This window comes from Phacochoerus africanus, chromosome 6, assembly GCF_016906955.1.
Source record: "Phacochoerus africanus isolate WHEZ1 chromosome 6, ROS_Pafr_v1, whole genome shotgun sequence".
Taxonomy (NCBI): Eukaryota; Metazoa; Chordata; class Mammalia; order Artiodactyla; family Suidae; genus Phacochoerus; species Phacochoerus africanus.
In genome coordinates this window covers 51983276-53136708 of record NC_062549.1, presented here as the reverse complement: position 1 = coordinate 53136708, position 1153433 = coordinate 51983276, and the positions used below count along the sequence as shown (strand labels likewise).

General features: G+C 35.7%; 1 protein-coding gene, 1 non-coding gene and 1 pseudogene across 4 annotated transcripts; 2 read left to right on the top strand and 1 right to left on the bottom strand.

Moving 5' to 3' along the window:
* Positions 1-291507: 291507 nt before the first annotated feature.
* Positions 291508-1042655, top strand: RALYL (RALY RNA binding protein like). Of its 3 annotated transcripts, XM_047782952.1 has the most exons (9): positions 291508-292738; positions 627241-627519; positions 898337-898412; positions 926459-926491; positions 951586-951633; positions 962301-962464; positions 982847-982960; positions 998269-998441; positions 1041680-1042655. In XM_047782952.1, the coding sequence occupies exons 2-9, from the start codon at positions 627264-627266 to the stop codon at positions 1041695-1041697; spliced, it is 882 nt and encodes a 293-aa protein (XP_047638908.1). In that variant the 5' UTR covers positions 291508-292738; positions 627241-627263; the 3' UTR covers positions 1041698-1042655. The 3 variants fall into 3 exon arrangements, with proteins under 3 accessions (XP_047638908.1, XP_047638909.1, XP_047638910.1); XM_047782953.1 differs by lacking the exon at positions 926459-926491; XM_047782954.1 differs by lacking the exon at positions 998269-998441.
* Positions 439162-439264, bottom strand: LOC125130218 (U6 spliceosomal RNA). The gene has a single exon (XR_007135710.1). It is a non-coding gene; the product is annotated as a U6 spliceosomal RNA (small nuclear RNA).
* On the top strand, positions 877276-879289 carry LOC125130022 (tigger transposable element-derived protein 1-like; annotated as a pseudogene).
* Positions 1042656-1153433: the final 110778 nt, after the last annotated feature.

Here is a 1153433-nt window from a genome sequence, read left to right as displayed (position 1 = left end):
ATTCTTTTAAAGACAGCTGCTTTGAGAATATATAAGCACCTTTGGATGATAGAACTGCTGTCTTAAATACTTCCCTTCCATCTGTGTATAATAGAGATGTATTGATTGCTCCTTGCCATCTATATTTTTGATGACCTCTTTGCAACCAACAGGATGGCACAGTGTCACTTTCAACAGTATTCCTACCAACATCATTAAATCAACTTGCAAAACGGGCTTGGCTCCTGGGAGAGAGGATAACTTCATTGTAAAAGACAAGGGCAACTCAGAGACATGACTCCAATATGCTGAAATATCTGTTACAAAGACAGAGCTACAAATATCCTAAAGAAATATATGCTTTTCTGTCATATATAATATCACCAACATGCTTGGATATCATAATTACTTATTTCAAATTTTCATCATCTTCCTAGATTCTGAGAAGTTTCTCTTAAAATTAAAAAGCAAACTAGGTCTTAAGTATGGTTGGGAAATAAAATTAAGAAAAATCAAAGGAAAAGGAAGAATAATAAGAATCAATCAAAGTGGAAGAAAGTTCCTGAGCCACAGCCACTGTAGAAGCAATGCCAAATAGTTATGTTGTAAACCACACAGGAAGTCAACTGACAAGGGCTTAATCTCTAAAATATAAAAACAACTTATACAACTCAACAGCAAAAAACCCAACAACCCAATGGAAAAGTGGGCAAAAGACCTGAATAGACATTTCTCCAAAGAAGATATACAGATGGCCAAAAAGCATGTGAAAAAATGCTCAATATCACTGATTTCTAGAGAAATGCAAATCAAAACTACCGCAAGATACCACCTCACACCAGTCAGAAGAGACATCATTAGTAAGGCCACAAATAACAAATGCTGGAGAGGGTGTGGAGAAAAGGGAACCCTCCTGCATTGTTGGTGGGATTGTAAATTGGTACAACCACTATGGAAAATAGTATGGAGCGGTACCTTTGAAAACTGTGCATAGAACTACCATATGACCCAGAAATCCCACTCTTGGCTGTATATCTGCACAAAACTTTCCTTGAAAAAGACACATGCACCCGCATGTTCATTGTGGCACTATTCACAATAGCCAAGACGTAGAAACAACCTAAATGTCCTTCGACATATGAATGGATTAAGAAGATGTGGTATGTATACACAATGGAATGCTACTCATCCATAAAAAAGAATGACACATGGCCAGCTGTGGCAACATGGATGGAACTAGAGACTTTCATACTGAGTGAAGTAAGCCAGAAAGAGAAAGACAAATACCATATTATCATATGGTATATGATCTCATTAACTTATATCTGGAATCAAATATATGGCACAAGTGAAACTTTCCACAGAAAAGAAAATCATGGACATGGAGAACAGATTTCTGGTTGCCAAGAGGGAGGGTAGAGGGACTGGGAGGGACTGGGAGGGACTGGGAATTTGGGATTAATAGACGTAGACTATTGCCTTTGGAATGGATCCTGCTATATAGCACTGGAAACTATGTCTGGTCACTTGTGATGGATCATGATAATGTGAGAAAAAAGTATGTATGCATGTATGTGTGACTGGTCTCCTTGTGTGCAGTAGAAAATTGACAGAACACTGTAAATCAGCTATAATTGAAAAAATAAAAATTATTATTTAAAAAGGTGAAAGAAAGTGATATGTTTAAGTATTTTTTTTATTTTTATTTTTTGTCTTTTGTCCTTTTAGGTCTGCACCCGTGGCATATGGAGGTTCCCAGGCTATGGGTCTAATCAGAGCTGTTGCTGTCGGCCTACACCATAGCCACAGCAACACCAGATCCCAGCCACGTCTCAAACTATACCGCAGTTCACGGTAATGCTGGATCCTTAACCCACTAAGCGAGGCCAGGGATTGAACCCACAACCTCATGGTTCCTAGTCAGATTCGTTTCCGCTGCACCACAACGGGAACTCCAAAAGTGAGATGTTTAAATTAGAAAATGGAACTAGTTCTTATGAGCTCAGAATAGGGACAGCACCCTCCACTTAGAGTTCTAAGATTCCAAATTAGACCACTAACTAACTGTATTCCTTAACCCTCAAGTTTCTCATCTAGGAAATGGAAATTTGTCTATATAATACATTATGCTTCAGGCAGAAAAAAATAAAATAAATGTGAAATAAAGGTACTATTGAATTTTGTAAATAGGGTTTACTGTGTGACAAATGCTGAGAATTTGTCTGGCATATCAACAATGAAACTTTCTATAAATCTCTATTTATTAGTAATGAAAAGCTCAATTGATATCTTTCTACTCAAAGAATATTATATGACAAACTCCTCTCTTCCTAAAAACAAGTGAAGAGCAGCAATAGCTGCAGAATTTCTAAATAGGAGATCCTTGGTAGAGGGAACCTGGTGAGAATATATTTGGAAGGCAGGGACTAGATGACTTGTCTTGATCCCAAATCTTCATAACATGTACATGAAGCCTAATTAAATCACATGTTTATTTGAGTAGATATGCTTAACCAAAGTTCCTGTAGATGTTTGTGGAAGCAGATACTGATGGAGATGTTCATTGTGTGTCAGTTAAACTCTGTCAATTCCCTCGTATCTTACATCCATCCACTACCCCCACCCATCATACACACCAAATACTCTTTGGTGAGACCACTGATCTGGAGCACAGTCAACACATGGGACATAGAAACTAAGACCACAAGGCACAAGATTTCAGGATATTATTTTTGTTTTTAAGGACAGTATACCTTTCAAAAACCAAAGCTCTTATTTCTCTAGTCTCCACTCTTCAACAATATCAATTTATTTTGACCTTAGCAAAGATGGAAAAATCAGATTAACAATAACACTGCTTTAGATCCTACACCAATTCATCATGAAATGTTCCTTCTGTCAGCCAAATACAATTAGAATTATTATTCACAGTCAGTTTTTTCTAAAGACTTCAATTATTCCATAGATTATCTCCTAAAAAAAAAAAACTCATCATTTTACAGGCAGAGTTCCTGAAGGAATTCAGTCAATAGAATAAATCATTAGTGGTGATTATGATAACCCACAATTTAGAATACAGAGTTGAAGAACAACTTTCTGAAAGTTCTCATAAAATAGAATGTGATACAATACAACTGTAAGATATTTAAATTTGTCATTTTGTCAGTTAACTATAGAACATGTGTGTATGGGAGGTAGAATATGGTGCACACCATTCATAGTAACAGTTTAGTTATGTCTGGCTTAAATTTGAAGTAAATTATGTAATCTTTGGTGGTGGGAAGTATATCTTTACATTTAGGCTTCACTATGATAATGATAAATAGGTTATTAGGCCATGAGTCTATGCTAATCAATACTGGGAAACAATCATGTAAATTACATTTCTATTGGGACAAAAATAGTCCCTCTCTGTGCCCAGGAGAGGAATTTAAACACTGTTCTCTAAAAGGCATCTAGTATGACAAAATAACACAGTCATTGATATCCCATCCCTATCTGGGCATGAGTCCAGGGAGTGGTAACTTTTGGGGACTATTGAGATTTGGGAATGTATGGTATACTACTTGTTCCCTCAGGGATTCAAACAGTATTTAAAATTAATATTTTCTTTTGCTAACACCTAACTTCAACTTTGGAAAACCTATAATCTTTATTTACTAAATGACTAACTAGATACATCTATGAGAAGACATGCAAAAATTGGTCAACTTTGACTTCCATTATTCTCTTATGTTGGGTTTAAGTCAGAGATGAGATTCCTGGGAGGGCAACAAAGCTTTTTTTCTGTATGATTTTTGTAAAATAATTCAGTGAATTTTATTACATTTATAGTTGTACAACCAACATCACAATAAAACTTAAGCTACAGGAAGCTTCACATGCCTACTCCTCTTCCCAGGATGGAGAATTGTCCTCAAAGAACATGAGGATCTCATAGCCACTGTCCTAGCCTTGGCTCTAGTCAGCCCTGGTGGTGGTTTCCAGGTTGCAGACCAGTGGCCTCCCACTGCCAGAGACAACCAGAGACAACCTGCTCTCTATAAGCTTCATCAAACTTCAAGACGCTTGAATCCCAGGAGAAGTTGGCTGAAGACCTCACTCTGCTCCCTGCTTTTTGGTAGAGGGGCGGATATGATCCTAGTTTCATAACCATCTCACCCTACACACAATCTCTCCCAAAAGTCTGAGAACTGAACAGCAAAATAGATCTGGCAGAAAAGGAGTTGCTAAATCACCAAGTTTCGGAGCCCTAGAGAGCCTATAGGCCTGGAATTCTCTGAAGCTTCCTCCTAGCAAAATATTCACCTTCCCTTGGCAAAGAACTGTGAAGAAAGATACAGATGTAGCATCACCAGTAAGGAGCTGTGAAGCTGGAAGAAACATTTCAAAACTATCAACAGTAATAATAATAACAGTAATAATAATAATTCTATAAATGATGGTGGATGAAAGAATATATTCTCCTTCCAATCCTTTAATTAGCAATAGTAGACAGTTATCAATCAACATGCTGATCCAAGAGGATAGAAACAAGGCAAAATAGGAAGAATATTATCAACATGGGCCAGACAGATACTATAGTTATTATTATATGCTACTGTTCTAAATGTTACTCTTCTCAGCTTTCTACAATTTATATTTTTGTGATTTTTTTCATTCTAAGTTAATATTCATTTGCATACCTAACTTTTAATTCATATTTTGCATTTGTTTTTTTTTGTTCCTGAATATGTTCCAAGCTCACAAACCCTGGGTCAGCCTCAGTGTTATTCATGTTCTTTAGACATGAATGACTGATATAATGTCTAAATCATAGAATTTATGATTTTTTTTTACATTTCTCAAATGCCTTTTGTTATAATACAAAAGCTTTGCCCCATAGTCTCCTGATGCTTTCTTTCACTAACTGCTTTGATTGTATTCTTTTGAAGTACCCACTTACACACTGACTCTCTCGTGTGTGTTTCTTACATGGCATGTTGCTTCCGTTCTGGTCTTCTGCACCTTTTCTCCCATACTCTTGCTTCCTGGTTCATTAGAACGCCCATTCCACTATCTTTCTTTCCCCTCCTGAAATCTGCCACACTTTCACTTTTGTCCACTTCTCTCCTTCAACTTTTACCCTAAGTTGCATATTTGTCAGAATCTTTGTTTTCTAAAATGAGAATTAGGATATTGTGTTCCTGTAATAACTTTACCAAAACCACTTAGTTTCCTTCAGAGACATAATAAATTACAGTCTCAGAAGGTCTGGGGCCCAGAACCTGCCTTTTAACAGGCCACTCAGGTGATTCTTCTGCATACTTCAGTTCTAGCCCCATGGTCCCATGGAATTAAGCTTTACCTCCTTATCACCAAGCTATTTTTTTCTGGCCACAGGAGACCTGGTAGAATAGGGTATCCCCTCTCCCTATTCTTCACTCCAGGCTCTTCAAAGAGAAGAAAGAAGCATCCCCATATATGTAAATGACACTACCCTTCAAATTCTAAACTCCACAGGCTGAAGAAACTACATCAGTTCTGGTTTCATATACCTAAAAAGGTTTATCATACCCAAAATTCTAAAAACTGATCTCAATCACTGCCAAAAATGCAAATAAGAGTGACTTTATGTAATATTTCCCCTTTTTAAAAAAATTCAGGCCATGCTGCATATTGAAAAGAGATTGACTCTACGAGACAAGAGAGAGGGCAGGACAAAACCTTTAGAAAAATGACATAGCTCTTGAGGACACCACAAAAACTGATTAGAACTTACAAGGCCCAAGATGGCAGAAGATTCAGTTTCCAGCAGACCTTGAGCCTCATTATTTATTCCTTGTAAAATATTAGCACGATAAATGACACACCCATGGGTGTCATGACAGTTCCTAGGCCAAAAAGTGGGTGACGACCAAATTTCTGGAAATCCTTGCCCCTTCCCCAAAATAGTTGGAATAACCCTCCCACTCATTAGCCTATAAAATTACCCAGCTCATAAAAACTATCCACCCCCACAAACTGAGGCCTCCCCTTCTGAAATGGCCCACACTCTGTCTATGGAATGTGTATTATGCTCAGTAAACCTGCTTCACTTTACTATGGCTCACTCTTGAATCCTTTCCTGCATGAAGCCAAGGACTCTCACTTAGCACCCTGTCCCAGGAACTTGCCAGAGACCTGGGACATGATTATCTTCTCATTCCCTATTTTCCAACCACCTCTTTACAATGGATGTTAATACATCTACTTCTTACCTTTTGCTTTGCAGCTCACTGAATTTCTCTTGCACCAAGACAAAAGAAACCTGAGCCTCATTAAGTTCTGAGACAAGTGGTATGGTTTCAGCTGGAAGATTGTAAGTTCTAGTTCCATCTGAGGTGTGACTAGGTTTGAGTCCCATTTGAGGTGCAATTTCATCCACGTTTCCAAACTATATTTTAATCTATTTCCTCATAAATAATCTACCATGCACCCAGTCCTGTAACTGCAACTCAGCTGTATGTAGTTCTTGCCATTTCCAAAACATATGCTGTGGTCACCAGCTTTGTCCAGCTTTGTCTTATGTTTTCCTTTGTGTTACTATTTTTCTGCTGCTGCTGTCTTACATTTTCATAACACTTAAAATTTTCTAATTCTTCCACATTTTATTTGATCCTTACAAGAGTCTCATTAAGATAGGATAAAATCAGGGATCAGAGACATTAAATAAATTTCTCAGAATTCCAGTGTTGGCAAGACACAGGGTCACCTTCAAACATAAGTTCATTGTGTTTAAATTCCAATCCAATGAATTGGAAGATAGTGACTAGTTTTCCGAGAAATATTCCCATAGCCTTCCATGGGGATGAATCTCCTTTGACTTTATCAATGTATAAGGGATGTGAAGGAAATTAACTCTGTTACATTTAAGGGCTATTGAGGTAACTTAAATGTACAATCTTAAAACAAAGAATAATGACTTACAGTGTTGGAAATAAAGATAATGAGTACCCTCATAGCATGTAATTAAGTTAGAAATAGAGTGACAGGAAGGTTTCACAAAAGAGCTGCAGGATCTTTGGTAATAGTTTCTTGACCTAGGTGCATATTACACTTATGTTTTCAACTTGTAAAATTTCTTAGAGCTGAACAATTAGAATTTACTTTTTCATATGTATACTCTACATCACTTTTAAAAAGACAGTGCATATCACAGTTTGTTGTATTTTTTAGATTCCACATACCAGTGGTATCACACAGTATTCATTTTTCTCTGACTTATTTCACTTAGCATAATGTCCTCTAAATTTATCCATGTTGCTTCAAATGGCAAAATTTCATTCTTTTTATGGCTGAGTAGTATTCCATTTCGACATATCATCTCAATCCAATCATTTGCTGATGGACGCTTAGGTTGCTTTCATACCTTGGCCCTGGTAAATAACACTGCTATGAACACTAGGGGGCATGTATCTTTTCAAATAAGTCTTTTATTTTTTCTTTTTTTCCAAATAATACCCAGGAATGGAATTGCTGGGTCATATACTAATTCTATTTTTAATTTTTTGAGAAATCTCTGCACTGTATGCCACAGTGGCTTTTACATTCCCAGCAACAGTGTATGAGGATAAACTTTTCTCCATATCCTGGCCAACATTTGTTATTTGTGTTCTTTTTTATCATAGCTATTCTGACAGGTGTGAGATGATATCCTATCACAGTTTTGATTTACATTTCCCTGATGATTAGCAATGTTAAGTAGCTTTTCATGTGATTGTTTGCCATATGCATTTCCTATTTGGAAAAATGTCTATTCAGTTCTTCTGCCTATTTTTTTAATTTTATTTTAAGTTTTTTGTTTTTTAGGGCAGCACTCTTGGCATATGGAAGTTCCTAGGCCAGGGGTCAAATTGTAGCTACAGCAGCCAGCCTATGCCACAGCCACAGAAATGCAGGATTCAAGCTGTATCTGTGACCTACACCACAGCTCTCGGCAATGTTGGATCCTTAACCCACTGAGCAAGGCCAGGGATTGAACCCGCATCCTCGTGGATCCTAGTCAGGTTTGTTAACCACTGAGCCATGAAGGGAACTCCCTCTTCTGCCTATCCTTTTTAATTGGGTTTTTTTTTCATGTTGAGTCATTGAGCTGTTTATATATGTTGGCTATATGATCCTTATTGAGCATTTCAATTGCAAATATTTTCTCCCATTCAGTAGGTTGTCTTTTCCATTTTGTTGATAGTTTCCTTTGCTGTGCAAAAGCTTTTACATATAATTAGGTCTGGTTTGTTTATTTTTGCTTTTAATTTTTTTACTTTAATAGAGGGATCCAAAAATATATTGCTGTGATTTATGTCAAAGAGTATTCTGCCTGTATTTTCCTGTTGGAGTTATACAGTATCCAGTCTAACTTTTAGTTCTTCAATATATTTTGAGTTTATTTTTGTATATGATTCTAGGAAATGTTCTAATTTCATTCTTTTACATGTAGCTGCCCCGTTTCCCCAACATCACTTATTGAAGAGACTATCTTTGCTCCATTGTATATTCATGTCTCCTTTGTCATAGATTAATTGGTCTTAGGTGTATGGGTTTATTTCTGGGTTCTCTATCCTGTTCTGTTGATCTATGTGTCTGCTTTTATGTCGGTACCACACTGTTCGATTATCTAGCTTTGTAATATAGTCTGAAGGCAGGTGGCACAATTCCTCAATCTCTGTTCTTCTTTCTCAAAATTGTTTTGGCTATTTGAGGCCTTTTGTGACTCCATACAAATTAAAGAAGACTCACAGATAGAGAACAAACTAGTGGTTAGTTGTGGTGAGGAAGGAGCAACATGGGGTAGGGAAGTGGGAGGTACAAACTACTGGGTGTAAGACAAGCTACAAGGATGTATTTTACAACACAGGGAAGATAACCAGTATTTTGTAATAACTGCAAATGAAGTAACTTGTAAACACTATAAAAATATTTTTATAAAAGTAAAAAATAGCTTGGAGTTCCCCGTCATGGCTCAGTGGTTACGAATCTGACTAGGAACCATGAGGTTGCAGGTTGGATCCCTGCCTTGCTCAGTGGGTTAAGCATCCAGCATTGCCGTGAGCTGTGGTGTAGGTTGCAGATGCGGCTCGGATCCCTCGTTGCTGTGGCCCTGGTGTAGGCCGGCAGCTACAGCTCCGATTCGACCCCTAGCCTGGGAACCTCCATATGCCGTGGGAGCAGCCCAAGAAATGGCAAAAAAAAAAAAACCCTCAAAAAAGTAACTTTGATCTTTATTATAAAGGGAATTAAAACCAAATAGTAAATTATTTTACTTCATGAATTCACAGAAATGAAAAGCTAAAATCTACCCACAAAAATAAATAAATAAAAATAAAAAGACATAGTGCATTTTAAGCTTATAACAGAGATAATGTTGTCGTTATCTTTGTTAAAATCCCTGTTGTATAGGAATGGATATTTTACTTCACAGATAAGGAAGTATAACACCTTAATATTTTGAGGTGTTAAGTAAATTTACCTAGCTAGTGACTGATAGCACTAATATACAATCTAGGTAGTATCCTTAGTCACTTCTATTTTACTATAAACTGTCAGTGTGAGCATTGTCCATGGACTTGCCTCAGATGAGTGTTCTCTAGATATATAGTTAGTTCCTTCACTAACTCTTAAGCCCCTGAAGCAGAATCTTTTAGTCATTTTTCCACCCTGTACCATGAGCTTACATGTTTCGTATACAACACTGTTTTCAGAAAACACTTGGGAGCCCATGCAGGCATGCACACACATACATAAACAACACACATACTTTTAAAAACAATATAGGGGAGTTCTTGCTTTGGCACAGTGGGTATGGCATTTTCTTTGCAGCGGATCTGGTTGCTGCTAAGGTGGGGGTGTGATCCTCAGCCCAGTTCACTGGGTTAAGGATCCAGCATTGTCATAGCTGTAGCTTAGGTAGCAACTGCAGCTTGGATTCAGTCATTGGCCCAGGAATTTCCATATGCTGCAGGTACAGCTGAAAAACAAAAAAAATAATAAAAGTAAATAAATGAAAACAATATAAATATGCAAGTGAGACAGTATAGATGTCTTGAATTGAGAGCATGCATGATACCATATCATTAATGCATTTTTGTATTATCAAGCAGATAGGTACTTTCCTTAATTAATATTTGCAAATAAACTTCTTAGCAGCTGACTGAAAATCCCTGAAAAATATTTAACTCAATCATATATTTTCCTGAATTCAAATGTCTGTCCATGAGATGTTTTAATAGAATGCTATTTTCACTATGCAGCTGGAAAGAAGTACATTATTCCATGAACTTCCAGCTTTTGAAAGAAGGCAAAAAAAAAGTGAATAAATTATTCTCCTGTGTATTAGATTCCTTTAAGAAGCAGAGAAATTTACAGCCTTTGGAAATCTTTGCAAAAATCTGTGTTTTTATTTCATAAAATAAATAGGTTAAAAATATTTTATGTTCTTGTTTCAAACAGTACAAGATTCATATGGATTCCTTTCTGCTTTTTCCATGTAGTAGTTTAATTGAGTCTAGTTGTTGGGAAATGTTCTTCTTTTTAAATTTGAAATATCTTACTCTAGGGGAGTTCCCATCGTGGCACAGCAGAAACAAACCCAACTAGGAACCATGAGGCTCTGGGTTTGATCCCTGGCCTTGCTCAGTGGGTTAAGGACCCAGCATTGCCAGGAACTGTGGTGTAGGTGGCAGACACAGCTCAGATCTTGTGTTGCTGTGGTTCTGGCATAGGCCAGCAGCTACAGCTCCAATTGGACCCCTAGCTGGGAGCCTCCCTATGCTGTGGATGAGGCCCTAAAATGCAAAATAAAAACAAAACAAAAAAACTTACTCTAAAGGGATAATAGGGAAATAAGATTTTTTCCCTTCTCATTTATTACTGTGAGAACAATAAAGTCATATCACATTCAGTCTAACTAAAGACGCTAAGAATTTGTTATCAAGGGCTATGAAGTCTCAGTATTATTGTCAAGATATCGAATACCTTAATACCTTCGGGGAAGCCTAGATGTTTCTATGTAGCAAACTGGAAAATTGTATAGCTCTTACAAGAATTAAGCTACCTATTCTCCAAATCTTTATCTTTGCACCAAGAAATAAGATTTAGGATGCTTAAACACACACACACACACACACACACACACACACACACACACGCACGCACTAATCCAATGTTCTTCTAGACTGTATTTCTGACTTCATATAAAATACATTTTCTAAAAAAGTATTATGTGTTTCTTCAGAGTTCTTCGTAGACTGTTAGGAGAAAGTATGATAGGGTATGTCATAGGACACACAGGAAAGATGGGAGATCAGTTTCAGAGGAAATAGATAAATTTTTTAATGTCAGATCCTATAACACTAGTTCACTGAAAAGCATCCAAGAAACCTAAACAATGGTTATATCCACTATTTATGTTTAAGTCACTTCCTTTCATTTTCTTGGCTGTGTGCATTCCACATCCCAAGACTAACATTTATCTTTTTTCAAGGACCTTAGGAAATTTTGTGTCAAAAGGGAATAAGACATGTGAATAACAAAAAGGTAAAAGGGTACCCAATAGATTGTGAAATGATGAGTGGAAATTAAAAATGAAAAAAATAAATTTCAGGTGACATTTAAAGTGGTCAAAGGAACATAAGATTCCCCCACCTCTTTTGTAGTGCTCACATGTATTAGGAGCCCTTATGAATTTCCCAACAGCCTAGAGTGAAGTTTGAATATTTTAATTTAAATAGAAAAAAGTGGGGGAGTTCCAGTTATGGCTCAGTGGGTTAAGAACCCTACTAGTATCCATGAGGATGCAGGTTTGACCCCAAGACTTGCTCAGTGGATTAAGGATCTGGCATTGCTGCAAGGTGCAGCATAAGTGGCAGATGTGGCTCAGATCCCACATTGCTGTGACTGTGGCGTGGGTTGGCAGCTGAAGCTCCAATTCAACCCCTAGACAGGGAACTTCCATATGCCTCAGGTGCAGTGAAAGAAAGAAAAGGAAGGAAGGAAGGAAGGAAGGAAGGAAGGAAGGAAGGAAGGAAGGAAGGAAGGAAGGAAGGAAAAGAAAGAAAGAAAAGAAAGAGAGAGAGAGAAAGAGAAAGAAAAGGAAAAAGAAAGAAAGAAAAAAGTAGCCCTAAACACATAGAGAACTTGGGAACCCTTGATGTTATGGGAATGAAGCTTGGGATTTGGAAGTTGGCAAATCAGTATTTTATTAATTTTATTTTTATTAGAGTATAGTTTATTTACAGTGTCGTGGCAATTTCTGCTGTACAACATAGTGACCCAGTCATAGATATATACATATATTATTTTCCTCATATTATCTTCCATCATGTTCTATCCCAAGAGATTGGATATAGTTCTCTGTTGCTGTACAGTAAGACCTCATTGCTTATCCATTCTAACTATAATAGTTTGCCTCTACTAACCCTAAACTCCCTGTCCATCCCACTCCCCCCACAGCCAGGCAACCACATGTCTGTTCTCTATGGGTGTGAATCTGTTTCTGTTTTATACATAGGATCATTTGTGCCATAGTTTAGATTCCACATATAAGTGACATCATATAGTAATTGTCTTTTTCTATCTGCTTACTTCACTTAGTATGAGAATCTCTAGTTGCCTGGCAGATCAGTATCATATTCCCAGCTCTGATAGTTACTGCCCATGAGATGTGTGACAAGCCACTTGAATCTGACTTAAAGTGATCTCATAGCAAGAACTATTACCATCATTTAGGATTCAGGATTAATATTCCTACCATTCAGTAAAAATAATAATATTTAGAATATATGAAATAAAGTGTCCCAGATACTGTTTTAAAGCTTTTAAATGCACTACATTCACAAGAACCTAGGTACATAGATAGTACTTTTTTATCCATTGTATAAATGGGAAAAATAATTTACAGAGTGGCCAGAAACAAGATCACCTAGATAGGAATGGGATGAACTTGTATTAAAACTCATTAGCCAGGTTTAAGAACTCATGTGCTTAAGTGTTTTGCTCTACTGTCACTAATATATTAGCAATAGATAATTTTTAAATAGTAGATGCTAAATAAATAATGGCTAGTTTTATTACATGCCAGACATTATCTTTTATTACATGCCAGACTCATAAAAGTGACTGGCACATAATCAGCCCCCTCATATTTAATGTACAAAAAATTATTAATGCATTTCAATTATATTTTCATTTTAATAGCCTCAGAAGAATTTTAATAAAAATATTAGTGGCTTATAATTAAAATATAAAGTCTGTATAATAAAACAAGCATTTTGTAATATTTTAGGGATTTGGGCTACTTTATACCTTAAAGCGAATTTGAATGTTTTTGTTGCTATATCATGATGAACTTTAATGCACTTTCGCCTATCTTAATACATCGTGCAAAGGTCAATATTGACCATCTTTCATGCAAACAATAATAAATTTGCCCTGAGGGTTTCAAAATGAAATAATTCTATTTATGTGTGCAAAATACTCTTTTATGGTATATATACATCATAGATGTACAAAAATGGCCATAAAACATTAGTGGTTTTGGTAAATTTTACTTCTTTCTCTAGTACCCCAAGGGATTATTTTGCTGAAAGTGCAATTTGTTTGAAGAAAATATTTAACTTTTGTAGTTTCCTTTTGTTACTGAAATAGCAGTGTTAGTTTGGAATTAGAGATAAACACTAGGTTTATCCTATACAGACCACAACAGTAAAAACCAAGGAATGTTATTTCTTCTGTCTCATTTCGATTTTAATTGTGTATATGTTTTTATAAGTGCCTGCACCAGTAAAAGCTAAGTGTGTAAATTCATCAATTATCAACTCTTTAGCAAAAATACAGAAAATGTTAGTTTTACTACTTTTCCCCTTAATTTAAAAAAATGTGAGTAAATTTTAAAACTCCATAGTGACAGTAAATGACTAGATATCCCGTAATGTTTAGAAAGGTATTTTTTCTCATAGATGAGGTGATACATATTTCTGAAACATGCTGGTCTGAACCACTCCAGTGGATTATATTATCCTCTAGGGGAACCCCCCAGTCCCAGCTCCCTTTGAAGACTATTAGCCTCTGCTGACTGATACATCTTAATCAATTGCCCATCTGTGGGCACTACCCAAAAAACAAGTCCAGCTCCACAGACTTATCTTTATCTCATGAAAATCACTGGGAGTGTTTATGAACAACAATTTATTACCTTCCTGGGGGTTCATATAATTAACATTGTCTAACTGATTTGCTGTTGAGTGAGATTTACAAGAATGATATTGCTATAAAATGACATAGTCACAGATCTCATTAGTGTCCTTATGGGGAACCGTTTGTCTTTCTATAGTATCCTCCTATGGCCTCTTATCTGTAGCTCATCTGATTTTTAGTTCCTGAAAATAGGCCTAATCCCTACAGATCCTAATCATACTAATTATAGTTATTACCACTTGTTGCATCCCTTTTAGGTGGCAGCCCATGTTGTAAAAGAATTGCAATGATAGTTCACTCTGCTTTCGGCAAAGCTACCTGTAGATATGTGGACTCTACAGTGGATGAAACTGATTTTAAAGACATTTAAATGAATTGCTCAGGGTCAAATAAATAGTAAGTGACTGCAGAGATTTAAACTCAGGACTATCTGTAGAACCATAAGCTCTGACTTTTTCTTTTGCTTATTGTACTAGGCCTAAATGTCTAAGATGTACCTGGAAAGAATCAAGTAGATAGCAACACTTTCCTACTTCCCAAATCTAGCAATATGTTCTAACTAGATGAGATAGTCATTTAATAAAATACTTCAGAAATAACATTTCTTTTCCTTTACCCTGCATCTTCTAGTAATTGTTTCCTCCTTGCCAACCAAATATTTAGATGTGCTTTAGGGTTTGGGGAACCCTATTTGAAAATTCATAATAGAAAACACCACAAAACCCCATCTAATTTTGTAATCATATATATAATTTTGAAATCTTGTCATATACTATCTCTAAGTAGGAGTCATTTATTCAAAAGTAATATCCTAAATTCTTATCACTGGCATGGTATTGTCCTGAGACCTTTGGGATATAGTAAGAAAATATACAAATTATAGCTGGAATTAATATTCCTAGTATACATGAAGCATATGGAAGTTCCAAGCTAGGGGTTGAGTTGAAGCTGCTGGCCTATACCACAGCCACTGCAACATGGAATCAAAATTCTTCTGTGGCCTATACCACGACTCACAGCAATGCCAGTTTCTCAACCCACTGAGGGAAGCCAGCGATCGAACCTGCATCCTCAAGGATACTAGTCAGATTTTTTGCCACTGTGCCACAAAGGGGACTTCCCACCATCTTGTCTTAAAGAAAAATTTGGCTGTCTCCCTATGATAATGCCTCCTCTGTAATTTTCTTGAACGAAGGCTTGTTTTGTTTTGCTTTTAATTTTTCTCAAATTATTTCTTAAGGCCAGGGGTTCAGCTACACCAAGAAAAATTGATCTTATTCCCAGTGCTTCTCCAAGACCATTGTCCCCACCTCTTCACTCTACCCTTGCTTTCCTGTCATCCGACAAACTCCTAGTGTTCTCTTTCAAGCATTCAATCCCCTGCCATGCTCATCACCTACCTGAAATATTAGTGTTGAGCATTGATCTTCCAATCTCTACTTCTTGTTTCTCATCTCTTTAACTTAAGTAACTCCATGTCTATAAGCATTTATCCTAACTGCCCTTGAGTTCTGGAATATTTTCTTCAATTATCACAGTGATGATTTTCTCTTCTTCTTTAATTCAGATACTAAACTTCTTGATGGATTCTCTAAATCTTTAATTTAATTTTATTTTTTTTTTATTTTTTTTTTTTGTCTTTTGTCTTTTTGTTGTTGTTGTTGTTGTTGCTATTTCTTGGGCCACTCCCGCGGCATATGGAGGTTCCCAGGCTAGGGGTCGAATCGGAGCTGCAGCCACCGGCCTACGCCAGAGCCACAGCAATGCGGGATCCGAGCCGCGTCTGCAACCTACACCACAGCTCACGGCAACACCGGATCGTTAACCCACTGAGCAAGGGCAGGGACCGAACCCGCAACCTCATGGTTCCTAGTCGGATTCGTTAACCACTGCGCCACGACGGGAACTCCGAAATCTTTAATTTTATATATTATCCTAATCCTTTTCCTTTAATTCATGGAAGAGTTATGGAAGATTTTAACTATTTTTTGTTCACTACTATTCATGATTTTTTCATTTCATTCCATGTTTTTAATTTCCGAAAGCTTTGTTAATTGACTTTCCTGTGACTTTCATAGATGCAACATCTTTTCCTATTTCTCCAAAGATATTCATGATATTACTTTGTGTTTTTATTTTAAACTTTACATGAACTGTGTCTTGTTTATCTTACTTTTATCTTGTGCTTTTCTAGGGCTTTTCTCAGCTCTTTGTAACACTCAGTTATCTACTTATATGTATGAGTGTGTTAATTGAAAGCCAATGGGAAATTGTCAATGTGTAGGATGAATGGAACTTCTTCACTTTAGTCTCCACTGTAGAGCATATAGTTGGTCAGTGTTTGGGAAATTCCTGATGTTCTTTTTGAAAAACCAATGGATAAAATAAATATTTATTTATAAATATAAATGATGCCATATGACAAATTCCTTGGCAATGCATACAACTTCATTTGCCCAAATATTCAAAGTGGGAGAAGGCACTGGAGAAAGTGGGCATTATTAATAAATTGTTAAACTGTCAGCCTGCATTTTTGCTATTGTGTTTTATTTTCTTCCCCTCATATTTTTGGGTAGGGCCCTTCTGAGTAAAATTTTTTTCAGAATACTTATTACTATTATTCATAACTTTTATCCAGGCAGCACCTCAAACATATAAACACAAGACAAGGCCATGTTGATAAAAAATACAAAGCTACCTTCTCAAACCTTTTCTTTAAGAACCAAGAAAAATAACTGCATCATTAATTTATTTTTCATGTGTGTGTGTGTCTTTTTTTAGGGCCATACCCATGGTATATGGAAGTTCCCAGGCTAGGGGTCAAATCGAAGCTACAGGAGCCGGCCTACACCACAGCCACAGCAGCACAGGATCTGAGTGGCATCTGCAACCTATGCCGCAGTTCACAGCAACGTCAGATCCTTAACCCACTGAGCAAGGCCAGGGATGGAACCCTCGTTCTCATGAATACTAGTTGGATTTGTTACTGCTGAGCCACAAGAGGAACTTCTGCATCGTTAATTTCTGACTCAGTTATTTTAACTTTATTTTTTTTCTTTGAAAGATAAAAGTTAGTACATAGTACACAGGCCTCTTTTTTGCCACTCAGCAAAAATTTTTTTTTTTTTTTGCCTTTTCTTGGGCTGCTCCTGTGGCATATGGAGGTTCCCAGGCCAGGGGTCTAATTGGAGCTGTAGCCACAGGCCTACACCAGAGCCACAGCAACGTGGGATCCAGGCCGCGTCTGTGACCCACACTACAGCTCGCAGCAACACCAGATCCTTAACTCACTGAGCAAGGCCAGGGATTGAACCCGCAACCTCATGGTTCCTAGTCGGATTCATTAATCACTGCACCATGATGGGAACTCCTCAGCAAACTTTTTTGTGAGAGGCCAGACAGCAAATATTTTCAGCTTTAGGTGTGGCTGGATTGGAGTTTTTGTTGACCTCTGCACCATCAAATTGTATTTCTTGCAATCCAAAGACTAAAATTTTATAAAGTAACCTTTGGCTTCTGCTCACACAGTACCTTCATGACAGGTATGTATGAAAATGTGAGAATTAGGGGCTAATACCAATTCTTAATTTTTACAGGATCCTAAGAGATTCCTTGACAGTCTGATGAAAGACACAGATCTTCTCCTTGCAAAAAAAAAAAAAAAAAAAAAAAAGGAAAAGCTCCTACAAATAAGCATAGCATTTCTAGAAGAAAACAGACATGCCAAACACCTATGTAGGCATTTGTCATCACCTCCAAAGAGCCAACTTTAAACCCAAGTCTTGTTCTTGAGACCCAGCTTCACAGCCTTTTACCTCTCCCAGTACACCTGTTCTTCAATTTAGAGACCTCAAATGTGTCTGTCTTGGGCTATCAACAGACATTGACTCCCTTTTATTTATTTACTTTTTTCGTCTTTTGTCTTTTTAAGGCCACACCTGCATCATATGGGGGTTCCCAGGTGACGGGTCCAATCAGAGCTGATGTTCTTACCTGTAGGTCTTTCTTTGCGGCTGTTTAGATTTCTGAGAGATAATCTTGGGAAACCACACAGCTAGATGCCAATGTTCTTAGAGCTAAGTGACAGAAAAGGGCTAGAGATTGCTGGACTTCAGTATCTACATATTCAGTTACTCCTTTATTTTCACGAAGGTTTCCAACTCTCAATTATATCAGATTTTTCTTAGTTCAGAGACCCTTTTCTTTAACTTTACCACAGAATAAATGCTCAGGGTTTTTGTTTTGTTTTGTTTTGCTAATAACAGCTTTAGTGAGATAAAATTCAAATACTTTTATATTACGCACCCATAGCATACACGCCAATATTTTTCACCATGTTAACAGAATTGTGCATTCAATACCACCACCTAAATTTAGAATATTTTTGTTTCCCTCCAAGGAAACCCCATACTCTTTAGCATTTAATTCCCATTGCCCCACTCCCTCCCTCAGCCCTTAGAAATACTAATACTAGTAGATTTGTCTATTCAGCACATTTTATATCAATGGAATCATACAATATGTGGTATTTTGTGACTGATTTCTTTCACCTAGAATAATGCTTTTAAGGTTCATCCCTGCTGTAGCATAGAAGTACTTTATTCTATTTTATTGTCATGTAATATTCTAATGTCTATAGATATAACATTCTGTATATTCATTCATGCGGAATGGGTAAAAGGCAGTTCCCTGGCACTGAGAAGTTAAAGAGACTGTATGATATCTAATCATTCCTTAGTTAGACTTCCAGACAGTAGTCCCAATTCCAAAAATACGTAGTACTACCATTTCCTGAAACTTCCTAACAATTGTTTCTAAAGACTCTGTGGAATGAACTGGGTCACTTTTTAGCTTTCACTTTGTCCTTTAAGATACAGATTCTTTACTCCTTGAAATTCTAAGATCACTTTTTTATCTGAACTTTAGCTTCCATAATATTATTGTTGTTTCCTTCTATCTCTGTTATTTTGACCTTATTGATTTATGTCTTTTAAAAATCCTTTTGGCATCCTTTTAGTGGTTTGGGGGGTAAAATGATTTAAGTGCCCTTTTTCTACATACAATATTTACTCAGAAATCTAGGCCAGGTACATTTTACTACACGGTGTTCTAATCTATATATGTAGTCCCTATTTTAAAAAATGGGTATGCACATACACCTACAAAATAATATAAACCATTCTTTGTATGAATCTCTACAAGTTACTGCTTGTATCTCTCTGATATCACCAAATAACTTTCTCAGTGCCAAAAGTATCCTATGCTATATAAATGATTTTATCACTCATACAAAAATTAAAATGACCCTCAGTAGAAGTGGCTATCTATTCACCTGCCATCATCTGAAACTGTGCACTCTTCAAGATATTGCATATTTGTTAATTATCAAATATACATTCTGTCATTAAGTTGAAAATAGTGAATGGAAAACATCACAATTCTCAGTATCTCGAATTTGGTAACTAATTTCATGAGGTTAATATGAGAGAAAGATATAGTATGTTTTTCCCTTTCTGCATGTTTTTAATTATACTTGATTTACAATGTTGTACAAATTTCTGCTGTACAGAAAAGTGACCCAGACATAGATACATATACATTCCCTATCTTCCATCATGTTCTATCCCAAGAGACTGGATACAATTTCCTGTGCTCACTGCATATCCATTCTAAATGTAATAGTTTGCATCTACTAACCCCAAATTCCCAGTCCATCCCACTGCCTCCTCCCTCCTTATCTCTTTAGTAAGATGCCTGGAGATCAGAACACCACAGATCCACTTTATTTATAGTAATATCCTTTTGTAAATACATAACTTAAGCTCTAAGTTTCAATTTCATCCTCCATAGAATTAGTATTGATTTATAAATAACCTCATTGCATAGCTTCCATAAAAGGTAAATGATATTGACTTTCACTCTGGTTATGAAGGAAGGCTAATCACTAGGCAAATATTACCTAGCATAGTGCTGGACACATAAAAATAAGTATACACACTAAAGTAACTCTTCCATTGTGTACTACCATGGAGAAAGGCATTGGTAATGGTGCTGGAACATGTCAGGACTTTGCTTATAGTTGATTTTTGGCTATGTCTTGGTCCTCTATGCCTTCATTTCTGGTCTTTAAAATTGAGGTGATATTATTATCTACTCTACAAGAATTTTTAGAATTTTAAATAAATATAGTTATGTAAAGTTCTTACAACAATCCCTAACACAATAAATATTCAATACTAATATTAGGAATAATTGAACATATGATAATTGTCATAATTATTCTTTAAAGAAACCTTAAGATAAAAGGCATCCATATTTAAACACCATAGAAATTGTTGTTTTATGGGCCTTAAGAGTAGCTCTAGTTTAAAGTATCAAATTATATCATTTACCAGTTGTATGATGAGGACCAAGTTGTATGACTAGGACCAGTCTCTGAACTAAAATACACCATTGGGTCATTAACCTATTCATTCAGCAATCATTTGATAATGATATTGATTGAAGATAGACGCACTGGATGAACTAGAAAAGTAATGGCAAACAAGCAAACTATTACTTGGGTCATGTATTGTTCAGAAGATTAAATAGTTAAGGAGTTCCTATTGTGGCTCAGTGGTAACAAACCCGACTAGTATCCATGAGGATGTAGGTTCAATCCCTGGCCTCACTCAGTAAATTGATGGCATTGCCATGAGCTGTGGAGTAGGTCGTAGACACAGCTCAGATCCTGCTTTGCTCTGGCCATGGCATAGGCCTGCAGCTGCAGTGCCAATTCAACCCCTAACCTGGGAACTTCCATATGCCACACCTGTTGCCCTAAAATTAAAAAAAAAAAAATGAATAGTTTAATTTATGAAAAAAAGAAATTTATCAAGCATCATTTCCCATTTCTCTTTTTTCAATATTTTTATCACAGCAGGGCCTCATAGCTTATACTTTGTCATATTACAAAAAATAATATTGACTCAAAAAGATACAAAAGAGGAGTTCCCGTCGTGGCGCAGTGGTTAACGAATCCGACTAGGAACCATGAGGTTGTGGGTTCGGTCCCTGCCCTTGCTCAGTGGGTTAACGATCCGGCGTTGCCGTGAGCTGTGGTGTAGGTTGCAGACGCGGCTCGGATCCCGCGTTGCTGTGGCTCTGGCATAGGCCGGTGGCTACAGCTCCAATTCAACCCCTAGCCTGGGAACCTCCATATGCCGCGGGAGTGGCCCAAGAAATAGCAACAACAACAAAAAAGACAAAAGACAAAAAAAAAGATACAAAAGAAATAATCTAGTTAATCTCCTTGTTTTTTTTAAAGCTAACATAAATAAATGAGAAATAATTTCAGTAACAAGATTTTTTAAAAGCTGCAGCTAGATAGTAACACTGACAGCAAGAACAATAAAGATTCAGATTTTAAGTTGCTAAACATTTTCAAAAGTGTATCAATATTATCATTTTTCTAGAGAATGTTTACTAAGGTGGCATACTACCTGTCTCAATAGAACTGGTGTTGGTAAATTATTTCTGTAAAGGGCCAGATAGTAAATGCAGATATTAAATATTTTAAGATTTGTAGAGCACATAAAGTCTTATTCCTTTTTTTTTTTCCAACTCTTTAAACATGTTAAAACCCATTCTTAGCTCACAGGTCACATAAGAGTCAGCCATATGCTAGATTTGGCCTGAAGTCGATATTTATTGACTTTTATAATAAAATATTCTTGAACCCTGGTCAGTTTACAGTTAAAACAACTTATAAGGAGCTTTCCACTACAGAGTATTTTTTGGTTTTTTTGTTTTTGTTTTTGTTTTTGTTTTGGTCTTTTAAGGGCTGCACCTGCAGCATATGGTGGTTTCCAGGCTAGGGGTCGAATCAGAGCTGTAGCTGCCGGCCTACACCACAGTCACAGCAACATGGGATCTGAGCGGCATCTGTGACCTACACCACAGCTCAAGGCAATGCCGGATGCTTAACCCACCGAGCGAGGCCAGTGATCAAACCCACGTCCTCATGGATACTAGTCGGGTTCATTAACCACTGAGCCATGATGGGAACTCCCAACTTATAAGGAGCTTTCCAAATACCCAAGCCAACTCCTCATTTTTCAACAAGGATAGGAGAACTATTCTGGAGCCAGAATAGATAGTGAACCTGTGAATGCTTTTATGTGGAAACTAGACCAACCTCCGGTTACATAAGTTGCTTCCTTCATGTCAAAGTAATTCACAAACCATGTTCCTCCTCACTCTTCTCCTTCATTTTCTCAGACTGTTTTCCCACTACAAGGTATCCACCATCTGCATTAACCTCTTTAAAATCTATTTTTTCTTTCCATATCCTGTCCAATCCCTTACTTCAACTTGCAATCCTTTTAGTTCAAAATTGATGATTTTTTTTCTTACCTTTTATGTTATGGAAATCATCAACATAGAGCAATAACTTTTACTTTCTGCATCTTATCTTCCCACCAACCAAAACAGGCTGAGTGCACAAGTGTGGGTGTATATTCACCAACTGATGTGCAGCTCTACAGAAATCTGTGCACCAGCCCAGCCAGTGCGAGCTACAGACCACAATTTTTAAAGTGGTTACCAGATAGGGATTCTCAAACATTCCTGTAGATGCATCTATTGTCTAAAAAATCTTTTACTCGGAAATTTCTTCCTGAGCTTATTCAAAACCCTTCATGTACTTGAGATATATCTAATTCCAGTATCCCTACAACACCGTTGCCTTTCAATCACCTCTCTCTGGAGCAGCAATCATCCTATTCTAACTGATATCTCCCAACACTGATTTTCATCCCAGCTCAATTTTTCCTCCACACTGAAGTCAGAATACTTTGATAGATGTTAGCTCATGTCATTCCTCTGCTTAAAACCTTTTGGTGGATTGGGTCTGAAATCCATGTCATGATTTTTACACATTTCCTGTGCTGAGCCCTTACATGTTAGTCAACATTATATGGAATTGCTATTGATGATCAGTTATAGAAGTGACCTTTCAGTCCCAGTGAACTCTGCTCTTTTTCATCTCAAGAACATTCCTTAAATCATTGTTTCCTCTGCTACATTTCTTTTCAATTATTTGCCCCTTTAGCTTTTATTCATCATTCTAGTCTCCAATTAAATATTAGTTGCCATGAAAGTTTTCCCAAATGGCTTCAATTCTAAGACATGTTCAAACATTTCTGAAATTTAGACTCAACTTCCAAAGAACATATACACTCAAACTAGCAGTTTTTCTATTTTCCAAAACATTGGCTGTTATCAAGTCAAGGGTAATCAGACCCTCTGATTTTAAAGGCATCTTACAACTGAGGAAATACTGTGTGTCCTTAGAGAACTCTGCAGTTCATTACATTTATTGTCATTTTATTTTATCCCTGCTTACCCAGGCAGTCCCATGAGTGCCAGACCTGTGCCCATCGCAGTCATCACTGTCTCCAGAGCTTAGCACATGGCTGAGCCTAACAGGTGGAGACTTAGTCAATAACATTGCTTATAGAATGTCCCTTTTGCTTCTCATTTTTCCACAGGCAAACATATATGATGCTGAAGGTAACACAACTTTATGGGGGTTCCAAGGATCTTGATGATTTAAGGAAATTTGTTTCAAACCCATAATTTCAAAACACAAGAATGTCTACCCCTTTCCAATATCTTTAATAATCTCTGCTTCTACATTGGCACAAATGCTTAGATTATTTGCCTTTTTCAAATGTGCCCACAACAACTTGCTGTGAAACTCAATCAAACATTCCCAATAGAAATTAATTCCCAGAAAATATGTTGTGATTTTTATTATCTTAATTCGATTACAAGTTTATGGCATTTGAGGTGGAGACATTTCACATTATTCACTTCACCAGATTCTGCCAAACATCACTGGGCCTTCTGCTTGGGCATCCACCCTGTTGCCATTACAAAGGCTATGATACCAGTAACTACCACAGAAACCCTAGGCCTATCTTGATTTTGGGTCTGCAGAGAACTAAGCTCACCTCTCCTAGGAGAACTGAAACTCTTAAGAGAATAAAGCAAAGAGCATGGATTTTGTAGTGAAACAGAGCTGAGTTTCACACCTAGGTCTACCATTTACTCAGTATATAACTTTGGGCAGGTTGTCTAATATCTTCAAACATCAGTTTTTTTCAAATGTTGAATGATACGGTAAGACATTACTTAAGTGTGTTGTAAAGATTAATGAGGCAGCATATGGAGCCTGCTGAGTGTGGTGGTCATCACTGTATAGAATCACTTAGTAATTGTATAGCTATGAGTAGGGAATTATTTAAAGAACTATCTAAAAAACACACAAAAAATAATTTCCGAATAGTAGATATGGGCGGGAAAATTTTCCAGTCAGTAGAGAAGTTTACCCATACCTCATACACAACTCCCATCTCTATTCCCTATTTACCTTTGAATAGTGGCATTTACCTTCAACAACAGTGGAGGATTATATCAATGTGTCATGATATTCAACTATCTTTCAAAAATAAAAGTTTAAAGTAATGCAAGTCATTAGCTATTATGTTTAAATAATAGCTATCGGTTTTGCATTATGTTTCAATAATAGCATTAGCTATTAATCCTCTTATGTTTAAAAAATTATAGGTTTCCTTAACAAATTAGCAAATGCAAGAAAATGAAATCAGCCTTACATTATAATTTTATTTCACAGCATGAGAGTTGTGCTGCAAATAGTCTTGTATAGGCATCTGGCCTCTAGTTTAAGAACTCTGCTGATAAGCTCTCTATGAAGAGAATCAAGCTTTCAAAGCCCAAAGGATAAGTTTGTTCTGATATGGATTAAGATATAATTTTCAAAATGATGGATAATAAAACTTACCTTAATCATAGAGGTTTTTCTTAATCATTTCAAGTGTTCTTAATATTTCAAGACCCCATAGAATTTAAAAGAGTGAGATTTGGTATTGAATTTAAAGTGAGTTCAATTACTGAAATTCACTTAGTGGAAATGTAGAGTCAGTCAGTCTTAGTCCTTCTTATGTGCCAACACACTTGCTAGGTGGCTTTAAATTAGTTTTAAACAGGGAAATCCCTTATGGCACAGTGAGTTAAAGATCTGGCATTTTCACTGCTGTAGCTTGAGTCACTGCTGTGGCATGGGTTTGATCACTGGCCCAGGAAGTTCCACCTGCTTCAGGTGTGACCAAAAGAAAAAAAATTAGTTTGAAACCAAACAGTCATATACCTATTATTACAGTCCAGTGGGGTAAAACTTTGGAAGTCAGAGTTAAAAACACAGGAAGAGATAAAAACCATATTCAAAAAAGGTGAAAATAAACATAAATTATTACCTAAAAACTTTAAAATTCCTTATTTCAAAAGATGCCATAAAAACATGGAAAATAAACATAAGACTTGGAGTAATACATAACAAAAAGAGATGCAGAAAATAAGTACTTAAAGGGTTATCCAATAATTATATTTTATATATTGATTTGTATCTATATTTACCAATACATACCAAGAAAGTGTGGAAAGTTACTCACCAAACTGTTAGCATGGTTATCTCTTGGATAGAACTAAGTTAATGGGTAAGAAAGATATGAGTAACTTCCTCACTTCCCAATTTAATACTTATCAGTGACGTCTGAATTATTTACTCAAGCTTATATTACTTTATAATTTAAAAGACATATATTAATTAACTGCAGCAAGAAAATACAAGTGACTCCATAGTATTTACACCACCATCTAATTTATGGCATATTCCTTCAAAGTAAAGTGTGAATCATGTGAGTCATTAAATAATAAAACAGTAGCTAATCTTCCTTGAGAATTCCTTATTAATAAAAAAGAATATGTATGACTAGGTGCATTTATCCCAGGGATGCAATTTTTTTTTCAGTACCCACAAAGCAATCATTGTGATACATCACATTAACAAGCTGAAAAATAAAAATATTATGCATTCTGCATCTCAATAGATGCAGAAAAAGCTTTTGACAAAATTCAACATCCATTTGTGATTAAAAAAAAAAAAAACTGTCCAAAAAGTGGGAATAGAGGAAACATACCTCAACACAACAAAGGTCATATATGACAAACCCACAGCTCACATCATACTCAATGATAAAAGCTTTTCTTCTAAGATCAGGAATAAGACAAGGATGCCCAGTCTTGCCACTTTTATTGAATATAATATTGAAGTCCTAACCACAGCAGTAAGACAAGAAAAATAAATTAAATGAATACAAATTGGAAAGGAAGAAGTAAAACCACCAGTTTGCAGAAGACATGGTACTATTCACAGAAAATCCTATTGATGCCACCATAAAAATACTGGAGCTCATCAAAGAATTTGGTAAAGTCGCAGGATGCAAAGTTAATATACAGAATACTGTTGTGTTGCTAAACACTAACAACAAACTATCAGAAAGAGAGCTTAAGGAAACAATTCTATTTACCATTTTATCAAAAAAAAAAACTTCAGAATAAATCTAAATAAGGAGGTAAAAAGACCTGTATTCAGAAACCTGCCAGACATTGATGAAAGTAATTGAAATAAAATGGACAGGACTCCCTGTGTGGCTCTCAGTGTAATTACTTGGCATTGCTTCTACAGTGGCTGTGGAAAGACCCCTGGCTTGGGAACTTCCATATGCCACAGGTGAGGCCACTGGTTAAGACAACTTACAGAATAGGAGAAAGTAGTTTCAAGTGATGCAACTGGCAAGGACTTAATCTCTAGAATATACAAGCAACTTATACAACTCAACAGCAAAAAATCCAGCAACCCAATTGAAAAATGGGCAAAAGACCTGAATATACATTTTTCCAAGGAAGATGTACAGATGGCCAGCAAGCACATGAAAAAATGCTCAACATCCCTGATTGTTAGAGAAATGCAAATCAAAACTACCACAAGATACCACCTCACATCAGTCAGAATAGCCATCATTAATAAGTTCACAAATAACAAGTGCTGGAAGGGGTGTGGAGAAAAGGGAACCCTCCTGCACTGTTGGTGGGAATATAAGCTGGTACAGCTGCTATGGAGAATAGTATGGAGGTACCTTAAAAAACTATACATAGAACAACCATATGACCCAACAATCCCACTCTTGGGCATATATCCAGATGAAATTTTCCTTAAAAAAGACACATACACCTGCATGTTCTTTGCAGCACTATTCACAATAGCCAAGACATGGAAACATCCCAAATGTCCATCAACAGATGATTGCATTAGGAAGATATGGTATATATACACAATGGAATACTACTCAGCCATAAAAAAGAATGAAATAATGCCTATTTGCAGCAACATGGATGGAACTAGAGACTCTCATCCTGAGTGAAGTAAGTCAGAAAGAGAAAGACAAATACCATATGATATCACTTATATCTGGAATCTAATATACGGCACAAATGAAACTTTCCTCAGAAAAGAAAATCATGGACTTGCAGAATAGACTTGCAGTGGCCATTGGGGAGGGGGAGGGAGTGGGGTGGATTGGGAAGGGAGTCTGGGGTTAATAGATGCAAAGTATTGCCCTTGGAATGGATTTACAATGAGGTCCTACTGTGTAGCACTGAGAACTATGTCTAGTCACTTGTGATGGAGCATGATAATGTGAGAAAATAGAATGTGTACATCTATGTGTAACTGGGTCACCATGCTATACAGTAGAAAAATAAATGTATTGGGAAAATAACAATTAAAAAAAGAAGACACTTGAAAAAGGAAAAAAAAAAGCTGGAGCCAATATAATAGAGCAAAGGCAAAGAAACAAAGTTATCTCTTAAAGAGAACTGGGGATGGGAGGGGTTGAAAGTTTCAGCAATATCTGATGAGAATAAAGAGCCAAAAAAAAAGAAAGAAAGAAAAGAAATACTATTTAGATATTTTTTATAAAGATTTGTATCTTGAATTTTCACCTTAAGTTATATTATGACCATCTTCTGTTTTAATAAAACCTATATAAATATCAAAAAAAGAAAATGAAATGGACAGATAGAAAGATATATCATGTTTCTGGACTGGAGGAATTAATATTGTTTAAATGAGAATACTACCCAATACAATCTACAGGTTCAATGCAATTGCTATCAAAATACCAATGGCATTGTTCAAAGAACTAGAACAATTAATTTTAAAATTTACAAGGCTGGGAGCTTTAGGGTTAACAGATGCAAACCATTGCATTTGGAGTGGATAATCAATGAGATCCTACTGTATAGCACAAGGATCTATATCTAGCCACTTGTGATGGAACATGAGGGGGGATAATGTGAGAAAAAGTATATGTATATATACGTGTGTGTGTGTGTGTGTGTGTGTACATACACACATGTATATACATATATATATGTGTATGACTGGGTCACTTTGCTGTACAGTAGAAATTTACAGAACACTATAAATCAACTATAACAGAAAAATTTAAATCTTAAAAAAAATTAAATAAATAAATAAAATGAAATTTACAAGGAAACACAAAAGATTCTGAATAGGCAGATCAATCTTGAGAAAGGAAAACAGAGTTAGAGGACTCACTCTCCCAGGTTTCAGATTATACTACAAAGCAACAGTAATCAAGACATTATGCTACCAGAACAAAAATAGACACATAGATCAAAAGAACAGAGTGCCAAGAGGTAGACCCAGGCACTTATAATCAATTAATATACGCAAAGGAGGCAAGAATGTACAATGGAGAAAAGACATTCTCTACAAAAAGTGTTGCTGGGAAAATTGGACAGCACATGTCAAAGAATGAAATTAGAACATTATATAACACCATATACATAAATATACACAAATTTGATTAAAGACCTAAATGTAAGACCAGAAACTATAAAACTAACAGAGAAAACTTCGGTAGAATACTGTTTGACCTTAGTAGAAACAATATTTTGGAAGATGTTTCTAAACCAAAGGAAATAAAAGCAAAACTAAACAAAGAGACCTAATTAAAATTAAAAGGTTTTGCACTGCAAAGGAAACCACCAACAAAAAGAAAAGATAGTCTCTGAGTGGGAGAAAATATTTGCAAAATATATACTCAAAAAGAGTCAATATCCTAAATATATAAACAACTCATACAACTCAACATCAAAAAATAAATAAATAAATAAATAAAACCCCACAAACAATCTGATTAAAAAATAGCAAAGGACCTGAAAGACATTTAAGTAAACAGGACATGCAAAATGGCAAACAAGCATATGAAAAGATGCTCTCAACATCACTAATCATCAGGGAAGTGCAACTCAAAACCATAATGAGATATCACCTTACACCTGTCAGAATGGGTATCATCAAAAAGAACACAAATAACAAACATTTGTAAGGGTATGGGCAAAGAGGAACCCTTGTATACTATTGGTAGAAATGTAAATTGTTGCAGACACTAAGGAAAACAGTGTGGAGGTTTCTCGAAAAAGCAAAAACAGAGCTATTATATGACAAGGCAATTCCACTCCTGAGTATAGATAAGGAAAAAAAAAAAAAAACTACTAATTCCAAAAGATACATGGACCCCACTGTTCATGACAGAATTATTTATAATTGCCAAGGCATGGAAGCAACCTAAGTTTCCATTAACAGATGAATGAATAAAGAAGATTTATATATATGAAAAAAATAGGAGTTCCCATCGCGACTAAGTGGTTAAGGAATCCAACTAGGAACCATGAGGTTTTGTGTTCAATCCCTGGCCCCGCTCAGCAAGTTAAGGATCCGGTGTTGCTGTGAGCTGTGGTGTAGGTCACAGGCATGGCTCGGGTCCCCCATTGCTATGGCTCTGGCGAGGGCCAGTGGCTACAGCTCCGATTAGACCCCTAGCCTGGTAACTTCCATATGCCATGGGAGCGGCCCTAGAAAAGGCAAAAAGACCAAAAAAAAAAAAAAGAAAAGAAAAGAAAAAAATACTATTCAGCCATAAAAAAAGAATACAATTCTGCCATTTGTAAAAACAAGAATGGAATTGCAGGGTATTATGCTAAATGAAATATCAGATGGAGAAAGATAAATACTATATGATATCACTTATATATGGAATCTAAAAGCTATAGCAAACTACTGAGTATAACAAAAAAGAAAGAGACTCACAGGTATACACACCAAACTAATGGTAACCAGTGGGGAGAGGGAAAGGAGAAGGGCAAGCTAGGGTTAAGGGATTAAGAGGTACAAACTACTATGTATAAATAAAGCTCTAAGTATATATTGTACAACACAGGGAGTATAGACAATATTTTATAGTAATGATAAATAGAGTACAAACTTTCAAAATTGTGAATCATTATGTTGTCACCTGTAATTTATGTTATTGTACATCAATTATATTAAAATTTTTTCAAATAAAAATTTAAAATTAAAAAAAGAGTAAACCGATAGGTCGTGTCAATACTTTTGAATTTGCCACCAAATGGAAAGGCAAATGCACCAAATGCAAATCAAAAATAAAAAGTGAGACTAGAGCAAACTAAAAAGTTTCTGAACAGCAAACCATAAACAAAATGAAGAGGTTATTTATTGAATGGTAGAAAAGTTTGCAACTCACACATCTGATAAGTGTTAATATCCAAAATATGCAAATTAAAAATAAATATCCAGTTTAAAAATGGTCATTTTTTGAAAGAAGACATACATAAAAAATTGCTCTACATAACTAATCATCATGCAAATGAGATCTCATCTCTCATCTGATAGGATGTCTATTACCAAAAAGATAAGAAATAATAAGTTTTGGCAAGGATATGGGCAAGAGGAAATCTTTCTATTCCATTGGTGGGAATGTATAATGGCTCAGCCACTATGGAAAACAAACGGAGGTTCCTCAACAAGTTAAATATAGTTCTGAATATACAGCCATAAAAAACTGAAATCACTATCTTGAAGTGATCTATCACTCCCTGGATGTCTTCCATTGTCATTCAAAGTAGCCAAGGTATAGAAATAAACCATGTGTAGGTTGACAGATGAATAGATAAAGAATGTGATATATGCATATATAAACAAACATACGGTGGAATGTTACTCAGCCAAAAAGATGAAATTATTCCATTTGTGGCAATATAGAAGAATTGGAAGTCATTATGCTAAGTGAACTATTCCAGACAAATAAATACTGCATAGTATTGCTTATATGTGGAATAGACAACCCCTTGCCAGGAGCTGGTGGGAGTAAAGGGGGAAAGGAAGATAAAAAAGTACAAACTTTCAGCTATAAAATAAATAAGGTTTAATGATTTAATGTATAACATAGTGTCTATAGTTGGTAACACTATAAATGAAATTTGCTAAGAGAATAGAATTAAGTTTTCTCATCAAAAAATAAAAGGTAAATATGTTAGTTGATGGATTTATTAATCAATTCAATGGTGGAAAAACTTTCATGACAGAGATGTACGTATCTGTCAAATCATCACATTGTATGCTTTAAATCTCTTAAATTTTATTTGTCAATTATACCTCAGTATAGCTGTAATAAAACAGTGTGTGGCACATCATCAGCACTCACTAAATTGTTTTTTTTTTCCTAATGTTAAAAATCACAATTGGCACAAAATTTGAATGTAAAAAAGTGTATTATTTTTCTATGGATTTACAAGTCTCAATTCCTGCTGATTCTATCAACAGTTTTCTGATCTAATCCATTTCTTCTGAATGATTGCTCAAGTTACAATTATCTCAGTCACCTTTCTCATTTCCTCACCCTTTTTCCTTATATAACATCCTAAGCAGGGAGAGATGGAAGAGGATTGAGATATTCCCTGGTAGTGGTGAGGAGCCATCAACTTCTGGGCACTGTTATGCTGTAAACCACACACAAGATCTTTGGAGAGTATTCTCTAGGACTACACTTGCTATCACCATGGATTTCAGTCATGAGGTATACAGAAGTCACTTTATGTAAGTTGAGATGTCCTCCTAAGGGCCTTCTGGTCCACTCCTAATCACTTTTTTTTTTTTTTCTATTTCAGGATCTTGAGAATGTGGGACATCTCTCTGCATATTCAGCTTAAAGTCCATTCAAGCCCCTCTTTCTCTGCACACTCCTTTTGGAGTACAATTGGGTGTTCCCCATAATAAATTTAAGAAAATTTAAGAGTCAGAAAAATAATATCCATTGTTTAATTTTAAACTTTTGTTATATACAAAGTGATTTGACATGAAACATAAATAGAACTCAAGACATTTATATTATTTTAGCCCTAGATACAGAGGAAAAATTTCTTTAGATGAAAATAGAAACTAGATAAATGTAATGCATTTCATGCCACTTCTAAACTGAGACTCTACGTGAGATGCACATCTACAAGAATCCTCAGCAAAAATGTACATATCTTTGAAAATCAGGCTTGCTAAGGGAAGAAATGATGAAGCCATAATCACATCAGTGACCTCACTTTGTATTGAAGTTTACAGGTTCATCTAACTTCATTAAGATTTTTTTCCCCTTATTATAGCTGAAACAGAAAGATGGCAGGTGAATGTAGAAATTAATCCATTAGAGTGAACATGTTTTCATTTCAAAGTATGTTAATTTTGTTTCTACTTTGTCAACTTTAATTTGTCACTGAACCTAAAATGGGATAATTGTGCCCACGTTTAAGTTCTCATATGTAGTCAAGGTTTTTCCTAATTTTATAAAATTACATTTAGATCCATTGACACTGCTTACCATATTACAAGGTAACATGTGTTAGGACTTGGTTCCCAACATGTCAAATTAAATCAAAATATAAGTTAATTCAATGAAAACTCCATGTTGATATTTGCTCATTGTGCTGTACATAGATTGTTTGTGGAATCTCTGCAATTTAACCTAAAATTATACATAATACCTTTACATTTAAGCATCGTTTGTGTTTAATACCTTGGATGTTCACTGTGCCAAACCACTGGTATGAAGATGCTTTATTTATATTTCTGACAAGGGTCAAGGCATCAGTGCGAAGATGGAGAAGTAAAGACACCTTCTAAAGACAGAACTAATTAGATGGATTCTATCCTCTGATAATTCATTATGAATTGTCAAGACGGAATTGAAACATATTTGAAAACTGAGCATAAATTTAAATACTCAATATATCTATATCCTTTGTGCCTCTAACTGTAAATTAATTAAAAGACACTTGTTCTTGAGAAGTATATTTTTTATCATCACGTCTTAGTGATGAAAAATGAAAGTATCTCCTAGATAGAAAATATGTATGACAAGGAGGAAAATAAGAGATGAAGGCAGAAGTGCCGTGATATGAACACAGTAAATGTTTATTTAGAGAAGGAATGAATAAACAATGCATGAGAATGAGGGCAAATAAATTTTAAGAGTTCTGAATCTTACACTAATAGTTTTTCCATCTGATTGTCATCTATTGTATTAAACCATTTACTTAGTATTATTCAGCACTTTCTTCTCATTAAAGGATATATATTACCCCTCCCTCAAAAGTCAAAATACTACAAAATTTAGGGAAAAAAAGATCATCTAGTTAATAGATAACAAATAAGTCTCCTAGAACATATTTCCAAAATATTTTATACCAGATAAACATTTTAGGGTACAATGTTTAAAATAAATTTGTAACATAGCCATTATATTTACACTCTTGACAATAACTCAATACTAAATGTCTACAACATTTTATAGATTTTTATTTTCTTCCTAAACAACTCATCAAAATAGAACAATTAGATTTTTCTTATTACATGTGTTAAAATAAATGAATAAATTTCATTGACACTGATGTTACTGCCAAAAAGAAATCAAAACTCTGTGCCCAAAGTAGTATCAAATTGAAAGATAAGAAAATTCATATGAATGTTATGTGTGAAAATTATTGGTTACTGGGGTGAATTTCCTAAGCTTATTTATTTTATGATACTCCTTAAAATCTTATATGTATATTTTTTTCTTTTCTTTTCTTTTCTTTTTAGGGCCACACCTGCTACGTATGGAAGTTCCTGGGCTAGAGGTCAAACTGGAGCTGCAGGTGCTGGCCATGCCCTAGCTTGCAATAATGCCAGATCCCTAAACACTGAGCAAGGCCAGGGACCTAACTCTAATCCTCACAGACCCTATGTTGGGTTCTTAACCCACTGAGCCATAATAGGATCTCAAAATCCTATATTTTTATTTATTTATTTTTCTTGCCTAAATCACATCACCTCTATTTTTGCTATGTTTGTACTAAAGTATATTGACTTCAGAAGAAGAACATGGGATTAATCTTTTTCTTTTTTTTTTTTTTTTAATGTCCACACCTGTGGCATATTGAAGTGACCAGGCCAGGGATTCAATCTAAGCCTCAGCTGCAACAGCACCAGATCCTTTAACCCACTGCACCAGGGTAGGGATTGATCCCATGCCTTTGCAGTAACCTGAGCCAATGTAGTCAGATTCTTTATCCACTGCGCCTCAGTGGGAGCTCCAGAATTTGTATTTGTCTACTTTTCATTTTATTTAAATCTATAAGAAATATCCTACTTTTGATATCATGAGAGTTTCCTTACTTTTCCATAAATTTCCAGTGACTATGACTCCAAAATGAAATTAATACTCAGATCTAAAAGTAGGTTACAAAAGCGAGAGCAGAGTAAAGAGCCATATTTACAACACAGAAACAGTTTCTGAAAATGTGGCTATTTTTCAGTCATTAATAGATAATTTGTTCTTACCATATTAGTTACAAATAGTTTACTTTCTCATCTTAAAGATGTATATTAATTATAAAATACAGTACATTGTTGTTATAGCAAGTCAACTTCTATTACTAATCTGGTATGTTTTTTCAGTCATATTGTATTTTTACATAAAAATTTTAAACATAATTAATATGGAACTATTTATTGCTCATAAAAGGAAGACTACACCAAAAACATAAAGGTCAAACACTATAAATTTTATAAATTCAAAAAAGTTGTGATTTTGATTAGTTATATAGGATCAATCATAATTCTTTATGATTGCTAAACAATGCATATATATCATAGCAAAGTATGTATTAATTGAATAAATGTGATTTAGATTTCAATTAGCTGCAAAATAATTATTATAATTAGTTATATTTCTGCAAATACATATTTTCATCTTTACTGATCTCTCATTAACTTGCATGGTTTTTTAGTTTTCTTGGGTTATCTGGATATAAAATGATATAATTTGGAATAATTATTATGCCTTCTTTATTCTCAATTAAGTTTTACAAGTTCCCATTGTGGCCCAGATGGTTAAGGACTCAATATTGTCTCTGTGAGGGGTTCAATCCCTGGCCTCACTCAGTGGGTTAAGGATATGGCATAGCTACAAGCTGCAGCATAGGTTGTGGATGCAGCTTCGATCTGGTGTTGCCATGGCTATGGCATAGGCCTCAGCTGCAGCTCTGATTTGACCCTAGTCTGGGAACTTCCATATGCATCAGATGCAACCTTAAAAAAAAAAATTAATCCAGTTTTACATATACATTTCTAAATCTTCAGGCCAAAATTAAATACCATGTTGTTTAGATTTTAAGATATGTTTTTCACATTTTTAACACCTTCAAAATGCAGGTATACTTTATACTTGTTATATGCATTTAATGTGGTTATGATTACAAAAAAGACTATTAATTGAAGGAATTAATTAAATTTTGGATTATCTTAGAGTGTGAGCAACATGATAATTATAATTGTTATAGTAACAATTTTCCTTCTTTCTAAATTTAATAATTCTATTAGTCCAACTCTAACTTCAATAATACTAATGGTTAGCATTTACTGAGTTTTCTATGTGTAAAATACTGTTCTAAGAGAATTTATTTTTAATTTAATTAAACATCAAATAACCGTGAGAGGAGGTGCTCTTTTCATGCATATATTTATTTATTTTATTAAAGTTTTATTGAAGTATAGTTGATTTACAATGTTGTCTTTCATTTTTGCTGTACAGCCAAGTGATGTATACCTTTCTTTTTAAATATTTTATTCAATTTTATTGGAGTAGAGTTGACTTACAGTGTTGTATTGGTTTCTGCTGTACAGCAAAGTGAATCAGTCATTCATTTAAATACATCCATTCTTTTCTCCCATATAGGTTATTACAAACTATTAAGTAGATTTTCCTGTGCTATACAGTAGGTTCTCCTTAATCATCTATCTTATATGGTACAGTATATATGTTATTCCCACCATCCCCATTCTTTCCTCCCCGCAAAGGTTTCATCTATGGTAACCAAAAGGTTGGTGTTGAAATCTATGACTTTTTTTCATTTTATGCACAAGTTCTTTTTTGCCATTTCATTAGCTTTGTGTTTAAAAAAACAATCAAAAATGTGCCATAGACATTTCTAAATAGACATTTCTCCAAAGAAGACAGATGGCTAAAAAATGCATGAAAAGATATTCAACGTCACTAGTTATTAGAGAAATGCAGGTCAAAAGTACAATGAGGTATCACCTCACACAAGTAAGAATGGCCATCATCAAAAAGTCTGCTAACAAATGCTAGAGAGGGTATGGAGAGAAGGGAGCTCTCCTACACTGTTGGTGGGAATGTAAATTGGTGCAACCACTATGGAGGACAGTATAGAAGTTCTTTAAAAAACTAAATATAGAATCTCCATATGATCCAGCAATTCCACTTCTTTGGCATATATCCAAAGAAAACCATAATTCGGAAAGATACATGCACCCCAATGCATTATTTACATTATTGCCAAGACTTTGATGTGTGTATTTCTGATGAATAAACTGCAACATGGTAACTTGCTAAGGTTTACAGCTGGTATTTGGTAAAACTTGGGGGTAGAGTGGTTGACAGTATGTCTTCAGAGATTAAGTTTAATTTCTGCATTTCCCAACCTTCTTATTACGGCGGTTAGCTGAGACTTTACTTCAAATTATCTTTATGGTAAGGTCATAATGCTTAATGCCTAATTATTTAATGACTGTTTCTTTCTAAAACAGTAATGGGCTTTAGCATTTATCAATCAATTTCAATAAGTATTTAATAATCACATAAATGTTCTTATTTGTCCCACAAATACATTTTTTCCTTGGTTCTCTTTTGTAAAATGGATAATACATTTATTATGAGTCAAAAAACTCATCTTTAGACAAAAATGTATACATATACTTAATATAGACTAAGTTTTACCAGAGCGTTTTATCAATGGCAAGAGTTTTATTTTTGTCAATATTTATTATATATGGTATTTTTTACCTTCACAAATTTTATTTTTACTTTCTATGAGATTAATATTCATTAGTTTTCATCCATTCTGTAAGTGAATTATTTAGTTGCAGTATATGATTTTGCTAATATAGTATTATTTCCAGCAAGGAAAATATATTTACAATTATTCCTTTTAGTATTATCAAAATTTACCCCAGACCAATCAGTCCCAGCCAGTGTGAACTGGCATAAGAATCCTTTTTTTTCTTTACTTTGAAATATATAAAATATGTTTATAAAATATAAAGATCAACTGAGGAAATTCTACTTTTTAAAAATATTATACATCTTTTGGAAGATGATATTTCTATTCATTTGCTAAGATTGTATTCCTTTATAGTCATGAAAGGCTCACAGATGTTTATCTGTTAATATGTTTTCTAGCTACCTGAAGCTGGTGTATAAAATCTATTTTATACTACATGTCTGTATTTTTTATTCATGAGATTCACTAACTTTTATTTCTGATTATAATAGCATCTTTAGATGTGAGTTGGGGGATATTATTATGTAAGCAATCATATCTCTTACAAATAATGATTTTGTTTCATCTGGTGCATTTCATGTAGTTATTATTTTTTGTCTAACTGCAGTGGCTAAAACATAGTGCAATGCTGAATGATGTGGTGTAGGTAAATACCATTATCTCCATGATTTAAAGGAAAAAATACATCACTTTGAAGCCTGCTTTTTTTGTCTTTTTTTTTTAGGCCACACCCATGGCATATGTAAGTTCTCAGGCTAGGGGTCAAATTAAAGCTGCAGTCACTGGCCACAGCCACAGCAATGCTGGAACAGGGCTGCATGTGTGACTTATGCCACAGCTTGTAGCGACACCTGGACCCTTAAACTGGGCAAGACCAGGGATCAAACCCACATCCTCATGAATACTAGTTGGGTTCTTAACTGCTGAGCCACAATGGGAACTCCTGAAGGCTGCTTTTTGTTTAATATCTTCCTTTATGTTGGGTAAATGATTTTCTCTTCCTAAATTTCCTTATTACAAATAGACACTATTTTTATATTTCTGTGCATGTATTAATGTGTTTGCTTAAATTATACTTTACTCTCTTCATGTGTACATTGTTTTAAAATTATCTTCTAATATTAAAAAAATACAAATTTCTAGGATAAGTGAATCTTGGTTATTACATATTATGATTTTGTTTGGTTTTGCTAATATATCAACTATGTTTATCAATGAAATTGGTTTATAATTTCATTTTTCATCTTTATATATGATTTTAGTAGCTAAAATCTAGTCAAATGCAGTATCAAATAAAGAGGAAGGGGTTCCTTCTTTTCTATTCCCTGAAAGAGACTGAAAAGTAGGAAATATCAGTGACACAATTTTTTAAATTGCCCATCTACAAAGCTATCTGAACTTATTCTCCTAAGGAAATATTTTGAATTTCATATTAATTTAATTAATGCTATGTAACTTTTCATTATTTCTATTTACTTTTTCTAGGGAAGTATCCATGACATCTAAAATTCCTAATTTAGTGGCGTAAAATTATTCATAGTCACATATATATACTTAGCTGTATAGTTCTTCCCACTTTTCATCTCATACAGTTTATTTGTGACCTTATTTTATTGCTTATTATCTAACTTGATTAATATGAGCTAATGGTGTGTCTTCCTTCAGTTGTTTCAAACAACTAACTTTTGGTTTAATGTATCAACTCTATAGTATATCTGTTTCTAACCTCATTAATGTTTATGTTCATTATTTCATTCATTTTTTTCTCCCTTATTCTCTGTTTTGTTCTTTTTCTTAATTTTTAAATGAAATACTTATCACATTAAGACTTTATTTTAAAAATGAATATTTATTATATATTTTCCCTCTAAATATCAATTTAGGAGCATCACCATCACCTATATTTGATATGCAATATTTTAATAATTGTCTACTTTAATAACTTCTAATATTGATTATATTTTTAACTAATGAGTTATTTAGAAGTGCTCTTTTTTGTTATTTGCAAGGATATATGCATTTTCTTGTAGTTTATTGCTGATTTTCAAAGTAAATTACTTTATGTTCAGGAAATCTGAAATTCTTTAAGTTATCTTAATGATTTTGAATGCGGTCTGTTTTAATGAAAAGTTCCATGTGTAATTAAACAAATGAAAATTCTATTAATTTTTGGCTGCAATATTTTCATATGATTATTATAAAGGAAGAAAATTTATTCATAAAGACAAATTAATTTGTTTCCAAAAAAAACAAATTAATTTCTTTCCTATTAAATTCAGTATTTTTGAGGTATTTGTAACTTGCAAAGAAAACCAATCCTAATAAATGCCATCAGGAAGTTATGATAATGGAACAAAATATGTAATTTCCTCTGTGGCACACGACTTAATAACCCAACAGTTTTGCATAACATATAGCATGAACCTTCCATGACACATTCTCTATTGAGTTCCATCCTCTATATTTTTAATATTTTTATACTTCATTTTGGTCAAAAATAACAACTCTACATAAGGTAAATGATATCTGATATCTTTAGGATAAATTAGATGTGTCTCAAAAGATATTACCATTGACAAATATTCTAGCTAATATTATCTTTAGCTAGTATCGATTGTTATATTTTTAGTAATCATAATATTCTACCTGAAACACAGAACTAGTGTCCAAGAACTAGTGTCTCTCTAGCATTTGTAGGAATAATGTCAAATATACTTTACAAATACATTTGCATTCTAAGAACATTTATTACCCAAACTGATTTACATATTTTAAATATATATTAAGGCCAAATCATGTTAATTTCACTTTGAGTAGATGCTACTATTAAAGAACAAAGATGAAACTATAAATAAGATAACAGGACTCTCATAGACTGATTCTTGTCATTTCAGTTACTGATGAGTACAGTAGTTCATTATGATATCTGAATTATTGGATACTCAATAAACATCAGTTATTCTCATCATATTGCTTTTCAGATAGACTGTTGATCAATGTTACAGAAAACCGTATTCAGAAAAATTTTGAATAATTCTCTGTAATTGCATATGAACTTGTCAAATTTCATAAAAATTTACTTAAAACTCCCATTTCTACATGGACTTGTTCTTGACATAATCGCCAATGTTAGAAGTTAACCCAGCATTAAAAGAACAACTTGAATTTGTTTGAACATTAAGAATAACTCATTTTGACAAGTAATGTTTTATTCTTATACATTTTATTGTGTATTATGTATGAAAGATACTTGGTAAAGCAAGGTAGTAAAGGAGAGATGAATCTGGACTTCAATAAGCTGCTTTTGAATTGATCATATAAGGACAATTATAAATAATGAAGGCATATCATCTTGGGCAAAGATATTATTCTTGTAACCAGCATACATATCAAAAGAAGCCAGAAGATTCACAAAGAATATACTATTAAAAAATTATATAGATAATGTATATTACATATATATTTTAAAAGATTTTTCCCCACTTAAAGGAAGCTAGTCTGTATCATATATTATATTGAAAAGCTGTATATATTCTTGCTTTTTTTTTTACGTGTATTTAACAGAGATGCATACACACAACTTTCCCTACACACTTGAACTTGTATTAGCCTTAGGCTAATTTAATATGGTAGATTTTATTACTTTTCAAAGTATGTTCTTCCTATTCCTGAGCTCTAAAAGTCAGTTTTGAGAAGTTCCATTGGTGGCTCAGCAGAAAAAAATCTGACTAGCATTCATGAGTACGCAGGTTCAATCCTTGGCCTTGCTCAGTGGGTTAAGGATCTGGCATTGCCATGGGCTATGGTGTAGGTCACAGACACATTCCTGTGGTTACAGCTCTGATTCAACCCCTTATGCCTGGGAACCTCCTTATGCCACAGGTGCAGCCCTAGAAAAATTTTTTTTAAAAAAGTCAGTTTTGACTTTGTGGCTTTCCTTGGGCAGTAACATATGAGTGGCAGTTATGTACGTGTTCCTAAGAAGACTCTTGAGAGTCACTGCAGTGCCAAACTGCTCCTTCTCTTCTCAGAGTTTAACAAAGGCCCAGATAGACACTATTCCATCTGCCTGAGCAACACAGTGCAAACGCATGGAGCTGATACATAGCTGGACTTCTTGGATATGGAGCACAAAGGCGACTGCAACGCATTACTTAATATGAATATTTATTGCAGTTATCTTTTTCCTTTCCAATATTGTAAATTGAGTGTGCAGGTGAAATGACAGGCTATTGTAGCTCAGAAATCTGTAAAGCAGGAAATTTCAACATCCAAAACCAATGCAGAGAACATCATAAGACTGACTTTAAGCCTGGTTCTATGATGGATGAGACTTTTAAGTTATCACTTTTGGGAAAGAAGTGAGGTGTTGCACATGCTCAAAGAAAGTAAATAAATACATATGATAGCAGGAATAAATTGTGGAATAATATATTATTGTTTAAATTATTTGCCATGCTTTCCTAGTGGAGGATAGACCATGAATTAGCTTCAGTCACTGAAATGAGGAAAAGTGGTACATGTCATTTCTAAATAGAAGCTTTAAGATCCATCCAGTGCTATCAGGCTTTCCTTTCCTTCTGCTACCATAAAAGCACTGTGCCGTTTAGATACTGGTCCATCAGCTGGAGACCTGGGATGAAGGCATGGGCAGCAGTAACAGGGGTAGCATGTAATCAGTATATAACATGAGTGAAAAATAAAAACTTGCTGTTGTAAGACATTAAGATTATGGGGTCTTTTGTTAATTGCAGGATATTTTAAACTAAACTTAGAATTATAAATGCATGAAGTAATAAAAACTCAGTATTCCTCTGGGGAATTATCCCTCTCAAGTGGATAATGAGAACTCAGCCTCAGGAATAACACAGATAAGAATATTAGGATGCATATATCACTGTCTTTTTTTTTCCTTTTTGTCTTTTTAGGCTCCACCTGAGATACATGGAGGTTCCCATATTAGGGGTTGAACTGGAGCTATAGCCACTGGCCTACAGCACAGCCACAACACAGGATCCGAACACGTCTGCAACCTACACCGAAGCTCACGGCAACACTGGATTCTCAACCTACTGAGTGAGGCCAGGGATTTAACCTGCATTCTCATGGATGCCAGTCAGATTTGTTTCCACTGAGCCACTACAGGAACTCCTATTATGTGTCTTTCTATTTGACTTTAATCACTCTTATCTCTGATGGTCATGGATATACGGACAATTTTTGTATGCGATTCAGATGACTATTTTCCTCCAAATGTCTTTCCAATCTTTTAAAGTATTCGTTTCATCTTTTTAAAATATCATTTGAACTTTTCCCATGTATTCCCAAGTTAATATCATTTATTTATACTGAGCAAAATTTGACTCAATAACTGATCTATGTTTCATGAGACATAAGCCATTTTTTTTTTAGTGGAAACTTAGAAAGATACATCTTTGAATAATACTGTGTTGTTTTGCTAACCTAAAAATATAATCCTTAGAGAGATAACAATAGTGATAGTTCTTAAAGAAATATTTTAGGACTTCTTAATCAGCTAACACCTATTGGGCTTCTAATAATCAATAATGCATACTTGTTAACATCTTTATCCCACTACCTGATGACAGAATTTGTGATAAAATTATTTTTATGTAAAAGTAAGTACTTTACTATAATTCTTTAAATGTACAAGCAATGTGAAAAATTTGGGGAAATGTATTCTCTAAGTATTTTTTTAATTTCTTTTATCACAAAACATATATTGTGAAAATCTAATATGTGTAAGACACACTTAAATACTGGGAATTAGAAAAAGCATAAGACGCACTTTGCTCTTAAGGAATCCTTAGCATCTTCTGGGTAAAAAAAATCATTTTTAAGCCTAACACATAGAACAGATTTAATGCTAAGGAATTGGTATGGAGAGAAAGTTCTACAGGTTTCAAAGGAGCGAGTGATCTTCAAGTACACGAACAGTAGGCAAAGATTTTATGGAGGGAATGAGATCAAACTCTCTATGAAGTTTTGGCTGGGTACAAGCAAGTGGGGAAAAGAGATAAAAGGTATTTTGAAAATAAAGCCTTGAAGACAAAATGATCACATCACATTTCTAGGGAAACTCAAGACCTCTTTAGCTAGAAGAGATCATTTTTTTTGGCCACACCCATAGCATTTGAAATTTCCTGGGCCAGGGATCAAACCCTTGCCATAGCAGTGACCTGAGCTGCTGCAGGGACAATGCCAGATCCTTAAACTGCTGAGCCACAAGAGAACTCCTAAGCAGATCATTTGTGTAGGGCAAGAATGAAAGAAAAGGAGCCAGTGAATGTTCATATACAGAGATGGCATCTGAAACAATATTAAATTAAAGGGTTGAGGAGGCTTTATTTGGAAGTTATTACAAATATGTTGAAGAATCAACATATTTATTGATAGAGAGAGAGCTGGACGTTTACTATAATGAAGACTAAAAAGAAAACTCCATTAAAGAGCCTAAGAGGAAATTGTGAAAAGGATTAAGAGGAATGAGGAGCAAATATTGTCAATATAAGGAAACACACACTTTGCAAGCTTGAGTCATCAACATTGTCAACACTTCCTAATATCTTATAGAAGGCAGGAGTGAAGACAAAAAAAAAACAACTGCGTTACGATGTACCTAGAAAACCAGTAACAGCTGTAAATATGAGTAAGGTGTAGTCAGGATGATGAGTGGATCAAATAAACTGAGAGCATGATGCTCATTAGATTTTAGGGATTGCAAAAAGGTTGCCTGTCAGTTATTCCCTATGGTGGCTGCCAACTGGTTACCATCAGAAAATAATTTCTTGAAAGTGGAGCGTAGCTACCTTAATACATTTTGTCACTGCAGAGTACACATCTAAATTTGTTTTTTATGTTGCATCTATTTATTAAATATATGAATTTTAACGTGTAAAAATCAAATAAGATTGTTAAAAGTCAATATAACATCATCTTGTCTCATTCCTACACATATTCATCTCATTAACTGCTTCTCCAGGTGATTATCTCATATTTTTAAATAAGATATTTATGTCACAAGTTTTTCTTTGATCCACTTAGAAAATGAAGTTAGTTTTTTATTTTTGGTTATAATGTATTCAACAAAACCCACTGTATCTTTTACCATAAGCATAATTGTATCCCCAAATTTAGATGCTTTTATTGGTTAGAATGGGTACATTTAAATAATATTAATTCTATTTTTATTTCTTACTCCACAGAATATATACAATATTATCGATACTGAACATTAAAATATCAAAACATGGATTTCATTAACCTTCTAATTGCCTTTCTTCTTTCTCCTTTTGCTATCCAATTCTGTCATGTGTACTTTTACTCTCATATTGTCAAGACTGATCCCACTGAAGTGTTCATGTGGCTCAGCAGGTTAAGGATTCAGTGTGGTCACTGCAGCAGCTTGGGTCGCTAATCTGCCGGAGGTTCAATCCCTGGTCCAGGAACTTCCACATGCCATCGTTAGGCCAAAATAGCAAAAAAAAAAAAAAAAAAAAAAAATGACCCATTAAATCAATAAAATTACGCCCTCTGCCCTTTGCTTTACATTTAATTTAAAATGCAAAATGAATGTATTTTCATATTGTCATGAATATTAAAATATTGTTGATTAGAATGCTGAGAATTCTACTATTAAAATTCAATTATTAGAAGATTTTATTTGAATTTCTTACAATTACTAATTGCCTTTAAGAAAGGCAGGAATTCCTGTTGTGGCTCAGCAGTAACGAACCCTGACCAGTATCCATGAGGATGCGGGTTCAATCCCTGGCCCCACTGGGTTAGTTAAGGATCTGGCATTGCCGTGAACTGTGGTGAAGGTCACAGATGCAGCTTGGATCCCACATTGCTGTGGCTGTGGCGTAGGCCAGCAGCTGTAGCTCTGATTCACCCCTAGCCTGGGAAATTCTATTTGCCAAGGGTCTGGCCCTAGAAAGAAAAAAAAGAAAAGAAAAACAATATTTTTTTTTATGTACTCTATATTTCTATATTTTCAAATTCTACCATTATGCCATCTAACTCTATGGAGATCATTTTCCCAGAGCAATCTTTATTTAGGCCCCGATCTTAACATTTAAACCTGTGCACCAGTTTCTGGATTTTTCCTTCATTGCTTTAGTGGTTTAAATCCACTTTTTGATTTTTGTTTATTCCTTCATTTTGCTTAAGTACCTCTTAAAACAACATGCTAAATGGGATGCATGATAAATAAGTCTTATTTCTCAAGTGTTTAAAAGAGTTTCAGTCAATCCTCACACTTGATTGAGAATTTCTGTAAACATCAAAGTTAGTAGAAAAGTTAAGAACTTGAGAGGCATTCTTCACTGTCCTCTCAAGTCCACTGCTGCTACTGAAATTTTGAAGGCAGTTGTCTAATTTCCTTTCTTTGGGTGTCTGTTTTGTTACTGATTTGTTTTGCTTTTTCACACTGGAATTTCTCTTTAGCCTTGGTCTCCCCAAAATAGTGAATAGTTGTTTTAATCTAATTTGGTCTTTTTTTTTTTTCTTTTACTCTTGCACCCTCAGCATACGGAAGTCCTCAGGCCACAGATCCAATCTAAGCTAGAGCTGCAACGGACGCCATAGCTCTGAGCTACTCCACAGCTGCAGCAATGCTTGGTCCTTAACCCCACTGCACTAAGCCAGGGATGGAACCAGCACCTCCACAGAAACAAACCAGCTCTTCAGTCTGGGAAATTCCCTGCATTATTTCTTTGATAATTTCTTCTAATGTTTCCTCTATTCTCTCTTTCTCAAATTATCTATATTTGTAAATTTAATTAATATATCCTGACTTTGTCTTACATATTTCTGAGATATTCCCTTTTACTTATCATCTGACTGCTCCATTGAATTTTAATTCTACACTCACATGAAGCATATAAATCATTATTTCTTGTGTTCTGTCATTTTTTTGTTATGGCATCTCATTATTAATTTTATTTTTTTCCTGTGGACATACAATATCTTCCTGTATCTCTCTAATGAGACAAATGTAAATTTTAGATATTTTTAAATTTTCTTTTCATCCAGAAATTAACACTGCTACACCAAAGTCACCTTGTACTCTTGAGTATATTGGGTTCTTACATATTAAAAATTTTGTTCTAAAACCTGATCATCTTCAGTCCAAAGAATGAAACAATAAAGAGCAGAGTGTAGCTTCTAAGTAGTGTACATGGTTTATCAGTTATTACTCTCAAAAGGATGGGGACCTCATGTTTTGAGACTCTAAAAAAATGCTCAAAGGATCCCAAGTCCATTCTATTTACCTTAGTTCTTTATCAGAGAGTTTATTCAGTCTCTTTAAGACTGGTGTTAAGTATCTGGAATGGAAAGACATGATTGGTCAACTGTTTCACCTATTGATTTGTAATTAATCCACATCTCCCTTCTTTTTACCCCAATTCTTTATTTGGCTTGTCAAACACCAACCCTCTTCCCCAATCCAAGGTCTATAAAGCATTTCTGCCACCCCCTTGGCTACAGCCTCCAACTTTATCCCAGCCTGTAACTTTGACTTTCCTAGTAATTATTCCTCAGTTCTCCTTTAGTATATCTTAAGAATGTTGAATTCTTTTCTTTAGTCATCACCCCCTTTTCTTCAACATTGTGAATTTAGAACTTTTTTATTCCATTAATATCATCTTAATGGAATCTTATAAAGAAAGAAAGTTAAATATGTGTGCTCTTTCTCTCTGATCAAGAAATGCACTTTTTCCATTAAAAAAAATTTTAAAGGTAGCCATAAAACCAATAATGATTTAATTGACCTTATTGAAAAATATATGACTCAACTTTGCAGACCAAAACCGATCTAGAATGCCTGGAATATTACATGTCCTTAATAAGTATGTTTTATTTGCTGGGAAAGTTAATACTTTGAACCTTCTTCTGGAATAAGGATATCAAATTTAATAAGGAAGGAGTTTCTTTTCACTTTTCACATATTTTAGGCATTATATCTTCTATGATGTATCAAAAGCAGTATTTCTACATGTGACTATATTCAGTATGTAGCCCCTTTCCTTTGTTTTTGTTTGTTTGTTTGTTTGTTTTTAATGTTTGCATCCAAGGCCAGGGATTGAATCTGAGCCAGATCCTTTAACATGCTGTACCAGGTGGGGATCAAAATCATGCCTCTGCAGTGACCCAAGCTGCTTCAGTGAGATTCTTAACCCACTGTGGCACAGCAGGCACTCTGCCTCTTTCCTTCCCTTGATGATCACCAGGATTGATTTGAATTATGTAACTGGTCTTTCTCTATGCAACTCTAGGTGCTTGCTCAGAGCTTTCTTGTCTTTCTTCCTTTACCAGATTTTCCTCTTTGTTAAATGGGGATTTGAACATGCATTATAATACAGTGTAAGGTTTAATGACATTCCATGATCTCCTCCATTCCAGTTCCATATTTGCCACTCCAAGATGTACACCTGACGGTTCTAAAATGCTAAAGGACAAGTAGTTCTACACACCCCACTCTTATATGACTTCTTTGGTGAACAGTTTCTGTTCTCTGAATTTCCTTCCCTTGATATCCCATATTCCTACTTAAATTTTCTCCCTACTAGTTAAAAACCTCTATGTTCAAAACTCAGCTCAAGCATCATGGTACCATTCCCCTCTCCCAACCCACCCCGACAGCAATTCTCATAAAACAACTCCAGTAGCTTTCCCTGCTCCTTCTCTATCTTCCACAGCTCCTGTGCATGACTATTCGAGTTTCCTACTACATGGTGATAAATATCTACGTGTATTCCAGCCTCCCCTTTTAGACTCTAAGGCAATGGGACTCACAGGCGATACATATTAAAATCAACTGATGGAGATTCTGTCGTGGCGCAGTGGTTGCCGAATCCGACTGGGAACAATGAGGTTGTGGGTTCAATCCCTGGCCTTGCTTAGTGGGTTGGGGATCTGGTGTTGCTGTGAGCTGTGGTGTGGGTCGCAGTCGCAGCTCGGATCCCGCGTTGCTGTGGCTCTGGCATACGCTGATGGCTGCAGCTCCGATTGGACCCCTGGCCTGGGAACTTCCATATGCTGCGGGAGCGGCCCTAGAAAAGGCAAAATGACAAAAAAAATCAACTGGAGAGCTTTTAAAAATTAAGCCAATCATCATCTCCTGGGATGGGTCCCATAAGATTCCAAAGCTCCCCAAGTGATTTAATGTACACAGAGGGGAGAACTATGACTATTAGATATCAAGCATAGGAACATATTTTATTTGTCTGTGACACTTTAGTCTCCAATACAGTGCCCAACACAGAGTAATTACAATATTAAAAGAATACAGTATCAGCACATCAAATTTCATTAATCAAAATTAAATAACTTCAAAGTATACTTTAAACTTCTAATATTTCAAAGCATTGAAAATAAACAGTTATATTTTATCAAACAGTTCAGGTTCATATTTGGAAAATACTTCTAAAGATAATTTAATAATGATCTACACAAATTAATCCATGAAGAAAACATTGCATGAAAATAAGTATACCTATCTTCATATGTGGATATTGCTCTATGGATAATACAAAACCAGAAAAACATATACACTCATTCACACACACTGATACAAAACCAAAAAAACATATACACTCATTCACACACACTAATAGAGTTATTTATCTATTTTACATTCTGATATTTGGGGTTCTCTCTAGTCAGGGGACTGAATCATTTTCAGAAATTAAAACTATTCTGAAACGTGATTTAAAAGAGGGAGTTCCCGTCGTGGCGCAGTGGTTAATGAATCCGACTAGGAACCATGAGGTTGCGGGTTCGATCCCTAGCCTTCCTCAGTGGGTTAAGGATCTGGCGTTGCCCTGAGCTGTGGTGTAGGTTGCAGACGTGGCTCGGATCCTGCGTTGCTGTGGCTCTGGCGCAGGCCAGTGGCCACAGCTCCGATTCGACCCCTAGCCTGGGAACCTCCATATGCCGTGGCAGCGGCCCAAGAAATAGCAAAAAAAAAAGACAAAAATAAATAAATAAATAAAAAATAAATAAAAAAAAAAGAGGCTGATAGAAGCTAAGTAGATATCAGAGCCTGCTGTCATGATGGGATTAGTTCTCCTTTTCCATTACATTGTTAAAATGAAAATAGAAGGGTGGAAGAGAGACAGAAGGAAATAAATACAAAGCAAAGAAGACCTCATCCGGAATTTAAAACTAGAGATTAGCACTGCAGGTAGACAATGATTTTTTGCTAAAGAAACCATTAGCAGAAAGCTTTGGGTTCTATTGCCTGACACTGGTATTGAAAGGAAAAATACACATGGATAAACTGATGGATTGATAGATTTATTTCATTCGGAAAGCAGATCCAGAAATAGATTCTAATTCAAAGAAAAAAGAAAGTTTTGCTTTTGTTGTTGCTGTCAGCAGACATCTCAAAACTGTCTAGATAATAGAGATTGTTATAAAATGTTTTAGGTTATAAAGAAAGTATTCATCAGCACCATTTTCTGAGAGAATTTAGCAGATAGAATCCCTTGTAAAAGTTAATTTATAACAGATTAAGTCACAGATTCCATTTTAGAAAAAAATTAAAATCGAATATTTGGTAAATGCAGCATGAATTATTTGAGAACTCAATACAAATAACTTGATAACTATCTCAGCAGTTTGTGACGTAACCTAAGTGTCAGGTGTCTGCTCCTTTTTAAAAGGCAGCTATGTTCGGTCTTGCCCATGTCTTAACAATAATGCCTTATTATGTGGCAGTTGATCCAGAGAAAAAAAATATTCTTCCCCATTTAAAGAAAATCCTGATAGGGTATCCTTTTATATCTGGTAAGAGAGAATGACTTTGACCCCAGTAATCAATAAGATATTTTTATAACTATAACAAAATTTTCAAGGAAAAAAAACATTTGAAAGTGTTTGGTAACATCAGGTATGCACCTTCCATTTTTCAGCAGTGGAGGGATATTTGGGCATAAGATACATCAAAGAAAATTTTCACTGCAGAGACTCAAACAGACAAGAAATACTTTACTCAAGATGACTGTGATGCTGGAGAGAAACTGAACTCAACTATACTGAAACAAATGCAGGAGGACTTTTAGGCACTGGGGTGAGCTACTAGAAAAGTACCAGAGGACATTAATGGGACATTGCTCAATGGGATTGGGCCACCTGCATTTACTAATTGCCACTTACCAGAATTAACCTCTTACCCTCTGTCCTCACACAGAGCCTGGGAGATAGGGGGCACCATCTTCTTCAGTGATGATATTTCAGTGGGATGACTCCTAGTCCTTGAGAAAGACAACTCCTAGGATATAAAACTGGTAGAAAACTGGAAGAAATTTTATGTCGCAAAGGGGCAGAGAAGTAATTATAACTGAAATTTTTCTAAAGTAAATATTCTAAGGAAAAGGAGATCAGGGGCCTATAGCAAGGAGGAAATCTGTCTAAAGTTTAGTCAAGCTGAGGCAAGTTTTACACAGTCTCATTTAGACAAAGAGCAAAAAGATTAGCTTTTAGGGTGCTATGGGGTCTGTCATTATTATTTGCTAAGGATGAACATTTCCACAGTACATCCACTAAATGTGGGAAATTGCCTGGGTTCAAATCACACCTTTGCCATATTTACTGGCTTGAGCAGTAGTTTGGTCTTGAGCAGTAGTTTGACTGTGTTTGAATGAAAGAAAAAAACTATTAAAGCAAAATAATAGCATCATTTCTTTCCAAGCAAGATGCCTTGACAAAGAAGTATCTTGACAAAACACCTAGATTATGGCTAAATTCCAGCATGAACAGTCCTTGAAAAGAATCAAGCAAAAGCAAAAATCTTTTGCATAATAAAGTAAGATGTATCTGATATTTTTTCAAAGGATAGAGGATGGGAGGAAAGTCTTGAAAAGTACGAAAAGAAGGAGAGTTACCTTATGGCTCAAGAATTAAGAATCTGGTATTGTGACTGCACACTGCAGTGGCTAGGGTCACTGCTGGGGCACAGGTTTGATCCCTAGGTGGGAACTTCCACATGCTGAGGACATGGCCAAAAAAAAGAAAGAGAAGGAAACTCAGAGGGCAGAGACATTATTGGGGGCAAGAAGAAGGACTGAAGAATAGTTATGCTTGTCAATCAACTTCAAATTGTTTGTAGTCCTGGGAAAAGCCCCTTCTAACCTCCCCCTGGTGACATCAGTAAAAATCTGTTGCACGCAACTAACCTGGGAGGATGCTAAGTAGGGAAAAACAGTGAGATGGAAGTGAAAAGATAGTCATATTATGTGAGAGATAATTCTGCAGAAGCAGGAATTTGGAAGCACAGGTGGTCTATCACCAGCAGAATCCCACCCCCACCCTCTTCAGAAATATTGGAATATTAGAATTAAAATATGGGGAGTCAACCATTCACTGAAAAGCAACGCTGAGAAGACTCTAGACTGTTGACACTTGGGTCATATGGAGACAATAACAGGAATGTAATGAGCAGGATTAATGTACAGATTTAAATAGATAATGCAAGTGTCTAGTGTCTGGTAATAATAACCTACTGTTATTATTAGCTATCATAAGTATGTAATTAGGAAAAATAGCAGGATCCATTAATTAGGTAGTTATTAAAGATGGTAAATCATTCTTTAAGTAAAATCAGAAAAAAAAAGGACTTTGGGGTACATTTCTACAAAACTTGCAATAAGATTTGAATTCCAATGGTATACATTAGGAAATATGTTAAAAGTTATGTAGGCTCAAATGCAGAATGCAACTCCTACCATGGCAAGTATGTGTCAAGGTAGATGCTGCGATACTGTTTTTGAGCAGTTACTATATATGTAAGTATATGTTTCAGTCAGTCATCAAAATGAAGGATTTAAATGTATTATGCCATAATTCTTGCAGAGGTAAACAGAGCTCGGATCCACTCTCTAGACTTTGCTTTTGAACATTTGTGACTGTAGATTTTGAAGATTTTTTAGCAGCATCACCAAGTAAGTATGGGGTACAGTTTATTGATTCCTTCGTAGCAAGCATTATGGTTATATACAATATACATATAATTTTACATTCTTTTATTAATTCAATAATTTTTGAGAATTAATTATATTTATTAGGTAGGAATAATACCTATCCTTAAGAATTTATAATCTAATGGGAAAGATTAGCAAATACTATTAAAAATAGCATATACTATCTTTTTGGTAAATGTGTATTTGTTTAGCTCTTTGTTTTAGTGGAAAGTATAAACTACCTCTAGATTTTCTCTCTGATTTGTTTATTGTTATTTATTGCTAAAGTCTCCTTAAGAAACTCAATCTAAGATCCTTCCTGAATGTTAAGAAAAACTTCTTTGCAAATAGACATTCTAATGCTAAATGAAGTAAGTCAGAAAGAGAAAGACAAATATCATATGACAGCACTTGTATGTGGAATCTAAAATATGGCACAAGTGAACCTATCTATAAAACACAAATAGACTTATAGCCACAGAGAACAGAGTTGTAGTTGCCAAGGGGGAGAGGGGAGGGAGTGGGAGGGACGGGAAGTTTGGGGTTAGTAGACACAAGCCATTACACTTAGAATGGATAAATAATGAGGTCCTACTGAAACAGCACAGGGAACTATATTCAGTCTCCTGGGATAGAACTTGATGGAAGATAATAGTAATATACATTCTTTTACTTAGTGACTTAGTCATACATATGTGTGTGCGTGTGTGTGTCACTTTGCTGTAGAAATTGTCATAGCATTGTAAATCGACTGTAATAAAAAATAGAATAAGATAAAAGAAAAAAGAAAAAAACACTTGTCTAGAGAAAGAGTTCTTCAAAACAATTTGGACACTTTGTAGGCTACACAAGTAAGTACAATACAAAAACATCATTTCATCACACAGAATTTACTGTTCAGATAATTTAATAGCCAACCATTTTAGGGAGTTCCCATTGTGCTGTTCCTGTGCTTAGCAGGTTAAGAACCCTACTAGTAACCACAAGGATGCAGGTTCAATCCCTGACCTTGCTCATCAGTTAAGGATCCAGCATTGCCACAAGCTACAGCATAGGTCACAGATGAGGTTAGAATGCCACATTGCTGTAACTGTAGACATAGACTGGCAGCTGCAGCTCTGATTCAACCCCTAGCCTGGAAACTTCCATATGCCACAGGTGAGGCCCTAAAAAGAAATATAAATAAATAAAATGCAACCATTTCAGCAAAGATGAGGTGCTATTTCCACAAAGATTTCTGTTCTTCAAGAAATAAGTCTACACTTGCTGACTTGGTCTGATAGATTGCTCCATACAATCTTTATATATTATTAAGTTCTGTACGGCTGAACTCTAGTAATTCTACTTTAATGATATTCATCTAACAAAGTGAACACACAGGGGCCTATATTTCAATTAAATGTTCACTGAAGACAAGGCCTATACTTACCACAGTATGTGCTTTATATTTGTACTTATCTCAAGGTTCTGTATATAGGAGGCCTTAAATATTAATTTCTATGATTGAAAATACATACAAATGATAAGTTAGAAAGTTAATTGTTTGCATGATAATCACAGGGATGTTTTCTCCACAAGGAAACAAAAATAATGTTATTTTTTTTTTAACCTTGGGTAAATATCTACATTTGTTAAAGATGTCATTAAATAATTTTCACTCTTCTTCAAGGCCTCCAGCTATTCATCACCCTTTGAGGAAATAGTGTGCTTTAAGCTTAACAGCAATAGAGTTAAAAAAGAATGTGCTAAAAAAAAAAGTGAATATAGGAACCCATGAAAGTCATAAGGTGTAGAAGCAAAGATAAAATAGCTATCTCTTTCTGGAAAGAAAAAGGAAAATAATTCAAGGGAAAACAAGTAGGGAAGAGGAACATCAAGTTTAATATTCAAAATGAAATGCATCATGCATATAAATGTGTGGATCAGAAAATAGGATGGCAAGACTCCTGAATGCTTGATCTTCAGAAGCAGCAGAAAGAAAACTAAATGTAAAAAGGAAAGAAATAAGACAGTTTGCCCTAGATCATGTACTCATTTAAATCATTCACTGGCTATTTTTTCGAGGTTCAGGTTTTCTGAGGACACAGTCTATTAAGAGTTTCATAAGGTTTCACTCAAATTATTGCATAGGGTTTCCAATGCTTTTGAGAAAAGTTGAAAGATGGTGGGATCATTTTTTTTAAATTATATATACAGGCACATGTGGTGTTGTAGATGTGTGTATGTTTAATCTTAAATTGGCCTGAAGATACTCATTGTGAAAGTATCTATACTGCTTAATTTTTAAAACAACTCTATAAGACAGGTACTTACCTAACTATTTTGAAAATTAGAAGTCTCAGGAAGAGAGTCATCAGGTAAATTGGCCAAAGTTAAAAAACCATCAATTGAGGGGGCTGCTATTTGAATGCAGATGATCTGATTTCAGAAACTCCCTCTTTTAATTACAAGTCAAAACAGACTCAAAAAAAAAAAGGCTAACAATTGCCTCTGTAATTTATTTTCATCATGTGCTAGGCTTTAAAATTCTATTGGATATTATAATTTAAATATTCCAAATATTAAAATTTTAAGAATTTTTCACTCTTGCAAGATTCCTTAAAAATTTGCATTTTAATGCTCCGTTTTTTCTTAAAGGAAGCATTATCATTTTAATAGTATTTTAGTCTATGTCAAAATATAATTTGTTGCGAGACATGTTTTTATAATATGTTCTTAGCCTCTTTGCTATAAACTCCATCTTGTCCTTCCTTACTTTGTCCCGTCTTCCTGCTTGAGAAACAGTCACAGTGATGGTAAATGACTTAAGCTTAAGAACAAAGACCTAAAGGCATGGGTTATTCGCTGGCTCAGCTGAATGAGGACATAATACATTGGTCTAGGCATGCAGGACCTGTGCATATTGGCACGCCATTTGCACAAGCATGATGTGTCCTCTAAAGAATAAGAGAAAGAGGAACCTCATGGCCAAGTGGTTTATGAGTGGTCGTTAGCAGAATATGCATTAGCAAAAGAACCAAGGTGCAAACCTAGGCACACAGGGCTGCTGCAGATAGGAATGCTGTTTGCAGAAGCACAGTGAGGATTCTCTGAAATGTTATGCATAGATAGCTAACTCAAATGCTAATGATTCTTAAATGCCTAAAGTTTAGAGTAAAAGTTTAACCATCTACCAGCTAAGTGACTTTTAAAATAATAAAAGATCTTATAAAATAATAAAAAAAAACCTATATCCTGCACCCACAACCCCCTTTTTACTTGACGTAATCCTCAAGAGCACAATAAAAGCAGTGTGGTTTCTTGAGGCAGGGTGCTTGGTCCCTAAGACCTTGAGTCCCCCGGTTCCCACCTTTACTTAAGATAAATGTCTCTGTGTCTTGTTTTATGTTAACTTTCTTTCCTTAAGTTCCACAGCACCCGTTCTTCAGCCCCATCCTGCTGAGCTGGTCTCTGCAATAATTAACACTGTAAATAATATACCAATACTCTATGCATTCTATAAAATCATAGAAAAGGAATATTAGGAAAGTTTAAAATATCTGCAAAGTCCAAGTCACAGAGACATCAAAGTACCTAAATAGACTTATGATCTCTTGAAATACAAAACTGAATTTATTACTCTCTAGACAATGAACTAATGCAATGTATGAAACAAGTTATTTATCTCTTTGTTGGGAGCCATTTACAAAGTAAAATCTGGGAGTTAATCCTAATGATATTAAAATTTTAACTGTAGAAATATAAGTTAGTTATGAAAAAATATTGTCTATACACATGTAATTTGACAGCAATTCTTGAATATTGTTTAAAACAAATATTTCTACTTAGAAAATTTGTTTTCTATGATGTTTATCATTCACTGTAAAGAGTGCATACATTCATTTATAACAAGTAATTTGTAGTTGAACTGGCTTTAAGATGTGCTTTTCTAGAGAAAATTACTCATATTTTGAAGACCCTTTAAAATTGAAACTATGATTGAAAATATGTTTAGACATTGGTGTGAGAAATAGACTATTCTGAGAAATAGCACATGAGCATGTGATTAGTCAAATGTAGTCCATTACATGTGGTATCAAATGCAGCATTAAAAATAGTTTTAAAAGGTAGACTCCATTTCCCAAGATTGTTCAAGAATTATTTAAATAGTAAATAATATTAAAAATAAATATAGATATGTTTTATATGCAAATATGAGGAAGAAGGGATCACGAAATGTGGCAACTGGGAGAAGAGTACACCCCTTCAGAAGGGCTGTTTCAATGATGTACTGGAAGTGAAGAATATATTGCAATGCATTAAGCAATAAATGAAAGTTGAGAAAATTGATATCAAAAAAATAGACTCTCATCTGAAAGTTTTTTGTAAAGGTAAAGAGGAAAATAGAATAAAAACTAGAGGAAGAGCATCAATTTTGAATTTTCTTTGTCATTTATGTGTAAAAGACTGTTATAAAATGATTAGAAGATATTCCTATCAAAGAATAGTAATACAAAAGAGAGAAATTGGCTCAGTGTGGAAATATGACCATAGAGGACAATCACAGCATGTGGACTTCTGTGGGCTCTGAACCCAGTGGAAAAATCATAATTATTTTTAAAACAACCATTTAAGGAATTCCTGTTGTGACTCAGTGGGTTAGGAAACCAACGTAATTTCCCTGAGGTTGTGGGTTTGATCCTTGGCCTCACTTAGTGTAGGAGAAAATGTCCCAATAAAAATATAGACAGGAGAGACCCCGGCCATGATGACTAAGCAAAGTCTAGCCAACTGTCCCAACCACCCCTCCTCCACACATCTGCTTCTGTAAATTTGTTTCCGCATCTACTACCTTGCCTGACGTCACTCCGGTCCAACTAGCCAAGCATGGACCCGGAAGATGTAGCCCATAAAAGCATTGTGAAACCCTTCTTCATGGCTCAGACTCTGGAGATTGATCTCCTCTGAGCCCGCCGGCATAATAAACCTGAGTTCTCCAACCCTCCAAGTGCTCACTTAGTTTCTTGCCGGGTGAAAGAGCTGATCCACTACAGCCACAGAGCTGCTGGAGCTGGTATGCTACAGCCACAGGGCTGTCGCCAGAGCTGATACGCTGCAGCGCAGGGCTGCTGGATAGCTGCCGTAACATTAGTAGGTTCAGGATCCACTGTTGCCACAAGCTGCTGCATAGGTTGCAGATGCAGCTCAGATCTGGTGTTGCTGTGGCTGTGGTGTAGGCCTGAAGCTGTACTCTGATTTGACTCTTAACCTGGGAACTTCCATATGCCAGAGGTATAGCCATGAAAAGAAGGGAAAAAAAATTAAACTCTGGAAAGTATCCTGCAAATATAACAAACAGAGAAACATGAGTTCAAAAATATCTATTAAATCATGATTAAAAACAGGGAGTGTCTGTGGCATTTGAGGCATGACCTGCTCCCTCTCCCTTCTCCAGATAAATGCAATAGAAGATCTATGCCATGTGGTGTGGCCAAGACCATGGGCTTCCCTCACTACTAACTCCTAGTCTAAGGCTTAGATTTCCCCCTGGGTATGGCAGGACACTAGATTTCTTATGCCTACCAAGCCTGTGTAACAGAAGGCCTATTCCAGGAAAGCATATCCAAGAGGTCCACTGTATCCCCCACCTCTATCCAGCTCCCACCTATAGGGTGGAAATTCTACTTTAAAAGGGGTAAAAATATTAGACCCGGATTGCCTTTGTCCCCTAACAATTATACCAGGTAAAGATGAAGTCAAAGAGAGCATAGCTAAAGGCTAAAATCCACATGGAGGAAGACAATGTTAGGGTGACTTTATGCATGCCCAAGACTGTACCCTCCCTGTAAAGAGTCATATCAGAAGCTGCTCATAGTGTAGAAATATACCTAAGTCATTAAAAAACAAGAACTGGGGAAGACGTATTATCTTAAATACCCAGTTTTCATTAAAAAAAAAAAAATAAGACATGCTAAGAAACAGATGTGTGATTCACACTTAGGGAAACAAAGCAAGCAATAGAAATTGAGGGGGCCCTTATGTCAGACTTAGCAAAGACTTTGAAGCATCTATTATATAATATATTTAAAGAATCACATGAAATGACTCATAAAGTAAAGGAAGTTATAATGACAAAGCCATATCAAATTGATATCGATAAATATATAAAAATATTTTAAAAGAACCAAAAGGAAGTTCTGGGGAAGAAAAATACAATAAATGAAATGAAAAACTCAACAGAAAAGTTAAACAGTAGATATAAACTGGCAGAAGAACTCACCAATAAACCCTAAAACCAATAGAGATTATGTGATCCAAAGAACAGAGATAAAATGAAAAATGAGCCTGAGAGAAATGTGATCACATTAAATGCTCCAACATATTTATGAGATTGCAAAGTAAGGAGGAGAGAGGAAAGGGATCAGAAAAAAATATTCAAATTAATAACAAAACTCTCAAAATTTGAGGGAAAACATTCATCAACATATTAAAGAAATAGCAAATTCAAAACAGGATAAGAGCAAAAGAGATTAACAGAAATATAGTAAAAATGTGAAAAAGACAAACACATTTGAAAGGAGTAAGAGGATAAACAGCCTGTCATATATAAGAAACCACCATAAGATTAACAATTGACTTTGTCATCAGAAACAATGTTTAGAAGAGAGTAGGGTGACATACTAAAGTGAAAGCACAAATTTTAAACTATCAACCAAAAATTTTATGAAGCACAAAACTATCATTCAAAAGAAGGTGAGATTTTAGTTTCCAGTCCACAACGTAGCTTGGAAATTACCAATTCTTCCTAACAAAAAAGAAAACCTGAACAAAACTGAAAAGTCAACAGCTCTTCCTGGATCCATAAGAGAGACAAAGTAACAGGGCAAACAGACCAAATCAGATTTTAAAAGACATATTCTAGTAGTAGTTAAAATACTGAAGTTGGTGAAACTTAAAATTTTGATCAAAGTCATTTTTTCATACTGTCATTCTGATACATTTGTATTATTTATATCTATCTGTGAAAAAATATAGCAGAGTTATAGTTACCCTAATGTACTTGCTAAAATTTAAAGTCTATTTTGTCCAAGTTTAAACTTTACATCAAAAGTCAGAAATGATTGTGACTATTTGCCAGATTATTTGTGGATTGCAACTATAATCCACTTTAAATTGGAGTGGATTCTGTCAAAAATCTGTATATTCATGAAAGTGCATTATACATGTTTACATCATTTGATAGCAATAAAATATTTTTCAAAGTTTGCTGTATCTCAGAATCAAAATTTGTATGTGTATATTATATAGTATAATAAATTAACAATAAATCCTGCCAACAATCAACTTTTCATTTAGTTTGAAGCTAAACCAAAAGGTAAAACCTATGTTAGCCATTGGTTCAAAGAGTTCCCTCAGCAGTTTTTTTCAATAGAGATTCTTTTTTAAAAAATTATATATTTGAGGTCTATAACATAGTTATCTTTTTTATGGTATAAACACCTAAAATCTATTCTTAGCAAATTTCTAGTATGTGATACAGTATTATTAGCTATAATCATATGCTATAAATTATATCTTCTTCAATTGAGATTCTTACCCAGAATCACTACTGGATTATGAATCCTCTTCGTCTATCTGAACTTTCCTGAAATGAAAATATACATTTAAAGAGCATGATAGGAGATGGGAAAAAATTAAGCTACATGAACAGATCTAGACAAACTAATTAATTCCCAAGTTATAGAGACTTGTTTTTAACTGTAAATAACTTTTATAAATCCTTGCTTTGTTTCTTCATAGCTGCATACTTTCAGGACCTAGCCCACATCATTTTGTCACATTTTTATTACACTGTTTTCTGTAGAAAGATTTACCAAAGCATCTTTTTTGGAACTGCCCATTACTCATATTATTTATTAGATTTTATTGGATAAGGAAGTGCTTGTACAAGTATGAAAGAAGAATTCTGTTTCTAAAAATAAAATTAAAACTCAAAACATATTGGCTTTCTTTCCTGTTCAGCATGTCTCCTGAGAACCAGAAATGGTGGTTTAGCTCCTCTAAATATAGTCTACCATCACCGCAAGCCAAAACGAATTTTATGTTATTCTTCAAGGTGAAAGTCAGTCATTGCATTGTCTGTCTTTGTATTAGGTGAAGAAGATAAGAAAGAACATGATTAATAGTAGAAGTGAAATTTCAAATAGGTTTTGTGTCAAATAAAGAAAGAATGATGCCTTTTAAACCCTCTCTTACTAAAGTTACCCACTCCTTGCAACCTAGTTTACATCTACTACTACATATGAATTCAAATTTTAAGTATATATTTTGTTCATATAAGCAGCACGAATACCTCCAAAAATTCCAAGTAAAACACAGTAATAGTTCATTCATTTTCACAATGACTTACCTGACTCTCCACACACTACAATAGCAACAGCAAACGTGGTACTTCTGGAAGCTGTGCTAAGAGAGCCCTAAGGACCAGGAAGGGTAGTACAGCTATTATGCCTAAGCAGCAGGAGTCCTTAGGTCTGATGACTCTATTGGATACCACTTTTCCTGCCCTATGATGTTGCTGGTGAAGCTCAGTTTTGCTACAGAGAGAGTAGGCAGCACCATTCTAGTTCCTTACCAATTCAGATCCCTGCATCCTTGCATCATCCTTGGGTTTCCGGGGGCGGGGGGGGAAATGTTCTCCCCTTTGACCACTAAACTTAGTCTGAAATTCCATCTGTGACTTCTCAAGTTAAAAGTATTTTGTGAAGCATTTTAGGTCCTACAGCACAACCTGTCAAGGTGAAATCTGGCACAGAAAGCTGTCGGGTCTGGTTAGAATAACTGCCACCAAGTGATGGAGCATCTTTGTCCTTGAGTGCTCCTCAGGAATCCAACAATTAGAAAAGCAGTTTTGTTTTGTTTTTTTTTTTTTCTTTTAAAGATTCAGAATACAATAGGATCAATGATACACCCTTTTTTTCAGTAATTGGATGTCTAGCCTTATACCAAACCTCTAAGTGAAAATACCTTCACTAATTTTCCCTGTTTTTCCTGTCATTTTTCGTGAGTTTACCTCCATATCTCTGTGTGAGGCTGAGGTAACATAAGAGATTCCACAATTATTTTTGTCACTGGAGAATAAGAAAAATAAAGCATGAAGAATTTCTTCATGGGGCATCAGGCAATGTTTATATTTTCTCCTCAGCAAGATATTGTGGTTCTTACATTTTGTTTGAAGGAAACAGTGAAAATTTAATGAAAATGATATTTTCATTTATATTCAATGATTTTGCACAGTGAACAAAATTGGAGAAATTTCTATATACCTATTCATTCTATATACCTTAGTGAGGTATAACCTTAGTGAGGTATACCATTTAATCGACCCATCTAAAGATTACAACTCAGTTCTTTTTTTTTTTTGGTATATTCAAAATTGTGCCATCATCAACACAATCTAATTTTAGAACATTTTTGTCTCCCCAAAGAGAAACTTCATACCACTTGTCAGTCTTTCACCACTCTGCGCTCTTCACTGCCAATCCTTGGCAAAGAAAATCTTTCTATCCCTTGTAAATTTGCCTCTTCCAGATGTTTTGTATCAGCAGAATCATACAATATGTGATCTTCTGTCACTGGCTTTTTCCAATTAGTATAAATTTATCAATACTCATCCATGTTGAACCATGCATTCATACTTCATTCCTTTTCATTGCTGAATAATATTCCATTGCATAGACATACAACGTTCAATTGAGCCTACATTAATAGATGGACAATTGGGTTTTTTCCATTTGGGGGCAGTAATGAATAAGGCTGCTAGGAACATTCATGTACCAGCTTTTGTGTGGACTTATGTTCTCATTTCCTTTGAATTTGCAGGAATTTATAGATCAAATGGTGACTATCTTTTTAAGAAATTGCCAAGTTGTTTCCAAATTAGCTTGACCACTTTACATTACCACATATAACCCTCTTGACAACAATTAACTGGTTTGGTTTTGGTTTTTATGTTCTGTTTTTGTTTTTAATTATATTTATAGAAGTATAGTTGATGTAAATATAAGTTATAAGTGTTTAATATAGTGCTTCACAATTTTTAAAGGTTAGGTACCCCATTTATAGTTATAAAATATTGGCTATATTCCCCATGTAGTATAATATGTCCTTGGGACTTATTTTACACACAGTAATTTGTACCTCTTAATTCCTTACTCCTATTGCCCCCCTTTCTTTCTCCCCACTGGTAACTGCTAGTTTGTTCTCTTTTCCTGTGAATCTGCTTTTTTGTTATATTCATTAGTTTACAGTATTTTTTAGATTTCATATATAAGTGATACCATATAGTATTTGTCTTGTCTGACTTAAATCACTTAGTATATTAAACTTCACGTTCATCCAGGTCATTGAAAAGGGCATTATCTCATTCTTTTTATGGCTGTATAGTATTTCATTGGTGTGTGTATATTCATATATGTATATGTATACACATCTTCTTTATACATTCTATTGTTTTTGTTTTTATTAGAGCCATCTTAGTGGGTAATAAGTGATATCTCATTTGTAGTTTTTAGTTACATCCCCTGAGCTAATAATATTGAGCACATGTGTATATTTATTGGCAGTGTGTAAATCCTCTATGGAGTTATGTCTATACAAATACTTCACCTAATTTCTAATTGGATTTTTTGTATTTTATCATGGACTTGTAATAGTTCTTCATATTATCTTGATAAAAATCTCTTATAAGACATATCATTTGCAAATAATTGGGCTATTTTTAGATTGTTTTTATATTTTCTTGATGTGTCCTTAAAGAACAAAACTTTTAAACTTTATGAAGACAAATGTACCCATTTTTGCCTTAGTTGTTTGTGTTTCAGCATCTGTTGCTGTATCTAAGAAGGCTTTGCCTAATCCAAAATCACAAAAATTGACTTATGTTTTCTTCTAAGTTTTATAGTATTAAGCTCTTACATTTAGGTGAATCATTTTTTAAAAAACATTGTTGATGTATAAATTTCTATTATTTTACAGGTGTAGTAGACAGCAATTTGTCATTTAAATACCTTATAAAATGATCACCATTATAAGTCTAGTAAACATCTGTCCCCATGCAATTATTGTAATATTATTGACCTTATTCCTTATGCTTTTTAGTACCTCCCCATGGCTTATTTTACAGCCAAAAGTTTGTACCACTTAATCGACTTCACCAATTTTACCTGGCCCCACCCCTCTCCCCTCAGGCAACTACCCATTTATTCTGTGTATCTATGAGTCTGTTTTCATCTTGATTTTTTTGTTTGTTTGTTTGTTTGTTTGTTTAAGATTCTGTCAGGTCTGGTAGCAGAGGATGGTTTAGAAGTTCAGGTCCCTCTATATTCTCTATTCTCGCACACACATAACAAAGATTTGGAGGTACAGGTGGGCTGGCAGGGGCTTTTTCTGCCTGGGAAATGTTGCATTGGTGCTGGGATGGAGCCTGTGGTCTAGCTGCACAGGGATGGAGGCAGGCAGTCACTCCAGGCAGGAGTGTTCAGTTCAGGATGGGAGCGACTCCAGACACAACCTTGCCTTAGTTTGAAAGTTACAGCTCTTTGATAGGGAAGTCTTAATTGCCTGTTCCAGGTCAGCCTCCCCAGGTGAGCACTACCACTGCCAGTTTCCTCTTAATTACAATCAGGAGTTAAGTTTGTAGTGGTGTACAGCAATTTTTATTTTCACCCTCAGAGAGAGAGCCGGCCTTCCCACCATAGGGACTGGCCCTGGCTGCAATTGGGTCTTTCCTTATATCCTTGTTTTGCAGATCTGTTTGGGAACCAAATTTCTCCTACATCAGACCCACTAATTTCCTTTCTCAGCCCCCCTACACCTAGTATAAGGGCCGAGTGTTGTTTGATCTCTGTATGGGGCATATTTGGTCTTCTGGTTGGTTTTGGGCAGGATACCTTATTTGCATGGGGAACAGGTTATATAGAGGTGGAGTGAAGAATGAGTGATCAGGCTGTTCAATGTGGGAGAAGGGGCATTACAATGCCATATGGCTAGAGGCTTTTGAGTTTAATTTCCTTGAAGAGGAATGGAAGCCTATAAAAATTCCATATAGAAGTGAAAATATACAGTATTTGCCTTTGTGTGACTTATTCCACTAAATACAATGCCTTCCATTTCCATCCAAATTGTTGCAAATGACAGGATTTCATTCTTTTTATGGCATAGTAATATTCCATTTATATATATATATGTATATATATATCACATATTCTTTATCTATTCATCTATAAATGGACATTTAGGTTGCTTGCATATCTTCGCTATTGTAAATAATGCTGAAGTGAACATTGGGGTGCATGTGTCTTTTTGAATTAGCATTTTTTTATTTTCTTCAGATAAAGACCTAGAAATCAAATTGCTGGGTTGCATGGTTGTTCCATTTTTAATTTTTTAAAAAAAACTCCATACTGTTTTATATACACTAGGATTTTCTTTTATCCACATCCTAGCAAACACTTATTTGCTGTTTTTGTTTTTTATTTTGTTTTTGATGATAGAAATTCTAACAGGTATGAAGAGATATCTCATTGTGGTTTTGATTTGCATTTCTCTGATCATTAGGGATTTTTAGCATCTTTTCATGTGCATGTTCACCATCTATATATCTTCGGAAAAAATATTTATTCAGATCCTCTGCACAGTTTTAATCAACCTGTCTTTTTTATATTGAGTTGTATGATTTCTTTGTATATGTTGGATATTAATCCCTTATTGGATATACTGTTACAATTTTTTTTCCCATTTAGTAGGCAGGATTTACATTCTGTGGATAGTTTCCTTCACTGTACAAAAGCTTTTTAGTTTGATGTAGTCCATTTATTTTTGCTTTTGTTTCTCTTGCCTGAAGAGACTTTTTTTTTTTTAATGTTCCTAAGACCAATGTCAAAGAGCATACTGCTTATATTTTCTGTTTTAGAGATTCAAGTTTTACATTTAAGCCTTAAACCCCTTTTGAGCTTACTTTTGTGTCTGGTGTGAGAACGTGATCCAACTTCATTCTTTTGCATGTAATTGATCAGTTTTCCCAACATCATTTACTGAAATGCTGTCTTTCACAAAATGTGTATTCTCACCTCTTTTGTTGTAGATTAATTGACAATGTAAGTGTAGTTTATTTCTATTAAAGTAATTTTAATATAGTTACAGTTATTGCTATTTTGTTCATTGTTTTTGTAAATTTTTTTGTTCCCTTTTTTTTTGTGCTCTCTTGTGATTTTGTGACTATCTTTACTGTCATGTTTGGATCCCTTTGTGCGTTTATTTTTGGTTTCCATGAGGTTTATACATAACAACTTAAATTTATAAATGACCATTTTAAGCTGATGCTCCCTTATGTTCAAAGTTTCTGCTGAAAATCAGCTGATTATCTTATGGGAGTTCTCGTGCATATAACTAGTTGATTTCTCCTGCTGATTTCAAGATCATCTCTTTATCTTTAATTTTTGTCATGTTATTTATGTGTTGTTGTGGACCTTTTGAATTTTTCTTGTTTGGTACTATCTGTATTTCCTGGACCTGGGTGTCAGTTCACTTTCCCATGATAGGAGGTAGGGAAGTTTTCAGCTATTATTTCTTCAAATAAGTTCTTCACCCCTTTCTCTCTTTTTCCCCCTTCTGGGACACTTATAATGCAAATGTTAGTATGTTTGATGTTGTCCTAGATTTCTTTCAAATTTTTTTTAATTCTTTTTGTTTGTTTGTTTCTATTCAGCTTGGGTTTCTTCCACTACCCTGATCTGTTCCTCTATATCATCTAATATATGTTGATTCATTCTAGTGATTCTTATCCTTGTTAATTCATATCCTTTATTTCATTACTGTATTATTCATGTCTGTTTGGTTCTTTTTATATTTTCTAACACTGTGCTGAAATTCTCGTTGTCTTCATCCATTCTTCTCCTGTGTTCAGTGAATGTATTTATGATCATTATCTTATTTTATCTGGTAGATTGCTTAGCCTTATTTTGCTTAGTTCTCTATCTGAGGTTTTGTCTTATTTCTTTTTTTTTGGAACGTATTCCTCTGTCTCCTCATTATGCCAATTCTCTATTTATTTTTATGTATTAGGAGGGTTGGTTATATGCCCCAATCTTAGAAATGTTGTTTTATATAGGAAATGTTCTTTGGGGCCCCAAAAGCATGATGCCTTCTTGGTCACTAGAGCCATTTGATCTTAGGTTATCCATTAGGTGGGTTTCATGTGTCTTTCTATTATAACCAGGCCATCTACTGTGTGCTCACTAGTAGGCAGGGTTTGTCCCTGGTTCAGCTGGCTATAAAGCTCTGCCTTGTGCAGTGGCCAAAGTTCTGCTGTTGGGTGGGTTAGATGCCTCGCATGACCAGCTGGTAAGCCTGGTGGCACATGGCAGCAACAAGCCTATTAACAGGCAGGGACAACTCCTTACATGGCTCCTTGTCCCCACTAATTTTGGGGGCAAGCCCCTGGAGCTATCAATCTAGAAGGGGAATTCCAAAGTAATGCTTTCTAGTGTAGGTATTAACTTAGTAGAACAAGCTATCCAAAATGGCTAGAAGCAATATCTCCATCCTCAGGGGGATTCACAGTTGCCTCCTGGCTCTTCAGGAGGCTCTCCAAGATAGTACCTGGGTCTGACCCAGTCTCCTTTCAAACAAGAGCTCAATGTTGCGACTCAGAACATGTGAGATTTTTGTGGGCACTCTATAGGAATGGAGTCCCTTTTTTTCCTATAGCCCTTCAGCTCTTCTTAATGTAAGCCCCCTCTGGTTTTAAAATTCAGATGTTCTGAGGGCTCATCTGGTGCAGGATCACCAGGCTGGGGAGCCTAACATTTGCTAAGACCACTGACTCCTCAGGAAAGATCTTTAAGATTGCGATGTCTTTCATGTTTGTGGGTCCTAACTACATAGCTTCTATAAGTCTCTTACCCATCTCCTTGTGACTACTTCTTTATATCCTTAGTTATAGAAATTCTTTTCTGCTGTTCCTCAAGTCATTCTCATCTCTCTTTGTATGTAGAGTCATCTTGGTGTGCCTATGGGAAGATGTGAGCTCAGGATCTTGCCACCTCTCCTCTTGGGGGAGACCTCCTATTTACTTCCATATAATTTTTTGTTCACAATATGAGGAAGGATCTAACTTATTTTGCATGTGTATATCCAATTGTTCCAACATCATTTGTTGAAGTATTTACTCATTGAATTACCTTGGCATCCCTTTTAAAAATCAGTTATGTAAAAGCATAAGAATTTGTTTCTAAATCTGCAATTGTGCTTCATTTTTCTATAGGTCTATTACTCCGAAAGAATCACATTGCCTTGAATAATGTAGCTTTATAATGTGCTTTGAAATGGTTTGGTATTAGAGTAATATTAGCCTTATAGAATAAGCTAGGAAGTGCCCCTTCCTCTTCTATTTTTGAGGTATATATAAATAGCTGGCATGAATTCTAATTTTTTTTTTGTATTTTTAGGGCCACACCACAGCATATGGAGGTTCCCAGGCTAGGGGTCTAATTGGAGCTATTGCAGCCAGCGTATGCCAGAGCCACAGCAATGCCAGATCTGAGCTGCATCTATGACCTACACCACAGCTCATGGCAATGCCAGATCCTTAACCCACTGAGTGAGGCCAGGGATCGAACCCGCAACTTCATGGTTCCTAGTCAGATTAATTTCTGCTGTGCCAAGATGGGAACTCCTGAATTCTGATTTAAGTGTTTGGTATAATTTACTAGTTTTCCAATTCTAATTCAATCTCTTTTATAGGTTTATTTAGATATTCTATTTTTTTCTTGGGTAAGTTTTAATAGTTTGTAACTTTCTAGGAATTTAATTCTTTCACTTGAGTTATCTAGTTAGTTGGTATCCAGTAGTTCATTGTATTATATTATGAACCTTTTTATTTCTTTATGGTCACCAGTAATGTCTCATCTTTCATTCCTGATATTCACGGTTCATAAATATTGTCAATTTCTTAATCTTTTCAAAGAACAATCTTTAAAAATGTTTCTGTCATTTCCCTATTTTGTATATTGCTAATTTTTACTCTGATTTTTATTATTTCCTTCCTTCTGCTTTCTTTGAGTTTATTTTGCTTTCACTTCCAGGGTCTGAGAGTAGAAGATTAGATTATTGATGGAAGATCTTTCTTCTTTTTGATAGATTCTTTAGCTATAAATTTACTTCTAAGCACTTTTTCCTTTTTTTTCCATGTGCTTTAGTATGTTGTATTTTCATTTCATTCATATTTCATCTCAAAATATTTCTAACTTCTCTTATCAGTTCTTCTTTGAGCAACACCCTTCCTTTTGGTAGAGGAGTTAATTACCTCTGGTACTGACTTATCCTTAGAGAGAAGGAGAGAGTGGATGGGAGAAAGGCAGGAAGAAGGTGCTCTAAGAATCCCTTGGGATTTTTTTAGTGAGAAATTTGAACCAACTACAGACTAAATTCCGATGTGGTTCTAAATCCTGGGTGTATTTTGCTTTACTCTCCCTTATCTTTCCTAAATTGCATTGAAATATACTTAATATGCTATCCATACTGTCTCTCTTTTTTCCTTTCTTCTCTTTTGATCCTCGATTACTTCTGTTACCATAAGTATATCTTATTTTAACATGTATATATCAGAAAGAAATTAAGTTCATAAAAGTGTACATAATTTAAAAATTAAATTAGTAAAAGTACGTTTGTAAGGACATCTATCAACATGTGTATATATGAGAATATGTATACACACATATTTATATATAAATTTTTATAAAATACATTTATTTAACTTAATAAGCCCCAAATAAAATATAAAATTAGTAAATATTTATTTAAGCTTCCAGAATTTTATTGAATTATTTTTTATAAAATATTAACAACACATTGTTGTGTCATTAAGAATGCAGCACATGCAGGTACAGTAAACAAACATACACACACATACAACCAAAAACCAAAATACAGAGATATAAATTCTGAGCTGATAGTAATATCATCATCCCTGATAGATATTTGCTGTTTTTCTCTCCTTAAAGTGAAATATCACAAAACACTATGTATTTCTAATTCGGGTCCATATTTTAAGTAATAATAGGAATATTTTCAATGCCTTCTATATACTAGGAACTATGCATGTATTATCTTATTCAACCCTCATAGATATTTCATGAGGTAGGTACTCTCAATATTACCATTTAAGTAGAAGAAGACTGGAACCTATACTTGGTGAAGACAAGAAGTACTTGTCATGTAGAAAATCTCTCTGGCTCAGCCAGAAGCTACAGGCAATGAGAAGCTAATGGTTCAGAACATACCTATGTGATATATCTCCTCGTAGATTCTGTTGAAATCATTAAATCTATGGAAATGTGTGCTTGACTGTCCACTACATGCTTTACTAATTCTCCTACTCTTTTTCTCACCCTGCTGTCTCAGAGAGCATTGTCGTCAAGCTACAGCAATTCCAGGTAAAATGACTAGTTATTTTTTAAAATTCTTTAAAATAGAAGGAGAATCTTGGTTTTCCTGAAATAAAAGTATGAGAGAGAAGATTCACTTATCAAACTAATCACAAATTGGTTTTGTAGTCTTTGTCACACAGAGGTCGTAGATAAGACAATGTTGGATATATAGTTTGTAGCTGCATTGGGCTGGCATTATTTGTGTCATTTTATTGGTTCTCATTCTGTTTGGGTAATACAGTAATGTTCACAGAACCAAAAATAGCAAAATAGTTTTTCTTCCTTTACCTGTGATTTTTTCTTTCATTTAAATAGTAAAATTGTATGAGGAGCACAGTAGAGAGGTGTTTCTAGTTCAATATAGTGTCACAGCCATCAAATGATAATAAACAACTTTGTATTTTTATATTGAAAATTATTTTATTTTTGGTTCAAAAGCATTAATTTGTTTATGAGGTTTTGAATGATTCACAGACTAAACACAATATCGTGGTTATTCTGTTTTGTGACCTATTTGCTAATTGTAAAGAATTAACATTTTAAATTTTACTGATCATTTTAATTCTTTGTGACTCTCTAATGAGCAACTTGTTCAATAAATTGTAAATGACATGAACGTTGTGTGTTTAAAAAAGAATGCCAAGAATGAGATAATTGTGTATATAATGGAAAGTATAATGGGAATTTTGTCTAAATAAAAATAATATAAATCTCATTACTTGTTGCATTGAAGAATACAAAAAGGTGCTTTATGATGAAAAATACAATTTAATAGTGAAGCTAAGTAGCAGGGTTTCTTCATATGTAGCCAAATAGACAAATTAAGAAAAAGCTGATTGGGACCTCAGGAATTAATCAATAATTTATTAGAATGAGACAGGAGGATGGCACACAGTAGCACTAAAAAGGATTATTGCATGATTCTTTGTAACTGAAAGGGTAGCTCTTACCTTAAATAATGTTTACAAAATGGGGGAGCAGGATAAAGAAGTGAAAAGAGGAAATAAACAGATACTGCCTAGAGGATTATTAAAAATGGATAAGGCACTAAAGCAGCTAGAGCATCTATTCAGACCATGAACTTGCATTTGGAATTTTACTTGATTAGAATACAATATTGTCAATCAGTCATTCCCATAAAGACAAAAAAGAAAATGCATCAAATATTAAAAAGGGAGATGGTCTCCAAGTCAGTAGTGTCAGCCTATGATACTAGACTTCTCGTCCAGTGACGCAAATGGCATATAAATCAGTCTAAGGAATTTCATCTTAAAATGAAACTTCTGTTAAAATTGCCAGATTTCAGATGAGATTTTATTAAGATTTTTAAGCAATGTAATACTTTTTGGTAATATTACAGTGCAACAGATTATTTCCAAGGAGACAATTCTAACTAAGGAAACAGTGATCTGGAAATTTAAGTTTGACAAAGGTGACTGTCTTTGGAAACTTCAGAGAAGTACTAATGGCAAACACCTATAATTATTTAAGAAGTTTCTCTTTCCTTTTGTCCCTCTCTCTCAAACTAATTTATATTTTGCACTGAGAAGACCTAAAATATTAATTTAATATTTATACCAATATAAAATATACTATTTCATAATTTTATCAGGTGTTTTTAATTAAGTAAGGATTCTTGGGGTGGAAATGCCTTTCTAATTAAGTTTCTCAATTTTATTATCATTTTTTATTTTTTTTATTTTTTTTTTATTTTTTTTATCTGTAAGTAAAGATAAAAATGTGGCATATGAAAGCTGTGTCTGTGGCATATGGAAGCTCCAGGCTAAGGGCCGAATCAGAGCTGCAGCCGCTGGCCTATGCCATGCCACAGTGCCAGATCCAAGCTGCATCTGTGACCTACACCACAACTCATGGCAATGCCGGATCCTTTAACCCACTGAGCAAGGCCAGGGATCAAACTTTTGTCATCATGGATACTAGTTGGGCTCACTAACACTGAACCACAATGGGAACTCCTCAATTTTATTTTTAAGTGAACTTTATTCCTAACACTTTTCTCATCTGAATAAATATAAAAGGCATTGTGTTTTAATTGGAAAAGAAATTTAGCTCATACAAAGTTGGCCGATGTACCGTGTTACCATTTTTTTTTCTTCCTTAAGAAAATTGGTTACATGGTTAAGTTTAATGATCAAGAAATAACAATTATTATAAGACTTTTGCATAAAGTTTTACATAAAATGGTCAATTCAGTAGAAAAGTGAGATCACCTCCCCCAATAAGTACAGTTTGTGTCTACCTCAGGAAAAACAATGATAAATATGACACCTCATACTGTTAATGGTTGTACATATTGTTATAAATAAATTTGCAAGAACTGAAATAATCAACCAAACTAAAAAGACAGCTTGACAAATTTAAGCACCTGTACTGAGGAAAAAAATCATTTAAGCAAATCTTTTTCATAAGGTGGTTCAGTTTTAATGACAGCATGTGAGCTTTGGTTGAATGCCCAGATGCTGTAATTTTTTGCCTTGCTAGTTTAGTGAGTGCTGAAATCCTAAAGTAGCAATGGAAGCAAGTGACAGCACACAAATTAGTAAGGAGTCTGGAACAGCTGACTCTTTTTACCTTTTGCTATACTTGACTTCATAGATTTTGGATTCTGAATAGTATATTTTTATTACATATTCTCCTGTGAAAATGAATGTCACACTAAAAGTTAAAGAAATTAATAAAAGGAAGATATGATTTTGCCCTGCAAAATATGTCAGGGTTTTAGAGGCATAGCTATATCTAAGTAGGCAAAGTGAAGTTGAAAGTTAAGAAAATTAATCTACCTAAATTTAAGGAGAAAATTTCCTCTTCCATGAAAGGAAAAAGAATGAATATCTATATTGTCCAAATTCCTTTTCCACCTCACTACACTTAGTAAATACGGTATTTTAGCCTTATTATATTTAATATATACATCTCATTAAAATTTAAATTAAATAGTGCTCTGCTTTTTTAGTTACACCTTCTAATTAGACTTACCAGTTATCATTCTGCAGTAAAAAAGTTTGTGGAGTAGAAAAGTTTGCTTTTGAGGCTTATTTTGACCTTAGCAGCTATCAAGCTAAGCAAAAGCCTGAATAATGGGCTTTAAGAAAATAAAGCTTCTGGTCTCTCTTATACACAATAGGAACATGGTATAGCGTGGAGCAAAGCTCTGATAAAATCAAAATAGTTTCTACACTGCCATTTACTGAAGGTCTGCTATTATGCAGGAACTGTGCTGCGTTTAAATAAATTTGGTGTCAAAACTTTACACTTTTGCCTCAATGTCCCTGTTGAATTGTGAGTCTAGTGTCAACACAAGAGCAATAAGATGGGTTTCTTTCTTATAGCCAGCTAGTACATCAACACTTACAAAGAGTCTAATCTCAGACTTCCCGTGTGGCTCACAGCAGGGTCTGATCTATTACCTAATCACGTGGCAGATGGCAGAAACTAATATAATTTTTGAATTTGTTTTTCTTCCCCACTACACTGTACACAGGAAATGCCCTATTGTATTCATCGCTGTATCTCTAATGCCTAGCATGGAACATGGTGAAAGCTTAATAAGTATTCTTCAATTAATGCATACGTTTTAGTTTGTTTTGTTTCTATGACAAGAAAAATGAAGGAAGGGAGAGAGGAAGGAAGGAAAAAAGGGAGGAGGGAAGGAAAGAAGGAATGAGGGGAAGAAGGGAGGGAAGGAAAGAAGGAAGGAAGATTCATTCCCAAAAAATCTAGAATCATGATTTGTTTTTGCCAGTAAATTTTATTCTAATGGACAAGTGTAATAACACAATGCTTATGACTATAAAAATATTTCTCCTTGGGAAGTAAGTTAGCTTTCCTTTCATAGAGGAGTTCAGAGGTATAGCAATATGATTAGTAGGTAGCGAATGGAAATATGTACATTACAGTAGGAGAGTCATTGGGGCCATCAGTGAGTTTAAGCCTCTTAAATAAGAATCTGACTTAACTGTGTCTAACTGGTCTACCTGGGTCTAGCTGGAGGTGCTTTGATCAATCAAAGAATTACTGAGGTTCACCAATCAAGGGTTACCTGGGAGTAATGACTGTGCATTTGTGCAATAGCAGGAGTGTCTCCACTGCTTCAAGCTCCCTGAGTCAATAATCATCCCTATGAACAACCCTTATATGCTGATGAAACAGTAATTTTGGCTTTTTGTCTTTGGTACAGTCCTCTACTAGAGGGGAAGGATGTGAAATCAATTTTGTAGATTAAATGTCATTTAGAGTTAATTTGTTTGCATATGTGTCCTCAAAGGATTTCAGAGAAGGAGGTTGTTTAAAAAATGGAAATAACAAGTTAACAAAAAGGAATAGCCTAGTTTCCATTCTGCAGCCAAGAACTTATATATCTGTTCCTGACCATCTACTAGAAATGAAATAAGTAGCTCATTAATGGAGTAATATTGTAATTTGGATAAATTATAGATTTATCTATAATAAATTTTAACCACATTGAAGCTTAGTATTTAAAGTAATGTACATTAAATGTGTAAAAGACTCTGCACTATTCAGAAATTAACCAACATGTCATAAATTATCCAAAGTAGGATATACCTGCCTAAGTCCTAAATGTATAGACATTACAGCAGCAAATACTATGATTTCAGGGGGAAAAAAACTTAGTAATTATTATTAATTTGGATGATCCTTCAAATTTTCAATAGCCAAAATTGTCAAAATTGTCCTATAAACATTAGGTAAAATTATATCAAAGTTATACCTTTTATTATTTTAGTGTCATTAAAATAATATTTCTGTTTTTCAACAATGTTTTTTTTTAGTTTTTCTGTTTTTCTGAGTTTTTCTGTTTTTCTGAGTTTCAACAATGCTCTTAATTATTTTTGGTTTGAAACACTTCATTATTAAGAAAAAAGATTTGAATAGACTTGATTTTTATGGCGTATTAATATACATGCTTCTTTTGAAATGTAATTATACATTTTAAAATGCAAAGAACAACAACCAGGCAGAGGCTTATGAAGGCAAGTTTTTACTTAAACCTAAAGAAAAATTAACTGGAGTTTGTTCTCAGCCAAATTCAACAAAAACAAAGATTAGTGTAGTGGAAAGTGATTCAAATACTCAAAGCTTAAGATTGAATCTACTGCTCTGTTGTCCCACTCTAGGGAACATGTGTTCACATAGGAGAAGTCATGCTGGGAGCTTATGAAAATCAGAGAGTATCAGGTAAACTGGAGCAAGAAAAATACTTGCTTAAAATGCAAGAAATCGAGGATCAGTTTTGAGAATGTGCATATCTCATATCCAAACACATTTGCTATAAATCTAGTAACATATATAGACACCCACTACCAATATTTTCAACTGATCCAATTCATTGGATCAAATAGCCACAGAACTACAAACCATTAACAAATAAAACAAAATCTGATCACAATATTTACTCAGTGTCATGTTTTGTCACTTAATTCCTGCTTTCTACAAAAGACAACCAATCAATAAAAATTTCAGAGCCATGCCTGAGTCTTATTGTTTAAACCTGGTAACATCCTCTTCCTGCTGGTGGGCCAAAGTTTGTCCCATCCCTAAATTTGTTCCATAATAATAAACTTCTTAACAATATGCCTTGTTCTGAAAAGCATTGATCTTCTTTCAATGAGTAACATGAAAATCCCAGCACTAAATTTTTTTTTCATTTAACACTTTAATGATGAACTTATCTGTTTTATTTTACTTACTCATGGAAGCTGCATCAAAGTTACTTTGGAAATTTTAGAATTAGTTAAAACACTCCTTTCCTACTGTAGTAATGTAAGCCTTCCATTCTGTTTCCTCTTATGAAGCAGCTCCTAGCTCCAGGGCTCATGCAGAGGGATGTTTGAGGCTAGTGGTAAAGAGAATGTAGGGAGAAGCCCCACTTCCCCCGCACTCCTGGCCCAGGGTACATGCCCCTTATTCACTTCCAGCCCTAGTAAACTAACTCCCAATAGCACATCTCCCCATAGAGCCCATAGCTACACACATTTTTCTCTTGGTTATTTTTCATATTCCAGGTCTTTCGAAAATATTAAAGACAGTATGTGGTTTTTTCTCTAAAATATTATTAAATCTGATTTCAAATTTTTGTATACTTGTCATTTAATAATCATGCATTGTTTATCTTTTTTGAAAATGTAAAATATAAAAAGAGAAATGAGAGGAGAAGGTAAGAGGCTTTTATACTATTCCTCCTGGTTTGTTGCTTTTTCAAAATTTCAAAAGGCTGTTAGCTGGTGGCCATGAGAACAGAAAGGAGACTGTGGGAACTGCAGTGTCAGAAAAGAGAAGGAGCCCTAGTCAGAAGCAGTAAGCTATATCAGCAGAAAAGTTTAAAGCAATAAAATGTGACCTAGGACAAGGCATGGGAATCGGAATGCAGAATGCCTTATCTACATGGGGTAAATATATATTTTTGATAACAAATTTGATATAAAATAGGTAATATAGAAAGTACCATAAAGAAACATGGGACAATCAAGATTCAGTATTTAAGTATTGTCCAAATGGAGCCTACAACCTACTTACTATGATGCTAGGTAGGCAGCTGATTCAGCCATGTGTGTAAAAGGGCTACATTTGTCCAGACTTGGTCAGAAGCAAGCAGAGATAAGAAGGAATTTCAGCAGGAGGTGGAACATCCAAAGAAATTTGAAAACAAAATTAAAAATTAAATGTATAGATCTTGACTGTAAAAATTGCCAGCAGCCATATGACAAAGAAGTCAAGCAGAGACAAGAATAGGTCAGAACCAGAGACCACAATTAAGAAAATGTATTGTTGTATCTCTTTCCAACTTATGTTGATCAAGTTCTACTGCCACAGAAAGGTGAGCTGATGTTGCATGTATTATGATTTTTCTAGACTTAACATAGTGCTGGGAACTTGGCAAGTATTCAGCCCATGTTGCTTATATTGAGATTCCAGATTAAGAAAGTAAAGACTATATGATGCAGAAGTAAGAATACATACAGAGACTAGGAATGCATACAATAACAAGGTCAGGTTCTTCAAAACATAGTAGGGATAATTTAAACTTCACTATAAATCCTTAAGAGATATGGCATTTCCCATCATCTTTCTTCAATTGTTTTCCAATTCTTCCTAGCACTCATCCAAACTTCTTAGTTTTTAGTTAAAACTAAACACAATTGGCCAGAATATGTTAAAAGAAAAATTTCCATAAATCTTTCATGTTTCTACACATCCTTGTTCCAGGCTATAATTTCAGACATGTTTAGGTAGCAAATAGCCTTGAAAAATAGACACAGACTCTTCCTCCAAGAGAAGAAACAGATTTATTTCTCATCCAGATAATAAAAGTAACATCTTCCCCTGGGGCAAGGTTTGGATAGGTTTTCTAGAAGTCCCTTGTAAGGCTGGGATTTCCTAAACACAGTATTCCTCAGCAGTGATGTAGGCCCACTGTGTGCATGGCATCCATATGGGCCCACAACTGTGAGTCCCTAGTGGGTGCTTAGGAGCAAGGGAAACTGATGCACATGGCTCATGCTTCCTGCTCTGCTGTGAGTAATAAAGCCCTTGGTCTTTTCCCCAGAGTCTCATGTGTTCTGCCAACGCCTGTGAAGCTGTGGTGACCCAAAGGATAAGCTTGCAAGGGTCAATCAAGTCTCAAGATATTTTTCAACTTTTAGTGGGATCAAGACTACATTCCCCAGCTTTGGCTTCAGTTAAGTCCTAGCCACAGGACTAACTTCTAACTAATGGGGTTTAATCAAAAGTGTTTTATGGAGTTCCCGTCGTGGCTCAGTGGTTAACGAACCTGACTAGGGACCATGACGTTGCGGGTTCAATCCCTGGCCGTGCTCAGTGGGTTAAGGATCTGGCATTGCCGTGAGCTGTGGTGTAGGTCACAGACACGGCTCAGATCCTGTATTGCTGTGGCTCTGGCGTAGGCCTGCGGCTACAGCTTCGATTCAACCCCTAGCCTGGGAACCTCCATATGCTGCGGGAGTGACCCTAGAAAAGGCAAAAAGACAAAAAAAAAGAGAAAGTGTTTTATGACTTCCTGGGCATGTCTTTATAATTAGAGATGATGAGGTTCTTATAATCTTTCTCCTGGATGAAATACAGATGGAAGTGTTGAAGCTTTAGCATCCATCTTGGAATATAACTTGACTTTAGGAAAAAAGTCCATGTGGTACCAAGCAATAAGGTAGGCTCCATAGTCTTTGACACTATATAGGATTTTATAAAATCCATTTTATTCTTTTTTATTAAGCACAATGATCTGCCTGTCATCTTGTTAAACAGATACCACTAATTAACTCAATAAAGCCTCATAAAAAACTATAATATGAATATTACTATAATCTCCATATATTATCAACTGATGGTTTCAAAATTATGAAATTTGACCACCTAGTAAATTACACACAACCAGAAAGTGGCACACAACTAAGCAAGGGACACTCAATTGGAAAATAGCAAAGCTGGAGTTGGACTCAGTCTTTCTGATGCTGCCAAACACTGTGTCAGCCATTAAGCACCACATGGGCAAAGGACTTGCCTGATCACCTCTGTACCATATACCTAACAACATGCCTGATACAAACTAGGAAATCAATGCTAGTAATCAACAAATATTTATTAAATGAAATAGGGCGCTAAAGTCACTTAATCACACTGACCCTCAGTTCCTTCATACTTTAAACAAAAATTATAGAAATCTTGTCAAAATGTTATTAAAATTAGATATAATACTTGAATAAGTTTCATAAGTTACCCAATTAATGATTGTTGCAATTATTACATATGTGTTAGGAGGAGTGGAAGTTGATTCACTCGGCTCTGATCTCTAATAACCAAGTTTGCCTCCAGGGATTTATTATGGTAAATACATTAAATAAACACATAAGAGGTGACATATAAATGTTAAAGCCACATATTGCTACATTAAAGAAATCTTTATAATTGACACAGGAAGTAAACACAGAGTGATTAGATTTTACTGTCCTTGTTTGTTTTATTCTACATAATGAGTGAAGATCCTTTAAATGCCACTCAGGTCAGAAATTGTCTACTCTGTGACAAATGACAAATTAGTCAGCCCTCACACAGTGGTGGAGCCGAAAGATGAATACATTCCCAAACAACTGCAGCACACATAATTAAAATGCACACGTTGGTTGACAGCCTGCACTTTCCTAACCTCTAGCATTTTCATGGGTCTGTTTGTTAAGTGCAAATAGAAATACCAAACAATTGCTAAATAAATACAACTGAAGAACACTCTAAACCCAAATTTACAAATACTGAGCAATTGCAGCTGGTGACACTGGGCACTCCATAGAAAGTTAATCAAACCCAAAATAGAGGGTCATTCCAAGATGAATGGGCACAAGACAACGTGAAATACAGAAAAGGACAAGGATGAGACAGAACTGGCATGATTAAGGAAGAACAGGAATGGAATGGAATGGAAGAATGGAAGCAGGAGAGAGACATTCCTTTTGTCCTTTCTAGATAAGGGCTCAACAGGGTGCCTAGTGGGAAAGGATTGGGTTAATACCAAATAAAAATCCCTTAGAATTATGTATATAACTAAGACTTCATGTTTACCATATTATAGCTTGTCCAGTAATGTGACCTCATTACCTATCCAAAAATATATGTATTTTGTCCTTATAGAGATTTATGTAATGGCCATTTCAAGAGGTTTATTGGAGTTCCCGTCGTGGCTCAGTGGTTAACGAATCTGACTAGGGACCATGAGGCTGCAGGGTCAATCCCTGGCCTTGCTCAGTGGGTTAAGGATCCGGAGTTGCCGTGAGCTGTGGTCCGACGTTGCCGTGAGCTGAGGTTGCAGACGCGGCTCGGATCCCGCGTTGCTGTGGCTCTGGCATAGGCCGATTTGACCTCTAGCCTGGGAACCTCCACATGCGGCAGGAGTAGCCCAAGAAATGGCAAAAAGATTTAATTAATTAATTAATAACAAGAGGTTTACTAACAATAAGTCCTGATGCTGATTGGCACAAATGTCAATTGTCATTAAACCTCTATTAAATAAATTCAAGAGATACAATGTACAACATGGTAACTATATTACTGTATCATATACTAGAAATTTGCTGAGAGTAAATCTCAGGGACTTGATTATAATAATCATTTCACTATGTATGGGTATATCACAAGATCATGTTGTATACACACATGCATACACACACACATACATATAACTTGTTTTTAAAAATAAATAAAAGAAGTTCCCACTGTGGCTCAACGATAACAAAAACCACTAGTGTCCATGAGAACGCGTGTTCAATGCCTCATTCAGTGGATTAAGGATCTGGCATTGCCGTGAGCTCTGGTGTAAGTCACAGACACAGCTCAGATCCTGTGTTGCTGTGACTGTGGCATGGGCTGGCAGCTGTAGCTCTGATTCCACCCCTAGCCTGGGAACTTCCATATGCCACACATGCAGCCCTAAAAAGTGAAAAAGCAAAACTAACTAAATAAATAAAAATTTAAAGAAAAAGATTCTACTAAATATATGGGAATAGTATATTTAAAAAGCACCCCTTATAGATGATGACTGAAAAGGCCCTTCTGAATTGAGAGTGCCTTTCCAAGTAGATATAGGAAAGATTTTAGTAGTTTCCAATAGGAAGAAATAGCAAAAGATATAACTAAATCATACATGCAAATAATATTTTGGATTATTATTTGATATTGCTTTGAAAAATTATTCTCTGATTAAGAAAAGTATTAATCTACAGTCTATAGTCCTATGAAATTAATACTTTAAAAATAAGGGAGAGATTTAGTCATTCACTAGTATAACATTGTAGATTCAATTCTCCCTTACATAGGAGGTATCATATATTATTGCTGCCCTTATTTCTTGCTACAGATTTTATATCTATTTTGGGATATGATCCTATTTCAGTCTGATTTAAACTCATTACTACATGCACTTGGTGGAAGAGAAATTATCTGTCATCTTATATTTGACAGGATATTCTCCTGGGCTGTATATTTTAGGTTCAAATATAGGCTCTGCCTCCTTCTGTCGTTTTGAGTCTTGTCTAGATGGAGCGAGTAGGTGAATACTGTACTTGTTTAATGCTATACCTATAAATATTGATAATCTAACATAGTCATTGAGATGCTTCCTTTATTTCAACATGTTAAGTGATCAATGTTCCCACTATTTGTTACACATGGCTAAATAATGAAGTCATTTCAGACTAAAAATGGGAAGCAAAATTAATCTTTCTGAAACCAATTGTGCAAGTGTTCAACAGAATTATTGGCTATAAAGTCAAATGTTATCTCCTATTTTTTGTTCTTAGTACTAGTTGTACTAGTTCTATTTTAATTTTTCAACATTGTTAAAATTTTGTATATTTTCCAGTGGCATATCATCAATCTTCTAAAACATTATTTCCTAGTTATTTTTAAATATGAAAATAAGTTATTATAAAATTTTCAGTTTTTATTAACGAAACTTTTGACATATGTCATTCTATCACTGAGGTGTCTTTTATGTCAATAATTATTGAGTTCTGCTATCTTTAAGGTAGAAAAGGATTATTTCTGATATTTTCTATGACAATGTCATGAAAACAAAAGAAACTAACCCTAGTAATGATTAGTCTACCTTAAAATGTGATTAGTTTACCTTAAAATGTGATTCAGATCATAATTATAAATTAATTTTTCAAGTCTATTATTTATATAATAGGAAAATATTCTAACTCAATATCTCTTGATATACATCTATAGTGAAAATATCAAAATTTTAAAATGACAGCATCAAATCCAGATAATTAGTTTCCAAGGGAAAATATTTGCAAGACTATTTTAAGGCTATTGCAAGAATTGAACAGCATCTAAACCAGAGCCAAATATTGCCATTATATGTGGGTGTATTCAAAAATATGTACATATCTGTAAAGCTATATTTGCAATGCTGATATTGTTTCCTGGTGGATAATAAGGAAGAAACTCTCTGCAAAGTAGTCAGACAGCATTGTAGTGAGATAGGAAGATGACATTGGCTCAAATGTTCTGGGAAAAAAAATTGTGAATAAATATTTAAATATTCAACTGGTAAGGAGGAATATAATGAAACACTATTGGTCCTTCCCTAGCAGGTTTGATTGAGTGGGAAGTTAATGACCTAGAGATTTGCCTTTCACTAGAGGAACCAAACAAGTATTGTCCCAAGCTTGCACAATTTTGAGAGTGACAAGTGACACCTAACAATCACACCAGGACAAGCAATTGCAAACATTTACTATCCCAGTCAAGCCAGCTGAGCAGACTGCTGTAAATAGATGGATGATGTGGAGAAATACTACTACTACACAGCAACTAACAAGACTAGTATTGTGTGAAGCCAACTCAAGTGCATACTGAGATTAATGGACTACAGCCTGAAAAAAAAATTTTAAGGAAGATTTAATCCCATCCTATAATTTAAAGGTTTTCTCCATTATAATTTAGAATACATCTACTGACTTCAGTTACACAAAATTAAGTTCTGGATATTTCCCTTGCATTTCCATTAATCCCCTTCTTCCTCTCCACATTAAATGCCAAATGAGAAGCTAAAGGAAGAAGATATGGCTGAAAGAGATACCCACAGTTTTCACAACTCTCATGATAATCAGAAAAAAAAGAAGCAGCAATTTGGAATGGATAAGCAATGAGATAATATGGTATAGCACTGGGAACTATATCTAGTCACTTGTTATGTAACATGATGGAGGATAATGTGAGAAAAAGAATATATATATTTATATATATATATTATAATAATCACAACTACCTTCTGTCCCTAATCAAGCAGTAAGTATAGGACTACTATCTAATATTTTCTGTAACCCATTTTCCTGGGTCACTGGGTCACTTTGCTATACATTAGAAAATTGACAAAATACTGTAAACCAACTGTAATAGAAAAATAAAAATCATTATAAAAAAAAAGGAGAAGCAACAAATTCATAGCTGGGATTGCAAAGAAAACTCTGCTTTCTGAGGAATCCCGAGAGGGCTATAAATGGCTAGTGAATCACTTTTGATCAAATGGCATAAGAAGAAATATTTTTATAAAGTAATACACTTAATTATTATATAGTATTAATATTGTTAATATTAGCTAACAGAAAGTATTTGGTAGATACTACTAAACATATCACATATAAAATTTATTTAAATCTCATAACAGCCTTATTAGGTATAGGTGTGAATATTATCCCCATTTTGCAAAGGAAGAAACTGAAGCACAGTGAGGCTATATAATTTGCTCAAGATCATGCTACTTATTAGTAGGTATTTGATTTAGGATTTGAACCCAAGTATTTTGGATATTGAATGATTACAGTTAAATGTAAAACAACAGAATTATGGTTGTAAAAACAGACGTCAAAAGATAGAATAAGCCTCCTTCAGATGTAAAGAAATTCCAGTAAATAAGAACATGTAGGAAAGTCTTTCAATTGATGCTTAGATCAACAATATTTTTACAAGGTCTGTTCATGCCCTCTAAGATTTTCAAGTGAGAAGCAACATCTCCCAATATTAAGGTAAATATATACATGCATATACTCACACACACACACACACATATATATGAAAATGTGTTACAGAAAATATTAGATATTCCTATACTTACAGCTTGGATAGGGACTAAAAGTTAGTTGTGATTATTATGGGGGGCTTTGTGTGTGTGTGTGTGTGTGTGTGTGTGTGTGTGTGTGTGTGTGTGTATGTGTGTGTGTGTGTGTGTGTGTGTGTGTGTGAGTATAGAAAACTATACTGAAACCTTCAGTTTTAGATGGATATTAACATATTTAAACTTAATATCTGCTATTTGATATTGACCTAAACAAATAATTCAATATTTCTGGGTTCTAATTTCCTCATTTTCAAAATGGGTAAAATATCTCCACCAATGGGAAAATTTTATATATAAGAATTGCTACATTATTGGGGGTTTTTTTTACTATTACTTTTTTTACTGTGAAGCATAATATATATATATATATATAGTAAGGCACAAAATATGAATGTCTAACTCAATAATTGAGCACGAGGCAAACATCCATGTAACCACCACTCAACTCAAGAAACAGCCCATTGCCACCAATTCAGAAGCCTCCCTGCCATCTCATGATTTTCTCACTTCTCCAATAGAACTGCCATTCCAACTTCACACAGTAGAGCTTATTATAGTCTGCATTTCAACTTGATGGGCATGGAATTGTACAATATGTCTTTCTGGATTGGCTTCCCAATGCACTTCGCTTTCTGTATACCATCCCATTGAATACACCAAATTTATTTATCCACTCTATTCTTCAGAGGCATGGATTTTTTTCCTAGGACTATTACAAATAAGGCTATGTTGTCTAGTCTTCTTCATGTTTCTCTATGTTTGCATTAATTTAATTTAGAATTATGCATCATAATGTATCTACATTGTTCAAATGTAGGTGACAATGCCATATTCTAGAGAATATTTAGGTCTTAGGGTTCTATAAATCCTAGAACCTTTTAATTCAGTGACGGGTCGAGATAGTAAAAAGCAGAGCCTCAGTCCTTGTGAGAAATGTTCTCCTTCTGATTTACTCTCAGGTGGCTGGTTCTTTATGCTGCCAATAGAAGGGTTGTTTACAAAGGGTTCCTCCTCCTTTGCTGAGCATAGGTCCAAATTCTTCCCACTGGCAACTCAGATGTAAGTCAAAGTCAGAACTCAGATCTTGAGTATGCCAGTCATATCTTTTGGAATGAGCAAATTACTACAAAGAAAAAATCTACTCCACTCTGGATTGTTCCTTTCCCTGTGTTTACGACTCACTTCCTTAGTGACTTAGAAGTTTTGAGTGTTTTTTTTTTTTGGTCATCAATCAGATTTACTTTTTAAACATAATTTTATTTAATTTCAGCAGGAAATTTTGTCTGAACCAGCCGATCCACCACTATGAGAACTGGGACTTTTCAAGTAATCAATAGTCACTAGAGACAGAGATATAGAATGCCAGAAGAAATATGAAAGAAAAATGTAAATCCATAAAAAATGTATTTTATTGTAAAGTGGTACTTGTAGTCATTGACAAAGAAATCAAACAAAAATTACAAAAACATAAAAACAAAATCACTAAAGAAGATTCATTTGAATGCAAAAAATGGAGCAAAACATGTTATCAATATGCCAGAGTATCAGGTAACTGGAAATATATATATATATATATAGTTAAAATTCAAATATAAACATATTTGAATTATATGCAAGATAGAAATAATTCATCACACTCCAAAGTAAATCAGTTAAAAGAAATCTGCATCTATACACATATAAGCATTGTCAGTTATAGCCAGCAAATCACAATAAATAGAACTACATGTTTAAATTACAATGCAAATGAAACTTGAAATTAATGAAAGTTACTTTAAAATCCAATATCTTTCTTCAACCAATGTAATAAGGGGACTTAGAGATTATTATACTAAGTGAAGTAAGTCAGAAAGAGAAAGACAAATACAATATGATACCACTTACATGCAGAATCTAAAATATGACACAAATGAACTTATGTATGAAACAGAAATAGACACACAGACATAAAAAACAAACGTATGGTTACCTAAGGGGAAAGTGGATGAGGGAGGGTTTAATTAAGAGTTTAAGATTAGAAAATACAGGGGAGTTCCCGTTGTGGCGCAGTGGTTAACGAATCCGACTAGGAACCATGAGGTTGCGGGTTCGGTCCCTGCCCTTGCTCAGTGGGTTAATGATCCGGCGTTGCCGTGAGCTGTGGTGTAGGTTGCAGACGCGGCTCGGATCCCGCGTTGCTGTGGCTCTGGCGTAGGCTGGTGGCTACAGCTCCGATTCAACCCCTAGCCTGGGAACCTCCATATGCCGCGGGAGCGGCCCAAGAAATAGCAACAACAACAACAACAAAAAAGACAAAAGACAAAAAAAAATTAGAAAATACAAACTACTCTAATAAAATAGATAAACAACAAGATCCTACTCTTGGGACAGTGGTGAGGGGGAGATCCAAGATAATGTATTAAAAGGAAAAAAGAAAGAAGGTTAAAATACATAATTTAGAAGTGAGAATGGCAATGTATTCTCTGATGTGGAAAAGCTTTAAAATGAGATAAAGAACTGAAATATGGGAGTTCCCATCACGGCTCAGTGGTTAACGAATCTGACTAGGAACCATGAGGTTGCGGGTTTGATCCCTGGCCTTGCTCAGTGGGTTAATGATCCGGCGTTGCTGTGAGCTGTGGTGTAGGTTGCAGATGCGGCTCGGATCCTGCGTTGCTATGGCTCTGGCTTAGGCCAGTGGCTCCAGCTCCGATTCGACCCCTAGCCTGGGAACCTCCATATGCTGCGGGAGCAGCCCAAAAAATGGCAAACACACACACACAAAACTGAAATATCTGTTCTAATATAGTTGACATTCTTTATTAGGCAAATATTTTCTATGAGTAGTAATTACTAAACTTTATCAAAAGAATGCAAGACCAATAACCATTTTAAAAGGTTAAATTTTTTCTGAGGAAAACAGTGGGATAGATGATTTAAGTGATTTTTTTTTCAAATTCTTCAAAAAAGTTAATTCTCATGCTACACAAGCTGGTTCTCAGTTTTAAGAGATAAGATGTTAATAAATTCAGAAGACACAAAAACTAACCAAATATAAAAATAATATTATTTACCAAGGTTATTTTCAAAACAAATGCAAAAATAAATTAATATGTGAGTAAATTAATTTTGACATTGTATTTCAGAAGTTGTAACATGGGTTGTCATCTTGTAACATTGCATTTTGAACTCGTGTAGGAATACAATTCTGGTTTAACAGCAATGAATTTAATAGGGAGTTCCCACTGTGGTGCAATGAAAGTGAAACAGAGTAGCATCCACGAGGATGCCAGTTCAACCCCTGGACACTCTCATTGTGTTGGAGATCCAGGGTTGCCTTGAGCTATTGTGTAGGTCATGGATGCAGCTCAGATCCCATATTGCTGTGGCTGTGGTGTAGGCCATCAACTATAGCTCCAATTCAACCCCTAGCCTGGGGTGTGGCCCTAAAAAAATTAATAAATAATACCAATATATTAAGGAAGAAAAAAAATCATCTGGATCAATGACAAAATGGAATTTTTATCTAAAAAAAAGATACTCCTAGATAAACTCACTATGATGGATACTATCAAAAATCTTTAAAAAATATAAGAATAACAAATGTTGACAAGGATGTAGAAAAATTAGAATATTTCTGCATTGTTGGTCAGAATTTAAAATGAACACTGTAAATAAGCTATAATGGAAAAAATAAAAATCATTATTAAATAAATAAATAAATAAATAAATAAAATGAGACAGCCACTCTAAAAAACAGTATGGCAAGTCCTCAAAAAATTAAAAGTAGAATTACCATATGATCCAACAATTTACTTCTTGGTATACACACAAAATAATTGAAAGCAGGAACTCAAACACATATTTGTATACCTATGTTTATAGCAACACTATTCACAATAGCCAAAATGTGGAAGTAACCCAAATGTCCATTAGCTAATGAATGGATAAGCAAAATGTAGTGTGTGTGTATATATATATATATATATATATATATATATAAAATCTCCAAAGGAATATTACTCAGCCTTTAAAAAGAAGGAAGTTCTGACCTAGTCTACAACTTGGATGAAGCTTAAGGAATTATTCTAAATGAAATAAGCCACTTACAAAAAGAAGACTACTCTATGTGGTAATTAGAATAGTCAAAATCATAGAGACAGAAAGTAGAATAGTGGTTGCTGTGAGCTGAGGCAGAGAAGGGTTGGTAACAGGAGGTTATGTTTATGGGTATAGAGTTTCTGTTCATAAGATGAAAAAAAATTATGGAGATGGATGATGGTGATGTGGTGCAACATGTAAATATAATTAATACCACTGAATTATATACTTAAAATGGTTAAGATGGTAAACTTTATAAGTTGTATATTTTATGACAAAAAATTTTTAAGGGAGTTCCTGTTGTGGCTCAGAAATAACAAACCCAGCTAGTATCCATGAGGACATGGGGTCAATCCCGGCCTCTCTCAATGGGTTAAGGATCCAGTGTTACTGTGAACTGTGGTATAGTTTACAGACATGGCTTGGATTCTGCATTGCTGTGGCTGTGGCTTCGGCCAGCAGCTGTAGCTCTGATTCAACCCCTAGCCTGGGAACATCCATATGCCTCAGGTGCAGCCCTATAAAGACAAAAACAATTTTTTTTTAAGAATATATAACAAGAGGAGGAGTTCCTGCTATGGCACAATGGGATCAGTGGTGTCTTGGAAGCATTGGGATACAGGTTCAATCCCTAGACTGGCACAATAGGTTAACGGATCTGGTGTTGCCACAGCTGTGGTATGGGTTGCAACTGTGTTTGAGATCTGATCCCTGGCAAGGAACTCCATATGCCACAGGGCAGCCAAAAGAAAAGAAAAAAAGAATATGCAACAAGGATCAGGAGAACATAATTTTGTATTTAAAAACTAAATGTTTATGCAAAACATATTATGCATACATATAATGCATTTCCAATCAAAAATAATTTTTAGTTTTAATATGATCTCAATCAAAAATGTTAAATATTTGTGGAAATCTAGCAAAGTTATTCTCAATTCTTTTGGAAAACTCTCTAAAATTGTACCCTAAATGAAAAGGATGTGTAGATATCTTTGTTAATTTTCGCTGCATAGAAAATCACCATAAATTTAGTGGCTTAATACAGTCCAAATATATCATCTCACAGCTTCATGCATCGGAACTCAGCAAGGTCTAACTAAATCCTCTCAGGATCTTGCAAGACTGCAACCAAAGGGTCAGCCAGGCTGCATTTTCATCTGGAGGCTTGACTGGGGAAGAATCTGCTTCCAATCTCATTTGCTTCTTCAGGGTTAGCAAAAGAATTCCTGTCCCTGCAGTCAGATAAATCAAAGTCTTATATAACATAAAGTACTAAAACCCTTTGCCAAATAAAATGACCTAATCAAGAAAGTGGCATCCCACTCCCTCTGTCATTTTCTGTAGAAGCAAGTCACAGCTTCTACCCACACTCAAAAGGAGGGTACAAGAACACAACTTATTGTAAATCACATTAGGGTGTGTCCACCATGGTGTAGACACTAATAGATTTTGCTAAGTAACACTATTGAAAACAATTTAAGCAACAGCATAACAGTGAAACAAAATAAAAAGTTCAGCAATAAACACTTTGTATGTATGTGTGTGTGCTTAAAATAATTTAATATATGCTAAAGGTAGTATTTAATATAGAATGCTGCTAAAATATTTATGTTTGTATAGATAATGAAACACTGACTTATATGAGAGAGAGACGGGAAAATATGAAATGCCCTTACAATTGTTTTTGTTTCACTATGCAGAGCCTAACTGTACTTGGGCAAGTATTTATTAGGTCATCTCCATCTGTCTTACAAATGGAGACTTTTCTCAGATTCAGGCAATAGGTTATCTCTCTATCATAGTTCTCAGCTTTGTTCTAAGTGGGTGAATACTTGCATATGTGTATGAGTGTATTTACATAGGTATTTTAGTGTAAGTTTCTACTAATTGCATTATTGTACCAAGACAATAGATTTCTGACTTCCAGAACTTTTACCTTTCATTATCCCATGATAATGATGCATATAAAAAATCAAAAGCTTGTAAAAGCCAAAATTATTATGGACATTGTCAACACCAGAATGATAGTCAGATCAAATCAGTTTATAGGCCCAAACACGTTTTTCTGATTCTGTTCAAAAAAAAAAAAAAATCCTAGTAGACGACTTACTCACTAACAAAAGAAATCAAAAAGTTGTGAAATGAGGAGGTAAATTAGCATTAATTAATTAGTTAAAACTGTGTAAAGAATATTATAAATTCCTGGGTTATGAAAATTTGTTTTTAATAATATTATTATTCAGTTGTTGCCTTTTCCTCATCAAAAAGATCCATGGAAATATTTGTCATGTAATGTTTTTAAAGGATATTTTTTCCTTTTTATTAAGTTTTATTGAAATATAGTTGATTTCCAAGGCTGTGATGATATTTGCTGTACAATAAAGTGATTCAGTCATTTTTGAATTGTAGTTAAAGTATATTCCAAGTTGAACAAAAATTTTAAGTTCTGAATATCAAAAATAAAAGGCTTTTGAATGATTATTATGTCCAAAAGTAGAAGCAAGGGTATTTATTTGGAACAGATATTGTTTTAATTTAATTTTAAAAATACACATATGATGCATCTTGGTCACAAAAAAGAAAATGCCACCATTACTTTCTAAATTTTTTTTTTTACAAAATCCAAAACCCATTTCTAATAAAAACCCTTCAGAAGGTGGGCATAGAGGGAACCTACCTTAACATAATAACAGCCATATATGACCAACCAACAGCTAAAATCACTCTCAATGGTAAAAAGCTGAAAGAATTCCCACAAAGAACAAGAATAAGACAAGGATGTCTGCTCTTGCCACTACTATTCAATATAGTTTTGGAAGTCCTAGCCATGGCAATCAGAGAAGAAAAAGAGATAAAATGAATCCAAATGGGAAATGAAGAAGCAAAACTATCACTATTTGTATATGACATGATACCATACTTAGAAAATTCTGAAGATTCTACCAGAAAACTGTTAGAGCTCATCAATGAATTTGGTAAACTTGCAGGATACAAAATTAATACACAAAATTGACTGCATTTATGTATACTAACAACAAAAGTTCAGAAAGAGAAATTGGTGAAACAATCTCTTTACCATCTCATCAAAAAGAATAAAATACCTAGGAATAAACCTACCTAAAGGGATAAAAGCCTTGTAACCTGAAAACTATAAGTGCTGATGAAAGAAATCAAAGATGACACAAACACATGGAAAGATACACATGTTCTTGGACTGAAAAAAATCAATACTGTCAAAATGACTATACTACCAAAGATAATCTACAGATTCAAAGCAATCCCTATCAAATTGCCAAGGACATTTTTCACAGAACTTGAACAAAATATTTTAAAGTTTGTTTGGAATCACAGAAGACCCAGAATAGCCAAAGCCATCCTGAGAAAGAAAAATGGAGCTGGAGGAATCAGTTTCCCTGACCTAAGACTACACTACAAAGCTATAGTCATCAAAACGGTATGGTGCTGGTACAAAGACAGAAATACAGATCAGTGGAACAGGATAGAAAGCCCAGTGTTAGACCCACACACCTACAGTCAACTAATCTATGACAAAGGAGACAAAAATATACAATAGAGAAAAGACAGTCCCTTCAATAAGTGGTGCTGGAAAAATTGGACAGCTACTCATAAAAGAATGAAATTAGAACACTCTCTAACACCATACACAATAATAAACTCAAAATAGATTAAAGACCTAGATATAAGACTGAATATTATAAAACTCTTAGAGGAAAATATAGGCCAAATGCTCTCTGACATAAAACACAGCAACATCTTCTCAGATCCACCTCCTAGAGTAATGACAATAAAAAGAAAAATAAACAAATGAGACCTAATTAAATTTAAAAGTTTTTTCACAGTTTTTCAAAGGAAACCCTAAACAAAATGAAAAGACAACCCATAGCATGGGAGAAAATATTTGTAAATGAAGCAACTGACAAGGGATTAGTCTCTAAAATATATAAAATCCTCCTGCAGCTCAATACCAAAAAAACAAACAATCCCATCAAAGAAAATGGACAGAAGATCTAAATAGACAATTATCCAAAGAAGATATACAGATGGCCAAAAACATACATGAAAAGATGTTCAGCATCACTAATTATTAAAAAAAATGGAAATCGAAACTACTATGAAGTACCACCTTACACCAGCCAGAATGTCCATCATTTAAAAGTCTATAAACCAATAAATGCTAGAGAGGGTGTGAAGAAAGTGAACCCTCCCGCACTGTTGGTGCGAATGCAAATTGGTAAAACCACTATGGAAAACAGTAAGGAGATTCCTCAAAACACTAAAAATAGAATTACCATATGATCCAGTGATCCCACTCCTGGGCATCTACCCAGAGAAAACCATGATACATATATGCCAATGTTCATTGCAGCACTATATACAATAGCCAAAGCATGGAAGCAACCTAAATGTTCATCAACAGAGGAGTTACTAAAGATGCAGTACATATACAATGGAATATTATCCAGCCATGAAAAGGAATGAAATAATGGCATTTGCAGAAACATGGATGGACTTAGAAATTAACATGCTAAGTGAAGTTAGTGGGACAGTGAGACAAAAGCATCCTATGCTGTCACATACATGTGGAATCTAAAAAAAAGATACAATGAATTTCTTTGCAGATCAGAAACCAACTCACAGACTTTGTCAAATTTATTGTTACCAAAAGAGACAGGTTGTGGGGGATGGGATGTAAATGTTGTAAAATTGGGTTGTGATGATGGTTGTACAACTATCAATAAAATTCACTGTTTTAAAAACTAAAATAAAATGAAAATGTTAAAGATTATAAAAACTATTTGTGAAAGAATTAACTATAAAACATGTTTTTTCTTGAAGGTTCAAATATTTATTGCATTTTTGAATGACACAAATGATCCTATCTACAAAACAGAAACAGATCATGGCTAAGGAGAGCAGACTTGTGATTCCCATGGAGGAGGGGGGAAGTAGCATGGAAGGGCATTTGGGGTTTTGGGATTCAAATTGTTATATTTGGAATGGATGGAAAATCGGGCCCTACTGTACAGCACAGGGAACTTTGTGCGATTGGGTCCCTTTGCTGTGCAATAGAAATTGAAGAAACATTTTACATCAACTATAACTTTAAAAAAATGAAAATTTAAATTAAAGGGGGAAAAAATCATGGGATATACTCCTAGCAACCTCATTAAGATGAGGTGGTAATATCGGCTTTTTAAGAGTTAATATTTTAAACTTAAAAAAAAAAAAAAAAAAAAAAAGCAAGGCCTCCAAAAGCCCAGCTTTCTGGTAACATGTCTTCAGACAGTGAACTCAAAGGGATGATATTTTTTCCTTCAAAACTCCAGATTCCCATGACAGGCAAGAACAGGACGACTTAAAAGCCAAACTTAAAAGTCATTTTAAGAACACCTGGCAGGTGAAAAAGAAAGCACCAGGTTGTGCCTAGCCAAAATGATCATCGCATACCTATATGAAGCACTCATGCATGGGGACACAGCTAGCCCTAATCTATCTGTTGTTGAAAAATATATATAAATAAATGGGGAGATGAAATAAGTGGTCAAAATCTTTCTTTTGAAGGAGATGTATCTGTTCTGTGGCAGCTGTTCTAAAATGATTCAACCAGTTTCCTTCCCTTTTTTTTCATTTTAATTTCGGTTTGTTTCATGCATTGTTTCCTTGTGAAACATGGCATATTTTTCTGAAGATTTCTATGTTGTTATAAATGTGATGTCAGTGTCATTAAAATATCTGTAGATAAAAAGGTAAAGTAAAGCATTCTTTAAACTGAAATTAAACTAGTTTTCAAGACATATTTCTAGAGAAAAAAATGAAAATTTTGTAAGACATACATCACTTGTTTTAATTATGTGTAATGTATTGGTTAAATATCAAAGAATAAACTTTGATAAAATGATTTATGGCTTCACCAATAAAAATGCACAAGTGATTACTGGTAAATCACCAGGAAAGCTTATCAAGCTTTGCAATTAATAAAGCCTTTAAAGTCCTCATCTTATTTTTTTTTTACTTTTGAATAATTGATGTACTTATAATCACCATTGCACTAATAAAACGCCAAGCAGATCTGATGATAGATGCACTGATCAAGGTTTAAAATTGGGCATTAACTTGATCCAGAAATTTGAATTTATTGCCTATCTACAATAGAAAAATTTTGAAGAACTAATTAGACCTATAGGAGTTTGTACCTTTTTTGCAATGGGGTCTTTAAAGGAATAGAAGTCATTTTTTAATTAATTCGACATATATTTATTGTGTGACTACCATGTGTATGCTAAGAGTAGGGAATATTAATGACTAAGAAACATCTCTAACTCTTGGTGAGATAATAGTTTAATGGAGGAGGATAAGAACAAGAACATGAAACAATGCTCAACATCTCTGATTATAAGAGAAATGCAAATCAAAACTACCACAAGATGCCACCTCACACCAGTTAGAATGGCCATAATTAATAAGTCCCCTAATAACAAGTGCTGGAGGGGTTGTGGAGAAAAGGGAACCCTCCTACACTGCTGGTGGGAATGTAAATTGGTTCAGCCACTATGGAGAACAGTTTGGAGATACCTTAGAAATCTATACATAGAACTTCCATATAACCCTGCAATCCCACTCTTGGGCGTATATCCGGACAAAAGTTTCCTTGAAAAAGAAAATGCACCCACATGTTCATTGCAGCTCTATTCACAATAGCCAAGACATGGGAACAACCCAAATGTCCATCAACAGATGACTGGATTAGGAAGATGTGGTATATATACACAAGGGAATACTACTAAGCCCTAAAAAAAATGACATAATTCAATTTACAGCAACATGGATAGAACTAGAGGCTCTCATTCAGAGTGAAATAAGTCAGAAAGACAATGGCAAATACCATATGATATCACTTACAACTGGAAACTAATATACAGCACAAATGTACCTTTCCATAGAAAAGAAAATCATGGACTTGGAGAATAGACTTGTGGCTGCCTGGGGGGAGAGGAAGGGAGTGGGAGGGATCGGGAGCTTGGGGTTATCAGATGCAACTTGGAATGGATTTGCAATGAGATCCTGCTGAGTAGCATTGAGAACTATGTCTAGATACTTACATTGCAACAGAACAAAGGATGGGAAAAAAATGTATACATTGAAGTGTAACTTGGTCCCCATGCTGTACAGTGGAAAAAAAATAAATTAAAAAAAAAGAAAAGAAATTTCAGTTTAATGTTATAGCATATATTAGATTCAAAATTCCCCCTCTTTACTGTGTCTATAATAAAAGGTGAAAGAGTTGTAGCAATCAGTAAAATCCATATGAGAATAAAGGATGATGATCCATTCCTACAGAATCAAAATTCACTGAAGACTACTAAGTGCTGAGCGGTCTCCAGAACAACAAGGTAAGGGATAATGTGAGTTTTCCAGGTGTTGATCTTACTGTTCCCTAACTGTTGTGTCCCATTGTGTCCAGAGAACAGTGACCACAACACAGAAGCAGCATGGAAGCCGAGTTACCTGGAGGCTGTGCTGACTTAGTACACAGAACCTCATTAAATTTTTCTCTATTTTTAGACATTTATACAGTGTCCGTTTTTCTAATTCAATAAAAAGTCTTATATACACACATTTGTCCACTTATGCAATATTTGTCCACTTATGCAATATTTTTGGCCACACCTATGGCACATGGAAGTTCCTGGACCAGGGATCCAACCCAAGCCACCGTAATGACAAAACAGGATCTTTAACCCAGTGTGTCACAAGAGAACTCCCCATTATTCAATTTTCATAAAGTAAAAAGTTAGATGTGGAATTTTTAGGTCAGAGAGAGTGGGAGTCTTAAATCAGAAAGAAAATACTTGGAAAATTTGGTGTACATGGCCAGATTACTTGAAAAATTGTAATGTTTTAACTCTTTTCATCATGATATGGGAAAAACTCTGTATTTCAGTTAAAACTCTGTAATTGCAGTGTCAAGCAACAAGCTGTCAGGGACTATTCAAATTTAAAATTTAATTAATTGAACAAATAAGATTAAAATTCATTTCCTCGGAGTTTCCATGGTGGCACAGTAGAAACAAATCCAACTAGGAAACATGGGGTTGTGGGTTAGATCCCTGGACTCACTCAGTGGGTTAAGGATCTGGCATTGCTGTGGCTGTGGTGTAGGCTGGCAGCTCTAATGCTGATTAGACCCCTAGCCTGGGAACCTCCATATGCCATGGGTGCAGCCCTCAAAAGCAAAAAAGAAAAAAAATTTCATTTCATTCTTCAGTGTAGTCATTTATCAGATGCTCAGTAACCACATATGGCTAACATCATATTGGATATTGAAGATATAAAAAATTTCTATCATCACAAAAAATTTTATTGGACAGAAAAAGAATTCAGTCAATATTTTTATCTGTTTTGTATCTGCTATATTAAAATAACATTTTATTTTATTGTATTTTTATACGAAGTTTGAATACATCTGTGCTTTTTTATTAATTTTGTTTTACATTTTAAGAAATATTTACATATCAGAGATGTGAACCTACGTCTGTCAGATGCTGGTGGGTTTCATTTATTTTCCAGAGAAAAATTATTTTTCTCTTCGTGTGGCATAAAGTTAAGGATGGATATGTTTAAGTATGAAAAGATAACAAAAGATTTCCTTTTATTTCTGAGATTTGCATCTTACTAAACCTCATTTTTAAGACAAAATTAAAATTTTAAAAATTTATATCATATATTAATATGAAAATATTATATAAAATATGCTATATTTTTATTTCCAGATGTATCAAATTTTGCTTAGAGTTGATAGCTCTGGAAATACTTTATGTGATATATGAGATATAGATCTAACTTTTTATTTTCAAGTGGCAAATCTCCTATCTATGTAACATCTATTAACTAATTTCTTCTTCACTCTTTTCGAATATATCTATGTCCTTTTTTAGACATTTATATTCAGTTCCACTGGTGAGAATATTTTTGCACCTTGCTAATTTTTGTTAAATAATGTGGTTTTTAAATGTTTCAAAATTTAACATCTTTGTCTTAAACTTCCTAGGTATTTTTATGTTTCTTTTGTAGGGTATGCCTGGAATAATTTTTTCAAGTTCAAAAAAAAAAGTTGAATTATTTTTCAAAATTTAACTTATGAATTATACATATTTAGAATATTATATTTTATATTGCATGTCTCCATATTTATCCATTCTTCCTTCGTATAAATCTTGTACATGTTTTTTAAATGTATTCCCTGCTATACCATTATCATTACTTCTATTGACAATTAATAATTCTTATTATTTATAATCAATAATTAGATCATTTCAATCTTATTTTCTAAATGATTATTAGTGATGCATCTTTAAAATATTGATATTAGTATATTCACAATGTAACTCATCACAACACTGAACCATTTTATTTGTTTTAATAGTTTTACATTGATGCTCCTCTTTAATGCACATGACCATGACATCTGAAAACAATGATGCTAGCTATAAAAAAATTCCCATGGACTAAAGTCATCTTCAGTGAGGAGTGTGTATTTTATGCATTGGCTCCTCCGCTATGGAAGTAGTCCAAATGGACCACCTTTTCAGTGATATCCGCTTGCCTCCAGACCTAACCTTTCTAGACTAAGCAGCACAATCATATGTTGGAATAAGACCTTGCCACTTTTAAGAAACTGACTTAAAGAAAAATGGCAAGAAATATAAGCCTTTGCTTTACCCTTGAGCACCATTTGAACCATTAAATGTATTTATCCGGGGTGAGGGAAGAAACAAAACATACAATAAATCACATTTACTTTATGGTCTGCCCACAGATCATTTGCTGATCTCTCCAAAACAGGGAAAGTCAGTAGAATATACAAAACTCTCTTTAATTTCCTTCCTAGAAAACTGTAATGCTTTCCCAGAAAGGAAGTCATGCATCAGCCACTACTGTCTTCATTAATTTATCTAGAGCATTTTGTATCTGACAAAATTTTGTTGAGGTTGTGTTTTGCTAATTTCCCATTTTGTAATTTCACTGCAGATAAATTGGGGGTATCTTTATTTTGTTATCTCTTTCCTGTTTTCTTTCTATACTTATGTATTTTTGCTCAAAGAGAAAAGATGTTCTTATCATTCTCAGCTTCACCTCTTTTACTATACACTTTTAGTATTTATCTATACCTAAAAGCTGCTTCCTCCCCCAGGTAAGACTGTGAAACTGTACGTTAACTTCCAGCTAAACTCAAACACCAATTTAGTTTTTGCACAGGTTTTTAAAGTTCCAGGAGTTCCTGTCATGGCTCAGCAGTTAACGAACCTGACCAGGATCCATGAGGATGAGGGTTTGATCCCAGTCTCGCTCAATGGGTTAAGGATCTGGCATTGCTGTGACTGTCGTGTAAGCTGGAAGCTATAGCTCCCATTTGACCCCTCGCCTGGGAACCTCCGTATGCTACCAGTGTGGCCCTGAAAAGCAAAAAAAAAAAGTAAAATTCCAAACTATTGTGAAAGTGATTTGAGAAATAAATATAAAGTTATTATGGTTTTGGAATGGTATAAAAATTTTACCAAAATGATGACTTTTGTATTTCTGATAAGATGGCCTCTTGAAGCCTGGTAGGAAGTCTTAGATTTCTCCAGCTTTATTAATATTATTTTCTATAATCTCCTTCTGGCACAATATAGCTTGGTACTCTCTCCACTTCCTGAAGAGTTCCATCCCAGCTGAAAAGCCTCCTGGGATAGGCAGGACAGAAGAATAATCATTCCCACTTTTAAAACCCTCAGCATCTACAAAACAGAAACTGACTCACAGACATAGACAACAGACTTAATGGTTGCAAAGGGGAGGGGAGAGGGGGTGGGATGGACAGGGAGTTTGGGGCTGGTAGATGCAAACTATTATGTTTAGAATGAATAAGCAGTCATGTCCTACAGTACAGCACAGGGAACTATATCCAATCTCTTGGAATAGAACATGATAGAAGATAGTATGAGAAAAAGATTGTATATATGTGTATGACTTGGTTCACTATGCTGTACAGCAGAAATTAACACAACACTGTAAATCAACCATACTTTAATAAAAATAAATAAATAATTTAAAAAGTATTTAAAAAGTATAAAATTTGACTTTTTTAAGATCTCCACTACCACCACCCCCACCACTACCACAGATTTTCATATAGAAGTGTTTTTCTTATTCCACCTAACTCCTAAAAGATCTAACAGTCCCCAGTTATAAACACACCAAGGAATACATGTATACTTAGAAGATCTTCTTATACTAACATTTTCTAAATAAGGAGTGTAGAATTTCAGCTCATGTTAGCATCTTCATGAGAGACTAGACTGATAATTACAATATCACTGATATTGAAGCTGTGACCCCCCCCCAAAAAAAGATGATGCAGAATAAAGTGGAAAATTGAGAACTAAAATTAAACTTACATTGTATTTTAAAAATATCATTATTGTTATTCCAAAATGTACAGGTGTGGTTGGATTTCCATCAGTTCAAAAACACTGAAGATGTCATCTTTTTCATTTCTTCATGGAATTAAAATTAACCAGAATCATGACCAGTACAAGCATTTCAGCTATTTTTGCAGTCCATACCAATCACTGTAGCTAAATTTGTCTTTCTATGATCAATATCAATTGCGAAATTACAAAGTTCACCTGAAGGCTCAAGCTGCAGTGAAATGGTCATGTGCCTTAGATAAATATCAATGGGATGACATTATCGATAACAATTTGATCTTGTTTTTCCATTATAATTTCCTTTTTATTGGTTAACAGGCTAAAATGTAGCTAGTTTTTTAAATTAGAAAATAATGTTTAAAGTTTTAAAATTATTCAAAAAATATTAAAGATGATGTCTTCCCTTCCTTTCAATTTCCCTGAAAAAAGAGAATAAATGAATTAGCATCTGTATCCACTACAATTATAATGCTGCTTGCAGTTATGCCTTAGGCCCAGAAGAGAATGCAGGGGTAAAAAAAAAAGCAATTTATTTGGAAGTGTGATGAAAGTGTTTTGATGTTTGGTGTTTCCTTTCCATTCTACATTTCTATTACTATTACTACTTAGTATTTAAATGTACCCAATATTGTGATTTTCTTATGAGAAAATCATCATTTTCCCTTATAGTTTGTAATTTTTTACCTAAGATGAACAATATACGATGCTCTTAACCACTGTGAATCTATCTAAGAACATTTACTGTTCTTAATATAGCACAATTTTATGCAATATAAATAAAGTTTTTTAAACCTTCCTAAATATCTATAGAATTTAAGGAACTGTAATTGAAGCATTGCTATATTTCTAACACCAGAAATCTGTGTTCTTTTAGTCTTCTCTGGATGTCTTTTCTCTGATCAGTATAACTCAAGATTCTCTTTGAGGTAGGAAAAAAGGGAGATTTGATAGGTGTCAAAATTAAAGGGAAAAATGAGAGCAAAGAGCTCCATTAGCAGCAGCTCCCCATGCAAAATCCTACATTTGGGAAAACTGTTTATATCTGTCCAATGAACAATACTGTTCTATAGTCATCACAGGTCAATCTAAAAGTAACACCAACAAACACACAAAAACAAAACATAATTATTCTGTACATTGTAGAAATAAAAAATTCAAATATAGATTTAGAGTCTATAATAAAAAGATAATATTGAAATTGAAACTTTGAAGTTATAAGAAAGATTATATATTTTTTCAGTTTTATAAAGTCACAAAGCTAGTTAGTCGATGTGCTAGAGTAAAAGTATGGGACTTGAGATAGACCTGTGTGGTTTCTACTACAAGAAATTCCTAAATATGTATGTAGACCCCTTTAGAGAAACAACCTCTGCCCGCCAAAAAATACATTTTTCCTCAAAGAGTACTCCATATTTGAGAATAGAAACCCTTTTTAAATCCTGATAATTATGGAATATGAATTCTGTGTTCATGAAGATAATAAAGTCATAGATTTTTCTTTCCTTCTAAAAATGTAAAAGAATAACAAGGCCACTCTACAGAGTCAAAGAAAAGCATGCTTTAGTTTGGTCCATATCCACTCTGGATACAGAATCTGTCACTAGAATGTGATGCCAACTTCACTTCTTTGCATCTGAGCCTGCCATGTTTCCTAAAGATGTGTTTCAGATTATGCCGATATTACTTTGGTACTTTTGTTTTGGTGAATACTGTCAAATATTTTTTGTTAATTAATACAATGAAAGGTCTTATTGCTTTACATTGTATTGGGAATAACATTGCTTTTGCTTACTACTGGATACTAAATTTTCATAAAAACTTATGCTGTTGTATTTGATGCAGTCATTGACTAAAAAAGAATTGTCTAAGATAGGACCAGAGACGAGGAATAGTGCTATGTAGTGATCAGATCTATTAGCGTTCCTTTCAACAGCAGTGTTGTCTTAGACTTTGATGGCTATCAGTCAATGTTATATATCTATTTGTCATTCATTAGTTCACTATATTCATTGAGTATCTAATGTAGTTGATCTATGCTTTGAGTAGAAAAAATACAAAAATCACTATTAACAAGTCTTTCATTATATACTTTAAGGCACATTTGTCCAGAATGTACTTTGCTTAAATGTAGATAAATATTCTGGTTTCTAAGAGGAAATATATAGATTAGATATAGATATATTTACATATATAAATATATAGATACTTATAGAGAAAGAGATATGTGTGTATATATATATATATATATCCAGTGCATTTTTAAATTTATTTTATTTTATTTTATTTGCTTTTTGGGACTGCACCTGTGGCATATGGAAGCTCACAGGCTAGGGGTCGAATTGGAGCCACAGCTGCCAGCCTACACCACAGCCACGGCATTGCTGGACATGAGCCACATCTGTGTCCTACACCACAATTCATGGCAATGCTGGATCCTTAACCCACTAAGCAAAGCTGTGGACTGAACCCACATCCTCATGGATACTAGTCAGGTTCGTTACCACTAAGCCACAATAGAAACTCTGAAATATACTTTTTAATATGTAGTAATTCTCCATTTTATCTTTACCGTTATTTATCCACCCTCCTGGTCTGCTCTTTCTTTGTAACTTAAAAAAAATATATCATGTATTTGAATAGCTAAGTCTCTCCTAGGTATTGAACTAAGTTACAATAGGTGTTAAGAGCCTTATTGGGTAACTAGTTAGAGATATATATAAGTTGAAGTAGGTACATCAACTTTTCCAAGTTTCTCTCCCATTTTCATGGCAATGTTTCCAACCCATGAAATATTTTGTAGTTCCTGCTGTGGCTCAGCCGGTTAAGAACCTGAAATAGTATCCATCAGGATGTGGGTTCAATCCCTGGCTTCTCTCAGTGGGTGAAGCTGCATCATAGGTTGCAGATATAGCTTGGATCCAGCATTCCTGTGGCTGTGGTGTTGGCCTGCAGCTGCAGCTTCAATTCAACTGCTAGCCCCCAGAACTTCCATATGCTGCAGGTATAGCTGTAAAAGGAAAAAAATAATTGTTTTAAAAGCATTCCCTATGTAATAATGTGTTTGCACATTGGTGGTATAACAATAATAATAATAGTAAAAAAATAATTAAAGAACAATGTCTAATCTAATGTTCACTGACTTCACACTTTCATCTGAAGGAAATTTAATGCAAATTTCAAGTTAAGCACTCCTTACTCTCTTTCCTAGAATGTGGCTATACATCATGAGTTTTTAAGGATTGTGGATGTATGCTGTGCTGATATGTAGCCAATAGATAGAGAAACTGATTATTTGTAAGTCAACTATCAGAATAAAATAAACTTGAGCTGGGATTTTGTTCACCTTGAATTATCTAAAGAGTGAAAGAACTTATGCCCATATTTTTAGCAGTAAATGTAGAAATCTAGAGATGTTTAAAAATTATAACATCTGCACACCAATGTTCTTTATGGTTATACTGTTAATGAGCTATTTGTTCATAACACTAAAAATCAGTCTATCAAAAATTGTCATATAAATGAAATATGTTTGGTGTTGAGTAAGTTTAATATCCATACAAAATTAGTAACATAAGAAATCAAGAATGATTTTGCAAAACTTGGAAGTGAATACTGTAATATGTTTAAAATCAAGGAAGATAAAAATTCTACAAATTTTCAAAGTGAATACTTCTAGAAGAAAAAAGATTTCAAGAAACATAAAAATGTAAGTATATAATACAGGTAGGGGTCTCTTATCTAGAAAATATTAAATATTACCATATATATAAAGGCAATTATTTTTATGACTTTTTCTCTAACTTTGATAATTATTAATATTTGTTTCATATTCCCATTTTTTCTTAAAGTATTTTATTTTTCACTTTTCTATTTTTTTAATTGTGGTGAAATGTACCTAACATAAAAATTTATCACCTTGACAGTTCTTAAGTTTTCAGTTCAATACTGTTAAGTATCGTCAGTTGTGCAACCTCCAGAATACTTCTCATCTTAAAAAACTAAAACTCTATTTAAAAAAAAAAAAAACAGAAAATAACAAATGTTGGCCAGGAGGTAAAGAAATTGGAACACTTGCCCACTGTTGGTGGGAATGTAACATGATGAAGCCACTATGGAAAAAAGAATGGAAGTTCCTTAATAAATTAAAAATATAATTACCATATGACCCAGCAATCTGACCTTGAGATACATACCCAAAATAACTGAAAGCAAGGTCTCAAAGAAATATTTGTGCACTCATATTTAAAGCAATATTATTTGCAATAGATAAAAGATACAAGCAACCTAAATGTCCAATGAAGAATGAATGAGTAAACACAACATAGTACATACATACAATGGAATATTATTCAGCCTTTAAAAGAAAGGAAATTCTGACACATGCTACAACATAGGTGAACCTTAAAAACATTATACTAAGTGAAATAAGTCAGTTGCATAAAGACAAATATTATATGATTCCACTTAAATGAGGTACCTAGAGAAGTGAAATTAATAGGAAGAGAAAGTAGAAAGGTAGTTGCGAAGGGCCTGGACAAGAGGGTGATGGGAGTTATTGTTTAATGGAAAGAGTGACAGGAGAAATGGTTATGAGTGATATGTACTCTCTGCTATAAACATCTTAAAGATGTTGCAACTTTAAACTATGAATGACTGAAGCAGGAGCATACAGTGGAAAATCAATTATTTTTCAAAGATTAGATTCTTTTCATGGATCTTAAAATATTTCAGTATTTTTTTATCTTAGTATTCTGCTAGGGATCTAAAAAGAACAACTCTGGTCTCAAATAGATGCATCCAAAATCAGCTGTGCCACTTGTAAGTCCTCATATGAGTCCTTAGGAATAAGTTGAATACAAACACAAAGATTATAACCTGAAAAATTGAAGACATTGCTAAAAGAAATTATAGGGGACTTAAGTATAAAGAAAACTCATGTTCATGGATCACAAAACTTGATATTGTTAAGATATCTATATTTCCCAAATTGATTTATAAAGTGTATGCAATCTCTATCAAAATCTCAGCAAGTTTTTTTGTAGAAATTGACAAGATGATAAAATTCATAGGGGAGTGCAAAAAAAAAAATAATATCAAAACTATTGAATAGGAGTTCCCATCGTGGCTCAGTGGTTAACCAACCCGACTAGTATCCATGAAGATGAAGGTTTGATCCCTGGCCTTGCTCAGTGGGTTAAGGATCCAACGTTGCCATGAGCTGTGGTGTAAGTTGCAGATGTGGCTCATATCTGGTGCTGCTGTTGCTGTGGTGTAGGCTGGCAGCTATAGCTCTGATTTAATCCCTAGCCTGGGAATCTCCATATGCCGCAAGTGTGGCCCTAAAAAAAGACAAAAGACAAAAACAAACAAACAAACAAACAAAAACTATTGAATAAATACAAAGTCGAAAGACTCAGAGTTTGAAAATTTGAAAATTTATAATAAAGCTACAGTAATCAAGAATGTGCAGTATTGAGATATGGAGAGGGAAAGAGAGAAATAAATGAAGTAGAATTAGCTGCTCAGAAATAAACTCATATTAATGGTCAGTTGAATTTTGACAGATCTTAAAGACAATTTTTTTTTTTAACAAATGGTACTAGTACAACTGGCTAGTTACACACACAATAGCAAGATTGGACCCTATCCTCCTGCCATACACAAAAATAAACTCAAAATGAATAATAGACCTAGTATAAAAGCTAAAACTATAAAAGTCTTTGAAGAAAATATAGCAGTTAATTTTCAAGTTCTTGATCTGGGCAAAGCTTTCTCACATAACATCAAAAGCAAAAGGGACAAAACAAAAAGTAGATAAATTGGACTACATCAAAATTTAAAACTTTCGTGATTCAAAGGATATCATTTAAAAAGTAAAAAGACAACCAGGAACAGTGGGAGAATATATTTGCAATCCATAACTCTAATAAAAGTATTATATTTATAATATAAATAATTCTTCCAACTCAATAATAAAAATATAGATAACCCAAATTAAAAATGGATAAGGATTTGAGTAAATATTTCTCCAAAGAAGATATACAAGTGGTTAATAAGCACAAGAAGATACTCAATAGCATTAATTATTAGGTACTTGCAAATGAAAACCACTATGAGATACCACTTCACATCTATTTGGATTGATGTAATCAAAAAGATAAATAACAAATGTTAGCAAGGATATGGAGAAATTAGAAAATTTGTAACCTTCTCATAGGAAGATAAAATGATCCAGCCACTTTGGAAACAGCATCTGATAGTTCCTCAAATGGCCAAACATACAAATACTATATGATCAAGCATTTGCATTCCTAGGTATATACCCAAGAAAATAAAAACAAATTTGTATATCAATGTACATAGCAGCATTATTCATAGTAGTCAAAAAATGGTAACAGGAGATCCCGTCGTGGTGCAGTGGTTAACGAATCTGACTAGGAACCATGAGGTTGCGGGTTTGATCCCTGCCCTTGCTCAGTGGGTTAACAATGCGGCGTTGACGTGAGCTGTGGTGTAGGTCGCAGACGCGGCTCGGATCCTGCATTGCTGTGGCTCTGGTGTAGGCCAGTGGCTACGGCTCCGATTGGACTCCTAGCCTAGGAACCTCCATATGTCGCGGGAGCGGCCCAAGAAATGGCAAAAAGACAAAAAAAAATGGTAACAGACCAAATGCCCATAAATTGATGAACAGATTATAAAATGTGGCATAGGTATACAACAGAGTGTTGATGAGCCTTAGTGACAATTCAGAACAGTAGAGTATGGAAAAAGGGTAAAACATAAATTTACTTTAGAGAAATCCAGAAAATACTATCTTGGCCAAGTAACTAAGGTGAACATTATCTTGATAACATTATTCTTGTTACATTATGAAAACAACACTTCTTTTCTGTGGGCATTCTTACTAAAGACCTATAACATTATCCTAACCATGAGGAAAACTTTAACAACTCAAATTGAGGAACACTGTACAAAATGTCTGAAACAGAAAATTATATTAGCTAAGATGTGAAGAATCTGAATGGAATATAGATTTTAAATAATAAAACATTAATATTAGTTCATTCATGCTAGATCATTAACATGGACCATATTAATAAAAGATAATATTGGAAATTGCATGTGCTAAACTTAATCTCAATTAGATTTAGTAAGATTCAGGCAGTGTTTTTCACAAAATATGTAAAGAATCTACCTAAAAGTTAAGTGATATAGAGACAATAATATTTAAGACATTTCTAAGAACAAAATTTGCCCCTATTATATTTCAAGACAAAAGACAAGAGTTATCTCAAACCATGTGTAAGAGATAATTACAGCAATGAAACTGGAAAAGGAAACAGTTGCAAATCCACACTTTTTGAAAACTTTGTGTACAAAAGCAGAAGCATTATGCACCAGTGGGAAAAAAAAATGAACTATTCAGTAAATGGGGATTATTTAATTAGAGGCCCATATGGAAAGAGATTAAAATACACCCTTATATCATATCATGTAAAACATAAACTCCAGATTCAATATTAAAGCAAAAAAGGGAAAAGAATGGAAGTAAGATATGTGAGACCAGTATGTGGTGTCACCTTTTTTCTCAAGACACTTGCAATCACTAATGGCAAAATAGGCACTTGAAAATCTGAGCATCACTTGCAGCGATCTCACAGAACTAGAGAAACAAAAGCTGGGGTTCAGGACCCATAAAGGTAAATGTGGTCTGGTAATGAGCCCTGGCTTTAAGCTGCTCCAAAGAACTAAAGACAAACAGGTAATAGGTCCCCCATCAGAGAAAAACAAAACCTGTCACTGAAGCACTGCCGTTGTTTTAGCTATGGCTGAGAAACTGATAGACATGTCTACAAGACCAAAAGGGGAGTTCAGGCTCCCAAAGAGGAGGGCCTTGTAAATACTCTTGTTTTTCAGTTGAAACTAATAAAGGACTTAATAGAGAATTAAGGGTGAAATGAAAAAAGAGAGCAATAAATAAGAAAAACCAATCATAGAAACTCATAGGGGATTCAGACATTGGAATGTCAGATATACCTTTTACAATAACAGTAAAACATATTTTGATAATATTGAGAAGATACAGAATTTCAGCAAAGGAAAAGGGAGTATATAAAAAAAGAACACAAGGGAGTTGCTGCTGCTGCTCAGTGGAAACAAATCTGAGTAGTATCCATGAGGATTCAGGTTCGATCCCTGACCTCGCTCAGTGTGTTAAGGATCTGACATTGCCATGAGCTGTGCTGTAGGTTGCAGACATGACTTGAATTTGGCATTGCTGTAGCTGTGATGTAGGCCAGTAGCTGCAGCTCTGATTCAACCCCTAGCCTGGGAACCTGCATATGCTGTGGGAGCCCTAAAAAGACAAAAGAAAAAAAGAAAAAAAAGAAAGAGAGACCACAAATAGAATTTTCAGATCTGAAAATATGAAAACTGAAATAAAGAATTCAAGGAGTTCCCATTGTGGCTCAGTGGTTAATGAATCTGAAGAGCATCCATGAGGACACAGGTTCAATCCCTGGCCTTGATCAGTGGATTAAGGATCCAGCATTGCCATGAGCTATGGTGTATATTGCAGATGCAGCTCAGATCCCACGTTGCTTTGGCTGTGGCATAAGCTGACAACTACAGCTTCGATTTGAGCCTCCATAGCCTGGGCACCTCCATATGTCATGAGTGTGGCCCTAAAAAAAAAGGAATTCAGTAATTCAATAGATGAGGTCAATAGTAGATTTAGTCAAGTGCCTTCCCTCCAAAGAGGAAACAGATTAATGAGGAGGAAGATAGTCCATTAGATCCAATCTCAAGAACAAAGAAGTGCTAGGGGAGAAGGATGGGAAATAAACCAAGCACTTAAAAAAGACATATATACATATATATTGCACATATGTACAGATATGTTACAAATATAAACACATATTATATATATATATACATATATAGTACATATATATATACGCATATATATTACACACATTCAACATAACCTATAAACACAGTCTCAGAAGGAAGGGGTAAAAAAAAAAAAAGAGTACATAATTAATATTTGAAGGAAAAAAAGTTGATAATTTTTCAACATGATCAAATACATTAAGGACAGAGTCAAAAATAAATGAAATTATGAAAAATAAGTAAATAAGTAACCAAAGACAAAACACAAAAATTTTGAAAGCAGACAGGAAGAAAAAAAAATGATTGGGCCCATTAGCTAAAATAAGAACAACAGAACTCACAGCTGATTCTTCTATAAAAATGATGGAAACAGAGGATAACGCAGCTAAATTTTTTAAAACCTGAAAAAAGGCACTAACATAGAATGCAATTCACAGAAAAAATGTGCTTCAAATATTAAGGTATATTCCCATTATATACTTTTTGGATATATAAAAATTAGGCAAATAATTTTTACTAGGTCCATATTAGTGAAAATATTTAAGGAATACTTAAAGAAGAGGAAAAATGATTTCATGGAAGCCTGGAAAGACAGAAAGGAATAAAGATTAAAAAGATTGAATGTATAAATATAGCTAAATGAATATTAACTGCACACAACATCACTATCTTATGTGCATAGAAAAATTATGAATAATTAAAGCAAATGAACCATAACAGAAAAATCAGGAGGTGAAAAATGGAGTCACAGCTTTAAAGTCTTTGCATGATAAGGAGAATATTAAAAACATTAAGTTAAATCAGACTTTGACAAATCAATAATACATACATTAATTTTTCATGTAACAATAATATTTTAAAAATATGGTAGATAGGATAAATATTAAGAATGCTTAATTAAACCAAAGAATGCAAAAAAGGAGAAAAAACAAAATATAAAGCACATAGGAAAAATACAGTGCTATTAACTATTCAAACACAAATTGAGGAGGAAATATACTAAATACACCAATTAAAAAATAAAAGTTGTCAGACTGGATTTGGCAAACAAAGACATAAAAAAGGAGTTCCTGTCATGGTGCAGCGGAAACAAATCCGACTAGGAACCATGAGGTTGTGGGTTCAATCCCTGGCCTCGCTCAGTGGGTTAAGGATCCATTGTTACCATAAGCTGTAGTGTAGGTCACAGACAGACATGGATCAGATCTGGAGTTGTGTCTCTAGCATAGGCCAGCAGCTATAGCTCCAATTTGACCCCTGGCATGGGACCTCCATATGCCATGGGTGTGGCCCTAAAAGGACAAAAAGACAAAAAAAAAAAAGACATTAAAAAACCTTGATAGAAGAGGATAAAAAAAAAAAAAGAATTTCAAACAAACAAAAGAAAATCAAATAAATGATAAATTTAAATAGAAATGTATCAGGAGTTCCTGCTATGGCGCAATAGAACAGCGGCCTTTTGGGAGCACTGGGTCACAGGTTCAATCCCTGCCCTGCACAGTGGGTTAATGATCCAGCAATGCCACAGCCGTGGCTTAAGTCATGACTGAGGCTCAGATCTGATCCCTGGCCTTGCAACTCTTTATGCTGCAAGGCAGACAAAAATGGGGGGCGGGGAAAGAGAGAAATATATAAGAAATTATGTTCAGTATAAACAAAGTAAATACTCCAATTTTTTGAAAATCATGCTTGATTAAAAATAAGAATCAACTATATATGTTGATATAAACATTAGACGAAGTGGCAATAAGACCATAAACATTACGAGTCAGAAAGGACATTTTAAAACAATAAAGAGTCAACCAACTCAGAAGTTATTCAATTCAAAATATACTCTATAATACGGTCTCAAAATATATAAAGGACAAATGATTAGATACATAAAGCATGAGGTTTCTAAGTTAAAGACAAAGGACAGTTTATTACTCATCACAAGAGTGATACAGTAATACTTGTACCAGTTCCCTGAGCACCAGTACCTAAAGAACAGTGTAATTCATTGAGTGATGCCTGTATAGCAGTGAGATGAACTGTGAGAGTGAAGCCCAAGCTAAGGAAATCTCCAGCCTTACAAGAAGGCTATTAGCAAATGTAGGCTAGACAGTGTTCCAGAAGGAGAAATTATCTTTATTATTATCCTGATCTGGAAACAAATCTTCCTTCTGCCCCAAATGGAGGCAGTATCTCTATCTTCCAAAATCATTTCCTATACATTCTTAAAAAGATACTCTGAAATAAAACAGATCCTAGATACACAGAAATACTATAGGCTATTGTCTGGAACATCATTAAGAGTGAAGAAGCAAGCCTAACAATGAAAGAAGATATTGAAAATGCATTTTTTTAAAGACTTGTATGAAAACATAAATAACAAATGCAAATCAGTAAGAAAAAGACAAACCAATTTTCAGAAAGAAGCCAAAGACATAATCAAGGACTTTTTTTTCATGATATAAAATAGCCAGCAAACTTGCAAAAATTTGGTCCATCTTATTTGTCATCCAGGGACTGCAAACTAAACCAAAAGAGTGTACCACAAAATATCTACATAAAAGCTAAGATTTAAATGATGAAAAATGCCAAGTTTTGGTAAGAATGAATTTCATCCTTGAAGAACTTCCATATCCTGGCTAATGAGCACAATCATTTCAGAAAACTACTCAGAAGTCTCTCCTAAAACTGAACAGATGTTATGCCATGGTCTACCATATCTACGCATTGTCTAGATATGTGTACCAAAAGGCATGCTAAGTCATGTTCATAACCTTGTTATTGATGATATTCAAAAACTAAAAATAATCCAGAATACATTAAAGTAAAAATGATATATCCATTTGGGGAATAAAACACTGAAAAATGAATGAACTGCTGCTAAAAAAAATTTAAAAAAACAGTCTTACATAAATAATGTTGATAAAAATTTTCCAGGTACAGTCACACAAAGATGTTTATTGAATAACTTATTCACAAATAGACAAAAATAATTTAGAATTCTGGTATGCTAATAGTGTTCTATTTCTTGATCTGGATGGTAGTTAAAAATGTAGGTTTACTTTGTGAAAATCCATCAAGATTCATACTAATATACCATGTAAGTTATTCTTCAACATAAACTTTACTTAATTTTAAGTATAGAATAGGATTTCCCTATGTGGTACAGCAGGTTAAGGAGTCAGCATTATCTCTGTGGCAGCTCAGGCTGCTGCTGGGCCTTGGGTTAAGAATTCAGTGTTGCTACAGCTGCAGTGTAGTTCACTACAGCAGCTCAGATTCAGTACCTAACTCAGGAACTTCTACATGTCACAGGTGAGGCTAGAACAAAAAATAAGTATAGGGTAATATCATTATGATATTAGTTTGTGGAAGAATGTCACAAAGAAGAGACAAGACTCTGATAAAGAAAACATTGATAGGCATTCCCTGATGGCTCAGTGGGTTGGGATTTGGCATTGTCACTGCTGTGATGCAGGGCCTAGACCATGGGCCGGGAACTTCCTTATGCATTGGGTGCAGCCAAAAATAAATAAATGATTTTTTGAAAAAAATGATAAATTTTATTCTATAGACAAGCCTAAAAGGTAACTCTTAGAATGCAAAAGATGACTACAGCAGTTATAAATGATAATTGCCAACCATCAAGATTTTATAAACTCTAAGTCTGACATTCATATTTAAAAAGAGAAAAGAAATTGTTCAGAGGTTATGAACAACAGAAAGCTCAAATGGACAGTGAACATACAGGATGTTCACTATCCCTAACAAACAGAGAGATTACACAACCATAATAATAATAAAATATAATTTTATTCCTGGATATGAAAAATAGAAAATTTAATAATACATTAATAAAATAGTAATAAAGTCCTTTTAGTTCAAAAGCTGAAGCTTAAACAATTTAAGGGTTCTGGCTATTTAAAAGAATGCAAATCTAAGTTGCTCTGAAAATTTCACAAAATCCTATGATATGTGAATTCAGGGCTTGAGGTGCGGGCATTTCAGGTGAAGAACACTGAACTGTCACTAGCTTCACAGCAAATCTGCTTTCGTAGCCATTCCATGATATTAGAAACTCAAAAGGATTATAAACTACGAATAGAAAAATAAATTGGTACAACCATGTAGGATTTTCAGGAGTAATAGTTACCCCATTTTTCCCATCCAAGTAGGTATTGAGCTAAATAAACTACATAGGTTAATCAGGCAGAGATAAAAGTCACACCTGTAACAGAATAAAGTATAGCTTAGAAGTCATGTCTTGGATATACAACAGCTTTGACTTTCCTAATACTGAACTCCAAAGTGAGACAAACTCTCCAGGTCAGCCATAGACAGGACACACAAATTAGAGGGCTTCTCCTTTCAGCCTTTACTTAGTCTTTCAATATTGCCAAGAGCAAACAAGAGAGAACGCAGTCAGAGAAAGTCCTAAGAGAATTTAGAGGAAGGGGGCTTGGCTGTGTATGACTTGTTATTTAATCCCAAAGTTACCAAATAATTCTTTCTGTTTCCCTGGGCAGGAGGCAATGTAGAAAGTAGAAAGAACTCAACTGTTAAGATATTCATTGTCTCCTTATATGGGAGGAAACAAGCTTGGCATTTTTTTCTGAACCCTCAATAGGAAAAAAATGTGCAGTATTTAATCAAGTTGAAGATTAGAGGCCCTGTAACATATTTATTCTACTTTTTTTTAACATCTATATCCTAGAGCAGTGAATCTACATAAGACATAAACGAGGAAAGCCCTAAGAAAAATAAGTATATGAATAAAACAAGTTATGTACATACAAATAATAGAAAAAGTCCACAAGAATTAAATGAATGAATTAGGTTTACAGGTATTGAAAACATATTTGAAAAGTGTTAAGAAAAACCAAATTGAAAGTAAACCATTACATGATTTTTTAAACAAAACTGTTTGTTATGAATAAATACATACATAATAAAGATATTAAAATATGTACTAGCAGAGTATATATCTAACTTAAGATACCTACAGAGAAGATTAGAGAAAGGGATATGAGATATCATCTAAAGTTGTAATGCTTTAGTCTTTAATGGCTAATAGAATCTCTTAAAAAGATTATAGCAAAATGTAAACATTTTAAAAATCCAGATGGTAGGCATATGTACTTTTCAGTACATTAGAAAAATGTCATGAATAAATTATTTAAAAACTACTTGTAGAAAAAGTATCAGAACTATAGAAAAGGTTAGTAGGTCAGTATCGTTCACCTCCAATTCCTCTGCTCCTTACGTGTGCCCCATCTTCTAGCTATATCAAAGCATCAGAGTTTCCAGAACTTTTTGTTTTTTTTGCAAAAGCTCTTGTCTAGAATTGCCTATATACTTATTCATAGTATTCAGCTCATTTTCAGCTTGCTGTAATTATAAATAATGCTACAATTAACATCTCTTATGTGTCCATTATGTACTCACAAGAGAATTTGTCAAGGCATTTATTCTCACTCTAATCACATATTAGGATTACTCGGGGAGATGTGTGTGTGTGTGTGTGTGTGTGTGTGTGTTTAGGGCCACACCCATGGTCTGTGGAATTTCCCAGGCTAAGTGTCAAATCAGAGCTGTAATTGCTGGCCTACCCCACAGCCACAGCAATGTGGGATCTGAGCCACATCTGCAACTACACCACAGCTCACAGCAATGCCAATCTTTAACCCACTGAGCAAGGCCAGTGATCAAAAAGTTATCCTCATGGATACTAGTTTGGTTTGTTACACCTGAGTCAAGAAGGGAACTCTGAGTTAGGGAGATTTTCAAAATAACATTTCCCAGGCTCTTTCCACACAAAGTGATTCTTATTTGATTAATCTTAAGTGTGTTTGTACATTCATGTACACTTTTCTCAGAGTTTCAGAGTATATATACACACACCTTCTCTTGTGGATGTATATACATTTATATATTCTCATACATATAAACATATATTCTTTGTAAATATAATTTAATCTTTTTGAACTCAGGATACTAGCAAAATAATTGGACCATGATGCTTAATAAAGATAGACAGTATAATGACAATGAGAAAATATTCTAGAGGAAGGATCAGGATGGCAGAGGAGTATGACATCACACTCACCTTCTCCCACAAACACATCAAAAAAACACATCTACAGATAGAAATAATTCACACAGGAGTTCCTGTCGTGGCGCAGTGGTTAACGAATCCGACTAGGAACCATGAGGTTGTGGGTTCAATCCCTGGGTTGAACTATCCGGCATTGCCGTGAGCTGTGGTGTAGGTTGCAGACGTGGCTCGGATCCTGCGTTGCTGTGGCTCTGGCGTAGGCTGGCGGCTACAGCTTGGATTAGACCCCTAGCCTGGGAACCTCCATATGCCACGGGAGCGGCCCAATAAAAGACAAAAAAAAAAAAGAAAAAAGAAATGATTCACACAAAACATTACTGAATGCTGGCAGAAGAACTTAAACCTCCAAAAAGGGCAAGAAACCCTCCACATAACTGGGTATAACAAAAGAAAAAAAGAGAGAGAGAAAAGGAATCAGGACAGGACTAGCATTCCTGAGAGGGAGCAGTTAAAGAGAAAAGGAACCAACACCCTGGGAAGCCACCTAACTGACAGGGAGATCAGCAGAAATGGAGGGACCTCAAATTTGCTGAGAAAATTGCAGCAGCTAGACTGAGAAGAACAAAGCAAAGTGAGCACCAATAGATCATCTTCACCACCGCCCCCAGCACCACAGACTGAGACACTTGGGTGGAGGCTGGGGGCTGTTACTCAGGCTCTGGTCAGTTCCAGGAGAGGAATAGGGTTGGCTGTATGGAGACAGCCCAAAGGGCTAAAGAATAGCATGCCATGCACTGGGAAACAGAACTTCAGAGCCGAGGGAACCTGGGAGAAGTTCTAGACCCAAAAAAGAAGCAAGGTGCCATTGTTGGGAGGGTGAGAGGAGGAGGGGTAGTCTGCCATAGGAATCTCTTTTCCTGTGAATGTGCAGACTCTCAGAGGGCAGGGAACCTCTGGCACAGGCTACGGGTGGCAAGAGGACTCTTGCTCAAGCTACAGGAGGCCAGTTGAATTTTGTGTGGGCTGCAGGTGGCCAGGTACCTCTTATGTGGGCTAAGGCCAATGGGGGGCCATGCTCAATGTGGTTCCTCTTGCGTGATCTACAGGCAGAGGGGATAAACCACAGGAGTCATTTCAGAAACCAGAGGGAAGCAGGGCCCACTTCCACTAGGGGTCTGTGAACAGGCTCCACCTGCAGACCCAGTCACATCAGAGGTCAGCAAAAAAGTGGGCACTACAACTGATCATAACCTGTTGTTGGTCTCACTCTCCTGGGAACAAATGTGTCCGGGTGCTGCCATGCCAAGTGCTTCAGGCAGCGCCCACACATGCCAGATCATTGTCACTTCCCAGAACTCTGCAACTAGGAGCAGCCTGTGCAGCACCTCCTTCATGAGCTAAGTGGGATGCAGTGGTTCCTGCATGGTCTACAAATGGTGGGGGAAAACCACTGAAGTTATCTCTGACTCCAGAGGTGGGCATGGCCTACCACAATTAGGGTCCTGGGAACAGGCACCACTTGTGGCCCCAATCACCTTGGAGGGAAACACAGAGGAGGAGATTTTGACCAAACTCCTCTGGGAACTCATATACCCTGCCATTGCCACTGTCAAATTCTCCAGGCACACTTAAATCTGCCTGAGTCTCATTAGTACTTCCCAGGGCACTGAAACTAGAAGTAGCCTGTGCCACCATTCCTGCAGATCCTTGCTACTGCCAAGTCCCCAGCAACCAGGCACTGACTACCAGCCCTACTCATTGCCTCCTGCCTCCTGAAAACACATCAGCACCCTAGCAAAGGGATAACAGCAAATATCCAAACTTCCATGCGAAAAATAAACAATAACTCCCCACAAAAGAGAAAGGGGCACTGTTGCATAGAAATAGCCATCCAAGACTACAGTAGTTGGTTTCCCTAAACTCACAGAAAAAGAAAAAATATAAGCAAAACGAAGAAGCTCGGGTACCATTCCCAGTTAAAAGAAGCTAAGAAACCATTGCCAGTCAAAAGGTGAAATCTCCTGAAGCAGCAAGCAATGAAACAGACCTCTGCAGTCTAATAGATACTTAGGGCAACAAGGAGATAGTGAAAATACTGAAGGAATTAGGGGTGAATATGAAGGAATTAAGAGTGGATATAGAAGTTCCCGTCGTGGTGCAGTGGTTAATGAATCCGACTAGGAACCATGAGGTTGCGGGTTCAGTCCCGCCCTTGCTCAGTGGGTTAACGATCTGGCATTGCCGTGAGCTGTGGTGTAGGTTGCAGACGCGGCTAGGATCCCACATTGCTGTGGCTCTGGTGTAGGCTGGTGGCTACAGCTCCGATTGGAACCCTAGCCTGGGAAGCTCCATATGCCATGGGAGTGGCCCAAGAAATAGCAAAAAGACAAAAGACAAAAAAAAAGGAGTGGATATAAACAGTAATGCAGATTACTTTAGAAAGGAACTAGAAATAATGAGGAAGAGCCAAGAAAAATTAGAAAATTCATTTGCAGAGAGGCAAACTGAGTTAAAGTCACTAAAGAGCAGAGTGAATAATGCAGAAGAATGAATTAGTGACTTGGAAGATAGAATAATGGAAATCAACCAATCAGGACATGAGACAGAAAACCAAATGTAAAACCATGAAAGCCATATAAGAGATCTATTGGCTGGAGGAGACAAGATGGCGGAAGAGTAGGGGGATGCGCTTGCCCTCTCCCACAAACACAACAAAAAAAGCACATCTACAGGATAAATGACTCACACAGAACAGCAACCAATCGCTGGCAGAAGAACCTAAACTCCAATAATGGCAAGAAGTTCATGACATTACTAGGTAAAACAAGAGAAAAGAGGAGAGTGAGAAAAGGTGAATCCGAGCTGGACGGGTGCTCCCGAAAGGGAACTGAGGAGGAGAAAGGGATCCCGCACCCTGGAAAGTCACCTACTCGGGGGAAAGATCAAACGAACCAGAGGAATCTCCAGATGCAGAGAAGAGTGTAGCAGTAACTTGGAGTACTGAAAAGCCGATCAAGAACTGAATGGACCATCAGAACTACGGGCACAGTCACCAAAAATTGAGACACCTGGGTGGGGGCTGGGCACCAAGTCCTCGGCTCCAGAGGTTAGTCCCCAGGAAAGGGCTGGGGGGGGCGGGGTGGAGCGGAAACTGCTTGGGAGGTCTAGAAACCAGTCTGTCAAGTTTGACGAGGCAGAGACTGCCTGGGAGACTAGAAAACAAAGCCGTCCCAGAGGAAGGGAGCAATACTCTAGGGGCAGGGAAGTGGAAAGCCACATCAGAGGGAACCTGGGAGAAGTGCCTGGTCTGCGCCCAAGTTGGGGAGGGGAGAGAAGAAGGGGTGGGTCCCCATAGAATACTCCCCATGCCACAGGAAGCTTACAGGCCTGCTAGCTAGCAGAAAGCTGTGCTTCCCAGTGCATCCCCTCCCCCAACCCCTGCCACCCACTATGCACTCGCCAGACATGGGGATGCCTGCCACCCGGGAGGGCTGGCCTCAAGAATTGCCTGAAGCCTACCACTAGCAGGGGCTGTCCCTGCACAGGTCTGCTTGCCCTTTGGAGGGGCTACACCCCCAGAGCAGCACCAAATACCACCAGCCCCCGAGAAAAGGCCTGCAGCCCAGAAAAGCTGGAACAAGCCTAGCCAGGCCGTGAAAAGATCTGCCTAATTCTCAGACAGTCTTTCTGAGTGAGGCTGCCCTGGGAAGGAGCCTCTTGGGTTTTCAGTGGCCCAGCTAGCACCAAAGCCCTCGGGGGGTGCCGAGCTCTAGCGGATCAGCTGCATAGGACTGCCAGCTCCAGGCAGGACCCCCTACAGCCCAGAAAAGCTGCAACAAGCCTGGCCAGGCTGTGAAAAGATCTCAGACGGTCTTTCTGAGTTGGGCTGCCCTGGGGAGAAGCCTCTTGGGTTTTCAGTGTCCCAGCTAGTTGCCCAAGCCCTCAGGGGGTGCCCCACTCCTGCAGAATAGCTACTCAGCACCACCAGCCCCCTGGAGGAGCCCCTGCAGCCCAGAAAAGCTACAACAAGCTTGGCCAGACTGTGAAAAGATCTGCCTACATTCTCAGGCCATCCTTCAGAGTTGGGCTGCCCTAGGGAAGAGCCTCTTAGGTTCTCAGTGACCCAGATAGCTGATCCAGCCCCCAGGGGGTGCTGCACTCCTGAGGAACAGATGCCCAACACTGCCAACCCCATGCAAGAACCCCACAGCCTAAAGACACCAGAGCAAGCACTGCATGACCAAGTGAAATCTGCTACCATCGTGGTGTGGACCTCCCAGTCCTGTCTGCCCTCAGGAAGTCCTCCTTATTTCAAAGAAACCATGTTAGCTCCATCAACACTCAAGAAAAGCCAACCTGCCTCAAAAAAAACTGACCAACAACGCCAGCCCTCAGGAAATATTCCACGGCAGTGACAAGGCAAACACTGCCTGATAACGGAGAGTACAACTCCCTCAGGAGAAAGAAAACAACAAGCAAGATGAAGAAGCTGAGAAACCACCCCCAGTCAAACCAACAGGAGAACTCACCTAAAACAGTCAACAATGAAACAGATCTCTGCAGTCTGACAGACCTGGAGTTCAAAAGAGAAATAGTGAAAATCCTGAAGGAATTAAGAGAAGATATGAACAGTAATGCAGATACCCTCAGAAAGGAACTAGAAAATATAAGGAGGAGCCAAGAAAAACTAGAACATTCATTTGCAGAGATGCAAACTGAACTAAGGGCAGTAAAAACCAGAATGAATAATGCAGAAGAACGAATCAGTGATATGGAAGATAGAATAATGGAAATCACCCAATCTGGTCAGCAGACAGAAAACCAAATCAAAAAACTGGAAAGCAATATAAGAGACCTATGGGATAATATAAAGCGGGCCAATCCACGCATAATATGAATTCCAGAAGGAGTAGAAAAAGATAAGGGAATGGAAAATATATTTGAAGAAATTATCACTGGAAACTTCCCAAATCTAAAGGATACTGAGCTCAAGATACAGGAAGCACAGAGGGCCCCAAACAAATTGAACCCAAATAGACCCACAGCAAAACACATCATAATAAAAATGGCAAAAGTTAGTGATAAAGAGAGGATCCTAAAGGCAGCAAGAGAAAAACAGAATGTTACCTACAAGAACACCCCCATAAGATTATCAGCTGATTTCTCTACAGAAACACTACAGGCCAGGAGGGAATGGCAAGAGATATTTAAAGTGCTAAAAGGAAAAAATATGCAACCTAGAATACTCTATCCAGCAAGAATATCATTTAAAAATAGAAGGGGAAATAAAAAGTTTTTCCAACAAACAAAAACTTAAAGAATACAGCAACACAAAACCCAGGTTAAAAGAAATACTGAAAGGGATTCTCTAAACCAAAAAGAAAGGAAGGAAAGGAACGAAAAAAGAAAAGCAAAAAAAAAAAAAGAAGAAGAAGAAGAGGAAGAACTAGGACTGAGGAAACCGCAATCAGAGAGCAGTCACTCAAATAAGCCAGCATACAGATTTAATCATGAACATGCTTCAAACAAAATAAAATTAAAAAGAAAAAAATAAAAAAGAGTCATCAAAACCATAACATGTGGGCAATGGATGTTAGGAAGTAAATAACCCTTTTTGTTTGTTTGTATGTTTCTCTTCTTAATTTAACATAGTAATGATTTTTGAACTTACAGGACCATTAGGCTAAAACACACAATTATGGGAAGGGGTTAGCATACTTAAAAAATAGGGCAACCACAAGCCAAAACCAAATATTGCATCTGCAAAAAATGAAAAAAAAAACACTCAAGCAGATAATAACAGGAGACCATCCAACCAAAAAAAAAAAAAAAGAAAGGAAGAATGGAGAACCATAGAATCAACTGGAATACGAGGTTCAAAATGTCAATAAATAATCATCTATCAATTATCACCTTAAATGTCAATGGACTGAATGCCCCAATCAAAAGACACAGAGTGGCTGAGTGGATAAAAAGGCAAAAACCTTCAATATGCTGCCTACAAGAAAACTCACCTTTAGGACAAAAGATACATATAGATTGAAAGTGAAAGGGTGGGGAAAAATATTTCATGCCAATAGACATGACAGAAAAGCAGGAGTCGTAACACTCATATCAGACAAAATAGACTTTAAAACAAAAGACATAAAGAAAGACAAAGGAGGACACTACTTAATGATTAAGGGATCCATCCAAGGAGAGGATGTTACTATCATCAACATATATGCCCCAAATATAGGAGCACCCAGATACATACAACAAATATTAACAGACATAAAGGGAGATATTGATGAGAATACAATCATAGTAGGAGACCTTAATACCCCCCTCACATCAATGGACAGATCCTCTAGACAGAAAACCAATAAAGCAACAGAGATCCTAAAGGAAACAATAGAAAAGTTAGACTTCATTGATATCTTCAGGACACTACATCCAAAAAAAGCAGAGTACACATTCTTCTCAAATGCTCATGGAACATTCTAAGAATCGACCACATATTGGGACACAAAGCTAATCTCAATAAATTTAGGAGCACAGAAATTATCTCAAGTATCTTCTCTGACCACAATGCCATGAAATTAGAAATCAACCATGGGAAAAGGAAAGAGAAAAAACCTATTACATGGAGACTAAAAAACCAATGGGTCAATGAGGAAATCAAGAAGGAAATTAAAAACTATCTTAAAACAAATGATAATGAAGACACAACCTCTCAAAATCTATGGGATGCTGCAAAAGCAGTTCTCAGAGGGAAATTTATAGCAATACAGGCCTTTCTCAAAAAAGAAGAAAGATCCCAAATTGACAACTTAACCCTCCACCTAAATGAATTAGAAAAAGAAGAACAAAAAAGTCCTGAAGTCAGCAGAAGGAAGGAAATTATAAAGACCAAAGAAGAAATCAATAAAATAGAGAATCAAAAAACCATAGAAAAAATTAATAAAGCCAAGAGCTGGTTCTTTAAAAAGGTAAACAAAATTGACAAACCCCTGGCCAGACTCACTAAAAAGAGGAGAGAAAGACCCAAATAACCAAAATTATAAATGAAAAAGGAGAAATCACAATGGATACAGCAGAAATACAAAAAACCATAAGAGAATACTATGAACAACTATATGGCAACAAGTTTGACAATCAGGAAGAAATGGACAATTTTCTAGAATCTTACACCCTGCCAAAACTGAATCAAAAAGAAACAGACCAACTGAAAAAACTGATCACTAGAAATGAAATTAAAGAGGTCATAAAATCACTCCCTACAAATAAAAGTCCAGGACCAGATGGCTTCACAGGTGAATTCTATCAAACATATAAAGAGGAATTGGTGCCCATCCTCCTTAAACTCTTTCAAAAGGTTGAAGAAGAAGGAATACTCCCGAACACATTCTATGATGCCACCATCACCCTCATTCCAAAACCAGACAGAGATACCACCAAAAAAGAAAACTATCGCCCAATATCATTGATGAATATAGATGCAAAAATTCTCAACAAAATCTTAGCCAACCGCATCCAACAACATATCAAAAAAATTATACACCATGACCAGGTTGGGTTCATCCCAGGCTCACAAGGATGGTTCAACATACGCAAATCAATCAGCATCATACACCACATTAACAAAAAAAAAGTCAAAAATCATATGATCATCTCAATAGACGCAGAAAAAGCATTTGACAAAGTCCAACATCCATTCATGATCAAGACCCTCGCCAAAGTGGGTAGAGAGGGAACATTCCTGAATATAATCAAAGCCATTTATGATAAACCCACAGCAAATATAATCCTCAATGGGGAAAAACAGAAAGCCTTCTCACTCCAATCTGGAACAAGACAGGGATGCCCACTCTCACCACTGCTCTTCAACATAGTTTTGGAAGTCCTAGCCACAGCAATTAGACAAACAAAAGAATTAAAAGGCATCCGTATAGGAAGAGAAGAGATCAAACTGTCACTGTATGCACATGACATGATACTATACATAGAAAACCCTAAGGACTCAAACTAAAAACTACTTGAACTGATTAATAAATTCAGCAAAGTAGCAGGATATAAGATGAACATTCAGAAATCAGTCGCATTTCTGTATACCAGCAATGAAATATTAGAAAAGGAATACAAAAATATAATACCTTTTAAAATCGCACCTCACAAAATCAAATACCTCGGAATACACCTGACCAAAGAGGTAAAAGACCTATATGCCGAGAACTATAAAACTTTCATCAAAGAAATGAAAGAAGATGTAAAGAACTGGAAAGATATTCCATGTTCCTGGATTGGGAAAATCAATATTGTAAAAATGGCCATACTACCCAAAGCAATCTATAGATTCAATGCAATCCCTATCAAATTACCCAGGACATTTTTCACAGAACTAGAACAAACAATCCAAACATTTATATGAAACCACAAAAGACCCAGAATCGCCAAAGCAATCCTGAGAAACAAAAACCAAGCAGGAGGCATCACTCTCCCAGACTTCAAGGAATACTACAAAGCCACAGTCGTCAAAACAGTGTGGGACTGGTATCAAAACAGACAGACAGACCAATGGAACAGAATAGAGAACCCGGAAATAAACCCTGACACCTATGGTCAATTCATCTTTGACAAGGGAGGCAAGAACATACAATGGGAAAAAGAAAGTCTATTCAGCAAGCATTGCTGGGAAACCTGGACAGCTGCATGCAAAGCAATGAAACTGGAACACACCCTCACACCATGCACAAAAATAAACTCCAAATGGCTGAAAGACTTAAATATACGACAGGACACCATCAAACTCCTAGAAGAGAACATAGGCAAAACACTCTCTGACATCCACCTCATGAATATTTTCTCAGGTCAGTCTCCCAAAGCAATAGAAATCAGAGCAAAAATAAACCCATGGGACCTCATCAAACTGAAAAGCTTTTGCACAGCAAAGGAAACCAAAAAGAAAACAAAAAGACAACTTACAGAATGGGAGAAAATAGTTTCAAATGATGCAACCGACAAGGGCTTAATCTCTAGAATATTTAACAACTTATACAACACAACAGCAAAAAAACCAATCAATCAATGGAAAAATGGGCAAAAGACCTGAATAGACATTTCTCCAAGGAAGATATACAGATGGCCAGCAAACACATGAAAAAATGCTCAACATCGCTGGTTATAAGAGAAACGCAAATCAAAACTACCATGAGATACCACCTCACCCCAGTCAGAATGGCCATCATTAATAATTCCACAAATAACAAGTGCTGGAGGGGGTGTGGAGAAAAGGGAACCCTCCTGCACTGTTGGTGGGAATGTAAACTGGTACAGCCACTATGGAGAACAGTTTGGAGATACCTTAGACATCTATACATAGAACTTCCATATGACCCCGCAATCCCACTCTTGGGCATCTATCTGGACAAAACTCTACTTAAAAGAGACACATGCACCCGCATGTTCATTGCAGCACTATTCACAATAGCCAAGACATGGAAACAACAAAATGTCCATTGACAGAGGATTGGATTCGGAAGATTTGATATATATACACAATGGAATACTACTCAGCCCTAAAAAAGAATGACATAATGCCATTTGCAGCAACATGGATGGAATTAGAGAATCTCATACTGAGTGAAATGAGCCAGAAAGACAAAGACAAATACCATATGATATCACTTACAACTGGAATCTAATATCCAGCACAAATGAACCTCTCCTCAGAAAAGAAAATCATGGACTTGGAGAAAAGACTTGTGGCTGCCTGATGGGAAGGGGAGGGAGTGGGAGGGATCGGGAGCTTGGGCTTATCAGACACAACTTAGAATAGATTTACAAGGAGATCCTGCTAGGTAGCATTGAGAACTTTGTCTAGATCCTCATGTTGCAACAGAAGAAAGGGTGGGGGAAAAAATGTAATTGTAATGTATACATGTAAGGATAACTTGATCCCCTTGCTGTACAGTGGGAAAATTAAATAAATAAATAAATAAATAAGGGTTCTATTGGGTAATATAAACCAGGCCAATCTATGCATAACAGGGATTACAGAAGGAAAATAAAAAGAAAGGGGGATTGAAAATACATTTGAAGCAATTATGTCTGAAAAATTTCAAAATCTAAAGGAATCAGATATCAAGATACAGGAAGAACAGAGGTCCCCAAACAAGTTAAAACAAGTAGGCCCACACCAAGACATATTATAATAAAAGTGGTAAAGGTTAAAGAGAGGATTTTAAAGGTTAAAGAGAGAAATAAGAAGCATTTATTATAAGGGAACCCCCATAAGGATATCAGCTTATATCTCTAGAGAAACACTACAGGCCAGAAGAGAGGGGAAAGATATATTCAAATTCTAAAAGAGAAAAATTTACAGTCTAGAATACTTTACCCAGCAAGAATATCATTTAAAATAGAAGGAGAAATAGACTTTCCCCAACAAACAAAAACTAAGAGTACATCAATACTAAACCCATTCTAAAAGAAATACTGAAAGGACTTCTCTAAATAAAAAAGAAGTAAGAAGAAATAGGATGGAGGAAATCCCAATTGGGAAGCAATCACTTATATAAGCCAATATACAGATTTAAAAGCTAAAAGAAAAAAAAAACTACTGTAAAAGAGATGATAAACATAAGGAACAGCAAAAGGACAAACATGAAGATGTTAAAAAAGGACATCAAAATCATAGAATGTGGGAAAGGAAAGTAAGAAAATATAGACTATTTTTTTTTTTTTAGAATGTGTTTGAGCCTGTATTACTATCAGGCTAAAGCAAACAGATATAGGAAGGGGTTAACATATATGAAAAACAGGGCAAACATATATCGAAAGCAAAGCTTACATTCACAAAAACTAAGAAGAAAAGTACACAGAATAAAATAAAAGGTAATCAATCAACCAAAAAAAGAAATGAACAAAGGAGAAACAGAATTACCTGGAAAACAAGGTTTAAAATGTCAATAAATACATATTTATCAATATTACCTTAAATGTCAATGGACTGAATGCTCCAATCAAAATTCATAGAGTGGCAGATTAGATTAAAAAGCAAAAGCCTACAATATGCTGTCTCCAAGAGTATCACCTTAGGGCAAAGGACACATAAAAATTGAAAGTGAGAGGATGGAAAAGATATTTCATGCCAATGGAAAACACAGGGTAGCAGGAGTCACAATACTTGTATCAGACAAAGTAGACTTTAAAATGAAGGCCATAAAGAGAGACAAAGAAGGGATCCATTCAAGAAGAGGATATTACAGTTGTCAATATATATGCCCCTAATATAGGAGCACCAAGATACATACAACAAATACTAACAAACATAAAAGAAGAAATTGATGGGAGTACACTAATAGTAGGAGATTTCAGCACTCCACTCACATCAATGGACAGATTCTCTAGACAGAAAATCAATAGGGCAACAGAGATCCTAACGACACAATAAAAAAATTAGACTTAATTAACATTTTCAGCACATTACATCCAAAAAAATAAGAATATCCATTCTTTTCAAGTGCACATGGAACATTTTCAAGAATTGATCACATACTGGGCACAAACCTAACCTTAGCAAATTTAAGAGTATAGAAATTATTTCAAGTATCTTCTCTGACAACAATGGCATGAAACTAGAAATAAACCACAGAGAAAGAAATGAGAAAAAACTTTTCCATGGAGACTAAACAACATGTTACTAAAAAAAAAAAAAAATTGGTGGAGTTCCCATCGTGGCGCAGTGGTTAACGAATCCGACTAGGAACCATGAGGTTGCGGGTTCAGTCCCTGCCCTTGCTCAGTGGGTTAACAATCCGGCGTTGCCGTGAGCTGTGGTATAGGTTGCAGACGCGGCTCGGATCCCACGTTGCTGTGGTTCTGGCTTAGGCCAGTGGCTACAGCTCCAATTCGACCCCTAGCCTGGGAACCTCCATATGCCGCGGGAGCAGCCCAAAGAAATAGCAAAAAGACAATAAATAAATAAATAAATAAATAGTTGGTCAATGAGAAAATCAAGGGAACTAAAAAATACCTCGAGACAAATGATGATGAAGACACAACTATTTAAAATCTATGGGATGCCATAAAAGCAGTGCTTAAAGGGAAATTCATAGTGATACAGGCCTTCCTCAAAAAGGAAGAAAAATCTCAAATTGACAACTAGACCCACCACCTAAATGAATTAGAATAAAAAAGAACAAACAGGAGTTCCCGTAGTGGCGCAGTGGTTAACGAATCCGACTAGGAACCATGAGGTTGCAGGTTCGATCCCTGCCCTTGCTCAGTGGGTTAACCATCTGGCATTGCCGTGAGCTGTGGTGTAGGTTGCAGACGCGGCTCGGATCCTGTGTTGCTGTGGCTCTGGCACAGACTGGTGGTTAGACCCCTAGCCTGGGAACCTCCATATGCCATGGGAGCGGCCAAAGAAATGCCAAAAAGACAAAAAAAAATGGCTTAAAGACTTAAACATAAGACAAGATATCATCAAACTGCTAGAAGAGGACATAGGCAAAACATTCTCTGACATCAACCATACACATGTTTTGTTAGCTCAGTCTCCTAAGGCAACAGAAATAAAAGCAAAAATAAACCAACGGGACCTAATCAAACTGACGAGATTTTGCACAGCAAAGAAAACCATTAAAAAAAAAAAAGACACCTATAAAATGGGAGAAAAGAGTTTCAAATCATGCAACTGACAAGAGTTTAATCTCTAAAATATACAAACAACTTATACAACTCAACAGCAAAAAAAAGCAACAATCCAATTGAAAAATGGCCAAAAGACCTGAATGTACATCTGCAAAAAAGAGATACAGATGGCCAACAGGCAGATGCAAAAATACTCAATGTCACTGATTATTACAGAAATGCAAATCAAAACTACTCTAAGGTACCATCTCACACCTGTCAGAATGGCCATCATTAACAAGTCAATAAATAACAAATTCCAGAAAGGGTGTGGAGAAAAGGGAACCCTCTGACACTGTTGATGGAAATGTAAACTGGTACAACCACTATGGAAAGTGTGTAGGTACCTCAAAAAATTAAATATAGAACTATCATATGACCCGGGAATCCCACTCTTGGGCATATATCCCAACAAAACTTTCATTCAAAAAGATACCTGCACCCATATGTTTGTTGCAGCGCTATTCACAATAGCCAAGACATGGAAACAAGCTAAATGTCCATTGACAGATGAATGGATTAAGAAGATGTGATATATATACATAATGGAATACTACTCAGCCATAAAAAAGAGCAAAATAATGCCATTTGCAGCAACATGGATAGAACTAGAGACTCTCATACTAAGTGAAGTAAGTCAGAGAGAGAAAGACAAATACCTTATGATATCACTTATATGTGGAATCCAGTATACATCACAAATGAACACTTCCACAGAAAAGAAATTCATGGTCTTAGAGAACGGACTTGTAGTTGCCAGTGGGGAAGGTGAGGGAATGGGACAGACTGGGAAGCTGGTGTTAATAGATGCCAACTATTGCATTTGGAGTGGATAGGCAATGAGATCCTGCTGTATAGCACAGGGAACTACATCCAGTCACTTGATGGAGGATAATGTGAGGAAAAGGGAAAAAAAAAAAAATATATATATATATGACTGGGTCACTTTGCTATACAGTAGAAATTGCCAGAACACTGTATACCAACTATAAATGAAAGAATAAAATCATAAAAAAGAGAAAATATTTTAAATTAGTAAATAAATTTCTGGGAAATATGCACCTGATCCAATGCTCTATTTCTAATCCCAGGGCCAAACCTTATACCTGGTACAAAATTAAAACTAGTAAATATTTGGGAGTTTCCATTGTGGCACAATGGAAACAAATCTGCCTAGTATCCATGAGTATGAGGGTTCAATTCCTGGCCTCACTCAGTGGGTTAAGGATCTGTCATTGCTGTGAGCTCTGGTGTAGGTCACAGTTGAGTCTCAGGTCCCACAGTGCTGTGGTGTGGCTGTGGCGGCATCTAGAGCTCTGATTCAACACTGAAAATTCTGCATTCCATGGATGCAGCCCTAAAAAGGAAAAAGAAAAAAGGAAAAAGAAACTAGTAAATATTTGCTATTCAATTGAATGTATGGCCAACATAATGAAATATTGATTTTAGATAGTAAAAATTTATCAGACATTAAGAAATAAAATCATGGATATTTCCTAATATTTATCAAAAGAAAACCACCATCAATTCTGTGGTAGTTCAAACTCAAAAGGACTGATTTCTCAAGTATATGGTTATGGAAGATATTTGGTATGTTTTATATTAATGTACATAGATTATTTTTAGGAGTTGATATTTATTGAGCATATATAAACCTTCAGTCCACTACTACTGAATTCATTAGATCATTATAAAATTCATTAGTTTTAGTATTAATTTATAATTATAGATAAGGAAATAGAATCTCAGGAATGAGAAATCATTATCTAAGCACACTTAGCTAGAAGGCAAACTCAACTCCATTTCCTTACAGCACTCATACAGTATCTATTAAAAGTTCAAAGATTTTTAATATAATACAAAAATATAAAGTAACTGTTGCAATTAATTTGAATAGTTGCTGAATTTGAATTTTAATTAAGTTCTTCTACTATCTTGTACTGTTTGTAAATCAAAAAATGTGAAATATTTAAATTCACTTGTCAATAAATAGACATTCTTTTGCAAGTCACAGAAATAAAACAATGAAAAGAATATCCTCAATTTTAACTTTGTTTTTTATATTTAGATTTTTATCTTAAGCCTTGGCAATTTTTCCACTTTCCTGATGGCAAGTTCTAGCAGATGGCAAATGAGATGAGCAAGAAACAAGGAATATTCATAGAAAATTTGAATCAATTCACCATGCTTTAATGAAAACTAAATTTTTTTTCTTGAGCATATTCTCTAGATCATGTTTTTATTTGAATACATTTAATATAGTCATACTTCCTATTAGTGAAATAATTCTATTTTTATTTGTCAGAAGAAAATACATTCATTTTGACAGTGGTCCCCAATGATTACTTGGATTATCTGTTATCCAAACAAATTTGAGAAGTAACACTTTCCTTGATTTTTTCCCAACTTTGCATCAGACATGAGATTGTCTTTATTCTGACTATTTTCAACCTAATTATATATTTTTATTTATTTTAGGATCAAAAAATCTAATCTCTTTATTTGTCTTTCTGGCATCATTTCATTTTTTAATGAAAATGTATTTTCTCCTAGAATTTTAGTTATGGTTAGTTATAATTAAGTTTAGCTATGGTTTTACATCCTACTTATATTTAACATTCCTTGTTAGGTACATTTTTCTTTTCATTTTCATTCATATTAGTGCTGTTTTCAAAAACTACCATAATGAACTTCTCTTACCTGTCAATATTTTCATTATGTTTACCTTTTTATGAAAGGATAATGTCTTTTGTCCAAACTCCTCTAATTACAATTACCAATCAAGTAGCAACATCATTGAAACTTTCTTTTCTAGTTTAATTTCTTCTACCCACACTGAATCTGTGTTGAAAGATCAAAAACATTTAAAACAATTAAAGCATACATAATAATTAAAATTTAAATTATACTCAATTCAGTGAGCACCAAGTCATGTGTTTAGGAGCAATATTTTTCCCACCAAATAAAAATGAAGACTTCTGAAGTTCAAAATAGTGGAAAAATCACATAAGCCTTTCAGATATTAACCCTTCATTTTAAAAAAAATCAAATACTTAATAAAGACAAAGTTCAGAATACAGAATTTCTCTTGGAATTTTCTCCAAACTGTCTATTCTCCTTTCATTTTAAAGCGATCTATGGGAATTTTAAACATCTAAAATTCTTCATTTTTCATTACAAATATAATTTGACATATAATTGCTACCATTTAGATTTTAAAGATGTATAAAGAGGTTATGTAAATCTTAAATTAAAAAGTAGCATCCAAAATAGTAATATTTTTGACTCATGATATTAAATCGACATTGAATAAAAGAAGGAATTTTCTAAAGTGAGATTTGACCTAATCTATAAAATTGGGAGTATGTATTTAATGTCTCTTAATAACCCTAGCCAGTAAGTTAAGAAGTGATCATATTTTATGCAGACTCAACTCTGATCAGGCTTTGCTGTGGCTGTGGCATAGGCTATAGCTCCAGTTCGACCCTAGCCTGAAAACATCCATATGCCGCAGGTGCAAACCTAAAAAAAAAAAAAAAAAACATATTTTAAATGGATATTGAAGTAAATTCAATCCTGATTAAGTAAACAAGTATTATGGTGACAATGAGGTATGAAAGTAGATAATTTTCTACAATTTGCCTTTTAGCTTTCACTAGAACTTTTATCCTGAAATACCAGCTTGATACATTTCCAATGAAACAACTGGTTTCCTTTGGTTAGGAGAAGCTATTCCATCTTACTGAGTTCCTGTTTAAACTACAATCCTATGATTCTTTACTCATTATTGTAGGAATAGCAGCTACTGGAAATTTGCTGTTTAGGACCATGATAAGATGTCACATTTATTCTTTTCTTTTTTTTTTTTTCTTTTTTCAGCCACACCCAGAACAGATGGATATTTCCAGGCCAGGGACAAAATCTGAGCTTCACCTCAGCTGTGACAATGCTGGAGCCTCAACCCACTGTGCCAGACCAGGCATCAAAACTGCACCACCTCAGAAACAATGCTGGATCCTTAACCCGTTGCATATCATTCATTTTTTAAGCACATTTTTATATGTAAAATTAAAAGCAGGGAAAACAATCTAGGCTGAGCTCCAAGGAAGTTGCATTTCTTGGTGCTTAGTTTGGGATCAAAAAAAAAAAAAATTAAAAAAATAAGATATATAAATGGGACAGTCATCAATATAATAATGAGGAAAAGAATGTGGATGTTGTGCCAAAAATAATCTGTTTAGTAATCAAAAATGGTATTGATAGTTTGTTTCTTAAAGAAAAGTTAATGATGCCATAGAATAAGGGTGCTTTTAGCTCTTTTCTATAATACTGCCCATAAATTTTCTATTCTCATCTGGCAATAAAAATATATATATATTTTTTGAAATATAAGCCATAAATCAAAAGGAACATAAGTTCCCCCAATTTACCATATTTTCCAAATATTAAGACAAATAAATCTGCCCCAGTTATCTCTTGCTGTCTAAGAAAACATCAAAATTTAGCAGTATTCACTTGATTAATTCTACCTTCTGCTTCACATTTTGTCCACATTAGTCACTTATGGGGCTACATTCAGCTGGGAGATTGACTGAGGTGCCAAGGTTTTCCTGAACATAGTCTCAACCTCAATTTCTCTCTCCCCACTTCTCCTCCCTCTTCTCATCTCATCCACTCAGCCATTATGCTGCCAGAACTTGGCCTCTGCTCACTGGCACTGAAGAGAAATGTGGAGACAGAGTTTTGGGCAAAGGAGAAAAAATAGCTTTACTGCTTTGCCAGGTAAAGCAGGGTCACAGCAGGCTAATGCCTTAAAGACATGCCCCCCCCCAACCCCCAGGAGAGATTGGACAGTGGTTTTATAGTTTGGGGAATGAAAAACAGGGCCACAGATAAGGATCAGGGTAGAGGCAAGCTTTCATTATTTTCATAGCTGGTATTCAGCTGTCCTGGAGGTCTTCTTTCTGAAATAAAGAATGCTTCATTAACATCTTCCATTTGTTGGGGTTTTGGTTCTGTAGAAGAACTCAAAGATATTGTTATCTCTATTCCTTGAGGCAGGACCAGAACCCTGGCTCCAAAGCTGCACTATTGTTTCTTGATTGCTCCTCTCAAGTCTCTGCATCCCCTCCCTTCTCTGATCAGCAGCTGTTTGAACCAGGCTTTGGAACTCAGGGAAGGTCACGGAGGCTGAAGTTTATTCCCTAAAAACAAGGAATAGGGAACACAGAAAGGCTTGTGTGCCGAGGAGCCCACAGGCCCTTCTGGGTTTCAATAATCATCATTAGCTAGCCTAGTTTAAGCTTCTTTACATGGTAGCTGGATGAAAATGAAAGGGTGAAAATGAGGTTAAAATAGAAGATGCAAGTTTTCTTAGATAATAGGCTCAGAAATTACACAATGTAATTTCCACTGCATTCCATTGGTTGAAACAAGTCACACAGCCTGCATGAATTTAAAAAGAAGGGACATCTATTCCTTTAGAAAAGAAGCAGTGTCAAATTCACATAGCAAACAGACAAGCAGGATGAGAAGGACTGATGTGCACATCTTTGGAAACAATCTACTATTGTCTACCCTCTGGCCACAGCAATTTACAGGTCTTCCACATGCAAAATACATCCCTCTCTCCTCAGAAGCCTCAAACCCTAAAAGTATTGTCTCAAAATCCAGAATGTCATTATCTAAATTATGTCCATATGTGCCTGAGGTTTCCAGGATGCAGCTGCTAGGGTCTAGTTGCTCTTAATCTGGAGACAGGAGAAATAAAATGACAGATTACCTGCCTTCTACAGACACTGATAAAGCACAGATAAAATAATCACAATGGACACTTGCATTTTGAAAGAAGAACAGAGAGCAGTTGTTTGTCACTGGCTCATGGCAATTCTGAATCCAACTGGACACAAATTACCATCTCCCTCTATTTGAGACACAAGGAATCGTTGGAGTGGAGTGGAGTTCTGATAGAGCTGGAGTAGGCAAATATAGTTGTAGAAGTCCCAATAAAGGATCATAGATAGAGAGGGAAACCTAGGGGACACTGGAAGATCACTGTAAATTAATATTTGCTCAAGAAAGCCATCAGAAGGAAGCAGGCTTGCATGACTAGGGGAGGTGTGAGAATTGCCTCAGGTCATTGGGTGCGGGATGGGATGAGGCCTGCATTCAGATTCAGACCAAGGGCAGGAGTTTGAGGACCTCCCTTCTGATTTGACTATACACCTTATAGGATACTAAGGAGGAGCTACTGCTCAAAGAAAGAGGAAGAGGTGGTCTTTTCTGACTCCCACTTCCCTTGGATGATAAAACTGTAGCCCACTAGATTTGGGGGAGGGGGGTGTCAGAACCTCCTTCCCTACCTGCTTGCATTTTTCACAAGTGTCCTATATTAATAAATGTATTTCCTGCCTATCACTTTGTCTCTCATTGAATTCCTTCTGTGTGGAGGCATGAAGAACCTGAACCTCAGTGAGTCCAGACACTGGGTGAGGAATTATAATTTAAAACTGTGGGTTCAAGTCCCAATCCGGGTTTTGGTTGGGTTCAGGCCATTAGTGCTGTCAGTTTCAATTCTGGTTCCCAATCTATTGTTTTTCAAAGATCTTTCTTTTGCCTCAGAGTTATCTCAGTTTTTCTAAAATAAATAGCCAGTATTTATAGATGAGTGGCTCTCAGTCTGCTTCTTATCCTTAGAAGCTGGAAGCTCTTGGCATTGTGAAATATATGTGTCCATGTTAGTCAAATCAGGTGGTGTTTTTACTAGTATAAGACTCTTAAAATATGTAGGTATTTTTCCATAAATTTACTTAGGATCCAATTCATGTCCCCAAAGCAATATCTATCATTTTTTTATCAAGGTAGAGTTATTTCTATTTTGCATATGTAAGAATACTGTGGCAAAATGTTATTGAGATTCTGAGAATACTTATGTCTAGGTGAGAGGGTCTACTGGGGACCATCTCAAATTTTTCAGAGGTCTTAACAAAGGGCTTTTAGACACAAATGAATGTAATCTTTTCTGTGAGACCATATTCTACTTGCAAAGTCTTAGTTCAGCTGGAGAAACTATACTGGGACAGATGAAAGAGACCATCTATTTGAAGGAAGAATATAGAAGTAACATTACAAAGAGACATGTGGCCATGGGAGATCTGGTTTGACGTATACGTGAAAATAACTCATTACAACATCATTTTCCATCTAAGTTACTTCTAAATGCTGTACTCTAATCTTTTTTTAGTTTTCTTTCATTTATTAATAAAAGTACAGCAACAAAGCAAATGCCTTTAACTAAGTGTTAAATATTTTATGCTAATTTCATAAATAATTTCATTACACAAAAACACATTTTCACCTAACCTATGTAATACTGGGACAACTGAACCTTCTTAATTTCTGTTTTTGCTTTTAATTGCATAAACTATTTTATGTATATTTAATTTTTTATTTTATATCTTTATATTTGTTGAAAACAGAATGCATAAAATAATATTTAAAATTATTTCATATCACTTCACATCCATTTAGGGTGGCTGTTATCAAAATGACAAAGAAAATTACAAATATTAGCAAGGATGTGGAAAAATTGGATCCCTTGGGTATTCATTTCTGGTGGAAATGTAAAGTGGCTCAGCATCCAAGAAAAATAGTATAGCTGTTCCTCCAAAAACCACACGTAGAATTACCATATGATACAGCAATGTGTATATACCCAAAAGAACTGAAACCAGGGATTCAAACATATATTTGTATACCCATTTTCACAGAAGCATTATTCACAATAGCTAAAAACTGTAAGTAACCCAGTGTCCATCATTGAATAAGTGGATAAACAGAATGTGATATGTACATACAACAGAATATTATTAGACTTTAAAAAGATAGGAAATTCTTACATATGCTACAATACAGATTAATCTTGAGGACATTATTCTAAGTAAAATGAGACAGGCAAATATAGGCAAATATAAAATAAGACAGTAAAATAAAACGGCAAATACTGTAAGTTTCTAGTTAGATGAAGTACCCAGCATAGTCAAATTCGTAGAACCAGAAAGGGGAATGGTAGTTGTCAGAGACCAAGGGGAGGGAGAGTTAGGGGGCTAGTGTTTAATGCATGCTGAGTTTCCATTTGCAAAGAAGAAAGGTTTTGTAGATGGATGGGTAATATGTGCAAAATGATGTGAAGGCTCTCAATGCTTGTGAACCATACAATTAAAATTATTAAGCTAGTAAATTTTATGTTATGCATATTTTACAAATAAATAAAATAATACTTCATCATATGAAAAATGCTGAGATAGCTAAGACAAAGGAAACATCTTAGTCAGCTGTCAGCTGGTACCTGTACTCTGATTGGTTGCTTAAACTTTTTTTTTTAATTTAACTTTTACTTTCCATTGAAGTGGAGTTGATTTACTATGTTGGGTTAGTTTCATGCGTACATCAAAGTGACTCAGTTATACATATACATGTATCCATTCTTTTTCAGATTCTTTGCTCATGTAAGTTATTACAGAATATTGAGTAGAATTTCCTGTGATATATAGTATGTCCTTGTTGATAATCTATTTTATATATAGTAGTATGTATATGTTAATCCCAAACTCCTAAAAAATCCCCCCCTCATATTTCCACTTTGGTAACCATAAGTTTATTTTTGAAGTCCGTGAGTCTGTTTTGTAAATAAGTTTATATGCATCATATTTTAGTTTCCACTTATAAGTGATGTCATATGATAATTGTCTTTCCATGACTTACTTCACTTAGTTTGATAATCTCTAGGTCCATAAATGTGGTTAATGAAATGGCATTATTTCATTCTTTTTAGTGGCTGAGTAATATTCTATTGTGTATATGTACCACATATTCTTTATCCATTTCTTTGTTAATGGACATTTAGGTTGCTTCCATGTTTTGGCTACTGAAAAAAAAGCTGCAATGAATATTGAGATGTATGTATATTTTTTATTTTCTCCAGATTGATGGCCAGGAGTGGGATTGCTGGATCATATTGTAGTTCTAGATTTAGTTTTTTAAGCAATCTCCATACTGTTCTCCACAGTGGTTGTATCAGTTTACATTCCCAAGAGTTTAGGAGGATTCCCTTTTCTCCACTACCTCTCTGCATTTATTTTATATAGAATTTTTGATGATGACCATTCTGACCTGAGGTGACACCTCATTACAGCTTTAATTTGCATTTCTCTAATAATTAGCAACATTGCATGTGCCTTTTGGCTATCTGTATGTCTTCTTTGGAGAAACATCTATTTAGATTTTCTGCCCATGTTTTGATTGAGTTTTTGTAATTTTGATATTGAGTTGCATGGTCTGTTCATAAATTTTGGAGCTCAATCCCTTGTTGGTCACTTCACTTGCAAAGATTTTCTCCCATTCTGTGGTGTTTTGTTTTGTTTTGTTTATTGTTTCCTTTGCTGTCCAAAAACTTTTAAGTTGAATTATGTCCCATTTTATTTTCAATACATTAGGAGATGGATCTGAAAATATATTGCTGTGATTTATGTCAAAGAATATACTGCCTATGTTTTCCTCTATGAGTTTTATAGTACCTAGCCTTATGTTTAGGGCTTTAATCCATTTTGAATTTATTTTTGTGTATGAATTAGAGTGTTCTGATTTCATTCTTTACATGTAGCTGGCCAGTTTTCCCAGCACCACTTATTGAAGATACTGTCTTTTCTCTGTTGTATATTCTTGCCTACTTTGTTTTAGATTATTTGGCCATTTGTAGGTGAGTTAATCTCTGGGCTGTCTATCCTGTTCCATTGATCTAGGTTTCTGTTTTTGTACCAGTACCACACTGTTTTGATGACTGTAGTTTTGCAGTATAGTCTGAAATCAGGGACCTTGATTCCTCCTGCTCTGTTTTTCTTTCTCAAGATTGCTTTGGTTATTCAGGGTTTTTTATGTTTCCATACACATTTCAATTTTTTTTTGTTGTTGTTCTGGATGTCATTGGTAATTTGAGAGGAATTGCACTGAATCTGTATATTGCCTTGGGTACTATAGTCATTTTGAAGATTTGTTTCTTCCAATCCAAAGACATGGTATATCTTTCCATCTGTGTCATCTTCAATTTCCTTTATCAGTGACTTACAGTTTTCAGAGTACAGGTCTTTTGTCTCCTAAGTAGGTTTATTCTTAGGTATTTTATTCTTTTTGATGTGATGTTTATATAAATCACATAAGTAATTGAATTGTTTCCTTGATTTATCTTTATGATCTTTCATTGTAAGTCTATAAAAATACAATAGATTTTGGTGTATTAATTTCATATGCTTCAACTTTACCAAATTCGTTGAATACTAACAGTTTTCTGGTAGCATCTTTAGGATTTTCTATGTACAGTATCAAGTCATCTGCAAATAGTGACAGTTATACTTCATTGTTTCCAAATGGAATTACTTTTCTTTTTCTTCTCTGATTGTGTAGCCAGGACTTCCAAATCTATATTGAATAACAGTTGTAAGAGTGGACGTCCTTGTCTTGTTCCAGATCTTAGTGGAAATTCTTTTAGCTTTTCACTGTTGGGTATGATGTTAGGTATGGGTTTGTCATATATGGCCTTTATTATGTTGAGGTAGGTTCCCTCTATGCCTACTTTCTAGAGGGTTTTTTCATAAATCGGTGTTGAATCTTGTCAAAAGCTTTTTCGGCATCTATAAAAATGACCATATGGTTTTTATTCTTCAGATTGTTGATGTAGTGTATAACATTGATTGATTTGCATATATCAAAATATCCTTGCATCCCTGGGATAAATCCCACTTGATCTATCTTATGATCATTTTAATGTATTGTTGGATTTGGTTGGCCAATATTTTTTTGAGGATTTTTACATCTATGTTCATCAAAGATGTTGGCCTGTAGTTTTCTTTTGTTATGGTGTCTTTGGTTTTGTTTGCTATCAAGGAGATGGTGACCTCATAGAAAGAGTTGGGGAACGTTCCTTCTTCTGCAATATTTTGGAACAATTTCAGAAGGCTAGATGTTAACTCTTTTCTAAATGTTTGATAGAATTCACCTGTGAAGCCATCTGGTCCCATACTTTTGTTTGTTGGTAGTTTTTAAGTCAGCTTAAATTTTGGTAATTGTCATTTGTCTCTTCATATTTTCTATTTCTTCCTGGTTCAGTCTTAGAAGATTGTACCTTTGTAAGAATTTGTCCATTTCTTTTAGGTTGTCCATTTTATTGGCATATAGTTGCTTGTAGTAGTCTCTTATGGTTCTTTGCATTTCTGTGTCAGCTATAAATCCTTTTGCAGTTCTAATTTTATTGACTTGAGTCCTCTCCCTTTTTTTTTTGATGATTCTGACTAAAGATTCATCAATCATGTTTTTCTCTTCAAAGAATAAACTTTTAGTTTCATTGATCTTTTCTACTGTTTGTCTCTATTTTTTTTTTTTTTAGGGCCACAACCAAAGCATATGGAAGTTCCCGGGCTAGGAATCTAAACAGAGCTACAGCTGCTAGCCTACAGCATAGCCACAGCAATGCAAGATCCAAGCCATGTCTGCAATTTACACTGCAGCTCACGGCAACACCAGATCCTTAACCCAATGAGAGAGGCCAATGGATGAACCCACAACCTTATGGATGCTTGCCAGGTCTTTTACCACTAAGCCACAATGCAAAGTCCCCCTGTTTCTTCTATTTCATCTAATTATGCTGTGAGGTTTATGATTTCTTTCTTCTACTAACTTTGGGTTTTGTTTGTTATTCTTTCTCTAGTTGATTTAGGTGTAAGTTTAGGTTGTTTATTTGATACTTTTCTTGTTTCCTGAGATAAGATTGTATTGTCATAACCTTCCCCATTAGAACAGCTTTTGCTGCATCCAAAAGGTATAGGATGATCCTTGTGATTTTGTTTTCATTTGTATATAGATTATTTTTTTATTTCTTCAGTGATCCATTGGTTGTGTTTAGCCTCCTCTTGTTTGTGTTTTTTCACAGTTTTTTCTTATAGTTGATTTCTAATCTCATAGCACCATGGTTGGAAAAGACGATATGATTTCAGTAGGTTGCTTATACTTAAGTGACAAACAGTACATAATCTCATTGGTCTCTAGTCTATGAATATTTTGTTGTAATTTCTACAAATTTTATTTTATTTATTTATTTATTTTTGTCTTTTTGCTATTTCTTGGGCCACTCCTGCGGCATATGGAGGTTCCCAGGCTAGGGGTTGAATCGGAGCTGTAGCCACAGGCCTACGCCAGAGCCACAGCAATGCAGGGTCCGAGCCACGTCTGCAACCTACACCACAGCTCACGGCAACGCCAGATTGTTAACCCACTGAGCAAGGGCAGGGACCGAACCCGCAACCTCGTGGTTCCTAGTCGGATTCGTTAACCACTGCGCCACGATGGGAACTCCCAATTTCTACAAATTTTAAATACCCAAATTACCATTACAAGTGCACACTAGTTTTCCAGTTAACATTTTTACTAAACAAAAACATTACAACTAGCCTTAAATTTTAGGGCTATATCCTGACGTCACTGGAAAAAGTGAGACCACCTTCCCAGTAGAGAGCAAATGTGTCCTTTGGGGAAGCATGTCTTTTAACCCAAGTGTGTGTGGGTTATATAGTTGATGAAAGATTATTATCAAAATTCTAAATATCACTGGCTTATCTTACAAGTTTAGAGGCATTTTTATAAAGGCTTTACTTTGTAAACTTCATGTTTTATTTACTTTAGTCATCTGTTCATTAAGAATCATTTTTGAGGCCTTACATTTTGGCATGAATGGTATTTTTTACTAGAGATCCTGAAACTTCAGACTTCCAGGTATTCAGAAAACAGGAATAAACCAAAATTAAGTAGAAAACCATATTTAAGTAGAGAAGAATTCGGCCCTAAAGTCAAATTCAACAATCTCTCAAATGCTTTGGACTCATAATTCCTATCAGTAAGAAGAGATTAAAATTCCTTCTGTACTACCTTATATGATTTAGAGCTTAATGTGACATAAAGACTTCAATATATAATGAGAACTCTTTGTCTGCTTTGTTCATTGAGGTTAATCATAAAACTAATTTAAAAGAATAGGAAGTTTATAGTATAGGAAGTAAAAAGTATCTTGCAAAAAAAATTGAATAAAAACATTCAGTTACCTGATTCCAGAAAAATGACAATAAATATTATAAAAACTTAATGTAATTAAATAATGTAAAAAGTAACTTTGAGACTGCAAAAAATAAAAAAACATGAAAATATTCCATGTTCTATATAAGTTGTAAAATTTTATTATCTGCTGTGTTTAAAAATGTGTAATAAGATCAAGTGTTTTATAACTTTAAATGACAAAGTTTGAAAAACACTAGAGTATCTGGTGACTATTATTAAATGACATTTCCTGATGAAACTAAAGAATGCTTATATATGTAACAGTGACATTTTGTACATCTATGTGACAGTGACATTTCACCATATAATTAACAACAATAGTAATTATTCTTGTGATTTTTTTCAAGCATTAAAGGTAATTATAATACTCATATTTGGGGGATTTTGTTACCTAACAATGACTATTGGGGATAATAATTTATTACTCTAGAATGTTTCCATTTTTTAGACAAAAAATAGTGAATTCTCTACCTACTCTACCTGAAGTTCTTTTGCCCTAGAAGTTACACGTAATGAACTCTTACATTGTGCCATTACGATTGTTATGATTGTTATCTTGATCTCATTTAATTTTGAAAAGAGTTACCTTTTCTAAGCAATGTCATTTTACAAACAATTTCAAACTTTGATGGGTAATCACACTGAAGGTTCAGAAAATGGTTCTGTCTCGGGAAAGCCCAGATTAAATCAATTTACAAATTAAAGGGGAGGGAGCAATCAAATAGTAATCTAGAGAACATTCTAAAATTTATTACATCTTAGGTATCTTAAGAGGAAAAAAAGCAAATTAAAAATGAGCTCTGCCTTCCAAGAGTAGTCTATTCTTTTCCACTTTGGTTTCTGCTGCTTGTGGCAGTTTTTTGTACACTAACTACTCTCCATTGCTCTAACTCCAGCTTTAGATGTCCCACTAGAGCATATTTCAGATGTAGAACCCACTTTGCCCTGTACTTGAGACTATGGCCATCTTTATTTGAAAATAATTTAAATGATCAAAATGAGGTTGGACAGCTGCCAACTTTTCCATGGTTGCTTAATGGGCATTGATTTGATAGCATTTCTAACTAGGGAAACATTAGGGAGAAAGATTCACAAAAGATGCAATTACTTTTTTATAAAAAATAAATCCTATATGTAATTGAGACAGAAAAAGTTTTTATGGCTTGAAAGATCTACTAAATAGAAAACTAATTAGAACCCAAACTTAATATAAGATAATTATATGTTCTTAAGTTAGCTAAATAGCCCCAATATTCTTTAACTTAAGATTTTTTTGTTGACTTGCCAAAAATGTCTACTATAATTTTCTAAAGTAAAGAAAATTGATAATAAATTATTCAACAGTCAGAATGCTATGACAATCCAATTTTAAATTGAAATTAGAAACGGAAATTCTAGTTTATCTTATACACTTTATAAATTATTAAATAATATCAACTAAAATGTTAATCATATCCTGTGTTGTATGATGTTTCACAGATTATAGTTGTGTTCCCTTCAATACATTCTTTATAAAATTACATATGTGCAATTGTCATTGGTAAGGAACTTCTTAGAATTGTAAATCTTATATATTAGTTTTTCCAGTTGCTTTTGTTTACTTCTCAGTGTCATATGTCAAATTCAAACCTCCTGGCTTTTGACAAAGAATAACAAAATGTACAGAAATATAAATGTAAAACATTAGAAAGATATCAAATATATTTAATTAAAAGATTGTTCTTTTCCCATTCTTAAGGTAATTACAGAACAATCTTAAAGATTATAAAATTCTGAACCTAAATTTTAAATAGCTGTGAAAGTTATAGATATTTAGCACCATAATAATTCACTCTTTTTTTTTTTCGGCCTAGGTCATGTGGAAGTTGCCAGGCGATAGGTCAAAACTGTGCCAGTGCAGTAAATATACCAGATCCTAACCCAATTCACAAGAGAACTCCTTATACCTCACTCTTTATGAACTTTGAGGAGGATTCAAGGATAAGAGACATACAAAAAATTGGAATTTGACCATCTTTACCAAAAAGTAGATACAGATCTATTGACGTCATGTAAATATCTGAATGTATTATACCACACTGCTAATTTCCCTTTTTATTATTTCAATGGCTTATAATAAAACTCTTACATGAGGAGTTCCCGTCATGGCTCAGTGGTTAACAAATCAGACTAGGAACTACAAGGTTGCAGGTTCGATTGTTGGCCTGGCTCAGTGGGTTAAGGTTCTGGCATTCCCATGAGCTGTGGCTTAGGTCACAGACTCATCTCGGATCCCACATTGCTGTGGCTCTGGCATAGGTTGGCAGCTACAGCTCTGATTAGACCCCTAGCCTGGGAATCTCCAAAAGCCATGGGTGCGGCCCTAGGAAAGACCAAAAGACAAAAAAAAATTCTTATATAAAAAAGTGATGGTCAGTGGTCACTGCTCATTAATAAGTAAAATGTCTAAGAAAGAGTCTCTACTCAGCCCCATACTTTCCCAATACCAATTTGACTGCTCATTCTCCACCAAAGTTTTTTTTTTGGTGTTCATGTGTGTGTGTGTGTGTGTGTGTGTGTGTGTGTATGCATTCACACACGCAGTGCAGTAGTAGTGGGACTTAGTTATTATTATATTGTTTTTTTAATTACATAAATTTAATTGAAGAATTCATATTATCTGATTTGCCACAAGTTGTAACGAAAAAAAAATTGACTGGTTTATTTTAAGTTTAGAATGCTTTCTACAGAAAACATTGCTTTGTTTATAATCATATATTATATAAACTGTTTGATGGAAAGCACCAAAATTTTTTATTTCCAGTACCCATCATAGTGAAAAGTAAATATCAGATATTCAAAAATAATTTAATGAAATAAATGAACTGTCATGCTTGACCAAAATAATTTCCTTTATTTTTAAATGAGATTACCTGATAGAGATGAGGAATAAAAAGGTTTAGCATATACATGTCTGTGTGTGTGTGTGTGTGTGTGTGTGTGTGTATAGCATCTGATAATTTCTCATGATATATTTGTAAAAAATATATGGAGGAATATGGACATGGTAATTATGTCCATGATTATGTCCATGGTAATTATGTTGATTCATAAGTGGTTAAATAATCTAATAGCAGAAGAGTGATAAACACCAGTAATAACACAACTCAGAGAAGGAGGAAAGTCTTGGAATGGATTGCCTCAATACTCTGTTCTAAATCCTGTCCTGTTCAATTTTTTTGTTTGTTTGTTTGTTTTTTAGGGCCACACTCAAGGAATATGGAAGTTACCAGGCTATGGGGTTGAGTTAGAGCTACAGCTGTCAGCTTACACCACAGCCATAGCAACATGGGATCCAAGCAGTGTCTGTGACCTACACCAGAGCCCATGGCAATACTGGATCCCTGACCTACTGAATGAGCCAGGGATTGAACCCACATCCTCATGGATACTAGTCAGATTCTTTTCTGCTGCACCACAACAGAAACGCCCTGTTCAATATTTTTAAGAAAAGAAAAGAAAGGTTGCTTTGGTTTCTATCTCTACATGTAAAGAATCTGGAAGACACCACTCCATCTTTAATAGCAAGTAAAAAGCTGACTCGAATGAAAAATCAAAAACTCTTCTTAAATTCTTAATAGAGGGGAAGACAAAGACAAACTACTGACCCCAAGACCAAAAAGATATTCAAGTAAATACAGAAAGTCATGGCTTACCATGAACTGAAACTGCAACACGCACCAGTGAAGGGATAAGAAAACCAGAACTGTAATCAACAAAATGCTGGAGGCTCAGGACAGACAAGTTTGAGAGATAATATTTCTGAGGGGCTCATTCATGGGAAGCCCCAAATATCAAAAGATTTATCTCCAGGAGTTCATATAGTTTCCCAAGAAAAATATCCTTATGCTTTCTGAAAATGTAAAGGAAAATGTACCATTTTGAAATATACTAGGGCACTCTGTTCTTCTAAACAAGTCCTGCTCTCTGGAAAATCAAGAAAGAAAGACTTTATTTTTCTTATTTTTAATTTGATCAAACAGCAAACAATGAGTCAGACACAGAAAGACAAAAATATATACCTAGATATTATCTTTTTCAAACTACAGAAAATCAAAGATAAAAAATCCTGAAAGAAGCCTGAAGAAAAATGCAACTTAAATATGAAGAACAGGTGTTCCCATCATGGCACAGTGGAAAGAAATCCAACTAGGAACCATAGGTTGCCAGTTCAATCCTTGGCCTCACTCAGCAGGTCAAGGATCTGACGTTGCTGTGAGCTGTGAGGTAGGTCACAGACGTGGCTTGGATCTGACATTGCTGTGGCTTGACATAGACCAGCAGCTACAGCTCTGATTAGACTCCTAGCCTGGGAACCTCCATATGCTGCAAGTGTGACCCTAAAAAGACAAAAAGACAAAAAAAATATGAAGAACAAGGATAAAAATTACTTCTGACTTCTCAGAAATCATGCAAATAAGAAAAAAGCAGAGAGAAATTTTTTAAATATTGAGAGGAAAAAAAATAACCATGAGGAATCCCCACTGAATGCAGTGGGCTAAGAATATGACTGCAATGGCTCAGGTTGACTATGGAGCTGCAAGTTCTATCCCTGGTCCAGTGCAGTGGTTTAAATGATCCTGCATTACCACTGCTGTGGCATTGGTCTCAGCTGCAGCTTGGATTCAAGCCAAGCATCTATATGCCACATTCATGTGCTGTGGCTGCAGCCATAAAAAAAGAAAAAATAAATTTAAAAAAAAAAACAGAAAAGAAGACAAAACATGAGCCTAGAATTCTGTACCCTATGAAATTATCCTTCAAAAGTGAAGAAGAGATAAAGATTAGATCTTCTCAAGCAAAATTGAAGGAATTGTTTGCCAGTAGACCTGCTTTGCAAAATTTTAAATTTCTTTAGAGAGAAGGAAAATTAGGTAAGAAACTCAGGTGCACAGGAAGTAAGGGAAAATCAAGAAAGACAAATATCATATGATATTACTTACGTGTGGAATCTAGTAAAAATGACAAGGGAACTTGTTTATAGAACAGAAACAAACTCACAGATTTAAAAACAAGTCTTATGGTTACCACAGGTGAAAGTATTAGGGGAGGGAAGAATTGGAAGACTTGGAATAACATATATAAGCTACTGTATAAAATGCATGATTAATGAGAACCTACTGTATTGCACAGGAAAATCTACTCAATAGGTTGTAATAACCTATATGGTGAAAAAAGAATGGATATATTTATATGTATGACTGATTCACTTTGCTGTACATTTAAAATTAATGCAACATTGCAAGTCAGCTACTCCAATAAACTAATTTTTTAAATCATCTAATTTTCTACCTTAGAAAACTAGAAAAAGAGAAAATTAAATTCAAAGTAAGTAGAGAAAAAAAATAAGTATTAGAGAAGACATCAATTAAACTGAAAATAGGAAATCAATAGAGAATCTAGCATTGCTTGTGGCTGTGGTATAGGTTGGCAGCTGTAGCTCCGATTAGTCCCCTAGCCTGGGAATCTCCATGTGCTGTGGGTGCAGCCCTAAAAGGCAAAAAAAAAAAAAAAAAAAAAAATTTAAAACAGCTAGTTCTTTGCAAAGATCACTAAAATCAAGAAACCTCAAACCAGAGTTCCCGTCGTGGCGCAGTGGTTAATGACTAGGAACCATGAGGTTGCGGGTTCGGTCCCTGCCCTTGCTCAGTGGGTTAACGATCCGGCGTTGCCGTGAGCTGTGGTGTAGGTTGCAGACGCGGCTCGGATCCCGCATTGCTGTGGCTCTGGAGTAGGCCGGTGGCTACAGCTCCGATTCGACCCCTAGCCTGGGAACCTCCATATGCCACGGGAGCGGCCCAAGAAATAACAAATAGACCAAAAAAAAAAAAAAAGAGAAACCTCAAACCTCCCTGACACACCCCATTGTAAAAGCAAGTTGGAGATTTGGTTTCAACATATGAATGGGGAGGGTGCACAGACATTTAATCCATAACAGTCTACCCTTGTTCCCCAAACTTCATGTCCTCCTCATAAGCAAATGTAATCTCAACTCCAATTTTTTTAAATTTTATTGAAGTATAGTTGATTTACAATGTATTAATTTCTACTGTACAGCAAAGTGACCCATATACAAATATATATTCTTTCCCATGTTTTTTTCCATTATACTTTGTCATTGGCTATTGAATAGAGTTCCCAGTGCTATACAATAGGATTTAGTTGTTTATCCATTTAACATATAACTGTTTGCATCTGCTAATCCCAGACTCCCAATTCTTCCCTCCTCAAACCACTACCCTTAGCAACCACAGGTCTGTTTTCTATATCTGTGAGTCTGTTCTGGTTTCATAGAAAATGTTTATTTGTGTTGTATTTTAGATTCCATGTGTAAGTTATATGGTATTTGTCTTCCTCTTTCTGAATTACTTCACTATGATAATCTTTGGTCCATTCATGTTGCTAGAAATGGCATTATTTCATTCTTCTTAGTAGCTTAGTAGTATTCCATTAAATATACCCACCACATCTTTTGTTTTTCATGTCCACTCCCACAGCATATATAAATTCCCTGGGTCAGGGATTGAATCTGAGCCACAGCTGTGACCTACACCACAGGTGTGGTAAGGCTGGATCCTTTAACCCACTGCACCAGACCAGGGTTCAAATCTGTACCTACACAGTAGCCAGAACCATTGCAGTCAGATTCTTAACCTGCTGTACCATGGCAGGAACCCCAAACCACATCTTTTTTATCCATTCATCTGTCAGTGGACATTTAGGTTTTTTCCATATCTTAGCTATTGTAAACAGTGCTGCTTTGAACATAGGAGTGCACACATCTTTTAGATTATAATTTTTTCTGGATATATGCCCAAGAGTAGGATTGCTGGACCATATGGTAGTTCTATACTTTTATTAATCTTCAGATCCAGATATGACTTTCCCTACAATGGTCTTATCTCTTGCCTTTTACAAATCAAGATTTAAAAACACCTTGAGGAGTTCCTGTCATGGCACAGCATAAATGAATCCAACTAGGAACCTGCTTCAATCCCTGGTCTCGCTCAGTGGGTTAAGGATACGGCATTGCTGTGATCTGTGGTATAGGTTGAAGACGTGGCTCAGATCCTTCATTGCTGTGGTGTAGGCTGGCAGCTGTAGCTCTGATTCAACCCCCAGCCTGGGAACCTCCATATGCCATGGGTGTGGCCCTAAAAGGCCAACAATAAATAAATAAATAAAAACACCTTGAGAGAGAGGATTTTTGTTTGTTTGCTCTTCTTATGGTCACACCTGTGGCATATGTAAGTTCCTAGGCTAGGAATCAAATAGGAGCCGTAGCTGCCAGCCTATACCACAGCCACAGCAATACTGGATCCAAGGCACCTTTGCAACCTATGTGACAGCTTACAGCAATGCTAGATCCTCAACCCACTGCGCAAGGCCCAAGTTCAAACCCACATCCTTACCGAGACAATGTCGTGTCTTTAACATGCTGAGCCACAGCAGGAACTCCCAAAGGGAGTTTTGAGTCAAATATAAGGGTGTAAATATAAATGTACTGCATATAAATGAAATAAGCACAGAAGTTTCTAATAGCCGAAAAAATACATGACTTAGTACAATCTATGTGGATCCCCTTCTAATCCAACTTTATTCTGCTTATGTAGAATATTGACTCCTAATGGACCAGCCCTGCAAGCACATTAGGAACTATTTATAAATTCCAAAGAATCTGCTTTCGTTTGTCTAGTATTTCAGGGAGTACATCATCTGATATCCAGGAAGGTATCTTCCTATTTTGTATTTAATATTCTTTTTGTGATATTAACTCATTTCATTTAGAACTGTACCTAGTTCTTCCCTTTTTGCCCCAATCTCCAGTTTTATTTCTTCAATGAGTAGTAGAAAGGAAAGCTAATAGTTTTGTAAATTACATTTTACAACCTCTACTCTACACTAGTCAATTTTACTTCACAATAGTGATATAACTAACCACATAGCTGAGAAAAAAAAAATGAGTTCAAAATAAAAATTGCACACATCCTTTTTGAGTGAGTGGGAATTGTGAGAAAAAATATGTTACCTAGGCTCAAGGAGCTAATAGAAAATGTAGGAAGACAGATAGGAAGTCATGTAATTCCAATATGGTGGGACAACCACTATGATAGAAATAAGCACAGAATACTAGAGCAAAACGTAGAATATACTGTCTTAGCTCCACCTGCTCTGGGAAGGTAATTCCTGAGTTTCATCCTGAAGATTGAGTAGGACTGAATCAAGAAAATGAATGAAATTATCCTCCAATCTTTCCCCAAAGAAAAGGGATTAGTCGGAAGAATAACCTTTGGAACTTCATCATATATATAAAATATGTATGTATATCTTATATAGTTCAATGGAGAAAAAATCATGGAGACATGAAGTGGAGATGGTGAAGCTGGATAGGTTGGTGGGGGTCAAAATGAAAAGTTCTGTGTGTCATCATAACAAATTAAATTTTCTACAGATGAATTGAAAGGCAGAAAAATAGTCAAATTTTTAATTGTTACATTACTATGCAATAAAAATTCTAAGAGGCCTGAGACTAAAGCCAGGCAAACAAATCAACAGATTACGAGTCCAGGCAAGAGTTGGAAAATGTTTGAGTAATGAGAACCAGCAACATTAGAAGGAAGAGAGCTATTTAGGAGATGCTTAGTAAGTTAGATTTATACTGAAAGATTTATTACATAAGGATTTTGAGAAAAAACAGGACTCGAGTGACCCACAGATTTTAGAATTAGGTAACTGGGTGGGTAGTGGTGCCAGTAAATGAATTAGAAAACATATGGTGTTTTTCAGTTTTCAGATGTTTAGAGTTAGAGGTAATTATGGGATATTCAATTATTGATATTGCTTAAAATTTAAATTTATGGCTTTGGGACCCTCAAGAGAGATTAGAGCTAAAAAAAAATTAATTTGTGGGTCATAAATATAAAGAAGGAAGTTAGAACTGTTACACAAGTTTGTGTGTCTGATGCATGGAGAGGACAAACGAACTGAAACATCAGAGTTTAGAGTAAGAGAAAGGTTTATAGCAGGGCCATGGAAGGAGACAGGTGGCTTGTACTCCGTAAATATCCTGAACTCCCCTAACCAAAATTGTAAAACATTTTTAAAAGCCAGTTTTTTTTGGGGGGGAGGGGGGCGTTCCTGCAAGGTTTTCTGATTGGCTGATGGAGAGATAACAAGGCAGTGTTAACATTATCAATCCTTAGGTTCCAGGAGGCCTGGGGGCTGTGTGCCCATGGTTATCAAGTAGTTAATTTCTTCCATTTGTTGGGGGGAAGGGAGTGAGGATTTTCATATTTGTAAAACAATTCAGAAAATGTGCATCAGATATTGTTATCTAGGTACTTCAGAGGAGCTAAAGTTGAGGATGTGGGGGAAAGGCCTGCCCCAGAATGCCACATAGAGTCCTCCTTGGTTACAGAACATTAAAAAGTTATTCTGGGACAGTTGAAGAATATGAAGAGAAACTAGCAATAGCAGAAATTCTGGTGTATCAATTTTTTATTGTTTGTAAAACCAACCCAAAGCTTACTAGAGTAAAACAAAAATGATAAGATACTCCCTAGTTAGGAATTCCCGTCATGGTGCAATGGTGAACGAATCCGACTAGGAACCATGAGGTTGTGGGTTCGGTCCCTGCCCTTGCTCAGTGGGTTGACGATCCTGCGTTGCCGTAAGCTGTGGTGCAGGTTGCAGACGCGGCTCGGATCACGCGTTGCTGTGGCTCTGGTGTAGGCTGGTGGCTACGGCTCCAATTAGACCTCTAGCCTGGGAACCTCCATATGCCATGGGAGCGGCCCAAGAAATAGCAAAAAGACAAAAAAAAAAAAAAAAGATACTCCCTAGTTAAATTTTTCTTCTGGCAGTCTTGCCTGGGCTCATTCACGAGGCTACATTTAACGTACAGATCACCTGACCTGGGTCTCAGGTGAGACATCTAGGTGGGTAAGGCTGGGGCTTTATTTTTATGCAATAGTCTTATCACAGTCTGCTTTTCAACATTTCAAGAGAATAAAGGCTGACCTTGCATAGTCTCTTGAGGCTTAGGCTCCAGATCTCAACAATGTCACATCTACCACATTCTCTTGGTGCAAGCAAGACCCAAGACTAGTTCAGATGGAAGTGGGAGAAATATACCCCACCATCTTTGGGAAGGAGCTGCAAAGTATTGTGGCCAATTTGTCACATCTGGGAAATGCCAATATGTAAGAATAAGAAAGAAGAGGCTGAAAAAAAATGAGACTATTAGATTGAGCATAGAAGAATCATTAGAGAGTTATGTCATGGAAGTTAAAAGAAGAGAGAACATTATAATGGAAAGATTGGTTAAAGGGTCAAATTTCCTAGAGAGTTAAAGTAGCACTTGACCTAATGAGTCAGTGAATCTATTAGATTTAGTCATTTGAGGTCATTGGTGAACAGAATGAGAACTCTTTTAGTGGCAGAGTAGAGATAAAAGCCGGTTTGAAGTTTATTGAATAGTAGGTAGGAAGAACATTCTATAACCTTTCAGTCAGCCCCAAAGAAAAGTATAATAACACTATATAAGTTATATATAGTTCAGATTTACAACTTTTTGACAATGCACATACTTTGGGGAATGCTAATCTGTTTTCATTTTACAGAGTTTATTATTGGTTTTACTTTAAAACTGTAATATCTAATTTTCAAGACTTGTGAAACATCTAGAAGTTTAGGCCTAGCAATGGGTTATTTAGAAAGGTGTTTAGAAATAGTTGAGATGAAACAGCTCTAAATCAGGGGTGTGGAATGGGTAGATGAGGTGAAATGGAGGCAAAGATCAATTGAAACTGAGATGACATGTCTGTACCTATGGTGGCGCAGAGGCAGCTGACATTGAAGATAAAGACACTCGGGATGGTCTTTGAAAAAAAAAAACTGTTTTTTGCATGAGGCAGATCAAAATAGGACACTGAAAGAATGTAGATGGGTTAAGTCGCTTGCTTAGAAAAATAAAGAAATGTATATCACCTAGATCAGAGCCTAGTTCACAGTAAACACTGTAAATAACTATGAGTTATTATTACTATTACTATCATGATAAATATAGAGAGCCAACATAAGTCTATCCAACTCAAAAGAACTTTTTTCAAATGTTCTAAGTTTTTATTTCTTATTGTATAACTTTCCCCCAACCCCACCAGTTTCCCATGAAGAATAAAATTCAACTCTAAACAGAACAAGTTTGCTAGAATCCCTAAATATAAAAAGCTTTATCAGCCTCATTAAAACCATCTTACACAAAAACGTCTCAGATTAATAGAGGTTGGTAAAGGCCCAGCCCTCCCCAGGGAGCCCTTTCTCTAATCACAACTGTTATAACCACAATGACCTCAGAGAGGCACAGCTTCTAGCACTCTTACTTGGGTGAATCCAGGCAGGCTAGAATATTAAACACCTTCTATAAAGTCTAGGGAATAGATGTTAACTTACATCAAAGGGTAGCCAGCATAATCAGTGATTCACGAGGCTGGTTGCATCAGGGTCTTGGGGACAGTTTAATTCTAACATTTAGTGAGGACACCCAAGCTCATTTCCAGTAAGAATTCAGGAGAGCAAATCTGTATGCAGTCAGCTCGCCTGTGGTCTGAAGGTCAACTCAGAAAAACACTGCTTTACCTCCATGTTGTGTAAACTTGCTAATTACAGGAGCCACCTGGGTTGATTACTAAAAATAAAAAATACAATTCTGGCCCTTATTCTTAAAGTGTAGTATGTAGTATATAGTAGTTGGACTTGAGAATTCACATTTATGAGTAGGACCTCCAGGTGATTCTTTTGATAAAATTGGGAAGACTCTGCGTTAACTAACTTGACTTGATAGATGGTCACACTCCTTGGCCAGTAAGCACTGCTGGTCTCCTCAAGCTTTGCAGCTCCAGATGATGTCACAGGACCCACAGCACTGGTATCACCTGGAAGAGTTTTAGAAAGTCAGAATCTTGGACCCAACCCCAAACTAGTGGATCAGAATCCACATTTTACTGAAATCACCAGGTGATTAATAAATATGTTTGATTCTAGGAGTTTCCACTATGACTCAGTAAGTTAAGAACCCAACATAGTCTCCGTGAAGATGCGAGTTCGATCCCTGGACTTGCTCAGTGGATTAAAGTATTGGCATTGCCATGGGGTGCGTCACAGTTTGTAGATGCAGCTTGGAATCAGTGTTGCTGTGGCTGCAGCATAGGCTCAGCTGCAGTTCCATTTTGACCCCCTATCTTGGGAACTTCCATATGATGTAGTTGGGGGCCATAAAAAGGAAAAAAAAAATTCATGTTTGAGGCTAGGGAGCCTCTTGCCTTGCTAAAGAAACCCTGCTTTCTCACCCCTAGCCAACTTTCATTTGGAAAAGTCCATCTTTCTTTTTCCACTGGGAAGCATGCCCTGATTCCTGTTAGCCTTTTTGTATAGGGATGGACCAAACCAGCCTCTTATATCATTCACTACTTCATCTTAGAGAGATATTTTCTACCCCAACCTCCAAGACACAAAAGCTAAGAATCACATTTGACCCACTATCTTGGAGGATATATTTCCTGGATCCCTCATACCTCTGAATAGAGAGTAAATTAGGACCAATGAGCAGCTGTGCAGATATATTACAACTCAATATTATAAACTACAGAACAAAGAATCGGAGCTGTCTATGGATAGTTCATCTGAGCAGGACCCTCCCAGAGGCCTTCTAGAGGCCTACCAGAGTGGACCCCCACTCATGTCTTCTGCCTGCCTTTTTGTCTATATAAAAACTTTAGTTCAAGTATCAATTTAATCAAAGAAGTGAGAAAATACAGAGAAAAAGGAAAACAGTCAAGCAATACAAAATAATAATAGTTTAGCCACTCAACAAAGTCAGGGATTTTTAGTTCTTCTTCAAGGACTATAGATAATATTCTGAGCCATGTCCTTACAGATGTTTCACAGGTGCCAAAGGCCCAATCACATGAAAGAAGTTAACTTTATGCTGCCCACAAACATGTAGACCTCAGACCTGGTTGGAACCAGAAGGTCGATGACACTGACTCCCAATAACTTTGCCACCATCCAGTTAGGAAAATGTCCACGAGCTGATCACACCACACTACACCCTCCAATTCTGTTTCCAAGTTTCTGTTCAGAATTGGTGTACAGAGGCAGCCGATATTTAGGCAACAATAGCAAAAGGCAGATATCAAAGAGTAACTGAGTTTTCTTCATAGGAAGTTTTATGCTAGAAGACTATCTTGACAGAATGCTGAGGAAAAGATTCCAGAATATAATGTATAATTTCTTACTTTTAATACCCCTGCCAGTCATGATTTTCTATGCTTAAAAAGTATTAATGTGTTATATTTTTTATATCCTAGAAAGCAATATTATCCTTAATATCGCCATTTTCCAAAGTGTGTTCTATATTTATGCATAGGTAATGTTATGTTTGAAAAGGTGCAATAATTAAATGTTGGAGAATCAGTCATTGAACTAAGTGTTCAGTATTGTACTTCTCAGAGCCTTTAATATGTTACTGTTTCTTATGACCTTCCAAGATGAGGACAAAGAGTACAGTGTTTAACATTATTTGACTGTATGTTACTTTTTTTTTTGTCTTTTCTAGGGCCGCTCCTGAAGCATATGGAGGTTACCAGGCTAGAGGTTGAATCGGAACTGTAGCCACCAGCCTACGTCAGAGCCGCAGCAACGCGGGATCCAAGCCATGTCTGTGACCCACACCACAGCTCACGGCAATGCTGGATCCTTAACCCACTGAGCAAAGCCAAGGATCGAAACCGCAACCTCATGGTTCCTAGTCGGATTCATTAACCACTGAGCCATAACGGGAATGCCTACTTTTTTTTTTTTTTTTTACAGAACTTCTCATTCTCATAGCAGTATATTCTATGGAACACAATTTGGAAAATAAAAATATATAAAGGCCTCAAACACATGATAACAAGGAAGAATTATATTCAGTATTTTACCTCCTAGCATAATATGTATATGCTCTACCATCTTACATGGGAAGATGATACTGCAAATAAAGATGTGTCATCCTGATCATAGAGTTGGTAACATTTTAACTTCCACATCTTTCAAAATGGAAGCTACTCCAGTTTGATTAATAGTATTAGTATTTCTTCACATAAGCTTCATTGCATGTGACATGCCTGAAACATTGTAAAACACTAAAATACTGGATCTCCCTCTTTTATTTTACAAAATGGAATTATTTATAATATACAAACATGTTTTTAGTTGTTGCTGCAGTGCCAGATATTATTATTTAATGTCATATTAATGTGTTAAGTCTGTATTTTTATTCATGGATATTAAAACAACTATCAGAAATCCAGAAAAAAAATTTAGGGTGTCTTCCTGGAAATAGATAATTTGACTGATTACTTAGATTTGAAAAATCTGAGCCTTCTCAAAGTCTGCTCTTAGTGTAATACTTCAACATAAACTTGTTGCTTGGTCAAGCTTAGATTATCTCACTAACCTTCATATTTGATAATAGCAAATAAACTATATAATGTGTGTGTGTGTGTGTATATATATATATATATATATATACACAGGCAAACACACATACACATATACCCACACATACTGTAACCTGATGGGAATTGCCAGTCCACTCATGTGGGCCATCCTAACAATAAATATTGATGTTTGCACAACTGCATCAGCAGCTGCCATTGGCATCAATCACTTTGATGGCTAAAGTAGTCACATTGGTTTATTGTGTTCTGGTCATTTCATGTTTATAGCTCAGCCTTTGCAAAGTCAAATGGATTTCACACAGGAGTATTTCTTCAATCAGCCTTCATGACTAGTTCTATGCTCCATACTGATGCAATAAAAATATTGTCTTTTTTTCCTTTGCACCTCAATAATAAAATAACACATGCTATATAAACATTCTGATATTGCAATGATTTATCAACTGGAAAAATATGAGATTCCAATATTACTTTGAAAGAGAAGGGAACTGCCAATGTAAACAGTCAGAGAGAATTCGCCTTGTGCTGAATTGGATGAATCTGAGCTTCTTGGGTGTGTTTCAATCCACATTTTATCACATAAATATACACTTAAAATGGCAGTAATAGAAAATTGAAAGGCATAATTTTGAACAGCCAACATAAAATACTTTTAAAAATTTAGTTCTAAGTTGAAAAATCTATTGGAAAAAATTTTGGAGATTCCTTTAAAAATGAATTAGCTAGGAGTTCCCATTGTAGCTCAGCAGTAACAAACCCAACTAGTGTCCATGAGGACATGGGTTAGATCTTTGGAGGGCATATATCCAGACAAAACTTCCCTTAAAAAAGACACTTGGACCTGCATGTTCATTGAAGCACTCTTCACAAAAGCCAAGACATGGGAACAACCCAAATGTCCATCAACAGATGATTGGATTAGGAAGATGTGGTGTATATATACACAATGGAATATTACTTAGACATAAAAAAGAACAAAATAATGCCATTTGCAGCAACCTGGATGGAACTAGAGACTCTCATCCTGAGTGAAGTAAGTCAGAAAGAGAAAGACACATATCATATGCTATCACTTATATCTAGAATCTAATATACAGTACAAATGAAACTTTCCATGGAAAAGAAAATCATGGACTTGCAGAATGGACTTGTGGTTGCCAAGGGGAAGGGGGAGGGAGTGGGATGGATGGGGTGCTTGGGGTTAATAGATGCAGACTATTGCATTTGGAATGGATTGGCAATGAGATCCTGCTGTGTAGCACTGGGAACTATGTCTAGTCACTTATGATGGAGCATAATAATGTGATAAAAAAGAATATACAAATGTATGTGCAACTGGGTCACCATCCTGTACAGCAGAAAATTGACAGAACACTGTAAACCAGCTATAATAGAAAAAAAAATTAAAATCTTCATATTAAAAAAAAAGAAAAAGAAAATCCGGCATTGCTGTGAGCTGTGGTATAGGTCACAGACACTGTGCAGTTCTGGTGTTGCTGTGCCTGTGGTATAGGCCAGCAGCTGCAGCTCAGTTTCGACCCCTAACCTGGGAACTTCCATGTGCTACAAGTGCAGCCCTAAAAAGACCAAACAAACAAAAAAATTTTAAATAATTTCAATAGTAAAACAGTAATTTAAAAACTGTTTTGATAACATTAAATTCCTTGATAACACAAGCACTCAGTTTCCTGGGAAACAGAATTATAGTTCAAGGAATTCCCATCGTGGCACAGTGGTTAACAAATCCAACTAGGAACCATGAGGTTGCAGGTTCTATCCCTGTCCTTGCTCAGTGGGTGAATGATCCGGTGTTGCCGTGAGCTGTGGTGTAGGTTGCAGACATGGCTCAGATCCCGAGTTGCTGTGGCTCTGGCGCAGGCCAGCAGCTACAGCTCTGATTCCACCCCTAGCCTGGAAACCTCCATATGCCATGGGAGTGACCCCAGAAATGGCAAAAAAAAGACAAAAAAAAAGAATTATAGTTCAAGAAATAAGAAGCACATGAAAGTTACAGTTACATCTAAGAGTAGATGCTATTCATGAAACTAGGTTTGCTGCATTGCATCATGATGTCTGCATCATCTATGCATGTTAAAACAAATTTACTTTATAGTATTCATATCTGTGACACGGATCCAATGCTTGTAATTACCCAGAGATAAAATTAAGTTCACACAACATCAGCGGCTTGAAAATGTATTACACTGTCTGTCTTCTATATCTTTTTCTCTTCTTTTATCTAGGGCCTGAAATATGTTACTGCGCATATTAAGTTGGGATTATTACTGCATGCTTTCTCCTATTTCTTCAGGTCCAATTTTCAGTTTCTAGGTAGGGAAACTGAATAACAATGAAAGATAATGCTGTGGATTAAGTGTTTGTGTTCCACCAAAATTCATTTGCTGAAGCCCTAACACACCCCACACCCCCACCCCCACCCCCACCCCCACCCCCATACAATGGTATTTGGACATGGGACTTTGGGGAGATAAATAGATGAAATCGCAAGGAACAAGGCTGTAATGGTGGAAATACTGTTCTTATAAGAAAAGACACTCTCACTTTTATTTCTATGTTTTCTCTCTAAGTCTACAAAAATTCTAAGTTTGTCAACTTACCAGAGATCTCTTCTGCAAGAAAACATTGATTTTGACTATTTTATTAATTTTATTAATCTTGGTTTTTTTTCAATATTTTAATTATTTCATCTTAGTCATTGACTTTGAAATTCATCCTTTTCAACACTGGTTTTTTTTTTTTTTTTTGGCTTATACATTTGACCCTCGAACAAGATGGGTTTGAATCTTGTGGGTCCATTTACGCATGGGTTTTTTTGTTTGTTTGTTTTGTTTTTTTGTCTTTTTGCCATTTCTGGGGCCGCTCCCATGGCATATGGAGGTTCCCAGGCTAGGGGTGGAATCAGAGCTGTAGCTGCTGGCCTGCGCCAGAGCCACAGCAACTCGGGATCTGAGCCACGTCTGCAACCTACACCACAGCTCACGGCAACACCAGATCCTTAACCCACTGATCAAGGCCAGGGACCAAACCCACAACCTCATGGTTCCTAGTCGGATTCGTTAACCACTGAGACACGATGGGAACTCCGTTTTTTTTTTTTTTTTTTTTTTTTTAATAAATATGTATTACCATACTACATGATCCCAGATTGGTTGAACCTATAGATATAGAGGGTGGACTGCAAAGTTATAGGTGGATTTTTCTACTGTGTGGGGATAAGCTCCCTCAACTCCTGCATTGTTCAAGAGTCAACTCTATTGTCCACACAGCTTCTGTTTTTTGCTTCTATTTCACAGAGGTCATGTCCTTCTACCCCCTAAAATCACTAATCTTTAAAAACCTTATTCCTAAGATTTAACCTATATTATGAGGTTTGGCCTTCCTCTAAATCTTCAGGATAATCTTCTAATTTCATTCTATAACCTCTGATGTTAGATCATATCAGTTTGGCTTTTTTCTTTCTCGAATTAGAAGAGATCTGTCCAGATCACTAATTAACACTAATATGACTTTTTTTATCACCTTAAATCCACCTAGATGTGAGCAAAACATTCTTGTGAAGTCTGCACACAGAGGTTAAGTTGTTTTAAAGGACCTCTAGTCATTTTGTGGTGCTGTTGGGCAGAGCCCTCAGTAGAGCTCTGCTGAATGCAAGTAGACTGTCTATCTGCTCCATATAGTGAAGTAATGGACAACACAAAAGACACTAATTATGCACTGTGACCAGCACCTTCCTTCTGCCCTCCATGACACACCCAGTCATCTAAAATCCACACATGAAGAGATTTGCTATTTGAATAGGAGGCAGTGACTCTGAGTAGGTCTTTCCACTCAGGTTCTATTTTTTACTTCAGTTATCCACATAAGCCATAATTTATGAGATGTTAATGTAACTTGGGTCAGAAAATTACTTTGGGTCCTTCTTCATGCAATGCTAACACAAGAGATGTTTGACTATTTAGATCTGACTTGCCTGAAGAATCTTTGAAACCGTGCTAATAGAGCATAGCATAGAGATTTCTTAACTCTACTTATTTTCAAGAGAGAGTATATGGATTTGCTGCATTACAAATGGCAAAACATAGATGCATCATCAACTTCAGAAATCATTTCAGCACTGGAAGTTTTGTAGTTAGTGGAAAAGCATTTAAGATTTTGCCAATCGGTTGACTCTTAAAAAACTTCATGGGCAATGCCATTAAATGTTTTTAGCCTCTTTCTATTCTCCTAAGTATAGTTGATATTTGGTTCAGGCTAAAAAAGAAACTACTAAGGAGATATTATTTAACAGAAGTCCTCCTTAAACAATTTCTCACCCAGTAAAAAATATGTTTACACACAATTAATGAAGTAAATAATGGATCATCATTTTAAGCCTAAAATTTACAAACATAATTAAGCCTTAAAATAATAGGGAAAGAGTTAAGAAAGTCACTGTTCCTTTTCAAGCTGTAATTGAATCAAGCACACTTCATGATCACAAAATTATATGGGGTGCTGCATTCACAAACACTTAGCCCCTTGTACTCCAAAGAATGCTCAAACGAAGAGAGGAGGCAGAAGGAGGTTGAACTAATTAGAGGACATACTAACTACTGTGTGGATGTTTCAGCACAACCATCTCACTAATCAAAAGCAACATCCAAGCAAATGCCTACAATTTTATGTTGTCTTAAAAATCTCTGGATTTTTGAAGACATCTAGCATCCTTGCAGATTGCCCATCACTTTATGAATTTGTAACAAAGCATTTCTAATACACTTACTTCAACGTCTTCACGTTAAAAAGTGGGCATTTAAAGATCTGGGACTTTGTAGCACACAAATTTTTACCTTCTGGCCTTGACACTATATAATCCTAGATGACCCTCATCACTGACACAGCAACATTTAGTGTTTGTCTTCTTAGGGGAGCATCTGGTATTGACCCCAATCTCTAGTTTTATTGCCTGGTAATTGGTATATGCCCATATTTCTCTATAGATAGGCATGAAGCAATTAACTTCAAGTGCTTCAATGTAAAACTTTTATTTTTATTAGGCTGGGAACTTAGAGCACTTTTAATTGACCTGCCATCTTACATTAGAATTTCTACAAACACAGGGAGTTCCCATTGTGGCTCAGTGATAATGAACCTGATTAGTATCCATGAGGACACATGTTGGATCCCTGGCCTCGCTCAGTGGGTTCAGGATCTGGCATTGCCCTGAGTTATGGTGTAGGTCACAGATATGGCTTGGATCCCATGTCACTGTGCTGTGGTGTAGGCCAGCAGCTATAGCTCTGATTTGACCCTTAGCCAGGGAACTTCCATAAACCACAGGTGTGCCCCCCCCCAAAAAAAATTCCACAAGCCAATATGTGTCTTCCCGAGCTCTGAGTTATAGCTCAGTGTTTTCTAGAGGAACTTTGATCAAATTCCCTTGCACAGGCCTAAAAAGATTGGTCTCTCACCATATAATTAACTTCCTCTCCATCTTCACTCAAACCCTAGCCTGGGAACCTCCATATGCCATTGGTGTGGCCCTAAAAACTAAAAAGACAAATAAAATAAAATAAAATAAAATAAAATAAAATAAAATAAAATAAAATGTGAACCTGCATAGAAGAGGAGAAAAAAAGAAAAAAAAAAAAAACAACTACAGTCAAGCCAGGAAGCCTAAGTCAAAAGGTGAGCTTATTTATTTATGAGAGGAATGGTAATGCACACAATATTTAAACCTGAAGCATAATAGAACAGTATTCATAGGATCGCTATAAGGAATATATGTTAGAATAATAGAAGTTGCAAAAAATTTTGTAAGGAATTTGCTTCTTCTAAAAATGCTGCCTCCTCAATGTTTTCATATAAATAATATGGAATGGAGACAGAAATGCCTACTGCACTGCCTCAAAGTCAAGTCTTCCTGTATGTTATCTGCATTCAATTTTTGTAAAATAAGATCATTAAAAGTAGCTAGAATATGTACCCCTTTAGAAGCAGTTGCCCTGTGGTAGGCAGAGACTAATATGTTGATTTACCTTTTCTTATTAAACAAAAAACCAAAAGAGTCCATATATTTTAGTCTTTTGAAAGATTAATCTTTCAAGCAGAGAGCTGAAATTAGTGTGGATCATAATGGGCATTTTCTTATTCATTCATAAATAGTTATTGAGCTCCAACTATGCACTGAGCATCATTCTAGACACTGAGAATACAGAGTGAAGAAAGCAAGCAAGTATCCCTGATCTATGGACCTTGTATTCTAAGGCAAGAGGCAGAAAATGCAATATTTAAATTATAATCTACACATGTAGAAGTGAGTGCATATGCACACTTATTAGAAGGAAATAAGTAATACAGTTAAAAACTGAACAGTTAAAAAGCAGAGGAGGATCAGGAGGTAAAAGGGTTTAGGAGGGCTGGGAGTGAGATTAGAATTTAAAGAGGATGGTCAAGTCACTCCTCACTGAGAAGGAGAACTCTGAGAAAAGACCTAAAAAAATGTTTTAAATATCATTTTGGATAATACCTAAATGGGCTATTGGAGTGGGAGGCTAAAAACTTTCCATGATCCTGAAATGTTGCTGAATTACTTAAGTAGGTCAAGCTCAGAAAAGTAAATAAACCCTGATTTTGACAAGGACCTGAAACACTAAATCCCATTTCTGCTGCATATATATATAATTTCATTTTTTGGAAACTTCAGCTGTGCTGTCAACTTTGGAAAAAGTATCTCAGTTGTAGTATGTTAGGTTGGCATTGTACAGAAATTAACAACCATAATGGTCCAGAAGGGTTAAACATAATTTTTCCCATTTGCACAGGGGTAACACACTGTATTAAATATGTAAGGTCTTAACTACATGAGTTTGATTAAAGAAACTAATAAAGCATTCTCTAAATGAAATAAATAAATGAATGAATGAAAATAAATAAATAAATGAATGTTAATAATAGCCCTAGAGAAGGAGCATAGTTTTGCCCACTCTCAGTTCCAAGCTCTTGACAAAAATTGTCATATGCAGTTCTTCCAAGTCTGGGTTTTATCATCTGTCTATCTCACTCATCATTCAATCTAGAAATATTATTTTTAAACCATAGAGGATTATCAAAAAAGTTAATTGAAATATAAACTGCACATATTTTTACAGTTAACTTAGGGTCGTATGAATATTTATCCAACAATGTAGGAGCAATAGCTGTTGCTAGGCCATGAATATTAGATTCAACTGGGGAAATGCATATGCTTTCTGCGTCTATTTCTTCTGCTGATTGCCTTTATTAATTCTTATCCCGTGGTAAGATTGGCCTTGTAAGTGTTTATCAAATCCCTTATTCTCATTCACCAATCAAGAGCTAGAAGAAATTTTCCTATGAGTGAACTTAACTGATTGCTATATGAGGTGTTCCCCACACTAGAGTTTACAACCAGCTAAAGTCCTGCTTCCTTACTCACCCATAAATGGATAAGTTCTGCTTCAGCCATTTCTATGAGTTAGAAATCCTGAATTCTGTCTCTTTAGTAGGACCAAAAGAGCACGACCATTTTGCTTTAAAGTCAGAATTTTGACAGCTGCATCTAACACATAACCAGCTGTGTAAACTTGGGCAAATCTTTTTTTAACTTGTCCAAACCCAAGGTTCTTCCTAAATAAAAATGAGAAGGTTTACAATGATAATTAAATAAGATAAAGCATATAAAGTTTTGGACAGTGATTAAGACATTATCAAAGATCTGTAAGAATAGTCCTTAAATTTTTTTTGCTAAATTCTCTTCCAGACATACTCAGATAAAAACCCATGTGTGAGAAAATGATCTAGACAGCCCTGGTATTCAAACTACTTCCCTGGGATTGTAGCACATCTCAATTGCAACAATCTCCCTTAGAGGGATGTGGAGTTCCTAGACAGCCCTGGCATTCAGTCCATAACCATTCCCAGGAGACAAAGGCACTGGATAACCCTGGTCAAAATGACTATGCAGAACCAAACCAAGAAATGTCATTTCAAGCTTAGCTGTGAACTGAAATGAAAGCAATTAGGTACAATAAGGAATTCATTCCTACCTCAAAGAGGCATCCTGCCATCACTGTCAAGGAAGAAAATGTTTTTAGAGGACGAAACTGACCCCAAGTATATGAATAATTATTACATAGATAATTGGGAGCTTTAAAAAAAAAAATCAGAACAAGAGTTAACATCAGAAGAGGTCACCAATGGAGAAATGGCATCCCACACATCAAAAAGCTTTAGCAAGCTGTCTGCCTCATTATCTGGCTTATCAAAACCATACTGTGGATAGAAGAAAGGATTACATGGCCCCATCTCTTGTTTCTCACCTTGTGCTTCTGTGATGCCCCAATCGTACTTTTAAAGCCACCAACCAGGAGAAACCTTGGAGGACATTAACATTGCTCCCCTATAACCATAATAATAGCATCCAAGAGGTGGCTGAAGGTTTTTAGAAAAAAGAAATGTGTCCAATTTACATTTCAGTTTCTGAAATTATAAATCCACATTATTCATTGCTAATAAAAAAAAATTCACCAAAAGTAAATTTGCTAGGCAACTTGTTCTTTGAGAATAAAAATTTTTTCTAGCTGTTGACACATTACAATACTTATAATAAAATATGGTGTTACACAGTTTGACTTATAAAGCGCAGGGCACTTTTTTTCTATTTTAAAAGTATCACTAGATTTTCTTTTATTAGAAAATGTCCCTTATGAGTATTAATGAAACAGAGCTACATCTAAGTTATTAAATGTAATTGTCTGCTTTGTGGACCATTTGACCCATTGTTTCTTTTTCTCATTTCTTAGGATATCTTCCATTTTGGAAGTTTCACTACTCATCCAAAACTACCACAAGAGGTGCACAGAGAAATAGAAAAGAGATAAACTATCCATCAGTTAATTGAGTCCTTTTTAATAGTGAAGGAACAGTTTGATGGAGCTTGAATGTAGTCATTTAAGTGAGGTTTGAAAATCATCAATGATCTACATAACACCTTCTATATTCAAATGTATTATAACAAATGATAAAGGTTTGATCGTATTGACTTATAATTAAGTTTCCACTTTATACGAGGACTTGATTACCAACAGATTATTCTTATCATGAATTTTTAAAACTCAGTCTCCAAATTTTTGCATATTACCTTTATCTTTTAGGCACCAAACCGTTCTCCCCATGTGATTCATTTAAATTTACTAATAAGCCAAAGAAGTAAATTCTCTCAGGACTAATACATGTCTCTTGCTTTCAGTGAAAACAGGCAAGAGCATATCCTTGTTTTGTTCCTCCTTCTTTTGGAATAACTCAAGACTTTGCCCTAAGGAATATTTTTCTTTTCTTCAAATTATACACTTCACTTAAAATACACACACACGTATTTAGTAGTAGTTCCCATTGTGGCTCAGTGAGTTAAAAACACAAAGTCGTCTCTGTGAAGAGGCAGGTTCAATCCCTGGTCTCCCTCAATGGGTTAAGGATTCCATTTTGCTACAAGCTGAAGTGTAGGTTGCAGACAGGGCTCTGATTTGGCTTGGCTGTAACCCAGGCCAGCAGCTGTAGCTTGGGTTCAACCCCTAGCCTGGGAAATTCCATGTCTCAGGTACGGTGCTAAAAAGAAAAAAATAATAAAAATAAAAAATAAATCTAATTAAAAAAATAAATTTGGAGTTCCTGTCGTGGCGCAGTGGTTGACGAGTCCGACTAGGAACCATGAGGTTGCCGGTTCGGTCCCTGCCCTTGCTCAGTGGGTTAACGATCCAGCGTTGCCATGAGTTGTGGTGTAGGTTGCAGACGCGGCTCGGATCCCGCGTTGCTGTGGCTCTGGCCTAGGCTAGTGGCTGCAGCTCCGATTCGACCCCTAGCCTGGGAACCTCCATATGCCGGGGGAGCGGCCCAAGAAATAATGAAAAGACAGAAAAAAAAAAAAAAAAAGAAAAGAAAAACAGTCTATGAAATCTCGAGCACAGTTATTTAGATTGTGGTGGATGGGTCCGTATGTGTGAGAAAAAAAATAAATAATAAATAAATAAATAAAATTTAAAAAATAAAATTAAAAAATATACTAGCATTGAACTTAAATCCCACTTCTAGTGCCTGTAGACTTCTAAGAATCTTCTCCTCAAAAGATTCAGACGTTTGTAGTTAACTGCAGTGGCTTCCTGAGTTATTCCCAGAAACGCTACATATTCAGTTACTGAAATTTTTCTTAAGGCAATTTCTTCAGCTACTTCTCTTGCATTGCTCTTCTCTGATTTCTACTCTAGTTTTTATTTTACTTTCTTTCAGGCATAAGAAGTCAGTGAACTATTTTAAGCATCTCTCTGGAACTGTGCAAAAAGTTCATTGACCTCCCAGTTCTTTTCTGAGGTGATGCTCCCCACCATTTCCTGTCAGGATCTTTGATAATGTACCAAGAATTCAATAGAAACATTCTAGATGAGAAAACAAAGAGTGAATGGAACAAAAGGCAGTTTATTTCACAACAGTCACTGAAAACTCATTCACCCTCCCCCTGCCAAAGATTGCAGATATGATGAAAGATCAGATCCATTGGGAAATATCACTGAAAAAAAAGCATTAAGGAATGCTTCCAAGACTTTTGTCTAAAAGTGCTAAAAAAAATTGAATTTGTCCTTAGAATGAAAAATGGTCTCTATTCCTTTTTTTGTTACTACTTAAAAGGGAATAAATTTTAATAAATAATAAATTTTGTAATAAATTTTAATAGTTTAAATAATGTCTTAAATAATATCATGGCTGGAGAAATTTAAAATATCTCCCTTCATTGAGGTCAGAGTAAGTGGTATAATACCTTTTCCTCATCCCCTGTGTCCCATACCAACAGTACACACACACACACACACACACACACACACACACACACACCTTTAATGCAAACTATCTTGAGTAAGCTCCTTGATAGTAAAGACTTTTTATTCATAGTTGTAGCCATTAAATCCAAGCATATGTGTACATACATTTTTTGAATAAATTAATTAATCACTGATTTAAAATAAGATAAATCAGATGAGACAATGCAGATGACTAAGGCTAAAACCAATACTAGGAAAGGAGGAAAATCACAAAATCTTTCTTAAAAAGTCATCATGCATGTCCAAAGCTTGATCTAGAAATAGTGTCTCATTGTTTTTTTTTTCTTTTATTCTAGAAAACATTAATCTTAAGTATTATGTAAAATTACAGTCTTCTGTTTTCAAAGGTCCCCCATTTCATTGAACTTCTGAATCATAGACATTTTATAATTCAAAATACAACAAAAAGAAGTTAGTTACTGAAGGCTTATTCTAGAAAGTGGCAGCATTCCTTTCACTAAGTAGCACCTGGGCTTTGTCATTTATCATAAATAGTTGACGAACATCATTCATGTGAGGGAAAACTGGCAACCTAGAATAAAATAACACACTATCAAAATTTGATTGAGGCTTAATTTTTTAAAAAAATTCATAAAATATTTGCTGCATTGGAAGTGGTAGAATAATCCTTTTGAACAATGATATCTAAAAAAATGTATAATGGAATTTTCAGAATAAAATGATTTCTCTTATGAACCTCTCATTGGTGCAGCAGTTCACAATCTTTTAGTGTATTAATAAGAAAGATAATTCTTTCTTTTGACTTTGCCATGATTGTTCTCCCTTACAAAACATAAAGAATGTTAAAATTAACTATGCTGTCAAAACTTTTGTGACTATATATCTTGGGCTCATTTATGAATATACTTCCTTTTGAAATTTTGGACATTGAATTCCAAAGTATCTCAGATGATGAGTTTTTTATATCCTTTTTTTATTGTTTTAAATATTATTGGAATATAGTTGATTTACAATGTTGTGTTAGTTTCAGGTGTTCAGCAAATTCAATCAGTTAAACATATACACATATCCATTCTTTTTCAGATTATTTTCCTATATAGATTATTACAGAATATTGAGATTTCCCTATGCTATATAGTAAGTCCTCATTAGTTATCTATTATATATATAATAATGTGTATATATTAATTCCAAACTCCTAATTTATACCATCTCTCCAGTTTTCCCCTTTCGTAACTGTGATTTAAAAAATCAGTGAGTCAGTTTCTGTTTTGTAAATAAGTTCATTTATATGTTGTGGTTTTTATAATGAAAAGATGTTGAATTTTGCCAATTGCTTTTTCTAAGTCTCTTGAGATGATCATATGGTTTTCATCCTTCATTTTGTTCATGTAGGTATGTCACATGTATTGTTTTGCATATTCTGACCATTCTTGCATCCCAAGGATAAATTCCTTTTGATTATGGCGTATGATCCTTTCAAAGTACTGTTGCATTCAATTTATTATGATTTTGTTGAGAATTTTTGCATCTATGTTCATCATGGATATTGGCCTATAATTTTATTTTCTTGTAGTGTCCTTGTCGGCCTCTGGTATCAGGGTAATGCTGGCTTCATAAAATGGGTTTGCGAGCATTCTTTCCCCTTATATTTTTGGAGGTCTGAGAAGGATTAGTATTCTCTGAATGTTTGGTAGAATTCACCAAACATTTTGTTTGTTAGGAGGTTTTTTATTATTGATTGAATTTTCTATTCATTTGGCCTTTTTGGATTTTATATTTCTCCATTATCCAATCTGGCTAGGTTGTATGTTTGTAGGAATTTATCCATTTCTTCCAGGTTATGTAATTTGTTGGCATTTAATTTTTCATAGTAGTTTCTTCTGATCCTTAGTGTTTCTGTATTATCATTTGCAATATCCTCTTTCATTTCTGAATTTGAGTCTTCTCTCTCTCTCTCTTTCTTTTTTAGTCTAGCTGAAATTTTTCAATTTTGTTTCTTTCCAAAAAACTAGCTCTTAGTTTTATCAATCTTTTCTATTGTCATTCCAGAGTCAATTTCATTTATTTCTACTCTTGTACTATTCTTCTTTAACTTTGAGAGTTGTTTATTGTTCTTTTTCTAGTTCCTTAAGGTGTAAATATGATTGTTTATTTGAGATATTTCTATGTACTTCATATATACATTTATAACTATAAACTTCCCTTTCAGAACTGCTTTACTGCATCCCTTAAATTTTGGTATGTTGTATTTCCATTTTCATTTGTTTTGAGATGATTCTGTTTGTTTCTTTTGTTTTGTTTTGTTTTTTGGCCATGCCTGTGGTATGCAGAAGTTCATGGGCCAGGTATTGAACCCATGCCACAGCAGTGACAATGCCAGATCCTTAACCCACTGAGCCACCAGGGAACTCCTATTTCCCTTTAGATTGCCTCTTTGACCTATTGGTCTTTCAGGATCATGTTGTTTAATCTCCATAAATTTGTGAATTTTTCATTTTTCCTCTTGTAATTGATTTTGACCTTCATACCATTATAGTCCATAAAGATACTTGGTGTGAATTCAAAATTCTGCAATTTATTAAGACTTATTTTGTGGCCTAACACATAATTTATCCCAGAGAATGTTTTTATGCATGCTTAGGTAGAGTTGTGTTCTGCTGCTATTGGATAGAATGTTCTATATAGGTCTGTTAGGTCTAGCTGTCCTAACATGTAGTTTAAGATCAATGTTTCCTTGTAGATTTTCTGTCTGGATGATAAATACCCATTGTGGAGAGTGAGGTATTTAAGTCTTGAACTATTATTGCATCGCTGTTTATTATATCATTTTTTAATGACCCTGTGAATTCTAAGTATTTTTTTCTTGCAATTACATAAATTTCTCTTCTTTTATTTTTATTTATTTTTTAAATTCATGTTTTAATTAAAGTATAGGTGATTTACAATATTGTGCCATCTTCTGCTGTATAGCAAAGTGACCCATTCATATATATATATATATGAATAATGTGTGTATATTTATATATATGTACATATAAATATACACATTATTTTTCTCATACTATCATTCATTGTGCTCTATCCCAAGAAATTGGCTATATTTCCCTGTGTGGTACATTAGAACCTCATTGCCTATCTATTCTAAATGTAATACTTTGCATCTATTAACCCCAAACTCCCAGTCCATCCCACTGCCTCAGCCCTTCCCCTTGGCAACCACAAATCTGTTCTCTATGTCTATGAATCTGTTTCTTTTCTGTGGGAAAGTTCATTTGTGCCATATTTTAGATTCCACATATAAGTGATATCACATGGTATTTGTCTTTCTCTTTCCGACTCATTTCACTTAGTATGAGAATCTCTTCTTTAACGTGAATGCGCTCCTATGGTTTACTTTTACCTCTCATCCCCATCCTTGGTCATTGCTTTGCCTTTTACTGTTACTTAAAGCTCTTTGGGCCTTTGTTTCAGGTATAACTTGTAGCATTCATTTCACATTTGCCAGGAGTTCCCGTTGTGGCTCAGTGGAAAAGAATCAGACTAGGAACCATGAGGTTGCAGGTTTCCTCCCTGGCCTTGCTCAGTGGATTGGGGATCCAGTGTGGCCATGTGTTGTGGTGTAAGTTGCAGATGCAGCTAGGATCCCACATTGCTGTGGCTGTGGTGTAGACCGGCAGCTGTAGCTCTGATGAGACCCCTAACCTGGGAACCTCAATATGCTGCAGGTGTGGCCCTAAAAAAAAAAGACCATTTCACACTTGCCAGAATACTCTATCTTTTAATTATCCAAACAACATAGTTTTGAGTTCCTCACTTTTTGTCCCCAGAAAAGCCCTTTTATTTACGGCAAATAGTAGTTAATAGTTCTCCTTCAAATTCTAAACTCTTTAGTTGGTAAATCAAAACTGAAGCAAGAGCAGTATTCACTTGACTTCTGTTATTCTTGACTTCAAAGTTAACATGGACTGGCCCTAAGCTAAAACAGGCTTGATAGGGCCTTACCAGTCAGACTTACACAGACTATGAAGCTGCACCTGTGCGTGGACTCTTTTGATGATCTGTACATGAATTGCATTATAAAAACCAAGATAAATTTGGGTAGTAAAGCTAATGATATTATAAAATTTGTGGATAAATTTTTAGTATGCTTTTTGTTTCCACATGATAACAAGTATTAAACTAAAACCTTGTAAGAAGTATAAACTTATAATCATTAGATTTGTTTGTCCAAATTTGAGCAAGTAATATTTTTGTTTAAAATATTGCCTCTAGGCCAAGGTTTCACTTTCATCCTTCCAGATCAACTCCATGCATCATTAAGCTATTTTTTCTTACATTTTGAAAAGCAAAGAGTTGATTGACATGAAGACTTCTCTTGATAATAATTTTGTTCCCATTTCATGAGATTATGGTTTTGATAAAAGCTGATATTATTATTATTTTATTAATTTGATGCTTAAAATATACTATAATAAACTATATTTTACCTGTATCTATTTCATATTTTCCATTATTAAGAATGAAATATAAACCTAAATCACATACTTGCATATATGTGTATTTCTCTCCTGGCTATTAAGCATAATAAATGAATTATGCAAAATATTTAAAAATGACTTCCTATTTGTCTTTATTCAGAGGGTAAAATTTAAATTGTTTTATAGATAAATATAATCAGTTTATATTGTGTAGAATTGAGTAATTTAATAACACACAATAAATGCTAGTAAGTATAAGGGGCACGCTAGGGGCTCTGCTCACAAGTTGGATATAAAATTGGACTCTAAGGAGTTTCCATTGTGGTTCAGCGGGTTAAGGACCTGACATAGTCTCCATGAAGATCAGGACTTGATCCCTGGCCTAGCACAGTGGGTTGAGGATCTGGCAATGCAACAAGGTGTGGCTAGGTAGCAGAGGTGGCTCAAATCCAGTGTTGCTGTGGCTGTGGCATAGGCCTACAGCTGCAGCTCCAATTCAAACCCTAGGCTGAGAACCTCCATATGCCACAGATGCAGCCATAAAAAGGAAAAAATAAAATAAAATAAATAAATTTGGAATCTAAGATTTTAGGCATGTAGATGCCTAACACATCACTCATAACATAAGCAAAGTCACATTAAAATGTAGAAAGGATCCAGGGTCCATTTGAAATGAAGTTTTTCTTTCAGAGGGATGTGTTAGCAATGGACATACATGCGAAATAAGCACTGGAAAGCCGTGTTTTGGCAGGGTCCACTGAAGCCCCATCCAAAGGACATGGCTTGCCTGCCAGTGACTCAATCACACCAGGTTCTCTGGCAAATCTAGTGCTCTCATAGTCAGATGCCAATGAATATCTGGATCATAAGACTTTCCTGTCCTGCTTCAGCAAACTTCTACATATAATTTGGCTTCCAATATAGACCTGCTTAGAGGATTATTGAGCTGGCCATGTTTCTGTAAATATGCATGTCCACACGATAGCTCTATTTCCTTTTGGAAATTGGCAATTGGCAATCTGGTTTTACCTAGCATTTTTTTTTTGTGATGTGTAATTTGAATTTATACTCTGATACGTGGTAAAAGCTAAAACTACCCATCACATTATTGAAAGAAGAAATAAGAGGTAGATCTACATGCCTAGTGATCATAGATAAATATTGTGAAACTGTAGACATGAGAGCCAAGTGGATTCTCCATAGTGTAAGATGACATGTAAGGCTTCTTAGCAATCTGACCACTTTCTTTCCCTGGAAGCACATTTCCTCATGCAGTGTTTTTCCTTTACACTTTAACAGATTGTATCACTGTCTCTGGAGCAGCAAAATATTTTTTTTATTTTCACATACATAAAGAGAGAACAATACCCACTCTAAAAACAGGTAAATATAATAGACTAAAAATAAACATTTAAGTATGTTCCTTTTCCAAATCCCCCATTTAATGATATTTTTAAAATACATAGAAGTTCCCACTGTAGCTCAGCAGGCTAAGAACAAAACTAGTATCCATGAGGATTCAGGTTTGATCTCTGGCTTCATTCAGTGGGTTAAGGATCTGGCATTGCTGGGAGCTGTGGCATAGGTCATAGAGGCAGCTCAGATCTGGTGTTGCTGTGGCTGTGGCATAAGCTGTCAGCCGCTGTTCCATTTCGACTCCTAGACTGGAACTTCCATATGCTGCAGGTGTGGCTATAAAAAGAAAAACAAAGTTTAAAAAATAAAAGACATAAACCCACGAGGTGAAAAATAACAGTACAGACACAGTAGAACAAAAGTTTAGAATCTGAAGGCAGAAGAGTAAGTGGGAAATAATTTAGAAAAATAAAAAATAAAGTAGAACTTGTGTCTAAAGCTAATGATATAGGGAAAACAGAGAATAAATTGATTCCGCAGAACTTGTAATAAGCCTAAAAGTAGTGGCAACAGCCTCCTGGAGGTGGGAATGAAAGTTTAAATAACATTAGGAGGGGTGTTGAAAGTCTGTTTAAGAAGCAGCTTGGTCACCTTCCACATCCTCTCACCCACATAATGCAGGTGGTTGATGGAACTTACCCACCCTGGCAGAATATTGAAGTTCAACCCTCTGCAGAGACCAAATCAATCTAAAAAAGCCAACCAAAATCTATCAAGCCTTTGGGTCTCTGTTTGTAGGAGCTATCAGCTATGCTAAAGGAACAAATTAAATGATAATATAAGGAACCATTAACCAAATGCAGTATGTAGAATATTCCATATTCTAAGTAGACCGACTTCTGCAAAAGCTCAATGGAAAAATGTAAGAAATGATAAATAATGGAGCATTGATTTAGAATGAAAAACCAACAGCTATGTACATATGCACATAAAAAACTGAATGAAATGTGTGGATTTTGGTTCTTGATTCAGACAAATTATTGAAAGAAATCTTTAAGATAATGAGGAAAATTTGAATTATGGTCTAGGCGAGGATTCTGAAGCTGTATTTGCTTGATATGAAGATTAACAAAATTGGAAGAAAATAGATAATATATTTAAGAGCAGATTAATAATTTAAATACATTTATTACAGTTTAAGATAATGGTCTCAAACCAAAACAATATGAATAAAAATAAATATTAAGGCAGGCAATTAAGTTCTTAAAAAATAGATAAATCACACTGAAAAACAAGTTATATAATTGTGTTCGATTTGATTAGAAAACAACTATAATAAGTAGAAATTTATAATCATTAGATTAGTTTTTCCTAATTTGAACAAGTAATATTTTGTTTAAAATATTGCCTCTAGCCAAGGTTTCGCTTTCATCCTTCTAGATCAACTCCATAAATCATTAAAAACATGCCGGTAAGTATGAAACTACCTCTGGATCAGTTGCCCAGAAAGCTAATGCAATATTATCCTTCATTAATGAATATATCTTCCCCAAATGAAACGTTTGAAACATGTTTCATTATACTCTAGTCAGACCACATTAGCAATACCTCCCTCACTGTAAAGGCTTGGTTCTTAGACTGATTTTCTCACTAAAAATCCATGATCACTTTTTTAAAGTAAGTTTGATCTTTAGTGTAGATTTGAATATATATATATATATATTACTATAAAGTTCTATGACTTTTGGTAATAACACCTAGTTATGCAATTACTACTAAAGCTAATGTATAGAATCATGTTATTACTACAAAAATATCTAAATTTTTTCTTCTTTTTTTTTAGGGCTGTACTTGAAATTCCCAGGCTAGGGGTCTAATCCTAATTGGCTGCCAGCCCACACCACAGCCACAGCAACACTGGATCCAAGCCTCATCTGAGGCCTATACACAAGGCACGCAGCTTGTGGCAAAGCCAGATCCTTAACCCTGTCAAGCTGATCGAACCCTCATCCTCATGGATACTAGTTGCATTCTTAACCTGCAGAGCCACAATGGGAACTGCCAAAAAATTACTTTCAAAATCCTTTTAGCCATTTCCCTGCCTACCCATTTCTTTCCCCTACCCCTAGGGCCCAGGGTGTGGCCTTAGAAACCAATGATCTGTATTCTATCCCAATAGTTTTATATTTCTAAGAACACTATTTAAATACTATATAAAAGAACTTGCCAGTTGAGTCAGCTTCTTTCAGTCAGCATAATGAATTCTTATTCAATGTTTTCTTTTTTTGCCTTGTATCAGTATTTAATTCTTTTTTTTTTTTTTTTTTCAGGAAACAGTGTTGCACTGTGCAGATGAACCACAGATTTTCAGCCTTCCATAATTGAATGGCAGTTGAGTGGTTTTCAATTTGGGGCTCTTGTGAGTAAAGTCACCATAAATATGTATGTACAGGTATGAACATAAGTCTTTATTTCTCCAAGATAAATACTCAAAAGTACAATTACTGAAACATATAGTGTATGCATATTTAACTTTATAAGAAATTGGCAAACTGTTATGCAAAGAAAAGTGTGAGAGATTCCCACTCACAATATGTGGAATGTCCTTCCATATCCTCGTCAGCTCCTGTTATTGGTAGTTTCTTTAATTTTAGCCATTAGAGAAGAGGTATAGTGCATCTCCTTGTGATTGATATGTGTTTCCCTAATGACTAATGATGTCAAGTTGCTTATTTGCCATCTGTTTATTTTCCTTTGTGAGATGTCTGTCCAAATCTTTGCCCAATTGTTGAATTTGTTTGCTTTCTTATTATTTAGTTTTGAGAGGTCTTTATATACTCTGGACACAACTTCCTTATCAGAATTGTCTTGCAAACATTATCTCCTAGTCTGATGGAGTTGCCTTTTTTTTTTTTTTCTTTTTAGGGCCATACACGTGGCACATGAAATTTCCTCGGATAGACCTCGAATCATTGCTGCCAGCCTACACCACAACCAATGCCAGATCCGAGCCACATCTGTGACCTAAGCCACAGCTTGTGGCGATGAAGGATCTTTAAACCATGTAGCAAGGCCAGGGATCAAACCCAAATCCTCATGGATGCTAGTTAGTTTCTTAGCCAGCTGAATCCCAGTGGGCTTTTCATTTTTTTCCTGAGCCCCAAGAGTCTTTTCATTTTCTTAACAGTCTTTTCCAGAACTAATGTTATTAATTTTTTTTTGTCTTTTTGCCTTTTCCTAGGGCCGCTCCCGCAGCATATGGAGGTTCCCAGGCTAGGGGTCTAATCAGAGCTGTAGCTGCCGGCCTACGCCAGAGCCACAGCAATGCAGGTCCGAGCCATGTCTGCAGCATACACCACAGCTTACAGCAACGCCGGATCCTTAACCCACCAATTGAGGCCAGGAATTGAACCTGCAACTTCGTGGTTCCTAGTTGGATTCATTAACCACTGAGCCACGATGGGAACTCCCATTATTAATTATTTATGCAGTCCACCTTTCCCCCCTTTTTTTTTTTTTAACAAATTGTGCTTTGGGTGTTGTGTCTAAGTAATCTTTCCTTACTTTCCAAATTTATTTTTTTTTTCCCCTAGAACGTTTGCATTTTTAGCATTTATACTTAGGTCTATGATTATTTTTTGTAGATTATTATACATGGTACAAGGTATGGGTAGAGGTTTATTACCTTATATATGTATGTCTAATAAGTCTAACACTGCTTGTTGAAGACACTATTCTTTCTTCATTGAATTGCCTTTGGAGTTTTGTAGAAAATCAGTTAACTACAAATGGGTTTATTTCCAGATTCTCTTTCTGTTTCATTGATCAGTGTGTCAGTCCTTTCACAAATATCTCACAGTCTTGTTTTTTGTTTGTTTGTTTGATTTTTGCTTTTTAGAGCCGCATCTGCGGCTTGTGGAGGTTCCCAGGCTAGGGGTCAAATCGGAGCTACAGCTGCCAGCCTACATCACAGCCACAGCAACGCAGGATCTGAGCTGCATCTGCAACCTACACCACAGCTCAAGGTAACGCCGGATCCTTGACCCACTGAGCGAGGCCAGGGATCCAAACTGTAACCTCATGGTTCCTAGTCGGATTCGTTTCTGCAGCACCACGACGGGAACTCCACCTCACAGTCTTGTTTACTCTAATTTTATAACTCTGGAAAATGAATGTATGTGCCAGACAAATTTATTATTCTTTTTAAAATTGTTTTGGTTGTTCTAGTTTCCCTTTTCCTATTCTTTCTTTCTTTCTCTTTTTTCTTTCTTTCTCTTTCTTTCTTTCTTTTTTCTTCAGTTGATGCCTTTGAAACAAATGTTCTATCTTAGATAGTAAACCGTAAAATTATAGGAATATAGATAAAATCCCACATCAGTCGTAAGGCCTTTGTCCTTGACCTTGGTGCTGTAATATTTTGTGACTTTTTTCCTCACTTGATACATTCCTATCAACCATCTTTGTCACTCATGCTTCCAGAAGTTAATAAAAGGCACATTGTGTTGGAATCCCAGAGATACTAGAAAGCTGAAAACCAAGTTAAAGGACTCAAAATACTTTCTCCTGGCTATACCTCTTATTACCTGAAACTTATTATGAACAGGGTAAAAGATATTCAGATATTACAGTCCAAGGAGATAAGTACCCAGGGCACAGCTCACTGTGCAAAAGGGCAGACAATGGACCTACAGAGCAAATGGAGAAGGGCTGCACAGTAAACTACTGCATCCAAGATTCTGAGTGCAGCTCAAGTGTATCACCACAGCTCACAAATTTTAACTTCAAAACTGTGAAACATGGTAATTATACATCATTTTAGAGACTGCAGAGAAAACCAATGATGCAGTTTAATAGAGACCATTTTCCTTTTTCTCAACAGAAAAGCAGTTTTTTAAACATATGTATCTTTAAAATATAATTCATAGAAATGATAAATATAATAAATTTGATGATAATTAAAATTTAAACAGAAACTTTGCGATTAAAATTTTTACTCATTCTATCTTACTTTTCACAGTTGCTTTTTTGCATTGTTTTGAATTTTCAAGGTTGGCTTTGCTCTCTGAATATCCCAGACTGCTTAATTGCTCAATTGGAGTCTACTTACTTCTCCAAATGTTGACACCTAATTCTGGGCCAGTTATTTACACTGATTCAGCACCCTACATTACATGAACACATCTACCTTTCTCTGTTTTGTACCTCAGAATAGCCAGAGAAGAAAGAGTAAACAAAGCCATTTTGCTTCTAATTTAGTGTTAGCATGGGCTTTCCTAATCAAGGCTCTCTTTTACCAAATTTATAATATTCTGTAAAGGCCCAGGATCCCAAGCCCATTGTATAAATACAAGTTCTAGAGTTTGGGCATATGTTGTACCCTCTCTGTATCTCGTTATCCACAAAATCCCATCAAATTGTAGTCTTGATTCTCCTCAGAACAGAGGTTTAGAGGGATAAGGTGCTGGTAGGAAGCACTACTTCCACTTTAAGTTGAGACCCTGCTATAAACCATTGCATCTTCAAAACCCTTGGCAGAGAGGGCACTTGCATATGTAGGAGGGTTTTAGGTTCATGGAAAGGAAGGTAGTAAAGAAAGAAGAACAGACACAATTTTAAATAACACATTTTTATTGTTTAAAAAATTAGGGTTAGGCATTCCTGTCATGGCTCAGTGGTAACGAACCCAATTGGTATCCATGAGGACGCAGGATCGATCCCTGGCCACGGTCAGTGGATTAATGATCTGGCATTGCTGTGAGTTGTGGTGTAGATCGCAGATTCGGCTTGGATCCACTGTTGCTATGGCTGTGGTATAAGCTGACAGCTACAGCTCTGACTTGACTCCTAGTCTGGGAATTTCCATATGCCACAAATGTGGCCCTAAAAGATAAATAAATAAATAAATAAATAAATAAATAAATAAATAAAAATGAAGGTTAGACTAAGGAAGAAAGTCACAATACCTGAAAAAAAATTAAATATGGGCTAACAAAATAGACTATTATGTCTATTTGGGAAAACGTATTATTTAAAATTTACCAAGTGACTTTTGGTACTTATGACAACCAAACCATGTTAAATGATATAAGCTCCTGTAAGAAAAGACTTGAATATTAATGCTATAAATCCTTCTGTGTTAATAGTAAAGTATATCAGTAACTATCAGTCCTTATATATTGAGGAATAATGAGTTTGTAATCTTCAAACTATTCTTAACCAAAAATTGTGTAAAAATTTCATCCAAATTTATATTTTATTTAAGCTAATATTAAATAATCAACTTTAACCTGACCAAATTTTATATTTATAATGTAAAACAAAATAATTGACCCATTATGTTGATTATACAACAAGTGTTTTGTAATTAGAGGTGCCATGTTTATAAAGGTTTTATCTATTGGTCCATATATTATAGAAATATTGATGATACAATCTAAAGGCAACCATTTAAAAATGTAAGAACAAAATTAAGACTTACTACATTTGTCATGTGCTCTGGACTATACTTAGCATTTTTTACTTCATTTACTTCATTGCCTAAGATTTTGTATTTATGTCAGTAGCAAAAATTTTATATTAAGCATACATTAAGGAGCTTATGGAAAAATAAACTAAAAAGAGAAGAAACAAAGAAAAATGCTTCTTACTTTTCAGCATATGAATTAGTTGAAAATATCAAGATGATAAAACATATAGGACATAAGAGAAATGCTTGATTTAGAACAGATCATACTTTTAGCATATATATTTTATAGAAATTGTGTTAAAAGCTCATGTTTCTATCTTTTTAATTAGAAATTTAAAATATACATAATTCAGGATTATTTAGCCTAAATCCATAAAAATGTCTGATTTTTAATAATAACCTGCTGTCTTATTAAGTCTTTTAATACTTGAAATTACTTCTTACACTGATAGATAAAAATTATATTGCAATTGATCTTTGGTATGTTATAATAAATTTTATTGCTTCCTCTGTCCATTCATGCATGACATCATTTTATTCATTACTTAGCTGATTCTGTTAAGACTTTTCCTTTGTCTTTTCCAATAATTCATTTAAAAATTTCCCCTAGCATATGTGTAAATAAATGTGCTGAAAGCTCAGCCAGTAGGAAACACTCACTCTTATTTCAGTGTGACTGAAGCTCTAATTATTTTTCTCCAGGAACTCTTGAACAATCATATTAAATCTTATACCCTCATGCTGTGTTATGCCATACAATTTTTTAAGCATGAAATACTCAGTACATATCTCCCTAAAAATTGCAGAATATTGTCCTATGATAATTATAGGATTTTACATGTTTGTAAATGTCAAGAAACTTTTTACCTTCTTTAAAAAATGCTAACAGCAAGAACCTAATACAAAATAATAAATAGAATAAAAACAAAGACAAAAGAGAAGAGAACAAAGAAAAATTCAGACCTGAAAAAATAATCAGATAACCTGAAAAATGAATTTAAAAATCATAGAAATGAAATAAAAGGCAAAATAGGGTTTAATTTTGAATGAGTATTTAATTGAATGTATTTGTAAATAAGATGGATTATATCAGCCATTTACAATGAATCCTAAGTAACTTAAACCTAAATAAGTCTGAGGAACACCATATATTCTTTGCCTTAGCTATTTACCTTAGTATTTCATTTCCAAACTTAAAATTTCAGATGTCAAACAATTACATACTTTCAATTTGTTTAATCCAGTGTTTTACTTCAAAGAATTAACTTTCTGTAGAGTACCACACAGGAGACACTAGTTTATATCTCTGTTGCATTTGCTTTGTCTCAATACCTAGTTGTTACCTTAATAGTTTTCCCTTGCTGCCTATAAAAAATTATCACAATTCAGTGGCTAAGAACAACACAACCCCCATTTATTATCTCCTAGAGTTGTAGCTCAAAGTTCTGAAATAATGTGACCGAGCCAACTCTCTGCTCTAAGTTACAAATTCAAGGTATAGGCAGGCCTATATTCCTTTCTGGAAGAAACAAATCCTTTCCCACACTCATTTAGGTTATGCGCAGAATTCAGTTCCAGCAATTCAGGCCCCTGTTTCCTTACTGGCTGTCAGCTAAGGGATTTATTGAAGCTATCTACATTCCTTGGCTCAAAGTGACCTTCTCCATCTTCAAAGCCAATAATGGCAAGTTGAGTCTTTCTCACCCTACAAATATCTGCCCCCTCTCTCCTCTCTTTTAAGCTTCATCTCTCTTCTGTTTCGGCAAGACAAATTTCTCCGATTTCAAGGGCTCATGCAAGTAGATCAGGCCCAAGAGATGATCTAGCATAGATTCCTGATTTCAAGTATCTAACTTTAATCACATCTGTAAAGTCTCTTCCACATATAAGGTAACATATTCACAGGTTTCAGGGACTATCATGTAGACATTGGTTTTTTTTGTTTGTCTGTTTGTTTTTGCTGTGCCCATGGCATGTGAAAGTTCCAGGGCCAAGAATCAAATCCACGACAGAGCAGTAACCCAAGCAAGCCGCTTCAGTGACAACACCAGATCCTTAACACACTATGTTACCAGGGAACTCCTCACATAGATGTTTTATTTTATTTATTTTCATTTTTTAAAGTTTCATTGAAGTATAGTTGATTTAAAATACTATGATAATTTTCTGCTGTACAACAAAGTAATCTAGTCATCAATATACACACATCCATTCTCTTTCAGATTCTTTTCCCACATGGATTATCACAGAATATTGGGTAGAATTCTCTGTGCTATACAGCAGGTCCCTGCTGGCCAATTTAATTACACATCTGTGGGAGGAGGGAAGGCCTTAGTCTTGATCTTATTACCTACCTTTCCTCCAGGCTTTTGTATCTCTAATCCCCTCAAGAATGTGACCACCAAAACAAACCCCTCCTTAAAAGACAGGCTCACTTCCACCCTTGTTTTTGTTCATGACTTTGCCTCAGCCCAAAATATCTTTCTCATTATAACCTGGTTGTTTCGGCCCCTCCTTCTCTCTGTGGCTCAACTCAAATTCTACCTAATCATGAATTTGTCACTGTTTTTAGATATGCAAATTCTATATATGAAATAATTTATAGACCTCAATGAGTTTTTGGTCTTTTCTTAGAATATATAACCTTCTAGAGAACCATCATAATTTAAGCCTTGAAGGCAAACCGCCCAAGTTCAAATCCTGCTTATGTCACTATCCTAGGGTATAAATTCTAAGTTTCTATTTATAAAATATGGCTAAGACAATAGCACCTATCTCTTACCTTTTGTTTGTTGGTGGCAGGATTATTGAAGTAACACACTTTAAATATCTGGCAAATGGAAAATCCTCAGTGGCAATTACTATTTTATTCTATTTTGTATATCTGCAACAGATCCTCAAAGACTACAGAAATTCTTGAGGCATCAGGTAAGATGTGTTTCAACTCAAAATAACTGAAACACCTCACCCAGATTGGCTTAATTAATAAGAAAATATATTTTGTACATTGCAGAAAATCTAGAAACATGTATGTGTAAACAGGAAGTTGTTTAAAGATCAACTGATGCTGTGATTCAATGAGAACCTCAGATATTTATTTATTTATTTATTTATTTATTTATTTATTTATTTATGTCTTTTTAGGGAAGTTCCCAGGCCAGGGGACCCATCGGAGCTGTAGCCACCAGCCTACTCCAGAGCCACAGCAATGCCAGATCAGAGGCACGTCTGCGACATACACCACAGCTCAAGGCAATGCCCGATCCCTAACCCGCTGAGCAAGGCCAGGGATCGAACCCACAACCTCATGGTTCCTAGTCAGATTAATTTCTGCTGAGCCACAACAGGAACTCCGAGCACCTCAGATTTTTAATCCCACCACTCCATCCTTCACTGTATGGCATCATGCTTACAGCTATATATAGCAAAAAGCTCTCTGCTGTTGCAAGGGTCATATTCACACACCTTAACTCAGCAACACCCAAAAGGAGAAGAAACATCTTTGTTTCCCTTATTTTCCATTTTAGATTGTGGAAATTTCTGCCAAAGGCCCACAACACACTTATCATATATTATTGGTCTGAAGTGGTTCACATAGTCATTACTAAACATTTAGGTTTACAAGTGGTGTTAGCTTTCCCTAAAGCTAGGTGGGTTTGCTGTGGAAAAGGAGAATTGGAATGAAAGGATAGAGCGGGGGATAGCTTTATAAGTCACATTTCTACCAAAAAGGAAGAAGAGGGAATGAGTGCAGGATAGACAATTTGATATGCTATCTTCTATAGCAGATGTAGGTTTATGTAACCTTGAAGTCATAGCACCTGTCCTTATATCCTAGACAAGTGTCCATGAAGTGTTATTAATATTGATGTTGCTGATGTTGAAAGGTTTTCAATAATATACCAAGTTTTGATTAGCTTCAGAAGGTGCAATTATTCCTTTTGTAGAATGTTTTATACTACCCTATTTTTATAATTTAATGTTGTCAAAAATACTTACAAATAAACAGAATCTTTAGAGAACTTTTTTTGTGTGTGTGGTCATGCCCATAGTATGAGGAAGTTCCCAGGCCAGGGATCAAACCTGCACCACAGCAGTGACAATGCTGGATCCTTAACCCACTGAGCCGCAAGGGGACCCTTGGAGAGCTTCTTAGTCCCTTAAATGTGTGTCAAAAATGGAACAGGTGTTCCCGTTGTGGCTCAGTGGTGATGAACCCAACTAGTATCCATGAGAGCGCGGGTTCCATGCCTGGCCTTGCTCAGTGGGTTAAGGATCCATTTTTGCCATGAGCTGCAGTGTAGATGGCAGATGTGCTGTGGCCTTGCTGTAGGCTGGCAGTTATAGCTCTGATTTGATGCCTAGCCTGAGAACTTCTGTATGCCACGGATGTGGCCCTAAAAATAAAAAAGAAATTTAAAAAAATAGAATAATAAAAAATACACAGTACTAAAGACACTGGTGTCTCATTGACATCCATAGCCCCGTTTCATCTCAAGTCACTTTAGTTCTTTTGTGTCACTTCCTCTTTCCCCACTAACATACAACACATATGCTCTACAGACCACCACAACATATTAATTGACTGACGATGTTATACTTACTTCAAAGCTGAGTGGAGAAAAAATATCCAAAGGGAGACATTTCTATCATCCATACCATTACTCCAGCAATGGCTAGCATCACCTCTCTTCATTGCTCTTTGTGAGATGCTATTTGGGGACCAGCTCCATTTATATCCCAGTGGTGGTACTATTTCAAATAGAAAGTCAGAGTGGAACTTTATGCCTTCCTTTGATCCTTGCCCATCTATGGTATTTCTAGTAGAAATACCTTGGGAAAATGTTATGTGACAGGTATTGTGTCATTTGCTGTGAGAAAAATAAAAGTGGTAAGTTATATATTCCTGGTCCTTAAGTAAATTATACTGTTACTGTGGAAGCACCATGCATAAATATGTAAGTAATTTAGAAAACTTATAGTTTTTCATTTTGTATTAAATAGGTGATACTAAAGACACACATTACAAGGGTTGTAAAAAGGTAGAAATTATTTTGATCTGTACAAATTGGAAGAATTGAGAATCAAAACACTTTCTTTTAATATTTTTATTCCTTAAATTATCTCATGTGAACTAACATAAAGTCCACAATATAGATTGTAATAAAATTTTAGAATTTTTGTTGTATATTTGGTTACATGAAAGAATCATATATTATGTGGCTAATTTCAGAAAACCCCCATCGGATTGGACCGTCCAACCTGAGACTAAATCAATAAAATATTAAAGTGATTTTAAGAAATGAATCCCCAAGTGTTCAATTTAAATGTTTAACAATGGCCCATGCAAATTGGACTTGGGAATAAATGAAGATAATACAAAAATAGAAAATCAAAGTTAAATAGAGACTTTGCTTTGAAATTTCAAAATACTCTAAAATCATCAATTATCTTTATTTGGCAAAGGGAAAACAATAACAGTAAAATGCATATTGGCACCAACTGTGATGTGAAATTTAAAGCTCTAAAACTCCATTAAAATCAGCCTGGTAATGATGTACCATATGCACTGATCTACAGTTGCCTGCGGATCCCTAACCTGTGGCTCTTTTTTTCTGTCACATTACCTTGTTAAATAAGGATGAGTTGAAAATGTTTGTTTAAGTATTCATAAGACTGTCGATAATATAAAGGGTGACAATTTTAGCAATGTACGTTTTTCTTCTTGCCTTATGATGTACTCTATATATCTGTCTTAATTGCCGTGTTTGTTTCCAATTTTTAAATATAATGTAACAAAAGCTATATATAGAGAGAGTAAAACAAATTAGTCATTCTGACTACAGATTTATAGGTGCATTCTGGTAAGGGAATTGGTTTAATATGATGATTACAAAGGCCTATTAATCAAAGCGCTGATCAGAAGTGATAACAAAAATGATCCATATTTCATCACCATCTTCCAAGCCACCCAGTTCTTTACACTTCTTTATTATTCACCTTTATAAATAATTCAGTGCCTATTCTCTTCTCCACACACTTACATCTCTTTCATTAACACCTGTGAAAGCTGAGATTTTATACGGAAGGTGGAAAAACTTGGCAGCTATAGCCGAACATTTTCATTTTTTAGCTCAGAGAAATTATTAATAAATAAGCTCTGGGCCTATGAGATAAGTACAATAACACTTTTATTTATATGTTCTTGACAAATTGATTATTCACATTATTTTCCTTTTCCAGGTTTAGTGGTTTGTCCTTACTAAATAGGTATGCTGCCACTAGGATTTTCACAGGAGGAGAAAACTATCTTTGAAGATACCACATATAGCTACATAGTTTTAAGGCTTGAAATTTAACACATGAAATTTTTAAGTCTGCATGTTTGAAATTCCATCTCCAAGTTAACAGACCAGTCATCCATATTGTTAAATGCATTACACATTTTTAGGTGTCTGGCATTACTTACTTTCAAAATTAATTCATTAAAATTCTTTTATATCAAGTGATGTAATCACAAGAACCTTAAATTTTATAACGTGAAGGTATTAAAAGTCAAATATTCTATTCTCACATGACATTTCCCTTTCTCTCTTTCTCTCCTTCCTTTCTTCTTTTCTTTTAGATTAATAATTCTAGAAAACTCTCAGGGTTTTTTAAAGAAGAAAAGAGATTTAAATCAATACTATCTTCTTCCCACTTTCTATCTACCTGCTTGCCTCCCATTCCCCATTGTCTCTGAATAATCATTTCTGAAAGAATCAAGGTAGAAGAGAATGAATGTTCATTTGTAATCACTTGAGGTAAAAGAAAAGCTTGTTTTTGTTATATTATTTGCACACACACATCAATACACTTTTTCTGTAAAGGGCCAGCTGGTAAATATTTCCCACTTTGTGAGCCACACAGTAATTGCCCCATTACTTCTGTCATTTTAGCACAAACACACTGTTATGCTACATATAGATGAATGGATGTGGATGTAGCCCAATAAAATTTATTAATGGATACTGAAATTTGAATAGTATACAATTTTCACCTATCAAAATATTCTTCATTTTTGGAATCAATATCTTTAAAATAAGGTCTAAAAATATAAAAACCAGTTTTAGCCTTCTGTACCAAAATGGGTGGCAGGTCATATTTGGCTTGCATGGTATACTCCTTGGTATATAATAATACATAGAAAGGTTTCTAGTTAAAACATGATTAGGTAAAGAACAATTAATTCATATAAAATAATATTTCCCAAATCACAAAATTTTTTATTGATCCACAAAATACATAGATATTTGCAAGGTCTAGTATCTTATTTCTATGTATTTTATATTATTTTTCTTTCCTTATACATATATATGCCTATATATGTGTGTGTTTTTGTGGTATTCCTTCCTGATGTTACTATTAAAATATAATTAGGAGTTCCCATCGTGGCGCAGTGGTTAACGAATCCGACTGGGAACCATGAGGTTGAGGGTTTGGTCCCTGCCCTTGCTCAGTGGGTTGGCGATCCGGCGTTGCCGTGAGCTGTGGTGTAGGTTGCAGACGCGGCACGGATCCCTCGTTGCTGTGGCTCTGGCGTAGGCCGGTGGCTACAGCTCCGATTCGGCCCCTAGCCTGGGAACCTCCATATGCCGCGGGAGCGGCCCAAGAAATAGCAACAACAACAACAACAACAAAAAAGACAAAAAAGACAAAATATATATATATATAATTAATATCAATATTTTTCAATTCATAACCTTAATCAGTGTATCCAATCTGCCTAAACGCCTATAATCAATTCATATCCTCTGTAAATAATTTGGAAAAATAATTGGGGCAAAGTTGAAACAATCCCTGATAACTTACTAATCTTTTGTTCCTGACCTTTCTATTTGAAAGCACAAAATCTTTAAAAGTGTGTTTTTAGAGGTTCTGGCATTGCTATATGCCCAAATCAGTCTATTGTCTATTTTACCTATAGAATTTAGAAAGATCAGAGAAAGTATTGATCTTCTGCTTGGACTCAACTAAAAGATCACTGCTAAACATTTGACTCATTAAAAATGTTTTCTCAGGAGTTCCCATTGTGGCTTAGCAGTTAAGATCCTGACTAGTATCCATGAGGGTTCAGGTTCAATCCCTGACCTCAGTGGATTAAAGGATCCGGTATCCATGAGCTACAGCATAGGTCATAGACATGGCTCGGAGCTGGTGCTGCTGTGACTGTGGTGTAGACTGGCAAGTGTAGCTCCAATTCCACCCCTAGCCCAGGAACTTCCATATGTCACAGGTGTGGCCCTAAATAAATAAATAAATGAATAAATAGGAAAATGCTTTCTCAATTATATATTTAAAAGCAAAATTGCAGCCTAAAGGAAAGTTCCATTAAAAGAGTTGCATTTACACTTGCAAATAAGATAATTTACTTACTTTGGGGGTTATTATACTCTTGAATCATCATGTCTTGTTTCTGGCTTTGAATTTTTTCACTTTTTAAAATGTATGTATTAAGTCTCAAAGGAGCAGTAAGCTTTAAGATTTTGTCTTTGTTTTGAATTTTATTATCTCTTTGCTATCAGAAATCCTATAACCCTATATGAGTTAGAGCAATTCCCCCCCACACACACCAGAAATGTGACATATATGAAAATACTATTCAAAGTAATCCACCTGGGAGTAGAGAAGCATTTTCAGCTATGTCATGCGACCCTTATATTCTAGAAAAGGAATAAATGTGCTTCATTTAATGTGTGCCCCGATTTCCATATATTTTTAGGTCAGCAACAGTTTTGACAATGGCAGACATCTATGATTAAACTCAGGATAGTAGGTATATATATTCAAACAATGAGGAATAAGGTCCATCTCAGACTTTGACAAATTCTATTCTTTTTATAGGTCAGTTTGTTTATAATATCAAGCCAGAGAAGGACCAATTTGGAACTGTTTACAATAAATGTACAGAATTTTTGCTTAACACATATTTAGCCTAAGGCATGTGCTATATTGGCATCTCTTACCAGACATATAGTAAGGTAACTATTAATTGAATCTCACAACTGATGGTCTTTTTATTCTTAAGCATATAACTGATTTACTGTAGGAAAAATTGGAGTATTTATTTTATTACATGGATCAATCTAAGTAAACTCATTTTCTACCTAAATTTCTAGGTTGTTCAATAGTGTTTCCACTATTAACTTGTGTTATTTCATATTCTGTCAGAATTCTCTTTTCTTACTTTGAGAGATATTTATTATTTTTTGCAACACAAATAGTAAAAAAAAAAAAGTACTACTGTCTATGATTTTTATATATGTATATATATTAAATAAGGCATATTTATGCAGAAATGCACAAAAACAAGGTTTTCTATTGATTGGTTGGCAAAAATGTGACTAGAGGCTTGAAGAAGTCTATCCTTGTATTCCTCTAAGGAGCAGTGATTAATTCTCTACTAATTTGGTGTTTGCAGTGATTTTATAAAACACTACTGACACAAATAAGAATCAACAGTACATGTAGAGTCAGGGCCAGTATTAATTCTTTGATGCATAAAAATCATATGCTATGGAGTTCCCATTATGGTGCGGTGGGTTAAGAATCTGGCTGCAGCAGCTCAGTTCCCTGCAGAGATGCAGGTTTAATCCCTGGCACAGCACAGTGGATTAATGGATCTGGTGTAGGTCACAGCTGTGGCTCAGATTCAGTTCCTGGCCTGGGAACTTCCATATGCCATGGGTGCACCCACGAAATGAAAAAAAGAAAATCATATGCTAGCAGATGATGCTGGAATATATTAGAAATGTGAAATAACCAATAAAAGTTATTCTATGTGAAATTGAATGCAGTTAATTTTGCAGAGAGAAGATAGAATGGAAACTACGTACAGCCAAATTGAAGAAGAAAGAAGAATGTCTCTGGCTATGATTTTCCAGTTCCCCTTCCAACATTATTTCCATGTGATTCCTGACCAAGACAGTCTTTAACCTTCCCCTCAGTCTCACTAGACTTTAAACAGGTTTTTTTCTTGACTATAGGCTTTGGACCTCCCTTTTCTTGGAGGATTTACTTTAGAAAACTTGCAAATGTAAATTTTTTCTCTGCCCCTTTGAGAGAGAAATTTTCTCCCTGTTTCTTGCCAGTTTTATAACTCAAGAATGTTTTTCTCTAGGACCTGGGAGTCATCCTTTTCAAACATAATCACCAAGAAAGTACCCTTATTTCTCAGTCTCCACGAGACTTTGATCAAGATCAATGCTAATTAACAAACATAGATGGTCTAATCACACCAACCTCCCCGCTAATGCCCTCCAGCACTGCTCCACTAGCTCACCCCAGTGCTTAAAATCTCTGCTGCCTTTTACTTCAGCATATTTAAGTTCAACCTCTCTCTCTCTCTCATTTAAACAGTCTTGAATAAAGTCTTTCTTGCTTATTTAACTTATCTGGTGCAATTTTCCTTTATGTTCTCTTGCATATGCTTTTCTTGAAATAAGCATGAGTGTTTCTGACAGCAGACTACATACACTCACAAACATACAAACACAAACCAGAAGGAGTAATGCAGTAATACATCAGTCCAGGATAGAGTATAAGGGCTGATAAAACTGTCACCCAGGGGAGCAGCCCAAGGGTTCTTGATTCATACCTAAACTGTCTCCATGAAGCACAAATGCACCTCTCTTATGAAAGGAGGCAAGGAAGTCCCCCATCTCTATCAAAAACCTGCCACCAGGCAAACTTGCAGAAAACCAGAAATTAACTACATCTTCTCATTCTGTTTATATAACAGTGACAAAAGGGCTGAATCGCAAAGAAGGTTCTAAGCTAGATGAACTTCAAAATTAGGACAAAGATCTCTGTACAACTCATTAACATCTCATTGTAATAATAAGATTTCTGTCTGCCTGCTTCTTAGAGGTTCTACCCATTTCTGATCCAGACACCAAAGGACCATACAAAGGCAGAGATGTATAAGCTGCACTCTGGGAAACTGCCACCAATTTCCAGTAACCAGGATGACAAAAGACCCCAGCCCCTTTTCTATAAAACTCTTGTCCCTGCTTGTAATTGGGCAGAAACTGCTTTTAGAGCATGAGTCCTTCCTTCTCTGTTTGTTGGCCAATGAAGAAAGTTTCTACCTGCTGCTACAAAAAGTAATTCCATCTTTTTTTTTTAGAGCCTCACTTCCAGCTTATGGGAGTACCCAGGCTAGGGGTCAAATCTGAGCTGTAGCCACCCCCCAACCCACAGCCACAGCAATGCAAGATCCGAGCTCCATCTTCTACCTATACCACAGCTCACTCATGGCAACTCTGGATCCCTGACCCACTGAGCGAGGCCAGGAATTGAATCTCCATCTTCATGGATATCAGTTGGATTCATTTCCACTGCACCACAATGGGAACTCCCAATTCCATCTTTTTTTAAGGAGAATAATAAGCAAGTAGATAAAGATCTGGACTAAAGTGTTGTAACAAAGCTATTCCTTGTTTCTTTATTCCCCTCCCCCTCACAGAAAAAACATCCATGATTTCAAAGAGAAGTGGATTTTGTGGGAAAAACAAGGAGAACAGTCCATTCAATTAGAAGCTCAGTTCAATCTTATCTGCTACAAGTGCTGTCTCCTCCTTACAAATAATGGAATACAATTCCACTTTGAAATACCTGCTGATTGGTTGTATTTTGCTTCTTAATTCATTAGGAGGTATATTCTCTATTTATTGCCACAATAACACTGAGTAACAGAAAACTGAAATACGTCAGTGACATAAAACAATAAACATGTGTTTAACTTCTGAGTTTATAGAATTCAGGTAATTTGGACTGGGCTCAGCTGATCTTGACCACTCTAACTCATGCTTCTGTGGATAGTAGTGAGTCAACTAGGCAGCTCGAAAGACCTTGCCTGGTCTCATTCATACAACTAGGAGTTTATAAAGGAAGTTCTCAGCTAAAAACTTGGACAGTTTAACTCTCTTCCATCTATCTTTCATCCCCCACAAATATATCTCAGGCATGTTCTCCAGCAAAGGAACAAAAGGGAAGTGGAAATACACAAAGACATTTCCAAGTCTCTTTTTACATAATCTCTGCTAGCACCACATCTGATAACATCCCACTGAGCTCAACTAATCCAAGATAGCAACAAAACTAATCCGGATTCACATAGTAGTGGTAAGGAGAAGGTGAGGAATGTGGTGAAATACCCTGAAAGTCACAGGGAAAGAGCACAAACTCAGTGAGGGGCAGAAAATCGGAGACTTTCATATGCTTGATCTAGTAGATATATACTCTCTTATGCCTATTTCTGCAACTCTTTTTTGGTTTATAATGTTCTACTTTATACTTAGTGATTGGAGGAAAAACAACTAATTATTTTGCAAATGTATTTACACATATGGTTTTAGTGCAAATTTTTGTGATCCAAATCATCTGTTATGTGAAATGGCAAAATGCTATATTTCAAGTGTATTATAATCTTGAGTTTTAGAATAATGAGTTATTTCTTTCTTGTGTGAAATTTTTTTATGTGCATAGGAGACTTGTCTGCAAGAGGGAAGTTAAACGCTAATAAAGTTTTTCTTTTGAAGCACTTTAATTAAACTTTGGGTAGTTTTACATTTCACTTTATCCTTGTGGTATTGCACATTTGGGGGAAAAAATAATGAAAAGGGCACATGGTATCCATGTTTTATTAAACGGTGTAGGCAAGTTCAGTTGAAATAGGTGTTCAACTTTTTGCAGCACTAGAAAGTGAGTACAATGTAACAAATCCTTGAAGCAGAGCTTCCACTTTTGATAAACCCACCATTTCATCTCATTTTAGGCAGGATTATCTGTCTTTTCTGTATTCACAAACAAAGATGCTGTAGTCCGATTGTTTGCATAGTAGCTAAAATCATGCAGATGTGTGATTCATTGTAGTCCTTGATTTTCTTTATCAGCTTGTATTCTTGCAGGGCCAGCTAGAGTGTAATGCTTCCTAATTGTAATCTTCCCAGTCAGCCACAAGCAGCTGGTGGGGAAAAAAAAAAAATTCATTTGTAGTCTTTAAATTTCCCACTCTTTTACTTGAATTTAGTTCAAAGCACGGTGGCAGACATGCTAATAGGAATACTTGCACAAAGTATGCAGTTTCCCCAAAACTCCTGATATATGACTAGAAAAGTAAAAATGTAGAGACTGCAGTTCAGAATAGTCAATAATTCATATTTTAATTTTTTTCTCTAAGAGAAGAACTTGCAAAGCATTAGTTTACAAGCCATCAAGGGGTGGCTTAAGTAGACAAAATTCAGAATTTTCAAAATACTTTAGCCATTAGCATGTAGTCCACTAACTCAGTAACCATATCTACTAAGAAATACAAAGGAAAACAAAATCTCCCTCTCTGTATTATTTGACCCTGGATTTGGGTTTGAGAAGAGAAAATCCTGTTTTCTGATCTGTTCTTCATTATTACTTACTGTATGATTTTGGTATGAATCACTTCCCATCTCTGAGTCTGGGTTCATCTTTAATATGAGTTTAATATGATCTACTTCTCAAAACATTGTAGAATTATAGGCAAAGCATATACAGGTCCCAGCTCAGTGGCAGGTAGGCTATCAGCATAATCATCACTATCATTAGACTCTTCAGAAGTCAAGAATAGCTGTACAACACTAACAACAAATTGAGTTTTTTAATTTATGAAGCCCAGATTAACTGTGCAATGGCCAGTTACAGAGATTCTCCTCACATGTGTGTGTAATGGGCTGGGTATTTGGGAGGCGGGATATTTTTAATTCATTTGATAAATTAGTAATATAGATAATTTAGATAAAAAAGCAGCCATTCCTAATTTTAAAATGGTCAAAAAGTGGTAGCTTCGATCAAAATGAGTAGAGAAGGCCTTAGAATCTGCCCCCTGGAAAAGCATTGTGTTTAAAGCTGAGTTCTCTATGGAAGAAGTCTATTGCAACCCGGATTTTTGGCTAAGAAAGCTAATTTTGGTTACTTTCAAAATAACATTTCAAGATATATGAAGTTTTGATACACTCAAGTTGATTGAAAATGGCATGTCCTGCTGAAAGTGGAAAACATTAAATCATATTCTCTAGTCATAAATTTACTCTTCATAAGGAAAACTACTAAATTATATGGAAGAGTGACAGAACAATCCTGGCACCAGTTTTCATTACTGAGCTGTGAGCACTGTGAAAAAAAAAAAATCGATTTTTGTGTGTGTGTGTGTGCATATCTGTAGGGTAATTATAAAATCTTGTGGAATTTGGAATTTTGTGAAATTACTGTTATATTCCAGTGGTAAATATAATTTAATCTCCTTTATTCAAGAGATACTATGATAAGTACTTCCACACATATCATCTTCTTTGATGGGCTAGTGAAGATACCCTTTTTGTTGACAAAAAAAGATGTTTTTATAGATACCTTTGTTGAGCAGCAAGAATTTTTGAATCAGCATGATAGAACAGCTCACTTGATGTTGTTGTGTTTGATATTATCAGATAAAGATACCACAGGCAAGTATTTTTATGTTAAATTATAAATTTCCAAATTTTATTCTTTATTTATGAATGTGTACACAATAACAAGAGTTAACATTACAGAAATTTAATACTAATGTTTCCTGTTAAAATAAAAAATACCATACTCATATGCATGAAATAATAGTTTCTGCTGGAAGTCTTTGCAAATCAGGGCTACTAAGTATAAAGAGACAATTATTAAGCAACAGGTTAGGCACAAACAGCTAGACAGGAAAACGCTGATTATCACAGGAAAATAACATGTAAAATTTTTAATCTCAAAGAGCAGAAAGACAAAATAGTTAACATTAATAAAACATATTACACATAATATAAAAGTAGTTTGTACTGAATATTCCATCTCAGTCTTCAATACTAAATTATAGCTTTTTTTTTTTTACTGCCAATACATTATGTTTTACATTATTCTTATTTTAACACTCCCACTCTGATCCCATCAGTTCCCCTGATGTCTCTGAAATCTAGAACTTTATCACATATCCTCTGTATGCTCAGGATCCAAGAGTTTACTGGACAACTCTCTTTGGGTTTTTTTCAACGAACAACTCCAGCTAACTATGTCCCAGAAACTTAACCTTTTTTTGTATTTTCTATTTTAATGAGTGACTTGATCAGGCACACATGATGAGACTTGGAATTTAACTAGAAATTATTTTGATATGCTCAATAACTACTTCCTAAATACTCGTCTTTTCCTCTCTATACCTATTGTAAACAGTTCCTTAGTTCAGATCACCATTATTCTTGTATGGCTTTATGCAATATACAGTACTGAAATTCATCATGATATGTAATTGCTTAACCATTTGTGTGGGTGGAGGATGTCTTTAAAGTCTGAAGGTAATTTGAAGACCTTGCCACAAGATGGTGTTTTCTTCTTTCTAGTTTATTAATTAGACATTTTACACCTTGACTAAGCCATGTTAAGATAGCTATAATATATGAATTACATTTTCATCATTGAAGGATTCATGAAGTAGTAAATATATACACATATAAACTATGAGAGAATGTATCAACTGAAGTAAAATGAGAAATATGAAATCCATGTCTAAATCAGGGTTTTCAAAGTTTTGTAAGCAATCTTGTGTGGTTGGCAACATCGAGCATGTGTAGTCCACATACACTACTAAGCCTCAAAAAAATTCTCTGTTCTAATAAAGGGAATTCTATCAGTCAGGTCATAATTTCACCTGCAGGGAGAAAGCAGCAGTAAAAGATGATAAATCAGATTAGTTTTCTAGTTTCCAAACTTTTGACTTTCTTGCATTCCATGATCCCATAAGTTCCCGGGTCTTTTGTATTTAATATTCTTTTCTTTTCTATTCCAAACTTTTTAAATTCCGGGCCTACAGTTTCTATAAGGTGCCTCTAGAGCCCAAAGTTCTAGTGTCAACTATCCTTTCTAGAGTCACACACTCACTAATATAAACCCATTTATTTTTCAAGACTCAATAGTGTCTCTTTACAACCTCAGATGCCCTTGTTTCTATACAAATTATAGCAAGAATCTTTAGTCTTCTTTGATAACATCCTCTTTCTCATTTTGTCTCTATTCACTCATCCATCCAAAATGATGTCGCTTATTTAATATTCTGTTCTAATTGTTTCTTGAAGCTATTCTTTGTCTTTATCCTAATGATGGTAGGGCCTCACTTCCTTGGCTTCTAGCTCCAGAAGGCATTATATTTTGAATACGTAAACACTATATTCATCTCACAGAAATGTACACACACATACATATGCACAAGATTTTGGGTTTTTAAATTTTTTTATTTATTTTTGTTTTCATCCTTTTAGGGGCACACCTATGGCATATGAAGGTTCCCAGGCTAGGGGTCTAATTGGAGCTACAGCTGCCGGCGTACACCACAGCCATAGCAACTCCAATCTGAGCCACGTCTGCGACCTATACCACAGCTCATGGCAACACCAGATCCTTGACCCACTGAGTGAGGTCAGTGATAGAACCCACAGCCTCATGGTTCCTAGTTGGATTCCTTTCCACTGCGCCACTACAGGAACTCCTTGTTTTTCTTAAGTAATAACCCAATATATACCTAACATATAACATTTATGCCATATTATAATAATTATATATAATAGTTCAGTTTATATCTTAATACATCTATATTAATAAAGATGTTTTTATGTAAAAGAGCTCATAATCACCTATCCAATTAATGCATTAGATCTATATCACTTCTTATTAACTTCTTGTCGCTATTATACAGATGTGTTATAATTAAATGTGTTTTTTTCCCTATAATGGATATTTAGATTTTCACTATTACCAATAAGGTTACAGAAAATAGCCTTATAAATATGTTTATACAAGTTTTTTTTTTTCCTCTATGAACTGGTATATCATATTATCAACCATTTAGATTTGTACTTTTAAATTTTTTTTTGCTACTTCAAATTATACTCCAAAAATGATGTATTAATTTGCCCTATAACCAACATATGGAATTGCCCATTTTTACTCACATTTAACAACAAAGATATTATTTCTTTATATACTTCCTGAATTTAACATAAACTGTTATTTTTATGAATTTGCATTTATATATATGGTTAGTGAGGTTCAACAACTTTTAATATATTTATGGGCCACTTCTACTTCTACCTTGAATTTTCTTTCCAAATCCTTTGTCCATTTTTTAATTAATTGTTTAAATTTCTCTGTTCCACTTACTTGTGGGAAATCTGTTTATTTATTTACTTATTTGGCCTTGCCCACTGCAAATCCTTAATTGATAGGCCACCAGGGAACACCTGTGGAAGATTTAATATAATATGTGTAATATACATTGTTATTGTTGTTAGGATGTCAACTCTCCCAAAATATTTTAAATGATTTTAACTTTATCAAATAGTTTCTATTTCCTGATTAAATATATGCTTTTTGCTTCTCCATGTTTCTGAATTTTCTATTTTAAATGTTATATTTTTATTCAGGAAAAGTAAACAAAAATACTGCTTAAAAGGTACCAGTGAAGGAGTTCCCGTCGTGGCGCAGTGGTTAACGAATCCGACTAGGAACCATGAGGTTGCGGGTTCCGTCCCTGCCCTTGCTCAGTGGGTTAACGATCTGGCATTGCCGTGAGCTGTGGTGTAGGTTGCAGACGCGGCTCGGATCCCGCGTTGCTGTGGCTCTGGTGTAGGCCGGTGGCTACAGCTCCGATTCAACCCCTAGCCTGGGAACCTCCATATGCCGCGGGAGCGGCCCAAGAAATAGCAACAACAACAAAAAAGACAAAAAAAAAAAAGGTACCAGTGAAGAGTTTGGGGGTGATAAAATTAAGAGTGCTGTCAGTCTTGAGGGCAAGCTGTAAATCTCTTTTGTCTCTTCTTCCCTCTTCCCGCATTTGATCTCTGGCACTTTCACACTATGTAGAAAGTAGGTGCCTCACAAGACAGGTCAGTGGGAAAAAGAAGAAAAGAATGAGTCTTTATTGTATCTGTTCAGATTGGTGCCTGTGTCAAATATTTAAAATGTCACTTCTTGCCTATGCCAAGAGTAAACTTAATTTAAGGTCTATTGTTTTACTCTTAGAAATCAAATTCTAGGAGTTTCTGCTATGGCACAATGGGATTGGTGGTATCTCTTCAGTACTGTAGGTTCAATCCCCTTCTTGGAATAGTGGGTCTAGGATCCCTCGTTGCCTCAGCGCAGATCACAACTGCAGCTTGGATCTAATCCCTAGCCCAGGAACTTTGTATGCCATGGGGTAGCCAAAAAAGAAAAAGAAAAAAAAAAATCAAATTCTATCCTTACTATAACCTGATGGTAACTGAAATTTTCTACAGCTTCCAAAACTCACCAAATAAGGGCATGCATCTCATTTCATGATGTTCACAACGATGTGAGAAAAGGCAGGTGGTAACTGACATATACATTAAAGAAGAAGAGAACTGAAACAAAACTGAGATGTTTCTCAACTTGTCCATTATCATTCCCTTAATCAAGGGTTGGAACCAGGAAAAGTGTTAGCTTTTCTGACACTACCCATCTATCAGCATGGGTTCTATGTCAAATTAAATTATATTATGTGGTTTTCCCCAAACAATCTTAGCTCTTTACCAATCTCAGATTTTATAATACAGTTTATGCTATTTGGAATTCTCCCATGCTAGGATTAAAATATAGGACATTTAGGAAATAAAAATATAGGACATAAATTTAATTTCAGAGAAATGATTTTTTAAAATAATAGGTATGTCTCATATATTACATAGGTCATACTTATGGTGAAATAATATTTATTGTTTCTCTGAAAATGCTCCTTTAACTGAGAGGCTTGTGTTTTACCTGGCAATCCAATCTCCACTCTTGTTTTGTTCTCAGTAAGTTAGCCATTCTTTAACAAAAAGGACTCTTCCTCTTTGAAATGAATCCTAATCTCCCAAACTAAACTAATCGCTTTCTTATGAATCTTTAAATTCTACCTTATATTATATTTTTGTGATTTCTCCTACATTTCTACTAGGTTACAAAGACCTTGACAGAGAGGGATTATTCATCCTGCAACATCCCCGAACAACTAACACCCTGCAAATGGTAAATATTCAAAAAACTTCACTAAATTGAGTTAGCATATAGTAATCTTTATCCATCATTTTCAATTTAATTTATATGTATTATCTATGGGAATACATACTACTAAAAAAAACTATGCTAGTACCTTTTAGAAGAGAAATTGTCTGAAATAAGTCAAATCAAAAAGATGTTTGTATATGTTGGATACTGGCATGTTTAGAGTAACTGCATTGCAAGCAGTTAAGTACCCAAAGTCATACCCTACCTGGCTTGATTTTTAAACACTTCAGTAAAAGCTGACTTTTCTTTAGCTTTCAGATTCTTCAAATACTTGATCATAATCAGGATAGGAGAGCTGAGTCTCATTTTTTTTAACAATGTTAACAGTAATTCATTAATTTTCTCTTACATTCAAATTAATTTAATTTCCAGAGGCTATCAATGATATTGAAACAAGTAATTGCCTCCTCTGTTTAACGTTTGTGTATTCTGGCCAGGTCCTATGTTGGAGACAAGGGAAGTTACATGGTCCATGCTCTTAAGATATTCATGTTTGAAATTATATATGTGTGTGTGTATGAATAATTTTAATACAAATAAATAAAAAAGATAAATTTTAAAAGACAGAAAAAAGGGATTATCCAAGTATGGATTACTTTAAAACATTTTAGTAATCTTTGAACTTTTAATGTAGACTCAATGTTTCAATTTATACTGTACATCTACCTTAAAATACATTAATTTAACTTAAAGAAATGAGGGATGCACAAATTCAGCTAAAAATATGTCCATCCCATTCTATGTGTGAGTGAATATTTATATGTATATGTGTGTATATGTGTGTGTGTGTATATATATATATATATATATAATAAAATTATGTTTGGTAATATTGTCATGAAAACTTCCTAACAAACTGTTGAGTGAAAAAAATTAAACAGTATGGCAAGAACTATCCACTTTTTGTTGTTTTGTGTAAAACATATGATTTGCACATGCATGGAAAAAATTAGGAAAGGCAAATGTCACTACTTCAAGTAAAATTATTTTAATATCATATTTTATACATAACTCATTTTTATCTATTTTTCCTAGTATATACCTATGTACTTTAATTTCATATCTACCTACCCATCTTCCATTTGTATAAAAGTTAAAGGTTTTAAATAAAAAACTGCTTCAAGTCAAAGTCACACTTGATATTAATAATTATTTCGGATACATAGCTGCAGGAAGCAATCACAAGTAATGTCACTGAAATTCAAGTTCCTTCTATGAATAACCTACTTAATGTCAATGTCTAGTTACCTCTAGATACACAGGACAGATTAGAGGATTGGTCACGAAATTCTGACCTAGAGGAAACATAGATAGTAGTAAATACATCTTGGAACAATGGTATGTTTAGGTTAAAAAGAGAGAGAGGGAGAGCAGGAAGGGAGTGGGATGGGCTGGGAGTTTGGGGTTAGCAGATAAAAACTATAATATTTAGAATGGATAAGCAGTGAGGTCCTGTTGTACAGCATAAGGAATTATATCCATTCTCTCGTGATAGAGGGAACGTATATATATGTATGACTGGATCACTTTGCCGTATATCGGAAACTGGTACAACACTTTAAATCAACTGTAGTTTAATAAAAAAATAACAAAATTAAAAAGCAAAAAAAGAGCTTTTTCCTTCTAATTACTAGCTTTATATCAAAATGTAAGCATGTCAACTCATTACAGTAGAAGTGCCTCTTTTGAGCTCAGCAATCATTTTAGAGTTCAGTTTACCTAATAGGATGTAAGTTCTTTTACTCTTCCTTCTGCGACACACCCTCTATTCTTCTAGAAGCTGCCCCACACAATAATAAAAATCTGTAGCCTAGCTGTTCTATGCTTAGAGTCTATTTATTTGGATCAGACTTAACTTGTTATACTTTTCCTCCTGCTGGAGGATTTTTTGTTACTGTTTTACAGGGTGACTGTTCTCTAGGGGTTAGAAACTTAAATTTATTTAACTTCAATAAAATAAACATTTGCTTGTGAAATCCTGGCATGAGTTTGCCCTAGGATTTATGAGTAAGTAAAGTATATAATTTTAAAAAGAGCTAAACCTATTTATATACTTGTGTTCGCATTATAAAAACATACTGAACACATCAATAAAATTTGAAAGAGTAGACACATAAGAGTTTCTAGACACAAAAAAATTGTCTTTGTTTTTTATTGTGTTTTCACAGAATAGATACAGAATAGGCATAGAAAAAGAGTTTTCCAGTGCTCTTATAAAAAATGTGTCAATGATGTTGTATACAGAACACCTCTATGGATGAGTTGATAGTTCAGTGAGAATGTGGATTCAGTCTGTAACATTGACAGAGACTGCCAACAAGGGTACCACTTGCCAACTGGCACCCATTATGGTAGCTTTTCCCCTATGATAATTGCTTATCAACTGGGAAATTCATTTATTCATTGGCAACATAAATTTAACTTCAGTTTATGAGGCAAGCTCTAATACCTCCAGAATTTTTGTCAATAAAATTATTTCAGATTTTTGATTAGACTAATGTTTGAAAACATGGCATTGTTGGCTGATTGTGTTCCTCTTCACTGCACTAATTGTTTATAAAAATTACACTCCATAAGCTTTTTGAGGAAACAAGTACTTTAATGAGCATGCCATTTTAAAAACTGAGGATAATTTAAGTGATGTAGGAGCCCAGGCACTAGAAATTTTCCTAAAATTATTTTCACCATCTCATCCAGCAATCATTATTTCAGTACACTTATCATAAGTAAAATTCAGAGAGGTTATGATTTTATTTATGTCTACTCAAGTGTGATTTAATGACCTCCTAGGGGAGGAGCAGGAAATTTGCTTGTCTCTCCACCCCTTCTGGTCAATATGCAATATACTGTGAGGAGTTCTGCATGAGAGTTCTGCATGAGAGGGGAGGGATGGAGGAGGAAAACTGGCTCAGATCCAGGATCCTGCACTGATTGAAGCAGAATTCTGCTACCACTGTAGGAAGAGTGGGAATGTGACGGCCACTGCCTATCTAAGGCACTGGTGGAAAGTGTCTACCAGTTAGATAGCCAGGGAACCAAGACACTCTTTGCCCCTAGCACCAACTTTGAAAATGAATAAAAGGAAAAAGACTTTACTTGTGGTGAATTGGTAAAAGTAGCGGAAGAGAGAGGTCTTCTATAGCAAAGGCAGGTAGATCTTATTGGGGTGTAACAGAAATACTATGAAATACTCTTCAGTACTCCAGGCCTCATGTTCTGTACAACATATTAGCAGCATATAGCTAAAAAACTTGAAGCCTGTAGGACACTGAAGGTAACTAGGGTAACAATAAGCACATACTTAGCTCAACTTCAAACTGATTGACTCACCACTTACCCCTTCCTAAAAAATAAAAAAAGAAGAGGTTTGCATATTTCTAGGTGTACATATTTTTAGGTGCATTTACTTCTCACAATACCCAGCATTCCATCAAAAATTATCATTCACAAAAACAAAGCATAGAAGTATAATCCATGACAAAGAAGTATCAACAATAAAGCAAAATCAACAAACAAACAAAAAAAACTAGACCCACAGACAAACCAAAATATTGAAAGTATTAGAGACTTTAACATAACTACGACTAATATATTACATCATTGAAAGTACAAGATGAAATGCATGCATGGACAGATGGGGAATTTGAGCAGAGATAGAAACCTTAATAAAGAGTCAAGTGGAGGGGACTGGATCAAGATGGCAAAGTAGGAAGACATGGAACTCCTCTCCCTCCACAAACACATTAAAAATACATCTACATGTGGAACAAGTCTCATGAAAACTAACTTGAAATGGCAGAAGAACTTGTACACAACCAAAACTGGAAGAAAGATTTCCACATAAACAAGTAGTTCAAAAAAAAGGCAAAGGGTTGAAACCTCCATCCCAGGATATTTATGAAAGAAGGAGGAGGTATACACAGGTGAACTCTTGACTTGGGGAGTGAGCAGGTTCAGCTACAGACTGGGCATCCTACTCTTGGGGCCCACACAAACTCCCTTGGCTGCTGAGAGAACTCCTGGGGTAGATAGTAGGCCTGGAGAAGACTAGATTCTACTGCAAAGGATCCATGGGTGCTGGCTTACCAACACTCATGGTAGAGAGAACTGCTGCCCCATGGTGTGCCTCAATTCTGCTATTTCCACACCACAGCTTGGTACAGGATCTGGACCAACCAGGCCCTTGGAAAAGACTTGGTCTGGCTACCCAGAAACAGACCAGGGGTGGGAGTATGATCCAGCTTAGGTAGTGGTAGCCATTGCCAGCCCTTACTCAAGCAATGCCAAGAATGGGCACATCTCAGTCCCTGCTCTGGGCCCTTGGCACCCAGGCAAGAGAATGCGCCAGTGCCACCCACTCCACACCACAGCTTGTTTCTGGATCTGATCTAGAGAGGCTAATCTGAGTGATAAGACTCAACCTAGGGATGCAGAGATGGCCTGGGGCACTGGGGTAGGGCAGCGGTGGCCATTGTCAGTGTTTACTCTAAGGACATAGCTGGAAACCCTGTGGACTACACACCATGGTCTCTCTCCCAGCTAAGTGAGTGCTACAGCTTCACCTAATCCTTGCCACAGCTTGGTACAGGATCTGAGGCAGACAGATTATAGTAGACTACCACAGAGGCAGCCCAGAACTCTGGTCACAGCAAGGTCACCTCAATTCCTGCAGCCACACCACATTTGCTCTCAGTTCCAGCCTAGCGGACACTCTACCCCTGCCTACTCCACATTATAGCCTTGCACTAGATTTGGGACAAACACAACAGGGGAAGGGATATGATCTTGGGCTATATCTGAATGGAGCTATAGAGATGGACATAGGTGGCACATCAGTCTTCTGTAAGCACACTGGCCTTCTTTGCTTCAGTAAACCTCTCCTTAAGGCAGAGCATTCACTAAAGAGAAATGGAGCCTGATAGAGTCTGACCCTGAGGGCTTCTACTCTAACTACTGCAGGGCTGACCAGGGCCCTGACAGGACAGCAAGAGCCACAGAGCAGAGAAGTCCTGCCTCACACACTGCACAGGCTTTAGATCCTCCAACACCAACCACACTTCCAATCAAGGTGATAGTGACAAGCACACCCTGAGGAAAAATGTAGCTGGTGGTCCATATCAAAACCAGCTCTTGCACCAAAAACAATGGGGACACAGTTTACACAGAGACACTCTCTCATTAAAAACACCCCTTCAAGACCACAGCAGATAACAGTTTCTCCTGAATTCACAGAGAAAGAGAAAGTTAAGAAAAATGAAAAGGTAGAGGAACTACTCTCAATTAAAAGAGCAAGAGAAATCCCTGAAAGAATAAATAGTGAAAAAGAGCTAGCCAGTCTCTCAGATGCTAAGTTCAAAAAGAAATTCCCAAGTCTAGAAAAAGAAACCTATATCTAGATATAGGAAGTATAAAGAGTTCCTAACAAGATGAACCTAAACAGATGCACACCAAAACATATCACAATTTAAATGGCAAGAGCTAAAGATAATGAGAGAATTCTAAAGGCAAGAGAAAAACAAAGAGTCAATTACAAGGGAACCTCCATAAGGCTATCAATGGTTTCTCCACAGAAACATTGCCAGAAAGGAGTAGCATGATATATTGAAAGTCCTTGAAAGGGAAAAACCTGCAATCAGTATAACCTACCCAACAAGATTATCATTTAGGAAAATTATGAATGAAAGGATTGATTATGAATTTCTCAGTCAAGTAAAAACTAAAGAACACAGCAATACTAAACCTTTTAAAATAAAAGAAACACTGAAGAATCTTCTTTAAATATAAAAGAAGCTAGAATCAAGTAAAGGGAAAATCAGAATAGGAAAGGCAAATATACAGTAAGAACTGAAATTCACTTACAAGGCAGTATATAGATTAAAAATCAAACAAAACATTATAAAAGCAATTATAGTTACAATAAACAATGAAAGGATAAGCATGAAGATGTAAAATAGGACATTAACATCAAAAATGTGGGGAAGGGGAGTATAAAAATGCACATTATTTAAAGTGTGTTTGAACTCGAATGACTATCAGTTTAAAGCAAGTAGGTATATTTATGGATCAATATACATGATCCATGGTAGCCACAAATCAAAAACATATAACAAATTAACAAAAATCAAAAAGAAAGGAACTTGGGCATACTACAAAAGAAAGTCATTAAACCACAAAAGGAAAAACAAAAAGAAAAAATGAACAAAGCACTGCAATAGCAACTGGAAAACAAGGAATAAATGGCAATAAGTACTTACTTATCTATAATTACTTCAAATATCCATGGACTGGAGTTCCTATCGTGGTACAGCAGAAACAAATCTGGCTAGGAACCGTGAGTTTGCCGGTTTGATTCCCAGCCTCACTCAGTGGATTAAGGATCCAGCATTGCCATGAGCTGTGATGTGGGTTGAAGATGTGGCTCGAATCTGGCGTTGCTGTGGCATAGGCCATTGGCTGTAGCACTGTAGCTCCCATTAGACCCCTATAGCCTGGGAATCTCTGTATGCCGTGGGTATGGCCCTAAAAAGCAAAAAAAAAAAAAATTCCACAGACTAAATGCTCTGATCAAAAGACACAGAATGGCTGATTGGATATTAAAAACAAAACCAAGAACTTGCAATCTGCTGCCTATAAGAAACTCACTTCAGTGTGAACTCACTCATAGACTGAAAGTGAAAGGATGGAGAAATATATTTTATGCAAATGGAAATGACAAGAAAGTGAAGGCAGCAATACTCATATCAGACAAAATAGACTTTAAAATAAAGCCCATAAAAAAGACAAATAAGTGCATTATATAATGATCAAAGAATTAATACAAGAAGAGGATACTACACTTGCTAACCTGTATACATCCAAAATAGAAGCACCTAAATATATAAAGCAAATACCAACAGACATAAAGGGATAAATAAACAATAATATGATAATAGTAGGAGATTGTATTCCCATGCCCTTGGATTGGAAGTATCAAATTACCCAGGCATTTTTAACAGAACTATAAAAAATCATCCAAAAATTTATATGGAACCACAAAAGACACAGAATTTCCCAAGTAATTATGAGGGAAAAGAACAAATCTGGAGGTATCCTGCTCCCTGAACTCAGACTATACTACAAAGCTACAGTAATCAAAACAGAATGGAATTGGCACCAAAATGACACACAGATCAACAGAATGGAAGAGAGATTCCAGAAATAAACTCCCACACCTGTGGCCAACTAATCTACTACAAAGGAGGCAAGAATATACAATGGAGAAAAGACAGTCTTTTCAACAAGTGGTATTGGGAAAGTTGGCAGCTATGCATAAAACAATGAAATCAGAACATCCCTCACATAACATACAAAAATAAACTCAAAATGATTTAAAAATCTAAATATAAGATGTGATCCCACAAACCTCCTAGAAGAGAACAGAGTCAAAACATTCTTTGACATAAATTGTAGCAATATTTTCATACAAGGCAAAAGAAATAAAAGCAAAAATAAAAATAGGATGTAATCAAAAGCTTTTGCATAGTAAATTAAACCATCAACAAAATGAAAAAAAATCATCAGAATGGGAGAAAATATTTGAAAACAGTGGGACAAAAAAGGGGTTAATATCCAAAATATACAAATAGCCTATAAAACTCAATGTCAAAAAAACAAACAACCCTATCAAAAACTAGATAGAAGACATAAACCTTTTTTCCAAAGAAGACATATAGACGGTCATGGGCAAATGAAAAGAGGTTAATGTCACTAATTATTAAAGAAATGCAAATCAAAACCTCAAGGAAAAATTAGCCTACACCTGTCAGAATGGCTATCATCAAAAAGTCTACAAATAATAAATTCTGGAGAGGATGTGAAGAAAAGGGAAACCTCCTATACTATTGATGAGAAGGTAAATTGGTGCAGCCACTATGGAAAAAAGTATGGAGTTTCCTTTAGAAACTTAAAATAGAACTACCATATGGTCCAGCAATTCCACTCCTAGGTATATATCTTAAAAAAAAAAATGAAAATACTAATTCAAAAAGATAAACACAACCCAATGTTCACAGCAGCCTTATTTACAATTGCCAATGTGTGAAAGCAATGTAACATGGTATTTAAATCAACTGTACTTCAATAAAAATAAATAAATAGGAGTTCCCATCGTGGCACAGTGGTTAACGAATCCGACTAGGAACCAGGAGGTTGCGGGTTTGGTCCCTGCCCTTGCTCAGTGGGTTAAGGGTCCGGCGTTGCCATGAGCTGTGGTATAGGTCGCAGACACGGCTCGGATCCCGCGTTGCTGTGGCTCTGGTGTAGGCCGGTGGCTCCGATTTGACCCCTAGCCTGGGAACCTCCATATGCTGCGGGAGTCAGCCCAAGAAATAGCAAAAAGACAAAAAAATAAATAAATATTAAAAAATAAAATAATTAAAATAAAAGCATTTACCATTAAAAAGAGTATAAAGGAAACTTTACAAAGGAAAAACATTATATCAGAAATGAAAAATCCCTTTAATGGAATTACCATGACACTTGATGGCTCAGAGGAAAGAATTAGAGAACTAAAAGTTAGTTTAGTGGAAATTAACCAAGCTGGTAAATAAAGTAAAACAAAAATACAATATAATGGAGTATTAAAGAGCAATATAAACAAGCATACAAGTAATGAGTATCTTGGAGAATATATAACACCACAACACATCAATTTATACAAATTGACACTGAGAAATCTAAATTTTTTAAAGGAGAATAGTCATTTTTGAATTATCTATAATATTCACAAAGGCCCACATTCTGGGCCATGGAAAAAACCTCAATAAATTAAAAGGTCAAAATCATTCAAAATATGTTCTCTGAGCATAAGGGAATTAAGCTATACTTTTTAAAAACATGATAACTTTCCAAAAAATACCTAGAAAAATCTGCAGTATTTAGACATTAAACAATATACTTCTTAAATATCCATGATCAAAGAAGAAATTACACAATAAATAAAATTAATTTGATGGATCAAGAAAAAACAGAGAATATTCAAGTCACCAATATTAGGAATAATTGAAGGGATATCACTATAGACCCTACAGACATCAAATAGTTAATAGGGATAATTAATGAACAACTTAATGACAATCAATTTAACACTTAGGAAAATAAACATTTCTTAGAAGACAAACTATCTAAGCTTATTCAAGAAAACATAATTAACATGCATAATCCTTTTTTTTTTTTCCTTTGGTCTTTTTAGGGCTGCATGTGCAACATATGGAGGTTCTCAGGCTAGCGTCCAATCAGAGCTGTAGCTGCCGGCCTATGGCACAGCCACAGCACCATCAGACCTGAGCTGCAACTGTGCTACACCACAGCTCATGGAAACGCCAGATCCCCAACCCACTGAGTGAGGCCAGGGATTGAACCTGCAACCTCATGGTTCCTAGTTGGATTTGTTTCTACTGCACCATGACAGGAACTCCATACATTTATTAAAATACATTGAAATTATAGTCAAAAATTATTACAAAAAATTTCAGACTCAAAAGTCCTCACTGAGAAATTCTACTGAATATTTGTTAGAAATAATACCAATTTTACATAACTTATTCTAAGACTAGAATAATAAAGCCTTGTATCCAACTTATTTCATGAGACCAGCCATCCATTGGTTCCAAAAACACAGACCTTTCCAAAACAAAACAAAAACAGAAAACAAAACTATAGACTATTTTTTCTCATGAACATATATATAAAAATACTTCAACAAATTACAAAAACACTATATTATAAAATAAACATATGGTATAAAACAAATTATAAATAAAATCAAAAACATATAAAAAGGACAGTACATCTTGACCAAAAATAATTTTATTTATTTATTCCACAAACACAAAGTTGATTCAAATTTGAAAATAATTCAATGCATATCAACATAAAAACACTGCAAACTGAAAATGTTATAAATATCTCAAAAGATGCAGAAAAAGCCTTGGTAAAATTTACTGTCAAGTTATATGGAGAGTTCTAAGAAAACTAACAATAGATCAGAACTTTCAAAATCTGATAAAATGTACATAAGAAAAATGTACAACTAACATTACATTTAATAATGAAACACTGAATCGTTTCTTATTGAATGTGGAATAAAACAAATATGTACAGTCTTCCCACTTCTATCTAACATTAATGATGGAGGTCATAATCATTGATGGAACCATTAATTTTCTTGCAATGCAGCAAGAAAAAAAATTAGAACAAAATAAATGAAACTTACTCATTTCATAGATGACATAGTCATCTGCATAGAAAATTCTAAGAATTATACCAAAAACAGTACTAGAGTTAATAAGCAAGTTTATCATTATGACAGGACAATAGATCAATATACAAAAATAAAATATATTTTCACATGATCATAGGAGTACCTAGAAATTTATTTATTTATTTATTTATTTATTTATTTTGTCTCAGGGCCACACCTGTAACACATGGAGTTTCCCAGGCTAGGGGTCCAATCAGAGCTGTAGCTGCTGGCCTATGCCATAGCCACAGCAACACCAGATCTGAGCCACATCTGTGACCTACACCACAATTCATGGCAACACTGGATCTTTATCGCACTGAACAAGGTCAGGGATCAAACCTGTGTCCTCATAGATACTAGTCAGATTTGTTTCCCCTGAGCCATGATGGGAACTTCAGGAGTACGGGAAAACACTATCATTTAGAATTGCATACAATACGAAATAATTAGATAACTTTGACAAAATATGTGCAATACCAGGAAACTAGAGACATTAAATAAGAGAGACAGAAGAACAACCATAGGAATCAGTGCCAGAGTAGGAAAACCTGAATTGATGAATAGCTGGATGCCCAGTATGTATAAGTCTAATAGTTTAAAAACTTCAGGGAAACTCAGTCATACAGAGGCTCACAGTATTGTTAAGATTTAACTCCATGACCTTTACCACAGAAGTGCAAGAGCAAAATTTTCTCATGCTTTCATCAGGAGGAGGGGGAAAAGAATCATTTTGAAATACAATAGAGCACTTTGTTCTTCTTAAGAAGACCTGCCCTCGGGTAACCATCTACACAGAGCCTAACCTACAGAGTATTATCGGAGCTGAACTGGACTGGAAGAAGGGAAATACCCAAGTCCAGCCCTCTCTAGCCATCCTGTTCCTCCTATGGGTGAAGGAAAAACTAAGAAACACTGGTAAAGTTCACAGTTCAGAGGCACAGGTTCAGAAGAAGACTGAGACCTAATCATAGATCTATAGAGCAGTGCCCTTCCTTCCACACCTCACTACCTCAGTACCAAAGGCCTATTTAGCTGTTATTTTTATCTAGCACATCATGTTCAACTATCAAGAAAAAAATCATCAGGCATACCAAAGGCAAAAAAAAAAAAAAGAAGAGAAAGAACAAGCATCAGAACCAAATACAGCACAGAGGTTGGAATTATCAGGCTAGAAGTTTAAAACAACATTGACCTATAAACAAGAGCAAAGGGATCTAATGGATAAAGTAGACAGAGTGCAAGCCAGATGGGTCATGTAAACAAAGAGATAGAAATCTTAAGAAAAAAACAAAAAGAAATATTAATATCAAGAAGAGTCTGACATCCACTGTGGCACAGTGGATTAAGGATCTGGCATTGCTACAGCTGTGGTGAGGTCACAGATGTGGTTGAGATTTGATCCCTGGTCCAGGAATTTCCAGACGCCATAAGCGTGGCTGAGAAAGAAAAAAAATAAATAAATAAAAGAGTCTCACAGGAGAAAAAAGAAAGAAAGAAAGAAAGAAAAGGCCTTTGAATGGCTTATTAATAGACTGAACATGTCAGAGAAAGAGTCTTTGATCTAGAAAATACACTAATAGAATCTTCAAAAAAGTAAAAAGCAATGAGAACAAAGACCAAAAAAAAAGAACAGAATATTAAAGATCTGTGGGCAAACTATTCAAAAGTATAACATATGTGCATAATGGGAATATTGAAAGGAGAAGAGTCTGGAACAGAAGAAATATCTGAAGCAACAATGATTGAAAATTCTTACAAATTAATGGCAGACATCACATTACAGATGCAAGAAGTTGGAGAACACCAAGCAAGATAAATGTCAAGAAAACTACACCTAGGCATATCATTTTCAAGCTACAGAAAACCAAAGAAAAATCCTGAAAGGAAACAGGGCAAGGTGATGGTGGAAATTCTTACAGAGGAGCAAAGATAAGAATTACAACCAGTTTCTTAGAAGCCATGGAAGCAAGAAGGGAGTGGAATGAAATTTGAAGTGTGGAATTCTATACTTAGAAAAGTTATCATTCAAAAATAAAGGAGAAATAAGGACTTTTCAGACAAATAAAAATTGAGGGAATTTATTTACAGTAGATTTGTTTTGCATGAAATGTTAAAAGAAATTACATAGAGAAAAGGAAACATATATGTCAGAAACTCAAATCTACATAAAGAAACATCAGAAAAGGAATAAGTAATGGTAAAATAACCTTCTATTTTTCCTATTGTTAATCAACCTAAAAATAAGAATTTGTTCAAAATTATAATAAAAACATGATATTCAATATATATGCTTACGTACATATCTTACGCCCATACATATGCCTGTGTATCCTTATAGACAAGTGAACTGAATGACATCAATGACACAAGTGATGGAGGAGAAAAACTAATTTTGTTATTATAAGTACACACCTATGAAGGATTACAGTGTTACTTACTGGTGAGTTACCTAGTGTTAGCTGTAAATATAATGCAAACTATAGTATGACAACATGAAAGAGTTAAAAAAAATACAGTATAACCAATATGCAAAGAAAGGAGTCAAAATGGAATCACTTGAATCTAGAGAAATGTGGGGGTTAAGGGCACTGAATCCCCCACAAGTCAAAAATCTATAATTTTACAGTCAGCACTCCATGTCTGAGCTTTGGCATTCATAAATTCAACCATTATTTGACTGGATATTTTGGACATTTATGGATTGTTTCTGGATTGTTTCATTCAAAAATAGCAAAACACAACCAATAAATTCACTTTTTTTTTTTTTTTTTGCTTTTTAGGGCTGCACCTGCATCATATAGAGGTCCCCAGGCTAGAGTCAAATCAAAGCTATAGCTGCCGGCCTATACCACAGCCACAGCAACGCAGGATCTGAGCCACGTCTGTGACCTATGCCACAGCTCACAGCAACACCAGATCCTTAACCCACTCTAAATGAGGCCAGGGATCGAACCCACAAACTCATGGTTCCTAGTTAGATTTGTTTCCTCCATGCCATGACAGGAACTCCAAGAAATACATTCTTTTCAAGCTCACATAGAACCTTTACCATGATTGACCACATTCTGGGCCATAATGCATACCACAAAAAATTTAAAAGAATAGAAATCATACAGTGGTTGATATTTAACTAAAAGTAAATAACAGAAAGACAACAGTAACATCCCCTAGGTCCACGGATATTAAACAGCACAACATTCAGAGAAAACAATCTCAAGGAAAATTAAAAACTGATTTGAACTAAATGGAAATGAAAACACAACTTATCAAAATTGGTAGCATACAGCAAAAGGAGTTAATTTAAGGCATTAATGTGTATATTAGAGAAGAAGAAAGATCTAAAAATTAAATCCAAACTAAGTAGAAGAGAAGAATTAATAAGAATTTGAGCACAAATCTATGAAATGGAAATAGGAAATCAATAAAGAAAAATCAATGAAATCATATGATCATTCTTTGAAAAGATCAAAAAATCCATAAGTCTCAAGCCAGAATAACTAAAAAAACAAAAAAATGAGAAAGGACATAAATTATTAATACCAGGAACTAAAGAGGGGACATCTTATAGACATTAAAATAATAATAAAGGAATAAAGAAATACTGTGTACAATTCTATACCTAAAAATTTGATGACCTGGATAAAACAAATAAAATGAATACATTTCTTGAAGGACACAACTGCCTAAACTCATACAAGAAGAAACAGGAAATCTAAATAGGCCTATATCATAGTCTCCATTGTGGCTCAGTGGGTTAAGAAACTGACTAGTATCCATGAGGATGCAGGTTCAATCCCTGGCCTCGCTCAGTGTATTAAAGGATCCAGCATTACAGCAAGCTGCAGCGTAGGTTGCCAATGTGCCTTGAATCTGGTGTTACTGTGGCTGTGGATCAGACTGGCAGCTATGGTTCTGATTCAACCCTTAGTCTGGGAACCTCCATATCCATGGGTATAGTCCTAAAAAAATTTTTTAAAGGCCTATATATATTGAAGAAATTAATTAATTAATAACCTTCAGAAATGGAAGGCACCAGGCCCAGGCAGGATCACTAGTGAATTCTATCACACTTTTAAGGAAGAAATTATAAAATTGTCTACAATATCTGTCAGAATATAGAAGCCAAAGGCATACTTCCTGACTCATTTTATGAGGCTAGCATTATTCTAAGCCTGAAACCAGACAAAAACACTATGAGAAAGTAGCAGACCAATAGCTCTCATGAACATAGATCAAAAATCCTTAACAAAACTTTAGTAAGCTGAATCTAACAATATATGAGAAGAACTCCATACCACCATCAAGTGAGCTTTATCCCAGTAATGCAAGGTTTGATTTGCATGTGAAAATCAAATAATATAATCTATTACATCAACAGATTAAAACAGAAGATCACATGATCCTATCAATAGATGCAGAAAAGCATTTTACAAAACCCAACATTCAAACATGATAAAAACTTTTAGTAAACTAGGAATAGAAGGGAACTTTCTCACTTTGACAAAGACTATGAAAAACCTACAGTTAAACATCACACTTAATGGTGAGAAACTCAAAGCTTTCCTTCTAAGGTCATGAACAAGGATAGGACATTCCTTCTCATGACTGTTTCTCACCACCATACTGGTAGTTCTATCTAATGCAATAAGGCCAAAAATAAATATATAAAAGATGAGAGGCCTACACAGTAGTATGGTAACAAACCAGATCTTTGGGAAGAAAAGGAAGGAAAAAAAATCCCCGATTATAATGTTTCCTAATTTCCATGGTTTAAATATTCCCACCATGAGGAAAATTTCAAGCTAACTACATATCACTGAACATGGAATTAGACGTAGAGTTGGATGTACTGAATATGGGAAAAAATGTACAAAATTGGATTTTGTGGTCTTGCATATACCAGCTCCAGCAAGCTGCTCAGCCAACATCCAGCAACATATTTTATCTAAAAATTTCCTGTCTCTTTCCATTTGCTTGAGTGCAAAGATGCGCACAACTTGCATTTGACCTTTTTAAATATCATGAACATGAGGTAATAGGCTATGTTCTGTAAAGGTCCCAAAGTGCATGATTCACTTGGGTACATAGCATGTGTCTCCTCTAATCCAACCAGGTCAATGGTGATATGTTGAATCTAAATCATACGCCCCAAGCAGCCATCAGATCCTGATTTTCCAAATGTTTTCTCATGACATTTCATGGAGCATTATTTTCATTTTTGTTCCCACTCACCTTATTTCAGATACAATTTCTGTAGTTACTAGTTTTATTTTTTAATGGTTCTCCTACTACCTACTCATTTAAAATCTCCCAATACTGTTCCTGCTTTCCCCCCAGATCAGATTCTAATTGGTACTTGATTCTTACACTGTACATGAGCTTATACTGTCATGCAAACACCTTGTAACTTTTATTGAGATATAATTGATATATAATCAAACTCCTTATATTTTAATCTCTATTGTTATCAACTTTTAGACCACAATTTATGCCTTTAATTATCCACACTTTTTTTAATCTACTATTTCTTCTCTGAGCATACCATGCTCTCTGTGCCAGTAATGGGGTATTGTTAAACTATGATTGGAACATGACCATGTTGTTATGAAGACAATAGGAATTAGAGATATAAATATAAGCATTAAAAAATGAACATTAATATAAACATCATATATGATAGAATTTGTAGTTACTGAGAGTATATATATATATATATCCTCTATATGACTATATGACAGACTCTTCGAACAGTAAAATACTATAGAGAATTTAATTGTACTTGCTAAAATAATTAATATAGCAAAAACATATCAAAAAGACAGTATTTTTTACCAATACTGTGAGAATTCTTGCATTTAAAAAATAAAAATACTTACGAAATAACTTTAACAGATATTTTTCAATATACAAAGTGTAAAAAAAAAATCGAAACAACTTTTCTCAATAATCTCAATGAAGCTTTTTTTATTACTAGTTTAAAAAAAAAAAAAACCCAGGATCTAACATTTTAAAGGCAGTATAATAAAACTGTTTAAATTATATACTATTCAAATAAACAAGATATACCCTAAAATGTTAGGAGTGGTTTTTCACAAGGTTAGAGCATTGAGAATTTTTTTTTTTCAAAATTTCCACTTTTCTTATAGTAAGCATATATTACTCTTAAAATGAGAAAAAAAATTAACTATAGCCAAGAAATTACATTTTAAAATGAATATAATGCAGTCGATTTAGTTATTTCTTTAAAAATCAATTAAAGGGGTTCCCGCTGTGGTGCAAATGGATCCACAGTGTCTCTTCTCTGCAGTGCCAGAATGCAGGTTTGATCCCCGGCCCCATAAAATGGGTTAAGGATATGGCATTGTCACAGCTTCAGAGTAGATTAAAACTGTGGCTCAGATCTGACCCCTGGTCAGGTAACTCCATATGCCATGGGGTGGCCAAAAAAGAAAAAAAAAATCAATTAAAGAAGCAGAAAAAATCATCTGTACACTATCTCTCACAGGAAGAAAAAAGATTTCTTCATCCATTTTTGTCATTAAAAACTCTATGAAGAAATATCAGAGAATAGCAAAAGTTTTGATTAAAATATCTTGAAATTATGAGGAACTATAAAAAGATTTTACAATTAGCAAATTTTGAAAGGCAAAAGGAAAGGTGATTCACTGAAGTGTTCAGACTAAGTAAATCTATATAGTCCTAGACCTCGTCCTTCAAAAGAATCATACCTGGAGACCTAAGACAGAAAACAGGTAAAAGGAGAGCTTGCATTGTTGAAATAAAAATGAGGCAGCCATCAGCAGCAGCTCCTTCTGTGAGACCCTTGGGGCACAGTCTAAAAATCACTTTTCTAAAGTATAGAAGAGACTGATAAAATTAGAACTGCAAATATTAATAACAAGCAGGTCCTAATATATATGTAAGTATTATTTATTTCCATGGGTATTGAAATATCCCAAATCCTTGAGATGAGTCTGCAAACAATGAGAGAAAAGAAAGGAAAAAAAAAATCAAAAGAAGGTATCCAGCGCCCAGAAGCTTACCCTGGCTAAAGGGCATAAATTTATGCTGGCAGCAGTTAATGAAAAGACTAACAATGCTGTGTTGCAAGAAAGCAAAAAAGGAACACATTTTCATAATCACTACCTTACAGGAAAAAGCCTCCAATTTTGAATACACAATTGTATAATACAACTGTGGTGTGCACAAGGCACAAGGGGAGCAGAATAAGGTGGATAAGTCTTTAAACATCCACTTATTCACTGGAAACAGCATTGTGTACATAATATACAATATAAAAATATGTACAGGCAATTGTACCACAAGATCAAAATGAAGCATGACATTTATGTAGAATGCTGGATTGAAGAGGAACAAAACCAGTTCCAATATAAGCCAAATAGAATGTGCTACCATAGAGTTGTAATTAGTATGTTGAATGAGTAAGATTGACAGGAGGGTTTAGAAAACTTACTTTTTTCTCCCTTTGCCCATTCCAATGCTTCCTGCAATTTAGGTTCTTTCCCGGCCTCCAGATGAGATCTGGTGCAAGTTTATTATCTCAGATAATAAAAAGACTTTCAGATTCCAAGATTAGTATATTCAATCCTATATACTAAAAATAAATAAACTCCAATTTTTATTTAAAGGGAAATCCTGTATAGGTTTAATATCCCATATCAACACTTTATTTTAGAAAAGGAAAGGAGGGAAGGACTGAGGAGGGGAGGTAGGAAGGTCTCCCAACTTCATTGACAAGGTAAGGCTCCCTGTCCCTTGGACCTGGTTCAGGCTGGCACGCTGAAAGTTGGAGAGGGGTCCTTTCTCTTTCCTGGTAGCCAGTTCCACACCTCAGATTGCCTCTGATTTCCCCAAGGCCGAAGAGGAGGAGGGAAGGGATGGATAGAGGTAAGGGAAAGAAAAAGTCACATTTTGACCAGTGTCAATTTAAACTGATCTCCATGCCTTATGACCTGATCATCTATTTAAAGAAGACTCTCTTTTCTCTTAGCATCTGTCCTTTCTGGGTCATGTTGACCGCAACTGCCATGGAAAGGCCCCTCTTTGGCTCACTGCTTAAAATCTTGTATCAGGTTCTGCATCTGTTACCTCATCTGACTGGGACCCATTCTACATCTGACCTTGGACCCACCCTCAGGGCAAGCCAATCAATCCCCATGGAAGCAGTTCTCTGATGCTCTGACTCCACCTCATCTCCTCTGCATCTAAAGTTCAGGGGACACAAGTTAAATCACACCTGAGGCTAACACTCAGGTTAACTGTCCTTCTTGCGGCTCCTCTCCCCAGGGCTTGGAGTGATGAGAAACACTCCATGTGCAGAGCAGGAGGGAGGTGGGTCCTGTCACAGCACAGCCACAACCTCTTTAAAGAAATCCCTCCCTATTCCTCAGGCTACTTCAGTGTCAGTCCTTTAATACCACAAGTGGGTGAGTGTCTTCAAAACCTGTCTCCACTCATCTCCTTTGCAGTCCCAGCATGTTATCTGGAAAGAGGGAGTATTTGGGACCTGAGGATTTGCATTTGTTCTTTCAGCTTGAACCAAAACTTAGACAAAAATAGTGCCATTTTAATATCATATAATATTAACTAATGGAGCAAAGATGATTTTATTCCTGTGCACATGAAATACAACTGCTGTGGTTGTGCCAGAAAACCATATCTGAAATGAAAACATGATTATAATGATAGAGAAACTGGTAAGTTGGACTAGTCTCTTCACAATGTCCAGGAATAGCTATATTTTTATGTATGATTCTGGAAAATTATAAATCATCTCTTATCAATACATTTAATTTTGGAATTCCTGTTGTGATTCAGCAGGTTAAGAATCTGACATAGTATCTATGTGGATTCAGGTTCGATCCCTGGCCTCGCTCAGTGGATTAAGGATCTGGGATTGCAGCAAGCTGCAGAGTAGTTCACAGATACAGCTCAGATCTTGGTGTAGCTGTGGAGTAGGTAATTTAAGAAGCTACAAAAAGAATACTAAAACAAATACATATGAGTAGAAGTTGAAAAAACAATAAATATAAGAGCAGAACTTAAAAAAAAAAATAAGAGTTCCTGTTGTGGCTCAGTGGTAACTAACACTACTAGTATCTGTGAAGATGCTGGTTCAATCCCTGGCCTCGCTCAGTGGGTTAGGGATCCGGCATTGCCATGGGCTGTGGTATAGGTCACAGAAGTGGCTCGGATCCCTTGCAGCTGCAGCTGTGTTGTAGGCAGGAAGCTGCTGCTCAGATTCGACCCCTAGCCTAGAAACTTCCATGTATGTGCTGCAGCTGTCAGCCCTAAAAAGAAAAAAAAAAATACACTTAATTTTAACAAACAATATAAAGCAATAAAGATTGAGGGGCAAAAATTAATTAAGCAATTGTCTCCCTGAAGTCAAATTTTAATATTCTCCAACACACCTCTCACACACACACACATACACTCACACACACATCTTGCACTGATTAAACTGATGGCTATTTCCTGGGATTCAGAAATGGTTAGGAATATATAAGAGTCTCAGCACCTCTTAAGGTTTGCATAATGACTCTGATACTTAGGATACCACAGTAAAACAAATCCAAGCACAGTATATGTATAGAAACAAAAGTAAAGTGTATAATTGAAACAATTATCTTGAGCATTCATGCCTAATTTGCTGAAATAATCCCTGAAATATCCAGGTAATAACAATTACAGGCTGTGAGTATAATGATTCTGGAGAGAGGAGTCTCTCAAACCAGTACTCCACTGTCTGGCAATGAAATGTACGTACTTGCTTTTTGTTTTCGTTTTTGTTTTTTTTAGAGAAACAAGGCTTTTTTTATTTTCTGTCCAACATATGGTTACAGAAAGTAAGTCTCTTCCTCCAGGAAGAATCGCTAATGAGCACATGATAAAGCAGCTGAAATCTGGTGGCAGGACCTGAAGATGGAGGGCAGTCTAGTTCTGATTTACCACTTGATAATGGGAAAAAGCATTTAAAATTTTCCGAACATTTTCCTTCCAGGTCTTAATTCCGCTATTGTTTATTCCTCCCTCTTTATGTCCTTTGCTTTGTATTCTAGTGAGTTTATAGAAGTATGTAGGGCTGTCAAACACATTTTTTTTTTTTTTTTTGTCTTTTTAGGGCCACTCCCCTGGCATGGGATGTTCCCAGGCTAGGGGTTGAATCCGAGCTGTAGCTGCCGGCTACAGTTGCCTCTTTGGTAACACCTTACCACCAGGGTGCATTTGCAACAACTAAGAAACTAACACAGTCATATTGCTCTTAAGTTCAGTGTAGATTACACTAGCTTTTCCAAGACTCTTTTTCTGTCGCAGTATCACATCCAGGGTACCACATCACATTTAGCAGTCACATCGCTCGACTCTCCTCTGGTCTATGACAGCTCTTAGTTTTTCATGATGACCTTGAGAGTATTTTTGAATAGCAGGAAGGTATTTTATACAACGTCTCTCAATTTGGGTTTGTCTGATATTTTTCTCATGGTAAACCTAGAGTTGAGAGGTTTTTAGGAAGAATACCATAGAAGTGAAGTGTTCTCACAGCAAAACAAAAGCATAGGTTTTCAACGTGACTTAACCCTGACAATGGTCACCTTGCTTACCTGGCCAAGGTAATATTGGCCATGTTTCTCCACTATATATATAGTCTTTTTAGGGCCACACCTGTGACCTGTGGAGGTTCCCAGGCTGGGGTCAAATCAGAGCTTCAGCTGCTGGCCAACATCAGATCCAAGCCACATATGTGATCTACACCACAGCTCATTGCAATTCCAGATTCTTAATGCACTGAGTGAGGCCAGGGATCGAACCTGAATCCTCATGGATACTTGTAAAATTTGCTTCCACTGAGCCACGATGGGGACTCTGTCCACTGTAAATTTAATTTCCTCTTTTCATTCTTTTTTCTTTAAAAGTTGTCCTTCAGTGCAGCCAACACTCAGGGGTGAGGGGAGTCAAAACTCATTTTAACATTTAAAGGAAACATAGAATTTATAAATACACAGTACTTAATATTTGATAGCAATTTGGCAATATACCAAAAATCTAAAGCCTGAGTATACTCGTAAATAACTTATACCAATATATATAATAAGACTTTATTTTTCATTGCACTGAGTGCTATTTGTTGGTATAGTTCTTTGTAGGAAAAAAACAACAGAAAATAAAGCAAATACAAAGAAAATTTAAATTGCTCAAGATCTAAATGCATAAAATTGTAATTGCCTGGTCATCCAACTATATATACTTATAAATCTTTCTATTCAAAATGAATTTCAGAAATGTACCAATTTATATTTTTCTCCTGTCATATGGTGAATATACTTTTTTAAAGGTGTAAATATCTGTTTATTGTCCAAACCTTAGGTCAACTTGTCATAAATAATTGTAGATATTTTCTCAACTTTACTCTTGTATTAACCATGCTGCATATATTTTGCATAGAATTTCCTCTTGCCAAGATAACTGTCCTCATTACTCATGACCCATCAACTGGATTGTGTGAAAGAACAAGAGCAATATAGTCAAAGAAACATGGATGTAAGATTGGTAGCTGAAAAGGAAACTATTATTAGAATACTTTAAAGACACAGGTTAATTTTCAGTGCATAATTAGAATTTCCTTTAATTTAATAGAGTAGAATAACATTCACTTATGCAAGCAACAAATATTTATTGGTTAACTGAGTACTAACTACAGGACAGTCACCTTTCTAGGTACGGGAGTTTTAGGAAAAACTTCCTGTCCTCTCAAGATCATATTGGATCATATTGTTTAACAGGAATGCCCAGGATTATTTAATCATCAAGCAAACATGCTTTTGTTTGATTACTGACTAGAGCTCAGATGCTGTGAAATTATTTGGTACTTGTAGATTTTTGTCTAGTGGAGTTGCAAATGACTTTTTTCTTTCTGATAGAACTGTAACTCCAGGAGTTCCCATTGAGGCTCAATGGTAACAAACCCAACTAGTATCCATAAGGATGCAGGTTCAATCCCTAGCCCCACTCAGTGGGTTGTGGATCTGGCGTTACTGTGAGCTGTGGCTTAGGTCACAGACGTGGCTTGGATCTGGCATTTCTGTGGCTCTGGATGGCAGCTGTAGCTCTGATTTGATTCCTAACCTGGGAACTTCCATATGCCACAGGTGCGGCTTCAAAAAAAAAAAAAATCCAAATTTACTATTGTATTTATCTGTAATACATTAACCAGTTTTGTTTCTAAGCTATCAATATTATTCTTTTTTTAGTACCTCACATATTCAATTTCTCTAATATGTTCTACCCCTTTTATTATTCTGCTAGTCCTCTCAATGAGTTTTTTTTTTCTTTTGGCCACACATATGGGCATATGGAGGTCCCCACCCCAGGAATTGAATCCAAGCTACAGGTGCACCCTATACTTAACCCACTGCACTGGGCTGCACTGAACTAGCACCCCTGCAATGACCCAAGCTGCTACAGCCAGGTTCTTAACCCACTGTGCCACAGTGGGAATTCCAAAATTGTAATTTTAAATAGAGTGATTAAGATCCTCCTTGCCTGCCTGCTTGCATCACTCACAAGTGTCTTATCTTAATAAATCTATTTCTTGCCTATCAAAAATAATAAAATAGAGTGATTAAGCAAAGCTTCCCTGTGAAAGTGATATTTGAAAGAAATGAGAGCACAAGTCAGTGGAATTTCTAAGGGAAGAACATTTCCAGGAAGGAAGTAGCATGTTCAAAAGTCCTGCAATGAGAGCATTCCTGGTATGAGGAAGATGAGCTAGAAGACCAAAAATACATGGGGGGAGAAGAGAAGGATGTTGTGGACTTTAGATTTTACTATGATTAATATGGGAAACTACTGGAGATTTCTGAGCATTGGCTGACATAATTTGATTTCTTTTTCAGAAACTAATTTTAGTCACTCTCTTAAAAATACATTCTGGGGTTAAATGACAGAAGGAAAAAAATCAGTTGAGAGGTCATTGCCATAATGCATGTAAGAGATGACAGGGGCCTGGACCAGTGGGACAGCAATGGAGGAGATAAAAAGTATTCTTGAGTATATTTTTTCATATCTAAATAAATAATATGCCATTCACAAAAAGGATTAAACAGTCTGACTACAGAGAAAAAATAGCAAAGCCAAGATCTCGGGAGCCAGCATTACGTCACTGTACCAGCAAGTAGAAGAAAAACTGAACAACCAAGAAAGCCATTTCTTCCCCCTTCGCAAAATTTTCTTTACTATGAGAAATGAGTTTTATAACATCCAAGTTGAGATACATTTTTTAAGTTTCATTTTCTGACTATACTACATGCTTATTATAGAGCAATGGCAAAGTTCAAAACCAACCATATATAGGAAAAATTTTAAAACAATTATCATCTGAAAGAGTCCCTCATTCAAAGGTAATTCAAGCAACAAAAGCCTCCACACACTGTGATTTAGGCTAATAGCCTAACATTAGCACTGGGACAGTGTGTTTAGTTTTTCAGTTTTAATTTTAAGTCATTGAATCCCTTTGTGCAAATAATAGGTTACTCAGAAGATAAATATATAAAACTGCTAAAGGTAAACCCTCTTTACCTGAAGCTTGGATATGGTAACGGGAACCCAAACTGTTTGGACTCCTTGCCTCTGCACCATTCTTTGAGGAGTCACCAGGGACATCCAGAGCACAGGAGAAATAAGCCCTGAAGTTAGGCTTGCCTAACTTAGTGTTGCTTCATTAAACCCAGGTAAGTTCATACTATCTTTCACAAGCTATCTGTTCTATTATATTTCTTTCACAATAGATAATTAAGAAAATAAAATCATAAGCAAGAAAAATAAAGTCATATACCTACCCAAACTAAAATAGAAGTTTCTGTGAGCATTCTGAACAAATTCATTTGTTCTTAGAGTTTTAGGAGAAGCTGTCCAGTAAAAGCAAAATTTGAGCCAAGAGGTGGGATGCCAGTCCAGTGAGTTAGTCCAAAACATGCTGCAGATTATATTTCTGGTTCTTAATGATCTCATTTGCTAAATTAAGTTGCAGGATTAGAACAAATTACTTGCAACATATTTGAACATCTTCAAAGAGGAGTCGAGCTTTTGGATCATATTTTTAAAATAAAAATAAAATGTTAAAAAAGGAAACAGGAGTTCCCCTCGTGGGGCAGTGGTTAACGAATCCGACTAGGAACCAGGAGGTTGCGGGTTCCGTCCCTGCCCTTGCTCAGTGGGTTAACGATCCGGCGTTGCCGTGAGCTGTGGTGTAGGTTGCAGAAGCGGCTCGGATCCCGCGTTGCTGTGGCTCTGGCGTAGGCCGGTGGCTACAGCTCCGATTTGACCCCTAGCCTGGAAACCTCCATATGCCGCGTGAGCGGCCCAAGAAATAGCAAAAAGACAAAAAAGATAAAAATAAAAGCCATTTTTCTGTTGTAATCGTATTTCCCCATGTTATTAAATATTTTCCAACAACATTATTTGAATGGCACCTATCATTTGCCATTTATGTTATCTCTAATTTCCCTTAATATTCAGAGATTTCTTAAGTGTTTACCCTTTTAGTCAATTATTTGATAATTTCCATGATTTCTTAGGAAAAAATCCTGGAAAATAAATTTGCAGGTCAAAGCACATGAATATTTTTAAGAGTATTAATATATTTTACCAATATTCCCTCTGAGTTGATTTTGAGTCTATATCTGACTGAAATATTTCCTTCCACCTCCTTCTTTTCTCAGATCTTATTTATCCAAATCATTAGTTGGATCCTGACATGGTATAGTTAATTTTATTGTATATAGCAGGGTTTATTTAGGCAGTTCTCCACCTAAACTACCAGTAATAAATGCTCACTTTTTATTTTATTGATTCTTAATATAAAAGTGTCTGAATCAGTTAGATCTGGCCGCTTACATGCCATCTTTTTAGTAATTCTCACTGCCTTCATATATTTTTCTCTTTTTTTTCCTATGATAGCTTTAAACTACTATTTCAGACTGCACAGGAGGCCTTATGATACAGAAATTTAGCATTTTTGCTTTCAACAACTGGACAGTAACCATGAAATTCTAGGTCACATAAGTATTTAAAATTTTGCCAAGGATAAATTTGAGTGGTAGCAATGTGAGTTTGAGTTGGGAGTGAGTCATTTAATTAATGTATCTGCATCTCGCTGCACATTTTATTAACTGGCAGATTCATCTCCGTTATCTCTAGGGAAAGCACTAATTCTTGTTTACTATGAGAAATCAGCCCTAAAAAAAAATCACCTTATAAAGTTGGGGCAGAAACATTAGACAAAACAAGGAGTTTTAAAAGGCTATGGAATGTAGGGAAAAAAAGGCTATGGATATCACTGAGAAAATAGTAGTCTTGGCTAATTAAGTGGCAGAAATTCTAACTTGATCATGACTCTTATCTAAGCCATTTTTACATTTATCTCATTTTGAGTAAAGAATCAGGGCAGTTCTTGCTGTTTCTCGGCAAGGGTTTTGACAATATGGTGCATGAATATAGAGACAAAGCCTGAGAGACTAAAAACTACTAACCTGTGTTTTGAGGATATTCCCAGCAAACACCACCCTCTTGAAGAAAATGCAATTCAGGGTAAACCAGGAACCTGTACAAGCATTTCCATAAATGATCTGAGCCAAATATTACCATGAATAAAAGCTGATATTGAGAATTTTAAGAAGAATTAAACTGAGGAAGCAGCTTTTGCCGAATACATACCTGCTAAGGCTTAGCTTCCCAAGCCAAAAAAAATTCACAGAAGGGAGGTCCAGAGGCCAGAAAAGAACAGTCAATGAGAACAAGCCTGTTTGTATTGGAAGAAAATGCCTTCCTGACCAGGCAAGCATTTAATCCACGCACTGCTCAGCTGTAATTATCATTCATCACCATTGACTCACTTTGCTGACTCAGAGAAGTTCAGAGTTAGGTTACTACAGTGAAAATATAATGCACTGTGGAGTTTATTTTAATGGCAGAATTAATTTTAAACAGCTTTATAAATTACTTTAGTTCTGTATTTATAGAACCATTAAAGTTTTGAAGGGGTCAGTCATATTTTCTGTTATATTTTACTGCATTTATAAAGAAAATTACATGTTATGTTGGTATGAGTGAATTAACAGATTCCAAAACCTCCAAGTGTGTATCATTCACAAATCTACTCTATTCTGAAACAAAAGTAATGACTACCTCCACCCTCTGCAGCATCTACTAGTTTATTTTCACACTTAACTGAATAATGTTCTCCAATACCTGCTTTCTCATGGGAATCAACAAATTTTGAAAAATTTTGTTTCTAAATCTTTAAGAGGTAAGATGCTGACTAACCAAAGGTAAGACTAGTCTTTTTGGTAAGTGCCTCCATTATTTTTCTTTTTCATTCATCATGTTCTCCTACTTTAAGCATAGATTGTGACCATCCAGAGAAGGTATGAATTACAGAAGCAAAGTTACAAAAAACAACCTAAATAGCGCTTCTCTCCAATGTGTAAAGTGTAAGAATTATACCTGAAAGCATAAAAGGTAAACTTGCTTATCAAAGAGGGTATGGGAAAAGAGACAGGCTGCATAATAATTAGATGTTAAAATATTTAAAATTTTACATGACTGCACCTTAAACTCATCTTTGAAATTAATTGAGATATTTTCTTAAGAATAATTCCCTCTAAGACTATGGACTCTAGAAAAATCATAAAGATGCTGTCAAACATATTTCAGTAGGCAGCAAATGAACCTCGCTTGCAACCATAAATCATTAATCTTTAATCACCAGCCAATTTCTCAATAAGCTCATTGGTGTGGAAACTCAAAGATACTCAAAGGATAGTTCTCGCCGATCTGGCATGCATGGTTGGCTTGTGTGTTTAATTACTGTTTATGCATCGGCAGTATCCAGGCTTTTGTATGTAATAAATAGAATGCTGTCATAGTGTCCAGATGGTTTCAGATGCAAGACCCAGGGAGCATGTTTGGAGATTACAGGACCGATTTACTCTCTGTTTGCACCAGTTCAATTGTAAAAATCATGCTAATCATTTGCATATCAAGAAATCTGCATTATGGAAATAAATGCATTGCTATATAGGTTACTTTGGAAAAGTTGACTTTATCTTAGAAAATTTACAGAAATTTTGAAGCAAAATTAATCTTTTTAATATTACGTTCTTTTATTTTTGAAGGAGATAAAGGATACTTACCCAAGGTCCAATCAATACCATATAGCATGTTTTTTTTTTAAATAAATGAATATGTGACTAGATGTTTTATAATAATATCTCAAAACAATCCTTTCACAAATTAATAAATTCTCATTTGTTATGGTAGTGTTCTTAGTAATAAGTGGTAGGAGTAATGAAAGTGTATCTACTGAATCACATTCTGTCTCCCACTACTTTTGACTTATTTAAATTCCATATTACAATATTTTTAATGATAGGACTATGAAATAAAAGCGAATCAGATAAAATATTTAACTATTGATAATTACTTTCTTTGCCTCATCTGAATTATTTTTGTATTTAGAAAATTCAGATCCAAGATGTTAAATTCAAATTTTGCTGAAATAATAGAACATTTTTCAACATATGGATAATTCAGAATCCTTCAGTATCATTCTAATTGGTTTGAATCATGAAATTTGCAGCCACTCTTATGAAAAGGAAGAGGAAAAAAACTTTTCAAGTTTAATCATCTTTTAAATGACTGGTTTGAGGACTAAAATTAAAAAAAAAAAAGGATAGTCTGTATTCATTTTCAAAATCTAGAACAACATGTCTATCCAGGAGTCTGGAACTATTTATAAATGTTTGCTGAAAAAAATATCTATATGGAAGAAAATTGTTCTAAAACTGGCTTTAACAGGATCTGTGAGTTGATAGGATCTATTATCCTTTCTGGGAAATAATCAGAATTCCTGATAAAATGGCTTAGTAATTTTCTGAGACGCCAATCATTTCAGAGTCGCCTAATCAAACTGACAAGCTTTTGCACAGCAAAGGAAACCAAAAAGAAAAGAAAAAGACAACTTACACAATAGGAGAAAATAGTTTCAAATGATGCAACTGACAAGGGCTTAATCTCCAGAATATACAAGCAACTTATACAACTCAACAGCAAAAAAGCCAACAACCCAATCGAAAAATGGGCAAAAGACATGAATAGACATTTCTCCAAGGAAGATGTACAGATGGCCAACAAGCACATGAAAAAATGCTCAACATCCCTGATGATTAGAGAAATGCAAATCAAAACTACCATGAGATACCACCTCACACCAGTCAGCATGGCCATCATTAATACATCCACAAATAACAAATGCTGGAAGGGGTGTGGAGAAAAGGGAACCCTCCTGCACTGTTGGTGGGAATGTAAACTGGGATACCCACTATGGAGATCAGTATGGAGATACCTTAGAAATCTATACATAGAACTACCATATGATCCAGCAATCCCCCTCTTGGGCATATATCCAGACAAAACTTTCCTTAAAAAAGACACATGGAGTTCCCGTCATGGTGCAGTGGTTAACGAATCTGACTAGGAACTATGAGGTTATGGGTTCGATCCCTGCCCTTGCTCAGTGGGTTAACGATCCGGCATTGCCATGAGCTGTGGTATAGTTTGCAGACGCTGCTCAGATCCCGCGTTGCTGTGGCTCTGGTGTAGGCTGGCAGCTACAGCTCGGATTAGACCTCCATATGCCGCAAGAGAGGCCCAAGAAATGGCAAAAAAAGACAAAAAAATAAATTAAAAAAAATAAAATGAAATTAAAAAGACACATGCACCCACATATTCATTGAAGCTCTATTCACAATAGCCAAGACATGGAGACAACCCAAATGTCCATCAACAGATGATTGGATTCAGAAGATGTGGTATATATATATACACAAGGGAATACCACTCAGTCATAAAAAAGAATGAAATAATGCCATTTGCAGCAACATGGATAGAAATAAAGACTCTCATCCTGAGTGAAGTAAGTCAGAAAGAGAAAGACAAATACAATATGACATCACTTATATCTGCAATCCAGTATAAGGCACAAATGAACCTTTCCACAGAAAAGAAAATCATGGACTTGGAGGACAGACTTGTGCTCGCCATGGGGGAGGAGGAGGGAGTGGGGTGGTTGGGGAGCTTGAGGTTACTACTATCGCTCTTGGAATGGATTAGCAATGAGATCCTGCTTTTTAGTACTGGGAACTATGTCTAGTCACTTATGATGGAGGATGATAATGTGCAAAAATAAAATGTGTACATGTATGTGTAACTGGGTCACCATGCTGAACAGTAGAAAAAAAATTGTATTGGGGAAATAACTATTAAAAATAATAATAATAACAAAAATAAAATAAAATAAAATCATGTCAATAAAACCTCAGTGATACTAAAAACAAAAATAAAAAACAGGAGTTCCTGTTGTGGCTCAGTGGAAACGGACCCAACTAGTATCCATGAGGATGTAGGTTCAATCCCTGGCCTCCCTCAGTGGGTTAAGGATCTAGTGTTGCCATGAGCTGTGTGTTGGTCACAGACATAGCTTGAATCCCACATTGCTGTGGCTGTGGAATAGGCCAGCAGCTGCAGCTCTGATTCAACCCCTATGCCACAGGTTCGGCCCTAAAAATCAAAAACAAAACAAAACAAACAAAAAAAAAGAAATAAAAAAAACTAATGTGTATGTCACCCTTGGGAAAACCTAACTAGACTTAAATAAAGAAATTGTGATCTTTAAGAATACAGTTTAATAATGATCATCTAGCTATTCTATATTCCCTGTAAAATGTCATTAGCTTATTATTTGGTAGGTTTGAAACACAATTTTAACAGGGTTCTTAACTATTTGTCTGAGAAACTGTGTTAACACCTATCACTATGTCTAACTCAAGGACCAATAAAAACCATGGATCAACTGTCAGAGAAGTAACAGGTTTGCATAATAAATAACCAAAAAAAAAATGGTAAACAGGCCCATACACATATGGCCATTTGATTTATGACAAAGGCAACATTGATGAATATTGGGTAAATCACGTTCTTTTCACTAACTATGCTGAATCAATTATATATGCACAAGGAAAATCTTGATTCCCTACCCTACACCATAAAAAATCAATTCCTATGGGAGTTCCCGTCGTGGCGCAGTGGTTAACGAATCCGACTAGGAACCATGAGGTTGCGGGTTCGGTCCCTGCCCTTGCTCAGTGGGTTGGCGATCCGGCGTTGCCGTGAGCTGTGGAGTAGGTTGCAGACGCGGCTCGGATCCCGCGTTGCTGTGGTTCTGGCGTAGGCTGGTGGCTACAGCTCCGATTCAACCCCTAGCCTGGGAACCTCCATATGCTGCGGGAGCGGCCCAAGAAATAGCAACAACAACAACAACAACAACAACAAAAAGACAAAAGACAGAAAAAAAAATCAATTCCTATGACTCACAAATCTACTCCTGGGCATGTACTCAACATAAATTTTTTAGTATAGTTACCAAAAGCATGAAAAAGAATGCTCATAGAGGTCTTCTTTACCAAGACCCCAAATTGTAAACAACTCCAAGTCTATAAACAGTAGGAAAGACAAATATATTTAATATACTACAGCAATGAAAATAAACACCTTTCAAATACAAAGTATTAAAAAAGTTTCACAAATATAATGTTAAGCAATGTCAGTAAAGAATATCTACTGTACGATTCAATTATATAAAGGGAATAAACAAACAAAATATATTAATATTGTGCCCTAAGTGATATGGATAGTTGGCTGCTAGTGCCTGGAAGGAAACACAGGAATGACTTTGCAGATGTTAGTAACATCCTAAAAATTGATTTACAAGCTGGTTACATGCCTGTGTTCATTTTGTGTAACTTCATGAATTTTCGGTGTTATCATTAAATTTACCATCAACTTTTTGTATTAAATATGTATTATTATTATTTCATTTAAAATGTTTACTATGAAATGAGTGAACATTTCTGATTATTCATACATACATATATATTAGGATTTTGTGACTCTTAAATTAATCACTATCATCCATATCCATACTGCCTGCCTCCTGGACTGTAACTCTGCCCATTCTTGGGTTGCAACCTCTCCCACTTCTTGTTCCCACAGGCTTCATATCATTTGGTCCCTCTGTTTTATACAGCATACTGTCTCCTGCACAGTTCAAAATTATGACTTTGCTTCAGTTAAGGAAACTGCATGCCATTTTGTATCACATAGAATAATGAATCCCCTTCTCGATTATCAAATATAATTGAGAATGTTCTCTAAAATTACATCTCATGTAGGACTTTTTAATGATACTATCAATACCCCACCAAAGGAATATTCATCATTTTATTGACAACCCAGCTCTTACCCAGATACAGCAGGGGTATGTGTGTGTGTATGTATATGTACATGTATATATATGTACAGATTCAAATTTGAACATATATATGTATATAATATATTTTTACAACAAAAAATATGGTTCTCTCTCTCCTTCTCTACCCTAAACCCATCTGTTGCAAATGGCAAAATTTCATTCTTTTTTATGGCTGAGTAATATTCCATTGTGTATACATGCATATACATTATCCCTTCATTGGTTGATGGATAGCTCCAATATCATGGCTATTGTAAATAATGCTGCTATGAACAAGGGGGTGCATATATCGTTTTGTGTGTGTGTGTTTTATATTTTTTATTTATTCATTTTTTATTACTCAAGTGAATTTATGGCATATGTAGTTGTATAATGATCATAACAATCTGATTTCACAGGATGTCCATCCCAAGCCCAAGCACATCCCCCCACACCCCAAATTGTCTCCTCCAGAAACCATAAGTTTTTCAATGTTTGTGATTCAGCACCTGTTCTGCAAAGAAGTTCAGTCTTTCCTTTTTTCAGATTCCACATGTCAGTGAAAGAATTTGATATTGGTGTCTCATTGTATGGCTGACTTCACTTAGCGTGATAGTTTCTAGGCCCATCCATGTTGCTAAAAATGCCGGTATTTCATTCTTTTTAATGGCTAATATTCCATTGTGTATATATACAACATCTTCTTGATCTATTCCTCTGTCGATGGACATTTAGGTTGTTTCCATGTCTTGGCTATTGTAAATAGTGCTGCAATGAACATTGGAGTACATGTGTCTTTGCGAGTCGTGGTTTTCTCTGGATAAATGCCCAGGAGTGGGATTGCTGGATCAAATGGTAGTTCTATGTTTAGTTTTCTGAGGAATCTCCATACTGCTATCCACAGTGGTTGCACCAATTTACAATTCCACCAACAGCATACTAGGGTTCCTTTTTCTCCACATCCTCTCCAGCACTTATTGTTTGTAGACATTTGATGATGGTCAGTCTGGCTGGTGTAAGGTGGTACCTCATAGTGGTTTTGATTTGCATTTCTCTAATAATGAGTGATGTTGGAAATCTTTTCATGTGTTTCTCAGCCAATTGAATGTCTTCCTTGGAGAACTCTCTGTTTAGATCTTCTGCCCATTTTTTGAAGCGGTTGTTTGTTTTTTTGGTATTGAGCTGCAGAAGGTATTTATAAATTTTGGAGATTAATCCCTTGTCAGTCGATTCATTTGCAAAGATTTTCTCCCATTCCAGGGGTTGTCTTTTCGTTTTGTTTAGGGTTTCCTTTGCTGTGCAGAAACTTTGAAGTTTGATAAGGTCCCATTTGTTTCTTTTTGTTTTTATTGCCAATTCTCTAAAAGGTGGATCTGAGAAAATGTTATTATCGTTTATGTCAGAGAGTGTTTGGCCTGTTTTCCTCTAAGAGTTTGATAGTATCTGGTCTTATATCTAGGTCTTTGATCCATTTTGAGTTTATTTTTGTGTATGGTGTTAGGGAGTGTTCTAATTTCATTCTTTTCCATGTGGCTGTCCAGTTTTCCCAGGACCACTTATTGAACAAGCTGTCCTTTCTCCATCGTATATCCTTGCCTCCTTTGTCATACATTTGTTGGTTGTAGATGAGTGGGTTTAATTCTGGGCTTTCTATCCTGATCCACTGATCTATATTTCTGACTTTGTGCCAGTACCATATGGTTTTGATGATTGTTGCTTTGCAGTATAGTCTGAAGTCCGGGAGCATTATTCCTCCAGCTCCATTTTTCTTTTTCAGGATGTCTTTGGCTAGTCTGGGTCTTTTGTGCTTCCAAACAAACTTTAAAATATTCATTCGAGTTCTGTGAAAAATGTCCTTGGTAATTTGATAGGGATTGCATTGAAGGTGTAGATTGCCTTAGGTAGTATAGTCATTTTGATAATATTAACTCTTCCAATCCACGAGCATGGTATATCTTTCCATCTATTTGTGTCATCTTTAATTTCTTTCATCAGCATCTTATAGTTTTCAGAGTACAGGTCTTTTGTCTCTGTAGGGGGGTTTACTGCTAGGTATTTTATTCTTTTAAACAGGTAGGCTTGCCTAATTTCTTTTTCTGATCTTTCATTGTTAGTGTATAGAAATGCTGTTGATTTCTGTGTATTAATTTTGTATCCTGCGACTTTGCCAGATTCATGGATGAGCTCTAACAGTTTTCTGGTAGAGTCTTTAGGATTCTCTAGGTAGAGTATCACGTCATCTGCAAATAGTGATAGTTTTACTTCTTCCTTTCCAATTTGGATTCCTTTTATTTCTTTTACTTCTCTGATTGCTGTGGCTAGGACTTCCAGAACAATGTTGAAGAATAGTGGTGAGAGTTGACATCCTTGTCTAGTTCCTGATCTCAGCCAGAGTTCTTTCAGCTTTTTGCCATTGAGAATGATGTTCGCTGTGGGTTTGTCATAGATGGCCTTTATGAGGTTGAGGTAGGTTCTTGTTATGCCCACTTTCTGAACGGTTTTTATCAGAAATTGGTGTTGGATATTGTCAAAGGCTTTTTCCACATCTGTTGAGAGGATGATATGGTTTTTATTCTTCATTTTGTTAATGTGGCATATCACACTGATGGATTTGCGGATATTGAAGAACCCTTGCATCCCTGGGATAAATCCCACTTGATCATGACGTACAATCCTTTTAATGTATTGTTGGATACAGTTTGCTAGTATTTTGTTGAGGATTTTTGCATTTATGTTCATCAGTGAAATTGGCCTGTAGTTTTCTTTTTTTGTGGGTCCTTTGTCTGGTTTTGGTATCAGGGTGATGGTGGCCTCATAGAATGAGTTTGTGAGTGTCCCTTCCTCTGCAGTTTTTGGAATAGTTTCAGAAGAATAAGTGTTAGTTCTTCTCTAAATGCTTGATAGAATTCACCTGTGAAGCCATCTGGTCCTGGACTCACCTTATGCATTTTGATTGGAGCATTTTTTTCCACTGACATTCAAAGTAATTATTACTATTATTATTATTATTATTATTATTATTTTGGTGGCATGTGGAGTTCCTGGACCAAGCCACAGTTGCCATAATATGCCACAGCTGCCATAATACTGGATCCTTTAACCCACTATGCTGGGCGGCAGATTAAACCTGTGTCCCAGTGCTCCAGAGACTCCACCAATCCCATTGTGCCACAGCTAGAACTCCTAAAGTAATTATTTATAGGTTTGTAATTAATACTATTTTATTACTTATTTGGTGATCGTTTTGTAGATTTTTGCTGATGTTTTTCTTTTTGTTTCTTCCCTTGTGGTTTGCTTATGATTATTTTCTTTAGTGTTATGCTAATGTTTCTTTCCTTTCTTCCTAGTTTTTGGGTATCTATTGTAGGTTTTTGGTTTTTTCTGGACATACCCGTGGCATGCAGAAATTCCCAGGCCTGGGAACAAACCCACACCATAGCAGTGATAACACTGAATCCTTAACACACTGTACCACAAGGGAACTCCCTCTATTGCAGTCTTTTTTGGTTTTGGTTTTGGTTTTGAGGAGGGAGGGGCTGCGTCTGTTGCATTTGGAAGTTCCCAGGCTAGGGATTGAATCAGAGCTGCAGATGCTGGCCTACTCCCCAGCTACAGCAATACCAGATCCAAACCATGTCTCCAACCTACACCATAGCTCAGAGCCATGCTGGATACTTAACCCACTGAGCAGGGCCAGGGGTCAAACCCACATCCCCATGGATACTAAGCAGGTTTGGGTTTATTACTACTAAGACACAATGGGAACTCTGCCACAACAGGAACTCCTTTTGTAGGTTTTCAACTTGTGGTTACCATGGGGTTCATATACGCTCGCCTATAGCTATATCTGCCTATTTTAAGGTGGTAGTATTTTAAGTTCAAAAATGTGCTGAAATATCTCCATTTTTTTCTCTTTTCCCTTACATTTTGTGTTTTTCATGTCATATTTTACATCTTCATGTTTATCCCCTTCAATTTAAATTGTTAATCTTCCTGAGTAGAGTCTCCTAGGTGGTAGATTTTTCTTTTCAGCACTTTGGATATATTGTACCACTCCCTTCTGGCCTGAAAAGTTTCTGCAGAAAAATCAGAAGATGGGCTTTTGGGGACTACCTTGTATAGGACCCTGTTATTCTCTTGCTGCCTTTAGAATTCTCTCTTTAAATTTTGCCATTTTAGATATTATATATCTTCATGTATGTCCATTTGGGTTCATCTTGTTTGGGGCCATCTCTGTTTCCTAAATCTGGATATCTGTTTCTTTTCACAGGTTTAGAGATTTTTCATCCATAATTCCATCATATACGTTTACCAACCTCTTCTCTCCCTCTTCTTCTTCTGGTTCCCTGTAAGGTGAGTGTTGGTACACTTTATGTTATCCCAGAGATCTCTTAAACTTTACTCATTGTTTTAAATTTGTTTTTCTTTTTGTGTTCTGAATGGATTCTTTCCAGTATTCTAACTTCCAGATTATTTATGTGTTCTTTTGCATCACTTTGCTATCCTTCTAGTGTGTTTATCATTATATTTATTGTATTCTTAAGTTATGTCTGGTTTCTTTTTTATATTTTCTAGTTCCTTGTTAAAATTCTCACTGTACTCATAATTTTTTTTCCCTAATTCAGTTTGCATTCTTATTACTTTATGCAAAGAATGCTTTGAAATCTTTATCTGGTAAATTGTTTAATTTTGTTTAAGAACTTACTTTTTCAAGGGTTTTCTCTTGTTCTTGCTCTTTCAATTGAGACCAGTTCCTCTGTCTTCTCATTTTGCTTAATTTCTTTAGATAAAAGTTATCCACTGCATTCTTAAAGTAGTGCCCTTATGTGGGAGCAACCCTATACAGTCTGTATGTGCCCAGGCTTTGGTGGGAGACTTGGAATTAACATGAATACAAGTCATGTTTTTCCTCAGGGGGTGCTGGCAGCTATCATTTAGTAGGATGTGGGGCTGGAGAAGGAGTGGCTAGGGCTGTAGCCATGTGTGATGTGGGGCTTTCTCTCTTTTCGGTGGCCATCATCACCCTATTAGTGCTGGAGCAGATCCCAAGTTGCTAGAACAGAAGCCCAGAGTCCATGCTGGTTCTGCTTCCTTCAAATGTGTGCTTTCCCCTCTCCCAGCTTCAGCATCCCTGTCCCAGATGGGGGCAGTGCTGGAGCAAAGGGGACTATGAGGGATCTTGGCTTGTGATAGGGTTTAGGGTGTGGTGGTCCAGTCACAGGCAGACATTTGGGCAGCCTCTGATGCATTGCCCATGCAAGTACCAGTGCTGGTTGCCTCAGCCCAGCTCAGACTCTGCTTTTGGGTCTAAGTGCATCCCATGGCCAACTCTAGCCTCAGTCTTGGCAGCTCTTGCTCCAGTATGGCGCTGTGACATGAAGTAAATAGGCTGGAGCATTCGCTCAGCTTAGGCTGGAGTGCCTGATTGGGTGGTTTCAGGAAACTGGGCAACCACTTGAAGAGTTTTTAATCTACCCTTTCTGCCCCACTTCTGGAGTAAGACAGTGTGCATATGCTCCTTACAAGTGAGGGCAGGCTTCCAATTGCTGTCTTGTTAGTCCCACTGGCCCGCCAACCAGCCAAGGGTGCTCATCTTCCTTGTGTAAGGCCACAGAGCTGGGGAACCCCACATGTGGCTCAGCCCGTCCCCAGGGCAGATATGCACACATGTAATCTCTCTTTTCCTCTGAGTCCCCTCCCAGAGGCACAGGTGCTGACCTGATTAATTCTCTTCCCTTACTACCCAATTCCTTATGGATCTTTCATATAGCCTTGGTAGTACAGCAGTCATTCTGTCAGTTTCCAGTTAGTTTTCAGTGAGACTTGTCCATGTATAGATGTAACCTTGATGTGTTCATGAGATGTGAGTTCCAAGTTCTCTTAGTCTGCATTTCAATTGATATCTTTAAATTACTTTTGTAAGTTAAAAAAAAAAAGTGTTGCTTGCTCTATCAATAAACAAATGATGCTGCAGTCATCAAGCCATCGCATTATAGCCACCCTGATGGAATTCAGGATAGAAAATGTATGCCTGCCAACAAGCCATCAGCCACTGCAGCCACCCTGAGACAGTACACACTGACAAGACTCAGGATGAGAAAACATAGGATACTGGCCCCACATAGCTGAGGTACATATCAAAGGAATAATTTCTATGAATCCAGATTTTTGCATCTTCCCATATATAGAAAAGCACTAAGTTTCTTAAGATATCTGATTTTCTTTAATTAACAGTAATCTTTTCACTTTTTTTTCTTTGACATTGTTTGTTGCAAAAATTCCTGTTTATCCTGGCTCTTCCTGGTAACTCTTTGGAACAGTATTTCGGGCTATCTGAGGAGGCTGTATCCTGGGCTTACATATTCACTTTTGTTCACCAAATAAAACAATTCTCAACTATTAGGCTGTACTCTTTTTCAGGTGACACTTGAGAAAGTATAAAGGTTACAGAAAATTTGTCATCAGCAGACAAGTTCTCAGGAAATGTTTTCTCCACCAGTCTTCACTTAAAATCTACTAAAAATCAGCTTCAGACAACCAAAATGACTGTAAAAACTTTGACAGAATGACCAGTGGTAAGAATCACAGATATAGTGATGCACCTATAGAATCAAAATTAATGGAAGCTTTAAAGGTGAAAGTATAAAATATATCAGCTGCATGTAGAATAAAACTCTGAATAAGTAGAGAATGAGTAGATCATTTACAAAAATTATTTTAAAACTAAATTGGTGTTAACTATTAGTCTAAATATGCTTTATATATAATGTAGCATAAAATAAAGAATTCAAATTTTATCATTCCTAATATCCTTGCAATCAAGACTTTCAAGTGGGGAAGAGGAAGTATGCATGTTAAAAAAGTAGAGGTTAAATTTTACTGAATATCAATAGGAATTTCATGTAAAATCAAAAGGTACTTTACTTTAAAAATATCTATATATATGGCTTTTCTAAATAAACATATATATAGATAGATAGATAGATGACAGATAATAGATGATAGATGTATGGATACATGGATAATAGATAGGACATATATTTTCTAGTTCTGTTCACTGAAAATTCTAGCAACAATGATCAATCCATTAGGAATGAAACTCCCTTGCTCAAACTGTGATCTGAATACCAGCTCCCACTAAAAGGAATCAGCACTGCTTGTTTAATTGGCTGATTCCAATGAAATGTACAGTATACTGTTTTTTTATAAGACTGCAAAGGAGGTTATTTTGATAATAAGACATCTGAGCAGAGAAATAGTTGATGATGGAGAGAATGTGCTGGCTTTCTGGAAAAGAATGTTCTAGACAGGGGGAATAGCAAGTGCAAAGTCTATCAGTGGGAATGGGTGCTGTATTGAGAAAAAGTTAGGAGATTTTTGTGGCTGTGACTTAGTAAGTGATGGCAAGAGTGGCAGGAGATGGGGGATGGTTTTGGAGCTGGGTCAGATCATGAATGGCATTGTAAATGATTTTAAAGAGTTTGGTTTTTCTCCAAAAGAAATAGCTTATAGAGTTATTTTCAGTAAGGAAGTAACATGATCTGACTTTTAGTTTTGAAGGATCACTCTGTCTGCTATATTGCATTTTATTACCTGGAGAAGAGTAAAAACAAAAGCAGAGACCAGCAGGAGCCTACTGCTGTAACGTAGGCAAGATTAGATGGAGTTGTGGACCAGCATGAGAGAGAAAGTGGTGAGGAGAAATCGTAGGGTTTCAAATATCTCTTGAATGTACAATCAGGGGGATTTTTGTGATGGTTGGATGTAGGGTATGAAGGGAAGAAAATTTAAAGCCCATCCCAAGACCCTGGGCCTGAGAGAGTATGAAAACGGAGATGGTAATTTCTGAGACAATAAAAACTGAGACAAATGTTAAATTTTGCATATTTAACATTATTAAAATTATATTAAAATATTTGTGTTAAAATATTTCTTTTTTTCTTCCTGCTACATGTCACTAAAAATTGTCAGTCGTTGCAAATGAATCTTTAATGTCATACGCTTTGTCAAAATAGGGCAATTTTTTTAAGCAATCTAACACATTTTTAAAGAGTATATCAACTTCACTTTTATCTGAGTTGTGAAAAATAGCACGATTTCAAGTTAGATCTGATATCATCCCTACAGATTTGATCTCACACACACACACACACACACACACATACACACTATAAGAATTTTGTTGAAACATCTGTCTTATATGTGATCTCAAAATATAAACCACTCACTATACTATAATAAATCCTAATACAGTTTTATAAAGTGTACTTTAAGGAACTAAATTAAAATACCATGCACTATTTGCAATGAAGATATTAGCACTTTAGAAAAAATTATTCAAACTTGTTAAATCCTTTTGATTTCTTTCTAATTACAACTGATGATCTCATTCAAAATGAACATTGGTTTCGATTGAGGTTATTTTAGAAGACAGTGCCTTACCCAAATAGCACCTCGTTTAAAATAAAGTGATTATGAAAATACGTTTTTAATATGAAAAGCATTTCAAGAACAAGCATAAGAAGCAACTCTGTTTTTAAAGTGATCAGATTTGGGGGGGTAGAAATTAAAACAAATAAATCAAATACTTTCAGGAATAAATAATTACATCCCTGACCCAGATTTTTTTTATCTTCATATTGTTCAATAATTGCAAATCTACTGCCCCTTTACTGATTTTTCATTCCAATATTTAAACATTTTTAATTAAAATGAATTTCAAGAATAAGACTATATTTGAGTTATATTGTTATAACCAGGAAAAGAAGAAACTTTAATTATCAAAACTAATCTAGTTAATATTTTATTGACAAGATAGTATCATCAAATAACATTCAATGAAATTTTAAAATTAGTTATGTTCCACAAGTTAATACATATTATTAGTCTGATCACTTTCATTTCTTGCTAATTTGCATTTTGAGAAGTTGATTAATAAAGTTTGTTTTCAAATTTCACTTGTTGCCAGTATACAGGAGATAAAATAAAGCCTTCTTCAAGAACTAAGAAGTAATTATTGTGCCATTATTTTTAAAGAAATAAAGATCACTCATGGAGAGTGAAGTTTTATACTGTGAAATAGCAACTCTTCTCCTTCCTCTCAGCCCCTGGAGACCATCATTCTCCTCTCTGTCCACTGATGGATGGATGAATAAAGAAAATGAGACTCTGGAGTTCCCATCGTGGTGCAGTGGTTAACGAATCCGACTAGGAACCATGAGGTTGCAGGTTCGGTCCCTGCCCTTGCTCAGTGGGTTAATGATCCGGCGTTGCCATGAGCTGTGGTGTGGGTTGCAGAAGTGGCTCGGATCCGGTGTTGCTGTGGCTCTGGCGTAGACTGGTGGCTACGGCTCCGATTAAACCCCTAGCCTGGGAATCTCCATATGCCGCAGAAGCGGCCCAAGAAATAGCAAAAAAAAAAAAGAAAAAGAAAAAAGAAAAAAATGAGACTCATACATAGAGTGTAATGTTATTTAAAAGGAAGGAAAGAAATCCTGCCATATGCCACAAGTATGGATGAATCTGTAACACATCATGTTAAACCCTTAATATTCAGTGCACCTCATTTGTCACCCAAATTCAACCATTATCGAGATACTGTCACATTTCCTTTTTTCATTTGTGTAAAGCTCATGAAGTTGATATATGTTAAAGAAAATTCCCAAATTTATCACTTTCTATTTCAATATGCCATTCTAAAAAAAATAAATATTTTCATGCCAAAACCCCCAAATGCATGATCCCATCTAACAGAAGAAACAGAAACAAAATTAACAATAAAATAAAATAATATCCAGTCTATAAAACATTTTCCCAATTATTTAAAAATTGTGTTTGTATGGCTTGTTTTATTCTAAGTAGGATCCAGACAAGGTGAATACACTACATTTGCTTTTTAGTGTTTTTTTCTCTTTTAAATAGAGTAGCTCTCTCCTGGGTGGTGGGTTGTTTTTTGTTTGTTTGTTCGTTTAATTGCATTGAAAATTAGTCACTGGTCACACATATTATGTTTTCTTCCCGGAGCATTTTTGGAATGGTTTCCTAGATGTGACTGGGTCAAGTATAAATGCATATATTATTTTTCAAGTTATTGTGCAATTTCTTTCCATAGGGGCTCAAATGTGTTTTCATTCCCACTAGTAATATATAATAGTGTTTGTCTCCTCACAGCTTCCCCATCAGGAAATGCCAAAATTTTGGATGCTTACCAATTTGGATAATAAGTTGTAGCTCAATGTAACTTGACATTTCTTTTAGTTGAGTGCAATTAATTTATTTTCTCAAGCTTAAAGACCTTTTTTTTTAAATTTCTTCTTCTAACTACCTTTGATGTCAGCAGCTTTGAAAACTTTTTTTTTTTCTTTTTAGGGCCACACCTGTGGCATATGGATGTTTCTAGGCTAGAGGTCGAATCGTAGCTACAGCCTCTGGCCTATGCCACAGCCACAGCAACATGAGATCCGAGCCATATCTGTGACCTACACCACAGCTCACAGCAATACCAGATCCTTAACCCACTGAGTGAGGCCAGGGATCGAACCCACAACCTCATTGTTCCTAGTTAGATTCATTTCTGCTGCGCCATGGAAGAAACTCCAGCTTTGGAAACGTTTGACTACTGCCTCTTTGATAAAATAGTTTTCTTCTTTTGATTTCCAAGACACACCACTCACCTTGCTTCTCTTCCTCACTGCCCTTTCTTCTCTCACTCTTTCACTGGATTATTCTCCTCTCCTCAACCTCTAAGTGTCAGCTATCTCCAGGGCTCAGTGTTTGAACATCTTCCTTTCTCCATCTATACAGTCAGTCCTCCATATCTGCAGATTCTGCATGTGCAGATTCAACCAACTCTGATGGAAAAAATTTGAAAAAAGAATTCCATAAAGTTCCAAAAAACAAAACTTGAATTTGTCACACACTGGCAACTATTTTCACTATATTTACATTGTATTAGGTATTATGAGTAATCAAGAGATGCTTTAAATTATACGGGAAGATGTATGTAGGTTCTACACAAATACTGCACCACTTTATATCAGGGACTTGAACATCTCCGGATTTTGTTATCTATGGGGGTCCTAGAACCTCACCCCTTCAAATACTTGAGGAGGAATGTACTTACCAAGGGATTTCATCTTAAAATACCACCTGCACACTGACGGCAATACCCAAAATTATATCTTTAGTCCTTAAATGTAATGTCTATTCTACAAAAATATACAATTGACTATTTGATATGTCCACTTAATATCAAACTATGTTCTTGATAATCCCCACCCTCTAAAGCGAACTTCCCCTAACATTCCCCTTTTCTGCCTCCTTTCCTATAACTGCTGAAGCCAACTACTTAGAGTCATCAAGACTCTCCTCTCCCTCTCTCTCTGACACCTCTTCTAATCCAGAAACACATTCAACAATCTCTACCAGAATCGGACAATTCTACCACCATCTACACCATTATAATTTTAGCTCAAAACAACATCATCACTCTCTTGGACTCTGGCACAGCTCTCTTTCTGTTCTCCCTGCTTTCACCTTGTCTTTCTACATATAGCAACCAAAATGATGCTTTTAAAATAAATCAGATCAGATCCAGCAATTCCATTTCTGGATATATATCTGAAAGAGTTTAAAGCAGGATCTCAAAGAGGTATGTATAACACATATCTCATAGTGGCATCATTCTCAATAGCCAATAGGTAGAAGTTGTCCAAATGTCCATCAATGGATAAGCAGATTTCCTAAATAAGATATAGACAGACAAAGAAGTATTATTCAGCCTTAAAAAGGAAGGAAATTCTGACATATGCTACAACATGGATGAACCTTGAAAACATTATGCCAAGTGAAGTAAGCCAGTCTTTGTGAAAAATATTGTATGATTACACTTATTTGAGGTAGCTAGACTAGTCATACTTATAGAAACAGAAAGAAGAATGATGGCTGTCAGGAATTAGGGAGAGGGGGAAATGGAGGGTTGTTTACTGGGAGTAGAATTTCAGTTTTGCAAGATGAAAAAATTCTGATGATTGGTTGCAAAATGTGAATACTCTTCACACTAATGAACTATAACAGGCTTAAAAAATGGTTAGAAGGATAAATCATATATTTATTTTATCATGGTTAAAAAAAATTAAATATCAGATCTTAAGGCAGCTCTTCTCCAAACCCCCAAATAAATTTCCTCCTCACTTAAAATAAGTACAAAATTCATCACGAAACCTTTAATGTCTTATGTGATCTGCACCCCTCCCCCACTCAATACCCACCTCTGACCTCATCTTCTACTATTTGCTCTGTCTCATTCTGTCAGTGTTTTCCTGGTTTGTCAAAAACACTTCCCCCTCAGATCCTTCACAATTGATGTTTCCAGAGATACTTACATAATGTAATTTCTCATTTCAGTTCACTGCTCAGAGAAACACTCCCTGACTATACTATCTAACCAGTATCTTCTTGCTGTCACTTTTAACCCCTTACTTGGATTTAATTTTCTTCATAGCCCTCAGCACCACTTAATATATAACAGTTATTTTTGTATTATTTTCCAATATCTTTTGATTATTCATGTCTTAAATAGTTTTTCTACTTTTATTTATTAAAAACTATTTTTTTCATCTCCAGTTTCTCTAATAGTAAGTTTCTTTTATGTTGGGATTTTCACATTATTTTGTTCCCTATGACAATTTCAAACTGACTTCATTTCTAGAAAATTCAATTAAATGTTTATATCTGTTAGGTAAAATGTAGCAACCTATCCTTCAAAATTATCTCGTATATTCTTGTTCTTTAATTGTTCATATCTATCTAAGAATCAGCTGGTCAATTTTCATGAGAATAATTTGTGTAAATTTTAATCAGAATTGCATTGAGGAGTTCCCATCATGGCTCAGAGGTTAACAAATCTGACTAGGAACCATGAGGTGTGGGTTTGATCCCTGGCCTCACTCCGCGGGTTGAGGATCCAGCGTTGCTGTGAGCTGTGGTGTAGGTCACAGATCTGGCTCAGATCCAGCATTGCTGTGGCTCTGGAGTAGGCCAGCGGCTACAGCTTTGATTAGACCCCTAGCCTGGTTGCGGCCATATGCTTCAGTTGCGGCCCTGGAAAAGACAAAAAAAAAAAAAAAAGAATTGCATTGAATTTTTATATTAATTTGTTGCTTTACATTATTGTGTTAACACTTTTACATTCCTGGTTATTCCAATTCTTGCATGCAATGTAATTTATTTAGGTATTAATGTCTTTCAATAAAGTCTGAAAAAGATCTTTTACATAATGTGAGATTTATTTTTAGTACCCTATGATTTTGGATGTACTCATAGATAATGCATATTTTTAAATAAAAGTTTTTCTTATTTTCTAGTGTAAGGAAATGCCATAGCTTTCATCTTACATCTAGCAACTGTTTTCTAATCCCTCATTAATTCTCTCTGTAGATTATTTGGGGATTCTGCATTGGAAATCATACATCTGTGAATGCTGATATGTTTGTTTCTTTTTCAAAACAGTATGTCTTTTTCTTTGCTCTTATTCTGGCTAATCCTTATTCTTTATTTAGAAGAGAAATGTTTTAAACATTTTACTGTTCAATGTTATTTTCTTCATTAGGTTTTATCGTATTAAGAAGTTCTCTTCTACTCCTACATTGCTAAGCATTTTATGTTGTAATTCCTAAAAGATTTGAATAATTATTTTATGCATCTATTGAGATGATCATACTTTTACCTTTAATTTGTAAATAAACTACATTAGTATATTTTTTAATGTTGAATTACCATTGCATTTCTAGAATTAACCAATTTGGTTCTGCTCTTATATTACTAGATTTGGTTTGCTAATATTTCCTTTAAGATATCCCCTTCATATATATGTATAAAGTTAGTCTGTAATGTTTCATTTTTATTTTCATATGGTTATTCTCTGTTTTTGCCAGCAAAGTTAAACTAATGCCATTAAAAAAAAAAAAAAGCTAAAGAGAGGCCCAGTTTTACTGTTGCTTTTTTAACTATCTTAGAAGCTATTATTTGTTATTTTAACTATGTGTTTAAACTGGTCCTAGTATTTTATTTGTGAGTTATTTTTGAATATTCACTCAGTTACTTTAATGATTGTATAGTCCAATCTTCTATAGTTGAAGCCCTGCAATCCAATATATTACATATTTACCTGCTGGCAATGTTATATAAAATAAAATATAAGTAACATATCATGTTCTAAAATCTGTAAAACTCTTTTCTTGTACTTCTTACAGCCACATCTACAGCATATGGAAGTTCCTAGGCCAGGGGTTAAATCAGAGCTGCGGATGAGGCCTATGCCACAGCCACAGCAACAGCAACTCCACATCTGGGCTGCATCTGTGACCTACACTACAGCTTACGGCAACACAGGATCCTTAACTCACAGAGTGAGGCAAGGGATCGAAACTGCATCCTCACAGAGACAACATCAGGTCCTTAACCCACTGAGCCACAGCAGGTACTTCAAATCTGAAAAACTCTTTAATTTCAAAACAAAAAAAAATTCTCCAAGAATCTGGGATAAGAAATTGTAGTCTTCTAGCTGAATTTCTATTCCTTATTAAATACATTTTGGTAAATTATATTTTTTTTCCAAAAGGTTGCCCACAAAATTTGTTTAAAAAATTATTGCTGTCAAGTAGTTCATAAACTCAGCTATAATTTGCAAATCTCTGCTGCATCTATTTGTCAGGCTCTACTTCTTTCTTTATTCATTTTTTTAACTGAAATATAGTTGATTTAAAATGTTACATTACCTTCTGTGTACATAAAGTGATTCAGTTACAAATGTATATGTGCGTGTGTGTCTTTTTGTGTGTGTATATATATATATGTACACATATATATTCTTTTTCATATTCTTCTCTATTATGGTTTATTACAGGATATTGAATATAGTTTCCTGTGCTGTATAGTAATAACTCACTGTTAAGGCTTTACTTCTAATATGTTTCTATGATTTTTAAAAAATGTTATTAGTCTTGTCAGATGTTAACTATATTGATATTTAAAACAAATTTTGGAATTCCTGTTGTGGCTCAGCAGAAACAATTCTGACTAGTATCCATGAGGATGAATGTTCGACCCCTGGCCTCACTCAATGGGTTAAGGATCCAGTGTTGCTGTGAGCTGTGGTGTAGGTCACAGACGCGGCTCAGAACCTGAGGTGCTATAGCTGTGGTGTAGGCCAGCAGATTGTAGCTCTGATTCAACCTCTAGCCTGGGAACCTCCAAATGCCATGGGTGTGGCCCTAAAAATACAAAGAGAGAGATAGAGAGAGAGAGAAAGAAAGAAGGAAGGAAGGAAGGAAGGAAGGAAGGAAGGAAGGAAGGAAGGAAGGAAGGAAGAAAGAGAAAGAAAGAAGGGAGGGAGGGAGGGAAGGAAGAAAACAAATGCTACTGTTTCCCTCTATTGTACCATATTTTTTTAAGTTCTACTCTTATATTAACTTTCCAACTTACACTCAAGTGAATTTTTCCTCCTATTCTTTTTGTAGCTTCTTAAATTACATACCTAGGTCATAATTTATTAGAATTTCTTCCTTTCTAATGAGAATATTTATGTTTCACTTTCACTGCATATCATAAGTTTTTTGCTCTGAATAATTTTTATCACCAGTACTAAGTATTTTTTAAATTTTAGTATGCTTCCCATTTGACTATTATTTAGTATTTTTTAATATAATTTTAATGTGTTTTTTAAATTTCTGACTTTATTTTTGTCAGAAAGCAAGTTTTGTATGTTTTCAATATCTGAAAATTTCTGCACTTTACTATCTTTGGTTCAAAAGTATATTTATTGCTATGACTATGTTATTCTAAGAAGGAATTAATTTTTTAAACTTGAAAGTTTACTTTCTATCACTAAAACTCTGAGATTTTTCATTTATTTAGAACAAAAATACGTACCTTCAGAGGATTAAAAATGACATACATGAAGTATCTATCACAGTTCCCTGCCAGTAGCAGATGTTTTAAAAAACAGAAGCTCAACAAATGGACCCCTGCTTGGGTACATATATGTTGTGTATCATGCCCTCAATTACATTAAAGACTTTTTGAATGGCGTTAGTCTAATTTTTTTATATCAATGCAGTGTTTTCTAATGTAATACTTTATATAAGGTAATGCTAAATACTATATGATTGATTGACTATTTGGGTGATTAATTATAAGCCCATCTTTCATAATTTTCTATAATTTCTTAAAAATTCAAATTTCAAATTCTATTATTAAACGTATAAGAGAAGTACACAATGATGAATAATGATTGATTACTAAAATAATGTTGAATTGATTGTACACCATTTTCTGTACCGTGTATGGATATTTCCTTCAAGGAACGATCCCCTATGGAGAAAAGTTAAGGATGAACTTTAATACAAGGGAACTTGGATAGCTGTATATGAATACACACACACACACACACACACACACATACACACACACACACACTCTAATCCTTCAGTAAAGTCTGCTGCACATATTCAATATCTTAGAATAATGCTATGGAATCAAAGAAAATACTTCCTCCTGTAACACAATTAGGTAGGAAATAGCAGGATAACAGCAAATGTACAATGATTCTAGTGTGAAAAAAGAAAGCTCAGAAGGATTTGAAGGAGACACCGAGAAGTAGATGAAACTGGAAGATTTGCGAAATAAGAGTCATCCCCCCTTCCTCCATATACTACGAAGAGTCCCTTTTGAAGAAAATGAGACTAAAATGATGTCACTTAGCAGCATGCACGTAGTCTGTTTCTCCAAGCAGGTGGATGCCATTCCTGATGGGAAAACTAAATTGCACGTGGACTATCCTTTACTCTCATAAACCCAATTATGTGCTTCTCCTCAGCTTCATTTGAAAGCTTCTCTATCCAGCTATTAAATACTGCTTCTACCAAGAGCTCATTTATTTAAAAAAAAATTTAATTTTTTATATTGTTTTATGGCTGCACTCAAGGCATATGCTAAGTTCCTGGGCCAGGGACTGAATCCAAGCCATAGCTGTGACCTGATGCAGCTGTGGCAACACCAGATTCTTTAACCTACTGTGCCAGGTCTGGGATAGAACCCGCACATCTGTAGTGACCGGAGCCACTGAAGTTGAATCCTTAATCCACTGTGCACAGTGGGAACTCCCACTTCATTTATTTTTTGAACATGTCTTCTTTCACCTTCAGATTTCATCTCCAGTATCTTATGTGACTCCAGTGTTGACAGATGTGGCTAATCCAACATCTGATTCCCCTCAGTTGACTGCAGTTTCCTTTTCCTCTTCCTATTCTCCTTATAGTCTCAAACTTTGCCATCTCTACTCCCATTAAAAGTCCTGATTTGTGTATTCTCTCTGATCATAACAGAGATCTGGTCCCCCCAATATGACTTGTTCCACTACTCACAATGTGGAGCATTTTGAAGAAATACTTTATACAGCTCTTACCTTCATAACACTTCATAGAAGATTTTATCAGGCTCCTTTCACTTTGTTTTACTTTCTAAATACGTCTTACATTTGCCCATAATTCTAGTCCTTCAAACTATCATAATCTCTTTCTTGGACTAACACAGTGGCACACTAACAGCGTTTTGCACTCATTGTGGTTTCCATCCAATCTGTAGCCAAACTGATATTTTTTTAAAGTTCATCGATCTCATCCTCCCCTTGTCAAGCTTAAGGTATGACTAAAGGTTTACATTATTTTTGGGATAAAGACCTAATTCTCTAAATGTTCTAAAAAGCCTGCCTAAATCCTTTCCCTACCTACTTCTCCTGGTTCATTAGCCTTCTCTCTGTTCCCGGAAAACCCCATGCTCCCACCCACCTCTGAATCTCAGTGTCTGCTACAGCCTCCCTCGCTCATCCTTCCACCACAGCCCTCTCTCTCCAGTCAACTCCTATTCTAACAGAATAACTGCTTGGGCTTTTTTCAAATAAAGCTATCCCAGTGACAATGATATGCTTAAGAAATGTATTTAATATATATGTAAGCAAAATTCTTATCATTTTCATTGGTTAACTAGATTTGGCCCAATAAAAATGATCACTTAGGAAGCAAAACAAATATTAGGAAATACATAATTTCTGATAGCATCAAATAATTGTATGCATATTTCCCCCCAAATATTTTAAAATGCTAATTTTGCATATTTATCAGGGTAGATTATTAATGCTGAATAATCAATATTAATAGAAAAAACATCTAAAAGCCCCTGCTTGAGTTGCAAATAGTTTGACAATGTTAATTTAAGTAAATATGCAATTACAGCAGATGAAAGTGCAATAATCAAACAAATTCAGATTTGATTTTCCTCTGTGATTGACTGACTTAACTAATGAATGGAAAGTTGGATTTCACTTCTGACTAGTTAATTTAAGCACTAGCAATGGAGAAGTCAAATCAGTAAAGAGGTCAAGCAAAGAGGCAAAGCAGGATAATGACTGCCAAATATCTCTAGATTTGGCAAATAGTAGGCTACTAGTGCTTTTGGAGAGAGTAAAAATTCTCAAGAATGAAGCAGAAACCAGGGTTATTAAGGGTTAAGGGGGAAAAAAAATGACAGGGGGATGAGGTCAACATAGAAATGCCAATTGTTATTGCAAAGAGCATGGTTCTAGGGAGAATATTGGAATATAGATTAGAATGTAGGATGAAGAAGGTCTTTCTTTTTTTTTTCTCCTCCTGTCTTTCTCTTTCTTCTTAAAAAGGTGAGTTTGCAAATATTTACATGCTAAAAGAATAGTGCTATTGAATTCCCTGGTGGCTCAGTGGGTGAAGGATCCAGAGTTGTCACTGCAGCTGCTTGGCTTGAGTTCAATCCCTGGCCCAGGAAATTCCACATGTTGAGGGCACAAAAATAAATAAATAAACAAATATATATATATAAAATAAAAAAAGGAAGAGTGCTAGTGTATATAGTTGGGTTGAAAGTAAAAATAGAGGGGACAATATTTGTAGGCTGAGATTATCAAATGAGACTAGAGAGGGTGGGGTTTAGAAAGCAGGCAAAGTGATGAGTATTGCCAAAGCTTAAGAAATGTCAGGTTTAGGAGTTCCCATCATGGTGCAGCAGAAACAAATCCGACTAGGAACCATGAGGTTTTGGGTTTGATCCCTGGCCTCACTCAGTGGGTTAAGGATCTAGCATTGCTGTGAGCTGTGGTGTAGGTTGCAGACACGGCTCGGATCCTGAGTTGCTGTGGCTCTGGTGTAGGCCAGCGGCTACAGCTCCGATTGGACCCCTACCCTGGGAACCTCCATAAGCTGCAGGTACAGCTCTAAAAAGCAAAAAAAAAAAAAAAAAAAGTTTAGAGTCAAGTTCTAGAAATTATTAAATAAAGGCAATATTTTTCTTTTTCTTTTTTTTTTTCTTTTTTTGGCCATTTCTTGGGCTGCTCCCACAGCATATGGAGGTTCCCAAGCCAGGGAACAAATTGGAGCTGTAGCCATCAGCCTGCACCAGAGCCACAGCAACACGGGATCCGAGCTGTGTCTGCAACCTACAGCTCACGGCAACACCGGATCCTTAACCCACTGAGGGAAGCCAGGGATTGAACCGCAACCTCATGGTTCCTAGTCGAATTCGTTAACCACTGAGCCATGACGGGAACTCCACATTTTTCTTCAATACCATGTAGGCAGGACTTCTTAGAAAAGAAGACATACAAGTAAGAAAGAGATGCAACAAAGAATAATAAGTACAGGATTTCCCGTCATGGCTCAGTGGTTAACGAATCCGACTAGGGACCATGAGGTTGTGGGTTCGATCCCTGGTCTTGCTCAGTGGGTCAAGGATCCGGCATTGCTGTGAGCTGTGGTGTAGGTCACAGACGCAGCTCAGATTCCAAATTGCTGTGGCTCTGGAGTAGGCTGTAGCTACAGCTCCAAATAGACCCCTAGCCTGGAGCCTCCGTATGCCACAGGTGCAGCCCTAGAAAAGATTAAAAAAAAAAAAAAAAAAAAGAAGAAGAAGAAGTACAGTTCTTTCTTTCAACACACTGGTAATTTGATTGGGGGGTGGGGAAGAACAACAATAAGGCTTTATTATGTGCCAGGCACTGTGCTGGACACTTCAAACACCCTCTCTCACTTAATCCTGTAACCTCCTGAAAGGGAGTATTGTTATCTTAATTTTACGAACAAAGATAGTGAAGCTGAAAAGGATCTTAAGACTTGCCCAACTCACAAAGCTAGTAATTGACTGATTTGGGATTCAAGCCCAGATCTGTTTGCATTTAAAACTTATCCTTCATCCACTAAGGTACACATCTGAAGAAAATGCACCAAATCCTAAATGATTCCTATGTCCTCATGATGACTGAATACATAGAAAGTTGAAAACTAGGCAGTTAGATTTCACAAGCTTTTGGTTTCCCTTCTGCCAAAATGAGATGGGTTGGTTTGAATAATTGTATTTGTTATTCTGACTGCTTGGACAAGATAAAGTTTCCCGTATCAAAAGGGCATAAACAAAGCCATCTATATCATGCATAAGTTGAAATTGTAACAGACAAAAAGATAAATTATTTTAAGAATGTGATTACAATGTTTAAAACTTGTACACATACACAGATATTATGTACTGGGAATGTTTTGCAAATTAAGGAAAAGTAGAGTGGGACAATATCCAGCAAAGTTTTCAATAGAAATTTAGATGTTTGGCAACTTCTCTAATTTAGTGAGAGAAAAAACACAAGCCATTCTTTTGATATCTAATGTGTCATCTTGTCCTTCATTATGATGCTAATAGCATTGCTGCCTCTGGTGCCTGACATGAAGCATCTGGTATATTTGGACTGAAGCTTCTAAATTTTCTCTAACAATGCATGAATCCAATCTCAGGCAATGCTATGTGGGCATGTGTATTGAAGAAACTAAGGAATGGTCATTTGCAGGACTTTTGTGTCTATTTATATTTAATTTTAGAACTTCTCAAACTAGCATCAACTATCTAAATGTCCCTCCACATTTTTAGGTGTTATGGGGTGGGAACTTTGAAAATCTAGATGAAAAACTGGTGATCATGAAAAGAAGGAGTCACAGCTATAGTGAACACACAATTTATTTTTTTTAATTAAGGTATACATGTTGTTCTTTTTATTTTTCTTTCTTTTTTTTTTTAATTTTTTATGGTCACACCTGCGGCATATGGAAGTTCTCAGCTGGGGATTAAATTCAAGCCGCATCTGGGCAACACTGGATCCTTTAACCCACTACATTGGGCCAGGGATGGAACCTGCACCTCTGCAGCCACCCAAGCCACACAAGCAGATGGTGTGTTAACCTGCTGAGCCACAGTGGGAACTTCCATATAATTCATTAACTCAATTGGAGCACGTTTTACAGCAAAAATAATAAAATGTGTGGACAACAGCACAACAGGACTTATTAGGACTTGCCAAGGGAAACCAACCAATGCATAATCCAGACTAAATTTAAGTAACATGAGTCACAAAAGGGACCCATGTGCCTCTTCACGTTTGTCCTCTATGTATCTGATCTATTTCACATATTGATTTGCCTGTGCTGAGTTGAACATAGTATTAGAATACATGGAAATGGAAAGACAAAAAATATTTTAGAATGTTTTGGGGCAAATGAAAAGTTTAAAAATTTTAAAACTATTTTCATACTGTAAATTTCCTGAAGATAGTTATATATTTGAGTTTACATTTTAATACTGCAATTTCTTTCAAAATAGAGAAAAGTTTTGTTCTGTGGTTATTAAATATTTAATCAATAAATATTTGTTATGCAGCATCTATGAACTTGGCACAGTCAAATACTCTGTGATAAAAGAATAAGTTGGCTAAACTTCCTGCCTTACAGGCTAGGGAAAAATTTGTGGTTTGTTCTGTGATAGAAAAATAATTTAATGCACTTTACATTAAGGATAGGCAATTTTATGGGCACTCAATAAGGCTGATTAATTCACAAAATGGTAACATTTTCAGGTTGCATATTAATATGAAAGATTGATACAAATTAACATTGAAAAGTTGTTAACTTCCCTCAACTACTTAATGATATAAACCCTTCATAAATATTTCTTGGCTAATTGTTAATTTATTTAGAGAAGATCTTTAGTATACTGCAATAAAAGCAAAGACACAAATGCACAAAATGCTTCAGAATGTGGTCTCAGTAATTAAAACAAATGCAATTAGTTAAAACTCAGTAAGAATATTTAATACATTGTATCAAATGTAAGGAACATATGGCAATGCCACAGAAAACAAAGTCACTGAAAAATACCCAGAGTATAGCTAATAGCAATGAAACTAAGACTAATAATAGTATTTCATTTGAGGCATCCAGTACCTTAGAAGTAAGCAAGGATATAAAATTAAGCCAAGTAAAACCAGTGTTATTTTTTTTATATTCCACCTCATATATTTATTTAAGAGAATCATTTTTATGGGTCATGATTTTCTTTGGACATAAACACTTAAAGTAAGATGAGTATGTCACAAATTGGTAACTTTATTTCCATACTATAGTATAGAACAATATTCAAGCAACTTTTTGTATAAATCAGACCATCACAAAAATAAAGCTACCTTCCCACTACTCAAAACAGACTCACATTCCACTTAACAAATGCAAAGAAAATGCTTTTATCTATTAAAAATTTAATTTATTGTTAATAGACATAGTAGATAAAGTCTATAGGATTATTGATTGATGTGACTTCCCCTTAATTCAAAATTAGAATTTATCTGTTATCCATAGCACATAGTGTCTTTCTTGAAGGGTTTCTCAGATTAGGATAGAGAGAACAACATAAGTTTACTTTATTTTCATATCAAGAGATTTCTGGTTGATAGAATGTGTAAAGTACTTGAGGTATGATATAGCAAACTAAGACCAATAGTAATATCTGGTTACATAGCTAAGAATTGACTACCCAAAATAAATGGTAAACAACTAAGATAATGAGGGTATAAGATAACTATATTCTTCCCAAGTTTTCAGAAGTTTTCTCCCATTGTCTAGAAGTACACAGATCATCCCGAGGTTCAATTCAAGTCCTTTTATCACAATTCCATCCTACATATTCAGACCCACTACATTTGTTTTATTCATATTCTAGTAATTATGGATGCTTATTTGTTTGGCTTGGGCAATTTATACTGTCATATGCTTGCTGAGTGTCTTCTGAATCCTAGACTTTTCTTGGAAGTAGGTAAACTATATTGAGCAAAAGAGACACAAATTCCTGCCCTCATAGTGTTTCTGTACTAAGAGAGGAGACAACGAACATGAGTACATATATTACAGCATATATTAAATGGTGATGAGTATTATGCAAGAAAACAAAGGCTGAAAAAGTAGGAGATGTTTGGAAGGGAACTGCCATTTTTGATAGGATAGTTACAGAAGGACCCAAAGAGAAAGTCCCACACATGAGTAAAGAAAAGGAAATAGGAACTAGCTATGCAATGAATGTCAAAAGGTGTTCCAAGAGAAGCAACATCAGTTGCAGATTTGGGATGGAATTGTACCTTCCCTCTTCCAAGAACAACAAGGTCCTTTGCTCTTGTGGCCTGAGTAGAGAAATTAAGACAATAGAAAGAAATGAAGTCAGAGAGCAAAAAGAATGCAGACCCAGTAAGGACTTGTAGATCAAGGTGAGGATGTGTTTGCTTGGATCGGACTTAATTCAACAAGACCATTGTACTTGCTGTATTGGAATAGTCTGAAGGTGGAAATGACAAAACAGGCTTTGCCTTACAGAATCTTAGATGAATTTTATTGGATTCAAAATTTATTGAGCACTTATAAATTAATTATCTCACTTAATACTCACAGTTAGTAATTAATAATTGTTTCATATTCCTTACCTGGCAAATACAACTAAAATTTTAAGTGCCTAAAAATATTGAAGGAAAGCAGGATTTGCCATCTCAAGATATGTTTCTCTGATGTAAGTATTATCTTGAGCTGGTTATTTTTAAGAAACAGCAGACACGGGAGATGCTCTAAAAATCAGTAGCAGTTAAACTTTTGTAAGATAAATTGACATTTATAAGAGAAATCTGTGTGTCTTCCTCTCTATTGCAGAAGAGAAGGATGACTAAATCTCTAGAAACTCTTATCAATGGAGAAGGCAAGGACCTAAATCTTAAAAAAACCACACTTTTGTTTACTTGCTTTGCCTCAAAACATGCCCTAACAGGCTCCTCCACTCCCAACATCTTCTTTTGTCTTTAGCTGCAGGTAATATTCAATGTGGTCCCTTGGGCCATCTTAGGAGAGTTGTTAAGCTTTCTGGAGTATCTCCCACGTATACAGGAGATGTACTATTAATCTGTCTTTTATTACAGAGGGACCTCAGCCAAGAACCTAGAGGGAAGAGGGAAAGTAATCCCCCCTATACCTGCAATATCAATGCATTTTCCAGATGTGGAAATGGGCATGTAAAGCTGTTGTGTAAATGCCCTTAAATCACATAGTGATCAAGAGGCAGAGCTGGAATTTGAAACCAAACCACCCAAATCCTATGACACTTAAATGACAAGCCTTCCCACACCTCCACTCACCACTAATAATTGCGGCAAAAATTAACTTTAAACTGAACAGCACAAAGGGAAACTTTTAAGATATGCTTTTTACTAAGGTATAATTATTATTTATGACTAATTATTCAAATTTCAAACTTTTTTTACTATGTCAGACTTCTTGCTTCTACCATTTATAAGTACTACATTTTGCTTTGGCAGATTTTTTGCTTCCTAAGAGGGAAAGAAGTTTTTATCAGAGATTCTTAAAATATTAACTGTAAGAATGTTGCACTTGGAGAGGTATTCTAAAGCAATTAGTTGAGACAAAAAAAAAAAAATTGAAAACCGTTAACGAAAAACTTAGGTCATTCAGGTCTATTTTGCCTCAAGGAAATAGTAATAGATTTCTGGATAAATCACTTAGTGAAAGATGACAGGGGCATATTCAAAAGGTTTTGAGTCGTCTGTGTTGTTCATGCCAATTTTGTTTGAAGATTAAGCTCTAATAATACGTTTTAATCTTTTTGGGTCTTAAACTTCTAATATTACTTAACTCTCCTCAGATCTTTTAAAGGATGGATTTCTTACCTAGCATAGGGCCTAACATTTAGTAGGCACTCAGTAGATAGCTTTTGACTGAATCAATAAATAAATTAAACAAATGAATGATTAGGATCAGAAAATCTGAAACTATACTTAGCAATCCTGCAGGCAGATCATGTAGGTAAGGATAATATCTGAAGAAAGAGTTCAGCCATTCAGTCAGTACACAATGGAGAATGATGCAGAATTGAACCTCCTGCCTCAATGATTCGCTGAGATTGTCTTCCCTTTTTCCCCTTTAAAAACTGTCATGGGGAGTTCCCGTTGTGGCTCAGTGGTAATGAATCCCACTAGTATACACTAGGACATGGGTTTGATCCCTGGCCCTACTCAGTGGGTTAAGGATCCAGTGTTGCTGTAAGCTGTGTTTAGGTCTCAGACACAGCTCAGACCTAGCATTAATGTGGCTGTGGAGCAGGTTGGCAGCTGCAGCTGCAGCTGTAGCTATGATTTAACCTCTAGCCAGGGAACTTCCATAGGCCATGGGTGAAGCCCTAAACATGCAAACAAACAAACAAACAAAAAACTGTCATGGTCAAGAATAATCTTCAGAGTTCGTCTCTGGACATGAATCCACCTTCTTCGCAGATCTCCAGCTTTTCTGATTAAAGGACTTTTACTTTCTATTGACAATTGCCTTTCAAATTATTTTATTTTGAGAGGCATGTGCAGGTAAACTTGAGTTCCATCTCTTACCTGGGCTAGTGACTGTATCACAAATTTTAAAATAATTCCATTTATCAAAAATGAAAAACAAGAGGAGTGGGTATGAAGAATATGCTTACCATGGTGATTAGAACAATTCAAGTCAGAGACCCTAAGATATCAAGATCCCCTAGCATCAGCTTTCTTCATTATCCACAGAGAATCAGAAATATACATATGTTATATTCTAAGTTTAAAAGTATGGTTCAAATAAAGTAATCAATTTGCCCGGAAATCAACAGCTTATTAAAAACTAAGCTACCAAGCATTCTAATTCAATAATATCAAAATAATATTAATATTACAAAGAGAAATGAGAAAATTCCAAGAGAAAAGTGATTCATTTCTCTCATTCCTTTGGGTGTGAACGTATTGCCATGAGCAAGGTAATTCTTAAAGAAAACATGACTATATAAGGACAAATACAAATTGAAAATAAGAAGCTTGATCATCCCTGTTGAAAATGAGATATTCTCCTCCTCACTGTTCTTAGAACATTTGCTTTAAAAAATATAAAAAACCAAGTAAGTACTGTTTCCTATCTTCATGAATATACAGGAGTATAATTCACTTTGAAACTAGATAGGCTTTTTGTCAGCTAATTGAACCAAGAATGTCTTCTTAAGGCCTTGCTAGCCATCTCTTTGAAATGTAAATGTCAAAGAAGACTGCACTCTGATCTCACTTTCTATGGGAGGGCAGGAGGCTAACTTTGGTGGGCACCTTGCTCCAACTTGCAAAACTCCTTTTCCTAAGGGCCTCCCTTGTGGCATATGGAACTTCTGAGGCTAGTGAATCAGAGCTGCAGCTGCCAACCTATGCCACAGACACAGCCACATGGGATCCCAGCCACATCTGCAACCTACACCACAGCTCACAGCAATGCCAGATCCTTTCACCCACTGAGTGAGGCCAGGGACAGAACCCTCGTCCTCAGGGATATTAGTTGGTTTCATTACCCCTGAGCCACAACAGGAACTCCATGGCAAGTTAAGTTTTATTTGAAGCAAAATGAGGACTATAGCCTTGGAGGCAGCATTTCAGATAGCTCTGAAAAACCACTGCAAAGAAGTAGGGGGGAATGTCAGTATAATGTCAGTATATATGTGATTTTGGTGGAGGGAGAGGTACATGCAACCAACCACACATTTTACAGAAGTTGGCTCCTAGTCTCATGAAGGTTACTGCCATGTGGATCTGTGTATGTGGATCAGAAGAAGAATTTCTGCATTCCAAGCAAGGTGAAGAAAAGACAAGTTTGTGGAGGCAAGAGACTGTGTTAACACAGAGGGCTGACTTCCTGATAATCAGGGACAGCCAACCCTGGGGGTGTGTGGTCATGTCTGTTTTTATAACCCAGGGAGAGGAGAGGTCACAGGATATGCTTGCTGACCTGCTAATTAGTTGGGGAAAGATGGGATGTTACAATACACTTGCTGGTTGACTGGGGGCATATAAGGCCCTTATAGGGGAAGGGTGAGAGATGGGCCACATAGCTTTCCTAATAGGGAATAGGCCAGGTTGCTCAAGGTGGGAGAAGGGGCATTACAAAGAGATAGGCTCGGCAATGATAAGGGTCTGGTAATTCTTGTCCTAGCCAGAGGCTTTGAGTTCAATCTCCTTGAAGGGGCCTTGAGGTCCAACAGTTACTACTAGCCTGAGAAGCTGAGGTCATCATGAAGAATTTTAGTGCTTTTCTATATATAAGGAGATAGACTCATAAAATCTTCTCTTGAAAATATCAAACTATTTGAGGATGTGCTATGCCAGTTTTCCAGGAGCACAAAGTGCCTCAATTCTGATCTCCACCCTGAAGTCTTTCAGGGGATGTTGAGGTTCAATAACAGTAGAGGCTCATGATTCAGTCAGTGTAGGGACAGATGGCAAGTGCAAATCTCCAGTTGATATACTTTTATCAAGAACTTTTCTGAGTTGGGAGAAGATTTCGTTTATAATTTTATTTCCCAAAAACTAGTTAACTGAGAAAACACAAACCTGTTATCCAGATGGTATTAAATCAGGCAATATAAATGAATCATTCACTATCAAAGTATGGTATAGCTGGAAGACTCTAGTTATCAGCCAGGAGTTATTTTCAAGTTTTTGCTTATATATTTGACCTCTATAAAATGTGAAAGAATATACATGAGAGATAGAAAATATATCAAAATAATTTCAAGCAATTAAAAATCTAAATGGTAGAATATTTTGATCATTTCAACTGAGCAGCTACCTAAGCATCCTACATAATTAATATTCTGAAGGTTGAAAAGTATAAATATATCAATAGAGTAACCACAATGGTGCCATTTGCAAAATGGTTCATTCATCAATTAATCAATTTATTCATTGGCTATTTTATTTGAGTGACTAATGGGTGATAAACATTGTTCTGGTCTCTGTATAGGAATCACTGAGATAAAATAGCATGTTTCTAAAGAGCCTATGGGTGTAACCTGTTCAGTTTGGCAAATGCCTTTTAATTTTACTAATGTGGTTAGGAATAACCTTGGCCCAAAGAGATACAGACTGAATCAAGCCTGTATTTTATTTGACCAACTTCTAAGTATAAATCTCTTGCACAGAGCTGATTTCTTCTACTCACTCTTCCCTACTTATTCTAGGAGGAATTCAGCCTTTGATAACAGCAAAGACATTCTCTTTTTTATTATAAATTAGATCATCAATACTGAGAGAAACAATGTGCTCATTTCTACAAGCTCATTGTGTTTTCTCATTGATCAGTCTACTCTCCGGATCAGCTAAGGTTTTCTCCTTGTTCCCTGACTAACATGAACATCTTTGAAAAGTAAAATGATTCATTAACATATGAAAGCCAGATCCCAAGACCTCTAGAAGCTGTCTTCTTTAGAGTAAATCTAACTCAGTAAAAAGAAAAAGAAAAAGAAAAAAAACTATTCCTTTACTAGCAGAAACAATACTAGGTTTCATTTTTTTCAATATTGTTTTATTAATTGTTAAGCATTAACCCAAAAAGGAATATATTATTTAATTCAAATATTTTTTATAAATAAACAATAGACTGTATATCTACAAGATTTTCTTGTGTTTTATTTTCTCCTCAGCATAGTTTTTTATGATTTTTGAACAGTGATACAGTCATACCAGAGGATTCTGACAATTTCTGCTTCAAACATTTTAATCCATATATCTACATGACATATTTTCTTACAAATAACAATTTTATAATTTTTATATGCTATAATAATGTACTTATGCTAATTTATTTTCTACTGAATCTTTACAGGTCTGTCAGAATATTAACTTTAAAATGTATGTCTAATTGCTTGATATGATAATATCTGACACAGATATCAAAATTAATAGAGTTTTATCTCATCTCAAGTCAGAGTATTAATACAAAAGAATTCAGATAGGTATTCCATTTATTCACTTACTTATTTCATTTCATTCATTCACTCACAATAATTCATTCAAATATTTATTGGATCACTTATGGGCAAGAGACTGGCAGCTACTGCCTATGCTGAAATTAGGGTGATAAAAGGAAAGGTCAATAGATGTCTATATAGTCAGGCTTGGCTGAGAAATCAGAAACTTGAGAAAATATATTTAGACTCTAGTCCTCAGTATTTGCACAGAGAAACTTAGTTGTTATTTCGAGGCAATGGTCTGTCTCTATAGAACATACACACCCAATCAAACCTACAACCAGAAAATGTGTATTGATTATAAGCCTACTGCTGAATGTGACCTAATGATCCTAGTGATTTTATTCTCTATTAGTAAAGAATATTTAATCAACCTAATGTAAATGACATTGTTTAGATACCACAATAAAGCAAAAGGAGAGTGCTGATTCTAAGTGTTACTGTCACCAGAACTGGAGAGCTTAAATACTCCCTCATCATAGGAAGAATGAGATGTGCTAGGTGGTGGAGACAGACACACCTTGAATCGACCTCAGCTCCAGTCTTTATTACTGACTAGTAATATCTCTGTCCTGATAATATAAAGTGGGCCAATCTACACATAGTAGGGATTCCAGAAGGAGAAAAAAAAGAAAAGGGGATTGAAAATACATTTGAAGAAATTATGGCTGAAAACTTTCAAAATCTAAAGGAAACGGAAATCAAGATACAGGAAGCACAGAGGGTCACAAACAAGTTGAACCCAAAGAGACACACACCAAGACATATCATAATAAAAATGGCAAAAGCTAAGATAAGGAGAGGATTCTAAATGCAGCAAGAGAAAAACAAAGAGTTAAATATAAGGGAACCCCCATAAGGCTATCAGCTGATTTCTCTACAGAATCACCATAGGCCAGAAGAGTGTGGCAAGATATATTCAAAGTTTTAAAAGGGAAATATTTGCAGCCTAGAATACTTTACCCAGCAAGAATACCATTTAAAATAGCAGGAGAAATAAAGAATTTCTCCAACAACAACAAGAAACTAAAAGAATATAGCAACACTAATGCATTCAAGAAGAAGTACTGAAAGGTCTCCTCTAAATGGGAAAAAAAGAGAAGATATATGATGAAGGAAATCCCAACTGGGAAGCAATCACTTAAATAATCCAGTATACAGATGTAAAAAGGGGAAAAAAAAAAAAACCTATTTGTAAAAGTGACAATAAACACAAGGAACAGCAAAAAGATAAACATGAAGATGTAAAAGAAGGACATCAAAATCATCAAATGTGGTGAAGGAAGGAAAGTAAGAAAATCTATATCAAACATATAAAGAGGAATTGGTGCCCATCCTCCTTAAACTCTTTCAAAAGGTTGAAGAAGAAGGAATACTCCCAAAGACATTCTAGGATGCCATCAACACCCTCATTCCAAAACCAGACAGAGATACCACCAAAAAAGAAAACTATCGCCCAATATCATTGATGAATATAGATGCAAAAATTCTCAACAAAATCTTAGCCAACCGCATCCAACAACATACCAAAAAAATTATACACCATGACCAGGTTGGGTTCATCCCAGGTTCACAAGGATGGTTCAACATACGCAAATCAATCAATGTCATACACCACATTAACAAAAAAAAAGTCAAAAATCATATGATCATCTCAATAGACACAGAAAAAGCATTTGACAAAGTCCAACATCCATTCATGATCAAGACCCTCGCCAAAGTGGGTAGAGAGGGAACATTCCTGAATATAATCAAAGCCATTTATGATAAACCCACAGCAAATATAATCCTCAATGGGGAAAAACAGAAAGCCTTCTCACTCCAATCTGGAACAAGACAGGGATGCCCACTCTCACCACTGCTCTTCAACATAGTTTTGGAAGTCCTAGCCACAGCAATTCGACAAACCAAAGAAATAAAAGGCATCCATATAGGAAGAGAAGAGATAAAACTGCCACTGTATGCAGATGACATGATACTATACATAGAAAACCCTAAGGACTCAACCCCAAAACTACTTGAAGTGTATCATAAATTCAGCAAAGTAGCAGGATATAAGATTAACATTCAGAAGTCAGTTGCATTACTGTACACCAGCAATGAAATATTAGAAAAGGAATACAAAAATATAATACCTTTTAAAATTGCACCTCACAAAATCAAATACCTCGGAATACACCTGACCAAGGAGGTAAAGGACCTATATGCCGAGAACTATAAAACTTTCATCAAAGAAATGAAAGAAGATGTAAAGAAATGGAAAGATATCCCATGTTCCTGGATTGGGAAAATCAATATTGTAAAAATGGCCATACTACCCAAAGCAATCTACAGATTCAATGCAATCCCTAGCAAATTACCCAGGACATTTTTCACAGAACTAGAACAAACAATCCAAACATTTATATGAAACCACAAAAGACCCAGAATCGCCAAAGCAATCCTGAGAAACAAAAACCAAGCAGGAGGCATAACTCTCCCAGACTTCAAGGAATACTACAAAGCCACTGTCATCAAAACAGTGTGGGACTGGTATCAAAACAGACAGACAGACCAATGGAACAGAAGAGAGAACCCAGAAATAAACCCTGACACCTATGGTCAATTCATCTTTGACAAGGGAGGCAAGAACATACAATGGGAAAAAGAAAGTCTATTCAGCAAGCATTGCTGGGAAACCTGGACAGCTGCATGCAAAGCAATGAAACTAGAACACACCCTCACACCATGCACACAAATAAACTCCAAATGGCTGGAAGACTTAAATATAAGACAGGACACATCAAACTCCTAGAAGAAAACATAGACAAAACACTCTCTGACATCCACATCATGAATATTTTCTCAGGTCAGTCTCCCAAAGCAGTAGAAATTAGAGCAAAAATAAACCCATGGGACCTCATCAAACTGAAAAGCTTTTGCACAGCAAAGGAAACCAAAAAGAAAACAAAAAGACAACTTACAGAATGGGAGAAAATAGTTTCAAATGATGCAACTGACAAGGGCTTAATCTCTAGAATATATAAACAACTTATACAACCCAGCAGCAAAAAAGCCAATCAATCAATGGAAAAATGGGCAAAAGACGTGAATAGACATTTCTCCAAAGAAGATATACAGATGGCCAACAAACACATGAAAAAATGCTCAACATCGCTGGTTATAAGAGAAATGCAAATCAAAACTACCATGAGATATCACCTCACACCAGTCAGAATGGCCATCATTAATAAATCCACAAATAACAAGTGCTGGAGGGGCTGTGGAGAAAAGGGAACCCTCCTACACTGCTGGTGGGAATGTAAACTGGTACAGCCACTATGGAGAACAGTTTGGAGATACCTTAGAAATCTATCCATAGAACTTCCATATGACCCCGCAATCCCACTCTTGGGCATCTATCCGGACAAAACTCTACTTAAAAGAGACACACGCACCAGCATGTTCATTGCAGCACTATTCACAATAGCCAAGACATGGAAACAACCCAAATGTCCATCGACAGAGGATTGGATTCGGAAGAAGTGGTATATATACACAATGGAATACTACTCAGCCATAAAAAAGAATGACATAATGCCATTTGCAGCAACATGGATGGAACTAGAGACTCTCATACTGAGTGAAATGAGCCAGAAAGACAAAGACAAATACCATATGATATCACTTATAACTGGAATCTAATATCCAGCACAAATGAACATCTCCTTAGAAAAGAAAATCATGGACTTGGAGAAGAGACTTGTGGCTGCCAGATGGGAGAGGGAGGGAGTGGGAGGGATCGGGAGCTTGGGCTTATCAGACACAACTTAGAATAGATTTACAAGGAGATCCTGCTGAATAGCATTGAGAACTTTGTCTAGATACTCATGTTGCAAGAGAAGAAAGGCTGGGGGAAAAATGTAATTGTAAGGTATACATGTAAGGATAACCTGACCCCCTTGCTGTACAGTGGGAAAATAAAAAAAAGAAAAAAAAAAGAAAATCTAGACTCTTTTTTAAGAATATGTTTGAGCCTATATGACTATCAGGCTAAAGCAAACAGATCTAGAAGGGGCTTAACCTTATTGAAAAACAGGGCAATCATGAATGAAAACCAAAAAATATGTTCACAATAACTAAAAAGAGGACACAAGCATAAAATAAAAGGAAATCATCCAACCAAAAAAGGAACAAAGGGTAAACATAGAATCAACTGGAAAACATGTTTTAAAATGGTAATAAATATGTATTTACTAATAATTACCTTTGGAATTCCCAGCATGGCACAGTGGTTAACAAATCTGACTAGGAACCATGAGGTTGCAGGTTTGATCCCTGGCCTTGTTCAGTGGGTTAATGATCCAGCGTTGCTGTGAGCTGTGGTATAGGTTGCAGACATGGCTTGGATCCCTCATTGCTGTGGCTCTAGCCTAGGCCAGTGGCTACAGTTCCAATTAGACCCCTAGTCTGGAAATCTCCATATGCCATGGTAGTGGCCCTAGAAAAGGCAATAAGACAAAATAATAATAATAATAATTACCTTAAATGTCAATGGACTAAATGCTCCAATCAAAAGATAGAGTGGTAGACTGAATTAAAAAAACAAGAGCCTACAATATGCTCCCTACAAGAGATTCAACTTAGGGCAAAAGACAGGTATAAATTGAAACTGAGGATGGAAAAAGATATTTCATGTATATGGAAATGACAAGAAAGCAGGAGTTGCAATACTTAGACATAACAGACTTTAAAACAAAGGCCATAAATAAAGACAAAGAAGGATACTATTTAATGATAAAAGCTTCCATTCAAGAAAAAGAAGCTACACTGATTGATATATATGCACCTAATATAGGAACACCCAATATATACAACAAATACTAACAGACATAAAAGGAGAAATTGATGGGAGTACAATAATAGTATAAGATTTTAATACCACACTCACATCAATGGACGTATCCTCTAGACAGAAAATAAATAAGGCTACAGAGATCCTAAATGACACAATAGAAGTGTTAGACTTCATTGACATTTTCAGGATATTACATCCAAAAAAATCAGAATATACATTCTCTGCAAGTGCGCATGGAACGTCCTCAAGGATAGACCACATACTGGGACAAAAAAAACTAACCTCAAGAAATTTAAGAGTAAAGAAATTATTTCAAGCATCTATTCTGACTACAATGGTACGAAACTAGAAATCAACCACAGGAAAAGAAAGGAGAAAGAAAAAAAAAAAACTGACTACATGGTGACTAAACAACATACTACTAAAAGACCAATGGGTCAATGAGGAAATCAAAAGGGAAATTAAAAAATACCTCAGGACAAATGATAATAAAGACAACCATTCAAAATCTATGGGATGCCACAAAAATAATTCTCAGAGGGAAGTTCATAGCAATAGAGGCCTTCCTCAAAAAAGAAGACAAAATCTCAAATCAACAACTTAACCTACCACCTAAAAGAATGAGAAGAAGAACAATTGAAACCTAAAGGCAGCAGAATGAAGGAAATCATAAAGATCAGAGAGGAAATCAATCAACTAGAGATTCAAAAAACAGTAGAAAAAATAAATAAAACCAAGAGCTGCTTCTTCGAAAAGGTACATAAAATTGACAAACCTCTGGACAGACTCATCAAAAAGAAGAGAGAAAGAACTCAAATAAACAAAATAAGAAATGAAAAAGGAGATATCTCAATAGATACTGCAGAAATACAAAATAAGAGAATACTATTAATAATTATATGCCAACAAATTTGACATGCTAGAAGAAATACCTGCCAAAACTAAATAAAGAAGAAATAGATCATTAGAGAAGACAGATCATTAGAAACTAAATTGAATATATAATAAATACACTCCCTGGTATGTCCTGAAAGTCCAGGACCAGGTGGCTTCACAGGCAAATTCTACCAAACATTCAAAGAAGAACTTATGCCCATCCTCCTTAAATTTTTCCAAAAGGTTGAAAAAGGAACACTCTCCAAGACATTCTATGAAGCCACCATCACCCTAATACCAAAACCAGACAAAAATCCTACCAAAAAAGAAAATTATAGACCAATATTTTTGATGAATATAGACGTAAAAATTCTCAAACAAAATTTTAGCCAACCAAATCCAACAGTATATAAAAAAGATCATACGCCACGATCAAGTGAGATTTATCCCAAGTTCACAAGTATGGTTCAAACATACACAAATCAATCAACCTTATATACCACATTAACAAAAGAAAAGTCCAAAACCACATGATCATCTCAATAGAGGTAAAAAATGCATGTGACAAAATCCAACAACACTTCATGATAAAAACTCTTACCAAAGTGGATATAAAGGGAACATATCTTAACATAATAAAAGCCATTTATGACAAACCCACAGCTAATACTAATGGAGAAAAGCTGAAAGCCTTCCCACCAAAATCAGGAACAAGACAAGGATGACCACTCTCACTACTTTTATTCAACATAGTATTGGAAGACCTAGACACAGCAATCAGGCAAAAATAAGAAATAAAGGGTATCCAAATTGGAAGATAAGAGGTAAAATTGTCAGTATATGCAGAAGACATGATATTATATATAGAAAACCCTAAGGATTCCACACAAAAACTTCTCAAATTGATCCCTGAATTCAGCAAAGGAGCAGGATCCAAGATTAACATTCAGAAATCAGTTGCATTTCCGTATACTAACAATGAAATATTAGAAAAGGAATATAAAAATAAAATACCTTTTAAAACCTCACTCCCCCCAAAATTTAAATACCTAGGAATAAATCTGACCAAGGAGGTGAAAGACTTACATGCTGAGAACTATAAAACATTAATCAATGAAACTAAAGAGGATTCTAAGAAAGGAAAAGATACTCCACGCTCCTGGATTGGAAGAATTAATATCATTAAAATAGCTATACTACCCAAAGAAATCTACATATTCAATGCAATCCTTATCAAATTAGCCATGGCATTCTTCACAGAACTAGAACAAACAATCCAAAATTTTATATGAAACCATAAAAGAGCCAGAATTTCCTAAGCAATCTTGAGGAACAAAAACCAAGCAGGAGGTATAACTCTTCCAGACTTCAGACAATATTACAAAGCTACAGCAATCAAGACAATGTGGTACTGATACAAAAATGGCTATGTGGACCAACAGAAGAGAATAGAGAGCCCAGAAATATAGCCAGACACCTACAATCAATTAATCTTCAACAAAGCAGGCAAGAATTTAAAATGGGGGAGTTCTTGTCATGGCACGGCTGAAACGAATCTGACTAGGAACCATGAAGTTGCAAATGCGATCCTTGGCCTTGCTCAGTGGCTTAAGGATCCGGCGTTGCCATGAGCAGTGGTGTAGGTCACAGACTCGGCTTGGATCTGGCATTGCTGTGGCTCTGGCGTAGGCCAGCAGCTACAGCTCCAATTAGACCCCAGCCTGGGAACGTCCATATGCCATGGGTGGAGCCCTAAAAAAGGCAAAAAACAAAAAAGAATTTAAAATGGGGAAAAGAGTCTCTTCAACAAGTGGTGCTAGGAGAACTGGATAGCTGCAGGTAAATCAATGAAACTAGAATGCATCCTCATACCATGCACAAAAATAAACTCAAAATGGCTTAAAGACTTAAACATAAGACCAAGACACCATAAAAATTCTAGAAGAGAACATAGGTAAAACATTGTGACATAAACTGTACAAATGTTTTCTTAGGTTAGTCTACCAAGGAAATAAAAACAAAAATAAACCAATGGTATCTAATCAAACTGACAAGCTTTTGTAGTTCCTGTTGTGGTTCAGCAGTAATGAACCCCACTAATATCCATGAGGATGCAAGTTCAATCCCTGGCTTTGCTCAGTGGGTTAAGGATCCAGTATTGCCATGAGCTGTGGTGCAGGTCACAGACATGGCTTGGATCTGGCTTTGCTGTGGCTGTGGTGTAGACTGGCAGCTGCAGCTGCTGTTCAACCCCTAACCTGGGAACCTCCATATACCACAGGTGTAGCCATAAAAGCAAAACAAAACAAAACAAACAAAAAACTTGACAAAGTTTCGCACAGCAAAAGAAACCATTTAAAAAAAGACAACCTACAGAATGGCAGTGTGACCAACAAGGGCTTAATTTCCAAAATATACAAACAACTCATACAACTCAATAGCAAAAAAACAAACAACAGTTGAACAATGGGCAGAAGACCTAAGTAGACATTTCTCAAGGAAGACATATGAATGGCCAACAGGCATATGAAAAAATGCTTAACATCACACATTATTAGAGAAATGCAGATCAAAACTACAATCAGGTACCACCTCACACCAGTCAGGATGGCCATCATCGATAAGGTTAAAAATAACAAACGCTGAAGAGGGTTGTAGAAATGGAACCATCCCATGCTGCTTGGTGGGAATGTAACTTAGTACAACAACTATGGAAAATAGTATGGACGAAACTCAGAAAACTAAATATAGAACTACAATGTGATCGAGCAACCCCACTCCTGGGCATATATCCGGACAAAACTTTCATTCCAAAAGATACATGCACCCGTGTTCATTGCAGCACTATTCACAATAGCCAAGATATAGAAACAAACTAAAGGCCCATCAACAGATGAATAGATTACGATATTGTACATATACACAATGGAATACTATTCAGCCAAAAAAAGAACAAAATAATGCCATTTGCAGCAACATGAATGAAACTAGAGATCTCATATTAAGTGAATTAAGAAAAATAAATACCATATGATATCCTTCATATGTGGAATCTAAAATATGGCACGAATGAACCTATCTACAGAACAGAAACAAACTCATGGACAAAGAGAACCGACTTGTGATTACTAAGGAGGAGGGAGTGGGATAGACTGGGATTTTGGGGTTAGTAGATGCAAACTATTCCACTTGGAGTGGATAAGCAATGAGGTTCTGCTGTATAGCATGGGGAACTGTATCCAATCCCTTGTGATGAAACATAATGGAAGATATTATGAGAAAAAGAATGTATGTATATATTATATAACTGGGTCACTTCGATATACAGCAGAAATTGTCAGAACACTGTTAATCAACTATAACTAAAATTTAAAAAAAAATACTCTTTGGCTATCTTTAGTTTTACTGAGGACAGTGTCTTCCAAGGGATGCAGAAACATGGGGATATATTTTTGTGGCTCTCTGCCAATAGAAATATTTTAATTAAGATGTGTTATACAAAACTCATGGGTCTATGTGAAGTATAACTATGTATCAATAAATATTTAGACTAGCCTGTGGAGAAAAGTGGACTACACATATGTTGATCCTTCAGTCAGTGGATGTGAGAATCCTTCCTGGTGTTTAGGCACTTGTTTATGTCTAGAAAGCATTTCTTCCTGGTTTTCATTGTCAAATGTTTGATTAAGAGCTAATTTCATATTTCTCACCCCAAGAAAAACGTAGAAACACTCTTAGTACTGGTAATGTCATGGTTTTTAGAACCTGTTTATGTTGAAACAATTTAGACTTTCCTTCCTCTACAGTTTCCTAATATCATTTACTTAATGCTGGTTTACATCTTTACTCAGGATTCCGCATCATCCATCATGATGTCTAGGTGTATTGGCTTCTAATGATTCTCTCATGAGTTATTCCCAGGCTTCAGGTCCCCCAAATGAAAATCTTAACCAGAAAATTCAGAGAGAATTTTCTGACCATGTTAAATTTATGATTGTAATTTTATAGACTAAACATACAACACAATTTCCAGCTGTATTTTCTTTTGAAATATTTAGATAGTAATAACCACATTTCTAGAATTTGATCTCTTTCAGTGTTGACCATGATTTCCCTAGGGATTTATGTAATAGCTATGACCATAAGCATCTTCCAAAACATTCGAAAATGAAACAAATGTTAAAGACGAAGCCTTTGGAGGAGTTCCCATCGCAGCTCGGTAATTAATGAACACGACTAGTATCCGTGAGGCCATGGGTTCTATCCCTGGTCTTACTCAATGGGTTAAAGATCCAGCATTGCTGTGAGATGTGAGCTGTGGTGTAGGTTGCAGATGTGGCTTGAATCTTGTGTTGTTGTGGCTGTGGCATAGGCTGGTAGGTATATCTCCAATTCGGCTCCTAGCCTGGGAACCTCCACATGCTGCAAGTACAGCCCTAAAAAGATAGAAAAAAAAAAAAAAGAAGTCTCTTCCACTTTTTTTTCAGAATCCCAGTGAAAACTCGTGTGCATCATTCATGGTAAGCTTATTGCAGTATGTCACACTGGGGCAAATGCAATGCCATGAAATACATAGGAGGTAAGGCTGAAGTCCAAATCACAAAATGGAACATTTCTTTTAAATAAATACTATGAGAGATAAATCTATGAGCACTTAAGTAACATTAGAAGAAAATGCCAGGCATGCTGTCAGGTGATGCACAGCATTTTCTAAGATTTTCACTTTCTAATTAATACAGGTGATCTTGTTCCTGGATGGCCTAGATACCTATCATTGACTTTGAACTTGTGTAGTTCTGATGGGATGTGGTGAATACTTTATGCTTAGTGCCCATTCTTCATTGACTAAATTACTTGCAATTTCAATGTGGTGTCCACAAGATTCTGCTGCACCTATTTTTGTTGTTTTATATTTCAAATATGTGAAATGTGAGGGGGAATTATGACCACAAATAGTTCAAATGATCTACACTGTTCACAGCAAATATCATCAAAAAGTTCTATATGTCTCTGTGATTCTCGAAATGTTAAGGTTTGAATCTTACTGCTGTTGGTTTTTAAGACTCACCCTAGGAGTTTCCTAGTGGCTCAGAGGGTTAAGGATCTGGCATTGTCACTGATGTGGCTCTGGTTATTCTTGTGCTGTGGGTTTTATCTCTGGCCAAGGAAATTTGGAATGCTGTGGACATAACAAAAAAAAAGAAAGAAAAAGAAAGAAAGAAAGAAAGAAAGAAAGAAAGAAAGAAAGAAAGAAGAAAGAAAGAAAGAAAGAAAGAGAGAGAGAGAGAGAGAGAGAGAGAGGAAGGAAGGAAGGAAGGAAGGAAGGAAGGAAGGAAGGAAGGAAGGAAGGAAGGAAGAAAGAAAGAGGAAGGAAGGAAGGAAGGAAGGAAGGAAGGAAGGAAGGAAGGAAGGAAGGAAGGAAGGAAGAAGAAAGAAAGAAAGAAAGAAAAGAAAGAAAGAAAGAAAGAAAGAAAGAAAGAAAGAAAGAAAGAAAGAAAGAAAGAAAGGATTATTGAACAAATCTGTTCAGAAACCAAGAACTTTATAGTACTTTACATATTTTACAAACCCATATGATGACATAGATATGAAGTAAAGAGAAATGTTTTGGAAGGCTTCAGCCTTAAATCTTCAAATAAGCAATCTAAATATACTACATGAACAGGAGAGGAAAGGATGGATGGATGGATGGATGGATGGATAGATAGATAGATAGATAGATAGATGATAGATAGATAGATAGATAGATAGATAGATAGATAGATAGATAGATAGATAGACAGACAGATAGATAAAGATAGATGATACACAGTTGACCCTTGAACAACATAGGTTTAAACTGTGTGGGTCCACATAAGTGGATTTTTCTTCAATTTAAATACTCTAGTACTATACAATATGTGATTGGTTGAACCTGAGGATGTGGAACACTAACCACGGGATTTGATTAAAATGGATTTTGATATCCATGGTGGGTCCTAGAACCAATCTCCCAAAGATGTGAAGTGATGACTGTGTACATACAATTTTTCATGACAGACATTTCATGTACATGGCCCACAGGCATCCCCAGACCTAGCTAAAAGCCACCTTTGTGCTCTGTTGTAAATTTTCAATGCATACATGAAATGATCACTTTATCCAATGACTAATGGCTACAAATTCCTACGTTTAGATTTATTCCTTTTAGTTACCACACTCTTTGAAGACTTCTTCTACTAAATCTGTTGCTTGGCAGAAGAAGTAATAACATGATAGCAAAACAGAGCATATGAAGGAATGAGATAAAGAAAGATAAATTTGCTGTTGATAGTGACAGGGGCTTGAGTATATGGGGCCAGCTGAGGAAAAGCAGATCTGAGTACTAAGATTCAATGACATGCTTTGGGTGCCTAAATGGACAAGCACAAGAAGCAAATGATAGACAAAATCACTAAAAATAAAAATTATGGAGGTAATGGGATGCCTAATTTACATATTGTCTGCTTCCTAGGGTTTCAACATCACATGACACCAAGACCTTGGCTCTAGACAAATAACTTACAAAATATATAGCTGACCTCAGCTCACTGTATTTATTCTCCTGGAATAATCACACTTCTTAAAAGGGAAGGATGATCTTAAGGGAGAGAGTATAGCCAGAAAAGATCTTGTCTAGGAAATTCAGGAAGGATCATTCTTTACAAGTTAGGAGTTCATCACTGCCACATACCACATCTAGTGGGTAGGGCAGTTCTAAGGCTGTAAGCGTTCTCCATTGCTTTGATTTGTCCCTACTCCTTGAGAGTTATGGGAAATTGTTCTATTCAAGACCTCAGATTTGTCCCTACAGATGAGATCTCATTTTCCAGTTTTCTTGATTTAATCTATAGTTGAAATGTGGAAAGAATAAATAAAGATGTGCTAGGAGAGCTTGGAGAGGGTCACACAAATATACAGATATGAAAAGATGTGTTTCAGAAGGTTTGTCTTTTCTTTTTTTTTTTGCTTTTTGTTTTTTAGGGCTGCACATTTTTGAGCACTTGCTTGTTGCTATGTACTCTTCACATTCTGTTAAATGTATTACCACCGTTCATCTTTTCCTTGTTAAGGACTTCTGTTGTTTTTAATGATCTTAACTGTGGGAGAGTATGGGCAAGATATGTTACAGAAAAAACTGGGGTTCTTCTCATGGCTAGACTGTAGTTAAGAATCTTGGGGAACAACACCACAGGCAAGTTGCTATTCTCATCACCTCATAAAAAGGATACATTCTTTTGATAAGATGTTGCACTGTTAATGTTCATCTTGATCACTGGGCTGAGTTAGTGGTTGTAAGGTTTCTCCACTATAAAGTTACCCTTTTGCCTCTTTCCATCCTATATGTTTTATCTCTTATTTCATTTACTTTAATTGTTTTGTCTTTTTGTCTTTTAAGGGCCACACCCACAGCATATGAAAGTTCCTGGGCTAGGGGTCTAATCAGAGCTGTAGCTGCCGGCCTAGGTCACAGCCACAGCAATGCCAGATCCAAGCAGCGTCTGACACCTACACCACAGCTCACGGCAACTCTGGATCCTTGACCTGCTGAGCGAAGCCAGGGATGGAACCCACAACCTCATGGTTCCTAGTCAGATTCGTTTCTGCTGTGCCACGACGGCAACTCCCAGCTTATACGTTTTAGAAGGAAGATGCCATATACAGCCTACACTTAAGGAATAGAAGTTTATATTCTTTTCCTTAAGGACAGTGTGTCTACATAAATTATTTGGAATTAATCCATATGGGAGATGTGTCCATGACTTCTCATTTATTTATATATTCAATGGTTCAGTTACTATGGATCTGAGGACATTTATTTACACTCTGGATTAAGATCCAATACTACTTTGATGCTCAAATTTTTCTATCTTTGTCCACCTCTGGGAGTTTTTCAGTTGACTTTTGTGTCCCTTTGACCGAAGTTCATCAATATGTTATGGGGGGGGGGGTGTATGCACGCGCGTGTGCAAGCGCGTGGTAACACTTCCTTACTTTCTAGCATTACAAGATGTTCCAGGATCACCTGTGCATTCCCTCCCCTCACCCTAAATTCAGCCATTTTTCCAAGGAGTCCTGGGAAAGTGTAAGAAATCAAGATCTGAGTGCTATGTGGACTATTCACTTTTGAAAATCTCAATTGCCTGCATTTTCCAGGGACTGAGAACTTCTGTTGCTATCTATTGTTTCAGATTATTCTGTGCCTGCCCCTGCAATGCTGGTATTTTTTTTTTTAAATCCACATTCCCTGCTGTTCCCATTCTACATATTATTTGAATGATTTCATCTATTTTCATGTCTTACATTACACCCTGTATGCTGCTGTCTCCAAAATTCTGATCTTTTTCCATCAACTAAAGACTCCAATTGCCTCATGAGCATAAATAAATGAACTCCACATGTGCCTTAAACCAGACATTCCAAAACTGAATTCATCATCTCTCCCTCACCAAGTGGATTATTATTTTCCTAATCTCCATTAACACCACCATTGTCTACCCAGCCAACCCTCACCCTGTCACCAGAGTTATTCTAGTCTCTTTTGTAGCTCTCATTCTGACTCCTACTCAATAATCAGGCCCTGCTCATTTTACCTCATGAAATATGATGAAATCAATTTCCTTTTTTTTTTATTTCTTCAGCTTCCTTCATTCCAATCTAGGACAGTCTTTCCCAGCTGTCACAAGCACCACTGAAAGTCTACAGTTTTGCCTCCTCAAAGCCACTCTCTAACCTGAGGTCATAAGGATTTGTTATAAATGTTAAGTCGACTCTATCATTACTCTATATATCATACATTCCTTATACAATCAGGTCCTGTGTCTACTTCATTATTATTGTTTGAGCTGTTGGCACAAGTCTGACACAGAATAAAAGCATCTACATAAGTCAGAAAGAGAAAGATAAATGCCACATGATATCTCTTATATTGGAATCTAAAATATGGCGCAAATGAAGCAATTTACAAATCTGAAACAGATTCACGCACATAAAGAACAGACTTGTGGTTTCCAGAGGGGTTCAGGGAGGGAGTGGGATGGAAAGCAAGTTTGGGGTTAATAGACAAACTATTACATTTAGAATGGATAACCAATGAAGTCCTGCTGCATAGCATGGGGAACTACATCCAAACTCTTGGGACAGACCATGATGGAAGACAATATAAAAAAGGGAATATAGATATATATATATATACACACACACACACACAAATAACTGGGTCACTTTGCTATATAGCAGCAATTGGCACAACAGTGCAAATCAACTATACTTTAATAAAAAATTTTTTTAAGAATAAAAGCATTTACAAATAAAACATCCTGACCACACCAATATTCCAGGTTTTGATAACACTGTGGCAGGTGCCAGAGCAACAAAGGACTTCAGAAGAGGTCTCCTAGGGTCTACTGAAACTAATGAAAAGTGAATTCCAAAAATACATATAAAGAAAAAAGTATCATGGTTATCATGACAGAGAATGATCTTAGAATCAATATACAGCACTTTAAGGAAAACCTAATGATCAAAAATGCAAGGCTGTTTCTTCTTGCAGTTGTGCTTAATTGGTGTGTAGCAAGGCTTTGATGTAATACACTCATTTTTTTGAGGTTACAGAAAAATTGCTACTACTAATAAAGAACTGAAATATGTGAATAATTTACATGTTTGATAAATTAAATTTTCTAACATATATTCATAAACAGTGTATATTTTACTCATTTCTGTGCCAATACGCTTTGTTGAGTAGAGGAGTAAAGCTGTGCTTAGAGTTAGCAAGCCAGCCACCCTGGGGAGTGCTGCAAGCATTTGAACAGCCCTCTCCCCTCTCTGACAGAAAATCAAAGAGGTAAGAACTGCTAGTCTATGTACCAGGAAAAACAGAGCTGCCGCTGAGGTCTTTAGGACTCTGAACTGCTTTCACCAACATCAGGCCAACTCAACCTGATGGATCCCTTACATCTGTTCCTGATGGATCACTCACTCATTCAAATTATTTATTCAACAAGCATTTATTCCAATTCTGTGCAAGGCATGAAGCTAACAGAATTCCAATGCTGGTAGCCATTTCCAATATCATCCTGTTTAAAATTGGACATTCATGTATAACCCAAGCGTATTTTCCATTAGTCAGTATGATTTATGCCTTAGCAAGTGTTGAAATAACTAATAAAGTGTGTAAATGTGTGTGTGTGTGTGTGTGTACATGCACCAGAGGTTTAAAGAAGCCAGAAATAAGGCCATAGATTGATTCCATCATTGTACATTCTGTTTCAGACATCATCACTCAGTTTACTGTCAATTTGTACACCAGGTTTATTTTTTATTCTATCCACCAATATTGTGTGTGACACAATGAGGGTATATAGTCCTCATTAGCTCTCACTGACTTTAGAATCTAGTTATAAAGGTAAGACTGTCTCTCTCCCTCTCTTTCTCACACACACACACACACACACACACAATCATACACACACAATCACACACAAAGACACATACTGTTGAGTAAGGAGGTAAATAAAATAGTGTAGTAGATATCCAAATGAGCAGTTCACAAAAATTTTTTTCTGCTATCTAGTCTTGCATAGTGTGGAAATGTCTGAATGGATTTTCAAAAAATTTCAAGAGTATGTTTATGACTTAAAGGGCAGGCTATGTGGTATTCATAGAATTTATTTAGGATGGATGCTAACTGAAACAGATCTGTCATACTGATTGAAGAATTTGGATAGAGAAAACACTATTTCCAAATCCAAACCATTATATGAAGCCCAAATAAGAAGTCATGAGGGCATGGGCTTTGATTTGTAGGTTTTGACTTAAAATTGAGCTCTTTCGTACATAGGGAACTCTATGAAGCATGCTCCAAAGTAAAGAGCAACAGAGATTTACTTATAACCGGTTTATGAATTTCAAAACAATATTGTGGAAGTCAGCCTCATTGTAAGTACAATAGATTCAGCAAAAGAAGAAATTGCTCTTTGCTAATATGATAGTAGGGAAGCATTAGAATGTGAGTTGCATTAAATTTGAGGCTTTAAAAATGTCTGTATTTTGGATTAAAAAGACATGGAGTAGAGTTACCACATGGTTCAGGGGTAACAAACCCACCTAGTATCCATGAGGATTCCAGTTCCATCCCTGGCCTCACCAAATGGGTTAAGGATCTAGACTTGCCCAGAGCTGCAGTGTAGGTCAAAGATGCAGCTTGGATCTGGCAATGCTGTGGCTGTTGCATAGGTCAGCAGCTGCAGCTCCGAGTTGACCCCTAGCCTGGGAACTTCCATATGCTGCAGGTGTGGCCCTAAAAAAAAAAAAAAAAAAGTAGCTTCTTAGGACAAGGAAAGAGATATAGGGAAATTACCTGTTTTAAGGGTTGATAGCTAGATCATTTTGTTCCATTATTATACTGAGGCATTTGGAGTGGCTTAGCCCAGACTTCAGTTCCTTTCACCTCTCAAATTCCCAAATGTCAATCAAGTAGTTCCTTAAAATTCACTTAGTGAATTCTGCTTAAAAAGAGGGATACACTGCCTTTCATTGTATAACTTCAAAGTATGAAATTCATCAAACTTCTCCATTTGCTTGTGATGAAACATGATGGATGATAATACAAGAAAAAGAATGTATCTGTATGTATGACTGGGTCACTTTGCTGTAAGGCAGAAACTGGCACAACATTGCAAATCAACTATATTTAACAATAACAACAATAAAATCACCAAACTTCAGTTCTGTTGAAAGATCCTGTTACCCATTCCTTTTTTTTATTTAGTGATTTTTATTTTTTTCCATTATAGCTGGTTTACAGTGTTCTGTCAATTTGCTAATGTATGGCTAGGTGACACAGTCACACATACATATATACATTCTTTTTTCTCTTAGGCATATATCCAGACAAAACTTTCTTTCAAAAAGACACGTGTACCCATATGTTCATTGCAGCACTCTTCACAATAACCAAGACATAGAAACAACCTAAATGTCCATCGACAGATGAATGGATTAAGAAGCTGTGGTAGATATACACAATGGAATAACATTCAGCCATAAAAAAAAGAACAAAATAATGTCATTTGCTACAACATGGATGGAACTAGACTCTCATGCTAAGTGAAGTCAAAAGAGAAAGGTAAATACCATATGATATCACTTATATCTGAAATCTGATACAAGGCACAAATGAACCCATTCCTTTTCAAAATCACACGGGATCCATCCCTACCTACAATACCTTTCTTTTTCCTAGTCAAATGATATAAAATTAGAAGTCTCATTTTAGTTGCTTTTATTCCCCTCAGGCAAGAGATTTCTTTCACTTTCACTATTTCAAATGCTTTCCCAAACACACAGAAACTAACCCCTTTCTCCTAAGTTCCTTTTCTGGGCAACTACTCAATCAGTTTCATGTTTTCAGTTCACATCAGTTAGGGAGCCTTCCTTTGCATATAAGGAGAATATTCTACTAAGGTGTTCCTCTTATATGTGCAGGATTTCCTCACCCTAAAATTATGTGTGTTTGTATGATATTAGTTTTGGCTGCTGTGTATTCAAATACCTAAAGCAAAAAACTAATTATAGCTTTATAGTAGGTCTCATTTAGAGGCACACAAAAAACACTTTCTTGTATTTATTGTTTTGTAATATCCTTATGGCCTCAATGTGAGAATAAGTTATTTAAAAAATAGTGTCCATGTAATTTCTGCCCTTGATTGTACTAACTTTTTATATCAGACTAATTTTTAGTATCATAATGCAAATATTCTAGAAAGTATGTTATATTAGTCTGCTAAAATATCAACATTTTGTTTAAAGTTTTTACATAGACATTATAATGTGTAACAGTTAAATTATAAAACCTGTATTTTCTTTCTTTCCTTCCTTCCTTCTTTCTTTCTTTTTTAATATTTTTGCTATATAGGGCCACACTCGCAGCATATGGAAGTTCCCAGGCTAGGGGTTGAATCAGAGCTACAGCTGCTGGCCTTTGCCACAGCCACAGCCACAGCAACTCAGGATCCAAGCTGTGTCTATAACCTACACCACAGCAAATGGCAATGCTGGATCCCGACCCACTGAGTGAGGCCAGGGATGGAAACTGCATCCTATGGATACTAGTGAGACTCATTTCCACTGTGCCACAGCAGGAATTCCTGTGTTATTTTTCAGTGATTGGATTGAAATGTGATTAAAAATGTTTCTTCTGAGAGAGGGTGGAAATATTTTTCTCTTTTGGTAAATGAGCCTCTTATTTAAACACTGTACATCTACTTGTTTTATAAAGTTGTGAGCAGTTATATTCTAATTACAATGTTAGCATCAATAATTTTACACTCTAATGACTATACTTCTTTAATATGCTAATATTATTACTGTTTGCAAGTATTGTATAAGTTCGATTTTTCCTTAGCATGTCCATGTTTTTTTTTTAGAAAAATTCCACTCAAAGAAGTGATTCATGAAAGCTACTGATTTTAAGTTGGCTCTATATTGCTACTTGCAGACTGCATTTAAACTGACTATCAGTATCATTATAAACTCAAAGAATATGCTGCCTTTTTGAAGAAATGTGGAGATAGGCAGTGGAAAAGAAAGGAATATATGAATAGCAATGCAGTTCACTATAACTTATTTCCCTCTTGGAATTCAGCAGGAACAAAGTAACGAGCATTTAAAACAAAACATAAAAAGAGCTTACTCATATCTCACCATTATTTTAAATTTACAGGAAAAAATTTATTTTTTTCTAATTAGTCTTATTTGAAATGTTCTATCATTTTTAAATTTTGTTAATCTTACCACAGTTTTCATTTATAATTAACTTGTGATTATCCTTGGTAATGGGAAATTAATATAAAACAGAGAGAAAATGAATTGGTTAAGTTCAAATATCCATTTATATTCTTCTTTTTCCATTTTCTTTTTTTCCTTTTTGTGGCTGCCCTGTGGCACATGAAGCTCCTGGACCAGGGAGCAGATCCAAGCCACAGTTATGACCTACAGTTGCAACATATGGCAATGCCAGATCCTTGACCCACTGTGCTGGGCCAGGGATTGAACCTGCCTCCCTGAGTTCCACTGACGCTGCCAATCCCATTGTCCCATAGCAGGAACTCCTATTCATCTTACTTCATGTTTTGACCAAAAAAATTCTTTTAGCCATTTTGCTGAATGAAAAATTTCTTCCCCCCAATTTTCTGCAACTTTCAGATCATTTCTTTATTGAATAAACAAATACTATTACTAAGATTGCAGTTTCTGTGCTATACAACCCATGAATCTAGTTTAAAATTCTGAAAGACACAGAATCCCTGTTCTTTTTTAGCATCAGATAACAGATTGGTATATTTGCAAGCATTATAATTACCTTAATAATACCGAGTCTCCTTTTCTTTGTTAACAAACCCTGACTTTCTTAAAGTGTTAAACATAATCACCTTCCTGGCTTTCCTTAACATTTTGCCTTTTAACTTTTTCTCCTTTCTTCTGACCAGCAGGCAGATAATGATGCCTGGAGTAGGAGTGGCCATTTTGTTACCAGAATTTTAAAAGGGCCACAGTTTCAGCACAGCAGAAAAGACCCACAGAAGGTGCTGGGTCCTTGAGGACTTCTTGAGACAATGCCTCAGCCACGGAAAACTGGGTGTTTAAGGAGGTCAGGGTAAGAGGGAAGTGACAGAAATCACACCTGTAAATTATTCTATGCTACTTTTAACTGAATCTAGGTACAAAAATAACTTTTTTTTTTTGATAGAGATTCTGAAAGTTTGGTTAAAATACTAAGTTTTCTTAGGTAACGTCTATTTATTTATTTAGTTAGATTTTTAATGGCTGCGTCCACAGCATATGGCAGTTCCCAGGCTAGGGGGTGAATCAGAGCTACAGCTGCCTGCCTACACCATAGCCACAGCAACACCAGATCCCTGATCCACTGAGCAAGGCCAGGGAATGAACCTGCATCCTCATGGACACTAGTCGGATCAATTTCCGCTGTGCCACAACGGGAACTCCCAGGTAATTTCTCTTTTAGTTTGGCACAAATGCTCATTAAGGCCCTTAAATGTTAATTTTGGTTGCTGACTATGTAGGCAAAGGCATACTAAAAAAAAAAATCTTTAACGTCGCTTGCATATTAAAACCGAAAAATATGACATATCAGATTATGTCACCTGCAAACTTTTGCAAGCTAAGCTAATTTTCTGGTTAGAAAGCCTAAGCCTGGATGTATTAATAATTCCTTTCTTATTTAAATCAAATAATGTTGATCAATTGAAATACAATTTATTTTTCAAAAATGCATTTGAAGTTATTTTTCACTGTCTCCCCCCACTACTTTCCAAGAAAGATAGTACAGGCCTTGTTATTCATGCCAGCTTTGGTACTGTTTCAATTATCTCATGGTTCAGGGAGTTGTTGGGTTTTAAATGGATACTCCCGCTATGGGAAATGGCTGCTGTTTTTCACCATATTTTCTCTTATCTTCCACAGATAATTAGTTCTGCCTGACAAAGCACATCACAAGGGACAACTCCATAGCTTTCATAAGCATCTCAGCAGTATCTTCCTTATGGCTAATTCTTCCTGAACCTGTTTAAAACTGCTTCATTATAATTATTATTCCTCATCACTTGTCCACACTGTAAATGTAGGCAGTATTAACAATATATGTAGCAGATATCTGCGTGTCATCTTTTTAATGCTCCTAGATATTTGCATAGCAGGAAATTGGGGCATTTAAAAAACAAGTTTATTCCTATGGCCTTTAGCATATATACTCATAACAGTGCATCTTAAATTCCGATTATGTCCTCCTACTTGTCACATAAACTGAGTTAACATGAAAGATAACAAATAGTCTCTCTCCTTTCAGTAATAATATATCTACAAATCATAAATGAGCATCTATCAATACGAGAAAAATAGATTTTTAAATTCTAAGATACTATAAATATAATAGATGCAACATATTATAGATTGTTAAGAATGAAACAAAACTCTATATTAAGTCTATAAATCTACTGTAAGTTATAAACCAATTAAATTATGTTAATGTGCGAAAAATGTGCTGCTTTTACTTTATTATTTATTTTAATTTAATGTAATTAATTTATTTTTCGCTTTTTAGAGCCCACTTACCGCATATGGAAGTTCCCAGAGTAGGGGTCGAATTGAAGCTACAGCTGCAGGTCTATGCCACAGCCACAGCAATGCAGGATCTGAGCCTATACCACAGCTCATGGTAACTCGGGATCCCCGACCCACTGAGCAAGGCCGGGGATCAAACCCACATCCTCATGGATACTAGTCGTTTCTACTAAACCACAACTGGACCTGCAAAAAGTGCTTCTTTTAATCAAATAAATATGGCAATAACATCATTAAGCTGAGTTGATAGTTAATCACATTTGCGCAAAAAAAAAAAATCCTTGCTCTCTACTTAAACTCTCTAACACCTCCTTTTCGCTTTGCTCCTTTCTTTTACTTAGGTCTTTAACTCTAGAGTCCTGAAATGTCAGTCTCTCTGATTTCTCTAGGTATTTCCTTTGGAGGCTCATCCATTCAAAGAGCTTCAAGACTCTGAAGAGACAACTGGGAAATTTAGGTTACAAAAACACATTTTTCTTACTGCCTAGTTAGTAGTCCCATCTGTGTATCTCGCTGTCACTTCTAGCACAGTATGTCCCCAAACTAACTTAACTTTTCCCAATACATATCCTAGTACCAGCTTACACCCCTGCCTTTAAAAATAACAGCAACAAACATACCTGTTCTTCCAAGAAATATGTGACATCAAACTATCTTTTCTCTTTCCTTTCCATCTTCCAAAATCTGGTAGTGAATCAGCAGGTAAACATTGACCAGATTCAATTGGTTTTGTCTCCTTAAATAGGTTGTTGCTGAATCAAGCCTTGAGTTATTTTACAGAGATAGCATTCTGGGCATGTTTCAAACTGGAATTCATGTGTCCAGGATGGCCCCAGAGCCAAGAATCTTCAGTCTGTAGAACTCAATTAGAAATGTTGCTACTGGAGCCCTTTAGGAAGAAGTCTTTCAATATGAAAAATCTGGCTTCCAGCAGCCCAAGCAACTTGATTACTGAGTCAAGATTACCAATCAGCTTTTAGCTCTGACTCTTTAAATTTCGCCCTGAACCCTGAATGGAAGAGATAGATTTGAGAGCCTTGCCTGCCTCCCACATCTTTGAAATAAAACTCTTTCTTTTCTCAAAAGCTGGAGCCAAAGTACTGGCTTCTATGCGAGCTAGGCAGTGAGCCCTTGCTTGGTAACAGGAGGAAAGTAATCTCAACTCACCTCTCATCACCCCTCTAGTGACATTCTCGCCACATTTGTTGATTCCCAAACTGGAGAGTTTCCTGGGTGAAATTCAAAACTCCCTCTGCCCCCACCCCTAGGAGGTGAAGGGGAAGGGCAAGTAGAGTTCAAGAAAAGCCAAGCGGGGGTGGTGGGGGCGGGCAGGGGGGGTGGGCAGCTGCAGAACTGGTAGGTTTCTGCACCTGAAAATCAAAATCTTAAATGTTTACATAGAAGCCTTAATGGGGTTTGGTCACACATAATATAGCTTGTTCTCTCAGGGTTCCCTCCTTGAAAAGGTTTTTGATGTGTGAACTGTGGGTGGAAATGTACACTACAAGAGGGGTGGGGGTGAGGAGGATCTAAATGCTCTCCTCCAGTGGTCTTGTCCTGTTGGAGAACTTCTCCAGCAACATGAGTGAGGTTGTATCTCAAACATGGGTAGCAGTAATATATTCCTCTGCTGCTTTGATGTGCAGATTACATGGTTCCCACCATGACATTTTTTCAAGAATCTTTCTAATGCTTTTCTTCCTATCACCTGCCAGTGCAAAATACACTTCTCTCTCTTGCACACTCAGCAGCATCTGCCTCTCTTGACCACTCCTGCCTTCTTGAAACTCTCCAAGTTTCCACTGCATCCTGACAGCTCCTTTGCATCCTTAAATGGTGTTGCTCCTGGGGAGCTTGCTACCAGTGACACTCACACTGTCTGAGTGTCAATTCTGGCTCTGCAGAATGATGTGTTACTATGGGCAAAACACTTCACCTCTCTATACATCACTTTCCTTACCCCTAAAAGGAGGATACTGATAATACCATATGTTCATTATAACTTTAACTGATTTTATTCATATTTATTTATTTTTTGGCTGCACTCCCATGGGATGTGGAATTTCCTGGGGCCAGAGATTGAAACTGAGCCACAGCAGCTGCCAGGACCACAACAGTGACTATGCCAGATCCTTAATATCCTGTGCCACCAGGGAACTCCTATCCATATTTATTAGCTCTGGTATAGATCACTCTCTTGAGTTACAAATAAATATGGATAGGAGTTCCCCTGGCATTCAAGATTCACTTGAATCTTTCACAGATGTTTTCTTCCCTTCACCCTTTATTCCCTCCCATCTCATCAGCCCTCACCTGCTTTCTCTGTACTTCCTCCTACCTTTTAAAGCTCCAAATTATCCTACAAGCTCCAGCCTGGTTGCAACCAATGTAGGAGATAAGATTACATGCTGAGAAAGAAGAGAGCAGTGGAGGTGTAAAGGTAAATGGACCCCAGGCAGAAAGAAATAGAGAAAGGGATCAAGCACAGGCAGAATTTTTAACAGGCCATCCAGCAGCAATTGGAGATTCTTCACCTAGGGGCATGCAGTGGATATAGCTACTTGCTTTCTCTATCTTTGTCTTCCTAGCATCAAAGACAGTGTAGAGGACATTGAGTGTCTGAAGTGATGCTCATGTCCATGAGTGAAGGAAGCTCGTGGATGAGTAAAGAAAAAAATGAATATATAAAGAGACCTTGCCTCTGAACACTTTTGCTCCCTGGCATAGGCATAAATCAGCAGCATCTATAAAAGTGATCTAGTCTTGAGCAATTATGACCAGGAAAAAAAAAAGTTTCATAATATGATTGACTTGCTATTTGGAACAAGCATCATGCATTGTTAAAAGGATAATGATAAGTAATCTCATTCAATAGGCACAAGGATTTGGATACTTCTGGGAATGCTTTTGAGCGCAACATCCTGGCAGATCCCTAAGACTGCAGTTCTATTTAAAGTCAGAGATTTTTTCTTTTGTTGTTGTTTTATTTCAGCTGCATATTGAAATAATTTTCCTCAAAAAGGTTCAAGTCCTTGATGGTCTTTTTAAATTTTTTTTCTTCTTGGCAGGATTCTGGATCTTCATAGATGTACAGCCAAATTAGCTAGTGGTTTTTTAAAAAGAAAAAATAGTTGTAACTATCTACAGGAAACTCCTCTTCATCTCACCATTTTGGAGAAATGGCATGGCTCTCCACCTGAGTGAAATCTATGTATCAGGCCCTGGATTTTCACAGAGAATATCACTTTTGCTGCTTGAATGCCTGGTATCCAAAGCATATAGATATCTATTCAGCAACACCCTCTATCAGCATTTCAGGCACTTGTCAAAGAATTCAGCCATGATTTGACTATGATCCAGTATTTGGGAAAAGCTTGCTTGAAAATCTGATATTTGAGAATGTGTAGGGAACACATTAACTGTCCATTACTCCATGTTCTCAAAAATGACCCTGCAGAGATGCTTTCACTGAGTTGAGATTTAATGTTAGGACCTTAATTTTTATGGAAAGACAATATAAAATATTTATTTGAAAATGATTCTATATTCATTACAAGAGAATCATTACAAAGATATAAGAAATAAACTCATTTGAGATATCAGCATTAAAATAAAGTAATCCTTCCTGGTGAATTGTTGTGTTTCCTTGATTAGACAATGAGAACAAAGGTTCGGAGGCAAATGTGGTACCTTGCCTCTGGTGACTGGACATTGATTTCTCTGCAGCTTTTGAAGAAATTTTGTTTTATTTAAAAACCCCAACTTTGAAACAAACCCTGCTTTTTAGAAAGACGAAAAAGAATAAAATAGAATCAATAAACAAATGTTTTATTAAATTTAAATGTTTTAGTCTGAATTATTTGAGAATCTTTACATGACATGCTTTGATTCTGTTTTAGTTAAATTTGAGGCTTGAATAAAGAAATCCAATTCTGAATTTTTGAACATCTTTTAGGACCTATATTGTCAGTTTCTTGGAGAAGCAAACTGAAGCATAGATTTCTTTAAGTTCATTTTCAGAGTAACATTTACAAAGTTTCAATTATGAGATTATTCATCAGTTTTTACCCATTATGCAACCCCAACCTTACTTGAATAGATTAAAAAGTAATTCTACATATTGATGTATAATTGTCAAATATTTACGTATTTTAGGGTACTAAAGGAGCATTTCTCCAACACAGAATACATTTATTTCATAATAACAAGTGAATGTCTTTATAACCATTATTTAAAATATACACAGCTTATAAGATATGAGTGATACATGTTTTAATATTCTATCTAGCTTCCTAATTTGTTTATCTACTTAAGTGTTATGCTTGCCAATTCATTGTCATAGCCACTGGATTTTATTGATGATGTTAAAAAAAAACCAATTATAACTAACATTTAAATTAGCATAAAATTATGAGGTATTATGTTTCAGAATTCTAATAATTGTCCTTATCCTGAATGGAAGGGATTCTAGCTTCATTGGTAACTATAGTCAATTCCAGGAACATTTCATTAAGCAACAGAGTTTTCGTCATTCCCAGCAAGTTGCTGGAAGAAAATTCGGCAATGCATATTTTTGACAAAACTTTGTCTGTCTAATCTCTCCTCTCCCACAAAAAGAAGTATATTCTTAATGGAGAATTAAGATTTTTAACTTCCTATCTTTGTTTTCTCTTTATAAACTTTCATAGTGTATTATAATATTTTTATAATAGTCTTTTAAATTAATTGTGCCTCCAAGAAATGTCTAAAGAATGTTTTTTGATTTCTTCTTATAAGCTTTAAAACATGTTGTATCTTTTGTTGAACAAGTGATAAAAAATTACAGATTACCTTTGTAAGAAAAATAAGTATCAGGTCTAAAGATTAAAATTTTTCTGCAAGTTATACATTTTTGTTATCTCCTAGGCTTTGAACAGAGTTGATTTAGGAACTACTAGTAAAACACACTAAGTTTTTTTTAAGAAGTTAGTTACCAATTCTTCTTGAAAACAAGCAAAAAATGACATGTATCAAATTTTAATGAAATCTTTTTATAGTTAATGTGATAATAGAGAAAAGTCCTACTTTAAATTTTCTATAATTTGTAAAGATAAACACATCTGAAACTGGCACTCATGCAAGAGCATTGACTATTTATAATGAATGGTGTGCTATTTTCCTGTCATGGGAAGCTTAACTGGAATGTCTGTGTATTTATAAGTTTATAATTTGAAATATTCATATTTTGCCCAATGGACTACTAGTAGTTCATTATACTTTTATTTGGAAAGCCTATTTGATCCTTGTTCTTTTCTCTGGAGTTTTAGATGAATAAAATAACAAATAATTTACTACCTGGAAGCTAAAGAGCCAAGAGTTGTGATCTTTTCAGATCTTAACATGTTTGACCCCTCTCTATTCCAAGGAGGAGAAATCTATAGGGGGAAAAAAGGAATCTGGAGAATATAGCCATATACATATTGCATACATAATTGACTATTACCTTAAATCATTTTTTTCAATGTATATTCACACATTAGCCAGTATAAAAGGTTTCTACTAATTAAATAAAAGTCAAGGAATTAATGTATTAATACATCTCATCGCCACCCCACATATACACTCTGAATGTGTACAGGAAGATATAATAGGTCTGAGTTCTGGGATGGAAAAAAGTGAGTAGAGGATATTAGAAGAAATTAAGAATATAAGATAGAAAAGTTATGTAAAAACAACCTGTTTGTTGTTTCAGTGAAATGGTAAAAGGAATCTGGAAAATACAGACAGATCTATACATGCCACAAATTAGATTTAGTTATTCCTATAATCATTTTTTTTGGTCTTTTTGCCTTTTTTGGGGCCTCTCCTGCGGCATAGGGAGGTTCCCAGGCTAGGGGTCTAATCAGAGCTGTAGCTGCCGGCCTATGCTAGAGCCACAGCAATGTGGGATCTAAGCGAGCCACCTCTGCAACCTATACCACAGCTCACAGCAACGCCAGATCCTTAACCCGCTGAGTAAGGCCAGGGATCTAACCCACAACCTCATGGTTCCTAGTCAGATTCATTAACCACTGAGCCATGAAGGGAACTCCCTATGATAATTTTTTTTAACCAAAGGTCTATTCACACATTTATTAGTACAAAAAATATTCATGAGCAAATATTGATTATTTAAGTGTTCAGTCTGTAGTAAGAAGCTTGCAGTGTATATTGTCCTATATCAGCATAAAATTATTTTACTACACTTATCTGGCTTGTAAAAACTCAATTTCATTTCTAGAAAAATTTTGTTTTCAAATGTAAGCCTCATATTAATATAAATAAAGAACTTACTAGATTTCATGGAAATTAAAAGTGGCAGGAACCCAAGACTTAATAATAACCAATTAATCTCATGCCTTCATCTCCTGAATGCTATAGTACTTAAACCAACAGCAAATGAATAACCCCTACCTCAAAAAAAAGTTCAGAAGTTAAGTGAATATTGAAGCTTAAAATCCAGATGATCTTTAAGCCCAAGGTTTTAAAAATTGAAACAATTAAACAAAGATTTAAAAAATCAACAGGAGAATCATAACTATAATTATACAATTATATCAGTGTGAATAAAGGAGTTACATTGTGCCTCTGAATTTAAGATCTTGTGAATAGACAGTAAAACGATCTTTTTTTATTCTGGTACATCCTCAAGATTCTTCTCCTTAGGCAAAATTAATTTCCCAATGAAACCATACTGTCTTCTGTTGACATTCTGGGTCAGATGATAAGCAAATCTCTTGATTTTTAAACACAAAAAAAGCTAGCTCTCTCTGGTTTTCTCTCTCTCTATTAAAAAAAAAAAATGTTACTTCTTCTGGTACAGAGTTTTGTTAGCCTCAGCAAGATTGTTTTCTGGATATTTCAGGCAATATTTTGTTTCACCGAAGAAACGTATTGTAAAGTCTGCAATATTTTTCTAATGTATTTTTTTTTTTTTTGTCGCATGTCTTTTAGGACTCATCTGTGTGACCCAAATCTGTCCAGTGTTTGCATTTGTCTTACATTTCTCATGTATATGGTGGGAGTTTTCCAGGTTCCCCATCCATGCTCTGGGTCTCAAAATTTACCTCCCTTTTTTCCTCCCCCTGTCTTTGCTTCCTTTCTTCCTTCTTTTCTATTCATCTCTCTCCCCATCCCTTTTTCTCCTCTGTATTCTTTTCCCCTGCTGCCCTCCACCCATAGTCATAATCTCAATTTCTTATCTGTGGTGATAGCACTTTGTCATTAAATTTACTTTTCCCTTTGCATGATCTTTGGATAGCTCCCTAAATATGAAAGCACTTCTGTTCCATTTTTCACTGTCCCTGAGCAGAGTCTTTTAGAATCTCAATTTCTAATTATGAGGATTTTATGACAATGCATATGTCAAGCTACTAAAACATAGTAAGCCGTTATTAAATGGTGCATCTTTTCCATTTATGATGTTTCTTACTTGCATTTTGTTTAGTTTTGCAAAAGTCCCCTTCTTTTTTTGTTCCTTTCAGGCTCCTTGTATGCTTATACTAATAAAAGGTTTATTATATATAATGTAGTATATATGATATATGATGTATACTACATATTACGTACTTATTATATATTATATATAATGTATTATGTATAATACAATAAAATGTTTTACAATTAACTTAATATTTTTAGCCTTTAATAACCTTTTCAGAGGCCTAATTCTGGCTCTAGGATTTTCACATTTTCATCTCTAACTTTTCAAATCTAAAGAGATATTGTAGATAAATTTGCAGTTTCTAAATTTATAAACTGACATATTTTATATCCTCTTAAGAGTGAGTGATTGTCAGATCAGTAATCAATGAATTATAACAAATGGTGCAGAACACTGAACATGTCATGTGCTGCTCTTTTTCCTCTCTGTGCCTAAGTGTATTAATCAGGCAACTCATCAGGGCTTTCTTGTGTATATACTCTGTCACTTTTGCTGGAGGTCACTTTATCATAGATCTACATCAAACTATTTAATGCAGAATAAACACATTCAATGTAAGAATATTAATTGACATTAATTTATTTTAAATTATTATGTAAATAATTATGAATGTATATAAATCATGACACTTTGATATGTATTTTATTTGATATGTATTTTATTTGATATGTATTTTTTTGGATTCCATAATATATGCGAAGAATGAAACAAACATTAAAAATTGTTACGCAGAAATTTTTTTAACCTTTTATTATTTTTTTTTCTACTGTACAGCATGGTGACCCAGTTACACATACCTGTATACATTCTTTTTCCTCACATTACATGTTCCATCATAAGTGATGAGATAGTTTCCAGTGCTACACAGCAGGATCCCATTGCTAAACCATCGCTAAGGCAAGAGTCTGCATCTATTAACCCCACGCTCCCGGTCCATCCCACTCCCTTCCCTTCTCCCTTGGTAACCACAAGTATTCTCCAATTCCATGATTTTCTTTTCTTACACATAAATTTTGATAGTTCTTTCTTCTCTATTTTACTCAGGCCATATTCTATTGTTACTATATATTTTCCTATCTTTTAATCACTTTCTTTGATAACTTGTATAAATTACTTGATGAGTTTAGGTATATGCAGTTCCTCCAATAGAAATATAGGCAAAATAAAGGATATCATTCAAATTTGAATGAGACGCATAACTGAATATGTTCTTGGGCAGGAATTGGATATATAATGAAAAAGTAAAAGTACTCAAAGATTAAAATTACTCAGATGTGAAAAAATTTATTAAGCAAAAAAAGGAGAAAGTGATTTGAGGGCATTGAACGGTTAAAGTGTGAATTGCAACCATGGTATTGTAATGTATAATTTCTAAGTGTATATTTATATGTAAGATATATGAATGCACATATAATTCATATAAGTTCAATATTTTCTAATGGGAAAACATTGAGATTATGTAGCACAGATTTCAAAATAGATTTTTCTTTAATAATTACTTATTTGTCTTACCTTAAACTTAGTATACATTTTAGTATATATTTCAATCATGAATCTTCCATAGCTTACTTCAGGAAGGATAGCAGGAGTTCCCTTCATGGCTCAGCGGTTAATGAACCCAACCAGTATCCATGAGGTTGTGGGTTGGATCCCTGGTTCTTGCTCAGTGGGCTAAGGATCCCATATCACTGTGAGCTGTGGTGTAGGTCGTAGATACGGCTCAGATCCCACATTACTGTGGCTGTGGCCTAGGCCAGGGGCTACAGCTCCAATTGAATCCTAGCCTGAGAACCTCCATGTGCTGCTGGTGAGGCTCTAAAAGATCAAGAAAAAAAAAAAAAAAAGAGAGAAAGGATATCAAAGGGCACAGTTCACAATTGCAATTTTGCTTTAAAAAGCCTACAGTTAACCCCTAAGGATGTGACCAGGGAGTACTTGACCACATTTTTCTGTAAAGATTTTTGTTAAAGAAAAAATTAACCCCTTCATTCCTGCTTTTGAAGTTTTGTGTCCTACTCCAAGTATTTTATGAAATCAAAAAATAAATGCAAATATATACTACTAACTGGGCAATATATAGCCACAAATTTATTTTAGATCTACTTACTTAATTTACACTATTGTGCAATATTTGAAAATATTTAGTATCTTTCATGTATTTTTAGGGAGGTTCTTTTATTCTAGCTATAAAACCAGATAAAATTTTGGTCCAGTCCCACCTCTAATACTAACAGTGTAAAGCTTGACAAATTACTTAAATCCTTTGGCTTTATTTTCCTAATCTGTAAAATGAGTATAAGAGTATCAGTTTCATAGAACAGCAACAAGAACTAAATGAGAGGCTATGCTCAATAAATACTACTTCTCTTGGTCTAACTTTGTTTACTTTTGGTTTTCACCTTGTTGATGGAACTGAAAAGATGAAAATGGCATATTGGAAATAAAATAAATGGAATAACTTGAGCACCTTATTGTAATTACATAAATAAATGGGGAAAGGCAGGCAGGATATTGATGTCTTGCTTGTTCTTCAGCAGAACTGCATTTTACATAAAGGGGAGTCATTTTATTGAATAATAAAAGCTTGACAATCACTGTGATTGGCTGACAGCCATTACTGCAGTGTAATTCTAAACAGCTTGTTTTTCAAAATTCTTCCTGAATAACTCTTTAAAACCTAGGCATTGCCCAGTCTACATGAAGGGTTCAAAACTTACTTTTAAAGTGGAGTTTCTTACATTTGACTACTGCTGTAAAAATAACATTCACTAAAGGAATATTTCCTTACTAAATGATTAGAATCATGTATTTTTTAACTTGGGAAAAAATTTTGGAAAAATTAGCAAACATCTTTTAATGGAAAAAAAAATTAATTCATGACTCAGAGAAGAAAAAGACCATATTTGGAGAGATCTAATTTTTTTTTTAAAGACACCCAATGTATTTTACAAGTGAAAGCACAACATATGATTTACATTATCCAGTTTAAAATCCTGTCATTTTGGAATAGAGCTCAACAAGCCTTCTAAAATTACCAAATCCCCTTTGATGCATTCATCCCTTTCAGTATTTCTAATTAGCAACCCTCACTTTAAAGTACGTGTAATAAGTGGGTGTAGAGTTGGCAACTCACCAAAATAAATATTTAATATTTTAATGGTTATTTTAAATCTTTTATTTAAATTGTGGATTAATACTTTATTTGGTCAATGAATTCTGACCAGAATGCTTGAGAAACATCTTTGCTGTTGAAGCTCTCTGTAATGGATGTGTACTTAATTTTCAGAAATGTCCAGGTGAGATCATCTCCGACGGAGGCGTTTTATCGTAAATGTCAACATTGGAAACACTGAGATAACGATCAGGGGCAGCAATCTGTGAACTGCAGAACTGTGTTAATTGCTCATTCTCAAACACAGAGATGCCAATTAATTCCACACAACCCAGATTCAAAGCAGCAGAGGGAAATGGTCCTGATACTAGTATTGCACAAAAATGAAGAATAGATATTTTCCAGCGCCCAGAAAACTGATACTTGAACAGGCAGCAAAAGAAGAATCCCACTGCATCCAGTGATTGGCTTATGGAATCTTTGTTCAGGCGATAGGCATCCTAAACCAGATGCCAGGTGGAGAAATTCCTCTCACCCTCACCTTCAGAATTCACAGCTAAGCCACCTGGGCTCCCGCGGGCTGCGCCGCCGCCTCACTCCCGGTGCACGTCTCCCCCTCTCGACCGCTAGGTGCTCACTCCCTCCCAGGGAGCACTTACACAATGGACTGACTTGCTTCCCTTGCACCTCTCTTTTGACTTCCAGCCCCAGCCCATAACTTGGGCAAGAGTCAGTCAGGAGCCTCTGCTAGGGAGCAGGGACCCGCGGAGTCTTCCAGAGGAGCTTGGAAGCACGCGCGCACACGCGGACAAAACAAACAATGCCTGGTCCACCAATGAATAAATTAACGACCTCCACGCCCCCACCCAACGCTCTGCAACCCGCAGAAAGAAACCCGGGACGGGGTTGCATAAATGAGAGATGTTTCGCCTTTCAAACTGCAAGCATTCCTGTCTGATGACAGCAAGAAATGCTGTGAATTCTGTTGGCAGTAAAGATTGACAGTGGCTTTGCCGGTGACAACGCCCCCCGTAGCGCGCTGAGCCAGGTTCCCTGAGAACAGAGAGGGGGAAGCGCAGGTGTTGGGGGAGGGAACGGCAGAGGCCAAGGCAGTTTAAGAGGGATGAGAAATGGGAAATTTGGAGGAAAAATGAATGAGTTCAACCGGGCTTTAACAGTGAAACTTCAGGAAAGAAAGGGATGGGATCTCTCCCCAGGTAACTACCCCGAGATGAAAAATAGATGAATGCATAAGGAAGTGGCCAGCAACAACAAGTTTGAGGTGAGCAGCAAGTTGTTCACCTCCTCCCAGGCGTTTGATCAGCATCCCCCCAGCTGCCCCAGAACACGCGCTCCGCATCGGAGGCGGCGGCCGCTGTAGAAGCAGCAGCAGCATCAGCAACAGCAGCAGTACCAGCGGCAGCTGCGCGCCTCCGGCCCAGCCCTGCTCGGCTCCCCCTCTCGCCGGCGCCCTGCCTGTCTTGCGTGTGCGTGTGCGTGTGCTCAGCCTCAGCGTGAGGGGCACCTGCTCGTCTAGGCTCTCAGTAGAGGCAGCCTCGCCCGGAGCTGCCGCTGCTTGCCGCCTCTGGTGCTGCCGCTCACAGGCGCTTGAGCTCCCCGTTGCCGCCGCCGTCGCCGCCGCCGCCGCCTTGCCAGCCTGAGTTGGGCTCCGTGGGGCTTCCCCCCTCGCAGCCTCGGTCCTTCCCCGCTGCCGGCAAGTCAGCTTTGCTCCGAGTCACGTGTCAGTGCCTGAGGCAGAGACTGAGAGAAAAAAACGCGCTTCATTCCTTCTTCCACCGCCATACTGTATTTTATCCTAAATCTCATTTTTATTCCAACATTTTACTCCCGCTCGGTGAGTACCTTCTCAGTGGCATTCTTGTCCTCTTCTTCTTCTTTTTTTTGTCCTTTTTTTGTTTTTGTTTTTGTTTTTTTGTTTTTTTTCTTCTTTTTTTTTTTCCACTTCTTTGATTATTGTTTATATTTGGGAAAGCTGGAGGAGCATGGTTTTGAGCCTTTTCCTGAATCCAAGTTTTTATAGCATGCGATGGTTCTGTAGACAAGGCGCTGTGTCTGGGAGTCGCGGCGACCGTGCCCGCTGGGAGCGACTCCCAAGTCCAGCAAAATATGCAACTGGTTTTAAGGAAAAAGCGATGTGAAGTATGGTGCCTATTTTTTTTTCCTTTGTAAAAAATAAAAAGCATGTTTCTAACTCTTTTTTTGGCATACTCTTTTTCTGATAAGATTTTTTTGTATAGGTGGGATTTTACGGCAGTGTTTACAAGTTTGTGGTTTTGCAATACTGGTACCTGGTACAAACCACTGAGCAAATACATTAATTTTCTATTTTTTGTGCCCTTTTTGGAAGCCGGTGAGAACAAATTGGTTTTTTTTAACCTCCTGTTTTTGCTACCCATTGATAACATGAAACTTTTCTTGCAGCTGGTGCCTGGGATGATTTTTAAGCAAATACTTTTTTCCTCCTTTAAATTAACTGTGACTTTTGCACATCTGACTTTTTTTAAAAGACCGAGATAATTTTATGATAGATATCCTGATATCTATATTATCCCTTCTTCCTCCCCCTCCCCTCCCCGTAAATCAATTTTCAAATGATGGCAGTGGAAGGTTTTTCTGGAAAAAAAAAAATGAAGTGCGGTTTGGTTTCCTTGTCAACGGAGGATGAAGTGAACAGCTGAGCAGCTCGCAGAGAGCAGGTACTTGGTCCCCTTGGAGGCGTTTCCCGGGTTTGCAATGGCAACACTGGTCTTGGCAAAGAAATCTGTGTGTGTGTGCGTGTGTGTGTTTTTGTGCGTTTATGCGCGTGTGTGCGCGCGCGCGGCTCGGGCAGGGTCCGAGCCCGCGGTGGGGAAAACCGTGAGGGGAGCTAGGGGAAACCAAAGTCCGTCCCCGGCCTGGGGCTGGTTTTTGTATGTGCGCAAAATACTGTCCCTCCCTTGGCTGCGCCCTGGTCATCTCCGCAGCGGGCGGCGTCTGCGCCCCGGGAGGCGCCGGCCGGGGACACAGCAGCTGGCGGGCCCTGTAAGTTCTCCGAGGGCCACTTGAAGAGCAGAAGGGGTGAGGGCCAAGGACGCGGCGCGAGCCGGCTGGGGCGGCCCATCGGAGCGCCGGGGAGACTGGGGGAGAAGCGGCAGGGGCAGTTCTTCCGAAGGGGCTGGGTCCTAGCCAGGGGACCCAGGGTGCTTGAGACCTTTCCAGATCCCTGAGGATGGCACCAACCCCCGCACGCTCAACTCCCGCTCCTCTTCTTTGCCTTGAGTAAACAACGCAGTAGGTCTTTGCCAGCCTGTTTTTCTTGTTCGGAAGGGTTTCGCCTTTTTAATGGTGCTGTCTTTGGATCTTTTCTTTCCCTTTTGTGTTGCTTTGGTTTTAAGTGCCTGGCGTCTTCCAGGGTGGGGGAAGATATCTACTTTCTGTGATGGTCAGTTGGATTTAATGTTGAGGACAAAACAGTTTGCATTGGTGAGACTCCATCCGTAAGGTTGAGCATTAAAAGCACGATGTGTTTTCCCTCTTTTTAACCACCTGATGGTGGTTACAAAGCTTTTCCCCTGAGACGTGGCACAGGACAGGGGTAGGAGTTGGTGACGGTGGTGATAGATTTCAGTGTGTTGGTAGCATAACATAGTACTCAATGTTGAATGCTTTCTATGGAGTTTAAGACATTTTATGATTGTCCTGTTAACATTTCCAGTATAATCTGGTACTACTTTTTGAAGGTAAATAAAATAATCTGGTACTACTTTTTGGTAGTAAAAAGCCATTTATGTACTTAACGCAGTGAAAATCTGCTGGCAAACTTGCTGTCCAAATAAATTTTGTGTTGTACTTTAAATCTTAAGTCTGGAGGCAGTTATTTAAATGATTTGATTCTGAAGCTTTGTGTAATTTGAATTCTGTTAAATAAGGCAGGTGAAATAACTTTTACTTCTCAGATTAAGTTTCCTTCTAGGTTATGTATAGATGTAAAACACTAAATTCAACATAGAGAAGGGCCCATGACAAACATTTTAATAATATACAGTGTCTTTTTCAAGCAAATATTTGTCTGTAAGCTCAGTTTGTGAAGTTTTATGTCTGTGTTTCTTTACTCTTTGTGGGGAGAGAGGGAGTGCAAGTGATAATCTGTAGAAGATTAAAATTTATTGCAATATCTAGAAGGCTATATATATATTTTTAATTCACAGTACTCTCTATCATTTCAGAGGTCTTTGGAAGAAGCAGTGTGATTTACTTTCCTGCTCAGGGTAGCTTTTATCTGTTAAGAAAGTCCTGTTGCATTTATGTAAGGAAGATAGTTTCTGTCCTGTGTGTGGATCACCAGACTTGATATCCTGAAGGGCATGGTTCTAAGATTTGATGCATATATTATGTAACTAAGCTTTAAATTTTGATTTTTTTGTTGTGGTGGTGGTAAGCACTCTAGTAAAATGTAGTCTTTCGTATGGTTGAAACAGCTAGCAAAAACATTTAAGAAGCCACTTGCAACATTCTGTGAGTTTTTTAAAATCACTGTTAGAAAATAATGTATATAAATAGAAATGCTCATTTATTTAAAAACGCAAGACAATACACGTCTAATATTTCTTTGAAGGATGTATGCACTGTAAGTCCTTTAGTTCTTTTAAAAGAGAGAAACAGAGTGAGTGAGAAAGAAACCAGAATTTTCATTAACAGGCTCTCTTGCGGCCCTAAAATGGGCGTAGCTGTGTGTTAAGATTGGTTGGTAAGAGCACAGATGGTACTGTATATTTCCAAGTGGGCTTGAAACCATAGTGGGGTGGAAGAAGATGTCCACAGGATTTCAAGTGGGAGCAGATATGTAGCTGCACATTAAATTTTGTAAACAAAGATCATGCTGAAAACCTTTAATTATATTAGGTTTCCATTTAATGTTGATCATTATATTACATACTTCTGTTAAATTTCTATCTGCTGCAGTGGAATTTTGAAATTTTCTCCTGCTCAAATTATATTGAGAATTCCACAGCTCTTTAAATTGGTCACCTATTCTGTGAGTGTTTTGGTTTAAAATCTTTGAAAGTAGTATCCTAGAGTTAGCACCGCCTACTGGTTTATCATGGGAAAATAGTATTGTTAAATTCTACAGGCCACCTACTCTGATTTTGATAAACTTAATCATGCAGATTACTTTTAATTGCTTACTGAGAGGAAATAAAATCTGCTGGGAAAGAGGGTTTGGAGTGAAGGTAGAAGCTGAAGGAAAGAAGACATGTAAATTAAATTGGTTCCTAGACTGTTAGTTGATTTTATAATCTGAATGCAATGAGGAAGTAGTCTCTAAAACAGCCTATTAAATTTACTGCAGCTTTTCTATGGGATGCCAAAATTTGGACATTTTGAAAAATCCTGGATTACTGATTAATTGTACATTTTTCTGTCCCAGTCTTGAATATGGTAGAGAAAGAAAATCTTAGCTGGAGTTCTGTCTTGAGTGTGTGGTCTGTTCAAGAATTTTTAAATGAAGAAATTTTAATCATGAAAAATAAACATTTGATTATTTCATATATTTATCCACACATGATTATTAGCAAGCAAGTAGCACACTGATTTTTTTTCTTAGTCTGCATCAAGCAGCCATTCTGTGGTGGGTTATACATAAAGGGGAGAAGTTTCAAACACGTACCTCTAAAGGCACTTTTTATATTCTTAACTACAAATGATATATTATCCTTTCAAAAAAACCCAATAGTTTATCTTCTTTAATTTTTATGAAATGGTAATGGTTAAAGGAGCTACCACATTTATGCAACCCAATGACGCCATTAGGATTTGAAAATAATGGAATAGAAAATTAATGCACATACATTTGATATACCAAAAATTATATTTTCCTAGTTAGAAGACACTTGTGCTATTTGGACAATTGTTTCTTAAATAAAATAGTTTTTCTTTTTTTAAAGCAGCTAGTAAGAAGTATGTGGAAAAGCTCCTATGTCTGTTGCATTCTTGAAAGCATTTGATTTGAGTAAGAGTGTGGTCATGCTTTGGTTACTGTTTACTGATATTTTAAGTAGTCAATTAGGCAATATATCAAGTCAAATAAAACTACATTGGAAGTAGAACAGAAGTGAAGTGGATGTTTAGAATTGTTTGCATAATTAAATGGGTTTTGAAAATATTTTCATTAAAATTGATTTATTCTCTCTGACTTTTGAAAATTTTATTTTTAAGTAATTAGCTGTGACTTTAAAAAATACAACTATTTTCTTCACTTCTTTTATCACATAGCCATTAAGAAAATTCTGTTTTGTGTATAAAAACCTGAGGTAATGATGAAATTTCTTCTTCAAGTTGTTTATGTAGCTCTGGAAAGAAATTAAAACCTAAATTAAAAAAATTCCTCACTGGTCTGAAGTTGTTATTAATTTCTAATTATTTCATTGTTATTATTATGATTTGCTACTTCTAGTGACATGCACAAATGCATTTATAATCCCATATTCATAATTCAGTATGACTTTTTAATTTAATAAATTTCAGTAATTGACAGTGGCAACAAACTTTCACATTAGTGACGGTGAGGACAGTTAGTTTTGCTATACCCTGGTTTTGAAAACACTGATTATTAAGTAAAATTTAAGTAATAGTCTCATTTCTAAAGTTACCAAAAACTAGTTACACATTTAGCAAGTGTTATATAAATATTTGCCATCACTTTTCTTTTTTTTACTATTACATTTTGACGTGTGGAATACATATATCTAACCCAGCTATTGCCAACTTTTAGTAATTTTGCTCATTCAGGTAGCATTTTAGATTTTCAAGAAAATATTGGGGAATTTTTTTTGTTGCATGTTAGACTTATGTTTAATAGCAAACTTACATTGTGCAAAGTTGATTTTAAATTTTTAAATTCTCCCATAAATTTAAAGGTTTTTTTATTTATGTATTAATGCAGTTATTTTGAGACTGCGTTCTAGAAAACAGAGAGGTATCGGTTTCCTTTTTCTATCCATTCTTAGCCACAGAGAGGGCAGTGGGAGAACTTCAGTTAGTGTTTAGGATAAATGTCTTCTGGACTGTCCTTGGAGACTCCTCAGCTGGGGTCAGGACTGTGAGATTTATTTCTTGAGCCTCTCCATTAAATCTAAATGGAGAGGAGAATTATAGTGGAGATCACGGGAACCCTATCCTGCTTTTCTGAAAGATGCAATGGAATGCATCGCTGTGCACCTTCATACTAAAGGAAAACTAGAGTTTTTTTGTGTATTAATATGTTTCATGAAATTACAGTTGACTCATCGATAAAGAGTATATATGTATTTTTTGCTTAGATAATATAGTTGGACATTTTGTCTAAACTTTAACAGTGGAAATTAATTACATTCATACATAATCCATGTGTTTAGAGAAAATATTTATACACATTTTGGTAGCCATATGCTAAATTGTAACAGAGCAACATAATTTTTGAGTTAGTTTGGAAACTGTTCACAAGCAGGAGTAGGGAAAGTCTATTTTTGTCCCATTAAATCATTAGGAAAAGGAAAGGAAAGTAGGACTAACATTTATTGATGTGTCAGATGAATGCACTTTCATTTGTCCTTCCTCTCCATAAGTAGTTGATATCATTATGATTTTATATTTTAGGGGAATCTGAGACTTGGAGAGATCTGTAATTTGTCAAGGCTCTGCAGGTAGTAAAGGGACAAATGATAGGCATATCTGAATTGACACTTCATGTCCCTCTTTCCATTCATGGAGCTGAAATTTTGTTTTCTTTTACCTAGTATAAAACAACCACTGTGTATTTATTCTTGGTATGTTATTTAAAAATGACTGTATTTTGGAAAGTTTTTTTTACTATTGAGTGCTATGGCCAGAACAGAAAATGGTATCATTTACCTACTTACTAGTGCTAAAAGGGCCTGCAAGTAACCATATTATCACACATCTCTCCTGGACCATAGGCTTCTCTGAAGAGACCCAATACATGGAAATTTGTGAGGGGCCACCAGTGCTTTGTGGTCAGGGCAAAACAGATAGTTCTTTGTCCACAGTGGGTTTGCAGAGGCTGTGGGAAAAGCACTCAACAAATATTTACTTCTTACAAAATGTGATGTCTACTCTTGAAGCCTTTGCAAAAGTGTGATGTGGAAAATTATTCTGTTGCACAAAGAAAGCTGAATACCTAATTCCTTCATAACACAGCAAATCTATAAATATAGGTGTCTCTTCTGTCTACCGGCATCTCACTATCAGCATTATCCTTTCCTCAGAATTTTACTGTTACATATATTGAGATGTGACATTTTTCCGGCTCATTTTTATCTGTTAATGACAGAAAACACATAGAACTACAATATGTTATATTAGGATGCTGTTTTTAATTGCATCTTCAGATGTGTGGAAAAAGGTATTCCATTATTAGTTTCCTTAGAACTTGAAAAAATGAATATTTTTCAATAAAGACTGATAAACAAAATATAGTAGAGGCAGTGTGAATAAACATGATGAAATGGATTTCAACAATGATGATAAATCTATGAGTCCATAAAATAATTTGATTTGGAGGCCAAGGTGGAGAGACTATTAAAAGCTCTTTTGGAGTTTTGAAAATCAAGGCTATGAAACAAAACAAGAGGACATAAAAATATCCAGAAGAGGGCCTGGTTTGGTTGGGTGTGGGAGAGTGGTTCAGTTTTGGACATACCACTAATTTGAAGTCCCAACATTAACCTGGATGAAATGACCAATGTGCAATTGAAATTCGGGTGTAGAGCTGGAAAGCACACTGAAGGGCTTAAAAAGATGTAACAAAATTATTTATGTTAAAAACTTAGGAGACAGGAGTTCCTGTCATGGTGCAGCAGAAAAGAATCTGACTGGGAACCATGAGATTTTGAGTTTGATCCCTGGCTTCGCTCAGTGGGTTAAGGATCCAGCTTTGCCATGAGCTGTGGTGTAGGTTGCAGATGCTGCTGCAGTTGCTGTGGCTCTGGTGTAGGCTGGCGGCTACAGCTCCGATTAGACCCCTAGCCTGGGAACTTCCATATGCCATGGGTGCGGCTCTAAAAAAGACAAAGAGACAGAAAAAAAAAAAAATTAGGAGGCAAACCTTTGGAAAACACCTGCATTTTTCTGATTGGATATAAAAGGATCTAGTTAAAGGCAGACAAAGAGAAAAAGGAATATAGTCAGCGGAGCCTGGGAAAGTGTGTGCCTGAGAGAAGAGTGTTGCTCAACAAGTCTAATACTTCATAGACTTGAAGGAAGGAGACTCCTGAGAAAAAAGTCCTTGAATTTGTGATTAAAATCCATTAATCTTAAGAGGAAACTAAATGAATGAGACATATTAGACTTGAAACTGAAGACGTACTCCATGATTCTGGACATGGTATGATCACATCATAAAGAAGTCAGTTTCCAAGATTGTATGTACCACATCCCTGTGCGTGTGCGCATGTGCACGTGCTCATGCATGCTTGTGCACCTGTAACATAATCTAAATAGCAAGACCAGTAAGATGTTTTTCTGAAATAAGGTAAATTGATTTTAAATTACCTCTAGAAGAAAAAAAAGAATATCTAGGAAAAATTAGAAAAGGAAGGACAAAGAGTAAGCTAAGCCAACAGGTATTAACATATACTGTATATCTTTTAAAAATGTATTTATCAGCTCTCTCTTTAAAAGGCTTCCATGCAATGTCTTTCTAGCAGCAATGAGCACATTTATTGCTTAAGTCATGGTTTCTAAATACCATATCCCACTCAAGGGGACCAAACTCTCTGGAGAATTTGCTGATTCTAAGTCTGGGCAGGAAAAATATAAGATGAGCCTGTGATCTCTCATTGTGCCAGGAAGTGAAAAATTGCCCCCAGACAAATAAGGTTGTATAAACTTTATTTGTAAACTGTAACTAAATGGGAGCTAGCTTCAAGGGCCTCCCAGGTGCCAAATTCAGATAAATTTGAACATCCATGGTTGTTGGTTTGCACCCTCAGATGAAATTTCAAACTGGTCTCTATACAGGCAGGGCCAGGAGAGAACAGAAAAAGAAGCAGACTACTTCAGCTTGGTACTTGTCAGTTTTAATAATCAAGGCAACTTATATATAAGTCTTGTCTTAGGCGGCTGTAAGACCAGCAGGTTTCTGTAATCACCCACTGAAATTATATAAAGTTTATTCAGGTTTCCCCTGCTGTCTGAAAATGGAGTGTTCCTGTGAAAACTTTCATAAGACAAAATCACGTAAAGTGAAGAAGCAATGACCTAGGACATATCTTGTTAACAGACGCACAAAATAATTCAAGATAAATCACAGATGCTCACAGACACAGTTAAAGGTGTAGCGGCTTTGTGCTGAGATGCTGAGTATAGGTCCCAGGAAGGAGCTTGGTAGTGCCACTCCTGATGCTCTAGTGAATGCTGCCTCTGAAAGGCTTGATGCAAAATAATGAATGCTGTTTTCACTTCTTGCTTTTATTCATAAAACGGAAATCCTCTTTGGATTTCTTTCAATTAGTGAAAGCAGGTAGTACTGTAGGTCTTTAGTAACAGAGAGGAGGAGGATCCCTGTATAGAGGCCTTAATGGGGTTCAGTCACATATCCAATCCAGATGCTCTCAATAAGGCATGGTTCTCTCAAGGCTGAGTCTTGGAAGTGGCTGAATATATATTCCAGGTAGGAATCCTCTGATTGTCTGGGTTTAGCTTGAATTTCAACCAGTGGTCACCTTCTTTCACCGCCCTACTCCAGCAAGATTGACTGTAACAGATAGTCAAACATTGAATAAAGTAATTTTTATAAGTCCATAGTAATACTCTGAATAAAAAATATTAATGATAGAAAATGGTTCTGGCAATACTTAAATTGAAAGAAATGGTTAGCCTGCCTTTTAGGAGGAAATCTGGTGTAGTTGATGAGGGACAGCTCTTCTTTACAAAACTTATAAGTTAGTAAATGTAGGAAATGCTAGAATGAGAAAATCATTGTTTGTAACTTCCTTTGAAATACATGTTTCAGGCGAAGATCATCCAAAAATGCTAATAACACCATTAGTTACAAACATCTTGGGGAGTAATCTGTTCCTCTGGTGCTCAAGGATTACTTCTTAATTGCGTTTGGTGTTTGCCTTCTTAAATAGTTGAGTGATCAAACCTGGAATCAGTAACAGGCAACCTGATGCCATGAGCCTCTTGATGCAGTGTGGAGTCTCCAGCACCAACCATTTGTGAAATATTGTTGCAGAATATTTAAGCTGAACCTAAGCAAGGCTTAACTTCTAATTTACAGAAAAATACAGAGAAAGTGGAACCTGTTAAACTGAACCACGAGGAGGTAATGATATGTATTCACAGGGTTTATGATTCTTCATGGAAGATACCAGACATGTGGCCTCTTCAAAAGTTATTGCCACTGAGGGGAGACTTTTCTAGATTAAAAAAGACTAAAGACAACCAAATATAGTGTTTGTAGCTTTATTTGATCTTATTTTATTTTTTTCTTTTTAAAGGTATAAAGGATCAAATTTTGATAGGATTGGGGAAATTTGCATATGGGCTAGCTAATAAATAATATTTGGAGATGCCTGCTGAATTATTTAGGGATAAATGCCATGAGACCTGCAATGTTATTTCTCATGAGTCATGGTAAAATAATATGTGTGAGTGTATGTGTGTGTATGCTCGCACAAAGCAAATTGTTTGTTAATAATTTTTTAACAAAATTTTATAATGATTTTTATTTTTACATTGGTTTATGGTTTGCAGTGTTCTGTCAGTTTTCTACTGTAAGCAAGGTAGACCCAGTTACACATACATGTATACATTGTTAATTTGTTAATAATTTTTGAATCCAAGGAGTGATTGTTCAGATTTTATTGTATTATTCTTCCAAATTATCTGTTTGTGAGTTCCCTGCTGTGGCACAATGGGATCATGGAGATCTCTGGAGTTCTGGCCTACAGGTTCAATCTCCCGATCAGCACAGTAGGTTGAGGATCTGGCATTGCCTCATATGGCATGGGTTGCAGCTGCAGCTTGTATCTGATCCCTGGCCTGGGAACTCCATGTGCTAGAAGGCCAAAAAAGAAAAAAAAAATTATATTTGAATTTTTTCAGTAAAAGTGTTGAAACATCTGTTAGTTGTTATTAAGGGGGGAAAATGTGTATATTAAGGTTAAATAGAAGCGGAAATCAAGTTTTTAATGTTTAGGGTCATATGGCATCTTTGAAAATATGAAGACAAAAAATAAATTCAGTTCAAATGTTAGTTGTAGGAATAAAATACTATTCAAAGGAGTAATATTACTCAGGGAAGGATATATTTTTAAGCCACAATAAAGAAAATATGAATGTATGTTTAATTTTGTCAGGATGGAATTCCCTTAGCAAGAAGAGATAGTGATATGGGGAGGAAGGTGATTTTCCAGAGCAAGTTTTAGAATGTTCTAAGATGGTCGGTATGATCAATAGTAGCATGAGAAGAGGCTGGTCACATCTTAGCAGAGGAAGGGAATTGAATAAGTTCACGAATTAATCAAATTGATCATTTGTTCAGCCGTGCACCAGAGGATGGGGACTCAGTCATGAATAAGACTGGTTAAAGACCCTGCCTACAGGGAGTTTGCCATCTACTGATTACTGTAGTTTTTTCAGCTATAACTCAAGGTCATAGGTTGAGATTAACTGGTGTGGGGATAGGAGTTTAGGGAATATAGCAGAGGTCTATAAAAAGACTCAACAGCCGTAAGGATGAACTTGGCAAAATTAAAAACAATTTGTTGTTGCTTTAGTTGACACAAGCTTCACTTTCTCTAGCAACACTTAAGTAATCTGAATGGGTTGAACAAACAACTCAAGTTACTTGTTGATGGGCAAGACATGCATAATGTAAAACAAAGAGCTGGGCTTTTTAGATGCAGTACATATATTATAGCAGACTGACCATAAATCTGGGGTCGGGAAGGAGGCAAGAGCAGCTACAGGAGATGAATAGACTAAGAACAGAGAAGATTTGAGAGCCTGAAGGTCAAGATGAAAACCAATAGTAGGTTCACTATTTTTAATAGGATGAGAGAGGTGCAAGGATGGATGATTTGTTTTTCGTTTTTTTCCAGATTATTTCCCAATATAGGAGGGTTGGTTTTGATTGGAGGAGAGTATTGTATTTCTAGATTTTGAAAGTGAAGCAGAGTCAAATGATGAACAAATTTTAGAGTTTGGGGAGGTGTGTAGCTGAGGCAGATACTACTGATAGTTGGGAAGTTGAGAAGTGTCATGAGGAGAAGATGAGTGTCAAAGGGGTGATTTTAAACACCTTTTTAAAAATTGATAAGGGGATGACAGGGAAAAGTTGGAGAGGAAAACTTTGAAACGTGGTAAACGTGTCATTGTCATTCCTGGAGCTTTATAAATAACTGATGCCATAAATATTTTTTTTTTCCTTTTGCGACTTCTGGGATTTTAAGCCCTTCTTATAAGAAGAGTTGTAGATAAATAGTATGTATATTTATCTTGTTTGTGTTTGACTAGAAGTTTTAGTTAATATAGAAATAAATTCTGCAGTTGAATACTGCAATCCAAAGTTGAGTTTTATAAGGATGTCACTGAGCAAAAGCAGGGAAACAAATGTAGACTACTACAATCCAGTATTTTCTATAGTAAATTACTCATAGTTAAAAGAACATTATAGTGTGTCTGTTATTGTATTTTTGAGTCAAGAGTTCAAACTTTTCTCTTTAAATCTGAAGTCCAGTTAGCAGGTAGATAGACAGTAGCTCTTGTTACTGCCAGTTCTGTTGCTGCAGCTGCTACTGTCTCATTCCATTTATAAATCACTCCTAGACCAGACTGATAGCTAAATTCTTAGTCATATTGTGCCTCATCTTTGTAGCACTCAGGAGGAGTGCTGTTGTTACTATCCCAGAGAGTAACATTATCAGGAAGTTGGGGACCAGACGAGTAACTTGTCAAACGTCTCAGTGTTGTCCAATGGCTGAGTAAAGACCTGAACCCAAGACTTTTTGGCCCCAAAATTGAATTACACCACTGTGCTTTGTTTAGAAGATGGAAGTTCCTGTGTGGATCAGTGGGTTAAGTATATGGCCTTGCCACAGCTGTGGTGCAGGCTAAAACTGTGTCAGAGGTTTGACCCCTGGCCCGGGAACGATCACGTGCCACCCATTTGGCCAAAAAAAAAAAAAAAAAGATGAAGCAAAAGAGATACTTTGATATTTACATCAATAGGTCAGTGGCATTTGTCTAACAAAATAGACACACAACAGCTTGCTATGTAGAAAAGATTTAAAAATACACAATACTTTCAGTTGGAACTGTGCTCTGTATATTTCAGTTCTTATTTTCTCAGTGTCTTCTGTAGTATTTCTGCTCAGGGCATAATTGGTGAGATCTTGAACACTCGTTCATTCGTTCTGCCAGCATTTGTTGGGAATCTACCATATCTAAGTCACTGTATTTTAGGAGATTTTAAAAAGTTTAAAAAGAAAACCAAGCACTGGACCATATACTTGGGAAAGGAAATGGTACCTGTGAAAAATGACAATACATAAAGTTTTCAGAATTAGGAATATTAGGGATGGGAAGTTTCTGTGTGGCGCAGTGGGTTAATGATCCCTGCTTGTCTCTGTGCAGGCGTTTGTTCGATCCCTGGCTCGGTGCAGTGGGATAAGGATCCAGCACTTCTGCAGCTGTGCTGTATGTTGCAGCTCAGGCATGGATTAGATCCCTGGCCAGAGAACTCCCATATGCCATGGGGGCCGTGGGGGGTGGGGAGTGGGGTAGGAAAGGGGAAGAAAACAAGTGATGGTTATTTAGGTCATTAAGGCACTTGAAAATTTTGGGACATAGTGCCTTTCTCTATTCTCCAGTGACTTGACTAGGTCCTCGGGATGGGTGAATGGATGGTGCTCTCTTGACACTGTATTCAAAGTCAGGAATGTAATGGGAACATACAGGGGAAATGTCTAGCAGGAAAAGTAAAAAGACCAAGGAAGAGAACAGGAACAAGAAAAACGTTTCGAGAAGGCCATCAGGAAAGAAAATGGGGAAATGACAGGAATGATAGATTTTTGAGAAGAAAAAGAGATTGGCAGTAAATCAATATTTGTGGGACTTTGTATTCATACACATTTTATGCCCTAAAATAGAGTCCATTTTTTTGAGAAATTGAATTTTGTTCTGGAATATCTTGAGCTTATTCAAATTTTCAAATAAAAATATCTTCTGGAAACTCTGAAATACTCTAAAAACTATAAAATGAATTCAGAAATATCTATGCTTTAGATTTTTCAGATAGACAACAGTATCTTAATGAACCAATAATATGAGAATATTTTGTTTTATTTAGTATCTGAACCCATTCCATCATGTTTGTGATTTTTTATTTCGGAATCTCTAGATCTTCCTACCCTGTTCCAGACCTCTCTCCTGACATTGTTGCAATTCTAGAAAAGAAAAACAAAGAAGGGAAAAAGGATAGAAGAGGGAGAAGGGGAGACAGAGGAAGAGACCAACTAGACCAGCAAGACTCTCCAGATAAACACTGTCCTGGAAAAATTTAATTTAAGCCATGAAAGCAGGCTGCCATACATAATTTTATGTTTTTTAATTAATTAATTAATTGATTATTTTTTGTCTTTTTTGGGGCTGCACCCACAGCATATGGAGGTTCCCAGACTAGAGTCGAATGGGAGGTACAGCACAGCCATGTCAGAAGTGAGCCCTGTTTGCAGCCGACACCATAGCCCATGGCAACGCAGGATCCTTAACCCACTGAACGAGGGCAGGGATTGAACCTGCGTCCTCATTCGTTTCCTCTGAACCGCGATGGGAACTCCAATTTTATGTTTGTTAAAAGACATGAAGAAACCAAAAGAAGCATCAGAAGCTAATTTTCATAATGCATTTTATGCAACTCAGTGTATCACAAATGATCCTTTCAGTGTGTTGATATAAAATGTTTTAAATATTTGACATTTTTTGGTACTAAGTTTTTGAAATCCAGTTTGTTTATTGCTTACAGCCTATGACTAGCCAAGGTTAAATGTGGAGAGATGCCACATGTGTGAGGACATAGGATAATGCAGATCCACAGGGGTCAGGAGATCTCAGGACTCTGTCATGTTTTTAAATTACTTTTGGCATCTTGCCCTCTCCCAGCGATTAGCAAAGATATATTTTAAAATACTCTCAGATTGTCTCAATTTTAGCTTTCACATTTTATTAAGAATCTAAACTTAAATTCATTGAAGTTCATTTTTGCTAAAAAGTGATCCCAATGTATGGTCAGCTGCAAGGAATATTAATATTGATCCAATAAATACTTTTTACTTTTTAATTACTTTATGTGCCATGAGGTATTACCTAATGTATGAGAATGGAGCTTTCAGTATAGAAGGGAAAGACGGGGACAGATTCTATAAGAGGTAAAATTAAATTTCAGTATTAAAATCGTATCTTATTTTATATCTAATCAGGGGATTCATTTCTCTGTGTAATTCTGTTCACACATTATGATCCGTAATACCGTGAATAATGTCAAACCAGGTTTTGTTGACTGTAGAATGACACATTAATTGAAACACATCAAATTTATAGAATATTAAACAATTTGTATTGTCTCCAAGGTGTAAAGTGATTTAGTATCTTTGGTTGAACGTTGTGAATCACCAAGAATTTTATGGGGAAATAGGAACACTGGATCTTGTTTTATTATCTCTCATGATTTGCTTGTTTCGGAGTGAAGCATATGACCATGTTGCCTTTATAGGTCTTTCAAGGTGTGTCCTTGTGTGAGGGAAGATACAACTGTGTGAATTTATGTGTGGGTGTGGGGAAGGGATTAATTGCTTATAAACCCCTTTAGAAAATGGTATTAAGCAGGGGAGTAGTTCTGATTATCTTTGCTCATTTCTTAAAAAAATGTATCAGAGTACAGTTGATTTACAATGTTGTATTACTTTCAGGTTTACAGCAAAGTGTATCAGTTATACATAAACATATATCATTCTTTTTTCCCATATAGGTTATTACAGAACATTGAGTAGACCTCCTTGTGCTCCATAGTAGGTCCTTGTTAGTTATCTATTTTATATGTAGTAATGTGTATGTGTTATTCCATCCTCTCAATGTATCCCTCCTCCCCAGAGTTTCCCTTTAGTAACCCTAAGTTTGATTTCAAAATCTGTGAGTTTGTGTTTTATAAGTTCTTTTATGTAAGTTTTTATTAGATTCCACATATAAGTGATAACATATGATATTTGTCTTTGACTTACTTCACTTAATATGATAATCTTTAAGTCCATCTGTGTTGCTGCAAGTGACATTACCTCGTTCTTTTTTATGGCCAAATAATATTCCTTTGTGTATAAATATATATATGTATGTGTGTCTAACATCTTCATTGTTTCCATTTTTAAAAGTTTTGTTGAAGTATGATTTACAAAGTTATGATAATTTCTACTGTACAAAAAAGTGATTAAGTTAGACATATTACACATATCCATTCTTTTTCAGATTCTTTTCACATATAGGTTATTGCAGAATATTGGGCAGAGTTCACTGTGCTATACAGCTAGTCCCTATTATACCACATCTTCTTTATCCATTCCTCTGTTGATGGACATTTATGTTGTTTCCCCTGTCTTGACTATTGTAAGTAGTGCTGCAGTGAACACTGGGGTTCATGTGTTTTTTCAAATTATGGCATTTATTTGATACCATCTTTCTTTGTATCTAAAAGATGCCTGGCATTATAAAGTTAAATAAATTTTAATATGAGATAAATTTCCTGGTTTTGATGCCATGAAAGGAATTGGTAATACTCAAAGCATTTTAATGCCAGATTTTGGCTTCTTAGTTTTTGACTGAATGTGCCATGGTTTTGATTCATAAACATAGATCTATAACTAAAAAACTAATTAATTTCAAGATATTAATAAACCAGTTATATTTTTTCCCCTTCATGTCAAAAATACTATTGGGAACCTTATTATCTTTACCTACCTAGCTAGTGAGCATTAGATTGTTCTCCCTATCAGTCTTCAATCAGGGGAGTATTAGTTCCTTTTGATCTTTGGTAAAGAGAAACAGTTTAATATGTCTGGCAGGTACTGAAATTCCATAAGGTCAGATAAGGTTTACCTGAGAGAAAAGATAGCGTCATATTTCTTACAAGTGAAAATAAATCATTTGGCTGTATAATTTCCTTTAATATTAGGAGTAAGAAGTTTGATGTAGAGGAGTTCCCATTGTAGTTCAGCAGTAATGAACCTGACTATGATCCATGAGGACGCAGGTTTGATCCCTGGCACTGCTCAATGGGTTAAGGATCCGGCATTGCCATGACCTGCAATGTAGGTCACAGATGTGGCTCAGATCTGGGGTTACTGTGGTTGTGTTGTAGGCCAGCAGCGGCAGCTCCGATTCAACCCCTAGCCTAGGGACTTCCATGTAAAAAAAAAAAAAGAAGAAGAAGAAGAACTTTGATATAGAATATTATTCATTCTCAAAATTCGCACTTTTCATTTTATGCTTTATCAGATGATTTTCCTCCAGATAACTAAATTGATGTGCATATTTTGAATGCACATCTTTTAAAGATGAAATGAAAATAAAAAATGCTCAAAATGTCTTAAAGAGAAGCACTGTTATTATAATAGTGTTGATGTTGAAGGGAGAAGATTCAAAATTATGTTTTCCTCTCTATTTATGTTATTTGGTGTATATCCTTTCAGTTCTTGTTTAAATAAGTAATGAAATCTTATAATATACACTTATAGTTATGTAATACATTATGTAATTTATATTGCTTATATATAATAATCATATAAGTGATTATGTGTATAATATATAATACTATATTTAGTCAAAACTTTTCTTCACTTAACAGTATACTTTAAACACACTGTCATTAACCATTATTTGCAGCATAAACTTAATGCTTATATAGTATTTCATTATAGTAATGTACTTGGCCATACTTCACTGTGAATATTTCATTTGGTTACTTTTGCTTTTTCTTTTGATTGTTGTTTTAAATAATTTATATTTTTATACTCCATCTTAGGTGTTTGTTTCATTCTAGTATTGTAGCATTTTATACATTTTTAATTTATATGAACTCATTCATTTTTGGTTATATTTTTAGTGAAAACACAAGCCTAGTACTTCAGGGTTCAGCAAAGGAATTTGTCTTCTTATCCAAAATCGGTAGAAAAACTGAGTGGGTTGGATTTACTTACAGATGAGTTAAAACAACATAAATTCATGTGTGAGTGAGTAGTATATGGTCTATCAAAGGTGTTTCCAGGAGCAATTTTTACAAACTTTTCGTGATAACTTTAGAAACTAACCACTAGGAAATAGGCTAATGTAATTGGATATCAATGACATTTTGAACATTTGTTTATGTATTGTTAAAGTATAGTTGATTTACAACGTTGTGCCGATTTCTGCTGTATGGCAAAGTGAATCAGTCATATATATTTATTTATATATATACATACAAATTCTTTATGTGTATATGTATATGAGATTGGATATAGATCTCTGTGCTATACAGGAGGACCTTATTCTTTATCCATTCAAAATGAAAGACATCTTGAACATTTAAACAAATTGCCTAACATTTTAAAATGTAAGTTTAAAATGTTATACTGATTTCTTAATATTTTCACCACATATATGTACATGTATTAACTTTTGAGTACCATGGTTGCTTATTAAGCACAAATAGTAATTTTTTAGAATATATCCTTCATAGGTGAAAATTACTTAAAACATATTAACAGAAAAATAGTATTATATGGGAAAGGAGTAGAGACATCATTTCTTTTTGCAGTTGTAAATTATTTCCAACAACACAGCAAAGGAATGTTTGTTATTTCCATCAGGAGACAGATGGAAATGGGAAGGATGCTTATGGCATTTACCATTTATCACTCAGGTAAATTGGTTTTTTTTTACTTGCTATAAGGGGAGTACCTGGTGCTATGAATTTATTTCTAGAGAAGAGAAGCTATACTGCATATCCTCCTTTTGAATCCTGCAGAGTTGCCAAGATGAGTGGAGTTTGAAAAGAACAAGGACCATTTAGTGTCTCTCTCTTTTTTTTTTTTTTTGGTCTGTTATATGAATCACAATAGAATTCTGGAAAGTACAGGGAGAAAATAAGAATTTTTCCAGCAAATTAATCTAAAATAACTTTAATAGAAGTTTTCAAATGCTTTTCTTTCATTTACTTATGGATTAACTAGGGTTTTTCCCCATTACATTGTTGATGGCAATGGGAACAAATGGTGCTACACAAAATAAAGTCTGTAGTGTCTTGGTTGCTAGCTGGAGAAAGGAAATTAAGACTTCCTAGCTGTTTTACAGAATAATTTTATGTCTCATTGTATGTCCTTTTTGTTTTTCCTTACTTTTCTAGTCATTTGTTTTTATTGTTTTTTATAAAATCTCGCTTTGCTTTGGTTGGAAATAAAAATGGTTGCTCCCCATAAATTGCTTGAGAAGTACTGGTACAAAACATAGCACATTATGCTTATGCATTTTAGCCCTTTCTAGATTATATGCTTCTTAAAAATAAAGACTGTGATTCAGTCATTCACTAACATGCATTCATTCATTCATAAACACTTACCAGTTGACATAGTGTTACTGACACACAGAATAAAGAAAACTTTGTCCTATTCTCAATGGGCTCATATTTTCCAGCTCTTCTCTCTATGAGAATACCTGCTTAAGTGTTTATAGATTCAATAAATATTCCTAGAATTTAACTCTAGTATTTGAATAAGTATATATATGTGTGTGTATATGGACTTACAATGTTTTTGTTTATTTAAACCTATAGCGTTATATGTGAATTGCCTAAAATTTCAAAAGTAGTTATTAGTCAAATCATATTGAATTCTTGTAATTTAACAATTTTGAATAAAACAGAAATTATAATATAGAGACTTATTTTCAGTTCACCCAAAAGATATGAGAAAATCAGAATTATCATTGTTAGATGTACCCGAGTGAAGAAAAAAAAGGGAATAAAAGGAAGGAGAAGCACAAAAATATTATTTCTCCGTTCAGGTAAAAATATCTGAAAGAATATTGATAAATTAAAATATATAAATAATATTAAGTGATTATCTTGAAATAAATCTGGAATAAGTATATTGTCTTATTACAAAGATTATATTTTGATTCAGTTGGTTCATATTGAATGCCTATAAACTTTCATTATAAATCTGCATGTTATTACTGCCTACAGGTTCTACCTGTATATTTTTACATATCCCTAATCAATATCAATTTTACCTCAGTCAGGTTACTCTGCTTCATCTTGATCTGTATATTACATACTTTTTAACAAAAATATTATGTCGTCATACTAGATCCCTCAAAGTACCACTTGACATTTTACTTTTTTATAATATTTGATGAATTCTTAAATGTATCTTTTTTGTGCATGCCATATGTTCAACTACTGTCATAAATTTCTTCATAAAGAAAGATTATGTGGGAATTTCTATAATAATTTCCAAAAATAATTTACTCTGAAGACATAATTTTAGTAAGCAAAGAAAATGTTCACTATTACTAGGTTTAAAAAATAACACATAATAGTTATTTAAATTCTTACTATGGATTAGGTAAAAAACATGCCTAGGTCTCTGAGGCTCATTATTTCTGTTCCTATTTTATAAATGCTCAACCGGGGACTGGAAGATCAACCAGATTAAGTTACTTTGACCAAGGTGACAGGGCTAGTAATAGAGCTAAAACTTCAGCCAGGTCAGTTTGATGAGAGGCTCTAATTCTAACCCACTATGTTATTCTCATCTCAAAATATATGGTCCATTGCCTCGGATTTGGTTATTTCCAAATATGACCCTTTATCTTAGTCCATTTTGGTAGCTATAATAATACCATAGACCAGGGTGATTTAGAAACAACAAATTTATTTTTCACAGTTCTGGAGGCTGAGAAGTCTAAGATACTGACAGATTCAGTTTCTGATGAGGCTTTCTGGTTCATAGCCAGGTGTCTTGTTCCTCCCGTGGCAGAAGGGGGAGGAAGCTCTCAATGGTCCCTTTACTGATGTCATTCATGAGGCTTCCACCCTTGTAACATAACCACTTTCCAAGGGCCCTACACCCTAGTACTCTCACACCGGAGGTTGGGATTTCAACATATGAGTTTGGGGGGAAGGATACAGACATTCAGTCCATAACACTCTTTCATTGGATGTTGATTGTATTTTCTGATTCACAAAAATTGTGTTGACCCTTTGGCATGTCTCCAAAGCCATATATACAGTTATTGAACAGTTTCTACCATGGTTTAAGCCAGCTAAAGTAACAATACTTATAAGGACCTCCCCTTATATCTCTCTTCCCTAGTGTCAAGATGAGAAAGGCCATGTGGCTGGAAATTAACTTCATGAAGGCCTTTCTTGTTCAGAAAATAAGCATCGATCTATTTAAGTTTGAATTGGAGAGAATTCTCAAAATACTGTAACCTGAAAATACTGCACAACCCCTCTCCAACACCTATGCAGGGTGTTCAAAGGAGAAACTCCTGCCATTCTTTTACCTGGATATTCTGTTTTTTTCAGTATTCCTTGGTTCCGCTGCAGCATGATACTTTAAGAAACAAGTAACCTAAATTCAGTATGTCTTTGGTGGTGGATGTAAGGGCTAGAAAGAGCAAGGTCTTTCTAAAACACTAAGTTAGCAATAAAAAGAACAAAGAAAAATCCAAAATTTCAAGACATTTATCTTTGTGAATCTGCCTTAAAGAGTGTGGTCTGAGAAGGAGAAAGAAATTGAAAATTATAAGTTTTAACCAATCAGCAAATAAATGATGAGTGTTATTTTAGTTTGCTATGGCTGTCATAATAAAATAGTATAGACTGGTGGCTTAAACAGAAATTTATTGTCTCCAGTTTCATAAGCTACAAGGGCACGATCAAGGTGTCAGCAGGTTTGGTTGTTTTGAGGCCTTTCTCCTTGACTTGCAGCCTTTTTCTGTGTCCTCCGTGATTTTTCCTCTCTCTGCTCACATCCTTAGTGTCTCAATCTCCTCTTATAAGAAAACCAGTGATATCAGGTTAGGTCCAACCCATGTGATCTCATATTACCTGAGTTATCTCTCTACAGGCCCCATCTTCAAATACACAGTCAAATGTCCAGGTACTGGGGGTTAGGACTTTAACATATGAATTTTGGGGAGACCTGATTCAGTCCTTAACAAGTATTAAGTATTCTAAGCACTGTGGGAAATTCTAGGGGAATAGGTTACAGTTTAGGCTTTTAAGGAGTTCGCAGGCCTGGGTGGGACAGAATAAAACCTCCTTGTCATGGGTGATCTAAAGGTAACTCTAGCCTTTGTCATGGTATCTAAAATTAGGAGACCTCATTTGAGTAGCTGGAGAAGTGTTCCTTTACTCAGTCACTCAAAAGCTACTCAATTTAAGAGGCACTTTTCTTATTAGAAAATGTAATTATTTCATCAAGGCTGTATACATGAGACTTTGGAAAAACAGTTCAGTGGGAGCCTATGATTAAGGGTTGAATCAATGGTATAAACATTCAAATTAGAGGACAAAGTGAACTTAGATTTTCAAGAGAAATTTAAGATATCATTTAATAGAATAGCCAATGTGCTTTAAGAATAAGGACAACAAGTTTGGAGTTGTCTCTGTAGTGGCAATATATAACAGTTGAAATACAAATGCATGAATCTGAGCATAAGGAATGGTAGGAAGGAAAGAGCTTCTTCTGTGGCATTTATGCCCAGTGTTAGTGGGTGAAAACAAAGCAAACAAATGAGGAAAGATTGTGTAGATCTGTGGAAGCTGAGGGAGAAATTATTAAGGGAAAGAAGCCTATCAAAGTAGGGTTCACAGTTTGCTACTGAAAAAGTTTATTAATACATTTAAATTTTTAGAGTATTATTAGGAGGGAAGACTTTACCTGCAAAATCCTATTATCATCTGTCAAATACAGACCCAGTCCACCATTTTGCAGTCAACAATTTGAATTTTCTTTGTGTGTGGTGTCAAACATATTTCATGGCACTATCTAAGGAACACTGAAGTTGTTCTTTTCTGTAGTGTTTTAAATTGTGAATTCAGTAAGAAAAGTACTTGCATTAGAACGTTGTCATTAACACAGGAACCAACACCTTTTATTTATTTATTTATTTATTTATTTATTTTGTCTTTTTGCTATTTCTTTGGGCTGCTCCCGCGGCACATGGAGGTTCCCAGGCTAGGGGTCGAATCGGAGCTGTAGCTGCCAGCCTATGCCAGAGCCACAGCAACACGGGATCCGAGCCGCTTCTGCAACCTACACCACAGCTCACGGCAACGCCGGATCGTCAACCCACTGAGCAAGGGCAGGGACCGAACCCGCAACCTCATGGTTCCTAGTTGGATTCCTTAACCACTGCGCCACGACAGGAACTCCCCAACATCTTTTATAGCTCAAAAATATTATTTTCATTGTCCTTATAAAATATTAGTTTAAAAAAGAAAACAAGGTTTTTGGAGTTCCCACTGTCACACAGTCAATGACCTGGCTGGTTTGATCCCAGGCCCTGCTCTGTGGTTTAAGGATCTGGTGTTGCTGCAGCTGTAGCAAAGGTCGAAGCTGTGACTCAGATTGGCTTCCTGGCCTGGGAACTTCCATATGCCTGGGAGTGGCCAAAAAAAAGAAAAACAAAAATCAAGATTTTCTTTTGATCTAAGTGAATCAATATACTAACACATTAGAAAAGTTGTCATGAATTATCCTTTTCCTCTCAACTTATAGTTAGTTCATGGTTCTTTTCAGACCTACTTTCAGAGCTGAAAGAGCTTAACTGTGCCTGGTGAGTTTTAGTCAGCTTATAGCAGTGTTGTTGTAGTTGTGATGGTTCCCAATCCCTCAGAAGCATGAGATTTCTAGAGGGAGGGTTCTGAGCTCCTCAAGAAGGGAGAACCTTGCAAATGGTCTTACAAGTGTGGGCAGGATAATTCTTGCCCTGGCTGTTAGATTCACAAGGCACTCTTCTTGACTGAGTCTCAGCTTCCTCATCTGTAGATCCCTGTCAATTATTGGGATGATAGACAGAAAATCATTGTTCCAATATATTATTTCTTACTTAAATGTATAATTTCAAAAAATAAGGAAGTTTTAGAGCAAGGGTCACAAACAAGGCTGAAATTTCCCCTTTGTGACATAAAAGGGTTCTCTAAATGGGCTACCTGAGAAGAGCGGTCCTGACTAAATCGGAGCTCTTATAGACAGCATTTTGTATCTAGCAACCTGGGGTATAAGAAGGAAGGAGGCCATTTAAAATGTTGGAAAATTGTATGGGCGACATAAAGTTCCCATCCCTTTGGGAGTTATGCAGTGCTCTGCTTTAATTTTGAATTAGAGAAGCTTGCTACACACACACACACACACACACACACACACACACACACGAATAGTAATAAATAAAAATGTTAGAGAAAAAGTTAATTAAAAATATTGCAAATATACCCCCCCCAAAGCTCTGCATATCAGATATTATAAGGAGAATTTTTTTTTCAGGAGGTATTGTCTTTCTATGCCTGCTGACATCTAAGAGATTCACATGCAGTTTTGAAAACAACACTACTGCTGACTGAACAAAATCTAACTGCTAGCTCTTTGTGAGTTTCCTGTCACTGGCTGCTTTGTGGCCCCAGTTAAAAACTCCAGAAAAGCCTTTTAGTTTAATCCTGGTGTATTATGAAAAGCACATCTTTGAAATCAGACAGATCTGGACTCAAATACTGGCTTTGCACCTAATCTCCAAAAGCTTCCTTTTGTCATCTGGAAAATGGGGATGATAACATCTAACTGAATGGCTGCTGAGAGGATCACCTTTCATAAAGTGAACCACCACATGACTATATCTTTAGTAATGATGACTTCTTTCTTTTAACTCAGTGGCCTTCCATCCAACTTAGAAACATCTGGGAGTTTAAAAAAAACCCTTTGTGCTCTGATTGTAGCCTTGAGGCTTAGATTCGAGAGGATTTAGGGTGGCGCTTGGAAATCTGCATGTTAGAAGTTTCTTACTTTTACTCTAATGTGGTCTTGGGATGGTAACCAGTGCTATTATCCCATCAGCTCAAAAACATTACAAAGTAGATTTAGCTTTTTGAGGTAGTGTCCCTTCACCTTTCCACTCTCAACTCTGTGTGTGTGTGTGTGTGTGTGGTGTGTGCATCTGTGTGTATCTGTGTATGTTATGTATTCCAATACAATGACTCTGAATAGGCAACTAGCATTACTTGGACAATATGCTGCTTCTTTGTATTCTCATCTCATTTAACTCTTGGTTTGAAAAATTCTGTAGCGTGATTATGAATTAATGCAGCTGCTTTTCTCCTATGACAAAACCTACACAACAGCAGTTATTAAAGTGGAGAATGACAGCCTCATCGAAATAAGTATCTATCTGTGAAGCTGACAACTTTGAATTCATGATGCAGACATCAGGGTAGATATTCTGATGTTTTAAAAATGAATCTCACTTCTTTATATGCTGTCTAGTTTTATAGCCTCAGAATTCTGATCATAAATATACTTGTGTGTGTGTATACATATACACCCATATACATATATGGGTGTATATGTGTGTGTGTGTATATATATATATACACACACACACATAAATATATCTCAATTATTTTTCAAAAACTTAAAATTACAAAGCCTATATATTGACAGCTGATAAAACTTTGTCTTGTATTTAACATTTTGATAATGGGTATTGAATACATTATAGATTTCTCAAAATGGATAATTTTTAGCAACCATTTTACACTATTGTACTGTATTATAGGCCTCTCTAGTGTTAGTGCCAGAATGAACTGCCTCTCTTCCTCAAATAATGGGTCATCCTTAAGAACTCTATCCCCTTATTAGCCTCAAAAAAAAAAAAAAACCAAACAAACAAACCACAAGCAGGCTTCTATGATGTAAACAAAAAAATATAAACAAGGACTTTTGAAGAATCCAAGTGGAAAGGAAGTGTATGTCATCTGCTTTTCTAAGTTCTTCTCTTACCAGTGCCTGAAATGGAGAAATGCTTATAATATAGTACTATTTTATTCATTAGCAGTATCCAAGCTGTAAGGTCATGGGACACTGAAGGTTTATTTTGCAGTTGGCTTAACATTTTTTTTTTTTTTTAGCTGAACCTGTAGCATGTGGGAAGTTCCCAGGTCAGGGGCCTGGAATCGAACCCATACCACAGCAGTGACAATGCCCAATCCTTAACCTGCTGAGCCACCAGGGAACTTGGGTGCAACATTTTTTATTACTTTTTATTTTCACAATCTTAATTTCTTTAAAATGATACTCTGTACTCATCACACTTACATGAGAGACACATGTCCATAGATTATTGATTTCACTTTGCTTCCATCAGCTGCATCATCAGCAGCATCATAACCAATTTTTTGTACCTAAGGTATGCTCAGCACTGATAGATGAATGACTAGTCTAATCTCCATATTGTTCATGTAATTATAGTGAGCAATAGGGCAGTTATGTATGATGCGTAAATGTTGGTGTCTTTCTTAGGGCATTTTATGATTTCATGATGACCAGTAAAAATTAGCACCAATACCTGTATTCTGACCATGTGCCAGGTATTCTGTAGTCATTATTTCTAGTATTGACGCTATCCCTGAAAGGTAGATGTTTTATTATCCCCATTTTATATATGATAGAGCCAAAAACCTGATCAATCAGCAGGTAGCAGAGAAACATTTCTCAGTGACTCTATATTATGACCTATTTCTTTTTTTTTTTTTGTCTTTTGTCTTTTTGTTGTTGTTGTTGTTGCTATTTCTTGGGCCGCTCCCGTGGCATATGGAGGTTCCCAGGCTAGGGGTTGAATCGGAGCTGTAGCCACCGGCCTACGCCAGAGCCACAGCAACGCAGGATCCGAGCCGCGTCTGCAACCTACACCACAGCTCACGGCAACGCCGGATCGTTAACCCACTGAGCAAGGGCAGGGACCGAACCCGCCACCTCATGGTTCCTAGTCGGATTCGTTAACCACTGCGCCACGACGGGAACTCCAATGACCTCTTTCTTATAAACAATACCATTTCATCTTCAGAACCTCCACTTCAGGTTTGCTGTTACCCAAAGATCACAGGAATTTGAGTTCCCAGAGCCGCTTAGCTGGTTCTCTAACAAGTCTTCTTGCTTTGAAATGCACAGCAACTGGCTTTCCAGTCGCAACTTGGACTGTGGCCTAAAATGGTCTATTGAGTGTTTGGTTATATAAATGACTGCAGCAAGTTGCCCGTCTTCTCCGTCAAGCTACTGAATAGTAATGTAATTAGATCCATCACTTAGATTTTGCTTCTTCCTATGATGTTTTTATCATTTGGTGATTAGACTACAATGTCAATGATTAGCATGCATAGTTTCCCCACTCTAAGCAATAAGAAACTATGTGTTCTATGTTTGAAGTTGGCTGCTGGGTTAATCCACTAACTGCCTGTACCTTGATCCAAAATGATACACTGATGAATGATGATGAATTCCATTAAATTCAGGAAAATGCTCTGTTGGCTGACATCAAGATGTGTTATGATTTGATATGTCTGCCTATAAATGTTTACACTCAATCAGAACCTGGGAAAATATATTTAGAACATAGAGAATTTGTGGATCTAGAAAATCATCCATAGGGAAAAATCTATGGAGGCAGTATAATATTACTAATAGAAACATTCTTAAAACCTTATTTAGTGCTTGTCTGTTTGCCAAGCAATATTCTAAGCATATTGCATTGCATTAGTATCTTCAGTTTTTTTTCTTCTAATAATTTTAATTTTTTTCCAGTATAGCTAGTTTACAGTATTCTGTCAATTTTCTACTGTACAGCAAGGTGACCCAGTCACATATACATGTATACATTCTTTTTTCTCACATTATCATGCTCCATCATAAGTGACTAGATATAGTTCCCTGTGCTATTCAGCAGTGCATTAATATCTTTAGTAATCAGAATAAGTAGTGAGGAATACAAAATATAGGGAAAGTAAGCCCAGGTCACAGAATGCAAAGCCAGGATTGCCACTCAGCCAGTTTTAGTCCAGGTTTTGTGGTTTGTTTATTTATTTTTGGCAATGCCTGTGGCATGTTGAAGTTCCAGGGATCACAGCTGTTTTTTTTAACAATTTTATGGAGACATCATTGACATATAAAAATTGTTTGTACTTAAGGGATATAACTTGATGTTTTGACATGCATAAACACTGTGAAATCACCACCACAATCAAGCTAAGTAATATATCCATCATCCTATGTTCTTAAGATTCTGTGTTCTTTTTTTTTTTTTTTGTCTTTTCTAGGGCCGCATCCGAGGCATATGGAGGTTCTCAGGCTAGGGGTCTAATTGGAGCTGTAGCCACCGGCCTACACCAGAACAACAGCAATGCCAGATCCAAGCCGCATCTGCGACCTGCACCACAGCTCACGGCAACGCCAGATCCTTAAGCCACTGAGGGAGGCCAGGGATTGAACCCTCAACCTCATAGTTCTTAGTCGGATTCATTAACCGCTGAGCCACGACGGGAACTCCAAGATTCTGTGTCCTTAACCACTGTGAATTCTTTCACAAAAACCACATGTTTATGTTAAATGTAGTTCTGAGTATATAATGCAGATTTACAAAGGATTTCTGGCACGGAGGTTAATAATTCAGAATATAAATTTTGAGTAAAAATTACATTTTTGATGAATTACATAATGTTGTTTCCTGACAAAGCAAATGGTAGTTTTATTTATTTCACATTCTTTAAAAGGAAAAATGCTATAGAAGGCTTCTGTCTTGCCATCATGATATTATCATCTTTTGTTTATATTTTATTTTTTTAAAAACTATTTCCAATGAGTAAATTGATGTGATCCTCATAATTCCTTTTGTGTTTTGGAGGCAGGTGGTGTTTTCTAAATCTATTAATAAATTAATCATAGAAATGTGTAATGAGTAGCACGAAATCACCAGCAAGTGAATCTGAAGCTTAGAATGAGAACACATTTGATCTCTGAAGGAGCAAAAGCTATTGCTCATCCAAATTTTGTTGAAATAGATTTAGGCTTCAAGAAACAAGGTTATAAGGAGTTTTTCCTGTAGCACAGTGAGTTAAGAATCTGACCATACCAGCTTGGGCTACTGTGGAGGCATGGGTTCAATTCCCAGCTGGACATAGGGTGTTAAAAAGGATCTGGTTTTGCCATAGCTGCAGCATAGGTTGTAGCTGCACCTCAGATTCAATTCGTGGCCCTGGAACTTCCATACGTACCACACACACACACACACACACACACACACACACACACACACACACACAAACAAGGTTTTAGTAGCAATATGTGGAACTGTAGGTGTGGTAGATGTAGCATATGTGAGGTAAAGGAAATGTGAGAACTGTACTCATAGGAATGTTCCCTTTGAAAAAATGGGACTTATTTCAGTAATCTAACTAAAAAAATACTCTGTGAAGGAGTTCCCGTTGTGGTGCAGCGGTTAACGAATCCGACTAGGAACCATGAGGTTGCGGGTTCGATCCCTGGCCTTGCTCAGTGGGTTAAGGATCCAGCGTTGCTCTGAGCTGTGGTGTAGGCCGGCGGCTACAGCTCTGATTAGACCCCTAGCCTGGGATCCTCCATATGCTGTGGGAAGTGGCCCTAGAAAAAGCAAAAAGACATATATATATATATATAGATAGATAGATAGATAGATATAGTGTGTGTGTATGTGTATATATATGTTTACTCTGTGAATATACGAGTTTGTACTTGATAATTATTCTCTTAAATATGCTTTTCTTTTCAATTGCCTTTTCGTATTTTGAGGCAAACTCTCTTATTGGCAATTTTTATGGTGAGGAGTTTCATAAGAATATTTAGGTACATAGCAGGAATGATATTTCAGTAGTAATTAAAGTAATGAAAAGTTCTATGTTTACTTCAGTCTACCAAACAAAGTAGAAGTAGATTTCTTTCTTTTTTCTTTTTTCTTTTTTGTCTTTTTAGGACTGCACTTGCAGCATATGGAAGTTCCCAGGGTAGGGGTCTAATTTGAGCTGTAGCCAGCCAGCCTATGCCACAGCCACAGCAACGTCAGATTTGAGCCAAGTCTTTGACCCACAACATAGCTCACAGCAGTGCTGGATCTGTAACCGAGTTAGGCCAAGGATTGAACCCCTGTCCATCCTCATGGATAGTAGGATTTGTTACTGCCAAGCCACCATAGGAACTCTATAGATTTCTTTTAACCTCTAGACATTTTTCTCTATAACATGCCTGAAGCATTGGGAGTTCCCTCTGTGGCACAGTGGATTAGGAATCCAACTGCGGTGGCTTGGGTCTTGCAGGCATGTGGGTTTGATCCTCACCCCAAGGCAATGGTTAAGGAACAGTGGGTTAAGAATCTGCTGTTGCCACAGATCTGGTGTGGGTCGTAGCTAAGACTCAGTCCCTGGCCTGGGAACTTCCATATTCCATTGGTGCAACCATAAAATAAAATAAAAAAAAAAAAGGATTATCTATGTTCCCTTTACTTTCTGGGTTATCCTCAGGATAGAGATCTGATTGCCAACTGTCTTATTATGTGAAAGTAGATTTCTGCATATAATATAACATTATTTTATATTTACAATGACTGCTATTTTGAAACTATGCATCAGATTTCACTTAAATGATCCCCATTTTTTCTTAAATTTATTTTGTTTTGAATAAATATGTAATGTTTCCCTCAAAAGGAAATTATAAATACGTAAGTATTTGTGTGCGTGTATGTATGTGTATTTCTGTTTTGATATAAAAGTAACCAATTATAACACTGACACAAAAAAATGAAAATTAAAAATCAGCTTTCATTAAATGCAAACTTGTCATTTTCAAAATAAATTTCGACATTATTTCCATACACTTCCCATTATTACACTTTAAGGAATATTATAAATGCATATTTTTATTTGGATTCTATCCTCACACTATGTATTTGCATATTCACAGTTAACATGCATAGACTATAGGGTTATGTATGCGACAACTGTCAATGGACTGTACAATGAATGCCCTCAGTAGCCCTTGTTAGCTTATGAATGATTTCCTTATAAATAAAAGTATTGTTTTGTCACTGATATTATTGGAAGTTGAGTAAAAAAAATTGAGTTTAATAAATTTGTTATTAAAATTCCCTGTTTCTATTTCTAAATTATTCACATTACTTCAATTTGTTGTGTCTTTAGCTAATTTAATTTGTTATGGCTCTGGTCTACCATTGTTATCAATTGTCACAACCTGTACCTAATACTGTAGGCCTATTATGTACAGAATATGCTAAATTAGGCCACATTACAGTTGTTACCCTTGGGTAGAAAAGATAAGGCCAGGTTAATCAGACAGCATGTAAATCAGCTTTGAACAATGAAAAATTGATAAGTTGCACATGAGAAATTTGTATTATTTCATATACACAAAATAGTAGGGTTTGGGGTTTACTTTTATGTTCAAACTTTATTTCTATTTGGAGTATATATATGTAGTTTGAGATGGAATATGTGTTAGTACTTTATCAAATTCATATAAACTAAGTAGATAAGATACTATATTTGGGTACATCTTCATATTTGGCATGAATACAACCACTTATCCAAAATGTCTATTTACCTGAATGTTTCCAAAATATACAATAAAATTTGTCTTTTTAGCTGTCTTTTAAAATATTCAAATATTGGGAAGGAAGTAATTTAATTAACATTATTTACCATAATAGCTACAATAACATGTAAGTATGTGTGTGTGTGTGTGTGTATCCTTGAGACCAAAAATTATTTGAGGCAGGAATTGAGACATTTTTGTTAAATTGTATGTTAGGCCTCTTTCCAGGAGAAAAATGCATGATGTTTAACTCAGTGCTACTCAAAGGGTGGTCTGTAGGACCACAGTTACTTCACCAGTATTTGTTTTGAGTTGGCTGGGAGACAGTAACCAAGAGTTAACATTTAAGAACCTTTACAGCCAAACAACAGAGAAATTTTTACTTACTGAGTCTGATAAACATTTTGGCTTGTCTTTTTGTAGGTCATGTTTTATTTCATTTTCCTAGTAATTAATTTGTATTTTATAAGTCCATAACATATTGAGGGTGGGGGGAAGGGGAAGACAGGTCCTTCATTACAGAGCTTAAAAAAGCACCGATTTATGTGATTCATGTTTCCAACCAACAGTTCAAAGTACAACCAAAATATGTAAAGTTTAATATTATGGTGTTACAGTAAAATCTGTACTACTTGAGTAAATGTCACGTCCTTAATGATTTTTTGACATATAAAATGCAAAAACTAGCATTACCATTTGAATAACAAAAACATTTCATCAAAATGGTCCTCGATACTAAAATGGAGCTTTTCTGTTTATGAAGAGAATATTTACACCTTATTATTATTGATTCTGTATAATATAAATGATCTTAGGAATACTACTCATTAAAGGAGAATAATAAGTACAGATAAATTAAAATTTTAATTTTTTATAGGAAATTATGGATTATATTTCTTAATTTATATCTTCTGTAACTTGAATTTTCATTTTCTTCTGTTAGTTTTTTTGGCTACATAAGTAGGTTTTCTCTGTTTTTCAGACATGTTTATCTTGAATTCAAAAGCCAACCAATACTTTTTATTCTCTACGTCTGAGGATGTTTGTTGACTTTTGTCATTTCTGGGTTATTGAACTCACACTACCATATCCATCCCCAAGATCAAGAGAAGAGCATGGACAGAGGATCTTTTTTAAAATTTTATGTTTAATTAAAGTATAGTTGATTTACAATGTTGTGCCAATTTCTGCTGTATAGCAAAGTGAGCCAGTCATATTTATGGGTCACACACACACACATATATATTCCCTTTCTTATATTATCTTCCATCATGGTCTATCCCAAGAGGTTGGATATATATATATATATATACTTTCTGTGCTATACAGTAGGATCTCATTGGGTATCTATTCTAAATGTAATAGTTTGCATCTGCTAACCCCAAACTCCCAACCCATCACACTACCTCCCTCTTCACCTTTGGCAACCACAAATATGTTCTTTATGTATGTGAGCCTGTTTCTACTTTGTAAATAGGTTCATTTGTGCTGTATTGTATTTTATTGTATTTTTTTATTTGTTATTTTTTTTTGCTTTTTACGGCTGTACCCATGGCATATGGAAGTTCCCAGGCTAGGGCTTGAATTGGAGCTACAGCTGCTGGCCTACACCACAGGCACAGCAATGCCAGATTCGAACCATGGCTGTGACCTACACCACAGCTCATGGCACGACTGCATCCTTAACCTGCTGAATGGGGCCAGGGACCAAACCTGCCTCCTCATGGATCCTAGTCTGGCTCGTTACCGCTGAGTCACTACAGGAACTCCACATGCCATATTTTAGATTCCACATATCAGTGATATCATATGGTATTTGCCTTTCTCTTTCTGACTTACTTCATTTAATATGATAATCTCTTGCATCAGGATAAAGGTTCTTTAAAGAACATTTTAAAAATGATTCTTTTGAATAACTAATGTAGGCAGTGGCACATTTATACACAAAAATAAAAGGTACAAAAAGGTAATACAAAAAGGGAAAAACCAAAATTTAGGTCTCCCTTCTTATCACTGTACACACTCCCTAGAAGAAACTATGCCAGCTACTTGTGTGAGAAAATGCAAATATTCTCCCATATAAAGACATAACGCTCACAAAAAAATATACTTTACGAAATCAGAATTTACTCTCTCAGGGAAACATTGGAAAGTAAATGCTTCTGTAAATAATAAAATTTTCTTCTTTCTGCTGGTCAGTAAAGTAGGCCACATCTTCCTGTTGCAGCTGTAGGCCTACATCTTTTCCTGTTAAGAGTAATTGAGGATGCATCATGGTCATGAGAGATCCCCAGAATAGCCTTGTTTCAACTCCAGCTTTAGCTAAGGCTTCTTTAATTAATTCCACACTATCCAGGAGGTCCTGTTGTGGCTCAGCGGAAATGAACCTAACTAGTCTCCATGAGGATGTGGGTTTGATTCCTGGCCTCACTCAGTGGGTTAAGGATCTGGTATTGCTGGTTAGCTGTGGTGCAGGTCGAAGATGCAGGTCGGATCTGCATTGCTGTAGCTGTGGTGTAGGCCATTAGCTGTAGCTCTGACTCAGTCCCTAGCCTAGGAACTTCATATGCTGCACCTGGGGCCCTAATAATTAAAAAAAAAAAAAAATTCCACACTATCTGGTAGAACTTTCTGTGATGAAGGAAGTGTTGTTCTAGCTGCACTGTTTAGTATAGTACCCACATGTGGCTTATGAACACTTAAGACACGACTAGTATGGTGATAAACTGAATTTTTATTTTTCTTTCTTTCTTTTTAAGGCTGCAACTACAGCGTATGGAAGTTCTCGGGCTAGGGGTCAAATTGGAGCTGTAGCTGATGGCCTAGGCCACAGCCACAGCAACACTGGATCCAAGCTGCCTCTGCCATCTATGCTGCAGTGTGTGGCAATGCCTAATCCTAACACACTGAGCAAGGCCAAAGATGGAATCTGCATTCTCACAGACTCTGTGTTGGGTTCCTAATCCGCTGAGCCACAATGGGAACTACTTAATTTTATTTAATTTCAATTTACGTACATTCAGTTTCAGGTGACCAGGGGCTACCACAGTGGATGTTGCAGTTATAAACCAACTGTTTTTCACATTATACTAGTATTATTTTCCTGTTCACTAATCCACATGAGCTAATTCACTTTCCAGATAGAGATGGCACATCAGATCAGATCATAACTGGTGTTCAGTGTTCTTATCCTGAAATCAGATTGGAACTAGCTTACATATTTATGGTGCTAGTAGATTAATGTCTGTAATAATAGCACAAAGAGCTGTGGTGAGTTAGAGACCTTTTAAATAGAAGCCCGCTCATCACTGAACATAGCTTAGCCTCTGAGCTTGTGCAAACTTTCAGTGTCATTAATATGTAAATCTTACTTTCAGTAGGTAAGCTCTTTGAGAACGGTGATCCACTTAGTGTGTCCTTGTTTCTCTATGAATAATCATTCCAGACAAGCACATTTTGCATTTTAATTTGCTGTGTGAGTTTAGTTTTTAAAATCTACCATGCCGTTTAAGGTCAATATTTGCTATTACAAAAGAGACTCCTATAACTTCCAAAATAAAAGTTGTTTAGCAAATGCATCCTAAAAATCAAATTTGAGGAGTTCCCATTGTGGCTCAGCAGGGTTAAGAACCTGACTAGTATTCCTGAGAATATGGGTTCAATCCCTGGCCTTGCTCAGTGGGTTAAGGATCTGGTGTTGGTGCAACCTGAGGTGTAGGTCACAGATGTGGCTCAGATCTCTCGTTACTGTGGCTGTGGTGTAGACTGGCAGCTGTAGCTCCAATTTGACCTCTAGACTGGGAACTTCCATATGACACATATGTGGCCATAAAAAGAAAAGAAAGTCAATTTTGAAAACATCTTAAAATATTTAAGATACATTAAATGGTAAATATATTTGAAATAAGTTATTCTTACGTCAAATTGTATGTGTACAATATTGAATAATAAAAAAGTTACCAAAAGATGATGACCAGTCAAGCAATGTTAAAGAACTGGCACCTAACACTTAAGCCTCAATCATTGATACACTGAGAAGGAAATAATTATGAGCTAAGATTGAGAAGGTAAGGGTTTTAAATCTCTCACATATCTCAGTAATATATATATTTTCAGGTTTATGCAATTTGGTCCATGTGTAATAGAAATCCTCAGACCTGTTTGAGAAGCAGAATACTTGGAAAAAATTTATAGATCATCCCTGGAAATAGTTTCTGTCACTATTTGAGCTTTCATAAACATGCCAATTTTGATAGGCTCTGCCTAATCAGGCTATACAATGATGGTTGAGGATAAAACTAGTGAGATATTTTATTAGCTAGTTCTATTCACTGATCTAGTAGTGGTTTAAACCTTGTATTAACATGTTTCCAGAAAAAAATTACTCTTTAAAAGAGAGATTTTGGAACATTTTTTTTCACCATTTATGAAAAGTATGGGCAAGCTACAGCCATTTCTTATAAGTTGATAGTCTAGTCATTGACAATCTATTCAAGCCACTTTCCAAGTTGATAGCAGTGATGATGATAGCATTTAAGGCTTCATGGAGAGTAAGTGGGACATATAACCCTTTATAATTGGAGAGCATCTAATCAGGGCTGTCCCTAAGATATACTGCCCAAGCAGTGTTTTGTAGAATGATAGCTTCCTATACATTCTCAACGTGAAGATGCCTATGAGTGTCAGAAGGGCATCATTATTTTAATGTACTGATAAAGGGGGGAAATGCTGTCAATTAAACTATGCCGTGCTCTCAATTTTATAATACAGCTTTCTTTCAGAGATGTTAAAAAGTGAAGATGATGTGCCTAAAATGTTACAAAATAGGGCAATAATTTTATCACAAAGAATCCTCTGGTGCAATAGTTTCTTGAAATACTGCAGGCAGACATCAGAGAAGACTTTCATGGCCCACAGGTTAGAACTCCAAAGACCCTTCACTCCCGGTGGAGAATATTCACAGTTCAAATCTGATTTTAGGTGCCCCTCCCCTTGGCTCCTACAACACTTACACACTGCTCTGTGGAAGCTTCACCCAACAATCAATTTATTCGTCCCCTAAACCTACCACATGATTTCTGACCTTTCAGGGCATGTAATAAACTTTATTCAAATTTGTTACATTGCACCCCATGTATGGTTGGTGTTAAAACTACCTTTTCACAAATGAATAAACAGATGAAAAATCAACAGAAGGGGCCGCTGATGATGTAGTAGCTACAATATCAAATGGAAGTCTTCCTTTTAAATTCTTCCCGTTGGCTAAAAGTATGATTTTTCCACATCTGAATCACAATTCAGGAACATTTTCAAGATATCTTAGAACCTGGAAAATTTAGTACCTCCCTTTGGATAATGTGCTGTCAGACTAAGTAAGGCCTGTTTTTCTTACAGTGAACATAAATAAAAAACTAGAGGCAACAAGGGTTGAGACTGTATACTTTGTAGATTTTCTGAGTTTTCTGAAATGTAATAATCAGCTTGCAATTTTTCACTCACTTTGTATTAAGTGTAACTTAAAATGACTAGGATACCCGTGTGTGTGTGTGTGTGTGTGTGTGTGTGTGTGTATTTCCTTAAAGTAGGGAAAGTGAGCATTTTTTTTTCCCAAGGGAACTTGATGAGGATGCATGGTACAACATGGTCTATGTGAACAAAATGAAGTAAAAAGAAATTCTAATATTGAAAAATAACTGTAACTGGACCTCACATAAATGGTAGGCTCTCCAAGGAAAGGGAATAAGGTCATTGGCACCAGATGATTACTGCTATCTTCATCCTCCTAGAAAGTAAGATAACAGAAGACATGGGAATAGGTGAAGAGGAATCATGAGATTGGTTAAACGTTCTTCCTATGAATTTGGATAATGTAAAACTAAAAAAAAACAGGGTTCAAAATTTTTTTTGGCTATGACAACAAAAACGATTTGATGTTTTAGTTGTCTTGATACTCCTAAGCAAGTCACTAAGTGAATGTTTAACTAGAGTACTCTAGATAGTTTAGACACCTTTTGATGCATATTTTGATATGGTCATCCAGGTTTTCCTGAAAGGTGGATAATTGTGATTAGATAATCTATTGATTACTCATCTCTTTAAAATATTGTATTGGAGTTCCCATCATGGCTCAGTGGTTAATGAGCCTGACTAGTATCCATGAGGATGCGGGTTCGATCCCTGGCCTCACTCAATGGGTTAATGATCTGGTCTTGCCATGAGCTGTGGTGTAGGTCGCATATGTGGCTGGGATCCCGCATTGCTGTGGTTGTGGTGTAGGCTGGCAACTACAGCTCCAATTCAACCCCTACCTAGCCTAGGAACCTCCATGTGCCATGGGGGCAGCCCTAAAAAGACACAAAAAGACAAAAAAAAAATGTATTAACAACAACAAAACAATAGCAACAAAATCAACCCTGAAAAAGCAAAATAAAAAAGCCCTAAAATATTGTATTATGACTTTAAGAGATTAATACTGCTACTATTATAAACAGTTAAGACTGTAGAAACCTTTTTGATCCATATTTATATATTCATTCATTCTATTTGTCATTTATATTATACATTTTGAATGATTTTACTTAATATAATGTGGGATTTAACTGTGAATTGCAAGACTGTATTTCTATATATGGTGAATATGGTATATTTTTGTTCCTGATTAATCAACAACTGGAAATCAGATATTCTTGTAACACTACCTTTTGGGAAATGCTCATCCCGCAAATGATTGATATAGAGCTCGTTGTTTTATAGTTAATAAATATTGGAGTATAGTTCATTTACAATGTTGTGTTAACTTCTGTGGTACAGCAAAGTGGTTCAATTTTACACACACACACACACACACACACACTCTCTTTTCCATTACTGTTTATTGTAGAACATGGAATGTAGTTCTCTGTGCCATATAGTAGGACCTTCTTGTTTATCCCCTCCATGTAAAGTAGCTTACATCTGCTAACCCAGCCTTCCACTCCACCCTTTTCCAAACCCCTCCCAGGTGGCAACCACAAAGTCTGTGTTCCTTGCCCATGAGTCTGTTTCTGTTTTGTAGGTAGGTTCTTTTGGGTCGTATTTTAGATTACACATATAAGCGATATCATATAGTATTTGTCTTTCTCTTTCTGACTTCATTTAGTAGGATAATCTCTAGCTCATGTTGCTGTACATGGCATATAGTACATCTCTTGAAGATTATGGTAAATGATTAGAAAAAGAAGAAAACCATTCCAAATGTCTTTCTGATTTTTATATAAGAACATAATTGTAATGCATACATAATAGGTATTTGAAACACCTCCATATTTGCCAATATTTTATTTCCCACAAGTGAAGAAACTAGTCACTCATTTTGAGTTTCTTTTTCAGTGAGTTTCATGAAATTAAACCAAATAGGAAGAACAATTTCTGTAAGCTACAGTCTGGAAAAATTAAATAGAATTTGCATGTAAGTGATTAGAAGTATGTTATTAATATAATTATTTAAAAAATTTCCTGTACTTCATTAAAATTTATCTCAAATGTAGTCACTTTATTAATCTAAACCATACTATCTTAGTTAACCCCAATAAAATATTTATATTATGATATAAGCTTGTATCTTGCTGAACCCTTTCCACAAGCACCATCTTCAACATTGTCAGGTAAGGCAAAATATATTTCTCTTGTATTTCCTCCTAATGATATGGTTGACTGTAAAAGAACAATAATCACTATTGCCTTGGAGCAAATAGGCTTTGAGATTCATTAACCACCTTGGTTTTGCCTCAGCTATTAATCTGAGAAGGCATTTATTACTTTAAATATTATAATACAGTAGAGAATATTCATTAATTAATTCCATTGGGAGCTTTTGTTACCACCATATCCAACATTTAAAAAATAAATTGATCTTATTGGGAAATAGAAAGTAGAATATATACATAATATGAAGAAGAGAAAAGGAACTGCAAGTAACTTTTCACATTCACAAAGAGACAGTTATAACTTTGGCATTTTTCACAGGAATGAAAGTAACAAGAGATAAAGTTTGATGGGGAGGGAGTCAGCATAGCATGGTGGGTAAGTGTGTGAACTCTGGGGAAATCTTGGGTTCAAATACTTGCTGTATTGATTACTAGCTCTGAGATCTCATGCAAGTTAACTTTTCTTCTCTAAACCTGGGCTTAGTCAACAAATAATAGAATAACGATAGTACTCAAAGAGAGTGTTTAAAGAATTAAACCAGGTACTGTAAGCAAGTAGCTTGCATTGAACAAGGTGTTATAAAATGTTCAAAGTAATGTTAAATAAATCATAACCTGTTTTAATTAGATACCACATGTCCAAGTGATAGAAATGTGTTTCCCAGTCATTTCATGGCAGAAAAGGAAATCTAAAAGTCAGGAAAACAGGGAGTTCCCATTGTGGTGCAGTGGTAGTGAATCCCAACTAGTATTCATGAGGACACAGGTTCGATCCCTGGCCTTCCTCAGTGAGTTAAGGATCCAGTGTTGCCATGAGCTGTGGTGTAGGTTACAGATGTGGCTCAGATCCCATGTTGCTGTGGCTATGGCACAGGCCAGAGGCTGCAACTCTGATTCCATCCCTAGCCTGGGAACTTCCATATGCCGTGGGTGTGGCCATAAAAAAAAGTAAAGTGAGGAAAACAGAGTGTATCTTATATTTCAGTATCCATATTCCTGGGTGTAGGTAACTGGAATGTAGCTGGAGGGGAATGTCTGTACTCTTTGGATTCTGGTGCAGCCATCTTCCTAGAGCCTGCCAGTCTTATTTTTTTAAAAACGCCAATCAGACAATTGCTCTGTTTTATACATGATCTTACGTACTTAATTTTTGTATAACTATAATTTAACTATTCATTTTTGTTTCTAGATTTAGTATGACTATTTCAGTGTTTTAAAACTATTCCTATGTATTGGGCAGGTAAAATAAGCATTGCTTAATCATTTGTGTAATGGGTACATTAATATCAGTCCCCTACAGAGTTTTTGAAGGAGATTTGAGATTATTTGTTTTGTGAAACAATATAGTGTAAAATGTATTGTCGAGGTAAATTATTATGTTTCTAATACTTACTTAAGTGAAAGATCTATTTCAAGTATAAGTTGAGTTTGTCCATATGTCAGTAAAAATCCGAATTATTGAACAACTACCATGTTCAGTCCTCTATGTTAGTCTGTGCTATTTTAATATGCTAAGTAACTTTATTTATAAAATAATGAATATTTAACAATGTTTGTGTGTTGGTTAGGTCTAGAAACAGATGTAGAACCTTGATTCTGAATAAAGGTGCAGTGTTCAATGCCACAATAAATAAACACAGTGGGACACAGAAGCTTAGTTTTGGGTCTCTCTTGTTGATCAGAAGATGATGGGAGGATTTTCTTAAAACAGTGATGCTTAAATCTGGATGGAGGATTTGCAAAACAATTTTCCTTTATCTCACCTTGGGAGATTAAAAAAAAAAAAAGCACGTATCCACCTGTGCCATGGAAAGTTATGCATAAATCTCTTTTATGGGCTCCGTAAAACCTCACTAAAAGAATGTATTAAATCACTTTGGCCAATAGTAATCTGGTCCCTGATACACCAGAGGTCCTTAAGGGTTCATATGCCACCCATAACCAGCTGGCTTCTGATATAACAAGAAGGTATGAGGGGATAGGGGGAACAAATGCTATAAAAAGACCAAGACTTCGGTTGTGAGCTGAGGGTGTGTGATTGGGTTGGACACATGTACCTGGTTCAAATAAATCCCCGAAAAGGGAGCTTTATAGTACCCAAGTTAAGCAGCAGAGGAGCAGAGGAGCCATTATAGTATCTACTGCCTGCCACATCCACCTTGGAGAATTTCTCCATTAAGAGAATGTTGTGTCTTCAAAATTGAAGTGACAGTTTGGGGGACAGGTAGGATGGAGTCCTCTCTCTTTCTCTTTCTTTCTCCCTTCTCCCTTTCTTTCTCGCTTCTCCCTTTCTTTCTCTGTTGCATCCTTCTCTCTCCCTCCTTCCTGTCACTCTTTAAATGTCTGCAACTTTATACTGAATGCTCTTTTGGCCAATGGGGTTATGTTGACAGAATGTTGATAGATACTTTTCTCTCTAGTTCTTCTGGCTAGCTCAAGAGTGATCACCTGAAATGAGATTAAAGGTCAGGTAAAGCATTTGACCCTTTGGTACCACTCAAGGAGAGCAGGGTAGTGTGGGCAAGAACAGTAGTAATAGTCTGGAGTAGTCAGTGAGAATAGCAAGAACGAGTTATGTGATGCTATGTAGAAAGAATGCCAAGTGGCAGGTAGCGCATAGTTTGTGTACCTTCATTTCTAACCCTGTCCTGGGACCCACCTGTACTGTGGAAAAATCTGCCCTTCTCTAAAGGTTCCAGTCTTGGTTGATAGCATCATCATCCACCCAGTGGTTCAAGGTAGATAGCGTAACCTTAACCTTAATACTTCTCTTTGCCTTGCCCCTTTTGTCAAATACAGAACAAGCCTTTTAGTTTCTCTTACAAAATTGATCTAGAATTTTTCCACTCATCTCCCATTGCTTTAGGCCAAGCCACATCATTTCTGGTCTAGATTTACTGAAATAGTCTCTTAACTAAACTTTCATGTTTATACTTCCTAATCCATTCTCTACATAGTCCTTAGAGGTGATCTTTCAACAGTGTAAATCGCATCATGTCACAAGTTGGCTTGGTCCTTCAGCAGCTTTTCCTTATACTCAGAACAAAATCCAGACTCCCTGTTGTCACTTACAAGGCCCTGCCTGATATGGTTCCTACTTCTTTGTCCAATCTTGTCTTGCTCCTTTATGCTGATTATATTTCAGCCACAGAATCTTTCCCAGTTCCTCAAAGAAGCATTATTTCTTCCCACATGCTTGGCCACTTCTGTGCATGGAAATTCTGCTCTTCCTTTTGCACAACTGACTTCTTTTTTTTTTTTTTTTACTGCACCCATGGCATGTGGAAGTTCCCAGGCCAGGGATCAAACCTGGGCCAAGGCAGCAACCTGAGTCAGAGTACTGACAACCAGACCCTTAACTCACTGAGCCACGGGAACTCCTGACCTCTTCTCATTTTTGATGTCTCAGATTTTATTGCACCTACTCAAAGAGGGCTTCTTTGGTCTCAACCTTGTATGGCTTTTCCTACTCCTATTTTTTTCTCTTACAGCACCCTCTATATGTCTTTTGTAGCACAGCTTAGACTGTGTGTCCTGTTTACTTGGCTGATATGTGTTTGCATCTTCAGAATGAATGCCCTAAGGACAGAAACCATGTCTCTCTTTTTCTCCATTGTATCTTTATCACTTAGCCTTGTGTCTGACACTTGTACTGATCCGGTACGCTTTTGAAAGGAAGAATGACTGAGAAATAATGAGAAGTAAGTTCTTTAGTGAGTTTAACAGGAGTAGAGGAGCTGACCACTATGGGTAGCAGCATATTAAAACTATAATTATGACACTAGTGCATAGAGGGGTAAGCAGACTACCTGTTTTATATATCAAAATGTATTGCATTTCTTCAGATGGGATCTCATGTATCTTCACAAATTTCATATGCTTATTCAGGTTAAAGCTTAATATTTTATTTAGATATTCATTATCTTACATTCACACCTTCATTTATCCTTACTATTCAGTCTATTTTTATTACTCATTAAAAATAAGGCAACTATTAATCAACTTGTCAGTCAGTATCAAGTAAAGAATACAACTAAAAGAAACAAAATTGCTCTACTTAAAATTTTATTTTTATTTATTTATTTATTTAGGCTGCATCTGTGGCATATGGGAGTTCTCAGGCTAGGGGTCAATTTGGAGCTGCAGCTGCCAGCTTACGCCACAACCATAGCAATGCCAGATCTGAGCTTCATCTGAAACCGGCACTACAGCTAATGGAAATGCTGGATCCTTAACCCGTCGAGCGAGGCCAGGGATTGAACTTACGTCCTCATGGATACTAGTAGGGTTCGTTACTATTGAGCCAAGATGGAAATTTCTCTACTTAAAATTTTAAATGAGATAAATTATTATTCAGAAGTTTGTTAAGAAAGTATGATAATTTATGCATATTTTTAGAGTTTTTTTTTTGGAAAATAAATTACCTTGCATGTAGTAATTTAGGTACTTCTTTGTGAAACTTAATTCAGGCATGTGTTTGTACATATTTATGTTATCTGTCTTTACTGGGGCTCAAGAAAAAATGTATTTCTTGAAAAGACTGTGATACGATTTTTTAGATAGCTGCTGTTCCAGGTGCTATCATTCTAAAAACTTGATGTATAATTCTGGCTAACTCAGTCTCATGCCAAGTTGCATTGAGAGGTAATTCAATAGATATTTGTAGATATACCCAGAATATGACAATCAGTATTTACCAACCAAAGTTACATAATCTTCTCCACAGTTACAATTTATAATTTTATTTAAAAATTTTGGTTTTTGGTATTTTCATCTGAATGTCCTCTTGTTAGACATTCCCCTCATCAGTTATTCCTCCTAACTGCCTATTACTGTTAAGGAATAATGTAAAAATGAAATTGATAAGAATTAATTATGGTTACAATAGTTATGGGTCATTAGGCACCATGCATCACGTCTTAGAAATTAGTTTCATTATTGTAGTAGTAATTTAGAAAACAGTTTTTCTTCTTTGACTTTAAAGATTATTAATATCATCATATGTGACAATTATGTATCTGTTCATCAAGTATTAATCAAGGAACTACTTCTGTCTGCCACTGCAAGTTAAAAGACACACACCTGGCCCACAGGGAACATATGTTTAAGCAGAGGATACAGACTGGTAAACAGATAACATTATACAGTGGAATCAGTCCAGTAGACAGGGTACAGAGCTGAGCTATGAGGGAGTAGATTAAAGAGATGGCCTCTTATTCTTGAGGGTTCAGTGAAAATTTCTTTGTCCTGCAAGTGTTAATTTAATGTGAGACGTGAAAAATGAGTATAAGTTAGTTTTCAAAATGTAATTTTGGTCTTTAGTGTTCCAGTCTGAGAAAACAGCATAGTATGAGAAAACAAAGGTAGGGGAGTGGCAAGAGTGAGACAAGTTAGAGAACTTAAACTCTATCCTGGTGTAGAGGAAGTTTTCAAGAGAACTTGGTGTATAATTCTGAGATAATTCTATATAATTCTGGCTAACTCAGTCTCATGCAAAGTTGCTCTGAGAGGTAATTCCATAGATATTTGTAGATAAAACCAGAAAATGACAATCGATCAGTATTTGCCAAACAAAAGTTACATATTCTTCTCCACAGTTACAATTTATAATTTTATTTGAAAATTATTGCCACTTCATTTCATGACCCTTCTCCACCTTTGTTTTCCCATACATACCATGCTATTTTCTCAGAATTTTGTATGAGAGAGCCCATATAAAATTATCAGCATGGAAGGATTTTTAATAGGACTGTTAATCCAAGTACACTTGGCCAATAGATGGGTTAACACTAGGCTCTTGAGAATAAGACTAACACTGGATACAAAGAGCATGAACTGACAAAATCCTGCAACTTTTGTGTAGAGTTGGAAATGTTAAGAACATCAGTATTTAGAAAATGTGAATGACTCATCAAAGTTTTACTTTGTAGACACATACATACCACACGTAAGAACTTAGGTGTTGCTCCCACGCTGTGGATTTAAACATTCTCCAGTCTGTTCTATTTTTTGGGGGAGCGGGGTGCCGCACCTGAGGCATATGGAGCTTCCAAGGCTAGGGGTCGAATCAGAGCTGTAGCCACCGGCCTACATCACAACCACAGCAACATGGGATCTGAGATGCATCTGCGACCCACACCACAGCTCACAGCAACACCAGATCCTTAACCCACTGAGCGAGGCCAGGGATCAAACCCGTGTCCTCATGGATGGTAGTCAGGTTCGTTAACCACTGAGCCATGATGGGAGTTCCTCCAGTGTGTTCTTTAAATGGCCCTTAATACTCAGTTCCCATTTCATTTCATGCTATTCATTCATTCATTCATTGATTCCACTTTATACATACATACATACATACATTCAGACAGCCATTCAATCATTCAGCCTTTTTTTTTTTTTTTGGACAAAATGTATAAAAGCATACTTTGTGTTTCTTTGGGAAGCAAAATAATCTGAAATGTATGTAGTTCTCTGTCTTTGAAGAGAAAGTAGGATGTGTTAGGTCATAATGGAAGTGTATATAAATTATTTTCTGTATTCATAAGGAAAACAAAGATGGTCTCATTGAGGTAGTGGAATTTGAACTGAGTCTTGAAGAATGAGCAAATCCTGCATGTGGAATGCACCATAGGGAACAAGAGTCCTCAGTGCACAGGGGGGAAACACATGTAAAAAGGCAGTAGCCAAATTCTTTTTGTATTGCTTCAACCAGGAGAGAATTTGGAACTATTTATTCCATAATTTTAACATGCCATTTAGGGTCTTACTAAGACTCACTAATTCTAAGAATAGTCCTTGGTAACTAACTCAAACACCTTTTTTCATTCCTGTCATAATCATTTATGTAGCTGTACCTCTCACTTCACATTAAAGTAGCTCAGGTTAATCACCTGAGGAACTGCAGAATAACTAGGGACTTCAGAAGCAGAAAAGAGAATGCATCTTTTAGAAGAAAGAGAAATTATAGTTAGAATAAACACTGAGGTATTTCCTGTCTATCTTTCTCATTTTACAGATGAAGATATAAGTTATGCCACACCTGAGGTCAAGTCCTCTTGTAGTGGCAGAACTGGAACTAGAACCCCAGGTTCCTGACTTGCAATGTTAACAAAATCTAATTATATAATACAGGATAATAAAACTGTCTACACAGTAAAAATATGAGAAGTTGAATGTAATATAAATGAAATTGATGGTTACTAAAATAATTTACATATCCCTTTTATTATATGCCACCGGAGTTAATTTGATAAGTAGATAGGGCATAAATTACAAATAAAATAATTTACACCTGACTGAATGAAATTTAAGGTAATATAGTCCACAGATATAGGGTTCATTATTCATCTATATTAGTGCCAACAGACTATATACTCATATAGAAATTTTGTCAAATTTCTATTTAAAAATATATGCAATAATTCATTAATAATTTTTTCTGTGGTAGCTGATGTAATTAAGTAAATTTGCATTTTGGTCAAAAGATAATTAAATATTTCATAAAATTTATGAGATGATTTATACATTGAGTGTTATCACCAATCCTATAATATTAAATGTTATAAAACAGTTTGCAAGGGAGTTCTCTTGTGGCACAGCTTGGGTCACTGCTGTGGCACTGGTTCAATCCCTGACCTGGGAAGTTCCACATGCAATGGGCGTGGCCAAAAAAAAATTCACTAAAAGAAGAGTTTGTGAAAATGACACAAAAATTCATTTATTTAGTTTGATAAGGACAATAACATGCAAAAACAGAATTTGCCTTTCTTTAAATTTAAATATATTAGTGAAATTCAAAAATTATCTCCTGAATAATGTGAACAAAAGCAAAGTGTAATATTTGAAAACTTCTTTATATAAGTTTAAATATAAATTAATTGTATAATAAATTATTCCCTAGTTATTTTCCTTGGAAAGATTTCTTACAAATCCTGAGGAAACAGGTTTTTTTTTTTTTCAATTTTCATAGTAGTACAGTTATTACTATGAACACAACTTAATACTACTTATTACTATTTACTACTAGTAGCTACCATTATCAAGCACATATTTTATGCCAAACACTGAACTAAATCCCTTACTTATGTTACCTTATTTAATTCTTATAATTTTAAAAATTTACAGATGAGGAAACAGAATCTTTTCAGGAATAAGGAAATTACTCAGACTCAAACAGCCATTAAATAGCAGAGGTGATACTTATGCCCATGTTTCTCTGATTTCAAAGTCTTGCTCCTAAATTCCATGTTAAACTGCCTTTATTTAGTTGACACACATATTGTGAGCTTCTGTGTACTGGCATTCCTTTAGATGCTATGGAGGCCAAAATATGTAAGAATAGCTTTGGTCCTTCTAGGCTTCTCCAGCAAGAGGGGCTATTTAAACAAACAGTTGAAATGGAATCTTACAGATGCTGTGAAAGAAAAGCATAAAACACATAAGAATGCAGTGAGGATATCAAGTAAGACATTATTTCTACCTAGGAATTCCAAGGAAAGATTTTGTGTAAAAAATGATGCATGAACTAAGACTAGAAAATAAGGAATTGTTGGGTGGATAGAAGAGGGAAGGGTCATCCAAATTTGGGAAAAGAAAGGGACCATGATAGAGTAAGGGGAAAGTATAGTTTTCTGATTGAAGAAATAAGGCTAAAGGAAAAAGCTTATGTACATAATTACTTTCTGTCCAGTTAGAGGGAGGTTATAACATATTCCACAGTTACTGTCATACTGTTGATAATTTTATAGGATTGAAAAATAGTCACACGTTTTACTGAATATACTGTGCAATAAGGAGGCAACCCCAGAGGACTGAATACCAACCAGTAAAGAGGCTGTGACGATGGCTCATGATGAAGGTAAAGGACATTTTAAAATATTTTATTTTTTCTGTTCTTCTTTTTTTATAATGATTTTTATTTTTTCTATTATAGCTGGTTTACAGTGTTCTGTCAATTTTCTGCTATATAGCATGGTGACCCGGTTACACATACATGTATATATTCTTTTTTCTCACATTATGCTCCATCATAAGTGACTAGACAAAGTTCCCAGACTATTTCTCAGGTTATTTGATCCCAAGTAAAATTATACAATTCTGTTTATTTCTTTTTTTTTTCTTTTCTTTTTTTTTTTGTCTTTTTTTAGCTATTTCTTGGGCCGCTCCCAAGGCATATGGAGGTTCCCAGGCTAGGGGTTGAATTGGAGCTGTAGCCACCGGCCTAGGCCAGAACCACAGCAACGCGGGATCCGAGCCGCGTCTGCAACCTACACCACAGCTCACGGATCGTTAACCCACTGAGCAAGGGCAGAGACCGAACCCGCAACCTCATGGTTCCTAGTCGGATTCGTTAACCACTGCGCCACGACAGGAACTCCAATTCTGTTTATTTCTTACATGCTTAAGTTACATGCTTATGTCTGCCTAGATGTTGAATTATGCATGTTTGAAATACATAAGATGTTGGAAATATCTTCATATATGTTGCATTATTATCAGGTCCATCAGACTCTTCTCAAAGTATTCTTTTTTTCTTTTTGTCTTTTGTCTTTGTAAGGCTGCACTCACGGTAAATGGAGGTTCCCAGGCTGGGGTGTAATCGGAGCTACAGCTGCTGGCCAACACCACAGCCACAGCAACGCCAGATCCAAGCCACATCTGCAACCTACACCGCAGCTCATGGCAATGCCAAATCCTTAACCTGCTGAGTGAGGCCAAGGATCTAACCCGCGTCCTCGTGGATGCTAGTCAGGTTCGTTCACCACTGAGCCACAACGGGAACTCCTCAAAGTATTCTTTACATTTCGTCTTTTTTTTTTTTTTTGCCTTTTCTAGGGCCGCTTCCCGCAGCATATGGAGGTTCCCAGGATAGGGGTCTAATCAGAGCTGTAGCCACCGGCCTATGCGAGAGCCGCAGCAATGCATGATCTGAGCCTCATCTGCAACCTACACCACAGCTCACGGCAATGCCGGATCCTTAACCCATTGAGCAAGGCCAGGGATCGAACATGCAACCTTATGGTTCTTAGTCGGATTCATTAACCACTGTGCCACGATGGGAACTCCTCAAAGTATTCTTTACAACCTTTTCTAATACACTTCAATTGAATGAATAACTAACTTATGAAAGGCCCTGTCCGTAGGTGATGACTAAAATATCCCAGGATTCTGGATAAGTCTCCTCTTCTTGTTCAGGAATGAAGGGTAGATCAGGAAACTGAGAAAGAAATACATTTGTCTGAATTTGTCATGTATATCTGGTATGTAGATATTTGGTATACGATAAAGGTGTGCATTTCAGGTAACCATAGAAAAGGCAGATACTCCAAAAGAGGCTTGATAAAACCTGGTCATTTGGGAAAAAGTCTGGTTAATCCTTCATTCCTTATTTTAATATGAAATCCACATGAAAGAGAGATTTAAAAGTACTAACACAAAATTTGGGTGACTTGACATGTAGATGGGTTTTTAATAAATGATACCAAGGAAGAAATTTCAAAGAGAAAAGATAAATTTGGCTACATAAAATAAATTTTTTTCTGCTGTAAAAGTAACATGTACACGTTGAAAGAAAAATGTGAAAGCTCTTTTCAAAATGTGCGATAGGAATGATTAATTGGCCAATAAAATATGCAAATATATTCAGATTTTCTAATAATCTAATAAATGCAAAAATGATAATGAGATGTCATTTTAGCCTATTCATTTGAAAACCATTTTTTCAAGCTAACAATACAGTTCTTTTCTGAGTGTTTGGAAATGGGCATTTGAATATACTGTTGGTGGGCATATAAATTGGTGTACTCCTGGATTCTATTTCAATAATATGTATAAAAATATTTTAAAATGTATATATTTAGCCATAAAACATACATACATCAAGGAATGTACCTTAAAGAGATAGTCATACAAGTTAACAAAAATGATGTTCAACAAAATTATTTTATACAGTCTTCATTTATGTTTAAGATTAAAGCACTTGAAACAATACTAATTCCTATTAGTAAGGGACTAGTTAAAAAAAATGTAATACAGAAATACAGCCACTGAAAGTGGTAAATTAGGTGAATGATTACGGACATGGAAAAATCCCTTGCATATTGTGGATGACTTTTGGCAGTTAGGTTATGGATAATTTCTTTTCCATGTTTGGATTTTTATTTATGACATATTTTAATAGAGAAAAGTAAAGACTTCCATTTTATTGGCAAAAACCTAATGGATTTGGTGGAGGTGAGTTTATTACTGTGATGAGTATTAGGTCTGTGTATATCCACGACACTCTCACAGACTAGTTCCAAAGCTAGCCGCTAAGTGGCTCAAAGCACCTCATTCACTCCAGATTTTTCTCCTTCAGTTTAGAAACTGAGTATAGTTAGAATTAATATTTGAGTTTTGAAATTTTGAGGCAGAAAGGAAGAACTGGCACTGCTTCCATATTGCATTATGCTATCTCCATTCTTCCAGTGCCTCCAATTCAATCACTGAAATTTTCTGTGCTGTTTTCCTTTGTTTGTCATGGTCACCTTCATTACTTACCAAGTTCCATTAATTCTCACATTCATTCTTTTTATTCCACTTAGACTGACATCATCATATTCTGGGCTCTCCCCTGTGTTGATGATGCTCTAACATTCCAGTGGGTCTTGTTTCTTTCTCTCTCTTTTTGTCTTTAGTCTGTTCGAGGACCACTGCTAAAATAGTGTTGGAAATGTCATTGTACAGCTTTAAGTCATTTCCCAACACCTACCCGAGAGCAGCCGCCTTTCTTCTTGCACTTTAGATGTTGATGTGAAACTTTTAGTTGGGCAGACATTGTGCTATTATTGTACACTTGGCTTTCCAGTCTCATTTGTCTAGTATATCCTGCTGCATTTTTGATTACTTTGCCTTTCTTTCCTGTCTTTTTTGGCAGCTCTTTTACCTATTTATTTATTTATTTATTTATTTATTTAATTTGTACCTCTCTCTGGAACAAATTACAAACAGAAATATAAAGGAAAGATAACTCCCCTAATTTTCGGTGCATTAGGGATTTTTGGAAAAATTCCACAGTTAAATTGCTCATATGCTCTCAAGAGTCTAGTCATTGCTAATTAGTCCTTTTTGCTTGGCCATTTCTTAGCTTTGGCATGTTTTAGCATTTGTCCATTTGTCTTTTGATTCATCTGAAAAAACAAAAAAGGATTCTTTCTTCTAAGAGCACTATCAGGTATAACTTTTACCTTTTTTTTTCTATTCTATGTGATAAAATGACACGTTTCTGTCTCATATCTCCAACAGAAATCACTTGATCCCTAGGCATTTAACTTAATGGCCAAGATACAATATGGCATGGAGATTAAATATTTGATATGTAAAAATAAGAGAAAGAGATTGGTTTAACATATTTAACAGATATAAGTATCTCTTTCATAACTGATCCAGATGGATGGCTTTGGGCAAGGGGTTTAGCCTCCTTAAGCTTTATTTTTCTTATCTGAAAAAAGCTACCACTTTTGAGTGATTTGCCTTCATTGGAAGGTATTTTCCTTTCTGTTGACTTTAAAAGAAATGACAACATCTTTTTTTTTTTTTTTCAGTTTGTAAATTTTTTCTTTTTTGCCCTTGCCCATTTATCCCCACTAAAGTATTTACCCCCCTTTATTATTGATTCATAAGTTGTATTTTTATTTATTTTCCCAGCTTTATTGTGACATAATTGAAATATAACATTGTGTGAGTTTATGTTGTTTTGGTACACTTATATATTGCACAATGATTACAACAATGACACTTCGGTCACATCACAATTATCATTTGTGGTGAGAACGTTTAAGATCTATTCTCTAAGCAACTTTCAAGTATATGACACACTATTGTTTACTATAATCACTCTGCCATACATGTAAGAACTTATTCATCTTATAACTGGAAGTTTGTATCCTTTGGCCAACATATATCCCCTTATATTCTACCCTCCCACCCCAAACAGTTCCTGGTCACTACCATTATATCATTTCTCTGTTTCTCTGAATTTGGCTTTTTAAAATTTCACATGTAAATGAGATCATACAGTATTTCTCTCTCTATGTCTGACTTACTTCATCTGGCATAATGCCCCAGGGGTGACCCATGTTGTCATAAATGGCAGGATATTCTTTTTCTTGGCTAAGTATGCTTGGGAAAACAGAACATTCTAGAAGGACTTTATTTCACTAATAATTATTAAGTGAAATCCTCTCAAAATTCTGGAACAGCTTCTTGGTTACCTAGTCCATGGACATATCTGTGGACTTAATTCACATGAGGTATCATTGTATCCTTTTGATTCTCTTTTCATGGTCTTTACTTTATGTGCCTTCTAAGGGATTGGCTAAACAGAGTTCTCATGACCTTAGCTGCTTTGCATACATACCTCAGACTGACAGTCATGACTCCTGAACAAGAGTCATAGACAACCCTAGTTCTGAATTGTGGGCTGTCCTCCTAAGTTTGTATTACACTATTTGTGTCACCATAATTTAAAGATCACTCAAAGTTGGTTAGAAGATAACTTCAGAATGCTTTGCAAGATTTTGATATATTAGGCATCTAAATCATATAATGAGAACTCCAGAACTGCTGTTAACCTTCTAGGCTGATTTAACTGCAGAGGTGTCTCTTGGCTCTGGAGCCTGATGATTTCTGGGTAATCACTCCATTTCATTTCCATAAGTGAGTGAGCTTCCTGACTACTGAAACAGAATTCTGGGGCTGAAAGAAAAAAAAGATAGGTGAGAGAAAAGTAATATACCTATGTGAAATATATAAAATATTGGAAAATGAGTTTTTGAAAATTTTTTAATAGTTTTTAAAATATTGATTACCTATCTTGCCATATATCTGGTTTGGCTTGAGGTTGCACAAACAATGAGGCCCCATTGTTTTAGAGGGGCTCATTCTTTGTTTTAGAGGGACTTATATACCTTCTTCCTGTGGAAACACAGGCAGGCTTAACAATAAGTAGTACTTAACTGTTTTCATTTTATTTTAAATTAGTTTTGATAAATTGATAAAGGAAAATTTCTGTGGAGGGCCTGGGGGGAGGCTAGAGATCTTGCTTTGGAGATTGTTGTATAATTCTCCATCCATTTATCTATATAATTATGGCTAAAAAGGCTAATGCTCTGAAATGAAACATTTGATTCAGCAGAAATTATATAAAAGTGATATAAAATATGGGAAAGTTACATTTTAGACAGCAGAAATTATTTAACAAATCAATTTAATTTAAAAAAGCTAAACAATTTAATTAAAGAAATTTAATCTTCTGATTTGTTTGCCATTCCCTAGTTTCTTGTGGATTTTCTATCCCCAAAATAGAGCCCAAAATAAAGATGAAACTCTATATAGATCAGAGATTCCCTCAATAATGCATTTACTCATCCTCTTTGCCTATGGTCAGTGTCTACATTTAGTTCATTAGGAACTATCTTGTGGGGAAGGTCTTTGATATGCTTTACTGGCCTTAATTTTACCTTGTGGCTGTTTAACAGTTATATCTCAGATAACCAGTTGTGCCTCCTTGGAAGGTAGTTAGATAGGCAACTTCAGTTCTGAATTTTAGTCTGTCTAATCTTTTTTATTTTCCCCCTTAGGGCTGCACCTGTGGCATATGGAATTTCTTGGGATAGAGGCCAAATTGGAGCTGCAGCTGCCAGCCTATACCACAGCCACAGCAATGCCACATCCGAGCCACAGCTGTCACCTATAGGGCGGCTTGCGGCAATGCCGGATCCTTAACTCACTGAGTGAGGCCAGGGATTGAACCTATATCCTTACAGATACTAAGTTGGCTTCTTAACTCACTGAGCCACAGTGGGAACTCCAAGTCTATTTTCTTAAGTTAGTACTGAAATAGTGTTTATTGCCATAATTTGATAACAGTTTGAAGTTGAGATGGCCAGAAAGTAAGCTCAGAAAATCCAGAAAGATTTTGATACAAAAGATATATAAATCATAAATCTAGGAGTGGAATCTCTAGTGTTAACTAACAGTTTGCTTCATCAAACAGTGTTGGTGTTTCAACACAGCAGCTGATAATTCATAGTACTTTAATAAATACTGTATTACCAGTTCAAATTGGATGAGGCTCGATTGATATGAAATGCTAAGTATTATCTGGTGAATTTCATAGATGTAACCAGCATTATCTCAGTTAGTTAAACATGTTCATATGGCTGGCTGTTTCATTATTTATCCAGATAGTTTAATTGTACCATATACATCCAACATCAACTTGAGTCATATGTTTTGCAATGTGTATACACACATTTACACACAGTGTACATGTGGTATATTTGGGAGAATGTGAACTGCAGTACTTTTTTAAGTCTCCTATTTATGAACAAATTTTTGATTTTGCATCTGTTCAATACTGTAAAGTTACTTTGTTTGAAAAATAAAAATGCAAACAAATGACTTACAGTAATCAAAGTTGAGAGTAATCAAAGTTTATGCTAAGCATATGCAAGGAACTGAGTGAGAATGGATTTTTTTCCATTAAGTGTAGAGTTACTAGAAGTTTCTGGTTCATAGTATTTACTGAATTACTTGCCCCCTAGGAAGGGTTCTTTCTGGATGGTTTCTTGCCATTCATGGGTGAATGTTTGGGGACTGGTCATAATAGATATCTTTTCTCTTGTATAGTGATTCTGGCCTAATTTAGGTAATCACATTGCTGCTTCTGTCTTTCTAAGAAAGTAAGGCAACAGATTTGTGCTGAAAGGAAGAGGGATGTAGAGAGGGCCCAGTGGAGAATTTTCCACAGAAGAATGCTCTGTGTATGCCAGACACAGAGGTTGCAACGACTCTGCCTTCTGATCACTCAGTATGCTTTTCTAAACAGTATCTTCATACAGTAACCACAGTGATGACATTTCATAGTGTCAGAGGCTAAGGCAGACATCATAAAAATGCAGAATAAAAAGTTGGAAACAAAAAGAAACTAGTTCAAAGATTAAGACCTGGGTAGAAGATAACAAAATAATGGGAGATGACATATACTTCAACAAAAGTTTATTAAACTGAGATAAGTAGTATGATATGGTATAACTTATTTAATTAGTTCCTAATTAGTAAGTAAACCTATGTGGTTCTTTTCTCTTCTTCTTTTTTTCCTTTTTCGGCTGTTCTCATGGCATGTGGAAATTCCCAGGCCAGGAATTGAATCCAAGACACAGCTGTGGCAATGCTGGATCCTTATTTTGCCACAGTGGGAACTCTTGTGTGGTACTTAAATGGTAAACCATCTAGGTTCCTGCTGATAATAATGGCTTTCTAAATCTGATCTCTCCAAACATCCTGCCAAAAAAACCCAACAAACCAACAAGGAGAGCAAATAAGACTGCTTATAATCCATGCCTAAAGAGTAACTAGGAGACAAAGAATACTGCATGCAGACTTCAGTATACTTTTAAATGGAAAATAAGTTATACGATACCCACAGATCCAGTTCTAAAGTCCATGCTAAGATCAGGTGGAGATGAACAGTTGGTAAGTAGGTGCATGCATGAGGATCTTGCTGGTGGCTAAACACAGATAAGATCATTCCCAAGAGGGAGGGAGAAGTACTGAAGACAGGTCTGGCACCTGGCGGATCACAGCACTGGCTACAAGAGAATATAAGGAAGATGGCAGCTTAGGGAAGCACTGGCCAAGTAGGAGATAAAAAGAGGAGAAATCTTTAAACATTGAAAAGTGAAGGAAAGGAGAGAAGCAGTCAGTAGAAAATAAAGATCTTAAAGAGAAGAAAGAGTATTATGACCCCTAGCCTGGGAACTTCCATATGCCACAAGTGTGGCCCTAAAAAGAAAAAATAAAAATAAATAAATAAAAATAAAATAGCTTGTACAACATTTAGCAAGATTTAAATATTTTGAAGTATGATCTACCTTTTCTCCTACATAAAACTAGAATGATTTTTTTTAATCAAAAGTAGACATACATGTTTTTTTTTTGCCCAGAGAATCTGACTTTCTTTAGCGAATTAAAAATTGGGAAATATTTATAAAATATCCTTGTGGTGATTCTAGAGGTTAATCCTATGCATATCACCACAGAAACTATTTTGTTGCAAATATTTTCATTGCATCATATTTATCTATATCTATATCTGTATCTATATATCTATCTATGTCTATATTTAAACAGTTTTTATTAGTTGATTTACAATATTATGTCAATTTCTGCTATACGGCAAAGTGACCCAATTATACATATATGTATATTTGTGTGTGTGTGTGTATATATATATATATATATATATATATATATATATATATATCCATTCTTTTTCTCATCTTATCTTCCATCATGTTCCATCACAAGTGATAAGATATAGTTCCTTGTGCTATATATAGAGTAGGATCTCATTGCTTATCCACTCCCAATTCAATAGTTTTTTTAATGCCTACTGGTTTCTTGAAGGTAGACACGTCCTTCCGAATTTCTATTTCTTTTCTTTTGGCCGCCCCATGGCAATAACCCACAGCCCATGGAGTTCCTGGGCTGCCAGGGATCAGATCTGAGTCACAGTTGTGACCTAAGCTGCAGCTGTGGCAACACCGGATCCTTAACCCACTGTGTTGGGCCAGGGATTAAACTTATGTCCCAGCGCTCCCAAGATGTGGCTGATTCTGTTATGCCACAGTGAGAACTCTATTTATTTCTGTTTCTGTTTCCAGAATTTTTCATGATGCTATATGCATCCTGGGTACACAGTTAATGTTTGCTCCATGAACTAGAGTACATGTCAGCCAGCTGCTGCTTACTTTATAGCAGAAAGACTCCCATTTTTAGTAGAAGATAGCTTTTCTTTTTATTATGTATTGAAATTCATGTCAACTGAGGGAATCAGATCAGAGAGGGGAATTGACTGACTGAGCTCATCAGGGAGGCAGTGGGGAAAAATGGGGGAGTGGTGAAGCCTTGAAAGCTGCAGAGATGGAGTGTGAGGAGGCGAGAGGGGAACCCAAGGGCTTCTCCCTGGGGCTTAGTGAGGACAGCACATTCTAAGTGGACACAGGGTGACAGCACCCAGAAAGCAGAAGGCACAGTGGCAGCTGCTGCCTCTCAGCCTGTTAATTCCGGCTCTGTAATAAAAAAATGCAATGAATCTCACATAGTCTCATTTTATGACCACCTATATCATGCATCTTGTATCTTGTTAGAAGTTGTGGCCCAGAAATAGAGACTGGATTGTGAACCAGGGACTTGACTTTGACTGTGAAAGAGGTATCTTATATCGTGTCAGACATCAGACGGCCCTATAATAAGTAGCAGCTTTCTCTCTTACAAGTGCTGGGGACCAACATCAAAATGGCATGAAGCTACACAAAAACATTATTGGTTTTCCCCCCTGTTTTGGGTTTGAATATTCCAGAATTAGTAGGAAATGTCTTTTTATTAAAATTAAGATGTTGGAGTGCTCTTGTGGCATAGCACATTAAGGATCCAGCATTGTCACTGAGACTTGGGTTGCTGCTGTGGCACAGGTTCAATCCCTGGCCCAGGAATTTTCACATGCCATGAATACAAGCCCACCCCCCCAAAAAAAATTATGATGTTTTCATGACAGACGGCATAAAAAATTCTCACAAACTAAATATTTATATGGTTTTGTCATTTATTCATGAACAACTCAAATAAAACATGTTCTGATATTTTGGTAACTGTAATTGATCCCCTTCATGCATTGGGGCATTTTCTAATTCCATCTGAACAGTAAATACATCAATCAAATTAGAAGATACTTATTTGGAGAAAACTTTACTCAGATAATTAAAAAAATAGCTATATTGAGTTTATCGTGTGCCTGCTCAAAGCCTTGACATACGTCAGCTTACTGATTCTTTATGGCAAAATCACATAATAATTATTATGCCCATTTTACAGATGAGGAAAGTGAGGTACATCTGAGGTAACAATTTAAGATCACTCAGCTAGTAGCTTCCAAGATTTACACTAAAGCAGTCTGGCTCTGGTGTTTGTGCCAAAATACTGCATCATATTTGGTACTTTTCCCTCAAAGTGGATTTTACGGTGTACAAGTGATAGATGAAAAACAGAAAGCCAGTATTTTAATTAATTGTTGAAGAATTGCTAGCAGAAGTGACTAAGTTTTCTAAAATTTTTTACTAGTGTTGGTCAATATTATTATAGACAGACTGTTTTAAAATTTTATATTTCCTAAAGCAGAATTGAGACAAATGAATAACAAAAAATTTTCCCCTAGCCTGTCAATTTAGCTAATTTATAAAGGTATAAAATTAAATAACAATTGTATTCTTGATTAATTATTTTTATTTAAAAACTAAATAATGTGAAATTTGGAGTTTTCTAGAAAATTATTCTATCCAGGATTCTCTTCAGCTATGATCTGGTGTGTTGGACTGCCTTCCAAAATTCTAATTAGTGCCAATTGAGGTATTGCTGATTTTGACCCTCTGACTTTCTGAGATCTAGAATATTGTAAGTCTTGGCCTCTTTCCTATGATCAGTTACAATTAACAGATGTTTATTGAATGACTATCAAGTGCAACACTGTTACAAATAAGTAAATGTCTTCAGAGAACATGCATTCTTGTAGGGAAGTTTAATTCTTCAAGATGATAGAAGAAATGTCATAAATGACAGCATGACTCATTACTACATGAATAAAATAGACAGCAGGTGCTATTTTGCTTCTCAGAGAGGAGGGAAAGCTTCAGACTCTGCTTCACCCATCATGGTTAACCATATTCTCCTGGCAAGACTGGTGTGAATTGGGTGTTCATGGGAACTTTTGAGTCAGTAACTTTTAAACTCTTTCTAGCTAAGTTACAGACTTTTCATCATAACAGGAAACAATAGAAAGTGTGCACTAAAGATGCTCAAATTTGAAATCAACTATATTTTAGGAGCAGCATTGTGTTTTAAAAATAATGTATTTTTAAATTAAGGCAATAGATGTATATAGCTTAAAAATAAAATAGTAGTAATAGGTTTGTAAAGAAAAAGAGCAGACACCCACCCTGCCTTATACCTCTGTGAAGAAAAGCACTTTTAGTTCTACTAAGTATTTATTTCAATATTTACCTGCATATATTGAAATAATACAGGCATGCTGCACACACATAGAGTATATATTAGGACATGGTCTATTGATTTCAGTTATAGGGATGGCATACATTTTTTTCTCTTAAACAAACAAGCACATACACAACCCATGCATGTGTGCTTGAGCACGCATGCCAACACTTCCCCTCCTCACATTTCCCTGGAGCTTTTAGTAAGTTTAGTAATTGCTCTTATTTATTTGCAATTTTTTTCTTTCCCTTCATGGTCTCTGTTTCCTGGTTTTATTTTTATGCTTGTTTTAATTGGGCTCCCTTTATTGTGTGTTGGAAGCTTTCTCAAAAGTCTCGTGATTCCTTAAGAGTAAGGCACTGAAGCTCTGTGCCTGGTGTGGGCTTGGGCAGTGAAGAGTGGATGAGGCAGGTGGAATAGCTTCTGGGTTTCCACGAGGGCGCCCACGATCTGGGCTGGACTCTGTGGAGGAGGTCTTCCAAGTATCAGTATACACCAAACTTTTCAATGACATTCATCAGATTTTCCAGAGTAAACTCAAGTTACGGAAGCTTGGTGGGAGAGCTAAGGATCCCATAGTTAAATATATAGACTCAATTAATTACAGCCCTCTTGCTCCCCATTTTGCTTTATGTATTAATTTGCCTTATTCTTCACTTCGCTGTGCTAAACGTCTTCCCCACCAATGTTGCTCAGATTTTACTTCTTAGGAGATACTGCTTTGCAGGATTGTGTAGTCATGGTGTAGCGGCCTGAGGAGGCCACTCTCTGGCTGCGTGGGCTGGAGTCCTGCATGCTGAGTTAGGTCTTCTGGGAAGACATGAATTTGTCTCTGCTAGTTCTCTTAGTAGAGTTAGACTGCCTCTGCTCAGCTAGCTCAGTTGTTCTGCAAAGAGCTTACCATCACTTTAAATGGGTGTGCCTCTCTTCTTTGTTCTTTTCTTTCTTCTTTTCATTTGATCCATGTAGTTTAGTACAATTATGTTCTTTATTATGATCCTAGTGATTTGGGGGGAGGGGCAAGGAATTACCATGCACAGTCAATCCACCATAATAAATAGAAGCAGTTATTTTTATTATTGCTATTTTTAAAATGAACTTCCCAAGAAGCCTGTGAAGTTATCCCATTTGACATACAAGGGCATCAAGATTCAACTATGGTTAAATGAGGCTTGACTCAAAAGCTTATACTTTTCCCACTGGTTCTCAGGAAGAATGCAAGTACAGGATTCCAAACTTTTTAACTTTTTAACATTAAGGGCAATTGTTTCATATTCCCTTTATATTCTATGCTTGAAATAATTTTATCGACCAAGCAGACTACATCTATGAAGTTACACAGCATTGCGTTATTTTCCCTTTTTATGTGCATCCAAATATATAGGCAGATTTCTGAACAGCCTGAGTAGCCAGGGTTGCCCCACAGGGCAAAGGTCTCCTTTATTCCACTTTTTAGTATCATCTTTTTACTTTCCTTTGTGTCATCCTCAGGATCATCAGGCTTCCTCTAATGAAACTTTTTCAAAACCTTCCCACCTTCTGCCCACTATGCAGGCTCGTCTGCTGAAACATTTGTAGGTTTTTGGTTAAGCATCACTTCATTGCCAGGCCTTAGTTGTCTTTGCTGCTAATAACCCAATTCCCTTACAACCTGTTGGCTTAAAACACAAATGATCAGGAGTTCCCATCGTGGCTCAGCGGGTTAGAAACTCAGTTAGTATCCATGAGGATGCAGATTCAATCTTCCTTAGTGGGTTAAGGATCCAGCATTGCCAGGAGCTGCAGATAGGTCTCAGATGTGACTGGGACCTGGCATTGCTATGGCTGTGGTGTAGGATGGCAGCTGCAGCTCTGATTTGACCCCTAGCCTGGGAACTTCCATATGCCACAGGTGCAGTCCTAAAAAAAAAATAAATAATAAATAAATAAATAAATAAATAAATAAAACCCCCCCCACACACAAATTTGTGGGTCATGAATTCAAACAGCATGGTAGCTCTGGCTAGTCTCTGCATCCCAGGATCTGGAGGTCAGCTGAAAAAAATCAAGGTTGGGAGCTAGAATCATCAGAAGTCTCTTGCACTCATATCTGAAGATAGATGCTGGCTATAAGGAACTTGTGAAGAACTGAAGGGTCTGTCATTCTCTACATGTATGTTATCTCAAATGCTGGCTGAAGATAGAAGACTCACACATTGGAGGCAAAAGACTGCTACTCAGGGCATAGTAGGCAAAATGATTTTGCAAGTTCACATCGTTACTCTTGTCCTAAAGACCTGTGAAGGAACATGAATTGACCTAATGGATGCTCCACATGAAGTGGGTGTGCATCACAGCTGAGGAACTGTGGGAAAACTCAAATTTTTTTTTCTTTTTATGGTTGCACCTGCAGCATGTGGAAATCCCTGGGCCATGTTCAAATTGGAACTGCAGCTTCAGCCTACACCACAGCTTGTACAATGTGGGATCCTTAACCCACTGAGTGAGGTCAGGGATCAAACCTGCATCCTCCTAGAGACAATGTCCAGTCCTTAACCTGCTATGCCACATGAGAATTCTGGAAACCTCAATCTTTTCAAGGGGTTGGTTGCCAGCAAACTTGCACTTTCACTTGCAACTTTGTACTGAATGGTAGTGTGCTTTTTTATTATAGTTGTCAGCATTGAATCAATGCTTGCTCCAGAGGGAGACTCTGTTTCTGTCTCATAAGGTTATTTTCTATACAGAATTCTTGGTAAAAGCATCTGAAACAAGGATAGTCAGTGTCTCCACTAGTAAGATGGTAAGAAATACAAAAGACCCATTGAGAAGTTTGTTGCAATGAAGTACAGGATGGATGTTGCAAAATAATTAGCAGCTTCTGACACACTGGCTCTTAGAACAAACCGAGTTATAAACACATCATTTTAACAAAGTGTAATAAGTCTAAAGGAATTTGAACATCTTACATTGGTGGCTAAAGCAACCTGGAAAATTCTTGGGAGACTCTGATTCAGAGAAACCTTCAAATAGAAAATGCTCAACAGGAACACATGACAGACTGAGGAAATTCTCAATTGTTATCATATTGTGATTGTTATCATTGGCTGTTTGACTATATGCATATAATTCATCACATATAAGATGCTTCAATAGTTTTGGATGGCATATTTTCATAAGAGCATTTATTACAATTAAAATAAATGTTTAGCCTGGAGAAGGGCAGACTCAGAGGTATGCACGATACCATATTTGAATGATGTGAAGGAATGCTGTAGGGTGGTGGGGAAGGAGGTTTGGATTGCTCCAGAATGCAGAATCAAGATCAGTGAATAAAGGTTACAGGGAGCAGATTTGCCCTCACTACAAAGAGGAACTTTTTAATAATTAAAGCACAGACTGGGAGGAATCTTAATTGACAAAGAGAGAATGCAGCTTTGAAAGCAAATGCAGACAGCCTCACAGAGAGCATGGAGGAATCAAGACCGAAATCTTGTCCTAGTGGGTGTGGGTGTCTGGAAGCTAAAGTAAGATAGGACAAAGGTAGTGCCTGGAGAGAGGACTGCTCTTCATAAGAGGCACAAGCATTTGTTCCATCTAAGTTTGACAATGAAAGACTAAAGAAGGGCAGGTCCCCTGAACCTAACTGGCAAGGACCAGTGTGTACCCTCAAGAGGTGGCCAACACCACCAGTGACGGTGGAGATAACTCAGAAATGATCCCCACTCCTCCCCTTTCCTTCTCTTCACTCCCTTCCCTTCCCCTGCCTTCCATCTTTTTCCCTCCCTTCCTTCCTTACATTTTTTTTTCTTTCATCATATAAATAGCTACCTTGTGCCAGGTGCTATGCTCAGACCAGACTATAGTAGTGAACAGAGTGTGTGATCTTTATCATATAAAAACTTAATAGGTTAGTGAGAGAAATGTATAATGGCCAACATGAGAAACTTAGAAACAAATAGGGCAAAATGAAAGAGATTTACACGAAGAACTAAATTTGATTGGGAGAATGAATAGAAAGGTTTCCCTGAGGAAGGGATATTGAACAGAGATCTAAAGCCAAATAAGAGATGGCCAGGCCAAGAAAGAAGGAACTGTTACAGAAAACACGATGGAAACTGACAGAAGGCCACTGAAGTGTCTGGCTCTCCATGTTGATATGGGGAAGTGGTCTGAGATGAGGTTGGAGAACTGAGTAGTGTCCAAAAGCTGAACTTGGCTTCTGCTTAGAGGTGTGTTTGTTGGACCTCCATGAGGATGGCCCTCTGGAAGCTATGGCCACATTCTCAGTGGGGTGTGTTGGTGGCATGGACTACAGAGCTGGCGTTGGAGGAGGAGAGACATGGATGGATACTTTACAACTTCCCTGAGTAGATGAATTTACCAGTGCTTCAAGGAAAAAGACTCATTATCCACCAATATTACATTCTAATTGTCACCAGTTGTGTATGGCCCTTGGAAAGCCTGTGGTTGACAACACAGGCTCTGGAGTGAGACTGGCTATGGCTGTGTCCAGATCTTAACTCTACTACTTAATAGCTACATGAACTTGGGCAATCTGGGCTTCAGGTCCCTCAACTGTAAAATAAGTTGCATAGGAGTATTTTTTTATAGTGTTTGTGAGGTTGTCAAATGATGATAGCAATTCATGGAAAGATACCCGAGGCAAAATATACAGGCTTGTTTAAGGAAGTTTATGTGAACCTAACTGGATGGCAGTGGTTGTGCAAAGCAGGAGTCATTCCACTTTATCCCCATTAGAGGAGTAAATGTCTCAGGACTTCAAGTACATCAAAGGAATTCATCTGATGGAAAGCCCACGCATGTGGCTGGTCTTTCTTGATGTTTACTTTGCTGTTCTTATGTGACACCTTAATCCCTTTCTGCTTGCTGCAGTATTTATGTTGCTCATTTGGTGCCTGTAAGAAATACTGACACTCCCAGTCTCTTACTGAGTTTTCCTCAAGGTTAGACCACCTGGTGTAGTGTCCCTTAGTAAGTCAAAGATTTAGGTTTGTTTGAAGTTCATTCCTGCAGCATTGTGCAAAGATTTAATGACATGATTGTATAAAAATCTTGGCCCAAACCTAGAAGAATGTAATACATGCTAGAAGGCAAGCATTAGTTGTTAGTGAATTGACAAATAAGTCTGGGGTTTGGTTTTAGTTATTCTAAATTCCATTCTAAAGTTCTTTTCTAAAAAGAATTTCTTTTGTTGGTTTTTCCAGGAACCTGTAATAAAGTATCCCTTCAAGTGTAATAATCCAGACATGGATTAACTCACGAAGTGAACCAGCTCACCATCTGCTCACAGTTCTGCTATTTAGGCAGGGATAACAGTAAAAACAGTTTGCTAGAGTTTCATTTATTCAAATAAAATAAACCGTGGGATCCAGACTATCCTTATTTTACATTAATTTACAACTCTTAAAAAAACATCTAAATAGAAACAGTCTCTCTATACATTATGGTGTCAAGTGAATAAATTTTATAAAAGTTCTTTATCAAATGGAAAGTTTCAAAATATAAATAATTTTTATGCTTACTATCATTGAACTAACACATTACAATCATATTAGTAATCACTATCATCAATAAGATATATGTAGGAGTTCCAGTTGTGGCTCAGTGGATTCAGAACTTGACATAATGTCTGTGAGGATGTGGGTTTGATGCCTGGCCTTGCTCAGTGGGTTAAGGATCCAGCATTGCCACAAGCTGCAGTGTAAGTCACAGATAAAGCTCATTGTCTGGTGTTGCTATGACTGTGGCATAGGCCTGCAGCTGCAGCTCCAATTTGACCCCTAGCCTAGGAACTTCCAAATGCTGCAGGTGCAGCTGTTAAAGAAAGAAAGAAAAAAGAAAAAAAAAAAGGTGCATGTACTTCTTCTTTTTTTTTTTTTTTGTGCATGTACCTTTATTCCTTCCTTTATTTGCTTCAGGGAAACCTTTATGTATCTAAGAGGAAAAAAAAAAAAGGATCACCAATTTATATATTAGGTAGTAAAATATCTAACTGGGACAAGTTTTGTGGCTACATCAGTCTGTCACAAGACATCTCTTCAGAAAATTCATGAAGAAATTGGCCAGGTCTTGTCTTACAGCTTGAGGAATGATTCAGCGGCTCATGGGAGTAATTAAAAATAAAGATTAGTCAGTAATGGCCGTACTCAGCAGCTGTATCAAGCCTGGACTGAATAATCTGCTGATAAGCAAACACGGCCATCCCTTTCCCAAGGGATAACACTTGATCTGTCCCTCTAATATACCTCTGAGCTTCTGGCAGTCAGAATTCAGACATCATTAATTATCATTCTAATATTGTTTCTTCCAAAAGGCACCAGCAGTAACTGGATCCTGTCTTCTGCAGTGACTACAGTCTGCCTGTCTGTGCATAGTCCTTAGTCATCTTTAGTTCACTTCCAAAACTCACTTTCCTGGTTTTAGACTTACGGTCTGAAGCTGCAGATGGGGAAAAGCATTCTTCTTTTCAACCCTCTCTCTTCTTTTCTCTTCTGACGTTACTGGTGAATTTGATGTGAGAATCAGTAAAGAGAGGGGATGGGGAAAGAGGGAGAAAGAGCTATTACTTTGTATTCATGCCTCTATTTTTATATATTTATTTCGTAGTCACAGGGAAACTGTTTCTTGAAGAAAACTAAATATTCATTGTGATAAAAAGGACATTATGAACAACAGTGAATTGTGCAGACAATATTGAAACAGCTGAAAATAAAAATGTAAGGAAAGGCATATTTTAATTAATTTATTTATTTAAAAAAATTTTTGGCTGTACCACAGCCTATGAAGTTCCTGGACCAGGAGTTGAACCTGTGCTACAGTAATGACCCAAGCCACTGCAATGACAACACCAAATCCTTAACCAGCTGAGCCACATGGGAATTCTGAAAGGAGATTTTTTTTTTTCCAAAAACTGCTATGATCAAATTGAGGTAAGAAATTAAGAATATCTGGAATTTGACAAATTAAATTAAAAAGTTACTATGTTCTTCCTTTGTCCCATGAAAATTTATTGCAGTTAGCCAAGTACAGTTACTCGACACTTACCAGGATTTCTATAAATTTTGCAGTTAAACAGATCAGGTAGAAGAGATCACATAAATGGTTATTCCATATCTCTCTAAGACTCACATCAGTGACAAGTTACCACAACTCCCAATTAAATTTTTCTGAGATTCCCCAGTAACTTAATTATTACCAATAAGCTATTACAGTTTATAACTTTACCAACATATCGCTGAGATGGTGACACTTTTAACTTGATTTTAATAATTCTATTATTTTTTTTTGTCTTTTTGCCTTTTCTAGGGCCTCTCCCACGGTTTATGGAGGTTCCCAGGGTTTGGGTCTAATCAGAGCTGTAGCCGCTGGCCTACGCCAGAGCCACAGCAACGTGGCATCCGAGCCGTGGCTGCGACCTACACCACAGCTCACGGCAATGCTGGATCCTCAACCCACTGAGCAAGGCCAGGGACAGAACCCACAACCTCATGGTTCCTAGTTGGATTCGTTAACCACTGTGCCACAACAGGAACTCTCCAATGTAATTCTATTTTTTGAAGACAGAGACTTGAGAAATGATAAAAGATGAATGTGGAGTTGAGGATTCACTCTGCATTTTATTTATTTATTTATTTATTTATTTATTTATTTATTTTTTGTTGTTGTTGTTGTTGTTGCTATTTCTTGGGCCGCTCCGGCGGCATATGGAGGTTCCCAGGCTAGCGGTCTAATCGGAGCTGCAGCCACCGGCCTACGCCAGAACCACAGCAACGCGGGATCCGAGCCGCATCTGCAACCTACACCACAGCTCACGGCAACGCCGGATGGTTAACCCACTGAGCAAGGCCAGGGACCGAACCCGCAACCTCATGGTTCCTAGTCAGATTCGTTAACCACTGCACCACGACGGGAACTCCAACTCTGCATTTTATACTAAGCTAAACTGAATTCTAGAAAAGCAAAGGATGCTGTGAGATTGTTTCAAAGCCAGGACCAAACTCAGGTTTCTTGTTGTCTTAGAAGATGTCTTTTGGAGTTCCTGTCATGGATCAGTGGTTAATGAATCCGACTAGGAACCATGAACGTTCGGGTTTGATCCCTGGCCTTGCTCAGTGGGTTAACGATCCGGCATTGCTGTGAGCTGTGGTGTAGGTCACAGACGCAGCTCAGATCCCAGGTCGCTGTGGCTCTGGTGTGGGCCAGTGGCTATTGTTCCGATTAGACCCCTAGCCTGGGAATCTCTATATGCCACGGGAGTGGCCCTAGAAAAGGCAGAAAGACAATAAATAAGTAAGTAAATAAATAAATAAATAAATAAATAAATAAAATACAGTCTGGATTTCCCCTCCCTTTTCCATATCCCATGAAATAAAGAAATAAAAAGGAGTTTCTGTTGTGGCTCAGTGGTAACGAATCTGGCTAGTATCCAGGAGGATGCAAGTTTGATCCCTGGCCCTGCTCAGTGGGTTAAGGATCCTGCATTGCTGTGAGCAGAAGTGTAGGTTGCAGACTCAGCTTGTATCAGGTATTGCTGTGGCTGTGGCATAGGCAGGCAGCTGTAGCTCTGATTTGACCCCCAGACTGAGAACTTCCATGTGCTATAGGTGCATCCCTAAAGAAAAAATGTCTTTGCAATAGCTAAAGTATTTCTTTAAAAAATAAATTGAAATATAATTGGTAATTCCTTTCAGCTTTAAAACTCAGGTTTTGAATTCAAGTATTTTATTTTCGAATGTTATTTCTTCGTGTCAAGTGTTCTGATCTTTCCTTTAAGAATATCTGTGCTTCATTTTTCATTTCAAAATATCTTTATTTCCCCTATAATACTGGAAAGTCCTCTCAAGTTTGTCATTTACATTATAGTTTCTGTTTCCTGCATAAGGACCCCTTGGTTTTGCTTCAAATTCTGATTTTATCTACACTTACTGACTTCTTTCCTAATATTATATGCCTCTTATTTAATGCATACTTACCTCTCAACCAGTATCACTATTGTTAAAAACGTGTGTGTGTGTGTGTGTGTGTGTGTGTGTGTGTGTGTAGCCTCGTGTTGTTTTATTTACTGTTGAATGAAAAGAGGTGCTACCATTCCTGGTATTTGCAGAGTAACTGATGGGGTGATAAGACTCTGATTGTACTGTCATTGAAACCTCTTAGATGCTATTAAGGTACCTTTGGATCTTAAATTAGAAAAGTTTTTTAAGTATAAATGTCCTCGCTATACTTCCTGGGTCTTGTATTTGTGTCCTAATTGTGGATTTCTTAAATTAGGAACCCTCTCACCCACTTTCTGCTAGGGTAAAATAGAATTTATTCTTGGATAATTTAAAACAATATCTCTTCCTTTGACATCATTAATATAGAAAAGCATTTCTCTCATTGTTTTCCATGGTTCCATCTCTTTCTATTGCAAAATCCCTATTCCGAGATACACATACACCATTGCCCCATCCACCTTGAGTTTTGGGGAATTAATATCCCAAATATTATTGTGAATTCTTTTGTAAGAGGGTTACCACCATATGCCTATTTGCTCAAGTCTTTACTAGTATTAGCACTGCAACATGTTCTGTGGACACTCCCATAGTTCTGGGTAACCTGGAAGAGCTGGTTGCTTTATTTGCAACCTATGTTATCTTTTTAATTTAATTTTTATTTTTATTTTTTGGCCATGTCCATGGCATTCAAAAGTTCTAGGGCCAGAACCCCTGCCATAGCTGTAACCAGAGTCACTGCAGTTAACACCAAATCCTTAACCTGCTGAGCCAAAGGGAACTCCTGCCATCTTTTAATAAACATAAAATTCTAAACTTTCCAGAGTTTCTGTGACTTCCAGTGGACATGTGCCTTTTACCTCCATTGAAAATTATTTATCTTTTTAGTATCAACTGTAGCCAGGGTGATTTTATCTTCTGTGGTTTATATTTTGAAATCAATTAACTATTTCTTATTTTAAATAAGTTTAACTCATAATATTGAATATGCTTCTTCAAATTATGGGTATCTTTCCAACCCAGTGAGCAATTCTGATGCTTGCCTACTCTGCCTTCAAATGATTTCAATAAGAAGTACCAGTGGAAGGAATGGAAAGGTGAAATTTGGTAACTCTGATGGTTAATTTTATGGGGCTGGGCTAAAGGATGCCCAGATACATGATAAAACATTGTTTCTGGGTGTGTCTGTGACAATATTTCCAGATTAGTATTTAAATTGGTAAGGCAGATGGCCCTCTACAATGTGAGCGAGCATCATTCACACTTTCGAGAACACAAATAAAGTGAAAAGGCAGAGAAAGGGCCAGTTCACCCTCTCTGAACCAGACATATGTCTTCTCCTGTCTTAGGACAGAAGTGCTTCCTGGTTCTTTGACCTTCGAACTCCAGCTGGGACTTACACCATTGGCTCCACTGGTTCTCAGGCTTTTGAATTCAGACCAAATTATACCATGAGCTTTCTTGAGTCTCCAGCTTATAGGTGGGAGATTGTGGAATTTCTTGGCCTCCATAATTTCACGAGCCGATTCCTATAATGAAATTCGTATATTTCTTTGGAGAATTCTGACTAACACAGTCCCCTCAACTAGCTGACCTATTTGTGTAAAACGAAGTCATAAAAATATAATTGTAACTTCACAACTGAAATGGCTCTGTCTGTGCTTAAATGCTTTCATATATTTTTTTTTCAGACGGCTCATTTAAATTTTTAAATTTTATGCAAATGGATAAATGAAAGAGATATTGCATATAATTTCACTGCAGACTAAATTAGAAGATTTTTTTCCCCTTTTGTAACCAGGATCATAAGTAAGGATACCACTTAACAAAATTATTATCATTATGAGTAAGGTTTCATTTAAAAATGTGTTGAAAGAGATGGATTGAATATCATGAAATACCCAGTGTCATGACAGAAGAAGCAATTTGCCACAATTACACAGGTCCCCAAAAGGCCAGAGCTGCAAAGGGTATGTCTGAACACTGGTGAAAGGTGTAATTATTTCTGAGGTCAAGAAGGTTTATATGGGTTGGCTTGTTTGCAACATCTGTCAGCTGTTTCAGGGTGCCACGGCTCTGTTCTAGTTCTTAGCCTTAATGCATATCCTCAAATGTTCTGGACAAGAGTAGAGTTACATGAAAAAGTATATGAAGGTTTTTTTTGAACATGGCTCATCTACAAAGAAAAACATTTCTAATTTCTGAAAAGGATTTTTTTTTATTGGCTAGCAGAAACGTGTGTCTTGACACATTGCTTTTCACTAAGGCAGAGATTTTTTCCAAATCAAATAGCAGGTAAAATGTTTCTGTGTAATAAGTGGGAGTGACTTACTTTAAAAGTCCTTCTTTGACATAAAATAATTTGTGACTGTTGTCCTGAGGACTTTTAAGAGTAATCTTGACTCTAGTTGATGTCCCCATTGTGTCTACATCTTGAAAAACAAATGGGATCTATATCCAGCCATGGTAGAGAAAGTGAACTGGACTTGGGTAACCAGAAGTTATCCAAATCAGGGAAGTGCTACTTACTGACTATGTTATTTTCAGCAAGTGATTTGACCTTTCTCTGTGTGTCAAAATTCATTTTTCTTATTCCAAGGGCCTTACATGAATTAATTATTTAATTCTCAGACAATGCCAAAGAGTGGATACCATCACTATCAACCCCACTTCCTAAATTGTGAAACCGAAGTACAAAGAGATTAAGTAATTTATCAAGGCAGATGGCATGTAACCCTAGGAACTGAACCGGGCTTCTGTCTCCTGAGTCTTAATCTTACACACTTTGTTCTGTACCCATCAAATACTATCTACTTATAGGATTCTTTTGAGGTGTGAATGAGATCATGTCTGAACAGAGTAGACATGAAATGGTTTTTGGTTCTGAATATAGGCCTTTGGGAGGTAGAGTTTTTTTTTTAATGTCAAATTTTTTTCACAAAAAAAATTCTTGATAAAATAAGGAAAACTTGCTGGGAAAAAGACTCTGTGAACAAGTAAAAGTAATTGGAAAACATTCAGATGGTTGGTAGAGCCCCACTTTCAGCCTGAATTACTTTATGGAGCATTAGGTCACAGATTATTGAATCTCAGAATTGTAGTGGAAAATTTGTGCAAGGTTTCATTGTTTTTGCCTACTTAAATTCCAATTACCGAAGGCTATGCCTGGAGTTGAAGGGTCCTACTTAGAGCAATGACACTTGGAAGAAATGAAGACGCACTTAATTATTTAATGGGACTGCAAAATGCCAAGTACAGCCATAAAATTCTAAAAGTTCATGACAGGCAAATCTTTTGGTATTATAAATTTTCATCAACATCATCCTGGTAGTACTAACATATGCCTTTTAATACGAGGTCAGAAATTATATCATGCTTGGTTTGTGGTCAATTGTTGGATGACTAGGAATGACTCCAGGCCAGTAGGTAACAGACTCACATTGTATTCACAGCATCTTTTCTCTGATCTATAAACTTTCCTAACTGGAGAGGTACATTTCCTGAATTTGCATTAGCTTGATTTTCCCAGGGAAGATTACAAATGGGACAAAATCTATGTTAGAATTATGGGTTTTTAGCTAACTTATATTTATATTTTATGAACCAAACTCTTTGTGATTTTTTTTTTTTTTTGGTCTTTTTAGGGCCACACCTGCGGCATATGGAAGTTCCCAGGGTAGGGGTTGAATTGGAGCTGTAGTTGCCAGCCTAGGTCATAGCCACAGCAATGTAGGATCCAAGCTGCGTCTGTGACCTACACCACAGCTCAGAGTAACACCAGATCCTTAACACACTGACTGAGACCAGGGGTTGAACCTGCATCCTCATGTATACTAGTCGGGTTCTTTACTGCTGAACTACAATGGAAACTCCTGGAAAAAAATTTTTAATGAGCCATCCTTTCTAAATAAACTATCCAGATGAAGCTATCTTTAAGCAAGTTGGAAAGTAACAGGGGAAAAGCAGGTTTAGAGGATAAATGGATATAAAGTAGATGTTTTGGGAAATTGGGCTTAGCATCCTTGTAGGGTACATGCGTGAAAACTCGGGAAGATGTCTAGACTACACAATTTGAATTTAGAGGATAACCAGTGACTTTAGACATCACTTTGTGAATCATCAGTTTATTTGGTGCCTGAGGAATGGGAGCTGAGGTAGCCCCATATTGGGTGTGGTTTATCAGATTTTCAGTAAAATTGGGACTTGCGTCAGTGGGATTTGCTAATGTCCCTCTTCTGCTATTTATGTTTTTAATCAGTGGTCTAAATTAGCACGTAGAAAGTGGATGGGTTTTTCAGGATTTCAGAAAAAGTGAATGGCCTGAGTACCTGATGAGTAAAGTCAGGTTCTGAAAACTGAACACAAAATGAAAATTTAGTTAAATTTTACATTTAGGTTGAATTATTAAACTCAGCTCTACAGAAAAGATAGCAAAGCCAGGCTTTAAAAGGCTTAGTTTGAAGATGGACTAGGTAGTTTTTATACCCAAATGAGTTTCTTTTGAAACTCTCCTCCACTCCCTCCCCCCTCCCATTCCAAACAAATTGCTATTGGATGAGATCAACAAAAGATATTCTCCGTTCCAAAATTTACATCTAGGACTTCATTTTTTGTTTCTTTTCCTTCTCCTCCTTATTCTTCTTTCTCTCTGTAACACATTCAGAAAAATGATGCCGGTTTGATTTGGTGATGAGTGGATCTGTAAATTATGTACATGAAGTTAATGTTAAATGCTGTTTAAGAAATTTTTACCTGGATGGTACTGAGAGCTTATTAGCTACCTGCAGATGACTAAATGGTTGTTACTGTTGATATGTTCTCACATATTCTTTTAAAAATATTTTCCCACAAGCTTATTCTCATAATTGTCTCTCAAGACTAAATTCTAGAAATACCTTCTTTGTGAGGACCTGCCTGATGGTCCCAGGTGGATGGACCACTCTCTCTTTGCTGTTCTCTTCATGCCCCCCCCCCCCCCGCCCCACATCCTTATGGTTTCAGCACTTACTATATTGAAGCACATTAACTTTTGGGCATGCATGCCTCTCTGCACTAGCATGAGACAGTTGTGAAAGCACTGACCTTCCTCCAAGTAAATCTGTTGCCCAAGTCTTAGTTCAATTCCTGATAATAAAGGCTTTTTTTTAATGAATTGAACTGATTGTCGAATAGAAATGTTCTTCGTTGCTCTGGGAGAAAGAAATAGGGCCAAAGGGCAGAAGTGACAAGGACATATATTATTTAAGTTCATAACTAACAATTAGAGCCATCTGAAAATGGAAAGACCTGCCTTTACAATGTAGGTTAAGCACAAGGTGAATGATAATGCAGAAGAGATGTTGCATAGCCTGACCTCTAAATTCCACTCCAAATCCTGTATTCTGTGCCTTACATTTTTCTCATGTGTCATTAACTACCCTCTGGGGTAGTCTTCAAAAGTAGTTTCATATATATTATCTCATTTATTTGAGCAAATTTCCTGTGATGTATGTCGGGATAGGTATTATCATTCTAATTGTTCAGTAAAATGAGGCATAAAGAAGTTAAGCGACTTGAACAGGGTTACTCTGTCAGCATTATATTTGAGATCAGAATATCATCTTCCGCATGGTAGTTTAGCATTCTTTTTAAAATAAAATATCTGAAATGATCTCATTTGGACATTTGGGATACTACCCAGTCACATGTTAAAAAATATATTTTTCCCTTTTATGCTTTTATATGTGCTTAATTTTTTTAATGATCAAACCACTGTTTGTCTTTTTCATGACACTTTTGATTATCGTATTTTTTGATTGTTCTGAATAATAAGGACAAGAGAAAAGCATATATATCAAACAGTGCTACAAGGAAGCAGTGACAACTTTCAAAAGTCTGGATGTGTGGTCGAAGTCTCACTATGTGTGCATTCTATGTCAAGACCCTGGAAGAGTGGAGCCCGGGCTATTGTAGGTTAGTGGTCAGATTTGACAGTGATACCTGGCTCAACTGCATCCTCTAGAAAGGCTAGAAATAGAGAAAAGTTATTTTAGATTGCATTAAACACCTATCACATATTTTATTTTATTACATTCTATCTGTGTTCCTACTCTGGCAGCTATACATGAAGGATTGCACCTAAAGTTAGATATTTCCTGCATGCAGTAAGACTAAAATCATATGAGGAAGTAAACTGATCATTTCAGTTACCTATTTATATGCAATAAAACACACTAGAACTTGGTGCTATAATACAACAGCAATTCTTTTTTTCCACATGATTCTGTGCACTGACTTTCTTCTGATCAGTCATGAAGCTACATTTAGCTGGTGGTTGGACTGGGCTTTCAGCCAGAGCTCCAGCTTAGTTCTCCATGTGGCTTTCCCAGATGGCTAGCTTGGTATCTCATGGTATGGTTGTCTGAGGGGTCGGAAAGAGAAGTGGAAGCTGCCAGTCCTAATTCAGGCCTGACTCTAAAGTCCAAGAATGTCACTTCACATTTATTGTGTTGATTAGAGCAACTCACAAGGCCAGCTTAGATTAAAGGGAAGGAGAATCTGACTGCCCCTTTGAAGGGTAGGAGCACCTCTTAATGTGCGTGGGGATAAGGCAGATTCCTGGTGGCCATAGTTGTATATGGCTTAATACATTGGCCAGGCAGGAAAATAGTATCATGCAGAGAAGGGAAATGGAATTGCATTGATCCTTTGTTAGGATCATAGAAATAATTACCTAAAAACTACATGAATGATACTTCTGTCCATATCTATTAAAAGCTTTAGCAATCCTGATTTTCTTAAAGAGAATCCACTGGAGATTAATTCTTTTGTTATGAATATGCTTTTCCTATCTGTTCAATTATTTTTGTAATTTTGCGGTGAGATAGACACTTTCTGAAATATAGCAGATGATAATTTGTCATCCATATATTGATTATTTAACTGCCTTGATTATTTGTGCTGCCTTAAATCTGTTTAAAAATGAGGAGTTACCATCATGGCGCAGTGGTTAACGGATCCAACTAGGAACGATGAGGTTGCAGGTTTGATCCCTGGCCTTGCTCAGTGGGTTAAGGATCCAGCGTTGCCGTGGTATGTGTTGTGGGTCGCAGACGTGGCTCGGATCCTGCGTTGCTGTGGCTGTGGTGTGGGCTGGTGGCTACAGCTCCCATTGGACCCCTACCCTGGGAACCTCCATATGCCACAGGAGCGACCCTAGACAAGGCAAAAAGACAAAAAAAATGATTAGGCCACCATCTTTTGTGTAACTATATAATAAGTTGTTTCCAAAGATTCATTTATTATTATTATCATTATAATATATTACTTAGTTTTTGATTGATTCCTGAACTTTGTTCAGATAGAATTGAATTACTTTTTAAATAATTTAAAAATAAGATTCTTTTTTGTTTTGTTTTGTTTTGTTTTGTCTTTTTAGGGCAGCATCTGTGGCATATGGAGGTTCCCAGGCTAGGGAGAATATGAGCTGTAGCTGCTGGCCTATGCCACAACCACAGCAGTGCACCAGCTCTGAGTCTCGTCTGTGAGCTACACCACAGCTCACGGCAACGCTGGATCCTTAATCCAGTGTGTGAGGCCAGGGATTGAAACTTCATCCTCATGGATGCTAGTCAGATTCTTTTGATACGTATCTGAATTGTTTAGAAGTTATCTCAGTAAAATCTTGTCATATTTGCTTCAGTTTACACTTACTGATCAATATATAATAAAAGCTCAGTTTTCTCTCATACTATTTTGATATCGGAAGAAATATGGCTGTATAATATTAGTTCAAAAATATTTGGGCATGTCTTCATTAATTATGTCTGGATTTATTCATTTTCTAGGCACATGATGCTTGAAAATTTCATTTTCAGCATATGTTTATTGCCTTATTTACAACACAACCTTAAAATAACTATCTTAGTGATTTTAAGATGTATGTATTACTTTTTTAAAGTTTATTGCATCAGTTCATGTTTTTGCAAGTTTAAAAATATATGTTTATGTTTGCAAATTAATTGCCTGGCAATAGACAACATAATAAAACAGTTGATGGAGGAAATTTTGTCTCATCATTTATTCAACTCAAAGCTATATTTTTAAAAATATCTTTTCATCTCTGACTTACTTAGAATATTTTCATGTCAATAAAGTCAGCTTTTCTTTGTTGATAGAAATTTGCATGATACCAGTGACCATAGGAGTCATGGTTCCAGATCAGAAGTTTTTGATAAGGTTTTCTGTTTGCAGATGTTATTAATTTCTGTCTTTCAAGCCTTCTCTTCTGATGTAACATTTCATTCTGGAAACTGTGTTCTTTCAGTAGTGGAAAAATATAATGCACCTTTCTGTTGCAGCTTTTTTTATGCATAAGAATGTTTGTTCTGATTCACACTGGAGACTCAAAATAACGTTTCTAGTTTACTTATGAGCTAAGAGTATTTACAAATCCACACTGAAAATAGACCTTTCAATGTGTTTATCAAAATGTTTATAGTTTCTTTTTCTGGTAACATCAAATAATAAATATGGAAAAGTCTGGGTCTGTTTCTGGAGACTTTCTGTAAGTTAAAAGTAAACAAATCATGATTTATTGGTTTTTATAATTCTTTTTATAGTGATAAAATATTTAGGTATAATTCAAAAAGTTGTCTTACCCTGTTTGATAAAATAACTGCAGTGAACTATTTTCTATAAATTTTTGATTTGAGAAAGATAAAAGAAAGGTTTCTAAAATTTTTATTTGAATTGTGTAGGATGTTCTGCAATAATAGTTTTCCAACATCTTGGTGATCTATTAATGGTTGATGACATCAATTTAGCTTAAATTTTGCTTTTTTAAAAGAGTGGAATAGAATTGAATGAACTAGATTAGGATAGAAAATTGCAGAGGACATACACATGTAGTAAAGTGTAGATATTTTGTGTAAGCTTTGTTTCAGTTTTATACATTTATATGTAATTGGTCACAGTGTTAAATAAACCTCTAGCCGAGGGTCATGGTCAAATCAATTTTAGAGCTGCTTTTCTAGATGCAACTTTATTTAATTCTTCAATAACAAATTTACACCTTGCTATAGAACTAAGTTAGGTGTCTCCAATTGTATTTTGATGAACCACAGGTCACTTTAAAGATAAGCTATTATTAGCCAGTAAAAGTGTGAAATTATGGTCTAACAAGTTTTAATTAAATATTGACCTCTTGTATTAAGTGCTTGTTTTTAATATTAAAATGCCTGTGACTCTATTGATTTACCTCAAAGTTTTCAGTTTATTCTTCATAACCATGGGACAGTTGTCAGTCATTTTTCAAGTATTTTGACAGGAAACTCTCCACTGATAGAAGTAAAAGTATTGATTTACAGAACAGAAACAGCTATAATATTCAGAACTAGTAGGGTTCTGTTAATTTTAGGTGATCATGACAAGATACTTTCAAAATGAGATGCTGGATAGTAAATAATGCCAATTATTCCATTTTGAATATAATTTTTCATTAGTTTATGCTTAATGTCTATAGTTTTAAATCAAAGGTGAATGTATCGCTTTGTTATTGAAGACCAATATTTGTTATTTTTAGTCATTCATGTATTTAATGTTTGTACTTTAACATTCTGTTAAGGCACCAGAGGTGTGAGTCTTCCTTCATGAAACTAGTGTTTTAGTTGAGAAGACAAAGTATATGATCCTAAAATACATGAGCTACTTGAAGTCAATAATGATAAATATTCATATATATATAACCGGTGCATCTTCAAGATTTCCTTTAACAAAACTCAGTAAGTGTTAAGTTGGATGGATAATTGAATGAATTAATTTAATTAATGTGGGAAAAACTCTAGCCTTGCTCATGAGTTTAACATGCTCATGGAAAATGATGAAATAATATGAGCTCAGGTTGCTTAAAAAGGATTTTAAAGAATAAGATTGGACTCCAGCTGAATTTTAAAGGCTAGAAAGGGATGGAGATTGCATGAGCAAAACTACTGTCATGAACTAGATGCCTGCTCTTTCCTACCTTTCCTCTTTCCAAAAGAAAACAGATAGCTTTCTCTGTAGGCTTCCATATCTAGGTGGTTGTGGTAGGAAGCATAATAGCATCTTAAAGCCATCCACATGCTTATCTTCAGAACCTATGAAAGTTACCTTATACACATAAGGACTTCATATATATGATTAGGGCACAGACCTTGGGATTGGGAAATAATCCTGGACTATCCAGGAGAAGAAATGCACAATGATGAAAAGGGTCTCTCTTAGGTTTAGGGCCCTCAGTGTTCATCGGTCAGTTCGTGGTTCAGGCAACTGATCATAATAACTCTGTAATTGGTTTTTAAGAGGTACCACATTTTTCTTAGTTAACCTTCTCTCCACTAATATATATATATATTAATATATATATATATATTAATATATATATTAATATAATTGGTTTTTAAGAGGTACCACATTTTTCTTAGTTAACCTTCTCTCCACTAATATATATATATATTAATATATATATATTTACATTTACTAATATGTATATATATATATTTATATTTACTAATGTATATACATATACATTTTTTATCAAGGCCAGATATTGCAGTCTTTGAGTAGTCCTAGTTCTAGTTGAGTAGTTCTGGTTCTCATATTCATCCTCTTTCCCCCTTTCTTTTTCTGACATTCCTAATCCTGACCTGATCATATCTTGACTTGCCAACTGCACAAGCCTCCTCTCTCTTCTTTTCCATCTGTCTCACCTGGCTATAGCCCCACAATAATCTTTTCAAACTCTTTTGATCTTGTTGCTACCTAAGTCAAAAACTTTAAATGGTTCCCTGACATTTATAGGCTCCTGTATAGTATAGCTTTCAAGCTACTCTGCAGCCTGGTTTCAACTTCCATTTATCATGCCTCATATCCCATTATATTTCCACAGAAATCATCTTCACCAGCCAAGTTGGCTCACTTAAAATCCCCTAAATATACCTTTTGGTTTTTTGCCACTGCAATTTTTGCCCATTTAATTCCTCTCACCTTCATTGGACTCCCTGGCACACTTTGACTATTCAAACTCTAGTCCTCTTTTTTTTTTTTTTTTTGTCTTTCATGTTAGGAAATGCTTTGCCTCTGGAATAGACTGTGACCCTATTCTTTAATAACAATAAAAAGGAAACTTCAGAGCTCTGAGAGAACAAGACCAATGAAGCTATATTTCCTTTCCTCCCTACCATCTGCAATGTCAGATAATAGTAAGATTTTTCCAATATCACTTTTATCTCTAGTCCTGAAGGTGGGAATCTGCAAATATCAAACTTACCTAGACTTCAAAGCTGGGTTGGACAGATCAGACTAGTCCTCTAGTGAGGGGTGTTTTGACCCTTTGTTTTTCATTACTTTCCCTGAGACAGAGATTGAGAGCTCCTGGCGAAATCAAATTATAACCTCAGTAGGTAAATGCCAATTGGTGTGAGAAACAAAAGGATACCTCTCTCCCTAATCAGTATTCAGGGACTTATATTGAGAAAGAGTATAAACACGGGGCCTTAAGCAGCAGATGTGCTCATTATTCACTCTGAGAGCTGATCTGCAGGAATCTTACAGGAAAGGGCAGAGTGATCTTGCTTGGCAGTCTTGATAAAGGAAAAGGATCATAGTCTATTCTTTGCATCTTTCACATAAGAAAGAAAGATTGTTTCATGGTAGTCTATGAGTTGTAGGACTCATCTGATTATTTTCCAGAGAATTTCTCTGAATATCCAGCTTTAATTCGAAATCCTTTTAGCTTTATTGTCTAAAATTCCTAAATTCTGCACCCTTACAGTACCTAAAGCATATATTGATGATTAATGCCAGAGTGTCTGATGCCTCTTCTGTATTACCTTCTATTCTTATTTAAATTGCATGTTGTGTTTTAATTATTACTTATTTTTATCACACCTCCTTAACAAGATCACCAGGTCTTGGTAAGAAGTGCCTGCTCCCTATTTGTTGTTGTGCCTCCAAAGATGTCCCCCAGAGTTAATCATTCACATGATATTTACGTAGCATTTTCTATGAGTCAAGCACTCTTATGGCACCCACATCTTGACTATGTGACATTCATTTTCTCATCTCTAGAATGCTATGTAAAAAGACCTGTTAGCAAGAAGGCACACCCAGAAAACTGCATCCCAAAACATTACTTGCTTGTTCCTTGGATGTTCACCGATGTGTTTGCACTGGATACAGAATTGGCTCAAATAATCCAGAATTTAGGCTAAACAATGAAGAACTATTTTCTACCAGGGTTTAACCTAAACTCCATCACTGCAGTGGAAATCAGAGTAGAGAGAGACATCCAAGAACTTTGATTACATCAGGTTCAGTATCCAGCAGTAGGCAACTCTGTTGCTGATTTTATTTTCCCAGTGGCTTTTTGCCATGCCTATCAGTGTTTACCAGTGTCAAGCTTGCTCCATTTTTCAGGTCATTAAAAAAACGGATAATAAGCAGGATGGTTTCAAGTGAGGATTAGAGGCAAAACTTCCGTGAAGATCCCTGAGAATAACTTCAACACATTGTGGCAGCTGTGAGCTGCAGGGCTAATCCTAAATGACATGAAGCTATCAGAAGTAGGGTATGTCTTTTTTAGCAAATGCTTCAGGATATTGGGACTCTTAAGAGACAGTCAGATGCAATGATGGGCTCTTCAAATAGCTTCAGTCATGGGCCCATGACAACATTTCATTTATTTACAGAAGTTGTTTAGAAGGCTGTTAATTTTTTGCCCCTTTCAGCCATACCCATTCACTTACAAGTCATAATCACCTCCATGAGAAGCATCACTCTTAAGAGGAATCTGCACCCCAATATATAATGTGTAAAATATCTGAACTTTTCATACTACCACACATAGAAATGCAGAATACAACATGAAGCTCCAAAGAAATAATAGGAAATTTCAAGGAGGAACACATGTTGTGGAAACCCATAGGCAGAACAGTAAGCAAGAGCAATGCTTTTTCCCAGGGGTATCAGTTCAGTGCCTGGAGGAGGAGATGTGTCCTCGGCTGGCAAAAGGTCAGGACCTAAAACTTAGACTCCTTCATAAAGCTTGGATTTTTGTCCTCTAATGCAAGGGGGATTAAAAAGCTCTGACCAAGGAAGCCCTGAGGGTCATTTCTTCAGGCTATGAATAGAAAAAAGGGATTCTATAGGAGACCTCAATCTCTTGTTGGAAGGTGGAGTGTGATTTAACATGGTACAGAATATGAGGATCCCAAAGTGAAACACCTGAAACCTCCTGAGACCAGCAGAAGCAAACATGAGACCTCGCTTGTAGGATGTTTCCACAGCCCAAGGCTAGCAGATGGTCCCCAGAAGATAGAGAAAATTTAAATATGAAAAAAAAGAAATTTCCAGACAAAGAGGCTACCATCCAAAAGACTTTGGCTAAAGAAGATGGTAAATATTGTACTTAAGTGCAAAGGAAGTTGAACCCAGAAAGAATTTCTTAACTTCATAATAAGAAGAAAGATAACCCAATTTAAAAAAATGAGTAAAAAATTAGAATAGGCATTTCTCCAAAGAAGACAGTCAAATGGACAATGATCATGTGGCAAGGTGCTCAACCTCATTAGCCATTACAGAATTACAAGCTGAAATCATAATGAAATGTCACTTCATATCCTCTAGGATGGCTAGAATAAAAAAGACTGAAACACTAAGTGTTGGTGAAGAAATGGAGAAAATAGAACCCTCATACATTATGAGTAGGGATATAAGACCATCTGACCATTCAGCAGTTCCTCAAAATATTAAACATGTAAAGTTAACCATATGACCTGCTTTTGCACCCCTAGGTATGTACATAGGAGAATTAGAAACATGTTCACACAAAAACTTGTATATGAATGTTCATAGCAGCATTAATCGTAATAGCTGGACAACTCAAATATCCAGCAACTGATGAATGAATACATAATATGTGGTAAAGCTATATAATGAATATCATTTAAAATAAAAAAGCAATGAAGTACTGACACATACTGCAAGGATGAACTTCGAGATCATTACGCTAAATGAAAGAAGCCAGTCACAAAACCACATATAGTATGATCCCACTTATGTGAACTGTCTAAAATAGGCAACTCTGTAGAGAGAGAAAGTAGATAAGTGTTCTCCAGGGATTGGATTAAAGGGGAATGGAGACTGATTGCTAACAAATATGTTATTTGGGGGAGAGGGAGAATGATGAAAGTACCTTAGATTTAGATACAGCTCTGTCATGTTGAGTTGTTGCAAAAAAAACCAAACCAAAACAAAACAAAGAAAAAAAGCAATCTGCAACCCAACTTATAATGTGTAGGTTCAAAAACTAGTGTTTGTCAGGGAATTACTAGGGATAGAGTTGGCCTAAAGTAAAATTATGAATAAGGCAAACAGGAATAATAAATGATTCTGTAGTTTACTATCTTACTTTGTAGTGTATTTCCTTTCTGCATTTGTTTCACTAACCCATAGAAATATCCATTGCACAAATTAAGAGAAACTATAATTATTACAGTATAGTGACACTTTTCAGTGTTAACTGGAAGTGAAAATATAGAACTGAGACATCTTAGGACTGCTCATTTCTGTTGAGATGATTGTTTTGTTTAGTTCATCCATCTATGTAACTTCTATAATAGGCTATTGCTGGCTGTTGTGCTGGTAGCTGTCATGCCTTCTCCAATCAGAGGGAAGACTGGTTGGGTCCTTTGCTGTCTCGCATCTTAATGAATGTTCCCTACCTTCTTTGGCATCCAAGTTCTCCTAAGACAAGGGGAAGCATATTGTTTAACAGGAAGGGGGAAAAAGGCTCCCATGTTCTGCAGTAATAAAGTCATTATAACACTCTCATTATTGCATATAATAAATCCAGAACATCAAAGCATACTAAGTAATTAGTACTGAGTATAAATAGTGGAATTGCATAACATTTACAGATGCAATAAACTGCTGGTGTTGCTGCTTTTCAGGTGTTCACTGTGGGTTTATAACTCATTCTTTCTCTAAGGGTTTTAGAGCTTTCAAGGGTAAGATCTCTTATTCTACACTGTAGAAAATATAGCATTAATATGGGAAAGAGTGACTCTACTGCATAGTGAGAGTAGAAGCATATTGGTAAATACAGATAAATTAAAAACTAATTAATTTGAAATTTATGGACTGGTGGCCACTTATGCCATGACACATTGAATGCTTTAGTAAGCAGCTGCATTATTCAACAGAAGTCTTAATGGGAGTGATTGACAAATGTGGGGATGTTGGTTTCCTCCCATGAATACAGATGGAGTCGGAGGTGGCTTTTTTATATAGTCATCATTTAATGATTATGTCTTATAAAATATATCATTTAATTGTTGCCTGAATTAGGACTACTTGTTTGGCTTTCTGTTATTTAGTTTCAATTCGGATATCTAATTTAAGTTCTTTAGGAATTATAAACCACATGTTATCCATGACAAAATGTAGTCCATTATGTTTAATTAATAGTTCAGACAGATTAGCAATGGCTGAGTAATATCAAAGTGATTTCAGTAATATAGTATTTAATGTATACTGACAGTCTGAAAAAGTTCAACTCTTGAGTGTTTTTGATTCAGTACTATATTTATGGTCAAAATCTTTTTCTATTTTTATAAATATTTATTGGGAGAAATGGGTGTTAATACTTGCCAAATCATAGAAATAATCATTTCCAAATATATTATGGAAAATTAAGAAAAACTATAAATTAAACATTAATTGAAGCACTTTTTGATCATTGATATTTTAAAATTATAGTAGAAATTCATATCATGATCACTTCCAAAAGTTTTTAAGGGTAAGAATGCAAATAAACTTGTTTTTAACTGTATAATTTTAATGTTAGAATGCCTCAATTGTAGCAAACTCACCTCATCATTTTTTCGTAATAATTCTGTTGTGGAAAGAAGACCACAGACTCAAACATTTACATGAAGGCAGGGTTGACCAATCACCAAGAGCTGAGTGAGTAAAAGAAAGGAAAGAACAGTTCTTAACAAGTCAAAAGACCAAAGGTCGTTGATACCTGCAGATACAAAGCCCTCTAAGATTTACCTTGTGACCAAGTACAGGAGGGTAGAGAATGGGTCACTCTCTGAGAAGGAAGAAGTGGAACAAATAATAGTCAGTAAGAATGATGATGTTGGAACTCATTACAAAATAACAGTTTCAGAAGTGCTATATGAACAATATTTGTTGATTCATGAAAGATAGAAACAAACAGATTTGAATAGAGGTTAATATTTGAAATTTTGAAAGTAGAGGTTAAAACTTGAAAACTTAAGTCTTCAACATAATTGTTTAGAGAAGGAAAGGAAGGATACTAACATTGAAGAAATGTAAAAAGATTTTGGTTGTTCAGTGGAGTGCAACATAGGAATCTTTTGACGTGAGTTTTCAACTGACTACTTGACATGAAGTTTGTGTGTGTGTGTGTGTGTGTGTGTATTATTTGCACATCATTCTATAAAAAATTTGTATGTAATATACTGGCCCAAGGATGACACTGTAACACTATAGTGTTCATACAGAAAGTCTCATTCCACATTTTTTTATTCTTAGTTACCATTTAAAATGGAGAACTAGAAGAAATTCCTTCCACATTTCTTAAAGTTTTGAAAATAGCAAATTAAACATGTTTAAAATTTAAAAGTAATCTTTCCTGAGTCTAACAAGTTACAGTGAATGAATTAACTTAGAGGTAGATCAAGGGATCTCACATGATGCCAGTGTGATCACAATTTTTTGGAGCTGAATTCTCAAACTCTGTCATAAATTCACAGCGTGATTAGCAATGTTATCTCTTCTTTCTTCAGTTTTCCTTACTCAGTTTTTTAAAATTACATGGATTTTTGTAATGTTATAAAAAATCCATTTTTTGTAATCATCTCACATGATTAAAGTTAAATACCTTTAATTTTATCTCTGATGTGCTTGTATTTGTTCTGAAACAATTGTATCTTTCTATTCAAATTTTTGTATCAACTCAGTCACAGAATACGCACACACACGTGAAACTAGAAACAATCCAGAAATAACATTAAAAATGAAATACTGAGAACCCCATTTACAATAGCTTTGAAAGACATAAATGTAAAAAGTAAAATTATGAAACTTCTAAAAGAAGAAATAGGAGTGAATCCTTATCTAACAAAGATTAAACAAAGATTTTTTTAGTGTGACCAACAAAAAACAAAAAATTGTAAATTGAACTTTATCAGAATTAAAAATGTTTAGTCTTCAAAAGGCAACATAAAAGATTATAAGATTATTTTCTGTTATTGGTCAGAAAAGTGTATATTTGTTTAATTAAAAGAAGGATACTAAAGGTAAAAACATCTGTCGGGAGAAAAGACTAGGAGGCTACTACCTGTGAGATTTCAGAATGGTTTCTATTGACTCGGTAAATTTACCGTGATGGAACATCTGGCCAAGAAACCTGATTTTTATCAGCAAAATGAGAAATACCTTTGTCACATGGGCCAGAATACTAGTGTACATATAGTTTATTTACTACTGTAGATAGAACATTGTAGCAAGTGAAATGAAATTTCATTTATAAATCATGAAAACACATTGGAATATTTTGAGAAATAGCAGAGGCAAGGATTTCAGCCTGTATGAATGGCTTGTGAGCTACATCATAATCAGAAAGTTTCTTGATATACATAGGGTCAAAACTAGTGCAGTTAATTAGATAAAGTTGATGTATACTGGTATCAGGATACAAAGCTTGTTCATTCTATTTTACAGCAGAGATGGCCTTTTCTGTGGCTAGTCTGCCCCCTTAGATGAATGGCATAGCTATAAATATAGATATAGATACAGATTTGGATATAGAGATATACAAATAGTTATATACATTTGCTAGATTGATTCCTTTCAGTCTAGCCATTATTTGGCTTGCTTAGGTAGATTTCCATTTCTCAGCACTGCAAATTACTTTGATGATCATGATGTTTTATAGTTTGAGGACAAATATGTTGCTTTTCATATTATTTGTTTATTGCTACATAATCAAATTTAGCACCTTAACACATTGAGCATTCATTATCTCATTCTCTGTAGCTGAGGAATCCAGAGCCTGCATGCCTCTGATGCAGGGCCACTCATAAGCCTGCAGTCAGATCATCTCAAGGCCCTTCTGAGGAAGCACCCACTTCCAAGCTCAGTCATGTGTGGCCCTTGGCAAGCCTCGGGTCCTCCTGGTTGTGGGCCAGGTACTTGGCACGTGGGCCTCTTTGTAGGGCAGCTCACAATATGGCAGCTGGCTTCCCTCAGAGCAAGTAAGGAAGAGAGCATCCAAGGAAAAGCCACGGTTATTTTGTTCCTAATCTCAAGTAAATCCTGTTACCTCTGCCACATTGTATCCATTAGAAATGAGTCATTAAATATCTATTCGAGGGGATGAGATTACATAAGGGCTTAAATACCAGGCAACAGAAGTGTCAGGGGTCATCATAAAGGATGCCAGCCATATTTTTGTTTGTAGATTTTAGGAGAAACCTCACTTAGCTGCCAGCGTTGTTTGAGATGTCATTAAGGATGAAAAACTTTTCTTCTTGTCTTGGTGTTTTTGTATAATTCAGCAATTTTATGTCTGTAAGTAATGAAATCTAATTCAAATGTGCCCAGGACAAATTAAGAAATTTTATTGAAAGGGTCCTATATTATTGAAGAGAATGTTAAAAAGCAAAGCTGCCTGAAAGGCTAGATTTCTGCCAAAACTCTGTCTTATCTTAACTCATGGTAGATTTTCACCATCTGGCTTATGAAAAAGACAGTTTTCAAAGATGCACACTGTAGATCCTGACCATCAGAGTCAAAAATTCCAGAGATACTCTCTGATAGCTCCGGCTAGGGTCCGGTGTCAACCCTGGGAATCAGTCACTTGTATCCAGGGGATCAAGATCCTATAATTGATACTGTTTGGGTCTGGTGTTTCTCTTGCACTGATAATCTATAACCCAGCAGGTGGTGTGATACACAGACATTATGAAAGTTATAAATCAACTTATTTTGGCCTGTAAGCTTAATATGCTTTGTATATTTTTAGACATTTTTATAGAGTTCTATTAAAATTATCAAGAAACACTGCCCCCATGCTGCATGCTTGCACTAGCAGACAAGGTAGAATAGAGGAATAGTTTTCAAAGGGAGAGAAGAATCCTGGGAAAGTTAAATAATGCTTTTGTTGTCTTTCAACCTTTCATGCTTCTGAAAACTTAGACTGCTATTGAGTATGTTGTGCAAATATATTCAATCCAGTTCACCTTGTTAATTATTACTTTATAACTGTACTGGGAAGTAGAAGATATACATGAGTTGGATACCAGTATTAAATTTAGAATTCTTATAAAGCAACTTACATTTCTAAAATCAGTGCTTATTTTTGTCAGCTCAACTTTCATTTCTTTCTTAGGGATAGCCTTTGGAAAGATAAAATAGCCCATCTGATCCTTTTTTCTAATTTCTTAGCAAGTTCTTCATGGATGTCATATTTGAGATGAGTAAACTAGGAGTCAGTGGCCTTGACATAGTCTTTGTATTTTGGTTCTATAAGGCAAAAATTAAGTTTACTTTAGCAAACTCATTTTTTTATTTATATTTTAACATTTTTTTAAAAATTTACAAGCTCACAGGTTTTTAACACCTGTGTCATATGGAAGTTCCCATGCTAGGGGTTGAATCACAACCATGTCCTATGCCACAGCCATGGCAATGCCGTATCTGAGCTGCATCTGTGACCTATACCGCAGCTTGCAGCAATGTTGGATCCTTAACCCACTGAGCGAGGCCAGGGATTGAATCCACATCCTCACAGAAACTACATAGGGTTCTTAACCTGCAGAGCCACAGTAGAACTCCTCATTTTAAAAAATATGGTATCATTCAACTTGGATAGGCTGCACTCAATGGCATATAAGAAATCATATTGCTTTCATCCTTTTGCATTTGCTCTTAAAACATAACAACCTAACTGTGCCAGTTATATATACGATTATACATGGAGCATAACTTTGAAGTAAAAGGAGACTGTTGATAATAATCTGCTTTGGTAATAACTTATAATGTTTTGGAAAGAAGATGAGCTTTGGAGACTGACTTTGAATCCCAGCTCAGCCGCCTATCAGCCAGTGTGAATGTGGACATGATTCTTACTGCCTTTGAGCTCCAAACTGTCCAGTACTCGGTTGCACTGTTGGGATGTTTCAGTGCCATGGAGTGTGTCAGGTGTCTTTGTGGACTATCATGTGGCTCAGCAAAGTTGACTGCCCTTCCCTATTCTCATAGACCCTTGCTTCCACAGTTCTTTACATCTTTGCAGTTTACAAAGTGCCTTCTTGTAATTTGTGCTTTATGAATCCCACTTCTTTCCCCAGTAAGAAAAGAAAGCTGTTATCCCCATCGTTCAGTTAAGCAAACAGGAAAACAAAGTTGAATACAGTAGATATTAAAAATTCTCTCTGAAAGTTATTCAAAGGCATGTGAAGCAGGCTTGCTGTAGTGACTTGACTCAGTCCTGTGTCCTGATAAGTGTATGGCAGTGGATAGAAAGGAATTTAAGGAGAAATCATGGAGGAGGAGAAAGAGGGAGTGTTAAGTTAGGTATGATATTTAAAGTTTAAACTGGGCTAAATTTAAACTTGTTCTAGATATCCTTCAGGGACCGGGATGAATAGAATAGGGATTGGAGAATAAAATAAAATGATTTAATACTTAGTCCCTAGTGAAATTTATCTGTATGTCTGTATATAAAATATATATATGGGTGTATATATATATAATATAAATTATATACGCAGACACATATATATTATATAAAATGTAACATGTATACACACACATATATATTATATAAAATATAATATATAAATTATATATATATATATATATATTCTTTTTTTCAACTAGAAGAGGAGTGGTGTTCCCTCCCATAAGTGGTTAATCTACATGAAAACCGATCTTTTTTTTATATATATAAACACATGGAGATTAGTCAGACTGCTTTCTTCACTTGAGTTTATGTTCCAGCTTTAAAGCCGTGGGCTGCTGTGAGCCTGTGCTTTCACACTTCCAGGGCATGAGGAGGACATGCTTTATCAGCAGGATGGAGGCCTGCGTGAGTGAGAATCTGCACTGATAGCTGTGCAGCCCTTTCGTTAGCGCTGAAAAGGGTGTGAACATGCTCCTAAGGGGATGTGTCTCAGGCCTGCGTCCTGGCTTGCATTCTAAGTGTTAGTCTGGATTGAAGGCCCTGCTTGTGGTGGGAGATCTAAGTGGAGCAGTTTTTTAAAACCAGTCAGGACCATGGCATGTCCTGAATACCCCTGGAGAATTTCTATTTTATTTTATTTTATTTTTTGCTTTTAGGGCTGCACCTGCAGCATATGGAGGCTCCCAGGCTAGGGGCTGAATTGGAGCTATAGCTGCCAGCCTATGCCAACGCCAGATCTGAGCCGTGTCTGCAACCTACACCACAGCCCCCAGCAAAGCCGGATCCTTATCTGGCTGAGTGAGGTCAGGGATGAACCTTCATCCTCATGGATGCTGGTTAGATTCGTTTCCACTTAGCCACGATGGGAACTCTTGGAGAATTTCTAGATCCATGAACAAATTTAGTGTTTTTGCCAATATAGATTAATCTAATTTTTTTGCAATATAGATTAATCATATCAGTTTTGGCTCTGTCTCCCTTAAATATCATCTTCTCTTAGAAAAGTAGGATGGGATTTTTAATATATCCACACTTTCCCAATACTATGATCTCTGTTTGAGTATATGTTTTGTCTCAAAAATGGATACAAATGTAGATTTTTACAGCACATGAATGAAAAAAATTTAATGCAGTAAGCCAAACATATCTCTACCCAGAGTGTCCTATCCTGAATATGAACCACAATTTAACTTCACTCCCCTGACATTTGCTATATACTTTTTTCCATTATTACCTTCTTCAAATTCTAGTATATGAATTATCAAAAAGATTTTAGAAACTAGATGAGAAACTAGTCTATTCTAAAGATCTACTCTAAACTTTCTTTAATCTATCCACCTGGAAGTAATAAGAACAATTTCATGTAGGAAAACACACATAATCATATTTTATATTATGTATGATTATATGTAATAAATATACATTTATTTCCCAATTTTTAAAGTTTTATTGAAGTATAGTTGATTAACAGTGTTGTGATACGTTCTCTTATACAACAAAGTGATTCAGTTGTATACATACACATATCCATTCCCTTTTCAGATTCTTTTCCCACATAGGTTATCACAGAATATTGGGTAGAGTTCCCTGTGCTATACAGCAAGTCCCAGTTGACCATCCATTCCATATACAGTAGTGTATACATACCAATCAAAATATACTTTTCTTTTTATATATTTACCCTCTTTTCCCACCTTCATTTGAAAACTTCCAGTGACTTCTCATTTTACTGGAACAAAACCCAGAATTCTGACTTCTACCATGGTCTATCCCCTGCTAGCCTTTCTCATTTTATCTTTTCTTTTCATTTTTAAACTTTTATTGAAGTGTTTACAATGTCGTGATAATTTCGGCGGCACAACAAAGAGATTCAGTTATACACACACACATATCCATTCTTTTTCAGATTCTTTTCCCATATAGATTATTGCAGAATACTGGGTAGAGTTCCCTGTGCTGTACAGTAGTTCCCCATTGGCCAATCATTCATTTCATCTTAATTCCATTCTTCTCTGTGTACCCTGTGCTTCAGCCTGGGAAAAATCTTTTTAGTCCTCTGACCATACCCAGTTCTTTGCATGAACTATACAGCATATAGGTACTCTGTAGCAGTGAAAAATGTTATTTATGGCTCCATGTATTTGTTAAGTTGATGATAGGCTCTCTTTCTCACCAGACTGAAAGTTCCACAAGGTCAGGGACCCTATCACTTTGTTCTATAGTATATACCCGGTGCTTAGTAGTATGACTGGCACATAGTAATTGCAAAAGCATGTTTGGGTGAATTAGTGAGCAAATGAAACAATATTATGCATTTCCTTTATCATTACCCTATATTGTCATCCCTCCCTAAAGGTGAACTTTTTGGCCTGCTGGGAACAGAAAGGCAGCAGGGATTGGGGACTGGAATGGCTTCTCATTTGAAGGCTCATCTTTCAACTGTACAAAGATTCTACTACAGTTTGCAAGGTCCTGTTTATGTATTTGTTTTGTTATTTTTGTTGAGGCTTTGGTATTAATCAAAGGAGGATGCTGTTTTAATGGCTGAGGAACAGACATAAAAGCAAAAGATAGAAATAAAATATGTGACATCACCACAATCAAGTGACCGTGTATGTCATTCATACTTTCTGGGTTAGACCAAATACAGAAAGGGAAATTACAGAATGCCTTTTTTTTTTTTTGTAGTTTTCAAAACTGAGGTGAGCCAAGAAAACCATTGGAACTTGACAGAATGGACCAGCACATTTAGCTGTCAGTTATGTGCTTTATTCCTGGTTGGCGTAACAGTTAGACACTTCTCCTCCCTGTTTTTTTAGTGACATTTAATAAGATAATCCATACAGAAATGTGGTGAATTTCTGGTAATTTGAAGTGCAGCTAAATATAACAGCTCCTTAGAAAGGAGAGATTTGGAAAGAATTTGTGCCACCAAGATTAAGATGATGTGTATATTTTGAACCTGACCCTGCTATTGAATATCTTTCCCGAGCATTGCTGACCTGTTTTATCTTGACTTTCATCAAGTCTTTGTAGGCAAAAATCATGTACCCGTACATCCACATTTTCCTCTTGCTCTGCTTGTCGGTAGCACTGCCTAGAAGGACAAAGGCAAATTGTCCGTCTTCTAAAGGATAGTCTCTTGAGAAAATTCATTTTTCCTGCTCCCTCTTTGTTCCTGGAGCTGCAGTATGAGGACATGATCTTGGGGAGGTGGCGTTCATCTGTGAGGACCATCATGTACCTAACCAGAGGAATTTGGCAATCGATAAAAAAAAACTAAGTCCTTGTATAATCACCAAATGAACCTTGGAACCAGACATTAGTATTCTTATGATTTAAGCTACAGTTAGTTGGATTTCCTGTTATCTGTAGCCAGAAGCATCCCTTGTAAATTCGTTGCTTTTTTATATTTTAATTAATTAATTTTATTATTATTTCCTCAATACATTTTTTCCCTACTGTACAGCATAGTGACCCAGTCACACATACATGTATACATTCTTTTTTCTCCCATTATCATGCTCCATCATAAGTGACTAGACATAGTTCTCAGTGCTTAACAGCAGGATCTCATTGCTAATCCACTCCAAAAGCAGTAGTTTGCTTTTATTATCATTAAAGCATCTGGGCTTACCCAGGGCAAGGGGGCAGAGGGTAGTGTGTCTAAAGGATTCAAGATTTCCTCAGAGGTGGAGACTTGGAGCATATATGATGTCTTGTAATTATCATGGTTAGTGAAATAACCAAAACACAGAAGTGAATACATAATTCTAGTGGAATAAGGAAAGGTGTTGGTTATATTTCTTAAATGGAGCATTACTTCTAGACCAGCTAAAACATTAAAAAGAGATTTCAAGAAAGCACATTAATCAATTAAAATGGGATATTACATTATAAACACACTGTAATTTTGTTTTAAAGGCTAAGCAAAAGATAGAACAAGTTAAATAGGTGGAAATTCTTGAAAAAGAGTAGACTTTATAGAATTATTCTTGTAATGTAATAAAATGTAGCTAAAGAAAATACTGCAATGAGAAGCAATCTTATTCAATGATAGGCATAAAGTCTTTCCTTCCCCAGATTACCAGGTGTGAAAATATCTTATTTAGTAACACTATTTTCTTCAAATTTTCCATTATGTAAAAGGTTAGTTATTCTCAGAAAGTCAAGCAGTAATGCAGAAAATTACTCTGTTTGAACAATTGTTTTTTAGCTTCCAAAGTCATCTGTGGTTCAGCATTAGAGAAATGTATAATGTTAGGCTATATAAAATTCATTTTTATTCTCTTATAACAGTGACATTGGTGTTTTGTTAAACAAGCCAGGGCATTTCCAGTTAAATAATGAAATGTTTAGATTCTTAAATATATCACTTAGAAATATTTAAGGATCAGTTATGTAGCTTTCAATTTTTTCTTCTGTACAGATATTTTTGCTGCTCTATAGCAGGACTGTCTAAAGAAAGCTCTGTAGTAGTATAGAGAGATTTTCTTCTTCTTTTTTTTTTTTGGCTTTTTTTAGGGCCACACCAGTGCAGATGGAGGTTCCCAGGCTAGAGATCAAATCAGAGCTACAGTTGCTGGCCTGCACCACAGCCACAGCAAGGTAGGATCCAAGCCGCATATATGGCCTACATCTCAGCTCAAGGCAATGCCAGATACCCCACCCAGTGAGCGAAACCAGGGATCAAACCCTCATCCTCATGGATATTAGTGTGATTCATTTCTGTTATGCCACAGAGGGAAGTCCTAGAGAGGTTTTCAACACAAAAAGCTTGTAGATAATTTTAACAGTATTTAACTTTATCACAGTCAAGCTGGGCATTTTCTAGAGACTTTTGGATTAAAGGAGACTATGAAGTCATTAGACAAAAGAGGCATGGGTTAAAGCTCATTTGGCAGAGACCCTTCTTACCCCAGGAGTTGCAAAAGATGGTTAGGGCCAAGCTCTTTCTTTCTAACTAGTGATTTTTTCCCATTATCTTAAAATATATACTTTGAATTATATTAATTGCAGTGAAAGATATAATAATTTGGAAACCTAAAATTAGTGTCACTTCTAATGCTAGGAGTATATTCAACACAAGGCCTGCTTGGGTGTCTGTATTTAAACTGAAAAATTCAAGTGAATTCCCTTCTTTGTTAAAAAGAAAAAAAATGAAGTACAAAGAAGTAGAGAATTGAAGAGAGGAGAAGGAAGAGAAATGAGGGGAGAGAAAAATAATTGTATATGATGTTGGCAAGCAAAAACTTAGTAATTTCATTTGTTATTTTATTTGAGCATATTGAGCCTCCATGAGATTGTTGAAATGGTTTGAATTCCAGATACTGCTCTGTCTAATATCTCTAAGAAACTAGGAACTTTGATCAAACCTGTCATACCTATGAAACTCCCGTGAATGCACTTCAAAGCTACAGTTAAAAATATTCTTAAAAGAGTTCAAAGATTTAAAAAATCATTAAGTTTATCTATTCCAGAATATAGATAATATGTTTTGTGATTTAAGTGTTATTGTTACTAATGCATAGAGGGGTAATAGTCAGATGATAAAAATTTTTACTAAGGTCTATATTTTACCCCATATTTTTAAGATATGGGGCCACAACCTAAGGACAAGCCTACTAGTGTAGATGGATAATGAATAAATGGAAAGAAATCATGTAGTGTGATGGGTGGTTACAAATGCCGTGGAGTGTGGAAGTGCAAAGACCCTGGGTGAGAGCAGGTCTAACATTTTAGAACAATGGCGAGGAGGTCAGTGTGACTGACGAGGAGTAAGTAAGAGAACAGTTATAGGAAATGGGATCAGACAGAATAATAGAGGTAATTGTATGCAACGTTGAGGAACTATTTTTTTTTTTTTTTTAGCAGAGGGAAAGTAGAAGTTATTGGAGAATTTTGAGTAGAAGAGCAACATGATTTTAAATAATATGACAGTACAAACGATCAAAAGTCAGAATAAAGAGGAATGATTGAGGATTCATAGTAAAAAAAAAACAAAACAGGACACCTAATAAATTTTAAGAAGATCTGTGTGCATGCTAAATGGATGGAAGCAGAAAGACCACTGAGGAGGCTATAGCAATAATAAAAGTGAGACATGATGATGGTTTAGACAACAGCATTGAAGTGGTGGCAGATAATCAGATCCCATAATGCTTTGATGGTTAAACTGGCAGGATTAGCTGATAATTGAATTTATGGTATGAGAGAAAGCGTGAAGTTAAGGAAGACAAATATTTTTGGTTTGCATGACTGAAAAGGTGGACATCCCATTAGATGGCATAGTTTTGTCTTTTCCTCTGTCCATGTCTGGCTATGAGCCAGCAGAAAGTATGGTGAGAGTGAGATGTATCCAACTTTAACCTTTTTCTGTGTGAGTACAGTGAGACAAGAGAGATGTTAAGGCATTGGGTATACATGCAAAAAGTTATCATTTTATGATGGGCTGGTCTAATCTGAATAAGTAAATACGTGAAGATGTGCTGAGGGTGGAAGTGGATGAAATAGGCTTGAGATTAGATCATGGAAAGGAAGAGGTCGAGAAATCATGAGGCCAGTTTCTTGGGAAAATCAGTGAAATCACCAGTTATGAGTTGGAGCTGGAGAGAGTGACTGTAAACCAGGAACTGAGATCCTTCAGGAATGAGAATGAACCAGGTGGTTGGTAGATGAATAAAATGATGAGGGGTCCTGGGTGGCATCTGACTTCATGATAGTTAGGAGATCTTAGGAAGAATGGAGGGAAATGAACTCCAAGTGGCAAAGAGAAAAAAGTTCAAGGACTGTGGGGGAGAAAACAGCCACCTTAACTTAAAGGGCTCCAAGAGAAGCATTATCCTCAGGGACAGACAGGATTTACTTAGAGTATAAGAATGAGTGAAGTATTCAGAGATGAATGTGTGCGAGTAAATAATTTTGCTGATAATTGAACCTGAATTCTGGAAGATCTAGTGATTTCAGGATTGGAGAGTGGTGGGTGATGGTGTCAACCAGGGGGAATGTAGAAAGCTGTAAAATATTTTTGTTGAGGTTAAAAGGATCCTGGGCTTCTTGTGATGACTAATATAAAGACAATCCTCACTTGGCCCAGTTCTGTGATTACTGAGATCAAATCATGTTACCATCAAGTCTCAGTTACCAGAGAACTGTGCAGAGTGAGGACTGCTGGTATCCTGAAATAAAAGGAAGAAGGAAATTAATCCAGCTCCAGTGAGCATATAAAGCCCATGGGCTGAGTCTCAGGTTGGAAGTCAGGCCAGTGTATATTGTGGAGACAGTGAGCTGATGTAGAGGGATATGTGAGGGCACCAAGGCTATTGGTTGCAGTGGCGATTCTGTAATCTTTCTGCAAATTAGATACATCTGGGACCTCTGAAAAAAATCCCAACACCTAGGCCACACCCCCAGGCATCAATTTTTTTTTTTTTAATATTCCCCAAGTTGACTCCAGTAGGCAGCCAAGTTTGAGTACCATTGTGCTGCTATATCTCTTAATCCTATAATATTCAAATCATTGAAGGCATCTGTCGTGTCATCATTGCTGATTTTCTCTTCTTCAGTTGTTATCTATTCAAACTGTGACAGGACCTCATTTTTCAGTGGCTTAGTTTGCTACATAAATAGTTGCAGAACATCACTTTCATCAATTACATGGAATTCTGCTGTCTGTGGGAGATTTCTAATGTCACATGTGTGCTCTTTTTACTTTTTAGTTGCACATTATTGTTCTATTGCATTTTGTTGCCCTATTTGAAACCATAGTTAACCAACAAAATATCTGGCCTGAAGAGTGGGAATAGATGCAAGATACTTTCATTATACAGCTTCTCTGCTTCCCTGTTCAAATATCTGTGTTAGAGATGAACAGAAGGAAAATTGTTTATCTGATGTATTTTATTTGCTTCACAATACTTATAATTTAAGCGACTAGTATCATTGAACATTTAATATTTTTCTTTTTGCTGTCATAGACCACATGTTAATAAATATAGTAATGCATACCTTTTTATGCTTTCAAACCAAACATTGCACTGGACAAAGTTAAACAGGCAAGGCAACAGTATTTAAAGCTATCACAGAGAGACCAGAACTGAATTCAACTCTAAGAAATGAAGAGCAGGAGGACTTTGAAATGCTGGGATTAGAGGGAGACCAGTGTCTTTGTTTGCTAATTGCTAATGGGTTTTACTCTAAGCAAAAGTAACTTTTCTCTTACCTTTGTGACAGGGAGTAATTTTATAAATTGGAGCAAAGCACCGGCAGAAGTTAGGTTCCTACCCTCTCACAGACCCTGGGAGAGAGGGCTGCAATCTCTATTGATGAGACTTAAGAGATGGCTTCTAAGTCCTTGAAAAAGATCTTCTTGGGTTATAAAGCTGGCAAGAGGCTTTTAAAAAAGATTTATATCTCAAAGGGCAGAGAGAGAATCTACAGTTCCATGTTTTCTGAAGTCAGTGCTTTAAGAAAAGGGAAATTAGGGCCTACAGTCAGAAAGAAGTCTGTCTAAAGTTTAGTCAAGCTGAGAGAAAGCGAAGGCTGTTTTCATCCATGCACGTCTCATGTTAATTCTTAAGGAAGAGTTGCGAATTACTACGTGAGGGCAAGGATGCTTTTAAAACATTTGAACATATTGGAAAATCTTTGCCAGAATGGTTTGTTTGCTTGTTTGTTTAAATTTTTAACTTGAATTTTTACCGGTAGAGTATGAGGAATTCAATTTTTCTATATGTGTGCCAACAAGGGTGGTAAAAGAGACTATTTCCAGCTTTTATTTTTAGTTTGACCAATTTGTAAGTGAAGAATAGAATCTCAAACTTTCAATTACCAGTGATATTGAACTTTAAAAATATATTTATTGTCCATTTGGAGCTCCTCTGTTGGGAATTACCATTTTATGAAGTTTTTTATTTTCCTTTTATAGTATTTATATTGTTTTCAAAAGCAAATTGCAGTGTTATCCTACCTAACTCTCCATAAACGGGAGAAAAATCGGTAAAAGTACCAAGAGTTAACTGCAAATTTAGGTATTTGTTTTTTCTCTGTAAATTTCAACCCTCAGTTTTGACTGAGTTCCTTAGTTTTGAATAACAACAGCTGCAGTAGAGAATATGTCTAGCTTGAGGGCATTTTCTTCATTTTGGCTTCAGGCAGAAGGAATTGCTATGTTTCAGCTTTTGTGAAATATTAGGTATTGACATTTCTGTTGCATAGAAGACAACCTTGCTTGTTGGAGTGAGGGCAGGAGAGGATAAATATTTTACAGGAAACATTAAATGACAATCAAAACTATGACTAAGGAAAGATAATCTTTCCTTTCTCTGGCTGCCCACCCTCTTCCCCAGAAGGAAACACTCAGCCACACCTCAGCACACCCGAATTTGTATCTTAAATGTTTCAACTTGTTATGTTAAATATTCTTGGTTGTAACACAGCCACTGTCACCTCTTGTTTACATGCTGTGACCTTTTTGAGTCCCCATCTTTACATGTTCATTAAATTCAGAAGGTTTCAGATTTTCTCAGAAAGAGCCATAAATCCTTAGAGAAAAGTAAAAAGTAGCACATTGAAATGTAATTCTACTTTTGATATCTTCCAGGTCTCTTTCTTTTCTTTGGCTATTACTTTTATCCTCCTCTTTCCAAATAATTACTGAATTTTTGACCATTCTGACATGGACACTATGTATTCTTCAGGTTTGAAATACTGAAATGAAGTCCTACAAGCTCACTCCCAGAGGAAACAGTCATGCAAGCATATAATTTCAATGCCATGTGCTTAATTATAGGCTTCAATAAAGGTAGAAAGTGTGACATGGAAGGAGAGGGAGGGTAACTAAAGTTCACTAAATGTCTTCTAACTGCCAAGCACAAAGAGAAGTCCAATGCCATTTATTTTATTTTGTTTGTTTTACTTATTTTTTTAATTGTTATTTCCCCAATACAGTTTTTTTTTTTTTTCTACTGTACAGCATGGTGACCCAGTTACACATAGATGTATACATTCCATTTTCTCACATTATCATGCTCCATCATAAGTGACTAGACATAGTTCCCAGCGCTACACAGCAGGATCTCATTGCTAATCCATTCCAAAGGCAATAGTTGGTATCTATTAACCCCAAGCTCCCAATCCACCCCACTCCCTCCCCCTCCCTCTTGGCAATGCCATTTAAATAAGAGACAGTATATTGACTGAAAGATCTGTGAGGAAAACTTAGTTTCCTCAGCGCTTACTGTGGACATGATGTATAGTAGGTATTAAATTCCATGCTTAAGTAGAAATGTATATAAGTTGTGAAACAAGGGACATTTGAGATGGTCTTAAAGAGTATGTAGAGTATATGAGCAAGCATTTTTTGGTCTTATTTTTTTCATAAGTATATACATTTTCATAATATTTTGGATGTAAAATATATCAGTTACTGGAATGCCTACTGTGGCACAGTGGGTTAAGAATCTAGCTATAGCTGTTCCAGTGGCTGTGAAGGTGTGGGTTCAAAATCTGCTGGCTGGGTACAGTGGGTTAAAGGCTGGCATTGCTGCAGCTGTGACTTGGATTCAGTCCCTGCCCTGAAACTTCTGTATGCTGTGGTTGTGGCCAAAAAAGAAAAAAAAATCCGTTATTTCTGTCTCTAACAAATATTAATTATAAAAATATTGATTTTAAGTCATTGCTTAAGAACTAAAGTTGATATTTTATTGACATTTTATTGAACATGACTATTGTTGAGAATACTGATGTATATTCATTATGAAAATTTGCTTTTTGTAAATAAAATAAGCATTTGGTTTCAGAAAGTTTTATCATTTGAATAGGGAGAGCTCGGACTTGTAAAAATAACATTTTTTATCTCAATTCATAATCAATAAAATAACATATTTTTGTAGAATCTTGGTGACACTGCATAGTAATCAGTTATGCTTTCTCTAATGGGCAGTTGGTTAGATGAGAGAGGATATTATTCAAATTCCTCATGGCTCAATTCCAAGGAAGTAATTAAAATAAAGATATAAATATATATTTAATCTACATATATAGATATTATATATATTCTATTATATATATTAGGAATATATATTAACTATATATGGAATATATATGTGAATGTACACATATGGAGGAAGTCTGTATATGAAGCGTATATGTAAACATGTTTATCTTAAGTGTACATATTACAAAGTTACAAAGTTACAAAGTTACAAATGGATACTATTCTATTCTCCACATAGTACTGATTTGAAATTTGAGTCTCACTGATTTTTCTTACTAACATGAGATTGTTCATTGAGAAAACTCAGTTTAAAAACCTGGCCACAAACCCCAAGGAAATAGCTCCTCACTCAGTCCTCCCTTTCCTTGCCACGTTTGTATGTGTTGAATATTGATAATGCTAATAAGTTCCTTTTTAAAATTATTTCTATATTACGTTTTTAGTTAATATGGTAATGTAAAGTGAAAAGAGGAATTGAAAGGGAACTACTTTGGGATTTAAAATGAAAACCAGGTAATTCATTGCAAATACCAACCAACTTACCAATAAGGGGAATTCTTTTAAAAGGCATACTGAAAGAGAAATAGAAACAAAGAAAGAACCACCTCTATTTGTAAGTCCCTATTAATTAACATTTATATACTTATAAGTACAGATTCATATGTCACCTAAATGTCAGTTGCCTGGGGCTTCCCAAGTTCTCTGGCCTTTATTCTTCTTTTAATACATAAGTAAAATTTAGGGAAGTTTTCATTCCAATTATTATAGAAAATTCATCACTTCCTCACACTATCTATAGGAATACTTGAGGTCTGTATTTCTCCCAATCACCATCTGGCCGGATTTCCATTGAATTCTTATTCTTCTGATGTCTTTGTGCATTCTGTATTGATGCAAATACAAGCAACTTTTTTCTTTGTTTCTTCAAATCAATCATAAGCAAGAAACTCTTGAATTTAAGCACAGGTTTTCTAAACAAATTTGGGTAGTGCAGGATAGAAAACAGTAACAAATTGGTGATTAGAATGTAATTATTGGAATAGTAGTAACAGTCTCATAGTTATTCCCACTATTGGAGCTTCTCACAGGCTATCATTTGTCATTGGACATTGATACCTTGACAAAAGGTCCAAAATTACCTTTTTGTGATAATTACTGAAATTCAAGATTACCACTGCTGGAGAACTGAAACCTTCCTCTGTATTCTCCTCCTTCTTTGTTTCTCCACATTTTATTATGTGTGAAATTTAGTTCTCTATTTTTCTAGCAGAAAGCTCTGACTTTTTATACCACAACAACCTTTAATGTTATTTTTCTGAGTAGTCATCTACCCTGGAGAAGAATGACGTGCCTCTCTCTGAAGACACATTGTATGTTTTCTCTCCTCCTTGCCTAAGAAATTGCAGAATAATTTTTTCCTTCTCCATTCTCTGTAAGAAAAAAAAGTCACTTATATCTACTTTTTAATTTATTTTAGTCTCTTTTGAAAAAAATAGACACTTAGAAAATGTCGTTGGCCTTTAAAAAGGACTTAACGATAATAAATTGGCAGTTTAGCATTATTGTAATTGGTGCCGAAGGGAATAAAAGTGAGTTGTGACTAGATAACTAGGTATTGAACTAAAGAATGAAAAATGAGAGATGTGGAAGACAGTTTTTTTTTTAAGTGGCAGTATTTGACAGTGAATTTTATATGTGAACTAGATTATGATATTCAAGAATGCTTACTTTGGGTATCCTGAACTTAATATTAAGGATATCAGTATTATCCAAAGCTAAACTGACTTTTAAACTATTAGATAGGCAGTGAGTTTACCAATTTCTATTAAAAGCTTGACTGAGGGATTCCCATCATGGCTCAGCAGAAATGAATCTGACTAGCATCCACGAGGACCCAGGTTTGATCCCTGGCTTTGGTCAGTGGGTTAAGGATCTGGCATTACCATCAGCTGTGGTGTAGGTTATGGATGTGGCTCAGATCCAGTGTTGCTGTGGCTGTGGTGTAGGCCAGCAGCTACAGCTCCTATTCAACCTTTAGCTTTAGAACCTGCCATATGCCACGGGTGCGTCCCAAAAAGACACACACACCACACACACACACACACAAAAACTTAACTGAAAAAGAATCAAAGAGTCTGAGGTCACTGAAATCACCCCCTTTAATGTGTACTTCTGCTTTCTAGGTCCAGGGTCCTGTGTTTTTTTATCCTGAGTCTCCTCAGGGTGTGATATCAAGAGCAGCTGCAGCAATTGACTGCTAGGTAGATGGCCATCCGGTCTTCATCCTGAGTTCCCTCAGGGCTCACCTTTGGGGACATTGTAATGCGATAATTTGATGGCTGCAATATCCTTTGCTGATATGGCAGGCACTATTTTTCATTCACAAAATACAGCAGCCTGCAAGGTGTAATTTGGGTTCTCCATGTGCAGGCTGAGTGTAGGAGTAGATAGCCTTTGTTATCTTTTCAATTGGATTCTATCCTCCTTGCCTCCCTTAGACTGTCCTTTGTTGAAGGTTGCATAATAGAAAATAGTCATGTTAAATTCATAATTGTGTTTACAAAAAGCAGTTTTTTAGAATTGTACACTGCATTCCATGGGAGAGTCATATTCTCTGCAAATGCTGTCTGTTCCACCCACTGGTCTCCCATATAGGTCTCAGAATCCTTGCATTATCTGGCATTTGACCTTGTTTGGTCCTGCTGATGGCAGAAGGGACATTTTCTCTGAACAAAACCAGTTAGTAAAGAAGTTGTGTGTCTGAAACATGGTAACATGAACTGTACTTTCTTCTGCCGATACCAGGAGACTTGGAGCTGATAAGGAGAAGCTACTGAGGTGGGAAGCAGTACTAGCTCTGGTGAGTAGTTGCAATGTAGACATTATCCTCAGGCAGGACAGGTGTGCGTGGCTTCAGGATGTCTATGAAGCACATTTTTTTCATGCAGTTATGTTTGCATGACAAGTATGCCTTCTTTTTTTCCTGGATGTGTCTTTCAAGTAACTTGAATGTATATTACCTTCATACCATAATTTAGCATCTACCACTGGCTGAATGGAGTTCTTACAGAGGTGGTAATTATTCAAGGTATGGAAATTTCCCTAATAATAAACCAGATGAGAGAATTCAAAGCCCCCCAAATTCCCAAGCAACCAGAATATTATCTTGGTGAACAATTCTTTTAATCCCACACATATATCCCAGGATACATTTTTCCTGGGGCTGTGACATTTTATCCTGCTTACTGTATTCATTTTCCCTTTCCCTTGAAAAGGCCCCAGGCTCCTTATGTTAATTATTCCATTCAGTTTCCAGAGCTCTGCTTTAAAAATGTGGCATGCTGAGTCACAAAAAGTCATGTTTTACCCATTCCTTAGGGAAGGAGACATTCCTCTCTTGCATTTTATTTGATTGAAAGGTACACCGCTCAAGAAAAAGAAAAAGAAAAAAAAAAAAAGAACAATTAAATCTGCTCCAAACTTGGTTTTTCACAAATCTAAAGTGGTCTGTAGTTTCTTTTGCTTAAAAAAAAAAAAAAATCAGTCAATCAAATCAAGTAATGAGGTTCTGTAGGGATACCATTCGCTGCTGTACAACTAAATGTATATGTAATGTTAATCAGCTGTTTATTGTAATTTGATCTATTGCTTTTTTGTTTTTTTTTTCTACTATATAATTTTTAAAAGTATAGTTGATTTACAATGTTGTGGCAATTTCTGCTGTGCAGCAAAGTCATTCATCATAGTGACCCCTTTCTTATATTATCGTCCATCATGGTCTATCCCAAGAGACTGGATATAGTTCCCTGTGCTATATAGTAGGATCTCATTGCTTATCCATTCTAAATGTAATAGTTTGCATCTATGAACCCCAAATTCTCAGTCCATCCTACAGGCTGCCCCACCTTTGGCAACCACAAGTCTGTTTTCTGTGTCTATGTAGATAGGTTCATTTGTGCCATATTTTTAGATTCTGTTCCTGAAGGTTAGGTTCTTGTCTCCTTGAAGAAGGAATTCAGAAATGAGACAGAAATTGAGAAAGATAAGCGAGGATTTATTTAAGTGAGAAATATACCTCTAAAAGAGAGGTGAACAGGGAGGGGAGCAGCTGCTCTGCAATTTTTTTTTTTTTTTTTTACATATTGGTTATAAGGGGCCTTCAGTTGTATGGGCATGGGTAGGATATTCACTGGGAAGGTGGGGTTTAGGGGTCATATTCCTTAATTTTCATCACTGCTCCACTTTCTGGGGGGAGGAGAGATTTTTGTCCTTACTTGGTTTTATCAGAAGTATCATGACATTGGTGTATGATGGGTACTTCTTATCTGCAGAGCTAATTTTATTAGAATTTTATTATAATGAGGGCATAATGAGCAACATGTTACATTTGGACACTGAGGAGTCATGCCCTTTCCCACCTTTCTTTGCCTCCAGGGCACTTATCACCCCAAAATGCGTGGTTTCCTATTAGTCTGAGGTTCTGGCCTTTCTTTATCTGCCCATGGACGCTACTCTTTGCATGATGTGTGGTTTTCTGCCATTTGGCCCCATGCTCCCTTCTCTGCTCATGCCCAACTATGTGCCTGCTGTAACATATCCACATATCAGTGATATCATATGGTTTTGTCTTTCTCTTTCTGAATTACTTAGTATGATAATCTCTCATTGTATCTGGACAAAAAAATCTTTAAAGAACATTTTAAAAATGATTTGTTTGAGTAACTAATGTATGAGTTATATCCCAAGAGATTGAATATAGTTCCCTGTGCTATACAGTAGGACCTCATTGCTTATCCATTCTAAATGTAATAATTTGCATCTACTAACTCCCAACTCCCAGTCCATCCCACTCCCTTACTCCTCTCCCTTGGCTTAAAGAGACTTAGAAAAGTTGACGTTGTTGCTTTTTATGAAGTAGATATACCACAGTTTAGTGGGTCATGGAAGGTATTGGAAGACTGTGAATTGATGTGTGGTAGGATTAGAATTAAGAGAGTATAGGTATTTCTTACTTTGTATGGTAGTGTGAGACAATAAACAATGACTGTGCAAGCTGAAACTATGCAAAGCAATTTTAATAATCCATGGGATTATGATTGTTCTGATTGTTCTGTGACCTTTACATTTTTGTGAGAACATCAAAAACTCTCTTATTCTAAAATGTAAATGTATAAGGAAATAAAAATTGTAAAACTATTATTTAGTTAGTAAATATAGTGTTAATTTATAGCGTTAGTTACACTATAAAACTATAGTATTAAAATTAGAAATATTGAGAATTAAGGTGTTTTACTTATAACTTATTAATTATAATTTGAATAATACTTATTTGCATCTTCTGCAGCTTATGATATTGAGTGAACATCTTTTATCTGCCCTGGTAAATTGTCATATTCCTTGCTATGAGTGGATCAGAGTTCAATATTTTATTTATTGCACTTGCCATATCGTAAAATATATCTGAAAGTTTCTTTAATGCAAGCTGTTGTATCCTGTAAGGAGCCTGGACTGCCCTATGTTACTAAACCAAACTTAGATCCACTCGCCCACACAAAGTAAAGCCAATCTGCTGACACTAAGAAGGTGAAGAAAAGTGTAGCATTTATTGTAGGTGCTGGATGGGGAGTGCAGGCAGCTGATGCTCAAAAAACCCAAATTTCCTGGGATATTTCAGGAAGGCATTTTTAAAGGCAATTTGAGAAGGAGAGTTGCAGGGTATGTGATCAGCTCCTGTGCAACTTTCTGATTGGTTGATGGTGAAGTAATAGGTCAGTGTCACAGGGGTTAACGTCATCAATCCTCAGGGACCTCAGTAGGTCCCATGGTTATCCTGTAGTTAACTTCTATTTGATGAGGGTTTTAGCATTGTAAAACAACTCAGGAAATGTGTATCAGAAACTGTTATCTAAGTACTTCAGGAAGGAACTAAAGATTCTGTGACTACCACATGGCTGATTAACTGTTTAAATTGTTACTAGTTCTCCTGGCCCAACTGCTATCTTTGTCACTACATGTTCAATCCTTTCAATCATTAATTCTGGACCAGGCTTGTGTGACTCAGGGGAGATGTGGGAGTCTTAAGCTTTTCTACAAACAGAAGGCAGGTAGTGGCCATGAGGAGAAGGTCTGTCCTGAGAAAGTCCTGCTTGGTTACATAAGGTCAGTGGAAAGCCATTTAAAGGTTATCTGTAGGCAACTTTTCATTCTTATAAAGGTATCTGTGCAGAATTTTAGAAAATGGAATGGAGTTGGGGAGGGGCCATAGGGGTCCAGAGGGGTTTAATTATGAGTCAAATGATAGAGACAGAGGGAAGGAAGAAGAAATAATTAATGCAACATGTAAGACTTAAACAGTGGATTATATGGACAGTCTCTGCATTGAGGCAGGAAACTCAGGAGGTTTGTATAGCAGAATGATTGTGGGGTCTAGAGGACCCCCAAGGAATTAATATTCATGAGCTGTTTTACATGAATAGAGTGGGTTTGACAGTTTTGGAAGGAGGATATTTCCCATCCAGATCCTCGTGAGGAGCATCCAGGATACTGGAGAGCCAAGGTATCATCAGTTTCTTGAATCCAATTTAATGACCAGGTCAAAGACTAGGGGAGAAAAAGGAGAGCTATAAACTAAAGTAAAATGTGTTTTTCCATGAAGGACTAGATAATACAGGTCAATGCTTTAGTACCCCAGCAACAGAGTGTGGCCAGAGGTTGGGTTAGCAGTGTTCTCATCATTGCTATACAAAATAAAATCTGGCTTTGGCACAGTGAGAGGTAAAGTCAGCCCGTTTGACTGCTTATGGGTGAACAGCTTTTAGAAAACAGAAGACAGTACCAGAGGGAGGGGACACTGTTCTATTAAGGTCACTGGCAGGAGACATACTGTTGAAGGGAGTCCTCTAAGTTCATTTGAGGCAGTGAGTGGTCACAAGGATAGTGGAGCAGAGTAATGGGAAATGACTGGTCAAGAATTTATATTGGACACCTGAGACTCTCCCAGAAGTAATTTGGGAGACTTTGAGACCAAGAATCTTAAGTCCTGCCATTAAGTAGGTAGGAGTCTATGAACCAGATAGATTGAGCATTAATACTATTATGATTTCATTTTTACCCACATTTTATTGAGGTTAGGAAAAATTCAGATTACAGCTTCACTTTTACTAATAAATTCAGTTATTCTCTATGTGTCTGTCTCTTCCACTAAACTACAATCTGACGGTTGATAGAGTGACATATTGATGTTTCTGTCTTTGTAATAACACAGCACCTGGCACATATTAGGAGCATAATAAGTGAGTGTTAGCCCAATGAATGAATAAGTGAAGGAATTATAGACAGAATATATAGTTGTTATTCAAATTACCTAATTTAAGTTGGATAGAATGTGTTGTCTCTTATTTATCTTGCTTAAAAATAAATGAGTTAAAATTTAGTAATGAAGGGCTGCATTATAAACAGTACCAAAAACATTTCCAGATAACATTTAATAGCTTTACAAGTGTTTTAATGAACTTTAAGATATAGCTTCCCCTGTAATTGCTAACAACTGTGTTGTTATAGTTGAAGATCACGCATGCTTATCAGAGGTCCTATTGACTTATACTTGTTCTGTTTATTGATTACTTAATTAGTTTTCCAAGATAGCTAATCAGGGAGAGATGTGGGTATTTAGGAGTCTTTCATTAAACCATGCTAAGAAATTTAAAACGGAAATGTGTGACCTGAAAATAAAGCTTAGTAAAGGCAGAACTCCTTAGGACTGTGGATATAATATAATATTTAATCACAAATAAAATGGTACAATTTAATATTTCTGTTTTCTTCTTCAGAATAATGTTTTTTCTTTGGCCCATTGGATGGGGAAATATATCACATGTACACATCTGTGGTTGTATGGGTATTTCAGTTTCCATCAGAAACCTAGATGAGCAGAAGTAAATGCACTTTTCTATGGCATATATATTAAACAAATTTCTGTTATGATGCTTTCTCTTTTTAATATAAAAGTGTTGATAAAATAGAAAACTTGTCACATCTTTTCCATGTTTTAATATTGTATTCTTAAATCCATATCACTTTCATATTATTAGTCAGCTATTAACTGATAGAATATAATGTGATATTGTTGAAATCCTTTATCTTAAGAAGTCTCTAACTTTAGTTACTTCTTTTCTTGAAAATGAGTTTCCTCTCTTCTTCTAATCAGTTCAAAACCACTAGCACTTTTAAATCACATTCTTTTCTATTCTATGTGAAATGAATTCTCACAGATATTTTTGCTGTTTTTTAAGGAGTGACTTCTCACAATCTCACAAGTTTTCTAAAGTTTTAGAATAATTTTGCTTCTTCAACATACTGCATTTCATTAGATGGTTTACGGCTTTATTTTTCTTAATGTTAAAGTTCATCACAATAAACAGGAATAGGTGGGATTGTGCAATGATGAAAGTGAAATGTTAGTGGTGTGTGATTAGCTTGAGGTTTGGACTATGTACTTTGAGAGAAGAACATAGATTCTAGAGAATTTTAGATGCTGACTTGACTTATGGTAAACTTATTAAACAGTTTCTGATCTTGGAATTTTTATGTACTAGTGACGAACGCTTTTATTATCATTACTTTTTTTATTAAAACTATTTTTCATATGACTTTTGGGAAACAAAGTTACAGAGCTGATTTGTGAAAAGTACTTGAACCTAACAGAGTGACAAATTGAGATGATAAAATCAGAAGATAGCTTTAGTTTTTCTGTTTTAAGCTTAAAACCCAAGAGAAATATGAACTATTGAGTGAAGAAAAAAAAAATCCACTCATTTATTCATTCTTTCATCCAAGCATATAACCAATATTTATTAAGCATATAATATCTGCTCATGTGAAAATTGAATCAAGAGAGCTTTTTGTTTCAGGGTAAATTGTTTTCATTTAAAATTCTTAACAGGGAGTAATAAAAGGCTTGTATATACCTCTAGCTGTCACTGATTCCTCCCTTTAATAATTCATCTAGTCATTCAGCTGATATTTATTCAGCAACAGATGCTCATTTACATAAAATAAGAAACAATATGTTCAGGAATTGGGTGAGAAAAATACGTAGTTATTTAGAAAATATGAATAAGCTTCAATTAGTGGAATATATATGGGGCAATTAGAAAAAAAAAGTCTATAGTTTTAATTGTGTGAAATGTGAGGAAAGGGAACAGAAATTGCCTGACAAAGAAGCAAATGGAAAAAAAGTACATGTTTTCCAACTTCCTTGAACTATATTTGTTTATTTTGTTTTATTTATAGATAATTTAGGAGCATAAATTGTATTCATAATGTGTCATTTGTCATGTTGCCTTATTAAAAAAGCTTTTATTACACCTTGTAATCCCATCCTACTCTTCCTCCATTAATGCTGAGGAAACAAACCGGTCTCATAATTAAATATAACAGTGATCATTCATTCCAGGAGATGGCATAGCATCCTTTACTGAACAGTTCCATAGCAGTAGGATGATTTGGATTGGGAAGCTGAAGGTAAAGTAGAATATAAATGAGAACTGCAGGAAGACATTCGTCAATCTGTAGGAGAAGAAAATGGTAGAAGAGCATGTAGCTCCATTGCCTTAAGGCAAAGAGATTTTCAGAAACTAATAACCTTTTCAATGGCAATAATGATTCTAACAGTGTTCGGAAAAAATCTGAGATGTCTACGACTATGCCTGCATAGTGTTTCTTAAACAAATGTTTTGGCCTTGATGAGTTTTTAAGGACATTTTATAAGTGATAAATAAAAGGAAAAATATGGTTTCCAAAGTGAAATCTTGGATGGGCCTACTAGGTTGGTTGATGCTGGAACTCTGTCTGCCTGGCTAAGTGTTTTCGGACTGTGACCTCCTACCAAGCATATATCAAGCTTGGATATTGTAGTAGGTATGAATGGTACTCCTTCTTGACCCCTCTTCAGGGTCAGTGTACCCATCCCCATTTGTCTGGAGTACCAGTGGTACCTCACTCCAACTTTAGGAAACTGCCTGGGCCAAGGTTAACCTCTCAGGGGACAGCCTGCAGCCACTGACCAGCTGGGATAGGGCTGGGACATCTTGCCTAAGTTCAGCTAAAGGAACTGCTGCTGCCTGACAGTGAAGAGCATTGGAGGTGGACACTCTGAACAAAGGATTTGAGGGTTAAGGGTCTTGGACAAAGAGGAAGAACTGAGACTTCCATGAGTCTAGGAGACTTGTTCTACAAAAACAGAATCCTTATCCTCAGGAGAGTAAGTTGAATTGTTAAGAGTTCTGTATCCTGTTTCTAAATCAGGATCAGGAAAACTTGGAAAAGACTGTAAGTTACCTTGAGGTAATTTCCCCCTGTTTTAGCATGTACATCATAGGACATGGACAGAGTTGGATAATTTGAAAGTCTTCTAGATCTTTCTATCTTGAGTGGACACTAGAAGAGTGACAAGTTCTACTACAGTATCTACATGAGCAAAGCTGACTTACCTGACTCCTTCAGGAGCATCAACCAAAGCTTGAGGCCACCAATGAATGTAGGACTCATATTGGCAGCTGCTGTGATGATTTACATTCAGTACAGAGGGAAAAAAGTGATGTTTCTGTGATTTGGGAAGAATGTAGAAACCGCTTTCTGTAATTCCTTTATGCATTTAGGTGGAGAGTAGACTTGCCTTTCTTTCTTCCTTTTTGATTCAGCCTCTTATGGATAGCTTCACCCTAACCTATAATGTGATAAATCAATCTCTAAACCCACTTGGACAGGAGTCTTTACTTTAAAACCTAGGAAAACACAAGCAATGGGTCTTTGACCAGAAAAATAAAAAGGAATTAGGAAGTTTATCTTTTCTTCTCAATTCCAGCTTATATCTTTTCACTCTTTGCAAATTTTAAAAAATGCATGAACAGGGAGTTCCCGTCATAGTGCAGCAGAAAAAAATCCAAGTAGGAACCATGAAGATGCGGGTTTGGTCCCTGGCCTCACTCAGTGCGTTGAGGATCCTGTGTTGCCGTGAGATGTGTTGTAGGTCGCAGATGTGGCAGATGTTGCTGTGGCCATGGTGTAGGTGGGCAGCTGTAGCTCTGATTAGACCCCTAGCCTGGGAACCTCCATATGCCACAAATGCAGCCCTAAAATGCAAAAAAAAAAAGTGTAACTATAGATATTTTTATAAATTTCTTTATTGATTAAAGTAATATTAATTAAAATGACATCCAGAACAAACATTGCCTCTTTTTCCTTCTGAAAATTACTCAAGGCCAGAAGGAGAATAGAAAGCAAGCTTTTAATTATATTTTTGCAGATGGTAAATTAGAACAGCTGCCAAAATCATGGAGTGGGAGAGGAGAATAATGAAGAAAGAGGACCAAGGACCCCCATAGTGCACATCTCAAAACGCCAGTTAAGTTCACTTTTCAAAGGTACAGGGCGCATTCAGAGACTCAAGAGCATATCCTATGTTTGAAGAAGTCAGAATGGAGTGCTTGGCATTGTTGGTTTTGCACAGAGAGTGGGGATAAATGAAGACTATGTACCTAAATTGTATTTTTAGGAAGAAGTCAATCTCCATAGTAGGGAAAATAGGCAAGTCTTTGAAAAAAAATGAATCGACTATTTTCATTAACTGTTAATAATAAAGGCTTATTGAATTTCAACCCAAAACTCTAGGTAGGAAAAATAAAATCCTACTCCTCTTGGACCATAACTTTAATCCCTCCTAAATGCAAACAACATATAAATAGATCAGCAAGCACAAATTCAGAGACTTAAAGATGAATATTCAAAAAGGGGTCAACAAAATGTACAAAGGTTCTGTTTTTTTTTTTTTAAAGAACATAAAAGGCAGAAAACAAAAAAGTATTTAACAGAAATAAATATGACTACATAGAGAAAAATTTTGACAATCTTGTGAAAATTTTAAAATCTTATTCATCTATGAGCAAGTACCAAACACAGAGAAACAAGAGCTCATGAAATATATGGAAAGATAATAGATTTGTTATTACTGTGTGTTAAGTTTTTAAAAATCTAAGACAGTCTTCTCCCCCTCTCAGGTTTTTTCATGCCTCTGATTTGTTGAATGCTGCTGGCCCTTCTCTTCCTAAAGTGGTCAATGGAAGGTTTCAGACAATGGCGAAATGATCCTTAAATGATTTCTTGACCACAGATGTCTAATCATACCACCCAGAATGAGGAAGAAAGTACTGTACTTTTCAGGTGGTATGCCATATGCCAAGCAATGGAACTACAGCAACGACCCTTATCCAAAAACAATTGTAAAAGGCTGAAGATTGTATTACTTCATGGATTTAGTAACCCATCCCAATTTTAGAGATGTTAAAATATGAAAGAAGGTGTATCTTAAAACTGACCAAATATATTAAAATGAATGGTCAAAACCAAGACACATATCTGTGAACATAAATAAATATGGGTTAAGTATAGCCATTAAAAGAAAAAAATGTTGTATTTGAATGCAAATCAAAGCCCAATTTTGTCCTTTAAATAACAAATACTTCTATAATAAGGCGATTCTTATTGATTGATAATATAAGTATGATAAAAACATGGGCAAAGATAGGCAAAACAAATGCCAATAAGCAGCTATAAAAGTTTGTGACTGTTAAATTACAAAATGTTGAATTAAGGTCAATAACTGCTAATTGACATATAATTATAAAGTAAGCACAATGAAGCTATAGCAATTACAATTATTGTATATATAAACAGTGTTGCATAAATCCATAAAAGCAAATCCATAAAGGCAAAAACCATGCAAGATAGAATTCAATAGAACAGAATCACATTAGCAAGCTTACCCATCTCAGTAAATGAAAAATTAAATATAAAGAATGCCTAAATAATGTAATTAAATAGGGGCATTAAATTAATATTTCTATACTACTGTACCTAAAAAGTTCATATATACTTTCTTAGTATCAGTGGAAAATTAATAGGAATTGATAACATCTTAGATTGTAAAGATAGTCTTAATCAATTAGTCAAAGTAGAAGTAGTGCAGAAAGCATTCTCTAATAAAACACATCAAAATAAAAAATTAGTAACAACATTAAAAAGTAAAAGAATCTGACCACTTTGGTATTTAAAAAAAAATGGTTTAAAAAAATGGTTGATTAAAAAACCTCCTATTTCAAAAAGTATTCCTAAAATAAAACCTTGTAGAAGTTCAAAAAATTAATAGAATAGAAATGGTTAATATATCTACATTTTTGGAATGGAGTCAAAAAGCTCATAGATATATTTAGACACCCCAACATTTATATTAGTGAAAAATAAAAAAGTTAAATATATAAACATCTAATTTATAAAAAAAATGAACTTAAGAAAAGCAGGAAATATTAATGAAGGTAAAATTTGAAAAGAATGAATTGAAAAAAATGAAAAAGATAAAACTTCTTAAAAAGAAGTTTTTGAAAGAGCAGAAATTAGCTAACTTAAGAAAAATGGAAGAATGTACTATGACCCCCCAAATCAATAAATAAACAGTAAGGGGGAAACAATCATTCACAAAGATGAAAATGTCAATACATACAAATAGTATTACATACTGTATATATTTAAATATATATATAATAATATTTTCCAGGTATATAGTCATTATCTTTACAAATAATGACCAATTAACTGACAACTACATTAAGTAAACAGAAAAGCGGTTATAAACAATAAAATAATTTAACACATAAAATAAATAACTTTTTCTTTTCATAACAGTTTAGACATAGAATTATTTTTTTAAAAAAGTCTCTTTTACTCTGCTAGCAAAATCAGAGTACTACAAACAATCTTCTAGGTATGTGCAAAACTTACATGACGGTTATTCTATGTACTTAGAAGGTTGACCCTGCAAAAGGTGACAGATTATCTATAAACTGTTGAAATTCCCATGATCCCAGTAAAATGGGGATTTTGTTTTAGTAACTGATGACATTATTTCTAAATAGTTAATCCTGAATAAATAGCTAAAACAGAATAATCTGAAAGTAATGAGGGGAAACTAGTCTTAGTAGATGTCTAGACTTATTTTAATGCTGCAGTCATTAGAGAAATATGATACTGTATATACTCATAGAGAGACTGTTAGAAAAACGAAGTAAAAACGAAACAAAAAAAGAAATAGAGAAAGTACATATGGGAGTTTAGTATAAAATAAAATTGATATTTGAATGGACTATACAATAAATAATACTGTTGGACTATCTTGTGTTGACAGAAAAAAATAACCACATGGGATGCCGTAAATGCTCAACATTCCAAACTGAGCAAAATATATACATATATAGCTAAAAGATAAGAAACCAGGAAAATATTAGAAAAGTGATTTTATGTAGACATAATGTGTATGCAACAAATAAATATGTGTGCACATACATGTGTATATAAGACTTTCATATGATACTAAACTTGAACTCAATTAAAATAACATGTAAAAGTTTTTTTGCATATGCATTACCATAAGCAAAAATGTGACACACTGTGATATGCATTTTCTGAAGGTACATATAAAGAGCTCATATAAATTCATAAGAAAAAGATGAAAAATTCAACAGAAAAATGAGCTAAAGATATGAACTAACAAAAAATAAATAGTTCTTAAACATATCAAAGGTCTTCAAAATCACTCTGATATGTAGCTTTGGAAAGGCAGGTGCTCTTATGCATAGCTGGAAAGCAGTTTAGCAGTCATTATTGGAATTACCATGCATATCTAAGAATTTTCCTATACATTCCCATATGTATAAGGAGATATAGACAAAAATTTATTCACTTAATATTATTTGTGATAACAAGACATTGAAAACAAACTAAATGCCCTTCAATAAGGAAATAAATTACATTCTGTCCACACAATCTAAGAAATTTTATGTAACTGTTATTTCCATATGTATAAGAGGACTGTGATGAAATAATTTATAGTCTATACTATAGACTAGTAAGCACCTGTAAAAAGAATTGAGGAAGTCTTTATGTACTGATGTGTGATAATCTTCCAGTTAGGGTAAATAATATGCCAACAGTGTGTTTACTAGCTTTATATCATCTGTATAAAACTATTTGTATAAAAGGAAGGCAAAAATATTTATACATATTTGATGCATATGCAGAAATATATACCTAAATTTATATAGAAGAGACAGATACAATTTACAGCTTGTGGAAAGAAGACTTGCAGGTCTGAGGGAAGATTGTATTTTAGGAGAGGCACTTTCAGTGGGTGCCTTTTTTGTACCTCCCGAATTTTGACCCATATCATTTTGCCTTACTTTTGGCAAAATAGCAAAGATTAATAATTTCAGAGGAATCTACAGATCAATCAAAAATGGTTGAATAGGCTGCCCAATTTCTTGTTAATCTAAGCCTAGTTAAATAGACTTTACTTATTAAAGTAAATGAGGATTTTATGGAATGTAACCCAAGAGTATAAGATAGTCCACTAGCTGCACAGTTTATAGCCAATTCTGGATATTTAATCTGAGTGACAAATTGTCTACATTCTGCTATCCCACTGCCTGGCAATCTTTTTTTTTTTTTTTCCTGAATCAAGGACATAAATATTAAAATTATACAGAATATCTCCTCAAGATTTTAAATTTAATAAAAATTAGAAGTTGCTTTGATAATAGTTCATTGGAAATTAGAGCAAGATTTAGCTTTTATTAGCCTGATAATGTTTATTGAAATTACTTGACTAAAATATGAAGAATCTAATACTTTATTATTATTTTCAATTTGGGGACTTGCATATGATTACCGATGTATGTAAAATATGTCTTCCACTTTGTTAACCTGGAAGACCTAGATAATCATACATTTAGAAAGTCCTTTAAACTCACGTTTCTATCATAGTTTTACCAAAGCCACCTTTTTTTTTGATTTCCCAGAGATTACTACTACTTCTCTTATTAAGCAGGCTATTCTTCAGCATCTCTGTCCTAGGTCTGCCTAAATATCTGGTCTGCAATTTACATTTGCATTTTAGAAAAATTCTGGCTAAGAGACATGGAAAATTACTGGTGGTGTTTCTTTCTATAACCATATTTCATGTAATCTAAATCATTCATTAGGTATTTCTCGATAAGTATTTGTGTAATGTTATGCTCAAAAATGAGAAAGATAAGATAAATGATTCAATTTCCATAAATTTTGTCAACTTATTATTAATACTTGCATTAACATGTTTTGTTAATTGATATAGAAAATTAGGAAAGCTGGTATTTATCCATTATATGTACATTCTGGTAAGTATGGTTAGGCTAAAAGCTAAATCTTAAGTGATGTATTACTTCTTTCAATATCCTTTCTACTGTTTGCTTAAACATTGTTAAATTTAACTGTAGTTATTTTCGTGGTGGATCTATTTATTTTTTATTTCAACATGTTCAAATGTTTATTCTTCTTTCATACCCATAAATTCAGTGATTTAAACTCAACATCTCTCAAGAATTTGAAATTTAAGAGCCTACCCTTCTTTACTAGAATCTTTATCAGTCTCTATTCTGACCACATAAAAAATAGAGTACAGATGGTTCTTTCTTTCAGCGAAGGAAACAATGTACCAAACCCTTTAAAACATAAAACATAATTTGAAGTTACTAGAGAGCTTCATTTTTTTTTTTTTTTGGTGTGTGTGATCATTTGCTAAGCATGATTTTAGTTATGGATCTGATTATTTTTGAATAGCACACGTTAATTAAATTTTAATAACACTTCATTTAATTAGGTTAGGTATTCTCAAAAGCACTCCAAAGCTCGATTTTATGATTCATAGAGACAAAAATACCCTTCTTATTCAATTTAATGATCCCATGTTAAATGGAATACGGTGAGAACAGCAGGGACGAAGCACATGTAAATCAATAGCAAATATTATTTTGTGATATTTTAGCTACACGTAATCCTTGGCTCCTAAATTAACTCATCTTTCATAACGTAAAATGCAATTATGAGATTGAAACACTGTGTTTAGTTGCTAGGGGCAAAGCAAAGATGAATGAAACCGCCTCTGACCTCAAGGATATTAAATCCAGTAGAGGATTAAACAAAAGGAATTTTATGATTGTGCATTTGAATTTCTAAAGTAGATGCTTAGAGACTGTTTCAGCAGCTGAATGTAGGTTTTATCGTCTTGCAGTTTCTTTCCTCATCATGTCGAGATAGCTGCCCTAATTCTGGGTTCTGTGGCAAGGTCAAGTGAAAGAGGGAAGGAGGAAAGTCAAGACGTGTTTCTTTAGCAGTGAGGAAATATTTTCAGAAGCCCTCAAGTGTCTTTCCCATCACATCGCATTGGTCAGAATCGGGCCACACCTCATTTCTAAAACAAAAACCAACAAATGGAATGGGTTTGCCAAGATTGGCTCTCTTAAGCACAAGGCTAGGTTTCAACTGAACAAAAATCAGACCTCTGGTAGCAAGGAGGAAAGTGTTTAGGCAGCTGCTAATGTCTGCAGTATTATTAAAATTTTTGAGGAGAGAAATATGATCAGAGCTGTGATTTTTGTCTTGGTAAATGAAATGTAATTTGGCACAATTGGAAATGTACATCCTGAGTTTCATGGAAACTGGCTATTTTATGCTTCTTTTTTCTTCTTTCTTTCCTTCTCTTTCTTTCTTCCTCTTCTTTGTTCTTTATTATTTCAATTAATTATTATTTCAGTTATAACATATTTATATCAAACCCCTTTGCTTTTTATCCTTTTAAATATCTATTTCCTTTCATCTTCACCTTAGTCTGTTACCATTATTTCTTTTGTAGACAACTAAAATAATCATGAAACTGTCTATTTTAATGCACTCTTTCCCCCTACAATTGGATTTGTGAGGCCTAGTGTAAAATGAAGAGACAAGGCTTTTTTTCCAAAAGTTATTAAAACTTTGATATGACAACAGCAGAGCATTAAATGAAGCACTTGGCCCTGTGGCGCTGCCCAGGCCACATGCCCGTGAATCTGAACTTTGCTTTACACTTTGTCCTCCATTGTATCTACAAAGAGATCTTTTCCATTGTCCTTAGGATGAGGACTTACATCCTTAATGCGATCTAAATATGTCCAGTCTAATTTTCCATCTGCATCTACAACATACTAGTCCCTGTTCCTAACTCTCTGGTCTCCCACCATAGTAGTTCAGTAGTTTTCTTTACCATATCTCTTAACTCCCAAGCCACAGGACATTTGCACATGCTGTTTTCTCTGCATGCCCCTCCTGTCTTCTTTATCTTTCAAAGCATGTCACTTATCACATCTTCTTAAAACCTTCATTGACTTCATACTGTGGCAATCATCTATCATGTGGCACTGCTTTTTTTTTTTTGCTTTCTTTCTTTCTTTCTTTCTTTCTTTTTTTTTTTTTTTGCTATACTTGCTGCATATAGAAGTTCCCTGGCAAGGGATTAAATTCAAGCGACAGCTGTGACCTACACCACAGTTGCAGCAATACTGAATCCTTAACCACTGTGCCACAGTGGGAAATCCAAGTATCAAGTGTTTTTATGTATTGATTTAAATCTTACTGACTAGCACAGTGTCAGGCTTACCAAAGGGTCTTGATAGTAAATACTCGGCAGTTGAATGCACTATGGGGGTGATGAGGATAGAGTGAAGAATAGGACAATATGGTTTTTTCCTATTATAGGCAAATTAAAAGTGAGAGTTTGTGAAGCTAATGCATCAATTCATTACCTATAAAATATTTAAATATTTTAAATCAATGAAAGATTTAAAAAAAATTTTTTCTCTTTGTGTAATTCTTTCAGGGTTTATTTGTGCAGGATACAATGGTCTGCTTGCATGGGTTGGTTTTGATATGGATACGTTGGTTTTGTTTAGGAATGGCCATTAGCAATTAGCAAAGTTAATTGAAGTGCTTAACACACTCTTGGCATTGATTATCAACCAAGACTGTTTTCTTAAGTGAATTTGAAATATACACATGCTTCCCGATATGGCTGAGTCTCAGCCAATTGTACAATTGCATCAGGAGCTGAAACAGTGTTCAAGTGGGCATCTTGAAGAAGGTTCATCTCCCTTCCACTTTCATAGAGTTGATGGATGGGTTGTATTTATATTTAAAATAGAAAAATTGTGGTATTTATTCATGATGCTTTAACTGTTTAAGTCAGAAAGTATTTCTCAATATTTCTCCATGGTACTCTGTCTTCATAGTGAATGTAGATGGTTAAGTTTTTCTAAGAAATGTTTGACTTCTCCAGAGTGTCAGGTTTTGCCCTTGGTCTGATGGTAGTTTTAATACTTGCAATAGAAAGAATCTGAACTGCATTTATCTTGTGAATAGCTATCCAAATGCATATTCTTCTCTCCTGCCTAGGAGAGGGAACTTAGTTCCTTTTCATTGTCTGTGTTCCCAAGGCAGAGGAAGGGTTTCCTAAAGTTCTTAAGGTTGCTGCGGATAGCAAGTGACATGCTCAAAAGGGCTTTGCTGGCTGTCTTTTTAACTTCCCAGTTCTTTAATCATAGCTAGGGGACAGATCTTTGAGGAAGTTTTGATATTTTCCAAAGGTAAGTAAAGCTTTTACTAACAGTTTTTGAGTCACTGATGCATAGAAAAAGCTTAGGAAATATGAAGCTATTTGAGGTGATGAAACACTTTTTTTCCCATGTTTTCATCACTTAAATATATTAGAATGTGATCCTGTTAAATGTCCAAAGAAAATGTATCTTTTAACTGTGTTAGGCATAAAAGAATTGTCTTTCAAAAGGTACAGATTCTCTAAGGAATTTTGTAAAAATGGAATTCAAACATGTAACCAGTTTTGTTCTCTTTTTCTCCAAATTATTTTTAAATGTATATGTAAGATTCTCACAATATACATAAAATATGTGAATAATGTCAGTGTACTTAAGTCCTGAAATAAATAGTTTTCACTGTAAAACATAAACTGGATAAATACTTTCTCTATATTCAGATTTCAACATTTATAGCTGAAACTTTGATTTTCTGTAGTAGTATTGGTTTCATAGGAAAGCACACATATCTACCAAAGTCAAAATAACAATATCAGATTCAGATTCACTGTATTTGCTTAGATTTTTCATGAAGGGCAACTGATAATCTGTGTTATCTAACCTAGAGTGATATGAAGTATAGGTGGGTACGTGACAGGCTTGAAATCTTGCTTATCATTCAGGTTGTCCTTCCCCTCCTCACTTCTCTCTCTCCCTATTTATGTATGTAAGCATATATACTTATATATACACATGTGTATAGGGCCTATATGTATGCATGTATATGTATATGTATATATGTATATACACACGTATATATAGATTCACACACACACATGCACATACATACAGGCAAAACAGACAAACCTGTGTCCCACTCTTACTTTATTTCACTGTAATAAAGTTGCATTCCACACGTGATGACAGTTGATCAACTCCCAGCTTAGGGGCATCAGCCCTGCCTCCCCTAGTAGAAAATCCCTCCATAATTTTACAGTCATCCCTCTGTATCTGCTGGATTCAACCAACTGTGGATTGCGTAGTACTGTGGTACATATTTATTTAAAGCAATTTGAGTATAAGTGCACCCACGCAAATTACACTCGTTGTTCAAGTGTCAGCTTCATATACATATATGTACCATGTGTTGGATACATAACACAATTAAATGCAGATACAAAATATACAGAACTTAATTGATATTTGCAGGTTTTTTTTTTGGTCTTTTTTTATGGAAGTTTCCAGGCTGGGGGTGGAATCGGAGATGTAGCTGCTGGCCTGTATCACAGCCACAGCATTGCAAGATCCTTACCACTGAGCAAGACCAGGGATGGAACCTGTGTCCTCACGGATACTAGTCAGATTCATTTCTGCTGAACCATGACGGGAACTCCCCTGCAGTTGGTTTTGAAGTTAAAATTAAATGGAGTCATTTATTCATTTATTCAGAAAATGGTCACTTACTATCTGTTATGTATGGAATCACAATATCTTGTTCCCATGTGTGGATAAAGGGCTTTTTTCTCCCAATGCCTTTCTAAAATACACTCCATGGTTTTGTTTGTTTGTTTGTTTGTTTTGGTTTGACTCAAATGAACTAGAGTAGAAAACTTAAAAACATGATTTTAGATTCTTCATAGGTTCAAGCTAAGATTGTTAGGAAAGTATTATCTCTTTTTTTTTTATAATACCTCTGATTATTGCCTAATTTATGAACTTCCAGGAGTAAAAGGAAAACTAGTGTCTTTGAGTTTGTTGTGAATGTAATTCTCAGACATGAAGACCTACCATGGCATCATCCTTCAACTTGTTTTCATTTTTGGAGATGTCTCAAAATATCTAAATGTCCTAGTGAAAAGTCATTGGTTAAGGAAGACAGTCATTTGTATGGTGGTAGAAAGCTTTTTCTTGGTCTAGTAATGGAAAGAAGAGCGAAAGAAAGTTGTAGGGAAAGTAAAGAGGAAGGGAAGAGATTTAAAAACAGGACTTAATGATTGTAGCTTCAACATGTAGTGATCTTGGAAGTCATCAGTCCTGTCCTTACAACAACAAAAAAGGCTGAATGAACTGAAGGTCAATGGCTTTTCTTGGATGTGTCAAATAAATGAAGTCTCATGACAAACCACCACACTGAAATTTGGAGAGCGACTAATCTAGAGAAGCACATCCAAGATCTATTTACCTGGAGCAGAAGCCACTGGAGTTGTAAGCTATTTAAGGAAACTTTAAATAGCAATTTTCATGAATTGCTAGAGGCTATGGACTAATGTGATTGTGAAAAACTCCTGAATGGTACAGTTTTAGGGGATACATCTATACTTTCATGCATTGTAGCTCTTGAGGATCTAAGATCTTTTCTTGGTTCTGGGAAAATAGAAGAAGAGTAATCATTGTGAAATATATCCAGGGTATTCTCCATCACAAAGATCTGCTCTCCGGGGGAAAAGATCTTACTAGAGGGCCTTGTCCTCACTGGAAAGGGATTTCTGCCACTGCAGTCCCTCTAGTCTGTACTTGTCACCCGGGGATGAGAGAGCTAAGAAAGTTCTGTTTGGGTAGGTCACAGCCATGGGACATAGGGCTGCTAAAAGACTGAGACTTAGTCATAAGATATAGAACTCTCCCCCTTCTCTGCACCTTACCACCATGCCAACAGGGCTCCAATATAGTTATATCTATCTATATATCTATGTATGAATTTTAAGGCTGAAACGACTTCAAGACACAGACTTAGATGTAAAGGGATGGAGAAAGATGTACCATGCTCAAAAGAAAGCTGAAGTAGCTATTTTACTTTCAGACAAAGAAAACACCAGACCAAGGAAAATTTTCAGGAGAAAACAGAGTACAAAGAAGGTCCATAGCTTGTCAGTGACAGAGCCAAGATTCAAAGGCAGAGACCCTGCCTTAACCAAGACTTGACTTTGTTGATTCTGAAAGTAGGGGGTTATGGCTACCTTTTATGAAGCTGAGCTGAATGGGTCAAATCTAGAATGGTTTCATTCATCAGTCAGCATGGTATAGGGTGACCAGCTCCTGGTACTCTACTCAAGTTTTTCCCAGGTTCTTTCCCTAATCTGTCTCCAGCTTCCTTGACTCCAGCCAACCTTCTTGGATCTCATATCTTCCTCCCCCTGTGCTGTAAATCTTATTTTCTTTGCGGATCAATTGAGAGATGTAGGAATGCTCTCATCAAGTACCCTATGTCTGTTATTTCATATGAATTAAATTAGTGAAAAGGCTATTATACTAAAGTTGGTGAATATCTGCAGAGTTTATGAATATCAGCTGTTCTTGGGTTATAGGACCAGGACTGGGGTAGAAGCTAGATAGAAGAGATCCATAGAATAAGAAAGCTGTTTTTCCTCCAAATTGTGACATTATATTCCTCCAAGCAAAGATGGACTGCACTACTTTGCAAGATTTTCATCTCTGTTTCCTCCAACTTGGGATTTGTAAATAGAAGTTGTTTAATAAATGTTAGATGAGTTACAATCCTTCATAATCATTTAAAATAGTAAAACATGCCTCAAGTTTTAGGAAAAGCTCATGAATATATGATAAGTATATTGCATACAAAATTAAATGTATTTTATACAAAGAAATGCAGTATAGCATTTATATAACACACAAAAAATATAACTCTATTGTATCATAAATTTGGCCTAAATCTAACAAGCTAGCTATAAAAAGCATTTCCATTTTCTTGTTCTTTTAAATTTAAAAGTGTTTGATAGAAGGTTTTTAGATGACCTAAGCTTCTGAAAAAAGCTGTCCTTGGAACTTGGAATAATGCTTTCCTTTGATCTCGATATATGTCCCTTAACAAACAAAAAGTCATTCCATTTCTTGGCCTAGAGCTGAGTGCTTTAAAAAGGAAATCTGTTTTCCTCTTTGCAATTCAATGCACAGTGTTAAATTGGTAGACCAGTAAAATGGTAAGTAAAGACACTTGAAATGTAGTTCTAAATTAAATATCTTCAAATAAACCAGATGAGGAGAATCGTGGACTGTGTACATGGCCACACATAGTAAATTCCAGGGACTTGTCATGAAAGGAAGTTTCTCTTGTTCTGATTTCCATCATTCATCATCAAACAAGTGTTTTGTCAGTTAGAATTTTAAACATGCCAACTTAAAACGGATGAGAGCTATGGTATGACTCAGTGCAGCAATTATTCTGGTAATCACAGGGTTGGAATACTAGATTGTGTTAAAAGAGATTGGAATGTCACTACAGCAGTTATGAAATCATCTTTTAAATATTTTTGAGTCTCTCATGCTATATAGTTGAATCATGTAATATAGTTAATAGCATATTTGAAACCATAGAATTGTGTTATAGTGAATTTTGAAGTTTGCGTGTGAGTGTCTGTGATTGTGTGTGGGTTTTGAATGATGATACTTTATCTATTAAAAATGTATTTTAATGAATTTAAAGGTGGTTTAAGAATAGTAGATTGATGCAAGTTCCCATTGTGGCTCAGCAGTAATGAATCCGACTAGTATCAATGAGGAGGTGGGTTTGATCCCTGACCTCACTCAGTGGATTAAGGTTCTGGCACTGCTCTGAGGTGTGGTGTAGGTCTAAGAACCAGCTCGGATCCCACATTGCTGTTTCTATGGCTGTGGTGTAGGCCAGCAGCTACAGCTTTTATTCAGCCCCCTGCCTGGGAACCTCCATGTGCCACGGTGTGGCCCTAAAAGAACAAATAAAATAAAATAAAAAGAATAGTAGATCGGTGATTTGCACTGTTCAACAAGGTAGACTGGTTATTTGACTACTGAATATTTTGGTTGAATCAACCATGTGTTTTAGTCGATACATGATTAATCTTCCTCTTTCCTTCTCTCCCTTCTTCCCTCTCTCCCTCCCTCCTCTCCTTCCTTCCTATGAATGTAGATAACATTATTCGCAGTTTGTACTTTAAACAAGATGAACTTTGAGTAGTAGTGTACTTTAGAACCATTCACTAGTGACCTTTCTTTCTTTTTTAAATTTTATTGAAGTATAGTTGATTTACAGGGTTGTGTTAATTTCTGCTGTACAGCAGTGACTCAGATTTATATATATATATATAAATATATATACACACACATATACATATACATATATATGTGTGTGTGTATGTGTATGTGTACATATTCTTTTCCATCATGGTTTATCACAAGATATTTCATGAGGTTATCTGTGCTATATAGTAGCACTTTGTATTTATCCATCTATACTAGTTTGAATCTGCAAATCCCAAACTCCCAATCCTTCCCTCCCGCCCCCTGCCCCCTTGGCAATCACAAATGTGTTCTCTATGTCTGTGAGTCTTGCTTCTGTTTTGTAGATGTGTTCATTTGTGTCATATTTTAGATCCCATGTATAAGTGATATCATATATTTGTCTTTTTCTGACTTTTTTTAGTGTGATAATCTCTAGGTCCATCCATTTGCTGCAGATGGCATTATTTCATTCTTTTTTATGGCTGAGTAATATTCCTGTGTGTGTGTGTGCGTGCACGTGTGAGCATGCATGTGCACGTTTGTATGTGTGTGTATCACATCTTTCTTATCCATTCATCTATTGATGGACATTTAGGCCATTTCCGTGTCTTGGCTATTGTCAAGAGTGGCACTGTGAACAAATAGGGGCGCATGCATCTTTCTAAATATACTAAATTATACTAAATATACCTTTCTTAATCTTTCCATGCCTTAGTTTCCTCATTCAAAATCTACCTCATCAAATTCTTTTGGAAAGGGTGCTTAAAACATTGAAATTTTCAATATATTAAGACCAAATCCAATGGAATTTCATTGCAATGACTGAACTTTAGGAATCTTTCAAGTCCCTGTTTATATTTTTTCAGTGCTATGCTTTTCAGTTAGCATTTTACTTAAAATCACGTTTTGGTGACTGGTGTAATGTTCTTGTTTTTACATTATTTAGCATTATTATTAGAGAACCATTAATGCTTCTTTGCATCCTGCTTTCTTCCTACTTCACTGATGCATGGTTTCTCACTTGGGGAAAATGGTTGTCGCCCTTTACCTCCTACTTAGGATTCTGAAGTTGTTCAGTTCATAATTCTGTCATTGACATGTGCCTCCTCATAACCCATAACACCATGCTTTCATCAGGAAATGGTCCTGAGTATATCATGCAAGCTCTTTCCTTTCTTTACCTCCAGCACCGTTATTTCCTCTGGTTCTTTTAATTCTAGGAAGCTTAGATCAAACTGTTTACATGCTTCATCCATGCCCAGATTTTTAATAACTTTTTCCATTATAGAATAAGGACTGTTGTACTAGTGGGGAAGGAATGCCATTTTCCTTTATATTTCCTATGCTCATAGTTCTGTGGAACATTCAGTGGAGGTAACTAAGTCTACATCTATAGATTCACTCTCATGGAGAGATAGCACCTCACCCATTGCTCTCAAATACTGTCTTTATTATTTCATTATCATGAGAGTATATAAGGGGGTGAACCTGTGGCATATGGATATGGAAGTTCCCGGGCTAGGGGTCAAATCAGAGCTGTAGCTGGTGATCTACACCATAGCCACAGCAACACAAGATCTGAGCCACATCTACGACCTGCGTTGCAGCTTGCAGCAACACCCCATCCTTAACCCATTGAGCAAGGCCAGGAATCAAACCAGCATCCTCATGGATACTAGTCGGGTTCTTAACCCACTAAGCCACAATGGGGACTCCAATATATATATTTTGTCTTTTTGTCTTTTCTAGGGCTGCACCCATAGCAGATTGGAAGTTCCCAGGCTAGGGGTCTAATCGGAGCTGGATTCTTAACACACTGGAGCAAGTCCGGGGATCAAACCCGCAACCTCATGGTTCCTAGTCGGATTCATTAACCACTGAGCCACGATGGGAACTCCTACATATATTTTTAATCACCAACTGATTCTCTTATATTCTTGATGTCCTGGTTAATTTTGTTCACTGAGTTTTAGATTTCCCCTTTCCTGGATAAATTCTTGTAATTATACTGTTCTCTGACAGCCTCTGCAATGACTAGAAAATCACTCTTCATAAGTGTTAAAATATCCTAAACTCATAGTTCCCTGATCTCCATAGCTTCTCTGAAACCTGATATGCCTTCATTTCAGCTACTGGTGGTAATGCCTAGGCTTGAGAAGTGTTATCATTCAGAAGTACTCCACCTTCAAGTTGACAACTAACAAACTCTGAACTGACAGTTGAACAATTTGGATCTGAATTTAACCCTGTTGTATATTCTTCATTTACCCACCTCTATTCCTTAGTTGAATAAGAAGACAATCTGTTTTAACACTACACATTTAGTATCTCAAAATGGCCTGTCTCTTGGCCTACAAAAGCTCCACTTTTCTGATGTCATTCTATATGGATAGCAGATAACTTTTGGTTTGTATCTCTTGGGAAAAATCCAAAGAGTAAAAATCTTTGTGTCATTTGTTTATTTAAAAACAATAAGTAGTTAACAATTTAATATACATATGTGGTTGCATATGTTATTGTGCCATATATGATTATATAAATTATGGCACCTGGATTTAAATGAAAAGTCTGTTTATGACTCTAATTCTTAGCATGCTGGTTTTTTTTTTTTTTTTTGTCTTTTTAGTTATTTCTTGGGCCTCTCCTGCAGCATATGGAGGTTCCCAGGCTAGGGGTCTAATCGGAGCTATAGCCACCGGCCTACACCAGAGCCACAGCAACGCGGGATCCGAGCCGCGTCTGCAACCTACACCACAGCTCACGGCAACGCCGGATCCTTAACCCACTGAGCAAGGGCAGGGACCGAACCCGCAACCTCATGGTTCCTAGTCGGATTCGTTAACCACTGCGCCATGATGGGAACTCCAGCATGCTGTTTTAAATAACATGTCTCTCACGGTCCATTTTAAACTGTATCAGATTCTAGCCTTTCTGATTACTTCTCTGCTAATGGCCATTTACTGTCCGAAATGAACTCTTGACTCCTTTTCTAGGGGATAATACAGGAGTGTTTCCTCTTTGAACTGAGGTAATTGCTTAACTTTTCCTAATTTAAACAATTGCTACAACAGGTAGATGGTTAAATTTTTTATTTCTTTAGTTTGTACTTTCAACATTTAGCCATTTTTATTATAAAATAATATTATAATAGCAAGGGATATTGAAAAAAAATACCAACCCAATGAATAAATATTTTCATATTCTGGAGCAGCACATTTTAAGATCAGAATATTGACCTTAAATGTATTAATTATATTCACATTAAGTTTTTTAATATAATCAAGGTGACAATGTAATCATGTATGATAGACACTGAAATGAGAGTGATTTAAAAACATATTTTTTTTGCCTCGTATAAAAATCTGTGTCCTTTCCCTTTAAGGACATAACCCAGAATTTGCATATATTACTTCTGTGCTGATCCTATTGAACAGAACTTAATTGCCAGGGAAGCTTTAAATATAGTCATTTTTTTTTTTAGGCAGCCAAGATCTTGGCTTTCTACTAGTAAGAATGTTAATGGCTCTTGGGAGGCAACTACCAGTCTCTATCTTCTGTATTATTAAGACTTCTCTGGCCTTATTTTGGAAACAAGGATCCAGAGGATTTAAAAGTGAATGCAGTATAATCTCTACCCTGCAGATTATAAGAAAGTCCTTGTGATAGGGAGTAGTGGAGCATAGGAGTACAATGCAGTGTCAGCACAGGAATGGAGGTGATTAATTCAGTTTAGGGTTGGGAGGGGACTGAAAAACACTGGGTATTCATGAATGAATTTCGGTTTACTTTGAATTTTCCAGTTTAAGAATGGACTAAGATGTTATAGGTGGTAAATTGTACCAGAATATATGTCACTTCAAAATATGCCACTTCCACTTTGGTATGTTGATTATTATGAGCTGAAGACACTTGAAAAACAGCAAATGCAGATAGAGGCTTTCATTTGAACTCTGCTTATCTGCCTAAAATCTTATTCTCCAAAAGAAATTTAGCTGTCAATGATCTGGTCCTCTCCCTGGAATTTTCATCAACCAGACAGTATTGAGTCTCATCACAGGAGAGGAGACTGGAAATCACACCCCACCCAGGCAAACCATTCTCCCATCTGTTCTCCTAAGGGCACATTCATCTTTCCTAAAAATCATTAACTGACTTCTAAGAGGCCTGCACTGTCCCTCCCCTTTCCCTACTAAGATGGTGTTTACTCCTGAATTCTAAGCCACCTGTGGGAATTACTCATTTTGTTCTCGAGTAGCTCCCATGTATACATGAGGTATACATGCTAATGAACATCTCTGCTTTTTTTCTTGTTAGTGTCTTTTATTACAGGGGTCTGAGCCAAGAGGTCAGAAGTGTAGAGGGGCATGTATTTTTCCTTCCCCACAGTGGTGAAATAGGCTGTGAAAACAAGTTGTGTCATGAAAAGGCACAACATGGAGAAACAAAGTTAAGTTCAGTATGATGGTGGGTAGAGAGTTTCTAGAGGGAAAGCAGGAGCTGCACCTACAGAAGAATCTTATGATCTGATGTGAAGGGCTGTGTGGATTTGAATTTTATCATACAGACCAGGGATCCACAAACTATGGCCCAATCAACCCAGCCAGTTTTTGTAAATAAAGTTTTATTGGAACATAGGCACACCCACTTGTTTACCTTAAGTATGTATAACTGTATTGCTGCTCCAATTGCAGAGCTGAGTAGTTGTGACAGATTTAGTAAGGCCCACAGAGCCTAAAATACTTTCTATCTGTCTCTTCATGGAAAAAAGACTGTCAACTCCCCAGATGTAGACAGTGACTCCTCTTGGGAGATATTAAAACAGTAGAAGCCCTTTAGTGGGAGCTATTTTAAGAGAGTGTGGAATAACAGCTTACTTATTTTGGATATCTTGATACAATATTTTTTGTTTTGCTTGGTTTTTGTTTTATTGTTAATATATATTATGCTTGAGAGTAGAATACAAAAGAATCAGAAGAGCATGTACTATAAATAGTTTGTTTACTGCCACTGGAGAAAGCAGCTCAAAAAAAGGATGACAGTTTGCCAAAAGGGTATTAGAATTTGCTTAAAAAGGACCAAAACTTTTAAACTGAAAGAATTAATAGGCTTTGGTTGCTATTTTAATTAATACTTGAGACTGTCTTTCATTTAGAACTTCCACGGTTATGTTAATTATTGGGAATCATCTTGGCCGTGTGCATTGTCACACGCGCACAGTAGGAGCTGGGACAGTAAAGTAGTTGTGGGCCATGACAGATACTGAACAACTGCAGAGAACATTTGCGTTAGCTCACTATCTCTAGACTGAGAAATTTGTCACTTTTCAGAATGACTTCTTTCAAAACCAAGTTACCCCAGGTTTTCTTAAACTTGAAGCTTTTAAAGAGCTCTTCATGAAGTTGTCATACAGTATTAATGCACAATGAGCATCACTCATTAAGTCTACATTAATCTGACAGACATTATACTTCAGATAATTACTGCCTTCTGCTTTACCTTTGTCCTTTGTGAGCTTAAATTTCCCATGTCAACAGCAGTCTCTTTGGAGTGTGATATTTGTATGTAAGAGAAAGGCTTTGCCTTGGCAAATGTGTACTTGAAAGGTAATGCCTTAAGCACCAACTTTTATACTTTTGTTTGCTTCATACATTACCATTTTTTTCAAAGGGTTTTAAGGTTTAGTGTTCCTGTTGTAATTTTTTCTGTTCTATTGTTGTAAATAAAAGTATTTTCTCTTTTTCTGATGCAAAATAAATCACTGTAACCTGTTTTTACATAAGCGATTCTGTTAAAATTCTTTATATTCCTCACAATAACTTAATTTCCCATCAGTTTTTTGGATTTTAAATATCAACTATGCTATAGAACTATGTTCTGTTTTGCATAGTGAAGAGGTAGAGTAATCTGATGCCTTTAGATGCAGTCATGAGTCTGCAGAGTCTTTCTGATTTCAGTTAGTCTTTGCCTTAGTGGAAAACATATTGGATAAATCCCTTTAAGACATTTTAAAAGCACTATTTCATAGTTAAAACATGAAAAAAACAAACTGGTAAATCAGAAAAAAGTATATTGTCATAAATATGTAAAAATCATAAAGCCTCATATCTAAACAGAAATTAGACCAAAAATGTGGATTTTAAATTCACAGTGTCAATACAAATAGCTAATAAATATGTGAAAAAATGCACAACCTCACTGGAATAAAAGAAATGCAAATTAAAAGCTTAATGAAATACTGATTTTTCTACTTATCTGATTTTAAAGGTGAATAAAAACTATTAGCTCCATTAGTAGCTTGGGTCCATAAAAACATGAACACTCTAATCCTCTGTTCCCAAGAGTACAGTTTTTAGTCTTTCTGGAAGAGAGTTTGGCTATATATGCCACATTTTAAGTGTTATGCTATTTACATTCCCATTTTGATAATTTTATAGGAACTTATGCTAAGGACATAGCAGAAAAAGAGTCTAAAGATGGCTCATGTGAGGACAGCATTGTTGATACTGAGAACAAGCTAGAAATAACTAACGTCATCCACTGGGAGCTGGGAGAATACTATACAATGGATTCATCAAATGGCTACTATATTGTAACGAATGAATAAAAATAATAGTTTCTTTTCCAAATACTCTTCCCTTTGCTTCCTTCCCAGCATACCTCTAAGTATCTGGATTTTTCTCCTCTTTGAAGGCTCATCTGCCCCAAACTAGCAGTTAAATTTTAGATTTCATAAAGTTCTATCTAAGACTCACTTCCTTTCTCATACTCTCTCCCTCAATCATATTTCTTCAAACTGTGGTTGGGGACTGAATCATGAGTTGAGAAATTAATACATGGGGCAGGAGCCAACATTTTAAACATCTATTGCAAAGAAAATAGCATGTACACAGGTACAGAAATGGAGATACACTTGAGGAATTTCAAGAATTTCTATGAAACTAAGCCATTAGGTTCATTTGGACAAGATTTAGGAGTTGAGCCTGGTGAGAAAGGCCATGGAGGGCATTGTATGCTATGCAAATTGGATAGTATTTTGTCTTGAAAATGGTGAAGTGACAGTGATATTTTAAGCTGGATTTTATAAGGAAATTTAATGTACTTACACTCTATGGACAGGAAGAACAGTGCATATCTATTTCCTGAAATGTACATAAGACACTGTATCATATCATCATGCCTAAGATGAAATCCATGCTCACCAAAACATCGCTGCAGAGACTGAGCTTATGTCAATAATATTTTAGGAACTATTCAAGCAGCTAGTCACCATAATATTCATCACTGTAATTTCAATATTATTTAATTTATAACTGTGATCTTTACTATTGAAGCAGTAGCCCACAGCATGTATGTCTGAATCACAGATAGAAGAGTGTTCATCTTATCTTATACAGTTAGGATATGTGTAACTCTGGAGCCACTGGATCAGGTTCTTATAATAATCTTCCTATCAGTTGGATGCAGTAAGGCTCCAGAGTACCTTTTAAAGGAGCTGCTCTTTTAGACAGGTCATAGACTCTGTGAACTGGGACTCCCCATGTTTCTTCAGGCCATCTTAGTTCTTCTTTATGCATCCTGAAATCACTGCTATATTCGTAGTCAGAGCACATGGAAAGGATAAAGAAAGCCTTCTGAATAAGGAAAACTTGACAGAAAAGTCTATGCAAATTAATTTTTCCCAGAGTTCCTGTTGTGGCTCATCAGGTTAAGGATGAGACTTTGTACTCTGTGAATATGCAGGTTTGATCCCTGGCCTTGCTTAGTGGATTAAAGATCTGGGCATTGCCAAAAGCTGCAGTGTAGATCCTAGATGTGGTTCGGATCTGGTGTTGCCGAGGTTGTGGCATAGGCTTGTAGCTGCATCTCCAATGTGACCCCTGGCCCAGGAACTTCCATCTGCTGGCAGGGGCAGCTGTAAAAAGAAAAAAAATTTTCCTGAAGTGTTTTTCACCAAAGTAAATTTATTTCTGCACTAAGCTCTCCAGGAATAAAGTTAGTGAGGTTTATCAATGTCTTATTTTCTCATATCAATGACAGTGTCTGAATAAATTCTAACATGTATTACATATGCCTTGCCTTATTCAGCATAACATTCTGTAACTAAACACATAGATTCCATCTTTTTTATGATTAAGTCACAATTGTAGTATTACGAATCATCACGATTCCTTAAACTTCTACAATGCATTATTGTAAATAGATATATGCTGTATTATTTGAATCATGTGACATTACATGTTTATGTTATGAAGTTCTTAAAATAGTCAAAGCTATTTAACTCTCCATTTAATAACCCCATCTTCCAACACTTGGAATTTCTTTTTTTATTTTGGAGTTCTTCAATCTCCTTTTTATATACAGTTTTCTGCCTTCCATGTCTTTTGGGATTTTAACTTTCTCTTGGTGCCGTAGGCAATGTGGCTTTCTCAAATAATGTCTTTCCTTGTAAGGAAAAGACAATGACTTTTGTGTGTAAGACAGAAGGACATTTTGTTAAAATGTCAGTTTGATGTGTCATCTCACTTTCTTTTTTTTTTTTTAGAGCCTTTTGGGTCCGGTTACCTATCACATACTTCAGTTTTAGTACTTTCAGGGTCAGATTCTCAAGAAAATACAGAAGGCATATGAGAAGTGGAAGGGCCTGCAGCTTGAGAAAGGAGAATGAAAGGATATTACAAAGTTTGATCCAGTGCCCATAATTTTTAGCTAGTCTCATTCAAAAGAAAAGGTAAGGCAAAGGGAAAGGAGAAGACACTCAGGAGCATGAGAAATGCCAATAAAAATATTATGCATGTTTTGATCCCTTAAAAAAATCGTAGAAATAAAAAACAAGTAACCAAATGATCATTGAAGGAACAAGCTAATATTTCCTAAAGAACACTGATAGCAGTATTCGGATTTTTAAGAATGCCCCTTTTTAGTGTCTCTTAGTTTATTATTTTAAATTCCTACCTATTTCCCTCTTATTGCTGGCTGCTAGTGTCTGTCTTCCTAGTGACTTTTAGAAGAGGATCTAAGAGCTAAGAAGGCTCTAAAGGAAGCATGCTCGGATAATGGCAGCAAAGATGCCTCCCCAGAGGCCATTCTTGGGATTCAGAGAAGAGCTGGAGAGAAGGAGGGGTGACCTGGAAACTAAACTAAGATCCAGAAGTGAACCCATAAAATTAAATCTTATAGAAGGTCCCTGGGTGATTTCCCTAAAAATACATCAGTGGCCCTTTTATCTCATGCCACGTAGACATAAAAGAAGATTATACTCTTCTACCTTATTGAGTTAAGGAATAAAATTTCCTGAAGGGGAGAGGAAGACAGAAATATTCTTAAATATTTTACAGAATCATAGCCATAGCTACTTTAGATTCCAATTACCTATGATTAATTATGTGCTACTGATTTTTTTGTTTTTGATTTTTTTTTCCCTGCCAGGAGAATGATCTGGAGCCTAACTCTGAATTCACACCTTTTAAAAATTTGTGGTAAGAACACTTAATATGAGATCTGTTCTTTCAACAGAGTTTAAATGAATAATACATTAGGGTTGACTATAGGTATAATGTTTTACAGCAGATCTCTAAGAACTTACTTATCTAACCTCACTGAAACTTTATGCCTAGCAATTAATAACTTCCCATTTTCCCTTCCCTCTGAATTTACACTTTTAAATAACCAATTCATGGCCTTAACTTTGTGTGCTAATATTTAGTTTTTGATTCATCTTTCATGATTATCAGTGAGAAGACATGTGAGAGTGCCCAGTGAAGGGCCTGAGAGTCAGAGATGTCTTTTAATATTAGTGGTCTTTTTATAAATAACATCCCATGTGTAGAGTTCCCATCGTGGCTCAGCAGAAATGAATCGGACTAGCATCCATCAGTATGCAGGTTTGATCCCTGGCCTTGCTCAGTGGGTTAAGGATCCGGTGTTGCTGTGAGCTGTGGTGTAGGTTGCAGACATGGCTCAGATTCTGCATTGCTGTGGCTGTGGCATTGGCCAGTAGCTACAGCTCCGATTTGACCCTAACCTGGGAACCTCCATATGCCACAGGTGTGGCCCTAAAAAAAAAAAAAAGACAAAAACAAAACAACAGCAACAACAAAAAAACACCTTGTGTGAGTCACAATGGAAACTATTAAGGTGAATTAAAAGCAGAGTCTGTCCTTAGAAAGTTCTCAGTCTAATAGGGAAAATTATGCATACATCTTAATAATAGCCAAAATAGAAAAATATCAGGAGAGACCTATAAAGTCTTTTAACTTTTGATCTTGAAATGACCACTCACTGTCTACCCCTATTTCCCTAATACTAATCCATAGAGATTTTCCTTATTTTCCTTATCTAGCTGGGTCAGTAATGATCTCCTCCCTAATATAGTTGGGTTGGTCTAGGAAGATTGCAGACTCCATTTTCAGAAAAAAATTTTGACATGTTCCAGTTTGGATGAGATGAGCTTATTAACATTCTAGAATTGAGTCAAATGGCTTATGTGGGAAATGGAGTTGTTATAGCTGTATTTGGAAAATTTAATATTCACCTGCTTTTTTTGCTTTTGCTTTTTGCTGTTTTTTGGCCACACCTGCAGAATATGTAAGTTCCTGGGCTAGGGGTTGAATCAGAGCTGCAGCTGCATCATACACCACAGCTCACGACAATGCTAGATCCTTAACCCACTGAGCAGGACCAGGGATTGAACCTACATCCTCATGGATACTAGTCGGGTTCTTAACCCATGAGCTACAATGGGAACTCCAATGCTTGCCTGCTTTCTAATGTAGATAATCCCCTAAAATATTCACCTCAAGAGTGATTTTTTTTTTTTAAGAATTTGACCAGAGAAGCTAGCTCTCTTTTTATCTGTTTTATCTTTAAAAAACAAAAAGAAAAAAAAAAAGATTTCAACATTTTTATCTTACCATAGTCAGTATTTTAAATCATGTATATATTTGATCATGAAAGAAAAAAAAAACCAGTATTGGCAGGTGGAGAGTTGAATTCATTGGCTTTATCTCCATTACCCTCAGTGGAGCTGCTAATGAGCTGTCTGGTATTCACATGGGAGAATTCCCATTTCCTGATAATTTGGTTCCTGTCAAGCTGAATATCTTTTCACTTTGACACCTACATTCTGCTTTTTAAATTCCATACTGTTTGCATGGACATCGTATATGTAGGTAATCTTTGACTTGTTCTATCCCTACTTTTGTAGAATTAATTATCTCTGCATTGACTCTGGGTACAACAGGGGACTTGGATTTTGAAGAAAGAATTATTTTTAGGCCATTCTTCTAGAGTTAAAGGTATTAATCACAGTAGAACATTTTTATTTATTTATTACTTTTTATGGCTGCATCAATGGCATATGGAAGTTCATGGGCCAGGGATCAAATGTGAGCTACAGCTGTGACCTATGCCACAGTTGCAGCAATACTGGATCCTTTAACCCACCACTGCCATGCCTTTGCTGTGACCCAAGCTGCTGTGGTTGGATTCTTAACTCACTGCACCACAGTGGGAACTCAAGAACATTTCTTTTTAGGTTTATATTTAAATAATATGTCATTGATTAATGGGATTAATGTGGGAAAATGTAGAATAAACTTTTAGTGTTTTCAACCTGCATGCCAACATCATAGAATACGTTTGAATATTCTCTACTTTCTGCAGTCCCTTGATTGATACTATAGTCCAGGTAATTTTCAGCATCATTTCTACGATATAACTATCCTCCAACCTGTTTTGATCTGTGGAATGAGAGAGTTCAGCTTTGTCTATCCAAGGAACTTGGTAAAAAAGAAAACAAATCAAACTCACTTGTCTGTAGGAAGAAGTTTCCCTCCTGCCTCTTTTCAATGAATTGTTAGAAACAAAACAGAACAAAAGCAACATGTTTATCTATGTTCAGAGAATGTAGACTTAAGCTCTCTTATTTCTGATTTGTTAAAATATATTGTCAGGAACAGATGGCATAACAATTAGTCTTGGTCAACTTAGAAAAATCACATGTAAAGTAAACATCAGAAGTGGTTTCATTCAGAAGTGAGGTCATATTAAAAGAAAAATTTGCCGTAAATATGACCTCATCTTAATACATTGAGGCAAAATACATCATTTTGGGAAGTTAGAGGTGAACCCATAGTTTTTGTAATAAGAGGCTACCACAGTCACCTGAGATATGAATTTGATGAGTGGGACTATGGATTCCCAGATTCTGGGTTGACTAATGAGAAAAGTTATTGCTCTAGCTTTACATTCCAAAGTCAACCGTCTTGAAGACTGTAGACTATAAGCTGGCATCTGATTGCCCTTCCATATTAGCACAGTTGATGCTGCTGCTGAATAAAGCATCCTATGAAAATATCCTGTCTTGGAGTATTCCAAATACTACTCAGTCCTATAAATCCCTGTGTCTACAGTTATTAACTTTACTAGTGTGGTCCTCTTTAGTTAGATGTAGAGTGATTTTTTTTTTTCACTTTAAAAAAAAAAAAGAGTCAACAGTTCCTTCCCTCAAAATTATAGACCTACCTTGCCAACACCTTGATTTTAGAATTCTAGCCTCTAGAACTGTGACAGAATATATTTCTGTTGTTTAAGCCACCCTGACTATAGGCCTTATATTATGGCAAACCAAGCTGGCCAGGACATTAGGGAAGGAAAGGAGAGAAAGGAGTCTCTGGGTCCATCTCTTAAGCACAACCTGATCATCCTCCTTCTTCCACAAATACTTGCTCCAAACCTCCCTCCCTGGACCCAGATGTGTTACTTGGAGTAGACACTTCCTCCATTACAAAATTTAACCTTGCCCTAATTATCCTATCTGGAGAAACTCGGCCTGAAAATAGGAAATCTTCAGTTCTTACCTTGATCCTCTTTGGTAGGTGAAAGAGACAAAAGACTAGAAAATAGCCCCCATTTCTCACTTCCTTGTGACTTTGTATTTTTATGTGATGGCAATCTTTTAAGAAGGTGCACCAAATGGCACTATATATCCTTTACCTAGATCCAGCAGTTATTTACATTCTCTCTCATTTACTTTACTATTCTGTATTAACACACATGTACTCATATCAATGTTTTTGAGATATTATTATTTTACAATAGGTTAAATTGCAAACCTCGTATTTCTTTATATGTAAATCCTTTAGCACGTATTTTCTAAGAACTAAGATATTGGTTTACATAATTAGAAATTTAGAAAAATAAACATATAATGTAATGTAATTTAATTGTACATTAAATCACATTTAATTTTAATTTAAAATTTGATACTATATTAAATTATCTATAATTAAATATATAAAAATAAAGTTCATAAGTTATATAATACTATTGTTTAATACATTATGTGCATATAAATTTCATCACTTTTTTTTTTTTAAGTAGCCTTATAGTTTTTTTCTTTTATCCAAATCTAGAATCCAGTACAGGATTATGCATTGCATTAAGTTGTCACGCATCTTTATTCTACCTTAATTCTTCAGGCTTTGTCTTTCTTGACCCTGACAGTTTAGGCATTATTAAAAATAAATTTTAAACCTTTGATGTTTTGTTCTGTCAGTGCAGTCACTGGTCCATTCTCATTTAAAGTCAAAATTCTAAACCTGTCCAAAGTTAAGAAGCCCTTTCCTCATTTCCAATTCAGGCCTGCTTTGGCCTAGATTCCTGTGAAGGGAAATAGATATAAGGTCAGATTATTTTCTGTGCCTCCAGACATCTTCACCCTTCCCATCATGGCCTCTCCTTTACGCCATTATCTCTTGAGCCTCACTTCCTGGGTTAGCAGTTCCTGGGTTAGCAGTGGGGAGAGGGGAGGGGCAACAGGGAGGAAAGCCATACTTCACTGTTATGGCTCCTCCTTGGACTCTACTGAGTTAAAGCAGGCTCCGGTGGAGCTCATCTAGCTCTTCAGTGATTTCTCGCTAGAACTTCTGATTACAACATCATCTCTCCTCTTTCTGGCCACTTAAACAATGTATTCTTGTTACTGACTGGGTTCTTGTCCTTTCTTAATCAATAGAAATTGATAAGAGGCCAGGCAAGAAATTCAGGCAAGGCTTTACTGGGGCTTCTGCCACAGCAGAGGGAAGCAAAAACAAGCAAGAGTTTCCCTTGCTAACTCACTTGCTTCCCAAGGAGGGACAAGCTGGTTCCTTACATGGGGTGAAGCGAGGGGTAGGTCCAGGGTTCGGGTCAGAGGGGTGGCTGAGATAGATTGAATGCAGGGAGCATGTGTAGTACCCTGCTCTTACCCCTTTTGTATCTGCATGCTCATAATTTGCCCCAACTTGCACGCACACAGTATTCTATTTTATTTTATTATATAATTTTTTTGTGCGGCAAAGGAGAGTTCTTGGGCCAGGGGTCAGATTGGAGCTGCAGCTGCCATCCTGCGCTGCAGCCATAGCAACACCAGATCCAAGCCGAATCTAAGATCTATACCACACAGCACTGGATCCTTAATCCACTGAGCGAAGCCAGGGTCTAAACAGTATCCTCATGGATACTATTTAGGTTCTTATCTGCTTAGCCTCCATTGGAACCCTATATGCAGTTATTTTTAGTCCCTTGTAGTTTCTTTGTATTTTTTTGCTTGAGGATATGTTTGTCTAGGTACAAGCACTATAGCCACTGCAGCAAAGGGTCTGAGGTCCCAGGTCCCAGGTCCCAGGTCCCAGCCTGTCTCATGATGACTGCCATATTCACTAGAGATAATATGGTTGTTCATCCCTAGAAAATATGCAAAACTGCAAGATCCATGTTTTGTCTATAGATACAACCCATGCTTATATTATTTTCCTTCCTTTATTTTTTCTTTCTTTAAATTTTCTTACTTTTTCCCTCAAATTATAGCCTGGTATTAGAAAAATGCTTTTTGCAACAAGTATGAATATATTTATTGGAAGGATAGATATTAATATTTTATTTCATATTCTGTTTGCCTTGGCGACTGGATAAGATATTTTTAAAGTATATAAAAAGCTAAGTGTTCTGGTAGATCCTTGTAGAGTGGTTGAATTATTATTTGAAAATAAGACAACTCTGTAATTATTAAGAAATTTTCAAGTTTCTTTAGATGACAGACTCTTATAGATATAGGCCTCATTTCTTTTTCATGGTTTTAAGCGACTTCTGATGATAAATAGAGCCATAAATATAACTGCTGCTGACACTGGCAGTAGAAAGTGAGGGCTACCCGTTAAGGGTCTATGCTGGACTGCACCAGTGACTTGTGGTGCTGTGGAGCATTAATGATGCTCATTGTACACTTTGCAGAACCCAGCAGACCAAAGCCCTCCGTAGGCACTAGTCTGAACACTATACTGCTTATAATGGATTCAGTACAAGACTGAAAACTACATATGGATTATTGTTGGCTTGCTCATTTGTTTTTATTTGGGAATAATTATACTGTGTGTGTGTATACGATTGTTTTAGTCTGCTTATTTTTGGGCTTTTCAAAGTAGAGTTAGTGTGTGTCACAGCAGTTGGAGGTGTCTAATGGCAGATAATCTTTGCAAAGGGTTAATTTCATAATTACACTTTTACCTGAAGCCTGCAATCACAGCATTGCATGCAGTGGAAAGCTGGACTACTACTATTTTATTTTCACAAGTGTTTGCATGCATATTGATTCATTTCAATGTTGTTAGAAAATTAATACAGCATTATTTTTCTGATGATGTTTCCTATTGTAGTCACCATAGAAATGTAGCTAATCATGCCAGCTCATTCAAGGAATATAGCTTCAGGAATGAATGTGTTTTTTTTTTCTTTGTATTGAAATGGTAGTTTTCTAATAGAGATACTGATTTGTGTATTCAAATATCTTTAAAGGAATACTTAATTCAGAATTGAGTGTAAAGAAGCTGTAGAAGATTATTCATCCATGTAGACAGAATTATATTGTGGTAGATAATGGATTTGTGTTATTCTTAATGTCTGTACATGGCTACAGCGAGACTGGAGTTGTTTTTATAACTTTTCAGTACATTGAACGAAAGAAAAGTATGACAGTAGAAAGCATCTGATAAATTAAATGTGACATGTTTTTTATCCCTATAAAATGGTTTCTGAGCAGCTGGTAATTGTGAATATTTCAGCAGTCATTTTTGATGTGGAATACTTCTTCTGTGTTCAACACTAATGAATTGTGAGTTGTACTTCATCAAACTGACAGATTCCTTACTTTTGTAAATAGGCATGCGATACACCTGGTAAAAGATACTCAACTCACCTGTTAAGCTCATAGAGTTTTCTCTTTCCTCTCTGTTTTACCATTAACTTTTCCTCTAAGGGAAGATAATATAGAGGCTCACATTCACTAGATGCTTGGTAAGTTCCAGTGTCATGTTATGTACCATGGTTATACACACTGGGCAAAGAAGAAAGTGAAACTCTGCCCTGGCTAACAGGGTAAATGAGTGCACCAAGAAATTAGAGATGATTTAAAAGTGTTTTGATATGAAATGCTTCTCTTTGTTGTTTTTTAATGCAAATTATTTTAACGAATAGAAGATACCTTATATTTCTTCAGCTTCTTTTAAACTTTACATAATATTTTTACAGCCTTAATCTGCTTAGAAATTCTGTGAAATGGGAAGTTTATGCACCATTTTAGATGTGAGGGAAGTTACATAGAGATGCTAGTCACAGAGTGGGCCATTGTGCAGACACTTGCTTTAATATATAGTACCGATTTCCTAAGTGATAGAAAGAAATTAATCTAACTGGATTAGGAACATGGAAGTATGTGGAATAAGAATTATCCAAAGAGAACTGAACATGGTCAGATCAATTAATCAGGAGTTGTATTTTAATAAATCTGAAAGGCTGAAATTAGCTCTGGTGCTGGAATGCATAAAACACCTTGGAACTGATTATGTGTTATTAGCGTTATTAACCCAACTCATTCTCTGGCAAAACATTATATATTAAGATTTTTATTAAAACCAGAACTCTATTATAAACTTTGAGTGGCAATGAAACTGCATGTACAGCTGCTTTAAGACTTTCAAATCAACCAGCCTTCTTTAATCTGTTTTATGCTCTGGGATTCTATATAATATTACCCTGAAAAAAAGAAGTCCAATTATAACTCACATATTGTCTCATTGCTAGTTGTCTATATCTTCAGGCAAACTTCCAGTAATGATAATTTTGAACCCTGCTAATAGAAATAATAATGATAATTAATGTTCTTATAGAACATTACTGTTTTTCAAGGAATTTCATTTTGATGCTCCTGGAAATATGTCAAAATTGGTAAGCTGAAATGACTACCAATAAGAGCCTAGACAGTCTAAATAAAATATAACATCTTTTATGCAGGCACAGATGAGTTCACAAATCATTAAGGAATAACTTCAAACACCACACGGGCCAAAGAGCACCACATACCAAAAGAACACTGAAACCCAGTCTAGGACAGACATGATTAACCCAGGTTAACCCTGGGCTGAGGGGGAATTGCGGTCAATTCAGTCCCAAGTCTTGTGATTTCCCATTTGCCCATGAGAACAAAATTGTAACTTAGTCTGCTACATACATTGGAACCACTGATATACAGCATTGGAGGGACTAGAAAAGAACCCCTCTGTTAGCATAGAGACATGATAAGGAAACTAGCAGTTAGCTGAAATCTACTTTTGGCCTTTCTTAGTACTGCTAGCAGGAAAACCTCAAGCAAATCTGGAGCTTCTCCATGCAATCAATCACTCCTTCACTTAATGAGACAGGTGTCATGTCTGCTAAGCCTTGCCTTTTCTAGACTATTATCTTTTTTTCTCAAATATATTTATGTGGCATGGTCTCTATTATTACATAATCATGGTAACCTTCCTCTTGCTTAAACATGCAGGTTAGCATGTAGAAATTCTGTGTTAAAATTCTAGCTCTTTGAACTCAGTTTGCCTGACTCTAAATTTGAGATAATTGTTGCTTGAGATATAAATGATATTAGTAGACATGCAGTCCCTTAAGCACCTAACACATAGTAAGTGCTTCATATTTTTCTTTTTCTTTTTTACTTGTGGCAGCACCTGCAGCATGCAGAGGTTCCCTGGCCAGGGATGGAACCTGCTTTACAGCTACGACGTGAACCAGTGCAGTGTTAACACTGGATCCCTAATCTGCTGTGCCACCAGGGAACTCCAGTATTTTCCTTTTTGAACTTTTGTCTAAATAAAAATCAGTTTTACATTTATATACCTATAATCATGTGTCAGTATGAACTAATTGTAAAAACGATATGCTTCACTTATTTTGAAATCCCTAGTCAAGTCACTTTTCAATAATACATATCATCTGAAAGTTATTAAAGGTAGAGTCTTTGGAGTCAGACAGCCTTGGGTTGTTGAGTTTTGGCTCTTAACACTAAATGCAGTGGGAATGTGGAAAATTCACTTAATATCTTTTTCCTCAGATTTCCCATGCGTAAAAAATATAGTAGGCAATAATAGGTTATACCTCACAGAATTGTAATGAGGATTTAATTAGGCTACATATGTAATGTGATTAACATAGAACATGGCCCCTGGTAAGAGTAGGTGCTATTATTATTATTATTATTATCAATACAGAGATAAGGAAAAATATTGTCAATTGGACTGCACTGAAAAGTTAAATGCAATATAAACACACACACACATCCATGCACACACACACGCAATAAAATTGATATACTTTACCCTAGAGGAGAACCAAACCCTATTACTCAGAACACCATTGCTAAGAAAATTTTTAAAAAGCTAAAAATAAAAAAAAGCCTGTTATAAAGTCAGGCAAATTCACAATGGCAAAAATTTTTAACAACACTTTGACAGTGAATGAAGGTATAGAACACTGTTTCCAAATAGGAGTTCCCGTTGTGGTTCAGTGGTTAACAAACCTGACTAGTATCCATGAGATGCGGATTTAATCCCTGGCCTTGCTCAGTGGGTTAAGAATCTGGCATTGCCGTGAGCTATGGTGTAAGTCTCAGGTGTGTCTCAGATACTGCATTGCTGTGGCTGTGGTGTAGGCTAGCAGCGATGGCTCTGATTCCACCTCTAGCCTGGGAACCTATATACGCTATGGGTGTGGCCCTAAAAAGACAAAAAGACAAAACAATATATATATGTACACATATATCTGTAAAACTCAAAAAGCTTAGTCATCCCAAGTTACTTAGTATGAGACCAGTCATTTAGTATGAGAACAGTCTACATACATTAATCTCTGAAGTCATCAGCACAGGGAAATATTTAATACATTTCACAGAAAATGAAAACTAAACAAACCAAAAGCTTTAGAGTTTAAGGAGTGAGTTTCTATCGCCAAACCCCCCCCCAAAAAAATCACTGACATAAATGTTTATTTCCAAATGGTGATGGATAAGCCAAGGGTTTCCATAATTGCTTACTGAATAAACATTTGACCTAGGCTTCATATACCAATTACTCCTTGTTATGGTACAGTGGGACCCAGCCAGCCAAAGTAATTTAGATTCATCTCAGGTCACTTTTTCATGCCTCAGTAATATTTTGTTAGTCAAGCTGTGCTTTGCTTTAGTTTCCTTTGGTATATTAGTATATTACAGAAAAATAAATGATCTGGATGGGAAAGTCCATTGAAGCTGGTGTTTTGTCCTAGCTGTAAACACTATATGTAATGGTTAACAGATAAGAAGAATCCAGTCAGTCTTCTAGCTTTTGCTACTGTTTGGAATTTGAAACAAGGGTCTCAGTGAAGTATACGCATGTCTCAAATGCAAAGAAACTCTTAAAAAAGTGATATAAAATGCTTAACCATTGATTGTTTGCTAGGCATCCTAGAAGAAATAATTAAATAACTGTGCATTTAAAGTGGATCAGAAATTGATAACTGTGAGTCCTGTCATTAAAGAATAATCTCTATTAAAGGGGTGTATTTTAAAGAGATAATTATATAGGTTAGCTCTTAATGAAATTTCATAGGAAAATCCTCTCACAAAAAGGCACAAAGGATATTTACTGTCTGTAGCTTTATACTATTGGCAAGTTACATTCACAGTGGTATGAAATATTAGTTCTGTCAATTTCTCACAATTTATGGGACTTTTGAAGACCTTCAGCAATGCAGATAAGCATTGCTGTGCTTACTCAGAATATTGGTTACATCCTCTTTGCACTTTGAAAAGCAAAGAAAGTACATACATTTATCAATCCTGACATTGATCCCGTTCAACCTGGCTCAGCAAAGGCTCATGTAAATAATACAAAATTGAAAAACTAGAAGGCCAAACAGAATAAGCAATCTTATATTTTGTAGCTGAAATATTTAAAGGAATAAATTAATTCTACTCTGACTTGAAATAATTTTCCTTTTCTTAATTCTCGCTCTCTTAAAAAAAAAAAAAACTCCATCCAAACAGATGATTAACCATAATCTGATATGTTTTCACAATTAAAAATAAAATGGGAACAACTTACATAAAAATTTTAATGTCATCATATGGAACCTACACTAAGATATGGCAGTTGGTTTCCTGATTGCATTTATGAAAATCCCCAGTGTGTCCAATTTCACATTAAAATGCATAGTACTTCTTAAAATGTTTATATATCATTAAAAATGTGATCTTGTGTAACAAGAATTTCATTTTTATAAAGGCATTTGCCACAGTGGGAAGGAGCTTTGAAAAGAAACTTACTTCTTCTTTGGTTTATATTTTATAGCAGTTGTAATCCATGATCTCACAGAGGAGTTTCTGATTAAGCATAATACAAATTAACCTATTAAGAAATGCTTGTAATTCTGACATTTAATCAAGAAAAACATGTTTTGTTACATAAAATTATAAAACTGTTGTTTTTCAAAAGCAATACTGCTACCATACTTTTAAATTTTATTTTAATTTGTTTTTATTTTTTTAAATTACTCAATGAATTTATTACATTTATAGTTGTACAATGATCATCACAATCCAATTTTATAGGATTTCCATCCCACATACTTTAAAATTTTACAGTTTTCTTTTTCTATCTTGTTTTAAAAATGAGTATATAAAGTAGGATAGCATCCTTAAATACTTTCAGGGGCCAGGCAGTGACCTAAGTGAATAAATGACATAAGTAAGGAACATGTGATTGCAGTTTAACCAGAATAGCACTTGCCTTGTTATATTAAAATTATTTGGGAGGCAAAAGGAATATAGTCTTGGGGTGTACTAGGCTGGGTATAGTCACCAACTATAGCTTCCTGTTTCATGTTACTTAGGAAGATGTTCCTAGAGCCTTTTATCTCAATGGTACTGGTGTCCTTTGCATTAGAAAATATTAGCCTTCCTACCAAAGGCAGTTTGGAAAAAAAACATAATCATAGAAGTGAAGTAAAATTTTATTGTATTTTACCCTGCTGAGGTAGCTAAGTCTTTTCCTATCCAATCCTTACACTTGTCACAATGGCATCTTTTGTGGTCTTTTGGGTCTTTTCATGTCTTCCCCTAAGTAATTAATTAATTTTATTGGTTGACATATCACCTTTTGAAGTCTACATTTTTTTTTGAATGTGACAAATTTCTTCTTTGAAAATACCCTCAAGCCTGTCCCTCTTAAGCCCCTCTTCTTTCAATTTTTTGTTGTTTCCATACTTTACCATATGCAAGAACATTTCTTCCCTTATCCAGTATTGGAAATTGAGTGCCGACAAGGAGCCAGGCCCTGTGCTAGATGCTGGTGTTAAGTATCAGTGAGCTGGAAAGACCCCATCCGACCCTTGGGGATGTACAGAGGCTAGCGAGGACATGACCTAATAACTGTAACTCTGATGTGTGCTATGGCACAGTTCAGGTGCCATGTACTGGGCAGCAATTTTCCAGGTTACCTGTTACTACTTTACCTCTGCCTGTCCTCTGTGAAGCCTTCATTCAACCCTCCAATCTGCATGAATTTTTCCTTTCTTGAGACGATGGCTGTACCTTCTCTTCATTTCTGTTATTTCACTTATCCATAATTACTCCAAATGCAATGGTTTGCTTGCTTAGATGTTTCCACCCTAGAATGAAGTTTGTTAAGGACAAGGCTCGATTTTATCTTCCTTTGTAGCCATAGCCCTTGGTGAGGTTCCTGGCTCTGGGGCAGCTATTTACTCAATAAGTAATAATAATAATGATGAATAAAATAATACAATATTAATAAGGAATAAAATATTGCAGTAATAATAATTAGGAATAAAACATTACATTCCTTAATGTTTTAAAATATGAAAATTAATAAATTGATATCCAGCATCTGACTAGATCTGATGAATTCAGATGGCTGTACAACTTCAAATGCTTCTATTCATGGTGTCTAGCTTTTCTTTAAACATAATTTTTATCACTGCATGTTGATTTATATAAGTGATTACTGTTTATTTTAAGAGTGTATTTATATTTACAGTAGAGATTTAATAAATATGTGTTATATCAATGGTTATTCTTATTGTAGGGGAAATTGATAAATGAAAGTTTCTAATGTTTCTTTCAGGCCTGGAATTTTTATGCCAATATATTGATTTTATTGGAGACTTGAAAATTAATACTGTCCCATAGCTTGAAAGTAAACACGTTGGAACACACAAGAGTATACACAAATAGAAATTCTAATAATAAGGAATTGATATGTATGGAGTATCTGTAACAAGTGTGGTTACTACTGGTGTATTTTTTTGGGCCCTCCGTCTTGTTAAGAACTCTAAGCTCTTGACTTCTTCACTTTGCTGTCCTTCCCATTTATTTTCCATTTGTCATCTTTCTTGCATAGGTTCTTTATTTGGCCATTCTCTGACACCCCATCCAAATCTCTTCTCTGGTATCTCTAACCTTTCCTATGTTAAGGTTTCTCATTCTTCCCCTAAGCATTAGTGAACTTGTTTTCTATCTATTATTGCTCCATCTGTGATTCTAGGCTTCAGAGAAGCCTTTCTAATCTAATTCTCTAAGGTGAATATCCTGTTCCTTGTTGCTTAGTTAGAATCTGTTCCTCTTTATGTTTTGTTTTTGTTTTTTTTAAATTATTTTTTATTTCATTAAAGTATAGCTTATTTAGAATGATATGCCAATTACTATTGTGCTGCAAAATGATTCAGTCATACATTTTTTTTTGCTTTTTTTTTTTTGGCATGTTTAGGACCACACCCATGATATATGGAGGTTCCCAGGCTAGGGGTAGAATCGGAGTTGTAGCTGCCAGCCTACACTACAGCCACAGCAATGCGGGATCTGAGTTGTGTCTGTGACCTACACCATAGCTCACAGCAACACCGAATCATTTAACCCACTGAGTGAGGCCAGGAATCGAACCTGCATCCTCATGGATGCTAGTCAGATTCATTAACCCCTGAGCCGTGATGGGAACTCCCTGGTCATACATTTATATACATTTCCTTTCTCATATTATCTTCCATCATGGTCTATCCCAAGAGACTGGAAATTATTCCCTGTGCAAAAATATGGAACACTTCACACATTTGCATGTCATCCTGTGCAGGGGCCATTCTAACCTTTGTATTGTGCCAAATTTAGTACATGTGCTGCCGAAGCAAGCACTGGTCCTGTTTAGTTTTAATCTAACTCATTCTTCTTATTTTTTTCTAAAACTTTTTACCTATAGGTTCACCTCGGTTCTAATCCAGGCAAGGGCATATACCCCTATTGTCTGCTCTCTGAGCTGAAGAAAATAAAGTATGTGAATATTTTAGTCCTGTATCATTTGTGTTGCTTAGCTTTGACTGAAATTGGCAACTCTAGCTGCTTCTCTGCAGAGAGTTAGTGTCTGCGGCTTTGCTTCTCAGGCTGTTGCCAAAATCACTTTTGAGTAAAGATCTTACCATTTGGTATCTTTGTGCCAGGCCATCTTGTCAAATGCTGGGGCTCTTCCAGAGACTGAATTTACTGTTTGAAGCTATGATGGAGCTTGAAATTGTCTTGCATGCATTTTTTTCCTATAGCCTCTATTTACCGCTGTTCCAGTTCAGGTCACCTTGCGAGAGCTCATTAAATGTCCCACTGACATCCATTCCTCTCAGGCCATTTTGCAGCTTGATTATCTTGAACATCACTTTATAAAGTTAGTTATTTTACCCAGTCAGTTGTCCCTTGAATGTATAGAAGTATCTGGATAGAACTGAGCAAATCATCGCACAATGCCAGGCAATTAAACCACCAGGAACTTTTACTGCTTTATCGACCTTCAGCATTTTTCTGGAGTTCAAAATAACAAGAAAATGGTGTTCCGGCGGCTTCTCAAAAGCATTCAATTTATGTTTAATCCAATCCTACAAATACTTGCTGAGAATCAACTTGTTTATAGGTTCTGGGTCCGTGATAGAAAGTTTGTGTGTGTGTGTGTGTGTGTGTGCACACGTGCATGCAGTGTGTATGTATGTGGGTGCAGTGTGTTTGTATGCAATTTATCATGAGTTATGTGGAGAGTTCTGACCTTCCCCGTCCACTCACCTATGGTTAAAGTTGCCCCCACCTGCAGGCTGAGTTCTTCCGGGTTCTTCAGGCAGCCCTGTGACTGGCTGGGCAGGGCAGAGCAGCCCAATGCCAGTGGTTTAGATTTCCTGTTCTAAGCCTTGGGCTCACTGTCTCTGAAATTAGCGTCTTGGCACCACCAGGTCTAGGAGGCAACCATTTAGAGTCCATATTTTGCTGACTTCTCTTGGATTTGCTTTCTTACCTGAATTTTGTCATATTCTTAGATCCTACCAGGAGCCAGGGCCTAAAACCCCTTTTATTTGCTGAGGATCCCAGGTAGTCTCTTTAGTATTTACATCTTCATCTCTTTGGGGCTAGGTCCGCAAATTAGGTGATTCAACCAGAACAGTTTAGCTGTTGCCCCTTTCTCTTCTGTATCAACAACTTACACTGGCAACTGTGGAAGCACTTTACATGGATTTTATCCAATTCTCACAATAATGTTATGTATTACAGTTTAAAAATCAAACAAGCAGAAGAGCTGAGACCCAAACCCACATCAGTCTCTGACTTAACTTGGGGTACCCTAAACCCTCGAGAACTTCTGTTGCTGTATCCTTCAGAGAAGACTGAACACCTTTGCGCAGCATGGCAATCAGTGTAGTTATCTCAGTTTCAGATTCTTGAAGTCCACCTCCATAGTTTTTCTCTCTGCAACTCAATCTTGTACCCAATCAGTATCAGTTCCTAATTGCAATCAACAGAGACAAACTTTAAATAGCAAAGGTATTAGTAGCTCACAGAATTGGTGGGAGTCCCAGAGAATCAGGCTAGGGGCTAAATCTTCAGGATATAAGATTACAAGCATGTCACAAGAGCATTAGCCCTGTGGCTACTGTCCAGTAAGACAGAGGAATGCCTACCATCCCAGTGAGGTTAAGTTGGAGCCAAGAATGTGACCTTATATCATTTGGGTCATTATTTTCCCTGATGCTGTCATAGGAATTGTCAGAGGCCACTGCAGAGACCCCAAACCTCCAACGGAGGAGAGGTTCTGCTTCTTCCTCACATTCTTCCCACCCAAATGCAAATGTCTCAATTCCTCCATGTGATTTCTGGAGATTGGATCATATGTCTGCATCTCAATTTAAGGGAATTACAATTTGGGCTTTGGTGAAACTCATATTTTGAAAGTTTGTTCAAGCACCAAAGAGCTTTTCAAAAGACAGTATGATAATGCCCACCACGTTGCCAACCCCTATAACTTAATTACTCCTTTACTTTCTACTTCCAGATGTCTCTTCCAGTTGACCAGTTCACAGCCCTCAAATGTAAGCTTTAATAACATTTAATAACATTTATCATACAGAAGTAGAACTAGGCAGAAGCAGTGGCAATTGAGCGCTATTTGCAAAGCTTTTGTTCTAAAATGCAGAAATTGTTTCCTAATATTTGCCTAGCCATTCAAGTTTTACATTTATTTTTCTTGTGTTTATAATGTTCTTTTGAAATCTGTATTGTCCCTGGTTTACCCAAGACTTTACTGGTCTGCACTGAGTCCCGGAGATGAAATAAATAAGTCAGTAAGTGAGCAAGCAAGCCTATAAGTAAGTAAAAGCAAGTCTTGGGTACATTGCTCCAGGACCCGGGTGCTAGTACATTTCACAAAGGCACATTAATCAAAGTGCTGTGCCATTTATAATGGCAGGTGGCCCCTTCCATTATTACTGTGACAATACTGCCAAATAAGCAAAACACAAATAAAAGTCTCTAGAGGAAAATTGTTACAAATAATTAGGGGCAAGGAGTTTTATAGTGACTAAAATGCTATAATTAGAAGGGAGGATTTGGAGCACTATTTGAAGGAAAGGAATCGATAGAAGAGTTATTTTCTTGGCTCAGAAGAGCTTTTTCATCTGCCTTTGTTCATAGTAAAGTGGAGTTGTTTTGGAGTAGAAAATGGCCCTGGGCTCTGACCACCTTGGCATGGGGTTAGGGAGTCTGCTGGGGTTTGGGGAATTGTGTACAGCATGATTTTTTGAAATCAGGTTGCTAATAGCAAACAAACTATCAAAGATAATAATGATGAATGATTTATTCCTTTCTGTTTGTTTCAGGTCGCTCTTCCTTTGAAAGTTAAATATCATACAGTGTTACTTTAAGGGAAATGCTTGTTTTTGATACCCAGTTAAAACCAGTTCAAGAATAATAATTTACTGTCACTTTGGCTCTGATTAAGCAGATATTTTGTTTAGAATGTTCTAAACTGATCAATTACTAAGAGCGAACTTAAAATCTGAGCTCATTTTCCCATATTCCTTTTCTGAAAGTGATCATGGTATTTGCATATTTATGTTCCCATGGTTTATTTCTCAGGATGTTTCTTATGGTGGTTCATTTTGAAGCTGTATTTTATATTTGGGTATCCATTTAAAAAGCAATTAATTGTTTATTATTTGTACTTAGCATTACAAAATTCCATGAAACAGAAGGATTTTCCACTCCAAGGAATAACTTGAATTTCCTTCTACTGCTTTGCTGACCAATGGATAATTGACTTGGCATTTACTAGAATGTGGCCACCCTAGCTGTTTTTTTTTGTTTGTTTGTTTGTTTTAATTTTATTGAAACATGGTTGATTTGCAATGTTGTGTTAATTTCTTCTGTATAGCAAAGTGATTCAGTTATACATAAACACATACTCATTCCCACATAGGTTATCACCCTAGCTGTTCTTGAGTATAGCCCATTTCATCTTTAGACTGTGTTCTCTGATAAACTGCCCTGTTATTAATCTGAAATTTTTCTCATTTGTCCTAGTTAGTTCCCTTAAGATTAATAATTTGTCTTTTTGTTTTTGCTGCCCATGAGTTGCTTAATATGGTAGCTGCACAACTTTATTAGAGCGTATATAAAGTTCTTGATATTGCAGAGTATCTTGAAATACACATTGTGCTTATATATTCATAATAAGTAGCCTTTTGGCATTTTAGTACATTGGTTACCTTTTCAGTTTACTCAAGGAAAAAAATAATTTAAGTTTATAGGGACGGAATAGGATAGGAGTGAAAGTTTGCAAAGTGACATAGAGAGGTAAATTTCACAGCATGCAAAAACTGGTCGTCTTTATGTGGAGATATATGCCTGTAAGCCTGACTTTTACCCTGCAGTGGAGAGGGGGCTGCAGAGAAGTTTGTTCTCTTGATCCTAAAATAAGCTGATTAGGCGAGCTCCCCAAAATTTTATCCACTAATATCTTTTTAATTTAATTCTTGCTCTGGTAATAGAGATATGGGTAAGGTTTCTTTTTTCCTTTAATTTGCTACTCGAGGAGTTCCTGTCGTGGTGTAGTGGTTAACGAATCCGACTAGGAACCATGAGGTTGCGGGTTCGGTCCCTGGCCTTGCTCAGTGGGTTAAGGATCCGGCGTTGCTCTGAGCTGTGGTGTGGGTCGCAGAGGCGGCTCAGACCCTGCGTTGCTGTGGCTCTAGCGTAGGCTGGCAGCTACAGCTCCGATTGGACCCCTAGCCTGGGAACCTCCATATGCCGCGGGAGCCGCCCAAGAAATGGCAAAAAGACACACACACAGACACACAAATTTGGTACTCGGTGCTAGTAATACAAAACTCCCTGTGCTAAGTCCAAAGGAAAAGATTCCCCTTGTTTTAGCTTTTACCTAGTTCTTTCTCTGGTTAGACTCTTCAGTAATCTAGAACCTTTGAAAAAGTGAGACCTTCTTCAACAAGTTGCTGTTTTTTTTTGTTTTTTTTTTGTCTTTTTTGTTGTTGTTGTTGCTATTTCTTGGGCCGCTCCCGCGGCATATGGAGGTTCCCAGGCCAGGGGTCGAATCGGACCCGTAGCCACCGGCCTATGCCAGAGCCACAGCAACACGGGATCCGAGTCGCGTCTGCAACCTACACCACAGCTCACGGCAACGCCGGATCGTCAACCCACTGAGCAAGGGCAGGGACCCAACCCGCAACCTCATGGTTCCTAGTCGGATTCGTTAACCACTGTGCCATGACGGGAACTCCCCCAAGTTGCTGTTTTTATTAGATTTGCCTCATTTATACAAATTGCACCAGAATTAATGAGGAATAAGAAATGAATAATGAAAGCTAATAATAGGAGACACAGAATTTACAAATTTGAGAAGAAATAAATCTTTAGATATCCCAGTAAACAAAGTTGAAATAAAATTAGGATATTTGAAAGTCCAATTGATAGGCCTTTTATGATACCTGTGGGTGGATACCACTTTAATTTCCATTTTATAAAAGGGAAAATTAAGGGTTAGTTTAAATAATCTCCCTGCAGATACAAGACTCTCAGGTTATTGAGACTAGGTGATGGGATTAAATGTGGGAAATAGGTGGTGTTTAAAAACTGCTAGTGATATGGAAAGGGAACTAATATTTGATAAATATAAATACATGACAAGTAATCTACTGTCATTTGGTGCTCAATTATTTCTCATCACAACCCTAAGAATTAGATATTATCATCTCCATTTTGCAGATAATGAAATAGAAGCTTGTAGGAGGTAAGACATCTTCCTACATTGCCCATTTGGGTAGCTCACGTTTGACCATTGAGCTCTGACTGCAAAAACCTATGCCTTTTTTTATAATATGAATGAATCGTAAACTCTTTTAAAGCAGGAAATTACTTTACTTGAATATGAAGACTGATTTCTGGGCCTTCATAGAGCTTATGTTGTTTTTATGGTCATTACTTTTCCAATGAGTCATTTAGCATACTGTCTTGATTATGTGTGTACATGTTCCATCTATTTTATGCCCCTATGGGGCAGGAACTGTGCTCTATTAATTTTTGAATCTCCCACAGACGCCTACTACAGCAGTATTCCCAATGCACCCCTTCTTTTACACTTTTTTTTAAATAATCATATAGTTTTATAAAATACATCTCTCCACTTAAATAGATTCCAGCTATGACAATGTTTATAATTTCTCTGTAATTTGAACTTTCATCAAATTTCTACTTTTAGAAATGCAGATTTGCAATTAATCAATGACTCATTCAGAAAGTGAGATTCCTTCTCTGGTCATAGGGCATAGAGAGATTTGTTGCAAAGTATAAAACCGAATGAATTTCTAACACAGGAAAAACATTTCAACCACCTAGAAAGAGATTTGTGAGCATTCTTTATGGGACTGGAAGTTGTTCTTGGAATGAGGTTAACAGTACTGAGAAAATTTTTTAAATAAAGTCTTCTAAAAGGAAATATAAATATTTTCACCCATATTTAATGTGTCATAAAATCTCTTTGTTCCTCTTTTAAAGCTATTAAAAAATAGTTATTTTATGTAAGAGGTTTTCAAACAGATATGCTATTAAATATTCTAGAATAGTTTTTGAGGGTCTGCAGTTACTGTCAGTGACTAACCATGGAAAAGTGTTTTTGTGTTGGTCTTTGCATGCCTGAGGCAATTACCATTCTTTTTTTTTTTTTTTCCCCACCAGGCCCTTATTTTTCATGATTTTTTTTTTTTTTTGGAGCTTTGTTGAAGTATAATTGGCAAAATTTTGGATATTTAAAGTGTAAGGTGTGAAGATTTGATATACATTGTGAAGAGATTCCCCCCATTGAGTTAATAAACATCCATCACCTTGCATATTTTCCTTTTCTTTGGTGAGAATATCTAGGTTCTACTCTCTTGGCAATTTTCAATTATACAATACAGTATTACCAGCCGTAGTTACCTGTTTTACCTGTTCTACCTTAGATCCTCAGATCTTATTCATCTTATAACTGAAAGTTTGTATCATTTTTCTAACCTCTCCCTAGTTTCTTCACCTCCAGCCCCTGGCAACCACTCTTCTATTCATTCTTTTCTTTTCCTTTATTTTCACTTCCTTCCTTCCTTCTTTCCTTTCCTCCTTCCTTCCTTCCCTCCCTTCCTTTCTTCCTCTCTCCCTTTTTCCTTTCTTTCTTTCTATGGCTGCACCCACAGTATATGGAAACTCCTAGGCAAGGGACTGAATGAATCCAATCCATAGCTGTAACCTATGCCACAGTACAGCAATGCCTGGTCCTTTAACCTACTGCACCAATCCGGGGATTAAACACTCACCTCACTGCTGTCAGATTCTTAATCACTGTGCCATAGTGGGAATTGCCTCTTCTCTATTTTCTTAATGTTTCTATGAGTTTGACTTTTGTTAAAGATTCCGCAAGTAAGTCATACCAGGCAGTGGTTTTCTTTTTCTGTCTGGCTTATTTTTTTTTTTTCACTTAGCCCTCTAGATTCACTGGTGTTTTTTGCAAATGACAGGATTTCCTTCTTTTTCAGGATTGTATAATATTTCATTATATATAAATAAATAACATATAATATTTCACTATACATATATACATAATATAAATCTATCTTCCTACCTATATATCTCATATTTTCTTTTCCATTCATCTGTTAGTTTACACTAAGGTTGTCTCCATGCCTTGACTATTATGAATAAGGCTGCTGTGTACATGGGAATATGTATATCTCCTCCAAATAATGATTTCATTTCCTTTGGATGTATACCTGGAAGTTGGATTGTTGGATCATATGGCAGTGCTATTTTCAATTTCTTGAGGAACTTCTGTAATGTTTTCTATAGTGACCATATGAGTTTATATTCCCACCAACAAGATACAAGGTTTTCCTTTTCTCTACATTCTTGTATTTTTGAAAATAGTTGTCCTAATAAGTGTGAGGTGATATCTCATTATGGTTTTGATTTACAGTTTCTTGATGATTAGTGATGTTGAGCACTTTGTCATGTGCCTGTGGTCATCTCTGTCTTCTTTAGAAAAATGTCAATTTAGATCCTATGCCCATTTTAAAATTGTTTTATTTTCCCTATTGAGTTGTATGAGTCCCTTGAGAATTTTGGATATTAACCATTTATTAGATACATAATTTACAAATATTCCCTCCTATCCCATTGGTTGTCTTTTCATTTGTCGAAAGTCTCTTTGCTTCATCAAAGCTTTTTAGTTTGATGTAGTCCCACTATGTTTTTTGTTGTTTTTGCTTTTGATGTCAAATCCAAAAAAAAGTCATTGTCAAGACCGATGTCAAGGAATTTACTATCTGTGTTTTCTTTTGGGAATTTTACTATTTCAGGTATTATGTTCAAGTTTTTAAATCATTTTGTTTATTTTTGTTTATGGTATAAGACAAGGTGTAATTTCATTCTTTTTTTGTGTGACTGTCCAGTTTTCCCCTCATTATTTGTTGAACAGATAATCCTTTTCACATTGTATAATTCTTGGCTTCTCTGTCATAAATGAATTGATCATATATGTATGAGAATAGTTATTGGTTCTATATTCTGTTCCATTGATCTATGTTTGTTTTTATGCCAGTACCATAGTGTTTTGATTACTATGGCATTGTAATATAGTTTGAAATCAGCAGGTGTGATGCTTCCAGCTTGGTCTTCTTTATCAAGATCACTTCAGCTATCTTGGTTTTTTGTTATCGGTGGTGGTAGTGGTAGTTCCATAATTTTAGAATTGCTTTTTTCAATTTCTGTGAAAGTGACATTGGAATGTTGATAAGGATTGTATTAAATCTGTAGATCACTTTGGGTTTGGGTAGTATGAACATTTTAACAATATTAATTCTTCCTATCCATGAACATGGAATATTTTTCCATTTATTTGTCTTATCTTCTATTTTGTTCATCAGTGCTTTATAGTTGTCAGTGCGCAGACCTTTCTCCTTTTTGGTTAAATTTATCCATAAGTGTTTCATTCATTCTGATGTAGTTATAAGTGGAATTGTTTTCCTAATTTCTTTTCTTGATAGTTACTTGTTGGTATACAGAAACACAGTTGATTTCTGTGTATTGATTATTGTGTCCTGCAACATGATTTAAGTCATTTGTTTTTTCTAACAGTTCTTTTTTTTTTAATTGAATTTTTAGAGTTTTGTGTATTTAATATCATGTCATGTGCAAACAGTGACCTAATACTAAGTCTTCATTAGGCAAGAAAAAGATAATTAAATAAAAGGCATTGATGCTGGAAGGAAAAGGTGCATATGTGGCAAGAATGGACATCATTGTCTTGTTCTGATCTTAGAAGAAAAGCTTTCAGATTCTCATCATTGATTATGATGTTAGCTATCACTGTATCATATATAGGCTTTATTATGTTGATGTGTGTTCCCTCTATAACCACTTTGTTAAAGTTTTTATCATGAATTGGTGCTGAGTTTTGTACTTTTTAAAACATCTATTGAGATGATTTTTTTTTTTTTTTTGAGGAATTTGTGTCTATGTTCATCAGGGATATTTTTGTTTTCCGTTTTGGTGTACTTTATAACCTTGGTGTCAGGATAATTTTAGCTTCATAAAATGGGTTTGGAAGTGTTCTGCTCTCTTCTAATTTTTGGAAGATGTTGTAAAGGGTTGGTATTAATTCTTATTGAAATGTTTGGGAGAATTCACCAGTGAGGCCATCTAATCAAAGACTTTTCTTTCTAGTATTATTTCTTTACATTCTCCTTGTTTTGTTTCTTTGCATTCTCCTTGTTTCGTTTCTTGGTAAGTCTAGCTAAAGTTTTGTCTATTTTGCTTATCTAAAAAAAAAAATGCAGTTCCCATCATGGCTCAGTGGTTAACAAACCTGACTAGTATTTATGGGGATGTGGGTTCAATCCCTGACCTTGCTCAGTGAGTTAAGGATCCTGTGTTGCTGTGAGCTGTGATGTAGGTTGCAGACGTGGCTTGGATCTTTCATTTCCGTGGCTGTGGTGTAGGCCAGCAGCTGTAGCTCCGATTTGACCTCTATCCTGGGAACCTCCATATACCATGGGTGCGGCCCTAAAAAGACAAAAGCCCCCCCCCACAAAACAAAAAAACAAACCTATTAATTTCACTAATATTTCTCTTATCATTTAGGTCTCTATTTCATTTATTTCTGCTCTGATCTTTGTCATCTCATATGGCCCTTTAAAAGACAGTTCCTTGAGGCTACCTGAATAAATCATGGGAAACTATGTTAAGAATTATAATTTTTATATAAAAATAATTTTTACTTTGATCCAGTTCAGTGAAAGACACCCTGATTGAAGACAGTATGCTAGAATTTTCAAATTTGTAGAAGGCAATTTACTAAATGTACTGGACAAACTTTGTAATCCTATAATCTTGCCTTAAAGCACGTTCTCTCTTAAAATAAAATGTAAAACCAACTCATAATTTTAACTCAATGCTTTTTGTGCACAGGGGTTGATACACCATACAGCATGGAGCAAACCTCCTAAGACATGCTTTTCCTACTTCTCTTTCTCACAGAGTCATATTCATCCAGACAGCTCTCCACAGCCTTGCCAGATCACTTCCCCTCAGTCTCTTTTTCAGAATTCCAGCTCTGGCTCCAGGCCTTTCTCATTTCAATTGGATTCTCTTCTCCCTCTTAACTTTGCATTTTCTTTGGCATGTGATTTATTCTTGTATAAATCAATTTTGCCTCTCAAGGCATCCTCTAATTTTTCTCTACATTGAATTCCTAACTCAGTACAGGAATCATTGGAGCCAAGCAGAGGAATGGAAGAGTCCTCCTTAGAAGGTGTGGATAAGACAACAACAGAAACTTGTTGTTTATTTATATTTTGGTTATTTTTGTCCTTATTAAAGTGAGGATTTAAGATTTAAATTTACCTTTGGATAATAATCATTCAAGAAAGCCATACCAATAGGGCCTTACAAGGTGGCTTTACTTGGATAAATTTTACCACTTTCCAGGGAAAAGCCCTCAGCTTTGTAATGAATCTAATTTTTGTCCACATCTGAGAGTGGTTCTCTCTCACACTAATCGCAATGACATGAGACCCTTGTGGAAAATCAGAATAATTAATTTATATTGGCGAGTGCAATTTTTAAGAAGACTGGACTCTGTTTGATATGCCTAGCTGTCTCTTCCCTGAAGACGGCCTAGAGAGAGAGCCAGATTTTATCCTGGGAAAATTGTTTTGTCTAGGGTCAGAACAGGGAAGACTAAATAGTTCAGTTTTCCATTCACTCTACCAGTATCATTTGATCAGTTAGTCTAAGACAAAGGCTCAGCAGGGAACCAGGACAACAATGATAAATGTGTTGCATCAACTACCCTCATGCTGCTTAGTGTTTAATGTGAGTGACTAACTCCTGGCTGACGGAATATCTGGATTAGAAAAGGCTTTTCCAAGGAAGTGATGTTTTATGCTGATTTCAACTGAAAGTGAGGATAAATTAGCAATGAGAAGTTAGTTTGTGTGTGAAATGGTGGAGACAGTGGGAAGGAGAGTTTTTCCAGAAAGGGGAATAGCCTACTTAATGTATGGGTTGTGGGATTAATATTATATACCCAGTAAAGCTTTGGGAATTTGTTCTCCAGCAAGAAGAGCCTTCTTTTTTTCTGAGAGAACTGATATGATTCAATTTGTATTTTAAAACAACAAGTCTGTTACAGGTAGAAAATTTGGTAGAGGATGAGGAGGATAAGGCCAGTTGGAAGGCTATAGTGGAAAGTGCAGATGGAATATGATGGTCATTTGGCTTAAGATATTGAAAGGGGAAAATGAAAAACGTAAATGGGCTTCCATGTATTTATGAGGTCAGATTAACAGTATTTAAGACTGATTAGATGTGGGAGATGGATAATGATAAAGTGACTCTAAAATTATCAGTGTTAACACCTGGGTAAATAGTGGCCTGGTACAACGGATGATAACCAGATTTGAAGTTAAGATATTAAGTCACTGTTGTCCCAGGTGTAACAGATTTATGCTTGTAAAATAGAAATAGCAGTAAACTATTCTACTTTCAAATATCAAGAAGATTGGGAGAATAGTTCCAAAGTTATCCATTGGTTCAATGTCATTTGCCCTTGAATTACAAGCTTGTTTCCACATTGTTATAATGCAAACATGTTCTCATTGAAGGCACAAGGTAGAAGAATAAAGGCTTGACAAGATCTCCTTGTATTATTTCCCTTTTTAGAATAATCAATAAGCAAATATTTTCTTCTAAGACCACTGGAAGACTTCATAGTTCTCCCTGGCCTTGACCTCCTCTAACTGCAATCGGTGAGTGTTTGATAAAAAAGGATCATCACAAATGACGCAGAACAGTGGTTCTCAACCTGTTAGATACCAACACCCCTTTTAGTGATCTGAAATGAAATTCAGAAACAATATTATTTATCTTTAAAACTCATATGAAAAATGATAAAATGCTTTATGTCATGAGATAGAAAAAATAAAAAAATATGTGATTGTTTAGGCAAGATTAAAAATTAGGTAAATGGATGTTTGCAACTTTATAGAGCAGTGGGGTAAATGACATTTGCATCAATAGGTAGAATCACCACAACACAGCAGTTGTGATCAGATTGGCATGTTATATTGGTGTCACAAACAGGGCGAATGGTCTTTCCATCAACCTTTTCTAAAATGTTGAACAGTTCTTGGTAACACTGTGGATAAGACACTCTAACATATTAGTTACAATCCTGGAGACACAATGAAGAGTGTGCGGGATACAGAATAATCCTTTGATATGCATTTATGTCTCTCATGTTGCAAAAGACACTCCCAGGACCCCACCAACCCTTGCCAGTAGTGCCTCTGACCACTGTGACAAGAAAATTTCCAAGAAAAAGTGGAACAGGCATACTATAGATCAGAGTAAAAGTGTAAGATCAATTGAAGTTGAAGAAAGATTGATCTCCATGATTTTGAGTGGCATCTCATATATCCCCACTTACTGCCTATAGCTATTACAGATTTTCACCATAAAGTTAAATTAAAGGTTCCCCTGCATTAATTCTCATTATGTGTCTAGCCCTAAGGAGTCTGATTAATTCTGTCCAGGATAATACTCATTGTAAGGTTAAGGTTTCCTTGAGAAATATTGCTCGGTACCTTAGGCACTTGGGAAAACAGGTAGTGAAAACAATTTTTAATCTACTTTCTCCAGATTTTCAGTGAAATACCTAACTTATATGTTTGGTTCTTTAGAAAAAGAATTTCATTTTAGGATGTTTTCCTTTAAATTATTGGCTCATGTAGTTTATCAGCCTATACTGAACTAGCCAGATTTCAATTTATTTCTTACTATTCATTATAGTCTAACTTGCCAAACATTTTTGCTTGATGGCCATTTGCCCATTAGAAATCAAAAGTTAAAAGCAGTTAATCTTGGAAATGGTTAACTGAGAAACAAAAAGAAATTTAATTAGTATAATAAAGGTTACTTTCACTAAAGTTTAAATGCTTGACTTTTTTTTTTTTTCTGCTACATTAAGGAAATAAGAATTTTACTTTGCAATCTGGTTCTCCATCTGCAAGGACAGCCTAATAAGAGAAGGGAAAATAATTCTGAAAAACACATTAGTATCCTTAGAGCCATTCAAATTGCTTTGCATTTAAGGTAAATTATAATTATTTGAGGAATCAGTTTCAAGTAGCAGAGAGCAATAGATGTTGAGGAATTAATTAAATACGAAGAGTCATATTTTATTTTTTTCATTTTAAATATTTTAGTGAAGTCATTGGCCTTAAACTTTGTCAATCGCATTTAAAATATTTAGTTTAGGCAAGAAATAATCAATTTATTAATTTATCAACCCAAAAAAGAAATATTTGGGGAATAGGACTTAAGAGTGGCATTGGGAAAATACCCCAAGAATCACAGCTTTTAAGCAGGAAGACAAAACTGTGTGTGTGTTTATATGTATGTTCTAAAAACAATAAAGACATTTGCTTCTATGAATATGTGATATTACATAACTTATTCTATGAATTTTGAGATCAGGGAACTATAAAGTAGGACTGATTAGTAAGAGATAAGAGAAGATATTAGTAGTTGATGGGTTAAGCAAATGATGAGCATGATTTATAGCAGAGGCTTGAAGGAAGTAATGGATATGTGACAAAGAGAATACTGGTATGACATCGTGGGCTGAGAAAATATGGGGGAAAATAAGGCCATCCTTAACTGGCCATGGAGGGAAAATGGCTTGACTGCACTGGTGAAACCGTGTTAATAAGGAAATGAAAAATGCTTAGAAATGTGAATGTTGAGAGAATGAGGAGGTAGTTTATTTAATGTCATAGATTCAGTTGACAAAAATGTCCAAATCTTCTAGAGCTGCTTTAGGTAAGAGGGTGGTCTTATTAGAGCTACATATGAAATAGATTTATGGTATCTTCTTGGGTAAGGGCAAGGTTAGAAGGTTCCATAACAGATATAAAATTATCGAAGTAGTTTAGTCGTGAGGTGACAAAGGACTAGGTGGTTAAACTTTTGGCCAAAAAAGTACATGCTAGAAACAGAAACTGGTAGTGAAAAAATGAAAAGATATATATACAGACACACACACACACATACATATATGTGTGGCTATCTATGTATGTATCTATAGGTAGATAGATAATTGCATATATATACATACACTATTTAACAAGTAAATAAATTTTATTAAATGTGAATTAAAGGAAGTATTATTTCTCCGCATTATTTCACAGTATGTAACTATAATTTTATCTCCTTGGGGAAGGAGGTAGGGGTGAGTGATTCTGAATTATAAAGTAAAAATCCTTATGTTATTTTGAGACATGGTTTAAAAGTGCAAACAAACCAAAACTTAAATTTCCATAATTTAATGCTATTATCTTGAAGGTTTCTACTGAATCAGCATAAACCACATTTGTTAAATTAACCGTACATCCTTGTGAAGCAAATAGAATGAAGGATTGAATTAGCTACTGGGTTAGTAATGAATTACTTGTAGATTCAAAGAAAAAATTATTGTAGGAAAGTAAGAAAATATTTATCCTGCTTAGAGTATACTTATTTTATATATGGATTTAATATTTAAATCTTTAATATTCTTTTTTTTTTGTCTTTTGTCTTTTTACAGCTGCTTTCGTGGCATATGGAGGTTCCCAGGCTAGGGGTCCAATGGCAGCTGAAGCTGCCGGCCTACACCACAGCCACAGCCATGCAGGATCCAAGGTGTGTCTGTGACCTACACCACAGATCACGGCATTGTCTGAGCCTTAACCCACTGAGCGAGGCCAGGGATCGAACCTGCATCCTAATGGATACCTGTCAGGTTCATTAACCACTGAGCCACGATGGGAACTCCAAAGTCTTTACTATTCTTAACTGTCTTCAGGAATTGTTTCTTTTAAAGTAGAAGCATTTTTAGTGCTAGTGGGTATTCATACTGTACATATTCATATTTGTCTAGTCATTTTGAAAATACTAACTTCACTAAAATAACAATAATAACAATATTTTAACAAAAACAAGACTTTCCCAGTTTGAATATAACAAATGGATACTTTTGGAATCTGAGTTTACTCCTGCAATAATAAGATATGCTCTGAAATGAAAAAAACATATACTCACTTTTCTAAATTTTAAAAATTTTGAAATAAAATTTCTGATATTCACTTTTATAGATGTATTTACTAGGCATGTCCTGTGCAATCCAGTAGCCATATGCCACATGTGGCCCATTAAATTAATGAAAATTAAATGCAGTAAAAAGTTTGTGTATTCATTTCTTGCTGTGGATCACAGGGATGTTTTTTGAATACTTTTTGGTCTTTTTAGAGGTTACTTGTTGCGCTAATGCTAAAATTTGGAAACCCTATTATACTCTTGTCAACCATTAAGAATATTTTCTGAGACCCTACCAGCTAAGCACTTGTGCTGGATGATAAACATGAACATTTTGTATTTATGCAATCATTGTGAATCTTCTAAGTTTTAACATAAAAACTACTTACTCGTAAAAAACATTGAAGTATTTATGAACTTTCTAGTGAAAGAGACACTGAAATGTGCAAAAAGTTTTAATAAGTTATGCATTCCAATGAAGTTTAAAGCCCAATAAATAAAATAATACAGAAAGCATCCATTCCTTTGTAAAATTGAAGTATAGACCACTTGCAATATTGTATTAGTTTCAGGCACTAGCAAAATTATATATATATAATTTTATATAATAAAATATATAATAAATATTTAAATATAATCTATACAATAATGTATATATAATATATAACAAGTATTTTAATATATATTATATAAAATGTATATTATATAATATACATAATAAAAAATATATTTTAAAGAATGCATCTATTCTTACTGTAGACTACAAATAGGACAAAAGGAAGCAGAGGACACAAAGATACTATAGGATAAGATATTTTAGTTAGATATAAAGAAATGTTTCCTGGTGTGGAAAGTAATTGCACATGGGAAGGATTTATTGAGTGAGGTTATGGGATTTTTGGAAATCTTTAAAAATAGAATACCTTTCTATCTCTCTAGGGAAGTATGTGATATGCCGGCAGGCATTGAGTGTGGACCTGAATTAGATTCATTGCCATGGTTTTTTTCACACCAACAATTCTATGAATCTGCAGAGGACAATAAAATTGGATAATTCTCACTGTGTTCTTCAGGGACTCAGGTTTCCAGTCTGCTTTTTCTAACAGTGAATCAGGGCCAAAATATTGCCTTACATTCAACAACTTTTCAAATACAAGAAAGAAAAAAAAAACCTGGAAAAACACAAAATGCTAGTGTTTTGCCATTAAGAAGCGGTGTTTCTTGAAGTGGATTAGTGTTTCTTTTCTTCTAGGAAGAAGAAACGTGATTTGGGTCCTAGTGTAAGTGCTGCTATAGGAAAATCTCAAATTCCTATTACACTGCAGTTCAAGGAAAATCATATTTACCGTGGTTTGAGAGCACGTGAAATAATGAATTGTGCCTCTAATCTGGATGACAAAGTTAGTTTTACACAGGATAAGCCCCACTCCTCACTTTGCATGAAAATATGCCATCAGACCTCCTTAGGTTTGGTACTTCAGACCCCTGGTATCTGTTCTAGTACACCAGTACTCAAGACTGTGGCTGTGCTGGAAATGAGACAGTGAGCACCCAGGTCAGAGCCAGAGAGAACCAGGAAGTTGGGAAGGGGCCCAGGTACACTCACTAGAGAGGCATTGGGAGGAATTAGGCAGATAGGAAATGGGGACAAGAGAGATGAGCTTGTGTCCATGGAGGATGGTGTGGCTGCTTCAGAGCTGCACTGAATCTAGTCACATATCCTGAACATCAAAGAAGAAATCCAAAGCTACAACTTGCCTGAAAAGCCAATGACTAATTTTTTTTTTTTAATCCATTGATGTAATTCTTAGTCAGGTTTAAAATGGAAAGCAGAAACAGGTCAGGCTGAGTCATACTCACAAGGCAAAATTTGGGAGAAGCAGGAATCAAAGCCTGGAGACAGATGGCATTCTAAATCTGCAGAAAACTGTGCTTGAGAATAAGCCGAGCAAATAAACAAGGAAAAATAGGAACTGACCCTGGAAGGAGAATACTCTCAAGGGAGAGGAGTGGGTGAGGAAGTAAGATAAAATTTTCTGTGTGAGTCTTTGCCAGAGAGAATGTCCTTATTTATTTATTTATTTATTTATTCCCCCCCCCCTGTCTTTTTAGGGCTGCACCTGCAGTATATGGAAGTTCCCAGGCTAGGGGTTGAATCAGAGTTATAACTGCCGGCCTACACCATATCCACAGCAACACGTTTGTGATCTATACTGCAGCTCATGGCAACCCCGGATCCTTAACCCACTGAGCAGGGCTAGGGATCAAACCCAGGTCCTCATGATTATAGTTAGGTTCATTACTACTGAGCCGCAATGGGAACTCCAGCAATGTCCTTTTGATAGGAAGCCTGATGTATCAGGACACGCTAGCTGTGTGGTTCTGAGCAATATAACTTAATCTTGTTCATCTGTAAAACGTCAATAATAATCCTCATCTTCCAGGTTATTGTATTTAAAAATGGAACAATTACTGTGCCTAACAAAGCAGTAGGGAATCAATGAACACTGGTATGTTGAAGCTTCAGTGGATGGAAAGTGCCTTTGGCATTCATTCATTCATTCACTGCATCATTCATTCATTTGGTTAATAATTCTTGAATACATACAGAATGCCAGAGAGTCCTGGAGGCAGAGGAGACAATCAGGAGATGGTTAACAAAATAATGCCATTTGCAGCAACATGGATAAAACTGGAGGTTCTCACACTAAGTGAAGTAAGTCAGAAAGAAAAAGACAAATACCATATGATATCACTTATATGTGGAATCTAAAATATGGTACAAATGAACCTATTTACAAAGCAGAAATAGATCTTAGACATGGAGAACAGACTTCTGGTTGCCAAGGGGGAGGGGGAGGAAGTGGGATGGATGAGGAGTTTCGTGTAGGTAGATGCAAACTCACATTTAAAATGGATAAGCAATGAGGTCTTGCTATACGGCATAGGGAACTATATCCAATGTCTTGGGGTAGAACATTGTGGAAGATAGTACAAGAAAAAGAATGTGTATCTGTGAATGAGAGGGTCACTATGCTGTACAGCAGAAATTGACACAACACTGTAAATCGACCTTACTCTAATAAAAAGTTTAAAAAAGATTTAAATGAGGTACAGAGAGGAATTGCACGAGTTGTATATTATTTCTTACTGGGATCATAACGATTTCAGACATCTCAACATTTCACATGCTCCTAATTATTCTCTCTAGAGGGCTTTCTTCCTCTCTGGATGATAGCACTTTAGCCAGGCTCACAGTAAGTGAGGTGCTACTAAAGGCTTTCATATATATAATATATATAAATTATATTAGAGTTTGAGTAGGAAAGCAGAACCAGCATGAGTAATTCAGACTAAGGGATTTATTTATTATGGGGATTAAACATTGCACAACTGTAGGAAACACTGGAAAATAAAGATCTGAACAGGAGTGATTAGGGGATCAGAAAAAAAAAAAGAAAAGAAACACTGTGGAAAGCCAATACCTAGGCTTGCGGTGATAGTTATGATGTCATCAAGTCAACTGGGAAGATGCATGTAAAACAGAGATGAAACAAAGACAAGCTGGAATCCATGAGCACAAACTGGAACCCACAAGGAAAATCTCCAGCCTACTGGGACATACTGGAAGCCACACCTGTCTGTTACTATATCTAAACTCGGTGTTATTGTGTATCTGCTGAAGAAGGTTGTGGCCTTCACCAGGAAACATGCACATGCACCTCACGCAAGGCACTGAGGAACTGAAAAAGGATGAGAAGAGTGACTTTGGATGAACTGCCATTTTGGCTGCTTTCCTGCACCAGCAATGTGAACCATCAGATCAGCCACACAGTGAGTGAAATGCAGCAGCTCCTGGGGGTCTTGTACAACCCTCATGGGTGATGCATTATTGCTGCCTTCCAAATGTATTCCTGTGTGGCCAACCTAACCTAATACCACACAAGAAAGGGAATTCTGGGAGATTCAGTTTTCAGCCTTGCTGGCCTGGCACAGTGCAAAACCACCCTTGAGAGAGGGAAGAGCTTTCATATCATTATCCTCATAGACTAGCTCCCCGAAGTGGGATTCCATTTAAACCTGTCTGCATCTGTGAGGTAGGGGAGGAGTTGGGAAGAGCAGAGCCAGGTGAATCAGGAGAGGTTTCCAAGAATCACTTGGGCACCCCTTTTTAACTGCTCACTTCTGCTTCCATGTCTTCACCTCCTAAAGCCCTGAGATTTTAATTATGGATTTTGATTTAGAGGACAAGAACTCACTCTGCTTCTGCTGGAAAAACAGAGTCTAGCAATTACCGACACTGGTGGAAATGCGCTCCCTCTGGTCCCTCTGGTATAATAAAGATGAGAACTGCTGTTTGGTATTCTGTAGTAGTGTTTGTTTTTACTAATGGATTCTTGTCTCCTTAAAGACAGGAAAAGAGTCTTGTATAACTTTTCTTCTGTCCTTCATCATCTTTTTTTTTTGTCTTTTTGTCTTTTTGCTATTTCTTTGGGCCGCTCCTGTGGCATATGGAGGTTCCCAGGCTAGGGGTCGAATCGGAGCTGTAGCCACCGGCCTATGCCAGAGCCACAGCAACGCGGGATCCGAGCCGCGTCTGCAACCTACACCACAGCTCACAGCAACGCCGGATCCTTAACCCACTGAGCAAGGGCAGGGACTGAACCCGCAACCTCCTGGTTCCTAGTCAGATTCCTTAACCATTGCGCCACGACGGGAACTCCCATCATCCTTTTAATTTATGTTTAGCCTTGTTATGCAGTAACTCTCAACCCTCAAACCCAGATGCCCTCAAGGTCCAGACATATAACACAAATGTGAGACCAAAGAAAATGGTGGGGGCTGAGTGCCAAAACTGGAGTAGCAGTAACTTTACCTAAAGCTATCCAAATGAGTGAGCAGGGGTTGGCGAGTGAGGGAGAGACAGAGTGAGAGAGATTGATAGGGGAGAGACCAAATAACAAGCATATGCCTTTTCCCCCCTACCCCAGCCCCCCTTGATGAGTTATAGCTGGGGACCTCTAGATGTCACCTGCCATCACTTCTGAGAAAAATGTGGAGCTTGCTCTTTTCATATATAAAGTTTTCTTTTATTAGTAAGAACATAAGGCTCATTTGATAGGATTTATATTAAGGAATCAAGTATTGTGGATTATACTGTGACCTGCAAATGATATTTATAAGTAATCCAGATATCTAACAGCTTTGACAATAATCCCCTAATGGAAACTAAAATGAAATTTTTTTTTATTTTTTAAAGTTTTATTGAACTAGATTTGATTTGCAATGTTGTGATAATTTCTGTCATACAACAAAGTGATTCAGTTATACATATACACATAACCACTTTTTTTTTCAGATTCTTTTCCCATTTAGGTTATTACAGAATATTGGGTGGAGTTCCCTGTGTTATACAGAAGATCCCTGTCGATCTTCCATTTTATATATAATAGTGCACATATGCCAGTCTTAACCCCCAATGTTTTAATATTTCAGTGAAGTAGGATATGACCTACTAAAACAGCCCTTTACTGCAACTTATTGAAATAAGTTGGGAAAAAAATAAGAAGTGCATTAGTATATAACGTTGTATTACTTATTATTTCCCGCAATGAATAAAATATTGGGAATTTAATAACTGATTTGGTACCAAAGTATCATTTACTGTCATGATTAAATTAGGTTACTAAAAAGGTAAATGATCCTGAAATAATGAAAATAAATGAAATTTATGTCAGTAAAAATTCTGTATGTTATGATAAATCTTAGTTTTCATACATACTAATTTCTAAAACATTGCATTGCACTTTTAAAATTTTACAAACAATACTTATTAGGAAAGTATATTCTACACTCTTTCTTCAGTTGATTTTTATCTAGTTGCTCAGATTAAGCTTTTTAAGTGTTGCTAAACCATTACATAAGAAAATGAATTGAATATGTTTTAAGAGAAGTTAGCATTACAGTTCAGAAAAGTCTCCCACACATGGGATGCAGACATTTAGAGAAAAATCTTATTTTCAGCTCCAAATAAATAGTTTTGAATTCTTTTAACTTTCTCTGTATACACTTGCATGCCCCATGTCTTTCAGTGTACAAACTTCCTCTGGCAGTGAAAGACACCATTAAACTTTCATAGGTAATAAACTGGTAATGACAGCTGGCACATGGTTGGTACTTTGGAACTGTTGGCTGATAAACAAATAAATGAATGCAAATGCATGAGTGATTTCCACCCTTTGATTATTAACTAGTTTTACTTTTAATGAAAACTATCGACTAGTCAGTTATTAAAATGCATTGCCGTTTGGGAGTTTTCAGACACATTTTATGCTTTACATAAAGTTCCACCAGTCTTTTCTTACATATTGAAGACACAAATAGTTCTCTCATTCATTCATCCATTACCTTTATCATTTCCAGCTAGACACTACATGTTTTTCTTTTTCAGATTTTATTAATGACCTATAAATCAATCTTCTTCTGCAGAATCAAACAGATTTACAGTGTTGCAAAACTAATGTTGGCCACAAAAGTCAATACCTTGCCTCCAATCTATAAGCCATTTAGATAACAAATTGATGTTAGCAATTATAACCCAATTTATATCATACATAAAAGATAAAAATTGAACAGTTAAAAAGAAATTATGCCAGTGGAAGGTACCAATGATAGAGCTTAGAAAATTAAGGTAAATTTATTTTGTGAAAGCAGTGAGGTACATACAATGGAAAAAGAATGAAGCTATAAGGGTCAGTGAGCCTGTGTGTTAACTCAGTGCTGACATTTTATTAGTCAGGATTTTTGGTTGCAAACAGCAGAGAGCAAATAAGAGTTTTAAATATGAAAGAATTTTTTTTGAAGTGATTAGCCCATAGAATTAAATGGAATGCCTGAAACCACAGATTTAGAAATGGTTAGGAACCTAAGGCATCTACTTGGCAAAGCCCATGCCTTTGGAATAACGGCTAGGATATTTATGCTACTGGTACTGGACCCCACACTGACCCACTGAAACTTTTGGCACTGATACCATACGTGAGTGCTGCACTGTGGCTGTGGTTATAGTTGAGCTTTAACTTTCCTAATTCTTTGTGTCACTTACTCTAGATTCATAGTCCAAGATGATGTCTTCTGGTTGGTGGCATGATTCTCATGTTTATGCTCTATGTCTGGAACCGGAGAGAGCAACTAATTGCAGTTTTCTGGTTCTGCTCTGGTACCACACCAGACCCCACCTCTAACCAAAAGATATAGGAAAATAGAATTTCCAAAATTGGAAGTATGAATTGTATGCAAAAGTAAAATTTATATGTATTGGAGTTCCTGTCGTGGCTCAGCCAGTTAAGGATCCAATGTTGCTGTGAGCTGTAGCCTAGGTTACAGATGCAGCTGGGATCCAGCATTGCTGTGGCTGTGGTGTAGGCCTGCAGTTGCAGTTATTCGACCCCTGGCCCAGAACTTCTATGTGCTGCATGTGCAACTATTGAAAAAAAAAAATGTACCAAAATGACTAATGAGCACTAAAACCATTAAGAAGCTATGTGATCTTAGAGAACATGTAATTCCACTTTTCTGGGTACAGTTTTTTCAAACTTGCAAAGTAAACACTGAGAAATCCATAATATTATCTTAAAACAGCATAGGTTTTAAGTTTGCTTAGGAAGATAATGCAAACACACTGTGCAAACACAACCAGTGAGGTTCTGGACCAGTGATGGTGAAGTGATAGCATGTAGGGAAAATGTTTACACTATTTGATATCAATATAACTAGTTATTTGGTATAACTAATGATATCAAAGATGGGGAATTTAGGGATTAATCAGCTCATTACCTGAGTGATGTATATAATTCACCACATATATGGACACCCTAATTACAGCCAGATATTAGTACTTTTAAGGCAAACTTTTACAAGTGGTAAACAGGATGTGAGATTTGGGGACTAGCAGGAAACAGACTTTGTGACAAAACATAGCTGTATTTCAGGTTATTTACAGCAGAAAGTGAGGCAAACAACATTGTGGAATTCAGGGAGAAACACTCTGTAGAAATTCTCTTGAAAACAAAGCCACCTACATGGTTATTGAAGAGAAATGTACCTCATATAGTGTACCATTATAAGTTTAATAATTTTTCATGTCTTTCAATGTACCTTACGTCTGTCAAGAAAAAAAATACTATTTTCCAGACGCCTTAACAATACAAAGATTAGAATCACAAGTCAAGTATTTTTCAGAGTATTTTGATTTTGAAAATTTTGTTACAAGGCATAATAGGCTTTCTCATATCATTCCTCCAATAAGAAATAACACTTTTTTTAAGGAATTCTACTAAGTTCACTTTAGTATTTATTTATTTATTTATTTATTTCTATTTATTTTTCTTCCACTGTACAGCATGGGGACCAAGTTACACATACATGTATACATGCTTTTTCCTCCCATTATTGTGTTGCTATGTAAGTATCTAGACATAGTTCTCAATGCTACACAGCAGGATCTCATTGTAGATCCATTCCAAGAGCAATAGTTTGCATCTGATAACTCCACGCTCCCGATCCTTCCCACTCCCTCCCTCTCCCCCCAGGCAGCCACAAGTCTATTCTCCAATTCCATGATTTTCTTTTCTGTGGAAACATTAATTTGTGTCCTATATTAGATTCCAGTTATAAGTGATATCATATGGTATTTGTCTTTCTCTGTCTGACTTATTTCACTCAGTATGAGAGCCTCTAGTTCTATCCATGTTGCTGCAAATGGAATTATGTTGTTCTTTTTTATGGCTGAGTTGTATTCCATGGTGTATATATATACCACATCTTCCTAATCCAATTGTCTGTTGATGGACATTTGGGTTGATTCCATATCTTGGCTATTGTGAATAGTGCTGCAATGAACATGCGGGTGCATGTGTATTTTTCAAGGAAAGTTTTGTCTGGATATATGCCCAAGAGTGGAATTGCTGGGTCATGTGGTAGTTCTATGTATAGATTTCTAAGGTACCTCCATACTGTTCTCCATTGTGGTTGCACCAGCTTACATTACTACCAGCAGTGCAGGAGGGTTCCCTTTTCTCCACAACCCCTCCAGCATTTGTTATTTGTGGACTTATTAAGGATGGCCATTCTGACTTGTGTGAGGTGGTATCTTGTGGTAGTTTTTATTGGCATTTCTCTAATAATCAGGGATGTTGAGCATTTTTTCATGTGCTTGTTGGCCATCTATATATCTTCCTTGGAGAACAGTCTATTCAGGTATTTTGCCCATTTTTCCATTGAGTTGTTGGCTTTTTTGCTGTTGAGTTGTATAAGTTGCTTGTATATTCTAGAGACTAAGCCCTTATCCATTGTATCATTTGAAACTATTTTCTCCCATTCTGTAAGTTGTATTTTTGGTTTCCTTTGCTGTGCAAAAGTTTGCCAGTTTGATTAGGTCCCATTGGTTTATTTTTGCTCTTATTTCTCTTGCCTTGGAAGAATGACCTGAGAAAATATTCATAAGGTTGATGTCAGAGACTGTTTTGCCTATGTTCTCTTCCAGGAGTTTGATGGTGTCTTGTCTTATATTTAAGTCTTCGGCCATTTTGAGTCTGTTTTTGTGCATGGTGTGAGGGTTTATTCTAGTTTCATTCCTTTGCATGTCCAGGTTTCCCAGCAATACTTGCTGAAAAGATTGTCTTTTTCCCATTTTATGCTCTTGCCTCCTTTGTCAAAGATTAATTGACCATAGATGTCAGGGTTTATTTCAGGGTTCTCTATTCTGTTCCATTGGTCTGTCTGTCTGTTTTGGTACCAGTATCACACTGTCTTGATGACTGTGGCTTTGTAATATTGCTTGAAGTCTGGAAGAGTTATGCCTCCTGCTTGGTTTTTGTTTCTCAGGGTTGCTTTGGCAATTCTGGGTCTTTTGTGGTTCCATAGAAATGTTTGGATTGTTTGTTCTAGTTCTGTGAAAAATGTCATGGGTAATTTTATAGGGATTGCATTGAATCTGTAGATTGCTTTGGGTAGTATGGCCATTTTTATAATATTAATTAGAAATAACACTTTTATAGCACCTTTCATCCCAGGCCACTTCAGTATCATTAGTTTTTTCCTGTTTGCTTATAATTTAGTTAAGATATCTAAGCAAATATGTAATATTGAAAGGACTCAAACCATAGCTTTTTGAAAAGCTATGTTTCACTGATTAAAAGTTCTTTGTTTTTTAAAAAAAGATTGTGGAACCAATCCACTATCACCAATTCTTTGAGCTTAGGGGATCACTTTTTCTCTCCAGTTTTTGGTTTTCTCATGTGACAATAGAGTGTGTATTAAATTTTTTTTAAGATCACTTTCATCTCTGAAACTATGTGATTCCATCATACCACTCCTTATTTCAGCAAGTTAGAAATCTGTGCTATATGCAGAAGTTGTATTGAGTTGATGTGTCTTGATATAGTTAACTCTCCTATTAAGAATTTGTAGCTGAAGACGGGAAGTTCAGTGTGTATGTCCATGTAGCTGTGTGGATGTGTGCTCCACCACTCTTTCAGAAAGATAAATACAGATATGGGTGGGTAGATCTCTGTATATATTATGTGTATTTTTTTTGAAATAGGTTGTAAAATTTAAAAAAACTATTTTATTTTGTTTTTTGTTATTTTAAAAAAGTAAAATGTATGTTTTTAATTATGGTAACATAAGTCATTCTGTGGACATTTATATTTGTACTGCTATAATTCCTGATATACTATCTCTTATCTAAAACACTGCAGTAAGTGTTCTGGAATTTATAATCTGAAAGGTAATATGATTCATATACCATGTTTTATATAACATCCTCAGAAGAATTTGAGCAGTAACCCATAATAAAACAGATTAATATTTCTACATGGAAATATATTTACCGTTAAGATCCCTCTGGTGGCTCAGTGGCCTAAGGATCTGGCGTTGTCACTGCTATGGTGTGGGTTTGATACCTGGCCCAGGAACTTTCACATGCCATGGGTGTGGCCAAAAAATAAAAGAATATACTTACCAGTCACAAATAAACATTGCAAATGAATTTTTACCATGTGCATGTATTATATTTAAATAAAATCAAGATACTATTTAAAAATGAAAAAAAGCAGAATAGTGAATTTAGAAAATAAAACTTTTATGTTTTAAAAAAGTAAAACAGGCAGCTTCACATCAAGTTCATGCCTAGTTCGCCAAATTAGTTTGGATACGGTCAGATTTTGATGTCAGATAAATTAGAAAATCTTTAGTTTTAAGAGATTTTTGGACTTTACCTCTGTGCATTATGGATTTTGAACATGTTTATGAGTGTTTTGTCTGACCAGAAACCCATCTTTTTGGAAACAACTTTTGGATTTGCTTCTCTTCCAACTATTTTGTTTTTATTAATTGTATTGGGGCATATAGTTGATTTACAGTATTTTATTGGTTTTAAGTTTATGGCAAATTGAATCAGTATATAAATATATTATATATGTATATATTCCTGTTCCCATATAGATTATTACAGAACATTGAGTAGACCTCCCTGTACTATAGACTAGGTTCCTGTTAGTTATCTCCCCCTAAATATAATAGTGTGCATGTGCCTGCCTCATCCTCCCAATTTATCCTTCCCCTTTCAGTTCTGCCTTTGGTAATCCTGTGTTGGACCTTGAAATCTTTGAGTTTGTTTCTGTCCTGCCAACAAGTTCTTTTAATGACATTTTACTAGATTCCACATATAAGTGATATCATAAGATATTTGTCTTTCGCTGTCTGGCTTACTTCACGTAATATGATCATCTCTAGAACTTGCTGCAAATGGCATTATTTCATTCCAGCTGTTTCACATTGAAGCTTAATGGTGTTTACAGGCCACATTTCTTGCTAGACATAGTTGCTTGGCCCACCTGGGGCCATTTAACTCCAGCTATGACGATCATGTTTTTCCTTGGGATTTTTAAATTAAAGCAAAAAGGCATGAATGCATCTGCCACTTTCTCTCTGGTGGAAGAAGCTTGAGAGACATGAGAAGCCATACTTTTGATTGTAGGAAGTTTGGCCACACAGAGAGAAAATAAAGAGAGCCTCTATGGAGATGCAGGAGTGAGAATTGAAGAGTGCCCTGTCAGCACTGCAGTCTCTGGTGCTTGTTCCTGAAGCATCCCATTTGCAACCCTCACCTTTGCAACAGCTGTGGTGCCCGTGGATTTAACAAACCCATATATGTTTGTTTATCTATAATAGTTTGATCTGGGTTTCAGTTATTTTCATCTGAAAGATCTCTAACCAATAATAGAAATATCTTTATTGAACTGCGGATGTTCATTTGACATCTGAGCATTTCCATTTGTCTTAAGAGTCCTGCAGAGTAACCCTGTTGCCCATTAATACTTCCATCTCTGAATGGCAAGCCTGTTTAATTATGGTTCATGCTGTGGCAGCAACTTAACTCTGAAATCTCCTTTGCTTAACACAATGGAAGTTGTGTCTTGTTTACAGTACATCCAAGTCAGGTAGCAGACAGATCTGCCTCACATGGTCACTCATGAGTCAGGCTGACAGAAGTTTCACCATCTTTTATTCACACCATCCGGGGGAAGACGGCCTCCTGGTCACCGGGGAGAAGAGGAAACTACTAAAGGATAAAGCGCTTGCACTGAAATACTTGCGTCATGAGTGACACATACCATTTCTGTGCACAGCCTGTTGTCCAGAAAGAGTCAGTGACTCCACTGACTCAGAGGAGGCTTGTGGTGCTGAGAAGTGGAGAACAAAGTACATTGGTTATTCCATGAGCAGCATCCACACTGTCCTCTTAGCATCTAATAAAATCTAGACCGAAGAACTTGTATCAAATTTAACAATCCTGATGGACAGAGCATTTTTCTTTAAAAAAACAAATGAATTGTTGGAGGTCAAAGGAAAAGAGATTGACTGAGAGTAGCTTAGATAGGAAACTGTGTGCCAGATTTCTGTCAATAAGTGCTTCTGATTGGAGTTCTGGGTTCTGAAGTTATCTCTCTTCTCTGACTCCTTCCTGTCCAGTTTAGTCATTGCCTGCAGAGCTTCTGATCAATATTAACATGATAGATGAAGGGAATTGGGAGGGATGGGTTAGAAGAGTAGGTTGTGGAAACATTTCCAGGAGAATTTCTTCCCCTTGAATCACTAGTTTTACTTTCACTCAAGCATATAACTTTACAATTTTTTTTTTTTTTTTTTTTAGGGCTGCACCCATGGCATATGGAGGTTCCCAGGCTAGGGGTAGAATCAGAACTGGAGCTTCAGCTGCTGGCCTTCGCCACAGCCACAACAATGTTAGATCTGAGCCACATCTATGACCTATACCACAGCTCACCGCAATGCCAGATCCTTAACCCGCTGAGCGAAGCCGGGGATCTAACCTGCATCCTCATGGATGCTAGCTGGGTTCCCTACCACTGAGCCACAATGGGAATGCCCTACTTTAGATGTTCTTAAATCAGGAGTATATTTATTTTGAATCTTTTAACACCGCAACTATCAACTAGCTGAATTACATTCTAAAAGAACAGGGAAAACAAATGATACAAGTGAATAGAATATATTAATCTCTCACATAAAGCTTTAGTTTAAGTAGTTATAGGAAAGTGCTCTTCTATTAAAGTACATTAGCCCATAGCAAACCATTAAAAAAATATAATGAATTCTCTTCGTCCCAACGAAATCTATTTAAGCATTCAATCAATTAATATAATGGATTAAAATAGAACATCATTTTGGTGGCACAGTTTCAAAACAGAAGGATTAGAGATATTCAGATACTGAACATTCAACGCAAGCTCTGATTTCAGCAGGGAGTCTTATTTGGCCATTCTTCATTCTAATTCCATCAATTTCAAATTTCATTAACAGCAATGGGACACAAAACATTCCAACAGTGATGCTTTACAAAACCCTGCAAGCTTTGAATAATATTGGTCTTTGTCATCATGTTATTTCTAAGTGTATGTGCTTATATTCTTTTGCTAGAAGGAATGACTCAATATTTCTCCCAGGGGGCACTGAAGAATAAGTTTTAAAAGACAATGAATATTCAGTTTTGCTATGTATAACAGAAATATTACTTAATCTGATTTAACTTGATTTTGTATAAAATTTGGTTAAGGAAGAAGACTAAGATGAGTACTTAACCTTCTGAATCTACTGCTGAAATAATTAGATTGCCAAGAATGAGAAGTTATTACTGGAGTTCCCGTTGTGGCTCAGTGGTTAACGAATCCGACTAGGAACCATGAGGTTGTGGGTTTGATCCCTGGCCTTGCTCAGTGGGTTAAGGATCCAGTGTTGCCGTGAGCTGTGGTGTAGGTTGCAGCAACGCTGCTCAGATCTGTCGTTGCTGTGGTTCCAGTGTAGGCCAGAGGCTGCAGCTCCGATTCAACCCCTAGCCTGGGAACCTCCATATACCACGGGAGCGGCTCTAGATAAGGCAAAAAGACAAAAAAAAAAGAAAGAAAAAGAAAGAAGAAGTTATTACTTTCACATAAATGGTCTTTTCAGAATAGTTAGAACTAATATGGGAAGTTATATACACAAGCCCCGCCCCCTCCCTGCCCTCCACACAACTGTACATGCATAAAGAAATATTTTGTATTTGAGTGTACACAGACCATGAATAGTGTAAATGGGGAGCCATGTGATTTGTTCAATAAAATTAATGTTTTAGATTGGTAAGGGACAGAAGCAGAAACAAAGGAAACCAATGAAAGTTCTAAGCTTCAAAACAGTAGATGTTCTATAAGTGATTAGAAAGTAGAATCTTCAGTCCTGCTGGATGTGGGTGGTTAGCTCCATGTACTAGAACTTGAATAGTTAAATTACAGATGGATAGATGGTCACACTGTGAGTAAGCAAACTTGTAGAAACCTGGCAGCAGAATGAGGGCAGTACCATTTAGTCACTTCCTGGGAATTAGGAGGTGAGGTTTGCTCTGTGATCAGTAGGTTATCAGAATATCAGAGGTTACAAAACAAAGCCTCAGATTATCAGAGGTTGCAGAATTGCTTTGTTTCAGAGAAAGGAGAGAAAAAGAGTCCTACTAATGAGATTGTTATTATTTCTGGGTAAAAAATGCTCCAAGTGCTGCTACTGAAAGATTAAATTATTAGGCAAACACAACCTGGTCTATGATGTTGAGAATAGAGCTTAATTGTTCTACTCCTTTTCCTCATAATCCATTTCTCTCATGCTTTTTTCACAGAAGCCCACTGATTTTGCATTATTTTTAATTTCTTAAAGTTCTCCCAGAATCTCTATTTCTACTGTTGTCTCTTCCCCTGTTAAAGGAAACATCTTCAATTCTATTTTATTCAGTAGTTTACTATGTGCCAGGAGCTAGGCTAAAAACATTAATCTATTTAATATTATGTAGTAATATTAGGTAGATAATAGGCATTGACACTGTTTTTTTTCCTCACTGTAAAACCTATCTGTGGACAATGTTCTAGGAGGGGAATGATTAGATTTTTTTTTTTAGTGGAAATACTTAGTAATACTTAATTGCATTATATACTCCTCTTTCCAATGAACAAACAAAAAACAAAAACACTACCCATAACTTATTACCTTTTTATTTTTTTCTGTATCACATATTTTTTATGATTTTGATAGCAACTATAGAGAAAATAAAGCAATGTAAGACCTCTGGAGCTCAAATTTAGGAAAAATGGAAAATTAATACAGAGTAATCATTCATAATTATATAGAGGAAACTTTGGACATCTTATTTTAAGTAAGTTTACTGGATGCTAAAGACCAAATTCCTAAGGAGACTCTGAAACAATGTCTCACAACAAAAAAATCATTAGAGATGGGAAAAACTTTAGATTCATCAGTAATTTGTAAAACCGTTCATAAAGGTAAACACTTTGAAGATGTTAGTCTTAAGGAATAAGATTCTTAAAAAAAATTAAAGCTGGTAATTTTTTTTTTCTTTTTATGGCCGCACCTGTGGCATATGGAAGCTCCCAGGCTAGGAGTCAAATCGGAACTGCAATGCTGGGTCCAAGCCACATCTATGACCTACACTGCAGCTTGAGGCAACTCCGGATCCTCAATCCACTGCATCCTCACAGATGCTATGTCAGGTTCTTAACCCACTGAGCCAAAGGAGGAACTCCAAAGCTGGTAAATATTTGATTTTGATGAATTCAAGAAACACACAGAATTCAGAGCTGTGGAAGTTGTAAACAAAACTATATGCATCCAGCTTAAAAGATACTTAACAACTGTGTGATTAGCAATAGAAAAGCCTGGATAGAGTATTAAGTTTTCTACATGAATTTTAAACACATAAAAACCAAAAGAAAAAAAAACAAAAAATGTTTAAAGTGTTTGGCAGCAACTGAGTAATGTATATATAAACCATGCTAGAGATTTCATGATATGGAGGAGGAGGAATAATGGTGGAGGCGTAGTCCCTCTTGATTGCTAATAGAGTGAGTCTGGTACCCCTTTAGAGATCCATAACATCAAAGAAACATCACATGGTTGACTTTTGTGAACATCCTTGACTATTATCTACCACTGTGGAAAAAGAAAGACCAGGCATATGCCTTTTGAGAACCCTGGCAGATAAGGAGTGGACAGCTGATCACAAGCCTCCTCCTGGTGTCTGTTGAGTCTGGATGTATCATTAAGGAATGGGAATCATTAAAAATCTATTCTGCATGTGGCAGCAGCAGCAGCAGCAGCATCCTGCGTAAGGTAGTGGAGATGGGAGCAAAGGAGCCAGAAACAGTTTAAAAACAGCCTTTGCGAGGTCATTTTGAGTGTGGTTCTAACCACCATGCTTCCTTTGATTTCTGAACATTTTCAAGCCCAAATCACCCTTGTGTCTACTGATTTCTTTGAGCCACCCATCATCTACTCATTAAAGTTATTTTCTGCTCAAGATATACAGGATCATTCTCTATTTCGGGTCATTGAGAATCTTGACTGCAACCTATGGACAATATCCCAATATGGCAGTGGATACAAATTGTCCCAGTCTTGACTGTGAGCCAAATCTCAACCTTATGATTCTCTATTATTCTGAGCTCCTTAAAGTTTAGAATTGTAACCAACCATAAATGTAGTGCTTGCATTCTGGAAGAGAGTACATAGTGATATTTAATAAATACCTCTTGAATGAAAGAGTGAATTAGGCATTTTATACAAAATTCAGTGAAGTTTGATCCCCACAGATTCAAAAACCTAAGGCTATTTTACAGAACACTCTAAAGCTGGGCAATAAGAAGCTAGAGAGAGAGTTACTTAATCACATTTTTGTGAGCATTGAGCACAGGACATTGATGGTGTAATGGTGGCAGGTCAATATATGCCACATGCTTTACTAAAGACTCTCATTTCTAATGATTTTGAATCAATTTGCTAATAAATATTGTAATACACGGTAATGAACATTCAACTTAATTTGCTGAAGTAGTTATAAATAATGTACAAAGATAATTTCATCCAGCAAAGGGTTTTGAAAATAGCCAAGAGTAAAATGTGAAGCCCTTGGCCAAAACGTACCCACTACTCTGTGATGGTTAATGTACCAGAATCCTGGTGGATTGAGCAATGAGATTGCCATCCCGCCAGACTTCAGGAAAGACTAGTGATTTTCATTTTCTAATCTCACAACCCGGTGGCCTAAAACAAACAGAATAGATTAAGGGAAGGTAACAGTTCCAGAGAGGGGAAGGCTTTTAGAACTCTTTGAAGAAATAAGTAAATATGCTTACAAGGAAACCGTACCATACATAATGTATTTGCAGCTTGGAGAAGCCCTTTGTAAAGTCCACATACCAAAGATTATTTAAAATTTAAGTCACTGTAGGATGGCTTATTTTGTCATGTGTAGAGAAATTGACTTACAGGCAAGAAACAAGGGATGAAGCAAGTGCTTTTTTGTATCCGAAAAATGTGTACTAAAGCTCAGTACTGGGAATAATTCCATTTTATATTTTTACAAAAGCTCTGACAAGAGTGTGTTTGTAATAGGCAGGTAATGCTAAGATTTCCAGGTATGCCAGAAATATTTCAAGTGGATTCAAAAGAAAAAAAAGGAAATTGTAGGTGAGTTTATTATCAACGAATATAAGGTAATTCTTTATAAGCAGGCATTTTGTGTAAGTCTAGAAGGTTGCTCTTTAGCTACCTACATCAGAGGCAATTACTAGCATATAGTGTGTCCTGTGACAAGGAGTAAGACAAAGAACCCCTGATCATGGAGAAGCTGGCATGTAAGGAATGTCCTCTCTTGTCGAGGAAGCAGCATGATTGATAAGTTGTCAAGATTGAACCTCAGATAACTGGAATGAAAGAAATTTAATTTTTCAAAATTGGATACAACAGAGTAGCCAAATCAGTGGAGAAATGGACCAAGGTTAGAACAGAACTCACTGCAGATTCACTTCACCTTGATGTTAATGAATTTCTCCATTTCTTATTCATTGAGAGCATCTTGCTATCTTTCTGATGAAAGTGCATATTGGTTTCTGACTTTGGGGATTTCTGGATTCTGCTATTTAGCATCATTGGCCCTGATTAAGCATACAGGTGTGTAATGGGGGGAAGCTTTCAGGCAAGTCACTTTACCTCATCTGGAGTAATATAGCAAACTTAGACCTTAGATGGAAAAAAAAATACAGAGAAGCTGAAAAAGGGCCACTGAGAGGGAAAAAAATTGTATAATTTTCACATGGAAAAAGATGCAAAAATAATAGTATTTTAGGATTAAGAGGTAGATCAAGTTATTCATGGTTGGTCCTGACAGATGTATAGTCCAAATTTTTGAATCATTTGTGAAAAACAATACATCAGTGGATTCTAGACTCTTTATAAGTATTATGAAGTATTTATAAGTGGTGTGTGATAAAAGTACAGTTTATTGAAGGCCTTGGAGTCTGAATCAAGTGCCCTAAGTGAATTCCACAGGCAAGTTTGGGACACATCGACACATTAACATATATAGTGTGTGTTTACTTTATGGATTTCATGACCCTCGAAATATAGTGCAGGCTGAATAAGAAATAGAACTTTGAATTTAAATAAATTAATGGGTTTCATAGTTACAGCTATAATGGGTTATTAAGAGGAGCTGCATTGTTGCTTTCGAAAACAGGGTTAATATTTTGAAGTGACATTAATAAGGGGAGCTATGTTTTCCCACAAAACATTTTTTTTTTGTAGTTAATACCACCTTTCATAGTCTGAGGCAGTAAGAAATTAGTACTCTTCTGTTCTCTAGGGGGTGTGGAATCTTACATCTTTAAGAATAGGTTCTGTTTCAGTTTTCTTGAACTCCTGAGACAGTCTTTTTCCATACTAACACTTTGCCAAAGTTTCTTGTATTGTATCCATCCCCTCCTCAGACACTTACCCACTTACTGTAGGATTCAGGAAGCAGGATTGTTTTCATGTTAATAGTTGTGAATACAAACTTTCCAAGAAAGTCAAAACGCCAAATGCACAAAACCAGTGTCGGCTGATTTATGAGTAATGCAGAACTCCCCAAAGGTTTCAAGAAACAAATACAGATGACCAAGAGAAACATGGATTTGAACTGAAAACTTCCATATGCTGCTGCAGGTGCAGCCAAAAAAAAAAAGAGAGAGAATTTAACAAAGCAATAAAATTATTGGCTGAAGGTTGCCACCCACATGGTGCTTTTGAAGTTACATTTAGTACAGTAGCCTCCTTTTAGGACAAGTTATTTTGAGAATTTCTTGCTTGGATTGATAAGCTATATGTTGTTCTTAATTATGCTCAAATAACTGTAATCAGAAATAGATTTTTACTTATTTTACCTTCATGAGAATGATCGTGTCTCATATCTTTGAAGACATATAAAACACAATATATGTTCCTTACATAGATGCGGCATCCCTCTAAGAACAATAGATGAATTTGGAAGACTGGAAGGTTGGCTTTCATAAAATCTCACAATGGTTGCAACTGAGTTATTTATTTATAAAATGGGCAAAATGCATTACTTATAAACCATAGCTTTTTGTAATACAGAGCAGAGTCTAGACATGTGATAATTGAATGGCTTCTACAAGATTTGGCTGACATGCCATGTTGAGATAGTAACTCTTCCTTGAGACACTTCTGTGGCTTTTTATTTTTACTGCTCTCCAGAACAAAATAAAGCTCCCTACTCTGCTTTGAATTCCCAGTAACATGGCATGTGATACTTTGGCATCATGGTTTATTGCTTCAGGTAGAATCCTAGAATTTTTCTATTTATTGAGTGCTCATCATAAGCCAAATCAGGCGTTCTAGCTCCAAATTTCCATCGTTTTCCTCTATACAGTGAACTGCTGGTGGTCTGTGAACTTGGATTTCAAATTCAGTTTTGTCCTTGGAAGCTGCCTGTTCTCTCAGTACTCATCCTGCTGTCAACTGCTGCCTGTTTTCTCAGACTCAGCTCTGTGTTCTGTGGGTATGTCCCTGATCACTTTCTTATTTAGATCAGGCTTCAGTCTGGAATATGGAAATCTATATTTGAGAAGTACATTAAAAGGAACAAATCTAATTGTCTTCATGGGAAATCTCACTGTAGGAGGCATTGGGAAGATACTTAACTATTTATGTAATCCTCCAATGGATTTGTTAATGATGATTTAATTGTAATTATTATCAATGATAACAGTGGTGAGAGAGGTGATCAAATTAAGACTAGATCAGCGTGTTTTTCACTGGTTTAAAAACAGTGTTTTATGTCACCTTGACTGATTGTACAACTTTCACTCGCACACGGTGAGGTCAAGCGTTAGTGCTATACATGCAAGTGTGGCCAATTAAAGAGTAATACTTCCTCAGAGTTCCTGTGGCGGTGCAGTGGAAACAAATTCCACCAATAACTATGAGGCTGCAGGTTCGATTCCTGCCTCGCTTAGTGGGAAAACAAACAAAAAAAAGAGTAATACTTCCCAGTGTTTGTATTCCTCTTCCATAGTGTATTTATGTGTGTGTGTACCTGATGTCAGCTTTAATAAATACAACTTGAATAAATTTAATGACAATTTAAAACATTTCCACAGATGGCATTTCCACAGTTGCCAGTTTATAAATTAAAAATTTCATCTAAACTACTCTCCTTCATGATCTATGAAAATATGCCGTAATTTGCTTTAATACTGGTTGATTAATGCTAGAAGATTTACATTGAGAATTTTCATGAATGACGTGATTTCACAGGATATTTAGCTAGTTGTGTTTTATCCATTACTCCATGATATAAGAAATTTTAATGTTGGCAGTCTATATGTTTCTCAAAAGATTAGATAATTTATTGCTGTAGAAAGGATATGCACTTTGGTGTCAGGCCTCTGTTAGAATTCTGGCTCTGCCCTATTTGATGTTGAGCAGGTTACTTAATTCCACCAAAGCTTTGGTTTATTTATCTGCAAAATGGGACAGATGATGCCTACTTCATAGACTTCCTCAGTCCTCATATCCAATCCATTATCGAGTTTTTTTATGAAGATTGGTACTCAGTTTTCCTCTTTTAACCTATTAATTAAATAAATGTCTCTTTAGAAGATTTTCTCACGTTGAGTCATGCTCTGACGACAATATTGCTTTATCCCCTTTTTACATTCCCATTTGCGTTCTCTGTAATTGTTGGTGTGATTTTTTTTTTTTTAAATCTTGTGTCAGATCCCTCCATCTCTCAGTGTTTGACATTGTCCTCAACTCTTCCCCACTTTAAAATGTACATATGCAATAAAAGGTGTTCTTGACCCTCTCTCTTCCCCATATTTCAGTTTCATCGTCTTTCCACCTTCTTCAATTATTTATCCTATGTCATTTTTGATCTACAGCTTCTTTTCCACTACTTCCATATTCTCTGCCTCCAAACATGTTTGCTCCTGTTCCCTGCAATTCCTTCACTCTTCATTTACACCAGAAGTGGTCCACTGATTTCTTTATGTAACATCAGATATTTTTGAAGCAATAGAAAAGGCTTGGTGCTCAGGACCTCAACCCCTCCCCTCACCCCTACTTAGTATACTCAAACTGCACTAAAAGTTTACCTGTGACCTAAATACTAAGTCAATTAACCTGTTTTCATCTTCCCTTCATTTTAATCTTCCTGATGCATCTAACATGGTCTGCTGTCTTCTTGATATAGTTTTCATCAAAAATTGGCTTTTCTTTGCATTAGAGATGTTTTCACTCTTCTTTTTTGTCTCCATAATGATTTGACATAAAATGTCAAAAAGTGAATGTATGCTGGTTAAAATACTTACATTTGGGATGGGAATTAAATATCTGTCCTTCCTCAACATTAAACCAGCACTGGTACAAAAATGTTATTGCAGTGAAGTTTTCTTTTAATTGAAATATGAGTAGCATATCTCTTTTGAAATAATTATTCTTAAAATTGTCTTTATTTTTTCCCCATGGTCTAACATTGCTAATTAAGTCTACAAAAATCTGTACGTAGTACATGCGTAAAGAAAATGCCTCAATAAGCAGATGTTGTATGATGGTTGGATTATTAAACATTTGCTAGCTAAATTCAGTATTACTGTAAAAATTTAAAGAATTAACTTAAATTAACATAATTTATTTGTTCCCACAGTGAATAACCAAAATATTGAAGTTCTTCAGTCTATTTTATATAGTTATTAGGGTCACTGTAATTATTTATTTATATTTAAAAATTAAATGATTTTAAGCATACAGCGTTTGATGAATATAAAAATATATACCGTTGAATTATAAATTATCTTCCTGCTAGTTGCCAACTTGAAATGCCAAGCATTTCACTAATCTTCATATTTCATGTCATGTAGAACCGTTTTATGGTCCCTATGCTGGTGATGGAAAACAGAAATACTCATCAACTATTTAAGCTTCATAAAGCAAAAGGTGTTGTTTCATTTGTTAGTTTGTTTTGCAATAAATACCGATCAACTCTCCATTCTTATTTTATTCTTTGTGACTTTACATGATGTTAGGCAGTCAGCACTCCCCACTGAGGGTATTTATTGGGCTTCTCTGTGCTGGAGACCACAAGCTCAGTGAGGGCAGTAGCAGACCTCTTATTTGCCATTATAATCTCAGCACTTAACATCATGTATGGTGAGCATGAATTTTGGATATAGTTAGTAATTAAAAAGAATTCACCCTATGTCTTCATCACTGCTTGGCACCTGAGGATGTTAGAAGAATATTAAAATGCATTGCCTCCTCTTAGAGGCCATCAGCACAACTAGAGATGCAAATTAATAAATGTAGATCAGTATAAGACATTATATAATTAATACTTGGCTTGAATTTCACAAAGTATAAATCATGTAGGTATTCATTAAAGTGGACCTTCTGCAGAACAGGAGAATCATGGAAGTGACAACTGAGTAAAGTTCAGAGAAGAAATATGTGCAAGAAACAGAACTTTGGTTTCCACATGATTGAAGCAAGACATTGAGCACTTGATGGAGGAAAAATCATAAAGCCTTGGAGGTGCGAGAGGATGCAGGGCTCCTTAAAAAGAAAAGAGAGTGTTTGGAAATTGGGTAGCATTTGTGTGTTGATAATAAAGGATTCTGAAAGGCAGGTAAAGCACTTTTTTTTTTTTAAGGAAAAAAGAGAGTGATCTAATGAATATTTGTAAGGAAAGGAATCACTTGATGGTGTCTTGCAGTAGCTAAGGCAAGTTATAAAATGGACAGACTGAAGTACAGTGTGAAATTCAGTGAGTGAATACCTGGGATTTACGTAGAGACAGCATAAATTAAAGGAAGAAAAAGATGGGGTGTTGAGTTCACATAGGTTAATTATGGAATTCCTATCAGGGTGCAGTGGGTTAGGAATCCACTGCAGCAGCTCAGGTCACTGCAAAGTTGTGGGTTCGATCCCAGGCCTGGCACAGTTAAGGGATCGAGGATCTGGTGTTGCCACAGCTGTGGGGTAGGTCACAACTGCAGCTTGGATTTAATCCCTGGCCCCAGAACATCCATATGCCACAGGTGTGGCCATAAAAAAGGGGTTAAAAAAGTGGGGTGGGGTGGAATTCTCATTGTGGCTCAGCAGAAATGAATCTGACTAGCATCCATGAGGACACAGGTTCAATCCTTGGCCTCACTCAGTCTGTTGAGGATCCAGCAATGCCATGAGCTGTGGTGTAGGTCACAGACATGGCTTGGATCCTACAATGCTGTGGCTGTGGTGTAGGCCAGTGGCTACAGCTCTGATTTGATCCCTAGCCTGGGAACCTCCATAAGCTGCGAGTGCGATCCTAAAAAGACAAAAAAATTAAAAATTAAAAAATAAAAAAGAAGGGTGGTGTTGAACAAACTAAAACCAAGTTGTCCAATTTTGGTAAAGAAAGGAACTGGTGTTCTATAGTTAGTTATAGGAAAATTGAGAGATAAAGTTCGGTTTTTGACACATGAAATTTGAGATAGTAGTCAGATATTTACATGGAAATGTCCCAAAGAATAAGGAAGCTACTTAAACTACATGATACAAAATAAGTCCCCATGTCCAGCTACCTACATACGTGTTCATGCAATTTCATTCTTTTTAATCATGCCGTACCTTCTGTAACATTTCCATCTTACAAATTTTTATTTAGTTTTTGCTAACTCTCATTTTTAAAATTTATTTTATCAATGTGTAAGTGCTTCACCAGGCTAGTGGAGGTATCAAGAAGAGTAAAATGTTATACAATCGTTTTAAATACAAAATTACTTATTTGAGAAAGATATAAAGTTTCCTTTCCTTTAAAACGGAGATGATAATTTTTGCCCTACCTAGCTCACAGGGTTGTTGGAAGGATCAGAAGAGATGATGGGTATAAAAGCATTCTGAAAACTAAAATCCTTTACAAATGCAAGCGATCATCATTATGATTATACAGTGCCCTCTATATGAACCTGAAACAACTTTCAATTTTCATCTATCATGTCACTCTTCTAATTCCTGTAGAGCATGTCCCACAAGATTTTTTATCATAGGACTCTATTTTAATCAACGACAAATGCATTTTCATGAAAGCATAATATTGTTTCTATAATAGATATTCTTTGAACTCTGGATGAAGACTAATACACATTTCAAGGACCATTATACTTCTGAGAGTTTTTTCCTATCTCTTTTATTTTATAGCTTCCTTTTCCCCCTATTATATGGGTGCGGTGAAATGATTTCATCAGGTAAAGTACCATATAAAAATGTGACTGTCAGTTCCCTCCTCCTTTCCCTTAACTTCATCTTTTCCCAATCTTTGATTTTGAATTCTCAAATAAGAACTATGCTTTGACTAGGTCCACTGGCACTGGCCTGTCCTAGGAATCAAACCAGACATTAAAGGTATTATAAGAACATAGCACTGTCAGCTTCCTCATTTCTAGCAGTTTAGAATCCAGGCTTGGTATCAAGCAGACTCAAAAGGTGTTGGGTCAAAGAAAGTTCTAATTTTTCTTAAATCTCTCTATAACTATCCTCTACCCTTTCATCAAATTAGTAAGTTGCATCTTCAACTTACACCACAGCTCATGGCAATGCAGGATCCTTAACCCACGGAGCAGGGCCATGGATAGAACCTGCATCCTCATGGATACTAGCTGAGTTTGTTAATGCTGAGCCACAACTCGGAGTTCCTGTCCTCTTATTTTTAAAGAAGTCCTTTAAAGCCATCTAATCATATGACAGAAAAAAAAACTTACAATAAAAATGAACCTTAGGTATTTTTTTCCATTTATAATGATTTTTATTTTTTCCATTATAGCTTGTTTACAGTGTTCTGTCAATTTTCTACTGTACAGCAAGGTGACCCAGTTACATATACATGTGTACATTCCTTTTTCTCACTTTACCATGCTCCATTATAAGTGACTAGACATAGTTCCCAGTGCTATACAGCAGAATCTCTTTGCTTAGCCATTCCAAAGGCAATAGTTTGCATCTATTAACCCCCAATTCCCAATCCATCTCACTCCCTCCCCCTTGGCAACCACAGTCTGTTCTCCATGTCCATGATTTTCTTTTTTGTGGAAAGGTTAAAAAAAAAGTATTATTCTTACTTCAGCTAAAGATCATTTTAGGACAAAGGGACAGGGGCTCTGATCCCTCATCCATCTACTCTTAGTCATATTCTGAAGGGTTTCTTCCTAGGTCCTGGGAGGTATAGCCACATTGTTCTGGATTGTTGCAGAACTATTCCTTAAAACCTCTTTCTTAAAACCTTCCACCTGCCCTCTTCTCAAGATTGACTCTCTTTGTATCAGAACTTGATGAAACAGATCCTAAATTTATGAAGCCCCTTGGCTTCTGCATTCTGACTTTCCTAGCTGTACCCAGGAAAGGTGCCTGAGGTGTCAGGGCCAGCCTTTGTTGTCAGATCAATCTCAGACCCCATACACTGCACCCAGTAATCAGCTCTGTGGCTGGCCCTGAGCTTGACCATTCACCCTTCTGATCAAAGTTTGTCAGCCAGTTCCACCATGGTTCTAGCAGGCCTTAGTGAGGAGCTGATTCCAGGACAAGACGCTATATTCTTCCCACTATATCATTCTGCTGCCTTAGAAGATGCTCTTATTGTATCTCACCCTGATAACATTAACTCTCTCTCCCTTTCTCTCCCTTTTCTTGGCACTTATACAAAGAAGTGCAAACATCCACTTAGAGAAAAGGGCATCCTGTCAGAGTTGGGGCTTTTTTGATACTTGGATTAAGTCACCAAGTCACTGCCGATGCATAGAGGAAGGAGAAGCACTGCACTTCTCTGAATTTGCTATAATTGCCACAAGTTCCGAACCTGTAATTACTCTTGCCATTCTGGGAACTTCAAGTGAAACCTCCATAGTTAGCTTTTGCCCTTAGCCATCCTGACTTTCCTGCCATGTTTTTCTAAGTTTGTCTTTGTTAGAATTTACAGTAGAAATAGAACTTTAAAAAAAAATCCAGCTAAATGTCTTTAGGCTAGCACATAGAATGAGTTTTTAAAAATTTACTGGATGCATAGCATGCGTCCAAGTGCAGAGGAGAAATTTAATTGGCAGTAATATAATTAATTGCCCCTTTTAAGAAAAATCAGGGAGAGTTGACTGGCATTCTTAGTGTTTGTGCTCATGGTATAAGACTGAGACAGAACTTCATAATTTGGCATTTTAGTACAGTTCCTTGAGGAAGGTGTTATCCTTGCTCCTTTTTAAAGATGAAGACATTAGGAGTTCCTGTGGTGATCCAGCAAGTTAAGAACCTGACTAGTATCCAAGAAGATGTGGATTTGATCCCTGGCCTCGGTCAGCGGGTTAAAGGTCACAGATGCGGCTAGGATGTGGCGTTGCCACAGATGCAGCCCTAAAAAGAAAGAAAGAAACAAACAAACAAAAAACAGAGAGAAGACATTAATGGGCATTATATAATTGAGGATACTGAGAGGTCAGAGAGATTAAAGATCGGCCTGATTCAGCAGTGGGGACCCTTACACTGAGATGCCCTACTTCTGGGTTCTAATTCTGGATCCCTACATGGCAGTGGCCACTTCCTTGCTTAAATTCATTTAGTTCCACATCGGCTTCAGGGTAAGTGACCAAGGAGGGTTCCAGGTCTTTTGTTGCATCACTCCATCCCACACTCCTGTTCTCTTCTTGCTACTTCCCTCCCTGTTCTTTAGCCATGTGGAACCTCTCGTAGAGCCCATTATTTGGGAATTTTGTCCCTATTTTTCTTTGGGTAACTAACTCCTATTTGGGGGACCAGATCGCTTCGGAAAGCCTAAGTGTGGTCTGAGTCAGCCTCCAATGATACCTTGTACAGTCTCTGCGCCATTAGCATCGTGAATGTACTACTCTGCTTCCCTTAGATTAAGTTTCTGAGGGTGAAGACTGCCTCTTTCATTTCTGCTTCCTCTTTTTCTTCATCTATAATAAATATAATAATAGCTACCTTGTAGATTTATTGGGAGGATTAGAGGTAATGCATGTAAGTAAAGTAACTAACAGTGCCAGAGACATGGTAATAAAACTAACAGTAACTCATATTTATTAAACTCATTTTCTGTGTGCCAGGTACTATGGTAGGCATTTAACATGTATTATCTATAATCCTTATGTAATGTTTTATTCAATGGTCTGAACTTAAAGCCAATATAAGCAGAAGGCACTTTTGCTTTGTTTTCTTCAACCATGTTATCATGTCTTTTGACTCTGTGATTTGATACATGTTAGGTAGAGGCCATAATTTTTCAGACCTTCTGTTATGAACAGTTTAATTTAAACAACCTAAATTTATTTTCAGTTATTAAAATTTCTAAGCTGTCCTTAATGCAAATAAAATTCAAAATGCCTCTCATTTCCTCAGTTCAAGCCTGACAACTAGCTCTGGCCCTGAATTTTAGAATATATATATATTTTAGAATATATATATATATTCTAAAATATACATATATATATTAGAATATATATATATTTTAGAATATATATATATATATATATATATATATATATATATATGTTTGCTTTTTAGGGCCATACCAGTGGCATATGGAGGTTCCCAGGCTAGGGATCCAATTGGAGCTACAGCAATGCCAGATCTGAGCCGAGCCTTAGGGTAATGCTGAACGCTTAACCCACTGAGCAAGGCCAGGGATTGAACCTGGATACTCATGGATCCTAGTCGTGTTCGTTAACCGTTGAGCCATGATGGGAACTCCCATGGAATAATTTTTGAATTGACTGGGATTTTTTCAGTTGCTGTCAGTGTTAGGCACCTCTGTCACTGGCAGGAGCTGGCTGCCTTGTGGGGTAAATTGGTCAACTTTTTAGAACCCTCCTTTCTTCCCAATTTCACCACCGTTTGGGACCCCTGCCCTCTGACCACTGCATCTTAGCAGACACCCAGCCTGCACACAGCAAACAATCCCATAGCCTCCTTATTTCCAACAGGAGGTTCTTTTCTGTAGGATCCCATAAAGATAGCAAATTACTTTCTATGGGATGCACAGCCTATAGGAGATGCAGGCATTCTTATCCTGCCAAGTAATGGAATGTAGGACTGCCAGTCCACTGTCCTCTCTTCTTGCTCTGCTTGTTTGACTGTACCAGCCAACATTCTGCTTGCTGAATTCTCCAGGAGGGAAGGAAGCAGTCATCTCAAGGTTCAAATGCTTCCTCAAACTCCAGGAGCCACCTATCAGCTGGTTCCAAAATTTTCTCATCAAAGTGGAAATTTGCCTGCACACTTCTGTGGTCAGAATTGAGACATGCCTCTCCTGTGTTGAAAGTGCCCCACTCACTACCCTTAGATCCCTTGGAGCTGGTCGATTTGGATAAGTATGTGGAGCACATGCGCAGGGGAGGTGATAAGCTGAAACTCCTCCCTTGGATAGTCTCATTGCCTTGACGACTCTCTTTCCTGATGCATCCCATAATTATGCATTTGATAGTCTAGATGAGGGGTAGGTTTGTAGCCAGTTCCACTGCTCGTTAAAAACCCCTAAGAGAGGTGCTCTTTAGAGTCCTTTCTCTTATTATTCTCAATTTAGTCTTTAACTGATGTTTGAAAAACAAGGAAAAGCCCTGCCTGACATCTTGTTATAGGTAAAGCACTCATTTTCATCTGAAGAAATTTTGTCTTTGGAAGTTAGGTTCTTTTTCCTATGGCCACTAAACTTATTTAGTGAAAGTCAGAACCCAGTTTGCATCTAGGTTAGTCAGCTCCCAAACCGACTGTTCTGTTCACTGTACTGTTTACCTCTGAATGCAATTGTTTGATGGTAAGTGGTTACCGAAGGGCATCTGCAGGTTGAGACAGACATCAACAGCACTCTTTAGGATTTACTCAGACACTTAAAATGTAAAATGGAGCTTTGAAGCTGTGGACATAGCAAAGCTTCTGCAATTGGAACTGACTCCTGCATTCGTGGTAGTAACTATTAGTCATTTCCCCCAGTAAGTGAAGAAACATTTTCTATAGCGAATGCAGTGCCTAACTCATTGTGAAAATTCAACACATATTTGTTAAATGAAAAATTGTAGGAGTTCAAAGTCGCCTGATACAGCACCTTCTAGCAAGGGATGATGGGCTCTTGAGTTTTGTTGACCACTTTGATTTTGTGGGTCTCACTGTTGTTCATCCATCCATCATCAACCCTTACATTCAAACATTCAAGGAAATGCCTTTAGCATTTTTATTCAATGACTGTATGTCTCTTACATGCAACTAGGAGAAATACCAGGATTTCAAAAGCAGCCTGATTGTGTCAAGGGTTGAAAATTTAATCAGCAGGAACCAATTTAAAAGAGCCCAGTTGTAGCAGAATCTAGAGAATTATAACTTTAAGTGCAAAATTCTTTTCTGCTTCACTTTCAACATTCGTTTAGCTTTTAAATAATAATAATAATAAAAAAAGCTGATAAATGGCCACTGAAGAATAGCTTAATACAGTACAAAAGTTATTCCTATTTTTCTGCCAGTGTTAAGAGGGAAAAGTTCTGGATAAATCCCAGGGATCTTTGAGGAATTTAGAAACTGTCCTCTTAGGTCAATTTATTAAATATCAATTAATAAGATTGCCACTGGAAATGCTTGGTCTTTTTCTTATAGATAATATTATTTATTTGTAAGGATAGTCTATTGAAGAAATTTACATATAGAATTACGAATAAAAAACAAAAGTATTAAATCCAGCTACCACTGACTTATTTACACCTAGTGCATTTACCAGACACATCAAACATTTAAAAACATCTCTGTGTATGAGATTCCAGAAGATGTAAAACTGTAGCGAGAGAAAGCTGATCAGTAAGTAGTTGCCTGAAGGAGTCAGGAAAGAGGCTTGATTGCAAAGGGGCGCAAAAAAGCTTTTTCAGGAGTTTTTTTTTTTCTTTTTTTTTTCACAATAATTTCTTGATTGTGGTAGTTACATGAATATTTCTCACTTTGAAAATTTATCAAATGGCATACTTAAAATTGGTGACTCTTTTTCTTTTCTTTTTCTTTTCTTTTTTGTCTTTTTAGAGCTGAACCAGAGGCATATGGAGGTTCCTAGGCTAGGGGTCAAATCTGAGCTGTAGCTGCTGGCTTATACCACAGCCATAGCAACACGGGATCCAAGCCATGTCTGTGACCTACACCATAGCTCATGGCAATGCTGGATCCTTAACTCACTGAGCAAGGCCAGGAATAGAACCTGCATTCTCATGGATGCAGGTCAGATTCGTTTCTGCTGAGACAAGAGGGGAAATTTTTTTTTATTTTTTAGAACCACAACTGTGGCATATGGAAGTTCCCAGGCTAGGGGTTGAATCCAAGCTGCAGCTGCCAGCCAATGCCACAGCTACAACAATGTAGGATCCAAGCCACATCTTCAACCTACACCACGGCTCATGCCAGTACTAGGCCAGGAATTGAACAAGCGAGGCCAAAAATTGAACCCGCATCCTCATGGTTACTAGTCAGGTTCATTATTGCCTTGCTACAATGGGAACTCCTGGGTGACTCTTTTGGATATACGTTATATTTCAGTAAACTTGGGGGAGTAGAGGGAGTACAGGAGAAAATAAATTTTTTAATTGAGTTTAGGCTTTTTCTTGTAATACCTTTTATTCTGCTAAAGTGGATAGGACATGGTAAAGAGGCTACTTTATATCCTACATGAATAGTAATAGAATCTCAAGTTTCAAATTATCTTAAATATCATTTAGTCTAACCTTTTCTTCTTTTGTTCTCTCTCTACTTAGTCTGTTGGCGATTATGGCTACTTTTTATGTTTAAAGAACTGTGCTAGTTTCTGAGTATATGAAGTTGAATAATGTATAGTCTGACCTAGAAATGTGTATTAGTTATCTACTGCTGTGTAACAAATTAACCTCAAAATTTAGTGGTTAAGAACGACACACATTGACCATCTAACACTTTCCATGAATCAGAAATCCAGAAGGACTGGAGGTCAACTTTTCTCTTAAAAACAACAAAATTCACAATTAAAGGCTGAGCAATCTCCACCCAAATGGACTGGAAACGTTAAAAAAGACACCCTACTCCAGAAGAAAAAGAGGAGGCCACGTCAAGAGGTAGGAGGGGTGATTTTGTGATATAAACAACCCCATACCTCCAGGGTGGGAAGCTTCACAGACTGAAAACTAAATGGTTCACAGAGACTCATCTACAGGAGTAAGAGTTCTGAGCCCCACATGCAGGGATCTGGCACTGGAAGAAAGAGCCCCTGGAGCATCTGGCATTGAAAGCTAGGGGCTTGTGTGCAGGAGCTCCAAAGGACTGGGGTAAATGGAGACCCCATTCTTAAAAGGCACATACGGACGTTCATATGCACTGGGTCCCAGGGCAGAGCAAGGTCTCCATCGGAATCTGGGTCAAACCTGACTGAAGTTCTTGGAAGACATCCTGGGAAAACAGGGGTGAATGTGGCTTGTTGTGAGGGACAGACATTGAAGGCAAAGCTCTCGGGAATATTCAGCAGCAGTGCCTTTCTCTGGAGGTGGCCATTCTGGGAAAATCTGGCCTCACCCCTCAGTCAGCCAGTGCTGAGAAGGCCCAGGGCAAACAATAATCCAGGTGGGATCACAGCACCGCCCCTCAGTAAATGGGCTACCTAAAGACCCCTCAGGCACACAGCTGCCTCTAATCCCATCCAGAGACTAAGCCCCACCCACCAGAGGGATTAGAATCAGCTCCACCTACCAGTGGGCAGGCATCAGCCCCTCCCATGGAGAAGCCTACAGCAAGCCACCATATTGACTTCAGCCACAAGTTGGGCAAACACCAGAAGGAAGAGAGGCTACAACTCTATTATCTGTAAAATCATCACCATGCCAAAAACCTATAAAAATGAAAAGACAGAGAACTATATCGCAGATGAGGGAGAAAGGAAAAACCCCAGAAAATAAGCTAAGTGATGAGGAGTTTCTCAGCATCCAGGAAAAAGACTTTAGATTGTTGATGCTAAAGATGATGCAAGACATTGGAAATAAACTGGAGGCAAAGATGGATAGTTTACAGGAAACACTGAGCAAAGAGATACAAGATATAAAACTTAAATAAGAAGAGATGCAAAATACAATAATTGAAAGAAAAAATTCTCTAGAAGCAGCTAACAGCAGAATACAGGAGGCAGAAGAACGAATAAGAGAGGTGGAGGACAGATTCGTAGAAATTACGGATGCAGAACAGAAATGAGAAAAAAGACTGAAAAGGAATGAAGACAGTCTCAGAGAACTCTGGGACAATGTTAAACGCACCAACATCCATATTATAGGGATGCCAGAAGGAGAAGAGAGAGAGAAGGAGACAGAAAAAATATTCCAAGAGATAATAGCCGAAAACTTCCCTCACGTGGGAAAGGAACCACTCACTCAAATCCAGGAAGCACCACGAGTACCATATAAAATAAACCCAAGGAGGAATACACCGAGCCACACATTAATCGAACTGACCAAAATTAAAGACAAAGAGAAAAATCTTGAAAGCAGCTAGGGAAAAGAAACAAGCAACATATAAGGGAACCCCAATAAGGTTATTGGCAGATTTTTCAGCAGAAACTCTGCAGGCCAGAAGGGAGTGGCAGGATATACTTAATGTGATGAAAGGAAAAAACTTCCAACCAAGATTACTCTACCCAGCAAGGCTCTCATTCAGATTTGAAGGAGAAATCAAAACCTTCACAGACAAGCAAAAGCTAAGAGAATTCAGCAACACTAAACCAGCCTTACAACAAATACTAAAGGAACTTCTCTAGGCAGAAAAGAAAACACAGCAACAGGAAACAAAAAGTCCACAAAGGACAAGGCTCACCAGTAAAGGTATATATACAGTAAAGATATGAAACCATCCATGCACAATTATACCACCAAAATCAGAAATCATGAGAAGAGGTGGGTACAAATGCAAGACACTGGAGATGCACTTGCAATTAAGAGAACAACAACTTGAAACAATCTCATATACATATAGACTCTTAAATCAAAACTTCAGAATAACAGCAAACCAAAAATCTACAATTGATACACAAATAAGGAATCTCTGGAGAAGAAATACATCTCATAGTAAATAAGTGCATAATCCACCATGAACAGAGTCATTTGACATCATTCTTGGAATGCTGAAGTCTTATTAGAACTGATTCTGGTTTACTCTCCATCAAAGAATTTATGATAATTTTAATTAAATAATACAACTGTACAATTAAATAATACTGTTCTACAATTGTATTATTAATAACCATTTCTCTCCATGGTACAATGTAAGGTCTATAATGTCTTATCATATCACCTAGAATGATGTATGCCTATATTGAAGAATCGATAAGATGTAACAAATTGTGAGGACATATTTATATAGTTACACTGTTTTTTTATGCATTTTATATTTTACTTATTTTCAGAGGGTATATTATTTTTGTTATTTTCTTACCAGTTAAGCTATTCTTTTTATTATGCTATATAAAATATTTAATGGTATATAAGGCTTTATTCTTTATAAATTTTATTGGCATAATATAGCAATTTTAATATAATGCTAATTTTTAAGGTGAAATTGAAATGTAATAGATAATACTAAATAGTAAGGATGAAAGCCATACAAAATGGGATATAGAATAAATTGCCTATTTGTCTCAGCATATTTTCCATTCCACTTCTCCAGAGGGAGTCACTTAATCTCTTTCTTAAGATCCATGATATAATAATCTGTGTGAATATAATTGTGTTTAAATATATGTATTTTATTATGTAAAAAAAAAATAAACCTCTACTACTTGAAAAAAAAAAAGAAAAAGAAAAAGAAAGAAATCCAGGCATTGCTAACCCAAGACTTCTATTCCAGGATGTTTTACAAAGCTGCAGATAAGGTGTCAGCCAGGCATGGGACCTCTCATCTGAAAACTCAAAACTGGTAAAGGACCTGCTTCTGAACTCGCTAATATATTTGTTGGCAGAATTCAGTACCTTGTGTGCTGTTGTAGCTAAGGCCTCAGTTCCTTGCTGGCTCTTGACTGGGAGCTGCTATCAGTTACTTGGCTAGTGATTTACTCCAGTATGACGCCTTCTTTAAAGTGTGCAGACTGAGAAGACAGTAAAGAGCGTTGACTAGGAAGATGAAGTCACAATTTTTTATAACCCAGTCACAGAATTACATCTCTTCAACAGTGTCACATAATCTTGGTTAGAAACGAAATACTCAAGAGAAAGGAATAAACGCAGATATCAATACCAGGAAGCAGGGATTATTGGAAGGCATCTAAAAAACTGCTTACCATAGGAAGCCTAGTTGATTCAGCTACCTGTCCAGGCTTAATCTGTCAAGAAGCCATCCAGCAAGTACTTTAATTCTTTCTCATGTTACAGAATAGTGCATAAGTGTGGGAGATTTATCCATCTGACTCTTTTAAACTTCTAATTCTACCACTTAACTAGCTATATGTCTGGAATTTATTAAACTCTTTGAGTATTAGTTCCCTGGCACCTGATAAAGTGGTCATGAAAATTAAATACAATAATACATGTAAAGCTTTGAGCTTGGTACCTGACAAATAGTAAACGTTTAATGAATATTAAGTATTTTTATCTGTGTATAAATCTTATCTGACCTGACATCCAGCTCTCTGAAGTTTCTTTCTGTTGAACATAGGTGAAAAACTTGAGTCTTACTAATCAAGTCAGATTCACATCCCAATGCCAGCCTTGTCTTTAATTTACATCAGAAGACAGGATATGAGTTGCCTCCTTTTTTTTACCCTCTCCTGCACATTCTAGGCCTCTCTGCTTCTGTAAATGTTCCCTGTATAGCATGGTTTCAAGCTTGCAGGTCACTCTCTTTTCAACATGCTTGTTAGATTATAATCCATCTGAAAATTGTTGTGCAAAACTGAGTAAATTTAAGGTATATTTTAATCCATGCAAAACAAATTGTTTATGAAAGGAAGGAAGGAAAGAAAGAAGGAAGAAAGAAAGAAAAGAGAAAAAGAAAAGAAAGAAAGAAAAAGGAAAAAGGAAGAAAAGAAAGAAAAAAGAATAGAAAGAAAAAGAAAGGAACGAAAGAAGGAGAGAAAGAAAGAAAGAAAAAGGAAACAGGAAAAGGGAAGGAAGGAAGATATAGAAAGGCAGGAAAGCAGAATTATTAATGGCATGGGTATCCTATAATTATGGAATGATTTTAAGTAGTTAGATTTTAACTAACTACTTATAATATTATTATAAGAATAATGATTTTAAGTAGTTAGATTTTAACTAACTACTTATAATATTATTATAAGAATATTATATATTATATAATATTCATAACTATTCTTCTTGGAAAATGATAGTAGTTATAAATGCACTAATGGTATTAATATCATTTAACTACTTACTTTCATAGAAATTCATGAAAATAAGCATGAAACAAACTGAAAATGAAGTGCAGTTATACATTTTTGTGCCTTAAGGTTCTTCTTTTATAAATTTCGTTAAACATGAGTCAGATGCTTTAGCAATAATATAATCAGGATCCTTAGAGTAAAAACTGTCATTTCTGTCGCTGCTCAATATTAAAACAAACCTAAGAGCAACCCCTCAGGTTGAATTGTAATTTATTCCCTTCTGCAAAGAAATACTTCCTATCTTTTGAATAAAATATATTAGTGATTAAAATAATCATATAATAGCTTGATCAGATTTTTTTCTTAAGAGTTTTAAATATCAATATGCTATGGTGAAATCTTAACTGAATATAAATATGATGCTTATTTGCTAAAGATAAATCTATAAATTTTTTGTTTATGGATTTCAACACAATAAAATATACTTTATAATTCACAATTTTGTATAAAGAATTTCCACAAAAAATATAAAAATAGGTTTAATTCTTTATTTCCTAAGTGAACAGTTCTTTCAGCTACATATACAAATAGAAAGTACTGTTTTTAAAAAGTCAGGCATAGCATTTTCTAATTTTTCTCCTTGGAAAGCAAAAATGAAACTAAGTTCATCTTTGTTTTGGCTCATAGATTAAAACAAAATATATTTTGTAAAGAAAAATCAACATTGCTTAGTTCTGCTTGTTAAAGTAATAGCATGTTCCTGGCAGAATATTCAGACACTCAAGATATAAAGAAAATTAAAAAAAATCATCATAGTCCATAGACAGCCACTGTCCACACTTAATGTGTATTCCTTTAGATGTTTATCATAAGCTCACTTTTTAAAGTGGTATTATTATTTTATTCAATAATTTTTAAAATATTTGATATATTTAAACAGACTCATGCACATAGTGGAGAGTTATGCTCTATGTATTCTTTGTTTCTATCTTTGCTCTCATGTCTAGGATATTCCATTTTCACTGCAACCACTTCCTCAATACCCAATTTCCATCTTTTCCAATTAAAAAAAGTACAATTATTTAAAAGTATAATTTCCTTTGTATTTACTTAATGAATTGTGCAGTGGGGTTATTTTCAGTAACTTGAATTTTGAGTTGAAAATATTTGAGGATTTCTGTGATCAGATATTTATGTTTGTTCTCTTTTGTAAGAAGAAATGACAGTATAATTAATTTCAAAAATCTTCAGTGTAATCTGTAAACGAAGTAATTTACCATCAGCATTTGCATTTTCTTTAAATTACAATGGAAATTCAAATCAATGACTTTTATTATTTTTCTATTGAATAATATTTAACACATCACAAATACTCACATCATCATTGATGTTCCTTAAAAATATCAACAGAATTTAATGTGCACATGGGAGCTTGAAGTAATGGAGGTGTTTTTTGTTTTTTTGTCTTTGTCTTTTTTTAGGGCTGCACCATGGCGTGTGGAGGGTCCCAGGCTAGGGATCCAATCGGAGCTGTAGCTGCTGGCCTATGGCCACAGCCACAGCAACTTGAGATCTGAGCCATGTCTACAACCTACATACACCTCGGCTCATGGCTACGGCGGATCAGTGAGGCCAGGGCTCAAACCATGTCCTCATGGATGCTAGTCAGGTTCATTAACTTCTGAGCCATGATGGGAACTCCTGGAGGACATTTTTGTGAGGATAAACTATTTTATTTAAATTCATTGTCTTTCCTTTTAAGATTGATAGTGAAATAAAACCTTGGTTTTGGTGAAAATTCCTAAAATGAGAAGTATTAAGAGTGAAATATTTAGAAATTAAATATACCTTCAAAGAAGCTACCTCATTTATCTTTTCCCAGATACATAAGTTTAGTAATTAAACTAATTTTAATTTATAGTTCATTTGTTAAAATGCTCTTACTTACAGATAAGGTTGCAACCCTTGATATGATCATATATAATTTGGAAGCTGGCTTAAAATTATTTAAAATTTTAAAGGAAGTGTATTTTTAAAGTTTTAAAATAACCATTTTATTTAACATATTGTTTTGTTGCACAGGTTATCAGTTAAACATTTCTCTTGTGCTTTGATAGCAATTATTACTGTTCATAAATTCAACAAATCGTTAGAATCATGTTTGAACTTGTCATATGCATCTAGATTAGATCCCATTTCAAGATGCTACTTGAAGTTAAGACTAATATTTATGGGCGTTTCCATTGTGGCTCAATGGGTTAAGGAATTGACATTGTATCTGTGAGTAGGTAGGTTCGATCCCTGGCCTCACTCAGTGGGTTAAGAATCCGGTGTGGCCATAAACTGCAGCGAAGGTTGCAGATGGGCTCAGATCCAGTGTTGCCGTGGCTGTGGTGGAGGTCACAACTGAAGCTCGGATTTGACCCCTAGCCCAGGAACTTCCATATGCTGCAGGTGCAGCTGTTAAAAGAACAACATTTTGGATCATTTTTATTTGAAAATTTTTCCATCATTGAGATTGATTTGTTTTATTAAGAATTTCTTTAAAAAATACTAACATGTATTTGTAATGAGGCTTATCTGAAAAGGTGTTTATATAGTTCTTAAAAGTTGATTGAGCATCAGCTGTGCATTTACTATTTCATAAAGAAATATTCCTTTGCTTTAAAAATGTATAAACATTAGAATTTTGTCTTTACTATATAGCCATCTGAAATAGTTTCATCCACATACTTATTCATTTTAGTAAGTATTAAAAATCAATTACTTATGTTTCAAGTTCTAGGTGTCTAAGCACTGGCAGACCAGAAGGGGAAATGAAAAACATATTAAAAAGTTAATGAAAATTGCTTGGATATAAATAGTTTAATCTTATCTATATTGAAATATCCAGTTATTCTTAATTAACAGAGAGTAGCAACTGAGAAATTTACCTATTTAAAAGTCTGTAAGTAAGTTTTATACAATTTTGTGAAATATAGTTTTAGAAAATGTTACTTTGAAAAAAAAAATGGTCACGTTACAATTATTGAGATTTTTTTCTGCTTTTGCTCATAATCAAGCCACATGGGGCCTAATACCTAACTTATAAATATATTTCCATTAAGCAATTAACTTAGTATGACCTTGCTATAGGTAGAATAATGACTCCCCAGGGAGCTCCCCCAGCCCCCGTGAATGGGTCACCATACATGGCAAAGGGCCTTTGCTGATAAAATTAAATGAAGGATCCTGAGGAAGATAATCCTGAATTATCCAATAGGGGCTCCGTGTTATCATAGGGTCTTTTAAAGAGGGAAGCAGCAAGATCAGGGCCAGAAGAAGATGGTATGAAGTAGAGGTTGGAGTTAAGTCCTTTGAAAACCAAGGGGCTCCAGCCAAGGAATGTGGGCAGCCTCTAGGAGCAAAGAAATGAATTCTTAGGAGTCTCCACAGGAATGCAGGACTGCTTCAATTTTAATTTTAGCTCTGTAAGTCTCATTTTGGGTTTCTGACCTCCAAAACTGTAGAGAATAATTTTACATTGTTTTAAGTCACCAACTTTATGGTGATTTGTTACAGCAGCGATAGGAAACAAATACAAATTTACCCAGTAATAACACTGTCAAAAGGCCTCTATTTTGGTGATTTAATTAGAATCCTAAATTCATTCACCGGATGAGTCACTGCAGATATGCTTATCTAGTGGAGCAGAATATGAAACCTTTTTTTATTACTTCCAGGGAAACATAGCTGCTAACTCTACCTATCACACCAACTAAGTCTTCAAAGGTAGCAAAGCAGCACAAAAGCAGGTCAGAGCCACTGCGTTTATTGATTGTCATAGTTTCTGTTTAACTGAGTCTGCAGATACCGTTGGAATTTTAGGAAACAATGTAAGAATAAAACAGGTGAATGTGCATCCTTTAGATGCTTTCTCAACTGTTCACACACTCAAAAAGAGCTCTCCTGGTAAATGATCTGAGTGGTGCTGTTTGTATATCAATCACAGACAAGCAGAAAGCTGAACCCTGTACTGCTCCTCCTGTTTTCTGGGAGTATTGCTTGTCAGAGAGACTGATCCTCTTTTTTACGGGGTAAGGGGGAAAGCTGTAATAGCTTCTATGCCATTATTTTTGAAACTCTAGAGTTCATTAAAACTCTCTTTGGCTTTCTTTACTGCCATCTTTCTCCCTTCTTATGAATTATTCAAGGCAGATTTCAGTTGAGGTAAATAGTTTGATTTGAAGGGTTTTGTATCTGGATTTAGATGCAACAAGAAGTGTTAAATGCTCGGAATTTTAAGTGTACAGAATGGCACAGGCTCAGCTATTAAGATGGAAGACATTTGCCGTGACTGCTCTGGGGCTGCCGTTGCGACTTCAACTTGGTACTATTTGTCATTCTGAAGTAGGTAGGCATTACGATGCCTGCAGTATAAATCAGACTTTACAGAGTGCTCGGTCCCCAAGCACTTTGAACATTCTAATCTACTTCTCAGTTAACAGAACATTTTTTGATTTTTACAAGGTAAAGTTTCCCTTTTTTATTTAACCCTGTCAATGCATTATTAATCTCTTTTGGTTTTTTGAATATACCAAACAACAAAACATTCTTAGCCTGTATATTTCTCTTCGGTAAAAGGAGGTTTTAAGTTTTGAGTTCTTTTTTCAACAAATAATGTGAAAGCTAAGAGGATCTAGGAAACATCCCATTTTTATAAAACTCTAGGTAAGCCTCCCTTCTCTCTCTCTCTTTTTTTTTTTTTTCCATAGCAGTCATCTCATCCTTGGATTCTCTGTCTTCATTTCTTAAACACTCAGCTTATGGAGTTACATACCTGCAAAAAATGATGTATGGAACACATGGCTGGAAACTACATTGCTTTGGAACTAATGGCCAAAATTGTTTCTGTGCAATGTAGCCCATTTAAAAACCAATCTAAGGAAATCTTATTATAGTTCTGTCATTTACTAAAATTCACTTCCCTAATGTCAGTTTCCATTAAAGCAGTCTACATAAAATTATGTTCATGAAATTATGCCCAGGTGGTACTGCTTTTAGGCAAAGTACTTTATTCGTGTTCTCTGCTCTAACACAATGTCATTAGCAGCAGGGGTTCATTTACTAAAGAATAATTAGAAGTAACATTTATTAATTACTATATGCGAGAGCATGTGCTAAGTACTTTACATGCCTTATCTAAGTTGATGCTCACAGTAACTGTACGATGCAGTTTTAGCTGGTGTTAGGAGTACTCCGCATATAACACTCTAAGCCCTGCCCTTGCCCAGCTTCCATGTGAAAGAAAGAGCCTCGAGTCAGCAACAGACACATCATTGGTTTAATGGATGGGGGATTTTACGTGTCTGATGTAAGGTCCCCGAGTGACACCCTGCTGTGTGTGGCAGATAGAGGGTAGGACATTGTGGCAGTCTCTCTCTCACCTATCCATCAGGGGGAAGAGGAAGTTACCAGTTATAGGGAGAACTGACATCAGGTTGGCTCATTGGTTACTGGGGAAATTAGCAGAGTGCATGCCCATCACCACCCTTTTGATAAGCTATCACAGTGGAGATTGCTCTGATCTAAAGGTTAGAACAGTCACTAGGTGGAGCCAGGGCAAGAATGTAGGAAGGTCAGTCCTATGAGTGGGGTGTAGGTGAAGCAGCACTGGTGGAGCAGGGGTTGTACAGAGAGCAAGAGTACAACCATCTTGAGTGGCTTGACCAGACAGCTGGTATACCATCTTATAGCTAGAACGTTGCTTGCAGAGCACAGTCTTGAATCAACCTCTCTGACACCAAAGTCCATGCACTTAAATACTCTGGCAGTAACTGAAAATGCCTATGTGTACAGGAACATGGATTTATGAAGTTGCCCAGAATAATGTAATATGGGATGGTGGAGACTGTAGCAAACTTATCACAGTCTAAATGCATTTATACCTAAACTGCGCACTGGGCAACCCATGCATATTTGTGGATCGTATTAGGCTTTTGACCTCTGTTTTAAATTCTACAGAAAGCCAGACTGCTTCCAAAAGCATTTACTTACAAGTATCATTATTCTCTTATTAATTTCCATCTTACTCAACTTTTGTCAGGGAATGTAAACATTCCTATGAACTGTGTGTGAACAGAACTGCGTTGTCCTTTTACCTTTTCATGACAGAGGACTAGTCATGGTGGGGTCTATCTGGTCTCAGGACAAAATAAAAAGAAAATGTTTTTTTTTTCTTTTTTCTTTCTTTCTTTCTTTTTTTTTTTTTGGTCTTTTTTAGGGCTGGGCACCTGCAGCATATAGAAGTTCTCAGGCTAGGGGTTGAATCAGAACTGCAGCTACTGACTGGCCTATGCCACAGCCACAGCTACGCCTCACCTTGTGGCAATGCCAGATCCTTAACCCACTGAGCGAGACCATGGATCAAATCCACATCCTCATGGATACTAGTCATTTTCTTAACTCACTGAGCCACAATGGGAACTCTGAAAGAATAAGAACTTTTTATCTGAGTCTGGGGAAGTTTCTGAAATCAGAAGAATGTTCAGACTCAAAAGCTGAGGCAAAAGTTGAGTTCTGAGGAGGGCACATATGTTGAAGGAACTATAAAAATGTATTAAGATCTAGCCTATAGCACTAATTGTCTTATGGCCACAAATATGAGAATGATAGCAGCTATTGAAGGGAGCAGAGGCAATACTTCTAATCCAGATTCTGCATTTTGTAGGTAATTGTCCCAGCCATGGTGTAGGGTAGACATAGGACATTTTCGAGGGATGAACTATATATAAATATTGCACATACAGATTTAAAAATAGGAGTTCTCCCTGTGGCACAGTGTGTTAAAAATCTGATTGCTGTGATTCAAGTCACTGTGGAGATGTGGGTTTGATCCATGGCCCAGCACAGTGGGTTAAAGGGTCTGGCATTGCTGCAGCTGTGCTGTAGGTTGCAATTGCATCTCAGATTCAACCCCTGACCTGGAAACTTCCAGATGCCATGGGTACAGCCATTAAAAAGAAAATTAAAAATAAACAAGGTGTTTAATTATCTAAGAAATTGTTATGGAAAAACTGTGTTGATACCATTAGTTTCTTTAGGTATGGAAATCCATTTTAGGGATTTTTTATTGCTCCAGTTTTCAATTAACAAAGAAAGGTAGGGAAACGTTTTCTATTTGTTTGATTATTTAAGGAGGAAATGTGTTTTTCTGAATTAGTACAATCCTTCTGGTTTAACTTAATTAAGTTGTCCCTTCTCAAAAATCTCTTATAACTCCTCATTTTAGTTACAGTACACATCTTTAATTCGATAAGTTTTTTAGGTTCTCTGGTCTTTAATTTCCATGAAGCTGGGTGTGTGATTTATAAGCTTTCTTCCCTGGATGTGCCAATAAAATATGAAATTTGAAAATTACTGAGACTGTGCTTGATCAGATCTCTGTCAGCTCTAAAATTCGATGGTCAATAAGAGTCTGTCATGACAAGATCCTTTATTACCTTTTCTACTATAAAGGTAACCCTTTCTACTATAGTGCACTTAATGCCCCCCCCCATTCTATTACACTCTATTGAAGAGTAAATTTCATTGAATCCTTGACCCAGTGGTTGCATGTGGGAAAGGCTTTCTCACCATTCTGGAGCATTTGAAAACATGTAATGGAATTTTCAGTTTTCTCCATAAAAAAAAAGAATAAGAGGGTATCTGTTCAGTGGTTAGGAGTTAGCCGGAGTTCCTGTCGTGGCTCAGTGGTTAATGAACCTGACTGGTATCCATGAGGATGTGGGTTCAAACCCTGGCCTCGCTGGCTGGGTTAAGGGTCCGGTATTGCTGTGAGCTGTGGTGTAGGTCACAGACGTGACTGGGATCCAGTGTTGCTGTGTCTGTGGTATGGGCCAGAGGCTTCAGCTCCAGTTAGACCCCTAGTTTGGGACCCTCCATATGCCACAAGTGTGGCCCTAAAAAGACACACACAAAAAAAGACCAAAAAAAAAAGAAAAGTTAGGGATGTTGTTGAACATCTTACCAAAGATGGAAAAATACTCTCATGTGAAAGGTCAGTAGCACTTTTTATGAGAAATATCATAGTGGGTCATGTCCTTGAAGTTAGAAAATCACTAATTCATTTTCTGATTAGGACTTTCCTTAGTTTCCTCCCGTTCTCTCTGCTTCTGAGCGCTTCTCTTGGTTACTCTGATAAAATCCTATTTGTTTTTTTAAGGTACAGCTCAGATCCCATCTCTTTAGTAAAGTCACTTGTAAACCTCTCGCTTTGCTCTAAGCTCTGAGATCTTTCTACTTCTTGATGGTTCTCATGTAATCTCTTTTTCGAACAGGAGTTTGAATAATCTCCAGAGGCACAGGCCACTTGAGAAAAAAGCCACTCCCTTTCCCATTTCTGCTTTCCACATCAAGTTTGGCAAAGTCTTGTAAATGGTCAAGAGTCCTGGCTTTTGTTTTGTTTTGTTTGTATTAAATTGATGTTCCCATCGATAATCAGACAATAAATAATGAAATAAAATGATTCATCCTCACCCACGAAAGCATCCCCATGTTAAACATGTTACCTAAGATAAAGAGCCCTAGAGCTTATCTTAAATTGTTTGCTTGGCTTGTATGAATTCCCCATGGGAGCTGCACTGCCAGTAGAATATGAAACCTCTTCCTTATTACCCTTTGCTGTTTGTTGTGTCTTGAATCCATGGCTTACATTTCAGTACACAGACTACCAGGCAGTAATAAATGTAGTTTTTTCTAGAAATAAAGGCTTTCAGGGATTCTCTTAAAAAATTAAAAAGGTATATAATCAACTAACTACCTCTTGACTGAAACAAGATCAAGTACATTGACCCAATAAACTCAATAAATGAATCAACACTATCCTTCAGCCTGATGACCTTGACATTAAGTGCTGACTCTTATTACACTTGGGAGTCAAAGTAGCTACTGCTAACATTATTTCGAAAACTTAGATGTGGAAACTATGTCCTCTTTCAGATTTTCAACTCATTTCAAAAAGATAATATTTTCTTTGAGTTGTAGTTTGAAAGAGAAAAAATGGATATATATATATATAATATAACATGTATATAACTGATACACTTCCCTGTATACCTGGAACTAACATAACATTGTAAGACAATTATACTCCAATAAAATTTTAAAAAAGGATAATAAAGGAATATTATGAACAACAAAAAGAAAGAGGACTTTGATGTGATATTAAAGTTTTAATGAGAGAATAGTTTCTTTGAATATACTAATTTATTTTTGTGGGATATTATTTAAAACCATAGATAAATACAAAACTATTCTAAAATTTAGTTTAATAATCTACACATGCTCTTATTACTTTTTTGAGATATAATTGACAAAAAACATTATGTTAGTTTCAGGTATATAATCTAATATATCAGATTTTGATATTTGTGTATATTGGAAGATGACCAGCTCAATAAGTCTAGTTAACATCCATTAGTATACATAGTTACTGATTTTTTGTGTGATAAAAATTTTTAGAGCTTCTCTCTTAGCAACTTTCAAATATACAATATAATAGTTTTAACTATAGTCACCATACTATACATTACGGCTCTCATAAATTATTCATATTATAGCTGGAATTTTGTACTTAACCTCTTTCACCCATTTTGTTCACCCCTAGCAACCACCAATCTGTCCTCTACCTATAAGCTTGTTTTTCATTTTTATTTTGTTTTGTTGTTTAGTTTTGTTTTTAGATACTACATATAAGTGAGATCATGCAATATTTGTCTTTCTCTGTCAGTTATTGCACTTAGCATAATGCTCTTAAGGTCCACCTATGTTATCTCAAATAACAAGATTTCTTTCTTTTTATCATTAAATAATATTCCATTGTGTGTTTGTGTGTGTGTGTGTGTACCACATTTTCTTTATTCATTCGTAAATGGACACTTAATTTGCTTTCTATATCTTAGCTACTGTAGTGCTGCAATAAACATAGGGGTGAATATATGTTTTCAAGTTAATATCTTTGTTTTCTTCCAGTAAATACCCAGGAGTAGAATTGGTGGATCATATAGTCTATTTTTTATTTTTTCCATAGTGCCTGCACCAGTTTATGTTTCCACCAACACTGTACAAGGATACTCTTCTCCACATCCTTGCCAAATCTTGTTTTTTCTTGTTTTTTTCATAGTAGCCTTTCAGCAAGGTGAGGTGATATCTCACTGTGGTTTTGATTGCCATTTCCCTGTGATTAGTTATACATGTTTTATTCTTAATGGATAATGTCCATAAGCTAAAAAAAACAATGGAAGTGAATTATAGACTTGCTAAATATAAAGGAAGCAAGATGATTCTGTTCCATTTAGGACCTAAAATAAAAGAAAAAAGAAAAAAATTCAATTAACTCTACTAATACCTAATTTATTCTGAATTTGGGTCATGGTGTTTTGTTCAATTAAGGGACTGTTGGATATATGTTTACCTTTCTTAAGACCATTTCATAGCATAGCATTGACTTTTCCACATTTTTAAATGGCTGCACAAATAGTTGAATAGCTAAATGAACACTTCTGGAATTCTTTGTGTATTTGTAAGTGTTATGTATTTATGTGTATCTAGGGGCTTATTATTCTCTATCTTCAGTAAAAGTGTGCATTTCTAGGATTTAAGGAATCTAGTTATATTTATCCTTGAGACCTTGGGTTGTATGCTCACTTTGAAAATCAGTTTGTCAATGTAAAGTCAAGTGAGGGTAGTGAGGAAGGAGGAGGTAGCGATAAAAATAAATGGAAAAATTCTCACTTACTTTTTTTTTGTCTTTTGTCTTTTTAGGACTGCAGCCATGCCATATGGAGGTTCCTAGGCTAGGGATAGAATCAGAGCCACAGCTGTCGGCCTACACCACAACTCACAGCAATGTGGGATCTTTAACCCACTGAATGAGGACAGGGATCGAACCTGTGTCCTCATGTATGCTAGTCAGATTCGTTTCCACTGAGCCACGGCAGGAATTCACCTCCCTTACCTTTTGCAATATTTTATTAAGTAACTTTTTTTAAGGCCATGCGCATGGTGTATGGAAGTTCCCAGGCTGAAAATTAAAATTGATCTGTAGCTGCAACCTACTCTACAGCTGCAGCAATGCTAGATCCTTTAACCCACTGTGCTGGGCCAGGGATGGAAGTGACACCTCCACAGTGACCCAAGCTGCTGCAGTTGAATTCTTAACCCATGGTGCCACAGCAGGAACTCGACTAAGTAACATTTGGGAATATATAATAGGTACATATATTCAAATATATTCTGGATTAGAAAGTGCTTGGTAAGTGGAAAATAAGAAGTGATACTTCTGGACATTTTCTTTTGATATAACATCACCATTTTTAGTAAATAGTTTACACAAACATATTCATATTACCTCTTACCCAGGAAGATCAAAATTGAACACTTAAATTTATGTAATCAGGAAACATTTCAACTTCCGTGGGGCTAAGAGTCTAAGACATGTTGAAATAAAAATACCAGTGTTCTCTAGATGCTTTAAAGAACCTCATGCATTGAGTATTTGATGGAATTTGTCCTTGTTGGCATTGAAAGGAGATGATAGGCGATTATACTGTCAAAGCTTCTGTTTCTTAAATATAATCTTCAAAGGAGTGCCGGTGCAGACACAGAATAATTTTAATAGACTTTGAAACATCTGGAAACAGAGAAGAAAACTTGCATAGTAACATAGGAATGCTCTAAATATTTTTTACTTTCTTTCCTCTCTGAGAGCCATACACATATATGCTTTAATGTATGAATAGATAATAGAGAATTCTTAGACAACAATATTGGTAACATTTTTTTTTCCTAAATGACATTGGGATATATTTCAAACTTTATTCTCTATTTCAAATCTAGTATTCTTCCTCCAACATATTCATTTTTATTGTCATTATTATTTTTTATTAAAGTATAGTTGATTTACAGTATTGTGCCAATTTCTGCTGTACAGCACAGTGACCCAGTCATACATATATACACATTCTCTTTCTCATCCTGTCTTCCATCATGTTCTATCCCAAGAGATTGGCTGTAGTTCCCTGTGTTATATAGTAGGATTTCATTGCTTATCCATTCTAAATGTAATAGTTTGCATCTACCAATCCTAGACTCCTCGTCCATCCTCCTCCCTCCCCCCATATTCCTTTTTTATAACAGCTTTATTGGGATATAATCACACATTGTTCAGTTCTTTTATTAATTAGTTGATTTTTATTGTTTTATTGAATTGTAGTTTATACACAAGGTCGTGATAATTTCTGCTCTACAACAAAGTGATTCTGTTATACATGTATACATATCCATTCTCTTTCAGATTCTTTTTCCACATAGATTACCACAGAATATTGTCTAGTCTCTTATTTAAAATGTGCAATTCATGTAATGTATACATGTAAGGATAACTTGATCCCCTTGCTGTACAGTGGGAAAAAAATATTGTATTGGGGAAGTAGTAATAAAAATATTTAAAAAAAATAAAAAAATAAAATGTACAATTCAGTGTTCCATTAAGTATTTCATAGAGTTGTACATTTATCATTAAAATCACATTTAGGGCATTTTCATTACCCCAGAAAAGAAATCCTATACTCTTTAGTCATCATCTGCAAACTGTCCCCACCTCCTATTGCCTCAGGCAACCACAGAGCTACAACTGTCTTTATAGAACTGCTGTTTTTGGACATTTCATGCAAATAGAATCATAGGTTATCCTTTGTGGCTGGCTTTTTCCACTTAGCATAATTTTTTTAAGGTTCATCCTTGTTGCAGCCCATATGAGTACTTTCTCTTTATTACTGAATAATATCCCATTTAAGGACACATCACATTTTATTTCTCCAGTAATCAGTCGATGGCTTTCTGGATTGGTCCCACCTTTCGGCTACTATATATAATGCTGCTGTAATGTTCATGTACAGGCTTTTGTGTGAACATAGGTTTTCATTCCTTGGATGTATAGCTAGGAGTGGAGTGGAATTGCTGGATGTTTAATTTTTTGGAGGAACTTCCAGACTGTTTTCCAGTGTGTCTGCAACATTTTACATTCCCACTTAGCAGTGTATGAGGATGCCGATTTCTCTGTATCCTTAACCATACTTGTTATTAACTATTTTTTGTTATAATCATCCTAGTGGCTATGCAGTAGTATGCCATTGTGGCTTTAATTTGGATTTCCCTGATGGTTAATAACATTTTCTGGTGCTTACTGGCCCTTTATATATCTTATTTAGAGAAATGTATTTTAGATCTTTGGCCATTAAAAATTAATTGTGGTAAAATACATATAACATAAAATTTACCATTTTAACTATTTTAAGTGTATGGTTCAGTAGTGTGAAATACATTGCAGTCCAACAATATTTGCACTGCTGTACAACAATCTCTAGCACTTTCTTGTGTTGCAAAACTAAAACTCTATTCTTATTAAATAACAACTTCTCACTTCCCCCTCTTGCCAGCCCCCAGCAACCACCTTCTACCTTCTATTTCTATGACTATGACTACTTTAGATATCTCATATAAGTAGAATCACACAGTATTTGTCTTTTCATGCCTGGCTTATTTTACTTAGCATAATGCCCTCAAAGGCCAGCAGAGTTATAGCAGTTACAGCATTTTCGTTTTTAAGACTGAATAATATTCCATTGAATGCTTTTACCACATTTTGTTTATATGTTCATCTGCTAATGACCACATAGGTTATTTCCATTTCTAGGTTTTTGTGAATAATGCTGCTGTGAAAATGAGTATGCAAATGTCTATCTAATACCCTGTTTTCAATTCTTTTGGGTATATATCCAGAATTGGGATTCCTGGTCATATGGTAGTTCCATTTTTAACTTTTGAGGCCTGACATACAGTTTCCTAAAGTAATTGTACCATTTAAAAATCCCACCAACAATGCACAAGGGTTCCTTTGGCCATTTTTTCAATTGGGTTACTTAAGTATCATTAACTTGTGATAGTTTTTAAAAATTATATTTCCAACACATTCCTAAATAAAACCACTACGTGGACTAATATTGTATTTAGCTATTGTTATGGTTAAGAGCGTAAGCTCTAGTTCTAGAATCAGAATACAAACTCTGGCCTTGGATGGTCTATGTTCCCTCACCTCCCCAAATTCCTTTTCTGTGAAATTGGGATAATAAGAGCACATATATCAAAAGTTTGGTTGGAGGGTAAAGTCTTTTGTGTGAATGAATGGCACCCAAAGGAATGACTGACAGAATTCCTGTTGTGGCTCAGCGGGTTAAGAACCCAACTAGTATCATAAAGATGTGGGTTTGATCCCTGGCCTTGCTCAGTGGGTTAGGGATCTTGAAATGCTGCAAGCTGTGGCGTAAAAAGAGGGGGAAAAAAAGAATTACTGAGAAATGATTATGTATTCAATACTTGTCAGTTATTATAATTAAAAATGTAATAACTTAATGTTATTACTTTAGACGTGCATCAGATTGTTTTTACATCTTGATCTCTGTGGTATATTTATACATCTTTGTGTATATTTTCAATGATAAATCTTGTGGTTTCTTTCTTTTTTAGGGCCACATCTGTGGCATATAGAAGTTCCCAGGCTAGGGGTCGAATTGGAGCTACAGCTGCCAGCCTACGCCACAGCCACAGAGCCATGTCTGCGACCCACACCACGGCTCACTCCAGTGCAAGATCCTTAACCTGCTGAGAGAGGCCATGGATCAAACCCACATCCTCATGGATCCTAGTCAGGTTCGTTAACTGCTGAGCCACCAAGGGAATTCCATTTTTAGTGGATTCTGTTCTTGTTAGGCATAGCTGGTGGTAGGAAGACTGTGCTCCACCCTTACATACCTTGCTGCCTTCCTCACCATGGCTAATCATTCCAGAGTTTCAAAAGAATACAAAAAAACACGAACAGAGTTTTTTTTAAAACTTCCATTATGGCATATTTGAAGTATGCAAAATTAGAGATAATGATTGAAGGATCCCTATATACCTGTCACCCAGATTCAACAATGATCAACAGTGGCAAACAGTGTTAGAATAAATAATTTGCAGATATAATTAAAATATCTTGATTCAAGACTGAACAAGTTTAGTTTCCCATGCTATTTTTATGTACCTATTGATAGAATAATCTTCCCCATATATTTATCACAAAGAAATATGTTTGTGGATGTTCTGTCTTGGACGGAAGGGTGGGAGAAAACAAGTTATCTGAATGTAGAATCAACTTTTACTGGGAACTAAATTTTCAAATTATAAAATTTTAAAGTTATTTCACATTGAATAGCTGCTTCTATTAATAAAATATGTTGGTACTATCTTTCATCATCATAATAACAATAATATTAGCTGTAAATACTGATTTCTTACTATGAACCAGACTCAACATCATTTCAATTCTTATAGCAACCCTATTAAAGAATACTCTGTTTATTTTCATTTAGATGAAGAAATTGAGACTTATTCCTGTTTAAGAAATTGTCTAAGATAAGTGACAAGGCAGAATATAAATCTAGGGTTGTCTCTAGAGATTACTTCTAAGCACTATAACATATCTTAAAGCATTTTATGATCTTTAATAGTCTAGAAATAGAAACACCATCAAATATTACATTATTTAAAAATAAAGTTTTGATGTACTTATTTTAGTTATACCTGCAATGATATACTTTAAAAAACTATGTTGTTTATGCTAGGCAAGCTGCTACACTAACAAACCCAAATATATGCAATGGCACAAAGCAATAGAAAGTACTTTCTTATTTATTCTGTTAGCACAGGGTGGGTAAACAAGTGTCCATGGAACCCCTACTCCACTCAGTTTTTCAGGAGCTCAGGCAGGCTGATGATCTTGCAACTTCCACCTGGCTTTTGGAAATTAAGCACTTTGCAGTAGATTTGTAATGCATCATCTGTCTTACTGAGGGGATCCCCTAAAGAAAAGGTGAAAATATGTCAAATATTTTTTAAGCAAGGTAATTGATTCAGCCCTACTGGGAAACACTACATAGGTAATATTTACCATCAGGATAATTTTTTTCCCCCATCTACTGAATGTTCCTGATCTGACAAGGATTGCATGCAAATCTACAAATTTATGCAGCATATCTCCCTGGAAAATGTCATATAAACTACATAAAAATTCAAATATAAAATGGAAACATCTCATGAACAAAATATCTTTTGTATCAACAGATAACTCTATTTATCTCTTAGACATTCTTAAATCTGGGTAAGATGGAGTCTTAAGCAGATCCTAAACTTTGCCCTGCCTCGCCTTGCCTTCTGGTATCCTGGACATTATTGTAAGCTTGATATTGGATAAGATCTGTGTTATTTGTGAATCTGAATTGACAGTTCGAAGGCTCACAGTGTTGACCTGGTGGGTGCAGGAGGGATTCTCCATTCCAGTTAGTGTGATGGGCAAAAAGCTCACAGGAACACTCAAGACAGAATTTTATGGGGCTGGCCTGGAAGCAGAGTACAGTACTTCCTCTGGCATTTCATGCCTGGAACTCAGCCAAGTGGTTCCACATATAATTGCAATTAGAACCCTGGGAAATATAGTCTAGCTAAATGTCCAAAAAGAAGAGGACAATATGGATTTTTAGTAAGTTGCTATCAGTTTGTTAAAACTTATTCTAGAGGAGTTCCTGTCGTGGCGCAGTGGTTAATGAATCCAACTAGGAACCATGAGGTTTCGGGTTCGATTCCTGGCCTTTCTCAGTGGGTTAAGGATGCGGCGTTGCCATTAGCTGTGGTGTAGGTCACAGATGCAGCTCGGATCCCGCGTTGCTGTGGCTCTGGCGTAGGCCGGCGGCTACAGCTTCGATTCGACCCCTAGCCTGGGAACCTCCATATGCTGCGGGAGCGGCCCAAGAAGTGGCAAAAAGACAAAACAAAACAAAACAAAAACTTATTCTGGAAAAATGACTAAAATACTTTGTGTATCTTTCTTGAGAAAAATTATATAATTATAGCTAATAATGATCAAATGTTTACTATGTACTAGGTTTATCATCTCATCTAATGTTCACAGTAGCTTTGTGAGTTAGAGACCAATACTGTCACTTTAAGGGTGTAGATTCTAAGTCTTTGTGAGGTAGTATACATTACCTAAGGGCGCAAGACCAGGACCGGTGACAGGACCAAGATGTGGATGTGCTTCTGATTATCATGGTGTTTTTCAAAGCTCTTATAGCCATCAGTCAAGAAATCTAGGAATAAGAATGTTATGTGCATAGGGTTGTTTGATAAAATATGGGACATTCATGTTGTATTATGGGCATACTTATACTAAGAACTTATTTGGGGAGTTCCCATTGTGGCTCATCTGGTTATGAACCTGACATAGCCTCCGCGATGATGTGGGTTTGGTCTTTGACCTTGCTTAGTGGATTAAGGATCTGGCACTGCCACAAGCTGCAGTGTAGGTCACAGATGTGACTCGGATCTGGCATTGCTGTGGCTGTGGCATAGGCCTGCAGCTGCAGCGCCAATTCAACCCCTAACTTGTGAACCTCCATATGCTGCAGGTGCGGTTGTAAAAAAGAATGAAGAAAAAAAAAAACAAAAAAAACCTTATTTTGTGTTTACCTGAAATTAAATGTAACTGGATGTCTTGTATTTTGTTTGCTAAATCTAGCCAACCCACATACAGGATTACTATTTAGGAGAAAAAGAGAAATTATTGATCATGCACAATACTTTTGTATTAATTTTGAGAATAATATTACCTTTGAATGTTTAGCGCTGTGATGTAATTCAATATGGACATCCACACATTGAAAAGGTAGAGGGAGACTTCTGTCTTGTTTATATTATGGGAGGAAATGCGTGTTTGACTTTTTTGAGAGAGGAAATGACTAGGGTTACAAGCCATGCCCACCTATCACTAGATCAGGCATAAGGTTGTGTAAACTTAACTTTAATATAAATTACTTTAACATTTAAAATATCTCAGATATTTTAATGTCCATGTGCCTGTATCTCAGAGCACATTTTTATATTTGGATTGAGTTCCCTTCACTCATGCATGGTATATGTTATTTTATTCATTATATATACAACATTACTTGAATATTATACTAGGTACTAAGGGATGTATGAGTGAAAACTAACACTAGCTATTTATGATTCTTTATGATGTGAATAACATACCGTCCAAGCTGGACACTATTGAGAGGTAATGGGATTACTTTAATGATTACTCCAAGACAGCAGGTGAAAATGAGATGATCTAGAGCAAGCTGGAACAAATCATCACTCCACTGGGCTGTCTTGTTTAAGGTTTGTGATCATAGAATTTTAGCAGAGGAAAGCTATCAGTGACTTTATTTAATAAAAATCTTATTTTATAGGCTAAGAAATATGAGGGTCAGTGAAAACAAATGATATTTTATGTGGATTAATGATTCTCATTCAAATTGATGACATTTTTAGTGAAGAACGATTGATATGACATTTTCCCATAATTCACTGCCTTTGTATATTGAACCTAAGATTTTTATATTCTAAAACAACATTAACTGCAGCTAAGATTCTAAAGTCCAGAATTAAATCTTGCACATTAAATACAGGTATCTGTATTCATCCCTTTAGAACACAAATGCACTTTATATATATACACATATATGTATGTATGTATGTATGTATGTATATATATATATAGAGGAATACATATATAGAAGAATATATATATCTCATGTATATGTTTAGAGAGCAAGAAGAAGTGGATTTGTGTTCTGAAGGGATGAAACATATACATACACTACTCTATTTTTTAGAACAAATGGAATGTCTCTCTTCCACAGTCTATAGAGATAAACCAAGTAATGGCCAGGTCACAGGTCTCAGTGTGGTCTCTGGTATACATAAGAGCAGAATAAATCTTTAGTGTTTCTAGAGGTAGCTAAATATTATTTTCATTTGACATTACTATATTATTCTTTGAGTGTCTACCATAAGCCAAACGTGGTTAATTGTTAAATGAAAACAAACAAAAAAACTACTCTCTGAAAATTTACCCCTCAAATTAAATGTATTTAAGCTTTCTCTTTTGTCTGCAATACTGTGAAGGGGGAGACAGCGTTAAGTGATGTCAAGAATCTGTATTCTTGAACCAGCCCACCTGGGTTCAATGCCTGATGTAACGACCGGTAGCTTTGGACGCATTTCCAAACCTCTCAGTATCCTGTTTAAAATGTGATGTATAACATTAATGACTGCATAATCTTATTTGAATAAGTAAATAATTTAGTTGATATAGGACTTAAAAGGATGTTCTGTCATTTATATAGCACACAGTAAGTAAGCTTTCATCGTTGTATTATTTCTTTTCAACAAAATAGATCCCCCCTTGTCTCCTTGCTCTGTTATTTTTGGTTGTATTTCCTTTTTTTAAGTATAAACTTGTCAATGATAAGCCAGTTAAAAACAACAAAATGTTTCGTAATATTTAGTTTTTAAATTAATTGTTTATATCAAATTCCAAAAGAGAATGACCCCTTTAACCTACTATAGAGATATTATGTTAATTTTAAGCATTTTATAGTTTAAGTACAAAAAATGATTTGATAAGAACCATTTTCTATGTTGATTAAAGAGTGTTTTTTATATCATTGTCATCTTCTTAATATTAAAAAAAATATTACTCAAGTACTCAAGTTGGAATTTCAAAATGTACAGTAAGAAGGGAGTAGGAGAACACAATTATTTTTTGCTTGAATTCCCAGCTTATGATATACATACAAAATGAGAAAGGAAATAAACTCTAGGATGAGGTTTTTTTTTTTTTTTTTTTGTCTTATTAGAGCTGCACCTGAGGCACATGGAAGCTCCCAGGTTAGGGGTCGAATAGGAGCTGTAGCCACCTGCCGGCCCACACCACAGCCACAGCGAGGAAGGACGTGAGCCACGTTTGCAACCCACACCACAGCTCATGGCAATGCCGGATCCTTAACCCACTGAGCAAGGCCATGGATCAAACACACGTCCTCATGGATGCTAGTTGGGTTCATTAACCACTGAGCCACTACAGGAACTCCTAGGGTGATTATTTATTTCAGTAAGTTACAGCTTTTTTACCAAAAGTGGGAGATATTTTCCCCCACAAAGCACAAAGATCAATAAATGATCTAATTCTAGATTTAGAAACTAGGTAATATTTTTTTTCAAAAATTGTTTGAAAATGAAATAAACACCATCTGGATGGGAATTTGGCAAAACCAGGGCAGATTTTTATTTTAAAAAATGTAAATTGTTTTCAGAATGAGCTAGTGAAATATTTTATGCTTGACTTTTTCCCATGCTACTGTCTTTGAGGGCAACAACTTCAGCATCTGAGCTTTCTACTGCCATGCCCGAACTGCAAAACATTATTAGAAAAAATAAAAGAGTTTGATGATAGGTGTTTGCTACCTTTAAAGCTTCAGACTAACTCTCAGTTGATATTTAACAATCTCTCTTTTCTTCCTTTTTTTGTAAATGACTACAGTGGCTTTTCCAATATTTCACTGATCCCATCAGTTTCATGACATGATTCTTCCTCTAAACCAGATAATCTCAAGCCCCTTAATTTATTTTTAAAAATTTTTAATGATTTTTATTCTTTCCATTATAGTTGGTTTACAGTGTTCTGTCAATTTTCTACTGTACAGAAAAGTGACCCAATGTCACACACATACTCATATACACATGCACACACATATGTATTCTTTTTCTCACATTGTCCTCCATTTTGCTCCATCGCAAGTGACCACATATAGTTCCTAGTGCTATACAGCAGAGTGTCATTGCTTATCCATTCCAAATGCAATAGTTTACATCTACTAACCCCAGATTACCAGTCCATACCACTCCCTCCCCCTCCCCTTTGGCAACCACAAATCTGTTCTCCAAGTCCATGAGTTTCTTTTCTGTGGAAAGTTTCATTTGTGCCATATATTTGATTCCAGATATAAGTGATATCATATGGTATTTGCCTTTCTCTTTCTGACTTACTTCACTTAGTATGAGAGTCTCTAGTTCCTACCATGTTGCTGAAAATGGCATTATTTTATTCTTTTTTATGGCTGAATAGTATTCCATTGTGTATATATACCACATCTTGTTAATTCATTCATCTGTCGATGGACATTTAAGTTGTTTCCATGTCTTGGCTTCTATCAAGCCCCTTAATTTAAATGAGGATCATTAAACTCTTTTCACTTTTTTTCATGGTTTTCTTCTTTAGAACAAGCAGTTCAGTTCAGTTCAATAGTTTTCTACCAACTGCCTGTCCTCAGGTTACCTTAGCAAGCACAGTCCTCACCATCATGAGGATTAAATGAGATGATCTATATAAAGAACTTTACATAATGCCAGACATGTAATAATGGTGACTGTTATTTCTTTTTTCCTCTCTTAAATAGTGGGCAAAGATTCAACAACAGATTGTTTAAAAACTTTTCTTTAGTTAAAATAATTGCCTTTGAAAATGAGACTTTGTTCCAGCTGTTGGAAATTGCCATATGTCTTCTAATCTCCAAAAATAACTGCATAAAATTGTGGTTAGGAGCAAAGGGGCACGAGTCAGACTCCCTAGGCTCACATCCCCCTTTTGTTTCAAGCTGTGGGACAAATATCCAGACACTTAAATTTGTCTGTTTTCTCATTGGTTAAGATAGGATGTACAAGAGAGCCTATAGCAAGTGTAGTAAAGAGGAGGAAAGATGCCAATACCATTAGTATATATAAAGTGTTTGCAAGTGCCTGGTACATGCAAAACAGTCAAAAATGTTAGCTGTAACTAGTTACATGCATTCAATATTCATTACTTCTGCAAATATATTAAAACCTTGATCAAATCTTGATTTGATTTAGACTACAAGACAATTAAAAGTATACTCTTTCTAGCCTAAAAAGGAACAAATATTAAGGAACTAAATACAAAAATACAAATAAAACTACAAACTAGTGAACCAAAGGAATCTGACTGAGTATGGAAAATGGAACAGGTGTGAGACACTAAGAATGCGTAAGGGCTCACTCAAATTTTATTTCTTTTTATTTTGCTTTGAAAGAGGTAATGCTTTCTCTATAATAAAGACCAAAACAGGAGTTCCCATCGTGGCGCAGTGGTTAACGAATCTGACTAGGAACCATGAGTCTGCGGGTTCGGTCCCTGGCCTTGCTCAGTGGGTTAAAGAATCCGGCGGCATTGCCATGAGCTGTGGTGTAGGTTGCAGACGCGGCTCAGATCCCATGTTGCTGTGGCTCTGGAGTAGGCTGGTGGCTACACCTCCGATTAGACCCCTATCCTGGGAAACTCCATATGCCGCAGGAGCGGCCCAAGAAATGGCAAAAAGACAAAAAAACAAACAAACAAAAAAACCCATTATCTATATTCTTTACCTGAACATATACTTAGATTCTTCTTCTCACATGGATCCTAAATTGTCCCTTATTAAGGAAAGCAGGACATTTGGGGTCTGGAGAGATTTTACTGTGCATATCATTTATATTACAAGTGAACTGCAAATCCCAAAGGCTTTTACATTGTAAGATGATATTAGTAGTTGGGATACTAAGGTCTCAGTTTTACTTCTTTCATAACCTCCTTATTATAGAATTATTTTCCTTTAATTTCAGCTTTTATATTAATGATGAGAGTAATCTGCAATCTCTCTCAAATAACTTTTATGCTAAAAGCAATTAAATAGATATCTTCTTGGCTCCTTTGAGAGAAAATAGATTTACACATGCAGGAAAAACTTGGCCGTTAAGGGCCCAGGTAACTGCAATCATCCAACAGTTAATAGTACCAGCAATTGGGCTCAAGGGGAGGCATATAGTACAAGGTAAAAACATTTTAATCCAGAATTTCAAGGTGCATTTGTAAATGGTGTACTTATCGAGAGGTTGTGAAAGCAAAATACTACAGACTGTGGAGGATAGATAGATGGCAAGTTTACTGAAAGCAAAGGCAAGAAGAGGAATCAAAGAAAGCAAGCAACAGAGGAGAAACAAAAAGGTCAACAATGGCCTCGCTAAGGAAACATTTGCTATAATTCCTTTCACATTGCTGTTTTATAATACTAATTAAATAAATACTAAGTATGGAATTATGTACATAATTGGAATGAAATTTTTGTTTCTTCAAATCCCATTGTCAAAATTAGAAGTCTCCAATAAAACTGTCATTTTATTTTTAATTATCTCTATCTTACTTTATTTTTAAAAATTTTATTGGATTATACTCCACTTACAATATATTAGTTTCAGGTATACAGCAAAGTAAATGTTATACATAGACATATATCTATTCCTTCAGATTCTTTTCCCATAGAGGTTATTACAGAGTATTTAGTAGATTTCCCTGTGCTAGACAGTAAGTCCTTGTTACTCAGCAATTCCATATACAGCGGTGTGTTTATGTCAATCCCAACCTCCTATCTTATTCCTCCCCCCAGTGTTTCCTGTTTGTTAACCATAAGTTTTGTTTTGAAATCTTAGAATTTTTTTTTTTTTTTGGTCTTTTTACCTTTTCTAGGGCTGCTCCCATGGCATATGGAGATTCCCAGGCTAGTGGTCTAATCAGAGCTGTAGCCACCAGCCTACACCAGAGACACAGCAATGTGGGATCTGAGCCTCGTCTGCAACCTACACCACAGCTCACGGCAATGCCAGATCCTTAACCCACTGAGCAAGGCCGGGGATTGAACCTGCAACCTCATGGTTCCTAGTCAGATTCGTTAACCACTGCACCACGAGGGGAACTCCAAAATCTTAGAATTTAAAACTATTATTTTAAGACCACTAAGAGCAGGTTCTGGGAATTTAAACAGATTTAGGTATTTTAAAGTTTTATTTTTTTTAGTTAACTGTTTTTCAGTTATCTTTATACCTTGTGCAACATTTTCATTAATTTTAAGAATTATAAATGAATATTATAAATGTTTTGAAACTTATACATATTTAGTTTTGTTGGGAAATGTAGATATTATTCTGACTTGTCATTGTATGTTTACAAAAGAAGGAAAAAAATTCCCTCTTAACACATACAGCTATATTGATGCCCCAATTCTATATATTTAGATATGTTTTGGGAAAAGTAACTTAATTTGGTTGGGCACTCCAACATCTTTCATTATATATTTTGCATATGAAGAGAGAATTTATCTCACTTTGTCTTATTTTTTTCATGATTCTCTGGAATGTATTCCTTGTAGAAAGCCTTATATTTAAAGTTGTCAAACACAGTTGATCTTCAATTAGAACATGCATAAAAGTGCAAATTGTTGTAACATCTATCTTATGCTTTACTCAAAATGAAGGAGAAATGCATACGGTTTATATGAATTGAATAGATAATCTTCATTTTAAGAATGATTTGCATATGGAATGAGTGTTATTACAGGGAGTTACTAATGTAATCAAGATCAGTTTCTTGTTTTCTATTTTAAATCATGAACCAAATCTTTCATCATTAAATCTGAAGCTTAGATTTTGCTGGCTGGAATATATTATTATTTCTACTCTTATTTTTCTTTGTATGGCATATATGTCAATGAGGTTTTCTACTTATTGAAAAATCTCATTATGTATAAATTATTTTTAATGTAACATCAAATCCTTTTTAAATGAAGAAGTTTATTATGAATTTATAAAAGAATGTACTTAAACTAAACTTCTAGTGTGTTAAAAAAAATATGGTCTCATAATGCCCCTCCCTTTTGGTTCCCTTTGAGATTTATCATTTTCAGATAATTTCCTAATAAAATGTTACTACTTTTTAAATTTCCTTGAAAATTATATTCATCTTTGTTGATATAAATTCTACATCAGTGGTTATTCTTTGTAGTAAAGAAACATTAACAACATTTTTGCTGTTTTTATTCACTTTTGGTGTATTCCTGATGATATTCCTTCTGTTTTATTCATAGTTCATTAATGTAAAGTTTCCAAGAGAAAATTTGCTGAAAATAGCCTTTCTTATTATATGTGACTATGGCTCAAAAAGTTTACTTATGTCTGTGTTTTATTTTTTTTTATTTTATTTTTTTGTCTTTTGACTTTTTTAGAGCCACACCCATGGCATATGGAGGTTCCCAGGATAGGGGTCTAATCGTAGCTGTTGTTGTCGGCCTATGCCAGAGCCACAGCAATGCCAGTTCCAATCCGCATCTGTGACCTACACCACAGCTCATAGTATCACCAGATCCTTAACCCACTGAGTGAGGCCAGGGATCGAACCTGCAACCTCATGGTTCCTAGTCGGATTCGTTTCTGCTGTGCCACAACGGAACTCCCCTGTGTTTTAAATGACTACATATCTTAAGTTTATCTATTGTCAGGGAAGTGGAACAAACAAAGAGGTAGACCAATTGTCTTAACTGACTGATGCAAAATAGATCATCTAGCACCCCTAAGTTTTTGTACTTTTTCACTATAATTTGATAGCATCCAAGATGGATAATTTTGTTAGGTTTTTTTAAAAATATTTTTTTTTTGGAGTATAGCTGACTTAGAAAGTTGTGTTAGTTTTGGGTGCAAAGCAAAGTAAATCAACTATACACATACATATATATGTTCCTTTTCAGATTCTTCTCCCATACAGGTTATTACACAGTATATTGAGAAGATTACCTTGTGCTATTTAGAAGGTGATAAATGATTTTGAATACAGTTGATGTATAGACTTACATAGATTCAGCTATCAACATTAACATTTTCATTAAAAATCTAATAAAGTGCCAGTGCCATATTATCACTACAGATGAAGTGTCCAAATATTTGAAAAGAAGTATTTTTGTTTGCATTTTTATGGCTTGCTGGTGTTTATATTTTATTTTCCTTCAAAGTATTAAAAACGTTGTTTTGGGAGAGACCTTAGAGGTCCATACTGTAACCCAATTACATGTCGTAGGAAATCTGTAGTAAGAGAGAAGATTATACTGCTTCTGTGTTCTGGTTCCCATCCTAGTACTATACTGGATCTCTCTTTGGATGTATGTAGCAACCAGCTAGAGCTCTTTAAACACGATTAGATATGCCCTAGCAACACTGAAATCCAAGATTCAGAATGTCTGAGGCATTTGTAATTTTTAAATCTAGAGGTGATTGTGATAGACTGTCAAGACTGAAAATCTTTATTTCATGCATTTCATCTTCCAGAAAGGATATAAGGACTCAACATGATTTCTTACCAGCAGAACTGAAATTAGAATTAGGCCACTTGATACTACCTTCACTATAAAATACTACCTATGTTTTGAAAGAATCGAAGTATTCTATTTGTAGACACATTTTTTAGTATAGCCACAAACATAGCAAACAGTTTCCTTGCCTGGACTCACCAGGCAGCTGTGCAATTCTAATTGAATTGTTAAATTCCTCTGTGTCTTAGAGGCACTATGTACATCTAGAAATAAAAAAACCTCTATGTTTGCACAGGTAGCAAAAATAAGTTCCTGAGTGCCATGGTAATATTACTTAATTACTTAATTTTAATTATGTGCATCTTTGTATGTGTAAAGAATTTTTATGTATAATTTATATAGGACATGCACTGATTCTCTTTTATCAACACGCTTCCTTCTCATTTATTCATTCATTCTAGAAGTGTTAAACCTTTAACACATCTGTTTCTCTTGGATACCAACGTCAGTCATCAGACTTTTTCAATACCAATAAAAATACTTAAGGATCATTTAAAGATGAATTAAAAGTTTATAGATATCTTTATATCATACAAATTTACTGCTTATTTGGCACTTGGAGATGTCTTATACTGTAATCATGCTTCATCAATGAAAGAAAGCTGGTTCTCCATATGGGCACAAACTTTTTATTCATTCAGTATTTATTGAGCATTTGTTATGTGCCAATGCAACGTCGGAGCTGGTCTTTCATTCTGGTCTTTCATTACACATAAGAACTACTGGTTAAGACAGATATTAAGCATCACACAAATATATGTAGAATTCAACTTGTGATAAATGCATTAGCCCAAGGAGCTAAGCTTCTGTGGTAGGAGTTGGGCTAGACAAAGGGTCAAGGGAAGGTAAGGCTTCCCTGGGAAAGTGGCACTTAAGCAAGCTTCACATGATAAGGAGGCATTAAACAGACAAAGAAGGTAGAAGGTAGAAGAGTAAATTCATATGAAGGTAGAAGAGTAAATTCAAAGATTTGGTACTTTCAATGATATGGAAGAAACAAGTGGAAAGTAGGATTTTTACAGGTATTAATTTGAACTATTTTTGGTAGGTTTTATTACAAAATTACTGTTATCTTTGTATGGGTAATACATTGAAATGGTGAATTCGGTTTTGCTGAAGGTCATCCAAAACTAGAGTGACCTTTTGCAAATTTGTCTTAGTGGAACAGTCCTAGTGCACACTTTTCCAGACTTAATTATTAATGTTTTACTCTCAAATGTGTCCTAGCCTGGGTGATGAATTTTATGGTTGGTCCACTTATCTGAAATGAGAGCCAATATTATTTACTCAATTCTTTGATCAAATTACAGAAAAATGAAGTCTGGGAAAGGAAAACACATCTTTCTTATATTTTTAATATGATTACTTGCTGTAGAGCAATAAACTGCCAACCAATGTTTCTTCCTTCTTCCTTCCTTTTCTTCCTTTTTTAACTTAAAGCACTACAATATTTATAGAATGCCTACATTATGTCTGGCCAAATGCTAGGCAGTGAGTACATAGTAGTAAAAGAAGAAGAGGAAACAAGATGAACTTGAGGCTTTTGAGAGTTTAGGTACAGCTGTAACATGTGCACCAATTAAAGAAGAAAAAAAAAATGACAGGTTTTACTGATATTCCAAAACTATGAAATGAGAAAGTCTGCGCTTTCAGATTCTTCATGCCCAAAGCTCCAAGAACTAGGCAGGGCCCTCTTTGGAGGGTAGAAATGGAAAGTCCATAGTATTCAGTAGATAGAAGAAAAATGCTAGGAAAAACTTCTTGGAAAGCATGAACTATTTTCTTTTGATGGTGATGCTACTTTTCTTTTGAGTTGCAATGAAATCCATGGGCTTGACATAGTATCATAAAATCAGATGGAGACATTCAGCCCTCCAGTGTCTTTTTTTCTTTCCTAAGTTTGTCATGGTTCTTGTTGCTGGAATCATAGTCATCTTTCTTTCTTACTCTCACTCCATAGTGTGATACTGCTATCTTCAGATATCAAGCTGGAAAAGGGGTATGGGTTCCCTCTATGTTGGATTCACCACACATGTATCCTAATGCTATCTCAAGGAGGAAGAGACAAGAAAGACAAAGGGCCCACCACCCAGACACACTTCATTTTGATATTTATCTCGCACCCCTCTCCAATTCTCTTTTTTTCTTCCCTATTCCAGAGAACAAATAGTACCTCTCAATTGAGGAAATAGTAAAATCCTAGCAAGTATTTTAAAAATTCTATTGCTCGTCTCAGATCATTAGCTTTTGGAAATCAAAAGTTAAGAATTTTGTTTTTCTATTCTGTTCCATCCCCCCGCCCTTTTTGCAAAAACATGAAGGTCTTTTTTTCCCTCCTAAGTGGATGAACAGAGGATAACCTAATGGCTTAAAGGAAATTGAAATCTATCCTATAATTCATATCCATCACCTGTTTTTTTTTGTTTGTTTTGTGGGTTTTTTTGCATGTTTATTTATTTATTTATTTTTGCTTTTTATTTATTTATTTATTTATTTTACAGAGAGTAATTGGTGACCTCGTTATAGTCTAGTTACAGTTCCCAGGTGCTCTCACTTGACAAGCTCTATGCTGTCTAATCTAGGCATCTGCATACAGCTTGGTGCTTAAAAATATTGACTCGAGTCGGATGGATTTGAATTTCAACTATGTTATTTACTGATTATGGGACTTTGATAATTATACAGTAGCATCTGTAAAATGAAGGTAAAAATAAAGCCTTCCTAAGCTTCTATTGGGAATAAAATAATGTAATCCATGTAGAAAACACACAGCGCAGTCCTTGGCATATATTAGGCACTCAGTAAACGTTAGCTAGTATTATAAACCTTTAATGGCAACTTACCTTATATGCTATATGGAACTGCTGGTGTCTGAGTAGAAATAATTTAGCAGGAGAGAAAATTCTGTCCCCAAGCTTTCCTCCTCCAATAGAAATGAATCATTCTCTTGCTAGAATGCCATTAAGAGTCTATAAACTCCAAGTTTAGTACTTAACTAAAAATTACATTCACTTGAATATAAGTGGGACCCTAAATTTAGTCTTCTAGTTTTAATGTAATTCCATTAAGATCCTTAAATTCAGTAAATTTAGTGTCTCTTGTCTCCTTCCACAAACCAACCTCGTGTTTCTTTTTTCCGCTTATCTTCTCACAGGGCCAACATCTTTGAGCTTTTTCCATTTAATATCCCTGGAACCTTTAAATCTGAGGTAGGCTTCCCTGGCATTGTCTTAATGTCTTCCTAACAATTTTCAATACTGTCTTTTGCTAAGTACTACCTAGTTCTCTCTTTAGTGCATCCACTATTTCCTCTGCACCTGTCTCTGATGGCTGTTGTGTTTTTTCTCCAGTTCACATGTGGAAACACAGGGTGTGGGGGAGGTATTGTGAGCATCTCAATTTCCATTGCCTCTTTCAAGGGTTGTTTTTTTTCAGCCCCCCTCCCCCTTTTCTGTGGCTAATGCGCTCCAGTCATGCTATGTTTCTTCTTGTGACCTTCTTGTAGATTCACAGGGACTTTGCTTTATAGCTCATCTTCCTATGCATCATTCCTTTTTTGTCATCACTAGGGCACACTAAGCTTCCTTGACCCCTTTAATATCAATGTCCAGGAACTCCATTCTGCTTTAGCAAACTTGCTTTTTGTCATCACATCTAGTTTTGTTTCATTGTCCTACCGGGAGCTCAGTGTCTCTCCCAGGCTTTTCAACTCCTCTATTCCATTCTGCACCTATAGCATCATCCTTCTGACCTGCCATGATTGAATAGACTTAACCTGTCTAGCCCTATACTGAAATGCCTATTAGAACTGCTAATACACATTATGATCTTAACTTTTACATGTTTTTCAACAGCCTCTTGTCTGATTTTGCAAAGCAGCAATTCAAAACTTTTCCCTCCAGCTAATTATCAAACTCTGTATCCTATCCTGATTCCACTGGAAACTTGATCACCACAACAGTGGGATCCAGTTGCAGCATCCATTCTTAGGAAACAAGATTTGTGTGTGTGTGCGTGCGTGTGTGTGTGTGTGTGTGTGTGTGTGTGTTTTGTCCTTCGAGAGTATTATCCTTAATTGACAGCTTAGGGTGACAAATAAGTCTGGGTTTGGTTGCTATCATTGCAACATCTGTGCAGCATCACTTGGGGCAAATAAAGCATAAAAAATAAAGCATCTATATGTATAAATAAATAAAGCATATATGTATTTTTTCAAAACATAAGGGAATCCAAGATAACTGAAAATCTCCCCATCTGTTTTCCTAAGCTGAAATTCAGGGCAATTTTACTACTTTTGAAGGCCCATTTATTAAGATTAAAAACCAAAGAGGACATTTGCTCCAGTTATTCAAATGGAAAAGAGCAGATATGTTCATGGGAGAAGACTGAATGTTAAAAGCATTTTAACAGGGTGGTACATACCATTGTTTGCCTCAGCGACTGGAACAGCCTGTCAATCCGAAGTCCGGACTTGACTTTCCAGTCCTCACTGATTCCAGAGTCTCTTTGTATAAAAAAGCTGTAGTGTAGTGTTCTTACTGTACTTTATCTAGGAATGGCTCTCAAATTTAAGCCTCCATGGGAGGATCTTGGGAACCTGGTAAAGTAATGGTTTCCAGGCTGCCTCCTACAGATTTCGATTTTGGGCTTGCCCAGTAATCTGCATTTTAATTAAACATTTTGTGTTTCTCTACTGCTGCTGCTCCAAAAATCACATTTTGAGAGGCCACTGACCTACATAATGATGTCCAAACAAATTTACATGAAACAAATGATCTTTCAAAGTCCATTCTTTACTATCATTTTGTCTGCCCTTTCATATTCTTTGCTTATATATTATTACTTGTCTTCTCATATTTCTCTCTCTACTCTGTGTGTATGTGTATGTATATATATGTATATACACACATAAATATGTACATACATATAAAATGGCTCAAAATATTTGCTCATATTGAAATTATTTTTAAAATTAAGATTTCTGCAGAATATATAAAAATAATTTATTAGTATAGTTTCCTTGTTAAAAATATGTTTTTATTTCTCAAAGCTAATGTTAGACTAAAAAGACATTCAGGTAGCAAAGTGGTCATGATAATAAGAGCTTTTGAGTCCATAGTCATAAAATTTCCATCACTTCTAAGGAGTTTCACATGTATCTTGGCTTCATTCTAACTTGGGCTTTGAAAAATTGGTTTTAATTCAGATTTAGAGTTTAAATGATTTATCATCTTTTGTGTTTTTTAGAGGTAGTCAGAAATGGCTCTTGGTTAAAAATCTTAAACACAGAGCTCTTGTTCTAAATGGATTTAGTCAGCCTTAATCCAATTAAAGCTTTCTCTCTTTCCTTGACCCTTTGTCACTGTCTTTGCTTATTGCTTCCAGAAATTAAGTTAGAAAATTTGCTGTAATATCTCTATCAACTTTTTTTATATCTTCAAAATACATGCTTACATGTGCACAGAGACACACATGTATATAGTATATTATAGTATATTCATGGGGTGAATGTACTCAGAAAAATAACATATATGAGTTACTTGTTATAATTACCATAGGACCCTTTACTTTAAAACTCCCAAATTATCTGATGAAGCAGAAGTTCAATATTAAAGAAATTAACTGTTGGAGTTCCTGTTGTGGCTCAGTGGAAGCAAATCTGACTAGGATCCATGAGGTTGTGGGTTTGATCCCTGGCCTCCCTCAGTGGGTTAAGGATCCGGTGTTGCCATGAGCTGTGGTGTAAGTCGCAGATGTAGCTCAGATCCTGCATTGCTGTGGCTGTGGCATAGGCCGGCAGCTACAGCTCCAATTAGACCCCTAGCCTGAGAACCTCCATATGCCACAGGTGCAGCCCTAAAAAGACAAAAAAGCCAAAAAATAAAATAAAAAAGAAATTAACTTTTGTTATGTCTACTAAGATAATACAATTTATAATTTATAAACTACTTTTAGGGTGTATCACACACTCGTTTAAGGGAAAAATTGCCTACTGTTCAATTTTTCTTCTTTTATATATGTTCTTGGATTTATTTTCACTTGAAAATTTTATATTTTTTTCTATTTGTTTTAGGAAATTTATGGCTACTTCTCCTTATCCAAAGAAAGCCAAGCAAAGCAAAACAAAGCCAAAACGCCTTTTGATAGGAAAGGCAGAGTGTCTGAGTGAGAGGTTTAAGGAAGGGGCAAGAAGAAGCATATTCTATGGTTTAATGCTCCGGGCTTACAAAAGCATTGTGTTGGAATGGTAATTGGATTTCTGAGCATTGCTTTTGAGAATAGACTGCTTAAATCATTGAAAAGGAAATCATTGCAGAAAAGAAGCAGTGAAGAATTGCACAGGCTGTTTGAGTACTTACAAAATAAGAATAACATAAGGAACAATGAAGCACTAGTTTAGTGCTGTTGAGATTTGACGTCTTTAAAAACCTGATATAGTGGCTGTAGTTTTGATCTTTATTCTTTTGTTGAATATAGTTTCAGTGTATTTTGGACTGATATCTTAAATGAGAGCTGAAATACATGAGACCTTTTACATGCTTTTATAGAAAACAAAACAAAACAAAACATTTTTTTTCCCCCAAAGGCTGCATGATACTTCTGTATGAAAAATAGAGATGGATGGGTATCCATCTCTATTTTTAGTTTGTCTTACATGTTTACCACTGAGGCAGTTGACTTGCCATTCTTAAAATGTTAGAGGGAATTCCTGTTGCGGTGCAATAGAAATGAATCTGACTAGCATCTATGAGGATGCAGGTTCAGTCCCTGGCTTTGCTCAGTGGGTTTGAGATCCGGCATTGCCATGAACTGTGGTGTAGGTCTCAGATGCGGATCTGATCCTGGGTTGCTATGGCTGTGGCATAGACCGGCAGCTGTAGCGCCTATTCAACCCCTAGCCTGGGAACTTCCATATGCCATGGGCAAAAAATACAAAATAAAAGCCAAAAAAAAAAAAAATAAAAGGATTCCTAGATCCCTGAACATTAATATAAACAGAGTGGCTGGCACAGAGGAAGTATTTACAAATTATTTTGATGTGTTAGGAGAAGCTTAAATGATGGAGGTGGGGGAAAGTTTGGGTATCTGCCTCTTAAACTCTCCAATTAAATTTCCCATCTGCAATTTATTTTATTTTATTTTTTATTAAAGTATAGTTGATTTATAATGTTATGTCAGTTTCTGCTGTACAGCAAAGTGACCTAAAAGAATATTCTTTTTCTCATATTCTATCACATTCTATCATAGGTGATCGGATGTAGTTCCCTGTGCTATACAGTAGGACCTCATTGCTTATCCCTATTAAATGTAACAGTTTGTAGCTACTAGCCCCAAACTCATAGTCCATCCCACTCTCTCCCCCACATGCAATTTTAAGTAAAACATGGCATTTGCTGGGCAAATAGAGCCTAAGACACATTCCCTAGCCTTCTTTTCGATAAGCCCAACCCACTCTCCTTGAATGGTATGGCTATGGACAAAACTCTTCAGGTAACTTCCATGTATGTATTGCTCCTACTCCCAGTTTTAGCATTTTGCTCTAAAAAAGGAGGAGGAAACAACAAAAGACCGAACACAGATTTCCAAAAGAATTTGCTAAACAAATTGTCCCATTTTTCATTGACATCATGCAACTTAGATGTTCACTTATCCTTGTTAAATTTGCCACAGTAGGAACATTTGTTGAGAACATTCTCTGTGCTAGACAATCTGCTAGTTACCTTAATTCTGTACTTAATGTGTGCTTTCCAATCACCTTTTCTTTCTTTTACAGGGAGAGAAGGGAAAACCCAGATAGTGATAAAATTTTCTCAGGGACGCCATAGCTAGGATTTCAGTCCCCTTTTACCTGCCTCAAAAATATTTCTTTCCCTCTATCAGCTTGTCATATATTTTAAGCATTAGTTATATTTGAAGACAGTTTTGTCTTTGGGGAATAGTCATTGCTTTTTTGAGATTCTTTTTATTTCTGTACTCTGTTGTTAAGTTCAAACACAGATATGCTCTTCTTTTTGTTCAGAGTGAGGAAAGAAAGTCAGAGTGGTAATGTGCAGGGACTAGAAAAACATTCTTATTCTCCACCTGAGACAGAGCTTTATAGAGACAATAAGAACCACTGTGTGAAAACCAGTGAGTGTCAGTGGCTTACTCTAGTGTAAAATTTGAAATTATTCCATGAAAGGATTTTCAGGAAGAAAATTTTTAGAAATTAGGGGCTTCATGTTTTATCTGTAAACTGTCATTCCAGGTCAGGGTTTAAGTGCATAAATAACCAGCAGGAGAGAGTTAGCCATTTGAAGCCAACATTCAAATACAATTTTCTGTTTTTCCCACAGAATACACTCATGCCTTCTCATTTATCAAAACATATTCTAAGGGTATAAAATCAAGATAATTTTGTAAAGGTTATGCAAAATTATGTAATTTTATAAAAAGCCTTGTTATTTATAAATTTTACATATAAGTCAAAAATGTACTTTTAAAAGTAAAATTATGAATAATAGTTTTTAAAATTTTAATACTGTGAGCATTACTTATTTAAAAAATTTTCTTACAAGCCCATGAAAAAATGCTCTACATCACTAATTATTAGAGAAATGTAAAGCAAAACTACAATGGTCAGAATGGCCATCTTTAACAAGTCCACAAATAACAAATGCTGGAGAGGGTGTGGAGAAAAGGGAAGACTTCTACACTGTTGGTGGGAATGTAAATTGGTACAATCACTATGGAAAAGAGTATGGAGGTACCTTAGAAAACTAAATATAGAACTATCATATGATCTGGCAATCCCACTCTTGGGCATATATCAAGACAAAACTTTCTTTGAAAAAGATGCATGCACCCTTATATTCATTGCAGCACTGTTCACAATAGCCAAGACCTGGAAACAACCTAAATGTCCATTGAAACGTGGATGGATTAGGAAGATGTTGTATATATACACAGTGGAATACTATTCAGTCATAAAAAAGCAAAATAATGTCATTTGCAGCAACATGGATGGAACTAGAGACTAAGTGAACTAAGTCAGAATGAGAGAGGCAAATACCATAAGATATCACATATCTGGAATCTAATATATGGCACAAATGAACCTTTCCATAGAAAAGAGACTCATGGACATGGAGAGCTGACTTGTGGTTCCCGGGGGAGGGGGTGGTCAGTGGGATGGACGAGAAGTCTGGGATTAATAGATGTAAACTTTTACATTTGGAGTGGATAAGCAATGAGATCCTGCTGTATAGCACAGGAAACTATATCTAGTATATCTAGTCATTTATGATGGAACATGATGAAGGATAATGTGAGAAAAAGAATGTGTGTGTGTGTGTGTGTGTGTGACTAGGTTGTTTTGCTATACAGTAGAAAATGACAGAACACTGTAAACTGACTATAATGGAAATAAATAAAAATCATTAAAAAAATAAAAATTTCCTTACCAGATAGATTCAGAATATATAAATAAAAATACATAAATTCTTACTATCAAAGCAGATTATGGTGATGAGAAAAATGTTTCTCTTGCATATTTCTTTCATAACTAGAGTTAACTTCACTTATTTTTGTTCCAAGATGGGACAGTGTGTGCCACAGCACTGAAGCAGCAATAGCAGACAGTATGTGCATCGCACAGTCATTCAGCTGGGTTTCATGATGTCACATTTACTTTTGTCGTGATGTTAGGCTTGTCAGTTATCCTTCCTATCCTCTTCTGTAAAGTAGGGCATTAACATCCAGTTCATAAAAATTGCAGGCTGAATTAACCAACCAATATAGTAACATAGTATTGGTAGCCGGCATACCAACACCTTAACCCTATGACCACACTCTTCTCATCCTTGGAGGAATTAGTATACTTACCCTCATAACAGCCTTATAAAGTATCATGTGTACTGGCCACCTCCCTTTACATATGAGGACACTAATAGAAAGAGGGGGAGATTACACAGCAGAGGAGTGTCAGAACCAGCATTGGAAGCCAGACATTTTGACTTCACACATCAAAGTACCGTACACTTGATCAGTTTAGTATGCTGACTCCCACCACCAACAGCACACTACATTTCTCAAAAAATATCCCTGTCTATTTGTCTATCCATCTGTATATTTAGTTATGTGTTGAATTATGTCATTCAAAATGATATGTTAAAATCCTAATCCTCGGTACCTCAGAATGTGACTTTATATGGAAAATGGGTCACTGCAGATGTAATTGGTTAAGATGACATCATACTGGAGTAGAGTGGGCCCCTAATCCATTATGACTCATATCCCTATAAGATGATAACATTCAAAGGAAAATGCTATATGAGATAGTTATGCAGCTAAAAACAGAAGAACACCAAAAGCCAAAAAGAGACAGAGAAAGACTCTATCCAGAGTGTCAGGGGGAAGTGGTTCTGCTGACATTTTGATTTTGGACCCGCAGCCTCCAGAACTGTGAGACAATAAATTTTTGTTGTTTTAAGCCACTTAGATTGTTGGTTTGTGGGCTTTTTAATGGGACTTCTAGGAAACTAACATAAAATATTTACATGCTATTTAAATAAATTTATGTATATGATAATGAGCAAGGTATCAGGTATAATTACTCAATAAATGTTTATTCCTGTCTTCATACAGATTAGTAGTATAAAAATATGTGCTTAAGTCAGTTTTGCAAAACTACCTCTTCCTGTACATCTTTTCTTAAAGTTAAAAATCTATAAAACATTGGAATTCTTGTAGACTCCATCAGGAGACAGATATATATCTCTGTGGATACAGGTGTTTCTTTTCCCTTCAGCCTTGTAGCAAATGTACCTAGAACTTGCCATTCATAATTCCCACAGCGCTTATAATTTATGGCACTCAGGTGAATACTTACTGAGGTCTGTACCACTGTGCAGTGTTAATTTTTATTTCATGCCTGTTATTTTCTTTCTGTATTTAGATTATACATTCTTAGAGAGCAGGAATTCTGTTTTGTACTTTTGTAGAATACCAAATAACTAAAACAGAATGATGTTTATGTATAGAGTATAATTTTTTTTTCAAATTTTAGACCATGACAAGAACTATGATTTCAGTCAATGATATTCACATCAGATACATGGGGACCACCTTTGTTCAGCTTAATGGTGTCTTCTGTTCTCTAGGAGGGCATTGCAGGAAAGTATATTAGTGTGCTAGGGTTGCCATAACAAAGTACTATAGACTTGAGTTGCTTATGACCAGAGAAATTTATTGCCTCACTGTTTGAGCAGTTACTCTGACACCAACATGTCCCCAGGTTTGGTTTCTTTTGAGGCCTCTCTCTTTGGGTCATAGGTGGCCATCTTCTCCTGTGTTTTCACATGCTCTTCCTCTGTACACATCTATTCCTAGTTTCGTCTTTCTACCACTAGGAATACCAATCATGCTGGATTGGGACCCACATTAATGGCCTCTTTTTAACTTAATTACTTCTTTAAAGATCTTACCTCCAAATAAAGTCACACTTTGAAGTTCTCGGAGTTGGCTTTAACATATGAAATTTTGGAGGGACACAATTCAGCCCAAAACAGGAGGCATGAAAGAGCTCCTGTTTGTAGGGATTTTTAGCTGAGGACCTACCTAGCTTTCCAAAGGCCTGAGAAATATTTGAATGCATAATTGATATGGGTAGCTAATACTTTTCTTTAAAAGTAGATTTAGTACCATTTCAAAAAAAGTCAGTACATCAGCAATGGAATTACTTCTCAATCTGGTAGTTTTCTTGAGGTAAGAAAAATATGTGTACTTAACTTGAGAGATTTAAGATTTTATTATTGTTGATTTTTATTTTGTTGAAGTACCTGGCAGTGTATGTTCTGATCTGTTAGTGTAGTATTTCTCTGTTATTTCAAGAAATAATGTCTAAAAAGTAATGAATGGGAAGGGATAAACTAGTATTCTGAAGACATTAATATGACTAAAAATATGGCATGACCTCATTAATTGCCCCAGTTGGATTTTTAGATGGAATAAAAATGTATTAATCTCTTAAAGGATGCACTGTCTCTCTCCATTTGAGAAGCTTTTAAGAGTAAGAAAAACAGCTAGTGTGGAGGGAAAAAAAAAAAGAGATTTTACATTCTTTGATGTGCAGTTCTGTGACTCTAGGAATCTGTGATTATTTCCCTCTGTACCAGAGCTTAGTAGCCTACACAGATATTATAATTCATAGCTTTATGTAACTCACATTTATTTTTGTATGTGAGAAGGAATGTGATTCTCTTTTCTAAAAAAAATCTGGTGTATGTTATCACTCTCTTATTGGTAGATATATTACAAATCTTGGATGAAATTTTTTTCTCAAGAGTGCAAAATTTATGGCTATGAGTACATTGATTCACATCAGACATACATGAAAAGAAAAATATTAGGAAATAATTTGTAGCTTTCAGAATTTTTACAGAAAACAGGAGAAAATTGCTTATTCAGATGTGACTTTTTAATTGACTCCAGATACATATATTAATATAACTAAATTAGGCTGGTGCTGCGACTGGTAGTATACTAGTATACCAGTATACTACCAGTATCAACTACCAGTAATATAGCAAGATGGTGTCATGTGAGGTGCTTTATTTAGACTTTGTCATGTTTATCCAAACCTACAATAGGCTCTACAGTTTGCTTGTTCCCCTAGGAATCATATATTTGGGGCAATCACTGTCATCCTCACCAAAGACTGAGGCCAGCCTGTCTTCCTTGAAGCCTGGTAGCCCTTACTTAGTTCTAGAACTGACCTTTTATTTAACTCCTGCAAACATTTTTGTTCTTTTTAGGGACATACCTGTGGCATACGAAAATTCCCAGGATAGGGGTCTAACCAGAGCTGCAGCTGCCAGCCTATGCCACAGCCACAGCAATGCCAGTTCTGAGCCATGTCTGCAACCTACACCACACGTCAGGGCAGTGCTGGATCCTTAACCCACTAAGCAAGGTCAGGGATCGAACCTGCATCCTCATAGATGGTAGTCAGGTTCTTAACTTGCTGAGCCACAATGGGAACTCCCATTTCTTTTAAATTATAATTGATTTACAATGTTGTGCCAATTTCTGCTGTATAGCAAAGTAACTAAATATACTTCCCTGTATCAACTATACAGTAGGACCCCATTGCTTATCCCTTCTAAATGCAATGGTTTGCATCTTCTAACCCCAAACTCCCTGTCCATCTCACTCCCTCCCCGATTCCTCTTGGCAACCACAAGTCTGTTCTCTATGTCCCTGAGTCTGCTTTTGTTTTGTAGATAGGTTCATTTGGGACATATTTTAGATTCTGAGGAATGATAGCATATGGTATTTGTCTTTATCTTTCTGACTCATTCTGTTTTAAGGTAAGGATATGGTCTTCTCTACTCTCTAGGCACATTCATTCATTATGTCCCTGAAATCTGTGAGATATTAATTAATGACAGATACATTTTATATTCTATTTTATACGCTAGAGTATATTTTCAAGTTCTTTTTGGTAATATTCTATTTTTGGCCAAAGGATGTCCACTGTTGAGGTTTTTCTCAGGCATATCTTATTATACATATTCTTAAAATTATTAAAAATGTTCTAATTGTCATTACTGCATAGCAAATTACTCCACTTTTTATCAGAGTAAGAAACCATTTTGTCATGCTCCTCGATTCTATGGTCATTAATTAATTAATTTAATTATTTTTTGTCTTTCTGCCTTTCCTAGGGCCACTCCCGTGGCATATGGAGGTTCCTAGGCTAGGGGTCTAATCGGAGTTGCAGCTGCCGGCCTACACCAGAGCCACAGCAACACAGGATCTGAGCCGCACCTGCACCTAGACCACAGCTCTTGGCAATGACGGATCCTTAACCCACTGAGCAAGGCCAGGGATTGAACCCACAACATCATGGTTCCTAGTCAGATTCGTTAACCACTGCGCCACAACGGGAACTCCTGGTCATTACTTTAAAGGGCAGAGCAAGAGTGGTATGTCTCTGATACCCAAGTTCTGGAACCTTGAATGTGATTCAGGAAGTATAAAGAATGGCTCAGTGCCTGGGAGCTGGCATCATCTAGAACCTTTGTTCACTCACTTATCTGGTGCCTAATCTGGGAGAACTTGGTGATAAGTACTGCCAACCAAAAAATTGTATTGGGGAAATAACTATTAAAAAGAATAATAATAAAAAGATAAAAATAAAAAAATATAAAATATGACACAAATGAACTTATCTGTAAAGCATAAACAGATTCACAGACATACAGAATAGACTTGTGGCTGCCAAGGGGGAGAGAGGAGGGAGTGGGATGGATGGGGACTTTGGGGTAAACTGTTACATTTAGAATCGATAAGTAACGAGGTCCTGCTGTATTCACAGGGAACTATATCCAGTCACTTGGGATAGACCATGATGGAAGATAAGAAAAAGAATGTATGTAAATGTATGACTTTGTTGCATAGTAGAAACTGGCACGACATTGTAAATCAACTATAATTAATTATTTTTTTAAAAAAAAAAATTCAATATCTTCTAAGAGCAAGAGATAAAAATAGTTTCTACTTCATACAGGATTATTTTGGAGGGACTGAATAAGACAGTGGTATGTGGCAAGTATGCAGGAATTCAGCTACTCTTAAAATTCTCCTGACCCTGGCAAAGACGAATCAGTTTTCTGCCCCATAGTTTTACCTTTGCAAGAATGTCATATAAACGAGGTTTTTTTTTTTTTTTTGTCTTGTTGTTGTTGTTGCTATTTCTTGGGCCGCTCCCGCGGCATATGGAGGTTTCCAGGCTAGGGGTTGAATCGGAGCTGTAGCCACCAGCCTACGCCAGAGCCACAGCAACGCGGGATCCGAGCCGCGTCTGCAACCTACACCACAGCTCACGGCAACGCCGGATCCTTAACCCACTGAGGAAGGGCAGGGACCGAACCCGCAGCCTCATGGTTCCTAGTCGGATTCGTTAACCACTGCGCCACGACGGGAACTCCCGAGGTTTGTTTTTTTTTAAAAGAAACTTTCTTATTTTTTCACTTAGCATTTGAAAATTATCCATTTTGTTCCACATATCAATAATCTGTTCCTTTTTATGCTGATTAGTATTGCATTGTGTAGCTATGTCACATTTTGTTTACCTATCATCAGTTGAGGTTTTGCCATTTTGAGTTCTTACAAGAAATAAATGACTTTTAATTGCTTCATATTTTTTTGGCCTTTATTTAGTATTATCAGGATTTTGTCTAATGTAGCGGTGACACATTTTTTAAATAAGAAAAATACATTTTCCTCAAGCACATGCTTGCATATAAAAATATAAAACAGTCTTTACCTAACTTGAGATTACAGATTTGTGCATTTTCTTTTAAGAGATTTTCACATTTTCTCCTTTACTTAAGACATTGTAGGAGGAGAAGCTCCGTTGAATTTGATTTTTTCCCATGTGTTTATAAAGCACTGTGAGATGTCTGAAAAGTCAAAATTTTATAAGAAATGGTCCTTGTCTTTAAGCTGCTCATAATTTATGGAAATTACTGAGGTGTAGCCCTGAATAGAGGCCTAGCTTATTTAGGAGAGAAACCACAGTCTGGCCTTCTCGCCTGCAACTGAAATTTGTTGATTGGTCAATACAGATTAGAAAAGTAATTGTGCTGTTTAGACCATAGGGCAGAAAAGAGCTTTGAAAGATCAGATTTGGAGACTCAAAATTATCTTCATTCTGAGCTAGCTACAATAACATTTATTCTTTTAGTTTATTTTAGAACCCTACAACATGGATTCATGAATGTATTTGAACATATATTCAAATTTATGGAGCAGATAGAATGGTGAGCTGCAGGAGATAGAAGAACTGAGAAAAGAGAAAAACCTTAGATTTGTGTCATCTTCATTTGGCAAATCTTTCATGATTTATTTAAGTATCAATAATATTAAAAATTTTAGTCATTTATCTAAGGGCTGTTTATTCAAAAAATTTTATTAAGGCATAGTTGATTTATAGTATTCTTTCAATTTCTGCTATATGGCAAAGTGACCCAGTCGTAAATATATATCCATTCTTTTTTGGTATTTTCTTTAAAAATCAAATTCAGCTCCCCACCTCACTGCAGATGATATCCCATAAAAAACATTAGGGTCTTTTTCGGGACCAGTGGGATTTTATGTGTGATGATAGTCCTTAGCCTCTTGACTTTTGTTCATAAAATTCCTCTGCAGTCATTTGTGTGGGTTCTTGATACACTAAGGCTTTAAATAGCAATTTTCCATTGGTGTTGAAAATTCTTCTCAGGGTCAAAGGATATTTGAATGTTTTCTTCCCAGTTAGATATGGATATGTGTGCCTCTAACCACCACTTAAAAAATGAACTGAACATGAGCATTACGTAATGAGAAAAAACAAACGCTTTTTAATCAAATGCTATTCTGAACAGAAGGGAATATCACTGAATGTGTGGACATCAGACAGCAGCAGAAAAGGCAAAAAGAGAGAAAAGCAAGAAAAGCTATGGAAATGCACTTGAGATGTTGCATGGTTCTCCTCAATCTCTTCTAAAACTTAAATTTTTTTGCCACACTCATTTTTGTATAAATATGAAAAATGTCTATAAATATACCACATCATGATGACACAGCTAAATTTAAGTGGTTGACAAAATATTTCATGGATGCTCTTTTTTTAAATGAGGATCCGTTTATTTTAGCACTTGCAATTTGATTCTAATTAAATGCTTCACATTTAAATGCTGCATATAGAATCTATTTTCCTCAGTATCAAAACCTTTAAGGGCTTTTATTATTTTTTCATTTCCTTATTCTTCGTACCGTGACCATTTTTGCTTACCTTCTACTATATCAAGAACTATAATAAGGTTTGAGGCATAAAACTGAATGTCTCCTTCCCGTGGTACTTAACTGTCAAACGTGGAATAAAAAGTCCATGGGAGCCCTCTGGAAAGAGAAGACAGACATTGACTCAGTAATTTCTGGGGTACATTGAAGGATGACTAGGAAGTTTTTCCTGTCACAGAAAGCAGCATTTAGAGAGGAGAGGAAGTGTGTGGAGCTGCATGTTTGGATGCAGGCTTGGGGAAGCAGATGTTCTATGCAGACCTTTGTATTGTAAGGATCATCACAGGGAATAACAGAAAACAACCAGAGTTTGGTCATGAAAGAACTTAGGTATCATGCTACAGACACACCTAATATCTGCTACATACTACATTGGTCAAGTGTATACTATTTTGGTTTGTGAAGTAAAAATGCCTGGTTTCCAATGCTGGTTCCAACACTCCTCAGCTTTCCTTCTGATCATCAGTTTCCTCATCTGTAAATGGAGGTGGCCACACAGACATACCTTATAAGACTGTTGTGAAGGCTAGTGATGTAAATGCCTGTAAAGAGAAGATCATGGACACTTGTTATGTACTTAGTGCATGCCAACTACCATTGTTACGTTATTATATTCATTGGTTAATTCTCTCCACAATTTTTATGAGATGATTTTTTTTTTGTCTTTTTAAGGCTGCACCTGCAGCATATGGAAGTTCCCAGGCTGCAGGGGCGGAGGGATCCAATCGGAGCTATAGCTGCAGGCCTACACCACAGCCATGGTAACTCCGGATCCAAGCCACATCTGTGACCGACACCACAGCTCATAGCAATGCCAGATCCTTAACCCACGGAGCTAGGCCAGGGATCGAACCCAAATTCTCATGGATACTAGTCAGGTTTAATACCACTGAGGCCAAACGGGAACTCCCTTTGTTTTTAAAATTTTTTTAAGTTAAAGTATTGTTGATTTACAATGTTGCTATGAGGTGAATGTCAATGACCTACTTTACAGAAAAGAATCTAACACTCAGCGAGGTAATTGACCAGCCTAACACCACTCGGGCAATAAAGGGCCCCACCTAACATAGCAGCATTAGAGGCTTTTTCTGCAATAAGAAATAACTTCAGGAAGTTTTGCCATTATGGCTCTATGAATTGGGTAAAAAGCCCACAGTGAAAACAAGGAGAATAACTAGCATGTTCTGAGTATTTTTATTTTCAGTTAGTGTTTGGAAAGTCACCTGTCACCACCTGAAGCTTTTTTCTGTCTAATCTACCAATGAACAGTAGAGCTGCTTGGTTGCCCTGTAGTAAGAACATGGCCTGGGAATCTCATCACCCAGGAAGAGCTTGAAATATATAGCTTCATGCATGTCCACTCAGTCTCCACCTGTAAAACCCTTAGTTCCTGCAGGTACACAGTGGTACTTAGGTCATGCCCCGTGATCACAATCTCAGTGTCTCGGGGAACCAGGCAGACACTGGGGAAAGCAGCTGGGTTAATTCCATAATGGTTCCTTAAATTGATTCTTTGGATGCAGAACATCGTCCTTTGAATTTTTCTTGACGTGTCCAGTCCCTTTGTTTTGCTTTAATTTTCCCATTTTTTTGATAGTACCTTGGATATCAAAAGTGCTTCACTATGCTCTTAATTATCTCCTATAAATAGGATAGCACAACTTGATGATAAATAGTCACCTCCAGTGCCAGTAAAATGGTAAAATATAGTGTGGACGCTGATTAATTGGGGAAGACATGCCACACCTCGCAAATGTACTATGAAGTTCTGCCTCATTGCTTTCTGTTTTGTTTTGTTTTGTTGGCTGTGTTAATTTGGAGTAGGAAGTTTAGAATGAGTGTTGAAGTCAGTGTGTAGAAAGGGATTTAGCTATCAGTAGAGGATTGATTTTAGGAAAAAGATTTTAAATATTTATTATAGGGAAATTTCTATCATGCTTACTCAAAAGGAGGAAGAATATTACTTCTTGTTGATAATTACCAAATGCCAAGTTTTTAGGTTATCTCGTTAATTCTCACAACTCTGCTAAAATGTAGCTAAACATCCTTCTGTTATAGATATGGGAGACTTAGTTTCATAGAAGTTATATCTCTTTTAGGAACATTTATGACTTTATAATCAATATTTTCCCTTTTGTTTGTTATCCACCCAATAGCTGTTCTAGAAAGATTTAAGATAATTTCAAAGGATATTTAGTACATAATTGTGAACCAGGAGATAACTCGTCTTTATCTTTTTCTTTATAGCATACTACCCGAACAGTATATTTAAACTTTTAATTTTGTGTTAAAATCATACTACATGTTTCATTTCTTTCTGCATATCAGGAAGAACATATCATGAACATATCAAGAACATATCATGTTCTGGTTTTGTTTGGTAAATAAAGCATTAAAAAATGTTTTCTTTCACCTTTTAGCCAGATAAACTAAAATGAAGTGTTGATATCTGTTAATATTTAGTATTAATTTGTATTTTGTTAATAATGAATTCTGCTGTAAAATTTAGAGCTTCATCTTTGGTCAGGATCAAGTTACCTTCATTTTATTTATTTCCAATGTGTCTGAATTAATTGAAAAACATGGGCTCCCTCTTGTGACAAAATCAATGATTTTAAATATTTTCTTGTGCTGAACTAAATCACTTGTCTACGCCTTTTGTTTTCAAATAATATTGTATATAAAATTATTTAATATATTTCTTTAGTAATTACTTTTCTGTTTTTTAAAAGACACTAATCGATTCTAATTTGTATTGAAAATGTATGTAATATCTAAAAAATTGAATTTAAAAATTGTGTTGAAAATGTTAAGGAAAAGTGAAAGGGACACATTTTTATTCCCTTGTTTTGAATATTATATGTATTGTTAGATGTTTTTGAAAACTCTTTGGAGAAATTAAATTAGTCCTGGTAACATTTTGAGTGATTGGTACTCAAGACTAGGCATACAATTTACACTATATCCTGTGAATTCCCTATGTTAGAGAAGTGTGCTTCTATTTCCCAAAATGCATGGTGTTTTTCTCTGTTTTTCTCTGCAAATTATACATGTGTATTGTTACTACACGTCTCAAGGAGGCAGCATGTATGTTGAACTATTAGCAATGTCCAGAATGAGAAGGTCTAACAAGAATTAGAATTACAGTTATTTTTAAAAGGAAGATTTTATGCTTTGTGTCCATATGCCTCTGTGTGTGTGTGTGTGTGTGTGTGTGTGTGTGTGTGTGTGTGCACGTGCGCACACATGAGAGAGTATAAGGGTCTTTTAAGGCCATCTCAATTCCAGGCTGTGAATTGAAAGAACTGGATTTAATCTTGGCTCTGTCATGAACTACCTACATGGCCCTGAGCAAGTCATTTCGTTTTTCTTCGAATGTCTATTTTCTCACCTGTATAATAGGTAATTGGACCACATCAGTGTTTTTCAACTTATATTCTGCGTAAACACATCTGTGGAAATGACATATTTCCATCACTCACTTGATTATGAATTATTATGGCTGTGTGTCTGGGGTGACAGAATAGGGATTTTGGTAGCATGTGAATGTAAAGACATTAGGAGTGAGGGCTGTAAACAAGAAAATGATGTTTCAGAGCTGACAGAGATTCCATGAAAGGGCCATCCTCTCCTGGTTAATAATATACAAACAAGCTAGATTCCCAGTTTTATATTTTATATCCTATAAAAGCTGAAACATCTTGGCATTGCCATACTGGTAGGTAGTATGAGAACCACAAATGGAATTTTATTGTCCTACTGTATTATTATTATTTTTTAAATTTCCATAATTCACAAATAGCCCAACATTTTGTGGGAACCATAAACTAGAGGCTTATAATGCCCACAAGTTTCCAAAACTTAAACTGCAGGGTTTGAGTTTTCTTTTCCACTCCTAATTCTGTCAGTCTACATTTTTTTTTCTTTTGCACAACCTACTTCATTTATTGATATTTCTCATGAGACTGCGAGAGGCCTTTGAGTTTGTGGCCAGAAAGGATGTATCGGAAATTGATGTTGATGACCTGTGTCACTAGTGATGCTTTTGCCCTGAGAACTTCTATGCCATCAGGACCTCCTCAGGTTGAACCACAGGCTTGTCTAGGGATCAGCCACTAGGTTCTTCACCTGCTCAGGAACACACATCACTTCTGCATCATCTTGTCTGGGTCCCTACTCTCTCCTAAGCGTCATATTCCTGGGCTTCTCTCCTTTTTGAGTGACACCTGTGTGGTACTGCTTGGCTTTCCTCTGAGTTTCCTTTTATTTCTGTGCTCTATATATCAGATCAAAGGCATGTTCACAGTCTGTGGCACAAAGACCAGTCCTTCCTTTTGATCAATACCTTAGCCAAACCCTGTTTCATCTAAGCAGATCAGTCAAGTTAAAATAAGCCATGGCACGAGTTCTCCTTGTGGCGCAGTGGAAACAAATCCAACTAGTAACAATGAGGTTTCGGGTTTGATCTCCCTGGCCTCATTCAGTGGGTTAAGGATCCGGCATTGCCGTGAGCCGTGATGTAGGTCGCCGACATGGCTTGGATCCTGCATTGCTGAGGCTGTGGTACAGGCTGGCAGCTCTAGCTCCAATTCGACCCCTAGCCTGGGAACCTCCATATGCCGCAAGTGCACCCCTAGAAAGCAAAAAAAAAAAGAGTCATGGCAATGGGTAGCTGGGACCTGATATTTAATACTGTCATTCATCCACTCTTAGCTTAGGCTAACAGTATTTATTGAATGACTACAACGTAGTAATTAAATCTATTTTGGGTTAAGAAAGTTGGTTCTAGATGAAGACCCTTTGTAGAAAGCTCAGGACAGAGAACTGTTTCTGATCATTCAGGTAGATATGAAAAAAACTAGATAGACATAGGTATCTCGGTGTGCCCGGCCAGAGCTATAAATGCCTGTGTGTTTTTGTCTATTCAAGAAAGTCTGTTGTTTGCCTGCTATGTGTTGAATTCTGTTTTAGAACTCTACTGAAAAAGACATACATGAGGGAAGTGAACATATTAAAATATACATTATATTGTGAGTGGTGGTAGAACATACAAAATTTTGTATATAAGCAACTACAAAAGCCCACATTCTGCCTGGTAGCTTTCATACTGAAAGGAGGATTTTTGTGTGGTTTAATATATAAATTGGTTTCTATATAAGTACCCAGAGTCAATGTTATTTTTTCTTGCACTTAATTAAAATAGATAAATTTTTAAAATAGAGAAATTACTGGGAAGAAGCTCCCACATATAAGAGAAGGGACCTTCCATTTATTAGCAGCTACCCTCCAGCCCAACCACCCTACAGTACATACAAACAGAGTTTCTTATCCTTATCTTAAACTATCTTATCCATAGTTTCTTATCCTATCCTATAGTTTCATATATCCTAAATGATATATAGTTTGTGTTCCCGTGCATGTGTAAACGTGTGTGTTTGTGTGTGTGTGATTGGCAGAGAGTTTAGAAGTTTCCTGGTTGGGTCATTTATGTGTTTGAATTGATGAGCAATTCATAGACAATTTCCACTTGATGATAAATTTGATAAAAAAAACTTTTTTTTTGTCTTTTTGCCTTTTCTAGGGCCACTCCTGTGGCATATGGAGGTTCCCAGGCTAGGGGTCGAATCGGAGCTGCAGCCGCCGGCCTATGCCAGAGCCACAGCAATGCAGGATCCGAGCCACGTCTGCGACCTACACCACAGTTCACGGCAACACCGGATCCTTAACCCACTGAGCAAGGCCAGGGATTGAACCCACAACCTCATGGTTCCTAGTCGGATTCATTAACCACTGAGCCACGACGGGAACTCCGAAAAAAAAAATCTTAATCTAAAAAGTTTTATTTTACTTTTTTTTGCCTCTATTCAGTTTCTAGCGCCCTGCATAGTGCATAAACAATATATGAAGAGAGAGGTGATTACAACTTTCGTACATTGTTCATAGTCTAGAATTTGCTCTCCCTTAACAAAGTACTGTCAGGAGCTGTTTTTCTCTGCTGCCATAGGGAAGTAACTCCAGAGTATCATCTCTGATTTTGACCTGAGGACTCACTGACCCTGGTTAGGTAAAAAGCCCAAAATGAAGATAAAGAGAACAACTGTTATGCCTTTCCTGAACCCTGGGGATTTGTAGTTAATGCTTGAGAACTTACCTCTCCTAGCCTGAAACTTCTGTCTAGTCCATTAGTGAGCAATAGAGCTGGTTAGTTGACTTGTGATCCTAACAGGGTCTGAGAATCTCATCACAAATGAAAATTTTAAGATATATGAACCCCACACATGTCTGCTTACCACGTTTAAAACTTGTGGTACCATGCTTGGGGCAGAGGGGATGCCGGGGTCAAGGTAGTTTCTTTTTCTCTCTCTGCTTTGTATTCTTCCAAAAGAAATTCAGATTATCAAGCACTACAGTGGGCTATATTTATCCTCAAAAGGTGATTACACACAAGTGTCGAGCAAACACGGGCTCCAGACCTATCCATGTAATGGAACCAAAACATTATGTTCATAGTACAGGGTTCATGAACTATCTGCTTCTCTTCTTGGTTTCCTGTTTCTATGCTAATTGCAGAATGCTCTCCTCTTAGATTAAAAAAAAAATGAGTCCTTAAAGAACAGTACTTTGCCTCTCCTAAAATATGTCTGCATTTAGGTTGATATTTCTTTTTGTCTTTATTCATTGCTGTTTTCATCCAGGACAGAGCAGGACTGCACAAGGTGCGTTCTCCTCTCAAATGCAAAAGTGCTGGGCTTTGAAGCACTTAGCACCTTGAGCAGCCAGGAGAGAAGGGATGTTATGTTCCTTGATGGATTCGGAAAAGAAAAAAGCTTATGATCCTGTTTGAGTGTTTCTTGCAAAGCTCTTTCCCATTACTCAAAACCCTTTCCTTTATAGCTATATTCTCTCTTCCACCATAAATGTCCCCACATGTTCTTTGGCTAAACCTAGTGGCTGAGTAAGGGATTTGCTGCTTTTAACTGTTCAATGCCTCCCTGCTGAGCTTCCCAGCCCTGGCTCCCTTAGAGAGGAACTAAGAATGTTGGTCTTTTGAAGCTAAGGTTCAGAAGCAATGCATTTTCATATCATGAGTGTTTAATATATCTCAACTGAATGAAACAATGGACTTAATTAAATTTTATTTTTCCTCAAAAATGTACTCTCTCCCCTAATCGATTTGCATTATTAATTTTATTCTTCCTCCTGTCTTTTGAATGGGCTCCTAATATGAGGAGGCAGTAGGGGGAAGTGGTGTATGGTAATATATTGATACATCCAGTTGCTTGAGTAACTGCCTCATTATTGCTTTTTCCACATTCTAGAGCAAATATTTAAGTACCTCTCTCCCTAGAGCAGACTGTGTGATCTTCGATGCAAGGACCATACCTTCTTCATTTTCATGTCCCAGGACGCAGGCTTATGTCTGAACTTGTAGAAGGTATTCAGTAGAAAAATGAATGAATGCATGAGTTATGGCACGTTTCATGTTTTTGTTTAAAATATAGATGAAACGTTCCAGAAGTATTTGAACTGAAGCATATTTTAAAACCTTAGTGATTACTCCAAAAAGATACTGTTTAAAATGATACTGTTTACTGGGTCAGAATTCAGTAAAACTAACAAGGAAACTATATAATTTGGTTCTGATAACAATTTACATATACATTAAGGAAGGATTACTAAGAAGATGACTTTTTTTAAAGGGACTGGGAGAAGCGGGAAACTTTTGACAGAGGAAATCAGAAATGTGCAGTCCAGTGAAGAATTAAACTACTGGGAGTAATAATATGGGCTGATGCACTCAATATAGCAGTAATGCCCTCTGAGAAGGATAGGAAATAATTCAGTTCCTCCAGCCTGCATGGAAGCTAAATACAGTATGACAAGAAATAGTAGCAGTACTCATTATGTCTGATTGCTAATTACCCCTTTGAATGATTCAGTTATGCCTGCTACTAGATAATTAGTTTAGTAATTTATGGCTGCGGCGCAAACTAGTATTTTAATTTTCGAAGCACAATTTTCACAATACCTACAGTTCAGATAATATCTTTCTTTTTTATTCAATTTTAAATTGCTTTTCTGAAGGCCTATAAAAGAACAAAAATCCTTGCATTTTTTTTCGTATGTACTTCATGCAAAAGTTGGGCATTTTATGGAATTTTATTTAACTTTAAACTGCACCAAAATAACATGTTATTAAGCTCTGTTTATTTGTGCTTAATTTTCCCAATTTTGTGGGCAAAGGGGATGAAATTTTTTAGACAGTTCTATCCAGTGACTCAGGATAACAGCTGCCAAATTTCATGTTCCAGAGAGACTTAGAACTTTTGATAATCCACCTTCCCTTTCTATAAGTTTTACTCCAGGCATGAGCTCTGTTTATGCTGGATTGCCTTTTCTCAACACCTAGGAGCAGCCAGCTGTGGACAGCTATGCCCTGCTCCCACCCATGTTTAGTGTGTTACACAAACAAGGAAAGAATTAGATTGTAGAAAAGTTCTAATATCATCTCCTATTCCTGTTTCAGTAAATGTGGTTAATTCTTGCCAAAGGAAGTGGAATTGAGTCACTCTGGGTAAATTCTGAACTTGGATTGGTTCCTTCTTGAATCCACCTGTATTCATCCAATACCGCAGCTACCCCGATGGGTTTTGTAGTGAAGTAATGGTGATTGTCTTAAAATATTTTGTCATTGTACACAAAAACTTATGTTCAGTTCAAAATTCCCTCCAACCTGTGGGTTACTTCCAAAATTCCAACAGTGTTAAGAAGCTAAATCTGAGAGAGAGAAGAGATGGAGATAGAGCAAATGAGAAGTTGATACTAGTGTATGCTAAAAAATTCTGATGGCTCCAACAGAATTTCAGGGTCTTAGGCCCAAAGGCAGCATTAATCAATTAAATTCACAGGAGAATTTCAATTTAATTGTATATTTATTTTCTTTGTGCACATTGTAGATACATTTGCCAAATCGCTGAACAGTACTATGGATTAGGATTTGACTGAAAAAATATGCCTTATTTAGATTTTGGATTACGAGGGCTTTAATTCTGAGTAGTGGATAGAAAAGCTGTGACTTAAAATCAGTGTAATGAAGACTAGGTAATTTTCACAAGGAGAGGGAACAGCATAATGCTTAGAATAACAAATTTTCAAAATATCATTAAGCGTGTGGTTTTGCTATCCCTAATGTATTAAAACAAGTGCTTTGTGGAGTTCCCACTGTGGCACAGTGGGTTAAGGATCTGGCATTCAATTCCTAATCTAGGAACTTCCATATGCCATTGAGTATGACCAAAAAAAAAAATGAGTTATTTGAATATTAGTTGACGATACCACAGGCACATCTGCCTTACAGCTAAGAGTTTTTATCTAGCATCTCAAAATTAAAAATATTTGACATTACTTGCTGCTCCCCTTTGCTTTCTACTTTGTACTTCATTTTTTTACTGTAACACAATTCAAAAAGCCCATGGTTTGTACTTACTACATTGTTCTTGTACCCGATATTTACCAGGGAGGGATCAATGTTCTAAAGGGCAGCCCTGACAGTGTTATTTCAGTGAACATCAGGCTGGTGTTTATTACAGACTGAATCTATGCCCTTTATTGCCAACAGTCTTACTTGAAATATGTGTTCCTTGACCCATTTAATAAATGGTTCCCCACAGATAGGGCAGTGTGCAGCTCTTCCATTTTGCTATAGATGCTTTTTAAAAAAGTTTCTTACTCATAAGGCAGTCTGTCTAACCATCAAAGCATCATATTGACCTTTCCAACTTTGTTCAGGGTGACAGTCAGCTGGTTGTTGATGCTTCTTTTTTTCCTAAGTTGCTAACTAGAGCACTAGCAGAATTGTGTGCTGCCAGAGTCTGAGATCAGTTAACTCTCTTCAGATGTGTAATTCATTCCTCTCTATTTATTTCAGTAATAATTATTTATAATTTAAAATAGTATAGTTGTTATAAAGTGTATAAGTTAGATACAAAATTTCCATGTGGATAGATTTTTTCCAGTACAATAAAGCCCAGTAATATATATTTCTTTGTCTATATTTTGAAATTACTTTGGTTCTCCTCCCACTACTAAAATAAGGAAAACACTGCTTATCAATATTGATATGGTATGTTGTTAAATGAATTAATTGTTGATAGAGCTCTTTAGAAGGAAAATATTTTAAATCTTGTTTCCAACATAAATCTCAGCCAGCTGAAACAAATTTTCAAGAGTTAAATGTTGTCACAGCTTTCAGAATTACTTTATTCACAGAACACTATTGTATTTGGTGTTGAACCCTTCATGTGTTTTCCACCCTTCTTTCTTGACCTTTCATTTTCTAAATATAAAGTGTAATAGATCATTAGATAAAAATATATGAAAGAAAGGAAAATGTTCTTTGCATTTCTGTATATGTATATCATGTGGAATGAAGATATTTTTGGACATCTTTCCTTAGAGGAAAAGTTAGCCCATTTCTTGATCTTATAAATTTTACTTACAGGTAAAGTAAAATTATAAATACTTTTATTTTATTTTAGTACCTTGCTCAAAATAGATGCAATGTAGTATTTTCTATTGTGTCTCATCAGTGCCTTTAAAGAATTAGACTGTTTTAGAATTTGATAATCCTAAGATTTTTACTCAAAATTCCCTAATGTATGATACTACATTATATAATTTTATATGAGTAATGTCTTTACACTCACACCTTCATATACACATGTGTGTGTGTGCATGTGTGTGGGGGGGGTAGACACACACACACACACACACAGAGTTGGTGTTCTTGACTGTTTAAAAGTTCAGCATCCAGAGGTGCTTAACAATTTCCTGGAGATTCTTGTAACCACTTCAGACATGATGTCTCTGAAAGCAATGTGATGAGGGAAGAGTGAGTATGGGCATAATGGTTGGTGAGGAAGGAACATTTTATTGTACAATTTATTTATTTGTCCTGTTAGGCTTATTGAGCGATGTGCCAAGAACACATTTTAGGGCTAAGAAGTAAAAACAGGAGGAAGCCAGAGCCTATGCCCACAAAGAGTTGAAAATCTAACAAGAGAGATAAATGAACATACATAATTTACAAACAGTCAAAACAAGGGACTGCAATCAGAGAAGTAGATTCAAAGTGCTAAGGTGACCCAGAGAAAGGAGAGGATAATTAATCTAGCCTTGAACAATTGTCTCAGACTGATGCTGATATTGTCCTCATTCAGGGTCCCACTGTCAATGACATGAACATCCCTTATTCAGAAATGAATTAAATAAGCCTGATTGTTTTATTAAAAGTATCTCAAAAAAGTTTCATTTTTAAAAATGTAATTTGTGTACTTTGGAGCATATAGTCATAAGCAGACAAAGAGAACATTGTTAAACCGTAAGAAATAAAATGTTGACTGCTCTTTTATTTGCAAAATTTTTATCATTCTATAGGTATATGTATGTTTGTTGGTCAAACCCAGGTATAAGTTTACCTCAGTCTCAAACATAAGGCTAGCAGAAATTACGATTCTAGCATAAAAGTGTGCTTATGATTGAATGTAATAAAGGACTTCCTGCATTTCGAGAATTCCAGTGTCAGAAGTAGCATAACTCTGATCTCATGACAGACTGGGTGCTTCTGCAAAGAACAAAATGGGGATACAGTAATTTGAGGGTCCTGCAGGTGGGTACCATGTCCCAGGTAAGGCAGGGTCATTCTAGAGATGCAAGGCAGTGGCAGTGGTAGCCAGCATCAGGTAGATGCACAATTAGACATGTAGAAATTCTGTGTTTTGGGAAATGGGGCAAATGCTTTCGAAAATCTGATGTGACCTTTTGAACTCTTCCCAGAAAATTGCATATACACATACAAACTGCTGTTAAATAATATCACGGGCTTCTATAGACATCGAAACTTTAAAAACAAAAAACAAAAAACAAAACCAAAAAAAGCAAGCTAAGGATCAGTGGTTTAAGTGGAGGCAGGGGGAGTTCCTGTTGTGGCGCAGTGGAAACGAATCCAACTAGTATCCATGGGATGTGGGTTCGATCCCTGGCCTCCCTCAGTGGGTTAAGGATCCAGCGTTACCTTGAGCTGTGGTGCGGTTGCAGATGTGGCTCATATCTTGCATTGCTGAGGCTGCGGCATAGGCTGGCAGCTATAGCTTTGTTTTGACCCCTAGCCTGGGAGTTCTAAATGCCGTGAATGCGGCCCTAAAAAAAAAAAAAAAAAAAAAAAAAAAAGAATAAAAATAAAAAAGGGAGGCAGGGATAACAGAAGGGAGTGTATTTTCCTTCAATTGATAAAGAGCCTCAATGCAGCCCTAAAAAAAAAAAAAAAAAAAAAAAGAATAAAAATAAAAAAGGGAGGCAGGGATAACAGAAGGGAGTGTATTTTCCTTCAATTGATAAAGAGCCTCACATCTCAGATCGGCCTGACTGATGTTCAGGGGTAGCATTCTTTGTTCCATATGGACTCTGGAGTTAAAACCATGAGCTGGGAGCCTGGGGCTGGAAGTCATTCAGCCTATCTGGCCACTTGCACTGGTGGAATCATTGGTGGCAATTCCTTGTATTCTCTCTCATTTGGCCTTTTCTTTCTCCCACTTGAAGAACTAATTTATACATTTAATTCTCCAGGAAGCTCTCTTTTAATGTTTTCGTGTCCAGTACCTTTTTTATTCCATATTTCTCCCTTGAGGCACAGCTTTTGGGAAGAAGGGACTATTTCTTTCTTATTCATTTCTGAATCTCTGTTCCCAGCACAGTGCCAGGCATGTGGGAGGAACTAAAAAAATCTTTATTTTATGAATTAATAAAAGCCAACTGTTGTATTGTGTATAGCAGGTTTTGCCTTGTGCTAAAAACTTGGATACTCTTTACAGCCTCAGAAAGATTCAGTCAGTGCATGAAAGATGCATATAATCTGCAACAAGTTGTTTTATATGGATTGGATTGGGATAACTATACATAGGATAATATAAAATGCACTGCCATGCAAAGGGGAACAAAAATGAGCCAAGCATAGCACAGAATTTCAGAACATTGACTGGGGAACAATTCTTAAGTAGAGGCTTATTATGTGAGCAAATCTCTGGCTGTTAATCAGTCTCCCCTGATTGTTCACTTAATGTCACTTCAAAACAGACTGTGCTTTCTTAATATTAACCCTTTTTTTCTTATTGAAATTCTTCAAGGCTTCAGGACTGGATAAGGCACACATAGAGTCTGGTATAAAAGATAAGGTTTCCTGTGGAATACAAAGCCAGAAAAGTAGGATTTTTCTCTTCCAACAGGAAAAAAAAAATTAATTATGAGAGAGGAAAAGGTCTTTAATTAGCATAAGGAAAACAAGTTCAAATAGAATAAACCTGTGATTTAATCATCTTCCAAATAAGTACCTGGCTTTTGCTCAAATAAGTACCCTGAACTACTCAGATGTTTGTATTTGTAGAGAAAAATATGGTATCTCATAGGATTCTGGACCATTTTCTTTGTGGCATTCAGATTTAAACATCAAAAAACAGATTTAACCTAAACCTGTGGAACAAAAAATTCAATCACAAAACCCCATGATAATCAAATATCAAGAGCTTCCTTCTGTTTATTTATTTCCTTAAACATTAGTAAATTATTTCAGATATTCAGTCTCTTGGAACTCGAAGTTAACTGGGCTGAAATCATCCTTAGTCCATTTCTACATGAATTTTCACCTCTGTTTTATCATTGTACTTGTGTTCTTAGAAATATACTTGTTCCTTAAACAATTTACATGAAGCCTTACCTGTGGTTATTTTCTGAAGTCTGAATGACTAAAATCTTTCTGGTGGAATCTCAGTTGCAAACTGTCTTCACCTTTGCTATTTTCTTAGCTTAGAACTCTAACCTCAACTTCAGTTATATCTGTTAACTCTCTAGCCCTTATTTATCCTTTAGAACTCAGTTCAAGTATACCTTTTCTCCTTCCCTTTTTCTCTTCCAGCTGTTTGAGCAAAATGTACACAACTCTAAAATGCACTTGTCTCTGCATTCCCATTGTGGCTGGGTGGGTTTAAACCCCAACATTGTCTCTGGGAGGATGCAGGTTTGATCCCTGGCCTCACTCAGTGGGCTGAGTCAAGTAGTCTTGCTGTGGCTATGGTGTAGGCCACAGCTACACTTCTTTACTTTTTTTTTTTTCCTTTTTAGGGCTGTACCCACAGCATGTGGAGGTTCCCAGGCTAGGGGGTCGAAGCGGAGCTACACCTCATGGCAACACTGAATCCTTAACCCACTGATCAAGGCAAGGGATCAAACCCCAAACCTCATGGTGCCTAGTTGGATTCGTTTCTGCTGCACCACAATGGGAACTCCCACAGCTGCATTTCTGACTTGACCACTGGCCAAGGAACTTCCATATGCTGCAAATGTGGCTATAAAGATTAAAATATATATATTAAGTATATATATACATACTTGTCTCTGCCCCACTTGGACTCCTTGAGACAGAATGTGTGAGAAGTTACACAGTAGTGCCCAGTAAACATGTTGGACCATTGCATATTCTCGAACATTTTCCAGTACATCAATGGATGATCTTTCAAGCTCTAGTCTTATAGCTATTCCAAGCACTTTACTAATTCATCTTAATACAACTTCCATCTGGACTTGGCCGCTCTGTTTTACCAACCCTGGGCATCTGCTGCAGAGCACACACTCTCACACTCTTTCTGTTTATGCTCTGTCCCCTGACCTGATGTTATCTTTGAAATTACAGGATGATTGACCTTGTTCCAAAGAGAATGGTCAATGATTTATTGCTCATATGCATGGTCAAAGTACTCATTAACCTCTGTCTAGTTATTAATTAGATAAATATTTATTGCATCCCTACTGTAAGCCAGGCACTGGGGATATACAAATGAATAAATATACCCTGATTACAGGTGACTGAGATTCATAAGGGAAAAATATATAATTAACATTCTGGATTTTATTGGCATTGTGTCATAGGAACTTTCAGTCTATATTACTTCATTTTAGAATAAGTACCATGACCTTAGTCAGAAAAGTTTTAAAAATCATATTCTCTATTGACTCTGACAAAGATATTCAGGTATATTTTGTAGTGAATTATAATTGCTCTCCATAGATGCTCAATTGTAGGGGTTGCTTCCGCATCCATACATTTCCCTGCAATACTTAGAGTTTATAAAACTATCAGAAAATAAAAAGACTAATCTAAAATTAAGAATCTCTTTTTTTGTACTGACAATGGAAATGCTTATCTAAAAATTTTATTTTATTCCCTGCATATAGGCAAGCACCACTTTAACACTTCTAGAATCTTAGTTTCGCTTCCAACTGTCATTCTGGAAGAATAAATGGAATGTAGAGTTTAGAAGTTATATTTGCTCTACATTAATAAGAGCAGTAAAAGCTGTTTCCCCACCATCCCTAAATTATGTAGTGATGACTCATAGATCAGATAATGGATATTACAAGATGTCATTTTCACAGATGCTTTTCTAAACCTGGCAAGGGATAATATAAATCTTTGAGTATACTTTAAAATATTTAAATGCTTTTTGATGGCAGGAGTGTCTTTCATTTTTTTTATTGATAGTATTTCCTTTTTCTGATTTAACTGTAATCTAGTAGGCCATTTCACTCTTTCAAATGTCTTGAGGCATTGTACCCACATATAACACGTTGTTTTGTGGTATTATATAAAAGGGACATACTAACGTTTCCAGGTTTGGAAACATTTCTTCAAAGGAATAGAGTCTTTTATAATTGTGCTGTTGTATGACATCATTGTAGATTTAGAAAACTTTGTGGCTTGTATGTATTTAATGCATTCTATTATTTTTTGCCATGTCTATTTCATTATCCTAATTATGAGAATCACTCAGCTACTGCTTATTCCTAATATCTTTTTATCTCAACATTAATCCCACTCTTATTTTTTATTAATAACAAACTCAATTTTATGATAAAGTGTAATTATAATTTTTCAATAATTTGCCTATTTTGTAATCATTTAAGAAAAAAAAAGTTTTAAAGTAAATCTTCTAAAAGAGAGCCTTTACTGTGTCAGGATACTCCTTTAAAGCACTGATGGAAATGGTTACATTTTGAAATTAGGGGTGATAACTAGCAAGGCAAGATTTGATGCTTTGTTCAAACTTTTACTTTTGCGAATATGATCATGGGTGTATTTGTACTGTTTCTCAGAAATCACTTAACTCTTAAGCTTCTGAAATATCTATGGATTTCACTTTCTTGATAGGATGAGTAATATCATTAAGTTTGGTAAGGTTTGTATCACAGTGCCTGGATTTAGGAAATGATCAATTTTAGCTGAAAGTTATTCTAATTTGATTTATATATCATGCATCATGGTTGAATTACAATGCTTACATTTCCCTAAATTAGTATTCCTTTTAAGCCTATCTAATTGTTTACATATGCTTTTTTCTCTTCCACTCATCTTGAACTAATCAACTCGTATTACCTCTTTTGTGTGTGTGTGTGTATGTGTGTGTGTGTGTGTGTGTGTGTGTGTCTTTTTGCCGTTTCTTGGGCTGCTCCCGCGGCATATGGAGGTTCCCAGGCTAGGCGTTGAATCAGAGCCATAGTCACCAGCCTACGCTAGAGCCACAGCAACACAGGATCCAAGCCTCGTCTGCAACCTACCCCACAGCTCACGGCAACGCCGGATCCTTAACCCACTGAGCAAGGCCAGGAATCAAACCTGCAACCTCATGGTTCCTAGTCGGATTTGTTAACCACTGAGCCACGATGGGAACTCCTTACTCACCTCTTTGAATTGAGTTGTAGGTCAGAAAAAGATTTCCTTTCCTTGGTGTTTCTACAACTCTTTTTCCTCTTTTATATTATTACCAGTTAATACATTGTATTGAATTTGTTTAAATAACACTCTTCTGAATTACACATTGACATCCACAAGATATCAAATTCTGTCTAATTTATGCCTCTAGCCCTAGTGCCAAGGGTAGTGTCTGACATAGAGTAGATCCTCAAAAAGTATTTTTTGAACTGTTGAATAGTATGTAGTGTAAAAGACCTTAGGCATCTACTTATCATTTTTACATACAAATAATTCAATGTCGTGTCATGTTTAACTTAATTCTTTAATTTGTCAGGAAATAACATTGAAATAATCAATGTCACTGTACCTTTCTGTAAGAGTTCCTTGCATGTGCCAGGTAATTTTTTCGCTATTTAAATGATACTGCAAATGTCAAAGATTATTAATGTGTAGTCCTTCATCCTTATTTCCTAGCGGAGTGTAGGTAGTTGTAGAAATTTCCATATGGGTAAAACCATGAGGTCACAAAAGTACAATTCTGCAGTTCCAAACATGACTCAATATTAAATCTTTCTACCATTCAGTATAAAGGACATTGTTAAAGTTCTATACCATATGTAAAATTGTCATTATGTTTAATGTTGGTTATATCAGGTCTTGAGTCTTGGAATAGAAATTCATTTCTCTTTCTAACTATTGCTTCACATGACACTATTATACACTTTGTCCTAGTAGAAATCTGCTCCATTATCTTTCCTTCCTTTTTCCTTAAATAAAAAATATATTATTAAATATAATGATATATATAAGTAGTCTTAAAGACTCTTACCATTTTTACTTCTATGATTTATTAACTAGGAAATTATTTCAGATGGCACAAATATTATTAACAACCTAGAATATTCAGGGCCTTTGTAAATAGTGGCAAATGACTGCAAAAAGCTTAGAAGTACACTAACAGAGGAGGATTTAAATGAATTAAGTCAAAATATTTGTGAAAGTATAAATTGGTAGGACCTTTATGGAAGTAACTTGGCCTTGTCCATTACTTTTAAATGCAAATGTCATTGGACCAGGAATTCTACCTCTATATATTTACCCTACAGGTATATTTATAACATGCAAAATGAAGGATGAACAAGGTACTTTGTTGCTGCATTGTTTGTAAGATAAAGTGGCCATCTGCAGGGAACCACCTGGCATATTCTGATACATCCATTAAGTGGTGTATTATGAAGCTATAAAAACTTAATGCGAAAACTCTTTACTGATGTGAAATGCTCTCCAAGATACATTGTTATTTTAAAAAGTAAAACAAGTTCAGGACAGACTGTATGGTATAATGACATCTATATTAAAAAGAAGTTCCTACATGTATTTACATACATGTGTGCATATATATATTTATATATAAAAATTATTTTCATATAAACTTATGAGAAAATAATAGCATTAATTGCTGAGGAGAAGAGAACTTAGAGAGCGAGGAGGACAGAAATGGATTAAGAACTTTCATAGCCATTTTATTGTGTATTTTTCATTCTTTATGAATTTTGAATCAAAAGGATATATGATCATTTGGGAATTTAAAAAAGCAAACTATTAATATAACCAATCTAAGCATAAAAATTATTGTAAAATTTTATCTTATTGATTTGCAAATATGTTCAAAATAATGAGCTTGGGGGCAGGGGAGAGAAAATTCAAAAGATAAAGCTATGTAATGCAGGCAGAGTAAAATGATAAGAAAGTGCACCCCAAAAAATATCAGTGTGGATATTTCAGATGGTAGGATTGGATTGTGAGCAATTTTTATTCTTTTATTTTCGTTAAAGAACCTTTTTAATATATCTCAGTGCATATGCATTATTTATATTTGGGTAAATTGAAAAGTATGTTTTTAAAAACAATTTTTGTACTTTTTTATTTTAAAAAGTACTTTTTGGTAATTCCTGAACTCCATTCTTTCACGTGTGGAAATCTTGTTTCAGATATTTTGCAATAAAATTTAATACAGATAAATGTAGACTCTCCTATAACATTTTTCATTTGAATAAAACACCAGTCTTGTGGCAGATGTACCTACCAAGAATTTTTATCTGTTATCATAAATAAATATATTTACTGATATGAATTAAGAGAATATTGGAAGAATGAGTCTCCAAGAGAAATCTAATGAAGAATTATGTAGGTTGTTAGAAGACCCACATAACTCTCAACTAAAATATGTGGCCATTCTGTTGCACATCTTCAGAATAACTGACAATAAAAAATAACTTACATTAAACATTCATATAAGTATATTTTATAAGTACAATATCTGCAAAATTTTGGTTTCAGACAGAATCTAGGAACTTTGGTAAAACTGTAAAATAAAATCTGAAATACCACTGGATTTTTTCTTGTATTTCTTCTTACTTCACAAGTCTACTAAATATACAGTCCCAAGAGAGAGATGTTAGACTTGTTCATGGCACAAAATAATTACTTTTAAACGTTTGTATTTAATGTATCTGTCATTATTTTAATTAGATTCTTTGAAATATTCTTATAACTGAAACATTATAGAAGCTTTTGCAAACTCTTTTTTTTTTCTCTCTCTCTTTTTACAGCCACACCTGTGGCACGTGGAAGTTCCCAGGCCAGGGGTCGAATCAGAGCTGCAGCTGCCTGCCTATGCCACAGGCACAGCAACACTGGATCCAAGCCACGTGTGTGATCTACACCGCAGCCTATGGCAACAGCAGGACCTTAACTCACTGAATGAGGCCAGGGATGGAACCTGCATCTTCCTGGACTCTATGTCGGGTTCTTAACCTGCTGAGCCACAATGGGTATACCAACTTTTGCAAACTCTTAAGCACTAAGATTATATTAGCTTTCAACTTTTCCTCCTCATCTTCACTATTATTAATATCTTATATTAAAGTGAAACAGTTGTTAAAATTAACCAATATACATATATTATTAAGTTCATAGTTTACTTTAGACTTCACTCTTTATGTTGTACATTCTATGAGTAATAACAAATATATAATGATTAGTATCCACTATTAAAGTATCATATAGAATATTTTCACTGCCCAACTAATGCATTTGCAAAGATTGAAACACCATTTTCTTTTTTTAAGTTCTCCATTATTTTATTTAATTTAATGTAATTATTTTTTTTATTGAAGTATGGTTGATTTATAATGTTGTGTTAGTTTCAAGTGTTACAACATGCAACACCATTTTCCATTCCTGCTAGCAATGATTGAAAGTTCCTGTTGATCCACTTCCTTGCCAGCATTTGGTGCTGTCAGTGTTTTGGATTTCAGCAATCCTGATAGGTTGCATAGTGATATCTTTTTATTGTTTTAGTTTGCAATCCTCTGTTGACATATGTTGTTGAGCATAGTTTCATATTATTATTTGTCAACAATATATTTTCTTTGGTGAGATGACTATTCAGATATTAGCTCACTTTTTTAACTGTAAATTTTGTTTTCATATTGCTGAGTTATGGAATTTCTTTGTGTATTTTGAATGCCAGTCTTTCCTCAGAAATATATTTTGCAGAAAAATTTTCCTAGACTGAGACTTGTTCTATTTAAATAGAATCTTCCACAGAGCACAAGTTTTTATTATGATGAATTCCAACTTTATATTTGTCTTTTGTGGATTAAAGTGATTTTTTTAATCTAGAAAGTCATCACTAAATCTACGGTCACCTAGATTTTCAGCCAGATTATCTTCTATGAGTTTTATAGTTCTGCATTTTACATTTGGGTCTATGATTCATTTTGAGTTAATTTTTGTGAAAAATGTAACGTCTGTGTCCAGATTCACTTTCTTGCATGTGGATGTCCCATGGTTCCAACATCATTTGTTGAAAAGTTTTCATTAAAATTTTTTCTATTTTATTTGTTGACTTTCTTGTTCTACTCACAAATTGCAGGAATTCAAGCTCATTTCTCCTCTGTACTCCAGGTTTTCTCCCTAGAATACCATACTTTTTAGAAGAAATCTTCCACTTTTTTTCCCAGTCTCCTGTTTAATGGAGAAATCTCTTTCATAGCATCCCTACAACTCCTCATCAAATCCTCAGTAAAAGGTAGGTGACCACTTCATAAAGCAAAACTCATCCCTGTGTTGGATAACTCAAATTACAATTTATTCATTCAACATTGGACTGCACACTCACTATGTGTTAATTATTATGTGGGCTAAGAAGTTACATTGGGCCTAAAATTACTAGATCCTCATTCCATTCCCTTGAGCAATACACAAACATTGATTTCCTATTCTATGCATTGACTTTGATAGATGTTAGAGTGCTTCTCACTCCTTCTCTCATTTTAACACTTCCCTGTTCTTTCAAACATTCCTAATGTGACATTGATGCATCTTAAATCAGAATGAAATTTCATTTGTCTGTGCTCCCCTCAAAACTGCATTGACTCAGAGATCAACATCCTGTTCTAGAAGTCATCCATCTGGTACAGTGCATAGTTGGTCTATTTATCTTCTGTGATCTGGATAACATCTCTACTAATTAAGCCTTACATCTTTGGTACTTTTGCTTCTGAAGTGGCATGCATGATGCACCATTGTATTAATTTAATTCTGAATTTAACATTGGCCTAGTGGTCATATTTAATTTTTTTAAATATGGAAAATTGCAATATGAGACAACTTGTGTGACTGTAGGAATGGGAGACTAATTTTATTTAATTGAGCATTCTACTAGAGTATCCAAGGAGGCAATATCATATAATGGGAAAAACGCTGGATTGGCATTGGGAGACCCAGATCTAGCTTGTATCTGATACATATTTAGCTGTTGTCCTCAAGTAAGGTGTTAAATTTCTTTGAGCATCAAGTACTCCTCTGTGAAATAAGATAGCAATACTTGCATCATCTGTCTTCTGGTGAGTTTAGGAAAATGAATGTGGAAACATACATGAAAATAATTTCTAAGTAAGGAATAATTTATTGCCAATTAATATCATCCTTTTCAGTGTACCGTTCCATCAGTTAACAGATCATATAGTTATGTACCTACCACTACATTTATGGTATAGAATGATTCTACCACCTCTCATATTTCCACCAGCCTCTTTGTAATCCATCAGTAATATACTATGTGTCCCTATAGTTTTGCCTTTTCCATGATATTATATAAATGTAATTATTTTGGGTGTGGCTTTCTTCTTTTTTCATAATATTCTTTGATACCCTTCCATGTTATTATATTTATCAGTAGTTTTTTCCTTTTTATTCATATATGAAGAAAAGATGTTTAATTTTTTTCTCTACCATTATGATTTATTACAAGATATCGAACATAGTTCCTTGTGCTGTGTAGTATGACCTTGCTGTTCATCCATTCTGTATATAATAGTTTGCATCTGCTAATCCAAACTCCCAATCAATTCTTCCCCAACCTGCCCTCTCCCTTGGCAACCACAAGTCTGTTCTCTATGTGTATGAGTCTTTTCCTGTTTTAAAGAGAAGTTCTTTTGTGTCGTTATGTCCACATGTAAGTGATATAATATGGTATTTGTCTCTCTCTTTCTGACTCACTTCACTTAGTATAATTATCTCTAGGTCTATCAATATTGCTGCAAAGGGCATTGTTTCATTCTTTTTTAATGGGTGAATAATATTCCTTTATATATATGTGTGTGTGTGTGTGTCTGTCTGTCTATCTATCTATCTATCTATCTATCTATCTATCTATCTATCTATCTATCTATCTATCTCCCACACCTTCTTTATCCCTTCATCTGTCAATGGATGTTTAATTTGTTTATATGTCTAGGATATTGTAAATAGTGCTCCTAAGAACACAGAGGTCCATGAATCACTTTACAGAGTTTTGTCCTGATAAATATACAGCAGTGGGATTGCTGGATTATATGGAAACTCTGGTTTTTGAGGAACCTCCATAATGCTTTCAGAGTGGCTGCACCAACTTATATTCCCACCAACAATGTAGGAGTGTTCCTGTGAAGAAAAGGTGTTTTTAGTTCTACTGAAATCCAACTAATGTATTTTGAGAAAAGATAACAGTTATTTCTTCATAAAAACTATTAAATAATTGCATTGTGTAAAGATATATAATACACCTGTTAGCATAAAATATATACAGGCATTTTAATAGTTCTCTTAAGCCCTGTTCCATCATTTTGGAAATGTTTATCTATTGCTTTCACATGAAAACTGAATACCCAAGGGCCTAGTTTTCAGAAAATAGAACTTTGTAATGTTTGTAGACATATAGTTTGAGATGACATTAAAAATAGGAGGTGGTTTTCTTGAAGCATGTGGAATTGAAAGGCCAAGGTGTGACTGATTCTGTAGGACTTTTTTTTTTTCCCCTGTTGCCAAAAAAAGCTTTTTTGAGCTGAACAAGAGAGGCATAAAATTAAAGTAATTGCACACTTCAGATTTTAGTAGCTACATGAAATCTTGCTGGCGATTTGATGTTTTACAGACATTGTGGCCTGCTGGCCTGTTGTGAGCTACATCACATGTAAGTGCCGCTTATTATTCCCAATGATTCTCTGAACGGTCTTGTGGAGTAGTTCTTAGCATAGACCAGCAGTGTGCTGGCCCACTGCCAGCTTGTGTTCAAAGTCTGCCTCTCTAAATCTGAAAGTTATTCCATTGCCTTTTTTGTTTGTTCCTAATTCACTGGTCATTGTATATAATTATATGTTAGAGGGATGATTGCATAAACAAATTATAATCAAACTTGGCTTGTTAGTATATAAAGCTTTGGTCGTTGATCATAATCATTGAAACAGGACCTCACTTTCCCTGAAATACAGAGGCCATATTACTATCCTTTAGACTCCCTCAAATCAGATGCTGTTGATGTATCAGAAAGACCATTTGGTGTCATGTTCATCATGTCGCTTTTGTGTAACATTGGACATTGCCTCTTGACTTTCAGACTGTTTTGTGAAACTGGAATAAATATATAAGCATGAGATCAGAAGTTTTATTTCTCCTAAAAATAGTGTTGATTTTTTACATAGAATATCAAATTATACCACACCAGGTGGGAAATATATTGAATGAGTGTATTTCACAGTTATTGCTATAAAGAGAAATATGGATTTTTAAAATAAGGGTTTTGATTTGTAGGAGTTCATCATGCCTCAGTAGTAACGAACCCAACTAACATCCATGAGGATACCAGTTTGATCCCTGGCCTTGCTCAGTGTGTTAAGGATCCAGCATTGCCATGAGCTGTGGTATAAATTGCAAATGCAGCTCAGATCCTGAGTTGCTGTGGCTGTGGCATAGTCTGGCAGCTACAGCTCCGATTTGACCCCTCGCCTGTGAACTTCCATATGCTGTGAGTATGGCCCTAAAAAAAAAAAGGAAAAGTTTTTGATTTGTGACCTTTTCAAGTAAGATGGAAAACAACAAGTTTAGATATTTCCTAGTCTCCACAATATCACATTACTATATATTAGGATATATAGGATTATAATACAGCCAGTATCTTACAAAAATGAACAAATGAACATTGTATAGAGCAAACATCACTTTAAAGATGCAGCCTAGACACTAGGTATCTTTTTTTTTTTTTTTAAGGGCTGCATCTACAGCATATGGAAGTTCCCAGGCTAGGGGTCAAATCAGAACTGCAGCTACCGGCCTACACCAGAGCAATGCCAGATCCGAACCAGGTCTGCCTGCCACAGCTCATGGCAACACTGGATCCTCAACCCACTGAGTGAGGCCAGGGATTGAACCCTCATCCTCATGGGTCCTAGCAGGGTTCATTACCACTGAACCACGGCAGGAACTCCAATACTATATATCTTAACTGTGACCTTGGGCAAATTTCCTAACTTTGTGAGCGTTAGTTCTGAATCTATAAAATGGGGATGTTAACCTTTCGTAAGGAAATTTATTAAAAAAATGAATTATATTGGTAAAATTCTTGGAACATTTACTTGGTTCTTAAAAATACTATGGCATATTTTTTATATAAGAGAAATAAATATGATAATCCTAGCAGTATGTTAAACTACGATACTTTGGACAATGACTTACACAGAAATTAGGGGCACAGTGTTTGCCTATTTCATGACAATCTTCTCAATAAAAACCCTTTTAAGGCTTTATTCATGATTAGTACTTTAATCTTCATCTTTCTGAGCAAAATATTCCCATAGTTTACCCTGAATAAGTTAATTTTTCATCTGCTGCTAATTCAGTTGCCTTACTTGGTATAAAACTTGAAATATAAACTTTTCAGTTCATTCTTTTATTTGATCATTCAATCATTTATAATTTATTCATTCTTTCAAAATCTCCTGTGTCCTTGGGTATACATATCTGTATGTGTGTGTATTGCTTCTCATTTCTTCTTTTAAGAGTGATAAATATATGAATTTTTATAATACAAGGGGAAAAAAATCTTTAGTGACAGAAGAAATATGAAAAGTTCCAAGGGAGATCAGAAGAGCTATTAATTCTCTCTGAGAGGTTCGAGAAGGCTTTATTTTTAAAAAATATATATAAATGTATTTTATTTTTTTATTGAAGTATAGTTGTTTTACAGTGTTGTGCCAATTCTGCTGTATAGCAGAATGATCCAGATACATATATGTGTGTGTATATGTATATATATACATTCTTTTTCTCATGTAATATTCTTCCATGTTCTATCCCAAGATATTGGATATCATTTCTTGCGCTATATAGTAGGGTCTCATTGCTTATCCATTCTAAATGCAGTAGTTTGTATCTGCTCATCCCCAAATCCTAGTTCATCTCACTCCCAACCTCCGACCCTGTGGCAACCATAGGTCTGTTCTCTGTCTGTTAGTTTCTTTCAGTTTTGTAGATAGGTTCATTTGTGCCATATTTTAGATTTCACATATAGGTGATGTCATTTGGTATTTGTCTTTCTCTTTCTGACTCACTTCACTTAGTAAGAGAATCTAGTTGAATCCATGTTACTGCAAATGGCATTAATTCACTTTTTATGGCTGAGTGGTATTCCATTAAATTGAACTGAAGAAGTGGTCAGCTTGGGACATGCAAAAAGAGGACTCCAGGTGAAGAGGACTATAGAGATAGAGGGTCAAGCAAAGTATCTTAGTGTTGAGGACCTAGTCCATTTGACTGGAACACATCAAGTACAGAAAGAAAGATGGAGGAAATCAGATTAGAAATGTAATTGGTTCAGATCATAGAGAGATTTGAATGCACATAAGGACTTTGTGCCTTATTCAGTGGGAAGAGAGAATAAACTGAAACCTAGAAAGAGTAGATGAGGTCCCATCTTTTAATGAAATCAATCTGGATACTAAGAGCTTGAATGAGGATGAAAACTACCTTTTGATTTATTTATTCTAACTTTTCCAAAATCTCTCCTTTATTCTAACAACTCCAAAAAAACACATTATTTTCTTCAGAAAACTGTTCTGTGTGGATCACCTACTAGCTTACTCCCTTATAAGGATTTATTTTAATGGAATTGTCTTTGAAACTGTGCCACAGAACTCTTCTTATGGCAGCTGTGAGACCCAAATCGTTGACTTTGTTGGCTCACAGCTTTAGAATTCTCTTAGCCCTCCAAAAGGGGGAGGCAGGTGGGACACAAATTAGGAAGCTTTAAATGAATTTCCTACAGTCCTTTACATTTTTGTACATATATTTAGGGAGAGGGGCTAGTTCCTTTAGAATGATTCATATGCTAATACTCTCGTTTATTTTTGCCCCCCATTTGTCTTTTCAACTGACTTATTTATTTATATTTCTAAAGAATTAAACCCTTATATGTAATATAATGTTTGTGCTACAACTTCTTAAGAAGTCCCTAGTTTAAACTGTATACTTAAAAACAAAGAGTTTTACCTTCAGCAGGTAATCCAATTAAGTAGATAATGTTACTTTTATTTGAATCTGCTTAGAAGAGATATGTTAGATTTTATAGCTTATCATCTTTAAAACATTTAGTAATAGTTGAAATACTTTTACCAAGTGGTAAATGAAAAACTAAAAGTGAGTTTATATAGGAGTTCCCGCTGTGGCACAATGGGATTGGCAGCATCTTGGGAGCACTGGGTCCCAAGTTCAGTCCCTGGCCCAGCACAGTGGGTTAAGGATTTGGTTTTGCTGAAGCCACAGCTTAGGTTGTGATTGTGACTCAGATCTGACCCTTGGCCTGGGAACTCCATGTGCCCTGGGGCTGCCAAAAATGAAAAATAAAAAAAGTTAGTTTATGTAATTAATATTTAGTACAGAATACTCAAATTTGTTTGTTACTTTTACCGATAGATCTCCTTTTTAAAGTACTTTTCAAACTTTGGATGTTTTAAAGAATGAAATCGTCCACTTTATTTGATCATTTTGCTTTCTAAAAAGAATGATAAATTATGCTAAAGCATTTTTAATACAGTATACAAAATTATAAATATTTCACACTTTTGTATGTGTTCATTTTGCCTTTCTTTCTCCCTTTCTTCCTTCCTTCTTGCCTTTCTTTCTTTTTCTTTTTACAGCCACACCTGCAGCTTATGGAAGTTTCCGGGCTAGGGGTTGAATTGGAGCTGCAGCTGCTGGCCTACGTCATAACCACAGCAACACCCGATCCGAGCAGCATCTGTGACCTACACTGCAGCTTGTGGCAACACTGGATCCTTAACCCACTGCAGGAGGACAGAGATTGAAACCTTATCCACACAGAGACAACATTGCATCCTTAACTTACTGAGTTTCAATGGGAACTCTGATTTTTTTGTATGCATTTCTTAATTTAAAAATGTCCTTTGAGTTTTCGTTAGTTATTAGAAATTATTTAAAGCTGGAAAAATCTTAGCATTTGAACCTGTTAGATGAAGGCAGTGTTAATTCAAAAAATGACATTTCCATACATTTATAGCATCAAGCTATAATTATTTATTTTACATTTATTACCCTGGTGTAGCATGTGAAACCGCATATTAAGCAATAAGTTCCTTCTATATGAAGTATTCTAGTTATTGGTATGAATGTTATTATAAATACTCTTATAAGTTATCCATAATAAGATTAGTTTTTAAAAATCTCTGCCTCAAAGAATAAAATGCAATTTGGTTTATTAATATGAAATTTTTGTTCCTGTTACAGTGCCTTCTAATTCAGGGAATTAATGTTTCTGCTGCATTAACTAGCCAAACTGTGAGATTCTCATCGTTATGAAGTATAGGATGAAACAAAAGTTGAATTTATTTGCCATTTCAATAATTGACTTATTGCCAGTTTTACCACTATTGGCAGCATATTTGCTACAAAATTTAAAATGGGAAACAGAGGTTTGATAGTAAAATGAAGTGTTAAGATTATTTCAAAGCCAAAAGGTTTAATTAGCTGAAAACACAATTTTAGTAGCACATAATTGCCACTTCAGTATTTTCATGCTTGTGTCCGTAAAAGGTCTTATTGTTAACTGCCCAACATTTTGAAATTCTTTGGAATTATTTGTGTTAAAAAAATCTTTTTTAATAAAAGTAGTAAAACCGTGTAGGGAAAAGTAAATTTCTAATTATTTTCCTTACTAGAATTGTGTGTTAATTAGTTATAAACTATTGTTATAGACAGAAAATGATATAAATGCAAGTTTATGAGCAAATTGCCTGGTGCAATAGTTAATTTTCTAGCTTTTTAAAGCATTGTATATGTGGGATAAGTTTCTTCAATGGAGTTTCAAGCTCCACAGGTTATTACATAGGAAATATATTTGCAGTTGGAGTATGTAGCAATCAATCTCTCAGGCTTTATCTTGATTTTCCCTGAAGGTGAAAAGCCCAGTTCCATGGCTTTAGAAAACAAACATCCCCACAAATGGACTTCCTGCAGATGGTTTTGCTAAGGAAACTTCCACTTTTAGGAGTATCTTAGACTAAGTTTTGTGCAGTGAGTGTACTCTCTTCTCTGCTCTCTATTTCTTTGAAAACAAAACAAAACAAAATAAAACAAAAAAACAAAAACAAACCAGAAAAATCGCAGATTAAAGGCAGCTCTTTTTTGGCTGCATATGTAGCATGTTCCTTGGCCAGGGATCAAACCTACACCACAGCAGTAACCAGAGCCACAGCAGTGACAACACTGGATCTTTTAACAATTGGGCCATCAGGGAACTTTGAAATTCTGTTTAAAGATGCTTAAACATGTATAAAATAAGAGTTCCCACCATGGTACAGTGGGTTAAGAATCCTATTGCAGTGGCTGCTGCCACTACGGAGGTGTGGGTTTGATCCCAAGCCTGAAACAGTGAGTTAAAAGTCTGGCATTGTCAGAGCTGTTGCATAGGTTGCAGCTGTGGCTTGGATTCAATCCCTGGCCCAGGGATGTCCATACGCTGTGGCTATGGCCATAAAATGGAAAAAAATAAAATGCATGAAACAAATTTGGACAGATTTGAAAAGTCTCTACTGTAAAATTTCTGAGGACAGACAGCTCTAGCTTAGTGAAGGTTCAGAAAGATAGAAAAAAATATGCTTAGATGTATACCAAAGAGAGAGGACTATAGTTTCTTTTTTGAGGATTATGAATTGTGATAAATTGTTAGCTGATAAATTAGATAATTAGTGTTAAAAATGTTTCTAGTAAAAAAGATTTTTTTTTCTACCCTAGTGGCTAAAGAATTTATTGGAGGATGGTCTCTAGATTTTTTAAATTATTATTTTTTACTTATTTATTTATTTTTGCTTTTTATGGCTGCACCCGCAGCATATGGAGGTTCCCAGGCTATGGGTCTAATCAGAGCTACAGCTGCAGGCCTACACCGCAGCCACAGCAATGTGGGGTCCAAGCTGCGTCTGCGACCAACACCACAGCTCATGGCAAAGTGGGATCCTTAACCCACTGATCGAGGCCAGGGATCAAACCTGCAACCTCATAGTTCCTAGTCGGATTCATTTCCACTGTGCCATGAGGGGAACTCCTCTAGGATTTTTTTAAACCTACTGCAGTTGCTATTACCATTACTTAGGAGTGTATCAAGTCTGTTGCATTAAGGAACACTTCCAAGAAAGCATATTAGGTTGGTGTATTTTGGTTGAATGTGTGATATATGAAAATACTAAATAACGGAATGGTAGTACAGAATGTTTTTCAATTTGGTGTTAAGTTTACTAAATGATATGAAATGAAATATGAATCAGTTTAATAGTTTGGAAAGATTATAATAATAACAGACATTCATTCAACAAATATCTGAGTTATTATTAGTATGTATCAGGGAAAAATGGTGACTAAAAATGGGTATAGGTCCTGACTTACTCCATTTTACATTCTGAGATAGAGGTAGTTATGGGGACCAGTGAGAAAAATCACCATTAAGGAAAGGAACATAGTAATAGCAGAGCTTGTAGTAGAGCTTTTTGACTAGATGGGTAGGTCAGAGACTATGCTCATTAAATTGTGAAATGAATGTAATCCTATTTCATATATCCAATTGATTATTTATATCAAGGGAAAGTTAGCACAGACTATTTTCTAGAGAAAATTTATTTTCCATAAATTAAAAAAAATCTGTGGAAAATCTGTCTTGCTTTCTAAAAAGATCGAAATCAAGAAAGTTGAAGTATTCTTCATCTTTTAAAAAATATTATCAAAAGCTATTCCTTCATCTTTTATCATTATTCCCTTGAGATCAAGAGACATTTACTTGCTGATAACCTCTAAGATTTTGGGCGAATGTCCTATTCCCCTTGATACCTAAAGGTTCTTGGCTCACATTTACTATCTCTTCCAACCTCATCTATCAAAATAGTATCTTCACTCCCTCACCTACACATTTCTCAAATATATTTACTCTGTTTACAAAGCTATCCAGAACAAACACATTTCTTATGCTCTCCTAGACTTGACAAGTCTTACCAACTTGGGGAAAATGTTGGAGCTATAAAATGATGCAACAAATGCAGAAGGGGTGCAACCTCAGAGAGAAGTTTTAATTCAGTTCTGAACATTTTCATTTTGAAGAGGCTCTATAGGTACTGCAGTAACTATACCTGGAGTTCAGGTGTACATACATCTATAATGAAATAGGTTCTGTCACATTCAATTTTGATGTGATCATTAAGGCACAGTTTTGGAAGATGAGGTGATTCAATATAGAATAATGAGAACATAAGGAAAACCTCCCTGTCCTTCATGGAGGGCAAAAACATTGTGGTTGAAGATTTGGGATCATGATACGATATGGAAGTTCCCAGGCTAGGGCTCTATTCAGAGCTGAGGCTGCTAGCCTACACTACAGCCACAGGAACGCAGGATCTGAGCCACCTCTGTGACCTACACTGCAGCTCATAGCAACACCGGATCCTTAACCCACTGAGCAGGGATAGAAGTCAAACCTCTGTCCTCATGTCTACTAGCTGAGTTCATTACCCCTGAGCCACAATGGAAACTCCTGTATTGGTCATTTTGACCTAACTCAAAGATGGCCTTTTCCTTCTTTATATCATTCACGCATCCATGTTTATTTTTTGTTAAGCAGATTATAAGTGTTAGGTGTTAGGATTTCTCCTTTAGCATCCAACACTGTGTCTCTCTCACCACTCTCTCTATATGTCTAAATTTGGTGTGACTCTCAGTTCCCTATCATAATCACTTTATGCAAAGGGAAAAATACTAAGCAGTTCCTTAAAGTTGTATTTCAGAGAAAAGTATTGGATTGAAGCTTCACAGAAAATGATTTTTAACATTCATCTTGATCCTCAGAGCAAAGACAATAATATTTTTAGCATTATTTCTCATAAAATGACTACCAATGATAACTTTAACTCCCTTCAGGATTCAGAAGAAAATATGATACCCATCAAATAGGCTTAAACAATAATTGCATCAGACCAAACAAGTGAAGTGTAAGAACATCGGAATAGAAAATCTTTTTTTCTATAGGTGAGTAATAGTTTTCATTATTTTTTGATGTCTCCAACTAGATACTTGTTAAATAAATGAAACAATTTTTTTTTAATTTCATAGATCAAATTACATTTTAATTTCTCTTACTTTAAGCCCCCTTGTTTGGGGGAGGGATACATTAGGAGGTTGGGATTTCCATATCCACACACTGCTATATACAAAATCCCTAAGTAACAGGGACCTACTGTGTAGCACTGGGTGATGGCCTGTATAGGAAAATAATCTGAAAAAGAATGGATATGTGTATATGTATAATTGATTCACTTTGCTTTACACCTGAAACTAACATCATGTCAACCATGCTCCAATAAAATTTTTAAAAAATAAAAAATAACCCCCTTGCAAGATTATCAGTAAAAGTCTCTGTGATACAGAATTATATTAATTCTATTATTATATTAATTAATTAACCCAAGAGTTTTGCATATGTTGTTATAGGTGTTGTTTATTTGTGATGTTTTATTCCTTAAGAAAGTTCATCTCTACCTCTGTTCAGAATATTACTGATTTAATATTACTTAGACAGTAAATGTTTCCTGATTAAAGAGGTGAAAAGATTGTCCCCTCTAGTGCCAGGTGGAGAGAAAAAAGATAAATACATACACACACATATACATACATACATACTTGCAAAGCAACTGAGTGGCAGAGAAGAGTAGAAAAGAAAATCTGATTGGATGTCCAAATGAAAATAACTGCAACATCCAGTTTTCTCCAATAATCACTTCTGCACAAGCAAAAACACTAAGCGGTCTATCAAAAATGTCTATATATCAGAATCATCTGTTTTAGCCTTAAAAATTATAGATGCTTGGCCCTACCCCCAAATAATTTGAATCAGAATACTAGGAATGGAAACTATTTCTCTGTACTTTTTTTTAAAGCTCTAGATATTGTATTGACCTCCTGAAATGGGATGATCATGCATTCTGTTTGCCCAGGACAGTCTTGGCCTCCTTTATGCTAACTTGAGGGCTCTCACTCTCTCTATCTCTGTCTCTCTCTATCACCGTTTCTGCCCAGAGGTGTCTTCTTCAGATACTCTCTTCAGGCTGTGTCATCAGCACCTCTTTATATCCATTCAGATTCTACACACCAGAGTCTGTGTGTCTCTTCTGTCTTCTTAATCTCATACACTTTTGTAAACAACCCCTTTATTAAAATGTCCTAAATTACTCTAAATAAAGTGTGCTTTCTTTTCCTGAAGACCCTGACTATTCACCATCATCATATGTAAATAACACATGACAGTTGGATGCTTAGAGTAAGGTTCTTATTTTGAATTCAGACATCAAATCTCTCATGCTTCCTTCCATAAATATTGTTGTTGGGTACATAGCATAAACAAAAAGGAAAATTTGGGCCAACCATTTTACTAACCATAAAAATGGCACCAGATTTTTTCCCCCAAAGTGACTGGAACCTGTGTTTAAGATTCAAATAGTACCTGACATTCAAGAACTAAGGGTAAATTTCATGGTAGGTAGCAATGAAAAGCTACTTTCAAATGATCATTATCAATTTATTGACTATAAGATAGTCAATCTGTTGATAGCTTTGAGGACTTTGTTCTGGAAACTCTAGTATACTGTTGGTATAATTAATAATTCTACTTATAGTAGAGGAAAATTGTAGTGTAGTATAAAGTACACTTATTCTTTACAAATTACTTGGATAATATTTATAGTATTGCCCCCTCCTCCTGAGTCTAGTTTCTAGACATTAAAAATAAAGTATATACTAATACTCAGATATCTTTTTTTACTGAAGTATAGTTGCTGTACAGTATTATATGTTTAAGTGTACAATGTATAGATTCACAATTTTTAAGATTATAGTCCATTTATAGTTACCATAAAATATTGGCTGTGTTCCCTGTGTTGTACGATTTATCCTTGTAGTTTATTGTTGTTGTTTTTTTTTTTTTTTCTTCTCTGGCTTCCCTGCAGCATATGGAGTTTCTGAGTCAGGGAGAAGAACAGAGCCACAGCTGTGACCTCACCACAGCTGTGGCAATGCCAGATTCTACTATGCTGGGCCAGGGCTTGAACCTGTGTTCTTGCACTGCAGAGATGCTGATCCTGTTGTGCCACAGCAGGAGCTCCCCTTGTAGTTTGTTTTATACCTAATAAATATATCTCTTACTCCTCTACCTCTATATTACCCCTCCCCTTTTCTTCTTCTCCACTGGTAACCACTAGTTTGTTCTCCATATCTGTGAGTCAGCTTCTTTTTAGTTATACTCAGTAGTTTGTGTTTTTTAATTTTTATTTATTTTATTTTATATTTTATTATTTTTAATTACCAAAATGAATTTATCACATCTGTAGTTGTATAATGATCATAACAATCTGATTTCACAGGATTTCTATCCCATAACCCAAGCACATCCTCCCACCCCCCAAACTGTCTCCTCCAGAGACCATAAGTTTTTCAATGTCTGTGAGTCAGCATCTTTTCTGCAAAGAAGTTCAGTCTGTCCTTTTTTCAGATTCCACATGTCAGCGAAAGCATTGGATGTTGGTGTCTCATTGTATGGCTGACTTCACTTAGCATGATAATTTCTAGGTCCATCCATGTTGCTAAAAATGCTGATATTTCATTCATTTTAATGGCTGAGTAATATTCCATTGTGTATGTGTACCACATCTTCTTGATCCACTCCTCTGTCGATGGACATTTAGGTTGTTTCCACGTCTTGGCTATTGCAAATAGTGCTGCAATGAACATCGGAGTACATGTATCTTTGCGAGTCATGGTTTTCTCTGGATAGATGCCCAGGAGTGGGATTGCTGGATCAAATGGTAGTTCTATTTTTAGTTGCTGTGTTTTTTTAGATTCTACTTGTGAGTGATACCAGACCGTATTTGTCTTTCTTTGTCTGACTCATTTCATTTGGCATAACACCTTCCAGTCCATTTATGTTGCTGCAACATATTCTATTAATTAAAATCTAGTTGCTTTCCATTTTAGTCTATCTTACAAGGTAGATTACTGCATCTGCCAAGAATTTGAGAATACTTAACTATTCCGATCATCAGAGGATCTCTTAATGTACAATGGTTGTTTTAGACTATTTTGACTGAAGTTGGAAATTGCATCCTGAGGTATGGAATTCAAAGCTGATTTGGGCAAGTAGATTCTGATCTACAGTAACATTGTACACTAATCTTACTGAAAAGAAAGAGAATATACTGGGAACTATTTTTGTTTCCAAAGGAATTGTTATCAGCTAATTCACAGATATTTAGTGAGAAACCAGGTTGCCTGAAATAGTTAACAATTTTTTGTTTTATATTTAGTTCTCTAACATATAAACTAGTAAACCAGTGAGGCCTAGTCTTGAACCCTTGCTCTTATCATTGTCAAATAGTTATGCTTTGGTTATTAATTAATTTAAAGCAAAATATAAAAAATAATATTATTCAGAACTCTTCAAGAGATATTCATCTAATACATATTCCAAATTTGGAACATGATGAAGAATAACTGAAAAATATAAAATAGGTGCACTTTAATTGTAACTCATGACTCTGACTCATCATCCTTATCAAAAGAAAACTAAAATAGGTTAATGATCTTGAGTTTGACTGTACATTTGTGTTTCTAATGATCTTGCCTCAGTGAAGGGGAAAAATGCTTACTTTAATAGCTGTCTGCAGGAATCTCTTAGGAAGACAACTATCTTTGTTTAGCAAGCCATCTTAATGAGTGCCTTTGGCTTTGTAATTAAGGACTTCTGTGCATATCCTGAATTGGATAGAGTAAGAAAAACAGCTTAAAAGCTCAAAGGGAAAAACTACTCTGCAGAAAGATATACTGAAATTTTTGGAGAAGATAGGCAAATAAGTCAAAGAGAAGGTGGAGGGGAGAAATTCAAGAAACATAGTGATAGGCTAGGGTTCAATAAAGAGTGTTGTGGTTCCTACTGGGCTGAAAAACGAAGCCATTTTCTAGAGTTCCTGGTGGAAAGTAGAAGGACCAGTAATAGTGGAAATGACTTTATATCCCCATAGATTACTATAAAGCCCAGCTATGAACGTGTGCCCGGGATTGTTTAATAGTCTTGATTATAATTAGTTTCCTCTGCAACTGAGGGAAGGCCTAAAGTAAGGAACTAGTGAAATGAAGGTGCTCTGTGAAAAAGGTTTAAAATGAATTGAAAATTTTAATATTCCTTTAATGTTTTTTTGTTAATATAATGTTTGGTGTCATCTGAGTTTTCAGATCTCTGAATGTATTATCTACAGAATAAACATTTTGTTATCATAGCTAATTTGTATAAAGAGCAAGACTGTACTTCAGTGTTCTAGCAGAAGGAGATGTAAAAGTCTTGGCCAGGGCAAGATATAAAGGACAATTCAAATTAGAAAAAAGTCGGTTTTTAAGAGATTTTGCCCTAAACATATTCATCACCTCTAAAAGTTTGTTCCTATTCTCTTATTTTTTATTATCTCCAGACTCATTACATGATATACATTAAATCTGTACAGGTTTTTTGTTTATTATATCCCAATGAAGTTGTTTTAAGAAAATTTATGGCTAATGTAAATCGTATTTTTCAAAATCTCTTTTTTGAACTGTTCCATAGATTATACAGAAATACAGTTACTTTCTGTTTCTTGACCCTGCATCCGACAGCATTACAAAATTGAAGTATTCATCTTCTAGATTTTTTGTAACATTCATAAGGATATTTTCCATTAACAATGATATCTACAAATAATGACCATTATAATTCTTCCTTTCCAACCTTTATGTCTCTTTGTTTCTTTTTCTTAAAGTATTGCACTGGCTAGAAATTCCAGTATTGAAATAGAGTGGTAATAGGAGGCATCTTTTCCTGGTCCCTTCTTTAGGGGAACAAGCATTGATATTTCACAATATGTGTGATATTTACTGTAGGTTTTTCATAGGTGCCCTTTATCAGATTGAAGAAGTTCCCTTGTATTCCCATCTTGAATTTTATCAAAAAGATATTTTCATTAGTATTCACAGAAATCCTATTTATAGTCAACCACAGAAACAATCCAAATATTCAGCTTAAGAACAGGTGAAACAATTGAATGGATTACAAAAAAAATAGTGATATATTCATACTCAGCAATAAAAAGGATAAGAACGACTGACACATGGACCCACATAACCACTTGAGTAAACTTACAAACATTATACAGAACTATTATACAGAACTATTATACAGAACATTATACAGAACTAGGCAGAAAATAGCTTATATTGCACTCTTTTTTCATGATGACATAGAAAAGTAAAACTATAGAAATAGAATTTAAAATGATTGATTGAGGCTGGATAGTTGGTGTCACTTGGAATCAATAAGATACTGGTGAACTGTTTTGTTTTTGGTTTTAGTTTAAATAAATCAAATAATAAAAATGAAGTAAGTGACCTCCAAAAAACTAAATTTAAGTTAAAAAATTAAAACTTAAAATAAATAAATAAGGATACTCAAACATAGCTTTTTTTTTTCCCCTTCCAAGTTTATTGAGATATAACTGACATTTAGGACTGTGTAAGCTTATGGTATACAGCATACTGATTTGGCATACATATGTCATGAAATGATTATCATAGTCAAGTTTAATGAATATCCATTATCTTAGATACAATAAAATTAAAGAAAAAAATGTTTTCTTGTAATAAGAACACTTAGGATTTACTCTCTTGAAAACTGTCATATAAAACATAGCACTGTTAATTATATCTATAACGCTGATATAGATATAATCATATAGATTATATGATTATATGATTATATGATTATAATCTATATATAGATTATATGATTATAATAGATTATATGATTATAATCTATATATAGATATAACGCTATATATAGATATAATCTATATATAGATATAATCTATATATAGATATAACGCTGATATAAATATAATCCTAGAACTGATTTGTCTTATAACTGTAAGTTTGTGTCTTTTGCCCACCTCCATCCAATTCCCCCTTGCCCACTTATCTACTGCTCTAGTAACTGCAAATCTGATCTCTTTTTCTATAGGTTTGTTTGTTTTCGATGTATAATAGACTTGCACGACTATGTTGGTTCCTGTTACACAACATAGTGATTCTGTATTTCTATACATTTCAAAATAATCAATCACTGCAATAAGTCTAGTTATGTTATAGCACCAAAGATATTTTATATTTACTGACTATATTCCTCATACTGTATATTTCATATCCATGACTCATTTATTTTGCAACTGGAAGTTTGTACCTTTTAATCTCCCTCACCTATTTTTTTTCTGCCCCCATTCCCCCACTCTCTCTGGCAACATGTTCTTTGCATCTATAACCCTGTTTTAGATGCCACATAAACGTGAACTCATACAATAGCTATCCTTCTCTGTCTGCTTTATTTCACTTAGCAAAATACCCCCTAGGTCCATCCTTGTTGTTGCAAATAGCAAGATTTTGTTCTTTTTTATGTCTAAGTATATATATATATACACACACATATATGTATGTGTGTTTTATACCATGTATATACACTTGTGTGTGTGTGTACATACATATATACATATATACATATATATATATATATATATATATATATATATATATATATCTTCTTTATTCATTCATCTATTGAGGGGCCTTAGATTACTGTCCTATCTTGGCTATATAGCTGCAATTGACATAGGGATGCAGATATCTTTTCTAACTAGTGTTTTTGTCTTCCTGGTTAATTACCCAGGAGTGGAATTGCTGGATCACATGTTAGTTCTATTTATAATTTTTTTATTGTTATTTCCCCAACACAATTTTTTTCCCACTGTACAGCATGGTGACCCAGTTACACATACATGTATACATTCTTTTTTCTCCCATCATCATGCTCCATCATAAGTAACTAGCAATAGTTCTCAGTGTTACACGGCACAATCTCATTACTAATCCATTCTAAAAGCATAGTTTTTGAGGAATCACTTGTCTCACCAACATCTCATGAGCATTCCTTTTTCTCCACATCTTTATCAACACATGTTATTTGTTGTTTTTTTTTTGTTTTTGTCTTTTTTGTCTTTTTAGGGCTGTAGCTGTGGCATATGGACATTCCCAGGCTAGGGGTCTAATTGGAACTGTAGCCACCAGCCTACGCCAGAACAACAGCAATGCCAGATCCAAGCCGTGTCTGCAACCTATACCACAGCTCACGGCAATGTCGGATCCTTAACCCTCTGAGCGAGGCCAGGGATCGAACCCGAAACCTCATAGTTCCTAGTCGGATTTGTTTCTGCTGCATCATGATGGGAACTCCCTATTTGCTGTCTTTTTGATAATAGCTATTCTGATAGGTTGAAGTGGTTCTGATTTGCATTCTCCTGATGATTAGTGTATTTGTGTGCCTGTTGGCCATCTATATATTTTCTTTGGAAAAATGTCTATTCAGAGCATTTACCTATTTTTTGAGTTCTTTGTTTCTTTTCATTTTGAGTTGTATGAGTATATTTTGGTTATTAGCCCCTTATCAGATACATAGTTTGCAAATATCTTCTCCCATTCAGTAGGTGGCCATTTTTTTTTTTCTGATAGTTTCATTTGCTGTGCCAAAGTTTTTAGTTTGATGTAGTTTCTTTTGTTTTTGCTTGCTTCAACGTAGATCTCTCCCAAAATACTACCAAGTCTGATGTCAAAAACTCTATTATGCTTTCTTTTAGAAGTTTTATAATTCTAGGTCTTAGAGTTAAGTCTTTAATCTATCTTGAATTTATTTTTGTGTATGGCGTGACAAGTAGTTCATTGTGATTACTTTGAACACAGCTGTCCAGTTTTCCCAACACCATTTATTGAAGAGGCTGTCTTTTTCCCACTGTATATTCTTGCTTCTTTTGTCTTAGATTAATTGCCCATATAAGTATGGGTTCATTTCTGGGCTCTCTGTTCTCTTCCATTTATCAAGCAGTCCCATACTGCTTTTATTGCTATAAATTTTTAGTTAGATTGAAATCAGAGAGCATGATTCCTTCAGCTTGTTCTTTCTCTTTGGGTATTTGGGGCCTTTTGTGTGTCCCTACAAATTTTAGAATTATTTGTTCTAGTTCTGTGAAAGTGTCATTAGTATTTTGATATGGATTGCATTAAATCTGTAAAATGCCTTGGATAGAATGGTCATTTTATGTGTTTAATAAAATGTCATATGAATATAATATTACATATATTAATATGAATAAATATAAAGGAGTTCCCTTCATGGAACTGTGGAAATGAATCTGACTAGGAACTATGAGGTTGCAGGTTCGATCCCTAGCCTCACTTGGTTATGGATCCAGCATTGCTGTGAGTTGTGGCATAGGCCAGCAGCTACAGCTCTGATTAGACCCCTAACCTGGGAACCTCAATATGCGGCCCTAAGAAAAAAGACAAAAGACAAAAATAAATAAATAAATAAATAAAATTATATTAAATAATATATTATTTATATTAGCTATAATATAAAATATTGTGTTTTTAATATATATTTAAATCTTCCATCCAAAAACAAGGGGTAACTTTCCATCTGTTTGTCTAATTTTCAGTTTCTTTAATCAATGTCTTACAGTTGTATAGGTAAAAGTCTTTTACCTCCTTAGATTTATTCTTAGGTATTTAATTCTTTTTGATGTCATTGTAAATGGGATTATTTTATTAATTTCTCCAATAGTTGGTTGCTAGTGTAGAGAAATGTCACAGATTTCTGTCTATTAATTTTGTATCCTGAAACTTCACCTAATTCATTTTATTAGGTTGTTTTTTTTTTTGGTAGTGCCTTCAGGATTTTCTGTCTGCAAACAGTGACAATTTTACTTCTTCCTTTCCAATTTGTATTCTTTCTTCTCCTTATTTTGTATGATTTATTTGTGTATATTCTATCATACTTGCATCCCTGGAATAAATCACACTTGATTATGATGTGTAATAGTTTTAATATATAGTTGAATTTGGTTGGCTAAACATTTGGTGAGAATTTTTGCATGTCATGTTCATCAATGACACTGACCTGTAATTTTCTTTATTGTGATATCCTTGTCTGATTTTGGTATCACAGTGATGCTGGCCTCAGAGAATATGTTCAGAAATGTTCCTTCCTCGCTATATTTTTAAATAGTTTGAGAAGGATAGGTGTTAACTCTAAATGTTTTGTAGAGTTTACCTATAAAACCTTCTTGTACAGGACTTTTGTTTGTTAGGAAGTTTTTAATTAATGATTGAATTCCATTAACTGTAATTGGTCTGTTCATGTTTTCTATTTCTTCCTGGTTCAGTCTTTGGAGAGTGTAAATTTCTAGGAATTAGTCTATTTCTTTCTTTTTTTTCTTTTTTTGCTTTTTAGGCCCACACCTGCAGCAAATGGAGGTTCCAGGCTAGGGTTCAAATCGGAGCTACAGTTGCCAGGCTATGCCACAGCCACAGCAACATGGAATCTGAGCCACATCTGTGACTTACACCACAGCTCATGGTAATGCTGGATCCTTAACCCACTGAGCGAGGCCAAAGGTTGAACCTGCAATCTCATGATTCCCAGTCAGATTCGTTTCTGCTGTGCCACAATGGGAACTCCTGTCTATTTCTTTTAAGTTGTTCATTTTATTGTCATATAATTGTTCACGGTAATCTCTTAAGATCTTTTGTATATGTAACGTCAGTTTTAATTTCTCCTTTTTTCATTTCTGATTTTATTGATTTGGGCCTTCTTTTTTTCTTCATGAATCAATTTTGTTTACCTTTTCAAAAGCAAGCTCCTAGTTTTATTGATCTTTTCTGTTTTTTTTGTCTCCATTTCATTTATTTGTCCTCTTATCTTTATGACTTCTTTTCTTCTACTATCATCTGTTTTGTTTGTTCTTTTTTTTTTTTTTTCCCAGTTCTTTAAGATACAAGATTAGGTTGTTTATTTGAGATTTTATTTTTGGGGGGGAAGGTAGGCTTGTATTGCTGTAAACTTCCTCTTACAACTGCTTTTGCTCTGTCCCATAGATTTCAGATTGTGTTTTTATTTTCATTTATTTTCATTGATAATGCAGTGCTACATTATTTAGACTTCATGTGCTTGTATTTTTTTGCAGTGTTTTTTGTAGTTGATTTCTAGATTTATAGAATCTAATATAATTACCTGATTTCTAGTTTGCATTTTAAAATTTTATAGTAATTCTTCAGCATTAGCCAGCATGATGAAGTTTGAATCCGGGACCTAAAGTCTTTTTCTAAGTACATTCCCCCCCAAATTCATCCAATAAATAAAATTGTTCCTTTGATTGAAAAAGGCAATGGTCTACTCAAGGACTACTCTGTTATTCCCTATACAGAATAGACACACCTGTAATATTGGCTAAAATACAGACTTATCACAATGAGGATAAGAAAGAACAGAATCCAGTTTTTCTTGTTTGTTTAGGGAACACCCCATAAAAGAAGCACGTAATTCTTCATTGAGAATCCAAGTATTGATCACAGTCTATTCTTTTGGTAATCTCCATAAATAAATGGACAAGAGAATATCATGCAATGATAGAAATTCCCTGTATCTTGCTTGGACAGAACTGTATAAATGTGCACACTTGTCAGCCATCATAAAATTGAATATTTAAGTGCTAATTTATAATGTATACAAATAATACCTAATATTAAAAGGGAAAAAGAACTTAAAATTTAAAAAGGAACTTTGTTCTAATATCATTCTAGAAACTTATATCCAAAACTTTATAAAGAAAATTGGTGAGTTTATTCAGTAATGGTTTCCTTCAATTAATATATACTTATGTTTTACTTTCATACTTAACAAAAACAGCAAATTTAAAAAGAATAAATCAGTTGGTAGGACCACATTATTGAGAACAGAGGAATAACAACTTTTTTTTTCTTTTTTTAAAATTTCTAAATATGGAAAAAGATAGTATCCTGTTTTAGATAGTATTTTTGAAAAAAATATCCCATGTAACAAAGTTATCTCTATCTTTAATTGTGTAGTCTGTGGTAAAAGTTCTTTGAAGTTCTGTTTAGAGTGAATATTTAGCACAACCAATTTTATTTTGTTTATAACTCATTTGTGTACTCTTTTATGTTGAAAGAATAGTTTCATTTCTTTCTATTAAATGAGTAAAATGTTCATTTTTACTGTTCTGCAAGAATTTAACCTGTTTTAATTCCATTCAACATTTAGGAACCTCAAAAATCTCCATCAGTGTGTAATGTCTGTACTCAAGTTTCTGAGAACACTCATGAAAAAAAGAACAACAGAACATAGACACGCACTACACACTTCTGTGTTTGTCAGGTGTATGTTTTTCAAGTGTTCACAATAATATTTGCTTTTATTTCAACAATTGCTATAGGGAGCTGTATGTCTGTTTCACCTTTTGCCCTTGTAAATATGATTTCCACAGGAGTTCCTGTTGTGGCTCAGTGGGTTAAGAAACCGACTAATATCCATGCGGATTTGGGTTCAGTCCCTGGCCTCTCTGATTGGGTTAAGGATCCAGCTTGTCGCAAGCTGTGGTGTATGTCACAGATGCAGTTCAGATCTGGCATTGCTATGGCTGTGGTGTAGGCTGGCAGCTTCAATTTGACCCTTAGCCTAGGAATTTCCATGTGCTGCAGATGCAGCCCTAAGAAGAAAAAAGAAAAAGAAATGATTTCTGCTAATGTACCAATTGTTAAAAGAACTGCATTACACCAAATAACATGGTGTGCAATGGCATAAGTTTAATAATATTTACATTTTCATCAGAAATCATGATACTTTTGTAGGTCACTGGTTTAGTATTGATAAAAGAAAGTCCTAAAAAGACACATAATTAAAATAACACTTTCAATTTTACTCTTAGATCTATAAGGCACTAAATATTAGAAATGTATTTGAAAATTTTTTTTATATTGTGTCCAAATTAACCCCCTTATATAAAAGATAATAATTTTATGATTCTTAGCTGTACACTATAATTTTATAATATTTTGACAATACACAAATCAGATAAATGGAATAAAGTCAGTATTCATGGATTTTTACCACTTAAAATAAAGATACAATTATTTATTCCAATTTCTAATTACAGATTTCAGTTTTACACCTGAATGGGATATTGTCTTCTAATTTACATGCCTATATACATGATATGATGCTTTGCTAATGCTATAAATTTTTTTCCTTAATTTTTTCCTCTGGAGATTAGCCATGGTATTTTGAAGTACTAGTGTTGTTACCTCACTTTTTCCTCTTAATTTTCTCCTTGTAATGGATTGTATTTGTTGCTGCTGCAGTATAGACCCTGTGAAGTCACTAAAGATATCTGAGTGCTTGCGGTCAATCAGGCCATGATTCTGTGACTGATTAATAACCCTCTTAGGACGCTAATACTCTGAAGATTTCAACATCATCTTTACAGTCCTCTGCTCTTATTTAATGATAACACAAATGATTGTAAATCACTTTAAAAATGTGCCTTTTGCCCTTAAGTTTAATTCCACCTATTGGCAACATCATCGACTCAAGCACAGGAAATGTTGGAAATGTAATAATACATGTAATAATTGATGAAAAGATGAAATGATTAATTGTGAAGGCAGTTATCAAGAACAGAGGCATAGAACTACTATATTTTTGCAAAGCTCTTAAGAGACAAAACAAATTGGATTGGAACTGAAAACCTTTTTTTCTTTGCTTTGTTTTTTTAGGGCCACACCCACAGCATATGGAGGTTCCCAGTCTAGGGGTCTAATCAGAGCTGTAGCTGCCTGGCCTGCACCAGAGCCACAGCAACTCAGGATCCAAGCCGCGTCTGCAACCTACACTACAGCTCATGGCAATGCTGGATCCCCAACCCCCTAAGCAAGGCCAGGGATTGAACCTGCAACCTAATGGTTCCTAGTCAGATTTGTTAACCACTGAGCCACAACGGAAACTCCCTGAAAGCCATTTTTGAACAAAAGTTTGCCATTTTTTTAATGCAGTGTCATTTTCCAAGAAAGAATATAGTTTTACTTCAGAATATTTTACATCTTCTTTTGTTTATTCACTTTATGTCCTTTCTGTTCTTGTTTTAATATTTAGGTCTCCTTTTAGATATAAATTACTGAATTGTATCAATTCGGAAATGTAAATAACTTTTCTATTTTAATATTTCTGAAATTAAGTTGCATTTTTAAATTGGCATGTGCTTAATGTACCTTCTCTTTCCAGAAAAAAAAATCGTTAAGTTGACAAGTTTTTGTGAAATGGACAGCACCTTAGAAATAAAGAAAAAAGGGTCATTCAGTAATCACATTCATTTACCAAATATTTATTGAGCCCCTGCATTGCCACAAATAAGGCTAGAGGTTAAGAAAGCTACAAGAACAGATAAGATTTAAATTTTCTTAGAGTTCTAGAAGGTAAAATAAATATATAAACAATTCAGTAGAATATAACCTAGTAAATTACCACTGCAGCATAGTGGAGATATATTTAAAATTCTGTAGGATAATCAAAAAGAGAATTAATAATTCTGGATGTGCTATTCAGAGGAGAAAGAACTCATCAAGTGGAAGGATACCAGGCAGAGGAAAGAACTTAAGCAAAAGCAGAGAGTGTGAAATGTCAGGGTGTGTACAGAGAATGATGAGTAGTCTAGTAGAATAATAGTATAGGGTAGTTTCTCTCAAACATGAATAATGAACAGAACACTTTAAAAGGAAAGAATTATCTTGCCAGTTCATAGTGTGGACTCAAAGTATTCTTATGTTATTTTTAAATATGTGATATTTATTTCATACTAAAATGATAAAAATACAAAATATATTTATTCATTAAGTATGAATAAAATCACAAAACCAATTAAAATCTAATTTTCAGCATTAATTACCTACTTAATTTTTTTTTTTTGCTTTTTTTGGGGCCGCACCCAAGGCATATGAAGGTTCCCAGGCTAGGCATTGAATTGGAGCTGTAGCTCCTGGCTTATGCCACAGCCACAGCAATGCAGGATCTGAGCCTCGTCTGCAGCCTACACCATAGCTCACGGCAATGCTGGATCCTTAACCTACCAAGGGAGGACAGGGATCGAACCTACAACCTCATTGTTCCCAGTCAGATTCGTTTCTGCTGTGCCATGACGGAAACTTGATAAACATTAATTTAAGCTGACATATGAGTATTATTTTGGAGCATGATGTGTTCCAACTAAAGAATGAATTCATTTTTTTAGCTAGTTTTCTCACTGCTCTTTGGATTGGATATAGGCCTATCAATCTAAGTGTATTGCAAAATATGAGCTCATTATAATTATGACTAACAATGGCTTGTTTTGTTGAGGGCATATTATATGTCGAACTCTGTGCCAACTTTCTTTCTGTAAGTTGTAGTAATTGGAGTTCCCTTTGTGGTTCAGTGGAAACAAACCTGACCAGTATCCATGAGGATGTGGGTTTGATACCTGGCCTTGCTCAGTGGGTTAAGGATCCAGTGTTGCTGTGAGCTATGGTGTAGGTCACAGATGTGGCTAGGATCCCACTTTGCTGTGGCTGTGGTATAGTCTGGCAGCTGCAGCTCTCTCTGATTCAGCCTCTAACCTGGGAACTTCCATATGCTGCAGGTTTGGCTCTTAAAAAAAAGCAAAAAATAATTGTAATAATATATTTTATTTAACCCCATGTATTCAAATAATTATCATATCAACATGCAATAAATACTAAATATTATTAACGAGACATTATACCTTCTTTTTTTCATAACAAGTCTTCAAGATCCACTGCACATTTCCTATTTACAGTACATCTCAATATCTCTTTGCCACACCAAATGGTGATATCAAGTAGGCAGTTTAACATAAGAGTTTGGGGGAATTCCCATTGTGGCTCATTGGTAATGAACCTGACAAATATCCATGAGGACATGGGTTAGATACTTGGCATCGCCCAGTGGGTTAAGGATCTGAAATTGCTGTGAGCTGCAGTGTAGGTTGCAGACACATGGCTAGGATTTGGCATTACTATGTCTGTGGTGTAGGCTGGCAGCTGAAGCTCCAATTTGACCCCTAGTGTGGGAACATCCATGTGATGCAGGTGTGGCCCTAAAAATATATACATTTGAATGAGTTTGGAGTATGGGGGAGAGGTTTGAGTTGGATATAGAAATGTGATAGTTTCTAGGATATATCCAACTCAAACTTCTCCTCATACTCCAAACTCATTCATGTATATATATATATATATGGAACTCCCACAAATTGAAAACCTTATTTTACAAATCCATATTTCTCTTTATAGCAATATATATATATAGGAATATTATATACATTATTATATTATATTATATTATATATAATTATATTATATAATTATATATATATAATTCCTATATATATAAGAATAAGAATAGGAATATTACTCAGCCATTAAAAAGAATGAAATAACACCATTCATAGCAACATGGATGTACTTAGAGATTATTACACTAAGTGAAGTAAATCAGAAAGACAAATACCATATTATATCACTTATATGTGGAATTTAATAAAGGTAATATAAAAGAACTTATTTATAAAACTGAAACAAACTCCCAGATTTCAAAATCAAAGTTATGGCTACTAAAGGGGAAACTGTGGCCAGGGGATAAATTGGGAAGATAGGATTAACACATACACACTACTATTTATCAAGGGGTAGGGGGAGGGCGTGGGATGGATTGAGAGCTTGGGGTTAATAGATGCACACTATTGCCTTCAGAATGGATTAACATTGAGATCCTGCTGTGTAGCACTGGGAACTATGTCTAGTCGCTTATGATGGAGCATGATAATGTGAGAAAAAAGAACGTATACATGTATGCGTAACTGGGTCACCATGCTGTACAGTAGAAAAAAAGATTGCATTGGGGAAATAATTAAAAAATTAAAGAAAAAAGAAAATAAATGAGGACTTAGTGTATAGCACAGAGAGGTCTGTCTGCTCAATATTTTGTATGGGACATTTTCCTTTATGGGAAAAAATAATGGAGATATACACTTGAAACTAATGAAACATTATAAATCAACTATGCTACAATAAAAAAATTAAAAACCCGATACTCAATTACATTATTGGGACAAGTAAATTTTGAACAACTAGAGTATGTAAGTTTACTTTTTTTAAACAATAAATTCTATGTAATATAAACAAGATCAAGAATTTTTAATGAAAATTAACATCTGGATACATTTCCAGAAGTAAAATTCTGTTTCACTACACTTGTGGTTTGACTGAATTTTTGATATATAATAAATATGCTCTGGAACTAGTGGTTTGTTAGTAGAAAAGACTTTTAAAGTGTTAAATTATTACCCAGCTTTTAAATATAGGGCAGAAGTCCATAAACCATGACCCACAGGTCAAATCTGGTCTGCCACCAGATTTTGTAAATAAAGTTTCATTGATTCTGGTGTATGGTCCTTATAATGCATTGTTGGATTCAGTTTGCTAATATTTTGTTGAGGATTTTTGCATCTATGTTCATCAGTGATATTGGCCTGTAATTTTCTTTTTTTGTGGTATCTTTGTCTGGTTTTGGTATCAGGGTGGTGGTAGGCTCATAGAATGAGTTTGGGAGTGTTCCTTCCTTCTGCAATTTTTTGGAATAGTTTCAGATGGATAAGTATTAACTCTTCACTAAATGTTTAATAGATTTCACTGGTGAAGCCATCTGGTCCTAGATTTCATTTGCTGGAAGTTTTTTTTAAAATCACAGTTTAAATTTCAGCAGTTTGATTTGTCTGTTCATATATTCTATTTTTTCTTGGTTCAATGTTGGATGATTGTGCCTTTATAAGAATTTGTCCATTTTTTCTAGGTTATCCATTTTATTGGCATATAGTTGCTTATTGTAGTCTCTGTGATCCTTTGTAAAACTGTAATTTGAAAAGGTACATGCACCCTAATGTTCATAGCAGCATTATTTACAATAGCCAAGGCATGGAAACAAACTAAATGTCCCTCAACAGAAGAAAGGATAAAGAAGGTGTGATTGTTACTCAACCTAAAATAATGAAATAATGTCATTTCCAGTAACATGGATGGACCTGGAAATTATCATACTAAGTGAAGTGAGTCAGACAGAAAAAGACAAATATCACCTTGATATCACTAATATGTGGGATCTAAAAACAATGATATAAATGAACTTATTTACAAAAGAGAAACATATTCACAGACATAGAAAACAAGTATATAGCTGCCTAAATAGAAAGTAGGGGAGAGGGATAAATTAGGAGTTTGAAATTAACATATACACAAGGATCTACTATATAGCCCGGGGAACTCTACTCAATATTTTGTAGTAACCTATGTGGGAAAGAATGGATATGTGTATGTGTATATATATATTATATATAACTGAATCACTTTGCTAAACACTTGAGACAAACACAGCACTGTAAATTACTATACTCCAATTTAAAATAAAAATTAAAATAAAAAAGGTTTTATTGGAACATAGCCATGCTCATTCATTTACATATTGTGTATGGATGCTTTAAGATACTATGGCAAAATTGAGTAGTTGAAATATATATTGAATGGCCTACAAAGCCTAAAATTTTTACTCCCTGTCCCTTTACAGAAGTTTGCAAATACCTTCGCTATTACATTTGTGCACAAATTGGGTGTTAAAGTTTACTTTATAATGAATTTATTTATTGTGCTCGGTTAATGAGAAGCAGAAAACAAATAAAATTGATCTAGTCTGGCAAAGATGTCTGCAGTAAGAATTTACTATCAGAGAAAAATGTTATTGAGGCAAATGTTTTTAACAGGACTGTGAATTCAACAGAGGAAATAAGTTTATTTCCATAGAGTGAGATTATTAAACTTTAACTCTGCGTTTGCATTAATATTGGAAACAAAATAGCATTTATCGAGACAGAATGATTGAAATGTTAGCATCTGTGCAGGGTAGAGTAATAGGAAATAATCTATCATGAGATAATTTATAACTTCAGTTTATAAAGATAGTTGTTTTCATGGTACAAATACTTCATATCTAGGCATGATTATAACAAATGTGATTTTTTCCCCTTCAGCTTAAGTCGTATGTCCTGCTTCACAAGTTTGGTGGTATAAATATGATTGAATACTGTACTTGTCCAATTAATTGCATGAGTTATCGCCTATAGAGTTTAGCAAGGAGTTTCATATTAACTTTTTGAGGCCTTTCAAGATCCAGAATTGTAATGGGTTTGGAGGTTTCTTAGTCAAAAAAACACACAGGTGGATTGTTGTGAGGCCAGTTCCCAAGAGGTTCCCATTTTCAGATGCCTTTTGTTTTTATTGTTGTCCCTGCCTCAGTGCTGTAAGCTGTTCCTGAATATGAAACCTCAGTCTTTCCTGGGCTCAGGGGTGAATCTCTGAGCTTTGCTCCTTTTCTTCCCTGGAGGCTCCTTGGACTCTAAAAATTGATCTATTTCCTTTCTAACATTCCTTTCTTATTACCAAAGAATATTGGCTGGGGCAGCTTTAGTCAGACCACTGAAGGTCAAGTTATCCCCTGCTCCCTCTCCTCCTAAGGATGATTACTTGCCATACATTGCATTACTGAGAGGCTACTTAGTTGACTCCTATAAAGAAGATCATTTCCAGGGTAACACTGGGCCCACTTTGGAAATAAATGGACTATCTAAAGCTTCTCATTTTCAAAATAGTGTCTAACATCTTCCTCACAGTGTTGCCTGGAAGAATTCCTGGAGCCAAGCAACTTTCAGTTCTTGGTGTTTTAATGCTTACCCTAGACTGGAAGCTGGGACTGTCAAATAAGAACATGAGTCAATAAGAACAGAGAAAGTTTTTGAGACATTTGACTGGAGGAAAGAGAAAAAGAAGGCGGGGCCTAGAAGAGGATTTGAGAAGAGAATACTTACTTACTTACTTACTTACTTACTTACTTACTTATTTATTTATTTATTTATTTATTTATTTATTTATTTATTTATTTATTTATTTATTTATTTTGTCTTTTGTCTTTTTTGTTGTTGTTGCTATTTCTTGGGCCGCTCCCGCGGCATAAGGAGGATCCCAGACTAGGGGTTGAATCGGAGCTGTAGCCACCAGCCTACGCCAGAGCCACAGCAACGCGGGATCCGAGCCGCGTCTGCAACCTACACCACAGCTCACGGCAACGCCGGATCGTTAACCCACTGAGCAAGGGCAGGGACCGAACCCGCAACCTCATGGTTCCTAGTCGGAATCGTTAACCACTGCGCATGGCGGGAACTCCTTTTTTTTTTTTTTTTTGTCTTTTGTTGTTGTTATTGTTGCTATTTTTCCCCTTTTCTTTATACTCTAACCTTACCTGTCTCCAACTCAGATAACCATAATTAATAATATTGTATAACTAACTATAACTTAGAATCCTTTAAAGTGTCTTCTCTGCTGTATTTCTAGTTTCCTAGGATATAAATCAGGAAATCTTATACTAATTATTTCCCACTAAGTTATTTATTTTTTGATAGAGAGGTCATAAAATTTTCTCCAGAACTGTTCCTGGATATGCTTATGTGTACATAAAAAAATTTCTGTTTGGAACTAGCCCTTTTATGATATAAAATTAAATCTTTCCCTAAACTAGGGAAATTTTGTATTGTCTTTGAATTTCTATCCCTTCTCCATGAATTAATATTTTTCTTTCTTGTATGACTTGTACACGAATTTTCTATCTCCTGGTTTTGTCACAAAACCTCTTCATTATTATGTTTCTCTGATTATCTTTAATCTTTATATATGTTTCTCTGTGTTTTGAAAAATATTTCATTTTTCAAATGAACAGCATTTTGTGTTTTAGTTCCTGAAGTCTTTAGGTCTTTGTGCTGGAGTTCTCATTAAGGGGCTATTTCTCCCTTCATTCTTTCCTTTCTTCCTCTCTTTCTTCAATGAAAAGACAGGGAGTAAACTTCAATACGTGTTACTAAGTCAAAGAAGCCAATCTGAGAAGGCTGCATACTATGTAAATTCAACTGTATGACATTCTGTAAAGACAAAATTATAGAGACAGTTTTGTCCTTCCTTCCTTCTTTCTTCTTTTTCTCTCTCCCTTCCTCCTTTCCTTTATTTCTCTGTTTGGGAAAGTCATTATATTTCTCCTCTAGCCATGTTACTTCACTAGGGGTCCCCTATACTAGCAATCTTTTCTTCCTTCTCTAGTTCTGAGGTCTGAGTCACTTTGTTCTTCTCCTTTATCTTCTCATGTCTTTGGTTATACTTGAAGCAGGTCAAACTAGTGGGAAGTTTCCCAAGAGAAAACAAACCAACAGAGGGAGGGAGGAGTAGCAGTATCTTCTGCTGGCTGGAAATGTACCAGCTCTTAAGCTCTCTCTATTCTACTGAGCAGACTCTAAGCCCCCAGGTCTTCATGGGCTCAAAACTTAGCCAAGTCTTAGGGCAGGAACAGGACAGAAGTCGACCTACTTGGGCAGATTTCAAGGCAGTTCTTAAAAAGCCAGAGAGACCCAGTAGTGCTCCTTTCAAGGGGGTGGGAAGTCAGGTATGGCCATGCAGGGTGTGCATGGCTTCATTTCAGAGGTCACCAAACCATAGATATGACAATGGCATCTATAATGCTATAGCCTTTGTCCTATGGACCAGGGAATGTTGAATCTTCACCTAGCCACCATGCTACCATAGTCCTCAGGGTTCTTGTGTGGTCCACAGGACAAGAAATTAACTCTCCCTATACATGGTAGAGCACAAATTCTCCACACACAGAGCCAGTCCATCTGTTTGTGTTGTACTAAGTCTTGCAGGAGAGTTTGTTAAATTTAATGTGTGGAGTAGGGGTGGGGGGCTCTTAAAAGTGGCCCTAACATTTTCTCAGCATTTCTTAATGCTTCAGCAAGAACCAAAGATAAAACTTTCTACTATATAGGAGGAGATTTAAACAATGAATTTGGATGTCTTAAAAAACAAATAGTTAAATTATGATTGGAATTTGTCTTACAGATTTTGTAATGACAATTTTTAGAGAGGTTTTAGGTTCACAGAAAAATTAAGAGGAAGGTAGAGAAAGTTTCCCTGCCCCGAAACATGCATAACCTTCTCCAACGTCAATGTCACCCACCAGAGTGGTGCATTTTTTTTTTTTAACAACTGATGAACCTACAGTTATGCATTAGAATTACCCAAATCCATAGTTTGGTTCACTCTTGGTGTCATACATTCTACAGGTTTGGAAAAGTGAATGGTATTCATCTATCATTTTAGTATGATAATATTTTTGCTGTCCTCAAAATTCTCTGTGCTCAGCCTACTCACCTCCCCAGCTTCTAACAACCACTGATCTTTTAACTGTCTCTATAGTTTTATCTTTACCAGGTGTCATATAGTTAGATGTAGCTTATTTATTTATTTATTTATTTAATCATCTTTTTTAGAGTTGTACGTGTGGCAAAATGGAAGTTCCCAGGCTAGGGGTCGAATCAGAGCCACAGCCAGCAGCACCAGATCTGAGCCACATCTGCAACCTACACCACAGCTCATGGCAATGCTGGATCCTTAACCCACTGAGAGAGGCCGGGGTCAAACCTGCATCCTCTTGGATCCTAGTCTGGTTCTTTACCTGTGAGCCACAACTGGAAATCATGGATGTGGCCTTTTTAGATTGGCCTCTTTCACTTAAAAACATTTATTTAAGTATGTACCAGATTTTATTTCCATTTACTATAACACATCGTGGTTCCTGTCAAGTCTGGTAGTTATGTGTGAAGCTGCTATAAATATCCATGTGAAGGATTTTGTGTGGACATAGACTTTCAGCTCTTTTGGGTAAATACCAAAGAGCATGATGGCTGGATGATATGGTGAGTATGTTTAGTTTTGCAAGAAATCACCAAAATGTCTTCCAAAACGGCTCTATCATTTTGTATTCCCACCAGCAATGAATGAGAATCCCTTTTGTTCCCTATCCTTGACAGCATTTGGTGTTGCCAATGTTCTGGATTTCGGATCTTCCTGCTAAGTGTGTCTTATAAATTTCTGATGATGATCTCTCATGAATTTTGTAAAATCAGTTCCTAAGTTGAGAAGCAAGTAGTCCTATAACACAATTTTTTTCTAGTTCTGTGTTTCTCCTGGAGCATTAGATTAGTTCTTTATTCTTACTCCTTAGATTCTTATCATTCTACTTTTTCAGGTAAGATTATGAAAAATAATAGGTGAACAACAATTTGTGACATCCCAGTTTTAAAGGCAAATTTTTTCATACAAATAAAGCAAGTTTCTAGAAGTCACACAATAGTTTTACTATAGGATTAGTATTTCACTTTGCACTCTAAATAACCAACATTTTTTAGTAGTCAAACATTACCACTTAGTAGTAATGAAGAAATTAATTTGAGAGACTACGAGATTCAAATATATTCATAATGCAGTGAGGCTTTTCCCCCTTTTCTGTGTTACTTTTTAAATTCAATGTGATGATAATATAGAGCCATGGTTTAAAAAATAAAAATCAATGATAAATAATTAAAAGTAACTTTCCATTCCAAACCCAGAATAATAATCCTTGCACTTAGAAGCAACCACTCTTAAGACACTAATTTATGTAATTCGATTGCATATGCCAAAGCAGAGCTTTAAAGAGATTTGATTACAAAATATTTTTGCACATATTTAGATACTATATTATATCTCTGCTCCAAAAGCAATGAAAAAAACTTCAGTAAATCCTCCTTGCTCTGTTTAAATTACGTTCAAACTCCTTTGCTTAGCATTCAAAATCTCCACAATCTGACCTTAATTTGTCTTTTCAGCAGCTCTCCAAGCTATTTCTTTATATGTATGTAGTGCAGTGATCAAACTGAATATTCTATGAAGCTGTTCATGTTTTTTTAATTTGTTCACTTTAGTTTCTCTTTAACTAACCATTCAAATGCCTCAAGCTCCATAAAGTGTACTGGATACCATAGGAGATTCTGTTTTTCCCCTGCTAGGAATACCCATAATACAAATGGGTACACATTATACAAGTGAATGAATATATCTTTAACAAGGCATCGCACATAATATTTTCTTGTGTTATAATTATGTTTTTATTTGTAGTTGTATTGGCCCTTTAATAGATAAACTTTAATAGATAAACTCTCAGAGAGGTCCCATTATATCTATTTTCCTTGCCATAGCACCTTCATAGAGCAGACACAACATACATTCATCTTTGATATACACAATAAAGACTAAAATCTTCACTTTAGGTCTTTCTTGAGGAACAGATTTCTATTTAAAAAAATGACCTGCAAATTAGCAAATGGTGCATGCTTTATATGCCTTTAGATGTGACTGTAGTGGTAGATGGATTCTCCCTCTTTCCAGGATGAGCAAAACAGTGTCAGAGAAATGTAAAATATTTTGAGATCTCAATTTAAAAAGTGTCATTTTGAGTTCGTGATGGTTTACTAAAACTCTGCTGGTTTAAAATTTTTATTTTCCATTTTCAATACTTACAATTCTTTATGTTTTAAAAATATCTATCAAAAGATGGATACCTTGGTATAAAAAGTGCGGTTTCATAATTTTATAGATTTACCTGGTGTATGCAAGCTTTTAGGAGCAGATAACTAATTTATTTAATAAGGCATTTGGTATTCAGAAATTGTTTTAGCTATATTATTGACCTTTCATTTCCATTTCTCTTCACTCTGAGAGCTTTAGGTGCTTATCTTTTTTGTCTTACATTTTGCAACCTTAAAATTAAACTGTTTCACATTTTCTCTTCTATCTGTGACCTTTGGCTCTTTTATATCTGCATGAATAAAATAAATAGAAGCAGATGTATAAGGTATCTCTTCAGAAGAAACACTGATGGGGAAACCATTGAATTGCCAGTTACTAGTTACTATTTACTATTTTGTAGTGGAAAGATAATAGATTTTGAGCATAGAAATACTGCTTCACCACTTACTAGCTCTATACTTTTGAAAAATTATGAACCTCTCTGTTTCCATCTGCTTATTTATAAAATATTTAATATAGCTTGGTGACATTTAAGTATAAGTGAAAGCACTGTGCCTGACACATGTAGGTACATAGATGCTCAATACCATCTGCCTCTTTAACTTGAACAGTTGCTCTTTTTGGTGCAACAAAGGATTTCAGTTAGTGAGACTATTAGTAGCAGCAAAAATAAATACTATAATGAATTTATTATTCTTTTCATTTTGTTATTTTAGGTTTAATCATGGTGTTATGGGTCATTTAGACCTCAGTCTCTTTTCCATGTGAACAAGCAAGGTAGTGATAGAACTGATTATATGTGGAATATAAAACATAATCACAGTCCAGAGTGTGCAATCTAGTTAGCACTCTCACCAAGTATTGGGATTGGATAGTATATTTGGAATGCTGTAGATTTCCTCATAGGGAAGTTTGACAGGATTGGTAGGATCTTGTCCCAGTATTGTTTAGATGCTTCCTTTTATAGTAACAATTAACTCATAACTGTGCCTTTATTAGCACAATTCTCTAACCAAGCAAATGAAACCACTGATATAAACTCAGATCGTTTCAAGACATAACATTCTCAGAATGAACGTTCTTAGATAAGCATATATTACCTTATCTATATCCCTGAAAAATTATGCAGTTGTATTATTGTAAGTAAATATCTAGGAATATATATCTAAATATTTCTATATAAGTTTATGAGTAAGCACATGAAGAATAACTGATAAGAACCCACATGTGCCATAATAACTGCTGGAGTGCTTAATATTCTAATTCAAATTCTGGTAAACTAGGTCATGACACCACTTAGACTCAGGATCTAAGATGGGGCCTCTTACTATCCATTAAAACCTCCATCCAGATATTGGGATCCTATTACCATCTGGTATAGGTAGAGAACAAATAGGTGTTGTAACGTGGTATGGAAACTTGAACCTGTGATCACCACTTGAACCTCTATGTGAAGGCAAAACAAGAGAGAATCTATAGGGCATCTTATAAGGCCTGAATCAACTTACTAACTCAGGTTTACAAAATAGGGAGTAAAATATCAGTTTATATCTTTTACAACATGGTGACTACACCTGCTGGTAACTATAGTTTTTTATATGATTCAAAATGAATTCACTGATTTAACTATTCCTTCTTAATTTGGGTATATATGTGTAGAATGGAGAGAGTGAGATTTGGGTGAGGAAGTTAATTTTCTAACTTTTCATAATATACTAAACTCTTAAGTGTATATAAATAGAGATAGCATTGTATAGATTATTTTTAATCATTTATTTATACACATATTTTTTCTACTGTACAGCATGGTGATTCAGTTACACACACATGTATACATTCTTTTTTCTCACATTACATCTTCCATCATAAGTGACTAGACAGAGTTGCCAGTGCTACACAGCAGGATCTCATTGCTAATCCATTTCAAAGGCAATAGTTTGCATCTATTTACCCCAAGCTCCCAACCCATCCCACTCCCTCCCCTTCCCCCCAGGAAACCACAAGTCTATTTTCCAAGTCCATGATTTTCTTTTCTGTGGAAAGCTTCCTTTGTGCTGTATATTAGATACCAGATATAAATGATAGCATATGGTATTTGTCTTTCTCCTTCTGGCTTACTTCACTCAGGATGAGAGTCTCTAGTTCCATCTATATTGCTGCAAATGGCATTATTTCATTCTTTTTTGTGGCCGAGTAGTATTCCATTGTGTATATATACCACATCTTCCTAATCCAATCATCGATCAGTGGACGTTTGGGTTGATTCCATGTCTTGGCTATTGTGACTAAGCTGCAATGAACATGCGGGTGCATGTGTCTTTTTTAAGGAAAGTGTTGTCTGGATATGTGCCCAAGAGTGGGGTTGCTAGGTCATATGGTAGTTCTATGTATAGTTCTCTAAGGTACCTCCATACTGTTCTCCATAGTGGTTGTACCAGCTTACATTCCCACCAACAGTGCAGGAGGGTTCCCTTTTCTCCACACCCCCTCCAGCACTTGTTTGTGAACTTCTTAATGATGGCCATTCTGAATGGTGTGAAGTGGTATCTTGTGGTAGTTTTGATTTGCAATTCTCTAATAATCTGTGATGTTGAGCATTGTTTCAAGTGCTTGTTGGCCATCTGTATATCTTGCAGATGACATGATGCTATATATAGAAAACCCTAAGGACTCAACCTAAAAACTACTTGAACTGATCAATGAATTCAGCAAAGTAGCAGGATATAAGGTTAAAATTCAGCCAACCCGTCTCTTTTCTGTATACTGACAGTGAAATATTAGAAAAGGAATACAGAAATACAATACCTTTTACAATTGCACCCAAAAAATCAAATACCTGGGAATACACCTGACCAAGGAGGTAAAGGACTTATATGCCAAGAACTATAAAATATTAATCAAGGAAATTATAGCAGATGTAAAGAAATGGAAAGCTGTTCCATGCCCCTGGGTTGGAAAAATTAATATTGTAAAAATGGCCATACTATCCAAGGCAATCTACAGATTCAATGCAATCCCTATCAATTTACCCATGACATTCTTCACAAAACTAGAACATACAAGCCAAAAGTTTATATGAAACCACAAAAGACCCAGAATTGCTAAGGCAATCCTGGGGAACAAAAACCAAGCAGGAGGCATAACTCTCCCAGACTTCAGGAAATATTACAAAGCCACAGTCATCAAGACAGTGATGTACTGGTACCAAAACAGACAGACAGACCAATAGAACAGAATAGAGAACCCAGAAATAAAACAAGACACCTATGGTCAATTAATTATTGACAAAGTAGGCAAGAATATAAAATGGGAAAGAAACAGTCTTTTCAGCAAGTATTGCTGGGAAAACTGGACTGCCGCATGCAAATCAATGCAACTAGAACACACTCTCACAGCATGCACAAAAATAAACTCAAAATGGCTTAAAGACTTAAATATAAGAGAAGATACCATCAAACTCCTGGAAGAGAACATAGGCAAAACATTCTCTGACATCAACCTTAAAAATGTTTTCTCAGGTCAGTCTCCCAAAGCATCAGAAATGAAAGCAAAAATAAGCCAATGGGACCTAATCAAAGTGACAAGCTTTTGCACAGCAAAGGAAACCATTAAAAAAAAAAGAGAGAGAGAGAGAGAGAGAACTTACAGAATGGGAGAGAACAGTTTCAAATGATGCAACTGACAAGGGCCTAATCTCTAAAATATGCAAACAATTTATACAACTCAGAAGCAAAAAAGCCAACAACCCAATTGAAAGATGGGCAAAGGACCTGTAAGAGACATTTCTCCAAGGATGGTATAGATTATTAACAATGTTTTCTTGTTTTTCATAAACACAATTTCAGAAGAGAAAGTGAATTTTTTTTAAATTTGGTTTTATTTTTGAATAGCAAAGAAATCCCATTCCTATTTGCTGGAAGCCAACATATCTCTGTTGTAATTTATATTTTTTCAAGTCTTCTTTTTTATTTTTTTAATTTATTAGAGTATGGTTGATGTATAATGTTGTACCAATTTCTGCAGTACAGCAAAGTCACCCAGTCATACATGTATATACATTCCGTTTCTTATATTATCTTCCATTATGGTCTATCTCAAGAGACTGTTGTAATTATTAATCACTAAGAGCTGTAAAATTGTCATGTGTCCTGTAGGAGCTAGTATAATACCCAGATTTATAAATTAGAAATTCATGAAAGAGTTTCGTGCTCCAAATGAATAGGCTCTCTGGAGTTTGCATGTTGTAGACTGAGTATCATCACCCGGGGATATTATTTCCATTATATGATTAGCTCTTCAAAATTCTAACTACTTTATTGAGCAATATCAAGTCCTTCTTTTTATATTCAATGTCATTTTCTGTGATTGAATTGAATAATAACCATTATTCATAATTCCATTAATTACTTACTTTGACTAAAAAGCCTCATTGCAACTAATGGATCTCCTTTTAGGGCTTGTTAGCATGGCACCTCAAATAAAGCATTTAGTGCCTGATAGCAGGATGTACTTCTAAACTTCCTAGTATTGAAAGTGCCCATTAATAGTACTTTTAACCTCTAGTGAGGAAAAAAGGAGATGGAATTAATATATATATAAGTTTAAGTATCAAAGCTTCCATAGACATCTATATGTTTTGTTGTTATACATTACCTTTTCTAATATATTTTTAAAGAGGAACAGGGTAATGATAACATAATTTTCAACTGAATGTTACCCATTAGCATAGATATGACAGCAAACATAGCCACAATACTAAGTTGAAACAATTTATTTTCTGAGAATATAGGAAAGACTTTACATAACTCTATTAGAATAAATCTAAAAAATATCCAGGATTATAATTATAGTCATAGCCTTTCTTTTTCCTTTTAACCTAGCTATGATTGGTGAACTTCTGTTTTTTAAGGGTATAAGAGTTTTCGCTCATATTTTTTTCATTCTATGCTGCCTTAATCCATACAAGAACGGTCTTATGATTAAAAGGTAGAAATACGATATGGAGAATATTCAACCGGCTTTCTTCGGTAGCTTACATTGTGGTGAGAGGCTAATGATGGATTTTTTAAATTGCTATTTCAAACTCCTGGTCCTCCTTGTTATCAATAAAATACTGATTTGGGGAAAAGAGGAGTAAATGTTAAGGAAGTGGATTGTAAGATTTCTTAGAAAAATCTTAAAAAAAAAATACTGACCACAGTCAAGCCTTAGTTTGGCATATCCACCATCTCATGTAGTAAATATCTGTCTTCCCATCCCAACCCCCCACCCCCAAAGAGAATGCTTATCCACCCTTTAATCAAATTTCAGGTATACAATACAGTATTGTTAACTCTGGCACCACCTGTTCTTTGGATCTCCAGAACTAACTCATCTTGCAGAGCTCAACTTTGTACCATTTGACCAACATCTCCCCATCCCCCCTTCCCTGGAGCCCTAATAACCAACATTCTATTTTCTGCATATGTGAGCTTGACTATTTAAGGTTCCATATATAAAGACTATCATTTCACAATGTATACGTATATTAAAACATCACATTGTACACCTTAAATATATGTCATTTTTATTTGTCTGTAAATCTGAAAAAAAAAGAAGCAAAATGAGAAATATTGAAAATCATTAATTTGGGGTGGGGGGATGGGCTGGGGGTTTGGGATGGAAATGCTATAAAATTGGATTGTGATATCATTGTAAAACTATACAAGTAATAAAATTCATTGAGTTAAAAAGAAAAGAAAATCATTAACAAGATCTGAGAATTATTTTTTATTTGAACTTTATTAACCCATATTACCATCTTTTAAGCAGTTAAGCAGTGGCGTGTTTTAAGTATTAAATACAGACAGTAGAGACCTGTTGTGTATTATGATTCTGCAGTGTGATTTAGGGAACTCCCAGACAAGGCAAAGCCAATCAACAAGAAATCGCGATACTTCCTCACATTTCCAGGGAAAAGGTCTAACCTTGGATTCAGTTGAGGGATCATAACACTCACTGGCATTTCTTGAGCAAAAACCTATTCTTCTGTTTGAGAGTTTATCAACAAGATGATTTTTAAGTAATTTATTTTTTTTCTACATCAAGGATGATATGAAGCAGTATAAATTTAACATCATGTATGTTAAATTTATTTATAAAATTAAATATGATGTTTTTAAAAGTCTTATATTCAAAATGTTGCAAATGGTTGCTTTTCAGTGGTTTTTTAGAGCTGCAGTGTTTATTTTGCAACCTTTTTCTGGCCTTTTAATTTATGACATCTGGTAAACCTTACTGATAATCAAGGCTGAATAACTTATCTACAATCAGTATGTAATCAAATCTGATGAAAAAACATTTACACATGCTTATTTCATTCCCATAATATATATATGAATATATATGTATATATTTCTTAATGAACTCTTTTAAGTGCTGCTATTTAACATCTTATTCTGTAGTTCTGGAACTAGAAAAGTTCTTTTTGTTATTGATGCCCTGGCATGAATGGGAATATTCAAAATCAATGTGGTATTAATGATGGCAATTAAAATCTAGGTCTTTATGTTTTATTTTGTTTGTCCTTGTCTCCAATGTAATACTGATTTGGGGGTTAATATGGGTATTTGTAGGAAAATTGCATTCTGAGGAGTCACTTCTAAATACTTGGCATCCAAAATGTTACTAAATGAAAATGAATTGCTTTTCATAAAAAAAGGACATTTTACAACACTGTGTAATCACATTAAAATAATGACTGGCCTCACTAATGGAAATTAAATGTGATGCTGTGTGTTCTGGCAGTGTGGCCTGGGAGCTAGGTTTGCATGTAAAAGTGCAATTTCTATCCCCACTGAGCAGATTTTTATTCTCAAAATAATTAGTTCTGTCAAATAATTAATGTTGTTGACAGGACTAAGTTGAGACTATACAACCTCCCTCACATATATTATAATTATTTGGAATGACAAGATGATATTAAACAATAATCTCCAATTCTGGCTGTCAAATTTGATCAGATCGTTTCTTTTAATACTGAGATTCGTGTTAATAACCTTGAATGTAGCATGTAAGTCATCATATGTAGCACCACCTATATATGGAATGAATGTTTATGGTAATCATCAAATTTGCTTTGTGTATGTGTATGTAGGAAATGTTACTGTTTTTACAAAGCACTGCGGTACACTGAGAGGGAAGTTCTAAGCCAATATTCTGATATCAATATGTTATTTCTAAAACTCTTTAAAATGACATGGTTATGAAAATTGTGTTCTCTTTCTCTCCAAAGTTAGATAATATTTAAAAAATACATACAGTTTGCCCCTCAAATTTCATTACACATCCAATTTAACTTTCTTCATAGGTGTTTTAGAAGGCTAGAAATAATGAATCATGTCTTATATACACATCCACACACAATTTACTAGCCAACATAATTCTTTATGAAACTGTGATAGTTCAGTTAAAATAATCAAAATACTTCCTATTTAATATTATTTTGTAAGCCCACAGTCAATGCACTAGACATAAACATAATAATGAATTTCGGGATGACCATTTACCACAGATTACATAAAAAACAACTATATAACTAAAAAAAATCACTGTAATTAGTGTTCAAGAAAGTTAGATTATATTGAGCTATGTCTCTTTTTAAGTCTGCATGTATCTCTCTTTTTCTCTCTGGGTCATAAAATCGAAATCTTTGGGGATGGCTTCCAGGTGTCACTTAAAAAAAAACTCCTTAAGGATTTCTTTTGTTCATCCAGGATATGGATCTGTTGATCTATATTTTAAAAATTAGAATGTTACTCAACAATTTTAAAAGAATCCTTAAGTAAATGAAAATATACCAGCCATGTTTCCAGAAGGCAAGATTAACTATTGTAAAGATAAAGATATTTTTCAATTTAATTGATAGTTTGTACAGCAATCCAGTCAAACACCAGGTTTTTAAAAAGTTACAAATGATTTTAACATTCTTATCTAAAAGTAGATAGTTACATTTTTATATACTCTTTGAAAGAAATACAGTCAGAGCAGCACTGTTAGATATTCACACACAAACACATTTGTAAATACAATAATTAACATCATCCTAATGTTGATAAAAATACATCATATCCTACAGCATGACTTGCAACCATTAGTTTAACAAATGATTGTTCATACAAGCTGTTGGAATAATTGGCTGTTCTTAGGGGAAACAAAGCAGATGAAGGTCTATAAATTCCGTACATCCATTGACCAAGTTATTTATATTCTAGGAACCCATAGTACAACTAAAAATGAAAACACACAAACATGTAGACAATTGCAATTTATAATAAGGAAAAAAGCAACTCAGAGTCCAATAAGAGTTAAATTCTTATGATACAATATAAAGTATAAATATTATATTTCAGTTAAAAATCATTGTAATTGAGGTATAATGTCATGTTAGTTACAAGTGTATGGCACAGCGATTCAATATGTTATGTGTATATATACATACATACATATGAATATATGCACATACATGTACATGTATACACACACACACACACACATATATTCTTTTTCAGATTCTTTTCCCTTATAGGTTATTACACAGTATTGAGTAGATTTCCCTGTGCTATACAATAGGTCCTTGTTACTTATCTATTTTACATGTATAGTGTGTGTCTGTTCATTCCAGCTCATAATTCATCCCTCCCCCCAGTGTTTCCCTTTGGTAACCATAAGTGTATTATCGAAATCTTTGAGTCTCTTTCTGTTTTGTGAAAAAGTTCTTCTGTATCATAATATTCCCTTTTAAAAACTTTAATCTGTACATTTAATGCAGATTCCACCAAAGATCCATTTTTTCCAGTTAGTCACTTTGTTCTGTTTGATTTAATTGGTTGGTACCTCCAGAGCCATGCTGCATAGAAGTAGTCACAGGGAATGTAGTTGGATCTTTCCCAGTCATAGAGGGAAGAACTTCGGTTTCTCACCTCTAAAAATGATGTCGTGTTGATTTTTTCCAGCTTTATTGAGATTTAATTGATATATAATACTGTGTATTTCCTTTTATTCTTATTTGTTTTTTATTATAATCGATTGTTATTTCCCCAATACATTTATTTTTCTACTGCACAGCATGGTGACCCAGTTACACATACATGCATGCATACATTCTTTTTTCTAACATTACCATGCTCTATCATAAGTGACTAGATATAGTTCGCAGTGCTACACAGCAGGATCTCATTACCAATCCATTACAAAGGAAATAGTCTGCATCTATTAACCCCAAGCTCCCAATCCATCCTGCACTCTCCACCTCCCCCTTGGCAACCACAAGTCTATTCTTTTAAATGTCCACAAACACATGAAAAAATGCTCAACATCACAGATGTTGTGCAATTAGAGAATTGCAAATCAAAACTACCACAAGATACCACTTCACACCATTCAGAATGGCCATCATTAAGAAGTTCACAAACAACAAGTGCTGGAGGGGGTGTGGAGAAAAGGGAACCCTCCTGCACTGTTGGTGGGAATGTAAGCTGGTACAACCACTATGGAGAACAGTATGGAGGTACCTTAGAGAACTATACATAGAACTACCATATGACCTAGCAACCCCACTCTTGGGCACATATCCAGACAACACTTTCCTTAAAAAAGACACATGCACCCGCATGTTCATTGCAGCTTAGTCACAATAGCCAAGACATGGAATCAACCCAAACGTCCACTGATCGATGATTGGATTAGGAAGATGTGGTATATATACACAACGGAATACTACTCGGCCACAAAAAAGAATGAAATAATGCCATTTGCAGCAATATAGATGGAACTAGAGACTCTCATCCTGAGTGAAGTAAGCCAGAAGGAGAAAGACAAATACCATATGCTATCATTTATATCTGGTATCTAATATACAGCACAAAGGAAGCTTTCCACAGAAAAGAAAATCATGGACTTGGAAAATAAACTTGTGGTTTCCTGGGGGGAAGGAGAGGGAGTGGGATGGGTTGGGAGCTTGGGGTTAATGGATGCAAACTATTGCCTTTGAAATGGATTAGCAATGAGATCCTGCTGTGGAACACTGAGAACTATGATTACTTACTTATGACAGAGCATGATAATGGGAGAAAAGTTATGTATACATGTATGTGTAACTGGGTCCCCATGCTGTACAGTGGAAAAAAAAATTGTGTTGGGGAAATATCCATAAAAAAAATAAATAATCTATCCAATTTTTTACTAAAAGAAAAATAAATATACAATGTGATGATTTGGTACATGTATATAAAAGGCCCACTCTTTTATTTTTCATTTTGTGTATGTGTGTGTGTGTGTTTTAGGGCCACATCCATGACAAATGGAGTTTCCCAGGCTACAGGTCTAATCGGAGCTACAGCTGCCAGCCTATGCCACAGTCACAGCAATGCCATATCTGAGCCTCATCTGTGACCTACACCACAGCTCATGGCAACGCTGGATCTTTAACCCACTGAGCAAGGCCAGGGATCAAACCTTCAACTTCGTGGTTCCTAATCGGATTGGTTTCCACTACACCAGATGGGAACTCTGGCCCACTCTCTTAAAAACCTGGGAAAATGGTTTAGAGTATATTTTCTTTTTTTTTTTTTTTCTTATTAGAGTTGCACCCACCGCATATGGAGGTTCCCAAGCTAGAGGTCCAGTCGGAGCTACAGTTGCCGGCCTCGACAGGAACAACTAGAGTATATTTCGAACAATGATTTCAGAGAAAAATTTGAGAAGGGACATTAAAAAATCTTTTGACCCGTTCCATTTTAATATCATAATGAGAAGTCTTACCATAGCAATAGAGAAAATATTATTGACTAGAAAGAAATTCCAGAGAAATATTTAATTATTGTGAGAATTTAATATATTAAAAGGCCTCATATATTTCCAATGGAAGAAATGGTAAATAACATTGATATATTGAGCCACCCCTGTAAAATCCATTCTAAACCTATACAATACAACAAAAACAAATGCAAAATATCTAGAAGATTGGAAAGATTCAGAAGTAAAGATTAATTATTCAAGCATTAAAAAATACAGGTATGTGTATTAAGACATGAAATCCAAATGATATTAAAGGGAAATTAATATATCTGATTTTATAAGATACAAATTCTTTGCTGATTAAAGTTGCAATAAAATCAAGATATAAAGAGAATCCTGGGAAATACTTAAGTAAAATAAAGAAGTAACTATGTTTCCTATGCAGAAGAATACGTAAAAATTGATAAGAAAAATATAGCTAACTCAGTTTAAAGAAAGATTCAAATGATATTAACAGATAATTCAAAGACAGGAAAAGCATATAGATAATAAATATATAAAATGATGTTAAAATTATTAATAGAGGAGTTTCCCCTGTGGCCCAATGTGTTAAGGACCCGACAGTGTCTCTGTGAAGACGTGGGTTTGATACCTGGCTTCACTCAGTGGATCAAGGATCCAGTGTTGCCACAAGCTGCAGTGTAGGTTGAAAATGCAGCTTGGATCTGGTGTTGCTGTGGTTGTGGCATAGGCCTCAGCTGCAGCTGTAATTCAATCCCTAGCCTACGAAATTCCATTTACTGCAGGTGCAGCCATAAAAAAGTTATTAATAGAGAAATATAAATGGAAATAACAATGAGCTATCATTTCACCCATCACATTGGTAAAAACTAAACTTTTAATAACATTTAATGCTTTTTTGGGGATGGATAAAATTGATACCCTCACATTTTTTTGTTGGAACAGTGAATTGCTTATGAATAATAATTTTGGAAGTTAAGATCACCATATCTAATACAAATTAAAATTAAACCATGTGTATAATTTTACCCAGTAATCACTAACTTTTCTACATAAACAAAAGTACCAATATATTAGCATAAATGTATCAAATATTTTTAAAGTTTTTATTGCAGTGGCAAAAATCAAGAAGTTTTTGCTTAGTAATAATATAGGGGAATGGTTAAACAAATAATATTTATCCTGTTATGCAAGATTTAAGAAGAATGAGTAATTCTACATGTATTGACATGCTAGAATATCCACACATGTAATGTAAGCAAGTAATGTAATGTAGGTAATATAAGCAAGTTCTGAGGAATGTGTATTGTATGATACTCAAGTGTATTAGGTAAGTTATGCTGTATACAGAGACTAACATGCAGGCACACATGCACACACACCAAGTAAAGCTACATTCAGCTTCAGATTTAATTAGTAAAAGATAAAGAATCAATACATTGAGGGAGCGGGGATGGTATCCTTCTGCACATATTTCCTTGGCTTAAGGTCATGAGCTGAGAGATTGGAGAGGCTCAATTATTGCTACACCTGCACTCCTGTTCTTTTATACTCAACATATAAATCACCAATTGGGAAAAATTTAGATTGTTAGTGTCTGTCATGCTATGTATTGGGATGTTACAAATATTAGACTTTTCTGTCTTAGGAGGCAAACTCAATTGTCAGCGGGGCTTCATTCCCATATGAGGGAAGAAGGGAGAGTCAGATGCTGCCTATCCATGAACAGTATATCTGCCTCCATCTGAAAACAGTGTCCTAGGATTTCCATTTATCATCAACCTTCACCAGATTCTGATCCAATACTTTTCAGTCTTCTTGGTTCTAAAATAGAGCTAGAATACAAGTAAAATTTTTCTTGGTTGAAATATCATTTTTAGATTGAATCCCTTCAGCCTAAATCAATCTGTTCTTTAAACTTTCATGATATCAGGTATTTTGCTCTCTTCTGAAGGTAACAAAGGTGATATGTTTCTACATCTGAAACCTGTCACAAGGCAGAGCTCAATTTAACCAAAAATTGTATATACTTATGTAATCAGAGAAAAGCTGTCATCTAGCTGGTACTTGTCTAGAAACTACTGTACTTTGACAGAAGAGTCTAGAATATACTATAGAACTAGGGTTTTTTTTTTTTTTTTTTCCTTTGACTTGGTAAATTAATGATAGTTGTCCTCCACTATTTCTACTCTGCACTTTCCTTGACCTTCTCCCTTTCTTAAAAAAAATAAAATATTCTAGAATTACTAGAATAGTAGTCCCCAAACTTCTTTATCCATCTGATCTAGAAATACATTTAGTTTAAGATTCCATTTTGATTGATTCTTATTAAGGGGCACAGAGTTAAGTGAATAAGCCTCAAGTCACGAGACACAGGCATCACTGGCCCCTGTATGACCCATTTTATTCTAATTAATTATTTAATTATCAGATACAAAAATCTAATTATGAATACTTTCAGTGTGTACTTCTACAGTAAAGCATTATGCAGAAATTGTGGCTGGCTAGGATAAACTAATAGTTTTCCAGTCTGAAATGCAAGCTTTGACATCTGGTTAGTATCTTTTAATTAGGAGGAAATAAAAAGGTCCACCCAGGTACAAAGTATATTAATTTGCCATCAAGGATGGATTGTCAAATCTCATTAAGCACATGGGGTTTTGGTTTGGCCCTGTGTTGCTCTGTGACACAGAAGATGAGCCCAAGTGACTACAGCTAATAGAGGTTTATTTTTCCCTCCAATGGCACCGCATGTGTTTGGCGCAGAGAAGGTCTTACCCTGTATTCGTAGAAGTGAGTGCTAGCCAATGACTTCGGACACTGCTCTAGATAATTACAAGCAGTTTGCTTGGGTTTTTATTTTACACAGCAATTATTAGGGCCTGATAACATTATGTTTCACAATTAACCTAAAGAGAAATTTTAGGTTTTAGCTCTGAAAGACCTTGATAGAAAGCTAATCTGTTTCGAAGGAGGGAAATTAAGGACATATTTCACTAGTTGATATCTGGCAGTAGATTAATGACTGACATTTTCAAGACTCTATATTGAAGAATTTAAATAAACATTTGTTAACTTGATGCATTAGAGTCAATGTGCTCTTGTCACTATCATTGTAAAGGGAAGTGATTCAGAGAAAAAATACAGGAAGGCACGTTAGACACATGAAAAGGTCGTATAGTACTCCAGAAACACTATTTTTTTTTTAAGCGTATCATCCTTCAGAATAGAATGTGATGTTCAGGTTTGTGCACCTTGCGAAGAAAGTAAGATCCTCTAATTTGTGAACAAAGTAAATAAGCCTTTTTTCCAAGTGCTTGAGACTTTCACTAAACTTACAATGAATGAGTTAATTCAATGGTCTATACTAAAGTGTATCACAAACAGAATGAATGTAATATAATATAAATGCAGAATTTGGTGTTACCTGGTCTGGGACCCAGCTCTGGAGCTATATGATCAATACCACTGGATATTTGAGCCTTAGTTTTTTCTGTGTAAGCAGCAACAGTGATACAATCCCATCGACTTCAGGTTTTAAGAATCAACAAGATGATAACAGTTAATATTACTATACTAGTAATAAATAAAGTACTATATAAACATACTTTAAATAAAAAATGTTAAAGGAACAGTTGTGTGACAGATGTGGTCATCATTAATATTTATGAGGCTAGAACTCTTATCAAATTGGTTACCTGGACCCATGCTGAGATCCCCAGGGCTAAGATCTCTTGTCTCAGTCAGGGAGATTTTTTTCCAATGTGATTTTGTACAATCAGTAACAAAACTGATGCTGAGACTAGAGCAGCATAAGTTCCAGAAATGAGTTCTCTTGTGGCTCAAGGGGTTAAGGATCTGGCATTGTCACTGGAGTATTCTAGGTCTCTTCTGTGGTGCAAGTTCAATCCCTGGCCCAGGAATTTCCACGTGCCCTGGGTGCAGCCAATAAAGGAAAAAAAAAAAAAAAAGGAATGAAGAAGCAGGAACCTAGTTTGCAAGTCAACTTATCAACCCAGTTCAGAGTAGGAGGAAAATTCATGAGTTATGGGAGAACAGGGCATAGTTTGGACCTGGAACTGATGCAGCTCTCCTTTTCAGGCCTTGTATGGGCTCTTCTGTTTGTTTTCCTGGCAACTGGCAACTGTCATGGCATTGGTGGGTGTGTCATTTAGGATACTGATGTATTACAGTGAATATAATGAGGCTTAAAGTCTACTGGAAATCAAATTTATAGCCATCTTAGGTGGTTCTAACAAGTTCTTATATTTTTATCTACAGCTTCTCCCTTAGACTTAGATAAGAGTAATTGGTTTCTACTTGTGGGAGGTGCAGGGGTATGATTCTGGGACCATAGCTTTGGTAATAGTACTATACGCTAAATACTGCAGAAATTATCTCTAATTTTTTTTTTTTAGCTGAATGCTTCAAAGTTTGCCTTGTGATTGGGTTTTATCTCACAAAAAAGAGTAATTCATTACACTCAGAGGAAATCAAGAATACAAAGAAGTTAAGCATTTTTTCTTAAATCAGAATTCTTAAGCTACTGCTACTCCTATTGTATCAGGCTGATGATGCATTATACATATTATAATAATAAAAAAATTCAAATATTTTAAACTCAAGTAGACATAGTTTATAAAAAATTAAGAATTAATTGTAAGAAAGATAAATATCCATAAATATATAAATGAACATGAAAATGATTAGTTTTCTTAAATAAATAACTAAATATGGGATTTCAAAAATATATTTCTGCTTACATGTTTGCTTGCCAAAATACTTTTAGGAGGAAAATAGACAAAACTTATTAATTACATATATATAACATTATAAAAGGTATCTATCTGGAGAAAGAGAAATTTTAAAAACAATACAATGCATTAGTTATAGCTTAAAGAGGTGGGGGATTCATCTTTTCATAGATAGATAACTAGGGTTGAAGTGAATACTTTAATGTGGTTTTTCAAAGGAAAGGATCTTTTCAGAATGAGAAGGAATTGAGTGCATCTGAGTTATTCTGCTTCCATGTCAACTTTGAAATGAGTTGTGCTGCTTCCTTGTCAATGTTGAAATGAATTATGCTGTGGAATGAGGTATAATAGCATGATGGATTGGAATAAGGCCCACATTGGCCAAAATCCAGACTCTGCTATTTTGCAGTTTTGTCACCTCAAACAAGTTAGCCTCTGTGTACATCTTTTGGTTGATCTTTAGAATGTAACACTAATAGCTTTTTAAAAAAAAATTTGTGATAACTTATGACCTATCTAGGACAGCCTCTGACAAATGTTTGAGTACACCAAAGGGCCGCTGTTAACACAACAGAGAACTGACAGGATAAAATCTAACTAAAATTCTATTGTTTTTGATTTGTTTTGTTTTGTTTTCTTCTTGGTTTCTCTTTCTTTTCTTTTCCTTTTCTTCATTTTCAGACAACTGAAAGCTTTTCTTCTGTTTTTTTTGGATTTTGTTGGTTTGTCTCATTTCTCTGCTTAAGGGTTATACCTTAAGACTGACACACCCAACTTAGACTGTGCCTCTTTTCCGTCCTGTCTATAAGTATAAAGGGAAACATATATTAAGTCCTGACACTGTTGAAATATTTAAAATATCCATATTGACTAGAGGTAATAAGGATTCTTTATCCACTGACTTTCAGTCCTTACAATAATAACTTAGTAAAGAAACCTCCTGGCCAGAAGACAGTATTTAACAAACTTGAGTGCCCATGGGGATGTGGCTGCTGACAGTCACTGAGGTTTGTAGTCTACAATGCGCATGACTCATGACCTTGGGCTATTTCTTGAGCATCATTCTTTGAGTTTTGATATCAGGAAGTGTATCATTTTATTACATTCAGATAAAGATTCAAGGCATGTATTCTAGATGAACTTCCTGTTGATAATCACTGTAATAGATATAAATTATCTCATAAGATATAAAAGAAAATTGATGTGAAACTAAATTTTATCTAATACAGCTACTTCTAAGAAATACCAAAGTGTGACACCCACCTACGTCCTCCGACTTACTTTGCTTTACAAAGTAGGGAAGTATAATGTTGATTCTAAAAAAAGACAGCATACTTAGGAATTTACTATCATTGAAGAGTCATAAGAACTATTATTGTTAGATTTTATTTGATCTCCGGTGTTTTTAAGATTTAACAATGGACGTCTATTTTGGCTCAATCTGTGAATAATCATTATGTGTCCTCACCCATTATGTATCCTCATCCTTTGTGTTGTGTGTGGGTAGGGGCCTACAGATGTGGGCTACCCCAGAAAAGACACAGGGTTTTGCAGATGCTAACATCTTATAGATGAAAAAGTGCTCTGGAGAGCCCTTAGAGTTCTAGCAGATGGTCCCCTAGAAGTGGCTGTTATTATCTAAAGTGTTTTATGGAAGCTTAGAGATAATCAGGTAATACTACAAATAATGCCTACTGAATATGCAGTAGGTGAGAAAGTATCAGCACTCTTTCAAAAATAATTTTGGCTTCTGGACTCTCAAGCCTATAAAGCCTACTTATGTATTACAATATCTATGTTTTGCTGTATAAATCTTTGCAAAGTTGAGGTCCTTTACTGCTGTGTTTATGATCCAAAGTGACATTCGATTTTATTTTACCGAATAAACTACACAGCTATCAACTAAACAATAGCTACATAGTGATAGCTATTATTTCTAAATACACTTTAGTAAAATACAGGCTTTTTCTTTATACAATGGAAGGAACCACTCCCCAACCATTTCTTTTAGTAGCTCTTCTTTTCTGTTTGAATCTATTGTGTATTGTGGGTGCTAAAATGTTTTTGTAGAAAGGAATGTGTTTATATACCATTTTAAAATAATGAGATCCATTCTAAATGTGAAATTGCATGTCCCTTAATTCAGTACTGAGTACATATTCCTTTCATTGCTTTTCACAAAAATTGTGAAGATGTTTAAAAAACATACCATTAACAATAATAGTCAAAAGTATTACTTACATAACTCTGGTTCTCAAAATTGTGCTTCTTCATTCTAAAGAAATTTGATAATCCCTGCTAGATTGTATACTTCAATCTATTCAATCATGTATATTTAATTTACATATGCTCTTGTATTTGATTTAGACGGTTGCTCATGTCATGAAGGACAGCAATCACTCTTTGCATACATAGGATGTAATTTTTAAAAATTTTAAGTTGAAAATAATATATATGGAAAAAATAAACACACACAAACCCACACATACACACACAAATATATGGAAAAAAAAATTCAGTTGCCACAACAGGGAAAAAAAAAAAGTTATTGCCCATGAGCTATAATGGAGCCTTTTACAAATGTTAGCTTGTCAGAAAGATTTTTCTCCTCGATTTTTCTCTGACTGCTTCTGTCAGAAATTTTGACTTTCAACACAATTCATCATACAGTCATTGAAAGCAATGAATTTACCAATGAATATTGTCTTATAAAATTATCTCGAAGTTAAAAAAATAATATTCTGATTGCTATTTTTCTGGTTGGGGAGTTGGAGTAGTGACTTTGATATGGATGTACATATTTAATATAAACTAATAATATCAATAAAAACTAAGAAGAATTTTAGACATTTATTTACTTTTTAAAAATTTTCATTCAAAAATTTAAATGAATTCAGTGAGAGTGAAGCATCTAATGTATTCAAAACCCTGAGCTAAATCACATGACAAAGTTAAAATTTATGTTATAGGGAGTCCTGATGTGGCACAGCACATTCAGGATTCACGTTATCTCTGTTGCATTGTGGGTTCAATCCCCAACCTGGTGCCATGGGTTAAGGATCTGGTTTGCTGCTGCTGTGATATAGGTCACAGCTGCAGCTAGAGTTCGATTCCTGACCCTGAAACTTCCATATGTCGAAGGTGTGAGCATAAAAATGTATGTTATATATGTATATACATGTATAATGTATACGACATTTCATTCCTGCATTTAACTTGGTAAGAAAATCAGAGAAATGTGAAAAGAAAGGTAAAGACCATAAGTAGTTCACTTTGTTCCCACATTCTTTCCCTTAAATGTTATCTATAAAATAAAATGTAAAAGAATATATGTGTGACAGGGTCATTCTGTTGTACAGCAGAAATTGGCACAACATTGTAGATAAACTAATGCTTTAATTAAAATAACAAAAATAAAAATGTCAAATATACAGCCAGTTTATCCCCACATGCACAATTTTGTGTAATTCATTGATCAGAGATTTAAACATCTTAAAGCATAACCTATAGAAGCCATTTTGTTGCTTATATTTGGAGTTGCATGATTTCCCCTAGCACTGGAGTTTGAAATATTTTAAACGATAATATGTTCTGGGAGAAATTTCTATATGAATTTTGTTTCGAAATCCTTCAGTGACAATTCTATTGAACCAAATTTCATGTCAAGCTAAGGTTAAGTGTCTCTTTAATGTCAGAATAGGTTAGGATACCTTAACTGAAAGGCAGAGAATGTAGAAAGCCAGAGGCTCAACCCCATAGTTCACTTTTCAGGTACAAATCTAGCTGGGTATCCAGTCCTCAGGAGGACATCTCACTGCAGCTTCATTCCCTCAGCAGGGTGGGGTCCTCCCCACCTGCGATCTAGGTTTCATATTTTTCTGAGTGAGACACAGAGATGTTCTGGCTGCATCATGTCCTGTTGATTTAGTACAGACATTTATAAACCATTTCTATCAGCATGTGTGTACAATTTATCATATGAATGTTAATTTCTGTTTCATTGTCTCAAAGTTAATAGAAAGAAGCTAACAGAAGCCCAATAAAGAATATTTCTAAATAAATAAAACAGTCTGCATAGAATTGGCCAGCCTCTGAAATCTGACCTTCTCAGAATGTTACTACCACAGATTATCTCATTATTTGTAGCAGAGATTGGAGGATTATTTATAGCAGTTCTCAAATGTGGGGGAGAAATTTCTAATATAAATGTTTTATTTAATAAAAAAGAGTCCGGAGCAATATTGTTACCTAAATACCTGAAATATACACTCCAGATGAAGCTGAAGTCCATATAATCACTGTGGTCCCTGTGGAGGCTATTGCAGGCTTTGCTTGCAAAATCAAGGACTCTGAGAATGTGTCAGCCAGGAAAGTCATTTTTGATATTATACATACAAACTAGAACACCCAAACTTCCATAACATCAGGTCCTTATATATATGCAGGGGTATTCAAGGGCTAGATTGTAATACCAAAGGCAAGATACCTGTAGAATCACAAGTTCTCATGAAAATAAGATAAATATCAACTGAGACTGTGACAATTAAAAACCTTATTAATTAAAACCTCTTCAGTATGTTGATTTGTAAGAACCACTTTCGAAAATAATGTGCTGACTTCAAAATTGCAGTAATTTCAGATATATTATTTGAAGCTGTGTCATATCTCTAGTGGACCCTGCAAAAGCACTTGGGGAAATACCTGATGTAAAGCACTAAAAATCAGAGTCTAAATCTAGCTTCAAAGAAGTTATCTGATACCAGAAAATTGCCTGAGAACCTGGAAGCATTCAAAGGGAAGAAGTAAATTATTCTTGGATCAACTCAATGTACCTGAAAATAGCTAAATATAATTTTCACTGAAGAAAAATAACCTAAGGTATGAATTGATAAACTATCCATGTAGTCTGAACAACATTTTTAATCAGTTCTTATGTACTAAGTACTGTTTAGTGCTTTATTACGGCTCATTTTAGCCTCTTAACACCCATATCCATGGTTGCTATTGTTATTCTTAAGTTAGAGATAGAAAGAGGTTAAATAACTGCTCAAAGTTACTCACAATAAAAGGAGGCAGAGCTGAGACTGGAATCCTTGTTTGTATAACTCTAGTGAAAACATTCTTTAAAAAGTAGGTTTGCTCCTCAAGCCTGAAAAGTTGCTCTAGTTTTGCTAATATTAAAACCTAAACTATAATTGTTACTGAGTCCAAACTTGTACTGCTTGTCCCACCACAGCCAATAAAATTGAGAGGCGGGTTGTTGGGGCAAGTAACGGTGACTTTATTCAGAAAGCCAGCAGACTGAGAAGATGGTGGACCATCTTGATGAGGTTTGGATGCTAGTTTCTTTTATAGAACAAAGAATGGGGAAATGAGGTGGTAAAGTAATAAAGGTGATAAGTTGTTGCAGATGTTTCCCAGTTTTAGCCAAACTCCAGAGGGGATGTTTTAATTTCTTCTTTCCTGCAGTCATTCATAGGTGGGCTTGTTCAGGATGTTTCCTGTGAGCTGAACAAAGGTATTTTAGTTTAACCCTCTGGCATGGGAAACAGAATTCCCAGAAATGGACCATTATGTATATTTTAGGCTATAGGCAACATTCCTTTAGTGATTAACTTATAGCAAAAGCGATAGAATACAAGAGTTTAAGTCAAAAAAGCATATTCAACGTGGAGTCAGATTTGTTCTCCCTTATTACATGTGGAGACTACAAATTTCTAGTGAATTAAGATACTGAAGTGGCAGTTATCTCATACCCAGAGTCAACCCTCTCCTTACTATAATTTCTGGAGTAAGATCTTAACAAATCTTTTACTAAGTGGACAAATGGTTAATTATCACCAATAATCCTAGAGCTTTCATTCAGAAAAGGGTATCCATAATTTTTAATTTCTACATCACATGGGATTTCCTAATTGCTTTGTGGAGATTCTGCCTTATATCACTAAGGGGAGGGGTCAGTGGGATACATTGACTGTCATCATAGTCTATTGCATCAATAGGGCTAGGGTTTATTCCACTGAAGAGAAATTATGTTCTGAATTATTGTTCTTTTGCAGTGTGTGGACTCTTAGATGCTATCATGAATAACACTGGATCAGCCTTCATAGCTGTTAAGAAATTTGTAAATCAATTTTATCTGATCTAGGTATATAATAGGCATTTTCACTATATCATTTTTATTGCTTCTTAATACAACCCCAAACATGGTTGTAGGAGGAAATTCACCACAGCACATCAGTAGGGCATTTATTTATTTTAGGGGAGTACTGAAATTTCAGGGCACTGCTCGTGGGATTTAAGACATTTTACTCTAGGGCCAGTCTTCCAAAGCCACATCAATAATGATTGAAAATTGTTCATCTCTGCAGGCAGTTTAGTAGCCTCCATGAAATCACTTAGTGGTCTGAGTTTAACTCCTGAGGGAACTGTCATGATTGACAGTTTGAACAAAGAGGACAAGAGTGGAATGGACCTGTTAAGTAGAAGTGAGTGAATTTCTCCTGTGGGCATGACAATGTTTACCTCCTTCAATTTAGTTTTAAGTGACCTGAGAGATTTAAAATGAAGAAGGATATTTTATTCAGTGGGGGCATTGGGAGATAGAGCAGAGTTTTATTTCAATGAATATACTGGAATAAGCCTCTTATGATTTCTCCATCGCTGGCCTTGTATCATACATCAATTAGAAATGAATATTATGATGCTGTCACTCTGAATCTCCATATTTACCTTATTATGCTAGATTAATGTGAACTAGGCCATACCATTTACTACTGCTTGATTCACAGGAGAGGGCAGATACAAAGTCATATGTTTTCTACTCTTGTATTATTTCAAGGAAAATTGAGTTGAATTGAATAAATAGGTGGATTTTATAAATTTGGAGAAAAAATATCAGAACAATTTCTAGACATTTTCAAGATATTGTTACCTGTTATTCTTAATATAATTTTTAATATAATCCACAGACTAATTTTTAGCAGTTTCTGGCTATTCCTGCATCAGCATAATGTGAATCGATTTGGAGGCTAAAAGGCCTCTCAATATAGAATCCTTGGGCACAATAATGATTGGTATCTTCCCTAAGTAACTTGCAACACTTCTCTGAAATACTCAAGATCCCAGAGGAAAGGAAGGAAAAAAATAGAACCCTCTCCTTATTCTGAAAGTAAATGAATATTTAATAAGCACTTAAACCAATATCAGGTATATAGTAACTGCTCTATGCTTGTTAAATATAAACTAAGTGTTGAAGAACTGCTTTTGAGATCATTTTAATAATTTATAAACTGGCTTTTAACATTCACAATCTTCTAAATAGAACCCCTTTAGCAATTTTTATAACAGGCTTAAAAGAAAAAGAATTATGTGACAAACAGTTAAATGGCACTGAATATTTGTTCCATACTTTACTTTATGCTGACTACTTGGTCCCAGCCCACTAGAGTATCTTTTCAAATAGGTCTTGGTTTCTACATAGATGTGGCTAACTAGTCACAAACCAAGGTACTGGTGCCTCATGGCTCGTGGCCATCTGCCAAATAATGGTGCAAATGGCAGTCAGTTAGACTCAGAGGGCTGTGTCTGTCCTTGGTGCATGATCCTTGATAAAGTAAATATAGTACAAATCACAACATCTCCAGTGGTTCAGAGGAATCTTGTTTCTGAGTTGCTCTGTTTCCAAAAATTTTATATCACAAGTAAGTACTAACTCTGCTTGACTAATTTTCCACAGTCACATAGAAAAGAGTCTAATTACTGTTGATTTGACCTGTCTATGTAACTCAAAACAATCTTCTGCCTAGGTCATGCTGACCAGTGGAAAGTTATCCTGGAAACATAATTATGGTCATTATCGTAGAAAATTTGTGTGACTAAAGGCTGTGTTTTGCAGAGGAGAAAGCCTCTAAGAATATAATATGCAGTAAATTTCCTAGAATTGTATCAATTTGTTCATATTCTAGAGAATACAAGTGTGTCTAAGGAGAACCCCATTAAGTGCATACTTTTGAGTTATATCACCATATTTTTTATCTCTTTGAATCTTTTTGTTTGTTGATAGTTAATTTTTCTTATTTGTAAAAATTTCTCTGGAATCTTTCACATTGAATTAAATGAATAGAAAATCTTTACATGATCTCTGACAGAATAGGTATAGATCAATCATAACATTTCTAGTGATCCAAAGGAAGCTTGTTCCAGTTCCAGAAAACTCAAGAAGTAAATGGGTTCTTAACCTTGGGTGATGTGAACCTCTATAAACTAAATTATATCCCCTCAAAATTCATACATTGAATTCTTTACATCCAACGGGATGTTATTTGAAGGTAGGGCCTTTGGGAGCTAATTAAGGTTAGATGAGGTCGCAAGGGAGCAGTGTCTTATAAAAAGAGGAAGAGAGGCTATAGCTCTCTCTCCACAATGCGAGGAGACGAGGAGACGGTAAGAAGGTGGCCCTCAGAGAGCAAGGAAGAGGACTGTTACCAGGAAGCTAATTAGTGGCTCCTTGATCTTGAACTTCCAGCCTTCAGAACTGTTTAAGCCACCCAGGCTATGGTGTTTTGCTATGGCAGCCCAGAACGACAAATGTATAATAAAGGAGTTGCACTGATTATTTGTTCCATACTTTACACAGATTGGTAAAGATGTCCACATGGAGGTGTCTGATCCCAATGCTATTGAGGTCAATAATCCTCTGTACAATAATGATTGGATCTGCAGCACCTTACTGAATGTTTCCTAAGAAAACGTTTAGTGCATATGATTACTCTTTGTTTACAAAATTTACCAACTTATATTTTCTAAAATAATTCTAGTTCGGTTTAACAAAACACTCCAAATTCTTAACTAAGTTTGAAATGTAAACTTAACTATTATTTATTGCTTTTCAATTTTATAGTTATAATAATGAATAAAAAATCACATACTTTTTTATAAGTGTAGTTGTTATATTATCTGTACCTATATATCTATTTATTTTTTGCTTTCTAGTCAACTGCTTAATCTCACACTCCAGATGAAAAATACTTACTTCTTAGTAGCTAATGATCTATTCAAATCTACATGGCTATTAAGATATTTTAGCTAACATTGCTTACAAAATTAACGCTATTCTTATTCTATGTAGAAATTTTATTTTCAAGCACTTGTGTAATTTTATTAAACTTTTATGTTCTACCTTGAGTTGTTGAATGGATTTGCTGATTTTTAAACCTTTCTGCGTCGCATAAAGTGGCATTTTAAACTGTTTTTCTTCCAAAATGATCTCATATTAATCAATTTTTATTAAATTCATATCACTTTTATTACTAGTGAGTCCTTATTAAAAGCAAACTATTTTATATCTTTAAATCTTTTCATACTCAGTTTAGTAGTTAAAAAGGGAAAATGGGTTTCTAGATTTTTATGTAGTGCAATTGTCAAAGTATTACACTTGATTTCTGAGGCAGAGTTTGAAAAATGTACACAAAATAATTTGATGTGAATATAAATATAATGAATATGTTTGCCTTTTTTTTTTTTTTTTTTTGCTATTTCTTGGGCTGCTCCTGCAGCATGTGGAGATTCCCAGGCTAAGGGTCCAGTTGGAGGTGTAGCCACCAGCCTACACCAGAGCCACAGTAACGCGGGATCCAAGCTGCGTCTGCAACCTACACCACAGCTCACGGCAACGCCGGATCCTTAACCCACTGAGCAAGGGCAGGGACCGAACCTGCAACCTCATGGTTTCTAGTCGGATTCGTTAACCACTGAGCCACGACGGGAACTCCTAATGAATATGTTTGAAAAAACTTCGTGAGTAGGAAATTTCACTTTTTCTCTGAATGTCATTCATAGTTTCAGGCACTCAACTTCAATACTAAGATAGAGGGTCGCTGAAAGATCAGACATTTTAATATGCTGTGTTTTAATTTCTGTATTATCAGCTATTAAATTTTTAATAAACATTGAATAATGTTATTGTAGTAATATTTTAAAATATAATACATAGATTTAATGAAATGTACGTTTACAAAAATAAACTCAAAACACTTAAAGATTTAAATAAAGATATAATACCATGAAACTTCTAGAAGAGAACATAGGCGAAACATTTACTGACAAATTGTACCAATGTTTTCTTAAGTTTGTCTACCAAGGCAACAGAAATTAAAACAAAAATAAACAAATGGGATTTAATCAAGCTTATAAACTTTTGCATAGCAAAGGAAATTATAAACACACCTTATTAAGACAACCTATGGACTGAGAGAAAATATTTGCAAATGATGAGACTAACAAGGGATTTATTTAAAAAATGTACTAATTGCATATACAACTCAATAACAAGAAAACAACCCAATCAAAAAATAAGCAAAAGCTCTAAATAGACATTTCTCCAAAGCAGACATACAGATGCCCAATAGGCATGTGAAAAAATACTCAACATCACTAATTATTAAAGAAATACAAATTTAAACTGCAATGAGGTATCACCTCATACTTGTCAGAATGGTTGTCATCAAAAATCTATAAATAATAAATACTGGAGAGGATGTGGAGGAAAGGGAACCTTTCTACACTGTTGATTGGAATGTGAATTGGTGTAGCTACTATGGAGAACAGGATTGAGTTTCCTTAAAAAACTAAAAATGGAGTTACCATATGATCCATCAATCCCACTCCTTGATGTATATCCAGAGAAAACTGTATTTCTAAAAAATAATACACACCACAATATTCATTGCAGCACTATACAATAGCCAAGACATAGAGGCAACCTAAATATCAATAGACAGAGAAATGGATAAGGAAGATATGGTACATACGTACAGTGGAATACTACTCAGCCATAAAAAAGAATGGAATAATACCATTTGCAGCAACATGGAAGGAACTAGAGCTTATCATAATAAGTGAAGTCAGACAAAGACAAATATCATACAATATCACTTATATGTGAAATCTAAAAATAAAATGTCCATGACTTAGGAGAGTTTATTTTAATCAGATTTTTACATATCATATATAAATGATATCATATGATATTTGTCTTTGGCCTCACTTAGTATGACAAACTCATGCATATGGAGAACACATTTTTGGTTGCCATAGGGGAGATGGGGGGGAAGTGGGGGAGGTAGGGTGGAGTGGGATGGACTGGGAGTTTGTGGTTTGTAGATGCAAACTATTGCATTTGGTGTGGATAAGCAATAAGATCCTGCTGTATAGCACAGGCAACTATATCTAGTCACTTTTGATGGAACATGGAGGATAATGTGAGAAAATATATATATATATACACATATGTTTGCATGTATGTAACTGGGTCACTTAGCTAACTGGGTCACTTAGCTGTATAGCAGAAATTGACAGAACACTGCAAATCAATTACAATAAAAAAACTTAAAAAAAGAAAAAAAAACAGAAATACAGAAATAAACTCAAAGATGTAGAAAACAAATTTATGGTTACCAAAGGGGAAACATGGGGGAATAAAATTAGGTGTTTGGGATTAGCAGATACCTACTACTAAAACAGACAAAAAACAAGGTCCTATTGTATAGCACAGGTAGCTCTCTCTCTAAAATATGATATATATGAATATATATTATGATACATATATACATATATCAATAAATATTATATATGATATATATATTCAGTGTCTTGCAGTTAATTATAAAGGAAAAGATTATTAAAAAATAAAATAAAGTGTGCATTTAACTAATGAAATCAGAACAACTTTTATTACTTTTTAAAATAATAATGACTTTATATGGTGATAAACTGAGAAGCTCCAAAATCTAATTCATTTTCCCTGGGTACAAGAGAATTAAACTGTTTTTGTTATTAGTGCCTGCCTAGCCAAGCTCTTAAACAAATTTTATTTATTTCGTTTTTTTTTTGTCTTTTGTCTTTTTTTTGTTGTTGTTGTTGCTATTTCTTGGGCCGCTCCCGCGGCATATGGAGGTTCCCAGGCTAGGGGTCAAATCGGAGCTGTAGCCACCGGCCTACGCCAGAGCCACAGCAACGCGGGATCCGAGCCACGTCTGCAACCTACACCACAGCTCAAGGCAAGGCCGGATCGTTAACCCACTGAGCAAGGGCAGGGACCGAACCCGCAACCTCATGGTTCCTAGTCGGATTCGTTAACCACTGTGCCACGACGGGAACTCCTTATTTCGTTTTAGTGGTCAGATTATCCCTCTCTTATTTAGCTTATGGTCTGCCCTTTTCTCCTCTTCTACCTATTGGGTCAGAAAATATTTTGAATGTAGTACTTAGGTAAGAGCTGCCAGTCATCAAAATAATTCTGTTTATGCTAAAACAGCCACTGCTGGTGGGAGTGGAGAGGTGTTCAGCCATTCTGAAAAATAGCTGAGTATTAATAACTAAGTAACTAACAAAGAACTAAAATTTATTCACCTTATTTTTACCCAGGAATTTGTCAAAGTGTCTATCCAATATGATCTATGATCTAAAAAACTTAGAAGCAAGCTTAATGCTCATTTGATGAATGAATAAAATGATAGTGTAGATTTATTACTGTGCAACTATTTGTTATGTCCAGTAAGATTATTTAACAGTGTAATAAAATGGGTATTGGAACAATAAATAAAGGTTCTTGGACATAAATTATGATTACTTTTATTTTTCTAATTTACAATATTTTTTCTGAATATTAGAAAGAAATGTTAAAGAAAGAAAATATCAAAATTTTTACAATGAGTATCTTCAGGTTGGGATTACACTTTTTTTCTTTCATTGCACATATGCCCTAAATATCTTTACTTTTCAGTTTTTTTCCTTTTATATTGGAGTATAGTTGATTTACAATACTGTGTTAGTTTTAGGTGTACACAAAAGTGATTCAGTTGTGCATATATATATATATAACAGACTATTAAGTGGAGTTCGCTGTGCTATGCAATAGGTCCTTCTTGATTACCTATTTTATATATAGTAGTGTGTATATATGTTAATCCCCAAATCCTAATTTATCTTTCCCCCCAACCTTTCCCCTTTGGTAATCATAAGTTTATTATGACTGAACTCTCCTTCTCTTTTATAAGTTCATTTCTAATTTTTTTAGGATTCCACATATAAATGGTATCATATGATATGATATTTGTCTTTGTCTTTGACTTGCTTCACTTAGTATGACAATCTCTAGGTCCTCCCATGTTGGTTCATTGGTATTACTTGATTCTTTTTAAGACTGAGTAATATCCCATTGTATATATGTACCACATCTTCTTTATCCATCCTCTACTGTTGAACATTTAGATTGTTTCTATGTCTTGGCTCTTGTAAAAAGTGCTGCAGTGAATACTGTGGTGCATTTGTTTTTTTGAATTAGAGGTTTTTTTTTTTTTAATATATGCCCAGGAAAGGGATTTTTGGAACATATGGTAGCTCTATTTTCAGTTTTTTAAGGAAACTCAATACTGTTCTCCATAATGGCTGTACCAATTTACATTCCAACAAATAGTGTAGGATGGTTCCCTTTCCTCCACACCCTCTCCGGCATTTATTATTTGTAGACTTTGTGATGATGACCATTCTGAACAGTGTGCAGTGATACCTCATTGTAGTTTTAATTTGCATTTTTCTAATACTTAGCTCTGTTGAGTATCTTTTCATGTGCCTGCTAGCTATCTGTATATTTTCTTTGGAGAAATGTCTATTTATATCTTGTAAATATGTTTTGATTGGGTTGTTTTATGTATATGTATATATATATATATATATATATATATAGAGAGAGAGAGAGAGAGAGAGAGAGTGCTACTAGAACTGTCTGTATATTTTGTCATTCCTATAATTTATAAATATTTCTCCCATTTGGTAGGTTGTCTTTTCATTTTGTTTATGGCTTCCTTTGCTGTTCAAAAGCTTTTAAGTTTAATTAGGTCCCATTTGTTTATTTTATTTTCATTATCTAGGAGGTTAATCCACATAGATACTGCTGCAATTTATGCCAGAGTGTTATGCCTATGTTTTTCCTCGAAGAGTTTTATGTCTTTAATCCATTTGGGGTTTATTTTTGTTTATGATGTTAGAGAATATTCTAATTTCACTAGTTTACTTGTAGCTGTCCACTTATTGAAGAACCTGTCATTTCTCCATTGTATTTTCTTGCTTCCTCTGTCACAGATTAATTGACCATAGGTGCCTGGTATTATTTCTGGGCTTTCTATTGTTCCATTCATCTACAAGTGTGTTTTTGTGTCAGTGCCATACTATTTTGACTACTATAGCTTTATAGTGTAGTGTGAAGGTAGGTAGCTTGACTCCTCCAGCTTCGCTTTTCTTTCTCAAGATTGCTTTGGCTATTCAGGGTCTTTTGTGCTTCCATAGAAATATTAAGATTTTTTTGTTCTGTATCTGTGAAAAATGCCATTGGTAATTTGATAGGGATTGTATTGATCTGTAGATTACTTCAGTAATATAGGCATTTTGACAATACTGATTCTTCTAAGTCAAGAATATGGTATATCTTTCCATAAGTCTGTGTCATTTTCAATTTCTTTCGTTGTGCCTTATATAGTTTTCAGAATAAGGTCATTTGCCTCCTTAGGGTAGGTTATTCCTAGATTATTTTTGATGCAATAGCAAATTGGATTGTTTCCTTAATTTCTCTTTTGTCACTAATGCATAGAAATGGAAGAGATTTCTGCGAATTAATTTTGTATCCTTCAACTTTACTTTACTCATTCATTGATGAGCTGTTTTCTGGTAACATCTTTAGGATTTTCTGTGTATAGTATCATGTCATAGGCAAACAGTTACAATTTTGCTTCTTCTTTTTTGTTTGTATTTGGGTTTTATTTCTTTATATTCTCTGACTGCTGTGGCTAGGACTTCCAAAACCATGGAATAAAATAAAAATTGTAAGAGATATCCTTATCTTGCTCCTCATTTTAGAAGAAATATTTCAGCTTTTCATGATTAAGATGCTAGCTGTGCATTTGTCATATATGGCCGTTATTATGTTGAGGTAGGTTCTCTCTTTTCCCACTTTGTGGAAGGTATTTTATCATCAATGGGTGTTGGATTTTGTCAAAAGCTTTTTCCACATCTATTGAGATGATCATGTAGTTTTTATTCTGGTTTTGATATCATATTTGTGTGTGAATGATTTCCTATCTTTACTCTATGTATGCCTTTACAGATGAACTTCTGCATTTATAATTTCTTGTTTTTAGTTTTGGCTTTTTCATTTCCACCTAGATAAATTTCCTTAGCATTTTGTTGTAAAGCTGGTTTGATGGTGCTGAATTCTCTTAGCTTTTGCTTGTCTGTGAAGCTTTTGATTTCTCCATCCAATCTGAATGAAATCCTTAATGGGTAAAGTATTCTTGGTTGTAGATTCTTCCCTTTCATCACTTTCAATATGTTATACCACTCCCTTCTGACCTTAGGAGTTTATGCACAAAAATCAGCTGATATCTTATGGAAATTCTCTTGTATATTATTTGTTGCTTCTCCCTTGTTTTTAATATGTTCATCTAGTCCTTAATTTTTGTCAGTTTGATGTCTGTGGATTTTCCTCTCCAGGTTTATCTGGTATGGAACTCCCTGTGCTTCCTGGACTTGGGTGACTGTTTCTTTTCTCATGTTAGGGAAAATTTCAGCAATTATCTCTTCAAGTATTTTCTCAGGACATTTCTCTTTATCTTCTCTTTCTAGGACCTCTATAATGTGAATATTGATGTGTCTAATGTTATCCCAGAAGTCTTTTAAAATTTCCTCATTTTTTTCATTCTTTTGTCTTTATTCTGTGATTTTTTACTATTCTGCCTTCCAGGTTACTTATCTGTTCCTCTGGCGCATTTATTCTGTTATTGGTTCCTTTTAGTGTACTTTTCACTTCAGGTATTTTATTCTTCTCCTCTGTTTGTCTACTTTTTAAATTTTCCAGCTCTTTGTTAAACATTTCTTTTATCTTCCTGGTCTATGCCTCCATTCTTCTTATGAGATCTCAGATCACCTTTACTATTAATATTCTGAATTCTTTTTCAGGTAGATTGCCTGTCTCCACTTGACTGAGATGTTCTTTTTGTGTTTTATCTTGTTCCTTCATCTGGAAATATTCTTCTGCCATTTCATTTTGTCTGACTTTCTATGTTTGTGGTCACCATTCTGCATGCGGCATAAGGCAGTTTCTCTTGCTTCTGGTGTCTGCCCCTTTTGGGTGAGGCTGGTGTAGAAGCTTGGGCAGACTTCCTGGTGGGAGGGACTGGTGCCTACCCACTGGTGGGTGAAACTGTTTCTTGTCCCTCTGGTCAGCAGAACCATGCCAAGTGGTGTTTTAAAGGCAGCTGTGTGCTCAGTATGACTTTAGGTAGCCTGTCTGCTGATGAGTGAGGCTGTGTTCCTGCCCTTTTGGCTCTTTGGCATGAGGCACCCCAACACTGGTGCCTACAGTTTGTTGGGTGAGGCCAGACTTTGGTATAAAAATGGCAACCTCCAGAAGAATTCATGCCAATCAGTACTCCATGATACCTCACTACTACTGTGCTTATCCCCACAGTGAGCTACAGCTGCCTTCTGTTTCCCCAGGAGAACTTCCCAGACCAGCATGTAGGTCTGGCCCCTGGTCCCATGAAGTCATAACTTTTTCTCTGGGTCCTGGTGTACACAAGAGCTTGTGGGCATCCTCTAAGAGTAGAATTTCTGTTTTTCCAGTCCTAGGAAGTTCCTGCTATGATGCTGCACTGGCTTTCAAAGCCAAATGCTCTGGGGGATCCTCCTCTCAATGCCAGACCCCCCAGGCTGGAGGGCCTGACACAGGGCTCACAATCTCTGTGATATAATTGTTTTCCAGTTTGTGGGTCACCCACCCAGGGGGTAATGAGATTTTATTATACCAATTTATGCTCCCATCCAGTTGTCTTGTTGTGACTTCTTTATTTTGGGATGTAGAATATCTTCTGTGGTACATTACATTCTTTTTTTATTGTTGGTTGTTCAGCAGTTAGTTGTGATTTTGGTGTTTTTATGAGAGGAGATGAGGTCATGTCCTACTCTGCCATCTTTTCTCCCTCCCACTTGCTAGTCTTTCCAAAATCTTTCCTTTTAAAAAGCTACGTTTGGCTTATTTCAAGGAGCAGTTTGAGGCTTAAGAATTGAATCTTCATTATAATTGTGATATTTGTCTTTATGAATGATAGAGGTATCACCAAATACACTTGGTGATTTCCCCATGGCAAATGAACATTTGAAGATTTTTTACAAAATAGTGTTTATGATGCTTAAAATCTATTGAAGAACTGCCGCTGCCCTGATGGATATATGTTTACCTTTATGAATTGGGGATGGTTTTCTGAGGAATAAATTCAGATATTTAGGCACTCTTGATTTATTTTGTCAAAGAAGAGATTCTTAAATGCTTTTGTTTATTTTACTTCAGTTTTTCCTTTTTATAATTATAAATTGAAGCAATCTTATACAAACTTGTTTAATGGGAAATGTATTCAAGTATTATATATGAGTAAAAGAATTTGGAAACAACTATCTTTTTGTGAATGCTGAGAAAGTAACTGTATTATTATTATTAATAATATCCTGTAATGATTAATTGAAATATCATCTGTTTCAATAGATTTTCTCTAGTCTTCTCAAAAAAAATTTTTTTCCCCAGGAATGACAACTTTAGTTTGTATACCTTGCAGCATTTTCCAGGTTTTACTCTATTTTATAGAATTTGAGTACGAGTTTTAGAGATCAGCACATGATGACTTTTGGTGTATAATCTGTTTTTTAAATTCATTTTTGGATCCATTTATCCTTTTTCCTGGGTTCTTCAGTGGCTAACTCTGTTGAATATATGAGGATTTCTTATTGTTTTTATTCTTATTTTTGTTGTTCATTCTTTATTCAACCTGAGCGTTTGAATGAATCTAACACTTAGATGGGAAATTCAGGCCAATAAAATCAGAAGAAGACAATTTATTGCCCTGTAAATTTTATCTGTTCCAAAAGCATTTTCTCTAAAGTGCATTTTAACATTGCCTATATTCATAATTAATGTATCCCTTTTAGAATCAAGCATAAAAATCTCCAAATACAAATAAAAAGGCTTTATTTATTCTAAACACATTCTTTAAGATTTTACAGAGCATTCACCATCTCAGTCTGATATTTCCATACTAAAACCTCTACTCTTAAATTAGTCCTCATATGACAGCTATTTTGAATTTTATTTGTTCTGAAATATTTCTGAAACCATCATTTCTTTAACAAGTTTCTGGCACCAAAACATATCCCCAAATATATAAGTAGCCAAATTATTTTTGATTTATATTTATCTTATATTTTTAAAAGACCAGAGCCTTGTTAGCCATTGGGTGGAGAAACTATTAAAATTTTGCACTGATTTTAATTAAGTAAAATTAAAAATTCAGTACCTGAATCTCACTAACAATATTTTAAGTCCCCACTAATCACATGGGAATATTGACTACTTTTTTCAAATAGTGCAAATATAGAATGCATTCATCATTACAGGAAATTCTATGGGGCAGTAACGATTTACAGATTTATCTTTTGTTATACAGCAGCTTTCACAGACACAATACTAGCTCTATTTGAAACTATAACTTAGAAACACAAAAAATTTATGTTTACTTGTGTTTTGAGTGACATTTTCATTTTTCACTTCCAATTTTTTGAAGTATTAGCTTCTTTTTGACTGCTGTTTGTCATTTATTTTCTTAGAATGTGGGCCTGATAACTCTCTTATTTTTCTATTTATCATTGGTTTTCAGTAATTTGATTATGATTTATCTTGGTGTGGTTTTCTTTGTTTTTATTCTGATTAGGGTTCACTGAAATTCTGCAATATATAGGATAATATGATTTTCATCAAGCTTCAAAGACTTTTGACCATTATTTTTTTAGTATTTTTGCTCCTTTGTGATTACAGATGTAGGCATCTTTAACATTTGGTACTGTCATATAACTCACTGATGCTCTGCTTATTTATTTTTTAATGTTTTGTCTCTATATTTTGGCTATTCACTATTTCTGTAACCTCAAATTCACAATATGTTCTACAAATATTTCACCTGTAATATCCATCAAGTGTAATTTTTAATTTTAGGTATAATTTTTCATCTTTAGATATTTGATTTGATTCTTTTTTTATATCTTTAATGTCTCTCTTGATTATGGGTCATATACTCTGATTCTTGGGATCTCTAGGAATTTTTAATTGGATTATAAAGATTTTGTATTTTATGTTATTGTATCTTAGTTATATTTTTCAAAAAGAAATATTTTACTTTGTTTTAATAGACAGGTTGTTTTGGTTTAGTTTGATCATCTTGAGAGTTTTTTTTAAGTTTTGTAAGGGTGGTCCCTGAGTACTTTTTACTGTAAGGATAATTTATATTCATTAATAAGACCTGGCCCTTCTGATGTTTAAATGTAATGTTTCAGGGAGCCAATCTTGACTTTCCACTGCTGCTAGTAGGAATTGAATGATTCTCAGCCTTTTGTGGGTCTGGGAACCATTCAGCTCACAGTTTTCCAATATTTTTTTCACCAACCTCGTAGAAGTTCACCCTTTGCATGCATATAGGAACCAGCATAAATTCAAGACAATCTCTGAAATTACTTTTTCCACATAGCTCTCTTCTCTCTAGAATTCTACCTCACAAATTCATGCTTCCCTAGATGCCCTAAACTCTACCACCACAGCTCTATGAGGTTGCCATCTCTGCTTTTAGACACACACACACACACACACACCCAACTCTAGAATATGAACTATGCTTCCCAGTCAGCTGGGGCTATCCTATACCTTATTTTGATTTCTTTTTCTTTTTTTTTTTTCACTCAGATGTCACAGATCTGCACTGCCAGTGGCTTAATGACATAAAAAGCATTTGTTTCATCTATATTAGCTTGATTTTCTAGTTGTTTGAGTAAGAGAGTCAGTTTAAGCTTTGTTATTCCACCATGACTGAAAATGGACATCCCTCTTCAACTGATGAAGATTCATGTAATGGAGAAGCACAAGCTAAATATTACACTATGAGTTAAGGCTTAATTTTGCAGATAATGTTGAAATAACAGTGTATGACATTATGATAAAACTCTTTCATTATTATAAACCTGATAGAAACTGGCAAGGCAGTCTTTCTGCAAGAGATTAGATACATACGATTTTTTTTTTGTCTATTTAGGGCCACACCTATGGCATATGGAGGCTCCCAGGCTAGGGGTCTAATCGGAGCTGTAGCTGCTGGCCTACACCAGAGCCACAGCAATGCCAGATCCAAGCCATTTCTGTGAACTACACCAGAGCTCATGGCAGTGCCAGATCCTTAACCCACTGAGCAAGGCCAAGGATCAAACCTGCAACCTCATGGTTCCTAGTCGGATTCTTTTCTGCTGAGCCATGATGGGAACTCCTAGATACATATGATTTTAAGATGATCAAAAGTCCTTAAGTAGAATTACACAAATGGCAGTTTGGGCTTACAGTTAGGAGAGTAACCTCCATAGCATAGAGTAGGATTGAGTCAGAGACTGCATGTTGACACCCACTGTGAGAATTCAAAGTACAGCTGTGCCTTCATTTTAACTTGACTCAAGGTCACTGTTAAAGACAGACCACTGGGCTTTGTAAACTATGGATATGACTAATCTAACAATTCTTGTTTGCATTTTAACCAGATTAATCCTGTCCGAGAAAGAAAGTGTCAACCATAAGAATTATCCATTCTTAAAAGTGACTTTATGATATTCCTCAAATATTTCTCACATAAGAGTGAAAAGGAAAATAATATTATATCTATAAATTGCATTACTTATATTGACCTACAGTTATAAGAAAGATAACCTTCAGTAACTTCTGGAGCTAAAAAAAAATGAATATTTAATTTCTTTTTCCCTCTAAATATGGTTAAAATACACTGGATTATATGAAGAAGCTAAATGTTTGTTTAAAATATATATGTACACCTTGACTTTTTTTGTTTGATTCTCAGAGCATTAGCTTGAGGTATGTATGGCTCAAATTTCAAAATTAAAAAAATATATATATTAGCTTTCCTATCCTTCAAACTTAACCTCAAATAATTCTTAAAGGGAGCCCTTAAATGTTGCTAAGCCAAAACAAAAAAAGGCAGCAATATAATGCCTATTTTTAATGGTGCCATACTTTTAATTTTTATGTGAATAATTATTTATGAAGTCAACCTTCATTGTGAGGATATATATATATATATATATATATATATAATGTGTCCAATATTTAGTAAAAATTTAATAATCTAAGATGTAATAATTAACAGGCTAATTTGAAACATTTTTATGTTACTTGGTTGCTCTTGATTTCAAAAGTAGCTTATTTACATGCATAGTGAGTAAATTTTCAAGTATATCTAATTTACATGCTTTTAAGATTCTATCTCTTCAATGCTCAATTTACAAATATCATTCTAAATTATTTTTTAAAGTAAGATGCACTTACTAATTATTTTATAGCTATAAGATTTTAAAAGAAATTATTCATATAAAAATATGCTGCTGATAAAATGTATCTATTAGCTAGTATTCAACGATGATCATCAATATCAGAGATTGTATCCTTATTGAAATTTTAGTTTCACCGTGTTAGTTTTTTTAAATCGTTAGGAGAAGATGATGTCTGGCAAAAAAAAAAAAAATAGTAGTTAATAAATATTGTGGAATGAATGAATGGATGAATTTTTAAAGTCTTAAAAAATAAATCTGTAAGTGCTGGCATACTTGGAAATAAAAGTTTCATTGAGTTTAATTAAGCACAATTAAACATTCTGCCAAGCTCAGAAAGTGGTTTTTAGAACTACTAGCAGTCCTTAGGCAACATAGGAGCTCTTAGTTAAATTAATTAAAAATGAGGTTGAGAATAGAAATTTCAACACAGAAACAAGGACTGTGAATTTGCTGATCATTGATGAAAACTAGCTACACATACTGGGTTTTAATGAAACTGACATTTGAAATTGGATCAACTGAAGAGAATTATAGAATTATTTCTGTTTAAATCCTTTATTTTCAAAATCATTTTTCTTGTGTTAACTTTTCTAATTAATGTTTATACTTTTAATATCTCTTTTTTCTCTTCCACAGCATTTAATGGAACGAATTGTTAGTTTCTGATAGAAGGGTTCTGATAGTGAAATAGCCAATATCTACCAATTATGGAACATGTAGAAATAAAAACACATGTTCTCAACAATAAATGGAGCCTACAGTACTATGGTCCATCATCAGACTTTAGCCATGATGGATATTCTTTTTCATTGATTAATTAGGTGACTTATTCTTCACACTTGCTTCTGAAATATTGATAAACTTAAAAATAAAGCAAAGAGTTTAATTACTGTACAGGTCAAAATTTTAGATAAATAAATCGGGAATTTATGTATAGATATATGCTGAATAATTAAACATATTTTCCTATTGCATTTTGCAATGCAGTAGTCGCCTTTTATATAACTAAATTTTCCTCTCAAGAAAATCAGTAGTACCTATGTATTTGAGATTACCTGGTACAGTACTGAAAAACTGTTAAAAGCCAGTGGAATCCATTCAATCTAATTCTTTCCCTTTTGATTATTTTGTTTGTTTGTTTGTTTTTGTTTAAGGGTTAAAACAAGGCGAGCCAACCATGACTGGCAAAACGCAGACCAGCAATGTCACCAATAAGAATGACCCCAAGTCCATCAACTCTCGAGTTTTCATTGGAAATCTAAATACAGCCATTGTCAAGAAAGTTGACATTGAAGCCATTTTCTCAAAATATGGAAAAATAGTTGGCTGCTCAGTTCACAAAGGTTACGCATTTGTACAGTACATGAGTGAGCGACACGCAAGAGCTGCAGTGGCTGGAGAAAATGCCAGGATCATCGCTGGACAACCACTGGGTAAGTCCTGCTCAGTTACAGATCTCATATTGATGTTCTTGTCTCTGCACATATCTAGACATGGTCTTATTGTTTAAAAGCCAGCACTCCATAACATTTCTCTCTTTACCAACTATAGTGCTTATATATTTATAATTTATATTATTCTCTTTTTCTCATATTGTTTTACATATGTGTCTTATTTTCTCTACAAATTTATAAGCTTGAGGTCAAGTCTGCTTTGTAACACTTGTTACCTCCACCAATACTAACAGGTCCAGGCAAATTAAAAATGTGCAACATGTTTAACCTTATTTGACTTGAAATGGTGTTTTTGTCTTCCAGGAAACACTATGCTGAGCAACAAAACCAAACCAAATAACTTTACTTATTTATACTTTTGCTCTTGAGGGGCTGATATATTTTCCTCATTTATTGTTTGTATTTGTGGAGAGAAGGGATAGAAAATAACAAAAGGAAATGAATCTTGAGAATTGGGAAAGGAATATAACCTATTATTTCTTATCTAGACAGGAATCTTGTATGTCATGACTGTTCATTCATGTGTAATAATCAGATTTATGTCTAATGTGCAAGGAATAATACAGTTTTTTCTTTCACAAAGAAAGTCTGAAGTAAAGTGAAACTTCTTTGGAGAAAATATTTTGTTAGTATGCAGATAAAAATAAAAATTAGTCTTTTTCTATTAGGAAAAGGTATAATGAATACATCAGTGATTTCTTAATTTTGATCTATTGTCACATGCACATTTATATATTAAACTGATTATACAACATCTTCTTGTGGCTATCCAACAGGCATCTCAGCTGTTATGCCCAGAATACAGAACAATACTCTTGATTATTCACACCCCAACTTCTTCCACCCCATGCTTCTCCATCACATCAAATAGAACCCCCATTTATTCTGTTTTCCAAATGAAGACTTAGGTGTCAACCTCGATTCTTCTCTTCCTCCCCCACTCTAAATGTAAACCATCATCATGTTTATTGCCATCACTATGTCCCAAACGCAATCAACTTTTAAATCTACATCAATAGCCATCTAATGCAGACCACCTTTATATCACGTGGACCATTGAAATACCCCTCTAACTGGTCTGCCTCTTTCCATTCTTGCCAGAGTGCCCCTTTAAAACCTAAGATGATGCCGTTGATGTGCTCATGAGTGCCTCCATCTCACCCAGAACAAGATTTATGTTCTGTAACAAAACTACGGTGCCCCACACTACCACATTTCAACTCCATCTTCTTTTCTCTACCTTCTTGTATCACTTCAGTGTTGCTGTCCATCCTGATATCCCTCAACCATTCCGATATTGTTTCTGCCTCAGAGTCTTTGGACTTGCCATTCCCTCTGCTCTGAAGACAGGTCTTGGCTAATTATTTTCTTCCTTCTACTTTATTGTATGCTGTGCTTGAATTCTACTTACCCAAAGAGGCTTTTCAACCTATTTAAAATAAAATAGTCTTCTGCCCTCTTGCCTACACTCTCTAATCTATTATTCTACTTCATATCTCTGGAATTACATATTTCAATTTATGATGTTACTACTATAATGTACACAGACATAAAGATGCAGGAGCATATGAAGGAAACAAGAGGTAAAAGCATAGATAAATCAGATTAGAAGGGTGTGATAAAATTGCATTATCAAGTTATTTGAAAATTTGGGGGGAAACTATGGAATCCAATAAAATGAGAGTGAGGTCTAGGTAACAGTCTTGAGGACAAAAAAGATATCTTAAATAAATGCTTGGTATAAAACCACAAATAGTGATTACTATAAAGGAATATACTCTTACTTATAGTTCTACAACTCACATATCTATATTTTAAAGACAGATAATGCTTTCCAAAAGACTTTAGTAAGTTTTACATTTGTCCCCTTTTTTAATGTCCCCATTTTACTTGTTGACCTTGATATGGGAATTTTCTGACCAATTTTCTTTCTAAGTTAAATTCCTTCTTCAGGGCAATATCTGAGCCACTATCAGAGAAATACCCACTTATTGCCTATGTCTTGGTTGTATGAAATTAGTACATACTAGAAATTCATTAAATCATTAATTTTAAAAAATTAATTACCAGAGAATGTTTTGCCTATGTTCTCTTCCAGGAGTTTGATGGTGTCTTGTCTTATATTTAAGTCTTTCAGCCATATTGAGTTTATTTTGGTGTTTGGTATGAGGGTGTGTTCTAGTTTCATTGATTTGCATGCAGCTGTCCAGGTTCCCCAGCAAAACTTGCTGAAAAGAATGTCTTTTTCCCATTTTATATTCCTGCCTCCTTTGTCAAAGATGACCCAGCAATCCCACTCTTGGGCATATACCTGGACAAAACTACACCCGCACATGCACCCGCATATTCATTGCAGCTCTATTCACAATTGCCAAGACATGGAATCAACCAAAATGTCCACTGATAGATGATTAGATTAGGAAGATGTGGTATATATACATAATGGAATACTACTCGGCCATAACAGAGAACAAAATAATGCCATTTGCAGCAATGTGCATGGAACTAGAGACTCTCATCCCGAGTGAAGTAAGTCACAAAGAGAAAGACAAATACCATATGATATCATTTATATCTGGAATCTAATATATGGCACAAAGGAAACTTTTCCACAGAAAAGAAAATCATTGACTTGGAGAATAGACTTCTGGTTGGCAAGGGGGAAGGAGAGGGAGTGGGAGAGACTGGGAGCTTGGGGTAAATAGATGCAGAATGTTGCCTTAGGGATGGATTAGCAATGATATCCTGCTGTGTAGACTGAGAACTCTGTCTAGTCAATTATGATGGAACACATAATGTGAGAAAAAAGAATGTATACAGGTATGTGTAACTGGGTCACCATGCTATGTAGTAGAAAAAAAATATATATATAAAGAAATAAAAATAAAAATTAAAAAAATTAATTACCAATTTAAGTTCAATTAAAAGCCCTATTCACGTGTTAATGAACTACAGCTAATTTTCCAGAGTATCTTCTATGTTGGGAAGGGGGAAATTTTCGTCTTTACGCTTCTTGAGTTCTTATGGGTGAGGTAATAATAAAATTGACACAACACAGATTGACAGGAGCAAAAGAGACACACTGTAACTCACACACATGAGATCCATAAAAATGGAGCCTGAGAAGTGTCCAGAGCAAACAGCTTTTACACTTTTAGACAATGAAATAGAAATTTGAGAGGAATTGACAGGACAAATGAAAATAGGTTTGGGGATTTGATGAGTAAGGCCTTGAAGCAAAGTCTGGCTTGGGTAGTACATAGTTAAGAGGTAACAAGTTTTGTTTATACAGGTTTCTTTGCTGGATTCACTATCTCTGGTAATAAGTATGTCCTATCTCTAACTGTAGGGAGGGCACCTTTCATATGAGAGATGAGATGTATTTTCTGACTTTAGAAAAAGAGGAGAGTCAGAGTGTCTCTCTTAACATCAGTTCTTTCTTGTTTTTTTTTTTAATTTTAATTTTAATTTTTTTAGCGCCACACCGGCGACATATGGAGGTTCTCAGGCAAGGGGTCTAATCGGAGCTATAGCTGCTGACCTATGCCAGAGCCACAGCAACACTAGATCCAAGCTGCGTCTGTGACCTACACCACAGCTCATGGCAACACTGGATCCTTAACCCACTGAGCAAGGCCAGGGATAGTACCTGCAACCTCGTGGTTCCTAGTCGGATTCCTTTCCACCACGCCTGGATGGGAACTCCCGCATCAGTTCTTTCTTAAGTAACTTTAATTCAAAATAATCGATATGCCATTGAGGCATGTTTTGGGGCAGCATACCATGGGTCCCAGCACCTGTCACTGCTCATTTATTCACTGCCCTTCTCCAATAGGGAAGGAGAAACATCCATGCTAAAAACTTGGTGCCTTACTTGGAAAATCCAAGAAAAAAAAAGGATGACACCAAATGACTATGCTTTGAGAGACACCGAATTTAATTGTGCTTCTAGTAAGATATTACTTCTCATTCCTGGTCATTGTTTCGGGATCCTCTCTTGGTTATGTTCTCCAGTTAATCTCTGGAGCATATATCTTAATCAGCCATAATCACCCCTTCTGCCTGCATACAAGTAAAACACTTGATTCTTTTCTTTGAAATCTAGTCTTTCACTATTTGTGTTTAAGTTGAAGGCCTTTTCATAACAAGCAAGTGCTATATAACTTAACTAGTAACTTAGCTTTTTGAAACAAGGGTCTCAATATACTCACCTTAAAAAAAAAACAAAAACATACCTTTCTAGAGATTCAGGCAAAGGCATGTCTTCCAGATGTTCCTTAAAGAAGCTGTTTTTAAAGAATACCCTTAGTTTTCAAGGAGATATATTCACTTCTGGCTTTAAATATTGTTCTTTTTTTTTTTTCTGGTAATGGAGAAACTTAGGTTTAGGTATATCACTTGCTTTTTTAATTTGTTGACTCCAATAAATCTTTTATGATTTGAAGCCCCAGCTAAACTCTACAAGCTCTTAATTTGAAGTGGATTGATTATGTGTCAAATAATAGACCACTGTCATATTAAACTGATATTAGCTTCATGTATTCCAAAATATCTAAGCATTGTTCTTTTCTTTAGAGAAGGAAGAAAAATTAATATTGATAAGCCATGCACTGTATTTTGCCTTTATTATCTTAGGTGACCTCAGTGTGTATTCAAGTAACTTCTTTGAAACACATCAATCTTCCTATCACTACACTATGTGCTTAAATCTTTTATATTTATTAATATCATTTTAATTTAAAAATCAGAGTTAAATATCAATTGTCCTGAAAAAGATTAAACATCTTTTTGTGACTTCTTATAGTTCTACAGAGATTATAGATATATCCTTAAACTAATTGTTAAGCAAGTGATGAAACCTAGTATTTATTAACTGGAAAATATTAATAGCTATTTTGAGTCTGTAAGTAAGGAAACAATGGAGTCTTTTAAGTTGGGAGCCATATGTTGAAGTTATTTATTGAATAATCCATTAGTGGATTGATGGATGGATTAATGTATTAGAAAACTAGAAACAAGGACATTTGTTGGAATGCCACAGAAAGAGCCCAGGTTTCAAAGTGTGGACATGGACTGGAAAAAATTAGGAAAATGGGATAGAATCAATACGATTTAATAACTAGTTGGCACAGTGGGTAAAACATAGAAAGATGAATCAAGAATAATTCCCTTGTTTCCAGGTTGGTGTCTCTGTTGGATTAACTTGCAGATCACTAGAATGGTGCAGAATGATTTCCTAAGGGAAAATATTTTTGTATAAGATAATGAGCTCATGAATGAATGCATGCGTTAAGCTTGATGTACATGCTTGAGGATATCCAGGTAAATGTATCTAGTAGAATCTTGGATATGCAGGTCCAAACTAAGAAGAGAGTTTGGACTAAGAGTAATAAATTTGGGAGTCATCAACATAGTGCTAAAACTTTGGAGGTAGTTAAGCTCACCCTGGGAAGTCTTCAGATTGAGAAGGATATTGACTATAGACTGATCTGTGTAGAAATCTTTGGATCCCAATAAAAGGAAGAACATTTCTGATGAGACTTCTGGAAATCTAAATGCAAACAACTTTCTATACAGCTCTTTGTTGTATTAGATAACTGTCCTTCTGTATTAGATAACTACTTTCTTAGCTGTTGATCATTACGTCAGTTCCCTTGAACTGTTAATGATTTCCACACTTCCTAAAGGCCATACAGGCAGATGTTCTTAGTGGTTCTAATATTTTAAAATCTCATTTAGGAGAGCTTAAGAATATCATCTTTAAATCCTAAGTTTCTTTCCATATCAATGTCTATACCCAAAGCTACTTGCCCAGCTGAGTAACACAGAAAAGTTTATCTACTTTGCTAGAAGACATACAAGGATGTTTAAATTTTTCTGGTACAGTTGATGTTTAACTATAATTTCTTAATTAAAATAATATAAATAAATATAAGAGATTTAAATGCATAGTGATAGGCAGATTGTTTCTATTTAGGAAAAGTTACTTGAATATGCACTGAGATCAAATAAGGCAATAAAGGTAAAGTGCAGAGAGAAGTTTATCTACTTTGTCTTTAATAAAGCCTTAGCATAAACAGAAATGTTCTTCAGACCAATTATAAGTCAACCATTGCAGACACAGTGAAGATGATTTTACTCACTGGGTTATATTAGTATACCTGAATATTTAAGAGTAAGTATTCCATATGTATTATAAAATATTCTGTATCTTTCTGGAGAAAACAAATTTTACCATAAAATTATCATCAAATTCTGATTGGAAACTTTAAGTGTATGTTTCACATTCTTTTCAAATTTATATAAAATGAGAAATTATTTCTAAAATTTCTGTATCTTATCTAAAAATTACAGTACATCGAGTAACTAAGAGAGCTGAGAAATTAGAGCTCAAAATACCAAAACTCTAATCAAGATTTTGAAAGGAGATCACAGACTAATGTCTTGATTAAATTCTCACCATTGATTTTTTTAATCATACTGTGTTGACAAAGATTCCTAAATTTTACATCCTAACCCATGAAAAGGCACCTTGAGTTAGTTTCATGGTCTTCTATTTTCACCAACATGATAATGAACCCAAGGAATATTTTATTGAATACATAGATTGTTTCCTGAGGTTATTTCCATTAAAGGCACATAAACTATTAATTAAGGTAATATTTCTACTTGGGGTTAGACTACTACGTATTTATCACTCCAAAGCAATTAAAAAAAACTAAAAAACCGAAAACGCATATTTCCTCAAACTGCAAAGAATGTCCCCAGGTCTTTTTTTTTTTTAATCTATGGTCAAGGTATGTTCCAAACCTGATTTAGAGACTGATATATTTATTCGGCATGTCTTCTCCCCCATTTCTATGCTATTTTATTAAGTGTATGCCTTCATGGCTCATTCACTTTCAAACTTGGGTGACATGTGACCTCATGCCAGGATGTGACCCTAATCTATGACATAGGTTTCAAAATCATTCTCTCTTCTTTTCCCTATTGATACCTTTCTTCTTCACAGGTCATAGTTGGCTGTTTGAGGAAATTTACCTGTTAAATACCCTCTATCATGTAGTTGGAGATATGATAATTGTACACATTAAAGGACTGTAAATAAATAACTGGGTGGAGAGAAGGATTTTGGGGTATTGTTGCTTTCCAAATAACACATTACAGCATGCCTTGTGGTATATACAGAAAAGGAAACTTGGCCATGACTTAATTTTCTTTCTGTAATACATTTTCAGTTTTTTAGCACATCTTCTGCACCACAGTAGAAAAAGGGATATTCCTTTTCTTTTTTTCATTTTTTAAATTTATTATTATTATTATTATTTTTATTTCCCCAATTCAATTTTTTTCTACTGTACAGCATGGTGACCCCGTTACACATACATGTAAACATTCTTTTTTCTCACATTATCATGCTCCATCATAAGTGACCAGACATAGTTCCTAGTGCTACACAGCAGGACCTCATTGCTAATCCATTCCAAAGGCAACAGTTTGCACCTATTAACTCCAAGCTCCCAGTCCACCCCACTCCCTCCCCCTTCCCCCAGGCTACCACAAGTCTATTCTCCAAGTCCATGATTTTCCTTTCTGTGGAAAGGTTCCTTTGTGGCATATATTAGATTCCAAATATAAGTGATATCATATGGTATTTGTCTTTCTCTTTCTGACATACTTGACTCAGGGTGAGAGTCTCTAGTTCCATCCGTGTTGCTGCAAATGGCCTTATTTTGTTCTTTGTTATGGCCGAGTAGTATTCCACTGTGTATATATACCACATCTTCCTAATCCAATCATCTGTCAATGGACATTTTGGTTGATTCCATGTCTTGGCTATTGTGAATAGTGCTGCAGTGAACATGTGGCTGCATGTGTCTTTTTCAGGGAAAGTTTTGTCCAAGTATATGCCTAAGAGTGGGATTGCTGGGTCATACGGTAGTTCTATGTATAGTTTTGTAGGGTACCTCCATACTGTTCTCCACAGTGGTTGTACCAGCTTACATTCCCACCAACAGTGCAGCAGGGTTCCCTTTTCTCTATACCCTATCCAGCATTTTTTATTTGTGGACTTATGAATGACGGCCATTCTGACTGGTGTGAGGTGGTATCTCATGGTAGCTTTGATTTGCATTCTCTAATAATCAGTGATGTTGAGCATTTTTTCATGTGCTTGTTGGCCATCTGTATATCTTCCATGGAGAATGGTCTATTCAGGTCTTTTGCCCATTTTTCCATTGGATGGTTGGCTTTTTTGCTATTGAGTTATATAAGTTGCTTGTATATTCTAGAGACTAAAGTCCTTGTACGTTGCATCATTTGAAACTATTTTCTCCCATTCTGTAAGTTGTCTTTTTGTTTTCTTTTTGGTTTCTTTTGCTGTGCAAAACTTATCAGTTTGATTAGGTCCCATTGGTTTATTTTTGCTCTTATTTCTCTTGCCTTGGAAGAATGACCTGAGAAAATATTCATAAGGTTGATGTCAGAGAATGTTTTGCCTATGTTCTCTTCTAGGAGTTTGATGGTATCTTGTCTTACATTTAAGTCTTTCAGCCATCTTGAGTTTATTTTTGTGCATGGTGTGAGGGTTTGTTCTGGTTTCATTGCTTTGCATGCAGGTTTCATTGCTTTGCATGTCCAGCTTTCCCAGCAATGCTTGCTGAATAGACTTTCTTTTTCCCATTTTATGTTCTTGCCTCCCTTGTCAAAGATGAATTGACCATGGGTGTCTGGGTTTATTTCTGGGTTCTCAGTTCTGTTCCATTGGTCTGTATGTCTGTTTTGGTACCAGTACCACACTTTCTTGATGCCTGTGGCTTTGTAATATTGCCTGAATTCTGGGAGAGTTATGCCTCCTTCTTGGTTTTTGTTCTTCAGAATGCTTTGGCAATTCTGGGTCTTTTGTGATTCCATGTAAATTTTTGGATTGTTTGTTCTCATTCTGTGAAAAATATTCTGGGTAATTTGATAGGGACTGCATTGAATCTGTAGATTGCTTTGGGTAGTATGGCCATTTTTACAATATTAATTTTTCCATGAGCATGGAATATCTTTCCATTTCTTTGAATCCTCTTTAATTTCCTTGATTAATGTTTTATAGTTCTCAGCATGTAAGTGCTTTACCTCCTTGGTCAGGCCATCACCCTAATTCCAAAACCAGACAAAGATACCACCAAAAAAGAAAACTGGAGGCCAATATCTTTGATTAATATAGACACAAAAATTCTCCACAAAATTTTAGCCATCCAAATCCAACAATATATAAAAAAGATCATATACCACCACCAGGTGAGATTCATCCCAGGTGCACAAGGATGGTCCAACATATACAAATCAATCAACGTCATACACCATGTTAACACAAGTAGAGTCAAAGATCACCTGATCATCTCAATAGATGCAGAGAAAGCATTTGACAAAGTCCAACATCCATTCATCCAACCAAATTCTTACCAAAGTGGGTATAGAGGGAACATATCTTAACAAAATTAAAGCCATTTACAACAAACCCACGGCAAATATAATGCTCAGTGGGGAAAAGCTGAAAACCTTCCCACTAAAATGTGGAACAAGACAAGGATGCCCACTCTTGCAACTGTTATTCAACATAGCACTGGAAGTCCTAGCCATAGCAATCAGACAAACAAAGGAAATAAAAGGCATCCAGATAGGAAGAGAAGAGGTAAAACTGTCACTGTATGCACATGACATGACACTATATATGGAAAAACCCTAAGGACTCAACCTAAAAAGTACTTGAACTGATCAACAAATTCAGAAAAGTAGCAGGATATAAGATTAACATTCAGAAATAATTCACACTTCTATATACTAACAATGAAATATTAGAAAAGGAATACAAAAATGCAATACCTTTTAAAATTGCACCCCAAAAAAATCAAATACCTGGGATATTCCTTTTTAATCCCTGGCTTTCTTCCTTTGATATATAAAGAAGAATTGCTAAAGTGTGGAAAGGAACAATTGATTGAATTTTGATCCACAATACTTAGGGAGTCTTAAAAAATCAGAATCTAATTTGAAATTATTCTGAATAATGTTTTATAAAAAAAAAAAGCCACCATTTCTAGTATGTAAGACTCTTTATAAAAATGTATTTCAATTTGGTTGCTTAAAATAATTTAAATTTTAAAAAGTGAAATATTAATGTATCCTCTTCTTCATGTTACATAAAATTGCATTCTAACTTTTGTTAATTTGAGAAATGTTCATTATATTTAAAAATCTGAATTTAGTCATTGGAACTATTTTTTTTCTCAAACACTATGTGAAAGGTGAAATAAACCTTTTAAAATTTTACTATTGAAAATTTTTATATGAGAGATCACACATGAAATGCCCTTTGCACCAAAATGTCATGCAGAGGTTGGAAACTAAGTCTAGATCAGTGCCAATTTTTGCTGATTACACTTGGCTTGATTACACACAGGCCATAAATAAACATTTGTAATGTCTTTATTTTTAGATTATTTCACTCTTACAGCGGTTGCAGAAGACACAATTTATGAACTTAGGAGGTCAGTTTTTAGTAGTAGAAGGAATCCAAAACTAAAAAAATCATTTATCTCTACAAATCATTTTTTCTCTGAAATCTGTATACAGAAAGGCCCCCATTGTTGAGGAGCAAAGTCTAGCTTAGAAAAAAACATATAAAATAGAGAATGAAATTAATTTCATTACATTATAAATGTCTTTTTTTTCTTTTTTATTTCTTTTTAGGGCCATACCTATGGCATAAGGAAGTTCCTGGGGTAGGGGTCAAATTGGAGCTGCAAATGAAGGCCTGCACCTCAGTCACAGCAACACTGGATCTGGGCCTCGCCTGCAACCTATGGTGCACCTGACAGCAACAGTGGATTCTTAACCCACTGAGTGAGGCCAGGGAGCGAACCCACATCCTCATGAACACTATGTCGGGTTCTTAACCCACTGAGCCACATTGGGAACTCCAACATTATAAATGTCTTGAAAATGCATAAGGATTTCAAAGAATCATGAATAGAGATTGTTAATTTTAAAGTAAATCTAGTGAATAGTCTTAATCCTGATCATGAAGAAAGTAATGTCAAATGCACTGATAGGAAGATATTGGGGAGCAATATTGAGTAAGGACAAAGAAGAAGAAAACAAACAAATGCTGGTAACAATCCATTAAATGGGCCCTAGGAGTAATGGATTGTAAATATATTTAATACTCAGCTACCATTTTGCATCCAGAGGGATCTTTTCAAAATATGAATTTAACCATATTTCCTTTTGATAAAAGCTATCAGTGATTTCTCATTGTTCTTATAAAAAGAGACTGAAACCTTTGCTGTGACCCACAACTTTCTATATGATTTGTTTCTTGCTCATATGTAAACTTAACATCATGGTCCTCTCAGCCTTTGTTCATGCTCCATCTAAACTGACTACTATTAGTTCTTTGAACAAGTCATCTTCTGTCCCTTGTCAGGACCTCTGCACATGCTATTTGAGTATGTGGAATATCTTTCCTTACCAAGCTCCCCATCATTTCACCTTACTCCCCAATTCTTCACTCTCTTCACTTGACTATTCATCCTTCAGATCTCACGTCAAATATCCTTACTTTAAGTAAATCTACTTTGGTACCTCAAACTGCTGGAATGTTTTACTTCTCTTTCTAGCACATACTTTCTTTTCAGTTTTATTTTTATATTTACTATTTTGTGATTGGTATCTGTTCCTTCTCCCTTTAAGGTAAGTTTCGTGAGAACATTGACTATGTATGTTTATATTAATTTTCTTGGTACCTAGCAGTGTGCTGACATGTCCATGGCACATGCCCAGTAAGTATGCTGGACAAATGTTTGGATGATTGGAGGAATGAGTAGATTTCATTAAAGGACTTTTTTATTTCCATTGGAAAAAGTAACACAATAAGATGAAGACAGCTGGAAAGAGGGGGTTGGGGGAAGTGGATGAACGGGAGGGGAAAGATGAAGAAGGGGCAGTTTAACGGTCCCTGGAAAGCACGTAGCTAAAATGGGGTTGCTGTGAAGAGAAGGAATTGTGGTTTCCCCATGAGGGGCTTAGGTCTCTAAAAAGTCAGACACCTCAGAAGCAACTAATGGGCCTGACATAATTTCCCTAAATATAGTATAGTTTTTAATAAGCATACAATATTAACACATATATTTTATTCAAAGGTTACAATAAATGATATATTGGTTTAAAGAAAGATTCATGGAACACTTTCACTATATTCCTTAAAATGGCAGCCTTTTCATAGTTTTCTCTTATTAATGGCTAGACATTTCCATAGTACTTCATCATTGTCAAAATTCTTCAGGCACAGATTACCTTTTTTGATTCTCACAATACTGAGAGTAAGCATGTCTATTCCACTAGATAGGAACTGAACTCAGAGAAATTAACTCGCCTAATAGAACACAAATGCTGGTGTAAGATATCAAACTCATACAATCTCACACTAATTGTTTTCATTATTTATTCTTACCAGCAATTTTTTCATATCAGTATATTATTAAAGTCACTGTACACTTTATCATCCAAACCAGGATATGTTGCAGAGTGAGAAGAGATGCTATTAATGATTACGTTGTGATGTCAGGCTTAAGCCAGGATGATTCTAGACAAACATGAAAGTATGGCTCTCATTATCTTGTACCTAAAGTAAACTTGTAAATTTACTTGATATTTCTCATAGGAAATTATTATAGAATATTTTAATTAAAGTATACCAGCCTCAGTATCAGATAAACCCTTCCATTTCAGTAGTTAACACAATAAAAATGTCTATCTTTCTTCCATAAAATACAATCAGTGCCCTAAGGAGGTGGTGGGTGAGGATGGAGGCTTTGTCCTTTCATCCAAAGCCCAGGCTGTAGGATGTTCTGACATCTTTCAAATGAGTGGCTTCTGTAGGGGAGGAGAACTTTTACGTTCTTCTTTTCAAGGTTCTTTGGCTGATCTAATTGTTAAATTGACAAGACGGTTAAACAGTAAAAGAACAAATTTAATTATAGAAGCTTATAGAAACATGAAACTTTAAGAGGTGACCAAAGAAGACAGCTTTTATTACCTTTCAGGCAAAGAAACAATAAATTTGTGAAGAACTGACAAAACAAAGGGGTTTGACCTTGGAGTAGTAAATTAGTGAAGAAGCGACAGTGTTTGCTTTATAGGCTTCTGGGCCTCAAATTCTCTATCTCTAGTAATAAGCATATCTCTCTAACTCCTGGTACAGGGAGGGCACCTTTCCCATGAGAGATTTATTTCCTGCTTTCAAAAGGACAAAAGAAGGTCAGAGTAAACTTCTTGGCATTGGTTGTTAAGTAACGTTAAAGTAGTCATGATGTCAATGTGGCATATTTGCAGGCAGCTATTTCTGAATCCCATCCCTACCATGGACTTGAAAATAAGTCAAACCGGCAAACTGTTGAAAAAAAAAGTGGGGGGGAATGGTGCTTTGGCACTTTTTCATGTCAACCCTGAAATGGTGCTTATTTTACCTGCTTACATTACATTGGCTACATCTACATGCAAGTGGGGCTGGGCAGCCACCCTCACAAGAAACCAGCCACTCTTTAATGGGCAGATGCTTCTTTGCCACATGTGGTAAGTTAATGTGAAGAAGTTATTCACTAAGAATCCATTTCCTAACCTGTAAAATGGAAAAGGCAGTGTTTAGTTCAGTGTATAATGCAGAGTGCATATGTTTGTGATGTGCTTAGAACCTTGCCTTCAGATGGTTCATACTTCGCTATAAACATTTGGACATTGTGATATCATCCTCTGTAATCATCATTCTAGTGCTATGAGAAGTCCTTCTTTTTTTTAGCTACACCATTCTGAACAGATTTGGAATAAATAATACAGGCAGGCCGTAATAGTAGAGTCAGTAATTTCTGAGAATAAGAAATTAATTAAGGTGATTACAAGTGTGATGGAAGATGACTCTAGAAAATGAAATATTTAAAATTATTATTATAAGAGAAAGACAAACATCATATGGCATCACTTACTTGGAATCTATTTTTTAAAAAGGATACAAAGGAACTTATTTACAGAACAGAAACAGACTCACAGGATTTGAAAACAAACTCATGGTTGCCAAAGAGGACTGTTGGGGGGAGGAATGGTTTAGGGGTTTGGGATTGACATATGCACACTGATTTAGATGGAATTACTGGACAACAAGGACTTGCTGTACAGCACAGGGAACTGTACCTGATATTCTGTAAAGGTCTATCTAGGAAAATAATCTGAAAAAGAATGGATGCATGTATATGTTTGACTGTATCACTTTGTACAGCAGAAATTACTGCAACATTGTAAATCAACTGTACTCCAATAAAATTAAAAAAAATAAAATGTTATCATGATGGACAGATATGGAGGGATAATTCCAGGTGTATTGAAGCATTATACATGAAATCCTAATTTAGGCAGAAGCAACTAAAGCCATGTGGATGAAGAATGATCTCATGGAGATGAGTGAAGGGAGATATGATAGATGTCAGGCCATGCAGGGTCTTGCATGGTATACTGATGAATCTAAGTGTGTAGCAATACTTATGAGACAGTATTCAGTCTACTGTAGATTGGCTTCAAAAGAATATCTTATATTTGTTAACTCTCATTTGAGTTGCTGTTATATTTATGTAGTTTATTATTCAATATGCATATCGATTTCTTGGTACTGTTGAAATATTCATTTGCTTCTTCAGAATTATTAGTGTTCTATTCCATCCAGGACATCAACTAGGGTGAGGTCCTCTGGGAATGAAGATTACATTCAGATTTAGTGCAATTGTTAAAAGCTATTTACTGAACATTTTATTTATTTATTTTTGTTGTAATATAATTATCTGTCATTAAGTAACATGGTTGTACATTGTATGCATAGTTGTATGTTGCTATTTCTGGTGGACTATATATAGCAATGCATGTCTTTAGAGAAGTGTATCCTAACCTTGACAGTACTTGATTTTAGGCTTTGTTTCAGGGGCTTGTTCTGTGCATTGTAGGATTCTAGCAGCAACCTTGAATTCTACTGACAAAATACCACTAGCACCCTCTCCTACTGGTGACAAAAAAAAATTTATCCACATATTACCAAACATCCTCTAAGAGGCAAAAATCACCACCAGTTAAAAAGCACAACTTTAGAGTTATCATAACAAATGAACTCCATTAATTTAGAAACCTTGTAATAGATTTAAATAAGATAAACTATGAAAGCAATGTCTTGCGTTATTTTGACAGTAACTTATAATTTATAACAAGGATAGATCTTTTCTATTTGTCCAGAAGACAAAACTCAGTATGTGTATTACAGAGCAATTAGAATAATGTGTTTATGGCTGTAGTTTACTACTTCCATCACCAGTTTGTTTTAATCCTTAAAAACACAAACAATCAAAACACATTAATCTGTTTAGAGAGTTGACATGTGTGTATGTTTACTGATTCAAACAAATTTTAAAGCTTTCTTTCTCTTCACATCTTTAATATAATGCCTTTTAGAGATGTGCTTTTTTTCATTAAATCCTTCCATTCAAACATTTCAGATCACCACTAGAAATTATGAAGAACAAGACTTATCAAAGTATTAAGTGAAATATACTGAGTTTTGAGACTGCTCAGATGCTGAGGATGATGTCCAAATATGTATATATATATCTCATTCAGTGGTACTACTAAAAGCTTTTTAAAACAAAAAAATTAAGAAGTGCAGCATGTCTGGTTGATGTTTTCTCTAATAAATACATCACCTCTCCCACTGCATCTGTTGTACTCCATTTTGGTAAGAATGATTCTCTGGCACATGCCTTCAGGTACAAATTAGAATCGCTGTCTGAACATTCAGTAGGGGCAGATTGACAGAGCCTAGACTGAAATGATGAGCACAGATGATCATTTTGGACAATGCAGTCTATTGCAGAACCCCTTGGGAAGTACGCAATCTTTGAAGGGGCTTCAAAGTCATGAAAATCCCGCAGAAAACTTCCAAAGAATGGTACCAATAATAAAGAACACTTTCTACAAGGCACCATTATATAGACTTATTACAATGTGTACTGATTTTTAAAATTAACTGTTGCTTGTCTCAGTGTCTGAAGAACATATTAGCATCTTACTTTCTCAACTTGATACTTAGACAAAGTTTTTACTTCCCAGGATATAAATCATAAACTAATCCTTAAGTTAATTTGAACATAAGCCACAATGAGAATATGAAAATTGATTAGTAAATCTTCAAAGGTCGCCATTCCAGCTTTCTTTCTCCACTAAAGAAATGTCCAACACAGACCTGTATTTAAAATAACCAACTTTTTTATATTTTATATTATCCAGCTATGCAAAAAGGTTACCAATTGCAGAATATTAAATTTAAATTACATTATATTTGTTTTAAAAAATTTATTTATGAGGCTGTGAAGGCTCTTAAATGGTATACATAAGTGAAGGCATAAAGGATTACTCATTAGAGAGTATTCAGTATGTCACTTTTATTTCATCTTTTCCATAGTTGACAGAAACATGCTACCATTCTAAAATAGTAGGTTTTAGTAAGAACATTTTTAAGCTATGTGTTATTTTCACTCATCAGACTTCTGAAAGGAGTTCAAATTTCACTTTTACATTTAAAAAATTATCTTTCAATATCCTTCATCCATATTAGGTAATTAATGTCATCAATCCCATTTTACAAATAAGGAAATCTTAGAATGTACTAAATTTATAGAGGACATGTTTTCACGAAGACAAAAGTCTTGGATCCACCTTCTAATATTTTTCAAAATCACTCCAGGTTATTCTTAATTCTGCTAATGAAACCATACATATGATATATGGTAATTGTTTGAGAAATCTTCATCCTCTTCCTCCTTCCATTTTCATCTTCATCATCCACTGTTCTCAGGTAAATATTAAAAACCACACTCTGTGCACTGCAGAGCACAAAACATTTCAGGTTTCCAGTAATTAAACAGAGCTGCTTTTTGTGCTGTAAACAAATACTAATTAGTAAAATACCATGATATAGTGAATTACAGAACTAATGGTCTGTCAGCCACAGAGATGCATGCCCCCATACATGATAGAAAGCCTCAGGGATTTTCTTTACGTCTCTAAAATTGTTTATTTGACTCAATTACTGAACCTAAATTAGTGAAAGCAGGGGTAGATACTGATCCTGAGCAATTTTTCACTAAGACTAGCACTGGAAATTCCTGAGCAACAGATTGAAGGACCTTATTTGCTCTAATCTGTTCTTACTTCTTCCCTAGAACAAAGCTGGGCACAATAATAATAATACCTCGCTATCCTTTAATTTTGTTAATAAAATGTCTGCAAATCACTTGAAAATTTATTTCAAATACTGTATTAATGTGAATATTTATTCTTTCAACCATATTTGTATAATTGTGTTAGATGCTTATCAACACATATTAGGCTCTAGAGGGACATAGAAAAACAACGGCAAACCAAAATAAAATGTGGTAAAGTCACATCAAGTAAAATAATACAACAATAAAATAAATGACTGTACTTAGAAAATAATTGTATAGTAAAATATGTTTGCATCAAGTAACATGCAAATGAAGATAGCAAATACAAGATAAAGCAGGACATAATATAGATCAAGTACCATAAAAGGCTAAAGTACTGTCATTTCATTGGGGCAGTTGTCTAGTGAAATATATAGGAATGAAATGACATACAATAGAAGGTGGAAAATGTAACAAGATAAAACCTATTGTAATGTACAACATTAAGTGATTCAGGAATTTTCTAAAGGAATGTAGTATTGTTAGACCATTTGTCTATCTTTTGGGAAATGTAGATTTGAATTTAAGGAGCTTATAAACAATCTAAAATATGTGGCAAAAATTAGAATATTAATCTCATGGGAGTTCCCTTTGTGGCTCAGGGGTAACTAAACCAACTAGCATCCATGAGGATGCGGGTTTGAAACCTTGCCCTACTCAGTGGGTTAATTATGCAGTATTGCTGCAAGCTGCAGTGTGGTGGAGGTTGCAGATGTGGCTCAAATCTGATGTTTCTGTGGCTGTGGCATAGGCCAGCAGCTGTAGCTCCAACTCAACCCCTACTCTGGGAACTTCCATATGCTGCAGGTGCAGCCCCCACCTCCAAAAAAAGAATATTAATCCTTGAGAAAAATTATAGACAATGCAATTCTGAACTAATATGCATTGAAACTAAAACACAGAAGTTGAAATTATACCAGTGTTTGTGAAAGATGGTGGTTAAGAGTATAGGCCCTGGACTCAGGCTTCCTGTTATGTTAGAATTCTAACTTTCCACTTAACAGTTGGGGAATTTTGGACATGTTTCTAAGGTCTTGATGTTGTTCCTCTGTCTGGAAAATAAAGATAATCATAAGAGAAACAACGTCATTGAGTTGTTTTGAAGATTAAATGCTTCAATATAAGTAAAATTCTTAAAACATTCACCTGGGACTTATAAAGGGCTACAAAAAACAAAGGAAAGTAAAGGCTAAGCATATCATTAGTCCTCTTGTTTGTTGGTTCTCAAAACCTTCTAAAAATGAATTCAGAAAACTGGAGTTCTGGTGTTTGATTTTCAGCTTCCCAAGATGTTTAGCCTGTTCAAGAATATATCCTGTCTGTAGCTTTCCAGTTTTCCCAGCACCAATTATTGAAGAGACTATATTCCTTCCACTGTATGTTCTTGCCTCCTTTGTCATATAGATTAGTTGACCATAGGTGCTTGGATTTGTTTCTAGGCTTTCTATCCTGTTCCATTGATCTATATTCCTGTTTTTGTTCAGTATCATATTTTTTTGATAACTGTAGCTTTGAAGTATTGTCTGAGTTCAGGGAGCCTTTTTCCTCCATTTCCATTTTTCTTTTTCAATATTGCTTTGGCTATTGAGGTCTTTTGTGTTTCCATACACATTTTAAAATATTCTATTCTAATTCTGTGAAGCATGTCCTTGGTAATTTGATAGGGATTGCACTGAATCTGTAGATTGCCTTGAGTAGTATAGTCATTTTGACAATATCAATTCCTCCAATCCAAGAGTGTGGTATATCTTTCCATCTATTTGCGTCACCTTTGATTTCTTTCATCAGTGTCTTATACTTTTCAGAGTAAAAGTCTTTTCTCTCTTTAGAAGGGTGTTTATTCCTAGCTATTTCATCCTTTTAGGATAAATGTGATGGTTTCTCTGATTTCTCTTTCTGATATTTCATTGTTATATATAGAAATGCAGTCAGTTTATATGTATTAATTTTGTATCCTACAACTTTGCCAAATTCATTGATGAGTTCTAACAGTTTTCTGGTAGTATCTTTAGTATGTTCCAAGTATAGTATTATGTCATCTGAAAACAGTGATAGTTTTACTTCTTTTCCAATTTGGATTCCTTTTACTTATTTTTCTTCTCCGATTGCCATTTCTAGGACTTCCAAAACTATGTTGAATAGTAGCGGCAAAAGTGAACATCCCTGTCTTGTTCCTAAGAAAGACGAGGAAATGTTTTTAGTTTTTCACTGTTAAGAATGATGTTATCTGTGTGTTCGTCTTTTGTGTTTATCATAGACAGCTTTTATTAGGTTGAGGTCAGTTCCCTCTATGCCCACTCTCAGGAGAGTTTTTATTGGAAACAGGTGTTGAGTTTTGTCAAAAGCTTTTCTTGCGTCTATTGAGATGATCATATTGTTTTTATTTTTCAGTTTGTTGATGTGGTGTATCCCACTGATTGATCTTTGGATATTGAAGAATCCCTGCATCACCGAGATAAATCTCACTTGATCATGGTGTATGATACTTTTAATATATATTTGTTTTCAGCTTGCTAATAATTTGTTGAGGATATTTGCATCTATGTTCCCATCAGTAATATTGGCATTTTTTTGTGGTATCCTTGTCTGGTTTTGGTATCAGGGTTTATCGTGGCCTCACAGAATGAGCTTAGAAGTGTTTCTTACTCTGCTATATTTTTGGGAAGAGTTTCAGAATAGAACTGTTCTCTGAATATTTGATGGAATTCTCCTGTTTAGCCATCAGTCCTGGACTTTGGTTTTTGAGTTTTTAAAATCACATTTGAAATTTTGGTACTTGTGATTTGTCTGTTCATATTTTCAATTTCTCCCTGGTTCCGTCTTGGTAGGTTGTACCTTTGTAAGAATCTCTCTGTTTCTTCTAGGTTGTCCATTTTATTAGCACATAATTGCTTATAGCAGTCTTTTAGGATCCTTTGTATTTCTGTGGGGTCAGTTATAATTTCTCCTTTTTCATTTATGATTTTATTGATTTGACCCCCTCCTTTTTTTTTCCTTGATGAATCTGGCTAAAGGTTTATCAATTTTGTTGATCTTTTCAAAGAACCAGCTTTTGGTTTCATTGATATTCTCCATTGTTTTCTTTGTCTCTATTGCAATTATTTCTACTCTAATCTTTATGATTTCTTTCCTTCTACTAATTTTGGGGTTTGTCTGTTCTTCCTTCTCTAGTTGTTTTAGGTGTAAGGTAAGATTGTTTACTTTAGCTTTGTCTTGTTTCCTGAGATAAAATTGTGTTACTATAAACTTCCCTCTCAATACTGCTTTTGCTGTGTCCCATAGATTATGGATTGTTGTATCTTCATTGTTATTTTTTTCTACGTACCTTTTGATTTCCTCTTTGATTTCTTCAATGATCCATTTGTTGTTGAGTAGCATATTGTTTACCTTCCAGGAATTTGTGTTTTATGCTGTTTTTTTTTTGTTTGTTTGTTTGTTTTAGTTGACTTCTAGTCTAATAGTATTGTGGTCAGAGAAAATGCTTTAAATAATTTACACCTTTTTAAATTTACCAAGGCTTGGTTTGTGGCTGAAGATGTGATCTATCCTTGAGAATGTTCTGTGTGCACTTGAGGAGAATGTATATTCTGGTGCTTTGGGATGGAATGTTCTCTAAATACCAATTAAATCTCTCTGGTCTGGTGTGTCAATTAAAGCCTGTCTTCCCTTGTTTACTTTCTGTCTGGATGAGCTGTCTATTGATATAAGTGGGATGTTAAAGTCCCACACTATTATTGTGCTGATGTTGATTTCTCTTTTTATGGCTGTCAGCAGTTGCCTTATGTATCGAGGTGCTCCTATGTAAGGTGCATATATATTTACAATTGTTATATCTTATTCTTGGAAAGATCCTTTGATCATTATGTAGTACCCTTCTTTGCATTGTGACTTTATTTTAAAGTCTATTTTTTCTGATATGAGTATTTCTACCCCTGCTTTCCATTTGCATGTAATATATTTCATCTTCTCACTTCCAATCTGTCTGTGTCCTTGGGATTGAAGTGAATCTCTTGTAAACATTGTGTATATGGGTCTTGTTTTTGTATACATTCAGCTAGTATGTGTCATTTGCTTGGAGCATTTAATCCATTTACATTTAGTGTAATTATGGATAAGTATGAGTTTACTGCCAGTTTTTCAATTGTTTTAGATCATTATTTTGGATCTTCTGTTGTCTTCTCTTGTGACTTGCTATCTTCAGTGTTGGTGCTGCTGGGAAAACTGGAAAGCTACATGTAAAAGAATGAAATTAGAACACCCTCTTTACGCCTACACAAAAATAAACTCAAAATGGATTAAAGACCTAAATATAAGGCCAGATACTGTGAAACTCCTAGAAGAAAGCACAGGCAGAACACTTTCAACATAAATCACAACATCTTGTTTGATCCCCCTTAGAATAAGACCAGTAAAAAAAATAAATCAATGGAACCTAATTAAACTCAAAAGCTTTTGCATAGCAAATGAAACCACTAATAAAACAAGAAGACAACCCACAGAATGGGAGAAAAATCTTTGCAACTGATGCAACAATGGCCAATCTCCAAAATACATAAACAACTCATACAACTCAAAAACAACAACAAACAACCCCATTGAAAAATGAGCAGAAGACCTAAATAGACCTTTCTCTGAAAACATATGAATAGCCAGAAGGAACATTAAAAAAAATGCTCATCATCAATTATTAGAGAAGTGCAAATAAAAACTGCAGTGAGGTACCATCTCACACCAGTCAGAATGGCCATCATTGACATTTCAACAAATAGCAAATGCTGGAAAGGGTGTGGAGAAAAGGATATCCTCCTTTACTATTGGTGAGAATATAAATTGCTACAACCACTATGGAAAGCCTTATGGAGCTTCCTCAGAAAAGTAAATATAGAACTATGATATGATTCAGCAACCCCACTCCTGGGCATATATCTGAACAAAACTACAATTCAAAAAGATACATACACCCCTACATTCATTGCACCACTTTTCACAATTGCCAAGACATGGAAATACCTAAATGCCCATCAACAGATGGATGGATTAAAAAGATGTTGTTCATTTATACAATGGAATACTACTCAGCCATAAAAAGACAAACTAATGTCATTTGCAACAACATGGATGGAACTAGAGATTCCCATACTAAGTGAAGTCAGAATGAGAAAGATAAATACTATATGGTATCACTAATATCTGGAATCTAAAATATGGCACAGATGAGCCCATCTGAAAAACAGAAACAAATAAGGGACATTGAGAGTAGACTTGTGGTTGCCAGAGGGGAGGGTAGGGGGAATGGGATGAATGGGAGTTTGGGTTGGTGTAACATTTGGAATAGAAGGGCAATTGGGTCCAACTGTATAGGACAGGGAACTATGTGTCATTAGGTCTCTTTTCTGTAAAACAGAAATTGAAGAAACATTGTAAATCAACTATTTACATTTATTTATCCTGTCTGGGTTCTGGTTATCTCATATGTGAGGATAACATGGTCTGTAAGTATTTAAAAAGTCTTCATGTCCATTATGTTTTATGCTCTTTCTGGGCTGTTGAAGAAGTTGATTTGCATACTTAGTTGTTATGAATGCGTCCTCTTAGGTTTCCTTCTAAGGGAATTTTTAATTAAACCTTGTCTAGATTTAGATTATAATACATCTGGAATTGAATCTTTTTTATTGCCTGTTAGTGAATAAATTCACTTATTCCCATGTGAATATCCAATTAATTACATTTTGAAGAGAATATTCTTTCTTCACTGCCCGAAAGGTCAGTTTGGGCATAGAATACATATGTAAATATTAATATATGACATAGAGTGTATTTTATATTTAATTATAAATGTAATCTTTATATATCAATGTTTATATATATTACATTTGCACTATATATATAAAATAATGTAAATAGTACTGTAAATCACATCATTTTGGACATTTAATTTACTAATTGTTCATTTCCTAATTGAATATTTATTGATAAACATACAGATCTTCTGAAATTTTTTATTACCTGTGGTCATACAAGATACTTAATATGATTTTAGCCTTGTTTTCTACCTGCCATGTGATCGTTCTTGGACAACATTCCATATCAATTTGTTCTTTTTTAATTTTTTTAAATTTAAAAATTTTATTTTTTATATAATGATTTTTATTTTTTCCATTATAACTAGTTTACAGTGTTCTGTCAATTTTCTACTGTACAGCATGGTGACCCAGTTACACATACATGTATAGATTGTTTATTCTCACATTATCATGCTCCATGGTAAGGGAATAGACACAGATCCCAGTGCTACACAGAAGGATCTCATTGCTTTTCCATTCCAAAGGGAAGAGTCTGCATCAATTAACCGCAAGTTCCAAAGCATCCCACTTCCTGCCCCTCCCTCTTGGCAACCAAAAGTCTATTCTCCAAGTCCGTGATTTTCCTTTCTGTGGAAAGTTTCATTTGTGCCATATATTAAATTTCAGATATAAGTGATATCATATAGTATTTGTCTTTCTCTTTCTGACTTACTTCACTCAGTATGAGAGTCTCTAGTTCCATCCATGTTGCTGAAAATGGCCTTATTCTGTTCTTTTTTATGGCTGAGTAGTGTACCATTCTGTATATATACCACACCTTCCTAATCGAGTCATCTGTTAATGGACATTTGGGTTGTTTGCAAGTCTTGGCTATTGTGAATAGTGCTGCAGTGAACACACAGGTGCATTTGTCTTTTTCAAGGAAAGTTTTTTCTGAATATATGCCCAAGAGTGGGATTTCTGGGTCACATGATAGTTCTATGTATAGATTTCTAAGGTACCTCCATACTGTTCTCCATAGTGGTTGTACCAGCTTACATTCCCACCAACAGTGCAGGAGGGTTCCCTTTTCTTCACACTCCTTCCAGCATTTGTTATTTGTGGACTTGTTAATGATGGCCATTCTGACTTGTGTGAGGTGGTATCTCATGATAGTTTTGATTTGCATTCTCTAATAATCAGTGATGTTGAGCATTTTTTCATGTTCTTGTTGGCCATCTGTATATCTTCTTTGGTGAAATGTCTATTCAGGTCTTTTGCCGATTTTCCATTGGGTTGTTGGTTTTTTTTGCTGTTGTGTTGTATAAGGGGTTTATATATTCTGGAGATTAAGCCCCTGTCAGTTGCATCATTTGAAAGTATATTCTCCCATACTGTAAGTTTTCTGTTTGTTTTCCTTTTGGTTTTCTTTGCTGTGCAAAAACTTTTCAGTTTGATTAGGTCCCATTGGTTTATTTTTGCTTTTATTTCTGATGCTTTGGGAGACTGACCTGAGAAAATATTCATAAGGTTGAGAATGTTTTGCTTATGTTCTCTTCCAGGAATTTGATTGTGTCTTGTCTTACATTTAAGTCTTTCAGCCATTTTTAGTTTATTTTTGTGCATGGTGTGAGGGTTTGTTCTGGTTTCATTGCTTTGCATGCAGCTGTCCAGGTTTCCCAGAAAAACTTGCTGAAAAGACTGTCTTTTTCCCATTTTGTGTTCCTGCCTCCTTTGTCAAAGAGTTATTGTCCAAAGATGGCTGGGTTTATTTCTGGGTTTTCTATCCTGTTACATTGTTCTGTCTGTCTGTTTTTATACCATTACCACACTGTCTTGATGACTGTGGCTTTGTAATATTGCCTGAATTCTGGGAGAGTTATGCCTCCTGCTTGGTTTTTGTTCTTCAGAATTGCTTGGCAATTCTGGGTCTTTCGTGGTTCCATATAAATTTTTGGATTGTTTGTTCTCATTCTGTGAAAAATGCCCTGGGTAATTTGATAGGGATTGCATTGAATGGTAGTATGGCCATTTTTACAATATTAATTTTTCCAACCCAGGAGCATAGAATATCTTTCTGTTTCTCTGCATCTTCTTTAATTTCCATGATTAATGGTTTTTTTTAGTTCTTGGCATATGAGTCTTTCACCTCTTTGGTCAGGTGTATTTCCAGGTATTTGATTTTTTGGGGTACAACTTTGAAAGGTATTGTATTTTTGTATACCTTTTCTAATATTTCATTGTTATACAGAGATGTGACTGATTTCTGAATGTTAATCTTATATCCTTCTATATTGCTGAATTTGTTGATCAGTTCAAGTAGTTTTGGGTTGAGTCCTTAGGGTTTTTCTATATATAGTATCATGTCATCTGCATACAATGACAGTTTTACGTCTTCTCTTCCTATTTGGATGCCTTTTATTTCTTTTGTTTGTCTGATTGCTGTGGCTAGGACTTCCAGTACTATGTTCAATAACAGTGGTGAAAGTGGGCATCCTTGTCTTGTTCCAGATTTTAGTGGGAAGACTTTCAGCTTTTATCTGTTGAGTATTATATTTGCTGTGGGTTTTTCATAAATGGCTTTTATTACAGTAAGGTATCTTCCCTCTATACCCACTTTGGTAAGAATTTTAATCATGAATGGATGTTGGAATTTTTCAAATGCTTTCTCTGCATCTATTGAGATTATCTCATGGTTTTTGACTTTTCTTGTGTTAATGTGGTGTTGATGTTGGTTGATTTGCATATGTTGAATTTGAATAGAATAGAATATATATTCTATAATTTTTGGACAGAATGTTCTTTATATATCTATTAAGTCCATCTGACCTAATGTTTTATTTAAGGCCAATATTTCTGTATTGATTTTCTGTTTCGATGATCTATTCATTGTTGTAAGCATGGTGTAAAAGTCCAAAAATGGCCATACTACCTAAAGCAATCTACAGATTCAATGGTGTAAAAGTCCCCCTCTACTATTTGCTATGTGTATTATGCACTTTATGTTGGATGAAGACATATTTGTAAGTGTTATATATCCCTATTGGATTGATCCCTTTAACATTATGTAATGTTCCTTATCTCTTGTTTTAAAGTCTAAATTGTCTAATGTGTGTCACTATTTGGCTTTTTTTTTAACATGAGCATAGAAATTCTTTATCCATCACTTCATTTTCAATCGGTGATTGTCTTTAGATCTAAAATGAGTTTCCTGCATACATATTATGCATAGGTCTTGAGGTTTCTTTAAGCAGCCACCTTATGTCCTTTGATTTGAGACTCTTTCCTGTTTACATGTGAAGTAATTATTAATAAATATATACTTTGTCATTTTGTTAATTATTCTCTTGTTAACTTGTATTTTCTGTTCCTTTCTTCTTCTTTTGTTCATTTCTCTTATGATTTGATAACTATATTTAGTGTTATGTTTAGATTCATTTCTCTGTATTTTTTGTGTATCTACTATAGATTTTCAAATTTTTACTTTCAAAGTAACCAAATCATTTCATATATAATGATTTATATATATAGCTTCTGTTTTGATTACTTCTTATCTTTCATTGCATATAAAAGCCCTAAATTTTTATTTTCCCTGCAGTGTTTTATGTTACCATTTTTATTTTGTATTTCCCTTAACTACTTATTTTAGATACAGATATTTTATCACTTTTGTCTTTTAACCTTATTACTAGCTTTATATGTGATTGATCCACTAACTTTACTATAAGTTTGCCTTTACCAGCAAGGTTTTATTTTCTTTCATACATTTTTCTATTTGTGGCCCTTTCTGCTTAGAGGAATCCCTTTCATATTCCTTATAAATCAGTTTAGTAGTGATAAAGTTTTTGCTTGCCTATAAAATTATTTATCTCTTCTTCAATTCTAAATGATAACTTTGCCGTGTGGATTATTCTTATTTGGCATTTTTTTCTTTCCACTTTTAATATGTCACATTAATCTCTTCTTGCCTGCAAAGTTCTGCTGAAAAGTTTGCTGTTAGTCTTATGAGAGTTCTCATGTTTTTCTCTTGCTGCTTTTAAAATTCTCTTTTTATCTAAAAATTTTTATTGCAATGTGTCTTGATGTGAGCTTCTCAAAGTTCATCTTGTTTGAGACTCTTTGTCCTCCATGGATCTATATTTCTGTTTCCTTTCTCAGGTGAGGGAAATCCTCAAATAAATTCTCTGCCCCTTTCTCTCTTTCTTCCTTTGGTATGCCAATAATATGAAAGTTAGCAGGCTTAATGTTGAATTTCTCTGACTTGTGTGCCATTATTGATTTTTGTCATTGTCATCAGTTATTAAGAGAGGTGAATTATGATTTGGATTCATATGTTTATCTTATTCTAATTCTTGCTTTATATATTTGAAGCAATGATATTTGGTAAGTAACACTTGAAATTACTGTATCTAACGGATTTATCCTTTTTTTAGTATGATGTATCTGTATCTATAGTAATTATTTTTGTCTTAAAGAAAAATGTCTAGTCTTAATATAGCTGAACTCACTTCATTTGATTAATATTTTCATGGTGTATCATTTTTCATCCATTTTAATGTGATTCTTAATATTTAATGTATGGTTGTAGGCTAAGTATAGCCTATTAAAAATACAATCTGGAAGCATTTTCCTTTTAATTATAATAATCTATTCACATTTAATCATTGATATATTTGAATTTACACTATAAGTTTGATTTTTTTCTATTCATTCATGAGTTGCACGTTAGTTTTTCTTTCTTGCCTTTTTTAGATGAATTTTTCTTTTATTATTTTGTTTTTTCCATTCTATTAGTTTGTAAGTTAGATATACATTTTTTACTGTTTTTATGGTGTTACTCTAGAGATTGCAACAGATATCCTTTATTTATTAGTTTAATTTAATAGAATTTGTTTAGTACTTCCCAAATCATCCAAGGTTCATAGGATACTTTAAGTTCATTCTTTGCCATCTCACCTTTTGTGTCATAATTGTCAAGAATTTAAAATGTACATATATTTTGCTTCATTTTTAACTTTTTATTTTAGAGATTTTCAGATATATGTGAGAGTGAAGAGACCAGTATAATAAACTAGATATATACATGAAACTATCTTAATAATTATCAGTACACTATATATTATTTTTTCTATACCTCAACCATTTCCTTCCTACTCCCTGGATTGTTTTGAATCCAATCCTAGACATCATTTAATCTCCAAATATATATACATATATAGATTGCATGTTAATGATTTAAAAAAAAATAACCATAAAAGCATGACTTTACCAAGTATAATTGCTGTATTCTTTAATATCAATCTAGTAATAATTTCTTGTGTGTATAATTCCCCTTTCAATACATTTTTATTAACATATTTGAATTGGAATTCAAATAAGATACAAAGTTTAAGATTTAGGAGTTCCTGTTGTGGCTCAGCAGTAATAAGCCTGACTGATATCCATGAGGATGTAGGTTTGATCCCTGTCCTAGCTCAGTAGGTTAAGGATCCAGCACTGACATGAACTGTGGTGTAGATCGCAGACATGGCTCAGATCCCACGCTGCTGTGACTGTGGCATAGATCAGCAGCTACAGCTCTGATTCGACCCCTAGCCTGGGAAATTCCATATGCCATGGGTGTGGCACTAAAAAAAAAAAAAAGAGAGAGACAAGATTCATTGATATGTCTCCTTAGGTCTCTTTATGTATACATTCTTCTAATATAATCTTATTGGAGGAGGTCCTATAGAAGATGTGACTACCAGATGATCCATGAGCTGGACCTAGGCAATTAGAGTCTCCCCAACATCCCACCCTCATCCTTGGAACATGCCTTCTTGCCTTCTCCATTCCCAGCAACTGCTGCAAGGATACAGACTTGAAATAATAATGTGATGTTGAGACTATGATGATGGCATATGTGACTGAACCCAGTTAAGGCTTTATATTAACTTAATGTTTGGATGTGGAAAATCAGGCATATAAAGGCCCCTCAAGACAAGCATGAAAGTTTCCTTGCTTATTAAACTTATGACCTACCAACCTGAAATGGTCTGAATCTTTCTTCAGTCTCTCTCTGCCCTCCTTATACAGTGGCCAGTTTCAGATTACACCCCAGAAATTCACAAGGAAATTGTGAATTTTCCCATCTCCATTTGCATTTTATGTTTTGAAAGAACTGGGATATCTATCTTTTAAAGTTTCACAAATTCCGCAATTTGGTAATTGCATCCCTGTGGTGTCGTTTAACATGCTTTGCTCTTCCTTACATTTCCTGAAAATTTTTAAATTATAATCAGAGGCTTGGTCAAATTGAGGTGGAAATCTTCATAGGAGATTGTGTGAACTCCTATGAAAAAGTACATGTGTTTTTCCTTTTACTTTGTGATACAACAGCTACTGAATCTATTTCTTAGCTGGAATTATTCCAAGAAGAAAAATTTTTTCTCATGTAATTGGTTTCTCTGAGTTATTATTTTATAGGGAAAAAAAGGTTAAACTCTTCCCTTTATATGATTATTCAGTATTGTAAATTGATTCCTTAGCATTCATTAAAGATTAACATAAATTTTAAAAATTACTGTCAATTTTATTAATTCAATAATTAAATATAGGTGGTATCTTTTAGTCTCTTGTAGTTGTGATCAATTAATGATCAGATTATCCTGCTTCTTGTGGTACCATATTCACATTGTTTCCTGGGTCATAATTCAAGTGTCTTTAATAGTTTCTTTTATTTTTGATCCTAGTTTCCTGATTATAGTGGGAATCAGTCAGTTCTCCAAAGAGGTTTGATACCATTTAATGGAATTGCTATTGAATTGTTTCTTATTTTTCAGTTGTTTCAGTAACCAAAGCTAGGCCATACACACACACACACACACACACACACACACGGATAAATAATTTCTGAATTTATATTTATGCTTTCTATTAAAAATAAAGACTACAGGAATTTTAATTGACCTCATTGATCTTACATCTATATCTCCTTTCGGTATTACCAAAAACTCACTTCACAATAACAACACTTTGTAATTAGACATTCGATTATTCCACAATGTAAATATGTGTCTCATAAAATAAGTATCATCAATGCCAACATCATTATAATTTCTGAAATAGTGCAATATTTTCTTATTTTTTGTGTGTTTTTTCATAAAGAATATCCTACTAGGTAGTAACAATAAAATTATAAATGTTTAAGGGTCACATGAATCAGTTCCTCTCTGAGATTATGTCATTAAGTAGATGCCCAGTTAAAATGCTTGCATATTAGGGATTACTTTTCTTTTTTAACTTTGAGGTATAGTTGATGTACAAAAATGTACACATATTTAATGCATACATCTTACTGAGTTTGGACATATGCATACATTCATAATACCAACATAACAATCAAGGTGCTAAACATTCATCTCCTCCACAAATCTTATGTTCTTTTGTGTAGTATTTTTTTGTGGTAACGAGAAATCCTGAACATATTCTGAAGTGCACAGTACCATAGTGTTCACTATTCATGTTTGTACAGCAAATCTCCAGAATATTTTCACACAGACTAGCTTCTGGCAACCATCATTCTATTCTTTGCTTCTTTTAGTCTGAGATACCTCATATGAGTGGAATCATTCAATATTTGACTCTCTATGACTAGCTAATTTCATTTAGGATAATGGCTTGAGGGTTCATCTGCACCAAACTAAAAAGCTCCTACATAAGAATAGAAATAATCAACAGAGGTGAAAAAGCAACCTCAGGATTTGACAAAACATTTGTAAATAATTTATCTGACAAGGGATTAATATGCAAAACATAATGGCTCTCCTACAACTCGTTAGTAAAAAAAATTAATAATAACGTAGTTAAAAATCAACTTCAACAGACATTTCTCCAAAGAAAATGCACAAATGGCCACCAAGTATATGAAAAAGTGCTCAACATCACTAATCATCAGGGAAATTCAGATAAAAATCACAATGAGATATCATTGTTAAGATCTCTGTTATCGAAAAAAAATAACAAATGTTAGAAAGGATGTGGGAAAATTGACACCACTGTATATATTAGTGTTAGAAATATAAAAGAGTGCTTCCACTAGATAAAATGTATGGCAATTCCTCACTAAATTAAAAATAGAACTACCATTCAATTCAGAATTCACCCTCCCCCTGGGCATTTATCTAAAATAATTTAGAAGTTACATCCATGGCAGAGTAGGTTAAGAATCTGACAACAGAAGCTGAGGTCACTGCAGAGGTGTGCAAGTTCAACCCCAGGCCTGGCACAGTGGATTAAATGATTCCCCATTGCCTCTTCTTGCCCAAGAATTTTCATATGCCATGGGTGTGGCCATAAAATTTTTAAAAATAAATAAAATAGAAAAACATTATATCAGAATCTCTCAATGAGATGTTTGCACTCTTATGCTCACTTTGGCATTTTTTTTTGTCTTTTTTTGCCTTTTTCAACATAGTTTGTTCAGATTCATCAGAGGAATCACTATCTATGGCAGCTATAGCCATATGCAATGTATTTCTTTTTTAAAATTTTTATTGGAGTATAGTTGATTTACAATGTTCTGTGAGTTTTTGCTGTACAGAAAAGTAACCCAGTCATTCACACACACACACACACACACACACACACACACATCCTTTTTCTCGTATTATCTTCCATCATGTTCTATCACAAGTGATTGATTATAGTTCCCTTTGCTATACAGCAGGGCCTCATTGCTTATCCATTCTAAATGTTATAGTTTACATCTACTATCCCCAAACTCCCAATCCATCCCACTCACACCCCCTACCCCCTGGCAACCACAAGTCTGTTCTCCATGTCTGTGAGACCATTTCTGTTTTGTAGATAGGTTCATTTGTGCCATATTTTAGATTCCACATATAAGTGATATCATATAGTGTTTGTCTTTCTCATTTTGACTTACTTCACTTAGTATGAGAATCTCTAGCTGCATCCATGTTGCTGCAATGGCATTTTTTCATTCTTTTTATGGCTGAGTAGTATTCCATTGTGTATATGTACCACATCTTCTTAATCAATTCATCTGTTGAAGGACATTTATGTTGTTTCCATATCTTGGCTGTTGTGAAAAATGCTGCTCTGAACATACAGGTATACAGGTACAGGTATCTTTTTGAATTGTAATTTTGTCTGGATACATACCCAGGAGTGGAATTGCTGGATCATATGGTAGTTCTATATTTAGTTTTCTGAGGAACCTCCATACTGTTTTCCATAGTTGTTGTACCCACTTTTATTTTTTGAAATTCTGTGCTTTTATTTTTATCTATACTTTGAGCCAAGTTAATTAACAGTATTTTTCATCCCTAGAGATACTTTTTTGTGTTATTTTTTTGTCTTATTGATATTTTCTTTGTGGCCTAAGATGTGACCACATTTTGCTGAACATTCCTGTGAAGGTTCCATGTTAAGTTCAAGTGAAAGCCTCCAGTATTATTTTTTATAATTTAATATACTATAATATTTTCTATCTTTTTTTTAGGTTTTCTATACTCTTACTGTATTTTAAATGCTCACCACAAATGCTTATCTATGTCCCCAGTAGTTTTTCTTCTTTAAGCTTAACTTCAGCAGATTCCTTAGGAAGGTCTTGGGAATAATATTCCTTGAAGTTTTGTGTTTTTCCTCAAAGTCGTAAAGTCGTGTGTATTCTATTGTTGATGGATAGTTTGCATTGATATGAAATACAGGTCTTACTTACTTTTGCTTTCCTTGATTCTTTCTTTATTAGTTAAAATATTGTTGACTTACAATATTGCGTTAGTTTCAGGTGTACAGAAAATTGATTTGCATATATACATATACATATAGAGATAGATACACACATACACACACACATATATATACATTATTTTTTCAGTTTTTTCCTTTATAGGTTATTATAATATATTGAATATAATTCCCTGTGTTATATCATAAATTCTTATTTATATATTTTATATATAGTAATGTATATCTATTGCTTTCTTTGGAAATGAATTAAATATATTTCTGCATGGTATTTTGCTATAAAGACCTCCTGTAGGATTCTAATGACTAAGAGTTTTTCTTTCCATTGTAAGTGACTTTGTGTTTTTGACTGAATATAAGAAGGATTTTTAAGCTATGTTTTAAAAGATGATTTACCTGGACTGTTAGTGTTGGCTGTTTTGGGTCAGTTTTATCAGATGAATATTTTAGTGCTCTTTTAGTATATATTTTAGTGCTCTTTTAGTATATATTTTTAATTAATCTTTTCTTTCAGGAAAATATTCTTTAATTATGATTTATGTGTTACTCTACATTATTTTAGGTTTCTTCTTCTATTTATAACATTTTTTCAAATTCTTTTTTCTCTTGGTTCTCCTAACATCTTTTCTTATGTGTTTATTTGTTCATAAGTTCCTTATAGCTTATTTATTTATTTATTTATTTCCTTTCTGGCTGCTCCATGACGTATGGAGTTCCTGGTTCAGGGATCAGATCAGAGCCACAGTTTCTACCTCTGGCACAGCCAAGGCAACACAAGATCCTATAATGCACTGTGCCAGGCCAGGGATCGAACCCACCTCCTGGAGCTGCAAAGATGCCATTGATCCCATTGAGCCACAGCAGGAACTCCTCCACATGTATTTTAAGCATTGTGAGATGAACATTTTATTGTTCTGTGCAGACAGTAATCATTAATATTTACCCAAATATTTAACCTTTCTGTTAACTCAGCATTCCTTCCCTTTTCCATGTTTCTCTCTGAAGAATCTTTTTAGTATTTCATTAATAGTGCTCTGATTATGAAAATTTCTCTCAATTTTTATTTATCTGGCAATCACTCTCACTCTCTCTCTCCCCCACTTCTTCTTTGCCTTCTCTTTTGAAGATTCTTTTCATAAGTTGTAAAAACTAAGTTGGCGGTTATTTTCTTTCAGTACTTTAAAGATGCCAAGGAAGTACTAGGGGAAATAATAAAGAAACCTTCTAAAAACTGAACAGCCTTGCTCACATAACAATTAAAGTTTAATCAAAGTACTTGAACAAAATTATGTTTTGTCCATGATATTGAGGTTCTAGGCCTCAAATAGTAGTCTTAAAGTGAACTGCAAAACTTGTCTATGTAAATGTAGTAAAATGTTTATTCTTTTCTAAAAAAAAAAAATCATGTATTTTTTATTATATGGCTTTTTATTTTGCAGAAGCCAAAGGGGGTTCATATTATAACAACAATATTGTAATCCTTTAGAAACTCAGAAGACAGTCTTATTATTTCAAAGTATAAAAGTTATAAGCAAAGTTTCTAGAAATACTATTATTCTGAAAGTTTTCTACCATATTAAAAATAAAATAAATTAAGGTTTGCTATAAAAATAAAGCCTATCCATATTTTGCTAAATTTTAACCTTTTTTTTTAGTAGCTATAAAATAGCATAAAAACATAGAAACAAATTATTTTTCAAATAAGAAAATAATTACACAATTGTAATTGAATCTTACTTCTGTAACTATCATTCATGGGTAAAAATATAACCTAATATTAAGATAAAAATAGGAAAATGAAGTACAACAAGAATTTTCAAAGCTACAGACATTTAGATGCAAACTAAGGAGGCATAGCAAGAGAATGTGGTAATTTTTCCTAGTTTTAAAAATTAAATTTATTATATTTATTGTAATTTCCTGTTTTATTTGATTTCTTATTGAAATTTATATTGATTCAAGAACTCTAAAAATTACAAATGATACATGAAATCAACCTTTTTGAAATAATTATAACAGAAACACCAAGTATATTTGACAGTATAACTTTTTATTGTTTCAGTTGCAGGCTTTTTAAAAAAACAATTTATTGATGAGCATAGGTTGTTGCTGGTTTGAAATGGGAATGATATAAGACATAATTTCTACCTCAGAATCACTTAAATCCAGATCTAGCTATACTCCACAGAATGAAGAGATTATTTTATTTATACTTGCTAGATGAATGTGGTATAAAAAAGAGAAGTTGATGTGGGTTTAATTTGGTAAACTTTTCTTCTCTAAAAGGTGACAGATGGAGTTCCCATCATGGTGCAGTGGTTAACGAATCCGACTGGGAAACATGAGGTAGTGGGTTCGATCCCTGCCCTTGCTCAGTGGGTTAAGGATCCGGTGTTGCTGTGAGCTGTGGTGTAGGTTGCAGACGCTGCTCCGATCCCATGTGGCTGTGGCTCTGGCGTAGGCTGGCAGCTACAGCTCCGATTCGACCCCTAGCCTGGGAACCTCCATATGCAGCATGAGCGGCCCAAGAAATGGCAAAAAGACAAAAAAAAAAGTGACGGAGTTAAAATGTTAATTCATTAATGCCTTAGTTGAGTTGTAGGCAAGTGCCTTCCACTTAAGAGGAATAGCTTAAACAAGAAAGAGCTGTAAAGAAAGAAAATTCTGAAGTGGATTGTAACATAGAAATACTAATGGCAGAGAAAGATTACCTTGGGGAGCAAGGAAAGATAATTTTAATAAGATAGTGGGAATATGTTGGGAACAGAGGCCCACAATCTAAGTTGTGCAGGGTTCTGTGTTTATCTCTTGGGCTAGGGAGTGGTGCTGAATAAATATTTGTTGAAATAAATCCATGTCATTTCTTCCATAGTTGGGCCAAGATAGTAATTCTAAATGAAGAGGATTCATTTAATCATTCATTTATCCTCACCTCTGCTTTGAATGCCTGCTGCAAAGGGAATAAAACATTGCTCTGGTTCTACAGATCTGCACATTTTTCTGGAGGCTACAGAATGACAGGAATATATATAATCTCAGTACATTTTGATAAGTTCAAAAGCAGAGTGACGAATAAAGTAGGAATACCTCTGTCAGAAACTTTTAGGACAGGAAGTTTTATGACTTGGTTACTGGATATATGAAGTTAAAAAAAAAGTAAGAGAAAACGAGTTGGAAAATCACTCCAAGTTGAGCAGAACTGGGAGCAATGTGGCTTCAGAAAGTTCTGTGAAAATAAAAATAAAGTGGCTATCCTTCCAATTAAATTTAAAACTTTTTTATTCTTTTATTTTTACCTGTTGTGTAAACTACAGTGTGTGTGCATTTGTTTGAGAAATAGCAATACATCAATGGTAGTTGTGTCAAAGTGTGGCCATTATTGGTGCAGCTGTCTCCCCAAATGAGGCCCACCTGTATGCACATCTTGTTCTTATAAGGTAAAGCAAATCAGCCCACTCTAATGAGAAGAGTCCCACTTACAAGGTTGAACAAACAATCCCCTTCAGATATCTGTGGCTCCTTTCTTGATGTTACTTGGTTGAATAATCTTTATTATTGTTTATAGACCTGGTGTTCTGATTTTGGATCTTTGTTTTGACTTTGGCTTTCTAGTTAGACTCACTTTGCACTTCATATTTCCATTGTTGACATCTTGTTGTAGCTTCATGTAGCAGAGTGCTCATGTTAATTCTGTCCAGTTCACCAGCTTCACATTTAAAGTATTTCCATCAAATGATTATATGTAAGAAGCAGCTTTTAAAATAAGAAAGTTATTACCCTTAAAGATTCTTCAGTGTAAGACAGAGTGATGACAAGATGTGAATAAAGTAGTTAAAGATGCTGGGGTGGGAGTCGAAAGACATAAGGGAGAAAAAGTACACACACATGGGGACACACACATATGTAAAGGAGCTGGATATAGAAGAAAGAAATCTTATGCTATTGTTTGAAAAAAAATTAAATGTCAAAATGTACAGATGTTAAACAATGTCAAATTCACATACAGTAAAAGCAATTAAATCTTAAAGAATTTGCTAAGGAAAAGGCCACGCCCCCATCTTGTCAAGCATGGAGGAAAGGACAGTGGCATATTCTGGGGGTGAGGAAGTTGCTTCTTAGAGACCTCCTCATGAGCCTCACATCACCCACCAAGTAAAGCATGTTTTGGGACTGAGCTATGTACCTCAAACTTCTGCAAGGCAAAAACAGTAACACTGAACGTTAGAAGTATTCCTATGAGAGTGTCTAGTGAATTATTTAGTAACCTCTAAAAAGAACTAGAGTAACCTTTTCTTGGGGTCTTTAGAACACCAGGAAGATTAGTAGCTTCCTAGTCTCTGTGCCTGCAAAAAAAAAAAATGAATGAGAATTTAATGAAAATCAGGTCATAAACCCAAGTAAAATCATGCTATAGGTGACAGTGGACCTTTAAGAAAATTAATGTTCTTGGCCTTTGCTACCTACTTCATTTTTTATATGTGTATCTATGTTAATAGATATTTATATACTATTAGCCTAGTAATATGAAGTGGTAGAGGCCAAAAATGTAACTATTATACAAACATTTGCTGTGAAGTGAATCATCTTTCCATACACATAACTATTTTAAAATACTTTAGAATACCAAATTAAACTCTAAAAAAGCCTTTAGAACAAAGAATTAATGTGACATAATCACATTCTTAATGAAGTTTTATTTTCTCATATTCCTTTAATTCTCTTACTGAATTGAAACTTAATAGGTTTCTTTTAGAAACTTGATTATCATGATGCAATAGCAGTTTTATAATAACAAAATTCCTTGCAAAATTAAGCAATCATGGCTGAAAGACATTTATTCATGTTTGTAGGCAACAATGTTTTATCATTAGCTAAATTCATCACAGTATTTTTCACTTTAAGTTAATTAGACTATCACACATTTAAGAAACTGGAAATGTAACAAACATAACAATTTATTGCAATTTCTGACTATTGTGTTTTGCTTTTCGGCCAGAATGAGTTCAATCAAATGTGAATGTGTATCTTTTGCAGAGAAAATATCAAAGTATCTGTGTTAAATGTCCAGTCTTTCTATTATATATAAATATAAATATTACAAATCCAGTTAGCATATTTCTCTGTCTTTGCAAGGAACATTTACAAATCATCACAGTTTAAGGAAGCAAAAATATAAAACATTACAGTTGTATTCCAAACACTATTGGTGCCAATCAACAAATCCCAAAGAGATTCTAGACACATAGTTCCCATAATACTTATATCCCTCTGTCCTATCTTTTTCTCCACCATCTGTTAGTTCTTGGGAGTCTTGCTTTCCTGCCTCAGAAGAATCCTTTTACCCACAACAACATACTTTGTTTCTTTACCACAAACCAAATCTCAATCATTTCCACCCTAGGTTCACTAACTTCTTTGTAACCAGCCTTTATCAACAGTATCTGAATCCCTAGGATGAATAATTCTAGATAAATCCAAGTAAATAAAAGGTAAATGTCTAAAGCATTGTTTAGGCTCAAAATAATTATTTTATAAATCATTTTTTCCAAAAAAGTAAAGAGTATGGCCAAGTATCAACCTTCATGATGTGAGTCATATTGTTTTGGTCTATTTAAGGACATTTTCAAGGATAATTTGTGTCATTATCATTTTTTGTCTTTATGTGCCATCTCTAGATCCTAACTTTATGTAACATGTCTACTCCTCTGTAATTATTTAACACTTCCCTCCTCATCCAAACAGTAATTTTCATAAATGTAGGGGCAAATCTCTGTTTTATACACCAGCACATTCCCAGTGGCTGACAAATAGCCTGTTGTCATGCATACTCATTCACTGAGCTCTTGATGGCGCTAAAGAACCCCACTGAGCTATTCCATCCCACAGACTCACTGGAGGAAGTCTCTTCTTTCTCTTTCCCTAATGGTATAACTCCATTCTAAGAGCCATTTTCCTAACCAATGAACATTTTAATGAATAAAAGTAGTACTATGTTTTTTTTTTGTTAGAAAATTTCATATAATATATTCCAAAGTTTCTTTTAATTTTTTTTAAAGTAGATTTAGCTTCTAAAAAGTGGCCTCTTATCTTCTGGAAACAGCCTCATGCTCAACATGTAGATAATCTCCAAGCATATGAGGATCATTGTCGCCTATATAATATTTCTTCATTTAGAAATCCCAACATTAATACATTAACAGTCAAGCTACTGGATAACAGTTTAGTGTGAAATTAATATAACATGTACATACAAGAAAGAATAAACTGGAGTATAAAAGTTTCATGTTTTGAATAATTTGCATTTGTAAAAAGTTATGAACATGAGAAAAGAATGTCAGAACTTAAAGTGACCTGCCCACTTAGGCTTGCTTCTATAGAATGTTTTTCTATGGAATTTTTTGTTTTTATATCAAATACATTTGCAGGAACAATGTGACAAATGATAACAACAAAATAAGGTCATTTCATTTGGTTAAGAACAAGAGTGATTCATGCAAAATAGTTTTAAAAATGACTATTTAAATTGCACATTGCCTGTATTTTGCAGAATTAAAGTGGTATGATGTGTAGAGATGATAGATGAGAAAGGGATGGAAAGCATATTAATGCACAAAATAGCTTGAAACTTCTAGAAGGATATTCAAGACTTTTACATTAAGTACTTCGTTTAATACTTAGGATAAAGTTGTGAGACAGATATTATTGATTTTTTCTTTTTTTCAGATGAGAAAACCGAGGCAGAGAGGGTTTGCTACATGTTAAACTAGTGAATAACAGAACTGGAGTTTTATCAAGGCTACTTGACTCCAAAGACTGAGTTCCTGGCCACCTTGAGGGACTTGTAAAAGACAAGAAAATTGGCTATACTGTTTAGTCCCTTTCCCAATGCACTGTTTCTAGTGATATTTTTGTAACATTGGGCTCAAGTTTTGACTCCTTCCACACTCTTGCAAGGACTTCCTGTCTCCACCCCATTGTCAGGATTGCTCATCGAACTCATTTTGACTAATAGACCATGAGTGGATGTGAAATAACCTACTTCTAAGAAGCAGCTTTAAATGTGATGATATTGTTTAATTTTGCTGCTTTTGTTCCTAATGGTTGTTAAGACAGCGAGTCTTATTAGGCAGGGCTGCTCCTTTAGCCTGAATTCTCTGAAAAGACAGTAGGCAGATCTGAGCACTGACCACATGGAGCCCAGCCTGATACACAGACATAACCACATATAATTTGAATGGGAAATACATATTAAAGCCACTGATATTGGGGGTTAGATGATCTTCAGCATATCTTAGAGAAATCTGAGTAATTCATTTACCAAGCATCTAGGAAATAGTCTTAGATCTCAACTGCTCATTGGTAGCATTTTACAATGAAAAACAGTTCTCTTTTAATGTGTATGGAAAGCAGAAAGTTATTCTAGAAAAATACATTCATTCTATACAGATAACATTGGTTAATAAAATTTAATCTAATTCTGTCAACATAGACAGAATATTATTTTTCAGCATAGTTTGGTTGCCCCAATACCAAGAAAAGACTTCTATGAAAATATATTTCCTTACCATGGTAGGTGACAGAAATTGTTCAATTTTGTATAAGCTTTGGTTTGCTACCTAGGCAGTTTTGGTGAATAATCCTGGGAGTGGTTACTTATTATGTAAGCAATGCTTTACTGTGCATGTTTTTATCAAAGTAATTTTGTCCATAATTGGACTGGTTTGGGGTTGACCCAGAGTAATCAGTAGTTACTGGATGTGAAGAAAAGGATAGGAGTCTGAAAACAGGGAAAAGAGGCACAGGCTGAGGAATAAAAGGACTGTTGTGACTGCCTTTGTATCATTGTGGTCACTATCAAAAGTTAGAATAAGTGAATATATCATTTTTATGCATTCCCTTTAAACATATTAACATGTTTATTATGGTATGTGAATAATGATATATCATAATCTGAATTGCATGAATGACTATCTTTTTTTATTTTTTATTTTTTATTTTTTTTGCCACACCTAGAGCATATAGAAGGTTCTAGGTCAGGGATCTAACCTGAATGGGAGCCGTGACTTATGCCACAGCTTCAGTAAATGCTTGGCTGAGGATCAAACTAGCACCTGTACAAAGAAAATCCAGATCATTAGCCCACTACACCATAGCAGGAACTCCCAATCCTTTTTTTTTTTTCTCTTTTTGCCTCTTCTAGGGCCGCATCTTGCGGCCAGGCTAGGGGTCTAATCAGAGCTCTAGCAACTGGCCTACGCCAGAGCCACAGCGATGCGGGATCCGAGCCGCGTTTGCAACCTACGCCACAGCTCATGGCAACGCTGGATCCCTAACCCACTGAGCAAGGCCAGGGATCAAACTGGCAACCTCATGGTTACTAATCGGATTCATTAACCACTGCGCCACGACAGAAACTCCCTCCCCATCTTTTAAATGTGTATATTACACAATTGCACCACTAGAATTTACGAAAGTTTGTATTTACAGTAGAATTGGCACCAAATATCACAGTTATAATTTCATGAGCTATTGGTAAAAGAACAAATGATGATATAATAGACCACTGATATATTTGAGCGAAGATAAAAGTTAACAAGAGTTCAAATCACACTGCCTGAAGGAAGATTTTGCAATAGTTTTAACAAGAAGAGGCATATAATGATGTCATTAGGGGCATAGCCCTGGGGTTTAACACAACGAAGAAGTCTAAAGAATTATATCACACAGCTAAGTTATGTGTTCATTTTAATAAGCTATGATTTAATTTTATAACTTAATCCATCACATTAAAACTTTGTTAAAAATTTGGATTTATTGTTATTTTGCTTTTATTTTTATTTAATTTACATTTGTTTAATTTTGTATGTATGTTATGTTAATTCTATACCTAGTTTCATATATAAATAGTTTATACCTAGTTTCATGTTTATATATTAAGTAGTATAATAAATATAATCTTTTGTGTGTGTGTGTTCTCAGGACTGTGTTTATTTTTTACATTGCTGAATGAATTTATTGCAATAATCATCGTAACCCAAATTTATAATGTTTGCATCCCAAAAGTCCAGCATCCCCCACCCCCAACCTCTCTCCTTTGGAAACCATAAGTTTTTCAAAGGCTATGAGTCAGTATCTGTTCTCTAAATAAGTTCATCGTGTACTTTTTTCAGATTCCACATGTAAGTGGTAGCATTTGATGTTGGTGTCTCATTGTATGTCTGACTTCACTTAGGATGATAATTTCTAGGTCCACCCATGTTGCTAAAAATGCCAGTATTCCATTCCTTTTAATAGCTGAGTAATATTCCATTGTGTATATGTACCACTTCTTCTTGATCCACTCCTCTGTCGATGGACATTGAGGTTGTTTCCATGTCTTGGCTATTGTAAATAGTGATGCAATGAACATCAGAGCACATGTGTCTTTGCGAGTCATGGTTTTCTCTGGATAGATGCCCAGGAGTCAGACTGCTGGATCAAATGGTAGTTCTATGTTTAGTTTTCTGAGGAATCTCCATACTGCTTTCCACAGTGGTTGCACCAATTTACAATTCCACCAACAGCATACTAGTGTTCCTTTCTCTCCACACCCTCTCCAGCACTTATTGTTTGTAGACTTTTTGATGATGGCCATTCTAGCTGGTGTAAGGTGGTACCTCAGAGTGGTTTTGATTTGCATCTCTCTAATAATGAGTGACGCAGAACATCTTTTCATGTGTTTCTTGGCAATCTGTATGTCTTCTTTGGAGAACTGTCTGTTTAGATCTTCTGCCCATTTTTGGATGGGGTTGTTTGTTTTTTTGATGTTGAGCTGCAGATGTTTATAAATTTTGGAGATTAATCCCTTATTGGTTGAATCATTTGCAAAGATTTTCTCCCATTCTATGGGTTGTCTTTTCGTTTTGTTTAGGGTTTCATTGATGTGAAGAAACATCTAAGTTTCATTAGGTCCCATTTGTTTATTTTTGTTTTTATCATCATTAGTCTAAGAGGTGGATCTGAGAAGATGTTGCTGTCATTTATGTCAGAGAGTGTTTGGCCTATGTTTTCCTCTAGGAGTTTGATAGTGTCTGGTCTTCTATCTAGGTCTTTAATCCATTTGGAGTTTATTTTTGTGTATGGTGTTAGGGAGTATTCTAATTTCATTCTTTTCCATGTGGCTGTCCAGTTTTCCCAGCACCACCTATTAAACAAGCTGTCCTTTCTCAATTGTATATTCTTGCCTCCTTTGTTATACATTAGTTGGCTGTAGGGGTGTGGGTTTAATTCTGGGCTTTCTCTCCTGTTCCACTGATCTCTATTTCTGTCTTTGTGCCAGTACCATACAGTTTTGATGATTGTTGCTTTGTAGTATAGTCTGAAGTCCAGGAGCCTGGTTCCTCCAGCTCCATTTTTCTTTCTCAGGATGTCTTTGGCTATTCTGGGTCTTTTGTGCTTCCAAACAAACTTTAAGATATTTTGTTCAAGTTCTGTGAAAAATGTGTTTGGTAATTTGATAGGGATTGCATTGAAGGTGTAGATTGCCTTAGGTAGTATAGTCATTTTGATAATATTAACGCTTCCAATCCAAGAACATGGTATGTCTTTCCATCTATTTGTGTCATCATTGATTTCTTTCATCAGTGTCAAATAGTTTTCAGAACAGGTCTTTTGTTTCTTTAGGTGGGTTTACTCGTAGGTATTTTATTCTTTTGGATGCAATGGTAAACAGGATTGCTTTCCTAATTTCTTTTTCTGCTCTTTCATTGTTAGTGTATAGAAATGTCATTGATTTCTGTGTATTAATTTTGTATCCTGCGATCTTGCCAAATTCATGGATGAGCTCTAACAGTTTTCTGATAGAGTCTTTAGGATTCTCTAGTGTTGGATTTTGTCAAAGGCTTTTTCCACATCTATTGAGAGGATTATATGGTTTTTATTCTTGTTAGTTAATGTGGTGTATCACACTGATGGATTTGCAGATATTGAAGAACCCTTGAATCCCTGGGATAAATCCCACTTGATCATGATGTACAATCCTTTTAATGTATTGTTGGATGCAGTTTGCTAGTATTTTGTTGAGGATTTTTGTATTGATGTTCATCAGTGAAACAGGCCTGTAGTTTTCTTTTTTTGTGGAAACTTTGTCTGGTTTTGGAACCAGGGTGATGGTGGCCTCATAGAATGAGTTTGGGAGTATCCCTTCCTCTGCAATTTTTTGAAATAGTTTCAGAAGGAGTGGTATTAGCTCTTCTCTAAATGTTTGATAGAATTCACCTGTGAAACCATCTAGTCCTGGACTTTTGTTTGTTGGAAGTTTTTTAATCCCAGTTCCAATTTCAGTTCTTGTGATTGGTCCATTCATCTTTTCCATTTCATCTTGGTTGAGACTTGGAAGATTGTGCTTTTCTAAGAATTTGTCCATTTCTTCTAGGTTTTCCATTTTATTGGCATATAATTGCATATAGTAGTCTCTTATGATGCTTTGTATTTCTGGGATGTCCTTTGTTACTTCTCCTTTTTCATTTCTAATTTTATTGATTTGAGTCCTCTCTCTTTTTTTCTTGATAAGTCTGGCTAAGGGTTTATCAATTTTATTGATCTTTTCAAAGAACCAGCTTTTTGTTTCATTGATATTTTCTATGGTTTTCTTCATTTCTATTTCATTGATTTCTGTTCTGATCTTTATGATTTCCTTCCTTCTGCTAACTTTAGGTCTTGTCTGTTCTTCTCTCTCAAGCTGCTTTAGATGTAAAGTTAGCATGTTTATTTGTGATTTTTCTTGTTTCCCGAGGTAGGCTTCTATTGCTATAAACTTTCCTCTTAGAACGGCTTTTGCTGCATCCCAGAGGTTTAGGAGTGTCATATCTTTATTGTCATTAGCTTCTAGGTATTTTTTAATTTCCTCTTTGATTTCTTCAGTGATCCATTGGTTGTTTAGTTTACATGTGTTTGTGTTTTTTGCAGTTTTTTTCTTGTTGTTGATTTTTGGTCCCATATTGGTGTGGTCGGAAAAGATGCTTGATATGATTTCAGTTTTCTTAATGTTACCAAGGCTTGATTTGTAGCCCAGGATGTGATCAATCTTAGAAAATGTTCCATGTGCACTTGAGAAGAATGTGTATTCTATTGCTTTTGGATGGTGTGTCCTATAAATATCTTTTAAGTCCATCTGGTCTAATGCTTCATTCAGGGCCTGTGTTTCCTTATTGATTTTCTGTCTGGTTGATCTGTCCATTGCTGTAAGTGGGATGTTAAAGTCCCCCACTATTATTGCGTTATTGTCAATTTGTCCTTTTAAGGTTGTTAGTGGTTGACTTTTATATTATGGTGAATCTATGTTGTGTGCATAGATAAAGTTGTCATATATCCTTCTAGGATTTATCTTTTGATCATTATGTAAAGACCTTCTTTGTCTCTTAAAATATTGTTCATTTTAGAGTCTATTTTCTCTGATATGAGTATTGCTACTCCAGCTTAATTTTGATTCCCTTTTGCATGAAATATTTTCTTCCATAATCTCACTTTCAATTTGTCTGTGTCCTTAGTAGTGAAGTGGGTCTCTTGAAGAAAGCATGTATATATATTAATCTTGTTTTTGTATCTGTTCAGCCAGTCTATGTCTTTTGGTTGGGGTGTTTAGTTCATTAACATTTAAGGTACTTATTTATATGTATGTTCTTATTGCCATTTTATTAATTGCTTTGGATTTGTTTTTGTTGCTCTTTTTTCTTCCCTTCTCTTTTTCACTCCTTTGTGGTTTTATAACTTTCTTTAGTATTGTATTCTAGTTGATTTTTCTTATTTGTTTGTGTATCAATTGTAGATTTTTGGTTTGCAGCAATTCTGAAGTTTTGATATAGGAGTCTATATATATATATATATATATATATATATATATATATATACAAGATTGTTTTAAGTTGTTGGTGTCTTAATTGCAAGTGCATCTCCATTGTCCTGCATTTGTACCCTCCTCTTCTCATGATGTCTGATTTCGGTGGCATAATTGTTCGTGGATGATTTCATATCTTTACTGTATATATACCTTTACTAGTGAGCCTTGTCATTTGTGATATTTTTGCTTCTGGTTGTGGCCTTTTCTTTTCTGCCTAGAGAAGTTCCTTTAGTATTTGTGGTAAGGCTGGTTTAGTGTTGCTAAATTCTCTTAGCTTTTGCTTATCTGTGAAGCTTTTGATTTCTCCTTCAAATCTGAATGAGAGCCTTGCTGTGTAAAGTAGCTTGGTTGGAGGTTTTTTCCTTTCATCATGTTAAGTATATCCTGCCACTCCCTTCTGGCCTGCAGAGTTTCTGCTGAAAAATCTGCCAATAACCTTATTGGGGTTCCCTTGTACGTTATTTGTTTCTTTTCCCTAGCCGTTTTCAAGATTTTCTCTTTGTCTTTAATTTTGGTCAGTTTGATTAATATGTGTCTTGGGGTATTTCTCCTTAGGTTTATTTTATATGGTACTCATTGTGCTTCCTGGATTTGAGCAAGTGGATCTTTTCCCATGCTAGGGAAGTTTTTGGCTATTATCTCATGCAATATTTTTTCTGTCTCCTTCTCTCTCTCTTCTCCTTCTGGCACTCCTATAATATGATTGTTGTTGTGTTTAACATTGTCCCAGAGTTCTCTGAGACTCTCTTCATTTGTTTTCAGTCTTTTTTCTCTTTTCTGTTTCACATCTGTAATTTCCTCTAATCTGTCCTCCACCTAGCTTATACATTCTTCTGCCTCCTGTATTCTGCTGTTGGCTGCTTCTAATGAATTTTTTATTTGAATTATTGTACTTTGCATCTCTTCTTGATTAAGTTTTATATTTTATATTTCTTTGCTCAGTTTTTCTGTAAGTTCTCCATCTTTGCCTCCAATTTATTTCCAATGTCTTGCATCATCTGCAGCATCAACAGTCTAAAGTCTTTTCCTGGAGGCCGAGAATCTATTTTTCTGGGTTTTTTTCTTTCTCCCTTATCTGAGTTATAGTTGTCAGTCTTTTTGTTTTTATAGGTTTTTGGTGTGTGACGATTTTACAGATAATAGAGTTGTAGCCTCTCTTACTTCTGGTGTCTGCCACCCCTGTGGCTGAAGTTTGTACAGGGGCTTAGTGTAGGCTTCCTGATGGGAGGGACTGGTGCCTGCCCACTAATAGGTGGAGCCGATTCTTATCCATCTGGTGGGTGGGGCTTTTTCTGTGGGTGAGATTAGAGGCAGGTGTGTGCCTGGGGGGTCTTCAGGCAGCCTGTTTACTGATGGCTGGAATTGTGATCCCACCTGGATTGTTGTTTGGCCTGGGGCTTCTCAGTGCTGATGAGTGGGGCCAGATTTTCCCAAAACGGCCACCTCCAAAGAAATGTATGCTGATAAATATTCCCAAGAGCTTTGTTTCCAATGTCCTTCTCCCACAAAAAGCCACAGTCACCCTCTGTTTTCCCAAGAGATCCTCCAAGAACTGCAGTCAGGTCTGACCCAGATTCCTTTGGAGACTTTGCTTTGCCCTGGGACCCAGTGCATGTGAAAGTCTTTAGGTGCCTTTTAAGAATGGGGTCTCCATTTCCCCCAGTCTCATGGAGTTCCTGCACACAAACCCCACTGGCCTTCAATGCCAGATGCTCTGGGGCTCTTTCTCCCAATGCCAGATCCCCAGGTGTTGGCACTTGACATGGGTCTCAGAACTTTCACTCCTGATGTGAGTCTCTGTGATACAGATAGTTTCCAGTGCATGGGGCTTCCCATCCAGGAGGTATGGGGTTACTTATATCGTATGATTGCCCCTCCTACCTCTTGATGTGGCCTTCTCTTAGTCTTCTAGAGTAGGATATCTTTTTGAAAGTTTCCAGTCCATTTGGTTGAAGATTGCTCAGCATTTCATTGTGATTTTGTTGTTTTTAGAAGTTGAACTCCAGTCCCTGTAATAAATATAATCTAATTCAACACTAATGTTTGCAAGAATTTTGCTTTTTCTTTATAGAAATTTACTCATTAAAGAAATTGTGTTTTCAAAGTGTATATATGTGTGTATATTTTATATATACATGTGTATATTATATATATATATTATATACACATATACATAATTTAACAATTTGTTTTCTTTGTAAGTTTAGGGAGATCTATCCTTAAGCTTCCAAAGAAAGCAAACTATGAATTTTCCAGTTGAGATTCTCAAGTGATTTTTACTTTATAAATTATATAAATTTTCCCTGTGCAGGACATGGATTAGAGAATTTATGTTAGATAAATGAATATTTAGAAAAAATGAGATCAGAAGTCCTGAGTTCATAAGCTACTCTACTTAAGGTAGGTTTGGGAAGTGGTTGTGACACAGCCTACTCTTGACAAAGTCACATTTTAATTTTATGTGAATTATTGTTACTGAGAATGGGGTCTGGCTGCTTGCCAGCAATGGTGACGGTGAGGAGGAGGCAGACTCCTGGCCAAAGGCCAACTCCTCCCATTGACTGTCAGTGGGCAAGAGCTTTTATAGACAGGATGAGGGGGCTACATGCAGAAATAGTGCAGTCAGTTCTGACATTCATCTTGAAATTGGCCATGTGGTTATCTGACCACCATCATCTTAATGTTTTAAGTACAGTTAATCTTCAGTTCCATGGTCTTTTTGTTCCCATTTCCTTGAGGTCAGTTTCTGGAATTGTGGCAGCTATGGCATGGCTATAGTCTGGCCATCACATGCTTAACTTATAAGATAGTTCACAGCATATAGCACTGTTATCTATAGCCCTTGAGGAGGAACCAAAAATTCTTGACTTGACTTAATGACTAAACCATTATTACTTGGTCTCATTTGACTGTTTTCTTTGTTCCTGTATTTTCTCACTTCTATTAAACTTATTCTTTGACTTAAGTTTTTCTACAGACAAAAGGCAGCAGAGGACATGGAAGGGAAGAACCATAGGGTCCTGCTCCATTTCATTATATTATCTAATATTTGCAACTAACGTAATGAGATATGACAGAGTACATTTTAAATTGAAATCCAGAAATCTCTACTGATGAAATTTGGAATCCCTTAAAGGCAGTCATTTAGTTTGATATAACAGCAGCAATAAAATGCTTTGTTCGCAGACACTGGTGTCTTTATGCCGGGTTTTGAAAATATTGTCATGCATTAAAGGTGCTTACATTCTCATGCTGTGGAAAGAATTTTGGATCCTAAATTTAGTCCATTATTAACTGCTGACTTGTATTCCTTGCATCCAGCTGTCACACCCATTAACCCAAATTGGCTTTTTGTAGTTGACATTTGTAGATGTTCTTCTACACAGTTAGGTACCCATTTGATGTCTTGTGGTTCTCTGACCTATAACCCAGTGCTCTGGAGGGATCAGTGTGTGAAAGACCCTTGCAGTATTCTTTTCTGCCTTGAATAGTGTAGGTTGTTCAGGAGAATATCTGAGTATTTTGTGATTAGCCTTGTTGCTTTGTGTAATCATTTTAAATTGTTCTTCAAAATAATGTTAGATCCAGAAATGTCATGCACAGAAATGTCTTCCTTGAAACTGATCCAGTCATTGCACCTTCCCCTTGATTACAAGTGATATAAACCCTTCTCCATTGAAAAAATGGATCGAACCCCTTTTCTAATCTTTTCAACTGACCTTTATGATTCATTCGAGGCTGTTGTTTCCTTGTGAAAAGGTATGATTCTGCAAAACTGACCTTTAAAAAGTGAGAAGTCACTATTTGTGAACTGTCATTTGTAGACTTTCTTTTAGTTGTAGAAGAGTAGAGCAGTTCTGATATAACATTAAAGAATACTTTTTAAAAATTTGTTTTGGAATGATAGTTGCTATTTCTGTTAGCTGAACTCACTTCTGTGCTTTAATTTATTTCCCAGTTTTGCAATTATCCGTTCACTTTTTTTTTTCTTTCTGGGTTTATGTTGACCTATATATACTAAAATTTGAATTTAAAATTTCTGGTCGCTGGAGATGAAAGTTCTCCTACAGAGATAATTAGGCAGTATGGATGTAATATTTCAACATGTGCTGTAAATTTCAGTGAGGATTGTCCTCTATAATTGCTTTTAGCACTTTCTGATTTTGTCCTTGGCACCGTGCTTTGAGTACGGTGGCACCTGAAACACATCATTCTCTTTCCTCTGAAGAAAGGTCACTAGCCTTTGCCCTCTGCAACTGTCCTGAGACTATGAAGAAACACAATAGCAACAATAATAACATTGAGCTATAAATAATACAACAATAGCACATTAAACCTTAATTACGTTTTCATGTAATTGTCATTTTTTTTTTAAATAATCCAATGTTTGCTAACTGGAGCTCAAAATAGTACTTTTCTTTCATTCATGTATTTCTTACTCTAACATCTTTATTGAAATTCCTGAGTAACTTTTGCTGTTTATTTGGGGAAAAGATGATAAAATAGTAGCTTTATCTTCATATTAGTAATTTTACTAGTGAAGTTTTTCATAGCAAGTTTGTAAGTATTTAATGTAAGACTTATTTTGAAATCATAAAAAAGCCCAGTGTGAAGACCTACAGAAATAATTGTACTTATGAAAGTAGGAGTGGAATTTTCTTGGAAGCAAACAGGAATTTTGTTTAACCTCCTGTGCAACCACAAAATACATCTAAGGATATTCTAAAAAAGCAAAAATGGCACCCCTTTCATTTTTTTGTTTTTAAATTTTGAAGACATTAACAGTCTTTCCTATAACCCATTTGGCGATTTGGAAAATATGTATCTTCGATGGAATTATATTTGTATTTCACGGTGATTCATTTTTCATGTAAAAGACTGTGACTTTAGCTTTATTATATTGAACTATTATTTTGAATATACATGGGGCATTAGAAGTGGTATAAAAGAATGGGAGTAACAAGGTAACAGTCTGGCAGATAAAAAACATCATTAATGATAATGAGAACTTATTTCAGAATATAAGGGGCTCAGGTGGGGAAAAGTTAGACATCTCAGGATTTGACCAGTCTGTGATCAAATGTTTAAAAAATAGATAGGATCAAGTCACAGAAGGGAGCTAACACAGGTCAGCTATGAAGGAGCAAGAGATGAGGGGAAAGGAAGCTGCTTGGAGACAGTGAGGGTCAGATGACAATTTCTAAGCATGCTGTAGAGACATAATGAGAGCGTGCTGAGCTCCAATCACATAGAAGCAATGTATTGGGATTTTTATGTTGCCAGAAATAGACACTAACTCTGGCTAACCTAAGCAAAACCAGAATTTATTGAAAGGTGTGTGAGAGTTTACAGCATCCATGAGAATATTAGAGAACCAGACATGGAAAATTATAAATCCCAAGTGTCTCCAGGATCTTAAAAGTACGACTGCTTCCTGGACACATGGGGGCAACATTTTCAGTTTTCATTAAGCATGATTCAGATTATAAGGAGAGAATCCAAATGCCAAACTCAGGTTACCCAGGTACCTCTTGGCTAGAGAAACGCAGCACAACTTGTATAGAACTCTCTCTAGGCTACAAACAATGAAGAGGAGATAATTTTTCTAAAGAAGAAATTACCCAAAGAAAGTAAGATGAATGCTAAATAAAACAACAACAGCAGCTTATAATAAGAATTGTAACAATGATGATAGGAACAAATGATAGAAACTGTATAGTGTTGTGGGTAATTCTATAGATACCTAACAACTGAAGAAGCAATGCAACAGAAGAACCACTATAGCATGGGTTATATTGCTGTTTTTATCAAGGAATCCACCATAATCACTATTTCAGTTTCATAATTATGATTACTATTTGTAGCAATGATTCTCTTCCCTGCAAAGAATATGAAAAACTCTCATCAAATATATCAAAGTTAGTGCATGTCAGTTAATCTGATTTTTCAATTAGAGCTGGGTATATATGTATACATAAAGAATATCTAAAGAATAATGTCTAGGTGATGGCTTTGATAGAGGAAGGAAAAACAATATTGGCAAACATGCAAATTGTGCTTAAATCTCCATTTCTCTTTGCAAAGCTGATGGTTAAAGGAACCACCTTGTTTAGGACCATCCAGATACTTTGAAGTATGATTGAAACTTGTATCTATGAACCTTTTCAGTTAAGTCTTTCAGATTTTCCCCAACAGTCATTCTCTGATTTCAGGATGTAAGATGGTTTTGTCGCCTGTCATTTCATAGGGCGCTCAGCCATACCAAGCTTCAGAAGCCGTAGCTCAGTTTAACTTCTAGGGGTTTGCATATCTCCTCTGCATATATCAGTGATTGAACATGTAAACTCAATAACCAGACATTCTTGGGTTCAAATCCTGACCACACCACTTGCTCACTGTGTTACTTTTTGAAATATATGCCTCCAAGTCTGTCTCCATATATCTGCAAAATGATGAATCTAAAAAATAACCTAACCACATACATGTAAATCAGTTAACCTGGTATTGGTACTAAATGAGCATTCAAAAGAATTTAGCTGTTCTTACATCATTGTTCAGTTTACTTGGCTTCTCTTTTTAAAAAGTCATTGTAGAAGAATTCACTTTGAAAGACCTTTGTTTTGGTTTTGATCAATTGGATAATTATAGAAAACTGATATATCATTTAATGTTCAGGAGAAGCCTTCTAGCAGATTGATTACAATCACTTCCTTAGTTTTGTTTGTATTTTGACCTAATTACCCTACTTTTTAATTGTTTCCTACTGTTTTGTTATAAGGAATCAAATTATACAATATAAAAGAACATCATTCCTCATATTTCCTGAAATATATTGGTTTTGCATATAGTTTTCCTGTCATAGGTTTATTTATATGTATTCTTGCTGTTCTCTAGAGCTAGGAAAGACTCAGTGTTTAGAATATTAACTGTAAACTCAACAACGGCATATACTAATCCCTAACTTACATACTATGGCCCAACCCCAAACAAGCTTGACCTTCAATGGCAAAGGCTAAAGAGAGCAATAAAAAATTAAAACCTGGCACAATAGTCCATAATCACACCAACTCAGAAAATCTATCAAGGGAATGAGCTGTACCATCTCCCAGCAGCAGAGTTCAACAATACAACAACACAGAAAGTCAGAACAAGGGAGGTTTATGCCTTCACAGCCTCACCTACAGATGCAGCTCAGGCATGTGCAAGGTTCAGGATGCTCTGCAGCTCCCAAGTCCTCTGCATCACCTTCTACTTACCCTCCAAGCCCTTACTCTAAAGCCTCTTCCCAGATGCTTCACATTTGCATGATTCCATCTCCAAGAGGAGAGCGTGTCAGCTATCAGGTAACAGTATTCCTGATTGATATTTATTATATTTCCATATGGTTTTACTTATTACAATGTCACTTGCATATGGAGAGTGAAGCATAGCTGTCTATCAAGTTTAAAGTCTGAACAGTTCTTTCCACCTCCCTCTGGTTAACTTCACCTGTGACATTGATGCACTCCATTTTTAAGAAATTTACAAAGTACAGTTGAGGAGTTTCCATTGTGGTTCAGTAGGTTAAGAACCTGACAATGTCCTTGAGGATGTAGGTTCAATCGCTGGCCTCACTTAGTAGGGTAAGGATCTAGCATGGATGCAAGTTGTGGCATAGGTTCAGACATGGCTTGGATTTAGTGTTCCTGTGGCTATGGCATAGGCCTGCAACTGCAGCTCTGATTCAACCCCTAGCCTGGGAACTTCCATATGCTGCAGGTGTGGCTGGAAAAAGAAAAAGAAGTACAATTGATTTACAATGTTGTGTTAATTTCTACTGTATAACAAAGGGATTCATTTATATATATTCTTTTTCATATTATTTTCCCTTATGGTTCATTATAGGATATTGAATACAGTTCCCTTTGCTCTACAGTAAACCATGTTGTTTACCCATTCTATATATAATATTTTTGATGATTTTTACCATTTTAATGGTATTAAAAACCTAAACGCAAAACTTATCCATGTCTTTATATATGATTGTGACTAACTCATATACTAAAAATTCACCTCTTTAATGTTTCTGCTAATACACTTATATTAATATAATCTACAGATCATTTCAAAGCAAGCAGAATAATGAGATTGTTCCTTTACACTTTATTTAACCAAATTCAGTTTTTAATGCAAATTTTATGGTCCAATGAGGTCCCATAATCTGGTGAAATTCATTTCTCAATTTCTCTAATCAGTGATGACAATTATGGATTGCTAGCAATGCCTGCTTTGTTTACTGTTAAATCACAATCACTTTGCTGAGTGCTTGGCACATTATAGATTTTCAGTCTATATTTGTTGAATGTATGAATAAAACAACTATTTGCCCTACAATGTGAGGATGCCTTCAGGCTATGGTATATAGCAATATTTAGAGCAGAGATATTGATTACTTTATCAGCTAATTATTTATTCTAATTTTATAGTACTCCTTATTTAAACAAACCAACAAGAAAATAAACATTTGAGACCTTCAGGACAATTGTCTTATTTGAACCCGAAATCTACTTATTGGTTTGTACTGAGAAGTGGCCCAGATAATCAGAGCAGATTGTGCAAATTGGTTAAAGGTCAGGTCCTAGAACTAGAGTGGATAATGGAGTCAAAGAAACCAAGAATAATACCAAAATGTTATGAAAAAAAAAAAAAAAAGAGTTCCAACCAGTTCTCATTAGAGGCTCCAGCAAGCTGGTAAAAGGATCATAAGAGGAAATTTATGGGGGAATATTTCTCAAAAATGGAACAAATGGCATTCAGCTTTAACACTGGGCATAATTTATCAATGAGCTAGAGTTATGACTCAGGGACTTCTCTACCCCGCAAGGAGAGGCACAAGCAGGCAGGGCAATTAAAGAATAGGAGAAGGACATTGGGAATATGGAAATAAGAATAGACCTCTTTGCTACTCTTTTTTCTTTGCAAATTTTCTTTTCACTGCTAACTACATTAACTACCCCCTTGTTACACAAAGTGTGGTCTGCAGACCAGAAACATCTACCTCATTTGAGAGATGCATGAGCCCAAATGGAGCTTAACTGAATCACAACCTGTGTTTTAATAAAATCTCCAGGTAGTTTTGGTGCACATTAAAGTTAGGGAAGAATCATGCTCATCTCCTGAGGTTATCAGAGACTGGGGATAAACTCAGAGAGGCCTTGGGCACAGGACTTAATCACCATGGTTGCAATATAGGCGCCTGTGGCTCTCTGGCATAGAGTCCTTACAATAAGAGGGCCAGAAGGCCTGGCAAGAGCTTGGCCTACAGATAAACAAAGCTTCTGGAAATGCACTGCAGTCACTGGTATGTTGATAATCCTAGGAGTACTTACCTGACAATCCCCCTGTAACAGATGAATGGTGTTGGTGATATAGAGGTGAGCATACCTGCCTTCCTTTGGAACAGATGAACTACACAGTACTGGTCTTGACAGCAAGGAAATCTAGGATCAGAGAAACATCCTTATGCCTTCAGTGGAAGACTGGTGACTTGCCAGCTGGTGTATCACAAGTCCACAGAAGAGAAAGTGCAGGGTGTTTCTACATAAGATTCTATAGCGTCTTGACCTGATTCTCATAAGAAAATAGCCTCGTGTAAAAAAGAAAAAAACAAACTAACAAACAGTAAGCACAATACAATGCCCCTAAGACCACTGAGAAACTATACAGAGGAAGATCAAGGAAAGTGATCACCACAGACATCTGCTGGGGAGGAACCACAATTGGAAGAGGCTGACTGTTACTTTCACCAAATAAAAATAATCAACCAAGGCAACCTACTGCATAAAAAATGTATACTGGAATAATAAAAACATTTGAATTTGAAAAGTCAATAAATAGAAGATGGTTACATCTGAGAATTTGATTATTATCTTAGACTATCTAGAACAGGAAGTATTTAAAACACAACAAAAAAAGAGTTCCTGCTCTGGCACAATATAATAGGTGGTATCTCTGCAGCACCAGGACACAGGTTTGATTCCTGGCCTGGCAAATCAGGTTAAAGGGTCCTGTGTTGCTGCAGTTGTGGCATAGGTCTCAACTGAGGCTCAGACCTGATCCCTGGCCTGGGAATACCACTGGTTGCAGGATGACTTAAATGGGGTGGTGGGGGGGGAGAAAAACAGAAAAAATACAAAGAGAAACTGAGGGAAAAGTTTGAAATGAGACAAGGCATTTCAGGGTAGCACTTTATAGGAGTTACAAAGAAAAAGGCAGACATGGAAGAAAATCAATAAATATAACATAATAGAGAAAAATTTTCCTGAGTGTACATGTTGAAGGGCAATAAGAAAGCTTGACTACAGAAGAAATTACATGGACATAGATTGCTAAAATTTTCAAAATCCATGCCTAAAAAGAAAAAAAATGCAAGATTTCATGCAAAAATAAAATAACTTGGAAAAAGAATAGTCTGGCATCAGATTTCTCATTTGCAGCCCTAGAAGCTAGAAGACAATAGAATAACATCTACAAATGGCTACTGAAGGAAATAATTTACCACTGAATAAATATATACCCAGCTAAAATTTCATTCATCTGTTAGGAAAAAAAAACAAAAACAAAAACAAAAAAACTTACAAGAAGATAATGATTCAAAGACTATCCATTTTGAACCTTATTTGTCAAAAATACTCTTAAATAAATTAATTTATTCAAAGTAGTCTTAATGAATCAGAACAAATACCTAAAGAAAGGAGTCAGAAGTGTGATAAGGAAGCAGCAGTAAGTAATGAAATCTGCAGTGTCTGTTTGTGTGCAAGTGCGTATGTGTGTGTGAATCTACATAATGTTGAAATGACAAGGAATTTGTAATAAAATTGCTCAACAAAGGTTTTGTAATAGAAGAAATGTACTGAAAGAAAAACCTAGTGCAGTTTCTGCTGTGGCACAGTGGGTTAAGGATCCAGTATTGCTGCAGCCATGGTTGTAGGCTCTGGTTACAGATTCAATGCCTAGCCTGGGAACTTCCACATGCTGCAGATACAAACAATAAAGAAAGAAAAAAGGAAAACCTAGTAATTATGTGGAGTTAAGATCTTTAAACACTCTTAATAGAGCCAAGATGTTACAGGAGGACAGAGTCAGTATAGTGAGAGCATTATACTGTAAAAATAGGGAGTGAGGAGGTGCAAAGTGAAAGTGATTTAAAGTAACATCAAAGTGGAAGAGAGGAGAGAAGGGGGGAGGTGGTAGAGTTACTTGGTAGGTGGGAGAAAGTGGAGATAACTTATATTCCCCTTATTTTTCTTAAAATAGAGAAATATCTGTTTGATTATGATAGTACAAGTGGGGAGCAAACCTCTCCTGGAATGGAAAAGAAAACAGTGTGAGAGAGAGTTATCATGCATCAGCCTAATAACGCCAACAGATAAAAATTCAGTTATCCTGAGTGAGACTGGAGTAGAACATAGAAAGATTTAATGCTAAGAGTAGTCAGAGGATTAGTAGAATTACTTAAGTTTCTTCTAAGTTGATAGTAGAATCAAACATTTAACATCAATATTACTGTCAATGCCATTTAATATTTAATGGATCTAGTAGTCACTTTATATCTTCAGAACTATAAAACTATGAGCTCATGATGAGCACTGTTTTATTATATTTTTTCTAGCAATATCAGGTAATTTGAAGTCTCTAATTGTTTGGATTCCAGAGTAGGGGCAAGTGTTTTCATCAGGAATCATTAATGTGAGAAAAATTCAAAATAGCTTTTTTCAGAAGGGAAAGTTGCTCATATTTATAGCTGGAATCTTTCATTACACATTGAAAAGTCGCATTGAACATATGTGAAATGATCCATAGTTTTCATGCACTTGTTAAGATGTTCTTTTCAAATGGTAACCTGTTATTCTGTGTGATTGCTAATTTTCTAAATGTAAATCTTCTGAAATTTAATTTGGCTAATCAAGATATTAATTTGCCAATATGACCTAATGGTATAGACCACAGTTTCTTTAAATCTGAATTTCATCATCTATAAAATAGGAGTAATGTTTTAACTGTGGAGAGCCCTAGGCATTCCAACCAATCTATGTCTTCACTTCTGAGTCCTTTTGCTACTTCCAGCTACTCAGTTTCCCTAAGATAGGCAATTTCTTTTTTTTCCATTTTTTAAAGTTTTATTGAAGTATAGTTAATTTACAATGTTGCAATAACTTCTGCTGCACAACAGAGTGATTCAGATATATATATACACACACACATATACATACACATCCATTCTTTTTCAGGTTCTTTTTCCATATCGATTATCACAGAATATTGGGTAGAGTTTCCTGTGCTATTCTTCAAGCAGGACTATGTTAGGGTCATGACATGTGTTAAATCCTGGCTCTAGCTTAATTCAGACAATGTATAGACTCAAAAATAGGATCAAGAAGAGATGCTTCCATTGGAGAAAACCCAAGACTGGTGAATGTATCCATTTATCCACAAACTTACCTCAAATCACACAACCTTACAGCTGTGGCTAAGGATAGGGATGGTGCAGGACTGATAAAAAAAGAAAATCGTGTCCCTATTTCATAGTTACCATAATAATCACAATAGTTTTATCTAGCAACCCACAATAATTTCACCTAATTACTAACAACCTCAAGTCTCTAAAAATATAAAATGCAGTTCTAATCTCATGGAAACTGATATTAGGTATGGAAAAAAGGTTATATATGATTAATATAATTTTGTGTTCTTTGGTTTGATAACTTTGAAATAGTTGTTAAGCATATGGATAGGTGTTCTCTATAGTTAGTCTGGCTCTCTTTGAACAGTTTTCTGCAGAGATGTAATTTCAGGTACCAAGGGAACCTAAGGGAAAACTCTTTTATCTTAGAAACACCAGTGGTTTGGGACAGATTTAGAGCCTTTAGTGTAAGCAAAAGCTGAGTGATTAAATTGGGTAACTTTTTTTTTTTTTTTTCACTATTTCCCAGTGGTCAATATGTTGCAGTGAACTTAGATCTTTTCTTTGTTGTTTTTATGTGCAGGAAATTGCTTCACTAGAAATAAACCACATTTTCCTTAAACTGTAGTTAAAGATAACGTTCTAAAGAGATGTTTCTCTGTTATTCAGTTTTAAAGTTTATGATGTTAAGAATTTATTGCTTATTTTAATAACAAAGTTCTGTATATATTTGGCAGATATACTTTAATACAGATTTTTCCAGATGTTAAGTTTAATTTTTTTAATTTATGCATTTGAGGACTAGTATAAAAAATTCAGTATTAATTCAGAAGTTCCTAGATTTTTACATTTTTGTGAAAGCATATTTAAAAAGTTCCCTGGAAGAATTGAGGATACATCTATACAAAAAATGTATTTACATAAACTACTTTCAACTGTCCAGGTATTATCTTACAGTTTTATTACCTCTTTCAGATGTAATTCTTCTAACCATGTTTGTTTTTTCAGTTAAGAGCCTTAAGATCAATATAATTAATGAAAAACTTGGTCAAAAATCTAAGTTGAATAACTCTGCCTTTCACTATTGTCTCTTGATATTTATTCCCTTGTAGTAGGTGCTCTTGTGTACTCAGAGTAATGAATTTTAGGAATCAAGAGAATATTAGATATCCTCAACCCAATCTCATGCTTAGTGTAGAAATGCCCCTCTATGGTATCTATTACAACTGGTAATTTGGCTTCTCTTGAACACTTTCAAGAATGATTAATATTATTGCAAAATATATTCTTGGATTAAACTTAAATCTGTATCTTTGTAATGTTTACTATTGTCCCAAGTTCTTCATCTGCGTCTTTAGATAAGTCTAACACTTTTATCCGTATAATATTCATTCAGGTATTTAAAGACTGCCATTATTTTTCTTTGCTAAACAGCCCCAATCCCTAAAACATTCTTTCCATGAATGGTTCCTGGACCTCTTGTTTTCCTGCTTGCCCTTGCCTGGTTTCTCCCTCAAATTGTTGATAATTTTGTGAACAGTGGGAATTTTAAATGTATAAAGATTCTTTCAATTATTGTATGAAAGATTTTCCTAGGGCCTGAATCTTTCAAGGTATAATTTATCATATATATGTTCATGTGACCCAAACTTAATGCATTTCTTCCTTAGCTATGCTTTTTTTTACATTATAATGACTTTTTAATTAAAAAATAAAATATTGTTAATAAAAAATATTATTCAGGCAAGTGTTCCTTCATGCTGTCTTCATGCAATTTATTTATCTAAATATGAAACCAAGGCATTGTATTTACCAAGCTAAAATTCATTTTGTTAATTTTATTTCATAATTTTTCTTTACATAATCATTTCAAAATTTTGATTTTATTTTCTAATATATTAGCAATCATTCCCAGACTTGTATTATCTATCTTCTGGTGACTAATGAATGGGGCAGTATAAAATTATATCCTAGAAAATCTCTCTTCAGAACTGTATAACTGACATATGTAGATGATGGTAAATAAGGTAATTATCTCATACTATTTAAGTGCAGAATTTCAAAGACATGAATGTACCAAACTATATGTTCATATAACCATATATGTATAATATTGCATATTTGACTAGTGCAGGGAAATTTATGAAATATCTTGCCATAAATCAAGATTTTCAATTTCTGGAGCTTTTAACTTATTTACTATTTCTAGTACTCAATGAGGAAATATTTATATTAGTATCATTTAGTCTTAACTAAACTCATGCTAGTTCCTGAAGGGAATTCATATGACTAAATAAGATTATGCTGGATATGAAAAAGTTCTATAAATTTTACAAACACAGTACACTATAAGAGATTAGTAAAGGTTGAAAAGGAATCTGCTTAATAAAACCTGTCCTATTTTTTTTTTCTCAAGAACAGCTTTAAATATTTTCTGATCAGGGGTATTTAGAGTTTTTAACAACTCTTAGACAAAGAACTAAAAAATAAAAACCTCAATAAATATTTATGGAGATTTTAATGTTATAGCCACCCTCACAGCATATGGGAGTTCTCAGGCCAGTGATTGAATCTGAGTGGCAGCTGTGACCTATACCACAGCTACAGCAGAAATCCTCTGTGCCAGGCCAGGGATCAAACCCACACCTGTGAGGTGACCAGAGATGCTGCAGTCAGATTCTTAACCCAATGTACCACAGGGGAAGCTTCTGTTTATGGAATTAATACAAGAATGAATGCCTGTGGCTGAGTGTGATAAAATGCCAGTGGAAGCACATGCCTTAGCACCCCATGTGGCAGCTGTATTGGCCAGTAGGAGAGATTATGAAAGTGAGAATGACTATAAGGACTGTGGTGCAGGATGTATTCTTTTGAGTGGACTTGATGGATAACAAAACAATCACAAGCTCAAGCTTATTAGTTCTCATCTGAGAATCAGAGAGATTCTATAGTAGCCCTAACCAGAGCTCTTATTTCTGGTAGCTGTAGGGTTGATACAGCTGAAAATCAAATGTGGATTGTTGTGTTACAGTACTATTTGAATTCACAGCCTCAGCCCATTTCTGTGAATCAGTTAGAACATTGATTGATAATGACCCCAAATCTTGGAAAGGGTACCTGTATTATTGAACACAGATGAAACTGGCGATCTTGTGTTCCCAGATCACCTTGAGATTCCCATCCCATTGGAAATAACTTTCTCTCCAGTATCTCAGGAGATTAGCTTTCTTTTTTTTTGTTTTATTTTTTAAAGTTTTATTAAAGTATAGTTGATTTACAATTTTGTGATAATTTCTACTGTACAACAAAGTAATTCAGTAATACATGTACACTCATTCATTCTCTTTCAGATTCTTTCCCCACATAGATTATCACAGGATATTGGGTGGAGTTTTCTGTGCTACACAGCAGGTCTCTATTGGCCAGTCATTCCATATACCTCAGTGTGTATATGCCAATCCCAAACCCTTTGTCCATCCCTCCTCTCTCCTGACCTCTTCCTTTTGGTAACCCTAAGTTTGTTTTCAAAATCCATGAGTCCGTTTCTGTTTGGCAACTTAAGTTCACTTGTATCATTTTTTAAGATTTTCCATAGAACTTATATCATACGATGTTTGTCTTTCACTGTCTTAACTCCTCTTAGTATGATAACTTTTATATCCATCTATATTGCTGCAAATGGTGTTATTTCATTTTTTTGGCTGAGTAATATTCCATTGTGTATATGTACCATATCTTTATTCATTCCTCTGTTGGTGGACATTTAGGTTGTTTCCATACCTTGGCTATGGTAAACAGTGCTGCAATGAACATTGGAGCGCATGTATCTTTTCAAATTATGGTTTTCTCCAGATAGATGCACAGAGCGGGATTATGGGGTCATATGGTAGTTCTATTTTTAGTTTTTGGAAGAACCTCCGTACTGTTTTCCATAGTGGTTGCACCAGTTTACATTCCCAGCAACAGTATAAGAGGGTTCTCTGTTTTCTGCACCACCTCCAGGATTTATTTTTTGTAGATTTCCTTTGCTTAAAAATCCTGTGAAAGGCTCATCTTGGATGACCTTCTGAAAGAGGATGCCAGTTCTCAAGACATACTACCTCCTCTTGCTACTAGATCCATGGTTGGGATCAAATGTCAGCATCTTCCAAGAGGGACAGGCATTATTATCTAAGAGAAAATAGCTTACACCCCAAAAGAATCACAAATATTTGCAAACACAGGGCAAAAGAAATCTGAGGGATAAATGGGAATGGCTTCTATGGGATGTTAGACAAAGGAGAGTAGAATAAAACCCCAGATCTGGCTAAGTTCATTGAAAAGGGTGGACCTGCTAGAGATTCTATTTTTACGAATTAGCTGTGGTGCTGGAGATGGCTCTGAAAGATTACTTTGGTCATTGACTGAAAGTTGGACTCCATGGCGATAGCCTGCAGTTAATGAGGTTGATATGCCAAAGCAGCTGTAGCATGATGTGGAACAGGGACTCCAAGGACTCTGGGGTTTACAAATGTTGGACTACCTCCAGATATTGCCAATGTTCCCTGGAGGGAACAAAATTAATCCTAGTTGAGAAACTCTATTCTACAGAGTTAAGCCCATATTAGTTTCCTACTGCTCTCATGACACATTACCAGAAATTTAGAAGTTTAAAACAACAAAGATTTATTCTCTGTCATTTCTGGAAGTTGGAAGTCTGAAGTAAGTCTCACATGGCTAAAACCATCAGTACCTCTTCTTTATGGAGACTCCAGCTAAAAATCTGTTATTTGTCTCTTTTAATTTTAGGTAAGATTTTAAAGACAGCTTTTTCATTAAGCTTTTAGAGACCGTTTTCAATAGTCCAAGCCATTGTAGTATCTCCTTTCTCCAATCTCCTGTCTCTCTCTCAGAAGGAGCCTTGCAATTATATTGTACCCACTCAGATAATACAGGACGGTCTCTCCATCTCAAGATCCTTAACCATATCTGAAAGTCCATCCCTCTTACCATGTAATGTAATATATGCACAGGTTTCTGATATTAGGTTGTGGACATCTTTACAGAAAGGGAAGAAGGGCATTATTCAGCCTACCCCACTATCACTAAATGAGTTCCCTGATTTCAATGGGAATTGTAGAATCCCAGAGTAATGGAAGCCAGTGCCAGCATTTAATTGCCGAAGACATGTACCCTACAGGCCAGCAGGAGTATATAGGTAATCAGAATGCCTTGGCCCAACTGAGATTTGAAAGTAGCTAATTGATCATGATGTCCCTAGGAACAAAATATATGTGCAGACTACCAGAGTATCACGTGGTCTATATAACTGCAAAAGTTCTAGGTATGGTAGGCATAACCTGATTCCATACTCCACAATGAAGTGCTGAGTCTCTCTACTCTCTTTCCAGACCTATGTCAATTAATAGGCCCAGAGTTCCTTGATTTAAGTGGGGGCCACATTTCCTTGAGGAAGTAACCTATACCACTGGTCAAAGTATATACCTTTAATCTCCCTCCTGTTCTTCCCCAAATGGATGTAGACCATTTATGTATACCATATTTGAATGTGTAATCTTAAAACATTTAAAAGTTGACCCATCAACTTTTAAATTTTGGGTAAAGACTAGAAAATTGTGCCAAGTTCAGGCTGCATTGTAAACTTCCCTACCACAAAGGCCTCATGATCTAGAAGATCCAATAATGATGCTTCAAGTGTCCTTAGCAAAGAGAATTTCTATGTAGAGGCTCTGGCAAGCAGACCTCTAGGTTTTGTATTATATCTGTATAATTCTGTAGATAATTATTCTCCTTTAGAGAAACAGCTTCTGGTTTGCTTTGGGGCCTTGTAGTGACTGAACATCTACCATGGAATGCCTAATGACCATTCAGCCTGAGCATCCCAGCATAATATGAATATTATCTGATCCACCTTACCAGAGGTCTGGGATGGGCAGCAGTAATCTTTAAGGTAATACAAATGGTATAAAAGATATGAAGCTTGAGCAAGGAACCAGGGAAGTTCTAGAAGGTGAAGTGATTTGCATGAACAGATATTCCGGGCTCCTTTGACATGAATCATACAATGACTATAACTAACTAGGAATTGTAAAGACTCAACCCATTTGAAAAGCAAATCATCGAATTTTCCTATTGGCTGTATCTTTATTTCCAGTTTGATCAGTGTGTGTGGGGTTATTTAAGGATCAGAGATTACTTTAGGTTCAAACTTTAACCTTGTTATTTCTTACTGTATGCATTTTGGAAAATGTACATAACCTCTGAGCTGCATCAATTTTTTCATCTATAAATGTGGGTACTACCACCTACCTCAAAAGATTATCCAAATTAATTTATGTGATTGACTGAGGCAGGGGTGAGGCAGGGGTGAGGGCAAAAATGAGTAAAGGAGTCAAAGGTTAATATCCTCTGTAAATTACCAGTTATAAAATGAATAAGTCCTGGGGATGTGCTGTACAGCTTGGTAATTATAGTTAGTAGCACTGTATTGCATATTTAAAAGTAGCTAGGAGATTGCATCTTGAAATGTCTCATCATCAGAAAAAAATTTCTGTAACTGTATGGTGACCCATGTTAACTGGACTTACTGTGTGATCATTTTGCAGTATATACACCTATTGGATCATTAAACTACATACTTGAAACCAATACATTTAATTATATATTAATAAAAAATTAAAAAGAATTTTTATACAGCAGATAGAACAGCATAGAATTGTTACTTTCTTTCATTTCTGTATCCCATCACTCCCTGCAGTGACTGAAGATGAAAAGGATTAATTGCCTTGTGCCTTAGTACATTGAACACAAAACCAATTCATTTGAATTAGGTCAGGCAAAAGTTCAGTCATTTGGCTACTAGTATCCATCCATAATGGAAGTATTATGGTGTGTATTTTTTCACAGGGGCCATTAGACTGTAGGCCATTTGAATGTCTTTAGAAGAAAGAATGATGATCTTGAATTGCATAGAACATTTCGTGCTTTCTCAAGCTATACCCTTTATTCTTTGCCTTTTTAAGAGGAAGTCCTTCTGCAACAAGAGAATTTAAAAACATATCCTGCTGATATTCTTCTGAATTGGAATAAAACACTACAAATACCCAAATAAATTCACACTATGAAAAATTTGTGGGGCAGAGATGGGGACTATGGAAAAACAATCAAAACAATGTGGGTATATGTTCCTGAATTAGAACCTGAATTATATACTGAATGATTAAAGATTTTGCAAAACCAAGGATTTCTTTTTCCTTCTTTATGTGTGCTAGGGCCACTTATTTTTCTGTTTGATTCTCATTACACTATTATTATATAACTGCAGGCAATTTTACTTTCCTTGGCTATTTTCTTCATGTACGACAAATACATATTGACCCTCTGGATGTCTGTTCAGAAATAATGTAACTAAATGAGACATCACATCCATGATTTTTTCAGATGGTTGCAGGCCTTTATGGTTCAATTATCCAAGTTAATGAAGGAATAGAATCAGACAGTTAATTCTGAGAGTACATAATCAAAACTTTACTGGGTAATGTAGTATGTTTTTAAAAAGCTGAAATAAGAGTCAGGCATCATAGATATAGTTTTTCTGAAACTGTTGCTATTTGAGGGTAAGATTTCAATTACTGAAATGCACTGGGCCTCAGTTTCTCAGGTCACACTGTCATATACAACCAGCATACTTTAGTCTGTGATTATATTAGGTTTTTCAGGGACTGTGTTCATATATTTGAATATAATTTTCTTCATTTACCATTTCTTTTTAAACTCCTCTTATCTCCTGGAACAACTTCTTCCCTTTTCTTCAATTTTCATTGAATACAAATAAAATTGCTTCTTAGATTCACTCAAATTATCAGCCTAAGTAATGACTACATCATTACTTGCCCTAGTTTTTCCTCATGGCTTCCAGAACACTATTAATGGTTTAGTTAAAGGCTATTAACTGTTTAGTTTCAAAGGCCTTCTGAGGCCTTTCTGGCCTACAAAGTGTATTGGGAAAAAAAAATACACCTAAAGCCATAAGGATCCCTAAAAAAGATCTGCAGTAGTAAAGCATGCTATTATTTGCACAAAAAGTGTAATAATTAAAGTGTAATACTTAAAATGCAAAGCATAATAATTAAAAGTGTATCACAATCTAAAGATTAGTGGTTCTCAAAATGTGAGTGGTTTCAAATACTACACTTCAATAAAATACAGAAATATGTTAAATTCTTAAAGGTCTGGGTCATGCCCCAGATTTACTGGGGTGAGGGAAAGGAGGTTGGGGAAGGATAGACAGCTATGTTTTTAACAGATTCTAATGCATCGAAATCTGCCCATTGTTATAAGCCAGTATTTATGGCTTAATTATTGGCATGCCATCCTACTTAATTAAAGTGATCATATAATAAATTCTCTAAATTAGGACTCCTTTGGGGTGAACAGGGGCTCTCTTTAATAATTATTTTCAGTAAAAAGATAGGACTTCTGAGGTAGCAACCAATACTTAAAACTTTTCAAAGAGAATTGAATTGAGAACCTTTTTTCCTCTTGTGCAAAAGGGAAGTAATTTTTCATGAATCAGTTTATGTGCTGTTTCACACTGTTACATTTTCCTTAAATGTTCACATCCAACAGCTCATGTTATTTGTACATGGTACAAAGATAAATTGTTTTGAGAATAATGAAGGTTTCTGCAAAGAGAATATGAATAGCAAGTTATAACCTGACTTGCCTTTGAATCCTTTCATTAAATCAATTATTTAACATATTATGGGAATCGACATGGAGATTTCTTTTTTTTTTTGGTAAGTTAGACTTTATGGGGAGATTTAAGAAAATTGATTATATGAACTTTCCTCTGTTCAATTTACTTTCAAATGAATGAAATTTAAGTCATACACATGAGCAAAAATGGGTTATATGCCCCAAAAAAATCCAACATTAATGTATAATTTATATAGAAGACTTTTACGAAAAAAATGCTGAATGAAATTACTTTTGAAAAAGTAGTTTTTAGTAAATAGTTAAAGAGAAAGAAATGGTTTTGGATTAAAAAGAGGAGAAAGAAGTTTCAAAAAGAAACACAGTAAAAAATGATTATAATCAGCCTCATAGATGGGATCTAAGGTCTGCTGACTGTGATGGTTAAATTTTTTTCAAATTGGCTAGGCTATGGTGTCTAACTATATGATCAAACATCACTTTAGATGTTGCTGAGAAGACTTGTGTAGATGTGATTAACATTTAAACGTAGTTACCTTTTATTTAAAGGATATTTCCCTTGATAATAATGAAGATTAGTCAACCAAAGACCTTAAGAGCATAAACTGAGATTTACTGGAGAAGAAAGAATTCTCCTCAGAGTTCCCGTCGTGGCTCAGTGGAAATGAATCTGACTAGTGTCCCTGAGGACGCAGGTTCGATACCTGGTCTTGCTCACTGGGTTAAGGATCTGGTGTTACCTTGAGCTGTTGTGTAGGTTGCAACAGCTCAGATCCAACGTTGCTGTGGGTGTGGCCGGGGCATAGACCACTGGCTACAGCTCCATTTTGACCCCTAGCCTGAGAACCTCCATATGCCATGGGTGCGGCCCTAAAAAGACAAAAAAAAAAAAAGAAAAGAAAGAAATAATTCTCCTTGAAGATTATAAAGTAGAAGGTCTTCCTGAGTCTTCAGCTTGACCTACAAATTGTGAACTTAAGGCTGGATCATCAACTTTTGCCTGAGTTTGGAGCCCTGTTGATTCTGCATGTGCCAGCTCCTGCAATTGTGTGGGCCAGTTCCTTAAAAATCTCTCTCACACACACACACGTCTTACTGGTTCTTTGGAGAAACCTGTCTAATACACTGTATTGACCAAATTAACACCAAAGCATATGTTTCACTATTTCGACTCATTTAACTCTTTACTACTTCCCTCTCCTTATTTACTGCCGTAAAATCTTTAGCCTAAATTGATTTGTATATAGAGTTTGAAAGGGATTCTCATTTGGGGGCATTTTAGAATAAGTAAAAGAGTAAAAGAAATGTAACTAGAAAATTTTGCAATGACATATAATGAAATCATTTAGTCTCTAAATTTTCTGCATTTAATTGTTTAGTTTTAAACAATTTATATGTTTTATTAACATGGTTGTGTTGTACTCTACCATCTTGTTATATGTTTCATTTGTCCCACCTTCTCTTTTAGATTGATTATTTTTAGAATCCCATTTTATTTCTCACTATTGGATTATTAGTTATAGCTTTTTGCCTTTTATTTTCCAGTGGCTGACCTAGAGTTTATAATTTGAAAGTTTTTATTATCACAGTCTACTTTCAACTTCTGTGATACCATTTCATACATAGAATAAAAACATTACAACAGTATACTCCCATAAACTTCCATGTTCCGTATTTGAATATTGCTTCACATTTTATTTTATATATATTATTAACACCTATTACATTGTTATTATTTTTCTTTAAACTATCAATTATCCATTAAAGAAAAAGAAAAATGGAAAAATATTTTATATTTATTCACACTTACCATTTCCACTGTTCTTCTTTCCTTTATGTGTATCCAGGCTTCCTTCTGAGATCCTTTTCCTTCTGTCTGAAAAACATTCAAGTCTTTGGCAACAAACTCTGTGAGCTTCTGGTGGGCTGAACTCTTGGCCTTCAGTCTTGAAGGAAAATTTCTTGGGTATACAATTTTAGCTTGACAGTTTTTTTCTATCTGGCCTTTCAAAATGTCTTTCCATTGATTTCTGATTTATGTAATTTCTGATGGGAAGACAGGTAATCTTTGCTGGTAAGTACAAATCTTTTCTCTCTGAATGCTCTTAAGATTTCTTTTGGGAGTTCCCATTGTAGCTCAGCCAAAACAAATCTGACTGTTATCCATGAGGATGTGGGTTCAATCCCTGGCCTCACTCAGTGGGTTAAGGATCCAGCATTGCTGTGAGCTATAGGGTAGGTCGCAGACGCAGCTCAGATCTGGTGTTGCTGTGGCTGTGGTATAGGCCAGCTTCTATAGCTGGAAATCAATTCTGGCCTGGGAACCTCCCTAAAAAGACAAAAGAAAAAAAAAAGTTTCTTTTTACTGTTTTCCAACAAAATGATTGGGATATACCTTGATATAGTTTTCTTTTGGTTTATCCAGCTTAGAGTTTTGACAGGTTTTGGATCTGTATGTTTACTGGTTTTATTAAATTTAGAATATTTTTCAAATATATTTTCTGCTTTCCCCTCCTCCTTGAATGTATGTTAAACATCTTGATATTTTTAACACATCACTGAAGTACTTATTTTTTTCCATCTATTTTCCATCTATATGTGCTTCAGTTTGGATATTTGCTATTGCTGTATCTTCACCAATCTATTTAGAATAGTGTCATATCAGGAGTTCCCTGGTGGCTCAATGGATTAAGGACCCAGCATTGTCACTGCTGTGGGGCAGGTTCAATACCTGGCCCCGGAACTTTTGCATGCCATGGGTGAGCTAAAAAAAAAATTATCAAATCAGATATTAATCCCATTGGTTGAGTTCTTTACTTCAGATACTGTGTTTTTAATTCATGGAAGTTCAGTTTGGTTCTTTTATATACCTTTCATTTTCTCTTCATTGTATTCATGTTTTCCTTGAATCTTGAGCCTACTTATCATGTCTCTTTCAAAGACCATGCTGAAAACAACTAACCTGTTTAAAAACTGTCCAAAAACCTTAACAGACTTCACCAAAGAACAAATATGATATATATGGCAAACAAGAATATGAAAAAACTCTCCACATCATAAGTCATCGTCAGGGAAATGCAGATGAAAACAGCAGTGAGATAACCACTATACCTCTATTAGAATGTCAAACAGTCTCGGGCAGACCCTTACGCAGATTTCCGAATCTCTTTCTCAAAGCTTCATTTTCAATACTTGGCCCTAGATATTTCAGCTGTTACCAAACATATCTCTCTGTCTCTTCAACTCAGAAAGCCTACTGTCTCTACTTATCTGCCTCCTCTTTCTACTTTCCAGCACAGTGATCTGGAAGGAGCCTTCTGGCAGAAAGCTAGGGTGGTTATCATAGGATTCACTTCTCATATTTCCTTTTTTTCTGTTTTCTCAGTCCTATACTGTCTGCTGTTCAGTGTATGAACATGTTTATTTCATACATATTTTTCAGGCCTTTAGTTGTTTATGGCACTAGGGCAAGTGATTTTAGTAATTCTGTCATGGCTAACAGTGGGAGAAAAGAATGCTCTTATTTTCCATTTTTAAGCTATCAATAAAGCTAAATATATGGGTAGGTGTCCATTCTTCTGTCGTCAGACTAAAACTTGATTAAGAATTTTTATCATATTCTTTTCCTATGTGTCCATAACTGGACAATGGTTGTTTATGTGATGTGTATGGTAAAAGTCCCTGGAATGCAGAAAATTCTGGCTCTTTTCACTCTGTGTCACAATAATCACAGTAAGGTTTTGCTTTCATTTTACTCTTGGGGTGATGCAGAAATCTTCAACCCCAGATTTGTGAAGTAAAATGAAAAAAATTTGACCATGATTTATAATAACGTTATCTTTTTATTCTGCAGTAGAAATTAAGTATTTTTTATTTATTTCAGTGCTACAGAATCTCCCATTTATTCTCCTATTAAAATTTCATAGGGAGTTCCCGTCGTGGTTAATGAATCTGACAAGGAACCAGGAAGTTGCGGGTGTGATCCTTGGCCTTGCTCAATGGGTTAAGGATCCGGCGTTGCTGTGAGCTGTGGTGTAGGTTGCAGATGCAGCTTGGATCCCATGTTGCTGTGGCTCTAGCGTAGGCCCGCAGCTACAGCTCCAATTCGACCCCTAGCCTGAGAACCTCCATATGCTGCAGGAGTGGCCCTAGAAAGGGCAAAAAGACAAAAAAAAATTCATATATGTTTGTTTCTGGTCTATAAGTCAAAAATAAATATGCATGTCAGTTGTTTGTTGATAATGAACTATAAAATAAATATTATATTTGAAATATATGTCATTATATAATAGGGAAAGCTCATTTTTAAAAAATCCTTAAAATATAATTAAAGATAATTTGAAAGACATGTTTCCTACCATAGTATCCTGGAAGGGGAACACATTTTTTTGTTGTTTTAGTTTGAGAACAATTTTTTCCCTTGAAACAGTTTGCTTTACATTTTTAGGCATTAGTGCTGGTCAATAATTGTCTAGTGCAGCATGGAAAGTGTTCTCCCTCACAAGATTGAGAAGGACAGCTCAGTCAATAAAGGATCATTCTTGTGGGGCTTATCTTGCTGACACAGCAAAAGCTCATTTTTAATGCACAAGTACGTCAATGAGAACTAGGATGCCATAATGAATACAGACTTGGACTGTCCCTTCTTTTTATTAAACAGGTCAAGGTAATGGGAGAGAATTCTTTCATTGCATATCCAAGAGTCTGTACTTAAAAATTAAGATAAGTGATGTCAACCACCTAAATCTGATGATTGCTTTTGAGAGAGCAAGTGATTAAAGACAGCTCTGGCTTTGATTACCCTACAGTCTTCCGAACGGAGAATACTGAATGTGTTACATGTGATTATTCCATCTCATCCTTCCGTAATTATAAAACAAAAAGAATATTTTTGCATACTTAATCCACTAGTTAATATTAAAAATGGAACTTCAAGTCATATATTTGATCATAAAATTATCTACCATAAGGGACAATCAGTGTACATTTTCTTCAATCATTTACTTACTAGTTTGAAAAAGAATCATTAAAACTATATTTTAGACTGTGAAAGCCAACAACTTCCATTTATGTACACTGAAATTTTTATGTTAGTTTCTTCTTTACCCTAGAAATGTAAATAAAACAAACAAGTATTAAGGAATGTAAGTATAGGAAAGGCTTTTTTTTTTTTTTTTTGGTCTTTTTGCCTTCTTAGGACCACATTCACGCATATGGAGATGCCCAGGCTAGGGGTCCAATCAGAACCATAGCCACTGGCCTACGCTGCAACCACAGCAGTGCCAGATCTGAACCATGTCTGCCATCTACACCACAGCTCACAGCAACAATGGATCCTCAACCCTGAGCGAAGCCAGGGATCGAACCTGCAACCTCATGGTTCCTAGTTGGATTCCTTTCTGCTGCACCACGAAGGGAACTCCTAGGTAAGGCTTTTTAAAGCAAGTGTTTTGATTACTATAAATAAAATTGTCTCACAGTTATTTATATATAATTTCAGATTGCATGAGAACACATGGCTAGAATTTAGAAAAAAATGGTCCCAACTTTTATTTTGACATTTGAATTTGTTACAGAAGCTCTAAATGTCTTTGGGAGCTAAGCAGGTAAAATTTTGTGGAAAAGATCAGATACTATTATTACTGCTGTTAGTGCTATTACAGTTGTTGCTGGCTTATTATATGCCAGATATAGTTTCAGGCAATATTTATATACATTTGTTTTACTTTTACAAAAATGCTGTAAGGCACTGTGATTCTCTTCATTTCATAGATACACTGTTCCAGAATATAATGGATGGTTATTGACAGAACTCCTGCCCAATATGCTTTCCAGTCTGCAGAATCTATTACTTTTTTTTTTTTTTGTAATTCCACCACCTTGACTGTCTTCTTGTTCACTGAACTTTTGACTGTACATAGAAACTGACAGGTGTTTTCCCAGAGGTGACACCAACTGCTTCACACAGCTGTTATCTGACAGTTTTCAGGTCTTTCTGAGGAGAGCGCATGACGGAAAGGCCATCAGACAAGCAGGCCAACAGTTGCATTTGGCATAATTACATGCTTCTCCAGGGAAGGAAACAGTCAATCTCACAGTTTTTAGTCAGGCTGACACTATCCACCAATTTTGTAAGGTACCTTCTCAAAGTTCAAATAGTTGATTGACTGAAGCTAAGGAGGAAAGGTTAAATGTCAGGCTTTTAAAGTGAAGCTAGTGGCAGCTCTGGAGCTGCCTGGCAGGTAGAGTGAAATTGAGAATTAAAAGTGACAGAGGAATGGCTAGTGGTAAGGAGAAGACTGTGTTAACTGGAAAAAAAGATATCAGCCTGTGGTTAGAGTCTGTGTGAATTTTGATTAGGGATAGAAAGGCTAGAATGTATACTTATGTTTGCACAGTTATCTCAATATTCTAAAGAAAAACTTTCATGATCCTATTAAGATAAACCTTTATTTCTCTTTACTTTTGAAATGTTAATAAAACTTCAACAGTTTGCACAGTATTAAGATTTTGCTTAAAGATCATTTGATTTACATTTTTATCAATCTCTGCTTTAACAGGTGTGAACATCTGGGAAAATATAAATAAATTACATTGATAAGGTGGTGAACTGTAGAGAAAATAAATTTAACATTAAGAAAATAAAATGTGAAAAGTTTTGATTCATGGTATTTCAGTAAAAATAAAGAAAATAATTTAAAATAATCAGAAGTTGAAATAGTACAACAAAATAGTAAAGCATCCTTATTTTAATAAAACTCAGCATCTAATGTTACATGATTGGCTTTACTGCGTGTGTTTCTTAATATTCTTTTTTTCCCCTCTTTATTTTGAAATGAGAGGCAATTAAAATTCATGTATTAGTAACTTGGGTTACAGAAGACATTGGATAAATTAAAAGCAGTATTATTGCTTTTCAGAATTGGAGAAAATTGTGTCAAGATGAGAATTATTAATTAGACTGTTTTATTTTTCCATTGGTTAAGTAAATAATAATTTTTTAGAAGGAATAATGGTTTATCTAATTCTGTCCAATAGATATACCATGAGAAACACAGTTAAATTTTAAATTTTCTAGGAGTCAGAATTTGTCAGACTTTTGATCATAAATGCTTTTGATCATGAATGAATGTTTCATTCATAATAAAAACTCTTACCAAAGTGGGTATAGAGGGAACATACCTTACTGTATAAAAGCCATTTATGACAAAACCACAGCAAATATAATACTCAATGGAGAAAAGATGAAAGCCTTCCCACTAAAATCTGCAGTAAGACAAGAATGCCCACTCTCGCAATTGTTATTCAACACAGTCCTAGAAGTCCTAGCCACAGCAATCAGACAAACAAAAGAAACAAAAGGCATCCAAATAGGAAGAGAAGAGGTAAAACTGTCACTATATACACATGACATGATACTATATATAGAAAACCCTAAGGACTCAACCTAAAAAGTACTTGAACTGATCAACAAATTCAGCAAAGTAGTAGGATATAAGATTAACATTCAAAACTCAGTCTCATTTCTGTATACTAACAATGAAATAGTAGAAAAGGAATACAAAAATACAATACCTTTCAAAGTTGCACCCCCCAAAAATCAAATACCTTGGGAATACACCTGTCCAAGGAGGTAAAGGACTTATATGCCAAGAACTATAAAACATTAATCAAGGAAGTTAAAGAAGATGCAAAGAAATGGAAAGATATTCCATGCTCCTGGGTTGGAAAAATTAATATTGTAAAAATGGCCATACTACCCAAAGCAATCTACAGAGTCATTGCAATCCCTATCAAATTACCCATGACATTTTTCACAGAACTAGAACAAACAATCCAAACATTTATATGGAACCAAAAAAGACCAAAAATTGCCAAAGCAATCCTGGGAACAAAAACCAAACAGGAGGCATAACTCTCCCAGACTTCAGGCAATATTACAAAGCCACAGTCCTCAAGACAGTGTGGTACTGGTACCAAAATAGACATACAGACCAATGGAACAGAATAGAAAACCCAGAAATAAACCCAGACACCTATGATCAATTAATTTTTGACAAAGGAGGCAAGAACACAAAATGGGAAAAAGACAGTCTTTTCAGAAAGTATTGCTGGGAAACCTGGAAAGCTGCATGCAAATCAATGAAACTAGAACAAACCCTCACACCATGCACCAAAATAAACTCAAAATGGCTGAAAGACTTAAATATAAGACAAGACACCATTAAACTCCTGGAAGAGAACATAGGCAAAACATTCTCTGACATCAACTTTACAAATGTTTTCTCAGGTCAGTCTTCCAAAGCATCAGGAATAAAAGCAAAAATAAGTCAACGGGACCTAATCAAACTGACAAGCTTTTGCACAGCATGGAAACCAAAAAGTAAACAAAAAGACAACTTACAGATTGGGATAAAGTAGTTTCAAATGATGCAACATACAAGGGCTTTATCTCTAGAATATACAAACAACTTATATATAACTCAATAGCAAAAAAGCCAATCAATCAATGGAAAAATGGGCAAAAGACCTAAATAGATATTTGCCAAAGAAGATATACAGATGGCCAACAAGCACATGAAAAAATGCTCAACATCACTGATTATTAGAGAATGCAAATCAAAACTACCATGAGATACCACCTCACACCAGTCAGAATGGCCATCGTTTTAAGTCCACAAATAACAAGTGTTGGAGGGGTTGTCGAGAAAAGGGAACCCTGCTGCACTGTTGGTGGGAATGTAAGCTGGTACAACCACTATGGAGAACAGTATGGAGGTACCTTAAAAATCTATACATAGAACTACCATATGACCTAGCAATCCCACTCTTGGTCATATATCCAGGTAAAACTTTCCTTGAAAAAGACACATGCACCCACATGTTCATTGCAGCACTATTCACAATAGCCAAGACATGGAAACAACGCAAATATCCACTGATAGATGATTGGATTAGGAAGATGTGGTATATATACACAGTGGAATATTACTCAGCCATATAAAAGAACAAAGTAATGCCATTTGCAGCAACATGGATGGAACTAGAGACTCTCATCCTGAGTGAAGTAAGTCAGAGAAAGACAGATACTGTATGCTATCACTTATATCTGGAATCTAATATATGGCACAAAGGAAGTTTTCCACAGAAAAGAAAATCATGGACTTGGAGAATAGACTTGTGGTTGCCAAGGGGAAGGGGGAGGGGGTAGGGTGGATTGGGAACTTGGAGTTAATAGATGCAAACTGTTGCCTTTGGAATGGATTGGTAATGAGATCCTGCTGTGTAGCACTAGGAACTATGATGGAGCATGATAATGTGAGAAAAAAGAATGTATACATGTATGTGTAACTGGGTCACCATGCTGTACAGTAGAAGAAAAATTGTATTAGGGAAATAACAATAAAAATAAATAAATAAATAAAATTTCTAGGAGTCAAAAAAAGTTAAAAAATAAACAGGGGGGAATAACATGTGATATATTTTATTTAACCTACTATTCAAAATACTATCATGTAATCAATATAAAAACTATAATATCCAAATTATTATTAAAGCAGTCAATCACTTTAAAATTGTTATTGAGATTTTTACATTATTTTTAACACAGAATTCTAAACTCTGATGTGGATTTAACACTTACAGCACTTCTCAATTTGATCTATAGCCACATGTAGCTATCTACCATAACCAACCACATAGATTTAGATAATTTACATTTATTCCCTTCATTCATGCATCCATCCATCCATTCATTCATTATGTCCCTGAAATCTGTGCAATATTAATTAATGGCAAATATATTTTATATTCTATTTTATATGGTAGAGTATATCTTCAAATACTTTTTGGTAATATTCTATTTTCAGCCAATGAATGTCCACTGTTAGAAGTTTTTCTCTGGCATATCTTATTACAAATATTCTTTAAATTATTAAAAATATTTTTCCAGTTGTCATTACTGCATAGCAAATACTCCACTTTTTATCAGAGTAAGAAACCATTTTATTATACTCCTCAGTGCTATGGTCATTACTTTAAAGGGCAGAGCAAGTGTGGCATGTCTCTGATACCCAAGTTCTGGAACCTTGAATGTGATTCAGGAAGTAGAAAGAATGGCTCAGTGCCTGGGAGCTGGCATCATCTAGAACCTTTGTTCACTCACTTATCTGGTGCCTAATCTGGGAGAACTTGGAGATAAGTACTGCCAAACAGGGCACCTTCATGTGGCCTCTCTCTGCGTGGCCTGGCCTCCTTACTACTTTTCCCTTAGGGTGGCTGGCCTTTTCTCTTGGGGCTCAGAGCTCCAAGTGTAAGTGTTCCAGCAAATAATGCCCAGGTTGCATTGATAGGGCCTAACATTAGAATTCCCAGCGTCATTTCTATCCCTATTGATTACAGGCTAGTCTTTAAAGTTAGTCCAAATTCAAAGAGAGGTGACATAGACCTCACCTCTGCACTTGAGTGTCAGGGAATTTGAGAACATGTTTTAAAAAAAAAATCTCATAATTGAAGTTTCTGTTGTGGCTCAGGTTAAGGACCTGATATCTCTGTGAGGATGTGGGTTTGATCCCTGGCCTTGCTCAGTGAGTTAAGGATCTGGCATTGTCTCGAGCTGTGGCATAGGTCAGAGATGCAGCTCCCATCCAGTGTTGCTGTGGCTGAAGCATAGGCATCAGCTACAGCTTCTATCAACTCTTAGCCCAGGAACTCTGATATACCACAAGTGCAGCAATTAGAATAGAATAGAGTGGAATAGAATAGAATAGAATAGAATAGAATAGAATAGAATAGAATAGAATAGAATAGAATAGAATAGAATAGAATAGAATAGAATAGAACAGAACAGAAGAGAGTAGAATAAAAGCAAATATAACTGAAGAGTTCCTGTTGTGGCTCAGCGGGTTATAAACCTGACTAGTATCCATGAGGATGCAGGTTTGATCCTTGGCCTTACTCAGCAGGTTAAGGATCCAGCATTGCCATGAACTGTGGTGTAGGTCACAGATGCAGCTGGGATCTTGTGTTGCTGTGGCTGTGGTGTAGGCCTGGCAGCTGCAGCTCCAATTTGACCCCTAGCCTAGAAATTTCCATATGCTGCAGGTGTGGCCCTAAAAAGCAAAAGAAAAGGAAAGAAAAAAAAGAACAATCACATAATTTTGCTTTCTGAAAACTTTATTTCCCTATGTCCGTAGTGACATGTGCTTCCTGAAGTTTCCTCAGTCTTTTTCTGTTGTCATTCTAGATAGTGACTGTGTTCAAAGATTCACCAGAAATCTCATTTCTGTATGCCCAAAGTCTGATATAATGCCACCTTATTGCACCCATAATTTATGGACATGTGAGGATTGCATTAACTCATGACATGTAAGTATTCTGCAGAGGCTTGGCACACTGTATGTGTGCAATGAGTGTTAGCTTTTTAAGTGTCTCAGAGAGCTGTTACCATAACGATAAATCTTTAAGTTCCAGTTCCACTGCTTTCAACATGTTTTACCTTCATTAAGTTATTTCAATTCTCTAGGCCTCTGTTTCCCATTTGTAAAATGAACATAGTAATAGTCAATTTTATAGAAATATTAGGAATAATCTATGTAAATGCTTATTGTATAGATTCTGTATAGCCTCTGGTACACAGTAAGCCAAGTACTATATGAAAATTTGTCCAGAAATTTTAACTCCAACAAATTTCTCTATGGATACTCCATGGAGAAAAGACATTCACTCAACAATGTGGAGGAAGAGATAGTTACCTATTCTAATGAATAGACAGAGGACAAATCTGGGGCAGTTTAATGAAGATTATATTTTATTATATAATATCATTTGTGTTCTTGAAATAGTCTAAGACTAATTCAATCAAGTAAATTTTAAGAGTGATAATTGATAATGACTGAGCATTGAAAACATTTATAATTAATTAAATAAAATCAGGGAAAAAAAGAGTTCCACACAATGTTTCATTGTGATTTCCCTGTCTGTGTATTTTAGTATATCCTAAGTGGCTACAAATTGCTGTTCATATGTGTTCAACCATATCTTCATTCTCCAATAATGACTGTCAGAATTTAAAGTGATTAACCTTACCAGTAAACATTGAAGGGTTCTCGAATTGCAACAGTAACTACAGTTATAGCAAATGTAACTTGGATTATTGTTCGAATTCTACTTTTATTTCCTGAACAGTAGAAAGATATAACTCCATAAAGAATTGCACCTACTTGGAAATCGTGTATCAGTCTGGTGAGTTAACTGCAGCTCCTTTCTCACTTTACGACCTAACTGAAAAAATGTGCCCGGCATCCCACATAACTTGTTGAACGATCTCTCATTTATCCACATGACCAGTTTGATAAGTCTTGCTGCAAAAATGTAATATTTTCTGGAACTTTGTTATCCTCTTATGTATAGTTCACATATGATAAGAAAACTATTTAGAAGTATATATGAAGCTATTTAGTAAAAAGAACACTGAGAAAAATCTGAGAGAGCTGGAGTTTAGTCCCCTCCCACCTGCTAACAAAGTAACTGATTTTAAGCATGCCCCCAACCCCTCCAAGTCAGGTTGGCATATAATGGTTGGTGTGATTTGGAGACTGTATGGGCATTTACCTATACATGGTCTTTGATTTCATAAACTATGCATGGATTTGTGTCTCATTGTAATGACCAATATTAAGTATACAATTGTTATAGACTAAAAGCCCCATATAGGATGTTATGAAACACTAAATTTCTTTTATTCCTAAGTAATCAATGGTGTTCTTGACTTACTTCCTGACTCCATCTTTCTGCAAACTGAGAGATATTGAGCCACCTTAGTAACAGAAACCAATGAAAGTGATTGAGTCTTTTATTTCCTTGTTCCTTGTGTTTTATTTTCCCAGTAGAAACTGACCCAGTATTTTCTTGATCTTCTGATAAATAACAGTGATTTTTCCATTAAATGAAATAACTTCACAGGCTTCTCAATATTCAGCTCACACATGAACTTACTGCAATCAGGCTTATAGCAAGCTGGGGTAAGAATTCTGCCATATTGTTGAGTTGAGAAGTTTTCCAATTTAATTGCTGAATTCCAAAATATGAGTAATAAAGTTAATTGATGAAAGTTGTGTCTGTAAATAGTAAACCTTCTTAATATCTAGTTTCAGATCTTACAATGATCTTTAAATAAATGGTTTTATGTTTTTGGAAGAGTGAGGGAAAATCCTTGTGTAATTATAAAACTTAATCCAAAAAAATAAAATAATAAAAGCCCTAACATTTTTGATGACATAGTATATGCTAAACTTTGTTTGATGGCTAAAATATCATGAATTATTGAATCCTTGCAATAAGGACATAAGTTACTATTGAAAAATAAGGAGTTCCCATTGTGGTTCAGCATATTAAGAACCTGACATACTGGAGTTCCCATCATGGCACAGAGGAAATGAATCCGACTAGGAGCCATGAAGTTGCAGGTTCAATCCCTAGCCTCTCTCAGTGGGTTAAGGATCTGGCGTTGCCATGAGCTGTGGTGTAGGTCACAGACTCGGCTCGGGTCTGGCGTTGCTGTGGCTCTGGCATAGGCCAGCAGTAACAGCTCCTATTAGACCCCTAGCCTGGGAACCTCCATATGCTGCTGGTACTGCCCTATAAGGACAAAAGATTAAAAAAAAAAAAAAAAAAAAGAACCTGACATAGTGTCCATGAGGATGTGGGTTCAATCTCTGGCCTTGCTCAGTGGATTAAGGATCCAGTGTTGCTGAATCTATGACATAGACAGCAGTTGTGCCTCAGATTCAGTGTTCTCATGACCATGGCTGTGGCATAGGCAGCTGAAGCTCCAATTTGACTCCTAGCCCAGGAACTTCCATATGCCACAGGTACAGCTGTACAAAGAAAAAAAAAAGTCAAGAAAACAGGCTTAGAAGTGGTAAAGTTATTGGCTGCATTTATTCAGCTGGGAAAGTTGAGAGTTTGGATATAACCCATAATTGCAAAGTTTAGTATACCCACACATTGATGAAATGTTTAATTGGAAAAATTTGGATGATATAAGAACAGATTATATGACAGAATATAAACAGAACAACTTATGGAAACCAATACATTACATTCACATATTTCCTTACCTTTCTTAAATATTTTTAAGGACTTACTCTTTAATAAATATCTTTAGGGATTAAATTTAATAGGGACTTGCTAATTTTGATTTTTTTCCTTATTGTCTCAAAAAGTTATTGATATTTAAATTATTTTCTTTAGAGTTTCTTTTTCCATGAAGTAATAGAATTTTGTAATCACCTGAGATGGGCAGAAGCAAAACACATTTGACTAAAGCTTGTCTTAGAGAATTGAGATTGTAAGTTGAGAAAAAAAAACAAAAACAAAAACTATCACACAAGGACAATAAACTAACTAAAACACATCTTCTTTCCATCTCCTCATAACTTCTTGGGGTCATGAAGAAACTGCTAGGCAGATGATTTTTCACTTCCACTAAAAGCTTTCTGTGAATGGCATTTCCTAGAGAAACTCTATCCCTTGCCATGTTAGTCAGCATCTAGGGTAATGCAACCTTGTTTCTGCCTTACTGGCTGTTCAATGAGTAATATATTTGGGTTCTTTTCTTGAGTTGAGACATTTAAGTCAACCTTCACCGAGAATGTGTGCTTGAGTCCTTGTTATTGTTATGGGTATTTTTGATAATGGTGTTGAATTGTATATTATGCAATTTAGAATCTCTCACTTTCCTCTTAAGTGTCAGGTATTGATGTATATGCCATGATGTCACTCATTCTTTCCTTGAATGTATTAACCTTCATTCTCCGTGTTTGTGTCTGGCCTGCCTGTCTAACTCAGACTTAAACCTCTCTGAGAAAAGTCTAATTTGGTGCTTTGTACACTCTAAAGTCATTGCATGAGCTAAGTAAAAGTTTATTAATGAATAAAATGGTCAACATTACTAGTGGACATTATTGATTCATAGTAGTGATAATAATATGCATTGATTATTACTAGAAGGTATAATATAAGGTTTTTAATGAAGGCAATACAGTCAGTATGTGTATACATATATATATGTTTTTGTATGTGCACACACAATTATATTGTATATATATTTAACAGTGATTATTTTTCATATCATATTGTAATAGAAGGTATTTCTTGGATGACTATTTTACACTTCATTTAAATATACTTTTATATAAAATAACAATGGAAATAGGCAGAATAAATCAAAATTTTGTTTGCATCGGCATTTTCATTAATTAAGAAAATTCCTCTTATTTATACATTTAAATATATGCCAAATGGCCAAATACTCTGCTACATATTGGAGACAAAGGAGAAATAAGAAATGGTCCCTGCCTTCAAGTTGTCTATCATGCAAGGTATATATGAGTAAGTAGACATTTGTAATCACAGGTGCTATATGCTGAGATGGGGTCAGGGTAGAAAGCTCATCTAAGGTTCTCTTAGGAAATTTGAATTTTAGGATTCTTTGCTGATTCCAAAAGGAGGCTTATTGAGCACTACCATGTATGAGCCACATTTAAGCTTCAAAGGAACCATAGGAAGTATTTGATTTCCATTTCCATATGAGAAAACTGAAACTTAGTGGGATTTGTGAATAACTTGTCCTAAGCTACTGAGCAGATATGAATCTAGGTCTGCCATACCCAAGGCACAAAGTCTGTCTACTTAATGACCCCCTAAATAAAGCCCTTATATCTAAGCACTGAGAAAATTAGGAAGCCTTCCTTTGTTTAATCTGTTAATGGGTATATAATGAACCTGTAATTTGAATTATTGATAGTTATTACCCACAGAAGAATAGGAACTCATATTTAAATACTTAGTCTCAAGCTAATATTGTAAAGTTAGGCTGGAAACTAATACTGAGTAATTTAAAAGAAAAAAACTTTATATTGCAGATTTGTTGTATGCCCCTAGAGCTAAAGGTAAATCTAATATTCTTGATTTTTTAAAAATATGACTCATAGTCTGATAATACTCTGGACTTATTGGAGAGGCATATTCTCTTTTTATGCTTTGACTTGGTAATGTTAGAGTACTATATAATATATTTTTATGATCCCTATGACACTGTACAAAAATTATATGACTCATTTTGGTTCACTTTGTCTGGGTTAAAGAGCAACATTGGTGTCTCAGCTGTCCAAGCCTGAAAAATGGATTGCTGTAGAGTGTATCATTAAACACAAAGTGAGTGACTTCACAATAGGCTTCAAGTTGCAGTACTCATGCTTGAGGAGCAAAAAAGTACAGATAAAGCCCAGTAAAATGCAATTTTGTTTTCTCGATGTTGCTGTTTATCTACTCATAGAAAATAGAGTTATGGAATACACATACATTAAAATTGGATCTTTTCTTCACTCATCCAGATGACAACATCGAGAGACAGCCCTTTTGGCTAAATGTTACAATGTCAAATTACATTTTCTATTAATTTCTAATTGAGGTTACAAGTTCCTTGAGAGGAAATAGCAAGAGACTAAATCCTAGAGAATCACTCACTTCTTAAAACATTGATAATTGACTTTAACTGATAGTCCATTCCTGCCTCAGAGCAATTACCTTGAACTTCAGAAAGCTCAATATTATTTTTAAATGTTATTTTTAGCTATCTGTTCCACAAATTGTGTTCCAGAGATATTCATTCCATAAGATATAATAGTAGTTTATGTAGGAGTTTCCATTGTGGCTCAGAGGGTTAAGAACACAACTTGTATCCATGAGGATGCTAGATCCCTGGCCTTGCTCAGTAGGTTAGGGATCTGGCATTGCCACAGACTGCAGTGGCATGGTTGCAGATGCAGCTCAGATCTGGTGTTGCTGTGGCTGTGTGGTGTAGGCCAGCAGCTGTAGTTCCAATTCGACCCCTAACTTGGGAACCTCCATATGCCACAGGTATGGCTGTTAAAAAAAAAAAAAATAGTAGTTTATTTAGAAAAAAAATGTGTTGTGTAAATTAGTAAATAACTATGTTTTTTCTATAACACTTTTTAGAACTTTTCATCTCCCAGAGAGGAGTTATAGAAGGCAGCATTTCCAAATTTATTTGACTAAGTCTTCTTTCATGATTGAAAACAAAAATTAAGGACTTTCCAGTATAATAGGCATAACATGCTGTTTTTATTAGCTGAAATTTTAAATGAAGCACTTACAAGTATATAAGACATATAAAACTTAAGGACCAATTCAATGGAACTTCCTAGATGTCTCAGATTATTGTTAAAACTCCAAAACTGAGAACAACAGATGATGACTAGTCTAAAGTCTACTTAGAAGGGCCGAACACATTATTAAGTGAGTAAAAACTGGTGTGCTCAGTGGTTTTTAACTCTCTTTCAACACATACAAGAGAAGGCCAGAAATTCCACAGGATGATGGGGAAAAGTGGTGGAAATAGGGTTGTTGGTCTCGTTAGGGACTAAAATGTCATTTCGTATACCCTCTTCTATTTCATAGCCATGCTGCTCCTACACACACACACACACACACACACACACACACACACACACAGGAGTGGGGGCTGCCACTCCCTCTCTAATCAAAGGGAACCACTGCACAGCTTTGGGGTCTGCTAGAACGCCCAGGGTGGCATCACTGTCCTCAGATGGTGAAGTGCTGAGCTGAAGAAATGTGTAGAACTCGCACATGCATTTTGAGGGACATGAAGCAAGATCATTCTTGAGAGACCTCGATTTAGATCATTAAATTAAGGAATGAACATAGAGACTAGTACTTGACTCTCATCCCTAGGTTTTAATCAAGCTATGGACAGTTATGTTTAAAAAAAAAAAATGGCGCAATGAGGAAAGAAGTTTCTGTTTCTGCATCTTCAGAATATGTTGAATGTATGTGTTTAAAGTGGACCAAGTCATTCAGGCAAACATCCAGATGGCTTTTGCACAGCAGCTATCTGATAAGGCAGAAGGAAGCTATAAGGGGTGCAGTTGGGAATGGCTGCTGGTCGGGGAGGGAGTGTTATGGCGCCTAATCCATTTAAGGGAAGTGTGCAGAGCTCTGTATAGGGAGTATGGTCTAGGGCAGTGTCTCTGAGGATGTCTCTGAGGAAATCACAAGTGTGTCTCACAAAAAAGGCAGTATTTGTAGAGGTGCCATGGTGGAGAGTATCATGATCAGCCAGTATTAGCTGAATGAGAACTGCAGAGGAAATTCCTCCTTCTTGCATTGTCCCTGGAAAACACAGGAGATAGAGGTGACAGACTAAACCATATTCCCTTCCACACTGGAGGCTCTGGAAACACCATTTTAGTTCAGACCTCCAACGGAGGGAAAAGAAGAGCATTTAACTGGATATAAAAGTGAATTTTAGATTTATTTAGGACAGAATCCTTTAATAGTTGAATTGGTTAAAGAGTTGGTTTTGGCTTTGTTCTTTCCCCCATCCCCTGATAGGGAACTTATTCTAATCAGTGACAATGACCCTAAAGCTGTAACGTCTGATGAAGATATATTCTGGGAATCTGAAAAGTGTTCCCCAAAGAGTATAGTAACACAAGAGCCTGAGAAGAATGAAGATATTTTTTCTTAACTTGTTTAGATTCTGCATATCCAATATGCCAGTTACAGAGATTATACTTAATTTCCTTGTAGTGACCTTTGCATTGAATTAAAAAGTTATTGTATTGATATTAAAATAATGCAAATTAAATGTGCCACAATCTTGGAAGTAACATATATTTCATATGCAGGTGCATAATTTATATATATCTTATGAGATGTTAATGAACATAATCCATTGTGAACATATATATTTTAGGACATCAGATTATGTATTAGGAAAATACTTTTAAATAGCTAATATGGTATTTTGTTATCCTAATTCACAGCTAAAAGCCCAATTATTATATTAATCATATTCAGCTGATCATATCTAGCAATGTCAGAACAAGAGGGTTAATGGCAACTTAAATTAACCATCTGTGTCACATTTTAGAGGAAGAACAATAAGGACGCTGAAAACGGAAAAGAAGCACATGAATATGAAATAAGCTCAGACACTTAATTTTGTAAAATTATTTAAAAAGTCATCTATAATATTTCTATATCATGTATCTAGCGGCAGAGACATCAGTCATCATATTATCTGTACATTGAACATGATAAATTGATTGTGTTCCAATGAGAGGATCTAATTACTTAGAGAAATGAAGAGGACGTATGAAAGCTCTTTAGCCCCAGTGGCCATATATTATCATTAATAACACCAACCCTGTATGGTTTAATTCCTCTGCTCTGTACATTTTGGAGCACACAATCTTCTAATTCATTCCTATGTAGAGAGGTCAGATAATTAATTTATCATCCTCCTAAAAACAGCAAAGGGAGTATTGCATGAAATTCAAGCAATAATGATCAGAAGTTTTGCACTTCAGTTTATTTATTTATTTATTTATTTTGGTTCCTGCTGAACTTCCATGGGTAGCACATATTAAGCTTTTGCATCATCACTGGTTCAGAATATAATTGTTAAACTCATTCAGTAATTTCTGCAGCATATCTGATCAAGAAACTATGTTCTATTCTTGCTGTAGATGTAAAAAAGAATCAAGACTCAAAATTATTTCAACAGTCTGGAATTCAGGGTCGAAGTCAGTAAGTGAAATTTAACAGGAGAAATGAAAACTTGTGCGTTTGGGCATCAATGATCGTTTGTGCAAATGTAGCATATGGAGACATATGTTGACAAATTAACTGCTAAAGGAGAGCCCAGTTAAGAGTGAGAACATTGCACAACAGTTGAAAGACATCCTTGGGGAAGGAGGATTAGACTGTAGGCAGGTGAAACCATGGAATTTATCTTTAGATGTTTTTAAATTCAAGAAATAACGTTAGCAACCAGAATATCAAATATGGAAACGACTTCTTTGCAAGATGGTGAGTGTTTTCTCTCTTGTGTCCTTGGATACTTCCAAGCAATGACTGTGTAACTATGTCAGGAAAGCTGATTATATAAAAAGCATTTCTACAATCAAATCTTAAAGAAATGATTATGTCATTTCACAGGTCCCTTCTGATTTTAAACTTCCTGGACTGTATTTTTTTTCACTTATATAACCCATCAACTCTATCATTGGCATTTATATTCTATATTACTAATTATAGCTGTTTATGTACATATGTAGTTTCCTCCTAGTGTTTTTCTTACACAGTGAATTGCATAAGATTAGTAACGGCATTTTATCTATATTTTTATCTCCTGTAGGAGGTCTAGAGGCTTTGAACACAGGAGCATACCAAACATATTTGGGCATGTTATAAAATTAATAGGTAATAGTACTTTCTGAAAATCTTGCAAGAGAACACACTTACTATAGTATTAAAATAACATTTTCATGAGACAGAACTCTTAAGAGCTGTGAGGAGTCAGGTTTTCCCCAACTTGCATGCTAACTGGTTAACCCTATGTCAGTTTTATGGATGCTGACTAAACACCCAAGATTCTTGGGTCAGAGAATACCACCGTTTCATGAATGCTAACAGAGGACCCAAGACCTTCCTGGGTTATAGACAAAGGACTTTATTACTCACAATATAGCGAAGAGCATGAGCATTGGCTTATGTGAGCTAGTCCCCTTGCCACCAGATATCAGGGGTGTAATGCATATGGCCTAGATGGTACATGCATGTACCCACTAGGTTGCATTGGAAGAAGCAAACCTGAGTTTAGGACCCTTGATCTTTTATAATGGATAGTAACCATATTTTTCTCTGTTCCAGAGGGAGAAAATATCTCTATATTCCTAGGCTCTTTGGTATATGAATATCTTGGAAAGAAAAAAAAATAGTTCAAAGAAAATTTAGTTGGTGTCCCTCATATAACATGCAAAAACACAAGAGACCAAGGAGGAATTGTCTCCCACTCATAAAATGCTTCTGCATTGAGAACAAAGAGGGAAGCGAGACTTTGATATAGCACTGTGTGATAGTGATGGGGAAAAAAAAAGAACGTGGAACATGAAATTGATTGATGCAATGTGTTAGAAATGACCCCAAGACTGAATTACCTTTAGATATATAATTTGTACAGTATACAGATGGCAGTGGCTGTATTGCTATTGACACTTCTGATATTTGTGGCTTTTTTACACCTCTGAGTCTATCTTCATAATAGTTTATTTCTTTGCTCTTCAGTTGTTACATTTGTACCTTTGTTAGTCTAAATTTTAGCTCTTATTTTGCTGACCACTCACGTGAGCAGCTAACCAGTGCATTTTGGATGGATGGTGATCCTAACGAGGATAGGAGACTAAAAAAAAATAATAATAATAACCTGTAAAACTTCCTATAGGTTAACTTTAGCCTATAAAACCTCAACTTCCAAAATGCCAGATCCTCTATAAACATTTCCATAACTTGGTCAGTTTCCATGTCTCAGAGACCAGCAATTCTTTTTAAAGCCATAGGAAGATGATTGTAGATATTACCATGAAAATATACAGGGACAAGACCCTTTTTCACTTTAAAAGTTTTAGAGATACCAAGTTCCTTTTCCAAAATTACAGTGTTCACTCTATTCAGAAATAACCAAGTCTTTCATTCTCTTTGCTTTCTTTTTTTCCCCCTCTGTAAGGAGGCAAGGTTTGTAAATTATACAGAATTGTCTATGTAGGATTACTGGAATGTGTTTTAAATTTCTTTAAATTCTGTGGAAATTTTTGCTATAAATAATTACTAATTTTAACTTCATGGAATCCGTTCTCATCATTAATATCAGGTGCTATTTATGAACTACTTAATCTAATGTGGGCCTTTGAATACTATTAAACAAGTATAATTAATGCATACAAAATCAAGTAGATGATTATAATGGGATAAATTACCCTAAAATAGTACCTGCAACAGAGGAAATATCCCATAACTTATAGTTGAACTGAGCAGTCTGGGTTTTTGAGGACAAAGAATAAAAATTATAATTTTCATAAATTGTTTCAACGATTAGGAAAAGCAATGAATATCATTTTCTTTATTAAATTTGTCATTTCTGCCTTCATCACTCTCTGATTTACGCACAAGGATAAGAATATCATTCAATAAATAAATTAGAATTGTCTCATCTAGTACATACATCTTTAGCCTGCAGGCTGTTTGAGAATCACTGAGACATGCTTCTAGGGTGAAAGGACTGCATGGTAGACTCCAAAACTGCCCCAAGAGCATCAGCATTAGACATGTGCTTTTGCACATCATCTACTTACAATAAGCATTTTCATCTGTTCGTTTGGATCTTATTCCTTTACTGTAACATAGGAATGATGAAATGAATGTCTTATTCATTTCAGAGGAAAAGATGGTTAGCCTGAGGTTCCAGAGATCCTCATCCTTTGAGTATGACAAGGTGGGTCTGACCACCGGCTCTGGTGAAAAGAGAGCTGTGTAGAATCCTGACTCCATCCTGTGCTACCTCAATAGGTTACTTAATTACATTAACTTAATCCTCCGTTTTCTCCTGTTTAATGGCTCTAATACCTACCATATTAAGGTCATGCATATAAAATGAGACAATCTATACAAAAGACTGAGCACAATCCCTTGCTCATATTGAACTCTATGATTTCAGCTTTTCTGGGTCTCAGTTTTCCTGATCCTAAAATTAAGATTAGACAGTATGATCTCTAAAGCATTCCCAGCTCCAACTTTATATACAAACTCATCTACTCCGTTGGATATTTTTACCTAGGGTTCATCATTTACTATTGCCTATGATCCTGCTTATTTTTGCTATTTTTCCAGAGAATTTTTTTTAATTCACTGAATATGTAGGACCTAGGGACTAGAGTACAAATGTATGTTCATAAATCTATCTGTCCACATCATCATGACAGATATAATATCCATGTGGCATGTGAGGATTTTTCATCCATAGTCTTGCTGCTCTCCTGGCTCTAGTTCACCATTGATAACTAAATCATTGATGAGGAACAGAGAGAGAGAGCAAGAGAGAGGGAAGGAGGACGGGAGGGAGGAATAGGTGGGAAGATTGACTGTCTCATGGATTCCACAGCCTGAATACTTCCGAGGTTATGATTATAAAGAAGGAGGGATAGGGTATGACAGAAACCATACCAACAGAATTAGAGGTCTGAGATTCAGACCCTGCTTTCACTGAGAATGGATCTTGACATGCAGAAATGAGTCTTATGTTTTTTAAATTTATTTTTATTTAGGTATAGTTGATTTACAATGTCATGCCAATTTCTGCTCTACAGCAAAATGACCCAATCATACATATATGTGCCTTCTTTTTCTCATATTATCTCCCATTATGTTCTGTCCCAAGAGATCATATATAGTGCCCTATGCTGTACATTAGGGCCTCATTGTTTATCCTTTCTAAATGTAATAGTTTTGCATTTACTAACCCTAAACTCCCAGACCATCTCACACCCTCCTTCTCCTCCTTGCAAACCACAAGTCTGTTCTCTATGTCTGAGAGTCTGTTTTGATTCCATATATAGGTTCATTTGTGTCATATCTTACATTCCATATATAAGTGGGCTCATATGGCATTTGTCTTTCTCCTTCTGACTTAACTTCACTTTGTATGAGAATCACTAGGTACATCCCTGTTGCTGCAAATGGCATTATTTTGTGCTTTGATATGACTAGTGTTCTGATGCATATATATACCACATTTTAATCCATTCATCTGTTGATTGACATTTAGTTTTGAGCCATATATTTGTAAAAGCCTATTGGCCAAATATAATTAGTAAACTCAGTTATCTCCTAAAGTTTAGCTATTATCTGATACTGTATCAAATACTAAAAGTAGTTTAGAAATCCTTTTTCAGCATGAAACATAATAGTCAGTGCTGTCTTTAAGAATCTGAATGAGAATTAACAGAGAGGTAGTTTACAATATATATGGGAGGCATACAACTCAATAATTACCTTTTTTATTAAAAATTTACTAATTTTCACATTATCAGGATCTCATTGCTTATTCATTCCAAAGGCAATAGTTTGCATCTATTAACCCCTGATTCCCACTCCCTTCCCCTCCACAATGGCAGGCACAAGTCTGTTCTCCAAGTCCATTAGTCTCTTTTCTGTGGAAATGTTCATTTGTGCCATATATTTGATTCCTCATATAAGTGATGTTATATGGTATCTGTCTTTCTCTTCCTGACTTACTTCACTTAGTACGAGAGTCTCTAGTTCCATCCATGTTGCTGCCAAATGGTAGTATTTTACTCCTTTTTATGGCTGAGTAGTATTCCATTGTGTACAAATATGACGTCTTAATCCATTCATCTGTTGATGGATATTTAGGTTGTTTCCATGTCTTTGCTATTGTGAATAGTGCTGCAGTGAACATACAGGGGCATGTGTCTTTTAGAAGGAAAATTTTGCCCGGATATATGCCTAATAGTGGGATTTCTGGGTCATATGATAGTTCTATATTTAGTTTTCTAAGGCACCTCCATACTGTTTTTCATAGTGGTTGTACCAATTTATATTTCCACCAACAGTGCAGGAGGGTTCCCTTTTCTCCACACCCTCTCCAGCATTTGTTATTTGTAGACTTATTAGTGTAAGGTACCACCTCACACCATTCTGACTGGTGTGAAGAGGTATCTCATGGTAGTTTTGATTTGCATTTCTCTCATAATCAGGGATGTTGAGCATTTTCTCATGTGCTCGTTAGCCATCTGTATATCTTCTTTAGAGAACTGTCTATTCATGTCTTTTGTCCATTTTTCCATTGGGTTGTTGGCTTTCTTGCTGTTGAGTTGTATATGGTTGTTTGTATATTTTAGAGATTAAGCTCTTGTCAGTTACATCATTTGAAACTATTTTCTCCCATTCTGTAGGTTGTCTTTTTTTTTTTTAATGGTTTCCTTTGCTGTGCAAAAGCTTGTCAGTTTGAATAGGTCCCATTGTTTTATTTTTGCTTTTATTTCTGTTGCTTTGGGAGACTGAGCTGAGAAAACATTTGTAAGGTTGATGTCAGAGAATGTTTTGCTTATGTTCTCTTCTAGAAGTTTGATGGTGTCTTGCTTATGTTTAAGTCTTTAAGCCATTTTGAGTTTATTTTTGTGCATGCTGTGAGAGTGTGTTCCAGTTTCATTGATTTACATGTGGCTGTCCAGTTTTCCCAGAACTACTTACTGAAAAGACTGTATTTTTCCCATTTTATATTCTTGCCTCCTTTGTTGAAGATTAATTCACTGTAGGTGTCTGGGTTTATTTCTGGGTTCTCTGTCCTGTTCCATTGGTCCATATGTCTGTTTTGGTACCAGTACCATGCTGTCTTGATTATTGTGGTTCTCTAATATTGTTTGAAGTCTGGGAGAGTTATGCTTCCTGCTTTTTGTTCCTCGGGATTACTTTGGCAATTCTGGGTCTTTTATGGTTCCATATACATTTTTGGATTGTTTGTTCTAGAACACTGTAAACCAGCTATAATGGAAAAAATAAAAATCATTTAAAAAATTTACTAATTTTCTTTGAATTTGTAACTGTAGATATTTTCTTTTAAGGGAGGGGAGAATCATACACATGCATATATATATATATATAGTTAATTTAAAACTTTGTGGCTACTGTGCTACAAAGAAGTCCAAATGGTTTTCTCTTGCTCACCAATGTAGTTGCAGATTCAGGACTTGTATTAGTTAATTGTTGATATTTCTGATATATTACTCTTGTTTCCCTGGATGCAAGTAACTGGAGGACTGTCTTAGTAATCGATATAATATTAGAACACAGACTGCTCCACCATCCATGCCACTGAGGCAGTATGTGCTGAAACAGCATGAAGTTGAACACTTGATTTTCTCTTTTGATCTAAAAATTTCAAATGTCATCCTTATATCTCTTAAATGAATTCCTAATGTCTCAACATATTTTTTTGCAAATCTTATATATTTTTGCTCATAGAAATGCTGGCTTGGCTTCTTCTAAGATCTTCAGTGGCCTTCCAAATTGTAACATAGGGAGTTCATTTAAACAACATCCTTTTCTCCTTGCTATAGTCAAGTTACTCTGAGAATATCTTCTATCTCAGTGGTTCAGTGTTATATGAAAAATAAGCTAGCCCACTTCTCTACTTCCAGGACATGAGGAAGGCACTTTCTCCCTCAAGAACCTAATGCACTTTCTTCCTTTCTACAAGAGATTTTCCTGAAATCCCCTAGACACATTTAGTTGAAATGCCCTCTCTAAACCAGCAATACTTTGTAAATGCTTTTTTTTATAACAGTCATCACTATCAGTGTGCACTATAGTATGTTATCTCTGTTTTGTCTCCTTTGTTAAACTGTGAATTACCTCATTCAGCCAACAACCCGTGTCCTTTGGTTATGTCATCGTGAGGGTGCCCTCCTTGAATCCTGTATGTTGAGCATATTAGTCGGAGTACAAGGCAAGAACAGACCACACGCTCTCTCATGCTCACTTGCCTCCAGCCCAAATCAGAATGAACTGAGCACTTTAAAAATGATCACCTACAAAATATTATTCCCAAAGAATCAGCTCCTCTGTTAACATTCCCTACAGTATTCTCAAGGGAAAGAAGTATTTTTGCTCTTCTCAGAAATGGCTGATTGTTGCCACTATGAGGTTGTAGAATATATCTGCTTCTAAAACTACTCATACTTTACCATGATGCATAAATAAAAAATGTTTATTTATTTATTTAAAATATTTATTTAATATTTTATTAAATTAAAAAATGCATCTTACATTATTTTTATATTAAGGACAGAGAAAGTATACACTGGATGAACATTTGTTAATATTGTGACTTTGTTACTTTCAAAATGTTGACATAAATTGCAGTTATACAATGAAAAGACTTTTTTTCCTGTGATATATTTAGTACCATAGGTTTAAAAAATAAAAAGAAGCTGTGGTTCTATAAATCTCAGGGTTCCTGAGGTGAAGAGGGACCCTTGAAAGAAAGTTGAGGTCACAGCGGATTTACTTTATATGTCAGACCTGTCACCTCTGGGCACTGTATTAGTTCCTGCGGCTGCTGTGACAAAATACCAATCTGGGTGGCTTAAAACAAAAAAAAAATATTTTCTGAGTTGTGGAGGTTAGAAGTCTGAAATTAAGGTATCAACTGAGTTGGTTCCTTCTGAGCTTCTGGTGACAACAAGCAATCCTTGACATTCCTTGACTTATAGATGCATCATCCAACCTCTGTCTCTTTATCACTGTCATTCTCCTTGTATGTCTTTGCCTCTTCTTTCATTAGTCATATTGGATTAGGGCTCACCCTAATGATCTCATTTTAAAAAGATTATATCTGCAAAGATCATATTTCCAAATATAGTAACATTCACAGGTCTTAGGGGTTAGGACTTCAACATACTTATTCATTTTAGACACATGGGTGTTCATTATATCACACACTATTCACTCAAAACATATGTATTCGGTTGACAACATACCTATTCAATTCAGCCTCACACAGGTGCCACTTGAACGTTGAGTCAGGGTTTGTAATTCTAGCACCAGAAAAACAAAGACAGACACTGTTTGAAATTCATAGTTTACCTTTACTAATGAGCTCTATTGAATGTTGCAGGGTCTTGTGCCTAAGTGCATTGGTATATTAGTTTTATGTTATGAAAATAATTGGGCATAGAATACATTATAAAGACAAAAAATCACTTTAAATGAATTGATAGGTTTTTATAGGAAGATCATTGAACTTATGATTATTGATCTTGATTTTGAAAAACAAAAGATATTGACCATGTGAATATTAAAACTTTAACCCTTTCCACAAATTTTTGAAGTTTTAATTTGCAAAGAAATAAGTCCAGGGAGATGCCTCCAGTACATATTGACACATTGATTTTTCTTAACAAGTAACATTTTGTAATTGCCTAACAATAAGAAAATCTCCACTTGAACCAAGGCCTCCTCTACATAAACTTAATGGGAGTTTTCTGCAAGACATCCACTGCTAAGCCCAAGGAAAGAATGGTTTCTGCTCATTAGATCTGGAGATTTTTTTCCATTTAATTCTTATTAAAGATCTTTGTGCATAATGTCATAGATTCAGAACACATACTTAAGACAGCATAGACTGTGAAATTGCAGACATCTTTATGTAAAATCTTATGCTTATCATCTTCTGAATTCGTATAACAGAGAAAAACTTATGTAGTAACAAGGGTAATTCTTGTCATGGAAAATGTGGAAAGGAAGTGGGAAGGTATCTGTGACAAACAGCCAGAATTTAAAGGAACAGGAAAAGATATATCACCAGAATTTATAGACCATGAAAAAAATCATTAATAAACTGCTGGGGTCCATCTTTTTTTAAATTATAGCTTTTTGAGATACAATTCACATATATACAATCCATCACTTTAAAATATACAGTTCAGGAGCTCCCAATGTGGTGCAGCAGAAACAAATCCAACTAGTATCCATGAGGATTCAGGTTTGATCCCTGGCCCCAGATCCTGCATGGCGCTGATCCAGTATTGTCTGTGTAGGCCACAGACTCGGCTTGGATCCCATGTTTCTGTGGCTGTGGTGTAGGCCAGCAGCTGTGCTCCAGTTTGACCCCCTAGCCTGGGGACTTCCATTGCTGAGGGTATAACCTTAAAAAGTAAAAAAACAAAAACAAAAACAAAAACCAAACAAAAACACAAAGCAAACAAAATAAACAAAAAAAACCCCCACCATACATGTGTATATAATTTGATGATCTTTAGTATAGTCACAGAATTGTACAACTATTACCATAATAAATTTTAGAACATTCTTATCGCCCCCCCAAAAAAGAGACTCCATGCCCTTTAACGACACCTCTTCTCCAGCTCCCAACCCCAGTTCTAGCCAACAACTAATCTATTTATATCTCTATGTATTACCTCTTCTGCACATTCCATATGAATGAAATCATGCAAAATGTGGTCTTTTTAAACTTGCTTCTTTCCCTTAGCATAACATTTTCAAGGATCATCTGTGATATAGCATGTGAATATACCACATTGTATTTATCCATTTATCAGTCGTTTAAATTTGAGTTTTTCTACTCTTTGGCTATTACAAATAATGTCACTATGAACATTTTGTACATGTTTTTGTGTGCACATTGGTTTTCTTTTCTTTTGGGTATACACTCAGGAATGGAAATGCTGAGTCATATGGTAACTTTATGTTTAATCTTTGGAGAAACTGCAAGACTCTTCCAAAGTATCATCATTTTACATTCTTACCAGCAGTATGTAAGAGTTCCAATTTTTTTCACTTTCTCACCAACATTATTGTCTGCCTGTGATTATAGCCATCCTAGAGGATGTGAAGTGGTATCTCATTATTATTTTAATTTGCATTTCCCTGATGGCTAACTAATGATGTTGAACATCTTTTAATGCAGTTATTGGCCATTTGCATATTTTCTTTGGAGAAATCCTTACTTTTATCAGATATATGATTTACAAAAAATTCCCCATGTTAAGTGGGTTGAATTTTTGCTTTTTTGACCATGTCCTTCAAAACACAGTCTTTTAATTGTGACAAAGCCCAATTTACCTATTTTTCCTTTGGTTGCTTGTACTTCAGCTGTCATATCTAAGAAACCATTAACTAATCCAGAATCGTGAAGATTTATATCAATGTTTCCTTCTAAGAGTTTTATAGTTTTAGCTGTTACATTTATGCCTTTGCTCCGTTTGAGTTAATTTTTGTATATGCTATAAGGTAAGAGTTCTAACTCATTTTTTTTCCGCTTCTGTAATTCTTACTTTACCTATAACCTTATTCAAACTCTCCCCTGCATGTCTGATCTTCCTTACCTCATGAAATCTGCTCACTCATAATTTCTAATTATTCAGTTTCTGCAACTCAAGATTTCAGCTGGTTTATATTGTCTGTGTACTATCTTTAAAATTCTTGGCTTCTGTTCTTTCAACTGATAAACTTTCTCCATGTATTTCCAATCTCCGGTTAAGAGTCCTGAAAAATAAGATCTAGTTGACATTAAATGCCATGATCTCTACATGGGCACAGCTTTTGAAAAGATCTCGTAGCTTTTCATTGGCTTTTCTCTAGTAAAATCACACACTTTTTTTGCATTTGCTCTTCAACAGGGAATCATAGAAAACGAAATGTGGACACTTAGTATATTAAATAATAGGTAGCTATGTGCCTTCTAACAAAGTAGAAGATATAGACATTCATGTTAGAAGGTAAGCTTTAGAAACATAGGCATTCTGGGTTTAATGTATCTAGTGTAGATCTCTGTACATAGACTATTTGTAATTTCATAAATTGTATTTTTTGTCTCCAAGCTGATTCATTTAAAGAAGAGGTCAGAATAGCTTACACATTTTTCATCTCAGGCCTAGGGGAATAATGCATGTATTTTTTGGTTTGAAATGTAGCTTTTCCTCTGCAAAGGGAACATCTTCCTCCATTGCTTCCTAAATTCAGGTCTAAAATCTCTATCTTTTTTAGACTGAACACGTTATAGATGCAACAGTCTTTCTTAGAAACTTCTCGTCTACTTGATTATATTTATCTTCCACACAACTATACCTCACTGTTCTTTTCCTCACTGTCTCATTCTTGGGAGCATTTGTGCCCATTTTATGCCTCTTATAGCTCTTTCTACAGTAATTCCCACTGTGTTTTCTTACAGATTTCAACATTTTCTACTCAGCTTCCTTTACATCCATATCTCTACCTCAATCCTCATTCAATTCATATATTTGTCTTCTAATTTTCCAGCCCACTTTCAGTATCACCTGTCAACCAACCCCACTACCTAAAACGCATTAACTTCTCTGAAATATTTATTCTTATTTAATAACTTTTTATCAGAGATAGAAAGTCATAGTATAGTCTATAATAAATTATACAAAATAGGATATTTTGAATAATATAATCATGTTTTCTAGCATTTACTTATATACTAAAAACTTCTAAATTATTAAAATATTCCTCATAAGGCAAAAAAACTTCTTCCATTTTGGTCCTAACTGGAAACCTTTTAATAATGTATTATCATTATTATATTATACATGTAAAATGAAAATATTTGTTACAAATAATTTCAATAGTCAGAAAATTTATGTTATTATTAATAGCATTTGGGAGCAAATAACTGAAACATACTTTCAAAAATATACAAATATCAATCAACCTGTCTCTTAAGCAAGAATAAATTGTTATTTTTATAGTACAAATCATTATTTCTTCTGTCCCTATAGTCATTCTTTCAGTTAAAACCAGGGTACTTTGGGCTAACATAGGAGAGGAGGCATTTTCAGGTTGACAGTTCTGAGATTTTTTTTTTTTTTTACCTAAATGATTCCAACCTATTGATCCTAGATCCAGATCTTCAAGTAAAACTGATTCATTTCATTAAATGGAATATTTAAACCAGAGAAGTCTATCAAATTGGGGTTTCAGCTTGAATGAACCACCTCCATTTAGAAAATTGATCTTCCAGTCACACTTTTATTAACCTTGAAGTTTTAGAGCATGGTTGCTTTTAAAGAGAGAGAGAGCAGGCAAGAAATCATCTCCAGTAACATTTTACCTCATTGACAAGTTAGAATCAGTGATGTAAAATGGACATTAGAGCTAACTAACTCTACTTATAATAACCTCCCCCCACACAAGCTAAATGAATAATGCACATATTTAAATATACAGCTAGATAATGTGGATTGCAGTAAGTAGGAAGTACTATTCAATAGCTGCCAGGACACAATGAATGCCAGTAATGCTCAAAAAGAAAAAAAATTCCGGTAAAAATAATAACTCCCCAATGATGACTTTTATACACCAAATTGTGATATTCTAAGTTCATAAATTACTGAACCATGTTTATGCACAGTTGAGGATGTCCTTGAACAAGCAATTGTATATCTTGACTCTCGACTCATTAGGAGAAATGCAGTGTTGGGATGTGATTTGCCTAGATCTACAGAGTTTGGTGGCCAGAATGAACAGGACACAAAGTGATTGTCTCAATCTAAGCAGCTCACAAAATAGCGGAATACTTAACCAGAAAACTAATTGATTACCAGGAGACCATTTGATGGAGTAGCTAGAATGTAGGTTTGGAGCACAGTAGAACTAGATTTGAATCCTTGCAGCAGTGCTTAAAGTAGTCTTTGGGTAAGTTTCTTAATTTTCATTAGCCCTTAAAAGTTTGGATAGCATGCACTTTCATAGATATGAATGTTAAAGTGTTTGTAGCTGTGATTTCTAAAAAGGAGGTGCTCTATAAATGGTAGTAATAAAATGTGAAACATAACTGCCAAGGGGCATAGAAAAGCCCATATTTTGGCAACAGCATTTTTCCCTCTGTAGAAAGTCACAGGGAGTGAAATTAAAATCAGAAGTTTTTTTTGGTATCCAAGAAATCAGAGCAAGGATTTGTATTATGAACATGATGTTTAAGGCATGCATCTCCTAATATAAAAAAAAATCATGAAAACTAAGCAGACATGATCTATATTGAACCCTACCCAGGAGCAGGGTTGGAGAGACTCAGATACCTGCTTCCCAGACCTTCCATTCTTTCCATCTGGTTATCACATTTGAAGTGACATACATGTTCCTTAGACAGGACATGAGAATTTGCTCAGCTAAGAATTTCTTAGATATCCCATTAGTTTACTATCAAATGGACACACACACACACACACACACACACACACACACAAAATCAGTTATGCAAATTGAGATACCTAAGTCATAATTCTGTTTACTTGGGCTCAGTATAAAGATTGAGGAAAACTCGGGGTAATTTGGTTCACCTCAGATATAATGACACTTTCTAACAGGTCTACAAAATTCCTGTTCTTGTGCATTGTCCAATTGTCCTCATTATTGCTGTTGGCAGCTTTGTGTTTCTTTGTATTCATATCACTTACTATACATGCAATAAATGATCTGTATTTTACCTCTTTCATTTTTTTTTTCTTAGTGACTATAATGATTTTTAAATCATGTCTCTCTTCTGTCTGGCAAAGTTTCGTTTTGCATGCCCCTATGACACCTGGTTCTAAATTCTCAGGGGAGTGTAGGCTAGTGCCATCAGTTTTCCAGGGTTAGAAGAAACAATCCTACCTAGTGAAGAACTCCTTCTTTCCTCATATATTTTTGTTAATCTTTTCCTCTTGGCAATTTATGCACAATCATCCCTAGGTTTTGACAGAGAATTGGTTCCAGGACCCCCGCAGATACCAAAATGCATGAATGCTCAACCCTTATTTAAAATGGCGTAGTATTCGCCTGTAACCTACACCCATGCCCCCATATACTTTAAATCATCTCTAGATTACTTACAGTTCCTGACACCTGATATAATAAATTATTTGTCAGTAGTTGTCGGCATGTAGCAAATTCGAACTTCAATTTTGGGAACTTTCTGCATTTTTTTTCCAAATATTTTCCATTCAGATTGGTTTAATCTGAAGATGCATTCCCTACAGGTATTGAGGGCTGACTGTAACCTTAAATTCATTGGCCTTAACTGCTTTATTGTCATTCTTCCTATTGGGAACAGTCTGGTGGGAGTAAGGGTTATAATGAGGCCAACTCAGCCCAATTACAGAAGCAAAAGTGAGTTACTTTTCCTAATGTCTTTCCAAGCTGCTTTTTGATTCCTACACTCAGGTTTTTCTTGGTACCAATTCTCCTGAAGTATACTTAGTTACCCAGTTGGGACACAGGAAAGGAATCCCTGGTTTTACAAGCTTTTTTTTTTTTTTTTTTTTTAATGGTTATCTTTGATTTGCTCTTGCTATAGCTTCCCTACTCCAGCTCTTTAGCAGTGACCAGGATGCTAGCTGGCACTCTCCTGGGAAGTTAGGAAGGTTTTGTAGCTGATACCATGTAGACACACATCAATGTGCTAAGCTTCTCTGAGGCCTCTTGCAACATTTAAGTTACTTTCATTCTCCAGCAACAGAAATCCCATTAATAAGGTTACCATTGAGATATAGATATAGAGATATAGAGATATTTATATATATAATTTTCAATTAAAACACTGTGTTTAGAGAAGAATATTTGATAAGTTGGTAGTTTTGATGTTCAGATGATGGTATATAACTGACCTGAAAAATCACTTGCGGTTATTATTTTTTATAAATCTCTTCCAATTACCAAGCCATTTTTTCACAGGTGTCATTTTGTTTCATGTCAGAACAAGTATTGTTTCTAACACTCACCTTCTCTGTGAGTCAAGGACTTGCTTAAAGTTTCTGCTAAGGCAGCTTCACTGATTCTACTCAAATCCAGTGATTTGTAACTAGTCACTAGAGGGACTCTTTCTGATCAATGGTGCAGAAAGGGAGAGAGTGGTAGATTCTCCCCATTACTTAAAAAAGCAGAATGAAAGCTTAAGGTAATATAAAGTAAATAACAGAAAGAGACAACAAGAGGTTACACATTCAATAAACTGAGTATAAGCTTCAATATAAAAAGGAACTATTTTATTTTATATTATGGCCACACTGTCAGCACCAAGCTGCAGCTATGACTTAAGCCAGGCTGGATCCTTTAACCCACCATGCCAGGGTTCAAACCCATGCCTCCAACAGCAACCTGAACTGCCGCAGTTGGACACTTAACCCACTGTGCCACAGCGGGAACTCTAATAAATCATTTTAAAAGCTACCTTTTTCTGTAATGAGAAAATCTGAAATAACCTAAGTTGTCCAGGGCAGTGAAGTATGTTCATAAATATATAAGCAGAGATAATAGGTGAAAGTTTTTCTAAAGTAATGAAACATGGTTTTAGTTACCCCACTGGAATAAGCCCTTGGTAGCTTATTAAATTTCTCAGAATTCTCTAAATCTACCATTTCATGGTCTAAAATGGACTCTTTTCCCCCTAAGTTCTCTATTATATTTTGTGATATCACCATCTACCCAGTCATTCATTCCAGAAACCTGTATGGTATTATGTGATCTCCCCCTTAGGTTGATCTCTTAATTACCCCATTCTACTGATTTTTTTTGCCTAAATACTCCAAGTTCTTCTCCCTTCTTTTTTATCATCTCTACTACCAATATAAATCTTATACCGAGTGACTGAAATAGCTTTTTTTTTTTTTTTTTCCTCCAGGGCCACACCTGTGGCATCTGGAAATTCCTGGGCAAGGGGTTGAACTGGAGTGGCGTGTGTGTGATGGCCTATGCCACAGCCACAGCAATGCTGGCTCAGAACCCTATCTTCGATCTACACAGCAGCCTGTGGCAACACTGAATCCTTTACTCACTAAATGAGGGCAGGGACCAAACTTGCATTCTCATAGACACTGTTTCAGGTTCTTAACCTGCTGAAACACAACAGGAACTCCTTTTTTTCCCGTTTTGTTTGTTTGTTTGTTTGTTTTCTCTTTTTAGGGCCACACCCATGGCACATGGAAGTTCCAAGGCTAGGGGTTGAATCGGAGTTCTAGCTGCTGGCTTACACCACAGTCACAGCAACACCAGATCTGAGCTGCATCTGTGACCTGCACCACAGCTCATGGCAATGCCGGATCCTTAGCCCACTGAGCAAGGACAGGTATCAAAGGTGCAGGATCAAATCTGCGTCCTCTTGGATACTAGGAAGATTTGTTTCCACTGTGCCATAATGGGAACTCCCTGAAATAGGTTCTTACTAGATCTCCATGACTTCAGTCTTATCTCATTCAAATCCATGCTGCATAGATTTGGCCACAGTGATACATCTAAAGAAGAGTGAGCAAACTACAGATTGTGAACCAAATCTGACCTGCTGTCTGCTTTTGCACAACCCACAAGTGAAAAATGATTTTTACGCTTTTGAATGGCTTTGAAGGGAATAAGAATATTTTATGACATGAAAATTATACAAAGTTAACATTTCAGTATCTATAAGTAAAGTTTTATTGAAACATAGCCACACTTCTTTAACGTATTGTCTTTGGGTGTTTTTGCACTTTAAAACAGACTTGAGTAGTTGCAATAGAGATTATAGGGTGCATGAAGTCTAAAGTATTTACTGCCTGGTTCTTTGCAGAAAAAGTTTGCCCAGCCCTGCTCTAAAGCATAATCATGACCCCATCATTCCTCTGCTCAGAGTCTTTTAGTGCTACTTCATCACCTGCAGGATAAGCTGGGATCCTGAGCATGACATACAGACCTCCATTATTGGGGCCTTATGTCTGTCCAGCCTCATCCTCATTGTATCACTTTTTGCTCTACAGTAATACCTTGCCAGGGTTCCTGTGCTTTCCTTCTTGGAGTGCCTTGCTGCTCCCTTGGGACAAGTTAAATGTTTCTCTTCCCTTTAGGAATACTGGGTTCATCCCCCAGGGATCTCCCTAGACCTAGCCCCAGAGTGATGTGTCCTTCCTGACTTCTGTTGTCTCACATACCACATTATTTTATGAACACTGACTTGTGCGTGTGTCTAAATAGCAAGTTTTGGGGAGTTCCCATTGTGGCTCAGTGGTTGAATCCAACTAAGAACCATGAGGTTTTGGGTTCGATCCCTGGCCTTGCTTAGTGGGTTAAGGATCTGGCATTGCTGTGAGCTGTGGTGTAGGTCGCAGACGCGGCTTGAATGCCACGTTGCTGTGGCTCTGGTGTAGGCCGGCAGCTATAGCTCCGATTAGACCCCTAGCATGGGAACCCCCATATGCCATGGGAGCAGCCCTAGAAAAGGCAAAAAGACAATAAATAAATAGCAAGTTTTGGATGTTAAGCCCATCAGCTGGAAAAGTCTTGTTTATTTTTCTAGCCCCAGGGAAAAACCACAGTGTCTTTCACGTAATATCAGCTCAAGGAGTGTTAGTTGAATAATTTAAAATACCTGATATACAAGTTAATTAACAATAGTTTAGATTTAAAGAGGGCTTTGCGTGTAATTATGAAAAATAATTGTTCTATAACAAAAAGGTAACATAAAATTATTTCCAAACATTTAATTTTTATATATCACTACAAAAGGTGTGTGGTTTTCAGTTTGGGAAGAGTGCAGGAAGAAATATATAAACTTAAGTTAGTTTTTAACATGCAAAAATAAATTTCTATCAGAGGGCTGGATAACACATTTAATAAATAAACAACTTGGCCTGCTACTATCCCTTATTACCATGTATCACTGACCATTAAAATTTTCATAAATGTACTGTGATTATAAATAGAATTAAAACCTCATGTAGCTGAAATATTTTATTGCACAGCCTTGGCTAGAAGAAAAGATTTAGTATGGTGGCATTAAATTTCTGGGTGATAATTTGTATATATTTTGTGAGTCAATAAACTATATAACAAAATAAGCTGCTTCCTCCCACAAGAGTTAACAAAATAACCACAGTAAATATATCATGTAACATGTTATTTTTAAAAAATTAAGATAGCATATATCTATTGAACTATGATTAAAATTATTGATAAAAAATTATTAGGCAAAAATTATTATTGAGTTAAAAAGGAATTACTTCCTTTGGTATCTCCAAGGGGAAAAAATGGTGTTTTAAGTGTTTAAACATTCACTCCTTTTATTCCCTTCCTCCAAAAGAGCCATTGGACTGCTTCAATTACATGTAAATGTGTGTGTGTGTGTGTGTGTGTGTGTGTTTTAAATAAGGGAAGCTTTGCTTCAGATATGAAAAAAAATTACATTTCCTTCAAACTAATTGTTCCAAAAAAGGACACTCTTCCTTTTCCATTGCAGAGTGGTGTGAGAAATTGGTCCAGGGTTCAGCAGAATACATACAAACTCAAGTGTGTGTGTACATATGTATATATTATTATATATATAAATATATATATACACATATGTACTCTTTTTTATATAATATATGTATTCTTTCTTTAGTGATCACCTATATAGCCATATTCATTCCCATGACCTGATCTAATTTGATGATAGTGTCATTTTCTGGTTTGAATATAATTTTTATATTGCCTTTCTTTGCTGAATTAATGTATAACATTATAATCACATACACTGGTGGGTTTTAAATGACTATTTGTCTTATTTATTCCTGTTTTGTTTTTTTTTTTTTAGGGATGCATGTATGGTATATGTAAGTTCCCAGGCTAGGGGTTGAATTGGAGCTACAGCTGCCAGCCTACGCCACAGCCTCAGCAATGCCAGATCCGAGCTGCATCTGCAGCCTGTACCACAGCTCATGGCAATGCTGGATCCTTTAACCCACTGAGTGAGGCCAGGGATCGAACCCTCATCCTCATGGATCCTAGTCATGTTCATTATTGGTGAGCCACAATGGGAACTCCTATTGCTGAAATGTTTTTAATTTGAAAACATGCTGTTATTTTTCCTTAATATTAGATTCATTATTTTGCATTTTTTCCCTAAAATCAAAATAGCTAGTATAATCATTAATCACACTCTGCCCCGTTAAGTGGAACTCATTCTCAGTTAACCAAATGTATTCCTTTTTTTTTTTTGAACCATGTAAAATAATAACACCTCTCCAGGGGCTGAGCTGAAGCATTTGATTCTTTTTTGTACAGACAAATGGACTGATTGTGAACTATTTTCTTACGTTTTTGGTTTATAACAGACTTTCTCTTGCCTTAACTTATTTAGTTTATCTTGTGACCATCCACTTTTTTTGTTATTTGCCTACTGAGCGCACATTCTGACTCTTGCCCACTGTATAGAAAGGTCTGCTCTTTAAGAAGTTAATACATAAAGAGAGGTTGGTATTTGCGGCAAAATGTATTCCTAGGAGAATGTTGAGCACTGACATTTGCTTTCCTTTCTTCATTTGCAGGCCTTTAGGGTTCCCTCAGTCTGCATGCGCAGGCCTTTGGGGTTCCATACCCAGTCCATTTTGTGGAGAGCCCTATGCCAAACCGATTCGGAAATGACTGAGAGGGGCAAGGAGGGAATTTGAAAAAGAAAAATTACTTTCATAATAATTTGTTTTTCTTGTAATGCAAAGCCACATTGCTGGAATGAGTATTATTCTGCCATCCTAAACCAAATTGACAGCATGATATTAGAAATAAAACATCAAGCAGAGCCTGTTGAAATGTCCATTTATACTGGGAAAGTCATTAGATTGAATGTTTCATGTGTTTCTATTCAACAGTTTGCACTATTATGCTGTTAGCACCATCAGGAAGGTAATTAAATTCAACAAGAGGTTCAGGAAACATGGAGTGAGTTCCTATAATGCATAAAGCAAGGTTAGAGAAAATCTTAGTTGTGCGGAGGTGTCTAAGACATGGTTCCTTCCTTTGGGAATGTTCCAAAATAGCAGAGCTAAGATGCAGTCAGAGAATAATACGAATATATGTGATTATACAAATAGGATACTATTAAGATAGATAACACTTATATCTTAATATTATATATTACCTCACTAGAGTATGCTATATATTATTAAATTTAATAATTTAGTTGAATAACAAATTATCCCCAACCTACAGGGGAGGAAACTGGAGATGTGGAGAAGTTGCGGCCTCAGGTCTGATGGGTAGTTTGGAATGGAGCTTTTCTATCTTGTTTCCAAACCTATGATATTTACCTGTAAGTAGCAATGCCTGGAGAAAGCAAAGACAAAGAAGAGGAAACCAAAAATGTGTTTAATACTGTAGCAGACAAATACTTCTACTAGAGATGATATAAAAGTGAAATACCCATTTACCAGCCTTCCTGGAATAGTATCTTTCTAAATCATACTAGCTTTAGGGAAGAATTGAACCTAGGCAGTCTAACTTACAGTTTAAACTCTTAACCTCACAGCCTCCTTTCTTGAAATGTAGGTGATGTAACTATACAACCTTTAAATTCCTTCCTGTTCCAACAGGGCAAAATTCTTACTCTCCTTAAATGTCAACAGGTAGACTAATAGGATAGAAAGTGAAATCTCTAGAAGATAAAATTCTAAAAAAGCAGGAAATCTACCTGGGACAAGTCTGAAATTGTTATCTTGTAGAAAGGTACATTTTTTTTTTCAAAATAAAAAACAAATTATTCATTTAGAAATAGTCCCAGCATTGACAATACTAACAATTTATCCTTCAACCTTATGTATTCAAGTAAAATTCATCTGTTAATATTCTTTCCTTTTGTCTTTATATTTACGCTGGTATAAAAATGCCTCAATTGTAGCTTTGTGGTTCAAAGTTTGCAAATTGGGAGTTGTTAGTTCTTCTATTTTGTTCCTCTTTTTCAAGATTGTGTTGGTTATTCTGGTCCCTTGCATTTTTGTGTAAATTTTATGACCAGCTTGTCAGTTTATGTAAAGAAGGCAGGATCTTGATACAGATTGTTATAAATCTGTAGGTCATGTTTTGAAGTATTGCCATCTTAATATTTAATTTTTCAACCCATAAACATGGGATATTGTTTTGCACTGTTCTCAGCCTATCAATAACCAATGTTTTTGTTGGACCAGCCCTTGTGATTCTTATTATAATTGTGAGGTGCCCTTCAACAGTAGCCATCAGAAAACTGAAAAAATAAAAGTTTATTACTCATAAAACCTGGAAATTACACAGCATACCTGGGACTAAACAGCAAGGCTGCCAGTAGAGAGACAGAAAACAGGCAGATCCAGGGTTCTGCTTTTATTCCAGTAGAGGGTGGGGGCCTAGGGTTTTTCGGGTTCACTCTTTAGTGATGTTAAGACAGATCCTGCCCAGAATTCTACTGATGAGATATTAAGCAGATCAGATGAGGCTGACTCTGCTTGGCTTCGCCCTATCCTGTTTTCCTACCTTAAATGCAGATGTGCTGGCCAAAGCTGCTGCCACCATATTGCAACATGAGAAAAAAAGCAAGAGAAGTCCACAAACCTTGGCTCAGAGGACTTGATGACCATCCCTAGCCACTGTCCTCTTCCACACTTATTGTTTAGTGAGAAAAATAATTCCCTGCTGGTTTAAGCCATTGTAAAGCAGGTTTTCTTGCTATTTGCAACCGAACTTATTTGTGGTATAATTTAAATAACAAAATCTGCCTTTACCCTAAGCTATTGGTGCTATAATGCTACTATCATCTTCCTTTTTTTGGATGTTTTTGCTTTCATTGATTTGCATGGCTCCATTTATTCTTGATTTTCGGATTAACGGTAGGATTAAGCATACTACATGTCTTCTGTAGATTCTTTCTTTCACTTCTAGTTTCTTAATGCTATCCCCCAAGGTTCATTCTTTCCCTTTTTCCTTTTTTTTTTTTTTTTTTTTTTGCCCTCATCCACAGCATCTGGAATTTTCCAGGCCGGGGATCAAACCCCTGCCACAGAAATGACATGAGCCACCAGAGCAGTGACAACACCAGATACTTAATCCATTGAGCCACCAGGGAACTCCTCTTTTTTCCAATTTTGTTGAGGTATAAATGACATATAATATTGTTGAAGTTTAAGGTGTACACTTTTATACATTTACACATTGCAAAATTATTACATGACCTCACATAATTATCATTTCTTTTTGTGATAAGAACATTTAAGATTGTCTCTTAGCAACTTGCCAGTGTATAATACTGTATAGTTAACTATATTCATCACACTATACATTAGATCCCAAGAACTTATTCATCTCATAACTGAAAGTTTGTACCATATGACCAACATTGCCCTATTTCCCTCAGCCCCTGGCAACCTACTCTCTGTTTTTCGGAGTTTTGCTTGTTTTTTCAGATTCTACATATAAGTAATATATACAGTATTTGTCCTTATCTTTCTGACTTATTTTATGCAGTATAATGTCTTTGAGGTCTATCTTTACTGTTGCACATGGAGGATTCCCTTAATCTTCATGGGTGAATGGTATTCCACTATATATATATGCCACATTTACCTTATCCATTTATTCATTGATGGATACCCAAGTTGTCTTCCATATCCTGACTATTGTATCCAGTGCTGCAGTAAACATGGAGCAGCAATATCTCTTCAGGATATTGATTTCATAGACTTTAGATATATCTAAAAGTGGGGTTGCTGTATCATATGGTACTTCTATTTTTCATATTTTCAGAAGCTTTCATACTGTTTTCCATAGTGGCTGTACCAGTTTATGTTCCCTTCGGTGGGGCACAAAGGTTCCCTTTTGCCACATTCTCACCAATACTTGTTGTCTCTTATCTTTTTGATAATAGCCATTCTAACAGGTGCAAGGTGACATTTCTTTGTGGTTTTCATTTGCATTTCTCTCATTTCACTTGCATTTATCATGATTAGTGATAGGCATCTTTTCATGTACTTGTTGGCCTTTTCTATGTCTTTGGAAAAAAAATGTTCATTTAATTTTTTCAGCCTAATATAAATCAGGTTGATTGTGGGTTTTGCTATTTAGTTGTATGAGTATTTATTTATTTATTTATTTATTCATTTATTTATTTGTGTCTTTTTAGGGCTGCACCCACAGCACATGGAGGTTCCAAGGCTAGGGATCCAATCAGAGCTATTGCTGCTGGCCTACTCCAGAGCCACAGCTCTGGCAGATCAGAGCCATCTCTGCAACCTACACCACAGCTCAAAGCAACGCTGGATCCTTAACCCACTGAGTGAGGCCCAGGATTGAAATCGAAACCTCATGGTTCCAAGTCGGATTTGCTTCTACTGCACCAAGACAGAAACTCCTGTATGAGATTTTATATTTTGATATTAAAATAGATATCGTCTTCCATTCTGTAGGTTACTTCTTCATTTCCTTGATTTTTTTATTATTAAGAGCATTTTAGTTTGATGTAGTCCCATTTATTAAATTTTGCTTTTGTTCTTGTGCTTTCGGTGTCATATCCAAAAAATCATTCCTAAGACCAATATCAAGGAGTTTTTCCTAATGTTTTCTTCTAAAAGTTGTATGGTTTCCTGTCTAATATTTAAGGCTTTAATACATTTTGAGTTGATTTTGAGTGATGTAAGAAAAGCGTCTGATTTTTTTCTTCCCACTGTATAGCAAGGGGATCAAATTATCCTTACATGTATACATTACATTTTTTTCCCCCCATCCTTTGTTCTGTTGCAACATGAGTATCTAGACAAAGTTCTCAATGATACTCAGCAGGATCTCCTTGTAAATCTATTCTAAGTTGTGTCTGATAACCCCAAGCTCCCGATCCCTCCCACTCCCTCCCGCTCCCATCAGGCAGCCACAAGTCTATTTTCAAAGTCCATGATTTTCTTTTCTGTGGGGATGTTCATTTGTGCTGGATGTTAGATACCAGATATAAATGATATGTATGGTATTTGTCTTTGTCTTTCTGGCTCATTTCACTCAGTATGAGATTCTCTAGTTCCATCCATGTTGCTGCAAATGGCATTATGTCATTCTTTTTTATAGCTGAGTAGTATTCCATTGTGTATATATACCACCTCTTCCCAATCCAATCCTCTGTCGATGGACATTTGGGTTGTTTCCATGTCCTGGCTATTGTGAATAGTGCTGCAATGAACATGCGGGTGCATGTGTCTCTTTTAAGGAGAGTTTTGTCCGGATATATGCCCAAGAGTGGGATTGTGGGGTCATATGGAAGTTCTATGGAAAGATTTCTAAGGGATCTCCAAACTGTTCTCCATAGTGGCTGTACCAGTTTACATTCCCACCAACAGTGCAGGAGAGTTCCCTTTTTTCCACAGCCCCTCCAGCACTTGTTCTTTGTGGACTTATTAATGATGGCCATTCTGACTGGTGTGAGGTGGTATCTCATGGTAGTTTTGATTTGCATTTCTCTTATAATCAGCGATGTTGAGCATTTTTTCATGTTTTTGTTGGCCATCTGTATATCTTCTTTGGAGAAATGTCTATTCAGGTCTTTTGCCCATATTTCCATTGATTGATTGGTTTTCTTGCTGTTGGGTTGTATAAGTTGTTTATATATTCTAGAGATTAAGCCCTTGTCGGTTGCATCATTTGAAACTATTTTTTCCCATTCTGAATTTTTTATTCTGTGTGACATTATCTAATTTTCTGAACACTGTTTATTAAAGGGATTTCCAAATTTTCTCACATGTTTGAGAAGTATTAAGCCATTATTTCTTTAAATAAGCTTTCTGCTTCCTTCTCTAATTCTTTTCCTTCTGGGAACTCCAATAATTTATAAACTGGTTCTTTGGAAGATATCCCATAAATCACATAGTCTTTCTTCACTCTTTTTCATCTTTTTTCTTTCTTCTCTTCTGTATAATTTAAAAGGGCTTGTCTTCTAATTCACATATTTTTTTTCTTTTGATTGCTTTTTTCATATGTTGCTGCTGTTTCTTTCATTGTATTGTCCAGCCCCAGAATTTCTGCTTGAATCCTTTCTTATAATTTCTGTCTCTTTGTTAATACTCTCATTTTGTTCATTATTATTCTTCTGATTTTATTAAATTGTTTTTCAGTGCTGTCGTGTGGCTCATTTAGTTTCCTTAAAACAATTATTTTGAATTCTTTATCAGGTGTATCATAGGCCTTCATGTCTTTGGGATGGATTACTGAAAGATTAATGTTTTTTTGAAATTTTTTTGGTTTTTGTGTGTTTTTTGCTGGTGTTTTGTTTTCTTGATTTTTTGTGTTCTTTAGAGTTTTTCATTGCTGTCTTTGCTAATTGCCTGTGGGAGAGAAGTGCCTCCCCACAGCCCTAGGACTAGGGATTCTGAAGCTTTAACCTTCTGTGAATACACCTGCTCAAGGCCTCTTGCTCCCTCATGTGGCAGAATTCTTAAGCTTGCGTGCCTGTTCTTGATCCTGCAATGCACCCAACTAAATTCCCTTTTGGGGGGGTCAAGTGGTGTGCTGGAACTTCTCCTCAAGAAATCAGGACTTCCACAAAGGTTCTCTCTCTCTTATTTTTAATAGCTGGAGATTTAATCCAAGCCACAGCTGAAAACAATGCCATAGCAGCAGCAACACTGGATCTTTAACCCACTGAACCAATCTAGGTATTGAACCCATGCGTCCTCAGTGACCCAAACCACTGCAGTCAGATCCTTAACCCACTGTGCCACAGTGGGAACTCCCACAAAGGCTCTCTTGTCCATGGATGATTGTCTAAGACACAGTTTTCCAGAGCCTCTCTGTCTGTAGCCAAGAGGAGATGGAGCCAGTTCTTACCCAGTTCTTAGGCAGGGTCCACAGCCAGCACTGAGGTCATTTCGCCTGGTACCTGAGACATGGGTTGGTGAGACTCATCCTGTAATCTTTGGTATCTGTTGTGGTATCTCACATTTCCCACAAAGGCATTTCTGTCTATGGATGGAGGCCAAGTTGTTCAGGAGGGACAAAAACAAGATATTTGTTAATTTATTTTTTCCACTGTACAGCATGGGGACCAAGTTACACTTACATGTATACATTTTTTTCCTCCCTTTGTTTTGTTGTGATATAAATACCTAGACAGAGTTCTCAATGCTACACAGCAGGATCTCATTGTAAATCCATTCCAAGAACAATAGTTTGCATCCGATGAGCCCACGCTCCCGATCCCTCCTCTCCCCCTGGGCAGCCACAAGTCTATTCTCCAAGTCCATGATTTTCTTTTCTGTGGAAATGTTCATTTGTGCTGTATATTAGATTCCAGTTATAAGTGATATCATATGGTGTTTGTCTTTGAAAAACAAGATATTTTGTTCAACAAATATGCTGATGTCACTCCTGTTTCCTTTATTCTCTTCTAATTTTCTCACTGCAAATACTCTCCCAAAGTGAGCTTATCCACCTCTTGCTGTCAAATAGCCATGTATTATTGCTGTAAAGGTACACCCAAGACTCCCTAATCTGTATCTGAGACCTTTTCCAAGCTCCAGACCAAAATATATCCAACAACCACTTTAAGTTCAAACCACTCAATACCTACTTCTCATCTTTCTGTACAGTCTTTGTTTTCTTATCTACTCAGATGTTCAAGTCAGAAATCTAAGAAGACCTTGCAGACTTCTCTGCACTATCCCTTTATTTCTAGTCATACACCAATTCTGTCCATTTTTAATCTTCCATGAATCTATCCCATTCTTAGAGCTACTAGCTTAGCCTCCCCTTTTGTAGCATTTTTCACCTGAATTACTGGAACAAGCCCTTGATGGATCTCCCTGACTCAAACCTTCCCTTTGAGACTTGATCCTCCTGCATTTTCACTATAATGATTTTCTATAATAAAAATGAATTGATACCATTTGCCCATGGAGATCCTTCAAGGATTTTTCAAGAACTTTTAGGATTTAGTGCAAACATTCAGCATGGCCTTTCCTGACCTCTGCTTAGTTATCTAATCTGTTATTTCACTGTCCTACCCCTTGAATTCATATCCATTTAGCCACTCAAGAAAGAGTCCTTGAGTACATGATATGTGAGAACCAGGTAACTTCTGGGGTTGTGGATTTTTCCTGACCCTCTTTGTGCTTATAGTTGAGTAGGGGACACAGTTTCCAAAATCAACAAAATGAAATCAACCTACGTTGAGTAAAATAAAATAGATTTTTATCAGTTGGGAAGAATGAGTTTGTATTGCATGATCTGAGAAGTTCTTACTACACAGGTATTATTGAAGTTGAGACTCCAAGAATGAGAAGGACTCAGCCACATGAAGCGTTGAGGACAAGAGTATTCTAGACATAAGGATTAGAAATTATAAATGTCTCAAAGAGGTAGAGCATGGAAGGTTCTAGAAACTGTCAAGAGGCCTAAGAAGGAAGAGAATTAGTAGTGCGAGGGGTGGTGTTAACATGAACTATTTCCATTGTCCCCCAAAAGTTACACACTCTCTATTGCCTGTTCTTTATATGAACTGTTCAAATATTATTGTTGTAATTATTATTACTCTTATTATTATTAGTGTCACCAAAAAAGCTTCCTTTGTCAGGTTCAAATCTGGGTTTTGTTTTTGTTTTTTTTTTTTTCAAATTCCTTCAGGGAACAGGGGTTAGATACCCCTTCTTATCTTCACATCTCCCACTATGAATAACTGACAGTAATTATCACATTTACATGTAATTACTTGCTTGTTTCTCCCATTAGACTAAATGCTTTATAGGCTTATGCTGGATTTATTCATTTTTAAACCAACAGTATCTAGCAGAGAACTGAGTATGGAATTAGAACCTAATAAATGCTTATCAGATAACTGGATGCATGAATACAGAGTTGTGCCATTGTTCTACTGCTACTGTGTGATAGCTGAGAAAATAAGAATCAGGGATAAAGGGGGAGTGGAAGAAAGGACTCTGACTTAGGTGTGAAATTTCACTTGACTTTATAGTTCAGGGCTGTCATTCGAGGAACTCACCCAAACTGGCTCCTGAGTAAGTAAAAGAGCTAGGATGGGACCTCTTACCCCCCTAGCTGAAAAGTAGGTGCTGCCATTACTTTGAAAACTAGACTCAAATAGTAAGTTACATTTTCTCTGACATATTTGGACATTTGCACTATAGGCTGCAGGTATGTTCTTGTTATGATTTGATTAAATCTAATATCTGTATATAGCTGACTGTCAATCACTTCATTCAAGTTTCTGCTAAAGTGTCACCTCTTGAGAAATGCTTTCCCAGAGCCCATGTTAAGAAAAATCTCACCATCTTTGCTCTAGACATTCTTTCTTATTTTTCCCCTTCTTTCTTTCTTTTTTTTTTTTTTTTTTTAATGTAACACTTGTCTCTACCTGGCATTTTCTGTACATTTGCCTACTTTTTATGAGAGTAGAACCATTATGGAACCAGTTATTTGAGTGAGAAAGCTAATATAGCTTTTCCTACTTCACAAACTTTTCTTTGATCAATTAGAAATAAGATGGATCTTTTTCTCCTTTTATAAAATCAGTGCCCTTCACCTAATAGCACAGCTTTAGGCTAATCTATTTGAACCTCTAACAATAATGAATTTCCATGTCCTACTTACTCAAGATGTTTTATTTTCAGTTGCTTGTAAGCCATGAAAGTTTGGGAAATATTTTAACTAACAAGGGGATTATTGTCTGTCAATATAGTGTCTCCATTTTGGCTGCCTTTTTGTTGATCTCAACCACTTTTATCTTAAATCCTCTCTGCCTACAAAGAGGGCATGTGTTAACACATGTAATAAGATGGATCTGAGTGCCTTCTGTGCAAATGTGAGATTGATGAGTAATACACCGAAGGCCATCTGTACCCCCAGGGTCAAAAACCCGGTTTTCCTGCTTGTGCGGAATTCCTTGCAAGTATTCCTACACATTCTTAATTTGCATTTTTGCAAAGCATTTAGGAGAGTTCTACAAATATATTGAAAATGCAATGAGAATTGCCACACCCTCTTCCAGAGGTTATTGTTTCTGAAAATGTAGCACATTTTAATAGGGTTGTTTTCCATCTATTCTTATTTCTTACCTTAACCTCCTATCAATTTGAAATCCATCGATGTGTCACACTTGGGATTTGTTACCAAGAGAACTTAACTGTCAGGTCTCCTGTTCCCTTTTAGAGGATGAAGAATGCTCTGTAGCTTTTACTTATTATGTGTGATAGATGAAGGAAAACAGAAAACGCAACAAATGTGTAAAGGCAGATGGTAAATCTTTGAAAAGCCCTTTGGTGCCACCATGTGGTAAAAGTTGGGTTTTCTGAAACAATTTGGGTACATTGGGTTCCTTAGTCTGTTTGCATAAACAATTTTTATTCTTATCTTCCTAAAATCCAACTCCCTCATTACCTTTTAAAGGTAGGTTTTACTGTAAAATAAATCAAAGGACTGTCAGAAATTGATTTGGAGAACATTTAACTTTTCAGCTGAAGTGTTCTTTCTCTCTTTTCTCTTTTTCTTTAAACGTGAAATGGGGGAAAATACTAACTTACAAGTTTCATTTAAGGATTTCCACTAAGAGAACATTAAAATATAAGATGTTCCAATAAAAGAACATCTTTGAACTAAATCAATACCTCTCACGTGGCTTTCCATCTTAGTACATGACCTCAAGCAGGTAGTTCTAATCAAGCTGTGTTCTAATCAAAAGAGCATTATTTCTCTGACTCTTTTCATTTACAAATATTAATATGGCTTACTAGGACCTAGGCACTCTTGTAAGAAATCCACAAAAAGTAACACTTAATGTCTCTCTCTCTCATTTTGGGCTGCTCTATGGCATATGGAGTTCCCAGACCAGGGGTCAGATTTGAGCCACAGTTGTGACCTAAGCCACAGCTGCAGCAACACCAGTTCATTAACACACTGTGCCCAGCCAGGGATCACACCTGCATCCCAGCACTTCCAAGACGCCACCCAACCCATTGTGCCACAGCGGGAACTCCAACATTTAATCTTTTTGACAACACTTTGCAGTAATTACTGTTACCACAATCATCATCACCATCATCATCTGCAGATTCCATTCCTGCACCATCTTCTATAGCAGAGCCTCCCTTCTCTGCAAGCTCCCAGAGTTAACCTATCAGCCTCGAACTTCTGCAGAGTCTCCCACTTACAATGAATGTTCCCAGTCTACAGGCTCGGTCTTGTTCAGTTGTTTAGGTGATCCCAACTGGGGTAGGGGGTGCATGTCAGAAGCCACAGTCTCACTCTATACATTGAATCCTAGACTCTACTGTGCTTGGGACAAGCCCTGTAAATGCTCAGGTCCATGGGCAATCATTCTCCCTCCATAGGCTGTTGGTACAACCAGCATCAACTCCTGCCTCAATAATCGAGCACAACACTGGGGAAGAGCCCATTGCATTCTGACCTTCCTTAAGTGATTGAACTATGATGCCTGTGGCCAATCAATATCAATCTTTCTATTGAAATGTCTCTGTTACCAGGTGAAAACTACCAGAGCTGCACTTACTAGCCAGAACCCTTTGTGGAGTTCATTCATATGCAGGCACAAGATTTTATGAGCCAGCCTCATACTGGTTTCCTTTCCACCAGTCCCTGACCCCCTTCCAACTCATCCTTGGCACTTTATAGTATTAAGATCACAGTACATTTTGCACTCAAAATGGCTCAGCTCTTCTGCATTGCTCTCTGCTATCTGATATCCCCTCCTTTGCCCCGCCCATTCCCCTGCTGCTCCTCCACCCTCATACACACATCAAACATCTCTCTTTTAAAAACACTGCTGACATCCTTCATCTTTCACAAAGGTTTCTCTAGTAAATTGACCTGAAGGGGAGAGTTCTGCAATCCTCAAGTAGAATATATCTTTTTGTTGTTGTTGTTGTTGTTGTTGTTGTTGTTGTTGTTGTTGTTGTTGCTATTTCTTGGGCCGCTCCCGCGGCATATGGAGGTTCCCAGGCCAGGGGTCGAAATCGGACCCGTAGCCACCGGCCTACGCAAGAGCCACAGCAACTCGGGATCCGAGCCGCGTCTGCAACCTACACCACAGCTCACGGCAACGCCGGATCGTTAACCCACTGAGCAAGGGCAGGGACCCAACCCGCAACCTCATGGTTCCTAGTAGGATTCGTTAACCACTGCGCCACGACGGGAACTCCATCAAGTAGAATATATCTTGATCAGCAAAAAGCCCTCAATTATTTGAGCAGGAACATGCCATAAGCATTAGTGACCTTGATCTTGAGAATAACCCCAAGTTTAGTGTTTGGTTGCAGGTGTCTCTAAAATCTTGGGATTGGGAAAGACTGAGGGCATTTTATATATTGTTTTAATTAAAAACACAAGAATACAGCTTTACAGCCTAGTATCATTCTGTGTATACAGAAAATAACAGAGGCTTGAATAATTTAATAGAGTATTATTTATTTATTTTAATTCTCCCTTGAAAATAGCAATATATTCTAAGTGGTTTTATACAGAAGTGAGGTGTCTTTCCACTGTATGCACATAATTCAAACATGGCTTGATAAAATAACTCCTTCTGGAAGTTGTGTGTGTGTGTGTGTGTGTGTGTGTGTGTGTGATTAAAGACAAATCTAAATTATGGTATATGTGACGGCTCTATTTTTGTTGTTGCATTTTTTTTTTTTAATAAGGGCAGCACCTGCAGTGTATGGAGGTTCCCAGGCTGGAGCTGCCGCTGCTGGCCTACTCCACAGCCACAGCAACACGGGATCTGAGCAGCATCTGTGACCCACACCACAGCTCATGGCAATTGAGAGAGGCCAAGGATCTCTTGGATACTAGTCGGATTCATTTCCACTGTGCTATGACAAGAATTCCCCATGGTGTTTTAAAATTTCTTCTTCACTCAATGAAACTAAAACAGCATATCCCTTTCTTTGTTTTTCCTTTCTAGACCTCAATTTTTTCCTCTTTTTTCTTCTCTTCTACTTCTCTTTTCTTCCCCCTCCTTTTTTTTCCTAAAAAAGTACTTCTAAAAGAAGTGATTATCTATTAGATTTTTATAAGTCAACTACTTAATTTCCTTTGACCTTCTCTGGCGGGAGTATAGTTAGAATTTGCAGTAATTCAATAGTAAATTTAGGAATGTTTGTAAAGATAATTAAATATGAATTCTGCCCTCAAACTGATTTTAATTTGCAGAAATACATCTCATGTTCCAGGTTAGAAAAAACTAACAAAATATTGACTTAGCTACAGATAATCCAGTAGAGAAGAAGGGAGAGTGACTAGGTCAGCAGGCCTGGATGTAATGCTGGGGAGTAAGTGGCTGGGCAGGTAGCTACCCAATCTTTTTTCTCCTGTTTCTGAAATATATAAAATAGGAATATCAACTTTTTGCTCTATCTATATAGTTACTGAGGGAATAAAATGAGACAAACACAAGTCTTTAGAAATTCTGAAATGCTCTAACAATGGGATTATTTATGGAAGTATTGAGAAGGGTACAATTTAGAATTTGTGTTTTTTCAACATATTATATTTATTTTTAAATATGTATAACTATTTTCTCTCCTTTTCCCCTAACACATATAGCTCTGAGAGCTTCATGTGATTCTGTTTTATAATTAACCCATAGAAATTAACCGTGGCTCCAGTAATCCCTGCTCCTAAAAATTCACTTACCAGAGATTATGTAAATGTGTATATTTTCAGGGTTTTTTTTAAAAAACAAAACCTATTTTACATCAAAAATAAACAGGCCTCCTAAGGCTGTTTAACTCCTATTTAGTTTAAATACATGCCTAGTTAATGACTATTTGACTAAACAATCACCTTGTAAAAACCATAAAAGTAATTTATGCTGACAGATTGAAACATTGGTGATAGACCAGTTTTAAGGAAATATAATTTTATATGCATATATACCCATACTCATATATATAAAACCCACAAAGAGTGAAAATAAGTATTTATCACATACTTTCCAAATCAAAATTGAAGAATATTAAGTTGACAGTTAAAGATGTCATTAAGACTCCAAAATTTGCAAGCCATCCTTCAAAAGTCAAAATAAGACATTCTCCAAATTGTTCTGAAGTGACTACCAAACTCCTTAAGAGACACAATGTTGTACTGATTTTCCAGTCCTTATGATGGGGTTACATCCTGATAAAACCATCCTCAACTTATTGTTAAGTCAAAAATTCATTTAATACACCTAACCTACCAAAAATCATAGCTTAGCCTAACCTGCTTTAAACATGCTCAGAATGCTTAGATTAACCTATAGTTGGGCAAAATTATCTAACACAAAGCCTATTCTATAAAGGAGTGTTGAATATCTCATATAATTTATTGAATACTGTGTTGAAGGTGAAAAACAGAACAATTGTATGGGTCCAGAATGGTTGTAAGTATATTGGAAGTTAACCCTTGTGATTGCATGGCTGACTGGGAACTGCAGCTTGATGCTACTGATCAGTATCATGAGAGAGCACCGGACCACATATCACTAGCCTGAAAAATATCAAAATTCAAAATTCAAAGTATGGTTTCTACTGAATCTGCATCACTCTCATGCCATCTAGAAGTAAAAAATCATAAGTCAAACCATCCATCTGGACTTACTGTTGTGCAGGAGAAAAGAATCTGACTAGTATCCATGAGGACACAGGTTAGATCCCTGGCCTCACTCAGTGGGTTAAGGATATGGCATTTTCAATGAGCTGTGGTGTAGGTTTGCAGACGCAGCTTAGATCCAGCATTGCTGAGGCTGTGACTGTGGCCGGTAGCTATAGCTTCGATTTGACCCCTAGCCTGGGAACTTACATATGTCGCAGGTATAGCCCTAAAAAAGAAAAAAAAAATCTGTATAACTGTTTGCTGTTGTATAATGCTGAGATACCTTCTAGATCCTGGAGTGTTTTGAGGACATCTCAAAAGAGAGATGAGAGTTTGAAAACTTTTTCTCTTTTGTAGTTATGAATGAAGCCAATTTATATACACATACTTGATCACTTAACATTCATTCCTCATGCTAAGAAATGTTCTGACTTAAAAGTCTATTTTATTTATTTGTTTGTTTGTTTGTTTATGGCTGAACCTGTAGCATATGGAGGTTCCAAGGATAGGGGTCAAATTGGAGCTACGGCTGCCGGCCTATACTACAGCCATGGAAACATGGGATCCAAGCTGCATCTGTGACCTATGCCACAGCTTGCTGAGTCCCTAGCCCATTGAGCAAGTCTAAGGATGGAACCTGCATCCTCACAGACACTGTGTCAATTTCTTAACCCCACAAGGAGCTCCACAAGGGCTATTTTAGTAAGCATGTTTTTTATTTAAAATTCAAAATCAGATCAGCTATCCAACAATTTTCTTCTTCTTCTTCCTAAAGAAGAAGATTTGATTTACAATATTTCTTCAAGTTCTGTTGCATAGCAAAGTGACCCAGTCACACACATTTCCCTATGCTATATGGTAGGGCCCCATTGCCAATCATTTTCTGAAATGTGTTCTGACACGCCTGAGCCCATAGATAAACAGAACCCCGATCATTGTGCAAATTCCACTCTCATCCATTGTGAACCTGTAGAAAGCAGGGTCCTTCAGTCAAACTGGGCAACTGATTCTCCTACCCTGGACCCTGATCTTTAAAAGCTCCACTCTGTCCTTCACCTCTGTTTTCTCCTTACCTAGTGGAGAATCTGTAGGTCTAAGAGTGTGTGTCAAGGGTGGTGAGGAACCCCTGGGCCAGATTAATCCAGGGACAATTGTTACTGCATGTTGTGGGGCTGTGGCTGGAGCTTGAGAATGTAGGACATGGTGTCCTCAAGTGAGGACATGAACCCTCATACAGAACCAGGTCTGGGAGGGGAAGAGATGGCCCCAGGCACCCTGCAGCACCTTCTTTTACTCTCTCACCCCCTCCCTGCAAATGCTGAGGTTGGGCTAGGATAGCATTGCTATATCTCAGTACTGCTGTGCCTCTGAGGGTTCTACTGCTGCCTAGCCTTGCTGTCCTTTGAGTCCAGTCTCCCTGGAATTGCTGGACCAATCCTGTAGTTCTTGCCTCCCTCCCATGCAGCCCTTCCTGCTGGCCTTTATTCTCTGGCAGCTGTTTCATATTCCCATCCAGGGTTATTCCTGTTTCTTTCTCTTGGGAATGATCCTGTTAAACTATTAGCAGGTTCTTAAAGGGATATAAAGTGTGCATATACTAAACCCATAAGATTCCCAAGATTTGTGTAAGAGTGGCAGAGATTTCCTGAGTTCTGGCCATTTTAGCACCTCTTTACTAAGCTGCCTCTGAAAAATCTATTATGGACCGTGGTCCTGGCCCCAGCTCTGCCAAGTCCTTGGTTCAGTTTAATTCAGCGCAGATGTGTTGCTCACCTGCTAGTGGTCAGGTACTGCATTGGGTGCTGGGAGATTCAAGCTGCAGAAACCCAAGCCCATCCACTCAAGGAGTGCACAGGCTCATTGGACTGGTATAGACAAATGTGGAATTTGAAGTCCAGAGATTTTAGGTAGTTACCCCCAGGTTCACAGCCAGTGCTGAGGCCAAAGGAGGCGCTCACAGCAGGCCTTAGGCTCAGAGTCCAGTGACCTTTCCATTTATCATTCTTTCCAACATGTCTAAGAAACAAGCTAGCAGAAGTGATTAGTGTAAGCAGGAATTTCTTCTAGGGCTGCTAAGTCCCTTCCAATTTGCAGGAGGCATGGAACAGTGGAAAGAGTTGGAGGCTGGAAGTCACATACCTCAGATTTAAACTGAGCATCTTAATTTACAGTTTCTCCTTGATAAACTTCACTTCCCATCTATGAAATGGGAATTTTGGTCTATTTCTTAGAGTTACTATGAAGATTAAAGATAATTATATATATATATATATATATGTATATATATGTATATATATGTGTGTGTGTATATGTATGTGTGTATGTATATATGTGTATATGTATATATGTGTATATGTGTGTGTATGTGTGTCTATATATATATATGAAAGTACCTATCCCCAGTACTATGTTATATTAGGACCTCAGTAAATGAGAATTTCTTTCCCTTTCTAGTCCTCTTTAAATCCAAACACTTGGGGCTATTAGATATAATTGTACATGTTAAAAATATTAAGTAGGACCTCCCGCTACGGTGCATGCAATGGGATCTGTGGTGTCCTGGAAGTACTGGGATACAGGTTCAATCCCCGGCTGGCACAGTGAGTTAAGGATCCAGCATAACTGAGTTACTACTGCTGAGCTGTATCCCTGTCTGTATCCCCTGATCTGATCCCTGTCTCAGAAACTATATGCTGCTGGGTGGCCAAAAAATTTTAAAAAATTTTTGAATAAAGACATATGTTTAAAAAATATTATGTAGGAGGCACAAAATCACCATAACTGGTGACTGGTTAAATACTGGATTTTTTCAATCAGTAGACTATTTGGGGGGAACGGTTTTAGATTTACAGAAAAAAAAAAAGAGCATGTACTGAAGAGTACGTGTAAATTCCAGCCCCCCTACAGTTTCCCTTATTATTAACATCAGCTATATTTCCTCCAATTAAAGAACCAATATTGATATATAATTATTAACCAAAGATCAAAGTTTATTCAGATTTCCTTAGTTTTCACCTGATGTCTGTTTTTCCTTTACTGGATTCCCATCAGGGTACCACATTATGTTTGATTGTCATGTCTCCTTAGGCTTCTCTTGGCTGTGACTTTTTCTTAGACTTTCCTTGTTTTTAATGATCTTGATAGTTTTGAGAAATACTGGTTAGATACATTGTAATATGCCCTTCGGTTGAATTTTGTCTCATGCTTTTGTCATGATTAGACAGGGGTTATAGATTTTTGGAAGAAAGATCAGAGGTATAGCACTATTTTTGTCTCATCATATTATAGGTACATACTCTCAATGTATATTTACACCTGTTGACTCTGACCTTGATCATCTGGCTGATGTAGTGTGCGTTAGGTTTCTCCACCATACAGGTTCTATCTCTTGCTCCTTTTTCCATACAGTGCTTTTTGGAAGGAAATCATTTTGCACAACCCACACTTGAGGAAAGAGAAATTACACCTCCCCCCTTTATTGCATAATTTATTTGAAATTCTTCTCACGTATTTATACATTTACTCACTTATTTATTTATATCAGTATGGAGTCATGGCTATGTTTATGTGTGTGTGTGTGTGTGTGTTTATAAATTGCCAGAGTTATAATCCAGTATTGCTTCATCTACTTTATTGCTCAAGTTGTTCCAGTTTGAGCCAATGGGAGCTCTTTCAGTTGGTCCCTGTGATCTTTGAGGTATTCCCATCAGTGTGTGTGTGTGTGTGTGAGCACTTCTTTACTCTCTGATGTTATGAGATATTCCAGGTTTGTACTGTTTCCTGCCCCTGTCCCAGAATTAGCCATTTCTCCCAGGAGTTCATGTTTTTATTCAGTGGAGAACTACGTTAGAAACTAAGACCCCAACACTTGGTGTTCTGTTGCTCTTGGTGTGCCATTTCTTTTAGGCATTTGTATCTTAACATTCATGGTATTATTTTAATCACAGTTTATCATACCTTTCAAAAATCTGAAAGTGGTATTTTATGATGAGCCTATTTAGTGCTTCAGGGAAATATTTTATTCAGATAGGATTTTTCAGTAAGTGACTTGTGGTAAAATGTGTAGAAAGCGTCATTAACTTCCTACAAGTTATTGTATACATCAAAGTCATCATTTTTATAAAAATTAATGGTGATATACACTGTTTTCCATATTGCCAACACTTTCTTTCTAGGTTGACAACATTCCAGTTCTCCTGGGACTAGGAGAGTTCCCAGGATTTGGTACTATGAGTTTTAAAACCGGGAAAGTCCTAGCAAGCACTGAGTAGATGGCTACCCTATCCACAGCTCATATAATCTTAACAATTAAGTGTAAGATACAAAAAGACTTAGAAATATATAGGGGTGTGTGTGTGTATGTACAGAAAAACACACATGAAAATTGGGATTTTATCTGAATATTTTCATCACATTATTCTGCTACTTAATGCTTGGCTCACAGTAGGCACTCAAGAAATATTTGCAAGTTAAATGAATGATTGATTATATGAATCTATAACATGTTTGATCAACGCAATAATTATATGGTCAAACATCATGTTAAGTATTTTCATGTTACATTTCTGTTTTTACAAACATTTTCCACCTATGTTCTCTTTATCATAGTTCATTAGTCCATGTTTTCTCTATCCTGTAGACATGTTGTGATGTCAAGGATGGTTTAAAAACTCTGCTATTACAGCCACGTCTGTAGTGGGTGCACAACTCCAATAACACAAAACACTATCTTCCTGATAGACAAAATATAGGATTTACATTTGTGAGCTTGAATTTTTTCCTATGTTTTCTGACTATTTGTTTCTCTTTGTTTCTTTTATGAATTTACTTTCTTTTTTGTAATTTTATTTGCATATTTTCCTTACTCATAAGAGCTCTTTCATAGTAATACTATTACCCTATTTTCTAACACATACTGAACTTTTTCTCTCAGATCGTGGTTTGTCTGTTTGCCATTTCTACTGGGGAAATTTTTGTTTTATATTACCCTATTTTCTAACACATACCGAACTTTTTCTCTCAGATCGTGGTTTGTCTGTTTGCCATTTCTACTGGGGAAATTTTTGTTTTATTTCAGTGATCAAATATATTTATTATTCCTTATGATTTCTGGCTCTTCTGCCATTTGTGAGACCTAAAAAAATGTTATTTGTTGCAAAATCAGCCTCAAAAATGACTCATGTGGTTGTCTGTGTGTAACCCAAGTCACGGATACCTGCCCACATCAGCTACCAGAATGGCAGATGTCGCCAGAGCACAGCAGAAAAACATAGTCCCTATAACAAAACCTTGCATTTGTAGGCTTTGTTAGCAGTTTATATGATGCTTATCTCTGAGTCAGAACAAGAACACTAACGCATTTTATAAAGCCAATAAGTAGCTATTGCCTGCTTTAGGAAGTAACTATGAGAACAAAAATAGATCCAGCCTATTGCTGTACTCCAGAAGGGAAAGATACAAGTTACAATAGAAATTAAGAAGCTTCACTATTCCTTTTTTGAGAAAATATGATTTTTTGAGGTACCACATTTTCTTTTCTATTACAACAATATAAAAACTTTTGAAAAATGTACATCTCTGTATTACTCGGGAGTACTACATTATGTGGTTTGGTGTGCAGGGAAAATTACAAAGAGTCATTTAAATGTACTCTGAATAAACAAAGGATAAAAAGACTAAGACAACTTCCATTCAGTGTGCTTGGAACAGCATTGCTAATATAACTTTAAAATGCTTGCTTATGAATCCATAGTGACACTGTACAAAGGAAAAGATTGTCACTGCATGCAAATTGCTTGTATTTTCCAGTAAATACACTTTAGTTATGGTAGTAGAATATACTGTGCAGAATGGATTATGTTCACTCCTTCCTTTGAAGGTGGTTGCAAAGCCTCTTTACTTGTGATCCAAGTTCACGAGTGCAGAAGCTCTTGAAAAGATAAGGGGCTTACGAATTACTTTAGGTAAAGAACTTAATCAAATGCTGGAAAATATATAAAATATATAAGTAAACACAGAATTTCAATATAAAAGATTTAAAATGGAAATAGAATTACTGTCAGAAACCCTAAAGCCTCTATTTTTCTAAGACCTAAAAATGAGTCCTTTAAAAACTCAGTTTTAGCAAACTCTTAGTTGGAAACAGAGTAGAAACATAAAAGGTATTCTTTAAAAATATACACCCCTGAAATTTTTACTGTACTGATTCTTTTAAGAAATGATTGATTCTAAATGTAATCCCATTTTTTTCTTTCTTTTTTTTTTTTTTTTTTTTGCTTTTTTAGCGTTTCACCCGCTGCAAATGGAGGTTCTCAGGTTAGATTTCAAATCAGAGCTAGAGCTGCTGGCTTACACAACAGCCACAGCAACGCCGGATCCGAGCTGCATCTGCAACCTACACCACAGTTCAGGGCAATGCCAGATCCCTGACGCATTGACCGAAGCCAGGAATCAAACCCACATTCTCAGATACTAGTCTGATTCTTTTCTGCTGCACCACAACAGGAACTCCTATATTCCCAAAATTTTGGTAAGAAAGTCCATATGCTATTTTCCTGACTTTTTAGAATAATCGTGATAACAATATTTAAAATCTACGGAATATTTGGGAGTTCCCTGGTAACCTAGTAGTTAAGGAACCCGTATTGTCACTGCTGTGGGGTGGATTCCATCCTCGGCTTGGGAACTTCTACATGCTATGGGGTGCAGCCAAAAAAAAAAAAAAAAAAATCTACTGAATATTTGCCAAATACAAGGCACTGACTTTTAGGTATCTTGTGTATAGTAACCAGTTGAATCCTCATAACAATCGTATGAAGGAACTTCTATTATTTAACCCATTTTAGATGAGGAAATTTAGACACTGAAAGGTTAGATGTCTAAGGTCACATAGTAATTCAAGTAGACAGCAGTTCAACTATTGCTAACCAATCCCAGTAAGCTAAACTGCACATAGGAGATTATGAAGATATATATATGGATATATATTCATAAGGCTGGGGGAATAATAAAAAAGAAAGAAGTATAACCAAGTCACTGACTGGGGCAATTTAAAGAAAGTTATAAAATATACTTTTATCAGATTTCATTGAACCAAGTGCGTAAAACCTGTGGATATGCAAATAATAAATTAACTTCAAAATTCAGGGAGTTCCTGTTGTGGCTCAGTGGTAACAAACCTGACTAGTAACCATGAGGATGCCATTCGATCCCTGGCCGTGATCAGTGGGTTAAGGATCTGACATTGCTGCGAGTTGTGGTATAAGTCACAGATGTGGCTTAGATCTGGCATTGCTGTGGCTGTGGCTTAGGTGTAGCTTAGACTGAGATAACTTTTATCACTGTTATTACTCAAATTATCTTGAAATTCTAGATAATTTTATATACTAAAATTTGTCTTCTATTATACACCTGTACTTGTTTTGTTTTTTTGTTTGTTTGTTTGTTTGTTTTGTCTTTTTTTTTAGGGCCACATCAGCAGCATATGGAGGTTCCCAGGCTAGGAGTCCAATCGGAGCTGTAGCTGCTGACCTACACCACAGCCACAGCAACACCAGATCTGAGCTGCATCTGTGACCTATACCATAACTCATGGCAATGTCGGATCCCCAACCCACTGAGTGAGACCAGAGATCGAACCCGCAACATCATGGTTCCTGGTCAGATTCATTTCTGCTACTCCACGATGGGAACTCCTGTGCCTGATTTTTTAAGTTGTCCATTTTCACAAAATACTTAGCTCTATGTTCCTTTTCATACAAACTCATATTGCACCAAACACCTATTACCTAAGATAAGTGTTTCCTACAAATATAAAAGCAAAAGGGGCACATTGAGTAATTCTTCCACTCCTCACTGACTTGGTTTACATGCTGCCAATTATTACTTTATTGTACAAACTCACGTATAGCTATGACTAGCATGAGGCAAACAGTATCCATTAAAGTAAAATGGTTATGTGTTTGAGAACAAGTGAGGCAAGGCTTTAAGACCCTGAATATCTTTAACAATAATTGCAGAAGCAGCAAAACAGAAGTAGAGAGGCCATAATGTAGTAGTAACAGTAATACTTAGCTAAAATGTACCAACTCTTTCCACATGCATGTCACTGTGCTAAGGGTTACCCTGGATTGTTTAATTTATCAACTATTACTTTTTCTCCATCTTGCAAGTAAAGATTCTGAAACTTAGAGAGTTATATGAGATGCCCAAACTCCCAAAGTAGTGGGCATAGCAAAGATGCAGACACCACATTTCTAAAAATCTCTCAAAGATGTCAATGCTTCTGGTCTGAGCAAGTTACTTAACTAGCAGAGTCCAATGCAACATGAAAATGTGGAGCCTCTGGTCAAACATGTCTGAACTGTACAGCATTAAATCAAGGGCAGGTCTTTCCAGCGTGGGCCCTTGGATGGCTGCCCATGGAACCAGTACCCCACACCATGAAGACTGTGGAAATCAGCATGACAGCATGAAGTTCGTCTTGTCCATGTATAGTTAGTGCACCTCATAAATGCTGGGCAGTAGTGGAATATCAATAAATAGCTTTGAACAATTAATTTTCCTTGATTTATTTATTTATTGTATTTTTAGGCCCACACCTGTGACTTGTGGAAGTTGCCAGGCAAGGGGTCAAATTGGAGCTGCAGCTGTTGGCTTACTCAACTGGGGATCTGAGCTGTGTCTACGATTTGCATCATAGCTCATGACAATTCCGATCCCCAATCCACCAATGGAGGCCAGGGCTCAAACCCACATCCACATGAATACTAGTCGGGTTTGTCACCGCTGAGCCACAAAGAGAACTCCAATTTTCCTTTAACTATAGATTATAAAGAATTGATTTCCATGCTTCTCTCTCACAGGAGAATTTCTCAAGTTCCTGCACTTACCGTGCTTGGCACATAGAAGTCCCTTGGTCTAATTTAGATTCTTCTTTCTTTTGATCGCTTCAGAACCTTTTCAACCTTTCTGAGCTCCATGTTCTTGATCTTCACACAGTCATGCTATTTATTCTTGGCACTTACAGAATTCTATGGATCTGGTACAATAATGTTCAGGTGTGTTCAGGAAAGAAAGATTTTGAAAAAAATTACATTGTCCTCCACAATTAGAAGATTAATATTATAATAGGTTTTGTAGTTACTCAGATATCTTCCTAATTTACATTGAATCATTTCTTAAAGTCAAAATTCTCTATGCAGTTTTTGTTTGTTTGTTTTGGTTTGTTTTGTTTTTTGCTGTCCCTGTGGCACATGGAAGTTCCTGAGCCAGGGGTCAAATCTGAGCCACAGCAGTGACTTGAGCCACAGTAGTGACAATGCCAGATGCTTAACCCATGGGCCACCAGGGACTCTTCCCTGCAATTTTATTCAGAACAATTTTCTTCATAATGCTTGAGAAATTCCATGTAGAAAGTTTTCTGTTCCGCCTTCAGTGACTACAGAATGTGAGGTCTTCCAGCCACCTTCTCTCTTTGGGCTACACCAGACACTATCTTGAGTCAAGGCATCTTCCAAGTTACAGCTTTACAATTTATAAGGTCCTGCAAGCTAAGTTGTTAAGTTTTGGTGCTCTCATTTGTAAAATGAGACCCACAAATAATACTTACCTCATAGAATTGATTTAAACATTATTGTTTGTTAAGATCAATTTTCAAATATCAATACGTTTAAAGCACTGTCCCTGTGCTGGGACAAAGTAAGGACTAAGTACGTCTTCGTTGTTGCTATTGTTATTAGTATTAGTATTACTAGTGTAGGCTTCAGTGTTGGTGTCAGAATTCATCTTACTAAAAAGGAGGAAAAGTTATTCTCACTACTCTGAGATTTTGTGCTGGAATTATAAGAATATAACCAGTTTATATCTTACTGATCTCCCCAGATAGACTCTAGCCCTAACTCTTCGATCTTCTTCAAGAAAAGGTTGCTTGACGCACCTGTGGAATAGTTATAGATTCTTTCTTAAATGTTTAAGGCTGGAAGGGACCTTAGACGTCAGTGAGTTCAACTCCTTGTTTCTGCAGAGGACTGTAAACTCATTGTGCTAGCCAATAAAATGCTGAGACCACAGTCAAAAATTTCTTGCCTTCTTTCTTTTTTCATTTTCTTCTTCTAAAAACATGTAAATATTTTGGATGGTAAGAAAATAAATTTAAAAATATGGATAAGCAATGAGATCCTGCTGTATAGCACTGGGAACTAGATCTAGTCACTTATAAGGGAGCATGATAGCGTGAGAAAAAGAATGTATGTGTGACTGGGTCACCTTGCTATACAGTAGAAAATTGACAGAACACTAAACCAGCCATGATGGAACAAATAAAAATCATTTTAAAAAATAAAAAATAAAATGCTGTCTTGCACATGACATTTCCTGACCTCAGGAATACATCTCCCTGATACCTACCCTTGAGGAACAGTAGCACAAATTATTGTAAAGTCAGGCTGTATAGGCAGAAGCCACTTATTTCTCCTGTGCTGTTACAGTTTCCATCTTTTTCACAGTGCCTAATGGCTAGTAGGTATTTCAAAAATATTTCATATGTAAACATGGTCACAGTTCTTTTTAGGTAGAACTATCTCCCAAAGTTCCACTTTAAGATAATTTGTAGGGAGTTCCCATCGTGGCTCAGTGGTTAACAAATCCGACTAGGAACCATGAGGCTGTGGGTTCGATCCCTGGCCTTGCTCAGTGGGTTAAGGATCTGGCATTGATGTGAGCTGTGGTGTAGGTTGCAGACTCGGCTTGGATCCTGTGTTGCTGTGGCTCTGGTGTAGGCCGGCGGCTATGGCTTCAATTTGACCCTTAGCCTGGGAACCTCCATATGCCACGAGAGCAGCCCAAGAAATGGCAAAAAGACAAAAAAAAAAAGATAATTTGTAATATTTTAGGGAAAGTTTTCAAAAGGATTATTAATTTTTTGCCATACTCATTCACTAAACCAAATTTCGTTCACCTAATTTAACTAGTTATATAGAACTGTTATGGACTCTCTCTCTCCTACTGGCCTTTTTTTTTTTTTCTTTTTGCGTTTTTTGGGGCTCCACCCATGGCATATGGAAATTCTTAGGCTAGGGGTCGAATCAGAACTGCAGCTGCTGGCCTACACCACAGTAACAGAAACGCCAGATCCAAGCTGCATCTGCCACCTACACCAGAGCTCACAGCAAAGGATCCTTAACCCACTGAATGAGGCCAGAGATTGAACCCCCATCATCGTGGATCCTAGTCCGGTTACTGCTGAGCCATGATGGGAATTCCTCTTACTAGCTTTCATTTCCCATCTGCATAAGCTTTAAACAGCCTCTTTTCCTGCTATCATGTAAAAGTCATTGAATATTAAAAAGTGGAAAAGGGCTTTTGCACATAATAGCCAGTCAATATTAGCATGGATTTATGTAGTACCTTATTCCAGAAAAGAATGACAACTGCTTGTCTCTCAGTAAAACTCATGTAGAGTTAAGTTCAATTGGTCAGCTTTAAATAGTCTGCTACAATTCTAAGTCAATAGGTTCGGTTCTATGGGAACTTGACGACAAAACTTTCATAAAGAACAAAAACAATTTCAATGCTGAAAAAGCTTTTTCTAAATACTCCAACATTGGCTGTATTAATTTAGGCTACGGCTGGCAGTAACTCCAAGGATGCAAAGAGAGAGTAAATTGGAAATGGTGGGTTCTAAATTCCAACCCACCCTCTAAGGAGTGACCATTGTGGATCTGTGGATTCCTAAATCCTTGGTATGTTAATTCTGCCTTAATTTTCATGTCCCTCTTTTGTGAAATTCATTTACTTTGACCTCCTCAGCAAAGTCTTCCCTAACCATAGCACTTACTATTTATGAGATATCTGTATAATTATTTTAATAATATCAATTGTTTAAATGTTTAAGATAATGTGAGAAAAAGAATGTATATAGGAGTTTTCATCATGGCCCAGAGGAAACAAATCCGACTAGGAACCGTGAGGTTGTGGGTTCAATCCCTAGCCTCCCACAGTGGGTTAAGGATCTGGTGTTGCTGTGATCTGTGGTGTAGGTCACAGTCACGGCTCAGATGTGATGTTGCTGTGGTGTAGGCCAGCAGCTGTAGTTCTGATTCAACCTGGGAACCTCCATATGCCACAGGTGGGCCCCTAAAAAGCAAAACAAACAAACAGAGAATGTATATATTCCCTAACCCTAACCCTAACCCTGTGTGTGTGTGTGTGTGTGTATATATATATATATATATATATACACAGATATATATATCTGTGACTGTGTCACTTTGCTGTACAGTAGAAATTGACAGAACACTGTAAACCAACTATAATGGAAAAAATAAAAATCATCTAAAAAACTTCTAAGATCTTACACGTATGGACTTAATCAGGAGAAAATATCACAGCAAGCTGATGTGATTGCATCAGTAATAGAACCTTGACGGGAATAACTGAAGGCAAAAGCAGTAGTGAGTGAGTATTGGAGCTGTGCTGCTTCAGGGATGAGAGGAAAGAGGTGTCTGATGCCCAAAAGCAGAGAGAGCAGTGGGTGGGAATAACCCAGAGGGAAGCAGGGGAAAAGCTCATCTCAAGTTATATTTTAGCATGAAGGGCTTGTTCAAAATTTACTCTAGGAAGAATGTGGAAGTGATTGCTTTATTGGTCATTTCAAATAAATCTCAAGAGTCATTTTCTTTGAGCTCAGAATTCAGTCTGAGACATAAAACATTCATTATTTACTGGGTCAGACTACATTCCAGACAGTGAGAAATTTTACTGCCTAATAGGACCATTGAGATCTGAGGTTTTTACAGAGTTGGCCTGAAATGTCCTAGAAGAATTGTAGTCACAAATGTGGAAAGAACTCCCTTAGGGCTGATGTGTCCAGAGGGTCATGTCCTGTAGTCCACAGAGTTTCATGGGCATTAGTGGAATTTTTCTAGAGAAATCCCTTTAAAGGCCATAAAACAAATCCTCGTCCAATTTCCTCACTGTCCCATAGGAAGGATTCAAGCATCTGTGTCATATATAAACTCTGCCAACATAAAGTCCTGTGGATCACAAAAAGTGCATGTAGGAAATAATGGGAAATAAAGGAAGCAAATTACCTTTTAGTTTGAAAAATAGATATATCTATGTTTTAAGGCATAAGATTTGAAGTAGATATAAAAAGTTGTTACTTGTATGGGAAAAAAACTGTTAAAAGATTAATTTATTAGTGAAAGATCTGAGGTCTTGTAAAAAGCAAGAATTAGATAGACTCTACATCTGTATGAGATAATCCTGTAAAAATTTAAGTGGATATTTCTTTTGAAGGCATTGTATACATCACAGGTGCTTAAAAATTCAATATTCCTATAGCTAACTAAAAGTTATGATTATAATATGCACAGTTCTCAGGAATGAATGATAATAATGATGATAACAGAAATTTAAATATGGTCCTGAATACAACAACTTACTCTTAGTTTTATTGTATTTTCAAATATTAGGTCAGTTCATCGGCACACTGTTATATTTGTTTTCTTTTATTGTTTAAATCTTCAATAGGAACAGGTTTTCATGAGGTAAAGAATTATTGAGTCAAATTGCAATATTCTTCTAAAAGCATGAAACTGTTGTGATCTAGTTCACCACATGAAATCATAATTATGAGCCATATTCAGTTTTAAAAGGCATTATTTGTTGGAGTTCCCTGGTGGCTCAGTGGGTTAAGGATCCAGCATTGTCATTGCTGTGGCTCTGTTACTGCTGTGGTGTGGGTTCAATCTCTGGCCCAGGGAACTTCTGGTCCTGGAACTTTTTTCCAGGGGTAGGGGGAGGGAAAGCCATCTCTCATTATGTGTAGGAACTATAGTGTTTAGGATGGATGTGTTTGTGAAATTAATAAATCTCCCAGTTAGTATTTTGAAAAACCTTTTATCCTTTAAGTCTCCCCATCTCCAGTGGTATGTCAACAAAGTAGCAGAATTCAATTTGTATTCTCTTAATATCGAGATAATTACTGACCTTTACAAAAATTCTTTTGGAGAAATATTGAGGAGCAAGTTCTCAACTGGACTGCATTAAGGAGAGAGTGCGAGGTGGGAACATGTACTCAAGGATTACAAATAACTCTTGGAAGGATTTTTTGTCGTTCACTTAGAGGACACTTGAGGGCAGAAAATAAGGTAATGTCAGGAGTTTTGATATAGAGCTGCACGTGGAAATTCCAGGCTTTTCCACCAGGCAGCCTGCACTGTGTTGATTCCGTCTGGCTTTACTCTCTAAATGATTTGTCAGTAAAATGCTAAATATCTATATAAAGAACATACAAAATGAACTCCTATTCTCAACAGCTGCTGTACTATTAGTTTTTGACCACATGGTGGCGAGCTTTCCTCACTTTTCTTCATACTGAATTTAAAGACACTCCATCCAGGTGACTACTAGCTGTAATAAAAGACATTTAAACTACCAGAATATTTCTCTGAAAATTTTGGGTTCCATTTCATAGGGAAAGTTAACTCCATAAGTACTCACAACCAGCCACAGATTATTTCAGATGAAATTCGAGGTGACTGAAAAATGTTAATTCAGGATCATAAATTTTAATAACTCTTAGAAAATAATGCTTTCACAGTGATTGATTTAATACAAACTTTGTCAGTCCGAATCAAGTTTTAAAGCAATTAAAAATAATTGAGTGATTTACACAAGCATATTATCATATTACCTTCTGTCGTATGTATATTTCTGCAAAATTTAATTTATATCACCAGAGATTATCAGTCTTTGATCTTTGATTAGTGATGTTTTGGAATAGAGTAATAATAATGGAAACTCGTGTTGGTAGCAGACCCTACAATTTGCCGTGTGTTCATAGGCTTATTTCAAGTGATGCTGAAGGAGCAATCACATCTGTTTCAGAGAAAATATAAAGGTCCAGCAGGTTCTGGACAAAATAAAATTGGTACCATTACCTCCCTCCATTTTACATAGTCATACTATCCTTGGTACACCCTTGTTCTTTAACAATGCATCTTTAATTTGATATCCTAAGTAGTTACAGTGCTTTAGATTATTGTAGCAATAGAAGGACATGATTCTTGTGATTTCTGGGCTGGACTGAATGACCTAAAGAAAGCTTCTAAAAGCTTAAAAGTTAGCATTCTTCTCCCCAGTTCGAAGAATCCCATTTTTCTCATTAGGTGGTACAGTTCTTTTGGAATGATTCTCTCCTAGACTGTGATACCTTTTGGGTTCTCTGTTCAGAATCTAAGTCTCTGAAATTCTTCTCCAAGGGTGACATATTTGCTTTGTCATTGTTTGGAGGAGGCCTCATTTGTTCTTCATTAATTTTAAGAAAGAACTGCATTCTTTTTCTTTTTCTTTTTTTTAGGGCCACACCCGCAGTATATGGAGGTTGCCAGGCTAGGGGATAAAGTGGAGCTGTAGTCGCCAGCCCACAATACAGACATAGCAATGCCAGATCCTAGGTGCTCCTGTGACCTACACCACAGCTCATGGCAACACTGGATCCTTAACCCATTGAGCAAGGCCAGGGATCAAACGTGTGTCCTCATGGATACTAGTCAGATTTGTTCCCACTGAGCTATGACAGGAACTCCAAGAATGAACCTCATTCCTAAATGAATGAACCTCACTGTCACCTAAAGTTCTTCCCCCTGCTCTCCAGAAAGAAGTCTTGGTGAGCTCACTGAGAGTTGCTAGGTTTAGGAATCAGTGACAATTTCCAGTATTTATCTCTTAGGGTCTCTCTGATATAACATATCATATCTTTCTTCCAGCAGCACTGTGTTCCCCTAGGTTTCATGCTGTATTTCTGGGCATTATTCCTGTTTCCTTTTCCCTGTCTCCTTTGCTTCTAACCCTATATTTTGATAAATCCTAGATTTATTTCTCTAGCCTAAACCTCTTCTCTAAGATCATATATTGGAGCTAAAATTGAACTCTTAATGGTTTCCACTTTCCCATAGTAATGAATGGTAGAGCGAGCCATTCTCTTATTTGCTCAAGTCAGAAACCTGATGCCTATCCCTGATTCCCCTTTTATCTTTTAACACTCATATCCAATTCAAATACATGAACAGACTTTATCAAATTCATTTCATACTATGTTCCCCTTTCCCCCAGTTAACGCCTATCTCTATTGCCGTCAAGGGATTCAGGTCATCCTTTCCCACTCACACTATTATATTAACCTTCTCATAGAAGTTATGTCTTTCTTTCTCGCCCCTCTTTCAATCTGTTCTCTAAAACCTCAGTCAAAATAATCTTTTAAAAATATAAATAAATATTTATGGCACTTCCTCATTTGGGCACATTTGTTTGTCTTCATCCCTTACAATAATATAGGACCTTTGATTATGGAGCAACTCATTTTTGCTCAATACAACAAAGTTTTTTAAAATTAAAAAAAAATAAATCCTAAATGAGTAAGTGGTTGGTTACTACTCACTAAAAGAGCAAATGAATATGTCTTTTATATAAGCCCACATGGCAGTTAAATTCTGAAGAAATCACCATGAAATTTTGGGTCTCAAAATTTTGTTGACAGATGTATTAAGATACAGAGACCATGGGGAGAATTATCTGGTTAGGGTGCTTTTTCAAAAAAAGGGAAAAAAAAGACAAAGTGAAAATAGGAGTGGATAGAGAGGCCTAGCAGAAAAGACAGAAGCATTTTGCCAGAAATTCACAACTCAGATTGAAATATCGATGAACCGAAGTGATGTGAGAATTTTCAGTATCAATATTTTGGAAAAAATAGAAAAACAAAAATATTAATGTTGATAGAAGCCACCCCAGTGGCCTGGTGGGTAGGAGAAATATGAAAGATAGTTTTCATAAACAGACCACAAAGCTGGTATATACATACACAAACACACACACATGTGTACACACACAATTGCAATTATAAAAATCTCAACTATCTGGATTTCTTGTTGGTTCAGCAAATGGCAGGGCATTTGATATAACTAGGACTTTGATTCAGATTTACACATTATAATATAAAGTGTAGGACTTTGACCACAGAAAGAATCTAGCCTGTTACTGAAATTGAATCCTCTCAACCCCTTCCCTGGATTTCTCTGTAGCATGTCACCTTCTGATATATTATGGAACTTATTTATTTGACTGTCGTCGGTCTTACCTCATGAGTGTGTATGCTCTATCTATGAAGGCATGAATTTTTGTCTGTTTTGTTCACCTCTATCTCCTGAACATATATAGGAAGTGTTCAATAAAATTTTATTGAATGGATAGAAATAAAACCAAACTACATTATTTTACCTAAATTACTAAGAGATGGTGGGAAAATTACCTAAAATATGCCACATTCTTAGACTTAGAAACTACTTATGGGAATCTGTCTTGGGAAAATAAGTGAGCATGGAACTATATTTATGTGAAGATGTTTATTGCAGCATTTTAATAATCATAATAATGAAATGGAGCCTGGCAACCTATAATAATAGCAGATTCATTAAACAAATTCGGGAGCATCTGTGAATGCAAATCTAAGCAAACAATGATATCAAAAAATGATGTCATAGTATGTAAAAATGTTTTGCATGTGTTTATCAAAGGAAAAATGACAGAACAGTTGTATAATACATATAGTAGCATATAATGTGAACATATATCTGTTTGTGCATGTGTCTGTATATGCACACAGAATTTTATAGACATGCTTGAAAGGTTATGCAATATAGTGTTGAAAGTTTATCAAGTGGAATTATATGTAATAATTCCCCCTTGTATATATTTTCTAATTGTTCTACAATGAATACAAACTTCAGAGTGAATAAAATAAAGGGTTGTATACTTTTTAAAAAGAAATTTCAACCCAGAAATTTAAACATAGTTACATTGAGTTTCAAAAATTAAATGACCTATTAAAGGTTATACAGCATCATATCTCTCCTTTGTAAGAGCAATGTCTTGGAGAACCTGGAAAAAGGAACTAAGGACTTGATATTCCAAACATAATTCTAATCCATAAAAATGTCCAAAAATTCCTTTTAAAAAATATGCAATCCAAGAAATCAAGCTTACTCATGATAGTTTCTTCTTCTTGTTTGAGAATAGGTCCTTTTGATGCTAAAATGATTTTCTTCATTATTAAAAATCAACTTTATTCAAACTTTACTTCAAATGATTCAGAACATCACCTTTGTTCAACTACTCAGCTTCAGGGAAAAAATAATCCACTGCATTTTGTAAGTTTTGCAAAAGCTCTATTGCCATGTTGTCCATGCTGCTAGTCTTTAGATTTGTCTCTTTGAGGTTTCCATAGTCTGTTATACAGATGAGCCTAATGTTTGGCAAAGGCTAATACCACAAAATGAGAAAAGCATTCAAATAAATCAGCAATTAGGCTTAGAGTAGAATAATCTGTACATAATTTGCTGAGCTTTATGAGACATTAGCCAGTTGCTAAACCTCATGTATTCCAATAAGCAATTGTGCCAAACTCTGAAACTACATAACATGCTTATAGCACCTACTGTTTTAGAAATTATTTTGTATATTATCTCATTTGATTTCCAAAGTTGTTATAATATTGATGAAACCTTGGACCATTTTTATGAGTCAGAGAATTCTTCCAAGCATTGGAGTGTGTATTATTACTTTGTTAGAAGTTAAAAGTGGGAAAGATGATTGATGCAATATCAACTGTATTCCCAGTTCCTGGTCCAATGGCTGTTGCAACAGAGGCACTCCATAAATGTCTGCAGAGAGCACAAATGCTAAGATTTTCAGAGAAAGATAAGTATCTTAATAAATCCATCTGCATTTCCAAAGAATTAAGTCTTATAATACAAGAAGAAAAACTTGTTCATGAGATTCGATTTTATTAAAATGAAGGAACTTTAGATAATATTAAATGATTGAAACATAATTAAATGTTTGTATTATTAAGAGCTAAAATGGGAGTTCCCACTGTGGCTCAGCGGTTAACAAAACTGGCTAGTATCCATGAGGTTGCAGATTCGATCCCTGCAACCCACTCAGTGGGTTAAGGATCTGGCATTGCTGTGGCTGTGGTGTAGGATGGAAGCTGCAGCTCTGATTGGACCCCTAGCCTGGGAACTTCTATATGCTGCAAGTGTGGCCTTAAAAAAAAAAAAAAAAAAAAAAGATTGTTTTGGCTCGTTGGTGTCCTTTGTGGTTCCACATGGATTTTTAAATTGTTTTTTCTGTTTCTGTAAAAATTTCCATTTGGGTTTTCCGTAGGCATTGCATTGAATCTGTGGATCACATTGGACAGCATAGAAATTTTAACAATATTATGCTTCCAATCTATGAACATGGGATAACTTTCCGTTTATTTATGTCTTCATTAATTTGTTTTTCAGTGTTTTGTAGTTTTCAATATAGTTTTTTTCACCTCCTTAGTAAAGTTTAAACCTATGTATTTTATTATTTTGATACTGTAATAAACAAGATTGTTTTCTTAGTTTCTCTTTTTACATAGGTTGCTGTTAATACATAGAAATGTAAATGATAGGAAGATATAAATATAGGCCAATACAAAATAAATAATCCAGAAATAAACCCATGCATATACAATCAGCTAATCCTCAACAAGGGTGCCAGGAATAGTTTCTTCAACACATGGTTTTGGGGAAACTGTATATCCACATGCAGAAGAGTGAATTTAGACCCTAACCTTACATCATACACAAAAATGAACTCAAAATGAATTAAAATTTTAAACATAAGACTCCTAACTGTAAAAATTTCTAGAAGAAAACCTAAGGAAAAGCTTCATAACTTTGACTTGGCAATGATTTTGCGTATATGATGCCAAAAGCACAAGCAATAGCAGCAGGTATAAACAAGTAGAACTAAAACATTTGCGTACAGGAGTTCCCGTCATGGCACAGTGGTTAATGAATCCGACTAGGAACCATTAGGTTGCGGGTTCGATCCCTGCCCTTGCTCAGTGGGTTGACGATCCAGCGTTGCTGTGAGCTGTGGTGTAGGTTGCAGACATGACTTGGATCCTGCGTTGCTGGGGCTGTGGCGTAGGCAAGAAGCAACAGCTCTGATTAGACCCCTAGCCTGGGAACCTCCATATGCCGTGGGAGCGGCCCAAGAAATGGCAAAAAGACAAAAAATAAATAAATGAATAAATAAATAAATAAAACATTTGCGTACAGCAAAGGAAAAGGTCAACAGGGTGAAAAGACAACCTCTCATTCACTTGAATGAGAAAATAGACCTTATTATACCTTATTTGCAAATAAAATAACTGATCAGGGATTAATATTTTAAAAATCTAAGGGACTCCTTTAACTCAATAGCAAAATGTCAAATAACTTGCTTAAAAAATGGGCAGAGGAATTGAACAGGCATTTTTCCAAAGAAGACAAATGACCAACTTGTACATGAAAAGATACTCGACAACACTAATCACTGTGTAAATGCAAATCAGAACGACAATGATCACTTCATATACCGTTGGGATGGCTTTATCAAACAAACGATGGCAAGTGTTGAGGATGCAGAGAAATTGGAACCCCTGTACAGCATTGTTAGGTATGTAAAATGATCCAGTCATTGTAGAAAATAGTTTGAAGGTTTCTTAAAAACAGAACTGTCATATGATCCAGCAATTCCATGCCTGGGTATTTACCTAAAATATTCAACATCAGAATCTTGAAAAGATATTGGCATACCTGTGTTTACTGCAGCATTATTCATATTAGTTAAGATGTAGAAACAACCTAAATATCCATCAAGAAATGATTTTTAAAATTGTTATACATATATTGTGGAATATTATTCAACATTAAGAAAAGAAATCTTGCTGTATGTGACACCATGGATGAACCTGGAGGGTGTTACACAAAGTTAACAATTTAGACATAGACAAATCCTACATGATTCCTCTTAAATGCGGAATTGAAAATGGTCAAACACATAAACAGAGAGTAAATTTCTGGTTGTCAGGGGCTAGGGCAGGGGGAGATGTGAGTTGCTGCTCAATAGGATAAAACTTCATTAATATGAGAAGATTAAATTCTAGAGAGCTGCTATTCTACTTTGTGCTTATAGTTAACAACATGGTATTTTTTTTTTGCTCTTTTTTTTCAGGAAGAAGATTTTATTTTACTTTTATAATGATTTTTGGTTTTTTCATTATAACTAATATACAGTTTTTGGTCAACATTCTTCTGCACAGCAAGGTGACCCAGTCACACATACATGTATACATTCTTTTATATCACATTGTCATGCTCCATCACAAGTGACCAGACATAGTTCCCAGTGCTATACAGTAGGATCCCATCACTTATCCATTCCAAAGGCTATAGTTTGCATCTACTAACCCCAAATTCCCAGTCCCTCCTACTCCCTGCCCCTCCCTCTTGGCAACCACAAGTCTGTTCTCCATGTCCATGATTTTCTTTTTTGTGGAAAGGTTCATTTGTGCCATATATTAGATTCCAGGTATAAGTAATATCATATGGTATTTTTCTTTCTCTTTCTGGATTACTTCACTTAGTATTAGAGTCTCAAGTTCCATCCATGTTGCTGCAAATGGCTTTCTTTTGTTCTTTTTTATGGCTGAGGACTATTCCATTGTGTATATATAGCACATCTTCTTAATCCAGTCTTTTGTCAATGGACATTTGGATTGTTTCCATGTCTTGGCTATTGTGAATAGTATTGCCATGAACATGTGGGTGCATGTGTCTTTTTTTAAGGAAAGTTTGTCCAGGTATATGCCCAAGAGTGGGATTGCTGGGTCATATGGAGTTCTATGTATAGTTTTCTAACCTACCTCCACACTATCTTCCATAGTGGCTGTACCAATTTACATTCCCACCAATAGTACAGGAGGGTTCCCTTTTCTCCACACCCCCTCCAGCATTTGTGATTTGTGGACTTATTCATGATGGCCGTTCTGACTGGTATGAGGTAGTATCTCATAGTAGTTTTGATTTGCATTTCTCTAATAATCAGTGATGTTGAGCATTTTTTCATGTGCTTTTGGCCATCTGTACATCTTCTTTGGAGAAATGTCTATTCAGGTCTTTTGCCCACTTCTCCATTGGGTTGTTGGCTTTTTTGCTGTTGAGTTGTATAAGTTGTTTGTATATTTTATAGATTAAGCCCTTGTCAGTTGCATCATTGAAACTATTTCCTCCCATTCCTTAGGTTGTCTATTTGTTTTCTTTATGGCTTCCTTTGCTGTGCAAAACTTGTCAGTTTGATTAGGTCCCATTAGTTTATTTCTGTTGCTTTGGGAGACTGAGCTGAGAAAACATTTGTAAGGTTGATGTCAGAGAATGTTTTGCTTATGTTCTCTTCCAGGAGTTTGATGGTGTCTATGTTTTACATTTAAATCTTTAAGCCATTTTGAGTTTATTTTTGTGCATGATGTAAGGGTGTGTTCTAGTGGCAGTGATTTACATGTTGCTGTCCAGTTTTCACAGCACCACTTGCTGAAAAGACTGTCTTTTCCCGATTTTATGTTCTTCCCTCCTTTGTTGAAGATTAATTGACCACAGGTGTCTGGGTTTCTGGGTTCTCAGTTCTGTTCCATTGGTCTGTATGTCTATTTTGGTACCAGTACCACACTGTCTTGATGACTGTGGCTTTGTAATAGTGCCTGAAGTCTGGGAGAGTTATGCCTCCTGCTTGGTTTTTGTTTCTCAGGATTGCTTTAGCAGTTCTGGGTCTTTTGTGGTTCCATGTAAGTTTTTGGATTGTTTGTTCTCATTCTGTGAAAAACGTCCTGGGTAATTTGATAGGGATTGCGTTGAATCTGTAGATTGCCTTGGGTAGTATGGCCATTTTTACAATATTAATTTTTCTAACCCAGAAGCATGGATATCTTTCCATTTCTTTGAATCCTCTTTAATTTCTTTGATTAATGTTTTATAGTTCTCAGCATATAAGTCTTTCACCTCCTTGCTCAGGTGGATTCCCAAGTATTTGATTTTGTGAGATGCAATTTTAAAATGTATTATATTTTCATATTCCTTTTCTATTATTTCTATTATTTCTATTATTATTATTCAGAAATGTGACTGATTTCTGAATGTTAATATATCCTGCTACTTTGCTGAATTTGTTGATCAGTTCAAGTCGTTTTTAGTTTGAGTCCTTAGGGTTTTCTATATATAGTATCATGTCATTTGCATACAGTGACAATTTTCCCTCTTTTCTTCCAATTTGGATACCTTTTACTTCTTTTGTTTGTCTGATTGCTGTGGCTAGTACTTCTAATACTATGTTGAATAACAGTCGTGAGAGAGGGCATCCTTGTCTTGTTCCAGATTTTAGTGGCAGGCTTTCAGCTTTTCTCCATTGAGTATTATATTTGCTGTGGATTTTTCATAAATGTATTTTATTATGTTAAGGTATATTCCCTCTATACCCACTTTTGTAAGAGTTTTGATCATGAATGGATGTTGGACTTTGTCAAATGCTTTTTCTGCATCTATTGAGATGATCATGTGGTTTGACTTTTCTTTTCTTAACATGGTATATTACATTGATTGACTTGTGTATGTTGAACCATCCTTGTGAACCTGGGATGAATCCCAGTTGGTCATGATGTATGATCTTTTTTATATGTTGAAGAAGAAGGAATACACCCTTAAAGACAGTCTATGGTGCCACCATCACCCTAATACCAAAACCAGACAAAGATACCACAAAAAAGAAAACTATAGCACAATATCTCTGATGAATAAAGACACAAAAAGTCTCAACAAATTTTACCGAACCAAATCCAACAACATGGTATTATACACTTACAAATGTGTTAAGAGGGTAGATCTCATGATAAGTGTTCTTTCCACAATAAAAAGAATTATCGCATTAAAAAATAGACTGATGAACTTGATAGTAACCACAGTAAAAGTCTAGAAAACCTACCCTTGTTTTAGGAACATTCTGGAAGAAAAATGGTGATCAGTATGGGACAGTATGTGATCCCTACTAAGTGTCACACCTCATTTCCTTTTCTCATAGTGTCACTAGGTTGTTAAATTACATAAATGACTTGAAAACTGCTTTGCATTTCAGCAAAATCCAACTGTTTTTCTTTTTTAATTACTGAAAATCTAGTCAGACCCACATTCACATAAATACATATATAGACTGCATACATGTGTGCATGAATACACACACACACCCACACGTACACACACATCTTCTACTCTTTTCAGTATCTTTCTGTATGAACTTTGCATTTAGTAGATTCCAGTATAGTAGTGACCTTGACTTATTCTAGCTGAAAGCAGTGCTATAAATGCTATTACTTTGTTTTTTGGATTTTTTTGTTTATTTTTTTTAAATATGCATTTATTATTTTTTATAAGCCATTTCCAATAATATTTTTTTACATTTTTTTATTACTCAAATGAATTTATCACATCTGTAGTTGTACAATGATCGTAACAATCTGATTTCACAGGATTTCCATCCCACCGCCCAGGAACATCCCCCCACCCCCAAACTGTCTCCTCCAGAGACCATAAGTTTTTCAATGTCTGTGAGTCAGCATCTTTTCTGAAAAGAAGTTCAGTCTGTCCTTTTTTCAGATTCCACATGTCAGTGAAAGCATTTGATGTTGGTGTCTCATTGTATGGCTGACTTCACTTAGCATGATAATTTCTAGGTCCATCCATGTTGCAAAAAATGCTGGTATTTCATTCTTTTTAATGGCTGAGTAATATTCCATTGTGTATATGTACCACTTCTTCTTGATCCACTCCTCTGTCGATGGACATTGAGGTAGTTTCCATGTCTTGGCTATTGTAAATAGTGATGCAATGAACATCAGAGTACATGTGTCTTTGCGAGTCATGGTTTTCTCTGGATAGATGCCCAGGAGTCAGACTGCTGGATCAAATGGTAGTTCTATGTTTAGTTTTCTGAGGAATCTCCATACTGCTTTCCACAGTGGTTGCACCAATTTACAATTCCACCAACAGCATACTAGTGTTCCTTTCTCTCAACACCCTCTCCAGCACTTATTGTTTGTAGACTTTTTGATGATGGCCATTCTGGCTGGTGTAAGGTGGTACCTCAGAGTGGTTTTGATTTGCATCTCTCTAATAATGAGTGACACAGCACATCTTTTCATGTGTTTCTCGGCCATCTGTATGTCTTCTTTGGAGAACTGTCTGTTTAGATCTTCTGCCCATTTTTGGATGGGGTTGTTTGTTTTTTTGATGTTGAACTGCAGATGTTTATAAATTTTGGAGATTAATCCCTTATTGGTTGAATCATTTGCAAAGATTTTCTCCCATTCTATGGGTTGTCTTTTTGTTTTGTTTAGGGTTTCATTGATGTGAAGAAACATCTAAGTTTCATTAGGTCCCATTTGTTTATTTTTGTTTTTATCATCATTAGTCTAAGAGGTGGATCTGAGAAGATGTTGCTGTCATTTATGTCAGAGAGTGTTTGGCCTATGTTTTCCTCTAGGAGTTTGATAGTGTCTGGTCTTCTATCTAGGTCTTTAATCCATTTGGAGTTTATTTTTGTGTATGGTGTTAGGGAGTATTCTAATTTCATTCTTTTCCATGTGGCTGTCCAGTTTTCCCAGCACCACTTATTAAACAAGCTGTCCTTTCTCCATTGTATATTCTTGCCTCCTTTGTTATACATTAGTTGGCTGTAGGGGTGTGGGTTTAATTCTGGGCTTTCTCTCCTGTTCCACTGATCTCTATTTCTGTCTTTGTGCCAGTACCATACAGTTTTGATGATTGTTGCTTTGTAGTATAGTCTGAAGTCCAGGAGCCTGGTTCCTCCAGCTCCATTTTTCTTTCTCAGGATGTCTTTGGCTATTCTGGGTCTTTTGTGCTTCCAAACAAACTTTAAAATATTTTGTTCAAGTTCTGTGAAAAATGTGTTTGGTAATTTGATAGGGATTGCATTGAAGGTGTAGATTGCCTTAGGTAGTATAGTCATTTTGATAATATTAACGCTTCCAATCCAAGAACATGGTATGTCTTTCCATCTATTTGTGTCATCTTTGATTTCTTTCATCACTGGCTTGTAGTTTTCAGAGTATAGGTCTTTTGTTTCTTTAGGTAGGTTTACTCCTAGGTAATATTTCATGCAAATGGGGATCAAAAGAAAGCTGGAGTAGCAATACTCATATCAGACAAAATAGACTTTAAAATGAGGAATATTTTAAGGGACAAAGAAGGACATTACATAATGATGAAAGGATCAATCCAAGAAGATGATATAACAATTTTAAATATCTATGCACCCAACACAGGTTCACCACAATATATAAGGCAACTGCTAACAACCTTAAAAGGAGAAATTGACAATAACACAATCATGGTGGATTAACACCCCACTTACAGCAATGGACAGATCAATCAGACAGAAAATCAATAAGGAAACACAGGCCCTGAATGAAATATTAAACCAGATGGACTTAATAGATATTTATAGGACATTTCATCCAAAAGCAACAGAATACACATTCTTCTCAAGGGAACATGGAACATTCTCTAAGATTGATCATATCCTGGGCTACAAATCAACCTCAGTAACTTTAAGAAAATTGAAATCATATCAAGCATCTTTTCCAACCACAACGCTATACGATTGGAAATCAAAAACAAGAAAAAATCTGCAAAAAACACAAACACGTGGAGACTCAACAACATGCTACCAAATAACCAATGGATCACTGAAGAAATCAGAGAGGAAATTAAAAAATACATAGCAGCAAATGACAATGAAGATACAACATTCCAAAACCTATGGGATGCAGCAAAAGCCGTTCTAAGAGGAAAGTTTAGAGCAATACAAGCCCACCTCAGGAAATAAGAAAAAGCCCAAATAAACAAGCTAACTTTACATCTAAAGCAGCTTGAGAGAGAAGAACAGACAAGACTTAAAGTTAGTAGAAGGAAAGAAATCATAAAGATCAGAGCAGAAATCAATGAAATAGAAACAAATAAAACCATAGAAAAGATCAATGAAACAAAAAGCTGGTTCTTTGAAAAGATCAACAAAATTGATAAACCCCTAGCCAGACTTATCAAGCAAAAAAGAGAGAGGACTCATATCAATAAAATTAGAAATGAAAAAGGAGAAGTAACAAAGGACATCCCAGAAATACAAAGCATCATAAGAGACTACTATATGCAACTATATGCCAATAAAATGGAAAACCTAGAAGAAATGGACAAATTCTTAGAAAAGTACAATCTTCCAAGACTAAACCAAGATGAAATAGAGAAGATGAATGGACCCATCACAAGAACTGAAATTGCAACTGGGATTAAAAAACTTCCAACAAACAAAAGTCCAGGACCAGATGGCTTAACAGGTGAATTCTATCAAACATTTAGAGAAGAGCTAACACCTCTCCTTCTGAAACTATCTGAAAAAATTGCAGAGGAAGGGATACTCCCAAAGTCATTCTATGAGGCCACCATCACCCTGGTACCAAAATCAAACAAAGATTCCACAAAAAAAAGAAAACTACAGGCCAATTTCACTGATGAACATTGATGCAAAAATCCTCAACAAAATACTAACAAACCGCATCCAACAATACATTAAAAGGATTGTACAACATGATCAAGTGGGATTTATCCCAGGGATTCAAGGGTTCTTCAATATCCACAAATCCATCAGTGTGATACACCACATTAGCAAACTGAAGAATAAAAACCATTATGATCCTCTCAATAGACGCGGAAAAAGCCTTTGACAAAATCCAACACCCATTTCTGATAAATACCCTTCAGAAAGTGGGCATAAAGGGAACCTACCTCAACATGATAAAGGCCATATACGACAAACCCACAGGGAACATCATTCTCAATGGTGAAAAGCTGAAAGAATTCCCACTGGGATCAGGAACAAGACAAGGATGTCCGCTCTCACCACTGCTCTTCAACATAGTTCTGGAAGTCCTAGCCACAGCAATCAGAGAAGTAAAAGAAATAAAAGGAATCCAAATTGGAAAGGAAGAAGTAAAACTATCGCTATTTGCAGATGATGTGATACTATACCTAGAGAATCCTAAAGACTCTATCAGAAAACTGTTAGAGCTCATCCACGAATTTGGCAAAGTCGCAGGATACAAAATCAATACACAGAAATCGACAGCATTTCTATATACTAACAATGAAAGAGCAGAAAAGGAAATTAGGGAAGCAATCCCGTTTACCATCGCATCCAAAAGAATATAAATGCTACGACTTTGTACAGTACTGCACAGAGGCTATTTGGAAGATAGTTTTGTGGAAAGCCTTATGAATATCTCCAAACAATCATTGTTTTGAATAGGAAATGAAGGAGCACTTTTCCCAGAGGAATGTACAGTGTTTTCATCTCAGCGATGTTGCAGTCTTGCTGCACACGTTTTCAGAGCACAACTCCAGAATGTTTTGTACCCATGTGTATCACATTTCCAACCAGAATGAGATAGATTTCAGTTTAAATATCTGTCCCACAAATGTTTATGATAAATAACTGCAATGAATAGCTTCTTCTGGCCGTAAAATTGAAGAGTTTAGCCATAGATTTAGACAGCATAAATTAATTTCTTTGCCACAGTTGCTATAATTGAACCCTCCCCCAATATTGACTGTGGTTGTTAGAATTCCATAGACCTGGTCTTGAGTGAATCTCCATTCAATGCACTTTTCTAGAGACATACTATAAACTATGTTTGCATTGTTTCAAAATACCTTGTTTCTCAGTCATAAAGTTTATGTCTAGATGAGATGACAAGCTGATGACATCCAGATAGAGTGTGGATGGTAGGTGACAACAATTTTTCATATCAAGTAAATAAAGTATAAACTGGATCTCCATTGCCTCCTTTTTTAACTTTTTTATTATTACTTTTAACTGCACTATCTTTATCCAAAACATAGCAATGTCAATAAAAATTAAATTTTAAATAGGTTTGACATTTGATTAAAATATAGCAGCTTTACAAACCAAGGTCTTGATTATTTTATAGGTCAAAATTCCTTTTGATAAAAGTTTTATTCCTTTTAAAATTAGGATAAAGAGAATAATAATAATAAATATTACGCATTTAAAGCAAGAAAATACCACTACTAACCAAAAATATTTTAAAATCAGGCTATGATTTTATTTCTGCATGTTTATTTCTGCATATGTTAACTTTTCTGGTCATAACATTCTAAATCACAGCTTCTGAGTAATATCTGCTTCTCTTTTACCTGTTCTCACTCTTAAGACAGAGGCATCTTGGCATCAAAGAAAGAACTGTCGAAGTCTTTGCGATCTGTCAAAGCTAGATTTGAATGCTTCTCCAATTGTTTTAATTTGAGGCAGGGTGCTTAAGTACTTTAAGCATGTCTTAAAAATAGAATTATAAGTTTATATTTTAACAGGTCTGACATGTTGAATGAACCTAGCACAGTTTCTACCAAACAAAATTTTTCATTAATTAGTCGTTGTCTTCATATTTGTATTTGTAAGTGTTGGAGATAAGATTAAGATTCAGTCTGATGGTATTCACTTTTAGATTAGAGTGGAAAGTTTTCTATTAGATAATATTTTGAGTATGATTTCCAAACTGAAATAAGATTACACATATAAAATAACACCCTCTACACACAATGCATGTGATGCCCCTAAACATATCCTTTTCATTTATGCTTCTTTCTTCCATGCTGTTGACCAACAAACCCTTCCCTTGTCTTCGTATCTGCTTTTTGAAGGTCTACACATTAATGAAAAACACATCTGAACCATTATATCTTCCATGAAGCCTTTTCAGATATCACTATTTAAATAAATGTGTCCCTCTCTGCCATTGCCATAGTATTTGTCATGTTCTTCTATTTTTAAATCTATTTGTGAACTATTTGTCTGCCCTATTAAACTGTGAACTGCTGGAGCCAAAATACTACATGTATTCAATTTTACATTCTCTGTGGCTCATAACAAGCCTTTGTATGCAGTAAATATATTTACTTATCCCCAAAATTGTCTAGCCTTTTCTATTTGTGAGGCACTAAGGATACAACATCCATAATAATAACAGGTAATAATAATGAATGTTTTGCACTAAAGATTTCACTTTCTAGTCATCACATTTCTAGTAGACTCTGCTATCAGGAACATAGCTATGAACCTGAAAAAAAATGAAAAATCTCCTAAATGCTAATGAAAACAATTATCCTAAAGGCTATGACTTTCTCTGTAGGAGGTTCAGTACTCAGGTCAGAGTGTACTGATTTGATAATATTGTAAAATTAAATTAGGAGGGTCCTATGTTAGTTATCTGGTTTCCACTGGCAACCATAAGTCTTCTGTAAGTCCAGGTACCATAGATTATAATCAGATGTGGATGGCGATCACTCAGAGCTGAGTCAATGACAGCATTATAATGTGCCAATGGTGACGGATGATATAGAATAAATTATAAGAATGGCAAGCTGGGCCTGTTAGTGGGAGAGCAGCTAACACCACTCATGTCAGTGGACTCTGAAGGGTTCATGTTGAGTAGAAATAAACATAACCAAGGATGAGTGTGACTTCAACAGTCTTTTGTAGCTATAAAATTATTTGGTATCAGCTAAAATGAATGCAGTCATCACAATGAACAACTATGGAAACCAGAAGGGGCCACAGACAATAACAGTGAAACGCAGGGCTTACACATGAACTGATGATCATAGCAGTGTGACTAGCAGTTGAGAACACACTAAAATAATTGTAAGCTATCTTTATCAAAATAAGAATTCTATAACTACTTAGGCAGGATTTTTTTTCATTAGTGGATAAAACTTTAGTGAATATGACTCTATAGATAATTAAAAGACATATTCCATATTCTAGACACATTGAGGAAATCCAGCCAGTAAAGACCCATGTTGGTTGAAACAGCACTTGTATTAATAATAGATTAACTCAGCTATGCATTCAACAAGAAGAACAGTGGGGATAGCAATTTTCAGGCATAATCATTCCAAAGTGTCATGTCTAATTTGAGATTGTGTTCTTTGTTGAGCCTGAAGTTGGGATTATGACATAAAATGAGAAGAGGGTTGGTTTTGAAAACTCTGAGTTTGTTTCTGTTTTATAAATTAGTTCTTTTGTATCATTTTTAAATTAGATTGCACATATAAGTGCTATCACATGACATTTGTCTGTCTCTGACAAAACCAATCTTGTGTTACCGCAGGTGAAACCATTGTGGGGAGGGAGGAATTGGGAAGATGGGAATAACATATACACACACTACTGTATAAAATAGATGATTAACAAGAACCTACTATAGAGCACAGGAAAATCTACTCAATAGTTTATAACAACCTATACGGGAATAAATAATGGATTTTTTTTAAGTTGTGTTTTTAGGGCTGCACCCACCACACATGGAAATTCCCAGGCTAGAGGTTGAATTGGAGCTGTATCTGCCAGCCTGTGCCACAGCCACAGCCACATCAGTGCCAGATCCAAGCCTCATCTGCAACCTCCGCTACAGCTCAAGGTATACCAGATCTTTAACCAGATTTTTAATCAGTGAGCAGATTTTTAATCAATGAGCAAGACCAGGGTCAAACCTGCATCCTCATGGATACTAGTTGGGTTAATTATAGCTGAGCCACGATGGAAACTCCAAGAATGAATATATGTATATGTATAACTGATTCACTATACTGTATACCTAAAACTAATACAACATTATAAGTCGACAATAATCCAATCAAATCTTTTAAAAATGAGAAGAGGGTCATCATATGTATAGCTTCCTGGAAGTGCTTAGCAGTACTTAGAGGATATTAGCTTTAGATTAACAAAAGATCAAGCTAAAATTCTAGTAGATGTATTTAGCTGCTAGCTGATTAGACAGTTGAGCTCACCATCAAGGAATCAACTTGACATGGGGCTTTTGGAATCATCAGCATATAAATTACAGCTGAAACCTTAGAATTACATACAGACATCACCAGATAGAGTGAATAGAGTGTAAAGGCAGGGAATCTCCTAGCGTTAAAGTTTAAACAATGGGAAAAGTTCAATAAAAAACAGAAGTAATGGTAAAAGAGGTAGGAGAGAAAACCATTGCACCGCATATCCCAGAGACAGGACACCAAGGCGTTGGGGGAGGTTGAGACGTTAAGTTGACGATCATTTCAATTTTCATGAACCTATTCTGTTGATATGCAAATGGTGGGAAAGTGATAAACCACTATGCTCCAATAGGTTGGCTCCATCGCATTTACTGAGTTGAAGACTTTACCTTGTAAACCACACTTACAATTCCATTCCTGACGCTGGAAAGTCCACCTCTAGATATTCATCATGTGGTCAGGGAAAACCTACTATTTGCCAGATAATGGTGGTGTAAGGGTATATATGATAGTCATGATTCCTGACTCCTGCCATTATAAATTGTACATCCTGTTTGCTAAGGGTGGTATTTGCTGAGCATTTGTAATGAGCTATGTAACATGCTGAGTATTCTGTTTTCTCATTTGGTTCTCCTCACAGTTCTACAAGGAAGTATGTCATATTATAATCTGTATTTAAAGAAGACAAAATCAAAAGTTGAAAAAAATGCTTAAATATTATACTATGTTGGGAGAAGATAAATCCAATTATCTTCTATTTTATATCCTTTCCAATTATTATAACAAGTGTCATGCCCTATAAGTACTATCTTGTACAGAAAAGCTATTTCCTTTGTAACACAATGTTCAGGCTTTTTGTTTTCCAGGATAAATCTATCAAGATATTCTAAATGTGCACAATGACCTCTTCTAAAGCATTTTTGGACATAGTCATTTAAACCCAGTGGAATAATCACCTCTTTCATTGTGGAAACTCCAGATCTCCTGAGATTACTTTACATTCAGCTTTTCAGCAGTTACATACGCTGTTGGGGGATTTAAACAAAGTCATAAAAACCCATTATTCTTTCCATATAAAAGGAAATTATGTCACCTTGTCCTTGGATAGGAATAATTTGAGGGTCATTGTTTCTTTAGGTCTAGGAGGTAAAATAAAATAGCACTGAAAGTACAAATCTTGGAGGGATCTTACTCAGCATAAAGCTCTTAATATGTTACCTGGAATACAGGTATTAAATAAATTTTACCAACTCTTACTGTTAGTTTTCTTTTCTAGTTATGGGGAAACTGAATAATTCAGCTTTCTCACTCTCAACAATTTACGTTATAACCCAATCTGTGGACTTATAGTGTCTTTGATTTTCTCACTCTGAGCATCATTAAGACCACCTTTAGCTTATGAACCTTGGCTTATTCCTTTTCTTGAGACTTTCAGACAGCCTTTTTTCAGTTCTTCCACCACAATTCACTCTGTTTATTTGACCAATTTCTACAATGTAGAGTGGGCTTTTCTAACTAAAGTTCATTTGAGAGACCGGTGGTACTTTGTTTAGAGCCTTTGCTTTTTCCTTACTTATCAGGATTATCTGATTGTATTACCAGAATTTAATTTTGCACACATTCACAAAAAGACACCTTCCTTTTTAACACCACTCATTAAAATGTTTAGGCTTATGTTTGCTCTAAAATATCTGTAGTGTCCCTCCTAAAATTTGGAATTATGACCCTTATCAGTGACTCCTTTCTGGATGGTACAAGTCCAAAGTTGGAAACTTGTTTCTCTCTGTAGTTAAGCTGAAGCAACTTGCTTTATTATCAGGGAAGAACCCTTCTTGTGGAAGATGCAAAGTAAATAAGACAAATTAAGAGGTAATACGCATTTCATCTATAAGAGTAAATGTATCCAGGAGTTCCCATTGCGGTTCAGCAGAGTAAGAACCTGCTGTACTGTCTGTGAGGATGCAGGTCTGATCCCTGGCCTCACTCAGTGGGTTAAAATCTGGTGTTGCTGTTGTGGTGTGGGCTTGCAGCTACAGCTCTGACTTGAACCCTAGGCTGGGAACTTCTATATGACACAGGTAAAAAGAAAATAAAAATAATAAAGATATCCAGGAGTTCCTGTCGTGGCTCAGTGGTTAACGAATATGACTAGGAACCATGAGGTTGCGGGTTCGATCCCTGCCCTTGCTCAGTGGGTTAACGATCCGGTGTTGCCCTGAGCTGTGGTGTAGGTTGCAGACGCGGCTCGGATCCCGCGTTGCTGTGGCTCTGACATAGGCCAGTGGCTATAGCTCCGTTTGGACCCCTAGCCTGGGAACCTCCATATGCTGCGGGATCAGCCCAAGAAATGGCAAAAAGACAAAAAAAAAAAAGAATAAAGATATCCAGAATCCAGAAGAACCCCCCAATAGTAGCCCTGCCCAGTGATATTTTGCTTCTCTCAGCTAGCTGGTCACTTTATCTTCTGTCTAGCTGGCCAACCTGCATGTAAGACATTCCTAGAAGAATAGCACCTCACTTTCTTTCCTTCCACGAACACCCAAATGTTTCACTTTTTCCACTCACTGATTCTCGGGTCTTTTACTCACATTTTCTTGTTGACAAACAGGGCTACTTCACAATTTTTTAGATTGGTTTCTTTTTTCGTAAAGCAGATCCTTCCACTGTCATAAAAATCTATCACATGGAATGACATGCACTTTTAGAATGTGAGAAGAAGAAAAAAATATATAGCAGTATTAGAAGACATTTCAATCTATTTAAAGATAATATAGCTTGTGTTCCTTGCAGAAAAACATCTTCACTTACTTCTTATTTCTTAGCTTATTTCTTTCCAGTTCACTCAAACAGAGTGGCTATTTATCTGAATTTCTAACTATTTTGCTGTTGCTTTTCTTTATCTGTGTGAGGCTCAGTTTGGGGTCATATCTGAAAATTAAAATAGGAATATAGTCAAGCTACTTTGCTTTTCAGAAAATATACATAGAGTTATGTATATGCTTGGAAGAATTTAATTATGATATTAAAATTTTCTATACTTCATGTTCAAAAATTCTGTGAGTTTATGATTCTACATGCAGTGAGAAAGACAAATTATTATTTTATTTGATGTCATTTTAGTTGTGGCTAATTTACATTACAGAGAATCCTAAATATACTGGCATGCCTAAACACTTTGAAATGTTTTTTAATACTTATTTTTCCATAGACTGAACACACAATGAAAATGGGGAAATTATAGAAATTTGAGGCTAAAAGAGAACCATATGTCTCAATATAGGTCACTAATATATTTTATGGTTGCTTATCTCTTGTGTTTTCTTATGTAGTAATTCATTCAATGAATTTATGACAGGTGAAAATTAAAGGCAGTAATTGAAGTATGGTATGTACCATGGTAATTAAAATACTATTGAGGAAAAGTATGTTCATTCCTTCCTTAAATTATACTACTACTCAAAAAAGCAGTATTTCTGTCAATGAAGAAGGCATGATGGTGTAGAGAAAGCTGGAGAACAAAATTGCAGACATTTCATCTAAATAGCAGGACTTGGATAAGGCCCATCAATTCAGTTTTCTTCTAGGATAGTTTTATTCTTTCAAAGCAATGTTTCTGGGTATTTAAGGGCATCAGGAATTTGATTTTAAATTATTTTATTATTATTATTATTATTATTATTATTACTATTAAATGCACCCAGGGGTCAGGTGAGTCTTTGCTAAAAGATTTTAATGCGTTTTCTCCTGTTCTCACATCAAACCTGCAAGGACATTATTATTCCTATTTTCCAAGTAAGAAAAATGGATTAAATTTATTAATTCATTCACTTAACCGATATTTCTTGACCCTGGAGAATTCTTTTTATTACACTCAAACGTGGAAGATTAGCAAGCCATGCTCTCCTGCACAGATCCTCCTGCCAGGCACCATGCTCCTAAGCCCATTCAGCCCAGAGGGTCCCTTCTGGGCAGCAGGGCAGCAGGAAGGGGAAAACAGTCACAGTCTGGGACCCCCTACATGGAACCCACTCCCACTCCCCTCCCTCTCTGAGCCACCAGCTAAGGTCCAGACAAGGCTGGGGGAGAGGTGGGGAAGCCCAGGGAGAAATCTGTAGGAACACCCTCACCCTGAGATTCTAGATATTTGGTATCTAATTTAATTTAATTTAATTAATTTATTTATTGCCCACATATGTGGCATATGGATGTTCCCGGGCCAGGGGTCCAATCAGAACTGCAGCTGCAGGCCTATTCCTTACCATGGCAATACTGTGGCTGCATCTGTGATTTAAGGCTGCAGCTTGTGGCAATGCTGGATCCTTAACCCACTGAGCAAGGCCAGGGATTGAATTCACATCACAGACTCTATGTTAGGTTCTTAACCTGCTGAGCCATAAAGGAAACTCCACGTATAATAGCTAAAGCTGTGGAATAGGCCTGCAGCTGCAGCTTCAATTGGACCTCTGGCCCAGGAACTTCCATATGCTGCAGGTATAGCCATAAAAAGGAAAAAAAAAATCTAAAATATTTGCCCTCATGGGCTGACCTTCTAGTACTAAATTCACTCACTTATTTTTAGACATAATAAATGAGTAAACTGTATATTAGAAATTGGTACATTCTTTAAAAAAAAGAAAGAATAGAGTAGGGTAAGAAAGATCTGGATTGCTAGAGTGATGGAGTTTGGCATTATAAAGTTTCATTCTTTCCTAAATTAAAGTTTTTGGCTTAAATTCCTCTATTTTTGATATTAGGATTGTAATCTCTGCATTCTTATGTTTCATTTTATTTAGTAAACTTTGCTGTTTCTTTGGTGTTCAGCCTTTTGAATTACTATATATCAGGTTTATCTCTTGTAGATAACACAGTTTGATTTTGCTTTATGAGCAAATTCGAAAATCTGTTTTTTTTTTTTCATTAAATGAGTATACCCTGATCAGATTTATTAACTAATATGTTGGGTCTCAGTTCTGTCATACTCTCTTACGTTGTAATTATTGTATGTAGTATGTTACCTCATGTTTACTGTGTTTTTCTTCTGTTTTTGCATGTCCTCTTTGTTTTTAATATTGCTTGCCTTTTTAGTTTTTAGACTGTATTTGGCATTTATAAAGGTTTCTATTTTTGTCCTAGCAGTTACCTTTGTTTTAATACTTATAAAGTGGTCTTAATCCTCCTTTTCTTTTACTCTTTTAAATGTTTGTATCTCTTCCATCAGTTTTTTTTAATTGAAGTACAGTTGATTAACCATGTTGTGCCAATTTTTGCTGTGCAGCAGTGTGACCCAGGCATACCCATTCTTTTTCTTATATCATCTTCCATCATGTTCCATCCCAAGAGATTGGATGTAGTTCCTGTGCTATACAGTAGGGTCTCATTCCTTACTATTCTAAATGCAGTAGTTTCCATCTACCGACCTCAAACTCCATGTTATCCCACTGCCTCCCTCCACCCCTGGGCACCCCGAGGACTGTTCTCTATGTGTGTGAGTCCACTTCTGTCTTGTGGACTCCAAACTAATACAGACACAATGAACTGATCCTATTTCTCTCTTTCTTCTCATTTTTTTCTTTGTTTCATTGTTTTATTCGTCAGACCACATCATGTTTACATATTCTTCTTCTATAATTCTTAGTTCTATAATTAACAGTATGAGATACTCACCATCAATCCTTTTGCCAGAGTTTCTCCCGCCAGCTCTTGACTAGACAAAATTAATCCTCAAATAGATTCCTTTAGAAAAGCACATGTGTTCTTTGAGTTTTGCCCATTTAAAACTGTTTTCTCTTACGTTGACACTTGAAGAACTTAGCTGGTGTCAGAATTTCTTTTATTTCTTGAAAATGCTGCTTCACATTGCCTTGCTTTATATTTCATTTTTGAGAAGTCTGGTTTCCTGTCCACTTCTCATAACTTTGTACTTTGTCATCTTTGGAGGCCCTGAGGATATTCTAATTTTCTTTAAATCTAATAGTCTTACTCAGACATCTCAGAGTTGCTTTTCTAGTTCAGTCTTTCCTGCTAACTATTTGGCCTTTCCCAATGTGTGGATTCAAGTCTTATTTTATTTTATGGAAAATTATATTGGATTATAGTTGTAAATACTAGTTCTGTTCCATGATTTTAATTTTCTTAATTAAGGACTCCACATGCACAAATGTCAGACATCCTTTTTTCAAGTTATATTTCAATCACTTTTAGTCTGACACGTTCTATCATTTTTTTTTTTTATTTTCCCACTGTACAGCAAGGGTATCAAGTTATCCTTAAATATATACATTACAATTACATTTTTTCCCCACCCTTTGTTCTGTTGCAACATGAGTATCTAGACAAAGTTCTCAATGATACTCAGGAGGATCTCCTTGTAAATCTATTCTAAGTTGTGTCTGATAACCCCAAGCTCCTGATCCCTCCCACTCCCTCCCCTTCCCATCAGGCAGCCACAAGTCTCTTCTCCACGTCCATGATTTTCTTTTCTGAGGAGATGTTCATTTGTGCTGGATATTAGATTCCAGTTATAAGTGATATCATATGGTATTTGTCTTTGTCTTTCTGGCTCATTTCACTGAGCATGAGATTCTCTAGTTCCATCCATGTTGCTGCAAATGGCATTATGTCATTCTTTTTTATGGCTGAGTAGTATTCCATTGTGTATATATACCACTTCTTCCAAATCCAATCCTCTGTCGGTGGACATTTGGGTTGTTTCCATGTCCTGGCTATTGTGAATAGTGCTGCAATGAACATGCAGGTGCACGTGTCTCTTTTAAGTAGAGTTTTGTCCGGATAGATGCCCAAGAGTGGGATTGTGGGGTCATATGGAAGTTCTATGGATAGATTTCTAAGGGATCTCCAAACTGTTCTCCATAGTGGCTGTACTAGTTTATATTCCCACCAACAGTGCAGGAGAGTTCCCTTTTCTCCACAGCCCCTCCAGCACTTGTTCTTTGTGGACTTATTAATGATGGCCCTTCTGACTGGTGTGAGGTGATATCTCATGGTAGTTTTGATTTGCATTTCTCTAATAATCAGTGATGTTGAGCATTTTTTCATGTGTTTGCTGGCCATCTGTACATCTTCTTTGGAGAAATGTCTATTCAGGTCTTTTGCCCATTTTTCAATTGTGTTGTTGGCTTTTTTACTGTCGAGTTGTATAATTTGTTTGTATATTTTAGAGTTTAAGCCCTTGTCAGTTGCACCATTTGAAACTATTTTCTCCCGCTCTGTGTAAGTTGTCTTTTTGTTTTCTTTTTGGTTTCCTTTGCTGTGCAAAACTTGTCAGTTGGATAAGGTCACATGGGTTTATTTTTGCTCTTATTTCTATTGCTTTGGGAAACTGACCTGAGAAAATATTCATGATGTTGATGTCAGAGAGTGTTCTGCCTATGTTTTCTTCTAGGAGTTTGATGGTGTCCTGTCGTATATTTAAGTCTTTCAGCCATTTGGAGTGTATTTTTGTGCATGTTGTGAGGGTGTGTTCTAGTTTCATTGCTTTGCATGCAGCTGTCCAGGTTTCCCAGCAATGCTTGCTGAATAGACTTCCTTTTTCCCATTTGATGTTCTTGCCTCCCTTGTCAAAGATTAATTGACCATAGGTGTCAGGGTTTATTTCCGGATTCTCTATTCTGTTCCATTGGTCTGTCTGTCTGTTTTGATACCAGTACCACACTGTTTTGATGACTGTGGCTTTGTAGTATTTCTTGAAGTCTGGGAGAGTTATGCCTCCTGCTTGGTTTTTGTTTCTCAGGATTGCTTTGGCGATTCTGGGTCTTTTTTTGTTCCATATAAATGTTTGGATTGTTTGTTCTAGTTCTGTGAAAAATGTCATGGGTCATTTGATAGGGATTGCATTGAATCTGTAGATTGCTTTGGGTAGTATGGCCATTTTTACAATATTGATTTTCCCAATCCAGGAACATGGAATATCTTTCCATTTCTTTACATCTTCTTTGATTAATGTTTTATAGTTCTCAGCATATAGGTCCTTTACCTCTTTGGTCAGGTGTATTCTGAGGTATTTGATGTTGTGAGGTGCAATTTTAAAAGGTATTATATTTTTGTATTCCTTTTCTAATATTTCATTGCTGGTATATAGAAATGCAACTGACTTCTGAATGTTAATCTTATATCCTGCTACTTTGCTGAATTTGTTGATCAGTTCAAGTAGTTTTTAGTTTGAGTCCTTAGGGTTTTCTATGTACAGTATCATGTCATCTGCATACAGTGACAGTTTTATCTCTTCTCTTCCTATATGGATGCCTTTTATTTCTTTTGTTTGTCTAATTGCTATGGCTAGGACTTCCAAAACTATGTTGAAGAGCAGTGGTGAGAGTGGGCATCCCTGTCTTGTTCCAGATTGGAGTGAGAAGGCTTTCTGTTTTTCCCCATTGTGTATTATGTTTGCTGTGGGTTTATTATCATTTTTTATGTTGTTTTCATTCTTCTTGTTTTTTTTTATTTTATCAAGGTCCTTTACAAAATTTTCCTTTGAATCTATTCTCACCTGGACATGTTATACCTTAGTGTTCATTTGTACTGTTTACTTTTTTCTTCAATTTCTTTCCTGGGCTCAGTTAAGTCTCATTTTATTTCTTCCTCTTTTTTATTCATCTAAACCGTTTATATTTCTAAGTGTTTTTAAATTATTTCTCAAAGCTTGTTTGAGGATATTTAATTCACTTTGACATATTGTGTTACAGTTCTCTACAGTTTTTTGGTTGGTTTGTGGGGAAATATTTTATCAGCTGAAATGCTTTAACTTTTACTAAATATTTTTCTAATAGATTTGTATGATGTAGTCTGCTTTTGTCTATTCCTCTATGTTCATAGTTGTAGAGCCCACTTGTTTTAATTCTGCCCTAATCTGTACAACTTCTTTTACAAATGGTGTTTTTGATGGAAAGACAGAGAGAGGAGAGCTTGATATGTTTTTCCCCCTTTGTCTCTTTGGTTTCTTTAATTTTCCACTCTGTTTCTATCTTTTCCTCCACAGCCAGATGTACAGGTTGCACTGCCCCATCTTCATCTGACTCCTCTCTTTCTGGAAGCAAGGACCCCTTGCATTTGCCACTTCCAATGCCAATCACTGTCTCTTAACCCAGTGCTATGAACCACCAAGTCCTGCCCTGTGCTCAGTGTTTTGGCATTTAGTATTGAACTTTCTTTACTTAGTGATTGTATATTTTGTGTTTTATCTAAGTCATCTTCACTTAGTTACTCTTTTTAACTGAATCTTCTAAGCCTCTCTCTTCCTGTTCATACCCACAGGCATGTAGGGCAGGCAGTGGAACTGCTACTGGAATTTTTTTCTACCACTAACAGGCGATTTGAAGATTACTGCATTTTCTGTTTCCTGCTGGTGCTAAAGGTGTGGATCAGCTGTGGTTTCATCTGTAGATAATCTCTGTTTTTTGGTTTTTTTTTAAGGTTTTGAGGGGAGGATGAAAGGGGAGATTCAAGCTCAGGCAGCGTCCAAACTCATATATTTTTCAAGACCTGAAATAGGGTCAACAGAGGAGATTTTAATGAGAAAGATGTATCAAACAGTGACTTGTAGGAGATTCAGAAGTTATTCATGAGCACTTGGGAGCAGAAACGTTCAGGCAGAGGAAACAGACAGTAGTAGGATGTAAACCTGTTTGATGTGTTTGAGGAAATAAATGAGGGGGACTGGAGTTGATGGTGGATGTGGATGTAGGGCAAAGAGTAGGGTAAGAGGTCAGAGAAATAAGAGGATTGGGTACATTTGTAAAGGCTGAATTACCTTGTCTGAGGATTACAGTTGGTAGTAGTGATATTCAAATCTAAGTATGTCTCCAACCTGTGTTGTTTGCACAATGTAATGGGGCTAATGGGGTGGTTGGCCAATGGGGACCTGCTATATAGCACAGGGAACTCTACTCAATATTCTGTGACAACCTTTATGGGAAAAGAATCTGAAAGAGAATGGGTGTGTGTATATGTCATACCTGAATCACTTTGTTGTACAGCAGAAATTATCACAACATTGTAAATATTTACTATACCTTAGTAAAACTTGAAAATAAACACATAAATGAAAATAAAATGTTTCACTGCCCCCCAAAAAAGTTTAATGAGGTTCACCCAAACTAAAACTATCACTCAGAATCTCCAATTTTGGGTTAGTAGATAGTCTTCTAGTATGGAAATACGTAGGACTTCATGGACTCAATTTATCTCTGGTATTCACTTTTTCCTGAGCCTATTGTACATTTCCACGCCAGTGCCCATATACACTCCTAGGGAAGAAATGACCCCTTTTAGCATGCAGTTCAAAACACATAGACAATTCTTTACCTTATACCCTTTAAATCTTAAAAATATTGCCAATATAACAACTGAAACAATTAATCAAAGACTTATTAGAAGCAAAAAGGAAACAATGGAATAAATGGGGCTCCTAATAGTAAAACCTATAATATCCACATTATGTAGTACTTATTATGTGCTAGGAACTATTATAATTGCATTATGTGTGTGTGTGTGTGTGTGCGCACGCGTGCGTGTGTGTATGTGTGCCATTCCCACAGCATATGGAAGTTCCCAGGCCAGGGACTGGGCACAGCAACAATCCTGTGACAATACTGAATCCTTAACCCACTGTGCCACAAGGGAACTCCCTGCATTACATATATTAAATCATTTATTCCTCAGCAACTCTAGGAACTAGGTCACTGTCAATTCTATGTTAAAGATGAAGAAACAGAGGATTTGTTAAACAACTTCCCTGAGTCTGCCCAGGGAATGCGGCTATCTGAATCATCTGTCTGGAAAAGTATAGATATATTATCTCTACAAAAATCTATTGGACTGTTAGAGGGAGCTTAAGTCCTTCCTTCTATCTGGCTTTTTCTTATCTGAGTATTTCCCGCTTGCTGTCAATCCCTGATAATTGACCTCGGTTGGAATTTACTTTCTCATATGACTCTACTTCCTTAGCAAAGGGATATGTTCTTCCCTTTTATCCACAAAGAAATATATTCCATAGCACTCTTGCTGGAAATAAACTAAGGTAAGAGTGTGAATTTCTTTAAAATAACCTGCTGGGATGATGAAACTCCTCCTCTGTGTTTCAAATTTCTTTTTTTCTAATATCTTTGTGTCTAGTTACTGAGTTTATTGAAAAAGAAAAGTTTGATTTCTTCTTTGTGTTGTCTTGCAGTTCATTAGATAGATTTTTTTTTCTCATCAGGAGCACCTGGGAGCATGTGAAAAACAAAGAGGAGTGAAGGGACCTTTTTAAAATAAGTCTACTCAATTTAAGTCCTCCCCATTGAATGCTGTATATTCAAGTGACTGAGTCACACCTAAGAGCCAGGAAACAAACTCAAGTAAATGAATAAATGCATTAGGTTACAAGGATGAAAAAAACAGTAAGCATGTAATTAACAATATGTGCTGTATGTACATGAAGAATGTAGCAAAGAAAAGACCTGCAGCCTTTAAGTCAATCAAGATAAGTAAGTGGTGTGCCCTGATCTTCCTTCTCTTCATATCCTATGAGTGCAGTGTTAGTCTATGGATCCCCTTCCTTGCCTCTTCAAGAAAGCTTTGTAGAGAGCTGTCAGAGATGCAGGCATTTGCACAGGGACACATACAAATATAATACTGAAGGCATAAAGAAGAGGGAACATTTCCTCCTGGGTGCCTAGTACATAGAAGCCATTCAGCAGAGATGTATTAAATATTGAAGAAATGACTGGTCACTTAGATGCTCCCTTTTACTAGTTAATTCAGAGAGTCGAAAGAGTTCTCCCTGTAGTGCAATAGAAGCCCTGGGATGCGAATTTGATCCCTGGCCACATAGAGTGGGTTAAGGATCAGGCATTGCCAGGGCTGCAGTGCAGCTGGCTACTGCAGCTCGGATCTGATCCCTGGCCTGGGAACTCCATATGCTGCAGGGTGGCCAAAAAAAGAAAAAAAAAAAGAGTTGAAAGGAAATACCACTTTGTTCTCTTGAGTTTCTTAACATGAGATATTGGGGACTTTTTGTGCACAGGATGAAAGTGTGGTAGCCTGTGGCAGTAGAAAGAGATGGCCAAGAATTACAGATTCAAATCCTAGCTTTACCATTGACTAGACATTCATAAATTTACACGTTCATTTATTAACAAAAGTTTATTGAGCATCTACCCTGTGTCAGACACCGTTTTGTTGAAGATGACAGTCGTGAACAAAAACAGGTAAAATTCCTAATATCATGCAGTTCACATTTCACGGAGGAGAACAGACAAGGAACAAGATACATAAGCAAAATATGTGGTATATTATAGTGGTAATTACTAAACAATAAAAGGGGACAAGACATGTGAGGGTGTGGTGTCCAAAATCTCAGGCACAATACCTAGGGAGGTATTTCCTGGAAAAAGTGACATTTGATTTAAATACCTTAAAGATATGAGGGGCTTAATGCAATATTTTTAATCTCTCTGAACTTTTTTCCTCATCTGTAATTTTGAGAGGATTAAATTGAATGGTCTGTGTCAAAGTAACTAGCTAAGATACCGCAACTGACTGGTGGTTTTTACATACGTGTCCTTTTGACACCCAGGTTCAAAGTCAGTACCACAGAGGATTGTGTCAGTAGTTCTCCAGCAGAGCTTAAATGCTTTAAAAGAAAAAAAGACATACAACAGAGCCAGTTAATCTTGGTGAAGGTTATTTTGGCCTCTATTGAGATATTTCATCATGAATATCACCTGTGGAGGTAGACCCCCTGCGGACACATTAGAGCAAGTTTTGATTCATGATTAGAAGACAACATCAGATTCCAAGGGTGCAGCATAAATTTACTATGATATATCTGACTTTATCAACCACTGTGAATGTTGATGGCTCAGGCTACTTGTCATTAATGAAAAATGAAGAACATGTTTTATTCATTCATCGCTAATTTGCATATATCTTGATTCAAAAGTAAAGCAATGCAGTCCAATAGATGGTGCCAGAGAGTTGCTTCTCACTGCAAGGCCAAAATTAGTTTGTTGAACAAAATCACTTGTGCAGGGATTCTGACTTATTTTCTCTGACCGTGTTGAAAATTCCTCACACTTGATGAATAGTTACGTCTATCAAAATAAACATAAGAAAAATCTAAAACTTTATGCTAGATTCACATTACTATACATGGAGTAGATACTTAGAAATCTCTTCAAAAACTTTAAATGTAGGAGTTTCTATCGTAACTCAGTGGTAATGAATCCTACAGGTATCCATGAGGACGTGGGTTCAATTCCTGACCTTGCTCAGTGGGTTAAGGATCAGGTGTTGACATGAGCTGTGGTGTAGGCTGCAGGCCACCACTGGATCTTGTATTGCTATGGCTGTGGTGTAGGCCAGCAGCTGCAGCTCTGATTCAACCCCTGGCATGGGGGAAACAAAAACTTTAAATGTAGAATTTTCAAATGAATTAGAAAGGAAAAAAATAATTCTAATGTTTTTACATTGTAATTAATCTTTGACAATTTAATAAAAATATTATGTGATTTTTGAATATATATCCAATGTATTAAATTGAATTATAAATATTTACATATTTGTGTTTATGCATGTATAGTGTATATATATGTACCCAAAATATATATATATATATAATATTTATAAGTATATATATTATACATATATACAAACATATATGTTAAAAATATTGAAACTGCTAAACACAAATTATGCAGAGAATACATGGTGGTTCAATCTACCTGTCTGAGGGGATTTTGTCACCAAATCATTCCTCATTAGAGTATGTGCTTCAAAATAGAAGGCACCATATCTTATTCATCAACCAGCCCTTTAATCATAATCACATTACATTCTTCATTCATTCAGCAAATATTCTTTGAATTAAAATCTCATACTGTGATATTTTGTTCTCAAGATCTCCTACCCTTTGTATTACTTTTATAACAGTTTAGTGATTAATAGTAGTCAGTCTTTTCTTAGATATACATGCTGATTACATATGTTTTATACAAAACTTTGTTACAATCATGGAACATATGAATTTTAAAACCATTAAATTCACATAGAAAAGTGCCAGGCAACATGGAGAACATGATATAAATGTTGTTATTACTATAATTAATATATTCAATATCATCAATAATGTTTATAGTTATAACATGATATAATAATGTGTGGTTTTATAATAATGTATAGAACCACAATATTGGATTGCTTATACACAGGCACAAGCAATGATAAAAATATGTATTACATTAAGAAAAATAAGAAAATTTAATGAAACAGAAATGTACTCTAAACACTAGGTTTTGGCAGAAGTTTAGAGATAGAAGCGAATTCTGTGTAATAAATATAGTGTTTGAAGTTATTTCATTTGGAAAATAAACAACAGTATATAAATTTGTTGTCTGAGGTACATTACAGACGATGAAAATTGACAAAAGTTAAGACTATTGCAAATTATCACAGTATCATAAAACTATGTATTATATGAAAAATGGTTTAAAATAGAAATAGATATTTTAGTAGAAATCAGGAAATAAAGATTATCTTGAAGTAGATTTGGGGAGCAAAGTGTATATTAAGCCAACTGTAGCTGATAAGGAGCAGATGGTCAAATTGTGTGAATAAAGTCTGAGAAAAAAAATACAGGTTGATTGGCTTAAGATATTTTAAAAGAGTAGAGAAAGATCTGAATATATTGAATCTCAGAAAGTGAGAATATTTCAACGTCTTTGTTTAGAAAGCATCTTTGAATTTTTTCCAGCACACAGATTTGTATTTGACATGAAAATTAGCATATTATTAAACCTCAAGAGCCTAGAGGATCCCATATGGTTTCCAGTCTCCTGTGATTACCCATAGGAGTCTGAAGTGTGACGCAATTTGGTGTAGATACGGCATTGGATGACAATTTTAAGAGGAGGGGAAATTTTTTAATCTCTCTTCCCAAGGAAATTTTATAATCAGATCTTACCATTTTACATCAAATATCTGATACCTAAAACTTAAAAATTATTTCTATATTATGGGATCATTGTTCTGATATTAAGATGGATACTATGTTTCATGATTCCATCACTTCCATTATTATGATTTTAGTTAAAGAAATAAGGGGTACACTATTATTTTAAATTTTATGTTATTTTATTTTATTTTATTTTATTTTGTCTTTTTGCCATTTCTTGGGCCGCTCCTGTGGCATATGGAGGTTCCAGGGCTAGGGGTCGAATCGGAGCTGTAGCTGCCAGCCTACGCCAGAGCCACAGCAACGCAGGATCCGAGCCACGTCTGCGACCTACACCACAGCTCACGGCAACGCCGGAACCTTGACCCACTGAGCAAGGGCAGGGATCGAACCCGCAACCTTATGGTTCCTCGTCGGATTCGTTAACCACTGCGCCATGACGGGAACTCCTATTTTAAATTTTAAAAATTTTTTTCTTTAGGGCCGCACCTGTGGCCTATGGAAGTTCCCAGGCTAGGGGTCTAATCAGAGCTGTAGCTGCCGGCCTACACTACAGCCACAGCAGTGCCCGATCTGAGCCGCGTCTAGGACCTACACCACAGTTCATGGCAATGCTGTATCCTTAACCCACTGAGTGAGGCTGGGCATCGAACCTGCAACCTCCTGGTTTCTAGTTGGATTCGTTTCCACTGTGCCACGACGGAAACTCCAAGGATTGCACTATTATTTATGCCAGAGTATACTCATAACCCCTGCTGATAACTTTGATACCTACTCTGTAACTGTAGTTCTGTGCTACTATAGCCCAGGAAAGTTTTATAATAATTTCTTTTCAATAACTTCTACAATAATTAAACATAGCTCTTCCAAACTGCCCATTTTTGCTTAAATCTCCCTCTGTAAAATGGCTCAGTAGTGGACATGCATGTGTTTTCATCTGAATAAATCCTCCTAAGCAACCAAGTTAGGTCTCATAACTCCATATTATGGGTCTCAAACAGCCTGGGTAAACTTCCTTAAGAGGTAAGGCTGTTTTTCATTTCTAGGTCTGCTTAACTCCAAAATGCTTGTTCAATCTATCTCCAGGACTCATATATTCTGGTTGTCTGGGACAGTTCTGATTTATGTCCTTCCAGGTTAGCATTTGTCCTTCATCAAAGTGTCCTACTTTAGATGATAAATTATATGGTCACTCTAGATTACAGTAAGAAACCAGATCATTTCTTCAGGATTCAGACGCTGCATCAGTTCACTAGAAAACTAGAAATGTGGTTTCTATTTTAAAAGCTTTAAAACAATTAAAGAGAATCTGAATATCTATTCAAGTTAGTGTCTATAAGACATTTGCATAAATACATACATGTATACCAGTTAATCTAATGCTATAAACAATCATTATAGGAAAGATCGGGGCTGGTACCAGAGGTTAATATATAGAATTATTTTGGAATTCCCATCGTGGCTCAGCAGTAAGGAACCTGACCAGTATCCATGAGGATGCTGGTCCAATTCCTGACCTTGCTCAGTGGATTAAAAATCCAGCTTTTCCCTGAGCTGTGGTATAGGTCACAATGTGGCTTGGATCTGAAATTGCTGTGGCTGTGGCTACAGTTCTGATTTGACCCCTAGCCTGGGAACCTCCATATGCTGTGGGTGCGACCCTAAAAAGACCAAAAAATAAAAATAAAATAAAATTGTTTTGCATGCTACAAACATGATTCCTTTGGAAAGAATTTGTTCCTGAGTAAAATTTATAATGAAGGATACTCTTCTTCAGGCTTTTTAATTCCCTACCCATATTTTTTTAACTGATAAAAACAAAAAATGATTTTTTCCAGGTAATAGAGTTTTAGGATATTATCATGAAGATAATTATCTATACATAGATATAGGGCCAGCTGAGCACCAGGCCAAAGTCCTTAAAGTCCTACAGAGCACCCCTCTCTACAACACATACCCACCCCAAACTTTCTCACCTTCTGCCTCACTTTTGCTCATTCTCCTCCAGCCACAGTCAGTTTCCTGGAATGTATTGCTTTCCTCCTTTCTCCCACAGAGCCTTTGAAATTGCTGTTCTCTGTACTTAGAATGCTTTTCTTTTGCATCCCCATGGCTTGCTTCCTCTCTTTCAGGTCTTTGCTCAAATATCATCTTCAAATGGAGACCTTTTTAATTGAATTAAAACAATATTCCCCCATTCTTGCTACACCTATTTTTTGCCTACTTTATTCTTCTTGACAGTACTTATACTTTCTTACCTACTGTATAATTTACTTATTTCTTACACGTATTCTCTGCATGCCCCTCTAAAATGTAAGCCCATCGAGAGTGGGGTTTTTATTTTGTTTGTTTTGTTTTGAGGGTCTGTTTCTTTTAATACTATTCTTGAATTATGTAACATAATATTTGTCATACTGTAGGTCCTCAGTCAATATTTGTTGACCAAAAGAATGAAGAAATAGATTCCAGATATGCTGAATATCAGCTTAAAGATGATGCTTTACATTCTTGTTGGAAGTATGTTTCAGAGATTAGCAGTGCCATCCACTGGAATAGAATCTCTTTAGACTACCCTTAGATATTAGCCATCACTGAGAACCAGAAAGAGTTAGCACCTTATGTGTGTATATAGTACCAAAGCTCATGATAATACTATGAGGGACATGAAATTAAGTAATTTGCTTCTTCCTCACAAAGAGTAGTGGATTCAGTTGATAAGCAGTCAACTTTTTTCTTGTTGTTTGTTTTGTTCTGTTTTTTCTATTGCGATGAGACCGATTTGCGATGTGACTGAACATAAAGTGTAAGACTGATTTTCACTCCTGGATTGTGGATTCAGCCTCATTTCTTTCTGGCAACAACGTGTGTGTACTTAATGAGCTAATTTCTAGGGGCCCAGGATGGCTGTCCTTCTGATACTATTGAAGTTCTTATTTGATAGGCACATATTAATCAGCAACTCTATTGGCAGTCTTGAAAAATAGCTGTTCCCTTGAAATGACTTTTTTTTTTTTCATTCATGGTAATATGACCAGTCTCATTTAGATTAACCAATGAATATAGGAAAATAAAAGGAAATAATATCACTGACTGATTGCTGAGTCCTTACAAGATGAAATATTAATATTCAGATAGTATAGTAAAAGAGCCAGATTTTGGAAAACTAGCTTCACTCTGTTTGGTAACAAGTAAGCATTTAAAAAGTGTTAGTACTTTAATTTCTCCACTACCCATTAGAGCTCCCTTGCACTTGAAAAATGAATGTAAACATATAAACATCCAAAATTGAGTATAGATTTCCTATAAATTAGAGACATTTTTAAAATTAAAGAAAGCATTGTATATGTATTTTTAAATATACTTTAAATGCATACAAAATGAGTAAAACTCATTACATCTTAAGATGCATTAGGTTTAAGGAACCATATGATATAAATCAATTGACTGTTCTTCCATTAAGTATCTACAGTAGCCTGGAAGATTTTCTCTTTCATTTTGCTTGACTCTGATTATAATTTTATAGCTGAAATCATTCTAAAACACATGGGACAATGGAAAATCTTCTATGTGGCAAAAATGAGCTAACTTTAAGCTGCTGATTCAGGTTTTACATAATGCAAAAAAATATTTCAGAGACCACATTATGAGAGTGCAAGAAATTTCAGCTGCTGACACTGTAAAGAGTGCTTTCACTGTGCTTTTATAAGGCATACTGAAAATCTATAGGCTTCAACAGATCTAGCATATAGTGAAAAATCCAGAAATTGCTGTGCTTCAGTGGTAATTTTTTTTTCTTTCTTTTTTTATTTTTTTATTTTCCCACTGTACAGCAAGGGGGTCAGGTTATCCTTACATGTATACATTACAATTACATTTTTCCCCCACCCTTTCTTCTGTTGCAACATAGTATCTAGACAAAGTTCTCAATGCTATTCAGCAAGATCTCCTTGTAAATCTATTCTAAATTGTGTCTGATAAGCCCAAGCTCCCGATCCCTCCCACTCCCTCCCCCTCCCATCAGGCAGCCACAAGTCTCTTCTCCAAGTCCATGATTTTCTTTTCTAAGGAGAGGTTCATTTATGCTGGATATTAGATTCCAGTTATAGGTGATATCATATGGTATTTGTCTTTGTCTTTCTGGCTCATTTCACTCAGTATGAGATTCTCTAGCTCCATCCATGTTGCTGCAAATGGCATTAGGTCATTCTTTTTTATGGCTGAGTTTTTTTTTCAAATTGTATAACTGGTATGGGATTTTCCTCAATCTCTTATGCTCTCAAAAACTTAGAGAAGTTCCTGGTACATACTAGTTGCTTAAGAAATGTTTGTCCCTTTGTCAGATTAGCTTTCTTTTATTGAAAAACACAAGAATATGCTTTCACAGTAAAAATTTCCAACAGCTCAAAAGAATTGCAGTCAAAAGGAAATATCCTTCCCTTCCTAGAACCCCAGTGCTCCTGCCAGATGAACCTTATCCAAGTTTCCTGAAAGACTTCAACTTGGCAAAGAGCATTCATGCAGATATGTTTTCCCTCATGATACTACATTAAGAAAAGGATTTAAAAGGGTGTACATTAGCCAGTTTTAAAAGAACAGCAGGATGTTTATCTACAAGCAGATACCTTCGGCAATTTTAAGAAGATACATTTGGACGGAAGAGAGTTGAATGAGGAAACGGAACAGTCTCATAGTGAAAAAACACCATAATGGAAGGGCAAGGGGTCATTCGAGAATATTTTTCCTAAAAGTGGGGGAGAGGGTGGATAAACCAAGGAAGAAGAAAGGAAACCCATGAAGTTGTGGATCCATTTCTAAACAAGTCTGTGGAACAGGGCTGGAGAGTGGTCAGTCCTGTTTGAAGTTGATCCCACCAAGTAAAGGAGAAGCTGGAGGAGGGAGATTATAGGAGAATATCTCAGAAAGGGTATCCTTCATTTAACATAGTGTCATGTCTTTATTAAGTTATATCTGTTTTAAAAATATGGATAGTATTTCTCTGTAAAAGCATGCATTTCTCTTTCACTCTTTCTCCTTCTCACACTTGGTTATTGAAAATGTGTATACACAGGAAATTATGGATAGGCCACATGGTTTAAGAAACAGCAGGAGGTGTGCCAAAGATAGTCAGCAATTCTAGTGATTACATAGGAAGAGGTTTGGTCATTTTGTTACAAGATGATGGATTGGGCAATAGCCCAAGAGAACTGAACACCCAGAGCTGATGTCCTGTCTGCTGGGAGATAAAGCCTTACTGTGTAACCTTAAGAGTTATAAAAAGATGCAAATAAGGAAAAATGAAGTAAGTAGTGTTACAGGCTGACTATTGTGTCTCCTCAAAATTTATATGGTGAATCCTAACCCTAATATTATGGTATTAGGAGGTAGGGCTTTGGGGAGATAATTAGATCATGAGGGCTCCACCCTCATGAATGAGATTCACACTCTCACAAAAAGACCCCTGGGAGCTCCTTCATCCTCTTTCCTCCATGTGAGGACACCATGAGAAGTCAGAAATCTACAGCTCAGAGGAGGGTTCTCACCAAAACACAACTATGTTGGCAACCTGGTCTCAGACTTCCAGACTCCAGAGCTGTAGGGAATACATTCCTGTTGTTTAGAAGGCCTCCAGTCTATGGTATTTTGTTATAGGAGCTCACTGACTAAGACATATGGAAAATGGAAGATGATGGACAGTCTCTATCAAGGATCCTTTAGTTATAGTAGTGAAAGGGGGAGACACTGGGAGAGGAGTTGGAGCAGAGAGAGAGGAGACTGCATCATGGCCCCATATTAAGCCAGATTCTTTTTCTGGTCTTTTGTCTCAGTTAGCAGCTAGATATGGGTTCTCTCAAGAAAAAGTGTGCTCCAGGAAAAAAAAAAAAAAAAGTGAAGAGAAGTCTTACCAGATGGACGTGGACTTGCTCCCAGGGAGAACGGTTTACTACAAGTGGGTTGAGTGAGAAATAATAATTTTGCCTCAGTATTAGTAGTTTTAGGCTGAATCAGCATTCTGTTTATCGACTGATCTCCAGGTTACTGGCCAAGATGCTCTTCAGACTAAAACAGCTTTGTTGCAAGTTGGGTTCTCCAGGAAGCAGACTCTGAGATGGAAGTTAGTATGTGGGATGTTTACCAGTGGCTATCATAGGGAACAAAACATCTAAGAAAGGGTGGAAGGAAGCAGGATTGGGCAGAGGAAGAAGTGGAGTCATGATGCATAATTAACAGCCTCTGCTCATTCCAAGGAATCTCAGAAGTGGATATTCTCTTACATTGGGCCCCAAAAGGGAAAGCCTTTATCCCTCTACCTGGATCAGTCATCTGAGGAGGGTGCTACCCCTGAGTGTGGTCCTGGGTCAGTGCATTTCTCTGTGTGTGAGGCAGTCTAATGAGGCTGTAAGCTGAGGAAAAGGCAGCTTGCTGACAGCATTTCAGCTGCTGAAGCAGGTTCATAATATTCCTGAGACATCAGAATAGCCTGAAAATGACAAAGGCAGCAAATGAAAGGAAAAAAACAAGAAAGAAAGAAGAGCTATAAAACCCATGATGGTAAGGCTAGGATGAGGTGGATGGTCAAAGCAAACTTTGTTGGAAAGGATATTTAATAACCATTCATCTTTATGTAGTCACAATAATATCAACATTATTTATTTATTTTGCCTTTTATATTCAACCTGCTGAAATTCAGAAGATTGATGGTTATAAAACAAAATGCATTTGTTCTTCACATTAACAATCAAAACAAAATTATTGATAATAGGGAGTTCCCATCGTGGCGCAGTGCTTAATGAATCCGACTAGGAACCATGAGGTTGCGGGTTTGGTCCCTGCCCTTGCTCAGTGGGTTAACGATCCGGCATTGCTGTGAGCTGTGGTGTAGGTTGCAGACGCGGCTCGAATCCCGCGTTGCTGTGGCTCTGGCGTAGGTCGGTGGCTACAGCTCTGATTAGACCCCTAGCCTGGGAAACTCCATATGCCGCGGGAGCGGCCCAAGAAATAGCAAAAAGACAAAAAAAAAATTGATAATAGGTTTGGGAGTAGAAAGTGGAGATAGAGTATGGTTACAAGATAAAGTGGGAAAACAAATACCATCTATATTAATGGGACAAGAAATAGAGGTAGAAGTAAATTATTCAAATTTACATGGATACCAATAGAGAAATAAAAATGGTGACATTACTGTATTGAAAGGAAAGACAAATGAAAAATGATTGTGTAAATGACCTATCTTATGAGAGCAGCAAGTCAAATGATAGAGTGGAAAACAGCTAAATCAAGAGAAGCCGTTGAGTTGTGTTTTTTAGATAAATGTAAGGAACTACTTGCGATGATTTTTTTTTTTTTGTCTTTTGTCTTTTGTCTTTTTGGGGCCACACCTGCAGCACAGGGAGGTTCCCAGACTAGGGCTCTAATTAGAGATGTTGCTGTTGGCCTATGCCAGGGCCACAGCAAGCCAGATCTGATCTGTGTCTGCAACGCAAACCACAGCTCACGGCAACGCCGGATCCTTAACCCAGTGAACGAGGCTGTGGATGGAGCCCGAAACCTCATGGTTCCCAGTTGGAATTGTTTTTACTGCTCCACGACAGGAACTCCTTGGATGATTTTTTTAAAGTAGTTTTCTTAGAGTTCCCACGGTGGTGCAGTCATAACGAATCTGACTAGTATCCATGAGGATGCAAGTTCGATCCCTGGCCTCATTCAGTGGGTTACGGGTCCAGCATTGCCGTGAGTTGTGTACGTCACAGTTGCGGCTCAGATCCCCTGTTGCTGTGGCTGTGGCATAGGCTGGCAGCTGCAGTTCTGATTCAGCCCCCGGCCTGGGAACTTCCAGCTAGTGGGGCCCCAAAAAGACAAAAATAAAAATATAAAAATAAAAGTAGTTTTCTTAAGAATCAATACCCAAAGTAGAGAGGAGTGAGACAGAGGATGACTACTTTTACTTATTACAAGCATTCATACTATTTATGTGAAAGTTTTTCCTGTGATGTGCATGTTCATATTCCTTGATATATACTTGAGTTATTAGCTATTTTCTTATTTACTTGTAAAATATCTTTCCAATGATAAAAGTTACCACATTATCATAATTTAAATTTTTTATTTACATTGTGACCATTCGTTATTACTTTCAAAATTGTATGTAGAAAAAAAACATAGTCTATATGGTATTAGTATGTAGTCAAACGAATCAAACTTTAAGGTTTTTTGGGGGAGTTCCCTTTGTGGCTCATCCTCATAGTCTCCATGAGGTTGTAGGTTTGATCCTTGACCTCGCTCAGTGTGTTAACTATCCAGTGTTGGCTATAAGCTGTAGCATAGGAGATATGAACATAATATTAGATGGGTTATCTTAAAGCAATCTCTGGACGATCTCTAGCATTTCATACAATTTCCAAATAAACACCAGCATCAGCTATTTTTTTTTTTAATCATAGCTTTACAATGTGTTTGTTTTAACATCTGATGGGGCTTTTCCCATTCAACATACTTTTTCTCTCTACCCTCCTCCCCTGTTCACCCCAAATCCATTCTTACATGTTTATTCTTTCTCTAGATCATCTTTCAAGCCTCCCAAAACAATGTTTGGAGTTTTATTGTTTGTTTGTTTTGAGGGGAAGAGAGTATTATATTGGATTTATAAATGAATAAGGGAGAATCACCATCTTTGCAATATCGAGTTTGCCTATCCATGAATAAAGCACATGGGCCGTTTATTTTTTTAGGGTTATAGTATAGAACTGTTGCATTAATAGTCATAAATGTAATTGGCCCAAAGTTTTTGTTTGTTTTGTAGCTATCCCTTTATCAGGTTAAATTTCATTGATATGTTTAATTTTTTAAGAGGTTTAGCGCTTTAAAGTTTTTTTCTAATCTTCATGAAATCTAGATCAGTCAAAATAATAGTAAAAACATTTATTTCATGGAAATTTAGTTGGTAGTAGCTTTACATATAAACACAACATCTTACAACTTGCTCAGCTCCCTTTATTAAAGTTGACCTGTTTGTGTTTAATATTCCTTCTAAAAAAATAATTGTTCTAATTATAACATAGAGTTGAAAATTGAGGGTTATTTTAATTTTCACTTCAATTATTTCTCCCATTAATATTTCTAGCTTTGTGATTTCTCCTTTTGTTTCTTAATTAGTTTTTATATTTTAGCATTTATTTCAAAGAACCACATGGTGGATTTATATATTAGTTGTAATGTATTTGTAACTTCTAAATGTCACTATTTTCTGTAATTATTAGTTTTTTCCAATCTGTTTCATTAGATTTATTTCACTTATTTTATTTTTAGTTTGCTTTTAGTTTACCAGTTAATACATTTATTTTATGTTATTATTTTGATGTGTATTTAAGACTATAAATTTTCCTGTAGTGACAACTTTAACCTATATCATAGATTCTGATCTTTAGTTTTTTTAATCATTATATTTTAAACATTCTATAATTTTGTTTCTGCTTTTCCTTAGACTCTAGGTTTTTATTTGAAGATATTTTTGAGGGGGAATCTTATTTTTTATTTGACATTGTCATCAGAGAACAAAGTACATAGTGTTTGTAAATTGTGGAATTCACTAAATTATACTTAAGGTTTACTGTATAGCACATTTTGAATATATATCCGAAAGAATTTGAAAAGAAAGTATATATTCTATTTTAATAGAGTTTAATATACTCATATACACCTAAAATACCTTACTATATGACTAACATTTTATACACACAACCTGTAAATTCTTATCATTTTTGCCTACTTGATAAGCCATAGATTATAAAATAAAAATTAAATTCACCCACTTTTCTGATAGGCCCATTGCATTCTGCAAGTGTTTCTCTTTGACTTTTGCTTATAAATTTTGGATGACAAATCTTTATTGTGATTATACAATATGTGTAGTCTTGTTTAGTGATTTGGCCTTTAAATCAAACATATTTTTTACTATAATAACCTTCTCTCCATTCTTTTAATATCTGTATTTGTGTATCTATGTTTAATTTCTAGACTCTCCAAGTTATTCTGTTACAGGCATTGCTGCCATTTATGGCAATAGTGTGTGTGGGGCAAGGGGGTTGACACATTTGTCTTTTATTACGTACCTTTTTTGAGAGATAAAAGGGAACTTCACCTAATTGCATGCTCATCTACACACACACAGATATATAGTTAGCACTATAAACCATGCTCTGGATTATGATCTGAGGCTATAACAATGAACCCTGTACTTACAGGAGGTTGGGGTTTGGGAGACAGGGTGGGATGGGAAGATATTAAAGAAAAAGAAAAGTGCAGATTTCTTCATCCTGGCCCCACATTTGTATCTCCTTAAGAGTTTTTTTGAAAATCGTATACTTGGGTCCCATCCAAAGTTAAATGAATTGAAATCTCTGGAGATGGGACCAACTATAAGTATTCTAAATATTTCCCCAGATGAGACTAACAAGTGGCATGTATTCTGAACACTGATAAACAGCCAGTTTTGCAAGTCTTTTTCTTGAAGTCAGATGAAAAGCTTTTCTTTGCTACCTTGCTTTCCATTGCTTCCTCTATTCCCAGATCTGGTGAGATGAAAAAAAGACATTGCAAAGCTAAGATAAATGGCAGTTTGATTGTGCTTGGAGTTTATTCATTTGCTTATTCTGCAAACATTTATTCAGCATCTGTTAGTTGCTAGTGACAAAAAATTAACATGACATTGTCTGTCTATAGAGAGATACAGATAATCTAATTATAAACCCTAATGTTAACTGCTAAGTTATAAAGATAAATTTTAGTTAGACAGGTAAAATGAGGAATGGGAGTGGCTTTATTCAGAGAGAAGGAAAAATGGAAATGTTTTTCTACTTAATTTATTTGTGGAAGAAAAATGGGTGATTTTTCCTATGGTACTTTTTAATTTTAGTCTTCTAATTTTTTTTTTAGTATTTATTTCCATTGCCCCTGTATTTCCTATAAACTGCGAGTTAAATTTAAAGACTTAATCTCATTCTGGTTCAAGTTTTCCCCAGAATACCTCATAGATAGTTTTGAGTACTTCCATCAAGAGACCAGTGCTATGTGTTTGTCTCTCTTTTTTTGGATTTTAGTGACCATTTATGATTGTTGCCTAAATCTAGCATTTTATCCAGGACTCCAAAGTGAATATATTCTATTATTCCATCTTAATTTTTTTCTATAATATTTCTGTGAAAATAAACTTCTTCTGTTCAACTCTAGTTATGCTGCAGTACACTGTGTGTGGGAAAATAAAAATAAATGCTTGATTGTTTATTAGTTTTCAAAATAATGAATTGATTAATATCATGACTGATGAAAAATTTTTCTTACTATTTTTATGAACTCATGTTTTAAATATTTAATGTTTTCGATCTATCACAGCTATTTTTTTTCTCAAATCTTTTCAACCGTAATCAGTGAGGACAACTTCAAATTGGCGCGAAAGAAATTTAGACATAAACAGAGCTGTTTCTGATAGGGTCTTTGTTTCCTGTATGATAGAATGTAACTAAATTACCTTGTACTCAACCTGATCCACACCTAGAATCAGGCAATCTTTTCAAGTACGAGTAGGAAATGGTGTATTGCAACCTTTTCTCCATATTCCTGTAAACTGGGGAAGATGGTGGTGCTTTTCTGAATATGAATGAGAGGATTAGGTAGTTCCACATAGGGTGTGAGTTCTGTCAGGAAATCGTGCCTTGGAGACAAGAATTTTTTTCGTAAGTTTTCTCATGACTATTACTAAACCTTTTGGGCAAATATTGGTAGACCGTGGCTTACCTCCTTGGATGATGAAGAAAATCCATGTGATACTTGCAGGCAATTATTTTATAAATTATTTTATAAATTATTACCACTGCCTTTCATGAAACTATGTAACTGTCAAGGTATAATGATGACCAGAAAATGTTTATTGAATAGTTGCTATGCTAGGTATAAGGGATTCAAACATGATGAAGACTTGTCCTTCAGTTCATTTAAAAAGTGGCAGATATTACCATGGGAGCTCAGAGAAAGAAGTGATAAATTCTGCCTGAGTGAAAGAGAGAAGCATTCAAGGAGCAAGAAGTTTTTGAATAAAGGCTTGGAAAGGAGTAAAATTTTGGTGTATGAGAGGCACAGAAGGGTTGAAGAAGAAGATATTGGATATTATTTCAAACAACTAGAAACAGAAGTCATAAAGACCCTGGAATTTCAAAACGTGTGACTGATCTGTGTAGTTGCAGTGCCTGAGTGGAATTTCGAATATTATCCTGAGAAGACATTTAGGTCAGTTTGTTAAGGCAGGGGGGCCATGCGCAGTCATTATCTAAATTTAGGTATTTACAGTGAGAAGTAAATAGAGAAGCAGATTGGTAAGACACCATAACTATAGAGCAATCATTTTGGTGAATGAATGTGAGAGAGGATTTCAGGATGACAAAGTAATTCTGCTTATGATGACTGGTGCTACTTGGTTGATAATGGAGTGAAACAATACCAGGATAGTTAGAACTCAAGAATGACCCAATAAGATATTAAAGAACTTATAAAATCAAGTACCATAAAGAAATTGAGTAGATAACCAAGAATCAGAGTGATTCACTAATAAATGTGTTATCTGGCAAAATTGAAGTTTATTGACTTGCTCAACACCTCATTCATTCATTCACTCATTTATTCATTCATTTACATGAATTAATTATCACATCTATTCATTCACATTCTTTCTGCCCAGGATCATCTTCTCAGCATACAGTATTCAAACTTCCAATCAGTCACTTTATATGATAAACACGTGGATCAACCACTCTTTCAACTTTGGAATCAGTGCAGTGTTCATGTTACCTTGCTATGTGCAAAAAACACAAAGAAAAATAAAACTTGATCTTGCTCTTGGATCTGGTTCAATGTGGTGGCTTAATTACAGCCAGCAGGTAAAAGGAAATTGAGATTAAAGTCCAGAACTCCCAATCTAGTGTTGTTTTGGTCATACCACCTCTTCTTTGTCCTGTCTCACCTGGGGCTGCTCCTCACTCTTTGACTCCGTATTTTAAACCAAACGTAAGATGGTATTTGCCCACTCTTGCTAAATATTGACATTATAATTAATTGTGAGTTGTCTCTGTGCTTTGGCAGGGGCATTTGGGAGTTTCCGCCTCAGAAGGTCATGTGCTTCTGAGTGTGTTGATGATCCACTCTGTCCAAAGACAATGGTAAAAAATCAAAATTCTTCAGTACAATATGACAGTTCACCTTTTAGAGTTCAGGCTTCAAGTAGAGGGCTGGCTTCTAACACAGGTGGTGTAGGTGTGTCTAATTTTGCCCTGCTGTATATATTAGATTAGTAAATGATAAATTATTTTTTAAAATTATGTACTTATTAAATAAGCATGAATTAATTCATTTCTATCCAACAGTAATTTAAATATTTAACTTCTTAATGCATTTTGGTAAAGAGAGCAGTTCACAAACTAAGTGTGCTTTAAACTGATTCTTAGTTTACTCTTTTTCTTTATATTCATCTTCCTTAATTTATGCTCAAAACATCCCCAGGCAGTTGATGCTGACTCTGGCTTATTTGACTTCAAAATTCTTGAGAGCTTATTCCTTTGTAGCGGGGTTTAATTTTTTTCACTTTAAGATATTTTTCTCTAAATATTTCCCACTGCCAAAAAAATAAAAACCCATCTCCTTCCGTCTTTTGCACTGATTTCCCGCTGCCATTGGGATCCTGGTTATGGAATTTCTGCTGGAGATCTTTCTTTTTTCCCCCGAGAAGCACCTAAGGAACTTCAAAGAGCTTTTGTTTTGCTTTTATACATTCCCATTTAAGGAATTATTCATAACTCTTTCTGCCAGGCATTCAACTCTTTTTGAACATAATGTTTATAAACCAAATAACAATTTCTCACTGTATTGTCCCTTTGGAAGGGGCTTCAGGAAGGAAACATCAGGGATCTCAGCTGTCTTAAAGAGATGATTGCAAAAAAAGTGAGAATTGAATAATGTATTTTCACCAAGAAGTTCAGGTTTCTAGTAATGTATTCATCTAATTGTGTTAGACAAATCTGCAAAGGCTTTGCTTTACCAACTTGATTATTGTTTAAAAAATGAGCTATTGAATTTTTAGAATTGGAAGAGATCTTAAAGGTTTGACAGGTCCTTGGAGTTCCAGGAGTGGCTCAGCAGGTTAAGAACCCAACTAGTATCCATAGGATGTAGGTTCAATCCTTGACCCAGCGTTGCCACAAGATGCAGCATAAATCACAGATGTAGCTCAGACCCAGCATTGCTGTGGCTGTGGCGTAGGCAGGCAGGTACAGCTTCAATTCAACCCCTAGCCTGGGAACTTCCATATGCCCCCGGTGAGACACTAAAAAGAAGGGAAAAAAAAAAAAAAAGATTTGACAGGTTCATTTCTCACTTGTAGGGGATAGCAGTGTGGCCCCCAGAAAGATGGGCAGTTCAACTTTCCAGATTTCAGGAGGACCAGGTCAAGCCTAGAATGCCTGTTTCCTCTGCTCTCCTTGTTCATTACATTCTTTGACATCAGTGCAAATGTCACTTCTTCCTGAGGCTCTCTCTGGTCTCTTCCTGTCTCTTCCAAAGGCCCAGATGTATAATCAGGATGACTTCACAGAACTTTATAAGTACGAAAAAGGTAGTTCTTATTATCTCATTAAGACTGAATAATGCTGGTGCACAGGAAGATTATATATATATATATATATATATATATATAACATTTTCATTTTTGGGGACCTCACCCACTGCATGTGGAAGTTTAGGGATTGAACCCATGCCACGGCAGTAACAATATTGTGTCCTTAACCTACTGAGCCACCAGGAAACTCCTCTAGCATTTTCTTTAGCATATACTAGATACTCAATAAAAATTCATTATACAAAATAACTCTTGTTTGCCTGTTAGTGTGGTCCTCTTTTTCTTACTAGGTAAGGCAAGATATACAAGATACAGAATATTTTAGAGTACTTTCTTTGAAGGTAATGCAGTTTGACTTAAATTTGGTCCTTTAGATTCAATCTTACTTGTTTTTACTTAAATTTTTGTTGTAAGAGGGTATATGCCAATGTTTTAAGTGGAGTATAAAAGTAAGACATAAAATTCAGTGCTATTTTATTTTATTTTATTTTATTTTATTTTATTTATCTTCTTAGGGCCATACCCATGGCGTATGGAAATTCCCAAGCTAGGGATCAAAATGGAGCTGTAGCTGTCAGCCTACACCACAACCACAACAATGCCAGATCTGAGCCACATCTGTGACCTACACCACAGCTCACAGCAATGCTGGATCCTTAACCCACTGAGCAAGGCCAGGGATTGAACCGACATCCTCATGGATACTAGTTGGATTTGTTACTACTGAGCCACAGTGGGAACTCTGGTGCTATCTATTTTTAAGTAGCTTAAATTTCTTAAAACATAAATACGCTTAGTTAAATAATTAAAATGAAGGATATTTAAAACATAAAACCCATAGCCAACAAGACGTTGTAGTGCCAGTTCCAAACTGTTTGACAAATATGTTGTTCTGAAAGTCTAGCAAATAAATAATTTCAAGTGAAATTTAACTTTCATTTTTCTGTGAACTTTCTTAGATATGTTTATCAAAAATTGTTTATTTTTAATTATAACTTTGGATAATTCAAGTGGCTTCAGAGATTAGTTTGAGAAATTTCTTTTTTTCAAAAACAAATGTAAATATAAGCAATTTCCAGCTCAGTTGTTTTTCCATTAATGTTTTCAACTATTTATCTTAAATGAAGGTTTACAAAATATCCCTTAAATACAGGATATTAGCAAAATGAGTGTAATTGCCTGATTCTCCAAATACTAGTTTAAAATTCACTTTAAAACTGCAAATATTACCCCCTGAACTTGGGAAATATTTCAAAACAAATTACTAAATGAAATTTTACCAGATGATATCAAATTTAGGGAACAAATATTTGATGATTTTCATGCCTCAAAAACAAGAGTTATCAAATTCAAACATATGTTTTCTGCTGAAATGGCAACTTTGTCTTTTCTGTCAAATCTCTTATTTCATGATTATGGATGCATAAAATCCTATCTTTTCTGTCCCTCATTTTCTATGGATACTATATATGCCTTTTCATCGTAATTTATAGACATTGGATAATCTTTTAAGAAATGATGATAGGATATTTTTTTAATGTCCTTACTTGAAAGAATATTTTCTCTTTTGGAAATTTTTTTGACCCGTGAAATCTCAAAGTCAAGGGACCATTGATCTAGAAATACAGATATTAAATTTGATCTTTAAATTTGGTCTTTTATACTATGATTATATTAAGTGCAGTGTATTCCTTTCTTCAAATAGTCTGTGAGACTTTGCAGATGTCCTTATGGCAGAAACAAGTTCTAGTTTGTGGCTTGCATGTAAACGTACAATCTTGGTTGCAGACATCACACTTTCACTTATGAATTTTTCAGAAAGATGCTGCAATCAAAGCCATGTCCTCACACTCCCAGTGTGATTCCAAATTGTCCCAAATAGCATTTAGTCAGGTGAGCAAACTGATTTTACAGTGAGCTCATGAGATGTCTAAATCCGTCTCTGTGGATTCAGTGCATATGCTTAAGAGCTGATGACAATTTAAGGTCCCCACCCAATCCAAAAACAGTGTTATGGTTTCCACTCAGCTAAATAATGGCTAATTATGCTATAGTTGTGCCCAATCAAATGATTATTGACTTTTGTGTTCAGAGTTTATGGATGAAACACAAGAATGAATACAGAAGTTATAATCCTCTCAAAATATTTTCAGTTGCTTAGGCTTGATTATATATACATGGATCCATGTAATGTACTCGGAGGAATAAATAAGGAATTCAAGGAAAGAAGAAGCAGACAAATGTACATCAACAAGGGACCACTTGAGTTAAGCCTTTAGGCTTTTTTCTTAGCTGTCAATGTCCTCGATAAAATAAAATTTTGATGCTGGTCTGTTCTTATTAAATAAGATGATAAATAGATAAAATTGTTATATTAGTAAATTGCATTATGAATAACGTGTTTCATCTATTTTCAGACAGTGCTAAATGCAGATTGGAGATAATATAAACAGTTAAAATTTGGCCAAAGTTCTACTTGTAACTTTAAAAAGAAATAAAATAAAGGATAGTAAATGGGAATAAGAAGAGATTGCCTATAAGAAATGGTATATTATAATATCAAGAATAAATAATTTGCCTATTTTTTAATGATCACAACAATATGTGTTTTGCAGAGACTTTTCAAATAGGAAATGTGTACCTACAACATATTCTATCTAACAATTTAAACTGGTAATAAACCTGGAAATAGAAAAGAATAAAGATTGCTTCCGAATGGAAAATGCTTAAAACCAGCAGTATTTATTGATATTTTGTGCAATAAAGGAAAGTAAAAGATGCAATTACTTCAGCTACTTTCTCAGTTAAAGCAGTTTTTAAGGAAAACTTCTTAGAGCAATGGCCAACCTGGCTTCCACCTAAGATGACTTTTTTATGACATTTTCAATGTACTCCTAGTCTAAATTATTAGTCTGAACTACTTTCCCTTTACCCACTTCAGATAGCATTTTTAAAGAAATAAACACGTTTGGCCCAAGTGGAAAATAAAACCACTATCTATTTCGCTATTTATAGGAGGTTGAACTTCTTTGGATTCCTGGAACTATAGATTTTTCAGAATGTGTGCTTCAGAGTGAAGTCAAGTGATATTACTTTTCTCTCAAATTTCAAGCCAACTGAAAAAAAAATCATTACTTTAAAATTTCAAATTCCACCTATATTGTAAGATATACAAGACCACCTTGCTTTTCTCACTTTTTAAAAAGCATTGTCTATATGAGAATGGACAACAATTGATTACTATGGCTGAATTGCTGGCTTTAGGGATTAACTCCCATAATGTGCAGCATTTTTTTTAATATAGCCAACCACAGGTGTGTGATAAAGAATTTAAAAGGAGGTCACGAAAGATCAGAAAAATTATTTGAATATACTTCAATATGAAGTTCTTTTTTCGATCATTTTTTAAAATTCTTTTTGAGCATTTTTATTAAAGTATAGTCAATGTTGTGCCAATTTCTGTGGTACAGCAAAGTGACCCAGTGATAATATATACACATTATTTTTCTCATATTATTGTCCATTATGTTCTATCCCAAAAGATTAGGTATAGTTCCCTGTGCTATAAAATAGGACCTCGGAGTTCCCATCATGGCTAAGTGGTTAAGGAATCCGACTAAGAACCACGAGGTTGTGGGTTCCATCCCTGGCCTCGCTCAGTAGGTTGGGGATCCAGCATTGCCGTGGGCTATGGTGTGGGTCGAAGACATGGCTCGGATCTTGCGTTGCTGTGGCTCTGGCATGGGCCAGCAGCTACAGCTCCGATTAGACCCCTAGCCTGGGAACCTCCATATGCCGCGGGAAGCAGCCCTAGAAAAATACAAAAAAAAAAAAAAAGGACCTCATTGTTTATCCATTCTAAATGTAATAGTTTGCATCTACTAACCCCAAACTCCAAGTCTATCCCACTCCCTTCCCCCTCCCTCAGGGAACCACAAATTTATTCTCTGTCTGCGAGTCTGTTTCTGTTTTGTGGATAGGTTCCTTTGTGCCATATTTAAGGTTCCACGTATAAGTGATATCATATGGTGTATGTCCTTCTTTTCCTGACCTATTCCACTTAATATGAGAATCTCTAGTAGCCTCCATGATGCTGCAAATGGCATTATTTCATTATTTTTTATGGCTGAGCAGTGTTCTATTTTATTTATGTACCACATCTTCTTAATCTATTCCTCTAGCCAGTGGGGATTTAGGTTGTTTCTCTGTCTTGGCTATTGAATAGTGTTGCAATAAAATAGGGGGTCCATATAGCTTTCTGAATTATAGTTTTGTCAGGATATATGCCCAGGAATGGGATTGCTAAATCATATGATAGTTCTATATTTAGTTTTCTAAGGAACCTCCATACTGTTTTCCATAGTGGTTGTGCCAATCTACACTCCCACCAACAGTGTAGGAGAGTTCCCTTTCCTCCAACATTTGTTGTTTGCAAATTGTTAATGATGGCCTTTCTGACCAGTGTGAGGTGGTACCTTGCAGTTTTGATTTGCATTTCTCTAATAATTAATGATGCAGAGTGTCTTTTCATGTGCCTCTTGGCCTTTCATATGTCTTCTCTGCAGAAATGTTTATTTAGTTCCTCTACCCATTTTTCACTTGGGTTGTTTTGTTTTGTTGTTGTTAAGTTGTGTGAGTTGGTATATCTTGGAGAGTAAGCCCTTGTCATTTGTATTGTTTTCAAAGATTTTCTCCCATTCTGTGAGTTGTCTTGTTTTTGTTTGTGTGTGTGTGTGTGTGTGTGTGTGTGAGAGAGAGAGAGATTTACTTTGCTGTTCAAAAACGTTTGAGTTTAATTAGGCCCCATTGGTTTATTTTTGTTTTTATTGTCATTATTCCAGGAGGTGGTTGGATCTTTTTCTTATTTTCACATTTCCTAAAGAAAGCTAGTGCTGATTTAGCATTAGCACATAAAATAAATAATGGTAACAGCTGCCACTTGTTGAATACATGATACTCTGCCAACTGTTTCTGCTGGGCATGTTTATTTGTTTATTCAATAAATATTTATTGAGTACTCACCTTATATCTGGTAGTACAGAACAAATTAGGAAAAGGTAGGTGATCACTGCCCTCAAAGAACTTTTAATCAAATATTCTGTGTATATCTTACACATGTGTCAAGGTATAGCTTATATTCATGGAGGTGTATTAGCTAGGGTTTCACAAACAAATGACCATAGACTGGGTGGGTTAAATAGTCAAAATTTATTTTCACATTTCTGGAAGATGGTAAGTCTAAGATCAAGGTGCTAGTGAGGTAGGTTTCATTTTGGGCCTTTTCCCTTAGTTTTAACTGGCCAGTATGTTGCTGTGTGGTCATATGATCTTTTCTTTGTGCTTGAACATGGGGAGAGAGAGAAAACAAGCTTATGGTATCTCATCTTACAAAGACACTAGTCCCACCATGAGGACTCTAATTTTCACCTAAATGCCTCATCTCCAAATAATATCACATTGGGGGTCAGGACATCAACATGGGACCTTGGGAAGAATTTAAACATTCAGTTTATGAGTTCCCATCATGACTCAGTGGTTAACGAACCCGACTAGTATGCATGGGGACTCGGGTTCTATTTTTGGCCTTGCTCAGTGGGTTAAGGATCCGGCATTGCCACGAGCTGTAGTATAGGTCACAGACACAGTTCGGATCCATTGTTGCTGTGACTGTGCCGTAGGCCGGCAGCTACAGCTCTGATTCAACACCTAGCTTGGGAACCTCCATATGCCATAGATGTGGCCCTAAGAAAACAAAAGACAAAAAAAAAATCAGTTTATAATAGGAGGGAAAAGGACTGTTGTAGTAATAAAGGGGAAGGATAATGAGACCTTAGGGTAGAAGTGGTAAGATGGAAGGAAAGATAAAAAAGCTGTTAAATGAAGTGCAATCAATGGGTTTTGGTGATCGATTGAAGTTGTAGGAAAAAAGCAGTTCATTTTTTTCCCATCTACATTGTCACTCAACAACAGCAAGCCACCAGGTGAGGCTATCACACTGGTCTACATACTGTTTCTTCCCTGTGCATTGTCCAGCTCCCAACCATTTTCTACACTGCAGCCCCTCACTCTTCCAGGTCTCAAGTTAAGGGAATGTCATTTATATAACTGAAATGACTAAAATGAGAACTTTATGAATTCTAATCCATGGATGATAATGTTTTCATTTTATCTGAAATCTGAAATGTTAAGAACTTAAAGGGTAAAGTTCATGTTAGAATTATTAATTTAGTTGAAGAAATACTGCTCCTAGGGGTTTAATTCAACTTAGTCTATTATAAGCTAATAAAATATAACGTGTGTTTTTATATCACATGGATTCATTAACTAACAATCACTTTTAAGTGCCTTCCATATGCATAATATGGTCTTTGGGTCTATGAGATTCTATTTAATTTCAGTTCATACATCATAACTTCCTGTTCTCCCTCCTGTGCTGAGTATTCTGGATATGTTTTCACAACACTTCTAAAGGAAGCCCACTGAATGGGAAAAAATACTTTGGTGAAAAACAGCAATATTATTTAATTCAAATGACTGTGTTACTAATTGATTTCCTAGTAGACGTGAGCCTTATTTTTCCACATGAATGATCACATTTATTTTAGAGTTTAATCCTTTGAGGATACTGCAGTCTAAGTTTTTCCATAACTTACTGCTTCATATTGGTAAACATCTTTATTAGACAGAGCAATCACTTGAGAAACAGTATTGTAATAATGAAAAGATGTTGCATAATCAGCAAAATCATTGAACCTATTCCAACTGTTTAGTATATTGTCTCCTTCAGGGTTTTATGAATTGTTCTACAGGAATGTTCTAAATAGTTCTTTTATTTTCCACAAAAATTCTATAGTATTTTAGTGTTCTGAGTATCATTAACTCTCCCATTTCATTTTGAGGACACATGTTTCACTGAAATTACTAAGTTACTCTAGGGACGCTTATTACCCAAAGAATGTTATGTAGATCCTTTGATTCTTTTTTTTCTAAATTTTATTGAAGTACAGTTGATTTGCAATGTTTGCAAATCCTTTGATTCTTTTGTTTCCCATTATCCCTCATGCTTTTTTTCTCATTTCACTTTACTCACTTTGCTTATCTTGATCCTTTACAGATTGGAACAGTATGAGAAAGATGATAAACTTGTATCAGTTAATTCTACTACTCTTTATTGGGATAACTTAAAAAAAGGTATTAAATGGATTAATTAGAACTCTTTAATTTATTCAGCTCTTCCCCCCAGATAGCATTAATTAACCCAGCTACTTCTCTACTCTTCATAATATTTTTCTCTTACTTTTAAACTTCAGAGTAAATATTTGTAATATAAAACAATTCTAGGTAAAACTTGCCTTTGTGTTTTAAATAATATATTATGTTTATCTGTGCAGAATTTTTTGGAATCTTTTTATCTAAGAATGTTATGTGACAAAATGACAAAGTACAAATAAATTTAAAATAAAAAATGACAATAGTACAAATACATTGGATGGGTCCAATAGTAAGATGCAAAAAAAGTAAATTAGAAACTGCTAATGTAAAGGAAAAGTATAGCTTTAAAATTATCTTTCATTATCACATACAAATAATATAACAGAGAAATATTAAAGTCCTACAGCCAAAAATTAAAGGATTAAAATAAATCCAGGAGGATTTCCCATTGTGGCTCAGTGGAAATGAATTTGACTAGTATCAGTGAGGATGCAGGTTCAATCCCTTGGCCTTGCTCAGTGGGTTAAGGATCTGGAGTTGCCATGAGCTGCAGTGTAGGTCACAGACAAGGATCAGATCCGGCGTTGCTGTGGTTATAGCTCTTATTTGACCCCTAGCCTGGGAACCTCCACATGGCATGGGTGTGGGCCTAAAAGGACAAAAATAAATAAATAAATAAAATAAATTCAGGAAAATGAAGTGAGGTGGATGATGGAGTCAAGAACATGGATTGTGATCACCTGATTTTTGGAGATAGCATCTCTTATTTCATATATTTTTATAAATTTATAAGTGAAACTAAGTCAGAGAAATATGAATCTACAGGGAAAAACATGACATAACCACTTTAGAATAGTGTGATTGCCAAAATTCTTATCCTTGCAAAAGTAATTTTTGAGGTTAAAAGGAAGAGAAATCTAGCATCTGTAAGCAATTTACAGTTATAACATTTTTACAGACAAGTGAAAGCACTGTTTGGAGAATTTCCACATGGCTGGTATTTATTAAACCTGAAAGTTAAAATTACTTTCTTCAGTTTTATTGCAGTACAAACATTTTGTATTGTTTGTCAGGATAACTTTATAAAAGATCTAGAAATGATAAATGTGCTTGTGATGAACTGCCACTGAAGAAGAGCCAAAGGGACTTTAGTTTCTGTCATATATAAAGTATGGGATTCTGGATTACAAGGAGGGTTATCTTCTACACATCTCTCTTGAGATAGAATCTGGGGCATTCTAGGCATTTCTGGCATTTCTGACTATGTTTTAGCTTCCTGAATCTCTTTCCTGAAGGAAAATTAAATTGTGCATTTTAATAAGAACAGTTTCTTTTTATCATTGAGTAGTTGAAGTAAGAGTGAATTGAGAAGAGGTAAAATAAGATTAAGACCTCCAAATTATTATCTTATTGTAGCCTTAAGGAATTAATCACTATCCCATTTAATTTAATAAAGATTAATAGTGCAACTCCCAACCTACAAATGCTGGCATTCTTTTTCCCATCATAGTCTAGTGTGATGATCCTGAGGTCTATAAAGGAGGAATGTGCCAGGTGTATGAAAACCACAGAAGAGAGTAGCTCTAACACTCTTGGAAGAAAAGCCAAAGAAGGGTTATCCCCATAGAGAACAAGCACATGCAAAAGAAGAGATGCTAAAATCAGTGAAGTGGGAAAATATAGTCTAAATTTTCTCTCAGTTCTTACAGATGCAAAAATATGAATGAGAGCAAAATATTAGTAAATCAAATGTGGTGATCCATAGAAAGTGTGTTCATCTAGAAATGCAAGTCTGATGTAACATTTAAAACTCAGTCAAAATATTTCAGACTAAATGAGAAAAAACCATATGCATCAATAGATGTAGAAAAAGACTTGACCAAATTCAACCTCTAATCATGACTAAAAAAAGAAAGAGAAAAATAAAACTCTTGGAAATAGAAGGGAGTGTCTTTAATGGAATAAGGAGTTTCTAAAATAAAAATATATGCAAACAAGAACAAAATTATACTTGGTGGTAAATCATTAAAACTTTTGTCCTGAAAAAGAGTAACAAGACAATACCCACTCTCTCCATTCATATTCAGAATTACACTGGAGGTCATAGCCATGACAGAAAGGAATGAAAACGATCCTTATTTACAAATAAATTGATTGATACATAGAAAATCTGTAATGATACTGTTTTAATCAATTAGAACTAGTTTAGCAGTTCCAAAAGGTCATTATAAAAAGTCAAGAATTTTTCTCTATACCATCAAATGCAAACATATAGAAAATGAAAATTTAAAGGCACATCTCTCAAAATTGTTTTTAAAAATTCCAATATTTTAGAATAAATCTAACAGAAGATGTGGAGATCTGCTATTAAGATATCATTTCTCACCAGAGTTGCCATCGTGGCACAGTGAAAACAAATCTGACTAGGAACCATGAGGTTGTGGGTTTGATCCCTGGCCTCACTCAGTGGGTTAAGGATCTGGCATTGCCTTGAGCTGTGGTGTAGGTCCCAGAGGTGGCTTGGATCCTGTGTTGCTGTGGCTGTGGAGTTGGCCAGAAGCTGTAGCTCTGATTGGACCCCTAGCCTGGGAACCTACATGTGCCGTGGGTACAGCCCTAAAAAAAAAAAAAAAGATATAATTTCTCACCAAATTAATCTATAGATTCAATAGATTAATTTGAATCTTAATCAAATCCTAATGAAAATTTCAATAATTTAAAAATAAAAACTGACAAATCTTATCTTAAAATTCAATGTGGAAATACAAAGGACTAAGGATAAAAAGCACTTGAAACATAAAAAAAGGTAGATGTACACCACTGGCTATCAAGACTCATTATGAAATTACAAATAATGAAGATGATGTGTATGGTGCAAGGATAAATCAACAGATTAATGGAACTAAATACAGAATCCAGAAATAGATTCATGTATATATGGTGAATTAGCTCATAATAAATATTACACTACTGTTCAGTGGGAAAAGAAGAGAATAGTCAAACAGTCTGTTTAAACTGTGTGGGATAAATTGGATCTCCATTTAAAAAAAAAGTCTAATCTTAGCCCCCTACCTCACATTCCATATTGGAGATCAAAAAGTGAAAGTAATAAAACTTCAAGAAGTAATTATAAAAGCATATTTTATTATCTTCTTGAGCACAGATCTTCCTTAAAGATAACAGAAAATAATAACCAATAACAACAACAGGAAAACTTAAAAAAATTTGGTTATTAAAAATAAGAACTTGTGTTTATCAACTGCACCCTGTGGAGTATGAGAAGCAAACCACAATGTGGAAGAATATATTTAATATGTATATTTTTTCTACTGATGCATATGATTTTTTTCTTACTTATTCTGATTTTTTCAATAGCCACACCCACAGCATATGGAAGTTCACACGCCAGGGATCAAATCCAAACCATGGCTGCAACCTATGTCGCAGTTGCAGAGTTGGATCCTTAGCCAACTTCTCCAGGCCAGGGAGCAAACCTGCGCTACCACAGAGACAATGCCAGATCCTTAACCTGCTGCGCCATAGTGGGAACTCCAATTTTGAAATATTTTGATTGATTTTGTAAATGTTATACCAGACCTGCATTTCTAGAACATGTTTGTGATATGTTATCCACTCTGTGGACCACTGCATATGATTTTATGTTTTGTTTTTGTTTAGATTTTTGCATCTATGCACATGAGAAAGCTTAGACTATATTTTCCCATCCACTGATTGTAAGCATCACTTCTTTTGCATGTGCTCCCTCTCTCTCTGTCTCTAAATATACATGTAGGAGTCCTTTTTTTATTATATAAATATAATGAAAAGAAAATTTAAAAGAAAAAAAATCCCTGAAAACTCAGAGAAATGGAGAAAACGCGAAATAGTACTTTTAAAAGAGGACGTATAGCAAATGAACAAAACACAATGGTTTTCTACCTTATTAATCTCTAGGGAAATGCAAATTAAAACTAGTGATGTCTTGGTACAAAACCACCAAAATGATGAAAATAAATGTACTGACAAATATTGACATTGTTGGTGGGAATGTAAATTGATAAAAGCACTTTGGAAAACATTATATAGCCATAAAAATCAAAATGAGGTCTTGGGCATATCTATGAGGGCTGATCAGATATTGCTTCATGAACTGGTAATTCTATGATCATACATTACCTTATGAATTAGTAATTATTCTCCTAGATATAAATATATACCACCTAAAATCAAATGTTTATGTTTTCCAAAGGACTTGTACAAATACATTCATAAGAGTGTTGTTTCTAATAGCATTAAGCTAGAAACCACTACAAAGTCCATCAGCAGAAGAATGGATCCAAAAAAAAAAGAAAAAAGAAAAAAATTGTAGTGTACTGAGGTAATTAAATACTACATAGTGGTGAAAATGAACAGACTATATTGCGCCCACCAACATGTTTAAATAGCTCAAACATAATTTTGGGCACAAGAAGCCAAATCATACAGGGTATGATTCTATTTATATAAAGCTAAAAAATATATCATCTAATTTCTAGTGTTATTAGTTAATATGGTGGTTAACTTTGGAAAGCTCACTGGGAGAAGTCAGGAGGGGAAAGATTTCTTGATTGGGTGCTAATTACATAGTGTGTTCACTTTGTAAAATGTGCTAAACTCCACATTTATCTTCTGTACACTCTGCTGCTATTTTTCAATATAAATTTTACTCACATGAACATTACATACAGAAGTATTAGTCTGGATCCCAGCTGAAGTTGTAAACATTTTTATGAACAGAGACTAACTAATGCCTCATAGGCAGTCATTGATACTGTTCTCATGGATTTAATTAATTTAATGGAAATCATTAGATACTTTAAAGCTATTTGAAGAGATAAACATATTAGGATTTTTGTTGGAAAAAATGTCATCATTGTTAATCAGAGAAGTTTCATGATTTTCTCTGTTTTATACTCCTTAAGTCAAAATAATGCATTAAATAGACTTATTATGATATTTCTTATATCCCAACTCTCCACAGATGATGAATATTATGGACAGGTATGTACCATACATCCCAATATATTGCTACTATTCTTTGCTCAGTTTCAGAAATAGGAAAGTTAAAATTCAAACACAAACCATTTATTTTGCTTCTGTAAAACCAAGTACAGCATGGTTCATGAGCTTATTATGATTTCCTAATCTTCAAGATTATTATTTGTAGCAATGACTGCGATGGCATGATTTTAAAATAGGTATAGAGCCTACTTTATACTCAAAAATTGGCTTCCTGAATATAGAAATGGCAGCAGTTTATCTAGCTGGTCAGTTCTGCAGTGTGGCTTTGAGAACCATTAATGATAATAAATTTAAAATCTATTTCTTTATTTCTCTCAACTATCCTGCAAGCTATTGAAAGACTTGTAGTAAATTCCTTTCTGTACAAGGTACCCAGACATCAGTTTGTTCTCCACAACTGATTCCTAGTTGATTAAAAAGAACATTGTCAGCATTTTTTACAGGTATCAAGAGTTTGAACTAAATGGATAAACAAGTTTTATCCTCCTATTATATAATTAGAGGTTAATCCTTGCCCTCTCATCTATGATCACATGGAATATTAACTAAAAATAAATTTTGTCAGTTCAATTCCATCATCACTCTTGAAAATTTTTAAATAACAATATCTTTATTAAGCAGAGTAGCATCCTCCATGTAATTACAAATATCTGGGTCTGCATGAGGAAAGCATCCATCAAGTATAATTGTAATACTAAATAGTGAGTTTTTGTAGTTGTAATTTACCTTATTCCATTTGTTCATTTTGTTAGGCCATTGTATTTTCCCTTGCTAATGGATCAGTAAGTTCAAGGCATTTCTGTCTTATTAGATTTTGTTAAGAGTTGATTTACTCCCATAAAGGAGTAGAGGAGAAATGTAAAAGGCATAATGGCTCACACACCCACACACACATAAAAACACAGTGAATTTGGTCTATTAAAAACATGAAGTGTTGGATATCATGGCCATCCTTAAATTGAAAGGGTAGAGAGTCATTTCTCTAAAAGTCACAAAAGACAGTATTAAGATTTACTTAATTTTCCATCATGAGACTCTGTGTCTTATAGCATAATGGTATTAAGCAAGTCTGTGTATACATGTCCCTTGATAGATTGTTTCTTAATTCAAAACTTCAAGATTCATGTAACATTTTATTGAACACCTACTAAGTCCCAAGAGGATATATAAAGCTACCTGAAAAACCAACTCCCCAAAGAGCCTATAACTGTGGGAGAGGCAGACAATAGTTACATTTAATTATAAAATAAATCAGACTATAGCTTGTTATAGTAGATTATGGTCAATATTGTAAATAAATAATTATGTTGATATAGAAGAAGGAGAAACAATTACCCAAAGGAGGGTATTTGAAGGAAGCTTCAGGACAGATGTTCTCTTTGAATTAAATAAGATAGAAATACAAAATAAATATAAAAAAATAAACCTCATAAAAATATTACTAATGGAGAGTTAATGTTTTTGGAACAACTTAGATCTATGTACCTTGCCCATATTATGGAAAGTGGAGGAAACAAAAAACATGAAAGAAGAAAAGTTGAGGCCTGATTATGGAAGATCATGAATGTCATGCTAATAATTTTAGATGTCATTCTCTAGTCATTTGGAAGCCACTTAGACAAAGTAGCAAAATGTGCAGGGATCAGAAAAAAACATTCTGGCAGCAGTATGAAAATTGGGTTATCCAGTTGAAAGATTGGAGCAGACAATACCTCTACCGTTCCTAGTAGAGAGGTTTGAGTGGAAAAATGTGGTGAGAGTAGAAATGGGGAGGAGCCATCTACATAAGAGGCATATGCTGGTAAACTACTCCTGCAGTAATAGCAGGAGTAGTTATTAGAGAGGGAGCCCTAGAATATGGCCAGTCAAAAAAAAAAACAAAAAAAAAACTTGAGTATGGCGCATCATTCACTCAATGTGGTAGACAGAAACATGGTCTTCTTAAGCTATCTGTATCCTGATCCTCAGAACCTGTGAATATGTTAATGTATATGGCAAACAAAACTTGAGAGATGTGGTTAAATTAAATTGAATTGAGAGAGGACTAGATTACCCTGGATTATCTGGATGGAACCATGTCTTCACAAATGCCCTTATAAAACCCACAGGAGGGTGAAAGTGAGAAGAATGAGATATGACATTGGAACGAGCTGTTAAAGGAATGTACCTTGAAGATAGAGGAAGAGACAATAAATCAAGAAATGCCAGCAGGAGTTCCCATTGTGGCTCAATGGAAACAAATCCAACTAGTATCCATGAGGATGCAGGTTTGATCCCTGGCCTCGTTCAGTGGATCAGGGACCCAGCATTACCATGAGCTATAGTGTAGGTCGCAGATGCAGCTCGGATCCCGCATTGCTGTGGCTGAGGCTGTGGCTGGCAGCTTTAGCTCTGATTCAACCCCTGGCCTGGGAACTTCCACATGCCACAGGTGAAGCCCTAAAAAGCAAGAAAAAGAAAAAAAAAGGAAAAAGAAAGAAATGCCAGCAGTCTCTAGAAGCTGGGAATGACAAGGAATGGGTTCTCCAAATTCTACTCTGAAGCATCAGGATGGAATGCAACACTGCCTACAATTTAATTTTAGATTTTTGACCTTCTGAACTTTAAGAAAATAAGTTTATCATTTTAAGCCACTATTGTTATGATAATATGCTACAGCAGCAATGTGAAAATAATAGTGATTTCAGTACCTAGAAGTGGAATGTAGCTGTAATGAATATCTAAAAACCTAGAAGTGACTTTCAAATTGGGTAATATAGTGGCTAGCAACTAGAGAGATTTTGAGCATGATAAAAATCTTAGATTGCTCTTAACAAATTATTGGTGTATATATATAAATGTTAAAGTTGTTGCTAAGTAAGATTCAAAAGGAAATGAATGGTGTGGTCGAAAAAAATCTATATTTTCTTAGAGAACACTCAACTAATAAGCAGAGTCTTGGTAGAAATAAGGACATTGAATCCGAGTTGAGAGATTCTGGTAAGGGTTCAAAAATAAATGAGGAACATGTTATTGAAAACTGGAGGATGGGGACCCTTGTTATATAATGATATAAAGCTTATTGAATTACTTTCTATAGTTTAGTGGAAAGCAGATATACTAAGTGTACATGTTATATAGTTATGTGGTAAGTGATGAACTTAGATATTTAGCTGAGGAAATTTCCAAGGAATAGTTTGAAGCTGTGGCCTGATTTCTTCTTGCTATTTATAGTAAAAAAAATGCAAAAGGAAAGAAATAAGCTCAGAAAAGAACTATTAAGCAAAAAGGAAATAAGATTTTATGATGTGGGAAACTCCAGACTATTCAGACTGAAAAAGATGCTAAAATAAGGAGATTCACTATCAGGAAATCATGCTATGAAGATATCACAAAGGGTGGGGCTGGACAGTCCTTTACCTGTGCTTTGAAAGGGTAAGGTCAGCTATTCATTCATACAGAGAGCTCTTTGAAGAGATAAGGATGTACACGGATCCTCTGTTATCTGAACAAAAGCCAGAAAGATGTGGAATTATTGATAAGAGAATTGTGGATGATCTCCTTGTCTTATGCAGTCATGCCCCATGACATACATGGGAGACTCACAAGGTTCTTGTGGAAGTTATTTAAGTATATATATATATATATATATATATATATATATATATATATATATATATATCCCACTTGAACTGAAATAAGAGAGGACAAAATAAACAAAGGCTGCTGGACTCCCAAAATTCTACAGACAGGAAATAGTGTGATAAAACTTCTCTACTGCAAACATGTGCTATCCTCAAGAAGAAATAAGGATAATTCTGAGGGTGGAGATTCAGGTCCAGAGGATAGAACCATGTGCCCAGAGGGCAGAGCTATGGTCCTGGAGGAAGGAATCAAGTGTCACAGAGGATTTTTTTCCCAGGCCTTGAAACATAACAGAGTTTCCCAGTTGGATTGTTGACTTTTGAGGTGATGAGATAAAATGAAATTTTGAGTGGATGCTTAATGAACTGAGACTTTAGAGGATGTATTCTGTATATGAAATAGAAATAACTCTTTAGGAGCTAGAGCACAGACCGTAGTACAAAGTACACATCCCAAACTCCAGAAATTGTGTTTATATTATCTTATATGGCAAAAGGGATTTGGTAGGTGGATTAAATTAAAGATCTTAATTATCTGGGTGGGTCAACCTAATCACAAGGTATGAGAGAGAGACAGGAGGGAGATATGATGATGGAACCAGTGTTTGGAGAGATGTGCTTTTATGATGGAAGAAGGGACCATGAGCCAAGGAAGACAAGGAATATCTAGAAGTTAGAAAAAACAGATATTCTTCTGAATTCTTCAGAAAGTGTATAGCCCAGCTAACACCCTGTTTTCAACTTCTGACTTCCCAAATTATGAGAATAAATGTGTGGTTATTTAAGCCACTGGATTTGTGGTCATTTGTTACAACAAAAATAGAAAATGAATACATTAATTTATTTTAAAAATAAATATTTGTGGACCAAATAATATATTTCAGACACTGGATAGGCTGCTAAGGATATAGTAGTAAAGGGGATAGACATAGTGGATCATGGTTTTATAGTTTTGTGGTGTATTGTTATCTGACCAGAAACAGTGGAAAAGAAGCATTTTTTTGTACATGTTGGATTTGATATGAATTTTGAAGATTTACATGGATATACTTAGTAATAACGTATAACATGCTGGTCACTGTGATAAATACTTTTTACATATGAACTCATTTAATTCTCATAGTAATTATATTAATTAAAAATAACAATAATCCTGTGAGTTTATTATTGATGAGGAAACCTTTACAGATTAGGAAACTGTGGTGTGTATATATAAAGTAACTTACCCAAGGTCATAACAAAGCTGGTGGATGGCAGAACTGTTATTCAGGTAAATCAAGCTAGTTTTGCTCAGAATCTTGGGCTTTAAAACACTTAAAAAAAAATTTTTTTTTTGGTGTTCCCGTCGTGGTGCAGTGGTTAACGAATATGACTAGGAACCATAAGGTTGCGGGTTCGATCCCTGGCCTTGCTCAGTGGGTTGACAATCCGGCGTTGCCGTGAGCTGTGGTGTAGGTTGCAGACGCGGCTCGGATCCCGTGTTGCTGTGGCTCTGGCGTGGGCCAGTGGCTACAGCTCCGATTAGACCCCTAGCCTGGGAATCTCCATATGCCTCGGGAGCGGCCCTAGAAAAGACAAAAAAAAAAATTTTTTTTTTGGCTTTTTAGGGCCACATGTGTGGCACATGGAAGTTCCCAGGCTAGGGGCTGAATCACAGCTGCAGCTGCTGGCTTATGCTCCAGCCACAGCAACTTGGGATCTCAGCCGATGCTAGTAAAGAAAACAAGAAACAACAATGGCATATAAGCCAAGGAATGTAATTTTCAAGAGGAAAGGTAATAATTAAACATCAGATATTAGTAATAAATATAATGAGGATTAACTAGAAATGTCTTAATTTGGCATTCTTTTTATAAACGTTTTTCTTACCATTTTCTGAAGTCATAGTTATTAACAACTATTTCTCAGAATGTGTCAGACTTTTGCACATATGTTTCAGCAGTGTATTTATCTGACCTGTTTCAGTGTATTTGGGCAGCTATCACTAACCCGTTCTTGTCATGGGCACCAACCCACATATATGTATCTTGGTTTACATTTGTATGATGCCTTCTAGGACAGATATTATATCTCTGTATATATAATACTCTGCTTCCATTGAAATTTCCGAAGATGTCTGCATGGAGTGATCTCTTGTCAGATACTTATTGACACATTATATGACTTTCTGTCACCACTCACTGCCACTTATGCAAAACTGGAAGGAGCTTTTTGAGTGTCAGTATTCTGGATATATTTATACTCTTTGATATGGACAGATATTTAAACTGGCATTCTCTTTAAAACATTATTTTTAAAAGCCTTTAGACTCACATAATATCTATTAGTGAGTAAATTTTCAAGATTAAGTTCATGGACATTTTATCTTCCTCTGTCCCTTATCTTCTACAAGGATATACTTAAGTTTTGCGAAGTAATGAGGCATATAATTCTATTAACTACTATTGCCTTAATTTGAGTAAGGAACAACTGTTTGGAATATAATTATAAATTGGTGACCAACTTCCAATAACTTTTACCAGTGTTATGTGTTGAATACCAAATGAATACCATCATTTCACTTTGTGTATCAACATGTTATTTCCCTAAGCTTTCTGCTGATCTCGATAATGCTCTCACTAATACTTTATGATCACCTGTGACTCTGTTTTTTCATCACTCTTTCTATGCCACTCATCCAAATAGCCTCAGAGAAGAGTGGATCAACTTACTGTCCAAGGCTATTTTTGTTTTTGTTTTTTAATGACCACAATTGAGACATATGAAAGTTCCCAAGCCAGGTATTGAATCCAAGCCACAGCTGAGACCTACGCCAGGGCCGTGGCAATGCCAGATCCTTTAATTCACTGTGCTGGGCTGGGGATTGAACCCACACTTCAGATTTTGAATCTAGTGTGCCATGGCAAGAATTCCTGAGGGCTATTTTTAAATGCATTCTAAAATGACCAACCACACATCTACTTTCAGAGCACCTATTTTTGAACTTACAAAATATCATTTCATATTATTACTCTATTAATGTCTTTATTCCACTGTAAAATAAAAGTTGCATGAACAATGATGACTGCTTTTGCTCACCATTACTGTATACAAGTGGCACAGTTCAAGTGCAGGAAGTATATGTGTTAGAAAGTATATGTGTTAGATATATGAAAGAAAAAAAGTTTAATTTCAGTGACAGGGCATATGTGGAATCCTAAACTGATCCAGGTGGGAAAATTAAGTTATGCTATTGAAACTATATACCATCGACTCCCCCAGAAAACAGTAAAAGCAAAACAAATCATTTTCTTACTAAATCATGATCAAGTAGTTAAAAGCTGAAGTCTCAGTTCGTTCTCTGTTATACTGTTTCTTACAGTCATCTCTCGAGGTAGTCTTAGAAGTTGGGAACCAAAGGTTTTTAAAATTTAATAATTACCTATTCACATGATGTATTTGTGTTCATATTTTGCAATCCCCTTAATGACTCGTTTAACTGTAGCAGAGCCCAAATGGGCTTTTTAAAGCTTTCTGGTTATGATTTGAAGGTAACACGGGATTTAGTGTTCCCGGAACTAAAGAAGACAGTTTGGAAAACAAAAGTTGAGACTACCTTTTTTTTCATCTATGGCTCCTGTTTCTGTATCTAAAGCCATTTAAGTAAACATCTAAAAATGGTTTTTATGATAGTAAGAGAGTCGTGAATTTCATTTACATATTTACCGTTCACATACTGCTGTGCTGGTAATGGCAAATGCGGAGTTTATTCAAACAGTTGTCTTTGAACACATATACGAGGTCAAAGACTATCCAGGTGGTTCTGAGCCCTTTAGCAAACACAAATACACACAAAATGAAGATTGGAGCTGGATTCCTGAAATACCCCGGGGCTATGTAATGCTAAATTATACCTGAAAATTCAATCTATTCAACTCAGCAGGCTGAAGTAGCTCATCAATGTGATAATTATAACTAAATATGAACAGGAAAGAAATTAGGAGAAGAGGACTGCTGTGTATACGCCTTTGTAGACAGGCTGAAATGAATTCTATTAATATATGCTTAAGATGTTTTATGCACATTTTGCATTGGAAATGATTAGAAATTTTGGAGTAACAATTTTGATATTGTCATCAGTAACCAAAATATGCTGAGTGTGATCCACGAATAGAAATTTATATTTAGCTAGTATGTTTTAAAAGTCCACAGAGAATCACACATCTTAGTATTTGTCTTTACCTATTTAAATATGATGTATATACTCTACGGCTGAACCCAGGCCGGGGATTGAATCAAAGCTGCAGCTGTGACCTATGCCGCAGCTGCAGCAAGACCAAACCCTTTTAATCCACTACACTGGGCAGGGGATCAAGTCCACACCACCACATCCACTGAGTTGCTGCAATAGGATCGATTCTTAGCCCACTGTACCAAAGCTTGAACTCCTAAATATTAGGTTTTAAGTCATGAAAAGACCATTTTAATGTCTAGCCCAATATTTTCAATATTTTGCGGATGAGTGTGTGCATACGTGTACTTAAAATTTTGATTTCATTTTATCTGTTTTTAATTGAAAGCTTTCTCTGGGCCGTTCTAAATCACTTGATTTATTTCCCTGAAGAACGTTTTCTAAGTCCATATTGGACCTTCGGTAATACAAATATGTCATATGCATTAATTAGGCGCCCATTCTACCATTACAAACATATCTTTAGTATCTTTGTGTATGCGTCTCTAGACGCCTTTATTTAGAGTACTAAGATGGGTGATTATCAGAATGTGTACTATATCGAAATCCTGTATGTCAAATTTATTCTCCCATTGTCTCACACATTAAAATCAAGTATATTTTCCAAAATAATATCAGAAAGCCCAGAAATTTAAACTGAAGTAAAATCCTAGACAGTGTTCTCTACTGTTTTCTGAATTTGGTTTTGTTACCTGACATTTATTGTTCAGTAAGATAGTGGTATCATGGATTGGGCTTGTCTTTTGCAGTTCACAAACCTGGATTTAAATTCCAGCTCTACTTCTTGCCAGCTTTGTGAACTTGACACTTGAACTTAAGTTCCCTTATCTGCAAAATGAGATAACAACTTCTCCCTCACCTGGCTGTTTTAAGATTATCTAAAATAACGTAAGTATATTTTCTAAAATAATAGCAATTAGTCCAGCAATTCAAACTGAAGTAAAAACCTAAATAGTGTTCTGGCACAAAGTAAGCACTTAATTATTGTTTCTATGTTTCTATTCAATTTTTGTGATTAGTGAATTATTTTTAATTGAAGTATCTCATATGCATTTACATTGTTTACATTAAACTAATATTGGTGGACTCTGTAGGGGTGATGATATGAAATTATAATATTTGGTCCTAACCATAAGATATACTCTTTAAAGCAGAAAATGCAAGGCATCATACAGTAATGTGATAAATCCCGTGGTTCAGCTTTTTCTTGCTCCCTGTCTCATACCAATAAGAATTTTGAGGTGACTAATCCCCTACTTATACTTCTCTACACATGTGTACAATAAAGTATAACTTCATGTAGACAAAATATAGCAAGAGGAAAAAGCAGTAGCCTAGAAAGACAAGCCCAGATGCATTTCTTCAGAGACTAAAGAGAAGTGACTTGGGGCAAGTTTGATGGAAGAAACTGACTGAGATAGAATCAGCCAGGAAAAGAGAAAGGCAATACCTTGAGAAATCCACAGTTGGCGCAAGAGGACTTTAGCACTTTATTTCTCCCCAGAGCCTTTGTTACGTTTTTCCTTCTTCTGCTTCAGGTACTACCTGCTGGTCATCACCATTGTCTGCATCTTCTCCGCTTGTTTAAGCATTTTCTCCAGCTACATTCTGGCCACTGGAAGATGACTTATCCTCTAAACACCCCTGAACACTGTTTTGTTAGGTAACTCTACAACTCATGACTCTCTGTTTTTGTTTTTGCCACACCCATGGCACATGGAAGTACAATCTTAATATGGATTGAATCCTAGCCACAGCTATGCCCTATACCACAGCTGCAGCATTGCTGGATCCTTAAACCACTGCACCAGGTTGGGGATGGAACGTCACCTCTACAGCAACCTGAGCTGCTGTAATCAGATTCTTAACTCACCATGCCACAGTGGGAACTCCCTCTAATTTTTTTTTAAGTTTTATTAAAGTGTAGTTGATTTACAATGTTGTGATAAAGAAAGCAGAGTTCGTATCTGAGAGGAGAGGAGGCAGTGTTACCACAGGGACAGCTGGCATGCTCACCAGAGAAGGCTAGGAAAGGTCCAGAGCTATACGTTGTGCTGTTGAATGATACGAATGACATAAGAGAAAGATTAGCTTCTGTGAAAATCTGAGAAAAATACACCAAAGAAGAGTCGAGATACCACCTACTCACTTAAGGAAAAAAGTCCTATCCTCAGGATAGGACTATCCTCAGGTTCTTTCAAGGAAATAATTTCAGAACTAGCATGTTCAGAGGAAAATGCTGTGAACTAACTCCTAGGGAGTCTGGATTGAAGCTTCTGCTGGAAGTACAGGGTTCAAGTTCTTTGCAGTCTTGCCTCTCAGTTCTCTTCAGCTTTTGATCCAGAAAACTTATTAGAACTATCTGTTGTAGGCAGACATCTGTAAATGAGAAATCTTCTCCACCAACTTTGTTACACATTTTTGGTTTTAACATTTTATTCTTCTACCAATTCTCTGAAATATAGGTATCATGCAGTTCAAGTTAAATACTTCTATATGGTCTACATACTATGTTTAAAAAAAAACTTAGAATTTTTATCAACATCAACATAAATTGTAATTTTTTTTTTTTTTTTTTGCTTTTTAGGGTAGCACCTGTGGCATATGAAAGTCCCCAGGCTAGGGGTAGAATCGGAGCCACAGCCACAGCAATGCCAGATCCTCAACCCACTAAGCGAGGCCAGGGATCAAACCCACATCCTCATGCATACAAGTTGGATTTGTTTCTGCTGCGCCACGATGGGAACTCGACAAATTGTAATTTTTAAACCAGGTAAGGATGTCAGAAATCTGAATGGGCTGATAATTTGATACTCTTGGTATACTTTAAATGTTCTTTGGGTGTTTTATTTGGAGGAAAGGATGAGGGCTGAGCATTGGGAGGAGAGGCAGGGGGAAATGACCTGTCTGACAAAGGGAAGTCACTGCTGTTGCAGAGGTGAGCAGACCTCTCCTGTCCAAGTGGTACGCTGTGCTTCTGAATTTGACTGTCCTTGTCAGCAGCCCAAACTCTGCAGTTAACTGCATTCGCCTCACTTAGAAGTTAAACACCACTCATTGTTATGGAAACATATCCCTTGAGGTTCTTCATCCCCCATTGCCTACATTACTGTATTCCTACAACCTTACATGGCATATTAGAGGGCACAGGCTCTGGAGGAAGACCAACCAGCTCAAACCAAATTGTGTTCTTTGTGAGACTTAAGTCAGAACAGTTTACTCTCAGCCTCATTTTACTGAAACTTAGATAAGGATGGTAATAATAATAATAATAATATGAGGATGAGGATGATAATGATAATACTAAATCCATAGAATTGTTTTCAGTAGTCAATGAGTAATACATACAAAAGAGTCAATGAGTAATACATAGAAAAGAGCCTCGCACCACATGTGAACTCCCTAAATGAATGTTAGCTCTTATGAAACTACACAGTGTCTTCTCCCTGTGATGAGCTCCAGCAAATGTCATTTCATTGATGTCAGTATATTGGTAGTGATACTATATTGACCCTTTTACATAAGTCTTCTCCAACAGCTGCCCAGTGCATTGCTCCCTAATTTAGTGCTAAAAGCATTTTGGTCTAGGTCCCAATAAAATGCTCTCAACACAAATGTGTAAGTCATGCAATGTTCCCGAGTATTACCCGTACTTGTCCTCATTTGGCTAAAGTTAACTAATTTCTAAAATGGAAGTAGGGATAGCTAAGTGATAGAATTGTTGTGAAGATTACTGACACAATCTGTATTTAGCCCAGTGCTTGACACATAGCACATAGTAGTTCTGTCTCTCATTCACGCATGCTGACGGGCACACACACACAGGCTCACTCCTTCTTTCCTCCTTCCCTCTTCCCTCTCTCTTTATTTCTCCCTCCCTCTGTCTTCCTTCCTTTCTTTCTTTTATTTTTATTTTTATTTTATTTTATTTTATTTTTTACTTTTTAGGGCCGAACCCATGACATATGGAAGTTCCCAGACTAGGGGTTGAATTGGCTGCTGGCCTACACCATAGCCACAGCAATGCAGGATCCAAGCCACATCTGTGACCTACACTACAGCTTATGGCAACACCAGATCCAGATCCATAATCCACTGAGCAAGGCCAGGGATCAAACCCACATCCTCATGGATACTAGTTAGATTTGTTTCCACTGTGCCACGACGGCAAGCCTTTCTTTCTTTCTTTCTTTCTTTCTTTCTTTCTTTCTTTCTTTCTTTCTTTCTTTCTTTCTTTCTTTCTTTCTTTCTTTCTTTCTTTCTTCTTTCTTTCTTTCTTTCTTTCTTTCTTTTGTTATTCTTTTACTGTTAAGAGGAATCTCCTCATCTTACCTTACCTGGTACTTTTATTTCAAACTCTTCCAACAACAAAAGAAAAATGTCAATGTAACCATTGATTTTAGGTGATAACTAATCCTTTCTAATTTATCAGCATTCATTAAATTTGTATTTAAGTGCAAGGTATAAAGATTGAGCCCATTAAAGAAAATCACATTGTGGGAGAGTAGATAGGGAACTATTTTATAAAGCAAGTGATGCTTCTTTTGACCTTTGATATTAGAAGCGTAAGACTGATTTAAGGACAAAACAATTCTATTCAGTCTGGATTTTTGAAGAAGGGAGAAAAAGAAGAATGATATGCTGGCTCCTGTCCTCTCTTCAACTGACTTTTGTCCTTTATTTTTCTGCATTCTTCCTCCCCATTCTTTTGGCTGAGAATTTCCCAGGTTCCACTTTTTTTTTTTTTTAATAAGGCTGCACCTGAGGTATATGGAGGTTCCCAGGCTAGGGGTCGAATGGGAGTTACAGCTGCCAGCTTATGCCACAGCCATAGCAACGCAGGATCCAAGCCTTGTCTGTGACTTGACCACAACTCAAGGCAACGCCAGATCCTTAAACCCACTGAGTGAGGCCTGGGATAGAAACCCACAACCTCATGGTTCCCAGTTGGATTAGTTTCCACTGCGCCATGATGGGAACTCCTCCCAGGTTCTACTTTTACTAAAGCTTTTCTTCTCCTTCAGCCGCTGCCCCTGCCTCTGTCTCATCTTCCTACCTGTACTGCAACATGGTGCTTATGAATCTGGCCTAATTCATCAGGTATATCTGAGGTCCCCATTTTTGATGGCAAGGGCAGTGGCTGAAGAAGAAAACTTAGATTTTTTAAGCCACTAGCCCCAGATGTAAGATTCAAGAGTGGATGTTCTATATACCCCTTGGTGAGAAACACAACTAAGGAAGGTCCTGATGAGATGAAGACCCCAAACAGAACCTAAGAAAATCAGTTTTGGGACCAGATGTACCAAACATTGATGAGTATGAGTCAGGATATTTGTTTTAATGTGTATGAGTATATAGGTGACGAATGAGGCAGGTTGTTGTATATATGAATGAAGTTCATTAAATTGTTACATGTTTTTTGAAAAAAACATAAGATTGATGTTAATTATAGATAATGAAGAACTAATAATGTGAGAAGAGAAACATTGTAAGTTTAATTGTATCACGTACTGCTGTTAAAACTAATATCACCTGTGTCATTATATAATTGGGTTATTTATGCTATTTCTGCCTAATAATCATTAATGACATGTTTATTCATAAATATTTATATATACCAAATACATCAGACAAACTTTCTTTTTATTTTGTTTGATTGTAACAGGTTTTATATTTGTCTTATGGAATGAGTTATGTTTATAAAGGAGAACTTGCTTTTTGATTGTGACTTCATTTCAGTACATTTAAAATATATCTTTCTACCTCTGACTATAAACAAGTTCCTCAAAATCAGTGAACTTATTCAGACCAATTTGGGGGCCAAAAGACATGAAATGACAAGGATTTGCATTAATTTATAGTTAATAGAAAGTAAATTTAGTCAGTAAGCATGAATTTGGCTGTTGTACTAATTCATTGAAAAAAAATCTGTTATCACCAGATTTATAATTTAAGTTTTTTTATGAGAAGTCATTTATTCAGCACATATTTACTGAGAGCCCACTTTGTGCCAGGCACTGACCTGCCCTCGAGACATATATCTCTGAGAAAAGAAAACTGTGTCCTCTGGAAGCTTATGTTCTAATAGGCAAAGTCAGACGAGAAGAAAATGAATGAATGAATACAGATTATGTTAGATGATCGCAAAGTGTTATAGAGAAAAGTAAGCAAGTAAGAGGTAATGGAACATAGGGTGTATTATATGTCATTCAGAAAAGTCCCACTCATTTTTCTTTTTGAAATAGTTTAATCTCACTCTTGTAGAAAATAAAAGGAAACTCTTCCTAGTGTTTAATAGTGTATGTACATAAGCATAGACACTAACTGTGCCTTGTAGTAAGATGCAACCATAGTAGTCTTTGACAGAGAGTCTTACTAAACAGTGTGGTTTATTAGTCCAAAGTCAAGGAGACTGGAGAGGAATACTGCTAAAACCTTGTTAAAATACTATTCTTGGTATCTGTCATTATGGAATGTAGTTACTTAAGGATAAAACTATTCATGACACTGAAATAATCCTTTTATGAACAAGAATTGTGGAGATGGTATCTCCTCCCATCAATAAATAGCCTGAGTTTGTTAACACTAAAAAAGAATTTGGGCAGTGGAAAATATTTCTGCTTTTGGCTGGAAGATGAAAGTTTATGCATAATTAAGTCTTAAATACATAGAAAATCTTCACCAGTATATAAATCCTTCTGTATTTTTTCTTATTTTATTATTATTTTTTTGTCTTTTTTTTTTAAGGGCCACCTCCGTGGCATGTGGAAGTTCCCAGGCTAGGGGTGGAATCAGAGCTGTAGCTGCTGGCCTATGCCACAGCCACAGCAACGCCAAATCTGAGCCGCATCTGCGACCTACATCACAGCTCACAGAACCGCCAGACCCTTAACCTACTGAGCAAGGCCAGGGATCGAATCTGCATCCTCATGGGTGTAGTCAGATTTGTTCCGCTGAGCCATGATGGGGACTCCTTTATTATTATTTTATGGCTGCACCTGCATGATATGGAAGTTCCTGGGCCACGAATCGAATCAGAGCCACAGCTGCAACTTACACCACAGCTGCAGCAACTCTGGATCCTTAACCCACTGTGCCAAAGCGGGAACGCAGTCCTTCTATATTTTAAATAAAAACTGCATTTCAGAATTCTGTTGTGGCTCAGGGGATTAGGAACCCAACTAGTATACATGAGAATGTGGGTTAACTCAGTGGGTTAAGTATCGAGCGCGGCCACAAAGTGAGGCATAGGATGAAGATGCAGTTCAGATCTGATGTTGCTGTGGCTGTGGTGTAGGCCAGCAACTGCAGCTTTGATGTGACCCATAGCCTGGGACCTTCCATATGCAGTAGGTGCAGCCCTAAAAAGAAAAAAAAACAAAATCTGCATTTCAGAAACCCTCATGAGCACACAAAGGCAATTTGAAGTCACACAGTCTTGTGAAAGGTTTGAGCAAAGTAATACTCCTGAGCTTCTGCTGGGTGCCAGGCATTTCTCTGAGAGCAGAGAGTACAAGATATACACAGACAAACCTTGTATGGTGTCCAGTTGAGGTGACAATGTTTAGATAAAAATGTGCCCAAAATACTGTGAAAATAGAGGTCTGAGGACTAAAACCAGGTGGCAAGGTGAAGGCAGGAGAAAGCTTCATGAAAAGTTTCTTTCAGGAGGGTTTAGGGTGCATAGCACGGAGTAGGCACACACTAGGCCTCACACCCTATTGTATGTCTTTCTGTGCTAGGCCTGGGTATATAATGCAAAAGCATGCAATTCCTGCTTTGCCTGAGAGACAGTCTGTTTGGAGAATTAGACAAAGCTAAAAGTGATCATTGTTTTAATAATTGAACATGCAAAGTGCGTTGGGAGCTCAGAGAAGGAAAGAACTTAGTAGTTTCAAAATATAGATATTCTAGAGTGGCTAAAAGCCATTTGAACCCAAAGGATGATTTTTAATTTCTGGAATTATCAAACAGAGGTTCTTATATCTCATATTTAGATTTTTCAGTTTTATTATTCTTGTTCAATATACGAATCCATTCTTAATTCAACATTGCTCCAAGCACAGCACTTTAATAGTGGATATTTTATTAGAGAACTTAACTGCTATCTGTTGGGGGGAGGTGAGGAAAATACAATTTGCTCTAGAAGATTTGCATTAGATAGAGTAGTTACAGGCTGTAGCATCTCCCCTGTAATTTTATGAGAATGGTATTACCCTGGCTTTCACTGTGTGATTGCTGGTTACCTTCTGTCAGTGAGCAACAGTCTTACTGCAAAGCAGGAGCACAACCCGTCTCTTTGTCTCCGTGGTCAAAGCAATTACTTCTTAGAAAGTCGGATTTTTGCAGAATGACCATGTACAGGAGCAAACGCAGACATCAGAGATGTAAGTAAATTGTGACCCAACTTTTTCATATGACTATGATGGGAGAAACATACTTGATTTCTTAAAAGACTAAACATGACTTCAGATATATCCTGGTAGTAGAAAAGATATTGTAGCTTTTTCACTCTCACCTTTATCTTTATCCCTGCTACATGCTTAAAAGATGTTCAAGGGGGAAAGGGGCTAATTCACCTGTTACTATGGAAACCTTTGGAAAGGTTTACAAAATCAACAGAGAAACAGATCAAATGCAATTTCAGTCTAGCTCAGCATCCTTCATACGGGCATGATAACTCGATAGTTTCCCTCTCTCTCTTTCTGTCTCTCTCTCTCCCTCTCTTGCTTTTCTAGGAGTGATAGATTTTCTTTTCTGGAAGTCTATTGGTAGGTTTGGGAAGCTAGCCTAAAAACTTCTATTTATCCATCCTATTTCAATTATAACTCTCAGGGGAAATAAAACAGGTCTGAATGGAGGGGAGAGAGTTAATTGTGAATGACAAGCTGAATATTTAACAGGATATCCATTGCCAAACTTCTTGATCCGGAGCATATTTGCAACATAATTCAGTACAGGCACTATTTCAAAGGGTTAAAAGGAGTCATCTGAAATCTCCCCTCAAGGGACTGATTCTGACTGAAAAGGAGCAGCATAGTCACCCTTGCCTAAGGTCCAGAACAAAGATGATTATGGAACTGAGAGCCATTAGGATTTAGCTAAAAATCAGAGTCTTATAATAAAACTGTATTTTATGGTAAAGCAATATGCCTGTAATGGAAAGCTTTCCAATCACATCTCTCTCCAGTAAGCCTAACTCTTTATCACTTTATCTTTTCTACTGCCTAAAGTAATTATTACCATATTTAGCCCAGTGTGTCCTGTCACTGACTCAATATGCCATCTTAGGTAACTGCAACTTGTTCTACAAAGTCTGCACTTTTTCATTATCCCTGTGGTGTCTTTAGATGTTTTCAAATGTTTTAAAACATAGAAAGACTCTTAGCAACAGTTACGCCATCAAAAGGTCAAGATCTGATAGAAATGTGATTTTTTTTGAGAGTGATCTTTCTTCAGTCCATTTTTCACTTAAGACCTGAACACTAACATTTCTCGTGTTCAGAGAAGTTTTATGCATCACAGAAAGCTCTGAGGGACAGGACTGCTGGTTGATTTCATCTACCCATTTGCCTTTGCCTGCTATTTCTTTCTTGTGATTGAGAAACAATATGTAACGATTGCAACTTTTTTCTTATAAAAATGATTGGTGGCAAAAATCTACAAACATGTTGCTGATTAATTCCCTTGTGATTTCCTCCCACAAGAATGAATCTAAATTATGCCTGTACTTGAAAACCATCTTGCACCTTTACTCCTGTATCCTTTGTACACCCCCTCATTTTTTTCCATGTGAGTAATCATTGCCTTAATGCACATGACAAATACAAGATTCATGGAAAAAAATATACCAAGTCTCTCCCCCTAAAATGTGCTTGCCAAAGTCTGCGATTAAGCAGCAGGAAGAAATTGTGAATTACATGAGACAAGTCAGAAGATGTATAATTATACAGGAGAAACACAGTGGGGTGTACTGAATGATTTAGTTAAAAAAATTACTTATGTTTAATTGTATCAGGTACCTGTATTACATTGCATTAACTGTTTCTATATTCTAACCATATAAAACATTGGATAACAAGAATATAATAAAGTATATAGAAAGATTATCAATACAAGCAAATTAAATCCTTAAATGAATTTCTTTCTCACACTAATAATATTTGCAAAAGTGTAATGTAAACAATCATTTGCTATCTAATGGGTACATAAAAGTATCTGAAGTATCCCATCACCAAAATACAGTGTATCTCCATTTTCAATTGTATCTTGTAAAAAGCATAAGCTAACTTAGAAGCAACTGTAATGCAATTAAAGCAATAATTGCACACTTCACAAATCTCAATGTGGGAAAGAAGGAGAGTGTTCTTATGATTTAAAAAAATTAAGTACATAAACTTTCTAATATTCTTGTTCCCTAGCAATTTAACACAATATCCTTCAGTAAAAATAATGCAATTTTCTGTTGAAGGATCCAATAAGAGAACTAGGAAAGGTGCATATGGTTATGCGAGGGGTTTGAAAAGAAGCAGAGGAAGAGAAAAATACCTGTATAAGACATTTTCAAGTATAAATTGCACTAAGTCTTTGAAAATTCACAGGGGACTTTAAAATCCATTCCTCACTCATTTCCAGATTGGTTATTTATAATTCCCTACTGAGGAGGAGGAGAGGGATGGAAGAGTCCCCTTTTCCCTGCTTCTGATGGAGCAATTGTTATGGTAAATGAAACCACTTTAGCGTTCATTCAAATAGCAGATCTTACCTGTGCATAGTTGTGTAAGGATTTTCACTAAATACAGAATTTGTTGAGTGGTCATAAAAAATGTTTCCATGTGTCAGACACTGATTTTTGTCAGAGCCAAACAGGTAGAAACCACTTTAAGGAACTCTAATATATTTTGACAAATTAGGTTGAGGTAATAATCATCACTAGTATAAATAACTTTTCCTTTTAGCGCTTAAATACTGAATTTTTCTTACATATCACATCAATCTATTGAAGTGTGCAGCTTATGTTTAATTTTCAGAAATCCATATTACGTATAAAACGAGGTATATGTGTAATCTCTTTTGCTGAAATTCCAAATGACCTTGAGAAAATAATTTTTGGTTTTTAAAGGAGACATAGAGATAAATTCTTAAAGATGAGTATGTTTTTGACATACAGACTTGAGAAAAACTAGAGTATGATCCACATGTTATTAGCTATAGAATTTGAAAATACTATACTCCTCATACTACAGCAGAGAAAACTGTGCACGTCTAATTTTAGGTGTGTTAATATTTTTATCTTATTTTGCTAACTAGGAACGGATATTCATTTTTGATTGCTAATGATATGTTTGGGTGGTCTGATCCATCTTATTATGGAAATACTTGATTAAATCATTTTAGGAACTGGAATGCTACTCATAGTTTTCTGCTTCCCATCTTAGCTGATGTCTGTACCTCTAAGGGTTGCAGTTTCTTCTTCTGAAACTCTAGAAAGTGTTTTCTAAGATGTCGCCCATCTCTCACCCTCAGTGCTTTCACAACATAGGCTTTATCTTGTAATTCTCCCATTCAGAGCCATGTGATAAGATTTCATTGCCTGGACTATGGATGGCTCTGGGCTCACGTGATTCACATCCATGTGACCATGGATTTACTGCAAGAGGCCCTAGAATCCATGTGAATATTAATCATTACCTGTAAAATGATGAAAAAATATGCATATACCTCCATATGGTATTTTTGGTTTCAATGAAAACTATTGTATTTAAAAGGTGGTAATAAATTTTCTCACTTTTTCATGCTCCATCATGTTTTCAATCACTTTTAATGACATATATTTTATTTTTAAGAAAAAACATTGTATCACACAGGGATCTCATTGTTTTTCGATGTGTAAGAAAATGTTCTCATATTCTCAAATATTGGGAATCACTGAACTAGAAAATTAAATACAAACATGACCTTATAACACAGACATTTACATCGTTGTCACTCATTGCATACGTCCTCCTGATACTATGCTCTAGCCTTTATCAGACCACTGGATTACACCCCCCAATCCATTTTATAATCTATCTTTGTGTCTTTGCCCATACATCTTCCTGTTGATGGGTGGCCTTCACTTGTCTCTTTATGTGTAGAAATCATCTATGGTCAAGGTTTCACTTTCTCAAAGCACCAGCAGTTTCCAAGTCAAACTCATCATTTTGTTTTCTCTTTACAGATGATATATTGAAACTTTATTCACACTTCTATATTCTATCATATGCATTGGAAATTTGTTTATGTCAGTACAGTTTTTTATTTTTTTAATGTAAGGTAGCTTTTATTCTTAGATCTCATTGCCTGGACTATGGATGGCTCTGGGCTGAAGCTGAAGCATTCTCAGAGCATATGGAAATACTTTGCCAATATCAATCCATCACTGTCTAATAATCTTTACTCATTTAAAGAAATATTTATTGGAGTTCCCATCGTGGCCGAGTGGAAACAAATCGACTAGGAACCATGAGGTTGGGGGTTTGATCCCTAGCCTTGTTCAGTGGGTTAAGGATCTGGTGTTGTTGTGAGCTGTGGTGTAGGTCACAGACATGGTTCAGATCTGGCGTTGCTGTGGCTCTGGCGCAGGCCAATGGCTCCAGCTCCAATTAGATCCCTAACCTGGGAACCTTCATATCCTGTGGGTGCAGTGCTAAAAAGGACAAAAAAGACAAAAAAAGAGAAATATTTATTGATCACCTATTATGTTACCTCCCAGGCACTGCTCTAGTGCTGTGGCTTTAGCAATGAACAAAAAATACTATTGGAGAAGAGAATAAATATGTAGTATGCTGTGCGATGCTAAGTACTATGGAGAAAAAATAGAGCAAGCAAGGGGGAATAGGAGTTTTGTGAAATGAGGTGAAGAATTTCTGTTTTCTTAGAGTAGTCAGGAAAAGCCAATATGATTAAGGTCATAATTTGATCAGATACCCAAAGAAAATGAGAGAAAACTCTGCTTTCTAGAGAGGTCAGGCAAAAAGAACATGTGCAAAGTCCCTGTGGTACTTGGGATGCTGGAGGACCACAAAGGAGGTAAGAAGTAGAGTTAATGGAAAGATGTGAGATTGGGATGAACAGATATACACTACTATATATAAGAAGATAAACAACAAAAACCTACTTTGTAGCACAGGGAACAGTACTCAATATCTTGTAATAACTTTTAATGGAAGTATGTAACTGAATCACTTTGCCATATACCTGAAACTGACACAACATTGTAAATCAACTATTCTTCAATCAAAAAAAAAATAATTGGAAAGAAAAAGTATCAGGAGCATTGGATGAGTAGAGGAAGACATAGAATTAAATGGAATGGTGCATTTTATGTATGAATAAATTGGTATATAAAATGTATTTATTAACTTTTAAGAAATACTTTCCACACTTCTAAGTGACTTGTGCAGTATTTTTATTAAAATGACAATTATGGAGTTCCGATTCTGGCTCAGCAGAATAAAAACTCAACATAGCGTCTATAAGGATGTGGGTTCAATCCCTGGCCTCACTCACTGGGTTGAGGAGCCAGCATTCCCACAAGCTACAGCGTAGGTTGCAGATATGGTCTGTAACTGGCATTGCTCTGGCTGTGATGTAGGCCAGCAGGTGCAGCTCCAATTCAACCCCTAGCCTGGGAACTTCCACATGCCACAGGTGAAGCCCTGAAAAAAATTAAATTTAATTTAAAAATAAAATAAAATGACAACTATAAGAACATTTGAAATCTTTACCCTTCATACTAGTCAAGGCATCCAATCATTAATTGAAAGAGAATCAAACTGTGGTCATCCAGAGATCAGAAAAGTATTATTTAAACAAGAAATTTTTCTGGTTTATCCTCTTATAAATATCCTTGTATTCTTGAAATGTTAACATTCTCTTTCTCTAAAAATCTGTCTATGAGAAAAAAATTTAACCTCTAGTTTGATATAACTGTTGTAAGGCTTCCTAAGGGACAGAGAGGAGGATACAGAATGCTGTCCTCTCTGGAGGACACTATTAAAGTCAATCCTTGATTTCTCTATTACGGATGCTTACTGGGAATTCTGCTCTGGCAGCCAAAACTTCTCCAGTCTTTTTTTTTTTCCCTCAAGTTCCTAATATGAATTCTATAGCTGATGTGGATTGAGAATTTGTGACTTTATACATCCCTCCATGGAATCGTATCTGCATGGGTAGAATCAGGATGATCTGATTGAGCATGTTCAACAGAACCATAGTTGCCAGTTTGGGAGCAGAGATGTACAAAGGCTGACTGATAACACTCTTGAAACAGATTGACCTTATATGGAAATACATATTGGTCTGCCCCACATCCTTAATCATTTGCTTTGCTTTTATAGGCTCCAGCCTGCAACTGATTCTGCCTACAGGAATACTATTTATTCCCTGCCTCATCCCACCCATCTTTCTCTCTCTGGAACTACTCCTATGTAACAATGCTCCACAAAGTCAAAAGTCGCTTTTTTTTTCTTTTAGGCACCGCATCACCCAAGGCACATGGAGGTTCCCAGCCTAGGGGTCGAATCAGACCTGCAGCTGCTAGCCTATGCCATAGCCACAGGAACGCAGGATCCAAGCTACATCTGCGACCTGCACCACAGCTCATGGCAATGCTTAATCCCTAACCCACTGAGCGAGACCAGGGATCAAACCCGTGTCTTCATGGATACTAGTCAGGTTCATTAATCGCTGAGCCTCAAAGGGAACTCCCAAAGGTCATTTTCTTTTAACTTACCTACACTCAGAAAACAACGTGACTATCATTCATCACCTGCTTTTTTAGTTTCTCTCTTCTAAGAATTTGTGCTGCATTTATAGCTAGACCTAAACAAAAAACATGGCATTGACTATGCCTCCAGGTATTCAGGTCAATATTTTCTAACAGAAAGGCATTTAACCCTCAAAGAACCTTACAGTTAGAAATAACAATGTGGTTATTTATGTATTGGCACTAATGATACATGTATGGTAGCTAGGATCTTAGCAAAATAAGATTGGCGTTAATGCAGATATCAATGTATCTTTTTAAGACACTGTCATAAATGCAGGGATTAAATTACATGATTAAAGAAAAAATAACCCTTGGAAAATATTGATGGATAGGGAAATAAAAGGAAGTATTTTTTGTCCTACTTAGAAAGCAACTTTCTTAAAAGCTGTAATCTGGTGTGATTATGTTTTGTGGACAGCCTATGTGGTTGAGCCATATTAAATCATCATTTTTGTTAAGTCAGAAATGGCAGTTTCTCATTGTTAAATCCAAATACCAGCTATCGCAGAAGTCGGCAATAAAGGGTGGGGGACAGGTAGATAAAATATCATCACACCAACACAAGTTGACAGTGCATTAGCAATGAGATCCAGCTGTGTAGCACTGGGAACTATGTCTAGTCACTTATGATGGAGCATGATAATGTGAGAAAATAGAATGTATACATGTATGTGTAACTGGGTCACCATGCTATACAGTAGGAAAAAAATTGTACTGGGGAAATAACAATTAAAAAATAATAAAATAAATAAAAATTAAAAAGCAAATAAATAAATAAAATAAAAGTCAAGGGCATTTATAGTTAAGCTAAGAATGAGTACTTGATATATTGAAAGAATAGAATTAGGTAAGAGAATATATTGATTGTTGTTCTTTATATGTAAGGTTAAACTTTCCACAGAGAAAGTGTATTCAGTCCTGTCAACATAGATTAATTAAAATGACACTTTCATTTTGCAAGTGACACATCCAACTGGGCTTCGAAGATCATAGAAACTTTAGAAATTGCCTAACTTCTACCAAACTTAAAATGCTTATTAAATATTTTGAAGTCTAACTACATGATTTTACCATTAGAATTTCTTTCATCCAAATGGAAAATAGGGCAGCTATAAATGAATTAATAACAATACCAAAAAATGATAAAAATAACTTTTGACATTTATATGTCAAGTACTGTTTTAAGCATTTTGTTACCTCTGACTAAAGTAATTTATATAACAGAGCAATAACTGAACATGTAAAAGCAGTAATATAGTAATCTATGGCCCTTTTGATTTTCACTGCACTTTCAAAATGTTATTTATAATTTTGGTATCTATTCTCTAAGAAATTGAACACCTAAAATTAAATTTAAATACATATTGATTAGAGTGAAAGTATAAGCTTATCTGCCCCCTGAAGAAACTAAGAAATTAACTTTAAAAGGCAAATATATTGTTTGATCAATATCCCTATTCCTTGAATCATATAAAAACAGAAAAAATATCCTAAGGAAAAGTTTTACGTATCTATATGCAGTGAAGTATTCACATATGAATGCCTTTACTTTGTGTGCCATCTTTTCTGCAAAAGAATAAAAGGTTTCCAAAACTTAGAAAAGCAAAGTGCTGTGCAGTGATTTAGTGATTCATTGTGATACACTCTTCTTGGTCTAGAACACCTAAATTGTTTGGCATAACCTTTTGATTCATTTTGTTCTCTGTATTATTGATTTTTCTTGGCATTACTTACTAAATTGCACTCTTATTCTGACTATGAAATTTCCAACACCTTTAGATAACTAAAGTAACTATAGGGCTACATTTTATATGTGTTAATGTTGACTCAAGGGCTTAATGGTCTCTAATCATTGACATTATATTACCTCTGAACTTCATTTGGATTTTTAAAATAAAAATAAAATCCACATACATTTCCTTAAGTTACTTATAGATAGAAAGTGTGGCATATATTTTTGTAATGTTTCTTGCCTTAGGCTACTTATCATTGGAAATAATTTTAAGTATATTTCATATGATTCTTTTGACCCTCAATGAACTTGAAAATGCCTTAGAGGAACAGCTGGATGTATTTCCTTAAATAAACACACATTGTTCTTCAAATTGCTTCTATCCATCTTTGTAATAGACTCCACAGTCAATGGGAATCTTGACTTTGAAGTCACCTCCACTGCGTTCATGTAGATGTCTGACTACTTAATACCTTTTTTTCTCCCATAATTGAACAGTGTCTTTCAACTCAAGTTTGCTTTTAGATATATAGCACGTAGTCATAACTTAATCTTTACCTGTACATTCAGATTAGAATATTTTTGGTATTTTATGTAAGAGTTAAATGTAGCATAAACTATGATATCAAAAATATGCTACACCTGGAATATTTCATTCTATCTAATTTATACTGTCAGTAATTAATGAAAGGCTAGTTTAGAATTAAATAAAAATACACGTATGCAAAATCCGAAAATATTTATTTTTAATTGGAGTGGGAGGAAAAGTTCATTTACCTTTTCACTTCAATTTTGCTAAGGTAGCAAGGGAAAATGGTCATTTGAATTTTAAAAGTGGTCATAAAATTTTTCTCAGTACTGAATTTGTCCTCCCAGAAATGATCATTTCTAACAAAGATGATACACTCAATTTTTTTTTTTCACTTTCCAAAATTTATTTTGGTTATGTATATATATATACATTTTTATATTATAGTTGATTTACAGTGTTCTGTCAATTTCTGCTATACCACAAAGTGACCCAGTCATACATATATATATAAATTCTTTTTCTCACATCATCCTCCATCATGTTCCTTCACAAGTGATTAGCTATAGTTCCTTGTTCTGTACTGCAGGATCTCATTGCTTATCCACTCCAAATGCAATAGTTTTCATCTACTAACCCCAAATTTCCAATCCATCCCACACCCTCTCCCTCCCCCTTGGCAACCAAGAGTCCATTCTCCATGTCCATGAATTTGCTTCTTTTCTGTCGATAGTTTCTTTTGTGCAATATATTAGATTCCAGATACAAGTGATATCATTTGGTATTTGTCTTTCTCTTTCTGACTTAATTCACTTAGTATGAGAGCTCTAGTTCCATCTATGTTACTGCAAGTGGTGTTTTCTTTTTCATGGCTAAGTAGTATTCCACTCTGTATATGTATCACATCTTCTTAATCCATTCATCTGTTGATGGACATTTAGGTTGTTTCCATGTCTTGGCTATTGTGAATACTGCTGCAATGAATACACTCAAATTGGATTAATGGGTACAGAGTTTCCCAAAGAGGCTGTAGCATTGATATTCCATGAAGGTTTCTAGAATTTTTTTTGTTTCTTCACAATCTAGACAGAAAAAAAATTTCAGATCATTCACCATGCCAGTTTTCCAGAACTCCAGCTAGATTTTGAAAAGGGATGCTCTTTGAATGGACATGGAAAGTTATTTGAAATTGAAAGAAAAATAAATAATTTAAAATAATTTTTAAAATATTGGTCTTTACTTGAAAAGAAGTTGATCAGAAAGCACAGGGAAAAGATTGAAGAAATTGTTTCATGAAGCTTATAGATATGTTTGTGGCTGAGATTCTCTTTTGAGTCTAGGGAAATGGGGCTCTGGAAATTAGAACAATTCTAAGTTAACCAGCTCTCTTATAATAAAACAGTAATCCATCAGGTTAAAGAGGCTTATAAGCACTTTTTGCCCAGTAGAAACAATCATCTAACTTTCTTAGTTGGGGAAGCTACTAATCGTTAGTAATACTATTTCTCCTAGATTACTACTGACAGTAATTAAATCAACAGTTGTAGTAATTTGCCATATATTTCAAGCTCAATTAAGTAGATCTTGCCTCGTTTATCTGGATGCTAATGAATCAAATGGTTTGGGGACCAAAATTCCCAGTAAGTTGCTCACGTTTTTAAATTTTATCAATATTAACTTAGGAATAGGTTGTAGGGTATAAGAAATGTCTGTCATAATACCTTTTCCCAACAAAACATGTTCTAAATATTGTAATTCAATGAAATCATATCAGTTAGGAAAATATAACCTTATATTTTTTAACTAAGATCATTAAATGGAAATGGATAAAACATGCTGCAATGCAGCCTATATTCTACTAAGTTTTGAATAAGACTCCAATCACTGGTATAGACTGACACTTAGCATATGACTGTCAATTCTTTTCCTTGGAGATTTTCTGGTATAATGGACACATTTTACACTTTGCACTACCTTTTTGTGTATTTAATAAAAGTATAGCTTCATAGCACATTTACCCTTGTCATATATATATGTAGTAATAAAGTTAGGTTTGGGTACTCCTTATGAAATAATTTGTGACTATTGGTCATTATTGAGTTTCTATGATTGTTATAAAGTAACATGACCTAAAAAATTATGAACTTCTCACCTATGTTTATTAGTCACGACTAACATTTATAGAATTCTTTTTTTTATAGACAGTCATGCTTTGGGTATTTTAGTGTCTTCTATCCATAAAAGTAAAATAGTAACAATCTTTAATTAGGTTATTATGTAACTAAGATTTTTTTATAATTGTTGGGTGGCAATACACACACACACACACACACACACATTTCCATTACTTGTCCTAATTCGTTTATTTTATTTATTTATTTATTTTGGCTGCACTCATAGTATGTGGAAGTTCCTGAGCCAGAGACTGAACTTGGGCCACAGCAGCAACCTGAGCTGTTACAGTGACATCACCAGATCCTTAACCTGCTGCACCACAAGAGAACATCTACCTGTCCTAATTTAAATAAACTTTAAATGTCAAATTTCTTGAAAAACCAAGTAAGTATAGAGGTAATTTCAGTTGACAAGTAAACATCGTCAGTCTGTTATCAACTAAAAGTTTTACAGGTTATTTCTTCAGTTATTCTGGGTCAGTTTTTACACCAGTATTCAGTGAAAGCGTTCACAATATTTATCCATCTAAACTTTGTTACTTAATTGTTGTAGTGAACATATTTTCCCATCATTGCATTAAAGTATATGTTAAGAAAGTGTCTCATTTTATGACTTTAATAAGAATTACAAGGCTTTTCTTGACCGGTTCTTATCTTACTTTGTGAATTCATTTTTTGCCATCCCATGTCGCATATTCCAGTTTAGTGTGTGATACTGAATTTTCTTTATTTTCTCTGAGGAATTCTGTCCAACATTAGGTCCTTATGTTGCTTCTTCTGTTTAGAACACCCTACCCTCCCATCTTAGCTAATTCCTACTCCTCCTTCAGGAGTCAGTCTGGACAGTCATCTCCGACTGATTAATTTCTCTAAGTTCATTATGGCTAGTAGAGCTGATCTTTAGATGTATTCCTTTGTACCTTATGTGTGCCTTGTATGTAAATTAAAATGTATATGCAGTCATTTGGCGTCACCCCTGAGGACAGAGACTAGTTTCCTTTCTTCACAGCTATATTCCCAGCATGGCCTGGCATTAGGAAATCTTCAATCAATAATTATTGAAGGATTAGAGGAACAGATTGCCTTACTTATGCACTTGTTTCAGCAGTTGAAACTGCAGTTATTTTCCCGAAATAAATCACTAAAATGCAGTCTATTAATGAAATATCTTTTCCTTTTTTTCCTTTTTGGCCATGCCTACATGCAGAAGTTCCTGGGCCAGGGCTCAAACTGGCGCCACAGCAACAACCTGAGCCACAGCAGTGACAGTGCTGGATCATTAACCTGCTGCACCACAACAGAACTCCAATATCTTTTCCTTTTTCCTTTTTATATTCACAAATGTTTGGGAATGATGTTAATCCACTAAGGCCTTTTTGATCTCAGCTTTTAGAGTTATTTTCCTCTGCTAAGAACTCTAATATACTTATTTCATAAGATGTATAAAAAGGAATTTAGGAGTTCCCACTGTGGCATAATAGGATTAGTGGTGTGTCTGCAGCACCAAGATGCAAGTTCAATCCCCAGTCTGGCATAGTGGGTTAAAGGATTCACTGTTGCCATGGTTGCTGCATAGGTTGCAACTGCAGCTCAGATCTGACCCCTGGCGGAGCTGCCATAAAAGGAAAAAGGAAAAAAAAAAAAGGAGGAGTCCCCATCGTGGCTCAGTGGTTAACGAATCCCACTAGGAACCATGAGGCTGTGGGTTCAATCCCTGGCCTTTCTCAGTGGGTTAAGGATCCGGCATGGCTGTGAGCTATGGTGTAGGTTACATATGCAGCTCATCATGATCCCGCGTTGCTGCGGCTCTGGTGTAGGCCAGTGGCTATAACTCTGATTAAACCCCTAGCCTGGGAATCTCCATATGCCACTGGAGTGGCCCTAGAAATGGCAAAAAAAAAAAAAAAGACAATTATGTCTTTTGTAATTTAATAATGTCAACCCCAAATTTAATGCACACTTTGGAATTTGCATGAAATGTATATGGGGATTTTTTTCCCAGGAACTTCTGCTGCACTAATCATTGAGCTAGTTTCTGAAGTTTCCAGATTTTTGTATCATTATGTTTTGATAACTGAAGTCTTAAGGGTGATAACACATTCAGAATTAAAACTTGCTTCTCTATGCCCCAGTTTTCCCCTCTATCCAGAGTTGACTCTGTTTCTAGATTTAATTATTTGTTACATCAATTTTGCATCAGTTAGAGGAACAAATTGTTTGTTTCTCCACAGATTTGTAGCTATTAATCTCAGCAGTAACTCAGTGATTGATTTTTTTCAGACCTCAACATCACAGAGACATAGACTAGAAGGAGTAATTGAACCAAGTGCAGGACCTGCTGACTGAATCTAGGAAAGTTGAGTCTTCATGTCATATATGATATATCTGTGTTCCTAATTTGTGATGCCACTTTTAAACTTTGGGATATAATTAGAATGGTCCTATAAAGAATTTCACTGACCACTTTCTTTTTTTAATTTTATTTATTTTATATAATGAAAGGCTATACTTTCAGAGATCATTTCTATAGTTTGTCACTGACTACTTTCTTATTCTCTTCTTTCAGTGTCCCTTCCATTATTCTCATTACTCAGTAATGATATCAACTAAGAATTCTTGACTTGTGACTAAATGTGACCTCATTTTCAAAGCATTTAAAGTTATGGCAGGTGAAAGCTCTCTCAAGGGCTTTAAATATTTCAAATATATGGATGTACAATCTGTGTCAATAATGAATACTGCACATTAAATTGACCTGAATGGTTAGAGCACAAACTTTTTTCTCAGCATTGGCAAATTTCTGACATAAAAGCTTAGAATGGAACAGTTAAAAAGAAGCTATTAGAATAATGTAGAGACTCTGAAAGGATCTCCATGCTACACTTTTTTTCTTTGCTAAGTATAATTGAGATTTCCAAGGATTTTTACTGACAAGTCATTTTACTTTCTGGACTTGGTAATTGAAAAAAAAGATAAAATTGTTAGAGGAGCAATAAGGAATTCAATAAAGAACTGAAAGAAAAATGTTATGTGCTTGATAAATTTATTTCAAGCTTCTTACCTGAGTTAGAGTACCATTCTAAAGGGCCCAAATCCACGTTTTTTAAATTCACTATTCCCCACAAAAGTCTTTCCTATGTGCTTTTCCATCATCTTTTATTATCTCTATTAAAGTACTTGGCACATTACAAATTACATTTATTTTTTTGCATATCTCTTTCTAGTATATTATGATCAATGAGACAGATTTATTTTTAATCTTTATATCTTGTACCTTTCCTGGCCTGTACCCTGCTCATGGTAGGAGCTCAATGGGAGTTTCATAGATGAATGAATGAATGAATTCACTAATATGGTTGAGTTTTTGGCTTTAGTTTATATCACTTATTTTTATTATATTTTAACTTATATTGATTACATTCAGTAACATTGATAAAATAACTTTCTAATGAAATAGTCCTTGAATGAGCGTGATATTCTTGGAAGTTTTTAACACTGCGCATGTTTACAAAGGTTTAAACCTAAAGTCCACTTCATGTTTGGCAGTCTAATAATGATTCCAAATTCATGGTTTTAAATTATTTTCTATTTTTCAGTAACAATATAAAAGGTAGGTTTCATTTCCTCCTTAGAGATATTTCATCATTGTTTATTCACCCCTTTAGAGTGCTAGGCATGCTTGTTAAAGATACTCAGATAGCCATCCATTTATTTATGGTATAGGAACAGTAGTCAAAGCTTTAGACCTATTGTTGCAAATTCTGCCAAATTTAAAAAGTACCATTTTTAACATTCATTTAGAACCCATATCTTCTATCTCTTTTGTCTCAGAGCCACAGGCTTTCATTGAGGACTTCTGAATCAACTTGTTTGGGCCTCTACTCTCTTACTTGCCAAATCATTATAAAACTAAGTGGGAAAAAAATTTCCCTCCATATTTCATCAATTTAATTACCAAAATTCTCAATTATTCTTTGGATCTTATTTCATTATTTTATCCCAAACTATACTCATTACATTGTTTAAGATTTTATAGTCAAGTCCTTCATTTCCCTGAAATTTGTGCTTGGAAGTTCACCAGATAACTATCAAATCAATAGTCCATAATTAAACTCTAAGCAGAAGTACTCTGTATATTTCACAAAGCTTAATTAATCTTCCCCAATGGAGCACTTCAATGCTATTTTCATAATGGGAATAGTATTATGAGCTCTAAGAATATTTTATTTTTCAATCACTTATTAATTATAAAGCATAGCTTCATTCATTCTTTCCTTGTTATGCAATCAACTTACTGTTTATCACAGTCTGAATTTAATGGCAGGTAAGACTGTTGTATATATTTCAATTATATATATATATATATAATGAATATTGCCAAGTTCATTAAATACTATATGAAGATACATTGTCATGACAAAAACCAACCAAGAATAGATATAGGCCACTCTGGTTTCTTTCCTGATTACTGTAGAAGTTTGATTTGTGATAATGATAGTTAATCATTTTGAACAAAGAATCCAATCAATCTAGTCAGTTTACCAAGGAAAAAGGATAGCACTAAACAAGAACTTTGATAAGATTGGAATGGACTACCAAAATAGATTAATTAGTTTGATGCATGCTTTAATCAAAAGTGTTGTCATGTCCCTTAGTAGAAAATACATCTGTTCATGCATAAAAGAATAATGTTTCTTTAAAAAACTTAATTTTCAGTCTTTTAATAACAATAATTTTTACATTCACCATGTTCTACTTGAGTGTGAACATTATGTAGTATATGTCTCTGAGTCCTTCAATTTAGAAATATGAGTTACTATGAGCGATAATAAAACTGCCAGAACCCAGATACGTGAATCTCATAACAAATGGTACAAACGGATTCCTATATACTCTACTCATAAACATTAGAAATGATGAAAAGCTTAATCTAGTTGTAAACAACCTGCATAAATATATCTTATGCTTTTTTTTCCCGGGTGCATATAGGAGTAGCAAAAACATTTAATAACATTGAGCAATTGAATTTTAAATAAGCAGTTTCCTTTACATTTAAAATGAGATTATGAAAATAGTTATTCTTTACAAGCAAGTAGGTTTGTATTTTCATTGATATAAAACAATAAAATATTACCACTTCACAAAATTTTAAGACAACAGAAGTGCTTCTTTATTATGAAAGTAAATTCAGATATTTAAAATATCCTTAGAGCAATCTGAATGTATAAAATCAAGAATTTTTGAAATATCCACCATTTTGAATAACTGCACAATAGACAAACCTGTTCACTGGTAGCATGATTGATCCAGATTACATTTATGTAACTTTCTTTTTGAAGATACAGTTCTACGCAATGTCTTCTTATAGATATTGGTTGAAAAATTAGGAAAAACCCAAAAGAGATGTTTTAGTTGCCACTTAGCAGTATACTTAATATTTTTGGATTGTAACTAAAGGATAATCATTAACCTATTGTGACTTAAACTCTATTTAGACTTTCAAAAGAGAGTAAACAGCACTATGCTATTCTTAACAACAGTGTTTATAAAACAGAAATTAGCTTAAATCCACGTTGAAAACAAAATATGCAATCTTTTAAGATATCCCTATATATGATTCATATATATACCTATTTCATATTTGTATATATGAAAGAACCTACCTTATTAATCGTGAGCCAAATTTAAGAATTTGCTTTTTTTTTTTCCAGCTCCTTTCAGATTTTACCAAGTCTTTGTGACTTTCTTATGGCTCCAGCCCTAGTTACTTTCAGCCTTTATTTAATTGATTTATTTTTTAATTAGTTTGGGGTTTTTTTTGCCACACCCGTGGCCAAAGTACACGATGGTCATCATGTCCATGCTGTAATCCCATGAACAAAGAAGGAATGGGAAAAATAATTTTTTTTCTCATGAGACCATTTTTTCAGCAGCAACCCAAGCCTCTGCAGTGACCATGCCAGGTCCTAAACCAGCTGAGCCACTACTTTATCACCTTTTAAGTAAGAAAAATATTAAATTCCTTCATAGATAGCAAACACTTATGTAATGATATATATACTATGCCTGGGGCTATAAATATACATGAGGTAGTCTACTTCCTCAAGAAATTTACACAAATACTACACAAGTTGTGCACAAAATTCCCTTGTCATCTTGAGAAAATAAGATTATTTCTGCCATGGTATTTCAAACTTGAAGGACCAGTAGATTATTGGTAGTCAGAAGTAGAGAGGAGGGTATATAGTGAAAGAGAGACTCTGAAGACACCTGGTGGTTTAGAGAATAAAGAAGAGCCAAATTGATCCCCAGGTTAGAACTCTTCTTGAATAGCTCTGCTGAAAAGGGGGCTATGAGATGTAAATATGAATAGACATCATATTGGAAGATCTTCAGTGGTTTACTTAGAAGTGTGACATTCATTCTATGATGATGAGAACCTCGACTACTGAGTGTCTCCTGAGCTGTGTGTGACATGATTCTAAGCATTTGAAAACACTGTCTGTTTTCACAACAAACCTATAAGGAGTTATTGTCTCCATTTTATAGAAGAGGACATCAAGCCTTAGAGATATACAATGGTATCTCTAAATAATCATATGATATCACTTATATGGAATCTGATTAAAAATGATACAAAAGAACTTATTTAAAAAACAGAAACAAACTCACAAAGATTTCAAAACCAATCTTATGGTTACCATATGTGAAACCATTATGGGAAGGGAAGAATTGGGATGGTGGGAATAACCTATACACACTGCTGTCTAAATTAAATGATTAACAAGAACCTACTGTATAGCACAGGAAAATCTACTCAATAGTTTGTAATAACCTATATGGGAAAAAAGCATGGATATATTTATATGTATGGTTGATTCACTTCGCTGTGCACCTGAAACTAGTGCAACATTGTAAATCAACTTTACTCCAATAAAATTAAATTAAAAAGGAACTATCTGAACCAGAAACCAAACCAAAACAATGCTTTCTAATTCCAAAGTCCTACATAAATCCTCACCATATTTATATTCCATACACAGTCAATGAAGAGCTATAAAGGTTTCTGAGCAGGACAATGGGATGATATTTAAATAGTAGTTTGGGAACACTAATCTGACAAGGGTTTGTCACGTGATTTGGAAGTGGTAAGACCAGAAGCAATGACGCAGTTCATGTTAGTAGAGGAATAAAGTAATAATCTCCAATGGTTGGTAGTGGGAATAGAAATTAAAGGGCTAATGCAAAAGAGGAAATTTAAAAAATCATTGGGAGATAAATGAATGAGTATATTAGTGAAGAAGAGGTAGGAGGAGGAAAAAGAGAAGGATGCTAATAATGATGGGTGTGGAAGAGGAAGAGGAGAAAATGGAGAAAATAGGGGCATAGAAGAGAAAGTGACAGGGAAGAACAGAATTCATTTGCTGAAAAAAAAAATTGTCCATTTGACAAAACGTAAAATAAGCAAACAGGCTACGTGGTATATTTATTTACTTATAGAGTTGTTTGATGTTAACAATCTATATGTTAGATGTCATTATCTCTAATTTGTACAAAGGGAAATGAAGGCTTGGAAAACCTTGTTTGCCTGGGGCTACAGAACCTGTAAGATAAGAAGCTGAGATCTGTACCCACAGAGTTGGATGGCAGAGCTCGAGATCACTTAGTCTTCCAGTAACAGTGTGGTGAGCAGTGTGGGAATGTTAACACTTTTTCAAGGATAAAGCTCAGAGAAGTATCTTACCTGAGTACATAGAATAGGATTTTCTGCTTAAAAAAAATCTCCCTCTATTTTGAAGTGCAGACAAGCAGTATCTATAATGATTATGCAGGCAATAGATCTGGTAATCATTTTTAAATTCTTTCTCCATTTTTAATCCATCACCAAACCTCACTGATTGTATCTCTTAAACTGTTCTGTAATCCATCCACTTCTCTCCACCTGCACACCTACCTAACTATTGCAAGCAGTAAATATCTGGTATCTGGGCTACAGCAATAACTTCCTAAATGGTGCCTCCCAGCTCTGTTATTTCCATGCTGTAGGATTCCTTCTCATTCTGACATTCCATAGCTTTATCCCTGATCTGCCTATCTCTGTGAATTTATTAGCACAATGCTTTATGTGAGAGGACATATAGTGAAAAAGCATATACTGTATAGCATAAGGAACTACACTCAATATTTTGTAATAACCTATTAGGGAAAGCAATCTGAAAAGGACTATATGTATAGTCATATATACAATATGTATGAATATATGTTGTGTGTATGTGTGTGTGTATAATGAATATATGTGTATATAAAATGCCAATGAAAAGGACTATAAAAATATGTATACTGAATGATACCAGAATTTACAGCATATTGTTGTTTTGGTAAATAGGAAAATATCTGCAAAACTCTTAGCCCTGTGCATAGGTCACAAAAAGCACTTGATGAAAGGTAGTCAGCCCTGAAACACCTGGTCTGTCACAATCAGCCAAGTCCAGGATGGGAAAGATTTGCTGCACATAATGTGTCTCCTACCTCTGGATTAAATGTTCAAAGGAGACTAACAAAAATATTAAAAAGGCAGAACAAATGCTTGCTGTTGCTGCAAAATAAATGTGAGTGTTGACCTACATACAAAGGATTCTTTTTGTTTGAAAATACACACATTTTATTTGGGGATACTGCCACAAATAAATCTTGCTCTTTGTGTATAAAGTGCATGATTTATGCACACAAATTGTAACATACAAATTCTGCACAGTCTATTTGAATCAGCAAGTGGGCACTCATATTTATCTCTGCTTCTCCTTGGATATCTTTTGCTGTTAATTCCATTTTTTTACTCCTGTTGAGAATAGCCCCATTTAATTTAAATTTCTTACAAACTAATTTACTAAATTAAGTAGTTTTTAGAATGAAAAAATAAAAATCTTTGCCCAACTGTTTAAAATTACTATAATTAGCTAAAACGATGAATTTTGTTATTCTATTTTTATTAGTTTTACCTTAAGAGAATATACCAAAGGTAAATTTTTCTTTCATTTTTAAGGTATAGCCTTATAAAAATTTTTCATTTACTATTTCTTTATTATTAAAATTGCATAATATAACAGTTATATTTTGGGTATCATGGACGGAATGATGAAGCCGCAAGAGCAAAAAGATTTACATTAGTTTAATTTCTTAATTTGGTAAAAGGAGTAAATATATATGTATATAATGCCAATATATATGTATATGTGTACATATATGTATATAGGTATGTGTGTATGTGTGTGTGCATATAAATGTATATAACATACATATGTGTATATAAAATGCCAAAATCTATCCCGTTGTTTCTGGTATTCTGTTTTTATCAGTCACTAAAGACATATAGATTATTCTTCTTATATTAGAATTATCTGATCTAAGACCCAATATCTTGGCAGTCCTAACTGAAAATAGCACTATCTAAGAAATAGTAGAAAAATTATGCCTGAGGTATTCATTAAAGTGATGGCTGAAAGTACAGATAAATACAAAACCAGGCGGAATATGGGAAATATCATAATGAAATAAATATGATAAGTTACACTAAGGTACCCAGAGTGAAAAAATGGAAATAAACAACATTAAATAAGTTTATTTAAAATTAAACACATGGGTTTGTGGAAGACAGATGTGAATATGCTGTTGCAAATTATGACCTACAACACAATATGATATAAAAATATTATATACATATATACACACACTTATGTATATAATATGTCATCAGGAAGTTCGGTGAATATTTTTCTGGTCATAAATGGGGCAGAAGCAAAGTTGGGCTTGCCTTTTTAGTGGGTTGTCCATTACCACCTTAGATACCACAGTACTAAGGGGAAAAATACCCCAAGAGTTATCCTGGATATCAGCAGCCTGGATAATGAATTTTTGGCACCTGTCCCTGCAGTGTTGTCCCCAGTTATTCATGATGTATCCCCAGGACCTAGAGCAATACCTGCCACATAAGAATCATGCAGTAGGAGTTCCCACAGTGACAGTGTGTTAAGAATCTGACTGCAGGAGCTCAGGTGTCTGTGGAGATGCAGGTTCTATGCTCAGTCCATCTCAGAGCATTAAAGGATCCCATTGCACCACAGTGGGAACTCCAACACTTCCATTTTCGTTCTTTTTTTAAATTTTTTAAATTTTTAAAAAAAATTTTATTTCCCCAATACAATTTTTTTTTCTACTGTATAGCATGGTGACCCAATTACACATACATGTATACATTCTATTTTCTCATATTATCATGCTCAATCATAAGGGACTAGACATAGTTCCCAGTGCTACACAGCAGGATCTCATTGCTAATTCATTCCAAAGGCAATAGTTTGTATCTATTAACCCCAAGCTCTCCAACCACCACCCCCCCATTGGCAATGACAAGTCTGTTCTCCAAGTCCATGATTTTCTTTTCTGTGGAAAGGTTCATTTGTGCCATATATTAGGTTCCAGATACAACACTTCTATTTTCAAACAGCATGCTTAGCGGTTCATTCTCAGGGGATACACAGTTTAATTTTATTTTTAATTCAGAATTTTGTGTTCTCTAAGAAAAAAATTCAACCATTTCTTACTGTGTTTGAATATCCAGAGTTGCTTGTTATGGCCTAGTTAAATCTCTTTTACCTGATGTTTAGTACAATTATTGTTGTTATTTTCTACTTCATGAAAGAGATCATATTATTCCACTGCCTACCACTAAAATGAAAATATGTTTAAAAGAAATACTTTCATGTGTTTTCTTCTCCTTAAATTCTATTCAGCCCTGTACAAATGTTGAAAGACAAAAGAGATGTTAATATTACTACTGAAACAATACTACATTTATGGAGTTCTTTCTTGCCAAGTTCTATACCAAGCAATTCACATTTTACAGATGAGGAAACTGTGGTTTAAAGAGATAAAGTAGCTCCAAGAAGTAATAGTGAGAAAGCCAAGACATGAAATTTCTGACCGATTCCAAATACAATGGTCCAAATCAGGAATTACTGAAAAACTATTAGTTGTCACTATCAGCAGTACATTTAACTTTTTTCTGCAGTAAACTTAAAGGTAAATACATACTTAAATTTGTCTTAACTCATAAGGTATGCTAACAGATAAAATTAGTTCAATAACATTATGTGGATCCTTATAAACTTTGCTCAATATTAGCCTATGTACCAATAATAATCAAACTTTTTTGGTATTTTTTTAAGTGTAGTTAATTTACTATGTTGTGCTAATTTCTACGGTCAGACTTTTTTTTTTTTTTTGTCTTTTTGCAATTTCTTGGGCCGCTCCCGTGGCATATGGAGGTTCCCAGGCTAGGGGTCCAATCGGAGCTGTAGACGCCGGCCTACGCCAGAGCCACAGCAACACGGGATCTCAGCCGCGTCTGCAACCTACACCACAGCTCACGGCAACGCCGGATCCTTAACCCACTGAGCAAGGGCAGGGATCGAACCTTCAACCTCATGGTTCCTAGTCAGATTCGTTAACCACTGAGCCATGACGGGACTCCTACAGTCAGACTTTTAAGGGAGATATTTTATGACCTTTTTTCTCCTTCCATTTAAATAATCTAACAGATTTCTCTATAGATCTAAAGGTTATTTTGGACTTTTATGTGACACATATACACTAGTCTCACTGGCAGGCACATGTATCAAGCAAAAAAGATGCCATGTGAAGTGTGTAAGTCTGATAATTAGATTAATTTTCACATCAAGTTTATACAAATAAACCACATGTTTTTACTTAAAAGCATATTGTCTATTTCCCTTCTGTCAAACATGGTGCTAAGTATTAACATGTGATCAAATTGGGTATATTCCTTCCTTTGATGAACTTCAGACAAATATTCAAATAAGTAAATCAATGACTGTACTAAGTGCCATGATGAAAGAAGCACAGATAGCCACTGGAGCCAGAGAGCACATTAAAATCAGATTGTGTCATCAGGGAAGGTTGAGGGAGGTGGTACTTGAGTTTTAAAGAGTAGGAATTCAAAAGAAGAGATAAACATTTCTGGTGGAGAAAACAGAGGGAGAGAATTAAGAAATACAAAGTCCTTAAGAGATATAGTTATGACAAGGCTAGAGCCAGACTATGATTCATTCATGTGCCAAACTAAAGATTTAAGTGGCAACCTGAAATCTTGGAAGAGTCATTGTAGGACTGTTAGCAGCAAGTGGGGTTAGATATCACAGATGCTCTGAAAACTTGGACCTGCATCATTGTTAGCAAAACTCTTACAGATATTTTTTATACCCTTTGTTATTTTGTATTTTCTAACTTTCTGCCTAAAATGACAAATCATTTGGGAAAATATAAACAAACATAAACTTTGCAACTACATCCTGAACACGGCCCGGATATATAGAGTTATTAATGTGAACATCATAGACAATGTCTAAATATCTTGACAAGTGTGTGTGTAAAGTTAGTGAACTGACTGTAAATCTATCATAATTGCAGTGAAGCTTAATGGTAACTGCCCTAACAGTAACTGCCCAAACACTATCCAAAGTGTTTAAACTTTGCAATTTTTGAGAGATTTAAGATTGACTATTTTCTTAACTGATGGAGCTTAATTGTAAATTTTTTATTTATTCCGAAATATATTTATTTCTAAACATTATGAAGCTGATTAAGAGATAAAAGGCTCATTAAATAGGAACTATTTTGATGGTATATGAATACATATCATTTTTTGAAGATGGTATTAGAATTGCCAGCAAAAACATAAAGTTAATAGAGATACTAAAATTAATTTTTGTGTCCATTGTTAAGATGTAATTTTTTTAATTATAAAAGTTTAGATTTATGTGTTGCTTTTTTTGTAGTTCCCATTGAGAATTAAGCTCATTGGAATGATTAAACTTGGCTAAAAATATTCAGGTCTGGTGCTATGATTTTCTTTGTAGGTTCATAAAAACTATAAAATGCTTCTGTTGATTCAAAGACAATATTAATTGCTTTGTATTGTATTGTCACTGGAAAGAGTGGTTTTCTTTTGTAGGTTCATAAACAATTACCAAATGCTTTTGTTGGCTCATAGATAATTATCAATTGCTTCACTTTGTATTATAACTGGAAAGAGAGCTTGTCTCAGACACTAGTTAACCAAAATTAACCAACGGAATTAGAGAGTTATAGTTTAGTTCAAAAGAAACTAGGAAAAATTAAGATGAGATAGAAATATGTTAAATTAAATAATGTAAGTAAACTGGTGATTCACAACCTCGGGACCCTTCTGGTGTAATCTGAAGCTGGTTCTCCACTTCCCTTCATAGAAGGAGGGCAAGGAGAGACCGAAGAGAGAGGCCCACCACTCCAGTTGGGCAAGTGGCAGTTTTAGTAAGCAAGGCAGGTGGCAGTTTTAGTAAGCAAGGGGATTTACTTAAGAGGCTTGTCTTGAGTGGCCACAAGATGAGTAGATTTCTGCACCTGCCAACCAGACTCTTAAAAGTTTATATAGAAGCCTTAACTGGGTTCAGTCACCTGTACTATCCAGGTTACCATCTCAAGGCTGTGTCCTCGGGGCAACTTCTGGAAATGAAGAAGGCAAGTGGAACTCACATTCCAATGAGAGGGGAAGGGGCTCACTGGTCAAACTGGAGGTCCCATCTCCTTTGTGATCTCCCCCGGCATAAACACTTAGATAAAAGCCAACAAAACGAAGAGTATAGACATAAAGATATAGAAGTGAGAGAGAATTTTTCAGGGAGAAGTATTATGCTCCATGACTTGAAGAAAATAATAGAAATTACTGAGCAGGAAAGAGTGATATTCCAGGTGGAAGAAATAATTTGAGCAAAATCATGAAGGAAAGAATAGCAATACCTTAGAGGATGGATTAAAGTGGTTCACTTGAAGGAAGCAGATGAATCATTTTTAATAATAGTGAAGATCACTTTGGAAAAATGCAGCTGAGAACTATTAGTTGAGTATGATTTAATGGGAATCTTTAAAGTTAAACTTCAATATAAAAAAGTAAAAACTGGGATGCCTTAATAAGAAGAGTGGAATGATACAAAAAATAATTGAAATAAACATAAGTGGGATGAACAGAACAGGAAATCCAAGTATTAGCCCAGGTGTGCGTGTTGTAATGGGTTTGTTTCAGAGGGATGGCTAGAGCAATAGCAAAGAATCATTGTCTCATAAGGGCTTAGTTCCAAAATAAATGTGGAGAATAAACAGAGCTAAAGAACAAGTGTGAGAATCATGGTCTTGTGGTATGAAAAAAAATGGGGGAAGTCAGTAGTATTGTGCTTATTAAAGAACAGTTGGAAGAGGTATTTTTAGGGAAGCAAGATAACCAGCCTGGGTTTCTATATTATATGTTAGGTATGTGTCATGTCCCTCTGGAAATAGATGCCTTCAAAAACAAAGTGAAAATTTTTTAAAGATATAGAGTCATCCATGAGAAGATAGTTTTGAGGAATTCCTGTTGTGGCTCAGTGGGTTAAGAAGCCCACTAGTATCCATGAGAATGTGGGCTCAATCCCTGGCCTTGCTCAGTGGGTTTAAGGATTCCGTGCTGCTGCAAGCTTGCGGGGAAGGTCTCAGATGCAGCTTGGATCCATCATTGCTGTGCTGTGGAATAGGCTTCAGCTGCAGCTCTGATTCAACCCCTAGTCTGAGAAATTCCATATGCTGCAGATGCCAGCTCTAAAAAGAATTAAAAAAAAAGTTTTGAAACTTAGAGAATTAATTTCTCTATGCAGGATGAAGGGCTGAGAAAATTAACAAAAGACAAAGTCCTGAGGGTTATTAAAGGTCGGGAGAAGAAAAGAGACATACAGCTTGTTTTCTTTCTCCCCCCCCCCCTCTTTCTCTCATTGATTACAGAGTGAGAGCAACTAGCATTATACAACGCAGTATAATTTGTTCTAAAAAGAAAGTCTGTAATTTAAAAGAAACATTTTATGGTTTCATTGTTATGCCTATAACACATTAATACATCTCTGGACTTGCATTATAAATCCAGAGATTTAAAAAATGAATCACAAAAATTGAATTGTATAGGGTGTAAGTTTGATGGCTCTGTACAAATGGCTTAGAAGTTTCTGTATTATTCTGATAAAAGCTTTCAGTAATTAAAAGTTATCCTAGCCTCACCTGGGGGTTCAGTGATGACAAAAGCTGGAAAGGCAAAGATAATGAAAGGATTATGTTCCTAATGTAATCAAAGTGCCAGATGACACCTACTTGTGTTACTATTATAATTGTACACTAATATGTTATGTCTTCTGAAGCCTGAAGAGTCTTGCAAGAAAAAGATAGAAGGAAGATAAGACAGAAAGAAGGAAGAGGGAGGGTGCTTTTTTTAATTAGGGGCCACCAGAAAAGGAGTTATGGTTTATTAAGCCATAGTCCCACAAATGGACTTGGGAGAATGGTTATTTTATTTTCTTTTGTCTTTAGGGCTGCACTGGTGGCATATGGAGGTTCCCAGGCTAGGGTTCGAATTGGAGCTGTAGCCACTGGCCTGTGCCTTAGCTACAGAAAGGCCAGATCTGAGCTGCATCTGCAAACTACACCACAGCTCATGGCACGCTGGGTCCTTAACCCACTAAGCGAGGCCAAGGATCAAACCTGTGTCTCCATGGATGCTAGTCAGATTCATTTCTGCTGAGCCACAGTGGGAACTCAGGAATGGTTATTTTAAAGGCATCTGAATCCGCTCCCTCCTAGGTACAGTTTCAGTACCATACCTTGGTTGAGACTCAGAAAAAGCCTAGAAAAGAAAGGACATTGTGTTTCATACAAAAGGTGGAAAAGAGGACTGTGACAGCACTAGCCCGTGGGACATTGTTTGCAGTAGTATCCTCCAGGCTCACTATCCATCACTCCATCCCCACTGTCTGTGCCTGGAGAGTGATGTTCCCCCTACTGCCTTTTCAATTTACTGAAAAAAAAGTCACTTTGAAAGGAAAGGATTTGCACCATACATACATACATATGTACATACACACACAGTACACACACTTATACAGCATACAGCCCCCAGCCCGTAAGTCTGTCCTTGTCAGAGGAAATATTTAATTTAAAGAGATTTAATTTTCACAATCCTTTGTATTGTATATTCTTTAAGTTTCTAATTTCTTGCCCAAAAAGGTGGGCCAGATATTATCTAATGTTTGGAAATTAGACTGGCTAATTATTTCCAAGGCCATTATCATTATTATTTTTTACTTAGGTGCTCCCCTGAGCCTGAGATGGGAAGGGGGATGGAGTGGAAGACTGAAGAGGAGAGCAAAGAAGAGGTGAAAAGACATACACGAGAAGTTTAAAGTCATATAAGGATTAATTTTTAAAGAGTTCAGCTGTCTTTGATAACCTTGTCTATTACAAGTTTAGGTAGAAAAACACTGGCTAGGGTCTTGACAGCTACTGAATTATAGCCTTATGAATTTAATGGATAAATATCCAATATAACATCAAATACCTTCCTGGAAAATTGGTTGGCATTTTTATGTATAATAGCAAAGGTTTCTGCCCACAAAAAGAGTCAGTGTTCAGATAATACAGTATTTGAAAATTTTTTAAGATATTTTAAACTATCGTGTGATTTTATTTATTCTGAAGAAACATCCTCAACCAATAGCATACAATTATAAATGTTGGATAAATGATGAATAAATGAAAACAAACTTATAGATATTAGTAAAATCTAGGAAGTTAATTAGAGCAAAAATATTTTTTTTTTTAAAAAAAAAGATTAATCCTGGAGTTCCCACTGTGGCACAGTGGGTTGGGAATCCAACTGCAGTGGTTCAGTTTACTGCAGAGGTGAGGGTTTGATCTCCTATCCATTCCAGTGGGTTATGGGATCTGGCATTGCCACAGCTGTGGTGTGGGTCACAGCTGTGGCTGGGATTCAATCCCTGGCCCTGGAACTTCCATATGCTATAGGTGCGGCCATTAAAAAAATAAAATAAAATTTTAAAATATTAATCCTAAGAAGTTAACCATATGCAAAAGAAGAAGGAAGAAAAATACATTCACATAATTTGTTACCTCCTGTTTGAAGTTTTAGCAGCTATCTGCTTTTAGTCACATGTCATAATTGTGACTCCAGGGAGTAGAAAAGATCTAGAGAAAACTGATAGAGGTATAATCAACTCCTAAAAGTCATTGCTTTTGATATGCACCAAGCATTTAAAGCAAGGAAATTCAGGAGTAATGGAACGTCTCCCAAGGGAAAATAATATATTCCCTAGGATAATACGTTACACGTTGGTCCTGGTGAAGTGTTACAGAGAATCAGACTGTCCTTCAGCAGTCAGATTAGGTTATCCATCAGGCTGACTTGCACCTATACAGTTTAAACCAGAAAAGAATAGACAGTTGCCCTAAATTCTGTGTGCTCCTAAGGGGAAAAAAATAATTGAAACCAGAAGTTAATGCTACTTATTGACCAAGTGAGATCATTGAATAACATTAAGCTTGGCATTATTCAATTTATCTTTCCTTTTCTGGTGCCTGATAGAGTTATTTCTCTTCTGCTATTTCCTGGCAATCCCAAGAAAATAAATTACAGTCACAGTACTAGTTTTTAAAATGTAGTCAATTATTTTTGTGGCACTTTTGATAGCTGTACCACTTGCTAACTTCAGACAAATTGACTGCAGGATTAATGTAATCATTTCTATGGAAAGCATTTCAAAGCTTTAAAATGACAGCATTCTAAAATAAGATAGTGATTCCCTGACATGGGATGAAGTGAAATGAAGTTTTCTTACTCTAGGTTCTTTCCTGTGTTCCAAAGGTCACTTTGCATTTGAGTCCTTCTCCTCACTTCTTCATTAGAAATAGTTTAGCCACAATGACTATCAGAAAATAAAAGATACTACCACAAGAAATGTCACCTTGCCTTCCCCTCACCAAGCTAAAAGTACCTCTTGTGGAAACACTGTCAATTTGTGCTTGGTATTTGAAGACAGATTGATCTAAGAAAATGGTTTCAACCTTTCAGTCACCAATTTTATTCTCTAGTCTGGAGAGTTACGGCATGATGTTTTAGAAGGTGGAATTATTTAGTCTGAAGAAGAAATTCCTGAGGAGTAATTGAATATCTTCAAGCTTATTATTTCAACTGTGTCATCTGACCACACTTTATCCTAAGCACTGCTGCAAAAAAAGGCAAAGACATAGACTGTCTAGAAATAAATACCTAGTACTTTTTTGGTCAACACGAAGAGAAAATTAGGTAGAGAAATGGTATTCAGTCTTAAAAGAAAATAAATTCTGATATATAAGACTACATGGATCAACCTTGAAGGCATTATGCTAAGTGAAACAAATCAGACAAATGTTGTATGATTCCATTTATATGAGGTAGCTAGAGAGGTCAAACTCATAGTAAAGGAAAATAAAATAGTGGTTTTCAGGGACTGAGGGTGGAGAGAGGGTGTAGAGAGTTATTGTTGAATGGGCATGAAGTTTCATTTGGTGAAGATGAAAAAATTCTAGAAATGGATGGTAGACATATGTACTCACTGCACCTGAACTGTGCACCTGTAAATCGTTAAAATGGTAAATTTTGTTATGTATATATATGTGTGTGTGTATATATATATAGATAGATAGATAGATACACATGAATGCATTGTATATACATACATGTTATCACAACTTTAAAAATAAAAGGAAAAACGGAGGAGATATTGAGAATTATGGGATAGAATGAATAAGAGCGGATTATTTCATTTGTTACTGCTCACTCTGCAACATCTGTAATTCTAAACTCACATCTTCCTCCAACTCCCCTGACCTCACAGATCCTGCCCCATTCTGGCTGGAGAAGTGCAGGGAAGAAAGCAGCTGGAGCCCCACTGTGTAAATAACAGACACAAAACAGATGTTGCTTGTTCTGCCTAAAAATGCTACTGGACTGAGCCAGATATTCTCTTGCTATTGCTTCTCTCCCCTTAAGTCCCAATGAAGCAAAGCAGGAAGCCATCCTTTAGGAGAGACAAGAATTTAAACCTATTCCAGACTGCTCAGAGAACCAACTGCTTGACCTTTGTGGGGAAGAAACTAGATTCCATTTAATTGCACAGTCTCATTTAAAACACACTTCGGCATGGGTATCTGTAAATTATTATTTGGGAACCACGCTTTGAAAACTGCCAGCTTGAATTACCCACAAAAAGTTCAAGGTCATTTAAGGTTTCTTAAAGGAGGGTCACTAATAGAAGGCCCAGAATTGCCTTCTATTTTGCTGGCACTGAGATTAGAAAAAATCATTTTTATTTAGAGAAACAGAGATCTTGGGATTTGTATCTGAATGGCGCTCCTGATTTAGACCTTTTTGTCTGTACTAGAGATGATGAACAATAAATGATGATATTAAACCTTGAAGTGCAAGCAGTACTTTTAAAACTGTGAATCGGTTCCAAGGTAGTTAATATACTAAAGAGTAATTTAAGCATAACAGGAATTGTGTTTGCATAAGTATAAGTTTCTCTAAGAAAAACAGTAGATGAACATAAAACATTCACCCACTTGAACCTATCCAAAGAGTAACACATAACCCCCACTCCAGACACACACACACACACACACAAACACACACACACTTCAAACATCTACCACTATGTTCACCAGTCAGTCACCTTAGTTCTTCCATACCTGGTGCTAAACATTCCCTATGATTTCAGATCATCCCCTTCCACTACTTCACATTAACTCACAAGCTGCAACCCTTCCACAGACAAGCATCACATCTTTATTCCAGTTAAAGTGCCGTATTTATTGTCCTGCTTGTGTGTTTCTTAATTGTTTAGCATATGTAAAGCTGTGCTACTATTTTAATTAGGATCTTTTTTTTAATATATCAGTGCTAAAGCATTTGAGTGCTGTGCAACAACCCACATTTTCCCACAAGCCCTGTGGTTTTTATTGTGCAATGTGGCATAGTACAGCAATTTTTAGGAACACACATGTGTTATAACAGAAGTGGCTCTCTTGGGTAAGTTGGGGTCACAAGATTTACTCTCCACTGTTTAGTAATGCAAGGAAAATGTGGCTTCTTAATTTTTCTACAACTACCCAATTTTCTTCATGAGGTTCCCATTTGCGAGGTACTGCATAGAATTTTACTTTCATGAGGTATCTCTTATTTATGCAAGTAATGCCCATCTGGAAACTCTACTTCCAGAATTCAATACAGAAACTGGCCAAAAACTCTGTAATTTTTTCTTTTCCTTCAACCTAGTCACTGATTTTTGATGTATATATCTCTTTGCTTACCTCCTACTTCTACCCCTATATTTTTCTTTCCACACCCCATGGGGTTAAAAGTGCATGTAATTTTGGGCCTGGAATTCTCTTACATATTATGCCTCTTCCAAAGGCAACTGGCCTCATGGTTCAAGCAGATTAGTTGTAGCAGTAGCTTCTCAAGGCTATGGAAGAAACTAAGATTGAGTCTACGGGGTATCTCTTGATATTGACTGACAAAGAGTGAAAGAATAGAGAAATTTCTTTTTAATCTCTCAACAAAGGCTGTCTTTCAAGAGTGTTTTCTAGCTTCAGACTCAAAAAAACCACACTCTGGATATCAAAACTTTGAAGTTGACCTTTTTTTCTCCTTGCATTCTGCAATAAGAATTTGAATCCAAGGCAATAGACACCTCCCACAGGATGGGGAAAGTCACTCAAAAGAAAATGTAAAATAATAATAATAATAATAATAATAATAATAAATTTTGTCAGCAAATACTAAGTCTGTCACAAGTATATGAACTTCTATTGAAAGAAAGAATGTACTTTAAAACATATACAGTATGAAACATTGGTAATGCTTAAGTACATTGAGAAAGAGCTTACCTTTTTTTCAAATTCTTTGATTCAAATAAGACAGTTTGGCTAAGAGTAATTTTCTACTCCAGAAAGAGGATACCAGTTTCCTCATCAGACCATAACCCAAGCACACTGTGTGATAAAAAGAAAATCAGAGCATCAGTCATGGACCATAAGGAGGAATCCTATGTACTTTTTATTTTATTGGACTATATCACCAAATACAACTCTTGGAAGGCATTCTTTCTCGTGGCTTGTATGTAGAAAAATAAATTCTATTTATTCCTGCATAAGAGATTGCATTAAAATGGTCTAGTGCTCCCGAAGATAGTGCGATAAGAAACCAGCTCCATACATTAAATTGAAGAAATATAGAGAAATTTGTCAATATACATGAATCTCATACAGTCAAAAATACTGCTCTTCAAAATAGTAAAATTTAATGTTCTTTCATTAATGTTCAAATTAATTCTATTTTAAGAAAATGAATTTCTCCGTATAGTTAATCCCTTTTACCAATACCTAATTATGTTACCTTGAACATTTATGACATTAAATATATAATTTTGGTACATCTGGTTCTCTCAATATTTTAAATGCCTAAAAGATAAGACATAAATCTAGCATGCATACTTCTTCTAAGTATATCTTATAAATATTATTAAGCTATAATTATTATTTCAAATACCTTAAGTAACATAGTTTAAAAAATTATACAATGCTATTCAGCAAAATATTTTTAAAGTTAACAAAAAGTAATAATGACGATTTAACTTATTTTTTTTTCCTCTTTTCAGGGCCTAAATATACTTAGGTGAGGAGAATGGAGTTTCTGTTGTAGTGAGACAGAATCCAAGATCATGATATAGTTATTTCTATCTTAATCACATATTTAAGCCCAAAGAAAAATGTTGGACCCCCCGTTCTCTCAGATTCTAACCAAGTTACAGTTACTCGAAAATTTTCTTGGAGTTAATTTCTATCTGCTTGGTCAAAAATAAAAGACAAATCCACATATTTCAGCTTAGAATTAGTTTTGAAAACTTAGTGAATCACTTTGTCACCTTTTCCATTGTATCTTGATCCCTTTAAACTGTTTTTAGCTCACTGAGTAGGGAAATATATTGCTGTAGTTACAGGTAACTTTCAACACTACTTGAATGAATTCGTCTAATCTCCTTACTGCCTGAGAGAATTTTGCTTTATTTTCAATTTTTTTCCCCTCTAACTCTTGGTCATAATCCAACAGAGTGTTTATTAACAGAAGCATATCTTTGCAAGTAGAAATGGTAAGTCTGGACTGGAATGTTAATCACAATTTACCCAATTGTCAAGTGGAATGTGCAGATTTAAGCCATTTTAGTATGAGCTTGAATAGTATTTGAATAGTATGGAAGAAGAGTAAGATAGGAAAGACTCAACCTAGATGAAAAATGAGAAGATCTAGTTCTAGCCTCACTGTCCTAATTAACCTTTAGAAAATATCTAAGACGATGATCTGAAGTTATCTGACTTACTTAAAAAACAGAGGAAGTGGTATCTTGTTTCAAATACCTGTTTTTAAATACAGGAGCTATGGCAGCAAAAAGTGATGTGCATTGTAAAGCATCTCTGTCTTAGATCAGCATTCTACATGAATGGACCACTTCAAATACAGTAACTTTGCATCCTGACTTCAAATTGTACTAAATCTAGTCCTTTGATCAGAATCTGGAATCTGCCATGTGGCTGAATGCAAATGTTTAATAATTAATAATATAGTAATATATAACCATAATCAAAAATTCCCAAATATTGTTCTTAATGTAAGACATTAGTATTTAATTTATAGATTATATTTTGATGTATTTGATCCAATGCATAATATTGAGCAGGCATTTTCTCCGGTTTTTCTCTTATCGCTTTTATGTCCTTTGCCTCCTTTCTATTTTCCTTGGCAATCTTCACTTGCCCTGACATCTGCTTCTCTGCAATTAACTTGCTCATTTTAGGTTTTGGTACTCTCTGAAAAGAGAATTCTATGTAATGGCAGCAGCATTGCTCTGAGAATTGAACTGCACAATACGTTAAACTCCCTATTGTCTTATAACTAGTTAAGTGAGGCAGTAAAGTTAAAAAAATTATATCCCAAATGTTCAAAGAAATGTAGATTGAAATCTAGATATGAGAATTCTTCTTTCCATAACAGATAATGGGAGTTAAAAGAAAATAAATATTATTACCTTTTTGCAATGCTTCTTACCTGAACCACTACCATTGTTTATAGCCCTTTCATTTTTCATCAACACATATTAATAGTCTTAACTTATCTCGCTCTCTGATATATTTGCTTCTAAAACTTTAGTACAGAATTATGCTTAAAACTTTGCCTTAAGCATAATTTCAAATTACCCTTCTTTCGAGTGCTGTATTCATTTATTTTACAAACCATTTTGAGCACCTACTATGTGCTGAGAAACTGTTAGGTACTGTCTCTTAGGGGAAGTCACCAGTAAATATCATGATTTACATAGTATGAGAAAGGTAAACCCAAACAGCATAAACAAAGGAACTTGACCAAGGAGTCAGGAAAAATTGGCCTCGAGAAGTGAATGCTAAACTGAATTTTAAACCAGTCAGGCAAAAATTCACAAGGCATAAATTGGCAAGAGAAAGGACATAGCATCTCTGAGCAGCTACATAGCATCTACAATATAATACATAAAAGCCTTTTTATCCAACATGTCAAGACTATTTGTTAGTTAAATAGTTAAAGAAAAGAATCATTTAAAGAATGTATACATGTATGTGAAACTGGGTCACCATGCTGTACAGTAGGAAAAAAAATTGTACTGGGGAAATAACAATAAAAATTTTAAAAAAACCCCACAAAAACAACAAAATAAATAAAACATGACACATCAATACTATATTAGTTGAATAACTATTAAGTAACTATAACAAAATGCAGGGCTTTTAATGAGGTAGAAATTACTTTCACACATTAAAGTCTGAACACAAGCTACCTGTGACTGATATGGTAGCTTGTGGTGAGACATGGGCACATTCTGTCTTGTTATGATTTTGCTCTTGCAATGTTGCCCTTCTGCTCTTACTTGAAGATGGTCAACCAGCCATTCCATCCAATAGGGAGCATCTGTGATCCATCTGCTCTATGCCCCTCTCTTTACCCTGCACTCATATGGCTCCTATGTGATGAGAGATGAGGGACTCTAGCCATCATCTTCTTACATACCTGACGTTTGAAATGTGTCAATGTGTTAGTCTTTTTGTGGCCATATCATTCTACTTTTAGCCTATTTTATGTGATCAGGATAAGTGTGAGTGACAACCTAAGCAGGCTCCATTGATAAGGAGTTTGGTCTCTGATGAGACCAGGTCTTTGACCTGATACCTAGTTGGTGGCATTATGCCAAAGTATTCTGATGTGTGCCTCTTTTTGTCCCCAGATTGAGGCAATTTCAGACAGGCCAATGGATGCAGATCCCAACTTCCCTCCATGGATAGCTCATCCTTTGTGCCAGTGGCACAAAATAAACTGGATTTGAATTATGAAAGCAAAGAGGTGATTATTCTTCTCCTCTAATTGACCATCCCACTTTACCTTCTCCCAAGTTCCCTTTCTCCTTTGCAGATAGCACCAGGAAGATAAGACAAGCTGAGTGATTCAGTAGACATTCAATGGCAAAGCCATCAGCAGTCCTTTCATGTTAAAATCATTACATTTTGTGAGTGATTTTCTTGAGATCTCTGCTCTTGGCTTCAGAGATGTGCTGAAATTGGGTAGCATTCTCTCCTTTCTCAATGTGAAGAGGGAAGGAGAGGTACTGCGCACTCCAAAAAGGCAACTGTCCTCATTCCAATATCTCTTCTTTTATTGAATGAGGGACAGAGGGATAAGGAAAAAAGAGGAGTGATAGGTAGCACCTCCCAATAGGCATGGGGAGATGGATGACAATAAAAATAAGAAAAAGCAATAAGCCAGCCACTGATATATTATATGCCAGTCACTTTAAGAATTTTATGAATTTTTACTCATTCACTTAATTACTTCCCAGATCACTGTAAGGTAGTACAATTTTTTTTTGATGGATCAGATTGGTAATTTTCCCAAGTTTCCAGTCCAGTGAGTATTGGAGCTAGAATTTCATCTCAGGCAGCCTTGTTCCTGAGCCTGGTGCCATGACCAGATAGGACTATATTGATGCTCAGGCACCATAGGACATTGAGGTTCAACTGTCAAGATAACCAGAGTGAGAATACACAATTTGAAGTTTCTGTTGGAACTTGGCAGAGAGGAAATGGATTGGGATAAAATGCTGATGTAGCCAAAGAAGTCCTATCTCCTGCAGTCAGGCACTGTGTCTCCCAAACCACGTAACTGTCTTTTTGTGGAGACATTAGAAACCATTGTTGACCCCCTGTCAATCTTTGCTGTCACACCTACACACGTGAATAACATGCTGTCAACAGAAGCATCTTCTCAGGCATCAAAGACACGGATTTATAGCAATTGCTTTAAATCTCAATGGTCCTCTCCTTTTATATTTACTGTATCACTGTGTCCACATGTCTTAACAAATGCTGTGATCATGAATAAACTGGACTCCTTTTCTGTATTGCTATGTCAAACTGAAATATTTGAATATTTTCTGGATAGAAGTGGCCAACTGTTGTTTTTATTGAAATAGATTTTCATAACGGTTGAATTAGTGAGTACATGTATGAGTTCTGTCTGTATAAAACTGAGTCTTTAAGAAAGAGAAAATAAGCTAACTTATATTGGCTTTTAATATTGAACTGCCCATATTTTACATATTAACACAAAGATAATAATGGAATTATGTGGCCACAGTCGAAAGCCAAAAAGATTCTAGTTCCCTAATATTTTGACTGTGTAATCTACTTAGTTTAATCATTCTTTGCTGGAAATGTTTTGTGACTTGACAGCTGTTATTTAAAAAAAAGTAAAATATGGCATATTATAAAAAAAAACAACCTCTTACTGAGTATTCTTGACACTTGACAATGCCATTAAGCTAAAAGTATTGAAGTTAGAGTTTTAAATCATGTGAGCTGTGGTTAAGCTGAGTGTTTCCAAAAAGGTTTATAGAAAAGTTGTAATTTATTACCATGAACACATAGAGGTAACCTACTTTTTCTGTTACGTTTTGAGATTGTAATATACACATAAAGTGCAAAGGACATACATAATCTGCACCAATGTTCTGTGGATTTTTATTACCCACATGGTATGCACAACCCCCCCCAAGGAACGCAATAGGGATATTGAAATATGAAATGATTAAAATGTTTCAGACAAGTTTTCAGATGCCTAATTTCTAAGAAACAAAAGAAGCAGAATAAAGCAAATAAGAGAGGTAAGAAAGAAATAGAGCAATACCAATTTATTTGTAGGCAACCTTCAAAATGAAGGGAAAAGACTATGGAAGCAGCACACAAAACTTACCTGAACAACATTCACAGAATCATGAAGGGCATGTAAAAGTCTCTTTGGTGGTTCCTTGTCCTTTCCCATAGACAGAAGCTTAAACATGCTAAAACATTTCTAATGACAATTACATCCTAGTCACAAACCACACCTACACCTGAAAAATGTTTGCTTTGTCAGCATTAAATCATCACCTTTCTGAGAATAAATATTGCTGTCTTAATGCTAATTTGTGTACATATTTTAGGAACTTTCTCTCTTCCCAACAACTATATTAACATAATAATTTATACAGCATCACCTGCTGATCCTGGAGCTCCACTCTGAGGAGGAATGCAGTTGTGCATAATTAATTATATTCATATTTTAATATTCATATTGCTGATGACGTTTTCTTGCCATGATTTATTGTCTAAGCCTTATATGCAAATCAAAGACATAATGAAAAGGCAGTTCTGTTTTTTCTTTAGCAGAACTAATTCATTTGTAAATGAGCATATTTTCTTTTAAATAATGAAAGCATATTTTGATTATGCTTTGAATAAAATCACAATTACTCTTTCTTTTTTAAAATGTACAAAAATTACTTTTTTTCTTTGTCAGTTTCTTACTTGATTTAGGGACAGTGAATATAAACTCAACCATTCTTATATGAAATTCCCTAAGGTGGTATACCTTGTCCCCCTCTTAATTTAGCAGTGATAAAATATATGTTGATAAACTAACAAGGAAAATTTATATTAAGGAAGAAAAGTACTTCTGAGAAATAGAATTCCATGTCCTCTATGTAGGAATATGGAGCTAATTTATTTTTGCTGAATATGAGTAGAATTTAGAAATATTTTTAATACATAAATAGCGGACTGTAGCCTGTAAAATAAACTCAAATCAGATGTAATATCTAATATTACTGTAGAGGTTGAGGATATAACAAAATAAAAATGCATAATCTCTATCCACTAGAAATCTCTTTAGGTGTTAGTTTTAAAGGCAAAACTACTATGATTTCACAGAGAAGATAATAATGAATACTGTTTTATGTAAAAGAACAATTTTCCCTACTGCAACTTCTAGGTAGGGAAATTCATTCAACCTCAACATAAATCCTCAGAATGCAGTCTGTGTATCTCCTTTGTATTTGTACAAGGAGATGATTAATATAGACGTCAATATTTAAACTAGCCTTGGGGAATAATATTTTAACAATGCATGAGCAATGGATTTGATTAAATAACATGTCATTTAAAAGAAGTTATAAGGACAGAACTTGTAATCTAAGTGTTGGTAAATTTAAAATAGAGGATGAGGAGAGAACCTGGCTATGTGTCATGTAGTAAGTATAGTGTGGCTAGTACATATATTTCCTTAGCAGAGACAAATTACACTCATAACAGGAAAAAAGAGATGCTGTATTTCAATAAGCATATTCAATTTGAAATTCAATTTAAGAGTATTATGAAGTTAAATGACTATTTTCTTTAGTTAATGGATATAGATGTATATATTTTTAGGCTGGAAAATCATTAAACTTTGTAAATTAGAGCCTGGAGAATATTTCTATAAAGCAAAGTATAAAATCCATTAATTAATCTCAGTTTATGACACGCTTTGTTCCATTAAAAATAGACTTCAAGGGAAAAGTAAAATGCAAGAGAAGAAAGAACAGAGGAAAAAACTGGAGGTTAATTGCCTTAGTTGATCCTCACAGTAGTTTTGACAGCACTTATCCATTAAAATATGTATAAAAATAGATGATTGTATGCTTAGTGAAACAGTATTTTGAGAAATTTTATTCCCAAAGTTGAGGTTTTAATTCCATTTTTAATCTGAATAAAAGCTGATTAAATTATATTTATAAAACGTCAGGTTTTGTATGTGTACACAGTTACATTAAAAATATTGGAAGTTTTTCTCATAACTTTCCAATGCAATATACACATTCACATCACTCACCTAATCAGTATTTTTTTTTTCCCTTTTCTTCTTCCTTTCTCTTCTGGTAGCTAAATAAGAATGTTAGAGTAATTCTGTTAGCTATAGATCACTACCTGACAAGTTATCTCAAAGCCTCATAACCTGAAATAATAAACATTGACTATTTCACCATTTCTGTGCATCAGGAGTCTGTGAGCAGCTTACCTGGATGGTGCTGGTTTAGAGTCTCTCACAAGGCTTCCATCAAGGTGTTTATTGGCTGGGGGAAGAAAGCCTTCCAAGTTCATCCACATGGCTGCTGGTAGAGCTTTGTTCTGCACTATGTGGCCTCTCCATAGGGATACTGATGACATGGCAGCCAGCTACCTCAGAAAGGGAAGAAACCCAAGAGACACAGTCTTTTATAACATAATCTAAGGAGTGACATCCCATTTTCTGCTACCTTCTATTTATTAGAAGTGAGTCACATTCTATTCATTAGAAGTAAGTCCCACCAATACTCATTCAGAGGTGAATTGCGTTCTATTTCTTGAAGGAAATGGTATTATATTACTTTTCTACTGCTGCTATAACAAATTATAGGCATACTTTGTTTTATTGCACTTTACTTTATTGCACTTTGCAGATATTTCATTTTGGGTTTTTTTACAAGTTGAAATTTTGTGGCAACCCTGAATCAAGCAAGTCACTTTTAAACAGCATTTGTGACATGTCTGTATGTGACATTTTGGTATTATTGCAATATTTCCAACTGTTTTCATTATTTATTTGTTCTGGTGATTTGTGATCAGAGATACTTGATGTTAGTATTATAAATTTGGGGGGCACCAGGAACTGTGCCCATCTAAGGTGACAAACTTAATCAATAAATGTTGTATGTGTTTTCAATGCTCCACTAAGCAGCCATTTCCCCATCTCTCTACTTCTTCTCAGGCCTCCCTATTTCCTGAGACACAACAATCGAAATTAGGCAAATTAATGACCCTACAATGGCCTCTAAGTGTTCAAGTGAAAGGAAGAGTCTCAAGTCCTTCACTTTAAATCAAAAGCTAGAAATGGTTGATCCTAGAGAGGAATGGTTGTCTATCTCAAAAGTTGAGACAGACAAAACCTAGGGCTCTTGCACCAAACAGTTAGCCAGGTTGTGAATGCAAAGGAAAAGTTCTTGAAAGAAATTGTAAGTACTATTCCAATAAACACACAAATGATAAGAAAATAAAACAGCCTTATTGCTGATATGGAGACAGTTTAATTGTTCTGGAAAGAAGATCAAACCAGCCACAACATGCCCTTAAGTCAAAGCCTCATCTAGAGCTAGGCCCTAACTTTCTTCAAGTCTATGAAGACTGAGAGATTTAAGGAAGATGCAGGGAAAAAAAAAGGTCGAATTACAAAGATTCATGAGATTTAAGGAAAGAAACCATCTCTGTAACATCAAAGTGCAAGATGAAGCAGCAAAGGCTGATGTAGAAGTTGCAGAAATGTATCCAAAAGTTCTAGCTAAAATAATTAATGGTGTGAGCCACAATGGAGGGAGTGGGATGTATTGGGAATTTGGGATTAATAGATGCAAACTATTGCCTTTAGAATGGATAAGCAATGAGATCCTGCTGTGTAGCACTGGGAACTACATGTAGTCACTTATGATGGAGCATGATAATGTGAGAAAAAAGAATGTGCACATGTATGTGTAACTGGGTCACCTTGCTGTACAGTACAAAATTGACAACACTGTAAACCGGCTACAATAGAAAAAATAAAAATCATTATAAATGAAAAAAATAAAAAGTAAATAAAATAACTAATGGTGGTGGCTACACAAAACAGATGTTCAATATAGATAAAACAGCCATTATTGGAAGATGATGCCATTTAGGACTTGCACAGCAAGAGAATAGAAGCCAATACCTGGTTTCAAATCTGAATCTTTTATTGGGGCTAATACAGCTGGTGATTTTAAGTTAAAGCCAATACTTATGTACTATTCTGAAAATCCTGGGGCCATTAAGAATTATGCTAAATCTACTCTACTTTCTCCCTATAAATGAAACAACGAAGCCTAGATGACAGTGCATATGCTTAGAACATGATTTGCTGAGTATTTTAAGCCCATTGTTGAGACTTACTGCTCAGGAAAAAAAAAATTCCTTTCAAAATATTACTGCTCATTGACAGTGAACCTGGTCACCCAAGAGCTCAAATGAAGATGTATGGTGAGATTAATGTTGTTTTCATGCCTGCTAACATAACATCCATTCTGAAACCTATGGGTTAAGGAGTAATTTCAATTTTCCAGTCTTATCACTTAAAAAATACACTTTGGAAAGCTATCCAAATCATAGATAGAGATTCCTCTGATGGATCTGGACAAAGTAGATGGAAAACCTTCTGGAAAATATTCATCATTCTAAATGACATTAAGAACATTCTTGATTCATGGGAAGAGATAAAAATATCAACATTAACAGGATTTTGGAACAAGCTGATTCCAACTTTCATGTATGACTTGAAGGGGTTGAAGACTTCAGTGGAGGAAGTAACTGCAGATATGGTAAAAAATACCTAGAGTATTCGAATTAGAAGTGGAGTCTGAAAATGTAGCTGAATTGCTGTAATCTCATGATAAAACTTTAATGGATCTAGAATTGTTTCTTAAGGATGAGCAAAGAAAATGGTCTCTTGAATCAGAATCTACTCCTGGTAAAGATGTTGTGAAGGTCTCTGAAATGACAGCAAAGTATTTAGAATATCACATAAACTTCATGAAGTAGCAAGAAGGTTTGGAGGACTGACTCCAATTTTGAAAGAAGTTCTGCTATGGGTAAAATACTATTAATCAGCTTTGTATTCTACAGGAAGAGTCAATCAATGCGGCAAGTTTTCTTGTCTTATTTTAATTACCACAGCCACCCCAGCTTTAGAACCACCACCCTGATTGGTCAGCAGCCATCAATATCAAGCCAAGCAAAAATATTACCACTCGTTGAAGGCTCAGATAGATGATGGTTAGAAATTTTTAGAGATAGAGTATATTTATATTAAGGAATGTATATTTTTGGACATAATGCTATTGCACATTTAATAAACCATAGTATAGTATAAACACAAATTTTATAGGCACTGGGAAACAAAAAACCTCATGTAACTCATTTTCATACAATATTAACTTTATTGTAGCAGTCTGGAACTGAATCCATACTATTTCTGAAGCATACTATTAACTTAGAAAATTAAAACAATATAAATTTATTATCTTAGAGCTCTGTAGGTCTGAAATTGAGCACATGTCTCACTGGGTAAAAGTAAATGTGTCAGCTGGACATTGTGCTTCTTGGAGACTCTTGGGAAGAATCTGTCTCCTTGTCTTTTCTAGTTTCTAGAGTCTTGCCATATTTCTCTACCCATAATCCCCTTCTTCCATCTCCAAAGCCAGCAATAGTGAATTGGGTCCTTCTCACTCTGCATCGCTCAGACTTTTGTTTCTTCTTATTTCTTCCAAATTTAAGGACCATTGTGAATGCCCTGGGCCCACCCAGATAATAGAGGATAATCTCCCTATTTTAAAATCATCTTAATTCCCCTTTGCTATGTAATGTAACATATTCATAGGTTCTGGGACTTAGGGCATGCATGCCTTTAGGGGACTATTTTTCAGACTACTATATATTTTTTAAGCTACCACACTAAACAATCACTATCAAATAATTCCCCTAGAATCTGCCTCCTCCCCAAAAACATGCACTCAAGACCTGTCCCTTAAAAATATTCATCAAAACTATAATGAGGGATCACCTCACACCAGTCACTATAACTGTCTTCAAAAAGTCTACAAATAATAAATGCAGGAAAAGATGTAGAGAAAAAGGGACCCTTTTATACTGTTGATAGGGATGTAAATTGATACAACCACCATGGAGAACAGTATGGATGTTTCTTAAAATACTAAAATGGAGTTATGATCTAGCGATCCCACTCCTGAGCATATATCCAGAGAAAACCATGACTTGAAAAGACACATGACGTTCAATGTTCATTGAAGCACTATATACAATAGCCAAGACATGTAAACAACCTAAATGCACATTGACAGAGGAGTGGATAAAGAAGATGTGGTACATATACACAATGGAATATTACTCAGTTGTTAAAAAGACTAAAATGTATAATGCCATTTGAAGCAAAATGGATGGACCTAGAGATTATCATACTAAGTGAAGTAAGGCTGACAGTGAAATAAAAATATCATATGACATTGCTTATATATGGAATCTTTAAAAATGATACAAATGAACTTATTTACAAAACAGAAATAGATTCATAGGTAAAGAAAGCAAACTTATTTATGGTCACTAAAGGGGAAGGGGAGGAGGGATTAACATATGCACACTACTATATATAAAATAGATAATAAAGACCTACTATATAGCACAGGGAACAATGCTCAATATCTTATAATAACCTATAAGAGGAAAGAATATGAAAAAGAATGTATATGACTAAATTGCCTTATTGTACACCTGAAACTAACACATTATTATAAATCAGCTACACATCACTAAAAAATAAAACTGAGAAAAACAAAAAAAAATCACTAACCCAGTTGCAAGCTATCTGCACCAGCCATTTAATATCCAATGGAGATAAACATCCCTACCTTTCTTTTTCTCAATCACTTGTGGTTGCCAAGAGCAGTAGAAAAAAATTTCTACCCTTAAATCAGGAGCAGATAATTGGGTGTAGTCTTAGAAAGATACCACTGGATTCAGAAAGAATGTAGTTTAAATGTGAATTTTGCCAGAATACAGGCTGAGTAATCTTATGCAAATTATGGTCTCTCTTGCTTAAGGTTTAACTACTGGTAAAATGGGGAAAGCATTATTAAATATTGCGTAGAAAATGTATATTTAGTTTATAATTCAGAACCTTATTAGTTAGTCTTCTCTGTTGTCCAAAATGGAGTATATTTTTATAAAATGACTACTATTGACCTCACTATGTATCTGTGATGTTAAATTTTTCCTCTAGTGTCCATAAGTCACTAATAAACAATATTACTTTAAAGCCATATACTAAACATTCCACCAATTATTTATAAGTCTGAACCCCTGAGAATCGAGAATTCCCTTTTGAGGGAAAAATTGAAATCAGGAGCTATCATACAACCCAGCAATTCTACTGTGTATTTATCCAAAGGAAACAAAGACATAACTCGAAAATATTTATTGTACCTCTATTTCATGGCACCATTTTTTATAGTTGCCAAGATATGAAACAACCTCAATATCAGTGGATGAATGGATAAAGAAAATGTATATAAATACGTGTGTGTATATATATATAAAATGAATATTATTCAGCCATAAAAAGAAGGAAATTCTGCCATTTATGACGACATGGGTGGAATTAGAGGGCATTATGCTCAGTGAAATAAGTCAGAGAAGGAGTTCCTATCGTGGCTCGGTGGAAACGTGTCTGACTAGCATCCATAAGGACACATGTTAGATCCCTGGCCTTGTTCAGTGGGTAATGGATCTGGTGTTGCCATGAGCTGTGGTGTAGGTCACAGATGCGGCTCAGATCTGGTGTTGCTGTGCCTGTGGCACAGGCCGGTAGCTGTAGCTGTAGCTCCGATTAGACCCCTAGCCTGGGAAACTCCATGTGCCATGGGTTCAGCCCTAAAAAGTCAAAAAAAAAAAAGAAGAAAGAAAGAAAGAAAGAAAGAAAGAAAGAAAGAAAGAAAGAAAGAAAGAAAGAAAGAAAGAAAGAAAGAAAGAAAGAAAGAAAGTCAGAGAAATAAAAGTAGCCTATGATATCACCTATGTGTGGAATCCAGGGGAAAAAACTAAGCAAGCTCACAGATACAGAGAAAAGATTGATGATTGCCAGAGGTGGGGGAGTGGAGGGTCAGCAAAATAGGTAATGGTGGTCAAAAGGTACAAACTTCCAATTTAAAAATATATAAGTCATTGGGAATGTAAATTACAGCATGGTGACTGTAGTTAATAGTACTATATTGTATACTTGAAAGTTGTTAAGAGAGTAGATATTCAAAGTTCTCATCATAAGAAAAAAAAATTTAAGTATTTATGGTGACATGTGTTCATTAAACTTGTGATGATCATTTTGTAATATAAATATATATATCAAATCATTATGTGGTACACTTGAAACTATTACAATGTTATATGTCAGTTACACATCAATTAAAAATAAATTTTAATTCATTGTATTTTGAGGTGAAATTAGTACATAACATACATAAGTTTCAGGTGTATGATATTATGATTAGACATCTGTGTTCATTATAGAGTGATCATCACCCAAAGTCTAGTTACCATCCATCTCCTTACACTGAACCCCCTTCACCCACTTCATGCACCCCCCCTGGCCTTTCCCCCTTCGGTAACCACTAATCTACTTTCTATGTCTATGAGTTTCTGCATTGTCTTGTTTGTTCATTTTTTAAGGATTTTTAAATTTTTTTTTTCTTTTTGCTGATCTGTCTGGGCAATTTCCATTGCTTTGCCTTCCAGCCCAATAATCAATCTTCTGCTTCATCCAGTCTGCTGTTGAAACCTTCTAAGATATTTTTCAGTTTAGCTGTCATAGTCTTCAGTTCTGAAACTTGTCCTTGGAACTTTCTTATATTTTCTATGTCTTTGTTGAAAATCTCGCCATGTTTCTCAATCTGTATCTGAATTTGGTGAGCATCTTTAAGACCATTACTTCGAACTCTCCTTAGGTAAATTTCTTTCTTCATTTTATTAATGTCTTCTTATGAAGTTTTGTCATGTTCTTTTGTTCAAAATATATTCTCTGTCTCTTCATCTGCCTGATTCTCTGCATTTATTTCTATATTTAAGATGAATCTTCAGTCTTGAAGGAGTAGTCAATGGAAGACTAGGGGTGTGTTTTGGTCTCCTGTCTGCAGTGCCTCTCTTTGCAGTAGCCTACCATCTGTCTCTTTGATTGTTTCAGTCTTATGGAGTCCAGAAATGCCAGGCTTTCAAGGGCATCCTCTGTGAACAGCATGCATAATGCACACCTTCCAGATCTGGTAGCATGGGGACTGCAGAAAACAGTGCCAGCCCATCTATCAAGTCTTTTGGGGCAGAGGCTATGGTGAATGGCCTGAATTCACCTGAGGCAAGCCTGTCCACCAGGTCTGGTAGGAATAACAATTTCTTTTGAGGAATCACATATTGTCCTGGCTTCCCATCTTCTGGGCAATTTCTAGCAATTATAATTATTCCAAACTCCTTTTAATAAAAATGATTAATTATTTTAAATCTTAATAGGCTACAAGCTAATTTGTTTATGTGCCTTTAGATGTTTATTTTAAAATTAAAACCCTTATTGCTGTCTTCTCAGTGACAACTATAAAATTGATAATATTATATGTGAGTGGTATTTTTAATTTACTTAAAAATTCAACATTGAAGATAAAATTATGTGACTTTTGCAGTGATAATATGAATACACTTGGGTTAAAACACAGCATGGTGGTAAATATAATGTTCTTAGTAAATTAGGATATCTATGGAGCAGAAATGTATTTGTAGTTGGTTATGTTATATAAATAATTCATGATTGTACCAAACAAGCTGCGATATCTTACTAATTTATACAAACTGAGCTGTATCACATTTTATAATTTTTTTATGTTTATACAGTCAGAAAACAAAGCTACAAATTTTTGGTGATGAATTTTATTTTGAATTAAAAAGACAACATTGGTATATTATCACATAATCTCTCTTTGCTACTATCATCAATTGAATTTTAGAAATGTTTGAGTTCTTGAAGAACTACTTTGCAAATCTCTAAATTTTGCTTACACCCTGTTCAAAATGAGTTGGAAATCTCTAATCAAAATGTTCAAAATTCAAATTTTGAAGTTTTTAAAGAATTTCAATTATTAAAAGAAAATCTTATAAATGAAAAGACAAATTAATTCTTGCAAAAGCAAGGTCTAGAGTAAATAAATTAAACAATGAAAGTCCAAAAGGTATACAAGGTTTAATTTTGATTTTCTAATAATGCCTTGAAATAACTTAACTTGAAGGAATAGATTTTTCATGGAGTTTCTATTTATAAATAGATACCAGAATGAAATGAAATTGAGAATGCCTGTGGTTGTATGGTATCTACATTTGCTAAGACAATCAAAAGAATATTAAGACATTTTGGACAAGTTTTATCTTATAAAAATATGTTAAGAAAAGTTCTCTGTGATCAGAAGTAAAATGACAGTACCTCTGAAAATATTTAGCTAATATATTTCCACACATCAATATAATAGAATTGAGGGTATTTCTGACTTATAATTATCTCTAAGTTTATTATTTTCCTCAGTACTTTGGAAATATTTTCTTAATTATAATATTATATTTACAAAGCAGAATCATTTTAAAGTGCCAAAAATTTCAAAATATTAATGGTAAAATGTAACTCTGAAGACTTGACAAATCTTATGAAAAATTTTAAATAAAATAATTGAAAAACAAATTTTACAGAAAAATGCAATTGACACAGTATATGAGATGATCAAGCCAAATAAAATGATCAAAGCACCATGGAAAATTGCTCAGTCTCTGTATGTTTAACATTCAGATGATAACATAAATTTCTTTTTGTTTTGCTTTATTCTAAATAGATTAAAAGAATTTTTTAAAATCATTTTTGATTATCAATCTTTACTATCAATCTTTATAGATATAATAAGCTAATTTGTTGGTCAGTTAAATAAATCTTCAAAATTATACAATTTCAATAATTTTAAGGTGCTATTTACACTCAAAAATGACCCATTTAGGATTCCCTCATGGATCAGTGGGTTAGGGATCCATTGCTGTCACTGCTGTGGCTTTGGTTACCTCTTCAGTGCAGGTTTGATTCCTGGCCTGGGAACTTAAGAATACTGCAGGTGCAGCCAAGAAAAAAAAATGACCCATTTAGATACTAAATTGTATGTTCACTGTTACTAAAACTTTTCATGACTCTGCTTTTTACCTTCAACAGCCATGTTGAGCCCTGGATGTTCAAATAATATATTCACTAATTCAGAAATTAAGTCATTTATATATTCCACACACACTTAATATGCCCCATCTACTAGCCAAATATTCTAAGTGCTTTGAATATATTTATGAACAAAATAGACAAAAATCTCTGTCTCACGGAACAAACATTTTAACGTGGGGTGAAGGGTGGTTCACCTAGCAATAAACAATGGATAAAATAAATAAATAAATTGTATCAAATTTTCAGAGATGATAAATGCTTTGGAAAACAAAAGTGAAAATAGGGTAATAGGGATCCTGAGTGTGAGGAGTGTAGGGGAGTGAAATGCCACAATATTAAATAGATGAGAAGGTGACATTTGGGCAAAGATTTGAAGGGACTGGCAGAAAGGAAGCTGGAGAGAGATAGCAGATAAAGCAAAGGACATGTGTGTACCTGGCCTCCTTGAAAAAGAGCAGGGAGCCCAGTGTAGCGGAGGAGAAGATGTGGAGGGCAAGAGAGGGAATGTGGCTGAATAGAGAGAAAATGATACAGGTGGAATAATTTTAGTAACTTCTAAACATTTTTCCTCAGCAGTATCTAGGATTTTTATCTGATTAAACCCTGTGTGTTCTTTTCTTTACCTTAGCTTAGCTTTGCTATTCTGTATCAGATATCCCATTTCTTTCCAGTTTTTGGTGAAGGATCTTAGATTCTTTGTATTAGCTTGCTTTCTTGCTCTGATTACAGGTTTGTATTCTTGGTCAAACAGCTCTCTGAAATTTTGTTTTCTCATGTAATTTTTAACGGTACATTTTAATTTCATGGTTTTCTACTTTATGTATCCTCATGGAGACTTTATGAAAGGATGATCTCTTTGGCAAATAAAATTATGAAATATTTTAGTAGTTTGTTAATAAATTATATGTCTTGTCGAAAGCAATAGATTTACTTAATTGAAATTCAGACTTTATCTATAGAACATATTTGTTTGGATGAGAATTCCTTAGCACCACTACTTAAGAGCTAAGTTACTTTGTGCAAAAATGTATACTTTCTCAACGTCAGTTTGTATAAATGGGGATTGACAATAGGACTCATGGCCCAAGATGATTGTGAAAAGCATGTTTTAATGGGAATGAAAACATGATCGACTGTGAAATGATATGCAAATACTAGGAACTATTATCATCACCAAAGATGATGTTAAGTTAGCATTATTACATTCTAAGCCTTTAGACAAGAATTTTTCAAATTTTTTCCCTAAAGGTGTTATTTTTATGTTCAGGATTCTTATTACTTTCTTTTCTAAATACTTTTTAAAAATTCTTAAAAGAGGGAGTTCCCGTCATGGCGCAGTGGTTAACGAATCTGACTAGGAACCATGAGGTTGCAGGTTCGATACCTGGCCTTGCTCAGTGGGTTAAGGATCTGGCGTTGCCATGAGCTGGGGTGTAGGTAGCAGATGTGGCTCAGATGCCGCGTTGCTGTGGCTCTGGCGTAGGCCGGAGGCTATAGCTCTGATTAGACCCCTAGCCTGGAAATATCCATATGCAAGGAAGCAGCTCAAAGAAAAAGGCAAAAAGACAAAAAAGAAAAAAAAAATCTTAAAAGATAATTGAAGGAAGGGATTTAAGCTAAATGTGTTATATAGCATGTGTCTTGAAATTCAGAGTGGCTAGCAAATACCTGGGTGCCTTGTTAAAATGCAGATTCTGGTTCATTAGGTCTAGGGTAAAAGCTGGATTCTGCATTTCTCACAGTTTCCTACATGATACAGTTGCTGCTTATCTGCCAACCAAATTTTGAGTATTGGAGTTATATACTACTCTCCACATAAAATGAGTTTAACTACCTAAAATTAGCTTTGGCATGTCATCATATTTCCAAATTATAAAACACATAGCACTGTGGCATTGGTGTTTTAAACACTGAATGAGTACAAAGTCACCACAAAAAGAACTGAGAAAATAAGTTCATATGTACACATATGAAAAGAGAGAAACTAGAAAAGGAAGGGAACAGAAAGAAACAATACTCAAATCTTAGGGTTTACTTTACTTCACTGAGTGAAATCTGAGCTCATAAAGAAATTGCTAATCTACACTCTATATTGGTTGAGATTTAACTTTCCTTAAGGAATAGTTTGTCCTCAAGTATGAAACTCTTGGGATGTAAGGAAATTATGTTGTCTATACATTAATAATGAACATATGGCTAAGATTACTTTTCACTAACTGTTTTATATTATCACTATTGATCAATAGATCATTAAGTGTATTTATAAAGTCATTAATAAAAATTCTAAACATATTCACAACTCTGATGGAACTATTATCCAAATATTATATTTTATTCATTTGGTTTCTGGAGGCTTCATCTCTTAATAAAACATGTTGTCCTTCATTTTCACCTCTGTAAGAGACTTGTAGAGATGGTCATGGAATATAAAAACATATCTTCAAAAAATTTATCCAAGATAATATGAGATAAAATGATAGAAAACAGTGATACAAGTAGAAATTTCCAGGAATTAGTAAATTCAGATTTGATCATTTTTGCCATCTGGTGTTTGCATTATACCTGCTAGGAAATGTGCTTCTGTTCTCTGTTAAATAACTTTAGACATTTATTAAACATGCATCAAAGCCACAACACTTCATTGAGTTTCATGGCTATTTATGCTTCAAGGCAAGTCAAAACTATTTTGACAATTAGCTAATGGGAATTTCAGTGGGAAGAGCAAAATAAACAAAGGAAGGGACAGAAACAAACTGAGACTTTTGCAGAGCTTGCGGATAGATGTGGGTCTGTGAAAATGCTAACAATGTAACTGTTGCCTTGGGAGAAAACCACCTCATCTATGAAGAACAGACCCTAAAGAGCATTGTCAGCAATAGAAGACCAGGCACCATGTTCACAAACACCAAGTCTATGTCTTTATTGCAATGTTCATCACATTTACTGTAGTTAGCTGCATGTTTACCTTTCTCTGTGATATCCTGGGAACATGTTTATATCTATCTACCCAACACTTAGTGCAGTTCCTGGAATGTTCTGTATATTCAATAATTATTTGACCAATGAAAATGTGATATGTGGCATCTCTATTTTCTTCTTAATATAACTGTTGGATGTAATACATAGAAAAAAAATGGGCATCCAAGTGTATATGCCCACTTCTTTAACTTCAGTTTTTATTAGGGAAAAAAAAAAATGGTTTGGATCTAAATAAGTCCATACAATGATCAGACTTACCAGTTAATTAGTAATAAGTTCAATTTTCCATTTTTATTTGTCCTTGCAGACCAAGCCAGGGGATATAGAGTATTTTCTGGTAACAAATGGGAATCTGGCCAACCAGTGATCTTTGCATTAGCATTCTAATAACCAGAGGCCAGCATGCCATAGTGCTGTGTCAGAACTAATTTATGAAACTTGGTCCAGAGGCTCATTAAAATGGTCACAATTCAGTGACTGCCCAGTAAAATTAGACTACAGTTTCATTCCCATAACAGAGAATATTTTAACATACCATTAAGGACATATTTCAAGTGTTAAAACTAGCTTTGATTCCATGAAGGGAAAAACAGCAAGATTAGAAAGCCATTTACTTTTGTGCAAAATTGGTTCCACTTTCAGATTTAGGCTTAAAATGCTTCAAATGTTCATTTTTTGGAATATATACTTGCCTCTACAAGTCTGGTACATTTTTCTCTTAGAGTAAAAGCACTTCTGTGCAGCTCCATCAAACCACAGGCTTGTGAACCTACCTGGCCAAGAAATCTCAAGCAGCTCAGTTAAAAGGCAAATGGGTTTGCTCCATTGCTGCCAGACAAATCTCTGTACAGCCTTCCTTTAATCATACAGCTTCCCCTGGTGCCAAACTCCTGAAGATTCAAAATATTACTTTACAAGCTGTTTTCCACAGCTAAACTAAGTTTAAATGGCATTTTTAAAATGTGGCATCCAAGATCTGGTTAAGAGCAGTGAGACAGGGAAAGTTCCAGAATTTGAGCCTGGTGCAACTTCTGCTGACTCTCAGATGGTAATTTATCTCAGGGCAAAATAGCCCCTCTCCTACTCATTCAGTGTCTGGCACATGAGCTATGCTCAATAATAAAGACAGTGGTAGGGAAACGAGCTAATAATATTATTGTGAAAACCATTTAATTTCTCAGTGTCTCAAACATCTAGATACATGACAGGGAATAATGATTCCTGCAGTGCTTATTGCACAGGATTGCTCTGAAGATCTCAACTAATAATAACTGCAAAAAATGCTTTTAAATAGTAGGTGCTTATACTAGGGTAATGTATGGGTTTATGCATTCACTTGTCAAACATAACAGACTATTCTCTTTATCTCCTGAATTTTTATTCAATGGAACAGTAATGAATCCCTAAATCTTCCAAATGCGAGCAATAAAATATTCTGAATGACTTTTCCTGGTAGTCTATGTGCCATGGATGAATTATTTAATCTTTTTATTTTTTTTTTTTATTTAAAACTGGGGAAGGAAACAAAACAAAAAAAAAATCCAAAAATACAGATACTACTTTTAATAAACCTCTTTAGAAAAAATATTTCTTTTAATTTTTTCACGATCTAAAAAATAGCATTGGTAATGTGGATGCCTTATTATACTATAGGTTAGATTCGCTTCAATATCAAGGTTAAATTTCCCTTGAAATAACAGATGCCAGCAGTAGTAGAGGTAAATACAAGTGTTTGTCTATTATAGCAATATAAATAACATGTAATTTAAAACATTAAATTAACTTTTCAAAAGAGGATATTCCAAATTGCATACATAGCAAAGAAATGAATGAGAAATATTTTTCTAAGTATTTCAGGGTATTTCATAAACCACTGTCCTGAGGGCACTCTGCTTTGCTGGATATTAACAAGTGTGCTGTCCGAAAAATTCTCTATATTTACATACATAAAAAACCATTTCAGTTAAACACAACTGAATGCTTCTTTTTTTCCAGAATCTCACTCTTTAATATGCATTTAAAATATAAGACAAAGGGATATATTGTAGCATTTTTACCAAATTTATTTCACTGTGGTTTATTTGTTTGGCAACATACTTATTAACACCTTCTAAAACATTGTTCAGATAAATACTACTTTAGCAAAAGTTCTGACAGAGTATGTTTGGGTTGGACACACTACAATCCATGCAAGAACACACCTTCTGGCTTGTATGAATTTAGTTGACCAGTGGAGTCATAGAGCACCTGCTGGATAAATAGCAATGTGCAGGATGCTGAAGGACATAAGAAGTTGAATGAAGTTATGACTCCCCTTTATAAGTGCAAAATCAAAGGGAGCAAACACGCTATGAAGTCAGTGCCTTGGGAATAGGGAACGATGTCATGAAGTAACATGGGAGTACAAAGAAAGAGAGTCACATACATTTGGGTGTAGAATTGCAGGTATCTTCCAAGGGCCAAAAGCCTGAAATAATCGAATACTTTTACTGTCATCTTTAGTAGTATCCTCACAAGAATTGGTCCAATAAATATATTCGCTTGTGTTGGATATCATATTAAGGGTAATGCTTTGGAATAGTGCCTGTCTCCATTTGCTTCATCTCATTTACCTCAAATCAGAACAGGTTCAGCTCGTTGACTTTTTTCAGTTCTGTGACTTTATAGTTGTTTCTGTCATGGTATTGACTTCACTTATTTAGTTTAAAAATAACGAAGAAAAAAAAATAAAAATGAAGAAGAAAATTGATTAAATTTTAGAGCCTTTAATATATTTTAAGTAATTTACTTTGAAAAGATATCGTTAGGATGTTTTCAATTGTTTGAATGTGAACTTTAATATTAGAAGGATAATTTTAGAGTACATTTTAATTTTTTCCCATAGATTTTTTCCATATGCACTTGAAATATTGAAACTTAAAAATAGATACAGGGTCTGTTCTATAAGCTTCATGGTTGGTTCTTACAAAGGCTCATCATGTCATGTGACAAAATGCAAACACCTCTTCTCTTGCCATGTGGAGGTCTGCTGTCTCCAGGATTCTAGCCATAGGTAAAGCTTTTAGCTTCCTTCTGCTTTGTTTCTCTGCCTACAGAGGGTCAGGGGAGTTCCTCCACAGAGGTGTCATGTGTACTGAACCCAAACAGAAACTCGTCAAGAGATTTCTTTCTAATGGTGCTTAACTAGTTTTACCAACTTCCTCTATGAGAGAATGTGATTTTTTTTTTGTCTTTTTGCTCTTTCTTGGGCCGCTCCCACGGCATATGGAGGTTCCCAGGCTAGGGGTCAAATCTGAGCTGTAGCCCCCGGCCTACGCCAGAGCCACAGCAACGTGGGATCCAAGCCGCGTCCGCAACCTACACCACAGCTCACGGCAACGCCAGATCGTTAACCCACTAAGCAAGGGCAGGGACTGAACCCGCAACCTCATGGTTCCTAGTCGGATTCGTTAACCACTGCGCCACGACGGGAACTCCAGAATGTGATTTTTAATAGAGTCCACCGATTTGTTATATAGGTATCACTATAGGTACATCTGTACAAGAAGTAGAAATTTTACTCGGATTTTTTTGGCCCATTTCAAAAGAATTTGTTGAGAATGATAAAACTAGATCTTTTCTTGAGAATAATGGATCTCTAAACATTAGTATTTAGTAGGAATCTGTTTGCAAACTCAGGAATTTGAGAAATAACACTTCATTTTCTGTATCTCAACGTTTTACTCCAAAGGCCCCATCTTATGAGAGTGGTGGAAAATTGAACCTTGGTCCTTCTTCCTCTTGCCCTGGCTTTGGGTGACTTCCCACAGGACTAGGACAATCAAGGGAGGAAGTCTCAAGAGGTCTCTCTGTAGCTGACCACAAAGTGCAGTGTTAAGAGGCCATTTTTGTAGGGTTCCTTTGAGGCCAAGAGCTCATGAGACATGAGAACCTGAGCTTTGGCTTCCACATGAGCCAAGTTGTTCTGAAAACACTATTAAATGTTGTATTTATAAAGCTCAATGCAAAGGAAATGCTCATTGATCCAGACCCTGGCAAGGCTTTATGTTCACTGATTAACTGAGCTCACTGTCCCTGTCCCTTCTTCCCTGTCTAAGTCCAACTCTTTTCACCCTCATTCCTGTCTGCTAATACCAGGTTATGGATGATCTTTGCTATACAAATGTAAAATATATAAATTTGCATATTTAACTATACCTTTCCATACTTTCAAAGGAAGGTATGCACTTGAACACTATTCAGTATCTATAACAAACAAAAGATTATCTTCATTTTCTATTTCCTTTGGACAGAGGCTGGAGTCTAGAACCATGGAGTTTAATAGCCTTTCATAAAAGGCTTTCTATTGTATGCATATGCTGTGAAACTCTGAACCACTGGTCCCATATTACTTTTTTTGTCCACACCTGTGGCTTGTAGAAGCTCCCAGGCCAGGAATCAAACCACAGCAGTGATCTGGGATACTGCAATGACAATACCTGATACTTAACTTGCTGCACCACAAGGGAACTCCCCTCATATTATTTTTAAAAAATAAGTGTTACAATATTTGAGTTGGTAGACTTAATTTACTTATAATATTTTTATGTTTTCATTTCAAAAGTCATGGAGTCTAAGCTAGAATATATATTGTGTCTTTTTTTTTTGTAATCTTTTGAGGGCCACACCCATGGCATATAGAAGTTCCCAGGCTAGGGTGGAGTCAGAGCTGCAGCTGCCAGCCTATACCACAGCCACAGAAATGACAGATCTAAGCCCTATCTGCCACCTATACCACAGCTCACAGCAACTCCAGTTCCTTAACCCACTGAGCCAGGCCAGGGATCAAACCTGCATCCTAATGGATCCTAGTTGGGTTCATTACCACTGAGTGAAAAGAGAAAGCCCCTGTATATTGTGTCTTATGGTATTTCATGGACATGTACCCTCTACCATCATTACAGAGTTTACAAGAATAATAGAAATCTTCATTTGTTTTACTCACTGTTTTGGTTCAGACTCTATCATCTATGAAAGATTTAGACAGCCTAGGTCTTGGTTGGCCCTTATTGCAACAAACAAATTATACAATGTCTTCATAATTCATTCTCAGGGCTGCCCTTTGCCTGGAACTAGAGGTTATTTTCTCCTCAGATCAGATGTAAAATTCTAATTGGAATCTCTAATAATCTTGTTACATCCAATAATCCACCCTCCCAAACTATTCCTTTTCTTCTTTTCGCATGCACCAAAATCCACTGCCTCTTACCTGAAAATTCACTATTACACATCTTACCATCTTTGTTACCATTCTTTCATAATTCTTTATTAGTTATAGCACAAATTGAAATTTTATATATATATTAAAATTTTAAATATATAAATTAAAATTAAATTTGTAGTACAAATATATATTTATAAAAATAAAATTTATGTTTAAATTATACTGAATGATGCTGTATTATAAACTTACTTTCTACCATCCAGTTTAAGAAATAGTATGTTATGGAGTTCCCGTCGTGGCGCAGTGGTTAACGAATCCGACTAGGAACCATGAGGTTTCGGGTTCGGTCCCTGCCCTTGCTCAGTGGGTTAACGATCCGGCGTTGCCGTGAGCTGTGGTGTAGGTTGCAGACGCGGCTCAGATCCAGCGTTGCTGTGGCTCTAGCGTAGGCCGGTGTCTACAGCTCCGATTCAACCCCTAGCCTGGGAACCTCCATATGCCGTGGGAGCGGCCCAAGAAATAGCAACAACAACAAAAAACAAAAAAAAAGAAATAGTATGTTATGATTAACTTTGAAGCCCCATAGATGTCCTTCCCCGTCCCATACCCTTGTCTGTCCCTTTAGAGGTAAACTTCATCCTGAAATCATTGTCTATTTCAGCTTGCTTTTCTTAGTTTTATTACATGCATTTTAATTCCTATGCAACATATAGTTTAAATTTATATTTTTATTAAGATAGGAGGGTTCAATCTGTCAGTGTTTTTCCAAGATATCATTTTTTTTTTTTTTTTGCTCAGCCCAAGTTCCTGAGAGTTATCAGTGCATCAATGTTGTTGCCAAGGGCTCTTAAGTTTCTCTTCTCTCTCTTTCTCTCTGTGTCTGTTGCTCTTTTTCTGTCCCTCTCTTTATTTACTGCTGTATTGTATTCAATTATATAAGTATACTGCAATTCATTTATCTAGTTACCTGCCAATAGATATCCGGGTTTTCCATGACTTTTTTCTATTTAACTATACTGCAGTAAACATTCTTGTACATATTTTAAGATAAACATATTCAAGTGTTTTTTGAGGTACATACTTCCTGGTTCATAGGGTTTGAGCATTTGAAGTTTATTATAAACTACCAAATTATCTTCCAAAATATTTGTTCCTAACTTATGGTTATACTTGCAATGTATACATTATTGATAATCTCTCTTTCTCTCTCTTTTTTTTTTTTTTTTGGCTTTTTAGGGCCACACCCATGGCACATGGAGGTTCCCAGCCTAGGGGTCGAATCCAAGCTATAGCTGCTGACCTACACCACAACCACAGTAACACCAGATCCAAGCAGTGTCTGCGAACTACACCACAGGTCATGGCAACACCGGATCCTTAACCCAATGAGCAAGGCCAGGGATAGAACCTGTGTCCTCATGAATGCTAGTCAGATTTTTTTCCGCCGCGCCACGACGGGAACTCCCTATAAACTACTAAATTATTTTCCAAAATAGTTGTACTAATTTATGCTTATACTTGCAATGTGCACATTACTGATATTCTCAGACTTCGTAAATTGCAAATGTAATGGATGTCAGCTATGTGTCATAGTGTTTTCATTTGCATTTACCACTACTACTGAGGTTGAGAATCTTTTCCTGTTTACTTCACATTTATTCAGCATTTATGTTTCTTCTTCTGTAAAATGTCTCTACTAGTTTTTGCCCAGTTTTCAATTTGGTGGTTTGTTTCTTTTTCCTATTGGATGGATGAATACTTATGCATTCCAGAAACAAATGCTGTATCAAGGGTTTCTTCATCTAGTTTGTAGTTCTTTTCTTTGTCTTTATGTGACTTTGGGGCAGATATTCTTAATTTTAATGTATTAGAATTTATCATTCTTATATTTTAAAGCTCATATTTTTTATGTCTGGTTTAAGATTATTCTTCCATACTCTGATCTCATAAATATATTCTATATTTCCTCCTAAAAGTTTTACATTTTTTCTTCTCATATTTAGATTTTTAATCCAATAAGTAATTGATTTTTCTGTATGATGAAAGGTAGAGATCCAATTTCATACTTGCCTGTGCAGTAACCAACTGCTACAACATATAAAATCTATCTTTTGCTCACTGATCTGTTGCACCAACTGCATTAAAATTCACGTGTCCATATATGTGTATATGAGTTTAGGGGTTCTCTAATCTGTTCTCTACTAGCCTGGGTTCATTTTCTATCTTCATACCAAAACTATAGTCTTTACTAGTTTTAAAATTAATCTTGGTAATACAAGTTTGCCCAATTTTTTTTCCTTAAGTGTATCATGGCTATTTTGATGTTGTGTTCTATCATGTAAATTTTAGAATCAACTTGTCAAACTCCACACAGACATAAAAAGATATTTGATGATTTTATTGGAAATACACAAAATCAATAAATCAACTTAAGGAGAATTGAAATATTTATTATATCAATTTTTCAATTTCTCTTTTTATGTAAGGTACATGAAAAACCTCACAATACAGTTTTATAATATTCTCCATAAACAAGTTTAAACTTTATAAAGTATTTATCCCTAGGTACTTTACTTTTATGGTGTATAAATGGTATCTTTTAAAATTACAGATTTAAATATGTATTGCTATGTAGACATATGCAATTAAATTTTGTTTGTTGGCTTTGAATCCAACAAACTTATTAAACTGTCTTATTAATTGTACTAATCTGTGGATGCTTTGGTGTTTTTATCTGGACCCACATGTTATCAGCAATAATGACAGTTCCATTTCTTCTTTGCCGTTTCTGATATTGTATTCCTGTCTTAATTCACTGACTACAATATCCAGTACAACGTTATAAATAGTTGATGGTAGTGAATGCCCTTTAAAATCCCTTAATCTTGGAGTTCCTATTGTGGCTCAGCAGTTAGGGACCCAGTGGTGTCTCTCTGAGGATGTAAGTTTGATCCCTGGCCTTTCTCAGTGTGTTAAGGATCTGGCATTTCTGCAAGCTGTGGTGTTGCAGATGTGGCTTAGATCCAGTGTTGCCGTGATTGGGGCATAGTGGGCAGCTGCAGTTCTGATTAATCCCCTAGCCCAGGAACTTCCATATGCTGCAGGTGCAACCCAAAATAATAATAATAATATCCTTGAATCTTAAAGAAAATGTGCCTAATATCTCACTCTTAAGTATAGTATTTACTATGGATTTTATACAGATATTCTTTGTGAGGTTGAGGAGGAAATTTCTTTCTCTTCCTAGATAAGTATTTTACCACATATGGATGTTGAATTTGATGGTCATGTGTTTCTGACCTTTTAATGTGGGCTGTGTCTCCTGTTCCTTCAGATCCACAAAGACATGAAAACTAAATCTTAAGTTCTGGCTTCAACAAATGTCTTTAAGGAACCAGCCAGGTTCAGTGCTCCATTTCCATCTAAAATATCCTTCTTCCACTCAGATGTAGGCTTATGTGAATGCCTTACTTTCTTGCTAGCTCAATGTTGTAGTTTTAAAAGAGACATATTCTATTTCATCTAGACATTTTGGTTATTTTTATGGATGGGTAGCTCACCCATCACCATACAGGGTATTTAGCCCACTGTACAAGATATAGAAGTTTGCCTTTTTTTTTCTGTCAAAATAATGTCCCTCACTTCTTTCAAAGCATTTCTTAATATTCACCTCATTTAGAGTTTCCTTTTTGTCATCCTCCGGAAACTTTATTAATTCTAGTTGTTTGTATCATTTGCCAAACTTTTATCACCCAACTCCATAACAGTTGTACAGTTTTTGTTGTTTTTTTTTTTTAAGATTGAGGTTGGTCAATTGCATGCAAATACTCTTTTGTCATGTACTTGTAAACATTTTCTTGTCTTATCTTAGCTAGACTGTATGGTAGTTTTGGTTCATGAAAGCAGAGGATATGCTGTCTTTTCCTTCTGATCACCCCAGAACTCTGTAACTACACCTTCTGTTGCTGAGTGCATTTTGTTGTTCCTCCAGTAAACCTAGTATGTTTTACAATTATGCCCTTCTACATGCCTTTCCTACAGAGATGGAAAAGGTATTACCAAAGGAAATGTAGCAATTCCTTTTGTGAACAAAGCTCTACTCCATGCAAATGTCTATACAAACCAATATATTCCCAGCAAAAATCCAAATCAGTAGGTTATCTCACTCTCTTTCTCAGTCTCTCTCCCTCTCTCTCTCTCTCAATTTTTAGTAAACATTCCTGATTCACCTACCTTTTTCAGCATTTTCTTTTTTTTAGCACTTTTCACCTTCTACTATGTTATGTAGTTTCCTTTTTTGTTACAGTCATTGCTTACCATCTATTCCACCTCCACCTCAGTAGAAGGTAAGCCCACAAGGGCATGGATCTAACCTGTTTGGTACATGATGTGTCTCAAAAAGTGCCTGGCCTAGAGTAGATCCTCAGTAACAGTAGTTGAATGAATGGCGTATAACATTTGCATAGGTAAATGGAAAAAAGAAAATTACAACTTTATGATTTACTTTTCTCACATGGTTTAATATTTTCTTTTTTTCTTTCTTTTTTTTTTTTTTTTGTCTTTTTAGGGCTGCCCCTGCAGCATATGGAGTTTCCCAGGCTAGGGGTCGAATCTGAGCTGTAGCTGCCAGCCTGCACTACAGCCACAGCAATGCGGGATCCAAGCTGCATCTGCAACCTACACCACAGCTCATGGCAATGCTGGATCCTTAGCCCACTGAGCAAAGCCAAGGACAGAACCCATGTCTTCATAGATAGTAGTTGGGTTCGTTAACCGCTGAGCCACCATGGGAATTCCTGGTTTATTATTTTCTTAATCAGTGATGTTTTGTTTTATGCTTTCAGATATCAACATGGCAGGAGAACCCAAACCATACAGACCGAAACCCGGAAATAAGAGGCCCCTTTCTGCACTTTATAGGTAAGTAAGCAAACACTCTTTTATGATATGTAGAGTGAAATTTTCTTGCAGCTTTGAAAGGAAATATAACATAAGTAATCAAATATTTTGAAGAACAATCCTTACTGGAATAAAGTACAACAAAATGCTGGTGATCAATATATAAATATATCAAGCAGTATGGGCAGGCATCTTGCCTAACTGTCTCATCTTCACTTAACCCTTTCACAAGATATTCCTCTAATAAAACCTCATAAAAATCTCTCATGACTATACATGGCAAGTAGCGGAAAGGACAATGTTTGATGACTACTTCATGTTACATACTACAGGTGTTATACATATTATTTAACTTAATTTTCATAGCAGTCCTGCAATATAGATATTGCTACTCTCATCTTACCGATCAAGAATCCGATATGTAATTTCTTAGAGATTTCCTAAGTCACAGGTAAATGATGGTGCCAGTACTCAAATTCATGCTTTCGATGCCATGCCTGAATTCTTTCCCATGGACCAGTCACCCCGGTTTCACCAAAAACAGCAGATATCGTCCTTTTCTTTTCTAGAGAGACATAACTAATGTTAGGCTTCCCCAATATACTTGGGTCAGAGTCAATTTAACATTCTGGTCTTTCTCCTCTACATGCCCCAAGTTACCAGTGGCTATGCCTATAATCTCCATTCCCGGTAGACACAGTACACTATACTTAGCATTTTTATTGCTCTATGTATACTTCTATTAGGTTTCAAAAAATTTAGTTGATTTGGAGAAGATGTCAAGAGTAAACTCACAGAAATTTTGGTTCTTTAAAAACAGCCACTTTTGAAAAAAAAAAAAAAGTTAAGTGTTCTGCTGCTGAGGCATATGTCCCACTTCATGTACTTTTGCATTGGCTTTTGTAATCTAAGTGCTGACTTTGCATCTCTCCGTTAAATTCCCTTTTGTTAGACTTAGCCAATTGTTCCAGGCTATTGAGATCTCCTATCATCCAATTTATTTGGTCCTGTCCCAGATACATATCTTCATCAGTGTCCACATCCAAAGAGCTAATGTAAGTTGTAAGCAAAGCCCCCTTCTTCCTGATATCATTTGGATAAAGGAAAATTGAGTTATACATATCAAAATTGATTATATTCCAATATAGTATAGCAAGGAGAGTGCTCATAAGACAAGTTTCTGTGCCTTTGTTCTCTGAAAATTAGCATATCTCCTTTTCAGCCACTCATGGCCTCATTTCTCTCGAGCTATAAAATAAAAGGGTCAGAACTAGCTGAGTTCTAAGGTCTATTCTTCCCTAATGCTCCAGGGATCTCTAGAGTATGGCCATCAGGGATCTTAAAAGCTTTGCTGGAAAAATATCTTAATTGCTCTTTTTTTGTCTGTTACATTTATTTAACTATAATTTTAAAAATTATCTAAAGTGGAAAGCCACAGGGCTTAAAAATGTTGATAATTTGTTGTAAGACAGTATTGATGTTAAAAGGTCAGAGATGATGTCACCACCAAAAGACAAACAATACTTTCTGTCCCTTGTTTGAGGTAAAAGACAGTGTTTAAAAAACTGAGAAATGCAAATAATTTTTATCAGATTGATTTTAAAGTGTATGCATAGAGCTGCAACTAATGCGGAACATGTAAAAAATGATAATTTCAATTATTACCAGAAGAAGCTACCAATGGCTTTTATTCTCATCAAAGAGCTACCACTGTTTGTGCCATGATGTTAATTTTCATATTTTTCCTGTTCTTGGAGTGTTTTTTGTTTTTTTTGTTTTTTTTGTGGGCAGAAGCTTATGACAAGAAACAAAGGTCTTTTTAACTGTTACTTCTCTATCACTAAGTCATGCTGAATTGTAAATTCAGAAGAATTGGAAGCAGAAGTTCATTTAAATCTGATACATTGTATACAAATCACATTAGTGGGAAAATGCTTATTTATCCTATTTCCATCTGTTTACACAAAAGAAGACTAGAGTGTTCTGAAACTGTGAAAATATAACAGAGGGAACAAAAGAGTGAACAGGCACCTGAGAAAGCCCTTTTGTACATATGTCCTCATTCTTGCATAGTAATAATAATACCTTACTTTTATACAGACAAACTCTGTTGTCCTAGTCATTATTCATCTGTTCACAGCAGAACTCCACAAGATTGGTATTAGGTGCCTTGCTTTATGGATGAGAAAACTAAGTTTCCAAGACAATAAAGGATTTATCCAAAGTAAGGTAACAATATTAGAAACCGAACTCTGGTTTTCAGCCTTCAAATCTGAAGATCTTGCCACTAGCTCACAGCTCTCCATATTTACCCACCTACAATCATCTAAGAAATGTAGATTATAAAAAGCAGAGATTCCTGCCCACCAAAACCAATCATCAATATGTTTCTGTCCAAGAATCTCACGCCATCAGGGGACAAAGGAAAGCTTGTGTGCTATACATAGAATAAGAACAAGAGTTGCCACCTATTTGTGTGATCATAGGGCACAGGTTTTGTGCTTCAAGTTCTTTATCTAATGTAATAGTTGGATAATTTTTCTTGATTCTAGTCTTTGCATATTTGGGTCTATTTTCTTATCTGTAAAGTGAAAGTGCTGAAACAATGTAATTGTTCATTCATTGTTTCATTGTTCATTCATACAAGATATATTTATTGTCTACAATGATGTAGGCACTGAGGTAGCCTCTTTTCTAGACAAATGACACAGAAATTCCAAATGTGCAGGGCCAGGAGAAAGCATGATGAAATAAACATTTTTTTTAAGGTTATAGGTAACCTCTGATTTACCTTTGTGCCCTAAACTATTATGTCTTTATATCTATTTAACTACTTTATATAACTACTTCATACCTATATCTATATACTACTTTATATCTCTATAACTACTATGTCTTTATATCTATTTAATGTATCAGGAGGGTCAATAATCTGCTGTCAGACTTTCTTCTTCACCTATGTCCATTTTATCTGCATCATCAACCACAAAGTAGTATTTATATGGAATGTTCACTGGGGCATTTCTTTGATTTGTTACTTCTTTTAACAGGATTGTCAATTTAGCCAAACAACCTTCACTAAGCATTTCTCATGTGCTAAATTAACATGGTCTACATAGAAGACACTATTTTTTATAAACATAATGAACCTTCAGCATATCAGTGTCTCATCCATGAGTCAGATGCACATAGAAGTAAGGACAAAAAAAGTATGCCCTACAGTTCCATGAGGACATAAATGAGAGAGTTACTGATTCTGCCTGCTTAATAGAGAGTGGAAAGCCTGGAACACACTTGAGCCAGTTTCTGAACAAGCAGGCATTCACTCAGCGACAAGTGAGGGCATTCCAGGCAGATCATATTCAGGGACGTGGGCACAGAAATGAAGAAGAGCATCTCGTGGTGAGAACTAGGACAGCCCACTTGGTGGAGAAGAGATAACTGGAACGTTATGGTGGCCCAGAATGTCATCATCTCTATGTGGCTGCTTATCAGACTGAGGAGATTTTGGCTTTTATTCTGCAGGCAACAAGGAACCACTTGAATGTGCTGAGTGACTGGATATGAGATGTAAGGATGAGTGAGAGTGACAGATCTGTCTAAGTTTTCTGGCTTAGGCAACTGGGGAATGATCACATGGTTCTGTAAAAGAAATAGGAAAGGCCTGATGAGCAACATGAGGGTCATGTATGGAGTTGGGGGAGAGAACCAAAATTACTTCAGTCTTGGACCACTTCATAGAGAGAGAAAATTCATTAAGGTAGCACTGTAATAAAAATGTCTCCCATTAGAGGCTATGTGTAAATGAAACATAATTAATCATTTGTGAACATTCCATAAATATTAGATCCAGTCCTGATGGTGAATAGCAAATCCATTGTCTAGAAAGAATATTGTAACTTGTAATAAATTGCTGCTTCAAATGCTCTATGTACCTTTCTGTGGTGCTCTGAAACAATAATTCTCCCCCAGGAAGTGAGTTTCCCAGCATGCCAAGTTCCAATTAATGCTAAATAATTGCTAAATGGGAATAGTTGTATGATGAGCTTGCTTCTGCTTATAAAAGAGACAGACCTCTCCTTTCCGATGTAAGTAAAGCTGACAATCAGAGAACAAAGATGCTCTTTATCAGAGCTGAACAAGCAAAGATTTTCACACCCGGAGGTAGCCTTCAAGGTCACAGGGAGCACAGCTCTCAGTAAGACACACAAAACATCAAGTTCCATCCCACTCATTGCATGGATATTACTAGATTTTATTTCCAAATATGGCTTTACTGCAGACATAAACAGTTGCTTTTCTTTTCCTTTTCTTTTCCTTTCTTTTCTTTTCTTTTTTTCTTTTCTTTCCTTTTCTTTTTTTGGACATGCCTGCAGCATGTGGAAGCTCTTGGGCCAGGTATTGCACCCATGCCACAGCAATGACTGGAACCAGAGGAATGATAACACTGAATTCATACCTGCTATGCACCAGGGAACTCCTACAGTTGCTTTTTTCTTTTTTGTTATAGGGCTGCACTTGGCAGCATATGGAAGTTCCCAAGCTAGGAGTTGAATCAGAGCTGCAGTTGCTGGCCTACACCACAGCCACAGCAACACCAAATCCGAGCCATGTCTGTGACCTACACCACAGCTCATGGCAATGCCAAATCCTTAACCCACTGAGCAGGGCCAGCAATTGAACCCGCATCCTCACTGATACTAGTTGGGTTCACTGCTGCTGAGCCATGAAGGGAACTCCTACAGAAGCAACCTTCCCACACCACAAAGATGACCATGAGAATCAAAATTGCTGCAGCAAGTACCTTTAAGACTGCTTAAGATTGTCACAGGATTACCTATAGTATTACCATTTTAAGATCACCACATTAGAGGTGGTAGTCATGAATCCAGGTTCTATCATAGTAAATTCAATGATCAACAATCTTTCAGAGGTTGGGCAAAGTGAAGTGACTCTGCAGCAAAATGTCTCTGAAAATATCTTTGCTACTTGACCTACATTAGTTTGGTTATCATCCTTCAGGGTGACTCTAGCACATCATGGGAAAGAGGAACCCTCATGTCACCCAAAACGTCACCTTGAGCCTTGACAATGGAAACAAAAGCAATAGAAGCTAATTTCAACTAAGGTTAAATAGCAAAAATAAATATGGAGGAAAAGTGCCCTGGACATCTCCACTGCACTGAATTGCTCTATTTACTATGGAATGTTTATCAATTAGCTATCATTTATTTTATTTATGTCCCCTTTTATAATGTCAAGGATGATACACAGTCACTTATGGAAGCTTAATCCTTCCAGTATCAGTGCTTCCCTTTGCATTGGTAAAGCCATCCATTTCACTTGCCTAGCTAGTCAGGTGAGCCCACTCATAACACCATCTAGGAATGGACTCTGTGGTTTTCATAAGGACTGTGGAGGAAACAGGAAAACATATTCTTATCCCCTGTGCTAATGCATCCTGTCCTGAAGTGGGCACAAGCCCAGCATTGACATGCCTGCAAGGTTCAATTTGAAAGTCATTTGTTGTTGGATCTGTGTAGCAATTACAGTCTCTTTTTTGCATTTGATCCAATCTTTCCTGGCAACCAAATTCCTATTACAGGAAAGTATAGTTGTCAATATCCACAAGAGGAAACACACACAAAACAGTGTCTACTTCTAAAACTCGAAGCTGAACATCCCTACATCTGAGCAACTGAGGGTGACTTCACTTTAATTTACACTTCCCAAGCAAATATGAAATGCTGTTGAAGCAGAGAAGATTCTAAACACACTTTGTGGATGGTTTAAAATTGTGCATATGTTTGTTGGAGAGAGTGTTAGAAGGCCTGGATCCTAAAATGGGCATAGCATCATCAAGGGTTTGAATTTGATCTCATTCCTTAGCTTTATGCTAAAAGCAGCATAAAGGAAAAACAAAAGTTTCCTGAAAGATGATATGTTTATGGAACCTGGAACTGTTATAGATGCTCTGCAAATGTATTTATTCTCACTACTATGATTATTCAAAGAAAAGGCTCTATAATAAAATATTTTGAGAAGTTATTTAAAATGAGCCTTGAGCTATGAGAATATTGCTCAAATTCACAGTCAGCTAAACAGGTTAACATTTGCCATAACTGCCTAAAGAAGAGATTAAAATAAAGACAAAATGATTACACTTACTTATAGTATATTGTTCATATTTCAACACTAAGTGAATATAACTTATAATCATTTTAATTTAAAATATTTAACGAAATGCTGGGAGTTCCTGTTGTGGCTCATGGGTTACAAACCTGACCCAGTCCAGGGATTGAACCCCTATGAGGACATGGGGTTCAATCCCTGGACTCACACAGTGGGTTAAGAATCAGTCACAGATGTGGCTCTGATCCCACATTGCTGTGGCTGTGGTGTAGGCTGGCAGCTGCAGCTCCAATTGCACCCCTAGCCTGGGAACTTCCATATGCTGCACACGTGCGGCCCTAAAAAGAAAAAAAAAGAAAAAAATGCTGACATAATACCCATTAAAATAGTTCTGCTGCTGTCAATTATCTGCTCTATTGAAGAATGGCATATTTGCAGTCTTCTGTCATGTTTTTAATGCATAAATGTCTGTGAATATCTTCTTGCACACAGGAAGAACATGGTACTAATACAAGGAGACTGGATGGTACAATTTGGTACTCCAGATAATCCCTCTCTAAGGCTTTTTAAACAATTAAATTTGATTTGTTTGATTTGAGGTGATTTTGTTTGTTTGTTTTTTAGGGCCGCACCCATGGCATATGGAAGTTCCCAGGCTGGGGTGGAATCGGAGCTACAGCTGCCGGGATCTGAGCCCACACCTGCGACTTACACCACAGTTCACAGCCATGTTGGATCCCTGAACCAATGATCAAGGCCAGAGGTCAAACCCTCATCCTCATGGATACTAGTCAGATTCGTTTCCACTGCACCATGATGGAAACTCCCGATATAAGATGATTATGATAAAAATCAAAGGAAGCAAAACTATACAACCAATTTTAAGAAAAGGTAAACAATAAGAGCCAGGAACTCGGGGGGGGGGGGGTAGGAAGTGAGGTTGGTGGTTGGGATCAGGCAAATTACATTTAAAAAATATAATGCAATAATAAAATATTTCAATTGGGTATCCAACTTAGCTTTGAGATTTCTAGCAGTCGAAAAAGGGAGAGCATGATAAATTAAAAGAGTACTCCAATCTGTGAAAAGAGACTATTTTTTCCTTAATTCTCCCTTCTGAGAGAATTACTCATAACAGATGAAATTATCTAAATAGCAAAGTAGACACCACCTTTAGCAGCAGTTAGACAATATTCTAACAAACACACAGAGTTTGTTTTTGTTTTCTTTAATTTTTATGGCTGCAATCACAGCATGTGGAAGTTCCTGGGCCTGGGATTGAATCCAAGATGCAGCTGTGACCTATACCAAAGCTGTGACCTATGCCAGTCCTTTAACCCACTGCCCTAGGCGGAGTCCAAACCACAACTTCTTAGTGACCTGAGATGCTTCAGTTGGATTCTTAACCCACTGTGCCACAGCAGGAACTTCCACACATACAATTTTTAAGTTAATGGGAATTTTCTCATGAAGTATCTCAACAAATCTAAGGATACACTGTAGTAGAACAAGCCACACAGTCTTTCCTTCTGCTTCTCCCAAAGCAGTTTACCATCCTGGAACTAACTGCATGAAACTCAAAAAGAGTGATATACCAAGATGGCTAGAGCAGCACCTGTTCAAATCATGCACATAGCTGCATGCTGGGAAGAGATAGAAAGCAAGAGTGACCCCTCAGTTTGATTGTCTACCCAGCTTCAAAGACTGAAAGAAAAAAGACCATGCTTGGGTGTTAATGACCCTTCCCAGGCCTTTTGTAAGGCCCCATCTGCGCCTTTTCTCCTGTTACTAATATTCCTCCTCTGGGATCGGGAGAAATGGAAGAGGAATTATAAACCTAGAGTAGGAAAGAAAAGGCTGAAATTTCACCTCATCCTCAAGTTGGCGGGGCAAATGAAGACACACAACTCTTTTCTTCTAGCTGGTAATTTTATTATACTTTAGAAGCTGCGGCCTGTCATGAACTCATGGCTTTCTTTCATTTCTGAAAACAGGGTTTTCTGTTGAAACAAAGCCTCCTCATCAGCTGTATTTGGGTGTGATGGCCTTTGGGTTATTTATTTGTTGTATCTCTGCTTGTGTTTTTCATGCTTTGCATGATGGGATATTAAAGTTAGAGCACAGGCAGTAACCGGCTAGTCCCACTGGATCATAGCAGTATGGTGGGCATCTCACATGTTTACCTTCCAAAAACAATGACCTAGCTTGATCACAACATGGAGTGTCTTCATTGTTGGTGCTGGTTTCTTTTTCTTTCTTTCTTTTTTTTTTTGAGGGGGTCATTACAGTAACCTTTGATAGAGAATATAGAGCTTTGAGCTTCCAGTCTAAGTTAGTTGTCTTTATTTTTGAGGAGTTTTGCCCCAAAGGGCTCATATCCCTTCTGTCTTCTCAATCTATACATTAAATTAAAAATTCTAAGACATGTTGCCCTTTCCACAAGGCTACATGGAAGAGGGCATGAAAAAATGTATATATCTCGTCTTATTTTTAAATGAATCAAAAACTAAAAAAATTTTCCTTTGGGAAAATTTTTACTGTATTTACTTATTTATTTATTTATTTACTTTTTAGGGCTGCACCCAGGGCATGTGGAGGTTCCCAGGGTAGGGGTCGAATCGGAGCTGTAGCTGTGGCCTAGGCTACAGCCACAGCAATGCGGGATCTGAGCCACATCTGTGACCTAGACCACAGCTCACAGCAACACCGGATCCTCAGTCCACTGAGCGAGGCCAGGGATAGGACCAGCAACCTCATGGTTCGTAGTCGGATTCATTTCCACTGTGCCACGACGGGAACTCTTCTTTACTATTTTTTTAATACAGTTAAAAACAAAGTCTTCTCCAAACCCAGGAATCCTCTCCACAAAGGTAATAGAGAAAGAAAACACATTTATTATTGAATAAGCATTAATCCAGAATGCACATCATGGGTAATCTGCTAAGAGATTGCAAAGACAGAAGTCGCACCTTTTTATATGCTGAGGCAGATATAACCCATTTTATACATATTCTCAAGATAAACCATAACTATTCCTCAAGTAAGAGGCCTTGACAACACCATTTGTCTTGCATAGCTCATTATAAATTCACCTGGGAATGAGGGTGACTGTCTGTTTTAACTAACTGGTAGTTGGCTTTATCCAGAGGAAAATAACCATTCTCATATCTTTACGAGAAGAAATAGTTTTACACTTTGGAACTCCTAAATTGGACTCCTATCCTCCTGTAGAAACTAGGAAATAGAGGCCTTGTATCCCTAGATACTTAGATTTCAAAGAGATGGCTGCTGAGTCCTAAAGAAAAGATAAGTTTAGGTCATAAAGGCCTATTTAATTTTCAAAAAAAAATTATATACATTTCAAAGAAAGAGGAAAACACAATGACCATTTTTCTAAAGTAAATGATCCAAGGAAAAGGAGGGAAGAGAAATCTCTTCCCTTAGTTTCAAGAGGAAAGATTAAGTTTTAGGTTCATAGGTTTCTGTCTCAAATTTTAAAAATACAATTGAGAGTGATATTTAAAGACTGGTTTCTGTAAGACTGATGGAAGCTCCTTTTATTATGCCCCTTCCCCAGAGGTTAACCTTTGTACCACCTCACTGACTGCTTCTCTAAAGCACCAGGACTTCTATAATATTCCCATCACACGTATGAGGATGTTTTATGACCGGAGAGACGGCTTATCTTCTGACTACTGGAAAAAATAAGTAGAAAAGTGTCACAATGAGGAGGAACATCTGAGCCCACACAAAATGAGAGGAAAAGGTTAAATGAATATATGTCACTTTGCTGTACATTAGAAATTGACAGAACACTGTAAATCAACTATAATGGAAAAAATAAAAAAAGACAGGATGGTGATAATATAACTTTGTAAATCAGCTATACTTTAATAAAATAAATTAAATTTAAAATGAATATGTATGATATAGATGGATATGAGTGGATTAATGGAAACCAAGTAGCTCTTTTTTCTCCATCATCTTGTCTCAACTTTTCAATGTGAATGGGTTTTTTTAACCACATATGGCTAAAATTAACTAATTGTATCATATTTATAAAAATGTAGTTTCCTCTGGTAAATTAAAGTTTGAAAATATTGCAAATTATAAGCTAGTAGAAAATGTTGAGTTATAGAAAGATTTTTTAAAGTTTTAATTATGAGCAAGTTCTGTATAACAAAAAAGTGAAGTTTATAAGTTTGTTAGCTTTGGTTAGCTTTAAATACATTAATTAGAGAACAGTTCACAATTTTCTTGTAAGAATTATATAAACATTTTGGTGTCTTTGCAAGAATAATTATTCTGATTGAGTTAAATACTAAAAGGAAAATGCTTCATTTTTTGATATTGAGATGGATGAGGGGGGAAAAAAAAGGCAACATATAGTCTCACTAGATTATCAGTCAGCTGTGTATGATGAATGCTTTGCGCAAATATTTGTTCTTTTAGAAATTAATTAACTCTATTAAACTTTCAGAATTCCTTTCTAGTGTAATGATAACATGATTAATAATTCATCCTTACTGGTATTGTTAAATGTCAAATACTCAGGGTATTAAGGAATCTTCTTCCAGATTCAAGTACTGACATATATTCCATGTACGTTTATTCTATGGTGGAATCAAGGACCAAGAGTTTGTTTTGAGTTAAGCACATTATATTGCAAATGAAGCTGGCTTGCTATACACTCTGTACTTTAGTATATGTTTGAAATATCTTCTCTCTGAGCACTGAAGTAGAAGTCAGGAAACCTGCAACCACCTCCTGTATCTGCTACTACCTGTCCATGCCAACAAGGTGGCTATAAGTAATCTAACCTCTTCTAAGCCCAGCTTTCTCCTAACAACATGAAAGAATTATGTTAAAGCATTTCTCAGGTTATTCCCATTTCTAACATCTGAGATTCTGCTATTGTCTTTCTAATCCAGACACTAAAGTAAGGCATACATGTTTCATTATCAAGTTTATGCCTTTTTTTTTCTTCAAACTCTATCCAGTACCTTAAAATAGTCATATCTGTTGACTAAGTAATTCCATTTCTGGGAGTATGTCTAGATAAATAATTCCAAATATTTTAAAAGGTAAAAATATATACATATGAACATATTCCCAAGATATTCTTTGCAGTTTTATTTATTTATTTATTTATTTATTTATTTATTTATTTATTTATTTATTTATTTATTTTTGCTATTTCTTTGGGCCACTCCCGCGGCATATGGAGGTTCCCAGGCTAGGGGTCGAATCGGAGCTATAGCCACCGGCCTACGCCAGAGCCACAGCAACGCGGGATCCGAGCCGTGTCTGCAACCTACACCACAGCTCACGGCAACGCCAGATCGTTAACCCACTAAGCAAGGGCAGGGACTGAACCCGCAACCTCATGGTTCCTAGTCGGATTCGTTAACCACTGCGCCACGACGGGAACTCTTGCAGTTTTATTTATAATAATGAGTCATCTGATTCAACCAAAATATTATACAGTATTGAGTATTCCACATCTGCTGATGGTATGTTCACAACTGTTCAAATTATAAGGGAAAGATTTAAGATACAAGTAGAGAAAAAAAGGAAAAGCTATATAAATAGCATATGTAGTAGTATCTAATTATATAATAGTATCTAATTACATATTATAGAAACAGCAAACCAAAACTACTTACATGTGAAACAAATATGTGAAGCAAAAAAATAGAATTTGAAATATTAGCCGTAATTGTCTTTAGACAGCAAGAATATGGGTAATATATTTATTGCAACTTTAGTACCTGATGCACATTTTCCTTAATGAGAATTTTATAACAAAGAGAGAGAGATTTAAAAAGCAGATTTTTTTCCAGTGGTAGATGATAAACACAAAAGCACATAGGCAAGAATGAGGACATTTTAGGAGTTCCCTTGTGGTATAACAGGTTAAGGAAACCACATTGTCACTGCAGAGGTGAAGGTTGCTGCTGTGGTGCAAGTTTGATCCCTGGCCCGGTAACTTCCACATACCAAGAGAATGAGGACTTTTTGTGCTCAGTGTTATGTCAAACCAATTAAACAGATACAGCCCTTCATCTTTATAACTAGACTCTTTCAGTCACCATGGCTATTATAAAAGTTAATTTTCTAAAAGGGCAGCTTCATTAACATTTGTCTTATGGTTCAGCTCAGGCCACCAGCCCTATGTGGAGAAGCAGTCACTGCCAGGACTCACTGCAGGATCAGGAGTTCAGGGTGCAGTGGAGGAGCAGCTGAAATCATCTCATCTTCAAAAACAAAAAAGTCAAAATTTATGAGCCTTTAAAGTGAGGCAATAAAATAAGTAATCAGTAATGCATAGGGATGGCAGTTCTTCTGACTACAGATTAGTGAGCCAGTAATAAGACAATGGTGTCTGCCTGACATTAACTGTACCCTTGTATTTAAAGCTGTATTTCAGATACTTTGCTGCTATTGCTGCCTCTTTGAAAGGGCACATTGCAGTGAGCTACAAATAGTAACAGAAGACTTTTAAATAAAGTGTAAGTTATAGCTTTAGTGTGTAGTGTGTGGTACATGAAGAAAGAGAGGGCAGAGTTTCTGTGTTCCTAACTTTTTAACAGAGAAAATCAATCCCTGTAGGACAGCCAATCATGATGAGTCTGAGTACAGTAAATGTATCAGAATGTACTTTTAAGTAAATGATATACCAAACCATAGCTAAGTTTGAAAAGGGAAAAACGGTGACCCACAAGACAGATAATCCTGTGTGAAATAGTGTTTTGTGTTAAATTGCCTACCAACTGTTTCAGGCATCTTAAGTCCTATTTTTAATAAGCCATTCATGATATCAGGGTGAAGACTTTATTATGATATTGTGAAATTCTAGGAGAACTTAAGTAGAATTATAACTTAATTTCTTGATTTGCTGAAGATTTTGTTTTTTCTCATATCATATTTTTCACTCTGTATTACATAAACTCAATATAGCAAATCCCATGTTTAGAAGATTGAGAAAATAAATATTTTATAACCAATATTTGAAAATAGGAACTAAATTGAGTGTAAAAAATTTGAAACATGTGGCAGGAAAAAATAAAGACTTTATGAAAGAAATAAGTAATACCAGCCATACACTTTAACTGAAAAATTCAAACATATTATTTTTTTAAATATAATACCGAATAAATAAATAACAAGAAAAAATTGCTTTATGTGTAGGTGAAGAATAATGTGAGCAGGGAGTTATCAGATAGACATTCTCTACTCAGTCTGGCTGTAGAGACCTGCCACCCAATAACCCAGTTGTGAGTATTCGCCATTGACTCAGATCCAGAGCACAGCTCCAGTTTTGGGATATTGACTGAAAATGGCTCGGAAGGCAACTGGGAAAACCAGTCAGCTGGTCTCCATGAAGGATCTTGGGACAGAACCATAAGAACTTATTAGGATCCAAGATAGAAACGAAATGTTAGCAACAACTCAAATTGATAGAGAGAAAGACAGACACAAAGAGATACAGAGAGAGATAGAGAGAAACACACACACACAGAGAAAGAGAGAGAGAGTGAGACCCAGAAAGAGGTGAAGGACAAAAAGAGTGTAGCATGGAGTCAGCCCTAAGAGTTTATGATAGAATGATGGAGACTTTAAGAAGAATTTTTGATCCCAGCACTTGTGAATGGACCACATGTTCTTAAGCCTAGAAGAATGATTTATCTCTAAGCCTCTATCAACAGAGCTGGTCAGGAATTGACCCAGTTCTGCCTGTATTAAATATTCTTATGGGTCTAGTGGAAGAGCAGAGAACACAGACTCACTGATATGATTATTCATCAAGTAACTATTAAGCACCCACTGGACATTGTTCTGGGAACTAAGAATCCATCAGTTAACAAAATGGACAAGAATCCCAGACCCTACCTTTAAGTGTGAGGTAAGTGATAATAAACAAAAATAAGCATTTAAATAAACATTAATTTAAAAGGGAGGAAGTATTAAAGAAAATGTAAAGCAAAGTAAAAAGGATAAGGAATGGGAAGGGAAGAAGTGTTAAAATTTGGAATAGGGTGGTCCATGAAAGCCTACTCAGAAGGCAGTATTTGATGAAAGACTTGAAGGAAGTGATGAGCAGGTAAGGTTTTACCTGGGATAAAATCATCCTGGGCAGAGGGACTGAGAGCACAAAGACTCTAAAGCAGAAGCATGCCCATGTGTTTAAGAAAAAACAAGGAGACTGTGTTTCTGGAGCAAATGGTGAAAATTCAGTGGAAGCACCGAGTCACATAAAGCCTCATAGACTACTACAGTTCTTTGGCTTTTTGTCTGAGTGAAATTGAGGGTCTTTGAAAGGTTTTAAACAAGGAATACCATGACAGGACTTAAATTTTAAAGGGGTACTTTAGCTTTTTGTTGAGAATATGTTAGGAAAGAAGGAGGGAGGAACATAGAAAAACAGGCAGAAGATTATGGTGACTCAGATAAAGTGGTAGTATCTGCGATGAAAACAATCATTATGCTATGGATATATGTTGAAAGTAGAGCCAACAAACTTACTGACAGATTGCATGTGGACTGTAAAAAAAGTAGAGAGTCAAGGACAGTAATACCTACTGCTACATAAAATTTACTGGCTTACAAATTTATTATTTGTCTTATCCAGAAATCTGGGCTGGGTTCAGTTGAGTGGTTCTGCTGTGTGTTGTGTTTGAGATGGTTTCTTCACTTATATATCTGGTGCCTCAACTGGGGATGGCTAGAACAGTTTTGGTGGTTGGCCATCTTCCTCCACATAGTCTGTCCATGTGGTAAGCTTAGACTTTATCCTAGGCACAAGTTAATCAGAGTTTCACATAGTGACTAAGTTCAAGAAGGAGAAGATGCTGCCTGTCTTTATAAAATTTGGGCTGGAAGTTGCACAATATCATATCTGTTGCACATTCTGTTCATCAAAGCAGGTCACAGGGCCAGTCCATGTAGAAGATGGGGGGCATAGACTTCACCTTCTGATGGGTGGAGGGAAGGAACTGACGAGGCTCAGATAATCTACCATAGATGTCTCCAACGTTTTTGAACTAAGCTTCTGGACATATGACACTGCAATTAAGTGAGACTGGAATACTTTCAGCAGAGGATGGAGTAGGCCAAGGTAGGTGATAGAGATTATAAGTGTAGCTCTGGGATATACTAAAGTTGTGGTATCTGTTAGACATCCAAGTGAAGATGTTAGGTAATCAGTTGAATGTGCAATTCAGAGTTCAGGGAGAGGTCTGGACTGGGTACCCGCATCTGTGAGTCATCAGTATGTAGATAGTACTCAAAGCCATGAGACTAGATAGGAACAAACACCAAAGGAATAATTAAAGATAGAAAAGAGAAGAACTCCAATGACTGAGCTCTAGAACACACTAGTATTTGAAGTCAGGAACTAGCAAAGGTGAGCCAAAAGAAATGAGTAGTGAGGTAGTTACACTAACTGATATGGAACCCAGAGAAGAAAATGTTTTCATGGAGAAGTAATCAACTGGGTCAGTGCTCTTCAAAGTTCATGTTACCTGTAATTCTCCATTGGACTGTGTATTGTGAAGCCTGTTGGAATCTCTAACAAGTCTGTGTCCATCAGGTTTGGGTTCATGGCTAGATCCTGCATGGTTAACTCAAGGAGCAGCCCAGGAGGGGCTTGGATTTGAAATTATAAACTCATGCTCCTATAAGATAGCCAAATTCATAGAGTTAGGGGAACCTAAGTCCTTGCACTAAAATGGAGCCTTGGCAGTCATGTATAACTTTTCAACACAACCCCGAAGGAGTAATACTGAGTAACCCAGGCAGACAATTGGCATCACACAATTTTGTCAGCATGTGGTAGTCAAGGTCATTAAGGGCTGGGATTTTTTTTTAAACTGGAAAGGTGGGGAGCTGGGTCTGAGAGGGCCTGAGGTTACCAAGACAAGAACTCAGACAAGTTTGTTGCTGGGAAGAGCAGAGACTTAGTTAACCTACATATATGCAAAAATGAGTTATTGTTCCCAAGCCTGCATCAAATATTAGCTACAGTTTAGGCTGAATGACCTTCAAGTGTTTTTTATGATAGGGCAGAGGAGAGGATGAGGTTGCACGTGGGACCAAAATGGGTGTGCGAAGGTGGGGCACAGGTAAAGAATGTAGACCAGAGGAGGAGGGGGTTGGGGGAGGGGATTGTGAGGATGAAAGTCAACTGCTCATCTCAACCTACTGGAGCGGCCCCACAAAATATTATGTCATTTAGTACCATTCACACTCTGAACAACTTATTATGACTGGCTATCAAAAGACTGCACAGAAATATATTGGCTCTTATATCTATTTAAAATGGATGGAAAACAATAAATGACATTAGAATTCTGCAAAGAATAGGACTGAGGATTGAGATATTAAGCTGGATAACTCTGTGACTGATTACTTGCCTGCCCTGTCTGTGCTCTTGGCAGATGCACAGTTTCTCTGTAGGATTTAACAGCTATTAGCAAGTAACTAAAAGAGACAGCTGAAAAAGACAGCTGAGCAGCCACTTGCTAGTTTTTCTTAAATTTACTTCCCTTGACTTACACAGGTCTGGAACTGAGGTGAGCAAATCTTCCAGAGTGAAAATAACAGAGTTTGAAAGTATCACTTTTCAGAAAATCATTTTTTTTTTCATGGTAATGGAAACATCCAGAGTTGTGTGCATTCTCTTGCAATGGAAAGTTTGATGAGGTTGATTCTGGAAATCACAACAGAGCAAGGCAGAGATCTTGTATTCTGCCTCAGCCAAAGAGCTACCAGCTATACCCCTAACACTATTCCCAGGGCTGCTGGAGAAAGAATTTCAAACCTCCCAGGAGAATTTGCCAATGGTTAATGACCTTTCTTGCCCAGAGATTCCTTTTTATTCTTTACCTCTGTTCCTCTTGCCATGGCTAAGGCCTCCTGGAGTTATGAAACACATTCTAGCCTGCCCAAGGGAGACAAGTCCTGCAGCCTTGTTTGCAAGGTGATAGAAGTCATGACTGTGAGTGTCAAAACTGCCACTGAGATTTTTGGTTGATACCAAAGCCATACATTAACCTGTCCCTAGAGTCAACAGCACAGATTATAGTAACTTCAAGAGAATGCACCAAGGGGCCTGATGAAAGCCCAAATCAGAGATTTCAACTAGGCCTGAAAGCCCTTGAAAAAAATCATCACAGGAAATAAAGGGGAAATCTTGTGGTTTTTTTACTCCAGAGAAATGGAATCCATTGTAGGCAAATTCCACCATAGGAGTGCTGGGATACAGGTTCCATCCCTGGCCCAGTGCAGTACAGCTATGGCATAGGTGGCACCTGCAGCTGGGATCTGATCCCTGGTCTGGAGAACTCCATATGTTGCTGGGTGGCCATAAAAGTATAAAAATTCCACCATAGGAGTGAAGGAGTCTGACTCTGCTTAGCTATGAAGTGAATTTGATGCTCCTCTAATAACCAACAGATAATACATAGGAAAAAAGGTCTTAATCAGACTGCCTGATTATCATCCTGCTGTGTGACTTTCTAGCTTATAGTTCTTGGGGAAATTACTCTATCCTTCTCTGACTCAGTTTCATATGTATAAAATAATAGTACCATCTTCACAGTGATGTTTTGAGGATTAAATGTACTAAAATGCTTAAAGGGTGTGTCAGATTTGGTATGTTGGCTATTATCATATCATGAGGCATTAGGTATACATTATTATTTGTACACATTGGTGTATGTCTAGAAATCTAGGTTGTGCTGCAGATTTTATACCTCTTTATTACTTTCGTAAGTTTGGGCAAATTGCTGTACCTTCTATTAGCACACAGTTGGTGAATACGTATCTGAACCTTTCTTCTCCTTTATCTTCCCATTTCTGTAGCAGACATAGGTTAATTATAGCACTTTTACACCCTGAGACCTAAATACAGTTTTAGAATTTTTGTCAACACATTGTTCCCAGCAACCACCATCAATTAATCCACGATGACATGAAAATTAAAACTTATGTGACCTCTCAGATTTAGGGCATGCAAGCTTTTAAGGAAATGATTGTTCTCACTCTCAGCCACCTCTGAGTATCCCATCACAGTCTCACCAAAGCTCTGCTTGCCACAGATTTCTCAGTGGAAACTCTGGATGTTTCCATTACCATAAGAAAAATGATTTTCTGAAAAGTGATAGTTTCCAACTCAATTATTTTCATTTTGTAAGATTTTCTCATCTCAGTTCCAGACCTATGTAGTGAAGGGAAGTAAATTGAAGAAAAACTAGTAAGTGGCTGCTCAGCTGTCTTTTTCAATTATCTCTTTTAGTTACTTGTTAATAGCTGTTAAACCCTACAGAGAAACTGTGCATATGCCAAGTCTCCATAAAAGGCTATACTTGTTATAATCCTTGTGCATCTATCCTAACACTACACTTTGGTATGTAGCCACACCTGGAAGAGTGCCATGGTTGGCACGAGACCTGCAGAGGGATGCTCGTGATCAATGGACAACAGTATCTTGAACTCCAGTTCCACCAAAGATGCTGATGGACTGATGATGCAAACTCAGACGTTTTTGGGTGAATGGAGCTAACATTGGCACCTGCGCAGCCCAGTGGTCCTTCATCCTCTTGTCCAGCACCATGAAGGTTGTTCTTCCTAACAAGCTTCTGGTCTTGCTCCCAAGACCAAGAGCTCCTAGACATCTGGGCCCTGGTCAGCCCTCACAGAAGATGGCCTGACTTTGCTTTTGTTTTTTTTCATAAGGTGAGGAAAGAATAGCCAAGGGAATAGGTACAACAAAGAGATTCTGATGTTCACTGGAACTCACCTATGATTACCTATGAATATCCAGTTCTTGTTACATAGAGGACTCTGTTTGGTTTGTTTGCTTTTTGGTGGTAACTGAGTTTTTAAGAATACTGACAGAACTGTTTTACTTTTAATACACAAAATGTTCAGTAAGGAAGACCTCTAAGAATCACAAGTACTTATCTTTGATCAAAATCATCTTTTGCTCATATTTAATCACTTACCTTGAAAAAAAACCCCAGTTTAAATCAGACAATCTAGAATGATGAAAATGTTATGTGGATGTGCTTAGATTACAAATGGCAATGTAGATGAAATTTTAAATATCAAAATAAGATGCCTGTATTCCTTAAGAAAGTCATTGAGGGAATTGTAAAATAACATGTCAAATTATTATATTAATGAGGAGCAATTGGTTAGCAGGTGTTTAACTCACAATGACCTAAACCACACCATTCCCCATATGGGGACAATTAGACCAGAGGTCCAGCCAGCGTAGCATTTTTTCATAGTCTTTCCCATTTATTAGGAATGAGAGTCTATACCTTGGAATCAGGCCTGTGATTGAATTCAGACTCCATAACTTTGCTGTGAGCAGATTAGTCTTTCTAAACTTTAATTTTCTCACCTGCTGTTGTCAAAATTATATGTGTTGGAGGGCCTGGCACAGTTCCTGACACATAGTAAACTCTGGCTACGGTGATCATTATTAGAATCTCCCAGGGTTTATGGAGACAGTGATGGGATAGAGAGGCGTCAGCCACAATATTCTCTACATAAAACATGTTGCACTCATGTCTCTTGAAAACACTATTTGAAATGCAGATGAAGATTAATCTTTTATGAGGAAAAAAAAGTATGCCATGAATAAAGGTCTTCTATCCCTTTAATGGATTCATTCATTCGCTCATAGGTTGACAAGCTACATTTCAATCATCACTAGATTTCAACACTAGCTTTGGCCTGTAAGTAGACTGGTTTATATCTAAGAATGTGCTCCTCCTCCATTTCTCTTCCTTTCTAGCTTAGGTTAAGCACACCTGAGCTGCTTCCAGAGCGAAATCTTCCCTTATTTATTTACTCCTATCCCACAGAACAGATTGAAGGCTGGTGGCAGATCCAAGCACAGATTTTCTCACTTAGCTCACATTGGGGGACATCAGCTGTGTGCTGGATGCCATGCCAGTTACAAATTAGTACAAATGGATAAACACTTCTCCTGCCCCTTTCTGAACTTTGCATCTATTCCTGGAAGCCTGTGAGTAACCCCAGATATTATTTCCTCAGCCCTATTCTTCCTATTCAACATACACTCTCTGGGGGTTCTCATTATCTCCTATAATGTTAGTATGTGAATACTAACTCTATATTGATCATGTGATGCCTAAAGATGTATTTCCCCAGATGTCTTATCTCAGCTCCAGGCCTACATTTCTATCTGTTGCCTCATGCATATCTTCACCAACATATCTCAATATGATTCATTAACACCTAACAACCACAACAACCTATTCTCCAGCCTGGACTCCCTATATTTGATGTATTGAATTATTTATCTATTTCCCTCAACATCCCTAAGAGTTAGGTCTATTATTAATTCTACTTTGCATATGAGATCATTGAGGCATAAATAAAAAGCACCTTACTTTTCTAAGGCCACGTGGTTAGAAGGTGGCAGAGTTAGGACTGGAATCTGTCTGATTCTGGAACCTGTCTCCTCAGCATCTTGGTACATCCATTTAAATATAGGGCAGGCTTAGGTCATCATCATCGCTAAAGAGAATAGTAAATTATGTTGCTGTTCCACCATTTTAACTAAAAAAAGGGATAATATTTAGAAGTCACTTTGGAGTCATAAAAAAAACCCCACTAGTTTTACAAAGCCAAGGTAGTTGAAGTCATTTCTGCAAAAACCCAGGATATGCCAAAGCATGGGAATGTGAGGAAATGGGATGTCACCTGACCGTGAACAGATGTCTCAGCTTCACTGGAGCATAGAATCTGTAGGTGTAGAGTCTCAAGGTTGAGGAGGCACATCAGAACCAGATTGTGAATGAAGTTTAGTTCTACTAAAGAGTTTTGGAGTTCCCATCATGGCTCAGCAGTTTATGAACCCGACTAGCATCCATGCGGATGAGGGTTCAACCCCTGGCCTTACTCAGTGGGTTAAGGATCCAGCATTGCCATGAGCTATGGTGTAGGTTACAGATGCGGCTCAGATCCCACATTGCTGTAGCTGTGGTGTAGGCCAATGGCTATAACTCTGATTGGACCCCTAGCCTGGGAACCTCCTATGCCTTTGTGTGGCCCTAAAAAAAGACAAAACAAAATAAAAATAAAAAGAGTTTGGATTTTATTCTGTAGGCATATAATAGAAATAGGGTGGGGGAGCAAGGCAAGGAAAGTTCATTTGACAAAATCATTACTGAGAGCCTCTATGAAATATACACAATTCTAGTTATTTGAAATGCAGTGATTTCCTGCCTCCAAGGAATATACAATCATAACAGGGAGTTTGGAAATTACACTTGCAATAAAAAAAAGAAAAAAGAAAAATTAGCCAAGCTAATTTTGGCATGCGGAAGTTCCCAGGCCAGGGATCGAACCCAAGTCACAGTAGTGACAATGCTTAAACTGATGGACCACAGGGAGTTCCCACGTGCAATTTTTAATATATCATGACTAAGTGTTACAGGGTGCTATGAGAATGGTTATAAAGCATTCCTAACTAACCTGTGCTACCTTATAATGGAGTACTCTCTAGAAGCTCTCAGAGATTTGTAATGAAGGGAATTCCATGATCACATTTGTATCACTGAGAAATAGTTCTGCTAGTAGATATGGCTGTTCCAAAGAAATACTAAAGAAGGAAGGTAACTGTGGAGATTATTCTAATAGCCTACATAAAAGTTGATATCACTTGAACTGTGATAACAATTGAGAGGTAAGAACAGAATGAAGAGGATCTTTGGCAACAACAAAAACAACAGAACTAGGAGAATCTACTAAACATGAGTGTTGCTGGAAAGGAATTAATAAGGAGTTCCTGTCATGGCTCAGCAGAAACGAATTTGACTAGTATCCATGAGAATGCAGGTTCAATCCCTGGCCTTGCTCAGTGGGTTAAGGATTCACCGTTGCCATGAGCTGTGGTATATGTTGCAGATATGGCTTGGATCCTGAGTCATTGTGGCTGTGGTGTAGGCCAGCAGCTGCAGCTCCGATTCAACCCCTAGCCTGGGAACATCCATATGCCATGGGGCAGCCCTGAAAAGCAAAAAAAAAAAAAGAAGAAGAAGAAGAAAGCAAGCAACTAATGAGAAAGATCTAGGTGTCTGAGTATGCCATTGAGTTAGGGATAAAGAGGAAAAGAATGAGAGAGAAAGACAATGAATTTAGCTTGAGGCATGTTAAGTTTGAATCACATGCATTTGGAGATGTATGGTGGATGAATGTAGCCTTGTGTCACAAATAGTGTGATGCTGCAGACTTTAGTTTGGGAATATCTAGCATGTTGGAGACATTTGAAACCAGACATGATTTCTCAATAGAGCACAGAAAGTATAAAGAGAGGCCATGTGGCAGTGCCATAAAGCACATACAAACAACAGGACAAACAAAATAAGTATTTTGATGAGAGGTAGCATACCATGCAAGATTTGACCCCATGAACTTTGGAGCCAGATGCCTAAATTCAAATCTTAGTTCAACCACCCTTTTGCTGTGTGATCTTGTGCAAGATACTTAGCATCTTCGAATATCAGTTTTCTCTGTAAAATGAGATCTACCTAAGAGGTATCAAGATGTTTAAATAAGCCAGTGTTTACAAGCATTTGAGTAATGTCTGGCTCAGTAAATACTGCTTAGTTTTTTGTTGTCCTTAAATACAAAGTATTATAAATCCTTTAGCCCCCAATATTGATCTTAATTTCTCATTCCATTTTATTTCTCTTCTGTGCCTTATTTTTCTGAAGGCTATAGTTTGTTTATCTTCTAATTTTAGCAGGTCCTGAATGAAGTACTATTAAATTCACTACCTATTTCATGTTAAAAGAAAATCCAAGGAAAGATAAAATCAATCCTTTTCTTTGCAAAACAATTACTTTATTAAAAAAAAAAAACTCAGAAAAATTTCTCCTTAGGCATATCACAGTGCAATCATCTGTTTCTTAGGATAAAATTGATAAACAATTTTCTCCAAAAGGATGTTTCTCCTAGTAGACTTCTTTTACTTTTTTTTTTTTTCTTTTCAGCACTAAAATTACAAAATGAGCTTTTCATAGATCCAAGCAGTTTCAGCCTTTAGAGTTAACAACCTATTTCTGGCACAGTTGTGGCCATCATGGTCCCCTCTGTGTCAGGCACTGTGCTGGTTTCTCTGTATTCTACATAATATAGCCCCTTAAGTTGACTATGATATTTGCTATGTAATTAATTAGAAAAGTATAAGGATCTCTGAATCATTCAAGGTGAGAAAAGTTAGCTCCCATGTAATGAGCCATGGCTGAGTAGTTAGTTACAAAGCACAACAATGTTCGATGAGAGCCAATTGTCACTTTCCTCTGCAGTGTGTCATCATTTTGAGATTGAGACATGAGATAGTGGCTCCCTACCAAGATTTCCTTCTCTGTGTAACTGAAAACGATTGGGAGTCCTGGTACCTTGGGCTTATCTTCATGGCTTATGGTGACTAGTGGGCAATAATCTTGGAGGATAAGGAATTCCTGTTGTGGCTCAGCCGTTAAGACCCTAACCTCATATCTGTGAGGATGTGGGTTCGATCCCTGGCCTTGCTCATTGGGTTAAAGATCCAGCAATGTTGTAAGCTGCAGCATAAGTCACAGAAGTGGCTCTGATCCAGTGTTGCTGTGGCTGTGACATAGGCCTGCAGCTGCAGCTTTGATTGGACACCTAGCCCAGGAACTCCCATGTGCCACAGATGTAGCCCTAAAAAAGAAAAAAAAACGAAAAACGTCTTAGAGCATCAGCAAACACCTCCCACCTAGGCCCATTGGAAGACTTAACATAGAACTTTCAGAAGCTTCCTATCTAAGCAGAGATGCTAGTTTAATATTCTTACTTGTCTTAATAAAGCTCTGTTATTCTTTTAACCAGGACTACTGTCCTAAGACTCTGTCACAGTGAAGAAGATAATAGAAGCTTAGTGACAGGACTGTTCCTATAAGATGAATTGGCTTTTTAAATTAGATAAAAGATAGATCATGCATACAAGAAGGAAGGAAAAGGCAGTATTCCAGTATAGAAATAGAACACTTAAAGGCACCAAAGCAAAGCTAAAGCAGAGTTGTTTGGGCTATAAATAGACAAATTTCTTGGAATAAAGTAGTGAGTAAGAGAAGCAGTAAAGAATAACCTGGAATGTTTGTGTGAAGCATGTTTGTGAAGAGTTTCAAACGACAGGCTCAAAAATTTAGACATCATATTATGGTTACTGAAATTGTCAAGAAAAGTGGTGGCATGAAAATAGCATTAATCTGTCAATAGGGTCAGAGACTAAACTGGAGTTGTAGAAAGGGAATTCAAATTATTTTGAACTTTGAAGTCTGGGAGAATATCTTGATATGTATCAAAATAAAGAGTGCCCCTTTTGAGAGGTTGTCTCCAATTCCTTTCCATGATATATTCATATTTCATGTGATGGTAACTTATTTTTCCGTAAAGCCCATATACATATGTAAATATGTAAAGATTGTGGACATTGTAGTCCCTGTTTCTACTACTCCACTTACTACTGTAGCACAAAAGCAGCTGTAAGGAATATGTAAATAAGGCATAACTGTGTCCCAATAAACTTTATTTATGGACACTGAAATTTGATTTACATATAATTTTCCTGGGTCACAAAATATTATTCTTCTTTGGAAATTTCCCAACCATTTAAAAATGTAAAAACTTCTCTTAGGTTGTGTGTTATGTAAAATCAGGTGGTGGAGCAGGATTTGTCCTGCAGACTGGAGTTTGCAAACCCCCAATTTTTGAAACATCAGTCAGAACTCTGTCCAATATCATTGTGAAAAGTTTGGACTCTCTTCTGAGATCTTTCATCAAGCACTTGGAAGGAGATAGTTGAAGTGGTGAGTGAAATGGTCAAAGTCAAAGAGACAACTAACTAGCTAGTCAGACTAACTCTATTAATCACTGGGGTCACTGGGGCAGCATATGTAGCTATATGCTGATTTTCTCCAAAAAAGGAAAATCAATCAAGAAACATTACTTCAAACACATTCTGAACTCAGCATTTTTGTAATGGCCTGGGAAAAGGCAAGTGGTGGGTGTCACTTTCACTCCTGTTGAATAATGCAGTCTCTAAACAAATGCTGAGGGCCACAGCAGGGAAGGAAGCTTTGTGTGAGTCCAGAGTGTAAAACTGAAGCAACTCTGAACAAAGAATTTACATTTGGAGAGACCAGCCAGGTTGGGGTAAGTAATGAAAACAGCCTGGGAATGGAGTGAAAAGAAGCATGTGAGAGTAACAGAAAGGAAACGTTGACCTAACATTGTTAATTGGGATGAAGAGGATGGAACAAGAGTCTGATCTTACATATTTTGAAATTCTTTCCCTATATAATTCAATGCCCTAAGAAGCATGAAGCAGTGTGAGGCAAGGGGGCCAGCACAGACCATGGGAAAGGGAAAGGGGACCTAGGAGACTGGAACCTCATACAAGCAAATCACACACATGCACTAAAGTCTGATTGATGTTAGGCTGAGTTGTTGGCAAATGAGGAGAAAGGATTCTATTAATACCCACATGTTAGCTATAAAAATAAGAGAGACGTGATATCTTCATGAAATTGATGGTCCAAGAAAGTAAACAGTCTTCTGCATCACATTATATAGAATCCCCCTCATTTCTTTAAGGTAATTTCTTTTTTAAAAGAGTTTTATTGAAGTATAGTTGATTTTACAATATTGTGAAAATTTCTGCTGTACAACAAAGTGAGTCAGTTATACACATGCGTATACCCATTCTTTTTCAGATTCTTTTCCCATGTGGGTTATCACAGAATATCGGGTAGAGTTCCCTGTGTTATACAGCAGGTTCCTATTGACCATCCATTCCATATGCAACAGTATGCATAAAACAAGTGTATCCAAACATATTTCATTATTTATCTTCAACTTTTTTCTCTTAACTGCGTTTACTTACCATATCGTAAGTGTATGGGGGAAAGAAACACACAATATGGCAAGTAGTTTACTTGAAGATGAAAATAATATTGGAATTCAGGAAGGGAAAAGATTACATAAATATATGCCTCCAACTCAACACTATTATTGGTTTTCTCTGCTTCTTCCCTGTGGGCTGCTGTTCAGAAGGATTGTTAGGGTTCCTGTTCCCTAAAAGAGTCCCTTCTTGGTGTAATTGTTCACCCAAAGTGGTAGGGCATGTGGCAAAGAACCAGATCAACTCAGCCTGAAGTGGACCAAGGCATATCTCTAATAAGCCATTTTTTATATATACGCAGAATGAAGTAGAGATTAAAAAGGGATTACTGTCATCATTGTTTAAAGTCATAGAAAAGTGAAGCTTGTATTGTGGCTCAGCAGGTTAAGAACATGACATAGTGTCTGTAAGGATGCAGGTTCGATCCATGGCATGTTCAGTGGGTTAAGGATCCCTTGTTTCCTCAAGCTGAGGCAACGTAGGTGCAGATTCAGCTCAGATCAGGTATTGCTGTGGCTGTGGTGTGGGCTTGCAGCAGCAGCTCCAATTCAACCTCTACCCTGGGAAGTTCCACAGGCCACAGGTACAGCTGTAAAAAAGAAAAAAAAAATAAATTCATGGAAAAGTAAAGATTTTTGGCTTAATTCTAAGATAGTCCCATCAAATGTCCATGATAAAATATAATAATTGGTCAACGTTTGTTGTAGAATTAAACATCTTGCCATTTTCCTACAACTGTTTATATATCAATAAAATATTTGAAAACATGAAATATTCTTAAAAATTTTAAATACTAGGCTTTAGATTAAAATGTCCTCCATATTTGCCTACATTTAACCTGTAATAAAAAGTTAAATGAAAATAAAGTGGCTAGTATGCATCTACCAACTGGCCTCCTTAATAATTACTTAGGATGTATTTAGAAGTGGATCCTTTCCTGTTTTATTTACCTTTTGCAAAGAATATACTGTTAATTTTTATGAAATCAGAAAATTAGATGGAAGAAATCCTAGCTGATTTAAGAGCAGGAAAAGTAAGCCCCAGAAGGTTTTTAAGTGGCTTATTCAAGATGCCACAACTAGCCAGAGCTTCAGGGTTACATTTCGCCTTTAATATATTCGGTGATACAAAGAATCGCTGGTGCTTAGGAGACCCAGAGGAAGCAGAACCCTCATCTGTGACATGTCTCCCCACTACGGCAAGTGGTGTTGCTGCCAGAAAATGACCATGAGGGAGTTCCCGTCATGGTGCAGTGGAAACGAATCGAACTAGGAATCATGAGGTTGCAGGTTTGATCCCTGGCCTCACTCAGTGGGTGGAGGATCCGGTGTTGCTGTGAGCTGTGGTGTAGGTCATAGATGCGGCTCATATCTGGCATTGCTGTGGCTCTGTCATAGGCTGGCAGCTATCACTCCATTTGGACCCCTATCCTGGGAACCTCCATGTGCCGTGGCTGTGGCACTAAAAAAAAACAAGAGACAAAAAAGAAAAGAAAAGAAAATGACCATGAATGATATACAGCAGCTCTCATTACAAAATATTTACTAGAAATAAATTATTCAGTTCTTATTTAACCGAAGTTATTTTAAATTGTTTCACTACCACAGAGACCATAAATTGATGTATTAAAATTTCTGCAAGTTACTGTAAAAAAGAAAATTAGTAGAGAGAGCATATCAGAATAAGACTAACAATATTATTATCTTAATGTATCATTTAAATGCTACATTTCCATTCCACATCTCTCTCATTTTATTTAGCCTCTGCATTAATCCAACCAGAATTTGAATTAGTCTAGATTAAGTCTTAATATATTTTTTGTAGCTTTTACTTGTGTGAAATTGTGCGTTTTCATACAAACAAGTATGATAATTCTGTCAGATTTGTGTAAATGCAGTTTTTTTAAATGTACTGCACATTGCTATATTAATATTAAAATAATTTCTTAACATTTTTTTCACAGACTTGAGTCAAAGGAGCCTTTCCTGTCTGTTGGGTGAGTATATGTCTAAATATTTAAAATCTCAGTTCTTTAATTGATTTTCATTCCAGTTAACCAGGTCTCTGAAACAGTATTTTCAGTCATTTAACACCGTATTTAAAGTCATAACCTATCACTGATGCATCATTCCTCGGCAACATAGCCATCCACACTTAAAAGACAAAAAAAAAAGTTTCCCTGGACCATTTTGTGATCTCACAAATTAATTAATGCATGTATATGAAATCCTATTTCTTCTATAAAAGCCAAAAAGGTACACTCCAATTAGTTTTAAAAATTCCTCTGATCATAGCTTCACTATTCCTCGTCAGCCTACTCATTTTTATACCTTTTTCTTTCAATCACCTCTATTCAGGGTTTCTTCCCCCCTTTTTTTCTAAATCTGTTCCTAAAGTCTTTATCATTTTTTCCTGTTCTCTCATTTCACTTTTATTTTTCCACTGATCACACAGACTGATCTTCTGAGCTCAAAACTCAGGAATCCTAAAGCAGATTAATAATAATACTTGCTTCCCTGACTTACCATACGTGTTCTAGCAACAGCATATTGTGACAAAAATGCACATGTACTATTTTTAGGCATTTAGCTAATTAAAAATCAGCAAAGATGTTTTTCCTGATCTGTCACATGATCCTTTTACTAACATACTAAAATGTCTTATTAAGGGATTTTTGTATGGTCAGTGTTGTGGTTGATGTTATAAACTCTCAAAAAGCGTTGGAAGATGTGATGTCTAGTTTATAAGAAATCATGCTATATTTGATGAAAAAAAATCACATACAGGAGCTCATTTATTCTCAAGGCATAATGACCAGAAACATGGGATGGGATTCAATTTTTAAATGATCCCATCAATTTTCTTTTATTACTTTGTTCACAGCCATTGAATATTTCTGTCACTCACTGAACAACATGGTTCCCTCTGGCCTCCTAACTCCTTGTAAAAGCATTTCAGGAAACCATTTGAATCACAAGAATCAAAATAATTGTTAAGGGTACTGGGAGAGAAAACGGAGTATATGCATTTATTGGAAGACTTCTTGAAAAATGAAAGGTCAAGTCGACCTGGTCCAAAAAATTCATTAGAGCATGCTTCTTTCTTTCATTGATCATCAGCTTCTATTGTTAAAAATCTTTAAGCCTGAAGTAATCTTTTATTTGGAATGCATATGTGTCCTGCCCTCAAGTCAAAGGGGCTGAAATAGCTTCTCTTCATGCCTCACTTAATGCAGTTACTCTTCGGCATTTCTTGTTCTCCTGACTGCTTTGAGATGGAATCCATTTTTTATTGCCTACCTCTGTTTTACAAGGGCAAACCCTAAGTTATCTTTGTTTTAAAGAGTTGAGAACTCAGTATTAGAGCACTGAGAAAAAGTTTCCCCCAAGAAAGATTTATCACTCAGCAAATACTGCTCAAAATGGGAAAACTGGCATGGCAGTAAAGATATTGCTTTCCTTAGATATGTCTATATAAGTGGGGTGAAACAAGCATCCCAAATGGTTCTGCTGACTAGATATTTTAATTTACAGCTAAATGTCTTCGTTCCCCTCCAAGAAAATGATTTTAAATGACATTATCCAAAAGTATGTACATATGTCTCTCCTGATCCTATTCAGCGAAATCCTATGTTCACTATTGCCTATTATTACTAGATAATAGTGAACATAATGGGCATATATGAGCCTACTAGGCAACAGGTAGTCTACTGCAAGAACGATGATTTGAATTTGTGACTCTAATCGAGTCATTTGCCAAAGGGAATAAATAGCAGTAGCAACTGAAACGTGAATATATAAGGTTGAGTTTTTCTAGATGCTGCTCACCTTACTTACATTCATTTTAATGCTACTTTCAATAAAAATTATATCAAAGAATAAATCAGTATTAAATATTGCATATTTCAGGCCATTGCTTGACAATGTCTTAAAGCACTCATGAATAAGTATGTACTTCTAGAAGTTGTTTTCACCTACATAGGCTCTGACACAGTTGTATTAGTTTGGGCAGTTACTTTAACTCCCAAGCTTCAGGTCCCTAATTTGTGAATTGGAGATCAAATAAGGAAATTTAGATCAAGCACTTAGCACTGTTCTTGGTACATAGGTCAGAGAAAAAAACTCCACTTTTATAGGAGTGCTTAGAGTCACATCCGGAAACCCAAAGAAATTTTTATAATGAAGAGAAAAAAAAATGAAAAGTGTGAATGGAATAAACATGAATACAGATATTCTGTTTCATATTTTAATGATGAACACTCATAATTTTCATTTAAATTTTTAATGGGAGAAAATATCGATAAATTTTTTTAATGTGCATCTCTTCTTAATATAAATTAGATAGCAAAATCCCCCCTTTGATAAATGCACTACAGTAATTATGAAATAAAAGTTTTAAATGTCACAAACATTAATTCGAACTAAATATACCAGTGGAAGAATTAGTCAAAGAGGGAGTTCCCGTCGTGTGTGGCGCAGTGGTTAACGAATCCGACTAGCAACCATGAGGTTGCAGGTTCGATCCCTGGCCTTGCTCAGCGGGTTAAGGATCCGGCGTTGCCGTGAGCTGTGGTGTAGGTTGCAGAGGTGGCTTGGATCCCGAATTGCTGTGGCTCTAGCGTAGGCTGGCAGCTAGAGCTCCGATTAGATCCTCCAGCCTGGGAACCTCCATATGCCGCGGGAGCGGCCCAAGAAATGGCAAAAAAGACAAAAAAAAAAAAAAAAAAAAGAAGAATTAGTCAAAGAAAGTTGTAACACAAGGAAATATTTGCCTATGGAAAAAGATTAGTGAAGTGTGAAAGGAAGTTAAGTGAAATCTCAGATCCTAGACCTTCAACTGTGCATTGATATAAGAACTTACTTTCATATGCACTAGTAAATTACTAGTAAAATAAAGTCATTAGTAAAAATTAAAAATAAACTTTAGCCTAGATTGAGGTATCATCAACTTAAAAAAAATGTGCAACGTGGGAGTTGTGAGTTAAGCATTATTTGGAGCAAAATGAGGACTATAGCCTGTGAGGCAGCATTTCGGATAGCTCTGAAAAACTGCTCCTTAGAGGAGGGAATTGGAGATCAGTATGTATGTGATTTTGGTGAAGGGAGAGGTGCGTGTAATCAAGCATACACATTTTGGAGACGGTCGATGCTAGTCACAAGGAGTAGATGTCACTATGAAGGATTTTCGTGCTTTTCTAGATATGAGGAGGTGTAAGAATCGGGCTCATAAAATCTCCTGAAAATATGTAATTATATGAAGACTGTTCTGCCAGTTTTCCCAGAGCCCAGAGTGCCTCAATCCTGATCTCCACCCTAAACTCTTTCAGGGGATATGGAGGGTCAGCAGCTGCAGTGGTTCATGATTCAATCCCTGCAGAAGTAGATAGCGATTGCCAATCTCCTGTTCATAGCATGAAGGATCATCCCAGGACCTGATTGTTTTTCATTTGGGTAGGTCAGTGGATGCAGTCTTATTCTCCAAGGCTATCTCAGCAATTCTCATACCAGCCAGGCCTGGGACCACTATCTACATCACGCTTGTAGCCTTCCTCATACTTCCCTTACAAGTATATACAAGTCATTTTTAGACATTTCTAGTCTCTGAAATCTCTTCAGAATATCTCTGAAATACAACTTCCCATGGTCTTTCCCTGTTTTGGATGCCTATGGTAGAGGTGGATACATGGATCTAGAACTGTCCTGGAGTTCATCCATCAGGAACCAGGATAGATGTTAAGAGACTGGAAGATGTGCCATGGAGGTCACCATGGTGCACAGGAAGCACATCTACTCAGGTGCATAAAATCTCATTCTAGGAGTTGCTGCTGTGGTGCAGTGGTGTAAGAATCCAACTGTAGTGGCTAGGGTCACTGCAGAGGTGCGGGTTCAATCCCTGGACTGGCATAGTGGGTTAAAGGATCCAGCATTGCTGCAGGTTCAACTCAGATTCAATTCCTGGCCAGGGAACTTTCATATGCCATGATGTGGCCATTAAAAAAACAAACAAATAAACCCTCATTCTAATGTTATCCTATACCTAAGGCTAAGAACATAATAAATTATTAAATAATATAGTTTTATAATTAAAAACTATTTTAAGTTAGTAAAATTTTTCATAGTTTTAAATTATTATAAATATACTTAACATAAATGTACTCTATATACCATATGTATTACATTTGTAAATTTATTAAAATATGTAAAACTACATTTTTATTATAAAGATAATAAAGTTAAATAATAGATTTTAAAATCCAAGTTCTTTCCTATCACACTTACCTAGCATTAAAAAATCAGTTTATCAGCTTTGTTTTTTAGAGTGGAGCTTAGACTTGAGTGCTAAAGAAATACTAAATGGCTAATGTTTTACTCATCCTCAAAACATTACATTTTGGAGCAATTTAGAAAATTCTTCTGGAAAATGCTTTCTGGTATGTGGCATCAGATAGATTCTGATTTTGGAAATAAGCTGGGAGAAAACTGACATCAAGTTTGCATTCAGAAAAGTGAATATGAAACAAATCATAGTCTCAATTAAAATTATGATATAAATCTTAGTTTAAAACTAGTCTTGCCCTGAAAAAGTTTTTTACAGCTTTTTAAATGAAAAAAAAAATGAGGGAAAAGGAAGCTCCTGCACATTGGACATTTGAGATTCACAATGTAAAAGAACATGTCAAGACTATGCATGAGTTCCCTTTAGTTACAAGTGACTGTTGACACTTTGTATACTCAAGACACTAAATGAAATTTTCCATGTGAATTATTTCTTCTTACCTCTTTAGCATGAAATTAACCTATTTCAAAGAAGACTTTTAATCTGAATCAATTATATTTTGGGACTGAAACTTTGATTCATAGCAATTTTTAATTTGATGAATTTTTGTATAAGAGCTTTCTCATGAGAATGATTACTTACTACATGGGTAAATTTTTTTTCAGACTTTTTTCATGTATTAGAATAATTTCCATAAGTTGGAAGAATTTTAAATTTTTATTGAGATGGCTCAGAATATATTGTTTCTGAGTCTTGGCTGAGAGACATTCCAAAACACATCACGAATGATAATACTGAAATCATTATCTTTATCTCAGTCGAGGCACTGACTCTGGGAATAAGCTGATCATGGCTCAGCCAAGCCTGGAGTTCCTGCATCCTTTGAGTAGTACCAGACTTGTTTTATTAAGTCCAACCAAGAGGGAGCCAACATGGCCGGGGCAGAAAATCTCACCTTGCAACTAACAGTATTCCTCACAGAATTGCTAGCAGCTATATTTTGTTAAATCATTTTCTTTGGGCAATATTTCCTTCCTTTCCTTCCAGTCTTGAGCTGAATTTGGAGCTTTGGTGCACTTCAGCTGCTATTCTAAAGACGTCACTAAACCTTGACACTCTTAGTAGGTCAAAAATTTACACTAGTTTATTTTTACTCAGGTTTTGTTTTGACACATTGTATTTACTAACAGATGCTATACATTATTATACCATTAAGCTACCTATTTTAAGAGAATAAATTCTACAAGTTGATTTCCTTTGAATCCTGTTCTGTCATTTCTTAGCTGGGTGATTTTGGCAATTTATTTAACTCCTCTGAGACTTCGTTTTCTTCCCTGAAGTAATAACAAACTCTTAGGGCTGTTATGAATGAGCGAATGTTGCAAAGTGCTTAGAACAGTATCTGACACACAGTTAACAAGAAAGAGATATTCGTTGTTATCAACATTCTGTGCAACAACTAAGTTATAAATCTTTCTTAAAGAAGTGAGTTATTGTGAATTACAGAAATTCCAACCAAGTATATCCAAAGGCCTGAATATTCTAGAGAAGTGGAAATGGAATTGAATTCTTGGAAGAGAAGTTCAGAAGAGAGTGAAATCAGCATAGTAGTGAAGAACTACTTTCCTCTGAATATATTTGAGGAAAATAGTGAGAAAAAAATAAAATCACACAAAGACATGAATACAGTTTTAGAATGTGCTTAGATTTATATAAAATTATAAGCAGTAATTAAAACTTTAAAAATAGGAGCATGAAAACAGGAAAGCCATACAAATTTAGAAATAGAGCATGAAAAAGTAAAAACAGAATTATATGACTGCTATAAAATGATTTCTGTTTACCCATTATTTAGGAATTAAGATGTTGTCTTAACCTAGGAATTGAGAAGTTAAAGAAATTGCCCAGATTGTCAGGAAAATTTTCAAGACAAGAAGCAGGGCTTGAGTTTATCATCACGATGAAGTAAGAATGTAACAGATATTCAAAATAGTATTCTTGGAAGAAAGAATTGTGTATGTGGCAACAGGAAGAAGAGGTGTATATCATTAATAGATGATTCAAAGAGATGGAAATATATCTCATGGTCTTGGATTAGAAGAATTAATATTGTTAAAATGGCTATACTGGCCAAAGCAATCTACAGATTTAATGTGATCCCTGTCAAAATACCCATGGCATTTTTTCAGAGAACTAGTACTAATAATCCAAAATTTTATATGTAACCATAAAAAACCCAGAATTGCAAAAGCAATCCTGAGGGAAAAAAAAAAAAAAAAAAACAGGAGACATAACACTCCCAGACTTCAAGACAACATTACAAAGCTACAGTAATCGAAACAGTATGATATTGGCATGAAAACAGACCTGTAGATGAATGGAACAGAATAGAGAGCCCAGAAGTAAACCCACACACCTGATGTTAATCTTCAATGAAGGAGACAAGACTATACATTGGGGAAAAGATAGTCTCTTCAGCAAGTGGTGTGGTGAAATTTGGATAGCGACATGTAAACCAATAAAACTAGAACACATGCTTATACCATATACAAAAATAAACTCAAAATGATTTAAAAGACTTAAATATAAGAGAAGACGACATAAAACTACTAGAAGAGAACATAAACAAAATACTGCCTGACAGAAATAGTAACAATGTTTTCTTTTTCTTTTTTCTTTTTTCTAGGGCCACACCCATGGCATATGGAGGTTCCCAGGCTAGGGGTTGAATTGGAGCTGGTCTATGCCACAACAACAGCAACACCAGATCCAAGCTGCATCTGTGACCTACACAGCTCTCGGCAACAATCCTCATAGTTACTAGCCAGATTTCTTTCTGCTGGGCCATGATGGGAACTCCTCCATGTTTTCTTAGGTCAGTCTCCAAGGCAACAGAGATCAAGGCAAAAATAAACAAATGGGACCTAATCACCTAATCAAACTTATAAGTTTTTGCACAGCAAAGGAAACCATATATAAAGTGAAAAGACAACCTACAGATTAGGAGAAAATATTTGCAAATGATGCAAAAGACAAAGGATTAATTTCATAACCAAATAGATCATACAAATCAATAATAAAAAACCCCAAACAACCAAACCAAAAAATAGGGAGAAGACCTAAATAGATATTTATCCAAAGAAGACATACATATGGCCAATAGGCACATAAAATGCTCATCACACTAGTTATTAGAGAAATGCAAATCAAAACTGCAATGAGTTACCACTTCACACTGGTCAGATGGCCATCATTAAAAATCTGCAAATAATAAATGCTTGGAGTGGATATGAAGAAAAGGAAGCCTTCTTATACTCTTAGTGCAGACACTATGAAAAGAGTATAGAGGTTCCTCAAAACAAAAACTAAAAAAGGAGTTACCGTATGTTCCAGCAACCCCACTCCCAGGCATATACCCAGACAAAACTATATTAAAAAGATACTTGCATTCCTATATTCATAGTACCTCTTCCTTTTGGAATACTTTTCATTTACTTTTTCTTGTCTGATTTGCTATAATTAGGACTTCCAATGCTATGTTGAATAGAAGTGGTGAGAGTGGGCACCATTGTTTTGCTCTAGATTCTGGGGGATCTGGAAGGCCTTTAACTTTTCACCATTGAGTATTATATGGCTGTTGGTTCTTCATAAATGGCTTTTATTATGTTGAGATATGTTCCCTCTATACCCACTTTTGAAAGGGTTTTTATGATGAATGAATGATGAATTTTATCAAATGCTCTTTTTTGCGTCTATTGAGATAATTACTGGGTTTTTCCTTTTGTTGATATAAAAGGTAAATCTTAAGTGTTCTCACCACAAGAAAGTAACTATATGAGGTGATGGTATGTTAATTAGCTTGATTGTGATAATCCATTTCATAACGTGTGTATATGTACATATATATATATAAACATCATGTTATAAATGTATACAAATTTTCATTTGTCAAAAAAAATCTCTAAAAGAAAAGAAAAGAAAGGAAAGGAAATGCCTGATGAAATATTTTCTTTAATAGTATCAGAATCAGTTAGTGATTGCATGATATCTTAAAGGTTTCTCAGGTGAATTTGGTAGGATCATGGTAAGGAATGCAAGCTAAAATCTAGGTGCAATGAAACTAAGGGAGGAGTTCCTGTCGTGGCTCAGTGGTTAATGAATCCGACTAAGAACTATGAGGTTGCGGGTTCAATCCCCGGTCTGCTCAGTGGGTTAAGGATTTGGTGTTGCCGTGTGCTGTGGTGTAGGTCGCAGATGTGGCTCAGATCCAGCGTTGCTGTGGCTCTGGTGTAGGCTGGTGGCTACAGCGCCGATTAGACCCCTAGCCTGGGAACCTCCATATGCCACGGGTAAGGCCCTAGAAAAGACAAAAAGACCAAAAAAAAAAAAAAATCCTAAGGGAAACTTAATAAGAATCCATCCCTAAGTTTTAAATATGCCTGACATCATGGAATCTGTAATGCCCAGTTCACTGCTTATCTTTCCATGGTGTGGTTTCAATTTTCTTTAGGTCTCCAGGAAAAAAAGGGATAGGGGGATAAAGTCAATTTTCCTCTTCTAAAAATCTATTTTTTTAGCCTCAGTGCTACCACAAAATTAATGATGCCTTTAGCAACTGCGCTTGTTTCATTTTTTCCCAAGGTCCTCCAGGCTACCTCTCTGGAGAGTACACAAAGTTTCCACAGTGCTATTTTTGTAATTTAAAGCAGTTGTGCTTTCAGGCCTGATGCTACAACTGTAATTTTAATTTATCAACCTGCCACTCAGTGAAATGTTGTAAAAACATTTGAAAGCTTAAACCCATCATTTATTTCTGCACTTGTCAATGACACTCTTCTGTACTTGTCAAAATCATTTAAACTGAACTATGATAGCATATACAATATCACCAATAAATTGGACAATCAATCATGTATGTATATATTTTGACAATAGTGTCTTGAATGCATAGGTTCCAGGGTACATTTTTAAGAAGCATGTATTCAGTACTCTTCAATAATAAAATACAGTAGAGTCATCAAAGAGTCTTCCTTAATTCTCAGAATTTCAAAATGTCTTAGGAAACGGAGGGGTTGATTGCGATTGAAATGGCTTTTATTTCTTCAGTGAAATGTTCTCCTCAGGGAAAAGGAAGTAATTGCAGATTATAGCAGACAGGAATATAGTATTACTTGGAGGGAAGAAAATACATAGGATCATTAAATAGATTTATTTAAGTTCTGCTTATAAAGAAAGCAGTGGTGCAGAACTTTATAGCTGATGATATTTCAAAAAAGTGTTATCAGCAATTTCACTGCTATCTAATTCGTTCATATAATAAAGTGTCACATTAAGCCAAATGCCACAGTTCATGTCAGTTTTACTTTGACGATTTGTATCATTATATATCATAGAAAGCCTCTCCCAGAGTTTGAATGAGATCTTTGATCATAATAAATTAAGGCACTTAAAATTAATCTATCATTTCATATAAATATATGTAGAAATAAAAAAACACCTCTTCAGCCATCAAATCCATTCAACTCAGTAACAACTCGGATACCATACAGGCAATATGTCTGTTTAAGATAAAATGTTAAAATTCTACCTTAAATAATATTGGCTAAATAATCTAGCTGTACCCTCTATAAACTCTTAGCTGTTGCAGTTTTCACCATTTATTTTAAAAAGGCAAGTCTAATGAAACTTCAAGACCTGTGGAGGATTTAAAATCACTTCACTAGCACACAATTATAACTAAGCCAAACTAATGCATATACATCAAATACCCATATATAAGAAAATAAATAACTGAAGTTGGCATACCTAAAACTCCACTCATGAGAAAAACTAATCTTGAGTGATATCACGGAGTCAAAAATCTTGTTTTAACAATCAAGACTTTGACAGGTATACTAACTTACACAACTACCACTGTTTTCTTATTGCCCACCATCGCTGTTTTTGAGGAATGAGTTTTTGAAGTGTCAAGACACACTGGAAAGAGTAAGCATATAATCTGATTGCTAGAAGGTATATTTATTGAATATATATATAAATAAAATAGAAATAGTGGCTCAGGTAATTTAGATGTCTTATGCAGAAACATTGCACAAAGAGAGTGCTATTAATTCCATTTGAAATAAGATCTTAGTTTTATTTATACTTTTAAAATCTGTCCTGAAAAGTGTTGCTTACTAGAAATAAGTATGCAGAATAAATAAAGTGCTTTACTTCCATGCATCTAAAATCAACCCACCTCCAAGGAAGGAAAACTAGTTAAGCACATTTGAAGAGAATAAATTCTTTCTCCTTTTTTTAACTCCAGAAAATACACCTAAGGCTGACTTTGCAATTGAATCACACTTGATTATCTAAATCATTTCCAGCAGTAAGTGCTCATCTTAGAGGGTCCAAGGTTTTGATTAGCCTTTATTGTTTTGTTGTTCATTGGGTCATTACTGATTCTCATATAGAGAAAACAGATAGTGTAACTCTTTTAATACTGGAAAACTGAGACACAGAGAGGTGATGTCATCTCCATAAGGTCACACAGCATATTGGGAGCCATTTTGGAGTGGAGCCTGGCCTTGCAGGAAAAGTGTTTCAAGAGCTGCCAATTTCCTGCATACTAACACTTGATGCTCTCCTCTGAGTTTCAGACTCATTTGAATCATCATGAATGCCTAAATATAACTTTAATTATTCATGAAAATAATTATGTACATAAAAAGTTATTTATTGCTTGTAGAGGCATTGTGAATCCCAGATTTGCATTATAAAAGTGCTGGCAAAAGTTTTAAAGCCTCACTTTCCAATTAAATTCTGTTCATCCAGCCAAGAATGACTGATCTTTATTTCATCAATCTCAACATGTGACCTTTTCAATGCTTTTAATGACATTTTCAAAGTAAAGAATATTTTAATTCAGAAGATTTCCTACTTAACTCTGCAGAACAAATCAGTTATCACAGCATAATCATAGTGGCCAAATATTAGCAAAAGCCAGGCATCACTTGTGCTCTAAAGAGCTTATTGGAAAAAAAAATGCATGGATGAACTGTATTTTGGCATGCTAAGGTGTATATTAAAATGAAAATCCAGCCCCCAAATGTTTTATGTTTTTAGATACCTTGTTATTTCTTTTGTGAACTTTTAACTAGATCACATTCAAAATTCACCATTTAGAACCTGTAGGCCATGTTCACCTTCAAAATGACATAACCATGCCTGTGGTTTGATTCAACAGCAAGCAGCTCCCGACTGTCGCTTCCCCTTAGCTTCAATGAAAAGCATATGAAAGATAAAGCACTTGATGAGACATTTCTCTCAGATACTGGCTCAATTATCATAACATGCAGGCATATTTAAATGAAGTATATGTTAGAGCCCAATTAGATATAAAAAAATCTTGAAAGTCTTTTAAAAAGTGAAGCTCTCTGGAAAAATCACTTTTAAAATGTGTTCTTTAATCATAGGCTTTTGATAATCCACAATACTCTCAGTATGCCTACGGCAGGCCTAGTATTCCAGGTTCCCATGTAAGACCACCAAGTCACAGGTTAGCAGGGCTGCCCAAGAAATCAAAGTTCTCAGACCTAATTTTCTTCAGTCATCAGGTTTTGTTTGGAAGCTCTTGAGAAAGAATTTGATGAGCATCTCCGCCCTTTGTACAATGAAAAGCTGTTCAATTCCAGGAAGTTCATCTAATCATTATTTGAAGGGCACTGTAAGAGTGTGTGCAAAATATTATGTGATAACATTGTCAGCCGTTGTTCTAAACCAACTTACTCTACAAGAATAAATAGTTCCCTATTGCTGTGATTGAATATTGAGCTTTCCTTCCATGTTACAAAGATTACAGCATCAAATTATCATTGCTGGAGAGTTGAGTAAAATATTTAGGCATGTGTTTTTGACAATGACTAATGAAGTCTGCAAAACTACTTAGACTTAAATATATAATATGTTGAAAATATTTTGTGTTAATGTCTTAACATGTAAACCTTCAAAGTGCAAGTTAAAAACAAGAAGTGGATGTTATGATGCCATTGAATTCTAATCAAGACTTCATTTCCAGGATCTTTATCCTTTGTTCTGAATATCAGTGCAATTATATTTGGATGAGATTCATGAAGTGCAAAATTCTGTTTAAGTCATTTTGCTAGGTGAAAAGCAAGATATAAAGGTAGATGAGACTAGTGTTTCTCATGGTGAACTCAGTAAAACAGTGCCAATCCATAAATTGCTTTTACCAGTTTGTTATTAATTGAATACAAAAGGGAAGAGTAAGATGTGGTTCAGATCTGGCATTGCTGTGGCCTTGGCGTAGGCTGGCAGCTGTAGCTCAGATTCAACCCCTAGCTGGAAACCTCCATATGCCCTGACTGCAGCCCTAAAAAGGAAAAAAAATATTTAGCTCATTAATGCTCAGAAGAAAAGTACCTCTAAGCAACATTAGTAGGTTATGATAGAGATTTATTCTAGAAAATATCAGTTGACTCTTTAACAAAACTCCAGATTAAGTGCAATGCCTCACTTGAAGCAATAAATGGTAAACTTGATACTAAAGGGAAAAAAAATCTAGTCAGCGATATTAGGGAAATACATAAATATTCCCTGTGCAAAGTAGAGGAAAGAAAAGTGGCAAAATAAGAACATAGAAAAAATTTGATGAAAGAACATTGAGTTTCATCTGTAAATAAAAGGCATTCCCAAAGAGAACATGAAAGAGTCAGTAATGAAATGTAAAGTATAATTCATTCATTTTAATGACATTTTTAATATTTGAAGTGTAAAGAAACTTTTATATACATATATATTCATACTAAAAGAAAAAGCTAATTTTAAGAGAAAAAATTTCAACAGAAAAAATAAAGTTGGACCCAGTTTTCTTAATGATGTGAAGACAATAATGGAGGTAGTTTTTAGGAAAAGGATTGTAACACAATAATTCTGTGTTCAGCTGTGTCATTTTTTATTTACAAAGGTGACAGATATCAACAGAAAATAAGTTATACCATGTACCAAACACAGATAGAAATTATTTATAAATTATAAATGTAGTTGCTAGCCTGTTTTTTTCCACCCTAGACACTGACATCATAAGGATTAACTTAAGTTATAACAATTATTTAGTCATGCTCTTTAACTGAGAACATTATGAAGGGGACTAAATGATTTATTAAGGATGATTGTAGGAGTGGTGAGAAATTTTTGACATTTCTAAAGTTCATCAAAGATGAGAATATAAGAGAAAATTCTGAAGCGTTGTAATTATGAGGGAGATTGTCTCTTTTGCAAACATGTAACTTAGGGATAAGAACTGCCTTGAGAATTCCCACTGTGGCTCAGTGGTTTAAAAATCTGACTGCAGTAGCTCAGGTTTCTCTGGAGGAGCAACCTGGCCCGGTGCAGTGGGTTAAAAGGATCTGGCATTGCCACAGCTGCAGCATTGTCACACCTGTGGCTCAGATTTAACTCCCTGGCCTGGGAACTTCCATATTCCACAGGTACAGCCATAAAATTTAAAAAAAATAAATAAGTAAACAAAATAATCAGTGGGAATAAAATAGAAACCACAACAAGCCATGTTTGTATACAGAAAGTAAAAATTGGCAAAGAGTGAAAACCAAGTCAGTGAGGAGTGGAAGAATTATTCAATATGCCCCTTTTGATTTTACATTTGTAGGAAACACTCATCTTAGGTAATAGATGATCAATGCAATATGAGTTTGTAATAAAAGGAACATAGAACTAAGTATTTTGTGAAAAGGGGGAACTTTAAAACCAAGTACAGGTGCATAATAGAAGACAAACTTGAGTATCTAAAAATGTCCTAAATTTCCAAAATAACTTTGAGTAATAATAGTGATAAAAGTTAATATCTCGATTTCAATTTAAATGGTTTTACTTTTTTTTTTTCCCTGTACTTTTAGGGCTGCACATGAGGCATGTGGAAGTTTTCAGGCTAGGGGTTGAAATAGAGCTGTGGCTGCCCACCTAAGCCACAGCCACAGCAACAGCAGATCCAAACCATGTCTGCCACCTACACCACAACTCATGGCAATGCCAGATCCTTAACCCACTGAGCGATGCCAGAGATTGAACCCAAGTCCTCATGGATACTAGTTGGGGTCATTACTGCTGAGCCACAGTGGGAACTCTATGGTTTTGCTATTTTATATTAAGATAATTCCTTTTTGTTTTGGGCACATATCTATTGTGTTTAAGTAGTTTTCTTCTTACTATTTTACTTAGGATATATTATAAGAAATGCCTCAAATTTTACCAAATTCCTCTCTATCATCTGCTGATGAAAATAATATTTTTGCTCCTTTCATTTCTTTTCATATCAGATCATATTTATAGATTTCCAGACTTCAACATAGTTTACATTGACTTATGGTGTTGCTCTTTTTCTTATGAGATTAAGACTGTTTTTGCATCTTGTGACTTTAACAATGAAGGCATCTAAAACTATATTTTTGTTTTCAGTCAGGTGCTTTCTGTGGTCCATAGGTTTTGGAAGAAGTATTCTATTTATTTCTTTTTAGATAATATGAAAGTCCAATTTTTATTTATTCTTTATTCCTGCATCAATCTGACTGAAGAGAGCCAGAGAGACTGGAATTGGTACTGAAAGAAAAGGGAGCCAGGTTCAGGTCACCACCTTCTTAAAACCTGTATGTGAATGGATAAATGTTACATTTTAACAATGTCATTTGACTTTAATAAAAACAGTGTCATTTGGAATTTTTGCTTGGAAGAGATCCCAGAAATACATAATTATTAATTCTCTTCTCTGTAAAATTTCTAATAAAATAGTCTGGGGGCTGTCTTGAGGTGTCTGTGTCTGTTACACGGGGCTGTACTAGATCATACAAAGTTTTGTCACAGTATTTTCCTTTTTATGATTTTATTCTCTTTCCCAAACTACTAGAAGCTAGAGATATTTGGAACTCATTATTCTATTCCTTTGTTATATTTAGCAGTAACATTCTTCCTTGTAATTACTACTCTTCAATACTTGTCTTGCCTTCTGGAACCACAGTGAATAAATTCAATGCCTCTTCCATTAGACAGCCTTTCAAATATTTAAATAATTAGCTTCCTTCCTTCCCAAAGGCCTTTTTCTCTAGACTAAACATTCTTATTTTATTCAACCATTTCTATATCGTGGCATTGTTTTGAGGTTTCTTGCCATCCTAATTTCTTTCATCTGTATTCACACCAGTTGGTTGAAATCCTACTGAAGCTTCACTGAAATACACTAAACCAAATATTTATAGAGCTGTCTCATAAGCGAACGTCCAGTGCTGTTGTTACTTCCTTTTTTAAAGATGCTATAGTTCATTTAATGCCTTCTAAGATCTCATTAGCTTTATGGGAGTGCTATCAACCTCCTGGCTTACATTGAGCTTGCAGTTGACAAAAGTACCACAATATTTCTTACAACAATATCTGGTAAGCCATAGACAAGATGGTTTATGCTCTGGTCTTTGATTGGTCATGTTACCTTAGTTCTCTCATTTATAAAATCAGGATAATATTAATATTAACTCATAGGATTTTTAAGACAATTAAATGATTTGATTATATACAAAGCACTTATAATAGTGACTGACAATTGCTAAGGATTCAGTAATATTAACTGTTAACATTATCACTGATATTCTTTTACTATTATTATTATTATCCCTTTGTCTAATCTTAAAGATGTTTATAAGCTAGTTTATACCATGAGAAATATGTGCCATTGATATATTTACCTTGAAGGAAAACCTTTTAGAAAATCATTATAATCCAATAAGTTAAATAATAGTAATAATAAAAATATCAACTGCACAAGCTATGAAAAAAAAAAAAAAAGGCATCTTTACACATAGATCCCCCCTGGGAGTTCCTGTTGTGGCTCAGTGGTAACAAACCCAGCTAGTATCCATGAGGACATGGGTTTGATCCCTGGCCTTGTTCAGTGGGTTAAGGGTCTGGCGTTGCCCTGAGCTGTTGTGTAAGTTGCAGATGCAGCTCAGATCTGGCATTGCTGCGACCATGGCGGAGGCTGACGGCTACAGCTCAGATCAACCCCTAGCCTGGGAACTTCTATATGCCTCACCTGCAGCACTAAAAAGTCAAAAAATAAAAGTAATAAATAAATAAATAAATAAATCTTCTAAACAACAACAACAAAAAAACCAACAACAAATAGACCACCTGTACCCTTTGATTACGTATCACGTGGGGTCATTCTTAAACATGTAGAATACAAGAATGCCTAAACTGGATTGTCTCAGTTAAAATCCAACCAGGAGACAAGAGACAGAAATCACACTAGTCATTTTTACAGGGAAATTTTAATATGCAGAATTATTAACTAGTTAAATACCGTTAACTACTTAAAGGGGGTAAAAGAGACTACAAAAGAATATCAGAATAGAAAATGTAGGTAGTAATTCCTATCTCTATGGCTGAAGGAGAGAATCCAGGAAGGAAAAAACTGAAGAGCCTCTCCCTCCCGGGCTGAGATTCACATCCTATTGGAGAGATTGTGGCTGCAGCTCACTAGATGGCAGAGAAAGTTGTTGGCGTGTTGGTGGACTATGGGTAATGAGTAAGCATCGTCCTGCAGGGGCAAGAGTGAGCAGCAGTGGGTCTCTTGTAATGTGCTGACAGCTGTGCCAGAGGAACAAGGCGAAAAACAGGTGGGAATCTGGAAAAAGAAGCCCCTTCCTCTTCAGTGCTTTTCAGTTTTCCACCAAACACCCTGTACTGGCAAACCCTACCATGGTGCCAGCTGCAAAGGAACAATGTTTACAGGATCCAGCTCCATTATCACAAAGCAACAGCAAAGAGAAAGCAGTTTTAGAGCTAATAGGAAATAAATTGTTATTTATTGGCAGAAAACTCTAACCCAACATGGTCTAACCCAATTGTAATGCTCTAAGCATCCTAATTTTAATGTTCAGGTGTTTGAAAATTCTAATATAGTCATTTTGTATTCCTACAAAAAGTAATAATAATAAATATGGCAGAAATTTCCATATAATTCCAATATTCAATTCAAAAAATATCTACTGGGTGACTATAAACACCTTGTTTTTTTTGCAGAGTTCTAAATCTATGAGATAGATTCATGAACAGTTAATGACAATATAATATGTTCAGATAGAAGTATGTATAAGAAGTTTTGAGAATGAAACCTGCACACTTATGAATAAATTCAGCTAAAACAAAAAGGTATATAATCTCCTACAGAATTTTGACATGAGCCCTCCTGGAATATTTTACTCTGAAAACTTCAGTGTCAAGAAATTCAGACAAATTAGATTATGTTCAAAGAAGGAAGACAGGAATGATTAATAGACTAGAGATACTGGTTTGTGAAAGGAAGGATAACAGAAATAAATCTGTATAGATTAGCTATGTGACAGGAAAAGCAGAGTGCTGACAAGCATGAGTCAGATGTAAATACAAAAAACTATGATCGAGGAATAGAACAGTAAGTGGAGTTTAGTCCAACTCAACAAACTTTTTAATTGGGGAGGATGTGGGTCTTGAGTTAGGCCCTAAGGATAGATACATATTCAATGGAACGATACATGTGTTGACAGATGAAGAGCTTGAGCAAATCCCCATAAACAGGACATATTCTATTGAGCAACCAGTTGGGCTAATGTAAAAGTTTGTGTAGAGATGCAAGAATATATGTCTCTAATAATAAGGAGCTATTCTGTGCCACCCAGCGAGTAGTGCTAGGAATGGCTGAATGATTAAAAGAGTATTTGAATGAATTGTTAAATATCCTCATACTAAGTGAAGTCAAAAAGAGAAAGACAAACACCATATCACCTATATGCGGAATCTAAAATATGGCACAGATGAACCTATCTACAGAATAGAAATAGATTCACAGACAGGGAGAACAAGACTTGTGGTTATCAAAGGGGTGGGGCAAGGGAGTGGGATGGACTGGGAGTTTCGGGTTGATAGATACAAACTATTACATTTAGAATGGATAAAGGACAAAGTCCTACTGTCTAGCACAGGGAATTATTTTCAATCTCTTGGGACAGAACATGATGGAAGGCAATATGAGAAAAAGACTGGGTCACCTTGCTGTACAGCAGAAACTCCCACAACATTGTAAATCAACTATAATTTTAAAAAATTAAAAGAAAAAAAGAATGTCAGAAGAAGGCTCTGCATTGTGGAGAGTGCGGAATGTTGAAAATTCTGAACAGTACCTTAAAGACCATGGGGAGTAATTGAGGGTGTGTTGTTGTTCTTGTTTATTTCTGATATTTTGTAAAAAGAATGCTTTCTAATCATTAGCATCATACATGATGGGTAGGAGAGGGGACCAGAAATGCCAGTTTGCAAACCGTTTTCCTGGTCCAGGCAAGACTGTATATCTCTAGGCAGGCCCTTCACATTGACTAGATGTTTTGCTAGATAAATGACTCCTGCTTTCACATTTATCATTCTACTACCAAATGTGTCATGAACATAAAAATCAAATGTCATTCTCCTTGTAACTTTATAAAGTAGTCATGAACTTAATAGAATCATATGTATATATACACACATATACATATATAGTCACTCATTCTAGATCAGAAGACAGAAGTGGAAACTAAACTCGATTTTGGAATTATATGTGTTAATATCCTTCCTATGGGAACACAGCATAGAGAAGGGTACCAAGCATACCCCATTCAAGGTGATACTTCCAAAATGAGAATCCCTGTGTTCACATGGCCAGAGGGAGAAAAATATTTCCTTTTTTCTCCTCTTTCTTAATTCCCAGAGTTACTCTTCACACATCCTTCAATTAAAATAATCATCCTTTGAATGTATGAGACACTAAACTTGGCTCATAGCAATTTAGAGACCGAAACTCTTTTTTTTTGTCTTTTTTTTTTGGTCTTTTTGCTATTTCTTGGGCCGCTCCCGCGGCATATGGAGGTTCCTAGCTAGGGGTTGAATTGGAGCCGTAGCCACCGGCCTATGCCAGAGCCACAGCAACACGGGATCCAAGCCGCGTCTGCAACCTACACCACAGCTCACTGCAACGCCGGATCGTTAACCCACTGAGCAAGGGCAGGGACCGAGCCCGCAACCTCATGGTTCCTAGTCGGATTCTTAACCACTGTGCCACGACGGGAACGCCTAGAGACGGAAACTCTTAAATGTACTGGGTGGACTATTTTAATCCCTGAACTTCTTAGTCACTTTATCTTTCTAAGGAATTGGGTCCTGACCCACTGTTAGTCAGGAATTCTATAAATGTGCCATAATCCATTCCAAAATTCTTGGTAGTCAATTGAATATTTTATCAATGCAATTTAGACTAAATAGGTGTTTCCACTGTTTTTGCGTTTTGAATATATGTCTACAAACACACACACACACTCCAAATATACAGATTTATATGTATTCTGTAAAGTGAAAATAGACATATCTCTGTACACATATTATGTTAGAAATCTTTGTATATCTGTTCAACTATATATACTATGTTGGAAACCCACATCAAATTTTACAAGTTAGAAGTGAGAGTCTGTAGGTGCTTTTTTTTCTTTTTTTTTTCTTTTTTTTTTTTTTTTTTTGTCTTTTTAGCTATTTCTTGGGCCGCTCCCGCGGCATATGGAGATTCCCAGGCTAGGGGTCGAATCAGAGCTGCAGCCGCCAGCCTACGCCAGAGCCACAGCAACGCGGGATCCGAGCGGCGTCTGCAACCTACACCACAGCTCACGGCAACGCCGGATCGTTAACCCACTGAGCAAGGGCAGGGATCGAACCCGCAACCTCATGGTTCCTAGTCGGATTCGTTAACCACTGCGCCACGACGGGAACTCCCTGTAGGTGCTTTTAAGGAAATTTTTGCTTCACTAAGAACCTCAACCATAGAGAAAAGTGTGCTCTGGAAATTTAGGTAGCCTACATTTTAACTTATGAATTTATGATTTTCACAGGCATTCTGAAGAATAGTTGTGCTAAAGAGAGATAACAAACTTCATAAGACACTGTTCTGCGTACTTGTTCCATATTTTTCTACCAATAATTCTTGACCATCTAGAAAGACTAACTTTTGAATGTTCACTTATTAAATCCCTATATGCTTTTACAGGGGTAATTAAGATGTCATCTCTTTCATGAAACCTTATTTGATTTCTGTATCCAATCACAGCCTACTTCTGCCTATAATCTCTCATGGTAGTTTTTATTTTTATTTTGTCATTTAACAAATTTGGCTTTGAATTATGTTCATGTGTGTATTTGCCTAATCCCTTAAATTTAGATTGTTGTTCCTTGAGATTAGAAGCTATGTTCTGCGGATATGATAGTATTATTCACAAATCTCAGTATTATGCTTCATATAAGCATCCAATAATTTATATAAGTATGCAATATGTATTTAATAATTGATCATTCAATATAATCCAGATATAGTGATTGAAAAGGCTCCAGTAATTATTTGTAGTTATTATTTGTAGGTTATCTGTTAAGAAACCAGTAAAAGCCTCCCTCCTTATGCTAGGAAGTTTATTAATATTCTTTCAGGTTTTCTATACATATTTTTTTTCCATACCTATAACATACAAAATTCCCCTGACCAGATATCAAACCTGCACCACAGCAGTGACCTGAGTCACAGCAATGACAATCCTGGATCCTTAATTGCTAGGACACCAGGGAAATCATTCAGATTATATTTTAATGATATCCTGTGATAGAAAGTAAAAGGAAGTACTTCTGTATATTAGTCTACTCATATGAAGCTGTTTTATGAATTCAAAGTGATTATATAAAATTAGTCACATATATTATAAAAATCCAATGAGTTGTGATTTCTTCTTCCAGAAATGAAAAAGTTTGAATGACATTCCAGGAAATTTACTTGGTCTCATTTAATCTCCCATAATGAAAGAAAGTGTGAATATGCAACTCTAATCAATTAGCTTTACTAATTCTTATTTCCTATTAACTTTCAAAGAAATCTGAGCAAACAGAATACATTGAAGAGTAGAAGAAAAGCTGTGACGTGTACAAGATTTAAAAAATAAAATATAAATTATTTTTGTGTTAAACATTCAAAACTATTATTTTACTTTTCTAGAAAGTCAAGTACTTCCCATTTGGCACTAAGCATGCTCCAAGATGACAAAAACCTTCACATTTATTAGACTTAGTTTCCTCCTGGACAAACCCCTAAACATCTAATTTTTTTTTTTTGGCTTTTTGCTATTTCTTGGGCCGCCCCTGCGGCATGTGGAGGTTTCCCAGGCTAGGGGTCGAATCAGAGCCATAGCCACAGGTCTACGCCAGAGCCACAACAACGCGGGATCCGAGCGGCGTCTGCAACCTACACCACAGCTCACGGCAACGCCGGATCGTTAACCCACTGAGCAAGGGCAGGGACCAAACCCGCAACCTCATGGTTCCTAGTCGGATTCGTTAACCACTGCGCCACGACGGGAACTCCTTTTTTTTTTTTTTTTTTAAATCTAATTTTTTATCATTTTCTTTTCAATGGCATTAAGAAACTGATTGTCCGACAAAATGACTGCAGTGGAAACTGCAAAGTTTCTTCCTTTAAAGGCTAAAATAGATGTAACTAGAGATTCTCATACTAAGTGAAGTAATTCAAAAAGACAAATAACATACGATATCACTTTCATGTGGAATCTCAAAGGTATAAATGAACCTATCTGAACAACAGAAACAGACTCATGGACATAAAGAATAGACTTGTGCTTGCCAAGAGGAGGGGGAGAGAGTTGGATGGACTGGGAGTTTGGGGTTGGTAGATGCAAACTATTGCATTTGGAAAAGATAAGCAGTCATGCCCTACAGTTCATCACAGGGAACTATATCCATTCTCTTGGGATAGAACATGATAGAAGAGAGTATGAGAAGAAGAATGCATATGTATATTTGGATGACAACAGAAACTGACAACACTGTTAAGTCAAATATACTCTAATAAAAATAAAATAATTTTTAAAAAGCCAAAATAGATCAAATCATAGCATAACAGTGGGATCTTTTTTAATATGAAAGACAAGTTTTTCCCAGCAACACAATTCTAGGATACATAATATACCTTACAGAGCTGAATATACCAAAAAGGCAATGCCATTTTTTGACAGCTAATTTCAAACAGAGACTCACACAGAAAGAAAAAGAAGGAATTTTTTTGAGAGTGAAAGAATCTGAGGGAGGGAAAAATATTAGACAAAAACAAAAAAAAAAAAAAACAGAATCATTGAGGGCGGGAGGAATCCTGAGGAAAGCATGGCAGACATGAATCAGACTTCCCCTGTGGCGATCTCTTTTCAGCTCCTTGAATTGCTTTCTCTTCCTTCAAAATCCAGCTTGATTTTATAGCTTATGCCCTGAGCCAACTACAGCCATGGCATTCCTGCTAAAAGTCTAAGCCAGTAAAACAAAAGCAGCCTTGTCAAGATTACCCAGACTTGTTTGTACATTATTTCATTTCTAACTTGACAGGTAAAATTGAGTTCATGATGGCAGAAAGTGGCTCTTGGAGATGAAACAATTTAGGATGCTTTGTTCTAAATCGTTCTCATAAATATGCCTTAGCAGTTAGGATTGAAGAAAAATAAGCAAATTGGACAGGATAATTTAACTATCACCTGAGAAAAATAAAAAAGAATTTTTTTTCCCCCTCAGGAACTTTTAAATATCCAGAAGGCTGATAAATTATTGAAGTTTTTTTTTTTTTATTAAAGTGTATTTCTTAAAGGTGTAAGACATATGAGTGGAATCCATGACATCACTCTCATCCACATTAGTGACGCTTTTATTAACTGGTCCACATGTCACATTTTCTTCTAGCTATTAAACTCCACTTTCTGAGGTTATAATATTTTTTAAAAGAACTTCAGAAAAAAAGATGATAAAACAATTTAGCCACATATCCTCTCTGCATTTATTTTGTCACATCTGAAAATATTTGAGAATTTTCACTGTCTGGAAATAATTATTCCATCAAACAATAGTTATTTAATGCATCTAAAATGTCTATCACTTGGTTAATATCAAATTTATCTTTTAGAATCAGTTATTTCTCAATACTACTTAATTATTCTCATTATTATGACTGTTATTATTTAATTTCAAAGATAGTTCCCAGGTCCTTCAGAAAGACAAAGCAAGAGTCTAGGAGAAGATTTCCATGTCAGAGAGGCAGAGACTTTACAATTACAAGTTTTCTGAAGTAAATGCTTTAAGAAAAGAGAAGTGGAAAGTCTATATTCACAAAGAAATCTGTCTTTAGTTCAGTCAAGCTGGGTGGGATTTAAGGCCATCTTGATCACCACTAGAATGTGAAATTCATGAGCAAAAAAACAACTATTTCACTAAACCTAAGTGACTAGTAGGGTTCCTGACATATAGGTTCTCAACCGAGTTGTGGTAAATGAGCATATGAAGTGATAATGCTATACTAAATACTTATCTGTGTTACTTAAGGCATTTAATATCTCTAGGCTTCGGTATCCTGTAAAATCAGAATAACATGCTACATCTTATAGGTTGTTGTTAAGGCTAAATCAGATTATGTATGGAAAAATCACAAAGAATTGTGTTCCAATAACTAGAATGTTTCCTTCTCCAGGTATCATGTTTCATAAACAAGGTCTCAACAAAGAGTTCCCGTTATGGCTCAGCAGGTTAAGAACCCAGCATAGTGTCCAAGAGGATGTGGGGCTGGATTCCTGGCCTCACTCAGTGGGTTAAGGATCTGGCATTGCTGCAAGCTGCAGCATAGGTTGCAGATGTGGCTCAGATCTGGTGTTGCTGGCCTGTGGCATAGGCCTGCAGCTGTAGCTCTGATTTGACCCCTAGCCCAAGAACTTCGATAGTAGGTGCTGTCATAAAAAAGAAGAAAAAAAAAAGAAATTTCTCCACTAGATTCTTAAAATTATATATCTTTTTCTCCTTCGTTTTGGCTGTTGAGAAACTCACTTGTATTATCCAAACATGAATGCTATTGTATATACACTTGTATTCAACAAACATATTCTTTTTCCCCCCAGCTTTATTGGGATATAATTGACATATAATGTCGTGCAAGCTTAAGCTATTAAAGATGTTAATTTGACACACTTACATATTGCAAAATGATTACCACCACAGAATTAGTTAACGCATCCGTCACATCACATAATTATCATTTCTTAAGTGTATGTTATCAGGTGGATAGATAAAGAAGATGGGTATGTTATATACAATGGAATATCAGTCAGCCATGAGAAAGAAGGAAATTTGCCATCTGTGAAAACATGGTGTACCTTGAGGGCATTACGCTCAGTGAAGTGAATCAGAGAAAAACAAAACCCGCATGGTATCGCTTATATGTGGAATCTGAAAAATCCAAACCCATAGAAACAGTAAATGTGTGGTTAGCTGGAGGTGAGGGAAATGGGGAGATATTGGTCAAAATGTACAGACTTTTAGATGTAAGTTAAATAAGTTGTGAAGATCTATCAACATGTTCTTAAACTTGCCAAGACCAGCTCAGCAGGTGAGGGCTGAAGAACGAGTGCTGTGAAACTTAAGGAAAAAGTTAACATAAAACAAGACACAGAGACATTTACCTTAATTAAATGGGGGAACTGGGGGACTCAAGGCCTCAGAGACCAAGATCGTTGGCATTATATCCAATTGAACATCATGTTTTAAGGCTCTTTGGATACATAATTACATTGAAAAAAATAAATATTTAAAAGTAACATAAATTTATTGGTATTCCATTACTGTGATTAAAACAAATGTCAACAATAAATATTTTGTTTCTCTCCCTAGTGGCTATGTCTTTGACTATGATTACTACAGAGATGATTTCTACAATCGGTATGTAAATTTCTCATCCTTGTTTCCCTTTAAATTAAATTATCTTTTAACTCTTTGTAATTTAATTCACAGATATTCTTAACTAATATGTTTAAAATAATATTTTATAGTAAAAAAAAGTCCCAATAAAATATGATAGACAGATTTTCCTATTTTTATTGTACTTAACTAAAGTATGGTAGATATTGGACTTAGACTTCGGAGGTGCTTAAGATTAAAATTTGGTTTCTAATATTTGGAGATAGTCTAAAGATTTAATTAACCAATGTTATTTTCCACGTCTGTTGTTGACTTAGAATTTTTCCAGACTGAGAGATGTAAATTCAGAAAGTGACTCCAATCTTCTAAAATACATTTGCTTTCATATGGCACATAGATTCAGTAAAAATTATGGATAGTTCTTGCTTTGCATAGGAGTGTAGGATACCATGTAGAGTGATGTTAATAATCAACAAAGAAAAGTAGGATATCCCATGACCTTTAAGTTTTTTGTCAAAACATCAAAAACTTTCTTATGTTATATACATATTTATATATGTATCCATATATATAAAATCCCTAGACATACATATAGGAAAACACAGTGAAACTAACAGTTATTTAGTATACTAATTTAAAATTTTAACACTGTAATGTAAAAATTCTGAGAATTAGTAGACTTATCAAAAGTAATTTGAATAGTGCTTGCCTTCTTCTTATATTATAATATGGAGCAAGCATACCTTTAACCCTCAGTGAATTGTCATCCTCTTAAGATTGGATCAGCTTTGACATTTTATCAATCTCTACCTCTGAGATTTCTTCGGTGCATTGTTTCTTTGGCCAGTATCATTTCCTCTGGAACATCTTCATGCCTTTTCAGCACAGCACAACCACTTTCTTCAATTATGTCAATATGTTTTATTTTACTAAGTTCCTCTGGCTGCATATGGAATGGAAGGAAGGTCTCCTGAATGGAAGTGTCCATATATTTACTTAGTCATTTGTGGACTGAAAAACTAGCGGCAAAATTTGGATTTTAAGAAATTACTCCTGGTTGATATATGTGGTAACTGAAATTTAATTTGCACTGTTGGCAGACTGATGTTATTTAACTAAGCATCAGTAATTGAAATTCTTCATATTAGAGATAATGCAAAACAAAGACTGACTGTGCATAGATAGATCATTGGACCACACACCAAAAAATGAGGTAAATATCTTTTAGGCCTTTAATTGTAAGTTCCAAACAAACCAAAACCCAAAGCATAAAAATGCAAATTTAGAAAAAAACAGAATGGACATTTTAAATAAGGAAGAAACTTCATAATCCCCTGTAAGGGTCTTATTCTCTTTTCTTCAGCCAGGAGCAGTTCCACAAGAATACTGTGTTCCTTCCTGCTGTGGGAACTTTCTCTGATTACTTCTACTCCTGGTATCTCCCTCCACCATCTACTTAACCTGACTTCTTCCTTCAAATCTCAGCATGAACATGTCTCTCAAGTTAAATGTTTCCTCTGTTCCCCTCTCAGCACCCAGCAGTGTTCCTTCACAGCACCACTTCTAGTTTTTAGTGCTATATTTTTTTCTGCAGTGACAGAGTTTGGCTAGTGTCTACACAAAAACCTGTATACATACCCTCCTTCCTCTAAGAGGGCAGAGAAGATGCTCAGTTTCACTTACTTTTGTATCCTCAGGCACTATCATTGTCTCACACATAGTGAATACTCAATTTGTATTATCATCTCCTTAGATTTAGAGATATTTTTCCCCAAGGTCACACAGTTAACTAATGACTGAACTATAGTCATAAACTAGGTATTCATTATATTCAGTAACCAACGGTGTGGTTATGCAAAACAGAAAGGGAGAGATATCAGTCTTAGATGTTACGCAAAAGAAAACAGCCTTATCTACACAGAAATAAAATCCACAACCATACTTTCATTGCCACTAGGTGCAAACTACTATAGTCATCCTTTTATTACCATATATGAATTTTTAAGAATGATTTTTTCAAATAATTTTTATAATTTCTACAAAATATCATATTTTATTTTAAATACTAAATAAGCCTATAATAACTTGTCCTAACAATGATGTGAAGATCTGGCAGCATTAAAATAATCTCATTTACTATGAAAAAAGATAACATTTAGTCTTTATTTGAAAATTTTAGGTTTTGATAATTTTAAAAACATTTTCTGATATGCTTTTATATTTCAAGATGCAGAACACTATCTTCATTGCTATGAATAAAGTGTTCAATTAATATGCAGTGTCTTTTAGTTGGTCAGTATAAAACTGTTTTTGCATTGTAGTCTCAAGTATTTTCTTCATGTGACTTCCTTCCACATTTAAAGAATTTCTACTTAAATGGGGTTTGGTGGATGGTAGGAGACCCAAGTTCTGGCAACTAACCTGCAACTTTGGGCAAGTAGCCAGGTTTTCAGTTTTCTCATCTTGAAAATGAAGCCAATATTTGCATTTTACTGTTTATTTATTATAATTCAATAACATCATTAGACAGGGATAGATAGATAGATAGATAGATAGATAGATAGATAGATGATAAATGGTAAATAGATCTTACCTGCCAAAAAACAAAAGTCTTAATCAGCAAATAATTAGCAAGACTCTGAAGCTTTCAGATGCCTCTTCACTATGCAAAAAAAGCTAACTGAACAATTTCCAAAATCAATTGTTTGTCTTATATAAATCTGTTTGGTTTATAAGTGTTCAACAGTCCGCATGGGTGTACGGCTAACAGATTGAGCAGTCTGCACTCGCATTAGTTTATTTTTTATTTTTTTGCACTTGGCTAAGAAAGACAGAAGCATTGCCACTGTAGTGATGTAGTCAGGAGTTCCCAATAAATACAGATTCCCAGGAAAGGAAAACAGAATGGAGATGCTGGAGGAGAGAAATACTTACTAAGTCAGTCCTAATAGTTCTACTCACACTAATTCTTCCGTAGTTACACTCTGCCTGTGTTTATGGTTGTTTTTTTTTCTCTTTTTACTAGTGGCGCAAACTTGGGCAACTTATTTAATACCACAAAACCTGTTGTCTCATCAATAAAGTGAGCATGGAATTAATTCCTACCCCATAACATTGTTCTAAGAATTAAATAATGTAGCATGTTTTTATGACCTGCATTATGCGTGGTATATTTTTTGTGCTTAATCAGTGTTAGCTACTAGTAACAGTTAACAGTAACCATTAACAGTGATGGAGAGTATGTTTCTTATACTGTAATTCATGTGGTAGTGTCCCTATGGCTGGTTGGTCAGTTGTCCTTCCATAACCGTCCATTGTGACACTTCTGGATCATTCTGTTTGGACTGTTTTCTGGAGGGAAATGCTCCCCAGAGCATTCCAGTTTGGGCTGAACAGTTACCTGCAGCACGAGATCACTCAGCTATTTCCAGTAACTCCATACTGTTCAGTTTTGTGTCAGGAAAACAGAAATCACATAGTTAGGCTGAATGAAGATAATCATTTGTAAAAAAAAAAAAAGTCCTGTGTGTTAAGGAACTGAAAAGATGAAAACAAACTAGCGAAACAGAAAACAAAATGAAACATTCACTATAGTATAATAGAGTAAGCAATTGCAGGAAGCAGCTACCACTTCTGGGGCTGGGAAAACAGAGGAAAAGGTTGGGATTATCAATTTTTATGTAGAAAATGGACTTTTCAGAGCTCAAACTGTGAGTAGAAGGTGCTGCTCTGTGGTTGCTGCTATATCTGAGCCTAGAGGCGGGAACCTGTAGGGCTGTAGCCCAAACCTCTAAGGAGGCCATAGCAGCTGGCTGGTACTGAGGTCTCTGAAGGAATATGAAGAGACTGTTCTGCAGATGTTACAGAATTACTCAAACTAGATTCAGCTGCTACTACTGGACTGAATTGCCACTGCCAGGGTAAAGAAATAAGGCTGGAGTAAAGCTGACAAGAACAGGAAGCCAAAACAAAAGCAGGAAGCAAATTGGGAAGAGTCAAGTCCTCTCTTCGTATTCCAGTCTCCAGTCTCCCGCTCAGGTCCTTAGTTGGCTGAGCCTATCAAGGAGCTAGCTGGTCCCCACAGAAATGTGATTTGCAGAGTCCAAACTCCAAATGTCACTAAACAAGGGTCTGAAGCTGAGAGATAATATTTTAATAACTGACCCTCATTTACATCCTATTGTTAGCCTATTTCCCAGGTTTGGGAATTCTAATATAATTGGGGATTTTCAACCCTTAAATCGTTTTAGCTTAGAAAAGTCTCTACACAAAGTTCCATCATAATGTGATATATGCATCCAGCAGTAACTTTTTCAAAAACTGATTTAGTGTCTATCCATGGTTTCAGGGATCATAGAAGAGTATCACTAAATAATAGATATGAGTGGTTATTCTAAACTTTTATTTATTTGTTTGTATTACAGAAAGCAAATTATTGCCCAATAATTTACTGTATTTGAGGCATTTTCTTTTAAAAAGTCAAGTATGACTAAATGAAGGACATACATGTAATTAAAATGAAACATATATTTATATGCTTCCAAATCAAATACAAGGAGAAGTATGCCTAAAATTATCAAATATCCCCGAGGAATGTTTTCAATTTCTAAGATATTAGCTGTTTTAATTCTAAGATATTACCTTTCTTCAACAGTATCAGGAAAGGCACTGAGCTGTTCATAACCTCCAGTAGTGAGTAAACTTCTGAAATGCCAGAAGTACTTTGTCATATAAAAAAACATATAGGTATAAGTGATTTAAAATGGATATTCATTGCTTAAAGCTGGATCCATTTTGACCTGTGTAAATTAACATAAAAGAAGCTACCAGAGTTTCAGTTGGTGAAAAAAACTCTAAGTGGCACCTGTCTCAGATCATTGATTATAGGGCACAGTGTATATTCATGAATATTAGAAAAACATATTAGCAAGAAGCAATGTATGTTTCATTATGCAAATTTAAATTACCATCTGGTAAAATGGAATTCCACTTAAAATTCTTGGAAACCATACCATGGCACCATTGACAAAAGGCGTGATTTGGAATCACTAGAGGAGTTTCAGGCCTTGGTGTATGTGCATTAAACCTGAGGGAATCATCTCATTCCTTTTTTACAGGTTTCCTTCATGGGCAAAATGGCTTGACAATACACGATACAGGATTCTAAGTAAATAGAATCATCTGATTGATTTATAACCCAATTGCTATATGAATACATTATTTTTTTAATTACATAAGGCGGTATGTAAGATATAACAGACAGCAAAATTGCACAAAATATAAAGCTTAGATTAAGGTCCAAATTTTGCCAACACAGTAATGGACAATTTGAATCAGCTTGTCTTTCAAAGCATGTTCAAGAAGTATTTGCACAAGATTGGGGACAGTGAATAGTTCACTGAAAATCTGGGCAAAGTTTAATGATGAAAAATAGAAATAGGAATTGTTCATTTACTGGCCTCAAGTGAAGTGTGCCTTTAAAAATTGTTCTCTGATTCAGTTGTAACCAAAAGCTTATTCAAAGTCGAGGTGGAAATTATAAACAGATTTTATGATTTTTAAGTACTTCAAACAGTATAAAAACTGGATATACTAGAAGGCTCTAAGAATCATTCATGCAGATTTCAAATATATCCTTTCTTAAAATTGAATAGGCACCTTAATGTGGTTTTGTAGACTACATTTATCAGAAGTTAAGCTTCTGAACAGAAGATTGTGAGGTTGAGGATCTCTGGCCCTCTGGTTTGTGATCTTCATTTATCTGCTTAAAGGCCCCAGTGAGAACATGGCCCTGAATTTGGTGGCAGGCCTTGCTTGGCTCTGGCAGGGCATTTGTTTAGCCCCAGGTCCAGACCACATATTTTTATTAGCGTTAACTGCATAGTGACTGTAAGTTTGGGTTTGTATGTAAGGAAAATGAAGAACTCTTTTTGAGAGGGAAATTTGGAAGAAAACAGGTAATTATTAACTCTTAAATTCCTATTATCTAAATTAAAATTTAGTGTTCAGTGACAAAATAATATGCACATATTACATTTTCAAGATTTTTTTCATGAATTTTAAAATCACATAAGTTGACAGTGAAAAATGGGCTTGAAATCAAAAGTCTAACAATCAGGTAATGATTTGTTAGACTGTGGTATATTTACTTGAGAAAATGCACCACAGCGATTAAAATAAACATTAGGGAAACCATTTAGCAAACTTGAGAACTGTTTTTAGTATGAACCAAAGAGAATTAGCCTGGGTATATGACTATACATATGTTTTCAATTATGTGAAAAATATGGATGCTTGTGGAAAAAAGATTAGAAAATGACAGTAGTTGTTTTAGGGTAAAAGATTGAGTGTCGTGTTTTCTGTTTTTTTTTTTCTAAAATGTTAATTTATTTTAAGTTTAATAATAAGCTTTTGGTAAAAACAAAAATTCAAGATTATGTTTATTTTATTTATCAATATGCCATTAAATTACCTTCGTCCAAAAAGCAATGAATTTTTAAGAACTAATACCTCTATTCTTCCTAGAGACAAGATGTGTGTATTTTAATCAAGTAAATCAATATGAAAATTGTTTACTAGTTTTTAGCATTTGCTTGGTAATGAAATTACACATCTCAGATATTATTAAAGCAAACAAAATTCCAAGCAAGAAATAGGCACATGAAAAGCAGAAGTGTTTATTAAATAAAATAAATCCTTGGATTCCCTCAGTGGGTTATTTTACTAAAATTTGACTACATTTGTTTTACTTACTGCTTGAGAGTATGTCTTTTAGAGTTTTTATCTTAAAATAGACCTTAAGGAACAGAGAATTATGTGTTTGACTTCATTAGAAATCATTTGACCTGTAAGTATCTATTTGACAGTATTATAACAATATTAGAGACAAATGAAGGACCATTAAAGGAAAAGAAAGAGAATATAAATCTTAGAGTGGAAAAAAAAACACAAAATGAAGGAATAAATTTATTTTAAGCTTTTAACTGTCCTTTGCAATTTGCATCCCATTTAGTTCTATTGAATAGCAATTTTTGTTGGACTATTCTATGGATATGATTCTGATGAAGAAGCCAAAGTTAATGTCTACTTCCCTCTGGATTTAGAATTCCTAAATTTCATCTTATAATCAGCCACCAACCACCTTTCCCATCCTTATCTTGTTATGTTTATAAGCTTTAGGAAAATACCCATCTTCCTTTATTTTATTTCTGGTAAACTTAACTTGGCCCAGTGAAAATTAACAAACACCCAACTCCATTAAAATGAAAAATCATGCTCTCATGTAACATATCCATTTAGCTTTGTATTGTGCATTACATAGCACTTTTTAAAAATTAAGTTTTAATGCTGCACATCTTCCCAACAGAGCAGCAGAATGAATTGGTTAAACCTTGCCTGATTTTATGGTGAGAAAAGAGTCATCTTTCTGAATTTACAACAGAGAGTACAACACGTACTGAGTATGTTACTAAAACGTATATCCCATACAAAAAATATGAGCAAATACACAAAAATGCAGTGAACAAGTGGAGCTTTCTCTTTTCAACATGAGATCAGGCCTGGCCAACTGTGGTAGCTCTGTAATCCTTGGCTGGGGGAAGGGAGGAGAGCAATAGAAACACTGATAAACATTTCAGTTCCCTATAAAATATTACTGAATTTTGTTGTAACCAAAGTAGCAGTGAGTACGGTGGTTTTTCTTGGCCTACATTTGCAGTATAGCATTCTAACATCAGTATATATTTTCATTATATAAATTAATTGATAATTGATTTGCTTTTTAGGGCTACACCCACAGCATGTGGAGGTTCCCAGGCTAGGTGTCTAATCGGAGCTACAGCTGCCAGCCTACACTACAGCCACAGCAACACGGAATCCAAGCCACGTCTGTGACCTACATCACAGCTCACAGCAACGACAGATCCTTAACCCACTGAGCGAGGCCAGGAATCCAACCTGTAACCTTACGGTTCCTAGTCAGGTTGGTTTCTGCTGCACCACGATGGGAACTCCCCAGATTAATTTATTTAATAAATCTGCTAGACTGTATTTTCAAGTGCTGGGGAAATAGTTCCTCCAAAAGAGCTTGCCTTTCATTTCAACCAGCAACTTCCACCCTGGAAGAGAACAATCGCCATATTTCTTTTCCCTCAATAGCTTTGGGTGTTATGGCTCATGCAAAGTGTCTTCCTATTTTGGTTCACTGACTTAAGTTGTCCTGTGAATTCAGCTTATCAATAAGTAATGCAGACCTTGTTTTGTGATTGAAATGAGGGGCAGGCTTTGTTGACCCTTTTGATTTTCAAGGCCCTAGTGATATGAATGAGGTTCACAGCTCTTTTCAGCCTCATCCTTCCTATACCCTTTGCAGTAAACTCTAATGTGTTGACATCCATGACCTGTTCTTTGCTGGCAGTTCTTGGGCTTTAATAGACTTTGCTTATGCACAGAGGATGGCACCTCTCCTGAACTCTGTCTCATTTCATTTCTGTTCCTCTCCAGGCATCCTTTAGCATTTCCTCAGCATGTTTCCGAATCATTTTTGGACACTTTAGCTCTCTAATGTAAGAGACATTCTTAGGACTAAGTTCTGCTTTAAATGTGGTTTAAATATAACTTTTTTTCACCCACAGTGTCAGTTTTCAATGTTTATGAGTGAATATTTGGAAAACAGCTTATAGTAACTGTTATTATACTTCATATATTATTTTCCAAAAAGGGATTATCACATTTTCATCTGTATGTATAAATGAGATGCAATCTTATAAAGTAATCTGTTACAGGTATTCAATATTTTAAAGTTTAAAACTGTTCAAGTTTTCACTTTTATGTCTCTCATATTAGATTATTTTTATTGACTGTTTTAAAGCAATTATGAGAATGTAATCCATATAATGATATCTTAGTAAAATGTTTATCAATCATCAGTCTAAGTCAATAATGCTATCTTCTTAATAGTAGACAATGTAATGATACCTCTTGTTCACTGGCAAATAGTTTTAAAAATAAATGAGTACATAAATATATATTTATATATAAAGTCTTTTTTAGAGCCACATTTGTAGCATATGGAAGTTCCCAGGCTAGGGGCTGATACTGAGCTACAGCTGCCAGCCTACAACATAGCCATAGCAATTCAGAATCCAAGCTGAGTCTGCAACCTATACCACAACTCACGGCAACATTGGATCCTTAATCCACTGAGCGAAGCCAGGTATCACACCCATATCCTTATGGATACTAGTTGGTTTTGTAACCTACTGAGCCACATGGGAGCTCCATATTTTTTCTCTGACTTTTTTATGCTATTCAAATGATCTAAGTCACACAAAAATGTGCTGTGTGTATGCAGTAGAAATAATATGAAATTTTGAATCTATTAATTATACATTTATATAAATGAGTAAATACTCTTACATTTTTATTCCTTTCATTGTTTGATGGAAATGCATTGATTATGGTGAATATCATTTTTCACTTTTTAACAGAAGCTTCAAAGCGTCTCATTGGTATTTTTTTTTTGTCTTTTTTGCCATTTCTTGGGCCGCTCCCTCGGCATATGGAGGTTCCCAGGCTAGGGGTCGAATTGGAGCTGTAGCTGCCAGCCTATGCCAGAGCCATAGCAACGCAGGATCCGAGCCGCTCTGCAACCTACGCCACAGCTCACGGCAACGCCGGATCGTTAACCCACTGAGCAAGGGCAGGGATCGAACCCGCAACCTCATGGTTCCTAGTCGGATCCGTCAACCACTGCGCCACGACGGGAATGCCGGTGTTCTTTTTTGTTAGAGAAGTTGTTAATAGCTAACTCCAAATAGTGTCCATTTGCACATCAATCAAATGGTCAGAATAATTAAAAGTTATCCTGATAAACATTTCCCACCAGTACTTTAGTCAACAAAGTTTTGTCCTTGTGCTAGCACCAGTTTCATTCAAACTCAGTCTCCTTTTTTCTGTAGTTAGGAAAGTCTTTCCTTACTTAAGAAAGTCCCTATAGAGATATTTCACCATGTTGATGTGTTTCTCATAGCTGTTTTCTTTAAGCTGACCATACTTCTAGTGGTTTTTCTTCTGAGCTGTTTTTGATCATTCTGTAATTTTCTTTGCTTTGTCCGTGATTCTGCATGACTGTTTCCCCTTTTCAAACTAATGTGTTAATAAATGTCTGATGTGTAAAAAGATCTCTGTTCCTAAGAGTAAATCTGTTAAATCAAGCAAAGAAGTGTACTTGGGAATGAAGGTCGGCATAATTTCAACAAATTGCAAAGCTCCTTGTCCTTCCACATCTTAAAAATGAATTCCTCTTGGAGGGTCAGATTCTAAGTCCAGAAAGATAGATTAGAGTTAGCATCCTCTTTCTTTAGTGAAAATGAATCTTCCTGAGAACGATAACAAATCCTTTTTTTTGCTTTTTTATTTATTTTTGAGATTTTTATTTTTTCTATTATAGTTGATTTACAATGTTCTGTAGCACAGGGAACTATAATTAGTCATTTTTGACGGAACATGATGGAGGATAATGTGAGAAAAAGAACGTGTGTGTGTGTGTATGTGTCACTGGGTCACTTTGCTGCACAAAAACATTTACTGACATTTTTTTTAACAAAGCCATCCTCTTAACCATCTCACATATTTGCTAGAACACTTTGATATAAACCAACTCTCAGCCACATTTGTCTTTTATGAAGGTTATTTGATTACCACGGCCGTGTGCCTCCACCTCCCCGCGCTGTAATTCCACTGAAGCGTCCCAGAGTGGCTGGAACAACTACTCGCAGGGGAAAAGGAGTCTTTTCCATGAAAGGAGGATCGAGATCTACTGTCAGTGGATCTTCTTCATCCGGCTCTAAATGTAAGTGATCTTCTTTAATTTCCTTTAAAGAAGGGTGGGGATACTTATTGCATGAATATTTGTATTCAATAAGTCAATCAATAACTGTGGAATGTTTACTATGTACAAGGTATTAGAGAAATTTTTAATGGGTAAGAAATGGTCTCTGAATGATGCAACCGACAAGGGCTTAATCTCTAGAATATATAAACAACTTATACAACCCAACAGCAAAAAAGCCAATCAATCAATGGAAAAATGGGCAAAAGACTTGAATAGACATTTCTCCAAAGAAGATATACAGATGGCCAACAAACACATGAAAAAATGCTCAACATCGCTGCTTATAAGAGAAATGCCAATCAAAACTACCATGAGATACCACCTCACACCAGTCAGAATGGCCATCATTAATAAATCCACAAATAACAAGTGCTGGAGGGGCTGTGGAGAAAAGGGAACCCTCCTGCACTGTTGGTGGGAATGTCAACTGGTACAGCCACTATGGAGAACAGTTTGGAGATACCTTAGAAATCTATACATAGAACTTCCATATGACCCTGCAATCCCACTCTTGGGCATCTATCCGGACAAAACTCTCCTTAAAAGAGACACGTGCACCCGCATGTTCATTGCAGCACTATTCACAATAGCCAAGACATGGAAACAACCCAAATGTCCATCGACAGAGGATTGGATTCGGAAGAGGTGGTATATATACACAATGGAATACTACTCAGCCATAAAAAAGAATGACATAATGCCATTTGCAGCAACATGGATGGAGCTAGAGAATCTCATACTGAGTGAAATGAGCCAGAAAGACAAAGGCAAATACCATATGATATCACTTATAACTGGAATCTAATATCTAGCACAAATGAACATCTCAGAAAAGAAAATCATGGACTTGGAGAAGAGACTTGTGGCTGCCTGATGGGAGGGGGAGGGATTGGGAGGGATCGGGAGCTTGGGGTTATCAGACACAACTTAGAATAGATTTACAAGGAGATCCTGCTGAATAGCATTGAGAACTTTGTCTAGATACTCATGTTGCAACAGAAGAAAGGGTCGGGGAAAAATATAATTGTAATGTATACATGTAAGGATAACCTGACCCCCTTGCTATACAGTGGGAAAAAAAAAAAAAGAAATGGTCTCTGCTTTTCACTGCACCACATTGCAGTAGGGAAAACAGACACAAACATTACTAAAAAAACTCGGGATGGATTTGAAAACTATTTTATCAGAGCGAATAGCGGGCATTCTCTTGGTCCACTTAGCTTGTGACTTATTAAATAAGTCTTGAAATATAACATTGCTTTTAGTGAAGAAAAAATTTCACTTCAAAAACGAGTGCATATACTGTATTTTCAGGGAGACTATGCAAAATCAGTGCATCTTTTGAACACCTGAGCATTTTGATAATTAAAATAGGCAAAGTACATAGTAGAGATGTTAGACCGGTAACTTTCCAAACTATTCAAAAATCATGAGAATTATGTATGTTAAAACATATGTAATGTCATAAAAATTTTAAAATTTACATAATTTCACATTAATTAGTAAAAAGTAGGTATACAAATTTGTTAATTAAACACAATGCATGTTTTTGGTCTTTTTGCCTTTTTAGGGCCGCACCTGCAGCATATGGAGGTTCCCAGACTAGGGGTAGAATCGGAGCTGTAGCTGACGGCATATGCCAGAGTCACAGCAACGCGGGATGCAAGCTGAATCTGCAACCTACACAACAGCTCACGGCAATGCCAGATCCCTAACCCAGTGAGCAAGGCCAGAGATGGAACTCACGTCTTCATGGATACTAGTTGGGTTCGTTAACCCTGAGCCACAATGGGAACTCCAAACATTGCTAAATTTTTATGGAATGATTCAGAAAAACCCTAATTTGTTATTAGAATAGTACTCCTAAGGAAAGAATAGCAAAATTTCTTGCGTTTCTTGAGATGATATTCCAGCAGAGACAGACATAGCAAACAAAGTAAAATCTGTGATGTTCCACAGCAGATCCTCACTGTGTCAAAGAAGCATAATGCAGCATAAAGCAATAAAGTTGGGAGCACTGTGCTTCATGGGATGGTATTTGATTGCTTCTCTGACTAGGTGGCTTTTGAGCAGAGACTTCATGGAGGGAAGAGAGTGAGAATGAGTTTGAAGCTATGAGAGACAGAGCTTTCTGGGCAGAGGAAATGATCAATGCAGAGCTCTTACATTGTAAACAGTCAAGAAACAAATCAGTGTGGCTACAGCAGAATGAAGGAGGGTGAGCAGTAAGGTCAGAGGGTAGATGGAAGTTGAATTCCAGGGCAGCTTGTTGGGCCATTGTAGAAAAGTAAGGCAAATACTGTTATCCCAATTTTATTGACAAGTAAGCACAGAAAAGTTCCCATAATAAATGGTAGAGCCAACGCTAGAATCTGTGTTTATTCTCATTCCTGTATGCTATCTACTATTAGAACATTGCTTTTTACTTTAGTATCATTAGAAATACTAAGAACACTATATAACATATAATACTTTGTTTTTATATGAGAATGTGCAAAAAGTAGTTACCCAAAGCACTGATCTTTCCAGTAACTAAGTTTGTTGCACTCAGAAGTTGACTACTATGACCTAAATGGAAAATTATATAGATTTACAGTTCCCTGTGTACTTATCCATTTATCTAATTATTCTGTGGACAGAAAATATGAATTTCATTTTTTGAGTCTTAGTAATAAAAGAAAATGAGTTTTTGCAACAATCTCTAAACAAAGTCTTTTATGTGCTCTCAGACTGTTTCAAAAGCAAGGAAGTTTCTTGAATTTGGTTCTTGCTATAGAAAACTTAACACTGAATTGCCTGCTAGGTTTATAGAAGACTTTTTTTTTTATCATAGTAGTACGAATTTATTCCAAATAGAAATGTCTTGAGCATCTGTGGATTCTTTGCCCTGCAGCCTCTTTTAAAGCAATATTTACCAATGGGAGCATTATTGATATTTTGGCCATGGCAGTTCTACATTGTTTAAGAGTATTCCAATCTATGCAGAACATTTAGCATTTCTGATCCCCAAACCCTAAATGCCAGCAACACTCCCCAGTCTGTAACAATCATACATGCCTTTATACATTTTTTAAGTCTTCCTTAAGGAGATGGTACTAATGGTTGCTGATCTTCTTGGGCAAGTGCAACTTTATACAACTCAGCCACTTAATTCTCATGGACCCTAGTGATACAGAGACAAGTGGTCATTTCCAGGGGTTACTTTTTTATTTTTCATTTTTTAGTGCCATACCTGCTGCATATGGAAGTTCCCAAGCTAGGGGTAGAATCAGAGCTACAGCTGCCAGCCTACACCACAGCAATAGCAATGCGGGATCTGAGCCGCATCTGCCACCTACACCACAGTTCACAGCAATGCCGGATCCTTAGAATCCTTTAGCCCACTGAGCAAGGCCGGGGCCAAACCTGCATCCTCATGGATATTAGTCTGGTTTATTTCAGCTGAGCCACAATGGGAACTCCCTCCAGAGGTTATTTTGATGTAAATATTTTAATATTCAAGTGATTAAGTTGGTTTTGGCCCTTTTTTTTGGTTTCTAGTTTTCTTGGTTCATAGAGATAATGGGAAGGGATTCTGCTGTGTAGCACTGGGAACTCTTGTCTAGCCACTTATGATGGAACACGTAACGTGAGAAATAAGAATGTATACATGTGTGTGTAACTGGAGCACCATGCTGTACAGTAGGAAAAAAGTATACATATTTTTATACATATATATAAAAGAAAAGAAAATCTTTTTTGAGGATCTTATTAAGAATTTCTCTTGGTTCCATAATAACATTTTCTAAATGGAAAATACGATATATTTTTCTGCTTTTAGCATATAATGCTATGTGTGTGTTTTATCTTGTTGGTTATATGACCCAATCCTATATAGATTTTGTTCTTTTGTGGCAAGTTAATATGTCAAATTCTGGAAGTGATTATTTAAAATCCTTTACCATGATAGTAACTTTATAAGGTTTTTCTTTTCTTGAGGGTTTGTTTTATTTCCCACACTAGTTTTTATATTATGTTTTATAATAGTAATAGGAAAAAGTAATAGCTAACACTTTTTTGATGTTTACTCCAAGACAGTTATTATTTCAAACATATATTATTACATATATTATTTATTTATAAATTCATTTTAAATATATTAATTTTCTATGTTAATTCATTTGTTCCTTATAATGGCATATAAGTGAAATATTATTATCATTCTCATTGTACAGATATAGAAAATGAGGCATAGAAAAGTTAATATCCCCAAAGTCATTGAACTATTTAAAAACAGAACCAGAGACTACAGCCTGCTTCTGGTTCTAGAGTATAGGCTCCTGAGTCTGTGCCCTTTTCAATACTGTCTCACTGTAACTTCTTGGAGAACTTTAACTTTTACATTTGTATAATATCTCACTTACTCTCTTTAGCCTAGAATTTTATTTTGATACTTTGCTTGATCCTTTACTAGGAAGGCTTTCTCTTGGTCTGTATTTCCCTAATAAATTCATTTGTTTTCCTCCTTTTTTTGTCATTAGTTTCCTAAGGCAGCTGTATTAAATTATTTCAAACTAAATGGTTTAACAAGAGATATTTGGAGGCTGAATGTCTGAAATCAAGGTGTTAGAGCGATGATCTGCCTCTGCGAGCTCTAGGGGACAATCAAGTCCATGCCTTTCTCTTAGCTCTGGTATGCTGGCAGTCTTGGCATCCCTTGGTTTACTGTCACTTCATTCCCATCTCTGCCTCCATCATCACATGGTCTCCTCCCTTGTGTCTTTATGTCTGTGTCTCTTCCCTTTTTCTTATAAAATAGTGGTCATACTGGATTAGGACTCACCCTAATAACCTTATTGTTATTATATCTGCAAAGATGTATTCCCAAATAAGGTCACATTTACAGGTACTGGGGATTAGGACTACAACATACCTATTGGGGGAACATTTCAACTCATAACACTGTCACTTTATTTTTGCATATTTCTTAAAAACAACGTATATCTGGTGGTTGTTTTTGAAAGCAATGTGAAATTCTTTCTTTATAGGGAAATTTAATTCTTTTACATTTATTTTATTAACTAATTTATTACGTAATATTTCTTACGTCCGTATTCCAAGTATTTAACTTATTGTTTCCTCTTTTCTTCCTTTCTTTATGCTTGCTTAATGAATTTTCTTTTAATTCCTATCTCTTCCATGACAACTGCTTTAGTTTGTATATTCAGTCACTTGGCTTTTCTATTTCATTAGTGGCTATAATAATATATTAAAGAGTTATAAATAAAAACTATTCTGTTCATTTGCTTCTTATAATCAAACAATAGTTATTCTAACTCGCACCCAAGATGTGAACTGTAGAAAGCTTCTACTTCATTACTGTCAAACCACTTTGCCTCCTCCTCCACCCCCCATTTTTGCCATAAAACTTCACATTTTATACATAAACATTGGAGTTTTAGTTTCCAATTTCTGTTAAATATTTATATGTTGTGTATTTTTCTTTTTCAAATTATCTTCACTTCGTATTTATTTTCCAATTCCCAGTGTGTGTTATCCTTATTACCTATTAGCACTTAATTTACATTTTTATAAGGTTAATTATTTATATCCAATCTCTCTTAATTCTTAGTTTTCACATTACCCCTAAAATAATTTCTCTGGGTAAACTGAGAACATAATTTCTGGACCTATGCTTGCCTAAAAAGTCTTTATTGTTTCCCCACATATGCATATTTTGATTTGTTCTAGAATTATTTCATTATATTTCTTTTTCCCTTAATATCTTATGTACATTATTCCAACATCTAATCACTTACAGTGTTTCACTGAAGTACTAATGTTTATGTCATTATTTTTTGTTAGTATTTTTGCTCTCAGAAAACCTATAGCATTTTTATTTTATTTTTGAGAGCTCAGAAATCTCAGCAGGCTATTATCTAGAAGCAAATATTTTACTAATTTTCCTTTGGACTTTGTGAACCTTTTGGGAATGAAAATTCTAGTGTTTTTTTGGGGGGGGAGGGAAGGGTCCTTCTTGAAGGAGGTGTAGACTGTAGTGTCTGGGATGGATCACTAGCGGGCACTACCAGCATTCTTTTGTATTTCCCGCAATGGCAGATTCAGAGGCATTGCTTTTAAGAATATTTGTTAAATTCTAAAGATATATTAAACTTCTCTCTTTATTAATGACATATTTCACAAGTATAATGTAAAGAAAAAATTGGAATAAACATAAGTGTAGTTCTTACATTAAGTGCAACTACCAAAATACGTAAATATAATGTATGAATTTAATGAAGATGAATTATACCTAATCTATTGCATAGAGAGTAGAAACATGAAGAAATTTGGAAATGGAGAACAAAGAAAAAGGTTGGATATTAAGTTTAACTAGTAAGTCTTGTTAAAAAGAAATATCTTGTCTTTCACAAACTATTACATTTAAAATGGATAAACAACAAAGTCATGGTGTATAGAACAGGGAACTATATGCAATCTCCTGCAACAGACCATGATGGGAAATAATATTTTTTAAAATGTATATATATTTATGACTGAGTCACTTTGCTGTACAGCAGAAATTGGCATAACATTTTAAATCAACTACACTTTTATTTTAAAATATAAATAAATATAAACCTCAAAAATAATAAAAATAAAATAAGAAAGAGATTCTCTGTTGCGAGGGGCAATCATAAGACAAGCAAAAGATTAACATCACTATAAATTCTTCACATACCCAGGGAGTGATTGCCTGGCTGAAACTCAGGTGAAATACAAAAAGATAAGTCCATGAAATGAAATGAAAAACAATGAAATGATTCCTTCAGCTTTAAAAACAGTGTGATCAGAATTACCCAGAAGCAGACTAATTCTATTAAGAACATAATCTGGAAATTGGAAAACTAGAACTTGAGTCAAGTTGTGCTGTGGGATGATGGCTGGAATTTATAGTCTGTAGATGTACATTTTCTTACCTATGAAGTGGGTCTGACTAACTCAGGAAGGTGGAGTCATCATAGATAAGGAAACTACTATATCTTCTATGGCTTCATTGATCAACTATAAATTAGGCACCATTGGGCTAAGGTACAATGTTTTTGAACATTTTTTTTGAGGCACCTCTATACTATGTCCATAGTGACAACACCAATTTAATTCCCACTAACAGTGAACTGTGTTTGCTTTTTCTCCACATGTTTCACAATACTTATCCCTTGTCTTTTGATTATAGCCACTCCAACTGGTATATGGTGATATCCCCCTGTAGTTTTGATTTGCATTTCCTTGATGATTAATGATGTTAAGCATCTTTTTTCATGTACCTGTCAGCCATCTGTATGACTTCTGTGGAAAAATGTCTATTCAGATCCTCTGCCCACTTTTAAATCATATATATATATTTTTTTCTTTTTTTGCTGTTGACTTGCATGAGCTCTTTATATGTTTTGCATATTGGCCCCTTATCAGATATGATTTGCAATTATTTTTGTCCATTTATTAGGTTGTCTTTTCATGCTGTTATGATTTTCTTTGCTGTACAGAATTTTTAAGTTTTATATAGTTGTATTTGTTTATTTTTCTTTTGTTTTTTCATTTGTCATCATAGTCAAAAAAAAAATTGTTACCAAGACCTATGGCAAGAAGGTTACTGCCTACATTTTCTTCTAAGAGTTTTATGGTTTTAAGTCTTACATTCAAGTCTTTAACCCATTTTGAGTTGATTTTTGCATGGTGTAAGTCAATGGTCCAGTTTTATTCTTTTGCATGGGGCTGTCCAATTTTCCCAACACCATCTTTTAGAGAACTGAACTTTACCCATTGCACATTCTTTGCTTTTTTTTTTAATTAATTGACCATATATGCATGGGTTTATTTCTGGGCTCTCTATTCTGTTTGTCGAGCTACATATCTCTTTTCATGCCAATACTATCCTGCTTTGATTGTTATAGCTTTGGAATATAGTTTGAAATTAGGGAGCATGGCACCTTCAGCTTAGTTCTTCATTCTTAAAATTGCTTTAGCTATTCAATGCCAATTTGTAGTTCCATATAAACTTTAGGATTGCTTGTTCTATTTATTATTCTACAAACAAACTAGCCCTTCTTACATGTAACCAATGAAAGATTTCTCCATGTCTCAATTTTTTTTCCCTTTTGACACATATTTACCTATTTTGACTTCCACCTCTGTTCTCTGTCTTTTACCATTGGTTTTTTTTTTCTATTTTTGCTCTGTACTATAAGATAGTTTCTTTCAACTTTTGCTCTCCTAAAATATTAATTTATTTTAGCAGCTTTACAACCAACACCTTTTTATTCAGAAATCAAGATTTTAGTTCTAGAAATTCTTGTGTGAAATTTATTCTGTTGAAGGGTTAAAGCCATAGCATTTTTAATAACATTTTCTGACTTTGGTATTGCATTCTCAGTACCCACCTGCTCTAGTCATTTGCCTCATCTCTCTCTTACAAAAAGCTACTTTGCTAAAAAACCTTTCTTGTAGAACTTTTCAACATCTGTGTACCTCAAGCTATTTTTATCTCCCAGGAAGAGAGGGATTAACAGCTAATATGATTTCTTATCAAATTGACTAGTAGCTACATTGGGCCTCTTTTTTGACATGTGAGAAGGTTTCTTTGTTCCCAAGTATAAACTGAGATAGATGTCTGCCCAACAGTGCCTCTCCCCACAGGGAATGCCTCTAGTATCATGGAACACTCAGAATCTGCAAGAATTTTATATATTGTAAGGTACTAGGTATGGTCCCTCTCATCACTCTAAAATAATTTACTGGATCCCTCTCCCCTCCCTCCAACCCACTAGGGAACAGTAACATTCTTTCTTGCCTTCCAGTAGAGACAAGCAAGCCATTTTCCAAACACCTTGTACTTAGTGTTCTTCCTTGCTTCTGTGCACAAACACTCCAAGCCCATGCTTCTACCATCTTTCAGGGGACATGGGGTCTTAGGCATATGTGGATGCTCTTTCAGTTTCCATGTCAGCCATGCATTATTTTCTTTTTTTTCTTTTTTTTAATTCTGTAAATATATCATTTTTTATTTCTTTATATATATATATATTTTCTACTGCTCAGCATGGTGACCCAGTTACACATACATGTATACATTCTTCTTTCTCACATTACGTGTTCCATCATAAGTGACTAGACAGAGTTCCCAGTGCTACACAGCAGGATCCCATTGCTAATCCATCCCAAAGGCAACAATCTGCATCTGTTTACCCCAAGCTCCCACTCTCTCCCACTCCCTCCCCTTCCACCTTGGCAACCACAAGTCTATTCTCCAAGTCCATGATTTTCTTTTCTGTAGAAGGGTTCCTTTGTGCCATATGTTAGATTCCAGATATAAATGATATCATATGGTATTTGTCTTTCTCTTTCTGACTTAACTTCACTCAGTATGAGAGTCTCTAGTTCCATCCATGTTGCTGCAAATGGCATTATGTCATTCTTTTTTATGGCTGAGTAGTATTCCATTGTGTATATATACCACATCTTCCTGATCTAGTCCATCTATCAGTGGACATTTGTGTTGATTCCATGTCTTGGCTATTGTGAACAGTGCTGCAATGAACATGTGGGTGCATGTGTCTTTTCGTCCAGATATATGCCTAAGAATGGGATTGCTGGATTATATGGTAGTTCTATGTATAATTTTCTAAGGTACTCCATACTGTTCTCCATGGTGGTTGTACCAGCTTACATTCCCAGTGCAGAAGGGTTCCCTTTTCTCCACACACCCCCCAGCATTTGTTATTTGTGGACTTATTGATGATGGCCATCCAACTGGTGTGATGTGGTATCTCATGGTAGTTTTGATTTGCATTTATCTAATAATCAATGATGTTGAGCATTGTTTAAAATTTAATTTAGTATCATGTTTTCGGGATTGAGTCACCCAAATATAGCCAAACATAGCCAAACATATAGTGTTTCTAACCCTCAGGAATCCCCAAGTACTAAAAAATCTAATGACTTTGTCTTACATTGGAAAAACATCAACAATGAATTGAAGTTTACAGGAAAGCAAATCAACAAAGTCAGCTACTTGGCGAAATAATCCAAACTACCCTTTTTATAGGGACCATCTAGTAAAATAAGTATTTGAAATTTATTGTGGATGTGTTAATTTTCAAATTGTGTAAATTTAAATTAAGCTGTTAGTATCAAAAGATAATAGACTGATCAATTATATGTATGTTTCATATAGTTCTATAAAGGCCTTTATTCACAAAAATTAACTGTGGATAGATGTTGCTTTAGTGAAATAGAAGGCTAAATAACATTTATATATAATTCATTGGCAGGCATAACTAGAATCACAAATGCATGTTCTCTGTAAAAGCATATTAGTAGATTATATTACATATACATGCACATTTATACACATGCATGTACATATAAATATCTATGATTATATATAAATTTTCATTATTTGATAGTACTTTTATAATTAGCCTGATTGTGGGAATAACAATAATTTTTAAATTCAAATCACACATGAAAAATTTGAGTGAAATGTGCAATATACTGTGTTAATATTGGCTTAAGCAAATGAATATTTACTGTAATGACTTGGCAAGTTCAGAGGAAGAAATTAATGTTATAGCTTGGACAATTTGTCATTTCTTACTACAGAATTTTTAATAGTACTAAATTCCACTGAGGAGAAAAACCATATAAAGAAAAAAATATATTAACACTATAATTTGCAAAAGTTGAATACTGACAAATATTTAAAATGGATTCCTCTTTTTAAAAATGAGATTATGACGAGGTATTTCGATCCCTTTTCAAATCAACTTCAACTAAAACTATAATCAACTTCCCTGTCTCATGTCATGAAAATATGAGCTAAAGATGTGATGTTGCTAATAAACACTTTACAGAAAGGGAACACATGAACACCTATGAGCTTTAGCTGAGTTTCTCAGTGTAAAAATCAGTGCTTTTCTGAAAAAAAAATTAAATCAATTTCTTTAAATAATTAATTTAAATCCCAATTTAAATTTCTAATAAGAGAAATCCTAGTGAGTTTTAATGCCTTTGGGGCCCTGTCAATGCACTTTCAGTGACAGGGTAGGTGATAGAGGAATATAAAATCCCTGAAGCACTTAACGGGCAATTAAAAGCAGTTCAGTTAAATTTATGAAGTGATTGTTGGGAACTTATCCTCGACACCAAAGAAGTGCTGTTGTATTGGTCCCCTCCCCCCTGCAAGAGCATGTGATTTTAATATATAGATGAAGCATCAATCAAAGGAACAATATTAAGGAGTTCCCATCATGGTGCAGTGGGATCAGCAGCGTCTCTGGAGCGCTGGGACACAGGTTGGCTCCCTGGCCCACCATAGGGTTTAAGGATCTGGCATTACCGTGGCTGCTGCATAGGTCGCAACTGCAGCTTGGATCTCATCCCTAGCCCTGGAACTCCATATGCCACAAGACAACCAAAAAAGAAAAAATAAACAGTATTAATACCCATCAAAGTATCATTAAATGCCCCACTCAGTCCATTATCTTGGCCAAAGTATATATTCTGATTTTAGGTTTTAAGGAAAGAAATTACAATTGGCCAGAGGAATTAGAGAAGGTTTAATGGAGGATACTGAATTGAGTTTAGAAGGATAGTGGGATTTGGAAAGAGAATAAGAAAGATTGCTACTTTCCTGGGTTGGAGAAGAGCAGCTTTGCTGTCAGTTTGCCTGGGATGGAATTTGTATTCTACAACATATTAACACTGTGGCCTTGAGGAAATCCTTTAATCCCTGTATGCCTCTCTTTTCTATCTGTTCAATGGAAATAATATACTGTATATCCAATAGTTTGTCATGAGAATTAAATTACTTATGCACATAAAATTCTTAGGCAAGTCTTGGAGTTCCTATCATGGCTCAGTGGTTAACAAACCCCATTAGGAACCATGAGGATGTGGGTTCGATCCCTGGCCTCCCTCAGTGGGTTAGGGATCCAGCATTGCCATGAGCTGTGGTGTAGGTCACAGATGCAGCTTGGTTCCCATGTTGCTGTGGCTGTGGCATAGTCCTGCAGCTACAGGTCTGATTAGACCCCTAGCCCAGGGACCTCCATATGCCTTGGGTGCAGCCCTAAAAAAAGAGAAAAAAAAATTCTTAGGCAAGTCTTGTCAAATAGTCAATGTTCAGTGAGGTTTACTATTACTATTAGTAGTGCTAGAAATAGTACAGCAGAGAGTAATAGTTAAAAGTATGGGTTATTAAATTGCTATAAATCCAGTAGTGGCTCTGCCATTTATTATTTGTTACGTTGGGACAGAATACTTTGTTTGCTGTGCCTTAGTTTCCTCATCTATAAAATTGGAATAAGTTTACTTCCTTCTCCGAAAAGTTTTTGTGAGGAGTAAATGAGTTAACACATGTAAAGCTCTTAGAACAACATCTCCTCTTATGAACATTGTAATAATTAACCACAATATTAAAAGAAATAATGGTAACAGTATTATTGTCTGAAGCAAAGATTTATCAATAGTGATAGAAGTTAAGAAACTGGGGATATTATGATTAAGCAAAAGATAAAGATTAGGACAGTGAAAAACTGTGAAGAATATTGAAGGGTTTGAATTTCATGCAGGATTGGGGAAAGACTCTCAGAAAAATGCTGCCTGATCAGAATGATGGTTTAAGAAATTTGTATGGTGGTTGTATTCATGTGCTGGGGCTGTCATAACAAAGTACCACAAACTAGATGGCTTAAAGAACAGAAACATATTTCCTCACAGTTATAGAAGCTAAAAGTTAGAGATCAAGTTGTAGGTTATGTTGGTTCCTTCCAAGGGCCTTGTGGAAAGGGCCTGTGTCAGCTCCCTCTGCTTGGCTTGTAGATGACCATCTTCCCCCTGAGTTTTCACGTCATCACCATCGTCCTTCTGTGTGTATAAGGACGCTAGTCATATTGGATTAGGGAAAACTAGTCTAGTGACTTCATTTTAATTTGATTACCTCTTTAACTACCTTATATCTAAATGAAGTCATATTCTGGAAGGGACTGGGGCTATAACTTTCGTCTGTAATATCTGTGGAGGATACAGAATTCAACCCATCACACAGGGGTGATCTCGGCATATCCTTCAGCTCTTTTCATCCAAATTTCTTGGATATTTTTTGGTTAAGTAATTAATTGAGGACGATGAAATTCAGGTCCATTTATCTCATCCTGGCAAACACACTGAATTCCTCAGACACACATGGCTTCACTGTGTGGATACTGATGAGCACTTTGTATAAAGAGAGTAATAAATCCTTGCTGAAAAATACAACGTAATATTTAGATACACAGCAGCTCAAGCAGAACAATTACTGTGTGTTTATAATACATAAATACATTTGTGAGCATTTCGGCTTGACTTTTTCACTAGGCTTTAATGTCACTTATTAATATAACCGATATTAAAACATTAAGACCTTCAACAAAACCTTACATACCAGCATAGCTTTTGAGAATTTGAGATGGTTTTCTCAGTTCTGCTATATAACTCATGTTTTACTTTGTGCTCCACTAACAGTTCCAGAAGAGTTCTAATCATTACTTTTATAAACTTTGGGATTATAAAAGTTTGCGAGCATTAGGTCCGATAATATAAGCTTCAATAAACTTTAACATTTCTTACTTCTGCTTCTGCTTCTGCTCTTTTCTAGATCTGGTCCTAATAAGCAGATCCTGACTATTCTTCTAGTCTCTTAAAACTGGCTTTCTTAACTCTGTGCTCTCCCCAGTCTCATTAATTACGTGCCCAGCTGCGGGAGTATTCTATACCAAATGCCTCATCAGTTCCTCATTCAAAATTCAAAATTACTATCATCTAACAAGAAAGAATCCAAGCTCTTTAGTGTAGTTCTCCAGGTACATCTGATCTGGTGCTTCCATTCCTAATTTTCTCCCTACTCTCTCCTAGCTTAATTGACCACTTATTTAAATGCTTCCAAACTCTGTGTACCTCCATCTGAAAGCCCTTTCCTTATCTCAAGAAATGTGTTATCAGGAATTCCCATCGTGGCTCAGTGGTTAACAAACCCGACTAGTACCCTTGAGGACGTGGGTTCAATCCCTGGCCTCCCTCGGTTAAGGATCCGGCATTGTCATGAGCTGTGGTGTAGGTCACAGATGCAGCTCAGATCCCGCATGGCTGTGGCTGTGGCTATGGTGTAGGCCAGCGGCTACAGCTCCAATTGGACCTCCACCCAGGGAGCCTTCATATGCCGCATGTGTGGCCCCAAAAAGACCACAAAAAAAAAAGAAATGTGTTATCAACCCATTATTTATCTCATATATAAATAAGCATTATTAATAACTTTACCTGTCTTTCAGGGTACAACTCAGGTAATGTCATTCTTGTGGAACAAGTTTGGACCCTTCTGTGCTGCAAGGGCATTCATTATCTGCCACCTAAAGGAGGCAAAAAAAAAAAGTGATCAAACAAACAAGCATAGACCACAACTTTAGAATCAGGCAGCTCACCCTAAACTTGATTTTCTTGCCTCTTTGCTAGACTACCTTCAATATATTATTTAACTTCTCTAATGTTCACTGTTCTAATCCTTAGAACAAGCTTAATAATGCATACTTTGTATGTTTATCTAAAGGATTAAATAAGATGGCATGCGTATAGCTGCTAGTGAAATGTTAGATGCATGGATGCATACAGTAGGTAATTAACGAATAGTTATTGAAGTAATACACTCATTCTCCATTTCATTTTCTTCTAAAAATATATAGAAATAACTATTATAGGTGCATATAGACATAGGTATTATGAATACCTACACGTGTATGTATTCATGTGTGAATTACTGTATGTATAACTACTTTTTCTAGGAAATTCCATCCATAAGAATGGTAAGTATCAAATTACACTTACATATATAAATGGAGAATTATACCAATTGCTTCAAAATCCTTTAAAGTCTGAATTTTTAAACTACAAGGCTGGCAAATTAGCTTCTGCATATTAAACTAGATTAAAATATATGAGTAAGAGGAAAGGGACAGAAACAGAAACAGACAAATTTAAGTGATAATAATAAGGATTTCTTAAAAGCCCACATTATAGAAACCAGTGATCGTCCTCTTTTTCTAAATGTGACTAAGTTAAAAATCTATGTTTTTTTCTGAATGTGACTGAATTAAAAATATGGTTCCTTAATTCATAATGAAGGAAAGAACTAAAACTGACAATATTTTTACGACGATTGAAGCCACATGGCAAAATAAAGAGTGCAGAGTTTATGGTCAGAAGACCTAGGTTTGAACCTGAACCCCACCTGTTGAGATTACTACATTACAAAAAACTTTGGAGAATGTAATGTAAGTTGTCAGATGCTCAGGTTTCCTAGTGATGAAACAGTATTTAGAAAAGTGATTTATAAATTAAGATCAATTCACATTATGTTTATTCTTTTAGCTTTTGATATTTAAATAATTTATCAATTGGCTAGTGGAAAAATTTAAAGAATAACAAATTAATATGAATTATTGTTCAAGTCCATATGGTTACAAACATTTTAAGATTTTTCTTATTAGTTCAGAGGAAGCACAGAGCTGGTGAGGGAGGATATGTTATTATATAGCCTTCAGAGTTTCTAAGGGTTGGTACTTTCTTGATAGATAATTCCCTGGTGTGATGTTAGGCACTAACGTTTACATTATAAGATATTTAGCAGACCAGAAGCCCACTGGGAAACCAAGTTGTGGTGATCAGAATGTCTCCAGACATTGTAAAATGTCCCTGAAGGGGAATGTGACCCTCTGCTAAAAAACAAAACAAAACAAAACACTGATTGGACTTCCTCTGTCTCACATCTTAACTACTCAGCATTGTCTCTGCAGTGGCTCTGGTTTGATCCCTGACCCGGGAACTTCCATATGCCACAGGTGTGGCCACATGATTTACTTTTTAAACAAAACAAAACAAAACATAAACCCCAAACACTCATCTAGAGAGTTAGCGAAAGATTCTTCTTTTGTCCCTGAATAAACTCACCACACAGATGATTAAAATAAATTGAAATATTTTTCAATACATAAATCAGAGATGCACATATTTTTTTATCTAGGCAGATGGTGCCATCCCATGTGCCTAATTTCCTTTTTGGATTATATCTCATGTCACAACCAAAGGCACAAATATCATTTTGTTGACTGTATCAGAATGTAATAACATTTATCACCAAATCAATGAACTCTTTAGAAGGGCAGGTCTGAAATGGTTTAATATGGCTTTTTTTTTCTCACTAAAAAACTATAGTGATAGTTTTAGAAAAATATTTAAAATTTTCAGTAGGATATAACCTGAATCCTAGTTTCTCTAGTGCCTAAAAACAAGATAGAGGATATATCCTAGGAACATTGTTAGTTTTTTTTTTTCATTTATCATTTTGCTGATCTTTCAAAATAATGCTAAATTCAAGTCCTATAGTTGCCTACAAAAAACTAAACTATTATACTTAACTGGACAACCAAAGATTTTTATGATAGTAAGTTTGATTTTTGTCTATATTTTTTGCTACTTTTTTTTGCTCTTCTATAATTTATCTCTTGGAAAGGAGCTTGAGAATATTGAGCAAATATGTCAGACACTTGAGTTAAAAAATGAGAGGAATTCCTGCTCTTATCGTGAAAAGAGACATTTAAAGAAATGATAATTCAAAGTATCATCTGAGAGAGGTAGGGGTGGGAGGAGGAAGAGATTGTCAAAGATGACTTTACAGTGCAGGCAACATTTGAGCTGAACATTTAAATACTAAATGGCATTTACCATATGGAGAAGATGAAAGTATTGGACAGGCCAATGAAATCAAGAGAAACAAAAGTATGGACATCTGAAAACACAAGACACATTCAAGGGATGCTAAAAAGATGTGTCTGCTTAGAGACTAAGATAATGAGAAAGGCAAGCAGAAGATAAGACAAAAGAATGTAATTTGGAGCTGACTGGGAAATAAAGCAATTTCCTCAAATTCTAAAATTCAATAATTTTTACACTGTAGAATTCATAATCTTCAGTAATTAGATTTAATTTTTCCCAAGGCTCTAGCTTGTCTACATTAGGAACAGATGCATAACAGCAAGTTGATCAAAAATATTCATTATTATTCTTAGTAAATGAAATACTCCTACTTTATATAGAGCACTATCTAGTGCTCTATATAAAAATAAAGATGTTATATCTTCTGCAATGTATCTTTAAAGATAAGGATTATCAATTTGGTGTATTGAGGAGGAATTGGGAAAAAGGCAAAAGAGTTATTGCCATAGGCATGGGTTACCTTCTTATTCTTTCATCATAGTGCTTCTGATGGAGAAAAGGCATATTTCCATGATCATTTTCTTTCTGCACTTCCTAGTTGCTTATCTGTCTCCCCATTAGAGAATCAACTCAAATGTAGTGTCTAGCACATACACAAAGCTTTCAATAAAATCTGTTGGCCTGTTTCAAATTGGTATGCAGTGCCCATGTCTATACGTACATTCCTACAAATTCTCTGGAATTTTGTAATTTCCTACTGTGTTTAATACACTGAGCCTCAAATTTTATGATGATCTTGCTCTGATATTTTTAAATTTATTTTTATTAAAGTACTTGATTTACAGTGTTGTGTCAATTTCTGCTATAGCGTAGTGACCCCATCATGTATATGTACATTCTTTTTCTCATACTGTTTTCTGTCGTGTTCTGTCCCAAGAGATTGGATATAGTTCCCTGTGCTGTACAGTAGAACCTCATTGCTTATCTATTCTAATTATAATAGTTCGCATCTACCAACCCCGAACTTCCTGTCCATCTCACTCCCTCCGCTTCCCCCTTGGCAACCACAAGTCTATTCTCTCTGTGTGTCTGTTTCTGTTTTGTAGAGAGGTTCATTTAATCTTAAAAACATTTCTACAGGGTTAGACATGGGCCTCAACTTAAAGGAAACCTTGGCTCTCTGGACACTTAGAAGTTCCTACTTGGTGAGCCCAGATTTCTAGTTGGCTTATAATATAGTATTTATAAAATAGGTTACTTATTTGTTTATGATTTTAAGGAGATGATTAATCAACCTCATTTCTGGACTGAGAAGTGACTCCATTTATTAAAGAATATATTCTATTTTAGTTCCCAGCCACAATCCCATTTCTCTTGCATTGAAATATGTTTTAAGGTAAAATATCTTCTATTAAATTTGATAGATTTAAGTAAAACTACATGACATGCTTCCATCAAAGGAAATGAAAATCATTCTTCAAAGCAGGATCAATTTGCAATTGTGACAGATGAGGCTTTTCAAATTTAACTGTGATTCAACAATGGCACTTTGATGTCTTAGAAATTATTGACATAGGAGCAATTCTCTATTTTAGACTGTTCTACTTTCAGTTTGGTTCTTCATAATAGGGATTCTCTACAGGGTCTTGCCATTTTTATTTTGCAAACTAGTTTGTATCATAATAAAAATCTGCATGTTATGAAAACTTTCTGATATTATAATAGAAAATGTTTTCTCATATTTATATTAGAGAAAATCTGTTCTTCCTTTGAGCAATTAATGTATATTGATTCATAAATTATCATGCGCATTATAACATAGTCTTAGTTGACAAATAGCTCTATTTCAAGCAAACATATATTGCATTTAGTTTTTGTCACTGATGAAAAAATTCCTGAACACTAAAGAATCAAATTTCTTCAAGAATATCCAAGCCAAGATCATTATAAACATCAAAGGAAAAGTGACAGAGAAGAATAATAGACTGTGGCACAGTAGCTTAAGGATCTGGCATTGTCTCCGAAGTGGCTCAGGCTACTGCTGAGACCAGGGTTCAATCCCTGGCCTGGTACAGTGGCTTAAGGAGCCTGCATTATTGCAGCTGTGGCATAGGTTGCAGCTGCAACTCAGATTCGATACCTGGCCTAGGAAATTCTGTATGCTATAGGTGCAGCCCAAAAATAATAATAATAATGATAATAATAACAACAATAATAGATTGAAATCAAGATCTCTGCCCCAAATATTGAACCATAGCTCTCTGCTGAGGCATCAGTACCCACAAAGTCACCCAATGAAAGCTCATAGGCAGGTATAGCTTTTCTAGAGTTATAGCTTTAAAAATCTTTTCTTCTTTTTAGGACCATACCCACAGCTTATGGAAGTTCCCAGGCTAGGGATAGAGTAGGAGCTGCAGCTGCCAGCCTGTACCACAGCCACAGCAAAGCAGAGTCTGAGCCATGTCTATGACCTACATCACAGCTCACTGCAATGCCGGATCCTTAACCCACTGAGAGAGGCCAAGGATCAAATATGCATCTTCATGGATACTAGTCAGATTCCTCTCCACTGAGCGATGATGGGAACTCCCATAGCTTTAAAAATCTTTGATCTCTGATTATCGAGGGTTCGTGAAAAAGTGTTCACTAGTTCTCAGAGAAATGAAAAAATAAGAACAGTTCAGTCAATTTTTCATAAATGCAAACATTCTTCATTGAAAGGATTATCCATAAAATAGGAAACTGACCTTGTTTTAAGGCCTTTTCTTTATAAGTATTATTATCAGTAAGATGTTTATTGTTGTCTTTAACATCTTTCCTTGGAAAACTTTAAAGTAGTCAATCTTGTGTAAGTCTCATCTTTTTCTTTGAAAATGTACTAAACACCCAAAACCTGATTGAAACCACTACTGTGAAAAACAACAATGGGTACTTCTGTGAATTTCCTTTCCTTCTAGCCACAGGGCTCAAGAATAGGCATGCATAACCCTTGCCTCAATTCTTAATAAAGAGTAGGTGAACTGGCAAGAGTTCAGTAAGCTAGAGTTCTCTAGCATTTAAGACATTTCTTTAGAGGATAAATGTTATGTCATGGTTTCAATCAATCAGCAAGAAACTGAATTAAAATATCACCGACTACTAAAATATATATTACAACATTGTCCTCAAAACAGTATTAACGTACCTGTCATGATTTAATCATTCTTCAGTCTGAATCCATTTTGCAGTACAGATTTATTCTGTCATTTTCCAAAACTGAATTAAGTATCATTTAGTTATTGTATAAAATGTTTCTAGGTTTCCCTATCCCATTGCATAACCTTCAGTGCAAAGATTTAGTATCAAATGCTCACATCACAGAGAATCATTGTTTGTAATTGTCAAGGTCATCCCGTATTCCAGGATCACTGGAAATAATAAGAAACAAATAAGATTGAAAAGCATCCTACATGATATAACAGAGTCTTGAGAAAACGTAAGTTGTCTGTGAGTCATGGTCTAAGGGAGTCATTGTGCACTTGACATTATGTTGAATTCTTTCTCTTTTCTCCTTTCCAGTGAAATCAGATGAGTTACAGACAATCAAGAAAGAATTAACCCAAATCAAAACTAAAATTGACTCCTTGCTAGGGCGCCTGGAGAAGATTGAGAAGCAGCAGAAGGCGGAGGCAGGTAAGTGAAAAAGATCTGTGGCCATAGACATGTCAGAATTAAACCACTGAAACACTGTCAAATATGAGGACAGCACAGGCCCAGGGCAAAACTGGCTGAGCTTAACAGAGTTCAATACAGATTCATGAATACAGTCTTTAAGCTTAGAATGGCAATTATGGAACTTGGTTTTTTAACTTTTTGGAGAAAGTGAGCCAATTTGCCTTAAATTCATATTCTTAAAAAGGGGGGGGGGGAGGAAAAGTGTTTTGATGCTAATAATAAGAAACAGTTGGATCATAAATAAAAGTTTATATCTCAATATCAAGAAAATAAAATCAGCAGATATTGCTATCAGGCTAAACCTATGTTCATATTTCATTAAATTAACTGCAGCAAAAGTTAACAGATTTCAAAAAGCATGATTATAAAGCTCCACTCCTATCTTGCTGAAACTCTGCAAAACTTCAGAACCCAGTGTTGGGATCTCTGTATCAGCGGTATGCCTGGCCACTCAAGGCCAAGTCATTTGACTGTTCTTTAACCTAAAATCTTCTCTCCTTTGAATTATCAGTCTTGACCCCAGTTCCATGCTAATAGAATTATAATACCCTTTTACATGGCAACAGATAGTTTTAAAACGCTAGAATATGAGAATTGGCATAAACTTGGAGATGAACTAGTGCATAACTTGAGAATTGTTTTCTGCAGGGTCTTAGGTGCCTCAGAGGCTCCTTGGAGATGAGATGAGAGCTGGCAGGAGACCCAGGAGGCAGGTGAAATCGCGCCTCTTCCAAACCCAGCCTCCGCTCCAAACAGTATAGCTCCACCCAATTTTTTTTTTTTACATGTAAGGATTCAACATAAGACTTCATTTGCTAAAAGGGCTTCACTTTTTCAAAAATAAACAATATGGTTTTGAAAACCATTGATCAAATCCAGCCTCTTCATTCAGCCGATGAGAAAATGAAGGTTCAAGGAGGTAGACTGATTTTTCCATAGCCACATAACTAGTTCATGATAGAACTAGGCCTCAAACCCAAGTCTTGTAAGTGAAACCCGTGCCCTTTCCTGTGCAGAGTCTCAATCTCAGGTTCCACGCAGGGTCCAGTCTCAGGATTTCCCTGAAATGAGGCTTCCTGGGTAACAACTAACTGATGAAAAGAGTTGGGATCTAGGGCCCCTGAGCTACAACAAAGAGGAACCTCTCTGTTGATTGACTATATTACTGGGGAGAGGACTAGGGCTTACCCTCCAGTGATGAGGCAAGTAGGGCTCAAGACCAAAAAAACACAGCGATGAAGTGGTGTTACAGAGTGATGGGTAAGAAAAATAAACTTGAGTTCAAATCCTTATACATCACTTAGCCTCAAATTTCTCATTTATAAAATGAGGACAGTGATGGCTTCCTCACATTATGAGAAATGAGTAAAGTAGCCCATGTAAGTAACACAGGAACCCTTAACACAGAGTACAAGGTCGATAGTTGAAGCTATTTGGTGTTAGTAACATAAACACATGTAGGCAAAGGAGTATTTCCTACTGCTTTCACGTTGCCATTTTTAAAGAGTATAAGCCACATTTGTTAGTACATGGTAGATTCCCAGTAACTTTTATTAAGCTAATGATAAATGAATATCAGATAAAATAGAATCATTTTTCTTAAATATTTCTGTTGTATTTTCTATGGAGAAAAGATATACTGTTCTGCTTCTTAATAGAGAAATTTAGATTTTTAGAAAGTTTTTTTATATGCTGTCTATGGAACTAATCTAAAGTGTTGCTGGAACTGAAATATCTTGTGAGGTTGCCTAAATCAATATTTCCCTTTGAGGAACTTCTGTGAAATTCGTTATTATGTAAAACAACCCTACAGCAAAGGACTTTGATAACCAATTTGCACTTCAGTTTAAAGGATTAAAGAGAACTCATTTAAATATAAATCACCTCAAAGAGAAAAATGTGATCCTTATTCCATCATATTATAACTTCCAGTTTCCTGCAATGAATAATACCTTCCACATATCTCCTTAGAAGATCATCTATAAACGTAACACTAAAATTCAAAGCTTGCATTTTCTTTTCATGAAAGGCTGTCACCTTATTTTTCACACATGTTCAAACATTCGCAGTCATGAGACTGTTATTTTTTAAAATGATAGGTTTAGTCCTTTGATATTTATGTCTTTCTCACTTTATCATGTCAGGAAGAAAATGGAGTTATTTAATTTGTAATTTAATTCTCTTAGTAATTGTCTCCTGAATAGTATTCATAGTTAGGGAGATAAGATGATCATTTTTTATTTTTTATGAAAAGAAATCAGGGTTGTATGGAGTCAATACTATATTACGAAAAGTGGAGAGAAATATATTAAAATCTTTTTAAATGCTCAATACCTCCTTATTCAATTTAAGGGCACACCCATTTTAATATTCATTTGGTTGTAAGCTAATTATTCAGTAGTTAACATTTATTCTTCACTGTTGTTCTTTTATATATCTTTTTATATATCTCTTACTCCCAATTTAGTCTTAGTCATTTGTTGATGAAAGTTTCCAGCCTAGAACAGTGGCAGGAAGGAGATGGAGGGTTATACACAAAAGGTAGATAAAGCCACACGCCATAGACCTTGTCATGAGTTCAAGTTTCATAGGACCACTTTTTTGCTTTTCTCTTTGAGGTAATTCCTAATATATCAGAAGCAATTGTAATGAGGTATAATGACATCATTTTGGAATTTCTGTACCTTAAATTGCTGCTAGGAGATGTCTGCACAGTATCCTATCTCTCCCTTTGAGGATGTAAACTTCCTCAGAGCAAGGTCATGTTTTCCCTTCCTTTTCTAATACTTTTCCAGCACCATGTGCTATATGCCCTGGGCACAACTTGCAAGTCATTTACCTTTTCTAGGTCTCAAGCCTCTCAAATGTAAACTAGAGGAAGGGATTATGGCATCAAACCATATATTTCAGCTTTTAAATTATGATTGTATGAATCTACCCTGCTTCTATTTTTTTTTCCTATTAAAACCATTCAAATAACACTACTTTGGGATGTGGTGACTATAGAGTATTGAAAAGAACAAATAACACATATCAGTTTAGCCTATAATTGTGCCTCATTCCTAGATAATTTTTCTAAAAGAGCCACATATAAATTGCCACATATGAACAGCACAGTCTATATGTGGTTTACACTATGATATAAAATGACCATAAAGATGTTGGCATGGGTGCCACCCAAGGAAACAGTCAATGAGTTTGCCCTGTGGAAACAATATCCTTTTATACCTGAGGCTACCCATCAATATTTCATACCCCATTGTTCATGTGAACAGTCAAAGATCACCAAAAGGTAGAAAATATTTAACTTTAAAAGCAAATACCAAAAAAGAACAGAAGAGGTGTAAGAAATTGGAGGAAAGAGATTGTGCAGAAATAATACAACTTCAAAATTTAAAAAAAGAACACCGATTAATACCCTCAGAGAGAAAAATAAGATATTGCATCCATCAAATAAGAACACAAGACTAAAACTCAATATTCCAAGGGCAGATTAAAGAACTTTTTGAAATTAACATTTGATAGCATAAGTAAATAACACAGGACTGAAAGACAAAATTGGGGGCACTCTCTCAGGTAATATAAAAGAAAATACAGATAGAAAATAGGAAGGGTATGAAAATTGTTGTATGAAAACTGAAAACCAGGGTTTGAGAAAGAAAGAGGAGAAGGGTCATCCAAAAAAATTATTTTCAGGAAAAAAAATATAATCAAAACTGAAAAGTTCATTTGTGCCATCAGAGAGAAAGACAAATACCGTAACTAAAAAGGTTAAATGTTTTAAAGAGGATCAATTAAAAGGGAAAAAAAGAGATTGACTCGTCTTTAGCAAATGGATCAAAAATTTCCTAACTGCCTCCTGGAGAACTTCCTGTGGCTTCCTTCAGATAAGTGTCACTGTACACTTGTTAAAAAAAAAAAAAAAAAAGGAAAGACTTCACTCAAGACTACTGTAATAAAGGTCAAGACCTTTGGAATAGAGGATGGGAAGTGAACTCAACTCTACCAAACCAAAAGGTAGGAGAGTTTTTAAATGCTGGAGTGAGTTGATAGAAAAAGATTGGAAGATATTAGCAGGGAGTTTGATCAATATGATGAGGCCATCTGTGTCTGCTGATTGACTCTATGGAAATTAAGCTCCTACTAGGAGACAAGAGTCCTATTTTTTCTGATGATTGTTTCAAAGGGAGGGTCTCCAGGTCTTGAGAAGACACACATGGGTTGTAAAAGATGGACAACTCAAAAGAGCATAGAGGAGTTCCCCTCCAGGCTCAGCAGAAAGGAATCTGACTAGTATCCATGAGGACGCAGATTCAATTCCTGGCCTCACTCAGTGGGTTAAGGATACAGCGTTGCCGTGAGCTATGGTGTAGGTCACAGACGTGGCTCAGATCTGGCATTGCTGTGGCTGTGGTGTAGGCCAGCGGCTACAGCTCCAATTGGACCCCTAGCCTAGGAACCTCCATATGCCGTGGGTGTGGCCAAAAAGAAAAAAAAAAGCATAGAAAGAATTTACAGTTGTAAGTTTTCTAAAATAAATGCTATAAGAAAAAGGAGGTCAGGGCCCATAATAAGAATGAAGTCTGTCTAAAGTTCAGTCAAGCCAAGGGGAACATTAAGGCCTTTTGGGGAACAATCACAGTCTTTCAAAATTGAACTCTTTCTCATCTAAATTTACTCTTCTCTCCGCACAGCCTCTGTCACATCATTATTATATAAATCTTGTCAATTACATTACCAACCTCAGCATCATCTTCTATTCCTACTGTAGTCAGTGTTGCAAAATCTGACCCATGGCTGGCCCCATTTTCCCAAGGCCAATCCTAAAGCCCTCTCACTTGCTTCAGTTGCACCCACCTTATTTTTTACTTATTTATTTATTTATTTAAAAAAATTTTTTTTGTCTTTTTGTCTTTTCTAGGGCCTTACCCGTGGCATATGGAGGTTCCCAGGCTAGGGGTCTAATCAGAGCTATGCCAGAGTCTCAGCAACACGGGATCTGAGCCGTGTCCATGACCTATACCACAGCTCATGGCAATGCTGGATCCCTAACCCACTGAGCAAGGCCAGGGATCAAACCCAAAACCTCATAGTTCCTAGTTGGACTCATTAACCACTGAGCCATGACGGGAACTACCACCACTTTATTTTTTAAAGAATTTCTAGCTGGTCTCTCCACTTTTAGCTTTTTCCTCCCTAATTCATCTTCCTTGGGGCAAATAGATTTAAGCTACTAAAACATCCATGACCCCAGATTTGGGAATCAAACAGAACTAAGTTCAACATCATGACCTAGTCCCAAAACCTACCATGAAATTTGGAAAGATCTTTGTAAAATTTATAAAATGGGTAAAATAATATCTATCCCTTAAAATTATGATGAGATTTAAATAAACATAGGTTGGTAAATTTTTTTAATGGTTTGAATTGAATCTATGTTCACCTCAACTATATAGGAAACTTCTTGTGAACAAATTTGAGGTCATTTTCACCAGGTACGTACTTACATAACTGATATTTTCATTTCACAGCATTCCTCTTATATAACTTTCCTAGTGCTCATTGATGTTGTTGTTAGTAATACTAGCCTTAATAAGTGCATCTTTCTAGATGGCATTTACTGGAATCATTGAGTTAAATTTATATTATGCACAGGTGTTGTAATGTAGAGTTTTTAAAAAAAAATGCAGTTTATACTGCTATGCAAAAACAATGGTTTCATGATGCTAGCTGGCTCTGATGAGTAACGTGACTGTTTTTATATCAACATTCTTTCCAGCCATCTGCTAAGTACAATTCAGCTAGCAATTAGCTAGCGATTAAGCCAGCATGTCAAAAAATTTAATTGCCAACTCAACCAATTTTCAGAGTTATATTAATGATAATAGCTCTACAGCAAACTGAATTTAATAAAAATGCTTTGAACATAAATCCTAACAGTTCTAACTTGTTTTCTAAAGCATGTGTACATGTTGAAATAGAGATGAGATGTACAGCAAAAGTATTTGAATATGAGGATTGAAATTTAATATCAGATTCTTTCATTTCAGGGCTTTTTACAGGCTGCGGTCTTTTCCTTAAATGGAAATACCCTTCACTTGCACTTCTTTTCCTTTGTTATCCGTTGCTTAATTCAAGCATGTGCCCCTAACTAAAGAGACTTCTTCATTCTTGAATTTTAAATTGTCTGGTGCATGAAGAGATTCTCCTGTGTGTCAAATTGGGCCTTTTTTCCTCAAGATAGTTTAGGAAACAGCCCAGACTATGGAGTCAGAAAAACTTAGGTGGGAATTCCACCTCTTATACTTAGTAACTGCAGGCACCTTACTGAACATTATGTATGCCTTAATTTCTCCCTCTGGAAAATGATAAATAAGCCTGCCCTTCAGGATGTTTCAAGGCCTTAAGGTAATGAATGTCACAAAGTCAGCATTTTGTGAGCACTCACTAACTTGCAGCCACAATAAACCTTATTTTCTCTGTTGAAATTCATAATTTACATAACATTAGAGATATCTTTTAGGTACAAGCTGCTAGCATTTTAGCTCCTGATATATTCTTAAAAAAAATCTAAAATGAACTTTGTTCACAAAAATATACTGTAGTCACCACTCACTCTGACTTGAAAGGTCAACAAGACTCCAAAAGATGCCAGTGTCCAAAGGCAGCCCCCCTTCCTGCAAGCCCTTGAAGGTTTCATTGTTATTTTTCTTCTGGAGTCTTGTCAGTAAAAATTTCATCTCAGTAACTCTCAAATCCCACAAGTGACTTTGCTTAGTGGTCTGGAGATGTTGTGTAGAATGTAGCAAGGAGGTTTCTTTTATCTTCGCTTTGGATTTATATTTTTGCTACCCTGATGCCAAATTCAAAAATTGCTTTGACTCTGAAAAGAATTTGAAGAAGGTTTTGTCCGGATATATGTCCAAGAGTGGGATTTCTGGGTCATATGGTAGTTCTATGTATAGATTTCTAAGGTACCTCCATACTGTTCTCTACAGTGGCTGTACCAGCTTACACTCCTACCAACAGTGCAGGAGAGTTCCCTTTTCTCCACACCCCCTCCAGCAATTGTTATGTGTGGACTTATTGGTGATGGCCATTCTTACTGGTGTGAGGTGGTATTTCATGGTAGTTTTGATTTGCATTTCTCTAATAATAAGGGATGTTAAGAGCATTTTTTCATGTGCTTGTTGGCCATCTGTATATCTTCCTTAGAGAAATGTCTATTCAGGTCCTTTGCTCATTTTTCCATTGGGTTGTTGGCTTTTTTGCTGTTGAGTTGTATAAATTGCTTGTATATTCTAGAGATTAAGCTCTTGTCAGTTGCATCATTGAAACTATTTTCTCCCATTCTGTAAATTGTCTTTTTGGTTTCTTCTTGGTTTCCTTCGCTGTGCAAAAGCTTGTCAGTTTGATTAGGTCCCATTGGTTTATTTTTGTTTTTATTTCTGATGCTTTGGGAGACTGACCTGAGAAAATATTCATAAGGTTGATGTCAGAGAGTGTTTTACGTATGTTCTCTTCCAGGAGTTTGAAGGTGTCTTGTCTTATATTTAAGTCTTTCAGCCATTTTGAGTTTATTTTTGTGCATGGTGTGAGGGTGTGTTCTAGTTTCATTGATTTTAATGCAGCTGTCCGGGTTTCCCAGCAGTACTTGCTGAAAAGACTTTTTCCCATTGTATATTCTGGGGCCTCCTTTGTCAAAGATTAATTGACCATAGGTGTCTGGGTTTATTTCTGAGGTCTCTATTCTGTTCCATTGGTCTGTATGTCTGTTTTGGTACCAGTACCACACTGTCTTGATGACTGTGGCTTTGTAATAGTGCCTGAAGTCTGGGAGAGTTATGCCTCCTGCTTGGTTTTTGTTCCTCAGGATTGCATTGGTGATTCTTGGTCTTTTGTGGTTCCATATAAATTTTTGGATTGTTTGTTCTAGTTCTGTGAAAAATGTCATGGGTAATTTGACAGAGATTGCATTGAATCTTAGATTGCTTTGGGTAGCATGGCCATTTTTACAATATTAATTTTTCCAACCCAGGAGCATAGAATATCTTTCCATTTCTTTGTATCTTCTTTAACTTCCTTGATTAATGTTTTATAGTTCTTGGCATACAAGTCCTTTACCTCCTTGGTCAGGTGTATTCCCAGGTATTTGATTTTTGAGGGGTGCAACTTTAAAAGGTACTGTATTTTTGTATTCTTTTTCTAATATTTCATTGTTAGTATATAGAAATGTGACTGATTTCTGAATGTTAATCTTCTATCCTGCTACTTTACTGAATTTGTTGATCAGTTCAAATAATTTTTGGGTTGATTCCTTAGGGTTTTCTATGTATATTATCATGTCATGTGCATACAGTGACAGTTTTACCTCTTCTCTTCCTATTTGGGTGCCTTTTATTTCTTTTGTTTTTCTGATTGTTGTGGCTAGGACTTCCAGTACTATCTTGAACAGCAGTGGTGAGAGTGGGCATCCTTGTCTTGTTCCAGATTTTAGGGGGAAGGCTTTAAGCTTTTCTCCATTGAGTATTATATTTGCTGTGGGTTTGTCATAAATGGCTTTGATTATGTTAAGTAATATTCCCTCTATACCCACCTTGGTGAGAGCTTTATCATAAATGGATGTTGGACTTTTTCACATGATTTTTCTGCATCTGTTGAGCTGATCATAAGGTTTTTGACTTTTCGTTTATTAATATGGTGTATGACGTTGATTGATTTGCCTATGTTGAACGATCCCTGTGCACCTGGGATTAATCCCACCTGGTCGTTTTGTCTGATCTTTTTTATATATTGTTGGATTCGGTTGGCTAAATTTTTGTGTCTATAGTCATCAGAGATATTGGCCTATAGTTTTCTTTTTTGGTGGTATCTTTGTCTGGTTTTGGAATTAGGATGATGGTGGTGTCATAGAATGTATTTTTTAGGGATAGAAAAATGAATAATGAATTCCTGCTCCAAAGAAGTTTTAGTTGTAGAGACGGCATGCTTGTCCACACGGCATGTGCACATGCACATACACAAAGACACTCACAATAAAAAGTAAAAATCTGAGTTCCCACTGTGGCATAGTGGGATTGGTGGTGTCTCTCCAGTGTCAGGATGCATGTTTGATCCCCACACTGGCACAGTGGATTAAAGGATTTGGTATTGTTGCCAGATCTTGAGTTATAGCCCTGACTCAAATCTGATCCCTGGTCCAGGAATTCCATGTGCCACTGGGTGGCCAAGAAAAAAAAAGAAACTGATAAACAGAGAAAAAATTGTGTATATAAAGAGACTGTTATGAAGTTAAGAATAAGCTAAAAAATATTATTAACTTCTAGTAGAAGCAAAATTATATAATTATTCATAAAAGCATAATAAGTTAATTGTTTCTATTTCAACAAAACAATAACTGGATCAAAACTTTTTCATGGAACCTATAACTGTTTAGTGATTATAACATTTCCCATTGAGGTAATGACAAGAATCTATGATGAACACAATACTAAAGCACAGATTGATTGTATTTTTTTTAAACTGCTATGAATCAGTTGCAGTTGTAGTTAAAGCTTTTTTTTCTCAACCTACATAATGCCTTTCATGATTTAGCTTTCAAATTAATGAATGGATGAATGAGGCTCTTATAACAGTTTTTGGCAACAAACTATATTAATGCGCAACTGCCTTTAAAATAGGTAACCAGGGAGTTCTCGTTGTGGTGCAGTGGTTAACGAATCCGACTAGGAACCATGAGGTTTTGGGTTCGGTCCCTGCCCTTGCTCAGTGGGTTAACGATCCGGTGTTGCCATGAGCTGTGGTGTAGGTTGCAGACGCGGCTCAGATCCTGCGTTGCTGTGGCTCTGGCGTAGGCCAGGGGCTACAGCTCCAATTCGACCCCTAGCCTGGGAACCTCCATATGCCGTGGGAGCGGCCCAAAGAAATAGCAAAAAAAAAGAGAAAAATAAATAAATAAATAAATAAATAAATAAAAATAAAATAGGTAACCAGAGGAATGACAGGTATGTTGTATATTAATTTAAAAAAAGAGAGAGAGATGTCTAAACAGAAATTAAAAGACCATGTCAAAGCCAGGTTGTATTCATAATATATGGTTCTTAATGATCAGTGGTAATGAATTATTGTGACATGGACAATTTAGGGCAATCAAGTAATCAATATAGATTCAACTCAAGAACTATTTTGAGCCTCATGATATCATGTTTGTGTGGTCTTTATAGTTTAAAAAAACATATTCACCTCTTCATCTTCATTTGAGCACACTGCAGCCTTCTAAAAAATGTTATTTTTATGCTCATCCTTTAGAAAAGACAATGACAGGTAATAGAACCTTTAATTAACAAAAGTATGGATCTCAAATCCTATGTCTTTTCTTACCTTATCTCTTCTAGGTATAAGGCATTCAGTTAGGGCTATATATAGAGCACAAAAAAATATTTCTGGATAACTGGCTTGTACTTTTCACTTTGAAAAAGATCTTTATTATCTTTATTTTCACCTTAGAGTATGGCAATGACCTGTTGAGGCTCAAGTTTCAAGGAAGCTTAAATGCTTAGGAGAAAAGAAGACAGCAATAGAACTATTTGAGCCAGGTTTTGGTTGATCAAAGGAGGAGGGGTTGTATTTAGCTAAGAAAATCAGGAACGTCAACTTGGATTCCAAAGATAACTGAAACAGATTAATACACAGAGCCAGATGAGGGCTACACAACCCCAAAGTCTGGTCCTACACTGAGTGTCTGAAAATCCACTACACTTTTTGGCCAGAAATATTCTAAAGAAAAAGAAAGAATATTACTTTCAACATCAAAAAGTGATGGTTCTCAGAGAACAGATATTTCTGAAATCATTAGAGAAGAGATAGATATGCCAGACCAAATGAATTTCCCATATAATATGAATTTTAAGCAAAAGTCCATATATGTGTTATGACAAAAGAATAAAGACAAGGACTTAAAATTGAGAAAGTTTTGCTTTAGGGAAAGTTGTAAGATTTGAAACATTTTTTTTTAAGAATGGTAGTTTTCCAATCCCAAACCTCCATTCTTTTCTCTTTCTAAAATACCAATACCAGGACTGAAGAGCCAGGGCATCTGATTATTGTGGTGACACAGAGTGGCTAGAAGTGAAGGCATCAGGTGATAAGAACAAAACCTCTCTTAGAAGAAAAAAATGGGGAGTTCCCATTGCGGCTCAGTGGTTAGCAAATCCGACTAGGAACCATGAGGTTTCAGGTTTGATCCCTGGCCTTGTTCAGTGGGTTAAGGATCTGGAGTTGCCGTGAGCTGTGGTGTAGGTTGCAGACGCGGCTTGGATCCCACATTGCTGTGGCTCTGGTGTAGGCTGGCGACTGCAGCTCCGATTCGACCCCTAGCCTGCGAACCTCCATATGCCACAGGAGCAGCCCAAGAAATGGCAAAAAAAAAAAAAAAAAAAAGAAGAAGAAAAAAAAAAAATAGAAGACAATCCAGAGTAATCAAATCCATCGAGAGGTTCAAAGGATCAGCAACATAGAGGCAACATGGTGGAGCATAAGGTGTTAATGTCAGAGTTTTCCAAACTTTTCAGTGCTCAAACTAGTCCGCCCATCACAGCTTGTTTTGTTAATTAAAATATAGTTGATATACATCTGTGCATCTGTTTCTGTTTTGTAAGTTCATTTGTACTTTTTTTTTTTTTACTTTTGAGCTTTTCAGGGCCGCACTTGAGGCATATGGTGATTCCCAGGCTAGGGGTCCAGCTGGAGCTACAGCTGCTGGCCTCCACCACAGCCACAGCAACATCAGATCTGAGCCGCATCTGTGACCTACACCACAGCTCATGGCAACGCCAGATCCTTAACCTACTGAGCAAGGCCAGGGATAAAACTCACAACCTCATGGTTCCTGGTCAGATTCATTTCTGCGGTGCCATGACAGGAACTCCCATTGGTACTATTTTTTTAGATTCCATATATGTGATATTGTATAATATTTGTCTTTCTCTGTCTGACTTACTTCACCTAGTATGATAATCTCTAGGTCCATTTATGTTGCTGCAAATGGGATTATTTCATTCCTTTTTATGGCTAACAATATTACATTGAGTATATATACCACATCTTCTTTATCCATTCATGTATTAATGGACACTTAATTTAATTCCATGTCTTGGCAATTGTAGATAGTGCTGCTATTGTCTTTGGGGTGCATGTATCTTTTCAAATTAGAGTTTTTGTCATTTCTGGATGTATGCCCAGGAGTGGGATTGCTGTATCATATGGTAACTCTATTGTCATCACATTAGTGCTGGTCATAGGTGTGTAGGTTGGTGAGCCTCAGCTAAAGGTCTAGAACTGTAGAAAGCAAAGATATGTAAAAGGAGATGAGATGATTAAAACCTATCAATTTTCAGTAACAATTAAATTCAAAGTGTCCTTGGTTGTATCTCTTGCCTCATGTGCCTTCCTTTTAATCCAGCTACTTGGGTCATCTTCTCTATAAACCTTTTTTTCCCTTTAACTCATTTTTCCCCTATTCAATGTGGATATTTTCTAGATTTGGGGAAAATCTTGGTTGAATTTTACAATAACCACTTTGTAGTCTTTGTAGGACTTTCTGTGCTAAGAGTCTTGTGGTCATCAGAGAAAGGGAGGAATGTATGCCTTTTGCGTCCCTTAGAACACTCAGATATGCATATGAAGATTAAAAGTATAGCTTTAAAGCAGAATTTACATCGTCACTACATTAGTTATGCTGTTATATGAAGAAAACTGAAGCTAATAAATTGATAGAAAAACATCAAGAATATATAATCTGTGTCTCTATATAAAGTTAATGTGAAGAGAAAGTGCCTAAATTATGAATTTTTTAGTGCCTTTAGTAATTATGTTTAGCCTTGGTTGGATCTACCAGCTCTTCTGTTCCTCTGAAACAGCCTCAGCCTCACAAGTTTTTCAATGATATTCTCTGGCCTTATCAGGCCTCTTGTTTGGGGATCTGTGTTATTGGTGTTGTTGTTGCTCCTTGACATTGTCAAGATGAAGAGTGTACATACCCTTTTGCATGTAACAATGCACATTTATGCAGTTCTTCATTGTTTGCAAAACATTTCCTAAATATAAATTTGTTAACCCTCATAATATCCATGTTATTTTGAAAGCTTTTTTGTAAGTGAGAAAAGATTGGCTTAACATGTTTAAATAACCTCGCCAAGTAGCCAAAACAGACTCAGTCAAGTGAGTTTAATTGCACTGGTCACTAAGCTAGAACTAGATTTCTATCCTCTGAGGCAAGGTCAGGGCACAACACTATACTTCTGACTTATTTTCAATATGTAATCCTTATTATTTAAAGAATTAAAATGCAAAAACAGGAGTTCCTGCAATGGTGCAGTGGGTAAAGAATCTTGCTGCAGTGGCTCAGGTTGCTATGGAGGTGTGTGTATAATCCCCGGCCCAGTGCAGTGAATTAAAGGATTTGGTGTGGCATGGGTCACAGCTGCAGCTCAGGTTCAATCCCTGGCCCAGGAACTTCCATATGCTATGAGTGTGGTTACAAATTTTTTCTTAAAAAAGAATGTAAGAACATTAGAGGTGTCAGCACCATTTTTCTGACAGCATTTTCTCACTTCATGTCTCTGTATCACATCTTGGTAATTCTCCCAATATTTCAAACACTCAACCAGCAAAAAGATTATTACTCACTGAAGGCTCAGATGATGGCTACCTTTTTTAGCAATAAAATAATTTTAATTAAGTTATGTACATTGTTTTGTTAGATATAATGCTATTGCATCACTTAATAAACTACAGTGTAGTGTAAACATAACTTTTGTATTTGTTGGAAAACAAAAAAATTGTGCAACTCACATTATTTTGATATTTAATTTATTGCAGTGGTCTGGAACTAAACCTGCAATATCTCCTTGGAGTTATGCCAGTTTTTATAAAAGTAACCGTTCTTATAATTTTAAACAATTTATAGAAGAGGATATCTGCTTATTTATACATAATTTTATCAGTTTATTAACCTACTTATGTTTGAAAAGATTTGTACTGAGTCAAAACATATATAACAATGCTTATTTTCCTTTTAACTCACATTATAAAAAAGACTATTAATGAATATTTGAAAATATTTTGGCTCTCTAAACTATCCTAATTGCCATAAAACATAAATAAATACATTCAAGGTGTAATGTCTTTTAAAACTCAAATCAAATAATGGGATAATCATCTGATAAAATAACAGTAATCAAAATGAGTGACGATCACCTGGTTTTTGAGATAGTCATGTACACATGGGAATAAGAGGAGGTACATAAGATTATCTTATGTATTCAGTACCCAAGGCTTCTTGGTATTTTCACAAAAGATGAAAACCAACTACTAGGGGAAATAATTATTATGTTGTCAGCATAATTCCCTTTTGGTCAAATTTTTGTAACTGGAATGCACACACCCTGGTATTAGAGAGAAGTCTATTAACATAGAATGTAGCTTCATTTTTGAGCACTTATTGGTTGCAAATCACTATGCTGAACACTTGTGTTTACTACTCCATTCCCTGAAAGTTAAAATGCAGCTATCCTGATTGCTTGGGTGAGAAAACTGAGGCACAGGAGAGTTAATCATTTCAGCATCACAAATCTAATAAATGACGAAGCTCAACATTGAACCTGAGTGTTCTAACACGAGAATTTTATTCATAACCATTCTAGTTAACCATGTCTACCAACAGAATTTAGAAGAAAATTTCAAAGGATTGTTCACAAGGACCTGTTGTCTGATGACAGACAACCTATTTACTTTTGTATTTTTTTCCTTAGTGAGTTTTTGTTTTTTTCACTTAGATTTGCATTTGTCAATGAGCTTTCTTCATCCTCCATCCTGGAGTGAACAAGTCCTATGTTTTAACTTTTTTTTACCCTTTTTTGCTGTATTTTTCTCCTCATAGAGAACATCCTTATCAGAAAAGGCTGCATTTAGCTGGAAAGATCAATCTGTTTATGTAAATCTTTGTTTCTTTATATACAAGTACCATCTGGATGCCCCAATTTTTGCTAATTCCATTTAAAAATCATATGCTTACATGTAAATACACATAGATATACTTACATAATTTACAAGGTTGAATAAATTCAACCTTAACATGGTAGTGCTTTATCTGCCTCACACCCCTAGCAGTATAGAATTTACCCTTTCATAGACTGTTTTTTTCATAGTTTATCCAAATGGCTCATGAGCAACCCAAGGTAGTAGTCATTTGCTTTTTCCCCCCCCAGAAGCTCAGAAGAAGCAATTGGAAGAGAGTATAGAGCTGATCCAAGATGAATGTGTGTCAGAGAATGCAGATCACTCTACAGAGGAGCCCGCTGAAGGAGGGCCAGATGCGGATGGAGAAGAGATGACTGATGGGATAGAGGAGGACTTCGATGAAGATGGGGGTCATGAGCTGGTAGGAACTGAACACTTGGTGTTCACACCCTTTGGTAATAGTACCAGCATGTCACCAACTCATTCATTCTAAAATATAGATTTTGGGGGCTCATTTCCTTCTTTTATGCGTATATTTAAGGCAACATTGGACAGTGCTTTGCACATAATAAGTGCTCAATATATTTTTGCTACTTCAAAACATGAAGGAATAAATGAATGACAGGAATAATATATTTGAGATTAGGTATATTTATAGTACCAAATGAAAGATTCTCTTTCCCAAATGCTTCATCATTAAAGGCATCTTGTGTTTGTGCAACTGAACAGGAACTAGACATGGATATAATATCCTGGTAATAAATGGCCATTTACTGGAAGATGCATGGCTCCCTTATTTAATATTATCACTCACTAATGACAATTATATTAGTTATATGGCCAAAATCCCTTCTACACTCTACTCACTAAGATGATTCTTTGGGGGATGGTCAGTTCACCATCTTTAGAGTCTGTGTTGCTTGATAATCAATTTTTTTTTAATGTGGGATGGCATTTTATTTAGGCAGTCCTACAAGCAGAAGAACACTGATATATAGATAACTGAGCAAACCTTATCACTTGTTTCCATCAGATTTTGTTATATTTACTTAACTTTTTTAAGTTCACCAAAACCATTTCATCACTAGCTTTATTAAGGCTTATTTCTCCATTTTTTTCTTGTTTCTTCATTTAAGGGACTAGATATTTTCATCCTAGTAAAATTATTATAAACCAAATAGTACTTGAATTTCATTTTTCCACATAATTATAATTATGAAATTTTTTAAATTTTGCCTGGAGGAGACTGGCGGCATTACTATACAGTTACACTGCTAATTAACCTTCAATTATTTGTATAGCCTGTAAGAGATAAAAGATAACCAATTTTTATGAGTTTTGAATTTGAACAAGACTTGATTCTTTATGGGTTTTACTTTCCCAGTGTTGTAAAACTTTATAGTGATCATTTTCAGATGTGCTTTCCTGTAACACACAGGGACTTGGTAAATATATGTTGATGAGTATGCTATTTCTCATATTTTATCAAGCATGGTATTAAAAATACTATCTTAAAGGGACTGACTAATAACAATGATAAGCAGGCAAGGGTGTGTGTGTATCCTGCCAACTCTTAACTATCTATGGACTGATCATACTAAACTTGGCTTATCCTAGGTAATATCAGATTCCAATTTTTTTAATACCTATTGTTACTTAATTCCTTTTGGTTGCAGTCATTATTTTGGCCTATTCTATTCATAGTTTCATTTATGGAATTCTATATTGATTTTTAATATTCCAGTTCTGTTTAAACTGCATGTGCCTTCACTTAAACTTTTCAGGTATGAGTCTTTAATCACCACCCTTATTTCTGTAAAATTCCACATCAGTTTGAAGGACTTAAATATCTGTTTTTAGAATTGTTTTGATTTCTGGATTCTATTGAGCAGGGACTAGAATGAAAAGCTAACAATTTTCTCAGCTTCTCCTCAGGCAGAACTTTGTAATCCAACCACATAACTTCCTCAGCCTATTCCAATCAGACTTTTTCTGTCACCATTCCATTGCAACTGCTCTTGTTGCCTGGAAGCCTTCATATTGTCGTTTCCAATGTTGAGCTCTCTGTTCTTATTTTAGTTTACTTATCAGAAGAATTTGGCTGAAAACTGGTTAGGAGAATTTCTCGGAATACCAGTTGCTTATTCTTTCTCACCTGTGCTATAAATTTTCCATCCATATTCCCAGCTTAATGGAGTAGCCTGGGGCTTTGTTATTGGCCACCCTCTCTACACACTTTTGCAAAGTGACTTCATCAAATACCAGAGCTTTAAATATTGTCTATCAGCCAAAGATTCCTAACTCTGTGTTTCTCCTCCTCATCTCTTCCTGGAATTCCAGACCAAAGTATTTAGATGCCTCTCTCCTCATAGATCTCCAATAAACAATGGAAATTTAACTTACCAGCATCATTCCTGATTTTTCCCAGCTGTCTTATTCCTTTTCCATCTTCCTCATATTGGTAAACAACATCATCATTCACATAGTTTTAAAGCCAAATCACTCCACTCTCTCCCATTAATTATACCTCCACATTATAGCTCAAAAGTGGTTACATCACGACTACAATTAAAGTGATTTTTTTTTCTTTGCTTCGGCCCATGCAATCCATTCTCTATACAAGGAGGATAAAAACTCTTTCTGAACTGTTTACCAGCTAATGCTACGCTCTAGCTTAAAACCCTCCAGTATTTTTATCACACTTAAAATCAAAATCCCTAAGTGTGTGCAATAGCCAAGACATGGAAACAACCTAAATGTCCATTGAAGTTGAATGGATTAAGAAGATGTGGTACATATACACAATGGAATACTACTCAGCTATAAAAAAGAACAAAATAATGCCATTTGCAGCAACATGGATGCAACTAGAGATTATCATACTAAGTAAAGTAAGTCAGACAAAGACAAACACCATATGATATCATTTACATGTGGAATCTAAAATATGGCACAAATGAACCTATCTACAAAAAGGAAAAAGAGTCACAGACATAAAGAAGAGACTTGTGGTTGCCAAGGGGGAGAAAGGAGGTAGTGGGATAGATGGGGAGTTTGGGGTTGGTAGATGCAAACTGTTACATTTCGAATGGATAAGCAATGAGGTCCTACAGCACAGGGAACTCTATCCAGTCTTTTGGGCTTGACCATGATGGAAGATAACATGAGGGGTCACTATGCTATACAGCATGACCTTAGCACTGTAAATCATCTATACTCTAATAATGTGTGTGTGAATTTAAATTATGATGTAGATGGATGAAAGATGTCAATAGAGAGAGAGAACTTGATAAGGAGAAAGGGGAAGAAGTCCCTCATGATGACAGGAAAGGAATCTGAACACAGCTGTTTGTCTATATTGCCTTCAACATGAAAAGGGACATTCTTTCATCACAATGAACTGATTTGGTGCCAGGTGCTTGAAGAAATTCAAGCACAAACTCTAAGTCAGAGGGTGATAATCTCTAGAGAGTAAGAAATGACAAGTGTTATTAGATTTAAGGAGAATGGAGAAGATTTGAAGAAGCTTGTATGGAAAATATAGGAGATCACTAATTTGGAAAATATATAAAGATTGACAGTTAGTATTAATATCCAGTTGAGATTAGAGACCAAGAATTAAAGAGTAGCATTTTGCAAACTCTAAGTTGTATCAGAATTATCTGCAGAACTTGTTCAAACACAGATTGGTATGTCTCGTTCCAAGTTTCTGATTCAGTATGCTAAGTGAGTCTGAGAATTCACATTTACAAGTTCCAGAGTCATGCTGATGCTGCCAGTCTAGGGTTCTCTTTGAGAACCACTGTTATGAAAGCATTAATCAGTCCAGCTGTGGGATGTTCTCCATCAGATTTTAACATCCCTGGTGGAAGCATGGAGAAAGGCAACAGGTTCAGAGTTGGATTTTTGTCAGATAAGTGCAAAGAAAAATAATAAGCAGAAATAATAAATAGTGTTGAGGACATTAGTAAAAAGAGTGGCTAGCTAGATAAACATGAAATTGTACCTGACCAGGGAAGGAAGGAAACACAGAATGGGGCTGAGGAGAAAACAGAGGTTTAAAGAAAAAAAAAAAAAAAGGAATAACATTTCTTATGCCATTAAGGACCAGAGGAAGGAAAATGAAGTGACTAAGAGAAAAGTGATAGTTATACTCAAATATTGAGATATTGAGCTATTTCAGAGGTGTGACAGGTGATTAGAAAATCCATGGGAAGAGGGGAGGGAAGTGGGATCAGAAGAAAAGTCAGGAGTTCCCATTATGGCACAGCAGAAACAAATCCGACTAGGAACCATGAGGTTGTAGGTTCGATCCCTGGCCTCGCTCAGTGGATTAAGGATCCGGCATTGCCGTGAGCTGTGGTGTAGGTTGCAGACATGGCTCGGATCCCGCACTGCTGTGGCTCTGGTGTAGGTCGGCAGCAACGGATCCAATTAGACACGAAGCCTGGGAACCTCCATATGCCACAGGTGCGGCCCCTAAAAAAAAGATAAAAGAAAAAAAAAGAATAAAAGTCATTACATACGAAGAATCCAAGGAACTGAGATGCTCAGATGCAAGATAGTTCATCTACATGTGCATGAATCACTCCAAATATCAGATAGAAATAAGAGTAAGACAGTTATGAAAAGTCAGCTGTCACTAAAGAGATAGCATGGCCTATTTTAGTCCCAGATCTGTCACTATCCAATTCTGTTGATTCATCTTAAACATAACTTCTCTGAGTCTCTGAGTCTCAACTTTCTTATCTGCAAAATAGTGAAGTTAGATCAGAAACTTCTAAAATCCATTCTGTTTGATCTTTCTTTCTTCTGAGTGAGTCTATGTTCCAGAAATACCATGTCTGAAAAAGCAAGGATTGAGCATACAGCCAAGGGAAGAAATCCAAACCAGTGTTTAGTTTATGCTCTAAACACACAAAACATAGCTGATGAGAACTATTTCTACAAGGAGTTGCTCAGGTTTTCTTCATCAAGTCCTGCCTTGGGGCTCAGCTAAAGGGAATTAAGAATGCTATCTCTAGTATCTCATTTTGCTTCTAAAACTTGGAAAACGATGAGTGAAGATGAGTAACACTCAGTCCTTGTGGTCTAAATGGAGACTTGGAAGTTCCTGTCAGTGACTGGCCAAGAAAATACGTCCTGTTCTTGTGTCTCCTGTTTTCTCTTTTCCAGACTACACGAAACAAATTATCCTCTGTTCCCAAAAAAGGAAAGTAAAAACACAAATCTTCTCTTTCTTAAGGGCAGATATGATGACAGAGTCAGCAATGATACAATATAATTAGTGGTTTTTAGCATTTTTTAAGATTTTTATTTTTTCTATTATAGTTGATTTACAATGTTCTGTCAATTTCTGCGTACAGCAAAGTGACCCAGTTATACATATATATACATTCTTTTTCTCACCTTATCCTCCATCATGTTCCATCACAAGTGACTAGAGATAGCTCCCCATGCTACACAGCAGGATCTCATTGTATTATTAGGTTTTTAGTGCATACTGTAGGAACAAAAAGTAGAGTTGGTGTCCACATCCTCAGTCAGCGACTCAAAGCAAACCTGATATGAATGGGAAATAGGGCTTGTATCTGAGGCAAAGGAGGTCCAGCAAAATGTGCTAGTGGGACAGCTCTAAGTGGTGATAACCCCCTGTGGAGCATGTGAGAAGCTGAAGGCATGAGCCCTGATTGTCCATACATTGTCTAGTTCTAAACATCCAGTTAGTGAAATTGATTTCCATTAATCAATTCATTCAACCAATATTTGGGTTCCTCTTGTGTGTGAACCAGGTACTAAAAAAGCACACAGATAACTAAAACTATTTCTCTATGTGTGAAATGAAGTGTTTAAATAAATTGTCCCTTTTCTCAAGTAGCTTAGTGCCTTATAGAAGACTGATTTCCTCATGTAGAAAATAATAGACTTGGACATGATAACTTATAAGAAGCCAGCCAAGGCTGAAAACTGTGATTGTACCATAATCTATGCCTATATATTTCCTTAGTGCTTATAAATTAAGACTTGAGTATGTCTAAAATTGAACTCTATATACTATCAAACCACTACCACACTGGGAGTTTCTGTCATGGCTCAGTGGTAACGAACCCAACTAGTGTCCATGAGGAGTTGGGTTCGATCCCTGGCCTTACTCACTGGGTTAAGGATCCGGCATTGCCATGAGCTGTAGTATAGGTACAGACATGGCCCAGATCCCTGTGTTGCTCTGGCTGTGGTGTAGGCCGGCAACTGTAGCTATGATTTGACCCCACGGGTGCAGCCCTCAAAAGCAAAAAAAAAAAACTAAATACAAAACAAACAAATTAAAAAACACTACCATATTCATTTCTTAATAAATCCATTAGAAAATATTTATTGATTGATGACTAATGAGATTTTGCTACGGAAACTAAGAAGAAAAATCACATTTTTTCCTTCAAGAAGGCTATAATTAACTGAGGATAAAGGCAACAAACAAAAAAATACAAAGCAGTACATTATGATTAGATTCACATGAGAGAGAGTTTACAAGTGAGAAATCACACATAACTGAGAAGTCAACAAAGGCTCTTGGCAGAAGTGGAAATAGGGAGTTCTCTGGTGGCTCTGCAGGTTGGGGATTAAGTGTTGTCACTGCTGTGGCTCAGGTTTGATCCCTGGCCTGGGAGCTTCCACATGCCCCCAGCACAGCCAAAAAAAAAAGTTGGATTAGAACTTTCCCTCAAAGGAAGCCCAGTTAAAGAACAACACATTTTTTTTAATTGTAATTTCCCCAATACATTTTTTTTTCTACTGTACAGCATGGTGACCCAGTTACATGTACATGTACATATTTTATTTTCTCACATTATCATGCTCCATCATAAGTGACTAGATATAGTTCCCAGCACTACACAGCATGATCTCATTGCTAATCCATTCCAAAGGCAATAGTTTGAATCTATTAACCCCAAGCTCTGCATCCACCACACTCCCTCCCCCTCCGCCTTGGCAACAGCAGGTCTCTTCTCCAAGTCCAAAAAAAAAAAAAGAAATAAAATTATGCTTACTATACTTAAAGAAGTAAAAGACACATTTAAAAATAAAAAAAATATATCCACCAGACATTAGATATTTCATATGATAGGTAGGTGCATGGGTGAGTGGACAGGCAGACAGATAGGCAAATAAGTAAACAGATTTTGACAAGACTACTAAAAACTTCACAAATAAGACATTTACCTTTCAAGCTCTTACTTTTTCCATATCCATCAAAGTTCCAATGCCCTTTTATATAAAATAACATAATCCATAATAAAGGTAGTCGTTGCTCTAATGGAAATTCTATAGAAAAGTGAGTGCTTAGTGCCCTACTAAATCTTTTTTTTTAATTTTTTATTAGCATATAGTTGATTTACAGTGTTTTGTCAATTCTGCTGTATAGCACAACAACCCAGTCATATATATATATATATATATTCTTTTTTCTCATAGTATCTTTCATCACGTTCTATCTCAAGAGATTAGGTAGAATTCCCTGTGCTATACAGTAGGACCTCATTGCTTATGCATTTTTTTTCTTTTATGATTTTTACTTTTTCTGTTATAGTTGATTTTCAGTGTTCTGTCAATTTCTACTGTACAGCAAAGTGACCCAGTCTCACACACACACACACACACACACACACACACACACATATTCTTTTTCTCACATTGTCTGCCATCATGTTCCATCACTAGTGACTGGATATAGTTCCCTGTGCTATAAAGCAGGATCTCATTGCTTATCCACTCCATATACAATAGTTTGCATCTATTAACCCCAGATTCCCAGCCCATCCCACTCCCTCTCCTTCCCTCCGTTGGCAACCACAAGTCTGTTCTGCAAGTCCATGAGTTTCTTTTCTGTGGAAAGTTTCATTTGTGCTGGATATTAGATTCCAGATATGTGATATCATATGGTATCTGGCTTACAGTTTCTGAATTACTTCACTTAGTACGAGAGACTCTAGTTCCACCATGTTGCTACATATGGCAGTATTTTGTTCTTTTTATGGCTGAGTAGTATTCCATTGTGTATATATACCACATCTTCTTAATCCATTCATCTGCCAATGGGCATTTATGTTGTTTCTATGTATTAGCTATTGTGAATAGTGCCACAGTGAACAAGGTTGCATGTATCTTTTTCAATGAAAGTTTTGTTTGGATGTATGCCTAAGAGTGGGATTTCTGGGTCATATGGTAGTTCTATATTTAGTTTTCTAAGGTATCTCCATACTGTTTCCCATAGTGGTTGTACCAACTTGCATTCCCACCAACAAGGCAGGAGTGTTCCCTTTTCTCCACACCCTCTCTAGCATTTGTTTTTTTTTGTGGACTTATTAATTATGGCCATTCTGAATGGTGTGAGGTGGTATCTCTTGGTAGTTTTGATTTTTGCATTTCTCTAATAGTGATGTTCAGCCTTTTTTCATGTGCTTGTTGGCCATCTGTATATATTCCTTGGAAAAATGTCTATTCAGGTCTTTTGCTCATTTTTCAATTGGGTTGTTGGCTTTTTTGCTGTTGAGTTGCATAAGTTGTTTGTATATTTTAGAGATTAAGCCCTTGTCAGTTACATCATTTAGAACTATTTTCTCCCATTCTGTAAGTTGTCTTTTTTTGTTTGTTTTGTTTTGTTTTGTTTTGATGGTTTCCTTTGCTGTGCAAAAGCTTGTCAGTTTGATTAGGTCCCATTGGTTTATTTTTGCTTTTATTTGTTTCCTTGAGAGACTGATCTGAGAAAATGTTCCTAAGGCTGATGTCAGAGAATGTTTTGCCTATGTTCTCTTCCAGGAGTTTAATGGTGTCTTATCTTATATTTAAGTCTTTAAGCCATTTTGAGGGGTTTTTTGGTGCGTGGTATGAGGGTATGTTCCAGTTTCATTGATTTACATGTGGCTGTCCTATTTTCCCAGCACCACTTACTGAAAAGACTATCTTTTTCCCGTTTTATATTCTTGCCACCTTTGTTGAAGATTAATTGACTGTGAGTGTCTGGAATCATTTCTGGGTTCTCTATTCTGCTCCATTGGTCTGTTAATCTGTTTTGTACTAGTACCACAGTGTCTTGATTACTCTAGCTTTGTAATATTGCCTGAAGTCTGGGAGAGTTATGCCTCCTGCTTGGTTTTTGTTCCTCAGGATTGCTTTGGCAATTCTGGGTCTTCTGTGCTTCCATATAAATTTCTGGATTGTTTGTTCTAGTTCTGTGAAAAATGTCATGGGTAATTGATAGGGATTGCATTGAGTCTGTAGATTTCTTTAGATTGTATGGCCATTTTTATGATTTTTTGTTTATGATATTAATTCTTCTAATTAATTAATTCTTTCAATTAATCTTCCAATTAATTCCCCACAGCAAGGAATATCTTTCCATTTCATTGAATCCTCTTTAATTTCCTTGATTAATGTTTTATAGTTCTCAGTATATAAGTCTTTTACCTCCTTGGTCAGGTTTGTTCCCAGGTATTTAATTTTTTGGGTGATATTTCAAAAGGTATTGTATTTTTGTATTCCTTTTCTAATATATCATTGTTAGTATACAGAAATGCAACCAATTTCTGGATGTTAATCTTGTATCCTGCTACTTTGCTGAAATCGTTGATCAGTTCAAGTAGTTTTGTGTGGAGTCCTTAGAATTTGCTATATATAGTATCATCTGCATAGCATGACGATTTTACCTCTTCTCTTGGATACCTTTTATTTCTTTTGTTTGTCTGACTGCTAGGACTTCCAATACTATGTTGAATAAAAGTGGTGAGAGTGGGCATCCTTGTCTTGTTCCAGATTTTAGTGGGAAGGCTTTCAGCTTTTCTCTGTTGAGTATTATATTTTCTGTGGGTTTGTCATAAATGGCTTTTATTATGTTAAGGAGTGTTCCTTCTATACACACTTTGGTGAGAGTTTTTTTTTACCATTAATGGATGTTGGACTTTGTCAAATGCTTTTTCTGCATCTATTGAGATGATCTTGTGGTTTTTGACTTTTCTTTTGTTAAGGTGGTGTATGATGTTGACTAATTTGTGTATGTTGAACCATCCTTGTGCACCTGGGATGAATCCCACCTGGTTATGGTGTCTGATCTCTTTTATATGTTGTTGGATTCCGTTGGCTAAAATTTTTGTTGAGAATTTTTGCATCTATGTTCGTCAAACTTATTGGCTTATAATTTTCTTTTTTGGAAATATCTTTGTTTGGTTTTTGATATTAGGGTGTTGATGGCTTTGTAAATTCTAAATGTAATAGTTTGCATTTACCAACCTCAAGCTCCCCATACATCCTACTTCCTCCCCTCTCTGTTGGCAATCACAAGTCTGTTTCCTGGGCAAATGGACTCTCCCACAGTGCCTGAGAAAAGATGAATGAAAAAGACAACTGTGTACATCTGAGAACATCAAAAGCTGTCTATGTTCAGGAGCCTCACAGAGGCTAGTCAGTGTTTTCCAAAGCAAAGTTCTCAGTCAATTTACATCCAAAGACCAAAGGTGCTTGCTAATAAAATGCTGATATGGATTATCTGGGGAAGAGTTCCGGATCTTTATCAGGCTTAAGTTTGACACTATAGCGTTACATCAATTTACAAAGGAAACTATAGACAAGCCAAACATTTAAATGCATTAAGGAGTTTGAGCTCTTTTGAATTTTACTTGTAATTACTTCTGCTTTTGCTGACTACATACAATCATATCAGGCAAATCTAGTAAGAATCCACAGTAGAATTACCTAGTTGGATTGTGTAATACTTAGGCATGTAAGCTGAGTACTACACATCTTTCAGAATTTAACAAAACATTCAACTAAGCAGTAAGTCACCTGGCCTTAGTGAATTGCTCTGCACATTGGGGAAGGTCTGAACCGCAAATCCAATGCTGTAGTTGAGAGCTCAAAGCTGGCATTCTGATTCACCACTGAAAAACTGGAATGCATAAAATGTTCTGATCAATTCTCGGTCTTCCTTTATGAACTAGACTGAAAATATTTACTTCTTTTTGAAGCTTTTTCTTTCCTAGTGAAATCCTTCACCCGGACACTCCCACATATCAACCATGCTTTGATCTCTTTTTAAAATTGTCATTTGAGCTGAATGCTAGCTAGAGAACAAGCAAGAACTTGGAAGACACATTCCTAAAGATCATGCCAACTGAGCTAGTTAGCGGTATATATCATAAAGGAGCAAGAAAGTGTTTACTTAACCTGTTCGATTTGGGCTGATATTAAAGATCTTCATCTTGAACTCTGTCCATTCTCCTGTGCTATCATCTCTATCCTCCTGACAACAGACAATAAGAACGTAAAGAAAGTCTCCATCCATAATTTGGATGGAATTAGGGATAGCATCCTGTCAGTCGTGTGCATGTGTCCTGCAAGTGACCTGGCCTGGGTGACATGCCTCTGAGGCACAAACGGCCAAGGCCCTGACAGCTAAATTGACCAGTTCTTCTCAACAGCAATGGGATTTAGGGCATTCCCTTTGTGACTTAGTGGTTAACGAACCTGACTAGGATCCATGAGGATGCGGGTTCGATCCCTGGCCTCGCTCAGTGTGTTAAGGATCTGGCATTGCCGTGAGCTGTGGTATAGGTCACACACTAGGCTTGGATCCCACATTGCTGTGGCTGTGACTTAGGCCGGCAGCTATAGCTCCGATTCCAAAGCAGGGGGATTTGGGAGTTCCTGTTGTGTCTCAGTGGGTTAGAATCTGACCAGTATCCGTGAGGATGCAGGTTCAATCTCTAGTCTTGCTCATTGGGTTAAAGATCCAGTGTTGCCACAAGATGCTGTATAGGTAACAGATGTGGCTTGGATCTGATGTTGCTGTGGTTGTGGCATAGGCTTCAGCTGCAGCTCTGATTCAACCCCTAGCCTGGGAACTTCCATGTGCAGCAGGTGTGGTCCTAAAAAGAAAAAGAAAAGAAAGAAATGGAATTTGGCTAAGACTGAACAGTGTTCCTCATAGTGAATTTCAGACTAATTCTTTGGGCATCTCCCTTGATTTCAATTATTTTTATTTTAGCTAAAGAACTCTGCTTAGCCTATTAGGATAAACTTTTATTTTCCCCGGGAGGCTAGATAGCTTAGTTGTTAAACACATGAACTCTGTCTTCAGTCTGACAGAGTAGTTCAAATCTCCATGACTTTGTACAAGCCAATTATCTATGACCTTCATCTATAAAAGGGGGTTGATAGTAATATACACCTGAGCTAGGATTTTTGTGAGGAGCCAATAAGTTAATATCTAAAAACCAAATGCCTGGCATGAAGTAGACATTCAGTTAAAAATTTGCCAAGTGTTTGTGGGTTTGTTGTAAGGCTCTTGTATTCTTTTATATGTGTTTTCTATTTATTTACTTACTTACTTTTTAGGGCTGTACTCGTGGCATTTGGAAGTTCCCAGGTAAGGAGTTGAATCGGAGGTACAGCTGCTGGCCACAGCCACAGCCACAGCAACACCAGATTCGAGCTGCATCTGTGACCTACACCACAGTGCCGGATCCTTAACCCACTGAGCGAGTCTAGGAATCAAACCTGTGTCCTCATGGTTACTAGTCAGATTTGTTTCCACTGAGCCATGACAGGAACTCCCTATATGTGTTCTGTTTTCTCATCTCCTTTAAAGTAAGTCATTTAATTTCACTAACCCTAATGCTTCCATGCCTATCTAGGTCATAAATTAGGTCATAGTTAAATTGATAATAAAAGTTTAGCATCTTCATATGAACCTTGCATAGTTGCAGACTTGCTCCCTCCCACCAGTCCTAGTCTCTCCAAGTTGTTTCAGTGGGAGGGTGGGTGGCCCCAGGAGGTGTCTGAGCTGTGTGCAGGATCATGTCTAATTATGTGCACCTACTGCCTGTCGAGCATCTGCTCTTCCCTTGAGGGAATGGTCTGGCTGTGGCCTTTGCTGTTGCCCCCTGTGACAGAGCATTGCTCTCTGCCTCCTCTGCACCAAAGATGCAACACCCACAGGTGCATCTGGAGCAGGGTCCCTTCAGGTCTCGATGTGAAAATGTACCAGGTTCCACACTAAAGCTGGAAGAATGATACTCCTTCCTCCTGCTTCAGGTTGGAAGTTGTCACCCAGAACTTAAAGCCTGAACCCATGAAAACCCAACAGCTTAAGAACAGCAGCCTCTTGAGCTGTTGCCTGAATATTTGCAACCCTTCCCTGCTTCCACTCTAATCCCTCTCACCTTGCTTTCTAAAGAGCAGCCAATTTAGTCCTGTTAAAACTTAAGCCAGGCCATGTCATTCTGTTTTAAACTCCCCAATAGCTGCCCACCTCACTCAAAGTAAAAGCATATATTCTTCCAGTGACCCCCAAAGCCTCGTATTATCTGGCCCATGTTCCCTCTCTGATATGGTTCCAAGTTCTCTCCCACTCAGTCCACAGAAGCTACTCTGGCCTCCAGACACACATACCATTCAGCTCCTGCATCAAAGCGTTGGCATTTGATGCACCTCTGGATGTGAAGATTAGGAAAGTGGAGTCCAAATCATAAAGGGCCCTGATGCTAAATGTTTGAAGTGTAGCCCATAAATTTCATGTAAGCATATTGGGAATTGCCAGTCCATAAGAGAGAATTGGAATGCAATAAACCCAATGTTCTGATGCAAATTTTTCTGGAGTGAGCTAGAAATAGGGCTTCCAGATTTAGAAAATAAAAATACAGGACACCAGTTAAATTTGAATTTCAGATAAACAACGAATAATTTTCTAATATGATCATGTCCCAAATACTACATGAAATGTACTTTTAACAAAAAAAAATATCGTTTACCTAAAATTCAAATTCAGCTGAGCATCCTGTAATTTACCTGGCAACATGCCTAGAAGCGGATTTGAATAGTGGTCTTCAACACATTATTTAAATTATTTCAGCTTCTGTGTTATTATCTATGAAAATGGAATAATAACACCCCCTCATTGGTTCTAGTATGAATTAAATGAGATGATTCATGAATTGCATATAACAAAGTCTCCATCACAACTTAAGTAAATTCGGAGTTCCCATCATGGTGCAGTGGAAATGAATCCAACTAGGAACCATGAGGTTGCGGGTTTGATCCCTGGCCTCAATCAGTGGGTTAAGGATCTGGCATTGCTATGGCTGTGGTATAGGCCAGCGGCTACAGCTCCGATTGGACCCCTAGCCTGGGAACCTCCACATGCCGCAGGTGCAGCCCTGAAAAAGACAAAAAAAAAAAAAAAAAACTCAAGTAAATTGCAGAAATCGTTATCATTATTAAGATTATCATTGCCATCTCATTTTGCAAGTGAAACTTTCAATAAAACATTATAACATTTCTAGAAACATAATCCTCACATGGAACTTTGTGTTTTTAAAGTCACTAGAGATTCAAATTTGTTTGAAAGCACTTCTTATTTGATAAGAAAGCCTTCAGGAAACAAATGTAATATTCTGAGAAGAATCATACTTTCCTTTCATCTTGTTAAGTTTTTCTTTGATTTTATACTGGTTGTTTTATTCAATTCAAAATAATTCCTTTTCAAGTCCTTTTAAGACTTTTTTTTTTTAAAGATGATACTAACTGTAGCCTGTGCTGATATATGGCTTTTATTTTAGTTTTTGCTGTAGATTTGCTCTCTGGCTCATGTGATCTGGCCACCAATTTAATAACAAATGGTCACTTGTGATTTTAAAGTATCTGCGCATCTACAACACTGTAAATCAACTAAACTCTAATTTTAAAAAAAGAATCTGAGCATGTGGGAAGCCTTATACATCCCATTTTCTGTGATCATCCAGCCACTAACCATTAGCACTGTCAAGAAATTTTAAATGAAATAGTGGATACTCAGCAATATGGCAGGTATTGTTAGTTGTTAAAGACTCAAAGAACAAAGTATAGCAGCTTCTAATTCTATAAAGTTCTCATCAGGTAGGAGAGGAAAGTGTGGCAGCCAGAACAAATAAATGAAATAGTGTGATAAGTGCAAGTATCACATGCACCAGGACAGTAGAGTATGAGAAGTGAAATGACAGAGCAGTTGAATCTGAACAGACTTCACAAAGGTTGTGACACTGATGTTTCTTCCCCTCCTCCTTCTCCTCCTCCTTCTCCTTCTTCTTCTCACCACACCCACAGCCTGTGGAAGTTCCAGAGGCCAGGAAACAAACCTGGGGACTGCACTGTGGCTACAGCAATGCCAGACCTTTAACTTGCTGCACCACATGGGAACTTCCTGGGGTTTGCTTCTTAATGAAGAAGCATGTGCCAGGAAAGCAAAGGCTTAGATAGCATCACCAATTGAGAAGATAAAACACCAAGAGGAAAGCCTTGGAAGACTTCAATGTCTATTGAGAGGTTGGTTGATTCATTTAGCTAAAGCAGTGGTTCCCAGTGGGTTTCTAGGACCAGCAGCATCATGTTATATGGAAACTTGGCAGAAAAACAAATTCTCGGAAAAGCAAATTCTCAGACTTTAAACTCAGACTCATTGAGTCAGGAACTCCGGAGGTCAATATCAACAATCTGTATAATTCTGATACCTATAGTTTGAAAATCTCCGAACTATAGCAACAGAGTTTTTTCAAATCTGGGTACACCCAGAAGCACCAAGGAGGCTCTTTTTTAAATCCTAATGACAGGGGCCTCAAGCTGTAAGAATTAAATCAGAGTCTTTGGGGGTGGGGTCCAAGCAAAAGTGCAAACATATTTCAGTGCATAGCCAGGGTTGAGAACCTTTGAGATAGAGCATATGGTACATGAAAAAGGAAGGGGAAATAGATATTTCACCAAAGAAAAAAAAATCATCACATGAATACTCACTCAAAATCATTAGCATTCAGGAAAACACAAATTAAAATAAAAATAAAGTAACACTAAACACTCCCCCAGAAAGGCTAAAATTGACTAAAAAGATCACAGTTTGTCTACCATATAGAGCCCTAAAACTCCAACATGATTGGCAGGCACATACAATGTTACAACCATTTAAAATGTTGGCAATTTCTTGTAAAACTAGACATGAGTCAGCATTTCAATTCCTGAGCATTCAAGAGAAGAGAAATGGGTGTCTAGGAAGTACCTGTATAAGAAAGTTTTAGCAGTTTTACTCATAATATTCCTAAACTGTAAATAATCCATCAGTTGAAAAATGGATAATGAAAGCGGAGTCTATTCATACAATGGATACTACTCAATAATAAAAGGAAATAAATTACTGATTCATACAACAAAGTAGAAAAATCTTAGGAACACTGTGCTGAGTGAAAGAAGCCTTGTACCAAAGAGTATAATATTGTGTGATTGCCTTTCAACGAACAAAGCTGCCAGAAGAGTGAGAGTTGGCGGCAGAGACCAATTTTCCTGGAATGTCGTCCTCTTCCTTGTTCTGGTGAACATCCACTTTTATTTCATTTTTCAGCTCTGTCTAATGCCTCACCCTCTAGAAACCTTCCTGATATTTCTAGTTAGAGTTAAGTGTGTCCTCTATAACCTACACAGACCCCTATTAGGACACTGATTTCATTGCTGCCACTTTTTAAGAAAGTCTGTCTCCAACTAGCCTAAATTCTCCTCTCAGGCAGGATGGTCTCAGTTTGGGATCCCTCTTGAACAGCCCAGTCTGCAGCCTCTAGTGGGGCATATGGACCTGAGTGAGGTGGGATAGAATAGAAGGAGGATGGATTACTTGACAGCGTTTGACACATTACAGCTGCCTCCGTGTGCATGCTGTTCCTGCTTCCTTGAAGACCCTCCCCCACTCTCTTTTGTGTGACTGGTCAACACATGCTATTGCTTCAAGACCAGTGTCACGTGGCATGAATCCATCCCTGAACAGGCCCCCAGCCTATCCTGGACACAATTGCATTTGCTTCTTCCTTAGACTATATTGTAGCCTCTCATCATACTTAACTCTCTATATTGTAATTAGTGACTTGCATTCTTTCTGGCTCACTGGTTTGTGAATTTCTCAGGGCTTATTTGATTGAGGATTTTTCCTTAGTGTGGTGCTTAGCACATGTTAATGCTAATGGATATTTGTTAAAGAAAGAGAAATGTCCTTAGATTACCTCAAACGAGGAGTCTTATTATTTTTAAGTACATTTTACTGTGTGCTATAATTAGATCGTGTCCTAAATACTACTTGTGTATGTTTGCCCTCTGTGACTTAGAGTATTATTAAATAATCCAGAGGAGCAAACTGTTTTCATTATGACTTATTCACTAGGTCATTCAGGCAGTACCCTGCATCTTAAAGGCACTGAGGAGGAACAGCAGAAGGAGACTTAAAAGCAGCACATCAAAGTCAACACAGCAGTATTGACTCTGTTGTGTTGGTTTTCAGTGATTCTGTATTATTACCTCTCATGAGGGATAAAAATGCAAATTATAAATAACCTGAATTTACTTAGCACAGCTAGAAAACCGAGTTACAAAACAAACCAGAAAAGAAGCCTCCTCATCTGCAATTTGTAAGCCCCCAAAGTACATAAGTAGCTGAAAAATCATGAGTTCCTAAGTAAATAAACTTCAGATAATTTAAAACTAAACTATGCCCAGGTAAGCATGCTACATGCTATGAGTCCAATAGCAATAGGAGGGCAATGTGGTCTTTAGGAAATGGGCTTTAGAGCAAAGGGATTTTGCGATGTTAAAAGTATTGTGGTAGAAAAGCAATTCCAAACTGCCTCTAATAACATTAAGAGAAAAAAATCATAAATCTAGAGTATGGACCCAAACAACATAAAATATTTTCGCAATTCCATAGTTTCATATGGAGAGAAGCAAAAGAGGAAGAGAATGAAAGATTCTGAAGTCCCTTAGAAATGAGACAGTCCAAAAATAAGCCTTAAGTAAAGAAAGAGAGGGAGAAGGAGCTACTTCTCTAGTAATGCTATAATGTGCGAGAGGAAAAGAGAGCCATCTGAAATATTAATGCTGTCAGATTTCAAAAAGCTAGTCATGAAAGTTGTTGAAGAAATAAAACAATCTTGTGGACAAAAAGACCCTAGGCTACCAATACAGAACAGAAAGTGCAATTTTTTGAGTAAACATTCACACATTTACATGCATGTAAGGTGGGACCAAAGTAACCATAATGTTAATGCCAAAAAAAATTGCACTGGATGGAGTTAAACAGGCAAGGAGGACTTTATTCAAGACTATGGTAGTACAGGTCAGAACTATTACAGGGGAAGAGGGAGACTGAATTTAACTCTATTGAAACAAAAGGCAGCAACATTTTTTTAAGTACTAGGATGAGCTGCTGGAAAAGTACTAGAAGACATTAGAGGGGAGGTTGGTCAAGGTGATTAGACCATCCATGTTTGCTAATTGTTGTTTATCTAAGCTAGGCTCCTACCCACCTGCAGAGCCTAGGAGGTAGGGGGCCCTACTTTCCTTGATGGTTTTGTTTCAGCAGGCTGGCTTCCAGGTCTTTGAGAAAGAAATGTCTAAATTGTGAAACTGGCAAGAGACTGGGAGATGATTTATACTCAAAGTGATAGAGAAAGAATTTACAAATACAAGTTTAGTAAAATAAATGCTCTAAGAAAATAGAGATCATGGGCCTATATTTAGGTAAAATCCTGTCTAATTTAGTCAAGTTGAGGGGAACTGAAGCCTGTCTTGTTCATCAGGACAAAATCTCACGCATTTTGTACATCAGTTATCTCCCCAAGAGACAAAAAGTTGACCCTCAGGACAATCTCCTGTAGAGCTTCTGAAAGATTTCAGAGCGAATTCCCAAGCTATGCTTTTACATATGTCAAATTAAAAACAAATATGGACTTAGTAAGGAGATGCCTTATTTGAAGGGATTATTGCAAGGGAAGTTGGGACTATTACACTGGAGAGCCTTGACCATTAAATCTGCAAGCATCTGAAGAGTTAAGCTAAAAGGACTTTTCTTTGTGTAGAGAGGAGTAAACAAGGCTAGGAGGAACTGGATGTTGGGAACTGGGGTGAAACTGTGACATAGTGAATAACAGACTAGGTAACGTTTTATCCCAGGGCCAGCCAATTTGCAGGAGGGATCCTTCTGGAGGGGCTGTGTATTGACTCAGACTGATGGTGGGCCAAAGTTCAGAGTCTCAGAAGGAGAGAAGTTTATGCAAAGTTTGGTTAACAAGCCCTTTATTCTCACTCATCAGCAGGGATAAAACTGTTCAGCACATCATTGATGGGTCTAAGAATAGGAATGTGGAGGGTCTGTGTCTACTGTGTCGTAGGTCAATGAGGAGGCATCAGTGATCTTATCTGAGTCATAATGGGAGGATGGTTTTTTGCAATAAGCCTTCCCCAAAGCACAGAGGTGGAATTGAGGGGCAGGGGACGGTTCTTAACCTTCACTGTTTTTTAGGATCACATGGCTCAGGTAAAATTCTACATTATCCCACAGCTAGGGGTAATTTGGCCTTTGATCCTGGAGATTTCTCTAAACGGTAAGCATTAGAGAGTGGAATTAATCCATAATGAGACTTCTTTCCGTGCCAAAAGGTAGAGGAAGGACCCAGATTTGCTAGGCCACTCTAAGGAAAGGGGCAAGGAGTATTACTTTATCCTTTTTAAATTTAAAAAAAAAAGCATTTTCATTTACCCTTACAAAGTACAGATACAGGTTTAGCAATTCATTTATAAGAAGGGTTATTTGAGGTTTAGATTTAGATGGACAAGATTTAAATTGCTGTAGGACCATAAGCAAATCATTGACACTCTCAGGCTCATTCCCACCTCTTCTAGAGGAAGTTTTTACAAGTTATTGAGATGAATAAATAAGATCATGTTTATAAAAATCCCTGCTGGAGTATCCATGTGTGGCTGACTTAATCTCTCCCCTAAGTAAGAAAATTTATTGGAAGTACCAGTTTTAGGAAATTTTAATAACTTGGAAAGGAAAAAATTTAAAGAATTTGATTACACTGTTTATACATGTCCCCTTATAACTTTGTCTTAAAATCCCAGCATATTTTATTAGCAATCTTATGTCACACATCAAGACATTTTTTTTGAGATCGCTACTGACTTGAGGTATAGTGATTTGTAGAACATAGAACCACTTGAAATCTCTGACAAAAGTTACAGTGATTTCAAGTTGGGGGAAAGTTTTTTTCATTTCTAGGGAGATAGATACCAAGAAGAAATGAAATGATCAGGAAATAAGAGACTACAACATAATTATCCCATTGAGCGAGAAGGACTTGTCTATCATGTATGTAGCCATAAGAAATCACACTTGACACATTCTAGATTTTTATGTTTTGACCTTTAGATTTTACTCAACCCCACCACCCACCACCTATCCTTCACCACTGAAACCTTTGTCTCCTCAGATTGATCTGAATGCAGCAATTAGGTCACTTATGGGCAGAGATTCCCACCCAAAGCATCAAACACATAGATACATATACATACGTACGAGTTCTATATAGAGTGTAGATATTTCATCCTTTGGCTGCCTAGGAACTAATTCTCATGGCTCCATTAAAGATGAGTAAGATTTCACATTCTCATATTGGTAACATAGGGTTCTTAATAGAGCCCACACATGTGGTTGACTCAGAATACTTATTTTTGTGCCAGATGGATAAAACACATAGTATAATTCTTGTGATGTCTAGCCAAACATTAAGTAAATATACTCTTCAAAGATTCTAGGAGGAGGGAGTTCCCATTGTGGCACAGAGGAAGGGAATCCGACTAGGAACCATGAGGTTGCAGGTTTGATCCCTGGCTTGCTCAGTAGGTTAAGGATCCAGCATTGTAGGAGCTGTGGTGTAGGTTGTAGATGCAACTTGGATCTGACATTGCTGTGGCTCTGGTGTAGGCTAGCAGCAGTAGTTCGACTAGACCCATAGCCTGGGAGCCTCCATATGCTGTGAGTGTGGCCCTAGAAGGACAAAAGGACAAAAAATAAATTTAAAAAATTTAAAAAGATTCTAGGAAGAAAACAAATCTTTATCTCCTTATAAATTATTACCAAATTCCAAGAGACAAAATCTATTTGAAAGAGATTCCAAGTGATGTTAGATTTTATGCAACAGAAATAGTTTATCCTAGATATATGTTTTTCCATTCATATCATATTGATTCAGTCAGCCAGCAAATACCTGTTAGATGATTATTAGGCACAGAGACCTTTTTAAGCTTTAGTAAAAGATAGCAAATAAGAAAAAAAAAAATTCCTCCGTTCTTCAGTGGAAGTGCCCATTCTAGTAAGAGACATTCTTCGATCTGAACATATTTCATAAAACTAATACAATTACTAGATTATTAAATTCATGGTTACTTGAATGTGCACTATGAAGCACTCCCTCATCATTATTTAAATTTCAACCTTCCAATTAAAAGGTCTATTTGGAATTCACTGAAGAAAATAAATATGATGGCTATTTTAAATAGAGGGCCTATCGTAGGTGAAGAGTTATATAAGTACAAGGTAAATTTTCTTAACCATCGCTAATCAACCAGTGTTTTCTGAATTTCTACCTTTAAGGAAACTTTAAACTTTAAAAAATATGTCGTGTTTACAAATACTAACATTTGCACAATATGTTTTTAATCTTTTTATTTTTATATAATTTTGAAAGGTTACTTTCCCTTTGCAGTTATTACAAAATATTGGTTATATTGCTCATGTCATACAGTACATCCTTGAGCCTATCTTATACCCAATAGTTTGTGCCTCCCACTCCCCAACCTATATGGCCCCTCCTCCCTGCTGGTAACCACTAGTTTGTTTTCTATATCTGTGAGTATGCTTTTTTTGTTATATTCACTATTTTTTTTAATTCCACATATAAGTGATAATATATACTTATATTTGGCTTCCTCTGTCTGACTTATTCACTTAGTATAGTGCCCTCCAAGTTCATCCATGTTGCTGCAAATGGTGAAATGTCATTCCTTTTTATGGCTGAGTAGTATTCCATTATATATATACACATATACATATATAAAGGTAATTAGGTTCCATTTGTTTATTTTTGCTTTTATATATATATAAAACATCTTCTTTATCAGTTCGTCTGTGAGTAACACTTAGGTTGCTTCCATATCTTGGCAATTGTAAGTAGTGCTGCTACAAACATTGGGGTGCACATATCTTTTTGAATTAGTGGGTTTGGTTTTTTCAAATGTATACCCAGGAGAGGAATTGCTTTTTCATATGGTAGTTCTATTTTTAGTTTTTTGAGAAACTTCTGTACTGTTTTCTGTGGTGACTGCACCAATTTATATTTATCCGCAGTGTACAAGGGTTCCCTTTTCTCCACATCCTTGCCAACATTTGTTATTTGTGTGCTTTTTGATGATTAGCCATTCTGACAGGTGTGAGATAATATCTCATTGCGTTTTTTATTTACATTCCCTGATGATTAGTGATGTTGAACATCTTTTTGTATCCCTGTTGGCCATCTGCATTTCCTCTTTGGAAAAACATTCAGCTCTTCTGCCCTTTTTTTAATTGCATTGATTTTTCTTTGATGTTGAGTTTTATGAGCAACATATATGTGCTGGATAGTAATCCCTTATCAGTCATACCATTTGCAAATCTTTTCTCCCCTTTGGTAGGTTGTCTGTTTGTCAGAGGTTTCCTTTGCTGTGAAAAGGTAGTTTCCATTTGTTTATTTTTTGCTTTTATTTCCTTTATTTTAGGAGATGGATCAAAAAAAAATCACTGCGATTTATATCAATGAGTGTTATGCCTATGCCTATGTTTTACTCCAGAATTTTTATAATATCCATTCTTACATTTAGGTCTTTAATCTATTTTGAGTTTATTGTTGTATATGATTTGAGAAAATGACCTAATTTTGTTCTTTTACATATAGCTGTCCAGTTTTCCAAGTACCACTTGTTAAAGAGACTGTCCTTTGTATATTCTTGCTTCCTTTGTCATAGATTAATTGACCATCAGTGCATGAGTTTATTTCCCAGCTCTCTACCTTGTTCCATTGATCTATGCGTCTGTTGTTGTACCTGTTACATACTGTTTTGATTACTATAGCTTTGTAGTATAGTCTGAAGTCAGGAGTGTAATTCATCCAGCTCTTTTCTTTCTCAAGCTTATTTTGGCTATTTAGTGTTTACATGTAAATATTAAAATTATTTATTCTAGTTCTTTGAAAAATTCCATTGGCATTTTAATAGAAATTCCATTGAATCTGTAGATTGCCTTGGGTAGTATAGTCATTTTAACAATATTGTTTTTTCCCAATCCAAGAACCCAGTATATCTTTCCATCTATTTGTATCATCTTCAATTTCTTTCATCAATATATTAAGCCTATATAAGGAAGCAAAATACCTGTACTCCAAAAACTATAAGACACTAATGAAAGAAATTGCACAGTATTTTTAAGAAATGAAAATCATTTGAGAAAATGGTGTAAAGCATAAGAGAAACAAAAGAAAAAATTTCATTTATATAAGAAAATAATTTTGAAATATGTGAACATGTGTTTATGAGTATGCTCAGCAAAACTTATTACAAATTTTGAAAATGTTTCCATTTTTTCTGTCAGCTACCCATGAGAAATAAATAATTCACCAGTTGGCCTAGTAGGTATAAATTTGCTTCATTTGACTTTTAAGGGATTATTTTAACTAGAATTACAGCCAGTTTAGGAAAAACATAAAAGCTCTACAAATTGCATTAGTTAGAAGGGCATTTTTAAAAATGGCACTGCAGCCATAGAAATATCATTTTATAGTCGTAAAATTTTATCCAGACTTTTTCTGTACACCCTTCCTGGTTTCTAATGTTGCTTTTGTGCACCATGGCATGTCATGTACATATTCCATTAAATTCTCTGGTGCCTTTTGGAGTTCCTGTCGTGGCACAGTGGTTAATGAATCCAACTAGGAACCATGAGGTTGCGGTTCAATCCCTGGCCTTGCTCAGTAGGTTAAGGATCCGGCATTGCCGTGAGCTGTGGTGTGGGTTGCAGACGTGGCTCGGATCCCACGTTGCTGTGGCTCTGGTGTAGGGCAGCAGCAACAGCTCCGATTAGACCCCTAGCCTGGGAACCTCCATAAGACAAAAAAAAAAAAATTCTCTGGTGATTTTTCACTGATTACTGTCTTTAAATGGACAATTATGTGTCAGTAAATACTCCCATACACCAAAGTTCATGTGTGTTCACCACATTTGTTTAACAATCAGCTGAAAACTAGTGTCAAACATTTCTAACCTATGTTTATATTAAAAAATGCACATAGAGATAATTCCATTAATCTTATTAAATAATTAATGTTGTAACCCTAACATAATACTGATATATTCCTTGAATATTAAAATTTTTAAGTTATCCTCATTTTATCCTTCCAGATCTGTATATTAGTAATACTTCCTATTTTCAAAAATATTGAATCTATAATACACTGGAATCTTTAGTTTTATGTTTTCTTTATTATAAATTAAGAAAGTTATTCACAAGTAATATTCTATCTGGAAATATCAGAAGCTATTTCTTAAATATATCAGGCATTTCATTCATCTAAAGTGTTAAAATATGTTCAAGTTATACATGATGATTTTCCAATATTGTAGTTATTGGATAGATGAATAGACATTTCTGGAAAGGTTTAGCTAATTGTAGATACTGACGCTCTAATGTTTTTCCCAGAGGTGGTTGGATTTAGTGGCCTAAGAATTTTATCCACCAAATGACTGGCATGTTTTTTGAAGCTTCAAAAAATTTTAATCCTCCTTTGTATCCATTACCAAGTGTGTTATATGCATAGGACCTTACTATTTTTATAGCTAGTTTTTAAAACATTGAGTGCTATGAACTTTAGAAACTCTTCAGACTGAAAAATGTTAAATCGTTATCTATGATCATTTGATAAATATCAGTGCAAGAAACTTGTACCTGAGCAAACTAAGAAAGTCATTAACAGCCGTATTTCTGATGGAACTAATGTTATACCTGTTCAAGCTACAGTGAATCTAATTATCTGTGACAGAAAAAAATGGGAAAAGGTATGAAAGCTTTTCGTTAAATCAGAAATGGAAAGAAAGGAAAAATGTCTTTTTTTTCCATTTTACTCATAGCTCAACAGACAAGATCACAGTGGAAACGAGATTAATTGTCTAAATAGCGCCAACATTTTCCAGTTCTTGCCCCATATTTTGGACGTTAACTCCTAAATGTATTTTCTCTCAATGGCATGAACTTTGTGTTCAGGCAGCATTCAAATTGCAATGGGGCATTTTCAGTTTACCCTCTCACCCCACTGCCCCATTGCACTGTGTGTCTTTATCATCAAATCAGTTGGGGTCTACATCTGGCTGTACCTGTGCATAAAACTCTCACAAGTACAAATTGGGCCACAAGATCAGGCTCACTCTACCTCTGGATCTTGCATGACAAACCTTTACTGTCTCAAGGATAGCTCTGAATATAGAAAAGTCACAAGCTCCAGAGTAGCCTGGGATGAAATGAAATTCAGGCCTTTGGAAGCCTAATAAGAATTCTTAGCAATTGGAATCTTGTAATTATTCTGGATCCCTCATGCATATTTGTTATTTTCTTTCTTGTCACATTTTTAGGAATACAGATTAAAAATATTCAGTAGGAGTTCCTGCTGTGGCTCAACAAGTTAAGGACCCAACATAGTCTCTGCATGGACACAGGTTCAATCCCTGGCCTTGCTCAGTGAATGAAGGATCTGGCATTCCTGCAAACTGTGGTGTAGGTCTCAGGTGCAGCTCAGATCACGTGTTGCTATGGCTATGGCATAGGCTTTAGCTGCAGCTCTAATTCAACCCCTAGCCTGGAAACTTCTGTATGACACATGTTCAGCCTTAAAAAAAACACTAGTGTTCAGTAACATTTCCTAAAAGCAAGCATTGATAGCCTGTAATCTACTGGGAATAACATCTATCCCTGCCATTTAAGGCTATTTGAATTGGACAAGTTGTGGAATCTTTTGGAGCTTAGTTGTAAAAATGTAGAAAAAGGCTTATCTTTTAAAAGGCAGAAAGCTGAAAAAAATATGATATAATATATACATTACACACAAGAGAGATGGAGAAGAGTTTTTTATGTTTCAATTTATATAAAAATTTTATTAAGGCACAGTTGATTTACAATGTGGTGCCACTTTCTGCTGTATGAAAAAATGACCCAATCACGTATATAAATATATGTATATATATTCATGTGTGTATACACACACACATATATAATTCCCTTTCTTATATTAGAGAAGTTTTTTTTAATTTTATTGCAGTATAGTTGACCTACAGTGTTGTGTTAGTTTTAGATGTATTGCAGAATGAATCAGTCATACATGTAAATATATCCATTCTTCTTTTCCATATAGGTTATTACAAACAATTGAGTAGATTCCTATGCTATACAGTAGGTTCTGGTTAATCACCAATTTTATACAGTAGTGTGTATATGTTATTCCCACCCTCCCAATTCCTCCCACTCTCCCAATTCCTCCCTCCCTGCAACAGTTTCCCCTATGGTAACCATAGGATTGGTTTGAAATCTGTGAGTTTGTTTCTGTTTTATAAATATGTTCTTTTGTATCATTTTTATTTGATCCCACATATAAGTAATCTCATATAATATTTGTCTTTGACTGGCTTACTTCACTTAGTATGATAATCCCTAGGTCCATCCATGTTGCTGCAAATGGCATTATTTCATTCTTTTTATGGCTGAGTAATATACTGCTGTTATATGTCACATCTTCTTTATCTATTCCTCTGTAGATGTATGTTTAGGTTGCTTCCATGTCTTGGCTATTGTAAATAGTACATGTATCTTCTCAAATTATGGTTTTCTCTGGATATATGTCCAAGACGGAGACTGCTGGATCATATGGTAATTCTATATTTATTTTTTTAAGGAACCTCCATACTGTCCTCCATAGTGGTTTTACCAATTTATACTCCTACCAGCAGTGTAGGAGGGTTTTCTTTTCTCCACATCCTCTCCAGCATTTACTGTTTGTAGACTTTTTGATGATGGCCATTCTGACTGGTGTGAGTTTGTAGTTTGAAGATATTTATTTCATTCCAGTTCAAAAAAAAAAAAAAAAACCTGGAGGACAGGAAACAATAATTTTTCCATTTTTACCTCCTTCCAGGAATAAAAATGAGTTTTTTAATATATATTAACTTATGTATTGCCTAAAAAAACTTTGGGGAGTAGGTATTTTGCAAGTTAACTGGTTTTAAAGATGTTAGGTAACTTCCCTAAGGTCATACTTATAATAAAGGCAGAATCAAGATTTAACCAGAGTCTGCAAGATTCTAGTGACCTTAGATATTTTCATAGATTAATGTTTACAAATTTTATTGATTTTAATGTGTGTTGTACCTTTATGATTTTTGCCATATCTATACATCATTGGTAATATTTTAACTTGATTTTTTATTTTTATTAAAGTATAGTTGATTTACAATGTTATGATAATTTCTACTGTACAACTAAGTAATTCAGTTATACACACACATATCCATTCTTTTGCAGGTTCTTTCCCCATCTAGGTTATCACAGAATATTGGATAGAATTCCCTGTACTATGCAGCAGGGCCCCATTGACCATCCATTGCATATACAATAGTATGCATATGCCAATCCCAAACCCCCAATCCATCCCTCCCCCAACCTGATATTTTAAAAAAAACTGTAACTTTAAAACTAAACTTTAGTTCATTCCAATAAATAAAAAACCATGTATCCTTTTTCATAAGCAAGAGATGTATTTTTAAATAAATATAATGAATATTTATTTAAAATGAAATGAAAAGACAAAACATTTCTTTTTAAATTAAGCTTTCTTTTTTCATATGATAAAAAAAAACTTGTGTTCCTGCTTCTCTCAATCTCTTTCTCTCTCTCTTATTTAAAAAAAAAGAAAAGAAAAAAGAAAATAGAGGAGTTCTGATTGTGACTCAAGGGTTTAAGAACCCAACTAGTATCCCTGAGTTTGTGGGTTTGATCTCTGGCCTGGTTCGGTGGGTTAAGGATTCAGCATTGCTTGGATCTGGTGTTGCTGTGGGTGTGGCTGTGACTTAGGCCTGAAACTGCAGCTCTGATTTGACCCCTAGCCCGAGAACTTACATATGCTGCAGGTGTGGCCCTAAAAAGAAAAAGAGAGAGGGAGAGAGAGAGAAGAAGAAGAAGAAGAAGAAGAAGAAGAAGAAGAAGAGGAAGAGGAAGAGGAAGAGGAAGAGGAAGAGGAAGAAGAAGAAGAAGTATCAGAATGAGCAAGAGCAGAAACTTTCTGTTTAATGTGATCAGAACTGGAAGAACACTGAGATGTGCAATTTTCTTATGATAGGAGTCAATTTTTTTAACGCATCTCCCACCTAACAACATCTTGGGCACCTGGATCAGTTTGTGTACCATTCTGGGAACATGGAGCTCAGAGGTGCTGCCCTGAACTTCATTCCTGATGAGATGATGACTGAATGACATTCTGATTGGCCATCACCCTCCTGCAGTCATCTGCCTTGCACAGTTTTCTGCTTGAAATTGGCAGGAATTTTGCATGCAAATTGAGTTATTAGATCACATCAGAAATATACCCAGAATTTTACAGAATTTATACTTCTTTCTAATCTCATGCATAACTTTTCACTTAAATACCTTGACTGCACTTCATTCCTCTGAATTTTATCTGCGTGCTTAAAAAAAACAATTTTTGTTCCTGTAAAAAAATATTTAAGGTGACATATTTAAATTTTTTTTTTTCTTTTTGCTATTTAGGGCTGCACCCATGTCATATGGAAGTTTCCAGGCTAGAGATCAAATCATAGCTGTAGATGCTGGCCTAGCCACAGCCACAACAAAGCCAGATGCAAGCCATGTCTGGGACCTATACCATAGCTCATGATGCTGCATCCTTAATCCACTGAGTGGAGCCAGGGATTGAACTGGCATCCTTGTGGATACTAGTCTGGTTCATTACCACCAAGCCACATATGGGAACTCCTAAAATTTTTCATCACCTTTGTATGAACTTAAACAACTTGAAATATCATAGTACTTATATGAAAAGTAATAACTGTGAAACCAGTTATTTTCAAATTTTCCCAGAATTTTAAACAGTTTTAAAATGTAAGTTACATTTAATTTCCTGATCTTTGGAGCCACATTTGATCTCTGTGAAAACTGATGCTAAGCAAGGACATTTTTCTCTGAACTATCTCTGTGAACAAAAATGAAGTAACTATATCTGGAAGCAAATTGGGTTAAAAAAAATCACCTATATAATTGAATTTTTTCCTACCTGAGGTATGGTATTTTATTATGGTATATTTTCTTCTGATAAAATTGGTTATTCTTTTTTGTAGCTCAGACGGGTTCAGCGAATGAGATGGTTATACTAAAATATTCAATAACTGTTTGCTGTTATTATTGCTTTATCGGTATGGAAGGCACTAATAGTGCTGTAAGAAGAAAAAAAAATAAGCTAGAAGTCCAGTTATAAAATAACATTGTCCATCACCTCCTAAAATAAAACTTATTTGTTTAAAATGTATTAAGGCTATGTGCAAATAAGTAAATGTTTGTAATTCTTCTCCGAGACCCAGAAGCCAATTTTCTTCGCTCTTTTACTTGTCTATATTGTTAGCAGCAAAAATAGAGTCTGCAAAATAGAAGCCTTCCCTATGGGCTTCCTAACACTCGTCTACCAAAACCCCATTAGACAAAATGGAGACATTCTGTCTAAAACTTCATCTGAACCGTTGTTCCCCTCGTCCCACCAAGGACTCCATTTTCTGGAGGCAGGTTTATGCAGAAAACACAGAGTTACCTACATTCATATACAGGGCATCTATTCTGTGATGTTTATTTCAAATAAAATATTTATTTCAATTTGACCTTACAGTAAGGACAAGTAATAACTGTGAAAAGGGCCACTTACAGTAAGGGCCACTTAATGCATTCTGGACTGGACTTATTTTTCACCTTCAATATGACCCTGGGCAAGTGACTTTCTTGCCTCATGCCTCAGACTTTTCTTCATTAAGATGAGTATTTGAAAAATGCTGTAGAAATTGTTTATAGTTTCAGATATACATTGCAAATATAGGCTATATTTTATTTATGTGCCAAGTAATACCACATAGTGCTTACTCAGATCTGGGTGATACAATAGAAAGCCAGTCAGACACAGTGCAACACAGTTTAGCTACTGTTAAGTCTTTTGTAGATTTCCAAAGTCAAATCCGATTAACAGGGATGATAACAGCATTCTGTTCAGGTCCATAAAGTGTGACTTCCTAGAGGAATCTAAGTATTAAAAAAAAAAAAAAAAAACCCTCTTCAAATAAAAAGTTTATTTTCTGATTTGGGACAGATTTGTTCACAGAAATCTTCTAGGAGATAACTTAGTTTATGTTAAATTACCTCATCAATTTATTGAATTAAAATTCCCCAGCAATCTACTTATCTTTTTTTGCTATTTCATTCTTTTTTATTGAAGTATAGTTGATTTACAATGTCATGTTATTTTCAGGCATACATCATAGCAATTCAGTTATGTTTTAAATATATATTATATGTAAAATTTTATATATTTATATGTATAAGGAATATACATAAATCCTTAAATAAAATGTTTTATATTTTATATAAGAATATATATATATACTTTTTCAGAATGTTTTCCTTTATAGGTTATTACAAAATATTGAATATAGTTCCCTGTGTTAAACAGTAGGTCCCTGTTGGTTATCTATTTTATACATAGTAGTGTATATATGTTTTGGGGTTTTTTGTCTTTTTCGTCTTTTCAAGGGCCGCATCTGCGGAGGTTCCCAGGTTAGGGGTTGAATCAGAGCTACAGCTGCCAGCCTGTGCCAGAGCCACAGCAACGCCAGATCCAAGCCATGTCTGCGACCTACACCACAGTTCATGGCAATGCCAGATCTTTAACCCACTGAGCAAGGCCAAGGATCGAACCTGCAAGCTCATGGTTCCTAGTCAGATTCGTTTCCACTGCACCACAACAGGAACTCCAGTGGTGTGTATACGTTAATCCCAACCTCCTAATGTATCCTCCTCCTGTCCCCTTTTCCTCTTTGCTAACCATAAGTTTGTTTTCTCTGTGAGTCTCTTTCTGTTTTGGAAATAAGTTCATATATATTTTTAAATTCTACATGTAAGCTATCAAATGATATTTGTCTTTCTCTGACTGATTTACTTCACTTAATATGATAATCTCTAGGTCCATCTATGTTGCTGAAAATGATAATATTTCATTGGTTTTAAGGCTGAGTAATATTACTTTGCATATAATTGCCACATCTCTATCCATTCCTCTGTTAGTGGACATTTAGGTTGCTTCCATATCTTGGCTGTTATAAATAGTGCTGCAATGATAATTGGGGCATGTATATCTTTTCGAATTATGGTTTTCTCTGGATATATGAGTGGAATTTGCAGAATCATATGATAGCTGTTATTTATCTTGTTCTTTTCTGGAATGCTCATATAACTGATACTATTTCTAAATTCTACATTCTCTTATAATAAATAGAGGAAAATACAGGTAAATGAGCTGGTATCCAAAACCTATTTCAAAGAGTAAACACAGTGAATATGACATAGGTCATATGTAGGATGGATAAAGTCCAATTTCCAATTTCTTCTGGATCTGTTAAAATTCTGGGATTTTTTTAAATAATCATGACAATCCATGGCACTCTGATTCTGAAATCTCTCTGACTCATTCAGGATTTTATCAGATCCAGCATAACTTCAGTGCTAGGTGTATTTTGATAGTATTTCAAAGCTTAAAGCCTTAAGATTTTTTTGATAAACTGTATTTCTCAAATAAATCATTAATAAGGCTTTATTAATAAAATAATAGTGTATTTTTTCACTTTACTACGTCACTTGCTCTCTCAGGTTAATTTTGCCCAATTTTAAAATTGAAGCTATTTTATTATATCCTTATTCTTTGACAGGTGTATACAGTAAATTTAATTAAATTAAATGAGAATTATTAAATAACCATGACAATCTTTCCCCAGATATTCTGAATTATCATGAATTAACTATACAATTTACAAGGGCTTTTACAAGTAATGTCCTTCATCAATCAATTCTAAGTAACATTTTTCTGTCTTATATAAAATAATGTTTAAAATATTTCTTTTTACAGTGTCAAAACTAATTACCCAAAGAATTGTAGAAAATAGTAAAATGTGTACAATTTCAAAGTTCATAATAATCTTAGCATTAATCAGCATTTGACTCCTAGCACTGGAATTAAGCAATTTTGAGTATTATCCTAAAATTATCATTACCACTAGTATTGGGAATAACTAATGGTTGTTAGACACTATATAATTAGCACGAGAAATCAGAAATTGGTGCATGATCAAATACGAGTTATGTGCCAAATAAAATTGCTATAATTTATCAATTCAGCTACTCAAATATGATTGTCAGTCAACCCAAAACACTCGAAACACAATCTTTAAAAAGTATCTGGGAACAGTTTGAGAAAAATCAAGAGGAATGTTAATGTGTTACTTTCTATAACAGAACATCCAGGCTCTGGTAAATCACATAATTTAACAATGTGGTTGATTATTTTTCAGCATCAAATTAATTAAATTTTACACAGACATTTTAAATAAAACTTTTAACTCACATTATGTATTTTACTCTGGAGTTAAATTTTCTTTTTTACTAATCAAATGTATTTTTACAACATAGAATGTCAGTCCTGTAGACAGAGGTCTAAAGCAAGTTTTTTAACTGAAAGGATTTTGAATTAATTCAAGACAGAACTTTAAAAAAAATCCAAGCAGATCTGCTACAAATCAGAGAAAGGCAAGTGGTGTTATGTGCAAGTCCTAGGACTTTGCCAGTAATTCCATCTCTTTTGTCCACTCATCTTCAGAGCACCAGTCTATTTTCACATCCCAGATGAGATCACCTGTGCTGAAATTAATTATGTGCCCAGTCTGCCTCGCTACTATCCTCATTCCTACAACTGAGCAGAGCAGAATATTAGAGAAAACGCTGTTGTTAAATAAAGCAGCCTGGGTTTGATTTAGTCAAGACACTCACTCTGTGATCCAAGAATTAGTGACTAATATGAGGATGATTTTTGCCTGCAAACTACATCACTACCTCACTCGCTGGTTGTAATAAAAATAAAATGGGAATAAAGTGTTTTATAAACTTCACGCACTATGCAAATAAAAGGTATTATGAAGATCGTGGTCCATACTTAGAAACATAACCTAATCCCATATTCTAAGAATAACCCAAACCCAGTCTCTAGGCAAATTAAAGGAATATTAGCTCAGTAATTCAGATGCCTCAGACTATAAGACACTCGTGTTGTTTCTCTGTAAGTTTAGTACAGTTTCTCTAGGTTTGTTCCAACAGCCTTATCTGACTATCTCTAGAAACAACTGGGGTCCCCCAATATAAATACCTAAATCAATCAAAACAAGAAAGTCTTATTCTTCAAATTATTGACATAATATTCTTTGGGGGTTTTTTGGTTTCTTTTGTTTTATTTTTGTTTTTGTTTTTGTTTGCTTTTTAGGGCCACACCCATGGCAAGTGGAAGTTCCCAGGCTAGGGGTCGAATCAGAGCTACAGCCTGTGCCACAGCCACAGTATGGCAAGATCCAAGCTGCATCTGCAACCTACACCACAGCTCAAGGCAATGCCAGATCCTTAACTCACTGAGCGAGCCCAGAAATTGGACCCACATCCTCATGGATCCTAGTCAGGTCCATTATCACTGAGCCACAATAGGAACTCCTAAAGCCATAATATTTTAACAGCAGTCCATCTCCCCCTGGAATTAGTCTCAGCCTTCCCCTCTCTGAACATCTTTGGAGAAATAACCTGAATCCATATCTCATCAATGAGACCCTCCTGGTACTTCCGTGTCTCTCAAATGCTGCCTGGATGTCTGATTTGTCACCATACTCTCTTGGTTTTGTCTCAATATTTAGTTCAGCTGATTAGCAGATTTAGACTCAAGGAAGCAAATTCTCTTCTAACCACTATTACCTACAAATGGACTAAGATTCCTTGTAAGGTAAAGAGTTCTATATCTCCTCTTAAACCAGTCAAGCCCAAGCTATGTACCCATCAGCAGTGATTATCATGGAGAGCCCTACTTCTTTGAGTAGATTGTAGAGTAGACAAGGTCACTCTACAATCCCAGGTCACCTGCTTAACCACACCTTACTCTGATCTGTTGATGCTTCTGCAGTGACAATAGAAAGGACATGTACGGCTCCTGGCTTTGCTAAATCTCATCACTCTAGATTGTTCCAATAATGAATCCAAAAGAGTAGACGTTATTTGCCTCTTTTTGGAATATTATTTGAGATTTCAAGCAAATGAAATGTACTCCAGAAACAAACGATCTGTGTGTCTAGATATAAAAACTATCACTGCACTAATTAGAGATAGCAGTAACTAGATGCAGGAAATGATGCAATTAACTCAGAAAAGAGTTTTTAAAAATCGCATATAGTAAGGCATGTCCCAAACCAATATCTATAAAGAATATGGCATTTCTAATTGTAATTTGACATTTGCACTCTCATTTCAGTTCAATATCGAAAACTCTTTATATTATATCTATACATCAATGTCGTACACTAAAACATGAATGCCAGAAGTTTGGCCATCATTTTATAATAACTTTGTAGGAACATAGTTTATTTAGATTCAGTAAATAAAGTTTAATTAACATTAATTTTTTTTTGTTTTTACTTTTATGATAGTGTAGTAACATTGTTTTATATTTTCCTTCAGTTTTAGGAGAGGACATAAAACATCTTAGCATTACTTACATAGTAAGTCCTGTAATGCTATAGAAAATTACTGATTTTCCCAGTCTTTTTCATTTTTTTTTCATTTGGTTATAGAATAACAAAGCCTAATGATTTGGATCCATGATATCATAAACAGCAAGATTTTGTCTCTTGGTCATACTTATTTCATCAATGGTGAAAGACAGCTGGAGAATAAGACAAAGACATGGGAATATTGGACAGAATAATGGGTGTGTATTAGAAAACTAGGGAGTTCCAGTCATGGCTCAGTGGAAACAAATCTGACTAGCATCCATGAGAACATAGGTTCGATCCCTGTCCTTGCTCAGTGGGTTAAGGTTCTGGCATTGCCGTGAGCTATGGAGCAGATCTCAGATGAGGCTCAGATCTGGCATTGCCATAGGGCAGCAGCTACAGCTCCAATTCGACCCCTAGCCTAGGAACCTCCATATGCCATGGGTGTGGCCCTAAAAAGACAAAAAAAAAAAATTAGAAAACTAAATTGTTAGGAATTAGAGGGAAAGTGAGTAAGGAGAAAGAAAATGGGACGGAGGTAGGAAAGAGCAGTAAGAATGAGCAGTAGCACGTCCAGAGATAGTTGGCCAATGAACTTGCCAAGAATCACTATAGGTAACGTGCACTGTAAGTAGGGTCATAAATTAACACCCAACTTAAATAAGTATGGTAGCATTTAGGACAACTGAAGCAGAAGTGCTCCCACCAAAATAACTATACAAGCTAGTTCTATGGATATTGAAAGAAGACATAAGACTCCTGAAACAAAAGACTGCTCCTCACAGCAAGAGAGTACAAGTATCAGGGTAGCTGCATTGGTATCCTGAATTCAAGACCCAAGTCCCAGATGAAAGGCCAGGTAGTTTGCATGCACCCAGTTTGCATGTGACCCTGAGTTTAGGAAATACAGTTTCCTATCAAGCAGTAAGCAAGCCTGTTCTCTCTCCAGAGGGAGACAAGATTTATTGCTGAAAAACATCGTACATTCCTGAGTACCATCTTCCTTTCTCAGGACTGCCAGCCAAATAAATAATCCTAAGAAGTGGCTTTCAGGAAAGAATCAGAGTTTTGTGCTGTTAGCATACTCAGCAAGACATGTAAGAGTGCAAGGGGCCCACAAGGACTGCCTCTCAACAGGGAATGAAGTGGTTCTCAAAGAGTAGGATGACCGGATTAGCATCACTCAGGGACTTAAAAAAAAGGCAATTTCCTGGGCCTCATTCCAGACCTAGTTGTCTTAGTCCATTCAGGCTACTATAACAATAGATTACAGACTGGGTGATTTATCAACAGCAAACATTTATTTCTCACTGCTCTGGAGGCTGGGCAGTCCAAGATCACAGCGCCAGCAGATTTGGTGTTTGGTGACAGGCTGTTTCTTAACTCCTGGACTGATGTCTTTTCACTGTGTCCTCTCATGGCAGAAGGGGGAATGGAGCTCTGTGAGGCCTCCTTTGTAACAGCACTAATCCCATTTTTGAGGGCTCTCTTCTCTTGATTTAATCACCTCAAAGCCTTACCTCCTAATACCATCATAATGGGTGTTAGGATTTCAACATACAAATTTGGGGAAGACACAACATTCATACCACAACACTAGTAAATCAGAAATTCAGCAATCTGAGTTTAGTAAATGCACTCAGTAATTCTGAGGCCCACAAGTTGACCACAAGTTTGAAAACCAAGAGTGTAATGAAAAGAATTTTCGATAGAAGTCAGGATCCCAGGAGTAGTCAGGGCATCCACCAACTACCTGGGCAGATCTCTTAACTAATATGTGCCTTCATATTTTCACCTATAGCAAGAGAGGGTTAGATAACTTCTGATTCGTTATTGCTCAGATTTGATGAAGTCCTCTATTTCTTGACACATGACTTTGTAAATATTGCCTGACCTTGAAGTGCACATGGCAGGTATTGGTAAAACCAGGAGAGAATGGCTAGCGAAGCAGATCCACAAGGTTTCATTACCATACTCCACAATCCAAAGCCCAGGGCCAGCCTCCCATTCCATTCTCCTAGAACTTTTTTTTTTTTTCTTTTTAGAGCTGCACCTGCAGCATATGGAAGTTCCCAGGATAGGGGTCGAATCAGAGCTGCAGCTGCCGGTCTGTGCCACAGCCACAGCAACTCGGGATCCGAGCCATGTCTACAACCTACAACACAGCTCATGGCAATTCCGGATCCTTAACCCACTGAGCAAGGCCAGGGATTGAACCCGCATACTCGTGAATACTAGTCAGATTCATTTCCACTGTGCCATAATGGAAACTCCCTCCTGGAATTTCTTTATCAGCATACTGGGAGTGAAGCAGTACCTCAGATCAGTGTGAAGTAGCCAATCTGGAATAGGCTGGCATACCAATCCAGATTTGTTTATGAATTTATAGGGAGACCTCTAACTGAAAGAGAGGCTAGCCCAATGTTCTCTGGCTTGAGCACTCTCTACCAGTAAGCCAACTGCTCATACTTGCTCATACTTCTTTTTTTTTTTTTTTTTGGTCTATTTAGGCCTGCATCTAAGGCATATGGAAATTCCCAGGCTAGGGGTCAAATCAGATCTGTAGTTGCTGGCCTACACCACAGCTCACAGTAACACCAGATCCTTAACCCACTGAGGGAGGCCAGGGATCAAACTTAAGTCCTCATGGATACTAGTCAGATTTGTTACTATTAAGCCACAGTGGGAACTACCTTGCTTGGAATTATAATCAGAAGTTCTGCTTGGAAAGCATGGGTTGTGAACAGAGAGTTATTGAAGTTTCTGATAGTACCTGACATGGCCACGTCAGTGTTAAGAATGTACCTGTCACTCTACAGGCCAAGTTCGCTTCCAGGGCATGGCTTCCTTCTCCTGTGAACAGCCCTTGAATGGCACAACCAAGTTGCCCTCCAAGACTCCTGTTTTTCTCTGCTTACAGTGCCAAAAAAGTCTCTCTCAGATCTACACACTATTTTTCTTTGACTGGTTGTATAGACTTCAGTTATGTTCTAATCAAGACTCAAAAACCCTGAAACCTTCAGATTCTCTTAAGAGACATGGCATATTCCCGCCATGATCATTTTGTTTTCGATCTTAGAGTTAAAAATCTTAGAAGACCATCTGATCAGCTTATTTCTGACTTCTGCCTGGTTACTACACTTCTGTATTTTGTTGCCTGCTTCCTTAAATGGCCATCACCCAGCATTGGAGACTCTCAGACTCCAAGAATCACTTACTAGAGCAGCTGCCTTCATTTGTAGCCATTCCAGTGAGTTACTACCCTCCTGGTTTCCATTCCATTATGGATTTTCTGATGTGATTATTTCTCCTTAAAATATATTGCAATTTTGGCACCAAGAGCTCAATAATAGAAGGCAAGTTTTAATTTATAACGAGCAGTTGCTGCTTGGAATCTGTTTATGTTATTTGGAATATTGAATTGAATTGAGTTGGATCTCATTTGTAGTAAGGGATTTATAAAAGCCAAATGTATTCACACTGTCTATAAAAAGTGATTGGCTGAATAATTACTTAATAAACATGATCAGTGGTGACAACAAATACAGATTATTCCTGCTCATGAGACCTACTTTTCTATAAAATGTTATATAGCCTGCATTATCCAAATATTTTCTTTTACATTTTTTTTTTGCTTTTTATAGATGCTACATAAAAATATAGATGATCTGTATTTCTCTATTTATTAGTTATAAATCTCAATCAGAGAAATATAACAGAAGCACTTCTGACATTAAAGAAAAAATATTTCTTTAAAAGTATGAGTTTTTTAGAAGAACTGTAAATAAGGTATATTTATTCCATGTATTGCTGCTCTTATTTTATTTCAAAGATATTAATGCATGAGGTTTAAAATTAAATGTGCTTTCCCTGTAAATTAATACTATCCTTTTCATCATCTTTGTCAAACAGAAGGAAATTGCTTGGTTCAGTACAAACTAAGCCCATTTGAGTGGCTTTTTTGTTGTGTTTTTCAAAAATAGGCGAGATTGGGAGCTGAAAAAGCATTCATCATCAGGAGAATTTATTTTAAAAGCTTCCAAACTCCTTTACAGCCAGTAGATAAATTACCACTATTCAAGAGAAGGAAAGCACAATTAGTTTCACATTATACTAAACCAATCAGCCCCTTAAGTGACTGTCATCTTTGAGAAAAAGGCAGCAAGAATGTCACAGTTGTTTCTCCCATGCCTTTAGAAGCAAACAGCTAGCCTTTTCTCAGACCACTAGATCTACAGAAAGCAGGGTGAATATATTTTGCTGTTGTTTTTGGATAAGAATTATATTCATGGCTTGTATCCATGTGGTTAATAATACCTACTTCACAATGCAAAGTTAATGAAGCTTTTGTTTGGTACTAATGACAGGCAAATGCTTTAAAGCTTTATGGCAAGGAAGTACGACTTCAATAAATTATTTCCAAACCTGCCTTTCTTCTTTCCAAGATAATTATTTTTATGTAATCATTTACCATCGAGGAGTAAAGGAAGGGTTACGGAGAAATCATTCCAGGGGTAAAGGAATACGCACAAAAAAAAAAAAAATCTGCAGACTGCTTTTTTCTTCTTAACAAAATGGATCGTTGCTAAACAACCATTCATTATCTCTTTTGAGATGAGCGGGATGGTGTAAGAATAGAGTAAATTAATGTCATCTGCCATGACTTAACCTGAAGAAACACAATGATTAGTAAACTTTACATACACAGCTGCTACAGCATTTTAAGCATCTTCCATCTATAATAAGAAAGTGATCAATGGAAGCCTTGGAGGAAAGAGTGAAAGTGCAATGCAAGCATATAAAGAGCCTAGGTTCCTTCCTGCACACAGGTGTTATCCATCAATATCCCCCAAACCACGATGCCTTATGTTTTCATGTCAGTAACATTCTATAGGCTGCATTAATTATATTTATTAAGGTATTCATTTTCACATTGATAAGGGATAGTTTGGAGTATGTGCATATGGGAAGTGTATAAAACTTCCTTTACACCACACAAAAAGCAGCATGCCAACTTTGAGCCATAAGTTCAAAACTTTGTGCTTTAAAGACTAATTGACTCCTCCCACATGCACGAACACAGCCTGGAACTACATGAAAAACACAAAGAATAACATTTTCATTTCTAAAAATATATCTGTGGTTCATCAGTGCAGATATAGTATAATTTTTGTGAAGAAGAAGAGAGGAAGGAGAAAAAAAAAGAGGGAATAAAGGAGAGAAGCAAAGAGTGAGGACATCAAAAGCTCAAAACGTACTTAGCCGCCCATGAAAGTTTCTCTCTTAGGGATACAAAGGGTTTTTTAAATGCTTTTAGCTAGAGAAAATACCATTAACAGTACATATTTTCTCCTTTTAGTTCTTTGATTTATAAAAGGTTTTTTATAGGGTAATCCCTCAAGATGATATTTTTTAATTTTATTGGATATGGTTGACTTTGCGGTGTTGTATTAGCTTCAGGTTTACAGCAAAATGCATCAGTTATACATATACATATATTTAAATCAAGATTGTTAGGCATTTATTATGAGGATTATATTTATTGTAAGTAGAGAAAATTTTACAAAATATTTGAGTCCTTTGAAAAATGATTGTCCCTGATTAGTTCGTTAAATGCATTCAAATATTGTAAGTGGCATTTGTAAATTTAATATATATCATGTTTTTAAGTACCGCATTTGTCTGGTTTAACAAATAAAATCTTTCTGAGAATGAAATGATTCTTAAAATCTAATAAGTGTGTCACTATGATGGCTTAAAATTATCTTAGACATTCTAATATCACACACAAACATAAGATGCGGATGTAAGATTCAGACCACAAAATTGAAATCCTATGTCACAATCAATTCTGTTTTTTTTATGGCCACACCTGTAGCATGTGGAATTTCTAGGGCTAGGGGTTGAATCAGAGCTGCAGCTGCAGGCCTACACCACAGCCACAGCAATGCCAGATCTGAGCTACATCTGTCTATGCTGCAGCTTGTGGCAATGCCAGATCGTTAACCCACTGAGTGATCAACTGAGGGATCAAACTCCTATCCTCACAGCCACTATGTCTGGTTGTTAACCCACTGAACCACAGTGGGAACCCCATCAATCAATTCTTAATTGCATATACTAAGTGAAAATCATAAGACGATCATGCTAATATACTAAATTTTCTGAAATAACACAGAAGTGTTTACAATACCAAATGTTCACAGATTTCTTAACACAGAAATATTAGTACTGTGGTTTCTGTTCTTGTAAATATCTATACTCAATGCTTAATCTTCCTAGAATTAAAAGATATGTACCCACTAAGGATGATGACATCCAGTTAACTACAATTATTGAGTTGTACTTCTATTTTTGAGTGTGAAAGCTGCATACCCAGAAAGGAAGAGGAAATACTATCCAGGTTCACTCAATACCTTCAACTAGTGATCTTGGCTGGACATTTGACATGAAGCTGCAGATATCCAGAGCAATTTTCATCATCTCAACTGTTATGTCAGTCTTTTCCACAATCTCTATAACACAGGCTTCAGAGCTTTAATGTAAGGTCAAGTTATCTAATTCTCTGGCCACTCATAAGGGATCAGCAATGTTGGGAAAGGCACCCTGTGTGTGCCCTCTGTCAGCCCTCACTCAGCCACCAAAGAATGGGCCTTGGTCCTGGAATATTCTCTCACTAGGAAATAAAGAGCCCACATAGCCCATGTCAGTCTTATCACTTTGTATGGAAGTAGTTTCCCTGCTTTAAGCCAAGTAGGTGTTTACCCAATTCTCTATCAATGAACATTTAGGTTACTCCCATGCCTTGGCTATTGTAAACAGTGCTGCAGTGAACTGTTTGTATCTTTTTGAATTATGGTCTTCTCTGTACATATGCCCAGAAGTGAGAGTGATTCATATATATGATGGAATATTACACAGCCATAAAAAAGAATGAAGAAATGCTATTTGCAGCAACATGGATGGACCTAGAGAATATGATACTGAGTGAAGTAAGTCAGAAAAGACAAATATATGATATTACTCATATATAGAATCTAATAAAAATGATACAAAAGAACTTATTTACAAAACAGAAGCAAACTCACAGATTTCAAAACCAATCTTAGAGAAACCATTGTGGAAACCATGGAGGAGGGAGGAATTGAGAGGATGGGAATAACATTTACATACTACTCTATAAAATAGGCAATTAGCAAGAACCTACTTTATAGCACAGGGAAATCTCAATATTTTGTTATAATCTATATGGGAAAAAAGAATGGAGATTATATGTATGACTGATTCACTTTGCTATAACCTGAAACTAGTACAATATTGTAAGTCAACTATACTCTGATAAAAAAATTAACTAAATAAGTATTCTTTTGCTCTGCCTAAGATTGTACCTCAGTGATCCTCAGACATGCCCATACCTTTTAGTATTTCAGACTCCATGAGAAAGGGTTCCTTGTCCTTCTACTGCTGCAACAGGGATTTTCATAGGCCAGTTGCCCTCCATAAGCAGAGAAGAGACTTGCTAGCCATAGGGACCAGCACACCCTGTTAGAGCTGTAGTGTTATTCTATCCAGTGCTCAACTGTGTTAGAGTTTCCTTGACAACTTTTGTACCCAAATTTAAAGACAAAAATGTTTTTAGTTCTCCTCTGGGATTGAAAACAAGGAGCAGTGCAAAGTATTCTGCTTCCTCGATATTGATAATTGATGCATGATTTTTTCTCAACAGCAACTCCCATCCAAATTGATACATTGATTTGCATGTCTTTGAAGCTCAAACTGTATACATAGATTTCCCATCTAATGCCCAAAATCCTTTGATGTTTATGGATAATAGGTGTAATTATATTTTTTACCTAATAGAAAGATCTGGAACATGGTAGAGTTCTAGGATAAGTTAATGCCTTTCCCAGCTCCTGAAATCTTGTATATTTTATCATCATATTCATATTCAGTTCCTCAATTCAGTTCTTCAGCCAATTGAATTTTGACTCATATGGTGTTTTCTGCCTCATGGTTTTACCATGAGTCTTTCACTGTCCTTCCTGCTTCCAGATTTCTTCTTTTCCAACCAAGATTGTGTAACTCAGATCAGAGCCCTGTATTGGCTTTTTCTCCTATCTTGGGTACATAAGGCTTAAGAATGCATTGTTCAAAGCCTTTTCCAGAGGAAAAATACCCTATGGTCATTCTTGTTAGGGGCAATAAAGATTCATGGCAACCCAAATCTCTTTCCTTAGCTTAGAACTTCAAGTCGTTCCCTCCTGACCTGGACAAGAATTCGGTCGAAAAAAATTGTTGCTCTCAGGCAGCAAATTAGCTGTATTTTTAAAAATTATATCATGATATAAATATAAATGGTTTTAGTACTGTGTACAACAAAGGACCTGAGAACTTAAACTTCTCAAAATTATTTGTCCTAAAGATTTAAGACTTTTTTTTTTCTTGTCTCCTTGCCCCTTCCAGGGCTGCTCCCGAGGCATATGGAGTCTCCCAGGCTATGGATCTAATCCGAGCTGTAGCCTCTGGCCTACGCCAGAGCCACAGCAACACAGGATCCAAGCCGCATCTGCAACCTACACCACAGCAACACCGGGTCCTTAACCCACTGAGCAAGTCCAGGGACCAAACCCACAACCTCATGGTTCCTAGTCGGATTCGTTAACCACTGTGCCATGAAAGGAACTCCAAAGGTTTAAGACTTCTTTTATCCTTCTCCTGATTAAGCCTTAAAATATAACATATATTTATATACACACAGACATCTATACATCTCTCTCTATATATAAATATATATAGATGCTATCAGCAATGAAACATAAATCTGTATATTTTAAAATGTTCTTTTTTTTTTCTCAGTTTCTACAGATAAAGTGATCTGAAGTAATGAAGGATGCCATGAAAGCAGAAAAGAGAAACTGTGACAACCCCCAGAAATGTGAAAGGAGGTTTCTTAATGGAGAGCAGCATCTTTGGTTCAATTTATAAAAACCCAAATAAATAACATGGACAGTATTGTTCAATTTTAGGAATTCCATTTCTTCTATGTTCTAAGCTGTATAATTGTCAGGTTTTTATGGTTTAGATTGTAAATGTGTTTTTCCCTTTGCTAATTATGCTTTTTTTTAAGTCTTAAAACATGAAGGACATTTATGAATGGTAAGGGAGACACTGTATACAAATGTATATTTGTAAAAGCTATTTTTATGATTAGCATGTTTTATTGTTGACCATATATAAAAGTCAGGTGATATTGCAATTCTACATTTAAAGCTTATTTCCAAAAATGTCTTGTAAGAAAAGATGCATTGTATGCTAGTTTTTATAATTTATTTTTAATTTATAGTTTAAAGTACTTCAGATCATAAGGATAAAATACTTGAAAAAGTTATATTTCTGCCCTCAATAAGCACCATTTTTATTAATAAAGAATGCACATATTTCAGATGTGATTCGATAGTTAAAGGATTGTTGGTTTGACCTGTGATTAAATTGAGCATTCAGTTTTACTTGACTAAACTGAAATGATTCAATTAATACCCAGTACTTTGGTCTAAGTAGGAGATCTCATGGACAGGTTTTAATGCCAGTACAGGTGAGAACCAGATTGGCAAAGAAGATTGTCTTGTCTTTGGATACAGAAGTCCAAATCAGTGCATTCATCACTCATTTCATCTCCTATTGCTAGGAAGTCTCCATCCCCCAGCATTGCAAGTGTTTTCCAGATGCTCTTAGCTGTTGTCTTGTGCTGTGGAAATGGAAGAAACCATCTTCACAGACTGTAGGAGAATTCAGCATATAATTTCTTAATAAATACTGTTTCTTTTAAAACAAAGTTGGTGTGTATCTTTCATTTGGGATGTACTTAGTTTTAATACCCAATAGGAAATTTTAATTCATTAACAATGCCACAAAATCCGTGAAACAATGAAAGTAGCATAAATTTATCAATATGCATATTATATAATCTATACACCTACACTTTTCAGGGAATTACTTGTATTCTGAAACACATTAATTTGCCATTTATTAGAAAGCCAGATGGCCCTCAATCCATGACAGAAGTCACACTATGATGTATATTTCTAGAAGGCATGTTTTTATCCAAATATAGAACTTTAAGAAAATATTCAGGATAGAAAGCAAAACTACCTGAACATAAATATTTATACTCTACTCAACTAAAACTCTGCTACTACGTTACTGCCAGCTCCTCCTTAAAGAGCAGAGATGAAACATATATCATCACTTAGAGTACTTTGTGGGCTTAAGCCAGCTTTTTTCAAAGAAATTGAGGGTCTAAAATGATCTTTATATGTTTTGTCTTATTTTTCTACTTTAATTTCTTTAAAGTGATTTACCCCTTCCCTCTATGTCTTTCAATTATAAGCTAATGAAATCTTATACAATTTCATCCAACAAAGAATATCAAAAGCCAAAATTCTGAAGAAAAAGGGAATTAGAATTCTGTTATTAAAGAAATTGAATATACTACATTTTCTTATTTAAAGCTTTTAGCAATTTACCTACACAATCCCAGGGTCTGGATCAGGAATGTGCTTGCTTTTTAAGGGAATATGAAAACCACAATGTAGCATGCTGGTTTGGGCCATAATGAATGTTAGAGAAATTGTAATTGCTGTGATTGAATTCTGAAGCTGTAAAGAACCTGTTTTTGGTTCTACAAGGGAAGAAAATCAGCAGAGTGATGTCTTGGTTTATTGCCAAATAGATGCATTTGCCTGGGATAATCTGATTCTCCAGAAAGGTAATATTGCAGGTACTATGTATTAGGAAAATACACATGTGGATATTTTTCTAAACTTGCCATTTGTCTGTCCTCATGGTAGTCAATAAAAAGTCTAGCATCTATAATCTTGCATTATCAGAAATTAAGATCATCATACTTTCTCAGATAGTCATTAACTATTCTCAGAATAAAATGAATAATTCAAACACATAAAATAATTTTTGTTGTTGGGAATAATTTTCTCCACACAGGCCTTGAAGTATGAAACCTTGAGTCTTTCCTTTTATTCATTACCCATTTGTGGATTAAGAATTTCTTTTGATGACAAAGATGAAATAAAATATACTCCAGGTCAACAAAATACAGATTATTGGGATTATAATCCCTGAAGATTTAGTTTAATAATTTAAAAGGAAGGTTTTGAATGATGAATAGGGGTGTGTGGACTTCTAACTCCAAATAACATCAGTCTCATGAAGGAAAGAAAAGAATATTTCTTGCTGCATTCAATTCAAAAAAATTTGGAACGATAGGCCCACTGCCTGCGAAGTAAGGTAAACTTGTCACTGGTGACAATAGGAAGGGGAAAATACAAATTTTGCTTCCATTTTCTACGAAAGAATAGTTTTCAAAACAGAAACACACAACAATATGACACAAATGAAACAGAAGATAGGTAAAGAGGAACGTATTTTAAATGAATTAAAGGTCAGAGAATAAGAATTACAAATGCATATGACTGTAAAGGCCTGATAAGAAATATAAAAGTAGGCCTGCCATAAATTAGTGGACATTAAATGCAGCAATGCTGGAGTTCCCATTGTGGCTCAGCAGAAACGAATCTAATATCCATGAGGATGTAGGTTTGATCCATGGCCCCATCAGTGGGTTAAGGATCTGGCATTGCTGTGAGCTGTGGTGTAGGTTGCAGATGTGGCTCAGATCTTGTGTTGCTGTGGCAGTGGCATAGGCTAGCAGCTGCAGCTCCAATTCAACTGCTAACCTGGGAACCTCCACATGCTGCAGGTGTGGCCCTAAAAAAAAAAAATTGGTGCAACGATGCTGATGAGAAGATCCTGCTGCCTGCCTGATTCAGAAATGCAGACATGGATTCGCCAGTTTTCCTGATTTAGAGAAGTTCTAGAGTTTTAAATGAGATACCATATTTTCTTTTGTTTCAGTATAAATATGAAGATGAATGAAACCATAACTGTGACTTATATCCAAGATTTAATAGTTGTGAAACTTAAAAAAAATGCTTGCAATAATGAGAAATAATAAATTCAGGGTTACCTCTGGTGAGAAAAAGAAGAAAGAATAGAATAAGTGTATTCAATAGCATCCATAATATTTAATTTATTAGAAAAAATATTTGAATCAAGTGCTTTGAACCAGGGACTTCCCTGGTGGTCCAGTGCTTTCACTTCTGTGGCCCAGGTTCAATCCCTGGTCTGCTAACTGAGATCCCATCTCAAACCACTGTACTCCAGAGGCAAAAATAAAAATTAAAAAAGGAGTTCAAAAAAAAGGGGGGGGTCCCCTTTGTGGCTCAATGGTAAAAAACCCAACTAGTATCCATGAGGATGTGGGTTCAATCCCTAGCCTTGCTCAGTGAATTAAAGATCCAGTGTTGCTGTGAGCTGTGGTGTAAATCATAGATGTGGCTGGGATCCCATGTTGCTGTAGCTATGGTAGAGTTTAGGAGGCCAGCAGCTGCAGCTCTGATTCTACCCCTAGCCTGGGAACTTCCATATGCCCCAGGTGTGGCCCTAAAAAAAAAAAATGAGTTCCTATTGTTGCTTAGTGGGTTAAGAACCTGACACAGTATCCATGAAGATTCAGGTTTGATTCCTGGCCTTGCTCAGTGGGTTGAGCTTCGGGTGTTGCCACAATCTGTAACACGATGCGGTTCAGATCTGGTGGTGTAGGCTGGCAGCTGCAGCTCGTATTCGACCTCTAGCCCAGAAAATTCCATATGCTGCAAAATGCCGGTCTTTAAAAAAAAAGTTTAGAACCAGATATATATCAAACTAAATATAGTTTACATTGATATTCATTTTATTTTCTCTATGTTTTTGTCAGTTTAAACTACTTCAGAATAATAAAAATATGTGATTTATTTCATAATGTTTATACATAGGTAGAATAGAGATGTGTATAATGATGACACAGAGATAATAGAGAGAGAGGCAGAAATGTGGATCTTTGAATCCATTAGGAGGCTTCAAGTTTGTGATCTACCTTTTCTAGAGACGTTCATATTTCTAGAAAAGAATATGATTTAGAGAAACACTTCTAACAATCTAAACTGTTCTTGAAGAGGAGGAATTTACAAGTGAATTTCTTACTTATTAATGAAAAGTCTTCCTATCAGCCCTTGAGATCTTTAGAACTACTCTAGGAATCTATGGTTCATGCAAGAATTTGGGGTGCTTGAGCATACAAAATAGCCCCAATGTTTATCTGCTGCATCTATAATAAGGACTATGCTTCCCTGTCTTCATATCCTATATAAATGGTGCCTTGTACATAACAGGTTATTTCTCCATAAATGTCTGGGGAATGAAATGAAACAAGGTGTGTTCTGGGGTCTTGCCTTATTATAAAAAAGTTTTAAACTATAATTTGTTAGGCAACTACTATGTTCTGAGCACTGCACTAACTTTACATGCTTTAACACTAATGCACACAGGAAAAAAGCAAGATAGCATGCTTAGCTCCAGTATGCAAGCAAAGAGTGGATCATTTATTCAGTCAGTTCTTTATTGAGTACCAACTCTGCTAAACACTGTTCCTGGCAATAGGGGTCCAGCTATAAATAATGAAGATTGAAAGTCCTGTCCTTGAAAAGCTTGTACCGTTCAGGGGAATGACACACAATAGACCAATTAAAAAAATAAATGCATAGCATTGCAGATGGTAATGATGATAAACAGAGTAGAAAACAAAGCCAGGAGGGAAAGAAAGAACGGAGGGAGGTTTAAATAGGCTGATCAGGGAAGGCACCTTGGTGAAGAAGCATTTGGGCAAAGATATGGAGTAGGTGAGAGGCTGACCCATGGGGACATTTATGGTTAAAATATCCTGAACAAGAGAGACAGGAAGCAAATCCCCTGAAGCAGGAATGACCTTAGTGTATTCAGGAAAGGCAAGGCTGTGCAGGTGGATTGGAATAAAGAAGGGAAAGAAAAGTGGATGAGGCCAAAGAAAAGCCAAGATTTCAGGTCACAAGCGCATAGAGGGAATTCAAAATTCCTTGGTTTTATGCTGCATTTGATGGGAAAACAGCAGAGGATTTTGAGCACAGGAATTATATGATACAACTTAACAGTTAAAGGCATCATATGGGTTGCTAAGTCCAGAATAGATGACAGAGAAGAAAAGAATCCATAAATCCTTGCATCCTAGCTTGATAAACACCTCTGTGAGCTTGGCCTGTGACTAGACTTGTCTGATCAGAGTGGAGAAGCCTGTTCATTTATCAAATTCGTGTTCAGCCCTTACTCTATTCCATGAATGTACTTGACAGTGGGCATGCAGTGGTAACACAGACACAGTCTCTTTTCTCAGGGTACCTGGTCTAGTGAATAATACTGGAAAAGAGCTGAATAAAGATAGAATTTAAAAGTTTAAAATGATATTGCAAATTAAAAATAACTCAGAGTTCTCGTTGTGGCTCAATGGTAACAAGACCGACTGGTATCCATGAGGACGTGGGTACGATCCCTGGCCTCACTCAGTCGTTTAAGGATCCAGCATTGCCATGAGCTGTGGTGTAGGTCCCAGATGCAGCTCAGATCTGGTGCTGCTGTGACTGTGGTGTGGGCTTGCAGTTATACTCTGATTTGACCCCTAGCCTGGAAACTTCCATATGTCTCAGGTTTAGCCCTAAAAGACAGAAATAAAAATTAAAATTAAAAAAAGAACTCTATGCCAAGTTCTATTCCTTATAGTTCTGATGGAAGTGGATTAAGACGAGTTTTTTAAATTACATTTGTTCAGCCAGCTGAAACAGAGAAGCATAGATGCCCCAAAGCATAAAGCGCAAAGGTTGGATTTACCACAATTTTTTTTTTTAAATGACTGCACCTATGGCATACGGAAGTTCCTGGACTGAGCTGTAGCTGTGGTAACATCAGGATCCTTTAATTCACCATGCTGGGCTGGGGATCAAGCCTGCACCTCTACAGCAACCCTAGGCACTGCAGTCAGATCCTTAATCCACTGTGCCACAGCAGGAACTCCTACAACAACTTTTTTTTACCCTGATTCCACCAACTGATTGTACATTGAAGAAAACATAGCTATTCCCCAAATATAAGGGAGTTCTTTTCCAAGTCAGTCACAGTAGTGACACACATCTGCATACTCATCAGCTCCTGATTTTCTACAGCCACGGAAACACTTCAATACCCAGCACACAGAATGACAGATATTCAGACAGAACAAAAATGACTGCCCATCTGCCAGCCCTTTTCTTGACCAAGATCCTGGTTTTGTTCAGGTATCAGCCCAAGATGACTGGGTCCCCTCCTCAGCCTCAGGGCCTGAGTTTTGAATTTTGGCAATCTAAGTCAAATCTAAGTCTAAGTAATCTACACAATAACTGAGAACTTTTAAGAAAATATGGGTAATCATATGCCACCTTCAGAAACATGGATTTAATTGATTTATTGTTTTTTCAGTTGCCCTGGTAATTTATGGGCTGATAGGGTTGACATAAGCCAATTAGAGAACCTCATTCCTCAGATAAGTGATTATTTAGGAATGAGCATGTATCACAATTCTTTCCGGCAAGATATGGGGAGATACCTGTGGGGGGGTCCTCTCAGGAAGGTTTGCTTGCTCCACCCGACACAGAGTTGAGGGCTGGGTTCTTTTCTGCCTACAAACTTAGTGAATATAAGAGTAGCCAACATGTTGAAGAAGGCAGAGAAAAAAAGATAGAAAATAACTTGGACTTAATAATGTCTTTGAGTCTGGCCCTTAGGCTTCTTTTTATGTGAGTTAATAAATATGCTTCTTACTTCAAATAACTTAGAATTGCATCTAAAAAAAATCTCAAATTATTATATTTACCTTAAAAAAAAGAAGCTAATCAGAAGTACACGTTGGAGGATATAGTTTTTCAGATTTTGTTTTTGTTTTTATTTGTTTAATGATATACATCAGTAAAGAGCTTCAGGCTCTTTTTCAGATATCTTCCTCTGGCAGAGAGCAAAACAGTTAAAGCATGAGAAATATATCCATTAATCTCAGTACAACTAAACTAGGGGGAAAAAAAGTCATCCTATATACTGCAAATCATACCAGAACCTGTGGCAATTAACCTGCCATAGAAGCCTAAATCTTGGATGGGGATGCAACCAGCATGGGAGCAGTGAGAGCCAATCATGAAACCCCATCTACTCTTCTGATGGTGAATAGGAGACACAATCCATATATTTATAGATTAATGTGTGAGCAAAGGGAGAAATCACATGGGATATATCAAAACTAAACTACATTATAAAGAAGAGGGACTATTTCAGTCAAAATTATGAAAATGATCAGATCTCTGAAAGTATCTTTTTCAAAAAACAGGCGAATATTTTTAAAACAGTTATTCTGTGTTTTTTAAAAAGTATAAGGTAATAAAATTTAATAAAATTTGGCCAAAGAGACATTTTTTAGAAGAACTGATAAGAAGGCAGTGATCTTTTTAATGAAAAAAAAAAGAATAAAATAATCAAAAGCAAACTTTTTGCTTCAAAAAATCAAAAAATTGTTTCAGAGGGCATATTTAAGATACTTATACAGAATACAGGGTACAAGTAAAGAAGTGAATATATTAAAAAGATGATGTTAAACACTGAGGGCAAAGAAAGAAAATCCAGCATACACATTGTAGGTGATCCTCAGGAATAGAGCAGAAAGAATCCAAAGGTTGTGAAAATCAGACATAATTGAAGAAAATTTTTCACCTGAATAAAAAGACAAAATCTTGTATTTTTACAAAAGACAAAAATCTAAAAGGCTTATCATATTCTTAGAAATATTAATTTTAAAAGAAAATCCAGGAGTTCCCATTGTGGCTCAGCAGGTTAAAAACCCAACATAGTGTCCATGAGTATTCAGGTTCGATTCCTGGCCTTGCTTAGTGGGTTAAAGACCTCACATTGTGGAAAATTTTGGCATAGGTCACAGATGTGACTCAGATCTAGTGTTATTGTTGCTGTGGTATAGGCCAGCAGCTGCAGCTCTGACTCAATCCCTAGCCCAGGAAATTCCATACACTGCAGGTGCGGCTATAAAAAGAAAAAAGGAAAAGACAACATTACTTAGAGAAAAAAAATAGAAAATCTACAAATAATCAGAAAATAAAACATAGGAAGTTCTCTCCAGAATAGGGAAAACTGGGGAGTTCCCATCGTGGCGCAGCAGAAACGAATCCAACTAGGAACCATGAGGTTACTGGTTTGACCCCTGGCCTTGCTCAGTGGGTTAAGGATCCAGTGTTGCCGTGAGATGTGGCGTAGGTCGCAGATGCGGCTCGGATCCCGCATTGCTGTGGCTCTGGAGTAGGCCGGCAGCTACAGCTCCAATTAGACCCCTAGCCTGGGAACTTCCATATGCCCGGGGTGCAGCCCAAAAAAGGACAAAAGACAAAAAAAATATATAGGGAAAACTGAATTTCTGATAAGAAAACTTTTATGTTCAAAGCTGCACCAAATATCTCAGATATCCATATGCTAAGAATATATACCATACATACTAAATTTCTAAAAACATTCTGGAAAAATTTACCTGAAAACATTGTAACATATGATATGACTTAAAAAAGTACAAACAAAATGCAAGAGACATTTATAGTATGAATGCACAATGATAATCACTGAATTAAAAAAATCATAGACAGTTGCACATACATAATTGTTGCAATGATACTCATAAATGGAATATAAAAACAGCAAAACAAAAACATTCTTAAAACCATGACTTAGGAGTTCCCACTGTGGTGCAACGGGTTAAGGATCTGACTGCATTGGCTCCTGTCACTGTGGAGGTATGGGTTCGATCCCTAGCTGGTGCAGTGAGTTAAAGGATCCATTTTTGCCTGCAGCTATGTTGTCAGTCACAGCTGGGGCTTGGATTTAATCCTTGTCCCAGGAACTTCTGTATGCCATGGGTGTGGCCTTAAAAAAAGAAGAAAAAATATCTATGTGTAAGTACCATGGCTGCTGCTTTTATAATTTTTATAACCTGTTTTTATAATTCCAGATTGAGTTAATATATTTGATTAAGAAAAGACAAGAGAAGGATTTATTGCTGATGCTTTGTGTTACATAGGTCCACTCATTTAATAAATAGTTGAACATCTGTTACATGTTGAGCTCTTTTCTAGGTCCTTGGGATTTACAGAGAACAAAAAAGATGAAACCCTCAACCCTGGTGAAGTTACAATCCAGTGTGTCAAGTCTATATTTTATATAAAGGTATAATCACTAAGAGAATTAGAATCAGAGTATCTACTTAACAAATCCTCAAAGATGGCAAAATCAAATATGACACTCCTGTATCCTAAAAAAGAAAGAAAGAAAGAAAGAAAGAAAGAAAGAAAGAAAGAAAGAAAGAAAGAAAGAAAGAAAGAAAGAAAGAAAGAAGGAAAGAAAGAAAGAACGAAGGAAGGAAGGAAGGAAAGAAGGAAAGAAAGAAAGAAGGAAAGAAAGAAGGAAAGAAAGAAAAAGAAAGAAGGAAGGAAGGGAGGAAGGGAGAAGGAAAGATGGGGGAGCAGAAGAAAGGAGGAAAGGAAGGAAGTAGAGCAGCCAGGCAGGCAAGCAATAGTGTGAAGCAAAAATTTTTTTTCAATACCTAAATACAGAATAAGAAAATACCATTTAAAATAATAAATGAAGGAGTTACTGTTGTGGCGCAGTGGTTAACAAATCTGACTAGGAACCATGAGGTTGCGGGTTCGATCCCTGCCCTTGCTCAGTGGGTTAAGGATCCGGCGTTGCCGTGAGCTGTGGTGTAGGTTGCAGACACGGCTTGGATCCCGCGTTGCTGTGGCTCTGGCGTAGGCCAGCGGCTACAGCTCCCATTCGACCCCTAGCCTGGGAACCTCCATATGCCGCAGAAGTGGCCCAAGAAATGGCAAAAAGACAAAAATAAATAAATAAATAAAAATAAAAATAAAATAATAAATGAAAATAGGTTAAACCACCCTACTGAGTGCTGAAAACAACTGATGTTGGGTTAGCAACCTCTGTGATGTGCTGTTTAGAAGAGTCATAAAGAAAAGAACACTAAAAAGTTAAATACGAAGAAATAAACCTTCACAAAAGCTTCAAGTTCAAAAGTTTTACAAATATTACCTATTAAATATTCAAGGAGGATTTATTTCCTTGCCATGAAGTTCATTTCAAGATACATAAAAAGCCCTGAATCTACCCAGTTGATTTTATGAAGATACTAGGACTCTCATATAAAATTCAACAAAAGTAACAAAGGCCAAATTATAGGTAACTGACTAATGTAGATGCAAAAATCTGAAATAAATCAAAATACAATAAAAAATTCCAACAAAATATAAAAGACCCCCTATGACCAACTAGAACTTCTTACAAAAATTCACACAGGAGTTCCAGTTGTGGTGCAGAGGAAATGAATCCAACTAGTAACCATGAGGTTGCTGGTTCCATCTCTGGCCTAGCTCAGTGAGTTAAGGATCCAGCTTTGCTGCCAGCTGTGGTATAGGCTGCAGGCGCAGGCAGCTCGGATCCTGCATTGCTGTCGCTGTGGTGTAGGCAGGCAGCTGTAGCTCCTATTAGACCCCTAGCCTGGGAACCTCCAAATGCCACAGGTGCTGCCCTAAAAAGCAACAACAACAACAAAAAAATTCACACGCAGGTACACACTTGTGCATGTGCACCCATGCAAATACACACGCAACCATTTGCATCTCAAAACAACACTATATTTCATACTGTAACAGACATCACAACTGAATTTACATTAAAATAAGAATATCTTCTACTCAAATTAATATTTCTAACTTATTCTAGATGAGGATGCTAATGCAGTAAAGCAAGAAGCAAAAATAAATAGCATGACAATTAGGATGAGAACACAGAGAGTTCCCATTGTGGCTCAGGGAAACAAATCTGACTAGTATCCATGAGGACACAGGTTCAATCCCTGGCCTCACTCAGTGGGTTAAGGATCCAGCATTGCTGTGAGCTATGGTGTAGGTAGCAGACCTGGCTAGGACCTGGTTTGCTGTGGCTATGGTGTAGGCCAGCAGATGCAGCTCCAATTCAACCCCTGGGCTGGGAACCTCCATATGCCATGCGTGTAGTCCTAAAAATAAAAAAAAAAACAAAGGATGAGAACATATTTTGATTGGGTCAAATATGATTATTGACCTCAAGGCCCAAGAAAGTAAGAAGAAACATTATTAGGCTTAATTATGAGTTACATTTTTAAATATCTAATAAAAGTAAAAAAATAAATAGCTTTGTATTATGCAAATAATTACCATGGGAAATGTAATGAAAACTATTCCTGTTTATGATATAAAAATGCCTGGTTAAAATACCTAGGAATAAACCCAACAAGAAAGGCACAAAGCTACCTATACCACAAAATTTTATTCAAAGTATGAAAGGTATGAATATATGAATAGATATAAAATTATCCTAGAGGGTAAGTTTGAAGTTATAAATAAACCAATCCTTTGTACATTAATTCAATATAAAGTTTTCCCCAAAACTCAAAAATCTTGTCCACTCCTTTGGCTTTTCATGCCATTTTATATGCTGATGAGTTCCAAAAGTATGCTTATAATTCTGGCTTCTATTTTTCTATAGCCAACATCTTGTTGGATAGTTTTACTGGATGTCTCACAAGCATCTCAGGCTTAACTCTCGTTTTTCCAGCTAAAATGGATCCTATTTCTGGAGAACCTGTCTCTATAAATGGCACTTCTATCTACTCATTATTAAACCATAAACCTAGGAATCATCTTAGATTTCTTCTCTCTCACCTCCTATCTCCAATATTCCACTGCATTTTGTTGCTTCTACTCTCAAATATACCTTGGGTCCCTTTACTTTTCTCAATTCCATCTAATATTCCAAAACCATCCACTGCAAATTATCTCCTTGCTTCTACACTACTTATAGTTCCAATATAAAACTCATCTTTTTAAAAGGCCAATGGAAAACACTACACCTTTATTTTAAAGATTAATAGCATCTCAAAGCCATCAGAGTAAACCCGGAGTTCTTGGCATTCCCCATAAGGCTCCCAAAGGCAACCCCCCCCCCACCTCTTCCATCTGTTTCTTCAGCACACTGGGATCTTTTACACGCCAAGGCCTTTGCCTTTGCTAGCCCCACATCTAGAACACTATTTTCCATCTCTTCATAAGGCCAACATGCACTGTTCACCAGTTACCAGCTAAAGGTTAATTCCATTCTGAAGCAGTCTGTCCCATTCTTTACTCTCCTTCAAAACATCTTGATTATTCTGTGGAATTTCCTGATTTGTAATTTATATGCTTTTCTATATTTATACTGCCTGTCTTCTTGACTGTAGATCCTAAGAAAACCAGGTTTTGGTCTACTTTTTTCAACATCCAGCATCTAACTCAGTATCTAGCAATAGCATAAAAGCAATGATAGTGTCAATGAAGTTTGTGTTTTAATGGAATGCTTGTTTATTTTAAATTCTGTCTGGACTAATAAATAAAATAAATTTTATACATTAATAGTAAGTAAAAGAATTCTGAAGGAAAACAAAAAAGGAAGAAGAAGTTGGCATCCCATTACAATAACGACTAAACTGGGGTGTTAAGAAATCAAAGAGAAAAAAAAAGAAGGAAAGGAAGAAAAAAAAGGGCAGCAGGTCTTTGAATAGATCACTCTGGAAAGACGCCCTTATATGTAAGACCTTAATATTTAACAAAAGTATTTATTATATCAATAAAAATAATCCAGTAAATAATAACTATGCTGGGGGCAGTTATTTAGGTATCTTAAAAATATATACAATTTAATACCAATCATTACATTACTTATCACAATAAATTTAATATTTACATTTAGAGTTAATATTTTTAATTGAATTTTAAAAACACTTTAAGATCTAAACTAACACTATCTCTTCTTTGGACAGAAAAGAAATGTCTATGTATAAAACAATAAGAACTCAATAGAGAAAATACTCTATTACCAAAAAAATGAAATGCATGTAAGTCAATGTTATCAAATAAGTAAACTACAAGAAGTTTTGAGATGTTATTAATATCTAATTTTAGGAAAAGATCAAAATAACAAGAAACTTCAAGCACATCAGTAGATATCTGGGCAAATGGCATAAACAGACAATTTGCAAGTCTGACAATCAGTCTTTTCCTGACGACCAGGGGGCTGGAGGCAAGGCTATCACCTGAGCACTGACTCCTTCTAGAAGAGGATACAGTCTTGCTAGTGATGTGCTTGGCTTGGTAACCAGAAATCTTGTTTGTCTACAAGATAGGAGAGTTGTTAGAATTATTCTTTAGCAGTGGTGGTGTCATTCTGAGTATAACAGAAACTATGAAGTGGTAATTTCACTTCTTTTTCATCTTTGGAAAAGTCATCAGCCCCACAGGGGATGAGGATAATAAGAAAGGTGCATAGATGTACATTAAATCTGTTTCTGCTCTGCGCAGCCATCTCTTTTCTGATAAATTCTACATCTTCATCCAGACTGGAATGTTACAGCAGTATGTTTGTGCCATTTCTTCTGACTAATCCACAACACAACTGAAATTCTGCAATGACTAAATAGCTAATAAACATAAGATTGCAAATTAAAATAACACTGAGATTCTGCTTAACAACCATAGAATAGCAAATATTAAAACATAGTATAATACTCACTTGTGATTAGGAGACAATGGGAGTCAAACTCTTAAATTTTTATATTTAGGCATTTCCATAAAATGCTAGTGGGAGTATTAATTGGCAAACTTTCTGGAAAATGAATTTGATGATATATATCAGTATGTTTCAAGAGCATTAGCAAATTGTATAACCATTATAATTATGCAGAATTTCTAGTGACATAGTGGAAAGTCTGGAATTAAAGGAGGATAAAAATAGAGTTCCCACTGTGGCAATGGGTTAGTGATCTGACTCTTCTCTGTGACATTGCCCACTCAATACCTAGGCTGGCCCAGTGGGTTAAGGATCTGGCATTGTCACAGCTGTGGCACAGGTCACAGATGCAGCTTGGATTTGATCCCTAGCCTGGAAACTTCCCTATGCCATGGATGTGGCCAAAAAAGGAAAAAACAAAAAATAAGGAGGAGGATCCAGATCAAAAGTCAGATGATGCTGAACTCACCTCCCACCATGAACACATCAAAAGTACATCTATAGGAGGAGTTCCTTTCATGGCTCAGCAGAAATGAATCTGACTAGCATCCATGAGGATTCAGGTTCAATCCCTGGTCTTGGTTGGTGGTTAAGGATCTGGCTTTGCTGTGAGCTGTGGTGTAGGTCACAGAAGAGGCTCAGATCTGGTATTGCTGTGGCTGTAGCACAGGCTGGCAGCTACAGCTCCAATATGACCCCTAGCCTGGGAAACTCCATATGCCACAGGTGCAGTACTAAAAAGAAAAAAAAAAAGGTACATCTATATGTGGAGGAACCCTAACTGAAAACTGGCAGATAGGCTCTTCTACAACAAAGGCTATAAAGAAAGATCTACATGACAAGGAGGAAAAGTGATCAGGTCAGAACCCATATCCCTAGCAGGAGACACAGAAGTGAAGGGGATCTCATGAATCATTCCTGCAGAATGAGGCACATATTGGGCACCCTATCCCTGGGGTCAGGCATTTGGAAGGTGAGTCCCCCCTTTGCTAGTGTGAAAACTAGTAGGACTTATCCAAGGGTTGTAAGAATCCAAGACTCTTCTCATGAAGCATGCACATACTTCCTTACTCCTGGGAATAGGTAGCAACCAGATTGAAAAGTGCCTGAGGCCAGTTTCTCTGTGACCACACAGCATGCACCCCAGTCCACGCAGGACACTTGCTCCAGTCCTTCTTGCTCCTGCAGTGCTCTCCAACAGGGCAGAGGTGACATTACCAAGGATAGTGCACACACTTAGAGGGAAAGAATTTTCAGACAAACCTTACCTTAGAACAGGAGAGAGGTAGCCATTGCTAATGTGTGTGTAGAAGCAGCAGATTGAAAACAGCCTGGGGCTCTGCTTGATATGCCAAGAACATTCCAGTGTGCACCTCAGCCTACCCTGAGAAATCACTCCAGCCACTGCTTTCCACTAGGGGGAAGTGTCTTGCCAAAGAAAGTGGACAAATTGGAGAGAATGGATTCAGCTCAGGCCTGATCCTCACAGGGCTTCTGGTCCAGGACTATGGGCTCCATCTCCACCCCTAATAGAGCAGTGATCATCTTTTAACAGAGAGGAAACATGAATTTATACCTGGCTCTGGCATGAGCTCCTCCATCTCCATCCCTATCTCCCACTAAAGTGGTAGTTGCCAGCACACCCCAGGGGAAGAAGAAATGTATGCCCACTCTTTGTGTGTGTCTTTTTAGGGCCACATCAGAGGTTCCCAGGATAGAGGTCAAATTGGAGCTATAGCCACAGCAATGCAGGATCTCAGCCACATCTGCAAACTATAGCACAGCTCACAGCAATGACGGATCCTTAACCCACTGAGAGAGGCCAGGGATCAAACCCGCATCCTTATGGATGCTAGTCAGATTCGTTTCTGCTGAGCCAGGACAGGAACTCCCCCTCTTAGTGTTCCTATTCAGATTTGTTTCCACTGCCCCATGACAGAACTCCAGCAACTTCCCCTCTTAAATCCAGCTCTCCTGTCAAAGCCATAAGGCACATGCATACTGCTTAAGGACACTCTCACACATGGAAAATTCTTCAAGACCAGAATAAGAAACTATTTCACCTAACTCCATAGAAACAGAGAAAGCTAAACAAAATGAGAAGACAGAGAAATATGTTTGAAGGAAAGAAGAAGATAAAAACCCTAATGGAACAAATAATTTAACAGATAAAGAGTTAAAGCAATAGTAATAAGAATGCTAATGAACTGGGGGACAAAAAAGAACATGGTGAAAAATTTAACAAGGAAGTAGAAAATATATTTTAAAAAAACTGTCAGCTGAAGATAACAATAACTGAAATGAAAAGTACATTAGAAGCAATTGAGAGCAGACTGAGTGATACAGAAGAATACATAAGCAAGACAATAGAATAATACAAATTACCCAATCAGAATATCAAAAAGAAAAGCAAAATTTTTAAAAGTGAGAACAGGAGTTCCCACTGTGGCACAGTAGGTTAAGGATCCAGTGTTGTCTCTGTAGTGGCACAGGTTTGATTCCCAGTCTGGCACAGTGTGTTAAGGATCTGTCATTGCCACAGCTGTGGCCACAGGCTTCAGCTGCCACTCAGATTTGGTTTCTGGCCCAGAAACTTCTATGTGCCATGGGTGTGGTCATTAAAAAAAAATGAAAAAAAAAATTTAAGGGACATCTGGTACAAAAGCAAGTGTACCAGGATTCATATTACAGTTTCACATTATAGGTTCCCATAAGAAGAGAGAGACATGGAGTAAAATATAAATTTAATAAAATTATGGCTTTAAACTTCCTAAACCTAAAGTAGAAAGCAGATATCCAGGTACAGGAAGCAGAGAGGACCCAAACAAATGAAACTAAATAGACCAACAGCAAGGTTTATCATAATTAAAATGGAAAAAAAATGAAACACAAAAAGAGAACTCTAAAGGGAGCAAAAGAAAATAAAGAGTCTTTAAAAGGGAATTTCCAAAAGGCTATCAGCTGATTTTTCTTTAGAAACTTTGCAGGTTAGAAGGATGGACACAATAAATTCAAACTGCTAAAAGGGGAAAAACTTCAGCCTAATATACTCTACCCAGAAATATTTTTATTACAATTAAAGGAGAGATAAAGAACTTATTAAACAAGCAAAAACTGAAAGCATTCATCAACACTAAAGCTACCCTAAAAGAAATGTTAAAAGGCCCTCTCTAAGTGGAAATGAAAAGGCTATAACAAAAAGTAAGTATTTATAGGAAAGGAAAACTTCCACCAGTAAAAGCAAATATTTAGTAGTCTGTGGATCAACCACTTAAGATCGTGTGAAGATTAGAAAATAGAAATTGTAAAATCAATTATAACTAAAATAAACAGTTAAGGTATACACATGAAGAAGAAAAATAGGACATCAGAAACACAAAACATGGAGGAGGAGAGTAAAGTATAGATCTTTTATAATGTGAATTAAAATGACTATGACTTATTTATATTAATGTATAGTTGATGCATAATATTATATAAATTACAAGTGTACAATTCAATGATGCATGATTTTAAAGGTTAAATTCTATTTAAAGTTATTATAAAATACTTGCTATATTCCTCATGTTGTACAATACATCCTTGTAGCTTATTTTCTACCTAATAGTTTGTACCTTTGACTACAGCTTTAAAACAAATTGACATAGTCATATGTCAATATATGTGTATCCCATGGTAACCACAAATGAAAAACATACAATAGATACTCAAAAATAGGATAGAAAGGAATGCAATACTAAATAATACTAAGGAAACAAAGCAAAAAATTAACTTAATGCACCTCTAAGGAAGGGTCTAAATAAATAAGAACACAGAAGAACTACAAAAACAGCCAGAGAACAAGAAACAAAATTGTAATAGGTACATAGCTATCAATAGTCACTTTAAATGTCAATGGAAAAAAAAATGCCCCAATCAAAGACCTAAGATGGCTAATTGATAAAATATAAGACCCTCTATGTGCTGCCTATAAGAGACTCACTTCAGAGCTAAAGACACAGTGACTAGTAAGGGGATGATAAAAGATATTCCATGAAAATGGAAACAAAGAGAAAGCTAGAATAACAATATCCATCAGACAATGTGACCTTAAATGAAATTATAAAACAAAACGCAAAGAAGGGTGTATTATAACAACAAATGATATATACAAGAAGAGGATATAATATTCTTTACCATATGTATACATAATGTATGAGTACCTAAATATATAAAGCAAATATTAATAGACATAAATGGAGAAATTGACAAAATATAGTATATTATTGTATACTATACTATTGAATAATAGTATATATATTAGGTAACTATGTCAACAGGCAGATCATCCCAGACAGAAAATCAATAAGGAAACACTGACATTAAATGACACTTGGGACCAGTTGGACTTAGACATCTACAAGACATTTCATCCAAAAATAGCAAAATGCAAATTCTTTTCAAGAGCAGCACATGGAATATTCTCCAGGATAGATCACATTCGAGGCCACAAAACAAGTCGCAACAAAGTTAAGAGGATAGAAATCCTATCAAGCATTTTTACCTACCACAATGGTGTGAACCTAGAAATAAATTATAGGAAGAAAAATAGGAAAAACACAAACATGTGGGGAATAAACAACATTCTACTAAACAACCAATGGATCAATGAGGAAATCAGGAAATATCTTAAGAAATATGAAAACTGAAACACAACTTTCCAAAATCTATGTGATGCAACAAAAGAAGTCGAGGAGGGAAGTTGACAGCAATACAGGCCTACCTCAAGAAAAAAGAAAATTCTCAAATAACTTAACCTATTGGCTAAAGGAATTAGAAAAAGAACAAAGCCTAGTGTCAACATAAAGTAATAACTAACAAATATCAGAGAGGAAATAAGTAAAATAGAGACCAAAACCCAATAAAACAGATTTAAAAGCCAAGAGATGAGTCTTCGAAAAGATACACAAAATTGGTAAGCTTTAGTCAGACTTAATGAAAGGAAAAATGTGAGGACCCAAAAAAATAAGAAGCGAAAGGTCAGAAATAACAACCAATACCATAGAGATACAGATGATATCAGAAACAGACAATCTGAACACAGATCACTTGTAGCGAAACAATGTGTAATTTTAAAACTCCCAGCAAACAAAAGCCCAGGACCAAACAGCTTCACAGGGGAATACTACCAAATATATAAAAATCTAATATCTATTTATTCCCAAAAATTGACGAGGAGGGAAGACTCCCAAATTTATCCTACAAAGCCACCTTTTCACTGATACCAAACCCAAACCAGACAAAGACATTACAGAAATAGCTAGTATCTCTGATGAATGTAAATGCAAATATCCCATGAAAATATTAGTAATGAATTCAACAATGTGTAAAAATGATCACACACCATGATCAAGAGGGATTTGTTCCGGAAATGAAAGACAGTTGAACATTCACAATCCAGTCAACGTAATACACTACATTAACAAAAAGAAGTGTAAAATATACATGATTATCTCAATAGATGCAGAAAAAACACATTTGACAAAATTTAATATCCACTCATGATAAAAGCTTGTATCAAAATTGGTATAGAGGAAACATGTCTCAACATAATAAGGGCCATTTATGACAAATCTATGCACTAATAATGAACAATTGGAAAGAGAATATAAGGAAACAATCATATTTGTAATCACTTCAAAAAGAATAAAATATCATGGAATAAACTTAAATAAGGAGGTGAAAGACCTATACTTTGTAAAATATAAAATCATTGATGAAGGATTTTAAAATGATACAAAAAACTGAAATATACCACGTGTTCTTGAATTGGAAGAATTAATGTTTTTAAAAGTCCATTCTAGGAGTTCTTTCATGGTTCAATGGGTTAAAGATCTGGTGTTATCACTGCTGTGTCTCAGATTGCTGCTGAGGTGTTTGCTTGCTACAAATCTATAGCAAGCAAAACTGTATGGAACTGGCACAAAAACAGACACATTGATCAATAAAACAGAATATAGAGCCTGGAAATAAACTCATGTACATAAATCAATTAATCTATGACAAAGGAGTCAAGGATATACAATGGAATAAAGACAGCCCCTTCAATAAGTGGTCATGGGGAAAACTGGACAGCTACATGTAGTTAAAAAAAAAAAAAAGGAGAGAGAGATTAAAACATTTCCTAACACAATATACAAAAATAAACTCAAATGGATTAAATACCAAATTTAAGACTGGAAACCTATAAAACTCTTACAATAAAACATAGATGGAAGACTCTTTGACATGTTATAACAATATTTTTTTATATCTATCTCCTCAGGCAAAGGCAACAAAAGAAAAACAAAGGGACCTAATTAAACTTAAAAGCTTTTGCACAGAAAAGGATATCATTGAAAAAATGAAAAGAAAACCTACTGAATGGAAGAAAATATTTGCAAATTATGTATAAAGTCAGGGGATAATATCCAAAGTATATAAATATCACATTCAACTCAATACCAAAAAAGCAAAGAACCCAATCAATTAATGGGCAGAAGAATTCAATAGGTATTTCTCCAGAGAAGATATACAGTGGTCAAAAGGCATATGAAAAAATGTTCAACATCACTATTCATCAGAGAAATACAAATTAAAACCACAGTGAAATATCACCTCACAACTGTCCAAATGGCTATCATCAAAAAGTCTGCAAATAATAAATGTTAGCAAGGATATGGAGAAAAAAGGACCCATGTACACTGTTGGTGGAAATGTAAATTGGTGTAGCCACTCTGGAAAACTGCGGGGAGGTTCCTCAAAAAATTAAAAATAGAACTACCATGTGATCTAGAAATTCCAGTCCTAGGTATACATCTAAAAAACAAACAAACAAAAATACACTAATTTAAAAAATATATATGTACCCCAATGTTTATTGCTGTATTATTTACAATAGTCAGTTTATGGAAGCTGCCTAATTGCCCATCAACAATCAAATGAATAATGTGGTATATAAAAATAAAATCAAGTATTACTTGCATATGAGAAAGAATGAAATCTGCCATTTGCAACAACATGGATGAACCTGGAGGGTATTTTGCTTAGTGAAATAGGCCAGGCAGAGAATAGCAAATATTGTGTATCATTATTTATATATGAAATCTGAAAAAAATGAACATAATTAAACCCAGACTTACAGATATAGAGAGCAAACAGGTGGTTACCAGTGAGCAGAGGAATAGGGGAGGGGTTTGATAGGGTAGGGGATTAGGAGATACAAAGTATTATGATATGAAATAAATAAGCTACAAGGATATATTGTACGACACAAGGATTATAGGCAATGTCTTATAACTTCAAATGGAGTATAACCTAAAAAAATACTGAATCACTGTATTGTATACCTGAAATTGTTGTAAATCAACTTTACTTCAACTAATTAATTTAAATTAATTAGAGTAATTAGTTACCTTAATTTTAAAACATTTTTGCATCCAAAAGAAGATAAAATATATAGGAATAAACTTAACTAAAGAGATGAAAGACCTATACAGTGAAAATTATGAAATATTGATAAAGAAATTAAAGATGATTCCAAGAAATAGAAAGATATACAATGCTCTTGGAATGGAAGAGTCAGTATTGTTAAAATCGCCATACTACCCAAAGCAATCTACAGATTTAACACAATCCCTATCAAAATAGAGACATGTGCCTATAGCATCCCTACTACTTATACTAGTGGTACATGTTGGCTTCACTGAACCAAAAACATTTCTATAGAACTTATAAATGGTCATTTACAACATCAGAGCAACTATCAGAAAAAAGGTCAGGATAAATGATCTATCAGAAAAAATGTCAGCAGATTTCAATAGTTTATTACAAGTTGTCACAAATATTCCTAAATTTTTTAGATGAAACATTCCTCAGAATTTGGAGATAGTGAACAATGTTCCCCAATTATTATAGATAGGAATGCACTGCTTATCCTCTTTTGGATAATCTATTTTGGATGCTCAAATCTCAGCCCTCAATCCTTACTTCTTAGCTTCCCTTTGGATACAAAATTTAATGTAGGGTAAAAACTTGAACAGAAAAAAAAAAAGACCTTATTCAATGGTGATCAGGACTAAATTAAGGAAGGAGAAGTAGATGCAAAAATCCATAAAATGTGCTAATTTGATTTATTGGAAATGGTAGAACTATAGAATTTTATTTACCATGACTTCTCTTGGAAAAAGAATTGTATGCAGTTAGAAGGTATATTATGACCTATCATTTTGCTCAAGTAGTACCAGTAATGAAGGAGGGCAGGGGTGGAATTCTACTAATTTAGATGTTCTGTTTGGTTCAAGGAGTATTTAAATGACAGTTCAACCTCCCCAGATATCATCTCTATTCTTCTTTCATTCACCTTCACATCAACATGGAGGAAAGCCATCCATGGATTTCAGTCTTCTAACTCCTTGCTGTACAGCATTACTACTACTTGAGCTGGACTAATTTTAAAAGTTTAGAAAGAATAGTCCCATTCAGGGCCACTCATTCCTCTCAACCTCACTTATCCCTGATTACCTCCAAAAAACCAAACAGAAAGAATTTCTAAGATTAGCTTTACTGTCAATCTTTGCTGTTCCAGTGAAAGAATCTTTGATGTAAAAATCCTCTCTGGAGTAATAATTTCCCTTTATGCATTGTGTTCTATTTATGTTATTTTTAGATATCTTAAAAATTCTAGTTTTATCCTTACACTTGGGAGAAAGTATTATTAACTTTTTAATGATTTTTGTTTGTTAGGCTCTAAGGCTGAAAACACCTTTTCTTTATAGACAAATAGAAAAAAATCTATGTAGAAGACTGGCTCTCTCTAGCTTTCCAGAATTATTTTTAATGCATTGAATTCCTCTTGACAACTATAGGATTTGAAGCAAATCAAATGAGATTAGTTCATTGTGGTTAATATAAAAAGCTTTATCTTCTAAAAAGTGTCAAAACTATTATCAGAAACTCCCAGAAACCAAATATATTTTCCTAACCTTTTTTCAATTTGCTACTTTCTATTTTACCTTGCTCTACTTACTGGCAATGCAGAGCAAGTTACTCGGCCTGGTATTTAAAAAAAAAAAAAGGCTTTTATCATTTCAGTATATTTTAAATTTATTAATCTGCATATTCTTGCCATCTAAATCTCTCTAATGCACAAATATGATCACATTATTTTCTGTATTTTAAAAAAATTACTATTTAATTACTATTTAATTACTATTTAATTACTATTTAAAATTTAGTTGTCTTACCTAAATATTTAATCCAGCTTTTGGGGTCCAGAATAATCTGGAATCAACCTATACATCTGGGATTCTCTTTTCCTACTTTCCTATAGGCAAAATGCTATTAGAAAAAAAAAAAAAAAAACCACACACATTTAGGCTCTCATTTCAGAAAAATTAAACATCTATAGTTGATTCTTGAACAACATGGAGGTTAGAGGAGTCAACTCTCCCAGCAGTCCAAAAATTCACATATAACTGATGTTGGCAAGATACACAGCTCCTCCATAGATTCAATCAACCATGGATCTTGTGGTACTGGGTACTATAGTATTTACTATAGAAAAAAATTCGCATATTAGTGGACCTGCACATTTTCAAATCTGTATTGTTCAAGGGTCAGTTGTATTGAAAATATTTGTATAATATATATTATAATTTATATGCTATTCTGTCTAGAAAACCCCTCTCTATTCTAGGAACTGCCAGTGCTCTTAGCTTTCCTCTCTCTCATTTATATTTAATAAAACTATGTATGTATGGGAGTTCCCATTGTGACTCAGCAGGTTATGGACACAATGTTTTCTCTGTGAGGATGTGATTCAATCCTTGGCCTTATTCAGTGGGTTAAGGATCTGATATTGCCACAAGCTGGTGTAGGTTACAGATGTTGCTCAGATCTGGTGTTGCCATGGCCATGGCATAGGGTACAGCTGCAGCTCCTATTAGACCCCTCGCCCAGGAACTTCCATATACCATAGGTGCAGCCCTAAAAAGAAAACAAACAAACAAAAAAACTATGTATGTACATATGCACTTAAACACATCCCATTTATTAGAACTTAAGGTGAGCACTGTTTATAATTGTTTATTCATTCACTCTCCTTTAATGTGTATTTATGAGCACATCCTGCAGACACAAAGGATAACAAGACAAAAATCTATGTTTTTTAAGAATTCGCAATCTACGGGAGGTTAACAGAAACATAAATTAATGAGTAAAATACTGGGAGATACTGTTGTGCTTATCCCTAAAGTTTGCAGTGGCAGAACATGCTCTCACTCTGAGGGATGAGGAACCCACACAAACCAGACATGAATCACCAAGAAGGAACATTGCAGAGCCTGGCCCCAGGGATCAGTAGCACATCCTGGTTGGGTTGTCTGTTCTGTTTTTTAGCAGGTCCAGGAATGCAGTTTCAACCCTCTTATGAGGACTCCATTCTCATTCTCTTCCCTTATATCTACTTTAAGCAAACCTATATATGTGTTTTCACTTTAGATGTTCACACCTGATAGAAAACACTCACAGAGACTCAGACCTAATGAATAAAACACAGATTATCAAAAAAATCTATCAATAATTTCACTACTATAATTATGAAAAATGTTTCTGTCACTAAACTGTGTCAAACTCTAGATTCCATTGTCTTATTGTCATTAGTAAAGCTCATTCATCATACATACAATGAACTAGATTAGACACTCATTTCATTTTATAATCAATGAAAGTTGACTCCTTACAAAATTTTGGATGGCTGTGACATTCAATTTTCTCTTTCTCATTTGCCAATCAAATTGTCATTTTCACTTTTTATGTGTAATTTAAATAGAGCATTTATTGAACACCTATTGCATGTAGAGCCCTATCTAATGGAAGAATAGTGAAAAGTAATTCAAAGCAGAATTCAAGCTGTAGCCTTAGGCAAAAATAAAGTAAATAAGGACTTTTTCCAATTTGACTTCTAGAAAAAAGTCTTCCCTTTCTATGCCTGAAAAAGTAGATAAGCCACGGATATAAATGTTTGATAACCTGAAATAAATCTGTCAGGAAAGAAATACAGCTGCTACCTTACAGCAAAAGAGTAGCTATAAAGGATATGAAGCAATCTGAATTCTCACTTGTGAAAATCCCAAATTTATTACAGAAGACCTTATACCTTGGAAGGCCTCAAGATGTCACAGTTAAATAATGTTCAAAGAGTTCCCGTCATGGCGCAGTGGTTAACGAATCCAACTAGGAACCATGAGGTTGCGGGTTCAGTCCCTGACCTTGCTGAGTGGGTTGACGATCCAGCGTTGCAGTGAGCTGTGGTGTAGGTTGCAGACGCGGCTCGGATCCCGCATTGCTGTGGCTCTGGCTTAGGCCAGTGGCTACAGCTCTGTTTAGACCCCTAGCCTGGGAACCTCCATATGCCGCGGAAGTGGCCCAAAGAAATAGCAAAAAGACAATAAATAAATAAATAAATAAATAAATAAATAAATAAATAATGTTCAACTCATTTTGGTTACTTCCATGGCATAAGGAAGTTCCCAGTCTAGCCATCAAATCAGCTACAGCCACCAGCCTACACCACAGCCACAGCAACATGGGATCCAAGCCTCATCTGCGACCTACACCACAGCTCAAGGCAACACCAGGTCCTTAACCTACCTCCCAAGATTCTTGAATAATGGTTTTGTGAGTTTTAGGGAACACTGTAGTAGAATACTTTGTAACTTCTTGGAAAGTTTCAAGTTGAGGCAGATGAATCAAACATAAATTGCGGGTGCTCTAACTGAAGAGTAGGTCTACCTGTGAAGCCAAATGACATGTGAAGTGCTTATTTTTGGTGGATTAAAAATGGACCATCACAAAAAAAATTTATTTTCCTTCACTGCAGTAGTCTCAGTACAAGCCACAAACATGGGATCAGAATATGTTTTACATGAGTAGTGACTGGGCTACAACTACTTTCTTTGGTTTATTAGTTCCAAGAAGCAGCTTTTCCATCCTTATTCACCAACACAAGTTTGATAGACAATGTAAGAAGAGTTGACAAAGATTTTAAAAGGCATGTGTTCTCTTAGAACCTGTACTGGCAGAGGTATGAAGTCTGGAGAGGAGGGTAAATGAAAAAATACTAATTCTGAGGATGTGTGAGAGCAAAGCAGGCTGCTTTTTTCCCTTTCCCACCCAACCTTCACCTTTTCCTGGGACAGTCCCCAGTGAGATCTTCTTATAAGTTTAGGAATATCTGTGATCAGGAGAAAATTATTTTTCCACACTTCAAGATTTTGAAAACATCTGAGACAATGAGGTTGATGTCAACATAGCACCTGTCTGATTCAGAAAAAATCTATAGAGGTTGGATGAAGGTAAAGTCAAAGACAAGCTCATTAAGTAAAAGGAAGTATTCCTTTTGCAGCTGAAGCTTCATAAACTCTTTACATTAGAAAGCTACACAGATGATGATCCAAAAGCCACCACTATGTACAGACATGATCCAGAAGCCACCAAATATAGCCAGCATCAAATAGCTACCAAGTATAGCCAGCGTAAAGTAATGCCCATGTCAAGAGTATAGAAAGTATGGACTTTTGAAGCCATACAAAAACAGCAAGAAGTAAGTCCAAAGTCATAGGCATGCTTCCTCTATCCCAAGCCCCACCCTAACTTATCTAAAGTTTATCTATATATGTTCTGCCTGGCTAGTAATCAACTCTGAGGAAGAGAATAAGAGAGGAATCCCAGCTGATATGTAAAATCAGCTAAAATAAATAATATTTAAAACAGAAGAAATTTTGGATCAAACTAAGTACCTGAAAATTAAAAATTAATTTTCTGCTGCTTAAGAAAAAATAGGGCAAGGACAATAAAAATGTTAAGTTGTAAAATAAAATCCCTACTTTTGTAGCTTTGAGATTTATGTGGTCTTTCAAAACTACAAATGCTATGATAGTAATATCTAATCTGTCCTTTTTTTTTTTTTCTCTTTAGGGCCACTCTTGCAGCATATGGAGATTCCCAGGCTAGGTGTCCAATTGGAGCTGTAGCTCCTGGCCCATGCCATAGCTCATAGCAATGCTAGATCCTTAACCCCCTGAGCAAGGCCACTGATTGAACCCGCAACCTCATGGTTCTTAGTTGGATTCATTTCCATTGCACCACGATGGGAACTCCTAATTTTTCCCCTTTCTATACAAGAAATTTAAATAGAGTAATATGAGATGATTCAACTACTCTAATCTCTGAAATATAAAGTATGTGGAAGGGTTATTTTAGGCCAGATTTCTTGAAACTATTAAATGATTTAGTGAGAAAGTGAAAAATTAAGTGGAAGAAACATTTATTTTTCTTCTATACCATTCATCTATTTGAACATAATTGTAGGCAACAACTTTAAACTACTGTACAATTCCAATATTAATTTTCAAGTAGCTCTAGGCTTATTTATTGGCTAAAATAACTAGTAATCAAACATTCATTTATTCTATTCATTGGTTCATTCCATGTATTATTATGAAGCACCAAGAATATCAGGCACTGAGGCTATAGAGACATAATCTTTGCCTGCAGGAATCTTATGGTCTGATAGGGAGATAGATATGTACACACATCATTATCATATAGTGTAATAAATGTAATGATATAATAATGAATGATGTAAAATGGTAGTGCAAGTTCAGTTTGGCTTGGGACAGTTGGAAAAGTTTAGCCAGGCAGAAAAGGAGACAATGGCAAGCAGAAGGAAACCATATGGAGGTCTGCAACCATGGCATTTCCAGAGACCTATGCAAAAATAAAGATAGTTTGAATTTGGTCTCTCTGGTACTCCCATGCTTGTTTCCAGGGAATACTGGAGCCATAGGACTGACACTTGTCAAGAAAGGCATAAATTATAATAGCTTGTGAAGGAAACATGCTATTTAAAATCTGAAAATCCTTTCGGCATTTTTTATTACTACACATTGTTTATTAAAAATGAACAGACTCACAGACATAGACAACAGATTCGTGGTTGCCAAGAGGGTTGGGGGAGGGTGTAGGATAGACTGGGAGTTTAGGGTTAGTAGATGCAAACTATTACATTTAGAATGGATAAGAAATGAAGTCCCACTGTATAGCACAGGGAATTGTATCCAGTCTTTTGGGATAGCCCATGATGGAAGATAATAAAAGAAAGGGAACGTAAACATATGTATGACTGGGTCACTTTGCTGTACAGCAGAAATTTGCACTACATGGTAAATCAAATACTTAATTTTAAAAAAGACTAAAAAAAAAAAAAAAGAAAGAAGTAATAGACTTCTGCTTCCAACCTAGATGGAGCTACAGGAATTGGAACTAAAAATATGACAAAGTATTTGAGACAATAGCTTTCCAGACATTGGACATAGATGAAAGACAGTGGTCCTGAGATATAGGAAATAAATGAGTCCTATAATCATCCCAATTTACTGTCTAGGGGTAAAATTCTAGATGATGGCAGAGAGGAGAACACAGGCAAAACCCTAAGTTAGTGTGCCTGAACTGAAGAAGTGGTACAGGGTAGTGTACAGAAGAGTCAAGAGAGGTACAGAGAGAGTCTCCAGAAATCAACCAAGTTTCTTCCTGGAGTACTGAGTTGAGTGCTATATTTGTATATAAGGAAAATACTTGAGTTTGAGGAATAACCACCCCAAAAGAGAACAGCACCTGGAAATCTCATAGCACTGGAAATAATACCCCAACAGTAAGAGTGGGAAACTTCAAAATTCACTGGATATAGGTTACAGTATTTAAAAATATCTTGCCTCAGTAGCAGGGAAAAATTATCCCCAGGCTAAATGTTGCCCTAGTGCCACCTGAAAAAAGCTTAAAATTACATCCAAAAGATTAAATTGTTTTCTGGTATTCAATCAAAAATCATCAGACATATAATATTCAGAAAGTGTGACCCATAATTAGGAGAAAATATGGAACTGAACCAAAATTAAACAGATGAGAGAATTAGTAGGTAAGGACATCATACAGTTATGTGGTGTTCCTCATATTCAAGAAGCTAGAAGAAATTTGAATGTACTAGAGACACAGAAGATATTTTTTAAATATTAATTAAGGCCTTTATTTTTACTATTTTAGTTAAAGTATAGTTGAGTTACAAAATTGTACCAATTTCTGCTGTACATCAAGGTGACTCAGTCATGTAAATAAGAATAATTGGAATTTGGTCTCTATGGTACTCCTATGCTTGTTTCCAGGGAATACTGGAGCCATAGGACTGACCCTTGGTCAAGAAAGGAAAAAATTATAATACCTTGTGAAGAAAATGTGCTATTTAAAATATATGTATTCCTTTTTTTAACAGTATTTTCCATCATGGTCTAACTCAGGAAATTGGATATTTTTCCCTTTGTTATACAGTAGGACCTCCTTACTTATCCATTCTAAATTAATAGTTTGAATCTACTAACCCCAAACTGCCAGTCCATCCCACTCCCACGCTTGTCCCCCTTGACAACCACAAGTCTGTTCTCCATATCTGTGAGTCTGTTTCTGTTTCGTAGATAGGTTCATTTGTGCCATACTTTATTTTTTATTTATTTTTTTTTAATTTTCCCACTGTACAGCAAGGGGGTCAGGTTATCCTTACATGTATACATTACAATTACATTTTTCCCCCACCCTTTCTTCTGTTGCAACATCAGTATCTAGACAAAGTTCTCAATGCTATTCAGCAGGATCTCCTTGTAAATCTATTCTAAGTTGCGTCTGATAAGCCCAAGCTCCCAATCTCTCCCACTCCCTCCCCTTCCCATCAGGCAGCCACAAGTCTCTTCTCCACGTCCATGATTTTCTTTTCTGAGGAGATATTCATTTGTGCTGGATATTAGATTCCAGTTATAAGTGATATCATATGGTATTTGTCTTTGTCTTTCTGGCTCATTTCACTCAGGATGAGATTCTCTAGTTCCATCCATGTTGCTGCAAATGGCATTATGTCATTCTTTTTTATGGCTGAGTAGTATTCCATTGTGTATATATACCACATCTTCCCAATCCAATCAACTGTCGGTGGACATTTGGGTTGTTTCCATGTCTTGGCTATTGCGAATAGTGCTGCAATGAACATATGGGTGCACGTGTCTCTTTTAAGTAGAGTTTTGTCCGGATAGATGCCCAAGAGTGGGATTGTGGGGTCATATGGAAGTTCTATGTATAGATGTCTAAGGTATCTCCAAACTGTTCTCCATAGTGGCTGTACCAGTTTACATTCCCACCAACAGTGTAGGAGGGTTCCCTTTTCTCCACAGCCCCTCCAGCAAATCCACAAATAACATGTGCCATACTTTAGACTCCATATGTAAATGATGGTATTTGTCCTTCACTTCCTGACTTACTTCACTAAGTATGAGAATCTCTAGTTGCATCCATGTTGCTGCAAATGGCATTATGGCATTATTTCATTCTTTTTTATGGCTAGGTAGTATTTTATTGTATATATGTACCAAATCTTCTCAATCTTTTCACCTGTCGATGGACATTTAGGTGGCTTCCATGTCTTGGCTATTGTGAATAGTGCTCTTATGAATAGAAGGGTGCATGTATCTTTTTGAACTATAGTTTTGTCTAGATATATGCCTGGGGTAGGATTACTGGATCATATGGGGGGTTTATAACCAGTTTTACAGAGAATGTCCATACTGTTTACATAAATCAAACTTCCAGAAATGAAAAAATATATATCAGAGGGAAAAAAAAATACAGGGATGGGATATCGATAGATTAAGCATGGAAGAAAAAAAGATTAGTGAGTTTGAAAACATAAAAAGAAGATATATTAATAGTTTGCACCTGGTTTAATCAGTTATGCAGTCTGGTATTAGCAACGTGACCAGTGTCTTATGAAAGAGTCCACTGTTAAACTGTGCGTTGGGTTGCTTAATATCAATGTATTTTACACCCTCTGAGTGGTTCACAATCTGAAGATGAAGCACTCTTTTTGCAAAGAAAGAGCCCTGTGAGCTGTACCTTGAAGTGTCACACCTCTGATATTCATATGTGTTACTTTTCTCTTGCTAGGCCATATCCTCTATCTTTGTTAAAGTCTTGTATGACTATACCCTGTATTGTTTTGCATTCAATTATACGACTCTGTGTAACTGAAGGAAAAAGGCACAATTTTTTTAGGAAGGTGAAGTAGATTGTGGTTAATAGTACCATGATAATTTAAGGTGAGGTTAGTAAAAATAGAAATAGATTGAATTTCTATTCCTTGTGTGGGATTAGAAAGAAATTTAAGAGAGGAAACATAATGATATAGATAAGAATATGAACCCTAGAGTCAGAACTCCTTTTCCACTTCCTAGCTGTGTGACTTTGAGTGACTTGTTTGACCCTTTTATATCTCAATTTCCTCATGAGTGTCTGGCAAATCTGGCAAATAGCAACACCATATAAGTACATACTATTAATTTGATTTGATTTGATTTCTATCCATAAGCTCTCTTAAATTTGAAAAAATATTCATATTTTATTTTTCTAATTAATAATATTATCTTTAAAATTGGGGTTAAGTGTTTATTCCAAAACCCAAAAACAAAACAAAAGAAGATAACAAGGAAGACGGTATGTCACAGTGAATAGTATATCTTTTATCTCCAAATCCTTCACTCTCATATAATTATTTTCTTACCAGTCAACTTTTAAAAAGCATTTTTTTGTCAATAGGCCTATAGAGAACTGATCAACATCTCAATAAATTAAATGTCTATTTTTTCTCTTAAATAATAAAAAAGCAAATGTATTTGAAGTTATAGAAGATATTCTGGAATGAATAAACAAAACTGAACAATTCACTGGGGAGAACAATACCATAAAAATGTAACATAAATCTCATCTTTTAAATTTGCAAATAGACTCAAAATCATCTACTGTATCTTGGATGGTTGCAGAACGAAAGAAAAGAGACAGAATAATTTATATCACTATATTAGCCCAGAGTTTTTGAATATTAATAAGTCAATGCTACCTGCTTCATTAGCTCAAGTGCTTATCTACATACATCAAGTTGTAATAAATGGTAAATTTAATGCTATTTCTTAATTTTGACTAAGGAGGTCAAAAGACTTTGAATTTTAAAATATTCTGCCTTCAAAGCACACTTTAAAAGTGAAAATGCTAATTATAGTTAATGAAAACATAATTTATTAAGGAGCTTATCTGGAGGGAATGACAGAGTGAGTTATCTTTGTCAAGAACTGTGAAAGATTTCATTTTACACTGTTAAGTTAGCCTGTTATTATTTTATTGATACTGAGAAAAACACAAGACTCCCAGGTCAAGAGACAAAAGACTTTATTAATTATGCCACAAACATAAGTTCAAGTTGAGTGAGCTTCATTTTTATGTTTTTCAGTTTCCTTTGCCCCCCAAATTCTGGTGATAAGTGGAGGCCCAAGTGGATGATGCAAATAGAGTTAGCTTTTGTCACAGCAGAGAACCTAAATTTAAGGAACTCAACTGCTTTATAAGGGCTGCAAGAAAACCTGCTCTCTGTCCTGGAAGAAGCCATCTTTATCATACTGAACGGTAAGTCCAGCTTTTGCTCTGCAAAGAGACACTATATCTATCTTTGAAGACTGCTCACTCTAAAGTCTAGAACAAAAGTTGTCAGAGTCTCTACTTGCAAGACATTCATAAAAAAAATTAGAATCATGGAAAATTGTCTCCCCAGAATCCTTTAGAATATTTTTTTTTTCTTTTTAGGGCTGCACTCACAGCATATGAAAGTTCCCATATTGCTGGCTATAATAGTGGTCACCATGTTTTTGAGTCAGTACCCAAAGGGCATTCCATTCCTTTTCATAAGCAAAGAGGAAATGGAGAATCTTAAAACTGGGATGCCCAAGGGCAGACAGGCTCACCAAACTGTTCTTTAAATTCTTAAAAGCTATTTTGTCTGGTTCTACTTACAAAATTAGGCCAGAGTTTTGATTATTGGGCAAAATATGTAGAGGTTCAGCAGAAGAGAGAAATTTGGGAGGTAATTTTGGCAATGAAAAACTAATCCAAGAAAGCCGCATAGTTAGAGCTTAATTTCAGATTTGGGGAAAATTGGGACACTATGAAGTCTATCTGCCTCTAGGTGTAGCCCTTATTTTGACTTCAAATACCCTAAATAGCAAACATGAATTTGGGCAAACTGCAATTTTTCCTGATGATTTTAATGTGCCTTTAAGTCTAAAGGCACATGGATATTTTCTTCCTATGAGAAGGTGTGCATCCACATACTTAAACACAGTAGAACCTCTAGGGAACTTTATATCATCCAGATCAACCTTAAGGATTTATGAGAAATAAGGACTTTCAGCAAAACTCTGAAGCATTACTGTCCAGATGAATTATTTTTCTCCCAAGTGAAAGCAAAAACGTATTAGCTAGCTTCATCAGTTGGAATACTACAGAATGCATGGCATAAATAAATTAGAATAAAGAATCTACTTCTGGTTAGGAACATTAGTGTATAGAGAAATAACAATGTTATTTATTGCCCTGAGGTTCTAGACTGATACCGGAATATGGGTTCTTGCTCACCGGCAGTCGAAGAATGAACTCCATGAACATACAGGCAGCAAGCAAGCAAAGCCTTTATTAAAGGAAGACAAATAGCTCCCAGGGCTGCTGGGAGGGAAGAGATGAGCCCCGTTTTTTATTGTCCTATTGGGATTTTTATCTCTTAAAGATGGGGGGGACACCAATGTGGGGTCCAGAAAGATAAGGTTATCTCCCATTGGCCTTGCTCAATTACCTATAGAAGTCCTTGTCCAATAGGGATTTTAGGGTTGGAAATGCCCCTTAATTTTTATGGTTTCTTTGTCCTTTTCTTTCCTTAGACTTAGTCGCCATTCTTCTCATTCCTTTTCTATCAGTTGAGGAGTTGGCTAGAGATTCACATTTCCTATAATAAACAAAACCTGTGGGGAATGCACATTTTCTATAATAAAACAAGGTCTGTAGGGATGTTACTCCCTGTAGCCCTTAAGCCACAAATGTTAATCAATAGCCATATCAAAGAATGTATCAGAGCCCCTGTTCCTACACTAACTTCCAGAGTTAATATTCTGCCTCAAGACAAATCTCTACCCTCCGCTTTTAGGTTTTCTCATTGATAAAATGGGAGTGCTACAAGGGCTAGTACAAGGGAACAATGAGGCTATGTGTCTTGTAATTTTTTACCATGTGTTTTATGCCTTAAAGGCTTCTTTACTTATAGGATATCAATTAATTCTGAGGAGAAGTGTTGAGAGATCTATTTAAATCTTAATGGAAGATGCACTGCTATTTTTGCCAAAACCAGTTGGAGATTTTGCCCATACGGAACGTGGTAGCTAGTTCAATAGGGACGAATTAATCAATGTTTCTAGAATCAACTTTAGTACCATCAGAGAGAGAACAAATAAAAGATATCAATGGGTCATTTATCATCTGGTTGGTTAGTTTGATGACTATTGTCAGATTCTAGAATTATTTGCCACTTGTGAGAAAGAAATTCCAGCATGATACTTCTCTAAGAAATATCTTGGCCTAATAAATTGGTAGAAGCAGAAAAACTAAGGAGAAAGGAATATTTATCTCTCAAAGGGCCTGAACAAAAGCAAAGAGGTTCAGAAATAGGAACTTCTTTACGTTCATTAGAGATTCATACTATTTGAACAATTCTAGTCCTCTGAGGCAGGGGCTGTATTGATAGTAGTGGTAATGAGCACCAAGTATGGCTCGGGTATCAGTTAGGACTAAAGAGATTAATCCCTAATTTGGAGAAATGTTCCTTGAAAGCGATTAATAGAGAGGATTGCAAAGCGTCCCCATAGGTCCTTCAGCCCTGTCATTGAGAATTGAGCAGATTTTGGAAAGAAAGACTGGTTAGAGGGCTAAAAGCACCAGAAGTACTTGAATTTGGAATAATCCCATTCCCAGTGTCCTGGTTCTTTGCAATAATGGCCGAAAGTAGTAGGGTTTAAGAGTTTTTTAGAGCCTTCGTTATCTGGAGTTGAAGATTAAGAATTTTAGCATCTTCCTTTTAGGTGACTCATCTAGAGTATGACAGACCAGGTTTGCCACATTAACTACATCTGCAGGGGACATGGTTTCCCATTCTATCCTGATCCTTTTTTCTTGAAGGAAAATATTCTAGTTTGCCCTATTAACAAACACAGAGTTAAAAGCTAACCTGATTAGGGAGTTCCCTAGTGACCTAGCAGTTAAGTATCTGGCATTGTTATCACTGTGGTGTGAGTTCTATCCCTAGCCCAGGAACTTCTACATGCTGCAGGTATAGCCAAAAGGAAGGAAGGAAAGAAGGAAAGAAGGAAGGAAGGAAGGAAGGAAGGAAGGAAGGAAGGAAGGAAGGAAGGAGGGAGGGAGGGAGGGAGGGATGGAAGGAAGGAATGAAGGACTGGAAGGCAAGGAAGGAAGGAAGGAAAGAAAGAAAGAAAGAAAGAAAGAAAGAAAGAAAGAAAGAAAGAAAGAAAGAAAGAAAGAAAGAAAGAAAGAAAGAAAGAAAGAAACCAAGCTGGTTGGACTCAACATGTAAAAGAAGACTAGAATTTTTTTAATCAGTCTGAAGTCAACTGTAATAATCATGTACAGGTTTGACAGTTGTGTGTGCAAGTCTGAATTTTGTACCAATCAACAGCTTTTAGAAGAGTCCTTGGGGAGTTCCCTGGTGGCTCAGTGGGTTAAGGATCTGGCATTGTTCACTGCTATGGCTTGGGTAACTGCTGTGGTGCAAGTTCAGTCTCTGACCCAAGAAATTCTGCATGTCACAGGCACAGCCAAAAAAGGAAAGTAAATAAAAGCACTTGGAATAGCTTGATGAAGTTGCCTAGTGATTGCCCAAGCCTGATCATATAAGCTGGCTGGTTTCCCAGTTATAATTCTAGAGAGCTTTCAGAGTTTACTAAATGAGTATTTTCATCCAGTGCTAGGCCTGGCCACACCAACAAACATATGAACTAGGTGATATAAGTCACAGAAACTAGGTTAATAAATTTGAATGACTATATTCAATTCTTCTGCAAATCTGTGGGAATCTTTGATTACTTTGGGAACATCTTTGATTGCGACTCACAGTTAAGTTTTAGTCAAGGAGTATACAAAATTAGGGATTTAGCTTCAGGATCCTTGGAAAGCTTCATTTTAAATGGGACATGTTCAGAGGAAACATCAGAACGATGGAGCGAGTTTCAGAGAAAAAGGCAAGTTCAGCAAGAGATTTAGTACAAGAGAACTGAGTGTTCAGAAGGGGTGTAGGCAGCATAGAGAGGAAGCGAAAAAGAGGATCTGAAGCACAAGGAGCCAAGGGAGAAGAGCTTGAGGCTTCAGGAGCCATTTTATTTTTCTTTAATCATTTGCTTACCTCAGTTAAACTTAAAATCTTCTTTTGCAGAGAGGCAACTTTAGACTCCTGATTACATTGGAAGGACCCAAAATTTTAATCAAAGTAAGCATTCCATGGAGTTCTGGAAAGGTTTGAGCAATTGTAGACCAATTCAGTTTTAAGAAAATTAAGTTTGGGGATTTCTAACATTCCCCATAATGCTGTAGATATTCTAAATTGCCTTCAGTCAGGTCAGTTCATTTAGTTAGAATTACACAAAAGGAAGGATCTCCAGTTTTTAAACATAAAATCAGCTGGAGACACTTTAGAGGAGGCACCCTCAAAATCCTTAGATAACTGGGATCCCATTTCTCAGAGGTTTATTCCTAGAGTAAGAGGTCAATTTTCAAACAGCTCATTCAGCGCAGTTCAAACCAATTGCAAGCCTGAATATCATCCAATTCTAAAAAAAAAAAAAAAAACAAAAAACAAAAAACAAATGAACAAGCAAAGCTTGGTCCCATAGGAGCCAGGCCAAAGACTTTCAACTTTCTAGAAAATAGCTGGAAATAAGGTTAAAGGCTGAAAAACCTGCACAGTTTCAGTGATATAGGCCCAATTCCCAAAGGAATGGGTTAAAGGTGTTCTCAGTCAGCTTTGGTTGAAACAGTCTGACTCAACATCAGATCAAGGTGCCAAGTGAGTGCTTGCATACAAAAACCAAGCCTTAGTCATAAAGACAAAAATGTAAAATAGATCTCAAATAAAACCTGGAGAGCTTCAAACACAAAGAGGGCATGAGCTCAGATCCAGGAGAAAGACCTACCTGCAAACTCCAGGGACAGTGAGAAAAGCAGTGAGCAACAATGTGTTCAATTGTGGGTACCACACATTTTGCTCACCACCCCTAGAACCTTTGAGAGTCTTCTCTGTCTCCTATATGGGCTACAAAAAATACTGACCTGAATAAATACATAACCAGTGATTTTTTAGCAAACAGGGTCACATGTAAGTTCCTGCATGCCAAGTGAAGGAGAGTGCATTTATAAAGAGGAAAAGGAATTTGGGAGGGCTGTAATAAACAAAAAGCCTATGGTTTTTCATTGGCTCAGTCCAGCTTAGTGTGGGCACATTTAAAAAAATTAATTGGAGTTCCCATTATGGCTCAGCAGAAATGAATCTGTCTAGTATCCATGAGAACAGACGTTCGATCCCTGGCCTCGCTCAGTGGGTTAAGGATTCGGCTTTGTCTGTGGGCTGCAGTGCAGGTTGCACTGTGGCTGTGGTGTAGGCCAGCAGCTACAGCTCCAATTTCACCCCTAGTCTGGGAACTTCCACATGCAGTGAGTGCAGCCCTAAAAAGACAAAAAAATCATTAATTAACAAAAAAAGGAGTTTGTACCAAAGTGCCACAATATTTCAATTTAAAATGAATTATTATTAACTATTATTATAAATTTATTATTAATAAATTATCTTTTAAAATTAACATAATTTAAAAATTCAGGCCCTAAAAAGACAAAAAAAATTTAAAATAAGGTTTTGGAGTTCCCGTCATGGCTCAGTTCCTAATGAATCCAACTAGGAACCATGAGGTTGCGGGTTCAACCCCTGGCCTTGCTCACTGGGTTAAGGATCTGGTGTTGCTGTGAGCTGTGCAGGGTGCAGATATGGCTCGGATCTCACATTGCTGTGGCTGTGGTGTAGGCTGGCGGCTACAGTTCCAATTAGACCCCTAGCCTGGGAACCTCCATATGCCACAGGTGTGGCCCTAAAAAAGACAAAAAAAATCAGAATTGCTATTATTTAAATATACAGAAGACATGCAAAGTTTTTTGGTCTCATTTATTTATTCATCATTCACTTGTTCTTTCATTTGTTCATTTATATTTTCAGATGTCATTAAGCATCAATCATTTCCAGATTAAAAGCCAAGTACCCATCATTTTCAGCTCTATAAATCATTTTCTTTCTTTTTTTTTTTTTTTAGGACCTCCTCTGTGGCATATGGAAGTTCCCAGGCTAGCAACTGAATCGGAGCTGCAGCTGCCAGTGTGCGCCACAGCCACAGCAATGCGGGATCTGAGCTACATCTGTAACCGACACCACAGCTCATGGCAATGCTGGATACTTAACCCACTGAGCAGAGACAGGGATTGAACTCACATCCTCATGGATACTAGTTGGGTTTGCTACCACTGAACCACAACAGGAATTCCTAATCATTTTCTTATGTGTGTTTCTGCCTGAGAAGGATAAAACATATTTTATAGTTCCATGGAGCTGATGAAATTTATATTTCTGAAAGGTAAAATACATGTTACCTTTTTCTTATTTGTATTTGCTTCACTGAAATCTAGCAAGTAATTTAAGAGACTGACTTCTACAACTTAAAACACAGTTATTTTGACTAGGCAATTGTAGAAAATTCTTAACAAATCATTAATCATTTTATAATCATTTTACCCAATAGTATAAAAATCATAAACCAGAATTAGCAAGATGTTATCAAATTCTTCTGAGAATGCTAATTTTTTTAGAATGGGCAACACAGAGGGAGACATTGCAGACTTAATGAAAACATTGGATTGTCACTGATTTAATGACAGAAAATATATTCCCCAAAACAATATTGATCTCTAGGCTGCAACAGCTAATTTTCCAAAATCAGGTCCCATAACTAACTTGTTTACACTGTGAATATAAAGTAATAAGATGGATTTCTTTAATCAAGTATATCAGAATGTGCATATTAAAATATATGTCACCATTCAGAATAGTCATCTTGAGACATTTGGAATTTATTGTAAGAATGTTACCATTCCTCCAAACATTTATTATGGCTGTAATGGAGATAAGTTTTTTGGTTTTTGAAAAAGAGAGACATCTTAGCATTCATGCATGGTCTCAAAGGATAAGTAGATGTTTCTCATGCATATGCATTGAACATGCAAAAAGAATTAAAGAGAAAAGAGGGATTGGACCTCTATAATTATCATTGGTTTGGTGAAACTGTGTGAGAGTAGGGGTGGAAAGCTAAAGAAGATGAAGGAGATGAGGCTCAAGAAGTAAAAAAAAATGTATGTGTAACTGGGTCACCATGCTATACAGTAGAAAAATGTATCGGGGAAATAGCAATTAAAAAAAAGAAATATATATATATATATATATTTTATAACTGAAAAAAAAAAGGTAAGCAAAGGCAAGATCACTGAAGTCCTTGTGTATCATGCAAAGTTCAGAACTAATCCTACACATAAGAGAGTAGCACAATGGAATCTGCATTTTTTTTTTGTCTTTTTGCCGTTTCTAGGGCCACTCTCACAGCATATGGAGGTTCCCAGGCTAGGGGTCCAATTGGAGCTGTAGCTGCCGGCCTGCACCAGAGCCACAGCAACGCAGGATCCGAGCCGCATCTGCAACCCACACCACAGCTCACAGCAACGCTGGGTCCTTAACCAACTGAGCAAGGCCAGGGATCGAACCCGCAACCTCATGGTTCCTAGTCAGATTCGTTAACCACTGCACCACGACGGGAACTCCCTGGAATCTGCATTTTAAAATAAATATTCTGGAGTTCCCATTGCGCTCATCATGTGAAGAACCAACAATCTCCATGAGGATGTGGGTTCACTCTCTGGCTTTACTCAATGGTTAAAGATCAGATGTTGCTGCAATATAGGTCAAAGCTATGGTTCAGATCCTGTGTCGCTCTGGCTGTGGTGTAGACCAGCAGCTGCAGCTCTAATTCAACCCCTAGCCTGGGAACTTCCGTATTCTGCAGGTGTGGCCATAAAAAGAAAAACAAATAAACAAACAAAAATATACTGTTCAAAATATGGAGGACAGGTTTTAGAGATATGAGGGTGTAGGAAATATCAGGTAAAAAAAACAAATGAGCTAAACATAAATTACTACAGTCAGAGTGAGGCTTGAGAATTATTTAGAAGACAGAACTGATGAGTTAGTGACATGTGACACAAAAATTTTGATGAAGATGAAGTATTGGATGACTCTGAGGTTCCTGATTACGTGATTGGGTGGATAGTGGTAATATTAGGTAGATAAGGGAAAACAAAAATGGGTCATATGTGGGGAAAAAGTATTCATATTTAAAGATATTGAGCTCTACATATATGTAGATTTTTCCAGTTAAGTCTGATATCAGGAGACTGATCCAGCCTTGTTGTATAAATAGATGAGGGATGAGGATATATGTGGTAAAGAAACTCTTTAAACAACGAATGCACCCAGAAATAATATAAAATAAAAAACACAAAGAACCAAGAAGGAATTGGAAGAGGAGGATGGCATTGCCAACCAGAAAAAGGAGGTAGTTAATGATAGGAGGAGAGAGTTAGCAGTACTGTGTTTTAAAATCCAAAGGATAAAGGCTCAAGAAAAAGGAAATGATAAATAGCACAAAAAATTAAGTGATGTGTTACGTGTTTCCCTCCCTTTTATATTGTTTAATTTTCAAAGCATGCCTCTAAAGCAAACACATTTCCCATGTTACAGGTGGATGAATTAGGCTAACTTGCTCAATGTCAGCAGTTAACAAGTTTTGGAATCAAGATGTAGACTCTGGTCCATCTGTCCCAAGGGCATGTAAATGCTTAGAATAGCATTACAATGGGGCGGAGGGAGATGTACATTGTATGTAATAATTAGAGAATAGTTTGATTTTATGTACATACTGCATCCTAAAAAATGGCATCCCATCCTTTCAGAGTGTTTCCTCTGAATGACACTTCAGCTTGGCCTTTTGAAGACCCATGCCAGCCTACTATGAGGCCAGCTGCTTCTGAATGTGTGCCCTAATACAACCAAAGGGCCTCATAATCATGAGAATGCTTCCTTGCCATCTTTACTGTGAAGTGGGGTCCCCTAGTCAGATGCTATGCTGTGTGGGATGCCATGCCTGCATTCCATAAATTCCCAGACAGTAGTGCTAGCTGAGGTTCTGCCAGCAGGAAAGGCGAATCACACTCAGAATCGGAGAGAAGGGATCTAATGTGGTCAGCTTGCTACCGAGTAACTAACTGGCTGGTCTCCTCAAAGCAAAGTGCCATTTGAGGATGAAGGAGAAGCTCTGCTTTGTTCTGTTGCTGATAGATTAAATGTTTAGAGGCAATAACTCCTAGATTAACCTTTGTAAACGGGGATCCATGCTTCAGGGCCCAGGAAAAGGCTCCTTTGACGTCACAATGTTATGTGAGTTTGAGGATGGAATCAGAGGAAAGTAAAATTTCTCTTCAGGAAAAAGTCATCAAATCATTGAAATTGTACTTCTGTCACAGACTAGCTTTAGAACTTATCCTTGTTTGATCCTAAACTAAATGAGTAAATATAAATTACAAATATCCCTGAGTTTTCTCATTATAATTCTAACTTCTTAATCTTAAAACTGATTTTGTAAACTTAACAATGCACAGCTTTCCCAATTTATGTGTCAAAATTATGCACCATTCAGGTATCCCAGGTTTTCTGGGGCAATCCAGATTTTAAGTAGTTTCATTATCTTCATAAAAGTAACTCATCTAAAGTAAAATGAGTTGCATCTAACAACTATCTCTTCAATATTTAAAAGGCTTTAATCATACTAAAAGGCTACTAAAAGGCATGTGATAAGAACTATTAAGCTAGAAACTAGGGATGAGGCAGGTAGGAAGGGAATTGGGAAAATCAAAAGACAACTTAATACAAGTTGCCCTCAAAGAATTGCCATCTAAAGAATGAAAAAAAAATGAAGTAGTTATAAAACAGTTCTAGATGTGACAAGAAAGAAATATAAGAGAGGAGCACAAATACCACAGTGCTGATAGCCTGGTGTAGCTAATTGAGAAAGCCTAGGGGAAACTGATAAATTAAATTGTTCACCAAATAAAAGTGCACCATACTGGAAAATGTTTTTTTTTGGAGGGGTAGGACAAGTCTTTCATTTTTAGTTTTTGCTTTGCTGCAAATGATGTTGTCTCTATTACAAACTTCACATGTCAGTAAGAAAAGAGTAAAGTACAATTCAAACTTAGCCCTCCAACTTCCCAACTACATATCTTAACAAGCAGCACAGAAATGATGAACGGCAGTGAGTGGACTCATTTCTAACTCCAGACTAGGAAATGAGCTAGGTTTTTATGATTGCAATTACAATAAAAACTTCCTATTGTATATAGAGTAACCCACAGTATTTTGCCTTTCAATCTTGCGTCTTCACTCTTAGACAACACATGAAATTTGTACGTTCAATTTTTGGAGAAGGTCAAAACCTATTCTATAAAAGGTCTCTGTCAATACTCTTAAAAATTTGAAATGCATACAAATTACTGGGGGATTGTGTTAAAGTGCATGTTGTAAATGTGTCTGAGAAGAAATCAAATTTTGCATTTCTGACAAGCTCCCAGGTGAGGCTGATGCTATTTCTCTATGGACCACACCTAAAAAGCAATGGTCTATGTTGTTCTTCCAATACATTTAACTGTATATCCTACTTTCCAGCATTATAACCCAAATCCAATGGAATATATACTAATTGGAAATATCTCTAACTACCTGAGGAGCTCTATAACAGGGAGATAATGTTTCAGCAGGTATGGGAGACACACAGGGATATGTTTGTCTAAACAGTTCCTCATGTAGTTCTAATAGCCAGCCAACTTTTGGGAAGCACTGTCCTAAATGACAGTTCAAACAAATATGATAACATGAGAATATTCACATAAAACCTAGATGGCAAATCAACTGAGCAATTCTGCAGTCTCTATTTACTGCAGAATAAAAATGTTCAGTCTTCTACACCATCAGTTCTCTTTATGAGATTTGAATGCCCATAAAAGAATTAAATGAAGTCCTTAGACACTTGATGTGGAGGAAATAATATTATTTTCCAAGTAGAACATGAACAAAGTGCCTGGGTGTATATTCACTTTAAATGCACTTGAGTCCATAGCAGGAGCTGTTGTAGTATTCCTTGAAGAGGATGGATGATGCAAAGCTTTCAAATAAATTATTTTCATTTTAATCCAAGGCTGTATAAGAATCAAGATTGCCAAATATAAAATGTATTAGCATGTGTCATTCTAAGCTAAGTGAGACAATGAATTTGCAAGTATCTTTTTCTAACCAATGCTTTTTAATCATCTTAACAGTTTCCTTTGACAGGTGGGTGTATTCCAGGACTTCAGAAGGGCTTTGTGTTAAATCTATCTTCTAATGCTAAAATGGCTAATATCAAATTAGCTTACATAAAATTGGTTCAATGGCTGTAGTATTAATATCATGTTATTTTGACTAATAAAATCTACCAATTTTTGAATGCCTAAAAGATACCAGGTTCTAGGTTAAAAACATTGTGCTCACATAAATTATCAAATATAGAAGTAAGAGCAATGATTAAAATGGCTAATATTAGAACCATAATATAAACAAGGGAAATGGGACTTGGAGGAGCTGAGCATATTGTCTTCTGTCAGATATGAGCCCTTATTTTAACCCATACCTATCTTCATCTTATGCAGGTAATATAAATTCCACCATGACTCTCAAAACCTGAGAATTAATAAAGCAGCAGCAGAGGCCATATTGGCTTCTTAAAATTAAAGAACTATCATAGCATCAATGATCCCTGTTTTCAAAACAAAGAGAGTCATTTTCTGTGCTCCAAAAAAAATTAGGATACACATCTTTTAAATTAGGAAGATGCATTTTAGCTTCACTTCAACTTTCTACATGGTATAGATTCCAAATTACAGCCTTTCATATAAATAGACTTCCAAATAAAAACCTTAATAACCACTATTCACTGGGTTACTAGCAGGAAAATTCCCACCAGATCAGAGTGGTTTGGAAAACCCAGCAGGATATGCACAAAACTGTGTAGGGGAATCTTTGCAGAGGTGGTATGTAGAACCAATCAGGGTAAATAATCCAAAGAGGAGAGATGCACACTGAAAAAGAAACCTCTGAAGGCATGTATGATGCCCGGTGAATCGTAACACTGCCAAAAGGAATTTCAGTGGAGAGACAGGGATCCTACTTGGAAAGCAATGGTAGTGTTGTTTAGAGATAGCACCTGCTAGTAAATGAAAGAGAAGGAAGGAAACAGTTGGTAGTATGTTCCCTCTGAAACAAGTAGATCCAGAGGAATCCTGACCACAAAAAAAGCATCATATACAAAATATACTACTCTTTACATAGTAACAGAAAGAATCCTTGAGAAGAGAAAAATGAAACAAATACAGTTTTAAAGAATCAGAGAAAATGATATAAATAAATAAAAATCATGTAAAGAAAATTGTTGCCTTAACTTCCTAGGGTGGATACCAAAGAGCTACAAACTGAGTGCCTAAAAACAACAGAAATTTATTGTCTCAGTTCTGGACACTAGAAGTCCAAAATCAAGCAGTCATCAAGGCCTCGCTCCTTCTAAAATCTTTAGGGGGATCTTTCCTTGCTTCTTCCCAGCTTCTGGTGGTTTACATGCAATCTTTGGTGTTTCTTAGCTTGTAGCTACACAACTTCAATCTTCATGACACATGACATTCTCCCAGAAATGTCTTCACATTGCTGTCTTATTAAAAACACTGATCATATTGGATAGGAGCCCACCATACTCTAGCAAGACCCCATATTAACTTAAGTAATTACACCTGATATTACTTATTTCCAGAGAAAGTCACATTCTGCAGTATTGGGGGGTTTGCACTTCAACATATCTTTTTCGGCGGGGAGGGCATAATTCAAATTACAAAATCATATACATGCATATTTTTACCTGAATAAGAAATCTAAAATAATTACATATGAATATCTCAGATCATAAATCAAAATTCAAGGAGTTTTCTAGAAATAAAAAAAACCCTGTATATCCACTGCGAGCAGATAGTGTGTACCTGATAGAATAACAAGGTTAACTCTGAAGTACATGCTGATACAATTATTCTAGTTAAACATAGAGAAGAAAATTCTTTGAGCCTCTAGATAAAAAAAAAAAAAGCTACTGATAAAAGAAAGAAAATTAGATTGTCAATCTTGCGCACACAAACATATTGAACTCTAGGAAATGGTCAAGAAATATCTAATTTACTCAAGGCAATAAATATAAGTATGAATTTTCATCTAACCCAGCTTATCTTCGGTACCAAAACAATCTGGAAAAGGCAGATCTAAGAAAATACTGTACCTATGTGCTCTTTTTGAAGAATTTTCTAGAGGAAATCTTCACTCAACCCATAAATAATTGGAGAAAATTCAGAAAAATAACTCATGGTTAAGTAGAGGATTTATCTAACTAGAGATCTAAGACTAAAACTGAATTGGGGGTTGATGATTACAGAATATGTTCACAAGTTCTCTGATAGACCTCCCTTTAAGAGGTCTAACTCCCTTCCCATTGGGTGAGGGCTGGACTTCATGAATCCCTATAAATGGGGAAAAAAAGCAGAAGTGATGGTATGTAACTTCAGAGACTAGGTCATTCATTTTTTTATTTTTTTAAATTATTTTATTTTTTATTTCCCCAATACATTATTTTTTTTTCCACTGTACAGCATGGTGACCCAGTTACACATACATGTATACACTCTTTTTTCTCACATTATCATGATCCATCATAAGCGACTAGACATAGTTCTCAGTGCTACACAGCAGGATCTCATTGCTAATCCATTCCAAAGGCAATAGTCTGCATCTATTAATGCCAAGCTCCCAATCCATCCCACTCCCTCCCCCTCCCCCTTGGCAACCACCAGTCTATTCTCCATCCACGATTTTCTTTTTTGTGGAAAGTTTCCTTTCTGCCTTATATTCGACTCCAGAAATAGGTGATGTCATATGGTATTTTGCTTTCTCTTTCTTGCTTCACTCAGTATGAGAGTCTCTAGTTCCATCCATGTCACTGCAAATGGCATAATTTTTGTGGCTGAGTAGTATTCCATTGTGTATATACACCGCATCTTCCTAATGCAATCATATGTCAAGGGACATTTGGATTGATTCCATGTCTTGGCTATTGTGAATAGTGCTGCAGTGAATGTGTGGGTGCATGTGTCTTTTTCAAGGAAAGTTTTGTCCCGGTATATGCCCAAGAGTGGGATTGCTGGGTCATATGGTAGTTCTATGTATAGTTCTCTAAGGTACCTCCATACTGGTCTCCAAAGCGGTTGTACCAGTTTACACTCCCACCAAAAGTGCAGGAGGGGTCCCTTTTTTCCACACCCCCTCCAGCATTTCTTATTTGTGGAATTGTTAAAGATGGCCATTCTGACTGGTGTGAAGTGGTATCTCATGGTAGTTTTGATGTGCATTTCTCTAATAATCAGGGATGTTGAGCATTTTTTCATGTGCTTGTTGGCCATCTGTATATCTTCTTTGGAGAAGTGTCTATTCAGGTCTTTTGCCCATTTTTCAATTGGGTTGTTGCCTTTTTTGCTGTTGAGTTGTATAAATTGTTTGTATATTTTAGAGATTAAGCCTTTGTCAGTTGCATCATTTGAAACTATTTTCTCCCATTCTGTAAGTTGTTTTTTTGTTGTCTGGGTTTTTTTGTTTTTTTTGTTTTTTTTTTTGGTTACCTTTGCTGTGCAAAATCTTATTTTGATTAAGTCCCATTGGTTTATTTTTGCTTTTATTTCTGTTGCTTTGGGAGACTAACCTGAGAAAACATTTGTAAGGTTGATGTCAGAGAAAGTCCAAACTCTTCCAGTAGTTTGATGGTGTCTTGCCTTTAATTCCTTCAGCCATTTGGAGTTTATTTTTGTGCATGGTGTGAGGGTGTGTTCCAGTTTCATTGATTTGCATGCAGCTGTCCAGGTTTCCCAGCAGTACTTGCTGAAAAGACTGTCTTTTTCCCATTGGATGTTCTGGGGCCTCCTTCATCAAAGATTAATTGACCATAGATGTTTGGGTTTATTTCTGCATTCTCTATTCTGTTCCATTGGTCTATATATCTGTTTTGGTACCAGTACCACACTGTCTTGATGGCTGTGGCCTTGTAATAGTGCCTGAAGTCTGAGAGAGTTATGCTTGCTGCTTGGTTTTTGTTCCTCACAATTGCTTTGGCAATTCTGGGTCTTTTGTGGTTCCATATAAATTTTTGGATTGTTTGTTCTAGTTCTGTGAAAAATGTCCTGGGTAATTTGATAGGGATTGCATTGAACCTGTAGATTGCTTTTGGTAGTATGGCCATTTTTATAATGTTAATTTTTCTAACCCAGGAGCATGGGATATCTTTCCATTTCTTTATATCTTATTTAATTTCCTTGATGAATGTTTTATAGTTCTCAGCATATAAGTCTTTTACCTCCTTGGTCAGGTAGATTCCCAGGTATTTGATTTTTTGGAGTGCAATTTTAAAAGGTATTGTATTTTTGTATTCATTTTCTAATATCTCATTATTAGTATACAGAAATGCAACTGATTTCTGAATGGTAATCCTATATCCTGCTACTTTGCTGAATTTATTGATCAGTTCAAGTAGTTTTTGGGCTGAGTCCTTAGGGTTTTCTATATATAGTATCATGTAATTTGTATACACTGACAGTTTTACCTCTTCTCTCCCTATTTTGATGCCTTTTATTTCTTTTTTTTTGTCTGATTGCTGTGGCTAGGACTTCCAATACTATGTTGAGTAACAGTGGTGAGAGTGGGCATCCTTGTCTTGTTCCGGATTTTAGTGGGAAGGCTTTCAGCTTTTCTCCACTGAGTATCATATTTGCTGTGGGTTTGTCATAAATGGCTTTGATTACATTCAGGAATTTTCCCTGTATACACACTTTGGTAAGAGTTTTGATCATGAATGGATGTTGGACTTTGTCAAATGCTTTCTCTGCAACTATTGAGATTACCATGTGGTTTTTGACTTTTCGTTTGTTAATGTGCTGTATGACATTGATTGATTTGACTATGTTGAACCATCCTTGTGCACCTGGGATGAATCCCACCTGGTCATGTTGTCTGATCCTTTTGATATGTTATTGGATTTGGTTGGCTAAAATTTTGTTGAGAATTTTTGTGTCTGTAGCCATCAAAGATATTGGCCTATAGTTTTCTTTTTTGGTGGTATCTTTGTCTGGTTTTGGAATTAGGGTGACAGTGGCAGTCTTTGGGAGGTTTCCTTCTTCATCAACATTTTGAAAAAGTTTAAGGAGGATGGGTATAAATTCTTCTTTGTAATTTGGTAGAATTAGCCTGTGAAGCCGTCTGGTCCTGGAGTTTCATTTGTAGGGAATGTTTTTATGACATATTCAATTTCATTTCTAGTGATCCATCTGTTCAGTTGATCTATTTCTTCTTGATTCAGTTTTGGCAGGCTGTATGTCTCTAGAAAGTTGTCCATTTCTTCTAGGTTATCAAATTTGTTAGCATGCAATTGTTCATAGTATTCTCTCATGGTGTTTTGTATTTCTGTAGTATCCATTGTGACTTCTCCTTTTTCAGTTCTTCTTTGATTATTTGGACTTTTTCTCTCTTAGTGAGTCTGGCCAGAAGTTTGTCAATTTTGTTTACCTTTTCAAGGAACCATCTCTTTGTTTTATTTCTTTTTTCTATTGTTTTTTGAATGTCTATTTTATTGATTTCCTCTCTGATCTTTATGATTGCCTTCCTTCTGCTGACTTTAGGGTTTTTTTTTTTTCTTTTGTTCTTCCTTTTCTAATTCATTTAGGTGGTGTGTTAAGTAGTCAATTTGAGATTTTTCTTCTTTTTTGAGGAAGACCTGTATTGCTATGAATTTCCCCCTGAGCACTGCTTTTGTGGTATCCCATAAATTTTGAATGGTTGTGTCTTCATTATCATTTGTCTCAAGGTATTTTTTTTAATTTCCTTCTTGATGTACCTATTGACCCATTGGTTTTTAGTAGCATGTTGTTTAGTCTCCATGTAGTCAGTTTTTTTCTCATTTCTTTTCCTGTGGTCAATTTCTAGTTTCATGTCATTGTGTTCAGAGAATATTCTTGAAATAATTTCTGTACTCTTAAATTTGTTGAGGTTAGCTTTGTGCCCTAATATGTGATCCTTTCTTGAAAATGTTCCAAGTGCACTTGAGAAGAATGTATATTCTGATTTTTTTGGATGTAATATCCTGAAAACGTCACTTAAGTCTAACTTTTTTATTGTGCCATTTAGGATCTCTGTTGCATTATTGATTTTCTGTCTAGAGGATATGTCCATTGATGCGAGTGGGGTGTTAAAGTCTCTTCCTATGATTGTATTCCCATCAATTTCTCCTTTTATGTCTACTAGTATTTGTTGTAGGTAATCTGGATGCTCCCATATTAGGGGCATATATATTGACAATTGTAATATCCTCTTCTTGAAAGGATCCTTTAACCATTAGAAATAGTGTCCTTCTTTGTCTTTCTTTATGGCCTTTGTTTTAAAGTCTATTTTGTCTGATATGAGTATTGCAACTCCTGCTTTCTTTTCTTGTCCATTGGTATGATATATCTTTTCCCACCCCCTCACTGTCAATCTATATGTGTCCTTTCCCCTAAGGTGCATTTCTTGTAGGCAGCAGATTAAAGGTTTTTGCTTTTTTATCCAGTCTGCCACTCTGTATCTTTTGAAGCATTTAGTCCATTGACATGTAAGGTTATTATTGATAGGTATGTATTTATTGCCATCTTAAACACTGTTTTCCACTTGACTCTATGTTTCTATTTTCTTCTTTTCTTTTTTTGGCTGGATGTTTTCCATTTATTTTATGCTTGAGTACTTTTCAATTTTTATGAATGTGATATTCCATTTTGATTTGTCATTGCCCTGTTTTTTAAATATGTTATCTGCTTGCTTTAGCCTGATAGTCATATAGGCTCAAACACATCATTAAAACAAAAAAATAATCTATATCTTCTTACTTTCCTTCACTACATTGTATGATTTTGATGTCTTTTTTTTTTTAGCATCTTCATGTTTAGATCTGTATGCTGGCTTATTTAAATGATTGCTTTCTAATTGTGGTTTCCTCCATCCTAATTATTCTTTTTATTTTTAAATTTAGAGAAGGCCTTTCAGTATTTCTTTTAGAATGGGTTTAGTATTGCTGTATTCTTTTAACTTTTGTTTTTTGGAGAAATTCTTTATTTCCTTTTCTATTTTAAATGATATTTTTGCTGGATAGATATTCTAGGTTGCAAATTTTTTTCCTTTCAGCACTTTAAATATATCTTGCCACTCCCTTCTGGCCTGTAGTGTTTCTGTAGAGAAATCAGCTGATAGCTTTATGGGGGTTCCCTTATAATTAATGCTTTGCTTTTCTCTTGCTGCCTTTAGAATTCTCCTTTTATCTTTAACTTTTGCCTTTTTATTATAATATGTCTTTGTGTGGGCCTATTTGGGATCAACTTATTTGGGGCCCTCTATGCATCCTCTATCTTGACATCAGTATCCTTTAGATTTGGGAAGATTTTGGCCATAATTTCTTCAATTTTTTTTCCTTTTTTTTTTGTTTTGGTCTTTTTGCCTTTTCTAGGGCTGCTCCCATGGCATATTGAGGTTCCCAGACTAGGGGTATAATCGGAGCTATAGCCACTGGCCTACGCCAGAGCCACAGCAATGCGGGATCCAAGCCGCTTCTGCAACCTACACCACAGCTCACAGCAGTGCCAGATCCTTAACCCACTGAGCAAGGCCAGGGATCAAACCCACAACCTCATGGTTACTAGTCAGATTTGTTAACCACTGAGCCATGATGGGAACTCCTAATTTCTTCAATTTTTAAACCCCTTTTCTTTTTCTTCTCCTTCTGGAATTCCTATTATGCATAGATTGGCCTGCTTTATATTATCCCATAGGTCTCATGTTGCTCTCATGTTTTTTTCATTTGGTTTTCTGTCTGCTGTCCTGATTGAGTGATTTCCATTATTCTATCTTCCACATCACTAATTCATTCCTCTGCATTATTCATTGTGGTCTTTATTGCTTTTAGCTCAGTTTGTATCTCTGCAAATGAATTTTCTAGTTTTTATTGGCTCCTTCTTATATTTTCTAGTTCCTTTCTAAACAAATCTGCATTACTGTTCATATCCTCTCTTAATTCCTTCAGTATTTTCAATACCTCCCTTTTGAACTCAAAGTCTGTCAGACTGCAGAGGTCTGTTTCATTGTTGACTGCTTTAGGCGAATTCTCCTGTTGCTTTAACTGGGAATGGTTTCTGAGATTCTTCATCTTGCTTATTTTTTTCTTTTCCTGTGAATTTGGGAAAGCCAAACTGTAGTCTTGTAATGCTGCTTCTATGCAAGAATACCCCTTTGTATTTTTGGGGGGTTACTATTTATTTTTGGTTTGGGAGTTTGTATATTTTCTGTCTTTTTCTTCAGTGTGAGCAGGCTGTTATCCCCAGGATGCTCAATGTGTTTTCAGGGAGAAGGAGGCAATGGGTACGGACAGCAATCAGTGCCTTGTTGTTGGGCTCTCAATAGCAGCAAAGACCTGCAGGAAGGTGACACAGGATACTCCTAGTTGCAGGGCCCTGGGAAGTGGTAATGAGCTCTAGGAGGATCTGCAAGGTGACTGGAGCATTTGGCAGTAGCAGCAGCAGGGTGTGTGATTTCACAGGGGAGTGAGAGTGACAACAGCTTGTGTTTGATTGCTATGTCCTCCTATGAGGTGATTGGAACTTCAGGTTGTGCCTGCTCAGGGACCCCTAGTGGGAGTGGTCCATGACCATCTCTAGAGTCAGTGATAACTGTGGTGGTTTTCCCCCACCACCTGTAAACCATGCATGAAGTGATCCTTCTAACTTAGCCCACATAGTAGTAGGTGCTGCACAGGCTGTGCCTAGTTGCAGGATCCTGGGAAGTGACAGAGATCAGGCATACGGGTACTGCCTGGGACATTTAACAGTGGCAGCAGCAGGGCCATTGTGTTCCTGGGGGGTGTGAGAGCAACAAAAAGGGCTGTTTGGTCACAATGCCTTCCTCTGTGCTGCCCTTGAGGTGACTGAGGCTGAAAGTGCAGCCTGTTCACAGACCCCTAGTGGTGGCGGGCCACTGCCACCTCTGAGCCAGTGATAATTGTGGTGGTTTGCCCCTGCCATCTGTAGACAATGAAAGAAGCAACTCACCCTGCTTAGCCCCCATAGGATGTGCTGCACGAGGTGCTCATAGTTGCAGATTCCTGGGAAGGGACAGTGATCAAGCATCTTGGCACTGCCTAGAACATTTGTCAGTGGCAGCTGCAGAGTGGGTGTGCTCCCAGAGGAGCGAGAGCAACATCAGGTGGTGTTCTGTCATAATGTCCTTCCCTGTGGTGCCCTCTGAGATGTCTGGGGCTGCAAATGATTTTCGTTCAGGTATCCCCAATGGCAGTGGGCCATGCCCACCTCTGGAGTCAGGGATAACTGGTAGTTTTCTCCCTGCACCAACTGCTCTTAGTTGTATCATCTTGTGAAGGGACAGTGACCAAGTGTCTGGGCACCACCCAGAGTATTTGGCAGTGGCAGCTGCAGGACAGGTGTGTTCCCAGGGGAGTGAGAGCAACAGCGTATAGTACTTGGTAAACACCTCGTCACACTTAGCCCCCTGATGCCCTTAGCCCACACAGAGGTTCTGGCCACCAGTAGCCTTCACAAGAAGCACCCAATTTCCCATATATGACAAAGAAGCTTCTCTCTGAAGGGGGCCATCACCAGAGACACCTGGTCTGCAGCAGGCCAGCTAGCATCTTCCAGCCACGGGAGGCCTTCCCTGGAGATGCCCTGTCCACTGCAGGCTAGCAAGTGGCTTCCTGTAGCCAGAGACACCCAGATAGTGGGTTATCAAGCGGCTTCTGGCTGTGGGCGGGCTGTGCCAGAGACACCTGGTACACTGCAGGCTAGCAAGCAGCTTCTGTCTGTGGGTGGCCTGTGCCAGTGCAGCTCCACCCTCTGCAAGCCTGAAGGCATGCGCTCATGCTAGGGTGCAAAGAGTTTCCTATGGCTGCCCGCCCCTCCTCCTCTTGTCCTCCCCAACATTGGCACCTTACTTCTCGTGCAGGTCTGGACCTTCTCCTGGGTTCCCTCTGCTGCGGCTTTCCACTCCCCATCCCTTAGCGTACTGCTCCCCCACCCACAGCACACTGCCCTTTAGCCCCTTAGGCTGCTCCACACCCCTGACCCTAGCCCTCTACCAGGGACTGACCTCCAGAGCCTAAGTCTCAGCACCCAGCCTCCACCTGAGCATCTCAGGCTATGGTGTCTGCCAGTGGTTCAGATGATCGGTGCAGCTGTCACTCTGCTTTTCCAATCTCAGACCTGCTGCTGCACTTTTCTTGGTGACTTTGAGGTCCCTCCAGCTAGGCTGATCTTTCTATAGGTTAGGTGGCTTCCCAGGGTATGGGTTTCTTTCCTCCTCCACAGCTTCCTCTCTGGAATGCTAGTGCAGTCCTGATCCCTTTTCTCTCTCTCTCTCTTTTTTTCTTTTGTTCTACCTAGTTAGCTCAAGAATTTCTTGCCCTTTTTGGAGATTTAAGTTCTTTTGCCAGCATTCAGTTGATGATCTGTGTGAGTCATTTTACATGTAGATTTGCTTTTTTGATGTGTTGGTGGGAAAGGGTGAGTGTGATCTCTTACTCCTCCACCATCTAGCTCCACCCCCCTGGACCTAGGTCATTTAAGAAAAAAAAATCATGACTTCTCTCTCTCTCCTTGCTTGCTCAGGAATACTACCAGACAGCCTTAGGGAAAGGTCCATGTGATAAGGAATTGAGCCTACCTTCAAAAGCCAGCAAGGAGCTAAGGCATTTGGCCAACAACCATGTGACTACACCATTTTTGAAGCAGAAGTTCCAACTCTGTCAGTTTTTCAGAGGACTTGGGCCTTAGCCAACCTGTCGAATAAAACCTCAAGAGAAACTTCAAGCTAGAATCATTGAGTTAATCCACTCCTGGACTTTAAAAACTGCATGATATAACAAATTTTTGTTGCCTGAAGTTACTAACGTTGGGGGTAATTTGTCGTGTAGCAGTATGTAGCAAATAAAGATCAAAGTGTTTTAAATTGACAGAATTATTGGGAGAATTCAGACAATATACAATAAAAAATGAGAGATTTAAACAGACCTATTCTACAAAAAAGTAATTGAATATCATGTAAATAAGAAATTAATGAAGATTAAAAATATAATTTACAAAACTGACTTAAATATATATATGACTGCACCAAAAAAACCTAGATATATTCCTGCTTTGAAAGCAATCATGAAATATTTGTAAATCTGACATGGGCTTAGGCCACAAAACAAATCTCAAAACAATTCTAAAAGCTACTTTCTCATAGCACAATATAGTACAACTAGAATGAAATGAAGAAACCAGGCATCCAAATCTCAATATTAGAAAAATACTAAGACTTGTGTGAATTATTCATGCGTTAAAAAATCATGACTGTTATCAAATCATTAGAACTACTTGAAAAGGCAGCAACACCAATACTTAGAGGATGACTTATATGCCTCAATATGTGTATTAAAATGTAACAAACGGAGTTCCCGTCGTGGCACAGTGGTTAACGAATCCGACTAGGAACCATGAGGTTGCGGGTTTGGTCCCTGGCCTTGCTCAGTGGGTTAACAATCCAGCGTTGCCGTGAGCTGTGGTGTAGGTTGCAGACGCGGCTTGGATTCCGCGTTGCTGTGGCTCTGGCGTAGGCCGGTGGCTACAGCTCCGATTCAACCCCCAGCCTGGGAATCTCCATATGCCGCGGGAGCAGCCCAAGAAATAGCAACAACAACAACAACAGACAAAAGACGAAAGACAAAAAAAAAATGTAACAAACATTAAGAATTTTGATCCACACAAGCAATTCAAGAACTTAGAAAATGAACAAAAGACTAAACCCAAATAAAAGGAAAGAAATGCCAAAGGCAGCATAAATTAATGAAATAGGGAGTTCTTGTCGTGGCTCAGTGGTTAACGAATCCAACTAGGAACCATGAGGTTGTGGGTTCGATCCCTGGCCTTGCTCAGTGGGTTAAGGATCCAGTGTTTCTGTGAGCTGTGGTGAGGGTCACAAGCATGGGTCAGATCTGGCATGGCTGTAGCTGTGGCATAGGCCGGTGGCTACAGCTCCAATTAGACCCCTAGCCTGGGAACCTCCATATGCCAGGGAGCGGCCCTAGAAAAGGCAAAAAGACAAAAAAAATCAATGAAATAGAAAAAAATAAATAACAAAGTAGTATCAAATATAGAAGATAACTCAAAAATATTAATAAAACAGACAAATCTCTGCTATGATTGATCAATCCAAAAAAGGAAATAGATAAGTTAGCAATATTAGAAATAATAAATTTATTATTTAGGAGTGCTAACTGCCAATCAACATCAAAATGTCTGTGACCTAACAAAATACAAGTTTAGTTTTCTCTTATCTAACAGCTGAGTGACCACATTCTGGTTAGCATAAAGTTCTCCTCTGATTTAGGAAATCAGCCTTATTCCATCCTGGAGCTCTCACATTGCCTATAGCTTAGGGATCTTCTTAATCTAGACTAAACTTTTTCTATAAAGAGCCTAATAGTAAATATTTCAGCATTTTCAGTCTACATGTGGCATTTACTGCATATGTTTTTTTTTTAATTCTTGAAAACATGAAAAAAATATATCTTACTTATAAACTATATAAAAATGGGCCAAAGACTTGATTTGGCCCATATGCCATAGTTTGCCTACTTCTGATCTACATGATAGAAAAGAAAAAATGAAAAAAGACATAGATCATTTTAACCATATTGGCCCATAATTGACATTAGTTTTGCTCAAGTTCCACTAACAAGAACTTGTCTTAGGACCTAGTGGGATACAAGGGAGCTAGAATAGTTCTGTACAGTGAAAATTCCAATTTAATGGAAAATTAAACATCTCTGGAACAGGAATGAAAGTGAATCTAACTTTTAAAAAAAATGAAATCACACAAAATCTTCACCTCTATTCTTTCATCACTTTTATACATAGCCTGTAGCCTATACATGTACAATATTCATTTCTAGCCAATCAAATCAATAAGATAAGAAAATAAAAATGGCTGGAAATGATTTAATGGCAATAGTATATGAGAATTTTTATAATCCATAGTTTAAACTAAAAAAAAAGAAAACTCCAATGAAGCAAAAATTAAAAGATTGACAATTTATATAAGAAAGAGTAATGAACAAGCCATTTATTTAAAAAAAACACAGAATAGCCAATAAATATAGTTTTAAAATTATAAAATACAAATTAAACAGTAAGGAATTGCCACTTCTAATTTATATTGAAAAAAGATCATTTTAAGTTTGACAGTATTGTATTCTCTTGATGTTGGAAGTAAATGGTAACTGCTTGTGGTTGAAGTGAAAATAAAAGAATGAAATAATGCCATTTGAAGCAACATGGAGGGACCTGGAGATTATGCTACTAAATTAAGTAGCAAAAGACAAACATCATATGATATCACCTATATGTGTAATATTAAAAAATGATATAAATGAATTTATTTGCAGAATAGAAACAGATTCACAAACTTATGAAAACTGAGTTTAAAACAAACTTATGGTTACTAAAAGTGTCAGGTTAGAGGGAGAGATGGACTGGAGGTTTAGGATTGGTATATGCACACTGTGGTATGTGGAATGACTGCTAACAGGAACCTACTGTATAGCACAGAGAATTCTACCCAATATTTTGTGGTAATCTATAAGGGTACAGAATCTGAAAGAGCATGGATGTGTGTCTATGCATAACTGAATAACTTTGTTGTACAGCAGAAATTATCACAACATAGTAAATCAACTGTATTTCAATAAAACTTTTAAAAAATGAAAAAAGCATAAACTGGAAAATTCTATAGGGAGCAATTAATTGATATCTACCAAAATTAGCACCATTAGAACCCAGTGATAGCCCCTCACCTTGAAATGCTCTTAGAAAACCTTCAAATATCATGGTTCAGGGTGCCAAATGGGACTCTATTATTTCAAGAGTCAAAAGTAAAAGCTAACTCATATTAAACATGCAATCCTTAGGTGACACTTTAAAGGTAAAGCTAACCTTTTAAGATATTTTTTAGTTTAAAAAAATAAATGTACAAAGGTGCAACAGAAACCATGTAACAAGTCTTAATTTCTCATTAACATGTAAATCAAGCCATATAAGATATCACCCACAAATGCAGACTCTATTGACAGTCGAGCAAGACATTTCAACTTTGAATGAAGGAAAAGTAGGCTTTCCCTCTCTTAAAGAAGTTAGAGCATATTAAGGAAAAGGCACTGAGGATGCCCTGACCTCCAAAAATCCCAGTAGTTGACATCTTTAAAGAGGAAAGTGTTTCAAGGAGCTCAACTTGTCTGTAAACATTTTGTTTAAAGATCCAGAGAATGATTTTTTTCCTTCAAATTGCTTTTACCAATTGGACCTTGTCACTCTAAAATACTACTCCTATAGAAAAAGGAAATGTGAAGCCCCCCCAAAAAAAGTTACGTGAGTGCCTTCTACATCAACTCTGCCCACAAATGTGAAGTGAATCACTGGGGAAAATGCATCTTAACATACACAGCCTCCCATAAAGGTGACCTATAGACAGCTATTTAATATTTACTCATTGGAATTAAGTAGGAATACAAAAAAACAAAGGATAACAAAATTGCTTACCAAAATGGTCAGAAAAATGCCATGAAGTCCAACTTCTTTTGTCTAGATACAAACCTAAGTTTCATGAGCAAGAAAAAAAGACTTTTTTTCTCCTTTAAATATGACCAGTTCACTACAGTTAATGATCTAATTATAACACAATGTCTCCTATTAGAAGATATTTCAAATATGTATGTGCTTTTCTGCAAGCTAACACCACAATATAAAGAGTATATTAAATTTATCAGGATATTATAGAGTCAATTTCATAGATGAAAGAAAGACTATAGTCCCCTAGATAGCAGAAATAAAATAACCTAGAATGAAATAACCCATATGTATATTAAAATAGAATTTGTGAAAATGAAGCCTGCCAGATATTAGAGAAATGATCTCATTATAAAATCTTCAGGTTCTCATTTCTTGGAAAAGCCCTAATTATAACTTTATCTTTTTAGTGGCCAATTACTGTATTCAGCATATTTTCTGAAATAAATCCTTTGCTATTTTTATGACTTGCCTATCTGTATTTCTAACTCCAAGAATAGAAATCTACAATACAGCCATTTTCATAAGTGAGAAGTCTGGAATAAATGAAACTGTTCTATCAAAGCACAAGTAAAAAATAAAATAAAATAAAAATAAACCTTTGAATTTTAGATGAAATGTCAAATAGAAATCCTTTATTAGCATAAATAAAGTGCTTAGATGACAACTTCGATATCTCTTCAATTTATCAAATTAAGTCATTAAAGTCTTCCAATGACAAGAAGAAACTGCCTGTGCCATACAAAGTAAATTGGCCAGCCTTTCTAATGAGCTAGCTCTTTGTGTTAAAAAGAAAGGGTAGTTGATTTGCACTCCCAAAATATAAACATTTAAAAAATCTTATTATTCTGTATAAGATAACTTTTCCTATACAAAATAATGTTCTTGCTTTCCATTTTTGTTCATAAATTAGACATTCACAACATAAGCACCACTCTCAGAGTATGTATGTATGTAGTGATGGAGGGACTGGTGAAATGAAGTGTGAGTGGTAAAAGGGACAGCATCCTCAAAACACACCTTCCTCCAACATTTCCCTGAAATAATGACTGAAAATTTCCCCAACCTGAGGAAGGAAACAGATATCCAGGAAGAAAAGAGAGTCCCAAGCAAAATGAACCCAAAGTGATCCACAGTAAGACATATCATAATGAAACTTACAAAAGTTAAAGAGAGAATATTAAAGGAAGCAAGTTACAAGTAAAGTGTTACATACAAAAAACTCTCATAAAATTAGCACCTGACTTTTTAACATAAACTTTGCATGTCAGAATGGAATGGCAGAATATATTTAAAGTGCTGAGAGGAAAAAAACCCTACAACTAATGATACTTTAGACAGGAATATTATCATTCAGAAAAAAAAAGACATAAAGGTAAGGAAAAACTAAGAGATTATTAGCAATAAACTAGTCTTGCAAGAAATGTTAAAGAGTAATATTTTTTAGTTTTAATTTTATTTTGTTGGGAATTACCTTCACATGTCTTAAAGGGTAATTTTAATGAAAAAGAAAAAGTCATAAGAAGAAACAAGAAAACATATTTTTAAAAACTTTACCAATAAAGATAAATATATAGTAAAGGCAGTAAATTAACCATCTAAAAAGCTAGTATGACAGTTAAAAGATGAAAGTCATAAAACCAACCTTAACTATAATAAGGAGTTATGGAATAAAGAAAAAGCTATAAAATATGGCATTAAAACCATAAAATATGGCATGGGAGTAAAAACTCTAGAGATATTTAGAATGTCTTAAAATTTAAATGACTATACCACAAGGAAAGAGACTAAAAAGAAAAGATTAGAGAAGAATTACCAAAACAACTAGAAACAAGTACCAAAATGGCTATTAAATACATTCCTATCAAAAATCTCTTCAAATGTAAGTAGACTAAATGCTCCAATCAAAAAAAAGGAAGGCTAAAAACATTTTTTAAAAAGCATCTACATGCTGCCTACAAGAGACTCACCTCAAAGCTAAAAATTGAAATAGACTGAAAGGAAGTAATGAAAAAGATATTCCATGCAAATGGAAAAAAAAAAGAAAGCTAAGATAGCAACACTCATAACAGAAAAAAAATAGACTTTAAAACAAAAAGTATAACAAAAGACAAATAAGAGTATGACTAATGAAAAAAGAGCTTATCCAAGACAGAATATAATATTTGTCAATATATATGCCCCTAACATACGAGCACTTAAATATACCAAGTAAACATGAATGAGCAAACAGGGAGAGAGTGATAGAATAATAGTAGCCAAGTTTAACATCCCACTTACATCAATGGATAGATCATCCACAGAAAATCAATAAGGAGGAATTCTCACTGTGGTGCAGGGTGACCACAGTGACATGGGTCACTGCAGAGGCATGGGTTTAATCTTTGGCCCAGAACAGAGGGTTAAAGGGTCTGGCATTGCCATAGCTGCGACATTGGTCACATCTGAGTCTCTGATTCAATTTCGGGTCTGGGAACTTCCATATGCTGCTATTGGCACAGCCATTAAGGAGAAGAAGGAGAAGCAGAAGCAGAGGCAGCAGAAGCAGAAGCAGAAGAAGAAGAAGAAGAAGAGGAAGAAGAAGAAGAAGAAAATCAATAAGGAAACATTGATTTAAATGACACAGAGATGATTTGGTCTTAACAGATACCTAAAGGACTTTTTATCCAAAAGCAGTAGAAAACCAATTTCTGTTCAATTTAACATGAAGCATTCATTCCCCGAGGTAGATCACATGGTAGGGAAGAAAACAACTCTCAATGTATTTAAGAAGACTGAAATCATATCAAGCATCTTTTGTGACCACAAGAGTATAAAAGTATAATCAAGAAACCAAAAAGAAAGCTGCAAAAAAACACCTACAAACACATAGAGACTAAACCGAAAGCTACTAAAAAAACCAATAGGTCAATAAAGAAATCAAAGAGGAAATTAAAAAATACCTGAGACAAATGTAAATAGAACACAAAATCTATGGGATTCAGCAAAAGCAATTCTAAAAAAAGAAGTTCATAGTGATACAGAACTTCCTGAAGAAACAGGAAAAATAACCTAACACCTAAAAGAAACATGAAAATAAGAACAAAGCCCAAAGTCAGCAGAAGGAAAGAAATAATAAATATTAGAGAAGAAATTAATAAAGATCAAAATGAAACAATAGAAAAGATCAATAAAACCAAGAGCTGGTTTCTTCAAAAGATAACAAAATTGATAAACCTTCTGCCAAGTTCAGAAAGAAGAAAAAAGAGGGGACCAAAATAAACAATGTAAGAAATGAAAGAGAAAAATATAACAACCAATACCACAGAGATGCCAAAAAAAATCATAAGAGAATGCTATAAACAGTTACATAACAACAAATTGGACAATCTAAATTAAATGGAAAAAAAAAAGGTTTTAGGAGTTCTCTTCATGGTTCAGCAGTTAACAAACCTGACAAGGATCCATGAGGAAGCAGGTTCGATCCGTGGCCTCACCCAGTGGGTTAAGGATCAGCTTGAGCTGTGGTGTAGGTCACAGATGAGGCTCAGATCCCACATTGTTGCGCCTTTGGTGTGGGCCAGCAGCTGTAGCTCCAATTCAACCCCTAACCTGGGAACCTCCATATGCTGTGGGTGCGGCCATAAAAAATAAATAAATGAATGTATAAAATGGATGAATTTCTAGAAACATACACCTTGATAAGCCTAAGTCAAGAAGAAACAAACAATCTGGACACACCAATCACTAGAAGTATGATAGAATCTGTAATTAAAAAAAAAACAAAAAGCAAAAAACCTCCCTGTAAACAAAAATTCAGGAGTGAACATCCTCACTATGAAATTCTAGCAAACATATAAAGAAGAATTCATATTTATAACCCTCCAACTATTCCAAAAATTTGAAAAGGAGAGAATACTTCCAAAGTCATTCTATGAGGCCACCATTCTCCAGATTATAAAACTAGACAGACACTAAAAATATAAAATAAATTATAGTTAAATATCTTTGATGAACATAAATGAAAAATCCTAAACAACGTATTAGCAAACTGAATTCAAAAATACATTAAAAGGATCATATGTCATGATTACTTTGTATTTATTCAAGACACCAGGATAGTTCAACATATGCAAATCCATCAATGTAACACACCACATATCGACGAAGGAAAAAACGAAAACCACCTCATCATCTTAACAGAAGCAAAAAAAGGATTTGATAAAATTCAACATGCATTCATGATAAATTCTCATCAGAGTTCCCATTGTGTCTCAGTGGTTAAAGACAGAGATGTTGTCACTGTGAAGATGCAGGTTCAACCCCTGACCTTGTTCAGTGGGTTAAGGATCTGGCATTGCCACAGCTGTGGTGTATGTCAAAGTTATGTCTCAGATTCGATCCCTGGACCAGGAATTTCCAAATGCCATGGGTGCAGCAAAATAAACAAACAAATGCTTTTTTAAAAAATCTGTTGCATTTCTATACACTAATAATGAAATCAGAAAGAGAAAGTAAAAAAAAAAAAAAACTCATTGACATCACATCAAAGAAAACAAGTAAAATTCCTCGGAATAAATTTCACCAAGATGGTGAAAGATTTATATGCTAAAAAATTATAAAATATTGATAAATGATCAAAAGAGATGAAAAGATCTCCTTTGCTCTTCAATTGAAAGAATCAAAATTATTAAAATGGCTATACTACCCAAGCAATCTACAGACTTAATATTCCCTCCCATCAAAATACCCAGAACAAGAACAAATAATCCTAAAATTTATATGGAATCACTAAAGACCCCCAAGTGCCAAAACAATCCTAAGGAAAAAAAACAAACTGGAAATATAACCTTTCCAGGCTTCAGATGATACTGCAAAGCTACAGTAACCAAAACAGTATGTTACTGGTCTCTCACACACACACACAAACACACACACACACACACAACTCAGATACATGGATCAATGGAACAGAGTAGAAGAGCTCAGAAAAAACCCCATAGACCTAGAGCAATTAATCTATGACAAAGGAGACAAGAATACATAACAGAGAAAAGACTATCTCTTCAGCAAATAATGCTGAGAAAGGTAGACAGCCACATATAAAATAATGAAACTAAAACATTTCCTTACACCATACACAAAAATAAAATCTATTCAGACCTAAATGTAAGAATGAAACCATAAAACTCTTAGAAGAGGACATAGGCAAAGCACTTTGACATACATTGTAGCAATATTTTATTGGCTCATTTCCCAAGGCAAAAAATAAAATAAAATAAAAGCAGAAACAAACAAATGAGACTTAATTAAATTTAAAAGGTTTTTCACAGCAAAGAAAGCCATCAACAACAACAAAAGGACAATCTACAGAAATATTTGGAAATGATGAAACCAACAAGGAAACCATCCAATCAAAAATGGACTTGAATAGACATTTTTCCAAAGAAGACATTCAGATTGCTAACAGGCACAGAATAAGATGTTCACAGTTGCTGATGATTAGAGAAATGCAAATCAAAAGCAAAATGAGGTATCAACTCACTCCTGTCAGAATGTTTACCATTAAAAAAATCTATAAATAACAATTGTTGGAGAGGACATGGAGAAAAGGGAATACTTCCACACTTTTAGTGGGAATGTAAATTGGTGCAGCCACTGTGGAAAACAGTATGGAGGTTCCTTTTAAAACTAAAAGTGGAATTACCATATGATCCAGTAATTTCACCCTTGGGTATATATACAGATAAAATGAAAACTCTAACTTGAAAAGATACACATATCTCAATGTTCATAGCTTCACTATTTACAACAGCTAAGACATGGAAAAAAACCTACAGATATCTGGATTAAGAAGATTTTTATATATATATATATACACACACACACACAAATATATATAAATATACATATATTTTATATATGTATACAAATATATATATTTGTGTGTGTATATGTACACACTTATATACACACAGTGGAATATTACTAAGTGTACAAAAAGTAATGAAATACTGCCACTTACAGCAATGTAAGTGGATGTAGAGAATATTTTTTGTGAAATGTCAGAAAAAAGATGCAAAAATTCTCCACAAAACATTAGTAAACTGAATACATTATAAGAACCCCATATCATGATGAATCCTATATCAACATCAATAACCATCAGAGAAATGCAAATCAAATGAGATATCACCTCATTTTGGCTATCATCAAGACAAAAAAATAACAATTGTTGATAAGGATACTTGTGCACTGTTGGTGGGAATTTAAATTGATAGAGCTACTATGAAAAATAGTATGGAAGTTTCTCAAAAAATTAAAAATAGAGCTATTATTTGATCCAGGAGTTCCACCTTTAGGTATTTATCTAAAAAAACAAAAACTCTAATTCAAAAAGATATATGTGTCCCAATGTTCATAGCAGCATTATTTGCAATAGGCAAGGTATGGAAGCAACCTAAGTGTTCATTAACAGTTGAATGGATAAAAAGGTATGGTATTTATATACAATGGAGTATTAATCAGCCATAAAAAATTGCCATAGCAATCACGTGTTGTTTATGCTTCCCAGTTTTGGGTACTTTGTTATGGCAATCCTAGAAAATTAATACACTCATCATGCTGTCTTAATGGAAATGGCCTTTGTGAAGTCAGTGTAATGTTGGGCATAGGTGTCTTTTACCAGCACATACTACGTTCTGATGTCAGAGGAAGAGAACTCTCTTTAAACCAGAAATAGAATTGATGCATCCAAAATTCCTCATGGGAGGAGTTCCCGTCATGGCTCAGCAGTAACAAACCCAACTAGCATCCATGAGGATGTGGATTCTATCCTTGGCCTTGCTCAGTGGGTTAAGGATTCAGCATTGCTGCAAGCTGTGGCTAAGTTCTCAGAAGCAGCTCAGATCCGGTATTGCTGCATCTGTGGCGTAGGCCTCAGCTATAGTTCTGATTCAGCCCTTAGCCTGGGAACTTCCATACAGGTGTGGTCCTGAAAAGAGAAGAAAAGTCTACTTCTCAGAAGAAACTACACTCCTTTCAGTCTCAAGTGTGTAGTCTATCCCATGCTCTAACAAAACAAACTCATAAAAATGTAATAGTACCTTTTTCCAAGGCTAGGTTTAAAAAAAAACTCGAGTCCAATCTTACAAATGATTATCTGGTAATGATATAAAAATGATCAGCATATATGATAAATTTCTAAAGCATGTTATTAGTGAAGAATCGCTGAGTCAAGATCAAGGATAGGACAAAAATTCAGAGAAGAGAGCTTAGAAGAATTTTACTCTTAGGCTAGTGGCCAATTCCAAAAAATGACCAAGTAACTGAGCAGTGTTCTTGACATCTTCAAAGCTAGTGGGAAAAAGATTGTGGAACCCTCATGTTTTAGAAAGTGCACTGCTGGAATGAAGGTAAAGTAAAAGTAATTGCCCTCATAAAGACTACATCCCAGTTTCAAACCATCTAAGTGACACAAGAAAAAAGATTTTTTTTCATAGCATTTACCTTTATTTGCACCACATTGTTTAGTTTACAGAATGAGTAAGGCAGTTCATTCAAAATTTTGTTTTCTGCGTATGTAGATGTGTTCCCAGCATTTGAGGAAAGCTTCTCCACATAAGTTGAAGGAAACTGCCTTTTTTTCCTTTTAAAAATCCAAACCACCCTCCTTCTCTTTGATGGAGAACATGTTATAGTGTGTATAATGTTATAAACCAATGTTACCTAAGTAAATAATTTGTTTTAAAAAAGAATGTAGTTGCATTGTAGGACACCCAGCTGGTATACAAAATTTGCTTGTTGATGATGTGTGAGGAAACCCCCCATCACACACACACAGGAATTGGGTTCAGAATATCCACACATGGAAAAAAGTGATTTTGCAGATGTGATTAAATTAAAGAGCATGAGGAAATTATTCTGGATTTTCTTGGTGGGCCCCAAATATAATCACAAATGTCTTTATAAAAGGGATTTTATTCAGAAGTAGAAGATGTAATGATGGAAGGAAGGCATCACAGTGATGCTATGAAATGGTTATGGACCAGGGAATATAGGTAGCCTCCAGAAGCCAGAAAAGGCTTGAAAGAAATTTTCCTCTAGAGCCTCCAGAAGGAACCACCTTGACTTTAATCCAAGGAAACTGATTTCAGGCTCTGGCCTTCAGAAATCTTAGAATAATAAATGCATGTTGTTTTAAGCCACACATTTTGTGATAATTTCCTACAATAGCCTTAAGAAAGTAATATATAGATCTTTTCACTTTTTGATTTTTGCCAACTTTATAGTATAAAAAATTATCTGCTTATTTTAATTTTTTGTTATTATCAAAAATGTTGGACTTTTTAAGATTTTTTTTGCCAGTGGTGTTTTTTTCTATAAATTTGTATAAATTTTCTATAGTTTATAGAAAAAACATACATATTTACATATATTCTTATTTAGTCTTCCATTTCTTTCCCCCTAAAATAAAGTGTTCAACTCTGAATTCTTTGAGTGGATGGGATCCTATAACTCATGATATGTGTCTTTAAAGGTCTTATCTAAATCTTTGAGAGACACTAATCATAAATTATCCATTGTTGAACACCACATTTCCGCAAAACCCACAGACTAATAATTCACTTTCTTTATATCAACTGCATCCTCATGTTTTAACCCACCCTGTGCTTACAAAATGGTAGACTCATTGCTCTGATTGATGGTCAGCATCCAGAAAGAATCAAGAAACTCATCATTGTCTTTTTTTAAAAATATATACATATGTTCTCTTTCATGTCTTGGAGTTTAGATCCCCTCTTTTGCTTCCAAATCTGTCACTGGCTCCCAGATATGTCACAAATGCTGATGTCCCAGACTGAGCTTTAATTTACCTGATAATTCATTTCTGTGGCTTTTAAAACAAGCACACTGGAGCCCCATCCCAGACCTACAGAGCTATATTTTTCTACCTCTGCAGATACTTGTTATGTGTACTCCCAGTAATACTATGTCCATACTCCTTCTTCTGAACACTCTAGTCTAGTGCTCTTCCGTAACAGAGAAGAGCAAACCTGACTCCACATCAAATCTATTCCTTTAGCTCTAATGCTTGCGCCCTGTTGCCTTGCTTAGCTTGCTGGCTCTGCACCTTTGTAAAAGAAGGTTGCCTATAGCCTGCAATATACATGATAGCCCATTCTCAAGGCTCTGACCTTCAAAGGTATAACACTCATTCATATAGAGATAAAAAGCTGCAGAATAGAAAATAACAATTGTCTTGTTAGAGGTTTATAGGAACATTGTGACCAAACCTATTAGACAACTGAACAAAGGATTCCTGCACCAAGAAATGTGCAACAACCAGACACACTACTTCCCCTTTTAGTATTAAAGAAGCCTGAGGAGTTCCCATCGTGGTGCAGTGGAAACTAATCCAACTAGGAATCATGAGGTTAAAGGTCCGATCCCTGGCCTCGCTCACCAGGTTAAGGATCCGGCATTGCCATGAGCTGTGGTGTAGGTTGCAGACATGGCTTGGATCCTGCATTGCTGTGGCTCTGGTGTAGGATGGCAGCTGTAGCTCCAATTTGACCCCTAGCCTGTGAACCTCCATATGCCATGAGTGCAGCCTTAAAAAGCAAAGAAAAAAAAAGAAAAAGAAAAAGGAAGACTGAATTCTAACTTGGAAAAGATGGTTCTTTGGAACACTAGTCTGCCATCTTCTCAGTCCACTGGCTTTCTGAATAAAGTTGCTATTTCTTGACCTAAAAATTCATCTCTAGATTTATTGGCCTATAAGGTGGTAAGCAGTACAAGCTAGGACTTTGTAATACTTCTTGTCTCTAATATTCTTTGGTAGCATAGGTGCCTGTAGTCCCTTCTCACACATGGAAACTTAACTTATTAGACAATCATCCATATGCACACATTTTTTATTTATTGATTTACTTTTTGTCTTTTTAGGGCCACACCTGTGGCACATGGAAGTTCCCAGGCTAGGAATCCAGTCAGAGCTGTAGCCGCCAGCCTACACTACAGCCACAGCAACATGGGATCCAAGCCACTTCTGTGACCTACACCACAGCTTCCAGAAATGCCAGATCCTTAATCCACTGAGCAAGGCCAGGGATTGAACCCTCATCCTCATGGATACTAGTTGGTTTCACTGACTGCAGAGTCAAGATGGAACTCCTACACCCATACACTTTTTATACAAATATCTATACATCTGACATAAATTTTTTCTGGAACATAACCCTGTGTTCTGTGTTCACACCTCTACCCTTTCCATGCATACAGAAACTCTTACCCCTATGCTCACATCTCACCCCACTAAGAAATTGCTGGCCCCTTCCAACTGCCTCTGACTTAATTTCACACACAACTTAATCAGGTTATGTTTTATGCTAATATGATTTTACCTACTTCTAGAGGTTGTTAAAAGGAAAAAATATGGTAATGGGTATGGAACTATGTATTTTTAAGGTATGATCATTTATCAAGTTAGTTGAAATTCAAGTATATTTACACTTGAATGTGATCTGGAATCCTCTATAACTCTGAATGCAATTCTTTTCAAGATTTGTGCATACTCCTAGTTCCATTATTAACTAAATGAGATACTATATCAAAGAGAATTGTATCAAACCCTCAATAAAATCTGATTGATGTTAGGCGTAAAATTTCTACTGAATTTTACTTAAGTAAATAATCTGTTTTACACACTTTACTGAAAATCAATCAAGTTATAAAGGACATAAAATATTCTAAGCACAAAATAATATTTATAAAAGAGGCAGTTTTAAAAGGTGATCTCCATAAATAATCAATAGAGAACACCCCAAGGCAATATTTTCATAGTTTTGGGGTATTAAAGAAAGATTTTACCTTCATCCAGCATTTCCAAAGGTCTGAAGTAAAGCATTTATTACAAGGTAGATTAAAGAAAATAACCTAAATTGAGGAATTTTCTCAAATATGTTGAAATAGTTTTATCTCAGTTTTTATTTATTTTTGAGAGAGTATAGAAAGTTGTTGGAATATTTCAAAAACAGGATTAATGATATTCCCATGTGTCTTGTTGGCTATAAATAAAATTACCAGATTGTTAATAAAAGTAAGACCATTCCAATCCAATCAAGATAGCAAAGTAAAAGGATTCTGAACACACTACCCTCCACAAACACATAAAAAAATACAACTACATGTGGAGAACTGTCACTGAAAACTCCTGACTATAAATCTGGAGACTGGCAGAAAGGATCTTCTACAACTAAGACTGTTTAAAAAAAAAAAAAGATCCAGGGCAAAATCGAGAGAGGATTAAGATGGTGGAATAGAAGGACTGTAGCTCAACTTCTCTCCTAAAAACAACAAAAATTCACAACTAAAAGCTGAGCAATCCCCACCCAAATGGACTGGAAACCTTAAAAAAGATACCCTACTCCAGAAGAAAAAGAGGAGGCCACATCAAGAGGTAGGAAGGCCAATTTTGCGATATAAACAACCCCATACCTCTGGGTTGGGAAGATCCACAGACTGAAAACTAACTGGTTCACAGAGACTCACTTACAGGAGTGAGAGTTCCGAGCCCCACATCAAACCCTCATGTGTGGGGATCCAGCATTGGGAGAAAGAGCCCCTGGAGCATCTGGCATTGAAGGCCAGTGGGGCTTGTGTGCAGGAGCTCCACAGGACTGGGGGAAACAGAGACCCCATTCTTAAAAGGTGCACACGGACTTTCACGTTCACTGGATCCCAGGGCAAAGCAAAGTCTCCATGGGAATCTGGGTCAAACCTGACTGCAGTTCTTGGAGGACATCATGGGAAAACAGGAGTGAATGTGTGGCTTGTTGTGAGGAAAGGACATTGAAAACAAAGCTCTTGGGAATATTTAGCAGCCATGCCTTTCTCCGGAGGTGGCCATTTTGGGAAAATCTGGCCCCACCCATCAGTCAGTGCTGAGAAGTCCCAAGGCAAACAACAACCCAGGTGGGATCACAGCCCTGCCCCTTAGAAAACAGGCTACCGAAAGACCCCTCAGGCACACAGCTGCCTCTAATCTCATCCAGAGACTAAACCCCACCCAACCGAGGGATTAGAATCAGCTCCACCTACCAGTGGGCAGGCATCAGCCCCTCCCATCAGGAAGCCTACAGCAAGCCCCCATACCAAATTCAGCCACAAGGGGGGCAGACACCAGAAGTAAGAGAGGCTACAACTCTATTATCTGTAAAAAGATCACCACACCAAAAACCTATAAAAATGAAAAGGCAGAGAACTATAACCCAGAGGAGGGAGAAAGGAAAAACCCCAGAAAATCAGCTAAGTGATGAGGAGATTCTCAGCCTCCAAGAAAAAGACTTGAGACTGTTGATGCTGAAGATGATGCAAGACATTGGAAATAAACTGGAAGCAAAGATGGATAACTTACAGAAAACACTGACCAAAGAGATACAAGATATCAAACTTAAACAAAAAGAGATGCAAAATACAATAATTGAAAAAAAAACTCACTAGAAGCAGCTAACAGCAGAATACAGGAGGCAGAAGAACGAATAATCAAGGTGGAGGACAGAGTAGTGGAAATTATGGCACAGAAAAGAGAAAAAAGATTGAAAACAAATGAAGAGAGTCTCAGAGAACTCTGGGACAACGTTAAATGCACCAACATCCGTATTATAGGGATACCAAAGGAGAAGAGAGAGAGAAGGGGACAGAAAAAAATATTCCAAGAGATAATAGCTGAAAACTTCCCTAACATGGGAAAGAAACCACTCACTCAAATCCAGGAAGCACAACGAGTACCATATAAAACAAACCCAAGGAGGAATACACCAAGACACATATTAATCAAATTGACCAAAATTAAAGACAAAGAGAAAATCTTGAAAGCAGCTAGGGAGACAAAACAAGTAACACACAAGGGAACTCCAATAAGGTTATCAGCAGATTTTTCAGCAGAAACTCTGCAGGCCAGAAGGGAGTGGCATGGTATACTTAACATGATGAAAGAAAAAAAACCTCCAACCAAGATTACTTTGCCCAGCAAGGCTCTCATTCAGATTTGAAGGAGAAATCAAAAGCTTCACATATAAGCAAAAGCTGAGAGACTTCTGCAACACTAAACCAGCCTTACAACAAATACTAAAGGAACTTCTCTAGGCAGAAAAGAAAACACAGCAACAGGAAACAAAAATTCCACAAATGACAAGGCTCACCAGTAAAGGTATATATACAGTAAAGATATGAAACCATCCATGCATGATTATACCACCAAAATCAGAAATCATGAGAAGAGGTGGGTACAAATGCTGGGAACTGGAGATGAAATTGCAATTAAGTAAACAACAACTTAAAACAATCTGATATGCATATAGACTCTTACATCAAAACTTCAGAATAACTGCAAACCAAAAATCTACAATTGATTCACAAACAAGGAATCTCTGAAGAAGAAATATATCTCATAGTAAATAAGTGCATAATCCACCACGAAGGGGGTCATTTGACATCATTCTTGGAATTCTGAAGTCTTCTTAGAACTGATTATGATTTCCTCTCCATCGAAGAATTTATGATAATTATAATTAAATAATGCAACTGTACAATTAAATAATACAGTTCTATAACTGTATTATTACTAACCATTTCTCTCCATGGTACAATGTAAGGTCTATAATGTCTTGTTTACACATCACCTTGAATGGTGTAATGCCTATATTGAAGAATCAATAAGATGTAACAAATTGTGAGGACATATTTATATGTTTTTTAACCAATTTATGCATTTTATATTTTACTTATTTTCAGAGGGTGTATTATTTTTGTTATTCTTACCAGTTAAGTTATTCTTTTTATTATGCTATATAAAATATTTAATGGTATATAAGGCTTTCTTTATAAATTTTAGTTGCATAACATACACAATTTTAATATAATGCTATTTTTTAAAGAAAAATTGAAATGTAATAGATAATACTACATAGTAGAGATGAAAGCCATACAAAATGGTATAAAGTATAGAATAAATTTCCAAAAAAAAATAGCAAAATCAAAAGCAAATACAATTTCTGCAGTGTAGTGAAGATAAGGCTGACAATTCACAGGACAAATTCTATGAAAAATTAAATCACTTAAAGCATTTCATATTGCAGTGGAAAGTGGCTCTGGTATGTATATATTTATACAGTACCATCCAATTAGCTCTATCATTTGTGGTATCAATGACAACTTTGATATGACAGAAAACTCTTAAACTTGATGTCCATGACAAGAATAAAACAGTCAAAATAAGATATGTTTGAATCATGTCGTAAGAATCCTCATTTGAAACTGGTCAAATTTAGGATATATGACTTCCGATAGTGCTGTCAAAATGGTCAAAGCTTTTAGACTTTTAATTTGAACTGAAGTGGCAACATTTTTCAAGGACATGAAACGTAAGTTGGTTCCTTGCATGGATGAACTAGAGTAACTCTCTGCTAGAAAATTAAAATAGCATACATATTGCTTGTAAGTTAAGTCTATGAGCTTTGTGTCTTCTATGGGCTGACCACAGGCAATTTTAGTTGTGGATGGTGAACCAGATGAACAATAACGGTCTGCTCTATATGTTGCAATTAAGCTGCTTAGATGTGGCATGTTCTGGAGAGAACTGAAATTTTAAGAATTCAGTTCATTTGTATAGTTAATAAGTAGTGGATCAAAGCCCTGAAATTTGAAATTTCATTTATTATATTGAACTCAGTTTCATCAAATCAAGGACACAATCAAATGAAATTACAAGGTACTGATGGTTAAAACTTAGCCTTCACCTTCCCTCTCTCTCTCCAAAAAAAACAAAAAACAAAAAAAAACAAATTCTTCAGGCTGCCTTTCTCAATATTTAAAATTTGTAAAAAGAGATACAGATGTGAAGTTACTGAATTACAATTTAAATACTATACTGGAAGCTAAACATAGAACTGATGAAGAAATAGAGGAATTCTACCATTATGTGAATGAGTTATCCTAAAAATTAATTCGAAATTAAAATAATTACCATAAATCTATCAATATTTTGAATTATTTACATTCCAAATTGTTTCCTATTGATAAAAAAGTAAATGAAATGATTTTATACAATTAAAGGATAAATGAGTTTACTATAAAAAAAAAAGATCCACACAGAATCTGATAAGAAGGGAGGATAATCAATCTACCCCATCCCCCTAGAAGGGGGTATAGAGGAGGAAGAGACTATCACATATATCTCTGGGGATGGAGGAGTTCAAGCCACATATTAGGCAACCCAGTCCTGGGATCTGACACCAGGAAGTTAAGTGCCCTTATCTGGTTTGAAAACCAGTTGGGTTTACTAACAGGCTGTGAGAAACCAAGACTCTGCTCTAGAAGAGCACACTTATATGTCTGCTTACTCCTGGAACAAATTTGCAAATAAGACAAACAAGAGGAAAGTATCCAAAATACATAAACAGCTCATACAACTCAATATCAAAAGAGCAAATAACCCAATCAACAAATGAGTAGAAGACCTGAACAAACGTTTTTCCAAAGAAGACATACAAATTACTAATGGGCACATTAAAAGATGCTCATTACTCTTAGAGAAATGAAAATCAAAACTACAGTGAGGTACCACTTCACACCAGTCAGAATGGCCATCATTTAAAAAGTCTGCAAAGGGAGTTCTCATCATGGTTCAGTGGTGATGAACCCAACTAGTACTCATGAGGATGTGGGTTTGATCACTGACCTTGCTCAATGGGTTATGGATCCAGTGTTGCTGTGAGCTGTGATGTAGATTACAGATGCAGCTCATATCTGGTGTTGCTGTGACTGTGGTGTAGGCAAGCAGATACAGCTCACATTCAAACCCTAGAATAGGAACTTCCATACAAGGGTACAGCCCTAAAAGGGCCAAAAAAAAATCTACAATACCAAGTGCTGGAGAGGGTGTGGAGAAAAAGAAACCCTCCTACACTGTTGATGGGAATGTAAATTTGTGTAGACACTATGGAAAATAGTATGGATATGCCTAAAAAAACTAAAAATAGAGTTGCCATTTGATCCAGATTTCCCACTTATGGGCATACACCCAGACAAAACTATAATTCAAAAAGATACATCCAGCATTCCCATCATGGCACAGTGGTTAACGAATCCAACTAGGAACCATGAGGTTGCAGGTTCGTTCCCTGGCCTTGCTCAGTGGGTTAAGGATCCAGCATTGCTGTGAGCTGTGGTGTAGGTTGCAGACGCCGCTCAGATCCTGCTGTGACTCTGCCGTAGGCTGGTGGCTATGGCTGGGAATCTCCATATGCCGTGGGAGTGGCCCTAGAAAAAGGCAAAAAGACAAAAAAAAAGATACATCCACCCCTATGTTCATAGCAGCACTATTCACAATAGCCAAGAGATGGAAACAACCTAAAAGTCCATCGATAGATGAATGGGTAAAGAATATGTGATATAAATATACAATGGAATGCTACCTATTTGGCCATTAAAAAAAGAATGAAGCAATGCCAATTTCTACAACATGGATGCAATTAGAGATTATCATATTAAGCGAATTAAGTAAGAAAAAGAAAGATACCATATGATATCACTTGTATACTTGTATGTGGAATCTAAAATAAGACACAGATGAACTTATCTACAAAACAGAAACAGGCTGACAGACATAGAGAACAGACTTGTGGTTGTCAAGATGGAAGAGTGGGGAAGGAATGGAATGAAAGTTTGGGATTAGCAGATACAAACTATTCAGTCATATGTGAAATCTAAATAATACAAAGGAATGTATGTAGAAAAACAGAAACAGATTCACAGATACAGAAACCAAACCAGTGATTACCAGAGGGAGAAAGCAGGAGGGGTGGCAAGTTACAGGTATGGGATTAAGAAATACAAACTACTATGTAAAAAAATAGATAACAATAAGAATATGTTATATAGCACAGGGAAGTATAGCCATTACCTTCTAATTACTTTTAATGGAGTATAAACTATAAAAATACTGAATCACTCTAAAACTATAAAAATACCTGAAATTAATATTATAAGTCAATTATACTTCAAAAAACTTAAAAAATTTAGAAAACAAAATTATAGAAGAAAATAAAATAAAACAAAAGATAAAAATGACATGATAGTCTTAATAAACACTAAAGAAAATTGACAAAATTCAATAATCACACCCAGTAAAAACTCTCATCAAATTTGTATAGAGGCAACTAACATATTTCAACATAAATAAGGTCATTTTTGACAAACCTACAGATAACATCATATTCAACATTGAAAAGATAAAAGCTTTACTCCTAAGTCAGGAAAAAAATAAAGATGCCCACTCTTGCCACTTCTATTTAAGATAGCATTGAAAGTCCTAACCACAGCAATCAGACAAGGAAAATAAAAGGCATGCAAAAAAATAAAACTGCCACTATTTGCAGATGACATGTTAATATAAAAACAAAACAAAAATCTCCACCAAAAATCTTTAGAACTAGTAAATGTGTTCAGTACAGATGCAGGATATATGATTATTATACAGAAATCTCTTGCTTTTCTATGCTAGTAATGGACTATCAAAAGAGAAAGCAAGAAAGCAAATCCATTTAAAAATCACATGAAAAAGAATAAAATACCTAGGAAAAAATTTAACCAGGGAGATTAAAGACATTCTGAAAACTATAAGACATTGGTGAGGAAAATTGAAGATGATACATATAAATGGAAAGACATCCCATGTTTACCAATGGAATAATTAATATCACTCAAATATCCACACTATCTAAAGAAATCAAAAGACAACAGACTTAACACAATGCCTATCAAAATACCCATGACATTTTTCACAGAACCAGAACAAATAATCCTAAAATTTATATAGAATCACAAAATAGCTTGAATAGCAAAAGAAATCTGAGAAAAAGAACAAAGCTCAAAGTATTATTCTCTCTGACTTCAGACTATACTACAAAGTTACAGTAATTAAATAGTACAGTACTGATACAAAAACAAACACATAGATTAGTGGAACAGAATAAAGAGCACAGAAATAAAACCACATGACTATGGCAAAAATATACAATGGGAAAAAGACTGCCTCTTCAATTAATGGTGCTGGGAAAGCTGGAAAGCTAAGTGTAAATGAATGCTATTAGATCATTCTCTCACATCACATATGTAAATAAACACATAATAGATTAAAGATTTAAATGTAAAACCATAAAGCATAAAACTCCTAGAAGAAAACGTAGACAGTACACCTTTTGACATAGTCTTAGCAATAATTTTTTGCATCTGTCTCCTCAGGCAAGGGGAAAAAAAGCAAAAATAAACAAATGGGACTCAAACTTAAAAGTTTTTGCACAGTAAACAAAAAGACAAGCTACTGAATGGGAGGAAATTAAGTCTGATAAGGGTTTAATATCCAAAGTACATAAGCTTCTCATACAACTCAATATTAAGAAAAAGATAAGTTGATTTAAAAATGAGCAGAAGACTTGAATAGACATTTTTTTCCAAAGACATACAGATGGCCAACAGACACATAAAAAGATGTTCAACATCAATTGTCATCAGGAGAATGCAAATCAAAACAACCTTAAGATAGCACCTCACACCTGTCAGAATGACTATTGTCAAAAAGTCAACAAAATACAAAGGTTGGTGAGGATGTGGAGAAAGGGGAACTCTAGTACACCATTGGTGGATATTTAAATTGGCATGTACACTGTGGAAAACAATGAAGTTCCTCAAAAAACTAAAAGTAGAACTGCTATATGATAACAGCAATTCTATCCTTGGGTATATTTCTAAAGAAAAAAAAAAAAACCACTAAATAGAAAAGGCAGTGGCACCAAGCTGAACTCCTGTTTTCTTCACCTCTGTTTTCACACACTCACACTTAAAAAAGTAAAAAGAGAAGTTCCCTGGTGGTTCAGTGGGTAAAGAATCAGGCATTGTCACTGCTGTGGCTCAAGTGGCTGCTGTGACACAGGTTTGATCTCTGGCCCAGAAAATTCTGTGGGCCAAAAAAAAAAAAGAGAGAGAGATCCAGCTTCATTTAAGAATGTCTTTGACGAGGCAGTAAAATAATTTTATTAAATATTGAGAATTTAGGGAAACTTGATCTGCCACAATGTAGCTCTCTAATAACAACATTTTTCATGAGTTTAGTGGTGATATTAACAAATGTTAATTTCTAAAATATTGTACAGTGAAATATATCACCATTCAGAAGATCTGCATAATTACATAAATTAATATTTCCCAAATGACCAAAAGATGTTACAAGATCAATGGGGCAGATCCAACACTTGAAGATCCCACAAGAACAGAAGTATTCTGTATTTCTGAAATAACATGAAAACTAAGGATACAAGTTATTTTGTTGGATATTACAATAATATCAAGCTCAGAAAGCTGGAGAATCTGGGATCACTTCGGAAATTTAAAAAAATATATATTATAGTTGATTTATAATGGTCTGTCAATTTCTGCTGTACTGAAAGTGATATATATATATATATATATATATATATATATATGTATATATTTACACATTCTTTTTTTCACACTTTACTCCATCATATTCCATCACAAGTGACTCAAGGAAATTATGTTTGCATGAGACATTTACCCTATGTCACGGACACCCCCTACCTTCCTTCATTCTCTTATATCAGCTGTGAGGAAAACCCATTTCACAGATGACACCAAGCAATAAAAAACTGAAGAAAAGCCAAAAGGCATTGTGTTTGCTTATGTCTCTAAATGCTAATCTACTTCACTGATGAGGCTTTACCTTTCCTGAGTCTCAAAAAAATAAAACAGAGTAAAATAAAATAAAATAAAATAGCAAAGCAGCAGGCAGATTTTCTGACAATGAGATCATTCGTGATTTTCTTCTTTGTGCCTTATTCTTTATGGAATGCATCTAGTTATAATTCCATCAAAAATGACACTGTGGGGAGTTCCCGTCATTGCGCAGGGTTAACGAATCCAGCCAGGAACCATGAGGTTGAGGGTTCGATCCCTGCCCTTGCTCAGTGGGTTAACGATCCGGCGTTGCCGTGAGCTGTGGTGTAGGTTGCAGACGCCGCTCAGATCCCGCGTGCTATGGCCCTGGCCTAGGCCGGTGGCTACAGCTCCAATTAGACCCCTAGCCTGGGAACGTCCATATGCCGCAAGAGCAGCCCAAGAAATGGCAAAAAACAACAACAACAAAAATGACACTGTGGGAGCACTCTCGTGGCACAGCAGGTTAAGGATCCAGCATTTTCACTGCAGCAGTCTATGTTTAGGTCTATGCTAAAATGCATGTTTAATAACTTGCCTAGGAACTTTTACATGCTAGTGTGAAATAAAAAGTCATTCTGATATAGACTCTGATAGTAAATAAAAATCAGAGAATTAATTTATGCAGAGGATATTGGTCAATTCTCTAATTTCCATTTTATTTTTTGGTAAAACTGAGTATTATAGGAAACTAAATTATCAATTTCAATCACATTAATTGATATTAAATCACATTATTTTAAAGATGTTTTTAATTTGCTAGTTTTTTTACTATTAAATATTGACTAGAGTTCCTTGGTGGCTCAGAGGGTTATAGATCCAGCATTGTCATTGCTGTAGTTCAGGTTAGATCCTTAGCCTGGGAAATCCCACCTGCTGTGAGCAGGGTATACACACACACACACACACACACACACACACACACACACACTGACTGTTTAAAAGATGTATTTATAAGTGTTTACATTAGTGGGCAACATTTTTTTTCTAAGAAAATAAATACTGACGATAGTCAACAACCCCTGGAAGAACCACAGGGGTAAAATGATTACCTTCTACCCTTGCTGCTGGTAGAAAGTGATGACAGAAGAATCCACAACATGATCCAAATCTGGGGACACTTCCCCCTTGTCTTTCTAGAACAATCAATCAACTCAGCTCTGCACATCAAAGAAAGCATCATCAAAGCTACATCACAGGGGAAACACAATCTCAGGGATATGCAATTCAGCTTCCATGTGGAATTATGACATTTCTGAGGGATTTTCCACTTTCCTTCCACATTATTCTAACTCTGTAAATTCTATTGTCAGGAAAAGCATGTGTAGTTCACATACCATAAATATTTGACCTGTCAGATTAAAAGAAAATTATCAACTTTTTTTTTAGCCTATTACCAACACAACTTATTTCATTATATTTTATTACACATTTTATTTTAGAGAAATTAGATAGTGGTAGTCATTCCTTACTCTATTTTGCAGTAAATAATTTACAGTGATAATTTTTAACATCTTTGCTTAATTTTTCCTGTTGTTAGACCATTAGGTAACATTCACCTCTTTCTCTTTTTACATAATTTTGAAAATTGAGTTGGTAACATATCTTGCAGGTGGGCAAAGAAGCTTTGTAATAGTACAGAATAATAACGGTCACTCATTCTGATTTCCTCTTGTACATGAGTTTTTAGACAACACAGTTTTTAAAAACGAATCACTCATTTCAAGACTGTCTAAAAAGAAGAAAAAACAGTTATGGACATAGAGGCAAAAAATGACCTAGATAATATAACATGAAAAGAGAAAATTCAATGAAGCAGAATTTGTTATAATCCTTTAATGAAAAGTTACTGCTCAGTTATTTTAAAATCTACTTATTATTGTTGTTTCTGAGGGGAAATATTAAAATAATTCTTTCCCCCCAAATTCAGAGACTAACAAATTATAAAAATAAACAATGTTAAACATAATAAGAAAAAAATAAAATATCCAGGTTCATAGTAGTAGTAGCTTCTCTGTAGCTTCAAAACTAAATAATTTCTAGAACCTAAAAGCAATTACAGTTCTTATCCCTTCTTGATTTCCTTTTTAAAAGGGGGAGTCAAGTGTGAAGGCATGAATGCAGCTCCCTTGGTGAAGAACATAACTCTTCCTTTCAGTTGCCATTATCATGAAAATGAAGCTTCGAACATTTAAACAGTAAACAAGACAAATCCTTTAGATGAACCATGATGTTCTGAACTATACTGTCATCTTGGTATTCAAACTAGAGGCAGAATCCAAATAGCAGCTATTTATCATTTTGATAACTTCAAATGACAAGCAGTATATAAATAGGTGTTGCTATTACTGTACCTAGGAAATCATGAGCTGAGCATTGATGGGCATGACTCTGGGATAATGAGTTTTTGAAAGAGATGTTCCCACTCTGGATAGCAATACTATTATTAACTAGCAAATTTTTCAAAGGTATTTTATAAAAAGTAATCACATTCCAGCATCTTTCTGCAGGGAGCCAGTACTTAACCTTTTCTAGGCTTTACCCAGAGTTTTTCTTTTTCTCTTTTTTCAGGTCCCCAATATGAGAAAAAATTATTGTGCTGAATCCCAAAAGTTTAGAATTCTTAGACTCAGGTCTGTGGAACAGTTTCACCAATGCTTCGGATATTAATACTAAAGTTGAGGGTGGGAGCTGCTATCAGTATTTCCCAAGGTTAGGCAATTGAGAACATGTTAGCACAAGTTCATATGCCCAATGCACAGTAAGGCCAAACAAATGGAAACGTTGGTGTTTGCAATAGAGAAAGGTTTATTTTGGGACTATGCAAGGCGACAGTGACTCATCTCCCAGAATACCATGAACTCCCCTAAGGGTTTTCAGCAAAGATTTTTTTTTTTTTTTTTGCTTTTTAGGGCTGCACCCAAAGCATATGGAAGTTCCCAGGCTAGATGTCAAATTGGAGCTACAGCTGGAGGCTACACTACAGTTCACTGCAACACTGGATCCTTAACCCATTGAGCAAGGTCAGGGATCAAATGTACATCCTCATGGATACCAGTAGGGTCCATTACCACTGAGCCAAAATGGGAACTCCAGCAAAGCATTTTTAAAAGCCAGACGAGGGAGGGGAAGTCACAGGGTATGTGATCAGCTGGTACAGAGTTCCCTGATGGTAAAGTAACAAGACAGTGTCGCAGGGGTGAACAACTATCCTTAGGCTTCAAGAGGCCTGGGGGCTGTGTGCTCATGATCGTCAAGTAGTTAACATCTTCCTTTTGGTGAAGGATTTTTACATTTGCGAAACTAGGGAAATAGGAGAAGCTGAACAGAGGATAAGTGGGAAGGGCCTGTCCTGGGAAGACTCCATAGAGTCCTGCTGGGTTCCAGTCATTGTTGCAATTTTTCTAACTAGCTCAGAGACAGCTCATCACTATGCATTTGCTTTCTAGGGTCACAAGTCAAGGGAATAATCACAGCACATGGCAAATGAAAACCTGCGAACACAACTTTGGGATTTCACTTCTCTTTTCAATGAAGAAACAAGAATAGTGTATAAGAAAGTCAAGAAAGTTAAGGAATCATATCTCTATTTGGACTTTGAGGGTGAATTTCTAAATAGGACCAACTGACTCCCCTGATATTTGGGAAGCTCGGGACAAGAGTAACAGAGTCATGTGGTACGTATCTAAATATTAAAAGTTATAAATCAAGCCAAAAATCTCTTAAATAAAATGTGCTATATTCGCCTTCCTTTTCATTTCTTAAACTTCTCAGAACGCCACCCAGGAATGTATCAGTGTAAGAAAACCTACCCCACATCAATGCCTACTTTGGCTCCTGTCCCTGGTACCCCCAACCCACATTGCATGAAAATTCTCATGCTCAAGAATGTCTATAAAGCCTATTCATCCAAGCTCTATCTGCATCTCTCATTGCACAACCAGCTACTCTAGCCACCCCTTGGATCAAGGGATATACTTATCATTGATGCAATTTTCCCTTTGGACTCACCTCTCAATAATCTTGTCAGATGAGACTCTGCTAAATTCAGTGCTGTTTGGAAGTGGAATTCTGGGGTCCCAAATACTCAGACTATGAAGTACATAGGTTGCTAGTGCAAGAACTGCATAAGCAGTCCTATTGGACCTACAGACTCTTTGACCCATGGAGAATATCAGAGCCATTGGGGCACCAAAGCAGGGCAACCCTTGCGTGGGTGTAGGAATGACATCACAGGTTAGGATAGATTACTGATTTCCAGAGGACTAATCATGTGGGTAATATCCTTAGATGATTTCTGGTCTTTTTTATGTCTTTGTGTATTCCACCAATCAAATGACCAATGGGCAGATCTGAAGTAAGGAAGTTTGAATTAAAAAATTCAGGTAAGTTGAACCCAAAGAAAGAGATGGAAAATCAAAGGCAACATCCAAGGATGTCATTTGTCACATAAGAACGTGAAGCTTCTGTCACTATGCAGCTGCCACCAGGAGGTCTGTGTGTCTCTTCAGAAGCCTGCATTATGCTTGTTCAAGTCCATTTCTCTTTGGATGCAATCTGTCACATTAGAGAAAGTAACCGTTCTCTTCGATTCCTAACAGTACTCATCAGGAGGCATCCAGATCAATTTAGAGGAATGAACATTTGTTGATCTGGAGAGTGATACTAGGTAACAAGTTTCAAAAGCTGAACAGAGAGCAACCTAAATAGGAAATCCTGGGATAAAGTGGGCAGGTAGAACTTTGACCCCTCACACTGCAGGTGGAGGCAGAAAGGGGAGCTCCACAGGATTTCCCTGATTTAGTAGACTGCCTTGAGGCAGTTTAGCCACAATTGGTGAGTGTTCTACACAGAAGTGGTACTAAATCTTGTTATGAAATAAAGGCAATGGGTCTCTAACGGTTTGTGTTTCTCTTTGTCATGACTCTGGATTTCTTCATTGTTGGTCCCCAGATCTCTAGAGTTTTCATTAGAGGCCTCCTCCCCCTGTTCATATCCATAGCAAACCCAATTATCACCAGCATCTCAAAGACAGAGCTGAAGAGGTCTTGCTTCAGCAGAACAGCACTCACTTCTGAAATTACCAGATGTGAGAAATACAAAGGACCTTTGCAATCACCCCATTTTAATGATAGACAAGATGAGGCCTAAAAAGGTAAGGAACATGTGCTTGATCACATAGCTTGAGACTAGAATCCAGGGTAGGGAAAAGGAAAAGAAAGAGAAATAGTAACTCACATTGTTAGAGATGTATGTGTAGTGTGCTAGATACCTGACTAAATTTGCCATTTTTAATCCTCACTTCATCATGTAGGATGAATATATTTTAATCTCATTTGCAGATGAGAGGACAGTGATTTTTTTTCTGAGGTCACAGTGCAAAAGAGTGGCAGAGCCAGGATCCAAGGTTTAAGTTCTTTCCACAGCAAGCTCCCTTATGTCCTCTACAGTATTGTGGTACACATGGTAGAAATACACCATATTGTTCACTTAAAAATAGAGTTAAACAAAGCAGGATGGACAACTTGAAATTCTCTTTCTACCATTGACATTGTGATGAAGAGGGCCATAAACTGGAGTTCCTCTAATTAGTTCACAATAATATGAATAAAAACTCACTGTACCTTCTAGTTACAAAGCATTTTCATATGAGCTCAACTGCCTATGAGGTCATTGCTATTATTATCAGTTTTATTTTTAAAATACTGAAACAAATACAGCAGAGGATTTTGAGAAACATCCTCCAAAGTCACAAAATTAAGTAGGAAGCATAATAGGAAATTTAAAATGAGTTTTCTGACTATATACCCAAGCTACTGAGGAATCTAAATTCCTTAAAAATTCAGAGTATGTAAATGGAGAGTAGTGTCTGATTAATTCTGATCAATAAATATGTGTTTCCCATTTGGAAAATGGTGGAGAATTCTGAGTCTTATTTACTACAATTGCTTTGAAGCATCCACAGAAATTTAAGCTATTAATAATTGAGCTTGGAAGGCTGGAGCCCTTGGCAAAAGGTGTAACAAGTGAGACAAAGAGGAGACTGAGAAGCCATTAATCACTGCTTTCCTCTTACTGATTACAGAAAAATAGGAATCTCAACACTGCTAAAAATGGGGCTACAGAATTTCCTTTACAACAACACATAATCCCTGAATTTCAAGACAGAACAGTTTTGAGTCATGATTGAAATCAAATATGATTCTTTCAAAGGCTTTTCTTTTAAGTAATTTTATTGGTAAAACTAGGATAAATGATATATTAACAAAGAGACTGTACTATGATTTTCACAAGTGATGTTTCCAAGTATGTATCATTTTGGCTTAGATGAAAGCAATCAACTAAAAAGATGAATCACCTCCTCTAATTATCCTCCCTCCCAAAATTATTTTAAATGATACCATTTAAAGAACCAGTCCGTGCTTCTTGCATAAATCCATATACAAAACCAAAAAAAAGGACGCGTGATATATTGAAAAAAAATTTGCGTTTGTTATATGTGGAGTGGTAGAAAATCTTAAAGTGTAGGTGTGGTAATAGTGTAATAAGGTTATATGACTGTCTTTTTTAAAATATCAGAACTTGCATTTTCAAATAAGTGTTAGCCTTTCTCAAACCCCTTGAAAATAATGTGGAATATAAATACACAAATGAAAATTGAATGATGTTAGCTCACCATACATAATCCTATAACATTTCCATTATTCAAGCTGCTTCTATTCTCCTTTTAGGATTACTTTCAAAGTCTGTGACACCTCATTTAAATGAATGTAATGACAGCAAGTGCTCATCCATTTGGCAATCTTTTATTTTGAGAACAATAAAAAAGTCATTTGTTTCCAAGTCTGGTGAGTTTGAGGAGTGTATGGAGTTATATTTAGAAGTCTGTTCTTAACAATCAAAGAAATCTTAACTTGAGAGTTAAAGAAAGTCTTAAACAGAATGCCAATCCAGACCTAACAGGTATGGGTTTTCACCATTCAAGGGCTTTTTTGTTTTTATTGTTGATCAATCTTTTTCTGTCTCTTTCTCTCTTTCTTTATCTCTGTCTCCCTTTTCTCCCTTTTGGTCAGGTGAGAGTAGTGAAATGTGGAGGGGGTGGGTGTATTTTCAGCATATTCTTTCCATGGTCCTCTGTCCAAAGAGCAAAAGCTATTCAAACGTATTTCATATCTTGATTTCTATTGTCAGGAGTGTATATGAAAATACAAATATCATTCCCACTCACAATAATAAACTCTGAAAAAAGTCACTAAGTGAATGTCCCAGGATGGCTCTAGGGGTTAGCATTACCTAATTTCATGCACCTAAAAACAATACCACAATTTTCTGCTGAGTCTCCCCTAAGAGAAGATCTGAAATATTTTTTAAGTAATTATGAGGAATGTGATAGCTGAAGCTGAGAAAGAAATAGCATCTCTGTTTAAAATTTAATTTCATGGTGTTCCCGTCGTGGCTCAGGGTTAATGAATTCGACTAGGAACCATGAGGTTGCAGGTTTGATCCCTGGCCTTGCTCAGGGGGTTAAGGATCTGGTGTTGCCTTGAGCTGTGGTATAGGTCGCAGACACAGCTCGGATCTGGTGTTGCTGTGGCTTGGCATAGACTGGCAGCTACAGCTCCGACTAGACCTCTAGCCTGGGAACCTCCATATGCCGTGGGAGCGGCCCTAGTAAAGGGAAAAAGACAAGAAATAAATAAATAAATAAATAAATAAATAAATAAATAAATAAATAAATAATTTCATTTGGAATTAAATCACCTATTCATTACAACAATTAGTAGGAGTTGTATTATACTGGATATTAGAACTGTAATATAACAAACACACTGTTCATGGGCAACAGTCCTAATGAACATGGACCCATTTTTTTCTAAAAAGTAATGTTATTCTATTGGCCTTTCTCTCTACATGAAAAGTTCTGAGGTCCGGTATAATATTTTTTGGGTTTTTTCCTTTTTTTATTAAAGTTGATTTATTATATTAAAGTTTATTTATTATAGCTGATTTAACGTTTTGCCAGTTTCTGCTGTACAGCAAAGTGACCCAATCATTCATACTTATGAATTCAGATATATATAAATTTTCATTATTCATATATATATATAAATTTTTTTTTTGTCTCTGCCATTTCTAGGGCCACTCCCGCAGCATATGGAGGTTCCCAGGCTAGGGGTCTAATCGGAGCTGTAGCTGCCAGCCTACACCAGAGCCACAGCACCGTGGGATCTGCAACCTACACCGCAGCTCACGGCAACGCCAGATCCTTAACCCACTGAGCAAGGCCAGGGATCAAACCTGCAACCTCATGGTTCCTAGTCGGATTCGTTAACCACTGCGCCACAACGGGAACTCCTATATATAAATTTTTAGTTCACCAGGAGTCCTTGTGGGACACAGAGAGAGAAAAATATCACCAAATTGTTCTTCTGTGTCAGCAAACTGACTACTCATTTCTAGAGATTCTGCAGAGGGAAAAGATCATGCTTATTGATTATTTGCAATAATATCAGACCAGTGTTTTGTGGTCATGCTTTCTCCAGCCACCACAATTAACAGTACTAAGAGCTACATTTTCCCACTATGAGCCAGCCTCCATTCAGAGTGCTTTATATGTATAAATACATTTAATATACACAGCACTCCCTGAGGAAGGGACCACTGTTAGTCTCATTTTATAGATGAAGAAATTGAGATCCAGAGTAGTTAAATTATATTTACCAAAAAAAAATGCAGAAAATTTTGGAGTTCCCTGATGGCTCAGGGGATTCAGGACCCAGTGCTGTCAATGCTATGGCTATGGTTACTGCTGTGACACAGGTTTGATCCCTGTTCTGGGAACTTCCACATGCCTCAGCCATGGCCAAAGAAAAATAAAACAGAAATTTTCATAAGGAACATAGACTGTCAAAAAATATATATATTCGTACAAATGAATAGAACACTCACACTCAAGGTAAACATTGTTCCAGATTAATTGGGCTACAAGCCTTATGCTCATCTGAAATCTTGCCACAGACAAAAGCAGTATACTACTTCCATTCTAACTTGAACTTACGCTGAGAGACTATATAACTATGCATTGCACTGAATAATATTTTTATTTTTTCATTTTTAAAGTTTTATTGGGAGTTCCCATCGTGGAGCAGCAGAAACAAATCCGACTAGGAACCATGTGGTTGTGGGTTCCATCCCTGGCCTCTCTCAGTAGGTTCAGGATCCAGCATTGCCCTGAGCTATGGTGTAGGTTACAGATGTGGCTCAGATTTGGCAGTGCTGTGGCTCTGGCGTAGGCCAGCAGCAACAGCTCTGATTAGACTCCTAGCCTGAGAACCTCCATTGCAGCCCTAAAAAGACAAAATACTAAATAAATAAATAAAGTTTTATTGAAGCATAATTGATTTACAATGTTGTGATAATGTCTGCTGTACACCAAAGTGATTGACTTATACATACACACACACATATATTCTTTTCCAGATTCTTTTCCCGTATAGAATATCACAGAATATTGGGTAGAGTTCCCTATGCTATACAGCAGGTCCCTGTTAACCATCCACTCCATATACAATAGTGTGCATATATTAACCCCAGATTTGAATGTACAAATACACATTAATGAAGTATATTGTTTAGAGGTTAAAAATGACTACTTAAATGGAATTGTAATTAGAATATTTGGAAAAGAAGATTTCTACTAGCATGAATTAAATAAATACATTTGTTGAAATCAATGAAGGGATCACTGTCGGCTCTTGATTAAATTACAACTCAAAAATTAATCCCTGTGGACCTTGATTAAGCTCACTTGTTGGAAGAATTAGTAAATAGTTCTAAGTGACTGCATGTAGCATTACTCTATAACATTCAACAATTATCGAATTCCCAATATTAAGAATTATCTACTTTTGAAGGTAATTTGGGTTATAAGATTAAAGCTGCACTAGTCAAGTGTTAAAAATTAATCCAAGTTATTGGCAATATTAAATGAATAAGTTGTATCATAAAATCACTTGGAATTATGCTGTTTTATAGTTTTCTTAAAATGAATGCCTAGTTTTTTTCAGAAATAGTAATATTGAGGTTCTGTATAAATAATACATATAATATAAAAATTAATAATTTTAAATGGTAAATTATTAACTGCAGTCTTCTGGACAAAATGTTAACTTTCAATAAGAATTCAAGAAAGAGCAAGACCACTCAAAGCTGAAATATATAGGATAGGATTCCTGGCAGACAGAAAAGGTGAGATGAACATACCAGGCAGTCACTGAATAAGCACTGGTAAGAAGAGAGTAATCAGGTTAACAAAATCATAGTAGAAAAGGTGAGGTTTCTGTGTATAGATGTAGCTTTAAAATAGTGATGTTTTTAAGACTAAACATTATCCCTAGTCTAACATTTTTCTTTCTAACTTCAATGATAAGAAAGAGCAATTGCACTGTTTTATAAGTAACTGAATTTTATATTATGCTTAGTCCGAGTAAAGAAGATGCTAATTATTTCTATTATGTGCTTTATGGTTACTATGTCTTACACTAAAGTCTCCAATTATTTTTTAATTAGATAATGTTAGAGCTTTATGAATAAAATTCAAACCTGTATTGGTTTTTAAGGAGAAACAAAGGAAAATTTTTAGAATATTCATGTCATTTCTAGATTCTGTATGAAATTAAACATATAACCCTTTAGTAAGTAAATGTAATTGGTTTTTTATCTTAGTTTTTTTGGAAAATATCTTTGAGTACAGAAGATAACTTTGCAAAAACAGAAATGAGTGGGCATATACGATTTGCAAAGTAAAATTTAATATTTTTTAACAATTAGAGAAAGTAGTTTCAAATGAAATAGATTTGTCTCCCCCATTAAGGCCATTAATCATAGGGAAAGGAGAATAGGAGCAGAACAAGGAAAGGTGTTATAATTCCTGTATCACAAGAGGCAGGGAAATTCAAAGTAAGTATGAAATCATAGCAAAAGGCCCCTTTCCTTGTGCTTTAATTTCAAAAAATTTTTTGGAAGCGTTGTAAACTTCATTGTCATGGATTAATTGAATTTCAGAATTAAAGGGGCTATGTTTTATAGATTTCCTTTTATATACAATTTAAACCACGGTTCCATTCAGCATACCTTCACAGATACAACAAATAATTGAAAACGTGCTTCACTTTCTTCTAAATACTCATCGTTGCCTTCCCTCTCTAAGCCAGCATTTGACTCTCCAATTTCCACACATGATCCTTAGTCAAGGTGCTGGTCAGTGTGACTCCAGCTGGTGCATGAACTAAAAGGGGGCCCTTATCTCACCAGATAGAATGCCTGCAGATGAAGGCACAGGTGCCATGGCAAGGAGGGGCAAGGTAGCACAGTGATAGAGAAGGCAGAGAATGAAATCAGACCTAAATGTCCATTCCCAAATGAATAAATTAAGAAAATGTGGTACATATAAACAATGGTGTAGGTCAAAGATGCGGCTCAGATCCTAGGAGCATGGCAGTAACCTAAATTTTTTTTTCAAAAATATAAAATAGGAGTTTCCATTGTGGTGCAGCAGAAACGAATCTGACTAGGAACCATGAGGTTGCAGGTTTGAACCCTGGCCTCACTCAATGGGTTAAGGATCTGGCATTGCTGTGGCTGTGGCATAGGCTGGCAGCTCTAGGTCCCATGAGAGCCCTAGCCTAGGAACCTCAATGTGCTGCAGGTGCAACCCTAAAAAGACAAAAAGACCAAATACATATATATATATTTGCTTTATCAGATATTTGCTATATAATATTAGATTTTTGCTATTAGATACTTTGGATAGTAAAAACTGATTTTTTTCATATATATATACATATGGCATACATATATATATGTAATATTAGATTTTTGCTATTAGATACTTTGGATAGTAAAAACTGATTTTTTTTTTCCAAATGGAATGATACATGTGAATATTTAGCAATATTTACCTGAAACCTTTTTTTTCCCCCCACATTAAATGTTAAACTTTGTTTTAGTGTTCTCAAATTTTGGAGACATTAGCTCTCAATTAGAGATGCATGAAATGTGTATGTTTTAAAATATTCTAGAAAATAAAAGGCCAGTGAATGAATAAATGAAACAAAAATGGCAAAATGTTGATAATTATTGAATCTCACTGATGAGTATATGGAGGTTTATTATGTGATAATCCCTGATTTTTTTTGAATCTTCAAAGCAATTTTTTAAAATCTGCTACAGATTTTTACTAAGTTGTTTCCATTTAAAAATACAGATTGCAGAAACTAACAGCCACAAAACATGATACACAAACATTTTTCCTTCATGGTCTTTATAATATGTTGTCATCATCTATCTGCTCTATACTTAAATTTGCATGGTCTTGAGATAAACATTTCCAGGATCTATTTCTTTCTTTTTTCTTTTTTTTTCATTTATTTATTTATTTATTTTTAAGCCATGCCTCTGGCATGTGAAATTTCCTGGGCCAAGGATCAAATCCATGCCACATCAGTGACTCAAGCCAGTGCCAGATCCTTAACCCACACACTAGAAGAGAACTCCCATTCTTCTGATTAGATTGGATTGGCTGGAGATCTAGGAAGATTATCTCTCCTCATCTCCTGCAGCCTTCCTGAGAATGCCTTGAAGATATATACAGCAACACAGACATGTATTTACATGAAAATGTCTCAACATCAAGACCATCATCTGTGCTCACGAAATTGAATCTTTCTTCAGCTGCTTACAAAGATGGCCATCTTCCCCTTAAACCAAGTAAACATTTAAGCAAACATTTAACCAAACAGGAATACAAAACCAAGCAGTGTGAGGAATACAAAACCAAACAAAGCTCTGCTTTGGCCTGGATGACTCAGGATGGTGACTTAGGCAGGGAGGCAAGCTGCTTCCGTTGGTAGGCATCTTGCTGTCACTAGCGAGTTTGCAGACTCAGCCTCAAGGGGAAGCTCGTACTATCTCCTGGTAGATTAATTATGCTTAAACTATTATGGTGTTACTTAGCAGACTTCAGTTGACCTTTTGACTAGACCAAAGTAAGCATTATGCTTGATCTTAGAACACTAGCCTCCATAAAGGCCATGGAAGTGACTTCTTCCAAATTTAAAGATATTCTGAGGGAATAGATGTAAACTGACTAAATCATGATGTGATGTAATGTAATCCAAAACTCATGGCATGAGGAAAAGCATATCAGAACTTGGCTCCAGAGTTTGGTCATGATTTGAAAAGAAAATTAAAATAAATGTTACCTGTGTGCAGTGTACTTGAATTTTTTAAAGTAACTGCTGACTCGAAAATTTCCTCATGTCTTATCAGGCTTTAGAGTGGCTTAGTGGAATATATTTGCCAATAGTAACAATAGAATGAACAACAGAAATAATTGTTTCAAAATCTGTAAACTGGAGCAATATTCCTTGAAGTACAAGCCATAAATGCAACAAAAATGAAGTCTCTGTAATCAGATTTAGTAATAATTCTTTATGTTCAAATGTTTACATAGTGTTTGTGGGTCTCCAGTTTCCACCGGGATAAATTAATGTTGATACCCTGTTCACAGCCATTTTCCCAAGACTAAAGTAGGCACATGAGGAAGACCTTTTCCATCTCAGGAGCCTCCTCAAAAACTTCTTAACAATTTACTTCTTGATTCTACTAATTTACTTGGCAATTTTCCTCTTCTTGATTCTACTAATCTCTTTTCTCCCAAACCTCTAATGTATTTATAATATATATAATAATGTATTTATATATATTATATATAATATTGCATATAATTGCATTATATTATATATAATTATTATATTATATGTATAATATATAATAGTGTTTTAATCTTTTGAATGTTCATATGAAATCATCATATTCAATTTTTGTCTATATTATTTGCATAAAACACAGTGGTGTATGAATCAAGAAAGACAACAATATTATTTGTCTGCAGTTGACTAATAGGTATTGTTGTGGGTTTTTTGTTTGTTTTTGGCTGCATCTTTGGCATGTGGAAATTCCTGGGCCAGGGATCAGAACTGCACAACAGTTGCAGCCTATGCCACAGCTACAGCAAAGCCAAATCTTTAACCCTCTGCACCACAGGGTACTTCCTACTGATAGTTCTTTGAGCGTTGTCTTTGGTTTGGAGCCAAAGACTTAACATTTAATGTTCATCTTTTAACAAAAGATGAACATTTTTGAAATGAAATATGTAATATGAAAACCAATCAAAATGACAAAATAACCCAGAGTCATGTTATAAGGAAAAATTGAGGAAATAAGGGCCAGGAAAAAAATATTTAGGCTGTTATTGGATAGGGAAAGAAAAAGGAGTAATGGGATGGAAATTAAAGATACAGATTTAGACTCAATTGAAAGAAAGAACTAACAAGTGATGTTGAAATGTGATGCCCTAGGAGGCTGAGCATATTCCATCACTGGAGGTGTTTAAGGGAAAATAAAATGAGCGCCTGTCTGGAAAACTTTATGCTATTTGTTTAGATAACTTCTAAGGTCTCCTCCATTTACAAAAGTTTCTGATTTTCTTATCCATTCTGAAATTAGCAAACAGAGCTCTCTATTGCAAACACTGGCCAAGTGTTTCTTTTACAATAGCAATAAGGAAATATCAGTCTTCTCCAAACATTAAAACTGTAATCTTTAGGAGTTCCTGTCGTGGCTCAGTGGTTAATGAATACGACTAAGAACCATGAGGTTGAGGGTTCGATCCCTGGCCTTGCTCAGTGGGTTAAGGATCCGGCGGTGCCATGAGCTGTGGTGTAGGTTGCAGACACGGCTCGGATCTCGCGTTGCTGTGGCTTTGGCATAGGCCAGTGGCTACAGTTCTGATTAGACCCCTGGCCTGGGAACCTCCATATGCCGCAGGATCGGCCCAAGAAATGGCAAAAAGACAAAAAAAAAATGTAATCTTTAAATGTAGATTTTCACTAATTATTCTTTGTTAAACTCTCGAAATCATGTTTAATGCTTACTATTTTCATATATTAGTGAGCTCCTCAATAAAATATGTTTCTAATACATTGGATATAGGCCTAATATATTTCATATGAATAAACTCCTGGGTGTATATTTACTCCCAAGAGAAAAAAAAAATAAAGGATTAATTTTAGAATGTCTCAGCACTAGCAGCATTGATAGTTAAGAACACCATTTGAGAAGTTCCTGTCATGGCACAGCAGAAACGAATCTGACTAGGGACTATGAGGTTGCGGATTCGATCCCTGGCCTCTCTCAGTGGGTTAAGGATTCAGCGTTGCTGCGAGCTGTGGTGTAGGTTGCAGACACAGCTCAGATCTAGCATTGCTGTGGCTGTAGCGTAGGCTGGCAGCTGTAGCTTGGATTAGACCCCTAGCCTGGGAACCTCCATATGCCACTGGTGCAGCCCTAAAAAAGCAAAAAAAAAAAGATCACCATTTGACACTGAACAGAAATGAGTTCTTGTTCAAGCTATGCCTGATATGAACTCCTGTCACCCAACCTTCCTAACTGAGCCCATTTCTTCATTCATAAAACATAGATAATATCACTGTTTATCTTTAATTATTATATATTAAATAAGTTAACGCATACAAAGTACCTAAAATACTCTCTGATATATAGCAATTATTCAATAAATGTTCGTTTCTATTATTGTTGCTGCTGTCATTATGGTTTACCCCAAGAACATGAAGCGAGAGTTTACATTTTACAAGCTTCAAAAGTTTATTCTAGGAGTTTCTTATTATTCCAGTACTTCTTACCTGGGGAGCAGTTCTCACAAACAAAAACATTTTCATTTTTGCTTCATCATTATTTTCAATTTTACAACAAAAATTTGGTCAATGAAATAAAGAAACAAATTTGCAAGGGAAAGTTTTTTGAAATTGATGTCACAGATACATTTACACTTGATATCATCATAATAAATCTGAAGTAGCATGCCACATTTAATATTCATGTGTGACCTGAAAGTTATGTTTGACTGCAATATACACTGTTATATAATAATTTACAATATTTGTCAAAGTATAATTGCCTTATCAATATCATGAATATTGATTTTATCAACTAATATTAATAAGGTTGTATTTTATTCAAAGAACAATTATTTTAATAAGCTAAAATCATTTGCCCAAATTTTCTGCACAGGACAATTGAACATAAATAAGATTAATCAGCTTCTTCTAAAAGTTTCCATTACAACAGGCTTACATGAATGAATTCATGTGAAAAGGTAGAATAGAAAATGTTCAAAACAGATATATTATCTCTGATTTTAGCAGAAATATTTTCCAAAGAATTACGAAAATTTGGGTAATTAATTTTTTCTCAATTAAACATATTAAAATTCTATGTTGGAATTATTCATCACATTTATATGTATAATATTATATGAAGTGTTATATGTTACATATGTATATATCTTCCATCAGCATACCAATTATTCCTGTATTATCTATTATTTCAACCCTCTCTTTTTCCCTCTGCCATCTTGGTATAGCGCATAAAGAATATGCTTCAGCTCAATTCACCTACTCTCTACAAGGGCTCATTTTAAGAACATACATGTAGCAGCTTTATCACCCAAATTCAATATATTTTATGAACCAAATCTGTCTTCTAAAAAGGTGGGATAGAGGAAGCACTCTATTAAGTGATAACACCCTGTTCTTACAAATTAATTAATTATTTATCAAGCTTCATAATGTTATTACAAATATGTATAGTATTGCATTGAATCTTTAGATCACTTTGAAAAGTATGGATATTTTCACTATTAATTCTTGTAATCTATGTACATTAGCACACAAATGGCCAACAGGTACATGGAAAGGTACTCACCATTACTAATCATCAGGGAAATACAAGTCAAAACCACAATGAGCAATCACATCACACCTGTTTTAGTGGCTGTCATCAAAAAGAAAAAAGGCTATTGGTGAGGATGGGAAGAAAAGTGAACCCTTGTGCACTGTTGGTGGGAATGTAAATTGGAATAGCTACTGTGAAAACAGTGTGGAGGTCCTCAACAAATTAAAAATGGAACTACCATATGATTCAGCAATTCCACTCCTGGGCATATATCTGAAGGAAAAAAAAAATCATTATTTTGAAGACATATCTGATCCCCATGTTCATTGCCACATTATTTATAACTGCCAAGTCAAGGAAACAACCTACAACCTAACTGTCCATCAATGGATGAGTGGATCAAGAAAATGTCAGGTCACATACACACACAAGCAATAAAGAAGAAAAATCTTTCTATTTGTGATAACATAAGTAGATTTTGAGAGCATTATGCTATGGGAGATGTCAGAGAAAGACAAATACTATATTTTCTCATTTATATATGGAATTTAAAAAGAAAAACTCACAGGAAAACAAAACAGATTGGTTGCTGCCAGAGGAGTAAAATAGGTAAAGGGGGTCGAAAAGTACAAGATTGCAGTTATAAGATAAAAATGTTCTGGTGATATAATGTTCAGCATGGTGACTATGGTTAATAATAGTGTATTGTATATTTGAAAGTTGCTAAGGAAGATCTTAAAAGTTCTCATCACCAGAAAAAATAATTTATAACTATGTGATGTGAGATATGTTAACTAAACCTATTGTGGTAATCACTTTGCAATATACACATAAAATCAATATGTTGTAGAACTTAAACTCGTACAACGCTATTTCAACTATATTTCAATAAAATTGTTAGAAAATAACATCATGACTAATATTCAGTCATTGAAATGAAAGCAATAAGGAGGAAAAGGGGGAACAGAAATACGAGGAAGAGCAGAAGAAGAAAATCTACTCTAACCCGTGGAGTAAATCAAGAGGAAAATTCACATGATAATTCAAGGCTAATGACTTCTGACTTCACATTTTATTTAATAGTGCATTCACATTTCTTGTAATGTGAATATTTGTTATAGAAATGGCTAAAAATTTCTAAGCTTTTGACTGATACCAAAAATGTATATATAATATATATCTAAATTGACTCATTAAGTTTTATGTCATTAGTGTTATTTTTCAATTCAGTAACTGTATTTTCCCATTCAATGAATCATGGACCAACATATAGGAAATATCTATGAAGACAAAGGAGTCAGGCCAAAAGCACAGCGGATAAAAGCTTAAATGAAATCTTTGTAAAAATACTTAAAATTAATTCTGATACAAAAAGCTCTTTCAGATTGTTCAGAGACAGAAACTAAGAGAACATTATCAATATTTTCAAGCACAAATCTAAGAAGTATTACCAAAAAAATTGTTTTAATTATTCTTGCAAGTCTTAGGAAGGTAGACTGGTGTTCAATAAATCAGTGAAGAAATACAGAGGGTTCCACAGCCTTCGAGTGACAGCAGAACCACAAAGGTTAAGAACCTGGACCTGGGACCATGGAAAAGCCTGGATCAAATTCAAGCCTCACTATCTTCTAGCTGCATGAAATTGGCCAAGTCCTCAACATCTCTCATTTTTAGATACCTTTTCTATAAAATGAAGATAACAATAGTTCCTGCCTCATGAGGTTGTGATAATGCATGATAATGCTTAGCAGAGTGTCTGCTCATAGCAATTATTAGCTAATAAGATTATCAAAATTAAACAAAATAGATGACCACTTTACTTGCTTATTCAAGGAGAAGCAGCGAATAATTCCTGTTTCAAAAGAGCTTGACTCTGAGGATTCCAAAGGAGACTCTGTGATTTGACAGTCTATAAAGCAAAGCAGAGGGAAAGGAAGCCTCTAGAGAAAAAGTACCTCTAGCACAAAAATCCTAGTTTCCACTCTGCATTTTATTAACACATTGGGAGAAATTTAAAGTAATGTGGTAGCATAGTTCTTAAAATGGGATTTTTCTCACATCATTTCAACAGTACCTTTCAACACTCAAGTAAACATATCCATTTGCAACCTAGTCTAACCCAAAGAGCAAATCAGCAGGGAAAATAGTTTCTCTGTGTTGTCAATCCAAGTCATCACATGAGACTATGTCAGTAATACTCAAAAAGTGCAATGAATATAAAAATTACCATTTTAGAGACAGCTATTTGAATAGTTCCATACTGTTTGTCGGAATCAGAAATTAAGTGATTCTTCTAGAAAATAAATGGAGAATAAAATAAATGAGCTCCGTTCACGGTTTATGATGTGAAATGGGAGAAAAGAACTGTGGTTTGTTCATCAGACACATTGAAATTTTAAAACTTTGCAAAGTACCTTATAAATAAATGTATCAGTGGCATGAAGTGATTTTTATTAACAACAAAAATCCTTCTTTAGGCCAAGCACTTGACCTTATCTTTCTACACTTTGGATACTATCAAAACTTTAACTTTACAAGTACTAGTCTGTTGTGAAATAAACAATAATCTTATAGGGCAAGTATTACAATTTTTATTGTAGTCATGGTAAAACCAAACAAAACTAAGGGACTCATTCTTAGCCATGAAGGCTTAGCAGCTAAGGAAAAAGTTAGAGCCATGTTGAATCTGAATACTGATGTCACCTTCCATTACCTCTCACCTCTGACATCTTAAGCTATTTGAAATTCAATTTCTTCTTATCATATGGGCATGGCAATATCTACTTTCAATGTTGCTATGAAAAATATGCCAAAGGCATGTCAAGATCCTGGCACTTCATAGGCTCTCCATCATCAAGTGTATAAGGAAACCCCACATTTTCAACAGGAATTTGCTGCTTAGAAAAGCCTTGGAATTTATTGATTGCAGACTGCCACAGGTGTCTTCCCAGTAACCCAGTAAAGGGAATTTCCTGCTTCCAAACAGATGCAGATGGACATAACTAGATTTTTAATAGCAGGTCTGTCCCTAGCTGCCCATGCAAGACTCCAGATGAGTTAGGATTGTGTAGATGCCCACCAGCAGGTGGTACTGCCAAGGAGAGTGGAAATCAAAGGGCAAGGCATGGGATAGGCAATGGGTCCTCAGAAAGGGCTCATGTCCAATGATTCAGAAATAACATTTAAAAAAATATAGGCAAGGGCTCACTATTTGGAAGGGGAATGGAAGAAGAGAAGTTGTTGCATCTTTATCTGAAGCAGTTCTGGGACCTTTTATTCTAAGGATCCTCGGCAGATTCACATGGATCCTCACTGTCTCAAGAACTGCCTTCCATTAGCCAATAAAAGTGATGCCACCAGATCTTTTAGTCTCTTCATTGAATAGAAGGATTTCTTACAGTACTATTGCCACTCCAAATGATTGTTCAGTGGTCTAAAAGTCCTAGAAAAGAACTTTGATCTTCTTTTCCAGCAACAATTGAGGTTTTTGTTATATTCTGTCTCACTTACCCAGTCACCCCTCAATCTAGAGGATAAATATTATCCTTTTTTACCTACTAAAAAGCATTCCACCATCTAGTAAGTACTTTTCCTTTTCCTGCTGCTGGCTATAATTAATAAATTATAAATTAGACACATCTCATCTGCTGCTTCTTAGCAACATCTTAGCAATGACTCTATGTGGGGGCTTGGCAAAAAGATTTCTTTGGAAATGGTTTCAAGGAAAAAATTTAATAATTACCAAGCAACAGAACCAAATCTTCAAACATGTCATTTTTGGATAAAAACTTAGGCTAGGAGAACATGTGACTAGGGACTCCTCTCAATGTAGTTAAAAATCAAACACTCAGAAGCAGTGCCTAGGTCTTCTGATTCATGGTTAAATTTTGCATTATATCACATGCTTCTTCTCTTCAAAGTTCAGTAGAATTTAATGAAATTCAGAACTTTTTTAATAGGATTGCAATAGAAATGTGGGGGAAAATACACACTTATTCCATCAGATGGGCTCAAATCAGATAAATGAAGTCAGCTAGACACAGGAGTCATAATGGTCACTGAAGGGTAGGGAAAGGCTGGATGACTGGAGTCAATTCATTAAATCAAGAAGCTGCATCTTTTATACTCTCCCCCAAGAGGACACTTGCAAATGAGTCACTTAACATCTCCAATCATCAAATCACAAACCACTATGTAAGGAAGGGAAACTATTATCCCCACACCTACCTGCAAATACTGATTGCATAGGAGTGACACTTACATAATGAGTCAATGAGACAGTAAAACAAAAAACATCAGTTAAAAATGTGATTAAACAGGGGCACAGTCCTCACAGTGATAGTTTTACTCTCCTCGTGACAAACTTGCTCACACACTGTCAAAGTATAATCACCAGAGGCTTACTGAGCTGGGGTCTATATAGTGGGATATATGAAAGATTAACATTGAGAGACATAGGGCTTACATTCCTAGTTGGGGCTGCAAAGTTTAACATAAGCAGAATAATGTTAGAACTGCATAAATATTATCTAAATTCTGAAGTGTGAGTTCAGATATCAAGAACTCACATCATCTAATAATGGAAATGAGGTTATTCTACATGAAGCTTTATGTCTTTGCTATTATTGCTCCAATGAAAGAGAGACAGGAGAGAGAGAGGGAGAGAGTTTTTTTTAAAAGTAAGAATTGGTTCATATGGTTGTGGGATGGGCAAGTCTGAAAGTCATAGAGCAAGCTGGTAGGAAATTCAGGTAAGAGTTATAGTCTTATGTTCAAATTCACATCAGGAGACTTTGCTCATTTTTTTGGTCTTAAGACCTTCAACTGATTGGATAAGTCCCACCCACATCATGGAAGGTAATCTGCTTTACACACAGTCTACTGACTTAAATATTAATTACATCTAAAAAAAATACCCTCACAGCAATATCTGGTGTGACTGGTATTTAAATGACTCGGCACCATAGCTTAGCTAAACTTGATCGTAAATTTAACCATTATGGTTATAGACATTTTTATAATAATCAAGGAAATAAGTATTTGTAGGAAAATCACACTTACCACAGTGCTTTACAAAACATATTGTCGGAGACCAGCTCCAGCGGCCAGGGCATGTACACTTTTTCCCAATCGGAGAGGGATGTGGCATCAGCAAATGTACATATGGAGAGAGCCTCTTTGTCCCTTCTTTCAGGGCGCTGGACTGCTCAAACTTTATTGGCAACAGTGGTTGATTATATAGACAGTTTTTCACTACAATTACATCACAGTGGTAAAAGTGCATTGGTTAACTATTACATGGTATAGCAGCTATACGTCACGTTTTAAGATCTCTGTCTTAACTAAACATAGTGAGTACTTTGAAGAGGCCATAGACACAAGAATTTGGCATTCACAAACTTTGTTTGTAGACTGGTGCTTATCTTCAAAGTGTTATGGCAGGGAGACAGTGTAAGTAAATATAAACCAACTTAATTAAACCAGCTATCACTAAAAAGCTTTTAAAATCAAACACAAAACTCACAGCTAGGTTTTTTGGATAAGATATGGCTAACTTCTATGGACCTCATTAAAATCCTAACTCTGAAGTTTACTATATAACTAGTTAATAGATAAACACTATGTTTTAACTAAGTTGGATTTAAATAGGGGAAAAGTTCTTCAGGATGAAGTTTTTATTATATTATTGTTGTAATTTTGTTAAGTCACAAATCACTACAGGAAAATAAGAATGGGAAATAAGAATAATAAGTATATAATCAGGAAACACTGAGGAAAACTGAATAGCAAGTGAATAACAGAAAAGACTAAATCATCCATGGAACAATCTCCACTCAGCAACACAAAATGGAAATTATTTCCTGAGAAATTTAGTTTTCCACCTATGTCAGCAGGCGAGCCTTATTGTCTTCTGGGGCCTGTCTTCGGAAATGTACCATTCAGACAGGCCCCTTTTCCTGATTAGGAGCTTGTCCTCAGAACTGCACATTCAGGCAGGCCTCTTCTTCTGATTAAGAGACTGCCCTCGGAATTGCACCATTCAGGCAAGCTCCCTTCCTCAGCTTCTTGTATCTTCTCGGCTCCCCGCAACATATAACATTTTTAAAACATGGACATGAAGTTCCTTGACATTCTGTCAATTTAAAGGATGCAGGGAAGTCTCTCTATGTAGCTTGAGCTTCTGATACTGTGATGGCTTCATTCAAGAGGGCATGTCCCAAGGGGGGAATTCTAAGAAGCATTTCAAGCTGCACCCCAAGAGGAAGCTAAGTGATATTTTACAACCAGGTTCTGAGGTGGCATTTCTCCATATTCTATTAGTCATTACAGTCACAAGAATTCCCTAAACCAGAAAAGGGGGGACATAACTCCATCTTTTTCTGAGAGAACTGTCAAAGAATTTGGACTCATGTTTAAACACTGCCACAGCTATTTAACATTAACTGAGCTGTTACTATGTCCAAGGCTCTGTTCTGGACTTTTATGCTTCATTTAAACCTCTAACCTTCTTGAAATGTGGTCATCACATAAGTAAACTGATGCTGAGAAATATTAAAACACTTCCCAAATTCATACAGCCAGCACAAGTGGTGGAGCCAAGATTCCAACCTAAGGCATTAAGGCATTCTAACTCTTAACACCCACATATTTTGTGTAACACAATCCTGCATCCAATTCAAAAACAGAGAGAATGAAATAATGAAAAAAAGTCAACTTTAATAACTATTTTTAATTGCCTTTGGAAGTGGACTTTTTGTTAAAACCAGTGTTAGGTCTACACAGTGTTAATTCATTAACCTGATAATAAGCCAAGCAGGTACTAACTTGTACAGTTCCCTGAGGTAAACTAGAAAAAGATTCCCATCTAAGCAGATCCAGGCCCAATATACCATGCCTTGGCAAGTGGAGCTGAGGCTAAATTTCAGTCCCTAGTAACCACCTCAGCTGGATCCACTCCTGAAATGAAAAACTCTACAGGAAAAATGATATATGTTGACCTTTCCTGAAAGCCACCTCATTCCTCAAAGTGGTAAATGGAGTTCACTTATCCCTTTGCTCCAGCTGGACCATGACCCAGAACAATGAGACTCAATTGTAGAGTACTTATTGAAATTGTTTGAAAAGGAATTTACTTTCTTTGCAGATATTGCTAGCTGAAAGGATAGCATAAAGCAAGAGTGGCTGGGGGCCACTTTACTTCAAAATCTGAAATAAAGCCACCACAGAGGAAAGCAGAATAAAGAGATATAGAAGACACTGAACTCCCTGGATCCAGCCTTGCCTGAAGCTAAGTTTATCCCTGTCTCTTCAAAAAGTTGACCTAACAACTACCTTCCTTTCTTTTTAATTCTAAAAGCCAACTTGTGTTGAATTTATGATACAGCGCAAAAGTGTTTCAGCTAACATATTTCTTTGGTCATGACTTCATTTTCCTTATTTAAGAAAAAAACTAAATAAACTTGAAAAAACTTTCTGGCTCCATCTTCCTATCAATCTCTCTGAGATGGAGCTTTCTCATCTTCACAAATAAAATATAGGACTGAACTTCTTCAGTTTGCGTCTAAAACTATGATTCTGTGATTTTATATAGCTCAGGGGAAAAAATGTCCTAGTAAATTTTTTCTAGCTCAATAACCTCAGAGAATGTGGTAGGTTGGGCACAGCTCTGAGCACTGCCTATGTGCTTCATCTATGTCTTTTTCTTTCTAATTAACAAATACAGAGGAGATCAAAATGGTGGAGTAGGAGGACATGGAGCTCACCCTCCCACCCCACCCCCATGAACACATTAAAAACATATCTACATATGGAGTAGTTCTCATAGAAAACAAACTGGAAATTAGAAGAAAGACTTATACAAAAAAAGGTGTAAGAAAGATCCACACAGAATTGGGTTAGAAGAGAAGAGAGACAATCATGTCAAGACAGCACTCCTAAAATAGGGCACAGAAAAGGAAGGGTATATCATGGGCTTGGAGATAATCCCTAGGGAGTGAGTGGTTCAAACCATATATTGGGCACCCCAGCCCTGAGGAACAACACTAGGAAAATGAGTCCCCTTAACTGGTTTGAAAAACCACTGGGACTATACAGCAAGACTGTAAGAAATAGTTTCCACTTATGAAAAGCATGTACATACTTCCTTACTCCTGAAACAAGGCAGAGAATGCAGATTGAAACCTCCAAAGACCTGGCTGATTTCTAAAACTGCCACAGAACATGCTCGAGCCCCAGTACAATGCACTCTCCAGCCCCTCCTGCTCTGTTATGCAACTCCCCATTAGGGCAAAGGCTGACTTTGCCAAGGAAAGTGTGCAGTGTGGGAGGACAAGCCAGCTTGGACCCATGATAACATCTGAACTGGGTGAGGGCAGCCATTCCTGAAGCTCATAGAGGCAACAGATTGAGAGTGGTCTAGAACTCTAACTGGAGCACTGGAACTGCCCCAGTGATGCCACAATTCACATCTGGTGCACCCCCAGCCCATCTTGCTCCAGAACTACTCCTTTTTGGGGTGAAGTTGCCAGTACTGGGAGAGGAAGAGCACACAACAGAACCAGCTTGGCCCCGACCCTTGGGGATTCTACTCCAGCCATTTGGAACCCACTCCTGCCCCCAGTAGGGTGGTGCTCTCACTGAGCAGAGAAGACCTAGATTTACACAGTTCTGACTCTAGCCCCTCCATAACCAGCCCTATCACCTGTCAAGGTGATATCTTTGAGCACACCCTGAAGGAAGACATGACTTGTACTCATATAAGATCCAGTTCTCACATCAAAGCCACTGGGCACATGCAAAATGTATAAAGATATTCACAAACAAGGACACCCCTTCAAGACTGGTATAGGTAACTGTTGTCTCTCCTAATTTCACATAGAAATGGAGAAAGTTAAACAAAAGAGAAGACATAAGAATTTGTTTCAAATAAAGAACAAGAAAAAAACCCTCAGAATATAATTAATGAAACAGAGATAAATAATATACCAGATACAGAGTTCAAAGCAATCATAATAAGAATGATAACTGAACTAGGGGAAAGAATAAATGAACACAGTAAGAATGTAAAAAAAAAAAGCCCTAGGAAATATGAACAAAGAACAAATCAAAACTAAAGAATACAATAACTGAAATGAAAACTATTGTACAAGGAATTAAGAGCAGACTAAGTAATACAGAAGCAATATGGATGATAATGGAAATTGCCAAATGAGAATCAGAATACCAGAAAGAAAAATAAATTTAAAATGAGAACATTTTAAGAGACAATGAGGACAACATCAAGCATACTAACATTCATATTGTAGGGGTCCAAGAAGGGGAAGAGAAAGAGAAAATTGTCAAAAAAAAATTGATGAAACTGTGGCTGAAAACTTCCCCATGCTGAGAAAGAAAAGAGGTTTCCAGGTATAGGAACCACAAAGTCCCAAATAGGATGAATCCAAGGAGACTCACACTAAGACATAGCATAATTAAAATAGCAAAAGTTAAATTTAAAGAAAGGATTCTAAAATCAGAAGGAGGGGGGAATAAGTGTCACATACAAGGGAACCCCATAAGGTTATCAGCTGATTTTTCTACAGAAAATCTGTGGCCAGAAGGGTGGTGCATAATGTTTTATAAGTGCTGAAATGAAAAGCCTAAAACCTAGGATACCTACCCAGCAGGATTATTATTCAGTATCAAAGGAAAGATAAAGAGCTTCTCAGAAAAGCAAAAACTAAAAGAGTTCATAAATATTAGACAAACATTACAAGAAGTGCTAAAGGATCTTAAGAGAAAATGGAAAGGTTACAATAAGAAATAAGTTTAAGGGAGAGGGAAAACCCTCTCCTATTAGTAAAGACAAATATACAGCAAAGGCTATGGATCAGGCACGTAAAAAGCTAGTACAAATATTAAAAAACAAAAATTATAAAATCAACTATAACTACAATAAGCAGTTAAGGAGTACACATGAGGATGGAAAATATGACATCACAAACACAAAATGTGGAGGAGTTAAAATGAAGATCCTTCAGAAAGTATTTGAACTTAAATGACTTTCAGTTTAAAACAAGTAAATACAGTTATAGGTTAACATATATGAACACCATAGTGACCACAAATCAAAAACTACAATACATATACAAAAATTAGAGAGAGAAGAACACAATATACCATGTCATCAAATCACAAGTGAAGAAATCATCAAACCACGATAGAAGAGACCAAAAGAATAAGAGCAGAGAAGAACTACAAAACCAGAAAACAAGTAACAAATTGGAAATGATAACATACCCATCAACAATCATTTAAATGTCACTGGACTAAATGCTTCAATCAAAACATATAGGATGGCTGATTGAATAATATACAAAATCCATCAATATGCTGCTTTCAAGAGACTCACTGAAAGCTCAAGACATACACACAGACCAAAATGAGAGAATGGAAAGAAATATTTCATGCAAATAGAAATGACAGCAAACCTGGGTTAACAACACTCAAATCAGAAAAAGAAAAAAAAATCATCATGGGAGGACCTAACCTAGAATGGTGGTTGCAGGAGGAGTGAATTTAAAAACAAAATCAGATGTGCTTTTGTGGCACAGTGGGTTAAGGATCTGGTCTTACTGCAGAGTCTTGGGTTGCTGCTATACTGAGGATTCCACCCCTGCCTAGGAACTTCCACATGCCATAGGTGTGCAAAAAAAAAAAGGGGGGGGCAATATAAAGGTAGGGGATTAAGAGGTACAAACAATTAGGGCCATAATAAGCTCCAAGAATATGTTGTACAACGCAGGGAATAAAGCCAATATATTATAATAATTATAAATGAAATATAATCTTTAAAATTTTGAATCACGATATTGTACACCTGTAACTTAATACCGTACATCGACTATACCTCAATTTTAAAAAAACAAAAATGCAATCCCAAAAAAACAGATATAAAATATTCCATGAAGTTTGATTAAATCCTAAGGCTGGAGAGACACAATCTTGACTTTTTAAGCATAGATGACCATAAAAACAAGTGTATTATTAAAAGAAACAGAGGGCTCAGGAAGAGGAGTTTTCTTCTGTGAGGAGTGCAGGGGCTGGTCGAGAAAAAATATCCTAAACTCAGATTTAGTCATGCTAAGGTTAGAGTTCAGAAGGATTTCTGCTTAAAGATATCCAAGGTACAGCTAGAAATAAAAGTTTCAGTCTCAAAATCTGGATAAAGATGCAGAATTTGAAGCCATTTTGGAAATAATTGTTTAACTCATAAAAACATATTAAGTGGCCAACTAGTAATATATAGAGACAGAAGAATAAGGGCAAAATCCTGAAGAACACCACTTTTCAACAATGGGACAAGAAAAAGAATTCATTAGAGGAAACAGAAAAAAAGACTCAGAACTGAAAGGACCATCAAGATCGGACAGTGTAAAGAAGCCGGGACAGAAAGTATGTCAAGAACAAAAATCAACAAGGAAAAATGTATCAAAGACTCCAAAGGAGTTTAAGGATAAAAATAATAAAGACCATTGGTTGAACCACTTGGCAGTTATTACTGATCTTAAAAAGAACTAGTTTGGTGAAAGGCTTTGGACAGAAGAAGAGAAGTAATGAGTGTCCAGCTAGAGTTCTTAGACTACTCTCAAGAAATCTGTTGTATAAGGGAAGGAGATATAGAATGATTACTTGAAGAGGGGAAATGGCAAGAGAAGTTTTGTTTTTTAGGAGGGAGAGCCTTGGGGAAAGGGAAACACTTAAAATGACAAAAAGGGAGATAAATTGACAAGGCAAGATCCCAAAGACAAAGATAAATGTATCAGGACACAGCTGTAGGGATCATATTTGGAAAGAAGGAAAAATTAATTTGTCCTCAAGTAGGAATAAATTATCAGCAAATTGGGAAAATAAAGATTAATTTTATGGCAGAAAAAAGATAAAGTTCTATAAGCTGTCTCTTAGGTCCTTATTCTTTTTTTTAGGTACTTTTTTGATGGAATATTTTTTAAATTTTATTTTTATTAGTTTATAGTTGATTTTCAGCGTTGTGTCAATTCCTGCTGTACAGAATTGACCCAACATACATATCTTACATGTATCTATTCTTTTTCTCACACTATCTTCCATCATGTTCTATCCCTATCCTGTAGAACCTCATTGCTTATCTATTCTAAATGTAATAGTTTGCATATACTAACCCCAAACTCCTCAACCATCCCACTTCCTCCCCTCTCCCCCTTAGCAACCACAAGTCTGTTCTCTATGTCTGTCAGTCTATTTCTGTTTTGTAGATAGATTCCTTTGTGCCATACTTAAGATTCTACATATAAGTGATATTGTATGGGTATTTTTATTCTTGATGAAGACTATATAGTGACCAACTTGTCCCAGTTTACCAAGAACTTTTCCAATTTTAACACTGAAATTCCCCCTTTCTGGGAAACAGGGATGGTTGTTAACCCTAATGGTGCCTTAACTGAGTGCTACTGATGTCAGGTGGGTGTGAATTAGTGTTTTATTGAGATTAAAGAAGAAATGTTTAGGATAATTTTATGGGGAAACTTGGTAGGAGTTAATTAAATATGGGCACATAGTCCAGCATGACTCCTGACCCTGCATCTTCGTGTCTTGATATTCAGTGAGCTAATGCAGTAGATTTTAGCATTCCTCCAAGTCATTCAGAGATTGTTCACCAAAGCTTAACTATACACAGAAGTGACTGTGAACCATGCATTTAGTATTATTCTGCTGAAGTCAAGTAAAAGAATCCCAGCTCATCTTCCCTGGTGCCAGATCCCAAACTGCCTATAACCTTTCAACACATTCAACATGGGAAGTGTGACAAAGGGGAATCAGAATGAAAAGAAACCATGAATTTAACCAACTGTGGTTAAAATACCTTCTGCAAATTTTGTGAAACACATAACCTCTTAAACACAGTGATAAAGTCAACCCAGGCACTTGGAAGGTGTTTGTGCAACTGAGGGCTGTTGAACCTTCATGAGCTTATCCACAAATCTGTACCAGGTTTGTGGTCAATATTTGGAGCTGCCTTGCATGAACATACAGAACTTGGGCCATATTAAAATCTTAGGTTTCCTAAAAGCACCTCTCTTTTTTATGTCCTTACACATATGTCTTCCTCTCTCTGGAGAGTTTTCCACAGGACAGCTTTCCAGATGGAAATAAGAGAACGTATAAAGGCCCTGAGGGAGACATATGTTTGGTGAACATGTGGCTTGTAGGTTTGAGCTTCAAGGAACAAGGAAGAGGTCAGTGCTGTTGGAGAAGAATGAGAGAAGAGTGGGACAGTATGGAGGCAGAAAGATAACCAGGCAGGTCCTGGGGCCCTGTAGACATTGCAAAGACTTTGACTCTTATTCTGAGTGAGCTGGGAAGCCAGGCAGAGTTGTGAGCAGAAGACTGACATGAACTATCAAGGTTTTTAAGTATCACACTACTGAGAATAGACTGTAGCTACAAGAGCAAGAATTAAAGCTTATTTATCTTTGAGTTAAAGGTAGTGAAGGAATATTATTTTTAAATCTGGCAACAGAATTTCTCCTTAAGGAGAAAATGTTTGTTTAGAAAAATAAAGCCCTCAGGAAAGAGGCCACAGTAGACTAAGATAGAAATACAGAGAACAGAATTGTTTTGCCTAATAGACTTGGAGAAAGAAACATTCAGCTCTGGGGTATGTGTGAGAAGGAGATTAATGGATAGGGAGCTTTGGAGAGAGTGGGGCAGCCTAAGGCAAGAGGTCAGGAGATTCAAGAACACTGTCAGCTTCCTGTCATGGGAAGAGGGACACTTAGGAAGAAAAATATGAAATATTCAATTTTGGATCATCCAATACACGATCCCAAGATATAGGAAATCCTTCAGAAAGTAAAAAGTCTAACATACAAAAATGCCTTTGTGAGCAGTGTTTTGAGGAAATGAAGTGTTTTGAGAATGGGCCATTTGTTGAGTGGAGAAAATTATCAGGAATAGAGGCCAAGATGTGGGTACAGCCAATAACTCAAGAAGTATGAATCAAAACAAGAAAGGATCATGGAAAAATATTCCTGAAAGAGATTCTGCGTATCTCATCATGGCAGGAATGATTCAAAACATCACTATCTAAATAGTAAAGGAAGAATAACTCCAACCTTGAACTGGATGGAGGCAGGCAATAACAAAGGTAGCCACTGGGGTTTCTTCAGCATTCACAGTGTACTTTGCATAATAATAAATGGCGGGAATGAATTAATCAATCAATGTCCAGGAATAAAATTTAAGAAATGAATTTTTAAAGAGCTAACCATGCTTTTTTGCTGGGTAGTACTAATATTACATCCAATATGTCTATATATGGGGTTTATAGTTCCATTATACTTTTTCTTCCTCAAGTAATGTTTATTTTGAGCTTACTGTGTTCCAAATCCTGTGCTAAGTGTTTTATAAGATCTCTACGACCTAGGTATTGTTACTACCCCACTTTAAATACCAGAACACCAAGTCTCAGGTAAAGTAACTTGCTCAAGGATTAGCATCCAGCAGAGGAAAGAGGGCAAGGTAGAGCCAGGATTTGAATTCAGGCTGCAGATTCCAGAGCCCATACTCTTTATTATTATTATTATTGTTATTGTTATTATTATTACTATTACTTTTTAAAGTTCTATTGAATATAGTTGATTTACAATGTTGTGATAATTTCTGCTGTACAACAAAGAGATTCATTGCCAACACTCTTAATGACACCCCTGTATACTTCCATTTCACATGTCATACATCCATCATCATGTTTTAGCTCACAAATATGCCATTAATTCATAACATGGAAGAACTGAATCTATTTGGAGAAAAGTCTGTAATGGATCCTAAAATACACTATTGGAGGATATTCAAACCTGTTGAAAAATTAACAAGTGTTTCTATTAGAGGAATACTGTATCTAGATATAGTAATATGGAAGATAAATGGATCAAGTAATCTTCTTACATGGAAATAAAAACATGAAAATATTAGCACCACATTGTAAATCAACTAAACATCAAGAAAATAATTTTAAAAAAGAAAAAAAAAACATGGAGTTATTATAGCTTTGAACACACACATTTTTCTAAACATTCTTTCAGAGATCCATGTCGTTAATATAGGTTTGTACCAGTCTGATCCGGGTACTAATGCTGTAGTTATGATAGTCTGAAGACCAGGGAACTTGAGACTGTGTAATTCATGGTACAAATAAGAGGAATTTCAACCAACATTTCTTGGCCAAGTGTCTTTTTTTTTCTTTTTTTTCTTTTTTTTCTTTTTTCTTATAGCTGGTTTCAAGATAAATTCAAAATGATGATTCAGCCATCCTGGTCTTAGGGAAGATTCAAAATTGCAGTGCAACCTGATTAGATAGTAAGGGAAAGGACAAACTGTCAGGAAGAGATTAAGAAAGGAGAGCCCTGAGATGATGATAAGACTTAAACCTACATTGGCATTCTTTTTTATTGTAACTAGAAAATGCCACAGCTTATAAAGTAAGTTTGAAGAAGTAATGAGGTGGTTTTTTGGGGTTTTTGGGGTTTTGTTTTTTGGTTTGGGGTTTTTTTTTTTGCCCTTGAAATACTTTTTTGATAAAAAAAATTATGAAATTTAAGTAGTTCAAATTTTAGGATATAGTTGACTCTAAGAAGGAATAAAAGATCATTGGAAATTAATGAGTCCCCAGTATCCTAGGTATTTCTGTGACTGCTTGCCCCCAAAGTTGATAGCTTTCTTCTAAAAGCAGTGCTATTAGGGCATCCTTTCACCTTGTTACAAGCTCATGCAATGCAGCTACATTCTTTGAGCACAGGAGCCTGTGAAACACCACGGAGATACTGGAAATTATTTGTCCAGCTAATAAATGTAGACTGAGTGCCTACTTGGAGGTAAGCATTAGGACTTGGAATCCAAAATTAGAAAAACACAGTCCCAACCTTGACCACACTCATCATCTAGAGGAGAGCTGGACATTCAAGCAATCAGAACTGACTTGGCTAGAGTGCGCCAGGAGACCTTTCTACCTGCTTACAACTATGTCACTCATTTGATATTAGTGCCTATGCCAAAGTGGTTATTAAATATTTTTAATATCACCCCATAAACAATTATACTGTAATGTGGTTATGTCCTATGTTAAAAGCACATATATATTCGATGCCAAAGAAACAGAGAAAAAAGACATTCATCACATCTTAAATTGAAATGGAAATGATGAATAGCCTCACATGCTCTGTAACACTCTCCAGGTGGTGATATTTTCATGAGGAAACGTAGGTGTTTAAGGTTGGAAAGGATTTTAGAAACTAGCTAAGTCCACTCTACAGAGAAAGACATGGAATGACAAAATGCATCAGTGACTTTCCACAATCACCCACCTAGTTAAGATTAGAGATGGAGAACCCAAGCCTTCTCATTCCTAAAACCTGAAACCCTCTGAACTGCTATCCCACACTAGTTAGTAACTATGTGTCCTTAAAATGATTCTTGGTTGTTTTATGCCCAATTCTCTGACTTTGATGCCTTTCACATTTCTCACCTACTGGCTAATAACTTCTCCACTGGAATAGCAGTAAGCACCTGGGCTTACAGGGCATGAGTTCTGATCCCTACTATGCCACAGCAGGGGAAGCAGTGCACACAACTCTGGTCTCCCAGTCACAGCAGGTCCTGCAGTCCCAAGGAACTGGGCAACAGAGAAAGACTGAGACCCTGTCCCTCCAGCCACAGAGATACCCATGAATCTGGCCTCAAACTAAAAAGATTTTTCATGGAAAGCAAAACAAAAAGACAAGCTACCAAATGGTAGAAAATATTTACAAGTCATATCCAAAATATGTAAAGAACTCATCCAACTCAATCACAACAATAAAATGAACCAACTGGTTAAAAAATGGGCAGAAATTCTGAATAGACATTTTGTCAAAAAATACAGCCAATAGGCACAAGAAAAAATGTTCAGTATCACTAATTATTAGGAAAATGAAAATCAAAACCACCATGAAGTATCACCACACAACATTTAGAATGGCTGTTATCAAAAAGACAAGGAATAAACAAGCATTGAAGAAGATGTGATAAAAGAGAACACTTGTGCACTGTTGATGAGAAGGTAATTTGGTGTAACCACTATGGAAAACAATTTGGAGAGTCCTCAAAAAATTGGAAATAGAATTACCATATAATCCAGCTATTCCACTTTTGGGTATTTATTTGAAGAATACGAAAACACTAATTCAGAAGGATATATGTGCTCAATTTTCACCAAAGCATTATTTACAATAGCCAAGTTATGAGATCCAGTGTTACCATGGCTGTGGCATAGGTTGGCAGCTGCAGCTCCAATTCATCCCCTAGCCAGGGAACTTCCATATGCCACAGA

Excerpts from the sequence above, each read along its gene's own strand:
- RALYL (XM_047782952.1), top strand. The coding sequence starts at position 627,264 with ATGACTGGCAAAACGCAGACCAGCAATGTCACCAATAAGAATGACCCC. Across the intron at positions 962,465-982,846 it reads TTCTTCATCCGGCTCTAAAT|TGAAATCAGATGAGTTACAG; the intron begins GTAAGTGATCTT and ends TCTCCTTTCCAG. Across the intron at positions 982,961-998,268 it reads GCAGCAGAAGGCGGAGGCAG|AAGCTCAGAAGAAGCAATTG; the intron begins GTAAGTGAAAAA and ends TTCCCCCCCCAG.